The following is a 1,153,433-nucleotide window of genomic DNA, read 5'->3' as shown; positions in this document are numbered from 1 at the left end:
CTGAAGAAAACAAAAACAATAATTTGAAAATATATATTTACCCCATGTTCATTGCAGAATTGTTTATAATAACCAGGATATGAAAACAACCTAGGTGTCCATCAATAGGTACATGAATAAAAAGATGAAGTACATATAATATAGGATATTACTTAGCCATAAAAAAGAATGAAATCTTGTGTTGCAACAGCATGTCTGAACCTACAGAGTATTAAGTTAAGTGAAATATGTGGGACAGAGAAAGAGAAATACTGTATCATTTTAACTGTGAATGGAATCTAAAAAAATAATAAGCAAACAGGCAAAACAGAAAGAAACTCATAGATACAGAGAACAAATTGATGACTGCCAGAGGGGAGGGAAAAGGAGGGTAAAGGCAGAAAGAGAACAGGGGATTAAGAAGCACAAACTCCAGTTATAAAATGCCATGAGGATGCAATGTATAGCATAGGGAATAGAGTCAATAACATTATAGTAACTATATAAGGTGACAGATGATTTACCAGACTTACTTTGCTGATCACTTTGTAAGGTATATAAATGTTGAATTCTTATGTTATACACCTGAAACTAATATAATACTCTATGTCAATTATAGTTTAAATAAATTAACAAGAAATAAAGAAAATTTCATGTACACACCAGCTATCAGAAACATATGACCAAAAATTAATGAGGGGAGGGGTGGCTGGTACAGCATAGAAATAAACTTCAAGTAACCTAAATGTTAGAGTTTCAAACTTGTGCTTTAAAACAGTTATGATTAATATGCTTAATGAGATAAATTATAATATGGGAAATTTTACCAGAGGACTCATATCAATAAGAATATAAAATATACATTTTAGAACTTAAATTACTGTAACTGAAGATTAAAATGTAGTAGAATAAAAACCGATGAAATGTAACAGAGGAAGGGTTTATTAACTTATGATAATTCAATAAAATATATCCAACTAAAGCTGAAAGATAGAAGGGTATGAACATTCTTAAAAAGTAAGTAAGATAATTGTGGGCCTTAATCCGGGCCTAAAATACCTGTAAAAGGAGTTCCAAAGAATAGAATAAATTCTTGAAAGAAAAGAATGAATGAGGTTAAAATAATAGTCAAAAAGATACTGAAGAAGAATTTCCCAAAACTGAAAAACAGACACTTAGAACTTTAAGTAGCTCAATGAATCATAAGAAAGAAAAACAAAAGGAAAAGCATACCTAGGCAAAGCAGTGTCAAATTACTGAAAACTAGAGATAGAGAAGAAAATTGTACAAGCAGCCAGAAAGAAAAGAAACAGACACATTGCCCTGAAAGACTAACAATAAACTCGCAGCTTATTTTCCAACAAAAATGATGGAAGCCAGGAAAATAAGCAAGTTTCTTTAAAGTGCTGAAAGAATACAACCGCCAAACTAAAATTTTATATGCAGTGAGAATGTTCTTCAATAATAAAGCCTCATGAAGATGCTACTCAGAATAAAGAAAAATTGAAAGAATTCATCACCTGCTAAATCTTACTAAAAGACTTACTAACATCACAATGTGAACTCTTCTGGAAGGAGATAAATGACGCCCAATGAAAGTACAAAAAAAAAAAAATGCAGAGCAAAGAAAATGGTATACATGTGGGGAGTATAAGTAAATATTGACTATATTTAAAATATTATTAATTTTGTAGAATTAAAAATTTATGTAGAAATTGAATATATGTCCCCAAAGCATAAAAGTTAGTAGGCAGATGAAAGGACAGTCTGAGTGTCTTGCTTAGTCAGTAAAGTTGTAAATGTCCCAATTCATTTTATGTTTAGTAAGTCACAGTACAGGTTGTAATTGATTGGGTAACTACTTAAATAATTATACAAGAATGTATAACTACAAAGCCAATAGAGAGGAAATAGGTAATTTTTAAAATAATTCATTAAAACCAAGAATGGGAAAATAATAAAGAGCAACAAAATGAAGGTGTAGCAAATAGAACAAACAGTAAATATTTAAATCCAAATATTTCTGTAATCTATGTAAGTAAAAAATGCTGAAATTAGACTTAATACAACTTTATGATGCACGTAAGAGAGAGAAAATAGAAACCTTGTAGACACAGATAATAGTATTGTAATTACCAGAGGAAAAGAAGAGGGGGGAGGTAGAAGAGGGTAAAGGGGGGAGAAAAGGTGATGGAAAGAGATTTGACTTTGGGTGATGAACACACAATTATAATATACAGAGTATGTATTATAGAACTGTAACACAAAAATTGAAAACACAGAAAATTTATTGCATGAGAACAGTAACCAACTGAAAGGTAGTCCAATTGCACTAATATTAGACACAGGAGATGTTGAGACAAAAAATTGTTATATATAAAATTATTTTCAAAATAATAAAGGATCAACAATCTTTCAGAAAGATATTCTAAATTTGTATGCAATTAATAACCTAAAGTCAGAAGTAAAGAAATAGGGAGATCCATAATCATAGGGAAAGATTTTCATACTTAGTTCTTAGTAACTTACAAAATAGGAAAAAAAATCTGTAGAAGATTAAAAAATATAAACAACACAATTTAAAAATTCAATTCAATTTACGTATATAGAATATTGCACCAACAAAGGATAGACATATTTTGCATGCACACAGACCATTTACCAAATATAACTATCTACTTCAACATGCAGGAATTCTCAGGGCACTCTTTGATAAAAGTAGAATTAAACTAGAAACCTTTAACAAAAAGAGAGGTCTAGGAAATGCTCAGCTATTTGGAAATTAAGCCCATTACTTCTAAATAACTCAGTGACTAAAGTAGATAACATGAAATGATAATTAAAATGTTAATTGAAAAAATGTCCTTGAGATATACACCTAAATCTGTGCTTAACCATTTTTAGGGACTAAAATTCATATAAAGGAAGTAAGGCCTGGAAATTAATAGAAATTAACATAAGTATCCATTTCAAAAAGTTAGTGAATACCAGAAAATCAAATTTTTAAAAAAAACACCTGATAAATAAAAATAATAAAGTACCAGCAGTTATTAATGAGAATGGGGAAAATATACAATATAGAAAATTGATAGTGATAAATGTTGATATTTTGAGTAGACGAATATGTTAGAAAAGCCTCCAGCTAGAGTAATGAGGAAAAAGAGAAACAACATATTACAAATATCAAGAAGAAAATGGGACATTAATGCAGATCCTACAAACATTAAAAAAATAGTAAAAGTAAACTCTTAAAAAAATAGCCAATAAGTTTGACAAAAATCACCCTATACCAAACTGACACAAGAGGAAATGAAAACCTGAATAGTCTATTTCATTAAAGAAATCAAAATAACATTTAAAATGTTTCCACAAATAGAGCATAAGGCCCAAATGGCTTCCTTTTTTTCCCAAATGAAATGCTATCCATCTTCTAAAAAAACAGAGGTAACACTCCTCACTTCATTTTATGTGGACACAATAAACTTGACATCAAAATCTAAAAATAATCCATCAAGAAATAAAACCCAAGACTAATGTTTCTCATTAACATAAGCACAAACTCTACTTCAAGCAATAGTAAATTGAATTTTATAATGAATATAGAATATGAGCAATTTAAATGATCCCATTAGTGCTAGTTTGGTTCAACATCCTATATAATAAAAGCCTAATATGCAAATCGACAGAACAGCAGAATGACCATTGGAACAACTGGTTGCTATGACTCGCACTGACCACCAGGGGGCAGATGCTCAATGCAGGAATGCCCCCAGCTCACAGGCCCCAGGCCAGCCAAGGCAGGTGCGAGCGGGGGCCCCTCTATCACCCTGCAGAGGGAGAAAACTGGTGGCAATGGCAGGGGGCGGGGCCAGCAAGCACGTGGTGCCACGCCAGACAAGGCAGGTGCCACCAGGGATCCCTGATCACATCACCAGTCACCCCACAGATCAACACTGATCTCCAGCCAGGCCTAGGGACCCTACCTGTGCATGAATTTTGTGCACCAGGCCTCTAGTTTTAAAATAACAACTAATGCAACTCATTATGTTAACAGAAAAATATATGGAGTCATTGAGTATGACTTGAAGCTTTTCATCAATTTAAACATCTAAGTATAATAGAATCCTAATCAAACTCTATAAAAATTCATTGAACTGTATACTTTGATTTGTGCACTTCTTTTGTATACAAGTTAAACTTCACTAAAAGCTTTATATTCTAAATAAACAGGTGAATACCTGAATGTCCATGTTTTCCTGGCTTATTTTCTTGCTTCATTAAGCATATTAGGTTATTTTACCCAATTATTCACCTCCTTTCCATATTTTTATTATAACTAACATGAATATTTGAAGTACTTACAAATATTGTGGGTGCAGTTTATTCTCCTACCCCATGACATTTGGTTTGGCCAGGGGGCTGCTTTGAACATTGCATGTTAAGAAGTTCAGTTCAAACAGAGGCTTTACATATGCTTGTGCAGTTTAGTTTAGCTACTTATGCTTTGGCCACAAATCATAAGAAGAACATGTTTTAGGTATCATTGGCCCAAAGAGAATAAGGAGACACATGGAGCAGTGTTCAACCCAAATGTCAGCTAAGATTTGCTAATCCCAACCAAGCCTAGCAGAACTATAGCCTGCTTGCACACTCATGAGAAGGAAATAAATACTTGTTGGACTGTTTTCATGTAGTGTGATCTCAGCTGAAATGAAAGCTGACCAATACAGCTCTCAAAGATTTAATGGACCCATTAAACTTTTAATTTGCATCTCTAAATTCCTGAGGGTCTTTGAGAAATTAAACTAGATGTCATAAAAGGACTGAAAGGCAAATAATATTGATGTGTTAAAGTAAATAATCATATTTTAAAATAATTAGTATTTATTTTTATTGCATAGTTCTATAGTTTTTTACAATATTTTGGTGCATTAATCAATAGAAATATATGTGTGATTATAAGGAGTGGTTCCTTTAACAGAATAATGCAACATTGGCTTTTTCCCTTCAGTGAAGGCTAAAGCATCGGGAGGGCTCTTATTGCTTTTGGTGACATTCCTGATTCTATTCCTCTCTTGTATTAAGCATAGATGGAGACTGTAATGAAGTGCATGGAGAGCCTGAGAACAGATGTAAGAAATTGCTTCCGTGCTTTTCTTTGGAAGCATTTGGAACATCACGATATACATTCTTGGCTTACAACACATATGTGCACATGTATTTCTGACTCTGTCACAGTCCTCAGTCTAATTGCATAATTTTTCCCATTATGTTTCTTTCACATGTAGCACAAAATGCCATGTGCCAATTTCTTCCAGCTGGGAGATCCCCAGAATCATATCCACCAGAGCTGCTGTACGGATATATTTTTACTACCACCTCCTCCTCTCGGTGCTGCCAGTAGAAAATGACGTAGTAAATTCATTCTAAGCTTTCACACCAAAGTCCCTTAGCATTTCGCAAGGCTGAAACACAGATGGGCACTATTTTTAATCTAAAAGCATAATCAGATGTTGAAAAGAAAAAGAGCTATCCCTGTAAAAGGATGAAATATTAAATACATTCTTTAAAAATCTATTCATTTTTTTCTTTGCCCCAACTTATAATAATCAGGCCTGTTTTTAAATTGCTTAATTGTAATAGTCTATAATATTGTCGTATGCACATTACAGTGTAAAATACTTATTTTGTTATATGGATATATATGGATATATCTATACATATCTGCTATATAAATTCCTAATAAGATGTCAATTGAAAAAAGAAAAATGTAGACATTTATTGTTAATATCTATGCCAGATACCTATAGAAATGAAAAACCCTTTTATACTATTTAATATATGTAACTATATAAATGTTTTTCACATCCTTAATTAACCACTGGAAATCTTTCAAATCAAAATTTATTTTTCATAGTTGTGAATAATTTTGGCAGCCACTCATTCAATCATACTACTTAATCATCGTGTATCTTTTGTATTCTTTTGGCTGTATATTTGTCTCTACTCAGAAGATAAAATTAGACATAATTTGAGGGTTATTTTTAATTATCCAATCAGACTTAACTAAGACATACTTTTATCAAATTGAACTTTTTATTATAAGACATTATAGATGTACATGCGATTGTCAAAAAATAATACAGAGATCCCATGTATGCTTTATAATCCAGGGGTCCTCAAACTTTTTAAACAGGGGGCCAGTTCACTGTTCCTCAGACCGTTGGAGGGCTGGACTATAGTTTAAAAAATAAAACTATGAACAAATTCCTATGCGCACTCCGGGCCCGGGACGAGTCGGCTGCTAAGCAGGACATGCGGTGGCAGGGCCGGATAAATGTCCTTGGCGGGCTGCATGTGGCCCGCGGGCCATAGTTTGAGGACGCCTGGTGGCAGTTCTCACCCCCTCTCAAAAAAGCATCTTGAAAAACCATAGTACATTATTACAGCCAGAATACTGACACTGATAGAGTCAAGACAGAATATTTACATCACTGTATGAATTCCATCTTTTGACTTATAGTCATACCCTCCTTCCTCCCACACCCATCTCCTCCTCTGGAAAACATTTCTACCATTCTGTCCTTTAAAGAATGCTGTATAAATGTAATATTGTGGTATGGAACTTCTTAGGGTTAGATTTCTTTCACTCAACATAATCCTTGAGAGATTTGATGGGTTGCTGCATGTATCAATAGTGTCCTTTTGAGTAGTATTTCACAGTGTGGACACACCATCGTTTGTTTAAGCATTCATCCTTTATAAGACATCTGGGCTTTATAGTCTTGGTTTTATGAATAAAGCTGTTAAAAACATTTGTTTACAGGTTTTTGTGTAAACAATAGACTTTATTTCTCTGGGATAAATGCCTGAAAATGTAAGTGCTGGGTCATATGGTAACTGCATGTTTGGTTTCTTAAAAACCTGACAAACTATTTTCCTCAGTGAAACCAGCCTTTCATCTCTGGAATAAAGCCAACATAGCCATGAAATACAATATTATTGTTGAAATCTATTTGCTAATACTTTGTTAAGGAATTTTTGCATGTATGTTTATGAGAAATATTAGTTGGTAGTTTTTATTTTTTGCACTTTGTCTGGTTTTGATACCAAGATAATACTAGCTACTAAAAATAAGTTGGGAAGTCTTCTCGCCTATTCTATTTGTGGAAGACATTATGTTGAATTTAGATCATGGACAATTCTTCACACATCCTTAAAGCACTGACACCAATAACACAAATATTATACATTTAGCTTGCGTGTTATTGTTAAACCTACTTAAACATCACCTGAGAGAGTAAAAAAACTGTATTAGGTATTGTTATATTGTAAATCAGAAGACGCCTTAATCAATAAGCCACATTTATTTGGAGTCCTGTTCGCTAGCGCTAGCGGGCTCAGAGGAAAATCTTGATTCTCAAATTCTGGGGCCCAATATGGTGGAAGTCTCCCAAATTTATATGTTTTTTAGCTCTTTGTTTTCCAAATTTGGAACGAGACTTCTGGACCTTCTGGGAAAAAGTCCTGTGTGCTGGGACAGGCCGTGAGACCATATCTCAAGGCCTGGCACCAGCATTAACAACTCTGACTGGGGCATAGTTTATGGCCTCTCTGTAATGGGGAGTAGTCTCATTTTTCCCTATTACTTAAGCAAGCAAATGTTTACAGAAGCCAGAAGAGCAGGGTTAAATTTTAAACTGCAGTTTTTACCCAAGATGGAGGTTACGATGCCTCAGTATGAATGCCACTGGTATTAATCTTGCAAACAATTATGTTGGATGTTCTGAATATGAATCTGACATAATTTGGGGGTAACATATTTTTGTCATTTGGGTATATCTTTTTGATACATCTTATGAATATATAGATATTTTAGAAATTTAAATGGAGAATATGTACATTATCAGCATAACTACCTGTTCAGTCTTAACCTAATAAAAACTGTAGTCCATAAATATACACAGAAACCTCTGAAAGTGATTTTAAAATAAAATGCATGTTGCAGTACAAAAAATACCATTCTTTCCATATTTATTCCCTCTATAATAAATAAACATTTTCTTTCCTAAGGCTTTTATTAAGATTATGAATTCATTGAAAATAATAATCTTTTAATTACATTCAAAATTAGAAGAAAATATTTTTTTTCAAAGTGAAACCTTGGTATTTTTCATTTGAATGGTTTAGAATGTATATTTGGGGAAAGTAAATAGGCATATTATTAACTTATTAAATGTTTTATAAAATGTTCATTGATAACAAAGAAAAATGCACTAATAGTAAGATAAGGGGATTAGTTCCTTATGTGTTCATTTTTATCATTTGAACTGTAGTTTTCCAGATTTTAAGATGCTTCAGCAGAGGGTATAGTTGCATGACTGACAGGTTGTTCTTAGTTCTTTCATTCAGAGCAAAACAACTCAATGAGTAAACAGCAATGGCTCTGATACTAAGCCAAAGGTAGTGTGAAGGAGATTGGTACATTCATTGGACAAACAGATTACATCTAGGCTAGCCAGTTTGCCTGAGAGCAGGGGGAGCTGAATGAAACAGAAGGGAAAAGTCAACTGAGGGTCAGGGCAAATGGCAAAATTTCCAAAGCTGACCTCAGAGAACTATCCCTTTAAAGGAGCTAAATTTGATTAGTTTAGTGCCTTGAGCAATTTATGCACCAGAGTATTGTTGAAAACAATAGACTAATAGGCTATCATTATGGAACTTAACAGCTTGTAGAGGTAAGGTAGAGGGGTAATCAAAGAGACCCCTGCCAGAACTACTGTCATCCCAGAGTGACTATGGGTACATCACAGGCTGCATTCCCTTAGGAACAATGCCAGAGGATTCACACTTTAGGAAGGAATAGAATCTACTAAAATCACCCAGCCAGTCATAAATATACCAGCAATTAACAATTATAAGTCCAATAATGGGGCAGAGAAGGTGGCAGCCCCCAGAGTCGCTATATTACCTAAAATACACAGTTTCCAACCAAAAAATTGAGAAATACAAAGAAATGGTAAACTATGACTCATATATCAGGAAAGAAAGCAGAAACTGCCTATGAGAAGAGTCAGATATCAGATTTAAAAGACAAAGCTTCTAAGTCATCCATTATAAATATGTTAAAAAGAACACGATTAAAAAGTAAAGTAAGATTTGATGTAAATATCACATCAAATAGTGAGCATCAATAAAGAGATAGAAACTATAAAAAAAACTACATAAATATTTTGTAATAAAACTATAGGCAACTAATTTTTTTTTTTTTTTTAAATATACTTTATTGATATTTTACAGAGAGGAAGGGAGAGGGATAGAGAGCTAGAAACATCGATGAGAGAGAAACATCGATCAGCTGCCTCCTGCACACCTCCCACTGGGGATGTGCCCGCAACCAAGGTACATGCCCTTGACCGGAATCGAACCCGGGACCCTTCAGTCCGCAGGCCGACGCTCTATCCACTGAGCCAAACCGGTTTCGGCGGCAACTAATTTTTAATGTAGCTGATGTATCATAGTAGGACTGTACACTTGAAATCTATACAACATTATTAACCGATGTCAGCCCAATAAATTTAATTTTTTAAAAAACCTGAAAAATGTGGTATAGGCAAATGTGGTATAGGCAATTACATGTTCATTTGCATGCTTGTCACAGAACATTGTATAAAGTTTAATCATCATATATATAACAGATTTGTAGGTATTTTTGCTTTTATAATGAACTGATTTTTGACAAATTTGCCAACACCATTCAATGGGAACAGAAGAGTCTTTTCAACAAATTATGCTGGGTCAACTGGAAAGTCATATGCACAGGACTGAAGTTGAACCCCTACATCTCACCATATACAAAACGTTACACAAAATGAATGAAAGATCAAAATGTAAGAGATGAAATTCTAAAACTTAAAAGAAAGCTATTGAATAGGTCTTAATGAATTTGAATTTGGCAATAGGTTCTTAGATCTGTTACCAGAAGCACAGGCAACCATAGAAGACATAAATTAATTGGACTTCATACAAATTATAAATTTGGCTCTGTACCACTTTAGGAAATAGTCTGGCAGTTCCTCAGATTATTAAGCATTACAATATTAGTCACAATATGACTCATTAATTCTAATCCTAGGTATACATCCAAGAGAAATGAAAACATACTTTCAACAAAAACTTATATACAGATGTTTATTGCAACATTTTGCATAATAGCCAAAATATGGACACAGTCCAAATGCTCATCAACTAATGAATGGATAAACAAAACATGGTATCTATATATATAAAAGCCTAAGCAACTGAAAGACCAAATGACTGGAATGACCAGTCGCTATGACGTGCACTGACCACCAGGTGGCAGACAGTCAAAGCAGGAGCTGCCTCCTGGTGGTCAGTGTGCTCCCACAGCGGGAGCGCCACTCAGCTGACCAACCCATCCCTGCTGCCCACCAGCCCAGTGGCAGCCACTCACTCCCTCAGTAGTCCTGCAGGTCCAATCTCTGGAGAATGGGCCAGGCACCTAAGGACCAGTGCCACGAGCACAATCCTGACAGTGCTGCTGGCCTCCTGGAAGTTGGTGTGTGGCACCAAGGCCGCTTCCCCTTCCTAGACCTCCGCAAGGAAGAAACAATATAAAAGTAGCCACCAGGTTGCTCCTGACAACCAGCGTGAAGGTCAGTGGGATGGATCCCAATCCTGGGCCAGCAAGGGCATCCCACCATCAGCCCAGAGGGTGATCGTGTCTCGGCCCCCTCCCACCGACCCCCCCTTGGGACCCCACCCGTGCACGAATTTGTGGACCGGGCCTCTAGTGTACATATAATAGAATATACAAAAAATAGATGAAATATAGATACATGCTACAACATATATGTATCTTAAAAATATGCCAAGTGAAAAACCCTTCACAAAAGACCACATATTGGATGATTCCACTACCAGAAGTATCCAGAACAGACAAATTCACAGAGTCATAAAGCATATTAGTGTTTGCTTGGGTCTGGGAATGGATAGGAATTAGAAGATTGATAGCCTAAAGTAGATAGAGTTGTGTTTTCCTCTGAAGTGACAAAAATGTCCTGAAATTGACTATGATAATGGTTGCATATATCTGTGAATGTACTGAAAACCACTAAATTATACACTCTAAATGGTGAAATAGTATGATGTGTAAAATATTCCTCAATAAACCTTTTGAAAAACAAGTTAAATCAATATTAGTGTGAACTTTCTGGAAAAAAAAATATTTTGAAAACAGCATGCATGACTCATTATTAGTACACAATGTAGAGCTTCTAGCTCAGGTAACTCCCAGCAAAAAGGCAGGGAACCCTTGGGGGACAGGAGAGGAATATTTAAAAGGAATTGAAATTTTCTTCGTCTGTGCTTACTTATGAGGATGGAATTAAATTTATTTATAACATGTATATTACATAATAATTAGAATTCTATTGTTAATAAGATGTTCCTCATTCAGGCCAAAATGAAATAAAAATATATCTACTTTAGAACCAAAATATACAAATTAAAGCTATTGGTAAATTACACATGAAAATGTGGATGATATTTGGGCTGGTATTTTGTGGCAAAGACTGATATCAATACTGAATCTATAATAGCAATCAAGTAAAGAAACTATGAAAATATTGTTAAATGTAGTATGTCGCTTAAAGAAAGAAGAAAAATAAGTAAAACTATGTTTTTAAAAGCTTTATATTTTATTTAAAGCAGTTATATAGTCATTTATATGAAATTATTACTTTATCAAATAATAAAAGTAATGTATACTGATTATTACTAAGAGAAACTTAGTAGAAATCATTTCCTCTTTCCCCATCACAATCACCAAACTTTAGTGCATATATTTCTATTTGTTTTTATTTTGCCATAAATATAAATAAACAGAAACATATATATATATACATATATTTCTATAAATTGCATCACTCTGCCCATATTCAGATATACATTGCTTAAAATCTGTCAATCGTACTAGGTGTACCAGTTAATAATGCGGATTTTTTTCAATAGATATAGTTACACATATGTTGATATACTAGTATATACAATTTGATATGTATGCTATTTTGTTGTATTGACAGCAAGCTTCAAAACTTCATATGTCAAATTTGCTGAAGGTGTTAACATCATAGATATTTTTACGCTTAAATATGTCAAATTTCGTGCCAAAAAATAAAAAGAGCATTTGCGGAAAGCTTTAATACATTACTTTATTTTGAAGAAAAAGTTATCATATACTTTGGGAAACTTATGGTAACCATGCTCTACTCAAGATACTTGTGAATGCTGGTTTAAACACTTTAAAAGTGATGATTTCGATGTGAAAGACAAAGACATCCAGGTGAACTGAAAAAAAGGTGGAAGACCAACAATTACAAGCATTATTGTATGAAGATGTGTGTCAAACTCAAAAACAACTTGCAGAAAGTTTAAACATTGCTCAGCAAACAATTTCCAATCATTTACAAGCAATGGGAAAGATTTTAAAGGAAGGAAAATGGGTGCCACAGCAACTAAACAAAAGACAAATGGAAAACCAAAAAGTCATCAGTAAAATGTTGCTTCAAGGGCACGAAAGAAAGTCTTTTTTTGCATCAAATTGTGACTGGAGATGAAAAGTGGATTTATTTTGAGAATCCCAAATGCACAAAATCATGGGTTGATCCAGGTCAACCATCAACATCGACTGCAAGGCCAAATCACTTCAGAAAGAAGACAATGCTCTGTGTTTGGTGGGATCAGGAAGGTGTGGTGTATTATGAGCTTCTAAAACCAGGTGAAACCATTAATACTGATTGCTACCAACAACAAATACTCAATTTGAACCATGCTTTGATCATGAAATGACCAGAATGTGCCAGAAGACACGGCAAAGTAATTTTGCTTCATGATGACACACCATCACACACTTCAAAACCAGCTAAAGGCATGTTAAAAGATCTTGCCTGGGAAGCATTAACCCACCTGCTGTATTCACCAGACCTTGCTCCTTCAGATTACCACTTGTTCCAATCGATGGCACACACACTTTCTGAGCAGCACTTCAAAATGTATGAAAAAGTGGAAAATTGGGTCTCTGGTTTGCCTCAAAACAAGAAAAGTTCTATTGGAATGGTATCCACAAGTTACCTGAAAGATGGGGGAAATGTGTAGCTAGCAATGGACATAATTTTGAATAAAGCATTTTTGATGTTTCTCTTGAAATTATTGTGTTTCCTTTGATTACAAAATCCACCATTATTAACCAGTACACCTAGTACATGTGTAATATTATCAGAGCAGCCTTTCTTGATCATTCTTCTATCATTCTGTACCCTCCTCCTGGTTTAATTTTTATATAATCTATCACTATTTGAAGTAAAAGGGCAGAAATTTTGTTTATTTTGCTCACCACTGTAATCCTAATCTTTAGAACAGTGTCTAATACATATTATATGTCCAGTAAAGATTTGCAGAATCTATATATATAAAGAGCCATGGTCCATAATATCCAAAATGACCAAAGGTGAACTGAACACCGGAAGTCAGTCCTGCAGTTCTTGGAGACCCAGCACTGACTGCTGTGCTGCAGGCGCCTCAGCGATGCAGCACTTACTGCTGACAGGGCTGCAATCAGGCCTGGACAGAGGCTGGTAGAGAAAAGCAGGGTCTGATAGCAGCCCCCATGGCAGTCAGTGCTGGGTCAGCATGGCGGAAGTCAGTCCTGCAGTCAGTGAACATAGGGTCAATTAATATCTCTTTGAGAGGAGTTGAGAATATAAAGTACAGTGTAGAGCACTTACTTATATTATTTCACATAAAACTCTTTTCAACTAAGATATTTTCCTTTATTTAAAATGTATCTTTATTGTTGAAAATACTACAGATGTCCCTTTGTTTTACTTTTTATCCCCCCCATTGATCTCCTCCACCCTGCACCTGCCCCTTCCAGGCCTTCACCAGACTATTGTCTGTGTCCATGGGCTATTCTTATCTAATACATAAAAATCTAGAAAGATTTAGAAAAAATAAAATAAAAGATATGTGAGGTAAATATTGAACAGAAGAGCTGAAGTTGCTGCATGAATACCGGATACAGGCTTGAAGCCAAAACACACTCATGAGATAAAGTTAGTCATTGTAACATAACAAAAGGTTCCTTTCACTAAAGAGATAAGATAGTTCCCAATACTTATACACATAATAGAACAGTGTGGGGGTTCAGAATGAGTCTCACCAAGATGTGTCTCAGTGGTCTCCAGATTTTTGAGCTAAGGGCAATTTTAGCTTCAGGCTCAAGTGAAAATTCTGCCCCTCCCTTTAACTATCTAAAAAAAAATTGAATTAGAGGCCTTGACCACAATAAGACATTATCCTATATAATAAAAGGCTAATATGCAAATTGACCAAACAGCAGAATGACCGGTCACTATGACATGCACTGACCATCAGGGGCAGATACTCAATGCAGGAGCTGTACCCTGGTGGTCAGTGTACAGGAGGAGCATCATTCAGCCAGAAGCCGGGCTCATGGCTGGCCAGTGCAGCAGTGATGGTGGGAGCCTCTCCTGCCTTCGCAGCAGCACTAAGGATGTCCAATTGATGGCTTAGGCCTACTCCCTCTGGGGAGTGAGCCTGGGAGTGGGCCTAAGCCATCAGTTGGACATCCTCTGAGGGCTTCCAGACTGTGAGAGGGTGCAGTCTGGTCTGAGGGACCCTCTCCCCACCGAGTGCATGAATTTTATGCACCAGGCCTTTAGTGAATAATGAAAAGGCAAATCCTTTTATGGATACATTTTACGTTAGTACATGAAGGTCTAACTAGCTCTTTCTTTTTTTTTTTTTTTTAAATATATTTTATTGATTTTTTACAGAGAGGAAAAGAGAGGGATAGAGAGTTAGAAACATCGATGAGAGAGAAACATTGATCAGCTGCCTCCTGCACACCTCCCACTGGGGATGTGCCCGCAACCAAGGTACGTGCCCTTGACCGGAATCGAACCTGGGACCTTTCAGTCCGCAGGCTGACGCTCTATCCACTGAGACAAACCGGTTTCGGCTAACTAGCTCTTTCTAATGGTTCCATACTGTTCTTCTGTGTTAATGTCTAGTACTACACAGTTAATCTATTCTCTATTGATGAGATCCTATCCTTTTGCATATACTGTATTTTCTCAATGTGTGTGTGTGTGACACCCCTGAATTTCATTTTAAATTTTAGATAGACCTCATGTTTAACCATAAAACAAATTTTAACATGCTAAGAAACATAATAATCAGATATTAGAAGTTAACAGAATTACTGAGCTGCAATTTAAATAAAAATTTAAAGAGACTTCTCAAGGATCAGGAAATAGGACTAAAAGAAACTAAACAAAATATTGTTTTAAATGGAGAAGATCATAGTAAGAGGTCCATTCTCTGACTAATAAAAATTCCAGAAAGCAAGAATAAAATACCAAATAACATTTTTAAAAATTGAATGGATATATCAAATACCCAGAAAAATGAATTAGAACAGACATGCGTTATATAGTTAGAAAATTTTTAAACTAGAGTTGAGATGCTTCAAAATTCCCAAAAGAAAGCAAGAGATGAGGAAAAGATAAAAAGGGTATGAGACTACTCAGCAGCACTATTGGCTACTTTAACAAGAATGAACATTTCTTTTGTAATTCTGAGGAAAACATATCTTCAACCTAGAATTCTATATATACTTTCCCTATTCTGAGATGATCATGTGTCTGCTCTTTAATCACAGTCTTGATTATTGTAGATTTATTATAAACCTTGATATTGAATAATGTGGTCCTCTAATTTTTCCATTTTTTAAATATTATTTTGATTTTTCTAGTTCTTTTCTCTTTCCATATTAATTTTGGAAACAGCTTGGCAATATTTATTTTTTAAGGTGGATGAGGATTTTAATTCATATGGTATTGAATCTATAGTGAAAATAGTGAGAACTGACAACTTAATACTGCATCGTACCTTCTGGAGACATTCTTTGGCATGTCCTCAATATTGCTAAACATTTTTTATTGTATATTGGAGATTTAGGGACAGCCAAAGTCATTCAAATGTAATTCTGCTATATAATGTGGGTGCTATATAATTGATAAGAGCTCTAAATAAAAGGTAAATAGGGAGTGACATCAGCAGGATGTCGAGGAGAAGCCCTCAACCCTCCTCCCCCTCCCCCCCGCAAAAAAAAACAAAAAAACAAACAAACACCGAATCAGCAACAATTCACAAATTCCATTTTTGAAAATCCAGAAAATCCAGAGACTAATTGGAAACTAATTTTATTTAAAATCAGACTAACTGAAGCAGGTAGGAAGGTTAGGACACCTTTTCACTGCAGTGCCTGCCCCTTGCCCAGCACAATCAGGAGAAGGCCCTTAGCTGCCAGTTTTTCCCGGGGCTAAGGGTTAGTTCATGTATACAGTGTCCCAAATTTTCTGAGTGGGCAAATTCCTCAAAAAATAAAAATAGAACTACCATATGATCCAGCAATCCGACTTCTTGGAATTTATCCAAAAGAATTGAAATTGGGATATCAAAGATAATTAGCACTCCCATGTTCATTGCAGCCTTATTCACATAAGCCAAGATGTGGAAACTATCTAAATATCCATCCATCACAGATGAGTGGATAAAGAAAATGTGGTCTATACAGACAATGAAATAGCATGCAGCTTTAAAAAAAGAAGGAATATATCAACATATGGATCAATCTTGAGGGCATCATGATAAGTGAAATAAAGCAGCCACAAAAAGACAAATACTACATGATTCCAGTTACATGAAGTATCTAAAATAGTCAAATTCATAATATCGAAGTATGGAATGGTGGTTGCCAGTGACTGAGAGAAGGGGGATATGGGAAGTTATTAATCAATGGCAATAAAGTTTTAGTTAAGTAAGATGAATAAGCTCTAAAGCTCTGCAATCCAACCTTGTATCTATAGCCACCAGCTCCATGGCTCCACTGGCTCCATGGCTCCAGCCCACACTGCCATCTTTGTGGCTATAGGTGCTGCCATATTTGTCGCAGAGTGACAGTTAATTTGTATATTACCCTTTTATTAGATAGGATGCCCTCACATAGCTTATGAGGTTTCCAAATTATTTTTGAAATGCAAGCATAAGTATAAAAGCTTTCCAAAGTTATTATACTATGTTTTAAAAATCACATTATCTGCTCAGAGATTGCAATTAATTTGTTAAAAGGGTAGATCTCATGTTGTGTTAATACAACATAATAAAATTTTAATATTATTAAACAGACTAGAGGCCTGGTGCATGAAATTCATGCACGGGGGGGGGGGTGTCCCTCAGCCCAACCTGAACCCTCTCCAATCTGGGACCCCTTGGGGGATGTCTGACTGCCGATTTAGGCCCGATCCCACAGGAATCGGGCCTAAACCGGCAGTCGGACATCCTTCTCACAATCCGGGACTGCTGGCTCCCAACCGCTTGCCTGCCTGCCAGCCTGATCACCCCCTAACCACTCCCTTGCCAGCCTGATCGGTGCCTAGCTGCTCCCCTGCCAACCTAGTCGCCCCTAAGTGCCCCCCCTGCCAGCCTGGTCACCCCTAAATGCCCTCGCCTGCTGGCCTGATTGCCCCTAACAGCCTCTGCTTCGGCCCCCACCACCGTGGCTTTGTCCGAAAGTACGTCCAGATGGATGTCCAAAAGATGTCTGGTCTAATTAGCATATTACCCTTTTATTAGTATAGATAACATATATGCCCCTAAAAAGTTATATTATGCCCTAACCAGTTTGGCTCATTGGATAGAGCATTGGCCTGCAGACTGAAGGGTCCCAGGTTAGATTCCAGTCAAGGGCATGTACCTTGGTTGCAGGCACATCCCCAGTAGGGGGTCTGCAGGAGGCAGCTGATCGGTGTTTCTCTCTCACCAATGTTTCTAACTCTCTATCTCTCTTCCTCTCTGTAAAAAAATCAATAATCAATAAAATACATATTTTTAAAGTTATATTATTTTACATGCTTTAAATTATACAGTACATATTTAACCTCTTTTACCCTGTGTGTTTTTTTTTCCTAAATATATCTTATTGATTTTTTTCATGGAGAGGAAGGAGAGGAATAGAGAGTTAGAAACATCAATGAGAGAGAAACATCAATCAGCTGCCTCCTGCACACCCCCAACTGGGGATGTGCCTGCAATCAAGGTACATGCTCTTGACCAGAATCGAACCTGGGACGCTTCAGTCCACAGGCCGATGCTCTATCCACTGAGCCAAACTGGTTAGGGCTCCCCCACTTCTTTATTTTTCTTTTTAGATTATCCACATTTGTAGATATGGCATTAATTCATTTTTTCCATTGATTTTTAGAGAGAGTGGAAGAGAGTGGGATAGAGAGAAACATCAATGTAAGAAACATCCTTTCAATTGCCTTCCTTGGGAGCCCTAACCAGGGATCCAACTTGAAACCCAGGTATGTGCCAGGTATGTTCCCTGACCTGGAATTGAACCTGCAACCTTTCCGTGCACAGGACCATGCTCACGCTCAACCAACCTATCCACTTCAGCCTGGCTGTTATACAATTTCTGGAATTTTATTTCAATTAATTCTCGCAAAGTGTGTGGTTTAGGTAATATTCACATTTTGCTGATGAGAAAAAAAAAAACACCAGCCTCTTCGTTTTGAGACATTATTCTTCCCTCATTGCTGTGTTTTCCTGCCAGCCCTAGAAAGGCTCTTGATAGCAGTTTCACTGAGTATTCAGAGTCAGAAGCATTCTCCTCACCACTACACTCTCCAAAACCTCCTCTGCACTGGTACTGAGGCTGTCCTGGAGGGTGCAGAGGCTAGGTAACAGAGGCAACGACAGGATTTGGACCACTGGAGCAACTGTATCCGCCTCTCCTCTCTCAGCCTTTCTCCACCTTGCTGGAGAAGGTAGGGCCAGCAACTTCCAGCAGCACTGAGCTTCCGGACAGGCCAAGGTTTGTGGCTCTAGCTCTTTGGACACTGGAGGTGCTGCAGGCAATAGAACTGCTATTTTTAGATACTTTTAAACACCCCAGCATTGAGGTAAGACTTCGCTTCTTGATTCTGACTCTGCTTCTCGACTGTGGGACATGTACAAAAAATCCTTAGGCATGCTTCGACTTTCCCTCCTGCTGGTGGCCTTAAATTCTGCATGTACATACCCCCTCACCCCAGCTGGGTGTGGGCACCACGTCTGCCGGAGAGCATTGGTGGCCAGGATATTTCTCTGCATTATCTTAGGCTCCTACATCTTTGGTTGAGTTGGCTGTTCTGCTTCCTTTGCTCCCCTACCCCTTCCTCCCATCAACTTTGGGCCTTGAAAATATCTTGGTTCTCAGGTTTAGCTCAGGTGGTATTTGGGGGGGTCTCAGACTGCCTGTGTTTGACAGCAGTTCTGGAGACTGAGCAGGTCACGATGGCTTCGTGATTCCTAAATCCCTCTTCCCAGGTCCTTTTTCTAACAGGAGTTAGGTTGCCCAGATGTGACACTCATTCGGTTTAGGATTCACCCATAAGGACATGACATAGTTGCATGGAACAGCTTTTGCATCGAGGATACCTGCAAGGAGGGGAATCAGCGGTGAAAGGAACCAATGGCAGATTTGGAACCCCCAGACAGGGAACCTCGCTCACGCCCCGCATGTTCCCCACTGCACTCCCTGCATGTCTCCCTCAGCGGCAGCCTGGGCGTGCAGGACACTTGGCTTCCTTCATCGCCTGGCGATGACGGAAGCCAAGCCTCCCGCCCGCTCTACCGGCTCCATGGCTCAGGCCCACACTGCCATCTTTGTGGCTATGGGCGCCGCCATATTTGTCACGGAGTGACAGTTAATTTGTATATTACCCTTTTATTAGATAGGATGCCCTCACATAGCTTATGAGGTTTCCAAATTATTTTGCAATGCAAGCATAAGTATAAAAGCTTTCCAAAGTTACTATACTATGTTTTAAAAATCACATTATCTGCTCAGAGATTGTACTTTTTGTCTTTTCTATTAGCATGCACATTAATCATTTTCCACTTTTCTATTAAACTGAAAATATATCAAAAGTGAAGACCTTATATGTTGCCAACTATCACTTGCCCATCACAACAATGTGCATTCAGTAGATAAGTCAATGTTATTGCTGAGAAAGTGAACTGATAACAGAACTTGTACAGGATTAAATGATTCCAAGTCAAAATACTAAAATTTCCCTCTTATTTATTAATCCTTCTAGATTATTCAGTAATCCTTTATGTACTTATTGACCACAGTGATAGGGCATAATACAGAATCTTTTGTTCTTGGGTTTCATAAATACAATAACAGTATATATCTGTCTAATTGAAAACTCCTCAAATCCATTTTGAAAGCCTACTTTAATAAACAAGTATCCTAGAGGAGAACCAAGATGGCAGTGTAAGCAAACACCTGTACTCACTGCCTCCCACAACCACATCAGAATTACAACTAAAATACAGAACAACCATCATCCAGAACTGCTGGAAAGCTGGCTGAATGGAAGTCCTACAACTAGAGAAGTAAAGAAGAAAGCACAATGAGACTGGTACGAGGTGCAGAGGAGCAAATGGGCTGGTCTGACACCCATGTGGGCCACTTTTTTAATCGAGAGGGGGACCGCCTCTGCTGAGGCCACCCAGAGGATCAAGGGGTCCCGCCCCACTCCAGACACTTAGCCCCATGTCCCAGAGCTAGGAAAAGAAGTTCTTATGGGCAGTAAGAACTATGGGCTATAAAAACCAGTGTGGATTGGGGCTCAGTGACACAGCGGCTGCTGGAGACCCAGCTGCTACTTTTAAAAGGCCAGAACACAAACTGAACTTACAAGCTGCCAGTTCCTCTGAGCTCCAGCACCAGGGTGAGGCTCTAGGGGACCTAGACACATACAAGGAGAAACAGGACTGTCTGGCATCGGGGCAGGAACTCAGGTGTGACTTTCTTCCAGACAGAGGTGCTTGCAGCAGTCATTGTTCCTGTGCTGGAATCTCCCTGGTTGCAGGGCTGACTGGAAGCCATTTCTGTTTGTTCCACCCTGGAGACCCTATCCCATCCAATTTACAGCCCCACCCAAGCTGTGCACAGGGGCTTCTGTATCTGAATGTCCTGTCCTTGCTCAGGCTAAAACCTGTCAAATAAGCTGCAGCTGGGTCAGGGAGCCCCAAACCTATCAATAAAAGGCCCAAGACCCAGCACTAGAACCAGCCTGCCTTGCTTCACAGCTGGGCCTTCTCTGGGCACTTCCAAACCTGATACAAAGAAGAGAAATCTGCAGATCTCTCTGTAGCTCCTGCTGGATGGCCTCTGACAGTGGCTGACTTTGCACCTCCCTGGAGACCCAATAGCCAGTGTTTCCAGTGGTCAGTGTGAGACCATACCAGATTACAACTCTACACATCCATAAGTGACACACTCAAGAGGCAAACTCAGTGAGCACCAAAGCCCCACTGAAGCAAATCCTGCTCCATAAGGATGTCTCCTACACAGCAGCTCTCCCATTGTAGTCACAGCTGGTCCCCACAGCCAATTAACCTGGAGGTTAATTCCTCCCAGTGACACAAACAGCAAACAAGGCTCAACTACAACAAGACTATGCACACAGCCCACAAAGGGGTGCACTTTGAGTGTCCACCTCAGGTGATTGGGGAGGCTGAGCCACTGGGCCCTATAGAACACCTACTACACAAGGGCACTCTATCAACTAAAGGAGACTTAGCAACTCTACCCAATACATAGAAACAAACACAGGGAAGTAACCAAAATGTGGAGACAAAGAAAAATGTCACAAGTGGAAGAAAGTAAACTACTGGATATAGAGTTCAAAACTAGTTATAAGGTTACTCAAGAATCTTCTAGAAACCTCCATGGGACTTACTGAGACTTTCAAGGATCTTAGTGAGAATGCAAATAAATAAATAAATAAATAAATAAATAAATAAATAAATAAAAGACCAGTCAGAAATTAAGGATACACTAACTGAAATAAAGAATAATTTTCAGGGATTCAACAGTAGAATAGAGGATTCTGAGAATCAAAATCAATGGTTTGAAATATGAGGAAGCAAAAAACACCCAGAAGAACAAAAAGAAAAAAGAATCCAAAAATATGAAGATAGTGTAAGGAGCCTCTGGCACAACTTCAAGTGTACCAACATCCAAATTATGGGGGTGACAGAAGAAGAGAGAGAGCAAGATATTGAAAACCTATTTGAAGAAATATTGACTTCCCCTACCTGGTGAAAGAAATAGACTTACAAGTTCAGGAAGCACAGAGAACCCCAAACAAGAGGAACCCAAAGAGGACCACACCGAGACACATCATAATTAAAATGACAAGAGCAAAAGACAAAGAGAGAATCTTAAAAGCAGCAAGAGAAAAGCAATTAGTTACCTACAAGGGAGTGCCCATATGACTGTCAGCGGATTTCTCAACAGAAACTATGCAGGCCAGAAATATTCAAAGTGATGGATAGCAAGAACCTACAACCAACATTACTCTACCTAGCAAAGCAATCATTTAGAAATAAAGGTCAGATAAAGAGCTTCACAGACAAGAAAAAGCTAAAGGAGTTCATCACCACCAAACCAGTATTATTTGAAATGCTGAAGGGTATTCTTTAAGAAGAGGAGGAAGAAGAAAATGATAAAGATAAAAAATATGAACGACAAAGTGGCAACAAATACATATCTTTCAACAACTGAATCTAAAAATTAAACGAATAAAAAACCTGATGAACAGAATAAACTGGCAAATGAAATAGAATTAGGGGCATGGTAATGGAAGAGACTGACGATTTGCAGAGGGAAGGGGGAGTAGGGGGGGTGGGAAGAGATTAGACAAAGATCTTATATGCATGTATGCATTACCTATGGACACGAACAATAGGGTGGCAAGGGCCTGGGGTGGGGTGGGAACTGGGTGGAGGGGAGCTATGGGAGGAAAAAAGAGGGACATCTGTAATAATCTAAACAATAAATATTTTTTAAAAAATAAACAAGTATCCTAAAAGGAGGAAGAGGGGTATTTTATCAGCCATCCCACAACACTTAATAGGATGGATTATGAAAATGAGAAACTACAAAAGAAAATTGTTAGCATTTACTTTGCTTTCATGAAATAATCCTATATAATAAAAGGCTAATATGCAAATTGACCGAATGGCGGAATGACTGGTCGCTATGACACACACTGACCACCAGGGGGCAGATGCTCAATGCAGGACCTTCCTCCTGGTGGTCAGTGTGCTCCCACAGGGGGAGCGCCGCTCAGCCAGAAGCCCTGAGCCAGGCTCATGGCTGGCAAACGCAGCGGCTGTGGTGGGAGCCTCTCCTGCCTCTGCGGCAGCACTAAGGATGTCCGACTGATGGACATCCTCTGAGGGCTCCCAGACTGCAAGAGGGCTCAGGCCTGGTTGAGGGACCCCCCGCTCCCCGAGTGCACAAATTTCATGTACCGAGCCTCCAGTTAATAATATAAAAATAAATATAAGAATGTCTTAGTATCATATTGCAGGAATTAATCATGAAAACTTGCCCTATTTGAAGGAATTCCATTTCTTTATATGATACCTATCTGTGTGCATGTGTGTGTGCGCACGCATGCTCTATTTCTCTTCTACATTCTTTATGGGAAGATTGGGAATAGTAGCTGCAAATAGAAAAGAGAAGAGCTTCCTTTTCTTTTTTTAGAGGAGTCATTGGAAGAATTCCTTTTAGTTTGATCAGTATATGATGAGTGTGTACAAAGTATTCAGAAACCTCATTAATTAGGAAGTTTTGACACGTTATTAGAGATGAGTAAATAATTTTTTAAGTTTTTTTTTCTATTTTGTTGTAATAATCTTAGCTGATAAGAGAAAAGAAAGGAATGGCATCCATGATTTCTTCTTGCCAAGATATCTGCCAAAAAATAATCATCTGTTTGACTAGCTAACAAAATGTGATTTTGTTTGCTTCCGTGTATTAAGGGAGATAAATGTTAATTATTGGAAAGTATGTGGAGGTTGGATAGGACAAATGGAGAGAACTTGTGTTTATTGAATGTCTCCTGACTGATAGGCACTGTTACACACCTTAAACTGTTGAACCCTCTTTCACCATTTTCTTGTCTTCATTGTAGAGGTGAGTAAATAGAAGATGGAGGAAATGAACCAGCTGTCCCAATACTACCTAGCTATTGAATGAACCTCATCTGCCAAACCCATGGTAAGTTTTAGTTCATTTATAAACCATTTTTCAGCTTTGTGCTTGACCAGAGATACTTCCAAATATCACTAATGTGCTAGCAACCTTAAATAATATCTTAAATCAAAATCATATCAAAATTTGAATTCAAATTTGTTAATTTGTAAAGATAAACTTATCTATAAAATGATACCTTGTTGTTTTTTATTTATTGTTAATACTATTACAAATGTCCTTCATTCCCCTCCCCTCCCCCCATTTACCCACCTCCAACCAGTCTCCCTCCCCCTGGCCATCACCACACTGTTGTCTCTGTTCATGGGCTATGCATATATGTTCTTTGATTAATCTCTTCACATTCTTTCATCCAGTCTTCCTCCCAACCTTCCCCATTCTGATCTCTGTCAGTCTGTTCCATGTATGCTTGCCACTGTTTCTATTTTGTGTTTATATGTGAAAAAAACTGGAATATGAGAGATTATTGGGGGGAACTTTTGAAGATGCTGCTGCTACTCTGATTCCTGTGTATGTTAGCCAAGCTTTGAAGCTTCATGTGTTTAGTCAAATTTGCAAGAATACAAAGCTCCCATCCACCATTTTTGAAGCCTCCACCTGCCAGACACCAAGCGTTTTTCTAATGTTTATACATTGCTGTATTCTTCCTGTGATTAAGATTGAGAATGAATGCTATGAAAATGGGCAAAAGTATCTCAAAGCGTTCTTGAGGAACATTTTGACAGACCAAACATAAAGTAATTCAGCTTTAGCTTAACATAAATTTTGATATAAAACATGATTGGATTTAATGGTAGACACATATATCAAACTATACAATTAATTCAGAGTTTCCTACTGATAATTCAGAACCCATTGAAAATACCTAATTTTTAAAATAAGCTTTCTCTTATATTTGATATTGAAAAAAAAAATCTGTAAGAAATTTGAAAGCATCTTATAGAAAAGTTATAAGGTGAATGTAGGCCACTTAATCACCGAATATCTTGACAATTACCTGTTTTAATGGCTCCTGTTTGAACTCTCAGGCTTTGGGGAAGTAACTGTTGTTGAAGCAGACAGCCCTGAAATGCCATGTTGCACTTCTGTGTGAGCTCTGCCAATGGCACTTTGGAATTTAGTTAAGTCATTTTAGACATCACATATATGATCACTGTGGATCCAGTTGTCAGGTATTGAGTTATCAGCTCTTTGAAGGAATAAATTTTGAGGAGGTGTGGAAGGAAGGAATACATTTTATAAAATTTTACAATGAAGCTCACCACTAACCTTTGAATAGCAGGAGTTTTAAGTATGCTATTGAAGGCAGGGTGGGGTGAGGTAGGGTGAGTGGGAAGAGATTAACCAAAGAATTTATATGCATATATGCATAGCTCGTGAACACAGACAATAGTATAGTGAAGGCCTGGGGTGGGGTGTGGCAGTGGTAGGGTGAAGAGGGGTCAATTTGGAAAAAAGGGGGACATCTGTAGTACTTTCAACAATAATTTTTTTAAATATCTGTAATGGACAGTTAAGGAAATTACCAGGCAGTGAAATAAACATGAGAACTTGCCCAATAAGGATTTCAGTGTAGAATTTGTATTTATTCAATGATCTTAAAGGAACAAGTTATGATTAAAGATTGAATGAAAGAACCTGCCATTGATGCTCCACATCTGGGTATTGTTTACATTCTTTTGTTGAGCCTATCTATAATAATAAAAGCATAATATGCTAATTAGACCAGAAACCTTCTGGATGAAGCTGGGACTGCTAGGGAAGCCCAGGTCCCAGGTGCCTGCCAGTGGCCAGAGAGAATCCTGGGTCCTGGGTGCTAGAGGGAAGCCAGTGTGGCAGCTGGGGGGAAGAAGGCCTACTCTTGCACGAATTTCATGCATTGGGCCTCTAGTATCTTCATAAGCTTTGTAGCAGGTATATGTGGAACACCTCCATTTCATGGTTAAGACAGGGTCAAAGGCCATGGATACTGACAACTGATTTGTCTGTCCTATCCTAACTATTTCCATGACTATATCTACTGCCTTGTCTTGATGTATAAGCAAAACCTGGAAAACCTACAAAAATGTGTTTTGTAGCTGACTAGGAATAATAAAGAAAACATTGCTGTTATTTTTGGTGAAGAAAGTCAATTTTATATATTTTATTTCAACATAAATAAAATGCAAATTTTGTTTAAAAATTTTGCAACAATACAGAGTTGTCAAAAATGCTGCTTTGAAATAACATTATGAAAAAAATGTATAATACAAATGTTATCCAAGGGAAATGTCTTGGGAAGGGAAGAATAAAAATGAATACTTGTTTATATTTCTTATATTATATGATCCTGAAAACAATATTCAATGAATACTTTCACTTTATTTCAAAGATGTGATGAGGTTAAAAAGTAAGATAGTATCCAAAGTGCATAGCTAATAGCTTAACAAGGATTCAAACCAAGCTTTATTATTTTAAAAAAACAACAACTAAACAATGCACAAGTAGAACTTTTTCACTGCAGAAAAATAGAATGTAAAAATAAGTAACAAGAAGAAAATGAATCACTAATAAGTATGCAATGTAAAGATAATCATGTTACCAGTAAACATCTTAATGTATAGTCACGGATATCTTAATGCACACATACCTTTTTTAAAGAAAATATAATTATACTCTAAGCAGGATTTTGAAACATATTTCTTCACTTGTCAATATTTTAAGACAATATAACATATCAACAAATGCTCTTTTAAAGCATCACTTTAAATATCTATGTAATAATCTCTTGTTTTTTATTTATCAGTTCTCCACTTTTCTTTTACAATAAATATTTTCATGAGCATCCTTGTAGCCAAACAATTTCAGTTCTGTCACAGAAATTTATATTGAGGAAATATGTAAATATTAGGCAAAGGAATAGACAAATTTATAATGCTTTTAACTCTTGGTATAAAGTTGTTTTTCCCATTATATCAATTTTATATCAAAATCTCATCATGTTATATCAATGTTTAGCAGATTTTTTTTTCATTTTGCCAGAAAGATGATTACATAGTCTGCAAATTATATTAATATATTTATGTCTAACAACCAGTATAGTAGTTAAGTACTTAGAAAATATTGTTGATAAATGTGTTATATGGATATATTGGCTAAATATTTGTTGAATGAATTAACAAATGATAAATGCATATTAAAATATATTCAAAAGAATTGCTTAGTAAGAGTAAAAGAGTTAGTGACAAACTAAAATAAGTGCTCTTGCAGATTGTTATTTAGTATTTGTTTAATTCCTTTGTTCTGTGGAGCTATATGTACAAACCCAAGTTAAAACTAGAAAAAAAAGTAACTTAATGGAAGTTCTGCTTCCACATAGGATGCAAAAAGCTTAAAGAGATCATCACATTCATCTAATTGTGAAAAAGCTCCAGGTAATGTGTAAAACCATAATTTGAGTTCTTCAGAGAGTTGAACTTACAAGCCAACAAGATGATGTGGATTTCAAAGTGTGAGAATCTCTTCAAGTGAGAGATGGAAACCAAATTCCTATTTTCAACAGAACTTAGATAGAAGTAGCTGAAAGAAGAACACAGCTAAATATTTTAACATGTCCTTACCTTCTATTATGCTCTAGAATGAGTTTAAAATCCTAGAAGCTTCTGATAGTCTACACCAACTCAGCAGGTGTTTTCCAAGGCCCTCCCTGCTAGGGGCTCCAAAAAGATTGGTGTCAGACAAGAAACCTGAAAGAATTCCCCTTGAAAGGCAAACATAGTCAGCCTAGGTTTTCAAAGTAGAACATGAGGATCTGCAGAAGTCTTCCTACGCTCTGGGCCCTGCATGAGAACCAGGTGAGGATCAGCCATCATTGAGGAAAAGTCTGCACACAACCTCCACATCTATGTTCTTCTACCCTTGGACATCAGCACTCCTGGTTCCAGGGCCTTTGGACTCTAACAAGGATTTATACCTTATTCTCAGGCCTTTGCATTCAGACTAAATTACACTACCAGCTTTCCTCATTCTCCAGTTGTAGATGGCAGATTTGGGGATTTCTCAGCCTCTATAACAATATGAGTCAATTCTTCTAACAACTATATGATTTTCTATTGATTCTGTTTCTCTGGAGAATAATAACACAATAAGTAAATTTTAGTACATCCACACTATAGAATACTAGTGACCCAGTGCATGAAATTCGTGCACATTAAAAGGGGATTAATTAGAGGAAATAATTTAATATTGCTATTTGCCCTTTCTCTATAATAGAAGTGTCAGAGATGAAAGAAAATTAGTAAAATGTATATGAAAACCTTCCTCCTGTCAGAGTCTGGGTCTCACCATGGGACCCAGAGTCAAGTCCCCGCCCACCCACATGCACCTCAAAATCATGTGAGACCCAGACCCGGCCAGCTCCCTCCCATTGGGCTAGATCCAGACCCGGCCAGGCCCACCCTTGTCAAGCCCTGCCAGGCAGGGGGTGTAGCCTCAGGTCCCCTGGCCCGGCCCCAGGACGGGGGGCGTAGCCTGAGGTCCCCCAACCTAGACCGGGGCGGGGGGTGTGCCTTGAGTTGGGGGCGGGGCCTGAAGTCCCCTGTCAAGCCCCCCCTGGTGGGGGACTAGGCCTGAGGTCCCTGTCAAGCCCCACAGGGGTGGGGGAGGGTGTAGCCTCAGGTCCCTGATGATTGCTCATTAAGGCTCCTTATGGGAACTTGGCCTCAGCTGTGGGTGCAGCCATCTTTTGTGATGGAGTGATGGTCAATTAGCATATTCCCTCTTTATTAGATAGGATTACTCATAAATGCCAAATATTTAACCTCAAAAAAATAGGCTAATAAAAAAAAAGACATACAAAAAAGGAATACACAGTATATGATTCCATTTGTATCAGGCTAAAAAAGACAAAACTATAAAGATCAGTTTTTGCCTTGGAGGCAAGAATGGATGAGATGATTGTCTGAAAATTGGCAGGAGGGAATACTATGGGTGAAGAAAATGTTCTATGCCTTGGTAATGGTGGTGGCTTTATACCTGTAAACCAGGGGTGGGAACCTTTTTTTATAACATCATTTGTGGACCATACCAAATTATCAACTTAAAAATTAGCTTACTATATTTAATCAAACATTTAATTAACTCACCCCTAAATGCCTTGGCAAGGGCAAACCAAATGATTTCAAGGGGCTTATATGGCCAGGGGCCAGACATTCCCCATCCCTGGTATAAACATTTGTCAAAAGTCAGAGCAGTACATTAAAAAGGGAAAATTTTATTGTCTATATGTTTTACTTTAATTAAAATTGAAAAAAATACATTTTAAAAAAGCTACAGCAGAGAGACACAAAGACCTCTCGTGAAAGGGACACACTACATTGCACTGGAGACATATTTCTTTCCCCTTAGTTCCCTAGGTGGACAATTCTTGCCCATAGGAATGGATAACTACATGCTCTCTGAGTAACTGTAATCAGACTCAATGCTTTGAATCGCACCTGAAATCCCTGAGTTCCATGCACTGATACTAAAAATGATACCGGCTAAGATTTATTACATGATTTATATGTGTCAGGCCCAGTTTAAATTCCTTATAAGTATTACTTCATTTAATCTTAAATACAACTATAGGAGGCGGATACTATTATTCCTGCATATAGGCGACGTGCTGCATCACGAAGACATTAAGCTGGAAGTGGAGAACTGGGATGCCCCAGCACTGACACTTTGTCTTGTCCCAGTGCCTTGTCTCCCTCGCCACATATCACTTCCCAGTCTTCCCCACCCTGCTGAGACCCTTAAAAGCTGAGTTGGAGTATGGACTTCACGGCAGGTTTCTCTCATCCTCTTGCTTCTGGTTAAGTTCAGACAAAGAACAGAATGGCAAAGAAGGACGTCTGTGTATTCATTTCTCTGGTTTCCTCCCTGTAAGATGGTTGCTAGCAAGAGGCCTTCTTCCATCAAAGGTTACAACTGCTAGGTGCTACATCCTCTCTGAGTTTTGGTAACTACTCCCCTGACCTCATTCCTCTGGAAATCCTGGGAACTGCACTAGACCTTTTATTCATAATAAAGAGTCCTTACTGAGTGGTAAAATGTAAGGAATACACTAAGCAGCGGTCGGTAAACTGCGGCTCACGAGCCACATGCAGCTCGCGAGCTGCGGTTTGCCACTCTGTTGACTAATGAGTTTGCCGACCACTGGCATAGTGGCTTAATCACAAGGAACAACAACAGCCTGTAATTATTGGGATCGAGAGCCTAGGTCAGTGGTCGGCATAGTTACATGTTGTAACTATGACTATTGCCTCCCCAACTGCTCAGAAATAGTAAATGAAATGGTCCTGCAACATGATGACCACAGCTTAAGGCTCAAGGACTCAACTAGAAGCAATATTGTTGTTTTAAATAAACTCAATGGGGGAGGGAAGCATTTGACAAGTTGTTTTCTCATGAAAAAATTACTAGTCTATTCTTGAATGGTTTGAAAACTATTGCTATATTGGTCCCTGATATATTTTAGAAACAAAGGTAACTGAATTTAATGCTTTCAGGTAGAATAGGAGTCATTGTCAACAAGTATTTATATGACTAGCATAAGTTCCATGTCCACTGGAATAATAGAGTTTGTAACATGATGGTCATAAGCAAACTGCATACAGATTCCACCTCAGTAGCTCTGAAATGGGATCCTGAAATCAACATTTTAACAGGCAATCCAGGTGATTCTGATGAACATAATCCATGAGAGAAGCAACTACTAGGCTGTTATGGTTGTGAAGGTTATTAAATAGGCTTATTCTTTCCTGATTCCATGGTATTTTTGTACTTTTTCCATTATCCAAACCATAACCAGGTGCAACTAGGTTCAACCAATAGAAGCCATGGGGATGACAACTGTGGTGATAAGAAGATATAAATATTCTGAAATCTAGTGGAAAACCTCACCAATGCATATCTCTAAATGACATGTAAAACAAAATGAAGTTAAACAACAAAAATAAACCACACTCTAGTACAGTATTAGTGAATCATTAGAGACTCATGGGCAAAGATTCACAATAAAAAGTCTTTACTAAGGGGTTAAAAGTTAAGGTGCTCATTGTGAAGGCAGGCTGTCTTCACACTGTCCTTCAAATCATTTTTCAAGGGTCTCTACTAGTACATATTTGTCAAGTTGACTCTGAGTATGGCATGGTACTAGCACTAACCAAAGTTAGAAGTACCAAATTACTATTCTCAAGCCACTGAAGTCTAAGAAGATAATAGAGATGAAAATAAATGCAGTGAAATACATGACATAAATTACTAGTCTTCCTTTACTTGTTATTTTCCAATCATATTCCTGATAATGAAATTTATCATCCACTTAATTTAAAATATTTCCTATACTTCAATAAAAAACAAAAATAGCTGAAACCGGTTTGGCTCAGTGGATGGAGCGTCGGCCTGCGGACTGAAAGGTCCCAGGTTCGATTCCAGTCAAGGGCACGTACCTTGGTTGCGGGCACATCCCCAGTGGGAGGTGTGCAGGAGGCAGCTGATCGATGTTTCTCTCTCATCGATGTTTCTAACTCTCTATCCGTCTCCCTTCCTCTCTGTAAAATATCCATAAAATATATTTTAAAAAATTAAAAAAAAAAATAAACAATATTTCCTATCTTTCCAATGACATAACTTTTAGCCTGCTAAACAGCATAATGAGGCAGTAACTACACAAGAGAACTCTCAGTATAAATTTTTTTGTTTTGAATGACAGTTTGCTTTTTTGGTAACATATGCTTAAATAATACAGCATTATTTGTCCTAGGAGAATCTTTCTTGTAGTTGTTTTCTATATTGTGAGAAGATTTGCAAGCTGAATACCACATTAACATATTCATTTCAAAGATTATGAGATGACATGTGAAGTGCTGGCTGCCCTTCCCTTGCAAATAGAAAAAAAAAAAATCTATTCAAATTGGAATTGTCAGGTTTTCAGGCAAATAACGTAATGCAGCAAATTAAGGGTAGACTTGGTGAAGCAACAATACTGCATTGTAATCTCACCTTTCAGCATAAGCAAGCCAAGTTCTGCAGCTGAAAGTATTAAATGACTCTGGTTCCATTTTTTTTCCCAGTAGGGTTATGATGATTTGGAGCTACAAAGCAAATAATGTCAATCTTGTAGAGTCATGTTCTGAACCACTTGACTTTCAGAAACAACCATTTCACAAAAGCCCTATTTACTTTTGCTTTAATTTACAATTATTGAAATTTTAATAAGGATTTTGCAGCAATACCAGGCATCACATACTGCCAGGGAGAAATTATAACTTTATTGCAGCCTACACTGACAGCCAACTCATAAAAATGAATGACATTCTATATCATAACATCTCATAGGCTACTCAGAATGTTAATAGCTTACTTCATCTTTCTTTAGCATAATGAGGCAGACAGTGTAACCATATTCAATGTGAAAATGAAGATTAAGAAAATTTGAATTGAGGCAGGAAAGTAACATTTAACAGGATTCAGACAACATTCAGATTAAAAGTTTCAATTAAAACACTATTAGCAAGCTTTTTATCACAGAAGCAAAGCTTTGTCACCCAAGACCAATCACTATTTTGAAAAATGTTTATCTCTAGAAACACTTAGCTCTTCAGACTCTATTTGTAAAATGTTATAAAGCTTCTTACCCAGTTCAGCACTGCAAGATTCATTGGATCAGATGGAACTATAACAGGTCAATGAGTTAAATAATTGTAAAAGATGTCTTTTATTTATTTTTTATTGTTGACACTATTACAGATGTGCCCCATTCTCCCCCTTCCCCCGCTTTATGTCCACTTCCCCCCAACACATGCCCCCCTCCTCCCCTGGCCATCAACACATTGTTGTCTGTGACCATGGTCTATGCATATATGTTCTTTGGCTAATCTCTTCACCTTCTTTTATCCAGTCCATCCCATTCCTCTCCCCTCTGATATCCCTAGTCTGTTCCAATGCTCCATAACTCTGGCTCTATCTTGTTCATCAGTTTATTTTGGTCATTAGATTCCACATATAAGTGACATCATGTGGTATTTGTCTTTCTCAACTAACTTATTTTACATAGCATAATAATCTCCAAATCCATACATACTGTCGCAAAGAGTAAGAGTTTGTTCTTTTTCACAGCCACGGAATATTCCATTGTATAAATGTTGCTCTTTTTACCCACCCGAACACTGATAGGCACTTGGGCTACTTCCAGATCATGATTATTGTAAATAGCACAGCTATGAACATAGGGGTGAAAATATTCTTTCTGATTGGTGTTTAGAGTTTCTTACGATATATTCTCAGAGGTAGGATCACTGGGTCTAAAGGCAATTCCATTTTTAATTTTTTGAGGAAAATGTTTTCTAAAGTGGCTGTACCAGTCTGCATTCCCACCAACAGTGCAAGAGGGTCCCCTTTTCTCCATATCCATACCAGCACTTGTTGATTGTTGATTTATTGATGGTAGCCATTCTGACAGGTGTGAGGTAATACCTCATTGTAGATTTACTTTGCATCTCTCTGATGATTAGTGATGTTGAACATTTTTTCATATGTCTATTGGCCATCTGTATGTCCTCTTTGTAGAAATGTCTATTCAGGTCATAAGGATGTCTTTTTAGACATGTCATTAAGATAATGCTCATGGCTATGAAAAATGTCCTTTAATTCCATAGCCTTGAACTTCCACATTTTTTTTAATTCTGTAGTTTATCTTTGGATTGAGATTAATGAAAAGATAGTTGAAGGCACATGATTTTTTAAAAATGTATATATGAAATATAAATATAAATTGTATCTAAATATAAAATATATATCATATAACATATGTATTTTCCATTTCCATATGTGTGGAATGGAAAATGCAATGAGCATGAAGGATGAATGAAGCAAAGTTAGAGACTCATACTAGCATATAAAACTTGAAACTGGTTATGCACCTTTGTGAAGTTGTATTGCAATACCAAATTTTTGGTTCTCTGTATCTTTGTATAGAATTGAGAAATTCATTTTTGTCATCTTTCTATGCAGTTGAAGTATCAGTACAGGAACTTTTTAGTTAGTTGAGGAGCCCAACTGCCCAAATGATGCAGACAGACAAAATGGTCAAGGCCAGCCACAGATGGAGATAAATGTAGTTTTTGCTTTCTGAAGATGAATACAAAGTGGTTAGGGATGAATTAGCTGTGCCTACCAGACTTCTACTACCAATAATATCATGTGAAAGAATGATAATGTGTAATATTTGAGTGTTGGCATATCTCCTGTGTAGCTTATTTATGTCAGAAGAAACCAAAATACTAGAAAATATAAATGTTGTTTTACACTTTAAAATAACTAAGACTTATTGTACTCTAATTACATCTGTTCCTCACTTTTGAAGATGTTACAATACTGTCAATACCCTTTAATCCTTTAATTAATGCTGTACCATAATTAGTAATTTGACATTCCAAAAATTTGCTTATTTTAAATTTCTCCTCATTCTTTTTTATTTGCATGGCATTTTTTCCCCCAATTCAAATGAGTGCAGATTTTATTGACCATACCACCTAAACCCGTGGTCAGCAAACTGCGGCTCGTGAGCCACATGCAGCTCTTTGGCCCCTTGAGTGTGGCTCTTCCACAAAATACCATGGCCTGGGCGAGTCTATTTTGAAGAAGTGGCATTAGAAGAAGTTTAAGTTTAAAAAATTTGGCTCTCAAAAGAAATTTCAATCATTGTACTGTTGATATTTGGCTCTGTTGACTAATGAGTTTGCCGACCACTGACCTAAAGTATTTTTTTTTCTGATTTGTGCTAATTGCACATTTGTTTCCATGTACTTCCTAATTGTCAGAGACCTCTGCATTACAGCTTGCATTTCATCAGTGCTTCAATTACCATGGACTCTTATTGGTAGTTAATATTTTTCTGATGGTACTACTATAGAGCTACTTTGAAATAGATTTAATGATTCATTGAATTATTTGGATTTATCACATTCTGCTAATTATTTTGTGAAAAAAAATCTCTCTATTCCCACACATTATAATTAATATCTGTTCCACTAATGCATTATTACTTCTTCTATATGCAACTTCTGATTATGAATAAAAGGAATAATTACTTTCATTTTCTTGCTTTTTCATGATTATCCTAGTTTTACATAGGATATGGTATTTTTGGTCCAAATCTTGGGAAATCAAAGTTTATTCTTTCTTTTTAGAGATGGTGACCTCTAAACATTATCCTTTTCTACAGTAAGTTTTAAGTGAGATCTGCTGTTGTTACTAATAATGTTTTTGAGATCATGGGATTTAATGTTCACTCTCACAAGGACAAAGAAAGCACATTTTCCAAAGGATTAAGATGCAAAAAAAGAGAGACATTGGCTTATTTTCTGTCCCTAACTGTCCTTGCTGATACAGGTGTAAGTAACTTAATATTTCTGCACATTAACCTGTCAGATATAAAATGGATATGTCCTCTTTGTTTCACTTTTTAAGTTCGATTGCCCTATTTTTTCCTCTTTTCTTTCATATGAAATTGGACCAGTTTTAATTTGCTAAATTGTAAAAGAGTAAAATAACCTTCAGGAGAGGTGTGAATCAAAACAAGGAACGGAGATGCAAAGAAGGGGCAGTACAACCATTTCAGTAAAGCAGTCCAGACATGGTAGGGAGTTGGATTTCAATTATGGCCCAGAAAAAGCATACAACATGGTGACTCAGCATGGGTCTTAAGTCATACTAATATGAATCAGAATCACAGTTACAGTATGGTTTTTGACACATTATTTATTTATTCTTTGTGTTGGGGTTTTTTTCTGTTTTGCTTTGATAAATAAAAGAATAATGAAAACTGCCTCTGCATGTGGGAATAAGAATTAAATAAAATCATGGAGGCAAAAGGATCATCACAGAACCTAACAAATAACAAGACTTTAAAATAATCAATTATTTGTATTTGTATGTGCTAGTCTTCATTTGAAATTTAATGGCAAGATGATATGAAACAAAGGAAACCTACCCTGGCAGTCTAGGCAAAAAGTTACCTTTTTGCTTCCAAATAGTTCAGTGAAATTTTCCTCCATATTGAGAGACTGCGTTTATGTAAAATTCAAACAGCTCACCTTAAAAATAGCTCAAAGTAGCTCTTCTAAAAAATGCTCCTATCTGGGAGAAAGTGCTTTGAAGATGATTAATGTAAAACTATCTAGTTGTACAAATCTAGATGTGCAGTTTTCTGATGCAAACGTAGAATTATTCTGATAAAATAACATTATAAATCATTGAAAATGTACACTGTGTAGCTTCTAAAAATTAAATTGACATTCTTGTCTGAGTAGTGAAAATTATTTATTATGGTTTAAGTTGTGTCATGTAGTAAATGCTTCTGGTGGAGTAGGGAAAGGAAAGACATAAATCAAATCTTTATGACTAATGTTTTAAATAAAGGTATAATTTGGTTTAATTTTAATCTCATTGATCCTAGCTTTAGTCAATTTCTGATTAGCTGCAAGTGGAGATGCATACAGCAAACAATTCTTAGTTGAGGAACTGATGTTGCAAGTGATAGTATATCAGTCAAGGAGCCTCTAGCCTTGCTCCTGAAAAAGAAGAGAGAGACTGGCTACTCAGTGCAAAACATGAACAAATTTGGGTGGTCCGGTTCTCTAGGGAAATATCCATAGATAATGACATTTCAGATATCATTTGGATGAGAGTGTCATAAATAGTACTATAAAAAGAAGATGGCATGCCTTTATTTTATTTTATGTTATTATGGTTAGCTTATAAAATAAAGATGGAAAGAAAAAATAGAACCAAATAACTCACAGATATAAAATCTAGACAAAACTGTGTCTGCCAATCCCCCAACTTACTGTACTTGTTGGCACTGGAACCAGTCCACACTTTGTTTGACTCTCAACACAGTACATTATGAGCTGTGTTGTTATCTTTAGCAAGTCCCTTAATATCTCTGAGCCTCAGCTGGGACATCAGTAAATAATGCAATAAATAAGGAATTCAATTAGGTATTGGGGACATAAAAATGGATGTGATTTAATAAATATATTTTATTTCTTCTTTTAAAAATGTGAAGAAATAAAAGCCAATAAAATGTATATGAATAAGCTAGTTACAAGTGTTGACAACTAAGGTTCAGTTATATATGAGGCTCTCTGAAAGATGGAAAACACATCTTACCATCTTCAACTTATAATTGTCTAACTTGAAAATGAGGAAACTGTAATTTACAGACTGATTTCCAAATTTTATTTAATGGCTAGAGGCCCAGTGCACGAAATCGTGCATGAGTAGCTCGCTGCTGCTTGCCTCTGCTTGTCGCCCCATGCCCCATCACTCTTCACTCACCACCCCTTGCTGCTCACCACCATGCCCGCCACCGCTTGCCACTCTGCCCACCACCACTCTCTGCTTGCTGCCCTGCCCACCACTGCTCACCACTCGCCACCCCGCCCACTGCCACTTGCCACTTGCCACTCTGCCGCCACTGCTCATGGGCTGGCGGGGAGGGACCAAGAGGTAGTCAATGCACCTCATGGCGACTGGTTGAGCAGTCATTCTGGTCATTATACTTATGGTCTCTGGCCTCTTATTATATAGGATTGAGAGATAGACCTTGAGGCATTAACTTTCTGGCATTTCTTGCCTGCCAGGAGGAATGCCTACAGCAGCAATTTTCAACTTGTGTGCCACAAGAATTTTTAAATGCGTTTTTATTGATTTCAGAGAGGAAGAAAGAGGGAGAGAGAAATAGAAACATCAATGGTCAGAGAAAATCATCAATCAGCTGCCTCCTGCATGTCACCTAGAGGGAATCAAGCCTGTAACCAGGTATGTGCCCTAACCAGGAATGGAACTGTGACCTCCTGGTTCAACCACGGAGCAACACTGGCTGGGCTGCCACAATAATTTTTAAAACATGCAATACATGACTATTTAGTCAGGGGCACTGACCTATTTTCTTTTAGATTGTCAAATGAAAAAAATTACAACAGCCAACATAACAATAGTCATCTGGTTTGAATGCCCTGTAGTGAACCATAAATATATAGGTCATACATATAATATAGGTTTACATCTTATTGATCACATTGCATAGTAAGGTTGCATCTGATTGGTTAATTATTGGTACCAAAATTCTTTATATACAAATATAGGCACCTTTCTTTTCAAAAAGAGTAGTTATTATTATTTTTTGCAAATCAATCAAAAGTATGCCTTTTTTGTCACACCAGCAAAAAATATATTTTGGTATGCCACAGAATTTTAGTAAATTAGTTTATGTGTGCCATGAGATGAAAAGATTGAAAATCACTGGCCTATAGAATATCCTAATGCAGAAAGGTATTAAGGTAGAAAGCTCTTTGGAATATATGAGAAATGTCAAGTGAAGAGCAGATGATTCCCAGGGTGGCCTTAAAAAACATGAGTAGAGAATGATAGCATCTGTTATAGGGAGTGAACAAGATATACAAGATCTCTGCTATTATGGATCTTCTGGAAGTCATACAATAAACAAATAAGTAAATAAATGGAGGAGATAGTTTCTGGGAACAAAATAAATATGCTATAAAAATAAAACAAAATCATACGATAAAGAATGACTGGAATATAGGACAAGGGAAAGAAAGAAGAATGAGGAGAGGCCAGTTAGGTTCAGTTATTAAGTTTCTCTAAGATGGAAGAGTGTGAAATAAGTTCTGCATAAATCTGGGAGTAGAACATTTGAAAAAGAGCAAACTATAAGAACAAAGACCTGAAGGTAGGATCAATTTCGGCATGCTCAACAATCAGAAAAAGGGAGCAGAGTGTGGAAGGAGTAGAGAGTGAACAGATATTAAATTGGAGAGAGGGTAAGATTACATGTATCTCAAAGGACAAAGTTAACTCATTTAGATTTTATTCCACTACACTGAAATTTATGGATCCTTTTAAGCATAAAAATGGTATGATCTTATTTATGTATTTTTAAGAAATAATTTTATATTTTTCTATCACCATTTATCCCCCCATGTCCTCTTCCACCTCCATACACCCCCCACTCTCCCACAATCACCACATTTTTGTCCTTGTCCAGGAGTTCTTTCTCTCTTTTTTTCCTTTTTGTTTAATCCCTCCACTGCCCCCAACACACTTCCCCAACCAGAGCTGTCTGCCTGCTCTCTATCTATGAATCTCTCTCTATTTTGCTTTTTAGTTCAGTGTATTCACTAAATTCCACATATGAGTGAAATCATATGGTACTTGTATTTCTCTGACTGAATTATTTCATTTAGCATAATGTTCTGCATGTTCATCCATGCTGTCACAAAGGGTAAAATGTTTTTCTTTTTTATGGCCGAGTAGTATTCTATTGTGTAAGTGTACCATAGCTGTTTTATCCATTCATCTACTGATGGATACTTGGGCCACTTCCAAATCTTGGCTATTGTAAATGATGCTGCAATGAGCATAGGGGTGCATATATTCTTTTGAATTGGTGTTTTGGGTTTCTTTGAATAAATTCCCAGAAGTGGAATTGCTGGGTGATAAGGCAGTGCCAATTTAAAAAAAAAAAAAAATAGGTAAAGGACCTGAATAGACACTTCTCTAAAGAAGACATACAGATGGCCAATAAATATATGAAAAGATGCTCATTGTCACTAATCATCAAAGAAATGCAAATTAAAACCACATTGAGATAGCACCACACCTATCAGAATGGCTATCATTAATAAATCAACAAACAAGTGTTGGCAAGGATGTTGTAAAAAGGGAACCCTTGTGCACTATTGGTGGCTATGCAGATTGCTGCAGCCATTGTGGAAAGCAGTAGGGGGTTACCTCAAAATGTTTTTAAATAGTTTTAAAATTTTTTATATTTTTAAAAATCAGTTTGTTTACTGTATAAAGTATAAATTTTTATGGAGGCAAGAAGGTAGATAATTATCACAGGAAGTAGTGCTGATAAAAGATGATGTTGCATAGACTATGTTGGTAGTAGTAGAGATGGAAAGAAGCAAATGGGTGGAGATATATTTAGAATCTTTAGTTCACTGAACCTGTTGATAGACTAGAAGGTATGTTTTGATCACTGAGAAAGAGATTAAAAAAAGGGAAAATAAAGTATTGGGAATCCATGAAACTTTGTTTTTATACTTGACTTTAAATCTATCTAGGTGCATGACCTTAGGTCAGCCAAACATCTGTTTTAGGTTAAAGCTTCTTCATTGCTGAAATGGTATCAATAATAGCATCACTATGGCAGAGTTGTTAAAGTTAAAACTTCTAGAGCTAAAAAAATCTTATCAATTTCAACATGGTATATAAAATTAAGGTTATTAGGAACACTCTAAGTTGCTTTTTAAAAATTCTATGTGATTACTTGCTGATCTTTTATAACCTTTATTTATGACTAGAGGCCCGGTGCACGAAATTCATGCTGGGGGTGTGTGTCCCTCAGCCCAACCTGCATCCTCTCCAATCTGGGACCCTTTGAGGGATGTCCGGCTGTTCGTTTAGGCCTGATACTGGTAGGACATCCCTCTCACAATGCAGGACTGCTGGCTCCCAACCACTCGCCTGCCTGCCTTCCTGATTGCCCCTAACTGCTTCTGCCTGCCAGCCTGATCACCCCCTAACCACTTCCCTGCCAGCCTGATTGATGCCTAACTACTCCCCTACAAGCCTGTTTGCCCCTAACTGCCCTCCCCTGCAGGCCTGGGTCCCCCCCAACTGCCCTTCCCTGCAGGGCCGGTCGCCCCCAACTTCCCTCCTCTGCCAGCCTGGTCACCCCTAACTGCCTTCCCCTGCAGGCTTGATCGCCCCCAACAGCCCTCCCTTGCAGGCCTGGTCCCACCCAACTGCCCTCCCCTGCTGGCCATCTTGTGGTGGCCATCTTGTGTCCACAAGGGTGCAGCCATCTTGTGTGTTGGAGTGATGGTCAATTTGCATATTACTCTTTTATTAGATAGGATAGAGGCCTGGTGCATGGGTGGGAGCCAGCTGGTTTGCCTTGAAGGGTGTCCCGGATCAGGGTGGGGATTCCCTTGGGGTGTGGGGCAGCCTGGGCGAGGGGTCTGTGGTGGTTTGCAGGCTGGCCAGGCCCCCTGGCAACCCAAGCGAAGGCCCTGGTATCTGGGATTTATTTATCTTCTATAATTGAAACTTTGTAGCATTGAGCAGAAGCCTGGGCTTTTCAGGATGTGCAGGAAGCTTGGCTTCCTCCATTGCTAGGGAAACCAAGCCTCCTGCTTACTCCATGGCTGGCCACCATCTTGGTTGGGTTAATTTGCATACTTGCTCCTGATTGGCTGGTGGGCGTGGCTAGTGGGTGTAGCAGAGTGATGGTTAATTTGCATGTTTCTCTTTTATTAGTGTAGATAACTAATGTGATAAGTGGAGCCCTAAAGCAATTGTGCAACAGTTGTAATCTTAAAAATTGGGAAAATAAGTAAATGTCAACTTATAATAAAATACAAATGGGTCTTTGATGAATGTTGATGGTGACTGGTAATTTACCTGACAAAATATTATAACTGCCCAGTTACCTTGGAATAGCTGGTTTCTCAAAGTAATTACCCTGTTCTGCATATTGAAGTGTCATCAGAGGAAATTTTAAAACAGAGTGTGATTTTAATCGCTAATTTAAACATCATATTTATTAATGAAATTGTAGCATTTTAATTCAGATCGCTATGTTCATAAAGAGAGAAGCATATTACATACTACACAGTGGACTGTTGTGCAATGCCGAGGCAGTCCCTTGGTCCTTTCTTGGTGATTAGCACTGCTATGACCTATGATGGAGTTGTAAGTAATTGTTGCAGTACAAGGGGCATGTTTGTTTTTTACTAGAGGCCAGGTGCATGAAATTCGTGCACAAGGGTGTGTGTCCCTCAGCCCAGCCTGCACCCTCTCCAATCTTGGACCCCTTGAGGGATGTCTGACTACCCGTTTAGGGCCGATCCCTGTCGGATCACGTATTCAGAAATCCCTCTCACAATCTAGGACTGCTGGCTCCCAACCACTTGCCTGCCTGCCTGCCTGATTGCCCCTAATCGCTCTGCCTGCCAGCCTAATCACCCCCTAACCACTCCCCTGCCAGCCTGATCGATGCCTAACTGCTCCCCAGCTTGCCCAATTGCCCCTAACTGCCCTCCCCTACTGGCCTAGTTACCTCCAACTATCCTCCCCTGCTGGCCAGCTCACCCCTAACTGCCCTCCCCTGCAGGCCTGGTCCCACCCAACTGCCTTTCCCTGCTGGCCATCTTGTGGCAGCCATCTTGTGTCCACATGGGGATGGCCATCTTTGACCACATGGGGGTGGCCATCTTGTGTGTTGGAGTGACAGTCAATTTGCATTATTCTTTTATTAGATAGGATTGTTTGTTTGCTACCATTTTAAATAAAACATTCCTCCTGATAAAGATAAAATCTTATTGTGAAGGAGCTAAAAAGCAATTGAATTATACAGCCTCCTGCCTGATACCTGACCAAATCTTAAATCTAAGATATATTTAAGAAGTCAGTCTCTAAGTTCTGTGGCTTTGGAGCTGGGACCATTCATCCCACTTTCCCACAAACCTGACTCTTGCCTTTCTCTCACTGGAGACCTGCTAGTCCCATTTCAGGGCTCCCGGCCATCCCACCCTTCAGACTACTGGTGGCTCCACTCTGCCAAGGTATAGGCAGAATCCAGAATAGAGTTTTGTGGCTCTGACATGAAGGCAATTTCCCCCAACCTTTCCCAAAACCTGACTGGCACCTCCCCCTCCACAGGAGATCCACTAACTTCCAGGGACCCCACCTTGCTGAGATCAGGCTTCTGGCAGAATCCGGGACAGACTGAGTTGTGTGGCTCTAGAACAGAGGCCATTTTTCTCTCACATGCCTGAGTGGTGCAGAGCCCTCCCTTCACATGGCCAAATCCTGTTCTATTTGGACCTATTAAATGCTTCTGGCTTCACCGCGGTAACTCCCTGTGATCCCGTCCTACCACCAAGTTTTACAAACAACCAGCAGGTAGCAGCTAGACTCGGTGTACCATAAGATATCTGCTGAGTGGCATCAGACCCAATACTGGCACCAAGTGTGAATGTGTATTAGTCTAGTGAATACCACTTGCCCCCATCTGGCTACTTACTGAGAACCAACCTTATGCAAGTCAAGTACCCCTAGCGGCTCTTTCAGTGACTGAGCCTAATAGGCAACCATCAGGCAAAGGCAGGAAGGGGCAGAACGCAGGGTGCCTTTGGACTTTAGCTAACTTGTCCACAGACCTGGGCTGGTAAAAGCCAGCCGTAATGTGCAACTTGGTTCTTCCCTCACATACCCAGGCACAACAGAGGCAGACACAAATTGTGGATCATGTTTTAGCTCCAAACAGGTTGCCCAGGGTCAGTCAAAGATGGTATTTGACATTGGCTTGCTCCAGAATCCCTCCCAAGAAGCCCCCACCAACACAACTAGTGGTCAATTACAAACAACATCAGAGCAGGATCCAATTAGAAAATCTAAAGGGAGATCTCGGCAGATACCAGACACAGATGAGGTGAATTCCACTTCATGTGGTAAGCACCTTTATAGGAGTTTGTATACTATAGTAAGGGTTGATCCTCACAGATAGCCATCTTGAGAATCAACTCCACACAGGAATGGTCAATAGCAATCAAGACTCAATTACAATAGGAGGAACCACATAATTCACACAAGGGACATTCCTGGAGCACCCAGCGCAGATGATCAAGGAACTTGCACCATGAAGTCCCACAAGACACCTACTACACAAAGCCACCTTACCAAGACTGGGAGTCATAGCTGATTTACCTAATACATAGAAACAAACACAAAGAGGCAGCCAAAATGGGAAGACAAAGAAACATGCCCCAAATGAAAGAACAGGGAAAAATCTCCAGAGAAATAGCTAAATGGAATGGAGACAGGCAATTTATGAGACACAGATTTCCAAAAAAAAATAGTTATAAGGATGCCTAATGAACTTGGTGAGAACTTCAGCAAAAATATAGTAAACATGAGGAAAACCAAGATGGCGGCATAGGTAAACACCTAAACTGCTGCCTCGCACAACAATTTCAAAACTACAACTAAAAGACAGAACGGACACCATCCAGAACCACAGGAAAGCTGGCTGAGTGAAAATTCTACAACTAGAAGGAAAGAGAAAAGCTCACAGAGAATTGGAGGTACGGCAAAGGGTCTTTGTGCGCGCAGAGAGGAAGGGCGGCTGAGAGCCTGGCTGACTTTCTCTGGCGGAAGCGGGGAGGAAGCCCCCGAGCGCACTGAACCCCAGTTCTGACTGCACTGAACCCCAGTTCCGGGCGAGCCCCTGGGGACCCACGCTCTTACGGGGGGGAGTCTGGACTCTCGGGCGGAGACTCGGGAGCCGGGGAAGGCGGAGGACTGAAAGCGCGCAAGCGCCAGTGCGCACAAAGGCTGCAGAGGTTGCCACAGGCTTTCCCTAGTGGAAGGGAGTCAGAGGCTCCTGAATGCACTGAGCCCCAGTTCTGACTGCAGTGAACCCCAGTTCCAGGTGAGCCCCTGGGGACCCACGCTCTTGTCGGGGGAGTCTGGACTCTCGGGCGGAGACTCGGGAGCCGGGAAGGCAGAGGTCTGAAGGCACGCACGTGCGTGCAAGGGCAAGGCTGACGGGAAGCCAAGACTGAGACTCCACCCGATCCAAGCTGAGCACAGAGGCTATTGCAATTTGGCAAGTCTAATCCTATAAGGCTGTCTCCAGCACCGAACTTCTCCCAGCATAGACACAGCTGATCCTTACAGCCAACTGGCCTGGAGGTCAATTCTTCCCAGTGATACCAACAACAATCAAGACTTAATTACAACAAGGCTGTACACACAGTCCACAAAGGGGTGCACCAAGAGTGTCCACCTCAGGTTAACTGGGCAGGCAGACCCACTGGGCCATATTGGAAACCTAGCACACAAATCTACCTTACCAACTCAGGGAAGCAGTGAAAATGCGGCGTCAAAGAATCAGATCACAAACGAAAGAAATGGAGGAAAACAAACGACTGGATATAGAATTCAAAACCACGGTTATAAGGCTTTTTAAGAATATCCTAGAAAAGGCCGATAAATATAATGAGACCCTTGAAGATATGAAAAAGGACCAACTAGAAATTAAACATACACTGACTGAAATAAAAAATATTATACAGAGACCCAAAAACAGACAAGAGGAACACAAAAATCAATTCAAAGAATTTAATTACAAAGAAGCAAAAAACACTCAACCGAAAAAGCAAAAAGCAAAAAAAAAAATCCAAAAAGTTGAAGATAATGTAAGAAGACTCTGGGACAACTTCAAGCGTACCAACATCAGAATTATGGGGGTGCCAGAAGAAGAGAGAGAGCAAGATACTGAAAACCTATTTGAAGAAATAATGACCGAAAACTTCCCCCACCTGGTGAAAGAAATAAACTTACAAGTCCAGGAAGCCCACAGAACCCCAAACAAAAGGAATCCAAAGAGGACCACACCAAGACACATCATAATTAAAATGCCAAGAGCAAAAGACAAAGAGAGAATATTAAAAGCAGCAAGAGAAAAACAGTTAGTTACCTACAAGGGAGCACCCATACGACTGTCAGCTGATTTCTCAACAGAAACTATGCAGGCCAGATGGGAGTGGCAAGAAATTTTCAATGTGATGAATAGCAAGAACCTACAACCAAGATTACTCTACCCAGCAAAGCTATCATTCAGAATTGAAGGGCAGATAAAGAGTTTCACAGACAAGAAAAAGCTAAAGGAGTTCATCACCACCAAACCAGTATTATATGAAATGCTGAAAGGTATTCTTAAAGAAGAGGAAGAAGAAAAAAGTAAAGAGAAAAATTATGAACAACAAATACATATCTATCAACAAGTGAACCTAAAAATCAAGTGAATTAAAAACCTGAGGGACAGAATAATCTGGTGAATATAATAGAATCAGGGGCATAGAAAGGGAGTGGACTGACAATTCTCAGGGGGAAAGGGGTATGGGGGGTTCATGAAGAGACTGGACAAAAATCATACACCTATGGATGAGGACAGTGGAGGGGAGGTAAGGGCAGAAGGTGGGGTGGGAAATAGGTGGAGGGGAGCTATGGGGGGAAAAAGGAGAAATAATTGTAATAATCTGAATAAAGATTTATTTTAAAAAAATATAGTAAACATAATAAAGGACATCTCTCTCTCTCTCTCTCTCTCTCTCTCTCTCTCTATATATATATATATATATATATATATATATATATATATATATATATATATATATGGCTAATATGCTAAGTGTCCAACCATCTGACTGGTCGCTAAGGCCTGCACTGACCACCAGGGAGCAGATGCTCAACATACAGATGCTGTGACACACACTAGCCATTTACAGAGAACTGACACTGTGGATGTGATGCCCACAAAGCAACACTCGGCTTCCCCAAGTGGGACACAGTCCATGCCACCAACCCAGAGCAACAGCCCACCAAATCGCAGACAATGATGCCTAGACCACATGGCGCAAAATGCAGTCCACAGCCCAGCCCAGCCCTGAAATGGTCGCTGTGGGTGCTGGGTAATGATGTCACATAGCAACTGCCTGGCTTCCTCTCCCTAGTGACTAGCTTTCCTTGGAGTTTCTTCTGCCCAGGAGCGCGACTTGCTTTATAGCCAGGTGGAAACATTTCATACTTTAACCAAATGTTCGTGAAGCGTTTTCCCATGCCTCATCTCATTTGATCCTCACAGAAGTCCTGGAGTAGGTAGATAGGAGACACGGTGGAATGCTATTTTCTTTTCATTAGCTGGAAAATGGAAATTTAGAAAGCTTAGAAACTTGATCTGATTGAAAAGAAGTAAGAAATGGTGGACCTTGAAATGACTTCAGGGTTTCTCACTGTGCAGAATTTGGTCAAACAGTGCTGCAGTTAAATATTTTACCCTTGTCCTCCCTGTGTGATCTACAATAATAATCTGCTTCTTGTTGATATTTACTGCTATGTTGCTGACAATTACCTGAAAGAGAAGTTGCTTCACTGGGCTGGAAAAAGTTTAGCTACATCAGAAAGCAGGTCTAATTAAGCAAGTTTATTCTATATCTATAAAAGGCTAAGTTGTCTCGCACATTCATGATACATATAAAGCTCTTGCTGGTGCCAATTGCACATGTGTGTTTCGATCTGTCATTATCAATCGTGAATTTGGTTGACACTTATAGAGAAAGGGGGACTAGCTATATTAAATAAGTTCTTCTAACTAATTTCCTTCTAATGTGCATGAATTTGTGCATGAGGCTACTAGTAGGAAACATAAAACAGAACCAGTCAGAAATGAAGACTACAGACAGGGACCACACCATCTCAAAGAACAGAACTGTTTGCAACTAGGATCCTAGCCTCACCACCCAATCTGGTCTCAGATGCAAGCCAGGACCCTACAGCCACTCGGGACAAAGACCTGCAACCACAGCTGCAGAGCCACGGACACCAAGACTCAGACATCCTGGCTGCAGATTTCTGTGAGTTACAGAGCCCACCCCCTTCCCCGCCAGCCCTGCAGCAGCATAGGACATGCTAGACACGCTCCACGTGAGCAGGCTTCTTGCAGACACAGGGCAGCTGTGCAACTTAACTTTGACTCTGGGTGTGTAGACACGAGGAGTCTTTCCCGTAGCATGTGCACGCTACCAGCCTCCCATCCACAAAGGGCAGTTGTGCCACCTGACTTTGACTCTGGGTGCGCACACACAGCAATCCATTTCCTGCAGTACAGGATTGGGCACCCTGCCGACATAAGATCATCCAATGCAAGATCACCCAAATACATTTAAAAAAAAAAAAAAACTTCTGAAAGATATCAGGGAAGAGATTGACAGCAATATAATCATAGTAGGAGACTTTAATACCCCATTAACATCACTAGATAAATCCTCTAGACAAAAAGTTATCAAAGAAACAGCAATCCTAAATGTTTCCACTAGATCAGATGGACTTAATTGACATCTTTAGAACATCCCACCTGAAAACTACAGAATATACATTCTTCTCAAGCACACATGGGACATTTTCAAAGATAGACCACATATTGGTACACAGGAAATATCTCTCCAAACTTAAGAAGATTGAAATCATATCAAGCATCTCCTCAGATCACAATAGCATAAAATTAGAAATAAACTACAATAAAAACAATCACAAAAATTCAAAAACTTGGAGGCTGAATACCATACTATTAAACAATGAGTGGGTTACCAAAGAGATCAAAGAAGAAATAAAAACATCCTGGAAAAAAATGACAATGAAAACACAAGAATCCAAAATCTTTGAGACATAGTGAAAGAAGTCCTGAGAGGGAAGTTCATAACATTACAGGTGTAATTCAAAAACAAGAAAAACTGGTAATAAAATATCTAAATCTGCAACATGAAGAATTAGAGAGTAACAAGAAAAGCCCAGAGTGAGAAGAAGGAAGGACATAATAAAGATCAGAGCAGAAATAAATGACATAGAGACCAAAAAAAAAAAAAAAAAAAAAAAAAAAAAGAAAGAAAACAACAATACAAAAGATCAATGAAACCAAGAGCTGGTTCTTTAAAAGGATAAACAAGATTGATGAACCTCTAGCCAGGTTCACCAAGAACCAAAGAAAGAGGACCAAAAATAAACAAAATCACAAACGAAAGTGGCAAAATAACAGACAACACAGAAATATGAAGGATCATAAAAAAAATACTATGAGTAACTCTATTCCAACAAACTGGTCATCCTAGAAGAAATGGACATATTCCTAAAAAAATACAACCTTCCAAAACTCAACGAGGAGGAATCAAAAAATCTGAATAGGCCGATAACTATGAAGGAAATTGAAGCAGTAATCAAAAAAACTTCCAACAAACAATAGCCCTGGACCAGATGGCCTCACAGGAAATTTTTATCAAACATTAAAAGAAAAAATAAAACCTATCTTCCTCAGAATATTCCAAAAAATTCCAGAGGAAGGAACACTTCCAAGCTCTTCCTATGAAGCCAGCATTACCCTAATACCAAAACCAGATAAAGACAACACAAAGAAAGAGAATTACAGGCCAGTATCCCTCATGAACATAGATGCCAAAATTCTAGCAAATTCAATTCAGCATTACATTAGAAAGATCATACACCATGACCAAGAGGGATTTATTCCAGGGATGCAAGGATGGTTCAATATCCGCAAATCAGTAAACGTGATACACCATATAAACAAACTAAGAGATAAAAACCATATAATTATATCCATTGATGCAGAAAAAGCATTTGACAAGACCCAACACCCTTTCTTGATAAAAACTCTCAGCAAGGTGGGACTAGAAGGATCATACCTTAACATAATAAAAGCCATATATGACAAACCCACAGCCATAATCATACACAATGGGCAAAAACTAAAACCATTTTTCCTAAGAACGCAAAAAAGACAGGGATGTCCACTCTCACCACTCCTGTTCGACATAGTATTGGAAGTACTAGCCATTGCAACCAGACAAGAAGAAGAAATAAAAGGCATCAAAATTGGAAAAGAAGACGTAAAACTGTCCTTATTCACAGATGACATGATATTGTAAGTAGAAAACCCCAAAGACTCCATCACAAAAATACTACACTTAATAAATGAATTTGGCAATGTAGCAGGATACAAAATTAACACCCAGAAATCTATGGCTTTTCTATATACCAATAATGAACTCACAGAAAGATAACCTTAAAAAGCAATCCCATTTACCAATGTAACAACAGCAACAAAAAAAATAATAAGATACCTGGGAATAAATTTAATCAAGGCGATAAAGGACACGTACTCAGAATATTTCAGGATGCTGAAAAAAGACATAGAGGAAGACATAAACAAATGGAAGAATATACCATGTTCATGGATTGGTAGAATAAACATCATTAAAATGACCATACTACCCAAGACAATCTATAGATTCAATGCATTCCCTATTAAAATACCAATGGCATACTTCAAAGACCTAGAACAAAATCTCCAAAAATTCATCTGGAATCAAAAAAAGACCCTGAATAGCTGCAGCCATCTTGAGAAAGAAGAACAATGTTGGAGGGATCACAATACCAGATATTAATCTATACTACAAAGCCACTGTTCACAAAACTGCCTGGTACTGGGCATAAGAACAGACATATAGACCAGTGGAATAGAACTGAGGACCCAGAAATTGACCCAAGCCATTATGCTCAATTAATATTTGACAAACGAGGCAAGAGCATACAATGGAGTCAAGACAGTGTCCTCAATAAATGGTGTTGAGAAAATTGGACAGATACATGGAAAAAAATGAAACAAGACCAACTTACACCATACACAAAAATAATCTCAAAATGGATAAAGGACTTAAATGTAAGATGGTAAATCATGAAAAATCTTAGAAGAAGCCATAGGCACCAAAATAGCAGACATTTGTTGTAGCAATATCTTTACTGATACAGCTCCTAGGGCAATGGAAACTGAGAAGAAAATAAACAAATGGGACTACATCAAAATAAAAAGCTTCTGCACAGCAAAAGAAACCATAAACAAAACAACAAGAAAGCCCACTACATGGTAGAACATATTTGTCAATATTATCTCTGATAAGGGTTTAATCTCCAAAATTACAGGGAACTCATACAACTTAACAAAAGGAAGATAAACAATCCAATCAAAAAAATGGACAACGGACCTAAATAGATACTTTTCGAAAGAGGACATTCAGAAAGCCAAGAGACATATGAAAACATGCTCAAAGTCATTAATCATCCAAGAGATGCAAATCAAAACAACAATGAGGGGCCATCTCACACCTGCCAGAATATCTATTGTCAACAAATCAACAAATGACAAGTGCTGGAGAGGATGAGCAGAAAAAGAAACCCTCCTTCACTGCTGGTGGGAATGCAGACTGGTGCAGCCACTGTGGAAAACAGTATGGCATTTCCTCAAAAAAATTAAAATTGGAACTGCCATTTGACCCAGTAAGACCACTTCTAGGAATATATCCCAAGGAAACAGAAACACCAATGAAAGGATATATGCACCCCTATGTTCATAGCAGCACAATTTACAATACCTATGATTTAGAAACAGCCTAAGTGCCCATCAGCCGATGAGTGGATTAGAAAACTGTGGTACATCTACACAATGGAATACTATGCTGCTGTAAAAAAGAAGGAATTCTTACCATTTGAAACACCATGGTTGGAATTGGAGGGCATTATGCTAAGTGAAATAAGCCAGCTGGAGAAAGATAAATACTACATGGTCTCACTCATTTGTGGAATATAAAGAACATTATAAACTGATGAACAAAAATAGATACAGAGGCAAAGAAGCATCGAACATACTGTCAAACTACAGTGGGAAGGCAGGGGAGGGTTGGAGGGTGGGGGGTAAGAGATAAACCAAAGGACTTGTATATATACATATAAGCATAATCAATGGATGCAAGACACTGGGGGGAGAGGGGTTAGGGTATGTGCCAGGAGGCAGGGGAGGTCAGGAGGAGGTCAATGGGGGAAAAAAGGAGATATGTGTACTACTATTTGTAATAATTTAAACATTGAAATAGAAATTTAAAAAAAACAATTGTATTACAAAACTGTTGTCAAATGAGGAAGTGAACAAAATTATTCAACCAAAGACAGCCAATAGGTATGCAATTCCAATGCAACAGCCCACTATAACAATGACAACTAATTTCTATTCATTGTTTCCAAGGATGTTGCATGTGTTTACTTCTTTAAATGTATTTACAACTCAATGGAATTACCATATCAGCAGTATGCGCTATGTTATACAGCAGTTGCTTAATAAAATAAATGTTTATTTCTGGCTTACTCTTCAAAAAAAAAAAAAAGAAATGAAGACTACAATAGAATGAATAAATAGTAGTTTAAAATCAGCAATTTAAAAGACTAGGTAGCAGAAAGCACCTAAAAAGAGTTGAAAAACAAAACAAAACACATGGGTTAAAAAGAATGAGGATAGTTTAAGGTACTATTGAAACAATAAGAAGTGTAATGACATCCTCATCATAGAGGTTCCGGAAGAGAAAAGAGAGAGCAAGGGATTGAGAATATATTTGAAAAAACAATACCTGAAAACGCCCCTAACCTGGTGAAAGAAAACAACAACAACAACAACAACAACAAATAAACAAGTCCAGAAAGTGTAGAGTGCCCCAAACAAGATGAACCCAGAGAGGCCCACACCAGGACACATCATCATTAAAATGGCAATGGTTAAAGACAAAGACAGAATCTTAAATGCAGCAAGAAAAAGACAGTTACTAATAAGGGAGTTCTCATAAGACTTCAGTTGATTACTTAACAGTAATATTTCAGGTCAGAAGGGACTGGCATGAAATATTCAAAAAGATTAAAAGCAAGATCCTATAACCAAGACTACTTTACCTATCAAGGCTATCATTAAAATTAAGGAGAAATAAAAAGCTTTCCAGACAATAAAAAGCTAGAGGAGTTTGTTACCACTAAACAAATATTACAAAAAATGTTAAAGGGCCTTCTTGAAGAATAAAAGAAAAAGGAAGAGAAATAGGTAAGGAGGAGGAGGAAGAGGGGAAACAACAGAATAACATAGTTAAAAGCATAAAATGGCAATAAATATGTACCTATCAATGATAACTTTAAATGTAAATGGTTTAAATGCTCCAATCAAAAGATATAGGTAGCTAAACAAGATAAGAAAACACAGACAATAGTGTGGTGAAGGCCTGGGGGGGCGGGGATAGCTGGGGATGGGTGGAGGGGGCCAATGGGGAAAAAGGGGGAATGGACATCTGTAATACTTTCAACAATAAAGATAAATTAAATAAACAAAAAAAATGTTGGTACATTCACACAATGAAATACTACTGGGCAATAAAAAAGAAGGAAATGTTACCTTTACCAACAACATGGATGCACCTGGAGAGTATTATGCTAAGTAAAATAAACCAGTCAGGGAAAAATAAGTACCATATGATTTCACTTATATGTGGGATCTAATGAATAAAATAAACGAATAAATAAAATAGAAACAGACTTGTAGATAGGAAGTACTGACTGAGAGCTGGGATAAGGTGGTGAGGTGAAAAAGGTAAAGGAATTAAGAAAAAAACAAAACACACCTTATAGATACAGACAACAGTATGGTGATTACCAGAGGGAAAGGGGGGTGGGGAAGGTAGAAGAGGATAATGGGGTGATAAATGGTGGTGGAAGGAGACTTGACTTGAGTGGTGAACACACAATACAGTATACAGAAGATGTATTATATAACTGTACAACTGAAACCTATATAAATTTATTAACCAATGTCACCCCAATAAACTCAATTAAAAATAAATTAATCTTGATATTCCCCCAGAAAGACAAAGAAATCAGGTTTTATCTATTTTCTGAGTGATATGTTTGATTTCATTAGATCTTCAAGTAAACTATAGAAGTATACTGACAATATGGTGTTTAATATTATTCACTGCTCATCAAACTTTTGATTTTTTGTTAGCTTTGTGTCTTGCTCTTCAAAGTATAATTTTCCCAGACACCATCAGTTCAAGAAATCCAGTGAAAAAGGAGTTTAAAATCCTGACTTGAAAATGAATTAGAGAAATGAAAAGTAATTGCTTGAAATGAGTGTGTGGGAAGTTGTGACAAGTTTAAAGGGACAGAAGTAGACTGGAATTAAAAATATTTTTCAGGATGTTTGAAATTACCACCTGGCAATGCTGTATTTTGAGCATGACAAAAAAACATCTAGCTAAGGATCAATTTTGGTTAGTAAATCTATTCCAAGAAAACAACAAATTCTCTAAAAGATCAAAAGCGCTTGTTCCTTGTACTTCCTCAGACCTTTAATCTGTAATCACCAGTTATTGGCAAAATATAGGTTATAACACACTACAGATTCTGCTGGCATTTTTTAATTAACCCTCTCAGTTTTATACAAACTAGATGTAAATCATTAGTAAAATATAAAATAAATTTTCAATTTAATAATTAAAAAATGAACATATAGTTGAACAAACACTTCACCAAAGAACATATAAAAATGGCAATAAACACATGAAAACATCATCAGTCATTAGAAGAATGCAAAGTAAGACCACAATAAAATGCCACTGCACATACAGGGTGGGGCAAAAGTAGGTCTACAGTTATGAGTATGGGATACACAAAGTTTATTCTTGGCTTATTATTAACTAGTAGCCCGGTGTACGAATTTGTGCACATTGAAAGAAAATTAATTAGAAGAAATATTTTAATATCACTATTCGCCCTTTATCTTTAATAGAAGTGTCAACAAATTCACGACTGACAATGACAGATCGAAACACACACGTGCAATTGGTGCCAGCGAGAGCTTTATATGTATAACGCATGTGCGAGTCAACTTAGCCTTTTATAGTATAGAATAAACTTGCTTAATTAGACCTGCTTTCTGATGTAGCTAAACTTTTTCCAGCCCAGTGAAGCAACTTCTCTTTCAGGTAATTGTCAGCAACACAGCAGTAAATATCAACAAGAAGCAGATTATTATTGTAGATCACACAGGGAGGACAAGGGTAAAATATTTAACTGCAGCACTGTTTGACCAAATTCTGCACAGTGAGAAACCCTGAAGTCATTTTCAAGGTCCACCATTTCTTACTTCTTTTCAATCAGATCAAGTTTCTAAGCTTTCTAAATCTCCATTTTCCAGCTAATGAAAAGAAAATAGCATTCCATCAAGTCTCCTATCTACCTACTCCAGGACTTCTGTGAGGATCAAATGAGATGAGGCAAAGGAAAACACTTCACAGACATTTGGTTAAAGTATGAAATGTTTACACCTGGCTATAAAGCAAGTCATGTTCCTGCACTGAAGAAACTCCAAGGAGGTTAGTCACTAGGGAGAGGAAGCCGGGCGTTGCTACGTGATGTCATTACCTGGTGCCAATACCCTGTTTCCGAGCTGGGCTGTGCTGTGGGCTGCATTTTGTGCCATGGGGTCTCAGCAGCATTGTCTGCGATTTGGTGGGCTGTCACTCCAGGGTGGTGGTGGAGTCTGTGTCCCACTAGGGGGAAGCCAATTGTTGCTTTGTGCACATGACATCCACAGTGCCATTTCTCTGTAAATGGCCAGTGTGTCATGGCAGCTCCTGCACTGAACGTCTGCCCCCCTGGTGGTCAGTGAACATCATAGCAACTAGTAGGACAGTCAGACACTTAGCATATTATCCATTTATATATATTGATTACTGTATTATTTCCTATATAAACAACTATAAACCTACTATTGCCCTACCCTGTACACTAACTAAAATTTAAACAATAAATAAAACAAAATACTAAGTGCTAATGAGACTGTGGAGCAAAAGAACTCTCCTATTTTGCTGGTAGGGATGCAAAATGATATAATCACATTCAAAAACAGTTTGGTAGTTTCTTATAACTTTAAACATACATTTACAACAACCTAGAAATTCCTCTCCTAAGAATTTATCTCAAAAAGAAATGTGAGGAGTCTATATAAATACCAACATGCAAATGTTTATTGCATTGTTATTCACAATGCCCTATCAATCAGCTAGTGATAAACAAATTCTGATAGATACATACAATAGATTAATATTAGTAATTTTAAAAATGAGCTTCAAATCCATGCAACACATGGATTAATCTCACAAAGAGGCAAAAGACTATATGAACTATTCTATTCCATTTACATAATACTTTGGTAATAGCAAAACAATGAGGACAGAAAACAGATGAGAGGCTGCCAGGGCCTGTAGGAAGGGTTAGAGATTTAGCACAATGGAGCATGAAGGAACTTACTGGGATTATGGAAATATTCTATGTCCTGATTGTGGTGGTGTTTACATGACTGTATACATTTGCCAATGAACTGAGTATACCTATAAAGGGTAAATTTTAATGAATACAGATTATGCATCAATAAGTGTGATTTCAAAATCATTTATTAAAATGGTCTTATAAACAACTTCACAGCAGTAATTTAAAATCTACACTAATAAAAGAAAGAGATGCAAATTGACCATACCTCTGCAACGCCCACCAGCCAATCAGGAGTGAGTATGCAAATTAGCCCAACAAAGATGGTGAGTTAATTTGCATACACAGGCGCAGAGCGACAACTGAAGACTCCTGCCTGAGCGAAGACTGAAGATGACTGAAGACTAAAGACTGAAGAGGCTTGGCTTCCCCACTGAGGCCGGAGTGGAGAAGCCAAACCTCACTGTGGCTGGAGCAAAGAAGCCTAGCCTCGAGGCTTGGCTTCTCTGCTGCAACCGAAGCGAAGGCCTGGGTCCCGGGTGCCAGAGGAAAACCGGTGCCGGCAGCCAGGAGAAGGAAGACCTATTGCACAAATCTTCATGCAATGGGCCTCTAGTTTTAAAATAAATTGGTAAAATTGAAGAGGATGTTACTTACTAAAACAAACAAAGGAAAAATTTTAAAAAAAACAACATGAGAAATCTGACATATATATAAACAAAATTAAATATTCATTATATTCAATTTTGTAATACTTAATTCCAGAAATCACCTGTAACTTTTTTAAAGTTTAAGAAAATAATAATTATTCTAGCTAACACTTACAGAGAATAGAAACTGTGGAAATACTTTCAACACATTTTATGAAGCCAACATTATCTTGCTAGGAAGTCTGACAAGGCGCTACATGAAAGAAAAGCACAATCTAGTCTCATTATAAAAACTGATTCAAAAATCCTACACAAATATTGCAAAACAAATTCAATAACATATAAAAAAGCTTAAAATATCCTGAAAGATTTTTTTTCTATTCTAGAAATGCAAGAATGTTTTAATATTCAAATATCAATGTCATCTTTGATTTTGATAATTGTACTGTAGTTACTGAGGTCTTTCTTTTCAGGAAATTAAACTGCTTAGTTTAGGAGTAAAGGAGGACATTTGGCAAATTTCTTTCTTAAGTGATAAAGAAAAAAAATGGGCGGGGGGGCAGAATCATAAACAAATGAGTTAAATGCAAACACTTGGCAAATCTGAATAGATGGCAGTTGTTTGTATATTTCTTGCAATGTTCGTGTTTGAAATGTTATCCCCCTCCCTCCAAATTTGCCAAAAATATATTTAAAAAGCAATCATACAATTCACTACAGAATAAAAAGACAAACCAGGTGATTTTCTAAAATCTATGGAAAATGGCATAAACTGGTAATAAAAACAAATGTATATAAAACCTTAGCAAATTATATATGGTAGCTTTTTAAATTTAATAATCATCTTCAAATTATGAAATAAAAACTACAGCAAAAATTCTTCTTAAGGTTAAAATGTTTCCTTCCAAGAAAAAAGTGAACAAGATTACTCATTGCTGTCACTCCATTTCAACCTATTTTATTCATAGATAGTACAGTAAGGCATGGAGTAAAAGGGTAATGATTACAAAGGGTAAAATGTTTTTCTCATATAAAGACTATATGTTTGTGTCCATATAATGTTCAAGAGAATTTTTTACTAAATTACCAGAAATAGCAGTTAAATGTGGTTTCTGATATAGGGCCAATATAAAAAAAAATGTATTTCTTTATACAACAAATAGAAGATTAAAATACAAAATAACCCCATTTAGAATAGCATAAAAAACATCAGTATCTTGGAATAAATCTTATCCAATACTAGAGGCCCAGCGCACGAAATTCATGCACGGGTACTGTCCCCAAGGCCTGGCCTGCGATCAGGGCCATCTTCCCCGGTTGCTGACAGCTGGACCTGACCCCACTGCCACTTACCCCCGATTTCCCGTTTGCCATCAGGTGATCAGAGCTTTACAGCCATGGGGAGGGACCGAGAGGTCGGCTATTCCAGCCCGCTCTCTGGCCCTGCCCCTGCCCCTGCCGTAGGACTCCCTTTGTGTGTGGGGCGACCTGTGGATTGGGGGCCTTGACCTGGCACTGGCCACATCCCCCACCACCCACCTCCGGTTTCCCGTTCACCATTGAGCGATAGGAGCCTGCCAGCAGGGGGAAGGGACCAAGAGGTGGTCAGTGTGCCTCATAGTGACTGGTTGAGCATTCACTCTGGTCATTCCACCGTTAGGGTCAATTTGCATATATTATATAGGATATCTAAAATCTCTACAGAACTATATAGCATTGTCAAGCAAAATTGAACTCAACCTTAATAATGGAGGGATAAAATATGTTCATAAATGTAAAACTCAAATTTATAAATGTCATGATTAGTTTCAGCAGGCTTATTTATTTTTAAAAACTGACATATTGATTCAAAAATTTAGATCACACTGCAAAAGTCTAAGAGTAGCTAACATCTTCAAAAAGAATAAAGTAATCATAGCACTAGATATCAAGCAAGGCATTGGTAATGCACAAAGTGAAGAATTATTGCAAGGATAAATAGACCACTATAACCAAACAGAGTCCTGGAAAATAACAACCTGATTTATGATAAAGAGGGAGTTGTATAATAGGAGGGATGATCTTTTCAATACATGGTGCTTAGTAATTGGGTATCATAAGAAAAAACAAATCTAGACTTTTACCTCCATCAGTCCCCCAAATCATTTTCATTTATTGTACATCTAAATGAAAAAGGTAAAGCAACAACAATTTTAGAAGATAACATAGAAGAATATTTTCAGGGCCTTGGGAGGCAAATATTTTTTAAATAGAACATAAAAAACATTAATAATATAAACTAAATGAAAATTTAGTATTGTAGTCCTGAAAAAGGCACCAGTAAAAGTTCAAAAGTAAGCCAAAGGTCTAGAAGATTATTCACAATTCATATAATGGGCAAATGGCTTATATGCAGAATACACAAAAATCTCAACAATAAAAAAGAGGCAACCCAATAAAAGAAGTTTTCAGTTTACAAAAGAGGCTATAGAAATAGCCAATAAATATTTGAAAGGTTGTTCAACTTCACTAGTTTCCAAGTAAATGATAATAAAATCCACCTTGAGAAACCACTTCACCTCCACCAGAACAGCGAAAATTAAATAAAGTTTTGATTAGATTTAGGAGCAACTAGAAATCTCATACAATACTGTTGGGATGCCACTGAAACAACCACTTGGGAAAAGGCTTTCACATTATCTACTGTATTTGAACACACACTTATTGCATAACTTAGGGATTTCACTTCTACGTATGCATTCAACAGAAACATGGGTACATATGCGTTAATAGAAACCTCTACAAATGTTACCAAAGGACTCATTTGTAATTGCCCAACACTGAAAAATAATGTCTGGTAAGACAAGAAAAAATAGTGATATTTGCATAGATTGGAGTTCTGTCAAAATAAATCTGATGAAGATACACACAATAATGTATGTGAATGTCAATCATAACTTTGAGCAAGAAGAGCAAATACAAACCACATCCTGTATGAATCCATCTAAAAATGTGAGGTTTAAATTATTCTATGCCACTGGAAGTCAGAATACTGGCAACATTTTAGGAGAAGAGAGAAAATAGCAATTGGGATGAGGTATGAGGTCCAGTTAATCTTCTATTTTGTACACACACACACACACACACACACACACACACACAGAGAGAGAGAGAGAGAGAGAGAATTGAACTCAGAGAGGAAGGGCGAGGGAGAGATAGAAACATCAATGATAAAATAGAATCCTTGATTTGCTTCCTCTTGCACGCCCCCTACTGGGGATCAAGCATACAACCTGGGCATGCGCACTTGACTGGAATCCAACCTGGGACCCGTCAGTCTGCAGGCAGATGCTCTATCCATTGCGCAAACCGGCTAGGGCTAATCTTCTATTTCTTAACCTAATATGATAGTTTATGGATGTGTACACTCTGTACTAATTAATTGAGCTGGACACGTATGATTTGTACAATTTAATGTACGTATGTTAATTCCACTTAAAAGTTTAGAATAAAGAAACATTAAAATAAAATTGTACTATCTTATTTAGTGGAGAAATAAAATTATGTCAAAAGGATCAACACACAGCTTGAAGGATTTCCCACTGGTGAATTTTAACATCTAAAAGAAAAAATAGCTGTAGTGGGTTGGAACAAGTTGGATCAATAAAAATTCAAGACAGTGTGGTGATTGTGGGTGGAGGTAGAAGAGGGTACAAGGAGGATAAATGGTGATGGGAAAAATAAAAAAATAATGCAAAAAAATTTAAACACACACACAAAAAAATACAATCAAAGAGTCCAAAATGATTTTTATAAAAAGTTAGAAAAAAAATCATTTGTCATCCTTTGAGGAAGCTATTAAAACAACTCCTTAAGATTTGAGTATTTATATTGTTCTTACCACAAATAATTATATTTCAGGACAATTCAATAGCTCCAGTTTGTGAGGAAAAGCTCTATGTTATAGATAATCCCATCATCAGCTAATAGGGAGAAGGAGTAACTTGAGTTAGAAAAAAATTTGCAAACATTAAATGAAATCACCAATCCAAGCAACTGTTAAATCCATTAAATGAATATTTTATGGAGAACTAGGATTTAGTTCCATACTTGCAAGGAGAACAATCTAACTAAACACTAGAAGAATCAGATATCATATAAACCAGTGATCAATCTTACCATCACTAATGGTAATATAACCTGATAATGTGTGCTTTCTGATGTGACACACCAGAAGGTACAAAAATATCACCTAAAATTTATTCTAGTCAAGCATGTATAACTTGAAACTATTGAGGCTGAAGATATAGCTGAAGATTCAGAGATACAAACTAAGTGATTCTACAAGAAAATAATCAGAAAAAGTCCAGAAGGTAGGGCGTTTATAGATCAATTGATCTCATTTTTTCCACAATTCAGTGTCATAAATGGGGGTGTAGAAGGAGAGGTATTTCAACACCTGGCCAGCATGGCTCAGTAGTTGAGCATCTACCTATGAACCAGGAGGTCAGAGTTCAATTCCTGATCAGGACACATGCCTAAGTAGTGGAGCATGCAGTCGATCAATGATGTTTCTCTCTCATCAATGTTTTTATCTTTCTATTTCTCTCCCTTCCTCTCACTCTAAAAATCCATAAAAACATATTAAAAAAAGGGGTGGGGTTAGATTGAAATAAATTTAAGGGCATAACAATCAGATAAAATGTGTGGTACTTTATATTGATACTGCTTTGAAGAAATCAGCTCTAAATAAAATTTTTAATTAACTGGGGGAATCTAAATGCAACCTGGATATTATATGTAATAAAAATGTACACAAATATAAATGTGAAGATTGCTGTCTGAAAAAGTAGGTGACACTGCAGTAATATAGGAAGTTTGCATTTAATAAAAAAATAATATATACTGCTATTATAATAATAAAAATTAATTTTTAAATGGGCCAAAATTTCTGAATAACAAATTACTGTATATGTGCTTATTAATTTAGGTAATGTAAAAGGCTCTATTGCAACTAATGACTGTGCATTATCCAGTCAATATAGATGCACATCTTACCTACCTCTTAAAGATCCTATCTAATAAAAGAGTAATATGCAAATTGACCATCACTCCAACACACAAGATGGCTGCCCCCATATGGACACAAGATGGCCACCACAAGATGGCCAGCAGTGAAGGGCAGTTGGGAGGGACCAGGCCTGCAAGGGAGGGCCGTTGTGGGCAATCAGGCCAGCAGGGGAGGGCGGCCGGACTGGTCATCCCCAACTGCCCTCCCCTACTGGTCTGGTTGTCCCTAACTGCCCTCCCCTGCCAGTCTGGTCACCCCTAACTGCCCTCCCCTGGAGGGACCAGGCCTGCAAGAAAGGGCAGTTGGGGGCAATCAAGCCTGCAGGGGAGGGCAGTTAGGGGTGACCAGGCTGGCAGAGGAGGGAAGTTGGGGACAACTGGGCCTGCAGGGAAGGGCAGTTGGGGGGTACCTAGGCCTGCAGTGGAGAGCAGTTGGGGGGGGACCAGGCCTGCAAGGGAGAGCAGTTAAGGGTGACCAGGCCTGCAGGGGAGGGCAGTTAGGGGTGACCAGGCCTGCAGGGGAGGGCAGTTAGGGGTGACCAGGCCTGCAGGGGAGGGCAGTTATGGGCAAACAGGCTGGCAGGGGAGCAGTTAGGCATCAATCAGGCTGGCAGGGGAGTGGTTAGGGGGTGATCAGGCTGGCAGGCAGAAGCAGTTAGGGGCAATCAGGAAGGCAGGCAGGCAAGCAATTGGGAGCCAGCAGTCCTGGATTGTGAGAGGGATGTCTGACTGTCCGTTTAGGCCCAATCCCACTAAAAGGCCAGTTGGACATCCCTCGAGGGGTCCCAGATTGGAGAGGGTGCAGGCTGGGCTGAGGGACAACCCCCCCAGTGCAAGAATTTCATGCACCAGGCCTCTAGTTTAATTATAAAATCCTGACATCATTAGTGGTTATTAGTATAGTAGATATGAATTACTGAAGTTCGAAAAGTTATATCGCATCACTGTATACTTATTTTCTAAGTTTGATATTGTAAGGTATTTTAATATTATGCATTGTTAACTTTTTATGAATATTTGGATATTTGATTATTTTAATTACAAAGTGCATAATGTTTATTCAACACAATATAGAGTATCTGTAAACAAAATGTAGAAATTAAGAAATTACAGGCAAAATCACCACCCAGAATTAATTTCTATCTATTTACTAAAGGCCTGATGCATGAAATTCAAGAGTAGACCTTCCTTCCCCTGGCTGCTGGCACCAGCTTCCCTCTCGCAACCAGGACCTGGGCTTCCCTCGCAGCCCCAGCTTTGTCCGGAAGGACTAAAGGACTTCTGGAAGGAAGTCTGGTCTAATTAGCATATTATGATTTTATTATTATAAATGGGGTTTGTCCTTTAAATAATCAATGTCTGTCTATCTATCTATTTATCTATCTTCCTTTGTTCAAAACAGTATCAGTTTAGTACTGTTTAGGTAAGTAGATAGAAAGAAGGAGAATGATAGAGATAGGTAGAGTTAGAGCTAGAGCTAGAGCTAGAACTAGAGCTAGAGATAAATATGCACATATTAATTATCCCCCATTAGTTATTTATGTCTTCCTTAACCTCACTTATGTTTTGCCCACTTGATCTTTGATCTGCTGAGAAAAATTATACTTTTTTTAAAAAAATGTTCCTATTTACTGAAGTTTTTACTTTATGAATTTTATAGACATGGTATTTTATAAATATTTATGACAGTTATGTATATTATCCTCTTTATTAATATACTATCTATCATTTCCCATATAATATTTTTACCAATCATGAATGACAGCTGTTTAATATTAACATAGTGATCCTTGCTTTTTACTTAGTTTCCATTTGTCTCCCATACCTTTGTGAAAAGTTTCACTTTCAAGTTGTTTTAGTTTTTATTACATACTAGAGGCCCGTTGCACGAAGATTTGTGCAATAGGCCTTCCTTCCCCTGGCTGCTGGCACCAGTTTTCCTTCGGCACCCAGGTCCCAGGCCGCAGCAGAGCCCAGCGTTCAGCCTTCAGGCTTGGCTCCAGCCACAGTGGAGCCATGCCTTCAGCCCTCAGTGGAGCCAAGCCTTCAGCCTTCAGGCTTGGCTCCGGCTGAAGCGTTGTCAGGCCTTCAGCCTTCAGGTTTGGCTCCGGCCACAGTGGAGCCTTCAGCCTTCAGGCATGGCTCTGGATTCAGTGGAGTCAAACCTTCAGCCTTCAGGCATGGCTCTGGCCGCAGTGGAGCCAAGTCTTCAACCTTCAGGCTTGGCTCTGGCCTCAGTAGAGCCTTCAGCCTTCAGCCTTCAGTCTTTACTCTGTGCCTGTGTATGCAAATTAACAGTCCATTTTGTTGGGTTAATTTGCATACTCACTCCTGATTGGCTGGTGGGCGTCGCGGAGGTATGGTCACTTTTGCATCTTTCTCTTTTATTTGTGTAGATGTAAGTTTCTTCTATACAATAAATCATTGACATTGTTACTAGATATAATCCTGGAAGGAATCACAATGCCTCTCAGAAGTTCAACTACAGACAACTTAAAAAGTTTGTTTAAGAAATACAGCTAGGGTTAAATAAACACACAATAATAAGTGAAGGATAAAGATGCTCAGGAACAAAGAGACACACTAAGTACAGGAAGCTATAAAGAGCCAAGTGAATGTTGGAGTTGTGTCCTCATATAAGGCCACACAGCAGGAGCCATATGTGGAGAAATGCAGCCAGAGGCTCAGCCCCAAAGCAGGGAGGAGAGAAATATCCCTTGTCTCTCCTCCTAACTTAAACCATATAGCAGCCTCCAACTGAGTGCATTCTGCTTGAATTCAGTCCACAAAGGAACCTGGACGATGTAGACTGTACAGTTTTGCATCCATGACCAGAGCAGGTTAGAGAATAAAATAAAATACATGGATCCAGGAAGCCAGCAGAATAGTATCAGAACTGAACACCCACTCACATACATCTTGGCCTTTGGTAAGATTAAGAAAATCACATCCCTAGCACAGGGAGGAACCACAGTTCTATTATGACTGAAACTAGAGGCCCGGTGCATGAAATTCGTGCACCGGGGGTCGGTGTCCCTCAGCCCAAACTGCACCCTCTCCAACCTGGGACCCCTCTAGAGATGTCTAACTGCCCGTTTAGGCCCAATCCCAGTGGGCCTCTCACAATCCAGGATGGCTGGCTCCTAACTGCTCACCTGCCTGCCTGCCTGATTGCCCCAACCGCTTCTGCCTACCAGTCTGATCACCCCCTAGCCATTCCCCTGCCAGCCTGATCAATGCCTAACTGCTCCCCTGCTGACCCAAGTGCCCCCAACTGCCCTCCCCTGCTGGCCCAGTCACCCCTAACTGTCCACACTTGCCAGGCTGGTTGCCCCCAACTGCCCTCCTCTGCCAGCCCAGTCACCCCTAACTGCCTTCCCCTGGAGGCCTGATCACCCCCAACTGCCCTCCCCTGCTGGCCTGATTGCCCACAACTGCCCTCCCCTGCTGGCCATCTTGTGGAAGCCATCTTGTGTCCACATGGGGGCAGCCATCTTTAACCACATGGGGCAGCCATCACTCTAACACACAGCCATGTGAGTTGGAGTGATGGTCAATTTGCATATTAAGCTTTTATTATATAGGATAAGATTGTTGCAGGGTGTGCAATTCAATCATACTCCCATCTGGAAGTATGATTAAATTTTAATGTTACCCATCATCAATACTCTTCATACAAGAGAGTAAGGAGAGTGGGAGAAAAAAATACCAAATTAACATAAAGTATGTTAATTAGCTGTAACTGTTCTTATCTTTGGTCATGAGGGCAAGTTTAATCTTCATAACTTCCTTCTTCTGTTATCTATTACATATTCAAACTAGATTTTGTGAGAGGAAAAAATGACAGCAGAATAGACCGACGTGTCCCGAGCCCTGTCCTGGAGCAGATAGAAAGAACAGCTGAGGGTCGCACGGGGAGTGTTTGTTGGTGAGTTGAGGGAAAGCTATACTCCAGGATATGGTGGGGGACTGCTGGATGGGGCTCTCCTGACTGGGAAGCCCCCACTGCTGCCGGGTTCCCTCCCGTAATGACCGGCTCGGACGCGGAGACAGCGCCATCTTGAAGGAGAAAGTGGATGTTATTGGAAGCCTGAAAATCTACAACTATGGCACCCACCGAACACCTGCGAACCCCAGAACACCGGTCCCCAATTGGCACAAAGACGTGGATTCAGAGGAGCACTACACTCCACCACGGAAAGGTCAGATTTCGACTGGGATAAGGTGAGGTCTCAAGTCCTGGCAGGAGAGAGAAACATGCATACTGTGGGAGCTGGAGGACCGGGGGAAGCCTGCCCCTAGAAAAATCCATGGCTGATGGGGCTGGCGTGATCCGTGAATGTGGAAGGGGGTCCTCAGAGCTGCTAACAAAAGGGAACTCTAAAAAGCAACCCATTTTGATCTGATGCAAAAGGACAGCCTAAAAATTTTAAAAGTTTGCTGGCTGCTTAGACCCAAGGGGGAAAAAAAAGACTGCACAGACTTCCGGGAAGCCCTGGAGTTTGCACACTTATGCTGGCTCTTTTTCCTCTTTAAATCCTTGCTTCTGATTACTAAGCCCAATACATAGGATCACCAAATTGGGGACACCCTAAGAGACTGCAGGGGAAAGTTGTTTTTCTGGAACCTGGGGATCAGAGTGGGGAATAACCATCAGAGAACCAGCTCCCACAAACCGGAATTGAGTGCCACAGCAAAAGCAGGACCTAAGCACTGGCTAGAGAGGACCTAGAGACCCAGAGGTCAATCCAGAAACACTGCCACCCAGGGACTGAATCACAAATTGACTCTTGTGTAAACACAAATAAAGGAATACAAGAAATTAAGACACACTGCCTGCTTAAAAATCAGGACTGGCTTACAAAACTGAGGAGCAGTGTAACACAGAGAACTGCAATACTGTCCTGACTAGGAAACAGGCATGCCAAACAGAACAGTAGAGGAAGTGAATGACCTTCACTACTGCACATTTTTTTAATTTATTTTTTCATCTTTTACTTAAGAAACTATTTTTTCTCTTTTCCTCACTTGATTTTACCTTTTTAATTATTACATTTTTATTTTCAATCAGTATTATTACTACTACTATTTTACCTTTTTTTTTAAGTGTCATTTTATTTTCTCTTTATTTTACTTTGGGATTAGTGTTCTACATTCTATTTTCATCTACCCTTTAGCATCATTTTACTGTATCTCAACTTTACCTTTATGCCATCTCTCTCTTCCTAACTTTTGCCCTTTTGTTGTTCTGTTTCTCTTACCCTTTTCCTGCTTTAGATTTTCCCTATTCTTTCTTTTTACCTCCTGTTAAAATTTCACCCTACTTATATATCTAATTTCCAATCCCCTGCTCCAAGTCCATACACACCTCTGTCTTCTCTGTCTTCACTATCCAAAAAATTGTTTTTCTCTCTGTCCTTTTGTTGTTGTTTGTTTGATTGTTTATTATATAGATTTTTTATGCTTGTTTGTGAGATGGTTTTGCTTATTCTTTTTGTTTGTTTTGTTTTTGTTTGTTTTTTGCTTCTATTTTCCCTCACTTGACTTGATATTAATTGTTGTTAGTAGTTTCTACTCATCTCCAGGTAATTTTTGTGGGAATTTGTTGAAATTAGTGGCTGTTCTACTAGAGTTTTCTCCCCATATATATAGTTTGTTCCCCTCTTCTTTCTTATTCTCTTTCTTTTCTCTCTTACTTTTTTTTCCTTTTCCCAATTTCATTTTTGCACTCCTTTCGTTTTTTTCCTTCTTCTTTCTTTCCTATCCTCTAATTTGCCTTTCTCTGGTGGTCACATTTATTTGGGATTATTAATATCATGAATACATTTCTGTTCAGTGCCTTGTGCATTGTACCTGGTTGTGTTGTATTTTGAGCCATTAAATCAATGCAGGAGAGAGAGAACTACATAACCAGACACCTGGAGAAGAGACCAAGGGGAGACAAAGAAACAGCCCACATATGAAAGAAAAGCAGGCATCACCAGAAAAGGAAGTAAATGAAATGGGGGCAAGCAACCTGCCAGCGAAAGAATTCAGAGAAATGGTCATAAGCTGGCTGTAAAGAATGGAAGACAATTTCAACAATATGTGTAAGAACCAAGAGGAAATGAAGAAGAACCAAGAAAAAGTGAAAAATGACATCACTGCTGTAAAGAACTCAATAGAAAGCATCAAGAGTAGACTAGAAGAAGCAGAGGACTGCATCAGTGATCTAGGAGACAAGGTAGGAAAAAATACCCAAGAAGAGCAGCTTCTAGAAAAATAAATTAAAAAGCAGGAGGAGAGCCTAAGGGAACTTTGGGACAACACGAAACAAAACAATATCTGCATACTATCCAGAGGGAGAGGAAACTGAACAAGGATTACAAAACCTGTTTGAAAAAATAATGACAGGAAACTTCCCTGATATAGGGAAGAAAAAACCCACACAAATCCAAGAAGCTCACAGAGTCCCAAGCAAAATGAACCCCAAAAGACCGACGCCAAGGCATATTATAATTAAATTGGCAAACACCAACGACAAAGTAAGAATCTTTTTTTTTTAAATATATTTTATTGATATTTTACAGAGAGGAAGGGAGAGGGATAGAGAGCTAGAAACATCAATGAGAGAGAAACATCGATCAGCTGCCTCCTGCACACCTCCCACTGGGGATGTCCCGCAACCAAGGTACATGCCCTTGACCGGAATCGAACCCGGGACCCTTCAGTCCGCAGGCCGACGCTCTATCCACTGAGCCAAACCGGTTTCGGCAACAAAGTAAGAATTTTAAAAGTGGCCAGAGAGAGACAGAAAGTTACCTACAAAGGAATCCACATCAGACTAGCGACTGATTTCTCAACAGAAACTCATCAGGCCAGAAGGGAATGGAATGAAATATACAAAGTGATGCAAAGGAAGTGTCTGAATCCAAGAATACTGTACCCAGCAAGGCTATCAATCAAAATTGAAGGTGAAATCAGGAGCTTCACAGACAAAAAGGGACTAAGGGAGTTTATCACCACAAAACCAGCAATGTAAGAAATGATAAAGGGTCTGCTGTAAAAAAAAAAAAAAAATAGGAAGCGAAGAAGGAACACAGGGGTAAAGAATAAAAATGGCGACAAATAAGTACCTATCAATAATAACTTTAAATGTAAATAAATTAAATGTCTCAATCAAAAGACATAGGGTAATGGATTGGATAAGAAAACATGACCCATATATCTGCTGTCTACAGAAACCCACCTCAAAAAAAAAAATAAATAAAGACTGAGGGTGAAGGGATGGAAAAAGGTTTTTCAGGCAAATGGAAATAAAAAAAAAGCTGGGATAGCAATACTTATATCTGACAAATTAGATCTCAAAGTGAAGAACATAACAAGAGATAAGGAAGGCCACTTCATAATACTAAAGGGAGCAATCCAACAAGAAGAAATAACTCTGGTAAACATACGCACCCAATACAGGAGCACCCAAAAGCATAAAAAAACTCCTGGAGGATATCAAGGGAGAGATTGACAGCAATATAATCATAGTAGGAGACTTTAATACCCCACTATCACCATTGGACAAATCCTCTAAACAAAAAATCAGCAAAGAAACATCAATCCTAAATGACTCACTAGACCAGATGGAATTAATTGACATCTTCAGAACATTTCACCCCAAAGCCACAGAATATACATTCTTCTCAAGTGCACATGGGTCATTTTCAAAGATAGACCATATGTTGGGTCATAGGCAAAGTCTCTTCAAATTCAAGAAGATAGAAATCGTATCAAGCATCTTCTCAGATCACAGTGGCATAAAACTGGAAATCAACTACAATAAAAACAATCCAAAAAAATCAAACACATGGAGACTAAACAGCATGCTATTAAACAATGACTGGGTTACCAGAGAGATGAAAGAAGAAATAAAACACATCATGGCAACAAATGACAATAAAAACACAACAATCCAAAATATATGGGACACGGTGAAAGCAGTCTTGAGAGGGAAGTTCATAGCTCTACAAGCCTACTACAAAAAAAAAAAAAAAAAAAAAAAAAAAAAAAAAAAAAACAAGAAACAATGGTAATAAATTACCTAACCCTACAACTCAATGAGTTAGAAAGAGAGCAACATGAAAAGCCCAGTGTAAGCCGAAGGAAGGAAATAATAAAGATCAGAGCAGAGATAAACGACCTTGAGACCAAAAAAACAATACAAAAGATCAACAAAACCAAGAAATGGTTCTTTGAAAGGATAAACAAGATTGATAAACCTCTAGCCAGGGTCACCAAGAAGCAAAGAGAGAGGACCCAAATAAACAAAATCAGAAATGAAAGAGATGAAATAACAACAGACCCCACAGAAACACAAAGGATTGTTAAAAAATACTATGAACAACTCTATTCCAACAAACTGGACAACGTGGAGGAAATGGACATATTCCTAGAATTTATAACCTTCCAAAACTCAATCAGGAAGAATCTAAACATCTCAATAGGCCAATAACTATGGAAGACATTGAAGCAGTCATCAAAAAGCTTCCAGCAAACAAAAGCCCGGGGCCAGATGGCTTCACAGGGGAGTTTTACCAAACATTCAAGGAAGAACTAAAACCTATCCTCCTAAGACTATTCCAAAAATTCAAGAGGATGGAACACTTCCAAGCTCATTTTATGAAGCCAGCATTACCGTAATACCAAAACCAGATAAAGACAACACAATGAAAGAGAATTACAGGCCAATATCCATCATGAACAAAAATGCAAAAATCCTCAACAAAATTCTAGAAAATCGGATCCAGCAGTACATCAGAAAGGTCATACACCATGACCAATAGGATTTATCCCAAGAATGCAAGGATGGCACAATATCCCCAAATCAATAAACATGATACATCACACAAACAAATTGAGAGATAAAAATCACATAGTCATATCAATTGACGTAGAAAAAGCATTTGACAAAATCCAACACCCTTTCTTGATAAAATCTCTCAACAAGGTGGGAATAGAAGGATCATACCTCAACATAATAAAATCCATATATGATAAACCCACAGCTAACATCATACTCAATGGGCAAAAGCTAAAACCATTTCCCCTAAAAACAGGAACAAGACAGGGATGCCCACTCTCACCACTCCTGTTCTACATAGTACTGGAAGTATTAGCCATTGCAATTAGTCAAGAAGAAGAAATAAAAGGCATCAAAATTGGAAATGTAGAAGTAAAGCTGTCCTTATTTGCAGATGACATGATATTGTACATAAAAAACCCAAAAGACTCCATCCAAAAACTAATAGACTTAATAAATGAATCTGGCAATGTAGCAGGATACAAAATTAACGCCAAGAAATCTATGGCATTTCAATATACCAATAGTGAACTTACAGAAAGAGAGACTAAAAAAGCAATCCTATTTACCATCGCACCAAAAAAAATCAGATACCTAGGAATAAACTTAACTAAGGAGGTAAAAGACCTATACCCAGAAAACTGAAAAAAGAGATAGAGGAAGACATAAACAGATTGAAGAACATACTATGTTCATGGTTTGGTAGAATCAACATCATTAAAATGTCCATACTACACAAAGCAATGTATAGATTCAATGCACTCCCCATTAAAATAACAATGGCATATTTCACAGACCTAGAACGAACTTTCCAAAAATTCATCTGGAATAAAAAAAGACCCCGAATAGCCACAGCAATCCTGAGAAAAAAGAATAAAGTAGGTGGGATCTCAATACCATATTTCAAGCTGTATTACATCGCTACTGTTCTCAAAACAGCCTGGTACTGGCACAAGAACAGACATATAGACCAATGGAATAGAATACAGAATCCAGTTATCGACCCAAACCACTATACTCAATTAATATTTGATAAAGGAGGCATGGACATACAATGGAGTCAAGACAGTGTCTTCAATAAATGGTGTTGGGAAAATTGGACAGATACATGCAAAAAAATGAAACTAGACCACCAACTTACACCATACACAAAAATAAACTCAGAATGGATACAGGACTTAAACATAAGATGGGAAACCATAAAAATACTAGAGGAATCCACAGGCAGAGAAATCTCAGACATATGCTGAAGCAATTTCTTCACCGATACCACTCCTAGGGCAATGGAAGCTAAAGAGAAAATAAACAAATGGGACTACATCAAAATATAAAGTTTTTTCACAGCAAAAGAAACCATCAACAAAATAACAAGAATGCCCACTGTATGGGAGAACATATTTGCAAATGTTATCACTGATAAAGGTTTAATCTCCAACATCTACAGGGAACTTATACAACTTAATAAAAGGAAGATAAATGATCCAATAAAAAAATGAGCAACAGACCTAAATAGAATCTTTTCGAAAGAAGACAGAAGGAAGGCCAAGAGACATATGAAAACGTGCTCAAAGTCACTAATTATCGGAGAGATGCAAATCAAAACGACAAGGTGGTACCATCTCACACCTATTGGAATGGCAATCATCAATAAATCAACAAAGGACAAGTGCTAGCGAGGATGTGGAGAAAAAGAAATTCTCATGCACTGCTGGTGCGAATGCATACTGGTACAGCCACTGGGGAGATCAGTATGGAGTTTCCTCAAAAACTAAAAATGGAGCTCCCATTTGACCCAGTGACCCCACTTCTAGGAATATATCCCAAGAAACTAGAAACACCAATCAGAAAGGATATATGCACCCCTATGTTCTTAGCAGCACAATTCACCATAGCTATGATTGGGAAACAGCCTAAATGCCCATCAGCTGATGAGTGGATTAGAAAACTATGGTACATCTATGGAATACCATGCTGCTATAAAAAAGAAGGAATTCTTACCATTTGCAGCAGCATGGATGGACCTGGAGACCATTATGTTAAGTGAAATAAGCCAGGCAATGAAAGAAAAATACCACATGATCTCACTCATTTATGGAAAATAAAGAACATTATAACCTGATGAACAAAAAGATAGATACAGAGGCAGTAAAGCATTGAACAGACTGTCAAATTACAGCGGGAAGGCTGGGGAGTGTTGGAGAGGGAGGAAAATAGATCAACCAAAGGACTTCTATGCATGCATATAAGCACACCAATGGACACAAGACACTGGGGGGTGGGGGGTGGGATGAGGGCATGTGACAGGGGATAGGGGAGGCTGGCGGAAGGTCAATGGAGAAAAAAAAAGGAGATATATGTACTAATATATGTAATACTTTAAACAATAAAAAAATAAAATAAAACAAAAAAATCTATGATTGTTGATACAACAAAAGGAGAAAATGTATCTTTTTTAAAAGTAGTTATTTACTTAAAACATTCTAGCCCTAGCTCATTTGGCTCAGTGTATAGAGCATCAGCCTGTGGACTGAAGGGTCCCCGATTTGATTCTGATCAACGCACATGCCCGGGTTGCGGGCTCGATCCCCAGTAGGGCAGCCAATCAATGATTCTCTCATAATTGATGTTTCTATCTCTCTCTACCTCCCCCTTGCTCTCTGAAATCAATAAAAATATATTTTTAAAAAAAAACAACAAAAAGAAAAAAACAAACTAGATTTTGCCAAATTTCTGCAGAACAGGAATTTTTGTCTCATGAGATGAGCCAAATCTTAATTTCATAGGATCAGCTCTTAGTGATCCTGTCTTTATGTGGTGTCCATAGTTTTTCATTGATGGACTGTTTTTAGGAGTCATGTAAGTGTTACCATGAATTATATTTCCTTCCTTAAAAAGCAAGACCTCCAAAGGTACCAAGTACAAGGTTCAAAGTAGGCAAGCAATTTTTTGTAAATAGGCTATTTAGGTAAAATAATAAAATAGATTCCTCTCAATTTTACCTCTTAGTTCCTGGACCTGCATATATTGGCTTTTGGAAATATAGCACCATATATTGGCTGATGGGCTAAATCTGTTTGGTCAGCACCACCATTTCAATCAATACTGTCTCCCAGCTGGCACTGTAACTTAGCCTTCAGGAGGCCAATCCATCATTCTATCAGGCGAGCTGCTTATTGGTGATGGGACACGTGTGGAAACATGAATTTCATGGCCATGGATCTACTTGACAATTATTTTGCTGTAAAATGAGTTTTTTTATCAAATGCAAGGTAGTTTTGGGCATTATGGAAATAAATAAGGCAGGCTATGTGTCCATGTTTGATAATACTGGTAGAACCATCAAAGGCAGGAAAACAGGAACTCATTTCCTGAATGTCTATCTGTTTCTATGTGGACAGATCATTGCTTATTTCATAATGTAAAGAGTTCACCAGGTGACTTTCTGGTGTCCCTATGGAATGGTGCCTTATCAGGAGCTCAATGCTCCCTTTGGGAATTGGTTGGTTGGACACTCAGTAACAGTAGCCAGATCAGGCTTACAAACGGGTAGTCCATTTTGTTGAATTCACACATACTGACCATCCAGGATATCATGATTACTTTTTACATTGTATCATTAAGTAAGTACCAGAGTCACTGGGAAAAGAGATTTATAGACATCCATCCATGGCAGAGGCCATACACCTGACCCACCTGATTATTAAGTGCCTTCTCTTTAGAGCACCCATTCTCACAATGAATACAAATGTAGATTAGGAGATAGGACAAATAAGAAGGAGTAAATTATAGCAGACTCAGTAATCTGCTCATTCAATACACTCATGACTTCTATACCTGTTTAGACTCAGTCTCATACATATAATTTCCATTTAACAACTTGTAATGCTAATGTGCATGCACAACTTTAAGATTTAATAGCTCAAATAATAGCCAGTTGGTAGGAACACTTCAAATCACACCTGGTGTCCCATTTTCAAGTGTTTTATTTTTCTGGGGCCCAGTAGCAAGTCAGAAATTGCTTCTAAAATAGAGAAAAATATGTGACAGAAGGAGGCATGGCTCTGCTCTAAAGTCTTGGGCCCGTAGCAGTGATCCGCTTCTAGGTGCTAGGTAGAAACTTGAAACAGCATCACTCTCAGCCACATGTGATAATGCCCACATGGCAGTGGGTTACAGGCAGGGGAGCTTACAGATAGAAGTGCTCTTTCTGCAAGGTGTAGTTTCTTCTGGGAATCCTATCTAATAAAAGAGTAATATGCAAGTTGACCATCACTCCAACACACAAGATGGCTGCCCCCATGTGGACACAAGATGACCAGCAGGGGAGGGCAGTTGTGAGGGACCAGGCCTGCGAGGGCAGTTGGGAGGGACCAGGCCTGCAAGGAGGGCAGTTGGGGGCAATCAAGCCTGCAGGGGAAGGCAGTTAGGAGTGACCAGGCTGGCAGAGGAGGGAAGTTGGGGGCGACTGGGCCTGCAGGGAAGGGCAGTTGGTGGATCCTAGGCCTGCAGGGGAGAGCAGTTGGGGGGGACCAGGCCTGCAGGGGAGGGCAGTTAGGGGCAAACAGGCAGAGGAGCAGTTAGGCATCCATCAGGCTGGCAGGGGAGTGGTTAGGGGGTGATCAGGCTGGCAGGCAGAAGCAGTTAGGGGCAATCAGGAAGGCAGGCAGGAAAGCAGTTGGGAGCCAGCAGTCCTGGATTGTGAGAGGGATGTCCGACTGACTGTTTAGGCCCAATCCTACCGGGATCGGGCCTAAACGGGCAGTCAGACATCCCTCGAGGGTTCCCATATTGGAGAGGGTGCAGGCTGGACTGAGGGACACCCGCCCCCCGTGCACGAATTTTATGCACTGGGCCTCTAGTTCTCTATAAAAGGGGATTTCTTATATGCCTCTCTTTGTAATAACTACTATATCAGTCAGATCCTTGCAAGAAATAGAAATCTGCATCTATGGTCCAGCATAGAGACTTTACTGAAGGCACTATTTACCTCAACATGAGCAGGATTTAGGATCTCAACAAAGGATGAAGAAATACCTAAAGATCAAAAGTAGTAAAAAGCTGCTACCATCCCTAGATCTGAAGGGACCAGGGGTAAAAATAGCATTACTTAATCCCATGAAGTGCTGGTGCTATAGAGAAACCTTATCTAGTAGACACTGCACTCAGGCAGAATCAGGGAAGGAACGGAAGAAATATCATGATTTTTCTCTTTTCTCGTGGCCACTTACCTCCTTCCAGTGCCTTGAATTAATGCAATTTAACTAGGAGCCGGCTGGCAGAGGAACCAAGTGATAGTTTTCAGAGTTTGCCTCTTGGAGCACAGAACAGAGTAGCAAAAATTGGAGAAGAAATCTGAATGAAAGGAACATGATAACTAACACATTTTTCTTGTCCAATATGTCTTTTTTATTTTGTTGTTTATTTTATTTCATTTACATATAATAACAGTGAAGATATGTTTAGTTTGAGTTTCGTCATCTTATGTAATGATTTCCCCTTTCAATGGTTCAATTTTCTTACATTTCCTGCACATGCACATTTGGATTTGTTTTTCACCAGAGTATGTATTTATGTGTGGTATGTATCAGTTATAAAGGTAACTACTAGAAGAAATAAAATGGCTGATTAATTTGCAAATATACATAAAGTATAGATGCACCACATGAATGTTTAGCCAAAATCTGAAGGGCTGAGTGCTAAAGCCATTGTCCACCTTAAGTTAAATATTACAATCATAGAATAAATCTGAACCTTTATCAAATTCAATCATGGTTGAAATTGTTATTAAAATTTTAGTAACCTGAATGATAAAGCTTGATATTATAGTTCATGATAATAACTTCTCAGCACTGTCAGCTGTTAGATTGCTCCTGTGGTCACCATCACGCAGATAGATGCTAGCTTGGCTACCTTTCCCATTACCATACTTATAATGATGTTCCCACCATAACATGTATTTTTCTATAATATTAAAGGACTAAGGCACAGATTTGAAGGTTCTGGATCCTGAAAATGTGGTTGACGGTGATGATGCAGCTTCATTGGGGCAATCCCACCTACTAGAACTTTGCAAACTGATGATATTTTCAGAAGCAGAATTAAGACTGTTATCTTGACTTAATTTTTTTTTCCTGTATTTGCCTGCAGTGGTAGTTGATCCATAAAAATCACTTGGGAATATTTGTCTATAAGTCTTAGCTTTTAAAATACAGCAATGAAAGAAATAAACTGGCTTTCAAGATAAAACAATTGTCTCTGGACTTTAAGCAGCATCTAAACTTTCAGCATGTCCACTAATTTCAGCAACTTTTTAGTTTAAGATGACAGAAAGATCTTCAGGAGGTCTCCTATAAGAAATATGTGTATTCTAAAGGCATATTGTATTGGTTATTTCCTCAGTGAATTCCAACAAACAAACTAATTTCTCTGCACACAACCACTGGGTGTCAGTAAGTCCATCTATGCAAAGTATTGCTGTTAAGGTTTGTTCCAGCAGATATTTTAATATGTAATTGTTGCTGATTTACCTTGTACAGATTCATAACAAACCAGCTCCAAAATTATATGCATGTAACATATTGTGTTTAGCTGTAATTTTAATATTTCACCTTCACAAATCAGCCTTAAAAGTAAATATTCATAGTATTCCATGGTGTAAATGTACCACAGCTTTTTTTTTTATCTGTCCATCTACTGATGTCACTTGGGCTGGTAGCAGATTGTAGCTATTGTAAATAATGCAGCTATGAACATAGGGGTGCATATATTCTTTCTGATGTTTTGGGATTCTTAGGATATATTCCCAGAAGTGGGATCACTAGATCAAATGGCAGTTACATTTTTAATTTTTTGAGGAAACTCTATACCTTTTTCCATAATGGTTGTAGCTGTAGAAAAGAAGGATCTCTTATCCTTTGAGACAGCATGGATGGACCTGGAAACAATGATGCTAAGTGAAATAAGTCAATCAGAGAAAGACAAATATCACATGATATCACTTATTCATTGCATCTAATATATGAATAAAATGAAGTGACCAACAATATAAGTCCCGAGGCATGGAGGCACAGAACAGATTGACATATCTCGAGGGGTGGGAGTTAGGGAAAAGAAGCAATAAATAAAAGAATGTATAGACTTATATGCATAGCACATCGACACAGACAATAGTGTGGTGAAGGCCAGGGAGGGTAGGAAATTGGCAGAGAGGTTAAAGGGGGTGGGGAGGGATAGAGGAAATACCGTCAACAATTAAAATATAAATATTAAAAAAATAAATATTCATATGCTTATACTAAATCTGAAAGTTTCCTGGGATCAATGGTCACATCCAAGTTCAAGAATGCCAGAAATTATGGTAGAGTAGATTTGTCTAATTTGACTTCCCTAAGTCTGACACTAAATGTAAAGGTGAATGGAGATTTGGGCCAATACAGGGGTAAAGTTGAATGTTGGTGCATTCTGTGTGTGTGTGTGTGTGTGTGTGTGTGTGTGTGTGTGTGTGTACTAACTGGTATGAGAAAATAACTTTCCAGGGATCTGGAAAGGTTGTGATAGCCTGCTCAGGAAGACATGGGCACTTACCCTGTCTTTTACACTTGAATTTATTTGTTCATGGGCTAATGCTAATTCTCTTTCCTGAAAAAGATTATGGGTGTCTAATAAACACCAAAGAATTAAATGAGATATTATTAAAATTTCACTGCCTATTATAATATGAGTAAAATCTCAAAATAATGGCCTTATGATTATCTGATGGTCATGCTAATTTCCACTGGATATAAAAGGGGGTGCTTTTTTCTTTTTTATGATTTTGGGTCTTTGTTCTAAATCGACATATTTCTGGAACTTAAGAAAAAACCAAGGCAAACCAAAATCTAACCTTTCAATCTAGTCAAGAGTTTACTTTATTCGCCCAATTAAAATGTGGATCCTCTACAATACCGATTCACAATTTCTTTCAGTCCATATTTTCTCCATTATGTCCAACTCCCACCCATCAGCTGTTGTTTTACAATAAAACTATTTTTATGATTGTAAAATTATTAGAATATGTATTCCCTACTCTACAGACTCAAAAAATTCATTTCACCTCTGCATGTCATTGATTAGTCATCTAGACCAGTGATCAGAAAACAGATGGAGCATGTTTCACATGTAATCATTCACTGCCTCTCTTGCTTCCTTTGCTTCCTTTGTTTACTAGTCAAAGAAGCATAAGAGAACAGGAGGAAGAGTTCAGAGAATTGCAAAATATTATATATGATCCAACTCTTGAAAAGGTAGTATAATGTCTTACAGGAAGACTCTGTCCTCAGGTTTTCTTCTGTAAATCATAACTACTCTAACTCTTTCAGTTATAAGAGGGAAAACTTCCTTTACTTATGTTGTTATGTTGTTTATCTTGGAAAGGTACAGTGCGAGGTAAAATCTACTTTTGGATTTCTTAAAAGACTGGACTACAACTGCATAATATTTAATGTAAAGTATAGGGACTATGTGATATGAATTAGAGATGTTTAGCTTGGAAGAAAAAAAGGTTTAGGGTAATATCAGAGCTGTCTTCAAATATTTGAAGGCTTGCCAGTAAATGAGCATGGTCTGAGACAAATTTTATATTTCCATAATGGGTAGAGAAAGGAATGGTAGATAGACATTTTATGGTTGTAGATGTGAACTACTATAAGGAATTAATAACAATTAGATATAAATTGCTTTAAGGAGTTAGAGATGCAAACAGAGTTTTATTGTTAGAGATGCTGTAGAAGAAATTTGGGCATTGAATGGAAAGTTAGACTAATTAAGTTTTATTGAGCCTTTCAATTCTGATGTTCTGTAATTGTATGAAAATTGTACTGATAATTAATGATCACGGTATTCTCTTATTGGTTGGGCTAATTGGAATGAAGACAATGCATGATAAATGTAATAAAATGATGATTACTAGATCTTGAAAACATGGGGCTTGATTTCCAGTTCTTATATGGGTCTCAGTTCTTTTATAAAAAACAAAAACTTTATGCTATAAAAAACCCTAAAAATTAGAAATAAATTATAACTATACAATCAACCTCACAAGGTTTTATGTGAGTCAAATTAAATATTCAATGCATCAAATCCTTAAAGTTGATCTAAAGTGCACAGGACAGTATTGCAAGTGGAGATTTATAGATGAGACCTAGAGGCCTGGTGCATGAAATTCGTGCACCGGAGGAGGCGGGGTGTCTCCTCAGCCCAGCCTGTACCCTCTCCAATCTGGGACCTCTTCAGGGGAGGTCTGACTGCCAGTTTAAACTGGTTTAAACCAGCAGTCGGACATCCCTCTCACAATCTGGGACCGCTGGCTCCTAACTGCTCACCTGCCTGCCTGCCTGATCACCCCTAACTGCTGCCCCCGCTGACCTGGTCACCCCCAACTTCCCCCCACCACTGGCCTGGTCGCCACTTACTGCCCCCCCTGCTGGCCTGGTCACCCCACACAACCTGCTATTCAGTCGTTACTGTGACGGCATCCTGGACAATTTGCATATTCCTCTATTATTAGTATAGATGAGCCAGTTGCTAGCCTAAAATTTGCTAGGGTTTATAAATATAAAGAAATAACTATAATTCACCATGGGAATGTTATAATATGTGTAAATTAAAAAGTACTTTATGAACAAATAATGTTGGGAAAGTCAGGCTGGTTTGGGAGATGCATTAGGATAAAATATAGAAACTAGGTACCACATCCCATAAGATAAACAGAATGCAGTCATTATGCAAAGAACATACCAGAAATATTCAGCCTGAGTAAATGCATTAAGGTAAATAAAATTTTTTCCTAAGATTCCCCACCACCACCACCCTCCCTCCACTGCAAAAGAATAAACTGTAAGCCCTACTTGGTAAATAGCAAAGAGTAGAGGATGATTTGATTACTCATTTGAAAACTTTTAGTATGGTTTGTGGCAGATAGCAGGTACATAAATACACACTTTTATAAAACCAGAGTTTTTGAATTCTGCTTATGTTCATAACAAAATAATGGACTTCAGACTTATTCCCTTGTAATAACCAACTATAAAACTAGACAAATATATGTAATACTTTTCAAGCATTGTACAACAAGAAGTATGGTATTATGTTCTACAAGAGAATTCCACATTTAAATCAATGCTTCCATATATGGCTACTTTCAAAACTGCCAGAAAGGAAGGAAAAATCCAAACAGATAGGGGGGACTACTCTGTAAAGTATATGTTTTTTCTAACCACTTTGCTGTACATATGAAACTAATACAGAATAATATCAATTGTAAACTGTAATTGAAAAATAAATAAAAAGAAAATTAATTTTAAAATAGATAAGAGTAATTTTTCAGAATAGGGAAACAGATTGTAGGATGAAGCTGAGGTGGCTAGAATTTATGAGGAAGGTTCTAGAGATGAAAGAACTGCAATGAGGAGATCCAAAAACCTACATATGGATCTTATTTACGTACTAGAGGCCCGGTGTACGAAATCTGTGCACTCGGGGAGTCCCTCAGCCTGGCCTGTGTGCTCTCACAGTCCAGGAGCCCTCAGAGGATGTCTGACTGATGGCTGAGGCCCGCTCCCCACCTTAGCCGTCAGTCGGACATCCTTAGCATTGCCATGGAGGCGGGAGAGGCTCCCGCCACTGCCACTGCACTCACCAGCCATGAGCCCGGCTTCTAGCTGAGCAACACTCCTCCTGTGGGAGTGCACTGACCACCAGGGGCAGCTCCTGCATTGAGCATCTACCCCTGGTGGTCAGTGCACATCATAGTGACCAGTCATTCCACTGTTGGGTCGATTTGCATATTAGCCTCTTATTATATAGGACTGAGTGAACACTAACTTGTGCATGCACAGAGTAAGCTTTCTTAAGGCCAACAGAGAACAGTCCTGAGCACCACTAAGCTGAATGGAGACTCCACTGTATGACGTTGAGAGGCATCAGAGTTTTTTCTACCCAAAGTGAAGACACCTCACTGAGCATCCCCAGGTATTTAAGTGAGAAACAGAAGAGTAATGCTTTTGAACTAGGGCTAATCTAGCCTTATCATTGGTCACCTACCTAAGAGAGATGAAAACTTATGTATCAAAGGAACAAGAATTCAAAATATTTTCCAGATGAATAAATAGCATGAAATCCCATTTATTTGACATTATGTATAATGCATCAACAATAAAAGACACACTGATTGAATGCATAATAAAATGTGAGAAAATCCTAGAAAAGTGTTTTATCAATTTCAAAAACATATCTCTGTAAATATTTCACCATAAAGATTTCTTGTACAGAAATGTCACCAAGGTTTTAAAATGGAGGACCTAGTAATTATTTTAGAAAATGACAGTAGTTCCTTAAGTTAACCACATTTCTTATGTTTTCAATCTTTCTGGATAACTTCAAGTTTATATGTGCATATAATTACCAAAATAAAAGCATGGTCTCAATTGGTAGTTGATGTTTCTGGGCAGGTAATCTAAAAATAGATAAATTGCACATTATTCTAAGAGAAATTATTATGTAATATTATCAAGCCCAGCAAAAATGAAGATAATGGTATCTTTGTTCTCTATAACCAAAAATTGAAAAGAACTCAATTGTCCAAAAGTAAGAGAATAAATTATCTTTAAATGTGATCCAATCAAAAAATTGAAAAGTACTCATAATGCTACAAGAAAACTAATAAGCTACTGATACATGCAAGGACATGGAGGAATCTCCACAATACTCTGAGCCAAACAACTTCAAATTCAAAAAGTATATATCATATGGTAAATTCCATAAAGTTTTACAATGGGCAACATCGATCTATAGTGATAGAAATTAGATCAATGGTTTAGGGGTGATGGGAATTGTTTAGAATATGGTTTGAGAGTTGATACATGATAAAAATGACCTATGAAATGTTGACAGGGTGTTTACTCAGGTGTATGCTCTTGTCAAAAATCTTTGAACAATGACTTAAGATTTGTGTGTTTCACTGTATCTAAAGTATACTACAATAAAAAAGAAGGGAGAAGTCATATTTAAAAACCTGGGAAAAGAGAACTCTACATATTAATCTAAAAAGCCAATGATTTCTGATATTCCTCTTACTCTATTAATACGGTTTTCATTTTTTTAATGGTCTAGATTTCCCTATATTAGTGTGCTTTAGCCCAGAGGGTGAATTTTTAAAAAAATGCAAAGATGAAAAATTTCAGTGAGGTAATGACCAAAAAGTAGACAACAAAAAATTAAGCACCAGATTATCATTTGTAGTATACACAATAGCTCTCAAACATATGGGAGTTCTAATTCCTAGAACCTGTGAACCTGGCAGAAGGGACCTTATAGTTATAATGTTACAAACCTTAAAATATGAAGATTAGCCGTGATCATCTAAGTGGGCCCAATATAAGCCTATGAATTCTAGTGAAAGCAGGGAGCTTTCTCCAACTGGAGCAAGAGAGATGTGGCAGTAGGAGAAATTGTAAGACTCCAAGTGAGAAGGATCTGATGTGCCATTGCTATTTTTGAGACTTACTGGCTCGCCTGGGCAGGAGTCAGGCCTCTCTGTGCCAGAGGCAGCCTCCAGAGGATAACTGCAAGGAAAGACCTTCAACTGCAGAAAGTGGAAATGGCAACCTACAACTGCAAACTCTGCCAACAGCCTGAATGAACTTAGAGGCCAATTCTTACCCAATGCTTCTCAGTAAGTGCTCCTGGCACCTTGGTTTGGAATTGGTGAGACCTCTGACCTACAGAACTGGGAGGTAGCAATTTATGTTGCTTAAGCCACTAAGGTTGTTGCAATTTATTATGATGGCCATAGAAAACTAATAATGTATTTCAGAATGAGACTGAAATGTGAAGGGATCTTGATTTTCAGGAAGTTTAAAAAGCATTATCTCATAAATCTCGCAAAAACATGGAAGATTTTGGGAGGATAAAATTAATAACACCTTTTACAATTATATTTAATTTAAATCAAATTCTGCTACTTTGCCTCTGTTAGCCCATCCCTCTCCTTTACTTTTCCTAAAGCTTCTCATAGCTTATATTAAAATCCTCTTCACGTGTACAATTTATGCTCAGTAAAACTTTGAGTATAAATAAACTTGGCATTTTAACTTCATCTATATGGTATGTAGGACTTTTTAAAGTCCAAATTCTTCTTTTGATTGCTTTAGCGATACAGGGGTAAATGGTGGAAAATGTAAATCAGGTATGCCCCAAGGACTGTTTATCAACCTCGAGTGTTTTGGGAGAATTTGTTTCACAAACTGACATCAGTGACTGATATGTTCAGGTTCCTTCCTTGTTCCCTCACACAGACTCTCCCCCACCTTCCTGAAAAGTAATTACATGTAGTTAAAATAAAGCCTTCCTATGTTCATCCCTGTCACAATATTTAGGTACTGCTCTTCTCCAAAAGCTACTTCCTACGTTCAATGTGTCTTCTTGTCCATGAAGGGTACTTGTTCGTGCTGGGCAGAAGTGAAAAGTTAAAAAACAAACGATATGCAAAACGCTCCCTGTAGTCACCACTGGGGTAAGTTTCCATCATTATTTGAGACTACAATGTTTTGGGGGGTTTTTTGTTGTTGTTTTTAATCCAACCCTATCTAAAAAACCTCTCAATAGATGACAAATACAAGTCTAACTGCAAAAGGAATGTTTCCTTAGTAATTATTCAAGACACTAACTTAAATGAGAAATCTTTAATGGAGAAACATTTTCTTGTTGGAACATTAAGTAATGGTTTATTTGCTCTATGATTACAGCAGTTCCCAATGGACAAGTCTGGTATTTATCATTAAAAAAATAGGATAACAATTCAGAAGAACACCTGAATTTATTGGCTTTAATTAAATACGTTTTTTCAATACCGATGTAATTTAAACACAATCCAGAGAAAATATATATTGCATAGTTAGTCCCAATAAGAATATGTATGTCCCAATAATAATATTCATATCCCTCTGGAAATAAACCTGATAAATATATAGGAAAACAATAAAATAGCTCATAATGTATTTTTTTTAGAGCAAAGATTTTAACATACTTGTCCTTCAAATCTTCTTTGTTCTTAATTCAGATATCATTAATTGCTTTCTGTTAGTAATTCCTTTTCAGATACTATTCTTTTGTTTAAATTGAATTTGAACAATAATAAGCAGTAAATTTCTAGTTATGAGATTGGGTTCCTATATCAGATATCTGAAAGTCAGTATAATTTTTTTTTCAAAATTCTTTTATTTATTTTTTTAATCCTCACCCAAGGATATGGCTAGAGAGAGGAGGGGAGAGAGAAAGAGAGAAACATCGATCTGTTGCCTCCCATATGTGCTTCCATGGGGGACTGAACCTGCAACCTAGGTGTGTACCCTCACTTGTAATCAAACCCACAACCTTTTGGTGTATGGTGATACTCCAACTAACGGAACCACACCAGCCAGAGAATTAATTATTTTTATTTAATTATATTAATTACAGTCATTTAAAAATCAGTTTGTTCATCAAAATTTTTAACAAATGCTTATGTGATTTGAAAACAATTTAAGAACTGAAGCTTATATTTTGTTCCACAAATATGAGAAAGTAGTTTGCTAGAGTTCATTTAAAATAGAGTTACAGATATTTCTTATTTTATATAAATGCCTTTTTATAGCCTATGGAGTGATAACAGATTTAGAGAATAAAATAAATGTTTTATTTCCCCCCCTTGTCTCTCTTTACAACACCTAAAATTACTTGAAATTTTAGAAACATCAATATGAATTTCTGAAATTGTATGCACCATCATAACAATGTAACTGAAAATCAGGGTTTAGATTAGGATCAGAGAGGATTTAATGATCCTATTGGTTACTTCCCTCCTCCTATTATAGGTAACCAATGAACTCCTTTCTTTTGCTATGTTTGAAGTACTAAACTGTTTTTAAATTTAACTGGGCCAAGTCCAAATGAAGATGCTGTATCACTGAGGTCTATGTAACACATTTGTGACTATAGCAATTAAAGACAGGTGTACAAGCACTTCCAAATTCTTTTTAGTTCTACAAATAGAACTGAATGATATATTATAGGTACCATATTGTATATCAGCTCTTTAGTATCAAGTTGAGAAATGGGGAGCAAAAATAGAAGAAAAATGGTATTTACTGAGGGCATGCCGTGGACTACGCATGTGATGGATTTTTTGAACATGGTATGTATTCACACAGGACCTTATAAATTATAAATTAAAAACTACCCTCATTTGCAGAGAAGAAAACTGAAAATCAGACAAGTAAAGTAATTCATCCCAGGTCATATAAGTGGAATTTCTATCCTTATATGTCTAATTCCAATGCCCATTATCTGATTTCCTAGAAGGGGAACAAACAGTAGAGAAGAAAGTATTAAAATGGAAAAAAAAAGCTGGGAATCTCTGAACTCAGGAGCAAAATTAGGGTGTCCAAAAAATGTATACACTTTAACATCTGATAACTCAATTTTCACTCCATTTCAGGTTTGATTAAATACCAAAGGAAATAATTCATAATATTTGCAATTCCATTGCTTCATGTTGTCAGCAGTGCCTGGACCAGAACAGCACTGATAACAGGCATTGACAAAAAAATTTATTCATTTCTGCAGATTTTTTTAAATTTTGCAAATGAACTGTATGTTAATAAACACTGACTTTATAATCATTCAAAGTGTGTATAAATGTAGAGACATCTTTCTGGAACTAACACACTGAGACTGTAGCCTTGTTGCAATATCCCTTACCATTTTGTTGTTGTTAAGCTATAGAGAAGCATAGAAGTGTAAGGTCTCACCTGCCCATTAAATGCTCCTAGGTGGATATTCCTAGTTCTTGTGCAGTCTCTGATCTAGGATGAGGCAAGTGATGTCCTTGTCTCAGGTGCAAAATTAATAGGGAGCAAAAGAATCAGTAAGCAAGGTAAATACTATTTTAATGTAATATTTTATTAAAGCAAATGCAAAAAATTCATGATGAGCAATATATCAATATTTTTAAAGAGACAAAATTAATATTACTAATTATTTCCTTTTGCTTCAGACTTCACTGTGGCTTGGCATGGTACTCTTATCAACCAACCCTGTTAGACAACTAAGAGTATTTGCTAGAGATGATAGGTAAAAATGATGAATCAAAGGATATATACATTATAAATTCATATAATTACCATATTTAGTGACTCTAACTTTATCTTTTTACATTTTAACAAATTTGAGATCATAATGTGTCTCCCAGGGGATCCTATATTACAATTGCTAATGGTGAAGCAGCAGTCCCTGTACAGCTGCTGTTGCTTATGAAGATAAATTTGCTTTAATTCTTGGTGGCATAATTTGACAAATGTGACCTGCTTCTTCTGACAACAAAATATTTGTTATTTTCTCTTTGTCATCTGAAAACCTTCCAGTAAGATCAAGAAAGCACTAGAATCAAAACTTGCAGATGCCTTGGAAGAAAGTCAGTGACGCTGCTGAAGCACTGGTTATGAGAAAGGACGTGTCACCAATGCTCAGGGAGAGGAACAGTGAGTGCACAAGGAGAAACCCTGATGACTCTGAATCAAAATGTAGTTAGAATCTTTAGATTGTTAAGGGAAATTTAGAAATATACCTTCTTTCTAACATGTGAACACTAGTGACATATAATTTGAAAAACTATGTAAGCAAGTCTAAAGAATATAAAAGTACAATGTTATAAGAAAGTAGTGTATCATAGCTTAATTGTCAGTATTTTATTCTTTGTTATTGGTATGTAAAATAATAGTTTGTCTTATAACTAAGACAACTTAAATTCAGTAACATATGGTATTGCCAAAATGTGCTATAAACAAGATTTTCCTGTTAGTACCATGCAAGTATTTTCTCCTAATCTAAATCTTGTCATTAACTTTGTTTATGATAGTTCTCATGAGTTCAAAGTAATTATTTAAATATATTCAAATCTATTTTTATTTTAAGTACTTATTACCTAAGCAGGTTTTCCACATCCTCTATTATTAAAATATTCTGTATTTTCTTTATATACATTAATACCTTTTATTTTAGACTTTAATATACATCTAAATTTTATTTTGGCTTATATTTATTTTGGCATATATTTTTAATGTGGACTTCTAAATCACCCATTTTATTAGTATAATTAATATGGTCTTACAGTTTTAAAATTCCTTCAGTATCTATGGATTTAGTATAATTTTCTACCTTAAAAGTTATTTCTTTCTCTAATTTTTTTGACTTGCAAAAATATGCAAACTCATAGGATGCATGAAATATGAAATACATATAACTTTTGTAGCATTTACAATAATAGTACATGCTTATTATTTTTAAATTTCAACACGACCAAAAAGTAAAAAAAAAAAATCACCCAAAATGTTCTCTTACAACTCTTAACACTGGTTATTTCTGGCAATTTTAGATAACTTGTTTGTTTCTTCTTTGCATTTTTTAGTTATTTTTCATATTTTTAAAATATTAAACATGTATTCAGAAGTGAAATTATTACTATAAAAATCACTTAAATGAAATTTATACATAAATTATAATAATGAAAACAGAGGAACAGCTATTTACATTTAGTACCTACCCTATATTATTCATTATTCTGTATGCACTACACTTGTGTTCTAACTACAACAATAATTTTATAAGAAAGGCATATAAAACAGAATAGCTCATCCTCTTATAGATGAGAAAACAAAAGTGTTTTGTGAGTAAAAGTGGCATGGACAACAAACACATTTTTGGGGATATGGTACACAAGTCATCTGGCTTCAGAGTTAAAAGAAAATATCCTGCTGTTCCACATCCGTCTTCAATGATTTGAAGTCAGTTATGACTGAATCAGATGGGTGTGTTAGCATTTCATAGATGTATGAGTATTCAATGAATACATCATAAATTATGTACATACTAGAGGCCCGGTGCACGAAATTCATGCACGGGAAGGGGGTCCCCTCAACTCAGCCTGCACTCTCTCCAATCTGGGACCCCTCAGGACCCCTGGCTCCTAACCGCTCACCTGCCTGCCAGCCTGTTTGCCCTAACTGCTCTCCCCTGCCTGCCTGATCGCCTCTAACCCCCTCTGCCTTGGCCCTGCCAACATGGCTTTGTCGGGAAGGGCATCCGGAAGAACATCTGGAAGGTCATATTAGCATATTACCCTTTTATTAGTATAGATGCCACCTTGTCCTAAAAATGCAGGTTGTTCCCAGGTTTTCCTATCGTGGAAGGGGAGCCCACAGTAGCATCCTGGGTTCTGACCAGGGCTTATGTGCTTGTGCTTTATCTCAGCAGATGCGATTCCTAGTAGAAGACTCTTGGATGTACCTTGAACATTTCTATCGAATTTGCCAAATCATCCTCCAAAAATGTTGAACCACTTTAAACTCCCACCAGCAACCATGCGTGTGCCCTCCATCCCACTTTGATGCCAATGTCATTGATTTCTCCCTAGAAGCTTCCCTCCCGTCAGCCAGGATTGCTTGGTACTTGAGCCAACCTCATTGTTCAGCTGGGGCCTTGATTTCCTGAGATAGAATTATGGAGGAGGAAAAATAGTTTTCCTCTACCTTTCTGAGTTCTTAGTGGAGGCCCTTGTAATGAAAGACAAATCACCAAGAGAAAAACAAAAGTTCATTAACATGTGTGCCTTGTGTATATGTGGGAGATCCCAGGGAAAAATGAATAGGTGGCTTAGAATGCAGATTTAAATACCTTCAAGGTGGCTTAGAATGCAGATTTAAATACCTTCTTCCTAGGGAAAGGGGACGGGAGATATAGGCCTCTTAGAGGAGAGTAAATGATATTTAGGAAAGATGAATGGGGGTAGAGGGAAATAGTTTGTAACAAAGTTTGGGTGTGATGTCAACTTCTACTCTCCTGTCCTGTGATAGGAGTCTGTCTTCTCTGCCTGATGACACTTCTCCCGAGAAGGGGACCTATGACATTTGAGCTCCTTTTGGGGGGTCCGATTTTAGGCAGATCAGGAGACTTCAGAGAAAGCCTCTGCATGCATTTGCTGTTTTTCAAGCATCTGCAGGTCAAGATCATCAATATAACAACACAGCATATGTTGGGATGGCATGTTCTCTGACCTTCAGAATAAACCCAACAAAAGCTTGTTTCCTCTCTTAGATGATTTGACACAGTGGCGTTATTCCCTGGAGGAGGTATTCTGACCAGACCTTCCTGGGAGTGGTCATAACATACCCTGTGCTTGTAGAAAGGTGTGGGCCACATCACTAAATAAACCAGGGGCAGTTTTCTCATCTTGTGGAAAGGGAGATAAAGTTATGATAGTTTATCTCCCTTTCCACAGGTTTCTTGTGGGTTTGTGTCTCCGCTGCCCTCCCCAACGCCCCCCCAGCAGCCCCAGCACCATGGTGGCGGGCCTTAGGGCTGTTGGGTGCTGGCCTCCCTACAGGTTTGTGTTCCCGATCTGGCCCCCCGCAGCCCCAGCACCGCCATGGCTGGGCTCAGGGCTGCAGGGTGCTGGCCTCCCTCCGGGTCTGTGTACCAATCCGGCCCCCCAGCCCCCAGCCCCAGTGCCGCCATGGCAGGGCTTGGGGCTGCAGGGTGCTGGACTCCCTGCGGCTTTGTGTCCCCAATCCGAGTTTGTGTCCCTGATCTGGCCCCCTGCAGTCCCAGCGCCACCATGGTGGGGCTTGGGGCTGTGGGGTGCTGGACTCCCTGCGTGTTTGTGTCCCCATCCGGTCCCCCACAGCCTCAGTGGTGCCATGGCAGGTCTTGGAGCTACTGGGTGCTGCTGTCTGGCTGCTATGGGTGTGGCTATCTTTGTTGGGTAATTTGCATACTCACTCCTATTGGCTGGTAGCATAATGGAGTGATGGTTAATTTGCATCTTACTCTTTTATTAGATTAGATAGGATTTGTGCTCTCCCCAAATCTTGCTCTTCTTCTACATCCTCCATTGCCATCCCCTTCCATAATGCATACATAATACACACAAACACAATTAGTTCCTTGATATTTTAGGAAATACCAGAGTCTAGCATAATATCTCATACTATACAATCACTCCCAAAATGTTTATTATGAATGAATTAGTGATTTGATTATAGCATAAACCCATAGCCATCGACTCACCTGCCATACTTCCAAACAAGAGTAGGACCCCCGTTGAAACTATGCCATGGTCACTTATGCAGAAGCATTACAACCAGAACCAGGGCTTGGGCAGTGGTAATCTCTGCCCTTTTTCCCACGCAGAAAGAGGAACGTAATACAGTCTCTCCAGAGGTCACAAGATCACTGTTTTAAGAGTGCTCACTATTATAGTCTTCCATAATAGATGCTAACTGAAACTGAGGAGAGGTGAAACAATTATCAAATAAAATAAAATAAGAATCCAAAGGAAAAAAAACAACAACAAAAGCTCATAGACACAGACAATAGTATGGTGATAACCAGAAGGAAAAGGGGTGAGAGGAAGTAGAAGAGGCTATGGGTGGATACATGGTGATGGAAAGAGACTTGGTTTGGGGTGATGATCACACAATACAATATACAGCCCTAACCGGTTTGGCTCAGTGGATAGAGCGTCAGCCTGTGGACTGAAGGGTCCCAGGTTCGATTCCAGTCAAGGGCATGTACCTTGGTTGCGGGCACATCCCCAGTAGGGGGTGTGCAGGAGGCAGCTAATCGATGTTTCTCTCTCATTGATGTTTCTAACTCTCTATCCCTCTCCCTTCCTCTCTGTAAAAATCAATAAAATGTATTTTTAAAAATATAATATACAGATGATGTATTATATAATTGTACACCTTAAACCAATGTAAGTTTATATCACTTCAATAAATTAAATGTTAAAAATTTTTCCACCTGAGATTATCATAAAGGAAAGCAATTCAGAGGTAATTACATGCCTAATGTGCAAATCAATAACACACTGGTCTAATGTGTGACTTCATAAGATTAGTGTTATATAAATGTGGGCAAAAGAAAATAATCAGAAGCCAAAATTGTGTCTTATCAGACAAAGTGCATAATAAGTTTGTATTTCCACAAAATTCCAAATAATACTGATTAAGTTGATATGCACTTAAAGCAGCAACAGCGACATTGTCCAACCTGTATGAGGAAGACCATAAATTCACTTCACTCAAATTGAATATCCCTAATTGTCCCAATATAAGTGTTAATGAAAGAGCATGCAGTCCTTCCCCTAGAAAATCCTTAAGTCTTTTACTGAATAGGTGATCAGTATGTTGAAAAAAAAAAGTTCCAAAACAAGAACACAGAAAAGCAAGGATTTCTAAAATGCAATTCAAAGATTATTAAAATTATAGCACCAACCTATTTCTTTTCACAATCATAATGTTCTCTCAAGTTCGGATCATTTTCTTGCTGTATATTTTTAATTTCTCAATTTCTAGACATTTATGCAATTTTCATTTGGGAATAATAATCTCTGTAACAATGTTCCTCAAAAATTATGTCTATAGAACCAGAAATGTTAAAACAATTCTAAGATGTAAATATTCCTCAGGAGTCATAACTAAATCTTTTTATTTCTTATTGAATTAAAGATTGTAGCTTTTATGTTCATTCTAATGAAAATAAAATAAAGTAAATGAATATTTTAAGAAATGCCCATTTTCAGCATTTATTTCTCTTTTGTACCTAATAAATACTAAATAACCAGTTCACCTTTGCATAAGTAACTGCTCAACACTTTCCAAGAACAACTGTTTCATTCTGACAAATAGGCAAATGATACAGATATGCCTTCCTTGCCTCCAGTATATAGCAAAGAGAAAGAGACCAAATGGACCAACTGGAAAGAAATCTGATTTGTTCTTAAAGACAGAAAAATTATATAGATATGTAAGGTCAAGGTATGAATTTTCTTTTATTTATTTTTAAATTTATCTTTATTGTTGAAAGTATTACAGATGTCTCCTTTCCTCTTTCCCCAGTGACCCCTACAACCCCACACCCACTCCTCCCAGGCCTTCACCACACTATTGTCCCTAGGCTATGCATATATGCATGTAAATTTCCCAGTTAATTTCTCTCCACACCTACCCACCCCCACCTTCCCTCTGAAATGTGTCAGTCCGTTCCATGCTTCCATTTCTCTGGATCTATTTTGGTCATCAGTTTATTTTGTTCATTAGATTCCACACATGAGTAAGATCATGTGATATTTATCTTTCTCTCACTGGCTTATTTCACCTAGCATAATACTCTTCAAGGTAGGAATTTTAGATAGACAGGGAACAGCTTCACATGTGAAAAGAGGAACAACTTGGTGATATGCAATGCACTTGCAGTCAGAAAAAAATAAAGTATTATGTTTCAATTTCAAGGTTATCAACTATGGTACTATAATTAACCTAAGGGATGTGGGTTTTAGGGAAAACGAAGGGATCAAGAAGTGAGAGGCCTGCACTTCCAGGAGTTTCCTCTGAGTCCTAATCCAACTAAGGCTCCATTATATTTGGGGAATCATTGCTAGAACTTTAATCAGCTTCTCTGTTGCCTTCCATCTGCTTCTTTGTAGCCTCGGAACTGAATTGATTTATTGGTTTTGATTTTGATTTGTAACAATTTCAAGAAAGATCTTTTAATGCCAGACAAGGTACCCAATTTATAAGGTGCTGGAAATATTTTGTGAAGATGTAGCCTTTCCACTGAGTTGTTATAGCATTTAATTGGCCTCTAAAATAATAGGTGTGATTTAGAGGCCTGATTCCAGGTTACAACAAGGCTGGCTGGCTCAGATCTGTCCCTTTCAAGCTTAATGAACAGTCTTCGTTCAGCTTCCAAACACTCCCACGGCTAATAGAGCACAATATTTTCAACCAGAAAGGAAAGTTCAATCCACTTATTCATAACTCCTAATTGAATAGCCAATCTAGAGTCAAAATTCAGTCTACATGTCTCTAGTAATTTATACATGGTGGGGGCGGGGGGGGTTACTTTTAAGTTCACTAGATTCTGGACTCTGGGGTACTTGTAAAAAAATGTGCTGCCAGAACATGCATGATTGATTTTGTTTCATTGCGGATACTCACAAAGTCTTGATTTCCCCTGACTTCCAACTCAGAAAGCTAGTAGAGAAATGTAATAGTGACGATATCATAGCACTTTTCTCTGAGGAGCTCAAAGTATTTTCCAAACATCTCTTCATTAATCCTCACAACATCCTTATGAAGTTAACCAGCAAAGAGATTATTTCTATTTTATGGTAGGGATCAAAGTCTTCCATGGGTAATTGACATATCGAGAACTTTATAGATTATTAATGGAAAATCAGAATCTGAATTCGATTTCCTAAATCTTGGATAACCATAAAATTTAATGTCCAAACTAGGGCACTGTGAAGTGAAAGGGGAGATATTAATAATTAGGCCAAGAGTAATAAATTGAGATATCCAGACATATTACCTAAGGTCTACTGAATGAAATAGTGACAACACTACAATGCCCAGTGGAAAGTCAATGGTTTAAGACAGAAATGTTGAATTTACTAGTATGGAGAATATGTATAAAAACATAAGTAGTAAGTAAAAAACTTGCTTTATTTTTTTATTACTATATAATAAACTTCTACTACTAGGAATTTGTTGCATTTATTTTTCATCTTATTCTGTATATATTTTAGGAAATAGATGAAATTGTGCTTTATAAGTTAACTTAGTATTCATAATTTTTAATGTGACATATCAAATTTTTTTCCAAGTTACTAAAAATTCTTCATAACATTTTTAAAATTACCACTTTATATTCTAGGATCTGAATATCATAATCAGCATAGCCATAATCCAATTTTTATTTATAATTCTTTAGATTTGTAAATAGTGCTATGATGAGAACTTTAGCATGTCCTATATAATAAAGAGCTAATTTGCAAATGGCCATCACGCCCTCGCATCCTCACGCCCTCCCATCCTCATGATACTGCTCAGACACTCAACACTGGGGAGAGAGGAATGGGGACCAGCCAGGCAGAAATGAGCTTCCAAGAGAGGAATGGGGACCAGCCAGGCACAAATGAGCTAGCGAGAGAGGAATGGGGACCAGCCAGGCTGCAGCCCGGGAGAGGGACAAGCCTCCTGCCAAATGGTCCCGGGTGCCAGCAGCTGCGCCTGTGCCTGGGGCCAGGAGAGGGACAAGCCACCCGCCCCGCGGTCTCAGGTGCCTGCGGCTGTGACCTGGGCAAAGCCGCCCACCCACAGTCCCCTGTGGCTGCAGCCAGCCAAGGCAAAGCCGGCCCAGGGCCTGGGTGCCTGTGGCCAGCCAGAAGAAGAGAAGCCCGGGTCCTGGATGCCTGCGAATGGCCAGAGGAGGGAATCCTGGGTCCCAGGTGCAGGGCGAGGCAGAGGGGGATAGGGGTGATCAGGCCAGCAGGGGAGCATTTAGGGGAGATTAGGCCAGTAGGGAGCAGTTAGGGGCAATCAGGCAGAGGTGATTAGGACGATCAGGCAGGCAGGCAGAGGGGTTAGGAACAATCAGGCAGGCAGGCAGGCAGGCAGGCGAGCACTTAGGAGCCAGCAGTCCCAGATTGCAAGAGGCAGTCAGACATCCCCCGAGGGGTCACAGATTGGAGAGGGTGCCGGCTGGGCTGAGGGACTCCCCCTGCCGTGCATGAATTTCATGCACTGGGCCCCTAGTCTATAATAATATTAGGTGTACCGGTTAATAATGCAGATTTTTCAATAGATGTAGTTACACATATGTTGACATATATGTGATTTGATATGTATGCTATTTTGTTGTATAAGACAGCAAGCTTCAAAACTTCATATGTCAAATTTTCTGAAGGTGTTAACTTCATAGATATTTTTACATTAAAACTGTCGAACTTCATGCCAAAATAAGAGCACTTGCAGGAAGTTTTAATTCATTACTTTATTTTGAACAAAAGTGCTCCTGAATACTTCGGGAAGGTTATGGTGAACATGCTCCATCTTAAGAGACTTGTGAACACTGGTTTAAACACTTTAAAAGTGGTGATTTTGATGTGAAAGACAAAGAACGTCCAGGTAAATCTAAAAAGTTTGAAGACCAACAATTACAGGTATTATTGGATGAAGATGCGTGTCAAACTCAAAAACAACTTGCAGAAAGATTAAACGTTGCTCAGCAAACAATTTCCGATCATTTACAAGCAATGGGAAAGATTTTAAAGGAAGGAAATTGGGTGCCATATCAACTGAACGAAAAACAAATGGAAAACCAAAAAGTCATCAGTAAAATGTTGCTTCAGTGGCATGAAAGAAAGTCCTTTTTGGATCAATTGTGACTGGAAATGAAAAACTGATTTATTTTGAGAATCCCAAATGCACAAAATCATCGGTTGATCCAGGTCAACCATCAACATTGACTGCAAGGCCAAATCGCTTCAGAAAGAAGACAATGCTCTGTGTTTGGTGGGATCAGGAAGGTGTGGTGTATTATGAGCTTCTAAAACCAGGTGAAACCATTAATACTGATTGCTACCAACAACAAATACTCAATTTGAACCATGCTTCGATCATGAAATGTCCAGAATGTGCCAGAAGACACGGCAAAGTAATTTTGCTTCATGATGACACACCATCACACACTTCAAAACCAGCTAAAGACACATTAAAAGATCTTGCCTGGGAAGTATTAACCCACCTGCTGTATTCACCAGACCTTGCTCCTTCAGATTACCACTTGTTCCAATCAATGGCACACACACTTTCTGAGCAGCTCTTCAAAACGTATGAAAAAGTGGAAAATTGGGTCTCTGAATGGTTTGCCTCAAAACAAGAAAAGTTCTATTGGGACGGTATCCACAAATTACCTGAAAGATGAGGGAAATGTGTAGCTAGCAATGGACATTACTTTGAATAAAGCACTTTTGATGTTTCTCTTGAATTGATAGTGTTTTCTTTGATCACAAAATCTGCATTATTAACAGATACACCCAGTAAAAGTGTAATATGCTATTAAACAGGATGACCTTCCAGATGATTTTCAGGAGAAACTGCGGTGGCAGAGGCCAAGACAGAGGCAGCCTCCTCAGCTGCAGGGGCCAAACCCCTTGCACAAATTTCATGTATCGGGCCTCTAGTACTTTAATATGTCTAATAATTTCCTTAGGATATCTTTCTTCAATTGCTTCCAATTATATTTTGAATTTTCACTTATAATTCTTTATTCTTTAAGTTTATCTTTTTGGTTGATTTATTCTTTAATTCCATTTAGATTTGTTTGGGGGTTTGGTTGAAGGTAAAGGTCAGGTTTTGTGTCATTGTTATTTAAAAAAAAAACACATGATTACACTTACCAATTCATTTTTTTCACAGTTTACTTTTTTAATATATGTTTATTGTTGATAGTATTACAGATGTTTCCCATTTTCTCCTTTTCCCCCCTTCCTCCCAGTCTTTATCCACCCCTCCGATCTTCACCACCCTATTGCCCATGTCCCTGGATTATGCATATCTACATATATTAAAGCTTAATATGCTAAGTGTCTGACTGATCGATCAACCATTTGGTCGACCACTTGACCAGTGGCTATGATGCACACTGACCACCGGGGGCAGACACTCCAACTGATAGGTTAGCTTGCTGCTAGGGTCCGGCAGTTAGGGACTGGGCGAGATGGCCACGACACACCCTGGAGCCCTCCCGTGGTCCCTCCCTGGCTGGCCGGCTCCCATTGGCCCTTCTATAATGAAATTATAATAAAGGAAATTAAATAAATACATTTAAAGTTAATATTGCTTCCTTAACTCTCTCTCTCTCTCTTTTTTTTTTTTTTAGAGAGAGAGAGGAAAGGAGAAAGAGAAACACTAATTTTTGTTCCACTTATTTATCCATTAATTGGCTGATTCTTGTATGTGCCCTGACCAGCGATTGAACTTGCAACCTTGGCATATCAGGACGACACTCTAACAAACTGAGCCACCAGCCAGAGCCAATTCCTTAACTCTTAATTTTTTTTTTCTTTTTATTAAATTAATTGAGGTGACATTGGTTAGTAAGATTATTTAGGTTTCAAGTGTACATGATCTTTACATTGCATGTATGCAAATCATCTTCTGTCACCATATACCAGTATTTGACTCTCTTTTAGCCTTTACTACCCCCGCCCCCAACACCTTCACTCTTATAAACACCATACTGTTGTCTGTGTCTATGAGTTTTTGTTTGTTTTTCTTGTTTGTTCATTTGTTGTTTTCAGTCATTTATCTTACATATGAGTGAAATGATATGGTTCTTAATGTTTTCTTCTTACATTTCACTATCATGATATTCTCAAGGTCCATCCATGTCATTGGAAAATTTTATATTAATTTTTATTTCATGTAGCACATAGTTCTAAATGTTCAGTTTGTATAAAATGTTTTTACTGGTATATATTCAATGAACAAAGTTGTAGACCTTTGACATTTGACCTTCTTCAGAGCCAGGAATACATTTATTTTACTCATCCTTATTATTATTAATTATGCAATTTAAGAGCATATGCTTATTGCCATAAACTAATCCCTAAAGAGTCTTCTCTTTTCTAAACTCTAAATTTAAAATGCCATTTGCAACAACATGACTTTAATACTATCTTACTAAGCAAAGTAAGTCAGACACAAAAGGATAAGAACCATATAATTTCACTCATATGTGAGATATAAAATAGAACAAACAAAACAAAACAAACAAAAAAACACAGACACAGACAACAATATGTTGGTTACCAGATGGATAAGGGAGTGGGGGGAGGGGAGGTTGTAAAGGGTAAAGGAGGTCAAATATATGGTGATGGAAGGAGACTTAACTTTGGGTGGTGAGCACACAATGCAATATATAAATAATTATAGAATCATACACTTGAAATTTACATAATCTTATTAACCAATGTCCTCCCAATAAATTTAATAAAATAAAATAAAAATTTAATACTATAAATTATTCAGCAATGATTCCATGATTAAAAGGGATATAATAATTGCCTGGTATTGTTTCTGTACTATAGTGAGCGATGCTTAGTAATAGACAGTTGTTACTACTACCTCATGGCTTTTCTAGATATTTAAATAACATACAAATAGATTCTTCATCTCATATCTATATCCAGCTCAATAGTCACGGTTTCTAAGTTTAGATTAATGATATAGCCTGACATACTTACTACTGCCCATGAAAAGAGTTATTCCCACAGATTACTGAGTTGCTGAGATAATGTTCAGAGAAAATAAACCTAAATTGATCCTGCCTATTGACATAATTTACTCTACTGATTTCCTCCACAATTTTAACAAATAGCTCAGACAAAAACTGACCCCATTCAAAGACAGTAATAGAGAAGATACCACTCTTGTGCCTGTACAAAATACAGGGCAGGGCAAAAGTAGACTTACCTGTGGGAAATAATAAAATAATCCTATATAAAAATAAAAGGCTAATATGCAAATTGTCCCCTCAACTGGGAGTTCGACCAGGAGTTAGACCTGGGAACGGGGCCAGCTGGCCAACCACTTGCGGCCCCACCCCCCTGGCCGGCCCCGCCCCCAATAGCCCCCCCTATTGGGGTGGAGCTGGCCTGCCAATTGCCCAAAGCCCCTCCCCCTGGTCGGCCCCACCCCCGATCTGCCCTTATTGCTGCAGGCCTGATGGACTCCACTCTTGCAAGAATTTGTGCATCGGGCCTATAGTAAATAATAATACAAGAATAACTTCTGTGCTTCACGTACTCACAACTGTAAACCTACTTTTGCCCCACTCTGTATATTTCAAGTTGAATAGAGAAAAGCAATAGAGACCATATAACAACAAAAGGTAAATAACAATATATACCACATTAATTATAATTGGGGCATAAGGTTTATGAAAATTTGGAAAACATTTTCCCATAAAATAAAAACAAACAGAAAACATCCCAAACAATAGATCTCCTCTTATATAAGTGATCAAAAATAATGATAGCAAGGTTTAAAGCTGGTTTCAATTTTTTAAAAATATTTTTATTGATTTCAGAGAGGAAGGTAGAGGGAGAGAGAGATAGAAACATCAATGATGAGAGAGAAACATTGATCTACTGCCTCCCTCACACCTCCCCCTAAGGATCTAGTCTGAAATTCAGGCAAGTGCCCCCACCTGAACCTCAACCTCCAGGTTCATAGGTCGATGCTCAACCACAAAACCACACTGGCCAGGCAAGCAAGTTTTAATGTTTTACCCTAGGAAAACTTCTTTTAAAAATATAAAGATAAAGTAGGTCAAAATGATAATATGAATATTTTAAAGACATATATATCTATATATATAGGTATATATATAGATATATATGTAAATATATATATATATATTAGAAATTGATGTTGGTATTTAAATATTTACAGACTAGTACATTAAATTCCAATTTTAAATGTGTAACTAATTATTTTACACTTTGCTTTCTTTGAGTTGAAAATGATAAGAAGGTTTACTAAGTTTACAGTAGTTGACTAACATTTAAGAAAACTGAGGTTTGCCATTTTGTTAATTTGATTTATTAGCTTTATAAAGATTAACTATTCTGGAAACTTTTGTTAGTCAGATAATTAAAATGGTCACAAAGATAATTGAACATATTAAATTTATAACTGCAGTTTAAAATCTTTAAGGGAGTTTAATTAACTAAGTTATAAACAGAACCAAGCAGTAATCAAAGTCCTTCTTAAAAGTTATTTTTAAATACTAGATTTATAAATAGAATAAGATTTTTAATTTCAACTCTAAAATTTTAAGTGTTTTTAAATTTTTATTTTAATATGCTGCACACATTTATTTAAAATACTGAATTTATTGTCAATACTTCTTTTTATATAAAATGACACCCTGACGCAAGCAGCCCACCCCAGGCCTAAGAGCAGCAGCCTCACGTGGCCTGCCCCTGTCCAAGGAACAGCAGCTGTATAAGTGACCTACTCCCCCGTCCAAGGAGCAGCAACGATGTGAGCAGCCCGCCCCATCTGAGGAGCAGCAGCCCCGCGCAGCCCACCCCCATCTGAGGAGCAGCAGCTGCACAAGGAGCCTGCCCCCATCTGAGGAACAGCAGCGGTGTGAGCAGCCCGCCCCTGTACAAGGAACAGCAGCGCAGCAAGCAGCCTGCACCCATTCTGGGAGCAGCAGCCACCTGAGCAGCCCACCCCAGACTGAGGAGCAGCAGCCACATGAGCAGCCCACCCCAGACTGAGGAGCAGCAGCCACATGAGCAGACCGCCCACGTCCAAGGAGCAGCAGCCACACGCAGCCTGCACCAGTCCGATGAGGAGCAGCTGGGTGAGCGGCCCACCCCCAGCCAAGGAGCAGGAGCCACATGTGCAGCTCACTCCCGCCTGAGGAGGAGCAGCTATGCAAGCAGCCCATCCCCTGTCCAAGGAGCAGCAGCTGTGTGAGAAGCCTGCCCCTTACGAGGAACAGCAGCATCACGAGCTGACTGTCTCCATTTGAGGAGCAGCAGCCGCCCGAGCAGCCCACCCCAAACCGAGGAGCAGCAGCAACACGAGCAGACCGCCCACGTCCAAGGAACAGCAGTCCTGCGCAGCCTGCACTGGTCTAAGGAGCAACAGCTACACGCAGCCTGCACCTAACCAATGAGCAGCAGCTGGGTGAGCGGCCTGCCCTCTATCCAAGGAGCAGCAGCCACACATGCAGCTCACTCCTGCCTGAGGAGCAACAGCCATGCAAGCAGCCCGTACACTGTCTGAGGAACAGCAGCTGTGCAAGGAGCCTGCACCAATATGAGGAGCACCAGCCCGGCAGGCAACCTGCTCCTGTCCAAGAAACGGCAGCCTCACGAGCAGCCCACCCATCTGAGGAACAGCATCAGGGTGCAGCCAGTCCTGATCCACGGAGCAGCAGCCACGCAAGCAGCCCACCCCCATCCAAGGGACAGCAGCTGTGTGAGCAGCTGCCTCCACCAGCCAGAGAAGACACCACTGCTGTGAACAGCACCCACCAGAAGAGCAGCTGCCAACTGAGGAGCAGCCACTTCAACGACCACCTGAGGAGCAACCGCAGCCCAAGGAGCCACTGCCACCCAAGGAGCAGCCCCTCCATGACTCGACTTCTAGATCAGTCAGTGAGAGCAAAAATGGGTAGACAAAGAAAGCCCCGAGGAAAGAAAAGGAGGAATCGCCAGAAAAGCAGCTAAGCGAAACACGAGGCAAGCAATATGTCAGAAAAAGAATTCAGAATAAAGATCATACAGTTCATAAAGCAGATGAAGGAAAAAATCAACAACTTATGTAAGAATCAAGAAGAAATGGATGAAAAAATCAATAACTTATGTAAGTATCATGAAGAAATGAAGAGTGATATAGCTGCAGTAAAAAAAAAAACGCCATGGAAAGTTTCAACAGTAGACTAGGAGAAGCAGGGGACCGAATTAGCGAATTAGAAGACAGGGAAGCAAAACACACTCAACCTGATCTGCAGTTTGAGAAAAAAGGCAGGAAGAGAGCCTAAGGGAGCTCTGGGACAACTTGAAAATAAGCAACATACGAATAATAGGGGTGCCAGAACAACAGGAAGAGGAACAAGAGTTAGAAAACCTATTTGAAGAAATAATGTCAGAAAACTTCCCTGATGTGGGGAAGAAAAAAGTCACACAAGCACAGAGAGTCCCAAACAAGATGAAACTGAAAAGATACATCATAATTACGATGGCAAATGTTCAGGACAAAGAGAGAATCTTAAAGGCTGCAAGAGAGAGACAGAAAGTTACATAGAAGGGAGCTCCCATTAGATTATCAAATGATTTCTCAACAGAAACACACCAGGCCAGAAAAAAATGGAAGGAAATTTACAAAGTGATGCAAAGCAAGGGACTGAATCTATGAATACTCTATCCAGCAAGGCTATCATTCAAAATTGAAGGAGAAATAAGGAGCTTCACTGACAAAAAAAAGGCTAAGCCAGCAATGCAAGAAATGCTAAAGGGACTGGTGTAAAAAGAAGAAATAAAAAGGTAAGAAAGAACACAGGCACAAAAAATAAAAATGGCTACAAACAATTACCTTTCAATAATAACTTTAAGTGTAAACAGAATGAATGCTCCAATCAAAAGACATCTAGTGAGTGAATGGATAAAAAAACATGACCCATATATATGCTGTCTACAAGAGACCCACCTCAGAACAAGGGACTCACACAGACTGAAAGTAAGGGATGGAAAAATATCTTTCAGGAAAATGGAAATGAAGAAAAAAGCTGGGATAGCAATATTTATATGTGAAAAAATAGACCTCAAAGTGAAGGCCATAACAAGATAGATGGAAGGCCATTTCATAATACTAAAGGGACTGATACAACAAGAGGATATAACCCTGATAAACATATATGCACCCAATGCAGGAGTTCCCAAATACATAAAAAAAACTCCTAGAAGATATCAAGGGAGATATCAACAACAATACAATCATAGTAGGGGACTTTAATACACCACTGACATCACTGTATAAATCCTCTAGACCACTGGTCAGCAAACCGTGGCTCGCGAGCCACATGCGGCTCTTTGGCCCCTTGAGTGTGGCTCTTCCGTAAAATACCACAGCCTGGGTGAGTCTATTTTGAAGAAATGGCGTTAGAAGAAGTTTAAGTTTAAAATATTTGGATCTCAAAAGAAATTTCAATCGTTGTACTGTTGATATTTGGCTCTGTTGACTAATGAGTTTGCCGACCACTGCTCTTGACAAAAAATCAGCAAAGAAACAGCAATCCTAAATGACTCACTAGATCAGATGGACTTAATTGACATCTTCAGAACATTTCACCTCAAAGCCACGGATATACATTCTTCTCAAGTGCACATGGGACATTTTCAAAAATAGACCACATATTGGGTCACAAGCAAAGTCTCCCCAAATTCAAAAGGATTGAAATCATATCAAGCATTTTCTCAGACCACAATGGCATGATATTAGAAATAAACTATAAAAAAAAAAACAGCCCAAAAAATTCAAATACTTGGAGGCTGAATAGCATGCTATTAAACAGTGATTGGGTTACCAAAGAGATCAAAGAAGAAATTAAAAACACCCTGGAAACTAATGACAAAAACACAACAATCCAAAATCTATGGAACACTATGAAAGCAGTCCTGAGAGGGAAGTTTATAGTGCTAAAGGCCTACCTCAAAAAAAAGAAAAAATGGTAATAAATCATCTAACACTACAACTCAAAGAATTAGCAAGAGAGCAGCGGGAGATAATAAAGATCAGAGCAGAAATAAATGACATAGAGACAAAAAAAAACAATACAAAAGATCAACAAAACCAAGAGCTGGTTCTTTGAAAGTATAAATAAGATTGATGAACCTCCAGCCAGGCTCACCTAGAAGCAATGAGAGAGGACCCAAATAAACAAAATCTGAAATGAAAGAGGTGGAATAACAACAGACCCCACAGAAACACAAAGGATTATTAAAAAAAAATACTATGAACAACTCTATTCTAACAAACTACACAACCTAGAGGAAATGGACATATTCCTAGAAGAATACAACCTTCCAAAACTCAATCAGGAAGATTCTAAAAATCTCAATAGGCCATTAACTATGGAAGAAATTGAAGCAGTCATCAAAAAGCTTCCAGCAAACAAAAGCCCAGAGCCAGACAGCTTCACAAGGGAGTTTACCAAAGATTCAAGGAAGAACTAAAACCTATCCTCCTCAGACTATTACAAAAAATTCAAGAGGAAGGAACACTTCCAAGCTCATTCTATGAAGCCAGCATCACCTTAATATCAAAACCAGATAAAGACAACACAATGAAAGAGAATTACAGGCCAATATCCATCATGAACAAAAATGCAAAAATCCTCAACAAAATTCTAGAAAATCTGATCCAGCAGTACATCAGAAAGATCATACACCATGACCAAGTAGGATTTATCGCAGGGATGCAAGGATGGTACAATATCTGCAAATCAATAAACGTGATACATCACACAAACAAATTGAGAGATAAAAATCACATAGTCATATCAATTGATGCAGAAAAAACATTTGACAAAATCCAACACCCTTTCTTGATAAAAACTCTCAACACGGTGGGAATAGAAGGATCATACCTCAACATAATAAAAGCCATATATGACAAACCGACAGCCAACATCATACTCAATGGGCAAAAACTAAAACCATTTCCCCTAAGAACAGGAACAAGACAGGGATGCCCACTCTCACCACTCCTGTTCAACATAGTACTGGAAGTACTAGCCATTGCGATCAGACAAGAAGAAGAGATAAAAGCCATCCAAATTGGAAAAGAAGAAGTAAAACTGACCTTATTTGCAGATGACATGATACTGTACATAGAAAACCCTAAAGACTCCATCAAAAAATTATTAGACTTAGTAAATGAATTTGGCAATGTAGCAGGATACAAAATTAATGCCAAGAAATCTATGGCATTTCTATACACCAATTTTGAACTTACAGAAAGAGACACTAAAAAAGCAATCCATTTACCTCTGCACCAAAAAAAAAAAAAAAATAAGATACCTAGGAATAAACTTAAATAAGGAGGTAAAAGACCTATACCCAGAAAACTACAGGACACTGAAAAAAGAGATAGAGGAAGACATAAACAGATGGAAGAACATACCATATTCATGGATTGGTAGAATCAACATCATTAAAATCTACATACTACCCAAAGCAATCTATAGATTCAATGCACTCCCCATTAAAATACCAATGGCATATTTCACAGACCTAGAACGAACTTTCTAAAAATTCATCTGGAATAAAGAAAGACCCCAAATAGCTGCAGCAATCCTGAGAAAGAAGAACAAAGTAGGTGGGATCTCAATACCAGATATTAAGCTGTATTACAAAGCCACTGTTCTCAAACAGCCTGGTACCAGCACAAGAACAGACATACAGATCAATGGAATAGAATAGAGAACCCAGAAATCGACCCAAGCCACTATGCTCAATTAATATTTGACAAAGGAGGCATGAACATGCAATGGAGTCAAGACAGTCTCTTCAATAAATGGTGTTGGGAAAATTGGACAGATACATGCAAAAAAATGAAACTACACCACCAACTTGCACCATACACAAAAGTAAAATCAAAATGGATACAGGACTTAAACATAATATGGGAAACCATAAAAATACTAGAGGAATCCACAGGCAGCAAAATCTCTGACATATGCCGAACCAGTTTCTTCACTGATACTGCTCCTAGGTCAATGGAAACTAAATAGAAAATAAACAAATGGGACTACATCAAAATAAAAAGCTTTTTCACAGCAAAAGAAACCATCAATAAAACAACAAGAAAGCCCACTGCTTGGGAGAACATATTTGCCAATGTTATCACCAATAAGGGCTTAATCTCCAACTTTTACCGGGAACTCATACAACTTAACAAAAGAAAGATAAACAACGCAATCAAAAAATAGGCAATGGACCTAAATAGATACTTTTAGAACGAAGACAGAAGGAAGGCCAAGAGGCATATGAAAATGTGCTCAAAGTCACTAATCATTCGAGAGATGCAAATCAAAACGACAATGAGGTACCATCTCACACCTGTCAGAATGGCTATCATCAACAAATCAACTAACGACAAGTGCTAGCGAGGATGCGGAGAAAAAGGAACCCTTGTGCACTGCTGGTGGGAATGCAGACTGGTGCAGCCTGTGGAGAACAGTATGGAGTTTCCTCAAAAACTAAAAATGGAACTCCCATTTGACCCAGTGACCCCACTTCTAGGAATATATCCCAAGAAACTAGAAACACCAGTTAGAAAGGACATATGCACCCCTATGTTCATAGCAGCACAATTTACCATAGCTAAGATTTGGAAACAGCCTAAGTGCCCATCAGCAGATGAGTGGATTAAAAAACTGTGGTACATCTACACAACGGAATACTACGCTGCAATAAAAAAGAAGTTCTTACCATTTGCAACAGCATGGATGGAACTGGAGAGCATTATGTTAAGTGAAATAAGCCAGGCAGAGAAAGATAAATATCACATGATCTTACTCACTTATGGAATTTAATGAACAACATCAACTGATGAACAAAAATAGATCCAGAGACAGAAAAACATTGATCAGACCATTAAACCTCAGAGGGAATGTAGGGGAGGGTGGGGGTAAGGGGGAGAGATCAACCAAAGGACTTGTATGCATTATATAAGCCTAACCAATGGACAAAGACAACAGGGGGTGAGGACATGGGGGGAGGGGGGTTGGGGCGGGTCATGTGGGAATAAGGACACATATATAACACCATAATCAATAAAGAAATAAAAAAAAGACACTCTGAAAACAGCCCAAAATGCTCACTGAGAGCTACTATAAAACGCTGTAAGCCAAAGTTCTGAGTGGGTTTTACTTTTTATGATCTGAAGATCAGGCATCAATTCTCTCTTCATGTTACTTTTTTCTTAATTTTAAAGTGCTATAAATGCACATAGGTTAAGGAGTCAAACAGTTCTTGAAAGTTTGTCGTTACAGTGGTAATATCCCATCTCTTCCATCCCATTTCTCCCCACTCTGAATATACTACTTTTAATTGATTTAGCATGGCTTTTGGATTTTACTTCTATATCTATAATAATAAAAGCATAATATGCTAATTATATGGGACATCCTTCCGGACGTCCTTCTTGAGGAATCTGGGGCTGCGAGGGAAGCCTGGATCCCGGGTGACAGAGGGAAGCCGGTGCCAACAGCTGGGGGAAAGAAGGCCTACTCTTGCACTAATTTCGTGCATCGGGCCTCTAGTCTCTAAATAATAGTCTAATAATGAAAACTAATGATTATTCATCATTAAGTATTTTCTATTGATTTACCATTATAACAGCTAAAGATTTAATCCTCCTTCCTATCTATTCTATATAATTATATCTTAACTTTGGATCAATAGTTAGTGTTCATATTATTATGACTAGGTTAATATTACTCACAACTGACTTGGTTGGCATAAATAATTGTATTTTTCTCCGCCACAATAATTTCTTTTTTTAAGCTGATAATTTTATTTAGTTTGCCATAGATGCATCAAAAATGAACTCTGTGTTCTACTCCAATTATCTGAGTCTATCAATAAATTCAGAAGTATTAGGTATTTTATCAGTGTTTACCTCTTGAAAAAGGAATTTTGCTGACTTCTGATTTTCAAAGATTATGATTTAAACATGCTCTACTTCTTTAACAACATGGAGATTCCTTATGTCGTATGCCCTGCTCTTTCCTCATTTACTATTCAATTTAGTGGAACATTCTCCGGTAACTTTTTGAGATACTGGGCATTAGAAGTATCATTTTGGAACTGTGCATGTAGAAAATATTTTTTTTATTATTTTCTCATATCTGATTGCTAGTTTGGCTCAGCATATCATTCTACATGGGAAATAATTTTACAAATTATAAGATGTTGCTTGTCTTCTATTGCTCTATTTTAATTTTTCTTTTAGAAAGTTCAAACTGTCTTGTGCTTTTTCTCAGTGTGCTTATTTTCTTCACTATTTTTCTTGGTCTTGGTATAGTTCTACTTTCACCCACTGGTTGAACTCTGGTGGATACATTCAATTTGAAAACCCATGAACTTTAACTCTTAGCCATTTTCAAAATTTATTTAATTGAAGTATACCACACTCCATTGTATTATTCTTGCTTTCATTATAGATTTTTTTCACTCTATATTTTAACTATTGGCCCAACAGAACTGATCCTTTAGTTCACTAAACTTTTCTACCCTAATTTCCAACTCTTGTATTTTTATTCATTTTCCAGAAAATGCAGTTGGCTTTATCTTTCAAATCTACTATTAAGTATACATTTTTCAATAATACTTTAAATTTTCAAGAATTCTATTATGTATTTTGCTAATTCATTTCATGTCACATCTTGATCTTGTTGTATGGGCATATGATTTTATAAGAACATTAATGATCATTTTCTTTCCTCGCTGTATGGACTCTGTTTACTTCTAGCTACTTTATATTTTTTCTGTGTCTTATCTCACAGGTTATCCCAAGATTCTCATAGCTGCTGAGAATGTTTATGTTCAAGAGCAGTGCAATAAAATGTTCATAGTAATCTCTAAAATCATGAGTAGTAATTTTCAACTGTGGCTTCCCTACAGGGTAATCTAGGTAGACTATTTCTTTGGAAAAAAATAACAAAATATAACCTTAAGTCTATTCTTTGGACTTTTCCTTAAAGTAGATTCTCCCAGTGTTCTTCCCTGAGAGTATAGGACTAATAGATCTTCATATTTTGAGGCCAAGAAAGAGATAAATATTCCAGAGAGCTCTACTTTCAGTAGTTCATGTTTGTTTCCTTTGTTTTAGCCCCCTATTTTACATAAGACCAAAAAAGTTGATATCTCCCATCCTGAGATCCCCTGTTTTATCTTTCTAGAGAATGCATCTCTACTTTTCTGACCATGGAGCCAAGATGCATTTACTAGACTTGGTGAATATGGCATTAAAAACACACTTCCAGGCAATCTTCCTGATTTTTAAATATACTTTTACCTCAACTTTCACAGGTATCTTGTGCTACTTCAGAAGCTTTTGAAAGATCAGATCTCCCCAATGTGAGCATGGAATTTTGTTCTCTTTGGTGTGCTAAGTCAGTTCCAATCCTTGGTGGACTCTCCATTTTCAAAAAGATAGTATTGTCTTCTCTTTGCTCCTTTAGGTTTATGTCATTTTAATAAACCATTTACCATCATTTTATAGAGAAAAAAATCTATGTTTTTAATATGCCGTAATTGCTAAAATGTCTACACCTACACTCTTGCCCTCTCCCCTTTTTAAGGGTAGAATAAATTGTCATGGTCTTGGGCAACTATTCTTCAGAGTTTGGCTTAGTATTTTCATGGTGTTTATTTTTGAAAAAACTAATAGTAATTGTTTTTAATTGTTTTAATTTTTTTATTTTAACTTCCTTACTGTTTTCTGTTATTTTAGGAAATAAATATATTTCCTGTGTTCTGGTTAATCAGAAGAACAGTCTGATCAACATAGGAATTTACCTTTCCATTAAGTTAAATAGACCTGCTTGAGAAATCATGTGGGACACAAGCTTTTAGGTATGGTATGACTTAATGATTTTTTTTTTCTATTTTGTCTGTGTTATGGTATATTCTAAATGTTTTCATTCCTCTAGATTCAGTTTTTATAGTTATTTTATCTGAAAAATTAACCTCTTCATGTACATTTTCAAGTATGTTGTATTCTTTTGAGAATTTTAAATCATCCATTTTCTCATTCTTCTTAATATATATTTATATAATCTCTCTTGTTAGTTGGTATCTTATGTATATGTTATTTCAAAAGACTCCTCCCTTGATTAACATTAAATATCTATTGGTTGGTGTGAGGAAAGGTCAAATGCTTTAAATGGAAATATATTATTCTGCAAATTATGAGTAATCCCTGTGTCTGGTAAAATACACAAATAGTGCAAAATCTCTTAAATAGTGGAATACTTCATATTTCTATGTTTTTCCAAGGGGTAAATTGGGCCTTTAGACTAAATAATTGTTTCTTGTGTCAGATTTCTGGTCCAATACAGGATGCATAGCACCTCTAACCTCCACTTGCTAAATGCTGGCCATGTACCTGTCATTGATATAACCAAAAATGGCCTACATTTCCAAAACACTCTAAAGGAGAGGTCCTGAGCTGGAAACTCTCAACTCCTCTTCTCAGATTGGACTATTAAATAAACAAGTATGCAAACCGTTATGTGAAAGACTGTTTATTGTATAATTGTTTATAAAATGGGGAAAAAAAGAAAATGCCCTAAATTTTCACCAATTATGATTGTTTTAAATGCAGGTAAAAATTAACACTTTACAGCCCGGCTGGCATGGCTCAGTGCTTGAGCGTCAATCTATGAACCAGAGGTCAGGGTTAGATTCCTGGTCAGGGCACATACCCGGGTTGAGGGCTCGATCCCCAGTGTAGGACATGCTATGATGTTCAATGGATTTTTGAATAATATATTGCAAACTGCAAACAATTAATATAATATTATTCATCTTTCCAAAGATACATATATATTACATATATATAGGATGTCCCAAAAAGATGTATACAGACACTTTGATAATTATAAAGGCAGTGTTTATTAAAAAAACATTGCATTTTCAAAATTGAGCTATCAGCTGTTAAAGTGTGTATACATTTTGGGGGGATACCCTGTACTGACATGTTTTGGATAAAATGGGAGATATCTGTAATACTATCAACAATAAAAAATATATTTAAAAATGTAAATAAATAAATAAATAAAATCAAAATTTTTATCAGTGGTTTCTAAAGGAAAGAGGGCAAAGTGTGGCATGTGGGATTATGGAAAAAGGAAGTTTTCAATTTACATTTAATTCACTTCTAGACAGTTTGAGTTTTTATAATGACCATTTGTAGAAGAAATGGAGAATAACAAGTAACTACAGCCATTGTAGTTTTTATAAATGATGATTTCCTACATTCATGTTGTGACAATAGGTGCCTACTAAGGAAAGAGGAAGATTCCACACTGGGGGGCTAGGTGCAGGGGAGAAGTAAAACCAGGGAACCCAACTAGGCAGAGTTACTAAGACACCCAACTGGGTGGAGAAGGAAGGGAGTACGCTAGAGGCATGAGCTTTAAAATGTATGAAAGTTACTATACTAAGTTAGCTTGCAAATAACCAATCACAAGGTAGTAAAGCATATAAACCAATCCCAAGGATGTTGCTAAGGCAAAATTCTTTAAAAGAACCAATCAGGAATTAACAAGCATATACACGTGTGTGTGTGTGTGTGTGTGTGTGTGTGTGTGTGTGTGTGTGTGTACAAAAAAGTGTATGCACTTCCTCTTCTCTCTTTCTGGGTGCTAGATTCTGAGGTTGATGGCATGAGACATGCTCCCTTGTGCCCACGTGGCTTATGGACATGTGGGAGTCTCAACATGGACTAATAGACTTTATTACCCGGCTGTGACATGGAAAGGAAGTTCTGGACACTGCCCTGCTCCTGGAACCCTAGCTGCAGCTTTTCCAGGACTGTTTTCTCTCAATAAACTGTGGTTCCACTAACTGGTTTTTGTCCTTGACTTCATTCTTTGATTTTGCAAGGCAATGAACTTGGATTCAAAGATCCCACATTTCGGTTGGTTTCAAGATTACCCATATGGATGCCCTGGCTTCCTTCCTTCCTGAGCAAGCTGGGAAGCCATGGGATCCAAGCTCATTATATATATATATATATATATATATATATATATATATATATATATATATATATATATATGAGAAATAAAAATATTTTTGCCAAAGGATTTTTTTTATTGTGAAAATAGGTAAGAAAAAAGATACATTTAATATGCTAAGGAAAACTGTGATTCAGTGATATTTTCAGTTCATTTTGAGATCACATAGAACAATAACACAAGGTAAGTTTGACTCTTAATAATTTCTGGCAAAATAAAAGATGCTCTTGATCGCCTGTTTGTCCCATATTGACTGCTTTTCTAAAACTAAAATAAAATAATTTTAAAATAGCATCACAAGAGTATATAATCCCTTTTATGGGGTGGATTTAAGTACAAAGGAATTCAGAAAGAAGAGTGATCAAAACTACAATAGATGAGAGAAGAAAAAAAATCAAGTCAATCATTAAAAGATTGCTAATAGTTATATGGCAGAATGGAGCAGAAAAAGCATTCTTGTCCAGGAGAACTCAAAGTGGAAGTCATAGGGTTTGAAAAGGAGAACACATAGGAAGGACAGAAAAGAATATTTCATGCTCTTGGGAGCTGAGCTTAAATACTTAAAAAATAAATAAAACTTAGTTAAGTATTATAGGACCAGGAAATAGATAAAGATTCAAGCAAATTGCCCTAACTTTATTTTTAGAATTTATATACTAGAGATCTAAAACAAAGTGTAACTTACATTCATCCAAGAAGTTTTTGTTTCTGGATAAACTAGCTCCTTAAGTTAACTCATTGGCTGTTGACAATCAATCAATTTTAAATTTTAAAAAAAAGATCCTGCCCTAACTGGTTTGGCTCAGTGGATAGAGCGTCGGCCTGCGGACTCAAGGGTCCCAGGTTCGATTCCGGTCAAGGGCATGTACCTTGGTTGCGGGCGCATACCCAGTAGGGAGTGTGCAGGAGGCAGCTGATCGATGTTTCTCTCTCATCGATGTTTCTAACTTTCTATCCCTCTCCCTTCCTCTCTGTAAAAAATCAATAAAATATGTTTAAAAAAAAAAAAGATCCTGATAAAACAAAAAGTGAAGAAAGATGTTCAAAGTCAAAATTGAGAGATGGAAGCAGAGCTTATCTAAAATAAGATTTCCTCAAAGAAGAATTTCCCAACTAGCTAATAGTTGATTTTTACACGAATCTTTTTTTTTACATAAAGGTAAAAGAGAAAAAAAATTAAACTAAAATATCTTTTAAATTCAAAAGGCAGTAAAGTTTCAAAGATCTAATTCAGGTAAGAAATTAATGTCAACTGTATCCCACCAAAATAAAGTTCTCCATCAACCCTGCACCTTATACTTTTAGCTTTACATTGTAAAGCTTACTTTAAACCATTATTTTACTTTATATTTTAAAATGGTAGTAAATTTTCTCATTTATTCTTTATTTATTAGCTGAAATAATTCTTAAAATAATATTTTCTCTCCAATGTTTGTTGGTTTCCTCCAAACACAGTTTGAATAGGAAAACCAAGATAAGTGTTTGATTTCCTCCCTTTTCAAAGTAATGGTTTGATTCTTTAACAACCTTTAATCATAATAAAAAATTATTTCCCATAATGAAAATTTAAATGTTTGAAAATGATAAATGATAATTTACTCAACAAAACTTTCATGAGTGTCTATTATCTAACAGAGTCTATTCTCCAAACATAAGTAGAGGAAGGCCAGGTTAAAAATTCCTGCCCAGACATCAGCAAGATGGAGAAATAGGAAACCCCAGAACTTCTTTCACCTACAGACACTGACTCAACAAGGATACATAGACCGACTTCCTTTGTGAAAAATCCATCAACCAATTAAGAAATTTTGCATAACATGCAAGTGCCAAAGGAGCTGCATAAGAACTGGTAGGACAATTTACAGCACCCACTCACAATAATGCCTCCCCTGGCACAGCACAATACAATGTAGAGAAAAAACACCTAATTCCTGGGTCTACTTGGGTAAGAAAAAAAAAAAGAAAAGGAAAACTCTGGATCATACATCCAACATTCTGAATTTTAGGAGGGACCATCCAAGGGACCAGCTCATGTCTTGCCTGAACCTAAATGCTGACATAAAAGGGTATCAGGTTGGAGGCTATTGAGAACAAAGGCAATGGTCTGTAGCATTCACTCACTGTAGTGTTTCCCCTTGGCTCAGAGTATAATGAGTAGGTGAAAACTCCCACCTCCTATTCTCCCTGGTGAGGGAAAAAGGTACATCTCCAGAGAAAAAATAGGACAAAAATGCTACAAGATAAACAGAAAACAATTAACAAAATGGCATTAGTAAATCCTCTATCAGCTCAGCAAGTTCTTTAAAAGTGAATGAAATGAATCCCCCAATCAAAATATATAGAATGATGAATGTGAAAAAAAAGTTCCAACTATATGATTTTGTACGTAGAAATCCTAAAGCTTCTACCAAAAAAAAGTTAGAACTAATAAACAAATTCAGCAAAGTCACAGAATACAAAATCAACAAACAAAAAAATCAGTTATATTTCTATAGACTATTAATGAACAATCTGAAAAGCAAATTAAGAAAACAATCTCATTTTGGGCTGGCTTTAGCTCAGGGGTTCCTTTGATTTGAGACCCCTGGTACCCCCCAGTTCTTTAAAAAAAAGAATAAAATTCTTAGAAATAAACTTAAGGGGGTGAATGACTTGAACAATGAAAACTATAAAACACTGATGAAAGAAATTAAGAAGACATAAATGGGCCCTAACCGGTTTGGCTCAGTGGATAGAGTGTCAGCTTGCAGACTGAAGGGTCCCAGGTTCGATTCCGGTCAAGGGCATGTACCTTGGTTGCGGGCACATCCCCAGTAGGGGCTGTGCAGGAGGCAGCTGATCGATGTCTCTCTCTCATCGATGTTCCTAACTCTCTATCCCTCTCCCTTCCTCTCTGTAAAAAATCAATAAACTATATTAAAAAAAAGAAGACATAAATGGAATAACATCCCATTGGCTGAAAGAGTTAATATTGTTTAAATGGCTACTAGCCAAAGCAATCTATAGGTTTAATACAATCCCTATCAAAATTGCAATGATTTTCATTGCAGAAATAGAAAAACCCATCCTAAAATTCACATAAACCCTGGAATAGCCAAAACATTCTTGAAAAAGAACAAAGCAGAAAGCTTCATATCTCATAACTATGAACATATTACAAATCTATAGTAATCAAAGAAGTATGGTAGCTGCATAAAGACAGACATACAGACCAAAGGAAACAATAGACAGCCAGAAATAAACCAACTCATATAGGGTCAAATGATCTTTGGCAAGGGTGCCATGACTACACAATGGGGAAATAATAAATTTTTCAACAAAATGATATTGGTAAAACTGTTTATTCACATGCAAAAGAATAAAATTGGACTCTTATTTTACACCATTCACAAAAAATCAACTCCAAATGAATTAAAAACTTTAAACGTAAGACCTAAAATTACAAAACTTCTAGAAGAAAAAAATGTAAAATATTAATAACACTGGTCTTAGTAAAGATTTATTGCATATAAATCAAAAGAACAGATAATAAATAAAATATAAAACCATTAAGTGATAAAAGAAATAATCAATAGAATGAAAAGATCAACTGCAAGATTTGAAAAAAACATTTTGCAAGATTTGAAAAAAATATTTGCCTCCAGCTACTATTTCTTCCAGACATCAGAACTCAAAGATATTCAGACTCCCCAGGGCTTCCTCACAGTTTTTACATTCATTTCTCAAGTGCAAACATAATCCCTTCACTTCCTCGACATCTTAGATCTGGTTTAATATTCAAAATACATAAAAAATTCCTATAACTCAATATAAAAAAGTAATAATAACCTGATTAATCATGGGCAAGGGACTTGAATAGACATTTGTCTAAAGAAGACATACAAATGGCCACAGATCTATGAAGAGACGCTCAACATCACTTATTACCAGATAAATGCAAACAAAAACCACAATGAGATTTTGTATTACACCTGTTAGGGTGGCCATTATTAGGGAAAAAAAAAGAATAATGAATAGTGAGAATGTGGAGAAACTGGAACAGTTGTGCAGTATTTGTGGGAATGTAAAATGGTACAACTGCTATAGAAAACAGTATGGTAGTTCTTAAAATAATTCAAAATAGAACTAATATGATCCAACAATCCCACTTCTGGGTATTTATCCAAACATAATTGAAAACAGGATCTGGAAGAGATATTTGCACTTCATTATGCATTGCATAATGCATTGCTGTATATTTTACAATAGCCAAGAAGTGGAAACAACCTAAATGTCCATTGACAAATGAATGGGTAAAGAAAATGTGGTCCACTGGAATATTACTCAGACTTAAATAAGGAAATCCTTTTAAATTTACATTATGTAACTTATATGAGGTATCTTAAATTAGTCAAACTCCTAGAAGCCGAAAGTAAAAATTATGTTTCCCAGGTGCTGGCAGGAAAGATAAATGGGAGTTGCTATTCAATGGGTATAGTTTCAATTAAGAACAAAATAAACTGATGAAAAAAATAGGACCAGAGGCATGGATACATGGAACACACTGACAGATGTCAGAGGGGAGGGGGGTGGGCAGGACTGGATGAGATTAGCCAAAGAACATATATGCATACATAATATATGCATAGCCCATGGACACAGACAAAAATGTGGGGTGAAGGTGGGGGTGGGCTGGATACATATGTAATAGTATCAATGATAAAAAGAAAAAAAATGAATATATTCTAGAGATCTGCTTTACAACAATGTGCATATAATTAACAATACTGTTCTGTACTCCTAAAATTTTGTTAAGAGGGTAGATTTCATGCTATTTGTTTTTAACACTATAAAAATAATCTGTCAGTATTGAGCTTACATTTTAGTGGAAAAGACAAGGATAAAGACCCAGAAGTGAAATCATACTTGGTTTATTTCAAAACAGCAAGGAAACTGGTGTGACAGTCAGGAGTGGGGCTTTTTATCTTGCAAAGAATTTTGAATTTTATTTTGGATGTACTGGGAAGCCATTGAATGCAGAAGAGTGTTTTCAAGCAGAAGAGAATTTGCTTTATATTTTAAAAGGATCACTCTAACTGCTACCGAGCTAGAAACAAAGAGACCAGTAGGGACTTTTTGCAATAATCTTATGTGAGAAATAATGGAGGAGACGAGAGGTCATTAGCCTCCAGCTACTATTTCTTCCAGACATCAGAACTCAAAGATTTTCAGACTCCCCAGGGCTTCCTCACAGTTTTTACATTCATTTCTCAAGTGCAAACATAATCCCTTCACTTCCTTGACATCTTAGATCTGGATCCTAACTAGAGAGTGAGCAGTCCAATCCAATTGAATGCCATGTCAGTATCCAGACTTCAGATGTTTTGATATTGATACAGCAATATAGAGGTTAGAGGTAAAGTGAAGAGGGAAATTTCCTCTCCTATGTCCACACAAGCACCAGAACACACACACACACACACACACACACACACACACACACACACACACACAGTTTTTCTTTTAGCATAGGATCTTGTAATCTATTAGGGAACAATTATAAGGGATATATAGAGTTTTTCTAGTTATTTTCAGGATATCTATTCTTTGTCACAAAAATAAGCCAAGGCATTTTTGCTTCAAATGGTTACTTTTCACAAATTCTCCACTATCTCTCACTAAATTCTTGAAGCTTTTCCTGAAATTGTGGCATAATATTGTCCTACATTCTAAATTTTCAATGGCCTAATTTCTTACCCTTTCAGTGACCTCATGTGTATCTTAGTAAACAATTGAGATAGGCTGCAATGAAGTCCTCTGATTAGATTTTGTTTTCATCCACCATAATTTTTGAATAGGAAATAAACATCAACACTTTTTCTCCTGACTTTGCAAAGAATTTCCATGGAGAGCAAAAACAAAACAAAACAAAACAAAAAAACATCAAAACACCTGCAAAATGTTACAAACCAAGGTTCCATATGAGGTAAGAGTTAAAATGAGAAAAATGTCCACATTACTTTGGGCAATGCAACTCCAGGGGGAAAGTAGCTCAGCACCTGAGAGCTAAATAATTCTAGAGGAATAAATATATATTTTGGTATTCATGGAGGAAATGACATTGTAGAGATATTAGGTCTATTAAAACATATGTTTGTAGACATGTCGGTGTAAAAATTGCTTTTAGAGATGGGAAGAAGAGAAAAGCTCATCTTATTTTTCTAACAATTCTATTGGGTGCTTTTCACCAAAAAAGAACTCTCCACATGTTTATAACAGTGAGCGTGTGAATTGCAATATATTTCAAATTACATGAGAAGCTAAATAGAATTTCTCAGTTTCAGGTCATTGTTTATTGTCCCTAAATTCTGTGATTTTATGAATAATTCAAAGCAATGATTTTACTTCTTTTTTCTACTACAGCACTTGGCAAGTTTCCATTTCATTTCTGTTGCAAAGACACACTGAGGTTCTTAGACTGGGAATAATGTTTAGAATGTACTTTTTTTCAAAATGAAAAATATAATGAAAGGGGCAAGAAAGATATAGCTTATAGGGTTTTCAATTGTGATAACTATAACAGACGTAGCCTTCAGGAAAACTATCATCTTGGTAACTGTTGGTTAAGAGAAAGAAGGCGAAGGCAGCATTGGGCTAGACTGGGGATGGTGAATTCACCTTATAGATCTGTCACCCAAAGTAAAACAAATTCAAGCTTGAATGAAGGTGATATTGATATGGAAGTATTTATTCCATAGGTGGAGAGAGTAGCAGACAAGAATGGCCATGTGAATGATCAATTTATTTTAGAGCAGACTTCAGCTACTGAAATGTGAAACCAAAATACAATAGGTAACTTATTAGTATATCAATCAAAAATATTTGGGACAGTAATGTAGATTCAACAGGAGAATTATATTAATATGTAATCAAGGAAAAAATACAATCATAACGAATGAACAAATCCACTAGACTTGGTTCATGAGAAATCTGATTTCTTGTGTACCTTGATTTAGGACTTAAAGCAGCAATCCTAATTCTGGACTCAAGTCTGTTTCAGTTGTCTCAATCACTTCCAGCCTTTGGTAGGGACTGGCTTAATAGTGAAGGTAGTTGAGCAAAGCTTGCAAGTGTCTGCCTGGACCTGAAAGAGACCAGGAGAAGCAGGATTCTACCCTTGGAGAACCTGAGCTGAAGTTAATATCCTTCCCACTTCAAATGGGAAGACCAAAGTTTTCATCAGCAGCCTTACCTACCACGACCACCCTCCCAGATGATATCAAGGATTCAAGCAAATTAAAAGTAGCTTTAGATTTTAAAACTATTTGGTTCCCTGATATGTGCAAGAAGAAAATTACTCTATGCCTTGTTTTAGATATCTCTTCCTAGAATAACCTGTCTCTCCCTATGTACCAATCGAAATTAGTGCAAATTTTCCAAGAAATCTTCCTAGATGACTTCTCCCATTGCAGTCTTTTTAATTTATCCATTCAAAGGGTTATACAAATAGCACTTGATTTGCATATAGTATAGCATTTATAGCCATGTACCTTGCATTTCAGTGACATCTATATATTATCAGCCCTTTTAGAGTTAGCAGTATGGCTTTCCAAACTTAAACCTATAAGTATCTCTATCCTCCACCTTATCTTCACTCCTCCCCAAGATTATCATATTGTCAATATCTGTTCATTAAATTGAACTGAATATATAAATGACCCAAATTCCCTAATTTGCATAAACACCACATATGCATGTTCACCTAGGACAGCAGAAGATAATTTTTTTTCTGCCAGTATGTATATATTGGTAACAATTGCTGTAAGATCAGCTGGCAAGCCTTGTATTAGACATGTAAATCTTGCCAAAATATGCATATTAAAAACAGTGCATGGCACGTGCAAACAGAACCCAATAAATGCTTTAATTTATTGCAATACTTCCAAAATATTAAACCTTCTCCTGGCATCACATTAAAATAAAAGAGATTTTTCCTCATTGGAAAAAAAATGTGTCACCATGTTTATTGAACTATTATTGTGCATATGAGTAGAACCCATGTTCAGAGTTTTTCTTCAATGCTACAGTTAAATGTTCCTATATGTGACTCTCTATGTTTGCATTCTTTTCCATTTTGTTGTTAAAAGTTGCCTCTACTAATGTAATCTATTTATCATTCTAAGCTTTCTGCTGTTTCAAATGTGTATTTTTGTTAGTACCTCAAATTTTCAACGTTTGTACTGTAAAAAGTTTTGAAAAAAAATTAGTATTTAAATTGAGTCACATATTTTGGCAAAAAAAATTGTTTGTAAAAATATAGCCTTAATATAAACCAAAGAATTAATAGCTGACATTTAGAATGACCAAGATTTGCTCTCTATTCCCAATATTTTGTGAGAATATGTGTTAGATGTAAAAATTTTCATTAACAAAAACCAGACAAGTTTAATTGTATTTTCACTCTGCTATCCCTAGTGTCTTTTTTTTTGTAAACTATATTCCAGCCTAGTTGGTGTTGCTCAGTGGTTGAGCATAGACCTATGGGCCAGGGATCATGGCACAATTTCCTGTCAGGACACATGCCTGGTTGCTAGCTTGATCCCCAATGGGGGACGTGCAGGAGGCTGCCAATTGATGATTCTCTCTCATCACTGATGTTGCTATCTCTTTCTCCCTCTGCCTCCCTCTCTGAGGATAGTAAAAATATATATTTTTAAAAATACACCAATGTTCCAGCATTTACCATCATACTGCCACTTGTATAATAAACATAGTGTCATCAACAGTGTACTTCCAAGCTTGAATTGAGCTAACTGCTAATAACATTATTCAATTAATATTGCAACCATTATTCACCTACCTTATTTTCTTTTCATCTTTCTGAATTTTCTGGGCCATTGTCTACTTTCACAACAATTCTTATATAACTCACAATAATTTTATATCTAATTTTTCCTAATCTTAAAATACTAACTGAATTTATACATTTACATTTTCCCTTTGCTTTTGGAAAAATCTTACGTTCATTGGGACCCACTTCCTTATTCTTTTTCAAGAGTTCAGATTCTTGATCAAAGCTCTGAAATTAGTAAAGATATTCACTAAATTACTGCATTTAATGAGTCATGCTTTCTACCTGGTTTCAATAGGAATTACTAATAGTATTCCTTAGCTAATCAATAAGTGTAGGGAGTACATGCAATTAGTGGCATGTTTCTTAACTTATTTCTCTGATCCAGAATAGCAAATACAATGAAAGGTGGAGTGGAGAAAAGAAATTAAGTGTGGTTACATCTGCTAGTAACAATTGCAGCCAGGTTGTCAAGGGTAAAACAATCATCAATGAGCTATACAGATTGTTTGTCACCAGAATAACTGAATCAAGGGATCCAATTCATTGATTTTTTTTTCATTCCCATATGCCTGAACATCTGGGATGCAAAGAAACGATATGCATGTGTTAATAGGTAATGCAGTGGTAATGACTTCTGCCTACTAGAAGCAGTTATCCATTTTCTCTTTCCTATCTAATTTAACAAGGAAATACTTTAGCTGAATTCTGATGAATACTCAGAAAGAACTATGTATGGCACATATGAATATAAAAGTACTATGGTAATGACAGAAAATTAGAGCTTAAAAAACTTTTAAGGACAGCATTGTTGGACAAATTTTTATAAGTTTGATTTGAAATTACAATATACAGATAAAAAATAAGATTCAACTTTTTGTATATACGTAACTAGTGTGTAGTGGCAATAAAAATTGTAGGGAAAGTTGAATTGTATTTCATGTTTGTTCCTCTTGTCAGTCATTACTGCATTTCCAATGGTTCAGCAGGTGTTCAATAAGTTAAAGTTCATTCTGGGAAAAGTATCACATGGCCCAGCTGGTGTGGTTCAGTGGTTGAGCATTGAGCTATGAACCAGGAGGTCACGTTCATTCCCAGTCAGGGCACATGCCTAGGTTTCAGGTTCTATCCCCAGTAGGGAGCATGCAGGAGGCAACTGATGAATGTTTCTCATCATTGATGTTTTTATCTCTCTCTTCCTCTCCCTTCCTTTCTGAAATCAATAAAGACATTTTTAAAATAAGTATCACATGAATTATTATAGAAATATAGTAGGAAATACATTGTGGTATTGCCAATCTTATAATTCAGTGTGAAGACTATACCACATCCATGTGGAAATACTATAATTACGCTCATAAATTGATTTTTTAAACGTGCAACTCAATATGGCACAAATCAGATACATAAGGATGGGGCCCAGTTTAAAGCAGTGACCAATACCAGTGGGATTAGTCAAGGAAGATTTCTTGGGGGAAGTGAATTCTAAACTGAATTTGATATATTTGTTTATTTAGTACTTGTTTTATGTATTCTAATTATAAAACTAATGTATTCTCATGGTAATAAATTTGAAAATTTCAAATTAGTAAGAAGAATAAAATAAATTAAGAATGTCTTATCCAAAGATAATCATTATTCAGCTTCCATTCTTTTCTATTAGTTATCTGATACTTTCTACATAACTACCATAATATTACATATTCAGTATTAATACCTTCTTTATGGTCCAGCAGTCTCTATATACACAGAGTTTGAGTGACGCTGATGCCTCAAAAATTAAAATTAATACCAATCTAAATAAATGTAACACATTCACAAGCCATTTCCTTATAACAAAACATTTAAGTTTTTCCAAATTTTTGTTAAAATAAATAACTTCAAAAAATAATTTTTTGATAACTTTTTCCTGGTTATTATTTTCTTAAGGTAGACTTCAAAAATTTATTATAATTAATCATAGGTCATGATCATTTTGAGGTTCTTTACATCTGCAATATTTATAATAAAAGCTACCTGTTCTTTATAATTTCTTAATTCTGTTTTATATCTTACTAGAGGCCCGATGCATGAAAATTCATGCAAGAATAGGCCTTCCTTCCCCTGACTGCCAGTATCGGCTTCCCTCGGGCACCCGGGACCCAGGCTTCCCTCCTCCTGCTGCCGGCAGGCACCCAGGACCCAAGCTGCTTCGCTCCAGCCACCAGCAGGCACCTGGGACCCAGGCTGGCTTCCCTCAGACCACCCGCAGGCACCCGGGATCTGGGCTGGCTTCCCTCCAGCCCTCACTTCTTCAGGAAGGACATCCAGAATAACGTCCAGAAGATGTCCGGTCTAATTAGCATATTACCCTTTTATTATTATAGATTATATTGTTCAGGATTCTCAGAAACATGTCAAATGCTAATTATTCATTTTCAGATTCCTGAACATTTAATAGTAATGAATTTAGTAAGTATGATGTGGTTTATAAACTTTATTGGCATGCTTGACATGTTAGTTAAGGGTACTGGTATTTTTACTTTTAGTAATTGTTTTTTGTTTTGTTTTGCTTTGTTTTGTTTAACCAGAAACTAATCTTGAATTTTTTTCTATAACTGTATGATATTTATTCCAATTTTGTATTGCTTTCCTTTAATATAATATACATATTAAAATGTAATCTTTACCTAACAGAATAAGAGTTATCCTACTGTAAGATATATTAGTATTCAACCCTGCTATTTGGACACTTTTAGGTGAGCAATGAAAGGCCATTGGTGGCTTTTGAGCAGGGAACTGATATTGTCACAAATCTGATGACCAGAGTGCAAGAGAAATGGAAAATATCCATTCAGATATTCTTAGCTGCAAATGTGTCATACTTTGAAAACTCTAATTTTTCCAGATGACACATAACAGAAGTCTGTATTGAGAGACAACAATGGAAATGATAATGAAAGGTAGATACTAAATATATTGCAAAGGAATAAAAACTGGCTAGACTTGACAAACAGTTAGTTACACAAGGCATGGAAGAATGAGCAGCCACAGATGACTCTGAGGGTTATGAACCTCAGTGAACAAAAATAATATGGAATGATTTTTAGCAGAAAGTCTCAACCTTCAGAGTTGAGGCACACTGATAAAAACTGTGACAAGTAATGTACTACTAATAATAGATTCATTATTATGAATAATTTATTCATTCATGAATTAAAGAAGATTCAAGCTCTTCCCCAGAATAACACCACTCACTTTCATTCCTATAAGCTTTCTTCAGAGAGAAAGAGAAGTTGGTGGAGGTGTTGCTAAAGTTAGGATTTCTGTCTCTCCTACCCTGGCTATAGACTTAGCCAATGATCTTAACTTTAATGGTGGCGCCAATTAAAGATTTCTTCTCCTGGACTTTACTACTCCATAAAAAGGAAACTTTGGAGGAAAAGCTGATTTATGGGACACAAATGGAAAAATTATAATATTATGTCATATGATACATCTAGAAGACAGTCATTTTTTTATGTAAACTAGCTCATATAAATATATCCACACATGAAAAGATTCTCTTCCACAAAGTTGCTTATGCTATCCTATCCCATCCATGTAGAATTAGTGCCCCCTTTGCACTTGACTATGTGAAGTTCCTCCTTCTGAAGTATGAATCTCTCTCTTCATGATGCTAGCCCTAATCATATCTAACAAAAGAGTAATATGCAAATTGACCATACCTCTGCTACACCCACAAGCCACGCCCAACAGCCAATCAGAAGCGAGTATGCAAATTAACCCAACCAAGATGGCTGCGGCCACAGAGAGAGAAGTAGGCTTGAGTTGTCCCCGGCAATGGAGGAAGCCAAGTTTCTGCAGCCCTGGCCTACCTTGGCCTCTGCTTAAGGCTACACAGTTTTAATTATAGAAGATAAATAAATCCCAACAAAAATGGCTGTGGCCACAGAGCAAGCAGGAGGCTTGGCTCCACTCCAGGCTACAAAGTTTCAATTATAGAAGATAAATAAATCCCAGATACCAGAGCCTCCACTTGGGTCGCCGGGGGGTGTGGCCAGCCTGCAAACCACCAAAGGCCCCTCGCCCAGGCCGCCCCACACCCCAAGGGAACCCCCACTCTGATCCGGGACACCCTTCAAGGGCAAACCAGCTGGCCCCCACCCATGCACCAGGCCTCTATCCTATCTAATCCTATCTAATAAAAGAATAATTTGCAAATTGACCATCACTCCAACACACAAGATGGCAGCCCCCATGTGGTCAAAGATGACTGACCCCAGGTGGACACAAGATGGCCACCACAAGATGGCCAGCAGGAGAGGGCAGTTGGGAGGGACCAGGACTGCAAGGGAGGGCAGTTGTGGGTGATCAGGCCAGCAGGGGAGGGCAACTGGGAGGGACCAGGCCTGCAAGGGAGGGCAGTTGGGGGTGATCAAGCCTGCAAGGGAGGACAGTTAGGGGTGACCAGGCTGGCAGAGGAGGGAAGTTGGGAGCAACCGGGCCTGCAGGGAAGGGCAGTTGGGGGGGGTCCCAGACCTGCAGGGGAGAGCAGTTGGGGGGGACCAGGCCTGCAGGGGAGGGCATTTAGGGGCAAACAGGCTGGCAGGGGAGCAGTTAGGCATCAATCAGGGTGGCAGGGGAGTGGATAGGGGGTGATCAGGCTGGCAGGCAGAAGCAGTTAGGGGCAATCAGGAAGGCAGTCAAGCAAGCAGTTGGGAGCCAGCAGTCCTGGATTGTGAGAGGATCAGGCCTAAACGGGCAGTTGGACATCCCTCGAGGGGTCCCAGATTGGAGAGGGTGCAGGCTGGGCTGAGGGGCACACCCCCCCGTGCATGAATTTCACGCACTGGGCCGCTAGTCTATATTATAAAAACCCAGTGGTCCTAACACCGTAACGACTAAAGACCGGTCACCAGGAGGCTGCGTGCATGGCAAGGCATGCGCTGGTGAGCAGGGCTGCATACATGGTGAGGCACACACCGGTGGGCGGGGCTGCATGCAAGGCGAGGTGCACACGGGTGGGCAGGGACTTGACTCTGGGTCCCACAGTGTGGCGGGACTTAACTCTGGGTTCCGCGGTGTGGTGGGTCTTGACTCTGGGTCTCATGATGGGGCAGGACTCGTGGGAGTCCCACAGTGTGGTGGGGTCTGGGGTCCCAGGTCTCGTGCTATTTCCTGAGGGTCTGGGTCTTGCGCGATTTTGCGTGCTGGGTCACTAGTCTATAATAAAAGCGTAATATGCTAATTAGACCGGACGTACTTCCGGACGACCTTCCAGACGAAGCCAGTATTGCAAGGGAAGCCTGGGTCCCCGGTGCCTGCTGGAGGCTGGAGGGGAGCCCAGGTCCAGGGTGCCAGAGGGAAGCTGGTGCCAGCAGCCAGGGAAAAGAAGGCCTACTCTTGCATGAATTTCATGTATTGGGCCTCTAGTACTCATATAAGCACAAAAAATGGTCCATTTGCAAAACAGTCTTTTAGGCCAAAAGACAGACAGTCTGTATAATTTCACTGAAGAATTTGTATTAATTTATATTTCTTTGAGAATGTACTATTAACTCATTACTGTTACTATTTGTATTTTGTAAAAACATGGCTGGCAGAAAAGAAAAATATTTTATGTCATAAACTGACATAAAAGAAAAATATTTTATATAAGACTATATAATTTTTAAATAAGACTATATTTTTCCAGAAATATAGTTATTCAGCAAACATATGCTCTCATGGGAATTTGTTTCTCATGGAACCACTACAATTACTTTGCTGAGTGCTGACTATACTGATGAAGTTAGAGATTCTATGAAGCTGTACAAGACTTGTAAATACCGAAATTGTACATAGAGAGTGATACTGCCATGTGTCATATCAGCTTTTAAAAATTTCTGAGTTCACTGTAATTTTTAAACTTAATTATCCTATTGCTTCTCAGCCATTTGGGCTAAGATCAAGTGTAAACTTAATCATCCTAAATATGATGACTGATGGTTCTTATTAGCCATAAGTCAAAGACTCTTTTCTTATTTCTTTTTAGCATTAGTCACTTTACTTATGAAAAATTAAATTTTCACTGTTCAGATAATCAGAATTCCAATGTTGTTCATTTCATTATCCAGTCTTTTTTTGTTGGAAATAATGTCATATTCAACTTATTGCAATTATATATTTTACAGCAGTTTATTTGACCTTACTTAAATCTCAAGGAGTATTTCATTTATTTTTCTATCTTCTAATTATAAAATTGAGTATTTTGTCCTTATATGAAAAATGAATATGTTTCCTAAGTAATTTTCTTAGATACCAAGCAAAGGAACTTTTAAGCAAAATATTTTAAAAGCTAATATATTCTAGAGGGTGGGCATTGGGGCATAAAAGATGGTTAATGGGGGATAAATGGTGGTGAAAGAAAACTTTGTTTAGGGTGATGAACACACAATGTTACCTAATGAAAGAGAAACATGCAAATTAACCATCACTCTGCTACGCCCACAGCCAATCAGAGTGAGTATGCAAATTAACCCAAGAAAGATGGAGGTTAATTTGCATATGCAGGCACAGAGCGGTGTGAAGCCTGCTATGAGGGGAAGCGGGGCGGTGGAGGGAGCTACTGGAGTGGTGCTCCAGACAGAAGTGAGGACTTGCCGGCTCCGGGCGGCTGGGGAGCAGGGACTTGCCGACTCCTGGGCAGTCGTGGAGCAGGGACGTGCCTGCTCCCGGGCAGCTGGGGAGTGAGGACGTGCCGGCTTCCTGGCGGGAGCGGGGACTTGCTGGCTCCCTGGCGGCTGGGAATGAAGCCAGGGGCCTATTCTTGCACGAATATTGTGCAACGGGCCTCTAGTATAATATATAGATGATGTAGCCCTAACCAGTTTGGCTCAGTGGATAGAGTGTCGGCCGGCAGACTGAAGGGTCCCAGGTTCGATTCCGGTCAAGGGCATGTACCTTGGTTGTGGGCACAGCCCCAGTGGGAGGTGTGCAGGAGGCAGCTGATCAGTGTTTCTCTCTCATTGATGTTTCTAACTCTCTATCCCTCTCCCTTCCTCTTTGTAAAACAATCAATAAAATATATTTTAAATATATATATACTAGTATACATGATGTATTACAGAATTATACACCTAGAACCTATATAATTTTATTAACCAATGTCCCCTCAATAAATTTATTTTCAAATAAGTATTTATTGTGATGAGATTTTTGTGAAGATAGCATGGCAGGTTTTTTAAGTGAATATCATAGGAAAAAATAAAATAATTAAACCACAGCTGTGTTTTTTCTAGTTTTGGTACATGTGATCACAATAAAAAGAAAACTTTTATATAGCAGGGACTTGGAAATAGTGAGACAACTACATTTAAATGGGTCCTCACAAAACCCTGGTTCTGGGCTAGTATGGTCTGCCTTTTCAGTAAGAAAAACACAGGATTACAGCTGTAAAAGTATTTTAAGGCTGGCACATTATAAATCCATCCTTATTTTTACAAATGCAAATCAATAGAAAATACATAGTTTTATATATGTGGGATTTTAGTTTTAGGACATTTTAGAATGTAGTCTTTTGCTTAACAAAATATATCTGTATATTTTGTAAATCCTTTGTTGTGTGGCAAATATTAAAATTTATCAGGTCTCAAAATTGTAAGTTAACGTGTTGTTGCTTTTTTGAGGCATTATAGGTTATTATTGTGATTTGGGTTTTGCACCAGTGTAACTTAATGTACATACTGCCTTATAAAGGTGGTTCAGTTCTCAAAATGTAACCTGAAACAATTGGGCATCCCCAAATGCAAAATTATTTTTATAATAATGCTAGGACATCCTTTTTCTTTTGCACTTTCATTCTATTACAAGTGTGCACTGGGATTTCACAGAAGCTATATACATGTGATATCCAAACAGATTGAATGTAGACACAAGTGAGATTCCCACAGTCTCCAATTAAACCCATTTCTTTATAGATGAAGAAACTAGGATATGAAAATATTACACATACTAAGTAATTTTTAGTATACAAGGTGCATAGATTATCTCATTTGATCAACACACACACACACACACACACACACACACACACACAAATAACAAAACCTCTCCACCGGGTAAACCAAATATTATTGACCCCAGTTCACAAATGAAAAAAGTAAATAAAAGGTTAGGATTATGTGATTTGCAGCCATGGTTCTGACCATATCTTTTTATTCTTAGTACAAATATTCTGTTCTTATAGATCACTTTGTAGAATTTGCCCATTTTAAGATTCTTAAAATCAAATATTTCTCCCTCTTTTTTTGATACCTAATCTTTCAGCACAAAACTTCAAAGTTATAAAATGTCCATTTCTCCAATAGAGATGTACAAAATGGAACACAGGGTGGAAATGTGCATTTTATCTCTATCTCGAACTGAATTCATGTTAAATCAATGGGAAAGCATCAAAGGTCAAAGAGATGGAAAGACCTCAGCTCAGGATTAGTAACATTGTCAATGATGTATTCCTCTTTGAAGCAAAGGGTAATGGGACTACTAGGTCATTTGTGTGACCCAGAGTTATAGTGGCTTTCATTCCTTTACACTTATAATAAATAAGAGTAGAAATCATAGCATTCAACAGAACTGTGACTATAATTTTTGAGCTTCTAACTGACCATTTTAAAAGTCCCACAATTATAAGCTGATTCATCTCTTAGTGAAATTTAATGTGTTTGTACATGATAGAGTTAAAGATCCAATGCGAATATTTACTTCAGGAAAGAAAATTTTACAAATACTAGTATATGAACTGAACCATAGTTCATATTTTTTTCTGAGCCCTGATAGTTAATTCAAGAAAGAAATTAAGACTTCCAGTACTATGTTGAGTGAGAGCGGTAAAAACAGATATCCCTGTCTTATTCCTGTTCTTAAGGGAAACACTTTTAGTTTCTGCACATTGGGTATGATGTTGGCTGTAGGTTTGTAATAAATGACCTTTATTATGTTTATGTATGATTCTTGTATTCCCACTTGGCTGAGAGTTTTTATTAAAAAACGGGTGCTAAATTTTGTCAAATGCTTTTCCTGCATTTATTGATATGATCATATGATTTTTATTTTTCAGTTTGTTTATGTGATGTATCACATTTATTGATTTTCAAATATTGCACCAGCCTTGCATCCCTGAGATAAGTCCCACTTGGTCATGGTGGATAATCTTTTTACTATATTGCTGAATCTGATTTGCTAATATTTTGTTGAGGATTTTGGCTTCTATGTTCATCAGGGATATTGGCCTATAATTTTCTTTTTTTAGTGTCTTTATCTGGAATTAGGTAGTGCTAGTTTCATAAAAGGAGCTTGGAACAGCCCAAGTGCCCATTCAGTAGGTGAGTGGATAAAAAAGATATAATACATTTACACAATGGAATACTATGCAGCTGTAAAAAAAAAAAAAAAAAAAAAAAAAGAGGCTCTCTTATCATTTGTGACAGCATGGAGGGACCTGAAGAGTATTATGTTAAGAAAAATAAGCCAATCAAAGAAAGACAAGTACCACATGATCTCACTTAATATGTGGAATCTAATGAACAAAATAAACTGATGAACAAAATAGATCCAGAGACATGGAAGCATGGAACAGACTGACAAATTTCAGAGGGAAGGATGGTGGGGTTGTGAGAAGAGATTAACCAAAGAATTTATATGCATATATGCATAACCCATGAATAGACAATAATGCTGTGAAGGCCTGGGGAGGAGGCAGGAGCAGGGTGGAGGGGGTCAGTGGAGGGAAAAGGGAGAATATCTGTAATAATTTCAACAATAAAGATAAATAAAAAGAAATGAATTAAACAAACTATATTAATGGTAAGTTTATAAAAATAAAAAAGTTCTTTGTGTTAATGATGCAAGTGAAAAAGGGAATATTTGAGGTTCCAAATTTCCCTAGCATATCCTCCTGATGGGGTCAATTTTAGCTAGTATTGTCTTCAGTAGCCTTCTCTCACTAGTCCTATATTGAGTGCTCCCAAGCTGTCCAACAGCCATGCAGAGTTCCCGACTGTCTTGATTATTCCTCTTCTAAGTTAATCTCATATGCTTTTCCCCAGCACCTCAAAAAGGCCTTTTGGTATAATACCAGAGAGAAAGTGAGGCAGCTCTCACTTCTAACTTTAATCGTCAAGTCTTCTGACAGCAGATGCTAAAAGACAACTATTTCATGAAAAGTGAGATGATATCATTTGAGTCTGTAGACCAGGGGTGGGCAAACTTTTTGACTCAAGGGCCACAATGGGTTCTTAAACTGGACCTGAGGGCCGGAACAAAAGCATGGATGGAGTGTTTGTGTGAACTAATATAAATTCAAAGTAAAGGAGCGGAGGGGAGAGCAAGAGAACCCTCTGCTCTTTTGGCTCCGTGGGCCGGATAGAACAGCCGGATGGGCCGGATCCGGCCCACGGGCCATAGTTTGCCCACGGCTGCTGTAGAGGGACACATAAGAGAAGGTGTGAAATAACAGAAAAAAATCTATTGGTCTCTGTTCCCTGTTTCTGGCACATTGCTCCTAAATGCCTTGTAATATCCTAAGAACTTAGAGCCATCTTTTATTCTAATATGTGGTCTCTTTGATCCTGGTTCCTCACAAAGAGCTCCTAAATTTGAAATGCCTTATGCAATAGTGGTGGTTTTTGTTTTAATGAGGTAATTCTCGGTGGGCTCATAAATAGCTTCAGGATGGAAACTGGTCCAAGCTCTGGACCAAGCCATGGAGACCAAGCCAAGATTAGAATCTTGGAAGTAGCAGATCCATCCTTCATCCTCTGAGAAGGAGAGAGGGGCTAGAGACTCCATTAATGATCAAGTGTGCCTATATGATGACACCTCCATAAAAATCCCAAAAGTACAATTAGGATGAGTACATCCACATGCTGGAAGGGAGACACACCTCAACTCAATGGGAACAGAATTTCCTATATTCAGGACCCTTCCAGACCTCACTCTGTGAATCTCTTCATATAGCTGTTTTCTGTATCATTATTATCCTATATAATAAATATGTAATATGCAAATGGCCATTATGCCATGAAGTGTAACGACCCACCGTGTAATGACCGGATCACAGATCAGCTATGAGGGTGGGGCAGTGAGCTACAAGCAGGCAGCAGAGAGCTACAGGAGGGGGCATGGCAGCAAGCTATGAGGAGAGGGAGCCAGGGAGAGGGGGCAGAGGGAGCTACGGAAGGGCGGGGCAGCGGGCGGAGAGCGAAAGGAGAGTGGTAGCGAGCTATTGGCGAGTTACTAGAGCACGGATTCGTGCACAGGGCTACTAGTATCCTTTATAATAAACTGGTAAACATAAGTGTTTTCACTAGTTCTATGAGCCACTCTAAAAAATTATCAAACCTAAGAAAGGGGTCATAGGAACCTCAACTTATAGTCTGTCCGTCAGTCAGAAGAATAGTATTAACCTGGACTTATGATTGGTATCTGAAGTAGGGTTAGTCTTGTGGGATTGATCCCTTAACTTTTGGGATCTGACACTATTTTTAGGTAGATCATGTCAGAACTGAATTAAAGTATAGGATACTAATCTGTTGTCAGAGAAGTGCTTGACAAAAACACATATTTGGGCCCTAACTGGTTTGGCTCAATGGATAGAGGGTCGGCCTGTGGACTGAAGGGTCCCAGGTTCAATTCCGGTAAAGGGCATATATATATCTTGGTTGCGGGCACATCCCCAGTAGGGGGTGTTCAGGAGGCAGCTGATCGATGTTTCTCTCTCATCGATGTTTCTAACTATCCCTCTCCCTTCCTCTCTGTAAAAAAATCAATAAAATATATTAAAAAACACACACATATTTAGTGTCAGAAGTGAAGTGTGGTAGTAAGGTGAGAATACAGTAAAAACACAGAAATGTGTCTTTCAAACTTAAAAGGAAAAATAAGTTTATATCTCCAGTAAAACTTTGATTCTGCAGCAATTACTTGATTGCAAAAGACTCATTCAAAAGAGTAACAGAAGCCTAATTGCACTGAACTGAGCAAAACATGGGCAACCTACCATAGTGACCAACATCTACCTGGCAGGGCTGAAGTCTAGGTAATCTAATAGGCATTTTTCATCATAAGTTTCATGCTTCTCTGATAAGTATAATTTTGGTTTTTTGCTGTGTTATTCTCCTCATTCTAAGAAACTACTTAGAATTCTTGAGTGAAAGTCTATGGAAATCAAGCTGAAAGGACTCTGAGAAGAAATGGTGAATTCTTCATTATTCAGCCATTACTGATTATTTTATGTAAAGTCAGATATTACTGAAATTTTGACTGGCTGTCACTGCAGTATTATTAAAATTCTCCTCAAAGAATCTCAAAATGAAGACAAGTATAACTTCAGAAATGAGAAAATATAATGACAAAAATCAGAGGTTGATTTCTTAAGGTGTTTTGGCCTTCAGGAATGAAATCATTAATGCAGAAGAGATCAAGTTAACAGACTATTTGGCAACCATGTAATAGCTCTGTCTCAAATGTAAGATGGCCTTAAAATGGGACTATAGTTTGAAAAGATTCCATCACCTCAGTTTTAGCATCTAGCTCCTTTCCACAATTTCTGCTTTAGAAAGCTTTGGTTCTCAAATTCTAGTGTGCCTAAAAATTACCTGCTTCAAAAATAGAATGCTAAGGGAAGGAAAATAGAGACAAAAGATTACCTACTGTGGGTTCCATTTTTATGAGGCTCAAGAATAAATATAACCAATGTACATTGAGAAAAGTAAGAATTATACTTAAAACTGTTGGAGTATTGAGCAGAATTGACTAGAAAGGGGCAAGAGAAACTTTCTGGGAGGGTGAAAATGTTCTATATCTTAGTCTATGTGGTGATAACACATAATTTACTACTTATGTATCCATAAAGTATTATTTGAAAGAAACAATTTACTGACTATTGGGTCAGAAATGCAAATTCTTGAAAACCTCAGAAGATCTGATTCAGAGAATCTGTTCATTTAGTGTTGATTATCTTCATTGTTCAGATCATCTGTATACAAATCATGATCAATTATCTTTCTTTTTTAAGTATGGTTGGTATACAATACTATATTATTTAAAATAGTTTCAGGTATACAATATAGTGATTTGATTTTTTTACCTTACATATGATCACCCTAGTAATTCTAGTAATCATCTGTCCCCAGACAAACTTATCACAATATTATTGACTACATTCCCCTTAACCTTTTTTACCTATCTCCCCATCCCCTTCCTTCTGGTAACCATCCCTTTGGTCTCTGTTTCTATTAGTCTGTTTTTGTTTTGTTTTGTATTTTTGCTTTGTTCCTTTAGATTCCTCATATAAGTAAGACCATAAGGTATTTATCTTTCTATGCCTGACTTATTTCACTTAGTATAATACCCTCTAGATCCATCCATGTTGTAGCAAAAGCAAGATTTCATTCTTTTTGTTACTGTGTAATATTCTATTGTATATATGTACCACATCTTTTTTATCCATTCATCTATTGTTGTACACCTAGATGCTTCCATTTTTTGGCTATTGTAAGTAATGCTGCAATAAACATAGGGTGCATATATTTTTTTGATTTAGCCCTTTCTTTTTATTTGAATAATAATCAGAAGTGAAATTACTGGGTTGTATGGTATATATATTTTTAATTATTTGAGGAATCTCTATATTGTTTTCCATAGTGGCTGCATCAATTTGCAGTCCACAAACAGCACACAAAGTTTCCATTTCCCCACATATTCACCAATGCATTTTTGTTGACTTTTTGATAATAGTCATTCTGACTGATGTGAGGTGATATCTCATTGTGACTTTGCAAATAGTAACAATTTTAATTCTTCCTTTTCAATTTAGATTTTTTTTCTTCTCTGATTTCTGTGAATAGGACTTCTAATACTATATTGAGGAATAGCAATGAGAGTGGACATCTTTGTCTTGTTCCTGATCTTAGAGGTAAAGCTTTCAGCTGTTCACCACTGAGCATCATGTTAGCTGGGATTTGTAATACATAGCCTTTATCAGGTATATAATTTTGTATATAATTTAACACCAAAGATCTATTTCAATTCAGAAGTCATCTAACTTAACCAAATTATGAAAGCATGGCATTAAAAATTATCAACTTTTTACCCAAATTTTTAGTATATCTTCATAGCTGTGAAATTTGGGAGGCAGAGAGGAAGTTTTACCAGAATCTTGGGCTAGTTTAAGTGGCTTAAAGAAATAGTTTCGCTCTCCCTGATATATAAACCTTATACTAAATGGGAGTCATGGTTTGAAATATGTTTCTGAAAGAAAAGTATAGTTCCAGCATTTAGATAAAGAAAAAAAATATTTCTCCTATGTGTTCACATTTACAATAAACAGTATATGTTTGTTTGCTTATTGCTCAGGTTTCTCAGTGCTGAATAACACCCCAAAATAAATCATACCATTTCCTACAACTGTAAGTGTTCGTTCTTCCCTTTTGATCATGGCTAACTGCCTATGCCATTTCCATGGTGAAGCTGATCTAAGAGTGGTTATCATGATCATAGGTAGTGTAGCTATTAAAATGGATTGTAGAGGATTTTGGAAAGAAGTCAGAGTAAGAAGCATCAGAAATCTGTCTCCTGACCCAGCCAACAATTGCACTGGCAGAATCTGTTTGATGTAACTATTTTTAACTCTGGGGTCTGCTAAAGGCTTGAAACTTCAAGAGGAAGTCTTATATGGAAAAACACAAGTTCAGTCAATTTCAGCTCTTGGCACAGTAGTGGCTGCTTACACCTCGCCTCAGCCTCATGTCAGGTAGCTCTGCATATGTTCTCAGAACACCTTACACACAGCTTGCTGGAGTCAGGGTGGACAAAAGATCCTGTCCTCCAAAATCAAGGACCTACACTTTGATCACTGATTGGTGCTTCTGATCACAGTGATGTTCACAAAGGGTAAAGGACATTGTTGTTGCACCACAACCCATTGTTGCAAGCCCCTACATCTAAGTGACTTAAAGAGATAGAGTCTTCTCCACCCCCTTCATTTTCTCTTTTTCTCTTTTTTCCCCTTTTGGAAACCAGACATTGAAAATTAGAATATTCAAAGGCAACTACATATATGAAAGAAATTTAAAATCACCACACACACACACAGAGAGAGAGAGAGAGGGTGAGAGAGAGAGAGAGAGAGAGAGAGAGAGAAAGAGAGAGAAAGGTTACAAGCTTAAAAATATATGTGAGGTGACCTTAAGTTTATACCTCAGTTTATACCTCAGTACAAAGATAGCCTACAACCAAAGGGAAAAAATGAGCAGAAAACAAAGAACCCTGGGGAAGGAGAAATATCTGATTTCCAGAGTAACTACATTATTAGATTGAAATACTCAGTTTTCAATAACAACAAAAATCATAAGGCATACCAAGAAACAGAAAAGTATAGCATATTCAAATGAAGAAAAAGGTAAAAAACAATAACAAGATAAACTATCTCTGAAGACCTGACGGTGACTCTACCACACAAAGACTTTAAATCAACTATCTCAAAAATGTTCAAAGAGCAAGAGGAATACACGGAGAAAATTAAAACAACAACAACAATGTATTCACAAAATGAAAATATCAATAAAGAAATAGAAAACCACCCTGGCTGGGTGGCTCAGTTGGTTGGAGCATTGTCTCATAGACCAAATGTTTGTGAGTTCAATTCCTGGTCGGGGCACACATCTGGGTTGCAGGTTCAATCCCTGGGTGGGATGTGTATAGGAGGCAGCAGATCCATGTTTCTCTCTGATATCTATGTTTCTCTCTCTCTAAAATTCAATAAAAATGATCCCCAGGAAAAGGTTAAAGAGAAAGAGAAAACCTAAACATAAACCAAAAAGAATCATAGAGTTAAAGAGTACAAATTAAAATGAAAAAATTCACTAGATGGTGGTCAAAGACATATTTGAACAGGCAGAAGAAAGAATTACTGAACTTGATGTGACACAACAATGGAAATTTTTGAGTCTGAAGAACAGAAAGAAAAAAGATTGCAGAGGAGTGAACCTGTGGAACATCATCAAGTGGATGAAATTATGCATTATAGCAGAGATTTTCAACCTTTTTAATTTAATGGCATACACAAGTTAATTATTAAAATTCTATAGCACCAAAATATATATTACATTTTTTGCCAGTCTGACAAAAAAATAGGCATAGTTTTGATTCATTCACACCAGACAGCTATTGTTGTGTTAGCTGTTGTTGTTTTTTATTTATTTGACAACCTAAAGGAAAATAGGTCAGTGCCCTTGACTAAGTAGTCAGGTATTGCATGTTTTAAAAATTCTTGTGGCAGTGTGCCACAGCACTCCTGTTGAATATCACTGCATGATAGGAATTCCAGAGGAACAGAATGAGACAAAAGAGTTCTGAAAGAATAATGGCTAAAACATTCCCAAATTTGATTAAAGTCATGAATATAAACATCCAAGAAAATTCAATGATCTGTAAGAAAGATGAATTCAAATATACTCAAACTAAGACATAATATAGTCAAACTGTCCAAAAACAAAGACAGAGTTTTGAAAGTAGCCAAAGAGAAATAACACATCACATACAAGTGCTCCTTAATAACAGTAACAGATTCTCAGTGGATACACTTTGGTGTCCAGAAGTAAGTGGGCTGATATACTCAAAGTTCTAAAATAAAACAACAACAACAACCAATAATCTTATATCTGGCAAACTGTCCTACAAAGTGAGAGATAAATCAAGACATTATCAAATAAACAAAAGCTGAGTTTGTTACCACTAGATTGGTCCTGAAAAAAAATGCAAAAGGGATAATGCACATTATGAAAGGACAATAACTTGAAGTAACCTGAAAACATATGAAGAAATAAAGATTTCATACAGAGCATCTTCCCCAACCACAATGGGAGAAATTCCGATATCAATAACAGAAAGGAAAAAACACTTCAAAGTTCACAAATTAGTGGAAATTAAATGAAATATTCTTTAAGCAATCAATAGATCAAATAACTCAAAAGGGACATTAGTAAATACCTAGGGACCACTGAAAATAAAAATACAACAAACTAATATTTGTGGAGCATGGTAAATGGAATGCTAAGGGGAAACTTATCACTATAAATGTTTAGATTAAGAAATAAGAAAGATGTCAACTCAACAACTTAACTTTACAACTGAAGGAACTATAAAAAAAATAAGCTAAACCTTAAGCTACCATTAGGAAGGAAATGATAAAGATTATATAAACAAAATGGAGAATAGAAAAATGATAGAGAAAGTCAGCAAACCAAAAGTTGGTTCTCAGAAAAGATTAGCAAAATTGACAAACCTTTAGCTATAATTCAGGGGTGGGGAACCCTTTTTCTGCCAACAGCAATTTGGATATTTATAACATCATTCACAGGCCATACAAAATTATCAATTTAAATATTAGCCTGCTACATTTGGCCAAACATTTAATCACCCCTAATCCCTTAGTAGGGCCAGACCAAATGATTTCTCAGGCCTTATAAGGCCCGAGGGCCAGACGTTTCCAGCTGAGCGAGATGAAACAAGAAAAAATAGAGAAGATGCAAATTATTAAAATTAGAAATGAAAGTGGGGACATTACTGTGATGTTGTGATTTATAATAAGAAATATATATTTGTTCTTTGTCCATATTTCTGGCACAGAGCTCCTAAAACACTTGAAATTTCCTAAGTGATGAGAACCATAATGGTGTCTTTTGTTGTTAATGAGGTGACTTTAGAAAATGATGGGGGCTGGTGCTCAATAGAGTCTATCAAATGATTGAGGCTTGGAACTTTCAGTGTGACTATGCAGAGGAGAGAGGGACAGCAGGCTGAATCAATCACCAATGTCCAGTGGTTTAATCATTCATTCCTATGTAATGAAGCCTCTATAAAAACTCAAAAGAACAGGTTTGGGGAACTTCTACCCTGTTTCCCCGAAAATAAGACAGTGTCTTATATTAATTTTTGCTCCCAAAGACGCACTAGGTCTTATTTTCAGGGGATGTCTTATTTTTCCATGAAGAAGAATACGGTACACATTTATTGTTAAATGAAAATAAAGGAAATTTATTACCTGTATACAGTACGGTAGTACGGTAGTTGTCAACACAAACCAGACAAACTGTGAATCCTACAGTATCAAGAATTTACTCATTTATTCAATGACAATCATGTCATCATCTTCTGGAACATCATCATAACAATGCAATTCCTGAATTTCCTGGTGAATTTCTTGTGACTCCATTTCTTTCAGAATCAGTGGACCAAATCTCTCATGTTTAGCAATAGCACTGTCTTTAAATGAGTACTTCTTGTCAAGGTAGCCTGCTCGCAGTGCATTTGCAATGCAACTGTCAGTGATTTTCTCCCATGAATTCTTCACCCAAGTCACAACTTCTTGCAGTTTAGGTTTCACAAAGTTTCCATGCTGATTTCTCTCCATTCTATATTCAATGTAGTCATTAATTTCCATGCACAAATTGTCTTTGAATGGCTTGTTTATTGCAATATCAAGAGTCTGGAGATAGGCCGTCATTCCTGCGGGAATCATTATCTGATCTATTTTTCTTTCGTGAAGAAATGTCTTCATGTCTTTAGCGTGGTGAGTGCTGGCTGCATCCCAGACTAGCAGACCTCTTTGGCTCCCTCGCATAACAAGCGGCAGCATTAAATTGACCCACTTCCTTATAACTGCTTGTGTGGCCCAGGCTTTTTCAGTTTCAAGAATAAAAACGCCCAAAACACGTTCAATCTTTTCCTTCTTGCCCTTAGAAATAATTAAAGGTGGGATTTTAGTGCCATCCAGACGAATTGCCAAAATACAGGAAACACGTGCACTTTTGTAAGCAGTGGAGGGAATGTACGCCAAGGAGGCACCCCGCTGTTCAATTGTTGTTTGAGATGATTGGCCCATAAACACTGCAGTTTCATCCATAGCAATCATGTTGGAAAGACTGTATTTAGAGAAGTCAGCATCATCAATAAAGGACTTGAATGCAAGTGCTCGCTTAATAACTTGAGTATCTTCCAACCTAAACAATGTTGTAGATCTTAAAGACAGTTCACTTCGCTGAAGGAAATTATCCAGCCAGTGTTGTGATGCTTTGAAGTCTTCGGGGGCTATGTCAAACTGTGGTGCCATTGCAAGGACAAATTCTTGAATCTGAGCCCTATTCACAACCAAAGCCTTTGCTCTCCTGTCAACAACCTATTCACAGATCAGGTCTTCCAGCTAGGAAAATAATGGTTGCCGACCTGATCCACACTTGCGCTTTTTAGCATTTCCCTTGTCCACTTGTTCAATGAGGTTACCATACTCTGCTCGCCATTTTTGGACCAGTCGGATACTCAACATCTTCTCTTTGCAGAAAGCAGTAAGATTTTGGCCCCAAGAGTCTTCCACGATTCCTTTCTTGTACTCCACGGGGTAGCTTTTTCTTTTTGTGTTCATTTCTAGGGGTACAAAAAAAGGAATTGGGGTATCAAGGTGGGGGGAGGGGGATCACTCAAAATGACACAGGGGGGATCAGAGGGGGGAATCAAAATGGCACAGGAGAATCAGAGGGGGGATTACCATTTTAGTAACCCCTTTTGATCCTCCTGTGTCATTTTGATTGCCCCCTCTGGTCCTCCTGTGTCATTTTAAGTGATCCCCCTCCCCCCACCCCTGTGCCACTGAACACCTTCACCAGACATCCCCCCTACCCCTTTATCAGACATTTACCCACTGGGGCCTGCCTGGAGACTGTCACTGGGCTTGCTGGGGCCTGGATCTGGGCTGGAGCAGGGTCTGCCACTGACTGAGAACCTTCAGTCATCATGAAGGCGGCTGCGAGCATCAGGTAGTGTCACCAGAGACAGACCAGCGCTCACCACCTTCGCCGCATCCCATCCCCTCTAATCCTCCTGTTCTTCTACATACATCTGCGAAAGTCTCCTCCTCTCTCCCGCCCCGCGCTCACCGCTCACTGCGACCTCCGCTCCGCCTCCACACAGCAGTGACATCAGGACTCCGCGTAACATCACTGGTTGCTAGACGCCAGTCGGGGCAGCCCTAGCAACCAGTTTACGGTAAATTATTTATTTATTTATTTATTTTTTTAAATATATTTTATTGATATTTTACAGAGAGGAAGGGAGAGGGATAGAGAGCTAGAAACATCGATCAGCTGCCTCCTGCACACCCCCCACTGGGGATGTGCCCGCAACCAAGGTACATGCCCTTAACCAGAATCGAACCCGGGACCCTTCAGTCCGCAGGCCGACGCTCTATCCACTGAGCCAAACCGGTTTCGGCAAGTTTACGGTAAATTAATTTTCATTCTGAGACAGAGCCTAGGGGCCTTATTTTTGGGGGATGCCTTATATTTCACTCAGAAGGAAACCTGTAAGTAGGTTTTATTTTCGGAGGATGTTTTATTTTCGTGGAAACACGGGTAGTTGGTGAATATGTAGAGATCTAAGAAAAGAGGTACATCTAGAAAGGGTGTGCACTTCCCCCATACCTTCCCCTATGCACCTCTTCCATCTGGCTGTTTGAGTTACATATTTTTATAATAAACTGGTGATTTAGCAAGTAAAATGTTTCCCTGAGTTTTATGAGTCACTCCAGCAAATTAAACCCGAGGAGAAGGTCCTGACAACTTCTAAATTATAGCCAATTGGTCAAAAGTCCAGGTTGTTACCTGGCACCTGAAGTCCAAGGAGGGTGTCAGTTGACCCTCCAATCTACACCAAGTAAGTAGGAAGCACAGGTGATTACTGTGCTTGTGACTGATCTAAAGGGGGGTTTAATAGCTTCGTGAGACTGAGGCCTCAACATGTGGAATTTGATGCTGTCTCTGGATAGAATTCTACCCAGAGTTGAATTCTTGGACACTCTGTTGGTGTCTAAGAATTGCTTGGTGTTGTGTAGGAAGCTCAACACACAAATGTTGGAATGGGTTCAGGAACCCAAAAGAATTACCAACACTTGTACGGAAATAAAAAGACTTATGAGAGTACTATGAACAATCCTATCTAATAAAGAGAGAATATGCAAATTGACCTAACAAAGTGGCTGTACCCACAGTGGAGTCAGGGATTCTGTAACACAAGATGGCTGCACCCACAGTGGAGGCCAAGTTCCCATAAGGAGCCTTAACAAGCAATCAGCAGGGACCTGAGCCTGCGTGGCACTGGGCCAAGGTGGGGGACCTGAGGCTGTGCATCCCCAGCCTGGCAGAGCTTTATGGGGGACCTCAAGCCATGCCTCCTGCCTGGTAGGGCTTGACAGGGGATCTCAGGCCGCACCGCCCCCCTCCCCGGAACCAGGCTGGAGACCTCAGGCTGCACTCGCACCCCTGCACTGGGCCAGGTGACCTGAGGCCATGCCCCCCACCTGGCGGGGCTTGACAGGGGTGGGGCTGGACAGGTCTGGATCTAGCCCAAGGAGGGGGGCAGCTGTGTCTGGGTCTCGCGTGATTTCGAGGTGCATGTGGGTGGGTGGGGACTTCACTCTGGTTCCCGTGGTGTGCCCCAGAGTCTGACAGGAGGAAGATTTTCATATACATTTTACTAATTTTCTTTCATCTCTGACACTTCTATTATAGAGAAAGGGCAAATAGCAATATTAAAATATTTCCTCTAATTAATTCTCTTTTAATGTGTACTAATTTCATGCATCAGGTTACTAGTTATATAATAACAATGTATATAACCTCAAAGAAATGGACAAATTCCTAGAAATACAAAACCTATCAAGACAAAAAAAGAATTACTAATTTTAATAATTGAATTTGGCAATGTAGCAGGATACAAAATTAACACCCAGAAATTTAAGACATTTTTATACACCAATAATGAACTCTCAGAAAGAGAAACTAAACAAACAACCACATTTAAACTGCAATAAGAAAATTAAGATACTTAGGAATAAACTTAACTAAGGAGATAAAAGACTTATATTCAGATAACTATAGGTCATTGAAAAAAGAGATAAAGATATAAACAAGTGGAAGAATATACCATGTTCATGGACTGCTAGTATTAATATCATTAAAATGTTCATACTATCCAGAGCAATCTACAGATCCAATGCAATCACTATTAAAATACCAATGGCATACTTCACAGATCTAGAACAAATACTCCAAAAATTTATATGGAACCATAAAAGATTCTGAATAGCCATAGCAATCGAGAAAAAAGAACAAAGTTGGAGGAATCACAATAGCAGAGATCAAGTTACCCTACAAAGCCACTGTACTCAAAACAGCCTGGTACTGACACAAGAACAAACATATAGATCAACAGAACAGAACAGAGAACCCAGAAATCAATCCAACCCATTATTCTCAATATTTGAGAAAGGAGACAAGACCTTACAATGGAGTCAAGACAGTCTCATCAATAAATGGTGGTCAGCTCCCTCAGAGCCCCATCACCACCACTGGTCACCCACCATGTTCCGCATGGCCCCCTGGTGGTCAGCACACATCATAGAGAGTGATCGAATTTCCAGTCTCCCGGGCGAACTCCTGAGGGGACACTTTGCATATTAGCCTTTTATATATAGAGAGAGATACTCAAAGTCACTGATCATTGGAGACATGCAAATTAAAATGACAATGAGGTGTCACTTCACATCTATCAGAATGGCTACCATCAACAAATCAACAAATGACAAGTGCTGACAAGGATGTGGAGAAGAGGGAATCCTAGTACCTTGCTAGTGGGGATGCAGACTGGTGCAGGCACTATGGAAAACAGTCTAGAGCAGCCGTGGGCAAACTACGGCCCGTGGGCCGGATCCGGCCCGTCCGGCTGTTCTATCCGGCCTGCGGAGCCGAAAGAGCAGAGGGTTCTCTTGCTCTCCCCTCCGCTCCTTTACTTTGAATTTATATTAGTTCACACAAACACTCCATCCATGCTTTTGTTCCGGCCCTCCGGTCCAGTTTAAGAACCCATTGTGGCCCTCGAGTCAAAAAGTTTGCCCACCCCTGGTCTAGAGTTTCCTCAAAAATTTAAATATGGCCCTAGCTGGTTTGGCTCAGTGGATAGAGTGTCGGCCTGTGGACCAAAGGGTCCCAGGTTTGATTCCGGTCAAGGGAATGTACCTTGGTTGCAGCCTCCTCCCTGGCCCAGTCAGGGCTCCTACAGGAGGGAGGCAACCAATTGATGTGTTTCTCTCACATCCATGTTTCTCTCTGTCTTCCACTCTCCAGAAAAATCAATGGAAAAATGTCCTCAGGTGAGGATTAACAACAACAACAAAATTAATTAATTAATTAATTAAGGAACTGCCATTTGACTCAGTGATCCCACTTCTAGGAATATATCCTAAGAAACTAGAAACACTAATCAGAAAAAATGTATGCACCCCTATGTTCATAGCAGTGCCATTTATAATAGCTAAGCTCTGGAAATATCCCAAGTGCCCATCAGTAGATGAGTGGATAAAAAGTTGTGGTACGTTTATACCATGGAATACTGTGCTGCAGTGACAATGAAAGATCTCTTACCCTTTGAGACAGCATGAAGGGACCTGGGGAATATTATGCTAAGTGAAATAGGCTAGTCAGAGAAAGACTGCCTTAAGGTCTCACATATGAATGAGATCTGTATCACCCACATGTGGAATCTAATGAACAAAATAGTTTCAGAGACATAGTAGCATGGAACAGACTGTGGAATATCAGAGGGAAGGTCGGGGAGGGTGGGTGGGTAGGAAGAGACCAACCAAAGAACTTGCATGTATATATGTATAACCCATTGACACAGATGATAGGGTTGTGAAGGCCTGGGGTGGAGGGCCATGTGGGCTAGAAGAGGTCAATATGGGGAAAAGAGGGACATACATAATACTTTCAACAATAAAGATTTTTAAGAAGACTAAACCAGAAAGATATGGAATACCTGAGTAAATCTCTAACTAATAAGGAAATTGAATCAGTAATAAAAAAATTCTGGACATAAACACTGGACCTGATGCCTTTACTGGTGAATCCTGCCAAAAATTTAAAGTTGAACTAAAATCAATCCTTCTCAAACTTATCCAAAAACTAAAAAGGAAGGAACACTTCCTAACTTGTTCTGTAAGACCATTACCCCATATTACCTTGATAACAAAGCAAGACAAAACACTAATAAAAAACTATAGACCAATGCACAGATGGTTTAACATACAAAAATTAGTCAATGTAATAGACAACATTAATTGAATAAAGGGGGAAACACATTAATTGAATAACGGGGGAAACACATAATCAATGATGCAGAAAAAGCATTTAAGAAAACTCAACACACTTTCATGATAAAAACACTCAACAAACTAGGACTAGAAGAAAATTACCTCAAATAATAAAACCAATTTATGAAAAACCCACAATATTATCATACACAGTGGTTAAAGACTAAAAGTTTTTTCCAATAGATTATGAACAAAGCAGGCACACCTACTTTTGCTGCTTCTATTCTACATAGTCTGAAAGTCATTGCCAGAGCATTTAAGCAAGGAAATAAAATTAAAAGCATTCATATTGAATAAGAAGTAAATTGATCTATTTTCACAGATGGTATAATCTTATATGTAGAAAACATCAAAGAAACCACACACACAAAAAAATGCACCTACTAGAACTCATAAACAAATTCAGCATATCAACATGATATGAAGTCAACACAAAAATCAGTTTCATTTCTATACTCTAACAATGAACAATCCTAAAAGGAAATAAAGAAAACAATTCCATTTACAATAGCATCAAAACATTAAAATACAAAAAATTAATTTAATCAAAGAGTTGAAAGATTGTACAATGAAAACTACAAAACATTGCTGAAAGAAATGAAAGAGGATATTTAAGATAGAAAGACAATCCATGTTCATGGATCAGAAGACTTAATATTATTAAAATGCCAATCTACCCAAAATGACTTATAGATTTAATATAAGCCCTATCAAAATTCCAATGAGTATTTTGCAGAAACAGAAAACCCACCCTAAAATTCATATGGAATTTCATGGAACCCTGAATAGCCAAAATAAAAGATAAAAATAAAAAATCCTGAAATAGAATAACAAAGCTGGAGGATTCCCTTTTTTTCTTTTTAAAATGTGCTACAAAGCTACAGTTCAAAACAGTATGGTCCTGGTATAAAGACAGACTTAGAGACAAATAGATCAGAATAGTGAGTCCAGAAATAAACCCTTGCATATATTTTCAAATGATTTTCAACAAAAATGCCAGAATGATTAAAAGAATGACAGTATTTTCAACAGAATGGTGGGAAAACTGGATATGCATATGCAAAAAAAAAAGGAAGTTGAATCTGTATTTAACTTCATGTACAAAGCCTAATTCAAACTAGATCCATGGCCTAACACTTCATGACACTGGATTGGCAATGATTTATTGGATATGACACCAAAAAATAAAACAGGTAACAAGACGAAAAATAAATTTATGAAAAAAATTAAATGGCATATCAAAAGACACTATCAACAGTGTAAAAAGCAACCTAGAGAATGGTTGAAAATATTTACAAATTATATCTGGGGGATATATATCTAGGGCAGTGGTCAGCAAACTTCGGCTCACAAGCTGTGGTTTGCCGCTCTGTTGACTAATGAGTTTGCCGACCACTGATCTAGAGTATTAATTATGGGTATAATTAATTAATTAAAAGGCCATATAGACAGCTCATCAAAAACAAAATATAATCCAATTCAAACACTGGCATAGGACTTGAACAGCAATTTTTCAAGAAAAAACAAATTGCCAATAAGTACATGAAAAGATACTCAATATCACTAATCATTAGGGAAATGAAAAGCAAAACTACACTGTGATACCACTAAGATGGCTATTATTTAAAAAATACAGAAAATAACAAATGTTGCCAAGGATGTGGAGAAATTGGAACCCTTGTGTACTGTTAGTGGGAATCTAAAAAGGTATGTCCACTACGGAAACAGCATGGTGGTTCCTAAAAAAATTAAAAGTAGAATTAAAATATCCACCAATTTCACTTCTAGATGTATATCAAAATAATTCAAAGCAGGGTCTCAAAAAGATATTCGTACAATAATATTCATAGCAGCATCATTCACAATAGCTAAAAGTGGAAACAATTCTAAAGTCTCCGTAAGTTAATGAATGGGTAAGTCAATGTGGTATAAGAAAGACAGACAGGAAGGAAATTCTGACATGCTATAATTTGGATGAACCCTGATGGCATTATGCAAAGTGAAATAATCCAGTCATAGAAAGACAAATAATGTATATATCCACTTATCTGAGGTAATTAGAATAGTCACAATCACACAGTCAGAAAATGGAATGGTAGTTGCTAGGGGCTACTGGTTCAAGTCTTATGCCTAGGGGCTATTGGTAGAAGGGACTAAGGAGTTATTGTTTAGTGGGTGAGTTTCAGTTTGGGAAGATGAAAAGAGTTCTGGAAATGGATGGCAGTGATGCTTCCACAATAATATGAATGTACCCAATACCACTGAACTGTACACTTAAAATAGTTAAGATAAATTTTGTTATGTGTATGCTGCCGCGGTAAAACAAAACAAAAAAAATTGAAAAAATGGACTGTAAGACCCCTGAGAATTGTGCTCTAAGAATATCTGGAAGACTAAGATATGTGGAAACTTCCAATAAAACATGAAAATAAATTGATATGTAAATTTAAAATTAGTTATTTAATCTTTTTCATTTTACAGCATAGAATACTTTATCATATAAAAATTACATAGAAATTCTTGTGTGTACTATTCATATTTAAACCATGCTTAAAGTTTACTGTCTTTGTTTCAAATTACTCTATTTTTAAAAGGAATAAAAATGTACTACAGGTACAGTTAAACCTACCCCCAGATCCATTTCCCTTCTTTCTGTAAGACCCCCAAAGGGACCCTTACTCTATCTCACGGATCGGCGGCAACCCCAATCATCCGCAGGAGGCGTCACTTGATGCAAACAGCAAGAGGCTTTATTCCAGCGCGCTGGGGCTCAACTCCTGACTCACGCGAGCGAGGAGTAGCGCCCCGAGCAGACAGTCTTACAAGTATATATAGGCAAAAACTATACATCGGGGGGTTACACATGTGAGGGGGAAGAGAGGACAAAGCCGCCAGGACATTCCAACAGGGCTCGTTAATAACATGTTTAATGACAGGGCCTAAGTTTTCAGTCAACAGTCCCATCCTGTAATCTCCTGTCCTGCTTTTCTTATCTGTCAGAGCACTATTTGCTTTATCTGCTCTTAACTCAGTGCTATTTTCCTGAGACAGGTCCAAGGGTCTTGTTCCCACCACCGGCGAAGGGGGAAGACCTTGGAGTTTTAAGATAAAATGGACAGCTGTAAGAAAACTTTACTCTTTCAGTTAGGGTTTGCTTTTTTCCTGAAGCTCCATTTTCCATTGTTGCTTTTTAATCTCTGGAGTTAAGAAGTTCAGGATTTGCCCAGATAAGATAAAGTAAACAAAATTCTTTACCTTTCATTCCCCCATTTGCTTTTTGGTAAGTTCTAATCATGGAACTTCTGTCTTTACATACTCTTCCCCAAGGCTGTCTCCCTGTCGGAGTGACTGGTAGTGCTGCCTGAGCATTAGTACCTGTACAGCACTTATTCTCTCCCTGATGAAGGTGACTAGGCGATTTAAGATGCAGGGTCCAAAAGTGAGAATTAAAAGCAGTATAATAAGGGGACCCATTAGGGAGGATATGAGGGTGGTGAACCAAGGGGACCGGCTGTACCAACTTTCAAACCACCCTTGATGTGCCTCCCGATCTCGTTGTCTCGTTTCTAATCTTTCTCTAAGTTTGGACATGGAATCCTTTATTACACCGGAGTGATCTATGTAAAAACAACATTCTTCTTTTAGTGCAGCACATAATCCACCATCCTTGAGGAATAGGAGATCTAAGCCCCGCCTATTTTGTAGTACCACCTCGGATAAAGAGGTCAGCGACTCTTCTAATTTTGTGATTGATTGCTCTACTGCTCTTAGATCTTCATTTACAGCTGCCCGTAACCCCTCGATATACTGAGGAGTCTGAACGAGCGCAGCCGTCCCTGTTCCTACTCCGGCCGCTACCCCCAGACCTAGCAGGACGGCTAAAGTGAGCGAGACCGGTTCCCTCTTCTGTCTACGGGGTCGTAGGTCGAACTCAGCCTCGAAAGAGCCTGCCTCATGGTAGATAACTCTGGGCACCAGCTGTACGAGGACACAGTAGTCTTTGGCGGTGTTGAACACCGATGAGGAAACACATGGGGTCAGCCCTGTACTGCAGGCCCACCATCTGCCTACGGGGGGGACCAGATAGTAGTTGGTAGTTGTTTGGGGGCTTCCTATGGTCCGGTTACACAGATGCTTACGGTTTATAGGAACTGTACCTAAGCAAGTGCCATGCCCAGAGACTTCTGTAAGGGTGAGTTTACTGTTCGACCCCCAGTTACAGGAGTCATGGGAGGTGGTATTGTTAAAGGTCCCTGAGAAGGCAATCCCCTCGTAATAGGGAGGGCTTGACACTAGACATAACCAGCAAGACTCTGTCAGGTTAGGGTTGGAAGCATTGAGAGCGCTGAAAGCTCCCTGTATCAGATTAAGGAGTCTCTGCCCTGTGCTCGGTATCTCGGGTGTATTTACTAGGCCGGGGACCGAGGCAGCAGGAGGCCCCGGTGGGTGGCGGCTGCAGCCCGCAGTCCGGGGACTGGGGAGGCCAGTAACTGGGTTGAGCTGAGCTGTATTATCAGGCCTATTTGTTGTGACTCGGGGAACGGGCGGTCTGATATGGGCGGTTGGTGACCGTCGTTCAGATAGTACTAGGTTAGGCCCTACCTGGACGGCGGCCGGGGTTTCAACCTTAAGCTTGATAGAGAAGGTAAATCCATTGTCATAGCTTGACATATAGAAACGTACTCCCCAAGTTCTCCCTCTAATCCATTCCTGTGATTTCCTTCCTTTCTCCGTGAAGGAGATGTTTAGGGGATTGCACCACCCTTGATTGTTACAGTTGGTGGCCGTAAGATTTTTCTGTACCTTTATCAGATCCCACGAGGAGGTGGGATGCCAATAAGTATTTCCAGTAGTTTCACAGCCCCATTCTGCACAATAATAATGGTCTTTTTCTCCACACCTCCTTGCCTCGTTCCTTGACCTCCCATCCCGGGGGCAGACATAGAAAGGAGTCTGGCTTAAAGTGTCACGGGAGCGTGGGTAGCTACAGCCTGGGTCATACCCCTCGACAAGGCGGTATTCTGCTCCCCCAAAAGGCCTGTCTGAGGGTACCCAAGGGTTGCGAGCCTCCTCGGAGGTCACGGTGGGGATATCCCAATTGTCTAATCCAGCTACTAAGGCGCAAATGTCTGGGGTTAAGGACGGCCACCAGGTCCAAAGGGGGCTCTCCTTGGTGGTGCTCCATATTACATCTCCAGTCTGGGAGAGGACCTGCCATGTTAGTCGTTGGGGGGCATGAGGGTTAGGACTACTTATCGGCGGGAGGTGCGCCAACAGGAGCAGGAACACGGTGAATGCGGAGCTTGAGGGGGTTGTCCATTTTCTCCACTTTCCACGCTGGGTCTGGTGGTGGCGCGGGCTTGACATGTGAAGCGTGGATCCAGGCGGCGATGCCATCGACCTTCACTGCAGTCGGTGTTGTGAGCAGCACTATGTATGGTCCTTTCCACCTCGGTTCCAAGTTGGCCGCACGGTGGCGCCGAATGTACACCGAGTCTCCGACCTGGAACTGATGAGGTACTTGCAGTTCTCCTGGCTTGTAGGCCTCGGCCAAGCGACTCCACACTTCCCTTTGCACAGTCTCAAGGGCTTTTAATCTGGTGTACAGAGATTGAGAGGAGTAAGATTCTGGGGAAGGGAGGTGCTGGATGGTAATGAGTGGGGGGTGAGTCCCATAAAGAATTTCAAAAGGAGTTAGCTTGAGGGAGCCAGGGGTATTGCGTACCCGAAACAAAGCAAAGGGAAGGAGGACTGTCCAGTCTGTTATGCCAGTCTCTAAGGATAATTTAGTCATGACCTCTTTTAAAGTTCTATTCATTCTCTCTACCTGTCCTGAGCTTTGGGGCCTATAAGCACAATGTAATTTCCAATCAAGCCCCAGGATTTTGGCCAGTCCCTGACTTACCTGGGCAACAAACGCAGGGCCGTTGTCTGACCCGATTACCTTGGGCACCCCGAATCTCGGGAAGATGTCTTCTAGTATTTTCTTGGCCACCACCTGAGCAGTCTCCCTCTTGGTAGGGAAGGCTTCAACCCATCCTGAAAATGTATCTATGAATACTAATAAGTATCTGTATCCATACCTGGCTGGCTTTACCTCAGTGAAGTCTACCTCCCAGTAACTCCCAGGGCGGTCTCCTCGGAGCCGCTTGCCCCGAGATAGCTTGCTGGGCTGGGCGTTCACCATCTGGCAAGGCTTGCATTCTTTTACAGTTGTATCTGCAAGCTCCCCTAGTTTCATGATATAATACGGTGAAGACTGGACTATAGTTTTTAAATGTTTTGGGCCCAGATGAGTTAGCTTATGAAGGTGTCTGAGAAAAATGATAGCCTGTTTTTCAGGGAGGATTCTTTTTCCTTCTGTAGTTTCCCGGATCCCCTCTGGAGTCTCCAGGCGAAATCCTAATCTGTTCATTCCCTCAAGGTCTGATTCTGAATATTCAAAGTTCCTGATAGAGGGATATACCGCATCCTCAGGGTGAGACCTCGGTTTTTCCCCAGACAAAGATAGGACGTTGAGTCCCTGAGCTGCCCGCTTGGCTTCTCTGTCAGCCCTTTGGTTCCCTTCTGCAACCCTGGACCCACCTTTCTGATGTCCGGGGCAGTGAATAATTGCCACTCTCTTAGGAAGGTGAATGGCCTCTAACAGGCGTAGAATTTCTTCTTTATTTTTGATTTCCTTCCCTGCCGAGGTCAGTAGCCCCCGCTGCCGGTAGATGGCCCCGTGGACATGGGCAGTAGCGAAGGCATACCTGCTATCAGTGTAGATGTTAATCTTCTTCCCTTCTGCCAATCGCAGAGCCTGAGTCAGAGCTAGTAACTCGGCCTTCTGAGCCGACGTCCCTTCGGGTAGGCTGCTTGCCCAGATAATTTGCTCATTATCCACTACCGCCGCCCCGGCCACCCTTTTACCTTCTATTATGTAGCTGCTTCCATCAGTGAACCAGGTCAGCTGAGCGTCTGGCAAGGGCTTGTCTCGGAGGTCCCTTCGGGTCCCCGTTTCTTCTGCCAGTATTTCTTGACAGTTATGCAGCACACTCTCCTGGGTGGACGTGTCAGGTAGTAGGGTAGCTGGGTTGAGGATGGCAGGCGGCCCGAACTGGATCCTGTCTTCATTCAGTAGGAGACTCTGGTAGTGTGTCATGCGGGCGTTGGACAGCCACCGATCAGGGGGCTGTCTGATGATGCTCTCCAAGGAGTGGGGGGCAACGACCGTTAGCTTCTGTCCCATAGTTAATTTGTCAGCATCTTTCACTAATACTGCCACTGCCGCCACGGACCTCAGACAGGCAGGCCAACCACTAGCAACGGGATCTAGCTTCTTGGAGAGGTAGGCTACTGGCCTCTTCCATGGCCCTAGAGGCTGGGTCAGCACCCCTCGGGCTACTCCCCTTCTCTCGTCCACAAATAGGACAAAGGGCTTTGCTACGTCCGGCAATGCCAGGGCCGGGGCTGACAGTAAAGCCTTCTTGATGTCATCAAAGGCTTGCTGTTGGCCGTCACCCCACTCAAACGGGGCACCCTCTCTAGTCAGAGGATAGAGGGGAGCTGCCAGGGTAGCGAACCCGGGGATCCACAAGCGGCAAAACCCCGCAGTCCCTAAAAATTCTCGCACCTGGCGGGGTGAGCGAGGAACGGGTATCTGAGTCACAGTTTGTTTTCTGGCCTCCGTTAGCCATCTCTGCCCCCCTTTGAGGGCATACCCCAGGTACGTTACCTCCTTTTGGCAGATCTGGGCCTTCTTGGCGGAGGCCCGATATCCTAAGCGGGCGAGTTCTTCTAGCAGTAGTCCCGTGCCTCGTTGGCACTCTTCCTCAGTGGCCCCGGCCAGTAGTAAGTCATCTACATACTGCAGAAGTGTTACCTGGGGATGGCTGGCACGGAAGTGGGCTAAATCTTGGTGAAGAGCTTCATCGAAGAGGGTCGGAGAATTCTTGAACCCCTGGGGTAGCCGGGTCCAAGTCAGTTGTCCTGTGGTCCCAGAGTCAGGGTCCCTCCACTCGAATGCAAAGATGTTCTGGCTGGAAGGGTGTAGTCGTAGGCAGAAGAAAGCATCCTTTAAATCCAAGACAGTATACCAAATGTGATCCGGGGGGAGAGAGCTCAACAAGCTGTAAGGGTTAGGTACAGTGGGGTGGATGTCCTGTACCCGCTTGTTCACTTCCCTTAAGTCCTGTACTGGGCGATAGTCTCCTGTGCCAGGCTTCTTAACAGGTAACAGGGGAGTGTTCCATGGCGACTGACACTTCACTAGGATGCCCTGCTGAAGGAGGCGCTGGATATGGGGCCTAATTCCTTCCCGGGCCTCCTTAGTCATGGGGTATTGGCGTACAGCCACAGGAGTCGAAGTGGCCTTAAGCTCTATGACTACAGGCGGCCTTTCTGCAGCTAGTCCTGTTCCAGCTGTCTCGGCCCACGCTCCCGGATACCTGTTCAGCCAGTCATTTATGTGACTTTTCTCTGCTCCCTGTTCCTCAAAAAGTCTGTGTTCATCATCTAGGCGTATGGTCAGGGTGGTAGTCATTCTCTTGCTTTGGGTCACCTCCGGGCCATCAGGGGTGAAGGTAATCTGGGCTCCCATTTTGGTTAGGAGATCTCTCCCAAGTAGGGGCGCAGGGCACTCGGGGATGACTAGAAACGAGTGGGTTACCCGTCCCGTTCCTAAGTCTACCGTTCTTCGGGTAGTCCATGAGTACTGTTGGTGCCCTGTGGCTCCTATGACCCACGATTTCTTGTGGGAGACGGGTCCAGATGGTTTGAGTAGGACCGAGTGTTGAGCCCCAGTGTCTACTAGGAACTCAACTGGCTTCCCCTCCACCTTTAGTGTTACCCTAGGCTCGGGGAGGGGTTCCGAGCCCCGTCCCCGCTAGTCTTCTTCTTCCTCCAGAGCTAACACTTTCTTGGAGGACCCGTTCTTCTTCTTCTTAGGGCACTCTCTAGCCCAGTGACCTTTTTCTTTGCAGTAGGCACACTGGTCTTTGTCTAATGGGGTGCGGTTGCCCAGGTTACCTGACTTTTTAGCCCTGCCCTGGGTCTGTTCCTGGCCTCTCTCACCTACTACTGCGGCCAAAATCCGTGTCAGGTTCTTCTCCTGTCTGCGATCCCTTTTGCTTTCTCTTTCCTCTCTTTCCTTTTCTTTTCTTTGTTCTTTTTCCTCCTCAGTTTCCCTCTTATGATATACTTTCTCTGCCTCCTTAACTAAATCCTGCAGGGTATAGTCTTGTAACCCTTCTATTCTCTGCAACTTTCTTTTAATATCTATTGCTGACTGCCCTATGAAAGCCATGGCCACGGAAGCCCTTTGCCCCTCAGAGGTAGGGTCAAACGGGGTGTAGCGCCTGAAAGCTTCCATTAAGCGTTCAAGAAATACTGACGGGGGTTCCGTGGCCCCCTGGATAACCTCTCTTACCTTAGCCAAATTAGTGGGGCGTCTCGCTGCCCCACGGAGGCCGGCCACTAGAGTCTGGCGATAGACTGTCAGTCGCTCCCTACCTTCTGCCGTGTTGAAATCCCAGTCAGGTCTGGAGAGGGGGAAGGCAATCTCGATGATGTTAGGGAGCTGGGTGGGTCGTCCATCTGCTCCTGGTACATTCTTCCTTGCCTCCAATAAAATCCTCTCCCTCTCCTCAGTAGTGAAAAGGGTCTGCAATAGCTGCTGGCAATCATCCCAGGTGGGCTGATGAGAGAACATCAAAGACTCCACCAGCCCGGTTAAGCGCTGGGGGTCCTCTGAAAAGGGAGGATGATTAGTCTTCCAATTATACAGATCTGCGGAGGAAAAAGGCCAGTACTGGAGGGGCTGAAGAGGAGCCGGTCCACCATCCGTTGCCGCCGGCGGGGGCCCGTAAGCCCTCAGGGGGAGGGCGACGGTGGTGTCGGGAGTCATTCCGCGGCGGCTCCTGGTGCCCTGTGCAGGCCCCGGCAGAGACTCGTTAGGGGGAGCAGAGGGGGCAGCTGCAGGAGCCAGCGGTGCTTCTGGCTCTTCCCGACCCCCTACTGGAACCGGGGCAGGAGGATACGGGGGAGGTGAGTCAAGGAGAAGGAGGTCAGACTGGATTTCTGGATAAATCTTCTTGGGGGGGTCCGAGTGACTGGATTTCTCCCCAGAACTGGGAGATTGGATGGCTAGAACTTGAGTGGCCGGCCGGGGCTTGGGTTTTACAACCCAAGGTCGAACCCAGGGGGGTGGATTTTGCACCAGGTCCTGCCAGACCACGATGTAGGGCTGCTGATCCGGATGGGCTCCAGGTTCTTTCTGAAAAACAATTTCCTTAACAGCAAAAATAACAGATAGGTCAAAGGTTCCTTCTGTTGGCCATCCTATATTAAAAGCAGGCCATTCTGAGGAGCAGAAGGTCCGCCATGGACCTTTCTTGATCTCAACTGATAGGTCGCGACCTCTTCCCTTAACTTCAGTCCAATGGTCTAAGGTCAGACTAAGAGGGGTTGTCATAGTCTGTCCCATCGTCAGTTCGTACGTCGTCAGAAACACAAATAACAAAAATATTACAGACACAAGGACCCACTTACTCCACCTTGTCCGCCACAAACACGCAACAGAATCAGACGGGCGTGATTTTGACAATCTCTGATCCAACAGTAGAACCCGATCAGCGCCCTTACAGTAGGAGACTACCAGGCGTCCCTGGCTCTCCTCCACCCTTGGGGCGTCCCCCAGGGCTGCAACCTGTGGCCCTCCAGGCACGTCTACCAACCACTGTTCGGCCACTCTCACGAGTCGCCGAACGGCTGCAAAACCAAAAGCGCGCACACAGGACCAGACTCACTAGCAAAACACAAGACAAAGACAGACAACCTCGGGGTACCCCTTCTTACCTCCAAGGTCGACTCCGCGGATGAGGGGGGTCGTCAGATCCCGGACGAGCCCCCAAAAATGTAAGACCCCCAAAGGGACCCTTACTCTATCTCACGGATCGGCGGCAACCCCAATCATCCGCAGGAGGCGTCACTTGATGCAAACAGCAAGAGGCTTTATTCCAGCGCGCTGGGGCTCAACTCCTGACTCACGCGAGCGAGGAGTAGCGCCCCGAGCAGACAGTCTTACAAGTATATATAGGCAAAAACTATACATCGGGGGGTTACACATGTGAGGGGGAAGAGAGGACAAAGCCGCCAGGACATTCCAACAGGGCTCGTTAATAACATGTTTAATGACAGGGCCTAAGTTTTCAGTCAACAGTCCCATCCTGTAATCTCCTGTCCTGCTTTTCTTATCTGTCAGAGCACTATTTGCTTTATCTGCTCTTAACTCAGTGCTATTTTCCTGAGACAGGTCCAAGGGTCTTGTTCCCACCACCGGCGAAGGGGGAAGACCTTGGAGTTTTAAGATAAAACGGACAGCTGTAAGAAAACTTTACTCTTTCAGTTAGGGTTTGCTTTTTTCCTGAAGCTCCATTTTCCATTGTTGCTTTTTAATCTCTGGAGTTAAGAAGTTCAGGATTTGCCCAGATAAGATAAAGTAAACAAAATTCTTTACCTTTCATTTCCTTCCCCTAAAGATGGGAAACACGATTTTAATTCATGTTTCTGTAGTTTTCTGTTAAATATGTAGGTATCTTGAAACAATATATTTGTGGTGGGGTTTTTATTTACATAAGTGTTATTTCTTTTTTTTTTTGAAACTTTTTTCACTCAACATTGTTTTTGCCTTTTAACTAGATTAATAAAATAAGGGGCTCATCTGAGGAGCCAGCCTGAGGAGGATCTGCCTGAGAAGACGTCTGAGTGCTGAGAACCCACATGTCCAGACTGGAAGCGGTGGGGAGAGGCACTACCAGGGCAAAGCGCAAGATAAATCCGGACACCACCTCCCTCCCGCCCCCCCCCCCCCCACACACACACACACACACCAACCCTTCGCGGTCCTTGCCCCTATACGCCCACCTCACCTGGCCCAGAGCTAAGACACTGAAGACACGCATGGTGCAAACTGAGGCCCACACGTAAGGAGACGAGAAGACGACGCCGACGCGCTCCGTGTCCACAGAGAGAAGGCCACAGGTGCAGGTCATCGCTGAGAGAAGAAGGCAGGTGCACCTGGGCTGGCATGCTGCCCGGAGCCCCGCCCACAACACTCCCTCCAACCAGGCGCCGCCTCAGGCAAGCTCCAAGGCCAAGCCCCACCCCAAGAAAAAATAGCTAAGAATTAGTTGTCATTCAATTTCAATGTAATGTTTAGTTGATTACATATAACTCATCTTATTGAAAAGTCAAGTTGTTTTCATTTTTTCTTTGAAAATTGCTGAAATAAATATTTTTTTCTATAAAAGAAACCAAGAAGAAAAGTTAATAGATCATAGAACATGCTCATCTTCAACTTTAGGAGGTTGCTTCTGCAAAGAGATTATTTAAAAACCATTATTTGTTTGCAAAATTCTAGTGTAGTGCATAATGAAGGAAAGCAACAATTTTCTTGAAGAAGAAAACGTTGAAAGTCTCATATGTCAGACCTCCTTATTTTGAAATATCTCACCTTCTATTTCTTCTAAGATAATTCTTATATCCAAAAACAGGTAAGATAGCTCAACACCTCCATTTAAACACCTCTTGGTGCACTGCTAGAAAGCCTTTCTAATGACATGAGGACAGGAACACCAACTTTAGAGTATACCTTCCCTGAGGAAATGAAGTAGATTCTTGAGCAAATAATATACATAATTAATGAAAGGTACACAATATTCTGGCAAATAAAACAAGTCTCAATAAATTTGAAAAGATTCAAGTCATACAAAGTATATTCTTGGACCATAAAGATATTAAACTAACATTGTGAACAAAACAATATGAAAAAAATCGCTACATATTTGGCAATTGGAAAACAGATTTCTAAATTATCCATGGGTCAAAGAAGAAGTGTCAAGGAAATTTTAAAATATTTTAAACTATTAAAATATAAAAAATATCAAAAATTTTGAAATGTAGCTAAAGTAGTGTTTAAAGGGAAATAAATAACATTAAATGCTTATACTGTACTCAAAGAGAAGATAGAAAATCAGTAACATAACAGTCCACCTTAAGACACTTGAGAACAAAGACAAATAAAATCAAAAATTAAAAAAATATATATTAAAAAACAAGGAGAAAATGAAACAAAAACAAGAATTCAATGAAACCAAAGTCTAGATTTTTAAAAATATGTATTTTATTGATTTTTACAGAGAGAAAAGGAGATGGATAGAAAGTTAGAAACACTGATGAGAGAGAAATATACATCAGCTGCCTCCTGCACACCCACAACTGAGGATCGAGCCCACAACCAAGGTACATGCCTTTGACCAAAATCAAACCCAGGATGATTCAGTCCACCGGCCAAGGGTCTATCCACTGATCCAAACTGGTTAGGGCCCAAAGTCTGGATTTTTAAGAAAATGAATAAAATAATAAACTCTTCCCAGCTAATGAGAGAGAGAGAGAACACAAATGACTAATATCAGGAATAGAAGTGGTACATCCTGAAATCGAATGGAAAATAAAGATATATTATGAATAACAGTATGCCAATAAATTTGACAACTTATATAAAATTGAACAATCCCTTGAAAAACACAAACTACAAAGACTCACTTTAGCAGCAATAAATAACTTTAGTTCTGTATCTAAAGAAATTGAATTTATAGTTAAAATCCACCAAAATAGAAAACTGAATATCCAGATAATTTCACTAACAAATTGTACCAGACATTTCAAGTATAATATCAATTCTTTATAGTCTCCTCTAGAAAATAGATGAAAAATAAATACTTCAAAATTCATCTTATGAGGCCAATAATTCTGCTATACTAAACCAGACAAAGACATTATAAGAAAATAAAATATAGCAATATATTAAAAGAATAATACATCATGGGTAAGGATAGCATATCATCAAGTGGGATTCATTCCAAGAATACAAGTTTTGGTCAACATTTAAAAATCAATACATGTAATGTGCCATAAGAAAAAACAAATGATCATATCAATAAATGCAAGAATACTGACAAAGTATTACAAAATTCAATATCCATTCATAATAAAAACTCCCAGTAAACTACAAATAGAAGAGAACTTCCTTTAAGTAATAAAGGGCATCTGCAAAAATATCCTATATAATAAAAGGCTAACATGCAAATTGTTCCCTCCACCGGGAGTTCGACCAGGAGTTTGACCCACAGCCCCTCCCCTCGGAAGACCCCACCCCCCAATCGGCCCCCCACACCTTAATCAGGGATGGGGCTGGCTGGCCAACCTTCCACATTCCCTCCTCCTGGCTGGCCCAGCCTGATAGGCCTGATCAGGGCAGGCCAGCTGGACCCCACCCATGCACAAATTCATGCACCAGGCCTCTAGTATATATCATAGATCTATGATTCATCTGGCCTGTTTAATCTGTTCCATTATCTATGCATTATATAGTCTTATCAATCCCACACTGTCTTAGTTTACAAAGCTTATGATTAATCTTGAAATTGGGCAGCTGGAGTCCTCCAACTTCATACTTTTTTTTTTCAGAATTTTTTGTTTATTCTCACTCCTTTCCCATTCCATATACATTTCAGATTCATCTTTTCAATATCTATAAAAATACTTGCTGGTATTTTTATTGAGATTTAATTAAATATATAGATCAAATTGTAAAGAATTAACATCTTCATTTTTATATTTCAATCCATGAACACAGTATTCTCACATGTCATGGCATATGTAGCAGAAATTTGATTTCTCTTATCAGTGTTTTGTTGTATTAGAAAGCTTCATTTGTACTAATCAAACATGCAAACAACCCAAATACCTACCAATAGGTGAATAAACAAAGTTTAGTATCTATACCATGGAACACTATCTATCTACATTCTATGTAATAGAGGAATATGCAAATTAGCTGGGACACCATAATGTCACAACTGAACAGCAGGAACCTGAAGCGGCATGGCACCTGGCCAGGGCGAGGGACCTCAGGCCACGCCCCCCCCCCCCCCCCCCCCCCCGCCCAGTGGGGCTTGATGAGGGACCTCAGGCCACAACCCCCGCCCCAGCACCAGGCCGGGAGACCTTAGGCCATTCCCCTCAACCCAGTGCCAGGTGGGGGACCTCAGGTCACGCCCCTCTCCTAGTGGGGCCTGACTGGAGACCTTAGGCCATTCCCCTCAACCCAGTGCCATGTGGGGAACCTCAGGCTGCGCTCCTCGCCCAGTGGGGCTTGATGGGGGACCTCAGGCTGCACCCTTGGCCTAGAGGGGCTTGATGGGAGTGGGACCAGCCAGGTCTGGGTCTCACCCAATGGGGATGGGGCCAGCCGGGTCTGGATCTCCTGCATTTTTGAAGTGTGTGCAAGTGGTGGGCAGGGACTTGACTCTGGGTCCCATGGTGCACCCCAGACTCTGACAGGAGGAAGGTTTTCATATACATTTTACTAATTTTCTTTCATCTCTGACACTTCTATTATAGAGAAAGGGCAAATAGCAATATTAAAATATTTCCTCTAATTAATTCCCTTTTAATGTGCATGAATTTTGTGTACTAGGCCACTAGTTCATCAATAAAAAGAATGAACTATTGATACATATGACAACATATCTGAATTTTTAAAATAATTATGTTAAATGAAAGAAACCAGTAAAAGAAATTAGTATGTTCCATATGGTTTTATTTCTATAGAATTCTAGAAAGTCCAAGCTAATATATAGTGACATATCAAAGGTTGTCAGTATATGGGGCATGGCTAGACAGAGAGGAATAGAATGGAGGATTTACAAGTGGGCACAGATATACTTTTCAGGGAAGATGAATATGTTCACTCTCTTGATTGTGGTGATGATTTCATTAAATTTAAATGCTTGCAGTTTATTCTATGGCATCACAGCATATAAGAGACATGACATTCAGTTTAGGTCATTGTTTCATTATTCATTCTTTAATGCAAATCAGGGCCATTTTAATTCTCATTCCTTGGGAAGAAGAAGCAAATCTTTATCACGGTTGGTAACATTGTTGCAGAGTATCTGTTTTGCTTCTGTGGTCAGTCTTGGGGACAGCCACAGGAGCCAGCTGGTATTAGTCCAAGAGAGTGCACCATAATGAGAGGGGGCAGGCTGGGCTGAGGGACCCCTCCCCAGTGCACGAATTTTGTGCACTGGGCCCCTAGTAATAATAATAATAATAATAGACAATTTATAAGAAGGCAACTGAAAGGAGAAAAAAGTGTTGCCCAATGGGTTATGATAATAGAATTTTATGAATAAAATCTCACCTGCCCCACATTGCCCCCCCCCCCCAAAAAAAAGGAATGTGGTAACTTCATGTAGGTATCAATATATGGAACTCTGATAACTCTATCAGGACCAATTCTTACTTCAAGGTCTATCTTTTCTAAATATATTATAATAGCAAAGTAACCACATAATCACACATTTATAACTAAACACTCACCGAGGTTAAAGGAATATTTTCCCCTTGGAAGTCATAAATTGTAATAATATATTGCACTAGGCAATTATAATTTTGAAGAACGGACAGTGTCCCATTCAGAGTGGTTACTGTGGACTTTATAATGGCAGTGTCACATTCATCACAGCGTATAAGAGACATGACATTTAAATAAAATGGAAAGGTCATTAATGTAGAAAGGTTTTAAAACTGTCATCAGATCCATTAGAGTTGGTACCAGTATTTTACATAAAAATTGCCTGCTGTGAGGAAAAGGTATCTGAAATCAGATCTTTGAAGAAAATCAAATCAGATCCGTGATTGCTAGATGACATAGCTGTTAAAAGGACAGACACAAATGTATATGAATAGAAGCTTGATGCATTGAAGGCAGAAATGTCAAGAGAAAAATTGTCTGATGAAATAGGCTGATTCTTTGGTTAGGAGATAAAATAAAATGAAGATCTGTTTTCCAAAATAGACCTGAGGATTATTTTTTGTGTGTGTCTGTCATGGAAAAATATTCAACATGTTCATATACTGTGGGCTCAGTCAAGTAATTCAATCAAGTAAGTTATCAAAGTGACCTTTGTTCTCCTGTTTCTTAAATCTTGTCATGAAAAAATGTTACTAGAAAGTTGTTTAAACCCTTAGTCTCAGTAGTAGGCTTCAAAACCAATGTTAAGTTTTTCTATCAGTCTTCTGATATTGACTAAGGCATCTACTCTAATAAAAACCCAATATCAACAGATTAGTACAATGCACTTCAATTTTTAATAATAAAGATGCCATCAGGAAAACTATGTTTAATACTAAACTGCATTCATCTGCTGTCTGTCTGGAAAGAGTGACTCTTTGGAATTCTTGAATGACCTTACCTTAGTGGTTATGTTCAGTATTAGCAAAATTATTAGGGGTTCATTCCTCTGAGGCTAGTACATTTCTTATGCTTAAAAAATAATAGACTTTGCCCTTGCAAATTTGGCTCAGTGGATAGAGCATCGGCCTGTGGACCAAAGGATCCTGTGTTTGATTCTAGTCCAGAGCACTTACTTTGGTTGCAGGCCCCTCCCTGGCCTAGTCCCTGGTCATAGCTCCTGCTGGAGGCAACCAATCAATGTGTTTCTCTCACATCGATGTTTCTTTCTCTCCATCTCTCTTCCACTCTCCCTAAAAATCAATGGAAAAATATCCTCAGGTGAGAATTAACAAATAATAATAATAATAATCTTACCTAATAATAGAGAAACATGTAAATTGACCGTACCTCCGTTATGCCCACAGCCAATCAGAGTGAGTATGCAAATTAACTCAACAAAGATGGAGGTTAATTTGCATACATACCTGGGTCCCTGGAACTTTCCAGGTCACTCCCAGCTGGCCATCAGGTGCAGGCTTTAAGTTTGGGAAGGGGCCGAGCCTGCGATGGGACGTGTGGGTGGGGGAACCCCTTCCCAAGCCTAAAGCCTGGGGCGGAGGCTTTAGGCTTGGGCAGGGGCTGAGCCTGGGAACGGAGGGAAGGGGAAAAATCAATGGAAACATATCCTCAGGTGAGATAAAAAGAAAAATAAAGAAAGAAATGTCATATCCTATGAAAGACACATCTTGAAAATGCTTAAAGAAAGTTGTCATTTTTTCATGGTGAAGGGACTGGAGTCCGTGTTGATGAAAATACCTTGGTGGCTGTGGTAACTGGCAGTAGCTGCAGCAATGGGGTGATGGGGCTGGTGCCTTCCCCTGATCAGCCCGGTCGCCTCACGCAAAGGGAGGCCAGACTGCGGCTTAGGTCAGCTCCCAACGGGGAGCAGGCCTAACCCACCAGTAGGACATCCCCTGAGGGCTCCCAGTATGTGAGAGGGGGCAGGCTGGGCTGAGGGACCCCTGCCCAGTGCATGAATATCGTGCACCGGGCCCCTAGTAATAATAATAATAATAATAATAATAATAATAATAATAATAAATAGACAATTTATAAGAAGGCAACTGAAAGGAAAAAAAAAGTGTTTCCCAATGGGTTATGATAATAGAATTTTAATGAATGTATGACAGGGCTGTGACACAATCTGGTAATTCTTGGGTCTTCCTATCACCTATTTGAAACTTCATTCAGACCTCTTTTATAATTAGCATTACTTACCAGAATGAAGATACAATCCTATGAAGAGCCCAAGGATCCTCACTTAACTAGAATCTGAATGGCAAACATGTGAAGAAGGAATTATAATAAAACTAGAGGCCTGGTGCACGAAATTCATGCATGAGGGGGGGAGGTGTCCCTCAGCCCAGCCTGCACCCTTTCCAATCTGGGATCCTCTCACAATCCAGGACTGCTGGCTCCCAACTGCTCCCCTGCCTGCCTTCCTGATTGCCCCTAACCGCTTTTGCCTGCCAGCCTGATCACCCCCTAACCACTCCCCTGCCAGCCTGATTGATGCCTAACTGCTCCCCTGCCAGCCTGTTTGCCCCTAACTGCCCTCCCCTACAGGCCTGGTCACCCCCAACTGCCCTCCCCTGCTGGCCTGAGTCCCCCTCAACTGCCCTCCCCTGCAGGCCTGGTCCCCCCCAACTGCTCTCCCCTGCAGGCCTGGGTCCCCCCCAACTGCCCTTCCCTGCAGGCCCGGTCGCTCCCAACTTCCCTCCTCTGCCGATCTGGTCACCCCTAACTGCTCTCCCCTGCAGGCTTGATCACCCTCAACTGCCCTCCCTTGCAGGCCTGGTCCCTCCCAACTGCCCTCCCCTGCTGGCCATCTTGTGGTGGCCATCTTGTGGCCACATGGGGGCAGGATCTTTGACCACATGGGGGCAGCCATCTTGTGTGTTGGTGTGATGGTCAATTTGCATATTTCTCTTTTATTAGATAGGATTGCAAAGTACAGTGCTAAGAGCATTCTTGCCTAGAAAAGCAATGTGGCTGGGTTCAAGAAGGCCCCAAAATAGTCCAATGATATTGCGTCTTGCCCCATTAGTTTTCTCTTAATTAAGGATGCCAGGGAGTAGATGGGGTGACTCGCAGAGTGGTGCCCTCTATTTCCTATACCTTTTTCTGATCCTGTGATCATTTATGCCGTATATGTGGACATATACTCAATCACATGAAAGTCTGTTGTTATGCAACATAGTTATTCAAGCTACATGGAGCATCAAACTGTTTATCACTGAGGAAAAAGACCCTTTATGGATTTCTTTTCCTTTTTCTACTTTACTCCATATTCAGAATATTTCAAATAAGCCTGTATTCATTTTTCAAAGAGGAAAACTTAAACTTGAAAATAGGGTAAACTTTAGCCCTGACTGGTTTGGCTCAGTGGATAGAGCGTCAGCCTGCGGACTGAGGGGTCCCGGGTTCGATTCCAGTCGAGGGCATGTACCTTGGTTGCAGGCACATCCCCAGTGGGGGGTGTTCAGGAGGCAGCTGATCGATGTCTCTCTCTCATCGATGTTTCTAACTCTCTATCCCTCTCCCTTCCTCTCTGTAAAAAAATAAGTAAAAATATATTTTTTAAAAAAAGAAAATAGGGTAAATTTTAACTGATAGTAAATTTCCAGACATAAACCTTACAAAGCAAGTAATTAAAGGGGAAATTTTTAACAGACATTATACATCTTCCATATGACAATTTGTATACATAATTGAGCAAAATAAGAGGAATGACCTACCCTCTGACAAAACTGCAATCTCCCAGTAAACATCTTCAGTTTAGGTCATTGTTTCATTATTCATTCTTTAATGCAAATCAGGGCCATTTTAATTCTCATTCCTTGGGAAGAAGAAGCAAATCTTTATCTCGGTTGGTAACATTGTTGCGGAGTATCTGTTTTGCTTCTGTGGTCAGTCTTGGGGACAGCCACAGGAGCCAGCTGGTATTAGTCCAAGAGAGTGCACCATAATGAGACAGCAGAATCCTCTTGATAGTTCTAGTGTGCAACAACCTTCCTCTTAATTCTGATTTGTGGTCTGTAAACCATTTTAAGCATATGCTGCTTTGGAAATGTAATTGGAAATACTCCATCCAAACCATTTTTAAATTGATATTGTAGGTTGGGAAATTGCTGTGGGCTCTGTATTAATAACTTCTGATCTTATTAGGATTACACAATCCTTAGACTCATATGATTATTAATGATCCCAAATAAATTATGAACCATAATTATTTTAATTCTGATAGTGAAATAAGATGTAACTTTTGTACTAAATTAATGTTTAGTTCATAATATGAATAGTTTGTTTTTTCCACGTGTGTGTGTGTGTGTGTGTGTGTGTGTGCGTCTGAATATGGGTTATACATAACTGTATCAGTTTACTTCCTTTTAATTCTCTTAGTGCTATTCCTTAATGCCCATTTACACTATTACCTCTAACTGGTTAACTTACCAAAACTTAACAGGAATGCAGATTCCTTTGATTTGTTCAAGAAAAATACTTTCTAAAAGTATAACAAGAATACAAATTTCCTGTCTTTTACATTCAGCTGAATTTTGTATTAGCTCAGAGCCATGTGCAAATGTATTCTGCAAAAGCTGAAAATACTTCCAATTTTTTTTAAAGAAAAAACACCTGTTTGGGGCTCAATTATGAATTGCAGAGAATTACCATTTCTAATTACTAAATAGCTACAGAATTCCTATTTAAGTCAAATCAACTGCACTTGAAAAATAAACCTAGAATTTAAATGTTATAACCATTTATAATTCTTCTGCCTCTGCAGACAAAAACAAGGCTCAATTCAAAAGCAAGTCTAGAATAGGACATGAGCTTTGCAAATCTCACTAGGTGGTTTTAACATAGATGACATCAACTTTTGAAAAATGAGTAAAAGGTAATCTTTTCCCTTAAAGCACGTTTTGTAAATTAATCTTAACTTCATCTTGATAGCTTCCTCTCCCACTACCCCAAGAAATGATAACCTATAATAATTCTAAACATTTTAATGGTACCATTTAAATATTCTAGAAAACCCCAATATGAAACCATACTTAAGAAAGTTCCAGACATAAAATAGATACTTTTAATGTGTTAAGAATGAGCACAATTAGCTATGGTGATTGAAGCAGAGAGCATCTACTACTCATACATTCGTAGAATCAATGACCCAAAGAAATCCAATGATAATTTCTCAGGCAAAATTACTGAGGGTATGACTTTCAGATTTCAAATGCAGTTAATATTCTCCTGGGAAAGACTAAAGTATCCCAATATCAATCTTTAATCAGTAGACATATTTTACTTCCCTCTGGATACTACCGATCAGTTCCCACAATGTAGGCAGCTTTCATGTTAATTTGGAGAGAAAGCATTTCACTCATTTCATCATACCATATATCATTAAAATACACATATTGTAATTATATATTTCTTCAAAAAGGCAAAACAATATGGGCTGCTATGAGAATTTTAATGGAAAAAACACACACCAAAAAACAATGGCCACTTCTTTTTGTAACTTGGTTTTGTTTACCAAAACTGTTTCTTTAGGTTATTTTAGGCACGTTTCTTTACTGCTACTAAAAATAAGATCACAAATAACCTTGCAGAAAATACTAAATTCCCTTCTTCTAAAAAACACCTGCTACAGCACATTTTCTGACAGAAGTACACAGTGCAGGATTGATTTACAGGGGAACATGACAGCATGCACATTAGGTAGATGGCAAAGTTTAGCATTCCCTTATGATTCTATGTGTACATGATAATTTACAATCAGTCAAGTGCATCTTAAATTAAAACATGGATGTGTATCAATGACAAAAACATAAATCCCAGTGTAATTTTTTTTTAGTTTGCATGTCCCCTTTTTCTGCATTTGTGTGTGTGTGTGTGTGTAAGTAGTGGTGCTTTTGGGCCCAAAAAGAAAGATATGGAATATCCACGCCTGTAGTGGGAATCAAGATGTTCTTAGAAACCCTCAATAATCCTTGATAGAATGGGGAAAAACTTTTCACCTTTCTTATCAGTATTCCTGATGTCTAAATCTGGGAAGGAGTAGCTTAGTATATATAATTTATTATCCAGATTTTCTTCTGATAGTGAAGAAATAGTCAAACTGACTTTGGAATTGGCAAAAATATGTTTGTGTATGACTTTGTACAAGTCACTAACATCATTAGATCTCAGCATTATCCCCCACAAGACTGGGGATAGAAATCGTACCAAATTCTGTTTACTCATATGACACATTGATAACATGATACATGTAAAGAAATTAGTAGCTGACACACAACACTCAGTAAGTTGTACTATTACTATTACTTCTAAAATTTATAAATTTAAGTCAGCTTTATGACAAGAAAAAATCCAGTGAGTTTTTAAAATATACACAGTAGCATAATATGAACAATTAGAACATTTCATCATCCTAAAAAGTCCCCACGTGGAGTCACAGACATGTAAGACTTGAAGAAAAGTTTGTGGCATCTAGTTTGATTTCCTTATTTTAGAGATGAGGAAACCCCGGTCCTGTGAGGTGCAGAAAATGATCCATGCTCTACTTTAGCTGAGTCAAAGTCTGTTAAACATCTCCCATCTCCTTCCTCTGGACTCAGTTCTTGCCTGCTTTACCACACTGGCCCCCGGGGAGCCATGAGGCTCTTAGGGAAGGCTCCTTATTCTACAAAGCTGCCTAAACAAATGCAGCAACACAGAGGTCCAGGACCAGTGAGCAACACCTAGTGCCCTCATTTGGAATGTAAACACTAGAAAGATTATCTGCTCTCTTAGTCTGGAAGCACCCACAAAATTTTATTACTGGAGTTCAGAATTTCAATAGTGTATGCCCAGGATAACATATTTAATAGAAAATGCATACATTAGACAAATAAACTATGAGATTTAGGGGTGTGGAGAGACACACACACAAAAATCTTAAGTTTTTAATCAAATTCTTTGTTGTTCTTAGCAGGATCTGATGTTTCCCTGTTGAGAGAAATGTTAGCTTATCTCATGCCAAGATATGCTCACCTTGTATCTTTGCCCCATTTGGGGTTTTTAAGCATTATAGAGTATGTCAGTTAGGATCACAGAATTCCAACCCTGCTGGTTATTTTGAGATAAAAGGGCCTTATACTTCCTACCATATTTCCTTCATCAAAGAAATGATATCTACACATGGTAGACACAAAATAGTGGCTTTTTAACATTTTATTTTTACCCCCTTAAATAATTTTGGAAAACTATGAATCATCTTGTATATTTTAAGTTGTCTTCCAAATTTTCCCATCATTTAATGTTAAGACGTTTCAAAACTGCATAAGAAATGGTGTTTTTAAATATATTACCATTTTAAAACAAAATATTAGATCACTATTTCAAATGTTTCTAATGAAATCTGATTGTCATTGTGATTTCATGCCCACCATCATCTGTTAAAGAAATAATATGAACAAGGTATTCTTCAAAAATCTACCATCATTACTTTTTTATCTTGTTCTTATACTTCCATTCCACCTACCCAATTACAGAAAACACATATATTTTGTTTATAATTTTCTATGGTCAAGTCATCTAAATTGACCAAAGCAAAATAAATTTGTTAAAAATCTTAATGAATAATGATTAAGGACAGTAAGTAAAATGTTATTAGGAATGCATTAATTAATGAAATTGATTATGGATTATCTTGTTTTGTTTCAATTAGTTTGTGTACACTCTTTTAAAATGAAAGAGGCTTCAGGATCAATTCTATTCCTATTTTTATAGATATATTTATTGAGATAACTTATTCTCATATAGAGTGGAATGAAAAGATTTTTCTTATGGCAATGAAACTCAATTCATTAAACTTCTTCCAAGTCATAAGATGAAAATCATATATTGATCTCTCATTAAAAACATCTGTAATTACATAATTACTAAATTAGTTCTTTTTCAATTATATTGAAAGCAACAAATTAGAAACCATCTAATTGGCAAAAGAAATTATTTCCCAGTCATTGATATCATTTAAATTATCCCTTTGACTGGGCCCTCAACCCACAGGTAATGCACCATATAAAGATCCTCTTTGTGTGAAATCTTTGAGTTTCTTTTGGGAAATGAGAGAAAAGCAATTATGATAGAGAAATTAGGAAAGGAGAATAATAGGAATCTTCTAGCATGATGCATTCGCCACAGGCACATTGTCAGGCACATTAAATCTAGGAAAACATACATATAGCAGTTGAAGATTTGAAAATGGATTTCCTTAAAAGTATTCCTGCCTGACTGCCTGGGGGAAAGTCTGAATGGACCCCCAAGGAAAGCATATTCCAGCATCAAGACCACTGGAATAACAAAGGTAAGACTAATTTTATTAATGAAAGGATTTTTCTATGTTGCTCTTTAGACCTCTGTTAATTTACATCATCAAAAAGCTGCATGATTGCCCTAACCGGTTTGGCTCAGTGGATAGAGCGTCAGCCTGCGGACTGAGGGGTCCCGGGTTCGATTCCAGTCAAGGGCATGTACCTGGGTTGCGGGCACATCCCCAGTGGGGGGCGTGCAGGAGGCAGCTGATCGATGTCTCTCTCTCATCGATGTTTCTAACTTTCTATCCCTCTTCCTCTCTGTAAAAAATCAATAAAAAAAAAAAAAAGCTGCATGATTCCCTAGAACCATCCTCATTGAGATATAACATATTCCTGATATTTTTGAAGGTTAAGAAGATGCAGGAGTTAAAATATAAACAATTAAGATAGCCACAATCTCACTATATAGTTGGGGAGGCTAAAATTTGTTCTCATGACAATTACTATCTTTTAGGAAACTGGTAGCTTATGATGTTTAATGTCAAATCATATAGATAGATAGATAGATAGATGATAGATAGATAGATAGATAGATAGATAGATAGATAGATGATAGATAGATAGATATAGATATATATGTAAAGAGCCAGGGTCCATAACGTCCAAAACGACCAAAGACTGAATGCCAGGCGGCGGGGGCGGGGGTGGGGGGGGGGTGGGGGGCGTGGCGAGGTTGTTAGCCTTTGGCCCGGGTGGCCCACTGCCTCAGCAGTGGACTCCAGCAGAACCTGGGCCCTCCCCTCTGTGGACCAGAGGCCCTTTTCCTGATACCATGTTCCCAGGATCTCTCAGACCCATTTGTGGAAGTCAGGAAACACTGCATGTGGTCATCCCACCCTGAGAACTCCCAGGGCTGACAGCAAGGGTAGGCTTCTGTGGGGTCCCCTCTGTTATGCGATCCAGGGTTGCTACATCCTAATGTTGACTCTGGCAGGACTTGGGCCGGTCCTCTGTGATCTGAGGTCCTGCTCCCTATACCAGTGGTCGGCAAACTCATTAGTCAACAGAGCCAAATATCAAGAGTACAATTGAAATTTCTTTTGAGAGCCAAATTTTTTAAACTTAAACTTCTTCTAAAGCCACTTCTTCAAAATAGACTAACCCAGGCCATGGTATGTTGTGGAAAAGCCACACTCAAGGGGCCAAAGAGCCGCATGTGGCTCACGAGCCGCGGTTTGCGGACCAATGCCCTATACCAAAGCCATCGAGTCTCTGAGACCCGGATACAGAAATCACCTCTTGTCTTCGTCCCACCCTGGGTGGGATGATTCTGTTCTAGGATCCAGGGTCCCCCCCTCCTCCCTCAGGTTCCTCACCTTGAGCCCTGGCAGGTCCTGGGATCCTCCCTCTGTTGACCCAAGGCCGGACTCCTCAGATCAAGGCCTCACTGCCCTGAGTCCTCTGCAGGAAGTCAGTGTACCTCACATCCGGTACCAAGCCCAGCAATTCTAAAGCCTGATGGCAGGGGCTGAGATGGATTCCGTAGGGTCCGTTAGCCCTCCCTCTGATCCATACTTTGACAGGGCCTGGGCCTCCTGTCCTCTATGAACCTGAGTCTGCAATTCTCAGACCAAGGGTCTGACTACCCGAGTTCCCTGAGGAGGTGGGGCGGGGGGAGGTGCAGTTTTCAACATACAAACAGGAAGCCTAACTTCAGGAATTTAAATTCCTGCCTCATTCACCTTATACTGTTAAACCCCAAATCTCTATACCTACTATGATCACTCCCAAGATTTTAAACAAAGTTAAGATAACCAGTTGAGCAACTCTATTCATTAAAGACACCCTAAAGGCAATGATTTCAACCTTGAAAACAGAAAGCTGGGGAGAGGCACATGGACAGTGGGTAAAAGGGGAGGTGAGATGGAAAATTTCTCTGGTAGTAGCCAAGAAGTGAATGGTTTTCAAGGTGCATAAGAGCAACCTGTACTATGGAAGCAGGATGATTCACATCTCCACAGAGACAGTCACATTACCTTGAAATGATTTTAGGTAAATCTTATGAAAACTAGCTAATGGTGAAGGATGAGAAAGAACAATGAACCACTGAAATGGGTGGCCTAGGGAAACATTTGAAGGAAGCATCATCTCCCTACCATGTGACCCATCAGAATTGAACATGGGGTCAATACGTTTGAGAAGGCTTAGGAGTGCTAAAGAAATGCCCCCTTCCTCTTACCAAAGCATCTTGACCTCCTCACCCCTCCCCATGGAAGTGTCAGGATGGTGCTTTATGATGTCTAAGTTTCTCTCCCATTAGCTGGAGGAGAGGCTTCCTGATTAATTAAAGCATAAGGGGGTGTGGCCCCTCATTGTCCTAGAGAAAAGAATATGTTCAAGAGGCCTGGGATAGGGCCCTGGGAAATTTTGACATGGTGAAGATGACCAGGAAACCACAAACTCCTAGCACAGTTATGTAACAACCAACCCCATTCACCAAAAGAAGGTAAAAGAGGAAGAAGCCCTGTTAACCAGGTCCAGTGTTCAGGATGAAAGGACCACACTCAAACTTCTCCTCCACTTCTTTAGTGGCATATCCCCAAGACTCCCTGGTCTTGCCTGCCAGATTCCATCCTCAACCCATACTTTTTCTCATGAAGACTTTTTTCCCTTTCATCCCAGCCATTTCCCCACAAACCAATGTCCTTCTGCGCTCACTCTGTTGTCCTTCCAGGTACTAAAGACATCCATAGGGGTGAAAAGATGTCTTTAAGGGAGTTCAAGGAAAGGAGTCTTTCTAAAAATTCCTACCCTTTCAAGAAAACATACAAAAGCTATAAAGCAAACAATATGTGGCCATTATCATGGCCCAAATGAGGAACTGAATTAAAATGATCCGGAATAAGACCAAGAGAATATAGAAAAATTCACCACCTGAGTGATAACTTGGGCAGCCAGTAACTTCAGAGCAAAGCCAAAGACCTCAGAACTATCTATGAAGTCTCTGAAGTTTGGCCCCCAAGAAATCCTGACAGTGTGGAAGCCAAATTTTACACCTACAGGGTACACCAATAGTGCTGATTAAAATAAAATTGATAAGTGGTTCACTTCCAGTGTAAGCATAATTTGAAGATAATTTTTATTAAATTTATTGAGATAACATGTATACTAATAAAAGGGTAACATGCTAATTAGACTGGGAGACCTTCCGGAAGTCGGTCTGGACAAAGCCATGGTGGTGGGGCTGAGGCAGAGGTGGTTAGGGGCGATCAGGCCAGGAGGGGAGGGAAGTTGGGGGCAATGAGGCCAACTGGGAGGGGGCTAATGGGGGTGAGCAGGCCAGTGGGGGGGGGGCAGTTGGGGGCGAGCAGACTGGCAGGGAGGGCAGTTGGGGGTGATCAGGCCAACAGGGGGGAAAGTTGGGGGCAATCAGGCCGACGGGGGGGCAGTTTGGGGCAAGCAGGCCTGCAAGGGGGGCAGTTGGGGGTGAGAAGGCCAGCAGGCCAGCAGGCAGAGTGGTTAGGGGCTATCAGGCAGGCAGGCAGGTGAGCAGTTAGGAACCAGCAGTCCCATATTGCAAGAGGAATGTCCAACTGTCAGTTTAGGCCCGATCCCACAGAGACAGGCAGATTGGAGAGGGTGCAGGCTGGGCTGAGGGACACCCCCCCATGAATGAATTTTGTGCACTGGGCCACTAGTATATATATAAAAGCCTACATGACCGAATGACCGAATGACTGAACGACCGAATGACTGAACGACCGAATGCCTGGTTGACTGGTTGCTATGAACATGCACTGACCACCATGGGGCAGATGCTCAATGCAAGAGCTGCCCCCTGGTGGTCAGTGCGCTCTCACAGCCAACCTCCTTGTGGTCCCTCCCCCTGGCCAGCCAGCCCCGATGGCCCTGATTGGGGCTGGCCAACCTCCCACGACCCCTCCCCCAATCAGGCCAACTTCCTGCGACCCCTCCACCCAGCCAGACAACCTCTCATGGTCCCTCCCCTCAGCCCCTCTCCCTGGTCAGCGGCCCCTATGGCCCCAATCGGGGCTGGCCCACTTCCTGCAGCCCCTCCCCCTGGCCAACTTCCCATGACCCTGATTGGCCCCGAGCACCAGCCAGGCCAAGGGGCCCTACCTATGCAGAATTCATGCACCATATATAACTTTCAAATGATTGTCAGATAAGAGATTACTATAACAGATATTTCATCAATAGAATTTGTTTTTCTAGAACCCAATACCATGTCTACATGGTAGCAAACAGCTATTGGTCTCTGATTGGAGCAGCTACTAGAACTTCCAACATGACTCAGGACAGCAGGAGTAACAATGACTGGAACTGCAATGATAAAGAGACCTCATTGCTGTGCTTCTACTTTCCACCAATCTTGAAAGAAAAAGAGTAAACAACCTTTGTCTAATTCACATGTCTGTCAACAAGTGAAGAAATAGTTTTGGACATTATCTTTCATTAAGGACATATAATGTATTGTTTAAAAATTATGTGAATTTGAAGACTCAGAAGCCTGGGGTAGAACCTGTAGAATCTTGAGCCCATTATGAAAACCTGCCTAATTAATGAGTTCTTAAATTCCAAGATCTAGGTTGTGACCCATTAAACAAATGGCCAGGTATATCAGATTAAAAGTCCATTCACAGAGCTAGTTGTGTAGGTAACAGGCTTTGGGGGAATGCTACATGAAGTCACTCATTATACAGTTTTTAGTGCCTTAACAGGTTTCTGAATGAGTAGTAATAGTCTTAATTGGAAAATAACAAGCATCACATTTATTATGGTTCTAGTTGTGTCTCCAATATGAAAAACATTCTCTGAATTTCATGGGGGAAAATACTTTGAATTTAGATTACTTTAAGAAAATTAAAGATATTGTATTTAAACATGTGAAACTTATGAATATTTTCATTTATTGCTAGATACCACTGAACAATAAACTATTTGAGACATAAGTTCAAACAAACAGAGGATTGCAATGAACAATCTGGGTATAAATGTGATGTTAATTAATTAATTAGTTAATTAATTAATGGCTTACAGCCTATTTACACTCTAATGTCCTACTTATTTCTTAAGTTCTGATAGACATATTATGTAAGAGAATGCCTTAAAAATTATAGTAAGCTCTGCCATAGCCATGTGACTCAGTTGGTTGGAGCATTGTCCCATACACCAAAAGGTTTCACAGTCAGGGCACATACCGAGGTTATGGTTTTCATCCCAGGTCAGGTCGTGTATGGGAGGCTGCTGATCGATGTTTCTTTCTCATTGATGTTTTTCTCTCTCTCTCCCTTTGTCTCTCTCTAAAAGTCAATAAAAACATATCCTTGGGTGAAGGGTAAGAAAAAGAAATTATAGAAAGCTCTATAAAATATGTGATTTCAACTCTAAAAAAAAAAAAAGTGTGTGTGCACATATGCATATGCAAAAATATTGGGGAAAAACATGCCTATAAAACGTTACTCACTATCAGAAAATACAGAGGACTTTTATTTTCACCTCTGTGATTTTCCATATTTTATAAATGTACTGTGAATGTATAACATTTTTAATATCATAGAGTAAAAATGAATATAAAAATGTGACAAGGTTCTGACTGGCAATTTGTTTGTAGAAGACAAAGACTTGGAATTCAATATAGTCTAAGTTCCAACTCTACCATGTGTAGCTACATGTCCTTACTGGATAATGCCTTATCTTAGTACTGTCATATTGCAGTACTGAGAAGGTACTTTGTAAGGGAGGTGGCTGTGTGTCCCCCCTCAGGATCTTTAGTGTGGACTTTCACTTCTGCAGTAAGTGCATGGTTACTGAACATGTATAAGATCAAGCATATCATCCCATGCTTAACTTGTCACCATGTCTCTAGTCTTCCCACTATTGATTTGGGTGTCCTTTCTCTAGGGCAGGCAAATTATTCAATTATCCCAATAAGCAAGAAAGTAATTAACTGGGTGGGAAATATACCCAGAGTCCATTCAATTAGTTAAGAGTAACTTGGCAGAAGATAAGCATGCCTTCTAAATAGTCTAATAAGTAAAAAACAAAACAAACAACAACAAAAACAAACAAACAGGTGGGACAACTCTCTTGTAAAAAAATAGGAATAAATCCTATATAATAAAGAGGTAATATGCAAATTGACAGTCACTCCAACAACAAGATGGCCGCCCCCATGTGGTCAAAGATGGCCTCCCCATGTGGACACAAGATGGCTGGCAGGGGAGGGCAGTTGTGGGAGATCAGGCCAGCAGGGGAGGGCAGTTAGGGGAAATCAGGTCTGCAGGGGAGGGCAGTTGGGGGCAACCAGACCTGCAGGGGAGGGCAGTTGGAGGCAACCAGACCTGCAGGGAGGGCAGTTGGGGGCTACCAGGCCTGCAGGGGAGGGCAGTTGGGGGCAACCAGACCTGCAGGGGAGGGCAGTTTTGAGGGACCAGGCCTGCAGGGGAGGGCAGTTGGGGGCAACCAGGCCTGCAGGGGAGGGCAGTTGGGGGTGACCAGGCTGGCAGGCAGAAGCAGTTAGAGGCAATCAGGCAGGCAGGCAGGCAAGTGGTTGGGAGCTAGCAGTCCTGGATTTTGAGAGGGATGTCCGACTGTCCGTTTAGGCCCCATCCTAGTGCGATGGGGCCTAAAGGGGCAGTCGGACATCCCTCGAGGGTTCCCAGATTGGAGAGGGTGCATGCTGGGCTGAGGGACACACCCCCTCTCCGTGCACAAATTTCGTGCACCAGGCCTCTAGCACAATTAAATAAAGACATGCCAGGACACCCCAGCTTAGATAATATAAAGGATAACCCTAGAAAGACAAACTTTGGGACCACCTTCCAATTTCACTAAGCCTGAGAATGAAGAGGGTCCTGTTCCTAATTCCTGCCTCAGATAACAGATATTATACTGTTAAATAAATGCATTTATTTCCAGAGAGAAAACATGGCACATATAAAGAAAATGGTCAGGTGATCATGACTTGTAAAACAATGTGAATAATCAAGTGGTCCACAGCGTGTTTAAGAAAGTAAATTTTTAGTTTATTCCCTCAAATCTGCTTTCCATTTATTCCTTTGTTCATTCATCTGTTTATCAAACATGCACCCAGGTTTGGGGGGCCTGAAGCTTATATAACTTATGGGTCCTCTATAGGAAAAAAAGATATAAGATTAGGACTGCTGTCTCATGCAAGTGAGAAGCCTTGAAGCTTTAGCTTCCTCAACTTCCTAGTAATCTTCATTTGTATCTGGGAGTCATGACCTTGTGCTGCAGTTTCCTCAATCCAAGATCCTAATCACCCCTCCCAGGTAGTGGTGTTCTGTGTAAGTGATTGCATAGGCGCATGGAAGATAGGCGACCCTGTCAATCTGCTGTTTGCCTGTGCTTTGTCAATTTGCTCACTCAGAGATATCCCTGGAATCATTTGCTGAAGCAGTCAACTGGGTGACATATGTTAGAGAGGTTAGAATGGCTCAAAATAAGGTTACCAGATAAAATACAGGACACCTAAGTGAATTTGAATTTAATATGAACAATGAGTAATTTTTTAGTGTAAGCGTGTTCTCTGAAATATTTATGCATCCTGAATTTTTGTTTGTTTTTGCTCAATCTTGCAACTAATTCAAAAAGCTTTGTGTTCTTTTTTTTTTTTTTTTTTTTGCTCAGGTGCTTAACTGTTTGTGTTATGTGTCCTTAAGCAAGTCATTTAACCTGAGACTGTTTTCTCTTCTGTAAAATGGGTGTAAACAATGTTCTTTACATTACCCTCTGACAGTTAAATGAGGCCATACATATATGCAGAGTGCTTTGCACAGTGCCTGGCACTGGGTGGGCTCATGTTAAATGCGAGCTAGTGGTGCTGTCAGAGAGCAGGACTCTGAGTTAGGCTTCTATACAATTTACACAGACCACAGCAAGCCAGAGTGGCTCCCTATATTTTTATTTTTTCTCCCAGAAAAGTACCTGACATCTCAGAAACCCATCCACACGCTGGAGTGCCCAAGTGAACTTAAACAACATAGCAACCCTCTGGGAAGGAATAAAGGAATGCACCTGGCCTTAGGTAGTCTTTTCTGCTCAGTTAATTGGATTCACTGAACTCTCTTTCACAATGACAAAGAGCAAATGTTTGGAATAAAAACCTTTCCTCAGTCTAGTAGAGCACCACCATTACAAATAAACATTTTAATCAAACATTTCATCTCATAGCTCGTGTTTGCCCACGAAGAAGCTTCTTCACCTATGTGCTCTGGTTTTCTCATTCCAGAAATATTTGCTTGACATTTTCTGGACATGAGTTGAGAGCACCAAAAATAAAATATTTTTTTTTATGTTTCTTTTTTTATGTTATTTTATTTGTTTATTTTTATTTTTTAAATTTATCTTTATTGCTGAAAGTATTATAGATGTCCCTTTTTCCAACCCCCCATTGATCCCATTGTTTCTTTTTTAACCGTCAATTGTCTAGACTTATTATCATTATTTAATGATCTTTTTTTTTCTCATTGTTTTATTCAAGTAAGGCCCATGATACATGATAAGGAATATTTCACACTGAGTGAATGAAGCCTCTAGTTAACTTCCTTTCTTCCTAGCTTGAAAATCATGATGTCTCTTTCTCCCCATGTTCAGCCCCAATTCTGTCACCATACGTGCCCCCTTTCTTGGTTTCATCTTGATTCTCTTATTCAGCAAAACTATTTTTCAGATAATGTTTTATGTCCAGGAATACAAATAGAAATAAACTTTAGTCTCCTCTTTCAAGGTGCACAAATTGCTAGAGGAAGAGACAAAGGAGTAAAAATTCCACTTTTATTAAAAACCTGCTACAGAAATACGTTCTGCATATCAAGGAAGCACAGAAGAAACAGCACCTAAATGGTTGAGGGGATGGGATAAGGTCCGAAGAGATGAGGATAAAGAAGGTAACAATGAAGCCAAGTCAGAGACTAGATACAGGTTCATCAGGGGTACACAAAGGGCCCGGCCGATGTGGCTCAGTGGTTGAGCATGGACCTATGAACCAGGAGGTCAGGGTTTGATTCCCAGTTAGGACACATGCCCAGGTTGTGGGTTCAATCCCCAAGGTGGGGTGTACAGAAGGTAGCCAATCAATGATTCTTTCTCATCATTGATGTTTCTATCTCTCCCTCTCCCTTCCTCTCTGAAATTAAAAACAAAACAAACAAACAAAAAAAACCAAAACGAGTGCACAAATGGCAATGCATTACCAAGAGGAAAGTACATAAGCAAAGAATTCCTTGCGTGGAAGTGCATGACACACCAAGGGAAATGGAAATAGCCTGGTAAAGCTGAAGCATTTGGTATGTATAAAGCTAGAAAAATGAGTTGTACCTGGATTTTTAAGGGACTTGCTTGTCATGCTGAGGAGTTTAGGTTTTATTTCATAGGAAATTAGGGATTTAGGGTAGGATTTGTGTTTTAGAAATACCAGTCTGGGCTACAAGTTCTGTGAAAGTTGAATTGACAGAGAAAAAGGTGGTACATAGAAAACACTATAAAGCTATTAAAATTGTAAAAACAAGAGAAGATGAGGGTCTCAGCCAAGGTAGAGGCCATAAGAATGTAAAAGAGAGGATTAATTTAAATGTTATCTAGGGAGAAAAGTGGGGGGTAAATGGATATAAAGAAGTCATGCTTGATGCCTGAATTTCGATATCTATCTATGTAGGTCTTATAGAGAAATTACTAGTAGATATACACACACATGCAAACACATACACAACACACCGAATATAATAATCCTCTCAAAATATGTTGTGTGTGTACATTGCACTAGAAATTCCTAAGCAAATTGAACCATTAAATGTGTTTAACCATTTATGAATGTCATTAATATTTAATTATTATGTTATTAATAGAACATGAGGCAAGAAAGCCACATGGCAATTTTCAGAAAATCTGTGATAGCTATAGATTTTATTCTCCACAAGAAAGTGGCCAAAGTCTATTTACTTATTGAGAATAAGCTCATATGAAATTTTAGTCTAGCCCAGTGGTCGGCAAACTCATTAGTCAACAGAGCCAAATATCAACAGTACAACAATTGAAATTTCTTTTGAGAGCCAAATTTTTTAAACTTAAACTTCTTCTAACGCCACTTCTTCAAAATAGACTAGCCCAGGCCATGGTATTTTGTGGAAGAGCCACACTCAAGGGGCCAAAGAGCCGCATGTGGCTCACGAGCTGCAGTTTGCCGACCACTGGTCTAGCCATTATGCTAAGTAAGAGTACAATTTAATATTTTCCCACTTCTTTTAATTATGGTATTGTTACTGTTTTGATTTTTAATTTTTTTTATTTTTATTGTTGACTAGAGGCTCAGTGCACAGATCTATGCACTGGTGGGGTCCCTTGGCCTGGCCTGTGGGGAACGGACTGAAACCGGCTCTCCGACAGCCACTGAGGGACCCCACTGGTGCACCATCAGGGCTGGGGAGGGATCGCAGGAGGGCTCTAGGGAGTGTTTGGCCCATCTCGTCCAGTCCCAATCAGTTGGCTCCCAGCATCAAGCTAACCTACCAGTTGGAGCATCTGCCCCCTGGTGGTCAGTGCATCTGCCCCCTGGTGGTCAGTGCACATCATAGTGACTGGTTGAATGATTGATCGAAGGGTTGGACACTTAGCATGTTAGGCTTTTATTATATACTAAAGGCCCGGTGCACGAAATTCGGTCCCCTCAGCCCAGCCTGCAGCCTCTCCAATCCGGGACCCCTTGGGGGATGTCCAACTGCCAGTTTAGGCCCCATCCCAGGCCTAAACCAGCAGTCCGACATTCCTCTCACAATCCTGGACTCCTGGCTCCTAATCACTCACCTGCCTGCCTGCCTGGTCACCCCAACTGCCCCCCCCTCCGGCTGCTGGCCTGATCACCCTGCACTACCTCTATGGGCTGACCTGATCACTCCTAACTGCCCCCACTGCTGGCCTGGTCACTCTTAACTGCCCCCCCCCTTGCTGGCCTGGTCACCCCTAAACTGCCTCCCCTGATGGCCTGGTCGCCCCCAACTGCCCTCTCTGCTGGCCTGGTTGCCCTTAATGGCCCCATCCCCACCAGCCTGGTCACCCCATGCAGCCTGCTGTTCAGTCGTTTGGTCATCCCTCACTGACCCCGCTGCCAGCCTGGTCATAGGCAACCATCTTGTGAGGGCGTGAGGGTTAATTTGCATATTACCTCTTTATTATATAAGAGGATACTATTACAGATGTACCCATTGTTGCCTCTTTTCCCCTTCCACCCTTCCATCATCACACTGTTGTCTGTGTCTGTGGATTATACATATACAGGGTGTCCCAAAAATGTACACACACTTTGAATAATTATTAATTCCAGTGGGTTAAATCTGAAAAGAAAGAAACATCAATTGAGCTACCAGCAATTAAGTGTGTATACATTTGTTGGGGACACTCTGTATGTTCTTTGGCTTATCCCTTCACCTTCTTTCACCCAGTCCCCCCCTACTACCTGTAGTAGTTTTATCAACTAGTAAATATATATAAAAGTATATTTATAATATATTAAAGTCTAAAGAATAATAGTAAAATGAAGATCCAAGATCCATATATTCTCCTATCCATCTCTAAAAACAAAATATGGCCAATACTATGAAGACCCTGTGAGTCTTTCACTGATCTTGTCGCCTTCTCTCCACACAGCCCACTCTTAGACAACTACATATTTGATTTTTTGGAGTCAATTATTTCCTTACTTTTTTTTCCCCAGTTTAATCAATATTTTCATATCCTTAACCAATAGTGAGCATTTTACATGTAAATGAAATCCTACTTATATACTCTTGGTGATTTTTATCTTTTGCCAAACAAAATACCTCAAGGATTTGTCCATGTTGATATATATAGCTGTGCTATACACATTTGATTCTGACATGTAATATTCATTATGAATGTATTTATTCATAGATTGGTTTATTATGAACATTTGTATTTTGCACATTCTTTTTTTTAAAAATATATTTTTATTGATTTTAGAGAGAAGGGAGAGGAAGAGAGAGATAGAAACATCAATGATGAGAGAGAATCATTGATCAGCTGCCTCCTGCCCCCTACTGGGGATTGAGCCCACAACCCAGGCATGTACCTTTGGCCGGAATCGAACCTGGTATTCTTCAGTCCACAGGCTGACACTCTATCCACAGAGCCAAACCGGCTAGGGCTGTATTTTGAACATTCTTGAGCATGTCTCTTTATGCATATCCTATCTATTGAAAGAGTAATATGCAAATTGACCATCACACCAACACACAAGATGGCCGCCCCCATGTGGTCAAAGATTGCTGCCCCCATGTGGGCACAAGGTTGCCACCACAAGATGGCTGGCAGGGGAGGGCAGTTGTGGGCAATCAGGCCAGCAGGGGAGAGCAGTTGGGAGGGACCAGGCCTGCAGGGGAGGGCAGTTAGGGGTGACCAGGCTAGCAAAGGAGAGCAGTTGGGGGCAACCAGGCCTGCAGGGGAGGGCAGTTGGGGGGACCAGGTCTTCAGGGGAGGGCAGTTGGGGGGGGACCAGGCTGGCAGGGGAGGGCAGTTGGGGGGGACCAGGCCTGCAGGGGAGGGCTGTTAGGGGCAACTAGGCCAGCAGGGGAGGGCAGTTAGGGGTGACCAGGCTGGCAGGGGAGGGCAGTTAGGGGTGACCAGGTCTGCAGGGGAGGGCAGTTAGGGCAATAGGGTCAGCAGGGGAGCAGTTAGGCATCGATTAGGCTGGCAGGGGAGTGGTTAGGTGGTGATCAGGCTGGCAGGCACAAGCAGTTAGGGGCAATCAGGCAGGCAGGAAGGTGAGTGGTTGAGAGCCAGCAGTCCTGGATTGTGAGAAGGATCCTAGATTGGAGAGGGTGCAGGCTGGGCTGAGGGGACCCCCCCCACCCCGTGCACGAATTTTGTGCACCGGGCCTCTAGTAGTACATGAAAACAGTTAATCAGCTGTCTTTTTGCTTAGAATTTCCTGTTGCTTCTTATATTCTTATACTTTCAAAGATTTTGGAATCTTTATATTTTAAGTATATCTCCTGTTAACTATAATGATATAGTGATTATGAGTCCATATAACCACAAACATATGTATATGAAGTCTATTAATAAGTTTAGTAAACTCCTGGAAGAAAAAAAGCATAAAAAGCTGCTGTCAACTAGAATTGGAGAGCTGCTGCTATGAGAAGGAATGAAATAAGATGTTACATTTAAGGGGAAACACAGAACTTGATTAACATAATATTTATACTCAGAAAGAAAGGCCACTAGGGAGGACCTGGCATAGACAGAGGTAACTCATGAGGAAATTGAAGCATGTGATTTAGAGAGTAGTGGTGTCTGGGTAGAATTAGAACCCTGTCTGAAGGAAGAAAGAAAGGAGGTGATATAAAAAAAAAGCTTGAACTAGTTTTGGAAGATTGCCTGGGGAATTCTGTATCCAGAGGAACAGAATGTGACAATGGACATACAGTTGTACACCAGGCTAACATATCAAATCCCAAGGCCGAGTGACAATTACCATAACCATGAATCAACAGCACCTCAGAAGAGTCCAGGAGGTCCTGAACTTGGGCTGGCCTGAACTCATTTTTGAGGTAGAAGTGTCTTTCTTTGACAATACTACCATCCTTCTTTTTGGTGTCTGCCCATTCCCAGGGCCTTCATGCTGCCTGCCAGCTACATAGAACCCTTATATTCCTGCCAACCAGCCACACATCCTTCCACTGAGCAGACATTTCCTTTCCCCTTTCCCACGGTAAAACTGTATGTTGTCCAAGACCAGATATTAGCAGTCAGTACTCCCCGAAATTTTTATAAAAGAGTATAATTTATTTTTATAATTAAACTTCTCTCCCACTGACTCAGAAAGAGAACCATTTGTTGAGCAGTTTGTGAAAGGCATATAAAGCCAGGGTGCAGGAGATAACACTGTACTATGAAGTCAAGCTGACATCAGGGAAAGGCAGAATTTTACTGGGTCCTGTGAGAACTTGGTCTCTTTATAATAAAATGGAGTTTAAGATGGTTACGCTCTATTAAGAAAGTAAACAGTTTTCAGCAAACAGAGGCATGGTGCTAAAGGGGTGACAAATGAAGTATGTAATAATTGTGGATACTCTTAAAGCTGAAGTCTTATGCTGTGCTAGTGTTTGTATTATGAACATTTCAAAGGTTTTTTTTATCTACCAAAAATTCTAGCATTTGTAAGTATGATTCAAACATCCAATGACTGAGGATCTCAGCAGTTGGTGTGAGCTCTATCAGGGTAATGACCATGCCCATCTTGGTGAACAAAGGCACACGGGCAGTTGGAGGAATGGATGCTTTCCCCTTGCCTTGTTCTCTAGTAGGGCCAATCTGATAAACTTATTTGGGTTAACTGGTTAAGGCTGATAAAAGGTGATAATGTTTAGCTAATAGTTAAATATTTAACAGCCAACTCAATGCCTTATCACAAAGAATCCTATTTAGATAGTGAAGAATTTCAGACAAAGGTGCCAGGCCTGCAGGGAAAGTAGGAATATGGGTAATACTGAATTCAGCCTAAATCACAAAAATCAAGGACATGAGATTAGAAGAAAAAATGTGTGGAAAAAATATTTATTTATTTTATCCTTTCCTTAAATAAGTACTGTGTTAATGCATACTAAAGACAGACACCCTCTTTTAATGGGAGGGCATTAATAATATAATAAATTTAAAAATTATGTAACATGATAGAATGCATTAAGTGCTGTGGAAAAAATATTTAGAACAAAGAAAAGAAGGTCAAGGAAGCAGGACAAAGGAAAGTTAAAAATTCATTTATTTCATTTATTCATTCATTCACTCACTTAGCCACTCAGCCAGCAGTTCCCAAGCATTTGTTTTGTCCTCAACATTCAGAACATAAAGATCATGGCCCTGCTTTGTCTAGTTGACATACATGAGCAACAGAAAGACCCAAGCCCTGGTAAAAATAGTTACAGAGTACAGTGGGGACTCCCAACAATGGCTAGCAATTCAGGGAAGGCTTCAGAGAGGAGAAGTATTTATATTAGATCTTATGAACTGGGTAAGATTTAATCATGGGAGAGGAGAGAAAGAATATTCTAGGCAGCAGAAACAACCATTACAATATTATGGAAATATGAAAGAGGATAGAAATTCAAGGAAAGGTGAAAAGTTTCTTGTGAAAGCATAATTAGAGCAGAAAGCAAACCAAAAGGAGTGTGTGGTGAAGTCCGGTGGGGTGAGGAGTAGCTTTGCAGCAGATGAGCCAGGAAAGAAATCCATCTTCCCAACACATGTTCAGAGATTCTACATACACTGAATGCATTTGTATGCTGCCCTGTATTTTGATCCTATGAAACAGCAGGCTTAAAAGTACTTCAGAACAAAGCAGTATACTTTGTTTTTATCATAGGTATGCTTGGTTTTAACTAGATCCAGGATACAAAAATCTAAACCTACAAAACAGATAAAGTGGGATGTGATTATTTTGTGAACAAAGGGATCCCTAACTTTATAAAAGAATTTACATTCTTTATTCTCAGATACAACACTGATGCCTGAGTTTGCCAAGTCTCTGGATGTTAGGGGTCCACCAAAATGAAGCTATTTCTGAGACAATTCTGACACATCAGTGGAACTAATTTTTTCATGCTTTGTTTTTAAAGTTAAAGTTCTCTATAAACAGCACTTAAAACAATTTTATATAAGACACTAGAGGCCCGGTACACGAAATTCGTGCATGGGGCGGGGCGGGGGTGGGGTGTCCCTCAGCCCAGCCTGCACCCTCTCCAATCTGGGACCCCTCGAGGGATGTCCGACTGCCCATTTAGGCCCCATCCCACTGGGATCGGGCCTAAACGGGCAGTTGGACATCCCTCTCACAATCCAGGACTGCTGGCTCCCAATGCTCGCCTGTCTGCCTTCCTGATTGCCCCTAACCGCTTCTGCCTGCCAACCTGATCACCCCCTAACCATTCCCCTGCCAGCCTGATTGATGCCTAACTGCTCCCCTGCCAGCCTGTTTGCCCCTAACTGCCCTCCCCTGCAGGCCTGGTCACCCCTAACTGCCCTCCCCTGCAGGCCTGGTTCCCCCCCAACTGCCCTTCCCTGCAGGCTCGGTCACCCCCAACTTCCCTCCTCTGCTGGCCTCGTCACCCCTAACTGCCCTCCCCTGCAGGTTTGATGGCCCACAACTGCCCTCCCTTGCAGGCCTGGTCCCTCCCAACTGCCCTCCCCTGCTGGCCATCTTGTGGTGGCCATCTTGTGTCCACATGGGGGCAGGATCTTTGACCACATAGGGGCAGCCATCTTGTGTGTTGGAGTAATTTGCATATTACTCTTTTATTAGATAGGATAGAGGTCTGGTGCAGGGGTGGGGGCCAGCTGGTTTGCCCTGAAGGGTGTCCTGGATCAGGGTGGGGGTTCCCTTGGGTCATGGGGCGGCCTGGGCAAGGAGCCTGTGGTGGTTTGCAGGCTGGCCATGCCCCCCGGCGACCCAAACGGAGGCCCTGGTATCTGGGATTTATTTATCTTCTACAATTGAAACTTTGTAGCCTGGAGCAGAGCCAAGCCTTCTGCTCGCTCTGTGGTGGCAGCCATTTCTGTTGGGATTTATTTATCTTCTATAATTGAAACTTTGTAGCTTTAAGCGGAGGCCAAGGCAGGCCAGGGCTGCAGAAGCTTGGCTTCCTCCCTCACCGGGGGCAATCCTAGCCTTCTGCTCTCTCCAGCTCCGTGGCTGCTGCCATTTTTGTTGGGATTTATTTATTTTCTATCATTGAAACTTTGTAGTCTTGAGTGGAGGCCTAGGCCAGCAAGGGAAGGAGGAAAGCTTGGCTTCCTCCATTGCTTGGAAAACCCAAGCCTCCCTCCTGCTCTCTGTGGCCGCAGCCATCTTGGTTGGGTTTATTTGCATATCCGCTCCTGATTGGCTGGTGGGCATGGCTTGTGGGTGTAGTGGAGGTATGGTCAATTTGCATATCACTCTTTTATTAGATAGGATGAATTTGTATTTCTAATAGCTTTTAGTTTAGCTTCCACTGCCCCCCTCACCTCCCTTATAAATAGACAAATTGAAGGGCATAAAACAAAAGGAAACACTCAAGTATGTCTCATGGGTTTAAATCAGAACTTCCCCAAGCTGGGGCTGCATCATTGACAAACAATGCTACAGTGGAGATAAGGGCCCTCAAATATCTGTGGGGGGACACTAATAGGGCCACTGTGTAATAATTAGCACCAAAGATTCCTGGTAATAAAGTGTGGATTCCAGGTACAGAAAAGTCATATGAGTGCCTTGATTTTCTTGATTGGAGCAAATGAGATAATCAAAACCTCATAGGGTATTTAGAGCTGGAAGATAAACTATCCAAGTTCCTTAAAATAGTGATGTTTCATAGGAATATGTTGTTATCAGTCGACATCTTTATTACTTGTTATTCTTTCTTATTTAAACTTTTAGAAAACTACTGTGTGTGTGTGTGTGTGTGTGTTTAATTTAAAAATAATACTAGTACTCACAAAGGTTTGGGAATAACCTCCTTCTGGTACCCTTATTGCTTTACCTCCTCAAAATAGTAGTCCAAATGCCTTAATGTGTTAAAGCCTCAAAGTTTAATGTTTAAGTTGATAAATGTTAATACTTTAAAAGTAATATTTAAATACATTACTAAGAATTAAAATACATATACCATTTATTTATAGACACATAACATTAAAATGTGTGTTTCTGTGTTTGTCTGTGTATCTTCAATATCTAAAGCTAACATACTCAATGGTAAAAGATGGAATATTTGTCTCTTATGACCAGGAATAAAGGCAAAGGTGTCCATTCTCAAAACTTAATTTTTAAAATATGTTTTTATTGATTTCAGAGAAAGGAAGGGAGATATAGAAACATCAATGAGTCCATACTTGGGGATTTCGCCCACAACCCTGGCATGTACCCTGGCCTGGAATTGAACCTGCAACCTTCTAGTGAACAGGGGAATGCTCAACAAACTGAGCCACACTGACCAGATCAAAGCTTCTAATAACACTGTACCACAGTTCTTAGCCAGTACAGTGAGGCAAGAAATACGTAATTTTTTAAAAATATATTTTATTGATATTTTACAGAGAGGAAGGGAGAGGGATAGAGAGCTAGAAACATCGATGAGAGAGAAACATCGATCAGCTGCCTCCTGCACACCCTCCACTGGGGATGTGCCCGCAACCAAGGTACATGCCCTTGACCGGAATCGAACCCGGGACCCTTCAGTCCGCAGGCCGACGCTCTATCCACTGAGCCAAACCGGTTTCAGCAAGAAATACGTAATTTTTTCTTAAAGACAAAAGATGGAAGAATAGAAGTAATATTTTTTAATCTATAAATTATAAGATTGTCTGCACAGAAAATACTATGGAGTAATTTTAAAAAAACAATTAAGTTTTGAGAATATGGCTTTGTTGCATAAATTCCCATGTCTTTGTTTCTAATGAGGTTATACATATTTTTGTGTGTTCTTTGGTATTTTTCCAATGGAGTATTACTATTATCTTAATAATTCGTAACACTTCTTAGAAAGTAAAAATGATAACCTTTGCCTGTTATATCAGATGCAGAGTATTTTCCCACTTTCTATTTTAATATGCTTAGTCTTTTGCCATTTAGATGTTTTTAAATCATTGTTTGGACAATCCAATAGATCTCCTATTGTGTAATTTCATATATTGTTTTTAAGCTTAGAAAGCCTCTACATACCCAGCCCTTTGTTGATATTCACTTACATTTTGTGGTAATTTGTTATATAATTAAACATTTAACAGTTACCAAATCTCTTTTACATCACTTTGTGATATTCCCTATCATATGTTTAGATTTGACATTTATGAGCATCAGTTTTAATGCTGTCTATTCTGTTCCAATATACTGATACTCAATTCTGATACATAGAAAATAATACTTTACTGTGGCTCTGTAAGAACCTAAAATATGTATATCACCAGAGTCAGTTCTTTATGACCAATGTTCTTAGTTATGCTAATTTGGTTACTTTTATTAAAAATCTGTAGAGTCAGGATCTTCTATTGGGAAAAAAGAAGACCTTTGGGTTGGTTGGAATTATGTTAAAGTAAAATGAAATGTTTGAGACATTTTTACAATACTGCAGAAAACGGTTTGGATTGTATTGTGTGCAACCACATAATCTTTTAAAATTATTATAGTGAACACCATTAACATCTTTCCAAATATTAAACCACCTTGGATTCCTGGGAATGAAGCCTATAAAATTAGAGTGGAAATTTTATTAAATGTGTTGCTAAATATGATTTCCTTGTATACTGTTATTGAATTGTGCGTCTCTTTAATCAGTGAGTCCTTCCTATGCATGTGTTTTGAGCTCTTTTTCTTTCAGTCTGAAGATAACTTACTAAACATATTTGGTTTATTCTTATGTATTTTTTAAGGATCTGGAATATTTAATGTAATACTGTAATTACCTATTTCTTGCAAACTCAGAAAAACTTTCCTAATAAAAGTATTATTTTTATTTTATTTTATTTATTTTTAAACTTGAGGCCCGATGCACGAAATTCATGCAAGGGTAGGCCTTCCTTCCCCCAGCTGCTAGCACTGGCTTCCCTCACAGCCCCAGCTTCGTCTGGAAGGTCATCCAGAAGGACATCTGGTCTAATCAGCGTATTATGCTTTTATTATTATAGTTGTTTTTATTATTTTAGAAAGGAAGAAAGAGGGAGAGAGAAACATCAATTGGCTGCCTCCTGCATGCACCCTACTGGGGATCCAATCTGCAACCTAGGCATGTGCCCTGACTGAGAATCTAACCGGCAACCTCTCAGTACATGGGACAAGGACAATCAACCAACTGAGACATACCAGCCAGAACTAAAGGTCTTTTTTTAAAATGATTACCTATATATATAATAAACACTTTAAATTTTCACACACACACACACACACACACACACACACATATATATATATATATATAATAAAATTGAATTATGTAAAGTTAAAATCTCTCCCATACATTTTAATAATTACTTTATTTTCTAATAATTTTCTCTTTCTAATAATTATATTTTCTAGAGATGTTAAAAAATACATTTAAAAAACATACATATTTTTATCTATTCACTTTATATTTTTTCTATTTATTAATTCATTACTTTCCATTTCACTGATTTCTATAAGGCTGCCTTCTTTAAAACTTTGTAACTTCTTAAATAGAATGCTTATTTCATTCATTTTATTTATCTTAAATGATAGCACCCATGATATAAATTTAGATTTGAGTATGTAATTTAGACTATCCCAGAAATTTTGACAGCTATTATTCTCAATTCAATTATGTTCTAAAGACATTTTAATTGTATTTTATCCCCTCTTTAACTAAATTGCTACTTAATGTAGTTTTAATTAATTTTTAGTTTTGTTTATTCTTGGACAAAAGATGTAAACTGGCCCATCTGATTTCCATTTTTTTTAACACCTTAGGTTTTTGCATGGCTTTGAATATGATTGAATTTTATAAACATTCCTCCAGCATTTGACAAAGTATATATTTTTATTTGTGAGTATACATTTATATTGTTCATAAGCATTTGTGTTTATTCATGTCTTATTTACTTCATAGTCTGACAGTGCTAAGCTAGCTAAAGCACCTCACTATACTTGTCTTTATGTCAAATTACCTGTAATATTTTTGTTGCTATATTTTGTTGCTATATTTTGTATGCATGAAGATGTATTTTGCCCTTCATATTGGATTTTAACAATAGAATTACCTACTGTGCAACTTAATGCTTCTTTTCTCCTTCCACTTTGATATAATTATTCTAACTTTTCCCCAACTCTTTCTTTTTGCTTTTGCTGTTCATAGAGGAGTTTAAGCCGCAGTATAAATGCCATAATATACTTAATTCATAATATTATTTTATACCTTATCTATTTTTTTTTCTTACTGGGGATTTTGTATTTTTCATTTTTAAAATTTTTGCTTTGTAGGCTCTGTTTTACTTACGTTTTTCCTATGTTTGCCAAGTAAAGTTCTATTTTTAGTTTTACTGGGAGTTGTCCATGACTTTGTCAAATATTTAAATATATTTCTTACTTTTAAGGTAATTGCTTATTAATGTCATTTAAAATAAATGTATTTAAACTGCAACCCAAATGATGCTGTACCTGGTTGGGGTAGGGCACAATGTATGACTGGTACACTTCTGTAAAACACTGAAAACTGCATTGACCGGTTTGGCTCAGTGGATGGAGCGTCGGCCTGCGGACTGAGGGGTCCCTGGTTCGGTTCCGGTCAGGGGCATGTACCTTGGTTGTGGGCACATCCCCGGTGGGGGGCGTGCAGGAGGCGACTGATCGATGTTTCTCTCTCATGGATGTTTCTAACTCTCTGTGCTTCTCCCTTCCTGTTTGTAAAAAAAAAAAAATCAATAAAAATGTATTTAAAAAAATAATAAAAATAAAAAACTGAAAACTGACTATTAGGATAATAGGCCTATCGTTTGTTAATAAATAATTTTTTTATAGTTGCAACTATGTCAGAATTCTTAAGAGGAACAACAACAACAAAAGAATCAAAATGATGATTTTCTTGCCACTATTTTTCCAACAAGATGTTATGACATCTTCTTTGGCTTATGCTGCAGAAGTGCCAGCCTTAATTCAACTCATGCATTTCAAATATATTTAATGATTTCCTATTATGTTCTAGGGACTATAAACAGGTCAGATATGGTTCCTGTCATTATAAACATACAGCCTGCTTGGGGAAATAGATAATAAACAAGTAAAAAGGGAACACACACACACACACACACACACTCACACATCCTTTTGTGTTTTGGTCATTTTTCAGATGGACTATAATGAGGTGGGAAGAGACCTCATATATAAGTTACATATATGAGTAAGCCCATATATTAACATGAAAATTTCAACTTAGATTTTATCTTCAATGACTCTTTATTTCCCCTGTTTGTCTTTCATCCAGTTACAATCCTTAATATAGGCTATTCTAAAAAAACAAACAAACAAACAAAAAACCATTCACACTTTAACAGTTGATAACTCACTTAATTTTCATTCTTTTTCAAGTTTAACTGATTTGAAATAATGGGTGAAGCCAAACTAAGCTTTGAACAAAGAAACTAAGCTTTTTATCCTAAAGTGGCACTGGAATCTCTTTATGGGCATACATAAAAGATAAATTTTACCATATAAAACTGGCAACAGTTGATGAATTGAAGGTGCACAAATACCAAACGAAATGATTCTTGGTGTTTGTGATTCCATTGCTTCACCTTATCAGCAGTGCCTGGACCAGAACAGTAATAAGTTTCAAAATAGGCATTAACAAAAAAACTTATTCATTTCTGTAGATTCTTTTAAATTTTGAAATTGAACTGTATGTTAATAAACACTGACTTCATAATAATTCAAAGTGTGTATACATTTTTGGGGGGACACCTGTATATTCACCTGAAATTTCCCTGTCCCAGAATTTCTGGTAACAATACTTCATCTTTCACAGGGAACGATACAACTGAAAGGGACCTCAGAGATCTTTTAGGCCGAGGATATTAAATGTAGGCACCGATATCACACTCCCACCTCCCATGGCCATGGCAGACATTGCCAATCAATTTCAATGACCATTTACTTCAAGGCTATATATAACCAAAGAATCTCTCTCATCATAGCATTCTAGTTTGCACTAACACCTGGAGTTCTTGAACATGAGATGAGGCCTATTTGACAAAAATCTTGTTTTAGAACCCAGTGGCTCAGTGGTTGAGCATTGATTATGAACCAGGAGGTGAAGGTTCCATTCCTGGTCATGGTACATGCCAAGGTTGCCATCCCCAGTAGGGAGCATGCAGGAGGCAGCTGATCAATGATAATCAATGATTTTCTCTCGTCACTGATGTTTCTCTCTCGTCATCTCTAACATCAATAAAAATATATTTTAAAAATATATTGTTTTTGAGTGAGCAAACTTATTCCTAATGAAAACTTAAAAACCTAAAATTATTACCAGGTTTATATTTAAAATAATCTTCTTGAATAACAATTTTATAAGTTGGAATTTTCAAACAGGGCTTGATTTGAAGAAGCAAATAAAAATGTATTCTGTCACACTGTTCATTCTTAGCCCTATGCATACAATTCAGACAATTTTTAGGACTGTCATTTAAAGGTCTTGAACAATAACTGTGGCATTAGAGCATTTGTACCCCAAATATATTATCTTAGAACTAAAGGCCTGATGCATGAAATTCGTGCACTGGGGGGGAGGGTGTCCCTCAGCCCAGCCTGCACCCTCTCCAACCTGGAACTCCTTGAGGGATGTCTGACTGCTGCTTTAAGGGATTGGGCCTAAACCAGCAGTCGGACATCCCTCTTACAATCCGGGACTGCTGGCTCCCAACCGCTTGCCTGCCTGCCTGCCTGATTGCCCCTAACTGTTTCTGCCTGCCAGCCTGATCACCCCCTAATCACCCCCCTGCCAGCCTGATCGATGCCTAACTACTCCCCTGCTGGCCCAATCACCCCCAACTGCCCTCCCCTGCTGGCCCGGTCGCCCCCAACTGCCCTCCCATTCTGGCCCGGTCACCCCCAACTGCCCTTCCCTGCCAGCCGGGTTGCCCCTAACAGCCTTCCCCTGCTAGCCTGGTCTCCCCCAACTGCCCTCCCCTGCAGGCCTGGTCACCCCCAACTGCCCTCCCTCTCTCCCCTGCAGGCCCAGTTGCCCCCAACTGCCCTCCCTTGCAGGCCTGGTCCCCCCAAATGCCCTCCCCTGCCGGCCATCTTGTGGAGGCCATCTTGTGACCACATGGGGGTGGCCATCTTGTGTGAGGGCATTGATGGTCAATTTTTTTTTTTTAATATATTTTATTGATTTTCACAGAGAGGAAGGGAGAGGGATAGAGAGCCAGAAACATCGATGAGAGAGAAACATCGATCAGCTGCCTCCTGCACACCTCCTACTGGGGATGTGCCCGCAACCAAGGTACATGCCCTTGACCGGAATCGAACCTGGGACCTTTCAGTCCGCAGGCCGACGCTCTATCCACTGAGCCAAACCGGTTTCGGCTGATGGTCAATTTTTATATTACCTCTTTATTATATAGGATAACAGTCTGATCCTTTTGATGCAGATCCTTTCTCCAATTATTTTTCACTCACCTTTCCCTTCATTTAGCATTCTGTTAGGCATTGTGCTCTGTTATAACCAATGTCAAAGCAAAAGCTGAACATCAATGTAGTCTTGGAAGGATTATTTAAGAATAGACATTGCACAATTGAGAGCTTTATTATTTATTCAAAAATATAGAGTGTCTCATATATGCTAGGCACTGTGCTGGGCTCTTGAGATACGTCACTTAAACTGAAAAGGTTGCGGGCCATTGTAGAGTTTTCTAGTTGTGCCTAGCAGAGATGGAAACAAACAATAAAGAGGACAGTAAACAGTATTGTATATTGGAAGTTGATTTTTGCTCTAAAAAACAGCAGAACAGATGAAGGGCATTGAGAATAGTGAGAATGGTGATGGGATGCAATTTTAACTAAGGCTTTATCGAAAAGATGAAATTTAAGCAAAGATTTGAAAGGGGTAAGAGAGTTCGGTGTGCATACAACTAAGGGAAAGGTGCTCCAGGCACAGGAAACAGGAGTAGGCCTAATGTGTTTGAGAACAGCAAGGGTTTAGAGGGAACCAGAAGGAGAGCCATAGTTCTAGGTGGCAGAGGAGGGGAGGGGCAGATAACTTAGGGAATGGTACTTTGCACAACAACCAAAATGGTACACAAGAAAAAAAATCAATAGAAATAAAATATGTTAGTTTAATTAGAACACTAAATTTATTTAAGTATATGTAGTAGGTATATATATATATATATATATATATATATATATATATATACACATACATATATATATATGTATGTATATATATGTATATGTATATTTATGAGGTCCTAAGCATACTTTTATTTATTTTTGTTGCTTACGACAGCATTTTTTTTCTTTATTGATTAAGGTATTACATATGTGTTGTAGTAGGTTTTAGATCAAAAGACAATAGGAACCTGATTTCCTATAAGAAGTCCCTCTGACTTTCAGTTCCTTTAAGAAATGTCCCCATCTTTCCTTTAATTAAACAAGACTCCTGTTTGTGATATTTCTATTTCTCTAGTCTTTGCAAGCTGCCTTAACCTTGCCCACCACTTTTCTAATGGCATCCTACATAACACATTTTCAGCTTCAGAGTTCGGGTTTTTCTACATCTAACATAACTACCTGTGAAGTGTTTTGTGATATTTCGCAAATTAATTATATTACAGTGCATTTTGGGTTCCATTTAAAACAAGTGATTTGAGTCCATTGCATCCTTGGCATAATGATGTGAACTGAGATTGTTGTCATAAAAAATGCTAAAGGTGCCTCATGAGTACCCTTCAGACTTGTCTGCTGGCATTGAAATGAGGTGATGATTTCATACAAGCTCCACCAGCAACCTGTGTCTCTATACATCTCCTACTTTTGTTGTAAGAAGAATGATTCTTAACTCTCAGAGAGGCAGAGTTAAGCCTAGAAATTCAACTGACAGGAGGAAGACACAGCCCTCCTCCCTCTCCTCCATCCCTGAGTAACAGCTGTGCTCCAACCCAGTTCCAGGGGACGTAGCAGTCACATTGTGTGTAGCTATTGTGTGACACAGGGACTCTCTGCCCAGCACTGTGGAGGATACACTAAGATAAGGCACATTTTTAGCACTTGTATAATGTTTTATAGATTTCAAAACATATTCATGGGTTTACCCCAAAAAGCTGCACAATATGCTGCTTTTAGTTTTTCTAATTGGAAATGATTGGAGAGCCAAAGCATATATATGCAAAATAGACAATAACCAAGTTCTAAGCTCTGTAGCCCCAGCCATAATTGCATTTTCACAGTGTGGAGTCAGCCTAACTAGTTTTAAATCCTGACTCTACTACATACTAAATCCATGACTTTGGGTAAATTGCTAGAACTCCCTGTGCTCAGTTTCCTCATCTGTAAGTTTGGGTTAATTGGACGTTATCAAATGTTATGCAAGGAGAGGCTTACCAGGGGTTCTCAAACTACGGCCCGCGGGCCACATGCGGCCCGCCGAGGACATTTATCCGGCCCGCCGGGTGCCACTGCCTGTCCTGCTTAGCAGCCGACTCGTCCCGGGCCCGCAGTGCGCATAGGAATTTGTTCATAGTTTTTTGTTTTTGTTTTTTTTTAACTATAGTCCGGCCCTTCAATGGTCTGAGGGACAGTGAACTAGCCCCCTGTTTAAAAAGTTTGAGGACCCCTGGTACACCTTAGGGCTTGTCGCCTTGGAATGCTCCTTCTGGGAAGACAGCCATCATGCTGTAAAGACACTCATCTAGACAACAGAATAATGAAGGGCCAGAAAAGGGGGGGGTGGTGCATCCAGAAGGTGAGAGGCTGTGGTGGACATTCCAGCCACAACGGCTCTTCCAGCTGAATGTACCCACCTGAGTGACCTCAGCTACACTGTGTGGAACAGAGGGACCATCCAACTGATCCCAGTAAACCCACAGAATTATAATAATAAAACATTGCTCTTTTTCACTACTAAGATTGGGAGTGATTTGTTAGCAACAATAGATAACTGAAACAGTCAATATAGCCTTCTTTTAGTGTAAACCATCTAGATTTGACCTTTGCAATAGATCTGTATGTATTATGCTGGGTCAGACAATAGCCAGTCAAGGAAAGAAGAAGGGTCTATCACTGTACCTGAGAATGGATACAGGAACTAGGTGTAATGAGGTAAAGGAAAAAAAAATATTAATATCTGGCAGAAGAATTTCTCTTAGGCTCAGAATTGCACTTGTTTGGAAAAAAATTATTTGCTAAGTCTAGCAAGTAGGATTAGGTTTGGCAACATGTAATAGAAAAAAAATACACATAACGCACTAACAATGGCTTAAAAAAGATAAATCTTTATTTCTCTAGCAATCGTAAACAAAAGCAAAGGAATGCACTCCAGAGTTAATATGGTAGCTTCTGGTTTTAGGGAACCCAGGCACCTTCTATATAATGGCATTGCTTCATTGTCTATGATGGCTGGTCAGACTCTGCAATTCAGGTCTGTATTTCAATAAGCAGGGGGTGGGGAAGGGAGTGCAGTGTGGGTGGGGAAAGAATGTGCAAACCTCTGTTTACATCTCAAGGAGAACTAAGTTAAAATGCCACACACCTCTCAGAAATGAAGAAAAATGTATAATTTTATATTCCTTGCAATGTGTGATGTGAGAACTGTACATGGCTAATAACTCTCCATCAAGACTATCTTTTTCAAATTACTTAGTGTGAAAGGAATGTGTATGTGTGTATTTTTGTATAATTTGGTGAAAAGACAGAATTATATATGGGAAGATGTGAATGACAAGGTGACACTAATGTGAGAGGCGATCCCAGCAGAGGTGTCCAACACAATGTAAACCTCCTAGAGTTTTCTGAAGAAATTGTAGGGAGAAATTTATGCAAAATAAAAATTCAAGCAAGCATTTCTTTCTTCTTATTATATAAACTTTAAAACATACACAAGATTAGAAGTAATTATATAAAAAGCCCCCTTCTCATATCCAATATGCACTGCCCAGTTTCAGTGATTTTTAAAATATGGTGAATCTTCATTTGTACAGCACTACCTTTCCCTCCCCCTACATTGGATTATTTTGAAGCAAATACCAGACATCATTATTGCAGCTTAAGGTTTTCTAGATCACAAAGGATCAAAGACGCTGAGAACATCTGGATTAAATATGGAAAGTGTACAAATTAATGATTGTAGAGTCAAAGAACAGAGTTGGGCAGTATTGAGAGAAAATAGTGGCTAGTGTGAGCAGTTTAGAATTTAATAAAAATGAAATAAAAAGAATTTTAGGATAGTTAAGTAACCAAGATAAAGCCAGGAAAAAAGACTGCATAGATGACACAAAAGAGGCAGCAAATTTGTGAACTCATAAAAAGGACCTACAGAAAGAAAAGATAAATTACATATTCAGGTTATAGGAACATTCAAAGAGTTGCCATTAAGATCACAAATGAACACTTAGAAGATGAAGACAAAAGGGAAAACTGAAGAGGTCAATAGCAAACACTATTAGTTACTTGCCTACTACCCATCCTCCTTTTTCTCCTGAGTAACAGAACCCTAATTGTATTGAGGAAGCAATGTGTCTGGACAAAAGCAACATTTCCAGCTTCTCCTTTCACACAGAGTACGTGAAATTCATTGTAGAGAGCACTGGAAAGGCTCTTTAATGAAGGTTGATTCACCTGGAGGGGCTGTTTACCCTTTTACCCTTTTCCTTCACCTTCTAGTACATTAAGAAGTGGTCATTGGAGTCTCATCAGCCATGATCAGCTAAGAGACGGTGCAGGGATATTGCAGCTTGACTGTGGGGCCACCACGTGGGCTGTGGCCCCCTGAACTCTGCGTTCTGATGCAGAAGAGACAAATAAAAGCCAATTTTGTCTGGAAAGGGGTGGTCTCTTTTAAATGTGCCAAGATTAATTGAAAGAAATACAGTAAAAAGTCTTTGAAGAAAGAATGGGAATTTTTATTGTGCAAAGCAAAATGAATGAAACGTTTTCCATTGATCAGTAAGTAGATGTTGCTGTTCTGTAGACAGTGTCATTTCTGAATGAACTTTTAGATGAAAAAGGTTAGGCATCAAACGTTTCTTGGAGAGCAGTTCTCCAAAGCTGACCCAGAAACAAAGACTCAGAAGTGTCACCTGTTCTTATGTATTAACTATTACTATTACTACTAACCTCTTAGAATTCTACAACACTGTCAATTTCACAACACTTTCATATATTTTGAGAACTTAGTATGTGCAAATCATTCTAGGAAATATGTCTGGGGTGGGGGGATAACATGTCAGGTAAGGCCAAAAAATACCTACTATTTATTGATTAATTACATTGTATGATGCACTCAGTGAAACATTATACATATATTTTCTCATAGAATTTCATAACAACTTTATGAGGGGATTATTGTTATCCCTGTGTGTTAGGTAGAGAACCCTGAATTTCTGAGAGATTAAAAATTCACTAAATTCATCAACTAGAGGACAGAGACTTTGGGATTCAAAGTCAGAACTGTCTGACTTTCATGTCTCCAAATAATTCAGAATGGAGAACATGAGATGTTATAAAAAATGTAATAATGGTACAGTAGTTTAGAGATATAAAGTGTATAGAATCAGGGTTTTATTTCTTTTTTTAATACATTTTTACTGATTTCAGAGAGGAAGGGAGAGGGAGAGATAGAAGCATCAATGATGAGAGAGAATCATTGAACGGCTGCCTCCTGCATGCCCCACACTGGGGATCCAGCCTGCAACCCAGGCATGTGCCCTGACCGGGAATCAAACTGTGACCTCCCAGTTCACAGGTCGATACTCAACCACTGAGCAACACCAGCTGGGCAGGGGTTTTATTTCTACAGAAGAAGAAATTAAGTCTCAGAAAAATTAGTGATTTACTTGACATTCCTTATTTGTCCCTCTCATGTTTCCAATACAGAATACACAGATTATCATCCTTCTGCCTCAGCCCTTGGTACCACCCAATATACTATATCTAGCTGACAGAAATCATAGGGTAAATCATGTAAAAGAAACCAATGATATTTACCTACTGTTGGCCAGAATTATTTCATTAAACCCAGGTTGTGAATGATGGAGAAACAGTTCTAAAGAAAACAAAACAAAACACGAGACTTCATCTTACTCCAATTTACTACTTACATAATGAATAATAGCAAGCTAAACATTTTATGTGACCCAATGAGAAATTCCCCACTGCTGGAGTAGATTTATGCTCTGTGGCCAAGTCTTAAGAGAGTCACATCATCTCTCTTTTCTTTTGTGTGGAGCAAAACATCAGCCCTGGGCCAGCAGTAAGGCGTTAAATCTTTTTTCAGCCCTGCTTTAAAGTGAAAATAAATTCATTGGTCCCAATGAAAGCTGATGGGGAGGGACAGAGGTCCCAGTGAAGGGAGAATGGGAAAATGCATAAGCAAATGAAGATTTAAAAACAGGATTGCCAGATTGAGCAAATAAAAATACAGTGTATCCAGTTAAATTTGCATTTCAGAAAAACAATGAATACATTTTAGTATAACTATTTCCCCAAACCCCAAATATTGCATGGTTCACAACAGGTTGCAAAATAGAGACAATTTGTTGTCCCAAATATTGCATGACACATGGACTCATGCTAAAAAATATTATTTGTTGCTTAGTTGTCATTCAAGTTTAATTGAGTGTCCTGTCTTTTATTTGGTAGCTATAATCAAAAACAAGAGGGAGGGAGGGAGGGAGGGAGGAAGGGAGGGAGGGAGGAAGGGAGGGAGGGAGAGAGAGAGAGAGAGAGAGAGAGAGAGAGAGAGAGAGAAAAGAAGGAAAGAAGAAAGAAAATAAAAATTTAGTATATATATCAATCATCTTAATTTCAGCTACTAGGAACTTTCAGAGGTTAAGAGAACCTGGGCCACATTTTTTGTTCAAAATTGCAAAATGTAAGATAATTTCAAGAAAGGGTTACAAAGTTTATGAAGACTTTATATATTTTTTCATTTTACAAATTAACATATAACTCAATGAAAATATATTTTTGCTATTCACTAAATAATTACAGACTATCTATTTTAAAATTAAACTATAACACACTTTAAAAATATAAGATAGTGGAAAACAAATTTAAAATATCAAATTCATTTTAAGTCGTATAAGTTTATCTGTTATTGTATGTATTTATTATTTGGAGATAATGACAAACTCTAAATTGGAGGGCTTTTATATAATACTAGAGGCCCGGTGCACGAAATTCATGCACGGGGGTGGAGGGGTGTCCTCAGTCCAGCCTGCACCCTCTCCAATCTGGGACATCCCTCTCACAATCCAGGACTGCTGGCTCCCAACTGCTTGCCTGCCTGCCTTCCTGATTGCCCCTAACCGCTTCTGCCTGCCAGCCTGATCACCCCCTAACCACTCCCCTGCCAGCCTGATTGATGCCTAACTGCTCCCCTGCCAGCCTGTTTGCCCCTAACTGCCCTCCCCTGCAGGCCTGGTCACCCCTAACTGCCCTCCCCTGCAGGCCTGGTCACCCCTAACTGCCTTCCCCTGCAGGCCTGGTCGCCCCCAACTTCCCTCCTCTGCCAGCCTGGTCACCCCTAATTGCCCTCCCCTGCAGGCTTGATGGCCCCAAAATGCCCTCCCTTGGAGGCCTGGTCCCTCCCAACTGCCCTCCCCTGCTGGCCATCTTGTGGTGGCCATCTTGTGTCCACATGGGGGCAGGATCTTTGACCACATAGGGGCAGCCATCTTGTGTGTTGAAGTGACAGTCAATTTGCATATTACTCTTTTATTGGATAGGTAGAGGTCTGGTGCACAGGTGGGGGCCAGCTGGTTTGCCCTGAAGGGTGTCCCAGATTAGGGTGGGGGTTCCCTTGGGGCATGGGGTGGCCTGGGTGAGGCGCCTGTGGTGGTTTGTAGGCTGGCCACGCCCCCCGGCGACCCAAGTGGAGGCCCTGGTATCTGGGATTTATTTATCTTCTATAATTGAAACTTTGTAGCCTGGAGTGGAGCCAAGCCTCCTGCTCGCTCCATGGCCACAGCCATTTTTGTTGGGATTTATTTATCTTCTATAATTGAAACTTTGTAGCGGAGGCCAAGGCAGGCCAGGGCTGCTGAAGCTTGGCTTCCTCCATTGCCGGGGGCAACTCAAGCCTTCTGTTCTCTCCAGCTCTGTGGCTGCCGCCATTTTTCTTGGGATTTATTTATCTTCTATAATTGAAACTTTGTAGCCTTGAGTGGAGGCCTGGGCCTGCCAGGGTGTATGGAAAGCTTGGCTTCTTCCATTGCTGGGAAACCCAAGCCTCCTGCTCGCTCCATGGCCGTAGCCATCTTTGTTGAGGTTAATTTGCATACTCGCTCCTGATTGGCTGGTGGGCGTGGCTTGTGGTTGTAGCGGAGTGGTGGTTAATTTACATATTACTCTTTTATTAGATAGGACTAGAGGCCCGGTGCATGAAATTCATGCATGGGTAGGGTCTCTAGGCCTGGCTGGCGATCAGGGCTGATCTGTGGGGCGACCTGTGGGGCTATCAGGGAGAGGGCCCCTCCGCCCCCCACCCTCCACCCCTCGCTGGCACCCGCTTTGGTTGGCCTGGGGCCTGTGGGCTGGGGCAGTTCCTGTGTTGAGCGTCTGCCCCCTGGTTGTCAGTGTGCATCTTAGCGACCTGTCATTCCTCCAGTTGTTCCTCCTTTTGGTCAATTTGCATATTAGGCTTTTATTATATAGGACTATGCTGGGGGTCAATTTCCCACTCTTTCTCCCCAACTGATTGGCTCTGCCAGCCACAGAAGAAGGGGCTGATCAATTCCCTGGAACACCTTCTTCTATTTCATATCCAGGTATAGAAAATCATCTTTCAGATTTGGGGACTGTATTCATGCTCATTCGTTTTTATAATAAATCACCACAAACTTGGTGGCTTAAAACAACACACACTTATTTTTCATACAATTCTTGAAGCGAGAAGTGAAAATCACTTTCCCTGGACTGAAATCAACATGTAGGCAGTACTGTGCTCCTTCACCAGGCTCCTAGGGAAAACCCCTCTTTGCCTCTTCCAGCCTCTGGTGGCTGCCAACATTCCTAGGCTTGTGGCTGTATCAGTCCAACCTTTGCCTCCATGGTCATGTTGCCTAACCTCTTCTGTGTGTCAAACCTCCCTCTGCTTTCCTTTTATAAGGACATGTGATTGCATTTAGGACCCACCTTGATATTCCAGGGTAATATCCCCATCTCAAGATTCTTAATTAATTAATTTATTTTTTAAATATTTTTATTGTTTTGTTTTTTTTACAGAGAGGAAGGGAGAGGGATAGAGAGTTAGAAACATCAATGAGAGAGAAACATCGATCGGCTGCCTCCTGCACACTCCCTACTGGGGATGTGCCCACAACCAAGGTACATGCCCTTGACAGGAATCGAACCTGGGACCCTCCAGTCCACAGGCCGACGCTCTATCCACTGAGCCAAACCGGTTAGGGCTCAAGATTCTTAATTTAATCACATCGTCAAGTCAAGTACATTTTTGCCATACAAGGTAACACTTAGAAGTTCCAGAGGTTAGAACATGGATGTTTTGGGGGACCATTGTTCAGCCTGCCACAGGGACTGAGGGAACACCTTGCACAAAGTAGTGTCCCTGAGGAATACAAATGGGCTTGTTTGTGAGCTTCGCCAGGAGTCAACTTAGCTGGGAATGTTTTTCACCGACTGTGAAGGAAGACCTGGAGTACAAACTTGAAGCCTTAGTTTTCTCACATACACAATTGAAGTCATGAGCTTGGATTGTATCCCCCTCAGATTTCAAATACAGATCACAGGTGGTGGTTCATGATCCCACAAAGAGAGCAGTTCTGGTAATGTTGGCCACTCATACGTTCTCAATAACCTAAAGTTCTGCCCATTTCATTACTTACTCTTTTTCCTGCTATGAAGCTAAATTTAGATGAGTAGATATTCATTATTAAACATATTTGTTAACATCCCTTTGGTGCAAGAGATTATAGCAGGTCATGTAGCAAGATGATTAGAAAGCAGCCTATGAGGCAGATTGTCAGGAAGCCAATCCCTGCTCCACTAATTAGTGACTACATGACCACAACTCTGTGCCTAGTCTTCCATCTATAAAACAGTTCATAAGGTTCATGAGGGTTAGAGGAGCTAACAGAAGTTTAAAGCGCTTGGAGCAATGGCTGGCTGTTAGATGATGTCTCTAACTTAATAAATGTTAGCTGCTGTTTATTTCGTTGGAGAGAACAAGAAATAAAAAGACCTGTATAAGATGCAAGAATAGCTGAGGCAAAATATATGCGAGATATTTTTAAGTGTAAGAGTTAAGACAGTAAGTGCTACAAGAGGTCTGAGCTTAAAGAGGTTTTGTTCGCTTGTTTGTTTTTTAACTCTGACTTGAGAAAGGTCAAAGAGTTACAGAATTGGACAAGAGAAAGGAAAAATTCGATCTTTGGAGGACAGGGGGCTGGGCAGGCTCTCTGTGGAGTTGGTAGGTAGCTTTAGCGTGTGGCATTGCACAGTCAGGGCAGAGTCATAGTGGCATAAGAACACGGGCCAGTGCTAGTCTGAAGCATGGAGCCCCAGCACCAACACTTAGGAGGCTTAAACTGGTGACCTTCACCAAGGTAGAAAAAGTGGGTGATACCTATGAAGACTTGTTTTAAGAATTACGTTAAGGAATGTGTGAGAAATCAACCAGCCAAATGCAAAAAGTTTCCTTTTCCTATACGACCTCTTAGTTGGGATACAGTCAAGCATGAGATTGAAGGCTTCATTCCTTAAAATATGATATAAACCCACCAATGCTTGCATTATATTTGATGGGCATTCATTCCTCGAACAGGTTTTTGAGCATATAGTTTGTACTAGGAACTGCTGATAAAGTTATTAGTATGACAGAGTTGTGTCTGAGAAACTTATGGGCTAAAATAAAGGGAGTCATGTGAAGAAAGAATACCATATAAATGGTAAAAATTACCATGAAAATATCCTCAGAGTGCTGAAGGGACCTCTAACTTTGCAGGAACAGGGAAGACTGAATATCAAAATACTTGTATGACAACAACAATAAAAACACCCGGCGGGGGCTCTGTATAAAATGGCATTTTTGTTTGAATTGGGCAAAAGATGAATTTTGCTGGACTCTTGCATATGGAGAAAGCTGGGCTGACAGTCCAGCCCCAGAGGCCAGTGAGTAGCTGCTGGATGATTACTTACTGACACTCTGGAATACAGTCTATAATATTAAAAGTGATATATGGCACAGTAAAAAATGCATCCTCATATACAGTATACAATACCTAAACCATCGCATTAACAAAATTCGAATAATGAGTTCGGTGCACTCAAGGGGCTGGGGGTACGTGGGTGAGGACCTAAAGGTCAGTCCCCGCCCAGCTTCCCCGGACCCTGGGGTTTCCAAGCGGAGGTGGGGGCTCCGCAGGGGAAGTTCGGAGCGGAGGGAGCGGCAGAAGCACGTGGGCTGAGGGGGTGGGAGGACGCTGACGCGGAGTACCCGGTGGAAGTGTCAAAGAGGAAGGCGTGGAGGGCTGCCGAGGTGACAGGGTGTGGTCTGTGGGGGAGCTGGGAACCGCGAGAGGAGGGCACAGGACCCACCAGGACGGAGGCGCAGGAAGGAGCGTGCCTCCGGCGCTCGGTGCGGTGACAACGAGGAGCGCGGCGCGGGGCCGGTGGCCGGGAGTTACCCACCCCTGCTAAGTGCATCCCGGCTCGCAGCTGCGCCGGCCGCCAGCGCCTTCCGCCAGGGCCGGCGGCGCAGACACCTGCCGCGCCCGGCTCCACCTTCGTCCCCAAGTAAGTCTTGCCTTTTCTGCCCATTTCTCCGCGCCTCCGCCTCTGCGTGCACCAAGTAGGAGTTCCCATTGCGGAGCCGCACGAAAGGCGCCCCGGGAGCCTCGGCGCGTCCCGGCGGCGCGGGGACCGGCCCGAGGCCCCACCGCCCGCTCGCCTGCGCAGCGCGGACGGGGTCGGCGGCAGAGTTGTTGGCACCGATGCTCCCCGTCTTTTGTGCTTTGCCCGAACCCAGAGCCGTGCCACGCCGGGGTGGGGTGAGGAGGGGAGGGAGCGGAAGCCACTTTATGGCTCCTGGCCCCACCTCTTGCCTCCACCCCAAATCCTAGGGGGATTCTATACGCCGCGGACTCGGGCGCAAGTGAGTGCCAACCGCCCCCTCCCCCAGTTGGGCTAGTGGGATGGGGTGGGCAGCCGGCCGGACCACCACGCCGCCCCCTCTTCGGATTTTCTTTTTAGATACAGCATCTTTAACTGGTGGGTGAGGAAGGCGGGCTGGGTAATCATGGGGGTCTGGGCATAGAGAATGACCCACCTTCCTGCTCTCCTTGGTTCTGGAGGGGAAAGGACCGGGAGCCCAGGAGCCCGAGCGTCCCGCGCAGCAGGCTTGCGCGCGGCCGGCGGCAGGCTTTCGATGGGTGGGTCCCTTGTCTGGCTCATTGTTCGCGGTGACTGTTCTTGGGGCCCGGCAGAGCCTCACAGACACCGCTCAGGAGCCATAGATCAAGTGACGACTTGGAGGAGTGATGGCCCAGAGCGTCAGGAGGAAGGGGCTCACCCAGTTTGGAAACGGACTTCTCAGGGCTTGAAGGGCAGTAGTAGTCGACAGCGAAAACCGCTCCTGAGTGTGAAACTTAATTCTGACTCTGATGCACGGAGACAGCCCCGTGAATGAAGCCCTCAGAAACAGGGCGCGGTATTTCCCCCCATTGAAATTGCCTTCAGGGTAACGAAGATCGAGTTTTAAGTGTTATTGTCAACTGGTTGCTTTCTCTTGTTAGCACCTGTTTCTCTTAAAGGTTCCTGGATGTGGGTTTTAGTTGTTTGGGGTGTTTTTTTTAGCCCCACCCCCCACTTTTTTGGAATGCGTGTTTATTCCATTTGTGCCTCCAGCCAGTCGACTTGCATGGTTGCTGGAGAAGAATCCCTTTTTGAAAACAAAGTGCAATTTCTACTCTACAAACTGCCAAGCGCTAGCATAGACATCCATTGCTCCCCGCCCTAGCCACATTGCTACCTAACATTCATGGAGGCAGACATGTGCACAGGAGTCAAAGGGAGCCTGTTGTCCCTAGTTGGAGACGTCAAAACACAACTAGTGCATGCTCATTTCGTTGGAGGATTAGGACACTCTTATTTGAGTACCACCCCCCCCCCATTTCCATAAATGACAATGATATCATGTTCATGGTTCCTTAGCCCACTATAAAGGAGGGTGCGTTTCCCTGAGGAGGACATTCCTTCTTTTTCTAAGGTGCATGGGTAATAATCAGAATAAGCATTTGACATGAGGGATTTTAAAATTGTGAAATATATATATATATATATATATATATATATATATATGGTATATATATATATATACACACACACATACATATGTGTATACATATATTTGTATTTCCATTTTATATATATGGTTGTAAATCCCAGTAGTTACTAATACACTCTACTGCCCTGGTTAAAGATTACTTTGACTTCCCTGGTGGACTTGCTAAGTGCATCAGTCTGCTGAAGCCCGGAGTTCCAGCCCCCAGGAGAAATAATATGAAAACCTCTCTCTGACCACAGTCTGATTCCACGGGGAAAAGCCATGCAGTAGGAGTATTGTTTAGAGAATGGAAAGCTGTGAGATTTATTCTAAGGTGGAGAGAGGGAGTTAGGTAGAAGAGAAATAAAAATGGAAACCTGAGTAGGCAACCAAACCATACTCACAATTCCACAAATACACAAATGTAAAGTACATAGTGCTTTCTCTCTCTCTCCTTTGTCACTTTAATGTTGATATCTTTAATGCTTTTCATCACAGTATTTGTGCCTCTTGTTATTCGGCTTTGAACAAAAACCTTTTATATTGTCAGCCTATTATATTTTATATTTTCAATATCAATAGTGCTCATTGAATGCGTAGGATTATCTTTTAAAACTGTTCTTTGTGTGTCTACTTGCATACCATGTTCAACTTAGTATGGGGCCACATGAGCAATGAATCAACCAGGTTCCAATGAAGATTAAGACATGGAAAGTACCCACAGCTATGTATAAACTGTATACTCATTTAACCACCTTCCCACATGACCAATTTTAGCTAGTTGCTTCTTCGTCTTCTGCAGTCTCCAGACTCCAAATTCTTGTCCAGATTGATCGCTGCACTAAATCTTGATTGTACAAAGAATAGAACTTAATTATTTTGGTCTCCTTTATCAGTCAGTAATGTTTTAGTGTTGCCAATTTAATTATATCATTGAAATATGTATGACTTTAAACTGTGTTGAAAAAGGTCCTTTTAAACTTGTTTCTTCACACAGAAAAAAAAGTCCTTCTAAAGTCATAATTTCACTGCTGTGAGGCCCCCTAGCCATTTGTGTTTATTGAGTTTACTGTTCCACATGAAGAAAGAACCATTGTTTTGTTGTCTAGGAGCTGAAGGAAGATGGAAAGTAAGAAAAGAATATCAAGCACTTTAAAATGCTATTATTTTCTCTAGTGGGAAAACTATTTTTTTTAGAAGTAAATAGTGATTGTTTTCTTAAAGATACAATAAAACCTTACTGAATGATTCAGAGGAAAAGAAAATTTCAGGATAGAAATGCTAGCTATTACTCAATAACCATAAAAGGTTGGTGTATACAAAGACGTGTATTTAGAACCAACCTCATAACACATTTTCTTCTTTCTATGGAATTATAAAATTTTATTAAATTATTGTTATTAAACATTGAAATCTCATCAAAATCAATATTTAAATACAGTGTCTTTTTGCAAGTGCTTTAATTGTACTAGCCTATTTGTTGAGATGAAAAAGAACATCATTGATGTCATGGTGTGCTTTGCATTTTAAAATAGTAGCTAATGAATTACAAACATTCATTACTCCAGAACCACTTGCTGAAATTTCTCAGGACCCCCAAATAGAGAATTATTTGTACTTTATACTATCATTCAGGCTCTTGCTCAGTTTATATTCATCCCCTTTTCTTCTTCAAAATTAATTGCCTTTTAAATTAATACTCTTATTGGCTCTGAATCTTTTTTTCTTCGTGTCATACATTTATGTGTAAATATTTTCAGCATGTCCTGTTAGGGGATTTGCTGTTGAAAACATGTAGGAATTAGTGTGTGTGTGTGTGTGGGGGGGGGGTGGGATGGGGAGAGAGAGAGAGAGAGAGAGAGAGAGAGAGAGAGAGAGAGAGAGAATAATTTTTATTAAACCTGGAAAGAGTCAGGGCTTCACACAGGAAAAGAAAGGTAGGTTTCACTGAATAAAATTCATCCAGGAATACTTCTTTGACCTTTAAAAGTCCTAGCTATGTAGCGCATAATATACATTTGAGTAATTCAGGCACTAACTTCACATAGCATAAGGCAAAGTAAGAGTGTATCATAGTGCCTTTGCTTTGTTATATTTGAATGGTGACCTTAATTCCATTCACTTTTCTTCATACTAAGTAATGCAAACTACCCACTGTTTTCTTAATTTTCTTCCTTTTTTGCCAGTGGTGGGAGTAGATGCCTGACTGGGAAGGGAGGGAATGCTGTTCTATTTATGTAAAAGTTAAAACTTCCATGTTCATTTTAGAAACATTTTATTTAATAAATTCAGTTTCTTCCATAAGTTTAGTGATTATTAAATTTACTGAGGAAGATAAAGGTTGACACTAAACTTTCATAACCAAATGCAACCAGAAACAAATTGGTTAAGTGCATTTAAATTAATGCATGTAAATGGTAAATTTACTTTTTCTTCCCATAACCTAATATGAAGAAGTAATATTTAATTAGGTCTTATTTTTAGTAACCAATAGTCATTTGGGTTTTCTTGAAAAAGAAAACTAACATGACTAAATAAAAATGTAAGCAAATGTGAAATAAATATATGAGACTAAGCAAATTAATCATTGTGTATACTTTTGATATACATGTTATAAATTAGCATTTTTAATCTCAGGGTTAATGTGAATTTTTTAACTGATTACATTTTGTTTTGCTTGGCCATTAGAAAGCTTGGAGTCAATCCAAGATCTAATTTATTGATCATATAATTCTCCATGAAATGCATATGCCTGTTATTGTTCTCAATGACCTTATCTTATTCTACTTACTTTCTCTGTCAAAATGTATTTTTTTTTATTGTGGAAGGAGACAAACCATCAAAGTTCATATGAATGAGTGATTAGAAATACAATCAAGTCTGCAAATATTATTGAGTAATACTATAAATGCTGAGGGGATGTTAGGCAAACTAAGGCATGATTTCTGATCTAAAGATACTTATATTCTAGCTGGATAGAGAAGTAATAAAGCACATACGAATTTAGCTAATAAGTGAGTCCACATATTTACACACATCTGTTGCATTAAATTGAAAACTCAGACCTTATTGCTAATGACGATCAACTTACACTTTCTAGAAAAACACTATTAATAGTACCAACTGGTACAACAAAGTAACCATATAATTTCATTAGATATATACCCTCTGGGTGTAGTAAACTCCAAATAGTCTGAGGATGAAAACAAATGTTGGAAACATCATTGTGATTCTGTGGTACTGGAGACTTCCAGATATCTCTCCCCTCTTTTTCTCTTTCTCTTCCCTTCTCTTTTTCTCTTTCCTTCTATGTCTTTCATTGACTTTGTTGCTTGCTCTTCCATCAGCCCTGGGGTGGACCTGATTGACAGTAGCAGCAATTCTGATGGCAAACTAAGCCCTACAGGGATGGCAGCTCATGAAATTTCGGGCTATGTAAATACACTATTTGTTCTAAGTGCTGTACTTAAATACAATGGTTAAGTTTAAGTGCCCGGTGGTTGTTTCCCTTTGTACTTGAATCAACAACGCTTTTAAGCTTTAAGAAGGGACCACCCATAAAACTGTTCATTTTGACTGTAATAAAAAAAAAAAAGAGGGGGAAAAGAGTGAAAACCTGAGAAAAAATTGAACTAAATTATTGACCCAGGGTGACGTGTTTATGGCTAAGGCCACAAACTATGAATTAGACTTAAAATCTGGGTAGAAAGCTGATTCTCATCTTCTCTGTCTCCCACATATTTTTCCCCAGGTATCTCCATTGCAGTTAATGTTAAACGTACTGTTGTCCTAAACTGAAACAAACTTTCAGACAATGATAAATACTGACCATTTAAACTTGGCCTTTTAAAAAGCACATTGGATATAATGAAAATGTGTGTATTTTATTATACTTACTTTGCCTCCAATGATGGTATAAATTGTGCATAAAGCTTTAAAATTTTCATCAAGTTAATGTTTCACTGACATGCAAATTAACTGCTGACATCTAAGGTGCATGCCATGTGATGACTCCTAATTGGCAAGTGAACCTCAGGGGGTTATTTATAGATTACATAGCAACAACGTGCTGGAGTAACTTCTCATTGTGCAGCTCAATTCAAACTGATGTTTTAGCTTTGATTCTCTTCACTTTTTTTCACAGCCCTTTTGATCTCTAAAACCTCTTAGAAATAAGATACCTAAGGTGCTAAATATATATATAATTAATAATATTTGGGCAGATAATTTGTCTTCAAATTATTCCTAAGAGATTGGAGACCAGTTAAGTATCCCTTACCAGCTTGTTCAGGTATGTCTAACTCTTTGGGGCTGTGAACTTAAACTCGAAGATTTGGTAACATCCATTTCTGTCCAGAGCATATAGGAGAAATGTTCACACAGAAAAAGCGAGGAAGAAACTTGAACAGTTATCAAGTGAATTAATTTTTTAAAAATAGCTGCCTCTAAAGATCTAAGTGGAAATCCTATTTGATTTTCTAATGGCAATTGAGTTTCTTTTATCTCTATTTTCCATCACCTTTTGTGTATGAAGATTGCAGTGAGAGAATTATAATATATCTGCAGTTCCCAGGCTAGGTTATTAGGTTAAAGCTTGTGCCTTCCTTTCTTTATTCCATGTCTGTGTCTGCCTAAAGGTAGAACGATCATGAAAAAGTAAGCCCTTCCTTTATTCTTCGCATTTTTATGTTCAGTATGGATTTTGTACATGATCTCATGAGGCAAAGATACATAAGCTATAAATTTCACCCACAAAGATACAACTTATTAGAGAACTTTACAATTTATTTGCCTTTAGACATTTCCCTTATGCTGCACATAGCCTGTAATGTTCTACTTTCCCGACCATATTGGTGAAATGTCTGTCCTTTCTTAAAAATTTAATTAAAAGTCACTGTCTCTTTGAAGGAATCCGCATAGTTGGATTTAAACTTGACATTTTTTGGAAGAGTGTGTGTGTGGGGGGGGAGGGGTTTGTGTATATGTGTGTGTTTTACAGTCATATTGTAAACATGGAAATGTTTATAAAAATCTAAAGAATTCTATACAAATATAGTGTTCGTTATAATTACTACTGTCATTATAAAGCTAAAGAGATAAACTAAATGTGGATCCAAATCACCTGAGACAATGAATACTTCTTATTTCTACACTTTTGATTAGTAGTTGAAAATTTTGTTCTTAGGTCTATCACTTTTTATTGATAAATGTCTTCATTAGTAGTGCATGGTAGGATATGGGTACAATCAAGGCAACTTGATTTCTTGCTGGTGAAGGTTTATTAGGAAATTTATCTGTTAATTAGAAAAAACTCACTTTTAAATCAATACTGAATGCACTAGATACTGAGATAAAAAAGAAAGCAAACAACAAAAATGATCCCTGCCTTGAAGGAATTTAGAATCAGATGGGGACAGAAATACTGAATAAATGTGGTGAATGAAATGATACAGATCATTATGGGATATTTGGGGAGCTATGACAATGGGGAGGTAGTGGACTGGGAAAGTTTCATGGGAGATTTGAAGGAAAAAGGACAAGTAGAAGTCTAGAGGTGAAGAAGCAATAGATAGGGGTCTCTGCCATAGAGCTGCTGGAAAAAATGAGAGAAGTGAGGCACACATGGAAGATCCAGAGGGTCCAGGGAAGAAGAACCATACATTAGACCTAAGTCCAGCAGAGCAGTGTAGAGATCAAGATTTGGAAATTTAATCTTGATTAAACCCAACTGCCGAGAACCAATTCCAGCATGTAATAATTAACAAGAGTTTTACCAAAAGGTTGGTGAAGCTTGGGAGGCTCAATAAGGGTGAGCCACATATGTAGTTTACCTGTTGGAAACGGCTACAAAGCATTCCCCCAAACCTGAATAGGATGATTGTTAGCTGCCAGACAGCTCAGGGCATTTTATTGCCTCCTGTTGGCCAAACACCTGAACAGTTGTAGGCTATTCCTAAAACTGACAATGTTTCTGTATATCCTTTGATACTGTACCCTTTGAAGTGTATATTTCCACCTTGCCTTAGGACAGGTTGTGTTGAATAAAAGCAAGGGTCCTTGGTCAAGGTAGAGCGTTCTAGCTCCTTCAGCTGGAAGCTCCTCTGACCCCCAATGCCTTTCAAAAATATATTTCGTCCACGGACTCCTTCTTAATCATCTACGCGCAGCCCCTTTCTCCAGAATGCTGAACCCTTTGTAAGGCTGGGAAAAAGAACCCCAGCAATTGACGCTCGAATGAGGGGCTCCAACACCCAACTAACTGTCTTATACTCCACGCCTGCACCCACACAGCTGAACATTAGCTGAACACACCTACGGAAAAATATACAACTATAGCTTCTTTTCATATTCATTAATCTTAAATAGGTTCTTGAGGTTATCAAGTAATCTTACTCGACTGCCTACTCTACTCACTCTCCTGAAGACTGTATCATACTTCCTCCTCTCCTTAAACACTCAACATCTCTATTTACACCCTCAAATGACAGCCTCACTTCCTATTCACTGATATAAGTGAAGCAATCAGAAAAAAAATTTTCATAGACACCTACTGCCTTTTTTATTCACTTCCTGATATTTCAACCTATTACATTTTAGTGGAATATGATGTAGAAATATGTACATGTAATTTATCAGTGCATAAAACTATTTCTTTAGACCTTGAACTTCCATGTTTAGTTGTTTAGCATGGGGAAATAATGAGTGTTGAAGTCAAAGATTTATGTAAAGTATGTTACTTAGAATAGTGAAAAATTAGAAAGGATATACCTGCCCAGAGATAGAAAGAACAAACAATAAAATACAGCAAGCATCATTTAAAAGTATTTTTTAAAATTATTGACAAGGTAAAAATAGATGATGTAATATAAAAAGAAAAAACTCAAAACTGTACATAGCATATGATACAACATTGTGTATGTACATAGAAAAGACCAGAAAAAAAAGTGAACCATGCGAGAAAGTTGTCTTGTTGGACAGTGAGATGAAAATTGTTATATATGGTAAATCCTTTGAAAATACACTCAGCTTAGTAGAGAGAACCTTTTTATGAGAGGGGCCTAAAGACATAGAAAATGTCTCCTGAATAAACACAATAGTGAAAGTCATCTCTGTAGTGTGCTGCCACTGTCATTGAAATGTTTGCCCCCCACCAGGCATTCTCCTGGCCTGCCACAGCCAAGCCATCAAAACCCATAGAATTAATGGCTAAAATATATCACAAATCTATTGAATTTCCACCATCTCCACTGCTGCTTGTCTGCAGTAGGACACTGTAATTTCTAGTCTGGATCAGCACCTTAGCACCCAGCAGGTTTTCCCCACTCTTGCTCTTGCAGAACTGAGGATCTGAAAGTCAGTATTGCATAGTGTTTGAAGCATGGACTCCATGCATGGGCTGCCTAGGTATGAATCCCAGCATGGCCACTTGCTACCTGTGAGACTGGTGGCAAGTTACTTGACTTCTCTTTACTTCCCTTTCCCCATCAGTAAAATTGAGGATATTCATACCTATCTTATATAAGGTTAGTAGGATGATTAAACACATGATTGGCACAAAGTAAGCACTATTATGTATTAGTTATTTGTCAAGACCTAAGTTAGATTGTACCTTTACTTATTTCAAATCATCCAAGGACTTCTCATTGCACCTTGAATTAAATCCTTATGATCTGCTGCATCAACTTCAGCTCTAGTCACTTTCTGCTTCCTTACTATTTCCTGGAATACACCCAGTTCATTCTGTCACAGGGCTTTTGCACCTGCTATTCCCTCTGCATGGAAAACTTGTCTTTCACGTCTCAGCTGCTGCCACCGCCTCTAAGAGCCCTTCCCTGACTTTTACTCATCTAGAGGACAATTCCTACTATTCATTGTTCACTCTCCACACCTTATTTTTCTCTTAACTGACCTTATTACTATTTGAATGTTTTGTTTGTTGACTGTTTTCCCTGTATTTGACCACTAGAATTTAAATTCTGTGAAGTAAGCATAATGCCTGTCATGGTTACATTTATTTCCCCCAATAACTAGCAAGGTCTGGCATGTAGTACTAGGCAAATGAATAAATAAATATTGTCTGGCTGGCTAGCTGGCTGGTTGAGAGTCTAACCATTATAATCAGGGAGTTGCATTTCTTAGTAGAGAACTTGATGGGTACTACATTTCAAGGTCCAGAGGACTTTAAAAATGCTTGGCAGAACACACGTGCATTTTGAAGAGGTAGAGAGTTTGAGAGGGTGCAGGGGAGTGACGAGTGCATTGGTGGACTATACACCTGCACATGCTTCAGGTCAGGGATGGCCTAAGTGGAAACTTCAGTTTGGGGGATGATGGGTTGGTTTGGGGTGAGGTATTGGAGTGTTGAAGTTCAGCCTTCAAGATGAAATATCATACCAGTGTTTCACAAAGAACCAGGTTAAAAATACTTTATAAAGTAACTTCAATTGCATTTTACTTCTGGCTTCAGAGAATGTTGAATAAGACTCTGTCACAATGTCAAAATATGTGGATTAAAGACTTTTTAAAAAGTCAAATTGATTATTTGATGCCTTGGGGGGAAAAAAAAGCAACCACAACTGTTTTCTTTCTTTGATTCAGCTGGTTTTTAAAATGGAAGTTAGTCAAACCAGAGTATGTGTTGTACATGTGAGTGTGGATATCTTTAGGTTGTTTTTAGATAGTAACACAGTTCGGGAAAAGATGTTTTCATGTATTGCTTTTGATCATAAAATTGTAGAGGCCTGGAAAGTTTTATATGAAATGATGTTCCCTTTCTTTTGCCAGGAGGTGTCACTACAGCTCACTCAAACTCACCAATGCATTCTGTAGGGACAGACTAGAATTTTATTAGAACATATTACCCACCAAGTTCTCTACTAAGTTGTCCAAAGAAAATTTGATGAAAACAGAATTCTTTCTAAGTCCCTATTTTTCCACCAAATAAATATTTTCATTGTGAACTAGCTGAAAACTAAAGTGGAATTTTTACTTTTTCCTTTGTTGAGTGGGGGCAGTGGAGAGAAAAAAAAAACACAGGGTAAGATAATGGAGGAAAGACAGACCTACAGAAACATGAAAATATGAGTAAAACAGATATGTTTCCAACGATAACAGGCTCCTTGAAAATCCCTCAATACAGTGTTTTCGCACCCATCCTCCTTGGTGTGTGTTGTCTCTTCCATGCCCTTCTTTTCTGCCCAGGTAAGTCTAGCTTGCTCTGCCAGAACAGTTATAATTAAAACAAAATTACTCTCTGGTGTTGAGTTAATACATTGTTCCAGGTCCTTAATACATATAATTTGTATCCTCTATGATAACATTATAAAATAGGTGTCATTCCTAAAAAAAATTTTCAGGTGAGGAAAATGAAAATTAGGGAAGTTATATGATTTGTATTTGTAGCTATGATTTGACCATACACTCATCAGATTTCAAAAGCACACCGTTGGTCTTCCTTTATGTCTCCAAAGAGTCCCTCCCACTGGAGACTTCCTAATGCCCTTCACCTGACAAATTCAAGTACTTCTCCTGTGTCCCACAATATCTGGTGTTCACCCAGTATGAACATGCCATGACCCTCTGTTTTCTTCTGTCCCTCGTCACCTGGGGTTGAAGCACTTTGAGGGTGGATACAGTGTCCTATCTCTAGAACAGAACATGAGACCTCTAATGTTGAATAACTGGATGGGTGAACTAGAGAAAAGGTGTACCCAAAGATAGGGCTACACAGTATGTGAAGATATGGATGAGGAAAACATGGAAGGCAAGGGACCTTTGGACGGTCCGCCTTCACCTACTGCTATTGGCCTCACTTGCTCCACTACCAACTGAACAATGAGCGATGAACAGAGGAAGAACAGGGTTAAGTGTCCAAGAAGGAGGGGATATTTAACACAGCCCAACCTTGTAGCTCCTCTAGAAGTGGAGGGAAAGACTGGCATCCCAGGAGCTGTGTCTTCTGCTGACCTCCAGGTGGCAGCATGGCCCAGCTGTCAGAGACCAGCTCAGTTCTTTGACAGTCCTTAAGCTGCAGACTCAGAACTGTTTTCAGGGCATTTAATGCCCTGGGAATGATTAATGGTGCTGCCGCTCACTGTACCCCGAGGGTAATTGAGCCTGCAGTATTTTGGAGGCTGCAGAGAGTCTTCCTGAGCCTCTGTCTGATAAAAGTGGCTGTAACATTTTGAACATATCCTTTCAAAGACATCCTGGACCCCTTTTTGTTGTGCTCAGAATGCAATCTTTGGCAAAATATTTTAAGGTGGGGGGTGTCGGGTGTGGGGAGGGGACTACCACCAGCACTCTCAAGATACGAGGAAATTGTTTTAATGTTTTTTAGATGTTTGGTTTGCTATGCATTCCATATTCTTTTTTCCTTCTTTGATTCTGAGATAATATTCCTTTCCACCTGACTTAAAGCAAATCCTCTGGAAGGTAGCTTGTGCTGATTGAGTATTTTGAGAGTGCAGGCAGAGCTATGTATAATGTCTTTATTTAAATAAGCGGTAAGCCCTTTTACATAGTAAGCTGAGGTATTTAAAAGTAAGATGATTGGAAATTTCTAAAGTTGCACACAGTTCAAGAGAATGGGAAACATGTTAGAATGAGCAACATCAGGGTACAGTGTCTTTTATTCTAAATATACATGTAATAGCAATTATAGAAGACAACCAACAAAAGATTTTAAGCCTGTCGGATTGGGTTTGTATGACTACTTTTCATGAAGTTTTTAGTAACTGGGAATAATGCCAGATTCTAAACAGTGGGAAACAGTGTGATGAATAGGATATACTAGTGGATCTTAGCACTGTTGTGGGGGAAATGACTTACAGATTCAGAAAACTTTTGTCTATGCAACTAAATGGGAAATCTGAACCTCTGCCTTTTTGTAGTTTGAATTTACATGCCTCTGGTGGTTGCTTGTAGGCAGTGGTTTGTAAGTTCTTCAGCGAATTCTTTTTATATCACTTTGGTACTTTTGAGAATAATTGTTGTTCCTCTAAAACTGAGATTTGACTCTCATCCCAGAAGATTCTCCCGTGGTAGCCCACAATGACTTAAAGTTGTATTCTGTGTAGGGGGTATCTTCTAGTTGTTTAGTGAGCCAAACTTAACTGGTCTCCATGTGTGGACATTTTTAAGTTTAGCAGGCAGTAAAATTGGACTCTTTAAAATCTTAGAATAGAGTAGAAAATCAGAAGAACAATTAGAATGGGCTCTCAAATTGTTTTAAAAAAATCAGATTTCAGGTGTTATACAGAGTGCTAGTCTATCTTCCTTTACTTTGTTAAAAATTTATCCCAGAGTTTGAAGTTGCAATAGTATATTTGTGATGAAGACCTAGGCTAGGGATTAAAAGTAAGGGATGAGGATGGGAAATTAATTGAGATAGGTCCACAATAGTTTATTTATAGCCTCTGATTTAACTCCAACAACAATAAGACTAGTAGAGAAAGAATCCCAGCATAGCCTAAAATCCTGCTTAATGATCCGTGACTCACTAAAGGGTTTTTTCCCAGCCTACCAATTTCTATTTATTTGCCTGCTCTAGTCAATTTATCAAAAATGTCTTGATTTTATCACTTGATGTAGAGATCTTTATTTCCATGCTGCCTTTAATTATCATGCTGCTTTATATATAAACACAATATAGTGCGCTATTATCATTTATAACTTCTATATTTTTTCTAATTTTTCAAAAACAGATTACAATTTTTTGTCAATAAAGGAACAATTTTTGGATATGTCTAAATAATTTCCTTGCAGAGCCAAGAGACTTTTGCCCTAGAAAAGGACAGAGTTGGTACTACTTTAAACAGAGGGCTCACTGATCAACTTTGCATTTCAGTTTAACTTCTTGACTTCTTTTAAGAAAAGGAGCACAATAATGCTCTTGAAAGTCAGGTATTGTTGAAGAAAAGGGATTTTCTAAATCCATTAGCTCTCAGCAAATCAAGACTGGTGGAATAGATGAGAGGGTTTAGTGCATTCCAGGGGGTAGAGCCAACTAAAGTTGAGAGGAGGGAATGAAAGCCAATTCCTTTGGCCTTAAGGAATTGTGGCAGGAAAAAAATGGTTATGGAATTAGGGAACCAGGTGGTGGGTTAAGATCCTGACCTTACTTTTATGCGTTCAAGAACAGAAAGAGTAGGATTCAGTAGGAATGCCAGTGATGTGCTTCCCAGAATTTAGGATTTTTAAGGGAAACCATAAGATTCTAGGAGGAGCCCTCATATAACATGGGCAAGAGTAGAGCAGTGGTGATGGCAGTCAGCTTGACAGATGAACTTCCAAAGAGGGATTCAAAAGACATATCCCAGTGAGGGAAGTGAGAGATGACGGTGTAGCCAGCAGACTAGTGGAAACCTGAGGTTTGAATGAGATCTGCTTTCCACAGATGGAGTCTTAGGGACTAGGAGAAATGGCCGTACCTGTAGACACCAATGAGGGTCATCAGCAGGTTCTTTTAAAGACTAACTGATACAGTCAAATCTCAGTAGTTATCCACAGGGCTTATATTTAGCAGGGCTGCAACGGCATGCTTACATCATTTGTTTACATTAGTGTCTATTCTGGTGGTTCTTCTTGAATTGGCATGCATTCTGATTGGTTCATGCCATGCCATACACATTAGTTGAATATTCTGAATATTACTTCCGGTTATCCACATAGGCAGTAGAGTAGTCCTACTGCCAAAATTTTAATTCCAGTTCTGTTGGCATCAATATTATTATAAACTGTTCATAGCTAAGGATAACAAATGCGTGTGGTGACAGGAGGGAGGGCAGCTATGTGGCCATATATTTTTGTGTCTCTCTGAAGCTCCTAAATGATAAGTGTTGTAAGACTATAAAGGACCAAGAAACAAAGTACAACCAACTGACCAAGCAAATGTAAGTGGTACTTATTTGTGGGGGAGTTGGCAGTCCTTCCCTGGCTGTGATATTACATTTTATAAAATTTAGGTATTTATTGGGAACAAAATGTTTAGCAAAAAACATAAAATAGGTCTGGAGTAAATTCAGAATGCTCTTTTTAATTTATAATCCTTAGCATCACAGTCATTATTAACTGTTGTTAACTATTTTATTCTAGTAGTGGTTAAAATAACAAAAATTAATTATGTACTATTCTAACCATTGAAAATTTCTGGATTAAAATCATTAAAACTTTCAACCCAGTAATTATGTCATTTCACTTGTGCTGGCATTTTGAGGCTGAGTTACAAATGCAAGGCAGTTGTTTTTTTTTTTAAACTTCCCTATGAACATCATGTTAACACATTTATAAGTATAAAAATATATATCTCCTAAAGTTTATTTAAAATGATGCCCTAAGTTTCCTGGTTTCTATGCCTAACAAAATATATTTTTTAATTTTTTTGAAGAAAATTACCAGAGCCATGTGATGACGTAATGATCCCTTCTTTCACAGTGTGCGTGGTGTCTCTGAGCATGTTTAAAGGGAGAGGAAGAAGGGAGGAAGGATATGAAGAGTCAATGTGTGCGCTGCACTCAAGGTGGTTTCTGACTCTGTAGAACTAAGATAAATCTTTTGTCTTCCTCATCTAGTGGAAAGCTTGTGTGATTTGCATTTTGGAATGTTCCAGCCTTTTAATTTACTTCTAAATAATTTGTTTCTACATTAGGCTTCTTTGTTTGCAGAGAACAATACTACACAGTGATTCATGAAATAAAATGAACTAACACTGCACTCTACAAAGAGAATTTGAAAATAAAAACCATTAAGGATGAATGGCATGTATTACAGAAATTTCCACCATATGTCTGAAAGGGTCTGTTGTAACCAAGCTTATTTACGAAATTCATAGGCACTAATTTATCAAAGAAATAGAGTGATAATACTTTCAAGCCAAAGGAAAAATTTAAAATGTAGTAAACATTAAAGACAAATTAATAATCTTTCCTGTGACCCTGATTTTTCTATTTTCTTTTGATTATCTATTAAGATTCACACAAGAAAGACTGTTTTCTTTTAAAATATATTTTATTGATTTTTTACAGAGAGGAAGGGAGAGGGATAGAGAGTTAGAAATATCGATGGGAGAGAAACATCGATCAGCTGCCTCCTGCACACTCCCTACTGGGTATGTGCCCGCAATCAAGGTATGTGCCCTTGACCGGAATCGAACCTGGGACCCTTGAGTCCGCAGGCCGACGCTCTATCCACTGAGCCAAACCGGTTAGGGCAAGAAAGACTGTTTTAATGATATAAAAATTATTCAAGCTCACCAGTACTGTGACAGGATCGATTCCTAAAGTAGGTGGTTTGGAGGATGGCAGAACTTCTAATAGCATTACACCAATAAGAGAAATAAATTTTACCAAACTGCAGGAAATTCTGTAACCAAAGAAGTTCTAAGAGGTATGTTCTATCTGCTGCATATAAAATACATCACAGACACAATTTCCTCCAACAAAATTGGCCCTCTCGTTTCAACGAAAGCATAGTGAGAAATGTTTATGTAATTAGATGCCTGAATATATAGTTTTTTTTTACAAAAAGAATCTGGACCCTAGTATCTTCAACATATTCTGGATCTACCTATTTGAACACACTTACTTGATGACACCTTTCACTACCAAAAGTAAAATACGTTGTACATTTTAAGACTTATTAAATGAATCTCATTGTGTTGTGGATATTATAAGAATTAACATATTTCCACTTGCTTATTTAATTTTATTGTTAAAATATAAGTTAGTGTCATACTGTATGTATCAATATTTTTGCACAAAATGTAATTTTTTTAAAAATAAAGTATTTGTGGAGTAAATAATACAAAATAATTTGGTAATAGAGTCCAGTACTAGCGACAGACATTAATAGTAATTAATGTCCCTTTTGACTTAAGAGAGTAGCATGATACTCGCCAAAGTATCATGGTAACTTGATGAGACGTAAGAGAGGTAAGGGACAAATTGTTATAAAACTTCAATTTCTATAAATGTTCTTTCAAGGTGATTTGTAAGGAACTTTCAATTTAGTTGTCAGCATTTTTTAATTTTGCCTGTGGTTCAGGAATGATCATCTTAAGATATTCATGAGCAGTAAGGCCAAATTCAGTGCAAAATTTAACCCACTGTGGTGCTACATCTTCCAAATGCACTATGCATGGAGACTTGGCACTTCACTGTGAACCATAGAATTATATTCTCTCTCAGAAGACAGTTCATATGTTTGAGGGATCATTAATGAGCCAAGAGGGGCCAGAGGTTATTGCTTATAATAAGATTGAGGTCATATCTTCGTAATGAAATCCAATTTAGCTAATCATTCTGGAATTGGTGACTATTTAATAATGACCACTCTAAGACACTTAGTTAAGGTGTGGATTTGTGAATTGTCATATTTGAGCACTTATTTTATCACAGGGATGTCTGCCTAACATGTTTATCTGTGTTTTTTTCTTTCCCTTTTTTTCCCCTGAATACAATCCAGTAGACACAGTTTACTATTATGAAGACACTAAAATAGTCATTATGTAGAAACATCAAATTATGTTTATGATACCATATAAGTGAAAATAATGAAATATAAAGTACCATATATATAAAATTATTTTAATAAAGTAAATATGTATGTATAGGTAATATCCTATCTAATAAAGAGGGAATATGCTAATTGACCACCACACGCTCACAAAGATGGCGGCACCCACAGCCAATAAGGAGGGAATATGCTAATTGACTGCCATGCCCTCAAAGATGGCAACGCCCACAGCCACAAGATGGTGGCACCCAGTCCCCTCAGGCCCACCGGGGCAGCAGGCGCGTGGCACGGCTGAGCCCTCCCCCAGGCAGGTTCGGCCGCTCCGCATGCCTGCCTCCAGAGTTCCCCAGTCCCCTCAGCCCCCCAGCCACCCAGGGCCAGCCCAAGGGACGACCAAAGGACTGAACAGCAGGCTGTGTGGGGCGACCAGGCCGGCAGGGGGGGCAGTTGGGGGTAACGGGTGAGGGGGCAGTTAGGAGTGACCAGGCCAGCAGGGAGGGAGTAGTTGGGGGCGACCTGGCCAGCAATGGGGGGTAGTTAGGGGCAACCAGGCGGGCATGCAGAGGCAGTGAGGGGCAATTAGGCCAGCAGGGGGGGCAGTTAGGGGTGACCAGGAGGGCAAGCAGGTGAGCGATTAGGAGCCAGCGGTCCAGAATTGTGAGAGGGATATCTGACTGCCAGTCTAGACCAGCAGTCCAACATCCCCCAAGGGGTCCTGGATTGGAAAGGGTGCAGGTTGGACTGAGAGGACTCCCCACCCCATGCACGAATTTCGTGCACCGGGCCTCTAGTGTATAAATAAAATGAATAGTTGTGTCGGGATAATAAGTGATTTTGTATTTTAAAGACTTTATTCATCTTATATTATCTTTCAATACACTTCTAAAAATATCTCATTTTCTTTTTGTCAAAATAGATATTGTAAGCATAACTGTGCCTTTTCTTCTAATAGTTGTGTCTTTACAGGGCCTGAGACTTACCAGTTGCTCTCATCCCAATAACTGAAATTTTGGAATACGTAGATGACTGGGTTATATTGATCTCTGACTATATATTTTGAAGGTTTTAAAAAATAAATAAATCCTCAGTGTACATTCATTTTTGTTGTTTGTTTTCCCTGAAAGTCAACGTAAAGTAAAAATCAAAAGGCCTACATGTATATGTATCTTTGTTAATCTGGAGGAAGCACATTATAATGGAAAAGAAAGGAACTCTTAGCCAACAGGTTGGGCCTGTTGCTTTTACAGATGTGGGAACTCTGGAAGGCCGGGAGGTGAGTGAGTTGGGCAGGGTTATCATGCCAATTAATGGTAGAGTTGAGTTGAGTGAGTTGAGAAGATTTCAACCCACCCCTTTCAGAATGCTTTCCCATCACCCTAAAATGAGCAGTCAGCTTCCTTCCAGTTTCAGAGCCCATGAAGATTTTCCCTACTTACAGCGTCACATCTGCACTGTATAGTATTCCCAGGTATAAGGAAAATAAGGGTTTCCTGCTCAGCCAGAAATTGCTATTCTGCATGCAGTTGCACAGAGGTAAATGCATGGCTCTTCAGTAGTCTTGTGTACATGTTCTCATTGGTTGCATCTCCTCAAAATCAGGAGTTCTACTTGTCATCTCTACAGTTAATTTGTCCACCTAGCCATAGCATTCCTATAGGTCTCAGTAGCCTTCAGCACCCACCCTCCTCACCATCTCCAGGCAGAATTCCTGGTCACAGCAAGTTGCTCCCACTAAGATAGCTTCCAAAAATCCACAAAGAACAAATTCATGTTTCTGATTTGCTCCAGAAACAAACAGCAAAGAAGCCTTTCCATAATTCTTGAAAACAACAACAAAAACAGTTTCAAGGGAAAACATACCACTATTTTTAAAGGGGGCTCTAGCAGAAGAGTTCAAAAAAGACAAATGTTTGCTGAGGACTGTTTGCCCATTAGCCTGCGGTGGGCGTATTAAAATACAGTAAAAGCAAGGATGAGTGGTTAAATATATTTGAAGGTCCTAGGGAGTCAGCCTTGAAAGAATTTTAAAAATAAACTCACTTGAGTGAATATGCTAAAAATGAACATTGATTATTATATTTAATCTCTACTTAGATGCATAGTTTGTCAAACCAGGCATCATTTAAACATGGCTTCCTCCTTTGCTTCCATTTGATGTTGCCCTTCTTATTTCTTCCTCTTGTTAATATGGTTAATAAGCCCATTTACAATGTTGTGGGAAATTTTATGATTCTTTTATAATCAGCGAAATAGGCAATTATTAGTCAGAAAGCCCTTCTTATTCTCTTTAGAAAACCACTATTATATTGCCATTTTTTCAATAATATTCACCCAGAAACCTAGACAGTAGATGTTAATTGATTACCTACTATGAATCAGGCACCAGACTAGCCAACATGGAAAGTCCACATCTGGGTAATGCTTTGTCCTTGTCCTCAACGATTTCATACTGTGAGAATGGGTTATGAAGACTTCTTGGGGTAAGGAACTGATTAGCCAATCTATCGGGCTCTCCAATTTGTTCTTCCTCTTCTCAGGGCTTCTTTGAATTCAGACAGTGTCTTTGATTAATAAGGCAACCATTCAAGGGAGAAGGGCTCTAAAACAATGGCTCCAAACAGAAGTCCTTGGATCTGTAACAGGTCCTTGGATCTGTAACACTAGATTAATAGGTTGTGCTTTTTAAAACTGCTTATTCTAGTATAGATCTGAGTATCTTGGGGAGAGAACTGGGAAGTCTATTTTAAAGATGCTCTCTCAATGACTCACATACTTCATCAGGCAGGGTTGGAAATCAAGAATGGAGGAATCCATAATGGGAAAGAGGGAGTGATTGTGGAAATGGCCAAGGTAAATAACCACCAGAAGACTCATATGGAGGCAATATACATAATGGTTAACGACTAGCACACTGTCACGGGTTGAATCAGACTGCCTGGGTTTATATTCTGTCTCTGCCACTTAGATTTGGGGCAAGTTTTAAAATCTGGTTGGACTTTAGTTTCCACATTTTGTAAAATGAGAAAAATAAAATTACCTACCTCAGAGGTTATTATAGGGATTAAATGGGTTAATATATATAGGGCGTCCTAAAAAATGTGTACACGTTTTAACAGCTTATAACAGTTAAATGAAAATGGAATGCATTTTAATAAACACTGCTTTTATAATTAATCAAAGCGTGTATATACATTTTTGGAATCACTCTGTATTTTAGCATTTAGAATATTGCCAGAGATATAGAAAATACCCAATAAATATTACTACTACTACACTACTAGTGCCTCCTCTTCCTCCTATTTTTATTATTAGTATTTATTGTTAAGGGCATTTATGCTTTGAGTCTTACAAAAATACAGATGAGGGATAGGAGTTCTCCTCTATTAAACCCATAGAGTATATAAAGCAAAAAACTACTGGTAAGTACATGGGACCCTTTAAATTCATCATATAATAGAATAAATTATTTTTAACTTCTGGTTCTTTAGAAGATTATAGGCTGTTTGGTATTTTCTGTGCTCAATAGATGGATGATAACTAGCCCCTACAGTCATCACTACATTGCACTGCTATACTTTTTATTGTTTTCCATTTCTTCAGTTCAAACACCTTGAGAAAAATGTCAATTACAAAGCACAGAAAAAAACTATTTTTAAATTTCTTCAATTGCCCATATATCATCATGGCCTTTGGCCAAAAGTAATATTAATGTTCAGTTACATTTATGTCAATCAATAATTTTTCTGCTCATCACTGGGCAGACATTGGTGTGGGCTGCTAAGAAGTTCTGTGGCATCAGATTCAGGAAACTGGGTTCTCATCCCAGAGCTGCTCCTGACCACCAGAGTGGTCTTGGGCATGTCATGTAATATCCCTGGGCTTGTTATTTTCATGTGTTAATGAGATTGAGTTGATCTCTAGAGACAACAAAAGAGGATCCCTCTATCTCTCAGGGGTTTATCTCACTCTTGTGTAAATTTGAGTCACAATAAGGCAAGGATATCCACTAATAAGGTATCTAATTGGTCCAATTTTAGGATGCTTACTGGACCATAGATTTAGCTTGTAGATTTCTAGGTCCCCCTTTTTTCTTTTTAAACACTCTTTCTCTGCTGGCTGGGCCCAAAGCCATTTCATTATTACTAACAGGGAGGATTATATAATGTTTCCCAAACTATCCTCTATATAGAATATTCACTCAATAAAATATTAACAAGTACATGAGGAGAATATTTTCATGATTAAAAAAAGATTGAGAAATAATGTGTTGAATTTAAACTGGTTAATTTTTGACAACTCAAATCTGTAATACATAAATGTATATTGTGAATTTTCAATAAGAGAATATAATACAGAATATTTTAAAACTATTTTGATCATGGAATCCTAACTTTCAAGAAATATCTCAGTATTCCATGGAGTATACTTTTGCAAATGTTTGAAGAATATTTACCCGTTTTGGCTTTCTAAACAGGTGTTAACTATATAAAAAACAAGTTTTCTATCTGAGGTCCAAAGACACATTCATTGAAAATGGCAAATTTGAAAACTTTATATATATTTATCCAGAAGTACACAATAACACACTCTATTATTTGATTTCAAAGGTCTCAGGAACATTGTAAATTTTCTGAGTATTTTATTTAGAGTGTATAAAAATGTGGGATCTGAAGAAGAAAGTTTAAGGTCAATTCCTTTCTTGGTGCCTATCACCTGTCCAGGTCTGTTGTGCTGGTCCTCACTACTGTTCATATGCCAAACAAAATTGGATCTTATCTTCTTAACACCCAGTTTCTAAATGGCTGCCAAACCCGACTTAGTTTTTTTTGTATAAAGAGGAAAAGTTGAAATTATTACTCGTGCTTGATTCATTGGGCCAAAGGAACAATTGCCAAGAGCCCATCAACCCCTGCAGTGGATTGGCTGGTGGTCCTTGTTCCAGTGTGGATGTTAGCTTTAGTCCTGAATTAAGAAAACTTATTATAATCCCTTTCTTTAAAAAGAGGGATGGGATAAAGAAAATTAAATGAGTATTTACTTGTGATAGGTGTCCTATTTCTGGAAGTATTCTGGATCATTTTCCCATGACCTATCTTTTATGTTTCAAACTTTAATATTTTTTGAATATAGTTAGCTTCTTAAATTCTATAATATTTTCTTAAAATAAAGGGTGATTTTACGTGTGTGTGTGTGTATCTCTAGACTTTAGTAGAACCCTGAATATATTTTCTTATTGAGATATACATATAATCTTTAGCTGCATGGTTCTAAATTGGCAATATTCTGAAATACATGTAGCCTAAGTATCCATTAGCATAAGTATTAAGTATAAGAGATTTGAAAGTCAGAATCAATAGTTTTTCTCCTAAAGCCATATTTATAGAAGATTTCAAATAGAAAATTTTCCCTTGGTAACCTTGAATCAAAGAGGAAGACGTTTAGCCAAATTTACGTGTAATCACAGTTTTTATTGCAATCTGACAATCAAGGAGCTAAGAGTAGGAAAAAGCAAAAAAGAAAATATTGTTGAGTTAGTTTTATGTGCCAAGGACTGAGTTAGGTGTTAACAGGTACATTATCTTTAATTAAGGGATTATTGTTATTGATTACTTAATAAAGTTAAACTTACTGAAGTTATTTCCAGACACTGTGAGATGAATATTGCAGTCAAGTCTTGATTATTTCCTTAAATGTGCTCTCATTTATAACAGTTCTGCCTCTATGACTGATGATAAAAACAACTAAAAAAGGGATAATATTAAGAAGGTGAAGATGGACTGAGATTTTTCTTAGCATCAACAATAACCTGTCAGGAACATAAAAGGTACATGAAAATTAAGTTATTCACCCAAACCTACCAACATAGCAAATTTTAATGTCAGCCTTGCAAATGAATGTGAATATCAGATACAAAGTTTAGGGGAAAAAATGAGGACATACCCAGGGATAATTATAAAACAGGCAAATTAGAATTTAAATGAGGACTTTCAACAATGGCAATGCATTTCTTCACTGACTGATACTGGACATTATCTATTCTCTCATCACTCTGATTTGTGTACCTGTGAGAAGGCTTTGGGAAATTTTGCATAAGAAGATAAGAAAGAGGTTAATCAGTCAGACCTTTCTCCTTTCCAGACTGCTGTTTTATCTCTGACAGTGACATCCTCACCAGCACTTCTGAAAGTGGGTGATTATGAGCATGAAATATTGAGCACAGCAAGGATTCAATAAATGACAGCTATTGTTATGATCATCACTGTTACACAATTTTAGTTTTGGCAATTCACTCTTTCTAGTTTTTCTTAATAATGAAATCATCCGTCACTCATTTGCCATAATTCTATTTCCTTTTATGTCTATTCCATCTCTCAAAATAACACATTTGATACGTTTGCTGCCCGATATATAAAGTAACATTTCCTTTCTTTTAACATGCCTTAATGGCATGACACTTCATTCTTTAATCTTCCTTTTCTCTAATAAATCTATATTGACCATATGAATATTGTTCTGATTATATTGATGCCAAGGAGTAGTGAAAAGAATATGAGATGTCAGGTACACGTGAATTCAGATCCTTTCTAAGTCTACTGTTAGGTCAATAGCAGTTTTGGGGCTGTGAGGGTCAAATGACGTAACATATGGAAAGCACATAACAAAGTGCTTGTCACATAGTAGGAGGTGAGAAAATATTTTTCTGCCACAGCACCACCTCTATTCCTTTCATTCTTTCCTTCCCTGAGCATTAGGGATGCTGTGGTTCTAGAGCAGCTCTGTCCAATAGAACTTCTGCAGTGATGAAAATGTTCTATATCTATGTATGGTAGCCACTAGCTAAATCTGGCTATCTAAGTTTAACTAAAGTAAAATTCAGTTCCTCTTTTGCACTGATCATATTTGAAATGCCCAATAGCCATGATGCTAATGGCTATGCATATTGGACAGCACAAATACAGAATATTTTCCTTTCCTTAAAGTTCAATTGGGCAGCATTGCTTTCCAAAAATAGGCAATAAGTGTGACTAGTGTGACTGCAGAATGGAAATTTTAATTTTAGTACATTATTATCTTAATTTAAATAGCCACAAGTGGCTACTGGCTGCCACCTCAATGTCATTATAGAGTACCACAAGCGCTGGTCAGAAGCTTTGCAGATTTTAATAGTCATTTTTAGATGTCATTTGAGGCCAGTGATTCTGAGAAATGGGTAGATTAATCTATCATCTCTAAGTGTGTGTAATGTGTTTTTGATTCCCTTTTCTCCACTATGACTAGGCGAAACTCAGCCCACATTTTGATGCTCTCATGTAAGAGCAACTTTTCAGTTAAAAAAAAAACAACAACAACTCTTGTATCTCATTGGACTTTACTGGTCTCACTTATTTTTGAATCTAGCTATAAAATCAATAAAGGACATTTTTATATGTCTAACATTGTTTAGTAAATAACAAGGTTCAGAGAAAGTATATGAAAAAATGACAGCCTGTAGCAGGAGGGCTTGCCCACAGAGGCACAAACACACTGATGAGCTGTGATCATTTAGAAGGTGTGGGGCAAGCAATTTGTTGCTGTTAATAAAGTGTCAGTATTTGCAAATTATTCCCCTTTTTATTTTAAGAAATTAAATAGTCTTGATCACTGGTATGATGATGCTAATCTTATTTACATTCTGGCATGCTTTCTTGAGTGGGAAAGAAAAGTAGTGTGGGGTTATATCTGGCTACTGCCTGGGTTCACCTATGGGATTGGGTCGCTGATCAGCATGTCATCCATGTGTGTTACCATGGAGAAAACTGTTAAAAGCACCCTAAGCAATATGATGCCAAGCAATACACTGTACTGATGCCTGGTCATGGGGACTGATCATTTTTCTCTCACTGCTTGAATCTTGTTTTTTAAAAATTAGATGGCAGATATTTAGTCATTAGACTGTTTTAGTGTGAAGTGTCTGACTTAAAGGAACACATTTTTAAGGTGAAATAGGGTCAAGGATTCATCTTGTTGACAGAATGGAAAGGTGATGCAGTGCAAGAAATATTAGGGGGGATTAGAACAAAGTTGAAAAGCACCGAGTCTGGAAGTCTTCACAAGCAAAGAGCGGTTGAAACATTTAATGGAAAAGGAGGAAAAGGTCACACGAAGACATGGCTGAAGGTCAGGAAGTAATACAGTATTGCTAGCAGCATGCAAAATGATTATTTAACTGAGTTCCCTGAATGTTGTTTTTTTTTGTTTGTTTGTATATTCTGAAGACATGTGTTTATAATAAACATAATGAGGGAATTTGGCATCTGTTCGTGCCCGGTTCCATTATTTTACTTATGGGCAGAACAAAATTGTTATAGAAAAGGTAACATGTTAGGAATTCTCATTGGACTGTAATCTTTCAGCCTAGATACAAATAAATGACTATCTACAAAAAAAGCTTCATCCTGAGCAAAACTGATCACATCTAATGTATATGGTTATTAAGGTAAACTGCATCAGGAGAGTTATATTTTCCAGTTTTCTTAGAATAAGTTCATTCTAGAAAGTGGCAGAAGGACACAAAGACCAAAGCAGACCTTCTGACTACTGGGGGAAGAGAAAGTTTGGCTAGTGTGCTGTCATCTGCCCCTTTAGTCTTTCTTTCTTTCCTGACAGTTACATGGATTTAAAAGCCCATTAGGGAAGAGTGTGTTTGGTCTGTAAGCAGTGGAAGCACGTGATCTGATGACTGTTCTATAAACAAAACTGAGCTTCATTTTAGACAGGAATAGGTTTTCGTTTATTTAGAGGCTAATTATAAATTGGGACGATATTCTTTTTGATGGACAATTCAATTGCATTTAAATTCAAATTAACATCTGCTATTTATACTTTATATCATGCAATCTACCTGAATCTAGACAGAAACTATTAAAGATCTGTGTCTAGAGAATCTTTGTAATCTGAAGAGTTTGAAGGAAAAAAGAGCATTTTTTCTAAACCCTTGTTACTGGAACCAGACTGTAGTTGCCCTTGAACATCAAGGATGCTTCCCTTTATCCACAAATATACTAAAGGGGTTTGCAAATAAGCACAACTACATTTTGCTACAAAGGGAACTGTTAAAAATGTTTGGCATTTTTCAAATAATATATGTGTTTTGAATGAATAACACTCATGTTATGCAATTCATGTATTTTTGTTCAGATTTTGCCTTATTTAAGAATTCAGCTTATATAAATTCATAATTACATTTCAATACATAAATATATCAATTCTATCTATAGCCATGCATAAATTCATTTAGAGCTATAGTTCATATATATGAACCATAATTTATCTATAGGCAGATGAGTATATAGATAGTGGACATGTATGTCATAATAAGTCAATATTTCAAAATTTCATGACTGGAAATAATTAGCTACAGCCCATAGTTTTAGGTGTTTTGCTTTTCTTCAAATAACTCATTCACTTGCAGACCACATGATAATATAGATTACATACGAGCTGTGTGTTCACGCATTGCCAAATGCTTGAAGAATGTCTGTGCTTTTTACCTGAGAAGCATGTAAAGTAAAATGATACAGGAATAGAGAGAATCAATGTTCAAGGGTCGCTGCAGGGTTATGGGCAAAGACATATACAATTCACTTACAAGTATTATTTTTAAAACTAGAGGCCTGGTGCATGAAAATTCATGCACTGGACGGGTGGGGGGGGGGTCCCTCAGCCGGACCTGCCCCCTCTCATAGTCCGAAAGGCAACCCAGCAATGAGGGGACGGTGATGCCCCCATCACACCTCTGCTGCTGCCACCACCAGCAGCACAAGCCTCAGCCAGCCATGGTTACCTGAGCCTTGGGCCAGCCCTGGGCAGCTGGGCGGCTGAGGGGACTGGGGGACTCCGGAGGCAGGCACATGGCAAGGCCGGGCGGGGCTGAGGGAACTGGGTGCCGCCATCTTGTGGCTGTGGGTGCTGCCATATTTGAGGGCGTGGCAGTCAATTAGCATATTCCCTCTTTATTAGATAGGATTATAGAATTATATAATTAGCATTTCTCCTAAAATTAATTAGGCAATTTATAAAATGACAGAAAATTCTCATGGCATGATACCTCTGTCTAAAATCAGTCCTGTTATCTAATTTACAGTCCTGAAGAGGTAACTAACCTGTTGAATAATCATTTTTATTTTTAATATTAGTGCTAGATGATTTACTTTATTATTTGAGAAGATTTTAATGAAAAATCAGCTTAAATTATTTAAAAAACATAATGCATGAGCCTGAATAACACATCAAGGTCTTTGAATTGAGTATTTATTTCCTAACTAGAGGGACGGTGCGCTAAATTCATGCACAGGGAAGGGGTTGTGTCCCTCAGCCCAGCCTGCACCCTCTCCAATCTGGGACCCCTCCAGGGAGGATCGGACCTAAACTTGCAGTCGGGCATCCTTCTCACAATCCAGGACTGCTGGCTCCCAACTGCTCGCCTGCCTGCCTTCCTGATTGCCCCTAACCTCTTCTGACTGCCAGCCTGATCACCCCCTAACCACTCCCCTGCCAGCCTGATTGCCCCTAACTGCCCTCCCCTGGAGGCCTGGTCCTCCCTAACTGCTCTCCCCTGCAGGCCTGGGTCCCCCCCAATGCCCGTCCCTGCAGGCCCGGTCACCCCCAACTTCCCTCCTCTGCCAGCCTGGTCACCCCTAACTGCCTTCCCTTGCAGGCCTGGTCCTGCCCAACTGCCCTCCCCTGCTGGTCATCTTGTGGTGGTCATCTTGTGTCCACATGGGGCAGCCATCTTTGACCACATGGGGGCAGGCATCTTATGTGTTGGAGTGATAGTCAATTTGCATATTACTCTTTTATTAGATAGGATAGAGGGCTGGTGCACAGGTGGGGGCCAGCTGGTTTGCCCTGAAGGGTGTCTTGGATCAGGGTGGGGGTTCCCTTGGGGCATGGGGCGGCCTGGGCGAGGGTCCTGTGGTGGTTTGCAGGCTGGCCACGCCCTGCGTCAACCCAAGCAGAGGCCCTGGTATCTGGGATTTATTTATCTTCTATAATTGAAACTTTGTAGCCTTGAGTGGAGCCAAGCCTCCTGCTTGCTCTGTGGCCTCAGCCATTTTTGTTGGAATTTATTTATCTTCTGTAATTGAAACTTTGTAGCCTTGAGTGGAGGCCTGGGCCTGTCAGGGTGTGCAGAAAGCTTGGCTTCCTCCATTGCCGGGGAAACCCAAGCCTCCTGCTCGCTCCATGGCCACAGCCATCTTGGTTGGGTTAATTTGCATACTCGCTCCTGATTGGATGGTGGGCGTGGCTTGTGGCTGTAGTGGAGTGATGGTTAATTTGCATATTACTCTTCTATTAGATAGGATTATTTGTTTGACAGACTATGGTTTTGAAGCTGCAAAATATGTAAACAATGTTAATCATTCACAATCTTGAACTGAGATGAGTAAATGGGAACCTTTACAAGGATCTCAGGAGGGCCACAGAGTCAGAGGTTTAGTATTCTAAATCCGTGGAATCCTCCCTGTGCAGCATCTAATCTTCTCTTCAATGTTAATAGCTGCCTCATGTTCCTAATGATCTATCTCCCTAGAATGCTTCCTGGTTAACAAAGATCAGCACTGACCTAAGCCATGCCTTTACATTTTTCCCCATTGATGCCAAGAATGTTCCATAAAAGTCAGAATGAAGGGGTGAAATAAGGGTTGGGGCATTGCCAGAAGAAGATGACTGGCTTGACATATGAGACACACCAAGGCATCTTGCAGAGTAGCATGAACGTGGCATAACAGTGACCCATGTAGTAGTAGTCTTAATGTGGCAGGATCAAAAAATGATTTATTAACTCACTAAAATTGAATCTCTCAAGCCTCAAATGAACAAAGATTCAAAAACAAACATAAACACACGCAGTCCTGTGTAATATATTTAAAAGCAGATTGCCAATTTATTACTCAGAAAAGGAAATATAACTGCTACACATGCCAGAATATTTATAATAGCGTAACCAGAACATATTCTCTTGCAAGCCAATGTAAGAGAAAGACAAGTTGTAATCAGAAATTTGTTTACAAAGATGAATTTGAAGTCAAAAAAGTGGATTTTATTGGTAAAAAGTGTTCCCAATGAAAAATATGCTGCCTACATGTAAAACAAAGATCCAGTTCTTTGATTTTTTCAAAGAAACATTATAAATCAATAAAAGCTCAGCTGGTGTTGCTCAGTGGTTGAGCATGGACCTATGAACCAGGAGGTCACAGTTCCATTCCAGGTCAGGGTACATACCCAGCTTGGGGGCTTCATTGCCAGCGTGGGGTGTGCAGGAGGCAGCCAATCAGTGCTTCTCTCTAATCATTGATGTTTCTATATCTCTCTCCCTCTCCCTTCCTCTCTGAAATCAATACAAATATTTTTAAATATTTAAAAAATATTTTTAAAAATTCAATAAGAAAAAACAATGTCAATTTTAAAAATGGGCAGAAAGATAAATACCCAATAGGTGAAAACAGTTCACAAAAATAAGTACAAATGACCAGTGACCATTAAAAAATGATAAATTTCACACATAATTAAGAAAATGAAAATCAAAATAAGATTTTTATCCTATGAGTTTGGCAAAAATTTAAATATCCAATAATATTTATTGGTGAGGATGCAAAGAAAGAAGCCATCTCAGAGAATATGGGTGGAGTTAGAAACTGATGCAACATTTCTGAAAGAAAATTTGACATTATTAATCAAAAATTTTAATATGTAATTTTAATGACCCTAATAATATGCTTTTGCAACACAGTATGCTGAAGTATTTTACTAGAAGAATATAGTAAAACTATAGGTGGTGGGAAATGTTTAGCTTTATTTTACATTTCCTGTGTTATATGAAAAGTTTTACATCATTTGCCTAGATTTCATTTAATTACAGCCAAATATATATTTAAATAGACACATTATACACACACACACACACACACACACACACAACACATGCAAGCACACAAACTTTGGTAAAATATTTCTCAGCCAAATAAATTGAAACGATCTCCCCCCATACGATGGCACCATTTGAAATCTATAGCTGAAATTTTGTTTCTGATCACTTTGTGATTAGTTACTGACTTCACTGCATTCAAAAGGTCTTCTTTCATTATTTGATTGTTATGTAACTTCAGACAAGTTAATCTTTCTGAGGTTCTAAGTTGCTATTGTTGTGGTTTATTTATGTTTATTGATAGCATGAGGGGAATGCCTGTCAAGGAGATGCTATAAAGATTAAATAATAAAACTTATATCCTCATAGTTCAAAACCTGGAACTAAAGGACCAATCACAAACATTAGTTATTTTTCACTCATCTATTGTTTTTATGTTTGTTTTCCCCCCTTCATAATGCCCCTTCTCTCCTTCTTTACTATGTCTTCCTTTTCTACCACATGAGGCTCTGCTCCTGGGACCAAGTTAAAAGTACTTTAGTCAACCATATTATGGGTCAAATATATTCTTCTGAGGTGGCTTGAGAATCTAACCACCATGTATGAAATTGTTTCCAGAAAGTGACTCACAAATTAAGTTTTGGAACACTATCTTTGGAAATTGGATAGTACCTGGACTGTGACTAACAGCATCAAACAAAAATGCATTCTTCTCCATTTTGCTTATTATCTGCAACTCAGTCATGCTTTTCACTGCCTCAAAGAGTATGATTGAGCTCTTGATAGAACTCTTTCAATTTAAACACTATGATAGCCACAACAAATTATTCATGGAGATTATGCTTTGCCTTCAACACAGGGAACTGGCTATGTAAATTTATTGAGCACTTGCTATGTGCCAGAAACTGTGTCCGTTGTTTGATATGTTATTTCATTTAATCCTAACAGTAACCCTCTGAGAAATATAATTACTTTAATTATCTTGTAAAAGAGGAAATAGGCTCAGAGAAGTTAAGCAACATGGACAAGGTCATTTAGCTTGTAATGGGCAAACCAAAGTTCAATTCTAGATCTATCTGTGCCAAAGCCCAGGCTTTTTCAAAAAATGTTAACTGATTGAAGTTCGCCACTCAAAAGATTTTTACATCTTATATCCAAAGGTGTTCTTCATTTATTTTTGTTACTATTGGCATTACAGCATTTAACCCATATACAGTCCTGTACATCTTTAAACTTTCTGTTTGAAGAAGTGAAGCTTTTTTAACCTTGGTAGAGAAATTTCTGAATGTTTTTGGTTGGCAGGAGCGATTAGTTTGTATGGTTACCCATGCACTTACTAAAGGAGCTGACGTGGATTTCCTGTAAGTATCCTGTGTCATGATGCTCACCACCCTTTTCCACAGATGCCAGCATGGACCTAAGACTCCTGGCCATACACACAAGCTCATTCACTAAGATTCCATGAGGAGGCTAGAGGCTGCCAGGTCATAAACACTGTTGCTCTAGCATGCTGAAATCCAAGGTTTTAGGAAACGTGATACAGAATCCCTAATGAATGTGTTTTTTATTGCCCCTTCTCTTTATGGACCGTGGTTACCACCCTCCTGTGTACTCTACCTGAATCTATAACTGAAGTGTTGGGAGCTGAATTTTTGTGCTACCTCCATTCTGTATTTCCTGTCAGAATCTTCCATTCATTATCAAGCACAATAAACCTGATGTTTTTACGCTACCCACATTCCTTTCATTATTGTGCAGCACTCGGGGCCAGATAGAGTTATAATCTGTTCTTGACTATATCAGTTAGCTATTGGTGCATAACAAACAATCCCAAAATGTCATGGCTGAAAACACATTCAATTACTTTGCTCATGATTGTGCACGTCAGAAATATAAGATGGGAGTCTGCTGGGTACTTTTCCTAGTCTTGGCTGGACTTCTGTATGAATTTGTGGTCAGCTCGTGTCAGCTGTAGCCCAGCTTTACTGATCTTGGCTCGGCTCTCACAAGTCTGAGGCCTTTGCTCGAACAAATGGTCTGACTTGATTCTGATCCATATGGTCTCTCATCCTCTAGCAGGCTAGCTCAGGCTTATTCACATAGCAGCTGGGCGGTGTCCCAGAGAACAAGCAGATGCAGGAATGGTCTTATAATGCCTAGGCTCCGAGCCAGCATACTGTCTTCTCTGCAATATTTTAATGGTCAGAGTAAGTTGAAAGGGAATCCTAATACTGGGAGTGGGAAACAGACTCCACTCCTTAAAGGGAGGAGCTGCAAAGCTACATTGCAAGTGGTATGGATGCAGGAAGAAGTAAAGAATTGGGGCCCCCAATTTTTGCAAGCAGTTAACCAAAACTTCTTTTATTTATTTATTTTTTTAAATTTCTTTATTGATTAAGGTATTACATATGTGTCCTTATCCCCCATTGCCCCCTCACCTTCCCACTCATGCCCTCACCCCCCTGTTGTCTATGTCCATTGGTTAGGCTTATATGCATGCATACAAGTCCTTTGGTTGATCTCTCCCCCTACCCCCACCTCCACTACCTTCCCTCTGAAGTTTGACGGTCTGAAATGATTTCTCAACAGAAACACATCAGGCCAGAAAAGAATGGAAGGAAATTTACAAAGTGATGCAAAGCAAGGGACTGAATCCAAGAATACTCTATCCAGCAAGGCTATCATTCAAAATTGAAGGAAATAAGGAGCTTAACTAAAATTCTTTTATTGCTCTTCTCTACCTCTCAACAAAGCAATTTTTAGCTCTTTGCTAATCTGTGCCAAGGTGGTATCCTGGTGAGCTAGGTAACTTCTGTAACAGATATTGTACAATGGTTTTTTGTGATGTAGATGTAGTTTGATTATCATGGTCACCACAAGCTGATGTCCTCATAGGAAAAGCTGTAGAACACTCTCATTTGCCCAGGAACCAAGCTGACCACGTGGGATATGCGAACTACTCACTGGAGGAGTTTGGAGGTACTGAGCTAGGTATGAGGACATGGGCACCCAAACAGCTAAAATGGTATGGCCACTTCCTCAGCTATCTCTAATTAAAAATCAGGACAGGGTATCAAAGCTGTATAGATGTTTTCTTTCCACAATGCTCAATTCTCAACTCTCACTGCTGCCAAATAATAATAGCTGTTCCAGAAATCAGGTCTTTCTCACAAGTGATTGCTAACTAATATGCTACCCTGGCTAGACAATTAAATAACTGGGTGCAGGTAAAATACACATTCCCCAGGAAATCCTACAGCAGCATGTGCAAACATTTGTTCTATAGAATGTTAATCCTCTATGATGTTCCTTAAAAAATGGATTCTAAGATAAAAGTTTTGATAAACAATAAAAAAATAATCTATTGAATGACCTCAATGCATGTTAGTATATTGAAGTATCTGGAAAAATCTGCCCTAAAGAAACATAGCTACCTAGTGCGAAAGCTTTTCTCATGTTCCCTCTCACACCCACCCCATTTTCCACCCTTTTCTCTCTTCCTCTATATCCCCTTGAGCCTAACCCCTGTAAAAAGACTCACCCATGCCCCACAGGTGTGCCTCAGTGGTTGAGCATCCATCCATGCACCAGGAGGTCAGAGTTCGCTCTCTGGTCAGGGCACATACCTGGATTGTGGGCTTGATCCCCAGCAGGGGTCTTGAAGGAGGTAGCCAATTGATGATTCTCTCTTATTATTGATGTTTGTCTCTCCCTCTTTCTTCTTCTCTGAAATCGGTAAAAACATTTTAAAACTTAGAAAAAAAGACTCACCAGGCATTGCAGCAGAGCTTTTGTTGGGTTTGGCCAATAGAATACATCTGCAGAAGATAAAAAGGGCATGGAGGAGAATAGATTTTTCTTACCAGCTTCTTTTGGGGGCTTTGGTGCCAATTCTTTGGCAATGGCTGGCTTCCTCTATGACTACAGCTCTTGTAGGGAAGTCCTCCCCATGGCGCCAGCCCTCACTGGGGTCTAGAAACAGTGTTTTTCCTCTCCTGACTTCAGCTTCAGGCTTTCCTGTTGTTGCTACTCCCTTGCTTCTGCATCCTGTGATTAACTCTGCCTACACTTCCTTAAGCAGTCCCTTCATTAAAGTCTATTCCTAGGGATTCTTAGCTTGGGGTCCAAGGACCCCAGTGACATTTATAGATCGAAAATAGGATTGGTGAATTTGGATGGGAAAAACACTTTCAACTTGCTTAGTAAAATATTCACCCCTTTATTTTCACTAACCCCTAAAAGATATTTAGCATTTTCTTCAGTTATGAATATAATCAAAATTCATTAGCAGTACCTCTAACTTTCTCATTAACAGATATCACAGATATTTTCATATCACATTGCAGGTTTCGTTGATATCTTGAAATAGTATTTTTTTTAATATATTTTATTATTTTTTTACAGAGAGATAAAGAGAGGGATAGATTTAGAAACATCGATGAAAGAGAAACATCGATCAGCTGCCTCCTGCACACCTCCTACTGGGGATGTGCCTGCAACCAAGGTACATGCCCTTGAGCAGAATCGAACCTGGAACCCTTGAGTCCGCAGGCCAATGCTCTATCCACTGAGCCAAACCAGTTAGTGCAGAAATAGTATTTCTTATTACTAGTTTGACAGGGTATTAATTATGAGATCAGATGCTAGATCATATTATGTAAATGGATTAGTAAAGAAACATACTTATTCCTATACTAAATAGTTTTTTCTTAAAATATTTTAACTGAATTTTAATTTAATTGATACCTTTGTAATTTTGCATTTTATGTGTTTTCTGAAATAGTTTTGTATTCTTCCCAAGACTCCCCAAAAGTTTCATTGAGCACTCGCCCTGCCCCAACACACATGAGACTAAGAACTAAATCATCTGAGGAGCCATGGCTGACATAACATGCACTTCCCAATTTATTTGATCAGGGAACCCATGGTTCCTGTTCATGCATTAGTATTTCATGCAACCAGTCTATCACAAAACATACTTAGGAAAAGATATACCATAGGAATGACCCATCATATGAGATGCCAGTTATGGAAATCTGGTCAGAAAGGGACTGTTGCCCCTTAAGACCCTCTGGGTACAGGGCTCTGCTTCTCAGACTTTGTCACTTGTACTTTTTCCCAATTTGTTTCCCTTCAGATGCCTCATATTTTCCTCTTGGGTTCCATGCTCTTGCCAACTACCCCCTTTTCTTCTGTCATCTCTGTTTGATCCCTCTTTCTGCTCCTTATCCTATATCACAAACCCTCTATTTTCATTCCCATGCTGAGAACACACTCATGAATTACAATATAGGCTACAGCCCAACACACCAAAAACAAAACAGTGACCCAATAGCAACCGAGAGGACATGATTTAATCCTGTCAGGACAGTCAAACAGTCTCACACATTTTTTTCTTCTTTATCTCTGGTTCCCTACTAATTAACCATAAAGAGATAGAGATGACCACTATGGTGATATTACAAGTGCATGGTCTCCATTAACTGTGCTCTTTGGAAGCAACACTTCCCTTTTATTTATTTTAGTATTCTCGGGTCCTAATATCAGGAGTTCAATTATGTTTACTGAATGAATAAATGAGATGCGAATTTAAGCCAGGGCAAAAAGGTTCTGCTTTGTCAACAGATTTAGTGACTAAAAAGGAACTTTAAGGATAGCATTAATATTTTATTCATCAGTAGGACCATGTGCATAGCTTTGGATGCTTACTGAGTAGGCCATGGTTCCAGGTTCCATTCATGTCTCAGAGGCAGAGCCAGAGTTAACACATTTACCCTGTAGAACAAGCATGTCAAACTCAAAGGCTAACACGGGCCAAATAAAAAAGGTTTAAGTTTATGTGGGCCGCAAAAAAAACAGAAGCTTCAATTTTCATAGAAACGTAGGTTTATTTCGATAGAGACATGCTGAATACAAAGGGTTGAATAAATGAGTAATCATTAACATAAAATAATAGAACATTTTAATAAAAATTAACATTTTTTCTTGAACATTAACTTACCAGACACTGAATAGCTGCACAAATTAATAAGCGTAAAACAAATAAACCTATTTTTCTTGTTCTCCAAAGCAAAATATTTCCAGTTGCGCACACCAAACAAGTCAGTCCAAGACTAATGACGTGGCAATTGGCTGCTAAAATATTCGCTGCTAGTGTTAGTGGAGAGAAATGGTGCACCTGCACATAAGGCGCTTAAGGGAAATGAATGCAACACGATTATAGTAATCAGTCATTGATTAATGTTGTAGTTCGTTATTAATAATTATGAATTACAAAATATTGTAAAAATTGTTACAAAATTCTTAAAACATTTTTTACATACCGTTATATTGGCTGGGCCACAAAAATATTCACTGTGGGCTGCGAGTTTGACATGCTTGCTCTAGAAAGATAAACTACTGCACTGACCATTCTCCCTGAATGTTGTTGTTTTTTCTGATATTGACAAAAATCTTCACAAGAGTTATGATTCTCTGCTTTGTTTTTTTCTTTTGTTTTTGGTCCCATATAGATTAATGCTGAAACATATTTATGCTAAGGCTGAGCTTCCAAAAAAATAATTATTTCCTATCTTCTTTAAAAAAAATAGTCACATCCTTTTAATACATATATGGAAGATAGTATAATATAAATACAATATTATATTATATGTAAATATTCCAAAAATTTCTCTCTTGGTTAATTATCCTGTCTCATTTTCCACAACTCTCTTTGTAACCAAATTATTTGTTTGAAATATGAAAAATTCTTTTTAAATTTTCCTTATTAAAGTACTTTGACTCATACATAATGTTTCAATTTGTAAATTATTTGTATCTTTTCCAATTAATTTTTCTACCATACTTACTTTTTCTCTATTCGCTCTATTTTCTGTCTACAACTTTGCCTCCCAAAGATATTTATAGAATCTTTTTTAAAGGTCTTATTGAAGTTTGAGCTCTCCTCAAGTTTTCTTCCTTTGATTTTCTTTTCTTCTTTCTTTCTTTCTTTCTTTCTTTTTTTTTTTTGTCACTTGTAGCAGCACTCTTTAAGGATTTTTATACTGGAGCCTGTATTTTGAACTGTGCTTCACATGGTCAGTTTTCTGACATCAAACTCCTGTGTTATCGTCGCCTGTCAGATGGCTCCAAGCTACCCTTCAGCTTTGAAGGAGGAGGTTTAAAGATTGCCTTCTTGTGCGTGCCCTCTATTGATAAATAGTAATCATGTGGCTCTGTCTTGCTTTTTTTTTTTTTTTTGTGAAGCTCAAATTCTGTCTGATAAGTAAAACAATAGATGAGAGAGGGTATTGTCCTGCAATATATAACACGTGGATTTACAAATGGGCCCTGACCAGTTTGGCTCAGTGGATAGAGCATCAGCCTGCGGACTGAAAGGTCCCAGGTTCGATTCCAGTCAAGGGCATGTACTTTGGTTGTGGGCACATACCCAGTAGGAGGTGTGCAGGAGGCAGCTGATCAATGTTTCTCTCTCATCGGTGTTTCTAACTCTCTATCCCTCTCCCTTCCTCTCTGTAAAAAATCAATAAAATATATTTTTAAAAAATGGTACATGCATTTATTTGAAACATTATTTTTACATCTCCAGTTATATTCCCCTACTCTCTTTACCTTTTCAAGTAATATCTATAATTTACAGTTCTCAGCAATAACCATAAAAATCTTTTTTTAAAAAAATGTGTTATAAGGTTGTGATTAAAGTGCTAAAGCATTGCAATTCTGGACAACTTCAGTGTCTACAGTAGAAAAGATAGAATACTATTAAGTGTTATTAAATTTCCATTGCTTTCATGCATTGTACAGTAGCCTAAAAAGAGATTTTTCTTTTTTTGTTTTTTTTTTCCTTCATGGAATACACACAAACACAAACACTCACAAAAAGTAATATTATTATTATAGGTTAAATTATGTCCCCCACCACACACAACACCTCTTATCCTAACTCTGACTTTAAGGACCAGGTTGAATATCAACTCCTTGGTGAATCAATTCTTACACTTTTCTCATCAAAATTAATTCTTCCCTCCTCTGTGCTATAGATAGAGTCATAATAATATTAATTTATTATTATTATGACAGTTGTGTTTATGGAACTTAATGTTTTCCAGGCACTGTGTTAACTAATTTCCATATAGCTAACTTAATTTTTACAATAACACTGTGAGTTAATATCATCATTGTCTCTATTTTACACATAAGGAAACTGAAGTGCAGACAGATTATGCAAATGAGACTTGATCTCAGGTTTCTTCAACCTGAAAACCTTAGCAGCCACTCATGACTGTTACCTCAAAGGAAAGATTGTAGTTTACTCACCATTTTATTCCCAGTCACCAAAATTCTTGTCACATGATTGGTGCTCAGTGACTTTGTTGATGGAGTATGAAAAGAAATGCTTCACATTAATGAAAAGTATTCCATTGAATTTAAAAGTATAAATCAGAGACCTACTAACAACCACAACTTAACAAAAAATTACTCTTTTATCTTTATTTAGTCTCATCTGGATCTCCTACTTCTTGTCACCCCAAACCAGTAATTTTATCTTTTCTAACTTCACTTTAGGTGCTTTCTGTCTCTCTACCTGCTCAGTGAAGATATGGGGATGGCAGAGAAGACCTTGCTTCGTTGTGTAATTGCTGATCTTTGTTCTGATTTTTGAAGTCCTGAGTGCCGTCTTCCCCTTCCCAATCACACCCTGGTTGGGGAGTCCCTAGTGTCCTCCCTTGAATAGAGTAGAGCATCATGCCCCTGAGTGGTGTGGTCTACTCAATGGATGTCTTCTACTCAGAATTGATGGGTCTGTCTTTCATCACTGGGAATTCCATTATCTCTGGAGACTTTAGCAAAAAAAGTCTCACCACACAGAGGTTATATTTGTACAGGAGCCTAAAAAGAGATTTTTTTTTTCTTTACGGAATACACACACACACACACACACACACACACAGAGTAATATTATTATTATAGGTTAAATTGTGTCCCCCACCACACACACCAAAAGATGTTGAAATCTTAACCCCTAGGGCCTATAAAATGAACTTATTTTGAAATAGGATCTTTGCATAATCAAGTTAAGATGAGATCATTAGGTAGACCCTAATCCAATATGACTGTCTGCTTATTAAGAAGGGGCATTTGAACACAGAGACAAACATGGAGAATGCCATGTGAGAATGAAGGCAAAGATATAAGCTGAGGAACACCAAAGATTGCCAGCAAACCACTAGATGCTATGGGAGAGGCATGGAACAGATTTCCCTCTCTGCCCAAGACGTATTCAACCCTGCCAATACTCTGATCTCAGACTTTTGGTCTCCACAACTGTGAGACAATACTTTTCTATTGTATAATCCATCTAGTTTTTGATACTCTGTATGGAAGTCTGAAGAAACACATGCAATTATCTATCGACACCTGGACATCTTCCTGTCTAGAGCCTAGATGAAATCCAGTAATAAACCAAGAAGTTATCCAGGTAGCCACAATAGATGTCATAGGCAGACCCAAACACAAGTACTCTGTTAACAGTAGACCCTCACTCAGAGCTTGTTTATTCCTTCATAACAATTTTTAAAATTAATTTTTAGAGAGAGGAAGGGAATGAGAGAGAAAAAAAAAACATCCATGTGAGAGAGAAACATCATATGTCTCAACCAGGGATTGAACCTATAACTTGGGTATGTGCCCTGACCAAGAATTGAACCTTCCACCTTTTGGATTACAGTACAATGCTCCAACCAACTGAGCCACAGCAGCCAGGGCTCCTTTTTAAAAATGTTATCAATTATCTTCATACTTTTCAAATCTATAGCTACAACTGATGATGAAAAGGGCCAAGAAGAGTTTCCACTTAGACAATCCTATATAATAAAGAGCTAATATGCTAATTAGACCGAACAGCAGAATGACCATCCGGACAACCTTCCGGATGAAGCTGGGGCTGCGAGGGCAGAGCCCCTTGCACAAATTTCATGCATCTGGCCTCTAGCGATAGTGATAAGATAGCAAGGTAGGAGTCAGAGAACCTATGAATAGCAAATAGTGTCAGAGACAACTAAGGAACATCACTGCTTATAGGAAGCAACACTGGGCCTGGCTCTTTGTCCCTAGACTTTGCCTTGAAATATTCCTCTCTAACTTCCCAGAACCCATTCCTTCATCCATATATTTGCTTTGGTTTGCTGGTTTATTTTGTGGTTTTATTTATTTTTTTTTAAATTGTCCTTCCTGTCTCAACCATGCTGTCCATAATGAATTTTTAATCTGGTGCGTGTCTCATACCCATACAGGGTTTTCTGAGAAGCTCCTTTCTGCCAGCCAAGGGAAATAAGACTCATTAGTTAAAATGCCCAAAACCACAAAAAGCAAAGTGACTAGGAGCTCATTAGGCTACAGCTACACATACTTGAACACATTATTATCCTCAAGGGCAACTCTGTATTTTGTGAAATACTATATGATTATCACAATGACCCTGGGTCATAAAGATATTAAAAAGACAGCTACATATATAATAATACAAATTAGAAAAGCTTCTAATTTTGTTTTACAAATCATTAAAAGCTCAGCTGTCTTAAATTCACGGTGGTCCAAATGAACTCCTTATGGGTATTAAAGAGCTTTTCTGCCTCTCTCCATTTTGTGTTCTCTACCTCTCCTTACCCCACTCCCACTTCCTCTCCCCACCTCTCTCTCTCTCTCTCTCTCTCTCTCTCTCTCTCTCTCTCTCTCTCTCTCGCGCGCGCACACACAGACACACACGCGCACACTCACACACACACACACACACACACACACACACACACACACACATCCGTTTTAAAGATGTGGGACCAGCAGTACATATGCACAGGACTGGAACACTTACCCAAAAGAATCCCTTGCCAGTCACCTGATCACCATGTAGTACTTTCCAACTCTTTTTCTCAGCTACAATACAAATAGTATATAGCATTAAGTGAGCAAATACTCTGTTGGCAGGATTTATGCGTAATCCCTTAACTTGGTCTATAAATCTCCTACTCTGAACAACAACAACAACAACAAAACATGCTGGAGTGAAGTCACTGAAACTGACATTATTATAAATAAATTGAAGGTATTAAAAAAAAACAATGCCACTTCTTTGTTACTTCAACTATTATTAGTTGATATACCACACAACTAGTTGAAACACACTGGCAGCCTGGAACAATGCCTATGGATTAGCTGGTTTACTGGGAAGAGCTTTGGTTTAGTATTAAGACAAATCTGGATTATTCCTGGCCCTGGAGCTTTTGACCTGGGGCAAGCTTGCTGCCTACTTCTTGCCTCAGGTTTATCTGTGAGGATAATAAGCTGTTCCCAAAGATGGTTATGCAGATGAAATAAGATGATATGTGATAGCACCAATGAGCCTGATAACTATTCCTTTCTTCTTTTTCTTTGTTTAATCTGAATCAGTTTTTGAATAAAGTTACTCATATGTGGAAAGGAAAAAAAGATCCAAGTCCACCTTTACCTTCAGGTTACTTAGATGTAGCCCTCCTTTCTTTGTTTGAGTCTTCGACACTTTTGAGTTTGTTAGATGAATTAATTCTCACTCTGGAAGGCTGAGACTAGGACTCCTTAGGGAATGAAATGCAGACAGGTGGAATTTCCTTGAGGAAATATAGGGGAGGGAATAAAATAAAGATAAAGGAAAGGCAGCAGCAGCAGTTCTGGCAGCCTGAGTTCAGTGGGCAGGGGCCAGCCTCTAGGGAGTGCCCAAGTGGGTTTCTCAGTGTAGGGATGGGAAAAGGGGCAAACTACTTGCTTCATAGTTTTGCCTAGTGATGAATAAATAACTATGAATAAATAACTCTCTTTTTATCTATCACAGCTCCTAGCAAATTGCCTTGCATTTGGTAGATTCTTTGTAAATGTTTAATGAGTGAATGATTTAGTCAGTTAATCACTGAATGCTAAACTGGAAGAGCCCTGAGAGATCATATAATCCCAAATTGTAACATTACAGCTCGGGGGCTGAAGCCCAGAGACTGTCTCACTTGCAAGGATGCTCCAGAGACTAAGACCCAGATCTACTGACTCTAAGACTGAGACCAGACACTGGAGCACAGCCCTTAATTTCAAACTAGCATCAGAAAATGTATTGGAACCAGAGATCTAATTATTCTAATTATTTTCTGACTGAAAACACCCCAAGCATCAGATTCTACTTCTCTCTTAAGGGCTCAAAATGCCTGGATACTCCGTGGTGTGCTTTATATTCAAATCTCTCCATGTGGTTTTCATAAAGCAGAAAAAAAAATGGGTTGATGTGATGGTCATGATGTACATTGAAATATTGATGGGGGACAGTCATTGTGCTCTAAGAGACCTTGTGCTATGCAGCTGGTGAGGGAACTGGCTGAGTCTGCCACAAGTGATCTTGTTCCGCTCTTATTTTCCTGCTCTCCTTAGTCCGACTTTACACTTCATAGTCATGATGTTCACTTCATCTGCATAGTCTTGGAACGAGCTTTTGGCTAACCAAATTCTACCCACATTCAGCTTAAGTCATATTTGCTGATGAAGCTCCCTGTCCTTGACTATACCAGTAAGATTGGTCTTCCTCTTCTTTGCAAACCTCTGATGTTGGGCCATCCTTTTATTCTTTGTTGTCTCATGTGTGGCACAGAAGATGTTCTATACTCCTATCTTCTTTATAAGACTGACGACTTATTAAACATTCATTGAATGAATGTTTTGTCAAAGTCTACTTGGATTACCAGATAAAATACAGGACACTCAGTTAAATTTTAATTTTAGATAAACAACAAAAAACTTTTTATATAAATGTATCCCAAATAGTAAACAAAACTTATACTTTTTAAAATTTGTTGTTTATTTGAAATGCAAATTTAACTGGTTGCCTCATATTTTTATTTGCTAATTCTGGAAATTCTAACTTGAATGTATTTTGATTTCAGGCTTCTCCTATAGAAATTCACCCTTGGGGTTTCTTCTTATACAGAATCTGACATATGGAAATTGTATATCTTGGACTGAAAATCATAATATATTTTATTACTCTTGAGTTTCTATGGTTACATATAAGAATAATTAATATGTAAAAATCAGACCAAAAAACCCACTGCTAGCAATTGAAATTGAAGTGCATACACGTCAGTATTCTGTGAGCTCTATGAGGATAAAGGTTTGCCTGTGCTGCTATCCTCTGTCTCTGTTCACTAGGACCTAGCACAAGTGGCAGGTGCTCTATTAAAAAACTGCCTCACAGTCTGTCTTCTATACTTTCTCCATCCTTCTATAGAAGTCAGAGTCACAGGCCATCAGGATTTCTTGCGTTGTACTCTGCTTTTCTAAGTCTGTGGTTCTCAAAGTGTGGTCCCTGGACCAGCAACTTTCAGCCACACCTGGGAATTTGTTAGGGATGCACATTCTTGGGCCCTTTCCTCATCCTACTGCCTGAGAGACTCTAAGGGCAAGCCCAACAATCTGGGATTTAACAAGCCCTCCAGGTGATTCTGATGCTCTATTTAAAGAAGCACTTGGACAACCAATGGTTTCCTCTGTTTCTGAGTATAAAATACAGGTAACTGATACATGGGTAATTATCTCACTGCTTAATACAAATAAATGTACTTGATACAAATAAATCTAGGTCACTTTTCAGATTTTAATAGACCGTTCCTCTGTTTTTCTTTCTCTCCTTTCCTGTTATCTTCTTCCTCGCAAAGTAAAGTTGGTATGTTGCAAAGAAAAGGTCATCAGGTCATCTTTCCTATTTTACCCTCCTCCTTCTCTTCATTATTTCTTTCCTCCTCTTTCCTCTTTCCTCTTTCCTCCCTTCTGCTCTTCTTTTTATCTTATTTGGTTGAAATTCCCAGTTTAGTCATTGAAATCCTTCAAGCAGGCAAATTTTCCATCCTTGTCTTTCACTCACATACATAACCCTGGACCAACATTTCTTTGCTAATGCTAAAACCTCCTTCTCAATTCACCTGAACTGACTGCTCTTAACCAGCCTTTTTTTGTCCTCCTTTCTAGTTCTCTATCTTCCAAACACTCCTATCTTTATCATATTGCTCTGTCTTAATCTTTTATACTTCTGCTGGTACTGGCTATTCTAGCAAATCACCACCCACCAAACAATCCCCACATGATATATGCATTACCAACCCTAAAATCCACTTTTCATCACCATACTCCCACTTTTTCTAGGCAGAGATGCCATTACAGCCACACACATATTTCAGGTAATGAAATTTGTCGCTTATACTTTACAGATTTGGCCATTCACTAAGCCTCTATATATCTAATTTGTAATTACTTTTGTTCCTTACATAGAACAATTCTTCCATTTCTTATTACATGAAACTGTGCACCAGCAGTTTATCCCTTCAGGAGATGTCAATTAGAAGAAGAAATATTTCCTAATTCTTATCCTCTGTTCTCTGTTTCCAAAAAACTATCTGAAGGTAAGCCATAGGATAGACAAAAATTAGAACCTTTTCTTGGCAATTGATTCTTTCTTATTTTTAAGCACAGAGTTCACATAGCATAAAATTCACCATTTTAACCATTTTTTATAGCATCTGAGAATTGATTCTTGAAAGAAGATGAGATGTCCCTTTCTTGGATATCTTGAGAGAGAAATTTAGTCCTAACACAAGAGGGAGGATTCTCATGGGGTTACCTCTAGCTCCATGTCTCCATATTTATTCAGTATCAAATATAATAGAATTCTAAGTACTGAATATTATGATTGATAATATTTTATATTACCAGTATCAGTAATTATGCAAGTAATAACTAAATCATAAATGTATGCAGCCTTTTAAAAATTCTAACCACAGTATTACATATCAGTTTATTTTTACCTCTCTACCATACTGTAGAAAGTAGTTATGTTTTTTTAACCTTCCAACATAAAGGATAAAATATATATTATGAGAAAATAACTGGCTACCTTAAGATAAAGTCTGCTATTGCTGAAGGTTACCAGGAAGATTAATTGCTCAAGAGTATTTTATATGGAGAAAATATACTACAGGTGTGATTAGGCTAAGAATCTATTTCTCCCTGTAGAAGGGAATAAGAAAAATGCTTTGAAAGTCTGTGCTTATCTTGAATATTATCTAACATCTTCTATAGGAAGGAGAAGAACATTGATTATGAAGAAACTTGGGCAAATGGCACTGGACAGAGAATCAGAATATAGTTCCAAGTCATGACTGTATCAGTAGTTTACTGTATAGCCTCTCACACTGAAAAGTTCAGTTTATCATATAGCTACTGCAGGGATTTATTTAGACCCAAGCTGCAGACAGGTGACAGTGACATTGGGTCCATTCTTCTGGATAATGCTTGTCTTTTATTTGCTCAAATGAATATATTTGCAACATAATGCCACCAGCATTTAGAATTATGTGTGTTCTTTAACATAGTTTTATTAGAGTGTTTCAACTGGCCAGGTTATATAATTCAACACCACTCTTAGGAGTAAGATGGAACTGAAGACAAGCCGAGCCACACTAAGTAAAATCCTGGTCAGGTTCTCAGTATGGCCATACTTTTGGCTGCCAGAGCTCAGGGTTAATGGGATTCATATGTTCTATTCCAAGTCTAAGAACACAGGGTGGATATCTTGAGACTGTCTGCTTTACTTATTGGTCCAACATGCAGTAGTTATCCCAGGAGCATCTGACAAACCTCAGAGGAATTCTAAAATGCCAACATTGGAAAACAAACTGTCATGATAATTTTTCTAATAACTGTCTCACTTGTCCTTCTTTCAAATTGAACGAAACTCTGTAGGGAAGCAGGAGTAGTGTAAAAAGATCACTGTATGAGGACAAAGGGTATAGGAATGTTAGTCCCCGGTTTGCTAACTAATTCTGTGGCCTTCGCCGCTTTAACTGGCTTGGTAACTTGGTTCTTCGGTCCTGTATCTATAAATGCCCTGAATCAGTGGCTGTTCAAGTGCGATGTACAGAACTCAAAGGGCTCTGTGAAGTCGCTACAAGCTGCTCTAGATGTGAGGAGAGGTCTGAGCTATCGTCTAGGTGGGACTCCGTTTCTATTCTTTCTTCAACCAGAACAGTTCAACTTTTGTTTGTTTTATATATTTGAGCTTTTGGATCTGAAGCTCTTTGGTGGAAGATGCTGAGGCTCTGAAAGTCTGTAGACTGTTCTTATTACATCTCTTTGGCTGATTGTTACTGAACTCCGTGTTTTTAGTTTTAGCATGACAAAACTGTACAACTTTAAAATGAATGGGAGTTCTACATGTAGCAACCAAAGAACCAGCAGCACCCTTTAAGAAAGGTCAGTGTTAGAAGGAATTGTGGGATAATGCAGTTCATGGAGTATGCTTGTCAAGTGTGCACTTATTGATAATGATGATGACACAAGTGTTCTGACAGAAGCGAGATATTTTGGGGGTATGCGTGTTCTTTTTTGCTGTAGTGCATTTTTATTTTTGTCATATTTTCCCAAACAATAAATGAAGACAACATTAATATTCATGAGAGGTTGCAGGAAGAAAATGTTGAGTTTCTTTTGCTCTCAGGAACACAAGCCACTAAAGAGAGGATGTTGAAAACTCATAGTTGGAGAATAAAATAGCAACAACAATAATAACCATCTACCTAATTCTCCAGGGTATGTTAAAAACACACAAGGCAGTCTGAATACATTTATGAGAGTAAAGCACATTGCAGGGCCCCATATCTCACCTTTATGTGTCTTATTTTGACCTCTGCAGTATACCAGAAGCCATTCAAATTTTCTTACACATAGCAAAAACTTAAACTTGGGCACTAGAATATTAATTAAAATTAGTTGCCAATATTTATATTTCTCCCACTAGATTGAGCTTTTCTTAAGGAGAAGAAATATGAGTTTTCCAAAGTGCCTACCATAGTATTTCATAGCATTTTGCCCATACTTGGAACTGAGTGCATGTTTGTCAAAGTGAAAAGGTAAGGGAAGTGTAGAACAAAACTTCAGCTTAAGGCTTAACAGCATTTCTGCAGAACCCGCGTAGACTTTCTGGCTCAGGTTACAGGCAGCTGTGCTTAGGCTGGGTGGGGCCAGTGAAAATGGCCTTGCCTCAGTGCATACCCACAGTTCAGCTAATGAGTTAGTTGAGAATTGATGAAAACTTTCATTCCATGCAACAGGAAAGGTGATCCTCCACTCTTTGCAGATTCACTAACAAGTAAGAAAAACAGGCATCTCAACTGAAAATCCTTCAGTTTGCATGCATAATAAAATTATTATATCTCTTTAATGGAACTACCCTCAAATGCTCCCCAGATTATTTTAATGAGCGGCCAGGATTGAGAAACATAAAGACTTAGAAAGAATGCTGTCCAAGCATCCAAGTCCAAAGCTCAGGTCTTTCTATGGCCAATTACTCTTTATTACAGCGATTTTCAACCAGTGTGCACAAGAATTTTTAAAGCATTCAACACCTGACTAGTAAGTCAGGTGCACTGGCCTCTTTTCCCTTAGATTGTCAAATAAAAAGTGTCAACAGGCAACAGAACAATAGCCATTCAGTGTGAAAGAACCAAAAGTACACCTATTTTTATTTTATTTTGTTTTGTTTTATTTCATTTCATTTTATTTTATTTTATTTATTTTATTTTATTGATTAAGGTATTACATACATGTCCTTATCTCCCCATTGCCCCCAACCCCTCAATCATGCCCTCACCCCACTGTTGTCTCTGTCCTTTGGTTAGGTTTATATGCATGCATACAAGTCCTTTGGTTGATCTCTCCCCCTTACCGCCACCCTCCCCTACCTTCCCTCTGAGTTTTGACAGTCTAAAAGATGCTTCTCTGTCTCTGGATCTGTTTTTGTTCATCAGGTTCTGTTGTTCGTTATTTTCCATAAATAAGTCAGATCATGTGATATTTATCTTTCTCTGACTGGCTTATTTCGCTTAGCATAATGCTTTCCAGTTCCATCCATGCTGTTGCAAACTTTAAGAATTCCTTCTTTTTTACCGCAGCCTAGTATTCCAGTTCAGGGGTCCTCAAACTTTTTAAACAGTGGGCCAGTTCACTGTCCCTCAGACAGTTGGTGGGCTGGACTATAGTTTAAAAAAAAAAACTATGAACAAATTCCTATGCGCACTGTGGGCCCAGGACAAGTCGGCTGCTAAGCAGGACAGGCAGCGGCACCTGGCGGGCCAGATAAATGTCCTCGGTGGGCCGCATGTGGCCGGCAGGCCGTAGTTTGAGGACGCCTGTATGTACCAGTTTTCTAATCCACTCATCTGCTGATGGGCACTTAGGCTGTTTCCAAATCTTAGCTATGGTGAATTGTGCCTCTATGAACATAGGGGTGCCTATGTTCTTTCTGATTGGTGTTTCTGATTTCTTGGGATATATTACTACAAGTGGATTACTGGGTCAAATGGGAGTTCCATTTTTAGTTTTTTGAGGAAACTCCATACTGTTCTCCACAGTGGCTGCACCAGTCTGCATTCCCACCAGCAGTGCACAAGGGTTCCTTTTTCTCCGCATCCTCGCCAGCACTTGTCGTTTGTTGATTTGTTGATGACAGGTGTGAGATGGTACTGCATTGTCATTTTGATTTGCAACTCTCGGATGGTTAGTGACTTTGAGCATGTTTTCATATTTTTTGTCAGATTGTGTGCCATAGAATTTTAGTAATTAGTTTATGTGTTCCATGAGATAAAAACGGTTGAAAACCACTGCTTTATGGTATTAAGTTTGGAGCAATGCTTAAGAGCCTGGCTGTAGGATCCAGACTGTCTGGGTTTGAGAAGTTATTTAGCTTCTCTGTATATAGTTTTCCATATGGTAAATGGGTATGATACTATTACTTGACTCAGAGTTATTATGAACATTAAATATTATATATGTAAGGCATAAATCCTATCTAATAAAAGAGTAATATGCAAATTAACCATCACCAACCCAAACCCACCAGCCAATCAGGAGTGAATATGCAAATAAACCCAACCAAGATGGCTACAGCCACAGAGAGCAGGAGGGAGGCTTGGGTTTCCCCGGCAATGGAGGAAGCCAAGCTTTCCGCCTGCCCTTGACGGCATAGGCCTCCACTCAAGGCTACAAAGTTTCAATGATAGAAGATACATAAACCCAAACAGAAATGGTGGCAGCCACTGAGCTGGAAAGAGCAGGAGGCTAGGGTTGCCCCCAGTGATGGAGGAAGCCAAGCTTTCTGCACACCCTGGCTAGCCCAGGCCTCTGCTTAAGGCTACAAAGTTTCAATTATAGAAGATACATAAATTCCAATAGAAATGGCTGCCACCACAGAGCAAGCAGAAGGCTTGTCTCCGCTCCAGGCTACAAAGTTTCAATTGTAGAAGATAAATAAACCCCAGATACCAGGGCCTCCGCTTGGGTCACCAGGGGGCGTGGCCAGCCTGCAAACCACCACAGGCCCCTTGCCCAAGCCACCTCACGCCCCAAGGGAACCCCTACCCTGATCCAGGACACCCTTCAGGGCAAACCAGCTGGCCCCCACCCATGCACCAGGCCTCTATCCTATCTAATAAAAGAGTAATATGCAGATTGACCATCACTCCAACACACAAGATGGTTGCCCCCATGTGGTCAAATATCTTGCCCCCATGTGGACACAAGATGGCCACCACAAGATGGCCAGCAGGGGAGGGCAGTTGGGAGGGACCAGGCCTGCAAGGGAGGGCAGTTGTGGGCAATCAAGCCTGCAGGGGAGGGCAGTTAGGGGTGACCCAGCCAGCAGAGGAGGGAAGTTGCGGGTGACTGGGTCTGCAGGGAAAGGCAGTTGGGGGAGACCCAGGCCTGCAGGGGAGGGCAGTTAGGGGTGACCAGGCCTGCAGGGGAGGGTAGTTAGGGGTGACCAGGCCTATAGGGGAGGGCAGTTAGGGGTGACCAGACCTGCAGGGGAAGGCAGTTAGGGGTAAACAGGCTTGCAGGGGAGCAGTTAGGCATCAATCAGGCTGTCAGGGGAGTGGCTAGGGGGTGATCAGCCTGCAGGCAGAAGCAGTTTAGGGGCAATCAGGAAGGCAGGCAGGCGAGCAGTTGGGAGCCAGCAATCCTGGATTGTGAGAGGGATGTCCGACTGCCCGTTTAGATGGGCAGTCGGACATCCCTTGAGGGGTCCCAGATTGGAGAGGGTGCAGGCTGGGCTGAGGGACACACACACCTGTGCATGAATTTCGTGCTCCGGGACTCTAGTACTATATAAGAAAGGACTTAGTACCTGGCCCATTGTAAATCTTATAAGAATATTTGCTATTATTGTTGTTATTATTCACCTGTTTATGCTTCAGTTACTTCATCTTTAAAATGAGGTTATTATTTTTATTTTAAAGGTTACATGAGATTTTCAAATAATATTTTTGAAATCCATGACATGTCATAAATCTTTCTTTAGTGAAAGCTCTTATTTTTATTGCATTATTATAAGTTCTGATCTCAGTTATATGATGTGTAGTTGGAATAAGCCTGATGTCCTCCTACATAAAGAGTGATTTTTCATCCCCCAAAAGGGGCACAGAAAATCTAGGGTTTTATTACAGCCACGCTGCTGAATTTGGGTAAGTTCTTTATCATTCCTGGGTTTCAGATTAGTCTTAGGTAAAGTGAGGGCCATAGTGGAGTTACGATGAGGAGTTAATGCGCTAGTACAGAAAAGCACTTAGTACAACACCTCTGTTTGCTCAGGAAATTTTATTTCCTTACTCTCCTTATCTGTAACATTAAGCCTTTCAGTACTTTTTTTTCTTTTAATCCTCACCAGAGGATTTTTGGGGAGAGTGGGAGAGAGGGGGAAAGACAGAGAGAAACATCGATGTGAGAGAAACACATCAATTGGTTGCCTCCTGACCAGGGCCTGGGCCGGAGAGGAGCCTGCAACTGAGGTACATGCCCTTGACCGGAATGGAACCTGGGACTCTTCAGTCCATGCTCTATCAACTGAGCCAAACTGGCTAGGGCTAGTTTTTTTCTTTTCTTTTTCTTTTAAAGATCATTTCCAACTTCAGTATTTGATCTTCATATAATATTGTAGATTTGGTATACTTCATGCTTTGGCATCAACATGGAATTTTGCATCTTTTTTTCTTATGTCATCAGGGGAATTTTAGTTAAACAAAACAGTATTTTAATGTTATTGAATATTAACATTTATGTTCTCAAAATTAGTTAAACCAGATTGCTCTGACTATGGAGAAAAAGGCAGATATTTAAAACATGTACATAATCATCGTCGTTCGCCAAAAACTCAAATTCATTGATTAGTCACGGCCAAACATGTTGAGATCATCCAAGGATTTAGGGAAATTAATCCAATTATATGGCTATATTTCCTTTGTGAATCCTATTGGGGAAAATAGAATATGAAAACATAAATGTGGCTCAGAGAGAAATCTTTTAAGCCAAAAACATTATGAAAGGTTTTGCTATAATCCATTCAGAAATTCTGAAAGGTAGGTTAGATGTATCGTCCTTGCTTAACCACTGAGGAAATTAAAACACCAAAAGAATGAGAGATTCATCTATCTCCTAGCACTGCAGGGACAGAGCCGGGATTAGAATGCAGATGGCACTGTTATCCAGATTTATGTAAAGCATTGTGCAATCCAAAATGTATGTTAAAAAAATATTCTGACTGTTAAATGGTCCTGTTGGAGTGTATTTTTTCCTCTTACTCTTCAATAATCCATTCCTATTCAGCTATTTAACTCTGGTAGGCATTCTAAGAACCACGGAATGTCAAACATGTAAAAGGCCTTGGGAATTAGAATCCACCCCCCGGATTTCACAAAGGCAATGATTATAAGGAAGAAAGGGAAAGGGACAAATAGTTTGCATGGCTAGACAATGCATAAGTGGTCACCACCTGTAGGGTAAAAAGTCCCTATGTGTTTTTTGTTTGTTTAAATTCTACTTGCAAATATATTCTAAGGCCAAATATATTGAGAGGAAATATTGCAGACATGACTCAGAGTTGGGTTTAATTTAGATTATAGATCCATTAGGCTGGGGAGCGGGGAGAGGAGTGGAAGGAAGGGTGTCAGGGATACAGGGGTGTGACTGCCAGTTTGGCTACCTACTACCTATGTGATCTTGGGCAAGTCACTTAATCAGTCTGGAATCTTACACCTACCCTTACAATGGGCATAAAACTCGTACCTAGCACAGGTTAATAATAATTACAAGGTAACCTATATAATAAAAGAGCAATATGCAAATTAACCATCACTCCACTACACCCACAAGCCAAGCCCACCAGCCAATCAGGAGCGAATATGCAAATAAACCCAACCAATATGGCTATGGCCACAGAGAGCAGGAGGGGGGCTTGGGTTTCCCCAGCGATGGAGGGAGCCAAGCTTTCCACCTCCCCTTGCCTGCCTAGGCCTCCACTCAAGGCTACAAAGTTTCAATGATAGAAGATACATAAACCCAAACAGAAATGACGGCAGCCAGGGAGCTGGAAAGAGCAGGAGGCTAGGGTTGCCCCCGGTGATGGAGGAAGCCAAGCTTTCTGCACACCCTGGCCAGCCCAAGCCTCTGCTTAAGGCTACAAAGTTTCAATTATAGAAGATACATAAATCCAAAAAAAAAAATGGCTGCTGCAGTGGAGCAAGCAGAAGGCTTGTCTCCACTCCAGGCTACAAAGTTTCAATTGTAGAAGATAAATAAACTCCAGATACCAGGGCCTCTGCTTGGGTCACCAGGGGGCGTGGCTGGCCTGCAAACCACCACAGACCCTTCGCCCAGGCCACCTCATGCCCCAAGGGAACCCCCACCCTGATCTGGACACCCTTCAGGGCAAACCAGCTGGCCCCCACCAGTGCACCAGGCCTCTGTCCTAATAAAAGGGTAATATGCAGATTGACCATCACTCCAACACACAAGATGGTTGCCCCCATGTGGTCAAAGATCCTGCCCCCATGTGGACACAAGATGGCCTCCACAGGATGGTCAGCAAGGGAGGGCAGTTGGGAGGGACCAGGCCTGCAAGGGAGGGCAGTTGGGGGTGATCAAGCCTGCAGGGGAGGGCAGTTAGGGGTGACCAAGCTGGCAGAGGAGGGAAGCTGGGGGCGACCAGGCCTGCAGGGAAAGGCAGTTGGGAGGGACCCAGGCCTGCAGGGGAGGGCAGTTGGGGGGGACCCAGGCCTGCAGGGGAGGGCAGTTGGGGGGGACCCAGGCCTGCAGGGGAGGGCAGTTAGGGGTGACTAGGCTGGCAGAGGAGGGAAGTTGGGGGCAAACAGGCTGGCAGGGGAGCAGTTAGGCATCAATCAGGCTGGCAGGGGAGTGGTTAGGGGGTGATCAGCCTGGCAGGCAGAAGCGGTTAGGGGCAATCAGGAAGGCAGGCAGGCGAGCAGTTGGGAGCCAGCAGTCCTGGATTCTGAGAGGTATGTCCAACTGCCCATTTAGGCCCTGATCCCACTGGGATCAGGTCTAAATGGGCAATTGGACATCCCTTGAGGGGTCCCAGATTGGAGAGGGTGCAGACTGGGCTGAGGGACCCCTCCCCCCCGCACGAATTTTGTGCACTGGGCCTCTAGTTATTATTATAAGTAACATAGATTTAGATATGTTGAGGTATCAACTCATTCTTATCTGATGATCTAGGTTTACTTTCTGTGGTTGCTTGTCAAAGTTTTAAGGTTCTCAAAGCTGAGCTGCTTAATCAGAATTTTCTTCCCAGTTGTTCCTCTGAGTTTTGCATAATGCTTCATAAACTTAGGTCAGGCTCAATCAAGTAAGTCTTCATTCTAATTATTGACTTATGGTTGGTATGTGATGAAGAAGGAGCCATAGGGCATATGCATATATATGCAAACTTTGAGGGTCAGGAATGAAGTTTTGTTAAATCTGCAAGAAACAGTATTTGAGTGAAGTTGCAAACTAATGGTAATTTGCTGAGGGGTCTGAATGGGAAAAACAGTTACAGAGAAAAGGTTACTGATATCCTTATAGTGAACCATATACTGGATTAGAAATACATTTCTTTTTTTAAATATATTTTTATTGATTTCAGAGAGGAAGAGAGAAGGGGAGAGATGTAAACATCAGTGTGGAGAGAGAATCACTGATTGGCTGTCTCCTGCAGGCTCCCTACTGGGGATCGAGTCCAAAATCCAGGCATGTGCCCTGACTGAGAATTGAACCATGACCTCCTGGGTGCATAGGTCGATGCTCAACCACTGAGAAATACTGTTCGGCTGAAATACATTTCTTTTTAATAATATTACTTTTGATTAAAAAAGCAATCCATTATAGACAATTTAGAGAAGTGTAGGTAATCATGTTACCAAGAATGTATATTACCATTTACCATAGTACATTATTCATGCAAATATATTATGCATAGTATATCTATATAACTGAAGCATCCATCTTATATAAAAACTGCTGTTTGAAATTTTAACCCTGATATTTTGGCTTCTGTAAACGCTTGCTTGCTTAAATAATAAGGAAAATAAGACTACTCCCATTCCAGAGAGGCCGTGGACTATGCCCCAGACAGAGTTGTCAGTTCTGACAGCAGGCCAGGCCTTGAGATATGGTCTCATGGCCCCTTCCCAGCATGTAGCCTTCTTTCCCAGAAGGCCCGGAAGTTTCATTCCAAATTTGGGAGACAAAAGAGCTAGGAAAAGTATAAATAGAAAAGGTTTCCTACATGTCGGGCAGGGGAACCCAGAATTTAAAAGGCACATTTTTCTCTGGCCCTGCCCTTAATAAAATGTAACTCCCTTTCTCTAAGCATGGCTTGGGTTTTTTCCGGTCTTCTGTAACATACCAACTATATAAAGATTTTTTTTTGAAAACTTAAGTTAAACTCTTTTTTTTTTTTTTTTTTTTTTTTTTTGTATAGCAGTTATGGTCTAGAGCTAAACCTCTTTATCATAGATTGTTTGAGGATGGAGTAGCCATTCCTACCTTCTTAAACCTTCCCAATGTAAACTTCCAGCACCTTGGAATCACATTCGAGCAAGCACTTATCATACTTGCAAAGTTATTGAGCACCTTTGTTTTGTTTTGTTGTTGTTTGTTTATTATTTATTTTGAGCTGCTGGAAAAAAATGAGAATCGCCAAGCCTGAGTGGGGTTTGGAATTTGGAAAGCCAACTGGGGAGAAAGTCCATGTTAATACAAAAAAGTGGGAGAGGAGTCAAAGTAGAACCAACAGCAAACAGTAAAAACCAGAGTAGGACATGGCACATGTGCATACCTCAGCTGGTAAACAGGTTGCTTTGACTCCACTCTCAAAGTCCACTTACCTCTCATGGAATCAAGTCATGAACTGGTTATTTGTGTGTGGTTTGTGTTCCAATACAACTAACTTATTACACCTCACTATTTGTGTTAAATGTTTAAGAACATGGAAGGAAAGAACTGGGACAATTTAATTTTTTTTAAATAGAAATTTAAAAAAATGATTTGAAATGATCTTATAGGGACCCAACTCTTTGGGAAGAATTGACTTGAACTTGAATAGCTGTATGGTAGGAAGAAATGGAAATTTTCATTAGGCTAATTCAAATCAGTATAATTATGTACAAAACAGGCAATAATAGTTAGAATTTGAAACATGCCAGAAAATAAGAAGAGCCCTAGCCAGCTTGGCTCAGTGGATAGAGTGTCAGACTGCAGACTGAAGGGTTGCAGGTTTGGTTCTGGTCAAGGGCATATGCCTGGGTTGTGGGCTCGATCCCCAGTGGGGGGCGTGCAGGAGGCAGCTGATCAATGATTCTCTCTCATCATTGATGTTTCTATGTCTTTCTCCCTCTCTCTTCCTCTCTAAAATCAATAAAAATATATTTTTAAAAAAAGGAACTAAGAAGAGTTAGTTTTAAAACAAAATAGGGAAGCCAATGAAGAGACAGTAATGCAATGATTAGTAGATTGGATTTGAAGTGTGTTGCAAATATCAAACTCAGTAAGTTTTTAAGTAGAAATGGAGCATAATAAAATGGCAGAAAGTTTTTACTGCTCTGTATACAATGCCTTGATATGGAAAATGACTTTAAATGACAGAGCCCAATAAAGGGATATCTCCGTTGTGTGCGTTTTATGCCCTGGTAAATGGTTGTTATTATGAGCCTGGAAAGAAAACCAATGAATATGTAGATTGTTTTTGTTTAGTTTACTTAATGTACAGTATTGATTGAGATACAGAATTTCATTCATCCATTTAGTCATTTATTCATTCATTCGTATTTCATAAAAAATGTTATTGAACACCTTTTATGTTCTAGGCTGCATTTATATGCTATAGATACACAGACACAGCAATGGACAAAACTGACAAAAGTATTTACTTGCATGAAGTTTATCATCTCAGTGGGTAAGTTGGAAAATAAGCAAATGAATATATAATATGATATCATGTATGAAGTGGTTTGAAGGAAAACAAGGCAAAGGAAGGGTTAGAAAGTATGTGGTTTGGTAGTTTAAAAAGAATATTTGAACTAGAGAGGAGAGAAAAGCCGACCGTAACCTCAGGAAAATGAACCTCATGGATATTGACTAAACATTGGGAAGGGCCATGGGAGAAGCTGACAAACTTAACTGTTCAGAATAAAGAGGTCAGAGCATGGGAAAGTGTGAGTGAGCAGCACCAGTTTTAGGTTCAGGGAGATCTGAGTTTGAATCATTTTCATTGAACAAGAACTTTGCAACTTCGGTCAAGTTACTTCCAACTCTATGAGCCTCAGTTTCATCAACTGTAAAGGAGAATTTTTTTTCCTGAATGATAGTTAAGGATTAATTATGCATGATTCAATCTTCCTTTAAAGATCCTTAAGCCATTTGTTGATTTTAGCTATATGTTGTAAAATGCTTTATAAATATTAACTCATTTAATGCTTATGACAACCATGTGGTAGATATTGTTATTGTCCTCATTATACAGAAGTGAAAGCTGATTCAGTGACCCAAGCCCTTAAGCACTGTACCTACCTACCCACCACAGCATTTTGGGGCATTACTTTCTTTACTTTCCTCATATATGAAATGAAGGAGCTGGAGTAGATAGTTTCTCAGGACAGTCCATTCACTTGGTATGATCTATAAGTACAGTGAAAAGGTAGGTTTTATCTGGGAAGTAAGGCCAGGACATCTGGACAAGGCAAGATGTTCAGGAATGTCAGCTTCTTGCCACAGCTCAGAATGATCTAAAATACCTGGCTATCTATACTGATAAGGAAGGTGCTCTGCTATTATAGACCCATCTTATTACTCACAGCCTTTCTTTCATGAATGTGCCAATTTTGCCCATGCCTAGTATGGAATGTAGCTTGGCACAGACAAATGGATGATCTTTGTGATGCTTATTCTGAGAACTTGATCCTCTTGTTTTCAGAGATGTGTTTGTGTTCTAAACATTAAATACTAAAAGGTGAAAGAGAATTCTAAGCATAAGAAATTGCAAACACAGAGAGTAAATATCAATCAAGAAAAAATATTTGTATGTGTATAGCGGAGGAGTGTGTGGGGGGGTTGCAAGGATACAGGGATATCACAGAATCATAGACATGCCTCATGGGAAAGGAAAAGTCATAAGAAATTGAAGCTGCTTTCAGGGGTCAGATGGTTTCTCATGATCCTTCTCCCATCTCTCTGCTATATGTTCCGCTCCCACATTCACATGAACTTTCAGCAACCTTTCATAAAGCTTTAAGGAAACAAGGCTGCTCCAGTTGGTGTCCTAACAGGAAACAAATTCACCCCAGACTATTCAGATAAATAATGAATGATTGGGGACCACTAGCAGAGGTGTGGGCAGAGTTAAATGCACAAACAAAGGTTAGAAACACTCCCAGAAACTACCAACCAGGAGGAAACCCCTGTTATCATGGATCATAACCACTGATATCAGAAGCATTGATGGAGAAAATGTAGTAAAAGCATCACTGTAAACACACTTCCTTGCCTGTTTATGTCTCTATCCATCTAATACTTTCTTACTCCTTTGACATTGCTTAATTTCTTCTGGTGTCCAAACCTACAGTTAGTGTGTATATGTGCAGCTGGAATAATAGTTAAAATTTTGTTCTAAATATATGAGAAGAAATTATCTAAGTTTTAAAATTCTATCTGCCATTTCATCATTTGTGAGATTATCAGAGCCTGTCGGGTCAATTAGCTTTTGATAGACCATTTGCAGTGTGAAGTGTGCTGTGAACTGTGTCAGACTTTGAGGTCAAGAGGGAAGGGATGAAGTTTTAATCCCCTTCACTGACTATGGTTATGTGGACTTTCTAAACCTCAAGTTCTCATCTATAGAATATATAAAATAGTATTCACAGGGCTGGTATGAGAAGCAAATGGTCTCCACATAGCTGTGAACCCAAAGGGACCCAAATTCAACAACCTTTTTAGCAAAAATAGGTGACAAATTATAAGCCCAATGAAAATCAGAGACTATTTATTCTTACATATTCCTAAATCAAAAAAGAAGCTTGATTTCCCATATTCTAATTTTCAGCAAAGTAATTAACAATTATAAAGGAAACATGACAGCTATCATCCAACAAAGCATCATATCCCATTATTATGCAGGGAGTGAGACAAACGCTTACAGAAAAACACTCAAAAGCAATGAAACACAGATTTTGTGGGTTTAGGAACATGCAGCAGTCAGGGTCATTTCCTGCCAAGCAAAGAGCACATTTTACTCCAAAGTACCCAGAAGGCACTGCTGTTTATATGGGCTGGAATAATGAATGTTTGTAATGATTACATTAAATTATCAGGGAAAGGTCAGATTATGTTTACTCAAGACAGCAGCGATATACATTATGTATTCTAGAAAGATACTCATTTAAAATGGTTAAAATTTTAATGATATTGGGAGACTTAGAGAATTATTTGGAAAACAGCTCTTAATAGCTGGAGTTTTATTAGACTACTTCACTGATTTACAATGTAGAATGTTGGACATGACAATCAGTCATTTGCTGGCTTCCTAAGATGTGTATATTTACAGAATTGAGTATGAAGGAATAGTAGCCTCCAAGTGCTGGGTGTCCTGTCACCTCACTTGAAGAAGTTTGGCTCACCGTGGCTTAAAACTTGGGACTTTCAGTGTCATAGCCAAGGAGTTGAGCAGGTTTATGACATGTGTGCTTAATAACAATTGAACAGTGGGCTAGCTGTGTTCTAGGATATTATAGCAGTCATACCTAATAATAGTTCAACTGTGTTGCCTGTGGTTCATTTGCATATTTATTAAATATTCACGAGTGCCTTACTCTATGCCAGGCATAGAATGTTAGTCCTGTGTTAGCACTGGGGACACGAAAGTGAAGGTTAACCTGAAAAAATAGTGGTTTTACTTTTCTGTGGGTTCATGATAAACTCTCTGTCCCATACCCACCCCACCACACACACTTCATGAAGGTGAGAAGGTGGCATCCTGGATTCTAGGCCTTCTTATGTTCTATGTTCTAGCAAAGAGCTCAGGCTTGTGATCTAGAAGACCTATATTCAGGGAGATAAGGGGCTAGGCTGTGGACCTAGGAACCAAGAGGTGGCTGAATCTATGTCCCAAGAGGGGGAAGGACCAGAGTAAGGGCATGGGGAAAGGTGGCATAGAAGAGCTACTAATCTTGAGAAACATGATGATTCAAACCCTTTGGCCAAATGAGGATGGGGAAGGGGTTCTGTGACCAGAGAAGTTTTGCCTTTAATCAGACCACTTGAATTGGTTAATAAGCTCAGCCATAAAAAAGATGAAATATTGCTGTTTGTGACATTGTGACTGGATCTTGAGATTGTCATGCTCAGTGAAATAAGTTAGACAGGAAATGACAAGAACCATATGACTTCACTCATTTGTGGTATATAAAACAGCAACAAACAAAGCAAACAAACTCAAAGATACAGACAACAGAAAGGTGGTTAGCAGAGGGGAAGGAGGGTGGGGGAGAATGAAGAGGGTAAAAGAGGCAACAACATGATGTCAGAAGGAAACTAGTCTCTGGGTGGAGAGCACACATTGGAGTATACACACATTGTATTCTAAAGGTGTACACCTTGAACCTATATAATGTTGTTAACCAATGTCACGCCAATAAATTTAATTAAAAGAAAAAAAGTCCAAACTGGTGCCAAACTGGATTAGAGGTAAAGCTCAGAGGACATGGTCTTGAATCCTGATATTAACAAACAGAAAAAATAAAATGTTAAAAAATAAGCTTCTCAACAACCATCTCAAAGAACTAAGAACAGAGATACTCCCAATACTTCTGTAAGTCTAAACATCCTGGGACTGTCAAACAGAATGCGCATTGTTGAGCAGGGCAGAATCCTGGTGAGGATTTGGACAACATTTAATTTAAATTTAAAACATAAAATAAAGATATATTCATACACCTGAGAGTTGTAAAGCACATTTATATCCATTAGAAATGAGTAGGTGACACATCCTGCCTTAGAGGAGCTTGTAGTCTAGAAAGATAATTCCCATAAAACTAATCTCTCTGCCAGACTTCTTACCTGCAGGGTCTCTAATCTACCCTGTTATCCTGCAAGGTGGGGAATTGTCTGTATTTTATACCTAAAGGAACATACATGTTGATTTATATATTAATGAAAGTGTACGTAAGTCATGACATACTGTGGATAAAATGTGGCAGTTCTTTTAAACAGAAATTGCTGTCACTAGCCCTCAGTTTGAACTTGATCTTTAAGGAATCAGAGGAGTAAATAGTCTCTACTGTGCCCTGAAGGTCTGCCCCAGAGTGAGTGAGAACTAGAAGGGATGAATGCCACCACGTGTGGCTTTCTTCTGTCTCAGGCCAAGTGTTATTGGACACAGTTGTGGGAACTTTCCCAGGAACAGATGCATGCTTTGCCTTAGAAATTTTCCAGTTACATTTTCAGAAAGGTGGAGGGATGACTTGAAGAGAAACCTCTCTCTAGTTTATAATGTAGAAAGATATGATGTGAAACACTGATGCATTAAAACGTATAGGTTCCTTGATTCATATTTACATAATGTTTTTCATTTTGAAGCATAAGATCAAAGCTACCAGAGCATTTCCCAGAGGGAGCAGAAACAAAGGGATAAGCCTGAAAGTGCCAGAAACCCTATATACAAGATAAATGGCAATTAAAAGTAGCCAGCGGCCTTTCCTTTTTCAAAAGCAGACTTCTAGTTAAATAGACCTTAGTGCTCCACTATTCTAGCCTTCCTCAGAACTGCAGGTGTTGTTTGTCCAACATTCCTGGTATCAATTTATACTGCCTCTGCTTGAACTCATCCTGTGCTTTGTGAGACAAATTGATTATCAGGAAACAAGTTGCTTTGGAAGTTCTACTCATAACTCTTGTTTCTAGAACATAATGCATAATATCTACTTCCCCTATTATATGACAGCCCTCAAATACTAGTTTAAAGATGACTATGACCAACTCTTCCCCCAAAATACTTTAGTTCAGGTTTCTTCAAACATGTCATCCTACTTGTTCTTTTCGAATTGTGCTGCTATTTTCGGTTTCCTTCCTAAATTGTATGTAAGCGAATCAAGATATAATCTGAGTAGAAGTATCGCTTATTTCATACTTTATTTTATTTCCAAATTATATATTGTTTTAAACAATATATCATAAAAATTCAAGTGATACAAATAAATGCAAAAAAAAATAGTCTTAACCAAGTGTTCTCCACCCAGAAGTAACTCATTTTAATATTTGATGATCATTTTAGACATCTCTCCATGCACATAGGCAGTTGACAGTATTTATAAATTACTAGGGGCCCAGTGCACAAATTTGTGCACCTTGAAAGGAACTGTGGGCCGCAAGGCTGTGGTGGGCACAGGGGACGATCTCGGCTCATCCTCCACACCTCCACTAACCCCTCCTGCTGCAGCCCCTGGTTCCCCGTGTGCCAGCTGCCCCTGCCATTGCCACTCCCACACGCTAATGGCACTGGCCCCACTCGCACCCACTGATTGCGCAGAACGATTGGGGCTGGCGCCAGCAGTGAGTGTGAGCAGGGCCAGTGTCGTCAGCAGGTGCAAGCAGCTGCTGCTGCCCTGATTGCCCCTCAGGAGCAAGGGGAGGTAGAAAAGCCCTCAGGGGTGATCAGGGCCGGCAGCCACTACTTGCACCTGCTGATGGCACCAACCCTGCTCACACTTGCCGAGCGATCGGGACTGGCACCAGGCAGAAGCAGTGGGTGCAAGTGGTGGCCCCGGAGCCGGCTGTGGGTGTGAGCGAGGCCATCGCTGGAGGCAGGTATGAACGGCAGTTGCCAGCTCCAATCACCCCTCAGGAGCAGGGGGAAGTGGAGAAGTCCTGAGGGATGATCAGGGCTGGCAGCCACCGCTTGCACCCACTGACAGCACCAAGCAGTTGGGGCCGGCGCTAGGCACTGGGAGTGGGTGCGAGTGGGGCCGGCGCCAGCAGCAGGTACAAGCACCTGGTGGGATTGCTGCACATGGGAGCAAAGAATTTTCAGTAACCACCAGAGGCTCACACCAATGACAGCAACTGGCGCCCCGCCTTGGTCTGGTGCCCCTGCTCACCTTCTCCACCATCCTGCCTCGGCCAATGCTCACAATGTTCCGTGCTCTGCTGCCCATTGCCGACACCTGCCATGTTCTGTGCGCACCACCTGGTGGTCAGCACACATCATAGCAACCAGTTGTTTTGGTCTATTTGCATATTAGGGTTTATATATATATATATATAGATATCTTAAACATTTCCACTTTTTTTCTTCTCTATTTTCTACTGCATACATTCTGATAAATGTGTAGTTATACTTCATTTGGGTTAAATTTGCATTTCCCCAATGGCTAAGGATGATGAACCTCTTTTCATGTGTTTATTTGCCATCTGTATATCCTCTTCAGTGAATACCCACTTCAGAAATCTCTGTTAATGTATTTTGTCCCTATTTTAATTAGATTTCTAAAAATTTACTGTTGAGTTTTAGGATATCTTTGTATTTTAGATATTAGTCCTTTTTTGTTTATGTGCTTTGTAAATATTTTCTGCTTTCCTTCTGTATCTTATATTTTCATCCTCTTCACATGGTATTTCACAATTGTAACAATTTTGAAATTTATTAAGTTTTTAATTTTACTTATTTTTCTTTTTATGGATCATTCCTTAGGTGTCAAGTCTAAGTACTCTTTGCTTAGTCCTAAATTAAGATGTTTTCCTATGGTTATTTTAAAAAAATTATAGTTTTCTGTTATATCTTCAAGTCTGTGATCCATTTTGAATTAATTTTTATGTAAGGTATGAGATTTAGATTGAGGTTATATTTATTGCTTGTGTATACCCAGTTAATTTAGCATCTACTTATTGAAAAGGCTGTCTTTCTTCCGTGGAATTGTTATTTCACCATTTTCATCAGTTAAACATTTTTATGTATGTTTGTTTCTGAATTCTATAGTATGTCCCATTGATCTTTGTGTCTATTCTTCCACTAATACAACAGGGCTTGATTAATGTAACTAAAGAGTAAGTCTTAATATTGGTTAGAATAATTCTACCCACTTTATTCTTCTTTGTCAAGATTGTTTTAGCTATTTTAGGGTCTATGTCTTACCATATGAATTTTAAAATAAACTTATCTTATTCTTAAAAAAAAAAGAAAAACAAAACTTGCTGGGATTTTGTTAGAAGTTGCATTAAACCAAGAAATCAACTTGGCAAAAATGAATATCCTTGACATGGTTAGTCTTATACTCCATGAGTATGGTATATCTTTGCATTTATTTAGGTTTTTAATATTTCAATCAAAAGACATAGGGTAGCTGAATGGATAAAAAAACATGACCCATATATTTGCTGTCTACAAGAGACCCACCTCAGAGCAAAGGATTCACACAGACTGAGAGTGAAGGGATAGAAAAACATTTTTCAGGCAAATGGAAATGAGAAAAAAGCTGGGGTTGCGATACTTATATCTGATAAAATAGACCTCAAAGTAAAGGCCATAACAAGAGATAAGGAAGGCCACTACATAATACTAAAGGGAGCAATTCAACAAGAAGATATAACTCTGGTAAACATATATGCACCCAATGCAGGAGCACCCAAATACATAAAAAAAACTCCTGGAAGATATCAAGGGAGAGATCAACAACAACACAATCATAGTAGGAGACTTTAATACACCACTGACATCACTGGATAAATCCTCTAGACAAAAAATCAGCAAAGAAACAGCAATTCTAAATGACGTACTAGATCAAATGGACCTAATTGACATCTTCAGAGCATTTCACCCCAAAGCCATGGAATATATGTTTTTCTCAAGTGCACATGGGACATTTTAAAAAATAGACCACATATTGGGTCACAAGCAAAGTCTCCCCAAATTCAAAAAGATTGAAATCATATCAAGCATTTTCTCAGACCACAATGGCATAATATTAGAAATAAAGTATAATAAAAACATTCCAAAAAATTCAAACACTTGGAAACTGAATAGCATGCTATTAATGATTGGGTGATCAACGAGATCAAAGAAGAAATTAAAAACATCCTAGAGACTAATGACAATAAAAACACAACAATGCAAATGCTATGGGACACAATGAAAGCAGTCCTGAGAGGGAAGTTTATAGCTCTACAGGCCTACCTCAAAAAACAAGAAAAAATGCTAATAAATGATCTAACTCAACAACTCAAAGAATTAGAAAGAGAACAACAAGAAAAGCCCACAGTGAGCAGAAGGAAGGACATAATAAAGATCAGAGCATAAATAAATGACATAGAGACCAAAAAAACAATACAAAAGATCAACAAAACCAAGAGCTGGTTCTTAGAAAGGATAAACAAGACTGATGAACCTCTAGCCAAGCTCACCAAGAAGCAATGAGAGAGGACCCAAATAAACAAAATCAGAAATGAAAGAGGCAAAATAACAACAGACCCCACAGAAATACAAAGGATTGTTAAAAATTCTATGAACAACTCTATTCTAACAAACTACACAACCTGGAGGAAATGGACATATTCCTAGAAAAATACAACCTTCCAAAACTCACTCAGGAAGATTCTAAAAATCTCAATAGGCTGATTACTATGGAAGAAATTGAAGCAGTCATCAAAAAGATTCCAGCAAACAGCCCGGGGCCAGATGGCTTCACAGGGGAGTTTACCAAACATTCAAGGAAGAACTAAAACCTATCCTCCTCAGACTATTCCAGAAAATTCAAGAGGAAGGAACACTTCCAAGCTCCTTCTATGAAGCCAGCATCACCCTAATACCAAAACCAGATAAAGATAACACAATGAAAGAGAATTACAGGCCAATATCCCTCATGAATATAGATGCCAAAATCCTCAACAAAATTCTAGCAAATTGAATCCAGCAGTACATCAGAAAGATCATACACCATCACCAAGTAGGATTTATCCCGAGGATGCAGGATGGTACAATATTTGCAAATCAATAAACGTGATTCATCACATAAACAAATTGAGAGATAAAAACCACATAGTCATATCAATTGACACAGAAAAAGCATTTGACAAAATCCAACACCCTTTCTTGATAAAAACTCTCAGCAAGGTGGGAATAGAAGGATCATACCTGAACATAATAAAAGTCATATGTGACAAACCCACAGCCAACATCATACTCAATGGGCAAAAACTAAAACCATTTCCCCTAAGAACAGGAACAAGACAGGGATGCCCTCTCTCACCACTCCTGTTCAATATAGTGCTGGAAGTACTAGCCATTGCGATCAAACAAGAAGAAGAAATAAAAGGCATCCAAATTGGAAAAGAAGAAGTAAAACTGTCCTTATTCGCAGATGACATGATACTGTACATAGAAAACCCTAAAGACACAATTTTTTAATTTAAAGCATGCACATTCTACAACAATTTTGTAAGTATACTACAGGCCCGATGCGTGAAAGTCATGCAAGAGTAGGCCTTCCTTCCTCAGTACTGGCTTCCCCCCAGTACCTGGGACCCGGGCTTCCTTCATAGAGGAAGCCACACCCACCCACTGCAGCCCGCTGGTCGGTGGCCTGGGCCTCCCTCTGAGGGGCGATCATGGGGCAATGGAGGAATCCCCGACCAATCGCATCACACCCACCTTGACTGGCCTGGCAACAGTGGGTATCATAGCGTGGTCCTGGATGGTCATCCGATGGTCGTCCGGATGGTTGTTCCACTGTTTGGCCGTTTGGTCGATTTGCATATTATGCTTTTATTATATAGAATACCTAAGAATTGCATTTTATTCTGTTTGTACATGGATAGTTAATATATAGAAATATGATTGATATTTGTATGTTGGTCTTGTACTCTGTGACCATTGCTGGAAGCACTTAATAAATCTAGATTCTTTTGTAGATTCCTTTGGGTTTCTTATGTATAAAATAATGTCATTTACAAATCAGAACAGTTTTAGTTCTTTCTTTCTTATCTGTATGATGTTTGTTTTGGTTTTTATTTCCTCTTATTATGCTAGCTAGAACTTCCAGTACTATTTTAAAAAGTAATGATTAAAAACAGAAATTTTTTCATCATAGGGAAAAGCAATTTTTTTTTTATATTAAGTATAATGTTAGTTGAGGGTTATTTTCACATGCTGTTTATCAAGTGGAAGTAATTCCCTCTATTCCTAACTTTTATCATGAATGGGTGTTGGATATTGTCAAGTGTTTTTTCAATGTTAATTGATATAATTTAATTTTTGTTCTTTAGCTTGTTGATATAGTGGATTACATGAATTAATTTGTTAATTAAAATTGCCTTGAATATCTAGAATAAATTTTACTTGATAAAAGTATATATTTTTATACATTGTTGAATTTGTTTTGCCAATATTTTATTGAGAATTTGTGTGGCTAAATTTATGAGTTGTATTGTTCTGTATTTTTTGTTTGTTTTGTCTTTGTTTAATTTTAATATTAGGGTAATATTGACTTCATAAAGTGAGTTGGGAAGTATTCCCTCTTCTATTTTCTGAAAGAGATTTGTAGAATTGGTGTTAATTCTCCATTAACTGATTTGTAAAAGTGTCCAGTGAAACCATCTGAGTTTGGAAATTTCTTGTTGTAGAGGTTTTAATTATGAGTTCTATTTTTTTTTAATGGTTATAGTACATTTCAGGTCATCTATTTCTTCTTGGTTGAGTTTTGGTAGTTGTGGTTTTTTTTTTAGGAAAGTTTCCATTTCTACTAAGTTGTCAAATTTATGAGTGGTCAATCCTGATATTGATGATCTGTTTGTCTTTTTAAAAAAGTTTTTCAGCTTGCTAGAGGTCTTTTAATATTTTCAAAAAACAAACACCAAAACACATACACACACACATACACAAAAACAAATTTAAAAAACCCTGCTTTTGGTTTCATTGCTTTTCTCTGTTGCTTTCATATTTTTAATGTCCTTAACTTCTGCTCTTATCTTTATTACTTCCCTTTTCTGCATGTGTTGACTTTATTTTGCCTTTTTTCTAATTTATATAGGAACTTAGATTATTAATTTGAGACCCTTCCACATTTGTAATGTAAGCATTTAGTGTTATATATTTCCCTCTCAGCACTGCCTAAGCTTCATCTCACCTCTTTTAATATGTTGTATTTTCATTTTTACTCATGTGTTTTTGGTAGACTTCTTCTTTGACCCAGGGGCTATTGAGAAGTGTATTGTTTAAAGATTTTCCTGTTGTCCCTCCTGCCTCACGAAAGATAATCTCTTCTCAGGAGCTAAGATGAGAGGGAGCCTTGTGTTCTTGGCTACATGTCTGTATTAGGGTTTTGTCTTGCTGAGCTGCAAGGGGAAAGGGAAGGAGCAGGCAGTGGTTACAATATCACAGACTGTGGCTGTCCTTACCATGTTTTTGTAGATTTTCTTTAATAAATGTTTCCTCATATTCTGCATATAATTAGTACAATTTCTAGATAATGTAAATAATATTTTTAAATAATTTACACCAGTTTGGGAAGCAGGTCCACAGAACTCCTCTGTATATCATTCCATAGGCAGAAACAGTTTCAGTAATTTTAACATGTCTTTCTTCATTCCTCACTTCCTTATTTTGCTTTATGTCTTGGTTGCTACATGTGGTCACTGAATTGTTTGTTTTTCCAAAAAGAGGTGATATTTTTTCTCTGAGAGTTTTCACAATCAAGAATATCTGCCTTTTGTATTTGTACTTGAATAAGAATAGCCACTTAAAAGAGTCTTGATGTTTACGTTATTTTTCCTGAGAACTTTATAGAACTTCTTCTGTTGTCTTTTGACATTAAAGGATGTTATGGAAAAGTCTGGAACTTTTTTTTTTCACTTTGCACTTTGAAGTATCTACTTTTTAAAAAAATTTATCTTTATTGTTGAAAGTATTACAGATGTTCCCTCCCCACCCCCACATTGACTCTCTCCACCCCTCTTCTTCCCCCTCCCAGGCCTTTACCACAATCTATATATAGAAAAGCCTAAGCGACCAAACAACCGAGTAACCGAATGACCAGTCGACTGGTCTCTATCATGTGCACTGACCACCAGGGGACAGATGCTCGACACAGGAGCTGCCCCCGGTGGTCAGTGCACTCCCACAGCCAACCTCCCTTAGCCCCTCCCCCTGGCCAGCCAACCTCCCATGCCCTGATTGGTCCCTATCGCCTGCCAGGCCGAGGGACACCACCCGTGCACGAATTCGTTCACTGGGCCTGTAGTACAAATATAATATAGTTAATCTCATCCTCCCTTACCTCTGAAATTCATCAGTCTATTGCATGCTTCAGTGCCTCTGGATCTATTTTGTTCTGCCATTTTTTTTAAAATTCTGGAAATTAAGGAACTTATTGAGAATATATTTTAACTTTAACTATTTTCCAGTACATCCTGATGTATGTTGTATCCTTTCAATCTATGGATTCTTTTTTTTTTTTTTCCCTTATTTCAGAGAACATTTCTGATATATTTTGGAATATTTTTTTCTAATTTAAATATTGGATTATTTAATTAGGACATACCAGTTATCCATATTGAATTACCTATATTCTTTATATCTATAATTTTTTCAATATTTGTGTGAATCTTCTTAACTTTTGTTTTTGTATTTCACCCTGGTTATTTCAAAACTCTAATGTATTCTTTTTATTTTTATTTTATTGTTTAAAGTATTACAAATAATAGTACATATGTCTCCTTTTTTTCCCCATTGACCTTCCCCTGTCTAATCTATTCTTTATTTTTTTCTCAAATTTTAGATATCTGATAGTGTTTTTTTTTGTTTTTTGTTTTTTTTTTGTGTTGGAGATGCTCTTGTTTCTTTTTTTTTTTTTAAAATAAATCTTTATTCAGATTATTACAATTATTTCTCCTTTTTCCCCCCATAGCTCCCCTCCACCCCTTTCCCGCCCCACCTTCTGCCCTTACCTCCCCCTCACTGTCCTCATCCATAGGTGTATGATTTTTGTCCATTCTCTTCATGAACCCCCCATACCCCTTTCCCCCTGAGAATTATCAGTCCACTCCCTTTCTATGCCCCTGATTCTATTATATTCACCAGATTATTCTGCTCCTCAGGTTTTTAATTCACTTGATTTTTAGGTTCGCTTATTGATAGATATGTATTTGTTGTTCATAATTTTTCTCTTTACTTTTTTCTTCTTCCTCTTCTTTAAGAATACCTTTCAGCATTTCATATAATACTGGTTTGGTGGTGATGAACTCCTTCAGCTTTTTCTTATCTGTGAAGCTCTTTATCAGCCCTTCAATTCTGAATGATAGCTTTGCTGGGTAGAGTAATCTTGGTTGTAGGTTCTTGCTATTCATCACATTGAAAATTTCTTGCCACTCCCGTCTGGCCTGCATAGTTTCTGTTGAGAAGTCAGCTGACAGTCGTATGGGTGCTCCCTTGTAGGTAATTAACTGTTTTTCTCTTGCTGCTTTTAATATTCTCTCTTTGTCTTTTGCTCTTGGCATTTTAATTATGATGTGTCTTGGTGTGGTCCTCTTTGGATTCCTTTTGTTTGGGGTTCTGTGGGCTTCCTGGACTTGTAAGTCTATTTCTTTCACCAGGTGGGGGAAGTTTTCGGTCATTATTTCTTCAAATAGGTTTTCAGTATCTTGCTCTCTCTCTTCTTCTGGCACCCCCATAATTCTGATGTTGGTACCCTTGAAGTTGTCCCAGAGTCTTCTTACACTATCTTCAACTTTTTGGATTTTTTTTTTTTGCTTTTTGCTTTTTCGGTTGAGTGTTTTTTGCTTCTTTGTATTTCAATTCTTTGACTTGATTCTTGTGTTCCTCTATTCTGTTTCTGGGTCTCTGTATAATATTTTTTATTTCAGTCAGTGTATATTTAATTTCTAGTTGGTCCTTTTTCATATCTTCGAGGGTCTTGTTATATTTATCGGCCTTTTCTAGGATATTCTTAAAAAGTCTTATAACGGTGGTTTTGAATTCTATATCCAGTCGTTTGTTTTCCTCCATTTCTTTCGTTTGCGATCTGATTCTTTGACCCCGCATTTTCACTGATTCCCTGAGTTGGTAAGGTAGATATTTGTGCTAGGTTTCCAATATGGCCCAGTGGGTCTGCTTCCCCAGTTAACCTGAGGTGGACACTCTTGGTGCACCCCTTTGTGGACTGTGTGTACAGCCTTGTTGTAATTAAGTCTTTATTGTTGTTGGTATCACTGGGAAGAATTGACCTCCGGGTCAGTTGGCTGTAAGGATCAGCTGTGTCTATGCTGGGAGAAGCCTGGTGCTGGAGACAGCCCTATAGGATTAGACTTGCCAAATTGCAATAGTCTCTGTGCTCAGCTTGGATGGGGTGGAGCCTCAGTCTTGGCTTCCTGTCAGCCCCGCCCCTCCGCGCATGTGCGCTTTCAGTCCTCCGCCTTCCCCAGCTCGAGTCTCCGCCTGAGAGTCCAGACTCCCCCCACAAGAGCGTGGGTCCCCAGGGGCTCGCCTGGAACTGGGGTTCACTGCAGTCAGAACTGGGGCTCAGTGCAGTCAGAATCCTCTGACTCCCCTCCACTAGGGAAAGCCTGTGGCAACCCCCGCAGCCTTTGTGCGCACCGGCGCGGGCGCGCTTTCAGTCCTCAGCCTTCCCCGGCTCCCGAGTCTCCGCCCGAGAGTCCAGACTCCCCCCACAAGAGCGTGGGTCCCCAGGGGTTCGCCCGGAACTGGGGTTCAGTGCAGTCAGAACTGGGGTTCAGTGCGGTCGGAGGCTTCTTTCCCCCTTCCGCCAGAGGAAGTCAGCCAGGCTCTCAGCTGCCCTTCCTCTCTGCGCGCACAAAGCCCCTTTGCCGTACCTCCAATTCTCTGTGAGCTTTTCTCCTTCCTTCTAGTTGTAGAATTTTCACTCAGCCTGCTTTCCTGTGGTTCTGGATGGTGTCCGTTCTGTCTTTTAGTTGTAGTTTTGAAATTGTTGTGCGAGGCAGCAGTTTAGGTGTTTACCTATGCCGCCATCTTGGTTTCTCCCTGATAGTGTTTTGATTCTCCATCTTTTTCCTTAACTTGGCAGTCCCTATATCTATTTTTAGATATCTAAAATTTGTTTTCTTATCTTTTTGAGCTGATGCTTTACTCATTTAAAATTTTTATTGAGTTCTGGAGCACAAAGTAACATTCCAATATTTTGCTACTCTTTCTTTGTATTTGTTTTCCAACTAGATTCTTTGACTGCCTTAGATTTTATGTTTTTTTTATCTTTACTTCTTTTTTTCAATTGCATAATTTTCATGCTTTCCTGCTTTCATTTTTCTCAGCTTCATATCATCAGTTTTATTTAGACTCTTACTATTCACACTGTAGTCTTCAAAGAAATATTGGTTGGTATCACCTGGAGGTTTATTAGAAATGAAGAATCAAAAACTCCACCCAGTACCTACTGAAACAGAATCTGCATTTTAACAAAGATTCCCAGGTGATCCTTATACACATTCATACTGGAGAGGCACTGCTCAAACTTTACTGCATATTGAAGTAGCCTGGGAGACTTAAAAATACTAATGCCTGACCTGAGATTCTGCTTTAATCAATATGGAATATGGCCAAGACATGAGTTGTTTTATTTTATTTTATTTTATTTTTAAATTAAATTTATTGGGGTGACATTGGCCAACATGATCATATAGCAGGAAATTGTGATAACCATGGACTGAGACCTTCCATTTATTTCTGATATTGTGTAGGTTACTTCTTTTGTCATTTGTCTCAATCTGTTTAGTGTGTCATCTGTTCCTTTCATTCTTCCTTCTTCTGTACACACCCACAAACTGGGTACTGCTATCTATTTATTCTGTAATCTGAGAGTGAATATTAAGAGGATGGAGATAGAAGGGAAGGAGGAATAGTTCAGCTATGAATGGTGGACCTGGATTCAGCTCTTTCTCCTGGTATCCCATTAAATGTGTAACTTCACCAGTCAGGAATGGATCTCAATTCTTATGTATGTCATCTTTGAAAATGGCAAATATTTTGGATTATTCCATTGGAATTCTGGAGTTTTTACTCTTAAGGATTAAGAGTCCTGTACTCATTTCACAATGACCTATGCATCGTCTAGACCTACTTCTCCCTGTATTGTATGAAGTTAGTGAATAATTCTTAGGATTTGTTGACTTCTTAGTACTACTTCTGTGGATTGATGGTGGGATTAGGAGCTATATTAATCCATGTTATAACAGAATTTTTAGTTTTATTTTTTAATATTAAGACTCAAGGTTTACCACTACTTAATTCTTTACTGCTAGTGAATTTTTGCTCTTTTTTCTTTCATCTTATTCGGGAATTGACTAGAGATGCCCTGCTTAATTTTGCCATTAATCTAGATGCTATATGGCTATTCATGCAGTATAAATTTGCATTTATGTTTTGAGCAAATATACTTGGCATTTATTGGTACACATTAGGCTGTAAACTGTAGTGGAGAGTCAGAATTTCTTTTTTCTTAATTTATAATTTATTTTTTATTATTACCCAAGGATATATTTATTGATTTTAGAAAGAAAGAGAGAGAAGCATTAATGTAAGAAACATTGATTTGAAAGAGAAGCATCGATCAGTTGCCTCCCTTATGTACCACAACAGGGGATTGAACCCACAGCTTTTTGGTGTATGGTATGATACTCCAATCCATTGAGCAACCTGGCCAGGACTCCAGTCAGAATTTCTTTAAATTCAACCATTTTATATTTGATTTTAGAAGGTTTTTATATAATGCTTTTATTATCAATGATTTAATTTAAAAACTTATTGTTAGTTTATTCAAGCAATGTAGACCTATTTCTCAATCTTATAATTATAAATATTGTGAAACTGTGTATGCATTATAGCACATATATAAAAATAATTTGTCTTTCAAATAGGAGTACCTACATATTCAGGAGTGTTCATGTTAATGCTATTGTGAATACAATAGATGAGATCTAACCAAGCATAAAAATAGCTGATTTAGAATTTAAATAACAATGTAGCTCATTACTTGGGAAAGAAAAACATTAACAGTTAAAAATAGAGCTGAATTTAAAATAAAAGAGCTAAATACCCTCACTTTTAAAAACCAAAGTGAACCTCATTAGAGATTATATTCATATATTACTACACAATAAGTTAGATCATTTTAACATCCTGTACATTAATTCAAGTGCTTTTGAAATTTTATTTATAAGTCCTCTTTCCCCCATTTCTTTAATTATATAAATTTCATTAATTGTGTTGTCAGCTTTCTGTAAAGTTTTTCTGGGTTAACAAAGGTCTACCAACTAAATATCTAATGAGTAAAGGTTCAGTAATATGTCTAAAGATACTGACAAGATTTATGGGCACAAATGACACTGAAATCTGAGTTACTTTACTAATTTCATGCTCTTTCAAATAAGGCACCTGGTCTTAATGGTATTTTGCAAGAGCAGCAAATTAAAGGAATCTTTGTTAAGAACTAGTACTATTATCTTTAAAAGGCTCCAAAGATTATAAATATTTGAATAACTCACTTACACATTTTAATTTATTATTTTATTTTTACTATCGTAAGTCTGAGGTCACTTGAAATTTGCCTGAATCTATGAATTAATTTCAGGAGAATTAACATAAAATATTGAAGTCTTCTAATTCAAGAACATTGTATAACTTTATTTATTTAGATCTTTATTTCCTCAGAAATGTTTCATAATTTACAAAATAGAGATTCTGAATATCTTTCATTACATTTATTCTTAGGCATTTGACTTTTTTGATACTATTGTAAATGCTATTTTAAAATTTTTATTTTCTAGTTATTTGTGCTATGATATAAATTATAATTAATATTTGATTATTGTCATTCTATCCTGTGACCTAAGTTCACTTACTAATGCTAGTAATTTTTTATTGATTTTTTAGGATTTTCTGTGTAAACAGTTATATTATTTAAAATTGAAAGAGTTTTTATTTTTTATTCCAATCTTTACACCTTTTTTTTTCTTTCCTTATTGCACTGTCTTCTACTACAAATTGGAATAAAAATGGCAAGAGAGGGTATTTTTGCCTTCTTCACAATCATAGAGAAAAATAATTCAGTATTTCACCATTAAGTTTGATGTGAGCACTAAATAACTCACCTACTTAGTAATTACTCTTGTACTATATTTGCTTAATCACAAGCTAGTGAGCAACCCATCTCTCTATGGATGAATCAAGCTATCTCCTTTTTAAAATACATATTTGAAAGTGAGTTGCAGACATCCATTCACCTCACCTACAAACAACTAAATGTGCATGTCATTAACTATGGTTCATTGCTTATTCATATTCTGCTTTTTATTTCTTTTGAGATAAAATTTATATTTAACAAATACACAAATCTGAGTTATATTATTTCATTATTTTTTGACAAGTGCAAGCATCTGTGCAACCCAACTATTGTGGAAGACAAAATGCACTGGATGATTAGGAGATGATTTTTATTCAGGCTATTGCAATAGAGAAAACATTTATTAATGAGGATTACCTCAAAGAAAATAATGTGGATTTAGGATTTTAAAGAGGTAGGTAAACAAGGAAATTGGTCATACATAAGTGTTATGGGAGTCATGAGGAATGATAGAGATGGATCTTATCTAGAAACTAGAGGCCCGGTGCATGAAATTCGTGCATGGGGGGTGTGTCCCTCAGCCCATGCTGCACCCTCTCCAATCTGGGACCCCTAGAGGGATGTCCGACTGCCCGTTTAGGCCCGGTCCCGGGCCTAAACGGGCAGTCGGACATCCCTCTCACAATCCAGGACTGCTGGCTCCCAACTGCTCGCCTGCCTGCCAGCCTGATTGCCCCTAACCGCTTCTGCCTGCCAGCCTGATCACCCCCTAACCACTTCTGCCTGCCAGCCTGATTGATGCCTAACTGCTCCCCTGCCAGCCTGATTGCCCCTAACTGCCCACCCCTGCAGGCCTGGTTACCCCCAACTGCCCTCCCCTGCAGGCCTGGTCCCCCCCAACTGCTCTCCCCTGCAGGCCTGGGTACCCCCCAACTGCCCTTCCCTGCAGGCCCAGTCACCCCCAACTTCCCTCCTCTGCTGGCCTGGTCACCCCTAACTGCCCTCCCCTGCAGGCCTGGATGCCCCCCAACTGCCCTTCCCTGCAGGCCCAGTCACCCCCAACTTCCCTTCTCTGCTGGCCTGGTCACCCCTAACTGCCCTCCCCTGCAGGCCTGGGTGCCCCCCAACTGCCCTTCCCTGCAGGCCCAGTCACCCCCAACTTCCCTCCTCTGCTGGCCTAGTCACCCCTAACTGCCCTCCCCTGCAGGCTTAATCACCCCCAACTATCCTCCCTTGCAGGCCTGGTCCCTCCCAACTGCCCTCCCCTGCTGGCCTGATCACTCACAACTGCCCTCCCTTGCTGGCCATCTTGTGGTGGCCATCTTGTGTCCACATGGGGGCAGCCATCTTTGACCACATGGGGGCAGCCATCTTGTGTGTTGGAGTGATGGCCAATATTCATATTACTCTTTTATTAGATAAGATATGGGAGGGCAGTGTGGTCACTGGAGGATAGCTGTTGCCAGGTAAACAAAGGGGAGATTCTTAACCATCTTTGTTTTGGGGGAACACAGGTCTCAAGTAAAATTCAACATAGTCAGTTTTCATTTTTGTTTTAGAAGAATGATAGTTATTATTGTATACTCAGAAAAGATAAAGAAGCATCCTGAGTGGGGAAAAGACATGTTTAAGAAATAGTCCCTCAAGGACTCTTGTTGTTGTCATTTCTTTTCTAATTGCTTAGGTCATGTTTTGAGAGTTGGTGGCAAAGGTCAGTTGTTTCAGATTCCTAGAGATCAGGTATTCTAAAAGAGAAATACCTGAAATAAAAATGAGAAAATATTAATTTAAAAGTTGTATTAAAGAGCCAGGCCCTGGTCATTGTGGCTCAGTTGGTTGAGCATCATATTGAGCACTGAAAGTTTGCCAATTCCATTCTCATTAGGGCACATTCCCAGGTTGCTGGACCAATCCCTTGTAGGGGGCGTACAGGAGGCAGCTGATGGATGTTTCACTCTCACATTGATGTTTCTCTCTCCCTCTCCTTTCTCTCTTTCTAAAAATCAATTTTAAAAATATTAAAAAAAAGGAGTCAGGAATGGATCTTTCAATGTAACATTCAAATCTGTGAAGAATTTTTGTGAGTTTACTTGAGCCAAACTGTCAAAAAATGCCAGAAAGTAGAATCTCAATGGATTGAGATAATGCTCTTGGGAATGGCAGTTTTGCACCATTTTTTATACATTTATACATTACAATCAAAAGAGGAGACATAAGTGTGTTACATGAAATCCATTGGTGGTAGATTAGGGAGGCAGGAGAAAGCAAAGTGGGGCAGGAAGAAAGGAACCTCTGGGATTAGATAAAAAGTGAAATGATAGACACATACTTCTTTTACTTAGGTGGGTGAAGGATAGTTAACAGTCAACAATTAAGTCAATAACAACAAGAGGATTTGTGGTCTCTGCAGAATGGTGCCTGTGCTTTGTGGGGTCCTGAAAAAGGAAAATTCCAATGATATGTTACCGTAGATGCAAAAAGACAATAGACCAACTCAGTTAAGGTGAAGACTGACCCTCGTCAGGGAAGATGCTGGCCCACGACATGACTACCCACCATAAACTGCTTTTTAGTTAAAAACATTTTAATTTCAGATCATCCTTTGTGGTTATTTTAGGTCTCTGACTTTGCAAGGATGCCATGCAGGCCTTCCCTGAGTTCGTCAGGTTAGCATGTGGCTCCTTTTCATCCAGAGATCTGTGAGGGTAATCAGTCCAGTGGGTTCTAAGAGGTGAGTGGAGGAAAACCTTTGGCTGGGCAGCCCACTCCTTGAGTTTCTTGAAGTCTCAAACTGTATGTTAATGCTTTTGGTGGTTATACACATGCTTATTTAGAGGCATGTATGACCCAAGTATTTTGCCACACCTTTTTTTCCAAGGAGAATTTTGTCCCATAAATGAATTTCAGTGATTGTGAGTTCTTGGGGCTTATGCCAGGATACCTGGCTTCAAATTGCCAGGCTTCATCAAATCTTGAGTAAATTTGTAAGGCCCTGTAGAACCGAGTAAGGGATCTGGGTAGTTAGATTTTAGATCTCAGTGATGCCAAGTCAAGCAAAAGGGAGAAAAACTGGAAAGTTAATTTGAAGAATTATAGCCGGATATGGAAGAAACTGGAAGCATTAAAAATGTGGTAAGAAATGTTAACTTGCACATGACAATCCAGCCCAATTTACATCTAGATACCAAAACTGTTTTTCATACAATTGGAGAGGAAGTTAGTTAGATTTCTACCAGACAGGATAGAGTTTGCATATCTATCAGATACCTGCAATTGACAAAGTTGCAAAATAGCTCAAAGACACTATAGTCACCCTTTTTTTAAATCAAAAATAATCTCAAAGAAAAATTACTCTTAATAACAAGACTAGATGGTCACATTAGATTTTTGCCTGATTATTTACATACATGCTGAAAGAATGCTAATTTACCACAGAGACCTAAATTTGCTTTGCTGAAAAATTTTATAAGGAATCTAATATTGGACTTTTAAAAGCCTCTAAAGGATAGCCAACCAAGCAAAGAACAAACTACCTGACTTCACCCTTAATACCTGGAATTTTAGGTGAATTCCTCTTCTCTCAAGGTCCCCAGAATATTCTAAGATTCTTGACATGACCTGCCTTACTCCCCTGGTGAAGTTGAGAACCTTTATTTGTTCTGATTTATACCATTGTTTGTTCACTAGTTTGGGATGCACCATTTACTGAGAGTTTCACAGTGAATTCTAAGGGAATATTTGCCCTTAGTTTCATACTTCATTTCCTATTTTAATGTCTCAAGAGTGAGCTAAGCCAGTGGTTGGCAAACTCATGAGTCAACAGAGCCAAATATCAACAGTACAACGATTGAAATTTCTTTTGAGAGCCAAATTTTTTAAACTTAAACTTCTTCTAACGCCACTTCTTCAAAATAGACTCGCCCAGGCCATGGTATTTTGTGGAAGAGCCACACTCAAGGGGCCAAAGAGCTGCATGTGGCTTGCGAGCCACAGTTTGCCGATCACGGAGCTAAGCCTTTAGGACTCCTCTTTTGTCCTGCCTTTAAAAAACAGGCCCACAGAAGTTTTTCTCTGTACCTACAGTGCCCAAGCCTGTTACCCAGACAACAGTATCTGTACTTTTCCCTCATAACATAAATTTTAATAGAGGTTTCTTGGGTTTGGGTACTTTTAACATAGTAAGAGAACCTGAGAAAGAATAGATATCACTAGTCCATATTGCCCATCTATATAAATCTATTTATATAAAAGGCTAAGTGACTGACCAACCATCTGTCTGTCTGTCTGGCTGTCTGATCGACCAACCAGCCGGTATGTATGATGTGCACTGGCAATTTAAAAATAAACATTGACTTGCACATGCGTGATACATATAAAGCTCTCACTGGTGCCAATTGCATGTGTGTTTTTTGATCTGTCATTGTTGATCATGAATTTGGTTGTTTTTGTTGACATTCTGAAGCTAAAAGAAAGCCGCGTCCTTGACAGAATATGTCTGAAGACCAACTATTGGCACAACTGTCCCTGTCTGACACTGGCCACCCATTTAAATGAATTCAAAGATAGTTTCCCATGATGCCAGCATTTGCAATGACTATTAACAAATCACAAGGACAAACTCTAGACAGAGTAGGAATATTCCTGCCTGAACCTGTTATTGGACATGATCAGTTATATGTTGCTTTCTTTCGAGATTGAAGAGTGTGTGATGTTAAAGTTAAAGTTGTACACACTTCATCACAAGGGAAATTAGTGAAGCACTCTGAAAATGTTTTTACTCTTAATGTGGTATACAGGGAGATATTAGAATAAGTTTAATCAATTTATCATTGTTTTTATCAACGTTGTTTTTATATCATGTTTTTGTTGTTTTTATGCAATGTCTTTGTTGTCATATCATGTTGTTATTATTTATTAATCAATTTATATATTATTTTCATATACATTTTACTAATTTTCTTTCATCTCTGACACTTCCATTATATAGAACTAGAGGCCCGGTGCACGAAATTCGTGCATGGAGGAGGGGGGTGTTCCTCAGCCCAGCCTGCACCCTCTCCAATCTGGGACCCCTTGAGGGATGTCCGACTGCCCGTTTAGGCCTGATACCACCGGTGGGATTGGGCCTAAATGGGCAGTCGGACATCCCTCTCACAATCCAGGACTGCTGACTCCCAACAGCTCGCCTGCCTGCCTTCCTGATTGCCCCTAACCGCTTCTGCCTGCCACCCCGATCACCCCCTAACCACTCCCCTGCCAGCCTGATTGATGCCTAAGTGCTCCCTTGCCAGCCTGTTTGCCCCTAACTGCCCTCCCCTGCAGGCCTGGGTCCCCCCCCAACTGCTCTCCCCTGCAGACCTGGTCCCCCCCAACTGCTCTTCCCTGCATGCCTGGGTCCCTCCCAACTGCCTTTCCCTGAAGGTCTGGTCACCCCTAACTTCCCTCCTCTGCCAGCTTGGTCACCCCTAACTTCCCCCCCCCCCCGCAGGCTTGATCGCCCCCAACTGCCCTCCCTTGCAGGCCTGGTTCCTCCCAACTGCCATCCCTTGCTGGCCATATTGTGGTGGCCATCTTGTGTCCACATGGGGGCAGCTATCTTTGACCACATGGGGGCAACCATCTTGTGTGTTGGAGTGATGGTCAATCTGCATATTACTCTTTTATTAGATAGGATAGAGGCCTGGTGCATGGGTGGGGGCCAGCTGGTTTGCCCTGAAGGGTGTCCTGGATCAGGGTTGGGGTTCCCTTGGGGCGTGAGGTGGCTTGGGCGAGGGGCCTGTGGTGGTTTGCAGGCCGGCCACGCCCCCTGGTGACCCAAGTGGAGGCCCTGCTATCTAGGGTTTATTTATCTTCTACAATTGAAACTTTGTAGCCTGGAGCGGATGTCTGGGCCAGCCAGGGTGTGCAGAAAGCTTGGCTTCCTCCATCGCCGGGGCCAACCCTAGCCTCCTGCTCTTTCCAGCTCCGTGGCTGCCACCATTTCTGTTTGGGTTTATGTGTCTTCTATCATTGAAACTTTGTAGCCTTTAGTGGAGGCCTAGGCAGGCAAGGGCAGGCGGAAAACTTGGCTTCCTCCATTGCCGGGGAAACCCAAGCCTCCCTCCTGCTCTCTGTGGCTGTAGCCATCTTGGTTGGGTTTATTTGCATATTCACTCCTGATTGCCTGGTGGGCTTGGCTGGTGGGCGTGGCTTGTGGGCATAGCGGAGTGATGGTTAATTTGCATATTACTCTTTTATTATATAGGATGGGCCAATAGCGATATTAAAATATTTCTTCTAATTAATTTCCTTTCAGTGTGCACGAATCCATGCACTGTGTCACTAGTGTTAAATAGAAGTCTTCCAAAGTGCTAATAGTCATATAGATGGTAAAATCCTAACTTAAATGATAGCATTGAGAATAACACTGAATCAAGATAGATAATTTATATTTGGTTATTTGTAGACTTTAGCCAGAATTCTATCCTTAACCAGAAAATATATTACTCCTCAGATTGAAAAATAATCCTCTTATACTTGCAAAGCACTTAGCAATTTTTTATATGTCATTCAGGTGTAAATTAGTGAATGTTTTTTTTTTTTTTCTAATCACAGTTGCTATCATGATGTATTAACAGGAAAAGCTAATTGAATAGCAAAAAAATCCTTGAGTGAAATAGCTGTTCAGTCAGCTCTGGTTTACCATACCCTGGCAGCATTTCATTAAATTCTCAGAGAGTGCAACTGATTATTTGAAATGTAATAATTGACTGTTAGTGGAAAAGAAGTGATATGCATAGCAGAGTGGGGACTTCTGTCATTGGTTATTCTACCTGCTGTTTTTCTCACAGTCAGAGCATCTCTTTGGTATGGAGGGAGGGAAGCTGAAATGGACTGACCCCTTTGTAGAGCTGGGGATGTGGACCCAAAGGCTGGGGAGAAACATAGCTCCTGCTGCGCAGCCCACAAAGCCCCCATTATTGCTGTGTGGGCAACTCCGTTTGCATCTCATTGAAATTGTTGTCTAGCACATCAACATAAGCAATTAAAAAATAAAAGAGGGAAAACATCCGCCTGCTTGTTTAAGATGCTCAGCAAAAGAAGGGAAGCTTGAGATTTGAGAGAAAAGAGAAGGTTTGTAGTATCAAACTTCCATCCTCACCCTCCCCCCCGCCCCAACTGGAACTTGCCTATAAAGCTACTTTTTAAAAAGACTTTAAAAGAAGAGAAAGGAAAAGTTCTGAAAGAAGCTTTCATGTCTGCCAAAATGTGGGTTCATTAAACTGTAGATACAGTAATGCAATTTTGGTTCACTTGATGTCATAATTATTTTAAAATAAATTGACTTTCAATGTGTTTAATTTCTCAGGATGTTCCTCTGGGGCATGCATTCTATTTATGAGCTCGATACCAAATCTGAATTGATAGAAAAATAGAAACATAAAGCTAAGAAATTTTTAAAAGGAATCAGAGATTTCGGAAGGGAGTACAGGATGTGTGAAAAAAAAGTGGGATGAGAAATCAGGGAATGGACTGCTATGAAGGGTTCAGAAATGGTACCTAAAGCATGTGAGGAAGGGGAAGTATCAGAGAAGTGACCTTCACTCCCTGCCTTCCCCTTTTCTGCCTCTGCTTCCCAGCTCTGCACAACACCTCAGAGGTTTTCTCTTCTCTGTCTCCTCCTGGGACCATATATGTCAACATGTTCCACTGTTTCCACAGGTGGAAGATGGAGAATCACTCATTACCTGAACTGTACCTACCTTCTAATAGAAAGGCAGGATCTCCAAACAGGCCTGTGGATACTGTGTGCACCAAAGTTGCAATTTAGATCTATTGAGAAGGGTGTGTGTGTGTGTGTGTGTGTGTGTGTGTGTGTGTGTGTGCGTGTGTGTGTGATTCACAGAGTATGAGTGAGAATGAAGCAGGCTACTTATGCCAAAAGCAATTAACTAACCACAAACTAAATAGGCTGAAAAACATTAACAGATCCATTGACATCCAACTTCAGAAACTATGGTGGTGGTTGTCCAGAAAGAAGAAATGACATTGACAAATTGTGTGTTGCAGAGACAGGGTGCCACATTTGATGTAAAGGCTGCCTGCATTTTCTGTTACCAAGAGATACAGTAGTCTTGAAAAGCACACTTGTAATCTTGTCACAAAGGTAGACTGTCTATATGCTGACTGAGAAGATGAGAATGAAATTAACATTATTAACAGTCACACTTAGTATATATCATTTATCATCTTTTTAAAATTTTACAACACCCCTATGATGTAGATATTTTTATCCCCATTTTACAAAGAAGAAAATCAAAGCACATAGAAGTTGCCCAAATTGTAGAACTAGTGAGCCTCAGAATCATGGTTTAATTCAGCTTTGTTTAACATTGATACCCATTCCTTCACTAACGTAATACTATGCTGCCTACAGGGAAGGGTTACATCTATCTGTATTACTATAAATTTCATTATAATAATGTGCTTAGTAAAAGAATGCATGTGCCTATGCATGTACATTGTCTCTCTAAAAATAGGACATCTGTAATAATATAATAGGGTAATATGCAAATTAGTCGGGACACCATCACAATAACGACCAACCAGCAGGTTGCATGTGCAGCAGGCGCAGGTGGGCGGGGACTTGCAGCATCAGGAACAGGGGCAGGGGCTGTGGCAGAGAAGCCTCTCTGCTGCGACCCCGGCCAGGGGTCCTCAGGCCTGCAGAGAGGCCCCTCCGCTGTGGGCCTGGCTGGGGGTCCGCAGGTACGAGGAGGTCGCAGGACTCTGCTACGACCTGGCCAAGGGGGTCTTGCAGGCCTCCCCTGGCTCCAGCCTACCTCTTTGGGGCAATTCATCGAGGAGCCCTGCATGGGTGGATGGGCCTACCTCTTTGGGGTGATGGATCGCGGGGCTCCCGCACTGGGATAGGGCACAGGCCAGGCTGGGGGACCCCTCGCCCTGCCCCGAGTGCATGAATTTTGTGCACTGGGCCACTAGTTGGCTAATAATTGACATACCTATTATTGTTCGGAACATTACCGACTCCACAGAAACCCTCCTTGTCACCACCATCCCCAATCAAGAATAATAACTATACTGACTTCCAGGAGCATAGAGGCTTTTTATCTGTCCTTGAACTTTATATAAATGGAATTATAGAGTATATACTCTTGTGTCTGGCTGGTTTTGCTTAACATTATGTTTGTGAGATTTATCATTATTTCTGCAATAGAATACTACATAGCAATGAGAATAAATAATCATGGTGTCCTATTATGTTTCATTACAATTTATTTCTCCATGCTACTATTGAGCATTTTGGTGGTATTCAGGTTCTGGCTATTATGAGTCCTGCTGCTATACCCACTCTAATAAATGTATTTTGGCAAATGTATGGACGCATTTCTGTTGGATATATCACTAAGAGTGACATAGACATAAAAGGTACATATATTCAGTTTTGTGGTATTTTAAATGTTCTGTGAACTGTGGAGAGGAGACTATCATATTTCAATGTCACTCAAGGAAATTTTATGGAAAAGAAAGGTGATAACGTGTTTTAGGAGTCTGTTATGTGCCAGACACTCTGCTGGATGTTTTCCTGGCAGCTTTAAAGTAGGGAATGCTGTGGACTCTTGCCTCTGTCTTTCTTTCCTACGCCACCATTCCAAAAAAGCAGTCTCCAGGTTCAAGCCATGTTTGTTTTTTATTGTTTCCAGGTGGCTTCTTACTAACATTGTTGGGCAGGGAACTATGCCTTTCCCTTGATTGCTCTCCTAAACCCTGTCTCCAAGCTGTTTCTCTGGCCACTGCCCCCTCTTCCCTATTGTCTTCAGCTCCTTTCAAATACTTACTGTTTACCCCTCTGTTTATCCACTATGGTTCCCTGATATTCAGAATAACAAGATCTATTTTTTTTTACTCCAGAGTGACTTTTAGTCCTGGTGTCTCAGTGGCCTAACTGCTGGAAAAATCCTCCACAGTGGTTCCCTTTTTCTCATTCAAGGAACAGAAGTGTCCCATATTCTATCTCATCCCCATCTTCCTTTTTCCTAAATTCCTAAACTCTCTGAACCCCCAAATGGTAGGACCTGGAGTGTGGTTGTTTGACAGACACACTGAACAAAATCAGTAGGAGGAAATGTGTGTGTGTGTGTGTGTGTGTGTGTGTGTGCGCGCGCGCGCGCGCGCGCGCGCAAGCGCGCGCACGTGTGTTTTCACTCAAGCACATGACCTCTCCTGATTTACTAAATTTAAACACCTACAGAGGCTGTGACACCACAAGAGTCATTGTGGACTATAGGTAGAGACCTGGTTGGTTGGTTGAATCATCATTTGACTTTTAAGTCGGAGGCTTTGATGTTTGCTGATAGCTAACATCTGTCTTCTCTCAGTCAGTTGCTGCTGGTCTTCTTCTCATTGTCTCCACTTCTCCTACAAATCCCTTACTTCGATGACTTTCACATTCTACTGGGAATGGCCAGAGGCACACTTGGGTCTAGTTGACCCCAAGAGGAGAACCAAGCCTCATCAGCAGTGGGTGGGCAGGGGCTCTGGTTGTTGCTTATGCTCTCCCACTATGCTAGGAGACGTGTCCAGCTGGAGAAAATTTGGGACTAGACCAGAAATATAGCAAGCAAACACTTCCCATATGTGTGAGTCTGTCTCTACCCTGCATTTAATCATAGCCAGCCCACCCACCACCCTGCCACAGCTGACACATGCAAACCATTCACAGATAGCATCTGCCCCAGGCCGTTGTCCCAGCCGGAGTCCTCTTATATCTGCTGCTGCTCTTGCATTTGCCCCCCTGGGACAGGAAGTCCTGAGTCCATAGGCACAGTTTCTGTTTGACCTCCTATTTTTAACCCCCTTCCTTGACTGAGTGGGCTTTGGCTTCTTTTGATTTTATCATCTCTCCCTACTGCTCTAATTTTGGCTCTCCTATAGCATCTTGACCCTGGGAATCCCACAAATTTGCCACCAAAACTACTACCCATCTCTACAATATCTAACCCAGGTGTTTTAGACAGTAGTCCTTCTTTAATACCAGAACAAGAGGCATTCATTAAACAGAGCATATACCATCATAGATGTCAAGGGGTATGAGCATGTGTCAGAAGATGTACTTGAAGCTATTTTACATAGTGCAATTTTAGTACTTATCATTAATACCATATGAGTTTTAAAAGATAATTTTAAAAAGTGACAGGGCATAGAGAAAGAATACTGGAGTATGTTGAGTCTATAGTTCTTTTTGTATGCCTATCACTGGATCTCAGTTTCTTAACCACTCACACACATTTATTATAATGGGTATTACTTAGGTCCTTTCTAAGTGTTTAAGTCAGAAATTCTTTGACTCTGTCTGCAGACAAAAGTAGTTATGCTAAAAAATCTAGGTTATCCTGTGAATTCTAGATTCTACTATAAATTTTATGAATTCTCTTCTCAGTTTCCCTAGAATTCAAAAAGAATAAGACCAGTTTTCCAAGGTAATTACAAAGACTGTCCTAGTGATTGTGCCCCAAAGTTAAAAAGTTCTTACTCTGAGGTACTAGCTGCCCTGACATTCTTTTGTCAGGTTTTGTATTATTTTCTATATCTCCTCTTTAACCCAATTTTCTGTATTTTCTAGTGGAAATAGGACACAGTTCCTTAAAATGTAACAACGATGATTTCCTTTATCATTCTATACTTTGGAACTTTTGCTTCAGGTACTTTTAAATGAGCAGGCCCGAAATCTTGAAATTAAACTGCCAGTTATTAGAGATGATATTTCATGCCTCACATGGGGTGCACCTCCTTTTCATATTGCATTTGTGATAGACAGTTCTTTGCATGAATAATAGAATGGCCCTGAATGAATTCACGTCAGCTCTGCCTCAGGGAGAAACGCAAGGTGAGCTCCATGACTCCTGCTAGTGTGATCCTTTGCCTGTTGACATTACTTTTAAACTTTTCTTCCGTAGGCTTCAGCCATGTGTATTAAATAAATGATAAACACCATTTCTCTCACAAGGCCAGCTTACCATTTGAGCTACAAAGAATGCTTTGCAGGTAGTTGAGAGATTAATATAACTGAATTATTTATTTATTCTGGATAGTTTAAACATCCCTACTTTCTGCCTTTTTTTCTAACCTTTCTAGTGACTGATTATGAGTGGGGGAATATGTAATCTCCAACAAAGACAGATTACAAAGATTGTCTCTTATCTTTGGTGGAATTTAAAAAAATGAGTTCGTTCTTTAGTGGAGAGAATTTCACACTTTTTCTTTCTCCAAGAAAACAGTTGGGAGAATATAGAGGAAAAACAAAAAAAAAAAAAAAAGAAAAGAAAAGAAAGGAGAATTTAGCAAGATATTCTACCACAATGGCAACCCTAAAGCTGGGCAGATATCCTGACACCTATGTTATATATTATGACCATCCCCTCCCCATAGAACTATTATTCAGATAAAGGGTGAATAAATTGAGCAAGGGCATTCTTAAAGAGTAAATAAAAAGGAGAAGCAATGCAAAAGGGCATCCCTCATCTTGAGGAATGAAACTGCCAGGCAGCCGCTCCTACACAGCCTTATCACTCTTTTAAAGTCCTTCAAGAATCCTCAAATTTACAACTGCGAAATCATTGCACAGGTTCCTGCCTTTCCTTCAGGTCTCATTTCTATCATATCATTATACTTTGTTATCTTTTCCTGTTAACCACCTCTTTACCTTTTACTGTAATGAATGATATTGAACAAAGAACAACCAAGCCAGGCTTGTTCACAGCTAAATCTTTTCATCCCACCTGTCATGTCAGGTTGGTGCCTCACTCAAAATGCACATCCCTGAAAGGGCTTGTCTGAAGTTGAGAACTGCAGATGGGACCAGTTTAGAGCTCATGGTTCCTTCTCTCTTTCATCTCTGAGTCCACTTATCTGACTTGAAGAAAATATGAGAAACTAGGTTCTGAGTAGGCCCTTCAAGTCTACAGCATTCTGGATCCCACCCCTGAATGAACTTTTCTGACACACTGAAGTTCTGAGGGGGCTATATGTACATGAACAACCTAAATTTCTCTAGAAAGTAGCTGTCAAATTTTTTGCTCGGGCGGAAAATAAATCTTGAAAATAGTCTAAAAGGCTGATGCTACATCTTTAGATGTCAGAGTTCTAACTCAAACAAGCAGCTGAGGTCCTTTCGACTGCAGTTGACCATACCTATTTCCTCACCTGCCCACAGTGTATCCTTTGTTCTAGCTAGCTTCCCTCTGAGAGCAGAGTGGAAACAAGGCAAGTAGAAGTCAAGGGATTGGCCTTCATTTTTATACCTCACAGTCAGCTCTGTTCCAAGGAAGTTGGCCTAAATTATTCGACAAACTAACATATCTTCCTTGGTTCCCTTCCTCAATGACAACCCTGAGGTTATCCAGTGCCAAAGCATCAAAGGTACCTTTGATAATTGTCACTAATTCATCATTCACCGCATTTAATTCATTAAAAAGAGTCTCACATCTGTCTATTTGTCTCAATTACAACTGCTGAAATTCCATTCTTGTCTTGACTTTTTGCTTAATAGAGTCAGGTCTCTACAGCCCTGAGTCAAACTAGCCAGCACACCTCCAGTTTTCCTCCCACATTGCAGTGCTATGTGCTCGAAGGGGGAGTGACTTAATGGAAGGTTTAATCTGGGCTGTCACTGTGGTGGTGGTTTTGCGTAGTCCGTTTTACTTAATTCTTACATTATCTCTTTAAGGTAGGTATTAATAATTTGATTTTTACCAATGTTGAAATAAGGCCTACAAAGCTTAAGACAATTACTTCAGTATCACAGAGCTAGAAACTAGGAGAGCAAGGATCGAAACCAATATCTGCTTCACCTCAGATTTTATAGAATTTGTATAATAGCCTGCTATCTCTCAATAATATGTAACTGAATGGATAAATAAGATACTGAGTGAATGAATGTATGAATTTATGCATGAATATATGAAAGAGAGAACTTATGTCCTTTTGCAAGTAAGGGACTGTGGTCTGTTAAATGCTATTTTATAGTAATTGCTGTGGATATTTAATCTTTGAGTCTGAAACAGTTCTTCCATCTGTACACTCCACAGTCCACATTCTTACTTAGGACAGCAAAGCACAACTTAATAAGCTAGTATTGAAAGAATTCTGATTGGGAGCGTATTAATGCTTCCTTCAATTAGTTTCCCCCAGAGTTAATCCCATTTACTTTTCCTGTTTGGGCAACCAGCTGTTTGAGGTTGCTGGGCAACCAAGAGCTGAAGGGAGGGGGGCTGGGGAGAGAATAGAGACCTAGAAGCTTCAACCAAGGTGAATATTAAATGAGAATCAAATGTCAGAGAGACTTTATTTTAGGGAACAAACAGATCATTCCAAGTGAACGTTAGAAAGGTGAACTAAATTCAGTACGGAACATTTGTTTTCACTATTTATATTCTTAGCATAATCTAATTTTTCTTCTGATGCTGTGTGGCAACAAAGAACCCAGGGGATTAGATTTTGAGTGAAAGGAAAAAAGTGTGGCTTCGGGGAAAGCAAAAGTGGTCGTGAAATGGCAGCTTTCCTCTGGGGTGACTATTGTTTCTATAGAAGAGGATTAAACAGTGGAGTGTGTTTAATCCTGCAGAAACTTCAGAAACACAAAGCAGGCAGCCAGAGCTTATAGGAAATACTAATATTGTAGAGATGTAAGTAACTAAATAAATACTTTCTTAGGTCAGGGGTTGGGGGAAATCAGGGCATTATATGCAGATACTAAAGGTAAGAGAGGAAATGGAATGCAGGCATTCATGCCCCAGTCCCATAATTCTAGATACCAATCCCTCTCCTTGTCAATGCTCGGAGTGTTGATGGTGGCAGGCTGATCCTTAGAAGGTGGGCCAGACCTGAATAGCTTTATCCTGGAATAAAATAAGTGCCTCGGAGAGACAGTCTCCTCTCAGACACATTGGTTGAGTGTAGAAGGGAAGGGTAGTGCAGTAAACTAAAAGTAAAGAAAAATCTTCTGGTGATCTTGGATAAGAAATGTCTTCTTTTTAGAGCCCCTGCAATATGTCTGCAGCATGCTGCCTGTTTGACAGAGGTATTTTTCACCTAAGAAATTCAAGGGTACATTCACATCTCTGGTTAAGGCCGATACTGAAGTTGCAGGAATTGCTGCAAAGGTTTTAACTAAAGCTAAAATTCCAAAGCCCCCCAGGTCGTTATGTCACCTTTGGCATGTCAAGCACTAATCCAGATATGAAAACAATGCAACATTATTTTTCCTGAAAATAAAATGAGAATATTTCACTTAACTTCCAGTAACATATTTTCAAAAGGCAATTACTTCTACCACTTCCATGGGAATATAACTGAAATGAAAGAGGGAGAGAGAGATTGAGAAACTGAAAGATTAAGAATTGTCCAGTTCTAGCCATAACCGTTTTGGCTCAGTGGATAGAGCGTCGGCCTGTGGACTGAAGGGTCCCAGGTTTGATTCCAGTCAAGGGCACATGCCAGAGTTGAGGGCTGATCCCCAGTATGGGGCCTGCAGGAGGCAGCCGATCAATGGTTCTCTCTCATCATTGATGTTTCTATCTTTCTCTCCCTCTCCCTTCTGCTCTGAAATCAATAAAGATATTTTTTTTAAAAAATAATTGTCCAGTTCTATGTAAATAGAATAATGTATTGGTTGAAATATAAACTATATGTCTTTTAATTAATGATAAGCATTTTAAAATGTTCATAGCTTTATGAATTATTACTTTCCATTAGTTCTCTTTTTTTTCTAATAGATATAGCCAATATGTGGGACACACACACACACTTGAATATAGAGTAAGAAAACCACTTATTGCATGAGGTGATTTGTAAGGAATTTTTAGCCAAAAGGACAGAGTTTTGTTATTCAGGACCCTCTGTACTGATGTGAAAACAGCCCTCTTTTATTGTAATTAATTTCTCTGTTTCAATGTATACCCCAGCTAGTCTAGATGTTCTGCTGGGTTTCTCACAGCCTTGGGAGAAAGGTTCACAGCATAATACTTTTCTTCATATAAAACACAATCATTTAGCATCAGAAATATTTTCTTGGTGCCACATTAATAAAGGTGCTCCCTCAAAATAGTAAATTGAAAAGACAATCTATATGTTCATTGAAGCATTATTTACAACTAGTGGCCCAGTGCATGGAATTTGTGCATTGGGGGGGATCCTCAGCCCGGCCTGCACCCTCTCCAATCGGGGACCCCTCGAAGGAAGTCCTACTGCTGGTTTACAGGGATCGGGCCTAAACCGGCAGTCAGACATCCCTCTCCCAATCCAGTAAGCTGGCTCCTAACAGCTCACCTGCCTGCCTGCCTGCCTGATTGCCCCTAACCACTCTGCCTGCCAGCCTGCTCTCCCCCAAATGCTGCCCTGCCAGCCTGATCACCCCCAACTGTCCCCCGTGCCAGTGTGCTCACTCCCAACTGCCTCCCCTGCTGGCCTGCTTGCCCCCACCCTCCCTCCCCACTGGCCTGCTCACCCCCAACTGCCCCCTGCTGGCCTGCTCACTCCAAACTGCCTCCCCCCGCTGTCCTGATCACCTCCCACTGACCCCCACTGGCAGCCTGCTCGCATCCAACTGGCCCAACTGCTGGTCTGCTTACCCCCAACGGCCCCACCCCCCACCAGCCTGATCACCTACAACTGCTGTCCCATCCTGGCCTGATCACCCACAACTGCCCTCCCCTCTTGGCCTCTAACCACCTCTACCTCAGCCCCACCACCATGGCTTTGTCCAGAAGAACGTCCGGACGGTCTTCTGGAAGGTCCCCCAGTCTAATTAACATATTAACCTTTTATTAGTATAGACTAGAGGCACAGTGCACGAAATTCGTGCATGGGGGTGTGTGTCCTTCAGCTCAGCCTGCACCCTCTTCATTCCAGTAGGATTGGGCCTAAACAGGCAATGGGACATCCCTCTCACAATCCAGGACTGCTGGGTCCCAACTGCTCACCTGCCTGCCTTCCTGATTGCCCTAACCACTTCTGCCTGCCAGCCTGATCACCCCCTAACCACTCCCCTGCCAGCCTGATTGATGCCTAACTGCTCCCCTGCCAGCCTGTTTGCCCCTAACTGTCCTCCCCTGCAGGCCTGGTCCCTCCCAACTGCTCTCCCCTGCTGGCCTGATTACCCACAACTGCCCTCCCTTGCAAACCTGGTCCCTCCCAACTGCCCTCCCCTGCTGGCCTGATTACCCACAACTGCCCTCCCTTGCAGGCCTGGTCCCTCTCAACTGCCCTCCCCTACTGGCCATCTTGTGGTGGCCATCTTATGTCCACATGGGGGCAGTCATCTTGTGTGTTGGAGTGATGGTCAATTTGCATATTATTCTTTTATTAGATAGGATTAGATAGGATAGAGGCCTGGGGCATAGGTGGGGGCCAGCTGGTTTGCCCTGAAGGGTGTCCTGGATCAGGGTGGAGGTTCCCTTGGGGCGTGGGGTGGCCTGGGCGAGGGGCCTGTGGTGGTTTGCAGGCCAGCCATGCCCCCTGGCGACTCAAGCGGAGGCCCTGGTATCTGGGATTTATTTATCTTCTATAATTGAAACTTTGTAGCCTGGAACGGAGCCAAGCCTCCTGCCTGCTCCATGGCCACAGCCATTTTTGTTGGGATTTATTTATCTTCTATAATTGAAACTTTGTAGCCTTGAGCAGAGGAGGCCAAGGCAGGCCAGGGCTGCGAAAGCTTTGCTTCCTCCATCGCCAGGGGCAACTCAAGCCTCCTGCTCTCTCCAGCTCCGTGGCTGCTGCCATTTTTGTTGGGATTTATTTATCTTCTATAATTGAAACTTTGTAGCCTTGAGTGGAGGCATGGGCCTGCCAGGGTGTGTGGAAAGCTTGGCTTCTCCCATTGCTGGGGAAACCCAAGCCTCCTGCACACTCTGTGGCCACAGCCATCTTGGTTGGGGTTAATTTGCATACTCGCTCCTGATTGGCTGGTGGGTGTGGCTTGTGGGTGTAGCGGTGCAATGGTTAATTTGCATATTACTCTTTTATTAGATAGGATAGAGGCCTGGTGCACGGGTGGGGGCCGGCTGGTTTGCCCTGAAGGGTGTCCCAGATCAGTGTGGGGGTCCCACTGGGGTGCCTTGCCAGCCTGGGTGAGGGGCTGATTGGTGTTTGCAGGCTGGCCATGGTCCCCAGTGACCCAAGTTCTCAGCCCCTTCTTTTTTGCTTATTTTTTTTTTTTTTCAGCTCCTCCTTGAGTGGAGGCCAGGGCTGGCTGGAAGCAGGTATCTGGGATTTATTTATCTTCTATAATTGAAACTTTGTAGCCTTGAGTGGAGGCCAGGGCAGGCCAGGGCGGGCGGGAAGCTTGGCTTCCTCTATCACCGGGGCAACCCAAGCCTCCTTCTCGCCCCAGCTCCGTGGCTGCTACCATCTTGGTTGTGTTAATTTGAATACTCGCTCCTGAAACAATTTGCATGTTTCTCTTTTATTAGATAGGATAGCCAAGATTTGGAAGCAACCTAACTGTCCATCAATAGATTACTGGATAAAGAAGAAGTGGTGTATATATACAATGAAATATGTCTCAGCCATAAAAAAAGAATAAAACCTTGCCATGTGTAACAACAAGGATGGATCTACAGGGTATTTTGCTGAGTAAAATAAGTCAGACAGAGTAAGACAAATGCCATATGATTTTACTTATACGTGGAATTTAAATAAACAAAATAAGCATGCAGAACAGAAATAGACTCAAAGATATAGAGGACATTTTTACATACAAATTAAGAGTACAAATTGATAGTTACAGAATAGTCATGGGTTCTAAACTATATCATAAGGAATATAGTCAATAATATTGTGGTAACTATACATGGTGTCCAATGGATACTAGATTTATTGGGATAATCACTTTATAAGTTATATAAATGTCTAATCATTGGGTTGTACATTGGAAACTAATATATATCAACTATAATTAAAAAATTAAAAATTATCTTAAAAAACACACACTGATCCCATCTCAATTCAAGTTGAAAAAAACATGTTTTTAAAAAGCTAAATAAAATTTTAAACCCAATTAAAAATGAAAAAATTGGCAAAGGACTTAAATAGACATTTCTCCAAACAAAATTTACAAATGACCAACAAGTACATATAAAGATACTAAACATTGTTAATCATTAGGGAGATGCAAAACCACCCATTTCATGCCAATTAGGATGGCTATAATAAAAAAAAGAAAATAACAAGTGTTGACAAGAATATGGAGGAATTGGAAACTGATGCACTGCTGGTGGAAATATGAAATGGTATGGCTGTTGGGTAAAACGGTATGGAGTTCCTCAAAAAGTTAATACAGAATTATGTGATCTAGCAATTCCACTTCTAGCTATAGACCCAAAAGAATTGAAAGCAAAGATTTGAACAGATTCTTGCACAGCAATGTTTATAGTGCCATTATTCATAGTAACCAAAAGGTGGAAACAACCTCAGGGTCCATCAACAGACGATACATGTGGTATATGTATTTAATGGGATATTATTCAGCTTTAAAAACTAATGACATGTTCATGCTACAACATGGATGAACCTTAAATACATTATGCTAAATGAAATAAGTCAGATACAAAATGACAAATATTGTATTGTTCCACCTATATGAAGTACTTAGAATAGGAAAATTGATGCAGACAGAAAGTAGAATTGCGGTTACCAGGGGCTGTGAGGGAATGTCTACAAGTTTCTGTTGGAGAACATAAAACATTTCTGGAAACAGATGGTGGTGATGGTTGTAAAATACCGAGCATGTAGTTAATGCTAGTGAATTGTACACTAACACTGATTAAAATGACAAAACTTTGTTATGCATATTTTATTACATTAAAAACTTAAAAAATACAATTAAAATAAAAGAGGTGCTCTGTAAAACTTTAGAAGAAAACATACCACAAGTTGTAGAATCATTGAATGTTAGAGTGATGATTCATTATTTCCCTATGTCCTTGTTTAAAAGTCATGACATTATGAGTGATTTTTTTAATATATGCATAGGACCTATAAGCACAAAATTGGTCAATTGCCTTTTGTTAGTTATAAGCTTAAGCAGTTTCCCCATTTAGGTTGTATTTATACTCAATGTTGGAAGGAGAAATTTGGAAGGAACTGACTCCTAGAAATAGGACACTTACTGTACCCCGTGCTTTCCCCATTTTCACAGTTCAGAACAAAATCCCTATAGGAATCAATCAATACTTGCAAAGCTAAACAAAAGAAAGTTTACCAGGTTATGCAGTCTGAGTGGTGATCTGCAGGGTTTTCTGAAGCCAGAGATCCTTGAATTTACTTAATTATCATTATTTGTTGACCCATAAGAAATAGGAGGCCAGTATGGTCCCCTGAAACTAGCATTGGTTTTCCATTGGTCTCTTTGGCATTCAAATCCAAACTTTATGGATCCAGATGCCTATGGTAGTAGATTCACCAGTCTTGGCCATGGTCCCATTTGGGACCCAGGAGACTAGAGAAACCTCACAGCCTTTTGGAAGTATCTAGTAATAGATATGTTACTGTTTTCAATGATTCACTCTCTGGTTTCCTGTAAGAGGATTACACATTCCTACCTTTATTGACTTGAGGGTTGGAGAAATTACATGCTTTAGTCAGTGGAATGTGAATATGTGTAACCCACACCACTTTTGTACAGAAGCTTTTAGAAGCATCATACGTTTCTGCCACCACTTTTGCTCTTTCTTTTGCATGTTTCAGATTTGGGCGGTTTCTTCCATTCTAGAATGAGAATGAAGGTAGAATAGAGCCATAGCCAACCTGTGTCCAACTTGTAACATGAATGAGATGTAGACCTGTATTTTGGTAAGCCACTGAGATGTGGAGATTGTTTGTTATTAAAGCAAAGCTGACTAATACAGATGTTTACCTTAAATTATCCTCCCTTTGCTCTTTTCTAAAATAGCCAGGGAGTTATTTTGGCTTTATCTCCAAAGTTATGTCAACCTCCTTAAAATATTTCTTGTGATCTCAGAGGCTTCTGGTCACAATAATGTAAATAAATTAATGAGTTGAAATAAATTACTTAAATGATTGAACATTCCTTTAAGTCAAGTACTGTAGATGCAAAACAAATAAGACATGGTGCCTGTCCTCATGGAGAGGAGAGGCAGTGAAGATAATAATAATAATAATAATAATAATAATAATACTGCAACATGATACTTCTTAAAGTGGAAACATGTTCAGGAAATTATGACAGTCCATTTATTCACTTAACAATGTGTCCCAGTACTTTATTAATAGTTCCTTATTCTTCACCTATAGTTTCAAGCTCTGCAAATAAAAGGATACAGTTATGCCTAAGGTGGCCTACAGACTTCTCTAGTTCTTGACTATCCTCTCCCCTCTTTTCTCTCACATACCACATCTAATCCTTTAAAAAATCTTCACACTATCGTCAATAGATATTCAGAATCTGGTCACCTGTCAGTCGCCACCTCCACTACTACCACCTGGTTCAAGCTAACAACATCTCTTACTTCAACTATTATAAAAGCCTCCTAAATGATCTCTTAGCCTTCAGTCTTATCTCCCCCCCCCCCACACACACACTCCCCCAGCTAATTCCCACAAAGTGACTAGTGGGGGATTTATCAAGCATGAGTTACCATTATTACTCCTATATTCAGAACCTTCTATCAGCTCCTGTACCAATCAAAAGAAAGCCAAAGTCCTCTCAATTGCTTACCAGGACCTCTATGTTTTCCCACCTGCACCTCTGCCTCTATTCTTAAACCTTCTACTGCTTCCCTCACCCCACCTGCCTCACCCCTGCTCTTTGCTGCTCTGGCATATCCCAGGCAGTCTCCTATCCCAAGGATTTCTCAGGTCTGTTCCTTCTTATTTGCTTGTTCTTCCCTACATATGTCTCTCTCTTTCTTCAGCTCTGTGCTCAAATATCACCTCTTCATTGACCAACAAAATCTACACTGTGGAGTCTAGACTTTTAAATACATACAAAAAGGACTTTCTACCAGGATATTTTTCTTGTTTTTGTCTAAAAGACTATTAGTGAAGAGCAACCATTGTCTAAAATAAAATAAAATAAAAACCAGTATTATTGTCCCTGAGAATGTCTGGCTTAGATTTAGTTTCCACTCTTTCTAAACAAAAGGTGTGCATGAAGATTGGGATGAAATAAGCATTTACCGGATAAAATAACCAATGTGGAAATTCAAAGGCATGGGAAAAAGCCCCAGATCTAAGATGGAAACTGCTTGAAGGGCCATGGAAATTTAAACGATCCTGTTTGGAGGTCCTGAGTGCTGGGAGGGCAGAGGGAGCTCTTTTTTTATGTCAGATTACAGGCCCTACATTGCCTTTGTGTTCTTATATTTCAGCCAGAGGAGACACCTGAGCAGATGCTCAGGTTCTCAAGTCCATTATCTGAAGCCCCACTACCTTTTCCATCTACCTCACACACATGGTTCCAAACCCATCCCTGTAAAGTGGGACCTGGGGATGGAGGCTGAGCACTCCAGCAAAGGACTTACTCAGCTGGCACCGGGGCAGAGCTAACAACCTGACGGGAGATTTTACTAAGCCCATATTGTCTCCCTTTCCCTTTCCTCTATCCCAGACAAATCCTTTGTTGGAAGCTTTGGTTGTAGTTCTCTTCCTATGAGAGTTTTCAGGAATAGAGATCACTTCCTTGTAATAACACTTTTACTACCAAATTCTTCTTTACTTTGCCCTCTATCCCACACTGTTGACCCACCAGTATCTGTAAGTCTTGAAATAGTTTTCTCTCTACACTTCCCACCACTCACACAACTGACATTATTTTAGGAAGTTATTTTTACCATTATCATTTTTTAAATAATATCTTAACACTGTGCTAGGCTTCTTGCTGTGTGTGATTATGTCTGTCTAAGCTAGGTCTGTTTTTAAATATAATATCTTAGGTCAAAACAAGGTATGCAGCGAAAACAAATGTTGGCCTCTGATCTCCTGAGAGACCAAGTTAACATTCTCCAACTGTGTGATAGATTTCAGAGAGGAAGGGAGAGGGAGAGAGAGATAGAAATATCAGTGTTGAGATTCATTGATCGGCTGCCTCCTGCATGATTGGGGATCGAGCCCACAACACAGGCATGTGCCCTGACTGGGAATCGAACCATGACCTGGTTCATAGGTCGATGCTCAACTACTGAGCCACTGCGACTGGGTTGTTGATATCTTTTATGTAAAAGAAATCTTGTGTGTTTGCACACATCATACAGAATTTATATTCTTTATCAGGAAATCTTCTTTGATGTAGGAAGAACACATTAAAATGGATAAATAATTCATGTTAGTTTTAGGGAATAGAAAAACAAATGTGTGATTGGAAAATGCACTGCTTCTCTCCTTGAAACACTGATTGAACATTGGGCATTGATGGTAAGGCCACTGTGAACACTGATTGGAAGGCCACTGTGTTCAGGGAACTGTAACCGCAGAAAATAAAGGAGTGTCCGAAAGATGTACCTTCATTTTGAGAGGTTTACAGTGGGAAGCAGGGAAAAACCTGTAAAAGTGAGTGGCAGTATATTTGGTTGTTACCTACTGGCTATATAAAATTGCTTTTGGACATGTTTCATGATTCCTCATAAAACAAAGACTTAATAACTTTTCTTGGCAGCTGATGGGCAAAGTTAAAAAAATTTAAATGACCTTTCTGTTTGCCTTTCAGCAGTTTCTGGCAATGCTTTCTTTTTTATTTTAAGCAGATGAGTTTTTAAAACAATGATTGCATTTAGAATCTTGAAGAGAACTTATAAACCATGGATTTGGTGAGTTAGGTCCTGAGATCTGAACTGTGAGCTAGGCACACATAGCAGGGCCTAGAAGTTCTGGTATTTGCAAGTACATAGATAGACAAGCAGACATGATAAGGGCAAACATTAGCCTTGCACCATTTGAGTTACAAACCGCGGGACTTATTTTTTAGCTCCACTGAAGACTGGCATGTCAAGCCGGGGTGTGGGTCCTGTGCACAGGGTGAGCAATGAGGGTGACTGGACTCAGGTGGAGAAAACATTTATTATTAGTTTTGATAGCTATTTCATTGAAACCCCATTTCCTGAGTGGATGGGTATACCAATTTAAATATTTGCTATTCATTTCATGTTGCTCTGCAGTCTTTTCTTCCTGTCCGTCTCCCAAGAGTGCTCTTGATGAGAAATTTTTTCTTATCAGGAAATTGATTTTCTTGCATCTCTTCCTGAGATTACTGAATCCAATCTTGGAGTAGAATAACTCAATTCTTGGGAGAAAAAAAAAAAGTCTAATTTGTGAGACTAGTGGTGGTTGTTTTTTTTGTTTTTGTTTTTTCCCAGTCACAGCATTAAGTTGACTAGGAGAATGCCAGTAACAGAGGCAGAGTCCGCATCTCCTGGCCTGCTGGGTCCTTCCCCTCATGAACCATCCAGCCTCTGCCAGCAATGCTCTTTCTCCCACTGGGCTCTGAGCCCCCTCTTCCTACCCTAGGAAGCACCCTACTCGGATGTAGCTTTTCACTCTCTTACTATGGGTCTAAAATTACCTGAACTTTCTTGGTCTTATTTCCTATGCACCCTGACAAATCCTTGCTGGGCTATCTGCCCTTACAATTGTGCATTCTTGCCTTTTTGGTCAGAATTCCTCCTGAGTTCCCCACTCTTCCCTACTGATGATAGGTGACTTAATGCCCTAAATGTTGGATTAATGAAAACTGGATTTCTAGGTCCAAGATGGATACAGCTGGTTGCACTTTGTATTTTTCCAGGAGAAATGCACTAAGAAGTTTCATTATGCATAAGGGCCTTAGCCATGATACCTTTGAAAGGGTGACATATATATTTATATCTTACCTTGATGTTTTATTAATGAGCAATAGTTGTTTAGTCTACAGTGGCAACAGGGAGTTGGAAATAAGTCTGTGTGTTTGGCTCTCATTTACTTAAGTCATAAAATCAGAACTGGTTTGATTTTGATGCACATGGATGTGGTTATTATAAACAATTATGGTAAGAATACCCAATTTTCTATAATTAATATGCCTGGTGTATTCAATTGATTGGCGTTTACCCTGTGAACATTGTGCTGTTTCTATGTAGAAAGTATATTCAATTAAGTCTTGTATAACATGCATTTTGTCCAAAAAAAATTTTTTTTCAAGTTGCATGTGGTGTTGCTGGTATTTGTTCTGCAACATCAGCAGAACTTGGGGGCCAAAAGCAGAGTGAAGGCTGCAGTTGAAGCAACTTTTTTTGTTGTTGTTGTTGTTCACTTTCAAACATTCTTAAAACTGCCTGGCCCTAGCTGTTTTGGCTCAGTGAATAGAGTGTTGGCCTGCGGACTGAAGAGTCCCGGGTTCGATCCTGGTCAAGGGCACATGCCCAGGTTGCGGGCTTGATCCCCAGTTGAGGGGGGGGGTGCGTGCAGGAGGCAGCCAATCAATGATTCTCTCACATCATTGATGTTTCTATCTCTCTCCCTCTCCTTTCCTTTCTGAAATCAATGAAAATATATTTTTTTAAAAACTACCTAAAAAGAAATGTTGGAACTGTGTTCTGAAAGTACTTTTGAGAGCCCTATATTACAGGAGAAGCTAAGAACCTTATAGTTCTGAGGAGGAAGGAAAAGTCTGTGGGAACCTCTCTCCCTTCCCAGACTTAAGTGACAATACTAGCTCATTTTAAATCTCTTTTAAAAACTATAACATGAAATTTAAAATGTTACAAAAAGAACTTCTGTGTGGTTTCTCAGTTTCTTGCTTCTTCTTGGAGGAGGAAGAGGACAACTCTCCTTATAAATAACTAGAGGCCCAGTGCATGAAAATTCATGCACTGGAGTGGGGGTACCTCAGCCCGGCTTGCCCCCTCTCACAATCTGGGAGCCCTCAGGGAGGTGACCCGTCGATCAGGGGAAGGCTCCGCCCTCATCACACCTCTGCTGCTGCCACTGCCAGCAGTGCAAGCCTCGGCCGGCCCTGGTTACCTGAGTCTCGGGTGGCCCTGGGTGGCTGGGGGGCAGAGGGGACTGGAGGACTCCTGAGGCAGGCATGGCAAGGCTAGGCTCCTGGCTGTGCCGCATGCCTGCCACCACAGCAGGGCTGAGGGGACTGGGCACCGCCATCTTGTGGCTGTGGGTGCTGCCATCTTTGAGGGTGTGGTAGTCAATCCTTATTGGCTGTGGGCTCCACCATCTTTGAGGGTGGGGCAGTCAATTAGAATATCCCCTCCTTATTGGCTGTGGGCGCCGCCATCTTTGTGACAGCATGAGTGTCAATTAGCATATTCCCTCTTTATTAGCTAGAATAAGGCAAATCTGTCTTATGCAGAAAAAGAAACAACCCTTAAAACAGCCCAATATACTCTTTTGGCAAAATGCCTCTGGGTCTCTTCCTGTAATATTTTATCTCTATACTTTGCAGAGACCTTTCCTTTTCCTACTTCTAGTTGAAGGCTAGGTGTGAGGTGGGATGGGTATACTGCCTAAATTTTTATTCTTTTTCTTCTCAGCTATTGCCAACAATTGACAAAGACAAAGATGGGAAACACGATCTCAATACTTGAGAATTTTTATGCCTCTTATTCTCTTTCCAGAATGGAACAAAACCTGAAACATTTAATTCTCTTGTGCAATATTTCCTGTCTCTGCTGACTTGGTTTTGAAAGGAATCATTAAGACACTTGCAGCCTTAGCCTAGCCCTCGGCTGTTAACAGAGCAGGGAGAGCCAAGAGAAGCAAAAAATCCACGGGGCTGCAAAGAGGGACCTTGGAGGCAGGTATCAGCAGGAAGGCCTATATTCTGTGCAGCAGTTTTGCCAACTGTACAACAAAGGCAAATAAATGCAATTATTTATCTTATAATGTTTTCGAAAATCCTTTGTTATATTTTTGCATGTGTGAGCATATCAAGAGAGATCATGTATGAGAAATTATTTTTAAAAATCATAGTAGAGCCCTGACTGGTGTTCTTGGTGATTAGACCATGGGCCCCACACACCAAAGAGTTGTGGGTTTAATTCCTGGTCAAGAGCACATACATGTGGTGCAGTACCTGGGTTCCAGGTTCGATCTCTAGCCCAAATCAGGGTGTGTGTGGGAGGTAACCCCTCAATGTGTCTCTCTCACATTGATGTCTGTCTGTCTCTCTCTCTCTCTCTCTCTCTCTCCACTCCTCCTATCTCATATTCTCTCTAAAAAATAAATGGGAAAAAATCTCCTTGGGTGAGGATTGACCCAAAAAAATCATTGGCTAGAGAAAGAGAAATTAAAATATACATTATTGACCTTATTTTTCCAACTTTAGTGGCAGCCAGAATTGCACCGGTTGAAGAATGAAGATGCTCTTTTCCCTCTACCCTGCTACTCCTCTCTCTAAATTGGCACATGACTTGGCACAAACAGTTTGGTCCTTTTAAAGGCCCAGTATCACTATGAATTACAGATCCAAACTCCGGAGTTATTGGTAGGCAACTGGGAGAGTATGCAAGACCCATCCATTGAAATAACCACTGTTGCAGGAATGAGGAGAGCTCCTATGGCAGAGAGATGGAGGTCTTTAGACAATGATTTAGGAATGATGTATTCAATAACAGTTACAAAATGTTTGTTAAGGGCCATGCAATTATAATGCAAAAAGTCAAATGTTAGAATTAAGCACAAAGTTAGAAATGTGGTGCAGATCTAATCAGATTTCAATTAAAAATTTGGTTTGTTATATTATTGGTCCTACAGTTAAAAGTTATTAAGTTGGCAGCCAAAACAAATGCCAGAAGATATTATTTCTTCTGATATTAGCTAAGAGACTTTTCTTAGCCTTTCGGACACCTGTCACAAGTCTGTTCTATTTTTAGCTTCACCCCTGAAAGATTCTCCAATTACATATACCTCCATGACTAGCCTGCTGCCCACCTGCCAGCCTGCAGACTGGAATTGGTGGTGTTTTCTCTTGGGCTGGTATCTCTGAACTACTCTTGACCCCAAACATCCGAGGTGTCACTTTGCTGATTTAATAAAGTATTTATGGTAATGAGAGTTGGAAGTCTATGTGTCAAGTTTCTAGTGTAATTAAGGACTTGCATTTCAAATTCAACTCCATTCCTATACCACTCCACCGTGTTTTCCTTACCTAATTGTTTATGTGTAGAAGACTTGTTATCTGATGTAGGAGGTCAGAAAGCTATAGAACAGAACAATGTAATGACAGTTTTTGGAAACTTGGAGAAGTGTTGTTTGAATGTATACAGATGTATTTGTTTGTATACAGCAATTAGCCTAACTCCACCAAAGTATGGCTGCCTTTAGAAATTAACAGTTGCCACCATATTGCTCCTTTTTCAATAGATAGTTGCTTTATGACATTATGAAAAATAAATACAACTTTAGTCTAGCACAGTGGTTTTCAACCTTTTTCATCTCATGACACACATAAACTAGTTAGTAAAATTCTGCAGCACACCAAAAAAATATAGTTTTTGCTGATCTGACAAAACAAATCGGTATAATTTGGATTCATTCACACCAGACGGCTATTGTTGTGTTGGCCGCTATCACTTTTTTATTTGACAATCTAAGGGAACAGAAGTTGGTGCCGCTGACTCAACTGTCAGCCAAGTAATGCATGTTTTGAAAATTCTTGCAGCACGTCAGTGTGCCACGGCACACCAGTTGAAAATCGCTGGACTAATAGGCCGAAAATTAAGTAGTTGCAAAAACCCTTGCCCTGGCCGGTTTGGCTTAGTGGATAGAGCGTCGGCCTGTGGACTGAAGGGTCCCAGGTTCGATTCTGGTCAAGGGCATGTACCTTGGTTGCGGGCACATCCCCAGTGCGGGGTGTGCAGGAGGCAGCTGATCGATGTTTCTCTCTCATCGATGTTTCTAGCTCTCTATCCGTCTCCCTTCCTCTCTGTAAAAAAATCAATAAAATATATTTAAAAAATAAAAATAAATAAATAAATAGTTGCAAAAACCCATGGTCTGTCCTGGTAACGTTTATACATTCATTGAAGTCTCTGCAGGTGAAACAGAAAATAAGGCAAGAGGCACTACTAACTGGAAGACAGTTTATGTGCCTGAACCTATTTTATAACAATGCAAAAGTAAAGAACTAGACATACTGTTTTAACATAGGATTCCTTTAGAAAGACAGAATATAAAATGATGAGTGTTTTATCAAGATATGAGAATTATAATGGAAAAATACTCTCCTTTAATGGATGAACAAACTCTGCCATAAATATCCACACGATTGGTCAGCAGGTATAATTTAGGACGGTGTTTGAGGAACATTTTCCATGTGAATATGCTTTAACACTTGCATCCCTTTAAAGCTCACTGTTCAGTAAGGGCAGTTGGTAGGCACATGGTTGGATAGGAAAGGAAGAATTCTAAAAATCATCTTTACAATTTTTTTTTCTGTAAAAAAGAAAATAAAAGAACTGTAATTATAACACACCTCCCCCACCTCCTGCCAAAACAGTTTTCAAGCTCTTTTTGAGAATTTCTTCGCACTTTTCAAAATGAGTCATCAGGGAGGAGGTATCTTTCCTTGTTCAAGGGCACACAAAACCTCACCATAATCCTTGTTGCAAGCCAGTTGTGGATTGGTTATCATTAGTGATGCACTGTGAAATGCAGAATCAGATTCTTTTAAAAGGAATAAGTAACATTAAAAAAATGTTTGAGAAATATTAAGGCCCTGAGGGTACAGACATTTTTATGATTTCTCAATGTCTTTATAAAGCAGACATTTCACTCACATATATGTATTAGTTCTCAGTTTTGTTTCTTGCACAAGGTTCTGGAAACTCTCTTTTTAGCAACTATCATCAGGTGATTTAGCTCTATCAGTGATTCTCTGGCCTTTTTATATAATCCTAACCTGTTTTGTGTGATCCCATTTCTATCCCCCCAAATTTTTATAAAGAAATAGTGAGGATAATTATAAAACATCATGCTATATGGCATAAAATGAGACAGTCTTGAAGGAAGCATTCTTTTATTCATTCATGACATTATGTGTCAGCTCTGTTCCAGGCAGTGGCCTGGTGCTGTGGAGACAGCAGTGGTTTAGAGGCTCTTCCTCAGAAGAAACTGTAGTTATTACTAAACAAGTAAAGAAGCAAACGCACAAAATTACTGCCCATTGTGAAAAAGGCTCTAAAGGTAATAAAAATGCTGGTCAGGGAGGCCACCTGAGAAGATGACATTTGAGATGAGTACAGGTAGCCAGGAGGGAGAATGGGGAAGATTTCCACATGCAGAGCAAAGCTGACACAAATGAGGTAGGAAATGGGTTGGTGTGTTGGAAGGTAGACCGGTGGAGACATGGAATGAGAGAGAGGAGTTCCAGATGAGTTGGAAGGTGTGAAGAAGAGCCAGAGCTCCTTACAGCCTGTGGTAGGAACTTTGGATTTCATTCTAAAATATAATGGTTTTACGTAGGCAGAGTGACATCATCTGATTTATACTCTAACAAGGTCACATTCAAAGGGTGCATTTTATAAGCAAGGCAGTAACAGTAATGGGAATAGGTGATGAGAAAGGCTCCCTGGAGACTGGTCCAGGACCCAGGAGGGGGAGGGGCGGAGTTTTCCCTGGGGAAAGGACTGTACATTCACTGACATCACATAGCTTTGTGGAGCACTTAGGTGTGGTTGTTGGTGACCAGCCTGGAAATTTCAAAGCTTAGCTTAATGTAGACAAAACATTTTTTTTTCTCTAACTGGACACACATACCTTTATTCTAAATCAATAAAGGGGAAGTAAAAAGTACCAAAGGCATTTAGGACAGCTTGCAGCATAAATTACCTAAGGAAACAGCTGTTTAATATGGAATAAGTTGGCGTATAGAGCTTTTAGCAGCGTGATTTAAGGACTCAATTGTATCCACTGAATGTAACATTCACCCCAAGCCGTTGCCATAGCTGTGTTCATATTTGCCCAGTGGTGAAATGGCCCATTACATCAGTACTCTATCAACTCTCTTTCACATCTGCCCTCCAGTAGGCTGAAGGGTTGCTGAGAGTTCGGGTATGGTAATGTTTCAGGCCTCAATCCCAGATCCATTTTCCCGTGCAAGGATCCACCCGACACAGCTCTGTGCCCCTACTTCTCCATCACACTGTTATTATCATGCCATGCCCCTTACTTTGGGCCAGTTGGTGAAGAGGATGATGATGATGATGTGATGATGATGATTATAATAATAAATAGTTGCATTAATTAAATATTTACTGTGGTTCAGACACTATGCTGCTTTGCCTGCATTATCTCATTTATTCCTAAAGGCATTCTGCAATTTAAAAGGTACAAATTATCTCCTTTTTAACATTAAAATTGAGTAGCAGGAAGACTGTAACTTGTTCAAGGCCGGGGGCACAGTGGGATAGGTAAGGAAGCAAAGACATCTGGTGCAGAAGGAAGGTTGGGGTGGGAGATGCTGAGGTCACTGCTCTCTGGGTGGATGCAGGCGAACATGTGGCCAGCCTAGCCATATTGACACTTAGCATGTAAATGAATCATGTGGTCCTTAGAGACCAAACCAGGCACACCATTGTTTCCAAATTGTTTTATCGCTGGTGTAGGTAAACACAAAATAACCAGTGTGGGATTCCAGTCCACTTCGGATAGCTTCAATTATTTAGGAACCTCAAGCCTACCTAATAAGCCAAATCTCCCTCACAGCACATAACCTTTGAAGACTGTTTTTACTCAAATTAAAGCACAAATGATGCTCATCCAAATTTTCATTCAGTGTAATTTTGGATTCCTTTAGGGTATTTACCTTTGGCAGAGAAAGTAAAGCTGATCCGCATGGCCAATAAACAACAGTTGTTCTAGTCCGAACGGCAGGAGGGCTCTGAGTTAAATGAAGATGAAAATAACAAGTGAATTTAGTATATGGAGCTACTCCAAAATATGGACTATGATGAATATAATTAATGAGTCTGACATAAATCATAATATTTATATTGTTATTCTTGATGACAAATTGCCCTCAGTGGAAGTCTATTAAATGCACTTGAGTAACCTACATGCTTCACAGAGCTGTTTCTTCTTAGAAGCTACTGTCTACTAGAAGCCATCTTGCAAAATTATTAAAAAGAAATGGCAGGTGCATGTGTGTGAGCACTAAAAACAACACAGAGTTAGCGTGGAGCATCATTAAAGACATTTCCATTAGTTCTCTATTTAAGAAACCCTTAACAGTTGTGTAGAGGAGCCAGTCTCCTCAGCTAATGATGATAGGGTGTGCACATTAACCGATTAGCATATATTTACCCTTGATGTAGCTGTTAGCTGGGTGTTAGGGAGCCTCAGAAGGCTTAGAGATTCTGATTAATCTGAGCAAACATGGAGAATAATGGAATCATGAGCTCTTCAGGAACAGATGTATTCTGCCTGGTCTGTGCCCTCCATGGCTTGGCTGGAGTGCTTGCCTGCTCCTCATGCTGAGGACTTTTTCCAGCGAGTATTTTTAATGTCTGCTTTTCTAGGGCATTTCATTCTTGGCTGATTGCTCTTGAATTGCCTGTTGTGCCAAGTGAACTTGGGCCACTTGAAAAATCATGAAAAGGGGAAATTGAGAGTTTTGCCTATTTTGGGTGAATGTAAAAAAAATGCCATCAAGTTAACATATTTGTGAGTGCCTGTTACTTGTGCTGCAAAGTGTTGAGTCCTGGGGGAAGAAGGGGAGGCATGATGTTTTTTTTTTATTTTTTATTTTCCAGAAGGAAAACAAACATACTGACTTTAACATGGCCTCCATCATTAAATCACACACAAGCTTATGTCCTAAAACTCTTATTTTTCTACGTTTATAGCTAGGTGGGTTGCTTTTCAAAAATAGATTAGATTGATTTGACATTTAAGATTATTTCCTTTGAGGATCACATTCTGGTACCTGTAGATTTCACTTTATTACTCAGTGATAGGTGGGTGTTTGGGACCATGGAAATTGTGAGTCCATTTTTTAGAGAAATTTGAGGGACATGTTTACTTGCCTTTCCTCTGATCACTCACCAACTTTTCCTTCTGTCACCTATCTGCCTTCTATTCAGTTTCCAAAGGCTGGTTAGGCCAACACAGCTGTTGTGTGTAAGGTAGCCACCAAGCCCAGTCTAGGGTACTGCATCATAAATGCATTATTGTCCCTGACCATCCTTGCCATCTCTCTAAACCACCCACAGAGCGCTACTGCATTCTATTGCCAGCAATCCATTCATCTGCAAGAAATGAATATTTAATTTTAAACTAAACTATTAAATTAACTTGGATAGTCACTTGCTTTCTCCATGCAGCAAGCATATCTCAAGATCATAAAAGCAAGCAGTATAGATTCAAAGAATGGGTGAGGGACATGCCATAGAAAGAAAAGTGAATTGGGGCCAGATCAAACACGATTCTAGTCTTGTTTTTGGGCAAACCACTCCCATTCTAGGCTTCCATTTCCTTGTCCCTCATGTAGGTGGTTGGCCTCAGTGATCTCACAGCACATATTAAACATCTAATGGCTCTGTCATCCATGTCAACAAAGATGAAAGGTCAGAGAAAGGTAAATAGGTGTAAACAGTGACAGCTAGAGTTCCATCAACCCCAGTGCTGACATGGGTCTAGACATGGGTCTCCTTCGAAGGGAGCTGCAGGGTCCATGTCATCCAAACTACCTAATATGTCAGATACTAGACATACTAGATATCTAATGTTGAGGCATTGGGGGCTTTACTCCAACATAAGAGATGAACTCGAGACTCATCAGCAATAGAGAAGAAGCAACAGTAGGTAGCTGCTGCTCTTTCCTCCACCTGGGCCTTCTCTGAAGAGGCAGGTGGCGCAGAAGGTCACCAGGCAGATGTCCAGCTGCCCCAAGGGCAGTCTGGTCTTGAGCATCACTGCTCACCTGATCTGAACTTGCTAGCTGCCTTCAGCAGGAGGCGGGAGCATGGCTGCTGGGCCTCAGCCTTTCTCTGGACAGACAGCTGCTGCCATTCTCTGCCAGGTGACTGTTTCTCTCAGCAACAGCTGTGAGAGGGAAGAAAAGAGGGGCAGTGACCACAGAGCAGTTCTCTTAAAAATAGCTTCAGGGTTCGTGCCACAGCATACTGATTTGGCCTTTGGGTGGATTTAATTTGCATAGTGAGCTCAAGAGTCCCCTAAACGCTAAAGGAGAGAAAAGCAGCAATATTTATTTAGGTCAAATGCAATATCTAGGACTAGTTTACATAGAACATAGTTTAAAATCTAAGTTTTCATTCAGAAACTAGATTAGGAGAACTAGGAAGCAAGTGAATGAAAAAAAAGTTGATGCTGATGATATGAACAAAAGCAATAATGACAAAATAAGTGGCCAGTGTAGGTCAGTGCTATATTAGTCCATGTGGTATATAGTTTACCCTCTTTAATTCTCATAATCCTGAAAGGTCACATTAAGGAAACTGAAGTTCACAATAGTCACTTAATATGCTCCAATTTACACATTAGTATAATATCCAAGGAGGCAATGATTCCCTTGATTGCTTCATTCTTATTTTTTTCTCCCCTTTAGTAAATATTATTCTAGAAAATAGTTTTTGTTTAAATAACTGCCCATCTGTAAAAGGCCTTTGTGTCCCTTGCTAGTTTTGCAGTGACTATTGCAAACCTTTTTATAACATTTTGATCAGATCCTGAAATGTGGAAAAAAAATAGAGACAAGTATAATTAATATGGTAGGCAGAATAATGGCCCCCAATATGTCAAAGTCTTAATCCTTGGGATCTATAAATACACTGTTTTGCATGGCAAGAAGGATTTTGCAGATATTATTAAGTTAGGATTTAGAGGATATCCTGGGTTTCTGGGTGAGTCCAATCTAATCACAGGAATCTTTAGAAGTAGAAGACAGAGAGAGGTCTGAGAGTCAGAGAAGATGTGATTGCAGAAACAATGAGAGGGATATGAGAATAACTCAGCCCATCTTTGCCAGCTTTGAAGATGGAGCAAGAGAGCCTTTGAACCTATGTCATCAGCATCTAGAAAAGGGAAAAGACAAGGAAATGGATCATATTCTACAGGAAGGATTGCAGTCTTACCAGTACCTTGAGTTAAGCCTGGAGAGTCCCATGTCAGACTGCTGACCTACCGAACTGTCAGATAATAAATGTATGTTGTTTTAAGCCTCGTAGTTAGTGGTAATTTGTTACAGCAACCATGAAAAGCAAATGTGCTAACCAATAGTAAGCAGTGTAAATTTACCAGAAGTATTCACTTCAAGGATTCATGGCTCCCACTCTGGAAATCGAGCTGGTCCTAGGTTTATGCTATTCTTTTCAGGATAAATTAAAGTTTCTGATTTAATTCATCCTACTTCTTCAGATTTACGTGAGAAAATTGTCCTTTCTTGGGAAAGCAACAAAAGTACACCTGACAAATTCCCCAAGATACACACAAACCAAACTTCACCACCCTTTTGCTTTCCATAAGTCTAAGGCAACTGATGAACTTGTATAATTACTGAGAACACACTTCCCAACCATCTGATATTATGCATAGATTTGAACTTCAGGATAGGTGTTGCCTATATTGTGAAGCCACACCACTAAATCAGATACTGAAATCTCTTGTGATTGCCATGTTTCTTTAACTTGCTATTCCGATCTCTTGGAATGTTATCCCAAAAGACTTCCACATGGTGTACTTCCTCACTTCAGTTTGTTTTTTTTTTGTTTTGTTGTGTTGTTTTTTTTGTTGTTTTTTTTTTTGCCTAAATGTCACCTTAGTGAGATTCTCTTCTAACTGTTCTATTTAAAATTATGTCTCCATCATCCACCTTTGGACTCTCTACCCCTTTCTCACTCTTTTTCCATGGCCCTTATCACCACTTGATATACTATGTCTGACATTTATTTTCTTGACTTTTTCTCTCCACCCCTTAAAATATATGCTACATAAGGGCAGAATTTTTATTTGTTTGGTTCATCTATGCTTTCCCAGCATTGCCTGGCACTTAGTAGATAATGAATATTTATTGAGTGAATAAAGAATTGTTAGGCTTTTGTGTGTATGTGGTGGAGGGGAGTGGGGTGTTGATGAAGAAGCATAAGCCTTCCCCTCTGAATGATGCCACTCGCTATACAAGTTCAAGCCCAGTGTTGTGATGGCACTGTTTTCTTAGTTCCAGGAACAATCAATCAGGTGGTGGGATCCTGAACTGCTTTGGTCTGAGAGCTCAGGCTAGTTTCTGCCACCTCCTTTGATGTCAAAATAAGCTTTCCCACCCACATCCATCTATCCCTTACCCCCACATCACTCTCTGACGGGTCAGATCACACTGAGAATTAATAGGATGCAGGTTTGGTTGAATGTGGAGGATATCACATTTAAACACACTGCCTGAGGGACTCAGGTTAGTTACAATGTTTTAACAACATTATGTGTAAATCACATTCTTTATCCAGAATGAAGTTGTCATATTATCTTAGTTATACTATAAGTAGCACCTCTGGAAATTTGTGCATATAAGCTTATGTTAGAGTCTATAGGGTTGCCTAGCATTTATTCTCATCTTGATTTGAATTGATTATGCCACATCTGGACTGTTCTGCTCACAGTAAAGGCACAAATTCTTTTCCCGTGAAAAGGGACCCAAAACCAGAGACAAACTAATGAAAACATGGATAATAATACATTGATTTTTACATAATTACTCCAGATCTTGTCCATATTAGGCATTTTCCCAAAAGAGTCCAAAATGCTCAAATTTTACCTTAAATTTCTGCACAGTTTAATATTTCTTAGTTACTTATTATGTGCAAGTTTCAAATTGCTATATATTCTCTTGTTGTGAGGATGGATGCATACTTTCCTTTGTTGCATTTGAGTTGAAAGTCTGGACAAAATTTTTATCTGAACTACAACCTCACACCTTATCGCTCTCCAGTGAATGTACAGTCTGCTATAGTGCCAATGACTAAGGCTGTTCTGAAGATGTGAAATATGGGAGGAAATTTGCCTACAGGATCTACCAAGTTTGCAATGAATCAAATATATTCAACAACAGTATTCATTTTTGCTGAATTATTAATTAAACAAATGTGAAAGATTTGCCCTCACTATCTCTATTCATACTTAGATGAAAATCTATAAGGTAAACAAAAATAGATTCTGTGTTGTTATATTAGCACCTGTTTTTCATTTATAGGCCTCTCCCCATGCCAAATTAATCAAATTCTACAAGAGTAGGGGCTTAGATAATCTGTATTTTATTTTATTTTTTAATTGATTTCAGAGAGGTAGGGAGAGGGAGAGACAGAAACATCAATGATAAGAGAGAATCATTGATCGGCTGCCTCCTACATGCCCCACACTGGGGATCGAACCTGAAACCCGGACATGTGCCCTGATCAGGAATCAAACCATGACCTCCTGGTTCATAGGTTGATGCTCAACCACTGAGCCACACTGGTTGGGCAGATAGTCTGTATTTTAAACAAGCTCCACAGATGATTTTATTACAAGTTTTAAAGTTTGGTTCACTGGGTTAGAATATAGTGCAACCTTTCCAGTGACTGGGTGGATTGATGTGGTACTGCCATGTAGATTCCTATGGGTGGCCCATGGGATGACCTGATGATAGCAAAGCTATTGGAAATGTCTCTAGGGAAGCATACCAATGATTTCTTAGCTATACTTCTTTGGGCTGCACCGAAACTTCATTGTGAAAAAAGTCATGATATATCTCTAGTCACCTGCATCATCTGATAAAAAAGGGAAAAAAGATTACCCCTTTTCTCAGTGACTAGATTATTTTAATAATGGGAAAGCTGTTATGTGGCAGCATGCTGTAATTCAATGCTGATTATTTTTCTCTTATAAAGAACATTTTATTAAAGAATGTCCCTAACTTGTCAATTTTGTTGCCACCATCATAACAATTCTCCTTTGAAGAAGCATTGCATACTCTGACCTTCCCTGACTACACAGAATCTCTAGGTTTGGGACCAGAGGCCAGGATGCTTGTATGAGAGTTAAGTTACCACCAAGGCAGCCATGATTCTTTCTATATAGATCCCAGCCCGCTCCTGTTCATGCCACCACATATTATACCATGTTCTTTGTACTAGCACTTGCTCTGGACCTTCTTCTGATCTTTGTGTCAGAAAGAAGGCTAAATGGAACTAAAATTTCTAATGGATAATTCTTAGATAACATTTGCAAACTTTCTATAAATTCTGAAGTGTTATGTAAAATGAAAAGTAGGTTGGACTTCCAATGGGAAACAAGGCAAGGTTTAGTGGTAATTCATCTTCCAGCTGCCTTTGGTATTAGAGGGCTCCCCTAGAAATTCTGCTTTTCCTTTCTAAATTTGTTTTAATTGTGCAAGAATAATATATTCATTGTGAAAAAAAATAGTACAATAACAAATAAACGTATGCATATGCAAATGAAAGTAGAGCTCAATCCCCAGTAGGGGGTGTGCAGGAGGCAGCCGATCCATGATTCTCTCTCATCATAGATGTTTTCTCTCCCGCTCCTTTCCTCTCTCTGAAATCAATAAAAATATATATTTTTAAAAGTAGAGCTTAGTCTCAAGTAGAGGCACTTGGTAGCATTTTTCTTTTAACAAATTATATACATACCCTTCTATAGTATAATTTATAGAAGATATGTGGCTCTTCAAGTCAGTGTAGCTAGATGTATCTGCAATTTCAATAACATATGGATATTTCTGACACAAAAAAACTTGTGTATGAGCATATTTGCTGGTAGCAATACATTATAATATTTAAGAATACAAGAACTTGAGCCAATTTTTTTGCATTCAAATTGGATTTTACCTGTAAATAGATGTGTGACCTAAAGTGGCAATTTAGAGTCCCTGTGCTTTTATTTTCTTATCTGTATAATGGGATAATTAATAATAGCATCTATTTCATTGGACTGTTGTGAGGATTAATGAGAAAATTATATGTTAATCACTTAGAAAAATGTTCTACACATAGGGAATAGTCAATAGATGTTAGCTGTTATTATTAATTCTCTGTTATTTCACATTTAGACTAAAAGAGTTTGTTAATTGAAAATGTATGATATAATTTGGGCAAATTGAACCTCTTGAATTAGTCCCTTATGTTGTCACTTTTTTACTAGCACTGAAGACCAAGTGTCAAGAGAACCTAGAAGAAAAATAAAAGATGAGATACACATTTGAGAGATTGGTGTTGATGAAATCTGTGGGAACTATCAGAATTTTTCTTCACAGTATTCCCTGCCAACTTCTGTTTTATCCCAGACTGAGGGAAAAGTATTATGAACTTTCTCAGCTCAATTATTATAAGGTTTTCCTCCTAAGGTCTCTAGGAAACTCACAGAGTTTAAACTAAAATTCTAAATGCCCAAACTTCAGAACATAAAGCAGGAAAGATTGTGGCTATCACTATGAACAGAATGTTCATTCAAGCCTAGCAGTTTGATATATATCCCTATAATTTATGTAAAGTTGGGTGTAAAAAGGAAAATAAAGCAATTCTAATGGTTTTTGTCAATAACTCCCCTTTATCTCTAAAGTGTTTTTCATTTTCTTATAAATGAAACACAGATATGAATATAACAACACAGGATATATTCATGTTTGCCTTATAGATTCTTATCTAAGTATGAATAGAGATGGTCAGGGGAAATCTTTTGCATTTACTTAATAATTCAGCAAAAATGAATATTGTTGAATATATTTGAGTGATTGCAAATGACCGAGTAAAAGACAGTAACTGACTCTTTATTGCAATATGGCAATTATACTAATTACTAGTGGCCCGGTGCACAAAATTCGTGTACATTAAAAGGGGATTAGTTAGAGGAAATAATTTAGTATTGCTATTTGCCCTTTCTCTATAATAGAAGTGTCAGAGATGAAAGAAAATTAGTAAAATGTATATGAAAACCTTTCTCTTGTCAGAGTCTGGGGCACACCACAGGACCCAGAGTCAAGTTCCTGCCCACCCACATGCACCTCAAAATCACATGAGACCCAGACCTGGCCGCCCCCCCTCCATTGGGCTAGATCCAGACCTGGCCAGTCCCACCCTTGTCAAGCCCTACTGGGCAGGGGACATAGCCTCAGGTCCCTTGGCCGAGCGCCAGAACGGGGGGCATGGCCTGAGGTCCCCCAGCCCAGACCAGGGCAGGGGGCATGCCTTGAGGTCCCCCATCAAGCCCCACTGGACCAAGGGATGTGGCCTGAGTTCCCCCAACCCAGCACTAGGGGTGCACCTTGAGGTCCCCTGTCAAGTCCCGCCAGGCAGGAGGGCACAGCCTCAGGTCCCCTGTCCTGGTGCCGGGGTGGGGGGCGCAGCCTGAAGTCCCTTGTCAAGCCCCACCTAGTGGGGGGCACAGCCTGAGGTCCCCCGGCCTGGCGTTGAGGCTGGGGGAGCAGCTTGAGGTCCCCTAGCCGAGCACCAGGACAGGAAGTTCACCTTGAGGTCGCCATCAAGCCCCGCCAGGTGGGGGGCATGGCCTGAGGTCCCCTGTCAAGCCCCGCGGGGGCGGGGAGGGTGTACCCTCAGGTCCCTGCTGATTGCTCGTTAAGACTCTTTATGGGAACTTGGCCTCCGCTGTGGGTGCAGCCATCTTTGTGATGGAGTGATGGTCAATTAGCATATTCCCTCTTTATTAGATAGGATGCTTCACTACTTAAAGCCATCTTCTCAAAGATGATTTACAGGAATTAAAAGAGGTCTATATGTGATGACATTCTGATAAAAGGGTATATTGTTTACTTCTTTTTAAATATATATTTTTATTGATTTCAGTGAGGAAGGGAGAGGGAGAGAGAGATAGGAACATCATTGACAAGAGAGAATCATTGATCAGCTGCCTCCTGCATGCCCCCTACTGGGGATCAAACCTGCAACCCAGGCATGTGCCCTGATGGGGAATCAAACTGGGAACTTCAGGTTCATAGGTCAATGCTCAGCCACTGAGCCATGCAGGCTGGGCTATTGTTTATTTACCTCTTTAACCAGAAATATTTTGATGAGAAGAGAAGTTCTGATGAGTTTTTGCATATTTGTTGTCTGTAAAAATATGTCAGACTTGACCTGGCTAATTTTTTTCAAGATAGTTTAGGAGTAAGCAATTTGACATTTAGTTTACTAGTATACATTTTAGGGCATAGTTTATAAAAATGTAAGAAACAAAAAGAATAATCTTCCAATATTTAAGTACTGGTCTAACTGTAGTCTTTTCACCCTTGCATATGCTTTCTATATAGTTGAGAAAACCCTTTGTTCAAATCCCAGCCCTACCACATAGTTGTCATATACTGTTGGATAAATACCATTCTTTTCAGGCTTCAGTTTCCTTCTGTGTCAAATGGGAATGTGCTATCTTGGAGTTAAATGAGAATGATATTTATTACATCTGGCATGTAGTATACACTTACTAAATATTAAGACTTTACTCTTTCTTACCTGTTGAATTTTAAGTCATTGTTCTTTACATGTAATCTCTAAAATAAATGAAGATTTGAGAAGCCCATCTTCTTAATTGAGCAAGCCAAGAAAATTGCCTTGGAATATTTAGAGCCAGCCCCCTGACAGGCACAGAGGCTCATTGACAGATCAGTTTTATAATCATCTCTCAGAGTGTGACCTTTGGGCAAATGACCCAGATCCTCTGACATAACAGTGTTGGCAGTGACATCAAAATATTGGGGCAGGCTCTTCATGCATCGCTTTAAAAAGACCACAGTGATCATTGACAGAAAATCAAAGTCAAATTTTTCCCTTTTTCTCCTATAACTGTAGAAAGAGTGTTCATGGGGAGAAATGATGTAAGTGCTAATTCTTCTCCATTAGATTGAAACTAGTTTGGACAGACACTGAAATCATGCAACTGAGTCTGCTCTCATTGTTTATAAAGTCTATAACTAACCCATTTGAAAATTGTTATTCTCTTTTCTGTCATTTATTGGTGTGGCATGATATGGATGTGGTCAAAGTTAAAAGACACATCTGTTTGCCAAATCCCCTAATGTCTTTCAAGCATAGCATTCATGTTGGCCCTCTAGCTTGACTACATGGTTGACATTTACTTTAAGATGCGCACATATAAAATCATAAATTACAATATAAGGTCATGCTTCTCAGAAGAACTCCTGATGGACTATACTGTAAATACTGGATTATGGTTTATCTTCATAACTTATTTTCCGTTTCCTTCCTGCAGTCTTCTAAATTTCTGGTATGTGTGTGGTGTCGGAGAGAGCTGTGTGAACACATCCTTTCAGGTCTGTGTCAAGTAAAAAGATAGATTAAGTGCATCCTTTTCATGTGACAAGTGTTTGTTCAGTACTGACAAAACCATATGCCCAACACTGACTTAGAGAAGGAAGGACTACAAGCTCAGCTTACATTTAGAAACTATATACGTCATCATAATTATGAATTGGAAAATGAGGTAAAAGCTGCCAGTCACAAAGGGGTGTAGGGTAAGGCAGAGGCTGTGGAGGCTGATGATGAAAAGAATGCTAAAATCTTGGTCTAGGTTTTATTTAAGTTGTTGTCTACATTCAGTTGAGTAGGTATCTCTCTCTCTCTCTCTCTCTCTCTCTCTCTCTCTCTCTTTTTTACATTACTTATTCAAAATGGGCCAACTGCTTCTTTCACATTTGTTACCATGGTCTACTCAATGTGTAGACTACTTTGAAGGAGTTTTTAAAGTTCTGAAGGTAATGTCTGGGGGTGGGAGCAGTATTAATGCTCTAAATATATACAAATATCGTTCTTGATTTTTTAAACCAAAACTTATGTGCCCTTTGAGTAATAATAATAATTATTATTATTGTGGATTGTTATGAAGAATCAGCTATCTATTGGACACTTTCATCTCACTTAATCTTTATAACAACCACATGAGAGGAAATGGTATTTTCCATATATTATCTATGAGGAAACTAAGGCTTAAGATCACAAAGCTACTTTCCAAATGTTACACTGCATCACAGTCTACTGCAGGACTGGGGTAAAATCAGAAGGAAAGAAGTATCTGAGTGTAATCTGCAGAAGTAGAAAACAGGCATATAAATTCTAGTTCTTTCATTGCTTTTCTTAAAAAATTCATATAAGTGTTCTTACTATGAGTTTATGGCCATAGTTGAGCACAACATTTCTTGATTAATTAGAATTAATTATATCACATATCACCTAATTTCTTGGCTGAAACTCTGATCAAAGGTACAATACAATGCATACTTGGTAGGTAAAATTCCAAAGTGTGATAGCACTTTGACTTGGAATTTCAACTGAGGACAAATCATTAAAGACAACAATGTCTTACTGCTGCCTGTTCTGGATTTCCTATCAGCACTGCATGGGAAGACTTGACCCAAAGAACTTGACCTTTATTACATCAACTATGCACTTTTCCCTTTATACTGAGATTTGATCTGCTGGTTTCGTCAACAAGAGGATACATAGCATTAAGAAGTTTATAAAGGTAAAATAGGATTCAGTTGCCTGTGCACTCAATTTGACACCCTTTGTGAGAACTAACTTGATTTTTTTGACGATTCAGGAGACGTCAGTAATGCAATTGCTGTCTCAGCAGTCATTTTAATACCCTTGTTTGTCAAGCGTTTTCACCTCTTGATTCTTGAATATAATCAACTTTGGAGCCAACAGGGGACCATGTGTGGACATTAAATGTAACCTTGCAGGAGTGGTTACATGGATTTTTTTAAACATATATTTTTATATATTCAGTTCCAGAATCAGTCTGTCTTGCAGATCAGCACAGTGTTATTTACCATGAATTAAAATATGTGTTTCCATCTTTTTTACAAATTAAAAATTATCTTTTCTATTTGAAAATGTGAATCTTTTTACTTTAACTTTTGGTCTCATTAAAATTTCAGAAACAGGAATGAAAAAAAAAACACACACCTATATATAGCTTTTTCTTTCACACAGCAGTTAGCAACAAAAGTCAAGAAGTACTCTAAGCTGTTCGCATTTCTTGGTTGCCTGTGAGAAATCGCACTTGGTGAATTTTATCCTGTGTCTACATGAGGCAAACCAAATGTCTGCAGCAGCTAAAAGCCTCAGGAGACAGACCCGGCAGTGGGTCTTTAATTATGGTGCTATCTTCTGTGACCTTGGCATTTCCTGCAGCTTCCATGAGGAAACATTCCAATTGGCCATCTTCAGCAGTTTTGATCCAATAAAGCACCTCGCAGGTGTTTGCTAAGCAGAAGAACTGGTGTGGCCTCACATCTCTGGTGTCTCAGCTCTAAGTGTGATGTTGACTTGACTATTCCAATGATGGGCTGAGGCTTAAATTACAATTGCAATTAACAGCCTTCATTCTTGCTTAGGCATCTTTCTTGGGGTTTTATTTTTCTCTTCCCTTTCCCTTCACCTTCATCTTAAAATGCATCATTTTATGCTAGACAACAGCCTTAGCTCCCTCTCGTTTATGGCTTCAGTGTCTCCCTCTCTCTGCTTCATCATGTGTACCAACGATTCATGTTCTTCCTAAAATAATATTCTCATCAATACACTACCCTTTCCAGTTGCTTTCTATTTTACACTACATATATGTTTGGCCATAATCATTCTCCAAAAACAAGTTCCCTTCTTTTTACATGTTCACCTTCTGTGTACATCTGCTGCAGTCAGGCTGCTTTCCTTACAATGACCTGTCAGGATTATAACTGATCATGTCTTGAGTGCTTCCCTATTTTCTGTTTCCTATCTAAGTCCCTGAATAGCTTCTATCTCAAAACATATGCCTTGACTGCCCTTGCATCCTTAAACTCTACCTCAATGTTATGGCTGGAGCCTTTAGACCAACACTGTCCAATAGAAATATAATGCTAGCTTCATGTGTAACTTAACATTTTATATATTTACTTATTTTTTTTATATATTTTTATTGATTTAGAGTAGTAGGGATAGGGAGAGAGAGATAGAAACATCAATGATGAGAGAGAATCATTGATCAGCCCCCTCCTGCAGGCCCCCCACTGGGGATCGAGCCAGCAACCCGGGCATGTGCCCTTGATTAAACCTGGGACCCTTCAGTCTGCAGGCCGATGCTCTATCCACTGAACTAAATCTAAAAATGGTAAATATAAACAGGTACAAAATTTAATAATATTTTAATTTACTCCTGTATATCTATATAAATAAAAATGTAAATGTTCGTTTGTTCAAAATCTTAAATCTCTGAAAGTTCTTCACTGATTGCTTTGACATTTTGACATAACGTTGCATTCGAATACGTGCGTGTTTTTATGTACCTCATACCTACTATTGTATAGATGTCACACCTCTGACAGGTAAAAACATCCTTTTTTGAAAAACAGCGCCATCTGTTGGACGTAAAAGCATCACACACTATACTAAATATTTTACGATTCCATTTCAATGTTTCCGATTGCATTGTTAAATTGAATTTTCATAGATTTCGATTTATTTTCATTTAGATTTAATTATTTCGTGTCACATTGCGTTGGAATTGAGCTGTGTCATTTACCATAGCGTTCATTTCGTGAGTATAGTTCGATCTGCTTTAGTTCATCCAAATAATGCCTCGCAGAAGATCAAACCTAGGTTGTCGTACTTGCGGAGCGGAAGCAGTGCGACGAGTAATTGCAAATCAAACTGAGGAAGTACGGACATCAGCGAACTAGCGAAACAGACAAAGAATGGCTCAAATACGTGCGAGGAAGCAGCAGAGCGACGTGCAGCCAGACTTGAGGATGCACAGTTGTGAGCACGGGGATCGCGTTCTGCAGCTTCAGATCTGCTTCGTTCTCAACAGAATGAACGCGACAGGCTGAGGGTGGCTGAAAGACGTCAACAAGAAACAGCAGATCAGCGTCCAACACCACTCCGTGCTTAGCATCACGTGATTACAATCGCTTTGCATTCCGGTACAACCCAGCTGATGATTATAGTTTGAGCTGGCATGTTATCAGCACTATGACTGAAGTGTGTCCTTATTGCAAGACTCTGAAATTTAATGGAGAAATGAAAGGAATGTGTTGCGCCGCTGGAAAAATTAAAATGCCTCAACTTCGAGAACTGCCAGAGCCATTAAAAACTTTGCTTGCTGGATATACCGCCGAATCAAAGCATTTCCTATCTAACATCAGGAAATATACATCAATTGCTGGAAATTGGGAACAGAAAGGTGCCGGTTGATCTGACCTCAGGACAAATTTCATTGCCTCATAACTTCTGCAATTTAGTGACGTCAAAAGAAGAATTAGTTGAAAAAGTATTTCCCAATATTCAGACCAATTGTAATAATCACCATTGGCTGAGTGAACGAGCTATTCTTGCAGCCAAGAACAAAGACGTCTACGAACTTAACAATATTATTCAGTCTAACATTCAAAGCGAGGCAGTCACATACAAGTCCGTCGACACTGTTGTGGAAGCAGATGAAACGGTTAATTATCCAACAGAATTTTTGAATTCACTCGATCTGCCAGGGATGCCACCGCATGTACTGCAATTGAAAATCGGAGTGCCAATTATCATGTTGCAAAATATCAACCAGCCAAAGCTTTGCAACGGCACGTGACATGCAGTAAAAAAATTAATGAGCAACGTCGTAGAAGCAACAATCTTGACAGGACCTTTCAAAGGTGAAGATGTCCTCATTCCTCACATTCCTACGATTCCAACGGATATGCCATTTCAATTTAAGAGATTGTAATTCCCAATTCGATTGGTGTTTGGAATCACCATCAACAAAACTCAGGGCCAATCTTTAGAACTGTGCGGTTTAGATCTAGACACGGATTGCTTCTCACATGGACAATTATATGTTGCCTGTTCTAGAGTCGGCAAACCAGACAATCTCTATATCTGCACAGACAATGGAACAACAAGAAATATTCTATACCCACAAGCATTGTGAAATTAAACATAATAGAAATGTGCGCTTTATCTTTTCTTTCTTTTCCATTTAACCAGACTGAGCCACAGCAACGCGTGGCCAGGTACAGCTAATTTAAAATATTATTTTTACTTGAATTTATAATCAACATACAAATTATTGAGATATTTTACCTTTTTAAGTGAAATCTTTGGAATCAGCACATATTATTTAGCCCAGGCTCATCCCTTGGGATTAGTGGCTTCCATATTGGGCAGCATAACTTTAGAACTCTCAGGCCATATTTTTTCCTTTTGCTCCACCTTTTTGTTGCCACTGCTTTAATAACTACTGACTGATTATGTCTGTAGGGATGCTTCTCAAGCTCCTCCAGCTCAACCCATCCAAGGAGATCTCATGAACTTCTTTTCTACATTCTTCATCCCAGCACCATTTACACAAAAGTCCTGGCCAGAAACCTTCCAGTCATTGTTGATATCTTCTTTCTTCACCCCAAGGGCTCTGTTGTTAATAATATGTAATAATGTTATGACTTGTCTTCTTTCCTATACTGCCCTGTTTCATATTTTACCTTTGCAATAGTGAAAGTTATATCACGTAATTTCACTTGATATTCAGTGATTCCTCATTATCCACCTTATCAAGCCTGGGCTCCCCAATGTGTCATAAAGGTCCTTTCTGCCTGTCTCTGTCTGCCCCTCCAGCTGTAACTCTCACTCCCTTCTCCCCTTGCTATAGGTATCCACAGGTTTCATAACTCCTCACACTTACCTCCTTGTATGCTTTTCTGACTTAACAGCTGCCATTCTTTATGCCTAGCAGGCCCTTTCTCTCAACCTGTGTTCTTTCCTCAAACATTCCCATTCATCCATTAAGTGTGAGCTCAAACATCACTTCCGCTTCAGAGTCTTCCTTCTTCCTAAAGAGTTTAAAATGCCTTCTCTTTGGTTTTATATTTCACCACCTGTATTACTTCATAAAATTATTTATCTTACTTTTCCCTTAGGCTTGTGAATTCCTTGAGGGTAGAGTAAGTGTGTGTTTATTTTTATATCCCTAACACCAAGCAGTGCCTGTGACATAGAGCACAGTGATTCAATATATGGATGTTTGCTGTGATGTTGAGTGGTATATTTACCTCACTACATGGTTTGATACTTATATACTCTATGATTACTTTAGAAATGTTATTTTTGGCCTTCATACTGAAACATAAGTTAATAAGTTACTTATGTGTGTGTATATATCTACTGATATATACATGTGTATGTGTGTGTGTGTGTGTGTATATATATATACATATATATATATACACACACATATAATACATATATAGGTATATATGTGTGTATGTATATATGTATGTGTATATATATATATCTGTACATATATAGATACACACACACACACACACACACACATATATATATATATACTCATATACACATGTATATGTATATATATCTGTATATACACTTGTGTGTGTGTGTATTCAAGGTCTCATTAACTTAGTGCAACCAGGAAAAGCTCTTCTTCCTGGTAAGAAGAGTCTGCTATAGTCTCAAGGATTCACTCCTTGGCTCTGTTTCTCACTAAGTCAAATAAGACAGAACTGGCATCATCCAAATTGCAGACTTTGGAGCTGCCTGAAAAGGGGATGCAAAGAATAACAGCCAAGGGTTTTGCCTGGACACTTTAGGGGTAGATAATAGAATACATTTACTAGTATTTCATTAGTCATCATTCAACAGTACTTATTGAGTGAAAAAAATGTGGTCATTAACCACAATCTCAGAGTCAGAAGTACGATGTCTATGTCTATTTCCATTTTTCACTCTCCATGAAGAACATCTTTTATAAACTATGTTACTAACATCATATGTATGTTCCTCATAAAAAATGATCAAATAGTATAATGAACATACATGTGAAGAAGTATTAGTTCTTTATCAGGAAAAATCATTTTTACTTTTTCAGTATAAAGATATACAAGTACAGTCATGTGCAGCTTAATGATGGAGATATGTTTGAGAAATTTATTGTTAGGTGATTTTGTTGTGTCTGAACATTTCAGAGTGTACTTACACAAACCTAGATGGTTTAGCCTACTCCATACCTAAGCTGTATGGTATCCAGGGGTGGGCAAACTTTTTGACTCGAGGGCCACAATGGGTTCTTAAACTGGACCGGAGGGCCAGAACAAAAGCATGGATGGAGTGTTTGTGTGAACTAATATAAATTCAAAGTAAAGGAGCGGAGGGGAGAGCAAGAGAACCGGATAGAACAGCTGGATCCGGCCCGTGGGCAGTAGTTTGCCCACGGCTGGTATAGACTGTTACCTCCTAGGCTACAAGATTGTCTAGCATTTTACTGTACAAATCAACATGAGATTAAATCAAGGGCAACAGAAAATGATACAATCAAAATACATGGCAGACAGGCACTCCTGGAACGGGCAAGGCTCTGGCATGGAAACCATGCCATTTTAGGAGATTAAAAATGGCGGCAGAGTAGGTGGATGCTGCATGGACATGCTCCCCAGGAACAAGCTGGAATTACAACTAAAATATGGAGAAGCTTCCTGAATAATTAACAGAAAACTCACAGGAGAGAACCCTGATACCTGAGGACCAAAGATGGAGACTACATAGATTGGTAGGAGGGGTGGAGGTGTGAAAGGGCTGGCTGGGCACCCACAGACAGCAACTGAAGTCCCTGAGAGATTACTCAGCTGTGGGGGAGGGGTGCTACTGAGAACTCTAGGATCTAATCCCCAAGCTGGGCTCCCCAATAAAGAGCACCAAATCTGAGGAGGGTACCCACGTAACATCTAGCTGTGAAAAGCAGCAGGGTGCTATCTGCCAGAGCGTGGCAGCTGAAAGTTTGGGCACCCTCTTGAAGAACTAACACAAAAAAATTCCCTGTGGAGCCACCCACCTTGTGCTCTGGCAGAGGGAGGGTGAAGTGGACTGGAGCTGTGAGAGCAGAAGCCAGCACTGGGGACTAAGGGGGATAAAGCTCAGAAGGCAGACACCCCAAGTTTCCTGGGCTGAGTCATTCCCTCATGTAGTGGAGGACATCTTTCTCACATAGACATTTGCCTTACCTGGGGAGAAGATAGTCCACATACCCATTGGTTGACACACTTTGCCCTGGGGCCACTTAAGAGATTAAAAGTAACAATTAGCCTCCAGGCAGAAGCAACCGCCTCACCCTGTTGAAAAAACTCTCACTACACCTGAGGACAATTGCCTGGGGGCAATTCAAGTCATAATCCTATTAGTCTGTAGACGGAGGTGGTCTCCAGAGGCTTTGAGTCTTTGCCTGATCCAATTTGTCAGAAACAGCCTTTAACACTGCCCTGCACTAGAGATTGAGAGATGTAGAGGATCTACCTAGAACATACACTGAGTGGCCAGATTATTATGATCTCTGAACACATAATAATCTGGCCACTCAGTGTATATCCTATATAATAAAAGGCTAATATGCAAATTGTCCCCTCGACCAGGAGTTTGACCAGCAGGATGGCTGGCCAACTGCCCATGTCCCCTCCCCTTGGCCAGGCTGGCCGGACCCCACCCATGCACGAATTCATGCACCGGGCCTCTAAAAAAAATTATATATATATATCTACACACACACAACACACACACACACACACACACACACACACACACACGCATGCACACTGAGTGGCCAGATTATTATGTGTTCAGAGATCATAATAATCTGGCCACTCAGTGTATATAGTACTATATAATACTTTTATAGTTACTCTTTATACTTATTTTTTTAAAAATATATTTTATTGATCTTTACAGAGGGGAAGGGAGAGGGATAGAGAGTTAGAAACATCGATGAGAGAGAAACATCGATCAGCTGCCTCCTGCACACCCCCTACTGGGGATGTGCCCGCAACCAAGGTACATGCCCTTGACCGGAATCGAACCCGGGACCCTTCATTCCGCAGGCCGATGCTCTATCCACTGAGCCAAACCGGTTTCGGCTATACTTATTTTTAAAGAATATGATGTAAAACAGTGCCTCATATCTCTCCTGTTTACCATTTACCATGTATTTTGGTGGTGCCAGATTTACTGTGGGGGTGTGGTGGGGGTCCCTTGCGAGTTATGGCTGGTGAGCAGTTCCCTATGCATGTTTGGGGTGGTGTCCAAGGTCAGTCTGGGTGTTGGTGTAGCTGTGCCTCTAGCCTCCACTGCTTCCCCCTTCAAGATGGCATGGTTTATTTATTATTTCCTTCCTTTTACTTACTCTGGGATTTTCTTGTTTTCTTTCTATTTTTTTAAGTTGTAGGGTTAAATAGTTTACATACACTGAGTGGCCAGATTATTATGCGTTCAGAGATCATAATAATCTGGCCACTCAGTGTAGTCACAAACCCAAACAGACAACCAAAATGAGGAGACAAAGAAACAATCCCCCAAATGAAAGAACTAGAGAATTCTCCGGAAGAAGAGATAAATGAAGCAGAGATAAGAAATTTATCTGAAACAGAGTTCAGAGTAATGATGTGAAAAATGCTCAACAGCATGACAAAAGATATAGTAACTATGAAAAAAGAACAGTCTGAGATAAAGAATGACATAACACAAATAAAGAATACGTTGGAAGGAATACACAGCAGATTAGGGGAAGCTGAGGATCAAATCAGTGAATTAGAAGACAGAGTTGAAAATATCACTCAATCAGAGAACCAAAGAGAAAAAAATAATTAAAAAACAGGAAGACAGCTTAAGCGAGCTGTGGGACAGCATTAAAAGTAACAATATTAGAATAGCAGGTGTACCAGAAGAGACAGAAAGGGAGAAAGGAATAGAGAAGGTGTTTGAAGAAATAATGGCAGAAAACTTCCCTAATCTGGTAAAGGAAAAAGACACACAAGTTCAGGAGGCACAGAGAACCCTAAACAAGAAGAACCCAAACAGACCCACGCCCAGACACATCATAATTAAAATGCCAAAAATTAAAGACAAAAAGACAATATTAAAGCCAGCAAGAGAAAAATAAAAACAAAAACAAAAAACTGTTACCTACAAAGGAGTTCCCATAACACTGACACCTGATTTCTTATCAGAAACTCTACAGGCCAGAAAGGAATGGCATGAAGTACTCAAAGTAATGGAAAGCAAGGATCAGAGACCAAGATTACTATATCCAGCAAGGCTATCATTCAAAATAGATGGTCAAATAAAAAACTTCCCAAAGAAAAAAAGGCTAAAGGAGTTCATCACCCTCAAGCCAGCATTACAAGAAATGTTAAAGGGATTGCTATAAGGGATTGCTGAGAAGAAGAATCAGAGAGAGAAACCTAGCCATACAGAATTAAAATGGCTATAAATAAGTACCTCTCAATAATAACCCTAAATGTGAATGGATTAAATGCTCTAATCAAAAGGCGTAGGGTAGCTGAATGGATACAAAAATATGACCCAACTATATGTTGTCTACAAGAGACCTACCTCAAAACAAAATACACACACTGGATGAAAGTGAAGGGATGGAAAAACATTGTCCATGCAAATTGAAAAGAAAAAAAGCTCGAGTAGCAATACTCATATCGAACAAAATAGACTTTAAATTAAGGCCATCACAAGAGACAACCAAGGTCACTACATAATACTAAAGGGATGGACCCCACAAGAGGATATAACCCTGGTAAACATATATGCACCCAGTATAGGTGCACCTATATATATATATATATATATATATATATATATATATATATATATATATATACTTCTAGAGGACTTTAACAGAGAGTTTGACAACCATACAGTCATAGTAGGGGACTTTAACACCCCTCTGACTTCACTGGACAGATCTTCCAGACAAAAACTTAACAAGGAAACAGTCTCTAAAGGACACACTGGATCAGATGTATTTAATTGACATTTATAGAACATTTCACCCCAACGCAGCAGAATATACATTCTTCTCAAGTGCACATGGATCATTCACAAAGATAGACCACATGTTAGGACACAAAACAAGTCTCTACAAGTTCAAGAAGACTGAAATCATATCAAGCATCTTCTCAGCTTACAGTGGAATGCAATTAGAAATCAACTACAGTAAAAACACCAAAAAATATTCAAACATATGAAGGCTAAATAGCATGTTATTAAACAGTGAATGGGTTACCAACAAGATCAAGAAAGAAATAAAAAACTTCCTGGAAACAAATGAAAATGAACACATAATAACCCAAAATCTCTGGGACACAGCAAAAGCAGTCCTGAGAGGGAAATTCATAGCACTACAGGCATACCTCAAAAAACAAAAAAGTCAGCAATAAACTATTTAACCCTACAACTTAAAGAACTCAAAAGAAAACAACAAGAAAATCCCAGAGTAAGTAAAAGGAAGGAAATAATAAATAAACCATGCTATCTTGAAGGGGGAAGCAACAGAGGCTAGAGGCACAGCTACACCAACACCCAGACTGGCTTTGGACACCACCCCAAACATGCATAGGGAACTGCTCACCAGCCATAACTCGCAAGGGACCCCCACCACACCCCCACAGTAAATCTGGCACCACCAAAATACATGGTAAATGGTAAACAGGAGAGATATGAGGCATACAGCATACTGTTTTACATCATATTCTTTAAAAATAAGTATAAAGAGTAACTATAAAAGTGTTGTATAGTACTATATACACTGAGTGGCCAGATTATTATGCTCTCCGAACGCATAATAATCTGGGCACTCAAAAAAAAAAAAAAAATATATATATATATATATACACACACACACATATTTTAGAGGCCCAGTGCATGAATTCGTGCATGGGTGGGGTCTGGCCAGCCTGGCTAGGGGGAGGGGACATGGGCAGTTGACTGGCCTGCCTGCTGGTCAAACTCCTGGTCGAGGGGACAATTTGCATATTAGCCTTTTATTATACAGGATATACACTGAGTGGCCAGATTATTATGTGTTCAGAGATCATAATAATCTGGCCACTCAGTGTATATTATTACTGGTAATATTTGCCTTGATACTTGGTTAAGGTAATATCTGCTGGATTTCTCCACTGTAGGGTGACTAATTTTCTCTTTCTAATTGATAAATATCTTGAAGGAGATATTTTTAGTAAGTGCTAATGTTCTGTTTCTCCTCAAACATTTGTACTTAGTTTTAATATCCATTGGTGGATATTGCCTGAAACTGTGGTATTTACCTAATGGTGATTTTGTTTTACCCTCAGGTGGTAATTATTTTTTCTATCTTTCTTCCCTAAGAGAATATATTGCTATATCTACTGAGGCTCCAAGAGAAGAGTTTAATTCAAAAGTTGATATATTTGCAGAATTGGTTAGAGCACTGAAGTTTTTAGACTTACTCATATTAGTCTGTCTTATTCTTTGTCTGTCTACCCACTATCCATTTATTCATCCAACTATCTATCCATTTTTCTATTTATACATTCATATAAGAAACACATTATTATAGAATGTTAAATTAATCAAACCATGTCTAATTTACTTAGCTAGTAAGTATATTTCTCTCATCTTTCCATACTTTCTGGAAAAGATGTGGTATAGAGTTGTACCTTAAAGGCCAATCAGAGTCTTGAAAGTCAATACAGAGAGAAAAAGAAAAGAAGTGAACTAACCCATTCCTCTTTTTTGTCCCTTAAAATCATCACCCTTTCATTTTGTTATATGAAGAACCAAACTTCTTTTTGTGTGTTTTTTTACTCAGTTTTATTGAGAAATAGTTGATATATGTCACTGTACAAGTTTAAGGTGTATAGCATGATGGTTTGATATATATGTATAATGAAATAATTACCACAATAGGTTCAGCTAATGTCCATTATCTCATATAGATACAATAAAAAGAGAAGAAAAAAATGGAAAAAAATTATCCACATGGTGAGAACTCTTAGGATTTACTGTCTTAATAACATCCCTATATATGATATAGCAGTGTTAACTATAGCCATCATGTTGAATATTACATAACTAATATTTATTTTATAACTGGAAGTTTGTACCTTCAAAATACTTTCTGAGTTAAGAAATGCTATTGATGATCTTGTTTTAGGCACAAAGAACATCTACAAGTGGCCAAAAGAAAAGAGATTTTCCATAGAAGTACAGGAGTCCTCCAACTTTATTTTGGTACACCAGAACGAGTAGAAAGCACACATCTAAAGTTACAGAAATTTTGATTGGGTTATTCTGATTTTTCTTTCTTCTTTTGTTAAAGTACGCAGACTAGAAGACCAAAAGAAACAATTTTAAAGATCATAGTAAGCAAAAGACAATCAATACATAAATATATAACACTAGAGGCCCGATGCACGAAGATTTGTGCAAGAATGGGCCTTCCTTCCCCTGGCTGCCGGCACCGCCTTCGCTCCGGCCGGGAGCCGCCTTTCTGCCTTTGCTCTGGCGCAGAGCCGCCTTTCCTCCTTCCCATGCTGCCCAGAGGCCTGGAGCTGCTGGGGAAGTGTGGAACACCTGGGTCCCGCCCCGCCCCTGGCCGCTCGACACCTGTGTATGCAAATTAACCCACCATCTTTGTTGGGTTAATTTGCATACTCAGTCCTGATTGGCTGGTGGGCATCATGGAGGTACAGTCAATTTGCATCTTTCTCTTTTATTAGTGTAGATAAGTTCACACAAATTTTCAGAATTCTGAGATAAACATTAACATTTTTTGTGTCTAGGCATTTACTTAAATCTTTTTGTTTCATAAATATAAATTTATAAATCTATAAAAAATAAAATTGGTGTTGTCTTTTACACCTCAAAAAAAAAAATGACTTGACCTGTGTTGATCTAACTTAGAGGTATATGTGCATTAAGAAGCCAAGGTGTATATTGGTTTGTCAAATATAACCAGCCAATAAAAATACTTAAAATCAGGTCTTAAAACTGCAGATTTCAAAACTTCATAATCAGCTGCTATCTATATAGAAAATGTTATTGCATTTCTAAGATGGATAGCAGCAGGGATTTATTTATTTAACAGTGGTTAATTATTTTCTTCTGCAAACATGGGGAAACCAACTAGTATATGATATATATAGTATTATGTTATATAAATACATGCTATTTAAATTATGTACTATATATCATATACTCACTATAAATATGCATAAGTATGTGTGTATATATAATATATTACAAATAAATGAATGTAGTAAATGTAGGCTGTAGTGTTTTTTAATCTGCTTTTTTTCACTTAGAAATACATTATGTGCATCTTTCCATGCCAGTGAATATAATTCAACCTTATTTTTAAAGGTTGTTATTATTCCATTGTAATGAGGTTCATTAATTTACTTAAAACATTCCATGCATTAGCATTTGATTTTTGCCTCTAGTGTTTGCTACTAGACAATCATTTGATGAATGTACCTTTGTAGAGTTGTTGAGTCAAAATACATGCCCATTTTCATGCAAATTTCTAAAATCACACTAGAAAGTTGGCACTAATTTACTCTCCAGCCAGCAGTATGTACACACCTGCTGTCAGACACACCACACCTTCTCCAGGTACTGGTATCATCACTCTTTTAATCTTTTTGCTAGAAAAAAGAATAGTAGCTCATTAAAAAAACTTCTTTGTTTTCTAGTTTGTTGGAATATTCTTTTTCTGTTTCTTGACCATTTTTATATACTCTCTGAATTCCTTTGCTCAATTTTTCATTATAATTATGCAGGGGGGAAAAGTATTTGTTCTCTAAATTGATCTGTCAGAAATTTTCCTCATAGCAGAAACTTTGAACCCAACCTTGTATCACTTCCCCAACGTACTCAATTCATGGTTTTTATCTAGAATAAGCAACACTCAATTATTCACAGTCCTTAACTTTTACACACTCTTTCACAATAAGAGGTCATGGTCGAGGTTTTCAGATCCAAGATCTGTTAGTATTATTTCCTTTTACAAATTCTAATGAACTGTGAGGAATGCCTACCCTTTAAAATGGATTACCTACAAGGCCTCTTCCCCAAAGGGGAAAAAAAAACACCCTTAAGACCTCTTTCCCATTTAAACAACCTTTATGATGCTCCCAGAGCCAGCAGTCCATTTCTTAGTATACCTGCTTCATTCCATGGTGCTTGGGTCTGAATGTCCTCTGTTCACATTCACCTTGCTCTTTTTTTCCCTGCACTTCCTCTGTGCCAGGAGTTGCCAAGTCATTAATGAAAGGACTGAATTACATCTTGATATTTCACTTGCGATTGTTATTTTATCTTTAGGGCTTCTTGTAGAGCCAAAAATAAAATCTGATAGTTGCGTATAAGAGACATGAATCGGCGGCCTCAAGCAGTTGCCCAGGTCCCAGAAAAACAAACAACAAAAAATCAGACAAAAACCACACACACACACACACACACACATACACACACACACACACACACACTGACAAAGAAAAACACCCTCATGTCACTAGTTATTAGAGCCAGCACAGGTAATTGGATTTGGATTTATAGAAAATTCAGAAGATTTTCCAGAAAAAATTACTTTTAACTTTAGGGGTCCAGACCAAGCTGATGTCTGCTGGTCCTTGTGCAAACTTCTCTAAGTGGTGCTGAGTCAGAGGACAGCACCCGCATGAGAAACCATTAAATTCTCTAATGCAATTTTCATTCGTTTCTTTGCTGCAGGGCATGAAAACAACAGGAGCTAAATTTTCTCACAATCATGCTTAAAATCTCAAGTCAGAGTAATTGACAAGGGAGTTACAGAAATGTTATAATAAACGCTATTTCATTTTATTTAGGCCAGTAATCTCACTGCTGTTTACCAGTGCTGCAGTCCTATTCCTCCTCCCAATCAGAAAGAAAAAGGACCATTCCTTCCCATCTGTCCTGGCCTCTTAAAAGCATTTGTTATACCATGCTTGTCCAAGGGGTGGGGCTTTTCTAATGCATTCACTTACTTTGTGAAGATCAGAATTGCAAACAGGTCAAGTGAGAAGTACATCTTTCTCTTCCCCATTCTTATAAAATGGGCTTACTGTCTGCAACCTGGTTTACATTTACATTTTTGTTAGTAGCAGTTGAGTCCTTTACAAGCAGTGTTGCCATGTGAACCTTGAAAGTAGATCTGACAGGGAATTTTGAAAGTGCCAATCTGAAGCTCAGAGTGTGGGATTCAGGTTTGTAACATGTTGCTTGTTAGGCACTGGTTGTTGAAGGAGTATCAGTGACTTCCTTAGCATGTGTTTCTGTTTTAGTGATTGAGGTTTGTCATTTGTCAGGGGAGAAAGATTCTCCCCATGACAGATTAATTCTCTTTGCTCCACTCCACCCACCCTTCCAAAGCCACACAAGGCTGGTTATTCACATAGTTGCAGTAGGTAGGCCACAGATACCTTTCTGGAAACGTCTAAACACATATCCCAGATTCTGAGCCTGCACCCTGAACATTTGGAAGTGCCATTTCTTTTCTTATAATTTTTAAAAAATATGGTTTTATTGATTTTTTAGAGAGGAAGGGAAAGGAATAGAGATGGAGACATTGATTAGAGAGAAACAAAGATCAACTGCCTCCTGCATGCCCCCTACTGGGGGATAGATTCCCACAACCTGGGCATGTACCCTGATTGGTAATCCAACTGGTTACCTCCTGGTTCATGGGTTGACAATCAACCACTGACCCACACTGGCCAGAAGAGAAAGCGCCATTTCTATGAGACAGGCTTCAACAGCAAGAGTCTTGCTTTGTTTTTAATACATTTTATTGATTTTTTTTACACAGAGGAAGGGAGAGGGATAGAGAGTCGTCAGAAACATCGATGGGAGAGAAACATCAATCAGCTGCCTCCTGCACACCTCCCAATGGGGATATGCCCGAAACCAAGGTACATGCCCTTGACCGGAATCGAACCTGGGACCTTTCAGTCTGCAGGCCAACGCTCTATCCACTGAGCCAAACCAATCAGGGCAACAGCAAGAGTTTTATGTCAGTTCATCCCATGACTGTAAGAGCCATCCCAGAGTCAGGTTCTTGCTGTCCAGTGGTGAGACCATGTCCCATCAGTGACCAGGTGTTCCTTATATCAGTGATGCTTACACCTTTGAGAGGCAGATTCTGCTTAGATACTGTGTATGTGCCTTGGTGTCCATTGGTACTGAGTTTGCATCCTGACTCCACACTTACTAGCTAGGTAACTTTGAGTAAGTTATTTAGCCATTTTTTTCTGAATTTTTCTCACCTGTAAAATACTGATAACCACATCTAACTCATAGAATTATTATAAGAGTCAAATCAGATAATATATGTAAACTACTTAGCCAAGGCCAGGCACATGATAAGCACAATATAAGTAGTAGTTATTCTCATTACACTAATAACCCAATCCTTATATTTCTAACTTTTTGTTAAAATCCATGAGTGAGGGATCACTCTACTATGTTAACCATATTTAGTTAAGACTAGACACATTTTGCTTGAGTTGAAGGCTGTGGTAAAATTTATGTTTCTGTTTAAATATTTCAGAGTTTCTTATAAAACTATGTTAGTAGAAAGCACATCTTTGTACTTACATACTTGCCTATTCATATAATACCTTTTGTCCCTTAACTTATGACTTATAAGTAGAAAATATGAATACAAGGTAAATAGTAGTAGTACACAGTAGAGGCAAGCTATGACAAAAGAAATTATTCACTTAGCTGAGAAATTCTTTCCTCATGAAGGAAAGGGAATGTATAATATGTTGGGCTGGGAAATGCTAGGAGAGTGCTTCTGTCAGTGAGGGAAAGGATGAAGAAGTCTCAATGTTGAGATGCTCAGCAGGTCTTTGCAGGCAAACTAAGACCTTTTCTGAGAGACAGGGAAGGGAGGGAAGTAATATTTATTGAACACTTACTAAATGCCAGAATCAAGGAACTTTTAACCCTTTTCTCATTTAATTTTCACAGAATTATTCCTGTGATGTGTGTTACCATTATCTGTATTTTTCAAATGTGGAAAATGAGGCTGTTCATGGATCTATACTGCAGGTAAATAGCAGAACCAGGGTTTGAATGCAGGTGTGCTAGCTTTCAAGTGTATACTCCTCTAGACTCTCTAGAGGATAGGTCTTAGCTTGTAGATCTGAGGGAAGCTGCAGAACAAATTGTTAAAATCTGATAATTCTGGCACAAAGACAAAAACCAATCTTGATTCTTGATTCTATATGCCTTAGATGGAACAAGGAAGAGAGGAAACATGGTTTTTCTCAGGATAACTCCATAACTAGCAAGAGTATGAAGGCTCTTCTTTATGCCAAACTGACATGAATTCTAAACTCCTAACCAAGAGAGTGTATCACAGTACTTGAGGAAGTTTTTTCAGAACACTAAAGACTGAACTGTCTTTGAAACTCCTGATTATCCCACCCAGAAACAAATGTGTTGCTGGGCAATAAACCAGAGATTCCTGAGAGGAGGAAGTCTCCTTCAAGGCAGATCAAGGTCCTGATCAGGCCTTGAGGGCATGCAAAGGTTCATCTGAAGGCAGAAACAATGGAGAACACCCCATCTCCCCATCTGCTGTTGGCTAAAGGGCAGCATTTGCTTTTTAGACCATCATCAGAGCATCTGCCAGTATTCCTCCAGGTAGGAGACCAGAGTTTGACGGGCAGCTCCTCTGGTCAGGCCTTCAGCTTAGATCTTACCTGTGTATAGGATCCACCTTGATTGTGCTGGCCAGCCTCTGTCTTCCTCCATTGAGGAGGTGTGATGCGCCCCTCACTTGTTGGAGTCCTTACCCTCTTACCAACTTGGTGCTGAATAGGAAGAAGTGACCCATGAAAGACGTGACAATGGATTCTATATCAAGGGAAATATTTCTATGCCAGTTTTATCATTTCAGTCCCTGGTATCTTGTCGTTTAATTATTCTCAGTTCGGTCAAGTCATCCGAGTAGATTTTTACTAATCAAGAAAAAGTTCATTTATTCTTTTAGAAAATCTAAACTTTTTATTTCGTGATTTTCCTTTCCAGATTACCTTGAAATAGATTCTTATCACTCAAGATAAAATTTATTCATTCTTTCTGAAAAAAAAAAAAAAATTGAGAACCTAAAATATGCCAGGCACTGTTCTTGGTGCTGGACATACTTTGTTGAACAAGACAGATGAGATTCTGTCTTCATGGAGCTTTCCAAATGGGGAGCAAACAGAGGGGTCAGGGGAAGTTGGTGGAAGGGGTGTTTAAAGTGAATTGAAAAATATCATCTTGCTATTTTCTTAACCTCCTCAGTAATAAGCATGTAACTAACAGCATGAAGTTGTAACAAAGGCATCACATTTTTCGTGGTGACTACTATCTACTATATATATGCTTGACATAAGGCATTCAGGGAAAGATTGGGATATACGAAAGTGGGCATTGTTTGGTGACTTTAGGTAATTGACCTCTCTGCCTCTTCCTTCTTCTATATCTCTTTTCATTCCCTTTATAGCAGTGTTTCCTTTAAGAATGGTCCTTAGACCTACCTCAGAATTCACCCAAGTGACTGCTAAAAATGCAGTTTCTTGGCCTTTACCACAGACATAGAGAACCCAACTTATTTAGGGTAGGGACTATGTTATCTGCATTTTTAACAAGATCCCAAGACATATCTTCTGCACGTTAACGTTTGAGAAACAATGCTATAGAGTCATGTCTTTCTATGGTTGTCTCATTACTGTAGTCACTGTTGCCTCACTAGCTGATAAAGATGCTATTTAAGAACTGCACACTGCCTTTGTGGCTGTCCCAATGCCTCCAGGTTACCTACTTCAGAAGGTGGTAAAAGAAAATACAGCTAAGCTGCTCATCCTATGCTGTCTCTGTTTACAATAGCAACTAGTGGCCCCATGGCTGATCAAACATTCCCCCTTCTCTCACCCGCCCAGGGACCCATCTCTCTCACATAAAACATTCATGGTTTCTTGTTATATTTTTCACTAGAGGCCTGGTGTACGAAATTCGTGCATGGGAAGGGGGTTCCCTCAACTCAGTCTGCACTCTCTCCAATCTGGGACCCCTCAGGACCCCTGGCTCCTAACCGCTCACCTGCCTGCCAGCCTGATCCTCCTAACTGCTCTCCCCTGCTGGCCTGATCCCCCTAAGTGCTCTCCCCTGACAGCCTGTTCACCCTAACTGCTCTCCCCAGCTGGCCTGATCCCCCTAACTGCTCTCCCCTGCCTGCCTGATTGCCTCTAACCTCCTCTGCCTTGGCCCTGCCAACATGGCTTTGTCGGGAAGGATGTCTGGAAGGACAACTGGAAGGTCATCCAGAAGATGTTCAGTCTAATTAGCATATTACCCTTTTATTAGTATAGATGCCACCTTGTCCTAAAAATGCAGGTTGTTCCCAGGTTTTCCTATTGTGGAAGGGGAGCCCGCAGTAGCATCCTGGGTTCTGACCAGGGCTTATGTGCTTGTGCTTTATCTCAGCAGATGTGATTCCTAGTAGAAGACTCTTGGATGTACCTTGAACATTTCTATCGAATTTGCCAAATCATCCTCCAAAAATGTTGAACCACTTTAAACTCCCACCAGCAATCATGCGTGTGCCCTCCATCCCACTTTGATGCCAATGTCATTGATTTCTCCCTAGAAGCTTCCCTCCCGTCATCTGGGATCGCTTGGCACTTGAGCCAACCTCATTGTTCAGCTGGGGCCTTGATTTCCTGAGATAGAATTATGGAGGAGGAAAAATAGTTTTCCTCTACCTTTCTGAGTTCTTAGTGGAGGCCCTTGTAATGAAAGACAAATCACCAAGAGAAAAACAAAAGTTCATTAACATGTGTGCCTTGTGTATATGTGGGAGATCCCAGGGAAAAATGAGTAACTCCTCAAGGTGGCTTAGAATGCAGATTTAAATACCTTCTTCCTAGGGAAAGGGGACGGGAGATATAGGCCTCTTAGAGGAGAGTAAATGATATTTAGGAAAGATGAATGGGGGTAGAGGGAAATAGTTTGTAACAAAGTTTGGGTGTGATGTCAACTTCTACTCTCCTGTCCTGTGATAGGAGTCTGTCTTCTCTGCCTGATGACACTTCTCCCGAGAAGGGGACCTATGACATTTGAGCTCCTTTTGGGGGGTCCGATTTTAGGCAGCTCAGGAGACTTCAGTGAAAGCCTCTGCATGCATTTGCTGTTTTTCAAGCATCTGCAGGTCAAGATCATCAATATAACAACACAGCATATGTTGGGGTGGCATGTTCTCTGACCTTCAGAATAAACCCAACAAAAGCTTGTTTCCTCTCTTAGATGACTTGCCACAGTAGCATTATTCCCTGGAGACAGTATTCTTCCTAGGAGTGGTCATAACATACCCTGTGCTTGTAGAAAGGTGTGGGCCATATCACTAAATAAACCAGGGGCAGTTTTCTCATCTTGTGGAAAGGGAGATAAAGTTATGATAGTTTATCTCACTTTCCACAGGTTTTTTGCAGGGTGCCGTACTCCCTGCGGGTTTGTGACCCCGATCCGGGTTTGTGTCCCCAATACGGCCCCCGCAACCCCAGCGCCACCATGGTGGGGCTTGGGGTTGCAGGGTGCCAGCCTCCCTGCGGGTCTGTGTCCCCAATCCGGTCCCCCCTAGACCCAGTGCCACCATGGCAGGGCTTGGAGCTGCAGGGTGCTGGACTCCCTGCGTGTTTCTGTCCCCATCTGCCCCCTGCAGCCCCAGTGCTGCCATGGCTGGGGCTGCTGGGTGCTGCTGCCTGGAAGCGATGGGCGTGTGGTCATCTTTGTTGGGTAATTTGCATACTCACTCCTATTGGCTGGTATCATAACGGAGTGATGGTTGGTTTGCAACTTACTCTTTTATTAGATAGGATTTTACATTCTGCTTTACCCATTTTATTCTTTTTCTTCCTTTTGACCTTGCCTGGGAATGGGCATATGTATTTTGCATACAAATATAGAAATGAGTGATGTCTCTGTGTATCTGTGCGTTTCCACGTGCATGCACGTGTGTGTGTTTGTGTGTGCATGATGCAGGTGACTGACAGTCCATTGGTTACCAAGCACTCCATTGTTTTTCTGCCTGACATAAGGCATTCAGAGAAAGGTACTCTGTCATGAAAAGGATCATTAAGTAGGTCAGAGACCTAAGGTGTTGAATAGCAATGGTGATAGTGACCAGAGTCGCTGATGGATGGGTGAGACTAACATAACTGAGAAGCCAGGCACTAAAACGGCAATCTCTGTTTTCATATTTTCCATGTCCTAAACCTGGCTGAGGAGCCTGTCGGGTTTATACATAGATGAGTGAGCCATAGTTCATGGTATTAATATCAGTCCCCATTACTATTCCTTATTTCAGCCAACATTTATGAAATCCCTACTATATACCAGAATCTGTGGACCTACAAAGATAAATAAGACATGGTCTCTGTCTTCATGGAGTACACAAAATATTATGGAACAGAGTTAGCCACAGTTTTCCAGAAAGATCAGGGAAATGACTTCTCAGAGGAAATGACTTTAAAGGTGGGTTTTGATGGGCATATTATAAAATTTGATGTGGACACATGCAAGGGCACGTGTATCAAGATACACATGTGTCTCAAGCACACATGCTTAATTATGGACATGAAAGAATATTTATAGTATTTAAACCTGTGACCCTTCTTTCATGTTGCACAGCTTTATTCTTGTTTACGTTGCCCAATTTTAGTCCTTAGCTATGGAAGAGCACTGGGATGAGAATAATCCAAGTCATAAGTTTAATTTCTGATCCAATCCCAAATGTCACTGACCAATTCTACTTGCCCTTAATTTCATAGTGCACTCTACCATGTTCTAGGCCACAGTGAGAGAAGGCCACCATAGGAACATGTGGATGTGTCTTGAAATAGTCCAACCCTTGGTCACATCATTTTTGTATTTTAATTTCCTTGAGTGAACACTAATGAACATTGACCTTAACAATGGTCATATATTTTTCTCTGCTTTAAAAGCACAGACTAGAAGAAAATAATTTCACATGCTTCCCAAGATATATACAAAAAGGATATTTGATGCAGGATTACTTATAATAGTGAAAAATTGGAAACTAGTTTAATTTCAAACAAGTTATTTAGGCAAATATTGTACATTTATATGATAGACTGTGATGCAGACTATAAATCATATTGTCATCTTAATTATATGGGTTTATTGTATACCTTGGAAAGAAACACACAAAATTAAATATATTTTATTATACCTAATTTTTGTTAAAAAAAACAACATATACATATGTTTATACATGTTGTTTATATATGTTTATATATGTTGTTTTTTTACACTCATATGGAGGCAGGAGTATATAAGTAAATGCAACAAAGCAAAATAACGATAGTAGCTTTCGATGGTGTAATCATAGGTGACTTTTAATTATCCTCTCTATATTTTTCTACATTATCCAATTTTCTATAATTAAAATACTATTTAAAAATAAAAACACTGAAGTGTAAATAAAAACAGAAGCCAAAAACAGATCTGTAGTAAATGTTTCTGTGCCTGGCCATTCTGAGAAGAGACAGCATAAGAAAACACATTAATAGCAATAACCTCTGGTTTTAGTCACTTAACAAGCTTCCAGCTCTCATGTTGCAGCAGTAGCAGCCTGACGTGGGGAGGACTGAATCAGTGAAAGTCTTGGCGCTAGGAGCTCAGTGAAACAGACCTGCCTTTGCCCTGAAACTACAGCACCTCTTTGGCAAGAAACTCACTTCTCCTCTTTATTATCACTCTCCCAATGTGTTAGGGTTTTGAATGAGAAGTACTGAAACGAAAGTCTGTTTCTAATTAGCTTACTTCTCTGAAGAATGAGTGTAAATGGCATTAATGCACCTCACAAGACACTTTTTGGTAATTCTACTTTTCCTTAACTAATAGCACCACAACCTGCTGCAGTGCCAACAAACACTGCCCCTGTGTTTACATGTTAATGGAGCTTTAATTGGTTTGTGCATATTTATGTGACCTTGAGTGGAGATAAAGAAATGCTCACAAGATAGAAGGAGCTCTTGGGTTCCCTCCCAGTTCGGGCCTTGTCAGCCTGGGAAGGGCACTATAGGAAGGCAGGCTGCTGACACACTGAATCTGAGCAGTGATTCCATGAAGGAAATGGGTCCCAGCCCTGACAGCTTATTTTTAAGCTCAAGGCTTTTACGTAATTGTCTGTTGTTGACATTGAAGCTGTAGTTAAACATACCCAGGAAGAACTTGGGGACATGCTCCTGAGTGGCACCAAAACGGGGAGATGGCAATTTTTCTCTTACCAATCAAGCTGTGTTTCTATCCCTCTCCCCCAGCCTTGGGATTCAACTCCAGATGATTTCCTGAGTCCACTTAAGCTTTAAATCAAGAGCAGAGCTAGCCATCTGGAATCTAGCTGTGGCTGTGGGGTCATTCATTCTTAAGGAGTGATGTGGGTGAGAAAGACATGAGTGTACACAGCTTTAAAAGCCTTAGTCTGCCTGATTAGGTCCCAGGGATGCCCACAAGAAAGCCATGCTTCTTGGGTGAAAGATTGTGACAGCAGAATAAGGTCCTAAGTAGGATGGGTCCTGAATCACAGAACAGATCTGCATGTGCAATATCATACCCTGAAACATAGGCACTACTCAGCCGTGTACACAAGTTACCAATCATTTACACGGTGCTGCCACTCCAATGACCATTGCCTATCTATTTAGCTGTGTTACTGGAAGGAGCCAGTGACAGTCACAAAGTTAAACAAACATTTATTGTAACCCAAGATAATTAGACAACAGTAAGATAAGGACTCTATACATGGAAGCTGTCACTTTTGTGGTTATTGTTTATTATTTTTATTGGAAGAAATTCCTAAGTGGGGTGGGAGAGTGGGTTGGATGAGTCTGATTGTTCCTTATGCATCTAAAAGTCCATGAGTTCAAAATAAGCTCTCTTCAGATCTAGGGGGCTAACTCCAGTTACATTAAGCTATGGTTGCATGATTTAATAAGTAAATACTTTTGTTTATAGTAGTCCACATTATTGTTATGTGTCTATCATAATGCAAAATAAAATGGTGAAAAACTTTAAGAAATAATTTATAAACTGTAAGTGAGAGCTAAGGCTGATTAATGTATTTCCCTTTTAGTGACACAGAGTTCAGGTGCAGTCGTTCAGATCAAAAAGCTGTAGACAAGACTTCATTATCCACTTTGTAACAGCTTATTCAAGAATCCAGATGGCAAAAGTCTCACTAGTATTGGACCCAGAAGTACTACCTAAAATTAGATGGCAAGTGTCATAACATGTAATGGAAAATTAGGAAGTTAATTTGATGGCACACATCATTCATTCACTCAGTCAGCAAAGATTTATTGAATACCTCGTTTTTTCCAGATATTACTCTAGTTGCTGTAGATCATCGAGAAACAAGACAGACAAAATCCCTCCTGTCATGGAATTTACTTTCTAATTGGGGAAAGGCAGAGGACAAACAAATAGATAAGTAAATGCATAATATTCCAGACATTGTGAAGTATTCTAAGGAAAAATGAAGCAGGATAAGTGGGATCAAATCAGGATGAGGGAGGTCACTATTCCTTCACAGGGTGGACTTTAATAGGGAGCAAAGGCCTAAATGAAGTGAAGAAGCAAGCCATGTGGCTATCTGAGGGAAAGATAGTGTTTGTATTTCAGGGTACAAAGACCCCGAGTTGCCAAAGGCTTGGCAGTTTTGAAAGAAGATCAGGATGTATGGATGAAACAGAGTGGCAGAGGAAATAATAGTAAGAAGTGGGGTCACAGAGCTGGGTGGGAGCCAGCTGAAGAGTGGCAAGCCACTGTTGGAGAAGGAATTTCCTGGAAATTAAAGAGAGGAGAGTGTTGGAGAAGAGGGCAAGGGAGCCAAGTAAATTGCTCCACAGAACCAGCCTGGTCTGTGGATCAGGCAAAGCAGCCTCTTCTTACAAAGCAGAGACATATCATATTCTTGTCTCCCCACAGTGCCTCACTATTAAAAGAACTGAATTCAATTTTCTCTACATGAGAAGAGACAAGGCTCTCTGTTAGCCCGGCCTTGTGTCCAGCCAGCACTATCCTCATATGGTGTGGCTGTCTTACTTCTACTAATTTAAAAAAAAAAAGTCTAAGAGAAATTTACTTGGGAGAATGCACAGCTGGAGGCATCATTCTACTGCAAACCTCTCCAGGGAGAATAGAGGACCCTGGACCCTTTCCAGTTAGTCACATATTGCTATCTACTTGCTGTTTCCCATTTAGAAAAATGATAAACTCTTTCTGTCAGGAGAAAATAATATATATCAATGGTGTTCCATTTCTAGTCAAAATCATTCTTTTTAGAAAATATTTACTTTTTTTTCAGGGTTCAGATCTGGAAGCTATCAGCTGAATCCCCAGAGTTGGTTCAGTTGGCTGATAGAAACAGTGTGAGGAGTTAAATCATATTGTTAGGGCCATAGCCTCTAGCATAAAATAACCGTCCTTCGCTAAAGAGAAGTGGGCAGTAAGAAAACTGACTCAAGTAGAAGTTGAAACACCACTCTGCCTCCCTTAGATTCCTGGTGTTTACTGAGGTAATAGCCAACATCTCATCCTAATATTAAAATGGGAGGAACTATTAGGAGTGTCAAAAGCTAAGAGATTTATAATTCCAGCTTAAATGATCATTTCAAAACTATCTAGAGCAAGTAGAACTTTGTAACTCATTTTTAGGTCTTAAAGTCTTGGACCTTTCACTTATTAAAAAAAAGTTCTTATATATGAGATCATTTTAGGAGATTCAGAGGCCTTTCAAGCCTGGCAATGGATTCGGGTTAAGTTTTTAACCCTACTAGAGAAAAAAAATGGAATTAGAAATGAGACCCAAACTTATTTCTACATGTTGGAAACAGCAGTAGCCTGGGAGAGAAAGGTCTGGGTTCATCTCCAAATTTGCCACTTTAACTGCATGATTGTACATGGGTCACATTCTCTCAGAAACTTCTTGTCAATAATATAGGGATAATTATAACTGTATATTCTTCTGAGTATTAAAGTTGATATAAAATGTGATAAAGGCCCAGCTGGCGTGGCTCAGTGGTTGAGTGTCTACCTATGGGCCAAGGTTATGGTTTGATTCCTGGTCAGGGCAATGCCTGGGTTGTGGACTCGATCCCCAGTGGAGGACATGCAGGAGACTGCCAATTAATGATTCCCTCTCATCATTGATATTTCCATCTCTCTCTCCCTCTCCCTTCCTCTCTGAAATCAATTTAAAAAAAAAGGTGTGATAAAGTACTTTTAAAATGTAAAATTATTAAAAAAAATTACTTCTGTATTAAACAACTTTACAGAATTTAAAGAATCACTCTGCAGTGATTCTCATGCACTACCGTGCATGAGGCACCTGTTATTCCAGAAGTAGTTACACAAAATCAAATCTATTATGGGATTTCAGAGGGCACTGCTTTTAGGCTCATACGATGCGTTGTGACATCTGGGAAGCTAAGTGTCCCTAATGGTAAGCTCATGTTTTTCTCCTTTCCTTCCTCCTTCCATCTGCAGATCAGAAAGATCGTAGCAGTGCCTGAACACTTTTGGAGTGCTCCAATGCAGAGCTTTCAATAACATTGCTCCTTGTTTACCTGGAACACCAAATTACTTTGCCCTTAATCATCTGAAAAGTAATGAACAGGATCATCGTGTTCTGTAGTTTTCAGGAAACACTGTTAAGATGTTCACATAAGTTCTACAAATCTCTAAGTCTTATCTCGTTAAGCAAGAAGTTTTAACAAAGGTTTATTGAATTGTCCCTGAAATGTATTGTGATTACTTATGTTAGCATAGTATTCTGGAGGCAGTTTAACCTTTTATTGATCTAAAATTACCATTAGGAGCTAAAGTTATAGTGTACTTGAGTACAGTGATTACTAAAATAACTTTTGCTGGGTACAGCCTTCTTATCCCTACACTGAATAGGACCAAATTACTCCTAAGGTATCTGGGTTTTTTATTTCCTTGCTTAGAGTCACCTGGATCTTCCTGGTTGATCTCCTGTCAGTGTAAGCCCTCACCCACTTCAGCTTTTAATTTACTCCCTATTGTAGTACTCCATACTAGTAAATGCAGCACTTTTAGTATTACCTTCAGGTTTTTTGCCATATCAGTTTTACCTGCAGTATTATACATGTAATTCTTTTCAAAATAAATACCCTAGTATTTTACTTAAAATATTTTAAAAGGGAAATATATCAATACTCTATTACCAGTATAATCATCAATTATATTTTAGTGTACTAGATAGACACACACACACACACACACACACACACATACATATATATATATCTATACTAATAAATGGGTAATATGCTAATTAGACTGGGAGACCTTCTGGACATCCTTCCAGACAAAGCCATGGTGGCGGGGCCGAGGCAGAGGCAGTTAGGGGCGAGCATGCCAGCAGGGCAGGGCAGTTGAGGGTGAGCAGGCCAGTGGTGGGTGGCAGTGTGGGGTGATCAGACTGGAAGGGGGGGCAGTTGCAGGCAATCAGGCCACAGACAGAGTTGTTAGGGGCTATCAGGCAGGCAGGCAGGTGAGCGGTTAGGAGTCAGCAGTCCTGGATTGCGAGGGGGATGTCCTACTGCCGGTTTAGACCCGATCCCTGTGGCCTAAACTGGCAGTTGGACATCCCTCGAGGTGTCCCAGATTGGAGAGGGTGTAGGCTGGGCTGAGGGACACCCCCCATGCATGAATTTCGTGCACCGGGCCACTAGTATATATATAAAAGCCTAATATGCAAAGTGTCCCCTCGGGAGTTCGACCAACCAGGAGTTCGATCACTCACTATAATGTGTGCTGACCACCAGAGGGTGGCGCAGAACGAAGCAAGGCCCCAGCCAGCAGCCGGCAGAAGCCAGGGACCCTACCCCGTGCACAAATTTTGTGCACTGGGCCTCTTGTATATACATCCATACATCCACTTCTAACCAAGTTGAAATAATAAAGAATGGATTTACACTCTTGCCTAAACAACAACAAAAAATGGACAAAACATATGTAATAACAGTTTTCAAACACTGTATGCCAGGCAATGAAAAGCAGTGATTCTTGAGAGATGGGAAAAAAACAAGCAGAGCCGATCATTGCCCCAACTTTCTCTGTTTGGAGAGTTTCCAGGTCACAGTATAAGGAGGGGAAACAAGGAGGAGCATGATACACTCACTGAGTTGAGGATCCAAAGCTGAAAGAATGCAGAGGTCAAGGCTATAGTTCTCAGGATGGAGATCCTGAGAAGAGAAGATTGCACAGAGAACTCTGGAGATCTGCAAGTATCCCCCTTGAGGATTCAGTGAAGTACTGATCAGTGCAGTATTGTACTAGAAATGTAGGCAGCAAAGTGTGACAAGAAAAATGTCATCTAGGTAAGAAAATGAAGTAAAACTTATTTGCAGATCACTTGAATTCCTATGAACAAAATTTAGTGAAATCTATTTTAAAAAACTGCTTATGCTAAGAAGTGAGTATAGCAAGATTATAGGATATTAGATCAGTATACAAAAATCAATCATATCTTTATATATTAGCAGTGAATATTTGTTAATAGAAATAAAACATCATAGCTATTCAGAATAGCATAAAAAAGATGAAGTACTTAGGGATAAATCTCCCCCCACCCCCAAAAAAAGATACGCATGTACTATACACTGAAAACTATAAAACATCACTAAAGGAAATTAAAGAAGACCTAAATAAGTGGATTGATATTCTGTGTTTATTGGCTGGAAGACATGGTATTGTTAGGATGTCAGTTCTGTCCACATTGTTTTACAGATACAACATAATTCCAAATCAACTTGCAGCAGGCATTTCTTGTAAAAATTAAAAACTGATTCTAAAATTCATATGGAAATGCAAATGTTCTAAAATTCTAGCATGACTTTAAAAAAAGGTAAACTTGGAAGACTAACACTACAAGCCTGTGAGAGTCATAAAGCTGCAGTACGGTATTGGAGTAAAGTGAGACAAATAGGTCAATGGGACAGAATAGAACGGGTAGAGCTAGACCCTCTCATACATGGACACTTGATTTTCAACACGGGATCAAATGTAACTCCACAGAGAAAGTAGAGTGTTTTCAACAGATGATGGTAGAAAAATATGGATGCAAAAAGGAAAAGAAAAAAAAGGAAAATAAGACCTTTTATCTATACTTCATACTATAGACAAAAAAATTAATACTAAACTATATACAAAAAATTAACTTGATTTTGGATCACAGACTTAAATGTGATAACTAAAAATACAAAACTTCAAGAAGAAAGCATAAGAGAAAACCTTTGAAACCTTTGTTTTCCTGAGTTTGGCAAAGATTTCTTAGATATTAAACCAAACACATAATCTATAAAAGGAAAAAATTGATAAAGTGCATTTTATCAAAATTATGAACTTCAGCTCTTCAGTAGACACTGCTAATGAAATGAAAAGACAATACACAGATAAGACATTTATCTGATAAAGATCATATATCCAGAACTTAAAAGAACTCTCAAACTCAATTATAAGGAAACAAAAATTCAATCAAAAATTGAGGTAAAGATTGAACAGATACTTCATCAAAGAAGATACACAAGTCTGGAAATAAGCATATAAAAGATGCTTAAAACCATTAGTCATTAAATAAATGCAAATTAAAGTCACAGTGAGTTACCACTACACACTTTTTAGGATAACTAAAACGAAAGGACTGATCATGCCAAGTGTTGACAAGGATTTGGAAAACTGGAACTTCCTTGTTTTTTAATCTGCTTTTTTACATTGTTTATTTTTTAATTGTAAAGAATAACTAACTTTTATTAATTACACTTTACATTTAATATTATTTTGAATTAGTTTTAGGTGTATAGCATAATGGTTAGACAATCATACCCTTTACAAAGTGGTCCCTCTAATATTCCCAGTACTCACCTGGCACCATACATAGTTATCACAATATTATTGACTATATTTTCTATGCTGTACTTTATATCCCCACTAGAGAGAATTTCGTGCACTAGGTGGGGGGAGGTGTGGGTGAATGTCCCTCAACCCAGCCTGCATCCTCTCCAATCTGGGACCCCTCGGGGGATGTCCATATGGATTGGGCCTAAACTGGCAGTCGGACATCCCTCTCACAATCCGGGACTGCTGGTTCCCAACTGCTCACTTGCCTGCCAGCCTGAACACCCCCTAACCACTCCCCTGCCAGACTGATTGATGCCTAACCACTCCCCTGCTGGCCTGATTGCCCCCAACTGCCCTCCCCTGCTGACCTGGTCCCCCCAACTGCCCTCCCCTGCCAGCCTGGTCACCCCTAACTGCCCTCCCCTGAAGGCCTGGTCCCCCCCCAACTGTCCTCTCCTGCTGGCCTGATTGCCCACAACTACCCTCCCTTGCTGGCCATCTTGTGGCGGCCATCGTTGACCACATGGAGGTGGCCATCTTGTGCGGCGGCATGAGGGTCAATTTGCATATTACCTCTTTATTATATAGGATTAGTATTTTGGATTTCTTCAAATATATACCAAGAAGTGGAATTGCTGGGTTATAAGGCTGTTTCATTTCTAATTTTTTGAGAAACCTCAATTCTGTTGGAAAACTGAAACATTTATACTTTCCTCATGGGGATGTAAAATGGTACCACACTTGAAAATACAATTTGCTATTTTCTTAAAAGATAAATACAAAGCCATTCTATACCTAGATATTCACCAAAGAGAAATGGTAGGGTGTGTTCATACAAAGAATTATTCATGAATGTTCATATCAGCATTATTTGTAATTAGAGGCCCAGTGCACAAAATTCATGCACTGGGGAGGGAGTCCCTCAGCCTGGCCTGTGCCCTCTCACAGTCCGGGACCCCTTGGGAGATGTAGCAGTGTGCCAAGTGGCAGGCAACCAGGGAGCAACCCGAATTGAGTGTGGGCGCTGCTAGCACTCATCCTGGCCCACTGTGCCTGCTGCTACGGAGTTGGGAGAGGCAACCGCCATGACAGCTGCACTCGCCAGCCATGAGACCAGCTTCTGGCTGAGTGGCGCTCCCCTGTGGAAGTGCACTGACCACCAGGGGCAGCTCCTACGTTGAACATTTGTCCCCTGGTGGTCAGTGTGCATTATAGCAACCAGTCATTCTGCCGTAATGGTCACTTAAGGCTTTTATTATATAGGCTAGAGCCCAGTGCACGAATTCACACACCACTGAGGTCCCTCAGCCTGGCCTGCGGGATTGGGCCAAAACCAGCTCTCCAACATCCCCCGAAAAGTCTGGGATTGCGAGAGAGCACAGGTCAGGCCGAGGGACCCCTCCAGTGCATGATCGGGGCCAGGGAGGGATGCAGGAGGTTGGCCAGCTGGGAAGGGACCACGGGAGGGATCCAGGGTATGTCCACCCCATCTCACTCAGTCCCAATTGGCCAGATCCCTGCAGCAAGCTAACCTACCAGTCGAGGCATCTGCCCCCTGGTGGTCAGTGCATGTCAAAGTGAGCAGTTGAGCGGTCTTAGCATATCATCAGCATATTATGCTTTGATTAGTTGAATGGACGACCGGACACTTAGCATATTAGGCTTTTATTATATAGGGCTAGTGGCCCGGTGCATGAAATTCGTGCACGGGGGGGGTGGGGGGGTGTTCCTCAGCCTGGCCTGGTACCTCTCCAATCTGGGACCCCTCGAAGGATGTCCTACTGCTGGTTTACAGGGATTGGGCCTAAACCAGCAGTTGGACATCCCTCTCACAATCTGGGACTGCTGGCTCCTAACCACTCACCTGCCTGCCTGCCTGCCTGCCTGATTGCCCCTAACCACTATGCTTGGCAGCCTGCTCACCCCCAACTGCCCCCTGTGCCAGTGTACTCATCCCCAACTGCCCCCCCTGCTGGCCTGCTTGCCCCCACCTTCCCTCTCCACTGGCCTGCTTGCCCCCAACTGACCCCCTGCTGGCCTGCTCACTCGAAACTCCCCCCTCTGCTGTCCTGATCACCTCCAACTGACCCCCACTGACGGCCTGCTCGCCCCCAACTATCCCCGCTGCTGGTCTGCTTACCCCCAATGGCCCTGCTCCCCACCAGACTGATCACCTACAACTGCTGTCCCATCCTGGACTGATCACCCACAACTGCCCTCCCCTCTTGGCCTCTAACCACCTCTACCTCGGCCCAACCACTATGGCTTTGTTCAGAGGAACATTTGGAAGGTCTCCTGGAAGGACTCCCAGTCTAATTAGCATATTACCCTTTTATTAGTATAGATAGAGGCCTGGTACACGGGTGGGGCTGGCTGGTTTGCCCTGAAGAGGGTCCCAGATCAGGGTGGGGGTCCCCCTGGGGTGCCTGGCCAGCCTGGGTGAGGGGCTGATGGCTGTTTGCAGACTGGCCATGGCCCCTGGTGACCCAAGCTCCCAGCCCCTCCTTTTTTTCTTTTTTTTTTTTCCCCCCAGCACCTCCCTGAGCAGAGGCCAGGGCTGGCTGGAAGCAGGTATCTGAAATTTATTTATCTTCTATAATTGAAACTTTGTAGCTTTGAGTGGAGGCCAGGGCTGGCCAGGGTGGGCGGGAAGCTTGGCTTCCTCCATCACCAAGGGCAACCCAAGTCTCCTGCTCACTCCATCTCTGTGGCCGCCACCATCTTGGTTGGATTAATTTGCATACTCACTCCTGATTGGCTGGTGGGCGTGGCTTGTGGGCATAGTGGAGGTACAGTCAATTTGCATGTTTCTCTTTTATTAGATTGGATGGCCCCAAACTAGACGTGACTCAAATATCCATCAAGTTAAGGGATAAACCAACATGGTATACCGTACTTTGCAATTGTAAAAAATGTACTATTGATACTTTCAGCAAAATGGATGAATCACATAATAGTAAAAGCTGAGTTAAAAAAGCCATACTCCCTAAAAATCCATATTTTATTATCACATTTAACAAAAATTCTACATAATTTTAAATTACCCTATTAGAACAGAAAATGAATCAATCATTACCTAGGGGTAGGAAGGTTGAAGAAAGTAGGAATGAGATTCAGCAACTTTTGGAAGTGATGGACAGATATGTTCTTATACTGATTATGGTGACAATTTCATAGGCATGTGTATCCTATCTAATAAAAGAGTAATACACAAATTGACCATACCTCTGCTATACCCACAAGCCACACCCACCAGCCAATCAGGAGTGAGTATGAAAATTAACCCAACCAAGATGGCTGCAGCCATAGAGCAAGAAGATTTGGGTTTCCCAGGCAATGGAGGAAGCCAAACTTCCTGGCTGGCCCAGACCTTCACTCAAGGCTACAAAGTTTCAATTATAGAAGATAAATAAATCCCAGATACCAGGGCCTCCACTTGGGTCAAGGGGGGGCGTGGCCGGCCTGCAAACCACCACAGGCCCCTCACCCAGGCCGCCCCATGCCCCAAAGGAACCCCCACCCTGATCCGGGACACCCTTCAGGGCAAACCAGCCGGCCCCCACCCATGCACCAGCCCTCTATCCTATCTAATAAAAGAGTAATATGCAAGTTGACCATCATACAATACACAAGATAGCTGCCCCCATGTGGTCAAACATGGCTGCCCCCATGTGCACACAAGATGGCCAGCAGGGGAGGGCAGTTGGGAGGGACCAGTCCTGCAAGGGAGGGCAGTTGTGGGTGATCAGGCCAGCAGGGGAGGGAAGTTGGGAGGGACCAGGCCTGCAAGGGAGAGCAGTTGGGGGTGATCAAGCCTGTAGAGGAGGGCAGTTAGGGGTGACCAGGCCGGCAGAAGAGGGAAGTTGGGGGTGACCGGGCCTGCAGGGAAGGGCAGTTGGGGGGGACCCAGGCCTGCAGGGGAGCAGTTGGGGGGACCAGGCCTGCAGGGGAGAGCAGTTGGGGGGACTAGGCCTGCAGGGGAGGGCATTTAGGGGCAAACAGGCTGGCAGGGTAGCAGTTAGGCATCAATCAGGCTGGCAGGGGAGTGGTTAGGGGGTGATCAGGCTGGCAGGCAGAAGTGGTTAGGGGCAATCAGGAAGGCAGGCAGGTGAGCACTTGGGAGCCAGCAGTCCTGGATTGTGAGAGGGATGTCCCAGATTGGAGAAGGTGCAGGCTGAGCTGAGGGACATCCTCCCCCATGCACAAATTTTGTGCACCGGGCCTCCAGCCAGTATGTATGTATGTATGTATGTATGTATATATATATATATATATATATATATATATATATATATATATATATATATATATATTTAAACTTACCAGTTTGTACAGTTTCAATATGGGCATTTCATTATGTGGAATATATCTCATACAGCTATTAACAATATTAAATATATAACCAGTACAAAATGTTGGTTCACTTATCACCCAAGGACATACATTCCCAAAGTGTATATACTACCTTCAGGAAACCCTGTTGTCGGAACTTAAGGTTCCCAAAGTGGGGATAGAACAACACTTACTTTAATCATTTCAATTTGCTAACCATATTGCATAAGTGAGTTCTGGTTGGCAGCTGTCTATCTCTCCTAATAAGTACAGTAGAAGGATTATGGGATAATAGATTTTCATGTTGCTTAGGGTTTTCCTTTCAAAGGCAGAGTGGAATTTTGGAAGGAAGTGCAATAACATCCGAAGACCAATGTTTTTGGCTTAGTCCCACCTGGATCCTTGCCTCTGTTTGTTTCCTGTGTCAAAGACAGTCACTTAATGTCTCTGGGCCACATGTGGAAAACAAGGAGCTTAAGTTTAATCCCTAAAAGTTCTTCCATGATTGTGGTTTTGCCCCAGGTTGTAGCTGCATTCAACAGGGCTGAGGTGACTGCAAGTTCAATCACCAGATGAAAACTAAAGGTATGGAGAAAAGAGTTATATGACTTTAAATGAAAATCAAATAGAGGCACTTTAAATTTAGAAACAAAGTAATTATAGTGATATTCTATGGTGACATAGTAAGATTTGCTCATTTCTTTCTCCATTTTTATAAAAATAGTTTTTAAAAGTACAATCTTCTCATCTAGGAAAGATGCCAGATTTCTGTCTTCAGTGAATTTTTTTGGTATTTTTTTTCTTACAACATTAAAAAATAAGTTAATGCTGCCAGAGTCCTATGTCACTCTAGCAGAACTGGTATTTGTATCATTGATGACAACCTGCAGTCCCACCATAGCTTTTATGATTCCACTGAAACATATTCCTCAACATAAAGCCAATTTACCTTGGAATGGTAAAAGGTAACACCTAAATTAAAGCCCAACCCAACATAGTTGGTATTTCTTCCAACAAATGGAGGCCTATTTATAGCCAGTATTGAAATTTAAGTGGAGCCCTTTCTTCTGACAGAAAGTAGCCTTTCCCCTCCAAATAACAATTGAGAATATTGATCAAAATCTCTGGTTGCTTCAGACTGCAACACTTGTTTCCGTGACCTGCTGGGCATCCATAATCACAGTGCAAGCCCTAGGGAGCTGCAATGAACTAGAGATACTTAAAAATTTATAGGTAACAATAAGAGTGCCCAAAGTAACAGTGCTTTTCTCTATGTGTTTTCTTCTATAAAGCCAGTGAGAAATCTGCTCCTTCTTCCAGAAGGTTGAGCACTTGCCTAATCTTAAGAGCTAGATAGGAGTTATAGAGTCTCTTCTATGTAGTTTCAATTCCTCCATAATCTCTTTTCCCCTTCACCAAATTTGTCCATGGAAAACCAGTGGTCACGCATTCCATGTGTTTCTCCAAAGAAATTGGATCTACTACTAGTACACCTACTAAATCACTAATATTTGGTGTCAATGAATTTGGTGTGTTATTTCCAGAAATTCAGCCCAGCCTCTATGGCAGAAACCAAAAGTCCGTGGCTATGTGGAGAAAAAGCTTTGGGCAGGAGGGTTTCTGCAGTTCTTCTGCTTGCTGCATACATACCTAGATGCTCCGTTTCCTGACAGTCTCTGTTCTGTGCTCCTTTCCCTCCATCAAAATCTAGTTCTTTTGCTGTAGGTCAGTAATCTTTCTAATTAAGATAATTCTAAATTTTCTATTGTAAAGAACACACCTAGTGCACATATTTAGTTTAAAGCTGTTATGTGCTCTTTACTTCATTTGACAAACACATTACATGCCCTGAGCTGGAGAGCCAGACTGCTTGGGTTTAAGCAGAGCCTGTATTATTGGTTACTGGCAGTGAGACTTTGGAAATTATCTGACATCTGTGTTTCTTCATCTGTAAAATGGAGACATTGGTGCTTCATAGAGCTGGTATGAGAATCTAATGACAAGATATAAAAACTCTTAGAACAGCACCACACATATAAGAATTGTAGCCATGAGCAATAACTAGTCCTGCTATCTCTTTCTATAAGGGCACTAATTCCATTCATGAGGGCGCCACCCTCATGACCTCACCACCTCTCAAAGGCTTTACTTCCAAGTATCATTGCATCAGGGATTAGAATTTAAACATATGAAATTTGGGGAGTGGAGGGGGGCATAAACAGTGAGTCCATAACACTATGTAATCTCATTATATTTCAAAGCAATCTATGGAAAAAGTATAATTTTATAGATAAGAGAACAGAATTTCTTAGTTTTTAAATAATGTCCCAAGATCATTCAGCTGGAAATTGCCTATGCCAGTATTCAAAACCAGGTCTCTGTGACTCGAGAGCATGTGCGCGCGCACACACACACATTATTTTTTTCCTGCTGTGCCATACCACCAATAAATAATTCTATGGAAGGACTCAGGAAAACCCTTTTAGAGGAGGTGATGTTTAGGCAGTGTCTTGAAGGAAGAATGAGAGTTATCCAGGAGAGAATGGAAGAAGAGGCATTTGTGATGAAGGAAACAATAGGATTACAAAAATTAGAAACTTTGAATGGCTGGCTTTGTCCTTAGCCAAGCAGGTAGTATACCTCTCCTCTTCAAGGATATGGATGGGACAGCTGGGGAAAAGGACCAGGCCACTAATGGCAGAATCTACCAAGCTCCATTCTCCCCAGCCCAGCAATCTCAGAGCAGACCCTGGGGGAAGCACTTTGCATTTTCCTCTCCATGGTAGGAATGCAGAGGGGTTCAGCCTGTCGTCATTTATCTAAGCCAGCTTTCATCACACAGAAGGAGATCATATCCCTTAGGAGCAGCACTGCTAGGCATATTGGTAATGACTTTCTTCTGAAAAGTGAAGGCTCTTTTTTGTGGCTTTGATTGGATTCCCTCATCAGGCGATGCCATTGGAGATTTTGCAGGTGCAGCCTAACATCTCTATGAAGCAGAGACTTTTTTTTTATTTGTTCACCCTTAATGTCTCTACAAGGCATGTTGGTGCATCTGGTTAACCCCACACAAGAGACATTGGCAGGAGTAAGCCTCACCACTCTATCAGCATGCCAAGATGCTTTGATAATAAAGACAGGGAAACACTCATTATCCGGTGGTTCTGCTCACAAAGCCTTTGCCTGATTGTTTTCAAATGTGAAGACTATTTTCATAAAAACTACTGTGTGGGACTGTAGTATAAATAAGGTGTTAGAATGAATTTTAACTGCATTTAAACAGGGATTACAAACTACTAGAAATGCGGGAAAGGAAGTGGAATTGAGATCATTATTGTAAAAAAAAATTGATCTAGAGATAAGACCTAATATAAAAACATATTTTGGTAACTGCCTGGAGTAAATTGAAATTTGGTCTCAATGCTAATGTTATTGAATACATTCAAGAATAAAATACCGGCATGATTATGGTTATCACTCCTTGGAGATAAATTTCTCATCCATGGAAGATGAAGTAACCCTTAAAGGTTTCATGCCTTTACTGTGTAATGCACAACAACACAACCACAACAAATTAACTAAGTAGGGTCTGTTGTTGGGGAATGGTTTTATGTCAGCTTCAGAGCAGTTTACTCATTTTAGAAGTCCGTGTAATAAAGTAGCATTTTATTTTTCAACATCCCTAAGGAAATTTGTGTGTGTGTATTCTCACAAAAATATGTTTCAGGATAACCCAGTCATATCGCTTTATCACAAATCAAGTTTCTAATTTAATTTATCTTTATAAAAATTATATAATCACATAGGATAGATATCAAAAACAATGACTGGAGATTAGTAAAAGTAGGCTTTTAATAAAGTGGTCCTTTATTGTTATAATACCTGCCCTGGACCCCTAAACCAGAGCAGTTACTAGGGGAGAAACTAAACCAGTATCAGGGGCTTAAATACACCATTATTTAAGTTTGGTAGATTCTTAAGTATACATACTTTATACATAAAGCATCTACTAAATAAATGTTGGAACATTGAATTTCAAACAGTAAACTTGAAGATCGTGTCAAAATTTTGGATACCTTAGGGATCGAAGTATTCTGTTAGCAAGGGCTCATTTTCACATGGTCTCATTATTTCAAGTGTCAGAAGCAAACCCCAGCCCTTCCTGAGTCATTTCTCTCTCCTTTTCACCAGCTGTCTCCAGAGATCTGGCCCTTCCACTTAAATACAATTTTTGGTGTTTGCTTTTCCATTTCACTTTCATAAAAAGTGGCAGGGGGAAGGGAAAAAAGACAAAAATCCATATATTTCCAATGAAAAATCTTGTGCTCATCTTTATTATTAATAACTAGAGACCTGGTGCATGAATTTGTGCTCCAGTGGGGTCCCTCAGCCTGGTCTGAGGGATCAGGCTGAAACTGGCTCTCTGACATCCCCCAAGGGGTCCCAGATTGTGAGAGGGCGCAGGCCAGGCCCAGGGACCCCATCAGTGTATGATTGGGACTGGGGAGGGATGTGGGAGGCTGGCTAGCTGGGGAGGGACCACAGGAGGGCTCCAGGGCATGTCTGGCCCATCTCACTCAGTCCTGCTCGGCTGGACCCCAGCAGCAAGCTTACCTACCAGTCGACATGTCTGCCCCCTGGTGGTCAGTGCACGTCATAGTGAACAGTTCAGTGGCCTTAGCATATCATTAATATATTACACTTTGATTGGTTGAACAGCGGACCAGTCAACTGGACACTTAGCATATTAGGCTTTTATTATATAGGACTAGTGACCCAGTGCATGAAATTCATGCACATTAAAAGGGGATTAATTAGAGGAAATAATTTAATATTGCTATTTGCCCTTTCTCTATAATAGAAGTGTCAGAGATGAAAGAAAATGAGTAAAATGTATATGAAAATCTTCCTCCTGTCAGAGTCTGGGGCACGCCACGGGAACCAGAGTCAAGTCAAGTTCCCACCCACCCACGTGCACCTCAAAATCGTGAGAGACCCAGACCTGGCCGGCCCCACCCCCATTGGGCTAGATCCAGACCCTGCCGGCCCCACCCTCGTCAAGCCCTGCTGGGTGGGGGGCATGGCCTGAAGTCCCCTGTCAAGCCCCACCAGGCGGGGGCACAGCCTCAGGTCCCCTGCCCCGGCCCAGCACCACGTAGCCTCAGGTGCCTGCTGATTGCTTATTAAGGCTCGTTACGGGAACTCGGCCTCCGCTGTGGTCACAGCCATCTTGTGTTACAGGATCCCTGCCTCTGCTGTGGGTGCAGCCAGCTTGTTATGGTGTGACGGTCAATTTGCATATTCCCTTTTTATTGGATAGGATAGTAAAGCTTTATCTGCATTTTTATTAAAATACCTGAAAGGATGTGGACAACTAATATTTCAAAATAAGAACTGTAGATGTGTTGGTTATTGCTCTTGAGCTTAGGACAGAAGTTGTGGATCCAAATTGTACTTTAGTGTAAATATAAATTTTAATGAAAATGTGTTGTCTTATTTATATTGTGTCTTATATAAACAGGCATTCTGTTAATAAGGTTTTCTGTCCCAAGTAGGAGGTGGAATCATATCACATCTATGACATACACTTTTTTGGTTCTATGATAATATTCATCATCTAAACTTCTGAAATGTTCTACATTTTCTACAGAGTCAAGGTCAGATTCCTATGTTGGATGAATAGTAGCAGCCCACCTTGACTTTTCTTTTCACACACCTGCCCAACTGTCAGGCTGAACAGCCTGTGATTCCCATGGATACGTGATGCTTTCTTAGTTCTGTCTCTTAGTGCATCCTCTTCCTTCTAAATAAAATGTTCTTCCCACCTATTTCCATGTATTTATATCTTATCTCTCCTGAAATATTCAACTCTGTCAAAATTCTTTGAAGAATTTCCTGATTTTTAAGTTAGACATGACTTTTTTCTTCCTCCTTCTCTCTCATTTATAAACTCTCTCATACTAAATGCTGTTGTATAATATAAAGAAATTATTTATGTTTATTGTACCATATGATCCACAAAACAACCCTATCAGGTAGATGCTATGATTATTCCTAATTCACCTAAGAAGAAATTGTTAAAGAAGGCACAACAGTTATCCAAGGTCAAGTGTGTGGCTTTAGATCTGGATTTCTAATTTATAGACCTTGTCCTTAACCAACACTCAAGACTGCACCTCACAGCTTGCACCTCTTTTTGCTTGTCCTGTATCACTTTCTCCTTTGTTGTATAATTAGTTACCTGTGACTGGATTACTATAGTTGTTGTTCCTTGAAGGCTAAATTTATATTTGATTCTTCCTGCTATTTTAAACATGACTCAGCTCAGTGTCTCACACAAAAGTAAGGGTGGTCTAAAACTATTTGGTCAACAACTGAAAAATTTAGAACCTTTTATGTGTTCTTTTATAGCTCTGACATGGAAGATTTCTTAAGAGAGGAAAGTACTATGTTTAACTGTCATCAAAATAAAATGGAAAATATAGCTTTGACCAAAAGAAATGACATGTTCCAAAAGAATACAATTAAAGCAGGATTTTAAAATCCATTATTGAGTCAATCTGAAAATAAGGACAGTCCCCTGATTGAAGCAGTAAAATGTCTTTAAACTCATAGTCAATGTATAATATATATAAATGTGGAAGCTAGAAATTTATTTCCCACTGAAACAAAAGAGGTCATGCTTGACCAAAACAAAAAGCAGTATCAATAAAATAATGGCTAATATTAATGCTATTTTAATATAAATAGGTGTGAATAATAACATTTTTCTATTTATTTATATTTATATCAGGCAAACGAATAATAATTGGCTAATTTTTATCAAGTTGCTTGTCACTGAATTGACAGAGCCTCAATATTTAAGTAGGAGGAACTGTTGAAGATAAGGTAACTTATCTGTGGATTAATAACTTTTTTGTCTTTTATAAGCTATCTTATCTTTACTACTCTGCCTAAGAAGGTCAAGAGAGGGCAGGTTTGGGTAAACACTCTGCTGTTTCCATCATCATAACCTGAGCCTGATTCAGAGAGGAAATGTCCTATCAGAAATGTAGTTCAGGCTTATGAGGTGGCAGGTAGAACTGCGAGGAGCTCCCTTCTAAGGCTGATGAACCTGCAAGTTTGGATCCTTTATCTCAATCATCTAACTCCATCCCCAATTGTACACTGAATGCTGAGAGTTGGTTAGGCCTTCTCCAGCCATCTCTTGTTCGTGAGGTAAAAATAGAGATAGAGATAAAGGCTTAGTTGATTGACAGGGTTTTTTTATTTTTATTATATTCTCAAGGGTCTAATTGAATCGTGTGTCCTGCAAAGCTTCCTGAACATTAAGTATATTTCCAGTATTGGATATATTGTGCTATAAAGACCCAGTCACCTAGAAGAATTTATTCTGATTACTTTCTGCCTATACATAGTGTTATGTACACACAACCAGGCTGATAAAATTTTTATAAAATAGTTGTTGGATGTACATCAATGGGCAAAAGTAGGTTTCCATTTGTTAGTATGGAAAATAATACAATAATTAATAAATAATAATAATACAAGAGTAAACTCTGTGTTTTGCATACTCAGGACTGTCAACCTGCTTTTGCCCCACCCTGTGTGCTGTTGGGTTAGTGGATGTCACTATCTCTAACTAGTAATCTTCCATACAAAGGTTTATTTAGCTCTCTACAGAGGTTGAAGGGCAACTGTTGGGGTCTTGATTTGCTGCTTTTATTTTCTATTGAAAGTTTATTCTATACGTCCTACTTTCAGTCAAATTCTGTTCAGTCTTTATGATTTAACCTTTTCAAGCTACCCCAAGAGCCTCATAAAAGAGGCTTAGTTTTATGATGGCAGATTACACTGGTACTTCCTAAAGTTCTGTGTTCTGTTTTTATAATGGAGTCCTTAGATTGTTTTAGAGATGCATTCCACTTAGGAGTCCCTTAACCACAATGAACAAGTTCAAGGGTTTGCTAAAACCAACCAAATAAAAATGAAATTCCCTTTCCGGGCATAAATGATAGATCATGATTTTCTGTCCACTTGTCCCTGTACCTTATGCTTCTAAAAGGGAGGCACACTCCAGGGCTTTCCTCCCTTGGCCTTGGTGCCTTTCCACATGCTGTTCTCATTGGAATGTGTCACACTCAGGTCATACATTACCTTCTCCAAGAAGAGTTCTATGTTTTTATCCAGCAGAATTGATCTGTCCAACCTCTAAACTTATACTTCCTTCATATTATTTTAAATTTTATACAAATTTGATTTTCCCAGCTTGAGAATAAATTACTTGAGGTTGGGGAACATGCTAACCTCATCTTTGAGTCCACCACAGCTCCTAGGACAATGCCTAAAAAAGGCAGAGAGTAAAAATTTGTCAGGAAAGAACAAGTAAATTTTTCTTTACGTAAGGACAAATAATGTAGCCCATTTTGGACCATTTGTATAAAATATTGGGTAAGGTTGTCAAGATTGTTGCATGAGGAATTTTTCTTTTTCTTTTTTTAAATTGAAACCATTAAGACAGAGAAAAGGTATTTGCTGAGAATTATGAAGGATATATCTTAAGATAAGTGGTTGGAAATCTTTTCAAGATTTTGAAAACTATGTTTTACAAGGAACCAGAGTTTAAAATATTATTTATCTTTTTTTGTGTGTGTGGGATCCTTAAATCATCTCCATTGACAAATGCGTCCCCACCTCCCCTTCTGTTTCTAAGGTAACTTTTGATTTCTTGCATCATTCCATGGCCTTTAGTGTGCTGATATTTTTCTCAATAAGCCCTTTTTGAGGCTACACCTTTTGGTGATTTAAGAACAGAAGGAGATAAAAACAAGTGCACAATCTCCATTGAAAGTCATAGTGGCTTTTGATAGAAAGGTGGATTGCTTGCTCGTGATTCTAGTGATTCCAATTCTTACTTTTCCAGGGTAGAAATAAGATAGAGCCATATAACTGTTCCTTCAAATTTAATAATAAATCGCATTATAATGCATTTTAATGAAATGTTTTTTGAATTTTTTGATCCAGGTGTGTAAGTTGGGTGGGGTGGCGAAGAAATGCAAATAATGAGATGAATATGAGAGTTCAGGGATAGGCATAAAGCAATAACTGAGTTGTTTATTGTGGTAGCAGAGTATTTGCCAATATGCAACCTTGGGGTTTCTCCATCTTAGGAAAAGAAAGAATACTTCTGTGCTTCACTGAACCCTTGTCTTGCTTCTTGCAAGAATTGAGTATAGCCTGAATCTTTTCCATGGTTCTCTATTTTTCTTTGAACAACACACAGCAGAATGCATCACCAATGAAACCCGAAAGCTCTAATGCTAATTGGGTATAACACATTGTTTCTCCTCTCTTTTTCTTATAACTTCTCCTTGAAAAAAAATTTAGCCATATGTTTGCAAGAAAGAGGTTGGTCAAAGTCCTCAACCACCTCTGGTTACAAGGATTTTCCTAGAATGCATAAGGGTAAGGCTTTTAGGAATTCTGTATGGTGAGAGCAATATTTGGGAAATGTACATCCACATAGTATGCCCAACTTGTGTCTACATGATTCTTATGTCATCAAATTTGTGAATAACTACTAGAAAAAAAAGTAAAGACAACATAATAGGATGTTATTGGAGCTGGAAGGATTGTAGAGAAAAGCACATCTAATTCTCTCATTTTGAAGATGAGAAGACTTGAATTGAATTACCTGGTGTTCATTCAGCCTTTTCCTGAACAAACTGAGAGGCTTGAAACTCTACCTTGTCGTCCACCAAGATGCCCCTTTCCATCATTGGGTAGGTCTGACTATTATGAACTTTTACTGAATGTTCTTAACATTCTCAAAATCTAGTTTCTTGTATCCTCCCCTCATCAGACCTGGTTCTCCTCCTTGGGGCCACATGCCTTGAACCTGCCCCTTCTTTCCAGCTGCAGTCCTTTAGCTCTTCAGAGACAACTGAGGTTTCCTTGTCCCCACACCCCAAGCATTCCTATAATTTTCTTTTCCAAGGTAAGCATTCTCAGTTCCTTTAGTCCTTCACATGAAAAAATAGGGGGGGAAAGGGTTTTTTGTTTGTTTGCTTTTGTTTTGCCATCAGTTAATTGGTCGACATTTCCCCCCTTTGTTTTCAATTTTATAATTTTTGTTTAATTTTTACAAACCATAATTAATTATTCTTGTGGCTAGCTGATCACATCAACCCCCAGTGGGCTGCCCCCTCCTCCCCCCACCCCACCCTCCGATTTTTCGAGGTTGAAATTAAAGATCAGGAGTCTACTGTTATTTGGCAGAGGAAAAGCAATATGGGATTTACCATTGAACCAGGATAAGTTGCTTCCCTGCAACTTTTCAGTTAGGTGTCACCCTTCCAATGAAGAGGGGTCAGATGAATCAGCAGGATGGTGCCAGCAATGATACAGGCACAAAATAGTTATGGTTAGAATGGCTGCTTGCCATTCTGCATAGAGGAGACTTGTGTGGTTAGCGAAAGGCCTTGCAGTCCATATTGTGTCTCAATTGCTGGCAGTGTAAGTACAGGAAGGAAAAAAAGTGACAAAGTGCGTTTATTTAACAGCTTTAAGCTGCCTAAAATGTAAGTGTCCAACCCTAAGGGACAAACTCACTCAGTAATTTCTAAAATTGTTCCAGTGAATTAATCTTTCTTTTTTCATATTATTTGAAACCAACATAAGAGAAGGTTTAAGAGGCCAGGAATTCAGGTGATTAAAGATGGCATAGGTTTAGGATTTTACATCTGGGGTATCGAATTGTGACCCTGTGTACCAAAGTTCCATGTTTTCAAACTTTTTCCTCTCACAGGTGTCACTTGGTTTTCTTTTTTAATATATTTTTATTGATTTCAGAGAGGAAAGGAGAGGGAGAGAGAGAATCATTGATTGATTGGATGCATTCTGCACACCTCACACTGGGGATTGAGCACCTAACTCAGGCATGTGCCCTGACCAGGAATCAAACTGTGACCTCCTGGTTCATAGGTTGACACTCACCACTGAGCCATGCTGGCCGGTTGGGTGACTTGGTTTTCAAGTTAGGGGAGGAAGAGTAAGAGTTGAGGGGGCTGGAGAGGAAAGGGGGCAGGTAGAAGGGAAGGAGAATGTAGTTGTAGAATGCAAATTGTAGATTGTAAGAATGATTGCAAAAATCTAATACAGATAAGATAATTATGATACTTAAATGTTAAAGCAAAAATTTAAAAGAAAATAGCAGATGCTGATAACTTTACCCCCTCAAAAACTTCCCATAGTAGCTGTTGGTTTTCCTTTTGTCTTTAGATAAAAAATGAAAAGCTTTATGCTTTGTTTGCAACTGATGTTGCCTAAGAAAAATATTCAGGAATCAAAGATCAGAGGTGGGAAATTATTCAGATTAAATAACTGTTAGAATAAAGGCTGCAGGTGCCTATATGTGTGTGAAAGAGAAAGTGTCAGAAATGCATTTACCATGATCGTATTCTTTTCAGAGACAGATATATGCCCTAGCTCCTCAGTTTTGCTATGTCCTATAACCCTCCTTTCCATTTGCTTTTCCTCTCAAGACTATTCTTATGGGCTTAAATGGCTTTAAACCAGCTCTGAAAAGGAAAAGTAAACAAACTAAATACACTTGACTATGGAGTTAGAGAACTGCTCATAAATCTAGCAGCCGCAGTGTCCTCCTGATTTACATTGCAGATCATCATGGATTGGACCTTCACTCTAGGAGGGCATGTAAATTCGAAGGCCATGTTTTCCCAATGCAGAGATTATAATTACAAAAACAATTTCAGGGGCAACATTTTGCTGCTTTAAATTACTCTTTCAAGTTTCTGTTTACAGTGTTTCTAGTTTAACAAGACATTCTACTTGGATGGGACCTTGGAGGAATGAAAGCCTTAGAATTTCAGAATTTCAGATCTCCAAATGGGGACAGTCTAACCCGGAGAGCAATTCTGAAAAACTGTGAGAGCTGGCAGCATCTTTGATCCTTGGTTATTTATTTATTCCCATTGTACTAAGTATCTATCTATCTATCTATCTATCTATCTATCTATCTATCTATCTATCTATCTTTTCTCCTCTCTCCACCATTTTAATGTTCATTTGAGAGAGGCAAGGAGAGAAGGGTAAAAATTGTGAAAAAAACAAATAAAACTTAAATCCTTAAAATACAAGGAAAATATATTCCAACAAATGTCATTAAGTACCTACTAGGCTTCTACCCAGATAACATTAGACAAACCCTCAGCCCCCAAAGAAGAACAGAAGAACGCCACAGTCTAGAAGACTATATGATTATCTATTGAACACTTTGAAGTATGGTAAGTGCCTCAGAAGTCACACAGGAACACATTTGAGAACATAAATACTTGTGGGAAAATCAGGAAATTTTGAGCCTAGATTTGAGGGATCAGTTCACCAGGGTACATGCTGTGGAGAGGTAAGGAGGAGAGAGTAGAGAGGGGACAAAATATCTTTACAAAGGTGTGGTCATAGGATTTGAGAGCTGGACCACGCCTACATGCCTGTCATTTCACAGAAGGGTAAAGAAACACTGAGCAAGTGCAGTTGTATAGCTATGCCATCCATTGTTCAGGAAACCCACCTGTCTGTCAGGTCTGTACACACATCCATTTATTCCCCCATCTTCCTGTCCATTTGCCCATTCCTCCTTCAACTCCAAAAAGCCCCAGAGTTTGTCAGGAGAGCCCTCTCAGTCCCTGCTCATTTGTTATAGGACAAATCATTTTATTTCATTGTATTCATGAATGAGAATAGGGTTAAACCTCAGTTGTTTATAGTTATACTAGAGGCCTGGTGCACAAATTCGTGCACAGGTGGGGTCCCTCTGGGTGGCCTGCAGGGATTAAGCTGAAACCTGCAGTCTGACGCTGCCTGCAGCTCCTACTTGCCACTCCCGCTCATCCTGGCCCCACTGTGCCTGCCATGGGCTCCTGCCCAATCAGTCCCGATCGGGAGAGGCTCGCACTGCTGCAGCAGTGCTCACTAGCCATGAGCCCTGAGTCTGGTGCCCTCCCAAGGATCAGGCTGAAACAGGCTCTCCAACATCCCCTGAGGGGTCCTGGATTGTGAGAGGGTGGAGGCCAGGCAGAGGGACCCCACCAGTGCACGATCAAGCCAGGGAGGGACCGCAGGGGGGCTCCAGGGTGTGGCTGGCCCATCTCGTTCAGTCCTGATCACCAGACCCCAGCAGCAAGTTAACCTAGCAGTCGGAGCATCTTCCCCCTGGTGGTCAGTGCACGTCATAGCGACTGGTTTACTGGTCAACTGTCTGCCTCCTGGTGGTCAGTGCATGTCATAGCAAGCAGTTGAGCAACCTTAGCATATCATTAGCATATTACACTTTGATTGTTCTGCCATTCAGTCTATTTGCATATTACCCTTTTATTATATAGGATAGGGGACTAGAGATGCTGACTATGTCAAATGGGCATATAATCTTCAAATCCTTTCTATTTGGATGTGAACAGATTTTCATGCTTATATTAAACTGGAGGCCCGGTGCATGAAATTCACCTAAGCCAGTAATCGGACATCCTTAGCGCTGCCACAGAAGAGGGAGAGGCTCCCGCCACTGTTGCTGTGCTTCCCCTGTGGGAGCACACTGACCACCAGGGGGCAGGTCCTGTGTTGAATGTCTACCCCCTGGTGGTCAGTGTGAGTCATAGTGACCGGTCATTCCACCATTTGGTTGATTTGCATATTAGCCTTTTATTATATAGGATGGGAGCTGTGCTTGCATTTTGGTAAACCCTTCCCCATCAAAAAGCCCAAAACACCAAGAGTGCTACCAAATGAGAAGACCAGAGGAACCTGACAAATGCTAAAATATGTATATAGCTATCTGTTGTGTCTAAATCAGGGGTGGGCAAACTTTTTGACTCGAGGGCCACAATGGGTTCTTAAACTGGACCAGAGTGCTGGAACAAAAGCATGGATGGAGTGTTTGTGTGAACTAATATAAATTCAAAGTAAAGGAGCGGAGGGGAGAGCAAGAGAACCCTTCGCTCTTTCGGATCCGCGGGCCGGATAGAACAGCCGAACGGGCCGGATCCGGCCTGCGGGCCGTAGTTTGCCCACGGCTGGTCTAAATAGTTATATCAGACACTGACACCTTTCCATCCTCTGGAGCTATTAGCAAGGCCATCAGCTGATCCAATACAGAAGGTGATTTTGGTGGGAAATCCTCTCCACAGACTTATCTTTCTTAATAAGGAGGCATACCACAAGGTTTCCTAATATATCGCAAACTGACTAAAATAATTGAACTCAGTTTAGAAAAAGGTCCATATCTCTGTAGACTTTGGGGATTTTTAGAGAACCCTTTTTCAAGAGTCCCATAATTTATTCTAGGCTGAGCCTCTGAGTTTTCCCTGTGGGCAAATGATGCTGTTCTCCAAACTCCTTCTTTGCCTGTCCAAAGGTGTGTGAGCCCTGCATATAAAAGGGGGCCTCCCCTGTCTCAGAATAAAGTGGTTGCAGTGGCTTTGGGTGACTAATAGTTACTTCCCTGTGAAGAATGATCACCACGCCCCATGGAAGGCCAGCTGTAAATGCCAGCATAATCACCATTTATCTTTTGACTTTTTTGTTTCATAATCTGTCCTTTTCTGCACAGTAACTTTTGTCTCCCTCCCCCCTTCAGTTTATTTATAAAGAAATATACTTAAAGTAATAATAAAATGACAGAGTATAGGTTTACCCTTTCGCTGTAATTGCTTCCTAGTGATGAGCCCCATCTAAACATGGGAGCTTATCATGGTCCCTTGGGAAGAAGGGGAAAGAATGGACTGGGGTAATAAGAAATAAGGGTTCCTATTCCCTTACCTCGGAAAGGCTTTCTGAGTCGTCTTTATGTGTTCCACTTTCCTGGTTCCTGAAGTGGGTAGGAGCCCACCCGGCTGTGATTTATTTCCCGGGGCAGAAGTGGTAATTTGCGAATGAGGTTCTTTCAACACCCACATGGGTGGAGATCTGGAATTCATCAGTCTCAGAGGAAAGCACTGTGTGTTCTGAGTGAGGCAGGGCCCTGACTGGGCATCATGGCTACAGCTGTTTAGGCATAAGAACAGTAAAGTATTTTATGAGAATATTTTCATGTTTTAAACATAAATATAAGGTGTCCATCTCTGGGGAGAAGGCCTTAACTCTGACCTTTGGGCTCTCAAAAGACAGAGAGACTTTTCACTCTCAGATTGAAGATAATCTTAATTCTGCCCATACTTGGTCTGCTATGATATATGGAATTTATTATGTCATCTCTTCTTTTTTCTATTTTTAAAATAATTTTTATTTTTTAATTACAGTTGACATACATTATTATATTAGTTTCAGGTGTGCACCCCAGTGATTAGACATTACATAACTTACTATGTGATCATCCTGATAAATCTCGCAAACATCTGACACCATACATGGTAATTAGAATATTATTTTACATCCTCATGACTGTTCTGTAACAACAAATTTATACTTCTTAATTCCTTCATACTTTTGCCCATCCCCCCAAGCCCCCCTCCCAGCTGGCAGCCTTCAACATGTTCTCTGTATCTGTGAGTCTCTTTGAATCTTAGCCAGATGCATATCTTCTCCCCTTTCTGAACTGAAATTTTCTTGAGGGTCAGGACCATGTACTCTGTGACACCTAGTACAGTGTTAAGTATGTGTATATCTGGCACCTGATATATATTTATTGAATAATCAAGCTCTTTGGCATCTCATTTCATAAGGGTTGTGGTAAAGATTAAGTGAGTTAATACATGTACAACTCTTAAAGCAGTGCCTGGTACATCGTAGGAAATTGGTATTCCCCTGGAATATGGAAAGTGTGGGAGAGAGAAGTGGGGGAGGGATTCCTCTTTCTTTGCTCTCCAGGAATGAAGCAGACTGAGCATGAAGAGAGAAGCTGAGAGAAGATATGCAATTACAACATATTGACTATACATTACAATTACTGAAAGTTATAAGAATTAAAACAGTTAGTTTATACCAACTAAAAATTATCCTAGGGATTAGTACCTACTTGCTAGAATGAAAATAAAAAAGAGAATATGAAAAAAATGATAAGCACATGTTTAGTTAGGTTCTAATAGCTTTTCATTTAGAGATTCTTTCACAAAATTTGCTCCAGTCTTATAACAAGTTTGCTAGGAAAACTGTGAAACTTAGCAGGGGATCAAGGAGCCTGGGAGGAAAAATAAATCTCCAAAGCAGATTCTAATGTGGTTGGGCTAAAAGACATGATGCAAAGCTCGATTGCTTGGTGGGATTTGGGTCCAAAGGAGATTTCAGAAGTGCTCTATGTTTGGCATGGTCTTTCGGGCTAAGGGTTATTTTTTTTTCATCCTAGTCTTCTAAACAAGGACATAAATTTTCCAGAATGTTCATTCTTCCCGTAAAATACTGTGACAAAGCTAGCGTTATCAGACAAGTGCATCCTGCTCATCAGTGAAGGGATGCTGAAACCTAATGAATCCTAAGTCCAGTAATGATGTCTGGATGTTACTGAGGCTATTACCCTAGATTGCTTCTGACATTTGTGTCTTCATATCACAGTGCCAGCATTCTTCAGTTTCTCCCAGTACATGCTGAGCTTGCTTAACAGATAAGTGTAGGTCTGTGTGAGGAATTTACATTTACAGAACCTTCTAAACCTGTGCTGTTCAATATGTTAGCCATTAACCATGAAGTGGCCATTTAAAATAAAGCAAAATTTAAAAATTGGTTCCTCCATCATACTAGCCACATTTCAAGTGCTTCATACTCATGTATGTCCAATGACTACATATTGGACAGCACAGGTTTTAAACATATCCATTATTGCACAAGGCTCTTGGATGGTGCTGCGTTAGACTATAGGTGTAAGGCAAGAAAATGTACCGATTGCTAATAGAAAGCAAGTGTGTCTATTCTTAAACCCAATCTGGGCAGGCTTACAAAAAGAATAATTTAGGAACAGTTCATTCTCTCTGTATGGCAATCCAGAATAGGTTCTATTCAACTACCACTGATTTTTAAATGGTTATGGATCTTTAATTATATTTTGAGAGCTGCCAAAAAATACAATAAATTGATAGTTTTTAATCCCTTTTCCTTTTTCACCCAGCCACCCAAACTGCCTCCCATCTGGCAGCCATCAGCTTGTTCTCTCTCTCTATGAGTTTGTTTCTGTTTTGTTTATTCACTAATTTTGTTTTTTACATTCCACATATAGTAAAATAATATAGTATCTGTTTTTCTCTTTCTGACTTATTTCACCCTCCAGGTGCATCCATGTTGTCACAAATGTAAGATTTCATTCTTATTTTATGGCCAAGTGATATTCCATTGTATATATGCACCACATCTTCTTTATCCAATCGTCTATCAGTGGACACATATATTGGCCATTGTGAATAATGCTTCAGTAAACATAGGGATGCATATATCTTTTCAAATTATTGTGTTGGATATTTTTTTAATAAATACCTAGAAATGGCATTGCTGGGTCATATGGTAGTTCTATATTTAACATTTTGAGGAACAAAATACTGTTTTCTATAGTTACTGCACCAGTGTGCAATACCACCAAAAGCACATATTGCCAGTTACAAAAAAATAGTCACAGGGATGTAAAGCACAGTATAGGGAATATAGCCAATAATCTATCTATATAAAACTGTAATATGCAAATAGACCGAATGGTGGAACAACTGAACAACCAAACAGCCGGTCGCTATGATGTGCGCTGACCACCAGGGGGCATGTGTGGAACATTGTGGGCATCAGCAACAGGCAGCAGAGTGCAGAACGTGGTGGGCGTCAGCTGTGGCAGGATGGTGGAGCAGGTGAGCGGGGCACCAGAACAAGGAGGGGTGCCGGTCACTGTCATCGGGGCCAGCCTCTGGTGGTTACTGAAAATTCTTTGCTCCTGCATGCCGAGGTCCTGCCTGGCGCTTGCACCTGCTGCTGGCGCTGGCCCCACTTGCGCCCGCTTCCCATGCTGGAGCTGACTGGAACTGCCGCTCGCACCCACTGCTAGCGCCCAGTGCCAGCCCCAATTGCTTGGTGTCATCAGCAGGTGCGAGTGGGGCTGGCGCTGTCAGTGTGTGGGAGCAGTGGTGGCAGGAGCAGGGCTGCCAGCAGACAGAGGACCGGGGGCCACAGTTGGAGGGACCAGGAAGGGGCATGGTGGATGGGCCGAGACCTGCCCCTGTGCACACCATAGCCTCGCAGCCCATAGTTCCTTTCAAGGTGCACAAATTTGTGCACTGGGCCCCTAGTATTATAATAAATATGTGTGGTACCAGGTGAGTACTAGACTTGTCGGGGGAATCACTTTAAATTATTTAAATGTCTACTATGTTATACACCTGAATCTAATATAATATTGAATGTCAACTGTAATTGAATTTTTTAATTTAAAGTAAATAAAATAAATATAAAATAAAGTAAAATAAAATGTAAGGCTATAATGAAGTCCTAAGTTATAGGAAACCATGCAGCTGGAAAATTTTATCAGGGTGGTAGATTATATGTTTGAAATACATATTTGTGTATATATTTATCTTTGAAACCAGTCCGCGTGGCTTGGGGTACCAGTGTTGCCTCTGGGCAATTAGTGGCTCCAGGCAAAACTTATCCCACAGGACTGTCCTGAGGATTCTTTGTAGAAGCATGAGTGCAATATAGGTGCCTGGTAACTATGAGGCCCTTTCCCAGTTCCTCTCTTCTTCCTCACCTTCTCCTCAGGGTCTTCTTTTCCATTTTTCTCCCTTGCATCCTGGAGCCTAGAATCTGGCATTTCTAGGCTGGCCACTCTGTGTTTCAGGATCTAGCTGTGCTGGAGAGATAAACTCTTCTCTCTTTCTGTGGCATCCCCCTGACCAGTCACTTCTGCACATCCCCCCAGGAAGGAACACCAATAGGGGGAACCTCATGATGCATGGCAGGCCACTGACGGAGAGATTTTTGGCAACATTTCAGTATTCCTTGAGTCATATCGAAAGGGGTAAAAGCATGGATGGACCTGGAGATTATCATGCTAAGTGAAATAAGTCAGTTAGAGAAAGACAAATACCATATGATCTCACTTATATGTGGAATCTAATGAACAAAATAAAAAGACAAACAAAATAGAAACAGAGTCATGGATACATGGAACAGACTGACAGATGTCAGAGGGGAAGTGGGTGGGGTGCATGGGATGAAAGAAGGTGAAGAGAATAGCCAAAGAACATGTATCCATAGCCCATGGTTACAGACAACAATGTGGTTAGGGCCAGAGGGAGGGAAGAGCAGGGTCTGGGTGGAGGGAGGCAAAGGGAAGGGGAAATGGGTGACACCTATAATAATTTCAACAAGGAAAATTTTACCAAGGGGTAGAACAGCATTAAAGTAGAAATCAGGAGATGGGGATATCTCGATGCTCACAATGATTTCTGCAAATCCTATACCTCATGGTATTCCTCATTTATAAAATGTAAGGATTGGACTAGAAAGTCTTTTCTTGTCCCTTTTCATTCAAACTTCAGTAAGCATCACTAACTTCCTGTCAGCTATACTAGCCATTCTGTGAGGGCAGGGACTCGGGCTGTCTGCTCTCTACCATATCCCCCACAGTCCAGCACAGCGCCAGCCACTTAGTAGGTGCCCAGTGCATATCTGTGGGATAAATGAATGGAGGCAACCTGCATCCCCTGTATGCATTTTCCTCTTACCCACAACCCTCACCCCACCCAGCCTCTTGCACCCACTATTTCCAGTACCGCCACTGCTGTACCTTTTCTTTTTAGGAAGTCCCAGAAGCTCTGTGGCATTACGGCATTAGTTCTGATTTTCCGTAGAGCTGGTGCTGGAAAACAAACTGTACTGTGTAATTATCCTTGTAACACTCTCCAGAAGACTTCCAACTTAATCAAATTACTGAGATTTAAAAACATTAGAACAGAAATGAGCTTGTTAGAGTAAATTAGGCTTCATAAACGTGTTCCCCCTTTACTAGAAAACATTGATTTCTGTGGTCACCTTCTCTAAATTATTGAAATCAGAGTGGCCTGCTTTAATTGGCAAGGAGAAATGTCGTTAAGCAACTACTATGAAAGCCAGTGAGTGGGTGTGTGGGGATGGAGAAAGGAATAAAGAGGAATGGGGGACAGAGCTGGCTATAGGGTCACCTGGAAATCATAATGGGGAAAGAGACACACTCCTGCCCTGGTGAAGCTCTGTAAGAATAATAAGACTATAATAATAGTCTGAGAGAGGACTGGACAAATAGAATGCTGAGGGGTGCAGTATAAAGAAGGAACCTCATTATTCCATAGCATGAATGGGAATTTCGCAGGGAAGACCATCTTTGTTTTTATGATGCTACAAGTTGGCCTAATAGAACCATCCCAAATCTTACCAGGACGCCTTTGACCCCTGGGCTCTCAATGTCCTGGTCTCACAGTCCCTATTCCTCACAGGGCTCTCATGTGGGTTTGCCAGCCCCCAAACAATCTGCTTTAGACTCGGAGCTTCTTGGAGGTCACAGTAATCACTGGGGAAATGCAGAGTGGCCCTCACTGGAGCCTCCTAACCACCACTTTGGAGAGGAGAGCAGTGGCTGTGGCCAACCATAATGAAGCCCCAAAGGGGCTGGTCAGAGAAAGGGCGGGAGCAGAGGCAGCAGCAAGCCTCTGAGTTGCTGGTGTCAATACACAATCATGTTCTCTCCTCGGGGAGGAGCCCTTGTTACTGGGGGACTGGTCAAGAAACAGAACTGAGTTTCTTGAATTAGGGCCAGTGGGAACTTCCAGGGGTGATGACCTCATGCTGTTCGCTTGTCTTGGGGAAAAAATGAAGGTTCTCCCAACCAATGCCCAGATCCTTCAAAGCCTGAAATAGACTGGCTTCTTTAGGAACCTTCTGAACACTGCTTCCCTTCCACACCTGCACCAAATTCAACGAGAAAGAAAAGATCTCCAAATAATAACAGCGACACTAATAATAGTGGCTAATATACAACATTTATTTACTACATGCCAGAAAATGTGTGCACTTAATATGTGTTAACTCCGTTTATCCTTACAAAACCTTATGATACTGGTATTATTATTGTTCTGTTTTAAAAATGTAGAATCTAAGGTACAAAAGAGTAACCTGTTCAAGGTCACAGAGCTAGTAAGTGGTGGAGTCTGAGATTTGAACCTAAGCTTTTGGTTTCAGAGTCTGGACTCTTAGCCACTATATTAAGAACACTCCCCCCAAATTGAAAATTCATAAAACATCTATTATGGGCCTAGCACAGAGTAGGCCTTATGGTGGTCTATGCATCTGAGTTCACCTTCTGAGGTGGGTTAGGGATTGGGGAATACATGTCTCCATTCAGGACTGGATAAGAAAGTAACTTGTGGGTTCCTTTTTCAAACATTAAGAAGAATTTTTAGATGGTGATATTAAACCACACCGCCTTAAACCGAGCACAGAATCCTTCTGAAGGACAGCACAGGAAGCTGGCCCTGCCCCATCAATCAGAAAAATAAAACAAGACCTAGAATGTAGAGTAAGTAGCAGAATATTTGTAAAAAGAAAGTGTAATGAAAGCATTGAAAAGGAGGTGATTTAGTCATTGTGAAGGCGTCAAGGGAAAGGTGAAATCTTTGAGAAGTCAGCATGCAGCCAAAAAGTGGAGGTCATGCTAACGGACTAGGAAGGAGGTTACAAAATGAAGACATTACGTCCCAGGCAGGAGACAGGGTCAGCAGAGCGAGCACATGCACATGGTGTTGACCTGTCACTCAGCTACACTTGTTCTGAAACAAAAATTTCTTAAGGAGGCCTGGTAGGGTAAGTGGGGAATGAAAATAGTTCCAAAAATAGGAAAATAATACTTCTGGAGCTACAGGTCCAAACCAGCTGTGGCTGAGACCGTGGGCAGCAGGAGGCCAGCTCCAAATGACCCTGGTCTGCACAACTGTTTGTCTCATAATAGGTCACTCCAAGATTCAAGAGACCAGAGAAGAAAAGTTCTAAAGGAGATTTTTAGTTCAAATAAACTAGATCCAGGGGCCTTCTCAGGGTCAGCAGGGAGGATGCAGGGGAAGGAGCAGCTTAATTACCATTATTTATAGCCCTGTACTGCAAAGGTGGACCTTTATACAGTAACTGTAATTTATTCTGTATGTAACCAACAGAGAATGTATTTCATACCCATGACATATGTTTCTTAACACAGAGTGTAGAACAGTCAGTGGGGCCATCTCTCCACTCCAGGGCCTCCCTCCATTGCCCCTCCCCCAATGTTTCCACCCCCTTAAGCCTCACACCTATTTCCTGCTCCCCTCCATCCCTTACTCCCCCCTCTTGTCCTCCACACAGGATACAAATGATTCTGGCCATCTCAGAGCAGTCTTGCTTGGTCCTCGTGTTCTGGGCTGCATCTCAATAGGATCAGGGCACATCTGGCTACACAGCAGGAGGGCCACACTACAAAGTGCAAAAATAAAACCACAAAAGATCAAAAGAAAAGCATCCTAGGCAAGAAATTACCCTTATCTTTATCTCCATGGAATCCATCAAGTACAAGCATCTGAGAGATGGCAAGCAGTAAGATAACAAAAGGGAAGCAGGGAGGAAATTAAAAGCAGCCTCCAATCATTAGCCCTTGAGCTGGCCTGGTAGGGCCTTAAAAGGCTTTGGGAAGGTATCCCACAGATAGATCCTTCATTAAGAATGGACTCGAGCAAAATAGACAACCTGCTGATCATCAGGCCTTAAGATGACAGCCTGGCTGAGCAAAGTTAAATCAGGAAAGCGGATTTCATTTATACATTGCACACTGTTTGTATTTTTTCTTTCCTGCTTAGAGTGTGCATTCTGTCTCACCTTGGAGTTTGATGTTTTGCTTGGTGAAGTGTGGATAATCTTCACCTTTCTGCACCCATACCTGTGCCTAGGATAACTCCTGTAGGTGGATGTCCCCACGGAAGGCCAGAGAACTCCACCGTGGCAATATAGCAGCTGTGAATACCTGTTCCTCTGATAGTAATTTGTTTCTAACATCAGCATCTAATCTCTTAACTGGGTCACATTTCTATATATTTAGGATGAAGCTAGCCTGCCCATGCTTAAGTGAATTTAGACATCGTTTTAGAAACAAAATCTACCAAGATTTTTCTGGGGGTGTATTTTGTTTAGGTGTTTAGATTATGATCTGAGTCAGTTATGGGCTGATTACACTCTTTGCAGTCAGTGTTTTATTCAAACTGGGATATAACTGATCATAAATGACAAAGAAGGTTTGGACTGAAGGTCAAAATCCTGTCACTCTGATCTGTTATTTATATAGATGCCATGTGCTACAGCATAGCCATTTGTACCATGTGCATTCACATTTTTAAACATCTTATTGTTGATGCCAGGCTGTTGTGTTCAATTGTGCAGGGAGTGCACAGCATGACTCCAGAAGAGCCATTCACATTTATAAATGTTGTGGATGGCACCCTCAGAAGCTGTGCAGTTTAAAATCTGCATGGTCATATGCTCTGGGTATGTCTGTTCTCCTACAGGGACAAAAACATTAATCTATTCAATAACACAGAGTAAGGATACAGAGGTGCTGGTGCCGTCCCTGCCTATCAAAAAGAACTGTGACAAAGGCAAATACATGAAGAGAGCAAAATTATATTGAATGCCCTAACACTATATTCGTGGTATGTGAGAGGGCTGTTGGGAAACAAAGAAGGGAGTTATTAACTCTGCTGAAGGAATCAAGGGAGACTTTGCAGAGGAGATGACATGACTTTGGTCTTAAGGGATGAGTAGATATTATATAAAGTGAATAAATAATTTCAGGCAGAGGAATTCCTGTATAAAAAGACATAATAAAGAGGACAGCTTTTAAAGGCAGGTGCTAGAAAACAAAGGAGATGTGGGTGGTTACAGGCATGACGTGAAAGATACAGTAGAAGAAGGTGGGGTAGGCCCAGATCACAAAGGACCCTGTTCAACTGTTCGGGCATCTAGGATAACATTTTGTTAAGAAATGGATTCAGAAAGGGCAATGGGGTTGAGGGGGGAGGGACATATGTAACACTTTCAACAATAAAGATTTATTTTAAAAAAATGGATTCAATGCTGACTGCTTGATCAGTAAAGCTCCAAATGGAAAAGTGAAGGCCAACGAGGCAGTATCTTGCCTGAGGAGGCAGTAAAGTAATAAGAGCATGGACTCTGGACTGGAGATGCGTGTGTAGTCCCTCATAATTATGTAACTTTTGTACACTTCAGTTTCATTAGCTCTTCAAAGGGATTCATAATAGTACCTGCTTCATAGACTTGGTGTGAGTTTTACATGAGATAGTCTAATGTAATTCATTTGCCACAGTGTCTGGTATTTTGTAATTGCACCATAACTATTGGTTGATCATCTTATACTGTTGCTGCTTCTCTTCCTGCCCTTGCCTTCCCCTCTTCTTCTTCTAATCATCATCATCATCATCATCACAAATTTCATAGAGCTCACAGTTCAAATTTTCTCCTTAATCCTGCGCTGACTAGTTTATAAAGAACTAGTCTATTTTGAGTGGACATTAAACCTCAGCTCATCTGAATATCTACTTGGCATTAGCAGTACTGAAAGCAGATGAAAACCTCAAGTATTTTGCCTTCTCACATCACATAACACTTTTTTTTTTTTACACAGCTCCACTGCCTTCTGCCTTCTGGCATACTCATGTGTGGGGCATGTGCGCTGTAAGAGTGGGGCATGTGCACTGTAAGGGTGGGGCATGTGCACTGTAAGTGTGTGGCACATGCACTGTTTACTATTCATTGCTTTACCACAATTTTCTTTTATTACAAACTATAGCAAAGGTCAGTTTAAGCTATTTTAAAAGGAATTTCTGGGAAGGAGAACTGTTAATCAGTGACTTTGCCATTACTCTTCCCTTCGCCTTAGAGAGGAGAGGGATATATATATATATATATATATATATATATATATATATATATACACACACACACACACACACACACACACACACACACACATACATACACAATTGGCTGCTTTCCTAAGTAATACTATAACCCCTATATTTAAACTGACAACACAGGCATCTCTCTTTAACATTTTAATGAAATAAAGTTGGACGAAGCCTTTCTGCTTTTCTGATAACATGCCTTGGCTCATACTCAAAACTCCCAGTTTAGCTTTGACAAGATGAAGACACTTCTGAGAGACCAAGGACCCCCTGCAGCTTAATGCTCCCTTTTCTTTCCATGAGAACATTTGGTGTGTGACTGGAACATAATGTTTGGGCCCAACATGAAATGGTACAAGGACAAGGCTTTCACCAGGCTTTCAGATCTCTTTCCAAAGGTGCACTCAGCACTTCATCTTTCTATTTATATGCCAGTGTCCACATCCTAAAGTCATTGCAAGAGTTACCTCTAAGATCTGACAAGCCAACAGCTTGTGCCAGGTTCCCCCGCTTTGGCAAGCCCCGGACAGCTGGCTGTCCAGTGATTCAGGGAGGCATCTCCTTCTCCAGGGGAAGGAGATGGAGAGATCAGCTCCTGCTCAGAAATCCTCGGTTTCATAGCTATGAAATCATTCCAGAAGTCTCATTCTCCAATAGTGTTCATTAAGGGCAAAGGAATATTGAAAGGCTACAGAAAAAATAGGTTTGCATGACTTTTTTTTTCTACTTCCCTCATATACCCACTGCACATACCTGGACTACCTTTTTGGTATCTTTTCCCTTTTAACAGCCTTTAATTACATTATATGCCAGGCACCTAATAAGGAGTTCCATAAATACTGCCCTGATCTTTGCATTAAATACCAGGCCCTTTCATTTTCATTTTTACAGAGATATAACTGGAAGCTGGAAGTTCATACCAGAGTAACTGAGAAATAATTGGAGTTGAGATTTATCCAATCAAAACTCTCTTACCTTCTGCTACATTTCAGCATTTAATATTTCTTCCAATTGCCCCTGGAGAGAGAGGTGCAATCTCCCTCAGAGATGCTTCTTAGTCCCTTTCGACATTCGGGGATCACACTGAACAAACCAAATGATCTGTGGGGTTTTGACTGGAGAACTATGTCCTCGCTTTAATCTGTAAGTAACATGGGGGCTGTGTGATACGAGTTAGTGTTACAAACCATGTGCAGCAAGAGAGGCTAGATGACTACTGTTTGGTCCCATTTATGAAAGTCCAAAAGGAGGCGAAACGAATTGATGGTGTCAGAAATCAAGGAAGTGGTTATTTTCCTTGTAGGAGATGAAAGGGGCCACAGAGATTCCGGGGTGCTGGCAGCGCATGTTCAGCTTTATGATGTGGAACTGATGATATAGGATTGTTCCATTGGTGAAAACGAATCAAATTGTGTACTTATGATAAGTGCACTTTCCTGTATGTATGTTCTAATCCAATAAAAATATTTTTAAAAGTTGCATCTGGCTTAGAGCTCAAAGCGTTTTGAAGCAACTTCTTTGAATTATCTGACACCTTTACAATGTATTGAAATTTTCAGAGGAAAAAAAGATAATAGTTCATGAAAGAAAAAAAATATCTTAGGAAATTGCCCTCTGTATCTTTCCATTATTGCTAATGTTTCATCTACTATGTTGGGTTTAGTGTGAACATTTGAATCCCAGTCTGTTGCCATGGTTTTAAGTGCTAAAATTGAAATCCAAAAGTAACAATTCTCCTTCTTTCCCCTCTACTGTGTTATACCGATTATGATGAAAGTGGTTAGTTCTTTTTTGTTTATTTTTAAATGTATCTTTATTGTTTAAAATATTACAGATGCCCGCCCCCCTTTTTTTCTCATTGACCCCTCTCTACTCCACACCCACCCCTCCCAAGCCTTCACCACACTATTGTCTGTGTCCATGGGTTTTAACCTTACTGATCATTAAAGTAGTTAGTGATGTATTTCAACATATATATAAAAGGCTAGTACATTCGGATTGTGTTGGATTACCAGCCCCTGCTAAAGAATATGTTATTGCCATAAGAATAAAAGAAGTTCATACCCCAAAGGGAAATTTTCAAATAATGAGACACTATGATTCTGACTAGAAAACCTACAAACAAGGATGTAAGTCTTTACATCCTTACTGTGGCACTATTATAATGCGTATGAAAATAGCCTTCATTAATCGAATGCTTATTATATACCAGACATTGTTTTAAGCATATTGCATTGGGTTGGCTCATTTATCAACCCTATGAAAGAGGTCTCTTGTTAACTTCATTTTACAGATGAGGAAACTAAGGCACACACATATTATGTAACTTACCTAAGATTATACAGCTGGCAAGAGATGGAGCTAGGACATACACCTGCTTAGTTTGGCTCCTGTCTTCAGGTAAAGGGCAAGTGGGTCATTCCCAAGGCTTCACTCCCTCGCTCCCCAATACCTTAAAAAGTCTGTTGGTATTGCAGGAATATTTTAAGTGGAGTAATAGTGAGGGCTTGACAGCCATGAGGTAAGAAAATGGAGTGACAATTCCATAAATTAAAGGGCAGTGACAATTACATGAAGAGATTTCCTTTGATGGAGAGGAGAGAATGGGGGATAATGCAGGAGGCAGGAAAGAGAATGGTGTAACTTAGGATAGTTTTGTAAAGGGCTTTGACACAGAAGTGCTATTGTTTTCAGGTGAAATAATCACCGTGTAACTGGTGAACCATTAAAAAACCTGTACAGATCTGGCTGGAGTGTCTTGGTTGGAGCATTGTCCCATGCACTGAAGGGTCACAGGTTTGATTCCCTGTCAGGGCACATACCTAGGTTGTAGGTTCCATCCTGGTCAGGATGTGTACAGGAGGCAACTGGTCAATGTTCTCCCCCCCCCCCTCTCTCTCTCCTTTTCTCTCTCTCTCAAATAAATAAAAACATATCCCCAGGTGAAATAAAAAGCACAAAAAAAACATGTACGGATATTTTAAGCATTTGGAAGATAATGCACTACCTGATCAAATGCAGGCCTGGCACCCTAGGTCATTTGGTTGAACCACTTCCAGGCCTCCTGGTCTTTAGACAAAAGGGAAATTAGATACACCTGGCCTATGATATGCCTTCAAACAAGAAATTTTAAGATTTCACATGCTTGAACTGATGGATGGAATAACATGGAAACTGCTTCTTTCTCTTTATTTTCAAAGGTAGAGCTGGACTTGAAGAAATAGATGGAAAGGAAAAACAGACTTCATATTTAGTTAGCCTCAGAATACACATGACCTGAGAGCTCCCTATTTAGCTCACCTCCCTGCTTTTGCTGCAAATGTTTGCTGATGCTACAGCTTACAAAGTACAAATCTGCAGGGGCCTTGGAGCCCCTTTGGTACACTCTTTTCCATGATTAGGTAAATGTCAGTGGAAAATCACCATGTATTTAGTGTTTTAATAAAACTGCAATATTGTTTATTTTGTGGCCTCAGGTTCCAAAAGGGAAAGAAGCAGCCACATTAAACTTTGCCCCTAAAACTCCTGCAGCTTCCTCCAGGATACTTCTAAATGTTATTCTCCTGCCACCCGAGCTATGTTTTCACTAGAACATCCTCCACAGCTAATTCGAGGCGATAATCATAGGACCAGCCAGGGTCATTTTCAGGCTCGAGGAAAGAAATAGAATCCAGATTGTGTGTCACCAGAAACATAACTTTAATTCCTAACTTCCAGCTCCTTGATGACAAGGTCACCAAATGCCAAACTTAGATCTCAGAACAGTAATTCTACCAGGAACACACAGGCATGAAATCTATATTGGCTTCTATTTTCCTGCCTAACCCTCAAAGGACTTCATCTCCACCTCCAACCCCAGTGTCAAGCACTAGCTTTGTGCATTGCACTGTCTGGGACATTGGCAAGAGTCGAGGGGTGAATAACCCAGCTGTACCTGACTTCACAGTGCTCTGCAGATCCAAGTGGCTCTGAGATGTCATCCCAGGTTCTCTTGACACAGCTGTCCACTTGTGCTTGTAGCAAGTTGTCACATGGACAGTGGGATTTTCACGGGCTAGGAAGTCTCCTCGCTCAACTCTTACCTGTTCTAATGCTTATGTTTTTAAAAGAAATATGGACAAACTTATAGATAACTTAAAATGTAAATATACCCTATATTCAAAACAGCACAATGACACATATTAATTCTCACATATGACTATGATTAACATCTTTTCAGAGAGTTCCTTTTTTAAGAAGGAAGAGAGAGCCCAATGCCTTTAAATAATGGAGACCTGGTGTGAGAAGAAAGATTCCTCACAGAAGATGAGAAAGGGAGGAGGGGACAAAACAGTATTTTCCTACCTCACTTCTCTGACAAACTTGTTCACATACAAATTGAAATACACTTGGTATAGATGTTAAGAACATTTTAAGGTTTCTATATATATGATAAATTAGTTATTTCCCAACCATTTGACTAAATATTACTATTTAATTTATCACTTAGTTATTGAACTATTATCATTCATGATGCTTCCTGTTAAGTTCCAGGCTCTGCTTCATATAGCTGTGTGTGCGTATTTTAAATTTTTACCAAAACCTCTCTTTTCTTTACTATAAAAATTTCCCTGACTTTTGAACAAAAGATTTAAGTGGAAGATCTAACCTTTTAGTTGCATAATTGATTTCTCCCATTTTGTTGGAATTCTTAGGCATGACCATGAGCAGGGACATGGCACAAATTCACTCAATGTAATGGCTAAAGACTGGACCACAACAGATACAAAGATTAGCGGCAAAAACCAACCTTATTTTGGACACGTGTTAGGACAAAGAATGCTGAATACTAGCAAATAAAAAGAAAAACATTCATTGTAGCTACAAACATTCCCTATCTTCCAGTGTTAAGGACATATGACTACCTCCCTATATTATCCAGAATAAGTGCAAGGAATCGGAACATTCACATGGAAGGAAAGAAATGGGATTGGAATTAGGAAATTGGCTCATGGAAGAAATCCCATTGGAGGATCGGGGACAGAGGTGGTAAGAAGTCCTCTCATTTCTGCTTACCCTTCCTCATAGCTTTGAGAGAGAAATGAACCGAGTAGAAAGTGGTGGCAAAACTCTTTCTTGGGTTGAGGGTTGGATCTTCTCCCTTCTTTTGGTGGAGCTTTTTAGTGAGTAAGAATGGCATTGAGTCTGTCTTGTGTGCAAACCAAATACAAGCTGAGGAGATCCCTGCCTCTTTAACCCTGCTATACTCACGCTCTCTTCCCTCCTAATGGGCTTCCCAAGGCAAAGTCCTTTTCCGCCTCTGTCTAGGAGGCCCCTCCAAAGGCTAATTGTCAGTAAATGTTAAAGCTTGATTTGGCTGCTTCCACCACATATAATGTGCACTCTATCAAACACAAGGGATTCTTATGTATTGGTGACAACTTTTTAGCGCCTGTCGTAGGTTCAGGGTTATTGTGCAGAAATGAGGGGGCCGAGCAGCAGAGGCACAATACGAAAGACTTCATCTTTGTGCCCCATGCCTTACTTATCCTGCCATCCAATGCTCCAGGAACTGGATATGGGAACATTGACCAGATCTGGGCACCAGAAGCTGAGTGGAAGAGGGGGTAAAGACTGCAGCAATGTCCTTTCTCCTCCCGATCAGATTCAAGGCAGGTTCCTCCAGTGCTGTTGTACACCTGCCACAGATGCCCGAGTGGGTAGTTAACAGCAGCTACCTACTGTCCTCTCCTGTTCCCCATAGGGCACCTCACAACTTTTCACCTCTGAGCTTATATGTTATTTGTAGTCTGTGTCATTCTGCTTATTTCTTAACTATATCTTGTCTGTGTTGCTCCTTGTGAGATGTCTGAGAAAGCTAACTAATCATACTAGGAGAACATTTGGGAGATTAGACATCTCCAGGGGGTGCAGGTGCTGTAAAAAGCAAAAATTACCTGGCCCCAGAAATATGGGTCAGGAGGAGACTGGGAGCATGAGTATAAAGCAGAGGGCCTACAGGGGTGGGGAATGTCCAGCCCACGGGCTGAATAAGGCCCGAAAAATCATTTGGTCTGGCACAGTCAAGTCAACTGCAGGCAGGACTCAAAATTCAATGAATCTAGGAGCTTTTTTCATAGCGACATAAATTCGTATTAATTGAATTATTTTAAGCAAATGATGCTATTAATATACAAATAGCCCTTGGCACGAAAAAGGTTCCCTACCCTGGTCTAGGACAGGAAGGAATGACTGGTGCAGAACAGCTCTAAAGCCTCAAAGACAAGTTCCTAGCTGCCTCTTTGTCAACTATGGAACCTCACTCTGACTTTCCCCTTTTCCTTTTCCTCCCACTCCCCTTTGTTCCTCTTCTTCTCTCACTCTCCTTCTGCCTCTCCATCTTTTTTATTTTCTCGAAGTCTCTATCTTCTCTTCTTGAATATATTCTGACTATTCGTATTTTATTCAAAGAAAATTACTTGTTTCCATTTCTTTTCTTCCACATGCCTGCTGAATTATAATGGTGCATATTTTAGTTAGTTTCACTGGCTGGTGAGCAGAGAGCATGACTTCATACCAGGTCAGAGAAGATAAAAAAAAAAAGTCAGATTCCATTTCTCAGCCTTTCAGCAAAGAATTGGTCTATTGACCCAGTTATTGTTCCAATTCATATAAGACAAGCAGAAGGATGTGGAAGAACAGACTTCCAGAAGTCTGTTAAAAATCAAATGACCAGGGTTATATAGCAAATATAGTTTTATTCCACTTATAAATTGGGTGGAATAGGATTTAGAGTTCAATAAAAAATACTTTAAAGGAGAATAGACATTATATATACATTTATGCACTGTTGTATTAATAGAAAAAATGAGTAAGAGTCAAATGCTAGTGTTTTATATGCACACAAAAAAACCCCCTCGAAAAACTGAGTGTGTTTCTGAGTGAGTTTGAATCCCTTCTCATTGCCTGTTCCCAGGCAGAAATTCTATTAATGTTTGTGTTGATAATTGCAGAAGGCAACCTATGTATAGAAGGCAGTTTGTTTAAATGAAGCTAACACTGTGTCCTCAAGGAATGCACATACTTAAAGTGAACTTAAAAGTGTTGTGAATCGTTTTTTAGAAGCAGACATTTCTCAAGCACCTGATGAGTTCTTCTCAGGGGCAGACTTTTCAGAGACCGTGGAGAGACTGGCTGGTTTGCAGTCCCTCTTCCTTTCAGATCTCCACCTGCCCTTCCTTTGACCAATCTGTCTTTTTGGGGGCATTCCTTTTAACCTCTCTTCTTCATCACAACCTGCATTGGAATATAACGAATTCAGCCTGCTGCTTGATGCTGAGCACAGCAAGAAATCCACATCAGCACCCCCTGCACAAACGGCCTTCTACTTTTACAAAACCAAATGCCAAACTGGTTTCACAATGGAGATGTTGAACACAAAAGTTGGCTCCATCCTACTGTCCACCCGGTGGTTATGTGAATGGTTGTTTATAACTTGTGTTCAGCTTTCTAGCCAAGCACTAGTGTCGCCTAAAATTGCTACTGTGAGAAAACCAAAATGCTATTTTGTAAGGCCAGACTGTTCATCTGAGTTTGGGAAAACTGCTCTTCTTTCTGCAGAGTTTGCTACAGAAAGATAAACAACTCTACCCAGACAATGGGTAGCTGTCGAACAGTGGCTCTTGACTCAGTTACATATTACTGTGAGGATGGCAGATAGGCGTGTTTTAAACGCGGTTGCCTTCTTGTGGGGTAAAATATGTTAAATATCAGCAGTCTCCACAGATCCCTTAGTTGAGCTTTCGTAGATTTGTTACTCAGAAATTGATCAGCCCTTTATTTTTCCCATGATCACATCAGAAGCATAACTTGGATATTATAATCTATTCTTAAGTTTTTTAAGGCTTTTATTTATTTTCTCTGTACTTCAGAGTGGCCAAATTCTTGCCAATCTTTTTATTTTATTTTATTAATTCTCACCCAAGGATTTTTTCCATTGGGTTTTAGAGAGAGTGGAAGGTAGGGAGGAGGAGGAAGTGGAGGGGAGAGAGAGAGAGAGAGAGAGAGAGAGAGAGAGAGAGAGAGAGAGAGAGAGAGAGAGCGCAGTGTGACAGAGACACACATCTGTTGATTGTCTCCACCACGCACCTTGACCCGGCCTGGGCATCGAGCCTGCAACCCAGGTACATGCCCTTGACAGGGCATCAAACCATTAACCCTTAGGTTGGAGGGCCAACGCTCTAACCACTGAGAAAACTGGCCAGGGCTGTTCTTATGTGTTAATGCTAATAGCTGATGATCAGTGTCCCTATTTCCCCCATAATTATTTGCCAGATAACATCTTGACTCCTGGAGAAACTGTACAAAATGAGTAATTGAATGCCTGGAGGTATGTTAGATTTGTGTCTGAGGGCAGAATACAATTTTAAATAATTTATTTGACCTGCCTAGAATTATTAAATTTCAAATGAACAAATTAATAATAAACTCTGTGCAGGATAATAGTAATAATATAATTTTTCCACTTAGCCTGAATTTTGAATCAAATATGTAATTTATTCAATGATAATAAATTTGTGTCTTAGTAACATGTACTGATGTCAGGGTTTGGCTGTCATCTTTAAAACCATTGGAAAATAGGTACCGTGGCCTTGTGGGGAATTCAGTAATTCCTAGTAATGCATTCAGATAGAAATAGTCACTTATGTCTGTCGTTGCAGCTGAGTTCCTCCTGGGCTGCAGGGATGAGACCCAGAGGGCAGTGCTTAGGGAGAAAAAAGGAAAGGCTGTGTTGTGGAGACCTTAGGTCAGAGCCTATGAGTCCATGCAGGGAAGTAACAAAGGGTATGTGGGAAATATGGCCTCACAGTGTGAAAAGCACTCCTTAATAAGTGAGAGGATCAGAAGTTGTCAGAAGATGTTCTACCATCCTAACTAGTGTAGAGTGGATCCCAAACTCAGGCAGGGAAGGAGTGGCTGAGTCCTAAGCAGGTAAGTGCCTGGGAATAAAACTATAAAAGTTACCCGGACTCTAGGAAGTGTGTACAATCATACAGGTAACCTCTAACCCCTTCCTTAAGAGTCTGAGGGAATAAAGGTAAGTCACAAAGCTACTGCTTCTTAATTTTTTAAAAATGTATTTTTATTGATTTCAGAGAGGAAAAGAGAGGGAGAGAGAGATAGAAACATCAAGGATGAGAGAGAATCATTGATCAGCTGCCTCCTGCACCCCCCTACTGGGGATTGAGCCCGCAACCTGGGCATGTGCCCTTGATTGGAATCGAACCAGGGACCCTTCAGTCCGCAGGCTGATGCTCTATCCACTGAGCAAACCAGCTAGGGCTTAATTTCTTTCTTTTTTTGTTTTGTTAGGATGGTACTGTCCTTACAGACTGATGTGTGAAAATCCTACCTGCTTGCTGAGGCTCCTACATGTTTATAATAAAGTGTTTAGATGAAAGTTGATATCTCCCAGGCACTTTCAATTGAATGTATTACTGGAAACGTCCTTAATGGGATAAATTCTTAAAAACACGCACTTGGGCCTTGAAAGCAGTTTTAAAGCATCTTCATAGGGTGATAATAGGAGCACTGCTCTCTCCATTCTAGAAGCAGCTCATCCCCAGCGAAGGTGGCAACCAGAAGAACCTTGTTTAAAATAAATGCTGTTGCCAAAACCGGTTTGGCTCAGCGGATAGAGCGTCGACCTGCGGACTGAAGGGTCCCGGGTTCGATTCCGGTCAAGGGCATGTACCTAGGTTGTGGGCACATCCCCAGTGGGAGGTGTGCAGGAGGCAGCTGATCGATGTTTCTCTCTCATCTATGTTTCTAGCTCTCTATCCCTCTCCCTTCCTCTCTGTAAAATATCAATAAAATATATTTTAAAAAAAAATATGATCTCTAGTCAGAGAAAAAAAAATAATAAAATAAAATAAATGCTGTTTATCCTCTGCCTCCCTTTTAAAAAAATCAGACCCATGTTCTCAATGTTAAAGATCAAGGGATCTTCCTGAGCCAACGTTTGTTTGGCCAACTGTTTGGTGTGTTATCATTGGAACATGAGATTTGCATATCTTTTAAATTCATGTGAACCCAATCTTTCCTCCCAATCTGGGAATTTTTATGATAATCTAAAAATTCCTTGGATAGTCTATATACCTAAAACTCAGTGCCCATTTCTGAGACAGACTTGTTGCTGCCTTGCTTACTTCAGTTAGGGCAAGGTATGGCATGAAACTGGCCTAAGAACATTCTTTCTCACTAGGTGCTGCCATCTACTCCATAGAGCACGATGGCTTAGGAGGATAAGATTCTGCTAAATGAATACAGCCTTGACTTCATCAGTTCCATAATCTGTGAAGTGGGATTACTAGAAATGGCAGAAAGGTCTATGAGTATCACACTCTGTTCTGACATTACAAAATTTAATGAGCCACCCACTGGGCCAATTCCAGAATGTATATATTCTGGACATAAATGGAACATTGTGGAAGCCACACTAACTCTGACAAGGGATCTATTGGAAGACACACACTGCTTTTTCTAGTGGAATTCTTTCCCTCCTCCTACAACTGGAGACTTTGTTTTTAAAAAAAAACAGGGAGGGTGAACTATAACTGCTGTAGTCTGGAATATAATTTGCAATTCAGCAATGAACCTTTAAATTTATAAAGCCTTCACTGACACAGTTAACTGTGATTAAGACCTCTTTTATATTATATCACTAATAAATTATCTAAATCTTTTACATTTTTTCTGACTGAATTTCCACAGCTTTTAGGATACAAAGAATGTGCTTGGAGGAACTGCTTAGGCCTCTCTCAAAAGTGGGATTTGCACCCAGCCAGTGCGGTTCAGTGGTTGAGCGTCAACCTATGAACCAGGAGGTCATGGTTCTATTCCTGGTCAGGGCATATGCCCAGGTTGCTGGCTCAATTCCCAGTATGGGGTGTGCAGGAGGCCGCCAATCAATGATTCCCTTTCATCATTGATGTTTCTATTGTTCTCCCCCCCCCCTTCTTCTCTGAAATCAATAAAAATTTTTTTTAAAAAATTGGGATTTGCAAGGAAGAAAATATATCCTTATATGAAATAATTTTTAATCTATTCAATTATATGTCTAAAAGGATAGATAGGTCAGTTAAGATACATTGAGTAACCTCACTCTATAGAAAGTACTGTCAAAGGCACTGAAGGAAATTTTGAAACAGAGAAGAAGCAATCTTTGCCTTGGGAAAATTTATAATGTATTTAGGGAAACCAGCCTACCAGATAAGAAAAGCATTTGATACTTGGCAGTATAAAAGGAAGAAGCAATTGAAATGGGGTAGAGTGAGACCATCCTATCTAATAAAAAGGGAATATGCAAATTGACCATCACACTATCATAAAGATGGCGGCGCCCACAGGGGAGGTGGGGTTCCATAATACAAGATGGCTGCACCCACAGTGGAATTGGGGTTTCCATAACACAAGATGGCTGCACCCACAGCAGAGGCCGAGTTCCTCTAATGAGCCGTAACAAGCAATCAGCAGAGACCTGAGGATGCGCCCCCTGCCCAGTGTGGCTTGACAGGGGACCTCAGGCCATGCCCCCTTCCCTGGGCTGGGGGACCTGAGGCTGCACCCCCCACCCCGGCACCGGGGGACCTGAGGCTGCACACCCCGCTTGGCGCTGGACCAGGAGACCTGAGGCTGCTACCCCTGCCCAGCAGGGCTTGACGGGGGATCTGAGGCTGCACCCCCCACCTGGCACTGGGCTGGGAGACCTGAGGCTGTGCCCCCCCACCCAGCGGGGCTTGATGGGGGATCTCAGACTGTGCCCTCTGCCTCACGGGGCTTGATGGGGGACCTTAGACCATGCCCCCTGCCTGGTGGGGCTTGACAGGGGACCTCAAGGTGTGCCCCTGCCCTAGTGCTGGGCCAGGGGACCTGAGGGTGCACTGGGGGACCTGAGGCTGGGCCCCCTATCTGGCACCAGGTCAGGGGGTCTGAGGCTGCCCCCCCCCAGCCGGCGCTGGGTCAGGGGACTGGTGGGGCTTGACAAGGATGGGGCTGCTGGGTCTGGATCTAGCCCAATTGCGGGGGGGCAGCTGGGTCTGGGTCTCACACGATTTTGAGGTGCCATGGGTGGGTGGGCACTTGACTCTGGGTCCCGTGGCGTGCCCCAGACTCTGACAAAAGGGAGATTTTCATATACATTTTACTACTTTTCTTTCATCTCTGACACTTCTATTATAAAGGGCAAATAGCAATATTAAAATATTTCCTCTAATTAATCCCCTTTTAATGTGCACAAATTTCATGCACCAGGCCACTAGTATGTAATAAAGAGAGATAAAGGTAATTAAAACGCAGGTGAAATTAATCAGAGAAGCCTTCATGGAAGAGGTGAATTTTGACTAGGATTTTGAGAGACTATTACTGGAGAGGAATCTTAAATTAAGATAAAAAATTTTCACAGTAGAGACACAAAATGAAAAGTTTTGATCAGAGAAAAAGGAGATTTTCTCAGCATGAATAAATACCACACTTAGAAACATAGTAAAGCCCTTTTGCCTAGCATATGGTTGGTTAATTTAAAAAGAACATTAAAGAAGGGAATCATAAAATATAGAACTTTACACCTTAAACATTTTAACATAAGGCCTCTAACAGTACACTCAGTCAGTTTTTGGTGTTTTTTTTTTTTTTTTTTCAACATAAGGACAGTGTGTTTTCTTGGAGATAAATTCTGTCGATTCTTTTTACTTTCTGATGACTCTCTTGCATTAACCACACTCATATGTAGTATTCTGTTTCCAGATTTAGTTTCTTAGATGCTAGATCAGAATTCTTGAGACATTTGCTAACTAATAAGAGTACAGTCTCCTGTTGTGGTTCTCATTCCCCCTGAAAATGTTTGTAATTATCCCATTTACACAAAAATTGAAAACTGTGTTTTTTTTAGCACACCTTGAAAAATATCTTTCCAAAACATCAATGTAATTTCTCTAAAAACAACAATTCTCTTTATTTTTACTGTTTTTAAATTTTTCTTTTCTTTTTTTCATCACTAGTTATCCCCTCTATGCCCTCTTCTACCCTTCCCAGCCCCCTGAAATCACCAGACTGAGTTCTCTCTTTTTTTTTTCTTTTTTGCTCGATCCCTCCACCCCACCCCACCCTTCTACCCCCACCAGAACTGTCTGCCACTCTCTGTGTATTAGTCTGTCTCTATTTTGCTTGGTAATTCAGTTAACAATTCTCTTTATTTTCATCTTCATATTTAATTGGATAATTTATTTAATTCAATCATATAAATGTAATAACAGCAACTATATTAGTGGGTTTGGGAATGTATATAAGTGACTATTGGAAAGTGGTCACTTATTTTATGGGAGTGGAAGTATATGGGCTGAGTAATGATAGCCTGCTGAATGAGAGAATTCAGTGTGTAGAGGGTCTCATTATGTATAGTTTAGAGATGAATGATATGTTAAGTCAGTTAAGTAAAGATCAGTTAAGGAGAGACATTCTATTGAAATAGCTATTGTGATAAAAATTATGAAGGCAGGCTTAAAGATGAGCCTAGATTTAGAAATCAATTGAAAGTGACTCTAGAACTTGCAGTCGAATAGCTGAAGGTCATCATGCATCACCCATGACTCTAATCCCTAGCGATGATAAATAAAATGCTAAACAGAGAAAGGTAAAACAGCTACGGTAAAAAATCAAGTTAAACATCTCTGTGGCCCAGACACATAGCAGAAATGCAAAATTGTGAATTAAGCCAAGTTAAAGCTACCAGCCTGCTGGGCTCAGGGCCAAACATCCTTTCAGTAGATTTTACACATTGAACATCTGGTTGAACATTACTGCAACAGAGAACTTAGACTATATCTACATGGTAAAAATCACAGTGAATTATGGTGGCTTTACAATCTTCAAAATATATCATTTCAGAGCAAATCCACAGGTTTACCAAAATCTTGGGCAAAGAAGTGGTATCATATTCACGGCTTTAATTCATTACTGAAAACAAGTCTAAAAGTTCAATTTCTGTGTTGAACAAGAGCTGGTTCACAGAACACCCTGACCAAAGGCCTCATTCTATAGGGTCATTCTTACCCACATCAGTCTCTGGAGGGACACCTATAGGATAGTTCCTAAAGCCAATAAAATATATGCCCTAGACTTGGGGTACACTAACCACACTTGCGACCTTGAGGATGCTCCAATAAAAGTCACTGGGAAGGTGATACTTCTCAAATAGGGGTGACTGGGGGGGCTTTCTGGGATATTTCAAAGTGGTCTATCAAAGAGGGTATCATAGCATTTATTGTAAATGAAAATGTTTTATACAGAGGAAAGACAAAATAATGGTGGTGACTACACTTAAAAAGATAAAGCATATAATTGTATTCAAAGTAATGTGATATTTTTATACAATTAGAGGGAATATGAGTTGTAAACCTCAACATTTTATAATAAACTTGTAGTCACCATGAGCCAGCCTTCTCAAGGGTGACTAATGAATCAGTGGGGAACATATGGACTAACTCCTCTTATGCATGGTTATAAATGGTCTTAGTCCTACCTGGCCCTCTTTTATTCTTTCATTCGTTGAAAAGGTGTTGCATGTTTCCTCTGAGCCCGAGACTGTACTTCGGTTTAGAGGAGAAAAAGGAGAATTTAGACCCCGTAAATGTCCTGAGAATGTTTTGCATTGCTTTTCTCTTTGGTAAGGAAATAGTTGATGAAATAAAGATAGAAAAGTTATCAAATTACTGCTGCTTACTTTAATAGAACATTTTTACATTAACAGAGCAAAAGAGACACAGGAATAGTATTATTATATAAACTCTCTTACAAATAAACAGTTACATGATGAATCAGGCCTTTTACAAGAGGATCCCTGAGGTGTTTTTGTGCGAATGGAGATTTCTTTAAAAGAACATACCAAGTCAAGAAATATTAGTAGAGTAGTTATGAGACCCCCTTCAGGAGCTGCTCAAATGCACAGGTATAATACAGACACGACTGAGACATGATTTCTGTCCTCACAGAGCCCTGTTTGCTAGGTGGGGCAAGAGGAAGGCATAAGATCAGGACAGCTCTCTGGTTGTACTTAACTCTTTTTAAAAATATATATTTTTATTAATTTCAGAGAAGAAGGGAGAAACATCAATGATGAGAAAGAATCATTGATCAGCTGCCTCCTGCACACACACCTCTTGACCTGGAATCAGACCATGACCTCCTGGTTCATAGGTCGACTCTCAACCACTGAGCCATGCTGGGCGGGCCGATTGTGCTTAACCCATGCTTGTTAATCTCATAGTACTATTTGGTGCAGACATAACCTTCGCATGGTTCTACATTTTATCTTCCAAACTGATCCTGGGGACTGCCCTCTGTGCCTGTTCTGAGGAGGACAGATAATTTTTCTCAGCCCCCCTGGAATTTCTCAGCCTTAAGTGGTCTTGGCTGACCCCCGATTTCCAATGACATGGAATATCATGATTCCCTGAAGTCAAAGAGGCAAAGTCCTAGTCTCTTCCTTTATACCTCAGGGAAGGGTTGTGGGCAAAGGCTTCCAGCAGAGTTTCTGATTCATCTTGGTTATTCATTAGCTCAGATGGCACATGTGGAAAATAGGGGAGGGCATCAGATAATGGTGCCTCCCATGCAGAGCTGAAAGGGCTCCATGGCTGTAATCAGTCTCTGACTCCTCCTACCCCCTGGCTACCAGTTGATTTTTAAAACTGCCAGCACTGACATTTCTCAAGGGGGCATAATCTTCATCCTTGAGATCAAGCTTTCATTATTTTCACATCTGGCACTGGCAGAGGCTTGGAACTTTCAATACTATAGTAAGTTATTGAGTGCTTCCCTTTAATCAGACAATGAGCTAAATGCTGTATTTGCTTTGCCTCACAAGAACCCTAGGAGTTAAATATTGTAGTTATATCCATCTTATAAGACAACTAGTGACCCATCATGCAAAATCGTGCGAGACCCGGGACCCCCTTTCCCCTGCCCACACTATGGGACCACCCCGAGTCCCAGAGTCCTGGCCTGCGCACCACGGGATGCCCCGAGTCCTGGAGTGCTGCCCCAATGCCCCGCCTCTGGGCCTCGCACAGCGGCCACCGGGCCCCACCCCCGAGGCTGGCATGCAGGGCTGCAGGAACCCTGGCGGAAGCTGCGTGGAGCAGCTGCTGGCTCCGCCCCCGCTGCCCCGCCCCCACTATGTGCGCCGCCATCTTGTGACAGCATTACAGTGTGAGGGTTAATTTGCATATTATCTCTTTATTATATAGGAGGAACATTGAGGCACAGAGAGATTAACCAATTACCAGGTTTACAGATATGGGAGTAAATCTCATACCGGAACTCTGCTCTGTCTGACTCTGGAGGCAGAACTCTTAACCATCAAACCATTCTGAATGATCTCTAGCATACTGAGACATTTTAGCAGACATTCAGTTTTTCATAACATTTTACCTTTGTTCTCAGAAGCATCTGTCTCATAATCCAAGTTCAATCATCTACTCCCATAATGCACACACAAAGACATACACACACACACACACACACATACACGATGAAGCATATTCCCATGGTCTCCTTAATAATAAGCTTAGTTATTTCTTATACTCAGTTTCATTTTTGGCTGGGCCTTTAAATGCTTTTTAAATGTTAAGAATTCAAGTAGCAGGATTTGTTTCCCCACAAATCAGAATGGGCAACTTCCAGCTTCCACATGGGGTCTATACCCTGCCTTCCCACCCCCACCAGTGACAGTGACAGCAATTGTATATAAAAAACATAGAAAAGCCAAAACAAGGTATGCATGTTTAGCAGTGCATAAAAGATGCTTTTAAACAGATTTTAAGCAAATTCAAAGTATTTGCTGTTTTTCCACTGCCTATTCATTGTGCTCTCTGGTTCTGAGCTGGGAAGCTAGGTTCTTTTCCCACTCCACCTTTCCCAGGAAACATCTCGATCAGCTTCCCACTCTCTCATTTGTCAGAAGTTCTTGTTTCCCTTTGAAATGATTTCTCAGCAAGCTGACCTCTGCAGATTTCATCAGCCCCACCGGCTTGCACATGCTGAAACTCATTTTCACTAATTTGTGCAATGAGCAGTGAGCAGAGGCCGGCAGAGAAGCTGTGGACTGCAAAGGACTAATCAGCTACCAGCTGTGGCACATGAGGGTGCCTGAGTGGAGAACTCCACATGCCTCCCGCCCCATGCTTGGGAGCTCCTCCCTCTGAGTCTCCTACCCCTGGGTTTTGATCTTGAATAAGGGGTGTAACAGCAAATGTCTCTAGCCCTGAGACACAGGAGCTCACAGTTATTTTCCCATTTATCTATTTCAAAATTAACATTTGATTACTGAAGTTTTTTTCCAAGTAAAGAAAAAGAAATATGTTTCCTCTAGTCCTGGCAGATCATTTGTTGTTTTTCTCACCCCTCCTGCTTCTCCCGCGTGTATTTGCGAAATGAGCGAAAGCTTATTTCTGGCAGAGATATTTCATGGCTTAGTTTCTCATCAAGATGATAAATCAGACTGGGTGCCTGAATAATTACATTCATGGAGCTGGACTGTAATTTTTTACTGCAGAATTCATGAGGCAGTGTTCCGACTCATTATATACAACAGTTTTCATAACTCATGCAAATATTGCATCCAACTTTTGGATAGATAAAGGGGTATTTTTAGGATTTTTCATCAATACTTAATAATGCAATTTGCACTACAAACAGAACATTGCAATAAAGAATTCAAGAGTGAATGAGCGCCATTAAGTCAAGTAAGGGGCTCCATAGACCTGGTTTCCATTTACAATACCTTGTCTCCAAGGCACATGAATATATATTTTGACACAGTAGACATTATACTGTTCTTTTCTGCTGTAAAGGCAACAAATGTGGTCTTTGCTCTGGGAACTGGAAGTACTGAATTCCATTTTAATTTTCATACCCAAATTGCTCTGTGAATTTGTAAAAATTAATTTCTTTTTAACAGAGAAAAGCACCACCCGGCCTCTACTTTCTCTGAGACCCTTTTTTATAGCCTGCTTCAGCTTTGTCAGAAATGCACCTGTGCTCCTATGCCTCTGAGCTCAAAGCATCAGATCCAGAGATTCTTGCTGTCTCTCTATATCTACCACTCCCCTAAAGGAAATGATTCGTGTACATTAGAACTACAGCAATAACTTTTTAGAAAAATATTTTTTTATTGATTTCAGAGAGGGAGAGAGATAGAAACATCAATGGTAAGAGAGAATCATTGATCAGCTGCTTCCTGCACACCCCACACTGGGGATTGAGCCCGCAACATGGGGATGTGCCCTGGCCAGGAATCGAACCGTGACCTCCTGATTCATAGATTGACACTCAACCACTGAGCAACACCAGTTGGGTAGCAATAACTTTTTAAAAGGAGAAAGAACTGTACAATTAAGGTGGAGGCTGGGGAGCATCCTGAATCTCAAAGTGAAGGACATGTGCTACAACAGGGCATAAATTTAGCCCTCTGCTTCCTAGGAGATGAGAGAAGAAATAGGATGAGCTGTGTAGCACTTATTATCTCAGCAATGGCTTTGGGCAAGGATTGAATAATAATTGGAGAAGAGGATTTAGTCTACAAGCCCAAATTCAAAGTAAGGTCTACTGCTAACTAGTTGTGCAGCATTGGGAAGTCATTAAATTTCTCTGGGCATCAGTTTTCTTCTCTGGAAAGCGGAATGGATAATGTATACCTCACAAGGGTTGGTAAGAATTAAACAGACATGTAACATAGGTAAAGCCTACAGTACAATGCCTGGCATAGGGTGATACAATGCATCAATGAGTGTTGACGCCATTATGTTCAAGGGGCTCAACATCTGGTGGAGCAGATAAAATATCTGCATAGATAACCATCATTTGTGGTAAAATGACTTATGTATCCTAAAAGAGGTAAAAGTAAGAGGCAGCAGGAAAAGCTTCCAGCTGGGAATAAGGGTTTGGGGGAATCAATTATTGCTCCATGGGAAAGATCTGAAGGGTAGACTTAAGTGAAAGCTAAGCAGCAAGAAACATTATAAATTGGTCCTTCAAGAAGCATTGGCCAATATGAGATTAAACATATGAAGATTTTATTAAAGGAAATGCCTGTGAGTGAAAATGCAGAGAGAAAGGGGGAGGCTGAATAAAATGCCAGACCTTAATCCAAGACCGGCCCCAGGGAAGGCTAGTGGGAGGAAGGACCTAGACTGTTGTGCAGGCTAATAAAAGCCCAGCAGGACCTTCAGGGAGTACCGCAGCCAAAGGTGGCAGCTAGAGGAGTCTGTGTCTCCTGGGTTGAGGAGCCCTGCCTACTCAGTCATTGATGGGCAGTAGCCAGTGGGCATACCTGGGGCTGGGTTTCAGGGGCAGCAGTTGAGGGCCATGGTCAGTTCCACTACCAGTAATTGGAGGTCTGTTAGGTATGTTCTCATGGCTACCTCATCAGTAATGGCACAGAGGCTAGAAATCCTGGGTTGTTTGATCTAGAATTAAACTTTCCTACAGGGCAGCTGGGTTTGGGTATGGAGGCAGGAAGAGACCTCGGTGAATCTGCAGATCTGCCATTTGGTAGCTCTGCGGCATTGGGCAAGAAATTCAATCTCCTGAAACCTCTCTCACCTGTAGTATGGACAGAATGAGAGTGCGATCCTCATGGGGTTATTGTAAGGAGTAAAATAATTTGTTATAAAGTACTTAGAACAGTGCCTGCCTAAGTTCTGCTACTTAGAACAGTAGTAAGCAGTCCATACATGTCATTATTATTATTTAAATGTTTGCGTTATTAATTTAAGGACTTATTTTGTGTGGTTGCATAAGGGCTCTCTGGAAACAAAGCAGAATAGAGGGTTAGAAGGGGGAGACTTTCAAGTACCATTTTCCAATCAAGTTTATTGAATATAGTACTTTAAAAAAATGGAAGCTAGAGAATGTTAAAAGCAAAGAGAATTAATATGTATCAGTGAAATTTATCCTGTGGATTTTATAGACATACTTTGTTTTTATGTTGATATTTCTTAAGGTTTGCCTGAATTTGTTTACTTACTATTTATATCTATCTTTGTTTCAAAAATAATTTAAGGAAGTTTACAAGATACATTAAATCCACCATGGTAAAAATTAGAAGTAAATGAGAAAAGTGGAAAAGGTGGAAGCATAACAGGGACCCAGGAATGAGGATAAACAGGCATAGAGGAAAGATTTAGACACTTGCCACAAGTGGGCTAAACATTTGGTTCCAGAATTTCTAGTTAGTACTTTATGAGTTCCAAAATCTGTCCAATGGAGATCTGCCATTTGCTTAGGAGAAACACAATTATTTGGTACAAAACCCATCAGGTGAAAATCCATTTCCTTAGAATAGGCACAGAGATTTTTCATACAAAAGTGAGAAGCAATTTCATCTACAAGTTCAAATAAGGTACGTGTGGTGAAACTAACAAGTGTTTCAGCATCATCCTTACCACAGACACAGAGAATTCTACAGTTACATTTTTTTTTTATGTTCTTAGAGGCAAGTTTTTCGCATCTCTGCCTCAGATTCCTTATCTATAAAATGGGAATAATATTAGCACATCCGTTGTGGAATTGTGAGGATTAGGTCACTTAATGTATACATGAAGTGCCTAGAACAGTATCTGGCACATATAGAACATTCTATAAAGGGTTGCTATTGCTGTTGCTATTATTAGAAAGCTTGAGGAGGCTGTGACATTTCACCAAAGCAAAATGCATTGCTCTCTGTGAATTTGCACTTCTTCCAGACTCTACACTTCACTTCCTGCTTATGTGAAGGAATGGACTCCCTGGAGAAAAACAAGAGAAGACATCACTGAAATTCTTTGACCCAGTTATCCCATTTCTAAGAATCTAGCTCCTTCTCCAATCTAAAATATAAGAAAATGAAATGTACTTAGAGATTAATTATTGAGTTTTGGGTAAAACAATAAAGTGGAAACAAACCAGTGTCCAACATAATAAGTAATGATTAAATAACGTGCTATGCTAACTGGCTGTACAGCCATTTAAACTGTTAATGTGTAAAAATAGCAACATTACACATCAAAAGTGTTTTACTCTACCCAGTTGTCAAGGCTGGGAACCTGAGAGTCACTCTTTAGTTCTTCACTTTCCTTTCTCTCTGTCTGTGACTCAGTAGCAAATATTATTGGTTCTGCCTCCAAGATTTATTCCAAATATATCCACTTTCCTTTTACTCCATTGCTACCATTATCTCCAAAAGGACTATTCCAACTGCTTCCTCCTTGCTGGCCTCTAAAGGCAGCCAGAATGATCTTCAATAAACATAATTCCTATCATATCACTCCCTACTTAAGAATCTATTGTTTTCCCACCAGCTCTGTAAGATGATCCTTATATACCCTCCTCTGTCAGTTATTTCCATAACAATGGTACCATATAACTCAGTGGCTTAAAACACTTTATTGATTTAATCTTATTCAAGCATCTGCAGATCAGCTGGAGGTTGGCTGACCCTGGTGGGCTCAGGTGGCCTTGACTGCAAGCTGCACGTCCGATCCACGTCTGCTACACGTGTCTCTCATCCTTCTGTTACCAGTGGGATACTCAAGACATGTTCTTTTGACACAATGACAGCAGTATAATAGAGCAAGCTTAACTATGCAAGCAGATTTTAAGCCTCTTTTTGAATGTCCATTGACTAGAGAAATGACACCCTAAGTCTAAGCAAAATACACTCAGCCACCATGAAGGCAAAACAAGTCACTTGTCAAAGTTCAACAACAGTGAAATGGGCAAACACATTTATCCTGGGAAGTGAGTAGCAGGGAGGAAGTGAATAATTGCCAAAAAGTAGTCCACCACATATGCCTTTCTAACCCCACTTCAGTTATTCACCTGAAACTAGCCTCATTGTTTTTTTTATTTATTTTTCATTAAATTTCTTTATTGATTAAGGTATTACATATGTGTCCTTATTCCCCCATTACTCCCCACCTCCCATTCATGCCCCCACCCCCCTGTTGTCTGTATCCATTGATTAGGCTTACCTGCATGCATATAAGACCATTGGTTGATCTCTCACCCTTACCCCCACCCTCCCCTACCTTCCCTGAGGTTTGACCTTCTGATTGATGTTTCTCTGTCTCTGGATCTATTTTTGTTCATCAGTTTATGTTGTTCATTATATTCCACAAATGAGTGAGCTCATGTGACATTTATCTTTCTCTGCCTGGCTTATTTCACTTAGCATAATGCTCTCCATCTCCATCCATGTTGTTGCATATGGTAAGAACTCCTTCTTTTTTACTGCAGCATAGTATTCCATTGTGTAGATATACCACAGTTTTTTAATCCACTCATCTGCTGCTGGGCACTTAGGCTGTTTCCAAATCTTAGCTATGGTGAATTGTGCTGCTATGAACATAGGGGTGCATATATCCTTTCTGATTGGTGTTTCTAGTTTCTTGGGATATATTCCTAGAAGTGGGATTACTGGGTCAAATGGGAGTTCCATTTTTAGTTTTTGAGGAAACTCCATACTGTTCTCCTTAGTGGCTGCACCAGTCTGCAATCCCACCAGCAGTGCATGAGAGTTCCTTTTTCTCCGCATCCTTGCCAGCACTTGTCATTTGTTGATTTATTGATAATAGCCATTCTGACAGGTGTGAGATGGTACCGCATTGTTGTTTTGATTTGCATCTCTCTGATGATTAGTGACTTTGAGCAGGTTTTCATATGTCTCTTGGCCTTCCTTCTGTCTTCTTTCATGAAGTGTCTATTTAGATCAGTTGCCCTGGGTTGTTTATCTTCTTTTTGTTAAGCTGCATGAGTTTCCTGTAAATGTTGGAGATTAAACCCTTATCGTTGATATCATTGGTAAATATGTTCTCCCATACAGTGGGCTTTCTTGTTGTTTTATTGATGGTCTCCTTTGCTGTGCAAAAGCTTTTTATTTTGATGTAGTCCCATTTGTTTATTTTCTCTTTAGTTTCCATTGCCCTAGGAGCAGTATATGAAGAAATTGCTTCAGCATATGTCAGAGATTTTTCTGCCTGTGGATTCCTCTAGTATTTTTATGGTTTCTCTTCGTATGTTTAAGTCCTTGATCCATTTTGAGTTTATTTTTGTATATGGTGTAAGTTGGTGGTCTAGTTTCATTTTTTTGCATGTATATGTCCAATTTTCCCAACACCATTTATTGAAGAGACTGTCGACTTCATTGTATGTTCATGCCTCCTTTGTCAAATATTAATTGAGCGTAGTGATTTGGGTCGATTTCCGGGTTCTCTATTTTATTCCATTGATCTATATGTCTGTTCTTGTGCCAGTACCAGGCAGTTTTGAGAACAGTGGCTTTGTAATACAGCTTGAAATCTGGTATTGAGATCCCAGCTACTTTGTTCTTCTTTCTCAGGATTGCTGTGGCTATTCAGGGTCTTTTTTAATGCCAGATGAATTTTTGGAGAGTTCTTTCTAGGTCTGTGAAATATGCCATTGGTATTTTAATGGGGAGTGCATTGAATCTATAGATTGCTTTGGGTAGTATGTACATTTTAATGATGTTGATTCTCCCAATCCATGAACATGGTATGTCCTTCCATCTGTTTATGTCTTCCTCTATCTCTTTTTTCAGTGTCCTGTAGTTTTACACGTATAGGTCTTTTACCTCATTAGTTGAGTTTATTCCTAAGTATCTTAATTTTTTTGGTGTGATGGTAAATGGCATTGCTTTCTTAGTGTCTCTTTCTGTAAGTTCACTATTGGTGTATAGAAATGCCATAGATTTCTTGGCGTTAATTTTGTATCCTACTACATTGCCGAGTTCATTTATTAAGTCTATTAGTTTTTTGATGGAGTCTTTTGGTTTTTTTATGTACAATATCATGTCATCTACAAATAAGGACAGCTTTACTTTTTCTTTTCCAATTTGGATGCCTTTTATTTCTTCTTGTCTAATTGCAATGGCTAATATTTCCAGTACTGTGTCGAACAGGAGTGGTGAGAGTGGGCATCCCTGTCTTGTTCCTGTTCTTAGGGGAAATGGTTTAAGTTTTTGCCCATTGAGTATGATGTTAGCTGTGGGTTTATAATATATCGCTTTTATTATGTTGAGGTATGATCCTTCTATTCCCACCTTGTTGAGAGTTTTTATCAAGAAAGGGTGTTGGATTTTGTCAAATGCTTTATCTGCATCAGTTGATATGACTATGTGGTTTTTATCTCTCAATTTGTTTATGTGGTGTATCACGTTTATTGATTTGCAGATATTGTACCATCCTTGCAACCCTGGGATAAATCCTACTTAGTCATGGTGTATGATTTTTCTGATGTAGTGCTGGATCTCATTTGCTAGAATTTTGTTGAGGATTTTGACATCTATGTTCATGATGGATATTGGCCTGTAATTCTCTTTCATTGTGTTGTCTTTATCTGGGTTTGGTATTAGGGTGATGCTGGCTTCATAGAAGGAGCTTGGAAGTATTACTTCCTCTTGAATTTCTTGGAATAGTCTGAGGAAGATACATTTCAGTTCTTCCTTGAATGTTTGGTGAAACTCCCCTGTGAAGCCATCTGGCCCCGGGCTTTTGTTTGCTGGAAGCTTTTTGATGACTGCTTCAAATTCTTCCATAGTTATTGGCCTATTGAGATGTTTATATTCTTCCTGATTGAGTTTTGGAAGGTTATATTTTTCTAGGAAAATGTCCATTTCCTCCAGGTTGTCCAGTTTGTTGGAATAGAGTTGTTCATAGTATTTTTTAACAATCCTTTGTATTTTGGCGGGATCTGTTGTTATTTCACCTCTTTCATTTCTGATTTTGTTTATTTGGGTCCTCTCCTCTTGCTTCTTGGTGAGCCTGGCTAGAGGTTCATCAATCTTGTTTATCCTTTCAAAGAACCAGCTCTTAGTTTCATTGATCTTTTGTATTGTTTTTTTGGTCTCAATGTTGTTTATCTCTGCCCTGATCTTTATTATTTCCTTCCTTCTGCTTACACTGGGATTTTCTTGTTGCTCTCTTTCTAGCTCTTTGAGTTGTAGGGTTAGGTAATTTATATCTATTGTTTCTTGTTTTTTTGCAGTAGGCTTGTAGAGCTATGAACTTCCCTCTCAAGACTGCTTTCCCTGTGCCCCATAGATTTTGGATTGTTGTGTTTCATTGTCATTTGTTGCCATGATGTTTTTTATTTCTTCCTTGATCTCTCTGGTAACCCAGTCATGGTTTAATAGCATGCTGTTTAGTCTCCATGTATTTGATTTTTTTTTACTGTTTTCATTGTAGTTGATTTCCAGTTTTATGCCACTGTGATCTGAGAATATGCTTGATATGATTTCTATCTTCCTGAATTTGAAGAGACTTTGCCTATGACCCAACATATGGTCTATCTTTGAAAATGACCCATGTGCACTTGAGAAGAATGTATATTCTGTGGCTTTGGGGTGAAATGTTCTGAAGATGTCAATTAATTCCATCTGGTCTAGTGAGTCATTTAGGATTGATGTTTCTTTGCTGATTTTTTGTTTAGAGGATTTGTCCAATGGTGATAGTGGGGTATTAAAGTCTCCTACTATGATTGTATTGCTTTCAATCTCTCCTTTGATATCCTTCAGGAGTTTTTTTATGTATTTGGGTGCTCCTGTATTGGGTGCATATATGTTTACCAGAGTTATTTCTTCTTGTTGGATTGCTCCCTTTAGTATTATGAAGTGGCCTTCCTTATCTCTTTTTATGTCCTTCACTTTGAGATCTAATTTGTCAGATATAAGTATTGCTACCCCAGCTTTTTTTTTCTTTCCCATTCGGCTGAAAAAGCTTTTTCCATCCCTTCAGCCTCAGTCTTTGTGTGTCTTTTTTTCTGAGGTGGGTTTCTTGTAGACAGCACATATATGGGTCATGTTTTCTTATCCAATCCGTTACCCTATGTCTTTTGATAGGGACATTTAATCCATTTACATTTAAAGTTATTATTGATAGGTACTTATTTGTCGCCATTTTTATTCTTTACCCCTGTGTTCCTTCTTTGCTTCCTATTTCTTTTTTTTTATGGCAGACCTTTTAGTATTTCTTGCATTGCTGGTTTGATGGTAATATATTCCCTTAGTCCTTTTTTGTCTGTGAAGCTCCTGATTTCACCTTCAATTTTGATTGATAGCCTTGCTGGGTACAGTATTCTTGGATTCAGACCCTTCCTTTGCATGACTTTGTATACTTCATTCCATTCCCTTCTGGCCTGATGAGTTTCTGTTGAGAAATCAGTTGCTAGTCTGATGGGGTTTCCTTTGTAGGTAACTTTCTGTCTCTCTCTGGCCGCTTTTAAGATTCTTACTTTGTCATTGGTGTTTGCCAATTTAATTATAATGTGCCTTGGCATTGGTCTTTTGGGGTTTATTTTGCTTGGGATTCTGTGAGCTTCTTGTATTTGTGTGGGTTTTTTCTTCCCTATATCAGGGAAATTTTCTGTCATTATTTCTTCAAACAAGTTTTCTATTTTTTGCTCAGTTTCCTTTCCTTCTGGAACCCCTATTATGCAGATGTTGTTTTGTTTATTGTTGTCCCAAAGTTACCTTAGGCTCTCCTCCTGCTTTTTAATTTTTTTTTTTTCTAGACGCTGCTCTACTTGGGTATTTTTTCCTACCTTGTTTTCTAGCCCACTGATGCAGTCCTCTGCTTCTTCTAGTCTACTCTTGATGCTTTCTATTGAGTTCTTTACAGCAGCGATGTCATTTTTCATTTCTTCTTGGTTCTTCATTTCCTCTTGGTTCTTACTCCTATTGTCGAATTTGTCTTCCATTCTTTTCAGCCACCTTATGACCATTTCTCTGAATTTTTTCTCTCGCCGGTTGCTTGTCTCCATTTTGTTTACTTCCTTTTCTGGTGATGCCTGCTTTTCTTTCATATGTGGGCTGTTTCTTTGTCTCCCCATGGTCTCTCTTCTCCGGGTGTCTGGTTATGTAGTTCTCTCTCTCCTGCGTTGATTTAAAGGCACAAAATACAACACAACCAGGTTCCACACACAAGGCACTGAACATAAATGTATTCACGATATTAACAACCCCAAATAAAGGTGACCACCAGAGAATGGCAAATTAGGGGATAGGAGAGAAAGAAGAAGAGAAAAAAAAAGAAATTAAGGAGTGCCAAAATGAAATTGGGAAAAGGAAAAAAAAAGTAAGAGAATCAGAAAGAAAAGGGGAAAAAACTATATATGTGGGGAAAACTCCAATAGAACAGCCACTAATCCCAGCAAATGCCAGCAACAAGTTCCTGGAGATGAATACAAACTATAAACAACAATTAATATCAAGTGAGGCCAGGAAAAACAGATGCAAAAACAAAGCAAACAAAAAAAACAAAACAAAACAAAAGAATAAGCATAACAATCCCACAAACAAGCATTAAAAATCGATATAATCAACATTCAAGCAAACAACAACAAAAGGACAGAGAGAAAAACAATTTTTTGGATAGTGAAGACAGAGAAGAGAGAGGTGTGTATGAACTCAGAGCAGGGGATTGGAAATTAGATATATAAGTAGGGTGAAATTTTAACAGGGGGTAAAAAGAAAGAATAGGGAAAGTCTAAAGCAGGAAAAGGGTAAGAGAAATAGGACAACAAAAGGGCAAAAGTTAGGAAGAGATTTATGGCATAAAGGTAGATTTGAGATAGAGTAGAATGATGCTAAAGGAAAGATGAAACTAGAATGTAGAACACTAATCTCAAAGTCAAATAAAGAAAATAAAATGACTTTTTTTTTTAAAAAAAAGGTAAAATAGTAGTAGTAATAATACTGATTGAAAATAAAAATGTAATAATTAAAAAGGTAAAATCAAGTGAGGAAAAAAGAAAAAAATTAGTTTTTTAAGTAAAAGATGAAAAAGAAAAAAAATAATAATTAAAAATATAAAAATAAAATGTGCAGTAGTGAAGGTCATTCACTTCCTCTATTGTTTTGTTTGGCACACCTGTTTCCCAGTCAGGACAGTATTGCAGTTCCCTGTGTTCCACTGCTCCTCAGTGTTGTAAGCCAGTCCTGATTTTTAAGCAGGCGGTGTGTCTTACTTTCTTGTATTCCTTAATTTGTGATTACACAAGAGTCAATTTGTGATTCAGCCCCTGGGTGGCAGTGTTTCTGTGTTGACTTCAGGGTCTATAGGTCCTCTCTAGCCTGTTCTTAGACCCTGCTTTCCCTGTGGCACTCAATACCAGTTTGTGGGAGTGGGCTGCCCCAGAGCTGGTTCTCTGACCATCACTCCCCGCTCTGATCCCCAGGTTCCAGAAAAACAACTTTCCCCTGAAGTCTCCTAGGGTGTCCCCAACTGGGTGATCCTATGTATTGGGCTCAGTAATCAGAAGCAAGGGTTCAAAAAGGAGAAAACTTGAGTGTGCGAACTCCGGGTCTGCATGTAAGCCTGCGCAATCCCCTTTCCCCCCTTGTGTCCAAGCAGCCGGCACACTCCCAAAATTTTTAGGCTGTCCTTCTGCGTCATATCAAAATGGGTTGCTTTTTAGAGATCCCCTCTGTTGGAAGCTCTGAGGACCCCCTTCCACATTCATGGATCACGCCAGCCCCAACAGCCACAGATTTTTCTAGGTGCAGACTTCCCCCAATCCTCCAGCTCCCACATTGCATGTGTTTCTCTGTCCTGCCAGGACCAGAGACCTCACCTTATCCCAGGCAAAATCTGACCTTTCCACGATGGAGTGTAGAGCTCCTCTGAATCCACATGTTTGCACCAATTGGGGACTTGTGTTCTGGGGTTCGCAGCTGTTCGGTGAGTGCCGCAGTTGTGGATTTTCAGGTTTCCAATAATATCCACTTACCCCTTCAAGATGGTGCGGTCTCCGCGTCCGAGCCAGTGGCTCCAGGAGAGAACCTGGCAGCAGTGGGGGCTGCCCGGTCAGGGGACCCCTGTCCAGCATTCCCTCACTTTCTCCTGGAGTATAGCTGTCCCTTAACTCTCCAACAGACACTCCCTGTGCGACCCTCAGCTGTTCTTTCTATCTGCTCCGGGACAAGGCTCGGGACACGTCTGTCTATTCCACCGCCATTTTTCAATTCCCCCTCATTGGTTTTTTTAACCAGATCTTCACACAAGACAGGCTTTTTCCTGCTTCAAGACATTTTCAGATGTCATTCCTTCAAGTTTTAAGTCTTCACAGGGTTGTTATTTTAATTTTAGCTTAAATATCAATTCTCAGGAAGGTCTTTCCTGAAGACATATGTAGGAGGTCATCTGTGATCCTTTCAAGTATCCTTCTCCCGTCATAGCATTTATATCAGTGTATCTTTTTTTTTTATTTTTTATCAGCTTTGAGATCTTTCTTCCCTACCAGAGTTTTTCCTCCCATTTATGCATTGTCTGAAATGTTAACTTTCCTTTATAATTAACTAGTGACCCAGTGCACGAAATTAAAAGGGAATTAATTAGAGGAAATAATTTAATATTGCTATTTGCCCTTTCTCTATAATAGAAGTGTCAGAAATGAAAGAAAATTAGTAAAATGTATATGAAAACCTTCCTCCTGTCAGAGTCTGGGGCTCACCACGGGACCCAGAGTCAAGTCCCCGCCCACACACATGCACCTCAAAATTGCATGAGATCCAGACCTGGCCGTCCCCCCCGCCACCACCATTGGGCTAGATCCAGACCTGGCCAGTCCCAGCCTTGTCAAGCCCTGCCGGGCAGGGGGCATAGCCTCAGGTCCCCTGGCCCAGCACCAGGATGGGAGGGGGTGGCCTGAGGTCCCCGATACCGGGATGGGGGGCGTGCCTTGAGATCCCCTGTCAAGCCCCACTCGGTGGAGGGCATGGCCTGAGGTCCCCTGTCAAGCCCCACCAGGCATGGGGGGCACAGCCTCAGGTCCCCCGGCAGAGCACTGGGAGGGGGGCTCAGCCTCAGGTCCCTCGTCAAGCCCCACAGGCAGGGGAGCGCAGCCTCAGGTCCCCTGTCATGCCCCGCTTGGCGGGGGTGCGGCCTGAGTTCCCTTGACCCAGCACTGGGGGTGCTCCTTGAGGTCCCCCGTCAAGCCCAGCCAGGCAGGGAGGCAAAGCCTCAGGTCCCCTGGCCCAATTGCTGGGGTGGGGGGCGCAGCCTGAGGTCCCTTGTCAAGCCCCACCGGGTGGGGGGCATGGCCTGAAGTCCCCTGGCCTGGTGCTGGGGCGGAGGGAGCAGCCTAAGGTCCCCTAGCCCATCACCAGGACAGGAAGCGCACCTTGAGGTCCCCCATCAAGCCCCGCCGGGTGGGGGGCATGGCCTCAGGTCCCCTAGCCTGGCACTGGGGTGGGGGGTGCAGCCTGAGGTCCCCCAGCCTTATGCCAGGTTGGGGGGCACAGCCTGAGGTCCCCTGTCAAGCTCTGCCAGGTGGGGGGTGAGGCCTGAGGTCCCTTGTCAAGCCCCACGGGGGCGGGGGAGGGTGTAGCCTCAGGTCCCTGCTGATTGCTTGTTAAGGCTCCTTATGGGAACTTGGCCTCCGCTGTGGGTGTAGCCATCTTTGTGATGGAATAATGGTCAATTAGCATATTCCCTCTTTATTAGATAGGATAACCAAGAGGTGGGGAGTGGGAAGGTGATTCAGAAGCAGAATATAGGACTTCCAAAGGTGCACATGCGGCTCACATTCTACTGTAGCCCAATTCTGTTCTTATTCACCCTTTCTCAGGAGGGCTCTGGGCTGTGGTATGAGCTTTCCATCCTGAATGAGGCCCTTGCCTCTTCAGTTTACCACAGCCTGACAAATTAACCCCTTTTGCTCTGCTTTCGCTTTCTCTTGTGAATGTGTTTCTTCTTAAGTTGTGAGATACTCCAAGTCCTCAACTAGACAGCAGCTAAACCCACTCAGCCAACTGACTGTCCTCTGCTCTGACCTGCTCTCCATAGCATACACACTGGGTACCAGCAGAGCCACAACCACAGAGCCAGGTCTGCTGTCGACCATGACAAAACTCTTTCTTATGATGGAAAACATGTTAGATGCTAGATTAGGAAGACTGAAGTGTACACCAGAGACTTCACTCAGCTCTAAATAAGTGCAGCACCGATAATAATGAGTCTTCCAGTGTTCTCACTGGATCTTATGTGATGGTTGTAAGAATCAATCCATCAGACAATGGCTCTATTACTTGCTAAAAGACAAAGTCAAGCAGACTGGGGCGAGGTGACTGTCTAACTGGAGTGCTTGGGTTTCCAGTTGGCTGAATTACATACAGACTCACACTGACGGGAATGACCTATCAACACTAAATTGAACTGCACATTTCACAAAGAGGCCCAAGATAAAATTGGGAACAGAAACAACTATGGATTTTTTTTCCCTTTGTCAGAGGAGTGAAACTAGCTATTGTATGGTTTCTACACGCATGCATTTTTGCTAAATATTTCTTGTGGGAATATCCACTGAAGTATGCAAGGGTCATTAGAATAAAGGCTAGATTTATTTTTAAAGAAAGAAAGACAACTTTGATAGCTGGCACATTTTTAGGAAATATGGAATTTGGGGGCACCAACTATGTATATTTATCCTCTCTCCCACTCCTTGTTGCCCCCATAGCCCTCTCTCCGTAGATGTATTTACCCCCAACCATGCATCTTAAAATCACTACCATATGCTTTCTGGGCTCACACTAAATTTTTAATGCTTACCTGCTAGCCCTACTTCATTCAATTTTTTAAAAAAATATATTTTATTGGTATTTTACAGAGAGGAAGGGAGAGGGATAGAGAGCTAGAAACATCGATGAGAGAGAAACATCTATCAGCTGCCTCCTGCACACCTCCCACTGGGGATGTGCCCGCAACCGGAATCGAACCTGGGACCCTTCAGTCCGCAGGCCGACGCTCTATTCACTGAGCCAAACCAGTTTCGGCCATTCAATTTTTAAAAGAATTTGTAAAACTACTATCACTAAAAATGTCTTATCCCTGTTCATTTAAGGCACTGTTCCCACCAAGCACTCTTTTATAACTGAAGTTCCTCATCTAAATTACAGGGCACAGAAAATGTTTTGAGTGACAGTTTTCTTACTTCTTCTAAGAATGTTACTTAAAGGAGTGCCATTCTAGTTGCACAAGAGAGAAATGAATGTTTTACAAACAAGGATGCCAGAGCAATGGCCTCCACCCAAAGATATCCACTTCCTGATCTCTGAAACCTGTTACTGTACATGGTAAAAGGGACACTGCAGGTGTGATTAAGTTAAGGATCTTGAGATGGGGGATGGAGGGGGGGTTATCCTAGATCAGTGGTCGGCAAACTGCTGCTCCTGAGCCACATGCGACTCTTTTGGCCCCTTGAGTGCGGATCTTCCACAAAATACCATGGCCTGGGCGAGTCTATTTTGAAGAAGTGGCATTAGAAGAAGTTTAAGTTTAAAAAATTTGGCTCTCAGAAGAAATTTCAATTGTTGTACTGTTGATATTTGGCTCTGTTGACTAGTGAGTTTGCCAACCATGTCCTAGATGAGCTGGGTGAGCCAGTAATCACAAGCGTCCCTATTAATCAAAGAAGGCAACAGGAGAGTCAGAGTAAGAACAGATGTGAAGATGCTATGCTGTTGGCTTTGAAGATGGAGGAAGGGACCATGAGCCAAGGAATGCAGGCAACCTGTAGATGATGGAAAAGATGGAAAAGATAGAGATGGATTTCACCCTGGAGCCTCCAAAAGGAATACAGCCCTGCTGACACTTTGATTTTAGCCCGGTGACCCATTTCAAACTTCTGACTTCCAGGATTATAAGATAATACATTTATGTTGTGGTAAGCCACTAATTCTGTGGTAATTTGTTATAGCAACAACAAGAAACTAATATAGATGCATTAGGATATTATAGCTTAATTATCTCCAGAAAACCCAGTTAAGAAAGGTGGCCATCAGGGTAAGCTAAGGCTTATGATGAAAAGAAGGGACATCTCTTGTTGACATTGACTGTCACTGAATGTATCTTTGGAGAGAAACTTCTTTCTGGCAGGTCTGTGTTTTAATTTTACTTGACCATTCCATGTGGCACATTGAGAATACTACTTTCATTAATTGACTAGAGGCCTGGTGCACAAAATTTGTGCATGGGGGGGGGGGGTTGTCCCTCAGCCCAGCCTGCACCTTTTCCAATCTGGGACCTCTCGAGGGATGTCCGACTGCCTGTTTAGGCCCGATTAGATTGGGCCTAAACAGGCAGTCGGAAATCCCTCTCACAATCCAGGACTCCTGGCTCCCAACTGCTTGCCTGCATGCCTTCCTGATTGCCCCTAACCACTTCTGCCTGCCAGCCTGATCACCCTCTAACCATTCCCCTGCCAGCCTGATTGATGCCTAACTGCTCCCCTGCCAGCCTGTTTGCCCCTAACTGCCCTCCCCTGCAGGCCTGGTCACCCCTAACTGCCCTCCCCTGCAGGCCTGGTCACTCCCAACTGCCCTCCCCTGAAGGCCTGAGTCACCCCCCATCTGTCTTTCCCTGCAGACCTGGTCACCCCCAACTTCCCTCCTCTGCCAGCATGGTCACCCCTAACTGCCCTCCCCTGCAGGCTTGATCCCCCCAACTGCCCTCCCTTGCAGGCCTGGTCATCCCCAACTGCCCTCTCCTGCTGACCTGATCGCTCACAACTGCCCTCCCTTGCAGGCCTGGTCCCTCCCAACTGCCCTCCCCTGCTGGCCATCTTGTGGCGGCCATCTTGTGTCCACATGGGGGCAGCTATCTTTGTCCACAAGGGGGCAGCCATCTTGTGTGTTGGAGTGACAGTCAATTTGCATATCATTCTTTTATTAGATAAGATTGTAATGAAGAAATCTTTGACTGATCTCCACAGATGGCTTCACAAGTCCCTATACTTGTCAATAGGAGAAATGTAAATGTTTCCTTCAAGGAAATGGGAAAACTTATATAGGCAGGGAAGAATTCTGGTATTTTATACATATTCATAGTTGATTCAAAACTTATATTATTATAATATAATCATACTCCTAGACTTCAAGCACATGCTTTGACGTCCAAAACTAAATTGAAATATTTTGCAATATCTACAGAGTGTTTGCTTGGACTCAGCTAACCAGTCAGACCCACAAGATTACCTTAGATGATGTGCAACATCATGTTTACTTAGAAGGACCTGGATGGGAAACCTACCATCCCCGCAGGACAGCCCCAGGTGTTTCTTTCTTCGCAGAATTATGTGCAGCACAGGCCAGCTGCAAGGAGACAAGGTCTGTGTTGGCCAGGTTGCTTATACCACCAAGAGCCAATATCTCTTGTAAAAACAACAATATAGGCACAATTTCTAAGGTCCCCACATGGGACATGTCAGTGACAAATTCAGTACATTCAGGGAAGCCCGAAGTTTTACCTCATAGCATGTGTTTTATTCATGCATGCAGCTCCCAATCCAGATGCAATTTATTAATTATAGGCCTCATCTTACCATAAACAACATTAGTGAGCAACATAGCTGACATATTAACCTTAACTGATTAGCCAAGTTTGAAAGTTTAAGGAAGGTAAAATTTTTATGTAGAATGGAAAAGGTTGTGTTAACTCTTTACCCATAGATATGTTGGAAGTGGTCCATTTTCCATGTATAAAACTGCATCATCATCATCATCATCATCATCATTATTCATAGCTGCAGTTTTTGAAGATGAACAGTTCTATAAAGCTTTGTGCTTTATAAGCATCAGCTTGTTCAGCCATCATATGAGCCTTTTAAGGAAGGTATAATCAATGCTATCTTTTCATAAGAACCCTGACATTCAGAAGGTTGAGAAAATTTCTTTTTTAAAATATATATTTTTATTGATTTCAGAGAGGAAGGATGAGGGAGAGAGAGATAGAAATATCAATGATGAGAGAGAATCATGGATTGGCTGCTTCCTGCATGATCCCCAGTGATCGAGCCCACAACCCAGGCATGTTCCCTGATAGGGAATCGAACCCTGACCTCCTGGTTCATAGGTCAGTGCTCAACCTATGAGCCACACTGGCCAGGCGAGAAAATTTCTTAATCAGCTTGCTATACTTGCATCCTTCTTGTTGCCAGGTTCAAGTTGTGGCCATTGTCACAGACACCTGTGTCGGCATTCAGGAGGACTGTGTACCTTCCTTAGGCTACCAGAGACCCACATGTGCACTTCATTAGCTAAGGAGGGCATTCGCTGTGTAACAAATGTGCCTGTAAAACAAAGGATGAGTTTGAACATGCTTAGTTTCTCAAACTCAAATGGAGTATGTTTAATAGCTTAGAAAAATGAAAGAAAAGAAAAGAAAGAAAGGAGCTGGAGACACATGAACACTTCAGAACACTTCAGCAGTTTACAATGGCCTTTTCTCAGTTACATTCAGCACTGGGTACAAGTATGCAGCTAGAATGAGGGCAGATTCTGAAGAGAGCTGGATTTGTATCAAAAGAGAGCGGTGAATTAGTTGGGGATAACATCCTTTAATTTCATGTGTAAAGGAAGGCTTCAATGTGGAGGTAGTGCGGGTCAATGGTATTCACTAATCACTCCCCTCACAAAAGAGGCTGCCTTGGGGTCTTGCTGACATCAATAGGAATACTAAATCCTTCCATAGCATTTCAGCTGATTCCTTTCACAGCGGGATCACTACCGTTTCCCCTCACTTTGGAAATCGTGCCTTCTTTGCTAGAGGTTTGATGATTGTCTGTCTAAGTCAACAAGTGGTAAATCTCCCTTAGTTATAATTTGATTTAAATTAGCTTACCTTGGGAAGCAGCTCTCTGCACGTGCAAATTACCATAAACAGCAGCCTTCTTTGATGATTTACATAATTAAATGGAAGAATATTAAGACATTACTGTGAAGTGGCAACCTATGATGCCAATTTTTTTTTAAGTGAAGAAAAGTGCAATCCTTGACTCCTGCCCTGTTGCCGTTTTATACCAGAACAAACCACCTGAAGACCGCTGTGATCTTACAGGTACATTTTCCTGAGATGCCATACCCTCAAATGTACAGCTTTCCTGGACATTTTGTAAAAACTAAAAAAATGATGAAATTTCCAAATACATAAAGGCAAGGTATTACAGTATACCTGATTTATAAAATCACAGACATAATAGCTATTTTGAAATGTTGGAAACTAAGAAAGACAAAGTGCTTCAATTAGTTGTACTTTGAAAAATATATTATATGACATTGTTCCACTAAGCACTGTGAGGGGGAAGAGTTTTTCTTCAAAAAGTACTCTTGGGATTTCAAAAGCATTTCTGCTTTGGAGGAGTGAGAGTTTTAAAATGTCATTGGAAAGGTGTGAAATTTAAGATGCAAAATCTTCACTGTCTTTGACAATGGAGAAATCAAATGGAGTAGTCAGATCCTATGAAGCAAGCCCTGTTTTCAAACTAGGATGCTGTGAAAAGAGGTGCACTATGCATCTTTTTATGTTTTAGTCGTTCCATGGATTATTAGAAAGATGATTCGTGGATTGTCACATGGTATAAAAAGAAAGCATTCTTTTGAAAGAATGAGAAATTATTTAGGTGTCAGCACCTGCTTCCCTGGAGAAGGCACAGGGGCTAGAAAAGGTGTGTCCAGGAGGCACTTGCTGTCCCGGTGGAAATGCTTTGATAAGATGGTATCTCCAAGTCCACTGCCAGGCAGGTTACCCCAGGAATCACGGAACAGAAAGACCAGATGCCAATGCTCAGGTCAACTTAAAACACACAGCAAGCAGCCAGGAGAGATAAATGGGGTAGGTTAGCACATAGAGTGCAAACGTGGGGGAAGGACCACACTCCCTGAATCAAATTTGTGTGATGTTCATGCATAGGACTGGCTACTGAATGTACAGGTCCAAATATAAAAGGAACATCTGGGTCTCTTGTTCAAAAAGCAGGAGAAAATTGCCACTAAAGGTACTAAAATACCAAGATTTTCTTTTCTTTTGTATATCTCCTTTTCTCATATACATGCATCATTGCTTCACTGGACCTCTCATACAAAACACAAATTTAAAGATAAAATTATTAAGAATTTCAAGATAGTAATGAGAGTGTGGGGCCCTTTGGGGTCTGTTCCTATGTCCCCTCTATTTCTCTGCCACATCAGCTTTTTTTTTTTTTTCTGGTGGCCTTAAACAACTGAGGTTGGTATAGGGCTGAGGAAGGAATGGGAGAAATGGCTGGCTCTGATTGGGACACATTTATTTGGACAGAACTCTTAGAGCTCTGTGTAGACAACCAGTGGGCCTACTTAGGCTTAGTTAGGTCCATGGGTCTCATACTCTTAGTAGGCACAAGGCTAAATGTGTCATTTAGAGATTAGTCTGCATGTACAGCTTATTCAAAGCTATAAAACAAATGTAATCACATAGAGAGAGAAGAAAGAGTATACATGAGCAACAAATATTTGCAAGCTTCACAAGGATGGATCATATGTTTTAATTTGTGTGTTGTTGTTTTTTTTTGCAATTTGAGCAATGAGCAAAGAGCCTCACACATTATAGGTGCTAGATAAATGTTCAGAGAATGAATAAAGAGTTAAGCAAGAAGTTATTCAAAGGTAGTATTGTTCTTCTCACAGACTTTTCCTTAACTTCCTGTAATTTGGAGAGGGTTTACTTTTCCAGTAGAAAGTATATATTGATATATTTTATGCATGCTTATTAGAGGTGATATTGTTTTATTTCTGTAAGTAATCAGCCTGTTTCCCATGTCTCCTGTGATACTAATTAAGAATATTTAGTATGGAATAACTCAGATGTAACTTCAGCATTTTCTTATTCTTTACCACTGTCATTGAAGACGTTGTAACATAACTATGATATCATACCCATCATCTCTGGGAGAATCATAAGCAATTTCCAGTGGCTCTTTGCTTTGTTGTTGAGATTTTATTCCTCTGGAAAACATTGCCAGCACTGTTTCCCAATTCCTTTGGAAAGTGAAATAAAGTAAAAACAGAACAACAGTGTTTCTCAAAATGTGCTTTATGAACAAGTATGCTTATAAAACCTGGTATCTCAAATTGTTACCCAAAGTGAAAGGGCTTTAGCATTCACTCGAACCCCCACCCCTAGCAAAAATCCATAGCCATTTCTGTCTTATGATAAAAGTCTTTTAATTCCAGCCATGACATTTGTAACTTGGCTAATTATGAAGTACAATTAAAAGATGATTAAGAACTTTTTCCTTCATAGCCGGAACTCAGGAAGTGTTCTCTTTGTTCGCACCTATTTAATCATCTTTGCAGTCATTTTCAATCTAGCTTTGCTCCCTTTGACATATCCCAAAATAGCCTTTTTAATTCTGGCCAGAGATGTTCTCTCTTCTTATCTGATCTGGCATTCTCTTCTGCTTTATTGGATGCTATCAAATAAGATACCCTTTTAAACCATCTAAAGTCATGAGTGCCTCACTTTTGATGCTATAAATCCCTGAACTCCTTCTTGTCTTGGGGGAGTCTTCAGAGTAGGACCCAGCATCCCAGAGTCTGAGTCTCTGCCAATAAAATGACTGGAGAGTTTCGTTGTTGTTGTTGTTTGTGTTTTTTTAATTATCTGAAATGCTAAGGAAAAACATCCCAGATCCTACTTCCCATGCCCCTGAGGCTTCAGCTGGGAGTTTTAAAGGAATGAAGCTATTCGGCTTGGCCCGGAAAAGGGAAGACACAGGGAAGGGCATGTGTGAAGACTCAGAAGTGAAAGCAGAGCGTGGTATTGAAAGGTGCCCTGGCCATTGCAAAGAGGTCCTGGAGCGAGGCAACAACTCTGTGGAGCTGCCATCAACCTCTTGGGAACCAAACAGGCCCTTGTCTTTGACACTCAATAAGCCACAGGGACGGTAAGGCCCTCTGCTAGGCCCTCACTGTAAGGATTAGGAGCACTGGCTTAGGAGCCACTCGCCTAACAGCAGAAACTTGACTAAGAGTCTGTGTCTTAAAATGGCCATTAGAATTCATCACTGAAAGATCAGAGTGAATATGTTTTAGTCAACATTTTTGAGCCACTAATCTTGCCAACCCCTGTCACATAAATTCTCTACATAAGAATAGTTTGCAAGTTCAAAGACACTTTAAAAATATAAATTATTACATATTTCCTCAATTAAACAACAACAACAAAAAACCTCTTTGTAGTTTTAATTACTTTAAATTATTATCTGCATTTTAGTGATGAAAATACCTCAGAGCATAACAGAGGTTAAGTGATTTGCTCAAGGTCACATAGCTGGTAATTCTAGGCCACTAACCCACAGGGAGATTTCTGGTCCAGTGAGATCCCTATGACAACCCCGCTCCCAACAATCTGCTTTTAATCAAGTGCCAAAGCGGTGTTCAACTTCCTGATTCTGCCACCAGACACCATCCTGCCGAATCCTAGAGTATTTCACTAGATTCGGTTTGGAAACTATACACCGGCCATCTGACCACCTTCTCTTCCCGAATCCTGGCCTTCTAGACTTCAGCTTCTCTGGCAACCTAGCTGATGCCCTATATCTGCTTTCTGGTTTTACTAATTCATAGGACCAACAAAAAAGGATTTGTTTTTGTTCACCTGTGGTGACATTTTCCAGCCATTCTCACGTCCTCCATGGATTGTGGCTCCCTTTTAGAGTGGGTGCAGCTCCTGGTGTGGTTAGGAGTAAACTTGGAGCAGATCTGTGCATGTTTTTCCTCTGCAACACTTGGCTATTTCTCTTTTTGTTTTATTTTTGACATGGTCCTATATCCTAGGTATACAAAATAAATTTTAAAAAAAGAGGATAAAGAAGGTTTGTTTTGGTGGTTTGAGAATATGTGCTTCCAATATGTGCTTGCCATTATTATCAGGGACGCACATGTCCCCTTGACCAGCACTGCCACCGGGCCAGTGTGTCCTGCTGGGGAGAGCACTGTGCTGCCAGCTACCAAGGCCCCATGGGGAGAGGCTTTGCTATGAAGGAGTGGAACAAATTTGAAGGATAATTATATTACCTCGCTCATTAAAGTGGAATTATGTGAGGATGAACATCAGACCACAGGACAGAATATCAGAAGTAAAGCCATTTGGAAGAACTTTCCTGAGAGATGAGGCTTTTAGTGAGGTCGATCAATGCAAACACCAACGCGTTAGGCTCACCTGGGCTCAGAGATGGGTAAACACAGGGACATATTAGAAAGTGTTGTTGAAACTGAGTCAGAGAAGGTTTTAAATAAGAAGAATTGGAGTTTAGATCATAGACTGGAATGTGTTTGTTTCAAAGAATTTCATTTTTGATCCCCAACTCTCCATCCTTAGGTGTTTAAGAGAGTTCATGTGAGTCCCAGAAAAGGTGTTCCAGGACTTGGAAGACTCAGGATTAGAAGATGATGCTTTAATGAAAAGAACAAAATGATGTAGCAGCAAAAGCTCTTTGTCAATAAACACCTTCAGTGTGCCAAACACAGTACAAAATCCTTTCTGTACTTTCTCTTATTTAATATTTCTTGCTAACCTCTGAGGCACTCATTAGCCCGTTTTCATAAGAAGCTGATTTTTATGAGAGGTTGTTACAGGCTCACTGTTGTTGATGATACTCTGGAGTGATAGTCATGTCATGATTATCCAAGGAGATTTTGAACTTCTCTTTGTAAAGATACATAATATATCAAGCATTTGCCCTTCTCTATCCAGATGACCTTCTATGGAATATTTCTAGAACACACATACTGGATAACTGGCTTTTATGGTGTGAGAATGTTGTTTTGAAGATCTGCACTTAAATAAAATTATTTTGAAGTCATGCTGTGGTGGGAAATAATTCAGTATAAAATTGGGTGGACTTTTAACAAAAAATTTCTAACAGAGGCAGAACAGCTTGACGGTTAAGGGTATAGATTCAAGATCCAGATATCCGGGTTTGAATCCCATTTTGTTACTTATTAGCAGTTTGACAAATTATTTAACTTCTCTATGCCTTTGTTTTCTCATCTGTAAAAGGGAGATAGTAAACATAGCCTACCTTATAAAGTTGAAAGGATTAAATGAATTAGTTTATTTTAACACTTGGAATCATTCCTGGTATGTAGTAAATAAATCAGTGGTTCTCAACCTTTCTAATGCCGTGACCCTTTAATACAGTTCCTCATGTTGTGGTGACCCCCAACCATAAAATTATTTTCGTTGCTACTTCATAATTTTGTTACTGTTAATGAATCGTAATGTAGATATCTGTGTTTTCCGATGGTCTTAGGCTCTACAGCAATGGTTCTCAACCTGTGGGTCGAGACCCACAGGTTGAGAACCGCTAGCAGGGTCGCCTAAGACCATCGGAAAACACAGATATTTACATTATGATTCATTAACAGTAACAAAATTACAGTTATGAAGTAGCAACAAAAATAATTTTATGGTTGGGGGTCACCACAACATGAGGAACTGTATTAAAGGGTCGCGGCATTAGAAAGGTTGAGAACCACTGCTCTAAATATTAGCCATTGTTTTTATTGTTGACATAGATAATTGCCATGTGTCTTATTCCTCTATACAATATAATCATTTTATTTTCTGCTCAAATCCTTTCATAATTCCACATTCCATGTAGAATAAAATACTATAGTTTTCAATTTGATTTTTTAACTTATAGCACGCACTGCACATGGTCTCATTTACTCCAGACAATCATACGAGGTTGGCAGTGTTATTAGCATCGTTTATAAATGAGAAAAATGGAATTCAAAGAGATTTCAAAAAACACCAAAGGTAAGAAAGCTAGCAGAGGCAAATATTGAGTATAACCCCAGTTTTTTTGCATCACTTTAATGCTCTTAATCACTGGGTTGTAATTTGTAACCTCCCTTCCTCCCACCACATGTTCACCCATGTCCTTCAGTCATTATGGCATCGACTTTCCCAGGCTGTTCTCACCCAACTCCCCAGGAGTTTACACTGGCCTCCAGGAATACAAAATGCCTGCAGCATTCTGAGCTCTGCCCCGCCACTGCATATACTGTCCTCACCCACTCCAGTGCCCTCTCTGCTTTGTCAATTAGGAGAGCAGCTTCTCATTCCTCAAGAATAGCCTCAGGTCACCTCTTGTTTGAGGTCTTCTTTCTTTAATACAAGATTAAGCTATTGTGTCTGCCTACACTCACATCACCCATTGCACAATGCCTGGTTTTCTTTTCCTTTTTACAAACATCTGTTTTCCCCACTAGACTATGAGCCTTTCGAAAACAGAAAACTTTTCCCTTTTGTAAATCTTTATTGTTGAAGGTATTACATATGTTCCCCTTTCCTTCCATTGACCCCTTCTAGCCCACCCCGCTGCCCGCTCCAGGCCTTTACTACCCTATATTCTATGTCAGGGGTCCTCAAACTTTTTAAACAGGGGGCCAGTTCACTGTCCCTCAGACCGTTGGAGGGCCAGACTATAGTTTAAAAAAAAAACTATGAACAAATTCCTATGCGCACTGCGGGCCCGGGACGAGTCGGCTGCTAAGCAGGACAGGCAGCAGCACCCGGCGGGCCGGATAAATGTCCTCGGCGGGCCGCATGTGGCCCGCGGGCCATAGTTTGAGGGCGCCTGTTCTATGTCCATGGGTTATGCATATATGCATACAAATTCTTTGGTTGATCACTTCCCACCCACCCCTGCCTACTTTTACTTTTGATCTCCATTTCCCCACACAACCTAAAATTGAGTCTTTTACAAAGTAAGCAAGTCATAAAATGGTAAACTAAATGGATTGATGAATTAAAATTCAGATCATTTTCTAGAGCAGCACTATCCAGTAGTACTTTCTATAAAGATGAAAATGTCTGTTCAGTATGGCAGCCATGGGTCATCTGGGCCTGGTGAAATCATGAAGTGTGGCTGATGCAACTGCAGAACTGCCATTTAAATTCTGTTTAGTTTTAAGTAATCTAAATTCAAAGAACTGCATGCGGCTAGTGGCTAGTGGACAGCACAGTTGTATGGTTAGAGCAGGGCAGGATTTTATTGAGATTCCTCATGAATACACCCTACCCATACTCTTCAGTTATATACTGTACGTTATACTCGGTGGAAGTCAGGAAGTTACTAGTACATATGCTGGAGAACAGAGATTTTAAGATGCTGCAATGAGACAGCAACCCTTTTCTTTTAGAACATATAACTCCCTCTGCTGATGGGATAATGGCTCTTCAGAGGGGACATTTGGGCTTTTAGAGCCACCCACGTAGCTACAATAGTAATCACTGTAACAGGGTTAGCAGTCTTCATAGTCTTTGGGTTCAAGGGAGATATTCAGGGCCTGAGCAAGATGTCAGTGTTAAATGCTTTCAGGTTCTCTACAGAGCTAACAAGTGGGAAAAGACATCAGCCTCTTTTTATCTGCTTTCCCTGGGCCCCTCTGGCATTATGCACACATATCTGTTTTCCATTTGTCTTAGCATACTGTCATTATTTGTTCATGTTCTGTTTTCTCCCCATCCTAGGTGGCTTTCCTGACAGCCCGACTCTTTTTCTTATGCATCCTTATTTCCCTAGGACTTGCCATAACTCTTGACATCAGGAAGAGGGTCAATAATTGTTTGATGAATGGATGAATGAACATTGAATCGAGGAATAAGTCAACCACTCCTGGGACTCCATGAGAGCTAACCATCCATCACAAGAGAATGAATAATCTAGAAGGATAGAGCCTGCAGCAGTGTCGCCCACTAGAGCGGGAGACCTGTGGGAACAGAGCCGTGTCCTGTTTGCAGGACAATTACAAAGGAGAGCAATTGTGCATTCTAGGCCAGTCCAGGCAGTTCGACTGAGTGGAGTTTCAGTAGAGTTGGCAGCACCATCTTGCAGTCCACCTGAGGGAATTCGGATTTAGTGAATAGGAAGCAACAAGATGTTTTAACAAAAGACTTTTTTCATAATCTCTCTGTTGGCTGGAGAGCTTGCCCAACCTCCCTGGGTTCTAAAATGAACTTGACCAGTAGATGTGCAACTCTCTTTTTGCACAGTCTTTGTCTGAAAAGGCCCTGGGAGAACATGTGAAAGTGATGAGAAGAAAACTGAGCATGCACACAAACACACACATCCTAGGAGGAGGCAGCAGCAAGTTAAATGCTTAAATGGAGCATGAACAAGGGTTCATTTCTATTCAGTTTAATTCAGTTCAATAAAAATTTAGTGAGTATCTACTTTATGGGGAGATACATGGATAATTAAGACACAGTTTCTTCCTTGAAAAAGTCACTATCTAGGACAGCAGTAAGAATTGTAAATTAATAACTTGTAACACAGCGTGATGAATGCAATAATAGAGGTGCGCAAGGTCCAGTGGTGGCACAAAGGAGGGCGCAGTGCGCTCTACTTTTCTCTGTCATGAACGGCGTGGAAATTCTTCAGCTACATGGGTTTGGGAAGGAATGGAATGGGCCCTCTAATTAGAAGCAGGAGCACAGACAAAGATAAAAATGTATGGCAGAGCCTGTAGCGGGTGTTGGGAAAAATGTGGCTGACTCTCCCAGTGGGGGTCTACTGAGGTGTTGATTTCATCACAAGGTTTCTCTGCCTTTCTGAAGTTTGTGAGATTATTCTTGGTATCATTTATAAGATGGATTGACAAGAGGAAGACCTCTAAATAAGAAGGTCAGCTAGGAAGCTAGTATAACAATTTTAGGGTGAGAAGTTTAGGGTCCCAGTTAGAATTATGGCTGTGAAAATAAAGAGCAAGGCTTTCCAAGTATATTCTACAGAAGTCATTCTCAATCTCTTTTCTCTCTGGTACCTCCTGAGAAATAAAGCATACTTTCATCAGCAATAGGGATAGTACATTATGGAAGTGTTTCTAGAAAAGAATATGGTAATATAATTTGGAAAATCACCCAAGATGATTCTGGTCTACAAACCACATTCCAATCCTCCAACAAGGATTGGAATTATTTTAAAGAAGAGCAAAACCTTGTGAGGTCAAGGAAGTGGGAGAGATTAAGGCTGAAGATGTAAGAAATAAATGTTAGCATTCATTGAGAACTGCAATGCGCCATGGCTGTTGGGAGCAATGATTTAATTTGATCTTCTCACAACAGTCTTGTAGGGTAGGTATTAGCATGCTCATTTTACCTAGGCAGGGCCCGAAGTCCAGCTAGATTCTGAACTGTGCTCTAGCTCTCATTACTACTGGATGCCATGCATGGATTTGAGCCCAAGACCATTTGATTGAAAAACCCGAGTTCTTTGTAGCCCACAATACCACCTCTCCCTGGGCCCTGGGAGTTTTAGTGCTGTGACCTGAGAAAAACCCTGCCATCATAACAGAAGGATGTCACTTATAATAAAGAAGAAATTGCCAAAAGAAATAAGTCTCAGGACAATGATGTCTAGCCGGTATTCTTATCTGCTGCCTTCCAGAGCTAACTTTTTTTCTCCAATATCACTACAAGAATGTATCAAAGATTGATGAAGGATCATATGCTAATTTGTAAAAGTATATGGGAGGAAAATGAAGCAGCCGTTCAGTCATTCCCCCCGCCCCCGCCCAACCAATACATATGCATTGGCTAATATGTGTCAGGTACTTTGCTAAGTATAAAGGATTAAAGGTATATTTATAGGCATTGCTCCTGTCTTCCAGAAATCCATAGTTTTGTGCAGGTTAAGACATATAATTCTAGTGGAGTGTACTAAGTGGTCAAGTAGAGATGTGTGTAAGTGTATGGTTGTTTTTTTCCCAATAACCACACAATTTTTTGTTTGAAAAATAGAATTTATTTTTTTGCCCTTGCCAGTGTGGCTCAGTTGGTTAGAACTCATTCAGTGCACTGAAAGGTCATGGGTGTGGTGATTGGTCAGGGCTTGTGCCTGGGTTGCAGGTTCCATCCCCAGTCAGAGTGTTCTGTCCTCTCTCCTTCTCTCCTTCTCTCTCTCTTTCTCTCTCTCTCTCTCTCCCTCCCTCCCTCCCTCTCTCCCTCCCTTTCTTCCTCCCTCCTTCAGCTCCACCCTCCCTCCCTCTCTCTCCCCCTTTCCCTTCCTCAGTCTGTAAAATCAATAAAAAATAGAATGTATTTTGTAACCAAAGTATACTCTGCATACAGTGAAATGCACAGATCTTGAGTGTACCATTTGATGAGTTTTCACACCTGTGTGATGCACATCCTAGTCAAAACATGAAACATTTCATCACCCAGGAATTCTCCAGCTATCCCTTCCTATCTATTTTCATGACCTGCCTTCCCCATTCCAGCCAAACACTTTTCCGATTTCTATGATGAAGGCAGAATTCAAAAAACAAAACTTAATCACTATCACTCACTGACAATCACTGCTTAACCTTTCAGCAGCTTTTGACACCACTGATAATTCTCTTTGTTATACCTCACACCTTGGCTTAACTTCAAAACTTTTTCATTTAAGTGCAGTTGACATTAATATTATATTAGTTTCAGATGTACAGCATAGTGGCTAGACATTTATATAACTTTTAAAGTGATCCCCTCAATAAGTCTAATACCCACCTGGCACCATACATAGTTATTGCAATATTATTGACTATGATGTTTTGAGGCATGGCACTCTTTTATTATTTCTCTCATCTGACTGGCTGCTGTGTCTCTGTCCCCTTTGTTCAGTTCTCATCTTCCTAATCTCTAATTGAACGGGGTCAATGCTTGGTTCCCACCTATTCCTATCTGCACACTGTTCCTGGAGGTCCATACTTTTTAATTTGGACTGCTAATTAACTGTGAAGAGTAACCTTTAAAAAACCTAGGTCATTCTGTTAAAACTTCCCACTGGGAGAAAATGGGCACTGTCACACAAAAGGAGCTGCATAAGAATCTTTCTTATTCTAAGTCACACATTTAGCTGATGCTCCTAACAGACTGTTACAGAAATAGAAAGAGGTAGAAGCAGATGGAGTGTCTCCCTTATTGTAATGAAGGCAGAGTACAGCAAAGGGAATGACCAGCTCTTTTCTAGAGTTTGAGAAGGTCTTCTCCTAGTAAGTTATGTGGCAGCTGGTTTTTAAAATATTAAAAGGATATTTGTCCAGTGGAAAGTGAGCAAGGCATTCCAGGAGAAGGGGAGAGCAAGGCAAAGGCACAGGGAACTGAAAATGTTTTAGGAGATGCAAGAAGTTTCATGTAGAAAAGGATGAGAGGACTATAAAGGGCTTTGTTTTCTCTTCTGTGGAGTGGGAATCTCATCCCTGGGGTGTTGGTGGTGGTGTTGGGGAGAAGGGTGTGTAAGGGAGTAGAGGAAGGTGGCATGAGCTTTGTGTTTCAAGAAAAAAAAAAATGAACACCAATGGGGAGACATATGATTGGAGGAGGATAAGGAGAGCAGGATCAGACCTTAAGTCCCATGAGACAGAGCCTGAGACCATCCTAACCATCCCCTTCCCACTCCACACACACACACACACGCACACACACACACACACACACACACACACACACACCCTTAGAGGGTTAAGTAAATTCTGAGGTCAAGTGGGGATGGAGGAGCAGTTTTGTCCAGCACTTGTTAGCCTGGAGAGTTCAAGATGGAGGGCTGCACACCTGTCTATAAAATGAATAAAAAACTCAGGGCCTTTCCCAAAAGCCACAAAATTAGTTCTTGATACCTACAAGGTTCTTGCTTCCTTTATTTTGCTTCTTATGTTGCCTGAAGGCTCTTCTTTTGACCTGCATAATTCCCCCATCGAGTGGGGCCTCATATAAACTGCCATTGTCATCTTCAGCTCCACTATATCTTTCTCTCAATCATTCTTCAGAGCAGATGCCATCTGGATGGGTTCTGCATTTTGCATAAGTGAGTTATGAACCCTCATGATTTCAAGTGGCTTAGCAAGCCCCTTCCAAGCAGAGCCAGGCATCTGGTAACTCCAAAGTGTGAAAAGGACATTATGCATATGCGCACAGAGACACGTGTTGACCCTGTCTCTTAAGTGCTTGCCACATTTTCACTCACAGGGCCCATATGCAAGGGGACTGAGAACTGCTCTTTGAAAGGAAAAGTGCTTTAACCTTTTCTCTTCATGATTCTTCTATGTTCTTTTTGTGAACCCACAGAAGGAGTAAGGAAAGGTGTTTGTCTCTGTGTTTACAGTATGTGTGATATACAGCTTTGCACATATGTAGGCAGGTATCCAGCAGTTCTTACAGGAAAAAGTGAGAAAAGCAACAAAGCCCAGCTTACATGAACTCTAAGAGGGAAACGAAATCCATCCAGTACTATATTACTCTGACATAGATCATTTTGTCTGAATAGTCGTGATTATGGAGAGTAATAGTAAAGAATTTTGACTGGAAATTTCTAATAACTTGAATTTTTCTGTATTTCAAAGTGTGATAGAGAGGCCACAGAATGTCAAAGAGAAGCAAGCGTGGCTGGTGAGGGAGTCTGAAAGCTCAGGCAAAGAAGACACCTCTGGAAATTCTATCACCTTATTTAGATTCAAGGTCAAATTTTGATTGAGAATCTGGGCTCTGACTTTTAGTAAACCTGAATGGGAATCCTAGCTTTGGTATTAATTTGTGTGATTTTATGTTAGTCATTTTACCCTTGATAGTAAATTATATTCCACACTAGGGGCCTGGTGCATGAAATTTGTGCCCGGGGGCGGGGGGGGGGGGGTTGTCCCTCAGCCTGGCCTGCACCCTCTTGCAATCTGGGACCCCGCAGGGGATGTATGGCTGCCGGGATCTGTGCGGAATCGGGCTAAACGGGCAGTCGGACAACCCTCTCACAAGCTGGGACTGCTGGCTCCTAATTGTTCACCTGCCTGCCTGCCTGATTGCCCTTAACCATTCTGCCTATCTGCCTGATCGCCCCTAACCGCCTCTGCCTCAGCCCCCACCACGGTGGCTTTGTCCGGAAGGACATCCAGAATGACATCTGGAAGGTCGTTCAGCTTTCCAGTCTAATTAGCATATTACAGTTTTTGTTTGTTTGTTTTTTAAAATATATTTTATTGATGTTTTACAGAGAGGAAGGGAGAGGGATAGAGAGTTAGAAATATCAATGAGAGAGAAACATTGATCAGCTGCCTCCTGCACACCTCCCACTGGGAATGTGCCCGCAACCAAGGTACATGCCCTTGACTGGAATGGAACCCAGGACCCTTCAGTCCGCAGGCCAACGCTCTATCCACTGAGCCAAACCAGTTAGGGCAGCATATTACAGTTTTATTATTATAGATTTGTATGAAGATGATAGTATCTACTTCATGGAGTGGTTATAAGGATTAAGTGAGCAAACATATAACCTTTGCAATGTTGTGGGACCAACAGCAAGCCCTCATTAAATACAACTTATATTGTTTTTATATTGTTACACATCATCTTGAATACTTCGTTTAGCTTCATTTTCTATATTTTTTTCTTTTAAAAATCTTTATTGTTGAAAGTATTACTAGGTCCCCTTTTCCCCCATTGACCTCTTCTAGCCTACTCTGGCCCCCACCCCAGGCCTTCACCACCCTATTGTCTCTGTCCATGGGTTATGCATAAATGCATACAAGTTCTTCTGTTGATCTCTTCCCATCCACCCACCACTCCCACCTTCCCTCTGAGATTTGACAGTCTATTCCAAATCGGACTAATAATAGCTGTTTTGTTCACTTTATATTGTTTTTGTGGACATTAAATAGTGCATGCAAATATACTTTGTAAAGTGAAAAATTGCAAATAGTCAGAAAGTGTGGTTATTGCCATTATTTTGGAGGCACTTGGGCTGTCATGGTTACAGGAATATTTGGGAGAAATCCACCTGCAGAGGAACAACAGATGCCTTCACCCACCAAGCCCAACCCCCGTGCACCTTTTGGTGTGAAAAGCTTGGAAGTGTCTCATATGTGCATGAGGTGAATAGTATTTGGAAATAAAGAATAGAAGGTCCTATCTTCTCCTCAGTAGTGCTGTACGCAAGGTGGGAACCTACAGTTTTTTTACATTTTACAACTACTGCTTTGTTCTTATGCCTGGAGCTTAAAGATGTAACATGATTGCCAAAACCCCTCTGATTGAAAACCAGCCAGAAGCTTAGATTCTTGCAGGTTCTGTCAGTCTTCATCATTCTCATTCCCTCAAAGCAGGCACTCTCAGACCTGTCACCATCCTTTCTGCCCCTTAGGAGGGGCGGGATTATGGGTCTCAGAAGTAGGCAGTTGATAAGCCCTTGACCAAGTTACCTGGGACCTACTGTTTATCATTGGGGCTGCCCAAGTCTCCTTTCACAATAAATTTCAATACTTTTCCATGTGGAAGTAGAGGGGGCTAGGGGATAAGAGCTGCCTTTGACATAGTCTGGCATCCTCAGAGTTGGGTTAGAACTCTTCCTACCCTGTGTAGCTATTTGACCTGGTTTAAATTATTTATCCCTTCTGAGACTTGCTTACTGCATCTGTAAATGGGAATGACAATATATCCATGGAGCAAAATTTTTCTGCGAATTACATTAAATAATGTATTTAAAATATCATATGAAGAACATAGCATAGAGCAAAATTTAAACACAAATGCACTTTCCTGTTCTTTTTCTTTGATTTGTAATAATTCATTAACAATTACTGTGCAACTTTCTAGCCCACTCTTTCCTTATCTAAAAGGTAAAGTTCAACTCAATGATTTATAAGGCCCGTAGGTCTAGAATCCCTGCACTTCAAGTGCTATAAGAGAGAAATAAATAGGTTGCTCTGCACACTCTTAGGTTGGTGGGATAAAGTCTTAAAGGGAGATTGGGAAGAGAGGATTTGATCTAGCTGTTATTGGATAAGTAGGATTTTGATAAGTAAGTATTGCTAGGATGAGGAAAGTCATACAGAGTCTAATGCTTTATTAGGTTTAATGAAAGTTGTTTGGATAAACTGATTCGCACTAAGATAATAGACATTTGTGAGCTGTGTTTGCAAATTGGAAAGAGAGCAAAGCAAAGGAAGCATGAACTCCTCTCTTGGGGAAGTGGTAGACCCAGTGCCCAGCCCCCTCGGTGCACACAGGCAGGGATGCAGCAGGCTTTCCAGGAGGCCCTTGTTCCCCCTAGGCAGCAACCTACATGAGAGCAAGGACCAGCCCATTGTTGCCAGGCGTACTTGCTGAATGTTGAACTTCGGATGAGTAAGTGAGTATCACTGCTGCACCTAAAATATTCATGTCTGAGTGTGGAGTGGGATCCAGGAGAAGAGAACCTAGTGATCGTTTTATAATAGCAATTCTCTTGGAACACTTCCCCAAGATACCCCAGAGTGCTTTTGCAAAAGCTGATTATTTTTTTTAAGCTTTAGACAGCTTTTTCTTGCCTGTCGTACAGCTGTGAGTGTGGGAGCGCAGTTCTCTGGGGACCTGAGCATATGTTTTTCTCCCTGAGAAAATCTGGGAGAGAACCCCAAAGGACACATTGTACCCCTCTCCCAGCCAAAAAAGGAAAATTTTGTGTGAAAAACTCCCTCGGTCAATGAGTAAAACTGTAGGCTGAAAATAGAGCTTTACAAACTTTTTGTGTGTTGGAATGGAGAGTGGGTTAATGTATGAGTCAGAAATCTTCTGTTCGGTTTTTGCTCTCTCATCATAAGTATCGTATCATAAGCTCTCTCGGCTTCATCTTCTCCCCCATAAAAAAGGAGACTAGGCCAATGGACATGGCAAGATACCTTCTAACTTGATGCTTCCGGTTTATTGGTATTTCCTAGGATTTTAGAACTGGAAGAATATTAAGATCTTAAAAAGAAACAATTTTATGTGATGGAATATGTGCTGCCAAATTCCAGTTATGTTGGTTTAATAGCTTCATTTGTGTAGAAAGCATCTCAATACAACTGGAACAAGTTTGAGTTTACTAGTATATATATCTCTCCAAATAAGTCTTACTCACCTGCTTTGTTGATGGCAGTTTTTGATTTTTTAAAAACAAGTTACCCCTTTAAATATCACAGCGGTTGTTCCTCTAACATGTATTCTGCTAAATTCAGTGCTTGACTTATGTCACCTGTAAGCCAGATAACACAAGCAGGGGCTGGCTAAACAGAAAATGATTTCTCATTAACTGAGTCTGAAGGTGACATTTACTAATTTAGTTCTTGACTTGACTCTTTGGACTAGGTACAATAGAATGAATGCTCTGCTCTCCCTCAATATATATAGCCGGAAACCCTATCCCAGTTCTACTCATTTAGAATCTTTAGGAAGTAGAAAGAATCTGTAAAAAGAATCTGTTTTATTTTTACTAACTCTCCAAATACTTTTGGACACTCACATTTGAGAATTGTTTTCCTCAGTAAGTGCCGAAATATTTTCAGCCTTTAATAATACTAATCTAATAAGAACTCTATCCTAAATGGCTCTTTTCCCTTTTAATGTTAAGGTAATGCATAATTCAGAAACATGTTTAAAAACATAACTGTGCTATGCTAACGGTAGGCACTGTATATGGTACATAGACTCCTCTGTGGCTTTTGTTTTAAGGAGTGTCTTTAGTAAATATTTTCTTATTTTTATATTTACAATTGCATGTATTCTTGCCACTGAAGAACTATTCTCATCCGTCAGTTTTGTTTTTTTTAATATAAAAATATCAAGTGTATTATTTGAATAAGCATTTTAGCATATGATGAATATAAAACATATCTCCCCTTTAGCATCAAAGAAGCCAACGCACACATTCATATACATGTAGAACAAAAACCCATATAAGAATTACTAAGTCTGACATTTCCTAACTTTAAAACACCTTAGATCTGAAATGAATAGATAAGTGAACAGGTGAATGGACATCTGTTACCTGGACCAAGCTACTGAGTTACTCAGATGCTTTTGGAAATGGAGTGTTGCAGGTCTGGTAGGCCGTATGGACTGTCTATTCCTGATCTTAGGCTTCTCTGGCTGTTTTCCAGACACCTTCAGGGAGCTCCTGGGATAACCATTGAGCTACATTTTACCTTCCTATCTTCAGGTTTTGAAGTCTTGAGTTTCTCATTTGGCTCACATCCCTTGTGTGTCTCTTCAGCTGCTTATGGGTTCAGACCCCTGTCTTCTAGTAGCAAGATCAGTCCATTCCAGCCTCAAAGCTTCATCCCATGAGTAATAGAGAGAACTAGGAAGCTTCCCTTGAGAAGGAGTATTGGGTATCCTTGGGGTCCTGTACTAACTCAGATGTGACATTCAGTCAGAGCCCAGGTGCCCTGGACTGTCCGATGCTTGGCCCATAGAACGCCCACAGACTTTTCAGTCATGTAAGCAATGCTTCATTAGGATTGGATTTGTTCCTTTTTATCCACAGAGACTATGTCCCTATTGCAGTTTATTAAAAGTGCCCATGCAGTGCACCATTATTCATCCAGCTTCTATTCATGAATGGTTTGTTCTCAATAGGAACATTCAGGTGGAGATCAATAATCAGTCTCTTAGTTAGGGCAGGGGAAAAATCCATTGATGCATTCAGCTGTGTTTAAGAGGTCTTATCATTAAAGCAGCAGCAGGTATTCATAAACCACGCTTGCCCGCAGGGCTGGACATGCAGGATTAAAACAATCGTCCATCAGGCTCTGTCTCATGAATGTTTTCCTTTGACTTTTGCCAGGATCTCCAACCTGAACATATGCCAGTTGACATGGGAACACTGAGGCCAGCAATTTAAGGATTTTCACATTCGCTTGCAGTGGTAAGATTTAAAGATATAACAATAAAGGACATTAAATATTACTGGGTTCTAGCTTTTTGCAGTAGATATGAAACTGAAGCTGTTTAGGCATAATATTTTTTGACCCATACAAGTCTCTATTCAATTATTTTGCAAAGCTACAGTAAACACAAGAGAAATCTATAATTCATAAAAATTGAATTTAGTATTGTTGGGATCGGTGAAAATAGGAAAACTAAGTAATATCAAGATTTCTATATTTCTGCACTATTGGACCAAGTGGGGAAAATGGTTTCCATTTTGAACAATGAAAGTGCTTCTCTTCAGAAGAGAGGTAAATATTAGAACATGAAGAGGCACAAAATTTAAGATCAGTGGGGAGAAAAGAAGGGAAGCAATTCTGTTTTCAATATGTTAAGGGACAGTCATGCTCTTAATGTGGACCCAGAGATTGGGTCCCTAAATGAAGCAAATCTGAGATCAATTAAGAGATTGAAAGAAAATGAAGAATACCAGATCCTTAAGGTATGGTGATACACTGGACCCTTGCAGCTATCAGAGGCACAACCATATAATGTTTCTTAAAAAAGAGTCATAATGGTGAAGATGGATAGCAAATTGTGCTCCTGGAAGACTGTTTTGAAAAGAAAAGTTTTCCCCTCTATATGTGTGTGTTTATTTACAGACATAGGGTGGGACCAAAGTAGGTTTACCATTGCTAGTACACAAAACACAGAGTTTATTCTTGCATTATTATTTATTAACTATTGTATTATTTTCCATAGGAACAACTGTAAACCTACTTTGGCCCCACCCTGTATGCATGCACACACACACATCTCTTAGATCTGAGACCAAGATCTATTACTGAAAATGTAATAATTATCATTCTGTTTCTTCTGGAAGAGAACAGAGTCACTGGACACGTTCCCAATATGAAACAGAAAATGAGCCATGATGTGGTTAACTGGAGCACCTAGGCTTTGGGTAGATTTTTTTGGCCCCTGAATTTTTGAACTTAATATATTAAATTCAATAATAATATCTATCCCATTCCCAACTTCAAGTTGGACCAGATCTTCATAGGGTGAGACTATGTTCAGCACATTCAATTCTCTAAGGGCTACCATTTCAGGACATTTTTTTATATATGCTTTGGTCCCCATTTTCAGGGGCCTTGTAGCAGATTCATGCTTCACAAAATGTGACTTTTAGCCAACATATTTGTCCATTTTTGTATACCAGAAATGGCTTCATATCTGTGAATTTTCCAAGGATATCTTTTTGGCAACTCAGCATTCATATTTAGTCTTCTAAATATATTCCTTTCAAATCACCCAGCTGCTTTATCCTGTTATATTATTGTGGTAACTTTTAGTTTAACAGCTTGTAGTCACATAATCTATTTATGGAACAATGGAAGAATGATTGTGAAATAGCCTGGAAGATGCATTACTTAAACCAATGCCTGCAGCTGACAGTACAACTTCACACTTTGGTACATATAAAAGTAAATGAATGAACCATTATGTTTTCTTTTATCTCAATAGTACATTCCTCTTAAAAATTAAATTGCTTTGCACTTGAGTTTTATTTCATGCTTTAGATGTGCTTTCTAGGAACTACCACTAAACTCTAGTTCCCATACATAAGTCATGGTTTTTCATATGTGCATGGAATTCAAGATAACATCCTAATTAGAGAGTCATTAAATCTCAGATATCAGAAGGGCCACCATTAAACTGAATAGGGCTTTTTAAAAACCTCAAGGCTGAGCAATTTGAGGAGGAAAAAAAAAGTAAGAGGAACATGTATGCAATTGGCCTTAATGAAACCACAAACCTCTGTGGAAGTGGGCGCTCTAATAACTCACTTCTGGACCACAGAAGTCATAGTTTCATCTGAACTCTCTATATTAAATTATGCTTTTTGTTATGAAGAGTGAAACCCTCCCAAAGAAGCTCAGTAGATCATGCTAAACTGATTTGTATCATTTGAGATGTGAAGAGATTTTCCTGAAACTAGCCTTGGAGCTCCTAATCTCTAGAGAATCAGACAACACTGATTTTTTTGCCACTTCTGCAATATGAAACACGCTCTTGACCAGATAGGCTTGTTTGAGAAATAATACATTGATGCTAGTGGCATAAGAGAAAGAGCGATGATTTAGGAGTCAGGGTACCTAAATCTTAATCCTAGGAACATAGCTGTCTTAGCTAGAGAAGCTTTTTCTTTCCCTTTTTTACCTCTGAGATCTTAGTTAACAGCCGGGCCTTAATTTTCTCTTTTTATTTTATTTCTTTTTAACTTTTTAAAATATTTATTGTTAAAAGTATTACATATGTCCCCTTTTTTCCCATTGACCCCTTCTAGCCTGCCTCTGCCCCCGCCACCGCCCCAGGCCTTTACCACCCTATTGTCTGTGTCCATGGGTTATGCATATATATATGCATACAAGTTTTTTGGTTGCTCACTTCCCACCCACCCTCCCCCACCTTCCCTCTGATATTCTACATAAGTTTACAATCTGTGAAAGGAGGTTAATAGTCACTGTACTCCTCTGTAGACTTCTCCAAAGATAAGTAATAAAGAAGACATACTTTGAGGAACTTAAAATTACTACACAGAATTTAGTACTGCTATAAAGTTGATTTCTTATTAATAGTACTTGTCTGATTTGAAAGTTATGTCAAAAAAGCATCTTCATAGTTTCATAGGTGTCTTGACATTGAAAAAAAAAGCTTACAGTGCTCTGAGCTTTAATGTACTTGGTTTTTCTCATTAAATTATGATGACACCAAAAGTCAATTGTTATAATGGTCTCTGACCTATATCTGAACTTCCCTCTGGTGTTTATACTTCCAAATTTCAGTGTCCTAAAATTTCTCCAAAAGGAGAGTGCGGGAGAGAGTGGAAGAAATGTTTACAATATAATCCCTGTCAGCAAGACTGGAAAGAAAGTGTCTCTGGGATTGATCCTTGGAGTGAATCATCTTTTCTCAGACTTCCCTCCTCCCCTCTAATTCTTATCTTCCTCTCCACCTCCTCTAGTCTCCTTTCTCCTCTCCTTCACACCTCAGACAGTCCTTTACTTGTTTACAATCCATTTTTTTCTAGCTATTGACCCACAGCCCTCTGCTTCCATAAATCCTGCTTTAAGTGTTTGATCTCTAAGACAAATTCCCTCCCCCGCCCCCCCATAGCCCTGAGTTTACTGTCTAACTCTGTTTCATTACAAGTGTTGTAGGCAATCAATATGAATTTGAAGGAGGGTGGGATGTCTTGGGTCAAAAAACACAATTTTCATGAACATACCGTAGTCCTTGTCTTTGCAAAGAACTGTGGATCACATATCCTTTAAGAATAAAACCATAATTGTTGGAAAACATTACTTAGATAATAAACAGGAAATTCCAGTACATGTTGTAGAAAATCTTCCAGAGTTCCTAGTTCATATACTAATGTTAAAAGCAATCAAGGACTATGAATAATGGATGAAGTTAAACATAGCAGTCCAAATTTTTATTCAGAATGCTAGAGAAGAACGTTAACATAATGAGTATGGGTCAGAGAAATTGGCTGATAAATGAAATAGCAACCAAAAGTATCATCATTTGGGGTTTTTTTAGGGATAAAATCTGAACACCATCCAAAGTTCACCATTATAGAGATGCTTACCTATGTGCACTATATCCTCTTCCCTGATCGCAAGATCCCCAGCTCCGTGAAAACATCATTTGTACTTTTTATGACTAATAAAACCACCCTCATTTCTATCAATTTATTCTCCCAAGAGAACAAAAGTAACTAATGGTCTCTTCAAACCGAAGTCTGGTTCATTTTGTCCTCAAGTTAGAACCTAGCTGAAATCTTCAGGTCACAATATCCTGAAATGTCTCTGGGAGAGTAACCAAATAAAATTAAGATATAGGAATTAAATTAAATATAGAAAATATTATCCTATAATATTCCATCCAGATTCACACGTGTTTATAACTGACCCAATTAGCCTGAAAATTGTAGCTTTAAATCATCTGTCTGATCTGGATATTTCTATTATTTCCAGTGTTCCCAACTCAAAAGGTATTTTCTCTTTTTAATAATTGGTCTCTACTTCTTTCAAAGTTAAAATTGAGGTGAGACATAATTAGCAAAGAGGGCTCCTTAGAATCCTTCCCAGTGGCGAGACCATGAAATAATGGAAATTGATGGAAACTCAAGTAGGGTCTCTAAACTCGCAGCTACTTTCAATAGCATTTCACTGAAGCTCCAGAAAACTGAAAGTATTTTGTATTCCAGTCACCCACTATCACTCTGTAGCTGATCAAAATAACCCATGACTAATAACAGGAACCAAGGAACCACCATATCAGCAATGGTCCCATCTATCACTCAGACATTTTTGGTGTAATAAAATCAAAAGTGAATTTTCATCTGTTATTTTCAAGTTTTGCATCTAACAAAATGTCATTAGAGCACAGTGACTTATAGAAAATTGGGATAGATCGAAAGCCTCTGATAAAAGACAATGTTTACTACATCACTGAAGGATTTTACTGAATTGAGTGGGGAGGAGAGAAATAGTTTTTAATAATGTGTTCTCTGGTGTCTTATCAACCATCTGCAAAAAATTATAATTAACTATGTAAAGATATATGTTATAAAAATACATTATAAACATACAAATCCTGGAAAAAAATAAATATTGTTTTTGGGGGAGTGTAGAGGTCAAGGAGAGATTAGAAACATAAGTTGTGTGAGTATACTGTGATTTCATCCTAATATAAGGCAAAAAGACATGTTCTGACAGCCCATCCCTTGATCATGCATGTCAGCTTTTAGACTTTAGGTGCTTATATGGTACTAGAGGCCCGGAGCACAAAATTTGTGCATGGGGGGGAGGGGTGTGTCCCTCAGCCCAGCCTGTACCTTCTCCAATCTGGGACCCCTCGAGGGATGTCCGAGGCAGTCCACGACTGCTGGCTCCCAACTGCTCGCCTGCCTGCCTTTCTGATTGCCCCTAACCACTCCCCTGCCAGCCTGATTGCCCCAAACTGCCCTCCCCTGCAGGCCTGGTCACTCCTAACTGCCCTCCCCTGCAGGCCTGGTCCTCCCCAACTGCTCTCCCCTGCAGGCCTGGGTCCCTCCCAACTGCCTTTCCCTGCAGTCCTGGTCGCCCCCAACTTCCCTCCTCTGCCGGCCTAGTCACCCCCAACTGCCCTCCCTTGCAGGCCTGGTCCCTCCCAACTGCCCTCCCCTGCTGGCCATCTTGTGGTGGCCATCTTGTGTCCACATGGGGGCAGCCATCTTTGACCACATGGGGGCAGCCATCTTTTGTGTTGGAGTGATGGTCAATTTGCATATTACTCTTTTATTAGATAGGATGTGTGTTTGGGGGGAGGGGGGATGAATGTCTGAGAAAGCAGGAAGTAAATATCATCAGAAATGAAATTTTTACAGGTTACCTGAAAAAGCATGGTCAACCAAATATCTCTTCAAGGAGTGACAATTATTGATAAGATTAAATATATTTATTTTAGAATTGTTCAAGGGTTTGCTTTAATTCTTGGTGTTTTTGTGTTGCTCAGTGAGCTATATTGTTCTGTTGTCATAGCACCAACATGACTATGATTGTATATTAGGATCCCTCTGAAATCCTGATTTCATAAACAGGAGATCTCATAGTAAAAATAGACATGTCTAAATATTATTTTTCCATCTGAAAAATAAAACTTTCTGTCTTCTCCTTCTGGTCATTCATATACCCATTTATTTGTTGACTCATTCATTGAACAAATATTTATTGATTGCCTACTAAGCATTGCCAGTCATTATTTTGTGTACTTGTGGATACAGAAGTAAACCCGACAGATAAAAATTCTTGCCTTCATGGATTACCTTCTAGTGGAGGAGATGAGTAATGAGCAAGACAAAAATCTAAAGGATTTAGTGTTTGTATACTTTATATACCCATGTGTATTTTATATATAGATGAGTGCTAAAGAGAAAAAAATAGAGAAAGAGATATGAAATGTCACAAGGTCGGGGGGTTGGATTTTAGATAGTAGCCTAGTAAAGCTTTTTTATGTCGAAAACGTTTGAAAAAAGGCTTGAAGGAACTGAGGCAGCAAGCCATGCAGATATACCTGGGGAAGAGTTTTCTAGGCTGTGAGAACAGTAGGAGAGGTAATAGGACATGAGGTCAGAGAGGCAATGTGGAGCCAGATCATGTAGAGCCCTGATGCCATAGGAAGCTTGGCTCTTACTCAGGGATTATTCTGGCTGTCATGTTCAGAGTGAACTCTAGAGGTCGTACACGGGGAGGGAAGGGAAGGCATAAGTGGAAAGACCACTTAGGAGCATGCTGCAATAATTCTGGTAAGAGAGGAGAGGATAAAGTCTTATGCCTAAATGGAGGGGCTGACCTAGACTATGAGCATAGAGAACTTATTCATGGTAACAGGAGAGATAGGTACAGGTGGGCAGATATGATAGTGAAACCATGTGGAAGTTCTCTTTTGATTAACTATGAATGTCAGTTATATCAGGCAACATGAGTATTAGTATTGAGTGGTTGTTTGTTTGATTTTAGTGAGGACCGTGGTTTCACAAGGAAAGTACATCAAAGCAAAACAGGAGTTAGGATAGTATTGTAATGATTATCTATGTGACTTATTAGGTGGAAATGAGGCAAGAGAGGATATCAAGGGGGAGATATCTGAGGGACGTTGAAAGAGTAGATTTTAGGTCCTGGTGGGATTGTAGAATTGTATGATTTGGGGTTAGAAGGAACAGATAGGAAAGATAAGAAGTCATGACCAAAGAAAAGAAGATGGAATTGAGATTTTGCAGGGACTGAGGTCATTGGTAACAAGATGATCTAAAGAGCAACTATGGATGTGAGTGGCTCAGGAATGATGGCTGATGAAATATATGAAAGAGAGGAAGTCCAGGAACTGAGAGGCTTAGACATTGGGAGGATCATCCTATTTGGTATGGAAATGACTAAACATTAAATAGGAGTAGTATTAGAGAGAGTGGTTATGGCAGCCGTGGGCAAACTATGGCCCGCGGGCCGAATTCGGCCCTTTCGGCTGTTCTATCTGGCCCGCGGAGCCGAAAGAGCGGAGGGTTCTCTTGCTCTCCCCTCCGCTCCTTTACTTTGAATTTATATTAGTTCACACAAACACTCCATCCATGCTTTTGTTCTGGCCCTCTGGTCCAGTTTAAGAACCCATTGTGGCCCTCGAGTCAAAAAGTTTGCCCACCCCTGAGCTAGACATTAGAATCTCCAATTAACGGAGGGGCACTGAACTGGAGAATGGTGGAAGAAGCAACTACAGGAATAGAGAGTGGTATAGCCTGATGACATAGGGGTAAAAGCTGTGATTTTGTAAAGGAAGAAGGAAGAAAGGACTGGACACAGTAATGAGGAGCAAGAAGTATATCTACTGTACTTTCAGGCTCCTTGGTAATAGGGATCTATGAGAGGAAAGCTACCTGTTGGAAAGGCTTCTGTAGAATCGGTGTTATCATGCAGAGCCAGGTTTCAAGTAATGCAAAAAGTAAAAGGTAAGCTTCCAAAGGAAGTTAAGTGAACTTTCTGGTGATTGATCTAAAGTGCCAGAGGGTTCAGAGAAATGGTTTCAGCGGGCATGGTGCCAGTGTCAGAATAAACCATTAACAAAGTCCTGTGGATATTAGAGAAGAATAGACAAGAGATGACAGTTTCACACAGAGGCCTATCCTGATAGTCCTGCAGATGGTGGTGGTGAGGCTGTGAGTGTGTGGACAAGAAGAGTACTGAGTGCAAGATTCAAGGGTAGTGAGGGAGACCTTTCTAAGAACATGAAGAGTTCTGAGTCTCCTACTTGACTATTGCTGAGGAGACAGTTGTCCTTTGGAAGAGTGGTATGATTCAGGACACACGGACACTCTCTTGATATGATCCAAACAGTGGCCTTTAGCAAGGTGGTCTTATACTGAGTGGGCTGGCTCCCTATGAGCTCATCATTTTAGAACCCAATGGTTCATCTTTAACTGGAAGACAACCCCCCCCCCAAAAAAAAAAAAATTGTGTGTCAGCAGAGCATTGTTCTATTTGGCCTAACTGATACAGAGATATAGACTAACTGTGGAACTCATGCACTTTAACAGCCTTCTGTGTTCTTTCCTCTAACTCTCACCAACCTATGAACCCTTCTTCCTTTCCCTGTTCTTCTCCCCTGACCTGTTCCATTCTTGATACATTAGGTAAATGAATATCTGTCCACAACACTGTGTCCTCCACTTTTTTTTAAGTACTGATTTCTCTTATTCTGTGCATTCTCTGAAATACTAGTTCCCTCACAGTTTTGCTTCTCTTGGGTGTCATGCATTCTGAACTAAGGGAAGGTTGTGCTTTGCATGTCTAGTGCCCCTCTCCTTTGTCCTGACCTTCTGTCTTTGCAGAACTGATTGGGAACTACAGCTGATTCATAAATGACTCAACTTTTCATCTTTCCATTGAAAACACTTCTATAACCAACATTGTTCTGGGAAGTATGGTAGTATCATACAGGTTTTAGAGGCACTGTGGGTGGTCAGTCACTTTATGGGACTAAAATGCAAGTTTTAGTTAAATATAAATCCTCAGGCCCAATATCTGTGAAAAGTTAAGCTGTTTTCTGTTTGTGAGTTTAGGAGCAGCTACTCAATTCTCTGAAATAATAAAACATATACATCTACAATTTGAGACACAGACCCTCAGTACTATTGGGGTTATTATGAATTACAAAATTGCTCATTTCTCTTTTTTTCCTACAATGTGGAGATATTGCAAGGATTTTAAAGTGTAATATTTTTGTACTTTTCATGGGAAGCCAATACTATGCGACAGTGAAGAACACATGATTTAGATGAATTAACTTTTCTTAACAGCTACAATTATTTGTTATTCATTCTCACCTGTACTGCTGGTTATTTCTGTATTCCCCACTCCAATATAAGACTCAATCTCCATGTTATATTCCTCAGTCTCGCTTAATGCTTCCCACCACCTGCACTTTGTGAGGCAGCGTGATAGAGGGAAGAGCATGGGATGTGGCATAAAAGGGCTGGTATTTAAATTCTGGCATTCCTACTTACCAGCTGTACAATGATGAGGAAGTTGTATGAGTGCTGTTATTCTCTGTTTTGTTATCACAGGGTTGTGTGCTAACTGCTCTAAGGAATTTGAAAGTGCTCAGCACACTACAACTTAAAAATAATAGGTGCTTAATAAATATGCATTGACCATGCTTTGTTTATCATCTCAGTCTTGGTTTCAGCCTCAGGTTCTTGGTTAGTTTTCTCTGGCCTTCTCTATTGTTTACTCCTCTTTATGCTTAAGCATTTTTGCCTTTGCACTCCACTTGACCTGTGAGTGTGTGCCCTGTAGATTATTTTTGTGGCTGGGAAGGGGAGGTGTTTGGAATCTCTCTTTTAGATAAGGAGGATCTGAAGGAAAGGTGCTAATGACACGTATGACAAAATCAAATATTTATGGGGAAGAAGGGAAAGATAGCATCATGGGAATCTGAGTGTCAGCTGATGGTATAAAATTTTCATAAGTCAAACTTCTAGCAATGCCCACAGTATATAGAACTACCATGAGGTGAAAACCTGCCAAAGAACATTAACTATCTTTTCTAGAATCTGTTAATCCATCAATTTAATAATATAAAATTACATTATTTTATATAATTACTAGAGGGCCAGTGCACAAAATTCGGGAGGGGGTCCCTCAGCCTGGCCTGCGCCCTCTCACAGTCTGGGACCCTTCGGGAGATGTCCAGTTGCTGGGGGCCTAAGCTGGCAGTCGGATATCCCTCTCACTGTCCGGGAGCCCTTGGGAGATGTTCAGTTGCTGGGGGCCTAAGCTGGCAGTCGGATATCCCTCTCGCAGTCCGGGAGCCCTCGGGAGATGTCCAGTTGCTGGGGGCCTAAGCTGGCAGTCGGATATCCCTCTCACTGTCCGGGACCCCTTGGGAGATGTCCAGTTGCTGGGGGCCTAAGCTGGGAGTCAGATATCCCTCTCGCAGTCCGGGAGCCCTCGCTCCTTATTGCCTGCCTGCTTGCTGCTCCTTACTGCTCGGCTTGCTGCTCCTTAGCTCTGCTGCAAAGGCAGGAGAGGCTCCGCCATCGCCGCTGCACTCGCCAGCCATGAGCCCAGCTTCTGGCTGAGCGGTGCTCCCCCTGTGGGAGCATCTGACCACCAGGGGGCAGCTTCTGCATTGAGATCTGCCCCCTGGCGGTCAGTGTGCATTATAGCAACCAGTCGTTCAGCTGGTTGGTTGATTTGGATATTAGGCTTTTATTATATAGGGTAGATGTGTAATTTTATGGTATTTATTTTATTTTCTAACATTTCTTTAGCATGTAGGCCTAGCATAGAATTAAGAAGACTATTTAAGAACATTAAAGGACTAGGAAGATATAAACAGATCAATGAGCAGATAGAACTCAGCACCACAATATTGAAGGGGGTCAGTATTTTGATCATTTCTTTAGAGAATGAAAAACAAAAGGCAGGTGATTTGAAATGAATAGTTTCCTGTTTTGACCTTTTTTTCCTGCATATTGGTAGAGTCTTCAATGATGCATCACTGAATTAAAAACCAACCCTAGTAATCACCATCCATAATGTCCGATGACACAGAAGAGACTGTTGAACAGATATGTTTCCAAGCTCAGTTTCTTGACTGATAGTGTATTTTTTAAACAATTGGGTATCCTGTGTCATTAAAATAGCAGGGAGAAAAAGAGAACATATTCTACCTGACTGTGTGTCGTTGGTCATCTTTTCACTCTCCATTAGAGGCTTTATCCAACTTTTGTGTTCAGACTTTATTATATTTTTTTCTGGTGTTAGGAGAAACTTCAACGAGGACATGATGAATGTCCATATCAAATTAGATTCCCCTTCCCTTTTTAGCTAAGTTCATTTAAATTTAATTTTGTAATTTTACTTCAGTAAACCATCTGACTCCAGATGTTGGATGCACTTGTTCTTGTTTCTTTTCCCACATAATTGTACCTGTAAAAGATTTATAACTGCATGAGACATTGTGGAACCCTTTAGAGCATTTTAGGCATATGTTTCATGGATGACTGGTAACTTGAGCAATTAGCATCCTACAATGTTGTTCTGTTCCCCCAGAATATTTTTAATGGGATAAGCTACTTTTGTTAACTTGAACTTTAAACAAATAATCATCTTAAAAGAAATATTATCATCAAAATAACAGTTGAAATGGAAGGCCAGCCCCCAAAGGAAATTGGTAAGAGTGAAAAGAAAAGACTATTGAACCAAAAAAAGCCTTTAACAAAGACATGTGAATGAAAGGTGAGGATTGGCTTTTTTACTAAAATAAGAGCTGTAAGTCGAGTTCCTGTTCCTTCTGATTGACTCTGCATCACTGCAATGTGTGTGTGTTGTACTGCATATATTAGAGAATGATGGGCCATACCTGTTGTGCTTGGGGAACATTGAAATCTGGCTTTCAGTGATAGAACACATAAAAGAGAACCACCCAAGCAGCTCCTACTTTGTAGGAGAGCAAAGATGGAGGTTCTCATAAGAGTGTTTGTGTATTTAAGAAACATATAGCTACCTTGGGGCCTAGAACTCACTCTTACTCCATTGATAAACTATCTTACCATCACCTCCTGTCAGGCATTCTTAAAACAAGAAAAAAGATTACTTCTAATTAGCCTTTCTTGTTACAAGAATTATTTGAATGCTTATCATCTTTCTGAATCTGACTTCTTGTTTTCTTAGGCAAAGCACATCTAATAACATACTTGATAGCTCACCTGGGGCCTTGTCTAATGAAATTCCTAGTCTTCATCAAAATAACATATAGTACTACAACTAAACCCTTAGATGACATGCTAAAGAAAAATAGCAACTATAAATCCACAGGATAAAGGAATCCATTTTTTTCCTCAAGTGAGAAATTATATTTCATGTGTTTGATATACTATAGTGTGTCTTGATGTATATGAAATAGTCACCACTGCAGTAAACCAATTATACTATGATTTCCCCCCCAGACTTAAGGGATTCATCAAGTAAGCTCTGACTCTATTCTTTCACAGTCTTGCTTTGCCAGGACAAGTATTTGTGTGTACTTTAAAGATGGGAGTTGTGTAAAAATGACCAGAGTATGACATTACTGTTTCTAGGCATTTTTGTTGTTTTGAGTGCTAAATAAGACTAAAATCTTTTATAAATAACACCAATTGGGCAAAACTGATGTATACATAATTGAAAGGCAAGGAACTCACAATCTCTCCTGGCTTCTATTATAACAAAACAAGCTCATAGAATGATTCTATGATTCACAGAATTTTTCAACTTTACTAAAATTTAAATAGAAAATTATGAAGGCCTAGACAGGAAAAAATATCTGAAGCAGCAAATGGCACTGAGTATTGGTAGAATATTATTAAATTGTGATGTTACTCAATGTATGTGTTTAGATAGTAACTGTACTAATTAGGAAAGTACACTAAAAACATCCCATGAAGAGTGCTTAGTGACCACTTGCCAGTACCTTTAATTCTTGCTGGGAATTAAAAATATATATCTACCATGGAAATATAAATAGAAGAATTTAGAATATACATGCAGCTTGAAATAGGTAAGCATTGTCCTGGCCAGGGAGCTTAGTTGGTTAGAACATCATCCAGATACACTAAGGTTGTGAGTTCAATCACAGTCAGGACACAAACAAGAATCAACCAATGAATGCACAAATAAGTGGAACAACAAAATTCGATGATCTCTCTCTCTCTCTCTCTCTCTCTCTCTCTCTCTCTCTCTCCACACCCTCCACCAATCAATAATAATTTAAATAATAAAATAAATTAAATCATGCATTTTAAGTAATAGAGAAAAAGGAGCCCAGTTGGTGTTGCTCAATGGTTGAGCATCGATTTATGAACCAGGAGGTCACAGATCAAGCCTGGGATGGGGGCTTGATCCCCAGTAGGGAGCTTGCAGGAAGCAGCCAATCAATGATTCTCTCTCATCATTGATGTTTCTATCTATCTTTCCCTCTCCCTTCTTCTCTGAAATAAAAACATACTTTGAAAAAAAGAAAATTAGTTTTGAAAAATGAAGTGTGCTTTCAGTTGCTGCTATAGATCAACATTCATGATGAAATAAAGCAAATGTTAATGAAATAAAGCTTTATCTACCATAAATCTTGCTTAAATTAGAACCTATCAGTTGACAATTACTTGGAAAATATGTTCAGTGCATATGTCTATGACACTATCTCTTTACTCTATTTTTTAAAAAAATATTCATCTATTCACTCACTGATCATGTACTGAATACTACTAGGGCAAGGCAAGTGGTGGAGCTTGAGAAACCTGAAATGAAAATCAGAGCTGGATCTACTAGCAATGAGTTTTCATTTGAATAAGAGAGAGAGGAGCCCATAAACAGTTATACAAGAAGTGACAAATCTTATAGAAGAGGTCAAGATGAAATGTTAGTCCCTCTTTATTCTTACTAAGGCCAATTTTCTAAGTAAAAAGATTACTGTAAGCTAACTCTTTCAATACAGGCACCAGTTTTTTAAAAATATCATTTGCATAGGAGAGATGTCCTGCAATGATAATGGTCAATGTTAAGCCTTCTCATACTTCGGAAAATTGGTACCAATGCTATATTATGTTGGTAGAATCAATCAGAATATGATGTATGAATTCTACCTTTAACATCCAAACTGGCTTATGAAACTAATAGGCTATTTATTAGAAGACTCCCTTAAAATGAATGTTAATTATTTGTACTGTGCTTTAGTCCTTTTACTTCTTGGAATACTGCTATTGTGGTGTGATATTCCTTGTCTTCTCCTTGAATGCAACAGGAATTCATTTCACTGGACTTATGTAGTAAAGCGACCTTTTGCTTCCACTTCCAAGTTTTCACAGAATCCAAGGACAATTTGGGGGCTTCTCTTCAGTGTATAACCTAAGTCTCCCTTCTGATTTCCCAGCCCAATAAACACCTGTTCTAATTCCTGTTAATCAGTCTCTGCTGGAGATTTTTGTGTGCTACTGGCTATGGGCAGGTGTTCCCTAATAATTGGGGGAAATAACCTATTAGAGACTCCTTATTTGTGCTATTATGTACTAATAAATGCTACTTTATCTACTTTCCTCATCCCTTGAAGGCCTTTCTGCAGTTTTTTGCTAGGGCCCCAAATTCCAGAAAAATAAACACACCAATTTTGTATTACCTAGGACCTAAGCTAGCTTAGTGAAAAGGCTCCTAATTGTTATTTTTTCTGTTTTATTTGATATTTCTGTTTAATGGTGCCCCATTTTACACACAAACCTGCAGCGCTTCTAATGCAGAGGAAAACACAATGGATTCAGTCTTGATCATCAGTACCCAGCATGGAAGTATTTGGAGTAATTGAATCAATTCTATTCTGATCCTGTTATGTGGGACACATGAGGATGTGGTCTTTATGTCCAGAAAGATAGAGCCTTAGGACCACTGCTGGCAAAATCTTTTTTCCCAAGGGTTTCTAGTTAAAAGGCATGGAAATACAGAAGGAAATATTTGAAGATAGATTTTGGTTCTTTCTCAGCATTTTCTTTAACATATAAAAGCACATCCCTGGTGTGTAATTCCTACAGGGTATAGAGACTCAAATTATTTCTTTCACACACATATGTAATACCAAATATTTTTTGCTAAGTGGAGCCCAGTGCTTGCAAGGACTAGTTTCAAATTTGTTTTGTAATATCGTAGGGGCTGCTGTGATTCCTATTCTTGTTACCATTGTGGTAATGAAATGTATAAATTACATAGTTTTTTTTCTGCCAAATGCAAGTCATAAATCTGAAGTAAATATTTTCTGTTAAAAAGACATAATGATCATTTTACTGATAGGGTTTAAATGGTAGAAATCACATACTTCTTTATATGGGGTAAGCTATTGTAAAAAGAAATTAGTAAATCAGGTACCAAATGTGATCTCAAATGCCAAAAAATATAATAAGACAAGTTGCATTTTCTTTTGTGATATCATTGAACTAAGATCCATTTTCAGTGGTAGCATCATTTCCTTCAATTTAAAGGCATGCCACTGCCAGTATCTATAATATGAAATACTTCAATAGGGAGACGAGGCATGGATGGAGATCAGTATTGCCCCCAGTGAATGTTCTGGGACACAACTCTCAGGAGATGCTGGTCAACATAATGATCCCTTGGTCATATAAGTTTGAGAAAACATGGCATACACACCTGTTGTGTTCTGCATGCTCCCACAGTCTAGTGGTCTGGGAAGTGCTGCATGCTCATGTAGAATCACAGTGCACAGCTATGCACAGTGGAGGGCTCTACCCTCTACGAAATATTGCCACTTAACATTTTTTAACCTAGCAGTTCCCAAAATTATTGGATTCCTTTTCTTTCTGTTACATTTTATGACATGCCCTGGAATTATGATTCAGTGGAAAACATTGGTCTCAGTGGTATTATCCTTTACGTATCATGAATGAATTTATTTTAAAAACAGGAAAACTATACAACTGAGTAAAGATGCTGGATGTGACATTAGAAAACCTATATTGGATTCCTGCCTGCTCTTCACTAAATAATATGACCTTGGGGTATCATTTAACCTTGCTGTGAAATGGGAATAATGTTATATCTAACTTACAGGGGACTATTGGATCCAAATGATCTCATTTATAGCATTATTAGTTAATAAAACACTCATTTATGTCATTATTATTACCATCAGCAGCAGTGTCATCATTATTATTATTAACTTTGAGAGCTGGGCCTCAGAAGTAATAAAGAAAATTTTCCTATCCTACTGGAGCCCTTTGTGATTTCCTAAACTTGCTTCCCAACCCTCTCTGAGGAGCATATTTCTTGGTAAGGCTACAGAACACTACCAATTGTGTATTGACCATAAGCACTTGGCTCTACAGGACACAACTGCCTGGGAAGGAATACAATGGAGCAGATGGTGCACTTCTGAATCAACTTTTGTCCTATTGTGTGGTCAAGGCCACTGTGCTCGGTCCTGTCAAAGTCCATCAGTAACTAAAATGGTTCAAAAGTGCTTTTAAGGGAATTATTTTTAAAAACATTTCTATTCTTGTTTATTGGAGTTTTAAAGTTCTCAGATTTTTGTCACCAAACCAGTTGACCTTCCTAATGGTTAGATAATACAAAAAGTCTTGGGGTATTAGTGGTAACTGAACAGACATCCACAGAAAGTTTCTCTTACTTTTTGCACCTTCAAATGATATAATACAGCCAAAGCATCTTGTATGTTGGCTTGGAGCCCATAGCTATAAGGGACCCATACAGCTATATGTGAAAGTGAGAGACTCCTATGGTGAGCTAATGTGCTTCCTACCTGATTTAGCAACCATTCCCGTGAGTACCCTCAGGTGCCAGATGTTTATCAGCGTGAGGAAAAGTAATAAAAATGCAGTGTGCCAGCTACTCTTTGATTTTTGCATTGAATCCTCATTCTACCTCCTGTCCCACTTTACTCCATTCTCCAAGGCACCTCCTTCTTGGTAGGCCAAACCATTTCCCCTGCTGTAGAGAGAATTCCTCTCTGCTAGCATAGGAACCTACAGCAAAAGAGGAGGGGCCACTCACAGTGTGCTTTGGGGGGCCCGTGTTTACTTGCACTATTACCACAAACTATCACTTCCTTGGGATGTATTTATTTGCTTGTTGTATGTGGTCATCCAAGAAGTATTTTTCTTTCTTTGGCATCTCATCAGGCTAGGGACTCATCTGGGAAAAGCAAGTTAATTATGCCTCCCTTGATGTAAAATATGTATGTTTTTTTAATAAGGCAGATGGAAGGGCAGAAAGATTGAAACAGAGACCCAGTGAGCTGTGTCTCCCACGTGGCAGGTCAATGTGTTCAGTGTGTTTGTGCCTGGAAATGCTAAGGCAGAACAGAGATACAGGAAGAAAATGTGTAAAATGCTGGGAATGAAAGAACATACATTTCCTCTCAAGGTTATAATTTGCTCCCCCAATCTCTGTTCCTACCCCAACCCCCACAGACCCGAGTTAATGTCTTAAAAAACAGATGAACATTGATAAGATGTGAAGACAGATACATACTTTCTGAAACATATGTATATGTTCTCCTTGTTTGCTATCTGTAAAAATGCAGACATTTGAAGACAGAAAGAAAAGCTTAGAAAAGTGAATCATCCCTTGGAGGACTACTGAGCATTGTCAAATCTACCACTCCTCCCACTCTTCACCATCCCCCTGATATTTCAGCAATGGATGGGGTGTGGGTAGGGATACCGAATTGCAGGAGCCAGCAGTCTTGCAGTGGAAGCCCCAGCCACTGAATCCTCTTTTGAGGCCAGTCACAGCCGCCAATCTCCTGGATCACTGACAGTGGTCGCTTCTACAGCTATTACAGAACCAATGACCTCTCAATGGATTAGACTCGAAATGGGGCTCAAATTATGATTTTTTTCCCAATCTTGGTTGAACCAAATTTTAACTTATTTTTCTTGAAGAGCACAGATGAAACTTGTAGGAAAGTTCTTCTTACTTTTTTGCACCTTTAAATACTATAACACAGTCAAAACGTCTTGTATGTTGGCTTGGAGCCCATATAACGGTATCTGAAAGTGAGAGGCTCTGTGATGTGAATACCTGGCAATAGTAACTTGTTCGTCTGAAGAGATACCCATGCCACTATTTCATTCTAGTTCTCTCTTTTGAGGATGGATAGCTATTTATGTATGAGGCATTTTGTAATGTGAGTCTTAAATTTCCTCTTAAAAACCTTTGATTTCTGAGGCTTTTATCATATAGCTAGATATTACTTTATTTTATTAAATTTAATTTAATAAAATAAAAAATAAACTAAAATTTTATTTTAAAAGATACCCTTCAAATTAACATTTCCAAGCACAATTTGAGCATAATACCAGTTGAAACACAATCTAACATTGCTTAGTGCCTAGATGGTTCCAAATCCAAATCTCTGCCCCTTCCTGTATCCTCACTGTGAACAAAATTCTCCCTCTGCCCCTCTTCCCGCTGTTCAGCAGACATATATCCTGACACAGTGGTCCCAGATTGCTCACTAACCACATCTTTCTGGTTGGATGGCTGGAAGTGTGGGCTAGATACAAGGCTGGCTGGCACCATTGCCATTGGGATAGTTTTGTCATTGCCCCTTAAGTCCAGCATGTGAATGTGAGTGAATCATGCTGGCCCTCATTCCAAGGCCACCCACAAAAATGCTTCCTGTGTGATCTGTTTTCAGTGCCCTCTGTTGATTCACATGCACAAAAGAGATGAACAGTTTAGACTTCAGATTCAGTACAGTTGAAAATGCCTCTAGCATCAAGATATGTCTTATGTGACTAAAATGTATCTCAGTGTTTCTGTTGAAGCAAGGATAAGAATTATAATTAAGCTTATAATTTATTTCATAAATCTTCTCTGCAAGCACAAGACATTGCATTCATTGAGACAATCTTGAAAGGTGTGAAAAGTATCAATGGCTTCTTTTTATTCTTTTAAATATCCACTCCCACCACCAGCAATGATACATGGCTCAGCTAGGGGGATGCTCCAGTGAATTGAGCAATGCATGAGATGACTGAGCCCTAAAGGATGTTTTCTCCTTGAAGAGGAGAGCTGTGTATTCACAAAATGATTAATGAATCCGAAAGATTCAATAGCAATTTCAGACCCGTTAGTGCTCTCAATGACCACAACTGGCAGAATAGCCAATGTCTACTCCATAAACTATATAGATTTGATTCTTACATCCTCTATCTTTACAACATAGAGATGAGCAGAAAGGGTAGGGACAAAAAGTATTTCTCTGAGAAAATATGACTTATAAATAAAGATCAATAAAAACAAAAAAGCAATTTATGTTTAGGCTGGTGAATTTTAGAAGGGGGGATAAGTTTCATTAAGAGCTGACAGTTTTCTGATTCAGTCTCTCCTCCCCCCCCCTTTTTTTATACTAGAGGCCCAGTGCACAAAATTTGTGCATGGGGGGGGGGGGGGCGTTCCCTCAGCCCAGCCTGCACGCTCTCCAATCTAAGACTCCTCAGGGAATGTCCAACTGCTGGTTTAGGCCTGACCCCTGTGGACATCCCTCTCGCAATCTGGGATTGCTGGCTCCTAACCACTCACTTGCCTGCCTTCCTGATCACCCCTAACCACTCTGCCTGTCTGCCTGATTGCCCCTAACTGCCTCTGCCTGCCAGCCTGATGCCCCTAACTGCTCCCTTGCCGGCCTGATCGCCCCTAACAGCCTCTTCCTCAGCCCCTGCCACCATGGCTTTGTCTGGAAGGAAGTCGGACATCTGGAAGATGTCCGGTCGACCCGGTCTAATTAGCATATTGCCCTTTTATTAGTGTAGGTATAAAACACATATATCAAACATCTATCTATCTATCTATCTATCTATCTATCTATCTATCTATCTATATAAAGAGCCAAGGTCCATAATGTCCAAAATGACCAGATGGATGACTGAACACTGGAAGTCAGTCCTGCAGTCCTGTGACCCAGCACTGACTGCTGAGGAGGCTGCAGATCAGGCCCAGAAAGAGGCCCGGAGAGAGAAGCAGGGTCTTATTCGCAGCCTCCTTGGCAGCTGTTGATCAGCCCTTGCTTCTCTTTCTCTCCAGGCCTCGCCAGCAGCTGCAGGGGCTGCTGATCAGCCTCGCCTCTCTGATCAGGCCCAGAGATAGGCCCAGAGATGCTGACTGCAATAGCAATTGACCAGTCAAAACCAAATCTGGGTGAACTATGAAGGCAGAACCTAAGGTGGGGGCTGAGGAGGGGTTTTAAGGGCAACAGCTATTTGGTGTAAGGTGTAAGAAAGCGGTTCAATTTTTTAATGACTGGTTTAGCAGTATAGTGCATATGGCTGGCTATCAGTCCAGATACAGGGATTATGTATTTTTGACTGCCAAGAGCATCTCCTGCTGAAAAAGGCTTCCCCGCCCCCCATTTAAGCAATCCTATGCTAATATAATCTATCTATACTAATAAAAGGGTAATATGCTAATTAGACCAGGTTGACTGGCCATCTTCCAGATGCCCGACTTCCTTCTAGACAAAGCCATGGTGGTGGGGGCTGAGGCAGAGGCAGTTAGGGGTGATCAGGCTGGCAGGGGAGGGCAGTTGGGGGTGAGATCAGGCTGGCAGAGGCACTTAGGGGCGATCAGGCAGGCAGAGGCAGTTAGGGGTGATCGGGCCAGCAGGGGAGAGCACTTTGGGGTGAGATCAGGCCAGCAGAGGAGGGCAGTTAGGGGCGATCAGGCATGCAGGCAGAGGGGTTAGGGGTAATCAGGAAGGCAGGCAGGCAGAGGCAGTTAGGGGTGATCAGGCAGGTAGACAGGTGAGCGGTTAGGATCCAGCGGTCCCAGATTGCAAGAGGGATGTCCGACTGCCGGTTTAGGCCTGATCCCACAGGGCCTAAACCGGCAGTTGGACATCCCCCAAGGAGTCCCTGATTGTAGAGGGTGCAGGCTGGGCTGAGGGAACTCCCCCCCACCCGTGCATGAATTTCGTGCACCGGGTCACTAGTATGTATATACTGTATATGTATATACATACACACACAGAGTTAGTGAGCAGCTCTCCCCACCCCCAAAGAAAAGGTTAAGTGACTTGACTTTGTCTGAGAGGAAGCATAATAGGCAACTGTGCTGAAAAGATCATGTGACCTAACTTGAGATGAAAAAGCATCTCTAAAACTAACCACTTTAAATTATGAGTTGGTGTGAGCTTCTCTTGGGAGAACTGTGCTTTCCAAATTAAAACAATCCAGTTTAGAAAAACCAAAAATCTAAATGATCAAATGAAAGTCCTTTTTGCTTTGGTGAGAAGTGTGAATATTTAAGATGTAAAAAATTATTTTTAAAACTAGGTCATAAGTGATTTATCTAAAACTTAATTAGCTATTTATAAAAAGAGGGTAACATGATTCACTTGTTCTTTGTGAACGGATCCTTCCAATGGACTCATTTCACAAAAATGTTCTGAGCCTTTGTACCAGACACTGGGTTGAGTGCTAAGATGCAGTGCTAAATAGCTCTTTATAAGCTATAAATAAACTACAATCTATAATGTACTAATTGTGATCATGCTATTGTTTCTTAAGTATTTTAGATAGTATCACTTCTTTCTTAGTTATACTCTTAATGTCTTTTGCTATGCTTTTTTCACAGACAGTGCAAATATGTTTGAATCAGGCCCTTGAGCTATCTGTAATATTGGAATATTAATAAAGTATTTTACATTTCATGATTCTTAGACATATAACCAAGTATTTTATTATAAAATGTGTCTCTAAACAACAGCTTGTCATGCAGACGAATATGAGTAAATGCAACAGTGGAGATGACCATGGCTATTCATTATTCAGTAAACTTTTCCAGCAAAAATAAATAATGATTTTGCCACAAAATACCAGGGTTTACATTTTAATAAAATGAGCCTCATTGTATAGATATTTGTGTGATTACTGCATGTCATGTATCTTTTGCTTTATTTTACTGTAATCTTTTTTGTAAAACATTGCAATTCAGTGTTTCATGAATCACATTCTGGTTTTGAGGTTAATGATCAATTAGAGCAAGAATTCACTGAAGTTGTGGTGTATGGGAGGTGCCTGATTTACATAGATAGAAGCACACCATCACAAGCTTAGGATCCCTAGATAACTCTTAGTCTCCAAAGAATAATGGGGTAAACATAAAATATGGCTTAGATGTGAAAATCAATTCGACTATAAGATGTGGAAAAGACTAAGAGAAAAAAATCATTAGTACTGTGAGAATCACATTCTGTCCAGAGATCCCTCATGCTTTTGAAAATGCAAACTGTAAAATGGGCATTCAGCAATTTCATCAAAATTCTGAATGTTGAGTTTTAACAAATAAACTAAATTTTCCTCATCCCATTAAACTCTACATTCCAACAAAGTCGGCTAAAAGCATAAAAGATGATGTGAAGGTGGCAGAATAAAAGTGATATAGCCAAGTATGAAACAATGACAGCCCTCTAGATATCAAATGATGAGGCCTCAATTAAGATGGTGGCATTGTTAGTAGAAAGTGAGAAATGATGTGTGAAAAAGTTGGACAGAGTAATTAGATTTGGGGGCTAAAAGAGAAGGAGAAAACAAGATAACTGTGGTCTCAGGTCTGGGGATAAATTATTGAAAAGATTGACAGAAGAGGCAAGTTTGTAGGAAGCAGTTTGGAGGAATAGGGGTTGAATCCTTTTGAAATGAGTGCTTTCTGGACCATCCAGACTGAAATGTTCAGAAGGCTGATGGCGATGTGGAACTGAATCAGAGGCAGGAGGGTGCTGGCTCTAAAGGAATAAATGGATTCAAAACAGATATGTTTTCTTTCTTCCACTTCCATCCCTCCGTCTCTCTTCTTGACCATTTTCTTCAGTTTTCTCATTTTGGGTGCCCCAGGACCGGTGATAAATAAATATGACTTTCTCACCCCCTCAGTCTTCATAATGACTGATTAAAGGCAGATGATAGACTGTTGGACTGAAGGTACTTCGTGACTCAAATCTGTGTTTGATCCAACTTTGCATCCTACACAGCCCATAAAGAGTGTCTGGTATATAGAATTTATTCTATAAATGGATAATGTGTGGTCCCCATGGCATAGTTCCCTCTGAATCATATGTGAGGTCCCATTGACCTACCCAGAATCCATCCAAGTGTAAGACCGAGTGCACAAGAGGAATATGTATGTTTGTATCAATGTGTTTTTTGTAAGAAATACACCAGATGGGAAGAAAAAGGGGCCTTCCTCTGACCTTTACAAGGGACTAAACACAGCTGGTCATCAGAATCAACACACAAACACACATACACACACACACACACACACACACACACACACACACACACGCATGCACGCACAAACAGACCACAATTCTTCAACAGCTTTATTTTGATCCCAAAGGAAGATAATAAGTGTTAAAAATAAATCACTGGATTGCAAGGTAGAAGAGGAAGGCCAGATTTTTAAACTTAGCCTTGTTGGAAATATCATGTTCACGTTTCAGTCCCTTTTTATACTTTGCCTTATTCTTTTCGGGTTTTGTGGTTAGCTAGCAGTCGGTGGTGGGGAAGCTGGGCTTTTCTTGGAAAGTCAAACTTGAAAAGACCATTTTCCTGAATGAAGAAGGAAATATTCTAAACAACAGTCTGAAACTTCTATGAGGTCACTGGAGTAGACGCAGCCTGGTTTGTCAGCGATCAGTCCCTGCTTTTGATTCCATAATCCTTCAAACTATTAGCAATATAGAATATGTTCTCTCTTTGCTCTGTCTCTATCTTCCATGAAAAATTGGCTTCCTGGAGTGGTGGAAACTCTGTTTTTCCAGATATACCTCGTGTCCTGAAATATGCACTCTAGAGACCCCGATGACAAGCAATGAACTGCATGTGGCAAGTCTGAGCCTGTGTGGCTCCCTACCCAGTTGGGCTAGCTAGATTCATCTCCTTCTGGGCACTGTAGCTAAGGAAGGTGCTGAAGCTGCCGGGTCCTCTGAATGCTCCACTCAGTTTGGCCTATTGAGATCTGGCTTCTGAGAGAGGCAAGATTCATTCTGTGCTCTCTCTGGGTAAAAGCATGATTGACTGGAATGATTTGACCCTTTTGTCTGACTTTTATTAAGGATTTAGAAAGGTGTTTTTTTAAAAATAGTTTTCCACTGACTTCTGTACACATTTTAAAGAAGAGTCATACTTTGGGTCACTAAGATCCTACTCCTCAGTCATATTATTGTGGTTTTATTTTCTTACAATTAAACAAAAAGATAATATGGAAAAGGATTGACCAAATATTTCTTATATTTTCCAGTGTCCTTGCTATTTAGTAGGGCTGATATGATCAGCTCTGGCCTATGGGCCATAAATGGAAGTGGCATGTGTCTCCTTCAGGCTGAGGCAGTAGGAAACCCACACTCAATGAGCCACCCTCTCATCCCCTGAAGAGGCTGAGTGTCCCAGCACTTTCGTCTCTGAGCATTCTAGAGAGGAGAGCCCCCTACATATACATACATAGTGTAAATAGGAATTGGACTTTTTTAAAAAATATATTTTATTGATTTTTTACAGAGAGGAAAGGAGAGGGATAGAGAGTTAGAAACATCGATGAGAAAGAAACATCTATCACCTGCCTCCTGCACACCCCCTACTGGGGATGTGCCTGCAACCAAGGCACATGCCCTTGACCAGAATCGAACTTGGGACCTTTCAGTCCACAGGCCAACGCTCTATCCACTGAGCCAAACCGGCCAGGGGAATTGGACTTCTTGTGATAAGGGGTTGAGATTTGGGTGTTGTTTGTTGCCACATCATTGTTAGCCTGGTCTGACTAATACAGATACTCTTTATGATGCGTTAATGTACTCAAAATTATTAACATATTTTACAGATATTTATCTAAAGTGGAAATTTAATCTTTTGAACCCTGTGATATAAAAAAAAAAAATGCTATGAAAAAAATGATTGCTTGGACCCAACATTAAAACTGGATCTTTGGGATGTTAGTTTGTCACTGACAGTAAAGAGGATTCCTTTCCTCATCCTAAAAAAGTTGCCAGTGGTTCCTTCAGTCAAACATCTAGTCAGCCCATTGCTGTCTTGTGGCCATTCCACATTGTTATGTGCTCATTCAGGTTATTGTAAGGAACAGCTAACCTTCTTAGAGGCGTGGAAAGCCCACAACGATCTTGGGGACAAGGGTCATGTCTTACTATGTATTTTACTCCCAGCACTAATACAATCCATAATCCATAGTAAGCAATAGTAAATGTTTACTGTTGAATGAATCAATGCATCAAAATTATTGTCAGAAAAGTTCTATATACTCAGTTCCAGGCTAATGGAAAATAAATTGTGTAAATTTCCCTCAGCACATTTGTGTACACAATAGTAATCTTATTTTTTCATCCCTCACCCTCAATAGTCTGAAATTAGCAAAGGAACTAAGCAGAATCTAGTTAGTTGGAGAGTTTTAAGAAGTAATCTCTCACCTTGGGTACCAGCCTCTATTCCTGGCTCTTAATCAGATTCATTTCCCTAGACTCAAAGAAAACCTCCTGCAGGAGACCTGCGGAGCACTGATTGTCTGAGTCATAGGCCATACAAACAATTCGGCTAATTTGCTATAATTACGAATTTTCTTTTTCCTAGAGGTGAGACAAAATAAAAATCTTGGGACTGGCTTTTCTTCTAAATAGACTAAATTTTCATTCTGTTTGCTTTGAAAGCACCAAAAATAACCTCCCAAACTATCTCTTTAATCCATGACTCTCCTGTAGAATTCTTCCTCATTATGTGCCCTTGCTGTGACTTAAACTTCTAGCGAAACCTGGGATGAGTGAAGGGGAGGCTTATAAAAGAAGTCTCATTCCTGGGACTTCTAATTCGTAACTGCTAACAAATTTGGATAGTGTAAATGAATTATTTGACTTTACATGTTCTAAAGTGAATTTTCTATCTTTATCCCAAAATTTATTCAACTTTCAGGCTTCCCCATCTCAGTTGCTCAGACCAAAACATCTTGGAATTATCCTGGACCTCGCTCTTTTCCCACACCTTACATACAACCTTTCAGAAAAAATCCAATTGATTCTATATTCAAAATATATTGATAATCTCACTATTTCTTACCACCTCCGTTGTTACCCTTCTAGTACAAGCTGCCATCATATCTTGACTGCAGTGGCCTCCTAAATTTTCTCTCTGCTTCCTCTCTTATCCCCTAGAACCTATATGAACAAAGCAGCCAGAATGGTCTTTTAAAATGTAGGTAAGATCCTGCTACTCCTCTAGGCAAAAGCCCCACAGTAGACTTTCATCTCATACACAGTAAAAGCCAGAATTCTGATAATAGCCTAGTATGTCTTATGAAATTTGACTCTTTATTACTTCTCTCGTCTCATAAAATTTCTCACACCTGTTTATTGTGCGCCAGTCACACTAGTCTGGTCACCTTGCCATTCCTGAAACCTTCCTGACATGCTTCTGCCCCAGGACCTTTGCACTTGCTGTTCTTCTGCAAGCTATATATTTTTCCCCACAGATAACTTACCTTCTCACCTCCTTCACATCTGCTCAAATCTCTTCTTAATGTGGCTTATTTTCATTTTTCCCCCTTGCCCTCACCCTTGTATCTCAAATTACGCTTGTCGCTTAATTTTCTTTTTCATTTCACTTACTACTTATTTTTCTGTTCTAGAATGTAAACTTCATGCAGGAGAGGGTTTTTGTTGATTTGGCTCACTAGTGTACCCTATGTTTAGAACAGTAATGGTAACACAGATGTGCATGGATATTTACTGAATGAGTGCATTTGAGATGGTGATCTCTTGCAGCACTCAGTAGCAGTTGGAATAGTGGAGTGGTATTTTAGGAATAAGTGGAAGGTGAAAGAATGACATCATTTGAATCTACCAATTTAAAGAGAGAAGCTGAAAAGTCATCTGAAAACTGGAGCTTTTGTGAATTTTTAATTTCTGATTTCTATACCATGAAAGAAAGGAATCACCTTGTATTCTTCGCGTGCTCTAATTGAAGCTTTGTGCCAATTAATTTGAGCACATACTTTGGAAATTATTTCATTAGCAATGTTTTATTTTTGTAATCAAATAATAGCTATGTACCAAGAACCAAGTAGTTTGTGTATGTATTTAATAATGTTTGTGAGTCAATTCACAGCTATTTTAAAAACCTATATAAAATGAATACTTACAGTCCTTGTATTTATACAGATCAGTTCTCTAGAAGTCTTTAATTATAAGCCACTCAAGATTCTGTGCTTCTGTTTCTATAGTTACTAGAAACAACTGATGCAATTCGGCCTGATCTGGGTCAACACTATAATTTTGAATGTACTTTCTTCTCTGAATGTGTGCACTCTCCTTCACAGAGAGAATTTACCATGTGACCTAAGTGATGATATGATCTACACAAGATCTTCTTGGCCATGGTGTATCTTTTCATCACAGTTTTCCTTGCGGGATTTCTCATTCACTTTGCAAAGACAGAGCTAAAAGTACTGCTGATGCAGTGCTCATGACTAAATTTTTTATCCCTAATTTCTGCCCTGTGGGTTTAGAGGCCAAGTTAAGAAGACAATAAAAACCAGATAAAAAGTAACTGTAAGGTCTAAAAAAAAACAGACTCACTTAAATCTTTAAAAATCCTTCACCAAGATACTGTTAAAATTTTTCCAGAGCTCAATTGCCAAGAGGAATTTGAATACAAAGATGGTAATTTTATTTGAAACAGCATTCCAGGCAGTAAGAAAAAAGAGGGGGGGTGGAAATACAGTGCATCCAAGAGAGTCTCAAGTGATGGGCAATGTCACCCTCCAACTTTTATTGAGCACACTCTTTATGATGAGTCTGGAGAGTTACATAAAAGCTAGTTGCTCACATATAGGTTGAACTTGGGAGAAGAAAAGGAGGGATGGAAATCAGGGTTTGGCAAATGTGCTAGGACAGTTGTGAATATGTTCAGAGATTGGATGAAGACAGTGGTTTTTGAAAAGAGGAACATCTGTAAGTCATACAAGGGAGAAATAAATATAGCGACTTGGCAGAATGAAGAAATGAAAGAGAACTTAAAGAGCCTCCCATGAGTAAGGACACAAGGCGGAAAGAGACTATCTTTATCATCAATAAAGCCAAACAAAATGACAGGAAAGTGGGTGTTTGCCGTAAACTGTGAATAGAAATTTTATAATGAACTTGGCTGTGGTTATATTTCACTTGTTATTGGCAAGAAATCTGTGTGACACCAAACTATAGTCAGTAAGAAAGATTGGACTGAGGATTGCCTTGGGAAAGTCAGATGCAAACCTGTGTTGGGTGGGATTGTAGGAATTGCTGGTTGGAAAGGAAAGGAGCTCCTAGGTGAAAGCACAAGACCCCCAGCAAAGCTTTGGAATAAAACTACCATGCACATGTGAGGGAGATGGGAGGACTACGTGTTAAAAACTGGCAGGCATCAAATTAGAAAGGAAAGCTAGCGTGCAAGGTTTCTGAAGATAGAGCCAAGGAGATGCTATTGAATGATGTCTAAGTGGGAGTGGCTGAGCTCAAGAACAGAAGATAGACAAACTGGTCAGGTCATTGGTGACCACAGAGGACATTATTTTTATCAAAAAGAATTTCAGCCAGGTTATTTCAGATGAAAGACATAAGCGGTGAGGACATGGAGGTAATTTAGAATATGTTTATTCAGGTAGATCAGCTCATAAAAAGGATAGTAGAAAAAGAAAGTGAGAATTGTGACTTCTGTGAAATCTTCAGAAGAATCTATTTCTAAGACTCAAATTTATAATTATTTTCTTGATCTTTAGAAGACCAAACACTACAACCACACTCATGTATTTATCATCAACTAGTTGCTTTTTCCTTTTGCATTTGTAATGCCACTATCCCACCCACACTCTGCTTGACACCGTTTCATGGCAGCCCTGTGAGCTTAATCATAAGTAGTGTCCTCTTAGCCTTAAGAGCCTCACTCCCATAGTACTATTTTGTATCTATTTTATGAGTCTCATTTGGTCTTTGTTAAGTATGTATGACTTGTAGGTCACATAACCTTCAAGACAAATATCTCTATTTCCTGAGCAATCATTCCTAACTCCCAAAATACCATTATTATTACTATTCTTTTAAACATTGTCACCTTGCAATTGACATTTAATGGAGAAATAATCATATGGAAAGTGAAAAACAAGTTAAACGCAGGAGGCAAATACAGAACACATAATTTGTAAATGGACAAAAGTCAGAAGAAGTAAAAAGAAATGTATAGTGCAAATGGAGAAGATGGGAACAAGGTGTAGTGAGAAATGTCCAATGCAAGGATAAAATGGAGCATTCTTGTTACAACAGGCAGGATAAGTGATATGTTTATTACTGTAAAGGAATGTAGACACAATGTTATTTACCAGTATATAATAGTTCGATACACCATTTGTCTTTTAAATGTTTATGGGCAGGAATTTCAAAATGCAGAGCTGTCTTTTCAACCATAGATGCTGCATAATTTTTGGCAACAGCAGATATCAGTTGACTGAAAAAAAAACTAGCTTTACAAGATTCCTAGCCTTAGAAATGTTTTATGGAATCATAGCTAATACATTTTATTTTTTAATAAGGTTTATTTGAATATGTTCCAAATCATGATGTATTATGAATATCTGTTAATAAACTTTTAATCCAAGGAGCAAAGCAACAATAGCATTTGTAGCCTAAGGCTGATTTCCATATGGTTGCTTTGTTTAGGAGGGATGGAGTATGGGAGGGGAGAATCCCACATCTCTACATTGAGAGGTCACCTGCAAACCCAAATTCCTTAGTCTACTATTGATAGCTGGATGAGATAATTAGATACCATCATAAGCCCTTAGAGAAAACTTTCAAAGAGGGTTTTCCATCAAGATACAATCACCAAAATTTAGCAAATGCGGAGTGCCTTCGTTTTTTTTTTTCTTTTCTTTTTAAGGTAAAGGGGTGCACTCATACTTCAGGTAATTTTATGTAATTAATTAAGTACGGCAACCTACTGTGGGAAGTTGTCTTCTCAGAACATCTAAAAACATTACCTTTGACTAATAGCCCTCTATTTCTAGACCAGAGTAAGTGCAAAGAGAGTAAATAAGGACAAGAAACAAGGGGAAGATCAGTGTCTTTGGGATGTGGTCAGAATGCCAACCAGAGGCTCACTGACTTTTCAGTCAGCCACACTCTCATCTGGATGTGACCGGCATCTGCCTGACATGTGACTCAGTACACCCTTCTCTCTCTCATCAATGACTTATCTCGGACCTGTTTCCCTATGCCTGCTTACTACACACAGGATGCTGTGAGGAGCAATTCAGAGAAGTATAACGAAGTCTCATGGAAGTTTGTAGGCAGCACACACACACAGAGAATTACTAACAATACAAAATAGATTGTGACCCCCAGATAACTAATATACTGGTAGACAGGCTGCAGATATTCAAAAAGGAGAACATCCCATGTGCTAGAATGAGTAAGGATGGCTTGTCAAAGGAGATGGGATATATAAGCCTTCAACAAAGTGCCAGTGAGTGAGGAACCGCTGAAAGTGCTGGATCAGCCGATTTCCTTGAACTCAGCTAACTCCCAAGTTGCCAGGATAAGCCGTCAGTGATGGAGGGCTCCTTCTTTGTCCTCAGTCCTTTGAGTCAGTATAAGAAGTACATGTCATCACACAGAGAATGGGGCAAAGGGTCGGCTGCATCCAGAATGATATGGGTTACTTTGTTGGAAAAAGTACAAAATTACTGCACATCAGACAAAATTCCTGTCTGTATCTCAGCTTGTCACAATAGTTACATTTTTATGTTATTGCCATGTTATTATCATTATGCTATGATACTGTCAGTAAAGAAAATTGGTGGAAGATTGGAAAGAAAAAATAACTAAAACTTTCTCATCATTCTACCAAAGAAATATACCCACTCTTCACTTTAACACGCCCCTCCCTGCTCGGGGCTTAACCACACCAGCTTCTTCCTGATTCATGGTATACACCAATTGATATACACTTGTTGACTTAACACAGTACTTAGTTACTTAGTATTAATTTCCTTAGTACTAACTTAGCACCTGGCTAATATTCCCTCTTTCTATGTGTTACTATTACTGAACCATTTTCCTTTTGTAGAATGTTCAGATTGTTTCCAGTTTAGTAAAAGAGTTATATTTTCACTTTTTATCTTTTACTATTCTGGTTTAAATTTTTGACTTAAAAAAGCCATGGCATTTTAGAAATTGAGGCATATCCTCTTCTCCTTCAGCGTATGTTCATGTACCTCATTCAAGCTCCATATACGTGACATGTATCACCATTTTCAAAAGGTCACGTTCAATAGGTGAGATGGCTCACCTGTGACACAAGTTACATAAAATACATTCTGGCAACATGACACAGAGTTGGGGGATGGGAAGTAAACATAAAAGTACTTTGGATTCACAAAGAATGCATCTTGATCACCCCCCCTTCCCTCCCCTTAAAGGAACATGTAATCCTGTGTAAGAGAAAACGAATAGCTGTGCACAACTGCTTTCTTTCCTATGCGTACGTTTCCTGCACTCCTAGCCCACCCTCTGCTCTTCATATTCCCCACCTGCCCCTGCGTGATCGGCCTAGCTGGTCTACTTCTCACTCACAGCCTGTTCCCAACACCTGCCAGGTAGAACAGGGAGGTGCCCATCACTTCCAGGAGAGAGGGTGAGGACTCCTGGACCACTGTAAGGGTGACCTCGGAGAAAGAGCCACTAGCCCTAGGGGAGGCCAGCCTGCCCCACTGGGCTGTTTATGGGGTATTCAGTCCTTTGCAGTCCCAGGGGTGAACGTAAGTATATTTGTGTTAGTGTACATAGTCTTATGTTCTGTAATTTTACTGGGAAGTTGTATGTACATACTATATAGATAAATTATGCATAAACTTCAGTTCTTCCTTAGCATATTGGGTGTTTAGACTTTTTCAGATAGGAGCTCCCAGTGCATATACATGTTTGAAACAGTAATGGTCACTCATGATCATAACCCACTGGCAGGTCACAATCTGGTGTAGAGCTGGTGTTTAATGACAGTAATTCAGTAGTGAACTTCACAAGTGGTTTATTATTTGTTGAAATATGATCTTTATAATAAACCCACCCTCCTTTGCTTGAAATCGGACAGGCTTCTTTCAGATAAAGAGAGAAAGCAATGGAGTTACAGCTAGTGCAGGAAATTAAACAGAACATCATCAACACAATTATGTTATTGCACTAGTATAACAGTGCTTCATGCGGGAATATCATATGTCATGTGCTGTAGTGAATTTGAGAACTCCTGTTTTGAAATACTCAGCAAAGTGATAATGACTTCAGCAGGCTCAACCCATTCTAAAATTCATTTCCCTTCTTAGAAATCTTCAATAATTCCGACTTGTGTACTGATCAAGTCCAGAAATGTCAGCATGGCCCACGGCCTTCCATGAGTTTTTCCTTGCCTACATGCCCAGCCTCTTTCTCCAGCCATTTTCCCACAGACAGCCACACTACAAATGAACTGAGCATTTATGCCACGCTACTTAGCATGTTGTTTCCTCCAGGCGAATATCTCACACCCTTCAGTGTGCTGGCACTGCCACTCATCCTGCAAGACCCTCTCAGCTCTGTCCGTATTTCCTTTTTCTGAAATTTAATTATTTAATTTTTATGTATTAAAAATATTTATTGTTGAAAGTATTGCACATGCCCCTCTTTTTCCCTATTGACCCCTTCTAGCCTGCTCCCCACCCCCACCCCAGGCCTTTACCACACTATTGTCTGTGTCCATGGGTTATGCATATACTGGTATGCATACAAGGTCTTTGACGCCTTCCCATCAAGCATAATTGATCTCTTTTTCCCATTTGCCTCTATTGAACATGACATACATCCACTTTCACACTTTTCTCTCTCTTATGAATTTAAACATCTATTGCTCCTAAATTACTGCAAGCTTTTTGTAAGCTGAACCTATGCCTTTATTTGCTTTGGGCCTCTGGCACTGTTCACAGTTAAGAGAAGCCTTTAGCCCTGGCTGGTTGGTGCGACTGTTGGTTAAGTCCTTATCCCATACACTGAAATGTTACTGTTTCAATTACCTGTCAGTGCACATGCCCGGGTTGGAGGCATCATTTTGCTCTCACATCATTTCTCTCTCCCCCTTTCTAAGAGAGAGAGGGGGGGGGGGGGTGGAGATGTGGAGATGCCTTTAATGAATGGTTGATGAATTAATGACCTGGTAACTTGGCTGGATCTGAATGACCCCCACACCCACCCTTTCCAACCTACAAAGGAATATGCTCAATGTTGTTTTCTCGGGGTGGGGGTAAAGTTGTAAGGCACTCTAAGAGAAACCAAGACATTCACCCAATTGCCATGTGCTTCTCAGGACCACAGAAGTTACACTTGCCGACAGACACACTAACTTAGCTTCATGCAGGCTGCCTTGCTGATGCTGTCCCGCTGTGCATCTCTGCATTGCCACATCCTCTCATTCTGTACCCCTTCCGACATATCCCCAACCCAGGCACTATTCCCAGAGTATATGAATCCTGGGCCATGATTTTTGTTCATGTCTGTGTATCAACTAAATGGAAAAGAGCTGGCTCATTTCCAGAAAAATAATCTCCGTGTGATCTGGACTCAGCTGACTGGCCAGGCCGCTGGGAGGCTTTGGTGGTCTGTGGCAAGGCCTCTGCCATGCCTGGGAGATCTGGTTACAGACACCTGAACCTTTAGCAACAGGGGACACACATTAAGCAGATAGCCGTTAGGGGAGGAATTCCTGATCAATCACTTGTTTCTCAACCTGGCCCATTATTGGAACTCAATAACATTTATCAAATAAAAGGAAGGGTGACTCTGTTTATCACAATGTTTTCCTGGTAACATAGTCTTGTTGTTGTGATGAGAAAGAAATGAGGACCAGAGATGGGAAAAGGTTTGTAGAGAGAAGCAGATGGGGCAGAAGGGAGAGCCCTGCTTCGGAGTTTTGCCCTGTTCACAAGAGGATGCTCGCTGTAAAGGCACCTGTTTTGCTTACAGAAGCCACTGAGTGAGGACTGGAGTGGTCACGTTTGTTCTGGGGCAGTGCCTCGAGCAGTGGGTGTGGCCAGTCCTCTTCATCTTTCCACTCTGACCAACTTTTCTGGGCGTCCTGGTGCTTGCCTACCTAGAATCATTCTAACAAGTAAACCGATGAAAACTCTCCCTCTGCCCCATTCATAGCTTCTCCTGTGGTCAAAGACAACTGCTGCTGTGGCCACAGGCTTGGACTCCCTTCTGTGCATGTGGTGAAGAGACTGTAATGAAGCCACACCTGTCTTAGACATGCTTCCCTATCTGGGCTGACTTCTCCCAAACCAGGAACCTGGTGATTCATTGAAGTGTGGGGGGGAAATATCAGCACTTATACTCATGTTTTATTGAAAAATAAACATAAATTAAGCTTTAATATTCAATATAAATAGCTTACAAGTTGATGAATAGACATATACTGGAGGAACATTTACAAAAATATTTTACCGATGGAGCACTTAATCAAAGGTGCTGGTGCCCATTGCTCTAGACAATATGTGCCAGGAGCCAAAAGGATCTGTGTGGGGAAGGGGCTGCGGGATCCTATGTAGGAATGTGCTGCATCCAGCCATTTGCCTCTAATAGCAGTTCCATCCCACCTAGAATCGTGTGAAGGCTCCTCTCACAGATCGCCTTGAACCTGATGACCCAGTTCCTGTGGATTGTGTTTGTCCAGTTATGGGCTGACATGTGAGCAATTGTATTATTGCATTATTTATAAGAAAAAAAAATCCTTAGCTCCTCACTACATACCTTGTCTTTATGAAGAATGGGGCTTTGCATCAAGTGTGGAATCTGAGATTCTCTAGGCCTCACTGACAGTGTCTCGTTACCATCTCTTATCAGACATCCTGGTCTATCAGGAAAATAACATGAATTTTTTAAGAGCGTGAACACATATAATGCAATAGAATGCAATCCTTCCAAAGGAGTTATTATAAAGCTCTTTAGTCCTTGTAAGAAAATCCCTAAATACATATTTATAATATGTATTAGATGTCTCTAAATGCATATTTAGATGACAAGTTATATGTTTAGCTGTCCCAGAGTACTTATTTTAAAATGTTACAAAGAATTAGGGAAACTCCCAGAGACACATCACAGTCTCCGCAACTATAAAGCCAGAGAAAGTTATTTTAAGAAGTGGCTGACCTCTTGTGCACAGGGGGCTGTTTGGCACCAGTTTAATAGTGTTCTTTTTAAATAGGATTAGAAGTAAAGCAAATAGAACAAATTCAGTGCCCATTGCACAGGCAAAGAACCTTCTAAGTCAGGCTTATCTTAAATGCAATTTAATAAATCAAATAGTCCCAGTTAATATAAGCTAAAATATCTAACACACTTGTTCCTCATGTCCCCTTCTGTGCCCAGATCATGTAAGAATTTCACTCTTTTCATGCATTCATTCAAGACATATTTATTGGGGGTTTGTTGCTCCTTGGCATAGCTCTCACCCACCCACCCAGTATGCTGGTCACAGAATTCACAGGGTTTGTCAATGTCACCTTGTTAGTGTGTTTAGTCAGTTAGTCCCTAAAACAAAGCACTGCTTTGCTGTGCACTCCTGTGAAATGGGGTGTCTGTGAGAGAATGGCTGAAAAGAGGTGGGCTTACCTCAGAAACTGGCTCCTGCTGGCCATTGACATTCCAGATCACTTCTTAGTTTTAGGGGCTTTTCAAATATCTTTACGTTTTGCATGTGTATGCTGGATATTTTATAACATGACCTGAAGTGTCCAGAAGCAGGGGTCCTCAAACTACGGCCCGCGGGCCACATGCGGCCCACCGAGGACATTTATCCGGCCCGCCGGGTGCCGCTGCCTGTCCTGCTTAGCAGCCGACTTGTCCCGGGCCCGCAGTGCGCATAAGAATTTGTTCATAGTTTGTTTTTTTTTAAACTATAGTCCGGCCCTCCAACGGTCGGAGGGACAGTGAACTGGCCCCCTGTTTAAAAAGTTTGAGGGCCCCTGATTTAGAGCAATTACAAAAAAGAAAGGGTAGTTTGACTTAAGAGAAGGGGGTATGGGATCCTAGAATTCTGAGCTAAAAGACATTAGCCTACCTAATCCCTCCTCCTTTGAAAGATAAGCATATCGGGGATACCCAGAGAAGTCTGTTCCTTTTAAACCTTATACCCACCGCTACTGGGAGAAAACAGGACTAAGAGGCACCCTGGCCTGTGTTCTCTCCACACTTTGCGGCATTGCTTTTGGAAAACCCACACATCACTCCTTAACCACCCGTCTTTCTTCAGATGATTATTTTCTGTGTTAAGTGGTGAGAGGTCTCCACCTCAAACACAACCAAAGATCTGGTGTTATAAAAGCAAAGAAAAAAAATGCTTTACAGAGAAAGTGCTAATACATTAGCAGAGGCCTTCCTGAACTCCTTTGCGCAGAATGCGATGTTTCTCCCTGGTATGCCCAGAGTGGGGAGCTGAAAACCACAAGGTGTGGGAAGTTTGACGCTGATGCCGAGGACACACCTTGGATACCAGGAGTGGGTTTGGGGTTTCCCTGTGGACACCTGAAACTGAACGCGATATGTGCACTGGTTGCATGTTACTAGGAGAGCATCAAAAGCTTTCTCTAAGAGGTCTGTCTGTAGCCTTCCTCCCCCAGAATTGTAAGAACGACTTGAGTCAAATCGTGACTATGACTCATGGACATCTAGGATGGTGGTGGAAGCTACCAGTGTGGTCTCAATATGACAGGGCTCTGAAAGTGACATTGTCATTCTGTAATATAAGCCATGGATAGGACTGAAGTTGTGATGAGATAGGGAGTGAGAAACCAGGAAATGACTATGGGGAAGGAACAGGGAGAGAGAGCAGGTGGCTGTCCCTCCCCCATAAACCCAATTCACTGTCCTGCCTTGCCTGGAAATTTTGTTTAGACTTATAGCCTGGGATTCTAACAATTGGGAAATGCATTTGATTTAAGTCCTCCTTTTGTTCTATTTCCTTCCATCTTCACTCTTCAAGTTTTTAAAAACCTGCTAGGCCAGTAGTTGTTTGAGGACAAGGGTGGAAGGAGGGATGGACTGCAGAACAGCTGGAGAGAACTTTGGGGGATGATGGAAATGTTCTTGGACTTGACTGTAGTGATCATTGAACAGCACACTGAAAATATACACATTTTATTGTATATAAATTATACCCCAATATAGTTGACTTAAGAAAAAAACGAAGATTGATTGTTCTTAGAATTGGTACCCTTGCTTAGTAAATATACACACCTTCTGTCACTCCATCTTCCCGGCTTCTCCCCTACTGGCCTCTCAGTTGAAAGCCTGGCCCAAGACTTGCTCTTCTCACTCCTCTCTGAGTTCTCCGAAGCGGCAAGTTCTATAGTAAGGAAATACCCAGCGGTGATGATAATGATGAGGCAGGTGAATACAGGGAGCACTTCAATTTGCTAAATCACATAGAAAACTGTCTCCATTGCTTTGGCAGGAATTGAAGAAGGTAAGTTTCTTGATTAACCAAAAAGTAGATTTGAAGTCAGGTGACTTGTGTTCAGGTCCTGGGTTTGACACTTAATCTATGTGATTTGGGTAAATCTTTTTACTTCTCTGAGCTCTACTTTATATCTTTAAATGGAGATAAAGAAATACTTGTCTTACCTATGTCTTTAGGAGAGACCTCCACAAATTATAAACCTCTATGAAATTATTATTTTTATAGGGTATAATTATCTTACAATAAAAATATTCCTTTTTTAATTTATCTTTACTATTGAAAGAATTACAGATGTCCCCTGTTTTTTTCCCCACTGACCCCCTCCATCCAGATCCTACCCCCTCCGCAGGCCTTCACTGTAATATTTTCAATGTCCATGGGTCATATATATATGCATATAAGTTCTTTGATTAATCTCTTCCTGCCATGCTCAATTCATCAGTCCGTTTCATGCTTCCATGTCTCTGGATTTGTTTTGTTCATCAGTTTATTTTGTTCATTAGGTTCCACATATAAGTGAGATCATGTGTTACACATCTTTCTCTGACTGACTTATTTCACTTAGCATAATATTCTTTAGGTCCTTTCATGCTGTCTCAAAGGTTAAAATACTTGTTCTATTTAAAAAGTTGACATTTTAACAAAAAGTAACCTATATTATTTAACTTTAACAGTTTCTTAAAAATCCTGAAATAATTTTATTACATGATCATGGGATCAAGCGTGGGAAAGTATTTTATGTTATAAATAGCAAATTCTCTTTGATCAGTTTCTTTATTTTGGCATATTTTGGAGATCTTTATTGTCATTACCGTGAGTATTTTTAATTCAGACTGCTCAGGAATAAATACTTTAATTTCTGTTCAGTAATTTATTATGTTTATCAACACCAAATAATATTTATTAAATGGCAATATGAACACTTTTGCATTTTTAAATTAGTATATTTACAGTTGAAATCACCCTCCTGGATGTTTGTTTGTTTTAGTTAGTAATTTTATGGTCTCATTATTTTCTACATTCATCTTTACCTTCTCCTTTGTAATTTTTTTTTTAAAGAGAAAAACTAAAGCTCATCCCAGAGCAGATAAATATTAAGAATCATTATCATTATCATTTCTTGTTTCAAAGTTGAAGTGCTTTTTTAAAAGAAATCTGTGCTTTTTCAACTTCGTTCAGAATCTAAAACAATGTCAAATGTTTGCCAAGTTGGAAAGTAAAATATTAGGAGAAAATTTAATTTCCAAGTTCCCAAAAGGTCATGTTGAGGCAAATGAGAAAGATAAATTTAATTAGTTTCTTTTAAATAAAAATGACTTAAGTGCCCTTTAGATAAAAACACCATTTCAACAAATGTGTTCTAAACGGAAGTGACAAATTCTATTGCTTCAGGAACAGATATAAAAAAAAGTAAATCAACAATACTAAGCTCCACATAATAATCCACAGTAAGTCAGTAGAGGTTATGGCAACAGAGGCCTTGAAGGGTACAAATCAGCTATTAAAATGTCTGAGTTCATTATGTGCACAAAAGCTTTGTATCCTACAGAGAGAACAGAGCTGGGAATGGTACTTAGGGTCTGTCTATATTTCGTGCTCAGAGAAGAGGCCAATTTTAAGTAGTAACAGCATGTCTACAAGTTTTCAGTTTTATTTCCTGAACTAAAACAAATAGCCCCACTCCACAAAGAGGCAGACTCAGATGTCACTGGTGTGATCTATTTCAAAACATCTTGCTTTATCACAGGAACTACTTCTGACAACTCTTTTTCAAAAAGATTGCATAGGAGGGGATCAAGAGTGCGTGCAAGTCTCATCCTGTGGCCACAATTTCTGCATGCCGTACACAGCATGGGTGCCATTGCAGCTGAAGCAGCAAGGTAGAGAGATCCCATACAAACACCTATAGGAGATAGGAGCCCTTATTACAGAAGGCCCAGAAGGCAATGTTCTTTACAAAGCTCAGTCCCTATTGGTGATCTCTTTGGCTGTGAGTATCTGACATCCCAGTAATTGTGGTGACCACTGCTTCATTAGACCAAAGAACAAGTGAGCAAAAGCTGCTACTGAACTAGTGTTCTATGTAAGGCATGACCTGTGGACAGTCAGTGCAGAATATATAGTTTAAAACATTATCGGTTTGTTCATGCACTCAGTGAGCATCTAGAGAGAGCCTGATGGCTATGTACTAGGATCTGTGCTGGTAAGATTCAAATAGGAACCAAAGCCTACGAATCCCTGCCTTCTTAGATTTTTAGGGTACACTTTAATATACTTTAAGTACTTATGGTATAGTAACTGAGTTCTTGCCCATTAGGGATCCTTAGGGTGAAGCAGTTGTTTTCCTGAATGTAGCCTAATTTCTAAGGTAATTTCACAACTTGCCATTTCAATGTTTCCTGTTTTTATTCCTGGTACAAGGAATTTCTTTATTCCGCAAATGTGTATTGAACACCTTTTGCTAAGCAAATTTCTGGGGCAATAGATAGATCACTGTGCATGAAGACCACCTAGCAATAAAGTAATAAGCTATTTTGAGATGGGGCTTTGAGAATGCCTTCACAAAGAGTGATCAACTGAAAGACTTGTATGCGTGCATATAAGCATAACCAATGGACGCAAGAAACTGGGGGTGAGAGCATCTATGGGAGTGGGGTGGGGGGGCAATGGCAGGATATGGACACGTATGTAATAACTTAATCAATAAAAAAAGAGTGCATCATTCCTGCACGCACGGGTGCGCACACACACACACACACACGCGTTTTCATTCTATTATTTACACACAGGACACACTGAGGATTATATATATGATTGTTATTCACCTTAGCTATCTAATATGCCACCCTTTTATTTATATTTTTGATTGCTGAAGATTTTTCATTATAGAGCGACCCCATTTATTTATGTACTTATTTATTTTAATATGGAGAGAGAGAGAGAGAGAGAGAGAGAGAGAGAGAGAGAGAGAAGGAGATATCTGTTGTTCACTTACCTATGCATTCATTGGTTCATTCCTGCATATGCCTCTACCAGGGATCAAACCCAAAACCTTTTCTTTCATTATTCTTTTTTATTTTTAAAGATTATTAGAAAACAAAACTACATTCATTAATTATTTGACACAGTTGCAGGAAGCATCCACTATGTACTCTTACTTTGCTAGGTGGCAGCAGTAGAGTAGTAAGTAACATAGGCAGGGTTCTCTCTTCTCTGTGTTGCCTGTCATTGGTCCACTCTAATGCACCTGCTGTCAGAAACATGGAAAACAAATCCCTCCAGGAGTCAAATATTCAACACCAGGCTCCAAAGATCCAGTTCAGACCTGATAGTGGTTCTGTCCTATTTTCACACCCCTCCACGTTGCCCTACACCATGACCTTCACCCTAACAAGGACAAAGAGTTTGCTCTGAAGTTAATGAAGCTTAAGTTTCAAGAATCAATACTTGCCCAGGTAGCTTCAAGGCCCAGGTGACTTTACTTGCCCTACAAGAGACCCTAGTAATGGGTTCATATAATCATAAGTTCTCATAAAATTGGTGAAAGGAAAATATTTTATTGATTTTTTAAAAGGGGCACTTCATATTATGTAAGCTTCAGCTCACTCAACATCCCCCAAAAAGTAGTCCCTCTTGCACTCCATGATGATGATGATGAGGAGGAGGAGGAGGATTAATAGCTAATGTTATTGTGAGCTTCTTGAGTGCCATGCACAATGATAAGTGCTTTACCTCTGATCCCATATGACCCTATTGTTCTTTTGGACCTCACTAACAATGATATAAAACTAGCAGCAAGCCTTAGAAACAGAGGTTTGTGAGTAGCAAATACCCTGAATCGTGATTTAATCCCCAAAATAAAAATTTAAAAAATGAAGAGGTTTGTCCTAACTGGTTTGGCTCGGTGGTTAGAGCATCGGCCTGCGGACTGAAAGGTACCAGGTTCGATTCCGGTCAAGGGCATGTACCTTGGTTGTGGGCACATCCCCAGTAGGAGGTGTGCAGGAGGCAGCTGATCAATGTTTCTCTCTCAGCGATGTTTCTAGCTCTCTATCCTTCTCCCTTCCTCTCTGTAAAGAATCAATAAAATATATTTAAAAAATCAGGAGGTTTCCTTATAACAGTATTTCTGACCACAGGGTCTGTAGATCTCTATGATCTTAATGGAAAATGCAGGGTTGTATGAGCTTGGACAAGGAAAAAATATATCTTCATTTTCACTAACCTCTAACTGCAAATTTAACATTTCTTCAGTTATGAATGTAGGATCCAAATCACAGTAGGATTAGCAGTTCTTATGATTTTGTCATCAATAGAAATTACAAATGTTTTCATAACACATCATGTGGCAGAAATCTGGAAATATTATTTATGCTAAAATATTGCTTTAGATTTTAGTAATTACTAGTCCTGCTGCTAAATTTTTTTAATGTTTTAATAAAGAAGCACATTTATTATAGCAACGCAATTTTTTAAAAATATCTTGATAAACACGTTTCAGGATAATCGGTTTACTTTGTTGTCCTCTGCTTTGGTTATATGAACTTAATGAGAATATTCTAAGACGCATGCATAGATTTCACCAGACTGCTAATAGATGCAATGACACAAAATGAAAAGATTAAGGATTCTTGTGCACATCTACTTCTAGCAATGATGAGGGACGAGAGACTACATTTATGTACCCACCTTAAACAACTAAAAAAAATGGATAAAATATATAGAACAATAGTTTAAAGATATTGGACAATAGGTAACGTAAGATAATGATACCCATGAAAAGTAAAAAAAAAAAAAAATTAAATGAGGCAAGCCTTATGATTGTCTCAGCTTCCTGTCTCGAGTTTCCAGGAAGGGACACCTCAAACAGATCCCAGTAATTTCCCCAAATTGTGGAGATGGAATTGAAAATTCAGGGAGACCAACTATGCTAGAATTTACAAGGCAGACTACTGGAGAGGAGAGAGCTTCTCAGAGAGAGAGCTTTTGAAATCTCCAAGTGCTCTCCTTAAGTCTACTGTGTCCTGCTCAGGACAAGGATGTGATGAAATCACTATATCTGGAGAAAGAACCTATAAAGGATCAGGTGAAATAGTCCCAAGAGATCACACAAGGCTTGCAGTAATTTTTGTTACTATCAGTTATAGTGGAACAACCTGGTAATGCACAGGGCATTAGGTTAGAGCAGTGGTCGGCAAACTCATTAGTCAACAGAGCCAAATATCAACAGTACAACGATTGAAATTTCTTTTGAGAGCCGAAAACCAACTTCTGCGCATGGGCCATGAAGTTTCAATCACACTGTATGTGCACTCCTGCATGTGGTATTTTGTGGAAGAGCCACACTCAAGGGGCCAAAGAGCCGCATGTGGCTCGCGACCCGCAGTTTGCCGACCACTGGGTTAGAGCATTCAGGATTATATTGTCTTAGTAATGGTGAAAATTTAGCTCTAGCTGCATTGGTCTGCCATAGCAAAGCTTATTTGTAAGCTTTGAAAAGCTTACCAAATAATTTATTTGAGTATCAGGAAAAAAAACCTCAAACATATTTAAAAGAATATAAAAATATCCCGCATCCAAAAATGTAAAATTCATACGTTAATCATGTTGACATTTAACATGTTAAGCATTTAATAAAAATTTACTTATGCATGCAAAAAATCAAGGAAATACCATTATTAGGAGAAAAGATCAATCAATACTCAGAAATAAAGCAGATGAAAGAATTAGCACACAAGTATATTAAAGCAATATTATACATATATTCCACATGCTCAAAAAAGCAAAAGGAATATGATCATGTTGAGGAGACACATGGGAGATATTTAGAAAGATCCAAATAAAACAGAGATGAGAAATAACTGTATAACATTAAAAACACATAGGATGTGCCCCACCCCTTCTCCAGTGAACTTTTGTCGCTCCAAGTTTGGTGGCCGGAGTTGTAAGGCCAGGAGTAGCAGTGCACCTGAAGCTCTCCCCATGGTTTCAGTAACAAGATCTGAGTTTGGAGAGCTGTCCATGAGGGCAGGGACAGTGGATAAGTTCTGGCTGCAGTCAGACCTGCTGAGAGTGGACATCATCTCCTGGGGTTGCACCATCACAGCCCTAGAGGCCAAAGGCAGGCAGAGCAGAGCCTCAGATTTGGTGCTTGGCTTTGTCAAGTTGAATGGGATCCTCCAAAAGCAGCCCTACTTTGGAGCAGTCGTTGGCAAGATGGCCAACAGAATTGCCAAAGGAACATTTACATTAGATGGGAAGGAGTGTAAGCTGGCCATTAAGAATAGGCCCAACAGTTTTCATGGAGGCATCAGAAGGTTTGATAATGTCCTCTAGACTCCTCAGGTGCTGTCAAATGGCATCCACTTCTCACAGGTCAGTGCAGACAGTGAGGAAGGTTACCCTGGGGAGTTAAAAGTATGGGTAACATACACGCTGGTTGGTGAGGAACTCGTGGTCAGCTATCAAGCACAGGCCAATCAGACCACACCAGTCAATCTGATAAACCATTCTTTTTTCAACCTGGAAAGCCAGGGTTCCCTGAATATACTAGTATATGACCATGAAGTCACTATAGAATATGACGCCTTTTGCCTGTGGATGAAACCCTGATTCCTTCAGGAGAAGTTGGTCCAGTGCAAGGAACTGCATTTGATCTGGGGAAGCCAGTGGAGCTTGAGAAACACCTGGAGGAGTTCTGCATCAATGGCTTTGACCACACTGTGTGCATATGGAGAGAGGGAAGGAGATTTCTCTCTCTTCTTATTCTTAAGGGACTCCATCATGAGGACCCCATCTTCATGACTTAAAGTAACTCTATTTATCTCCCAAAGGCCCCATTTCAAAATGCCATTACATGGTAGGTCAAGGCTTCAATATATGAATTTGAGGGGGAACAAAGGGAGAAAGAGAAATAAAAAAGGGATGGGATAAATACAAAACAAAGAAGAGCATGCAAACTAAAACCACAATAAGCTATCACCTCACACCTGCCAGAGTGGCTATCACCAATAAATCAATAAACAACAAGTGCTGGTGAGGATGTAGAGAAAAGGGAACCCTTTTGCGTTGTTGGTGAGAATGTAGACTGGTGCAGCTACTATGGAAAACTATATAGAGTTTCCTCAAAAAATTGAAAATGGTACTATCTTTTGTCCTAGCTATATTCCTACTCTGGGAATATAGCCTAAAAACCCCAAAACCTTAATTCAACAGAATATATGCATCCCTATGTTCAATGTAGCATTATTTACAATAGCCAAGATCTGGAAACAGCCCAGGTGCCCATCAGTAGATGAGTGGATTAAAAAGCTGCGGTACATTTACACAATGGAATACTACTTAAGTGTAAAAAATGAAGGATATCTTACCTTTTTTGATGGACCTGTAGATTATTATGCTAAGAGAAATAAGCCAGTTAAAGAAAAATAAATACCATATGATCTTGCTTATATGTGGAATCTATGAACAAAATAGGCCTAATGCACGATATTCATGCAAGGGGCTTGGCCCCTGCCCACTGCCACGCTGCCTCTGCTTTGGCCCCCATCCACTGCTGTGGCTTCATCTGGAAGGTTGTCAGGAAGGATGTCCGGTTTAATTAGCATATTATGCTATATATATATATATATATATATATATATATATATATATATATATATTCTACCCAGTAACAGAAGGATACACATTATTTTCAAGAGCTCATGGAATCTTTACCAAGGTAGATGATATTTTGATCATAAAATATGCCTCTTTAATTTAAAAATAATTCTAAGCATATAAAGTATATTCCCTGAACACAGTGGAATAAAGTTAGAACTCAATAACAGAAAGATATCTGGCAAATCCCCAAATATTTGGAGACTAAACAAACATGCTACTAATTTACTTATGTGTCAAAGGAGAAATCAAAAGGGAATTCTGAATGAAAATAAAAACATGACAAATAAAAATGTGTGGGATGCCACCATCACAATGATTAGGAAAGAAGAATGGTCTCAAATCAATGGCCTAAGCTTCCACCTAAAGAAACTAAGGGGGATAAAAACAATTTAAAACAAAGTAAGCAAAAGAAAGGAAATAATAAGAATGTGAACCAAAACAATTTAAAAATTAAGAAAAAGACACCAGGGGAGTGAGGGCATGAGTGGGGGGGTGGGGGGCCAATGGGGGATAAGGACATATATGTAATACCTTAATCAATAAATAACAAAAAAAGAATGAAGTTAGACTCATACATTATACCATATATTAAAACAAAATAAAAAGGGATCAAAGAACTAAATATAAATATATGACTATCAATTAAATATGACAGGCAGTCCCTAAATTAATCCCCAGTGATTCCCACGTTCTTGTGTTCAAGCCTTTGTGTAACCCCTTCCCCTTAAGTGTGGATGGTACCTATGACTTGTTTCTATTGAATTAAATATGGTAAAGGTGATGGGATGTTCACTCCTGTAATTAGGTTATGTTATATGGCAAAGATGATGGGATGAAACTCCCATCATAATTTTACATTATGTAAAACTGTCATAGCAGACTTGAGTCAGACACTGTTATCATAGGCTCCATGGAGTAAGTGGCTATGTTGGAGAAATCCACATGGCAAGGGCATATAAACAATCTCTAGGAATTTCTGATAGCCACTATGACCTGAGAGCAGCCTTCAGCCAACAGCCAGCAAAAAACTATGCCCCTTAGTCAAACATCTTCAATGAAATGAATTTTGCCAGCAACCTAAATAAGCTTGAAATCAGATTCTTTCCGGTTGAGCCTCCAGAGGAAAACACAGCCCAGCACCTCCTTGATTGAAACCTTATAATATATTTTGCAGATTGAGTCAGTAAGACTCGCAGATGGATTGGATGTGGATTCAGTTGAAGGAGGGTCTGAGAGAGGGAAAGATCAGATCAAGAAGGATCTAGCTTGATTTGACACTAAGTGCATGGTGATTTACTTAACTAGGACAGACCATGGATTAACAGTGGGATGATGAGCAGGGATTCAAGAATTCTCTATTGACTGTACTAAGTTTGAGATACCTGTGATATCTGCAAGGAGAAATTTTAAATTGTAAAACTTGTAAAAAAAGACCTGCTATAAACAAATGATAGATTTTATTTCCTTCCTTTTTCTCCTACAGCCTTCCACTTAAACCATAGTAACAATTTCTGGTGAAAACTCTATTAAATTCTATTAAAAAAGATTTCATCTCCGTGGCAATACCAAAGATAACTAGCTGAGGGAAAATGTGGAGTAGTGAAGAATATACAGTATTTGGTCCTTCTACTTCAATTTCCTAAATAACACATGAATTTATGAAACAAAATCCATACCTAAAATCAATTCCACTAACTCCTCTATTGACCTTTTCAGCTCTCTAGATCCCTATTCAAATCCACAAGTCAGAGAGTTTTAAAGTCTCACATAGAGACTAAGAAAAATATCTATTTTCTAGGTTTTGTTAAGACATGTTTAGTTGGGTGAGGTTAAAGTTGTCTAATTAGCCATCCCAAAGCTGTGTCTTTCTCATTTGCAACCAAAGGACACTCAATTAAGAGGAGGAATTCTCCTCCTGCGAATTCTCAGGACTTATTTAGAAATTACTTAGAATCTAATTTTTATACCAGGGAGTCTAGTAGGAAGGAGCCAGGCTCATTACTGCTTATCAGAAATTACTTTTCATCTCAATTCCTTTTTTTACTTTGAAAAGCCAATTTTGATAAGAAGCGAAGATTTGAGACAACGAGAGAAAAATAGTTCCAAGCAGTGATCAATGAAGCCCAGTTAGCCAGGCTTATTTACAGTTGCTGAGAAATGTTCTTGCCAATGACCAAAACTTACAAAACAGTAAGTACCCTACTCTAAATGTGCTTTGGAAGCACTGAAGGAAATGATATATCTGCTATGATTAAAAGTACATCATGGGTTTCTATGCTTCAGGACGAAGGAGCAAAGACCCTGAAAATAGGTGATTTGTTAGTGTTACCTGATTGTGGGCTTTTTTCCTTCATTTTCCAATCTTTTTTCTAGAGAATGTTGTGAGCGGGGAGTGGGGGGCTTTGAAATGTATTGCAAAAATCCCATAATTTTTATTTAAACTGAAATAGAATCACCAAACTGTGCAAACAACAAATCTCAATTTGGGTAATTATTGTATTTATAGTAGATGTTGCAAATAACTATCTTAAATGTTTGGTACCGATAATTGTCTTAACATAGTGGAGAAGATATAATGATCTAGACTGATTCAATCAAATTTGCTTTGATCTTATGCAATCACTATTAATATTTTCCCTCAGTGGCCATATCAAGTCCTTTCCTTGGCCCACAAGTGTCCAGTGTGGTCTAAGTTTTGCCTACTTCCTCTTCCTGCTTCTTGCAAACCACTCCTCTCTCACTCTCTCCAGCCTTACTGGCCTTCTTGCTTCTTCTTGAACCAACTTATTTCCATCCTCGGATCTTTATACTTGCTCTTCTCTCTGCCTGAACCATTTTCCCCTTGGTCTCCATTGAATTTATTGCTACCTCCATGCAATTCTTAGTTTAAATGTGACCATCTCAGAGAGGCCTTTGGTGACCGACACATCATCTAATATTACTGCACTCCCATTTCCACCACTCAAAACAGTCATTCTCCATCTCATCATACCATCAATATTTCAAAGTAGCAGATACCTCACAATCTTTGAATTACCTTTATTCATTGGATTACTTGTTTATTGTCTGTGTCCCCTCAACATACATGCATGTGCACACACACACATAGATATAAACTCCATGAACACACAGACCTTGTACCTTCCCCATGCCCTTCGCCTTTATATTAGCAGTGCCTAAAACATCACTAGTGTAAAGCAGGCATTCTCTAATAGTTAAGTTGAATATGGTAGAACAAGAATCTGAGTTTTGTTGTCAAATTTGATAATCAAATGACAGTATTATGGCTGGCATTAGTAATTATAATTATTATTATTATAACTTCTCTAATTACTTCTTATTGATAGAGTGAGGTACATGGAATATCAGAAAGAGCTTCTTCTTGGAAAGTTAATCACTTTTTGTCATTGGATGAGTCATTCTATTTTGAAATGGAAAATCTGGTCCTCACATGTTAATTTAAGGATTAGCTAAGTCATCCTTAGTCACACACACACACACACACACACACACACACACATAAATATATTTCTTGACTCTCTGACATCAGAGATTAAATCCTTGTCTCTAATGAACTAAAATTAAGACAGCCAAGTTCTTTGGGGTTTCAGATAAAACAAAAACCACATTAGTTGTGATGTTTTATTGTTACTGTTTTTTCCTGTTTCTGTGAGCCATAACAAATTGTGATTACTCTGTTCACAGTGAATAGATAAAAGGCCTTCTTCTTTTCATTATTAAGGTTAGACAAGAATGCAGGTATGCTATCTCTTATAAAGATTACTTCACCTTTAGTGGAGAGGGGGGAGAATAAAGTAAAGCTAAAACCTGTTCTTCAAGAACTCGGCCCTGTATGTTGCTGGTCTGGCTTATAGTTCATTAAACCCCTTAGCAAAACAGATGGCATTGAAAGAAGCACGTGGGCAGAAAGGAACTGCCTGACCACGAAGAGATGTCGTACAAGACCAATTCAATAATACATATGTATGTGGGAAAGATATCTTTTTCAGAAAAGGCTTTTCAGTAAGTAAATAAGAATACCTCAGATTCCAGAAGGGGTAGTAACAATCTACCATAGCAATCACAGAAACAACCAAGTTCTAAATGTAATTAGTTTTTCATTTTTGTATGAGATTTTCAATTGCAAACTGGGTTACACAAGTGTACTCTGCATGGGGCTTCTAATTTTCCCCTTGAAATATTGCTCAAGCTGTTCTTCAGAGGCCCCACAATGTCCTACCTGGTGCTTCACAATTACCTAATTACATGCATCCTTTCCCTTGCAATGCAAAGTCTTCTCCTCCATAAACTCTTTCCTTTTCATCTCTGCTCATAACAAGTTCTCTTGATTCAGCTCCTATAGCCCTTACTGCATGTACATCTCATTTAAATCTTAACCTATCTAGTAGTTCTTAGTTTATTTTCAAATGGAAGGTGGTGCTGACCAGAGCAAATGGTAAGTATCTTTCAAAGCTCAAGAGCTGTATGGCCACAGCATATATCGAGGGCACACGAGAACCATGCCAGTGGGGCCCAAAGAGACAGATTTTAAAAAAATTAAAAAATTATATATATACTAGAGGCCTGGTGCATGAAATTTGTGCATGGGTGGGTCTTCAACCCAGCCTACACCCTCTCCAATCTGGGACCCCTTGAGGGATGATCCTGGTGGGATTGGGCCTAAACGGGCAGTCGGACATCCTTCTCACAATCCAGGACTGCTGGCTCTCAACTGCTCGCCTGCCTGCCAGCCTGATCACCCCCTAACCACTCCCCTGCCAGCCTGATTGATGCCTAACTGCTCCCCTGCTGGCGTGATTGCCCCTAACTGCCCTCCCCCTGCCAGCCTGGTCACCCCTAACTGCCCTCCCTTGCTGGCCTGGTCACCCCTAGCTGCCCTCCCCTGCTGGCCTGGTCCCCCTAACTGTCCTCCCCTTCTGGCCTGGTTGCCCCCAACTGCCCTCCCCTGCTGGCCTGGTTCCCCCCAACTACCTTCCTCTGCAGGCCTGGTTTCCCCCAACTGCCCTCCCCTGCAGGCCTGGTTCGCCCCAACTGCCCTCCCTCCCCTGCCTGCTTGATCGACCACAACTGCCCTCCCCTGCTGGCCATCCTGTGGTGGCCATCTTGTGTCCACATGGGGACGACCATCTTGTGTGTTGGAGTGATGGCCAATTTGCATATTACCTCTTTATTATATAGCACATTTACAGGTTCCAGAGATTAGAACATGGGTGTGTATTTTAGGGGTCACCATTCAATCTATATAGTGACCCTAACAAGAGATTTCAGTTTTTTGGAGCTACAGTTCCTCATCAGTAAGATGAGAACAATGACCCTTCATTGTCATGGCTGTTTAAATATATTTTCCATGTAAAACATGTTTTTCAGGGTCACATAAATGGTAAAAAGTATTTCTCTTGATGGACCACTCACTACTTTTATAATAAATGCAGCTCCTGCAGCACCTGGCCCCTAAAGGTATCTCAGATATACCTATTAAGAGATTTATTCAAATATCATATGACATTAGCCACCCACCCAACCCACTTTATATACCTGCTGTGATACCTGTCCTCTTTGCTGCCTGCCAAATCCCTGCACCAGTGCCCAGGTCCATGCAAAGGGCCAAGCTTCCTGATACCGGAAGGTCTGCCAGCAGTGTGTTCCACAGCAAGGTCTGACTTTCACTAGTCTGAGTGCTAAAATGATGCCATGAGAGGTGATGTGCTACCACTACTGTGACCTGGCTGGTTTACTCAAACTCTTAAGGTGCCAACGTTGCATTGTTTTCTTTGTAGTTTTCCATGTGCACAAACCACCCTGCCCCCTTGTCAAAATAGAAAGACTCTCATCTCTCTCTTCCTATTATGTAATTTAAATACCTCTTTAACTGACAAGTACCATATATGAGTCCATGCACAATTTGGTCAGAACATAAATCAAGGTAACAGTTTCATAGAGCGCCCTACCCATTGACAAATGAGAGACTGTCATGGACCATGTGGGTTTGTCTGAAGTAGTACTCTATTAAGAGGTTCTTAAATTTCTTGGGCAAAGAGATAAGTCCACAATTTTGCCAAATATGTATGAATTCCAGTAATACCTAGAGCTGAGATTCAAACTGGAATACTCCATTCCCATCTCTCCAACATTTTCTCTCCTTCCCTGTCACCCCACCCCCACAACTCACAAACACACAGTAAATACACTTTGTGCAGCACCTAGAATGTGGTAGGTGCCCAACAAATGCAAGACCTTCTTCTGTATGTACTCACAGGACTTTACACACATTAAGTAGTCAGTAAATATGCTTTGACCAGTGAATACCAGTAGGTGGATCTTTATTATACAAGAAAAATGGGAATATCTCTCATAAAATTATAGTCACTTAAGCTTGGCTTCTAACATCAACCTTGACCATTGCTAAACATCTGGTTATTAGAAATAAGCCCCTTAACATATACATTTATATATTGACGTGTGTAAATAATTGTCCATATGCCATTTAAGATTCTCATTTCCTAAAGAGTTGCTTTGCAATATTGCCAGTTGTAACCTACAAAGTGGAAAGGTCACTTTTGTTGAGTTGTATGAGTTCCCTGTAAATGTTGGAGATTAAACCCTTATCAGTGATAACATTGGCAAATATGTTCTCCCATACAGTGGGCTTTCTTGTTGTTTTGCTGATGGTATCTTTTGCTGTGCAAAAGCTTTTTATTTTGATGTAGTCCCATTTGTTTATTTTCTCTTTAGCTTCCATTGCCCTAGGAACAGTATCGGTGAAGAAGTTCCTTTGGCATATGTCTGAGATTTTGCTGCCTGTGGATTCCTATAGTATTTTTATGGTTTCCCGTCTTATGTTTAAGTCCTTTATCCATTTTGAGTTAATTTTTGTGTATGGTGTAAGTTGGTGGTCTAGTTTCATTTTTTTGCATGTATCTGTCCAATTTTCCCAACACCATTTATTGAAGAGACTGTCTTGACTCCATTGTATGTTCATGCCTCCTTTGTCAAATATTAATTGAGCATAGTAGTTTGGGTCGATATCTGGAGTCTCTATTCTATTTCATTGGTCTATATGTCTGTTCTTATGCCAGTACCAGGCAGTTTTGAGAACAGTGGCTTTGTAGTACAGCTTGATATCTGGTATTGAGATCCCAGCTACTTTGTTTTTCTTTCTCAGGATTGCTGTAGCTATTCGGGGTCTTTTTTTATTCCAGATGAATTTTTGGAGAGTTCTTTCTAGGTCTGTGAAATATGCCATTGGTATTTTAATGGGGAGTGCATTGAATCTATAGATTGCTTTGGGTAGTATGTACATTTTAATGATGTTGATTCTCCCAATCCATGAACACGGTATGTTCTTCCATCTGTTTACGTCTGCCTCTATCTCTTTTTTCAGTGTCCTGTAGTTTTTTGCATATATGTCTTTTACCTCTTTAGTTAAGTTTATTCCTAGGTATCTTAATTTTTTTGGTACGCTGGTAAATGGGATTGCTTTTTTAGTGTCTCTTTCTGTAAGTTCACTATTGGTGTATAGAAATGCCATAGATTTCTTGGCGTTAATTTTGTATCTTGTTACCTTGCCGAATTCATTTATTAAGTCTAAAAATTTTTTGATGGAGTCTTTAGGGTTTTCTATGTACAGTATCATGTCTTCTGCGAATAAGGACAGCTTTACTTCTTCTTTTGTAATTTGAATGCCTTTTATTCCTTCTTCTTGTCTAATTGCAATGGCTAATACTTCCAGTACTGTGTCGAACAGGAGTGGTGAGAGAGGGCATCCCTGTCTTGTTCCTGTTCTTAGGGGAAATGGTTTTAGTTTTTGTCCATTGAGTGTGATGCTGGCTGTGGGTTTATCATATATGGCTTTTATTATGTTGAGGTATGATCCTTCTATTCCCACCTTGCTGAGAGTTTTTATCAAGAAAGGGTGTTGGATTTTGTCAAATGCTTTTTCTGCATCAATTGATATGACTATGTGATTTTTATCTCTCAATTTGTTTATGTGATGTATCACATTTATTGATTTGAGGATATTGTACCATCCTTGCATCCCTGGGATAAATCCTGCTTGGTCATAGTGTTTTTGATGTACTGCTGGATCCAATTTGCTAGGATTTTGTTGAGGATTTTGGCATCTATGTTCATGAGGAATATTGGCCTGTAATTCTCTTTCATTGTGTTGTCTTTATCTGGTTCTGGTATTAGGGTGATGCTGGCTTCATAGAAGGAGCTTGGAAGTGTTCCTTCCTCTTGAATTTTTTGGAATAGTCTGAGGGGGATAGGTTTTAGTTCTTCCTTGAATGTTTGGTATAACTCTCCTGTGAAGCCGTCTGGGCCTGGGCTTTTGTTTGCTGGAAGCTTTTTGATGACTGCTTCAATTTCTTCCATAGTTATTGGCCTATTGAGATTTTTGATTCTTCCTGATTGAGTTTGGAAGGTTGTATTTTTCTAGGAATATGTCCATTTCCTCCAAGTTGTCTAGTTCGTTGGAATAGAGTTGTTCATAATATTTTTTAACAATCCTTTGTATTTCTGTGGGTTTTGTTGTTATTTCACCTCTATCATTTCTGATTTTGTTTATTTGAGTCCTCTCTCTTTGCTTCTTGGTGAGCCTGGCTAGAGGTTCATCAATCTTGTTTATCCTTTCAAAGAACCAGCCCTTGGTTTCATTGATCTTTTGTATTTGTTTGTTTGTTTGTTTGTTTGTTTGTTTTTGGTCTCTATGTCATTTATTTCTGCTCTGATCTTTATTATCTCCTTCCTTCTGCTCACTCTGGGCTTTCCTTGTTGCTCTCTTTCTAATTTTTTGAGTTGTAGCATTAGATGATTTACTACCATTTTTTCTTGCTTTTTGAGTTAGGCCGGTAGAGCTATAAACTTCCCTCTCAGGACTGCTTTCATTGTGTCCCATAGGTTTTGGATTGTTGTGTTTTTATTGTCATTAGTTTCCAGAATATTTTTAATTTCTTCTTTGATCTCATTGGTGACCCAATAAATATTTAATAACATGCTATTCAGCTTCCAAGTGTTTGAGTTGAAATGCTTTTTAGATGCCAAAATGTTCAAATTTCACAGAGAAAAAATAAATATAAGAATTTTGATTCTTGTTTTAGAAATGGAAACCTAAAGACCTAGAAAATCATAACTTTCTCACATCAACATAAAGGCCTTGTGCCTTCCCTGATTCAAAGTTGGATCATTTCAGAAGCAGTGTGCCAAGTTTCAAGCATTTATTGTGATTTATGTTTCACGGATCAATAATCATCTCTTACCCCTAAAATCATTCTGGATTGACACACTTCAGATCTGCTTGAGGCCAAGCGAATTAAAGTAATTATAAAGTAAACATATTGGTATTTATGCTAATGCTTGCTAGAAAATGCAACCTGGAGAATGTGAATTGCCATAAAGCCCTAAACCCAGTGTGTTCTCATCAAACATTTGAAGACTGAAAACACAAGAAGGGTTGAAAATTTGTGGGGGAAAAACAAGTCAAAAATGTTAGCTAAATGGTAGCTTTAGAAGTTGAGTAAGGGATGGAAGAATGTAAAAGGCTGTTTAATTAGGGGAAAGCTTGTAAGAGTTGATCTAGATATATAAGAAATGGGAGTAGGATGGTTTCTCTACCTCCGTCACATCCCTTTTATACATTATAGCATTTCACTTGGGGCATTGTCTCTTTTCTTTTTCTGACAGAATATTAAGGGAAAAAAACCTGATGTAATTCTTTAGCATTTTGGGTTTCTGTAGGGCCTAAACAGACTGCGTTGGTGCTATTTAGTAGACTTGATGTGTCTGGTAGAGCAGCAAATAGAAAAAAGACAAGTCTGAATCTCTTCCCTACTAGCAATGTGATCTGGAAAAAGTTTGTTTGCTTCTGTGGACAGTAATAATATTGACATGTTTGTTATGAGGTTCAGATGACACAGTTATGGAACAGTGCTTGGCTGGTGCACATGTTATATAAATAGTGAACTGTGCTACTGTTTATCACTTACTGTGCAAGACCTGATACTTTCTTGTTGGAAATATACTATTCCAATCAAGTAAATCAGTAGCTTCAACCTCCTTTCTAATTTGAAATTATATGCCCAGCCAGAGTGCCTCAATTGTTGAGCATTGACCTATGAACCAGAAGGTCATGGTTTGATGTCCAGTCAGGGCACATGCCCAGGTTTTAGGCTCAATCCACAGTGGGGGGTGTGCAGGAGGCAGCAGATCAATGGTTCTCTCTCATCATTGATGTTCCTATTTCTCTATCCTTTACCCTTCATCTCTGAAATCAATAAAAAATATATTTAAAGGATAAAATTATATGCTGTATCCTATATAATAAAAAGCTAATATGCAAATAGACCAAATGTTGGAACAACCAACCAACCAACCAGTCGCTATGACGTGCACTGACCACCAAGGGGCACACACGGAACATGGCGGGCTTCCCCTGCTGCAGGATGGTGGAGGAGGTGAGCAGGGGTGCCAGACCAAGGCGGGGTGCTGGTCACTGTCATCGGGGTGAGCCTCTGATGGTTACTGAAAATTCTTTCCTTCTGCCTGGTACTTGCACCTGCTGCATCAGCGGGCAAGAGCAGTGGCTGCTGGCCCTGATTGCCCCTCAGTGCTTCTCCATCTCCCACTGCACCAGAGGGTCAATTGGAGCCGGCAGCCGCCTCTCACACCTACTGCTGGCGATGGTCCCACTCGCACCCACTGCCAGCGCCAGAGCTGCTGCTCGCACCCACTGTTGGTGCCCAGCACTGGTCCCGATCGCTCAGCGCCACCAGAGGGTGTAAGTGGAGGCTGCCAGCCCCGATCGCCCCTGAATGCTTCTCTACCAACCCCTACTCCTGAGGGGCGATCGGGGCAGCAGCCACCACTTGTGTCTTCTGATGGTGCTGGCCCTGCTCATAACCACTGCTGGCGTCAGCCCCAGACGCTCCGCGCAGTCAGCAGGTGTGAGCGGGGCCTGTGGCTTCAGTGCGTGAGAGCAGTGGTGGCTGGAGCAGGGCTGCCGGCAGATGGGACCAGGGGCCGCGGTGGGAGGGGCCAAGCAAGGGCAAGGAGTATAGGCCAAGACTCTCCCCTGTGCCCACCGCAGCCTCGTGGTCCACAGTTCCTTTCAAGGTGAACGAATTTGTGCACTGGGCCCCTAGTTATATATGTTTATGTATATACCTATACCAAAAATATGTGTACATGAATGTATATATACATATTTTTCATATCTATTATTCTTCATTGTTGAAAAAATCAAGGTGCTGACAGTGATTTCCATTAACAGAGTTTTCTCACAATAGCAGATTTGGCTGGAGTTGTCAGCTTTAGTAGAAATGCAGACTATTTCAATCATTGTGATTGAACAGGGCATAAAATGGTCTGGAGACATTCCTTTAAACTTTGAGTACTGGGAAGTCGGAGGGAAAAATGGCAGTGGAATAGACAGACATGTCCCGAGCCTTGTCCCAGAGCAGATAGAAAGAACAGCTGAGGGTCACACAGGGAGTGTTTGTTGGAGAGAGTGAGTTAATTAACCAGGCACCCGGAGAAGAGAGATCATGGGGAGACAAAGAAACAGCCCACATAGGAAAGAAAAGCAGGCATCACCAGAAAAGGAACTAAACCAAATGGAGGCAAGCAACCTGCCAGAGAAAGAATTCAGAGAAATGGTCATAAGGTGGCTGAAAAGAATGGAAGACAAATTCAATAATATGTATAAGAACCAAGAGGAAATGAAGAAGAACCAAGAAGAAATTAAAAATGACATCGCTGCTGTAAAGAACTCAATAGAAAGCATCAAGAGTAGACTAGAAGAAGCAGAGGACTGCATCAGTGGGCTAGAAAACAAGGTAGGAAAAAATACCCAAGTAGAGCAGCTTCTACAAAAAAAAAAATAATAATAAAAAAAAAATTAAAAAGCAGGAGGAGAGCCTAAGGGAACTTTGGGACAACACAAAACAAAACAACATCCACATAACAAGGGTTCCAGGAGGAGAGGAAACTGAGCAAGGAATAGAAAACCTGTTTGAAGAAATAATGACAGAAAACTCCCCTGATATAGGGAAGAAAAAACCCACACAAATACAAGAAGCTCACAGAGTCCCAAGCAGAATGAACCCCAAAAGAACAATGCCAAGGCACATTATAATTAAATTGGCAAACACCAATGACAAAGTAAGAATCTTAAAAGTGGCCAGAGAGAGACAGAATGTTACCTACAAAGGAAACCCCATCAGACTAGCAACTGATTTCTCAACAGAAACTCATCAGGCCAGAAGGGAATGGAATGAAATATTCAAAGTCATGCAAGGGAAGGGTCTGAATCCAAGAATACTGTACCCAGCAAGGCTATCAATCAAAATTGAAGGTGAAATCAGGAGCTTCACAGACAAAAAAGGACTAAGGGAATTTATTACCACCAAACCAGCAATGCAAGAAATGCTAAAAAGTCTACTGTAAAAAAAAGAAATAGGAAGTGAAGAAAGAACACAGGGGTAAAGAATAAAAATGGCGACAAATAAGTACCTATCAATAATAACTTGAAATGTAAATGGATTAAATGCCCCAATCAAAAAACATAGCATAATGGATTGGATAAGAAAACATGACCCATATATCTGCTGTCTACAAGAAACCCACCTCAGAAAAAAAGATGCACACAGACTGAGGGTGAAAGGATGGAAAAAGGTTTTTCAGGCAAATGGGAATGAAAAAAAAAGCTGGGGTAGCAATACTTATATCTGACAAATTAGATCTCAAAGTGAATGACATAAGAAGAGATAAGGAAGGCCACTTCAAAATACTAAAGGGAGCAATCCAACAAGAAGAAATAACTCTGGTAAACATATATGCACCCAATACAGGAGCACCCCAAAACATAAAAAAACTCCTGGAAAGTATCAAGGGAGAGATTGACAGTAATACAATCATAGTAGGAGACTTTAATACCCCACTATCACCATTGGACAGATCCTCTAAACAAAAAAATCAGCAAAGAAACATCAATCCTAAATGACTCACTAGACCAGATGGAATTGACATCTTCAGAACATTTCACCCCAAAGCCACGGAATATACATTCTTTTCAAGTGCACATGGGTCATTTTCAAAGATAGACTATATGTTGGGTCATAGGCAAAGTCTCTTCAAATTCAGGAAGATAGAAATCATGTCAAGCATCTTCTCAGATCACAGTGGCATAAAACTGGAAATCAATTACAATAAAAACAATCCAAAAAAATCAAACACATGGAGGCTAAACAGCATGCTATTAAACAATGACTGGGTTACCAGAGAGATCAAAGAAGAAATAAAAAACATCATGGCAACAAATGACAATGAAAACACAACAATCCAAAATCTATGGGACACAGCGAAAGCAGTCTTGAGAGGGAAGTTCATAGCTCTATAAGCCTATTGCAAAAAACAAGAAACAATGGAAATAAATTACCTAACCCTACAACTCAAACAGTTTGAAAAAGAGCAACAAGAAAAGTCCAGTGTAGGCAGAAGGAAGGAAATAATAAAGATCAGAGCGGAGATAAACGACATTGAGACCAAAAATATATATATATATATATATATATATATATATATATATATATATACACATACATATATATATATATATATATATATATATATATATATATATACAAAAGATCAACAAAATTAAGAGTTGGTTCTTTGAAAGGATAAACAAGATTGATGAACCTCTAGCCAGGCTCACCAAGAAGCAAAGAGAGAGGATCCAAATAAACAAAATCAGTAATTAAAGAGGAGAAAAAACAACAGACCCCACAGAAATATAAAGGATGGTTAAAAAATATTATGAACAATTCTATGCCAACAAACTGGACAACCTGGAGGAAATGGACATATTCCTAGAAAAACACAACCTTCCAAAACTCAATCAGGAAGAATCTAAACATCTCAGTAGGCCAATAACCATGGAAGAAATTGAAGCAGTCATCAAAAAGCTTCCAGCAAACAAAAGCCCAGGCCCAGACGGCTTCACAGGAGAGTTATACCAAACATTCAAGGAAGAACTAAAACCTATCCCCCTCAGACTATTCCAAAAAATTCAAGAGGAAGGAACACTTCCAAGCTCCTTCTATGAAGCCAGCATCACCCTAATACCAGAACCAGATAAAGACAACACAATGAAAGAGAATTACAGGCCAATATTCCTCATGAACATAGATGCCAAAATCCTCAACATAATTCTAGCAAATTGGATCCAGCAGTACATCAGAAAGATCATACACCATGTCCAAGCAGGATTTATCCCAGGGATGCAAGGATGGTACAATATCCTCAAATCAATAAATGTGATACATCACATAAACAAATTGAGAGATAAAAATCACATAGTCATATCAATTGATGCAGAAAAAGCATTTGACAAAATCCAACACCCTTTCTTGATAAAAACTCTCAGCAAGGTGGGAATAGAAGGATCATACCTCAACATAATAAAAGCCATATATGATAAACCCACAGCCAACATTGTACTTAATGGGCAAAAACTAAAACCATTTCCCCTAAGAACAGGAACAAGACAGTGATGCCCACTCTCACCACTCCTGTTCGACATAATACTGGAAGTATTAGCCATTGCAATTAGACAAGAAGAAGGAATAAAAGGCATTCAAATTACAAAAGAAGTAGTAAAGCTGTCCTTATTTGCAGATAACATGATATTGTAAATAAAAAACCCAAAAGACTCCATCACAAAACTAATGGACTTAATAAATGAATTCAGCAATGTAGCAGGATACAAAATTAACGCCAAGAAATCTATGGCATTTCTATACACCAATAGTGAACTTACAGAAAGAGACACTAAAAAAGCAATCCCATTTACCAGCGTACCAAAAAAATTAAGATACCTAGGAATAAACTTAACTAAGGAGGTAAAAGACATATATGCAAAAAACTACATGACACTGAAAAAAGAGATAGAGGCAGATGTAAACAGATGGAAGAACATACCATGTTCATGGATTGGGAGAATCAACATCACTAACATGTCCATACGACCCAAAGCACTCTATAGATTCAATGCACTCCCCATTAAAATACCAATGGCATATTTCACAGACCTAGAAAGAACTCTCCAAAAATTCATCTGGAATAAAAAAAGACCCCGAATAGCTACAGCAATCCTGAGAAAGAAAAACAAAGTAGCTGGGATCTCAATACCAGATATCAAGCTGTACTACAAAGCCACTGTTCTCAAAACTGCCTGGTACTGGCATAAGAACAGACATATAGACCAATGAAATAGAATAGAGACTCCAGATATCGACCCAAACTACTATGCTCAATTAATATTTGACAAAGGAGGCATGAACATACAATGGAGTCAAGACAGTCTCTTCAATAAATGGTGTTGGGAAAATTGGACAGATACATGCAAAAAAATGAAACTAGACCATCACCTTATACCATACACAAAAATTAACTCAAAATGGATATAGGACTTAAACATAAGATGGGAAACCATAAAAATACTAGAGGAATCCACAGGCAGGGAAATATCAGACAGACGCCAAGCAATTTCTTCACCGATACTGTTCCTAGGGCAATGGAAGCTAAAGAGAAAATAAACATATGGGACTACATCAAAATAATAAGCTTTTGCACAACAAAAGAAACCATCAGCAAAACCACAAGAAATCCCACTGTATGGGAGGACATATTTGCAAATGTTATCACTGATAAAGGTTTAATCTCCAACATCTACAGGGAACTTATAGAACTTAATAAAAGGAAGATAGATGATCCAATAAAAAAAATGGGCAACGGACCTAAATAGAATCTTTTTGAAAGAAGATGGAAGGCCAAGAGACATATGAAAACATGCTCAAAGTCACTAATTATCAGAGAGATGCAAATCAAAACAACAATGCGGTACCATCTCACATCTGTCAGAATGGCAACCATCAACAAATCAACAAAGGACAAGTGCTGGCGAGGATGTGGAGAAAAAGGAACTCTTTTGCACTGCTGGTGGGAATGCAGACTGGTGCAGCCACTGGGGAGATGAGTATGGAGCTTCCTCAAAAAACTAAAAATGGAGCTCCCATTTGACCCAGTAATCCCACTTCTGGGAATATATCCCAAGAAACTAGAAACACCAATCAGAAAGGATATATGCACCCCTATGTTCATAGCTGCATAATTCACCATAGCTAAGATTTGGAAACAGCCTAAATGCCCATCAGCAGATGAGTGGATTAGAAAACTATGGTACATCTACACAATGGAATACCACACTGCTATAAAAAAGAAGGAATTCTTACCACTTGCGGCAGCATGGATGGACCTGGAGAGCATTATGTTAAGTGAAATAAGCCAGGCAATGAAAGAAAAATACCACATGATCTTAGATACAGAGGCAGTAAAGCACCGAGCAGACTGTCAAATTACAGCGGGAAGGCTGGGGAGTGTTGGGGAGAGAGGGAAATAGATCAGCCAAAGGACTTATATGCATGCATATAAGCACACCAATGGACACAAGACACTGGGGAGGTGGGATGAGGGCATGCGACAAGGGGTAGGGGAGGCTGGGAGAAGGTCAATGGGGGGAACAAAAAGGAGATATATGTGCTAATATATGTAATATTTTAAACAATAAAAAAAACAACTTTGAGTACTATTTCAGCCAGGAAACTGGCAATGAGAAGCAAAAATCATCAGATTCGTAACCTTAGTTTAAGGGAATGATCTCTGGCATCTGAGGAGGGAGAAAGTCAAAGACCTGCTATCAGCCAAGAAGAAAACCCTGGAAGAGATTATATTAGGTGTGAAGTGAGCTGTGCTATGGGCAAAAAGTGCAGAGCAAAGAGGGAACTTTTCCTAAGACTACTTGCTTATCTCAACCCCTTATGTTATACTATTCACAGCTGATAGATTGCAGGCACTAAAGCAACACTTTTCCTTGGTTATCTTTAAAGCAATGATATCAAGAAAGTACAGATGGCCCAACTGGTGTGCTGTTGGTTGGGCATCGCCCTGTACACTACAAGGTTGCTGGTTCAATTCCCAGTCAGGGCACATACCTGGGGTGTAGTTTTGATCCCGGGTTGGGGAATGTATGGAAGGCAACCGATCAATCATCAGTTTCTCACCTCTCTCTCTCTCTCTCTCTCTCTCTTTCCCCAACCCCGCCTTTGTCTAAGCAAAGCATTTCCTTGGGTGATGATTACCTTGGGTGATGATTAAAAAACAACCTTATAAAAAAAAGAAAGCACAGAAACATTATCAATATACAATAACCAATATTTGAATGGTACAGATGAAATTACCCCACAACTGGTAGACACTCGGGCCGGAGGAAAGAGCCATGCCTCTGGGCTGCACCCATTTTCCATTTACCTTCCCTAGCCCGCTGGAATCCATTCAGGATGGTTCCCAGGACAAAGCCCTTCTACCACACCCCTCCAGGACCCCTCAGAGTTTTCTCAGTAGAAAGGTTTCCCTTGATTTCCTTTTCCATTAACCCTTGAAGTCTTGAGATCTGTGGGTACAGCTAGTCTGTCATTATCAGCATAATTTATTACTTAGTTTAGGTAAGCAACCCATCTTTTCTGAACCCAGTGGTGTACCAAGTGGGAGGTGGTCAGAGCTATCTGCTGGTGCAGAGTATTTTATCATTGACATAGTTAAGAATTGTCAGTGAGTGGTGATGATAAAAGGCAAATCAACTTTTAGTCAGATATATTGTTTTTAAATTCTCTACAGAAGGCCATCCCCTTATTGTCTAAACTTCAGGCAGATCTCCAGCCTTGGACTGCCATTGTCTAAACCCTGAGAATTCTGGAACTATTGCTCTAAGTTTGATTTTTAGGGGGCGGGGCAGGAGTAGGAACATCACAATGGCCTTTAGTGTTTTGTTTTTATTCTCAGAGGAATTTTTTTTAAGTCAAGACATTTAAACCTGTTCAGTTATGCATTCACAAGTATTTGTGGAGTACTGTTAGACATATCCCTGTGCTAGATAATAGAACTAAAATTAACATAAAAATAAGTGACTGTTTGGAAGTAGTTTCAAAATTCCTATGTATGCTTACCTGTCCTATTTATATAAATAGATTGCCCAAATATGGTCACCTACATGATTTTTCCTAAATTGGTATATCAAAAGTACTGTTATTTGCTTAAGATTTTCTTTAAATTGATACATTCTTAAATTTAAAACCATTTTAAAGGGATATACTTTGTCTCTAAGTAGGTAAATGGAAATTCCTATGGTTTGTGATAAATAGAAGATATGTAAATATAAATACAATGGAAACAAGCCTGATTAATAAGCTATAGCTGAATCTTATTGTCTGTCAAGACCTCCGTTTTTTAAAAGAGAGGTTAGCAAAGATAAGGACACGCTTTAACTTTTTCCCTTAAAGTCATCAAAATTATTGAGAAGGAAATAGCATTATGATGTGCCTTGTTTCATCTAACATGGTCTTATTACCTACAATAACCACATTGTATGCTTTCAAAGCCTCTGTATGAGGCTATTGCCTCACTTACTGGTTTTGTGTAGAGAAATATTTTTTATTGAAGGCCAGGAATGCTTAGTTAATAGAGATTGTGAATCTAACTTTATTTATTTTTCTCTTTCTTTAGTCATTTGTAGGCAGTGCTTTGTCACTGCAGCTGTAGCTGTCCTAATGTCTTCTTGTTCATTTTCTTTTCTGTTTTCTGTAGAATGTGGAGTCCTGGATTTCTTGACCACAGATTGACAACCTGAAATCCTAAAGACGAGGACTCCTAACAGTAAGGCATGGGTCTCTTCCACATGGAATGAAAATATTGTTTGACTGAAATTTGAACTTGGGAGATTCATTCTTCTTTGGGGAATTTATATCATATAATTTGGCTTTTTGCCTTATACTGGCACTAGACATGCTTAACTAAGTGGTCAGGTTAGATTAGCTTTCCAGATTGTATTCTTGATTTAGTATAGATCAAAATTCAGGTTTTATTATAATTTTTAAACCCTCTTTGCCCGTTTAGAAAAACACAATAGGATGAGAATAAAGATAAATAATAGAAGCACTGCTTGGAACTTATCATTTGAATAAAAATTTAGGTCAGTTTGCTGCTTTCCATACTCTAAAAAAGCTTTATGGAGGTGCTTCCAAATTTTAATTAATGTAAAATGTATTGTTTCAGTAACTAAATATATGCACTGTAATGACCATGCCTGGCAGGCAATCTATGGAGCAGGGCAAGTTGTGTAGAGTGAATAGAGGAAAATACTCCTGATTTTCAACAAGTATTAAGAGTAGAATCAACTGAGTACCAAGAAAGACTGCTAATTGACTGGGACATGTGACTAGTTAGTCTTATCAATAGCTGAAGAAGCAGGGTCAGGGTGGAAAGCAGTTCTGTTCAAACAATGACAGTGGTGTGGAGTGAATGAGTGAAGATCACGGTGACAATAAACATCTGTAAGACTCTGTGAGCAACAAGAGAAATCATGGCCACTGTGTTGAGATGATTGCTGACTCTTAATGAAGTTTTAAATCTGATAGTCTCTATAAATGTTTCTGTAAGAGTCTAGTATTTTTAAAATTTCTGCTTCCCTGAAAAAGAGGTGAGATTTCTGACTCAGGATTCCTCTTTCTCCTAAGTCACTTTTTTATTTCTTGAATCAAGTGCTGATATACTCCCGACTTAAACTATAACTCATTCAGTAATTCTCTAGTTATTTTCAACCTTCATGTCATAAGCAATCTGTTATAAAGACAGCTAGCTGTTCTGGTGAACAGGGCCCTTCATATTTATGTCTACTTCATCTGTGAGTGTCTGTACCAAAGGTTAGTTCTCAGAAAAGCCTGGTTCACAGTGAGAGAGCAGAAGTAGAGAGGCAGTGGAGCCTGGTAGATGGCCTGTATTATTCATGGTTTTTGAGCCAAACTAGGGGCTAGACTTAATGGGAGGAGCTAAATGACCAAGGTAAGCTGCTTTTGATTTTGTTGTTTATCTGGGAGTGCCTTTCTGAGAGGGAGCTAGGCATAGCAGTTAAGGAAAGTTCCTAATAATAATATCTGAGGATTATAAATCAAGAGAAAGGGGATAATTTCTGAAATATACCAACCTCAGGTGCTCAGAGTTCTGCCTAGTGATCACATACACACTAACCCATGCAGACACACACACACACACACACACACACACACACACGCACGCGCGCACAGTGAGAGAGAGATTAATCGATCAAGAGGGAAGAAAGAAAGGAAAAGGAAGAGAGAAGAGAAGAGATGAGAACACATGAGACCACATGTTTTTTCATTGAAAACCAAGGCTAAGAGAGTTCAGCAAGAAACCAGAAGTCAATTGTGAGTGATGGGGAGACACTTAGGAATGCTAGGTTTGAGACCACATATCTTGGCATTGCATCATCTATTCTTAAAGGGGCCAAAGTACCAGTGGAATAGACAGTAGGGTAGGTTCTAATATCTTCATATTTTAAATATCCCCTATTTTACAGAGAAATCATAAAATTTTAAATATGGATAGCATTTTAAAAAACTGCCATGTCTCATCCCTGAAGGTAACATGTTTGCCCAAGGTAACTTAGTTAACTAGTGACAGTGTTAGGATTAGAAGTTCACTAGTCCTGATTATCAATAGTCATTATTTTCTAAAACATAAGAGCAGGGAAATTTGTTATTTTCTTCCAATCAGTAAAGATATTAAGAGAGTCTGAAGCTTAGGCATTCTAATTTTTCTTAAATAATATTTTTGTCTATGAGACAAAATTTGGGCCATAAGGGAGTTTGTGGTATTATATCTGATTGTCTAGTAAGTTACCTTAGTAATCAATTAATGTGTCAAAGGATCCCTCAGAAATTTTATCCTTAGAGGATACGTCAGCAGTCAGAAAGAGGAGGACAAACTGTGTAGTGTTTTGTGTTTCAACTTTTCTTATCTTCAAGGGAAATTGTTTATGAAAAATTGGAAGAGATAATAAGGATATAAGGATACTAGAATATTACCTGCTTACCAGCCATGCTATCCCTGTCCATCCAAATGGCCTAGGACTATATTGGAAGAATGTGAGTGCCTTAATATAGTAGAAGAAAAGGAGCTTTGTAGTCAACGACAGCTGGAGTCAAATCTTGCCTCCATCTTTTATAGATTGTATGATATTGATCTTGATACTTAATATCCTCTGAGCTTTAGTTTCCTCACCTAAAAAATATGAATGGTATTGATGTAATAAAATTGTGTTGATGATTAAATGAAACACATATATGCAAAGGAGTGTTGGGTGAAGACTGGATCTTAAAATTGTTATTGCTGGGAAACATGGGCTTGATTATTGGAACTGGATTCTGCAGTCTAAGTTGGAAGGTTGATTCACTTTTAGAGTTAAATGTGCTTTTGTTCTGTCAAGAACTATTTGCCTGATTGCTGGTAGTTATGTAGACATGGAATACATAGAGATCCATTTTTCTGGAGAAAGAACTTAAGAGTACATTTTGCCTTGTCTAGGAGCTGGCATGAGAAACTGTAAGTAAACGAAGTTAGACAGTGCTATGCCCACAGTGTCATGGGAGCTTCCTAGAAAAAAGAAAGAAAAAAAAGGATTCATAGAGTACCTGAAAGGAATTAAGCTTGAGAAATAAATACTTTACAGGCCTGGCTGGTATGTGCTCAGTGGTTAGAGTGTTGGCCCTTGCACTGAAGGGTCATAGATTTGATTCCTAGTCAAGGGCACTCTCTGGGTTGGAGGTTGGATCCCCTCCCCAGTTGGGGTCAGTTCGGGAGGAAACTCCCCTTCCCTTCCTCCCTTCCACTCTCTCTAAAAATCAATGGAAAATGTCCTCAGGTGAGAATTAACAACAACAAATACTTTATAATACTGTTGGTGGCCTTGGGAATGGGGACAAGGATGTGATGAGGAGCCAGACAGTCCTCCATGGAAAGGTATGTGGCTCCATACTGGCCACACAGCACTTGCTATGCACTGGGCTTTCCCCCTCAGCTGCTGCAGAAGCAGCTTTGTTGCCAGCTGCAAACTATCCAGGAGAAGATATGTTATTTGTGGAGCCCAGTGGACCTTGATGAGATCCGGACAAGTCAGAGAGTCAGCACCATTTGAGAGGTCTGTGGCTGGGTCTGGAAGGCTCCTGGGCCAAGAGAAAGCAAGGCCAGTCTTGGAAAAGCTCTCCATCGCAGGTTGAATTCAGTGATCATGTTTGAGTCTCCTGGCGCACGCTAATTCAGTCTGAAAGAATGAGTGTCTCTAGCTGCTTTCTTGCAAGTCCCCAAGAAGTCTGTATGAGAAGCAGAGACCTGGTACCAGTGTTTACACCTCTTCATAAAGCATGAAGTTAAATTTTTCATGCATTAGAGAATTGGGGTTAATACTCAAAATGAAAGTTTCTCATAAAATAAAACTAAGGAAATGTGGCTCTGAACAGATTTCAGAAACATGGCTTCCAGCCTGCCTGGGGTCTCTTGGAAGGAAAAGGTTTTCTCTGATTATTAGCAAACTTTGGAAAACTATGACTTCACTGCTAGAAACTCACCACTTTCTTTTCTTTGACCCATAAACTCTTTCTTCCCCCTTAGTCTCTTAAGACCTCTATTAGTGACCATTTTGTGATGGTAGCTTTGTAATCTCCCAATTCTGGCTCTGGAGTGGGGAAAAAAAAGGGCTTATTGGCGAGCTCACAGGGGTCTGGAAAGGCCCTGCCTGTCCCAGCTGGCCAGGACAGCCGGAAGCCTGAGGGGGCTGTCCACAGGCTGTCTGGCCAGGGAAAAGGAAGAGGAGGAGGTGGGGGAGGCTTAATTCCTAGCTGGCTGGCCTCAGAAGGTGGCCTTCTTTCCCTTTGGCTCAGGAACCAGAATAAAAGGCCAAAAATCCTGGCTTAGTTCCTGTCAGCTTGTCGCCTTGTTTGTAGGTTTGTGGAGTGAACTGAGTCCGGAAGAAGCCCAAGGACTGCCTGAGAAAGGCTTATAACTGAGCCTGAAGGAAGACAGACCCTCCCTGTCGCCAGTGGGGTCAGAATCTCTTAGCCAACAGCCTCTCTCCTTTGTGTTTAGAGAAATGGATTGAGGGGTAAATGGCCTAATAGTTGTAGAATGTTTGCTCAATACATTGGGGATCTTTTCTACTTTCCCATGTAATTATCATAAACATAAACTGAAACAGCTTTTATTTCTTAGCATCCCAAAGCTTACTGCACTCATCAAGGAGTACATGGCATTAAGTCTTAAACTTACAACTATATTTTTTGCAGCAAATGTTTCATGACTCCAAAGAGTCATCCTAAAATATGATTCTTCTCAAAGAGACTTGTTTGACCTCAATGAAATGCTTATTTATGCAGCATCATTCTAATAGGAATGGCTTTATTAAAACCATTCAATATCTATGTAACAAGATACATACCAGAAGACAGCAAGTCTTATTCATTGTTGTTTCCCCAGTGCTTACTGGAGTTTCTTTACAGTTTTATTGAAATATACTTGATAGATAGAAACTGAACATTTCATGAGTTTGGACATATGCCTACATTCGTGATATCATCACCAACATCAAGGCAATCAACATATCCATCACCTCCCAGAGTTCCTTGTGTTCCTTTGTTTTGTTTTTGCTTTTGTTTGCAATAATAACACTTAACATGAGATTTACCCTCTTAAATTTTTAAGTGCACAATATTGTATTGGTAACAATAGGCATGATGTTGAATAGCAGATCTCTAGAACTTACTCATCTTGCATAACTGTAACCTTATATCCATGAAGAACTTTCTATTTTCCCCTCCTCCAATCCCCTGGCAACCAACATTCTGTTTTTTTTTTTCTTTGACTTATTTAGATCCCTCATATAAGTGGAATTATACAGTATTTATCCTTCTCTAACTGGCTATTTCACTTAGAATAATGTTTTCCAGAGTAATTCCTGATGTTGCAAATAGGATTTCCTCCTTTTATAGGGCTGAATGGTATTACCTAAATGTATATATCACATTTGCGTTTTACATTCATCAATCAATGGACATTTAGGCTTTTAACATATCTTGACTATTGTTAATAATGCTGAATGTAGGTGTGAAGATACCTCTTTGAGATCCTTATTTCATTTCTTTTGGATATATACCCAGTCGTGGGATGGTTGGATTATACAGTAGTTCTATTTTTTTTTAAGAGAGAACTCCATACTGTTTTCCAGAGCAATTATACCATCCCCATCAACAATATACAGGGTTTCAATTTCTCTAAAACCTCACCAACACTTATTGCTGTTGTTTATTTTATGAGAATCATTCTAACAGGTGTAAGGTAATATATCATCATGGTTTTGATTTGCAATTCCCTGATCATTAGTGATATTGAGTATTTTTCATGTACCTGTTGGCTATTTCTGTGTCTTTGAAGAAATGCCCATTTTTTTTTAATTGGGATATTTGGGTTATTTTGCTATTGAGTTCTGGAGTTCCTTATCAATTCTGAAAGTCAATCCTTTGTTAGATATATGACTTGCAATTATTTTCTCCTATTCCATAGGTTGCCTTTTTACTCTGTCGGGTATTTCATTTGCTGTGTAGAAGCTCTTTAGTTTGATGTAGCACCACTTATTTAGTTTTGCTTTTGTTGGCTATATTTTCAGTTTCATATCCAAAATTTATTGCCAAGACCAAGTCATGAAGTTTTTCTTCTATGTTTTCTTAGGAATTTTGTAGTTTTGGGTCATACATTTAAGTCTTTAGTCAATTTTGATTTGACATGTATGTATGGTGTAAAATAGGGGTCAGATTTTATCCTTTTGTACCTGGATATACACAACACAATTTGTTGAAAAGACCATCCGTTCCCCATTGTGTTTTCTTGGCACCCTTATTAACAATCAGTTAACTCTGTATTTGTGGGTTTATTTCTGGGCTCTCCACTTTGTTCCATTGGTGTTTACATCTATATTTTTGCCAGTACCATGTTGTTTTAATTACTGTAGCTTTGTAATATATTTTAAAGTCAGGATATATGATACCTGCAGCTTTGTTTTGTTGTTCTTTTTCAAGATTGCTTTGGCTATTCTGGATCTTTAGTGAAACTGTTTTAGGATTGCTTTTTCTATTTCTGTAAAAAATAGCATTTGTAGTTTAATGAGAAAAACTTTAATCTGTATATTGCTTTGGGGAGTATGGACCATTTAACAATATCTTAGTAGTGTATTAAGGCAAAGATGGTAATGTTTAATAAATATTTCCTTTGTTCTATATTTTTTGGCCTTTTTGCAATTAGGCAGGGTACTGTGGCCAATTCTGAACAATGACATGTGAGTGGGAGTGATGAGTGTGCCACTTTAAGACTGAGGGAGTCAAAGCCCATATGCAGTTTTTCATGATTTTATGGTATGACTTCATGGCATGATTTTGTGGCAATCAACCAGGCATGTATTCTAGATGGCATAGCTACACATTGATGGAATCTTCACCAACTTACATTACTGAGTGAAGCAGAGTTCTCACATTGGACATAAAGTATGAGCAAGAAATAGCTTTGTCATATTAAATCACTGAGTTTTGGGGGTAAATTTATGACTTGCATAGTGGAGCTTATCCTAATACAAGTGCCAAGCAAGTAGAGAGCACTTCCATCAAGTGGCTTATAATGATGCTGCTAAATGGAGGGGAGAGGGCTATAGTGGGAGATGGTACAGAGTGTGGTTAGAACAAAGATAGTTGTGGGCAAGGCTTGTACCACAGGGGAGGCAATACTTTTTCTAGAACATGAAGTAAAGACATGGACATGTTCCAAGCAGAGGAGATAGAGCATTCTAAGAAGAAGCATGATGCTTCATTCATTCATTCATTTATTCAGCTCTACTCTTGACACTGTTGATTAGTTGAACATAGATTTCATGGGAGTATTGGTAGAGAAATGAACTGCAAAATTACTTAGGATTGAGTGTTGAGAAGTGCTTTGTTTATATTATTTTATTTAAGAAGAGCTTTAAATGACCTTCATAATCTTAAAATATATGCTTTAATGTGATGAAAGGAGATAAACTTTATTATACTCATTTTTTGTATGTGCAGAATCTGAGAATTTAATGTATATTATTCTCAGGTTCAATTAAACACAAATCAGTGGTGAAACTTAGAAACAGCTTAGAATTATGTGCTATTTTTTCTACCTACCTATTGCTCAATCTACAACCTCTCACATGTTCCTGTCTCTTAAAAACAAAACAAAACATCCCTAAAGTCATTTCAGAAACAAACACTGAGAATGGGGAGTGGGTAAGCATGGATAGAGACTAGAGCTAATATACCACAAGCATGCTCTCTGATTTAATTCAGTCAGTTGTTTTATATCTTGACCATGGACTCAACCCATTCACCCATCCTGAGATGATTCTTTTTCCTTCTCAAATGTTTTTCCTGACTCTGATTCATTCACTTTATTATTACACCCTTACCTCCCTTCTTTACCAAGAGGCCTTGGGCAAATGATATCTTTAAGTACAAATTTATCTTCCATCCAAAAATATGTTGGCATTTGAAGAAGGAGGAGACAGTAATACTTAGTAGTTATATAAAAAAAGATCAAAAACGAATCCAGAGACAGAGAAGCATTGATCAGACCATAGGACCTCGGAGGAAAGGTAGGGGAGGATGGGGGTAAAGAGGGAGATCAACCAAAGGACTTGTATGCATGCATATAAGCCTAACCACACAGACACCAGGGGGATGAGGGTATGAGTGGGGCAGTGTGGGTGGCAATGGGGGGATAAGGACACATATGTAATACCTTAATCAATAAAGAAAAAAATTTTTAAAAAGATCATATTGTATGATTAAAGTTTCATGATGTGGGAACAATGTGGATGAGTTAGAAAACTGACATTTTATAATGTGGAATATATTTTATTTTCCCTAGAATATTATTTCTTTTAACCAAAATTTATTAACTGGATTCACAAACTAGATATTTTAAACATTTTAGGAAAATATTCTTTCCTTAGAATTAATTACAGTATTTGGGTTTTTATTCCTCCAAAAAAGATTAGTTTTTTCAAACACCACATAAACTTCTATAAGAAATGCATGTAGATTGTTATCCGTCCTGACCTAATAACCTGGGTAGAGTAGAGTATGCAATGAGGAACACCTGGGTGCTACTGATGCCGCCTTCTTGGGCTGATAGAGTAACACATTTAAATTGCCTTCCCAAAGCTGCTAAGTCTACAGCCTCAATCTTGGCTAACGTTTGCTCAAGTTTTGTCATTAGTCTATAGTAGGGAAGAATCATGAATGACCTGGCAAAATCTATTAAACCATAAGAAATAACTCAATTCATAAATTCTAGTAATTAGGGATTAACATCATCACTTGGTATTTGGAGAAGAGTATATTGCTATCATTACAAATACATTTAGTTCATTTAATGTTTTAATAAGCAAGAAAATTATTCTGGAACTGTCTAAACAGCCACAGAATTCACCATTTTTACCATTTTTTGTGTGTGTGTGTGTACAGTGATACAGTGAGGAGAATCTAACTAACCATTCTTTACACAATTTGTTTTCTCAAACTTGCTGTTGACTTCCTTGGTAAAGCTGACCAAAAGGCATGACTAGATAACCTGTTTTTGAACCAGATATTGTGATGTAATGTAGTAAACTGTGGCAGAGAGAATATTGGCTTAGTCTCCTCATAGTTCAAGCTCTTTCTATGTAAATGCTCAATCGGGTGCTCTTAAAAACTTAAATGATGACCTTCATTTTCTGTGGCTTGAAGTTAGAGCAAAAGTGTTCCATCAATAAAATCTTCAATGGTTTTTCGATCTTTATAATATCATACAGCAATTCTCTCCTTGAGTTGAGATAATAGCAGTAATTAGGCAGCTTTTATTTCTCAACCCCTTTTAACTTTGCTGTCTTTTAAATGAACACGCAGCATATGTATGTAACCACTATAGAGAGAATGCTGGCCAGTGTCAGAAGCAGGGAAAAACAATTGGTCCATTCATGAATTATCTTTCACTTTTCACTCTAGCCCCAAAGGTTAAATGTGAATGTACTTACTTGCCTCCCTTTCTATTTTGACCACATGTGAAAGCTTTGATGGAGTTCTGCAGAGAGTAAGAAAAGTAAGATTTGTGAAAATCAAACACCCTTGCATTTATTAATGGTCACTAATGGCATGTAATTAAAGTAATTACAGGAAGGCAAACAGACAATTAACTTGTTGGAAGTGTCAAGGAAGGGCAGTAACAGAGTTTAAAGTTCCTGTCTCTCTGGTTCATCTTTAAGTTCCCCAAATTCATAAGGAAAGAGTGATGCTAACCAGAAGGGTCAGGCTAATAAACATTTATGAAGCAACCATGAAGTCTGGAAGGGAAAAGCAAAGGGCCAAAGAATGGTGTGGGATAGAAGTAAGGGAGCTAGAAATGTTCACAGGCTTCATGAAAGATGGTGGCTTAATCAGAACTTTGACAAGGGCTAGTTAGCTACAGCAGATGCAAACAAAGTGATGAACGTGTAAGTCCTTTCCATTATTCTATGTTCTTCAAGTATGAATCACACTCTTCAACACTAATTGGTCTTGGTCAAAAAGTCACTTTATGTATATATTAATTTTATATGACAAAGTGGGTTAGAAGTTCTTAGGGGACACAACATTCATTTCAGGAATCTTCCATGCATTCTACCATGTTCAGTACAGAGTTGAGCATCATTTAATGAGTAGGAGTCTCCTGAATTGCCCCATCCAGCATCCCATCCCCAACCTGTTTCTGTGTGCCAAGTTCAGTGAAGGGCACACATGATGCTGAATCCTATCGCAGCTATTGAGATTGACCTTTTCTGAATCCTATACACAGTTATTGACACATAAGGACTCTCCCAATAATACTAATAAACGTACATGTGTCAATTATCTTTTATGCACTACACACTTTATTCTTATCTCATTGGAACAACTCTAGGAGGTTATCTTATAAGGGGTGGGGAATCTGATTTATAGTATGCCTATGTAAAATAAGTTAAAGTTCTAGAGTATAAACTTGGAAACCAACCTCTGGGATGAATAAATTGGATGTTCTTTTATTATTAATGGAATGACTACAATGTACCAGGTCTAGGGGTCATTTGCAGTTAAAGGAGTGCAGAGATAAGAAGAGAGCCTCCTCCCCACAAATGAAAATCACACCTAAAGACAAATGCAAGTGGTTTCCAATTCTTTTAAATCTTACACTGCAACATTCCTTAAATTCATTATTTTCTTATCATTGTTATCTCACTGCCTGTGTCTCACCTAGACAAAAACAATACTTTTAAAGCAGCTTCCTCAATTCCATCTCTCCCTATCTCCACTGTATTTTATGTACTTCTCCTACCTAATGGGTAACTCATCATATTATTGTCCCACTCAAAAACCTTCAGTGGTTCTCCATGGTCTACTGGGAACAAAGTCCAATCGCTTTACCCTGACAGTCACAATTACCCACAAGCTGGGCCCAATTTGCCTTTTGAAACCATCCTCCATTACTCTTCTTCAGACATTCTATATTTACATTTAAATAGCACTCCTCCTGTTACATACATTTCTTGAGCTTTCTTGCCTCCATTTCCTGCCTTATGCTATCCCAACTATTTTCCACACTGAAATCCTGCCTTTATTTCAAGACCTACCTCACAGCCCTAGCTGGTTTGGCTCAATGAACAGAACATTGGCCTATGAACTGGAGGCTTATGGATTCGATTTCAGTCAAGGGCACCTGCCCAGTTTGCAGGCTCGATCCCCAGTAGGGGATGTACAGGAGGCTTCCGATCAATGTTTCTCTCTCATCATTGATGCTTCTATCTCTCTCTCCCTCTCTCTTTCTCTCCAAAATCAATAAAAATATATATATTTTAAAAAGACCTACCTCACTTGTCATATTAATGATACACTCTTACTTAATTTCTCTGCTGCCCTCGACTTCTGCCTTTGAACTTCAAAAGTTCTTATTGGTACCATTTTAACTTGCATTTATTTATTCATAGATCTCCCTTATTTCCACAATTAACACTGTAACATTTTTGTGGAGATGACCTTTGTCCTACTTCTTTTTGTATTTTCATAATGAAAGCATAATACTTTAAATAAACACAACATGCTTCCCTCAACTCTCTATCTTCCTTTACTTGGTGAACTCTTACTTAAATATGAAGAGCCATTTTGAATATCACCTTTTGCAGAAAGTCCTTCTTAACCTTCCAGGTCTAGATTAACTGCATCCTTGTGATTTCTCATTGTTTTTTGTTCAGACTATCACCTTGAATCCAAGTCATTGTAATGAAATTATCTAATTATAGTTTGTCTTCACTATTAGACTCAACATCTATCTCCCCGATGAATAATTTCCTATTAAATTCCTGAGCTTTGATTCATAGCTGCCATATTGTAGGTGCTCAGTGTATTCTGAAGGACTCTTTAAGAGCTGAAATCCATGAAGATTTTCTGATAAGGCTGGAGACAGTAGACCAAGGCAGTTTAGAGAATATTAGAGAGCCCTTTTTGAGGTGAGCACTTCCATTTTTCAGGTTCTAAAATTATGTTCAGCCTGGGCTTTGTCATCTTGAACTCCACAACCAACCTCATTTACAGCTGCAAAGTAGCTTTGTGCTTAAGTGGGTGAAGAGGACAAATACCTTTGGAAGATTTTAAAAGAGTTTGGATGGATTCTATAAAATAGCAAATGTTTTAAACTCTTAAGCTGTTTTAGACACCTGAGCTCCAATTATTTGCAATGAGATATTTCCCTTGGTTCTTCTCGAACTCACTTTGACTGTTTCCTAGAATTGAGATTGATGGATACAAGCCTGTTTTAACTCATGACCACTGCAGTTTTCAGACACATAGCCCTGAAGTTGGGCCACTCCCAACCCCCATCACCTGCTTTGCTTTGAATAAGAGGGGAAAGTGGTATGCCTATCGTTGAGATCTGTTTCCCTCTACTAAATCCAGAGCATTGTGCTAGGGAGTCCTGAGGAGGGCCAGAGTGGCAGTGTGACCCATGTCAGGTTTAGTTAATTGTAGAAAACTTCCTAGAAGAAATAATTTCTCTGAAGTATAAGGGAAGGATTCGGAAAGGAGAGGGAGGGCAACCATTTTAGGTGCAAGATGCAGCACAGTGTAAGGAGACTTGGATAGTGTCAAGAAAGACATACAAGGAAAACAGGCAGATCCTTTGGCTACAGCAAGGATTCTGGGTAAGGATATAATAAATGATTAAATGTATGAGAATGATGTGTTTAGTATTGACCAGTCTAGAATTCAGATTAAAGATATGATGACAATAGGGAGCCATTATGAATTATTGAGTGAGGGGACAGAGCATGATAACATAGTTTTGAGGACAAATGTTTTAAAACTTTTATATTAAACATATTAAAGAGCAAAGAACTAAAACTTGGACACTATGAAGGAGTTTTCTACTTTAAATGTGTGAGTTGATGAGGGCTTAGACCAAGGATGTCATGCCATCATTACCTGTTCCATGACAGGTATCCCTATTCAAATACAGAATGCTTTCAGGATGGCATCAGAATCCTTCTGAATACAACCCTGTGGGAGCACAACCCTCTAGGAAACAACTTGAGTTGGCAAGCTAGATAATGCCTAGATGCTATTCCTGTTTTAGGTCTAACATGTGGAAATAACATAGCAGGGCAGTTTATGTAGAAGTCTTACGTAGGGCATAATAATAGGATGACATGGACACAGAAGATAAGGAAAAATGAGGAATAGGAAATGACTGAAAATGTAGAAACCCAAAGAGTTGTTCCAAGAATGTAAAAGAAAAATAAGGGGGGAAATCTTGTTTTGATAAGAAAATGAGTTATTTATTAATCCATTAGGCTTAGGTCCAGATGAATAGGATTAACTAGAATGAAATGGCTTAGCGCCCTAGCAGGTTTGGATCAGTGTATAGAACATTGGCCTGTGGACTCAAGGGTCCCGGATTCAATTCTGGTCAAGGGTACATGCCCAGGTTGCAGGCTAGGTCTCCAGTAGGGGGCGTGCAGGAGGCAGCCAATCAGTGATTCCCTCTCTTCATTGATGTTTCCATCTCTCTCTTCCTCTCTGAAATCAATAAAAATTTATTTTAAAAATGTTTAAAAGAAATGGCTTAGAGAGATGATGAGATATAATATTGGGACTCATAAATTTATTCATTCAACATTTTTAATAAATATATTTGGGGCAGTTCCTCTGTACTTAATACTTGTTTTTGGGTGCCTGGGATACACCAGTGAACAAGCCTGGAGCATGAATGTCAGCAATAAGAGGATACAGACACCCAACAACAGATTCAATAAATAATCACATAGTTTGTTAGAAGATAAGTATAGTAAAAGAAAGAAAAATGTAGAGCAGCTCAAGAATCGTCAAGAATTCAGGTATTGTGGAGGATATTAAGAGTCATTCATTTGTAGACCCTCATCACTTGACCTAACATCAGAAAATTTGCTAGGTCAACTCCATACAATGTAAGAAACAATTAATTTTCTTACCTCTGATCCCAGAGATTCACTGGCCATAGACCCTTCGTTATACAGAGGTGTGGGTGTGTGCTTAAGCCTTTTTAGGAGACCAGAGAGTAATTATCTTGACTCTTACACTGATCTTGTTGCCTTCCAGGAAAGGAAAGAAATTTTCAGGTAAACTCAAGTGGTTAAATCGAATGGAACATCTGACCTATTGGATTTTCCATGTTGCTTTTATAAATCAATCTGTGCTCCAAAGAATGGGGAGAACAGATTGCTTAATTTTGCCCAATCAGAATACCAAAGTCTTTACTGCAATAGTCAAATACAGTCTATTTGAATTTCTATCAATTACAATACCTGGAGAAGATTATAAATCAAGACTTCATGAAGACTATGGAAGGATTTGTTGAGTTATTACACCTAGTCTCTGGAATGGGAATTAAATGGATTTTACTATTCAGTGGGACTACCTTTACTATTGAATAACCACAAATATCACTCAGTGTTCTTTCTTTCATCTTCATGCCCTTCTTAGTATTTGTTTAAAACGAACAAACAAACAAACAAAACCACAAAAAAACCTCTCAACTCTGCCTAGTCAGTGGGGCTCTGTGGTTGAGCATCAACCCATGAACAGGGTTCAATTCCTGGTCAGGGCACATGCCCAGGTTGCGGGCTTGATCCAGTAGTGGACCTGCAGGAGGCAGCCAATCAATGATTCTCTCTCATCATTGATGTTTCTATCCCTCTCCTTTCCTCTCTCTGAAATCAATTAAAAAACATATTAAAAAATAGTTTCTCAACTCTCAGGGCAGAGGAATGGTATCTATACTGGCTCATTCTGAACTTTCTCCTTTTTAGTTGGTCCTGTTTCTTGGAGTCTCTGGTTTACTGCAAATGTCCTACTTTGTTTCTTTCATACTGGGATGTGAGTTTTTGATTTCTGGGTCCTTATTAAGAGTCCATGGGCTTCCTATCTGAAAAAGCTTCAAATTCACTTCACATTGAATCTTTATAGAGATTTTGTTTAGCTCACCAAAATGATGGCTGCCTGCTTTATATGCTAGCCTCATAAATGTCTTTGGTCTGTTTGCGAGGCCCTGCAACTCCTCTCGCACAGGAGGGCTTCCTCCTCTCTCCATTCTTTTTGACACAATTGGCACTTTCTCTGAGTTTTGTAGCATTCTAAGCATACTCTGGCAGCAGGAAGGGTATTTTTGGTCTCATTTTGGCAGTAAGAGTCATCTTTTGCCTGGCACCAACTTGAAAACATTCCCCATGGTGAAGTGCTTTGACATTGTCTCAGCAGTAGCAGAGTAGAGGTAGTTTCTGTGCAATACCATTAAATATCACCATTCTGTCAAAAGCCCTTCAGGGACATTTCCTATGTAGCACTATTGAAACTCCTTCCCATCAGTAATGGTACAAGGGCACTTCTGTAGTATTTTGGGACATTCCCTATGTAACCTCATTACAATTCTTGCACCAAGAGGAGTAGTGCAGGGATACTTTTGGTTTTGATTAAATATTTTGTTGCAGTAGCTGCACAGCACCCTGGGATGCTTAATATTGATTTTATTTCCAACACTGTTGGAGTTCTCACAAGCACATAAAATACTAATACTAGTTAATTGATGAAGCTAATATTTTATTCTCTTGTCAGAGTCACTCAAGCCACAAATACCCAGGCATGGCAATTGTGGAATTTAATCAGATTTAAGGCCCCTCTGAATTTATAATGGCATTCAAGAAATAAGAAAATCTTTATATTACATGTATCCTGTTTTTTACTCTGTTCTTCACTCTTTAACCATAAATAATAAAAAAATTACAGTCTAAACCATATTGTTGCCAGGAGTAGTTGATTCAAAAAGTGGTTTCAAATTGTACAGTTATGGGGCTGGGAGAAGAGAATGCCATGTGATTTCCTGTGAATAAATCCTGACTGATTGTTTTGAAAGTTTGTTTATTGAGCCTTTCCTATTTATTCTTCAAAGGCTACACAAGCATGGTTGTAACATGTCACCCTGGACAAATATATCTGAGAATAATGCAGTGATTTGTGAATACTTAAAGATTTTCAACCTATATGCAAATTGAAATTAGTGTGGATGTGTCTTTTAGGCTAGAGAAGACATAGATTATATGCCATAACTGCTACATCTTTGTGACTAAATTGAATATGATGAACTATGTGCTCAAAACCTGAATCCCTCTCTGACCAGCACAACAAGCATGAGAGAGATCAATATTTCTAGGTCCATATTAAGGCAATGGGACACAATGAATGAAACCAACCAACATTACTGAGGGTCACATTTATGTTTCTCAAGGTATGCAGCATGGTTTACTTTTAGAGAAGTGGTTAATACCTTGGAAGAAGGAATAAACACAAAATGACCACAATTAGATAAGAGACATAATGCCCACCCCTCAAATAATATCAAAGTGAAGATCACTAGGAACAAATACATTAAAACACTTTGTAGAGACTGTGAAATACTCCGGTTTAATTGTAATTAAATCTATACCAAAGAGAGTCATACAACAATTAACCTGAAGAGCATTTTGTCAGACTTAATTGTGTTATATATCCAGCTTTCTAGAATGATGTCCTTAAGTTGGATTAGGTTGACTACTGTGCAGAACTAGTGACACATGGAGAGAAACAAAGCAGAAGACTGAAGCAAGCTAGTCTGTAAATCTTTCATGAGATTGGCAGATAGGCATAACACTGAGCCTCTGCAGCATCATAATTCAGTCCATGCCGTATTTCGTGTGGCGCTGTCTCTTCAGTGCACCCAACTTTGTGAGCTCTTTCACCAGCCAGAGCTGGCATGAGAGGAGAAGACAATATTGTTTTCCAAAAGGAGCCAGAAAGATTCAGTCCACCAGACCAACAACACTGTTTGTTTCCAGTCCACATTACTGGACTGTGTTTGTGTTGATAATAAAAGGACAAGATTGCCAAAAAAAGCAAATAAAAAAGCTTTGTAGTGAACTGAAATATGGCAGCAGGGCCAGGTATGAGGGTATGGTTAGGAGAAATAAAAACCAGAGTCTGCTGAAGTCCATAGTTATGACTGCTGAGAAAATGGAATTTTTGATACTTGGTGACCAGGCATAAGAACTCTTTTTAGTTAAAGCATAAAAAAATATACAAGGCAGAGTTGCTAGCAATATCAGACTATGAAAAGGACAGCTGCAGTCAATGTTCCTGCTAATATTTTCCATTCGTGTACTGAGTGAATTTGTTAAGACAAGAAAACAAACAGATGTGCACCACAAGCAGGAACAACAATGAAAGACTTACGTAGATTTTTATGAAGACTGCACTCTAGATGTTGTTTCTGCTAGTGAGAAGGCATGGCAGGAAGAGGTCTCCTATTTGTAAAGTTGTCTTCTCTCAAGGAAGATGAAGATGTGGATGTGGCCCCAAAACCTAAAATGTTTTAAGTTCTTTCTCATGGATCTGCATCAACCATTAAGCACTCTCTTACCCATTTCCATTGTGAGCACCCGGGCAAGGTTGCCAGACAGCTGGACGTGCATTGCAATGACGAAAAGAAAACAGGCCTACCAAAGAACCACATCTGTTGTCTTGGCCTCATATGCACCCTGTTGAAACCAGCTTCTCCAGGTGGCCAAAGAAAGAAGAGAGTACAATTACATTTTAATGAATTCTGCATATTAGAACTCTTTAACTGAATTTGTACATTTTTAAAATCCTCACTTGAGGACATTTTTCCATAGCTTTAGATAGAGTGGGAGGGATGGAGGGGGTGAGGAGTGGGAGTGAGAATGAAAGAGAGAGTGAGAATGAGAGAGTGGGAGTGAGCTAGCATGAGAGAAGACAATATTGTTTTCCAAAAGGAGCCAGAAAGATTCAGTCCACCAGACCAACAACACTGTTTGTTTCAAATCCACATTATTGGACTGTGTTTGTATAGATAATAAAAGGACAAGATTATCAAAAAATAATAAAATTAAAATGGCTTTGTAGTGAACTGAAATAGGGCAGCAGGGCTAGGTAGGAGGGCATGGTTAGGAGAGAGAGAAGAGGCGAGGAGAGGAGAGGAGAGGAGAGGAGAGGAGAGGAGAGGAGAGGAGAGGAGAGGAGAGGACACATCATTTGGTTGCCTCCAACATGAGCCTGGGAAATGAACATGCAACACAAGTACATGCCCTTGACCAGGAATCAAACCTGAGACCCTTCGGTGCTTGGTCAACATTCTAATCACTGAACCAGGGTGTACATTTTTATAGGGAGCATTTGAAGTAGAAATTTAATTGATGACACTAATGTTAAATCTATATTATCCTTGATTATGGGTATGTTGCATGGCTTAAAATCCCTTTATAATTTGTCCCCTGTATACTTAGCACTTAATTAACCCTGTCATTCCCTGAATCACCCAGAGCACCACCCAGTCCTTCAAGCTCCATTCATGGTAAGTGCCCTACACAGATGTATCATTTTTTGTATTTTATAACATATTTTTACTGTACCTTTTCTATGGTTAGATATATAAATACTTACCACTGTATTACAGTTGCCTATATTATTCAGTATAGTACCATGCTGTACAGTTTTGCAGCCTGGAAGCAATAGGGCTATACCATATAACCTAGGTATGTAGCAGGCCATGCCATCTATGTTTGTATAAGTGCACTCTATGATGTTTGCACAATGACAAAATCAGTTAACAGTGTATTTGTCAGAACATATTCCTGTTGTTAAGTGGTGCATTACTTTATTACAAAATATTATCTTGCTTATTCTCGCAATATTTATAATAATTATATTTAGCTCTTTCCTTCATCTGAGTGTTAGTGAGGGGTTAGAGGCAGGAGTCTATTATCTGCCTCTCCCAGCCCCTTTCACCGATTGCCAGCCTCTTGCCTCAGTACCATTTATTGAGAGAGCTGATCTGTTCAGGCTGATCTGAAAGACCATCTCTACCAAATACGAAACCTCTGATTTTATTCTGCTCTATTGATCTGTTTGTACATTCCTGAGTTAATATTCTGTTTTTACTTATTTTTGTTTCTGTCATTACTATTATTCTTTACCCAAGCAATACATACTATTTTCCTTGCACATGGTTGGAAGAGTATAGAAATATTGAAAGAAAACATGAAAGAACCTTTCTTTCCCTCATTACTCCCCTGTCCTGCTCCCAACTGTCAACAGGTGGTAGATATTATTTTTGTTTCCTCATGTGTTTCCTTATATACATGAAGCTATGTAGTCATCTCTGGTTTTGTTTTTATTGTTTTTATTAATACAGATAGGATCATGTGATAATATATATGATTTCAAATTGCTTTTGTCATTTAATACTTTTGGAGATCTTTTCATATCAATGTATATAGTCAGAACTTATTTTTATAAACAATTGCATAGAATATATGTGTATATATATATTTTTTTCTAAGCACAATAAAGATATATCTATCTTTTTCCAAACACACTGTTTTAATTAGCACAGCTTTGTAGTATTTAAATGTATAGAGCAAATGGTTTTAGTTTTTGCCTATTGAGTATGATATTGGCTGTAGGTTTGTCATATGTGGCTTTTATTATGCTGATGTATGATCCTCTTTACCATTTTGCTGAGTTTTTATCAAAAAAGAGTGTTGGATTTTTGTCAAATGTTCTTTCTGCTTCAATTGATATGATCATGTGATTTTTGTCTTGCAATCTGTTTATGTGATGTATCACACATATTGATTAGCAAATATTATACCGGCCTTGCATTCCCAGAATAAATCCCATTTGGTCATGGTGTATGATCTTTTTAATGTACTAGTATTGCTGGATCCGATTTGCTAATATTTTCTTGAGGATTTTGGAGTCTATATTCATCAAGGATAGTGGCCTGTAAAGGGTGATGGTGGACAGGTGGTGTGATAGTTATTAGATTTGCACAGAGTGGTGGGTCTTGATCACAAGTGCAGAGTATTAGGCTTCAGAGGTTTAAATTCACTCATGAAATGCAAAATGTGGAAATTCAAAAACATGATAACTTCCCAGTTTTGTTTATGATTACAGTTAAGGCTGGTCATCTTAACGTAAGAAAACACATGCGTAATTTTGGCCACGAAGCATAAGAGGATCCTAATTAAAAATGTCCACTTCAAAGACTGTTACAAATTTGACTGAAAATCAGGTAAATCTAAATTTGACTGAAATTAGGATGGGGAGACATGTTCTACATAAGGTCCCACAGAGCCACAGTATTGAAATATAGAATTATCGCTCTACAATTCCTTGCCAAAAAAAAAAAGAGCAAAAATAAAACTGTGGTAAGTACTTTAAAAGTTCTCTCCCATTTCCAGTCCACGAGGGAGGAACACACACATTACATTTCTGAGGCAACTGTGCAAAGTGCTCGTCCCGCTCTCCGACACCTGCTCTTCAGCCAGGACCTTCAACGGGCGTATCTCTTTACACAGCCCTGTCTGCATTTTCATGCCTTTCCAACCAACATAGAAAGAAGTTTTGAAAATTATTTAACAACTTGAATGTGGCTTTGTTTCTTTTAGGTATTTTTAAATCTCTGGAAATACTTACTTTAAGTGCATTTTTAAAATACCCTAAGATAATGGTATTTGGAATAGTGTGTTGTATCTCCATCTATATTTTTGTAGTAGCTTACAGTGCCTGGGTACTAGCAGTTTTATGGTGCGAACATTGGTATAACTCTAACTAGTATCCCTTGAGTGGAAGAGCACAATGTTATAAAATTTACAATAAACATTTAAGAAGAAAGAAAGAGTCGACATTGTGCCTACATTTTTGATGGTTGTCTTGTTCCCAACTTTGGTTTATATATTTGCCAAGTAAGAATGTTTTGAAGAGCCCTCGAAGTATTAAATTCCACCATATCCCTCACCAAGGTCTCTGAGCAGGGAGAACAAGAAAAGAAACTAAGAATCTACTCCTGCATCCAACCTGAGAGGCTGAGCTTGGAAAGGAACACACTTGGATTTCAAATGAAAAAGGATTGGCTGCAGAACGGGAACTGAGTTAGTATGAAAATCAACCACCACAATCAGACTTTCCAAACATCCACCGAAGCCTAATTCCCCATAAGAGATTTTCATTCCTCACGTTTGGCATCCTGTAACCAGGGAGGTAGACACATCCACAGGTAGCACAGGTGAACAGCGGCCTATCCTCAGAGTCTGATATATGCACGGGGAAATCATGCTTCCTGAAAACATACCTCTGCCAGAGAAATTCACCATGTGATGTTTTGATAGCAGCTCTCACCTCTGTCCGTCTTTTCATCTGTGGTCTTTTTGTTGGCAGGTGAAAGCAGCATCAGGATCAGATGTGGAGGTTTCTCTTTAGAATTGGAAAATTATGCAAGCATAATATCTTAGCTAGAAAATTGCATTATATCTTTAAGCACTGGGCATTGGGCACAGATTAGTCATACCTCACCATTCACAGAAACCCTTACTAAGGAATCAGACTATAAGCTGAATAATAGTTTACAGAAAAGGCCGATGTATATATGTGAGTTCATAATTATACTAGCTAACAGCTCTGCGAGTTTTCTATTCTCCTGAAACCCCATTACAGGTTTCATGTGTATTATTTCATTTACTTCTCGTTATATACCTGGGAGATAGAATGATCCCACTTTAAAGGTGAGGAAACTAAAGCTCAGAAATTGAAGCTCAGAGAAACCGAGTAAGTTATTGAAGACCAATTAAGATTTTATCTCAGGTCAGCTTCATTGAAACTTCAAGCTCATGATCATTCCATTATTCTGCCTATCCTAGACATTCCATTTGAAAGTACATTGGAGTCCTTTGTAAAATTCATGGCCAGGTTGTTGGAATTGGAAGGAGGGTAGTTTGTAAAACTTCCACTTCAATAAAATTTCCTGCAATGGAAAACCCAACTCTCAAATTTATGCAACGTGAAGGCTTCAAAAAGACAGAGAAAGTCAGCCAGAATGGTATTTCATACATTTCTGTAACATAGTCTTCAAAGTCAGTTCCATTCCAGGAAGCAAAGAAGCTGCTCACTGCAGAGCATGGAGTTCCCAGCTGCTTGCTAGTTCAGGCCCATCGACAGTTGACAGCGTGCACTACCAGTTATTACAGTGGCCTGATGATCATCTTGGCACCATCTTCTCTGCAATTCGCAAATGTCTGTCAAACAGTAAATAGTAGGAATTACTATAAACAGCAATGGTGACATCTCAATGGCTATGGCTCTCTATATTCTAGAAATGTAATCTTACACTCTACCTTAAAATTGGATATAGCACATGAACTCCTTGAAGCGTGCAGAAAGTGAAAATGTATATTATAGTGATCGCTGCTGTCTGTAAAGCAGCCGATGAAGAGTCACAAAAGAAGTTTTAAATGCCCTGAGGAAATTTCTAAGCAGCATTAAAATCACTTATTGGGAACATGTCAAAGTCTTTGGGTATGGAAAGTCGGCCTTCAAAAGTTTTTGTGTTAAGTTTTATGCATCTTGGACATAATTTATTGATGTATAATTTCAAGAATTTTCAATATATATGACCAGAGAATAGTCACCATAACTTATTTTACATGATAAAGAGCTGCTGGAGGATTTGCCAATATCTCTTATTATAATTTAAAATACTTGGATTCTTTTTCCTTATTTTTATTTTTATCCCAAGGCACAATAAAAATTCTGGAGAATACACACACACACACACACACACACACACACAAACACACACACGCAGACACTAATGCTGAATCATTCTGCACATGATAGGGGGCCACTGTTTTGATTGCTAGCATTTATATTTGCATTTAATTGTAAACATAGTTGTTGGAAGGGTAATGCAATTCTTTGTTGAAGGAACATTTGGCTTTGGGGTTTTGTAACAATGTTTGACTATTCCCACACTTTGATTACCACACCAGTATCTCAGGGGAAGAAAACAAATGGACAGTCAATAAAAATACTAAATTTTTAGAAGGCCAACAACATAAGGGACTATGTTTCTGATATCTTACCTTTTTATTTTAAAAATCTGCTCTAAGTGGGAAATAAAAAAACTGGAAACCATTTTTATGGCCATGCGTGATTAAAGGAATTTTACAAATAATAGTTATTCTTGCAACAGTCTAATCAGAGAAATAGTAGTGTTCCTCACTATAAATTATTTTGAAAGGAAAGGAAAAAAGCAAAATAAAGAAAATTTCCCTGATTTTCTGTTTACAGATGAGTTCTATTGTCCCTTAAGGCCTATAGTATGCCTTGGTTATAAATTGAGACTTACGGAGTTGGATAGACTTTGCACTGAGGCCTAAAAACTTACTTTCCTAAATGAAGATATAGAGATGAAGGGGTTAGCTATTACATTTCTAAGATTGACTTTAGCCTTTCCCCCCTGCTAGCTCCATTACTATTTATGCTAGAACTCTTGTTAATAAGTCTTGTCCCTGAATCTGGAAATCATAAATGGCATGGCATACAATTTGGAAAAGGTATAAAATGGAGAGAAGGAAGGTTTTAAGACTCTTTTTAACTTTTGTTTTCTATCAGCCTCTATTTTAGCCTATATCATTCTCTCCATGAATATTTAAGAAAACTAAACAGTTATCAAGTTACTTTTAATTCTGAGTATTCTTAAAAAATAAATAAGGTACAGAAAGAATGACACATTTTAAAACTTTCAATGTTAACTTTAGTCTTATAAGTAACCAATTCTCATAAATTTCAGGAAGATTTAAAAGGTGCCCTTCATTGAATATAAAAGTATTATTCAGCTTTGTATAGTTTAAAGATCTACCCAGTGCTCTTAAAAGGTTAATCAAATTTAATGAGATTGTTAAACTAATCAATATTTCTTTTATAGACACATTTTTCACTTGGTCTCCTAAAGGGATTTCCCCAAAGGAGATAGAAAAAATGTTCACTAGAAGATAGAGTATAATGAAAACACTAGGGATTCACCTCCATTTTTCCATTAAACTCTTTTTATTTATTTTTATTTTAGATTTCTGATTACCGATGCTAATGTATCCTAATGGAACACTGGAGCTAAATTATTATACTTTCAGACCCAATATTTTCTCTAGCTGGTCAAAGACTAAGTAGTGCAGTGATTGTCCATGATTTCACCTGAACCATATTTTGTGGCTCTGACATTGCTGTTGCTATCTAGTTAGGCACCGTCCTACCACTGACTCACTCAATGGAGGTAGATACATTTTTTGAAATGTATGTTCTTTGTGTGTTTATAACATCTCCTCCATTATTTCTTTGAAGATTCACCAACACTTTCCCAATGTCCTTGTGACTTCAGAACTTAATTCTTAGTTACCCTCTTTACTGGGAGCTCACCCTCTTCCCTAAATTTAATATCTACACCTCATACAGAAACAGATTTAATATCTATTTTTCAGCTCCAGAAATAGGTTTTTATTCTACCTTCAGACACCAGTGGCTTAGTCAACACTTTGTATCTCACCGTATTTGAAATGGACCTAATTCATTTCTGAAAAGAAGTTCCTACCCTTCACCTAAATCTGATGTTTGGCCTTAGCATCTTTTCTGGCACAGTGGAATCTTGGTTCTGGAACGTAATTCATTCTGGAAGGCTATTTGAGAAGCAATGTGTTAAAAAACTGAATATTTTTCTCCCATTAGAAATAATGTAAGTTGAATTAATTCATTCTAGACCGCAAATGATTCCCTGTTTTAACCTATCTTATATGCAGTACATGTCTAATGCACTATCCCAGTGGTCGGCAAACCACGGCTTGCGAGCAGCGGTTTGCCGCTCTGTTGACTGAGTTTGCCGACCACTGCACTATCCTATCTAATAATCTAATAAAAGAGTGATATGCAAATTGACCATCACTCCAACACACAAGATGGCTGCCCCCATGTGGTCAAAGATAGCTGCCCCCATGTGGACACAAGATGGCCACCACAAGATGGCCAGCAGGGGAGAGCAGTTGGGAGGGACCAGGCCTGCAAGGGAGGGCAGTTGGGGGTGATCAAGCCTGCAGGGGAGGGCAGTTAGGGGTGACCAGGTCTGAAGGGGAGGGCAGTTAGGGGCAATCAGGCTGGCAGGGAAGCAGTTAGGCATCAATCAGGTTGGCAGGGGAGTGGTTAGGGGGTGATCAGGCTGGCAGGCAGAAGCGGTTAGGGGCAATCAGGAAGGCAGGCAGGTGAGCAGTTGGGAGCCAGCAGTCCTGGATTGTGAGAGGGATGTCCCAGATTGGAGAGGGTGCAGGCTGGGCTGAGAGATACCACCCCCCCCACCATGCATGAATTTCATGTACCGGGCCTCTAGTTTAATCTATAAACAAACACTTCTTTTCTTAAATTTATTAAACCACCTCCTTCTAGCCTTAAACCAGTCATATTCAGCACTCCTTCTAGGAGTGTCTTTCAGGAGGTCAGTATGCAGCATCTTTGTTTGCTGTTACTGTCTGACTGCTTTTTGTTTATCCAAATCAACAGCAGTGTTTTTTTTAACCTCTTCAATTTCCTATGATCATTGTTTTTTTCACACCATTAGCAATATTAGCACTCTCGATTGCCTCTTTATGTTTTAAAATTGTGCTAGCCATCCATTTCACCAGCAACAAAAGCAAAAAATAAAAAAATAAAAAATATTCACAGCACACTTACCTGATATGTTAGAGCTAAACTGACTCATATTGACACATTCTCTCCTTTGTTTGTGACATGAGAGATGCTTTTTGTCATGATGATGTATCAGCATGAAAGAGTTGTCAGGTCAAAACCCAAAGCTTTCCCTAGGCCTGCGGATTGAAAGATCCTGGGATCATGGGGGAACCTGAGAAATACCTCAAAGAAAAGAGCTGCCTCATGTACCAAAGGCCCCCATAACTGCAGACAAGAAGAGTCATGATGTAGGCAGAGAAGATAGTGGCCTCAAATATGAGCTGGAAATGAAAAGTTTCAGGGTAGAACCCAGGCCAGGTGGCTCAGTTGGTTGGAGTGTCATCCAAAAGGGTGTGAGTTCAATTCCCTGTCAGGGCACATATCTAGGTTGCAGGTTCAATCCCCAGATGGGACATGTACAGGAGGCACCTGATTCATGTTTCTCTCTCATATCAGTGTTTCTCTTTCTCTCTCCTTTCTCTCTAAAATCAATGAATGACCTTGGGTGAGGATTAAAAAAAAAGTTGCAGGGTAGATATTCTAGGTAGATTTGTAGTCCCATTGCTCCTTACATTACCACTTATTTGTACTATGCACTATAGCTTGTAACAACAAACTTAATTTCTTGAATAACGGTCAATGATTCTCTCGAGTAACTCAGGAGACCAGCTGTGAATAATTATATAAATTATTGTTGTTGCCACTTTTTTGTGTACTTGCTGTGAGTGTTGCTCATCACTTCCTGTGCATTTTAATTTAGCCTGTGACATGATGGCATGAGATTATTGTCTATTACTACCTCCAAATGAGGAGACTGCAGGTCATCATTGCCTTAGTCCATTTAGACTGCTATAACAACAACAACAAAAATACAGACTTGGTGGCTTATAAATAACAGGAATTTATTCTCTCAATTCTGGAAATTTGGAAGTCCAAGATTAAGGTGCAGCATGGACAGGCTCTAGTAGAGAATCTCTTCTTGTTCATAGCCAGTGTCTGCTTGTTGCATCCTCACATAGTGGAAGAGTGAGGGATCTCTCTGGAACCTCTTTTATGAGCACACTCGTCTCATTCATGAGTGCTCCATCCTCATGATTTAAGCACTTCCCAAAGGCCCCACTTACTAACCATCACATTGGCCATTAAGATTTCAACATTTGAATTTGTGGTAGGGAGGGGTTAGGGGGAACACAAACATTCAGAGCATAGTAGTGATAATGATTAATTTGTTCAAGGTTGCACAGCTGGTAAATTGTGGGACTGGGACCAAGACCAAGGTCTAAGACCAAAGAGCTTCTCTCCTCTCTAAGCTCCTCATCTGATCCCAGAAATAGTATTTTTGTCCCAGCTTCTGTGACTTTCTGAGGCTCATTCACTCGAGACTTCCCCTTGCTCCCTCTCCCAGACTCTGCATGTCTTCCACTGCTTACCCGCAAAGCCAGATAAGATCAGTCACAGATAAAATATTTGTCATTTGTCTCAAAAATTAATTAGAGTCATTAAATTTAACTTCATCAAATTATAATTAATAAACATTTGAATAGGATTATTAATTTCATTGTGATATTTTATATTTAAATATCTTGTTTCATAAAATATAATGAATAGATCATGCTTGTGGGACTGATTTAAGATACTTTAATGCTTTCAGTTACATGATCTTAAGTTACCTATTATTTCTTAAGATTATATCCCTTATGAAACTTAGGTTTCAGCTATATCTGTAAGTTGCTTATAGTTTCTTAGATGAAAATAAAAGACTGTTTAAATAAAAGATAGAGCTATGTCGGTAAGACTTGAAATTGCAGTTCTAAAGCTTTTGCAGGTAAATCTTGTGTTTATAGCCTGTTATTTTTCCTCCATACAGCAGCAAACTCCCAGATGGTGAATGAGTGATTGTCCCTGTGGTTCAAGCCTTTTGTTTCTTTAATGAATAAAGACAGCACCCATATCCCTACCCGTAGAAGTTCTTGACATCACCATGACTACCTGAAAGGTAGTTGCTTATGGTTTGGCTTTTAACCCCATCAATGATAAACCCAAATCCTCCTCCCTAGCCAGAATATCTTTTTTTGCTGTTGTTAATCCTCACTTGGGGAAATTTTTTCCCCATTGATTTTTCAGAGAGAGTGAAAGGGAAAGAGAATCAGAGGCAGGGAGAGAGGGGCGAGGGAGGGAGAGAGGAAGGGAAGGAGGGAAACAGATCTACTGGTTGCCTCCTGCACTTGCCCCAACCAGAGCCAGGGATCGAACCTGCAAGCCCAATACATGCCTTGACCAGGAATCAAGCCCACGACCTTTCAGTGCATGGGCCAATGCTCTAACCACTTACACACATTGGGTAGGGCCATAATGTCTTTAATTGCTGTAATACTACCAGCCTCTCTGGTTTCTTGAGAAGTCATTTTAATAACAAGTCAGCTAGGACACTAGTAGAATGAGCCCTCTGATGGAAAGAGCAGGATTTGACTGGCTTGAAGTCACTCTGCCCTTAAGAAAGCTCTTTGTTTAATAAGCACTTGGTGGGTCACAAGCCCTAATCACATTCACACATTGTACTTTCATTCTGTCTGTAACTATTCAATAAATGCCACCAAATGTGATTGGGAAACTAAATTATAAGTGGGAAAAATATAAAGATACTAATATCTGCTAACAGTTCCTAAATTGCATGTTCCTAAATAACATATTTCTATATAATAAAACCCTAATATGCAAATAGACTGAACGGAGGAACAACCTGCGGAACAACCAGTCGCTATGACGGGCACTGACCACCAGGGGGCAGACGCTCAATGCAGGAGCTGCCGTGATGCACACTGGCCATTTACAGAGAAACGGCACCGCAAACCTAGCGCCCACAAAGCAACACTTGGCTTCCCCCAAATAAGACACAGGCCCTGCCACCACCCCTGAGCAACACCCCACCAAACCACAGCTGACACTGCTGAACCCCATGGCGCAAAATGCAGCCCACAGCCCAGCCCAACCCAGAAACGGTGGCTGTGGGTGTCGGGTAATGATGTCATGTAGCAATGCCCGGTTTCCTCTCCCTAGCAACTAGCTCCCTTGGAGTTTCTTCAGCCCAGGAAAACAACTTGCTTTATAGCCAGGTGGAAACATTTCACACTTTAACCAAATGTCTGTGAAGCATTTTCCCATGTCTCATCTCATTTGATCCTCACAGAAGTCCTGGAGTAGGTAGATAGGAGACTCGGTGGAATCCTATTTTCTTTTCATTAGCTAGAAAACAGAGATTTAGAAACTTGACCTGACTGGAAAGAAGTAAGAAATGGTGAACCTTGAAAATGACTTCAGGTTTTCTCACTGCACAGAATATAGTCAAACACTAATGCAGTTAAATATTTTACCCTTTATTCTCCCTGTGTGATCTACAATAAATCTGCTTCGTGTTGATATTTACTGCTGTGTTGCTGGCAATACCTGAAAGAGAAGTTGGGGTGCTTCATTGGTTTGGAGAAAGTTTAGCTAAATCAGAAAGCAGGTCTAATTAAACAAGTTTATCTATATATATAAAACTCTCGTTGGCGCCAATTGCACATGTGTGTTTCGATCTGTCACTGTCGATCATGAATTTGGTTGACGCTTCCATTATAGAGAAAAGGCGAATAGTGATATTAAAATATTTCTTCTAATTAACTTCCTTTCAATGTACATGAATTTGTGCACCGGGCCACTAGTATTTATATAATTTTAAATAATTAAGACCATACATGTAATTAATTTATTATATCAAATAATCAAATAATCGCATGGAAATAGTTTTATATAAATTTAGTAAAAGTGATATCATTTTAATGACTGCTTTTGAATACTCTACTAGCCAGGACTTCTTTAGTTTAGTATTTACTAGAGTTGCTTGGAGGATTTTAGTATATGCTAGTGCCCCAGTTCCACCCACAGAGGTTCTGATGCAATCAGTCTGATGTAGGACCTAGGCATGGGTATATACTAGGTAACTTGTCACATATGGTCTTCCTTAAATCTATTTCAAAGGTTTCCATTTGCCAACCTTCATATCTTCACTTAATAGAGTCAGTTGGTTAAGATTACACTCAGAAAGGTAAATTTGCCTGTATCTACATATAGGTGTTCTATAGAGATGAGACAGTTTTGAACTACTACTAAACTTTAGTTTCAACTTTACTTTTTAAAACTTTACTTAGGACATGCCTCAGTTTCTACAGCTGTGAAATAGGTATGCTCTTTGGTATAAATAATTCTAGTTGACTCATGATGTAGAATTGCTTCCAAGCAGTAGAGGGAAGTATTGGTCTGAGTATTTCTGGAAAAGGCAATGCAGAGAATTAAAGTAACTTCTGACACCTGGGCAAATGGGGAATCCCAACAACAACAAAAAATATGTTCTCCTCATTAGTTCATACAAGTTCTTCAGTTCTTTCATTTGCATTAGAAATCTAGCTTTCAGGTTCCAAGCTTAAAATTAATCAGGGAACCTCTCTAGTGATAGGAAATATTTCACTGACTACAGTTATTTTCAGAGGTGGAATTTTCTCTTCCCGTCAAGTTTCTCACTTCCCTTCTTTGTCTCATGTATTATTTCATTCTCCACTGCTATGACAAAGAAAACGAAATAAATTATACACAGAATAGTACATGAGGATTGACTAGGGCTTTGTCATATAGAAAAAACTTGCAAAGGACTTCGGGGAAAGAATCCTATGTGGGCCCAAAGATAGATTTTCCCCATTATCTTGCAAATGGACATCATTCTGACTTCTTACATTACAAGTTCAGTTCTAAGTTTAAAATGTGCAGTCTCGTTAGAAACTAGGTCTGTATCTGCACTTGATTAATACCTGGGATCAAGCGTCTCCCTTTCTCTTGGAGTTAGGATGGAGAAGTAAGTCAGCAGAGGATGTCTGGAAAGTGTTAGCAGCACTAACAAATGAGCTGCTCATCCAGGTCCAAGGAGCTGGGTATGAGTTCTTTAATAAACCACTATGTGATGCAAGAGAAGAAATTAAATTACATCTCTTAAATTAATTGACAAAGCAATTAGCAAGCTGTCCATAAAGCCCAAAGTAGCCCAACATTATAAATTGTGGCACCATCTGCTGGCCGGAGGAGTTCCTTTTGTTTTTGTTTTTGCTGTTGCTTTTTACTCTAAGCTTCATTGACATCATTATTTCTCCAAAGCACTCAGGCGTCTGGCCTGTAGACATTCCTGTCATTGCACTGCCTTCTTGGTCATCAGTTATTCTGGTTCAGAAATCAGAAGATAATTTTGGCTTCAGCTAGCTGAACTCAGCATGGAATAAAAGAACAACATGTACTCCTGTTTCCTCAGTGTTTGGTATCCACACTAACGACAATTTCAATATTTACCCAGAGACAGATGAAATAATGAGCCTAGCAAATCTGTGCCGTACACATATTTCAGCAATGACCGTAAAAAGACATCCACTTATCATATTCAGCTCTGTTCCCCAAATACATTTTTTGAAGGAGACAAATTAGATCTTCAAACTGCATGCTAATGGGACCTACGAGGGTTTGATTAAATGCCTTTGACCCTTGTTACTGACCACAGAAAGGAGAGAGAGAGAACATAAATAAATTCTGTGATTTAAAATCATACTACAGAAAGGAAGCTTCTCTCGGGATCCAGCTCGTTCAGCTGCATGATCTGTGCCCCTTTGTCTTGCCCTGCCTCCACATAAAAGGGCTTCCTGGGATAAAGCCACATGGAGGGGAAAAAAGTGCTACCCTCCCACCTCTGGCCTGTGGTGGGAATGGAAAAAAAGTTGATATGGGATAAAAACTCTAAAGTCTATGCAGTAATTGGTAAAATCTGTGACCTAAACTATGAGAATATGACACGGGTATGTCACATTATGTTTGAAAGATGATTCCCTTCTACGCAAATGAATGGAATATATCTTTTGTAGCAAAGTTTCAAATTCACTCAGACCATAAAAATGTTCATTGATTCATGAAATGTTTCTTTATAGTACCAACACATATTAATGCCACTCTTGCTTTCCAACCGCTCCTGAGTCTTATGACTCAAAATAATAGGTCCAGCCCAGCCAGTGTGGCTCAGTGGTTGAGCGTCAACCTATGAACCAGGAGGTCATGGTTCTGTTCCTGGTCAGGGCATATGCCTGGGTTACAGGACCGGTCTCTAATGTGGGGTGTGCAGGAGGCAGCTGAGCAATGATTCTCTTTCATTGGTGTTTCTATCCCTCTCCCTCTCCCTTCCTCTCTGAAATCAATAAAAATATATTTTAAAAAATAATAATAATAGGTCCAAGACAATACCTACGTCCACTGGCTTGGAGGAATATTTTTATCAAACCATATTCTAACTATGATTTCCCCATGAAAATTGGGCCAAATAGGAATGAAAAAGATGGGTTGACTGTGATTTCTTCTATCCCTTACCCAATATCATTTTGTATTTTTGTCTTGACACCTGCTACGAAATAGCAGTAAAATTGAAATTATGTTTATGGTTGTGTTGATATACCTTTAAAGCCAATATGAGTTTTTGCCTGGAATGGTGTCTATTTTATTGATTATACACTATGTTATACTTGCTTTGTTCAAGTAATATAATATAAAAATCTTCATCAACCAGATTTTTGGATTTAAAATTATATGTTGCATATTTTTTTTAATATTTTATTGAATTTTTACAGAGAGGAAGGGAGAGGGATAGAGAGTTAGAAACATTGATCAGCTGCCTCCAGAACACCCCTTACTGGGGACGTGCCTGCAACCAAGGTACATGCCCTTGACCGGAATCGAAGCTGGGACCCTTCTGTCCGCAGGCCTATGCTCTATCCACTGAGCCAAACCGGTTAGGGCTATATGTTGGATATCTTAGGGAAACTTGAGATTTGGTAATATCTTGTGATGAATTCTGAGATAACATTCTAATATCTCTCTGCCTATATACCTATTTAGGGGAAAGATGGTTTTGTATGTGGTGATTTTCCTTGAAGTGATATACCTCAGTCACCATTCATCACATTAAATCTTCATTTCAAATGTAAATTCTTCTTTTGCCAGAAAGAAAACCAAAGTGAATGGGACTATACCAGATCCCCGTAAATCTGTTGCTCTAGAAAGTGTGAGGTTGTCAGTGGTGAAGTCAAAAGAGGGTGGATTTGGGAATATACCCACTGATCCGTCACTCACCATCCAGATGGCCTTGGCCAAACTGAAGTTCCCATATCTTTAAAGTGGGGATAATAAATAAGATTTGCAGACTTTCAATGAAGATAAAACAAATCATCCTTGATGCCTTCCACTTGCTGAATGCCTAATGTAGTAAATGTTTAATACATGAATGTTTGTGTGCAAGACTTGATTAATGAAGAGCTAGCTGTCCATGTTTGGGGGTTGGGAGTAGGGTCCTCTGGCCAAGTCAGAATACAAAGAACTATTTTAAGAATATAGATCTTCACAGTACTGTTTCATACTCAGGTTAAGTTCTGATAAAGGAAGTTTGGGCCTTCCCTGGTGCTATATCATTTTAGAAGTGTTCACAGCACAGGATAAGACAAATGGTTCCCCTACAGAGAAGCATTCATGAAAGAGGGGCCTTTGGAACTGGCACCTGACCACTGGTGTTTGATATTATCAATACAGTGCATTTATAATGAGTGTTGTCGTTCCGAGAGCGATGTTACACTAGCATCTCTATTGCTCTTTATGACACCTTGTAAGTTTGGTAGAACAGGCATTTAGAGATGGACAAAGACAGGTATATCAGGTGACTTGTTCACAATCACAGGGCTAGTAAAGGAAGGAGCCAAGCAGAGAACCCAGGTTTCCTGACTCGCAGTATTTTGGTTTTTTCAGCACCTGGCCTTACCATTCTCGTGGACAGGCATCCTTCTGAAAGATATTGTTCAGTTTTCATGTAAGTATTATGGTCACCAAGGAGAAAGAGAATTACACATATTAGCCACTATTCAATGGTAGTTATCCTTCAAAACATGCTTATTTCACCTTAGTAGCAAGCTGGGGACATTCTACAGATGAGGAAAGTAAGTTCTAAGGAGTTTAAGTAACTTGCCCAAGTTCAAGAGGAGGAGCCCAAAATTTCAAGCATATTTTCTATACAATTTTACTTTTTTCATATATTATATCACTCTTTTATGGGTTCATGGGCTCACGTCTGTGTACTTTGAGGGACACTGTAGGATTCCCATGGAAAAGACAGCCATCATAGCCATCATAGTTCTGGTGGCCAATGAGAGGGGGAGAATCCGGCAGTGTGGGGCTGCCAGTAGTACTCTCATTCCTCTGCACGCTGTCCACAGTGACGGCAGTGGTAGCCCTGAGTCTGTTCTTGAATATGTTGTGGTCAGATAACTCTAGCTCTAACCCCTAGAGTCAGATCAGAGGAGTATGGGTGTCACCATGGGACTCTCAGGGTGAGGAAAGTGAATAGCGCTGCCTGTACTCTGCTTTCTTTTACATGCTCACATAGGAATCAGATCCCTCTCATCTTCATTAGAAAGCTTAGGGCACAGGTTCATTTTATTTCCTTGTATCCCCTGATAACAGCCTGTGAAAGAGAGGGACCCTGGGTCTTCAGGGTACCTAAGATAAAAAATGAAATGCGAGCATTCCAGGGGGAAAATGGCAGTAGCACAAAATTTGAGTGTTCAGCATTTAGTTATTTCTGAGCACTTTCATTATGTCCATATATACACTTGTATGCACTAACACACATGAGCATGTGCTCGGTCTACATATGATCTGTGACTCCTGTGTATGGTTTTGCTTCTTCTAAAGAAAAATTGCGATCTCCCTTCTAATGAAATCAAACTTGGGGCAAGTTCCACAACTGAAGAATGCCACTGTCAGCAAAAATGCATGAATTTAGTTACAGACTAGATATTGGCTTGTAGCAATCTCTTAAATCACCACAATAGCCTGTGCTGCTTTTGTAGTTTATCATGTATGCAAGCATGATAGAAATGCAAGATGTGGTTCATTCTAAGTCAGAATATTTGGTGAGTGGGTACTTAAGAGTTCAGTGACATTTGTCAAAGGTTAATGTATCAGATTATTTTTTTCCAACATACTTTGAGTTTTATATATGTCCAAAAAGTCAGTTTTCTAACTCTAGACTTATGCAAACAGTAAGTAAATTTGAGAGTTTTTCTTGAAAAATTTCCCAAGTTATTACAGCTTTAAAAGCCTCCTAAGAAGACTTCTAAAGACAAGCCCTGTCACCAACATCACCACCCCACACACATCTACACACAGAATAATGGTGTATACTTGCTGGTTAACTTGAGAATCGAAATCAACCATGTTAATATCACAGACGAGGAGCAGGGGCCTGGTAGGCTTTTTCCAATGCAGCAATTTATTGATAAAGCACCACCCTCAGCTCCAAACAAAATTGTACTGAGTTCTCAATATTGCCAGGAATTCAGCTACATACTTTACACATATTATGACATCCTCAAAATATCACAAGTCTTTATTGTTATTTTATGAGGAAAATGAGAAGGAAGTCAAGTCATTTACCCAAAGTCACCAAATTAATAAGTGACAAACCTCATGCCATTAGCCTCCACATCCTACTGTTTCACATTTATATCAAAAGACATGTCTACCCTTTTACTAGACACTTACCTTGTGCCATGCACTGTGCTACGTCGCTTGATCACAGGGTCTCTAAAAGTTTAGCGTGAGAAGTCAATTCATATATTCAGACCTGCCCAGCACACAAGGCTGCCAGTGAGTTTAGGCAGCACTAGGAGAACCAACAGGGACTTGGCCATTTGGCTCATACTCTTTTGGAAAGAAGACCAGCATGTGTGTGGTGATGGTGGAGGTGAATGTGATGGTATTTGCTAATTTATTCAAGTATTGGCTGCCATGTAGGAATGGTATAACATTAAGTGCACTCTTTCGTGGGGCAAACGCCAATAACTTTGCTTGTGTCTATGCGTGACAGCACGTGCGTGCGCGCATACACACACTCTCATACATCATATCCCTATGTGTGACAAGGTCTAGAAAGTTTTACCTCGGCTTTGAATAAGAACTCTTTCATTTCTTCCCACACTCAAAGACAAAGTGAGCATCAGTTAGGATAATTTAAAGTCTTAGTGATAGAGGCAAAAGGCTGAAAGACCCCACTCTTTATATTTACTGTAACTTTCATCACACCTCCAACTAACAAAATGTCCTTTTTCTTTATATCTGAGGGGAAAACTTTGTTCTAGAAAGGACAGCTCCAGTCACCTCCCAGTAAAGAAGCAGAAGTGTCTCCAGAGAACCTGGTAGGAACCTGGAGGCTCAGTTTCCATAGAAAATGCATTAGCTCTTGGTACCTGGACACAAATCCTTTGCTCCTCCTGCTGCACCCAGCAGCCTCCTGAGATAGTGCTTTAAAGTCAGCATCAGCCAGGTTTGTCCTGTCACTAAAGACAAAATGGGGACTTTCCCTGTCCATTTTCATCTTATCTGCACCTGCTTAGCAGAATCACTCCTCCCACCTTCTGAATTCTTCTGTGGAGTCTCTGGGCAGGCCAGCTGGCTGGGGCTCAGCTGAGGCTGGCGGCTGCCTTTGTGTCCTCACCCCCCACCACCCCCGCCTGCGGAGTCCTGAGTCGTCCCCATTGTGTCACAGCCTAGGCGACCCCTGTCTCCTTCTAGAGGGAAGAGTTCTGAGCAAGCAGTTTCATTCCATCCCATGGCGAGGGCAGGGAGAAACCTGTGTTGCTTTATTACAGTTGATTCTATGATAAAAAAGTTGAGGATTCAGAGAGCCAATAAATAAGACCTGATTACCCTCTGAGATGGAAAACAACAGGGAATGGCAGACATCAGGCAGATAAACACAAAAATAACAGCTTTATTTTTGTTGAAGCTAATTACAGAATGCATGGTGGCTTTGATGTGCCACCAAATGGGCACCTTACTTTGCCCTCTCAATGGAATATATTCCCCTTAACTGTACCCACCACACATGCAGACAGACAGGGGGAATGCTGTGAGCATGTAAGTTGTCTGCTTGGACAGGCAGCTCAGGATGAAAGAGGAAGGGACTGACTGGGCATGCTCAGATCTGTCCTCCAGTTTCACCAGCCACTTCACAGAGGAGTGGGTCCTCAGGTCTCTCCCATCGTTGTTCTCTTTGTGGAGGAGAGTGCAAATTCCTTTTCCTGTGTGGGAGAAAGAGGATTGGGGAGGAAGGGCTTATCCCTATCAAGACAGTTTGTCTCATTTCTGTCATCTGAGCCTGGGAAGACACAGGCAACCAGGCAGACATGAGGGTGGAGTACGGAATTAGAGCATTCTGAGTGGCTGTTTGCAGGAGAAGTGGATATAGGCCAGGAGTAAGAAAGGAAATGGCCTTGCAGAAGTTAGAGCTATGGTTGTGGGAGGTCTAAGATGAAGGGAAGAGAAGGACCATAAATGTGCTCTTTCTCCTAGGCCCTTTGGTTGGTCCCAGGCTGGGTGTCTGCCCATCATTGTCTTCATTTTTTACTGTTATTCTTATGAGAATAAGAATGTATGACTTAACCATGTCCAGTGATCTGGACCACTGATGAGGTAGCAAAACTGTAGGCACATTCTACAAAACTCCTGGCCAAAATCTCCCACAGACATATAATCTCTCTCATACCTAACAGGCCTATAAGCACACTCTGGGACAGTTGGGGAAATATGAACTTAAGCTGCATATCAGCCTGTCATAGAGGATCAATGCTAAGTTCCCTACATTCGGTAATTGTATCCATGGTTATCTAGGTGATGTCCTTGTCCTTAGGAGATAGATGTGAAAATACTTAGGAGAAAAGAGTTGAGATGTCTAATTCTCAAATGGTTCAGCAACAAAAATAAACATATTACACAAATTCTATGCACACACACACACAGTCCCACACATATAAGGAAAGAGAAAAGAAAAATAAAGTAAATGTGGCACGATGCTAACAACTGGTGACTACAGGTGAAGGTTATGCACCTGCTTATTGTTCATCATCTTATTCCTGCAGCTCTTCTGCAGATTTTAAATTGAAAAAAATAAAGAAGTGTGGTCAAGCAGGAGAAAATATTGATAGATGAGATGTTATTGGCAGCTGAAGTGTCAAAGTGGGGAGAAGTTGGGGGTACCCTGGTCTTTTGGGGATGGTCCTGGGGTCAGGGGAAAAGAGTCAGGATAGGGAAGCAGTAGGATCTTAGTGGGGAGCTGGAAGTCATGAGGAATGAATCTTGCTCTCTTCTCCTTGTTCCCTAGAGCCAGGCCTCTGGGAAAGTGTAGCCATGCTATGTACTCTGAGCCCTGAGGGAGGGACTTTCCCGTATCAAAATTTAAATAGTTTATCCCTGTGCCTCAACATTTCTTAGCATCCCACGCCATTGGATCCCAGAGAGGCACCTTCAGGATTGTTTTGTCTTTTTCTAAATCCATCAAGTAACATGCCTTCATGTTAGATTTTAGAACCGTTTTGTGACTGTGGTAGCACTAGAGAAACCTTTGCTAAATTTAGCCTTGTTGCTAATTAGGAACAGAAAACATGTTAAGCTTTGGGCTTAAATACAGAACTTGGCGGGATGCCAAAATATGGAATCAACTTGTCATTTCAGACTGGGGAAAAAATCTATGGCTGAATTACCGTGGTGGCTAACCTCGTATATTGTCATTTTCATCTTCCAGGCCTCCTTAACTGTGCAGACGCGCGCACACACACACACACACACACAAACACACACACACACACACACAGATCATTGTTGACTATCCTGATCTTCCACCAGAATTCCCCAGGCCTCCTTCTTTAAATGAAGGGCAGTGGAGCCCAGGGACAGAAGCAGGGCTAGTGAAAGAGCGTCTGTGTTGACTTTATAGTGAAAGCTATTATTGTATGCAGTGTTGTATATAATGACATGTCATGCCCACGGAGGAGAGGCATTGACCACATTCCTGGTTACATTACTGAGAGAGTTACATGATTCCTGTTGCCATATTTACATTGCTTTAGATCCAGACAGCGACTGCAGTGACAATAGCTACACTCCTCCTCTAATCCAAGCATAAAGTAGGTCTTTCAAGTCAGGCTTTCGGCATCTTGCACAGCTGTATCTAATGCTACAGTGCTGCTAGTATTTAAGGAAAAAGGGGGGCAGTGCCTGAGAGACTTGTCACTCCAGGGTCTCTATCATTTAACCAAAATAACTTGAAAAGGGCGTTGTTCTCATCTTTTGGAGCCTGGTGCCTTTCCCAGAGAATTAGGGGGCTGTTGGAGCCCTCAGCCTCTACCCTTTCTCCCTTCCTTCCTCCAATCCCACCATATTTGACATGACAACTGGAAACCTAAATAGGGAAATAAATTTGAATGGAGATGAAAAGAGAAGATAGGCATGAAGAGCAGAAAGAATAAGTGCAATTATTGCCATTGCCTTGTATTCTATTCTGCCTCTTCCACCTCGGCAACTCGCTCTTCTGAGCTCTCCAGTGGGACTCTCCTTATATTTGTTGCCTGAGGCCAGATTCTTCCTGGGCTCCTGGCCTCTGGCCTCCCCTACAGAATTGCCATTCCAACCAGGTTTCTAAGTGCCTGAGCCAGAGCAGGAAAAAGGCAGCACGCAGAAAGCAGGCCTGCCCTTCCCTGTTGTTCTCAAGCGTGCCTACGGAGGAGTATTTATCATAAAGGAAGAAAACAGTAATAGCCCAGAACTGTCTGTGTGTTCAACTCCAAGTTGAATAATACCAAAGATTAAATCTTGGTTTCCAATTGTTTCATGCCAAGGCTGTTATATTTAAGGTCCAAATATGTGCACCATATGTCATACTGTATGTAGCTTGACAATTACCTCAACAGGCAGTGTCAGACAGATGGTAAACATTACTACCAGGCATACGTACATTTAGAATTAGACATCTAAATAAATTCAGGCCTGTCTTAAGCTTATTAAAAGGATTCGGGTCTATAAAGCCATTTCGGGCATCTGCATATGCTGAAGTGCCTTTTGCATCCTGAACAGATTCAATTTGATTCAAGCATCTTCTGGCTACAGATGGCGAGTGACACACATTCTCTTTGAGCCCTGTACCTGCAATTAGACCAATAATGGCAATTAGGCAAACTTAAAGAGATTTAAGCTTCAGTTCTTAGTATCACCACCATGCACTCCTGCCCATGAAATGACAAAAACCTCTGTAGGGAAAAATCACCAACCTCTGAAAAGCAAGAGAACTTCAGAGAGAGAGATTAGAAAGCTACAAAGGAACCTGCCTCAGGACCAAGTCAGAATCTCTCTGGTTTAAACCTGGGGCTACAGCAAGCTTTTGACACAAACTCACACAACTGCAAATAAAGGTTAGCATTCCATGGGAGAATTGAAAGAAGGCTTCAGATGAATGTGTTTTAAGATATTTTTCCCTCATAACTATATAAAATCTCCCTTTACACTATGTTCTTTCAGGGGTTTTAAATCCTACTTGGCACTGCAAAAAGGTACTGTATGCTTTTGTGACAGGAAACTAAATGTGGCTGGGGATAAGGTCCTGGAATTTTATTAAGTTGCAAGTGTAGCCAAAGCAACACTCTGAGAGGATGGCCCCATGGAGTGGTCTGATCTTTCTGAAGACCCTGTGTATGGCCCTCATGCGTAATTCACTGCTGGAATAATCTCCCTGCTGAGAACTGCTACTTTGCTCAGCTAATTAAAAGTAGTTTCAGTCCTGGCTGGGTGACTCAGTTGGCTGGAGCATTGTCCTGTGCACCAAAAGGTGGCAGGTGCGATTCCTGGTCAGGGCACATACCCAGGTTGCAGGTTCCATGCCCTGCAGGGGTGTGTGAGGGAGGCAACCAATTGATTCTCTCTTTGTCTCTCTGTGTGTGTGTGTGTGTGTGTGTGTGTGTGTGTGTGTGTGTCTCCCTCTCTGAATTTAAATAAATAAATAAATAAATAGCAGTTTTAATCTATGTGCAGAAATGTTTAATAATTTGGAGAGGAAGGGAGGACAGAAGGAAAGGAGGCAAGAAGGTCTGAGAAGTAAACCAAGACTATTTTTCAATTGCACGTGTAACCTCAGGATCCTAGCCCCATTGAGAGGGCAAGCCTAGTGTGGTAGTTCAGCATGCAAATGCTGGTTCTTGGCCTCTCTGAATGCAAGTCCTGGCTCCACCTCTTATTGTGTGACCTTGTCATATTATTTTACTTCTCTGTGTCTTAGTTTCCTCATCTGTAAAACAGAAATAATAATCACTATCTTTGTGAAGATTAGATGACATATTTATTGTGTTTAGGACCGTGTCTAGCACTATGTATCAGCCATTATTTTTATTCTGGGAGACAGAGCACAAACCCATTTTTTTCCTTTCAAAACAGAGCCTGATTAGAGGGTTCAGCACCTTCTCTTTAGTTCTACTTGGTAGATCAAGTTTTCATTCCAGACAGCTTCTGACTTGAGTCAGAGAACTCTGTCACCCTATGCATTTGCGAAGGGCTTTCTCATCCACTCTTTAGCATGGGACTAAATCCAAACTCCAGAGATACCGCCTGCATGGGTTTGTGAAGAGATGTGTTCTAAATTCTGACATACCTTTGCATATCTATGTGTGTCAGTAATCATAAAAGCAAAATCCCTAAACCCCGGGCAATGGCCAAATGGAGACCTTTGTCCCACTTAGTCAAATGATCTCCAGAAACATATGGAGTGGCTTTGGAAGAACACATGTCTCTGTTCTATTTTGGTTTCCCCTTAATAAAGACAGATTGGTTTAGTGGCTTAATTATCAAGCTCCTTCGCCCAATCTTCCAATGCCTCCTGTTGTCAACCTCCCGGAATCCCTGTATAACACTCCTGGATTCCCCATTGCTCAATAAGTGTTCCAGGTTCCCTGGCCTGACATTGAAGACCTCTAAAGTAATGTCCCTGAGTTCTGGTATTCTCATCTCCTCATACAGCTGTCATCCCTAAACACTGTGGGTACTTCCATATCTCTCCCCTTTACTCATACTATTTACTTGGCAATCTTGTCCTCTACTCCTTTAAATCAGGTAAAAACAGCTACCGAGATACTTTTCATTATTTCCTTCTTGTTTGTCCTTTAGCTCAGTGATTTTTAAAGTATTGTCCCTAAATCAGAGACTAGTCCATCACCTAGGGACTAATGAGAAATGGAAATATCCAGGCCTTTTCCAAGCTGAATAGGAAACTCTGCAAGTGGGGCTCAGAGAGATGTACCCTCCAGGCTTGGCGTTTCCAATGCATTCTGAAGTTTGAGAAGCATGCCTTAGCCCATCATTTGAAATGAATTGCTCTCCAATTTGCAAAAAATTTTTCTCCTACAACCTTTGTGTTTTAGTGATTATTTGCAAATATTTAATCTCTTCTCTTTCCCTTGGTAAATGCTTAAAACAGATATTCTCTAATCCATTGTTGTATCGCCCAACCTGGCCCATAGTAGTCTCTCCAAAGTCTAGGAAAGTAATTCCATTCAAAACATGTTTGTTGGCCATAAATATGTGTCAGCCTCCAGTAACTAGCCCTTGAAGAGATAAAAAGAGCAATGCATCATGGGATACTGGTCTGAAGGCATTTACAATATAATTGGAATGTCAAGACGTGCATATATGAGATGATTAGAAAAAGAACATATAATGGTCAGAATGCAGAGGTGGATCATGAGTGCAGGCAGGCAGTGCCACAGGAAATCAGGAAGAGGAGACACTTGTAAACTGGCTTTATAGAGGCTGTTCCTGGAGAAATGGGCTCGAGTTAAACTTGAAGGGCAGAGGATGTCAGTGGGCCTAGGGATGCATTTCCTTGAATGAGAAGCGGGGAGACTTGTCTACTAACCTCACACCTCCTCAGACACCACTTTCCATATGGCACTTGGTCCTTAGAGGGCTGAATAAGATCCCTAAGTACTTTATTTTATGACTTAGATTAATGTGATATTAATACCTTGCTAGAATTAACCAAGTACTTTATAATCTAATTTATGAAAGAAAAATCAGGATGCATAATAAGTACTCATAATACCACCTTCTGAATCAATGCCAACATGTACTGCTTCCAATTTCCTTAGGTTTTAAATGGTGCTCTTAAAACCACCTCTTCAATTACACATAGCTGTTTTGTGAGTGCCTGCTTTGCAATTAAGCATTCATCTTCCTTAAGAGCTGTCTTGGGTGAATTGCAGAGGTGGTGGAGTCGGTTTGGTGCATTCCTCCACCCTTGTTGGAGAGTTCATTCGTGCCACTTTAGTCTGTGTCTGTGTGCTGTCCAAAGATCACCATTGCAATGCAGGACTCCTTGCTGAACAGATTTGATTTGATTCAAAATCATAGTCTGCAGTTTTAGTGGTGGAAAATACCTTAGCAGTTACCCAGCGCAACTACCCCATGGTTACAGTTGATAGGACAAATGCATAGAGATGCAGCATGACTTGACCAAGGTTGCACAGTTGGCTAGCAATCTAACCTCTACTGGATCCCATACCTTCTCTCTCAGATCAATTTCTACTCGCCACCAAATGTATTAGGTTGCCTCTATACATTGGTAATATTGTCTCTCTTCCTCTCTCCACCCCTGCACCTGGCCTGTAACATATTCCTTCAGAAACTTATATATGAGCCATTAAGTCAGTAATCCTGATTTTAGTTAATATGACTACCTGACTTCCAAGATAAATTTTTTGGAGGGTGTTATAGAGGAAAATGAGGGAGTTAAGTTAGGGCTTCAATTCAATTCATCCTGAAATCTGACTTTAATGTTGAAGAGATATGCCCTGTGACAAGTGGGAAGAGATGTTTGTAAACAAGAATGCTTTTGGCATACCTCAGGCCACACAAATGCTCCTAGGATCATTGCAGTCTGAAACATGTACTCTATCATTTAGAATTAAGTCACTTGTTCTAGGCTAGCAGCCTGCCTCAATCATGAAAATGCTTATTGGTATTGTTTGTTACATTATTTAACTTTATCAAGTGTTTGAGATAAGGCATACTGTCTCACTTTTTTCTTTTGCGTCTGACCCTGTTATGAGACTATAATTAAAGTTTATCTAGCTTTGAGTCAGCATTTCTCAAATTAAATGCTGATGATATGTTAAATACTGATGCATATGCTGATAACCACTTAACTTGCCATAAGCATATTCCTTACTTATATCCCCAGGCTATCAGGCTGTGGTTAGCATCAGGACTGCTTCTCAACTCCAGGGAGTGCCATTTCCATTGTGTTATGCTGTAACTTTCAGACACTGCATATGGTGCCCTCTGCAATTGACCAGTATGTAATCTGCACAGCAGTAAGCAGTGGCTCAGCTTAATATTATTTATTCCTCTTGCATGTTGCACATGGTAGAGCAAGTATCATCCATGCAGCACTCACAGTATCCACACAGTTAAACCATCAACAACAGATGGATCCAGCAGGCAGTGAGTGTGGAGGGTCAGATGGCACACATTATGCAATCCTGTCAGGTGGGCAGAGCACAGAAATGTGGGATCATGAAGCAGGCAGACATTCAAATAGGCAGGCTCAGGGGACACTGTCAATTCCAGGGTTCAGGGGAAGGATTTCCATTGCTCAGGGAGAGGGCCTGGGGAAAAGGGCAGGAAATATTCCTAGAAGGCTGAGAGTACTGGGAAGATTACCAAACTGGGGACCTCGATACAAAAGAGCAAGTCAGAGATGATGTTGCCAGAACTGGTAGAGGTGGGAAGCTGATCTCAGGAACGAGACAAGCTCATTTATAGAACTGGGTCATGCAGTCTAACAGGATTGGCAGCTATGGGGATTTGATTCTGAGTCACCTGAATGTTGAAGAACTCTTTAAATCCTTGTGATTAAAGGTGGGATTGGTCCTAGAGCCCAGGGCAAGGCTTAGTCTATAGGTGGGAGGGATGCATCCCCTGCAGAGGGGAGAGACAGGCTGTGGGAGCAGAAACTAAAGTAGGACTTGACAAATTTCTTGTCCATTGTCATTTTCCAGTGGTGCATAAAATGCTATGTCATTACCCCCAGGAGGTAGTACATTCTAAAATGTCAATAGCTTCAGGAAAGGTATAGATAAATTCATAGATGAGAGACCAGAATGGAATATTACCAAAAACCAGAAAGTTTTAAGGCACACACTTAACCTTTGGGTGAGTATCAGGGAATGACAATCCTCACATCCACAGCACCCCCAAAAATGGTGCCATAATTTGAGATGGAACACAAGGAAGAGTAGACTAAGTTTTATAAGTTACATGATAGTGTCCACGTTACTAATATGTTCACTTCTATGTATACATCAAACTATATAATCACACACACGTACCCTGGCTCATTTATCAAGCAATCTATAATACTAATCTCAATTGCACCTTAATTTTCTTAAGGAGAGTACCTAATTATCTTTACTCCTGAATAAGCAGAGGGCCCACAGCTATGTCCTCCCTTGGGCTTGGGAACTGCAGTTGGCCTTAGGCATGGGTAGAACTGAGCCAAATATGGATTCCAGGAAAATAGATGAGCTTCAAATTCCATTAGCAAGGCTGTAGGTAGAAAAAAGAAGGGAAGGGAAGTAAATAAATCTACACCAGAAGCTTGGCCAGATGGAATGAGCAGGTTTGAGAAGTGGATCCAAGATAGATTCCCAAGGGCAATAGAAGATGTGTGTGTGTGTGTGTGTGTGTGTGTGTGTGTATGTGTATGTGTGTGTAGTTTGTTTGTTCTTGAAGCATCTCAAACCAAGTTCAGCTGTTAAAGGTACTGAAGCATTCAGATAGGTAAGATCCATAGGTTATGTTCTCTGTAGATTCTATATGGTTTAGACCAGTGCTTACACATTATATTGCTCATTCTTTGCTGTTGAATTAATCAATGTTCTTCACCTGTTTCAACAAGCTGTATAGAAACTCCTAGTTGTTGCCCATTCAAATGATAATTCATGTTGATAGATGCAGCTTCATCATGGAAGCCCAGATTTTGGAGAGTGAGGAAGTATACCCTTTCATCCTCTCTGTATTTGTCTGTCATTGGTAAAGACCCAGTGGCCTTATGCATGCCAGAGATGTGATATGAGAGACTTGGGAAGAGACTCCAAGTGCTGCTTCTGGTGAACCCTGAGAGAGAATTCTCTTTCCAGGGTTCCTCTATGTTATCTCCTGGGCACAGAAGGTCCCTGATGGAACTGTAGGAGCAGAGTGCTCTGGGGCTGTTACTGGTCTATTGTTTTCTATCTACACCCACTCTCTGGATGATCTCATCCAGTTTTATAGCTTTATATATCTTCTGTCAACCACTCCCACATTCATCTCCAGTCCAGCACTCTCTTCCAAGTTCCAGATGCTGCCTTTTAAACATCACCAAATGCATTTTGTCCAAACTGAATTGCCAACCTAACTCCAAAAGTGTACTCTGCTTGCATCATTCCCCATTTCAAGCTGACGGTCACTCCATTTCCCAGATGCTCAGGTCAAACATTTCAGCATTATGCTGATTCCTATCTCACACACAATTTCTAATCCATCAGGAAATTACCATAGCTCTCCTTCAAAACATGTCCAGTATCTAATTGCTTCCACTGATACCTCCTTGATCCAGGTCATCAGTATTGCTGGTCTGTACACTACAGTAGCCTCCTAATTAGTTTCCCTTCGTCTCTCCCTTTCCCCCACACAGTTCGTTTTCAGTAGTCTTAAAATCTTTCAGTGGATTTCCCACTTCATTGGAGTAAAGGCATTTACAGTAGTCAACAATACTGCTACTCAAAGCGTGGGCCATTGAGCAGTGGCACCAGGGGCAATGGGGAACGGGTTAGAAGCAGAATCTCAGGCCCTGCCCCACACACAACTGGATATGACTCTTCATTTTCACAAGATCCCAGGTGATTTATATACAGTTGAAAGTTAAAGAAGCACTGATCTACAAAACCCCATGTGTTTGAATTCCTATTATTGTTTGACCTCATCTCTTACACCCACCCACCCCCAACTTTCCTCCAGTCACACAAGAAAGGCCCACACTAGCCTCTTAGACTTTCTCAAACATGCAGGCATGCTTCTTGACTATGGCTTTCTCTCTGGATGCTCCCTTTGCCTGAAATGATCTCCTCCAGATGTCTCCATCACCAACTCGCCCTCACACCCTCTGAGCCTTTGCTGAAACGTCACCTTTTCAGGAACCTATCTGGACTATTCTGAAAATGTTAACTGCCCCTCTCCTGAAAATTTAAATCCTTCTTATCTGGCTCTGCCTTTTTTAAAAAAAAAAAAAACACAAAAAACCAACAACTTAGCTCTCATCACCTACTAATATATTCTATAATTTATTCATTATGTCTGTTTTCATAACGTCTTCCCACTACCCCCTGTCATGAATGTCAACTTTACAGGGACCTTCACTGATATATCTCAAGTGCCTAAAAGTACCCTGACACATAATAGGCTCTCAATAAATGCTTGTGAAATAAATGAATGAATATAGTAGAGATATTCTGCTGCTTGCTAATTTTGGGATGGATATAACTTTCTGCAGCAATCCTTCCATAACAGTAGGGATTTCTTATCCCCAGAGAGAGCACAAAGATCTGAGAGTGCAGAGGGAGCCAGGACCCCTCATGGAGGCAGCCCCAGCAGAGGTGGAGTTTTCCTTTCCTCTTAGAGAATCTCTGAGGAGTTGGAGCAAAGATAGCATCCCTTTAGGACGTGATCAGCAACAGGCTGTTGGGAGCATATGTCTTCAGTTAGTGAAAGGCATGAGCCATGCACACAGCAACTTTTCAGTGAGGCTGTCTGTGTCATTTTGATATATTTTGCCTCTGTGGGGTAGACTTGGAGCAGAACCAAGTAACGGTGCAATTACCTTTCCAAAAAATACCCTTTTCACTATGTAGTCATTCTTCCAACCATTCTTCACAGCTAAAGCTGTAATTTGGGTGGATCTGAAAAGGAAGACAGAGATAGAAAGTTACTTTTGGAAACCAGAAAACCACACCTCAAATTGTGGGCAACAGGTTATCTACAGGATGGAGCAGACTTATAAGCTATTGGTTTTTACTTGCACAGCTATCCCCACTGAGCCATGTGAAATGGGTGGTTCGTATGGGAGCAACACACTTATTTATGGTGACTCTACAGACCTCATTCCAGGACTGCCAGATTCATTTCATAGTGGTGTAAGCTATATTGGCACCCAGTTATCTTGATGTAAACTTAGTTCATTATCATGCTGAACCACCTCATACTGCAGTTCAGTTCCACAATATAAGTAGCCAGGCCTCTCAACTAACTGAAATGAAATTACAAAAGGATCTTCTGTAATGAAAAGGTGTACATTGTCTCTTTGCTCTCAGATGATCACAGCAGCCACAGGCACATCAAAGTGACAGAGTCAACTTGCTTTTCAATGCTATTGATGTTCTAGTTTTGAATTTAACCATTACTGTCAAAATGAGTTGACTTAACAAAGGCTTGATTTACTATCTCATCAATTTGTTGTACCTTCCCGGGGAAAAGAAGGAAGCCTAGAATACTAACTCTTCAGAGCGCCTCCTCACTTCTCCTGTGGACCTTCAGCTAAGGCACAGGAAGGTCCCATCTGCCTGGTGTGAACACTGCATTAGTATGTGTCCTAGACTTGTACCCTCAGCTGCAGCTCTATCAAGTGAGGTGCCTCACTTAAAAGAAATTAGTTAGAAGAGGACATCATTAAAGTGGTAAGTATTGATGAGTCATAAGACTTCCTCATGCAAGATAATTACCAAGCGCCAAAATATTCTCGTAGCAGCTGACCCAGAGCTTGTGCCTTTAATGTGGCAAGGAGTCCACACTCAGAAGTAGTTGTTTTGAATAATGCACTTTGTTTAATATTTTTTTTAAAAAAAAGGAGAATCAATTTAAAAAATAGCCTTTAAGTACCTAAGAAGAATTAAAGCTTGTAGAGGAATGTGCTGGATTGAAGCAATTTCCTGGGGTACAAAGCAGTGCTTCCTAGAAAAACACTGTTTTCAAGAGCCAGGGCTGCTCTCTAATTTTGTAGCTTCCCGCTGCACTTCTAGGAAAAATAATACCTTGGTCAGTAGAGTTATCAGGTCTTTAGCTTTATAATGAATGAGGAGTGAACCTTCATCTGTTACCCTTAAATATTCAAGGGAGAGACACATTCCTAGGAGGCAGTTGTATGGCTGCCCTTGATTCCCTGGCTGCCTGATTTTTCCACTGTGAGCGCATTGCCAGCTATTGCTTACCAGAAGTTTTCAAAGTGGGTGTGTTGAAAATTAGATCATCGACTCTCAGATTGGAAGGCAGATGTCTCCCAGGTCTGACAGTCCCACTCTGCAACCCACCCACTCCAAGGACTCCAGCAGGACAGCTGAGTATGTTTTTTTATACAAGAAACCTATTTGTTCCCTTCCATGTATTACACACCTATATTGTGGGACAGGGAATGCAGTGAGTTCTATTTTGAACTTTCCTTGTTCTTTTTTAGAGGTACCTCAGGAAACTGTGAGTGGGAGCAAAATATAGCCTTAAAAGCATAAGGGAGAGAGTTTAATTTTTTGTTTTTGTTGCTCTTGTTGACACTTGTTTCCTCTTCTTCCCCTCCGGCCCCCACCCCCATCCATTTTGGAAATTTTTATCTGGGAGGAGATGCTTCTCCTGCCCTTGGAATGACCCTTAGCTAAAGTCATTGACCTATACTCAGTGCTTCTGTATCCCCACCTCAAACTCTCCTTAACCCTCTATAACAACTCATAGAACTGCTTTTCCAGCATGAGCAAATGGGGGAGCTGTCTTTTCTCAATCTTCTGGAATTGTCTTGAAGCTATCACCTCCGTAGGCTTCCTGGTTTTTTCTTCCATTTAGCCCCCCTCACTCCCACTCCCCCGCTACTTGTTTTCCAAGCCAGGCTACACAACTTATTTCAAGAAGCAGGTTGCCCTAGGGATAAGCATCTGACTCGCTTCAGCTCTCTGCTCTGAACTTCATAGGAACCCATGTTGATAATGGTCATGAGATGAGGACAATTGCTGATCCCACGGATCTGGCTATTTACTTACTTTTTAAACTGGAATTGCATGTGCACTTGTGTGGGTGTGATTTAGAGCATGGCCTAGGAATTTAATTTTTTAATAATAAACAAGGAAATCAAGGAGAGACAGAAGAGAGTGAGAGAACAAAGTATCAGAGATATTTAAGCTAGAGAAACCCAGAGAAGGCTCTGTCTTATTTATTTTCTAATGGGTAATGACTGAGCATGAGAAGCTTTTTGGCTTATTCTTTTTAGGCAAAAAGAACCCAGGAGCAAGAATTCAATGATAATCAGAGTGGTAAGTAGTTGTTTATACAGATGACAATCAGAGGGTTAAGAGGAAATCCAGTAATCACCAGTGTGTAGAAACCAGGTTTTATGTAGTAAAACGTATCAGGACAACAAAAATGACTCAAAATATAAGACCAGACAGGCCTTAATCGGTGATAAATGGTTGTCCAAATTGTCATTTATAAAAATCAGCTGTACTGACTTGTCTCCAAGGGGATAGAGCTTCCGGCCTGAGACTGCACCAAGCCCTTGCCCTGCCTCTCACTGTAGCTGCTGTTTGGTTACAAGGAGGCAGCGAACAATTTATAAGGCTCCAGTTCAATGTGATGGCTCACTCGGCTGCCGCCGTTTATATCACATTAGTGCCTGCCCTGTTCCTTCCTCATGGGGAAGTGGCAAGGATGATTGATGCAAGGCCTATGAAATTCTCTGAGCTATTTTAGAGAAATACAAGATGTTGTCATTATTATCGTCATCACAAAATGCTTGAAAATGTTTTCACCCTGTGCTTCTTGCTAGGACAGGCTCTATTTTCAGCACTGGGTTCTCAGCCTATGTTAATCCTTCCTCGTGTTGCTGACCTTCCAAGTTCTTCCCTAAAAGAGCTTAAGGAAAAAGGAGAAGAGCTTTCTTGCTGAGCAAGACGTTCAGGACAATAATGAACAGAATCTCTACATCCTTGTGTGCCTGTTCAGGTGCCATTCTCTGTCTCTATGAAATTTGGGCAGTTCTCACAAGGCAAGGCAATAGAAAAACCAGTGGATGCCACAAAATCAAGTTCCCTTTCATTTTAAAATATAGCTTAAAATTTATGTTAGAGAATAATGTTCTGGGAATTTATTTCACCTGGACCAAATCCTCATAGTAAATGAGTGTTGTGGGGAAATGGAGACCCAAAGGAGCTGAGGCCATAGGCCCTGAGCCACGGCAGAGTGAAGAGTGGGAACCAGCTCTCCTGGGACACAAACTAGCGTTCATTTCTTTCTCATCATATCACACTTTCTCAACATGAGAAAACATAAGATGGGTATAAGATGCTTTAACACCTTTTTACTCGCATATTGGACAAGACCTCCATCATGTAATTTGAGCTATCAGAAGGCTGACTCTAAAAGTTTTATCTCCAACTCCACCTGTCAGAATATAGTGCAGAAAATAGCCAGGAGATGAGATACTGCTTTGTGCATTGGTCTGCAGAAAATTCTGGAAACTAATTATTTCTGAGAAGTATCCTGGGAGCACCTGCTATCTCAGCCACAAAGGGCAGGGCCTAGAGGGGATGGTGTGAAACAGAGGAGGTGAAGGAATTGATGTTGAGGTGTAAGTAATGGAAGATTACATGGGAGAATCTAACATCAAGTACCAGGCACATTTTTTTCTTTGCTTTGGGGAATCAGAGCAAAAGGGAATGGCAGGTGCCAGAGGAGGCCACCTCATAGCAAAGGCAGATGTGCCTGCTTGTGATGTCTCTGTACTGGCTGGTTTTGAGGCAAAGTGAGTCTCTGAAAACTGAAGAGAACATTGAACTTTGTGTTTCTGGAGCTTCAGTTACTCTGCTTCAAGCAGGATGAGTGGGGATGGAATTGGGGTTGGGATAGTAGGAAAGTTGCCTTTTTGTTTTACCATACCAGAGTAGAACCGCCTCTTACAGTGGATTTTGGCTCAGGGGATCCTCGCTGGGAAGAGCGACTCTGTGCTGTTCATAAGGCCATCCAAGGGTAGATGGGTCAATATGGGTGCATTCGGTTTTGCATTAATGCACATAACTTGGCTGGACACAAGTTGCAGTCCTCTTTGAGGGCATTTAGAAGGGGAGGGGAAGAGATGTCATAAGTGAGGTACTGGAGGGGCAGTTGTGGAACAAGTACCCTCGGTTCTAAAGAAGCTCAGGCTTCCATAGAACCTTTTAGAAAAGACCTTTTTCATCCCCTGCTATTGGTCAAGGGCCAGGGCAGTTGCCTTTCAGAGGGTTGCTTCTCTGACCCTGAAGGTCTGAGCAGTCTCCTCCACTAAAATGTAAACTCCTCCAGAACCTGCTTGCCTGTGTTCACCTCTGCTTCCCTGTGTCACTTAGTTGAATAAATAGATGCTCCTTCCACAATCCTTGCATGGTACCAGTTTAGAAAAAGGTTTCTTTTCTTTGAATATACCATTACCCCAGATTACAGTCTCCTTGGAACAATGCACAATAATTATTTTGATTTTTTAAAATATTTCCTTAGAACTAGAAAATAAACATACCAAAACACTCATTCTCAGGATTGCCCTTTAGGGGGATCATATTCCTTTACCTACCAGTAATCTGACTACATTTGTCCTGTTCAGCTCCAAACCACTGGCAGATAGCACAATCCTTTGGGTACCTGGTTGACTGGATACACGTCTGTGAAGCTAATGTGAAACCAGAGGAAGTCAAGCGCTTGGAGTTTAGAGGGAGTCTCAGAATATCTCATGCTTTTCAAGAACAATGCAAAAACTTTGTAATTCTATTTTGAACTTGGGTTTATTAGGTCCTTTAAGTACTGAAACCCATACAGGAAATATTTTTGTATATGAACTACAGGGCATTCTCAGAAATCTGGCACCAGGCATTTTTCCCTTGTACCATTGTTTTTACAATTATAAATTATATGTCTTGTTTATTGTCTGACTTCCCATTATAGCCTATAAGTTCCATCCGGTCAGGGACCTTGCCCATCTTGTTCACACTCTATCTCAAGGGGCAAGCTCCAAGCCTCAATACATGATTGTTAAGTGATGTGAATAAATGAAATGTTAAGTAGATCAGTAACCTGTCAAAAGTTCTGAATGATATTTCCTTTAGGAGAGGATGCAAAATGGGATCTTTATAAGGGTGAGTGGTATCTCCAGGCAGTGGTGATGGAGCCCTCCCACATGGGGAGGGGGCAGGATGGTACTGACATTACCTTCAGGTGGCATCTTTTGTTCACCAAGGGCAGAATTAGGGAAGAATGCACACCCATCAGGGTCCCAGCAGGAAATAGATGACAACTTTGAAACCAGGTAGTTCTGGGAGAATTAATGAATAGACATTTACTAAGGTATGCACAAGTTAAGAGACAACTATAAGAGACAATGAGGCTGTATATGCCTAGTAACGAGAGATGTTTTTACTACTCTTAGGATGGACAAGGGAGCAAGAGGTCATGGAGCCCCAGAGCTGTAGGGAAAAGTTGTTGAAAGGACCATGGCCTTCCAATAGTGGGACAGAGCCAACCTACCAAGGAGATAGTGGTGATTTGTTGGGGGAGGGGGTGTTAAGTATCCCTTTCATCTTCCAGGTCCTAATGGTGGCCTTCATTGGCTGAATCCAATTGAAAGCCAGAGGATACAGGTGCTTGGCAGCCCAGAGTGTCTGCCTCCCAGGGCATAGAATAGTGTGCAAAAGAGTAGAGAGTAGATCCTGAAGGGCAAATGGAATACCCAAGATAGAGGGCTATGCCCAAAACTACAGGTTTGCTGGAGAGAGCTTGTAAATGTCTTTCCAACTTAAAGAGAAACACCCAGAATAACAAATTTTAAGAACAAAGTAAAGCCCCATGATTTGGATTCTTTCTTTCAGTAATCTTTCAATAAACACTGATTGAGCATCTCCTCTGTATCAGGCATGTGGGGGTTGTTGGGATAGAAGAGTGAATGAATAAAGCACAGGGCCAACCTTCAGGGGGTGCCCAGTCTACTGAACAGAACTGTGCTTTAAAAGGATACAGGTGAAGAGATTGCTGAGAGGACACCCCCTCCCCTCATTGAAAGCTTCTTTGGTGAGGATTTCCCAATGAAGACTAAGTTCAAGCTGTGACTCAAGGGCTGGGAAGGAATCAGAGTGGAGCGAGGAAAGGAAGGAGGAGTGGTTGGGAAGGAAGGAAGTGTCCTGACCAGAGGAAATGACAGGTGCAAAATCAGGGCCATTTTTGAAACGCTGGAAGTGATGCTCAAACTTAAATGAGATGGCTTGGTGATCCTCAGTGTGGGCTATCTACTCCACCAGCCTGCTTTCATTTTGCTCTTAGAAGGTGGGTAAAGAAGACTTGATGGGCTCAGCATGCATCTAGAAAAACCTGATTTCTGTGACCATTCCCTATTGTGGATCAACCAGAACATTCTCAGACACCCCTTCAGTGATGACTGTTATCTCCTCTACACGTAAAAAGAGCCAGAATTTCTACCTATTATTTTCTGATTGCTTCCTCTGCAGGAAATTGTGTCAATTCATTTGGATATTTGTGGTTTCGCTGTACTCCCTGAGCCATTACATCACTACGTGGTAACTCAGAACTCCAGTGGCACATTAGCAGAGCCGACTATTTCTAGAAGCCAGGAGATAACAAACAAAGCGGCTTCATTTGGCCAAAAAGCATGTTAAACACCCTCAGCAGAGGACAGTGGAATACAAATATGCTTTCCTCCTGACTCTTGTCAAGGAGAGGACAGAGACGTGGGATAGATATAAATTATGTGCCCCACATCAGCGTCGGATCTATCATAAAATCTATTGCCACTGATATAAACTGGCTTCACTGTGTAATTTAGTGACAGTTTTAGGCATTAAGTCTCCTTGCTGACAAGGTTGCTGCATGGTGAAATGTTGTTTCTAAGTATGGATGGACCTGCCTGAAGATGTAAGCCATTTTATTCCATCTTGAATTAACATGCTCAGCCTAATCCTTATCTCCCCCTGAGACTGCGAATGGGGAGGGAGGATGAGCAAAAGGCTTTTCATGCAGGTGGCTGGGGCCTGTGTTTCCACTTGCCTGCATACCATTCCCCCTTGTGAGGCTGCTGACTGAAACTTACTCATAGATTTCCTTGGTAATAATTTGCGCCTTATCAGGGGGGAAAAACACAACAAATTAATGAGGTTTCTGCTGATAAAAGAAATAGAAAGGGCTTACTTTCCTAAAGATAACTGATACCTTGGATAAATCATGGACAAATAGAAATCTTGCTGTAGTTTATGCCTAATTATCAATGACTTAATACCAAGTCAGACCCAAAAGATTCAGGGGTGTGATCATTCTGCAACCTAATTAGTCAGTGGGAGACAGTACTATACTCTCAAGATTTTATTAATGCAAGGAAGTCTCTCCTCCGCTCATGTTTTGCATTATCCTGGTGGTGAATAAGGAAATTATTCTTCCTGGGTAGATGAATTGGGCTCAGGCTACTGAAATATATTGCTTACAAGTTGCATTATTGGACTAGGCCAAGGCAGCCAATGTTAGGGCTTTGGCTGAGACCAGTGATCACAGAAGATGTCTTCATGAGTTGGGGCTGCTATAACAGGATATCATAGACGGGATGGATTGATCAACAAACATTTATTTCTCAGTTGTGGAGGCTGGAAGTCTGAGATCAGGGTGCCAGCACGGTTGGTTTCTTGGTGAAGGCTCGCTTCCTGGTTTGCACATGGCTGTCCTTTTGTTGTATCTTCACGTGGTGCAGAAAGAGCTCTAGTCTCTCTCTTCTTATAAGGTCAGTAATTTCATTATGGAGTCCCCACCATCATGACCTCATCGGAAACGTAATTCCCTCCCTAAAGCCCTACCTTCTAATATTATCCCATTGGGGTAAGCATTGCTATCTATGATTTTTGGGAAACATAAACATGCAGTCCATAACCGAAGGTTTTTCCGTCTATCTGGAACCAGGTAGAGCATGAGCATAATAATGAGATGACAAGGCATTTTCTCATGGCAATGTTAATGTACCAAATTTAGTATGTCATGATGACCTAAGCATCTCTCCAGGCTGTTTTTCATCTGGAGAAGGACTGGCTGGGTAGGAAATGGGTCCCCTTTCTGCTTTGGTGTCTCTCTTTTCAGTCACTGAGTGTTCCTCTGCCCACTTCACTGTTTTCATCTGCCATCCTTCCGTGTGCTTTGTCCTCCGGCCACCAGTTCTCGCTCTGCTCTTCCCCCTTCTACCAGAGATGATCTGGATCAATGAGAATAGATGATTTATTTAAAGAGAGAGAGAGAAGATGAAAAATGATCGTCTCTAGGGTAGCAGAAATAAAGGATTTGTAATTGTCTGAGTTGGCCTCACATCACCATGGGCCTTTTATATAAACACAGCTATCATCCTGATGGTTTTGCAAACAGCTCCTTTATCAGTGAGACACGGTGCTCCATTGCTTTTGAGTCAGGCTCGGGTGGGCTCTCGTCTCCATTGTTGGTTACGTGAAGAAAGTCTTCAGGGCCTCCTCTTGGAGTCTTCAGATTCTTCTGCCACCTGAGTACTCCTCCCTTCTATTTCCTGTCTTTATCAATCTCTTCATACTCTCCTCTTTCTCTTCTACCAAATCTTGCTTTTCAAGGTGGATTTTAAAACCTCATCCACAAAGATGGGTCAGAAAATGCAAATAAGTATTACAGTTTTAACAGGGAGCCTCACTTTCAAAAGAATTGCTCTCTACTACTCATCTGCTAGAGAAGGTTAAGAATGGACCCCTGAATTAGCTGGAGTCTGATTTAAAAGGCTCTCAGATATCTGGGCCCCCTGTAAAGTCTTATAGTCCAGTTTGTACAATTTTAGCTACTAACAAGGGTGGTAGGGGCAAGAGCCTCTCCGTAATCAGAGAGGAAGCTTCCTATGTCATTTACTTGTGTGTCCATTTAAAATAGTCTTTAAAAGACAACAAAACAGAAAAACAGTCCAGAGAGGGGGAAGAGGGGAGGGAGTAGACCACCTACAATAGAAGCTCTCTCTGCGTCAAATGCGGGGTGAGGGGAGTGTCTCTCAGATACAACAGCCACCTCCTTTTCGGTGAGTTGTGGGATTTCTTCAAGCAGTGTAGTAAGAAAGAGAAATTTTGTACTTTCAAACTACAATCGTTTGGGCTCTTCACTAAAGTCAGTCTTTGGCATCTTTTAGCTCCAGTATCTGTACCTTAACTTTTTATTTCCATATTTCCATTCTTGTTGCTTCCTTTCCTGCTAACAGCTGGTACCGCATTCCTACAGGACTTCGTTCTCAACCAGCTGTCACATACATTTCCCTTACTCCAAACTACTAAGGGCCTATGTCCATCCTTCTTAGAATTATTTTGCCCTTTATTAGAGAACTTGAAGGGGACCTCAGAAATTTCCCAGAGAGGGGGAAGGGACTTTTTGAGGGCTGAGTCTAGAGCAGCATCTCTAAAAAGGTTGCATGCAAGCAAATATATACTTATGAAAGGCATGCTTTGAGGTAAACTTGGACTTAAAGAAACACTATTGGGGATCTGAATGTTATTAATAACTCTCCCAAAGACCAGCCTTATTCAGACCAAAGTGTTCAGCCAATCCTTTGGAGACATGGCCAATACTCAGCAAAACCTATTAGAATGTGTTGAACATTTTAATCTTGAATCTGTAATCAGTAGATCATGTCATCCTTTTGGCTGTGGGCAACCTGCTGTCCTGGCCTGCTGGAATTGGTCTTTGTTTGCTTTAGGTTTGTGTTTTGCTTGTGGTGGTGGTGGTGATTGGCACGAAATGGAACTAGCAATTCTTAATTGGACTGTCCCTTATTTATTCAGTGTCTCAGGACTTTGCTCAACAACTGGCTCCTGACAAGAATTACCCCCAAGAGAGGAATGTTTGCCAAATACTTTAAAGTCTTATCAGGTTGAGTGGGTGTAAACTGGGCAGAAACAGACAAAATGAAAAGGCAGAAACAGACAAAATAATCCCCTCCAAAAAATTAATGCAATTATTTTCATACTCACAGTGTCACAGTAAATATTTGCATTTGCTGAAAGGGAATTTTGGGGAAAAAATAAAAAAACAAGAATACATGTTTTGTTTATATTTTTTTAATATATTTTATTGATTTTTTACAGAGAGGAAGGGAGAGGGATAGAGAGTTAGAAACATCGATAAGAGAGAAACATCTATCAGCTGCCTCCTGTGCACTCCCTACTGGGTATGTGCCCGCAACCAAGGTACATGCCCTTGAACGGAATCAAACCTGGGACCTTTCAGTCCGCAGGCTGACGCTCTACCACTGAGCCAAACCGGTTTCGGCTTGTTTATATTTTTAAAGTGTATAAGTAGCTTGGATACATAGTTGGCAAAGGGGTGTTTTGACCAAAATTTTTATGGAAATGTAAAAAAAACAACAACACAAACAAACAGAAAAAAGAGCTTGTGATACCACCTGTAGATTGTTTTGGAGTTAGTTACAAATCTAATTCCAAAAAAGAACAAGAAAACCAACCTCTCAAAGATATTTTATGAAAGTAATTGGTAAAGGTATTCTTGTATACGTTTGTTTTTGTGTTTAGGTGCTGTTTTTTTCCTAGAGAAATAAAGCATTTGATTGAGTTCATAGCACAAAATGAGGAAGGCACTTTTGTATGCCAATCTTATAACACCCATAGCTTTACTTTATTCCCCCACTATGTCTGTTTCCTCTAGGGCATTCTCAACAGTGGGAGAAAAGAAGGGAACTAAATTTATATTCTTCCTTAGATGCTTCCTGAAGAAAGAAAAAAATACTGGGAAATGCATGTGAATATTTTTCATGAAAAGTTCTGTAAAATAACCCACTGTTGAAACTGCTAACAGCTGTTTTTTTCATAGTCCATAACCTCCAGCAGGTAGGAAAATCCCCTGCAGACTTCAAGATATTGCATGTCAGTGTAGAATTCTTTATTATTATTTTTTTAAGACCAGGTTTCCAGGATTACTTGAACAGGAAAGTTCCTGTGCTACGTGTGTAACTGTTTCCTAGCTGACAAGAGGTATCATTTTATTGCCAGCCAGACTCTGGATGGATCCGCACTGCAACTCCCCATGCTTGACTGCACCCAGAACAAAGCTAAGGAAAGTAAGAGGCACCTGGTTGATGTAATCCTGAGTCTCTGCTTTAAACTTTAATGCGACACTACATTCTTTTTCAATGGAATAAGGGCAAAGTTTCTTCAGCTCACCCCACACATTCACTATATAAATGATCAGAGGCATAACAAATTATTATGTATTTTTAGGGTTTTTTTGGTTTGTTTGCTTTTGGTTTTTTTACTTAGGTAATAACCTAAGAGAGATTACCCAAGAGGAAAGCCCCGCCCCATATCTAGGTCTTTCTCATCATTCCATGCCTCCTAGGGTTAGATTGTTTGATCCTTCTTTTAATGCAACTAAGCGTACAGTTCTGAAACTTTAATGAAAGGAGGTCAACTTGGAGTATCAATGAAAAATAGGCAAGGTGGTCTCTGGGATAATTTAACTTGTGTCTTACCTTTATTATTTTATACCCCACCAAACCTCTCAGTTGGCCAAAAGGAAACTTTAGATTTTAAGCCTCATCTGTAATTAGGGGATGAAGGAATATTTTGCTCTCTAGGGCACTGCCCTTATATGCATGATCCAGAAAGTTCTGCCCCATGTAACAGAATGAAGGAAGGGAAAGGCTCCTCATTTAAGGTTGCAATATAGAGGTTTGCGGTATCATTTCTTCTCATATCCCACTGGTCAGAACTAGGCAACATCTAAATGCAAGGGAGACTGGGAAATGTAGTCTTTATCCTTGGTGTCCCTCTGCCCAGCTGATAATTCTATAGCTATGAAGAAGAAGAACAAGATATTGCTAACAAGACCTGAGCTGATAAGAGAGACTGAGAGGTGGGAAGATAGGAGAAGGCAGATTTCAATGTAGGCTGTCATCTACTTTCCTGAAGCTAACCTGTTTGCCCTCAGAAAAAAAAGGTTCCTAGTCTGCATCACTCCCTGTTTTAGCCCTAAGTATTGTGGCACTGAAAAGTCAGGCTTACTTTGAAGTATGTGTTTTACTTTTCTTAATTATTTTCTAAATCTTTAATGATGTCTTTGGTAGCCCTACTTGGAAAGAGTTTTTGTTCTACAAATGAGAACCATTTCTATAAGCATATTGGAGACAGTAGGATTTAGGGAAGAATAACACATTTATTTTTCAAAATCTACCTTTTCCTTAATCTTTAGGTTATTTCATGTGAAGGGGTGATCGCTCCATCAGTTTGCTGCCAGTTTGGAAGTGCAGGTTCCAGAAAGATATTTCAAGTCTCACATTTTTTCTGTTTTCTCTGGGTGAGGGTCTCAGACTGAAATGCAACAGCCTCCACAAGCTGTGATTCCATCCTGAGCTTACCAGGCTCCGTGGGGAGGAGGAGACGGTGTCCACAGCCCTGATCAGTTGTCAGGATGGAAGCAGATCACATCTCTTGGTTTCCTCACATGCTTTTGGACCAAGAAGATGCTTTTTGTGTGTGATCTTCTCAGACTCTGAGTCACAGAGCAGAGCAGGGAAAGCTGTTGGTGGCGACAGACACATAGCACAGTAGTAGAGAAAGGGCAATTCCAGTTCAATGGAATCCCCTTTAGAAAAGGTGGACTTCAATTTTAAAATTTCTCCACGTTTCTTTTTGTCGCAACAAACTCCTTCAGACAGAACATCTAACTTCTGAGTAATCCAAAGGGACTTGAACAAGTTCATTAATATGTTTCATTCTGAAGACCAAGTGCCCTAATATAAAATGACAAAATTAGGCACTTTGTGGTTAGTCAACGATCCCCTAAATTGGAGCATTTGTACAAAAGCCTGTTGTCATATACAATGCACACCTAAACTCAAACCCTCCTTCAGAGGAATCCTCTATAATTATTATTATTCCTTTAACATATTCTTTATGATTTTTATTTGACATAATTAGTTTCTTAGTTTATGTAATTAACATCACAAGACATTTACAGAGACCTCAGACAGATTCTGAATACACTGTGTGTACTAAAGTGCATTTCTAAAGGTGACAAGGCAGAACTGATGTTTTTAAGGGCCAGTTTCCCAGAAAACAAATTATAGCTTAAATCCTCTACCTTTATAGGAGATAGAGAGAGAAAATGGGGTGGCTCCGTAGTGATGGTGGTAAAGTTTGGAGATAGGCAAGCTTGAGTTGAGTCCTGCCATTTGCTACTCATTAACTGGATGATTCTGGAAGAAGTTACAAAACCTCTCAAATCCTCAGTTTCCTTATCTATACTAGTAGAATGGGGTTAATCATGATGCTTATTCCATATGTTGTTGACAGAGTTAAATGAAAAAGTTCAAGTTAGGAACTTAGTGCACTATCTGGCCAAGGTAAACATTCTATAATCATACTTTACCATTGCTGTAATTATTTGAATTTTATGTATTTACATATAACAAGTTTATACAAAACATTAAAAATAGGCAAAAATGAATCATTATAGTTTATCCAATTTGCCTTTATGCAACTAAACAGAATCTAAGTGAAAATAAAAATAGGTCAAAGAGGTATACTTTTTATATGTCTGTGTTTCCTACCAAATTAAACTCTGGTAAAGAAAATTATATATTGTCAATTTGCTATAAATACACATATAACAAATATTCACTTTAAAATTATATGTGTCAAATGGACATAGACACTGGGGCGGTAGGGGCTTGCCCGGGCTGGGAAGGGATGGGGGAGGGGGTCAATTGTGGAAAAAGGAGACATATGTAAAACTTTAGACAATAAAAAAAAATTAATTAAAAAATTATATGTGCCAAATATCAGCCCAGCATTAAGACTGTGATTTGAAGTGCAAAGGAAACTAGGACTCAAACAGGGAATTCTCATTATAAACGTATTTCTGTCCCTCTGCCCCTATACATATAGAGCGATGATATTTGGGCTTTCATTACATGACCACACACACTGGACTCTGTAACATAGTTTTGACCAAAATTATCAGGTATTGGAAAGGAACTGCACATTTGGCAGATGCTATTTTTAACTAGCACTTTAATCATTGCATATATTCTCAGGCAAAAAGGACTATGCACATGCACATGTGCATTTGTGATTTGTGATAATATTTTTTGCCTAATGAATCCAACATTTCAGCCAGTGCTTCCTCTGTGGTTGTTCATTAGAACAGGGACTAGGGAGAGTCAAGGAGGACACTACTAGTTTCTTCCCAGACCCATTCTCCCGCAGGGGTCAGTGTCAGGACAAAATGGAGTGCAGGGGATCAAAGGAAAGGAAAGCTCTGGCTGGTACCTGCCTGCCTTCTGTTCCTCCTGCTGACTCCAGCCCTGCCATCAATATTTATCCACTTTCCAAATGAGCTACTTATTGGAGATCATGTTGCTGTGTTTAGTTTGGGGGAGGGGGGCAGGGTTCTGGTTCCTAAACACCCAGTGCACTAAGAGAATGTTCTTTGTGATAGAATGATACCTGTACTCTTCTCTCCACCCTACACTTCCTAGCTTCCCTCAGGCACTTAACCCTACCACCTCTCTCTTTTTATCCGAAGATCTTGGCCATGGCAAGATCCTGGAGAACTTTCTCAAGCATCAATATAAAATGAAATTGCAGTCCAGGAAGGTTTGGGATAATGTGTATTAATACATTTTAATCCTCTGAAAATTAGCCTATCTTAGTTGACTGTTGTCTTTGTCAAGGGTAGTTCAGTTTTAAAGAAACTTCATTCATACCCAAGCTGGGGGTGGGGGGGAAAGAATGAATAAAAGCATCAATTAAAAGGCTACAGTGAAATCCCATACAATTCCAACTCCATGAACTTTCTTGGAACCTCTGTCCATTTCTCTCCCTCTTTCTCTGGGTTTACACCGTTACTTACCACTGCTGTCCACTGCTCCTTTTCCTCTCACTGCTCATTAACATTTCCGCAAGGCTCTTAGTTCAAGCTTCCATCACATTTGCTTTCATGATCCTGAGTTGTTATGGCACTGATTCTGTCCCCAAACCTTTATCACATGTCAAAACCAAACCCTACCTTGTCATCCTGGGCCTTTTATTTCAAATTCTCAAGAGGGAATAATTAATTGGTGGCTAGTCAGTAAGTGCATTGATTCTTTTGGGGCCTCTTATCCACTCTCGGTCCAATCAGCAGTGACTGACCATTCCAAATCTCAATATGCCGGATAACAGAAAATCCACTATGGATACATTTCAGTGTTCGCATTGCCCATTTTAGTTTAAGGTATAAAGTGAAGTGTAAATTGCTCAGTACAATGGCATCCCGATTTGATCATTTAATAAAAATCCTTTTATAATATTGATTATGGTAATAGTTAATGAGACTCATAAGCCTGAAGAAGAGTCAACCCATCTCATATGTCACATTCACAAGTAAAATAGGAAAAATCATCACTAGATATTATTAATATTTTATGGGCTATCCCTGATAACCCACAGAATGGCTACAATAAATTGAGAAACCCATGGTATCTAAAGATTTTTATCCCTAAGATAATATTGTATTTTATTTTCTACCTGCCTAATATATCTATAGATTATAAAAAACTATAATGATCACTTGGTTAAAATTGGCAAAAGAAAACTTAAATTTAGTTTAGGAGGTACTAGTATAGGTATAAACCAATAAACCTGACAATATAAGTATTGCAGGCAACAGAGAAAGCCTCTACTCTCCCGGAGATTGTTACAATGAATAAAAAATATTTTTAAAAGACCTTGAGCATAAGCTTTGTGATAATAAATTGAATACAGCATTTATCTGTAAACCATATAATGGAGATTATTTAGTGACTGGTTATGGCTATTTTATCTTTGAAATTTCATAGAGATTATAACAGTCAGCAGCAAGTTTTCACTTGATTTGTTTCTTTAAAGTTCAAAATAAAGTCTGGAGGTTGGCTCTCTATAGAGTGTGTGGGACATTAGGAAGTGAAGACAAGGAGAAGCAACAGTCACTGAGCTGAGATGGGCTATCAGGGCAGATGTCTGCCTGAGGGTGAGAGACATTATTGTGGCCAAAACTGCTCCCTTAACCTTGCCCACACTAGATCATTGTATTCTTATTTGTGGGAGCACAGTGGGTCAATTGGACAAAGAATGTGCAGAGAGGAGCTCTTGGTTTCTTAAATGGCTGGGGGATGCTAGAACTTGTTTACTGAATTTAACATAGAAGCCCAAACTGGGATGTCACATAGACCTGTGCTATTCAGACTAAATGTGCTATGATTGCTCCAATGGGATAGAAGCACAACATTCAAACTGGCAATATTGTGTCAGATTTGTAATATAAATCTTTTAAAAGTTTACTGGAAAATGTTATTGAGATCTTAACTTCAAGTGAGGTGCAAACACACACACACACACACACACACACACACACACACCCTATATAATAAAAGCCTAATTGTGAAGACCCACATCCGGCATGTTTCAGGGTTTGGGATCTGGAGAAGGGGCCGCACGCAAATGAAAGAGACGAGATAAGAAATAATAATTTGTTGCCAAAACCGGTTTGGCTCAGTGAATAGAGCGTCAGCCTGCGGACTGAAGGGTCCCGGGTTCGATTCCGGTCAAGGGCATGTACCTAGGTTGCGGGCACATCCCCAGTGGGGGGTGTGCAGGAGGCAGCTGATCGATGTTTCTCTCTCATCGATGTTTCTAGCTCTCTATCCCTCTCCCTTCCTCTCTGTAAAAAATCAATAAAATATATTTTTAAAAAAAAGAAATAATAATTTGGAAATATTGGGGGCCAGGCGGGCAAGCCCAATGAGAGAGAAAGGACTTCCACTGGTGCCCAGGCCTCGCCAACCTTTTATTCAATTTTGGATACACATCTAGCTCTTAGGCAGGTAATTGCGGTAACAGACAGACTATCTTAAAGGTCAGTAAATATTAGAAAGATTTACTCTGAGACTATTTGGTCAGGAAATTGCTTGAGCCCCCATTGTCTGGACCAGTGGTTGGCAAACTGCAGCTCGCGAGCCACATGCGGCTCGCGAGCTGAGGTTTGCCGATCTGTTGACTAATGAGTTTGCTGACCACTGGTCTGGACTAAACAATTGGTGCAAAGCTCTGGCCCTTGCCAGGGGCTCTAGGTTCACCAGTGTTCGGGGATCTTTGTTTACGCTTCTCTGATAGTGAAGACAATGGGTGGCTTCCTGCACCTAATATGCAAATTGACCAAATAGCAGAATGGCCGGTGGAAAGACCAGTCACTATGATGTGCACTGACCACCAGGGGGCAGACGCTCAATGTAGGAGCTGTCCCCAGCCTGCAGGCCACAAACCAGCCAAGTCGGGTACCAGTGGGAGCCCCCTGATTGCCCTGCTGATCACCCCACAGATTGGCCCTGATCACCAGTGAGGCCTAGGGACCCTACCCACTCGTAAATTTCATGCACTGGGCCTCATATATATATATGGTGCTAAATCATCCTATATAATAAAAGCCTAATATGTTAAGTGCCCGGTCATCCGGTCGTCCATTCAACCAATCAAAGCATAATATGCTAATGATATGCTAAGGCCACTTAACTGCTCACTATGATGTTCACTGACCACAAGGGGGCAGATACTCAGACTGGCAGCTTAGCTTGCTGCTGGTGTCTGGCCATCGGGACTGAGCAAGATGGGCTGGACACACCCTGAAGCCCTCCCGCAGCCCCTCCCCAGCTGGCCAACCTCCCGCATACCTCCCCGGCCCCGATTGTGCACCAGTTGGATCCCTCGGCCTGGCCTGTGCCCTCTCACAATCTGGGACCCCTCAGGGGATGTCAGAGAGCCAGTTTTGGCCCAATCCTGCAGGCCAGGCAGAGGGACCCCACTGGTGCATGAATTCTTGCACTGGGCCTCTAGTTACATATGAAACTAATTCAAAGTTATATAATTTTTGTGGCACAGATGGTCAAGGTGCCTATTCCTTGAAGGGGAGAAGGGCAGAGAGGAGAGTGTGGAAACATACTAAGCATGTGTTCACCTGTAGGACATCACTTTCAGTAATGCATCTAAGGCTACAACTACTCATTCCCTAAAGCTAAATGTTAAAACAGACTAATAATTTTCATTAAAAAGAAATAGAACTGTTTGACATTGAAACGGGGACTCAGAACTGTTGGACATTGAAATTGGGACTCAAACATTTTTTGTTATTATATGTTTATTTCTAGTCTGCAGAGGCAAGATTTTTTAAAGGAAAGAAATGGAAAAAAAATAGATACAGAGGCAAAGAAGCATTGAACAGACTGTCAAACTACAGCGGGAAGGCAGGAGAGGTTGTGGGGGGGGTGCTGTAAGAGATCAACAGAAGGACTTGTACGCATGCATATAAGCATAACCAATGGATACAAGACACTGGGGCGGGGGCAGGTAAAGGCATGTACTGGGGGGTAGGGGAGGCCGGAGGGGAGGTCAATGGGGAAAAAAAAGGAGACATATGTACTACTATTTATAATACTTCAAACAATAAAAAAAAGAAAGAAAAGAAATAGAATAGCCCTAGCTGGTTTTGCTCAGTGGATAGAGCATCGGCCTGCAGACCAAAGGGTCCCAGGTTCAATTCCAGTCAAGGGCACATACCCAGGTTGCAGGCTTGATCCCCAGTAGGGGGCATTCAGGAGGCAGTCAATCAATGATTCTCTCTCATCATTGATGTTTCTATTTCTCTCTCTCCCTCTCCCTTCCTCTCTAAAATCAATGAAAATATATTTTTAAAAAAAGAAATAGAATAGTTACCAATGTTAACATACTTATATTACACATATATGAATATGTTGAATGTCATAAATAAATGTTCATGTTGTTTAAGCTGACAGTCACTGTTGAAGCAATGCAATGATTCTTATTCTTAAAGAATGTTCTCATGTAAAAAGGTAGTTCTTCACCCAGCATGACTTTTTGCCCTACCTCATTCCCCCTTGCCTGCACACACAAAGAGATTTCTTTTATAATAATTTTTCTACCACAGTAGTGTGCCTCCCATCTCTCCATGTCATACTGCAAAAGTACGTTCATCATTTGCATGTTACAGATTTACTACTTTGTTCTATGTATGGACATTTGCCTATGCATGTTAAATGGGAATGTAGCTTGTTGTAATATTAAATGTAGGAAAACTAGAAATAAACTTAATAAGGAATAGAACGACTATAGGGGGAAAAAATCATCCAACACCAGATGATTCAGGATCAGGCAGTAGATATGAGTATTACCCCAATAAACAGGTAAGAACATGGAGACAGACAAAGGAAAAATAACTTGCTCAAGATCACTGGCTAGGAAGAAGCAGAGATGGGATATGGACTGAGTCAGTTTGCTTCAATGTCTGTGCTAGTAACCACTACACTATATGGCCCCTAAGCTTTGTCCCTAATTGGATCTATGTATTTCTTGATTCAGGAAAACCATTCTATTAGCCACTCAACAAATACTTTTTAAGCATCTATTATGCATGAGTGCTAGTTGTCTTTTGGAATAAACAATAAATCAGATTGACCACTACACTAAAGGCAGTTAAGACAACTATAAAAACCACTACAATACTAGGTAGGATGCAAGATAAATATTAAAAAGAAGACACTGACTAATGGTATGGAAGATCTCAAAAGAGAGAAATTAACTTAAAATTTGTGAGTAGGGAGGGAGAGGCTATCAAGGAAGGCTCTGCCATGTGTCAGGTTTGAAGCCACATGGGCCTGGCAAGATGTTGTCAGTGAGAATGAGAAGTCAGGGCAAACTTGAGAATCATCTCAAAGTAGAAATCATTGGGCTTGGTGATAGACTGGCTATGGAGGTGCAAAGAAGGAAGTAATGACCACAGCGTGCCTCAAGGGGTGTACCTATGTGTCTGAGGGAGTATATGGCTATTTACAGAAATGAGAATGCTGAGCTGGAGATTCTATGAGTGGGAAATGTACAGTTTAGTTTGGAATGTGTGGAGCTAGAGTTAACAACAGCTTTTTAAGTTTAAAATTGGGGAATGAAACACAGGAGAGCAGTCATGTTGGAGGAGTAGGTTTGAAGATCAGTGATATGGATCACAAAGAGGTTATGTGCTTGCTCTTTGAGGATGTTATTCAGAAAGAAGCCAGGATAGGAGACCAAAACTTGAGAACACATACAGAATTATGGCCCATGTAGGGAGACTAAGGAGATGTAATCAGAGATGTAAAAAGATAAGCATAATGAGATTTTTCTCAAAATTATATTAATTTGATAGAACATATTTTATGATTGCTCAAGACCCAGAACATTCTGAATATAGTCAATAATTCAAATTTCTATTCCCTAATTTCTCTGACCATCCAGACCCCTCCTGATTCTGATTTTGCTACACACCCATCTCTGTTCTGGTCCCTTCCTTTTATGAATCTTAGCCTGTTCCTATCAGTATCTGCTGTCTCTTCACCAGAACAAATCCCATGTGGTCTGAAGATCTAGATGTTGAAGTCTAGTGTGAGAAGTTCTATCAACTCTACTTGGTTTTATGTTTCTTCCCACTCCTTCCCTTTCCTCCTCTCCTTTTCTTTTCACTTCTGTTCTCCTATATCTCTCTGTATATTACCTATTATTTTTCTACTTGTCCTGAGCCTTCAGCCTTATGCCAGTCTTCTTAACCCTCCTTGAGTTTACATAATAGGTCAACTTAAATTTATTATCAGTTACTTCCTATTTAGATCAAATTTGTTATATACTTTCATCAAATTACATTTCTCTCTTTAAAAGCACCTACAACAGATGTTATTTTAACTTTTTAAGTATGATTATCTTAGCACTATGGTTTCTTCCACTTGCTTCTGAGATACCTAGGGACAAAGAATGTGTTTGTATGGGCTCATATTGTATCTCCCACATCTAGCACAGTGATGGATCAATAAATATTTACCAAAAGAGACCAGGATGAAGAACCTGGGAGTTGTCACCTGGGGGTTAGAGACTGTTGCCATATGTCTCACCTTCTATTATAACTCCATGGAACCCAGGAACCTATGAGACAAGTTGAGGGCTAGAAGAGTCCAGGGTATTTTAACCCTTTGGGTTAAAACTTCACACTACGTCATAGTAATAAATTTGGATTATACCAACTTCAAAAAAGAAAACCAGCAGCTTAGAAAAGATATCATGTAAAGTCACACTAATTATTTGTACCAGAATCAGCTGGTTTAATGATTAGCTATTGATACTTATGATAAAACTAGAGGCCTGGTGCATGAATTCATGCATGGGTGGGGTCCAGCCAGCCCCGCCCCTGATGGGGAGAGGGGGACACTGGGGATGGGGCCGGCCACAGGGAGGGGCCATGGGCAGTTGGCAGGCTGGCTCTGCCCCCTGGTTGAACTCCGGTCAAATTCCTGGTCGAGGGGACAATTTGCATATTACCCTATAATCATATAGGATACGAGAGAATAAAACAGCAATGAATAGGCTTCTTAGATCAGGCACACTTTATTGTCCTAATAAAGAACTCCTGTTTTGTTGAGATTACTAACAAATAACCCTTTCAGGATTTTCAAATCGTCGCATAGTCTACTAAAATTATTATTTGGTGTCAGCATACTGATGTGGCAAAATATTAGCAAAACAATTAAGTTTAGAAAATTCACTTGTGTAAAGAGAAAGGGAGTGCAGATACACCTTCAACCTCTACGTGTAGAATGTAAACCCAGAGGAAGAAAAGAAATAATTTCCCTGGTATCTACCTAGAGCTTATGGGATAAAATTAAGAATAGGACATTAAGTAAAGAATCCTGTAAAACCCTCTTCTTTTTGAGAATGTTCAAACTGTGACTTTGAGCTCCAGGGAAATTGATAGCCAAGCCTTTCCTGGACAAGGTGTTAGAGAGCACAATTGCAAGAATTATCCTGATCTGCTGAATTTTATGATCTAGCCAGATAATTTAGAACACGAAAAAAAATTATTTCAGGCCTTCCTGTATTGTGATATGCTTGTCATCACCTGGTAGTGCCATTGAAATTTCTACTAACATCTGCTTACAACTATCTCACAAGCTATCACATGCCCTAGTGACAATTAAAACATTGTAAATTTATTCTCAAAAGAAATAGGCTCACAGAATCAAAAGAGTAATAATATTATTATTATGTAATTTTAAATTCCCCTGAGACAAAAGCCATTCACTAATTAACCCTGGACTCAGTTTTATACTGAGGAAATAAATGTATAAACAGAAACAAGCAAAGGAAATACGTATTTTGATTGCATGTGCTTAGCACTGTTGAAAGCACAGGTACAATTGCACAGAAGTGTAACCAAAAAGATAATGGACAGAAGACTTGGGTCCAGGTCTGACTCAGGAAACAGTGGATCTGGACCCTTCTCTGTTGTGTGTGATTTGCATTTCAATGGGCAAATCATTGATCTTATCAGTACCTGTTCTTCTCATCTGTAAAAGGGGATGATACCAGCGACCCTAGTCTCATAAAATGTATGAAAGCCTACTTTAGAGAGTCTGAATGACTGTACTCATGAAAGAGAGAAATAAGAGCATGATCCAAAGAGCTTTTATATTTAGCTCTGTAATGTACTTTTAAAAAAATTTTTGCGTTCACATTTAAATATGGATGTGTCTGGTGCTCTGGGAATTCATGACACTTCAAACCATGTAATGAAGCCACACTTAATTAATATAAAGTAGGTGCTAATTTTTGTAAGAACTTTAAAACATGGTTTATTCTGAATAAACCATAAATCAGAGAATCTGCCCACATATAACTGAGATTTGCCTGTAGCTTAGAAATATTCACTTTAAATAGGATCTAAATAAAATGTCTGGAAACTTTATTTACAGGTTTCTACAATGAACGACCTCAAAATATGTGATGATATTTCAAAATTAGAGAAGTATCTTTTGCCATCAACAGACAAGTTAGTAAATTATTTCATCAACTTGTATTAAAAAAATCTTTCACTTATTCATCCATTTCTTAATTCATTCTTCCTTTTCCTAAATCTCTGTTTGGTGAATGCGTGTGTGGAAGCTGCAGGGGCTGGCGACACAGGCAGGCCCACGCACTCAGCCCACGCACACTTCAGACAGACAGGAGATGTGTGGCGAGTGTCCTAATTGGAGAGCAGGTCAATGATTATGCAGCTCTTCTGAATACAAGAATAAAAAGACAAGGCTCTGGTCCAGGGAGAGTTCCATCTCATTGGAAAGCAATATAATCAATCCTGTAATGAAGTAATTCACACTATCCTCCGGAGGAGCTGGGAAAGGACCTGTAGTGCTGCCCTGGGAAAGGTAAGGAAGGCCCCCAAAGGAAGGTCACGGTGAGTGAGAAGGACAAATAGAGCACCCCAGGCAGACATAGAGAGTGTATTCCAGACAGAGGGTAAAGCTTTGGGAAAAGCAAAGAAGAGCAAGCAAATGTGGAGTATAGCAAGAACAAGTGATTCATTATTGATGGAGAAGAAAGCTGAGGTGATAGCATGCAGGAGATAAGACGGAACAGGAAGTAAACATCAAGTGTAAATTACAAGATTTATAACAAAGATAAAGGGGAACCAGGGAATAATTTTAATGGCGCAATCAAATTTGTGTTGAGCACTATCCAAGGATGCTGTGTGAGAGCAGAGAGGTAGATCCTTCCCTTAGGTAGCATTCTGAAGTTCAGACATGACAAAACATTCAGCTGCAACAGAGTAAAGAGAAGAAACACTCAAGTGTATGGTTCTTGAAAGTGGTATTCGGTGGGCTGGAGATGGGCTGAAAGTTTTCCAGAGAGATATTTTAGCTCCACTGCACTAAAAAATCAACGAGGCAATTTGCCTCCTGTAACTTCTAAAAGTGTTCCTCTGAAGACCATGTGAACATAAAAAATTATCCAAAGGATTTGAGATGAAAGAATCCCTGTAGTAAAAAATAACTTTCATGCCTAGATTCATCCAGATTCTCTGTTAGTCTGAGCCTCTCAAAAATTGCTTGATCTTCATTTGGTTCTGTGTGGACTCAGCCAAAACTGATGTTTCTAACAGCAATTTCTATGGAGCTCAGTAAACTGATGCCAGAGACACGGAAGAGAAAAGGTAAAGAAGAAAAAAAAAAGAAGAAGTGTGAATGAATCCTCTTTGCAATGCTGGCTTTTCTTTGGAGATGGCTGTGTTGTTGCCCTTTGCAAAATAACATTTAAAAACAGAATCCTGTATCTACAGATGATCGGGGGAGTAGCCCAGCTGTGCTTTTCATATATGCACCTAACTTATTTCAAGGGTGTTTTTGTTTTATTTTTACAGCTGCAAAGTGTTAGCAATCCAAAAAGAGCTGCCAAGACTACAATCAGATGAATTAGCTTAGGGCTGGTTTTCATGGTGTACTCAAAGCTGTTCTAAGTAAGTTCCCTGTGTGATTGCTGAATACCCTGAGTGATCAGAGCTGTTTCCCAAACAGAGTCAGAATGGTTATTTCCCCATTTGCAGCTGCTTATTTGATTTTTAAAATGATCCTTCAAAACATTACCCTACGAAACATTTTCACATTCCCTTAAAACACTGTTATCTATGCACATATACAGAGTGAGGTTGCTATTATAACAAGCAACATGAAGACATTGACAGCCAGTGAAATTCTGATGAAGACCAATCACAGAACTGAACTGCAGGTGCGCCTCAGTTTATGGCTATGTTATAAAATCGGCCAATCGTAAATTCCTATAATATTATGTTCTATTTTCCTCTGGCTTCCAGTATAATGTTTAAGAAATCTTCCTCTCCAAATAACCCAATGATCTGACAAGAATATTTTTTGTCAAGGAACCGAGTAGACTAAAAGCTAATCCTGTGACATCTGGAATGTATAAACCTTGGAGAACTTCTATGGCTTCCTGAACTTGGCAGTATGTTGTCACCCTGAGCATCTCCTTTCTTCTATGGCTTCACTCATATTCAGTAGACCAGTGGTCGGCAAACTCATTTGTCAACAGAGCCAGATATCAACAGTACGATTGAAATTTCTTTTGAGAGCCAAATTTTTTAAACTTAAACTTCTTCTAACGCCACTTCTTCAAAATAGACTCGCCCAGGCCGTGGTATTTTGTGGAAGAGCCACACTCAAGGGACCAAAGAGCCGCATGTGGCTCGCGAGCCGCAGTTTGCCGACCATGGCAGTAGACCATAGAAGTGCCTCTTATTGCCGACTCTACACGTGCAGTTCTTATGAAGCGGCTTGTTTTGCCTGGTGGTTTACAATTGGTCAAATCTGTGTGCCACTCACAGGTAATGACACCACTGAAGATGAGATCTGTGTAGGTTTAACATTTTACTGACCTAGAGGTGTTGGCATCCTCTCTTTCCTTCTTATCCATTCTAAAAATGTAGGATATTATTTTGCTTAAAACAATACTATTTTTTTTCTAAGATTTTTTTTGAGTCAAAATTTTCTGCTAGTTATAGTCAACATCACATGGTGTAGATCCCTAGATGCCACAAAAGCACTGGTGTGACGTTGGGAGAAACATGACCAGTAAGTCGGATGTTCTTCTCAGCAATGATTCCATGTGTCTGTTCAGGTTAGCAACGTGGCTTAGAAGGGAAGCCTTAACTCGGGTATTTTTTGTGACCTCGGGTTGAGCTAGCTGCCCTGCCAGGTGTTCCCACAATGCCCTGTAATTTTGCATTGCTGGTTATATCTGTTTAGACATCTGTTGTGCTCATTAGACTGTGAGCACCCCGAGGGTAGGGACAATGCAGTAGGGCAGTGGTCGGCAAACTGCGGCTCGCAAGCCACATGCGACTCGCGAGCCGCAGTTTGCTGCTCTGTTGACTAATGAGTTTGCCGACCACTGGGATAGGGGCTTAATCACAAGGAGCAACAACAGCCTGTAATTATTGGAATCGAGAGTCTAGGTCAGTGGTTGGCAAACTCATTAGTCAACAGAGCTGCAAACTGCGGCTCGCAAGCCACATGTCCACTGCAGTAGGGTATCTTCATCCAGCACCCCTGCATTACCAAAATTTCGTCAGTGTCTGACACATTATAAATGTTCAATAAAAATGGTTTTAAAATAAATTAGTGACTTCATGACCAAGGATGAACTATCATGCTACATAAGAATCCTGGAATAGGAATTAGAGGGCCTAAATTTTACTCTAAAATTTCTATGTCACTATGGGCAAATTATTAAGCCCAATCTGCCTTTTCCACTAAAGGGTTTAGACCAAGCGTGTCTGGGCCGCATGCCGTGAGTTTGACATGCTTGAGACTATGTAATCTCTAGTGTTTCCTTCCAGCTTTGGAATTCTAGGACTCTTGGAGGGTTATTTCAGTCCTATGATTCTATGAAAAGATGTTAATGTACTAAAATTGATTCTGGCACCTTTACAGTGCCAGATTAAGGGAGGGGAGGGAGCATAACCAAACATATAAGAATAAAGCTAAAATGATGTATCACAGAGATTTAAAAAATGAAGAATTTGCCAAACCAGAATAAGAAGTAAATTATCCAAATGATGACACAACAGGTGGTTGATAGACTTCTCTTGGTGTATTCGGAAGTCTACCATTGATCAAAATTTCCCTATTCATTTCTATTATAATAGATAAAGAAGTTATTTTGATCACTGGAATCAACCAAACTAAAGAATGCATACTCAAAACAAACTCACATATACAAAGAACAAACTCTTGGTGATTTCCAGATGGGAGGGGAGTTGGAGGCTAGATGCAAAAGTGAAGGAATTAAGAAGTACAGATTGGCAATTATAAAATAATTTCCTGGTTGTAAAGTACAGCATAGGGAATACAGTCAATAATGTAATAACTATGTATGGTGTCAGGTGGGTACTACACCTACCACGGGGATCACCTCCTAAATTATATTAATGTCTAATCACTATGTTTTAGTACAGAAGAAACTAATAAAATATTGAATGTCAACTGTCATGAAAATATTTAAAAAGAAAAAAAAAGAATGTAGGCTCATGGTTAGATATTTTAAATTCAATTAGAATGTTTTAATGGCTGCTAACTGGATGTAACCAAGTATTTTTTTAAAAACCTATTTTTTGTGAGAAAATTTTATTAACCTTACCTGTGGTAAATCAACTAATAATATGCAGCACTCAGCATACCCTCTGGAGAACCCCAATCCCAAAAGACCCCTTTGAAGCATGGTTTGAGTTTAGATGACAGCATCATCATAAACACCTTTGAGTTAAAACTATGAAGACCCTTTGTAGAATGCAAATAGGTATTCTTTTTCATTTACCAACAAATATCTATTGAATACTTATTATGGGCTCAAAATTGAATACATACTATTCATCAGACACTGTGCTGGGAACCTAGAACTGAAAAGTGAGTTAAAAATTACTATGATCCATTCTCTTATGAAGCTTATATATTCAAATATTGAAGTTTTAGTACATCAGGCCACTGTAGCCTGTTACCTTAAGGTAAAATAATTCAAATTAGTATTTGTCTCCAAGAAGTCCTAGGAGAATGGAACTCAGAGGGTGGTTGAACTCTGATAGAGAAAGGAACCAGAAAAACTTTTTGAAGATGAAGGACTTTGGAAATACAGAGCAGGGCAGGGTGTGCTCATGTGTCGCTCTGGGAACACAGACAACAGCTCTAGGGGATCCAGAAGGATCAAGCAGGGAGAAACATGGGCAGGGGACTCGTATTTACTTTGGACAGTCTTCAGTACAGCTAAAGCCTGAAGAAAGTACCTGTTGTCTTAAGAACTCAGATCAACAATCTATTAAGTCATCTGAATGTTATTGTTAATCAGTAAGTGGAAAGATGCATTTTAAAGATATCTATGTGGAAAAATATAAACCTGAAGAGTGGCAGGTTGTCATTAAAATTGTAGATTTACCTGAAATTGCCACAATGGTATATTATTGTACATGAATTGGTTTCTTTGCAAGATGGCATGGGCTTGGGGAAGAGAAAATGGACCTTTACTTATACAGTGGGATCAGTAAACAAATCTGTAAGTCAGAGCTTGACTTTTTGTTTCCAAAATAAATAATGCTTTAGGATTCTGAAGTGACCCAAGGTAACACTCAATCTGCTTTGATTGGAGATTGATTAACACTTTGGGGGAAGATGTGTAACGAATTGAATCACAAATTAAGGTAAATTAAAATAGGCTGCTAAGTTATCCATCACTGGTGAATACAGTGGACAATTATCAATTTGCATTCTATCTACCAATACCTACTCTAGATTGGATGGTCAATAGCTAAATTGTTGGTGTTCTGTCCTGAAAGACAATCCTTAGGCTGTAACACCTAATCAGATTAGAGCTTGCCTGATGCTACATGATCATCCCTACCACAGGGCAGTAGCAAGACATCATAATACATTGATATTAATAGATATTAGCTCAGAATATAAGCATATATTCCTAATTTGTCAGTTTCTGAATTGAATTATGTAGTCTCTTTTTTGTTTACATGTTCATGAATTAGTTACTCTAAATCTAGCTTCTAAGATTTAAGTACACATGGTCAATTTTTTATATTATACTAATAGCATCCCTCTTATATTTTATGAAAGAGATAGGTGATGAAAAAATATATCTTCTGCCCTTGGAAAGACAGGATGAATGAAAGGAGCCCTTGGAATGAACATCTGAAAACATCCTGTCTTATTTCAAATCAGATGTCTTTTGTCCTTAGCTTGCAGCACCACCTTATTCTACTACCGCTCCCTCATTTTCTTCTTCCCCTCTCAGTGTGGCAACACTGCTGGGTCCCTTCCATATGGAAGCAGAAAGCAGGAAGCTGCACAAAACTTAAGGTGGAAAAGTATAGGGGCATGAGGATAAGTACTGTCTGAAGTTTTCAGCCCGACATGTATGTACACATGTGCACACATTTACTACATTTGAGTAGATGTTGGGGTGGGAGAGGTTGGAACTGCCCCTATTGGGAGGGATAGGGGAGTTTCCAAAGTTGTTATTAGCTGGCTTGGGGAATTTTCATTTAAGGAAACTTAAAATCCAAAACCATAGAAGTGAAATGAACTGGAAAGTGGTATGACTGATCATAATGAAAACACAATGAGGAGTTCAGATGACCAGCAAAACCAAATGGGAAAAGACAGGTATCAAACATATCCCACTCTTTGGTTTGGGAAACTGAGGCTCAGTAAATCATTTCACTTTCCCAAGGTGGTAGAACTAGACAATAGATGGAATTTGGATTATAATTTAAATTTGTCTGACTCCAAAGTTGAGCTTCTTTTTACTGCACTATCTTACCTCCTTAACAATGAAATCTAGCCAATAAACCTCTATGAGATAGATTTAAGTATTTGTCTATAGATATATTAAACCTCTAAGCTTTTTTGAAATAGGTTCTCTCTTGATACAGAACATGGTTTCAGATTACAATCCAACTTTTGCTTCAAAGTGACCCTGGCCAGTGTTCACAGTGGTTAGAGCACCTGCCTGTACACCAAAGGGTCTCAGGTTCAATTCCCAGTCAAGGACACGTACCTGGGTTGCAAGTTCAATCCCTGACTCTCATCCAGACTCGTGTGAGGGGCAACCTATCAATGTATCTCTCACATCGATGTTTGTCTCTCCTCCCCTCCCCTCCCTTCCCCTCCCTCTCTCTCTCTCTCTCTCCCCCTCCTTCCCTCCCTCCCTCTGCCTCTCCCCCTCCCTCCCTCTCTTCTACTCCCTCTCAAAAACAATGGGGAAAATATCCTCAGGGGAGCATTTTTTTAAAAAGTTCCAATGTGGATGACCCAGAAATGAACGCCATGGAACCCAGAGGAACTCTCCTCCCATCCCCTGCCAGCCCTTTACATTAAGGCACGAGGCCAGCACACTGTGGCCATGAAGGAAACACCCACTGGGGTGAGGCATGTGCATTTGGTATTCATTTCAGTGGACATGACTGGTCATACTGTACCATTTACACTTGGATTTCTCTTGAGTTCAGCCATATTCAGCTCCTGGTCAGATGACCAGGGGGCATCTGTGTCCCTACAACAAAGTTGTATACTCTGTTCAAAGCTAATTGGTGTCCAGCCTGTGACCTTGGCCCCATCACTCCATATTCCAACCCAGTTCTGTCTAATACTTGTGTATCAAGAACCAGACATTCTCTCTGACAGAAATAGGCTGTTCTCAGCTTAGTTGCTCTGGGGAGAGTCAGTGGTGTGATCATTGATCCCATTGCTTATAAAAAAAAACATACACACAAATGCCTCTGACTTTACATGCACTTGTGAAATTACACTGTTTTTACCTGTAAATATAATTATGCACATATAAGTATTTATTGGGAAGATTATCATTATTTCTAGGGGATCCTGATATATATGGCTGGGGAATCAAGACAGCTTTAAAATGCAAGAGGGAAATGAAGAAAATACACTCTACCCACCAAAATCCACCTTTTTAAAAAATATATATTTTTATTGATTTCAGAGAGGAAGGGAGAGGAAGAGAGATAGAAACATCAATGATGAGAAGGAATCATTGATTGGCTGCCTCCTGCATGCCCCCTACTGGGGACTGAACCCACAACCTGGGCATGTGCCCTTGACTGGAATTGAACCCGGGACCCCTGAGTCCACAGGCTGACGCTCTATCCACTGAGCCAAACCAGCAAGGGCAAAATCCACCTGTTTTTAAACCTTCACCACACAAGCCCCTGATATGCTTCCACTAACATTAGCAACACATCATGACCACTAATCACAGGGAAGTTGTTAGGCCTAAATTAATACTCACTGCTTAATTTTATATAACCCAAAGCTTGAGAAAGACCTTACCAAATGTGTTGTTTTCCAACTTTACTACAATTTTTGTCTGAAATACATTGACTGGGATTTTTGCTTTTGTTTTTGTTTTAAACATCAAATATTCTACCACCGCTCCTTATTTGTGCTGTATTGGCTTTTGACTATTTTTTTTTAACTTTCAACATTTTGTAAGTCCCAATAAAATGGAAGAAAATGTGTTCATCCATCTTTGTTCTTCTTTAATAGAGATTTGTTTCAATCATGTTGTTATCTGCACTTGAGAATAGCAAACTCATAGAATCTTAGTTTAAAGCTCAAAAATGTGTAGACCGCAAGCAGAAAGGTAAGCTTAGGCATCCAATCACATTGGCACAAGGCCTCTAAAACTCTTATAAAAATGAATGTCTAAAACATTAATTATTTTTTTAATTTTTCTTTATTGTTAAAGTATTACAGATGTCCCCCTTTTTCCACCCCATTGGCCCCTCCTCCCCTCTCTTGCCCCCTCCCCAGGCCTTCATCACACTATCGTCTGTGTCCATGTGTTATGCATGTAAACATATAAGCTCTTTGGTTAATCTCTCTAAAGCATTATTATCCACATTAACCAGATAAAGAAGCAAAGGACCCCATTTTCTCACCTACATTTGTGCTAATTAGTCCAGAAACACAGAAGACTCTGGAATTTCCCACCTCTGAGGTGAAAACTTGTTTTCCCCAAAAAAATATGTAACTGCTGACATATTCTTCCCTTTGATTCACTTTTACTTTTGTATCCTTTTGTTTTCCACAAGCTTTTGGAGGAAAATGATGTGCTTAAGGTTAACAGTGCGCTCTGCCTACTACAGTTGATGGGAACTGGTATAGAAATCAGAGCTTTTTAAACTTTCCTAATTTAGTAGTTGGGAATCCCCAGCGATGGGTTAGGTGTAAGAAGATCAAATGGTTGGAAACACAGAAGTGGGTCTGCTTGGTTTCTGAAGCCAAGAACACTTCCAAAGCAGGCTTTAGTAGGTAGGGTGGAGAGGCAGCTGCTGCTCAGCTGAGGGCACTACTGGTTGCTACATGTTTTTATTATCTTAAAATCCTCACACCTGCCAGAAACACCTTCTTTTGGATCAAGTTCAGCTCTTTCTTGGCCCTCTCCCTTCTGGAAACAAACACAGAAATGGGGAAGTAGTCAGAGTGTAGGCAAGGGAATCTGCACATGTTCAAAACCAGGGAAAGAGCCATCGCCCTTTCAATACAGCTTTCCCAGAACTCTCGCGGGTCATCCCAGTTGCATTTGGTCATTCTTCAAGGCAGCATGAATGCCTTTGGTCAGCACATTGTGCTCCCAAAAAAGCTTGACAGGATGAGAGAATCCCCTTCAGGATAATGATTAGATAGATAGATAGATAGATAGATAGATAGATAGATAGATAGAGATAGAGATAGATATAGATACACACACACACACACACATATATATATATATATATATATATATATACACCTAGATATGTCACCATATATGTCATCTATATGTCACAGATATCACACATGAATACACATATACATATGTAAAGATTATACACATACATATATATATATATATATATATATATATATATATATTGTTTTACTCTAAAACATCATGAGTTTATTGTAAACATTTTAGAAAAATACAGGAAAGTATGATCCCATAAAATTATAATGAACTTTCCTGGAAGAACTTCCCACCTATTACTATCATTATAGTATCATTATTATCATCAATATCATTAACAGCACCCTGGAGCATGAAGCATGGCATCCACACTTTCCAAGTCACCTCATGAGTCATAGGACATGCTGCTGAAAATCACTACACTTTGATCTGAATCAACTCATCCATTTCTCAGGGCTGAAAATACACATACTGGCTTAGCGATGTGTATCCCAACCATGTACTTTGGAGCCAACCATGTACTTTTTCCCCATAACAATTGGCAAAGAAAACACATGGTAGGAGAGCCTGCACTCAGCTCTTGAATTGGGGCTGGAGAGTCTCCAGGCTTCCCTGCTGGAGGGGACCTAGGAGACTATGCCAAGGGGATGCATGAAGAGAAGTCTCCCAACCTCCTGGCAGCAAGGTCTTGGTATCCTCAAGGGCCCTCTTTCTCCAGCACAGTCTGCTTATTTTCTGTAATGCTCCTGTCGGCAGGAAGCCACTCTGTAGTACATCTGTCTTGATGCCAGCTTCTCTGTGACTACAGTGCTGTTCCATGTCATGGAGCTAGTATGGGGCAGAGGAGCCACTTAACCCCATCTTACCAGAAATAGAAGAAATGTTTATTTTTTTTAATATCTAGAATATCAACAGATTTTTCACTGTTGGTCTTATGCACAAGGAAATAAATTCATGCATGTGCTGCATAACCATAACCAAAGCCAGTTTTAGAGTTATTGACACTAAGATGATAATTATAACTGTTTATGGTACTGATTTGTATAACCCTGCCTCCTCCCCACCCCAGATGATTTAACTTTAAGAAAATGAAAGAGGGTCCAGCTGTATGAAAAGTGGGTCTTTCTTCAGTCCAGACCTGGGCAAGTGTCATTACCTTTGAGAGTCTCACTTTTTTACTAAAGTCACAATACTGGTCTACAGTTGCACAGGAGACAGCAATGAAGGTCACTGACATCTGGATCTCCCACTGAGTGCTCTCTTCTCTCATCCTGAAAGTGCTCCATGAGCATCTAAGTTCTCATTAAGAAATGGGAAGAGAAGTGCTATCCTCACATGCAGGCCTGTTTGAGAGTAGAGAACATGTTATGGTACTTTATAAGCTTTCAAGAGATTTTACTGTATTATATTGTGGGAAGCTAACCCTGAAAGACTGTGAGCAAAAGTGAATTTTGAAGTTTTGTCCCAGCAGAAGAATGACCAGTCATCTTTTCTGAGGCTGTTTGTGAAGATTAGTGGTATAACGTAAAACAAAACTCAAATAGTCCTCTAACACTGCAGGGGATGTGGGAGAGGCAGACTTATTGTGGAAGACGGCAAAAGAGAATCATTACCAGATATTGTGCCCCCTCCCACTTCTTTCCATTAAATGACAAATAGCTCAGTGCTATTGGCTCCTGTTTCCAGTTAATTTTGTATTCAGATCTCTAGAGAAACAGCAGCTTTTTTTATAGGACACAAAATGTGTTCCCTAATATGAGAACCTAACAACAGCAAAAGAGTGCTCTTCTCATGAGAATCTCGGTGGCCGAATTCACCTCCACTGATGGGCTGATCCACTGCTTAGTGGAAGCCTTTTTCCTTCACCTACCCATCCGTGTAGGCTGCAATGGACAGTGAACATCAGGTTCATCAAATGCACATGTAGAGCAGTTGCCTTTTCAAGCTCAAGTGACCCTCAAAGCTCATTTGCAAGAATTATTCCAGAGGCACTTGGTGCCTGTATGATTATTATTATTTGCGTCACTCTTTCATAACTGGGAAACTGATGTCCTCTGTACCCCAAGAAGCTGACACTTGTGATCGCTGTCCCAAGAAGTTTTCCAAAAAGAGGACAGAATTATATGCGGAAGAAAATGTAAAAGTAAATATGGCATTATCATTTTCAAAAGTGCACATTTGCTATAAAAGGGACATACATTATTCATGACATTATAATAAAAACCAGACTAGAGCCATCCATACGAAAGGTTAAAGCTATGATTTTTATGAAAGCTAGAACAACTCAAGATAGCAAGAAGCTTTGCTCCTTACACTTCCTGTTCTATGGAGGTTTTCACCTTTTGATTGCACTGATTCAAATTTATTTCTGTCTTCGGCTCCTGGGTGACTCGTGTGAAATGAGTTGCTGGCTCTGGTCCAGTTTCATTATTACATGACCATGATCCATGTGGGTGGGAGCGCAGCGAGGTTGGCCATCGCGTGGCCAGTGTGGAGTACACTTACTCCCTGAGCTGTTCTGCAGCCCAGGGCCCTGCTCCTCACACTTCTCCACAAGCCGTCCTTTGTGTGTTCGGTTAGAGGTGGTTGGCAGGGTTGTGAGAGCGCTGGACTGAATGTACACATATTTTCACTGTGATTTTCAGAGGCAGTTAGACCATGGGGAAAGGGCAGATGAACCAACAGTAATACCCAAAGGCTGCTGTCCTGCCCTGAATAACTGAGCATACAACCTCCTTAGGACCTGGGGTTTAGTACTGAGGGAATTGAGGGAAAGGAAAAGGGAGAATGAAGTGAGAAAGTATAGAGACTGAACTTCACATGTTACGTTTCATTTTCCTTTACATCTCAGTGTTTCCAATACAGAAGGGCAAATATTTGGCTGATTTCCCCACATTCTACCCCACTCCAGTCTAACATCTGGGGCTGTGTCTGTGTGGGCAATTGCATTTGAATGCTGTTATATTAACACCCATTAAAACTGCAGGAACAAAAGGGCTTCAACCAAGACCAAAGATTCAGAGATATTGTTAATGCTTTAGAATTATATATAATATCATTGAAACCACATAAATAAACATGTTGCTATGAATTTGAACTATACAGAGAATGTAGATGAACTTATATGTTGCAAGAAGTCATGTAAATAACCACTTTGAAAAGTGATTTGACCTTAGCTATCAAAGTAAAAAGTGCGTATGGTTTAACCTGGTAATCTCACTTGTGGGACTCTGGCCTAAGAATATGGGATAAAAGAAAGAAAAAGCCATAAGCACAGAAACGTTCATGTGTAATAGTGAAACACTGGAAACCATCTAAGTGCCAACTATAGAAGAAGAATATAAGGGATTATGGTGCCGCCTTAAAAAATAATCGTGTGCAGCCTGTTAAAATGATGGTTGTGAAGACTATGTAACACCACTAAAAATGCATAATGTAAAATACTGAGGAAAACCACAAAATGGTATAGTTGCAATTGTATAAAAATGTAAATGTACATAAGCAGAGACAAAAATGGGAATGAGTGACAATAAAGTAGTTATATAGAAGAGATGATGGTAGGTGGTTTTTTATGGCTTATGGCTTCCAGTATACTTTTTAACAATAATAAGGAGGAAAATGCGAGTTTATGCTTATTGTCAGGAAAATGGCAAAATAAAATTCCAGGGCAAGGCATGAGGAAGCACGAAGCACGTGTGTGTGTTTATCTGAGCACAGGCACATATTTCACGTTTCTCAAGAGGCAATGGCATTTTTTTAAATTCCAACATTATGGTTGTTTGAAAAATTAAGATTTTGAGTATGAGAACTGACAGTGAAACATTTCATGAGCACTAAATTCAAGCAAAATTACAGGGAGATAAGTTTGATTTTATTTCACAGTGGCAACCTATTTCCATTTTATGCCCTTAGTCATAGAACTAATCTTTCAAAAGTTGCAGGTGAAATTACTTAAAAATTTGTCACACTTCAAATGACAGTTTTGGAGCTTTAAAGAACATAAATATTTTTACTTTTTCACATAATTGCCTCTAACTACTAGTTAATTTAACTATATGGCTGTAAAACTGTTTTCTAAGGTGGCAATATCCCAGTGTGGTTGCATGAAACACCTTTTGCCCACACCCACGCCTGTCACCCTTCTCCTTCTAGCTGGCATATTATATAGCCTTGCTAGTAGTTCACATTTCCTCCTGGAAAGAGATGTTTTAAAGCTGCTGATATATTAAACCATCAAATATTAAATTTAAAAGAGAGAACACCAGCGGGTAAAATGACTAAATCATGATAAGAAATGAAGCTAAAGTAGTGGGGTGTAAACCCAGGCTTCATTCAGGTGTGTGTGAGGATAATGCATATTTTTCTATGTTATTCCCATCTTAAGAAGGGCATTTCAGTGGTGTTTGATAAGAAGGAAAAAAACGGTAAAAAGTTTATAAACAACGAAATTGTATCTGAGGGGCTTTCCCAAACTCTGTTCTAAAAAGTGTGTTTAATATAAAGATGTATATATTATTAAAGAACTAGAGGCCTGGTGCACAGGATCGTACACTGGTGGGGGGAGGGGCCTGCAGGGATTGACCAGCTGTGGCTGCGCAGCTGCTCCCTGGTCGGGCATCTTCCGTGGAGCTGGAGCATTCACCTCTCCAGGGGACTCAGTCAGGGCCAGGACCAGGGACAATAGCACTGAGAGATGGCTGAGTAGGCCTCAGTCCCGCGATTGCCATGAACCCACCTCCCAGCCTCTGGGGTCAGCTCGGCAAGCCTGGCAGCGGTGCTGCGAGGCCTGTGGGTGTCTAGAGGAGGTGGCAGGGAGCAAGGAGGAGCCTGGGGCAAGAAGGCAACGATTGCAGCTGGGGTTCCTGCCCATGGGCCCAGGGTTTGCAGCGGGAGCAGCCACTCACCCTGGTCAGCCAACAGCACTCCCACTGTCATAGCCCATTGACCACCAGGGGGCAGCTCCCATGTTGAGCGTCTACCCCCTGGTGGTCAGTGAGCGTCATAGCAAATGGTCTACTGGTCATTCTAGTGGTTCCATTGTTCTGGTCATTCTGTCTTAGGTCACTGGGCTTTTATTATATAGGACTAGTGGCCCGGTGCACAAAATTCCTGCACATTAAAAGGGGGACCCAGAGTCAAGTCCCTGCCCACCCACATGCACCTCAAAATCACGTGAGACCCAGACAGGGTCACCCCCCATCCCCACATTGGGCTAGATCCAGACCCAGCCAATCCCACCCTTGTCAAGCCCTGCCGGGCACGGGGCGTAGCCTCAGGTCCCCTGGCCCAGTGCCAGGACGGGGGTGTGGCCTGAGGTCCCCCAGATGGGGCAGGGGGTGCACCTTGAGGTCCCCCATCAAGCCCCACTGGGTGGGGACATGGCCTGAGGTCCCCTGTCAAGCACTGCCAGGCAGGGGGGCGCAGCCTCAGGTCCTCTGGCCCAGTGCTGGGGCAGGGGGTGCAGCCTGAGGTCCCCCGGCCTGGTGCCGGGGTGCGGGGCGTGGCCTGAAGTCCCCTGTAAAGCCCCACCTGGTGGGGGGTGTGGCCTGAGGTACCCCAGCCTGGCACTGGGGTCGGGGGAGCAGCCTGAGGTCCCCTAGCCCAGCACCAGGACGGGAAGCGCACCTTGAGGTCCCCTGTCAAGCCCTGCCAGGTGGGGGTGTGGCCTGAGGTCCCCTGTCAAGCCCTGCTGGGTGGGGGGCACAGCCTGAGGTCCCCTGTCAAGCCCCACAGGGGTGGGGGAGGGCATAGCTTCATGTCCCTGCTGATTGCTCGTTAAGGCTCCTTAAGGGAACTTGGCCTCAGCTGTGGGTACAGCCATCTTTTTGAAGGAGTGATGGTCAATTAGCATATTCCCTCTTTATTAGATAGGATTACTTGCCTGTTCAAGTCACACAGCTGCTGGTAGTGGAGGTAGAATTTGAACTCAGATATTCCAACTCAGGATTCCATATTTATAATCATTATTCTCTCCAGCTTCCCTTCTTAGCCATGAGAAAAGAGGCAGAAAACTACAGATATTTAGTCTGGCAAAATCAGGAACGAGAGGTGAATGCAAATTATGTGAGGGAATGAGGATGGTCAATGTGTGTAGTGCTATTGAACAAAGGGTTAGCTCTTTGGAAAAGAGATGTTCTTTTGGAAGAAATGGGATGTAACCTGGAAGAAAACAAACTTTGTTGAGGGATAGTTATGCCTAGGGTTGTTCATGATCCTGCTTCAGAAATATGTTGATGATTTCATCATTCAGTGTTCTCTTAATGCCCAAGAAAGCAGCTTTATGCTTTCACTCTTTTGTCATCCTGCTGCTCATTTTTAGCAAGACATGTGGCTGCCAAGGCAAACCCAAAGTGACCCGTAGATAATGAGTGGTGGCACTCCAGGAAGGGTATACAGACCTGAGGTAACTGCTGTAGGTAACATCTTTGATAGTCTCAGATGAAGATTTTGTTTTGGTTGTGTAGCTTCTGTGTATTTTCTCTAAGAAGCCCTCAGTGGGGAAGTGCTGAAGCAAGGAGGTCTGTATTCTCAGGGGGATTATGGTGATTTTAGGATGAAACCATGCTCAGCAGGTCTCAATCCAGGATAAATGATTCATAATTATACGTGAAGACAAGATGTGAGCTGCACATTATTTTTGCTCTGATTGAAAATAGCTTTACATCTTCATAAGAAGACAGTGTTTTCTGGACCAGAGTTGAGGCTTCGAAGGGATTTAAGGACAAAATCCCTAACGTAGGTTCAGAGAATGGGCACATCAACCTTTTACTTCCAACAAGGGAGCCTGACTCAGGCCACTTCCCAAGGAGGACATTGGGCTGCTTTGAATGCATAGGGTGCTGGTTTCAGTAGTCTAAGAGGTAGGTAACTGTTGTTTGCAGGACACAGATTTACCCCTTTCAAGGTGTCCTAATGCTGCTCACCCCCAACCACCTCTTTGATGGCCTCTTCTACCTCACAATCGCATTTCTTCTCATAACTACCCTCTGTCCTTCACCTCTCAACTCCCAAACCCTAAAGAACCTGTTCTTTCAAGGCAAACTGATAAATTAGTTCAATCAACATATTAACGGCACATAACATATATTAAAACATCACTCCTTACATGCAATACATTTGAGTTTAAATAACTTTCATTGTTTTAACCTGAAGGAGTGAAGTGTGTAATATTAAGTAAGTAATTAATCAGTCCTGAAAAGGGGGTAAAATGTAAAATATGAGACCCTTTGGCTAATGGAAGATGGGGACAAGATGGGGATATGTTTTAGTCTGGGGTCTCCTAAAAATTTATTGATCATCAGGGAGGCTTGTTAACTGGTTTCTGGACTCACCCCCAGAGTTTCTGATTCAGAAAGTCTGAGGGGTTGGAGTACTTGCATTTCTAACAAGTCTCCAAAAGTGTTACTCAGGGATCACACTTTGAAAGCCACTAGTTTAGACCTTGCAGTACTTTTGATCATGAAAAAATCACATGATGTACTAGGGGATGATGCAATTTTGGTCAAATTCTGTTAAGGAAGACAACACATAGATGCTTCTGTGGTTGTCAGTGTAACTTAGAATGATCTCCAGGACCATGCCTGTCAGGCTGTCAAGCCCACAGGCAACAGAAAGCTTCCAGTGGAGGAGCTGGTAGGAAGCCCTGGGCCCCTGGCATCCATGTGTTGAGATGACCCTCATCAGCTCTTCCCTCCATTAACACGGTTGGTTGGGGATTGATTGTACTTTGTGACAGCAAAAATAAATACCTTGCTAGAAGCCAGAATTCTGGCAGAAATAGAAATGCCACATTTATGCTTCCTGATGTTGGCACACACCTTACATGTTTTATTTTTAATTGGCATTCACTGTTATACTTTTAAAAAATTATGTATTGCACAAACAGCACCAAACCATCTTAAATGGGAATCAAATGAAAGGGAAAAAATCATCCTACAGTGTCACCACACCAACAGATTATAGCTTCCATCTTTGCACTTTCTTCCAATAATTTTTTCATATGCATCAATTTTCCCTCATTGTACTCATAGCATGTGTATGATTTTATTCTCTGCTTTTTCCACTTAACACTAAAACTGTGTGTAATAAATGGACAAAGATTATCATATAAAATAGACCAAGAAATGAATTTTTGTGAGAATGCTTCCTTATCAAAAATAGCAAATTTGTATGCATTGCTTATTTGTGAGGTGTGAGGCATTGTGCCTGGCATTGGACATATATCAATAGAAAAAGGTTTCTTGGCTACCTTCATGTTTTTGTCTATAGGCCACATTTTAGAAGTGTACTCCCTGGATGGGTCCTCAAAGGTATTTTGGGCCTACAGAAGTAAATGAGAAAAATTATGCCACATTCCTTTTCTCTGATTGCTTTTCCCGCTCTGGAGCCCCTTCCCCAAAAGGAGAGCCCTTGCTGGCTGTGTATATTCCTCTCCCTGCTGAGATTAGGAGGACAGTAACTAGGAGTGATATCTTTGGGGTAGCCAAAGTCAAAATCAGGGATGAAAATATGAAACCAATATGTCAGAACAAAGGCAGTTAGGTTTTCAAAACCTGTCTTTACCCCTCCTCACTGGCTATGTGACCATGAGCATGTCAGTTAATCTCTCTGAGTCTTATGTATATGATCTCTAAACAACCCCTAACTTAAAAGACCTGTCATGATTAAATGAGACAATGTAAGGTATCTAGCAGGGAGCTTGACATGTAGTACATTCTCAATAAGTAAAAACTGTTATCTATAGTTATACTCCTATAATATACAATAAAAGGAGTCAGGATGGGTACCAGAGGAGGGGGAGGGCTAGAAAAAATTCTACAGTAGCTTATTGGAAGATGTAAATGTGGATTGTTTTAAAAGGACAGGAGAGAAGTCTCTATCTGAAAGGGGAGTGCCTGTCATTCTCTGTTAGCACCCTTTCCCAAAGTACCCTCTCCCCATTAAAATGAAAGCATAGAGCTGACAGTTGTCTACCTACATTAATTTGAAGAGCCTACAATTATGATTTTACTATTTCTTTAATTTGGGGTTGGCATGATCTTAAACATCAGCAGCTTTCCAAACACAATGTTCTGCTGTTAAGTCTGAATCAGACATGTAGATAAGCTTTTTGCTTGAAGACAATGACTGGGTGCTGCCTTCATTAAGTACAGCCAGACTATGGGCCTGCATTAGCTCACGAATGCTCAGCCACCTGCCAAGTACAGTGAAATCAGCCTGAATTCCATCCCTATAATAAATGAACCAAAAACTTACTCTTGCCCTCATCAAGCAGAACTGATATTGTCATTAAAGTTTAGTAGCTGTATACTTTCACAGAGATTAGGGTCTATTTGCTCTCGGTTTTGATTAGGGAAGTCACATCAGGTTTACATTTTCTTGTTAGTTTTGAATTTACTTCCTTGTTAAGGGCCAGTCAATACATTGGGGTCTATTAACATCTTTCCATCAAAGGAAAAGCCTTGGCTGTTAGACCTGCTAACTCTGCTATTAGAGTGGGCCCATTAATTTGTTACCCTACAGTGAGTGCAAGGTCAGCTGTGCTGTTGGTGGTGAAAGGATTTGAATATAAATTCATTGACATAAAGAGAAGCACTAAATGAAATTTGGAATTCTGAGAAAGCCAATAGTTAATTGAAACATGTGTGAAACCACAGTTTCACTCTGCATCTCTGAGGGGAAAATGGGCAAAAGGATTGGAGGCAATCTCATCAGCCACCCAGAACCCTCTGCTACTAATTCATGGGATCAAGTTACTTCACCTCACTAGACCTCAGTGGTCCCATCTGAAAAGGAACAACTATTCTAGATTATCTTCAAGTTTTTTTCAAGCATTGACCTCCTCTGACTTTACAGAACACACTCTCTATATTCAACCAATGTATTCTAAAAACTGATTATAATTCATAAATCCAAGATGGATCCTCATTCATTCATTCATTCATTCACTAATTTAGTATTCAAGTATCAAGTCAATGTATAGCAACATATTCTACCAAAGAGGTTACAGAAATAAATCCTTGCCTGAAGCTGATGTTCATATCTAATAGAAAAAGACATGCACATAAAACTAGGATGCAAGACAGAAAGTGATACACACCACAAGCAGAGTATGGAACACAACACAGGTTCAGGAAAGAGGGAATCAGGAAGGGCTTCGTGAAGGAAGTATTTTCTCTAGACTTTGAAAAGTAGGGTGATTAAGCCCACTGAGACTTGCACAGTGTGAAAAGGAGTGTAAAACATCTTTTCATGATTCCAACTTTTCTAAAAGTATAGGAAAAGATCACCAATCAGGCAACCATTCACCTGATTATATTCAATTCAACCTACTAAATCTAAATGGTGCACTAGTAATACCTAGGATTCAGTAAAATCTATGAGACATGCAAAATAATAATAGCTTTGCTTCTGCCTTCAATAAATGTGATCTCCCTGGGGAGATAAGAAAGAATGGTGCATAAAAAGAGTAGTTAGGAAAAGAACATATAATAGAATTTGTGTAATTTCCAAAAATAATGGCAAAAATAAAAGTCAAAGCATTCGAAGAAGGGGGAAATTGGAGTGAGTTGAAGTAATTAGCAACGATTTTATAAAGGAGAAAGATATTGAGAGGAGACTTAGAGCAGCAACTGGTTTGAAAAGAGGGAGGTAATACATTCCAGAGAGTGCTAACAGATGAGAGAACTCTTGGGTGTTTGAATAAGCTTGTTATTTTCTGGAGATAGAGCAAGAGATTGCAAATGAAGGTCCTATCCATTTTGTTTGGCTCAGTCATCTCCAGAATTGAAGTCCAAGCTGCTAGGGCCAAAGGCATCTGGGAAAACATCACTATAAGGGTACAACAAAGAGTCGATGCACAATCCTGAGGAAATCAAAGATAAAATTGTCAAACAAACAAGCAAACAGACTCCTGAAATAAGAGATTCTCTTCAAGCATGACAGAATGGGAAGGTAAACAAACCTCTCCTGAAAACCAATTATAAGACTGGGCAGAAACAACCACTTTGTGCCATTGAAATCAACTAAAGGCATAGAACAAATGAAAAAGAATTTGTTCTTGAAAAATACTGAACTTCAGCTAAGAACAGTGTAAGTCTGTAGTGTTCTTGCCAATGGCTTCTCCCACCTTCCTCTCAAATCTATTAGCTTATGAAAACCAGTAGCCTTGCTACCTATGCAGGAGAATGTTCACCTGTATTGGATCATTGACAATTAAAGGAGTCAGCTTAATAGCAAACTAATGGGGAGAACCAATGGCTTGAGGTCACTGTCCTTTTGGGAAAAAGGACTGGACTATCAAAATAACCTAGAGATTTAACCAAAAGTTTTTGGATGTTAAACAGGCATGGGGGACTGATGAGCATTTCTCATATCCTGAATTGACTGGACTCTGTGCAGATGTACAGGAAAGACTGGGACAGGCTAGAGCCATCCAGACATTCCTGGTTGGTGGAGCATGCGCACATTCATGAAGGAAATAAAAGAGACCCTGGGAGGAAGCTTAGGACAAATTTGAGAATGGTCTAAAATTTGAATGCACTCCTTAGTCTACAACTCAGATCCATTATCAGCGAGTGGAAAATCTTACGGGCTCTAGGTGTATGAGCCTAACTTCTGATCAGTCTTTGCCTAAACACTAATTTATACAGACACCTAAGAAGGTGGCTTAAACATAAAAACAAAACTAATGAAAACAAAGTAGGGGTATCAGTAGGTGTAATTTGCAAGGAAATGGAGTCACAGATTTAATTCATGTAAATTACTAAATAAACAAATAAGTAAAATAACAATAGAAATATGCCTGAGTGAAGAAAAATCAGAATCCAGATTTACAACAACCTATTATTTAAAATGTACTCAAAACATGTAAAGAAGCAAGGAAGTCTGATCAATAGCTAGTAGGGGAAAACAGCAGTCAATATACACTGTCCCTGATTATCCCCAGATGTTGGATTTAACAAAGACTTCAAAACAGATTTTATTAATAAGTTCAATTAGCTAAAGAAATCTGTGTTTAAACAACAATAGAAAAAGCATGTTGACAGTGACTTAACTAGGGAATCTCAATAAAAAGGTAGAAATTATAAAAAGGGACTAAAGGGATCTCTATAGTTGAAAATCATAATAACTGAAATAAAAACATTTCACTAGAGACCTCAAGAGCATATTTGAGATGGAAGGAGAAAAATAAAAGTGTGAACTTGGAGATAAATCAATAGAGATTACCCAGTTTGAAGAATAGAGGGAAAGGATTGAAGAAAAATGAACAAGGCCTCAGAGAGCAGTGCAACAACGTAAAACAGACATCAGACATGTAATGGGTGTTCTAGAGGAGAAAAGAGCGTAAAAGGATTAAATCCTATCTTCCAAAAAGATGATGGAGTTCTAACTCCAGGACCTGTGAATGTGACTTTTATTGGAACAAGGGAATTTGAACATGATCAAGTTTAAGATGAGGTCATTAGGATGTACCCTAGTACAATATGACTGGTACCTTTATAAAAAGGGGAAATTTGGACATAGACAATGTCAGGCATAGAAGGGAGACAATGTGATGACACAAGAAAGGCAGTACCAGAAGCTACCAAAAGCTAGGAGAAAGGCTTAGAACCACTTCTCCTTCACATCCCTAAGGAGGAACCAACCCTGCCAACACCTTGACTTCTGACTTCTACTCTCCATAACTGACACAATAAATTCCGTTGTTCAAGCCACCCAGTTTGTAGCATGTTACAGCAGCCCAGGAAATGAATAAATGGCAGAAAATATATATATACTAGTGGCCCAGTGCACGAATTTGTGCATATTGAAAGAAAATTAATTAGAAGAAATATTTTAATATCACTATTCATCCTTTCTCTCTAATAGAAGTGTCAACCAAATTCACGATTGACAATGACAGATCAAAACAAACGTGTGCGATTGGCTCCAGGGAGAGCTTTATATGTATTGCACATGCGTGAGTCTATATATATATATATATATATATATATATATATATATATATATATATAATTAACTTGTTTAATTAGACCTGCTTTCTGATTTAGCTAAACTTTTTCCAGCCCAGTGAAGCACTCCAACTTCTCTTTCAGGTAATTGTCAGGAACACAACAGTAAATATCAACATGAAGCAGTTTATTATTGTAGATCATGCAGGGAGAACAAGGGTAAAATATTTAACTGCAGCAGTGATTGACTATATTCTGCAAAGTGAGAAATCCTGAAGTCATTTTCAAGGTCCACCATTTCTTATTTCTTTTCAGTTGGGTCAAGTTTCTAAGTTTTCTAAATCTCCATTTTCCAGCTAATGAAAAGAAAATAGGATTCCACCGCGTCTCCTATCTACCTACTCCAGGACTTCTGTGAGGATCAAATGAGATGAGGCAGGGGAAAACATCTCCAGGGCTTCTGTCAGGATCAAATGACATGAGGCACAGGAAAACGCTTCACAGACATTTGGTTAAAATGTGAAATGTTTGCACCTGACTATAAATCAAGTTGTGTTCCTGGGCTAAAGAAACTCCAAGGAAGCTAGTCAATGCTAGAGAGAGGAAGCCAGGTATTGCTATGTGCCATCATTACCCGGTACCACAGCAGACCGTTTCGGGCTGGGCTAGGCTGTGAGCCGCATTTTGCACCTTGGGGTCTCAGCAGTGTCAGCTGTGATTTGGTGGGCTGTCACTCCAGTGCTGTGGCAGGGTCTGTGTCCCACTAGGGGGAAGCCAAGTGTTGCTTTGTGGGCTCCAGGTCCGCAGTGCCTTTCTCTGTAAATGGCCAGTGCACATCATGGCAGCTTCTGCATTGAGCATCTGCCCCCTGGTGGTCAGTGAGCATCATAGCAACTGGTCAGATAGTTGGACACTTAGCATATTAGCCATATATATATATGTAAAATCTAATAATAGAGGAATATGCAAATTTGTCCATTACAGCGTCACATCATGACCAGATCAGCCAGCTGCATCCCCGTCCTCTGCTCAGGCAGCTGCAAGGCCCGGGGTAGGATAGGATATGATAGGAGGGGATAAGAAAGGAGATGGAGAGGAAGGCAGGCCTGCATGCAGATAGGCCGAGAGGAGAAACAGAAATACAGAAAGGGAACAAGAAAAAGACGCAGGAATGGAAAAGGGAAGGAAACTGCATGTGGAAGAGGGTGGCGACCGTGGCGGGGTGGAGCAGGTGTGCCTGGTGAGGGGCAGGGCACAAGTGGCAGAGTGGGGAGCCCCGCCCAGACGCAGGAAGAGGGGGCGGTGGTGGCTGTTGGCGGGGAGGCGCCCACTGGTCCAGGACAGAGTGGAGGACGGTCCGAGGCCTTCTGGGTGGAGGTGCTCCTGCTTCGTGGCAGCAGCAATACCCGGGCTGCGCTGCCTAGGCCACCCTCGCTGGGCCTGGTGTCCCGGGCAGGGAATGGGAGCAGGACAGCGGCAGGGAGGCCAGGGAAGGGGGGGCGGCGAACACCTGGCTGGAGCTGAGCCCCGGGCTGGGGGTTAATGCCCCCCCCACCCCCCAATGTAAGCTTTAAGAAGGGAAGGAGAGAGGGAAGAACTTTATAAAGGAGTCAGTAGAGAGCAGAGTTAAAGAAGGAAAGAGGATGTGTGAGTGAACTGAAGGAGCTATAATGAAAATCAAGTATAGTTGTGTACTGGGGGCAGATTTAAAAGTAGGAGTCAGAAAAGAAAAAAGATAAATGATAGTGAATAATTAGGCAGGTAGATAGATATTAAAACAGTGGGAGTAAGTAGAGAAGAATGTGGATGAGAGAGAAAGAGAGAGGGAAGAAAAGTTTTAAAGGGGAGCCAGTAGAGCTTAAAAGGAGAATGGGAAGAAGGAAGAAATGGGGGAGGGAGCAAAGCAGGTCTGAGGGAGGAAGTGAAGAAAAAAGTTAAGGTGGGAAGGAAGGAAAAGGGGAGGGAGAGAAGGGGTAAAGATAAAGGAAAGAAGGAATGTGGGGAGGGAGGAAGGGTAGGAGAAAGATGGGAAGAAGGATGATGGGACAGAAGTAGGAAATAAGGAGGGAAGAAAAGTTTATAAATGATGAGTCAGTAGAAAAAAGTGTTACATAAAGGAGAGAGAAAAATTGTGTGACAGGGAGACGCTAATAAGGAAGTCAAATACAATTGTGAGTGAAGGGGATAAGATTAAAAAATAAAAAGTTAATAGGGGCGACCAGGCTGGCAGAGGAGGGCAATTAGGGGTGACCAGACCAGCAGGGGAGGGCAGTTAGGAGGATCAGGCTGGCAGGGCAGGGCAGTTAGGGGAATCATGCAGGCAGGCAGAGTGGTTAGGGCAGGCAGGCAGGTGAGCGGTTAGGAGCCAGAGGTCCCAGATTTCGAGAGGGATGTCCAACTCGATCTGGGAGCCCACAGGAATCGAGCCTAAACTGGCAGTTGGACATCCCCTGAGGGCTCCCAGATTGGAGTGCAGGTCAGATTGGGTGCAAGTTGGGCTGAGGTAACCCATCCCCCCTGGGCATGAATTTCGTGCACCAGGCCTCTAATATATATATATATATATATATATATATATATATATATATATATATATTTGAAGAAATGGTTAAAATGCCCCAAATTTAATTTTTAAAAATATTAATCTACAGGCCCAAGAAGCTCAATTAATCTCATTTAGAAAAAAAAAAAGGAGATTTACCTCTGGACATTATAAGCTAACTATTTATACTCTAAGGAAAAGAAAATTTTGAAAGCAGCAAGAGAAAAATGACTCATCAGAAACAAGAGAATGATTAATGATGATTTATTATCAGAAACAATTGAGTCCAGAAAATCATTGGAATGGCACCTTCAACTGAAAGGAAAAAAAAAAGAAAAAGACATCTGGCCAATTATATATTATATCTCCAGAAAAAAAAATCCTTCAAAAATAAAGATGGAGCCCTAGCAGGATTGCTCAGTGGTTAGAGCATTGGCCCTCTGACTGAAGGGTTGCAGGTTCATTTCCCAGTCAAGGGCATGTACCTAGATTGTCGGATCAATGCCTGGCCCTGGTTGGGACATGGGTGGGAGGCAACCAATTGATGTGTCTCTCTCACATTAATGTTTCTGTCTTGTCATCCTCCCTTCCACTCTCTCTTAAAAAACAAACAAACATCAATGGGAAAAATATCCTGGGGGGATCATTAACAATAACAATAAAAATTTTAAAAATAAAGATGAAGTAAAGAAATTTCTAAATAAACAAAGACTAAAAGGATTTTTTGCTAAGAGACATGGCTTATAATAAACACTAAAGGAAGTCATATAGACTGAAAGGAAATGACACCAGAGACCAATAAATATTTGAAGAACTGAAGGCTACAGGAAATGTTAAATGTGGGAAAATATAAAGTATTCTATAGCTATATTTTTTATTTTTCCTTAATTTCTTTAAAATAGTTAAGATTGTTAGAGCAATAATTAAAACATTATTGCTGAGTTTATAACACATGTAGATATGCTATATATGACACAATAGCACAAAACAGGGGAGGATATATTGGAACAAAGCTTCTATATTTTATCAGAACTAAGTTAGTATTTTTCTGAGTATATTGTGATAAGTTAAGATCCCTATTATAATCTTAGTGGAACAACCACCAAGAAAATAATTGTAAATTATTTTCAGAGCAATTAAATAGTACAACAAAACATATGTAATTAACATAAAGGAAGAGAGCAAAGGAATAATAGAGGAACAAAGAAAAACATGGGACAAACAGAAAGCAAATAGCAAAATGACAAATGTAAATACAATCATGTTATTAATTACAATACTGAATAGACTAAACATCTCACTCAAGAGGCAGAGATAATCAGACCTGATTTTTTAAAAAGGAAGTATATGCTGTCCACAGGGACATGCTTTAGATTCAAAGACAAATAGGTTGAAAATAAAAAAGAAAAAAAGATACACCATGCGAACAGTAACCATAATAAAGATGTGGCTATTTTAAGAGAGATAAAATACCAGTAAACCTTAAGACAAGAAATATTACTAGAGAGAAAGAGGGACATACATAGATGCCAAATTCCTTAACAAAAATTGACTTATGCAAAATATAAAAAAGATTTAAAATCATGACCAAATTAAATTTATCCCAGGAAGTACATTTATAACATATAAAAATTAATATACCATATCGTATTAATAGACTAAAGGATAAAAAGCACATTATAATTTCAATAGACACAGAAAAGGCATTGATAAAATCCAGCATTCGTTGATGATAAAAATTCTAAATAAACTAGGAAGAAAAGAAAGCTTATTCAATATGATAGAGGACAAAAACCCATGGCTAACATTATCCTTAATGCTGATGGACTGAATGCTTTGCCCCTAAAATCAGGAACAAGGCAAGGATGTTCATTCATGCTACTTCCATTCAACTTTTACCAATGCTCTAATTAAATAACAAAAGGAATAAAAGCCTCCAGATGAATAAAGGAGTTTGACAAGATCACAGGCTATAAAATCAATTTGTAAAAGTCAATTTCACCTATATACCAGCAAAGATAAAACTAAAAGTAAAAATTAATTTAAAACTTTTATTTGCAGTAACATAAAAATAATAAAGTAAATTAAGAGTAACTTTAATAAGAACTATGGGTTTATACAGTAAAAAGTACATGAAATTGCTGAGAAATTTAAAGAAGATATAAACAAATGGAGAAATGTTTTATTTCTTTGGATTTGATGACTCAATATCTTTTTTATTCCAATTATCCCCAAATTTACCTATAGATACAATACAATTTTTATTAAAATCCCAGAAGGATTTTGTCACCTGGGCTTCTGACTAACTGGCAATGGATTGGAGGATTCAACAAACCCCTCCTCAGGTTGGAATAATATGCTAGAGTGGCTCACAGAACTGAGAAATATTTTACTTACCTTTACTGATTTTATTATGTAAAGTTATGATAAAGGAAACTGAAGAGTAGGGCCAGGTATGTGGGGAGAAACATGGAGGTTCCATACACTCTCCAGGCACACCACTCTCCCAACATCTCCCCATGTTCACCCACTGGGAAGCTTTCCCAACCCCATACTTTTGGGATTTTATGGAAGTTTCATCATGTAGGCATGATTGATCATTAGCTCCATTTTCAGCTTTTCTCCCTTCTCAAGAGAATAGAGGGTGGGGCTGAAAATGCCAAGCTTATAATTATGGCTTGATCTTTCCTGTGACATTCCTCATCCAGAAGCCCACCCAGAGTCTCCTCATCAGAACAAAATACATTCCTATTACCCAGAGAATGACAACGATTGCAGAAGCGCTGTGTCAGCAACTAGGATCAGAGACCTATACTATATATAGTATATATTTCCCAACGTCTACTTTGTGTTAACATTAAGTCTTTGTGTGCCTTATCACTTCTATCTCTTCTTGAGGATGGGAAATAAGCCTGCCTCAGTTTTGTATTCTTAGTACTAAACTGGCACGTGGAAGATGCTTAACCAGTGCCCATGGAATTTATAAAAGTGTCACATTTACAATGGTATTTACCATCACAAAGATCCATTCCCACCACGAGCACCTTTCCCAATGATGACTCTGGCAGTAGGTAAGGAACTGCCCTCATGCTGTCCACCCTCCCTGACAATGACAAGAGTCGGCAGGTAGAAACCTCTCCTGTTTTGTGAGTATAACTTCGTGATCAGCTCTCTTCTGTCATACCTCCTTTGAGGGGTTCTGACTACTATCTTAACTATGACCTCAAAGAAGCCTGACACGACCTCTTACTAGTATGGCATCTCCAGACCCTCTCCTCTGTTGCTCATTTATAAACCCTGGCATTCATTCATGGGAGTCTAGTCTGTGTGCCACATACATAATGCTATGAAAGTCTCCTGGAATAAATTAAAAATACAAAACACAAGTGTCAACCTGCCCATGTAAGCTTGTCCTCTATCTCCTTGAGAGAAGAGACCCCCTCCCCGGAATGAGAAGAGAGGGTGGTTTTGCTTTCCAATCCCACTTCTGGCATGGAACTGTGGGAACCTAGGCAATTACTTAAACCCTAAGCCTCTATTTCTGTATTTGTGATACGATAATACAGGATATTAATGTAGATCCTCAGTCCCTTATCAGCAATTTCAAATTCCCAGAAATCTCTCCAAGCAGAGCCATTTTTATATATATAACTCATTTGATGTCAAAACCTGACCTGATCTGAACTTGGTTGGCTGCGAAACCTTCCTTGAACTGAGAGGCTATTTATAGTCTTCATTTAATTCCACTTAATGAGAATATTCATGCTTTTGGCTGAAGAAATACAAATGTGTTTGATTACAGGATGCTATCCCAGATGCTGTTGGGAATGTTTTATAATTTATGATCCATGTACTGTGCTGCCTTTCTAAAATTTGAACAATTGTGAATCTGGGAGACATCTAACCACAAGTGTTTTAGATAAAGTTTTGGAGTCCTGCCCCTACTTCTTAGTTTTTTGTTTGTTTGGGTTTTTTTTGTTTTGTTTTTTTTGGAGGGAGAAATTAAGTGAGATAACAAATGTGGAATGTATTATATATTGCTCCGTTTCATTCCCTTTTTCCTATCTCCATCATTGTTAATGAAGTTCCAGAAAGTACAATTAGAAATGCAAAATATATTTAACTCAGTGCAGAGCAGGAAGTCAGGAAATTTTTCTTCCTCATCTCTTCACTTCCCTTTAGACCCTCTCTCCCTCTACTTTTGGTATTTCTCTCTTGGCTGTCAATCCTATCACTTCATATATACCTGTATTTTTTTTCTTAATTTTCAACTGAGCTATAAAACTTTAAATCTGTTTTAAGTATTTCAAAACCCCAAAGAAATATTCTCAGAGTGTAAAAAAAGAAGCAGCGTATCATAACAGGGCTTTAGGCCTTTGAGTTACTTCCTTAGTCCAGGACCTTGGGTTAGTTACATAACCTCGGAGTCTCCATGACCTCATCATCAAAATTGAGATAATGTCTGACACCTGACAAAGGTGATGGCTGGATGAGGTGATGTCTTCAGGTCACTTTTAGCAATAAAATATAGTGAGTTTTGGGATCCACAAGAAACAGAGGGCATTCCTAAATTCTTTAGATTACAGTGTTTGGGCCTCCACCTGCTCTGCTAACTTCATGATGAGTCCAACTCAGGCCACTCTGAGTAAGAAGAGAGAGATCCTTTCTTGCTAGCAGTAATGCATGGAAAGGGTATGAGGCAGATAACAGGGCAGAGGAAGAAACAATGAAGAGGGAAGGCTGGGGTGTGCTTTGGACCAACTCTAGGTTATTAAATGGCAAAATGTACGTGAATCAAGGATACAGAGCCCAAGACAAGTTTCCACATCTGCAGGGCCAAGAAGGCATCTAAAGAACTTAGGCAGGCCGTTCTGATCTAATTCTAAGTGGGGGGCTGTTTGAGATCAGAAGTACCTGGCTCAAATCTGGACTGTACTACTTAAAACTGTATTACTGTGAGCAAGTCATTTAACCTCCCTGAACCTGAGTTCGCACATCTGGAAAGTGATGGTCACAAATACCTCTCCCAGGGTTGTTATGAGAATTCAATGAGCTAATGCATGCAAAGTAGTTCATACACTGCCTGTCACCTGATAGTGTCCAGTAAAGGCTAGCAGTTTAGTCCTGACAAAAATCTGAGTTTTGGAGGAAAATAGACAGTATTATTTATTTGAGGAGAAAGCATTATGGTGATGCAGAGAAAGGAAAAGGAAGAGCCCTCACCTTTTGCTCTTTTAAACAAAGTGTGAAAAATGTTAGCTTCCCTTTACTCTCTAGAATGAGGTCATCGTTGGAAGCTGAAACTTGCTGTTGGGAATTATCTGGCCACCAGATTTATAGTAGCTGTGGAGGGGCATGGAAGAAATTACTAAGAAAAAGACAGTCAAACTGAGAAATCTACACACATTTAAACAGGTGATAGCTGGAAAAGAAAACACATGGCCAATAATCATACACACACATTCATACTTAAATGAATTGTCATTTGGTGGATGTTTTTGCAACGATTTGAAATTACCAACATAGAGCAATGTTTCCTTGTGTTTTCATTATTTTTTTTTTAAGTGCATGGCCTTTTTTCATTTTAACAAAAAACCTGAGAGTCCTTTGCTGGCCTACTCATCTCCCATCTATTGCCCCAGCAGTCACTTGTTGTGCCTTTTGGTTGAGGAAATGCAGAGACCTGTATATTCATAAAGCCCTTGGGCTGGCTGGATGCTTCAAGCCCTGCCCCCATGCAGATGGCCCATGAAGCCATTACTCACCTGGAGCAGGCTTTTGATGTCATCTTTAAGTGAAGTGATGCATGCAGTTGGGGGAGGGATATACTGACTGAATTGAAAGTAATAATTCAGGCTTCGAATTAATTTGTGACCCATTACCAGATCACACCGCACATAGTCTATAATGATATATATGTTGTAAATCCTATAATTACTGTGTAGATGGTACAATTGTGTGTGTTTTGTGTGTGTGTGTGTTTGCTTTGTTTAAATGTAAATATTTAAATATGCCACAAGTTTTGAAATCTCCTTTTGGCTTTTCTCTATTGTTAATATATCTCAGGCCGAAAGAAAGAAAGGTAAGTTACCACTTGACTCCTGAGACTTCCTGGGGGCTCTCTGTATCATAAAGGATTGGGCCTCTAATTTGATCATTCCCCCCTCTCAGCCAAGGCTGGTGAGTCTCAGCACCTCACCCCTCCATGACCCTAGTCCTGGCCTCAGCTGGTCAGTGAAATCCTCCCCCACCCCCAACCCTACCCCCACCCTCATCCCAATACCAAAGTTGTACTCCATTCAGTTCTGAGTCCAAGAGGCTGTCCCTTGATGCAAGACAAAGTGGGGTACTTTGCAGCTCTTCCCAGACTGTGCTGTCCCAAATGATTAAGTTGTGGCCAAAAGACACAGCAAAATCCAGCCTAAGCGTTAACGGGTGGGAAGAGGCCAGGGGAGTCGCAGTGATGGAGTGGCCTGAAGCTGTGAGAGAGGCTCAGCATGTTTCAGCTACTCTGAAGAGTCGCCGAGGTGCAGATGCTTTTGTGCTCAGCCAAATAGACATCTGGGGCTGGGGAGTTTGGACCCTATGAACAGATCCAAACGCTGACATAAATGTGGACCGCATATAATCTTAAATGGAAGAAAACAGCAGACTTCATCTGAATCCCCTCCCACCCACCCCTCCTGCCTGTCTGCAAGCTGTGTCAATCTTTATCTTGCACATGCACCATGACTTTATATTTAATTGACAGGGTCATAAGTTCCTTTCCCACTCCTCAGCTCACTTATTTGAAATATATTTGAGGCCAGTTTTAAGAGTGGAGCTATACTCTGTAACTGGAATAGGAAAAAAAAAACACAAACAGAGCCTAATTTGAAAAAAGCATTTGAAAATAAAACAAAGGATATCTCAGAGGCTAATGTTCCTGGAATTTATACAAGTGGTCACCGCTATCACTGGGCTTGAGAGTGCCAATTGCAGATGCCTTTGCTGTCTAATTAGAGAATTCTTGAGTTCAGAGCACTGCATTAGGTCAAAGGGAAGGTCTTTGAATTCTGGTTAATGAATTTGAATTAACCATTTACCATTGCAGAGTGATTTAAAAACACCCCAGAACTATCACTGATCTTTAATCTGGGTTTAAGAAAGCTAAATATCTGATGCTGAGAACTTTTTTGTGGCTGGGACGGTTTCCTGAAAAAGCATTGCAGCAAATATTCTGTTAAATAGTTTCACTTAACAGCTGTGGTTTAAGCATATTTAGAGTTCCATGGACACTGGATAATGTTCATAAGAAACACAAACATTAAAACTTTGTAAGATCATTTTTGGGGTAAGGAATAGGAAATTGCTAAATGTTGGTTAAATTACTAAAATATGGGGTCTTAAAATTAGACATTCGAGATTACATGTGTTTGCACATGTGCATGTGCCGGCACATTCTTTAGTTCATACTTACCTGGAACTAACAAAAAGATGATTTGTTATTCTAGCAAAAAGTCCTTGAAAAACAAAGCTTGTTATTTTCGGTTTGGAGCTGAGTTTCCTATCCAATATTTAGTTCAAACTATTATAGATATAGAAGCCAAATTACATATTGTCATAGGTTTAGCACAGCATCACTCCTAACTCTAGGTAAGATTGAAAATTTCTGCTTGAGAAATGCCTCCGTGACCGAAGACAGCATGTGCTCCTGGAAACAAAGGCCATCCAGTTAGCACGGTCGTCTCAGGATTATATGTCATCTCCAGGGACCAAATAGATCCAACAGTTTCTTACAATGAATTTATAATGGTGACTAGTTTCCTCTGACCAAATATATATCAAATGAGGGGTTTAGGTCATTTTTAATTTTTAAAAGACTTTTAAGCCTCAACTACTTTTAGAAATAAATTATTTGTGTGCTCATATCTTTGCCATTTTTAAACTTATTGTGGTATAACATACATGCAGAAAAGTAGACAGATACTTTATAATTGTATTGTTATTTTATTACTTAGACTGCTGGTGTTTTGCAACAGAAGATTTTATTCAAGATGATAATTTCTGGGTTGAGCACAGAGGCTGTGGTAGATCCTAGCCCTTCTTTATGGGCACACCTCTAACACCATCTTTCCAAAGGATGCTTACCACCCTCTCTGCTGCTTTCCTGGACAGCCAGGATCAATTTCCACAAACAGGCCCCTCTCTAGTGACACATTAAGAATCAAATCACATGCATTAATGTACATAGACGTACAGACACACAAGCACACTTGTTGTTCCTTCCAGTACAAGAAAAAACAAAACAAAACAGCTTTAGCCTGTGTGGTTCAGTTGGTTGAATGTCTTCCTGTGCACTGAGAGGTTGGTGGTTCCATCCTAGTCAGGCCATACGCCTAGGCTTGTGGGCTCTATCCTCAGTGGGGAGCATGCAGCAGTCAGCTGATCAATGTTTCTCTCCCTCTCCATTCCTCTCTCTCTAAAATCAATAAAAACATATTTTAAAAAAAGAAAAACACAAACATTGAATATGTACTATTGCTTTTCCAGGAATTCAAGATATTTGGAGCCCTGTATTCATTATTTTTAATAAGAAAATATTTTTCAAGCAAATAAATCATTCATTTGTTCAATGAATGCTTCTTCAACCTTGGTCAGACACTGTACTGATATTAAGAGAGACATAAAGCCACATATGGCAGACACTGTCCTCCTGGAATTGCATTCTAAAGGTAAGTCAGACCAGAGCACTTGAAAAACAATATTAAATATTTATATTTAAAAATTGTTGACATTGGAAAGAAATAAAGTCTTGTTTGTAAAATCAAATTAATCACTGAATTATTAAATGTTCTATATGCCCAACAGCTGGATAAGCATTGTGTGGGATAAAAAGAAATCTAAAAGTATATTATAATATGCAAGATACCTTAAACTCAGGAAGAAATAACCAGCACAAAATAGTGGGGACAAAAGCGAATTTATAAGTGAATTGTGAATTTGTAAATCAAAGAAACAAAGAACCATTAAAATGTTTTAATGTAACAGAAATCAACAGCTGAACTGTACAATACGCTTAATTAAAAACAAAATATTACCAATTAATAAGAAGGTTTTTAAAACAACTGGCAACTCATAAAGTTTTTATTCTACAAAACAAAGTTTGGAAAATAAAGTAAGACATTAAAAATATACTGTGTAAAACAGGCAAGTTTTAGTTATAAAATGCATGTTAAAGAATGTGTTAGGAACCCCCAATACATAGAAATTATTTTAACATGACAGACTTGTTGAATTAAATACTGTTCTTGTAATTACTAAAGCAACTCTTATGTTCATCAGGCAAGTCCTGTCATTTCTCCTTGTGAGATATCTCATGAAAATTGCCATCTTGTCCAGTCCTCTGCCATGCCCTAGGCAGGCCCTCATACATCTCACTGAGATGACTGTGATGTATCATTGAGATCTTCCTTTCCTCCCTCTCAGAACTAACATGGCCCTGAACTTTCCTAAAATGCCACTATTAAAACATCTTCCTGGCTTCCCATCACCAAGACTCCTTACAACTAACAAACCATGTCTGAACGCAGCCTGGTTTTAAATTTCCTCAGAAATGAGGCCTACCTACCCAACCATAAACCCTCAGTCTTTCAACGTTGACATCTAAGTGGCATCCGAATCACCTTATCCATTTCCTACTCCATCCTTTGGATTTAACTGCATCCCTCACCACTGATGCTGTCTGTACTCCACTATGTCTACCCAGAACAAAGCCATCAAGTCTGTGACAAAGCCAGTCTGCTCCTGGCTCTCCTCTTCATGGATTTCCATTTCCCACATAGTATACCATTCTTATGAGCCTATCGTCATTTCAAGGGATTTAGATTTCCAGAGCCAGCACTCAAAGACTTGGGCTCTAGTGTCAGACAAGCTGCATTTAAATTTTGTTTGACTCTAGAGAAGTCACTTGACCTTTGTTTTGATAAGGTTGGGAAGAATAACAGTACCTAGCCAGTCGGGCATTTGTGAATTGGTGAGATGGTGCTCGTGAAATCTGTAGCATGGTGCCTGGCATGCATTAGAACTGTGTGGTTGATAATTATCTTAATCATTAAGCAAAATACCTGATGGATGTTGCAAACTATAATAGGATCAGATAATTATCGAGCAAGATCTAAGTTCTTTTGGATAGAGACTGCTCTCATCCTCAGGGCTCTGGCGTCTCCTTGTTTCCCCCACAATATTAAGAATGATCAATATTCAAAGAGTTGTATTTGTTTGGTCTTATTTGGAACTGAATACACTGATCTACCCTGTAAGTGACTAATCGATTTTAGTTTTGGCTAAAATCCTAGTTCAGATGATAAAATCCAAAGAATTTTTATCTTCTTGACAAGTAAGCGTAACATTAAAAATTTGATGCCAGAATATTTATTGACTGAGAAGACTTTCAAATGGTGTTTGCTCAGCAATATATATGAACTGAAACCAGATCTGGTGATCAGATCCCTGAGCTGATGGAAAGGCCACTGTGGGCACCATAGTCATTCCATTCATTGAAAAGAATTAATTGTATCAATTATGTAGTAATCTATTCCAATCTATCTTGATTCTTTTGAGAGTGCTGAAAGAAGATCAGAGTATGCATAGCTTTCTTCCACCACTTAGTCTTTCTTAAACAGACAATATTATAAGGCTGCTGGGCAGGGAGGGGGTGGAAATAGGTCATTAGGAGAGTCAAGATAGTCTTAGCTGAAGTATCCGAAAAACCCAGGTGTGAAGCAGGCTTGCAGAATCTGGGCTACTAGTAAAAAGCCCCAGAACTGCAGGTGGATGGAAGCTGGCAAGTACAAGATGCCCTAGCAGCAAAGGCTTTGAGGTAGCCTCCAGAAGATCTCATAAAGAAATCAATAGCATTTGTGTTATCTCACCTTTGCAGATATACAGCTGACAAAAGGACATGCAGATTTGAAAATTAACTGTAGAGAACATATTGTAGGGACTCAATACATATTATTTAAATAAAAACATACCATCTCTTCTGCTCCCAGGTTTTCCAGTCTGACTAGATTAGGAGCCATGATAGAGAAAATTCTGGATTGACCCAAATGAAACATTTTCATCACAAATCTTTTATATGACAAAATGGTTTGGAATGATATCCTTCCTTTAAACTGCAATTTTTTTAACAGCATTACTAATTGACCATGATTTTTAAAAAACGTTTAGGAACTAATTTATTGTTTATACTTATATTTTATTTAACTGAAACCCACTTTTTGTAATGTTTAGAATCTAGTTGGGAATTTACTCTTTTAAGTACAGAGTAAAGAGATTTAGAACTGAAATAAAGAGAAACTAAAATGACTTGTTAAGTCTATGGTCCAAGTGCAGCTGAACTCAGCACATTTTCCCATCACAGGTAAATGAGGCCAAGGGACAAATACCCACAAATAGGGGCTAATCTGGGCCCAGCACCAAGGCAAGCCCCCAGGTGTAGCTTCAGACTCAAAAGGAAGATGATGGTGATGAGTGTGGTGAGACATAGATGAGGTGATCTGATCAGCTCCCCACTTTAATGAATTTATCTCAGAACTTGGCCCCATATAAAGACTGCCCTTGTCTGAGCCTTGCTCATCACTAGACTCAGAAGCAACTAGACTAGCCATTACTGGGATGTTCATTCCCCTGATGCATCAAGGATTGGTTTAGAGGACTATGAAGGCCTCTTTCTGTGCTGTGATTCTAAGGCTTCTTTTATGCAAATGCCTACTCCTTGGGCCAGGGCTAGGTAGGCACCAGCAGAATACTCTCAGGCAGAGCTGTCTCTGGCTTGTGAAAAGGAATAATCCTCTTTCATTCTTCCTGTGTCCAGACTGTGCCATCCAAGTCTCTTCTGTGTTGCTTATTAATCCAGAACAAAATGAGCTCATGTGGTTTTCAGATCTGAGCAGTCAAATGTTCCCTTTTGTTTTTGAGCTCTCATGGCCTGTGATCATATTTTATGTGCATGCATGTTTGTGTACTTACAAAAATAACTCTTGGTGTTTATTCACACGTGGAATGCTTGCTTTTACCTGCAGAAGAAACCTGCTGTCAGCAAAAGCATTAATTGTGTTTCTGTTTATGCTTCTATTCCCCAAGCTAGGATTTTTTTGTTTGAGTAAGAATTTTTGTCTTAATTATAAGCATTAGTAAGTGAAAAATGTGGGCGATTTCACAAGTATATATTGTTTCACAATCTTTCCAGAAGAAGTCAGGTTCATGAAATATAATATTTATTTGCATAATATTCTTTCCTTTTCCCCTGATATTTTCACTTCAACAGCAAGAGTGAAAAAAGTTATGCAAGCTCATGGGTTCAGCCTAGCAATCATCATTAATCTCTGCTAGCCTCATCCCTGTTTACTTTAAGGCCAAGTTAAAGTGTATCTGGACTTTCTCAACTTCTACAGCAATGCTTCACATTTCTAAAAAAAAAAATAATTTTCAACAAACGATGGCAGGGAAGGCACATGGTTGCGTGAGTGTTTCTGAGAAAAAGACGAAGATGATTTGCAAATGATAGACAGCTGGTGTTTATGGTGTTCAGCATGTTGTTTAAGCTGGGCCATAAGCATCGCTAAGAGGTAGTGGGTCGCCATGGACTTATTTCCTGCCCTCCTGGAATGGAGGGTGCCCTGGGGAAATAATCATCCACCTCCCTGTCCAGAGAGGATGGAGGCAGGCAGGGGGGCAGGTGAGAGGGAGCTGGACAGTGATTGAGGGATGATAGCTAAAATTAGTTCTTGCTGCCCCTCCCTTACCATTAGCAGACAGTCTGCTTCTCCAGCTGGCTTCCCTTGAAGTCAAAAAGTTAACCTTTTCTCTGCCTTGTCAAGGACAAAGCATGTTCTACTCTTGCCTGTCAGTTCAGTGCGGTTGGAGTTTTTAAAATGTGAGAGGAAAGATAAGTATAAAAATTGTTTTATTGATTTTCTTTTCAAAATGGGAATAAGAAGAAAATGCAAGTGCCAAATATATAACTGTAGTATTTTTATGTTTAATACATCGATACTAGCTAATTTTTGAGGCATTTCTAGATGGTAGCAGCATTTTACATACTTTGCCTGCATTATTGTATTTTTTTCCTTGAAGTCACCTTCTGAGCTAGGCATCATTATTCCTATTTTACAATGAAGAAAGTGAGCCGCAGAGGTAACTTACCCATTGTCTTAATTTGTTCATGCTGCTATCACAAAGTACCACAGACTGGGTGGCGTATAAACAATAGAAGTTTATTTCATACAGTTCTGCAGGCTGGATCTTTGAGGTCAGGGTGCTAGCATGGTTGGGTGAGGGCCCTCTGCTGGGTGGCAGACTTCTTATGGAATCCTCACCTGGCAGAGGAGCAAGGGATCTCTCCGGGGTCTCTTTTATAAAGAGCACTAATCCCATACATGAAGGCTGCACCCTCATGACCTCGTCACCTCCCAAAGGCCCCACCTACTTAAGTCTTCACCTTTGGGGGTTAAGATTTCAACTTATGACTTGGTGGTGGAAGGGACATATTCAGGCCATAGAACCCATGGTTTCCTAAGTAGTAAATGGTGAGATTGGGGTCCCCTGACTCCAGATACTTTGCCCTTAACCATTCTGATGGTCTTTCTTAATTAAGGAAATAAGGCCTATTGAATTAAGTAGGTATAGAAAGTAAAATTACAGATACTCCTCAACTTACAATGAGATTATTGCCAATAAACCTAGTGTAAATTGAAGGTATTATTAAGTCGAAAATGCATTTACTAGACCTAGCTTACTGAATAGCATAACTTAGCATAGCTTACCTTCAACGTGCTCAGAACAGTTAGCTACATTTGGGCAGTTATCTTGAGTTTTATCTTAAGAAGTAATTGCCTTCCTCTTCTTCTCACCAGAAGCAGGAGACACAACACATGCTGGGCATTTTGTAGATACGATGGATGTGAAAACACAAAGCACAAAATCCAAAACAACGCGGGCCACACAGTACACTGTAGGGTATCGGTTGCTTAGCCTCCTGCTCCCATGGCTGACTGGGAGCTGTGATTACTGATGCCCAGCATCACAAGAAAATATCATCCCGCATGGTTTCTACTGAATGCATATCATTTTTGTATCATTCTAAAGTCAAAAAATTACAACTCAAATAATTGTAAGTCAGGGACCATCTGTACATTTCATAGAGTAAGTGCTCAGGACGTGTCTGTTGAATAAAGTCTGTCCTTGTCCTGACCATGAGGCAAATTACTCTGGCCTTCTTCCTGCTGTCCCTCAGATTGTGTGTGTGTGTGTGTGTGTGTGTGTGTGTGTGTCTGAAAGTAAACTGAATTGAACCTAGATGATCTACATATAATGGAAACTCAAAGGGAATACTCAGCATGTCTGTATCTTTGTAAGTGGGATTAAGGATACTTCTCAAAGTACAATCTAAGAAGAACACAAACTAGTCAGTCAAAAACAGAAAATTTTATGCCACAAAGGACCCTGGTTTTTCCTGTCTGTTGTATTTAGAGGTTAACCTGCTGGTCAGATATTTTGTGAACCTCGGGCAGGCAATCTCCCACTGTGGTGAGCACCTGAAGCCCCTCGGGCACTTGCTGAAGACACGGAAGCTGTGACCTCACCTTGCAGAGTAGGGCTCTCTTAACTTAAGAGGGACTGCTTCTGCTTCCTCTCCCAAGACACTTTGCTTCAGAAAACCATATGCCTCGTTTTGCTTGTATTAAATAAAATCTTCAGTGCATTCATTTTACTTGGTAAGTGGCATGTGACTACAGTATATAGTAATTACATGTTCCTGAAGACTACTTGGTAATTTGCACTTAATAAGACCAAAAATAATTACCCTGTACTCCAATCTAGAAAACATAAATAATCGTAAATATATGGTACTCACCATGTAATTACTTTGCCACTCCACTCAACTCTCCATAAGATTGAGCAGTTACTGAGGAAGTAAAGAATCATAACAAAATATTCCCTATTTTGCCTGATAAACCAAAGCAACTCAAACACAACATTTGGATTTTCTGGCACATTTTCTTAGGTTCCAAATTTAAATCAGAAAAACTTAGAAGATAGAGCATTCCTTAGCTCTTTTGGGGCTTTTTGATTTGACCTTTTACTTAGTAGTGCTAGACAATTTCCCTGAAATTTAAACAATTTCAAACCCCTTAAGAATATGACATAACCCACCTGTCTGGGATGACCTTTCAAAGCCACTTCTAATTTTGTTCTCTGACATAGTAGAAAAGTGATTAAATTCTAGGTTTGAGACACACTTATATGGAGAGTAGGGACAGAAGCTAGAGTTTCCCAGCAAATTTGCCTGCTTACAGCTAGACTTGAGGCTTCCTTCATTCATTGTGGAATGAAGTACAGGTGCCTTTCCACACAACATAGAGTTCTGTGTAAGGTTTTGGAATCCTGCCTTCATCCATAGTTCTGCATTGAGTCTTTGAAACAATCCATAATTAGAATCAGATATTTGTAATACATAGAAGGAGCCTTAGATATCTTCATGACTACAAAAGTAGAAGGACTTAGGTGAATATCACAGTAAATCGCAGTAGTGTTGTTTTTATTTTAATTTCTGTATTTTTTTAATAAAATATATTTTATTGATTTTTTACAGAGAGGAAGGGAGAGGGATAGAGAGTTAGAAACATTGATGAGAGAGAGATATTGATCAGCTGCCTCCTGCACACCCCCTACTGGGGATGTGCCTGCAACCAAGGTACATGCCCTTGACCGGAATCGAACCTGGGACCCTTCAGTCCGCAGGCCGATGCTCTATCCACTGAGCCAAACCGGTTAGGGCTCTGTACTTATCTTCAGAGAACATATGTCCCCTGGCATAGCCATTTTGAAACCCCTTCTCATCCAACTAATTACTCTGTTCACCAAAAGCAACCACCACACCAATGAGGATCACTGTAACCTTTGACAAGGTATAACTAGTATGTGGGGAGAGAAGTTGAAGAAAGATCTATTCATTCATTTATTCAATAAATATTGATTGAAAACCTACTGTTGTCAGACTCTTTAGATATTGGTAATGTAGCAAGGAACAAAACAGAAAATGTCCCTGATCTCATTGAGCTTAAATTCCAGTACGTGGAGCCAACAAATGCTATGAGACCTCCAATAATGTGTGTTTTGAAAACAAATTTATTGCAAAGCAACTGATATCTTAGGGAATAGTTTGCGCACAATGAGAATTTCATATTTGCTTATGCATGATTTCATTTATGAGAAACAATAGAATGCAGAAAACTTCACCCAGCTGAACTGTGTCATGTGGCAATATACAAACTGGACATGTACACACACCTCAAACGTCCACCAGCTACCTCAAGTCGCTGAGTGTGTTTTGAGCCACATCTGGAGCTACAGCTGTCCATCTGATTTCACATAACCTTTCTTCTACCACTTCACAAAAACTCACAGGCTGAAACCTCCCCATGCCCTCTTCCACAAGCAAAACTTCAGGTGTTTATTTTTTTTAAGATAAACTGACATATACACTAAGTAGCCAGATTATTATGATCTCTGAACGCATAATAATCTGGCCACTCAGTATATCTATATATTAGAGGCCCGGTGCATGAATTTGTGCATGGGTGAGGTCCGGCCAGCCTGGCCATGGGATGGGGACATGGGCAGTTGGCCAGCCTGCCTGCTGGTCGACTTCCTGGTCGAGGGGACAATTTGCATATTAGCCTTTTATTATATAGGATATACACTGAGTGGCCAGATTATTATGCGTTCAGAGATCATAATAATCTGGCCACTCAGTGTATATTGTAGTACTAATGTATGCCTTGGCCAATAAATATATATAAAATTGCGCTGCCATTTTCATTGTTCCATCTTGTTTTATAAACATTTAACTGATGCAGTTTTTGAATGTTGGGCTCACAACCCCATATTCCCCATAAGCCTAGTGGTTTATATTGTGCAATTTCACGTAACATGCTGCTTTTTAGGAACTCATGCCATATTATAGCAGAACTATTTGTAAACAAACAAACTAGCAAATAAGCAAGATCATTCCAGGTAATGATAAGTGCTTTGAAAAATTAAGTCAGGGAATGTGATTGAGAGTGGATGGGGTGCAGAGGAATTCCTTTAGACCTCATGGCCATGGAAACCTTCTGAGAAGGTCACATTTGAACCCATTCTATTTACAAATGTATATCTGAGGTCTGGAAAACTTACCATTTGCATACAAGGTCAGATAGAACCGAGGTCTCGCATCTTTTTGCATGGGCACAGGCATACATATGCAGCAATCCCTACGTGAAACCTTCATTTGAACTCTGGGGAAGAAGAAATTGTTTGGGGCCCTAACTGGTTTGGCTCAATGGAGAGAGCATTGGCCTGAGGACTCAAGGGTCCCAGGTTTGATTCTGGTCAAGGGCATGTACCTTGGTTGCAGGCACATACCCAGTAGAGAGTGTGCAGGAGGCAGCTGATCAATGTTTCTCTCTCATCGATGTTTCTAACTCTCTATCCCTCTCCCTTTCTCTCTGTTAAAAATTAATAAAACATATTAAAAAAAAAGAAAGAAAGAAATTGATTGGGGAGTTTTCCCAGGTTGTCCAAAACAGATTCTGGATCTATTTATTATTTTCTCAAGCATGATGAATGAAAAGAGTCCATTTTAACCAGGCGATGTCCAATGTCCTGTTTCATTCCACTGGTGAAAGGAAAATAGACCAGACAAAATGTCAACTGAGCCGTCATAGATGTTAGCAAGATTTGTAAGGCAGCCAGTCTTGCTTAGAGCAGGTCCACCCACCCGACCAGTGCCTTTAAGGAATCTAATGATGCAGTCAGTGGATGTGGGGATTGCTAGCTCTGTTCTCCTGCTAACCTGACATCAGACACAAGGTATAAGAATTTTCTGACAGTGGATTAAAAGGCCCAGCAATGAGTCATTGAAAGAAGTTGTAGGATTTTCTTTCCTTAGATGGATTGACATTTGTCTTTTATCAAAGCCATTCAGAAGACAAAAGAATAAATTTAACCTGACAACAGGCTAAATGCCACAGGGTAAATGCCTTGGCCAAAAGCAGCCTTCTTGGGGTTTTGCTCTACACTAAGCAGAAAAGGCAGCTGCCTCTAGCTTGTGGTACTAGGAGCTTGCTCAGTGTCCCCTGTAGGTGGGAGCACACAGCCTCTGCTGCTTGCTCCTCCTCAGTCCTGAAGTCCTGCCTTGTCTCCACTTCTCTTTGTGGACCTCTTGCCTCCACAAGGCTTGGGAGCAGGGCAAGTGGTGAGATGCTAAGCAGATCCTGATTCTCAGGATAAGCTCCAGTGTTTCTTGCCAATCTGGACCCACACCCTCAGTCTATCAACTTCATGAGGGAAGGGCAAGACCCATATGGGATTTCTACTCTCACATTCTAGACTGGTTCTCTACCACCTCATTCCACATCTGCATAATCAGGAGTCCTTTGTGTAGACATTTGTACTTTCTCAAAGCTACCATGCACCAAAAATTATTGCCAAGTCCTCAACTCCCACAGGGTGTGGGGAGGCAGGGCAAGTCCCCAGTCATTAATACATGTATTTAGTGAATGTCTAATCTGAGCTAAGCACTGTTCTAGGTGCTAGGAATTCATCTATGAATAAGATAGACACAAGTCCTGCTCTTCTGGACCTCCTCTTAGAATATGCATCCCTTTGGCAATATATCTCGAGCGTGGCCCTAATTTCCCCTCCTCAGAGGCTGCTGTGATACTTGTTAAAAATTCCAATTCCAGGACTCACTTCACACCTCCTGAAAAAACAGTTTTTAAGGATGGAGCCTTGGAATCAGCACTTTTTAAAGCTTCCTGTGGGATACTTATATAAGCTAATGTTTAACAACTACTGCCCCATGGAATGAAGGTCTGTAGCTGAAGAGATTCTTTCTCCCCCTTACTAGGAGCTAGGGCAGACCTTCTGCTAATGAGACCCTCCAAGGATGTTTCTCCAGACACTTCTTGCCTTCTAGGTACACAGGGCTGGGAGTTGTTTGGGTCCTGGATTTGAGGAAATCTCTCATTCCAACAATAGGCTTCCAGGAACCCATATTTTGCACGGTTATTTCCTTTGTGCTCAGGCATGATCTTCAATTTAAATCACATGCTCCCTAGGCATGGCTTGTAACAAACTGGCATTGGTGTAGATAAGGGTTCTGATCACTGTTCTTTGTGATAGCTAGAAGATAGCAGAGTCCCATAGAAATGGACATTTTTATCTCAGGACTTGTCACCACGATGGCATTCCCGTCTTCTGGGAAGGTGAAGCCAGGCAGCTGTGACAGCATCTATAATAATAAAAGGGTAATATGCTAATTAGACCAGACGTCTTCCAGACATCCTTCCTGACGAAGATGGGGTTGGCAGCCAGGGGAAGGAAGGCCTACTCTTGCATGAATTTCCATGCATCAGGCCTCTAGTTAGGACTTAAGGTGTCCAGGTAGGAAGGAAAGCGGGGGAGGGTAGAGGAGTCAGAGAGTGCCAGGAGGTCAGAGAGGTGTCTGAGAAAGCTGAGTTCTCCTTCACAGCTTTGCCATCAGCTTTGTCTGCTTTAACTTGTTTTTCTTTAGGACACGCCATGAGCAGATGTAATGTCCCTGACCTTCTTCCACTGCACCTGCCTGCAGCTCCCTCCCAGCTCTGATCTCTCCTGTCTGGCACAGGGGGATGGGGGTGCGGGGGGGGAGGTTTGTGTCTTGTCCACACACATCACTATCACATTTCCTTGTCCTAGGCTCCTTCCTCTAATGTGTAAACTTCTTGAGGGCAAGGCAGGGTTCACTTGTAATTCATATTTGCCACCCCCAATCTGCCTGACAGCACTTCCATGTGGAATGTTCTGAATAAATATTGGTCAAAGAACAAATGAGCAGAGTCTGCCTCTGCCTGGTATATTTAGCCCTGGCATAACATCTTATGCAAATAGCCATTTAGTACCATTTTTCCTCCCCTAATAATCATGAGAGTGAAAATACAATCCTACCAGGGATGGCTGGGGATAAGGCTCTTTATTGTTGGGGGTCTTTCATTGTCAGCTGCTGCAAATCCCTGTTAGAAGTGGGCAGCATATAAATAAACAATAAATAAGTGAGTGGATCAGGCTGGCTTTAAACCCCTGGGGCTGACCCTTGTATACCCCCAGGGCAAAGCAGCCCTCTGGGGATAGAAGGTAAAGATGATTTTTTTCTTCATTTATTCATTCAATAAATAAGCCAAACCATGCTTCTTTTAATCAATAACCTTGTTTCAGGGTTTCTAGATGAAGTGACTTCTTGAGGTCTCTTTCAAGGCCATGATTCTTGATTCTGCTAAGAAATGTTGGGGATATTGATGAAGTCCCACCAGCAGCAGAGATTTAGTGGACATATGCAGGCAGCGAGTCTCCGTCGTCTGTCTAGCTTAATACACTGGCACCTGGTGAAATTGCCCTAGCACTTTGTTTGGCATCTGTTTATGTCAAGTCAGATCTTCTCCTAACACCCAAATGAAACCTGATGTGACCTCACATAATGTGGCAGACGTGTCACCTTGTAGCCAACTTCGCACAAAGGTCTTCCTTGATTTTAAATGCACCAGAATGGGAAGTATTTATGATTAGATTTACCTTTCCTAAACATTTTGCTGCTGGTGGTAGCTAAATTATACCACCTGATTAAAATAGGCAATCAATGTCTGCCTGTTGGAGGTGTTTTAACTTGCTATATATACTTTTGGTAAATATCACAACATTATTTTAATCTGTAAATCGGATTTGTCAGGTCTGATTCATTTAAATGGCTCACACACCCTAAATTCTCTCTGACAGCCCCAATGTGGGAGCCTGTCCTCATATTGAAAAGTTAATATTGCCTAGGGCTTGTTGCTAGCTTAATAGAGGCAAAAACACTGTGTAGCAAGAAATAAGAGACAGACCACCTTCTCTCTAATAGGTTTCTGCAAGTGTCCAACACCTCAGCCATGCAGCATCTTTCCACAGAAATTGAGAGAGAATTGACTAAGTTAGGGGACAAATAAAAAATATATTATTTATACCAATAACACGATTGATAACAATAATAAAAATGTATCCATAATTTCTCTGTGCTATGCACTGTGCTAAGTAATTTATAAAAATGAAGTATCCTATTCACTGACTACAGCAACCTTGTAAAGTAAGTACTATTTTATATGCATTGAAGCTCAAGTTGAGAAAAATATCAAAAATGAGCTCAGGATCTATCTGGCTCCAGCCTGCAGCCCTAACCACCAGGCATGCAACCTCTCTACATGGAGTTATAATGATTAACTGACTTTATGAAGGAATAATGAAGCCAAGGGGGCCATTTGTTCAGGATTACATCCCCACCAAAGCTCCTATAGTTCTCCCAAACCTACAATACCACTTCAGTCAACTTATTTGTTTCTCAACCTTTTTTTAATTTTTATTTTTCAATTACAATTGACACACATTATTATATTAGTTTCAGGTATATACCCCAGTGATTAGACGTTATATAACTGACTAAGTGATCATCCCAATAAATCTCACACCCACCTGACACCATACATAGTTATTAGAATATTATTGACCATATTCTTGACTATATTCTCTATGCCATACTTTACATCCCCATGACGATTGTGTAACAACCAATTTGTATCTCTTAATCTCTTCACATTTTTCACCTAGTCCCTTGAACCCCTCCTTAATGACAACCATTAAAATATTCCCTGTATCTATGAGTCTGTTTCTGCTCTGCTTATTCATTTTGTTTATTTAGACTCAATTATTGATAGATATGTATTTAATGCCATTTTGTTGTTAATATTTTTTATCTTTTTAAAATTTTTCTTTTTCATCTTAAAGAAGACCCTTTAACATTTCATATAATACTGGTTTGATGGTAATGAACTCCGTTAGCTTTTTCTTGTCTGGGAAGCTCTTTATCTGTCCTTCATTTCTAAATGATAGTAATCTTGGTTATAGGTCCTTGCTTTTCATCCCTTTGAATATTTCTTGCCAATCCCTTCTGGTCTGCAAAATTTATCTTGAGAAATCAGCTGAAAGTCTGAGGGGAGGTAACTAACTGCTTTCCTCTTGTTCCTGTTAAGATTCCCTTTGGCAGGTTTTTTTTTGTTGTTGTTGTTTCTATGTCTTCTTTCTTCCTGGCCCTCACTGCAGGCCTTCACCACCCTATTGTCTGTGTCCATGGCTTATGCATATATGTATACAAGTTCTTTGGTTGGTCTCTTCCCACCCATCTACCAATCTCCTCCTTCCATCTGAGATTCAACAGTCTGTTTCATGCTTCTATGTCTCTGGATCTGTTTTATTCAAAGTTCATTTTATTCTTTAGATTCCATGTGATACTTGTCTTTCTCTTACTGGCTTATTTTGCTTAGCATAATACTCTCCAGGTCCCTCCATGCAGTCTCAAACTTTGGTGTTTTAATTATGATGTTTCTTGGTATGAGCCTCTTTGGGTTTATCTTGTTTGAGACTCTCTGCCCTTCCTTGACTTTTATGTCTATTTTCAAGTTAGGGAAGGTTTCTGTTATTACCTTTTCAAATAGATTTTCCATTGCTTGCTCTCTCTCTTCTCCTTCTGGTACCCCCATTATATGGATGTTGGTATGCTTGAAGTTGTCCCAGAGGTTCCTTACACTATCCTCATTTTTTTTTTATTCTCTCTCTCTCTCTCTCTCTCTCTCTCTCTCTCTCTCTCTCTCTCTCATTCTGTGTTTTCTACTTCCTTATCTTCCCAATCTCTTACTTGATCCTCCACTTCATCTACTCCACTGATTCCCTCTAATTATTCTTCATTTAAGTTAATGTATTCTTTATTTCTGACTGGTTCCTTTTCATGTTTTCTAGTTCTGCTTTTATGTTTTCTATCTCTTTGTTGAAGGTCTCATTAAGTTCATCTACTCTTTCTCTAAGTTCATTGAGCATTCTTATAACCAGTGTTTTGAATTCTGAATCTAGTAGAACAAAATTATATCCATCTTGTTTAGTTCTTTTTCTGGAGTTTTGTCCTGTTCTTTCAGTTGGGACATGTTTGTCTCTTCATTTTGGCAGTCTCCCTGTGTTTGTTTCTATGTATTGGTAGAGCTCCTATGTCCCTCAGGCTTGGTAGAGTGACTTTATTTAGTACATGTTCTGTAGCTTCCAATGGCACAACCTCCATGATCACCCAAGCTTGGCACTAGAGGTATGCCCCCTGTGTGGGCTGTTTATACTCTCCTCTTGTAATTGAGCCTTGATTGCTGTTGGCACATCAGTGGGAGGGGTTTTTACCTTCAGGCTGATCAGTTGCAAGGACTGACTGTGACCAATCACCACTGACTTCTGGTCACAGTGGAGGATCAGCCTACCCCACAGAGTAGGACTTACTTCAGTGGAGTTCTGGTGCCCACTGAGTCTGTGCCTTCAGTGTGTTGCTTGTGGAGGTGTTTGGGTGGTGGTGTTTCAATGTGGTCTGAAGCTGTCCACTGGGTGTACTGACTCTGGAGCCTCAGGAGAGGTATAGGTCAAGGTTATTTGCCATTTGTGTTCTGCCTGGGGCAACACAGCATGAGCTACAAAGTGTTCTGCAGGTGGCTGCTGCTTATGTTGGGCTTGGAGGTGCCCAGGCGAGGCCACGATGTGAACCAAGGCCAGCTGCTGCTATTGTCAGCCTGGGACCACTTAGTAAGAGATACGGTGTTTCTCTCAACCTTTTTCAGTGAGCAGCCCTTCTACAGTTTAAAAAAAAATGGGCACTTTTAATATCTGCTCATTTTAAGGTGCCTTTGAAATGAGTTAATTGCTATTTATCATGGCTTCTTGAGATGTGTTTGTGATATATCCTTTATTTAGTGTACATATCCTGCTTAGTAGACATAAGAATTCAAGGACTTCTTTCAAAAAATGATAGGGGCCCATTATGAGATGAAAACCAGTACTCTAATGCTAGGAAAAATTCCAAAAACTTAGAAATCAAAGTTTTGGTGTATATTTTCCTACTTCAGTGCAGCCTTGGTTAACTGGGCCTTAACTAACTTGTTTTTCCAAATGAATAGCATTTTATCTACCTCCCAGATTGGCCACGAAGACTAAACAAGCTCACTTCTATGAAAGTGCTTTTGTTCCCTGTAAAATTAGACAAGTGAAAATAAATGCAAGGTGGTCATATTATCCAAATGATTTGATGTCCAATCATTGTTTACAAAGCTTTTACTTTGGGAAGGTAAAATCACTTTTAAACAAACACCACTTCAAATTGGAGTTCTATGAGCACAGCTTACCTCATGCCCAGCAGCTGGCTCATCGTAACAGCGCTTTGCTGAATTAAATGAATTTTCTTCAACAAAACATCCTATGGAACAGATGTATTCACAAGCCCCCGAACCCTGTAGCCATCAATTTATAAAGAAAACTCTGTTTCGCTACTTGTTTTGTGCCAGAACTGCATTTAAATTCAGGGTGAGTGTTTCAAAATAAAATTTGACAGGGTTTTTTTTTGGTTTTGTTTTTCTTTTATAAGACCTGCCTGTGTTTGTGTTCCCTCTCTTCTCCCCAGGGTGCTTCATCCAGTGGGCCAGAAAAGCTGTCAAAGGGGTAGGCTGGAGGTGGAAGTCTCTAGGGTCTGGGTGTGAGGGCCAGGAAGGGAAAAGCAGAGGGTGATCACAACATAGGTGCAACAGATCAGAAGAATGTGTTTTGGCTTTCCTGGGTGGGCAGCCATGGAAGAAGCTTCTTCCTACATCTGGAGGAATCTAGGGGCACAGGAAAGGAGTAGAGATAGAAGGAGCAGAGATGCCTGGGAGGTCAGAAGGTCCCTGGAAGACAATACTTCCTCTGTCCTGCCTCATCCCACCAATTACCTAGCTCTGTCCTGCGTTTTCAAAGCAGACTCATTGCCACGTCATCACTCCTTCCATCCACATATTCCTCTTTCCACTTTACATCCCTGCAGACTTGAGGGACCACACAGACCCTTATGGCTGCATCCTAGACCTCTCAGCAAAGCACCATTTATTGGAACAACAAAGAAATCTAAATGTATCTTGTACAAAAACTGTCAGTCTCATACTGACAATCTCACACTCTGTTTAAGTATATCTATAGCACAGTGAAGAACAAGCAGGCAACTGGATGGTATATAAACAAAAGCAATTCTGCCTTCAGTGCTCTGGAGCTGGGTTAGCAAACTTTTTATGGAAAGGGCAAGATGGTAAATATTTTAAATATGGGTTCATATGCTCTCTGGAAACTAATCTATTCTGTCATTGTAAGCAGCTGTAGATGATGAGTGTGGCTGAGTTTTAATAAAACTTTATTTGCAAAAATAGATAATATCTCAGAGTTTGCCGGCCACTGTTCTGGAGCAATAAGTTTCTTTTTTAAATGAGGTACCACTGGTATCTTGGGAAACAATAAATGCCTGGATTTCCCCTGCCTTCTCCATTTGCATTGGCAGTGAGCTTGCTCTTGGAATGAAATGAGTTGATCCATCATCGTTGGTTTACTCAGACAGATGTTTTCTTTCTGAAAAGAGTGGTGGGAGGTTACATGTATGCATCTACATCCACAGGAAAGCACTGGAGAAAGATCACTAGATGCCTAACTAATGAAGAAATTCCCTGCCCACCCCACCATGGAAAGACTTAGCTGAAAGGGCCTCTTCTCCTCGCTCCTGCTCTTCCCACACACACTCCCAGACCATGTAGTGAGAGTCAGTCTCTCCAAGGATTTCCCCAAAGGACTCAGTCCTTACCCTCTCTCCTCTCACTCTTCAAGAGTTTCTTCTGTCCTACCCTTCTCTCTGGGGCACTTGGTGTCCAAGGTCTCCTCCCAGATAAATGCTTACTTTTCCTGGGAACATTTCCTTTTCAGAGAGGATCAGTGAACTCAAATGAAACTCCAGCAAAGCCAACCACCTCGAGGGAAGAATTTTAGCCCATTCACTTTTCTATCCTGCTCCTTCAAAGAGCAGTTTACTCCTTCCACTAACTTCAGGGGAGTTAAATCCTTGGTGCTGGCCTTTCACCCCCACTTCTGCCTTTCCTCTTTCGTAAGCCAGGCTCCTCAGGCTTGGCACACACAGAGTCATTACTCTGGGATAAGTTTCCAGTTAGCACAAGAACTGCACGTATCTGAAAACACAAATTACGCATTTGAGACTGCAGAAAGCCTCCCTTGCAGGCATTTGCAAGTGCGGTGTGAAGACCAACATCTGGATGTTGTCTGAAAGTCTGCGCCTCTGTCGGGGTTCTGTCTGCGAAGGAGAGGCAAGTCCCTGGAAGGATTTGGAGAGTGGGAGTAGAGGCCGAGAAGGCAGTTACAGTTAGATATAGAGTAGTATTTCCTAGAGAATTGAGTTTTATAGTCTCCTGGTAATAAGCAGAGAGCCAAAGAGGGGGTTTGTTAGGCATGAATTAAATGGAATGGTTCTCAATACAGAGTGATTTGGAAATGTCTGGGGGCATTTTTGGTTGTCACACCCGCAGGCAGGGGGAATACTTATGGCATCTTTGGAGTAGAGGACAAGAATGTTGTTTTTCCATTTCCTACAATGTACAGGACAGAGCCACGCAACAAGGAATTTTCTGGCCCCAAATGTGAATGGTGCCAACATAGAGAAATTCTGAGTGAAAGTTGTCTCTTATCTGAACTGCTCTGCACTCACTATCAGTGGTTAAATGATATCACGAGTGGATAGGCTGGGTTAGTCACTTGAGGGCCCACTTCTGTCAGGGTGTGAGGGTGGCTGGACAGTAGAGGGCACCAGGTCCACCTGGATTGTGGCAGTGGGCATGGATAAATGTGTGGGAAGCCCATGTATGACTCCTGCTGAGATGTGCATCCCTCTCTAATTTGTTCCCTCCCCATCTGTAGAGACCTCTTTATCAAGTACACCGTCCCTTTCCCCTCTGACTCCAATACCCAAGGTAGGAGACCCCCAAGGAAAGGACCCACTTTATTTTTGTAACAACTCTAGATGAGGGAGTATACTTATCTCCTACCAGCTGCTCTGGCGGGAGGGGAAGATGAGGAGGGGAGAGGAGACTGACTTCGACCCCTGCAGAGCCTCCTGATCCTGTCGACTCTGAGCCTGGGGTCTTCCTCAGCTCTGGGTTCCTTGGCTGTATTTGCGCTTCCTCTTTCTTTGTTTAAATTTTTTTTTCTTTATTGATTAAGGTATTATGTATGTGTCCTCTTGCAATCCAATTCTACCTGCTTTCCATCTTTAAGAAATGCTTTGACTTTCTGGTCTGCTAATGTCACCCTTCTTTATTTTTCAGGGATTTGATGAATTTATTCTTACATAAAATTTCTTTGTTAGTTTTATGGACTTCAGGCAGGAAAGGTGGTAGATAGATAAGCTTTGTCATGCTCCTAGAACAGCACCTCTGCCATTGGATTTAACACCAAGGAGGTCACTGGTGACCTCAGCAAAAGAGTGTGTTGGCAGAAACCAAACTACAATAAGGAGATGTGAATAAAGAAAGGCATTTTGCTTATCTTTTGCTATGGGAAAAATGAGCCTAGCATTCAGTGACTTAAAAACACCATGTATTATTATCTCTCACAGTTTTGTGGGCTGTCTGAGCTCAGCTGGATGGTTCTAGACTGGGGTTTGTTGTGAGCTGAATTATGTGCCTCAAAAACAATACCTCAGAATGTAACCTTACTTAAAAATAGGGTCTTTATAGATATAACTAGAGGCCCGGTGCATGAAATTTGTGCATGGGGGTGAGGGGGTTCCCTCAACCTCTTGAAATCCAGGACCCCTGTGTATTGGGCCTAAACTGGCAGTTGGACATCTCTCTTGCAATCTGGGACTGCTGGCCCCTAACTGCTTGCCTGCCTGCCTGATCACCCCTAACCACTCTACCTGCCTGCCTGATCACCCCTAACTGCTTCTGCCTGTCTGCCTGATTGCCCCTAACCACTTGCCTGCCTGCCTGATCACCCCTAACCACTCTACCTGCTTGCCTGGTTGCCCCTAACCACTCGCCTGCCTGCCTGATTACCCCTAACCACCTCTGCCTGCCTGATCACCCCTAAGCACTCTGCCTGCCTGATCACCCCTAACCACTCTACCTGCCTGCCTGGTTGCCCCTAACCACTCGCCTGCCTGCCTGATTACCCCTAACTGCCTCTGCCTGCCTGCATGATCTCCCCTAACTGCCTCTGCCTGCCTGATCACCCCTAAGCACTCTGCCTGCCTGATCACCCCTAACCACCTCTGCCTGCCTGCCTGATCACCCCTAACTTCTTGCCTACCGGCCTGATTGCCCCTAACTGCTCCCTGGGGGCGGCTGGCATGGTAGTTCTGGCTCTGGTCATTCTGGTCGTTCCACCATTTTGGTTGCTGGGCTTTTATTATATAGGATTACTTAAGAGGAAATCATCCTGTCCATGCAATATGACTGGTGTCTCTACAGAAGATGATAGAAGCACATGATGAGAACACCATGTAAAGTCAAAGACAGAGACTGGAGTGATGCAGCTGCAATGGAGGAATGCCAAGGATTGAGGGCCACCACCAGAAGCTAGGAAGAGGCAGAAAGGATTGTCCACCTATAGGTTTCAAAGGTGCACGGCCCTGCTGACACCTTGATTTCTGAGCTCTAGCCTCCAGTTTTAAGCTATCCAGTTTGTGGTACTTTGTTACAGCATCCCTCAGAAACTAGTGCAGGATCTCTCATACAGCTGCAGTCAGACATTGGTGGGGGCTGGAATCATCTGCAGATCCTATTGGGTTGAATGTCCACAAGGGCTTCTTCAGTCACACAGCAGCTGCCTCACCTTGGAGATAGGAAGTGCTCGGGGTTGGATGGGGCTCATTCCCTCTCTACACATTACCCTTTTCAGTGGTTCTCAACCTTTCTAATGCCGCGACCCTTTAATACAGTTCCTCATGTTGTGGTGACCCCCAACCATAAAATTATTTTCATTGCCACTTCATAACTGTAATTTTGCTACTGTTATGAATCGTAATGTAAATATCTGTGTTTTCTGATGGTCTTAGGTGACCCTGCTAGAGGTTCTCAACCTGTGGGTCGTGACCCACAGGTTGAGAACCGCTGCTGTAGAGCCTAAGATCATCAGAAAACACAGATATTTACATTACGATTGGTGGCCCTGCTAGCGGTGACCCTGTAGAGCCTAAGACCATCGGAAAACACAGATATTTACATTATGATTCATTAACAGTAGCAAAATTACAGTTATGAAGTGGCAATGAAAATAATTTTTTGGTTGGGGCTCACCACAACATGAGGAACTGTATTAAAGGGTTGCGGCATTAGAAAGGTTGAGAACCACTGCTTTATATAGTCAGTTTGGGTTTGCTAACAATAATTTCTGAGGAACTGGAGTTTTTAAATGGTGACTGGCTCCCCCAAGAGCAAGTGTTCCAGGAAACCCAGGTAGAAAGTGGGAGAACTTTTTTAACCTAACTTCAAAAGTTAGACAATGTCATTTGGCTGCATTTTTTTTCCTAGCCAAAAAGTGTGTCACTAGTCCAGCCTAACTTCAAAGACAGGGAACTGAAAAAGGACATGAATGCCAAGAGTGGCTGGTATAGGGTCATTTTTGTGGACTGGCTAATACAGATGACAATTTTTTAAACAAGTTTGATTTCCAGGAAATAGAAAGGTTGATGGAAAGTTGTTATTTGTTTTTTTGATTTTAGATATTGGTGGGAAAGATGCACTAAAAGTTGAAAGTATAGTACAGAAGAGCTGAGAGGATATGACCCAAAATTTATAGGGTTCAGCTTTGCTATGAGAAATACTCCTTTCATTGTATCAGGAGAGAAGCAGGTGAAATCAAGTAAAGACAGCAGATGTGTGGAGGGAGAATCGGACATGGAGGTAGATCCAGAAGTTTCAGGATGTGAAAGATTGCCAGTGTATTGGCTTCTAGTATCTCTGGGATCAAAGAAAGGGGGCTATCTACTGACACGGGTAAGAGATGTGGTAGATGTGGAAAGAGTAACATTTTGAAAGAGCCATAGTAGAGAATAGGACAGAAAGCTGACTACTGTAAATATCTGCCTAAAGACCGCAATACCTACCAGTCTGAAATGATAAACTTCGGGGATAGGAGTGAAATCCAGAAGGGGGCAGTTGTTTTCTGCTGTCAGTGGTATTCTTGGTGACATTTCCTAAGTTTTTCAGCCCTAACATAAGTTTCTAGCAGTCGCTGAACTAGATGTTCTTTCTGAAATCAAGGTAAGGGGAGTTGGGAAGATATGATCCCTGGTTTATAAGTACATTTCATTAAAAATCAATATCTAAGTATTTGGAGGCCATAAAAGAAGAGTAGGTGGGGAAGTAAATGTTGTAAAAAAGAGATCTAACATCTCATGCAAACATACTTAGCAGATGTCTTACCCTGTCGTTGTGAAGAAATTCTTCCCATTCTTCTTCACATCCAAGGATACAAAGAGTGGTAAAGCAGGAACTATGATAGGATTTTTTTCCTGACTCAGACAACAGATTAATTGTGTCTCATCACAAAATTGGAGTCATGATTGGGCCATTTTACTGTGATTGTCTTCCTAGATATGGGTGCCAAGCAGATCCATTTCCTCAGTGTTCATTTCAGCTCTAAGTGTGGCCATTTTTATCAATGGTCGTGGAGTGAGTTTTTTTAATTCGTCATTTAAACTGTATGGTAATTGCCAGCTAGTGTATTTACAACAAACCTCTTCCTTAGGAGACAAAGACTATGTCAAATTATATCTTATGAAAATTACATAATAAAAATTTTTATCTTGAAGTGCCCTTCATGAAAATTATTAAAAGATTGTTGAATTTTTCATTTGCATTATATAGTAGCTATCATTGACAAACATATTGTAATGATAGTCCATAATGCTTTACATCCAACAATTATTCATCATGACTACATAGATGTATATGGCTTGGTTCATTATGAAAAGTAACAAGTTGGCAATCACATTGTTTTTCTTATCAGATTAGTACAAAGCACAACAATGAACATAACCTTGCAGAATGGATTCACTGATGGAATCAACAAAGCTATGTCTTGGCACAGGACAGATTATAAAAAGATTGGCTTGCCCTATGCCTCTTCCGAGGAGCCACGACTGTCCCACTCATCTCTGCTCAGTGCCCTTGAGTCTAACTTGGCCTGAAATTTCAGAAGTATTCATTACTCTTTGTCCCATGATTAGTCAATAAAAGATCTCTAGCCTCAATCCAGATAGGGAATTACATGAGAAATGCTGAAAAAGAGCATTTTAATTTAAGTGCTTAGGTTTGGACAATTGCCTGGAAAGACTTTCATTTTTTTAAAATAATCAGAAGAAAAGCTACAAGCATCAGGACATTCTTCTTTCAGAAAATTGAAAGAAAAGATTTTAGGATGAAGTGGTACCACAGTCGACTATGCCTGAGGGAATTTAAACTCATCAGTGCATAGACAACATAATTCACTATCTCATGCTTGGCAAGAGGGACAGGTGCCATTACACTTAGAAGGATAATATTTGTTTCTCTGCAGAGCTGAAATCGCTGTATCAGGACTCATTTTGCCCAATTTCCCTAGGTACAAACACATTCCTTGCTTTGAGCACAGAAATTTCACTTTTTTTGCCCTGACCCCAGTGTGTTGTTTTGTTTTTTTCTTCCTCTTTTCCCTCTTCTGCTTTCTGCTTTTGCTCTTCAAAGGCCAATGTTTATTTTGAAAATACTTTCCCATTTTCAAACTTAGCAAATCCACCACCATACTAACATCTGAAATAGTTCCATGCATGTCTCTCATGGGTACCTACAGTTACATTGGAAGTAGGTGTTAATTGCAACTATTACTTGCTTGAGAGAACTTACAGGAAATATTCATTTATTCTTGTTTTAAACCAGGCATTCTTGGGTAACCTTTGGACACTGATACTATTTGAGGCCCTATGCTTCAGGGTATATACTTGCTGGCTCAAAGTAAACATTTAATATTTGTTGAACAGGTATCAGTGCCTGCTTCCAAGAAGCTCCCATCTAATGAGGGAGGCACAAGTGTACAGAGAAAAGCATGATACAATTTGACGAGTGTTCCAGAATAGGTAGGAATACCTATAAAGGGACCACAGGAAGCAAGTAACCAAGCGTGAGTTAATTGAGAAAGGCCCCAGAGAAGTGGTGTGTGGATTCAATTTTGAGGGATGAGTAGATGTTTATTAAATGAAAAAAAAGAAGATTGGAAGAAGTGGGGCCAGAGGGTTGGTAAGAGGAATCTGAACATAGGCATTCTAAGCAAGAGGAACAGCCTGTGCAAAGGCATGGAGGCCAAAGCACTGTGGTAGGTTCTGGAAACATATAGTGTTAACTATAGCTGGGATCCAAAAGGGGTCCAGGGAAAGGATTGAGGAAAAGATATTGAAAAGCTCTGTGACCTTCATTGCTTTTTGGCCTTTGCCAACAGGGGATCCGATGATGATCTGGTAAGAAAGAGATAAAAATTACTTTAAAAAAAAGAGATAACTTTGATAGCTTTGTGGGGATGGACTATGTTGGAATCAGTGGACAGGACAGAGGCAGTTTGGAGCAGAACAGGTAGAGTTGATGTGGCTGAGGAACTCAAGAGAAGCCAGCTTTCAAAAATGTTGGTAGCAAGTCAGTTGGGGTCATGTGTACAAGGGAAACACCCTAGGCCTGGGGCATAGTGAGTGAAGCATCCAGAGAGAAGGAGCCTGGATTCCTGGATGACTTCCTGGGGCAGAGTCCCCATTCCAGCCCTGGACCACTACCTCTGGACCAGTGTTTCTGAAAGGTTAGCATCAGCCTCACCCTGAGGGCTTGATGAACCTTGGTCCAATTCAGCAGGTGTGGGAAAATCTCAAAAACGTGCATTTCTAACCAGCTTCCAGGAGATGCTGATTCTGCTCCCCCGGGCTTTGAGAATCACTGCTTGGGACTATGTAAGTAATTGTATAGACAAGAGAAAAATAAAGGTTATCTTATTTAAACCACTGTTATTTCATTCTCCTTACCCACAGCTGAAGCTACCAAATGATCAGGAGGAAAGACCTGTAAGTCACGGCTTGCATGGCTTGATCTGATGGGAGGGGAGACACATCTCCCTCATGAAGACCCAGCCTTCTCCCAGGGCTTTATCCTGGCCTTGCAGCTGCCATCTGCCACGTAGGCTCCCTTCCAGTCACTTAACTAATATTTCTTGAGCGTAGATCGGAGAGTTCTCCGAAGTTACATTGGGGAGTGGGAGAAAGGTGGACCTATTAGTGGAAGGTTAGAACGTGAAGTTGGTTTAAGGGAAGTCATATAGCAATTCTGAGAGTGTGCTATGCAGAACACTAGTTTTTCAGAATCTTCTTGGGTGCTATGTGCAAAACTTGCTTCCTGGGGTAAATAACTATTTTAAATGAGAGATGAAATAAAGTTAACATTTTGCCTAATTTTAAGAAATCTATAATATTATTCACCGAGAACCTCTGAAAGGGAATTATACTGTCAAGCACCCACCACACACTCCTTTATTCTAAAACCAGGAAGTTCCTTATTTAGAAGCATCTCAGGAAAGGAGTGTTGAGTCAGATACACCAGGAAAACACTGCCTTAAAGTTCTCTGTAGATCTTCACAAGAGTGGCTGGGACTGGTCCAGGGCAAAGTCACTGTGACTTGACAGCAGCGATTTCCAACCTTCTTCATCTTGTGGCACACATAAACTAATTACTGGACTTCTGTGGCACACCAAACAATATATTATATTTGGTGTGGATGCAATTTTGACTCATTCACACTGGACGGCTATGGTAGCATTGGCTCCTGTCATTGTTTTATTTGACAATCTAAGGGAACAGAGGTCTGTGCCCCTGACTAGTCAGGTATTGCATGTTTTAAAAATTCTTGCAACACACCAGTTGAAAATTGCCAATCTACAGCAATACGGGAAACATAAGAATAATGTTTTATTTTACTCTTTTTTTTTCAACTTAAGGATTGTCTTTATTTTGAAATTATGTGCTTCCTATGCTTTTAGTGCTGAAATTTTTCTTTTCAATGAAATGATGGTGATGGGAGAGATGATCATTTCTCAAATATGTTCATATATGTTTTAAATTAAAACTCAGCATCTTTATGCCAGCCTTTTTATTTTAGTTTAATTGTATCATGTTTTAAGATACTTAGATATCACCCATTTCAATCCCAACATTGATAGATGAAGGAAATGAAGTTCTGAGGATGATAAAAGAAAATGATAATAAGTTGATTATCACTCATGCAAACTCTATGCATTAGGAACTGCCATTCCACACTCAAGGACTTCATGGCATGGACTCAGGCATTTTGATGCCTTTCATGATATTCACTATAATAGGAAATTGAAAGGTTTGTGCAATCATAAGAAAAGCATGAAGTGTTTCATGAATTGGTGGAAAATTAGCAACAGCAGGATGTCATGTGTCCATTTCAGTAGTATTTGGTTCTAGGCAAATCCAAGACAGTGCATAATTAATTATGATTAATTGTATTTACTTACATTGTTTGCTTTGTGGATATTTCCATCTCAACCGAGAAGGTGTGAAAATTAAGCAGAAACTTGGGAATCATTCAAGATCGCAGTGAAAATGTTCTATTAATGATCTAATTCCAATCATTCCCATTTATAAAATAATCCTAAAGTTAGTTAATTTCTCTGCATGAAAGTTTCTTCACCTAAAAAATATTAAAAAATGAAAGGATTAAACTAAATCTTTTCTGAAGTCCTTCTAGCTATAAATTTCAAGGATTCTATAACTTATGTGGAGTTAAACAGTAAATAAGGCCACATTAATTAGCATCTATATTACCTACATTTTCTCCCTTTTTCAGTGATTTATGGATTATCAAAGTGAACAAATTCATAATGGAGAAGGAAAGACATTTGGAAATAATGAACAAGTTGCACTTATATATTACTGTTATCTGTGGGCGTGGAGTTCTTGGGGTGCTCCGAAGAAAAGAATTTCCTAAGGCCCCCCTGGGAGGATGGAGTTTCATGGAAAACTTTATTGATGATGTAAAATTAAGGGGTTTCCGTCCAATGTCCCCTTCCCATCTGTCCTGCCATGGAAGAAGTCCCATCTTGGCTTCAGCAGGGCCAGAATAAAGGCCACTACCCAGAATTTCCGTTCCGTGTTAACGTGCAGTCCAGTCCGGATCAGGCTAGCTTGGCTTGTGTCCCCAGCAGCAGTCCATTGCCTGTGGGGTTTGAACAGCCATTGGCCAAGCTTAAGGCCACATGGCTATGGAGAGAAAACAGGCGAGGGCTCAGGCAAGTGCAGGTCAGGGAGTGTGGGATTTTAACCAGTGGTTCCCTGGGGAGCATGAAGCTGTAGCTTCCTGGCGAAGCTGCTCAGATGTCCGTGCTTATAAGGTCTGGCCTCCCTGTGCTTTCTTTCCTGCCCTACACTCTCTCTAAAAATTAATGGAAAAAATATCCTTGGGTGAGGGTTAAAAAAAGAAAAAGAAAATGGACATTCCTGGGTGCTAACTCTTTAGAGATTCTGATTTAATAGAGCTGGGCTGGAGCTCAGGAATCTGCATTTTGAATACACTCCCCAAGGGATCCTCATGCACACTTAAATTTAGAAAATATTTCCCCGAAGATGCAAATCACTGTGCTGGGGGCATGGTACTTGCAAATGCCCAAGCAATAAATAGTAGAAGGGTCAGAGATGAGATCAGAGTAAAAGAGGATTAATATTACTCGGGTTCAGATAGTCCTTCTCACTTCATTCTAGCCAGTGGCAAGTAATTAGCTGCTTCTCTTTTTCACCCCCTGTCTTTTCCCGAAAGGTCAACAAACTTTCCACTTAGAGAACCCTTTTTCTGAAAGTAGTTTCACTGTCACTGTGGGGAGGGAGATGGAGGGAAGCAATAGAGGTTGTGGATTTATTGGAGAAGCACTTGCCTTAATTTGTTTTCTCAAAAAGTACATGGAGTTTCAGGAGACTAAGGTGATAGTATAAACTATCCAGGTGAATTTAAATGTCATAATGTAAGTTCACTTCCAACTAAGATAAAGAGCCAGTACCCACATGATAATTCAGTGCACCTGAAACACATCCATTAGCTTTTAAATAAGTACAAGAATTTTAATATGCTTTCAGACCTTGTTTTTTCTGTTTTCTTCCATTTTTTAATGTTGATTTTCTTTTTCTCTTTTAAATCTAGTCCACTGTTTTGCACAGAACGCTGTTTCTGCCCTAAGGCTAAGAATGTTCTAGGTAATCAATCAATCAATTTTTGCCCATTAAGGAAGAGGGCTAAAATACTAGTAAAAAGAATCTTAACCTTTTGATGAATTTGGTAGCTCTTTGCTAAATACTTTTTTTTTATCCCCAGTGTCAAAACACCCAGAAGAGAAGCAGTAGTACACGTTAAAAAGAGGACAAGCTCCCCAGTCCCAGGGACTTATGTGACATTTGGGGACATTTTTTTCAATTCCTTGAGTATTGATGGACTCATCACTTGGAGGTAGTGGTGGTATTTTTAATTAAGACTTTCTAGCAAAGTTGGAGGATGCACATATTTAAAATATAAAATAGCTGCTTTTGCAAAGCAAACTGGGAAGAAGACATGGTACTCAGCTTAACTGAGCATCTAACTCAGCAACAGCTTGTGCATGGTGCTGTTCAAATACCTTCTTCCAATTTTCAGACTCTCAGGCTTGTAGAACTGATGGAGTGACTGATTTATTTTGTAAGATGCGAAGTCTCCAACTTGTTATTTCCAGATTGTGGATGTTATATGACTGAACCTGGTGGTAATGCGTGCTGTTCCAGCCCAACTGTTAAATTAGAGCAGTTCATGAAGAAAAATGAGATACGATGTTGCATGAAATGGTGTCTCAGCACAAAGAAAATTTTTTCTCATCTGTGGAGGGAGATTAAAAAAAGACATAGCTGAGATCTTTAAGTTGTTGAAAGTTCAAAAAAAAAATGTTTCACAACTACAGTGTCTAACCTGAGACAGTTTTTCACTCAAGTCTGTTCCTCTCAGCTAAACCTATTCCTAGCTTAATAGTGGAATTAAATACAGAAATTGGCTTCAGGTTAGAATCCAACTTGGCTTAAACCATTTTATTACTTCAAGCAATAGATACAGCAAATTGGAAAATGACAATTGTGGTGACAAAGGTCAGAAGGAATAGAATATTAATCCATTCCTCTATTTTTTTTTTCCTTTAGGTTTTTGACCACACAAACCAGCCTTCTCCAGGGTAAGCTACATTATATGCTTCTGTAATTCGTTGGGGAAAACCAGCATAATTTTATTGACTTTGAATACATTATTGTTGTGCGGTATCCCAACGTCAGGAGTGCGACTTTCAAATGGTGCCCAGAATTAGGTTTTCATCGGCAGTTGGGATGATGAGGGCACCCTCAGGACATGGCTTGATGGCCTGACCAAGCATGGGCTGTACCAATGAGAGAAACAGGGAGATCGACTCTGTTTCTTGCTTGATTAGCCCTTTTATGAGACAACAGACTCCTGTCTCTGATGGTCAAAGGCAGGGGGTTTCTTTGTGAGCCGCTGCGGCATGCTCGTGCCTCTCCTAAAGTCCACAGTGGGAGAATTAAAATGCAGAGTGCCCCTCAGCATGGCCCCAGCCCTCAGCTCGGGGAAGCCTTCCTGTAGGGTCCGGCAGAACCACGTTAGCCAAGTTGTTTAACTTTCCAGGAGTATCTGTCAAAACTAGCCATGGAGGATGCGTTAATCTCATTAAAGGACACACCAGGAACCCTTTTTTATTTCATTAGAAAATCAGGATGCATTTGATGTGCACCATCTGGTTTGTGAATACAGGAATAAGTTTTTCAAAAGGGCACATGTCCAAGTTCCATGCCTCATATGCTTGAGAAGGAAAACCCACAAGCAGCTCTATTTTTAATGAGAGCAATGCTAAAGCTAATAGGATTGGAGTGGATTTCAGTATGTGCCATGTCTCCCAAACTGCATGTGTTTGCAGTACCCTTGGCAGCCTCGTCCTGATTAGAGGCTGGGCTTCCCGTGGAAAAATGTAAAGTTCTCCATGTGTTAATTGGAAAATAGAAAGAGGCATCATTGTAGCAAAGCAGCTGGCTCCTTAGGTATTAATTATGGCTCCATCTATTATAAAAACTAGTATTTTAAAGGTATCTCTTATTATTTATTATGTTACTTTTAGAAACTGTAACTTTTCAAACCGTAGAAAAACAATCAAGTTAAACTTTACTATGAATTGTATGCTTTGTAAAAAATGCCTTTTGGATGTAATCACATATAATAATCACTTATTATAAATAATAAGCAGTAACTAAATAGTGAGGAAATACAGATTTACTATCAGTAGTTCATGTTAGGTCCTTAAAATACTTTTTAATTTAAATAAAAATATAGCTCTGGAATGTAGCCATCTCTCTATACAGGGATAATTTCTTCAGCTTCCTGTATAATATTAAAAATATTATACAGTAACAAACATGATTTGTGAGGCAATATGATGCTCTCCTTCACCTCTCAGTAATTGGTGGCATCTTCTGTATGTATTCCACAAGTCCAGCTCAGGCTGACGAAGGAAGCATAATTATATTACAGGCAATATCATGTAAGGTAATTACCATTGTCGGCGTCAATCCAATTAAAGAAGATAACTGGCTCTACTGAGTCAGAGTCCACAGAGCTTTCGAACTAAGTCCAGGCTTTGGGATAATGCTGTGATTGAGGATTTCAAGAATTTTCATTTTCCAAAATAATGTTGCTTATAAAATAGATAAGAATGTTGGGGATGGGTAGTAGGGAGAGATTGAATATTAGTAGAATATTTTTGTTTTATTCATTTAGTGATACATTTCTAATTTTTAAGCACAGAAATCAATGTACATTATCAACATGAAAGCTTCAGGCCACACAAGATCTTTATGGAAAGGTTAACATAGCATCATAACATCCTATGGTCCACTGTACTCATCTGGCATCTCATGCCAATCAGCCCCCATCCCATTATCCCTTCAGAAACCTTCCATCTGGTTCCTCTAAGACAGTGGTTCTCAACCTTTCTAATGCCGCGACCCTTTAATACAGTTCCTCATGTTGTGGTGACCCCCAACCATAAAATTATTTTCGTTGCTACCTCATAACTGTAATTTTGCTACTGTTAATGAATCATAATGTAAGTATCTGTGTTTTCCGATGGTCTTAGGCGACCCTGCTAGCGGTTCTCAACCTGTGGATCGCGACCCACAGGTTGAGAACCGCTGCTGTAGTCGAAGAGATGCAAGGCACTGTCTCCTGTCTTTGCACTCTGTGGAGGAAGTTGACTTGAGCGGCATCTTCCTTGCACTGGCTTATGTAGGGTCAGTGCAGGTGACAATATGAATTATCAGTAAGAATTAAAGAGGATCAACTTTGGTCCAGACCGGAATATAAGCCTTGGATACAAGACCCAGAGAACAAGAATTGAGAATTATGCCACTCACTGTGACTAAGATTTAGAAAAGGCCCAAGAGAGACTGTATATACCTGCATTGGGTGATGTACTCTGTGAAGATACCGCTAATTTCTTTGTGATGATTCACATATGAAGCCATATAGCAGAAAAACTTAGTCAGGGCGTCAGAGGGGAGCATTTGCTATCTAATATCCATGGCTCCCTTAGTCACTGCTCAACATGCTACCAACACTTCACACCTTGGAGTTTCTATTCTACATCTGGACTCTATCGCCTGCCTTGATCCTCTCCTTCCCACACATTTTCTTGCTCTCCCACAGCCATCCCACACTCTTGCCACTCTTTGTCCATATAGACAATGCTAGTCCTGCTTTAGAACTTACCTCTTCTCATGAAACAGTTCAAAGAAGTAGAGGAGGCGGCAGAGAAAGGATGAGGTAGGAGAGCTGGGCTGTTTTATATTCCACTACTGACAAGCCCCGTGATACTGAACAAGTCAACAAAGCTTAGTGAGTCCCAGCTTGCTCATCGGTAAAATGAAGTTGTTAGCATCTGTCCTGCCAACCTCATTATAATAAGTATCTGAAACGAAATTATAAATGGGGGAAAAGTCCTTAATAAATATAAAATTCCTTGCCCTGACCAGTTTGGCTCAGTGGATGGAGTGTCGACCTGTGGACTGAGGGGTCCCAGGTTCGATTCTGGTCGGGGGCATGTGCCTTGGTTGCGGGCACATCCCCAGTGGGGGGTGTGCGGGAGGCAGCTGATGTTTCTCTCTCATTGATGTTTCTGGCTCTCTGTCCCTCTCCCTTCCTCTCTGTGAAGAATCAATAAAATATATTAAAAAAATAAATATAAAATTCCATACCATCTGAGGGATTATATAGACATATATTTATTATAGTAAGCCCATCTACTCTGGTCATCTCCTTCTGTCAATCCCACCAGTCCTTGCAATGTAAATGGTCCCTCTGAAAACGCCTTACATTTGCCTGGCTAATGTGCCTCAGTTGGTTGAACATCATCTGGTGCACCGAGAGGTTGCTGGTTGGATTCCCTGTCAGGACACATGTCTGGGGTTTCAGGTCAATCCCCAGTAGGGGGAGTGCAGGATGCTGCGAATAGATGTTTCTCTCTCATTGGTGTTTCTCTTTCTCCTTCTACCTTCCTCTCTCTAAAATCAATTTTAAAACATTTTAAAAATAAAAAAATGCCCTACTTTTATTCCTTGGGTTAATGTTTCTGTGCTTTCTGTTTCTTGTTGAGTGTTTAAGAAACTTGAAGACAGGCACCATGTTGCTGACTTCTTTTCTGTTTTCACTGATATTACATTCATTTCATGACTTCCTGGGATAGGATTGTGTAGTGTTTGCTCTCTCTTTAGTTTTTCTCCAACCATTGTAAGCCTCTGGCCCAGCTTGGGCCTGAAGAAAACATGCTGTACTATGGGACAATAAGCATGTGAAGGAGTAGGTATGGAATTACAGGCCAGAGGGGTGGCAGGACTTGAAAATTCCATGTTCTCTCCATGTGCACCACCCTCCAAGCACATGGATGCACTCAACAAGGTGGAACCAGCTCAAAACCCTTTAGTGGGTTTTATGGAGGTTTCATTTAATAGGCATAATTGATCACATCTTTGGAAATCAGTGTTTGACTTAATCACCAGCCTTTCTCCCCTTTTTGGAGGATTCAGGGGTGGAGCTTTAAGTTCTAAACTTCTGATAAGTCTTGTTCCTTCTGATGACCAGCCCCCATCCTGAAGCTATCCAGGGGCTTTCACAAGTCACCTCATTATAACAAAATGCACTTCTATCACCCTTATCAGGAAATTGCAAGGGTTTTAGGAGCTCTGCATCAGAAACCAGGGACAAAAACCAAATATGATCTAGCCTCACAGACTATCTCTGGCAGGGAACCACACAAGGGCATGAATACCAAGAAGCAGGGATCATTGGAGCTGGCTACATATCTGCTGTGATTTTTCTGCTTTTATCTAGAGTTGTTTCAAGGAAATCTGCTGTCCCCTTGAATCTTGCTTACATATGGTCAAGAATATGATTTATAGGTTAGATGATGACACTGTATCCATTTATATTATTAACCTCTTGGTGGCCCGCGAACATATGAGCTGTTGAAACAAAAGCCTGCTCGTGATCTCACTGGAATTCTCAAGGCCTAATGGGCATGTGTCCAACTCAAAACTTCTACAGGTGGCCTCTAGCAATGGAAAGATCACTGGACACAAACTATGGATCTGGGCTCTACTATTATTCTTGCTGCTGAGTTGTACTGTGAGCTCAGTTTTCTCATCTCTAAAATCTGAGAGTCAAGAAAGATGATCTACATTGCCCCTTCTGATGCTAAAATGTACACAGTTCTAGGAAGGCTCAAAGAAAATTGCCTAAATCAAATGATAAGGGTCACATCAGATGTGTTTAGTGCAGATGCTGCCAAGGGCCTTAAAATATGTTTAACTGATTTGGAGAGAGTAAGAGTTTATATTTCTTTTCTTAAGTATATTAAAATGATATATGACTCTTCAGTCAGTCACCACATACTCTAATTAATGTTCTAAATAGTATCTCTGACATGACATTTTTTAATTCACTGATGTGGATATATCACAGATCATGAAAAAGCATATTATCAACTTTTTACTCTCTCAACTTATATGTAGAGAAACTGAGGCCCAGATAGGCTAAGAGACTATCTAAGGTTACAAAGCAAATTAGGGGCAGCAGGAGATGTCAGTCCAGAACTCCTCAATCCTTGTTTCTTTCCGCGTCTACTATACCAACCAGTTGGTATAGTTTTCCTCTACTGCCAGATTAAATAACTGCTTATCTTTTCTTTAAAACAAATAAACACACACATCAAGGAGTAGAGTATTACTGATTTCAAGGGGCAAGTGCCAGTGTGTTTAAGAACATATTTTTATCGAATAGTTCTGGCTGAATTAAGATACTGTATTCTATTTTATTAACCTTGCGAATGAGAAGTCCTGTTTTAATGAGAAGATGCTGCTCTGTGTGGCCTTACCTTGACATGTTGGTTATTGATAAAGCATGGGAAGGGGTTCACTGGCATTGCTTAGAGGGGAGAGAAGTGGGTGGTTGATGTGTGTTGCTTCTTCAGACAGGTAGAAGGATTAGGGAAGAGATGCCAATGTTAGGCTGGGCTCTGCTAGACATTTCTCTAGCCACTTTGCTTCTCTGTCTCTTCTCTCTGTCCATTTCTTATCCTTTTTGGGGCTCTTTGTATTGTCTTTGACATAAGTGAGGTCATAATTTGGCTTCTGAGATTGTAGTATGTTTCCTGCTCTTAAGATAATTATTCAAAAAATTTTCAGCTTGTATGTAAACAAAGACTCTGTTCTTATTCCAGTCAAGATAATATTTTTGTAGAATGGTTCATTTGTATGCCAAATGGGAGTAAACTTGGATTCTCTGCCATTTCCTTAAAGGGACTTCATGGTAATTTATTTACTTACTAGAGGCCCAGTGCATGAAATTCATGCATGGGGGGGGGGAGGGGTGTGTCCCTCAGCCCAGCCTGCACCCTCTCCAATCTGGGACATCCCTCTCACAATCCAGGACTGCTGGTTCCCAACCACTGCTCGCCTGTCTGCCTGCCTGCCTGATTGCCCCTAACCACTTCTGCCTGCCAGCCTGATCACCCCCTAACCACTCCCCTGCCATCCTGATCGACACCTAACTGCTCCCTGGCTGGCCCGATCGCCCCTAACTGCCCTCCCCTACAGGTCTGGTCGCCCCCAACTGCCCTCCCCTGCTGGCCTGGTCACCCCTAATTGCCCTCCCTTGCCAGCCTGATCACCCACAATTGCCCTACCCTGCTGGCCATCTTGTGGCAGCCATATTGTGTCCACATGGGTGTGGCCATCTTTGACCACATGCGGGCGGCCTTGTGTGTTAGAGTGATGGTGAATTTGCATATTACCTCTTTATTATATAGGATTTTATTTTATTTTATTTTATTTTTTAATTTTTTTAAAAATATATTTTATTGATATTTTACAGAGAGGAAGGGAGAGGGACAGAGAGTTAGAAACATTGATGAGAGAGAGAAACATCAATCAGCTGCCTCCTGCACAACCCCCACTGGGGATTTCCCTGCAACCAAGGTACATGCCCTTGACCGGAATCGAACCTGGGACCTTTCAGTCCACAGGCTGACGCTCTATCCACTGAGCCAAACCGGTTTCGGCAGTTTATTATATAGGATTTTAAAAAGTGTAAAAGTCTTTAATCCATGGATTATTGATTCATAAACTTCTCTCCCTTATGCTCTATCTCTAGAAATTATCTTTCCTAGCTTAATCTCAATGACCTGTTAATGATTAAGAACTAGACTAATTAGCATATAATAGGGTTGGTTTTACTCTTAGAGGAATTTTTACCTATAGAGTTCAACAATAGAATAAGAATGCTCTCCTTACCTCTTTGGACAAAGAGAAATAACTAATTTGCTAAATTTCCATTACAATTGCAAAATTACTAGATTATCTGGAAGGGAAGAGGCTATTTTTGTTTTGTTTTCTCCATCATTTAATCAGAATTTATTTTCCCATAGTTAAATAATGGTGTGTCAAGAACTTACAAGCATCAAATAACCTCCTATATCTGGGTATGAACATATTATATAGAATTTTTACCTATACATCTGTATTATTTACAAATTATGGATGTATAACTTTTATATAAGATTTTCTCTGGACCCACATTCAACAAAATATCTCAATCTCCTCTTCTCAAAAAATCAATATTTCACTTACCTGATGTGTGTGTGTGTGTGTATCTATATCTACGTGTGTGTGTGTGTGTGTGTGTGTGTGTGTGTTACTTTCAGCACCTTGTGTGTTTCTGGCACAACTAAATGAACATCTGTATGTTGAATACTTTTCTTTTTGAATTGTTTTGTAATCCTTAATAATTTCCTAAAGGATGATCTATACATTGTATGAAAATAATCATTAAACTCCTATGATTATTACAGTGCACTCTGCTGTCATTTAGTCTGTATTCATGTATTTTATTCTAGTTAAGGAATTGATGCAAATACTGAATGCAGTAGTTTAAAATTACATTGTGAATTTTCACTGATGGCAGATTAGAGATGTTTAACTGGCCACACTGCTGATTCTGATTGTATTATAAAGAGAAGAATGGAGTAGCCATAAGACTGCTGACTGTGCCTTATGCATTTCTACTATCCACACAGTCTAAAACCTGAGAGTCAAGAGAGATTATCTACTTGCACCGTGTAGTGCTACAATATATACAGTTCTAAGAAGCCTCAAAGAAAATTGCCTAAATCAAATGATAATAAGGGTCACATCAGATGTTTTTAGTGAAGATGCTGCCAAAGCATTGGTATATGTTTAATTGACTTGAAGAGAGTAAGAGCTTATATAAATAAGAACAACTAAATGATCATCTGTATATTGGACCCTTTTCCCTTTGAATTGTATTGTAATCCTTAATAAAATCTTATATCACATAGAGTTTAATAAATAAAACTTCAAATAAACAAAATAAGAAGGCATAGAGGGAGGGAAAGTGAGTATACACCATACTCCCATAGGAAAAACCATGTCAAGATCTATATTTTGAGCAAAATTGAGTAATCATTACCATCCTGTTTCTATGCATACAGATCTTGACATAAAATACAAATGTGGATTCACCGGTTTAAAAACAGAAAACAGAAGCCCTTGTCAGAGGCCATTTTGTCAATATCTTCCTGTTTAGGTATGCATGCGCTTAACTGCCCCTCTTTTGAGGAACAACTACCTTAAACACTTGAAGGCACAGGGGCATGTCTTAATTGACCCCAAAGGGGGTCTTTGAAGTTCACTGCTTGTAAAACGCATTTAAAATTGAAGTCTTTCTGCATCAAAATGGATTAGGTAAATCATGGGACTTATGAACACCTGTTACCCAGTGAACCTAGCTGCATCCTCTACCTGCTCTGGCAGGAACTCCAGTACTCTGTCAGTTTCCCCAAGTCCTGGGAGTTTCCAGGCGATATCTCCATGTGCTCAGGAACAATTTTCCCAGCACATGAATCTACCTGAGCTCCACCAGGGATGACACACCTCCAACTGCCCAGTATTGCCTCTACTGTTTTGGTGGCCCCACTGCTATTCGTCATACCTATAAGGCATGGTACATGTGCTCCATTCTGCCTAACGGCCTTGTCTTTCTCGCTGCCTTATCTGGCCTGCTTATTATCTCCCGGTGGTTGGTTTGAAAATATACAGACTGTCCCATAGCCTTCAATCGAGCAAGGAGGATAGATTTCTTCTATGCTTAAAGAGGAGTCCTAAAAAAAAGTGTTGCTTGAATCACATTGAGTTAGATAGTTTGGGTTCTTTCAAATTTTACTGCTAGCCCTCTTTTCCCCCAGGACCTGGACATGTTTCCAAGATACTGGATCAGAGACTGATTCAAGTCATAGACACGATGAGATAAGCAGACTCCCTGCTCCTCACCAATGCTTAAGAATTTTACATGAGCAAGAGCATCTCAACTGAGTCTGTCCTCCCCTGGGATGGATTCTTCCCAGGAGAATACTTAGTGCCACTGCCTGCCCCCACCGTACCCCTGCTAGACTTCTATTGTACTGCCATGTAAGTTCAACACCCATCCCAACAGTGGAGTCACTTTAACTAGAGCCCCTAACTCTCAGAAATAGGTTGGGTTCTATTTGAATAAACTTTTCTTATATATTTTACTACATGTGTGATAAAAATTTGCAGACGTGTCTGAACCTTAGCAGTGAAGAGTTTTGAGCCAAGGCTCAAGCTACAATCCTACCACAACATACATTTATAGTTTCTTACTCTTCGGAAGAAATACTTTTCCATAATCTGCTTCCTTTCTAGATATCTTACTCACTCATACTATAATAATTTATTCTTAGTACCATTTTTCTTCCAAAGTTTTAATAGCAATATTCTGTGCTGAAATGTTAAAGAAGACATTTTCTCAGTACTTCCTTATTTTGTCTACTGCTGAAAAATATAGTTAATAAACTACAGAAATGACCAATATGATCGTTTCCAATGTAGAGCGCAGAATGAAAGAAAGCAGGACAGGCAAAGAAAACAGATACTTGTGTAGCTCACTTCAAAGTGGATTAAGTTATTTAAGGAAAGACTTTATGTTATAGGGCAGTTAAAACTATTTTAAAACAGCTAGATGTGTTCAGAACATATGTCTTCATATGGCAAATGGCACACAGATGACTGAAGTTCTATCGTCATTCCTGATGTCTGCAGCACCCGAGTGAAAGCATGTGAAACACCACCATAATGGAAGCAACAGCAAAGGCACCTCTGTCAGAGTAGCATATGATTGATTAGTTTACCCTCCAACCTCCCCCTCCCACACACACACACACACACACACACACACACACACACACACACACGAGTCTAGGACTTTGCCTCAGAATGTCAAAGATACCATAGTCTTTGTGCTTTTCTACACCTCACCTGCAAGATATCTTTTCTTTCTTACATCCTAAATATCTAAGAATAAAGAAATGATTGAACTACAATGCTATCTATTCTATCACCAAAAATATCATATGTGTTAAAATGTCTTTGAAATAAAATTTTAATGATGTGGAAAAATACTCAAGCTAAATCATTAAGTGAATAAACAATTACAAAACTTTACAAACAATACATATAATGAAAATGTATGTGTGTGTTTATATGTATGAAATACACACATGCTTATAATTAGATTGACGTAATTACAAGAAATTTTTACTTTTTCTGTAGGGTCTATAATGAGCAACTATCTATATATGTATAAAAGGCTAATATGCAAAGTGTCTCCTTGGGAGTTTGACTGGGAAACCAGGAGTTCGATTGCTCACTATAATGTGCACTGACTACCAGGGGGCGGCTCAGAACATGGTGGGTGACCAGCAGCAGCCGTGGGGCACTGAGGGAGTGAGGGAAAGAGGAGATGGGGAGGCGGGGAACCTGATCAGCCCTGATCTCTGGCCAGGCCTAGAGACCCTACCCATGCACGAATTTCATGCACCAGGCCTCTAGTTAATTAGATAAAAGAAAATGGGACATTACATAGGAAAGTAAATCTTAGAACAGTGTTCACAGCTAGCTAAGATACATAGGATTATTGAAAATGTCATAGCTTTGGAGCATAAGCAAAAACCTTCAATAGTTTCTGAGGAAAGAATGCTCACCCTATAAGATCCACTAAGGTGGAAGTTGAGAAATCAAGTCAGACACTATTTTCAGAAGAAGCTACATTAAACTGAGGGAAAGTAGCCACATTTCAGGGGAGCCAGCGCAAGAAAGGGAATGCATGGATGAGCTGCTTAACAGTGGCATTAAGAAGAGGGCACAAGAATAAATATGTGAGATAAAAATAGAGTGTGAGGGAACCCAGGAAATTGGTGGGAACAAGTAGGAAGGCTGGGAGTTTCTGCCCTGGGCATGGCCCTACTTCAGGTCATCGTGTCTGTGGATGTGGAATTAGCTGGTGAGAGTCGGAGCTGCTTGTTAGGCATTGGAGTGGAATGTTCTTGAGAGAATGGCATACTCAGTACAAATGTTATATTAAACACCACCCTTATGCTGTCCCTGTGGTTGTACCATTGTCCCTTTGCATGTTTTGATTTATAATAGAAGTGAAAGTGAATTGAAGTATGGTGACCAAATCTCAGGGCTCATGGTGACTAAGACAGAACTTTCCGCTGAGAAAATAAGCATTTTTGGAAAGAAAATACATATACAATGCAATCATCCCTTGCCTACCTGAACAGAATAAATTAAATGTATTTCTTCCTTCAAGGCAAAGTTAACACAATACATTTTTGCATTGAAAAAATCAGTGTGGTATAAAAAACTCTTATTAAAAATAATTCCAGGAGGACTACGTTTGTGGACACTTTGCGTTCCTTTGCCTGGATATTACCCTTCTCTCTAATTTCCTGGCCCTTTGCTACCGTTTCTCACTGTCTCCAGCAGCTCCCAAGCCCTTTTCACTTGTCCTTAGTGTTTTCCCTGGTTTGGAAACTCCTGGTTGCCATGTGCCAGAGAGCAGGGGCCCAGGGAGCTTCCGTGTGGACCAAGCGCATGGGCTTTAGCACTCAGCTCTCATGAAGGCTGTTTGCCAATGCAGTGACCTTTTTGTCTTTTTTAAATTTAATTTATTAGTGCCGAAACCGGTTTGGCTCAGTGGATAGAGCGTCGGCCTGCAGACTGAAGGGTCCCAGGTTTGATTCCGGTCAGGGGCACGTACCTTGGTTGCGGGCACATCCCCAGTGGGAGGTGTGCAGGAGGCAGCTGATCGATGTTTCTCTCTCATCGATGTTTCTAACTTTCTATCCCTCTCCCTTCCTCTCTGTAAAAAATCAATAAAATATTTTAAAAAATTTAATTTATTAGGGTGACACTAGTTAACAAAATTATACAGGTTTCAGGTGCACAATTCCACAACACATCATTTGTAAACTGTACTGTGTGTTCACCACCCCAAGTCAAGTCTCATTTATCCCCTCATAGTCTCCTCCAGCTCCCTCTACTCCCCTTTTCTCCCCTCCCAGCAATAACCACACTGCTGTCCATGTCCATGAGTGTTCTCTCTCTCTCTCTCTCTCTCTCTCTCTCTCTCTCTCTCTCTCTATCAAATGCCTTTGTTGTTGTTGTTTTTTACTTTAAAATTTTTTATTCTGGATAATTGAGCCTGACAAATAAGTGGGTTCTTATAAGTGAAGTGATATCAAACATGTGTTCCCTTGTCAACTTGGTACATATCTGAAGTTCCCTAGCCTCTTTTCTAGATCTTAAAGTTATTAAAAACCTCAACAATACTAACAGGGTGTACAATGTAAACATGTTTTAGGACCTATGTAAATGTGTTTATGAGAAACAGCGATGATGTTGTTTCATGGCAGTGAGTTTTAAACTATATGGAGCCTAAAACTACAGATTATCTCTTTTTTATTATATTTGGGAGAAAGAATGCCACTGGCTATTCTAAAATCTGGAACTTTAAAAATGTGCATCTACATAACACAGAGCCAAATAACTGGCTACAAACACAGCACAGAGAAATACCTCCCCCCAGCTCTCCGCCCTACAGACAGACATTTGCATAATAAACAGATTTCATCTCAACTGTCTGTTTTACCCCTTCAGTTATTGGGGGAGAAGGGTAGTTTTTAAACTTCATTTATTCATTTATTAGGAAACATTTTCAGTTTTCCCTATATTTCTAGCCTATAATTGATCCATCCTTCATTCATCATCAGATATTTATTGAGTTCCGCTACGTGTCAGGTACCCTTCCAGATGTTGGGGATAAATAGTTAGCAAGACAGAGAAGGTCTCTCTCAAATGTTCAAAATTCTATTGAAGGAAGATGGTTAAAAAACACACAAAACATTTATAATACAAACATACTAGTTAGCACTCAGTTTGGGGTAAGATACTAAGATGAGTAACACTTGGCCTTTGTCATCATGGTGCTCACAGGATAAACTGTATATAAAGAAGATGTTTATAAACGCAATATATCTGGACCATTAAGATTCTCCCCCAAAGTTTATTTTAAAATGAATGTTATTTTTGGGGGAATATTTGAACTTAGTACAACTCTGTACAATTAGTATGAAGTGGCAGTTAAGCTTTTTCATATCCAGTTTTAATCCTTGGAAATGTCAGCTAGTTTATGGGTGGAGGCCTGAAAGGCCCTTTTACAGGAACCTAAACAAAACATGACAAAGCAAAAAAACAAACAAAGATCGAATGGAGGAAAAACATATACCAAGAACTCTGCCTTGTAACATGCTTACAAAGTGTGTCCCCAGACAGCTTCCCTGGCACCTTTCTGATGGGTCAAGAAGCAAATCCCATGGCAGAGTTACAAGTTTTCTCCTCTCTCCAGTCACGAGAGGCCAGTCCTAACCATGGTTCAAATGGGTTAGCATTGCCACAGTGTGTCGGTTTGTCATACCAAGTGCCAAACCCTGTTCTGAGTCAACAAGCTTGATTTAATCTTCTATAGCTCAAATCCCTCTTTCTCTTGAGCCTCCAGATCTTTCCTGAGAGAGCAGGGTTCCCTGTCTAAACTTACTTGGATCCTGAAGACCTAGGCCAATAAGCCCCTCCTCCCTGCTCCCCTGCCTCCCACATGCCTTCATAGCCCTCCCGATCTTTCTAAGTGTCCACTACCCCAATACCATGCAAGCTCCTTGCGAGTTCCCACCTAGGATGTGTGTGGACCTGGCACAGGACATACAGGTATGGCAACACAAAGCTCAGGAGTCAGAAAGCCCTGTGTTTGAACTCAGACTCTGCCATTTGGGATGTGCAACCTTAAAAATTTGCTTAATCTTTGGAGCCTCTATCTTCTCATATGTAAAATAGGATTAATAGCAGTATGTATTTTATAATTGATCTAATGATAAAACGAGATAATGATGACATTTTTAAGAAAAACGTGTCATGTAGGTTGCCTAACGATAAAGTCCATTTAAACTCATTTGAGGGAATGCCTCTTCATCTAATAGATATTTAGATCCATGCTGCATAGTGTTTCTGAAGAGCCGAGGCTCTAGGCTGTAGATACTACTACAAAGCATTAGACTTCCTTTTCCTGCCATTGTTTGCCAGTATTGGCCATTGCTTTTAATATTTGCTCAATACATTCAACAGATACTTTTTTCAAGGCCCTGGTATATGTCAACCACAGCCTATTAAGAATAAATCTGAAATTATTGGAATTCAGGGTGAATCCCAGGGCCACTCTAGAGCAGTTTCCTTCAACCTATTATATGCCAATCGTTGTGACTCCACCATATGAAGGCTTTGTAATAGTTTTCTCTGTTCGTACCTATAAAAGTAAGACTTGGTTTATGTACACTCAAAGTTACATTTTCTTAAAAGTGTCTGCTCTTGTTTTTATTTTATAAAAATGAGTAAGCTTTAAGGTTTCTTTTTCACTTATTCCAAAAAAATATCCTTATCCAAGAGAACAAATAAGGATGACCCAAGGGGCATGGATTCTATTATATTTGAATAGTTGGTTTCAGGACTTTTTATTACCTCATCAATCCAAATGATGAGAATAAAGGGAAAAGGAAGTGTGCCCACATAAGTGGGAAATTCTATTTTATTTAACACTCATGCAGGACTGCACAGAAATGCTCCTTGTGAAAGCATTTGTATTAATAAAGTCAAAATATGAAAACCACTTCAGACTGATTGTTAAAAATTGGAAATGGATACGAGCTTTGCATTTTCAATCAAAATATATACAATATCATGCAATAGCCAATTGATGAAAAGTGCAGTTTTCTTCTGAACGTCTGGTAAACTTCTAACCCATGTCAAGGCCCAGTTCAGATATTCACATATCATCTCCTCCCTGAAGCCTTCCTATAGATCACCTGTATCCATTTGGGGCACCTTTGGGCCGTGTCATATTTGAATTAGTCATTTACTGATCTCTTACTCTCTTTCAACTGTGGCCTTCTCAAGTATCTGGACCTTACCTTAAATAAAAATTTAAAAATCTCTATTTCCAGTGACCTCCTTGGCCGTGGCACAATGTAGGTGCTTAAAAAAAGAGTGTGTGGATTCTTGGCTGCATGTCATTGCTCTCTAGAGAGCTGAGCCTGAAAACAAAACTACAGGTGAGCCTGGAGAGGGCGTTGCTTAGTCATGCAGATATTCATGTAGGTGAATGATGCATGCACAAGAGTTTTGGGTTCCACGGGGTTTAGATGTATTCTTTTGTGTTGATGGAACTCTTGGTGTCCAAGATGGAAAAGGAGATGTTGAAAATAAAAGGCTGTACACCTGGTGACAACTGTATACCTTTCTTTTTTTAACTCCCTGCTCCCTTCCCCCTTCATGGAATTCAGACTTCAGCCTTCCCATCTTCTCTCAACAGTGCTATGACTTTCAGACAGCATTGCCCATATGCTGAGAGACATTTTAGATTCTCCCAGCTGCTTCAACTCAACGGCTAAGAAACAGCTGGTTTTGGCATACATGCTTTTTAACACCTGAATTTCTAGTCACATATTAGCCCAGGGCCAAGACTTGTAACAGCAAACTTAGCTCCCAGGCGTGAACATTAGCAGGTGTGAGCGTTCTGTGAGCTCCACAGTGAGTCACCTGCCAAAGTCCACCTTGATCTCATTGTTAGTTGAGTTCAGGATTTCTCTCAGAAGCTGGAGCTTGTTACTGCTTCTTCAAGGTCTCCTTCAAGGTTACTTAGAGTCTGCAGGAGAGAATAAATTCGTCTTTCAGACTCTAGGCTGTTGCTTGAAGTTTTGTAGGAAACTGGCTGAGAAAAATCACAGTTAGTATTTGATTATGGGATAATGAAAACTGAAGGGTCTATGAGAACATGAGAAGTAGTTGCTGCCCTGGCTGGTGTGACTCAGAGCATCATCCTCTACACCAAAAGGTCATGGGTTTGATTCTTATTCAGGGCACATACCCAGGTTGCGGGTTCAATCACCTGGTCGGGGTGTTACAGGAGGCAACCAATCCTATCTCTCTCTCTCTCTCTCTCTCTCTCTCTCTCTCTCTCTCTCTCTCTCTCTGTCTCTCTCTCTGTCTCTCTCTTCACCCTTCCCTTCATGTCTCTCTAAAAAGTCAATAAAACCATATCCTTCAGTGAGAATTAAAAACAAAAAGGATAAGAACAGTAGTTGCTAATGGGACAAAGTTTAGCCATGTATTGGGTGATGAAATTATCCCTCTTCGTTGTCTCTTTAGAAGGGGGACAGTAAAAACTTATGTTCTTTTGAATGTGACACTGTTACAGAAATAGGCTGTCAGGAGAGAAGAAAATGATCAAGTTTATATGTGTGGTTTGGTTTGGTCTGGTTTGGTCTCTTTGTATTCTTTTCCACTTTAAAACATAAAGAAATAGTATTGTAGGACATTTCTTTTTCTTTGAAATGCATATAGGAAAGTGTCTAAACATCTTGCAGAGTTAAATTACTTGGTTTAGGTTGACCTAGTCCTAGGGTAAATTACCTTGGGCAAGACTCAGTTTTTCACCTGTAAAATGAGATGGTACATAACTCTTAGGGCTAAACTGGGGATTAACTGAGTTAATCTATGTGGGCACTTAGAACAGTACCTGGCACAAATTATGAGCTAGATACTGTATAACCGTAGGTACTTTTAACTTTTCCCTCTCATTTATTTCCTCCTATTGAGATTTCACTAGGCCTCCATTTGTTATGGTCCTGATAAGACGTCTCTTCTAATTCCTGTCTGTTATTCCTTAATTGAGTTGAATCTCAAGGTTAATGCATCTTTATTGATTTATCCCAGAAAGTAGAAGACAGTTCAGAGAATATCCAAACTGGGGAAAAACCATCTTGGCCCCCGTCTAGCTTGCTGGGTGACCTGACCTCTCTGGGCGTCATTGCCTTATCTGCCTGTAAGATGGGGATAACACTATTGGCCCTCTTTCAGTGCTTAGATTGCGCACACACAAAAAGGAGCAGTTTGTAGGTGCAAAGAGTCAGTAGGTACTTAGTAATTGAAATAAGACTGCCCTCAAAGGCAAGCCCATTTGCTTTGAAACGCAATCCAATCCAAGAAGAGCTGCTCAGACCCTGACCTAGGCAATCAGACCTCTGAGCCAGTTGCTGAAAGGACGGCCAGGTGAAACACAGGAGGCTGGGCAAGCAAGCCAATTGCTGGTGCTGTGGTAACACTTTCAGAAGAGACTTGCCTGTGGCTATGTCTACACAAGCCTCTGAAAAATAAAACATTCAATCAATGACTTGTATTGTCCACTTGACTCTTCCACCGATCAATGTGGCTGATCTTGTCACTGAATTAATTGGGTCTCTTCTCTGTGATGTAGCTGTAGGGATTTGGGGCGTTTTTCCTATTATAGAAATAGTAGAGTTAATCTCCACTCTGTATTTAGCTTCACGTTTGACCTTTGCCATCTCTTTGTGTTTGAAGGGGTAGAAAGAGTAAGGTAACTGAATGGGAATAATTTCAAAAAAAAGTGCATATCAGCCCTAGCTGGTTTGGCTCAGTGGATAGAGCATTGGCCTGCGGACTGAAGGGTCCCGGCTTCGATTCTGGTCAAGGGCACATGCCCGGGTTGCAGGTTCAATCCCCAGTTGTGTGTGTGTGTGTGTGGGGAGGGGGGGGTTGTGAAGGAGGCAACTGATTAATGATTCTCTCTCATCACTGATGTTTCTATTTCTCTGTCTCTCTCCCTTCCTCTCTGAAATCAATAATAATGTATTTTCTAAAAAAAAAAAAGTGTATAGTGTTGCCAGAGTGGAATGACTGCTAGGAAAAAGAATAACGTCTTGGTAGCATTGAACAAATGTGCTGAGTGTAAACATCAGTTTCTTAATCTAAAACAATGGAGCAATAATATGTTTTAGGGTTGGTTTGAAGATCGAAAGAGACGGTGTGTGAAAGCATGCCTTATAAATAATAGTCTGACATAATAGAAATAACTCTTTATTGATATATCCCAGAAAGTAGAAGATAGTTCATCTGGGTCACTCCCTGAATGCAGGTAAAGGTGACATTTCTGGAGTTGGACCTAGGGGCCAGAAGAGCTGTGAGCTGGTGCCCTTTCGAGTTAAGGTGGATCCAGGGGCAAGTCAGTGGATGACACGCTGCAGGATTCAGCCCCAGGCACTTCTGCCAATCAGGTGGTTTCCAAGGCACTAAATCTCTAGCAAAAGCAGCCAAACCACTAAAGGAATATTTATATTAGTCACCATTTAGGCTAGACACACACTACTTCCCTGTTTTTAGTGCCTTCTCTCCTGTTTATCCCCACTTCTCCCCTTAGGAGGGAATTAAACTATGAGCTCAGTGAGTGTGTTGTATGGGTGGTAGACGAGAACATTGTATCTATCTTCAAATCTTTAATTAAAACCATACACCAGAGGGTGGGATTGCTCAAACCCACGAATAACATATGCTTATATGCAGTGGAATGGATGTGACATCAGGTGAAAAGTTGTACTTGGTCAGTGGGGCCTGCAGGACCATAGCCCATCCATGAGGAACTGTTTGTTGGACTTGGACAAAATAAATATAAGTACAAGGTAGTGGGTTCTAACCGAGCTAACTCTGTTTTCTTTATAGAGGTATTTCTTGACAAGTGGCCCACAGACCAGCAGCATCTGCATGATCTGTGGACTTGTTAGGAATGTAGAATTCAGGCCCCAGACCTTTTGAATCAGCATTTCTGGGGGTGAGGCCCAGGACACTGTCCTACTGATTTGAATGCTCACTAATGTCTGAGAAACTCTGGCTTAAAAAACTACTCTTTAGTCTGAATTTAGAGCATTAAAAATGCCTTCTTTAGATGAAATGTTGAAAGTAAATGGAGTTTTTGTCTTTGTTTATTATAACATCTTCATTAGGAAAAATATAAGTTTAGCATCAATACGTCATTTTTGTTGACCTGGGCAATATAAAAGTCAAGGACACAGATTACTTTTGAGGACCTTCCGAACTCAGATTTCATTATTTTCATTCATTGTGTCTCCCCATTCATATTACATCTGCTGATCAATAGAGGATGTGAGTGAGGGAAGAATGTGTTTTAGAAAAGGGGTGACAGTAAAGCTAGAGGACTAAAGTATGGCACCCACATCTGAAGCTAACACTTAGGACTTGTTTCTAGCAGGTCACAGCCCAGTGACACTTTCATCTCCATCCCCTTTGCCTGAACACTAAGCATCTGTGCATGCAGTCTAAGGCTGCACTAACTTCCTAGTAGCAACCTCACAAGGTTTATGCCTAATGTGTGCCCACCCCGCACAGGTGCAGGTGGTATTTTTGAACTCTTTAAGTGGGTATTCCCTTTTGCAAAGGTTCTAACCACATTGTGTGGGTGTGCTGGGGAGGGCGGGTCCCTGATGGGAGGAGGCAGGAATGCCTGGGGGGTGAAATATCTGCTTCAGCGCAGTAGCACTCTGCCCACTTTGTTCTCCATCAAGGCAATGGAGACTCTTAATTCTAGGACACAGCAGAAAGAATCACTAAATTTGAAAGTTTAAAAATTAAGATGAACATGCAGCCTCTGGTTACTTATTGAACCAGTCCCAGGTTGTTTTTAAGACCAAATCAGCCAGCTGTGCTTGCACTCAGTGTATTCATCTTTCCTACTTCATCTTGCTGTCAGTGCGCCAGGAACTAGTAAGTACTAAAGGTAATAAATCAGGGGGTGGTTGTTGCAGTCGAGTTGTTGTGCTTGCCTTTATTTTTTTTAATTATCTTCTATATTGCAAATATTATTTCATTGTGGTCATGTTTTTACCTTGGGATTGGAGGGGTTTTGAGGAATATATGTTGGCTACCCACCTCTCTGATGTGGCACAGGGAAGCTGGGACAGACCAAATTCTAACCTGACCCCAGGCTGGATGACTGGTGATGATTCCTGGAAAGAAACCCCCAGCCAGAGTGTCCTGCTGCAGGCCACCCTGTGTCCTAGCTATTGAGAGCATGGGATCCTGAACGTGTGTAATAGGAGGGACCTAATGGCAGGGAAGAAGGACTCTGGGCAACAACCAGGGTCTTAGAAGATACACCCAACGAGCATACAACTCAGAGATATGGGAATCTCATGCCCTGGTTAGTTAAGTCCCTGTCAATGGTGAGAAAATATCCTGAAAGGTACCCTGCCTATTCCAGTGGAGATGATGGCATTTTCTCCAGCCTGCCCTGCTGAGCTCGTGTGCATGCACAGTCGTGTACTCACTGCAACCTGCGAGAATGCCACCAGCTCCAACCTGCAGTTCTCCCCTGCATCATAGATACTCATCTCTAACTTTTTGCTAAACAGAACAAAAGCATCACCTAATGTCATAAACCACAATCAGGATGAAAATGTAAATGTGGGAATTACAAGCTCTACATGCCCAAACTCTTTTCTCAGGGCAGAACCTTTATTTTAGCTGAATTAGCTAAATACATAAGCCCAGTCAGTCAACAGTAATGACTCACCCTACATCTTCCTTGGCAAGGAAGACCAAATCTGTGCAGAGAGACCAGCTGTTTTGGATAGAGCCAGCTTGGGGCTGTGGGTGATATCCGGGAGCCCAAGAGTTTCTGAGTTCTCAGCCACAATTTATCTCACTTTATATGCTGCTCTTAGATGCTCTGGGGTCTCATCCCACTCCCCCACCTCCTCTACCCAAAGCGTAAAATCAGAAAATCCTAATTCGATTTGGCTCTTGGCTCCATATTTTCCCTTTCCGTGGCTCCAAAGACCTCATTTGACCTTTCTTTGCCTCGTGTTTTTTTCCCCTGTCTATTGGACACAATTTAATCTATTTCACCTTCACAATCTTATATCATAAAAGGCTAATATGAAAATTGTCCCCTCGACTGGGAGTTCACCTGGGAGTTAGACCAGGGCACGGGGCCAGCTGGCTAACTGCCGTGGCCCCTCTCCCTGGCTGGCCTCGCCCCCGATGGCCCCCCCACCCCAATCGGGGGCAGGGCCAGCCAACCTCCCGCATTCCTCCCCCTGCCAGCTGGACCTCACCCATGCACGAATTTGTGCACCGGGCCTCTAGTATTGTTACAAAGAGCTACGAGGGTAGCATACTGGAAAGCACTTCGCATTGTGAAAAGTTTATGAAAACTAAGAAGTTATTAGTCTTCAAGCATGACACTTTAACCCCACCCCTAATTTCCAGAGACTGAAAGCTGGGAGCCTCTGCTCCCTCCATAGGAGGGGCAGTAACTCTGAGGGTTCTGTTAACGAGCTGGAAGTTCTCAGTGGCACCACAGAGAGGGCTGATTCAACAGGACTAAAAAGTCACCCCAGAATCATCAGGGTAAATTGCTGGTGGTTAAGGTTATAAATGACTTCCTGACCAAACCTTTCATGGTGGCTTTAAACCAGTGAGCTTCTCAAATCTATGCAGGGCAAACCAGCCACTGAAAATATGGGAGAAATTGTTGACTCAGCTACCCTCATTCACAGGAAGTAAGGGTAACCAAAGTTCAGCTTCCTCATGTCCCACCGAGGCTGAAATTCTGCCCGCTTTCCCAGAGGTTTCCTCTAACATTGCTGCTGTCCTGACTGTGAAAGAGGAGGGCACTGGAGCCAGGAAATTCAGCCTGTACCAACTCAGCACAGAAACCGCCAGAGAATCAGCCCGCCTGGAGAGCTGAGCTTATCTTTAGCGCTCTTGGCCTTTTACTGCCTCTCTTCACATTTCCATCTTCTTGCTCCCAGGAGGTCCTGCAGAAGCAAACCCTGAAGGGAGCATGTGAGTGTGAGTGGTTACCAAGGAAGGGGTCCAGAGAAACTAGCAAGGAGGGGGAGGAGGATGAACATGGACAGAGAAGTCCAGGAAGTGTGTGAGTTCAGGCAAAGTCCTGCCTGAGGCCACGGGGAGCATTAGAGCATAACAGACTCCTTAGGGTTTATTCCCTTGAAGGCTGGGGAGCCAGGCCTTCCCAGGCCTGCACTGGTGGATCAAAGGTAAGGCCTCCTGCGGAGTTGTGAATTCTCATTTATGTCACTCTGCATGACCAGGCCCAGGGACTCCAGTAGCCCTGGGACAGCTCTCAGGGGAGAGTTGCAGGTGTGGCTCTAAGAAGGTCAAGAACCCAGAGGCTGGGGAAAGGGTGCATGGGAACAGCAGAGAAGATCCAAGAGGATCTGGGAAGATCTCAAAGTCCACTATCCACTATAGTGCCAAACTTTTGATCCGAAGCTACCCCTCTCTTCCCTCCAGTCCTCTTGATAGCGTTCAAGTTAAAAAAGAGAGTATGTCAAGTCTCCTTTCTATTTGTTTGAATGACTTTTAGCTTTACTTGTAGAGTTCTCTTCAAGCTCCTATCATAGCATATGAGCCCCTCCCTGACCTGGCTGAGCTGACCTCTCAAGGCTCATCTGTGGCCTTGCCCAGGGTCAACCCTCTGTGATCTTTGGGTCTTCTGTTACCGGTAGCTAAAATAATTATAGTAATCACAACACAACACTTAACATCTACTGAGTGATTATTTCTGCTAGGCACTCGTTTATGCATTTACATTAATTTAATCCTCACCATAACCCCATTATAAAGGTAAAATTATCATCCTCATTTTAAAGATGAGATAATCAAAGTAGAACGTTTTCTGAAGGCTAATACATCCTATCTGATATGCCAGCCAATAGGACTATCATTTTCAGGTGTCTTCTAGGATGCTTCATCAAGCAAATAATCAGCAACTGCTTAGAAATCGAAGGTTTCTCTGATATAAAATGTATACAAAATGCAAACAGTATTTTTTTTGAAGAGCATGTAGTCGGCTCAGTTTAATTTTCTCCTATAATAGAGTGGTAGCCATGATCGACAAGGGAAAAGGTACTGATGTGATGTATCTTCTTTCATGTACGCAATAAAATCTTTTCAGGGGCTCATGCCAGGTGATGAAAGGGAAACAAGAAACATACCTATGTCCCATTTCAGAGTGCTTATAGGCATTTCAGAGTACTTATAGTCCAGAAGGGAAGGGAAGACACACATATAGAGAGCTGTAATAGCCTTCTTCTTCAAATCTGGCCCTCTCTCTAATCCATCCAACAATGAAGGGAGAATAATTTTTAATTTTCTACAAAACAATCAGAGAGTGTCAGAATTCTACTGATTCTACTGTGAGAGTCCTTTAGTGACTTTCCAGTGACCTCAAAGTTCATTCTTCTTCTGGCTGACTGAGCCCCTCATGAACTAGACCTGCCAATCTCTCCCATCCCATCTCTCACCAGTGCCCCTAGTCTGCTACGTCATACAGAAGTGCTTTCAGTACCCAGAAGAGATATGATCTGGCACCCTCACCTTCAGACCTTTGAACCTATTATCTTGCATATTCTTCTGGCCATTTTTTACCTGTCTCAGCATAGTTGTCACATGTTCTTGGAAGACTTCCTTGATCTCCCAAGACTGTTAAGAACCATACCTGCATGCTCCCATGGCTCTGGGCATTTATCCGCATCACTGCACCTTTCCCACTGCCTTGTACATTTCTTTTAACCTAAGGTAGAAGATCAAAAGTGTTATTAATGGCCTTGACCTGGGAAGCCTCTCAAATACCTTCTGGCAGGGAATATGTCTTTTTTTAATCACCTCTATGAAAAACTTACAAATACATTTATCAAATTTGTACATAATATTAAATTAGATGGGGTTGCCAGAATTCTAGATATGGGGGAAAATTAGAATGTGTTCTTGAAAGATTGCAAAATGATTTCATCAACAAAGCTGAAATGCAATAGGTAAACGCCAGGTCATCCTCCAAAGAACACAAATCCAGTAACAAATATATAGGATGGCTAAGCAAAAAATACAGTGGAAAAGCACTCAGGACGCATAACTAACCATGAGATAAATGTGAGTCGGCAATGAAGTGCCATTACAGAAAGAAAATGCAGGGCAGATTCATATTTCCCAGGTGCTTTAAATGAGGTTTGATGTATTCGGCTGGGAAGGGATTTTTGCCTCCACCGTGGCTTCTGCAGAGTGAAGCAAACACTTTCAGTCAACAAGTCATAAACTAATGCAATATATTTTGAGGGGATATTGGAGAAAATTAGGTTATTTAGTGTAGACTGGAAGAGGGAACTACTGTTTCTGGAAATCAGAAATGCTGCTACGTTACATTTTTAATCTGTTCCAATCAACAACAAGCTACATTAATGAACATTGTGTCATTCAATGTTTACAACAGCCTTTCAGTTTAAATATTATCGTCACCATTTCACAGATTATATATATATATTTGTGAGAAGGTTGAAATACTCCTGTGTTCAAGAAAGACCAATGGGCTTAAAATTCTAGTTGACAAATCATTTTTCACCCAAAGACTATTTTGGGGAAATATCTTGCTCATGGGGAGGAGAAATAATTCTGAGCCAAAGCCATTTACCTAGCTTATGGCCTAATTTTTATTGCTATAATAACTTTTAAATGATTGAAGTGAATGAATACATAAACATACATAACAATAAAATATTTAGATGAGTCAATAATGAAGGCTGTGCCCTGGCCGGTTTGGCTCAGTGGATAGAACGTCGGCCTGCGAATTGAAAGGTCCCAGGTTCAATTCCGGTCAAGGGCACATGCCCGGGTTGTGAGCTTGATCCCCAGTGGGGGACTTGCAGGAGGCAGCAGATCCATAATTCTCTCTCATCATGGATGTTTCTCTCTCTCCCACTTCCTTCCTCTCTGAAATCAATAAAAATATTTTTTTAAAAAAATACTGAAGGCTGTAAAATCTATCTCCTTTAGAAACAGATAGACTATCATTTGCCAAGCAGGGTTTAGATTGGCTGGGCTCTATAATTTTGGAGTTTACATCTTGATTAGTACAATATCTATTGAGAATACATGCAAAATATGAATATTAATTTATAAATTACATGCATGATTATGTACTACTACAAAACTTTACACATTTACCAAAAAAATAAATAAATAAAATAAAAGAGGAATTTAAAAGGATGCAAGGAACTATAGACAAATATTATTTCAAGTCTTTTCCCCCTATCCCTCAATGTAATAATCTCCACTCCTTTTGGAGACACTCATTAAGACATCCACTAACAGAAGATTTCTCAGTGCTTAAATCAGCAAGAGAATATGAAAAACCAGGAGAGAGGTGGGCAGGGGAAAGAGAGAAAGAAAAGGAGAGAAGAGAGAGAAGAGGTAGAGAGATTGAGCATTAGTACACTTTTAAATATAAACTAATGCCTAGATTGTCAACTTTTCCCAGGCAAATAGAGTTCCTAGGCCAGAAGACTTGTCCAGCCAGGCTGTCTGACAAGACCTGCTCTGGAAATGCATAGGCATTGCTTGAAAGTTATGAGGGGATGGCAGGAAGTGTTGCCACAGCCTTGCTAGCTATACATGAAGTCAGGCTACTTCCCACAAGCCAGGGACAGAGAGCGGGCATGGAGTTCCCTGGTGGGCTGATGCTTCAACCTGTGACATGAAAGGCTGTGAGTACTCTGAGTGCATGGCTCAGACCTCCAGTGGGCCCGTCACTCATGCTCCAACCCCGAAGTGCTCATCTCAACAAATGGGCCCGGGAAACTGTGCACTTTTTGAATAACTATTGTCATCAGCTTCCTAAAGACTTGGAGAAACTGAAGCTATTCAACAAAACTCTACATTTTTTCATTCTAAGAAAATGTAAGAGTTTTCAGTGTTTTCATTTAACCAAGGAACCAAGGAAGATGAATTCAAGGGCTCTGAAACAATAGGGTTGTTACTGCTGCAGCTGCTGTTGCCATTGTTGTTATGCTTTTCTGAAGTGCCCTTCTACATACACCTTGTCTGTGCCTTTTCTTGTTCCTTTTGTGCTCTTTTAATTTTGGAAATGCATAACAAGTCCCCTGGTTCAAGAGGGTGGGTTGTAAAACGAGTAAATGGAAGTCAGTCTCAAGTTACCTACCAAAAAATGTAATGCTTTGGCTGATGGAGATGTTCCAAAATGCATGCAAATTTTGTGTTTAAGGGATGTTCAGAATTTAATTTCCTGATATTTAAAATCATCTGACAGAACAAGAGGTATAAACGAACACTAACAGTAGGGACATTATATGAAACAAGAAAGACAGAGTTTCTTACCAGAAAAGTATAATTCTGCAAAAGCAAGCTGGTGGCGGGGAGAGAGAGCTCAATTTCTCACCGCAGCCAAGCTTTCTTTGTTTAGCTTGATGAGGGTGATTAGTGGCCAGCTCTCTCAGGCAGTGGCACTGACTTGCTTCACAATTACTACCAACCTCTTTCCACCTTGGTAATGTGGTGCTGGGTGGGAGGGAGTGGGAGAAGGTGTAAAGAAAACAAAACCAAAAAAAATTCCTCTTTGTCTTTGACAATATTATTCTCAGATCCATTGTATATTATTCTCAGATCCATCTATATATAGCAAATGCTCCTTTGAGATCAGTCTAGATCTTAAAGGAACCCCACTGAGAGTATTTAAATGTATCCAAGCAAAAGTTATGGTGATAGGGAATTAAGTAAATGAAATAATTTGTTGATTATATTTATCTGTGTTCCAACTTTTTTTTTTTTTTCAGTTTGACCAGGGTTAAAATTCTAGCTGTGCCTCTATCAATTATTTTCCTAAATCAATTTAATTCTCATCTCTAAGCCATTACTGTTTCCCATCTGTAAAATGGAATAATAATACACACCTCACAGAGATCGTGTGAGGATATATGCTACAATATTTGAAAAACATCCATCCAAGTGTCTGCCACATAGTAAGTGATAAATAATGCTAGCCCTATTCCCACTTCCATTGGATTAGTTTTCATTAAGTGTTTCAATCTGAAATAATTGCAGATTCACATACAGTTGTAAGAAATAATACAGAGGGATCCTCTCTACACTTTACCCAATTTCCTCCACAGGTAATGTCTTATAAAACTATGGTACAATATCACAGTCAGGATATTGACCTTGATACAGTCCAGATAGAGTTCCCTTACCACAGGGATCTCTCCTCTTGCCCTTTCAGAGCCAAACCAAATCCTCCCTCTCCCAGTCCCCTGACCCCAGCAGCACTCACTTGTTCTCCATTCTGTAATTTTATATTTCAAAAATGTTAAACAAATGGAATTACACAATATGTAATCTGCTGAGATTGGCTTTCTACACCCAGAATAGTTACCTGAGGATTCATCCACACTGCTGCATGTGTCAGTAATAGGTATTGTTGCCTTTTATGTGCTAATTAGAGGCCCGGTGCACAAAATTCGTGCATGGGGGAGGGGGGTGTACCTTAGCCCAGCCTGCACCCTCTCCAATCTGGGACCCCTCGAGGGATGTCCGACTGCCCGTTTAGGCCCGATCCCACTAGGATTGGGCCTAAACGGGCAGTCACACATCCCTCTCACAATCCAGGACTGCTGGTTCCCAACCACTCGCCTGCCTGCCTTCCTGATTGCCTCTAACCGCTTCTGCCTGCCATCCTGATCACCCCCTAACCACTCCCCTGCCAGCCTGATTGATGCCTAACTGCTCCCCTGCCAGCCTGTTTGCCCCTAACTGCCCTCCCCTGCAGGCCTGGTCACCCCTAACTGCCTTCCTCTGCAGGCCTGGTACCTCCCAACTGTTCTCCCCTGCAGGCCTGGGTCCCCCCCAACTTCCCTTCCCTGCAGACCCAGTCACCCCCAACTTCCCTACTCTGCCAGCCAGGTCACTCCTAACTGCCCTCCCCAGCAGGTTTGATCACCCCCAACTGCCCTCCCTTGCAGGCCTGGTCCCTCCCAACTGCCCTCCCCTGCTGGACATCTTGTGGTGGCCATCTTGTGTTCACATGGGGGCAGCCATCTTTGACCACTTAGGGGCAGCAATCTTGTGTGTTGGAGTGATGGTCAATCTGCATATTACTCTCTTATTAGATAGGATAGAGGCCTGGGGCATGGGTGGGAGCCAGCTGGTTTGCCCTGAAGGGTGTCCTGGATCAGGGTGGGGGTTCTCTTGGGGTGTGGGGCAGCCTGGGCGAGGGGCCTGTGGTGGTTTGCAGGCCAGCCACGCCCCCTGGCGACCCAAGCAGAGGCCCTGGTATCTGGGATTTATTTATCTTCTACAATTAAAACTTTGTAGCCTGGAGTGGAGCCAAGCCTTCTGCTTGCTCTGTGGTGGCAGCCATTTCTATTGGGATTTATTTATCTTTTATAATTGAAACTTTGTAGCCTTAAGCAGAGGCCAAAGCAGGCCAGGGCTGCAGAAGCTTGGCTTCCTCCATCACCGTGTGCAACCCTAGCCTCCTGCTCTCTGCAGCTCCATGGCTGCCACAATATCTGTTGGGCTTTATGTATCTTCTATCATTGAAACTTTGTAGCATTGATGGAGGCCTGGCCCAGCAAGGGCAGGCAGAAAGCTTGGCTTCCTCCATTGCCAGGGAAATCCAAGCCTCCCTCCTGCTCTCTGTGGCTGTAGCCATCTTGGTTGGGTTTATTTGCATATTCCCTCCTGATTGGCTGGTGGGCATGGCTTGTGGGTGAAGTGGAGGTATGGTCAATTTGCATATTACCCTTTTATTAGATAGGATTATGACATGCTATCCTAACCTATTAGTCTCCATCCACTAACACTACACACTCCTGATTACATGCTATGGATGCACCACAGTTTGTTGAACCATTTGCCCATGGAAAGACAACTAAGTTGTTTCCAGTTTTATCTATGTCAAATAAAAATATTGTAAAATTGTTCTTATAAAATAAAAAATTATGAACATTTGTGCACATGCTTTGGTGTGCATGTACTAGTAAGTCTTCACTTCTTGGGGATAAATACTTAAGACTGCAATTGCCAGGTTGTATGGTAGTTGCATGTTTACTTTTTTTTAAAGAAACTACCAAGCTGCTTTCCAGAATGGCTATCCCATTTTACATTCTCACCAACAGTGTTGGTGCTCCAGTTTCTTTACATCAGCATTTGATGTTGTCACTATTTATTATTTTACCCACTGTAGTGGTATCTCATTGTGGTTTTAATTTGCATTTCCCTAATGGTTAATGATGTTGAATATTTCTTCATGTGCTTCTTTGCCATCTATGTATCCTCTTTGGTGAATTCTCCTCATTTTCCGATTAAATTATTTGATTTTTATTATTTATTTTTGACAGTTTTAAAAACTATATTCCAGGTCCTAGTTCTGTGTAAAATATGTGGTTTGCAAATATTTTCTCCCAGCCTGTAATTTGTCTTTTCATTCTCTAAATATGGTCTAGTGTAGCACAAAAGTTTTTAATTTTGAAAAGCTCTGATTTATTTTTTTCTTTTATTGATTTTACTTTTAATGTCAAGTCTATGAATACTTTTCCAAGTCTTAGATCCTGAAGACTTTCTCCTTTTTTACTAAAAGTTTATAGTTTTCCATTACAGATTTAAGTCTGTGATTCATTTTGAGCCAAATTCTTGATAAGCTGTGAGATTTAGATCAAGATTTAATTAATTATTTACTTACTTACTTATTTTTGCCTGTGGCTATCCAATTACTTCAGCCTCATTTGTTGAAAAGGCTATCCTTTCTATATTGAGTTGCTTTTGTACCTTTGTCAAAAAATAAGTTGGACATATTCATTTGGGTCTATTTCTAGGTTCTTTATTCTGTGTCATTAATCTATAGATACATCCACATCCACTTCTCTGATCCTAGCCCTAGATTATAAACCCTTGAGGTACTGGAATCAGTTTCATTTTTCTTTGTAATTGCCATAAAGTCCAGTATAGCCCCACTAAACATATAAGAGGTGATCAACAAATAGTTTACAGTGATTATTGACTTCAGCTACATTTTAGACTTACCTAGAGCGCTTTTAAAATTATTTATACCCGGACCCTACCAAGCTCAACTAGCTCAGAATCTGGAGATGGGGCTCAGGAACTGGAGCCTTAGATGGTCCCCAGGTGTGGTATCAAAGAAAGATATCTGACCTTTGAGCCAGATGTTACCACAGAGCCCCTAAAGCTCTTGGAATTCCCTGAGCGATAGGTTGATGGGAGCATCTTTTGCTAATGAGATGATGTTTGGCAGCTGCTATATAGTTGCAGAATGGAGACTTGTCAGCAGAAAGATCAATCCTTGATTAGAAGCTTGGAACTCTCAGCCTCACCCCCAACCTCCCGAAAGAGGAGAGGGGCTGGAGAGTGAGTTAATTACCAGTGGCAAATGATTTAATCAATCTTGTCTGTAACATGACTCCTCCTTAAAAACCCCTAAATGAGCTTCCAAGTTGGTGAATGCATCCATGTGCTAGGAGGTTGGCGCATCCAGCTCCACGGGACAGAAGAAACTCTTGCACTTTGGACCCTTTTGGACCTCATCCTATATACCTCTTCATGTGGTTGTTAAATGGTACCCTTTATAATACCCTTTATAATGAACTAGTGAGAATAAGTAAAGTGTGTTTCTGAATTCTATGAACTATTCCAGCAAATTATCAAACCTGAGGAAGGGGTTGTGGGAAACCTTGATTTATAGCCAGTCAGTTAAAAAGTACAGGAGTCCCTGGACTAGTAACTGGTGTCTGAAGTGGGGGCCAGTCGTGTGGGACTGAGCTCTTAAGCTCTGGGATCTCCTTAAGCTTTGGGTAGTTGGTGTCAGAATTGAATTGAATTGTTGAACACACAGTTGGCATCCACGGAATTAGAGAATTGGTTATTGGTGTCAGAAAACACCCCAGAGCAGGGCATTAGAATGTGCACCCAAAGTTTAGGATCTGATTTTCGACAGTCAGGTAGCCACAACAGCAGGTACGCATGACATATGTTATGCATGTTTTAACTAAAAATACAGGGTAAGAATCAGAAATTCTCTCTTGGTTGTTAGTATCAAGAAACACTGTCCTTGACAAAAAGAAATGAAAATTTATAAAACTTAAATGTTAAAAATATCTTATTATTGAGGAGGATCAATAGGTTTCTATTTAGGAACCTCAAACACACAGTTGTTTTCACAGAGGCTATCTTGACTATGCAACATGTATATATTGCTTTTGCTTTCCAAACTGACCCAGATGGGGAACAGAATGGATTGCAAACAGGTAGAAAAAATCCTGAGAGATGATGGAAAAAACAACTCATAGATACAGAGAACAATATGGTGATTACCAGAGGGAAAGGGGATGGGGACGGTAGAAGAGTGTATAGGGGGATAAATGGCGATGGAAGGAGACTTGTGGTGGTGAACACAATACAATATGCAGATGATGTATTATAGGATTGTACACCTGAAACCTATATCGTTTTATTATCCAATATCACCCCCATAAACTCAATTAAAAAGTAATAAATAAACAAAACAAAAAGAAGGGAATCCTGCCATTTACAACCACATGGATGAGCCTAGAAGATATTATATTAAGTGAAATAAGCCAGACACAGAGGAAAATAGTGTGCTCTCACTATATGTGGAATCTTAAAAAACAACAACAATGAAATGTTCTAAAACTGGATTTTATAATGGTTGCACAACTTTATAAATTTACTAAAAAATAATTGAATTATAAAAAATTAAATAGTAATAAAATAAAATTTAAAAGCACCACATAGAATTTTCTCTTTTTTAAATTAAGAGTGTTTTTTCAAACTTGAATTATATTCCTGAAAGTTAATGCTGGTCATGGATGAATCAGCATAACACCCAGTGGGGACAAGAATGCACCTTTGTCCCTGGGAAAGCTCTGTCAGGAAGGAAATACAGGGTTTTTGTAAGTCAGGGTGAGTGTGTGTGTCTCTCTCTCTCCTTCTCTCTCTCTCTCTCTCTCTCTCTCTCTCTCTCTCTCTCTGTGTGTGTGTGTGCATGTGTGCACATGCATGCTCTCTTGCTCTCTCTTTATTCTGTTTTCAACATAAATTATAGCTATCTCCTGAATTTTCCTGCCCCATATTTCTCATCAACTTGAACCTGCCCTCTTTGGCTAGGGTGTGCCCTCAGGACTCCCCACCTCTGCAATTATAAAACCCCAGGTGGTGCCCTCTCTGGCCAGTCCTCGTTTTTTCAATTCCTTTTATGATTTCATGCCTCCTAACAGAAATAACATGTAGTGGCCAGGCAAGATATTCTCCTTGACCCCAACGCAGCTTTACTGGTCCCGGCAGGCAGCACTGTACCAGGGTCAAAGGGAAGAAGCCGGTGTACTGGTTTCCGTCCTGCAGTAGCACTACGGCAGCACTGGGACTGCAGTACAGAAGGGCCCAGGCCACTCCCTGCGGCAAATGCAGGCCTCAAGTCAGTGTTTCCAGCTGATCTCTCCTGGGGGAAGGTCTCTAAATCTTTTTCTCCAGCCCCATACCTGCTCCTGGCTACTGTGGGCTGGGTTGAGGTATATGGATGCAGTTAGCAGGTTAGTGATTTGATACCCAATTAAATCAGTATTCTTGAAATAGTGGTTAAGTATTAAGTAAAGTGTGATGCTGTTGAAAGAAGAGCAGAGAAGAGGCCCAGGAGTGACAGGCACAGACTCCATTTATGGTCTCAGCAACTCAACTCTGGACATAATGTCTGTACATCTTCTCAGGAAAATAGGTCAACTTTGATCTGAATACATCCTCTACAAAGCCTGTGTGTCTACCACCTACTGTTACTGGAGCAGGCACTAGAAGACACCAACTTATACTCCTTTCTACCTCAAAAGAGGTTCTGAATACTACACGGTATTTTGACTCTTGTTACATTTCTACTCACGCACAATCACTCCTTATGGGCTGGGAATCACGGCAGCTGCTTACCTGGCCATCCACTCACCTGATTATGGCCTTCGAGCCAGACCAGTGTCCCCAGGGAACTATCCTTTGGCTGACACAGGAGACACTTTTCCTAGTGTATCAAGGGCAGAGAGCCCAGGGCCTTCCTCTATGCTCAGGATATAACACAATTCACACTCACCTTCTGTTGCCAGCATCTTCCCAGTTTTCCAAGGCGGGTGACTTTCATGTGGGGAATCACAGGCCACGTAGTAAACCGTTGTGATGCTGTGATAAGCTTTTGGGAGTCGATAGTTTCAAAAGGGCTTTTAGAACCTTTCAATTATGCAGAGAAAGTAGTTGCCCACTGACCTAATACACGCTGCCCTTTCTGCTAAGCATCTCCAACTCCATTACCAGTTCTTCGTGGAGGGGACATCTGATGCTTCCACATCACCCTGCGTGGTCTTCGTCGATGACCCACACTCCAACACAGTTAAGGAGCCACTGGCCCCGTGTAAGTCCCAGACAGCACATCAATCACAAGGCTTTCTGTGGTGCCTACAACGGTCTGAAGCATTCCCCAAACCATAACTAGAATAATATCTGAGGAGAAAAGTTACTCAGCTGGCACAAACAGATTATCTGTAGCATAGATATCATATTAGCAGATTTGATCAAGAGCTTGAGAGGCAAAAACTTATTTTAAATTTTATTGGTCTAGTGACTGGCTATCTAGTTTCTTAATTTCATTTTGCTTATATAAGACAAAAACCCAATTTCTTAGTTCCCCAGACACTAGAACAGCAATTTCATAAGTTTCTCTGTGAAATCTTTTTAAGAAATGACAATATGCTGTGTGATGATTCCATTATATTTGCTCAGTAATATTCCCCGAGAACCCGAACTTCCTCTCTGTAGGCCTTGCACCAAGGGGGATTGAAGGGGAGAAAGCCATGTCAGGATGTGAAATTCTTTGAGATTCTCTAATGATAAGCAAAATGAAATAAGGATAATTGTTACACATTGTGTATGGACCAACAATCTTCATTAATTTGAGATTTTTAGAATGATATCAGGCTACTCAAGTCGCTACAGTAATAAAACAGACCCTTGTCCCCCCTCAACAACATAACAATGTGTATGAATCATTTATACAATTTTTTCTGTCAAATAATGTTTGACAATAATCAGATGATAATGAAATGTATAATTAATAAAAAATGCCAACATCTGTTAGCTTGTTATTACAGACTTCTTTTTCAGTGTATTATTTCAAATGTGTCATCATTAACCTAATTTACATTAAGATCTGCTAAATACAAGCTGCTGTCGTTAGTCGTTAATTTGGGTCGGCAGATGACCTCAAGGGGAGGCTTCCCTCTCTGCTCTCCCTCCTCACTCCTCCCTCCTGTCTAACCCAAAGATTCCCCCAAATGTTTTTTCAAACTGGCTGCCTCTGCTCAGATGTTCTGTCAGCAGATGGATCAGCTGGGCAGGCTGGTTGCTCTCTGCTGCAGAGGGCCATCCCCTTGGCCTGAGGAAGGAGGGCTAGGTCTCAGGAAGAGGGCTGTCCCTCAGCTGCAGCCCCGTCTGATAGTCCTCCATCCAGCCACCTGCCTGTCGCCGGCTTCCTCCCTCACAGCCCGCACACAGTGGCTCCTGGAACCTGGGCCACGTCCTTAGTTGAGAGGACAGGACTCTGCCCTCACAAGTACCAATTAGTGTGAGGTTTTAAACGACTTCTACTCTTGGGCTCATCCAAAGGTTTGGGGCAATTCTCTTTAACGGGACCAGATAGTTTCCACCAATGCAAAGCACATGTATAGGATGAGCCTGGAGCATCTTGTAGTGCCAGAAAGTAAGAACCTGCTTAAACCAATTTAAAAAAAATTTAAGCCAGCATAGTAAGTGATATGTGAAAGGGGCACCATGCCAACTGAAAGAGCTCCCAGTGGCCAAAGCTGGGACAACTTGAGGGAAAAAAATAAAGTAGTATTGAATTATAACCCAAAGTATAAAATGAATGTCCATGAAGATATACTGTTATAAATAAATGATTAAATAGGTTAATAAATGGGAAATAAGAATCAGATCTCTCATGCAGAAGAATTCCAAGTAATTTACGGAGGTCCAGCAGGGGGACATGACGCCCCACTCCCTAAGTGTGGGCTGCGCACAGCGACTTCCTTCCAAAGAGGACAGTATGGAAGGGGCGCGAGTAACATCACAACGGAGAAACATCACACACACTACCTCAGCCAGGTGCTCAACACCAACATCATTGTTCATAAATCATGTTGGCAGTTTGTACCTTTGATATGATGTCATGAAAATGGCACTTCATCTGTGTGTCTTCCTTCCAGAAACCAGTAGTTCAATCCTCTCCTGAGAAAAACAGCATATAAATCCCAATAGTGGGCATTCTTTAAAATACCTGATGAGCACTCCTCAAAAGTGTTAAGGTCATTGAAAACAGCCTGAGAAACTGTCACAGCCAGGCGGAGCCCGAGAAGACAGGACAATGAATGTAATGAGGTGTCCTGGGGGGGAGGGGTCTCGAAACAGAAAAAGGACACTGTCAATACTGGTTTATTAATATCACAAATATACCAATGGAAGCTGTTAGTGATAGGGAAAACTAGGTGTGGGGATAGATGGGAAGTCTCTGTAACTATGTTCAAAATTTTTTTGCATACCTAAAACTTCTAAAAATAAAGGTCTATTTTTTAAGGAACTCCCCACTGTAATTTTTAAAAAGAAATATTAGACACCAATGATAATTCACAATGTGAGAAACAAGCAGGCCAGAACAGAAGCAAGATTCCCATGTATGAGTCATCTCACACTCGGCAGGGAGTCTCAGGAAGACATTAAATGGGCCTGTCTTTTAAGATACAAAAGCATGTGTTTTATCTTCAAAAACTAGTGGTGGCCTCAGGGCCACCCTTCAAGTCCTGCCTAACTCCACCTTAGAGTGAACTGGTGACATTGTCTGAGCCTGGAGGGAGCTCAAAGAAATGTCTCCCACTCTGGCAAAACTGGGAATTGCCTCACAGATAGATGGGTGCCCATGAACAAGCGCCCAATGCGTTTTAAGGGGTCACCATCAAGGAAGTTGCTTATTAAAGAATTAAAGTGAATTTTATACATCCAGGAGGTCTTTTGAGGTATTCTGTCTTAACAGCCTTAATTAGTGGATTGGACATGTTTTCTTCTCTTTTTTATGAACTGAAGGTCGTCAGGATTGGCTACCTGGCTCCTCACTATTAGTGACAGAGCAAAGATGATGTTACATAACACACTTCTCAAGTCAGGAGTTAACTAGTTCCACACACATACTAAAATCCTAATTATGTGCATCCAAAGCAATCTGATACATTCATGCCAAATATGGCCATACACAGGCCAGTCTGGGAGGAAAGCTGAAAATTGCATACCTTTTTCTTTTTAAGATCACTTCTTGAACAGAAAGTGGTAATAATAATATCACACACCTACACAGTCCTTTATATTCAAGGAACTTCACAGTACTTCGCCAATTATTTTTCATATCCACAGGGCTCACATTTCTTGGAAAAGGAAGTCAGTAGTGATATTAAAATTTTTTTAAATAATAAAAAACAACAGTCCCCAATGGTCTGCCTTTTCAAAGCCAAGTTCAATGAGACAGAGTGGGAGGGAGGAGGAGTTGCCCCCGGTCCCACAGCCTCTTCTGGCCCTGCAGCATCCAGCTCTCTTTATCCACTCCCCACATGTTTATGCCGTTTAGAGATCAGGGCAGAAAATAATGAGTGGCCGTGGTGAGCAGGAAACAAGAGCCACTTATAGAAATATCATGGCTTTAAGCAGATTTTTAAAATTCATGGAAAATGAGGGAGTGAGACTTGGGTTTGTTGGCAGAGGATCTAGCTGTGGATCCTGGGTCTGTTATTTGCTGTTTCCATAGCCCTTGGAAAATCTGTTTCTCTCTCTCTCTCTCTCCCCCCTCCCCTCCCTTTCCCTTCCCTCCCCTCCCCTCTCCTTTCCCCTTCCCTTCTCTCCTTTCCTCTCCTCGCCCCTCCCCTCCCCCTTCCCCTTCCCCTTCCCCTTCCCCTTCCCCTTCCCCTTCCCTCCTCTCCTCTCCTCTCCTCTCCTCTCCTCTCCTCTCCTCTCCTCTCCTCTCCTCTCCTCTCCTCTCCTCTCCTCTCCTCTCCTCTCCTCTCTTCTCCTCTCCTCTCCTCTCCTCTCCCCTTCTCTTCTCTCTCTGTCTCCCTCTGTCTCTTTCCCTCTCCCTCTTTTTCTCTGTGCCAGTTTCAAAATTCCTATTTCCTGCCTCATGGCGTGGTGCATGGAGCTCAGTGAAGAAGAAGAATCTGCATCTTGGCGAGGCCTGGATCCAGACTGACTGGACTCTTCCGAAGAGCTCTTGGCCAGGAGTTTGTGGAAAATGAGGCTTCTTTTGTGAGGAAGAGGGAATTCCCCTGGCTCATCCCACCTAAGTCCCCATTTCTCAGGCAAGCATCCAGGTTGGCAGGACCACTGGTCCCTGCTCCTCTCTGGCTATATCTGCCTTCACACCTTCTTGCCCTTATGCTCCCCACCCCTGCTCACTGCTATTGCTCACTCTAGAAAACTCCCCTGCACTGTCCCCTCTGTGATGATCCCAGCACTCCCACTATGAGAGGGTGCTCTGGGTGCACCTCGCAGGTGGAACAGAGCATCCTGTGCGGTAGCTGTTGGCTCCTTTGCCTGCCTTTCCCTCTAGCCTCGAGGGCTGCATTGCCAGGGCTCAGCGCAGTGTCTGACACATCATTGCTACTCAGTGTTTCCTGAATGAGTTATGATCTATTTCCCCAGCCTCCTTAATGGAGGCAGCCTACCTAACTTGGTGATGATGACAGAATCAGATCTTTCTGTATTTTGGAGAGAAATTGATGGACATTATTATTCTGTGTGCAGATAAGTCAGATGCCTATTAAAGTGTATTCTAAAGCAGCCAGTAGAGGTGTTATCTGTGGGCACTAGCAGAAATAGAGCATGTCTGAGCTGGAAAGAAACATAGAGGTGACTAGTTCAGCCTCCTCTTTTCACAGATGAGTAAACCAAGGTGCTGGGTTTAAATATCCGGGCACTCAGAAACACTTTAACTCTTTGACTCAGAACTCTTCTCTTTTTACACTTCTACACCCTGTGATAGAAACAAATAACCACGCGCGTGCGCGCGCACACACACACACACACACACACACACACACACACACAATCAATAGCTCCTGAGTTCCCACTGTGAGTACAGCAGGGGCATGGATTTTGGGGCACCCAAGGTCACAGGCCTCACCCTCAAAAGCTTTTATGTCTCATAGGAACGGCAAGACATGCACCCATCTAGATAAATGCAAGGCATAATCCAAGAGGAGGTACAGACATCAGAAGACCTGGGGAGGTGCAGCCAGGAGTCTGTGAGAGAGGGAGCAGCAGAGACAGGGTAGTGGAGCAGAGAGTGGATCATGACCTCCAGGGGTTGGAGCTGAATATGCGATAAATGGTGTGGAAGTCCATTCCAGGAGCACAACATGAGGGCAGCAAGGCAGCGGGGGTGGAGTGATGCCTGATTGAATCCTGTTCTTTCCTTGTGAACCAGCTCAGGTAGTGTTTGGACAATGGTAGACTGGCTCGATATATTGAGAGATGGAGAAGGAGATGGAAACAGAGATAAGAATAGAGGTGGACAGTGAGCAATAGATGGAGATAGCAATAGAAAAAGAAAGAGGCAAAATAGGGGTAGGCTGGGAATTATTCCACAGCCCAACTCTCAGGAAGGATTCCCTGAGTGCATAAGGAAAAGGAGTTAGAATGGTGCAAGTCTCTACTGAATCACGCATGGGAGATGTCTTTTTCAGCTGTTGTGCGTGACATGGGCGAGCAGGACTTCTCAAACTTTTACATAATTTCTAATTACCTGGGGACCTTATTAAAATGCAGATTCTGATTGAGTTGATCTATCAATGGGCTTGAGGTTCTGTGTTCATAACATATATCCTTGTCATTAGCAAGGTTGCAAAGCATGTCTTGGAGGACAGTCAATTAATCCCCCCAATCTAGACTAGTGACCCTCTTTTTGGGGTCTTTTAAAAACTATGCCAGGTCTCCCTTCAGCCTTTCTGTTTTGTTTACTGTAATGAAAAGCATTCAAAGATCAAAATATTTGCACCATTTTTTATTCTCCGACTTAATATTTACTCCTTCAAACACCATATACTTTTAACAGTTCAGCAGTTTCTGGCATATGTGGGTCCTCAATGCATGGCTGATAAAGGAGTGAACACGACACGCAGGTGTTGAGTGCATGCACAGTTACATCGTCAGCATTAAAAACCACTCTGTCATGGAAAGAGTCATGTCATTTACGTAAAACTGTTTAATTGTGATAAAATTGGATTGTGTCACCTACACATTTTGATGGAATTAATCCTAGCTTTTTGCTCACGTACAAAAGGAGGGCTTTTCCACACCAAATCGCTTATGCTGGTGAGTCATGGAAATAAGCGAGGTGGCCCTTGGGCCTGTCCTGTTCCCACCACTGTAGGTGTCTTCCTTTGGAACCTGATTTAGTTTCAAAGGGTGAAATGAAGCTTACTCATATTAAGAGAGGGGCTAAAATTAGCATATTGGAGATTTTTCTGGACACACCGTGCTGATCTGCATGTCTCTAAAAGGGCAAACACATCTATTTCCAAGACAACAAAAGAACATACATTCTGGTGACGAGGTTGAGACTAGGCTGTCGTCAGGGAAGAAAGCATGCGGGTGCCGGAGACCTGGTTGGGTTCCAAATTTGTTTCACTGCTGGCAGCTTTGATAGTCCAGAGGAGAAGGGAAAAGGAAGCCTGGGAAAAATCTGCGGTGCTTTCGCTCCTTATAGGAAACATCTTAAAAAAACAGTCAAGTGGTGGATAATGAGCAACTTCCTTTCATCTTCTTCCTCTTCTCATTTATGGTGTTGCTGTTGTTGTCATCACTGTAACCATTTCTAACGTAAGGGGTCATTTCTCCCTCTCCGTAGACACAGGGCAAACACGTGCTGTCTTGTGTAATTTACAAAACATCTAGGAAACAATAAACCTTCCACAGTTGCTCCTCATCTAGCCCACTCCCTGGCAGCCTCTCCCAGTCTTCCTTTTACAGAGACTGTTTGATTTGCAGATTGGCTTGGCTTCAAGGTGGTCACAGAATGGGTATGAGATGTATACCAGGTGATTTGAAGAAGGACATTTGAGATTATAATGCCTACCCAGAAATGAGAATTGACTGAAGACTTTTGGAAGTATCTCCATTATTTAAAAACAAAAAAACAAAAAACATTTTATTGATTTCAGAGAGCAAGGGAGAGGGAGAAAGAGACAGAAACATCAATGATGAGAGAGAATCACTGATTGGCTCCCTCCCACACACCCCACATTGGGGCTCGAGTCCAAAACCAGGGCATGTGCCCTGACCTGGAATCGAACCATGATGCTCAACCACTGAGCCACGTTGGCCAGGCAGTATCTCCATTTTTGATAAGAAAAATACACTTCTGAAGAAGAAAATACTAGTGGAATCATTTGGGGGAAAGAGAAAAACCCCTCAATGGTATTTTTAAGATTTTTACAGTGTAAAGAAGAAAATCAAAGAGCCATAGCTAAGCTGGAAATGTTCTGTGGACAATATGACCCTGGGTCACTGCATTATCCCTAAGCCCAGAGGACTGAGTATATACTGATCCATATTCATACTTAGGAGCACGCATTCACTCTCTCAGATCTGAGGACAAAAGCAGCCGGGGAGTCCAACTTCAGGATAAGAGTGAAGGGGTAGAGGGCTGTGTGAGTAGAACTGGATTTACGTATTCACTAGGCAAACATGTCCCCTTTGGCAAAATATGTCACGAGCTGAAAAATATATCACTCTGCACCTCTTCTCTGAGAGAAGCTGTGGTAAACAAATTTCATGAAAGAACCGGATTTTCAGAGACTGAAAAAGGCCAGCATGTAGGTTTCCTCAGACAGCAGCTGTGACCAAAAAGAATCAGGCAGAACTGTGGTAACTGTGCGGCACCCTCCACCCTCCACAGCCCACTAAATCCCCGGCTGATCATTGTGTTCTTGTCACTGCCGATTCAACGGCAGGTACAGTATTAGCTTAGTGTTGGTTTTCCAAAGACAAGACAAAGCAACATTGTTGGGCTATGCAGTCTAAATGTTGTAATTACAGTTTTCCTCTGAGAGCGATATTTTGGATATAAAGTGTACTTTACAATGTAGTGGGTTTTAAGGACCAAGATATACACCTTTCTGAGGAAGCCCTATTAAAACAATTTAATAGTATGTCAGCAAGTACCAGTGTGTACATGAAAACAGAATTGTGTGGCTTGTTTCCCTGCAGGGAGCAAGTTCTGCCAGGGTCTATGAAGGGCTGTTGAGGCTCACTTTGAACTAACAGGATTACATGGTTGGAATTATATCCATTGAAGGTCTTTATTTTCCAGGCTGACAGATGGGGGGCACCCTGAAGAAGTACTGAGTATTTTTTGCATGTACAAATGCACATGTTCACATAGATTTCCAAATTAACACAACATATTGATGCTTTAGTGACCAAGCACATATGTTTTAAAAAAGAAGAAAATAGGAACACATTCATTCTTAAAACAGTATGGTCAATTGCAGATGAAACTAAATTCATACATTTTAAATCTTGGAAATTCCACTGAATGAAGTTTTCCCGGGTAAGAATTCACACTGAACATGCCCAAGTGTGGACAGGCCTTGGCACTGACAGCCTTTACAGAGGCAACTTATGCAGAGGATCCGAATAGCCTGGCTTAGCCTACAGACTGTATAGTGGGGAGCATTTGTTGCATAGCACAGCTCAGAAGCAGTGGAACACTTCCTAAAAGTGGAACCAGACTTAACATTCCATCCTAAGGCAGGGACAGAGGGACAGGAGCTGAAATATTCTCTTCTACACATGTGCATGCTTATATTCTGGACAGGTTGGGGATATAAAACCCAACAGAAAACAAACCTACTTGATGATATAAAACCTAAACTATATATTACTAATATACACCCACCTGTATGTATAAACTAGAGGCCCGGTGTATGGTGGGGTCCCTCGGTCTGGCCTGTGCCCTCTCACAATCTGGGACCCCTTGGGGGATGCCAGACTGCCAGTTTTGACCCAATCGCCCCAGGCCAGACTGAGGGAACACACAGGTGCACAGTGCACCAGGCCTCTACTGTGCATATAAGATCTTTGGTTAATCTCTTCCTGCCCTCCCCCTTCCCCTTTCCCTCTGAGTTTCATCAGTCTGTTCCATGTTCCCATGCCTGTGCATTAAGTGTCTGCCCCTGGTGGTCAGTGCATGTCATAGCTACCAGTTGAACGGTCAAATGGTCAAATGGTCGAACGGTCGCTTAGGCTTTTATATATATAGACTAGAGGCCCGATGCATGAAATTTGTGCAAGAGTAGGCCTTCGTAGCCCCAGCTGCCTCAGCCTTCGCAGCCCTGGCTTCATCCCAAAGGTCATCCGGAAGTTCGTCCAGAAGATCATTCCTCTGTTCAGCCATTTGGTCACTTTGCATATTACACTTTTCTTATTATAGATTATTTATATACAAATAAATAAACACGTATTTTATGTGCCTATTTGAACATGTCAATATGTTGATGTCAATTGATGACACAAAAAATATCTACATTATAAAAGGCCAGGGGCCGTCATGACCTAAATGATCAGATGGACGACCAGTCACTAGGAAGTGCATGGAGCACCTCTCAGTGGCCCACAGGCTCCTATCACAGCAAGGCTGGTGGCTGGCAGGCAGGCAGGGTGGTGGGGAGATTGGCAGGGTGAGGCAGGCACGGTGAGGTCGTTAGCCTCCGGCCCAGGGCAGGGCCAGAGGCCTAATGACTTTGCTGCTGCCACAGCAGCTGCAAATCAGGCCCGGAGAGAGGCCCAGAGAGGCCTGATCAGCAGCTGCCGCAGTGGCTATGGATCAGGCCCAGAGAGAGGCCTGGAGACTCTGACTGGCATAGAAACCGACCAATCAGAACCAAATCTGGGTGAACTCTGAGGAGCCAATGGCTGCCTAAGAGGCAGAGCTTTTGACGCTGACTGGCACAGAAACCAACCAATCAGAAACCAAATCTGAGTGAACTGCGAGGAGCCAATGGTTGCCTAGGAGGCAGAGCTTTTGACGCTGGCTGGCATAGAAACTAACCAATCAGAACCTAATCTGGGTGAACTGCGAAGGCAGAACCTAGGGTGGTGGCTGAGGAGGGGTTTTAAGAGCAACAGCTGTTTGGTGTAAGGTATAAGAAAGTGGTTCAATATTTTAATGACCGGTTTGGCAGTATATTGCATATGGCTGGCTATCAGTCCAGGTAAGGGATTATGTATTTTTTGTCTGCCAAGGGTATCTCCTCCTGCTGAAAAAGCCCTCCCCCAATTTAAGCAATCCTATCCTATATAATCTATCTATACTAATAAAAGGGTAATATGCTAATTAGATGGGGATGACCAGCCATCTTCTGGATGTCCAGCTTCCTTCCAGACAAAGCCATGGCAGTGGGGGCTGAGGCAGAGGCAGTTAGGGGTGATCAGTCCAGCAGGGGAGGGCAGTTGGGGGCGACCAGGCCTGCAGGGGAGGGCAGTTGGGGGCAAGATCAGGCTGGCAGGGGAGGGCCATTGGGGGTGAGATCTGGCTGGCAGGGGAGGGCCGTTGGGGGCAAGATCAGGCCGGCAGGGGAGGGCAGCTGGGGGCGACCAGGATGGCAGGGGAGGGCTGTTAGGGGAAAATTAGGCTGGCAGGGGAGCAGTTAGGGGTGATCAGGCAGGCAGGCAGAGGTGATTAGGGGCAATCAGGCAGGCAGGCAGAGGGGTTAGGGTCAATCAGGCAGGCAGGCAGGTGAGCAATTAGGAGCCAGTGGTCCCAGATTGCGAGAGGGATGTCCGACTGCTGGTTTAGGCCCGATTTCTGTGGGATCAGGACTAAACGGGCAGTCGGACATCTCCCAAGGGGTCCCCTATTGGAGAGGGTGCAGGCTGGGCTGAGGGAACCCCCCGGTACATGAAATTTGTGCACTGGGCCTATAGTATGTATATAAAATACAGCCTCATGTGTATGTATGCATTAATATATGTTTATTTGTATGTAAATGTGTGTGTGTGTGTGTGTGTGTGCATACACGCATGCACTTTGAACCGGCCTATTATAGTATATACACTAATAAAAGAGTAAGATGCAAATTGTCTGTACCTTCGTGACGCCCACCAGCCAATCAGGAGTGAGTATGCAAATTAACCCAACAAAGATGGCAGGTTAATTTGCATACACAGGCACCGAGCGGCCAGGGGGAGGCAGGACGCAGGCATTCCGCACCGCCCCAGCCACTCCGTGCCTCTGGGCAGCTTGGGAAGGCGGAAAGGTGGCTCTGGCCGGAGCGAAGGCAGTGCTGGCAGCCAGGGGAAGGAAGGCCCATTCTTGCATGAATCTTTGTGCTTCGGGCCTCTAGTGTATTTATAATATTGAATTTATCATCATAAGGAACCCATTTAATAATGTGAATAAACGGTCATTCCTGTGGTTCTGTGTGAACGTGTCAATGGTGGAAGGAGGCAAAAGGCTATGGAAGGGCTCAGGTATAAAGAATTGGATACAAGGCTTTATGTGTCAGTTAAGCAGAAGCACTGAGTCAGACAGACAGATGGAAGAGGCACATCTCTGAGATGTATCTGTGGGGCAAAATGTACTAAAAATAAATGCTGCCACAGATGACACTGAGTCATTCAAAGCTGAACTGCATGAGCCATCAGGACATTATCCGCTGACAGAGAACAACTGCCCAACACCAGTCAAAGTGGCCTGCGCAGGAAGGGGCTTCACTCAGAGACCTCCCCCTCAGTACCGGGGAAGAAGGGCACCAGCCACTAGTCAGGAGACAGGGCTACAGCTCTTTCTTGCGTAAATGCCTGGAAGACCCACAGACAGAGGTTCACTTTCATAGAAGCCAGATCTTTACAGCTATTCAGAGATATTGCTACAAAACAGCTCCTGTAGGCAGCTTCCATAATGACAGAGTGAGGGTTAACAGTGTACTCTTAACATTTCTTTCTCCAACAGCTCCAGAGTCTCGGCTGAAGAAACATTAAGTGAAAAAGCATAAATAGACTTTACAAGGTATACACTGAAAGTAATTCTTGTGAACATAGCTGCTTACCATCCCCAGGTAACAAAATAGGGGTTGGAAGCCAGATTATTGGCCTCTTGTGTCCTTTCTCAATCACCACCACCAACACAGATAATATTTACCGCACATCTGTGCTGGGTCAGTGACGTGCTAAGCATTTTAGGTGTGGCTACATTTTATCCTCCCAGTAGTCTTGGGAAGAAGACTCCAGCGCTGGGTGCACTGACTGTGCAAGGCTACTGTGCTAGAGGAATTCAGGGGTCAGGAGTAGATCTGGGTTTGTCTTACTCTGGAGACTGCTGTACAACATGGTCCCATTCATGGTATCCATATACCACCCCATAGACAAAGATGTTAGCGTTACCTGGGGAGGGGTTTGTGATGCAAAAGCAACACAACATCAAGTCCAGGAAACCACTCTGGCTCCTGGAGAACTCACAGCTGAGTGATTTTTTTACTTAATTCGCATTTGAAGATGTGCTGCTGTGAGAGAGACTCAACATAAATGCTAACATATATAGCTGACCTCCAAATCAGGAATTAACTACTGATTTCCCTCTCAAGATACCATGCATTTATAGAGTGATTTGTATCACAGGTGGCTTCATTTCAAAACTAATATTTATTGTCATTTTATCTTTACAATAACATTAGGCAAAATAATCATTTTTGTCTCCACTTAGGAAAATGAGACTCAGAGTGGTTAAGTAATTCACCAAACCCAAGGCTAGTACCACACTGACCTGAGGCATAAGTCCAGGGTGGTGTTTTCCTTATTCTGCTGCATCTCAATCAGCAGACTTTCTGTATCTTAATGTAGCCAATTTTCCCAAATGTATTGAGTGCAAATAAACAGTTACTGGGGGGTAGGAGGCGGGGGACATATACACACACAGAAAAAGACACAATTTCTGATGTACTATTAACAGTAACATTGTCAATAGTTTCAGTTTAGGATTGCTGGCCTTGGTATCTAGTCCCAAGGACACTATGAAAGACCAGAATTTCAGAGGGCGGGTTCATTTTTACAGGACAGAACCTATAGCATAGGAAGCATCCGTTAATGTTTGTTGAATGAGTAAATAACTATAATCTCAGCACAAGCCTTCTCTAACAAAAAAAGCCAATCTTCACCATTAGTACCTCTGGAAAAAGAAACTGTGAGATAATGACAGATGAATGAGTCGTGTTCAAACATTAGTTCCTTTCAGATCTGGAAACATCATAATTTGTCAACATTTTACTAATCTATGTAGCTGTATTGTTACTCTGTACTCTTCTCCTTTCCAAGATGTATGTATTTTGCCAAACTGTTGCCTAAAGAAGTTATATTTCAAGTACATGATAGAGCATTATCTCATAAATCTATTTGTATTTTCCCAGCAATTGTCTAATTCAGATGAGAAATACAATAGAAATAAACAAAGTAGTGTCCCATGTTTAGGCACTTAATAGACTTGGAGATAAAAGACTAACACTCAAGAAACAAAGGGTATATGGGTGAGGAATAAACAGCCTGACTGTGTGCTCTGGACTGACTGTGTGCTCTGGACTGTGTTCTAGGAATTCTGCAAAGTGGAAGACCATTATTAACTAAAGCTTCAAGGAGGTCAGGTGTTGAATTGAGTCTAGATTTTCTCTTGCCCCCAGTGCCACGTCCCACAGATTAGTCACCAAAACCTGGGGTCATTTCTTTACAATCTCTTTTATATCCATTTCCTCCCCCCAACCCATTACTACCCTCTCAGTTCATAGATTTGAGTCTTTGATGGACTTGGGACTGTGGTGAATCAGGAGACATCTCTGGAGCCCACTTTGGAGTCACAGAGTAGTATTTGAGTTCTAGCTTTGCCAAGAAAGGTGTGAAATTCCCTGAGTCCCAGTTTCCCCCACTTGAATTAAATGAGATAAATGTGGAATCACTTCATAAAATGGTAAATTCTATAAAAATGTATGGGATTATTATCCTTATCCCCTAAACTGTGCTTGTGTGCCCATCTTCTGTGTCCAAATAATACCGCACACCAGCAGGGCAATTGTTTTCCTAAAGCATCCTCTCAGTTATGTGCTTATTAATGAGAAAGGCTTCATCATTCTACACAATTAGGCCCCAGATTCCCTGTTCAGCTTTCTGAGCCACTGCTGTCCTCTGCACCTCCCTCAGCCCAGCTGTACCAGCCACTCCCTTGCGCTTTGCAACCATAGCATCTGGCCTGCCTGAACACACTTCGGATGATGAGAAGTCTAGGGTCCTTCAGGAGTGGCCTGCTGAAATACTGGACTCTTCCCTAATTTCCCAAGTTGGTGATGATCTCATCCTACTTTCATTATTCATAACCTGAGTTTCTGAGTCATTTCTTTCGTGTCATATGTTATATATTGCTCTACTTCACTAGGAAGTAATTTCTGGTGATCAAGAAATAATTTTTATATTTAGAATTCCCCACTCCCTTTAAACAGTGATTTGCGTATAGTAGCCTCACTCAGTTCATATCAAGTGAGTGCATGCTTCTAAGATATAAAATGATAAAAGAGAAAAGCACAAAACAAACACACTGTTTTTATGAGAAATGCTACCTGGCCTTTGTGTGGTTTGCTGGGTTTGCAGGGGACTAGTGCGTGAAGGGTTAAGAAACATTTTACGAACAACTGCAGCTGTTTGTGGGGGAGCTCAAGGACATTATGAGATTAGCGAGAATAGGACTTTGAAGTCTGTCTTAGTGTCTGGAATTCCCCAGTCCCCCACCTCCAACCCCTCCTACCCACTTCTCTTCTTCAAAACCCACACCCCTCTCCACTTTCCAGGGAGTGTTAAAAATGCATCTATGGAATTATGTAGCTAAATAATGCAGAGTGCTTTTGACTCATATACACACGGAGGTCCTTTCTGGGAATTCTTTGGTCCATTCTAAGCTAAGTGTAGACTATGCTCCTATGGCATACATTATTAAATAATAATTAATAATAATAATAATAATAATAAATACTTAAATATTCTACATGTAACTGTTTCTCACACATCACAAAAGAAAGCAAGATCCAAACAAAGATTCAAAGTCTGGGTTGGTACTATACTTGGCTCCTTGGTACTCCTGGTGCATGGAGATTGCTGTGCCAAGAACTGGGAACATTGAGAGACGTACTCTCCATGAACGCGTATTCCTCCAGATTCTCTTGGCTATGTAAGGGTATGATAAAAAAACACTTCTGTCTCCTTAGCAGATAAACATGCTCATACACCTGGCAAGGTATAATTAAGGGAAGATCAGTTTCCCAGGAAAATGCACTAGAATGAGAAATATTCTTAAATCAAGGCTGAATCACTCTTTGCATAGAAAAACTTCAAATGGAACTGTAACCTGAAGCTGTTCGCATGTAAGTATGCTTAATGTGCAATGGAATCTGCACATAAAAAGAAACTTGACTCCTCAGGAAATAATAGAGACTCTTCAAATAGGCGATGAAAATAAAAATCACAGAAAGCAGAGAAAATCGACTGCTGGTGCTAATTCCTAGTCCTCACACACTTTCCAAACCCAAACTCCTTCAGAGCCAGGCCTGTAGAGAATAGGGTTGATGCCACTTTGTGTGTTGAATGTTCCTTTGACTGACTTGCCCTTTTCTATGCAGAGCCTGAAGGTTCTGCAGGAGCCACTGGAGACCCAGTGCCTCTGCAAAGCTCTACCTAAATACTCTCCCAACAGCAATACTTATTATCTTTGCAATTCAATGAGGTGCTCCTAAAATAATTATTTAATGTGTGTTATAAATGTCATATGCCTTGTCCATGCAACAATATTACAAGTTTCTTGGTAATAAGAATAAAACAAACACGTTTTTTATAGGCTGCATGGTATACAGCCACACAGAAGGCATGCTTGTCCATGAATAAATGGATAAGGAATTCATCAAGGATTAAAAGTTCCCTCCTCATCCATTCCCAAATAAGTGTAGTGCATCATTAATATATTTACCACATATTTAATGAGACTTAGATTGTTCCAGACTGTATTAGGCTCTAGAAATTTAGTGGTGAGCAAAATAGGAATAGTCCCTGCCTTTGGACATTTATAGTAATACTAGAGGCCCAGTGCACAAAATTCATGCACAGGTAGGGTCCCTAGCAGCTGCGAGCTGCTGGCCCAGGGCCTCCCTTCATTCCGTGCTGCCCCCTGGTGGTCAGCGCACATCATAACAAGCAATTGAACTCCCAGTGGGTCGAACTCCCGAGGGAACACTTTGCATATTAGGCTTTTACATATATATATATATATATATATATATATATATATATATATATATATATAGACTCTTATCTTCCATGTTGATGGGATTGTATGTCTTCTACCAAGGTCTAAGGAGGTTCCTGTTTTTTCTTAACCTAAGATAAGGAAGAAAAAGGGGTGATGACCTTTCCGCTCCAAAATGGGAGACTCTTCCTCTTTTAGTTTAAGGTGTTAGATCTCCATTTACAACTGTTTATCTAGTTTTTAAATTATGTGATGGATCTTTATCCTTCTCTCTGTACCTTTCAGGACTCCTTACTGAGGAAGTTGAAGTGAATGCAGTTGGACGGCTTCTACATCCCCAATTCAATAGATCTCAATCTGGCTACACATTCGAATAACCTGGAGTGCTTTTAAATACATTATAAATACCAAGTTCTCACACACAGAGATTCTGATTAATTGCCCCAGGTTGGGAATTGGACATTCATGTTTTCTTATTTAACTTCCCAGGTGATTCTGGTATGAAGCTATGGTTGAGAACTACTCTCATAAGTTCTGCCTCTCCATAATTATATTCTTAAATCTTTCTGAATAGAAAGTCAGGAACCTAAGAGGGAATAATATGTGCACATGTATTGTTGCTATAAATACTTACATATGTCTTTTTAAAGGTTACAGGCAGTTCAGGAAAATTACATAGATTAGTATTTGACTTTTTAAGTGAGCATACACTTTATTTTAAATATTGCAAATATAATCAGGTTTCTTCGAAGAAGATGAATCAAAAGGTCATTATTCATATTTGCAAACCTATTGTGGGAAGAATGGAGGTCTTAGAATAAAACGAAGTTCTGCGAATTATTGTTTTGAAGCATCTCTGTACCTCCATGCTCTCATCTGTAAGTTAACCATACCAAGGTTTACCTTTGAGGGTTACTTTAAATGTTAAATGAAAGTTCAAATACAGTTGACCTTCATTATTCTTGGATTCTGTAATTGTAAATTAACCTACTTGCCAAAGTTTATTTGTAACTCCAAAACCAATATTTTTGGCACTTTCCTAAGCATTTGTGGACATTCATGGAGTGGCAGAAATTTTGATTTGTTTGACACACTTTCCCAGTTGAAGCAGAACAAAACTCCATTCTGCCTTCTTATTTCAGCCCTCATACTGTGTTTTTACCATTTTCATCTCATGGCACACATAAACTAATTACTAAAATTCTGCTGCACACCAAAAAATATATTTTTGCCAATCTGACAGAAAAAATAGGTATAATTTTTAATCATTCACACTGGATGGCTATTGTTGTGTTGGCCATTGCCATTTCTTTTTAAACTATGTTTTATTGATCTTTTGAAAGAGAAGAAGAGGGATAGAGAGATAGGAACATTGATAAGATCGATTGGCTACCTACTGCACAGCCCCTACTGGTGAATGAGCCTGCAACTAGGGTATGTGCCCCAATCAGGAATCAAACCGTACCTCCGGGTTCATAGGACAGTGCTCAACCACTGAGCCACACCAGCCAGGCTATCCTATATAATAAAAGCCTAATATGCAAATTGACCCAAATGGCGGAACAACCAGTGAATGACCGGTCGCTATTACATGCACTGACCACCAGGGGGAAGATGCTCAATGCAGGGGCTGCTCTAGCCCACAGGCCCCAGGCCGGCCAGTGGGGGGCTCCCCCCCATTGCCCCGCCAGTCTCCCCACAGATTGGCCCTGATCGCCCGCCAGGCCTAGTGACCCTACCCGTGCAAGAATTTCGTGCACCAGGCCTCTAGTAGATTCTTAAAACTGTATATAGTGGCATACTTAGGATTTCTATATAAACAAGCAGTATGATTCCCCATGTGTTTAAGTTGTTTTTGTGTCTTTGAGCAGAGTTTTTATGGTTTTCTTCAATTTGTTCCAACTCATTCTTAGTTTTTTCCCCCTAAGATTTTAACATGATTACTATTGTCACAGACAGTATTTTTTCTACTTTAATTTTTAATTGGGGAGTTACAAGTATATAATGAAGTTACTGATTTTTGCATTTCCTATTTTTTATTAAATTTACTTTAAAATTTAACTCAGAAAGAGAAAGAATGTATCTAAACAATTCATGTTCTCCTCCTTTGCAACATTTATGCCTTTCATATTGATCCATCAAAACTTAGAATTCATAAAGAAATAAATGTATTGCATGCAATGACAAAGGATTCATTTCTTTTTTCTGGCCTTAATGTGACAGTTGTAGTGTCTTCTTATAAGGAAGATGGTGGTAGTTGATTTGAGATATTTTTATAATGCTAAAGACGTGTTAATTTTTACCTGAAATGTTATTGACTTTTTGAAAAATTCGTTGTGAAATCTTATTGAAATCTTTCAACATCTCTCAAAAAGTTTATATAGTTTATCCTTTACACATCAGGTGTAATTAATCATAATACTAAATATACTAAACCATCTTTGCTTTCCTGGAATGACTGGGGGAACCTATATGGTTATAATGTGTTATTGTATTTTCTCAATTCTTAGATGCCATCAGTTATTATGGTAAAGAACTTTTCAATGAGAAAAATAAACATTACTATGTAAGAAATACATGTGAATTGTGAGGTGCTTCTCTATTGCAAAAACATCAAAGTGTGAAAAATATATAGCTTAGAATTTAAAAAATAAAGAAACAAGATAAATAAGAAATAAGATAGAAGACTCCTGGATTTATATTTCAAAGATTTATTTTTAACTTTAGCAGTGCCATTTCTAAATGACACTGGACAAAGTTTTGTCCAATTTTGGATTCTGCAATCTTTACCCCCATACTTCTAAATACTTGACCCATCATTTTCTAGCATCTATTATGATATCATACATAGCTCTATGTAATGGTTTTCACATTAATCACAATAATCTGTGTAATAGTAGCAAGTTATGCTAAAAATGTTAAATTATATTAGGCACATTCTGTTTAAGAAGGCATAGAGACTATCATTCAACTTCCCTAAGTTGATAACACAATAATTTAGAATCCTATATAATAAAGAGGTAATATGCAAATTGACCCTCATGCCCTCACAGGATGGCTGCCCCCACGTCATCACAAGATGGCCAACCCCACATCGATACAAGATGGCCGGCAGGGGAGGGCAGTTGGGGGTGACCAGGCCTGCAGGGGAGGGCAGTGGGGGTGACCGAGCCGGCAGGAGAGGGCAGTTGGGGGCAACCAGGCTGGCAGGGGAGGGCAGTTGGGGGCAACCAGGCCGGCAGGGGAGGGCAGTTGGGGGTGACCGGGCTGGCAGCGGAGCAGTTAGGTGTCAATCAGGCAGGCAGGCAGGTGAGTGATTAGGAGCCAGCAGTCCTGGATTATGGGAGGGATGTCCCAGATTGGAGAGGGTGCAGGCTGGGCTGAGGGACACCCTCCTCCCCCCAGTGCACAAATTTCATGCACCGGGCCTCTAGTATATAATAAAAGAAAATATACCATTTTAAATAACAACAACAACAAAAATCTAGGATTAAGCTGAACAAGAAGTTGGGATGACTTTTATGAAGAAACTATTGAGGAACAGAAAGGTTGTACCTTATCCTTGAACATTCGGTCTCAACATTGTTAAGATGTCAGTTTTTAAATTAATGAATTTGATGGAATCCAAATTAAAATACCAATAGTTTTATTTAAAATAGAAAAACAGAATCTAAAGTCCTTATGCAAAAATGAATACAAGGGAATAGTCAGATATTTTCGGAAAAATAGAAATAAGTGAGATGTAACTTAATTGCTATGTAAATGCATTTTACAGTAAGAAATTTGGTACTAGCACATTATATATAAATAGAGCAATAAGATAAAGAGTCCAGTTCAAAATATATACAGAAAATTTAGCATTTAATATATGTCATGTTAAAATCAATGGAAAAACAGGAATTGTTCAATAAGATGGTATTGGGAAAGTGGCCAGCCTTCTGCAAAAGGATAAAGCTATGTCTGTTACCAAATACAAAAGGACCCATCAATCAAATGTTTTGTTGGGTTTTTTTTTAGATGAAAGTATAAAAGAATCTATGGGACCATAATTGTTGTGATGTTTGCAAACTTGAAGTGGAAAAGGTTTTTGTAAGCAAGAAAATGATGATATAAATTTTATTGCAAAATTAAGGTTTTGCATGACAGAAGTTTTTGTGTTTTTTTAATCTTCATCTGAGGACATGCTTTCATTGATTTTAGAGAAAGAAGAAGGGAGAAAGAGAGAGAGAGACAAGAAGGGAGAAGGGGGAGGGGAACATCAATGTTGCCTCCTGCACACACCCCAACAGGGGGTTGAACCCAAAACCTCTGTCTGTGTCCTGACAGGAATCAAACCCACAACCTTTCAGTGTACAGGACAACACTCCAACCAACTGAGCCATTCTGGCTAGGGCAACAAAAGTATATTTTAAGGAACAAATTTATATTTGTATCCTATGATAAAAGGATGGTTTACTTTATAAAGTTCTTAAAATTCACTAAAGGAAAGGGTAAAAATTATGAATACACAGGTCACAGAAAAAGAAATAAAAATGGCTTATAAATACACGAAAAATGCTTAACCTCACCAACAATTAAAACTACATAAATTAAAATTTTAACCTATAAATTAGATATTAGATTTTAATTTTATGTGGTTCTCTAAAGCATAACTTGATGATACATATTAATGTCTGAAATGTACATACTCTGTGATCCAGAAGATGCTTTTTTAGCAATTTATGTAAAATACAGGGGTGCGCAGAAGTAGGTTTACAGTTGTGAGTATGTGAAACAGTTTATTCTTGTATTACTATGTATTAACTAGAGGCCCGTTGCAGGAAGATTCCTGCAATAGGGCTTTCTGCAGCAGTCTGCTTCCCTCCCTTCTCCCCCGCCCCGCCACCTGCTTCCCTCCCTTCTCCGCAGCCCTGCCTGCTTCCCACCCTTCTCCACAGCCCTGCTTGCTTGCTTCTCCACAGCTTTGCTCCCTTCTGCAATGCTTGGCTTCCTTCTACGCTGTCTTCAGTCTTCACTCTGCTCCTGGATATGCAAATTAACCGCCATCTTGGTTGGGTTAATTTGCATACTTGCTCCTGATTGGCTGGTTGGCATGGCTCATGGGTGTGGCTTGTGGGTGTAGCAGAGTGATGGTTAATTTGCATATTACTCTTTTATTAGATAGGATTATTGTATTATTTCCACATGAACAACAATAACCCTACTTTTGCCCACTCCTGTATGTAATTACATATGTACTCAAATACCATAAAAAGTGATAATGATAATCATCACTTATTGAACATTCTTTATAGACCAAGCATTATTCTAAGTACTTTACATATAATATCAATGTATTTAATCCACACAAACACCTTATAAACTATCAATTAGGAGTGCTGTTAGCTGCAAGTAATCAAATACCCACTAACGTGGGCTAAACAATTTGGAAGTATGTTATCTAACTAAACAAGAAGTTTGGAGGTAAGAGATCTGTGGTATATGTTAGTGGTGCAGCAGTCGGGGCTGGTTGATGCCTGGGCAGTTCTCTTAGCTTCCTGGTGGTGGCAAGGTGGCTGCAGCAGCTCTGATGATCACAGACTCAAACAATTCACATGGGAGCCTCAAATCAGGAAGTGAGCCAATGCCTCCTTAGTCCATATATTGATTGGGATCAAAAATCTTACTAGAAGCCTCACCCAGCACAAACTTCCTCTTAGGTTCCATTGGATAGATAGTATTAATAGTAAATTGATTCTGCATTTAATAATTACCAGACATTGCTCTAAGTTCTTTATATCCATTCACTCATTTAGTCTTCAAAACGTCCTTCATACAGTAGGTACTATTATGATCTCTGAGAAGTAGAGTTTAAGTAACCTGCCCAAATGTATACAGTGAATAAATGCTGGACCCAGGATTCTTACCCAGGCGGCTGACTCCACAGTCACACTTTTAAACAATTTACTATATTGCCAGATCTTGGGCCTATGCTTAAACTGCTCACTAACATAGGGGAATGTCAATGCCAGTCTTGGGAAGACAAATCATTTTTTATCCTCTAGGACTGGATAGGAAGGGTGGGGAGGGGAACTCAACTTGCCTGAGCAAGTTATATGGACACAAAGACAAAGTCACCATTCTAAACTTAGAAAAGAAGCAAATAGTTGCTGGGTAGGCAATCAAAACTGTCTGACATAGGTCAGTTACTATTATTGTCTCCAATTGATAAATAAGGAAACCAAGATGTAGATTAAAAACTTCCCTGAGGTCATGCTTCTTGTAAGAGGCATAAACTATTTCTTGAAATGTTGAAGTAAACATCCTATATAATAAAGAGATAATATGCAAATTAACCCTCATGCCCTCACAACATGGCTGCCTATGACCAGGCTGGCAGGGGGGTTAGTGATGGATGACCAAACAACTGAACAACAGGCTGCATGGGGTGACCAGGCCGGTGGGGGGGGGTTGTGAGGGGCGACCAGGCTGGCAGGGGGGGGCAGTTGGAGGCAACCAGGCTGGCTGGGGGTGGGGGGCAGTTAGGGGCGACCAGGCTGACAGAGGGAGGTAGTTAGGAACAACCAGGCTGGCAGGGAGGGGGCACTTGGGGGTGACCAGGCCAGCAGGGGGGGCAGTAAGGGGTGACTAAGCTGACGGGGGGGGGGGAGCAGTTGGAGCAACCAGGCTAGCAGGGAGTGAGCAGTTGGGGATGACCAGGCTGTCAGGGGGGGCAGTAAGGGGTGACCAGGCCAGCAAGGGGGGGCAGTTAGGGGCTACCAAACTGGCAGGGGGTAGTTATGGGTTATCAGGCTGGCACACAGAGGCAGTGAGGGGCGATCAGGCTGGCCGGCGGGGGGTGGGGGGCAGTTAGGGGCAACCAGGCAGGCAGGTGAGCAATTAGGAACCAGCGGTCCAGGATTGTGAAAGGGATGTCCAACTGCTGGTTTAGGCCTGATCCCCGGGATCAGGTCTAAACTGGCAGTCAGACATCCCCCAAGGGGTCCCGGATTGGAGAGGACGCAGGCTGGGCTGAGGGGGACCCCCCACCCCATGTACGAATTTCGTGCACTGGGCCTCTAGTCTGGAAATAATCTACATGTGTATGAATAACAGGCCAAAATAAAGAAATTATGGACATGGACACAATATGATAATATGTTATTTTAATGGGGTGTATCTATACATAAACATATAGAGAGGCCTCTTGTATGTCCTAAGCTTAAAATATAACGAGCAAGGTACAGAAAAAATGTATGTTTTATGTGGGCAAAAGTAATGTAGACACACATGCTTACATAGGCTCTATTTGCCTATTTCTGGATAAATAGGTAACTAACTAATAATAGGAGTAGCTCTGAGGGAGTTGATCCAGTAACCAGGGTAAGAGGAAACTGTACCTTTTGGTGAACAATTTTTTGAAATATTTGAATTTTTCCAGAGATGTGTATTGCTTTCTTATTTTTTTATTTTATTAAAAAAATTGCAGTATTGCTTTTTAAATGGAAATTGCTTGCTTACTTAAAAAAAATAGTTTTGACTTTCCAAGTGATATTTTTCTGTATCCAGAATGACTCACAAACTTCCTGATGATCTTAAAGAGTTGATTCTCCAATGTATTTCTTTACACTTGTTTGGATAGTTTATGAGAATCATGTTTTCAAATGCAGATTTAAATCATTTGAAAAGCAAGCATAGCCTGCTGCTTTCATCTGTTAATAAAGTTAGGTTGGGATAAAGAAAGAGTGTCATTTGCCAAATATCTTTTTAGAGAGAATAAGAGCCTGCCCGTTTTGGACTCTCTGTCCCAGAGAGCAGCTCTTTTTCATAATCACTTATTTTTCTTAGTAAGCCAAGTAAAAGCAGAGTAGGTTTTCTTTCTTGATCACCTTTAGGCACCACCTTCATCCTTGAGCATTTCTTTAGGAGCATTTCCCTGGCAGCCCCTTCTCCCCTTCCCTCCGCCAGGAAATTTCCAATATGCACTTCCCCTAGGAAACTGTCTCATGAGAGATATGTATGAAGACTAAACTGAGTTTTTGAGATGGCCTATTTAATCCCTTCTTACTTCTTTTTTTTTTTTTTTCTTACTTGAACAACAACAAAAAAAAAAAAGAAAAGAAAGAAAAAATGGTGATGGAAATACTGATGAAAAAAAATTAAATCTATTTGGCACAGACACCTTGGCACTGCCCAGCTAAATCTACAGCCCTTAAGATTTTCTGGGTGAGAGGTGAAGCTATGGAAACTGCATGGAGAGCTGGCTTCTCGCATTCTCTCCTGAAGGGAGAAACTCAGAGAAAAACAGTGTTCACGCAAAGCTCATTCCAGGAAGTGGACAGAGGAGCTGCTCTGTGGGAAAATGGAGACTCTGAAGGTAATAGCGTTAGTGCTTCCAAGGAGAATAATGAACAGCGTGTCCCAAGGAGGTGATGCTGGAGTGCTTTTGTCCAAAGCGAAACCACGTTGCCTGGTTACAGAGAGATTTTGCTCTAAATGTCCAAAGTGCAGGCAGGAGAATTAGAACCCATGTCTCTAAAATAAAGCAACATTTTTAAAAGGGATGCTAATACCGAATGTGGGTATTCAAGCACACATTTTGTCCCAATCGGACAGTCAGCCCAGATCTCTGGCGTAAATCACAGTGAAAATGGCTCAGCGGCCTCCTTTCATTCCTGGTATTCCTAACGTGCATACCTCCGAAGTCTGCAGTGCCCGGCGGGGATGGCACCTGGGCCCTCCCCGCCGGGCACTGCAGACTTCGGAGGTATGCACGGGATGCGCCTCACCTTGGGAACGCGAGTAGAGTGTGGGGATGCAAAAGTATTAACCTTCATCCCACCTTCTGTTCTAGCTGGGCTAATGGCCAAATTAACAGAAACAGACTAACGGGAGAACATGTCCCAAGTGAATTATGTGAATGTGCATTCGGGAGTGCCATAAGGATACAGACCTGAAACACACTGGGCAGTGGAGGTGTACCTGCCCTGGAGACAAAGGAGAAGGGGACTGAGTTCGGGGAGTCCCAACGGAACGTAGACAGTCATGGGCCAGGCAACCATGCGGCGAGCAAACCCTTGCTGGGCATCCAGGAGCAGCGCGGCTAGGGGGCAGCAGGCTGGGCGGGATGGCTCCTGGCCGGGTCACACCTATGCCGATGCATACGTGCCTTCGAAGGGGAAATGCTAAGGCTCCCTTTCGGAAGCACCGAAATCTCCTTAGGCAGTAAAGGGGCGAGTCTTTTGTTTCTTAATCCGGGGGTTCAGAATGACTCACCCCCAGATACACCTCAGCGGTGTGTGGATTATTTTGAGCTAAAGGCAACCAAGACCCTGCGGGCTGAAGAGAAACCTGTGCTCTTCTTCATAACTACCTAGAAAAATTTAAATTAGGAGCCTGGTCCAGGAGAAGAGTTCAAAACAGAAATGACTTTTTCGCTATCCAGGTGGCAGGGCAAACTAATAATTACTGAACATGTGCTCTCCCGCAATTACCTTCTGAAGCCCGAGGTGCGTTACCTCATCCCCAGCTCAGAATGTCCCCATATTCCTCAATTTCCTTCCCAGTCTCTGAACCCCTCCTGCATGTGGGGTCTGACTCTCCCATATACTTGAGGTTCTAATTTATCTCATGTCAATTTTTTCTTATTATACCAAAGAAAGAATCTTGAGGGTAGAGGAATGTTTCTTTTTCCCTCCACGTTAATAAATAGCTTAAAAATCAATATCCCAAAACATACATTTTGGGGTGACTTCCCCTCAAGAGCTAGTGGGGTTGTGTGTTAGGGTGCCTCAGTGTGAGTCTGCACAGAGTGTTTGGGAAGGTGACAGCTTGCAATGCTCCCAACATGCTATGCATACTAAAGAGATGCAGTGTTGATCAGGAGCATTGCCCCGCCCACCTCCCCTCCCCCCCCCCCCCCCCCCCACACACACACACACACACACGAGTCAGGGTGAATGTGGCTGGGTGTGGCCTCACAGGCTTTGAGAACCATCTGCAGGAGCAGCAGCAGGACATCATCCATTTCTGTGATTCTGTAGCTCCCACGGAGCGCACCACTGAAACCTAAATTAGCCACATCTCTATGAAATCGCATTCATCTCAGTTTCATCTGCTAATGACAATGTTGTAAAATCAGAAAGGCCAGGCAATTCACTTATTAGCTCATCACTCTCTGTGCATCCTTCTTAGAATTTATCTTTCTCTGTCTCTATTTGAGCCCCAAATATGTCTAAATATATTTCAGCAATAACCTGCCTCATTAGGCATGCTCCCTATACACATATCTACATCACTTCTTGCACTTAATTTCTTTAGGACTTGTATTTTAATCAAAGAATAAATGAATTCAATACAATACATATATTTCAAGTATCACTCGGTGCCAACTTTGAGTTGAGTAGGGCACAAAAGACTTTTTTTAAGCAGACAGCATTTTACCTAGAGCTCAAAATAGGTAGTTATTGTTCACACAAAAAAGTATTGGCTCATTTGGAATAACGAAAGTTACAGCTATGGCAGATCAAGCCTGGGTTTTGGGAATAGCCAATAGTTTAGTGGGGATGAAATGGCACTATGCTACATGTTGGGAGAAGTAGGTTAGAAGGTCAGTTCAGACCACACTCCAGAAGCCACTGAAGATCAGGGTAAAGTACCCGTAATACATTTTAAAGCAATTTTGATAATCACATGAAATAACATACATAAGGCATTTAATGTGTCTGGTACAATATAGGTTCTCAGAAAACATCAAGTCTTTTCATTCTGTGAGCAGAGGGTGCCCTTAAAAATTACACAGACACCTGATAACTTCCAGAAAGAATTATCCAAGAACATTGCTCACTGTGAAAAAGGTCAGTCATGTTCAGCAATGAAAAATTATTTGTTCCAACTAGTAAGATAGTTGAAATATTTCACTCGTCTTGGCTATTAAATTGCTTATTCTGTCACTAGAACTGAATTACCTTACTTCCTGCTCCTGAATTAATCCCTGATTGATCTGAAGTTACAGATTCAGGATTTGGCTTTGTTTTGTTTTCACAGCAGGAATGGGGTTGGGAGCTTTGAAAAGAGACATTGTTGTGTAAACTGGCACTAGAACTTCTGGTGTCCAGAAATAAAAACCTGTGAAACTTAGTGGCCTAGGAAGGGAACACCTGGAATATAGTGATCATAACTCTTTACCAAAATTCTGGAAACAAAATTGACCAAAGATTTCAGTGCTTTCTCAAGTTCAAGGCAGCCTGTATAATGTAACTTGAAAACTGAACTGCTGGAATTTCCAAGATAGTCTAGTGGTTTGGATGGGAGAAGAGAAGAAACGTTTGAAAATGCAACTGCCCTTTAGAAAATCCAGGCAGTTGGGTCTGATACTCAAACTTCTCTAGCCCAGCTCTCTTGTTTGGGGACGCAGAACTACAGCCCCAGAAATGCCAAGTGGTTTCCCATGATGCCCAAACTACAAGGAGTACCCGTTTAATCAGAACTTGAGTCTTTTGACTTCTCAAGCTGTTTGTACCTTACTGTGTCAGACTTCTGCATCTTGACAGAGTAAATATGTTTCTTATGGATAAAAAAATATCTAGAAATAAGTTTTAGAACAAATCTGGAACAAATAACACTGGATAAATTAATAGAGCCCCAGAGCAAAACAATTTACAACCTGTGGTACGTTATCTACTACAGATATTACTTATTTATTGTTATTGCTAACATAATTTATACCCACATATGCACATATATAAAATGATGACACTTCTTTTACATTTATAGATGTCTACCTTATGCTTTACAAATGTAGGCACTATAGGTGAATTTGCTCTGATGGGTTATTTTTTAAGATTCCTCACCTCTATAAGAACCAAGCCCTGTTCATACAATATTTTGTGAACTCTTACCACATGTGCCAGGCAAAATTCTAAGTATTGGCAATTCGACTTAAGAAGTCTTCTTAATGTAAAAAGGCAATAAAATAATTATTTGACACAAGTCTGTACTGTGATGGAAAATGAGCCATTTATCATGTATGACAGCTATAAAATGTTCAAAAACAAGTAGCATTCAACTGTAGGCATAACTACAATGTATAGCACAGAACTGTCAGTCCCTCATCACCAGCATGTGACCCTGGGCAGATCTCTTGGCATCTCTGAAGACACTTCCTCTGCAAGGATGTTATTAGTATGTTTTTTGTGTCACTTTTCCTCTGAGCTCAGTGTGCACCTCTTTTGTCCTCGAATCACACCAGTCTGTGCTGATTAGCCACTCCCTAGTATCAGATTTAAACATCTAATCACAAAGTTTGCAAGCATTCTCTTTACAGTTGTTCAAAGCGCACGTTTAGAGTTGAATTCTACCAATCAACTCTATGCTGTTGGCACTAATCATTTGCACTAATTAGACAGACAGATGCATGTGGTGGGCATGACCTGACCCATAGACAACTTCAGTGACCACGGCTGCTACAGAACTCCTGCTGCTACAGTACTTCCTGGTGGAAGGGTTGTATTCACCTCGCTGGGTCTAATGGGTTTGGGGGAAGTACGTGAAAACTCCCAGACAGAGTATCACCTAGAAGATCCTTTCTCATCAGAGAAGCCCGTTATGCGTTATGCTTCATAATTTAATGTCTTTCTCTGTCAAATAGTCCCCACCTCAGCCATAGTAAACATGCAATGACTTGGTCGGATTTGTTATTTAACTTTTTTATTTAAAACGTGATTATGAATGATTCTTGTAGTCTCAGTCCTTGAGTAGGAAGAAGAGAGGGACAAAGGAAAACTATTCTTCATTCTTTCTGCAGCTTTAGATCATCTCCTCTCCTCTTAAGTGCTATAAACCATTGAAGGAAGATTTTCATCTACTCCTTTCATTCTTCCTGCTTTTTCTTCCCTTGTCTGTCTTTATTCCAGTTTTTGTCTTTATTTTCTGCATTTTCCTTCTAGTCTTTTCCCACCCTCAGAAAGCCAGAACAGTCAGTGGACAAAGGGTGTGGACAGGTGCTGTCTATGGTAATTACATCTAGCCCCTTTTTAAGAAACTGCTACCCTTAATGACGTTTAAGAAGCAGCTACTCGAAGCACTGACATTTTTACAGATGAAGAAACAACCTCAGGGAATTATGTTTGGCTACAATAGAACGAAGAGTTTCCAGAATAAACTCAGAGTTCCAGGGTCCTTCCTATTGTTGGACCATGTGTCCCAACTCTTAAAATATAAACTATTGCTCTCCTAAAATGAGGAACTTGTCAACACTGTATGGATGGTCCCAGCAGCATGATAGTCCAGATCTCTGAGACACTCATGGTTAAATTTTGTGTGACACCTTTCTCTGAACTTACAAGAATGCTTTTGTTTACAAATTCCTACTCCAATGTCCTTCTCACACAGTGTTTGCATCTTCACTGTGTTGGGAGAATGCTGTGAGAGAAAACAACAGCTAAAACTGCCTTCCTGCTTCAGAAAGTTGGGCTCAGACATGTCTGCGTAAGTCATGGCAAGGCCAGTGCCCTAAGAACAATCCCTACTTTACCCCTGTTGAGTAACTGTACTAGCAATTGCATTTAACACCAGTCTGGCTGGGGCAAAATTGTGACATTTAAGGGATAATCCCATGCTTAGCCATCAACTCCTTTATTTTCATTTATAAGGAGAAGGGGGAGGCCACACCTAAGAGAATGCTTTTGAGCAAAGCAAGTGGCATCCTTCCCAAACCAAAACTGTGTGGGCGGAGCAAAACAGAGACAAAAGCCGTAAGTATACATACACACCCTAGTGTGCAGAGTACAATGCTGACTTTTTCCTGCCCTTATAGCATTCTTTTTTCATATAATTATTGAAATACAGCTAAATTACTCCCAGCATGATCCACCTGTGAGGATTCCCTGACCTTTGGCTCTTGTTCCTATTCTCCACATTTAGGGAATGTGTGTTCATCACATCATGAGCAGCAAATGAAGCTTCTCAATGTGATGCATTGTAAGTGTTTGGCGGGGGGTGGGGGGGGTGTTTGCTAAATCATTATCATTGTCATCATGGCTCTTACATGGCCCTAAACAAGGTACAATATAGGATGTCCAGCCACCCTGAGGCTGTTATGCTGGGAAAGAGCCCAGGCCACATGGAGGGGCCACTAATCGACATCCAATTAACAGTCCTGGCTGAGCTCAGCCTTGGAGTCTTGCAGCCCAGCCATCCAACACAGGAGTGAAGAAGCTTCCAGATGATTCCAGCACTCAACTATCTAGTCACCCTCAGCCTTCAGGTTTTTCCAGCTGAAGACCCCAAAATCGTGGTGAACAGCCAAGCCATCCTCACTGTGCCCTGTCCAAATTCCTGACCCACAGACTCTGTGAGCTTAATCAGCCCCTTTATACCACTATATTTAGGGGTGGGTTGTTACAAAGCTAGAATAAGTGAACAATCACATCATCATCATTCATGAACTAGTCATTCTGAAGTTTTGATTTTCTGAAGCCTTAAATGGTTGTGCAGAACGTTAAGGGTATTTAAAAACACAATTCAAGCACAATGTAGTCTAATTTTCTGTGGAGTAAAGCATTCTCGAGCACATCAACTCTCACGTTTCCTAGAAAGCATCGTGAAGAGGGCTAATTCCTCAGACTGGGGATCCCCACGGAGTCTAGGCAGCTCCAAAGATGTGATGCTGAGGGGAGTGTCCAGGGCCCAGGGCAGGTGCCAAGATGAGGAGGATGTTTTCTTCTGCATTTATTCCCTTAGTCGCTTATTCTCTATTTCTATTGTTGTATAAGAGGGTTTAAATTTTTAGTTTTAAAATCTTAAGCAAATATGACTAAGTTCACAAATTTTTTTAGAAGAAGTTAATACCTTAGCAGTACAATTGTGGTGTATTTCTTTATCTCCAAGATTACTCAAGAGTATCGCTGATACTGAACTCCACTGACTTTATCTCCTCTCTGATATACCTTGTAGCCTCGAACATACTCCATTATAACAATAATCTACAACAATGCTCAGTATTAATGGCTCTGAAAGAACTTAAGTCAGTTTGTCCTGTGTCATACTCTAAGCATCTTGTTGATCTAACACTGGCAAGCATTAAGACTGAAATGAAATCTGACCTATTCCAGCCTGGTCTTAGCCAACTAATTTCCACACGGCTGTGTATAACATTTACACTGTTTCAACATCTTCTGTATAAAGAGCTGGGTAATATATGGGCTCTATTCTGCTCCTCGCTGCTTGCTCTGGTTTCATACATCTCAGAAATTACAAAATCAATGAGATAAATGGCACCCTGCCTTCCACCCACCTCTCTATGCGGGCTCCACTTCTAGAAACTGAAAGCTTGTTTGAACCCATAGAGTGAGACCCTCTGCAGATTGGGACGGAACAGTCTCTTTCAACCCCTTAATATCATTGTTTCTGGACCTAAGGAATCACTTCCTTTTCCTGACCATGATTGGCCTCTCTGCCACTGTCCCTCCCCAGCCCCCTTTGCAGTGAGGCTCTAACCTTTCTGAACATCCTTGCTTGCCGATCCCATTCGCCTGTCCTGCCTCCATGCTATGGTAGCCTCCTCGGCAGGAACACCTTCCCATCTTCCAGCCCTCCCTCCACCACAGCCCTGGTCCGCTAGCAGGAAATAAATTACGGTTCAGTTCTCATTGCAGGGAATTTTCTTTTGTTCTCCATCACCTTTTATTTTTTTTAAATTCAAGGTTACAGAAAAGTTGGGAAATATTACAATGAATACCTGTATAGATTCACCAATTATCACTTTGCTGCCTTTGGCTTTATCCATACCTTTTCATCTCTCTTTTCTTTGCTTTTGCTGAATGTTTTGAAAGTAAGTTAGGCACAGCCAGCAGGTTGCTTCACCCTGTCTAGTTGGGCACAGAGCTCCTCAGAACAGGGACGTTTTTATTTTTTATTATTTTTATTTTTTTAATATATTTTATTGATTTTTTTTCTTTTTTTTCTTTTTTTTTTTTTTTTTTTTTTACAGAGAGGAAGGGAGAGGGATAGAGAGTTAGAAACATCGATCAGCTGCCTCCTGCACATACTGGAGATGTGCCCGCAACCAAGGTACATGCCCTTGACTGGAATCGAACCTGGGACCCTTCAGCCCGTAGGCAGAAGCTCTATTCACTGAGCCAAACTGGTTAGGGCAGTGGTCGGCAAACCGCGGCTCTGGAGCCACGGTTTGCTGCTCTGTTGACTAATGAGTTTGCCAACCACTGCCTTAGGGAAAAAACACTTAAAAAACATTTTAATAATGTACTAATGTCTTCAACCTGAAGTCAAAACTTCTGGGTAAGGGTAATGCCTTATAGCAGTGGTCGGCAAACTCATTAGTCAACAGAGCGGCAAACTGCATGTGGCTCGCGAGCCGCAGTTTGCCGACCACTGGGGCAACAGGGACTCTTTTTTTTTTTTTTTTTTTTCAACAGGGACGTTTTTAAAGCACCACCTTTGAAGTCCTTCCTGGCAACCTTCCCCCACACACAGATGAAATCCTCTTCTTTGAGCCTGCCCCTCCTCCTCCCCTTTCCCATTCCCCCTCCCCGCCGCCGCTGTTTCTCACATAGACACATCCTTAACTGATATGTGAATGAAGATGTTTATAAGGCTCTATCTTCTTGATCAGCTGTAAGCATCGAAGGGTAGGGCTCCTTTGCTTATTTTTCTTTGCATCACAAGTGCCTGGCCTAGTGCCTGGCAAATGATGCATGTTAATCAAATAAATGAATCATTGAACAAGATTAGTCCTCTCCTGGTTTCCTGTCCCAGAACACGAAAACCCCTCATCCCCTTGGTCATCTGCCACACCTGCCTTGACAATCCAAAGACTTCCTTTCTCATTCTTCAGGGCTACTATTCAGAACTTTTATCCCTCTCTTACCCCAGCCTTGATGCTTTACTATCTAAAGATAACCCACCTGTCTCTTCAACCATATCTATTACTTTCTCCATCAACTGCCTTCTCCTCAGCATATTCTCTGTCATCTCCTTCTCAGTTATTTCTTCCTTTGCCTTAGTGATTAATCACATCCTGTTCTATCGGGTGTAGAACAAACTGACCTGGACTTGAATCCTTGCTCTAAAATTGTGCCACTGTTACCAGCCTCTCTTCTTCCAGAATATGGGAAATGTATTGTTCTCATAGGCAATTGTAAGTTTCAACAACCTTTGTGAAATAACTACCTGGCATATGATAGTTAGTTTGCATTTGTTCCCATCTTTGTTCAGTTCCCCAAAGCAAATCAAGTTCTTCCACGCATTCTATACCTCTGGGCATGTTGCCCCTGCCTGAAGTGTCCCTAGCACCTCTCCAGTTAGAGAAATTTTGCACATCTTTTAAGATCTTGTTCAAATGACATACTCACTGTGAAACATTCCTGCAGTCTCACCCTCTCCACTTGAACACCCACGAACAAAAAACAGAATCAGTCAATCCTTTGTCTATGCTCCCTTAGCCTTCAATAAACACCATGACAAAATATTCATTACGGTGCATGGTGAACACCTGAGGGTCTGTCATACTCACGGCACCTGAGCTGTCGTGTCTTCATTCGTCTCACACACGTGTCAAGCCCGCCACTGAGGACATAGTACATTACCTGAGAATCAGTTCTCCTCACAAGTGTCTTGAGTGAGAAGGGCATGGTTATGTGTGTCTGTCCTTGCTTGCTTAGCAGTGTGCTTTATTGAAGAAACAGGGCCAAGACTCTGGAGAGTCTTGGTCATTTCATAGCAGAAAGCCAGCGAGACCTGGGGACTAATGCCCATGGGAAAGCGTTGCCTTAATGATACCTTCTAGCAGTTGAGATGCCCTTGAAATAAAGCTTAGTAAGTTTTCTCTTTTCATATATGCAAGAAAAAAATCTTCTGAGGGATTAAAATAGTTAAGAAATTGAAGTTTAAAGAACAAAAGGAATCCCCAGTGTCTCTTTCCTGTACGCACACACACTTCAATACTTATGAACCCCTCACCTCCCCCTTTCCTCACTCATTTGTAAAGGGCTGCAGTTAAATTCCCAAGACCAGTGATGTTCTTGTTGGCATCTGCATTTCCCTCCTGCTCTGTGGGTAACGAGGTGCTAGCCAATCCCATTTTTGGTAGCAAGAAATATTACGCAGTAGTAGTGTTTCATAAGGATTTTGGTTTCCATTTAATTACTTTCAATAAGAACATTTTGTAAACCAAGTTTGTGTTCCAGAGAAAACAGTGGCATTGTTGAGATGATAGCGTTGGATTTAAATTATATCTTGATAATAGAATATAGAAAAAATATCTCTGTGCTTTTATTCTGTTTTCAAAGAAATTGGTGGTAGGTTTTTTCCTTTTAATTTAAACATTTCCCTGCAGTGTTGATAACTCAAAGCAAATCTCATTATACACAGTGCATGCGAACCAGAAAATGATGCTGAATTGAGTTGAAAAATGAAACTGAGTCGTTTTGGCTAACTAGAGCAGTTGTTCTGAGAATTTTTGAAATACCTGTTCTTTGCTTGTCCCTGTACAAGGCAACGTAGGGTATGCAAGAAGACTGTTAGACATAGCCTGTGCCCACAAAGGTATATAGAAAGTGTGGGCACCGTTCAAATGATACAATAATGCAATAGAATATTTGTTCTTGTGGCAAGTGTGTAAGAAGTATAGATGGGACCTACAGGAACTGACCTGATGAGAAATGTCTGGGAGCTAGGAAGAGAAACTTCAGCAGGAAAGCAGGTAGGGTTTGAATAGGTAGGAGGACTTCAGCCAAAAGAAAAGTGATCGTGACCATAGCTTTTTGGAAGCACTGGGAATAAATCAGCGTGCCTGGAGGACTGGGTAATGGGAGCAATAACATATTTGGGCCCAGAGATGGAAAGCTTAGGTTGATAAAGGAGGGAGTCTGGAGAGTGGGGATCCAAGTTAGTGGCTAAGCAGGAAAAGCATGTCTTTTAATACCACAGAGATTGATTGGATGAGAGAAGATTGGAGGCAGGAATAGCAGTGCAGAGGCTGTCACAGTATTTTCCATTTGAAAACGTGGTGGTGGTAGCAATAAAATGGAATCTGAAAGAAGAAGCTGTAGGGCTTAGTAGATGGGTCGATATAAGGGCAAGCAAGAGAGAAAAAACTTAATTGACAGAGGCATACGGTACCAACGCGCACAATAGGATAGGAAGTTGGGCTATTCTGCTATGAGGACAAGGATGCGTAGGTATGTTTGTGAAAATGACAGCCACTACTGTTATTGATCATGAACTGCATGCCAGCTAGTCCGCTATAATAAGAGCAAACATTTGCATTGTGAGTGCTATGGGCCAAACACTGTTCTAAAAACACTACCTATATGAACCATAGAAGACTTCTAATATCCCTGTGTGATATTATTACCACCTATAATCCTTATTATAATCCTTATGATGTGATATCCTCATTTCCATTTTACACAGGAAGGAGCTGCAGCACAGAGAGGCTAAGTGCCTTGCCAAAGGTCCCATACAGAGCCAGGGTTCCAAACCAGGCAGCCTGGCTCCAGAGTCTAACCGCTCACCGCTGCGCTACGCCACTGAGCGTGTTCCATGCCTTCACTAACCGTAGCGCAGCAGAGCCACCAATCGTGAGAGTGACTCTCCTGCTTATCCTCACTTTATATATTGAAAACTGACTCTTAGAAACTGAAATATTGGGGGAAATGCCCCAATATTGGGGGAAATGATCTCTTGACAATAGATAATAAAAGCTTATGAAAAAAGGCAAGCCAAAGTTATATGTACTAGTAAGACTCATGGAAACAAACTCTGAAACTGGTTTAAACATAGGTTTAAATCCCGAGTTTTAAGAAAAATATATGCCAATAATATTTTAATTAACTTGAAATAATTATATCACTGATGTGATTCATCCTATCGCCAAGTTATATTAAAATGTTTATTGGCAAGCCTGAGTACATGTATTAATGATATCAATAAAAACGTTGGTACTAGGTTTTATTTTCCTAATTGCATCAGCTTCTCTTTCTGGTTAAATATGATAATTACATAACACCAATATGAAAATTTCACTCAACTTGAGTTGCTTCTTTTTATTTTCCCACTCTAGGCAATGTGTTAATAATTATCAGAATAATTCAGTGCAACCTAATAAATATGACCTCATAATATTTAATCACATTAATAATGTATATTGCAAAAAATTAAGTGACATTCAGGAATGTTCCTCCGATTTTAACAAATTAGTTGGATTATCAGAACAACAAGGAACTTTTTGAAATGAGATTTTTATTGCAAGCTGTCTTCCTTAGCTTCTGAGGCCAGAGGCAGAAAGATCTGTCATCTCCTGGGTTGCTGTCGAAAACGCGGGAGGACCACTTCTGCACGTTTCACTGGGTCCTGAATGACATATGCCCCTAGCCAGGCAATCTCCCCTCACCCCTAGAAAATCCCCCAGTGGCCAACTATCCACTTGAGCCACATCCCTACAATTACTCTTTGCAAAGAGAAAAAGAACTAAATTATTTGCAAGCGTAAAATCTGTACCCAATCCTAAGAAGCCTGAGGCTAAAAATCTGTTGTATACTTTTCTTTCTGAAATAATATTAAGCTCAAGCATATATAATTATACAGGAACCACCAGGCTGTGAAGGATGAGAAAATATAACACAATTATCTCTTCACAAACCGCAACTGAAATCTGACAGAAATCAACATGAGCCCAGAACACTCTTCCCCTCCCCTTTTCCTCTCCAACTTAACCCCTGCTTTCAAATGGCTGTCTCCCAGAATCCGCGTCTGGGAGCGCTGCCTACACGCCTGTCACATAGCGACTGGGCTGGTCCAGAAGGTATTCATGGGAAATGTCATGTTCAATCCAGGCATAAGGTTTGCAGGGAAAGCTTGTTATTTTAATGCAGTGGCAGGGCTGTAAGCTTCCTAATCAGCCCATGGGGCAAAGCCAGCTCTGCCCTGGAACTCGTGGTGAGGAAGAAGGAGGAATCTGTTAGGTGGGAATGGGAAGGCCAGATGTGCACCAAGATCATTGAAAGAAAAAAGATAATAAAAAGAAACCAAGGAGTTAACTTTCAAACTGGCCTGATGCCTGCAGCAGTGCCCTTCTGCCCACTAATAAAGGTCTCCGTGGGGGCAATAATGTTAAGCTCCCATTCCTTAGGATTTGTCTTCAGGCTATGCCCTCTGTCCAGTACTTTCTCAAGCTAGTTTTTCTGTGTCTTGACACCTCTGCTTCTTATCTCATTGCCTCCCATCTGCTTGCATCCTCTCCTATCAGCAGTTATCTCTTTGTCCACAAACGCTCTCAGTGGATCCCCCTTCACACTGTGCAAATTATGGGGCAGCCCCACCTCAATGCAAAACCAACCCCAGCTCCTGGGACCCTATGGGGTAAAGTGCCCTGGAGGCCTATTGGTTTGAACCTGTATAAAGTGAAATATGGAAAATATGCTGTTGGTAGCAGAATCATTTCCAAATAAGAACTCAGTCTCTATTTGAAAAATTATTTTTCAGATAATTTTCAAATCTCTGAAATCCTCACGTCTGGCCTTTTCTCCTAGTAGAATAGGGAGTGGGAAGGAAAAGTTAGAAGGAAAGAAGCAGATTGTGGAAAGAGCGTCTGATTCTTCAGCTACCATCACCATTGTCATCAGAAGTCACTGGGGCCACGTCAAACCCTTGTAATTCAACTTGAATAAAGCACAGTTTTGAGAAAGCTGGATTCATGTTGAAAACATCAATCAGCTATTCTTTGATTAAGAGGGTAACTTGAAATTCCCACCCACTGGCTCACTTTTGACACCTTCGCTGCTACCTCTGCTTTCTTTTACCCTGTTTGTAGCCATTGTGGTGAGAAGGGTGAGAAGTCTGTTGATCACCACCCAAGATCGTTTATTAGACTTGGCTTTTTAAATACTAAATTACACCTTTAGAAGCAGCCCCGTCCAGCCAAAAGCAAGCTCAGGGGAGAGGGATGGCAGCTGGACAAGGCTGGAGCTTTGTAGTCTCAGAAGGCATTGTGTACATGAGGATTAAGGTGGAGTTAATTAGAGGGGCAAACTATGGAAGTAACACCATTTTTCCGCAGCTGCCCCCTGATTGAGGATTCTTGGAGCATCTGCCTCTCTTCCCCAGCAGAAGTGGGAATTCCTATTAGTTGAGGAGTTAGCGAATAATTAGCACCTGCCAAATTCGAGGTCTCTTGGAAGACTCTTGGCTCCATGATCTAAGTGAAAACTAATGGTGGGGCCTCCACATGAGCAAATAAAACAGACTGGGTTACACAACAGCATAGCAACAATCCCAAATACAGAGCAGGATTAAGAGGTGTCTAATCAAGGAGTGACCATGGTATTATAAAGCCATGTCTCTTAGAGCATTTGATTTGCTTTTTGGTATTACTAACACTAGTACTTCCTAGTTAGCATATACAATTTAGACTGACTTAATTCTCCAATTTTCTGATTTTTCTTTTTATACTGTGTTATAGGCTGAATTGTCTCCCCAAAATGCATATTTAAGCCCTAACCCACCATACCTTAGAATGTGACCATTTTTGGAGCTAGGGCCTTGCAGGGATAATTAAGTTAAAATGAGGCCATTGGATTGGCTCTCGTCTGATCTGACTGGTGTCCTTAGTGGAGGAGGAAATTTGGACACACAGAACACTAGGGCATGCACACATATAGGAAAGACTTTGTGAGGACATGGCAGAAAGGTGGCCACCTGCAAGCCAAGGAGAGAGGCAGAGAAGAAACCAAACCTGATTCTACCTCATCTTGGATTTCCAGCCTCCAAAAATGTGGAAAATTCAATTTCTGTTGTTTAAGCTCCTCCTCCCCTCTCCTCCCGCCCCCTGCCCCCCGACTCCAGTCTGTGGTGTTTTGTTATGGTAACCTTAGCAAACTACTACACTCTCCTTCATAAGAGGCATTAGTATCAATTAGCATTGTGCTTTGCTGTATATAAGGGAAAATGCAAAATAACAATAACTTACAGATGATCGGCATTTATCTTGTGAGGCAACTCCATGATCATCAGGCCTCAGCCTCCTCCTCTTTCTGGTTCACCATCCCAGCACTGGCTTGTGTGGTGGTCCTTGGCTTGTTAGCTCCTCAGAATCATTCTGTTAACCTTTTCCCCAATCTGCCTTGTATGCAGGGAAACCGGCCACTGCAGTTTATATTTACCTGGTTCCTGAAATCATTGGCTTTCACCTGAGTTTAGCTAGTAGGAGGCATTGGCTATAGTTCAGGGGACAGGAAGAAGGAAGAAGCTTGTCCACCTTGGTCCTCACTCTGGAGCACCTGTGCCTCTCTGGGCTCCAGGTCCAGCAGGACAGTCCACTGTGTACAGTTTGTATTGGGTGACTTTGCACTCTGGGTCCAGCAACACGGCCCCCTTCCTTTGCCTTCCAGCATGACACTGGTACTGACTAACTACTGGTGCTAATCTGTAGGTTTCACCATTCTGTTTGGCTTCTCATCTATTCCAATATCTCTGCATCTCATTCCCTGCTTTGAATTCAACCAGCGCTAAATACAAAGTGTGGTTTTGTTTTCCTAGTTAGACCCTGCCTGGTGAAATTTCTATTCTCAGTGTCACCTCATTGTCCAAGTTAGCTGCTGGGTCTTGCCCCATCGTGTCTGGTTCTAGAAAAGAAGATGAAGGAAACTAAAGAAGAATGAAAAAGTCTTGCCTCTTGGCTAAATCAGCTCTTTTAAGTAACCTTTCTGAAAATGTCATCCAACATTTCTGCTTATACATCATTGACCAAAATTTAGTCACATGACTACTCCTAGCAACAAAGGAAGCTGCGAAAGGTGGTCTATTAATTGGGTCCATGGACATAAATAAATTAGGATTCAAAGAAGATGGGGAAAGAGGACACTGGAGGACAAATAGCTATTTCTGCCTCTGTGTCTTTAAAACGTACTTTCATATCTCTACGCTTGACTCTTTTCCCATTAAACTCTATGAGGTCTGATACTTTTAGAGACAGCTAGTCCAGTGTGGGCAATCTGAGGACGAAGGCAAGTTTTCTACCCAGGCATACGATGGCAAGTTACTATTTGTGCAACGTCAGGAATTCTAACATTAAATTATTTTTTTTGTCAAACTCAGGTTAATGGCTCTCATTTTCAATACTGCGCAACAATTGAGAACAGAGTACTAATTACATTATTCTGCTAATACCAAATAGTTTGAGATGTAGTGTGATATCAAAAAGAAGTACTCTAGAATCTGACAGCCAACGAAGCATCATGTACTCTTCAGGTTACTTATTGCAAAGCATCCCAAAATTTATGTCTCAGAACTTATTTATTAGCTCTCATGGTTCTGAAGGTAAACTGGTCTCAGATGGGGAGTTCTGTCTTAGCGTGTCCCATGATGTAATGGACAGTGGCTGAGCATCAGTCTTCTGAAGGTTTTGCTGACCTGGATGTCCAAGAAAACACACTCCTGGGTAGGAGTAGGTGCTGGTTATGGGCTGGCAGCTCAGCTGGGACTGTTGACTATATTGCCTATGCACAGCTTCTCCATGCAGTTTGGGCCCCTCCCAGTAGTTGGGCTGGGTTCTAAAAGAGAGCATCCCAAGAGGTCCAGGCCAAAGCTGCTAAGGTCCCTCATGACCTAGCCTTACAATTTTCCGATGTCACTTTGTCACATTCTATTGGTCAAGCAGATTCAAAGGGAGAGGAATTGGCCTCCATATCTTAATGAGAGAGTGGCAAAAATCACATTACAGACAAACATGGAAATAGTAAATAATATTATAACCATCTTTAGAAAATGCAATTTGTCATAGTTACAAACAACCAGGAAAGTGGGGTCCATTCCTGTGTGCTCTTGGTGAAGAGGCCTTCCCTCTCTTAGCCATCAGAACTTCATTTCTTATATGAGAGAATTGAACAAGATACCTTTTTACAGTTCATTCACACTGAAAACATCCAGTGTTTGGCCCTTTGTGAACAATGACATCAGTATTTATCTAGCCACAGGTTTTGAAAACCAAGAAGTAGTAGAAAAGGAAAAGCTTGAATTTCCAGCAATTATAATGATGTAGCTTTTAGACAGAGAAAGTAAGAAATTAGATGATTAAAGTCTCTCAGCAAAAGCACACTATGTTTGAAAGCTGTAGAGCAGCAAGGAAGCATTGTAATTCCACTAAATTAAAAAGCCTCAATTGAAAAAGGGAGTGTGAAAATAGGAAGTATCCTTTTTCAATGAAAACCACCCTGTGAGCATTAATTTTCTCCTGCAAATCTCAAAGCATTTGACACATTCGCTAGCCTACAGTTTTACTGGTTTCTCTTTATTGGAGAAGTACAACTGGCACAGAGAACATAATTTTATCATAGAAAATTAGAGCTGAGGGGACCTCAAGGTCATCTTATCCAATGCAGTGATACAGGGCAGAAGAGTACAAATTATATACACCCACTGAGATCGTAATCTAGAGATTAAATGATTTTCCCAGCATCAAACAATGAGTTAGTGCTGAGCTGTGGCAAGGAGGTAAAGGTCTCCACCTTTCAGCCACAGACTAGCAGAGCTCCCTTTTTAGTTCCTGAGAGTCAAAAAATGCTTTATGATTTTCAAATGTTTTCATATCTTTCCTTCCTTTCTTCCTTCCTTCCTTCCTTCCTTCCTTCCTTCCTTCCTTCCTTCCTTCCATCCTTCCTTCCTTCCTTCATTCCTTCCTTCATTCCTTTCATCCTTCCTTTCTTCTTCCCAATTTTCCTGTTTTTCTCAATCTTACATATGGATAGGTTATATATCAGAAAGTGCTATATAAGTTATTTCATTTGAGCCTTACATCAACTCTATAATACTGCTAAATACTATTGCCCACATTTTATAACTGAGGGAAATGAAGCCCTCATAAGAATCCTGTTGATTCTCAACCTTGCCAGAGAGGCAACACCCTGTCTTTTTTGTTTTAGTTTCACAACCTCCCCTCAAAGTGTTTCATGTTATATTTTCTAAATCTTCATTGTTGAGAGTATTACAGACGGTTCTTTTAATTTATAAAAATTAAAATCAGTTTCCTCTTGGCAAATTTTGCAAATGTTAAAATACCTGAAGAAGAAAAGAATTGTAATAATTATAAATAATAAATCTGTAGCATTCTGCAGATATTAAATCATTTTCCCAATTCTTGGCTCATGTGGGCCTCAAACAAATCCTGGTTTTCCCAGAGGAGAAACCTGGGAAACCAGAAGGTTTAAGTGGTTTACCTGAATTGTCTCATATCTCCAAGCTATTGAATGGCAGAAATGGGCCTTGAAGCATCACTGAATCTAGCTTCAGTTCATGGGAAGGATCCAGGGTCCAAGAATCACCAGCTATTCCCCAACATGGAATTGCCCCACTTACCTGCACGAGAGCCTGAAGAGAATGCACCAGAGTGTAAATAGGCCCCTCCCTGTGTTGCCCCCTCCATGACAGAACAGCAAAAATTTGCTTCTGATGTCCTTTTCATCACATGCCCGTGGCAGCAACTAACACTTATCCAGAATCTTCACACTGTTTGTTCTTCATACTGATTCTCATGATTCAGAGGTGCCCCTTGAAATGCATCCGACGTTTCCAAAATCTGTTCTCCTAGGTACATCTTATCTCTTCAACTGGATTGATACTCTTCACTCATTGCAGTTCTTTTATTTGTTGTCATATGATTTATAAATTCTGCTCTGAACCAAAGAACAGGGTGGAAATGTAATAAATAAATTCATTTTCATATAAAAGCATGGGTACTAATTAATGTGTTGCTTCTTCCAGATAACATGCGTGCATTTAAGGACTTTCTGTCCTTATACTTAAAGAAATGAGGTCACTGACATAAATGTAGTTACCTGGACACATCAAAAAGCCAGATATCTATCAGCAAAGTGGAGCCTTGCCCACTGCTCAAATGACTCAATATAGACAGTTACTAGTCGGTCTAATATAAAGTGAAGATCAATGCCAACCATACATCTAATAAGGGGTTAATACCTAAAATATATAAAGAACTCCTATGGCACAGTAGCCAAGAAACAAATAACCTAATGATTAAAAATTAGACAATGAATTTGATAGACATTTCTCCAAAGAGGGCATGCAAATGGCCAACAGATGTATGAAAAGATGCTTAACACCACTAATTATCAGGGAAATGCAAATCAAAACTACAAAGAAATATCACCATGCATCTGTTAGAATGACCATTATTTAAAAACACACACACACCAAAACTCACACACACAGAAAAATAACAAGTGTTGGCAAGGATGTAGAGAAATTGGAACCATTGACAAATATTGGTGAGAATGTAAAATGGTGCAGTATCTATGAAAAATAGTAAGAAAGCTCCTAAGAAAAGAAAAAAATACAACAAACATACAAGCCAGCAATCCAAATTCTGGATATTTATCCCAAATAATTGAAATCAGCTTCTCAGAAAGATATCTTTGCATTTCCATATTTATTGTAGCATTACTCACAATAGCCAAGAAGTAAAAAACAAACAAAAAAACCCTAAGTCCCCAATGACAAACAAATGAATTTTTAAAATGTGGTATATACATGCAGTAGAATATTATTCAGCTTTAAAAACAAATGAAATTATGCCCAGCCAGCGTGTCTCGGTGGTTGAGTGTTGACCCATGAGCCAGGAGGTCGCAGTTTGATTCCTGGTCAGGGCACATGGTCGTGTTGTGGGCTCAGTGCGGGACATGCAGGAGGTGGCCAATCAATGATTCTCTCTCATAATTATTTTCTAAGTCTCTCTCCATCCCCTTCCTCTCTGAAATATATATATATATATATATATATATATATATATATATATATATATATTTGTATGTGTGTGTGTGTGTTAAGGAATGCAATTTGGATGAGCCTTAAGGACATTATGCTAAGTGAAGTAAGCCAGTCACAGATGGATAAATACTGAATTATTCCACTTATATACCGGTAAAGTATCTAAAGCAACAAAACTCATAGAAGCAAAAAGTAGAATGGTGGTTATCAGTGGTTGGGGAGGGAGGAATGGGATATTACTGATCAATGGTTTTAGAGTTTTAGTCATGTGAAATGAAAAGGTTCTAAAGATCTGTTATACATTATGCTTATAGATAACAACATTATACTTAAAATTTGTTAAGGGGGCAGATCTCCTGTTATGTTTTATTTATCACAATAAAAAAGAAAAAGATTTGAATGAATGAACAAACAGATGAATAAATGCCTGCTTCAGACCAATCTTTGTCATTCAATCACTGTATGACATTGGACATGATATTTACCTCTCCAGTCTTTAGGGAGTAATGGCTTCTATATAGTGGCAATGTGAGATTACAATGAATGATTATTAATTGCAAAGCATTTTAAAGCATATACAATGATTATTAATTGAAAAGCATGTGAAATGAAAGGTGGGTTTATAATTGTTATCATAATTGTGTTAGTATTTCTCCACTTGGAGAAGAGGTTATCATGGGGATATGTGCTTGATGTTGGCAGCATTTCTCAAGTGGAATAAGTAATGAAAGTATTTGTCATAAAATTACTCTCTAAAAAAAAGCTTCTGGGTCTAATGGCATAGTTGTTTCAAATAATATTCAATTTTTATGACAGACAACATTAATCTTACTGTCACTGAGGAAGGTATGCTTTAGGGAACATAGATAGACCCTAAAGGGTAAAGTTAGCTCTTAGTTCTCTTCGGACCAATTAAGATGTCAGGAGACACAGTGCCACAGCCTGACCCTAACATGCCACTTTTTGTGTCAGTTATATCTGTAATGTTTATATCATTCTAAATCATGTCTTCAAATCACAAAAGAAAACATGTCAAAAACTGGTGCCTTAATTCCCCCACCTCCGGGGTGGGTTTACCCATCCTGCAGACCAAGTCTTGGGTGGTTGTCTACCAGGATGGCTTGACCATGTCATCTTACACAACTAAAAGATGAGTTAAACTATATTGTAAATCAATCAGTATTTTAGTCTAAGACTAACACAACTCTGCCAAGTGATAATGTAACATTCTAGTTAAGCTGAAAATTAGATCCTTTGTAAGTGAGTTCATTTGGCCTGAACAGTACTTAAAACTATCCTCACAAATGTCCATTGAGAAAAATAAAGATGGGAACCCTGGACACCACACAAACATGGTTTGAGAGAAGGGGGACAGATTTCCCCAGCAAAAGAGCATGTAAATGCTGTGGATCAATTTCCTGCACACAGGGAATGCACTACGTTTAGTTACCGTGGCTATGTTGAGACTCCAAACAGCCACCAGGAAGAGAAATTCATCTGTGCGTGTATTTTTATGTCAGAATCATTACCTAAAAGCAGTGATATCCAAGTTCTGAAAATAGAAAGGTTAGTAGCTTATAAAAATCTCAGAATCCTTAAATGTGAATTCTATTATAAACTCTGCACTTAGAAAGCACAGCACTTTTTGTGTTTATACCTACACTTTGCTTATCAAAATGTGATATATTTAGTTGTATATCTTGTCTGCATTCTTTTCAGAAAAATACCAACCTTGAATATTTTCTTTATTTTTTATTTTGTTTTGTTTTTATTTTTGTTTTGTAATTTATTTGCTCTGTTTTTATAAACTGACATCATACGTCTGAGCATGCCCTAAATGTTTACTTAAGTATTGCTAGCCTTAGTATCACATACCTAAGTATTAAAGTATTAGTACTACTGTACTAATAGTAGCACATGAATGATTCATTCTTCTCTGGGAGTCTAGTCGTTGAAGCTGTGGCTGAATGAAACATTGGCTGCACAAAGGAAATGCATTGCATCTTCATTGAGTTCAGTCCTGGTAAAGTATAATGAAGCTTACTTCTCTCTCTAGCAACATGCATTTAGTCACCCTCCTCTAGTTGAATACCTAGTGATAGCAAAATCCAAGAGGTGCTGAAAACAGACAGTAAAGAAGCAGGATTCTTTAAAGGAATGGATATGCTCTGTATCACTGTGGAGTCATCTTCAGAACGGCATAGGCATTGGTCTTCATTTCCAAGCAGTTTTAGCAGAAAGAAAAGTATTATAGGCCCCATGACCTTATCCCTAAATGATGCTGATGTGTTCCTAAGGCCACACTGAACATTGCCTACACTAAAAGGGGGTCATGCTTGCATCATCTTTATGTGGCTTTTGCAGATTTATGAAATATTCTCAAGTCTAATAATAAAAATAATAATAATAACAAATTAGCATTTATTGACAGTTGACTACATGTTTAGTACTGCCTTAAAAACATATATATTTAGAACCATATCATATATCATCATTTTCTCTTTTAAAAATGTTGAGATAAGAACTATGCACTCTTTACAATTAATATTAAAGCACAGAGACATGGCATAGAATGTAAGCCCCATAGATGCAGGAGTTGTTGACTACTTAGAACACTGCCATGTTTTCCTGAGTCTATAATAATGCTGAGCACATACCAGGGGCTCTAAAATTATCTGGTGAATGTATGAATGACTAACTTGTCTAAGGTTACTATGCCAGCAGTTATTCAATTATAATTGAAAGTTAAATATTTAGCAAAATGTGAGACTTTTTAATATGGGAATTTTGTTTTTAAAAATTTGTATTGGCATATTTATTCCATCTACAATCAGTTTCAATTATTCAATCTAATAATTATGATAGAAAAATGAATGTTATTCCATTCATTCATTTATTCATACATTCATCACTTAAATATTGAGCTTTAAAATATTCATTAGATGGATTCTATGCCAGACTCAATGTCAAAATCACAGATATAAGGAAACTTAATATAAAACCAGTGATTAAAAAAAGTGAAATAATGATGCATAAAGAAAGAAGGAAAAAGAGGAAGATAGAGAGGATTAAAATGTAAGATTAAATGATATGTTGAAAAACTCACACCTTATTCGAGTCCTTCTCAAATGCTCCCACTGAAGAACCCCTTTGAGCAGATGAGAACAAGCCTGTCTTTCCAAAGGAGCCGGTTGTATATCACGAAGGGCCCACTGCAAGCATTAACTAACTTTGGAGAGTCATGTTTTATCATAACATTCATGAAATTCTTGTGCAATACCACCCAATAAGTTTTCCTAGATTCCCTAGAAAACACAGCCTGAGTCTCTGCTTTCATGTCAACACTCATTGGTTAGTGCAATCCCAGGAAGGCAGGAGGGAAGAAGAAAGGGGATGAGGCAGAGAGGACAGTGACTGTGAGGCATGTCGCCAAGTTAGCAAACACAGCTAATTGTCTGGTCTGGCTGAATATCTTTTTAAAGGCCATATGGGGAGTACTGTGTTGCTGAACAGTTCATTGGAGAGGATGGGGGAAGAGATGCAGCAAAATGATCTGCTGATTCTCTTCCATATTTATCAAAATTTCCCCCTAGGGAGTTATCTCCCTTACACTCCAGCTTTGACCACATGCCCCTTCCAAGAGCAAGTCACACCTCCCACAGGTGAGGTACTACTTTTTCAGAGACCAGAACTGGGGAGTAGGGGGAGTCCTGAGACCCTTAGCAAGAGCCCTAAACCAATACAACTATGGTAGGACTTCTGGCCAAGGACACTGGAGACAGGTGAGGCCCAGAGGGTCTGGGGTTGACCACATGAGGAGTCTAATACCACCTACAAATAAAACTGACCACAGGAAGACATGCCACATTCCTGTTGTGGCTTTACACCTCCTTTAGACTCCACTCAACACCTGCAGGAGACCTTGTAACACAGGAAGACACAGCCTGATTTTATAAAGCATATCTGAGTGGTTGTGACAAAAAGTAGCCATGATATCACACTTCCTCAGAAGCCAGTGAATCAGCTCTTGACCACCCCTTCTGTTATTTTGGAGCTGCCCATTCCAACTCCTCTTTGGGGGACCAGGAATATGAGAACACAGCAATAGCAAAGCCACTCTCATTTTCAGAAAGTTGTTCTGAGGCAAATGCTCCCCCAGGCTGCTGAGCAACCTGCTGGGCCCTTGACCTTGCCCACCTCCTGCAGATGTTCCAGCAGCAGCTGAGCCGGAGTCTTTACCAGCGAGTCCTCCTCCCGAAGGACCCAGTTCCCTCCATAGCCATGGAAGCCCAGCATGATCAGGCATTTGGGAAAAGACAAGTTTTAGGTCTCAGCCCAGGCTCCAATTCTCTATGGGTAATGTTATATTGTTGACTACTTGAATATATGGTTTACAGAATTAAAATTCCTTTGTTCCTGCAAAAAAAAACAACACACCAACATATCTGAGAAATGGACCAGGGGAGGAATGTATGATTATGAACACAGAGAGTTCACTTGGGAGCGGGTGGGTCTGGACTTGCAGAGAGAAATAGAAATGAAAATGGAAATATTGGGTATAATTTATTTAAATGAGTATGTGTATATTTATTCCCAGTTACTGTCCAGATAGAAGAAGTGAATGATGCCTTCTTGCACAGGGGCAAGATGTATTGTTAGGAAGATTTCAGTTTTTTATAAACTACCTTGTTTCCAGGAGGATAAGCCATATTATAAAATCATTTGAAATGGTTCAAATGTCAAATTAAAATTAAGTCATGAATTGGGGGCAAAAAGGAAAATTTCTCAGCACTTAGACATCTTGGAAGGGTTATTGAACTAAGTTCCAGCCTTCTGAAACTTCCTTAAAGTACTTCCATGACAGTTTTATCCCTGGACATGAAGGGTTGGGCATATCACCATGGTTAGAAGGAATAAAAAAATGCGAAAGATACATATGCTTCATGGAATGAGATTCTGCAAGATGAGCTATCTCAAAGAGATTAGGACATTCTCAATAATAATACATTTACCTAGGTTGCTGATATTTTGGACGAACAAACTTGTGAAAAGGCACCATACAAATTCACTGTTGCCAAACGTGGTGAGGCCAGAGGGTAGCTTCACTGTCCTTTTTTCCCCATCCTTCTGGTCAGCCACCCTCGGAGCCTCTAACCTCAGCCATCTCTCAGCATACAAGCTCATCACCACTTCAACATGTGTGTCAAATTCCTTGAATAAACACACAAAAACTGGTCTTACCAAGATTCTAGGTGACTTAAAATTAAAGTGGTGTTAATTATGATAGACAGAATACCCTAAACAAATTTGAACAATGGAACAGAGCTAGGAATATGAAGCTTTTACAGAGATAAAGTAGACGTTCCTGCACTTTCATCCTTCTACAAATAATTTTGAGCATCTGCTGTATACCTGCTGCTGTGCCAGGCACTGGGATCACAGTCATGGGCAAGCTTGACATGCTGGCCTGCCCTCCAAGCACTTAGAATTCAGCAGGGAGTCTAAGCAGAGAAGGAAGGTCATTAGCTCGCAGCATGAAAATGTGTGGCCATGTATGTGTTATATTAGAAATAGTGTTAGGGCACCTAACTTCTCTGGAGGATGTCTTCCAAGCCCCAAGAAGTGACCTTTAGGCTGAAATCCAAAGAAAGAATAGAAGTTAGCTAGGTGAGGCACAGTTGTAGACTGTTTGAGAAGGGAACAGTATGTGGCATGGTGTATTCAAAGAATTGGAAAATGTAGCAAAAGCCAGATCATGAAAGCCACATTAAGTGATTAGGTTTTATCATTAAAGCAACAGGAGTCCACTGAACAGTGTTAAGCAGGAAAATAACATGATTAAATATGAGTCTTAGAACTACTAACCTGGAAGCATTTGTAATATAGGCATGTGTAGGAGAAATCCAGGCTGGTGGCCAGTAACAGCGAGAATGGAGGGTAGTAGAAAGAGATTTATGAGGTTAAAGCAACTGGTTGTGGTGGGTTATTGGAAATGAGAGGTGAGGGGATGGGGAAACACATTGATGATTCCAACATTTCCAGTTGAGTAACGAATTGTGCCATTCATTGAGATGAAAATATTAAGGGACAGCAGTTTAAGGAGAGAGGGAAAGGACTGAAATTTGAGGCCTATGGAATTTGACCTGTCTATAGGCCAAGCATGTCAAACTCAAAGGCTAACATGGGCCTAATAAATAAGGTTTAAGTTTATGTGGGCCACAAAAAAACAAAAGGTTCAATTTTTACAGAAACATAGGTTTATTTTGATAGAGACATGTTGAATACAAAGGGCTGAAATAAATGAGTAATCATTAACATAAAATAATAGAACATTTTAATAAAAATTAATATTTTTTCTTGAACATTAACTTATCAGACACCAAATAACCACAAATTAATAAGCATAACACAAATAAGCCTATTTTTCTTGTTCTCCGAAAGTGAAATATTTCCTGTTGTGCACACCAAACAAGTCAGTCCAAGACTAATGACGTGGCAATTGGCTGCTAAAATATTCGCTGCTAGTGTTAGTGAAGAGAAATGGTGCACCTGCGTGTAAGGCGCGTAAGGGAAATGAATGCAACACGATTATAGTAATCAGTCATTAGTGAACGTTGTAGTTAGTTATTAATAATTATGTATCACAGGATATTGTAAAAATTAAGTGACAAACTTTTTATTAAAATGTTTCTTACATACCGTTATATTAACTGGGCCGCAAAAATATTTGTTGTGGGCCACTAGTTTGACTTGCTTGCTATAGGCTATCCAAGTACCGATGATCAGGTTAAAGTTAGACATAAGAATCTGGAACTCATGAATGAGGTCTAAGTTTTTTGAGGTACATATATGAGAGTCCACATAAATGTGATAACTAAAGCCATTGGAATAAATAAAACCAGAGAACTAGAAATAGAACATAAAGGAAATAGGGTTTGAATATGCACTAAGTTTGTAAAATCAGCAACATGATGTGGCTCCCCAAAAGGCAAAATGATGGTAGTGTGCATTGATATAGTATTTGGCTCTAAATAAGGTAGCAGAGAGTCCTGTGCTCCTTGGAGCTGACCAGATCATGCTAAGCATCATATTGGGCACAACACTAGAAGCAGATTCAGAAGAGAGGGTCCAGGTGATGAAGAGACTGAAAACCAAGATGAAAGCTGAGAATTGCTAAAGCAAGCATGCATGCTCAGTCTAAATAAAAGATGATTCTTCTTCGAAAAGTAAGAGGCAACCAGATAGAAGTTGTATTAAAATTAGTATGCATTCACTTATTCCACAATTATTTATTAAAGTTGTGAAGGTAGTACATCCCTTGTCACAGGGTTATTTAAGCATAAGCTGGTAAAATTTTTGTGGAGAGAATGACAAGATCAGACAGATGGGTAGATTAACAAACCTTTAGTGTACTTTCCAACCATGAGATTCTGTGATTCACACTGACTGGGAATGAGAAAGGAACATGTACTAGTATGAGGCAACATAATTTTAGTGGACTACCTACAAGAGAACTTTTTTGCAGTTTTGAGCTGACCATTGAATAGCAGAACCTGGCAATCTCACCTGCTTCAGTTTCCTCCCTGAAAGATGAGGATTGACAGAATGTTTGGTAAATTCTGATTAAATTCATACACTTCAGCTATTTTTTTCTGGCTAGATTTTCTTCCCACATTTCCCACATATAACAAATACACTTTAATTATGCAAATTTATCACATGCCTACTTTGGTTAGATGGAAGGACTTTAAAATAAAGAGGACTGGGGAGGCAAAGGAAATAAGTCTTGGCTCATTGTGCATGTTGGCAGAGATAGTGTGAACCAATTTTGAGTCATGGATAAGCCATTTTGAATCATAATGGATTTACTGGAGTTAGTATTGCTCAAAGACCCATCCAGAAAAAGGAGGGTCCAGAGGCCAGTGGCAGATATTAGCTTCGAGCTTACATTGCAGTGATACTCATCATGCTCAACAATTACACTTAGATGGTTAAAATGTATTCTTCTAATTTTAGTAACTCCTGTGAATTTCACTTTTATATGGATAGCTGGAACATCTCTAAGTGATGATGACCTGTTCAGAAAGGGCTAAAGTCCTAAAAGTTGCTCTAGGAAGGCAGTCTCAACATGTAACTGAATTCCTCAGTAAAAGTTGGTCTGGTGAAATTACACCAATCAGATGGCAATTGCCAGAGACTTTTGTCATGCTTAGCCAATTGGTTATATCTTAGAGCAGGGATCCTAGCCTTGAAAAGTCTGCTTCTAGTTTAACCAGGAAAGAACATGAGAAAATAGGTAGCCTCTTGCATTGCTTTGCACAATGCCATTCCCAGAACGTCATCAAGTCAGGGCCAGCCCTGGGCTTTGGATAAAATGAAAAAGCCCTCCCCTCCCTTCAGAGCCTTCAATGAAGAGTCCCTAAAAGCTCTGGCAAAAGGGGAGATTTGGCTTCTAAGAAGCCTAATTTTCTCTGGCGCTACCACCTCCTGTGGCTGTACTGCCAACTTATTTAGGAAATGAACTGGCCTGTATGTTTTAGAGCAAGGTCCTGACTCCATTCCTGTCCCTCTCCTTGGCATGCCTATCCTCAAAGCATCAGCTTTCACAATAGTCTGATGCAATGAGCTTGCCTGGCACACAGCTTTTCTGTATGCATGAATTTACTCATCATCACCGCTCCTATTCACAGCTCCTCGGGGGTTTCCTGGGCAGAGGCAGATTTGCTATGGGGCGGGGAAAGCAGGGATTTAGAGTGAAGTGTTTCCCTGAAACACACTGCCTGGGCAGGCTGGTTCTGCTGTGAAAAAGCTCCTCCATGGCTGTATGTCTCCATCCCTTTATTAAGTGGAGTGTTGCTGTCATAAAGACGGAGGCTCTGGCTCCCTCCATCAATTATACCCTGTGCCGTCCATCTGCAGGCATGGCGTTTTGCCCATTTCTGAAGTTAAAAGTCAGCTACAATAGAAAACAACTTACAGCAACTGCAAAGCTCAGAAGCCTCAAAACCTAGGTGACTCTCCCTTGTGGCTTTGAGAAGTCTCAGCTCCCACAGGCTGGATCATAATTAAATTAGTGTACACATTTTCCTGGTCTGTTTTAGGTGTGGTATGTATGGCAAAGTCAGGGAAGGGGTAACATTTGAATTAATCTTTCATGATAGATGGAGAAAAGAACCACAAATCTTAAGAGATGTTATAGTTATTACATAGACAATTAGTATCCACTTTCTTCCTTTCTTTTTTAAATATATTTTTGTTGATTTCAGAGAGGAAGGGAAAGGAAGAGAGAAATAGAAACATTAATGATGAGAGAGAATCATTGATTAGCTGCATCCTCCACGCCCCCTACTGGGGATCAAGCCCGCAACTCGGGCATATGCCCTTGACCGGAAACAAACCCTGGACCCTTTGGTCCACAGGCTGACGCTCTATCCACTGAGCCAAACTGTCTAGGGCTCTATTTCCTTTATTGATTTCAGATTTTATATAAATATTCTCCATAATAAATTCCTCATTTTCCCAAGAAATAGGGAGTTGGAAGGTGTAGCCTATAGACACCACAAGATTTTTTCTTTTTTTAAATTTTATTTTATTATTTAAAGTATTACAAATAGTGCACATGTCTCCCTTTTTCCCCCATTGACCTTCCCCCGGTCTCCCCTACCCCCAGCACATGCCCTCACCCCCGTGTCACCCCCCACCCCGTCTTGCATCCATTGGTTATGCTTATATGCATACATACAAGTCATTTGATTGATCTCTTACTTCCCCCTCCCCCAACTCTCCCCATCCTTCCCGCTGTAGTTTGACAGTCTGTTCCATGCTTCTTTGCCTCTGTATCTATTTTTGTTCATCAATTTATAATGTTCTTTATACTCCACAAATGAGTGAGATCATGTGGTATTTTTCTTTCACTGATTGGCTTATTTCACTTAGCATAATGCTCTCCAGTTCCATCCATGCTGCTGCAAATGGTAAGAATTCCTTCTTTTTTTATAGCAGCGTAGTATTCCATTGTGTAGATGTACCACAGTTTTCTAATGCACTCATCTGCTGATGGGCATTTAGGCTGTTCCCAAATCTTAGCTATAGTAAATTGTGCTGCTATGAACATAAGGGTGCATATATCCTTTCTGATTGGTGTTTCTATATTCTTGGGATATATTCCTAGAAGTGGGATTACTGGGTCAAATAGCAGTTCCATTTTTAGTTTTTTGAGGAAACGCCATACTGTTTTCCACAGTGGCTGCACCAGTCTGCATTCCCATGAGCAGTGAAGGAGGGTTCTTTTTTCTCCGCATCCTCTCCAACACTTGTCCTTTGTTGATTTGTTGATGATAGCCATTCTGACAGGTATGAGGTGGTACCTCATTGTTGTTTTGATTTGCATCTCTCGGATGATTAGTGACTTTGAGCATGTTTTCATATGTCTCTTGGCTTTCTGAATGTCCTCTTTTGAAAAGTGTCTATTTAGGTCCTTTGCCCACTTTTTGATTGGATTTTTTATCTTCCTTTTGTTAAGTTGTATGATTCTCTGTAAATTTTGGAGATTAAACCCTTATCAGAGATAACATTGGCAAATATGTTATCCCATGCAGTGGGCTTTCTTGTTGTTTTGTTGATGGTTTCTTTTGCTGTGCAGAAGCTTTTATTTTGATGTAGCCCCATTTGTTTATTTTCTCCTTAGTTTCCATTGCCTTAGGAGCTGTATCTATAAAGATATTGCTACGACATAGGTCTGCTATTTTGGTACCTATGGCTCCTTCTAAGATTTTAATGGTTTCCCAACTTACATTTAAGTCTTTTATACATTTTGAGTTTATTTTTATGTATGGTGTAAGTTGGTGGTCTAGTTTCATTTTTTTGCAAGTATCTGTCCAATTTTCTCAACACCATTTATTGAAGAGACTGTCTTGACTCCATTGTATGCTGTTGCCTCGTTTGTGAAATATTAATTAATCATAATGGCTTGGGTTGATTTCTCAGTTCTCTGTTCTGTTCCACTGGTCTATATGTCTGTTCTTGTGCCAGTACCAGGCAGTTTTGAGAACAGTGGCTTTGTGGTATAGCTTGATACCTGGTGTTGTGATCCCTCCAACATTGTTCTTCTTTCTCAAGATTGCTGCAACTATTCGGGGTCTTTTTTAATTCCAGATGAATTTTTGAGAGTTTGTTCTAGGTCTTTGAAGTATGCCATTGGTATTTTAATGGGGATTGCATTGAATTTATAGATTGCTTTGGGTAGTATGGATATTTTAATGATGTTGATTCTAACAATCCATGAACATGGTATATTCTTCCATTTATTCGTCTTCTATCTCTTTTTTCAGCATCCTGAAATTTTCTGAACACAGATCCTTTATCTCCTTGGTTAAGTTTATTCCTACTTATCTTATTTTTTTTGTTGCAATGGTAAATGGGATTGCTTTTTTAGTTTCTCTTTCTGTGAGTTCATTATTGGTGTATAGAAAAGCCATAGACTTCTGGGTGTTAATTTTGTATCCTGCTACATTGCCAAATTCACTTATTAAGTCTAGTACTTTTTTTGATAGAGTCTTTAGGGTTTTCTATGTACAAAATTATGTCATCTGCAAATAAGGACAGTTTTACTTCTTCTTTTCCAATTTGAATGCCTTTTATTTCTTCTTCTTGTCTGATTGCAATGGCTAATACTTCCAGTACTATGTCGAACAGGGGTGGTGAGAGTGGGCATCCCTGTCTTGTTCCTGTTCTTAGGGGAAATGGTTTTAGTTTTTGCCCATTGAGTATGATGTTGGCTGTGTATTTGTCATATATGGCTTTTATTATGTTGAAGTATGATCCTTCTAGTCCCACCTTGCTGAGAGTTTTTGTCAAGAAAGGGTGTTGGATTTTGTCAAATGCTTTTTATGCATCAGTGGATATGATTATATGGTTTTTATCTATCAGTTTGTTTATGTGGTGTATCACATTTATTGATTTGCAGATATTGTGCCATCCTTGCATCCCCGGAATAAATCCCACTTGGTCATGGTGTATGATCTTTCTAATGTAATGCTAGATTCGATTTGCTAGAAATTTGTTGAGAATTTTGGTGTCTATGTTCATGAGGGATATTGGCCTGTAATTATCTTTCTTTGTATTGTTTTTATCTTGTTTGGGGATTAGGGTAATGCTGGTTTCATTGAAAGAGCTTGGAAGTGTTCCTCCCTCTTGAATTTTTTGAAATAGTCTGAGGAAGATAGGTTTTATTTCTTCTTTGAATGTTTGAGAAAACTTCACTGTGAAGCCATCTGGTCCAGGGCTTTTGTTTGTTGGAAGGTTTTTTTTAATTACTGCTTCAATTTCTTCCATAGATATCAGCTATTCAGATTTTTTTATTCCTCCTGATTGAGTTTTGGAAGGTCATATATTTCTAGGAATATGTCCATTTCTTCTAGGTTGACCAGTTTGTTGGAATAGAGTTGCTGATAGTATTTTTTTACTATTCTTTGTATTTCTGTGGGGTCTGTTATTTTGCCTCTTTCATTTCTGATTTTATTTGGACCCTCTCTCTTTGCTTCTTAGTGAGCCTGGCTAGAGGTTCATCAATCTTATTTATCCTTTCAAAGAACCTGCTCTTGGTTTCATTGATCTTTTGTATTATTATTATTATTATTATTATTATTATTATTATTATTTCTCTATGTCATTTATTTCCACTCTGATCTTTATTATTTCCTTCCTTCTGCTCACTCTGGGCTTTTCTTGTTGCTCTCTTTCTAATTCTTCAAGTTACAGATTTAGATGGTTTATTACCAGTTTTTCTTGTTTTTTGAGGTAGCCCTGTAATGCTATGAACTTCCCTCTCAGGACTGCTTTCACTGTGTCCCAAAGATTTTGGATTGTTGTGTTTTCATTGTCATTTGTTTCCAGGATATTTTTTATTTCTTCTTTGATATCTTTGGTAACCCACTCATTGTTTAATATTATGCTATTCACCCTCCAAGTGTTTGAATTTTTGTGATTGTTTTTATTGTAGTTGATTTCTAATTTTATGCCATTGTGATCTGAGAAGATACTTGATATGATTTCAATCTTCTTGAATTTGGAGAGACTTTGCCTGTGACCCAATATGTCCCATGTGCACTTGAGAAGAATGTATATTCTGTAGTTTTGGGGTAGAATGTTCTAAAGATATCAATTAAGTCCATCTGATCTAGTGAGTCGTTTAGGATTGCTGTTTCTTTGCTAATATTTTGTCGAGAGGATTTATCCAGTGATGTTAATGGGTTATTAAAGTCTCCTACTATGATTGCATTTCTGTCAATATCTCCCCTGATATCTTCCAGAAGTTTGTTTTTTTTTTGGGGGGGGTGCTCCTGCATTGGGTGCATATATGTTTACCAGAGTTAAATCCTCTTGTTGTACAGATCCCTTTAGAATTATGAAGTGTCCTTTCTTATCTCTTGTTATGGTCTTCACTTTGAGGTCTATTTTGTCAGATATAAGTATTGCTACCCCAGCTTTTTTTTTCCATTTCCATTTGCCTGAAAGATATTTTTCCATCCCTTCACTTTCAGTCTGTGTGAGTCCCTTGTTCTGAGATGGGTCTCCTGTAGACAGCATATATATGGGTCATGTTTTCTTATCCATTCAGTCACTCAATGTCTTTTGATTGGAGCATTTAATCAATTTATGTTTAATGTTATTACTGATAGATATTTGTTTGTAGCCATTTCTGTGCTTTATGCCTGTGTTCCTTCCTCCCTTTCTATTTCTTTTTTTTTCACCATTCCATTTAGCATTTCTTGCATTGCTGGCTTGGTAGTGATAAACTCCCTTAGCATTTTTTTTTCTGCGAAGCTCCTGTTGTCCCCTTCAATTTTGATTGATAGTCTTGCTGGATAGAGTATTCTTGGATTCAGTCCTTTGTTTTGCATCAATATGTATACTTCACTCCATTCCTTTCTAGCTTGGTGTGTTTCTGTTGAGAAATCACTTGATAATCTGATGGGGGGTTCCTTTGTAGGTAACTCTCTGTCTCTCTCTTGCAGCTTTTAAGATTCTCTCTTTGTCATTAACATTTGCCATTGTAATTATGACTTGCCTTGGTGTGGGTCTTTTGGGATTCATCTTACTTGGGACTCTCTGTACTTGTGCGACTTTTTTCTTCCCTATATCAGGGAAGTTTTCTATCATTATTACTTCAAATAGATTCTCTAATTCTTGCTGCTCTTCTTGTCCTTCTGGCACCCCTATTATACATATGTTACTTCATTTCATGTTGTCCCAAAGCTCCCTTAGGCTCTCCTCCTGCTTTTTAATTTTTTTTCTCCAGTTGGTGTTCAGATTGGGCTTGTTTCTCTGCCTTATCTTCTAACTCACTAATTCGGTCCTCTGCTTCTTCTAGTCTACTGTTGAGACCTTCCATAGTGTTTTTGATTGTAACTATATCACTTTTGATTTCTTCCTGATTTTTTCATAGGTTGTTAATTTTCTCGTCCATCAGGTTTATGAAATGTATGACCATTACTCTGATTTTTTCTGTCATATTGCATGCCTCCATTTCACTTATTTCCTTTCTTAGCAATTCCTCTTTTTCTCTTCTCTAGGGATTGTTTCATTGTCTCTCCATTCTATCACCAGAAGGTCCAAACGCTGAGTTGTGGGGGCCTGAGCTGTGTGCAGTGGGAGCGTCACACCACCCAAGTGTCACTGAAGAGCTCCATGTGGCTGCTGTGGGTCAGTAGGAGCCACGCACGCCAAGAATCAGAGTCACCAGCACTCAGTGAGGCCTCATCTGTGCACCTAAATCAGGGACACCACATGCACCATGCTGAAAAAAAGTCCCATGGGCATAAGCCAAAAATCAGAGTCTTCTAGTGAGTGCCAGGAGTCAAAGACTCCATGTGCACATGCCGAGAATCGAGTATCAGAGTCTCTGTCACTTGTTGCGGCCTCACGCTATGAATCAGAGGCCCTGTGTGTGTGTGCACTGAGAATTGGAGTCACAGGAGCTCAGTATGTGTGCACTGAGAATCAGGGATCCCATGCGTGCACGATGAGAAACAGAGTCCCCACATGTGTGTGCTGAGAGTCAAGTCACTGGTGTTCAGTGCTGCATCTCTTGCAGAGAATCAGGGTCCCTGATCTGCTTGGGGGGCTGGGTTGCACAGCTGTCCTGTGTTGTCAGGAGGCCCACTCCTGCGCCACGGGAAACACACCCATGTGTGACCCCAGAGTCGAGGTTAAGTTGCACAGCCACCCTCCACAAGTTTTTCTTGATTCCTCTTCTAGGAGACACAATAATAGCAAGCATTGCCATATTGTACCTTTAGAATCCACTAAACAATTTTGGCTCTGCACAGTGGTTCCCAGTGGCACCATGCTTAGATTCCTCAACTTATAAGCAAACTTTTTTCTAAATACACTTTGGTAGGTTTTAATTTTAGTTTTAACCATTTGTATAACATAAGCATCTATAGATGCAAGCAGCAGACCTTTTTAATTAAATGCAAAATATTGTGGCAGTTAACTGGTTAATTTTTAGAAAGTGGAACATCATTTTTTGTAGAAACTATGCTTTTTAAAAAATATTTCATTTTGTAATAATGTTTTAAAATAGTTACAAAAATATATTGAATTCTCTTATACCCGTGGTTGGCAAACTGTGGCTCGCGAGCCACATGCGGCTCTTTGACCCCTTGAGTGTGGCTCTTTCACAAAATACCACAGCCTGGATGAGTCTATTTTGAAGAAGTGGCATTAGAAGAAATTTAAGTTTAAAAAATTTGGCTCCCAAAAGAAATTTCAATCGTTGTACTGTTGATATTTGGTTCTGTTGACTAATGAGTTTGCTGACCACTGTCTTATTATACCTTTTGCCCAACTTTTCCCCCTCGTGTCAATATTTTGCATAACCATAGAATAATAATAGACATTAATACAATAACATCAATTAATCTATAGGCTTCATTTGAATGTTACCACTTGTCTCACCAACGTCCTGCTTCTGGCTCAGAAGTCAATCCAAGATCCACCTTTCATTTAGTTGTCATGTCTTTGTAGTGCTCCCTAAGTGGGGGCTGTTTCTCATAACCATGGGACACTTTTGAAGAGTACTGGGTAGTTATTTGTTAGAGTTTTCCTCAATTTGGAGTTATCTATGTTGTCTTGTGATTAAAATTAGGCTTTCTAGGCATTTTTTCAAAAGTAACCAAGAAGCAATATTGAGCCCATCTCAGAGCATCATATCAGAAGGTTGATGTAAATGTCTTATTACTGACGATGGTGTCTCCCAGGTTTTTCCATGGTAAAAGCTACTGTTTTCCCTTTGAAACTATTATTTTTAAAAGATAGGGCTTCAGGATGATACCCAAATGCCAACATAACCTATTATAGTTATCGCTGAGTGCCTCGGGGTACTTGAAATGAAGGGAAATCAGGGAAGCTGAAACATGCTCGGTCTCATCTGTATCTATTTTTACTGAGGTGGTAGGCAGTGTAAACACTTCTCCCATCTTTGCCACTGTCATCAGGTACTTTAATGTACAGCTACAGGGGACTATAGTGACTTAAGGGACAATTGTTCTCATGATAAAATGAGAATGACATGTATAGTCAGATCATCCTCAGTTTGAATCAGAGGTCTGTGGTTCTGGACAAGTTACTAACCTGCTCTTCTACAAAAGAATATTATAGTATCTATCTTACAGGATTGATTTGAATATTTGAGATGATAAATATAAGGTTCCCATGTAGGGCTCATAGTTGGTACTTCATAAAAAGTGTTAACTATGTGTGATGGGTAGGTGTTTCTTTTCCACTGTAACATTGGTCAACTGTCCATATTTGTGAAACCTTTATTAGCCTAGTTTGTTTGTTCGTTCATTCATTCATTCATTCATTCATTCAAAAATTCTATCTTGAGTGCCTGCCAGAGGCCAGTTACTGGTTATATAGTCCCTGCCTTTATGGATTTATGCTCCAGTAAAATAAAAGCCAACAAATAAATGTGGCAGACAATATGGAACTCTTATGAAAGAAAAGTGGGAGAAGGAACATATTTAGATGGAATGGTAAAAAAAAATTTTTACTGAAGAGGTAACATTCACAATAAAAGTCAAAGGATGGCAAGGATTGCTCAATATAAAGAGCTAAAGGAAAAATGTTTCTAGAAGGAACAGCAAGACAAAGACTCTAAGATGGGAAAGAGCTGCAGATGTTTGAGGCAATGGAAGATGGCAGGAGTGGCTGGAACACAGAGAAAAATTGAAGAGCTAGCTGTAGCGAATAGTCAAAACTCTTCAGAGAGCTTATTCACATATTTTTTCTTCTCTTGGTTAATGATCATCTAGAGTTCTCAGTTTTAGGCATTTTTCTAAGCCATTGATGTTGTTAGAAACGTATTGCTCTGCTGACCCTGTGAGCCCTTATCTTAATTCTGCTCATAGTTGAAAGTGTTATTTATTCCTCAACATTTTCCTTTCTCCACTGTAAAAATATCAGGATGATATTGAATGTGCACCCACTTACTGTCTTTGCTTTCCCACTCTTCCATGCCAACTACTGTTCTGCCACTCTGGTAATGATCTTGCTGACTACACAATTTGCTTTGTTTTTAAGAATCCCTAAGCATGCTGGAAACATAGCACCCCTTCAGCACAGAGTTAAACTGTGAAAACAAGGTTGTCTAGCACCTTAAATATTGTCACGTTACATTAAAAACACATTATTCCTGATTCTCCAATGCTCAGAGCAAAGCAGTCATGTAAACCTGTTGGAAAATTCTTGGCTGGCTGAACTGGAAAGGGTAGTCTAATTTTCTTGAGGTCTGTTGCGATGCAACCCATGGTGTCACCTGGATGAGCTTATCACAATGCATACCCATGACCATTTATTTTCTAGTTGTGTAGCAATGACCCTGGGGATTCATTCTGGTGTCTTGCTGCTCTGCCTCAAAGCATTGTATGCAATCACAGGCTGAGAAGACAATATTTTCAAAAGATTGATTCACTGCAATTATAAAAGGCTTTGGTTTAAATAAGAAATCTGCAAAAAGGAGTAGAGACTATCCCTCCCCTAGCCCTAGATGTTTTCAGTGTTAGAAAGGTTAGCACTAATGTTATAGGTTGCATTCTGCACCCCTTCCCCCAATTCATATGTTAAAGTCTTAGCTTCCAGTACTTCATGTGACTTATATGGAGACAGGATCTCTGTAGAGGTAACCACATTTAAATGAGGTCATTACAGTGGGCCTTAATCCAACATGTCTGCTATCCTTCTAAAAAAGGGAAATTTGGACATGGACATGTGCACAGGGGGGAATTCCCACAGAGAGAAGACAATGTGAATAGACACAGGAAGAAGACTGCCACTTACAAGCCAAGGAGAAAGACCTAGAACAAATCTGGTAAATTTTTTAAAAGTTCAATTGATTCCATTGCGATAGTAGGTTTGGAAACCTTGCATTAGTTCAGTTCCCTGATCCTCACAGCTGGTCCCAGACTAGCTGCATCTGAGTTACTTGGGAGGGTATTGGAAATGCACATGCTCAGGCCCCACACCAGCCCTACTGAATCAGACACTCTGGGCTGGATCTAACAATCAGGGTCTGAACAACCCTCCAGAGGCACTGATGCATGCTTATGTTTGAAAAAGACTGGTCTAATACATTGATGTTTTACATGATGGCAGCTCATAGAACCTGAAAAAAATGTATATGTGCACAAAATATTATACTTACTACCAGAGAGTTCAAGGTCTACTGGTGTCCATGGACATAAGGGTCTAAAGACCCCAGTTTAACCAAGAACCTTGTATGCATATATGCATGGCCCATGGCCACAGACAATGGGGCACTGAGGACCTAAGGCAGGGGGTAGGAATGGGCTAAAGGGGATCAATGAGGGAAAAGGAGGGACAAATGTAATACTTTCAACAATAAAGAATTATTAAAAATAAATAAATAAATAAAATAAAGATCCCAGTTTAAGAACCTGATACTCTTCTCTATCTCCAAGAAACCATACGTTTAGAAGAGAGCCTTTTGCTCTTTCTTAGCTACAAAATAAGCAGACTTCAAGGAAAGCCTCTCGCTTCTCCTGCTCACATGCCCTCTTCAGCGAAGCCAGGGGCTGCTTGGGGAAAGCCTAAGCCTCCTGCCGTCGCCATCAATTTCCCTGTTGAGGTTTACAGGCCTGAGGTGGAGCGGTGCATTCACTCACCTGATACAAATGGCAATATTTTTCCTAAGCCCACATGAATACAAACAACCCAGCTGTGAAACGATCAATGCATGTGTCTGCTGTGGCCAGTCAGCTGCAAGTTATGTTTTGCAGCAGGGCCTGGGAAGAGTAGGGCAGCTTTTCTCAAGTCGGAATTATTTTCATATGCAAGTGACAAAGACAAAAAAAAGTCATGGCAGAGAAGGTTGGCAATTAAAATACATCCGTATCCAATTACCCAGATAGTAGTAACGTGTGTCAGTAACAGGGAGAGGATCCAGAGCTCCAAACATGATAGACTTTTGAGCAGGGCATAGCCCTAGGCAAAAAAATAAAGTTAATATTGATGAAGATTATTTATTCATTAAATGACAACACTGTGCCTGGCATATGCACTCAGGGCTTAAAACCTAAGTCATCCAGACAAGCAGATTGCCTAGCCACTGGGTGGTCAATGCTTGTTTGGTGGGCACACTTAATGCAGTTCCTCATCTGTATCCAAATGTCAATCAAACTTCTGTGGACTCAAGCTGATTGGTAATACCAATGCCAAATTCTACTTTTTCAAATGCAGAAATGATTTTTTAAATGGTAATGTGTTCCTGTTTGCCTTTAAGAATTTTGCTAGCATAGCCATGTAAATTATGTTCCCTTCAATGAAGCTGTATTTCAGCTTCTCATAGTTAGTTTATGGGGTAAACAATCTAGGGACAATTTGGATATCTTCATTCCCTTGACAGATGCCAAGAATGGTCTCAGCTAAGATCAGCTGGAAAAGATTTGCTAATTTGAATTATGGAAGCCCTGATAACTTCTAACTAGGAAAGAGAGGAGTTGTGTGCACCGGCAATTGCCAACACACACACAAATTTATAGGTCTTGTTAAATGAAGTCTTAATTCTTATCTTCATCCAAAGCCTTCCTTTCACCTGTCAACATTTCCAAATGAAATCTAAACTTTAGCTTGTATTATTTTTCTGTCAAACAAAATATAAAATGTATTTTAATCCCCAAAGCTAGCATGGGAAGGAAAAATGAAAGTCACATGACTGAAGGTCCATATTGGTGTGGGATTTGAATGCCTGGATGTGACAGCAAGTTGGCTCGTATTGGATTTTGTATATTCTGGAGCACGTAATGAGTTATTGATCTGTGATAAACTAAGCTGACATTTTGTAACCAGTAAGCCCTCAGTATATCCAGTAAGCATAGGTTGCAGTAATGTTACAATCAGGTCATTGGTAATTTAGGGCACATAAAGAACATGCATATCTGCAACAGTGCATGCATATCTATGTGTTTAATTCTCTCCTCTACGCACTAAGACATACATTTTTCCTTAATACAGTCTTGTCTTCACATACCTCCAGCGTGCTTTCCTGACATCAGCTGACGGGTTAAGAAGATGACCCAGAATCCAATTTTATTAGGAACTTAAAAATTTGTCTACAGTCGGAAATCTCTTTAGATGACTCAGCTGTCAAATCCAACAGGTCATATTATCTACTCTAAGTGTTGATTGGAAGTTAGGCAATCTCCACCCATCCCAGAAGCCTAAGTTGTCTTTTGCTAAAATTCTAAAAGCCCCTGAGCAAGGAGGTCTTCTGCTAAGTTCAAGGGGAGGAGGGACTTTTAGGGCTTTCTCTCAGCCTGAACAACACACTTTAGATATTTCTCTCAGGGATTGCAATGCTCAGCAGTTATTTTTAGAAGTTGGGATGGGAGGGGGAAGCAAGAGGGGCTCTGTGTGGTGAGAAAACTTGGCAAAAGCTCCTAGTGACTCCCTTGCTGCCAAAATGAAGAGAAAGGACAGAGGCAGTGTTAAGGATCTGACATCTGCTCTGCAGCTTCTTGGAGACGAAGTTCTGTGAAAGACATTTTATCAATAGCCCAACGAGGTGGGATTACTAGTAATACTCCCATTTTGCATATGAGAAACTGAGATGCAGTTCAGTTAATTTCTCTAAGACACATAGGTAGTGATAGACCTGGTGTTTGAACCAGTGGTATAGGGACTGCCTACACATACAATCCTATCTAATAAAAGAGAAACATGCAAATTGACCATACCTCCACTACGCCCACAAGCCATGCCCACCAGCCAATCAGGAGCAAGTATGCAAATTAACCCAACCAAGATGGAGGTTAATTTGCATATCCAGGTGCAGAGCAAAGAATGAAGACAGTGTAGAAGGAAGCCAAGCGCTGCAGAAGGGAGCAAAGCTGCGGAGAAGCAAGTGGGGCGGCAGAGAAGGGAGGGAAGCAGGCGGGGCAGCAAAGAAGGGAGGGAAGTAGGTGGGGAGGCAGAGAAGGGAGGGAAGCAGGCAGGGTGGCAGAGAAGGGAGGAAGGGAGGGAAGCAGGCGGGGCGGCAGGGATGGCCGCAGGAAGCCCTATTCTTGCAGGAATCTTCTGCAACAGGCCTCTAGTATACATATAAAACTGGTGATAATAATGCCTGTCTCACAGATTTGTTATAAAGATAAACATTTGTAAAGTAATTAAATACTTGACACAATAGGGACTCAATAGATGAAAACTGCTATTATTATTATCATTATTATTATTACTGTCATGGTAATCATCATCATCACCTTATAAGTCCTACCCAAGCCCCTATTATTGTGTCACAGTACACTTTGCTTGCAATTCTTAGGTGTCTGATACATTTTTGCAAAATTATCAACCTGAGAAAAGGACATATTTACTGCTCATCTCATTCTAGAGAGCCAGGTTTGGAGGAGCAGAGTAGGATATGTCAGCTGCTGTTCCCATTCACAGGAAAGGCAAGGACCATGTATATCTGTGAGCCTCCTGGAAACATGGGAATGGGATGGAGGGACCTAAATCTCTCCTCACCACTGGAGCAGAGAAGCACAGGAAGGGCAGTCTGTTCACAGGGGAATCCTGGTATGCATTCTGAGGGCTAGCAGTTACCCTGCTCTCCTAAAAAAGAGCAAGGCCTGCCATGCTTTGCTCTCTGAACTTCCCAAAAGAACTTCCCAGGACACTCCGTGTGCCCACAGTGATGGCTTGTTGTCATCTCTTGTGTTTTTTCCTTTCCCACTAGCAAAGGTTCTGGCAATCTTTTCTCATTGGTTGATTACCCTATCTAATAAAAAAGTAATATTCAAATTGAATATACATCCACTACACCCACAAGCCACGCCCATCAGCCAATCAGGAGCTAGTATACAAATTAACCCAACCAAGATGGCTGCAGCCATGGAGAGAGCAAGAGGTTTGGTTTTCCCCGGTAATGGAAGAAACCAAGCTTTCCACCTGCCCTGGCCTGCCTTGGCCTCTGCTTAAGGCTACAAAGTTTCAATTATAGAAGATAAATAAAACCCAACAATAATGGTGGCAACCACGAAGCTGGAGAGAGCAGGAGGCTTGAGTTGCCCCCCAGCAATGGAGGAAGCCAAGTTTCCACAGCCCTGGCCTGCCTTGGCTTCCACTTAAGGCTACAAAGTTTCAATTATAGAAGATAAATAAATCCCAACAAAAATGGCTACAGCCACGGAGCAAGCAGGAGGCTTGGCTCCGCTCAAGGCTACAAAGTTTCAATTATAGAAGATAAATAAATCCCAGGTCCCAGGGCCTCCACTTGGGTCGCCGGGGGGCATGGCCAGCCTGCAAACCACCACAGGCCCCTGACCCAGGCTGCCCCACGTCCCAAGGGTACCCCCACCCTGATCCAGGACACCCTTCAGGGCAAACCAGCTGGCCCCCACCCGTGCACCAGGCCTCTATCCTATCTAATAAAAGAGTAATATGCAAATTGACCATCACTCCAACACACAAGATGGCTGCCCCCATGTGGACACAAGATGGCCACCACAAGATGGCCAGCAGGGGAGGGCAGTTGGGAGGGACTAGGCCTGCAAGGGAGGGCAGTTGGGGGCGATCAAGCCTGCAGGGGACCAGGCCAGCAGAGGAGGGAAGTTCGGGGCAACCGGGCCTGCAGGGAAGGGCAGTTAGGGGTGACCAGGCCTGCAGGGGAGGGCAGTTAGGGGAAAACAGGCTGGCAGGGGAGCAGTTAGGCATCAATCAGGCTGGCAGGGGAGTGGTTAGGAGGTGATCAGGGTAGCAGGCAGAAGCAGATAGAGGCAATCAGGAAGGCAGGCAGGCAAGCAGTTGGGAGCCAGCAGTCCTGGATTGTGAGAGGGATGTCCGACTGCCCGTTTAGGCCCGATCCTTGGTATCTGGGATTTATTTATCTTCTATAATTGATCCCTTAAAGCAGTAGTTCTCAACCTTTCTAATGCCGTGACCCTTTAATACAGTTCCTCATGTTGTGGTGACCCCCAACCATAAAATTATTTTCGTTGCTACTTCATAACTGTAATTTTGCCACTGTTATGAATTGTAATGTAAATATCTGTGTTTTCCAATGGTCTGTGGGACCAGGTTGAGAATGGCTAGCAGGGTTGCCTAAGACCATTGGAAAACACAGATATTTACATTACAATTCATAACAGTAGCAAAATTACAGTTATGAAGTAGCAATGAAAATATTTTTATGGTTGGGGGTCACCACAACATGAGAAACTGTATTAAAGGGTCGCGGCATTAGAATGGTTGAGAACCACTGACCTAAAGGGATCAGGCCTAAACAGGCAATTGGACATTCCTCAAGGCGACCCAAGCGGAGGCCCTGGTGTCTGGGATTTATTTATCTTCTATAATTGATCCCTTAAAGGGATCGGGCCTAAATGGGCAGTCGGACATCCCTCAAGGGGTCCCAGATTGGAGAGGGTGCAGGCTGGGCTGAGGGACACACACCCCCATGCACGAATTTTGTGCACTGGGCCTCTAGTTGAATAATATTCATTGGATTTCAAGGTTGATCCTATTTTACCTCTAACTTCTATTTATTTTCAGAGAATAATCAGATAAACTATATTTGTAAGAATTCAGACTCCAAAACTCCTTTAGGCTATTGTTTATTTTTCAAATGTCACTGAATCTCTTTCAAAATATCTCTTCCTTGTTTTGAGAAGCTCTGCTGATTTGAGATTAATTCTAATTAATTTAATTTTATGTCTATTCCTAACTAAACCTTCTATATTTTTCCACTTCAACCTGCTCACCCTTTCCTTTAGACAGCCTCCTAGCATCCTTAATACATACACTTATCATCTCATTTCTGACAGCTCTTTTCAGAGGCAACATTTAGTAGAAATGCTATGACTGAGCCTCACGAGACTTGAATTCCATTCCAACATGGTGTCTACCTAACTCACTAAGGCAAAAGAATCATTCAATTCCCTGGGCCTCAGTTTTCCTACCAATAAAATAGAGGACTTAGTGATATATGGTCTCTAGAATCTGCTCAATATTGAGCCTATTTCATCAAATATCACTTGATCTTTAATATGTTGGTAGGAACTATGTGAACTTTTTAATTTTCCCTCAAAATAGCTATTTCCCATTATTAAAATACTAGAGGCCCAGTGCATGAAATTCATGCATGGGGGTGTGTGTCCCGCAGCCCAGACTTCACCCTCTCCAATCTGGGACCCCTCGGGGGATGTCCAACTGCCCATAAACAGGCAGTCGGACATCCCTCTTACAATCCAGGACTGCTGGCTCCCAACTGCTCACCTTCCTGCCTTACTGATTGCTCCTAATGCTTCTGCCTGCCAGCCTGATCACCCCCTAACCACTCCCCTGCCAGCCTGATTGCCCCTAACTGCCCTCCCCTGCAGGCCTGGTCCCTGCCAACTGCTCTTCCGTGCAGGCCTGGGTCCCCCCCAACTGCCCTTCCCAGCAGGCCCGGTCACCCCCAACTTCCCTCCTCTGCCAGCCTGGTCACCCGTAACTGCCCTCCCTTGCAGGCCTAGTCCCTCCCCTGCTGGCCATCTTGTGGCAGCCATCTTGTGTCCACATGGGGCAGCCATCTTGTGTGTAGGAGTGACGGTCAATCTGCATATTATTCTTTTATTAGATAGGATAGAGGCCTGGTGCATGGGTGGGGGCCAGCTGGTTTGCCCTGAAGGGTGTCCTGGATCAGGGTGGGGGTTCCCTTGAGGCATGGGGTGGCCTGGGTGAAGGGCCTGTGGTGGTTTGCAGGCCTGCCCCGCCCCCCCAGCGACCCAAGCGGAGGCCCTGATATCTGGGATTTATTTATCTTCTATAATTGAAACTATGTAGCCTTGAGTGGAGGCTAGGGCAGGCCAGGGTGGGTGGAAAGCTTGGCTTCCTCCATCACCAGGGAAACCCAAGCCTTCTCCTCGCTCAGTGGCCAAAGCCATTTTTGTTGGGATTTATTTATCTTCTATAATTGAAACTTTGTAGCCTTGAGTGGAGTCCACAGCCAGCCAGGATATGCGGGAAGCTTGGCTTCCTCCATTGCTGGGGAAACCCAAGCCTCCCGCTCACTCCGTGGCCGCAACCATCTTGGTTGGGTTAATTTATATACTTGCTCCTGATTGGCTGGTGGGCATGGCTTGTGGGTGTAGCAGAGGTATGGTCAATTTGCATATTACTCTTTTATTAGATAGGATGGAATTAGTGAGATCCCTTTGGGATTGCATATATTTTTGTATAATCCATAAAATTTTGCATTTGAATGGTGCTCATGGTGGAGTGGGGAATGGTCAATAAACATTTAAATGCAAGCTATTATAGATGTTCTCCCTCTCTCTTTATGTAACCAATGCAAGAGATGAGAAATGAGAAAAAGAAGGCCAGTGTAATCTTAGGTATTATTTAACACACAAAATGACCAAACTCTCTAATGGCAAGAACAAAATTTTATGAATGCTTTTTGCTTCTACTGCAAAACCTCTAGCAGTAAAAATAAAACTCTTAAGACTTCTTTATAGCAAGCATGGCTACTAAAATCTTCCTACCAGGGAAAACTTCTCAAGAGGGAAATGAAAAATTTTTTTTGATATAGATGAAATCTAAAAATATAAATCTACTAAATGAGGAACATTTATAAACTTGATTATTTCCTTCCTGTCTGGAAATCACCTGTTACTTTTTTCCTTGCTCCCATTTCTTCTCTGGTATAGCTGATTCACATATATGAAATAGAAATACATGGTGCACAGGCATATAGTCTTGCTTGCTGTACTCATGGCAGGCATGACTAATCAATCACAGTCTTTCTTACTCCAGGCATCCTCCTGCAGCCACAGCATCTTTGTCAATGCAACATCCCATGCGATCACTATCAAAGTTGGCATAATATATCACGCTTACCGGCCTCCCATAAAGTAGAAACAAACTAGGTTCCTAATAATATGGCTTTCCAGGCCCAGTTATAACCCAAAAGCAATAGCTATAACATTCCCCATTGTATCATTCAATAAACTTAAATTTAAAAAACGGCTGTGAGAGCAAAGGCAGACTTAATGGAAGTGACTATGATTATAAAAGACAGAGAACATTAACAAATAATAATTCCTAAATTGCTTTTTATCCTAATTATATATACAATTTATGGAACATCTATTCTATACACATCCCAGTGAAGATGAGAAGGATGCACCTATGCCAGGCTTTCAAAGGCCTGTATTTCACTACTCCTTTTATTTAACTTGGTTCAATTAGCATCTATATTTCATCTCTGAAATTAACCTCTATATAATTATGGGATTTAGGTAAAAGAGCATGAGACCTAATATTTATTGCAAGCCTACTAAGTGCCAAGCACTATGCTAAGTGCTTTGTCAATGCTATCTCATGTAAGCCTTTAACAATCCTATGAGGATTGATATTATTCCTATTTTATACATGAGGACTTTAAAACTCATCAAATTAAAGTAACTTTTCCAAGGTCAAATAGCTATTAAGAGGTGGAATTGGGATATAAACCTCGCTTTATTCATCTCTATGCAGTGTTCTTTCTACTACACCAAATTACCTTTTTAAAAAAACAAAAACAAAAAAACCCTTAGGCCCTGGCCACGTGTTTCAGTTGGTTGGAGTGTCATCCAATACACCAAAGGGCTTTGGGTTCAATTCCCAGTCAGGGCATATACCTAGTTTGTGGGTTCGCTTATGGGTGGTAACCGATCAATGTTTCTTTCTCTAAAATCAATAACAAACATATCCTTGGGTGAGGAAAAAAAAAAAATCTTAGACATTTGGTGCTCTTTTTTGTTTTTTAATTCCCACCTGAGTATATTCTTTTTTTGAGGATATTTTCTCATTGACTTTTTTTTTTTTTTTTGACAGAGAGAGAGAGGAGGGTCAGGAGGAGTGGGGGAGAGAGAGAGAGAAAAAAAGAAAGATCAATGTGGGAAAGACACATGAGAGACACATGGATTGGTTGCCTCCCTCAGGCTCTTGATCAGAATCAAACTCGAGACTCTTCAGTCCGAGGGCTGACACTCTAACCACTGAGGCAAAAGGTCTAGGGCATTTTGGCACTCTTTTTGTTAACAGATAACAGATAAGCAAACTGAATCCTGGAAATCTAAGCTACCAGCAACAGAGAATAGTGGCTTTCCCTTCCAGCTATGCCTAAAAATGTAGCTTAAATTGCTCTCACATTTAGCGTCAGTTCAGTAGGAAAGGAAGGGAAATGTTTGGGAAAGACAGAAAACAGAGGAAAAGCCTGAAAATTAAAGTTAGTCCCACTTTCCAATCACACCCTTAAAGAATAATGTTTGTCAACACTTCCAAAATGTAATTATGATGCAATGTGTGTGCGTATGTTTTTAAAAAAGGATAGATGGAAGGATTTTGAATACAACTCCATGAATATATTATTAAGAGTAAAATTATTCTTATTTCAAATTTCCATGTACAACTATTACCAAAAAAAACATGTCTATTAACATAATCCTCCAAAAGGATTCCTAAATTCTAAAGCAGATGTTGTTAATCAAGTGTTTAATATTTACTATAGCTAGCCCATTAGCTTTAGCTAACTGTAATTTATGGCATGGTGGAATTGTATTTTTATAGGCTATACATTCATTTTATAGTACTTTGGGGCCTTTTATCTAATCAATAAAAGTATTTTTACGCTTTTTTAAATAGCACATGAAATACAATTTTGCTGTTTAAAGTAAATATCAAGGTCCACATTTGCATAGTCACATTTATGACATTGGCTATAGCTGTTATTTGTGCCATAAATATCAATAACATAACACATTTTTAGTCAGCTATGTACACTTTTAGGTATATCACTATTCCTATGGAAAAAGAGAAAAGAACCCATTATGAATCAATGCACTTTGTGACAATTTCCAGAAACTTCTTGCAGAGAAAAATGATGCCTGTGAAATATGGCTCCTATTCTTTGAACTTACATTTGTATAAAGCAAAGTAGAAAATTAATATAATTAGTTAAATAATTATGGCAAAACAAAAAAACCCACAACTTTTCCTGAAATATCCAAACCAATAATAGAGATAAAAACAATGTTTGGGTTTAATACTAAATAATTTTCTTTTGAGAGGAGAGAAGATGGGGTAGGTTTGTGTGTGCATGTGTATCATATGTATGAACATATTGAAAAGTTTTACAAGGTTTTAGATTTTCTTAATAAAGATTAAGTTTTTTTCTGCTAATAAAATTAATTTTTGCTTGATGACAGTGGAAGTTTCTGCTACTACATGAAGGGTGTAAAAGAAAGAGAATTATCTGTTTCAAAAACTTTGGTATGTTTTAACATCTTGATTTATATATTGATACACACCCTCATTTTGGTTTTGGTTTTCAAAAATAGAAGCATATGAAATAAGCTTTTTATATAGCATACCCTTATCTCTTAGTATATGTGGCACATGTATTTCTATGCACACAATATTAATATGCTCCATCACTTTAGGTAGTTGTCTAGTATTCCACTGACTGAATACACCATAATTTAAATATTTCCCTATTGATAGATATTTAGGTTGTTTAAAACTTATTATTATTATATATAGCCCTAAGTATGCATATATTATGTTCATTTGCTTAATTCTTGTTTAAAGAATTAATTCACAGAGATGGACCTTCTAGTTAAAAGCATAAGGACATCTTACATTCAGACACATAGTCCCAAATTGCTCCCACCGATGTTCAAGGATGCTCATGTCCTCATACATCCTCAACATTGGATTTTACTAATCTTTTAAACTAATGCCAACCTTACTGAATGTAAATAATAACTGTTTTAACTTTCATTTTTATTGCTATTTGAAGTTGATATATTTTTATAATTGGCTGAAATTATCTACTCAGTATCATTTGCCCAATTTTATTATTGATATATCTGTACTTTTTCTTATTGAAGTACACTTAATATATTAAGAATATTAGTCCTTATATATGTAAAAGGGTGAATTAGGAGCTCTACCTCATACCATATAAAATTAACTCAAAATGGATCCTAGCCCTATTTGCAAAAGCAAAAATTATTATATTCTTAGAATAAAACACGGGAGTAAAGCCTTGTGACCTTGGATTAGGCAATAGTTTCTTAGATATGACACTAAAAGTGCAAGCAACAAAATAAAAAATAAATTAGATTTCATTTAATTTTAAAACTTTTGTGCTTCAGAGGACACCATCAAGAAAGTGAAAAGACAACCCATGGAATGAGAGGAAACATTTGCAAATCATAGATCTGGTAAGGGACTTTTTAATTTTATTTTTAAAATTTTTATTTATTCTTTTAAACTTGAATTCATAAAAGATGACTTTTTTAAAATACATTTTATTTATTTTTTTCAAAGAAAGAAAGGGAAATGTAGAGAAAGATAGGAACATCAGTGAGGAGAGAGAATCTTCGATCAGCTGCCTCGTGCACACCCCTCTTGGGGATGGAGTCCCCACCCCAGGCATATGCCCTGACCAGGAATTGAACTGTGACCTCATCAAACTGAGTTGATGCTCAACCACTGAGCTACACAGGCTGGGTTTTTAAGGGACTTTTATCCATAGTATATAAAGTCTCCTTATGATGCAATAATAAAAAGGCAAAAACCCAATTTTAAAATAGGCAAAGAATTTGAATGGACATTTCTCCAAAGAAAATATACAAATGCTAGTCAGCACATTAAAAGACGTTCAATATCTTTACTCACTAGAAAAATGTAAAGTGATACCATAATGAGATATTACTGCACATCCACTAAGATGGACATATTCAAAAAGCAGGTCATAGCAAGTTTTGGTGAGAATGTAAAGAAATTAGAACCCTCATACATTGCTGGTGGAAATATAAAATGGTGCAGCCATGTGGAAAATAGTTTGGCACGCCCTCAACAAAATAAACATAGAGTTATCATAGCAATTCTATTCCTAGGTATATACCCAAGAGAAAAGAAAACATATGTCCATACAAAATTTTGTATATAAATGTTCATAGCAGTATTATTCAAAGTAGCCAAAAGTTAAAGCAACCCAAATATCTGTAAGCTGACGCATGAATAAACAAGATGTATATTCATACAAAGGAATATTTTTCAGCCATAAAAAGAATAAAGTACTGATACATGACACAGTATTGATGAACCTTGAGAACTTTCCACTTGTATGAAATGTCCAGAATAGACAAATCTATGGAGACAAACAGGAAACAGGAGATTAGTGGTTGCCAGGAGCAAGGGAAGGATGCTGATGGGCACAGGGTTTCTTTTGGGGGTCATGAGAACATAATGGAATTAGATTCTGATGGAAGCACAATTCTATCAACATACGAAAAGCCCCTGAATTGCATACTGTTATTTTTAAAAGAATAAGCTTTTTGTTCTTATATTGCAAATGGTTTTAAATTGGTGTTTTCAATTTTTATTGTTTTTCACTGTATATAAATTTTACATTTTTAGAGTAAATATATCAGTCTTTTTCTCTGTTATTTTTGGTTTTGTGTCATATTTAGAAATTCTTTCCCTACTTTAGGTTTGTGGAAATAATCACTTGTACTTACAATCTCTTTTGAAAATGTAGGTGTTTGATTCATTAGAAATTTACTTTTCGGTGGACAATGAAGTATGAAATAGGATTCTAGCTTTTTTTCTAAAATGGATAACCAGTTGTTTCAACTTGGTTATTTAATTATTTGTCTTTTCCAAGCTGCTTGAAGTGCTACAATATTTATATTATAATTTGCATATGAAGATGACTTTAACTTTTATATTAAAATCTGTGTCTATCCCTGTACTCTGTTCCATTGACTTGGATGCTTCTTTCTACATCACTTATTTGTTGTAGCTTTAAAATACGTTACCTTCTCTGTCCAGAACTATTCAAACTAGTCATATATTACAATTACAGTTCTAAATGGTTTTGTAAAGCAGTCATAAATACTCTCACAAGGAAAAAAGCATTGAGAACTTAATTACAGTTACACTATTTAAAGAATAATTTAGAGATTATGGACATATTTATCACATTGAGACTTCTCATATACGAATGAAATCTGGTTCTTCATTTATTTGTCTTCTTTTATGTTCCTCTAAAGAGCATTAGAGTTTTCTTCATAAATGTCTAGCACATTTTTGATAGGTATTCTTTTTTATTAATATTTCTTGTTGAAAGTATTACATGTGTCCCCCTCTACCCTCATTGACCTCTTCAAGCCTATCTAGCATGTTTCTAAGTTTATCCTCAAGTGATCTATGTTTAATTTGCCTTTGTGGTATTTTCCCCATTATATGTTGCAATCATATTAGTGTGGTATCTGGCATATAGAAAAGCAAGTATTTTTTGCATTGTTTTATAAACTATTAACCTTGGTAAACTTTCATTCTTTCTAAAAAATTTATAATTGCGCCTCTTTCTTTCTATTATTTCTGACTATATTTTACTTTCTTGAATTATTGTTTTGACCAGCACATTCAAAATCATGGTATATAATAGTAGAAATTGGTGACTGTTATCCATGGCTTTTTTTTTTTAAAGAAGAATTCTCTATTTCAACACTAAGAATTATATTGGATTTTGATACGAGCAGTTTACATTTTGATCATGTTAAAGAATTATCTTATTTTAATTTTGTGTTAAAAGATGTATTATAATAATAGAAATACATTGGTAATCTCTGTGTTATCTATCACTCAACCTGTCTACTCAATAAATATGTATTTAGCCGGACACTGTCCTAAGCACCAGGGATACAAACATGGCCCCAGCTTTCCAGCACTCACTGCCAGAGGCAGTTACTTTACCCATTTGTATTACTCTGGAGAACGTATGGGACACACAGGATAGCGATGGATTACTAAAGCAGTGGTACTCAGTAAGAGAGGAGGAGAGGCACACGAGCAGCGAAGGGAGAGAGGCAGGTGTGGCCCTTCCCAGTTAACAAAGCACTCCGAGTGGTTCTGATACGGCCGGCAGGTTGGTCACTGGGCTGTGGTAATACCTAAACTCAGTAGAGGGTTTTACACGTAACATTTATGTAATGTTTTCATAAATATGAATTGCTTTACTCCTAGCAATAATCTCAATGAAATATTAAGTCACCATTACAGAAGACAAAACTGAAACTTAGAATTGTTAGAATACCAAAGCTAAGCAAAAAGAAAATCTGTGCTCTTTGCACTTACCCTAATAAAACAATTGAATAACATATGACTTAATAACTTCATTATCTTTAGCATAGTGTTCTAAAATGCATTCTTCCATAATTTTTTACCCCAGAGTTCCCCCTTTCCCAATCCAATCAGGAAATCACCTGATAAGCACACCAGGCCATCCCAACCAGTACTTTTCCAGTCCCTCTGAATTGCAGGAACACCTAAGACCAGTCCTCCGTGAAAGCCCTGTATTCTTGTCCCATGTTGACTTGTGCTGACCAAGAGGCAAGGGAGGAGGTGCTCAAATCAAGGCCAAATTCGATGCTGTGGCTTGAAAAATGTTGGCTTTCTGTCAAGTCCTCAAGGCTTAGGGCCGTCACCAGGGAGTCAGAAACCTTTGCTGGACAGCCAAACTCCTGTGGCCTCACACCCAGGGGAACCTGCTCCTTCGCCTCCTCCAGTGTGGGGACTGCCTCGATCCCAGAGTCCTTTTCCTCATCTACTTCATTCACCGAGCACACATAGAAGACTGTTTGAGCAACAGGATGCTGTGTTTTTCCACTTCTCTGCAGCCTGAGGAATATCAGAGGAAGAAAAGTGGTAGAGAGAGCTCTGGAGGCCAGATCAGCAATTCAGTCTCTGCTGAAAACTGCTCCAGATCTCACTGCTAAAGTGGAGCCTTGAGAGCTCTCTAGCTTATTAAATATTCATCAAAAGCTAAACACCACTTTTTCAACATTTGACTGAATAATACAAGTGTAGAGTTGCCTCATCGCTACTCTTGAATTGCTCAGATATATGTAGCACGGAATTATGGTTCTAATGAAGTCAGTTTAAAAGATGAGGAAAGAATCCTTTGTAGTTTATCCCTGCCTTTCATTTCCTCTTAATTTAACCATAAACTAAACGGATCCATAAAATGTTTATAGAGGGTAATAAAATGATGTTTTTAATACAAAGGTTGCTTATGTAATTAAGCATAAATTCTATGGCATTCTGTGTAATTTGAAATGGTTTGCAAGGAATTAACAAATACTTATATTTATTTTATTTCTCTTTCCATTAATGGCAAATAATAAAACAAAAAGGGGAGGAGTAAGTTCCTACCAATCTAAGTACCTACAGTTTGAAAATTGAAACTGCAGATGTTGTTAAAGACTTTATATTCTTCTTGGAAATGTGCCATTAAGTTTAATTAGGTTTCTCATTTGTCCTCCTTCCCTTTCACTCTGTCATTCTTTTTTTCTGCCTCTTTATCCCGCCTCTCTTTCTCCCTTAAATACCAGGAGAACACTATATGTTTCTAAATGACCTACACAATATAAATGAAGAAACGAACCACCATAAGAAATAACAAAGTGGCCATTTTTCTGGCCCTATACCTATTCCATTATAAATTATCGCTACTTCAAAGCTTACCTGACCATTAAATAACATCATCATGCACATGGTCCCGACACTCTTTTCTTATACTTTCTTTTTCTAAATAAAAAGGAAAACTATGCTTGAAGAATTAAAATCAGACTCTGTTTTTCCCCAGAATTTTTTATAAAGAGAATTGGAAGTGATCTAATCTTTATTGTTATAACATTTTATCATCTGGCTGTCAAGATGTGATTTCTTACTCTGAAATGATCCACTCTCTATTATATTTCATGTTAACATTTCAAATCAAGAAAAATGGTGCCGTTCATGTTGCTTAAGATAATTGGGAGGAGAAGCACTGAACTGTATTTCTCGAAGTTCATCTAGACTTTAGCAGCAAAGATTGATAATCAGAGTGGAAGGATGCTTAATTTTACATGGAGTGATAATGGCTTAAGTAAATTATTTTTCCAGCATTTTTCTCATCAACACCACACTAAGACGAAGGTTTTCTTAACACTTCTAAAACAATGATTTTACATAGTTTCACAAAACATTTTAAAAGCAATTATTAGCATTTTCTGAAAAGTATCAGTCTGAAAAGGTATCACTGAACCCCCCTGCTTAAAAAGGAATCAGATAGCCTGGCCGGTGTGGCTCAGTGGTTGAGCTTCAAACTATGAATTAGGAGGTCACATGCCGGGGTTGTGAGCTCCATCCCCAGTGTGGGGCCTGCAGTAGGCAGCTGATCAATGATTCTCTCTCATCATTGATGTTTCTCTCTCTTTCCCTCTCCCTTCCTCTCTGAAATAAATAAAAATATTTTTTAAAAACAGTAACTAAATAAATTGTGATGATTTGCCAGATTTACATTTCCTGTGTTTGTGAGATATGAGCGAGGAATGGGAATAACTCCATATCTCTCTACTGTATGGTTTCTGTGTTGGATGAAACCATCCAGGAGTGGGAAGGATTAAAGCTTCTCATGTCACTGTTTCCAAGCATATGAGGCTTCCGAGTCACGCAGGCTCACCTTGGCCATTTGATAAACGCTAGTTTCCCCTTACTTTCTTGTGTGTATTTGGCTCATTTAGATTTGGATGTTTCTCTGGAAGATAGAAAGTTTCTCCTGTCCATTGGCTGTAATTATAATAATGATTCCCTATTTTGCTGTGGGGCATCCCCCCATGGACACCATACCAGCACTTTCAGCTCCACTTATCCAAAACCAAACTCAATTATGCCCCCTGCAAACCTGCCCTGCCTCCTGTGCCTCCATCTCTTATAATGATTCAACTTTTCTCAAACTCTGCCAGACTAAGAAACATGGGAAAATCTCCTCTGCCCCCGCTGGCATTCAAACACCAGCCCACTCTGCTCGTCTCTGCTGTATATTCCTATGTTTCTATCAATTCCACCACCACGGGAGCAGTCTTCTAGCCTGACTCCTGCATCCTTACTTCTGAAACTTCCTGCTTCTCCAACCAATTCCTCCCTCCAGCATGAATATTGCTTCTCAAAAGCACAGCCTAGTTTATGATCATCTTTCCCTCAAAAGTCTATGGCTTCTAAACACCCCAAGAAAAACTTTCTAACTCCAGAAAATGTGAATTCAGAAATTCCATACAGTGATTATATCTTGTTCTTCCTGTCACATTTCTTACTACTTGCCCCCAGGAATGTCAATCATGCCCCGGCTACACCAGACCCTCCCACCCTCTCCTGCCTTTGCTGTCCCCTCTACCTTGTATTCCTCTACCTTGGACACTCGTATTGCAGTGTGCTTGGCTCAGCTCATGTGACCCCTTCGTCACAAAGTCTTTTACAGCCCACACTATTATTCCTTCCCCCCTTTCTGTCTCTAGCCCTTTCTCTCCATCTCTGGATTTAGCATCTGCAGCATTTTGCCACTTATGAAGTTAGCCTCTGGCAGATCCGTCAGAGGTTGCACACTCTCTCACTCATTATTCCACCAATCAGGTATCTCTAGCGTTCCTGTCCCAGCTGCTATTCTAGACACTAATGCTACAAAGACCTAGTTCTCTGTCTCATGAAGCTCAGTGTGGTAGATGATAACATGTTAATAATGCAATATGGTGAGATAAGTGTCATAAGGCAGTCCAAAGGAGAGGGCATAGGGAGACAGTGTGATAAGCACAGGGCCTAAATTCAAAAGTTTCAGGTGTTCAAGGTCTGGTTCTGCTATGTAGCTAAGTTATAATAAACAAATCTCTTAGTTGCAGTTTTCTCATTTGCAAAATTAGGATCCCTACTACCTAGTCTTACCTAATAATAAACAAACATGTAAATTGACTGTACCTCCACTATGCCCACAGCCAATCAGAGTGAGTATGCAAATTAACCCAACAAAGATGGTGGGTTAATTTGTATATGCAGGCGTGGAGCAGCCGGGAGGGGTGGGACGCCTGCTATGAGGGAGAGGGGTGCGGCGGAGGGAGTTACAGGAGCAGTGCTCCAGACAGAAGCAAGGACTTGCCGGCTCCCGGGCGGGCCAGGAAGGGGATGTGCGGGCTCCTGGCAGCCGGCGGCTGGGAGTAAAGCCAGGGGAAGGAAGGCCTATTCTTGCACAAATATCATGCAACGGGCCTCTAGTCCTATCTAATAAAAGAGTAATATGCAAATTGACCATACCTCCGCTACACCCACAAAGCCACGCCCACCAGCCACGCCCACCAGCCAATCAGGAGAGAATATGCAAATAAACCCAACCAAGATGGCTGCGGCCACAGAGAGCAGGAGGGAGGCTTGGGTTTCCCTGGCAATGGAGGAAGCCAAGCTTTCCACCTGCCCTTGCCAGCCCAGGCCTCCACTCAAGGCTACAGAGTTTCAATGATAGAAGATAAATAAATCCCAACAGAAATGGCTGCCGCCACGGAGCAAGCAGAAGGCTTGGCTCTGCACAAGGCTACAAAGTTGCAATTATAGAAGATAGATGAATCCCAGATACCAGGGCCTCCACTTGGGTCGCCGGGGAGCGTGGCCAGCCTGCAAACCACCACAGGCCCCTCACCCAGGCTGCCCCATGCCCTAAAGGAACCCCCATCCTGATCCAGAACACCCTTCAGGGCAAACCAGCTGGCCCCCACCCGTGCACCAGGCCTCTATCCTATCTAATAAAAGAGAAATATGCAGATTGACCGTCATCTAACACACAATATGGCTGCCCCCATGTGGTCAAAGATCCTGCCCCCATGTGGACACAAGATGGCCATCACAAGATGGCCAGCAGGGGAGGGCAGTTGGGAGGGACCAGGCCTGCAAGGGAGGGCAGTTGGGGGTGATCAAGCCTGCAGGGGAGGGCAGTTAGGGGTGACCAGGCCGGCAGAGGAGGGAAGTTGGGGGTGACCAGGCCTGCAGGGGAGGGCAGTTAGGGGCAAACAGGCTGGCAGGGGAGCAGTTAGGCATCAATCAGGCTGGCAGGGGAGTGGTTAGGGGGTGATCAGGCTGGCAGGCAGAAGCAGTTAAGGGCAATCAGTAAGGCAGGAAGGTGAGCAGTTGGGAGCCAGCAGTCCTGGATTGTGAGAGGGATGTCCGACTGCCCGTTTAAGGATCGGGCCTAAACGGGCAGTCGGACATCCCTCAAGGGGTCCCAGATTGGAGAGGGTGCAGGCTGGGCTGAGGGACAACACCCCCCCATGCATGAATTTCGTGCACCGGGCCTCTAGTGTTCTATAAGGATCAAACTAAAATTACATAGTGAGTTTTCACTTACTTCACCAGATCCACTCTCTGTCCTTTTCCTCTACTCATTGCCTCTAGAAGTTGACCTCTAAGCAAGGGGGTCCTCTCCACATCACCTCTACGTCTCCAGGTTCTGCTAATTGCTTTCTCCTCTGGCTCTTTCAGTCCCAGGGGTAGTCAAGCCCCAGGGTAACTCTCCCTTGTGGTTTCCCTGCACTCTGTCCACACCTCAGCAAACAGTCCCTTTATTAAGGGCTCTGAAAATTACCCAAGTCAAATGTGCCATCTGTTCCCTGCCAGGACTCTGATTGATAAAACTGCCGTTCAAACTTTCAGTTGCTGTCTAAACGCAAGGTATTTCTCATTTATCTTTGCACAGTGCTTTACACAAAGCAGATTACTGCTATTAATAACAAACAGTGAAGTGAATGTATGCAAGGATGAATGAATGAATGATCCTGTCCACTTCCACTTTAGCTGCATTCCTATCGGGGAATACCTCCTCATCACCTTGTATTGGCTTTTGTAATGCCTGGTTTGATCTGGAAGGTCCATTCCCTTGGAACGCACTGTCTCTGGGAGAAAACATTTCTGCAGATAGTCTCTCTCAGCCCTTATATGTTTCTAGTGGTTAAGCTTGAAAAGGTTAACTTTGTTTGCAATTTCTAGAAAAACCCTCCTTCTATAGGAGGCACAATTACCTGATAGCAGAAATGGATTACATATGTGTTCATGTATATCTTTTGTTCATCAACATAAAAGATGGCAAATAAATCAGAAGCAGGCAAATGGATTATTCCCTTATTACATGGTGACCATGAATATATTTAAGGAACCAGTAGCTTAGACTGGAGTAGTTTTTCAAAAGCACAGGAAAACCACAAATCATTGCCTCCACTGCCCCCTTTTTTTCAGGGGAAGCCTAGCCAATGAATGAACAACCGGGTAGCCTCACCAAATGACCTCAGCACAGTTAGATCACTGAATTCAGGAGCTTGATATTTATGTGGAGCTGAAATCATGACTAATTAGACTTTAATATGAAATTTATTTCCAGAAATTATAGACTATCCTTATCTCCTGAATCCTCACACATATCAATAAAATGGGAGATATGCAGTTTCCTCTTATCTATACTAATAAAAGGGTAATATGCTAATTAGACTAGGAGACCTTCCAGATGTCCTTCCGGACAAAGCCATGGTGGCGGGGCCAAGGCAGAGGCAGTTAGTGGCAATCAGGCAAGGAGGGGAGGGAAGTTGGGGGTGAGCAGGCTGGCAGGGGGGTGCAGTTGGGGTTGATTAAGCCGGCAAGGGGGGGCAATTGGGGGTGAGAAGGCTGGCAGGCAGAGTGGTTAGGGGCGATCAGGCAGGCAGGCAAGTGAACTGTTAGAAGCCAGCAGTCTCGGATTGTGAGGGGGATGTCCAACCAGCAGTTGGACAACCCCCGAGGGGTCCCAGATTGGAGAGGGTGCAGGCTGGGCTGAGGGACACCCCCCAAACCTGTGCATGAATTTTGTGCACCAGGCCACTAGTTTTAATATAAGGTTGATAACTTAAAAATGAGAAACTGACCCATAGAAACTATCTTTATAAAACATACTTTTGAGTAAACACCTTTAATAGTATGCTTTGGTACTGAGTAGATATTACTCATTAGCAAATAATTGCATAACTGGAATTCTTAATTAAAACTTTTGATGAGAAATGAGTTTGTTTATTCTGTAATTATGACCCAGGAATTCAGAACATATTGGGGTACTTTATGAGCACAATTTCAAAGATTTTAATATAGCAAAGAACCCACAACACTTTTAAATAAGAACTCTCAGAGGAAAATATGCATGCATACACACACACACACACACACACACACACACACACACACACACCCTGTGTATGTGTACAGATCAGGTGCAATACGATTTTAAAAGTATAATACAACTATTACATGGAAATGTTCCAAATTTAATGGACATGTGATGCTGTTAAAAACCTCTAAAGAGGCATTCTGGACCTTTCTGGATTTTGCAGGAAGGCTCTTCCTTTAGCTTTGTAATTGAAATACAAATTACAGACAATGGCAAACTCTGCAAGGCTCCTTTTTAAAGCTTTCCTTAAGAAGATGAGTTTGAAGAGATTGTTCAACACACATCACAATTCACGCTTCAGGAGACAGCCATGGAGGAGGAGTTGTTTCTGGAAGACAGTTGGCTCAGATAATGTTTAAATCTAACTTGGTCACGAGGGCCAACCTGGTAAGAAAGTCTGTTATAAAAATGTACAGGCCTTAAGTGTTTCTATTTGTTGATTGTCAACTGATGGTAGGTTCTTGGTTCAAAGGCCAAAGAGATCTGGGGACAAGGAGAACTTGAGCAGACCCCTTTGTGGAACCAACCAAAGGTTAGATAAACTGTAGATTCCTCCTGAGCCTAGGGCGTAAATGAAACCCCTGTAACTGGGGCTGGAAGAGAGAGCATTACTGTCTGTCACCTCATTTGTGGTGTTGCTGACTCAGTGCTGGACCTTGCCACTTCATCACAGCTCCATAGGGCACTTAGGATGTTAGACAAGTCCTATAATTAAAGCGTTTGCTACTGATTTTTATCCCAGAATGTCAACTTCTTCCTGTCCCCCATACCACTCTCCAATTCCTTGCATATTAGCAGTGTATTTTTTTAAATGAATCTAATATATTCAATACTAATAAGAGGTCCATAATAGTAAACATCCTACCTGAAAAGGACACAGGGAAGGAAAAAAAAAGTATCCTTTGTGTTCCTTTATTAGGAAAGACATAAATTACCCAGAATCTTATTTTCTCTCTCTTTTTCTAATCAATTGGTGGCACTAGTGGTCTCTGGCAATGAATTGGCTCTATAACCATAGTTCAGTTGTTCTTATATGTACAGCATTCAGTGATTAGGGTGTTTTTGTTTTATTTTTTGTGAAAGGTGCAGTTGTATGGCCCTAAACATTAATTGCAACATTTATGGCTTACCTGATAAAGTTTATTTTAATAAAAATGTGCATGCTGTTAATTGGATCCTTTCTCTCATTATTTATAAGTGATTCAGAGATGCATAATAGAATGCATATAATGTACAGGGATTTAAACTATGCTATAAATCCCATTGCAGAATTCCTGACACTACTTTGTATGCGACAAGCAAAAATTATCAAAGATTTGAAATCAAAGCACATTTTTAACCTAGTTTCAAGCATCTACTTTGGGGTTTTTTTAATGTTTTTATTTTCTGTGTTATTCAAAACATTTTTTCAAACATGTACTCTTCATTTTTCATAACATGGTGTTCTAGAAAGAAAATTAGGCTTGAGAGCTAAACAGGCCTGTATTAGACCCTCGACTCCATCATCTTCTAGGGCTGAAACCCCTGCTAAGATGGTTAACGTACCCTTGGTTTCTTTGTCTCTGAACAATGCCTGTCTCCAAGAGCTGTGTTAAGAATTAAGTGACACTATTGTGGCTAGTCAGTATCTGGATGCAATAGGTACCCAGTTAGTTTCTTCTCCCTTTGTTGATTTGAATTTTAACATTGGCTTAAGAAAGAAAAAAACAAAATGATTAGGCAGGGAGGTTTGCTTTTAAAAACAAATTTCAAAGCATTAAAAAAAAGATAAAAAGTTGTAATTCTCTACCACTTTGGTTATTTTATTTCTCTTTCTTCTTTGTTAAGACTTTCTAACATTTAATAGATACTATTCAGCCCCAGTTCTTCAAGGTCAGAGGCTTGGTTACTGTAAATTTGTGGAGAGAAGCCTGTAAGGAATTTACATCTGTTGGGATGTAAGCTGGCATCCCTGAATCATAAGTATTTCTCCCCAAAGTACATTGAAGTACAATTAAGCAATCCAGCTGAGTTACCATCTTATTTGATCCTCCCTCCAAAAATTTTATTTTGCTTCTGTTTGTTCAAAAGATCTTTGATAAAATGGTGATAGCATTCCTATCTCTTGTCTGTTTTCAAAAGAGCTAGTGTTATTGAAGGAGGGGTGGGGGGAGCTTACCTCTTTTTATTGGGCTTGAGCATTCAGTGTCCTTCCACAGAGTGGCACCTGCAGAATCATTAGCAAAATTAGACAAGTAACTGATTTATTATTTCTGTAAATGCATGGTGCATTCCCTTTACTCAGAGAGTACAGCAAAAATTATTCATGCTAAAGGAGAGTAATCAAAATGACTAAAAAAGCACATTTTTATCATTCCAAACATAAACCTAGCTGTGGTGGTATACTATCACAGTACATAATAATAGAAATGAATTATGTCAGTAAACTCTTGAGGTTGAAGATTTACCATGATAAATATTTTTCATTAAAGTGAAATATCTTGGCAGAGTCACTTTCATATGCAGACTATTGACACAAGGAGGCCAGCTGTGCCCATGCAGATGCCGAGATTTGGGTCTATATTATTAATGATTTATCATGTCACGGAGAGCTTAGATTAGTTTTTAAAGCAATCCCTTGCCACAAAAGCACTTGCTATAATGTGCAAATGCAAGGAATGCTATATGTGCTCTTCAAATTAAAGTTACCACAGAAGCTGTAGCTACCTTTATAATTTCAATACCTCTATCTTCTTATTTTAAAACATGAAATTCTGCATCCTAAGCTGTATTATTCATTAAAATTCAGACAAATGTTATTTTATATCAACAACTGGGTAGTGAATAGCATATCTGAATTAATAAACACATGCACATAGATGAGGACATGAAGGAGATGGAATGGAACAAAAATTTATTGCAAACCCATTGCATACTGTTATTTTAAATCTCACATTTAATTCGAGGTTGGATTAAGTTTCTAATCCAATTCTGCAGAATTTCCAGATTGCACTGCCTTCAGGACATATGTAAGAATGTTGGCTAGTATGGATTCAGTGCTTTCTGTGTTCTTGGTAAGATGCTAAACACTTTACATGCATTATCACATTCAGTCTTGATGAAAGACATCTGAAGTATTGGTATCGCCCCTGTTTCACAGATGAGAAGACTGAAGTGCAGTGTAGTTGAATAAATTAGCCTGAGAGGAGGTGTCTGAATTTGAATCCAGGCTGTCTAATGTTCCAAAGCCTTCTGCCAATAACTGTGACCTCACTATTAAAACTATTATTACAACTAAGTAAGAGGTAGGGTTCAGATCCTGCTTAGTTACTACCTCTGTGGCCTTAGGCAAGTCATTTAAACTCTCTAAGCTTCAGTTTCCTCTTCTGTAAAATGAAGATGATAATAGTACTTACCTCACAGACTTATTGTGAGTTAATATGTGTACTAGGTGAAATGCTTAGGATAGAGTATAGCACATATTTAGCATTAGGTGCTTTGTTTGATAACTAATAGTTAAAGAGTGGTACTCTCTGATGATTGATAAGCTTTCATTGACTATTACACACAGATTTTCTATAACTTTCAGATAGCTTTTATTCTTAAAACTAGGTTAGAGCCCTTGCCAGTGTAGCTCAGATGGTTGTAGCATCGTACCATGCACCAAAAGGTGGTGGGTTCAATTTGCTGGTCAGGACAAATACCTAGGTTTAGGATTCAATCCCTGGCCAGGGTGATGTGCCAATCTCTCTCTTTCTCTCTCTCTCTCTCTCTCTCTCTCTCTCTCTCTCTCTCTCTCTCCTTTCCTCTCTCTAAAATCAATTTTAAAAACAGAAAACAAAAACTAGATTGGAACTAAAACATAAAAATAAACTTCTGAACTTTGCTTCTAAAGTAAATTTAAAAAAATAGATTGTAAATTAGGTTACTACTTATCAGTGATGAGAGATGTATGCAGATAACACTATAAAGCATAGTTATTAATCATTTACATCATTGAACCCTTTATGTATTCTTTCTGAGTACAGAAAGAGCCAAATATCTTCCTCCCTTCCCTTCATTATTCACTCACTCAGCAAACATCCTTACACAGGTACTATGATTGCTCTGGGGCTGCAGGTGAATAAACCCCTACTCTGAAGGAGCATGCAATATAGAGACTATACTCTCTGGTTTGGCACATAAGAGAATGTGAAGTAGTTGGTTCCATGACCAGATCTCTTTAACAAGTATTTATTGAGTGCCCATTAAATACCAGGCACTGGGCTAGGCACTGGTGCTGTCCAGGTAAATAGGGCGTGATCCCTACAGGTAAGAAGCAGCCAGTAGGGAAGACATCCTAAACAGATATTTTCCCTTTAATTTGGTAAGTTTAATAAGGGTACAGAAGAGAGGTGCTTAAACCCATCCCAAAGGTAGTGGGATGGGGGAAATTTTGACACTTCAGCAACATTTTTGTTAAAAGTCAAGAAAAGCAGAATTTAAAGGGCATCAGAAGGAGAATCCCAGAAATCATACCACAGGTGAAGACATGGAGACATGGAATATGCAACTTTGCAGGAAATTACCTGGAGCATAAGATGATGGCTGCGGAGGGGCAGTGGACTAAAGAAGTAAACAGGGCTAACAGGTTAAAAAAGTGTCTAAAATCAACCAAAAGGGACAGATGCTAATAAACAGCATAGAGTGTTTCCTTAGCATTCTTTCCACTAAAATCGGAATAAAAAGAGTGTCATTTTCCTGATGAATCCTTAATAAATTAAAATTATTTCGATCCTGACCAAAGGTGAAGGGTCATCCTTTGACGCCAGTGACTTGTCCTCTTCCTGAACTCTGTTCCCCCAGCACACCCAACACAGGGATTGGCTCTAAGGTCCAGACTGATATTGAAACTGAAAATATGTCTAATTTTTGGCTCGAAGTGACGTATCACCATACTCTTCTGCAACCTGAAATGTTTTCATTCCTGGGTTTAGGAACTCAGTCTAGGGCTCTGGGGTGGCACTCTGGAGAGTTGTCCGTCACTGAATTTCAGCAAAGAATTCAGGAGGATTGAACTTTTTCTATTTGCTGCTGCAGCAGACAACTCATGAGCTTTCTGGAGAGGTGGGTGGCAATTTGATTCCTCATCAAACCACTGGTCACCTTCTTGCATCTTCATTCAGTGCACAGAGCCCTCTGCCTGCAGCAGGGTTTGCTCCCTTGATGGAGAAAATACAGAATGACTGGATGCCAGTAAAACAGGCACAGCTTTCTGGGTCAGAAGTTGGCTGGGGAAGGGCCCTGACTGCCAAGTAACTTGCAATGATGTCAGAACCCAGCACAACCAAAAAAACACCAGCCAGCCAGCCAGCCAACAAAAGCCTTAACTACAATAGAAAAATCAAAGGGCTCTGTTGCCAAAGCTGTTCTTTCCGCCCCCTACCCCTTTCTTCCAGTAGGAAGAACAGCAGGAAGAGTTTATATTTTAAAAGACAACCTCTCCTCCTTCCTCCTTCTTCATTTTGGTAACAAAGTGTTAACTACCCAGGAAACTGTCCTGAAGCAGTTCCTTGGGGTATCTTTTTTTTTTTAGTTCCTTGTCAAGGCTGTCAGCTGGTCAGAAACAATTCAGAATAGGGTATTTTCCTAAATGTAAACATGTAACTTTGTGCTGAGGAGAAAGCAGGAACCTTCAAGGAAAGGAAAATCCTTTCTCTGCTTCCTTCTCGGTAATTAACCATACTCAAATGAAAATTAAAAGTTTGGCAAAAAAGATCTTTCTTTTTCTTTAAATAGGGCTTCATGGTTCATTCCAGCCATTTAGAGCCCCCAGTGATTCATAATTCAACTGCAAATTAATAAAACACAGCCCGTTCTTGGAAATGAAGTTTGGGTTCAGATCCTCTTGTTTTGGAATATATGACTTTTTTCTTTCATTTGTGACAGTCAATTTTAAATGATGTCACTTCAAGGACATTTTCATTTCTCCCACAACATATTACACGAAACACTTGCCTGTAATACCGGCTCATTAGCTTGCAAAATTATACTGTACTGAATGGCTTTCATTCAAAGTAAAAATGGGATTTTTAGTAAGCAATTTCTGTATTTTTATAAAGATAAAGCAATGTTTGATTGCTTCTTCCCAGCTGTTTTAGTTAGTGGTTATAAAGAGAAATTGGAAGGGGGAGAGCGAGAAAGGTAATATGGGGGCGGTTTGTAAAGATGTGCTTAGAAAAATAAAGCTTAGATTAGGAAACTAAGGCAGAACTTTATAGAGGAACTGCGCCTGCAGCTCCCCTGGCTGCAATAATTTGTCCTGTGGATAGCCGGAGGAAAGAGGGAGCGAGAAAAAGAGGGAAAGAGGGAGGAAAGCAAAAAGGCTGCTTCCCGGGCTGCGGCGGCCACCGCCAGCTGGATGACTGAGGCGCTGGGAGTTGCTGGAAGGAGCCCTCGCTCGCTCTTCAGAGGTGGGGAGAGGGCGGGGGCGCAGCCGAGCGCCAGGGAGGAGGGACGCGGAGGCCACCGAGGGGTCAGCGGGGCCGCGGCGCCGGGCTGGGGGCCTCCAGGCGGCGCTGGCCGCGGGCTCGGGCTGGGACGAGCGTGCCCGGTCACCCGCGCCTCCTACCGTCCGCGCCTGGGGGTGGGCCCGCGCCGCTTGAAGGATTGACTTGGAGATGGATCGAATTACACCATTTGCCGAGCCTCGGTTTGTTTTGCTCCTGCTTCGTCCCGCTGCTGCTGCGGCTGCTGCTGCTGCTGCTGCTGCTGCTGCTGCAAGGACTGGTGGTGGCGAGTTTCAGGATTATATCGAGGGAGCCAAGACCTAAAGACACAGAGGGATATATATGTATATTTTCTATTTTTTCCTTTATTTTCTTTTTTCCTTGCACGTGACAAGCTTTATTTTTACCAGCCTCCCCTCATGAGGTAAGACCCTCTTGTGCAAATGTTGTAATGCTCTGGGCGCCTGGTGGAAATCGGACCTAGATCCTCCGAGCCTGCATCGCAGCCAGTGTGCGCGCGTGTGTGCGTGGTCACTGGAGAGTTGATTTCTTTTTAACCAATTCTCTCCTCTTGTCATGCAAGGGACGCGCAGAGGGCTGGAGAGGTTTGGCGGACCCGTCAACACTGGCAGAACTGGGAGCTTGGGGGGAGGGGCATGTGGCTCTGGAGGCCCCCCAGCACTGAGCACCCCCTCGGGGGGAATTAGCGGAAGAAGGGGGCAAGGAAAAGTTTCTTGCCAGGCAGCGCCAGCTCCGCGCTGCCCCGTGCATTATCAGGGGCAACCCAGGCTGTTACGGTGCCGGGCACGGCGTCTCCAGCCAGCCGAAGAGCCGAGCCAAAGCCAAAGGAGTCGGCTGCGGGCCCGGCCGCCCCCTTCTGCCCGTGGGCCCCGAAGCCAGCGCTGGGACCGCTGGAATCGGGCAGCGCCCGGCCGGCTGGGAGCGGACGGGCGAGCACTGGCCGCGCCTGGAGAAGGGGCGTAGCGCCGCAGCAGAGACCGAGCCGCTCCCAGGGTACTCCGGCTACCTGTCAGTGCGCCCCGATTGTGCGCAGGGAGGCGAGGGGCGGGGGCTCGGGGGACTCGGCCACCCCCACCCTCCAGGCTCCTGCTGGGGTTCCTGCTCAGGCTCCTGCGGGGAGGGGGCCGCTGCCCACCCTCTCTCTCCCCCTGCTGGCTGACAGCGCGGCGGAGGGGCCTGGGGCCGAGAGCTGCCCACCGCCCACCCCAATCCCACCCGGCGCCCGGGTTCCTCCTCCCGGCCACTCTCCCCCGCAACTTTCCGTGCTTTGTTCTCTGGCTGGAAATGATTTACGGAAGCGTCTTGGACAGGGTCTCCGCCAGGCGGCAAGAGCCCGGCGCTGAGATGTGTTACGTTCTCATCTGCCCATCAATTATGGATGGAAACAAATAAGGAAGAGTCAATTTTGCATGAGCCCCTTCTCCCGCGGCGAGAGGCGTCCTGCAGCCGGGAGAGAGCCGCCGCTCCGGTCGGCAGCCTCTGCAGGGGGATGGTGAGGAGGAAGGTAGGGAAACTTTTATTTCCCGTCTTACAGCGATGTTTGTTCCTGGCCTGCCGTCTTGGGAGAATTCGGAGGGGCTAAATGCTTCCTCTGTCGTGTCTAACTCTTGGATTGAAAAAAAAAAAAGTCATAAAGGACTTAAAGGTGGATGAAAACTGGTTTTAAAAATTGTCTGCTGCATAGACTCTCGGGACCAGCGCTTGTCAGGTGATGGTTTAAATCCTGAACTTGTGGAAAGCTAAGTGTCAAGGAGCTAACGCGTAATGAAGTAGCGGCGTTAATTACAGCCTTAGAGGAAGTCAGGGGAGAGCTCCTGTTCTGAGGTGACCAGTCAGTAACCCAAGTTCCAGCATCCCAACCCCTCACCGCTCTGGGCTGCGCGATTTTCGCTCAGAAGGGACAGTGAATCATCACTGTAGATATATAGACTTTGTAAACAGTAATTGGACCTAGGTCCACCTCTACAGGCGGCTACTTTCCTATAAAAATAAGGTAGCTGTTTCCAGTTTCTAGGGAAAATTTCCCCAAGAACTTCTGGCTACTAAGAATTTTAAGTCTGCAGGATCTACCTGATATTTGGGGCAAAGGAGTGGATTGTTTTGTTTATTTCAAGGATGAAATCCTAGGGAAAGGTTTAACATTTTTTTCTAAATTGGATTGTCTCTGTTTCTCAGAATAGGAGGTATAACTTGTTAAGAGAATTTCTTTCAGGGTTTCTTCCTGGTAGAACTGAGAAATCTAATCTTAGACAGCTCAAGGTGATGATTTTACTATCCTTGTTGTTAGGGTTAATAGGTTTTGAGGTCGGGTTTATTCATGTTGTTAACGCCCCCCCCCCCCTCCAGCTCTCTTAGCTGTCTAACTCAGGAAATTAAGTTGTGTGTAGTCATGTTTAATGTAGTGAGTGACAGGCATATTCTGTCAGCCTGGCAAATAGTACACAAACGTTTGCCCTGGCTTAGCTAAATAGAAACGGCCACATAAGCTCTGTGACTTGGGCCTATATTATCATGAACTTAAACATCTGAAGGTAAATGAACTATAATAGCTCAGCCCTTACCCGGTCTTGTTTTTTATAGTTAGTGTCTGTGCTTTGATTTAGGTCTCTAGAATGTGCTCTCAGAAAGACAGTTCAAGAAGTAAGCCTCAGATTTCCAAAATATGTTGTTCAGCAGACCATTTTCCTCCATTGGCACATTTAGTCAGATCAACAACTAGCTACTGTTTCTTATTGGTTCCCGAAGAATAACGCTACCTGTCCTCCTTTCTTCTAGGGGCGCTGCATAGGTAAGCTTTCGTGAGGAACATGTCTGTGATGCAGGACAGTGTGCTGGGAATATGGTTACTTCCCCATCACCAGAAAGCTGGTTAACTTGAGTTTGATTTAGATTTGTGGGCGTTCTGCCCTCTTCCCTGTTGTGGGGTGTGTGTTCATTTGTTGTTGTTGTGTGTTGTTGTTGTTTTGTCCTGTCTCCTCCCCTGGTTTGATGGATTTGAAAGATGGCTGTGACGTAAACCTATTAGTCCTTAGAGGGAGGACAGCTTAGAAATTCAGTGGACTTCAGTTCACTGGCTGCTGGCTGCAAGGGAGGGATCTGTCCAGTAACTGCTCTGGGTAAGTGGGCGGCTGACCCCTGTGCCGTGGTGGTTTCTGCCGCTTGAAAGGCACACAGGCAAGTAGGCAGGAATAGAGCTGCGATTCACAAAAGATGCCCATAGTTTTAAGGACTTACTGAAACTGGATTTCTTCACTTCTTGCTGCTCCATCCTAATGAACCTTGGTAATTAGCTTAGTCATTGTTCTCGCATGTGAATTTCACTAAGATACAAGGAGTGAAAAATGCATCTGAAATAGGGTCATTTTTCACCATCCTGATGCATTTTATGCAGAGTTAAGAACCTGGCTGAATGCCTAACCGTTATTGGTGTAACCATAGGAGGTGTACTCCTTCCTTAGCATATTGCAGACTAAAATATTACATTTTATTTCAATTAATAGATTTTAACCTGCACATTCTAGTTTCATTTCTAGAGGAAGCAAGAGGCACCTGGGACATGCCAACCACTCAGTATTTATTGAGTGTTATCATTTGCAAGGAGCTGTGCTAGCTAGTGTTCTAGCAGCAGGCTAGGCAGGCAGGTTTCTGTATGTTCAATATAAGTAAGAATGAAAAACATAGAGAATGGCAAAACATACCATTAGGCAAGAAATGTAAATATGCACCCCTTTTCGGGAAGTATAGTATGTTATCCTAGAAATTTTAAAGCGAGATTGATTATACCAAATATGGACAGAGGTCCAGTCTTCCAGCTTTTAACACTGATGACCCAATGTACTATTAGTGTAATTCACATATTGAAAGTGTCATTAGAGTAGGAGGTCTCACTTTCCGTGGCTCATGTGAATGGAGACATAGCACATTACCATCTACCAAAGCTCATGTCTTAGGTTGCCGCTTATTTTGTGAACTGCTGCCAACTTCCAGTTGGGGAAAAGAGTGTGTTTTGATTTATTCCCATGACATGCGGAGGGAATGAGAAGCATACAACTGTACTGAGCATATCATAATCCTTTTTAGTTGAGGTGGCGTCATCTGGGTGACTTTTCCTCTTCAGCCCCTGATGGCAGAGGCAGCGCAGCTGATAACGGAAGCTGCAATCATTCATCCCAACAGGAAAAGGAGGAAACTTGCTACTTCACTAAGCAACTGTTTATGTAACCAGGGGCAACCAAATGAGTGGTCCACATAGGTATCACATGAGGTGTACTGAGTTCTCAAACTTCTCTTTTCTATTAAGCTTCTGTTAACTCACCCAGATTAGCATTTTAACAACCCTGAAGTGAACTTCTGCCATTCTCTCTACTTGGACACAGTGTGTAGATCATCCATCATCCTGTCCTTGGCTACAACAGGCTGCTGGCTCCATCACCATTTGGAGCTACACAGAAGCCATCCGACTGTGAACAGCACAGCTGGCTACAGCAATTTTTTCTTCCACACCACTGGCAGCATTGTCTGGTTGTGGTAACTAAAGTTAACACCCAGAATGGGAAGTTTCCATTGTTTGGCAACCTGTGCCGGCCCCTCATCCAGTTCTGGGGGCCCACCTGCAGAAAGGCTGGCTGGAAATGGTGTGTTCCACTTAAGAGGGGACTTGTCCCAACCTTCCACGACCCACAGGAAAGCTTCCTTAGCCTTGATATGATTAAACCTCCGGGATTGCAGCATGAGAAGGAGCCATTCAGACACCACTCAATCCTCGACCTTCCGAATTCACTCTATTTGAAAAGAGGAAGAAAAAAATGAAGTATCCTTTAGCTTGTGATCCCAAAAAACTGAAAACAGAAAAGACCTTGTCTAATTCTTTGGAGAATTGAACAGGTTACTGCTTCATCCCTTTTCACAAAGAACATGGGCTGTGCCTCCATTGGGACCCATGGCTAATAGTATCCAATGATTTCTATCACTTTTTTCTTCTTCTTTTTACTCAATAAGAGATCAGCTACAGTAGTCTTTATTTATTAAAGCAAGAATGACATGAATTAGGTGGATATATTTGTTAGGTTATGTTGCCAACCATAAAAAGAACTTTTATAGTTAGAAGTGCTGCTCTTGGAATTTGATGCGCCTCATGTTCTGGCAGGCGATCTTATCCTTGCTCCTTTTCCTAATATTTACTAATGAAATCAGCCACAAAACAGTTGGGATGATATTTTGGGGACTGGAAGAAAAATATGAATGCTTTTCCTCCTGCCTTCTAAGTTCTCCTTTGGGCTAATAATCAAATTAACAGACAGATTAATAGGAGAAAATTAAATGTTAATACATGTGCATGGGTAATTCATATATGCATGAAAATCTCCAAGACAGTGAGGCAACATTGGGTATATAAGACATATTTAGACAAAGGATAAACTGGTGGAATGGGGTATTAGATTTCAGAAGTGAGAATGGGCAATGTAGTTGAGGAGGAGCGCACACACCTGGCAGGAGAATCCTTGCTAGGTGACTCAGAAACAATGGGACACAGGGGGATCTAGCTAAGAGGCCCCTGCCTGAAAGCTGCTTATTTACCATACTTAATTCAAATTAGGCTAAGGTGAATAGCTAAAATCTGCTTCCTAAAGCCGGTTTATCTGTCTGAGTCTCTAGGGCAGGAAAGGGGGGAGGGTCAAAGGTTCTTTCTGAGTCTTTTAAACAGCTTAAAATCAGTATCCAAAAGGCTGATTCAGGGTGGCAAAACTTTGGTCCCCTTCCATGATGATTGATGATGACGATGACGATGATGGTGATGATGATGATGATGAAGAGGAAGAGAAGAAAAGGGCAGCCATTTATTGTTGGTCTGCTTACTAAATTCTAGGCACCATCTAAGATCTTTATCTTCGTTATATCATGTTACCTCCAAACACCTGCGTGCCATAGGTTCTGTTAGCATCAGCGATTATCAAAATGAAGCTCAGACACCAGAGAAGTCAAGCTATTTTCCTAAGGTCACAGGGCAGGAAGGTGTGTGAATCAGAATTCAAACCAGGTCTGCCATACCTCTCAGCCCATATCTTCGCCACTACACTGAATTGCTTTCAGAAATGGGGGCTGTTCTGCAGTTTTCTGAGTCCCTGGTATTTCTGACATTTGTTTTTCAATAAAAGAGTCAGATTTTGAGGGAAATTTTTCTAGTGAAGATAATTATATGTTACACAATGGGTATGCTCTTAAATTGTACCTTTCTCTGAACTGAATTGCATCGCTTTACTCTTTCCTTTTTATTCCTGTTGGCCAAATAATTTTGACACGCTCTCTTCTCAAGTGTCCTAGAACAGTTCTCTTCTCCCACCATTTTTCTCCTTGTTAGGCTCTCCTGTCCAAAATTACGGTGGCAGAGGACAAATGACAATATTCATCACTCTCCACCAAAGAGTGCTTCTGTGTCAGGGTGTGCCCGACATTCATTCCCCTGATCTTGGCAGGTGAAGATCCATTATGTATCCTTGTTCCGTTTCCCGGGAGTATTTATGGGCCCCATCAGCTAAGACAGTGAGCTGCAGCTGTTCAAGCATCAATGGCGCCAGGAGGAAAAGTGTATTGCTGAAGTTTGACTGTGCCTTGTATTATAATATACATTTTTCTTAGTTATGTTTGTGAGAGAATCCTTTTGTCTCTGTGAGTCATCAGACACATTGTTGAGAAGTGTCACCCATGCATCAGCATTTTTCCTTGTTGATCTGTTTTATTCAGGATTCTTATGGGAGGGAAGAAAAACAAATACACATTACCGCTACAATAATGCTGAAATTTGAGGTTTTCAACATATATTTATGGGAAGGAAATATGGGTTTTGAAAAGTCCAATATGTTGGTACGAGCATAATAAGGCCTCAGGATGATCTGCAATTACTTAGCCTATTGTTGGAGTCTGTATTTAAAAATAAAGACTGGCGTTTCTACTCAGCTGAGGAACTGGCGTATATGAAGCAGAGCAGATGAAGCTAGTTGAGAAAATAACACTTCCATTCCCCAGGTGCCTGCTGTCAGCAGACCAGGGACTCGGACTCCCCCAGCGTCTGTGTTGGCTTAGGCCTTCCTTGTCATTCTAACGGTCTCAGGGAGCTCTTTTGGTCTACACAGTTGTCTACATTTACCAGTAGTTCCCTAAACTTCTCCTGAGTAATTGATGGATGGAGTAAATATATTTTCAAAGCTACAGAAGAAGGAGGAGAGGCAGAAGGAGGAATAAAGAATGCTACTGTTTTAGCAGTATAAATAAAGAATGTTTCTGGTTTTGCCATTGCTGGGGTAACCGTATGTTCATCTATCTAACTTTTACCAAGTGTCTGTGCTGTACAAGTGGGTGCCAGGGTAGGGAGAGAGTTCAAAGAGGAACGTGACACAGTTCCAGAGCTCAAGGGTCTTGCTGAGTGGTATACGGAAAAGACAAGGTCAACACATCGCCAAAATAAAATGGCAAGTGTTTTACGTGTCAGAAAACATACACACAGACCTGTGGAAACTGAGAGGAGTGAGAGGTTATTTCTGGCGAGGGTGGTCAGAGGAGGCTTTGTGGAGCCACTGATATTTGAGCTGGTCCTTGAACTAGGTAGGATTTGGACAGGTGGAGAGTGAGGGGCAGTGGGGGAGGTGGTGAGGAGGGCATTCCAGGCATAGAGAACAGCTTAGGCAAAGGCCCTAGGGTAGGGCTGGGGGTCTAGATCAGTTGTCCACGTTGGAGTCCCAACCTAGGACAGACATGCATTTCAGGTGTGAAGAGGCAGTTTGCCATGCAATCCACAAATATTTATTCAGTGTCTCTGGTCTACTGTGCTTAGCCATTCAGCTGATGGCCCTGCTGCTTAAGCCATCAGAATGAATGGGATCAATCTTGTGATGATGTAGTAATTGCTCCATGGTCAGAAAACCCCCTACCATGTCAACTGCCAAATGGTTCAATGTTACACGTGGACGTTGCGGGGCCTGGTGTAATTGCCTCAAATTTCCCGGCAAGATGGTTTCTCCCACACACAGTGTTGTTTAGCAAAACCAAAATACATCGCTTTTTTTTTTTTTTTAACTTAAAAAGATTCTAGACATAGACTCTAAAGAGTAAATTGCTTACGTATATGGGAATTTTTGGTGGTGGGAGAAGGGAATGTGGAGATAAGAAGTGGAAGAGACAGAAGAAACTTGGTGAAACTGTGAGAATGATAAGAGTTGGACTCCAGCTCGGCAGGCGTGGCTCAGTGGTTGAGCGTCAACATATGAACCAGGAGGTCACGGTTCAATTCTCGGTCAGGGTACGTGGGTGGGACATGGCTATATCTCCAGTGTGGGGCGTGCAGGAGGCAGCCAATCAATTATTCTCTCTCATCATTGATATTTCTATCCCTCTCTCCCTCTCCCTTCCTCTCTGAAATCAATAAATATATATATATATTTTTAAAAAGTTGGAATCTAGATGCTCATTTAGACTGCAGCCCCAAGAGGCTAGATTGCCTGTTTACCCCTGTAACTTAACAGTGAGTGACACGGAGTGGATGTGCAGCAAATATTTCAGTGAATGTTTTCATTGAGTTCTACTTTGCAGTCGTAGCTTATGGTGGCTGGTAAACTGTGCAAGAAATGGGGTTGGAGCTATTGCCTATCTTTCCGTAATAGGGAGGGGGGAAAGCAGTAAATAGCTTGGAAAGTTACTAATACTTTGAGAACCCCATTCATGAGAGTTCCTGGGGATTCAGCACTCCTTTCTGGGTCTGAGCTTTCAGGAAAAACTCATCTCCCATTAGTGGCTCCCCAAGACCCTACCTGCCCAACTTCCTTACCTTCTCCTTTCTCCCCTCCATGGAATAGGGAGTGCCCATCCCTACTCCAAGCTATGCTGCTTGGGTATGAGGGTTATTTCCAAGCCATGATTAACCCCTGGAGTTAGCATACATTGTAATTGACCTGTGGTTAAGGTTAATAGTGGAATTGATAAGCTTTGTGGGAGGAAAGACTGGAGGTTCTTTGTAGTATAAGTATGCTTATTAGAACACATAATAAAATAAAAACAGAATGAAAATATTTATGTTACAGAATGATTAAGGCAATTGCTTTGCCAAGAATTGCAACAGTAGTTCAATTTTTCTTGGTATATTTAAGTCTTTTAGAAGTTAATAGTTACATGACAGACAGTCTGGGAGAAGACTCTTAAGTGTGAAGAATCGCTGCCAATGAAAGATCAATCAGAAATTATAAAATAGATCAATGGGGGAAACGGATTAAGCCTACACAAATTCAATATCGGGAACTTTTCAGGAATATTCCAGTGATATAAAGCAGAGAACCTGTTGAGTTTAGTAATTGTCTGGCTCCCACCTGTTACTTCTTGAAGTGAAGGGCATGTTACCTCCCCCTACCTAGAGCACAATTGCCTTCCAGACAGGACCTAAAATAACCTGGCCTGGCTCAACTCGACTAATAATAACAGCTAGCACTTACTGTGTGCTCACCGTGTGCCATGGCACGGTGCCTAGCACTTTAAATACGTTACTTAATTTAAGCCTTATGCTATCCCTGAGAGTGTGGACTAATAGCTAAGAGCTAACATTTATTAAGTGCTTACTATGTGCCTGATACTCATTTAAGTGCATATATTAAATTATTTGATCAGCATTCTATGAGGTGGATACTGTTATTAATAATATCTTCATTTTACACAGAGGGAGACTGAAGGCTATGAGATTCAAGTAATTTCCCCAGGGCTGAGGGGCTAATGAGTAGTGGAACCAGGGGACTTGGATCCAATAGAAGCAGCCCTAGTAGGGGGCTTCAGAACATGAACTCTGAAGCCAGCTTTTCTCAGTGTGAGTACTGGCTGCATGACTGATAGCTGTGTGACCTTGAGCAAATTACCTAACATCTCTGAGCCTCAGTTTCACCACATAAAAGGTGGATGATGATGTTTGCATCCACCTGGTAGGGTTGGTATGAGACATAAATAGATTAATATTTGAACAGCACTTAGAGCAGCGCTTGGCATGCAGCAAGTGCTGTATATATCTCAGTGTCTATTAAATAAACGGAAATGCAGACTGGCTCCAGAGCCCATGTGCTTACCCCTTACACTGTGCCATTTTTCCACCTGGGATTTGATCGCATCCCTTTAACTGATGCATGTACCTTGAATCCAGTTTCACAACCAGCTACCTTCCACCCCCACCCACTACACATGTCACAGATTTAGCCAGATTGGTAAGGGGGACTTGGTAGGAGACGTCCAGTGGCCTGCAGATTTACCCCAGACCTTGATGCTTAGTTGCATATCCTTGACCCAGATTTTAGCTGTTTTGGATTCATGATGTCCGAATATGGCTGCCACTTGGGGGTGGTGTTGAAAGACAAATGTAGATGGTCGGCATGTGTTCTATGTTGGTAGTCCCCGGGCGGACAAAAACCTGAATAACACCATGGAAACTCAGGCACACCCCTAGACCATCCCTGCCATCACACACATCTTTGATCACTACCAGTGGTCCTCAAACTTTAAAATTTATCAGAATCACATAGGGTTAAAATGCAAATTTCAGGGCCCAGCACCAGTTGGTCTGGAATAGGACCCAGGAGTCTGCATTTTAAACAAACACGTCAAGTGACTTGGGTCCTGTTTTGTCCCTTGGCCACACTGAGAAACAATGCTCTAGGGTAGGCAGGGCGCAGATCCCCATCCAAGCAAGGCTCTGCACTTCAAAGCTAGTGTTGGCGGGTCACTAGGTAGTAAGTCTGAAACCTTTTGCCTACAGCACGGGGAGAACGGCTATGAGCTGAAGGCTTCCCGGCTAGCTCAGGGAAGAGCAAAAAAAGTAATAAAATCTGCTCAAAGCTAAAGAGGCTCCCCTCCAGTTTGCAGAATCTTTACAGTGAGCAGAAATTAAGAAAGAAAAAGGGCATCACTGATTTCTGCTGACTGGCCTATATCATTTCATAAATGGAGTCCTGGGCCAGTATTTATAGGAACATTTTTTGATTTAATGATAAACTGAGATAAAGGTAATCAAACTTCATACTTCAGGGCATAAGGTGATTGCCTGCCACGGTCAGGATGGAATTTTTTCCCTTGTGTTTTGCATAATTGACTAGATGCATTACCGAGAGGGCTCGGGCTGCGTGCAGGGGGAACGGGCCTGGAGGCCCTGGCAGAAAGCCTCCCGGGTAAGATCATACAGGAAATGGTCAGATGTGTGATGAGCAAGCCCATCCTCATTTGGCTTATCATTTGTGTTTCTGAGGAAGATTCTGCTTACGGTGAGTATTTCTGTAAGCCACATGATGACACTGGAAGCTTCCTGTATTTACAATCAGGTGACCTAGATCCCAACTTTGGCCAAAGCACTCTCTGAGTGATTTCAGGAAGGCACTGCCCCCTCCTCTGTGGACTGGCAATGATCATGAGCATTAGCTAAGACAGTGAAGGTGAAATTGCTTTGTAAAAACCAGATAAGTGCTGCTCCAATGTAAGGTGTTATTATGATACAATGAATGACGCTTTATGGAACCACCCTTTATTATAGCCAGCAATGTATAAATCCCTACGCTATGATGATATCATATGCATAATGATAGTGAACATTTATTGAGTCCTTAACCTCTGCCAAGCACCGACGTGTTTTATTTACATTTCTCTTATATAATTCTCGTATCAGTCCTTTGGGGCACATCCATTTTTTTACCACTTTATAGATGAAGACACAGATGTTGAAGGAGCATCAGTTTGCTATTGCTGTTGTAACAAATCACCACAAACACAAAGGCCTAAAGCAGCACAGATATTGTACCTTACAGTTCTGGTCAGAAGGCCCAAGTGGGTTTCACGGGAGTAAAGTCAATGGCTATTCCTTCCTGGGGCTCAAGGGGAGGATCCATTCTCGTGTTTTGCAGTTTCTAGAAGTTGCCTTTATTTCTCCACTTGTGGTCCTTTCTTCTGTCTTCAAAGACAACCATCTCAGGGCTGTGACTTCTGCTTCCATAATCTCATCTCCTTGGACTCCTACCTTCCCTCGTCCATTTTTTTTAAGGAGCCTGTGATTACATTGGGCCCACACAGATAATCCAAGAAGCGGTTCCTATTTGAAGAGCCTTTATTTAATCACTTATGCAAAGTCCCTCTTGCCATTTAAAGCAGCATATTGACAGGTCAGGGATCAGGGCACAGACTCTTGGGGAGGGAGGGAAACATTATTCTGTCTACCACAGTTAAGTGCCTTAGGAACACACAGTGCAGAGTCAGAATTCATGCTTAAGCCTGTCTGACTTCAAAGCTCATAATCTCAACCACTTACTATAAAAACCCCTTCGATTCAATCAGTGGGGAAACAATAAAATTATAGAACATAAGGGGTAGTGAGGACCCTGTTACTTTTAGAATAATCAGTTGGGGGCTTTTAAATGTAATCATTATAGTGGTAACAACTACTATTGCAAGTGAGGTGCAGACGGGCAGCAAAAATTAACCTTACTGAGCTTCATGTTTTACTTTGTACTAAGCATACTATATATGTAATCATTTCCTTTTTTGTGAGGGTGAATATTATTTACCTAATTCATTGAATTTACAGGGTCCCGGAATCCAGTTGTGTGTCTTTCATAAGGTGACTGAATAAAGGAGCATTTTGGGGATCTGGGGACCACTTTGGAAGACCTTAAGAACGTGTTCTAAATGAGCTACCACTTCAGCAAAGATTGTTGACAAAAGGTGATGGCAATAAGCTGGTCATCCTTTGTTGGCTCTGTCATTGGCTCTGGCTTTGCTGGTGTCTTGGCTAATTGGATGGGGTTTCTCAGGTAAAATCACCCGACCCCATTCACTGAAAGCCAAGACCATCTCCAGCTCATGGGGCTTGATGTCCTCAGAGGTCAATGAAAAAGTCAGGAGCCTGTGTTCTGCCAAGCCTCTAAATAACTGTAAAATACTATCTGAAATCTCTCCCTCACTCTCTTCCCCCCCCCCCCATCTCTCTCACTCTCTCCCCATCCTCCTTCTCTTTGCCATACACTTAGCTAATAGCTAAGGCTTAATGTAATTGTAGAGTTCAAATTGTGCACCCATCACAGACAGGGCTGTCAGAGCAGTTCGAACAAGAAGCAAGAGAACAGAGCTGGGAATTGAAACTGAGCCTGGCTCAACTCTTAGCCAACCAGATACCTATGGACAAGGCACTGGCCTTGCTGTCCTCAGTTTTCTGATTAGAACGAAGTGAGGTGGGGAAGGGCAACAGAAAGTATCTAGATGATCTCCATGGTTCTTTTCAGTATAGTAGGATTCCTTAACGCTATATTTATTTTCATATTTTAATTAACCTAGGTCAGTGGTCGGCAAACTCATTAGTCAACAGAGCTAAATATCAACAGTTCAAAGATTGAAATTTCTTTTGAGAGCCAAATTTTTAAAACTTAAACTTCTTCTAACGCCACTTCTTCAAAATAGACTTTCCCAGGCCGTGGTATTTTGTGGAAGAGCCACACTCAAGGGGCCAAAGAGCCACATGTGGCTCGCAAGCCACAGTTTGCCGACCACAGACCTAGTTAGTAGGATCAAATCTAATGGTGATTTAAAAATTGTGAATCCACTTCATGAATGAGCATATAGCTACTTGTAAAAAGAGACAGACAAAAAATAGTTCGACTTCTAAAATTTATTATTGCCATTTACATTTTACAACACTTTGCCCTTTTCTTATGGGATCACTTAAACTTCATTGATGCTAATACAGTTTTTAGACTCAGTTTTCAGACATACATAGATAATGTTTTCAGTTAGTAGTAATTGCACCTCTTTCAGCTCTCAGGGGTTGATACGGTACCATTGCACAATTTCCCTGTAATTTTCAATTACATCCCTGAAGAGCCATCCCCCACTGAATATGGATGTAGGACAGACGGGCACATGAGTTTCAAAGTAGAAATCCAGACCTAACTGCTCGGTAGTGACTGCTGGAGCTTGTGTTGTAGAAATTTGTGGGGCCACATCCAAGGTCAGGGAGAAAAAGAATGCCTTGACTGATTAGCAGATTCTACTGTGAAAAGGGGAGAGTGCATGGTAAGCTCTGCACAGAAAATGTGCCGCCTTTGATTCAGTATTTTCTTTAGAGACACATATCTCCCTTAAAACACTCATAAATGGTCTTAATGGTAAGTACTTAATGCGCATGTTATCTGGCACAATTTCTTAGCTAGCCCTGAGAACAGAGTTTTGAATTATCTGACCCATGAGAAGGAAAATAAGTACCTCCTAATGGATAAGACAATTTGGCAATGATTACTTTTCCCATTTCTTACCATTTGCTTTGTTTTGTTGCATAGTCCCTCAATTATACCCTGCTATTTTTAACATTTTATCAAAGAGACAAGAATGAGATAAATGACCATGCTTCTACAAATAACACCATCACCATAGGTGTATAAATGCGGACATATATAAAAAAAATACAACACCACAAACATATACACAAACTCACACAGAGATTTTAAATGGTAACTTTCGAAGGCAGATAGGCTAAGTTGGAATCCTGCCCTGTCAGCTAACAAGATGTGAGAAATTGGGCATATCACTAGTTTCTCCAACAGCCTTAGTTCCCTGTCTGTTAAGTAGAGAAAACTGCCCTTAAAGAGATAACTTTATTAGAGAGAATGTGTGCAAATTGGCCAGCATAGTTCTTAGAACACAATAGGTGCTCGGTCAAGTAGGTTTTGTCTACAAGTAACAGAAAACACAACTCAAAATTGCTTAAACAATGAAGACATGTTAAGTCACATAATAAGAAGTTGTGAGATGAGGTGGCTCAACAATGTCATCGCACGCTTTCTGTATTCTTTTCTGCCTTTCTCAGCCTGTCAGCCTCTCCTTGGCTAGTTCTTTCCACAGCCCCTTTAAGGCTGGCACATTCCAGGTGAGAATAAAACAGATCAAGAGACCAAGTCTTCCTGAGAAACCATTCCTAGCAATAGATTCCCCTCAGTCTCTGTGGATAGAATCCACGCACGCAGCCTACCTTAGTCCTGGGCAGGAGAGTGGGACCACCACCAGCACAATCAACTTGATGGAGGAGACTCACCAATAGATACAGGAACCAAATCAGCATTTTGTTATGAAGTGTTTGTATTTGACATCGTTACATATGCATATTGTGTACACACAGTGTATATTACATAAACATATTCATGTGTTTGGCCAGAAATATCTTTGTGCCATTATTCAAAAATTTTGCATACCTAGAACAGAATTTTCATGCAATGAAGCAATTAAAAACTATAAAAGACATGACACTGGAGGCCAGTACTACAAAGAAGTGAACAGAATATATAAAATGAATATGCTTTGATTATGCTTCCATATTTTTTCTTTAATTTTTTTCCCGTGGCTTGTTTTAAATGAGAAATAAGATGCCCCTGCCACGTTAACACTTTGAAACATCATAATAAATATGAGCCATCATAATGAAGGCATTTTTATCTCCTCAGTAGAGACAGAAACACTAACTCTATTCTCTTCAACTCCTGAGACATTTCATGCTTATAGATTCATATTTTCTGACGGTGCCTACTTCAAAACAACTATTAACCCATGAAGCTCTAAAGTTAAAGTTCCATGTGTTTTGGTTACCTATTGTACATCCTGTATGTACACAGAAAATGCACCCACTTTTTTTCTTTCTTGCCCTTTAGTGAAATATATTACAGGTTCTCTGACTAGAAATCTTGGTCTGGTTCTCCCTTCACTCCAGACTGTTTAACCTTTTTTTCTCAGTACAGTAATGCAATAAACCATCCCTGAAGCCCCATAAAAGATGGGCGAGGGGCCCTAACTTCGTTCAACTTTGTACCTGTCTTTGTACACCAGCCTTTGCAGCATGCTGTAAAATGAACCATAGATTTTCAATATCGGAAATGTTTACTTTCAGCGCTTTATGGTTGTGTTTTTTTTTTTTTTTTTTTTAATATATTTTATTGATTTTTTACAGAGAGGAAGGGAGAGGGATAGAGAGTTAGAAACATCGATGAGAGAGAGACATCGATCAGCTGCCTCCTGCACACCCCCTACTGGGGATGTGCCCGCAACCAAGGTACATGCCCTTGACCGGAATCGAACCCGGGACCCTTCAGTCCGCAGGCCGACGCTCTATCCACTGAGCCAAACCGGTTTCGGCTTTATGGTTGTGTTTTTGTTCACCAAAGTGAACCTTCACCCAGGCTGGATCACATGTAAGTCACATTCCTTAAGACAAGCCACAGCCTTTGCGGTGTGTTCTCCGTACATCCTACCTGCACTATTCTCCTTCCAAAAACTCTTAGTCTCTCCAGGAGTCCAAATGACCCTACGCCCAAATCTGACTCTGCCATGCGACTCGCGGAGCCTTGTTTTCCTGTGGAAAATCAGGATACTCTGTCTACCCACAGATATGTTATGATGTCTTCCTTCAGGAGAAAATGTATGCAAAGTACTTAGCATGGTACCTGACATAATGAAAACTCAATATACTCGTTTTGTTATTAATACTATTGTTTTCAAATCAGAGATTCCTAGCAATGTATGAAATACTCATATCTGAAGGGCTTGTAGATTTTGCATAAAGACAGGCTCCATAAAACATCTGATGGCTACTTCTAAATGCAGAAAGAGACAGAAAACATATAAAACAGTTTGGGTAAGAAGTTGGCATTTCTTGAGTATAAAAAAGCACAGTAATGCTACCACATGTATACATTGCCACTCAACGTTTTGGACATAATTCTGGCAACTTATTTGTGTTGGGGCTTGCAAAGTGTATTATATTGTGAAGTATTTTCAGATTATGAATTGTGACACTTAAATAATGGACCAGGTATTTTGGATGACTTACTGTATTAACTCAACCTGACCCTGGGTCTTAGTGATTTTCTAGGTGCCTTCCCACACTTATTCATTCATTTACCTATGCAACAGATAATGTTTGGGCATTTCGTGATCAAAGAGCTTTTCTTCCCCTTTGCCTTCATAGAATCAAAGCCTAGTCACTAACGAAACTGTACTGATGGTCGGTTTCATGGGCCTGTTAACCCATGCAACCACACTTGGCCCTGTGCCAAGGGCACTCTGCTGTGGCCGTCTTGAAATTTCTAATGCTTTTTGAATAAGGAGCCCCACATTTCATTTTGCATTGGCCCCTGCTAATGATGGAGCCTGTTCTGACTGATCCTCTTCCCCAGTGGCGGTTATGCTGTGTTGATCTGAGGGGACAGACATGAGTTTTTGGAGTCACAGTCTGGCTCTAATAGGTTCCCACTGTATCACGTACTCAGGCAAGCCACCTCATTTCCCTGGGCCTTCTCTCAGCTGTAATCTAAGGCAGAGCAGACTGACCTGGAGGGTACCTGCTGTAAACCTTCACACCTCAGGACAGTAAGACACGAGTATAACATGATGCCAGGCCTGAATCTGGATGATAACTGTGGTGTCTTTGAACTCAGAATTAGGATGTGGGGATTATGGGGTCAAAAGAACAAAAGTGGAACTCAGAAGTTGAGCTGTGTAGTTGAAACCTTTGGCCTCTGGACTAGGCCTACATAAACATGCTGTGTGGTGATTTTACAGCATGAAGCCAAAGTGATTGAGCATCGGCATTATTCTCATTTCATTTGGATCTGAAACTCTCTATAGATTATATGCTAATATCCCAGAGGAGACTTAACTCACTTCAATACTTTTGCCACAGTTAAAACAAAAAAATCTATATCCAAGACCTTAAAACTCTAATACATAAATATTGACAACCTTGAGAATTTTCTAATTTCCAGTCCAAGAAGTTTTGTATATTGTAAGATGATAATCATAATATTTAGCCAGCTCTCTGGCGTGGGCGCTGATCAATGAAAACATACCCCACAGTGTAGTACCAGTGAATGCCAGTGCTGGGTGTATTCCAGGTAGTTTACACTTCAATGTTAACTTTTACAATAAGTGCCACTGTACTCACGGTGGCCCAAATATCTACCTCTACAGAGACCCAGTCTCTCCAAGGTGTAACTGTTTACTCAGCGTGAGAACCAAGGTCTTATCTGGTTTAGTTATTCTGATCCCTCTGGGAGCACTGTTACAATTTCCGAATTAAAACTTACAGCTGTTTAATGGCAAGCATAGACTTCCCCTACAAACATGTTTGCAGGTTTTACTTCTTTTTTTTTTATCAAGTTGAGGTCACCAGCAAATTGTAATGAATAAAGACATTTCAAAGAAAAATAACTCTAAATTAACAGATTCAGCAATCATCATTTGCAGATACACCTTCAGTTCTACCTGAAGCCACTTTCTACTTGAGCAAATTTTAGATCACAAGAGAATTTGCAGCTCAAAGTGTCTCTAATCATTACCTAAACATTTGCATCATTAAGCGGGTCTTTCCACTTTACAAGCATGCTGTGGGCCTGACTGAGCAAAGAAGAGATAGGGACCTTCCGTGGTGTTAAAAGCCCACAAACAACTCCAGTGTAGGTCACAGTACTAGGAACCAATTAAAATCAAAGCCATGATGTTTAGTGTTACCAATTTTATCACTTAAATACTAAGCAATTTTTACTTTGACATTGATCAAGAGGTATTAATGTAGATTCTTTTATTTTTCTTTTATTATTTTTCTGAAGTATCTTTTTTCTTTCTTTTAATCTTCATTGTTGAAAGTATTACATAGGTCCCCCTTCCCTCCCATTAACCTCTTCCAGCTCATTCCCATCCTCCCCCCTAATGTAGATTCTTTTAAACAACTCAAATAATTTAGAGAGAAAGAGTGAGCATGGTAATGTTTTCTTCTCTCAAGAGCTGGAAGTATCATGTCTTTGGGTCTCCCAAAAGTTATTCAGTTGAGGGTTTATTTCCTTAATTTAATTTAACCTATTTAATATTATTTAATTTTATCATGGTAGAGAACATCTTGACTTCTGCCTGTTTTATTACTTGCAATAGGATGCTTAACTTAGAAGCCTTGAAAACAAATAGGAGTTTACATTTTAGCTCCCAAGATATTCCTTCAGCTCTAATGGTTGATTGACTGACGTGTTTATATTTATATGAGCATTGAGTGGGCTGATTTGAAATGGGCTACAGGGAGAGCTGGAGTCTGGTTTCGTGTTGCTCGAGAGGCAGAATTACAGAAGTATTCTAATCTGCTATGGTATTTATTTTATGACTAAGAAAAATGGCTCAGTGTAACTGAAATTCTGAAATAGATTCAGTGTTCCAGCAGCCATTTATCTATAAGGTAACATGTAAACAGTTCCACTTGGAAATTTTTTTAGGAAAACATGCACTTAATGTTTTGCTACACATTCAAACAAGAAGTTTGCTTAGGTTGGCAGGTGTTCGGTATGTGGATCCTAGTGAGTCTGGGTGACACTCCAGCAAAAAGCAAGGAGCTGGAGGAGAGAGCGCCCCAGTCCTGCCACTGCACTCACAGGGCTTTCAGAGGAAACTTGGGATTTGCAGGAACCAGTTTTCCTTCTCCATTTTTCTGGGCGTGTTTTTAGAGACCCTAATGCCAGTATTTGAACAACGGGGGTGAAAATGGTTTGTTTGGGCTTTAAATATCCAAGTACACAATTGCAGTCGGTTTTCCGTTGGCTTTTGCTGGTGCCGGTTTGACCATGGAGAAGTCTCAGGCAGGATTTCTTTCTCCTATGTGATTGTCATTCTTAATTTTTAATTTAAAAGACAGTCACTGTATTATTGCCACCTAGAGAAGAGCAGTGATTTTGAATTGGCGGGAATCTTTGTGAAAATCGGATTAAAGTTCAATCTAAAAATGGGAATAGTTGTTGCTGGTTTTATTTTAACACTTTATATTTTAGAAGCCCAGGAAGAAAAAAGTAGGAGGTTGGAAGGGGAGAGAAACAAAGCCAAAATTATAATATGCTAATTTAACAATCTCTGAATTACCTCCATTTTCTCTTACTGAACACACAGAGTACATATAAAATGATAGAGGACTTTCTCTCTAGGAAGTTACTAAAATAACTTAGTATGAAGTTATCTATGCCAAGAAATATTCCATGAGATCCAAGTATTAGTTTTTTATTTTGTTCAACAGAAGGGCAATAACTGTTTTCACCAAGAAAATGCTCAGCCAATTGGATTGGAGGGTGATTTTATGGTTTTTAATAGGTTATCTCTCTGTCCCTTCTTTTTAAAATGCTTTTTAAAATTACAAAGTTTTGTACTTAAAAGGGAAAACTATCTAATATGAACTATTATAAAAAATAACTTGTTTTGTCTTTATATGTTCCCTTTTGTTAATTATACTTTTATTGATTTCAGAGAGGAAGGGAGAAGGAGAGAGATAGAAACATCATTGATGAGAGAGAATCATTGAATCATTGATTGGCTGCCTCCTGCATGCCCCCTAATGGGGATCAAGCAGCAACCTGAGCATGTACCCTGATGGGAATCCAACCATAACTTCCTGGTTCATAGGTCAATGCGCAACCACTGAGGCACACTGGCTGGGCATATCTGTCCCCTTTTAATACTTGTTTATGTGTACCTCTGTTTGTATAAAATTGTAATCAGTGGACATATAGTTTTATATGTATTCTGATTTTTCCCCACACTTAGTATTACATCATGAGCTGAGGATTACTGGTCTTCATTATTATCATCTTATGAGTGCATAACATTCCATGAGGCTGGTATAATATACTTTTATTTAAACTATTTCTCCACATCTAGAAATTTAATCTGTTTCCAATTTTTTAACCATCCTATTAATAAAAGCCTATGCGGTTGTGACGCCCTCATGCCGTAACGAGCGATCACCAGGAGACTGCGTGCACAGTGGGCATGCACAGGTGGGTGGGGGCTTGATGCTGCATGCGCAGTGTGGAGGTGGGTCCCGTAGCTCCGGCCTACCTCTTTGGGGCAATTCATCTAGGAGCCCTGGGTGAGTGGGTGGGGCTTACCTCTTTGGGGCAATCGATCGCGGGGCTCCTGCACTGTGAGAGGGCACAGGCCAGGCTGGGGACCCACCCTCCCAGTGCACGAATTTCTTGCACCTGGCCTCTAGTGATAAATAAAGCTGCAATAAGCATCTTCCTTTAATAAGGTTCTTTTTTCCCTTTCTTACTTTAGATTATTCGCTTAGGATAAATTATGAGAACTAAAATTACTGAGGCGAAAGTTAGTATTATTCATGTGCCTGGATGGGAGCATGTGTGTTACACATTGCCAAATTATTTTCTAAATGGTTGTACTAATTTATCTGCCATGGGCAATGTATGATTTCATCCCAACTTCACTGCAGTTAAATATTATCCTTAAAAAAATAGCCAGCAGCCCTAGCCAGTTTGGCTCAGTGGATAGAGCATGGGTCTGCAGACTTAAGGTTCAAGGGCATATGCCTGGGTTGGTAGCTCAATCTCTAGTAGGGGGCATGCAAGAGGCAGCCCATCAATGATTTTCTCTCATCATTGATGTTTCTATCTCCCTCTCTCTTCCTCTCTGAAGTCAATACAAATATATTTAACTAGAGGCCCGGTGCACGAATTCATGCACAGGTGGGGTCCCTTGGGGTGGCCTGTGGGGATCAGGCTGAAACACACAGTCCAAAGCTGCCTGTAGCTCCTACCTGCTGCTCCCACTCATTCCGGTCCCACTGCACCTGCTGCGGGCTCACGCCCAATCAGTCCTGATCTGGAGAGGCTCGCACCACTGCAGCAGCACTTGCCAGCCATGAGCCCTGTGTCAGGCGCTCTCCCGAGGTGAGTGGCCTGCGGGATCTGGCCGAAACCAGCTCTGCAACATCCCCCAAGGGGTCCTGGAGTGTGAGAGGGCGCAGGCCAGGCCGAGGGACCCCACCAGTGCACAATCGGGGCTGGGGAGGGGCCACGGGAGGGCTCCAGGGAATGTCCGGCCCATCTCGCTCAGTCCCAATCGGCCGGACCCCAACAGCAAGCTAACCTAACAGTCGGAGCATCTGCCCCCTGGTAGTCAGTGCACATCATAGTGACTGGTCTACCGGTCAACTGTCTGCCCCCTTGTGGTCAGTGCACATCATAGCGAGTGGTTGAGCGGCCTTAGCATATCATTAGCATATTATGCTTTGATTGGTTGAATAGTCGACTGGTCACCAGACGACCAAACACTTAGCATATTAGGCTTTTATTATATATGATAATAAAAAAAATAGCCAGCTAATTTGACCAGTGTGAAATTGTACCTCATTTATATAATTTGTATTTCTATAGTTAATAAGAAGATGCCTGATTTCAAGAGACTGGGATAAGTCCTTTTAGGGACAAGTTTTGTACTATTTGATACACAGAAAGCCCATCTGAAGATTATCACTGGGGAATTGTCATAGCATCTGCATTCTGACCAAAGATTCCCTGTGTTTCTGCAGTATATCCAGCTTTGATAGCTAATTTCAGCCCTCAGCTGGTCTAGGAGGAAAGAGCAAAGAAAGCGATATTTCAGAATAGAGAGAATGTCTGAAAGAACCCAGGAAAGGATTCTTCCCAACGCATGAAATATATCAATTATCTGGTTGCATTAGAAACCATCGTAAAATGAAGTGTGTAAAAATAAAATCATTTATTCCACTCACGAAATGAGTCTACACCTTGGACAGAGCTCAGCAGAGAGACTCATCTCTGCTCCACATCCTGTCAACTGGGGTGGCTCAGCTGGGGCTGGAGGACCTACTTCTCAGAAGGCCCACTCGCATGGGGGGCCAGGGGGTGTTGCCTGTCCCCTGGGGCTCAGCTAGGGCTCAGAGCCAAAGCCGTGTTCCTTCCCACACGGGCTCTGCGTGAAGGCGTCTCCCCAAGTAGCTCAGGCTTCCTCGTGCAATGGCGGCTGGGTTCTGAAAGTTGCTCATTTATTAAATTCAGATTCAAAGGGAGGATATATCTATCCACTTCTTAATAGGAACAAGATAAAAAGATTTGGGGATGATGTTTTTAAACTGCCATAGAGTATATTTAGCTCATTGAGAGACAGAAAGTCTAGATATCTAGAACACCGTGCCTGGGGGGTATTGTAGCACTGACCTTCACCCTGCTTTCCAGAATACCCCAGCAGAGAGTTCTCCATGTACCTGCTTCACCTTTCCCACAGGAATTCAGCTTGGTGTCTCTGGGCTGGGTTTTTCCACTCCTGGGAATCTAGCAGTGCTCCTTGCACCCCCGGCCTTCTCCAGGAAGCCAGGGCTCGGGGCTTTCAACCATCCTTGTCAGGACTCTTTTCTAGTGAGACAGATATCAGAGGGGTCCTGTGGGTGATGCAGCTCAAGAAGAATGATGACATTAAAGTATTTGGTCTTTTCATGCGGGCAAAATGCTTAGCTTCTCATTTGCAGACAGCCATAGAGTTGAGAATCTCCTCTGATTGCTAAGTGTTGATTCAGGCGTTCCTATTACTAGTGCCAGGAAAAGGAAATTATTTGAAGGCAGCTTCTTTGTCCAGCCTTTCAAAAAATATTCCAAGAGAGAATTTGGGACATAGAAGAGGACCCTGAAATCACCAGAGGTGGTCCTCAGGAAAGATTCGATTATCACGGGGAGGGAAGGGACGTGGCAGAGAGAAAGCACAGTGATGCTAATCATATAGTAGTACTAACAGCAATAACCATAATAATACTTTTTGCACTTATTTGCCAGGCAGTTTTAAAGGATTTCTGTGCAGTAAATCTATAAGCCCAAAACAACCCTTTAAAATAAGTTGTTATTTTCTATTTAAATAAATCCAGTTGCTTTCCATTTTTTACACATGCAAGGTGAAGTAGTTTTCCCAAGGTCACATAGCTAATAGAAGGTGGGGCCATAATATTCTTAAACCATGTTTCCTCATTGGATTGTATGAGGCGTGGTGAGAAGATGACCCATCCTCCTACGGCTCCTTCCATGGGTTTCACACATTGACACCCTTTTTTCAGAACCTCCCTCACCCTTCACTGTTCTCTTTTTGGTCATTGGAGATAGAAAGTAAGGAAAGTAGACAAGCCTTCCAGAGGAGGAGACTTCCTCTTCATGTGCATCCCCTCATGTCCACTCTAAGGAAGGGGTTTGGGAGGGAGCCTCTCTTTAACTGGGAAGGACCCAGGAGCCAGGAGAGCCTGTCCTTCCAACTTAATCAAGGAGGTTCCCTAATCTTAGGGGAGGTTGCTGCTGCACCCCGTCCTGTCGTTTTTGGGAACAAGTTCAGGGGTGGGGAACGTCCAGTCCATGAACTGTATAAGGCCCAAGAAATCATTTGGTCTGTCCCTGCCAAGGCATTAGGGGTGAGTTAATTAAATGTCTGATTAAATATAGCAGGTTAATTTTTAAGTTGATAATTGTGTAGGGCCCAGGAATGATGTTATAAACATCCAAATGGCACTTGGCAAAAAAACGTTTCCCTACCTCTAAGTTAAAGGCTTTGATGTTGGGTCAAAGATGGTAGGAAAGAGGCCTCTAACCACTTCACAGGTGGAGTAGGAGAAGAGGTAGAAACCAACTCTCAAGACCTAGGGAGGCAGGATCTTAGCTCATTTCCCACATGAAACTCCTCTCATTTGTTTTATTGTTCCATAGAAACATTATTTATTTGTCTGATACACTTAGATTAGAAGAAGGGATGTGGGGGAAATAGTACTGTCTGCATCTTAAAATAACACTAAGAAGTCCTGGCTGGTGTTGCTAAGTGGTTAGAGCTTTGGCCAGCCCACCAAAGAGTCGATTCCCGGTCAAGGGCATGTACCTCGGTTGCAGGTTCAATCCCTGGGCAGGCACCTGGCTTGCAAGTTTGATTCCCAGCCCTGGTCTCTCTCTCTCCCTCTCTGCCTCTCTCCGTCCCTTCTACTATCTCAACAACAACAAAAAATTCAATGGAAAATTTATCCTTGGGTGAGGATTAATAAAAAATAAGGACTAAGAAAAGAAGCTATAAATATGATAGTATTCCTACCTTAATAAACTACAGACTCCTCCTTCTCTTCACCGTTTCTTCTGCATTACCTTTTGTGATGCAGCGATTAAGACCCCAGACACTGGAGCCGAGATCCTGTTTTGTGACTGAAGGCAGTTTACCTCTTTATTTCCTCATCTGCAGATTTGGAAAGATAGCACCAACCTCCGAAGGGGTGCTTATTGCAATGCCTAGTGCTTGCTTAGCAGTCAACCGTGGCTTGTTATGATCGTTATTGTCTCTTCTTTCCCATCTCTAGCATGCGCATATTACATGTAGCTCCAGGTGTGTCGCCTGAAAACAAAAATGAGGATGTTGTTAGGCAAACTGCTCTCTTAGTGGAGCGAGCACAGGGACTATTCTGTGTATTGGTGCATGAACCTATATCCACGAATATGTCATAGGTCCTGCCTTCCAGGAACTCACATTCTAATCAGAAAGATAAGCAAATAGATGGCCGGTGCTACCCACCATAGTAAACCTGGAGTCCAAATGGATGGAGTTTTGCTAAAAGAGACCAGAGAGGGAGAGACGGACAGGGCCTCAAATCGGTGATGGTCCCTAAGGGACAGTTAGGATCTTGCCAGTCAGAGAAGCCTCAGAGGGCAGTTCAGGTCCAGAGAACAGCAGGGCAGGAGGCTCGGTGGGGCCGGAGACTTGCAGAGTAGCTGCTTCCATGGGAATAGGAATGTCACTATTTATCTGGGCCAAAGCATAAGTGATACCAGTATCCATGCTGATGCAAACTGCGACTAAATAAAACCGTGTTAATAATACTACTTCTTCACACTTGTATAGCACCTTTACAGTTTACAAAGTATTTTTATTCACATTTTCTCACTTGTCCCTTTAAAAAGCCATGTTGAGGTAGTCAGCAGCGATGCTCTCTTATCTCACCTGGAAAGAGGTGACAGTGTGTGGGAGGCCACAGAAGCCAGCCCTGGCAGAGGGATCCCTTCCATGCTTGTCAGCGGCCTCTACTTTTTCCTCCCCTCGGGCAGGTGGGACGCTGCAGAAAGACACAGTAAGCAGAGAAGGTGTGACTGGCTGGCCTGGAATAGAGCTTAGGGCCTGGGAACCTCTGATTAGAGCACCCTGGAAGCAGTGCCTCCCCGGCTCATTGGGTTGAGGATGGTTCCTGTGATAAAACAGCTGCCGGGTAGCTGGCATCTACTTGGAGAATGTCTGCTGGGTTGGTCAATGAGTCTCCATTGTACCAAAGAAGAATTAAAGAACTGTTCGAGGGTCCTAGCCGATTTGGCTCAGTGGATAGAGCATCGGCCTGCGGACTGAAGGGTCCTAGGCTCAATTCCAGTCAAGGGCACATGCCTGGGTTTTGGGCTTGGTCCCCAGAGGGAGGTATGCAGGAGGCAGTCAATCAAACTCTCTCTCTCTCTCATCATTGATGTTTCTATCTCCCTCTTCCTCTCTGAAATTAATAAAAGTATACTAAAAAAATAATAACTGGTCAAGGTTAGGCTATTGATAAGAGGCTTCTGGAACATCTGTCTCCAGGTCCACTGCTCTATCACCTCAGAGAGACTCAAAGTAGCTTTGAGTAGATCAAAAAACAACTTGGCTCCTCAGTAACATTCAGAAGCGATCTTACAAACCTGAGGCCCAAGCGGGAGCAGAGGACAGCACTTGGGTGATGCTTCCATTAGCGCCTGTGTTCTGGGTGCATGGATTCACCTCATTCCCCAACAACCAGCTTCCCCCGCCTCTCTCCTCTACTGCGCCTCCTGCCCTGGCTCCTGCTGTTCTCTGGACCTGGACCGCCTTCCAAGGCTTCTGTGATTGGCAAATTCCTAATTGTCCCTTAGGACCCATCACTGATTTGAGCCCCTTTCCATCTCTCTCTTTCTGGTCTCTTTTAGTAAAACTTCATCCATTTGGACTCTAGGTTTACCAAGGTGGGTAGCACCTCCCCTTCAGTTTCCAGGCCCTTGAAGGCGCTCTGGAACCTTCAGCATGTACAACTCGAAAGAAGCAGCTCCCCTCTCTTCCCAGCTTGGCATAGACACAGCCACTTGGTAAGAAACCCAGAGGTGCCTCTGTGTTTTCTTTCCACATCCTTATAAAAGTCTTTGCTTACTCTCGTCATATCCTTTATACAAAAAAACCCAAACACTCTGCCTTCTTGGGTTTATGATCCTTTTTTTTTTTTTTTTTTTTTTTTTTTTTTTATCAAGGAGCCACAAGTCTGTAAAGAGGGTAGGCAGTGAAAGGAAAGCCAGCGACACTTTTTTCCCCAAAGGTCATTAAGCTAATTTTGCTCAATCTTTTCATTCGTGTTCAGCCTATTTGTATGCTCAAAGCAACACTCTTTTCTATACCTCCCCAGGACGCTTGCGGGGACTGGGATAGAATTTGTGACCCCCATGCCTTTACCTGCCCCCCCAAGGGTAAGGGGAGGCTGGGGGAAGGTCAATGGGGGAAAAAAGGAGACATATGTACTACTATTTGTAATACTTCAAACAATTTTAAATAAATAAATAAATAAATAATAAAATAAAATAAATAAAAAATAATAATAATTGTGTAGCAAAAAATAAATAAAAGGCCAAAGAAGCTCTCTGAGCAGCCCACTTGAATCTTCTCTTCCAGTGTACTTTCACTTTGCATGCTAAGTAAACTTCCTATTGTGCTAAAAAAAAAAAAAAAAAAAAAAAGAATTTGTGACCCCCAGGTCCAAAGCATTGGTTGTTATAGGGAATGGGCCAGAGAATAACAATGGGCATTGTCAGTCCTTTATGTCTATCCTAGCAATTGCAAAATCAGTGGAAGCCCAAGTCTGACTGTGGTCAGAGCAGCTGCTATAAGAGGGGACACCTTCTGCACACACTGTAGCATAATTTCCTGTTGGTGTGTGTGTCTGTGATCACTACTGCAGACCATGAGTAGTCACCATTAATGGGAAAAGTGCTCTTTGGAGATTTTTCATTTTTTTTTTTTCTTGATAAGGTACAGGTTTGCATGTAACAATTCATTCAACAAACAACGATTAAAAACCTCTGTACCAACCACTTGTAAAGGAATTTATGACAATAAAAAATACCATCTCCACCCTCAGGGAACTCCTAGTGTGGGGTAGGAAAAGGGGAGAGGAAGTTGACAAAGTAAGGAAATGTAATATTGTTTGGTATGTGCTCTGATTAAAAAAAAAAAAAAATGAGCCTAGATTTTGGTGGCAAAGGAGGAAAAAGGGAAAGGCCTGGTGGGAAGTGGTTTCTGATTAGAAATTGGCCATGAAAAGGACCAGAAGGGCATTCCAGGTGGTGAGCACAGCACATGCAAAGGCAGAGGGAGAAGCTGGTCTGTTGGGGAATGAGGTGAATCCATGCACCCAGAACACGGGTGCTAAGAGAAGTGTCATCCGAGTGCTGTCCTCTGCTTTCGCTTGGGCCTCAGGTTTGTAAGATTGCTTCTGAATGTCACTGTGGAGCCTAGTTTTTATTTTTATCTACCCAAGTCCACTTTGAGCCTCTATGAGATTAGCCTCTGAAGTGATAGAGCAGTGGACCTGGAGACAGATGTTCCAGAAGCCTCTTATTAATAGCCTAACTTGACCAATTCTTTAATTCTTCTTTTGTACAATGGAGATTCATTGACCAACTCAGCAGACATTCTCCAAGTAGATGCCAGCTACCCACCACCATGGAGGGTGATAAACATAAAGAAGAAAATAGAGAATAGAGCAGACATCTCGTGAAGCTAACATGAAGGTCGATAGAGATAATAATTTCTGCCCTAAACCTTTAAGGACCAAAATAGATAAGGCATATGTGCTTTGGAAAGCATAAGATGCTGTAAAAGTGAAAGCCCATTGCCTAATCCCTGATCTACGATGGATATCACTGAGACCTGGACATCCCTGGTCGCCACCCTCACACACTGAAGCTAATGAAATGCCTCTATCAGCTACAAAGTGCATTTGGGGAGGCCATGAACCCTAGAGGTCCTGGGTGTGTCTGACCTGAGCTTCCCAGAAGCATATTGATGCGCAATTTAAAGAAGAAATTGGAAGTGATCTATTGACCTGCGGGAGGGCCTGCACCACTTAACCCCGGGTCTGGGGAAGCTAGAGGTCTCACATAGAGGCAGTATTTCCCAAGGCCACATGATTGTGAAGGGGAAATGCATCCTGTCTCACCCCATCTGGAACCCCGTGAGAATGCCAAATCCACATTCGTAGGTGCCAGCAGAGACGCATTTGGCGTTCAGTGCATCAGCTAGTTTGTACTACAAAGCCCACGAGAGAGTACAGATCGGAGGCAGGATCCTAGCACAGTCCTGTCTCCTGTCTTGGGGTTTAGAGGGAGCACCCATGCTCTGTATCCTCCGCAACACCAATGCAATGGGAAAAATTTAGAGGTGTGAAATGGGAATCATTTTACTCTTGGTACAGAATTTTTTGTAGCCCAGACATCAAACTCAGAATCACAGAGTCTCCTGGCTTGGAGGGTGGCTTGGTGCTTGAGATTCTAGCCCAGCCTCTCTTGGTTGCGTAGATGAGGAAACTGAAGTCAGAGGCGGTGGCTCATCCTTCTCAGGGCCTTTCGGCTTCTCAGAAGCTGAGTCAATAATAGAATCCAGATTTCCTAACTCTCTATTATCTCCAGGTGTGTTTGCTAGTCTGAGGAAAGATTAACACCCCCTGAGGTGGTTCATAAAGGGAGGCAAGAATAAATGTAGATAAGGGCAATAGGATGTTTGAAGCATAATTATCTCCAACAATAACATTGGAACCACACAACGCTTCCTCAATGCCTTTAGCCTTGAACAGGCTTCCTGGCACTCACCTGATCACAGAACAGGTGCTGGGAACCCTGGTACCCTCCTGAGATAACTCACCTAATCCTCACAGCAGCTCTGTGAGATAGCTGCTTGTATTATCCCCAATTTGCAGGTAACTGAGGTACAGGGCAGTTAAACGCTTGCTCAGGGGCAGGTGAAGAAAGGAAAGGACCAGAAGGGCTTTCCAGGTGGTGGGCACAGCACATGCAAGGGCAGAGAGGCTGGAAAAGTTGATCTGTTGGGGAATTAGGTGAGTCCATACACCCAGAACATGGGCGCTAAGAGAAGCGTCACCCGAATGCTGCCCTCTGGTCCTGCCAAGGCTCAGATTTGTAAGATCGCTTCTGAATGTCACTGTGGAGCCTAGCCTTTATTTTTATCTACACAAATCCATTTTGTGGTTACAGATCCAGAGATAGGATCACAACTAGTTAAGTGGAAAAGCCGGAATTACTCCTACCTAGGCACGCAGGCTCCAGAGTTCGAGTTTGTGACCACGTAGGTACTCCACTGCTTGGCCTTCAGGCAGACTCCTCCCCTCCTGGGAGGAAGGGCCCAGTGTTTCTCAGACCCTCTAGGTGTTTAGTCAATTTAGAGAAAATCAGCAATTGACTCCAAGGCACCTAAACTCCCATTTTGCCTCTATGGACCCAGAGGTTTGGTGCCGTAGATATCAGATATGGAGTCTATACAAAGATCTACAGGTGAATCACCGTGAACTGGCGTAGGCCCACTCTGGGTCCTCTGAGAGCTTTTATTGTTCATAAAATTCACAATTCACGTGGGCCACTTATTGTTCTTACTCTGGTTACAGCTTCATGTTCAGTCCAGGGCTGTGGACTGAACCTAAATCCCTGGGATCTCATTTCCATCAGTAGGGCAAAACACCTTAAAAAAAGTGTTGTTGTTGTTGTTTTGTGTGTGTGTGTGTGTGTGTGTGTACATATATACATATACATATATAAACTCATATGTAACAATAGTAGAGTCCCATGTCCTCTTTACCCAGGAAGTACATTTTTAAAAACAAGTCAACTGAATTGTCTAAGGGAACATGGATCATGGTAGTGCTCTAGATCCTTCACAACAATCAGTGATCATTCTGCACATTTTCAAATGCAGGGGGCAAATACAAAGGCCATATTTTTGGCAACCGAAAACCACAGGACTTGGACCAGGAATTCTGGGCTTTAAAAAACTGTTCAAAGACCATTTTCCTTTCTCAGAATTGTTTACCCCTTCTGTGAACCTTTCAATCACTGTTTTAAATTATGACATCACCTGGGAACCTCCGGAGAGGTCGTTTGCAGAATATAAACCATGACGACATGAGCTCCTTGGTATAGAGCAAATTCCTGTTGTTGTTGGCAGTGATGATAAACATAGATCACTGGACTCCCATGACATCGGATTCTGTGCTGGCTTAACCACTCTGGAATTATAAGTCCCAGCAGCCCACCCTCAGCCTGGATATTAGTCATGTTCTTTGAAAACCTGCCTGAAAAGGCACCGTGGAGGCTACCAAGAGCTCTGGCTCCATAGTGGTGGCATCAGACAAGTCAGTAGAATCAGAACAAACAGGCTCTACTTCTGTCATCCCTGCCCTGAGGGCAGAGCCAGGCATGGACCCAGGCCCTATTATCCTGAACAGAATGTCACGCGCAGGCCATATGGCAGCCCCAGCAGGTCATCTGGTAGAATAAGCCAACGTTCCAAAGACAGGCTGAGTCCTTTGGCATCTCACTCATCCCCTGGAACCCCGAGCTCTTCCTTTGTCTGGGATGGTTCCTTTCCTGGAGGCCGGAGGGGAGCAGCCCTGCCTACTGGGACCACTGTGTGGAGGAAATAACAAAGGAAAAGACTTGTTACTAGTTAGCCTTGAGAGCCCTGTAGTCCTCCCTGAAAAAACGACACATGGTTGTCTCATTGCTGACATAGCCATAGCCATCTTCTGCTATCTATTGTTTTCCTTCTGTGATTGTACAAGGTTCCTATGTTTTATATTTTCACAAAGCTAGTCTTCATCTTTATCTCTTATGAAGTTGATGTGTTTGTCATCTGCCCGGATAGCCGATTCTCTCTGCTTAGATACGGGCTCATCCTCTCATTGGTCTCCTGTTATTTTCACTTCCAATGAAGACTGTTTCTAGTAGGACGATTTAGCTTTAAAATGTTACCTGATTTGAGTAAGAGGGAATAGACAAAAAGTTGTAGGCGAGGAGTCACTGGGAATTTGCTTCCAGAGCCATGGCTCTGATCAGAGGGCAGATTCTGGGATCTCTGTTCAGATTTGCATAGAATTTAGCAAAGACAGGTTAGATCCTGTTTTGTGTCCCTTCCTGCCCAGTTCCTTTTAAGTTAATTCCTCTTTGAATTTTTGATACTTGTCAGAAGCTTTGAAAATTCAGACTTAAAGTGAAAATGTTCAATAAGAGCTGCTTTAATTTTCAGGAAACTCCATTAAATAGCCAGCTTTCCTCATGCGTGTAAAATATAATTAAAATAAACACAATTGACCCAACTTTTTGGAAAACATTGGTTATAAAAGCAAGGCATTAATAAAGAACACAACAGGCTCTGGACCCCACAGTGTGCCCTTTTCTCTCTTCCATGGTACTTACTGCCACCTTTCTTTCTTATCTCTTCTATCAGAATCTAGCTGGGGAAAAAAATCATATAAATGTATTCATACTGACTTTTGGCTTATATTACACTCTAACACTACTTACTCTATAACTGGAAAAAGAAGGCTATCAGCCAAAGAAATGAATTTCCCATTGCAGAATCTCAGCATCAGCCAGCCATTAGGCAAGCTGACTTTTATTTTATTTTTGTTTGTTGGTAGTGGGAGTCGAGTAGGCTTCCTACTCTGCCAGTCCCTCGCGTCCTGCTCTTTAATCTCAGCAATGGCTCTACTTTCCTTTGTTCTGGGAAAGCTGCAAAATGGGCAGGAATATCAGTGGGAGGTGACAGAAATCACTCCTTTGGCCTGTGTTGCCCATCTGTCCTGCATCAAAGAGCACTTTGCTAATGGTGGGTCGGTATGAAAAGAGGCATCTGTTGTTGATTGTAAGAACCTCTTGGTTTTACAGCACCTGGAAACGCATGGACTGGGAGCTAATGAGGATTGTGTGCCAATACTGTAGGAAAACAATGGTAGACTCCAGGTGTTTGGAGCGATGGTGAAGAGGTGCTCACGGTGTGGCACCTGTGCCATGGTTGAGTCTGGTCCCGTGTACTACTTCCTTCATTTATTTATCCTCTGTTCATTAAATACTAACTAAGGACCTGACCTCCTAGGTGCTAGGCCCTGTGCCTGATGCTGGAGATAAAGAGAGTGAAATGCACTCTCTTCCTGGAGCAGCCCAGTTTGATAGAACAATTGTGAAAACAAGTAACATCACTAGGAAGTGATTAGTTCTATAATAGAAGTCTTTACATGGCATCATAGTGTGATCAGACATCCTGAGGGGACCAGAACAGTGTGGTTGAGGAAGAGGGATTTGAGGTTGGAGGAAGAATGAGAAAGGGGAAAAGTTCAGGCATGTTTGAGCTGGTGAGTAGACAATTTCCAGGAAGGGCATTTTAGAGAGAACAGTTTATACAGAAGACACTGCTTTGAGATGGGGAAGTATTTGTAGCTGAAACAGAAGCTGGCAAGAATCAGATTGTGGAAGAGCTTGTAAGTCTTGGCAATGAATTTGGATTTTATCATAGAGTCTTCAGGAGCCATGAAACTGTTTTTAGACAGGGAAGTAACATGATACTGTTTGTGCTTGGAAAGATCATTCTGTGGCTTCTTGGAGAATGAGGTCCAAGTTTAGGAAAGCAGAAATCAGTTAAGAGTGGACTCTAGCCCAGCTGGAGTGGCTTGGTGGTTGAGCGTCGACCTATAAACCAGGAGGTCAGGGTTTGATTCCCCGTCAGGGCACATGCCTGGGTTGCAGGCTCAGTCCCCAGTGTGGGGCATGCAGGAGGCAGCAGATCAATGACTCACTCTCATCATTGATACTTCTATCTCTCTCCCCCTCTCCATTCCTCTCTGAAATCAATAAAAATATATATTTTTTAAAAAGAGTGGACTCTAATACAATCACAAGAAAGAATCAGGGGTATACTGACAGGTTGGAAAAATGATAATGAAAAGAGAGAAATCTAAGATGACTCCTAGATTGAAGGCCTAAGTGACTAAGTATATAAAAAATGTCAACACAGTATTAATAATGGCTGTAATTATTGGACCCATACCAGGCCTAAAGGGTTTGGCTACAGGCTTTACATAGACTATTTCACTGAAAAATCATAATACTATTAGTGCTATAATCATCTTCACTTTAGGCAGGAAAACTTGAGCCTTTGAGAAGTGAAGTGGCAGGCATGTCCAAGGCCTCATGGCTGGTAAGTGATATTGTATGAATTTGAACTCAGGTTCTCTGAGCTCAGAACCTATGCTCTGTGGGGAATTTAGCAGGAGGACAAGTCAAGGCCAAGTATTTTAAGTTCCATTTTGCTCATACCAAATTCAAATTGCCTCTTTTACTGAGGTCAACATATCTAGCAGAGAGTTGGACAGCTGGGTCTGGAACTGAAGCATGTGGTCTGTGCTGGACATGTGGAATTTGGATTCCTCAATTAATTGGTGGTAGTAAAGAAGTTGGATATAATGTTGGCTGAATTTCAAAAGAGCCAGGATGGACCATGAAGAACCACATGTAAGGACACGTGTGTCCAGACGAGTTTGGGAAGGTTGTTGAGAAGGAGTAGCTAGAGAGATGTGAAAACTATGAAAGTCAAAGGTAGAGTTTCAAGATCTGTTGTTGTTTTGTTTGTTTAATGGTATTAAATAAATCTAAATTAGACAAGAGTCCAAAATACTAATCTTGCCCTGAGAGGTTCTTCAGGGCTTTGGCAATTTAGGGCACATGACTAGTTCTTTTGTTTTCTCCTGCCTCCAGAGTTTATTCACAGTTGTCTCAAGTATTAAGAACTGTGAGATATTCTTGCCCCAAGGGACTGAGAAGAAGCTTCCCTAGGCTTTGAAAAATTAGGAACTTAACCAGGCTAAGGATGGGAGAGAAGAACCACCCACTCCCTGCCTTTCCCTCAGGGGAGTGAGGGGATAAGAGATCAACCAAAGGACTTGTATGCATGCATATGAGCATAACCAATGGACACAGACAGGGCTGGGAGGGGGGGCGGTATGTACTGGGGGGTAAGGGCAGCCGGGGAGAGGTCAATGGGGGGGGGGGGGGAAGGAGACTTATGTAATAAGAATTTAAATTTAAAAAAGAGAGAGAGAGAGAACCACCCAGAAGTACAGTAGGAGAAAAGGCTTGGTGGGAATGGGTGGCATGACACATTCCAGGGCCAGAAAGATAGCCAGGGTGCTAGAAGCACAACTAAAGAGACAGAGATGCTCATGATAAAACTGGAGAGGGAGGCAGGGCTCAGAACACATAAGGCCACATTACAGAGATCAGGGCTTTCTCCTAAGAGTACTAGGAAGTTACTGGAGGATTATGAGGTTACATGATGACACTCATATTCTAAGAAAGATAATGTTTGCTTCACTTAAAAAGTGAATGGGAGACAAACAAGGGAAAGACAGAAAGGTAGGCAAAAGGGCAGAAGAATGTGATATACCGGAAGGCCAGGAATGGAAATGTTTTAAAAAAAAGCTGTAGACACTCACCTTGTGTCTAGAGCCATTGAGCAATTACATGAGACAGGACTGTTGCATTTAGTTACCTGGAGGCCATCAGTGACTTTACTGAAAAGGCAATATTGAGAGAGGAACTAAACTCAAGAAGTAAAAGAATGAGCAAGAGGTAAGGAAATGACAACAGTTGGCAATAATAAAACAGCTTTTCAGTGCCTGTGAATGGAAGGGAAAAGAGAGGTGGTGACTGGAGGAGAATCTGGGGTTTCTGGAGCTTTTTTTACACCCCCCCCCTTTTTTTTTAGATGAGAAAGGCTTGGCAAATTTAAATGCAGATGTATAGTATTTAATCAATACAAAATTATAGAATATTTAGAGGTAAAAATATTGATGTTTTCTTTTTCAGAAAAGACAGAAGGGGTTAGGTTTAAACACTTGGAGAGGAGTTGGGGAGTAAAATATCCTCTTAAACACAAGAGGAGGAGGAAAAACTAGATGATGATGCAGATAAATTGATGGATTTGGTAATGAGAAGGGGGAATGGAGGAAGTTCTTTTCGCTTTTATTTTCTATGTGGAGTAGCTGGCTGGGGCAGGACAGGGGTGGGGCTGGGGTGGAGACTGGAGGGAATATTGCTGTAGTGTAAGGGGAGAGAGCTTATTAGGGCCTTGAGGAAAATGGAAAAAAGTTAGGCTTAACTGATTAGGGGAGTGAGCACATCTAGTGGAGAAACATAGGATCCTCACAGAGTTTCAGGAGTGCTTGCTGTAGTTGGTGATCAAGAATTCCGTGATATTAACTACCAAATTGTTCCAGAGTATGGATGTCTTCACCAGTGTTTAGCTGCTGTCGGACAGGTGCAAAAAGTGAATGGCCGAGTTCATCCAAGGTAAGAACTTTGCCAAAAAGTCTGACACAGAGACAAAAGATGAGGGAATCCAGAGTATAGGCAAGCGTATTATTGAAATGATTGACTATGGGCTATTACCTATAAGATAGATAAAGTTGTATGTCAAGATTAGGGAAGGCTATTGAATTGGAAGAAGGGAGAGCAGTTAGTGGAACAGAAGGCTCTAAGGAGAAAGACAGGCAGTCATGGTAAAAGGGGTCATACAAGCAGGCTGAAAAAACAAGAGATGGGAATCAAAGCATATATTGCTTGATTTTATGATTATAGCTGTTAACAAGTCCCAGAGTGAAACCATGCACTAAAGTCTTTGAAATGTCTTTCTTAAAGAAAGTGACTGGGAGGTTATCAGCTAAAAGATAGGAGGAGAGGCAGAAGGTCAAGCAATTTTTTTATTTTATTTAATTAATTTATTTATTGGTAAGATCATGGGAGCCCGAGGTCTGGAAGAATCATTGGGAAACTGGGAGGGCTGACTCCACTTTCAGGTCCTGAGGTAAATGGCAGATGAGAGTCTAAACAGCCCCTTTTTGAGAAGTGACCTCTCCAGAAGAGAACTAGGCAAGAGCTATTCAAACAGCAAGGTATCTTCCTGGATTCTTTTTGGCCTGTGGATAAAATAGGTCTACTCCATTTCTGAATTTTCATTTCCTTTGGACAAATATAGCTTTCAGGGAGGCAAAGACTATACACCAATCTCTCTATTAGGGATTCATTAATTTCAGATGTAGCCACTGTGCTATAACGATGAAAAGAAATTACATTAACCTATCCTATAAATGCTCGTGCTTAAAGAATCCTGTTAAGTATTTTTTTTAGTTTGGTTCTGCTAACAACAAGTTTCTCAGTTTTTGTTTGTCTAAGACATCTTTATTTTGCCTTCATTTTTGAAGAATATATTCACTGGTAGAATTCTAGGCTGGAAATTTATTTTCTTTCAGCACTTTAAAAATGTCACTGTATGGTTTACTAGATTCCATTGTGTGTCTTGATAAGTCAGCTATCAGTATTGTTCTTCTCTGAAGGTAATATATGTTTCAGCTTTCAAAATTGTTTTTGTCATTGTGTTTAGCATCTTGACTATGGTGTGTTTAAATGTATTTTTCTTTGTATTTAGAAGTTATTAGAGTTTCTTGAATATTTGACTTGTGGTGTATTGTCAGTTTTGAAAAAGAATGCAGCCATTATCTTGTCAAATATTGCCTCTCTCTCTCTCTCTAATCTCAGGGATTCTAGTATGTTGTGTCTTTTCACATGATCCTGTGTGTCTCTTACTCTCTTATCTGTTTTTGGGGTTGTTTTTTTTTCTTTGTTCTCCATGTTTCTGTCTGATATTTTCTACTAACCCAGCTTCTAGTTGACAATTTCTCTCTTTAGCTACAAGAAATATGTTGCTAAAATAAATTTATTAAGAAGCTTCAATTATTGAGTTTTTTAGTTGTATGATTTTTACTTAATTATTTTTAAATAGATTCCATTTCTCTGGTAAATTCCTTGTCTTATCATCTTTTTTTCTTAGACAAAATAAACAGTTATTTTTTTAATCTATGTCAAATAATTCTAATAGCTGAGTTACCTATGGGCCTATTTCTATTATCTTTTTTCTTCCTTCCTTTCTTCCTTTCTTTCTTTCTTTTCTTCCTTCCTTCCTTCCTTCCTTCCTTCCTTCCTTCCTTCCTTCCTTCCTTTCTTTCTTTCTTTCTTTCTTTCTTTCTTTCTTTCTTTTTCTTTCTTTCCTTCTTTCTTTCTTTCCTTCTTTCTCTCTCTCTTTCTTTCTCTCTTTCTTTCTCTCTCTCTCTCTTTCTTTCTTTCTTTCTTTCTTTCTTTCTTTCTTTCTTTCTTTCTTTCTTTCTTTCTTTCTTTGTCTTGGTTCTTGAAATGTCTAGTAACTGCTGCTTGAATGTTGAGCATCTTATAAAAAATTGTAGTCTCTGGATGATGTTATTTTCCTCTACAGACGATTCACGTTATCTTTTCTGCAAGTAGCTAGAGTAGGAGGAGATAACATCTATCAAATCTAGCACTTAGCTTATCAGAGATCAAGTTGGAGTTTTTGTAAGGTTTGGTCTTGCACATGTTTGCCTCCTCTCCTGAGGGAATAGATCTTCAGAGGCCCAAATGAGAGCTTTAGACATTTACTACTAGAACACCTCCTTCTTGGTGGGTCCTAAACTTGAGACTGCAAAGATTTTGGCTTTTCTTTATAACTATCTTTCATCTTTATGCAGTTTAAGAATTAGCAATTTCCTTAATGTGAAATCAAGTACTAGGTGTGGGGCTCATTTTCTTCCACCACCCTTTACTCAAGGATCATGTCACTCAAACCCTGGCTGTCTTGGTAGCTCTGAACTCCTTTTAAGAGCTTTTCACATTATAATGTGGCTTTAACATCAGGATTGTATGGGAAAAGCTCATATAATACCCCAAATTACAAAATATACTGAGGTTTCGCTGTTCTCTGACTGAAAGGAATAACATATATGGTGTTATGTTATTCACTCCTTCTCCTTGGAGGCATCTACATCTATGAAGCTGTACCTTAATCCTCCTGGAACACCCCTAGCATTGTTATGATGGCATATGTAAACAGTTTTGCAAATAGTTGTACAAGATGAAAGAGTAAACATTTCTCCCCCCCCTTTCTTTGCATTTTTCCCCAGTAAAATATAACAATAATAGTCATGATAATATTCACAAAAATTTACTAGAGATTTACTGTGGACCAGGTTCTATGTTAGATATTTTATATATATTATATCATTTAATCCTTGGAAGAGCCTATGAGGTAGAAAACATAATTATTTCTATTTCACACTTGAGGAAACTAAAGCTTAAAGAGGTTAAGTGTACTTAAACAAAGTCCCAGAGCTGGGAAGTAAATGGCACAAGTAAGTTTAAACTTGGATTATTCTAATCCAGCCGTGGGCAAACTATGGCCCTCGGGCCGGATCCGGCCCGTTCGGCTGTTCTATCCGGCCCGTGGAGCCAAAAGACCGTACCCTTTTATGTAATGATGTTTACTTTGAATTTATATTAGTTCACACAAACACTCCATCCATGCTTTTGTTCCGGCCCTCCGGTCCAGTTTAAGAACCCATTGTGGCCCTCGAGTCAAAAAGTTTGCCCACCCCTGTTCTAATCTCAAGGTCTATGATCTTTTCCAACATTTTGTCCTGCCTCAACTGACCCTCTTTCAACATAGCATAGTTTCATGATTTTACTGAGTCCTAGAATTCTGAGATACTTCCTTAAATTAAGAACTCTGTCGTCTGAGGAGGTTTGCATGCAATAAATTTCCTTCATGGTACCTTTTTTTCAGGTATTTCCAGATCCTTTCCTCCCCGAAATCAACCTTACTTTGATATCATTTTACATTAAATACTTCCACTTATAATTTCTATGGCAAGTCTTAAAGTAATTCTTTTTTAAAAGTGAAATTTTTTTTTTTTTTTTTTTTTAGGATAAAGGAAGCAATTAGTGATGGGGCTTTATTTTTGGAGGATGAGATTGGTGGGGGGCAGAGTCTGAGGAGAAATTGCTTTCTGTGTGTCACATGAATGAGTTATAGGAAATGGGACTCAGCCTGCAGTTTGGCACTTGTCAATGAGTCAGCAGTGAGTCCACCCTCAATCTCAATGCTGGAATCAAGCTGTGACAGACACTGCTCCAGGTGAGGTCCCTCGCTGCCTGGCTGTCTGGGGCCTCGAGGCTCTGCCCACTTGAAGTTATCTGTCCTGGTGAAGAAAGATTCACTGAACTGTCTTCTTGTCTTCACGCAGTTATTTCTAAGTTTCTTCAGGAGTGATTGTTGTTTCTTAATTTTCCCCAATACCCTACAAAAAACACCCAGTGACTTGACTTCAGAGAATGACGCTTGGGATTAATGTCATAACTGAATTTGGTTCTTAGGGCAACACTTTTGTATTTTTACACTGCTTCAACTCTCTGGGGTCTTTATAAATGGCAAGACACCGTGGGAAAGCCAGATGGGAAGACGCTGCTTCAGGAGAAGTGGTAGGTTGACAGAGGTCATCTTGCCGTGATTGAAAATAGGTGCATGTGGCAAGAAGACTAGAACCAAGTCAGCATGTTGTTGGGTTAGGATGGTAGGATTGTGGGTTTTTATTTTTTACTTGCCTTTCCAGGTTTGATAAGGGCTCAAATTGTAAAATTTATTCTAAAAATAACCCTGTAGTATTTTAAAATAACTATTCATTGAGGGGGGGGGGGGCGGGAGGGAGCGCACAGAAATGGCCAAACAGCTTTAATATCTTTTTCCCAGACCCTTCTTGGACTTTTAGGATCATCTTGGTCATATGCATGGTGTCCAGTAAAATATGGGTAAGAACACCCAGCTGGTGTGGCTCAGTGGTTGAACGTTGACCTATGAACCAGGAGGTCATGGTTCCATCCAGGTTAGGGAACATGCCCAGGTTGTGGGCTCGATCCCCAGTGTGGGGCATGCAGGAGGCTGCAGATCAATGATTCTTTCTCATCATTGATGTTTCTATCTCTCTCTCCCTCTCCCTTCCTCTCTGAAATCAATAAAAATATATATATTTAAAAATGGGTAAGAAGGACTAACTGCTCAGAATCTGTTTATGCCCGGCAGTTAGTTCTTTTTTATTCTGTAGAGAAGGTGGTATTATCCACACATTAGAGATCAGGAAACTAATGCTCAAAGAGATTAAAGAACCTTTCCTGTGTCAATCAGCTAGTAAGTGATGGAGTTCCAACAAGTCAGAATGCCAGCAAAGTCCACACTCTTTTCACTGAGTACAAAATGATGCTGCCCAGATCCTGCTAACTTACTGCTGGATTCATTATTCATTAAGAAAAATTGTATTGCAATATTTTTCTCTTTTTGTGTAAAAGTGGGATTCTAAAATTCACATAGACTTGGCTTTTGACTTTAGGGAAAGAGAAATATTGAAAGCATTGCATAGCATATATGTGCATCAGTGTGTTAGACATTAAGAAGATAAAAGAGGCATAGTAAGTACCTGGTTGAGTGTTTGGGCTCCCCCGGAATTTGAAGTGATTCGCATCCTCTCCCCTAAAGTTCTTGTATATATGAAACTAAAGATAAGTCTTAATGTTTTACTGTTTCGTACAATAGTTGTGACAGTTTTGGTCAAGGAAGGAGTATTATTATTGCAAAGTGGAGCATTTACAGCTTCACAAAAATACCCATCCTGTTGGCCCAGCAGGGCCCTAATTTATATTTTTAATAAATGGATACCATTTAAAGATTTTTTAAAAATTGACAACTAATATTATACTATGCCGTAATTTTAGTTGAGATATTGACATACAAGATATTACACATTGTAAATGTACATTTTGATAACACTTAACATATGCATACACCTGTGAACACCACTTCAATAAAAATAATGAATGTATTTATTATCCCCAAAAGATGTTTTGTAATGCTATAATGAAGAAAAAAAACCATCATCGAATTTGATGAAAAGACCCTAGAGGGGACTCAGTTGATGTGAGTCTGGACTGGACTCTACTCATTTCCTAAATAGCTCCATGAAATTCCGTGAGTCCCTTAATTTTTCCAGCCCTTAGTTTTCTCATCTGAAAAATGAGGAGGTTGGACTAGATGGTCCCTAAGGCCCCCTATGGTTCTCAAGTTCAATAAAGCTAAGAGGACAGATGTACTTAGGGTATTAGTTTGTGTCCAAATGGTTTTATGTAAATATGTAGACATCCCCAGTGGTCTGGCGGCAGCTGTGCTGTTTCATCCCTGCCCTGCTTTGCTTGATTGATTGATCACGAAATCATTTAATTTCTTTTCATTCTCTTTCACACTGATTCAAGGTCATTCATGCCATTGCTTCTTGTTGGTGTTACTAAGCTTGAAGAACTGTTCTACTTAAGAATTTTGGGCTAAGGCTTAAACAATGCTGGGAATTTGGCAATGCCTTAAGCAGCGATCAGATGAGGGGACAGGACCATCAGCTCTCCAGATCTTTGTGAAGCAGCCTGTGCATCTTACGAGGGGCAGAGGCAAGCTGTACTGGATGTATTTCAGGGCTGGGGGCAGGGAAGCAGATTGGAGTTTAATTAAAATTCTAATCCCAACATTGCCCATCTTCTTGCCAAGTCAGCAGCCAGCGTTTCTGTTGGTGGTTCCGGGGATTTTGCTGTGATGCCATACATAGTTACCTCAAAAACTCTTGCAAATGTACCTAAAACTTCCATATGCTCACCAGATGCTTTAATCAGGCCTGGCACGCTGCCATCTTTTGCCTGTGTTTTCAGAGATATCTCCTTCACCACGGCCAGGGCTCCTGGTGGGAGGAGGGCATCGAGAGAGCTGGTGGTGAAAACTGAGCTGATTACAAATAAGAAAACAGGTTCATCACAGCACAGAGGTCTTTCCAAACTCTTCCTGTTTTCTAGGTAGTTAAGTGGGATTTCTGAGGAGGGGCTGCTCTGACTTGACCTTGGCCCACCATGAGGTTCTTCCTGCTTTGTGCCTACATGCTGCTCCTGATGATTTCCCAGCTGAGGGCAGTCAGCTTTCCTGAGGATGATGAACCCCTTAATATTGTTGACTATCACTGTAAGTAATCTACAGAACATTCTCCTTTTCTAAAAAGGAAGCTTTTTTGGTTTTGATTTTTCTAAGTGTTATTCGCTTTTAGAAAGAGAGTTTTATATGCCTTAAACATGTTTTGTCTATTAATTTATCCTCAGTTGTGTTCAGAAAAATGGGACAGTTTTGTTGGGTGCTTTTCTTTAACAGCCCATATACAGGTTATATATTTTCTGTTAAAAGAAAAAGACCATTTGCTGACATTTACCATCTTTGATTCATTTATATTCAAGACCCGAAGAGAGGAATTTAGTTAAAACCCTTCTACAACTAGTATATACAGCTAATCAATGCTGTCTATTGATTCTTTAGCTCCGTAATCCTGACTGATGGTTTAGCCCATTTTTACTTGCAGATTCAAGGCAATATCCGGTTTTTAGAGGACGCCCTTCAGGCAATGAATCGCAGCACCGGCTGGACTTTCAGCTGATGTTGAAAATTCGAGACACACTTTATATTGCTGGCAGGTAATTTTCCTCTCGTTGGTTTATTAGATTAAAATTCTTTTCTCTCGTGGTGCTTGCATTAATGTGTCTAGTTCATGAAAAACTAATATGTGATTGTGATCAAAAATTGCAAGTAGCCAAAAATATTCATAGAGAAGAGCCAGTGCTGTGTGCCAGGAACAAAATACAGAGCAGCAACCTTCAGTGGTGCTGTTTTATTACTGCCATCAAGAAATCATACATAGTTCTTTATTCCTAAAGCAGCAGGGGGAAAAAAATCTTTCTTTATTCTTTTTTAACTTGGAATTATTTGAGCAAATATTAGAAGTATGTCTATGCTAATGCTAGTAGCAGCTGACCCATGCCTGAGGAGAAGAGCTTTCTTTGCTCCCTAACCACAGTGATATATAAAAGCTTCCCACTAATGAAAAAGTACCCTTGGTTGACTTTGCTGGAGACAGAGAAAATCCAAATGATCTCCAAAACACAATAAAGGCAGATCTGTAAAAATAAAATAAGAAGCGGCTTAACATTTTTATGCATTCACAGGCTATGACTTACTGCCTTGTTTCCAACAGGGATCAAGTTTATACAGTAAACTTAAATGAAATCCCCAAAACAGAAGTAATACCAAGCAAGGTAAGCTAGTGTAGTTGGCAAATTTATTTGCATTCCCTCAGAACTTGGCTAATGCCCCCCTCCCCTCCCAGAATGTTCGCACTCCAAAACTGAGCTTTGGTTTTGCTTGGTTAATGCAGAAACTGACATGGCGGTCAAAGCAACAGGATCGAGAAAACTGTGCTATGAAAGGCAAACATAAAGTAAGTAAAGCAGACAAGTGCCTGCTCCATTGTGTCTTTCTGTGGTCTTGATCCCATAATGTCAGAGTATGGAATGTCTAATATTAATGTAATTGCTACTTTCTTTAGGATGAATGCCACAACTTTATCAAAGTATTTGTTCCAAGAAACGATGAGATGGTTTTTGTATGTGGTACCAACGCATTTAATCCCATTTGTAGATTCTATAGGGTAAGTATATTTTATATGTTGTGCTTTTTTTCCATCAATTTTCCTTTCTTCACTAGTATGCTGTCAAAGTTGAATCCTTTCTGCTATAACCTAGTAATTTGTTTTATCACCAATGCTATGGAAGAATAAAGACAGAATTCTTCAAATAGAATTTCAGTACAAATAAAGCAGTATTGCCTTCCAGCAGGTACATTGAACAGATTTGACACCAATTATTTATTTTTCTTTTGTAGTTGAATACCTTAGAGTATGATGGGGAAGACATTAGTGGCCTGGCAAGATGCCCATTTGATGCCAAACAAACCAATGTTGCCCTTTTTGCTGGTAAGGTTCTTTAGCATAATGAATATAAATGATTAATGACATTGAAGGTGCAGAAGGAATTTAATGGAAGAAAAAGAGCTCATAACTAGGCTAGCTACCTTGGTATAGGTGTTTCAAAGTCTAAACCAGCCTTGGGCAAACTACGGCCCGCGGGCCGGATCCGGCTGTTCTATCCGGTTCTCTTGCTCTCCCCTCCGCTCCTTTACTTTGAATTTATATTAGTTCACACAAACACTCCATCCATGCTTTTGTTCCGGCCCTCGGGTCCAGTTTAAGAACCCACTGTAGCCCTCGAGTCAAAAAGTTTGCCCACCCCTGGTCTAAATGCTATGTAATTTTTTTCCAAAAAAATAATTAAAAGTAGGCATATTATAATATAGTATTCTGACACTTGGTTCTGTTGCTGTCTAGGCCAGTGACCCTGAATACGTTGCTTGACTTTTTGATGCTTAGATTCCTCATCTGTAAAATTAGGTAACACTATGGGCCAACCTGTCACAGGTTGCTTATGAGCATCACGTTTAGCTTTATTTCTGTATATGGGAATAACAGATGAAAGCGCTCCAAAGAGTATAGCATACTATACAGGGCAACACACTACAGAGTAATTGTGGTTATTTTACTCAAATTATAACTTTGGTTTCAGATGGGAAGCTATATTCTGCCACGGTGGCTGACTTCTTGGCCAGTGATGCTGTTATTTACCGAAGCATGGGCGATGGATCTGCCCTTCGCACAATCAAATATGATTCCAAATGGATAAAAGGTAACTTTGAAGAGCAGTGTTGTGGGATCACCAAGGATAGTGGGATGGCTGAGTGAGAACAGGAGCTCTGGTCATCAGGAGATTCTATGCATGGCTTTATATTGTTTATTTAGAGCAAGGATGAGCTCCTTTCGTTGTGAATAGGGGCATTGACAAGGAATGAAAAGATCCATAGCCAAGGCAAGAAAGTAGACTCATCCAGGATTTTATCTTAGGTGACTTAAAAAAAAAAATCCCATTTCAGTGTGCCAATTCGCCGAACTCTCAATGCGCATGATACTCCTTGCCCACTCTCATCTATTTATCCTGCAAAGGTAACAACAATGAGAGTCGATTAGGTCATATCTGCAGAGTCATTTTGTTCTTTGGAGTCTAGAAATCAAGATTTTTTAATTCTTAACATGAGAGGCTTTCTTCCCTACTTAAATAGGTTAATGAATAAATCTGTTGAAACAAAGACCTTTGCTATGGTTCAGTTCCCGGTAGGCTTTTTACAGTCCATTAGCTGACATTAAAGACTTCGTGTCCCCTGGAGCTTCAGCTCACCCATGTCGGGGCTCCTCAAATTCATCAGCGTGTCCGAGTTCCCATTGGCTTGAATGTAGCTACGTGACATCTGTCAGTCATGCCTAGCAGTCAGGGTCAGACACTAATTGAATTACCTTTTAAGAACCAGTTTGTTTCTCATTTTCTTACAGAACCACACTTTCTTCATGCCATAGAGTATGGAAACTATGTCTATTTCTTCTTTCGAGAGATTGCTGTGGAACATAATAACTTAGGCAAGGCAAGTATATGTGCTTGACTTGTATTGTGGACTTGTTGTGCATGGAATTGAGCCCACGTTGGTAGAGATATGGCCTTTGCATGTTTTTCTCACTATGTTTAGGGCCAAATGAAGAGAGGTGGGCAGCTTATCATGAGAATAATTGCTGAGCCATGGCTTGGATGGGAACAGCAGCCTCAGGCCTTGAGAAGACTTCATGTTTTCTGGCTCTGCAGGCACCCTTGAACTGTGGATGCTTCTTTAACTCTTTAGCAATCCATTGATAGTTTAGTGTTTCCCTGTGTCAGAGGCAGGATGGAAAGTAGAGGCCCTTGTTTAATTTTGGGTGCTTTGGTAAAAGCCCATATGAGTTTAAAGTCTTGCCACCTCTTCTGGGCCAGGCTTAAGGAGGGCACACTTCATTAGCAATGTGAGAAGCAAAGTGGGAGACAAAGTGCGGGAATGGTTTCCATTCAGCCAGTTCAGTAGCTCATGTCTAAGGGAGCTTTTTTGGCAGAACAGGTAAATGGCCCCTTTTCTCACAGGTAAATCTAGTTTACACCCCTAGTCTACTGCTCCCTAGAGAGAAGACTGCTAGATTCTTCTGAACCTGATACATCTTTAGCTTTTCTTGTCCCTCCCATGCATAGTAGCTTTTGTTTTCATTCCCCTCCATGTTCACAACCCCTTCCTCTGCTTTGTCCCTCGGGCAGGCTGTCTATTCCCGTGTGGCCCGCATATGTAAGAACGACATGGGTGGCTCCCAGCGGGTCCTGGAGAAACACTGGACTTCGTTTCTGAAGGCTCGGCTTAACTGCTCTGTCCCCGGGGATTCGTTTTTCTACTTTGATGTCCTGCAGTCTATTACAAACATAATGCAAATCAATGGCGTCCCCACGGTGGTTGGGGTGTTCACCACACAGCTCAACAGGTGAGAACAGATCCCGGGCAACTCAAAAGACCTTCTGTCCTTGCTGGTGGGACCCACGAGTGGGCCCGTTGTAGCCTGACGGTTTTCTGATGGTTTTCCCCTTTTTCAGCATTCCTGGGTCTGCAGTCTGTGCATTTAGCATGGATGACATTGAGAAGGTATTCAAAGGACGATTTAAAGAACAGAAAACTCCAGATTCTGTTTGGACAGCAGTCCCCGAAGACAAAGTACCAACGCCAAGGTAAAGAAAAAGGATGGGAAGGGATTTTTGTCTTTAACAAAACCATCTGGCCACTGGAAGCATCCATCCTCAGCGAGCAGCTGGGCCAGCTTCCCATGCTGGGAGGGGTCTCTGTGCAGGACTACACAGGAGTCAGCCCCACAGTCCTGCGAGCAGGTGGAGAACCCACCGAGTCAGGGAAATAGCATTGCTCTCTGGGTGCTGCTCTCTCTTCTTTTTCTCTTGACCTCTTCTTTCAGAATGGACACTTACTCCTTAGATACCATTGATGATGCCGGGGAACACACACACTGTTTTCCTTTCAGGCCTGGCTGTTGTGCAAAGCATGGCCTTGCTGAAGATTATGAAACCTCTATCGGTTTCCCAGATGAAACCCTGTTGTTCATCAAATCCCACCCCTTGATGGACTCTGCTGTCCCACCCATTGCAGAGGAGCCCTGGTTCACAAAGACTCGGATCAGGTAAGGCTATGCAGACATGGCAGCCCCTTCCACTCACACCTGCTCTCCCTGTTGGCCTCCTCCTCTGACCTGGCTCACTTCCTCCCGCAGGTACAGGCTGACAGCCATCGCCGTGGACCATTCCGCCGGACCCCACCAGAACTACACTGTCATCTTCGTTGGCTCAGAAGCTGGCGTGGTACTTAAAATTTTGGCAAAGACCAGTTCTTTCTCTCTGAATGACAGCGTATTACTGGAAGAGATTGAAGCATACAACCATGCAAAGTAGGTATATTTTACGAGAACACTCTTCAGCACTGCTCAAAAATTTCCGGACTTTATTTCATCTAGTCATTTCCTTCCAGCCCTCTAAATTAGCAGTGGTTTGTCATATTAGTGTTTTGGGTTTTGTTGTGTTTTTTTCTCTCACTGAAATAAATCCTGGCTTTGTTTTCTTCCTGAGTCCACTAGAGCTTGGAGGTGGGCAGTTGATGAGTTTAAAAATAATCCAGCCCTTGTATTTCACCTGTGGAAGATGAGAGCATTTCAGCACCACCCCTCCTACCTTGTAGATCAATTTCAGGATGCTACACACAGCAGACAGAGGCAAGCACACACACATACACAGGCACAAACAGAATATAATTCTTCCAACCACTGATAGACAAGATTATTTAGACCAGTGGTCGGCAAACTGCGGCTCGCGAGCCACATGCGACTCGCGAGCCGCGGTTTGCTGCTCTGTTGACTAATGAGTTTGCCGACCACTGGGATAGGGGCTTAATCACAAGGAACAAAAACAGCCTGTAATTATTGGAATCGAGAGTCTAGGTCATTAAAACAGTCAAGAAAAGGATGAGAGAAATGGAGCAAAAGAGACTAAGGAGAAACATCTAGCACAGGAAGATTTAACGGCATTAAAACATTATCTTTTTTTCCTCTACAGTCCAACATGGTCTTCACAAATACAATTCCCTTTGATCATCAGAACGGGAAAGCAATCTTAAAAAATGCTTTATCCTCCTGAAATGTAACCAAACATGCATAGCAGTAGAAGATGAATCACAGGATTAATATTTCCCAAACTATGTACTTGCTTGGTTTGCTACCTAGAATATTCCTTACAACCTCCCCAGCTCTCAGTAATTGCAAAAATCAAACCTCACTTGCCCTGTATAGGTCATGTAGCTTTTGACTTACTAAACGTATGGCTTCAAAACGCATCCCACACTACAGGTGTAATCCTGAGAACGAGGAGGACAGAAAGGTCATCTCATTACAGTTGGATAAAGATCACCACACTTTGTATGTGGCATTCTCGAGCTGCGTAATCCGCATGCCCCTCAGTCGCTGTGAGCGTTATGGATCATGTAAAAAGTAAGCTGATGTTTCTGTTCTTACCCTGGGGTCGTGCAACATTAAGACCTTTGATGACAAGAAAATCCAAGTTTCATTCTGTTTGGTTTTGTGCAGGTCTTGTATTGCATCTCGAGACCCCTACTGTGGCTGGTTAAGCCAGGGGACCTGTGGGAGAGTCACCCCAGGGATGCTGTAAGTATACTTTGCCACGTTAGCCAAGAGCTCCACACCTGCTCCGATCTTCCCCAGGGTCTGCAAAGCTAGAAATTTTAGAAAATTTCCAATAACACTACACCCCCCCACCCCAGTTTTTGTTTTTAGGGGAGAGTATTTTTTTACAAAAGGAAAATCTGGAACTGTGAGAAGGAAGCGAGATTATAGACAGCAGAATACCTGAGGGAAATAGGCAGTTCTCTTCTGCTCTCCTAAACATGCCAGTTACCAAATGTTTAACAGAAATACTCCAGTTAGCAAGCTCTGCTGAAATGTCCATTTTTCCCCCTTTTTGCCCATTCCTACTACTAATCGATATATGTTCTTGGTTCTGCTCTGATTGTCACTTGTGTTCCTGTGAAGGCTGTTAACCAAAGACTCCTTTGTTTTCCATAACCACAGCGCTGGAGGATACGAACAGGACACGGAATACGGCAACATGGCCCACCTCGGGGACTGCGATGGTAAGACTGAATCGCCCTTGCCCTCCTGACCCTTCGTTTTGACCACATTTGCACGTGAACATTATTTTACAACCAGCCTTTTAATGACTCAGGACACGTACCACCTAGCATTTAACTTAAACTTCGCAAAAGCTGAGCTGTTTGGTCATGGGGATACATTAGAGAAGAATCTTACTTTTTTTTTTTTTTTCCTTAGAGAATCTTACTTTTTTTTTTTTTCTTTACCATTTACAATTTTGTAGGAAATCTAGAGAAAGGTAGTCTAACCAGCAGGTTAATCTTTTCATTTGTAGCCTTTTCTTTTGACTTTTTTAGTTAATTGGAATTCATAAATTTTTGCTTTCTTTTGGTTACTTTTTTACTGATTACTTGTTCCTTTAATTCTTTTAGAAATTTTGCCTACTTCAACTACACCAGATTACAAAATATTTGGCGGTCCAACATCTGGTTAGTTTTTTTAATTTTTTTGAATTAACAACCTTTTCTTTCCTTCAGTTCAGCATTTTCAGCCCCTTCTCCCCTCCTTTTGCGCAGTTTGGCAGCCCTTCATTTTTGTGCTTTGACTCATAACCCCACTGATGGTACCAAAAGACTTTTTCTGACTCAGTACTTCACCCTGTGGAGCATGTGAACAGTCCATCATTGGCCAAGGCACATCCTCTAAGGAAAATCAAATGAGTTCACATAGATTGCATTCCAGCTGCACGTGACCACCAAGCTTTCTTCTCACCTGTGCATTGTGAATGTTGCCTCTGGCCATCTAGATGGAATGGATGGCAGAATATCATTATTTTCCCCCTTCTCTCCTCACCTTTCCTCAGACCTAGTAAACAAATACACATTTCCCCAAAATGTGTATTTATACATTTTAGAGATCTTTTTTGAATGGTTTGCGGTAATTCTGGGAAACATTGAATGTTGTGGTCTCAGTGGTATGAAAAGGGCTCCTGGTTGAATGAAGCTGGTTTCCGATGGATTAAGGTGCTCAGTGGGCTCCGCACGCTCCTGTCTCTGTGTCTGTTTTTGGAGTCTTCATCTGTGATCATCACACCAGTCTGAATTGGGATCTTTGGACTTTGAACCTAAAATCATATGCTTACATTTGTGAGGGAAAACCTATTTGGTGCGAATCTGTAATAGACAGGCTAAGAGATTAAGTCACTCCCAATACTATTGCTGCTTCTAAAACTTGCCAGCAGTTTCATTCCTTGGGAAAGGGGTGAGGGGAATGGATGGCAGATCTTATGCATCAGAACATCCTAATTCAGCTTGTAAATGCTGTTTCTTTTGCATGAGTTGCTCTAACTCTTTGGAAGAAACTCCCTGGGCATTTTGGAATTCACGGGCAAAGTTCATCCCTGCTCCAGTGCTTCCTGGTGGACAGTGAGCCCCCTCAGTGCAATGAATAATCTGCAGAAGGATGGGGGTTCTTGGCAAAGCAGGACAGCGTAGGCAGAAGCTGGTTCATCAGGTCCCAAATCCAGTGTTTACAGGGACCTGCCCAGCTGCTTTCTGATGAAGCTATACTTAGGCTCGCCAGTGAAGGACAGACAGACAGCCTCCAACCATCTATGCAAGTGCTTGGAAAATATACACAAAAAGAAATGAAATGATGTTATCTCACCAAAGGATGAGAAAAGTAGCAATTAATCTTCATAATTTGCCTTTTCCTTGAGTGTCATTCATCACCACAGGGGCTTCCATAGGAGCGTTTGAGGATGTTTAATTTTGAAATCTGCTTAATATAGCTTTATTGTCCATTTTTAGTTTTCCCTTGCAAGAACAGGATTTGGTGTAGTCTTGGTGGATGTGTTTTGATAAAATCCTAGAACTGGTTTTCTCCTAAAATTGACCTCAACTGTACTTAAAAATGCCACAGGTCAGTCAGAAAAATCTGCTGACACTTCCCACGTTAATAAAAAAATCTGTTTGCCACCACAGACATGGAGGTATCTTCATCTTCTGTTACCACAGTAGCAAGTACCCCACAAATCACACGCAAAGTGGTTGATACCTGGAGACCTAAACTGACGAGCTCCCGGAAATTTGTAGTTCAAGATGACCCAAACACTTCTGATTTTACTGATCCTTTATCAGGTATCCCAAAGGGTAAGGCCTCACCAGGAGACTCATCGCTCACTGAGTGGAAACCTGATTCCTAATAGCTCTGGAGTCTAGGACCTAGGGCTCTCCAGAGGAGAGCCAGAAGGGCTGCTGCCCATGTCACCACCGCCTCCGCTGGCCGCAGTCACCGTGGTTTTCTGTGGATTCGTTGGAGTGCATTCCTTAAAAGATGAAAGAGGTAGAAAGCTGTTAAAGAAAAAGTGGTGAAACGGCCACTCAGACAACCTAATCTGTTGATTTCTGTCTGAAGATGCTGGAGACTTCTAGATATCAGAGAATTTCGAGGGTCATTCAGCCACATCAGAAACCAAAACTCGTTAATTGCAAATACCCAGGTATCAGATATTTTTGCCTGAGAACCAGTCCCAGTCTTTTGTTTAGCTACCGTTCAAAATGCATTTTGAAAAGGACATGTGAGGTGCTAAGTTGCTTGAATGCTACAAGCAATAAAACACAACAGCCCATCATAGAAGCAGTTATCACATAGCTGCCTATGGAGTAGGCTGATGAGATATATTACTCCGGAAAAAAGAAGAACCAATTCTTTAGCGCTTACTCATCTTTGGAATCAGGTTTCTAATCAGTTTCTATGACCGTACATTGTCATTTATGATTTATACCTGTTTATTTTGGTTTTATATATTTTCACTGTACACAATTTTATCATCATTCTTTCTGCTTTGTTTTCTTTAGTAGTGCCATTTCTACCTTTATTCTTTGTCTCTCAAAATGCCACTCAATCTCATAACCCTGGACATGATTAAAAATGACTAACGTTCCAAGGCCTTGGTACTAACCTAAAGCCACCAAGCCTTCAGAATCCCTCTGACTTCCCTTATTCTGGGATAGCTGTGTTTATAGCATGTAACAGACTTGGATACCTCTTAAACTAACATTTCTTTGGTTGACTGTTAGATGTCTGTGGTTGCATTAAAAATCCCAATAATTAAAACTAATTTACTCTTCTTCTAGTCTAACTTAAATATTTCTAAATATTTCAAGATATTTGAATCATATTACTTAACAAATGCAAAGTATATTTCCTGAGACTGTTCAGATTTCTTTCATAGCAGGCAGTCCAAGAGGGCTTCACCCCAAAATGGAATGGAAAAAAAAAATATCAAAGCAAACACGAACATCTGTCTTTGTAGCTAACAATGACCAAGCAGATGCGTTTAGTTTCTGAACAAGTTATGGGTTTTTATTCCAGTTAAGGTAGCATAATTATGTTAGCATAATATATATTTATGCCGATTCATACATGTCCCTCATCCTAGCAGCTGCCTTTTAATCCAGATTTATGGATTAGGAGAAAACCATGAGATAAAACATTTTGTGAGTTTAAAACAGGTCATTTAGAAAATGTACACTTTATAATTCTAATTTTTAGGTAGGAACGCTTAAAATTTCTGTTATATAACAACTGTTTAAGAGGAGGTGGGGGAAAGAAGGCAGAGCATACAGATCAATGGGAGATTAGAGTTATCCTGGCATTTGCAGCAATCAGATGTCTCTGGGGATCCCATTGTAATTTAAGAAAAGTAAATAAATGGAATTTTAGAGTCTGCCTCACCCTCCAAGCTAAGCATAAGGACCATGTGCAGGTAGCGTTGGCTCAATGGAAGCTGTTGCTGGCAGGTATTGTTTCAAGAGCACCTCACTCAGACTCTTTCTCTGTGTCTGTTGCAGGTGTACGATGGGAAGTTCAGTCTGGAGAGTCCAACCAGATGGTCCACATGAATGTCCTCATCACCTGTGTCTTTGCTGCTTTTGTTTTGGGTGCGTTCATTGCAGGGGTGGCTGTGTACTGCTATCGTGATATGTTCGTTCGGAAAAACCGGAAGATCCACAAAGATGCAGAGTCTGCCCAGTCGTGCACAGACTCCAGTGGAAGTTTTGCCAAACTGAATGGTCTCTTTGACAGCCCGGTCAAGGAATATCAGCAGAATATTGATTCTCCCAAATTGTATAGTAACCTGCTGACCAGTCGGAAAGAGCTGCCGCCCGCTGGAGATACTAAATCCATGGTCATGGACCATCGAGGCCAACCCCCTGAGCTGGCTGCACTCCCCACACCTGAGTCCACACCTGTGCTGCACCAGAAGACCCTGCAGGCCATGAAGAGCCACTCGGACAAGGCCCATGGCCATGGAGCTTCAAGGAAAGAAACCCCCCAGTTTTTTCCTTCTAGTCCTCCACCCCACTCCCCACTAAGTCACGGGCATATCCCCAGTGCCATTGTTCTTCCTAATGCTACCCATGACTACAACACGTCCTTCTCAAACTCCAATGCTCACAAAGCTGAAAAGAAGCTTCAACACATTGACCACCCTCTTACGAAGTCATCCAGTAAAAGAGATCACCGGCGTTCTGTGGATTCCAGGAATACCCTCAATGATCTCCTGAAGCATCTAAATGATCCAAATAGTAACCCCAAAGCCATCATGGGAGACATCCAGATGGCCCACCAGACCCTAATGCTGGATCCCGTGGGACCTATGTCTGAGGTCCCGCCCAAGGTCCCTAACCGAGAGGCATCGCTCTACTCTCCTCCTTCAACTCTCCCTAGAAATAGCCCAACCAAGCGAGTAGACGTCCCCACCACTCCTGGGGTCCCCATGACTTCTCTGGAAAGACAAAGAGGTTACCACAAAAACTCCTCCCAGAGGCACTCTATATCTGCCATGCCTAAAAACTTAAACTCACCCAATGGTGTTTTGTTATCGAGACAGTCTAGCATGAACCGTGGCGGGTACATGCCCACACCCACAGGGGCGAAGGTGGACTACATTCAGGGCACACCAGTGAGTGTTCACCTGCAGCCTTCCCTCTCCAGACAGAGCAGCTACACCAGTAATGGCACCCTTCCTAGGACGGGGGTAAAGAGGACACCGTCCTTAAAACCTGACGTGCCACCAAAGCCTTCATTTGCTCCTCAAACCACCTCTGTCAGACCACTGAACAAATACACTTACTAGGCCTCCAGTGCGCTGTTCCCCGTGCGGCTTTTTGCTGTCCACATTGTTGCAAGGATGATGTTGTAAGGGTACCTTAAGATAAGAGACTCACTTGTCTTTTAAGAGAACCAAGTGGCCAAAGAACCTCTCTCACTTTGGCAACATCGGAACTTGCCACATGTAGCTACTGCAGCGAGGCTTCTGTGTACTTGCCTGGAAACAAAGGAAGGTGCTGGCCATTCCATTTCTTTTGTTTGAAGCTGAATTGAAGTAGAGCTCCAGCTCCGAGGGGCTACCTTCCCGGGGTAAAGAGCTAATACAGTGCACAGAAGAATCTGTGAGCAAATACTTGAAAATGGGTTCAACTTAGACTGCCATTATTATGGGTGGTCTTCCCATTCAATGTGAACATTTTAATATGTATGCATTCACCTTGCCTCTTGCACAAATGTCAAAAACAATGGTAATGTCTCAAAGAAACAAACTTGTAGATTACCAAACAATTTGCTAAAAATTCAGTCTTTGACCCAAACTGTAGCATTTTTTTTTTCATGTGGGGCAATTTTTTTCATGCCACCAATGAACTGTGTGTGCATGCGTGCGTGCGTGGGTGTGTGGGTGTGTGCGTGTGGGTGCATCCTGTACCCACTAGGATGTGGTTAGGTGCCCATTGCATCTTTTTGTGCTATGGAGTTGTTTACATTGAGCATGACTGAACAAGAGACAATAACTACTTCCCACAGCAGTCCATTGTGTTCGGCTTTGAGAAATAAATAAAATGAAGGCTGATTTGACCATCACTATGATTGACTTACGTGGTACCCAATGCCAGAATGTAAGAGTTCTAAGTAATTTTGTGCTGCTATTCATTAAAACTTCTATTACAGTCTTGCCAGCTTAAGGACATAGAGATGTTAAGAGGTATCCTTGATTTATCCAACAGTATTCAGTAGTAAAACTTACCTGTCCACTGTGAATCCGAGCCTGAGTCACTCTATTTAACCTTTGACACACTAATAAGGTTTTAGTTTGATTGTGTTTAGTTTTTCCCATGTACTAAAATTTCTCTTCCTTTAACTCCTCCTACCCCCAAGATTTAAAATTGAAAAGAAAAAAAAAAAAAGACAATAGAGGGAAAAGTGAAAAGAATTGTAATTGGCTTAACAGACAGTCTATGAAAACCTAACAGTGGTGCAATCACGTTGTCTATGTCGTGTTGTGTGAGAATTTCCTCCTAAGTCATGCAGGTAATGACAATATACTGTAAATATTACATGTGGTTTACCTGAATCTGTGCATTTTGTGCCTTATTCATGAGAATGATAGAAGTACTAAAATATGTCAAGTGTTTTCAGTATAGCACATCATTTACTGAGTGCCAGTTGTAAATGTTTTTCAACCAGCACCTGAAGAGACTTTTTAAAAAATCAAATAAACAACCTAGAACCATTAAGCAGTCCACCCAAATCGCAGCATTATGTCCTTTGCCGTGATAAACATTCCACTCCTGCTTTCCTAAGGACGAAACAGTGATACTGTGAAGTCAAATGAGGTTTCCTGGGTCATGGGACACCTGCGGAGACCATAGAGTCATTGATTCGTAGCTTTGCAGAAGCCACGTACAGTTGTTGATGGGCAATCCAATGGCTGTTTCAGTTACGATGCTGCAAGTCACACGGTGGTTTATTGACCCCAACCTAGATAGTAACAAGGCAGAGGAATGCTCCTGACCAAGACAGACAAATAAGTTCAGCTGATTTCTTGTGATAATGCTGATGATATACATTTCCTGGGGGAGGATGGGTCAGAAGACCAGAGCATTTTTATATAAGATGTAGAATACTGATACAGTTATGCTTTTCCTTTGAGAATATTGTTTTATAAAGAACACAATTCCCTAAGCTCTCTGGAAGCTCAAAAGCTAAAACGTCTGTTCTTGAAACACTTCATCTTTGCAACTAAAATATTACAGATTAATAATAAATTAAACCAACCAACGATAAACACTACTCAGTCCACCGCCGACAAACGTGTTTGACTTCACCTTACCAATATTAATCCTGGCGTGCGGAAAACGGAGCGGTAACTCTGTGTGATTCCCGGTAACATGTTGTAACATTGTGCTGCCTTGTCGTTTGTAATGTGAGTTCTTTCAGTATTTATGTTGAGATTTCTAACATTAAATCTAGTCTCTATCCTGTTAATTTAATTTTTAAATGCTTTATCCATTTGTGCAAAGGTAAACACAGATTGTATCTTTTTTAATGTTACGGCATAAAAAGTAACCCTAAAGTGAAGTGGCTCTATACTGTTTTATAGAGTACTTTAACATGTATAGATATCTTGTAAACTTGTATTGTGGATGTGTAAATAATATGTACTTTGGGTTTTTAACACCGCATGTAAAGTCAAAATAAACTATATAAATCATTATTTCCTGCCTTTTGATATTGAAGGGGTTTAACAACATATTTTCAAAATAGTTTTGAGTCAACACCAGTGAGAATTTCTTTTTAAAAAATCTACCAAAATATTCTTATCTGGAATGTTTGCTACCCAATCAGGGTTACACCAGCATTCTCTTTTTAGAAGGCTGATACAGATGGGTAGACTCCTGAAACACTGAGAAACGATTTTAAAAACCAGATGAACTGTGTTGCATCAATAGTCAGGAGCTTCAGGGCAAACATACTAGTTGCTCACTTGTCCTCATATCTGGTTCAACAGACATTTTTAAAATTCATGATTTCTATTCCCACATTTTTCAATGTCATTTTAAGTCCAAAATTATAGCTGGTATCCCGGATTCCCGTGAACATTTCCTACGACTTGATATATGGCATTTCTCAATTTTATTGTTTTAACTGAATAGAACATATTCATAGATATCGTCCCCAAATATTGAAATGGAAGGTATAGTTATGATTCCATTTAGTTCTTGCCTTAGCATGGAATAAGGTGGTGACTGTTGTTACTGGCTCTGGTGGATGTTGAGGGTGTCACTTCCCTCCTGGGAAAAACAATAAGAGTGTTTGCAGCGACATTCTCATGGGTCCAGCTGCTGCTCCTGGCTACAGCCCACCTGTGCCTCTCCATGGCCACATTTTCCCCCAGAGCCCAGCCGCATCTCTGCAGAAGCAGAAGTTGCCACATTCCTGTCTTGGTCCTGGTTCTAACATGATGTCATCTAATGAGGGTGCTGCATTTCCATGCTAGTTGATGGTATCAGGGCTCCTTTTTCATTCTTCTCATGGCACATTCTAGTTTAGATATGAGGAAGAGTGCAGGAATCCTGTACAAGGGCAAGTACCTTGGTTACTGGAAGGCCGATTTGCCCCCTTTTAACAGCTACCACCACTACAGCTGTGTAGGCAGCAAGACAGTGCCACTAGTCATGGAGCCGACTGGCGCCCTGCCCCATTGCAGCAAGTCAGCCTGTACCCCGCTGCAGTGCCGGGGAAGGGGGAGTGTCCTACCTTCTCACCAACCTGCAGATGCCTATTTGTAACTCTTAGAATTTAAACAAATGAATAAAGAAAGAGACAGGGGAAATTTATCTTCATCCTGCTTCTTTGTGGGCTTCCTGAGCATTATAATCTCTTTCATTTACATTCTCTATTTCTATTGAATTGGTATTTATTGCACCTTATGGCCATTATACCAGATTTCCTGGGTTCTTTGATTTTTCTTTCTCTTCTCCCCTGATAGACAGACTTAACCTTTTTCCATTGTGGGCATTTTTGATAATTTAATGAATGTTACAGACTGAGCTGAATTTCACTTCTCAGGAGATTTACAGACCCCCTAAAACTATGATTCTTCAAGGTGAACACTTCGGCGTCATTTGAAAGAAGGAGTTTTCATAAGGAAGACATTGTAAAGGCACACATTAATTAACCAGGACAGACCACCTGTCCTCTAGGTTCAGAAGTCCCATTGATTAGGCATTTAGGTTATGCTAGGGGTGGCAATTTTGAAACCAGATGGATCACTTGAGATGCTGGTGCAGGTTAAGAAGAAAGGGAGTCTCCCATGTAAGGCAGTGTCCCAATGGCCAAGATGCTGGCCAGGTACCAGAAGGATCGACCCTTTTTCCCTCCCTTCCCAGCTCATCTTCATCCTCCTTGTCAGAGGAGGGCAAAGAACAAGGTGTCAAAATAAGCCCTGGGTCCAGGTCTGGGAGCTGGGTTCTAATCCTGACTCCATCACTCATCAAGCAACTTTGTGGCACTATACCTCTCTCGACTTCAGTTTTCTCATTTTTGAAAAGAGATGGTTTGACATCCATATCTCTGACAGTTTTATGTAACCTGCCAACTCTATAATTCTATTACCTATTTTATGAAGACTATGCTTAAATATTACTCTTTCAATAGCTTGGTTTGTGGGCTTTTTATGGGTGTGTGAGGTTTGCTCCTGTTAGATATGAGATATATGTGAAATTTGCAATAAAATAAGGCATGACAAACAATGCACTTTAAATCATTTAGCTTGGGTCTATATGTGATGTTTACCCTTTCCTGCATATATAACATGCAAAACAAATCTCTGTCAAAGTTGCATTCTTTTATCTACTAGATATGATACTATAAACAAGGAAGAATTGGATCTATAATAAAACTAACCTTTAATTCACAGGGAATAGGGGTGAGGGGATGGGGGAGAGTGGTCAAATCCTGAATATGCAGACCATGAATCAACTGAAATTCACACATAAAGGAAAATAGAATATTTTGGGCACTGTCCCATGATATGATTCTCTTGTTTTTAAAATTTTTTTATTGATTTTTAAAGAAAGAGGGAGAGGGAGAGAGAGAAACATTAACATGAGAGAGAAACATGAATCAGCTGCTTCCTGCACGCCCCCTATCAGGAAATTGAGCCCACAACCCAGGAATGTGCTCTGATCTTGAATCCAACCGGCAACCTTTCAATGCATGGGATGATACCCAACCAACTGAGCCACACCAGTCAGGAAATGATTTGATTCTTTTCAAAATTAGGTATTGATTACTGGTTGATCAATGTCTCTGTAACATGCAGTTTGGTTCCTCTTAGCCTCTCATGATGGGTTTGAGTGAAAGAAAGTATGAAAACATCACACCTGTTCCTATGCACTATTCCTTGTAACTGTTCTTTACTTGTGTGAGATGGACCCCCTGATGCTACGGTAAAGATAGTTAGAGTGGGCAGAAGAGGGATGCTTTTCAGGGTCGAGCAGCCCAGACCAGTGGAACCGTCTGTGCTGGTGGAAATGTGCTCTTCCTGGACTGTTCAGCATGGTAGCCACTAGCATGGATGGCTCTGAGCACCTGGAATGTAGCGAGAGCCACTGAGCTACTGTATATTGGACAGCGCTGGTCTAGAAAGCCACTACTGCTCCTGCCCCCACTGTCAGGTCAGACCACTGCTCAGAATGCAGCAATTCCATGGGGCATGTAACTGATTAACAGATGAGATGTGATTTGGACAGTTTGCTTATGCACTCTGTGCCTCACCAACAGCTGGGCTCACAGTTGATCACCAATCAATCACAGATCTAGTTTGAGGTTTTGTGTGCATTTTCCTATTTAGAAACTCTGATGAGCACAGTTGGTATCGAAGAGAGGGTCAGCATTTGGGTTGTGTGGACAAGTTTTTGCTTCTCTGAGGTTTTTTTGGAGCTTTTGAGGCCTACTCAGTTAATCCTCAACATGCTTCCTGTTGGAAAGGGACAAGCTTTGTCATCCCCATTTTCAAGGTACAGAAACTGAGGTTCGTGGGGCTATGACAACTATAGAAATGCAGATGGCAGCCGAGTCAAAACTCAGGGCTAATTCACCTATTCTCACATTCATGTTCTATGCACACACCAACGCATTCCATGAAAGGGGGAAAGAGAATATCAGTGTTCAATCAGAAAGGATGGCCTCTGTCCAGCACTTCATGTATAATGAGAGAAACAAAAAAGGTGGAATAGTTACAGTATCCAGGGATATGTGCCAAACATCCAGTGAAAAAATAAAACATTCAGTGAGTCAGTCATGTGCTGGGCCATCGTAATAAACATGCCAAATCAATTATTTGGGGGGAAACAAAAATCTATGGATTGAGTTGATTTGTAGTTGAAAGCAACCAAAGAGGATGGACTCCGTGATGTTAGAAGAAGCTAACCTGACGTGTCCAACCTGAACCCATCTATAGTAAGTTTCTGGGCATCCTGCCAGACTTACATCTGTGGGCTGTCAGAATCTCGGGGAAGAGCTCCCTTCATTTCTTATGTTGGAATTTCTTCATATTGAGCCGGGGTTACAGACTGGGAGTTAAGCGCAGTTGTAATTTTCCCACTGCTCCCTACAGTTGGGGGGGCTATCTTAGAGGAGAATGTTTTCTGATGGTTTGAGCTGCCTAGTCTTCATGAGGCCCAGTGGAAGCACAGAGAAAATGTCTGTGGAAGGAGTAAATTTGATGACAGCCTCTCCTAGTTTTATCCTAGTTCTGATGGTAGGGCCTGGCCAGATATTTGCAGCTGTTGGTGCTGATAAGCATACTAGAAGCATACCCCTCTTCTTAGCATTTGCAAATCAGGTTCTCAAATAAGAGGATTATAGAATTCTTTAGACATTGTGAAAGGGGCATGCCATGGGTTGGGGACAGCTTTAGAAGTGTCAGGAGGAAATGGAACCCTTGGGTGCTTCTGCAAATTTGAAAACTCAGGTGTTAGTGAGCACTTAGAAATTGAATTAGGCTCCAAAAAGCAATACCATCTCAGGTTGAGAGGACCATTCACTGGTCCAGGCAATCTGGGCCTTTGTTGGTCAGTATGTACCTGCAGCAACTAATTGAAATCAAAACTTAAGAGTAAACCTGATGTGATGGCCTCTTCAGACGGCCTAAGTGAATGCTGCCCTGTGAATAAGTCCATCTGGATTTCAGAACTTAGTAAGCTGTTATTTCCAATGACCTATGCAACTCACCTCCAGAGAGGAAGAATCAGCTGAACTTTTGATATATGCTTAATTTGCATAACTATTTATCATAAATTTATTTAATGAAAATAGCAAAATACTAAACTGAAGAAAATAATAGAATTCAAATTATTTTAAATCTCAATATACACATAGAAGAGAGTCTAGGAATACAAAAACATTAAAACTGGTTATAATCACTAAAACTAACATTTTGAAATGTGCTGCATTCAAACATGTATTTTGGGAATGTCTGTAAGATTGATTCTGAGTTTGTTTAAAAAAAAAAAAGAAGAAAAAAATCCTAGAAACAACCCCTGACTTGATTTTAGTTAATTGGTCTCAAGAAAAGTTGAACTCTGCTCATTGCTGAAAATGAACTGCCTAGAGATTTAATTTAGCTAAAAGGGAGAGGTCACTGATTAGGATCATCCTTGAAGTCCTTATGTTTCTAAAGTGTGTAAACAATGTGTTTTGTTATGTTTTTGCTGGAGATACTAGGACTCAACTGATGAGATACGGCAATTTTCGAAATAGCGAAGGCAGAAAAGAGGTTTCTGAACAGAACTACAATCCAGGCAGAGTAGCCGGGACAGCAACTGGCAGCTGAGCAGGGTGTGGAGGAGACGGCTGAGGGTCCAGAGCTGAACCCATCTATAGTAAGTTTCTGGGCATCCTGAAAGGACCTGTGTCAGCTCTGTCTTCTTCCTGTCTCAAAGGGCAGGGACAGGGCAGGAACTCAGAAACCTACAAAGCCAGATTTTCTCCTTTGTCTTCTCGTCCCTGGATTCCAAAATAACAGAAAGCAAGGAAGCCGATGAATGGAGAGCGGGCAGGTCTGAGGACAATGAGATTGTGACAGTAATGACAACTTGTGAGAGTGGGAAATAACTAGTGGAGCAGAATTCTCTCCTCTCTGACAGCATGCCAGTTCAGGCTGTCAGGAAAGCCACTCCTCTTTGCAGTGTTCCCTCGGGGTCCTCTCCTCTCCCCACTTTTTAAAAAGTGAATTTTCTCAACAAGTTTTCCCTTTGAAAAGGTGACTTTGCCCTCCTCTCTGTTATAGCTGCATACCACCTTGAAGAGATTTAAAAAAAATTTTTTTAAGGAAATCGTAACCACTAGGCAGCCCAAATGGAATTCAAGTTCTAAATTGGCATTTAGGGGCCTAGCTTTTCGCCATATTGTTTTCCTTGGTGTTTCCACTGCTCTAACTTACATAAAGAGTGTCAAGCCCTAGCCCATTTGGCTCAGTAGATAGAGCTTCAGCCTTGGACTGAAAGGTCAAGAGTTCAATTCTGGTCAAGGCCATGCATACCTCAGTTGCAGGCTTGACCCCTCCCAGGTTAGGGAGGCAACCAATCGATGTGTCTCTCACATCAATGTTTCTCTATCTGTGTCTCTCCCCCTCCCTTCCACTCTCTCTAAAATTCAATGGAAAAAATATCCTTGGGTGAGGGTAACAACAGCAATGATAAAAAGACTATCAATAGGCAAGACAATTCAATAGGAACATTTTATTCTCTGAAAATAAGCTTAGGATGCAAATGGGAGAAAATTACCCCCTTGTTGAAAATTTTAAATTACTAGTAATCACAGAACTGGATTTGTGTCTCTTGGTTTTAGATTAGTGACCTACTACCAGGGAAAGAAGAGAGATCTCTAGAGGAACGGTACCATGTGATATCACCACAAGTAAATATCTTTATAGAGCCTAAAAATGCCAAGTGCAGTCAGTCCTCACTTAATTCAAGAAGTTTTATTGGTATTTTTGCTTTGCAACTATTTTGTTGTTTTTAAACAGTGCAGCATGGTTTAGGTGAAAGTGCACAGGGCTAGGGCTCAGAATCTAGTCCCTTCTTAGTTGTGTGAACTTGTAACCTCAATTCCTGAGGAACCAGAGGTTGCATCAACTAAACTTCATGTCAAGTCTTGTTTTTGCAGTGGGAGCCAGTTGGCCTTGGGTTGCACCCATCTCTATCATTTGTTAGCCTATAAACTGTATGAGTTTGCCCTTCTCCAAAAAATAAACTATCCTCAGTTTAGTCATCTGTTAAGTGGGTACAATAACACTATATATCCCTCTTAGGGAGTTTGTAGAGATTGAATGAGTTTCTACATGTAAAGTGTTTAGGCAGCATTGGCACTAGGAAGTATACTATACATACTATACATATTTTTATTTTTATTATTGTTCTGTCTTCGTTGAGCAAAGCTAAACCAATGTTTCTTATTATAAGGGATAATTCAAGCCAAATGATAGTGTGACTGTTCATGTAAACATGGGCTGGAGTGAGCTGGTGGGTGTGGCTCAGTTGGCTGGGTATCCTCCCATGCACCCAGAGGTCAAGAAGTTCCGGGTTCAATTCCAGGTGAGAGCGCATGCTTGGGTTTCTAGTTCAATCCATGGTAGGGAGCATGCAGATTGATGTATCTCTCTCTTCCTCCATCTCCCTTCCTTTCTCTCTAAAAAAATAAAATCAATAAAAACATATTTAAACACTAGAGACCTGGTGCATGAAATTCATGCAGGAGGGGGGGGGGGGATCCCCTCAGCCCAGCCTGCACCCTCTCACAATCCAGGACCACTGGCCCCTAACTGCTAACCTGCCTGCCTGCCTGCCTGATCGCCCCTAACTGGCCCCCCTACCGGCCTGGTCACCCCCAACTGCCCCCCCCCCGATGGCCTGGCCATCCCTAACTGCCCCCCGCCAGCATGGTCACCCCCAACAGTCCCCCTCTGCCAGCCTGATCACCCTTAACTGCCCCCCCCCACCGCTGGCCTGGCCGCCCCTAACTAACCCCCCCCCCCGCCAGCATGGTTGCTCCCAACAGTTCCCCTCTGCCAGCCTGGTGGCCCCTAACTGCCCTCCCCCTGCCAGTATGGTTGCCCCCAACTGCCCCCCCCTGCCGGCCTGGTCGCCCCTCACTGCCCCCCCTGCCAGCCTAATCACCCCTAACTGCCCCCCCCCCAGCCTGGTCTCTTCCAACTGCCCCCCCCCCCACTGGCCTGGTCTCTCCCAACTGCCCCCCCCCACACACCCCTGATGGCCTGGTCACGCCTCGCAGCCTGCTGCTCAGTCGTTTGGTCTTCCCTCACTAACCCCCCTGCCGGCCTTGTGGCCCCACTCAGCCTGTTCAGTTGTTTCAGATGTGATGGTCCCTGGCTCTTTATATATAAAGATGGGCTGGAGTAGCAAGGCTTTGTGAAGGAGCTTAAGTTTTAGATATGTGAACAATGGAGAAAGGAATGCCCTGAAACTCTGCAAAAGCTTTCGCAATGTGAACCCCTTCCTAGGGAAGCCACTTCTTTCTGGGTAAACAAGTCAGGCCCATCCAGTGGCAGCATGCCAAGAGAAGCCTCCCTTTTGCGTGTGATAGCGGTCTGAAATAAGCATTTCAATTAGATTCATTAAGACAGTTATTACTTGGTAATTGAATAGCAACAGATTGCAAAGGAACACTTACTGAGGTCTAATAAGTATGGAGGAGAGAAATCTTCTCTTTCTGTAATTCCATCAGCTATAAACCAGTGTAATTAGATTCTTACTAACACATTCAAATTGAAGGGAATGTTGAGGCATATAATTGGCACTTGGGAAGATACCTGTATTATTACGTTAGGGTACTTTCATTTACATACTTATTAAGTGTCAGTTTCAGTTGTTAAACAACTCAGACTAGTGGACAATAGTAGGTCAAGTGGTTAAGCAAGAATTAAGTTCTTAAACATATTAACAAATTAGGGCCAGATATATTTTAAAATATGAAATGTAACTTTATTGTATCCCTAAATTTGCATCAATCCACGTACTATTTCAATGCTTCTCATGAACTAATTCAGGACTCTGAATTATTTTTTCAAGTATAATAGATTCATGTATTCATTCGTTTGCAGTTACCTTTTAAGCAACTGTTATTTAGGGAGGGGAAGCATGTTATCTGCCATCAGTTTGATAATGGAGATAGTTACATAAGAAAATTCCATAATTTGTGACACAAGCAAAATATGCTGGGAGAGCAAGAACAGACATAAAAAAGCAAAGTCTTTTGATATTTTTCCTGTGGGACACCATCCTCTTTGGATTTCAGTTTTCTATCTGTGATGCAACTAGATAGTTCCACTTCCCAAATCAAGCACAAACTTCTGAGGAAGACCCTTAATCTTCATTATTGTTTATGCAAAATGATTACCAGGTGCTCTGTGGAGAGCAAATTAAACCTCAGATAACCTTTGTAATGCATTTAAAATTTTGGAGAATTACATTCAATGCAGTTATATTAATAAACAACCACAATTTAGATAATCTAGTTTGTCTTTTCTTGAAACTAATAATAAAAAATGTATAATTTATCTTTAACTACAAGAGACTAGGCTTCCAAAAAATCTATAGGAAACACAGAAAATAAAAAACTAAAATGACTACACATGCCCTGGCCAGTGTGGCTCAGTTGGTTGAGCATCGTCTTGTGCACCAAAAGGTCTTGGTTTGATTCCAAGTCAGGGCACATGCCCAGGTTGCAGGTCTGATTCCCAGTTAGGGCAGCAAGGGAGGCAGTTGATCCATGTTTCTCTCCTACACTGTTTCTCTCTCTCTCTCCCTCTCTCTCTCTTTCTCTCTCTCCCCCCCTTCTTCTCTCTTTAAAAATCAATAAAAATGTATTTAAAAAATAATAAAACGGCTATGCACATGTGGTTATGGATGGTTCAGATTGTATTTAAAAGGTAGAAGGATCACTTGATTGACCACTCCTGCAATGAAGTACCTCTTTGTTACCAAAGTCCCTGGGAGGCAAAAACAAGCCAACCCCTGACCCCACCCCCACTCCCACATTCACCAAAAACTAGGGCTTGATAATCTCCACTTCCATGGTTTTCTAATGAGTAAATTTGCCAGAAAGTGTACAGATTGCTAAAAGTTCCCCTCTCCTCTCTTTTTAACTGCCTACTTATCTACTAGGGGACAGAGAGAAAGAGGAAATACCTTCCTTACTATTCTGGCACCATTTTGATTTTATTATCAAAGCCCTGGTAATACCTTATATTTATAAATCCAACTTCTTATCTAGCAGGCCAACCCCTCCCCATTGATCCCCTGCCCCATCTTTAATGCTCACTATCACAGGCCAGCATCTGCCACTGCCCTTTTTCTCTGTGGCTAGAAAATGGATGTCACTGAGGCTTGTCATTTACCCTCTGCAACATCTCTGACTCCACTTTAGCCCTCCACGTCTGTTAGATCTTTACCCATGTTTCATCCTGTGTGAAGACATAAAACGGGCTTATGTGACAACCAGAGGGGTTTATGTTAAATATAAGAGAGAACTACCTCATCATGAAACACTGGAAAAAGCTCTGAAGAGTCTGTTGTGATGTTTAAGAACGGCAGACTTGCTCTGGCCTGTTTGCTAAGTGGTTAGAGCCGTGGTCTGCGGACCTAAGGGTTGTGCCCTTGATTCCCCGTCAAGGGCACATACCTCCATTAAGGGTTTACTCCCCCTCCAGGTTAGGGCTCATGGGGGAGGCAACCAATCTATGTGTCTCTCTCACATCCATGTTTCTCTCTCCCCTCCTCCTCCCTTCCTTCCTTTCTCTCTGAATACTTTAGCATTTCTTTACAAATTCCCATCAATATCCCCCTTGAGAATCACTTAAATAACTATTACAATAGAGTCTAACATGTATTTATTAAGCACTTACTACATGCCAGACAATGTTATAAGCACTTTGCATATATTATCTAATTTAATCTCATAATAACCATATAAGGAAGTTACTATTATCTTATTTTCCCAAGTTGGGAAAATGAGATTTAAGTTAAATAACTTGTACAAAGTCACATGGCTACTAAGTGGTAAAACCTGGATTTACACCTAGGAATTCCCTCCTTAGCTACCACAGCAAAAAGGAAGTCACTTACTGAATTTCCGGCTTATTTCCGTTAGAGCAGATGTTTGTTGTTTACCTACGCAGCATTCACCTTCTTTCTTAAAGTGGATGAAAAGGGGCCACACAGGAAAACTGACAAGGTGAGGGGAGGCCCACATGGCTGACCTTACCCAGAGATGTAACCACACAGGGTGATCTGAATGTAAAAATTCCCAGCTCAAAGTGGGTCGTGGTGAGTAGTCACGTCCTGGTGTCTAGCTATCTGCAAGAAGGCGAATCTTTACCTTAGAGATTGTCTATTGCTTTTGTGCATCTAAGATAACATACCTTTAAAATGATAGCATCATTTTTTTTCCAGAACCCTTGAAGGAACAACCTCAGGCACCAGAGCATATGATTATCTTGTTACCCGCATACCATCTCCATGTGCTGTAAATGTGAACTATCCGGTTCCCATCAATGTTAAAGAACTACTTGTGTCTCCTTTTTATTGCTTATGCAATCCAGAGATTCCCTAATCTACCACCAAATGAATTTCACATAAACATTCTATGTCTCCTCCTTTGATTCGAATGCATAAATTAAGCTGCAAAACTGCCATTATTTGGAGCATTTCCGCAATCCATTAAGATTTTGTTTCCCAGCAATTGTGGTCAGTTTGGCTCAAATAAACTGATACAAGATTTTTTCTTACGTTGGACATTATTATTACCCAGGTTTTAATTTTGAAAAAAGCCACTCTCCCACAAACTGCCCCAGTTCTTGTGAGAAACTGATCCCACCCACAGCTGGGATCTTGTTGGTTGAAGCCAATCAAGGCATTCCATTTCCTTGGTCATGTCATTTATGCAGTGGTGAGCGTGAGCACGGGACAGTGTCTGAACCTTGAAATTCTTGCTTGGAATGCTGGGGCAGGAGGCGCTCCCTGCTGCAGAATGGGCAAGAAGCCGCCTGGAGCTCCAGCTGCTACTGGCATCACCCCGTGACCCCAGGAAGACCCAGTCTCAGGACGAAGCTGCCATCCCGGAGGCAGAGCGGAGACTAGAAGAAACTGGTTGAGCTGTTTATGTGGGCCCTTTATTTCTTAAACCAACTTCACTGGGGTATTTTAAGGGTGGATTATGTCCCATTTGCCTAGGACAGTCCAAGTTTATACCTGTTGTCCTGGAATAGTTATTAGCAATGCCTCCTTTCATTCTCAAAGTCTGAATAATAAATCCTACGGCCACCCTAGTTTTTCTATAACTTGAAACAAGTCCTAACGAACCCATTCAATTCCAACTCAGTCAGATTTAAATATTTTTTATGCTTTTCCCAACACCCTGCAACTTGATGTGAGATGATCAGAAAATAAAGATCCCCTGATAAATGGAACAGGGCACAGCAAATTATATATATATTTCAGAGGAAGGGAGAGGGAAAGAGAGATATAGAAGCATAAGTGATGAGAGTCATTGATTAGCTGCCTCCTGCATGCCCCCAATTGGGGATAGAGCCCACAACCTGGGCTTGTGCCCTGACCAGGAATCAAATCGTGACCTTCTGGTTCATAGGTCAACACTCAACCACTGAGCAACGTTGCAGGGCAACACAGCAAATTCTTAAGCTTTCGTGCTTTAGCCAGATAAGAAAAGGTCTCTTCATGCCCACAGCTAATGAAAAGACATCCAGTAAATGCCAGCCTGCTCTCAGCTGCGCCTGAACTCAGCTGATCACTGTGTCCATGCCATGAATCTAGAAGCATCTCCCCCACCTTCATTCTGTCAGCCAGGGAAGACGAGGCTGTTCCTTGCTGCTCTCTAAACAGTCAAATGCAGCCCTTAGAGTAGAAAGGACTCTGCATCACTGAGCATGTACTGATGCCCTCGTCCCGCACATCAGTGGCAACACCCCGGGAACCAGATTGAAAAGGTGTTCTTGGTGTCTGACTCAGAGCTGGAGCAACTACAGTTCCAAGCTGGGAACACTAATTTTAGCGGGTCTGAGAGAGAGAAAATGAGGAAAAAATAGCTCTAAGGGAGAATAATAATGGGCAACTTTTGGATTCATATCCTGAAATGCAACACAGACTTTAGGAGTTGAAATTTGGGAAAGAGAAAGAACGATTACAAAGAAAAAATAAAAATTAAAGTACAATAATTATTTATGCACTTTCTTCCCACAGAAATTCTAAAAAGAAAAAGAAAATTTGAAACTATTTACTTTTTTCTCCAACTTAATCTTCACATCCTAACCTCAGTTTTGAACTTTAAAATAACAATCCTTGCAACTAGTAAAGGAAGTGTAACTGATGTCCTGGCTGGGCAGCAATGTGACTGATATTTTGAGTGTATCACTTTCCTATAGTCACTGTACCTACAAATGCTAATAAGAAAGAAATTGAAACTCGCCAAATGAACCTGGTTGGTCCCATGATGGTGATACTTCTGAGAGCCGCAGAAGCACGCACCCAGCGGGAAGAAGTCTAAAGGAGGGATGGACAGAAAAGGGGCCTGGGTATTGAGAGAGAATGAGAGCTCTGAACACGGTGTGGAGGTTCCTACAGAATGTGTTCCCAACTCCGGGGATCCATGGCTGCATAGCAGAGCATTCTCCAACTCACTAAATGAAAACAACCGCCACTGTACACTGGTCAGGAATTGGCCGGTGTCTCTGCACCGTGTGGAGTTAGCTGAGGTCGCTCAGCTGGTGATGGGTTCATCACTGAGGGCCTGGGCCAGGGCTGGGATGGGGGGAAGGCTGGGCTCAGCTGAGCCCCGCCCTCTCTGTGCAGCCTCCCCACAGTTTCTCAAGCAGGTAGTTGACTTGCTCTGCGTGATGCAGTACTCCCGGAGGTCAGGCAGATGCTGCCAGTCCTCTAAACACCGGGGGCAGGTCCAGGGAACACTCACCTCCTCTACTGTCCTCTCAGTCACCCACAGGCCAGCCCAGTTCATGAGGAGGGCAGAGGGCCCCCTCTCCATGGGGGGCGTGTCAAAGAATTTGCTTCATCCTCTAATCTGCCACCTAACTACCCTAGCAGTGTGTGTATGTGTGTGTGTTTGTGTGTGTGTGTGTTTTGAAAGAACATGTCTCAAAATACATGAGGGCTGCTGATATAATCTAGGACTGGGCTCTCTTTCCAAGATAAAAGTAAAGTTTTTTCTACCCTCATTTCAAAAGTGTTGCCCTGAGCACGTCCTGCACGACCCCCAACAGCAGTAGGTGACAGCAGGGCTCACTGCTGTGGTGATACAAGCAGGTTTCCACCTGGGAGCTGGGTCTCTGAGGAACTGCGTGCCTGGAGGCTGCTGATCTAGGCTCAGAGCCCCCGCCCAGGAAGGAGGAAGAGCTAGCTCACTGATTGCTGTGGCATTTTGAGGCCTGGAACTGAATTTCTGTGGGAAGACCTGTCTCGCACCCTCAGCAGCCCTGCCCTCCCCTCTGACTCTGCAGGAAGGGTGATAAGGATCTCGGGCAGCCGGGCTGGAGACAGCGGTCCAGTTTCCTAACATGGACAACTGATGATCTTCAATTCCTGCAGGATTCAGGCTGTGGCAACAGAGACAGGTTCAGCATGCTAGAATCAGAATGGTCTCTCCCAGACGCCTCAGGGCAGGGCTGCAGAGTCTCCAGGCGCTTAGAAAGCAGTAGAGATGAGCCACAAGACCCCTTACCCTGGGGATGGGTGGGGCAGGGTATGCCCTTAAATGTGTAAGGGACTGGTGGCCATTGAGCTTTGGATATCCAAACTCAATCTGTGCTTTCTGGCTGGTGAAGCACGAGGGGGCACATGGCATAGATAGGACTTTTTCTTTTCTTTTCCAGTGAACGGAGTTAAATCAGCTAGCTGCTGTCACCTGACTTAGCAAAAGAAAAGGTGAAAACAACGGAAGAATGACGAAAAGTCCATCTCCTTTATTCCACCCCACCTACCTTACTGCTCCACTCCTATTTCATCCCAGGAGGGAGAGGTGCTTACTGTTCGGAGCTCCAGTTACAGGCTTTTGTAGCGGTCCCTGGGGCCCCCACAGAATGGTCCTGCTTCAGGCTGGAAACTGGGGCTGGGCACCCCTAGGATCCTTTTACCCTTGGGTTGTAAGTGTTCAAATTGTGAACCTGAAACTTGAAAGGAATGGAAATTATTATCAGAAGCATCACTTACAGTCATCTTTTGCTAGTTCCCTCTTCTCAGAAATCAAGAAATGGTATTTTTATGAAGGGAGAAATTAATAAAGAGAGCTATTTGATCTGCTACTTTCTCCTCCTCTTTCTCCCCCTCCTCCTTTTTTTCTTCAACATTTTCTGTTGGAAGTTTTAACCATACAACAAACTTGGAAGAATTTAACTGTGAGCCACTATATATCCAACAAGATTATACCATTATTGAGATGTAACTCCATGTCCCTTAATGAGGTAAAAACTTTTAATCATAGTTGTTGTAAATTCCAATGTACTTGAGGCAAACGCTGATTAATGTTTTCTTTTCTTACTCCATTTTAAGATGATTTTTTATAGAAGTAAAAAAAAAAACAAACCTATAATATTTAGATGTACTATTTAAGTACATCTATTAATTCTTTAATAAAGCCAATTAGATCTTTAACTTCAAACAGCTACATTGCTGAGAAGAGAATAAATTGTTTAAATTAAAAATGATCTTATTAATTAAATGTTCCAATGTAAGAGAGAACATGTGCGTATATTAAAGAAACTGCAACCATGTGTATATATTAAAGAAAAATCTTAACAACCAATTTAACTACCCTTTTTATAAAACTAAATCTCTTAGATAACATGATTAAAAGTTAATTCATCTCTTAAAAAGAAAATAAAAACTGAGGAAAATAAGAAACTGTGAGTCATTGTGTAGATAGAAGTTGAATATGTAGAATATCTCCAAATAATTTATCAGCTTTATTGATATATAATTATTATGTAACTAGAGGCCTGGTGCACAAAATTTGTGCATGGGGGGGGGTGTCCCTCAACCCAGCCTGCACCCTCTCCAATCTGCACCCTCTCAAATCTGGGACTAAATGGGCAGTCGGACATTCCTCTCACAATCCAGGACTGCTGGCTTCCAACTGCTCGCCTGCCTGACTTCCTGATTGCCCCTAACCGCTTCTGCCTGCCAGCCTGATCACCCCCTAACCACTCCCCTGTCAGCCTGATTTATGCCTAACTGCTCCCCTGCTAGCCAGTTTGCCCCTAACTGCCCTCCCCTGCAGGCCTGGTCACCCCTAACTGCCCTCTCCTGCAGGCCTGGGTCCCCCCCAACTGCCCTCCCCTGCAGGCCTGGTCCCTCCCAACTGCCCTCCCCTGCTGGCCATCTTGTGGCGGCCATCTTATGTCCACATGGGGGCAGCCATCTTGTGTGTTGGAGTGATGGTCAATTTTCATATTACACTTTTATTAGATAGGATATTGTGTATGTTTAAGGTGTACAATGTAATGACTTAATACACATCCAATCTAATAAAAGAGTAATATGCAAATTAATCATCACTCCGCTATACCCACAAGCCATGCCCACCAGCCAATCAGGAGCAAGTATGCAAATTAACCCAACCAAGATGGCAGCAGCCACGGAGCTGGAAAGAGCAGAAGGCTTGGGTTTCCCTGGCAATGGAGGAAGCCAAGCTTTCCGCACACCCTGGCCAGCCCAGGCCTCCACTCAAGGCTACAAAGTTTCAATTATAGAAGATAAATAAATCCCAACAAAAATGGCTGTGGCCACAGAGCAAGCAGGAGGCTTGGCTCTGCTCAAGGCTACAAAGTTTCAGTTACAGAAGATAAATAAATTCCAGATACCAGGGCCTCCGCTTGGGCCACTGGGGGGCATGGCCGGCCTGCAAACCACCACAGGCCCCTCACCCAGGCCACCCCACACCCCAAGGGAACCCCCACCCTGATCTGGGACACTCTTCAGGGCAAACCAGTTGGCCCCCACCTGTGCACCAGGCCTCTATCCTATCTACTAAAAGAGTAATATGCAAATTGATCATCACTCCAACACACAAGATGGCTGCCCCCATGTGGACACAAGATGGCCACCACAAGATGGCCATCAGGGGAGAGCAGTTGGGAGGGACCAGGCCTGCAAGGGAGGGCCGTTGGGGGTGATCAAGCCTGCAGGGGAGGACAGATAGGGGTGACCAGGCCAGCAGAGGAGGGAAGTTGGGGGTGACTGGCCTGCAGGGAAGGGCAGTTGGGGGGGACCCTGGCCTGCAGAGGAGAGCAGTGGGGGTGACCAGGCCTGCAGGGGAGGGCAGTTAGGGGTGACCAGGCCTGCAGGGGAAAGCAGTTAGGGGCAAACAGGCTGACAGGGGAGCAGTTAGGCATCAATCAGGCTGGCAGGGGAGTGGTTAGGGGGTGATCAGGCTGGCAGGCAGAAGTGGTTAGGGGCAATCAGGAAGTCAGGCAGGTGAGCAGTTGGGAGCCAGCAGTCCTGGATTGTGAGAGGGATGTCCGACTGCCCATTTAGGCCCGATCCCACCTAAACGGGCAGTTGGACATCCCTCGAGGGGTCCCAGATTGGAGAGGGTGCAGGCTAGGCTGAGGGACACACACCCCCATGCACGAATTTCATGCACTGGGCCTCTAGATCTTATATAATAAAAGGCTAATATGCAAATCAACCAAATGGCAGAACAACCAGTTGCTATGATGCACACTGACTACTAGGGGGCAGACGCTCAATGCAGGACCTGCCTTCAGGTGGTCAGAAGCTGGGCTCATGGCTGGCTAGCGCAGTGGCGGTGGTGGGAGTCTTTCTCACCACAGCAGCAGCGCTAAGGATGTCCGGCTGCCAGCTTAGGCCCACTCCCTATCAATTAGACATGCCCTGAGGGCTCCCCAGACTGCAAGAGGGCTCAGACTGGACTGAGGGACCCCCCTCTCCTGAGTGCATGAATTTTGTACACAAGGCCTCTAGTATGTTATGAAATGATTAGCAAAATAAGATTGGTAACACATCCATTACCTCACAGAATAACTATCTTTGTGTATGGTGAGAACATTTAAGGCCTATTTACACCCTTAGCAACTTTCAAGTATATAATACAGTATTGTTAAATACAGTCACCATGATATACATCCCATCCCCAGAACTTACTCATCTTATAAATGGAAGTTTGTACTCTTTGAACAACATCTCCTCATTTCTCCAACTCCTCTCCCCACTTCTCCACCTCTGCCAACCACCATTCTACTCTATTTCTATGAGTTTGACTTTTTTAGATTCCATATATAAGTATTTGTCTTTCTTTGTCTCACTTATTTTATTTATCATAATGCCCTCTTGGTCCATCCATCTTGTCACAAATGGTGGGAGCTCCTTATTTTTTATGCCTGAGTAATGTGTGTGTGTGTGTGTGTGTGTGTGTGTGTGTGTACCACATCTTCTTTACCCATTCATCTATCAATAGAAACAGGTTGTCCCCATGTCTTGACAGTAATGAGCATAGGAGTCTAAATATCTCTTCAAGGTAGCAATTTCATTTTATTCAGATATATACCCAGAAGTGGGATTGATGATTCATATTATAGTTCTAATTTTAGTATTTTGAGAAACCTTCATACCGTTTCTCATAGTGGCTGCACCAACAACGTACAAGGGTCTTCTTTTCACCACTTGTTGTCGCTTATCTTTTTTATAATAGCCATTCTGACAGGTATGAGGTGGTATCTCACTGTGGTTTTGATTTGCATTTCCCTGATGATTAGTGTTGCTGAGTATCATTTCATGTACCTGTTAGCTACTTGTATGTCTTTGGGAAAATGTCTATTCAAGTCCTCTGCCTATTTTTAAACAGATTTTTTTTTTTTTTTTGCTATTGAATTGTATGAGTGTGTCAGTTTATGAAGATAAAATGATAGATGTATATTAGAAGCACCTACCAGGTATGTCTTTTATAGCATATATGGATGTCATACTGTGAAGGGAATGGCAAAGTCAATGGGAGGTGATAGTTTCTTTGAGTGGTCTCCAGGTAAGAAATGTCCAAACCTGGGGAGCACCTTTCTATTTATTAGATGGGATGTTGCCCGATTCATTAATTGTTTAATAAAGCCAATCAGATCTTTAACTTAAAAAACAGAGAAAAAAATGTCCAAACCTGTAGAAAATATTTATTAGAGTTTACTTGAGCTTAAACAAAATTTCTGGAAAACAAATGCTCCAGAGAAGGCAGTTTGCAGTTTCTTTTATGCATTTGGAATTAAGGAAGGAATGTAAGGAAAATTAAATGAAGATGCAGGAAGCAAGGTGGGGATTGGATTACAGGATAGTTACCAAGATTCCATGCTCTGTTGAGGGGTCTAAAAAGAGCCATTTCTAAGATTTTAAACTGAAAAACAATGGACAGGATTTGCTTAATACAAAGACAAACTTGGGGGGAGGGTAACCAAAGAATTTATATGCATATATGCATAACCCATGGACACAGACAAGTGTGGTGAAGGCCTGGTGGGTGAAGTGGGGCAGGGGGGTGAAAGGGGTACATGGGGAAAGAAAAAGGGACATCTGTAATACTTTCAACAATAAAGATAAATTAGAAAAAAAAAAGTTATACTACCCAGCAAAGCTATCCTTTAGAATCAAAGGACAAATAAAGAACTTTCTAGATAAGAAAGAGCTAAAGGAGTTCATCACCACTACACCAGTATCATAAAAAATATTAAAGGGACTTCTGGAAGAAGGAGGAGGAAAAGGAGAAGATAAAAAATATGAATAATAAAATGCCAATAAATACATATCTATCAACAATTACTTTAAACACAAATGAATTAAATGCTCCAATTGGAAGACATAAGGAGGTTGAATGGATAACAAAACAAAACCCTTACATATTCTGTCTACAAAAACTCAGATCCAAAGACACAAACTGAAAGTAAAGCGATGGAGAAAGACATTTTATGAAAATGGAAACAAATAAACAAACAAAAGTTGGAGTAGCAATACTTACACCCGATAAAATATACCTCAGAATAAATGAACAAGCAGAACAGAAACAGATTCATAAATACAGAGACTATCTTGACGGCTGCCAAATGGGAGAGGAGTTGGTGGGGATGGATGAAAATGGTAAAGGGATTAAGAAGTACAAATTGGTAGTTATAGAATAGTCAGGGGGATGTAAAGTACAACATGGGGAATATAGTCAATAATCCTATGTAATAAGAGAGAAACATGCAAATTGGCCCTACCTCCGCCACGCCCACCAGCCACGCCCACCAGCCAATCAGGAGCCACTATGCAAATTAACCCAACCAAGATGGCTGTTAATTTGCATATCCAGGTGCAGAGCAAAGACTGAAGACAGCGTAGACAGAAGCCAAGTGCTGCAGAAGGGAGTGAAGCTGTGGAGAAGCAAACGGGGTGGCAGAGAAGGAAGGGAAGCAGGCAGGGTGGCAGAGACGGCCACAGGAAGCCCTATTCTTGCAGGAATAGGCCCAAGGAAGCCCTATTCTTACAGGAATCTTCCTGCAATGGGCCTCTAGTATTGTAATAACTATGTATGGTGTCAGATGTGTACTAGATTTATCAGGTGATCACTTAGTAAGTTGTATAATGTCTAAGCACTGGGTTGTATGGGTTGTATACCTAAAACTAATATAATATTGTATGTCAACTGTAATTTAAAAATAAAAAAATTATTTAAATAAAAAAAAAGTTATATACCTGAGGCAGACTACTGACCATGACCTTCCCAGTTAGAATTGATGATCACCCTTTCAGTTTATTACAGAACCCCTTTTTCAGTCCACAGTGCCAAGAAATGTGGGAAGACATCAAAGACCTGAATAGGGTTTTGAAGGGCAGCATACAGAGCAGGTACAGAAGAGAGCAGATAGAGGAGACTGCAATGATTCAGGTGTGCTATAATGATGACGTCCTAAACTAAGAAAGTATGCATATTAGAATGGCTAAAAGTAAGAAGACTGTCCTTACCAAGCCTTGGCAAGGATGTGGAGCAACTGGAACTCATGCACTGCAGGTGGAAATGTAAGTTAGGGCACCATTTTGGAAAGCTTTTAGTTTCTTGAAAAGTTAACCAAACTAGGCATTTATTCAAGATAAATTAAACCATATAAAAATCTTCACAGCAGCTTTTTTGGTGATAGCCATAAACTAGAAACAAGCCAAATGTCCATCAACAGATGAATAGATAACTGTGGTAAATCCATACAATGGAATACTTCTGAGAAATAAAAAGGAATGAACCACTGATACAAGCAACAACATGGATGAATATCAAAATAATTAAGCAGATTGAAAGAATTCAGACAACAAAGAGTTTGTATGAATACTGTTCTACATAAATTCTAGACTATGCAACATAATCTATAGTGAAAGCAGATCAGTGTTTGCCAGGAATGGAAAAGAGGAGTAGAAGCAATTACAAAGGGGCACAAGGAAACTTTTGGAGGTGATGTCTATGTTCATTATCTTGATGATGGTGATCATTTCATGGCTGTATACATATGTCAAGTGTATCAAATATATGCAGTTTACTGTATGCCAATTTTGCCTCAATAAGACTGTTCATTTTTTTTTGTTTAATATTCACTTGGCATATGGAAATAGAGGCCAGGAAAGATAAAATCCCGGAAAAGAAATCTTAGTTGGAGACAGAGGAATCCATATATTACTCATCCTTAGCCTATGGGTGTGGATAAATGTAGAGGAGATAAAAAGGATTTTGTTTTCCAACGTTGGGAAATATGCAAAGAGGGGTGGCTCATAAAGAAGTTAGAGAATACACTGTTATTAAAGCATCCGCATTTCTTAGGTGTCATACTTTAGTAATTAGACAACCCATGGCATAATTTTTAGACATGTTCTGCAAATGGATTTTTGCTCAAGTTAGAAATTTAGACATCCCTTATAGGTCAGTTTGTTTATATTTGGATATATAGGGCACTCTGTCTCCATGGGATGTGAGACATATCCAAATGAAAGGTGAAACCAGTAAGAAAATGTTTCCTTTTCTTGGACAAATCGGTGATTTTAATGACTCAACCTCATTTCCTCCTCTTTATATGACTCTGCTAACCCAGTCTTTATCAGTAGGGATGCTTTTTGAGTTCTGTACATAGAACTATGTGCCAAGAGTGGAAACAGATGGTCATGATTCATGCTATTGCATCTCCTGGTGCCCCCACTTGCTGGGTTATGATGGATGGTTCAAACTAGTGTCCATTTATATGGCATTTTCCAACCCACACAGCTAGTTTTCTTAACTTTATTTGTTTTATAAGAAATATAATAAGCCATAGCCAGTTTGGCTCAGTGGATATAGCATCAGCCAACCTTCTAAAGAATCCCAAGTTCTATTCTGGTGAAGGGCATGTACTTTAGTTGCAGGCTCGATCCCCTGGCCCTGGTTGGGACAAGTGCAGGAGGCAATCAATCAATGTGTCTCTCATTTTGACGTTTCTCTCTGTCTCTCCCCTCCTTTCCACTCTCTGTAAAAAATCAGTGGAAAAATATCCTTGTGTGAGGATTAACAATAATGACATACAAAAAAAAAAGAAATCTAATAAAACTAAATGAATTAACATGGAAATGGAGTTAGAATTGATCATATCTCCTGCAACTATTCTAGTCAACCTAGGGAGGGCCTGTTTTATGGTTGCTCTCCAGAATTTATAGTCTAGTGGTGGTACATACAGGAACAAAGAAAAAGAACATTAACAAGGTAGTTCAGATAGTGATAGGTCCACACATTGCAGTGTTATTAGGCTGAGAAGAGAAGTTGCTGCAGATGGAGTGGTCAGGGGAAGGCCCCTCTGAGGACAAGATCCTGAGTTTAGGTTTTAGTTGAGAAAAGCAGCCATGCAAGTCTCTGGAGGATGAGAGTTTGAGATGGAGAGAAGCAGGGAGGAGGCTGCAGATGCGATGAGCCCATGTGGCTGGAGGAGAGGAAGTGAGGTGAACAAATAGGAAGAAGTGAAGTCAGAGATGGAGAGAAAGGCCAATATTTACAATGCCCTGTTGGATATTTTTTTAAAAGCCATTTGAATGTTTTGAAATGGGGGGAGGGCTATAGTGATAATCTGAGAAATGTTTCCAAGGAGATCATTCTGCTGTGTAGAGAGCAAGGCTGGTGGCAGGGAGACCAGTCAGGGAGCATTGAAGCCTAGAGATCATGGATTAGGATGTTGGTGGATGGACAAGCTCTCAGGGATCCTGATGCTGTTGGCCTGAGGACCACACTTTGAGGAACACTGACTGACAGCTGTGGTTCCCAAACTTGGCTGCACATCAGAATCTCATAGGGGGTTTAAGAATCCCGATGCCCAACCTGCACCCTATATCAATTTCATCAGATTTTTATAAGTGGGAGCAAGGCATCCATGTTTTCTAAAACTTTCCAAGTGATTCAAATGCATGGTCAGACTTGAGAACCTGTGGCTAAAGGTACTGACATGATGAGCCAATCAGTGATTTAGCTCTGGAATGGGCAAGGAAGAGCACCTGTGGAATGCCAAGGGGTGGTTGTTCTTAAATTATGGTAGAGGGATGGGAGAGGAACTGGTGGGTATTTTCTCATTGTTGGTTTGTTTTTTAGGGGAGAAGGACTTCTTAGGTGAAGAAAATCACTCAAAATCTACTGTTGTTATAAGATGTCTAAACCTGTAGAGAATTTTTATGCAAGTTTTTTTTTTTTTTTTGAGCCAAACGGATGGCATATGCTAAGGAGTAAGACCTCAAATGCTCTAGAGAATAACAAGTTTGCAGCTTCTTTTATGTATTTGAAATTAAGGAGACAACTAAGAGAGATTCCATGGAGGTGGGAGAAGCAAGGCAGACATTGGATCACTGGATAGTTAACAAGACTCTGTGCTCCATTCAAGTTGTTAGGGCTAATTTCAAAGGTGTGTTAACCTGGATGCACAGAAACAGTGGGCAGGGCTGGCTTAAAACCTTTCACTGAAGGAGTTAAAGGTCTGGGGCAGGACTACCCACCATGACCTGCCCCATTAGGAATTTCTGATCGGGTCACCCTGTGAGGTTACTTTTCATAAAAGACTCCCTCCTCCCCATCTACACTACAAATGGGAAGTTCAATAAGAAAGTCTCCGCTCCGTCATGTTTTCTGTTTCCTATTGCAATCCAGAGAAAACCAGCAGTCTCTGTAAATCCCTTTTCTTACTTACTCTCTCCAGCCTCTGTGAATCCCTTCTCTAATTCTTCTCCTGCTTTCAGGGCCAGAGCCTGTGATTTAGAAAAACCAGAATACAATTCAAGCCTAACTGCAGCTACAGCTCATAAACTAAAAGTAAGCAAACTGGATTATGCTAATGCCAGGCAGCGCAGCATGACAACACCCCAATCTTGTGGTACATTTAAAGTCATAAATGTATGTTATCCTTCCCCTAGTCCCCAAAACCTTAATTGCTACACCACTTCCTCACTTTTCGTTAGTATATTAGAAGCTTATGGGTTCTTAATTTTTTATAAATGAGATATTGATTTGTTTTGCACATGCTCCAGCAGGTAAACCTTAATTGACTGCTCCTAAAGACCTAGGTTATAAAAAAGCCATCAGACCCCACAATTACACTTTGAGGGTTTTTCCCCCTCCTAACTTCAGGAGACACGAAAGAGCCTGCCCGCCTCTGTGGCACCTGCAGAAATGCTTAGCCCCCACTCCCACCTCAGCCCCAAAGAACAACAGCTTTGCTCACTCCCAGAGGAGCCGCCCAGTGCAATTCTGACTTCTGGCATCTCCTTGGTCTCCAGAGTGAATTTTCATCGCAGACACTTCAGCTTGGCTTGGGGGTCTGCTCTGTTCTGGAGCAACATTGGGGAGGGGGGGGAAGCAGCAGTTTTCTAGGGGATCTAGGAGTCCCTGATGCTGATGGGGGGAAAGGGTGGGGTTTCTGACTAAAGGGATTACTGGGGCCTGGGGCAGCCCACGTGAGGAGACTGGGAGATAACTGTGAAATCCCTGCTCTGCAGCATCTTGCCCTGCTCGTCTCAGCAGAGAGGGAGGTGGAGGGAAGGTGGCTGGGTTGAAGGATCAGCTGAGTGTTAAATTCCAGAGTATGTGCTTGTATCTTTTGTCAGATAATTAAGCATTAATCTAGGACACAACTATTTGAACATGTGGTAATTAAACTAATACAGGAGGCCATCAGGCTAAACAGAAAAGCCAATTTGTAGTTGCATTCTTAGTCCTTGGATTATACCTTTGCATTTTGAGGCCAGAACAAAAATATTTATTTTTTAAAATATGGCAAAAATCAGGATTTACCGCCACCCGTAAGGCCTAAATGGCTTATGAATAAGAGCCTACAGGAGGTCCCACGTTCACTCTGCAGTTACGTTCTAAGTGGCCCTCAAGCTCTTCCCAAGCAAATGCTCTCTAGATATCCTGAGCGATTAGTGCCAGCATTTGGTGGTGGGTAAACCTAATTGTCTACTTACAGCTTCCTTAATTTGATTACAGATTTCTCCCAGTTTGGCTCACCTGCTGCCATAGTGGTTATCCTGTCAAAAGGAATTATTTCATACTGTGCAAAGATTCAGTCGGGGCAGCATATGGTATTGTGCAAATCAGCAAGGAGAAGGCAAATCATCTCATATGGAATCTGAATGAGACACCTAGGCTGATATCCTCAAACCAGGGAACCCCCCTTCAACAAATCTCCAAACAATGACTGCTCCCTCGTCAGGGAAGCTAGTAGGATTATTTTTGTTTTCTCTAAGCACCCATATACTCATGCATTTTTAATTTTTTTGGAAAAACAATAACTGCTGGGAGAAAAAAATCAAGCAATAAAGAATACAAAGAGCAAAGGAAGAAAATCTTATAAAGGATCCCCAGTAGAAATAGCCTCTAAGAGGGGCATCGGGTGACTTTAGGGAACATCATTATAGTGATCTATGTCCAGATAGAATAAGCGAGATTTGAAAGCATATTTCACAGAAATGGAGTGACTGACTATGCAAGCAATTTTTATTAAAAGGTTTTAAGTTTACTTTTAAAAATGTTAACAGATAATAAGCAAATAAAACAAATCACAGTGATCTTTAGATAAACATTTTTAAAGTTTCTAAAAGATGCCTAGTATTTGAAAGTGAAGAGTATGGATAGCATTAAGAGATTGATAATCATTTAAAAGGAAAAAAAAGAAAACCTCCTTATTTTGACTTTAAACAGTATTTATTGATTTCTTAGGATAATTATAAGGAAATTAGCATCCAACTTTTCCTCTCCATCTCATGATTATTATTTACGCTATAGAGTCTGGTCCTAACATTTGTGAGGTCGCTGGCAACAGTAAAAAGAAAACTCACTTACCCTGTGCCTTGATATTTAAGTGCTATAAATGCAAACTGTTAAATGCAACTAATAGTCTTCTACCTTGACAAATATACCATCATAATAACAAAATTAAAAAATGTGCTAAATCGTAATGTGTTTTTTTAATCTGGCTAAACATTGAGAAATATCATAGACAAGAGGATATAATTACTTTTGCTCCTACTGATGTGCTTTAATGTTTAAGTAAGTAATAAAATAAACACATGCATAATTTATAAAATACTATGTATTTATTTTTTGTACTTTAACCAAATCACATATTATCTATATATCCTATCTAATAAAAGAGAAACATGCAAATTGACTGTACCTCAGCTTCACCCACAAGCCACGCCCAACAGCCAATCAGGAGCTAGTATGCAAATTAACCCAGCCAAGATGGCAGTTAATTTGCATATCCAGGCTCAGAGTGAATACCGAAGACAGCATAGAAGGAAGCCAAGCACTGCAGAAGGGAGTGAAGCTGTGGAGAAGCAAGTGGGGCAGCGGGGAAGCAGGCGGGGCTGCGGAGAAGGGAGGGAAGCAGGCAGGGTGGCGGAGAAGGCCACAGGAAGCCCTATTCTTGCAGGAATCTTTCTGCAATGGGCCTCTAGTACTAGTATAAAAAGCCAGCCACCAAAACGCCATAACAACCATAATGACCGGTCACTATGATGTCCACTGCGGCCAGTGAACCTGCCAATCAGGGGGTGGGGCCTGCCGGCCAACCTCATGCAGCCCCTCCCCCTAGCCAGCTCTGATTGCTTCCCCTCACCCCAATAGGGGGCAGGTCGGCCGGCCAAGCCAACCTCCTGCAGCTCCTACCCCTGCCCGGCCCCACCCCAGATCAGGGGCAGGGCCGGCTGGCCAACTGCCTGTGGCCCCTCCCCCCAGCCAGCTCCGCCCCCAATTGTCCACACCCCCTGCACATCTATCAGGGATGGGGCTGGCCGGTCAACCTCCCATGACCCCTCCCCTGGCTGCTGACCCCCAATCAGCCCCCCATCCCAATCAGGGGTAGGGCCCACTGGCCAATCGCCCATGGCCCCTCCCCCCAGCTGGCCCAACCTTGATCAGCCCAATCGGGGTGGGCTGGCCAGCCAACCTCCCGCCATCTCCTCCTCCCGACAGGCCCAGCCCTGATCCGCCCCAATCATGAATTTGTGCAAGAATTCGTGCACTGGGCCTCTAGTATTTTTATAATTGAGATTTTCACATCCATGTAATTAGTATTCTACTGTTAGTAGTGAACCAAAGGATTTAACATACAGTGTTATTTTCATATAACATAGGAATATTTTGTGTCTCAAATGTGTAAATTAAGGTAACAAAAAATTTTAAATCAAAATTATTTCTCATGGATTTTTAATGGGAGTGATCAATTTTAGTTTATCATTAAATGTTGTCATAAAGAAGTTTGAGGTCACAGATATATTTTCTTATACTTTTAATTTGCTTGACTACCCCAAGATTATTTTTTATCCTTTATCATGAGTTACTTTGCTGTAGATTGTTTTGTATTAGTTTTTCTGCTGACACAGTGTACTATTTTGTATAGTCTGATTTACTGTAAATGCCATATTTTACTATTACTGCTAACATTACAATACAAAATGTTTTATTATATCTTTAAATATAAGAGGCTATATAGCATATGAATATGAGAGGTTCTATAGCATAGTGGTTTAGAACATGGACCCTGGAGCCAGACTCTAGGTTTCAAATCTCAGCTCTGCCACTCATCTGAGGTCAACTATATCAGAAGAAAAATGGATAGGAAACAAAAAGCAAGCTCTCTGGAGTCTCTTCTTATAATGATACTAATCCTATTGGATCAAGGTTCCACCCTTATGACCTCATTTAACCTTAATTAGACCCTTAGAGACCCCATCTCCAGATACAGCCACACTAGGGGTTGGTGCTTTAATCTATGAATTTGGGGAGAACACAAACATTAGTGCGTAACACCCATAAAATGGAGACTGACTTTCATAAGGCTTTTATAAAGAATAAATGAGTTAATAGGGCCCTAGGAAATACCTAATATATAAGAAGCATTATATAAATATTAGCTATTATTATTATTATTAATGAATACTGCTATATATGTGTGATATGCATATAACATATACAAGATAACATATATCTTATATGAGATATATCTACTTTCTGTATTTATCATTTTATTGCTATCACTTTGTCTGCTTACCCTTATCACTCAGAATATCTAGAGAGCTTGAGGGCCACTTAGAACATTATTGCAGTGGGACCTCCTGAAGGCTTTTATTCATAAGCCCTTTAGGCCTTATTGGTGGCATTAAATCCTAATTTTTGCCATATTTTACAAAATAAACATTTAGTTCAGGGGTTACTATAAAAATTATATTTGTGATTCTAAAATGATAATTCCTTTAGTCTTGTTATCCATGTCTCTGACAATATTTACATCCAATTTATTTCTCTTTTTTTGAATTTTTTATGTGACTTTCTTCTTTGCAATAGTTTTATTTTTCTCTTCCACTTCTTTTCTGTGCTCTTCCAGCTTACTTTTCAACTTTTCAGCTGTCTCACCATCTTTTATTTTGATCTTCCTTATCTCTTTTTGAGGCTTCTTTTCTTCCAGAAAGTCTTTGCCATCTTTCATTTCTCTAAAACTCTAAGTGACTAATCTTGTGAACTTTCCTGCTTTTTGTGATAATGAATTCATTTGTACTTACTTGGCTGCAAGTGATAGACACTCAACTCAAATTAGCTTAGTGTAAAGGTATATTTATTCATATCACTAAAAACTTCAACAGCAATGTAATTTTTAAGAAAATCTAGGATCTCAACTAATGTCTTCAAGTCTCCATCTACTTGTTAAGTTCTCTGTAAAAGGCTGCCATGATGACTGCTGCCAACTCAAGACTCATATTCCACTGCTTCACAACATAGTTAAGAAAAGAGCATCTTTTCTCAGAGTACAGCAGAGAAGTTCCAGGGAAAACTCTGATTGGCCCTGACTCAGTCACATGCCCATCCTTGATGCTATCAGTCTGGCTTCATAAATGATTATTCTGATTGACCAGTTATGGTTCACATACCTCTGGCAGGAGAAGGGAGAGGATGATTGTTAATCACACCAGAGCCACAAGAAAAGAGAGTTAGTTTCCCAAAAGAAAAGTGAGTGCTATTAATCAATTTAGGAAAAGGAATGTTGACCATCCACCTTTGCTTGTATTCCTTCCTCCCATTCTTACCATGAGAATTAAGGTATAACATCTAGACTAGTTCTCTTCTGTTTAATGTAATCTTTTAATTGAGCTGCCTCTATTAAGACCAGTTGGAATATTACCTACAGAGGCAGGAGGAGTAAATTGGCCAAGTTCATGTTTTAGTTAGGGTGTGCTATCTTAATAATGCTCTCACTAAATCAGCTACATGTCCCCAGGGTAAGTCAACCACACCCCACAGTTTTTATTTAATTTTCCGTTTTTCTGGGAAAGCAAGAAATCAGTAATGCTATCTAAGCCTCTGACTCTCCATGTGATTATTGCTTCACTTCCCCTTTCATCTGGGCTTACCTCTAACAGTCATTCCAGTATATCAGGCCTACAGGGCATGTCTGTTTTCCTTTATATCCTTCTATCATTTTAAAGATAAATAAATCTGTATAGACACATTCCCCTACTATGTTGGTGGTCCATCTGGGCCTCTAGATCATTGGAAAGTCTTCTTAGGATTGTGACATGTTTAGAGAAATCCATATCCTTCCTGTAGTCTAAAGTAATATATATTGGTTCTCAGTGTTCTACATTTTATCCCGAGTTTTATTGTATTAGTCAGTATACTAGATGTCTTCTGTGTAACAAATGTTTGCACAACATTTCCCCTCTAAACTCATACTTAGAGACTCAAAACAATAAACATGTATTATCCATAGAATTTTGGAATTGGGAATTTGGATGTGACTAAAGGTCTCTCATGAGATTGTAGTCAAGATATCTGCTGGGTGTGCAGTCATGTGAAGGCTCTATGGAGCCAGAGGATCCACTTCCAAGATGACTCAATTACATGGCTTTTGGCAGTAAGACTTAGGTCTTCACTACATCTGTCTATCCATAGACTGCTTAAGTCCTCATGACATGCCACCTCACTTCCCACAATGCCCATGATGCAAGAACACAAGCTGGAAACCACACTGTCTTTTATGATCCAGCCTCAGAAATCACACTCCATCCTTTCTGCAAGATCCAGTTGGTTACACAAGTCAGCCCTATTCCTTAGGACAGTAACAAGGGCATGAATACTGGGGTCACCTCAGGGACTGGCAACTATAGGCAGATATTACTCATGGTTTTATAACAGAAATAGCTTTATTGCTCTGCCACTTACTGGTGATGTGGCATTTTTGTTACAGAATAGGCAGAAAATATCATCCAAATTTGGAATGCAATGTGTGTCCTGGAGATGATTGAAGCAAGTTTAATGTAAAGCCTGTACCAGTTTACAGTTTCAAACAGAGTCTAAAAACATCCAGATTTGGAGTTGCATTCATCATGTTTCCTCATAAGCAGAAGAGAAACTAGAGTCTTATATGAGCCAGCACTTCTCCACTTTCCTCTTCAATCCAATAAAGTAAAAATATTCAGAAAGGACACTCACATTGCCTGAGGCCATTGGCTGAAGGACACTTGCCTGTCTACAGGTGTTGCATTCTCCTTCAGAACTGGGGATGTGGGTGCCACCCATCAGTCTCTAGGTTAGATAAAGTTCCCTTTGACCCCATATCTGGCCTGTGCATACCATTCTCAGGCAGGGGCAGCCACAGGCATAATTTTGAAACTTCCCCTTCTCAGCACCTTTCTTTTCTCTTGGCATTCAGTTCCCTCCCCACAAGTGCCTTCTCTGTTTTCTTCCCTCCAGATCTTGTTTTCAGCTAGCTGTCATTTACATCAACAAATTTATGGAGGTGTTATCTGATGGATTGTACTTATCTCACTCAGAGCCGTTGCATTTTAATAGGGCTTACTTAAGAAAAAGATATCTTCAATACCCAAAGGAATAAATCCTTAACAGTGAATTTTAAGCATTGTGGCTGAAAAGGTAGTAGATAGAGTTAGAGAGAGATTTTGTAGTTAAAAGCCTCTAATATCTGCTCTTTAAATCATTGCTCACAGGTCCAATCGGCTTTGGGAGTTCAGTCTTCTTCATTTCTCTCTCTCCTATTTCCCCTTCCAGGTGTAGTTCCCAAACCCGTGGCTTATACACCATTTCCCCTCTCAAGTCCATTCCAGCTTTCCTGTGCAGCCACTCAGTACACGTGCCTTCCTCTGAAAAGTACCACTCCTTCTCTTTGCCCTCATTCAGACTGGGCATCTTGTGGGGGTGCCTTCTTTACCCTTCTCATCCCCTACTTTCCTGAATTTCAAAATCTGATTCATCCTCTAAATGCTAACATAAAAGTCCCGCCTCTGCAAAGATGTCCCCCTGATTTCCCCAGGCCCATCTCATAACCTCTCTCTCAGTACCCCGGACTCTCTGATGACTTCACATGGAGCACAGGTAAAGTGCTTAGTAAGCTACTCATGGTCTGTTGTGCCACTTGAATGATTAGTTACTGGGGCCTAATCAACTTAGCACGTCTGGCTCACAGGGTAAGATTTGGCACTTGGGCTTTTAATAGAAGCCTCAGAGGTTTTGTGTTTGTTTTTAAAGAAGGATACTTATATGAAATAGCCCTGTGCTTTTGGCTGAATCATTTCCATTTCTCGGGGCCTCCGTTTCCTGGATTTTAAGGTGAGAAAGTTGGACAAGAATTGTCCTAAAGCCTTTCCCAACAATAAGTTACTATGTCACAGCATCATGGCCCAGTCTCTCCAAAGTGAAGAATTAATATTTTCCTCACAGTGTGATAAGAATGTGTGTGTGGTGTTTTTTTTTAAAGAACTGTGGACACATGTTTATGCAAATAGAATAACATTGACATCTCCACTGACTCATTCTGCCTGGAACTCCAAGTCCTATATACCCGAGAACTGAGAAGGAGCATGACAGGAATACTACCCAATTTATCAAAGCAGGGAGCATCATGTCCTATCTTATTCCAAGAGTGCTAGACAGTCACCCTCTTTCTCTGCAGAATGGGAAAATTCTGGATAGCTTATCTGGGCAGCATGAGGGCCAGGATGGCTGCCAAAGCACCAAGGGATGTCATCACACCTGCGCTTATCTTCGTTGTCCTTGCTTAGAGTATTGCCATTGGAATGTAGGAGAAACCCTAAAGGAACTGTGATGCTGAGCAGGACATAGTTCTTTGACAATGACCTCAGAAAAAAATAGACACATTCTTCTGATAGGTGGACATGGTTGCATGTTCTGTCCAGCTTTGATGGGTCCGAGCAGATGTCCATTTCTAAGAGAATGATGATAGGCCTGACTTTTTCTCTCTGCCCACCGCTAAACCTTTTCCTTCTCCTGCACCCACACCTTTTCCCTCTCCTGCATGCTCACTCTGCTACTGTGGTAGGTGCTATGGCAGCTGGGCCCAGATCCTCTTTACCAGCTGGCACCCCGAGGACCCCTTCTGCTGTGAGAGCTGGCTGCTAATGACTCACAGCTGCAACCTTCTCTAAGAACCACCCCTCAGAGGACAGGAGCGGCCTTGCCTGGGAAGATAAGCTCCCTTCCCAGAGGCCCACAGCCAGCGCCTGACGTACGTGGGCATATAGAAAAACCGACCTTCTTGTCTAAAGAGGGAGAGCTGTTCTGTGTGGTATGTTCTCCAGCGCCTTTCTTGCATGGATTGAACCACAGTCAGTCTTCTCCCCTGCCTACCCTGGGTCAGGCTCTGCTTCTGAGGAACTCAGCTTGATTGAGCTTGTCTCTCGGTCTCTCCTGCTACATGATCCCTACTGGAAAAGCCATTTTAACTGGTAGGCAGACTGCTTTGCATATGGCTGCCCTTTGGAGGTTTTAGGTAATCCCTAACACATTTCCTCTGTGTTTTATTTATATTTAAGAGGCTAGTGGGCCTCTTATAGTAATGTTTGCAGATCCCTGGGGAGGAGGAAATGAGGCTTCATGGTGGTGGAGGAGTACTGGCTTGGAATGAAGACTGAACTGCCTCCAGCTCCCTCCCAACAGTCATTTTGACCAGGGATACGTTGGTATAGCTTTTGGATCTCAGTTTATTCCTCTGTCAAGTGGAGAGAAGAAAAAGATGAGCCCAAAATTTCCTGCCTGCTCTGCTATTCTAGTGGTTTATGATTCACACTCTTTTTTTTTTTTTTTTTTTTTTTTTTTTTGTCTTCATATTTACCCAGAAGAAACTTGCAGGAAGAGGCACACATGTGCAGGAAGAGATATGTAGATGGGGTGGATCTTAAACTCAATCGTTCATTTCCTGTCTCTGAAGCACAGAAGCCACACACATGTTTTAGTGATATTTATTCAGCACTTGATGCCCTCGAAGAACTTGAATAAAATGATCTAAGGACCTACCTGTTTGGTGGGAAGCTGGCAGCCGGGCTTCCTTGCATTCTGGCAACCACTCAACGTCTGCTCTTCTTGGCTCTGTATTTACAAAACTCTAGGAGAGCCTGTCGGAAGAGGCAAAACCCGCTCAGATCAGCACAGGACTCATTTATAAAAAGGAGAGTGCTTATTGAACCAATCACAGACCACAGCATTCATTTGAAGGGTAAAGTTCACTTGTTTTTCCTTCCCTTTTAATTTTCCAGAATGCCTTCATAGCCATTCCTTCACCTGGTCTTCCTGGTGACCTTGTAACACACTATCACCTCTATTTGGAAACCAAAGACACAGAGGCTGGATATAGTTGTGTGGCTTGATTTTAAAGTCACAGGTTAATGTTGAAAGAAGAATTTCTACCAAATCGCACTGCCTTCTCAATAGTCTAGAGTTTGCTTAAATATTTTCAAAGGGAAACACCCAGCCCATTTCTTGGAAAGTGGATAATAGTTATCAAAAAAGGAGTGGTCTATGATGAAATAAGTTTGGGAGAAGCTAGGTTACACAGGCTTCTTAAGAAATGCTGAAGTTTTCATGCTACTTAAGTGTTCCAAGACAAGGCAATGCACATAGCAGAAGCAATTCCAAAGGTAATTGACCATACAGACCTTTACTCCAGATTTTCTTGCATCTTAGAAAATGCTCTCATAAGTCATACTCACTGGCGTATATGATAACCACAGTTTGGATATTTGGATGACTTCTGGTACCAAGTAGGCATAACCTACTATCTGAACTATTTCAGTGACCAGCAATCTAAGGCCTTGGCTTTGCTTGTTTATTTGAGTGTTTGGCACATGTAAGCTGTCAAGCCCTACTTGGTTGCAATGGGTATCATTTCTAGGCTTTGTTTTTGAGAAGTTTCCCACAAAGGACTGACTGACCATTCTGGCAAAACTGATGCAGAGATCACCTTCTCAAATTTTCCAGTAGGCTAACTGGGCCTCCTGGTGTCCAACAATATGGGCATTTGAGGTCTACAGTTCTGACCCAGCTTCTAATATCTTAATTATAAACCTTACTCAAGCTGTTTTCCTCTGAGAAGCTTCACAGTCCTCCAAAGCAGGTTGGAAATCATTCCTAATTACAAGTATTTAATTGTCCATATATAATACAATTTCAAGGACTGTAATCCTTGTCTCCATATAGACATATCATACTTCCTACAATTAAGTATCAAGCAGTGTTGCACTCAGTTTGTGCACCTCCCCAGATAGCTCTGCCCCACATGTCCCTAGGTCTTGGATTTTGCTCATTGGAGATCCCTGGCTGCTCCCACCCAGTTTCCTATCATTGCTGGCAGCAGCTCAGGTGCCCTATTCAGACCTTATTGGATCTATAAAGGCTCAGATCCTCCTCATTTGGGGGCATAGATGAAACACCAGGACATAAGGTTAGGGATTGGCCCTTTCCCTGAGGGCTAAAAAACACACCCTGGGGCAGTTAGGGGATGGGGGAAGAATTAACACCCAATGAGATAACATCTGACCAATAAGAGGCCAGAGGCAGAAAGAAGCCAGTCAGGAAAACACAGCTCCTGTCCTCCCCTCAACAGATTGTTCTGAGGTGCAGTGGTTCTCCCTGACACTTCCAGAGCCCCGGAGAAGCTAGCTGTGTTTTCTTGTGAAGCTGTGGCCTGCTCCGGGGAACCACCCCCTTAGACTTGCTTGGCCTGCTTCCCAGCCTTACTCTCCATGCCCCGGAATTATATCCCTCAGTGCATCACTAGCATTTAAACTCTGCCTTAAGCTCTGTTCTGCGGAACCCAGGCTGACAACTCCATACATAGCCAAGGTGTGTTCCTATTTTTATTTTTTTAATATATTCTATTGTGTTTTTACAGAGAGGAAGGGAGAGGGATAGAGAGTTAGAAACATCAATGAGAGAGAAACATCAATCAGCTGCCTCCTGCGCACCCCCTACTGGGGACGTGCCCACAACCAAGGTACATGCCCTTGACCGGAATCGAACCTGAGATCCTTTAGTCCGCAGGCAGACACTCTACCCACAGAGCCAAACCAGCCAGGGCCTATTTTTATTTTTTAATACGTTTTTATTGATTTCAGAGAGAGGGGAGGGAGAGGAAAAGAGATATAGAAACATCAATGATGAGAGTGAATCACTGATCGGCTGCCTCCTGCAAGCCCCACACTGGGAATCGAGCCCAGAACTTGGGCATGTGCCCCAATCAGGGATGGAACCATGACCTCCTGGTTCATAGGTCAATGCTCAACCACTGAACAACATCGGCTGGGCTGTTCCTATTTTTAAAATAATCATAATCATAGCCCTTGTATACTGGACCTTACTATCAAGACTCTTCATGCACAATACTTCCTACTGCCCCTTGAGAATAAAATTGCAATAAGCCATTGTATATAACCTTTTGTTTGCACTATAGGTTCTAACGTCGATCTTTTCCAAAGTCTTTCCTGCAGAGGACAGATGTAAGTAAGCGTTCATTAGGAAAATAATTATGCTCTAGACAAGAATGCTGCCAGGTTTCATCACTGTTGAAGCATGATTATTAGCTCATAATCTTCCATCCCAATCCTGTTCAAGGAATAAAATGCTTGCAGATAAAGAGTGGGAATAGCATATGTTTTGGAGGCTGTGGGTTATGCACAGGCCCAGGAAGAAAGATTAGTTTAATCATAAACTTTAACAAAGCGATTACAAAATTGGTTAATTCTCTGTCCTTCCACAGCAAAACCAACAACATAAGCCTAGTTCTCACTCTCCCTACAGGTCTATCCAGGCTTGGTGAGGGGCAGCTCTGCTGCAAGCCATCCTTGCTTTGGAAGCAGTCATCACTGAACAATTGCCAACCAAGTTGGCAGGTACAAAAAGAGGTGGTGAGTTATACTTAGCTCATTAAGCTTCAACAGAAAGTGGCAAAGTTATTTCCACTCACATTTCAGTAAGCCTTGCTTTCAAGCTCATTTCAAAGGCGGTGGGGGAAAATGGTTCTACCAAATGTCCTAAAGAAGAAGTATCAGAATAGTTGATTTTAGCCCTAATGACTATAGCTCTATATACCATCAACAAAGGAAGAAATTGCATCCTGGGGAAGGAAGGTCAGGGAGCGTTTTGTTCCTAATGCAGCTTGCCCTGGCTGAGGTCATAGCGGATATCCAGGTGTTCTCAGATAACAGAAGGTGTTCCCCCCACCCCACCCCCGCCACCCGCCAACCCTGGCACAACCTACTACCACACACACACACACACACACACACACACACACACACACACACTCAGACTGCTTGGTATAAATATTTACTTACTCTTCACCCCTAATAGAAGAGGGGGGAGAATTGGACTCCTCCTCTCTGTTTTGAACAGCTTGGGAGAAGGTGAAGTAGAAGCTTGCTAGCCCCATTCTGGGGAAAATGGCATTGAGACATCACACCTTAATTGTCCTCCTTTGCCAAGGGCCTCCTCCTCTGTCTGCAGACTTAGCCTGGCAGTACAATTAAGTGATACATGAAATTCATTGCATCCAGATGCATCAGTCTGCTCTGGAAACCTTTGCAAATGCCATTCCCAAGTTCTCTGCATATAGTAGCCTTTCAGCCTAGAGGTTGACTTGTTTTCAGTGGTGCTTTCTCAGCAAGAAAACATTTTCCAGAGGGTTCCTGTGAATGGTTCCTATAAACCTACACTGAAGTTGAAAGACATCGTGGCCAGAGGCATTTTAAAGAAATATCTGTTGTTTCTTCTCTGGCTTTTGAAAGATCACGTTGTCAGAAGCCATTTTCTTTAACTATCGAGGAGAATCCTATAGGATAAAGACAGAGAGAGGACTTTCTTTATACAAAAAAAAAAAAAAAAAGACATAAAAATCATAAGGAGTTTTTAAGTACAGGAACCTAGATGCTTTGATACTGGGCATACTTTTATCACTCCATAAAAATGTCTTTGTTTCTACTTCAATCCCATTAAATGAGACAAAGGAGAAGAGCACATTTCTCCTTTTTCCCTCTGAGGTTATTCCCCCTTTATGCTGCTCATGTGCCCAGAGGTTAGTGCATTAGCATCACCACGGCCCCCAAAGGTCTTGCCTGTCTGCTCACCACCTCTCAGATCTTCACCGGCTGCTTGCGGAGCAGGCCACAGTTTAATGAGACAAGTCCCCTTGGAGACTCCTCTTCCCTCTAGGAATTCAGTAAGTGCTTTATATAAAACAGTAATAGGATGGTTCAGCCAGACTCTCTGGCTCACATACACTAACTGGTGTTCCCTTTGGGAAGGAAGAGCAGGTAGCCGAGTGATAAGGCCATTAGGACTGACTGCACCGTGCAAACTGGTAGTCCCTGAAGCCACTTTTCTTGCTTGTTGTAAGCATGAAAGGAAGTCGGTGAATGGCTGATCAAAACAGACTTCCTGGTGGGGTATAAAGATGTCCATGGGCAGACTCTCGGTAATAATGGGCAGAGAGTGATTTAGTACAGTGATTATTGCTCAACAGAGGCTGGAAGCATTGGGCCCGAGAAGCTCAGAGGAGTGATGGATGAGAAATCATATATGCTGGCCCCACATAAGTGATATTGCCTACTGCTGTCCTTAGAAGGAACCAAAGGTATCCTCAGGGAGCCTTAGCAACGCTTCCCAGAACTCTAGGAGACATCAGGTAAAAGAGGGCCACATATGTGAAAAAATGTTCTCTTTACATATAACTTCACTTTCATCTTCTAATTCATAGATTTTTGTCTTTCTTATTACTCTAGGCTTCAAGGGTACCTGGGCATCTGCCTGTGTTGGGTTCTTTTTCCCATGAAGTTGAGGGTGTTGTAAGATCTCAACCATTGTAAGATCAACAATTGGAGTTAGGGAGAAGTTAGTTAAAGCCATGAGCAGTGTCAGAATAAGGGATGAGAGATAAGGGATAAGAAAGGGGTTTGGGATGTAAGTGAGAAGAACAGTATATAGAGCGACATGAATAACTTTTGCCTTTCTTCTCCTTCTCTTTCTCCTTCTCCTTCTTTTTCTACTTCTCCTCCTCCTCCTCTTCATTATGTATGGTATTTACTGATATCTCCCTATCAACTGCACACATTAGAAAATCTACTTAATTTTTAATTTTATTTATTTTTAAATCTTTATTGTTGAAAGTATTACATATGCCCCCTTTTTCCTCCCATTGTCCCCCTTATAGCCTGCTCCCAGCCCCTACCCAGGCCTCCACCACCCTATCATCTGTGACCATGGATGATGCATATATGCATATAATTTCTTTGGTTGATCTCTTCCCACCCACCCACCCACTCTCACCTTCCCTCTGAGATTCATCAGTCTGTTCCACATTTCTATGTCTCTGGATCTATTTTGTTCATCAGTTTATTTTGTTACTCAGATTCCACATATGATTGAGATCATGTGATACTTGTCTTTCTCTGACTGGCTTATTTCGCTTAGTATAATACTCTCCAGGTCCCTCCATGTTGTCTCAAAAGGGTAAGAGATCCTTCTTTTTTACTGCTGTGAGATGATTTTTAGATAAGTCTAAAAATTTGTGATACCCTCCCTTTTAGAAATGGGGACTAATTCCCCTCCCCTTGATTGTAGGCTAGACTTAGTGACTTATTTCTAACAACTAGAATAAAGCACACAGTGTATGACTTTGGAGACTAGATCATAGGAGGCCCTGTGGCTTAATGCTTGTTTCTTTTGCTCTCTCACTTGGAGCATTCATTCTGGGGGAATCCAGCTGCTATGTCATGAGGACTCTCAGGCAGCCTATGGAGAGATCCACACAGTAAGAAATGGAGGTTCCTGCCAATAGCCACATGAGTGCACCATCTAGAAAGCAGATCTTCCAGCCCCACTCAAGCATTCATGCCTGCAGCCCCAGCCAACATGCTGACTACAGCCTCCTGAGAGCTCCTGAGCCAGACCACTTAACTGAGCCACTCCCAAATTTCTGAGCAGCAGAAAATGTGTGAGATATGTTTGTTGTTTTAAACCACTAAGTTTTGGGGTAACTGTTTATGCAGTAACTGACAACTGTGATTGTGGTCACTATGATACAGACAGTGGTCCAAAGTAACAGATGACCCATATAAAGTCTAAACCAATGTTCCTCTAGTCAACGTCACAGTTCACTAGCATCTCAGAAATCTGAAGAGAAAGAAAAGGAACATGAACCCAGAGCTTTCCATTCAGTACTTGTCTCTGGCAAAATGAATTTGTTATTTTGAAGCATCTCAGGATTTGTTCCTGGGTACCTTTCCTTGGGCTAAGTGAAAAAGTTCTCGAGTTGATGGTATTTTCAAAGCTACAGTTATGTATTGAGTGATCAGCCTTGTTAAGTAATTTAGAAGATACATTTTCTATTCTGGGATTAGAAATTCTTCTAGGAAGGGGAGAAGGAAAAGAGGAGGTGAGAGAGAGAACTGAGTAAAAGTGAGATCTATGGTTCATATCAGCTTACCTCAGAAGCACAAAAACTTAAGAAAATTTCATATTCTGGCAGCTACAGAAAAGGTGTCCTCTGCAGTTCAAGGCTTTATAAATTTTGTCCCTAAGCTTTTCATACCTACCTTGATTTATTAGCCTTTCTCAGCATTATATCTTGAAGACCTGCCAGAAGAACACAGTGAAATGAAACATCTGGCAAATTTTCCCAGATCCTATTATGAAATATCTTCAATTTTCAATTCAGTGAAAAGTAAACAAGTCATTGTCTTCCCCAGAAGTGATTCACTTTGCTGTCAGAACCACGGGCCATGGAGGCTTCTGAGTCCCTCCTCAGGCTGATGAGCATGTGGGGTCTTGTCTTTTGTAGTCTGGGTTAGCTGAATGGGTCAGGTGGCTCCTGGATGCTTCACCTAAACAAATGAATCTGCTCATCAGTGAGATGGTTATTTTTTTAATTTCCAAGTGATGTGCTTTGATGCTGTGCAGAAGTCACTTATGAATTGACATTATATACAGAAAATAATAATTGCCTAATTTCTGAAAAAACTGTCTAACTTTATTTCCATTCCCATTTTCCAACACACACACAACACACACACACACACACACACACACACACACACACACACTCACACCCCTCCTGCTAGGCTTAAAAAAGAAAAGGCAATGGAGACAACACAGCCACCTACAGCTGCTTGTAGTATTACATAGCCAGATTCTTTTTCAAAGGGAAGAATTCCAGCAGATCTTTCCGACGTCAGTCTGTCCTGAACTTAAATTAAAATGCGCAATATTTCTGAAATCTCTATATTCCTTAAAGAGAACACAATGCCAAGTAACTGGAAAAGGGACTCTTATGCTGGTAAGTAGTTCCAGGGACTTCTTTCTTCAATAAGGCATCTCTATAGATATAACATATAAAGATACTAAGCAGATACACTTGACTGACAGACCGAGAGGACTGAACCATAAGGACTTGAAACAAGCACGTACTAGCTTGTAAACGCACTGAACTTCTGCCAGGAGGCTGTGAGTGACTTAGGGCCAGATGATTCCATAACAACTCATATGGAGAAATTGAGGTCAAATGTGGGAAAGAAAGTTGGTTAGTGTTTCACATAAATGATGCCAGTGTGGTGCAAACAAGTCAGAAGTAGGAGGTCAGGTCAAAGGGCAAAGAGAAACAGCTCCAAAATTAAAATGGGCGAGCTTGATCCTAAAATCACTGCAGCAAGCCCACTGAAGAGACACGGAAAGGACCCTCAACAGGACATCTCCACCACTGCCAGCATCCAATCCAGGCGAATCATCCAAGGCTGTCTCAGCATCCACACGATGAAAGGCCTTCTTCCACAGAGATGAGCTCGGGATCACCTTTGGAGAGATTAAATTATACAGATGTTAAGAGAGGAATCTATGATTAAGCTTTTTAAATATTTCCCATCTCAGGCACAGTGCTGGGCACATAAGCATCCAATATTTGTTGGAGTGAAAAGATGGATTGTTTCCATCACTTTGGATCACAGCGTCAACAATAGCTGTGTAAGTCTTATCTTCCTTTTGAAGCTGAATCAAGGCAGAAAGGAGCTCCGACGCTCCTTAAATCTCCTTCCCTGAAACAAATGAGCCAGCTGGAAACCCTCAAACTCAAGGCCTCTAGTGGTATCATTCGTGCAATTTCTCTATCTTTCATTTCGATTTCACCTTAATAAGCACTAAGCCTATTAATGCTTTCACCCAGGGAAGCAAGCAAGGAAGAGAAGAAGGAACACAACCTGCATTTTGCCTTTCCTTTTCTCAGGGAGCCAAATGATGTGATCTGTGTAAAAGCAGCTCTCCTCTCCTCCTGCGGTCACCCCATCATCTCCCGTATCTGACGGTGCAGTACCTCTGCGTGGGGGCTGCTTATCTTGGTGGGGATCTGGTGGTGGCCTTTTAAAGTTGTCCCAAGCTGAGCTGTATGTCTGAATTCTCAGTGCTACTTATGAGAAGAAGAAGAAGGAGGAGGAGGAGGAGGAGGAGGAGGAGGAGGAGGAGGAGGAGGAGGAGGAGGAGGAGGAGGAGAAGGAGAAGAAGAGGGAGAGGGAGAGGGAGAGGGAGAGGGAGAGGGGGAGGGGAGGGGAGGGAGAGAAGGAGGGGGGGAGGGGGAGGGAGAGGAGGAGGGGGAGGGGGAGGAGGAGGAGGAGAAGAAGGAAGAGACTTCACTGCTATTCCAGTGCACTGTTGTAGAAAGTGCTAGTGAACATTTTCATTTTCAGCCTCAGTTTCTTAATTCCTTGCAGTGCAAGAGGGACAGCAGGCTAGTAAACTCAGAGCATCAGAGGCTCCAGGCTCACATTCAGCTTTTTTGGTAAATACTGTAACCTGGTACCAGGAATGGAGGACAAAGGCATGGGAGATTGGGTAAAGGCAGTCTGAGGATGCTCTAATCTGCAGTATTTTTTCCTATCATAGGTAGTTATCCTTTTCATTAAGCCTGCTTGGAAACGCTAATGCAGGTTTGTGTACAGTTGGCCTCAGTCTGCAAGCTTGCAGGCCGGTCAGGTCAGGCAGCTGTGAGTGACCCATTCCCTGTTCCAGCCTCATCAGTGGGTCACAAGTCTGTGGAGGAAGAGTTTGCCACAATGTAAAAAGCCAAGGGCAGTTGACCCAGGGAGCTAAGAGCAAATGGCCTTGGTGGTTTTTTATTTGACACCAAATAAATAGATAAATAAAATAAATAAATAAATAAATAAATAAATAAATAAATAAATATGGCAAAGCTTATTCCAAAATGGCTTTGCGAGACCAGGGTTCAGAAAACAGTGGTTAGGAAGCATTAGAGGGGGCTAACTTTAGAGAAGGGAGAACCATGATTCCTCTACCAGGCCCCCGCACATAGGATCAGAGAGGAGAGCTGGTGTGAAAGTGACTGACCAGCTGCAAAGCATGGAATACAAATATGTGATTCTTTCTATCCTTCTAATTCATTATTATTAAGTTGCTGAGTGGTGACAACAGTTCCTCTCCATGGGACCCTATTCATAGGCCTCCCTGGCCTGGAGGAAGGGCTCTAGGTGACAGAGGCAGATGCTACCTCATCTAATCTGAGTGCCTGTGAAATAGAGAAAATTAAAGTAAGACCTGAAAAATAAGAAGCAAAAATTGGCTTTATAGCCAGGCAAGAGGACAGGTAGGCAGCACTCGGATTAGTTGTGTCTTCTGCTCCCTGTTCATCTGACCCTGTCCATCTAACTGTGATCCATAGAATGATGAGCTTCTGCAAACATCTAGCCTAAATGGCACCGACATTAAGAAAACAAATGTAAAGTTTATAATAAATGAATGAACGGGAAGGAAAACTAGTACTTTATGAAACTGAAGCTTTTCAGCCTAATGGGTAGGATGTCTCTGGGTGCAGAAAACGTGAGCAACAGCAGGCAGATACCACTCTTTCACTTAAAGGGGTTTTGGTTAGGGGGCAAGGACACATCCCAGAATGGGGTTGTCACGACAAAAGTACCTGACTGTGCATAATGAGGCAATCACGAGGCTGAGAGCTTGCTCTCCTGAGAAATGAGGTTTTCATTTCCTCTGTGCTAGTCTCAGTCAGAGAGCGAGGAGAGCAGTGGAAGAAAGGGATTCAATAAGGTCAGCATGGGTCCCAGTGACGAGATGAGGGAGGCCAGCCTGAGGTGAGCACTCCCTTGATGGGAGGCCAATGCTGAGAGTTCAGCAGCTCTGATGTTCTACGGCCAGGTCACTCTGTTTGCAGTGGGTGCTACAATCCCTCTCAATGCTTCCCCAGGCCTTCAAGTTGAAACGCCAAGGTCAGGGTCCACCTGGTGACAGTGCCACATTGGGTGGGCTGTGCTCACGTTGGAGGTACAAGCACCCCAGAGGCCAAAGGGGACTGAGAAAGTGAGCCTGGGTAGGAGAGAGTGCTCATGGTGACCACAGGACCCATGAGGACCATTCAGGAATTCTCAGAAATGTCTGGGAGGGCACTAAATGAGGGATGCTAGAGCTGTCTTACTTTAATAATAAAACCAAAGCTAACCCAAAAGCCGAGGACTGGAGGACATCGTGCCCCATGACCAGGAAGTGCCACTCCTAGTGATGGGAGACACAGAAACCATTTTGATGTGTGAGCACAATGGTACCCAACATGCAAGGAGGGGCAGACCAACCACATCTGTTTCATAAATGCTGATTTAGTTGCCTATACTGTCCCCCCAAATTCCCAGGTAGACATCCACAACTTCATAACTCCTCTCCTCTAATCTCTTCCCCAAATCTCCACGGCTGCACAGCGATTAGCAGCCTGTGTCAGTCAGCAGCTTCACGCCAGCCAAGGTGTGTGGGAGGCTGCAATGATTTATTGGATTTATTACTCTACCAATATGAGTAAATAGGCCAATCTGCTTTTTTTTTAAGGTCATAAATGAAACTATGACTCCTGAGATACCATTAAGCTGAAATAAAATAATTGGTGGAGAGCTTTTGTGTAATATTATGCTAAATGTATAATGGTATAAGGTGAAATTGCTTTCTGTTCTCTGCTCCTTTTGTCTTATGGTCTGATTCTCTGCATGATATCATCTGATGACATATATTTCCCATCATTAACCAGTTCAAATGTTACTTCTTCATTGTCCTGAGACTTGATGAAATGACTTCATTTTGGCTGTGATCTTTAAGTTGCTATTTTGGGAGCAAATATTTTCTCTTCTTCTAATTTATTATTATTAAGCTGAATTTACATTCAGATCATGAGTTTTGATAAATGTATACACCCGTGTAACCACTTCCCCAATCAAGACATGGAATATTTCCATCACCCCAGAAAGTTGCCCTGTGTCCTTTTCCAGTTATTCCCACCCACCTCTACCCCTGCCAGGTAACACTGTTCTGATTTCAAAGTTTAGTTGTGTCTGTTCTTGAATTTCATGTAAATAAAAGCATACCGTGTGCAGTCTTTGGTGTCTGATTCTTTTGCTCAACGAGTTTTTAATATCTATCCATGACGTTATGTGTCAATGATTTGTTTATTTTCATTGTCAAGTCATATTCCACTGTATAAATGTACCAGGATTTGTATATTCCTTCTCCTGTTGATGGACATTTGGATAGTTTCCAATTTGGGGCCATTATGAGTAAAGCTACTATAAAGATTCTTGTGCAAGCCTTTTTGTGGGTATGTTTTCATTTCTCTTGGGTTGGAGTAGCATGGCAAGATCAAAGAGTAGATGTATGTTTAACATTAGAAGGAACTGCCAAACACTATTCCAAAGTAGTTACAACATTTTCATTTCCACTGACAGAATATGAGCGCTCTGGTGGTTCCACTTCCTGGACACAGTCTTTGATTGCAGCCATTCTAGTAGATGTGAAATGACATTTCCTTGTGGTTTTCATGTTCATTTCCCTGATGATAATGATGTTCATCCCTTTTATCATGTAATTATTGGCCATTTTCATGTCTTTGTTTGAGAAGTGTCTATTCAAATATTTTTCCCATTGCATTGAGTCATCTTTTTATCATTTACTTGTAGAAGTTTTTATATATTCTAGTTACAAGCTCTCTGCCATATTGTAAATATGTTCTCTAGTCCATGGCTTTCCTTTTCATTTTCTTAGCAGTATCCTATCTAATAAAGAGGGAATATGCTAATTGACCATCACTCCGTCACAAATATGGATGCACCTACAGCTGAGGCCAAGTTCCCATAAGGAGCCTTAATGAACAATCAGCAGGGACCTAAGGCTACGCCCTCCCCCACGCCCATGGGGCTTGACAGGGGACCTCAGGCCGCACCCCCTGCCCCGGTGTCAGTCCAGGGGACCTGAGGCCATGCCCCCCGCCTGGCGGGGCTTGACAGGGGACCTCAAGGTGTGCTTCCGGTCCTGATGCTGGGCTGGGGGACCTCAGGCTGCTACCCCGCCCCAGTGCCAGGCTGGGGGACCTCAGGCCATGCCTCCCATCAGGTGGGGCTTGACAGGGGACTTCAGGCCACACCCCCACCCCGGCACCAGGCCAGGGGACCTCGGACTGCACCCCCTGCCAGGCAGGACTTGATGGGGGACCTCAGGCCACACCCCCTGCCCCAGCACCAGGCCAGGGGACCTGAGGCTACGCCCTCCTGCCTGGCTAGGCTTGACAGGGGACTTCAGGGCATGCCCCTCACCCAGTGGGGCTTGACAGGGGACCTCAAGGTGCACCCCCATTGCTGGGTCAGAGGAACTCAGGCTGCCCCCCCCACACCCAGGGGGGCTTGACAGGGGACCTGAGGCTGCGTCCCCCCTCCTGGTGCTGGGCCGGGGGACCTGAGGCTGCGCCCTCCCTCCCCCCAACCTGGCAGGGCTTGATGGAGGACCTCAGGCCATGCTGCCCACCCAGCAGGGCTTGACGGGGGACCTCAAGGCACACCCCCTTCCCTGGTCTGGTCTGGGGGACCTCAGGCCATGCCCCCCTTCCTGGCGCCAGGCCAGAGGACCTGAGGCTATGCCCCTGCCCGGCGGGACTTGACAAGGGTGGGACTGGCCGGGTCTGGATCTAGCCCAATGTCGGGAGGGCGGCCGGGTCTGGGTCTCACGCGATTTTGAGGCGCATATGGGTGGGTGGGGACTTGACTCTGGGTCCCATGGTGTGCCCCAGACTCTGACAGAAGGAAGGTTTTCATATACATTTTACTGATTTTCTTTCATCTCTGACACTTCTATTATAGAGAAAGGGCAAATAGTAATATTAAATTATTTCCTCTAATTAATCCCCTTTTAATGTGCATGAATTTCGTGCACCGGGCCACTAGTTTTTTAATAAGAAGTTTTAAATTTGACAAAGTCCAGTTTATCAATTCATTTCTTTTATGTTTAGCATTTTTTGTTTCCTCTGGAAAATCTTTGTTTACCTGTTTGGGTGACCTTTTTGATGGAAACTTTTTAAAGACTATTTTCTAAGTGTCCTCAATAATAAAAATCTCTTGATTCTCCATCTTCACCAAAATAGATTTTTTTTAAATCATTTGCATTTTAATTACCCAAATGCAGTGGGGTGCTGGAAAACTGGCTTTCTGGGTGGCAAGGGAAGCCCTGATTTATAGTATTTGCTAATTTCCATAGCAGGAATACTCCCATCATGACTAATATCAAGCTATCAGTGGCTTAGCAACTGGCTTACAAAATTCCTGAATATTTAACAATCAGCTCTTCAGAATCCCTCCAGCATACCACTGCAAATGCCACATGAAAACAAGTGGCAAGAGTAAACCCTTGGGGGAAGGCTGCTCCCAGGGAAATTGGAAAGATGCCATGTTTTGAGGGACACTTGGCCACCCAAATTGGAGAGTCAATGACCATGACTGACAATAGAGCCTGACCTGACTTTCAAGTGTGGCTAATGTAAACAGAAGTGCAGCTATGAGTAATGCAAGAGCTGAAAAAATAAAAAAGAAAGAGGTTGAGAACTTAAAATGAGGAACCTACTCTCCTGGCAAATTAGTGTAAAAGCAGAGGCTCTGCTAATATTGCAATTATTGGGAAAATCAAGAGGCAGCTTCCTTCTTAATGGGAGACTGGAGGATTTCGTAGGATCGGAGGACAGACATTTAGACTATAGACAAAGGAAGCAGAATAGAAACTGACAGGGAGTGACTCAAAGAAAGACCTAGGACCTATGGACATATCTTCCCTAGTGAGTTCACTTGGAGTAGGAATTACTCATGAAGGCCCAGTGAGATGGGAAATGAACACTTTTCATCCACAGCTGCGGCAGCCAGGTGCTTTCCTTGATGTGGTGACACAGGAAATGACCATGGAATCAAGACCTTTAAGTCCTAAAAAAAAGTCTCTCAGATGACTTTCTTTTCATCAAACAGATAAGAACAATTTTAGTAACTCCCACCACAGTAGTAAGCAAAGGGAGGTATTTCACAGTGATCATTCTACAACGAATGTTCCTATTAGAGTAAGAACGGCATGGAGATTTGCAGCTATGAATGATTTTCTGTAGCAGCAAAAATAGAGCAAGGGAAACACATTCTAAAATCTTTATTCTTTCAAAATTAAGCTTTGGCCAATTATGGACTGAGATTTAGAAGTTTTTCTAGGTTATATAGGTTAAGTTAATGTTATTTCACTGAATATATCACATATGCAAGCATACATATTTAACTTAGTCTTAATAATAACAAAATGAATCCACTTATACTCACCACCAAGCTTATATAATAAAGCATCACCAATGCCAATACTTGTTATCCATCCCTTGATCGATTTCCCTCACTCCTCCCATTCATAAGGGAAACTTTTCTTCATTTCAGGCCCCAGTGGTTTTCCTAACTTTACTATCTGCTCAGCCATGAACTTAAAGGATGTTGTTGTTGTTCTTCTTCTTCTTTTATAATTCATCCTGCAGTTTTATGCGTTCTGTTTCAGGAGTGTTCTGTAGCAGTGAAATGCCATATTTCCAGAAATGGAAAGTCCATATAGCTGCAAGTATCATGTGACCCTGTTCACACTCCACTCCTGTTAACAGCCGATTGCTTGAGTTTTAGATCAGAGACAAGTGCGGCTTGGTAAGAAATGGAGAAACAGAGATATCCGTAGTTCATTTTGGCCACTGGGTTTGAACAGTGATGTAGAAATGGGACTGTGGGTACATACAACTTTCTCTCATGTTTACTCTGCTCTGCAGAGAAAAATGGGGAAGGGGAGCAGTTTCACATTTCACTCCCTGGTGATTCCCAGCTGTACTTCCTGCCTGTGGGTAATGTACACTGCTTGTTTATCCTTCCCAAGGCTGCCTCCTTTTTGTTTGTCTGTTTGAACTGCTAGTTTTAATGGGTTTCTCTTTCTTAGACGAGGTATCCCTGATAAAAACAAGCCAGGGTTGGGGAGAAAGAAAATGTGATAGAAACTATAGTAGCCCGATGTGTGAATAAATGGGAGTCTAGCCAGGAAAACATAAACCTTTGCAAGTACAAGGCGAGACATAAGTAGGTTTACAGAGAGTAGGTGAGTACAGAAAACACAGTTTATTCTTATATTATTATTTATTAGTCATTGTGTTATTTTCCATACAAACAACTGTAAATCTACTTTTGCTCCACCTTTTATTTCCAAAAGAGAGAATTTAATGCAGGGAAATGGTAAAGCAAGTGATGGAGCAGCTGAGTACCAGGAGATAATGAGGTAAAGTAGAGATCAGCAACAGCAGGAAGTCACTCTCTTAACCTAGGCCAGAGAGACAAAGGAGGGAGTGTTACTTGAGCCAAGGAGTTGGGTCATGTGGGGGATCTTCTGATGAGAGCTGGAGCGAAGGAGGAGGCATGGTTGCTTCCAGAGAAACCATCCAGTGTGGATGGAAGGGAGAAATAGCTGAGCATCTTCCTTGCCCCTGCCTATAATTCTTCCGTAGTGCCTTCCATTCGGTGAATTCAGCCAGCAGCCAAAGGACGCTGGGACCTGTAGCATGGAGCAGAGCAGAGGAGGATAAGGAATGAGCCTGAGGCCCAAGACTGGTATAGTGTGGCTTGGGAATTCTCTCATCTTCAGCAGAATTAAATAACCATGACTGTCATGTGTGTGAAAACAACCTAAATGCCCAACAATGGATACATGTTTAATTAATTATGAAAGATAATGTGGCTTGGAAAAAACAATATTTAAAAACTTGCAATTATATGAGAAAATAAAGTTTAAGATAGAAAAATATTGCAAATAAGTGCAATACACACACACACACATGCAACATATACGTGTGTGTGTTGCATATATATATGACTGACCCCCCAGGGCTAGGTCAGGCAAAGAATAAGGTGAGTTTGGAATATCGTTTTTGTGACAGAAAGTAAGAAAATGATCAAAAAATGATGGAGACATGTGAAAGTTCCACTGACCAAACATGAACAATTTGAGCACTAAAATAAGTAATATGAGAATGTATTACATGTTGAATAGAATAGGAAGCCATGAGTCTACACTGATATAAATAAATGAATAAATTAATTAATAAATTTAAGCTCACTCTTAGGTTCAGAAATAAACTAATTCATGTAAAGAAATGATGGCATTGGAAAACCACCATTTCCATCAAAGTAATAATTAATTCAGGCAAGAAACATACCAAAGGTTGCTAAAAATTGGGGGCAAAAATTGGATGAGGAATACAATTTTATATAGTTTCAAAATTTTACCGACAATATATTTATTAATTACAAAGGAAAAATGGTTACTTTACAGTGGTGAAGCCTGGCAGACACCATCTCAATCAAGTGAGCCAAATTGACAGCACCATTTATAGGAAAAACAGACATCGTGTGCCACTGGATAGAATGCACTGGAATGAACTACAGCATCTGTGATAGTCCCTCCATGAAATGTATAATGGGGGCCTCATCACGAGGAAGCCCTGGAAACCCCAAATTGAGGAACATGCCACATGAGGACTGGTCTGCAGTCTTTGAAAATGTCAAGGTCATGGAGGTCAGGGAAGACTAAAGACCATTCCTGGTTGAAAGAATGGAGAGACTGACATTAGGCCTAATGGGTGAGCCTAGTGTAGACCTTCTGCTATAAGGGATTGTGGAGAGCAGCTACAGTGTTTGGACAGGTTCAAGCCTTGGACTAATGAGAGGGCACAGTCTTCTCAAGGCAAAGCCACGAGCAAGTCCTAGCACAATTATAGCCAAAGGCTATAGTTGTAAGCTTGAACCTATGGTCCGAACACATGGTCCCAAGTGTCTGAGTGATGTGGGCTTGATAGAGTTCAGGTGCATGTAACTGAGTAGATTTGAAACCTATGAGAATGTTGTAAACATCTTGACCACGCCCTTACTTTGCCTCATGGAATCTGGCTATAAAATAAAGACATGGCTTTCAGGCTGTGGCACTGTCGCTAGCTCTCCATCAGAGAGGAGAGTGTCCCACCCAGACCCAGCTTTTTTCTCTTCTCTGTCTTTTCTCAATCCTTCACCGCCCCCTCTCAGGCTCACCAAACCTGGCTGAGCTGGCTCAGGACATATGGCACCCAACATGAGGCTGAGTATGCCATGGCCATGCGGGCTCGCCACAAGGGATGTCGCTGAGACATTTAGCAAAACTCAAATGGGGCTCTGGGTCAAGAGTATATGGAGGTTTTTCTACTATCCTTGTGACTTTTCCCTAAGTTTGGAACTGTCAAAAAAAAATCTTTTTTCAAGGCACAATAGGTTCCCAGTAGACAATAAAGAGAAGGCAGGGAGCAGGGGACCCTGTGCCTGGGGAGGCCATAGTCATTGCCAATGTTTCTCACAGTATTGCCCAGCAAAATCAACTTGCGGTGAACGCCCACTGTTCCTTCAGTCTCAGTGGATGAGTGGAATGCAATGAGTGGGCAATGGGGACTAGTGATGGGATGGGTGAGCAAAGAGGTTTTCCAATCTCTGGATATTCTGTCTGCACAGTCGGGTTAAAAAAAACACAGCAATTCAGTGAGTGCAGGCAACACAAGGAGGTAAGGACAGAAAAGTAAGGGGATTGAGAAGCTGGAATCCAGGCAGGGAAGTAGAGAGCAGACCCCTGGTGACAAAGGCAGAAGAGCCTGGGGGTGGAGGAACATTTGCAAGGAAAAGAAGAGGAAGGTGAGGGTCTGGGAAGTCAAAATTATTAGTCAGGGTGCAAAACTGGAGAAAAAAGAACTGAAGCAAAAATTCGTAAAAACTAAAGACTCTGTCAAGCCGATAAGAAGCAAAAGGTCAGCGATCCTCATAAAGATAGGTGGGTTATGTATTGGTGATAGAAAGTGAGATTACAGAAAATTAAAATGACTTCTGTGCCCAAGAGTTCATGGGAAAGGCTGGTGGATGAGAGACAGAAATATAAATTTGAGGAGGGACAAAGCACAGTCAGAAAAAAGTAAGGGAGCACACATAGTTGATGGTATACGAGTAAACACTACACAACCCAGAATGTGATAAAACATCAAGTTTAGAACAATCACAGCCTAATATTCAAAAGTGGCAGAGGAGGGAAAGATAGAGATATTCCCTTTAAATCTGCATCTTAACAAGAAAGAAACTGATTCTATATCTTACACAGTCACTAGATGAACACCCTGTGCTCATCTAGTTACTAGAATCAGAGGGAGCGAGATGAAAGAGGGAAGGCACACCCAACACTCCCAGCTGGGACCTCCTACTTCTGATCTGAGTGATGGGAAGACAAGGTGTTCTCTGCTCAGCCTGAGGGCATTCATCTTCCATCCTCAGTACCTAATACAAGTGCCAGTCGCCTAGCAGTTGCTCAATAAATGATGTTTCAATTATCTGAAGAATAAAAGGTTCTCTCAAAGGATAAAGGCAAATACAGAAAAATGAAAAGGTCTGTATTAGGAGATGAAATCTCTGGGAGAGTGTCAGGAGTAAATAATTATAGAGTAAAAAGTTACTTTAAGGCTACCTTTTAGATTTCATTTTGAAACCCTTTTGAACAAACCTGTTGCAAAGATTTTAGCCAGTCCTTTATCACTCCAGATTGCAGGGTTGGTAACTCTTCCTAGCCCGTCTTAAGAGAGTTCTGTATACTAGTAAAATTTCAAATAGACTCTGACTATGGAAGGGAAAATAAATTATTTTAAGGAGGGGGTACTTTTTCCTTTTTTAAAAGAAAGAGTGGAGAACTGTCCTTTTCTGATAGGGAAGACTAAGTTCCAAGGAAGATTTGAATTTAGGAAAGTTAGAATCTTGACAACCCTAGGAAATAATAGACCACCCTGAAAGATAAGAAGGCCATCAGGACTAGCAATTTAAATACTTGTGTTGACTTCTTTATTTTATTTTATTTGTTTTGTTAATCCTTACCCGAGAGTATTGTTCCATTGCTTTTTGGAGAGAGTGGAGGGGAGAGGAAGAGACACACAGAGAGAAGCATTGATGTGGGAGACATGCAACCAGACCAAGGCCGGGGACCAAGGTACATGCCCTTGATTAGAATCAACCCAGGAACCTTCAGTCCAAGGGCCAATGTTCTATCCACTGAGCCAAACTGGCTAGGGTTTGTGTTGACTTCTTTTGATAGATAAATGCTGGCAGTAGGAGAAATGGCCAGAAGGGTCCAGACAGCCAGTTATCCTAAAATCACAAGCCATAGTGGGATCACCATAAAGGCCTGCATTAGTCAGGTTTCTGCAGAGAAACAGAACCAATTGGATGCATATAAAGAGATTTATTATAGAAAATTGGCTCACACAACTATGGAGGCTGGAAGTGCCACACTGTGCTATCAGCAAGCTGGAGACCCAGGAGAGCAGAGGTGTAGGTTCTAATATTAGCCAAGGCCTGAACCAGGAGCACTAATGTGGAAGTCCCCATCTGAAGGCAGAAGACCAATGTGTCATCTCAACAGTCAGGCAGAGAGAGAGTGGATTTTCCCTTCCTCCACTGTTTTGTTCTCTTCAGGCCCTCAACAAATTGGATGATGCCCACTGGCAGTGAACAGGACAGTCTGCTTTACTCAGTCTGCTGATTCAAATGCCAGTTCCCTCTGGAAACATAGACGCCCAGAATTAATCTTTATCATGGTGCCCAAATACCTGGGCACCCTACAATCCAGGTAAGTTGACACATAAAATGACCCATCGCAGGGACTGATTCAAAGAAAATGATTCAGGGAGAATCTGAAAGATACATTGTGTTGTAAACTGAGGTTAAAGGCATACTAACCTATAACTAACAATAAAGGGCACAGAATTACAGATTAAATAAGGCTTAAAAAACACACCTATTGACCTGTTCCCTTGGTGAAATATTTTTTTAAAGGCTCCTCTTGCCCTAGCTGGTTTGGCTCAGTGGATAGAGTATCAGCCTGTGGACTGAAAGGTCCTGGGTTTGATTCCAGTCAAGGGCACATGCCGGGGTTTCAGGCTCAATCCCCATATGGGGCAAGCAGGAGGTAGGCGATCAATGATTCTCTCTCATCATTGATTTTTCTCTTTCTCTCCCTTCCTCTCTAAAATATATATATTAAAGGCTCTTCTTTCTCAGTGATTTGGCTAGAGAATTAAACCAAACCAGGAAATCTCTGAGGGCAAACACTGATTATTAAAGGCCTTCTTTAGTACTGAGTTCTACAAACTTAGAACACAAATAAATGGTGACAGAAAACATCATGATGAGAACAAGTATCATTAAAAACCTGAAATATGAATTGAATTCCATTCTGCAGAGTGAAGAGCTCTCAAGATGAATGAGTCAATATAGAGCTCAAGCTTCTCTTTCTCTTACAGGAGAGTTCATCTCCCGCATCTGGACAGGCTTTGCCTTCCTGAAATGGATGGATGATAAAGAGCAGATGGGTTCTCCGCATGCTCTGAGGGCTGAGGTGGACTGACTCCCTTGGAGCCATGTTTCAGGAAGGGAGACAAAAAGATATCACAGAAGCCAGAATTCCCTACAGGATCCTGTATTAGTTCTTATGGAAAACCCTTGATTAGAAGGGATCATGAGACCCCACGGCAGAAGAAATCTCCTGTATCTATGTGTTCAACAAGCAGTTATTAAGCACCTACTACGTGCAAAGCACTTGGTGTTAGCACCAGTCAGGCTTCGTTCCTAGCTTGGAATACTAAGCAGATGTCATTGTCATCAATGAAGTGTGTGGTTGAATCATAGTGATAAGAGGAAGGCAGCCAGTGAAGGCTAAGATGAAAGTGAGAAAATGGCCCTTCTCTGTGTGCTAAGAAATTAGAAAATGAAAGCTAGAGTGCTCAGGTGCATGGTTTGCAACAGGAATTCACTGAGAAGGGGGATCTGTATTTTGAGACAAATTTTAAAATTAACTTTCTATTTAGAGCAGCTTATATACCATTACAAGACAGGATGATGGACTAGAGAACTTTTAAGGTCGCCTCATTAAAAATTCTATCTTGACTTATTTGTAGACTGTTTCTATTCTTAAATACACCCAATGCTTAAAAGGGTTAAGTCACTAAATTAAGCAGCTTCAGGCCCAAAGAGTGAATAAAACAGGACCTCTGCCTTTAACGGACTCATAAAAAAAGACAAAAGCAAGTGCCCACATAATACTGCATTTTAAAATTGCTGTCAAAAGAGTAAAAATAAAACCACAATCAAACGCTACTTCAAAACAGGCAATGAGAAAACTGTGGTAGATTGACTACAAAAAGTCCCTCAGGACTTCATTCTTCCCATCCACACCCATTGCAAGGTGATTTTGTAGTTTCTTCCATACAGAGTAGAGTCTGGATTCCCACCCCTTGAAAATGAGTTGGCCTATAGCTTGCTTTGGCAAATAGAAAGCAGCAGAAGTGATGGTGGGCCAGTTCTGAGCCTAAGACTCAAGGGGCCTTGCACAACGCTTCTTTTTTTCACAACCCTATCACCACCATAAGACCAAGCCCAAGCTAACCTGCTGGAGGATGAGAGACCATGCAAAAGGAAGCAGAGTTGTCTCAGCTAAGGCTATCTTAGGCCACCTCACAGCCAGCCAACACCCTCACATGTAGGAGAGCCCAGCCAAGATTAGCAAATCTTTCTGCCATCACATAGTTGTCTGCAGATAATGGGTGAACACAATTGAGACCGTAAGAACCATGCAGCTAACTTGTGAGGACAAATCAATGTCTACTGCAATTTGCTATTACGTTGGTTATTTATTACTCAGCTTTATTGTGACAATTGGTGACTGATACCAAAGGCTTAGGAGGTAGTAATCTTTCAACAAAGCCATGAAGAATGAGGAGGATTGAGGATTATGACAGGCAGTATTAATGGGGAGTATTTCAGGCAAAAGGCATAGTATAAATAAAACGATGGAGAAAGCCCAAGATATGGCCACAGAATGGCCACAACCCAGTCTAATGAAGCAGGTTCAGAATTTCAAAATGACCATTCTCGTGATATCAACTATAAGAAATGACTGGGAGGGGTGGCCAGCAGCCCTATTGAAAGAGGGTGCATTCTGGCACAAGGTCCCTTAAATGCTGGGGCTGTCGGATACAGTTTACCCTCCTCCCTGGCTGGACAAGGAAGGTGCAAGATATCGAGAGAGTCAAATCTTGTAGTTGCACCTGTTTTAACACATGCACCTAAGCAGGGCAAGGAAGCAAATACTTTCTTGGAAAAAAAATAACATGACTGGATTGTAGAACAGAGAATTGGGACAACTGAAGACAGATGTTTTTACTGAGACAATTTTTGTTTAATTTCACTGGAACTTACAAGTACTCAAATCAGATTTTTGTACTGGCTTGTTATTTTGTCAAGAAAGAAAATTTAGGAGCCTGCAGGTGTTACTGAGATGCTATTACATTGGTCTGCTTCAAAAATCTTTGAGGAAGTGGGTGGCATATGAATAATCAATAAATAACTAATCCCTTCTAAAGAAACTGGAAGAAAAACAAAAACAGTGTCGACATCCTCATATCGATTGTTTGCTTTTGTTTTATGTTCCCCACTCCCACTTCCCGTAATTGCCAGGATGCTAGGTGACCTTTCTGTGTTCAATTACCCAAAAGAAACATGCCAAAAAAAAAAAAAAATGAATGCCAGAGGAAAAGGGAGGTCCCTGTGCCTAGTGTCTTGTCAAAATAACCACCCCCAAGCTCTTTCCTCTTTCTGTGGGATGTGTGATGCTTGTTTGAAATGAAGAGAGAATGAAATGGAGAAAGCATATGGCTAGGCTATGAGGCCAGAGAAGGTAGACAAGGACTGGGGATAGCTAAGCAAAAACATATCTCTGCAAGTAAGAGTCTCAGTGTCATTCTTTGAAATACAGTGGTTCCCAAATGGTGCATTCCTGGGAATTCTTCAAACAGAATTCTCAACTCAGATACTTCTATCAGGGAGCTCTCAGTAATTAGATCCAGTTATCTGGCCCAACCCCATGACCATTTCCAATCTGGTTTGCATAGACAGAGCCTCTTGCATAAGCAAAGCTGAAGAGACTAAGAAAGATGTTTCAAAGATATTGCTACTCAGTCAAGTGTCACACACCACTTTCTCCAGCAAGCACAGAGAAAATAATATTAATTTATTCTCTTATTACTTTATTTGCATCTGATGCCTTAGGTGCCTAATACAAGCTACTTTATTGCCCTGGATTATTTCCTGATTTTAGTGACTATTTTATTTCACTATTATGGAGCTTCATAAGAGGTGCAGGGAGTCACATAGGAGAACTTCAATTTGAATTTTAAAATTTCTCATTTGCAGTTTGGGCACCAAGACAAAACAGTGCAGTGTCATTTCATAGCCCTCCAGCCAGAGTTCACACTGGTGGGGAGACTTTTCACAGTCCTTGAGCCTGTGCATGTCAGAGCCATCATCTAAATCTATAGTGAAACAACTCAAAACTTAAGAACCTCTAGTGGGAGTTAAGAGAACACAGTGGTGTGGGGAGCAGGTGAAGGGGGCAAAGAAGAAAATTGTGTCTATGCTCAGGACTTTAGAACCTGTTTGTGCAGGCTGGAGATTATGGCTTTGCTTAGTGCCCACTCAAAGAGTGCCAGAGTGAGATGTGTCCTGGGTATTATAACCTTCAAAACTCCTCATTACACCACGGGGAAACTGAGGCTAATAAAGGAAAAGATGTTTGCCACACATAGGTCTTCCACCTCCTACTAAGGGACACCATTATACCAGGAACTTTATTTAGAGTCATTCATGTTTCAGCCTAAGGACTCCCTTCACCACCCGCAGACACACACACAAGGTCTCACTAGCCTCAGATTTCTGAGCACTGAGATATTCATCTCTATCATGCCACCCCCAAAGCCAACAATGCAGAAGGGCACACATCAGTATGTGTGCTTGATTTTCTACCTCAGCGACTAATCCAGGAAGTACATGGCACAGGAATGATCAATAAATAATTAGCCTTCTAGAGAAACTGGAAGAAAAACAAAAACACAGTGTTGACTTCATAGTGATTGTTTGCTGGATGAGCTCTACTAATGCCAGGGTGATATCCAGCATCTGAAAGGGTTCAGGAATCTGGAGAAGGTTCTGCAGCATAAATTAATAAAGAGATTAGAAATATAATACAAATTTGTAATCCATGGGGGAGTCAGAGGAGGGCTTAGCTTCAGTAACCAAGTTCTCCGAGTCTCTGGACCCCTTGCTGTTTATTAACACAAATTGCCCTAAGGCAAAGTGGATATACATATCAAAGATTAAGGTTTAGTATACAGTAGGCATTGTTAGATTGGGGGAACTGCCTTTTGCAGTTCAGTTGTTTGGCCAGCAGGAGGCAATAACATGTAGATTAAAATGCCCTCAGCTGTCTGGTAACAGGCAATAATATATGCAGATCTTTAGGTTTGGGGAAATGCCTTCAGCCATTCCAACAGGCAATAACATGTATTTGGGGAAATGCTTTTTGGCCATTCCAGTAGGCAATAATATGTATTCTTTCAGCTCTTGCTGAAGGCTCAAGGTCCACAAATCTTTTGACCAACTTCTTTCATTTATGACCTGCTGGAATTAGCCTCCGGCATATCACCCTTTTTGATTTTATAAATTTGAAAAGAATGTATGCCATTTTCAGAACTCATGTCCTTATAAGATTTTTAAATTCAATGGAAAGGATAGAGTTCTATCATGTCCCTTTAAATTGTTGCCAGGCATCAAAGGAATCAGTCTGCAGTAAGTTTCTTTCTGAGTCAACAGTTCTTTGAGTCCTTTTTTTCAATGTCCAACAATTTTTTATGTGTACATGCCAGCAATGATATTCTAGTTCTGGGTGGTGGACAAACAGTGGCAATGCAGGTCCGACCTTCTCTGGCTTGGTCCTGGGCAACCTGCAGCGATGCACAGTGGCTGACTGCTAGCATGGCAAGACATCTACACCATCCTCCATCTCTGGACTGCTTCTCCTCTTCTCTCCTCTTGTCACCATCCTCCATCTCTGGACTGCTTCTCCTCTTGTCTCATCTTGTCTGCTAGCATGGCAAGACATCTTCACCATCCTCCATCTCTGGACTGCTTCTCCTCTTAAGTGTTGCTTGGGGCCACTGCTATTCTGTGGCTGGAGTAATCTGATCAGTTCCTCTCTCGGATCCATTGTTGCAGGAATCCACATGGGTTTGGAGGCGTTTTCTGGAAATATACAAGCATATTCTCGACCAAAGGTTAATAAAGAAATCTTTTCTGTAAACTGACTCGGGATCTTTTCACTTTTGCCCAAACTATTTTTCTTTGGCTTATTTTGACACCATGTGTGTCTCCATGGGTGTCTTCCCATCAGCATTACAAGTGAAAAAATAATTTTTTTCAAAGTAAAAAATTTAAAGCAATTAAGGCTTGATGTAATTTTCTTACAGGGGATTATTCCACTGTCCTCCCTTTTTTTGATTTAAATAGTATAAAGAGGCTTTTGGAAATGCAGTCTTGATAGCTTTTAATTTTAATTTTCTGCACAGAAATATGACTACTCTGGAATCATTGCATGATAAGCAGCTTTTCCCATGAGATGAACTATCAGTAAAAAATTAATGTTTTAGGAATAGATTCCTGTCCAGTACAACAAAGTTTTTATGAATTGCTTATAAAAATATTAGCTGCTTATATAATTGAAATTATATGAGACCTTGATTATATTTTAAAAAGCTAATTTATTAAGTAATTAAAGTATGTATCTTTATTTAAAAAAGCAAAGCGAGTAAATTTATATACTATTTGATTCATGAGGCACAAACATTGCCCCACCCCCAGCCTATTTAAAATGCAGGCTGCTAGAGGCTTTTTGTCTTTTAAAATTTTGTTTTAAAATTCTGCTGTTGAAAAATTTGGCTTTACTTAAGAAATATTGTAGTAACTTGTTTTGCCCTTCCTTAAAGGCCCAAACCTTCATAACATTTAAAATATATGTATATAAATAAAATCTATTTATTAATTTTTATTTGATAAAGCTTTCCACTCCACCAAATTCATGCCCATTATAGCCTGGCTCCTTAGACCACACTCTGTTAAACTCAGACCCAAAGACCTAGTAGAACTACTTCAAATTACCTTCCCTTTATCACAGCAGGTTGTCTGTTAATCAAAAGAAAATGAAGGTCCTCATCTTTTTGACATGAGACACCTTCTTTAGGCCACCAGTCATTGAAGGGATGAAGGCCATAGACTTTCTCAATGAGACTCATAACCCCCGCTGTCTGATCACAAAGCCTGGAATTTCAGTCTTCAGGTGTTATCCTGAAAAAGGAATGAGTGCCAAGATTGCTCATGAAATGCAATTTCTTCTCTTGCCCACTAAAAGGGCATGGTAACACTGGCTAACAATGTGGATTTCAAGGACCGAGATAGGGATTCTTCACCCATGCCAAGGGAGCAACTACTTTTTCCCCAATCTATTTTTTGTGAATAATCATTTTACTTTGCCTATGGACAACAGAATCATCAGCATGTTAGTAACTTTCTGTGTACATGTTAGAAGTGGTGCTGGGCATAGACTTCATGGTATCTGCCTTTTCATCATTGCCTTTGACAAATGCCTCCTCGTCTCCAATTTCCTTGTGTAAGAATATCGGTTATCATGTCTTAGCTTGAGATGCTTGATTTAAATCTCTGATTTATTTTTACTCCCATCACCAATGCCTGTGTGGAAGAGTTCAGACATGTTTGCCTCTGCTCTGAGATGTCAGAGAAATTGAAGAAGAGGCAGATTTTTCCTATCAGTCAGTTAAAGACTAATTACAACTGTGCTTTCCAGCAAACCAGTGATTGTAGGCTAATTTTCAGTTATGAAACAGAAACGGAGGTTAATGAGGCTAATTGTGTTTACCAGCATTTTTGGACAAAAGAAAAAAAAGCCCACTCAATTTTGAAGAGAGTTCTTTGTCAGGAACAAATTGAGGAAAATTACTACAGTTGTATGAGCGTTTCCTAAAACTGCTAGTGCCATGCCCAGGAAATGAACATCCTTGAACACCAGCTAGCAGTCCAGAAAATCAAGTTCTTAGAAGTGAGGCTTTCCTGATCCAAAGGGCATTGCTGCATTACAGCAATAGCTCAAATCTTGGAAGCAATACTAGTGAGGAGACATTCAAGTGGCCAGCTGTCAACTCTGTGCCATTGTGCAAGGGGGAGAGGCAGAAGGAATTGGCATAGGCTGATGTCTGATAAACCAAGATATGGCTTTGCCTACTTCTAAATAATGAGGGAGGTGACACAGACAAGGAGCCACCTGTGAATACTGAATCCAGTTGAGACTAATGTGGCCTTGTCACCCTCATTGTGAGGTTACTGTAGTAATGACTGCCTCCTATTTGGAATTGTCCATGAAAGATTCATCCATTCTTTCCAACAATTCCATCAAGCAAGAAGATTGGTTATAATAACTCCTAGGAAAAAATAGCAGTCAAGAAGCCAGTTTCCTGAGGCCATGCACAGCTTACCATGTAACAGAACAAGCATCTGAGCTAACGTGTTGCTTCAGCCCTGAATGGGAGGCAGCAGGCACTGCCCAGATTTCCCACGTGACCTTTGCCCACTTGCTTTGAAGGCTTCTCCCCTCTGATCACACTAGGGCAGTGTTAGCTGTGCTCTGGACCAGATTGACATGCAGTCATCAATATCAGGTTACTTTGGTTCTAAATTTAGTTTTCAAGATCTCAATGTCTCTAAAGAGGCCTCTACAGAGAGTCCTTTAGGGACATCAGGCAGACACTAGCAGGCAGAAACTTTAAAGAGGACAGTGGTATTTTGAGATATATCACAGCGCCTATTATCATTCTAAACAACATGCCCTTTTTTAAAGGAGGTCTCAGGTTCTTGAGATTGTTTGAAGTAACCAAATCTGTCGATACTCATCATGATGGTAATGACTTGTTCATGACCCAGCCAGTGTCAGTTGAGCACATGCTGTGTGCCTGAGGAACACAAGAGGAAAATATGATTGGGCTTGCACTGAAGGAGTTCACTCTTTGCCAGGTAGACCATACTTATTCACAGTTGACAAAATTGGACATGAAGCAAAGCGTATATTTTAAAAGACTGTCATATTGTGTTTAATTAAATGCTGTGGTGCAAGATACAACAAGTGCTGGAAACAATAAGAAAACAGATCATTCATTCACATTCACCAAGGCTCAGTTCAAAAGCAGCTTCTTTGACTTCACACATCTTTCTAGCCCAGAGATTTTCCATTGGTGTGCCATGGCACACTGGTGTGCCATAAGAATTTTTAAAACATGCATACCTGTTTGGTCAGGGGCACTGACTTTTTTCCCCTTAGACTGTCAAATAAAAAAAAAATGACAACACAACAATAGCCATCTGTGTGAATGAATCAAAATTATACCTTTTTATTTGTCAGATCGGCAAAAAATATGTATTTTTTGGTGTGCTGCAGAATTTTAGTAATTATTTTATGTGTGCCATGAGATGAAAAAATTTTGAAAATTGCTGCTGTAGTCAGTCAGTCCCATTTTCTGTAGGGTTCATCCTTGGTTTAGCACTTAACTCACCATGCTGTTTTTGTATACTTGTCTACTTCACTAATCTCACCTTTAAATTGTCATCTCTTTCGGACAGGAACCCTAACCTACCTTTATATTCTTTATAACACATAATAGTGAGATTCAGCTGGCACTCAATAAACATTCACTAAAATGAAAATGAAAGAGTGTGAGTTATTTGTGTTTTCTAGAGATTATTAGGGAAAGAATTCTAGATAATATGAAAAATAAGCCAAAGTCAGAAGAGTCAGAGGGATTATATTTAAGAGAGAGAGAGAGAGAGAGAGAGAGAAAAGGGGGGGCGTTGACTTTTTAAGAAAGGGAAAATAAATTGAGCAAAAAGAGAAAAAGTAACAAACTTTGTGGATGAGTGGTGGGATTGGGTAGGGATCAATAATGGGATAATAGGTTATAAAGGTGAGAAGTTGAGACAGATTTGGGAGATATGGGAGAAACTAGTTTAAGTATAAGAAGCTTAAGTTTGCCAAAATTCAATTCATTGATCACTTGCCAGTACATCCCTCTCTGAAATGCATGAGGGAGTTTCTGGGATGGACTTAGGTGAGCTCAGAAAGATGTTTATGGCTGGGAGCTTGCAAGTCTGGATGCTGTCCTTCAAAGACTTGAGCCAGCAACAAAGGTCTAGGATTAACCCTACATACAAGAACGTGCTTTTTCAAAAGTCAGGCCAAGAAACTATTTATTGTGGGGATCCTGGCTGTGTTTGTATGCACACTAGCTTGGCCACTCTGATTAGTCTAGTTTGACTGGCATGCTAAGTACCAGCTGAGTACCAGCTCACCGGAGTCAACAGTGTACATTAATCATTTTCCATTGTGGTGGATTTTCAGATATCACATGCCATGCAGGATACAGATTTCACACTTAATTTTCCTGCTTTCCCCATGGGATCCACAGTGTCAGCTTAGGAGAACAAGCCTACTACCATGCTGAATTGTAAATATTGCAGAATTGTCTAGTCTAGGGATGGTGGATCGGCTTCTTTTTGTGTGGTCACAGGCCTGAGTATGAGCATCCCCATTCATGCAGAGGGATGTTTGGTCACAATAGCGCTTTGAGGTCACTTGAATTCTGACATTCTACTCAGCACTCTCCAGAGCTCTCCATGGCAGAGCTGGCCCATGGGTGGTTCCCAGTGGGCAGGGGCTCAGCTCATTAACATTTCATGTCTATGAGATAACAGCATCTTGTTTTTGAATAGAAAACTAGCACAGCGTGGCACCCAAATTTCCCTCTGCCTGGGCAGTCTATGCACCACTGTTTACAAAATTATTACAAAAAGATACATTCTTGCTATTTTATAGAGGGAGGAGGAGGATGAGGAGGGGGTAGAAGCAGCCACCACCACCCAAATGTAGCCTGATTGTTTCTCATGTTTCCCAATCCAGTGTTCTGGAAGACTCTCTAGTCTCCATCCTTAGACCTAGAATTTCAAAATATTCTAAAAGTGGAGAGAGAAGTATGAAAGTTCCCAGGGCCGACTCAGCCCATATGCTCTTCACAACCTGCCCACTCTTGGCTTTGCAGCCTTTACTCCACTACCCAGTCACTTCACACCATCTGTCACTCCCCACACATGCTCTGTGCTTTCCTGCCTTGTTCGCCCTGCCTGGGCCGCAGCGCTCCACCCTCAGCAAAGTGCCAGAAGTGCACAGCATTCTTGAAGGCCTCGATCAAATACTGTCTTTTCTGGGAGGCGGGCAGTAATTGCCATTCCCTCCCCAGCATGCCCACTGCATGACACTTTGCACATTTGTCCGTTACCTGAAGTGTAAGGTTGTGGTAAAGTCATTGTTTTGGTGACTGTGTCCCATGCTTACTCATGAACTAAGTAAGGCATGAAATCCTCATATGTTGGCTGGCATGAAGTGGGTGTTCAAAAATAATGTTTACCAAATGAACAAATAAATAGTTAAGTAAATTAAACAAGAAGGCTAAAAAAGGAAAGAGTTCTCCATTTTCACCTGAGTGAAATTCTTTCTAAGTAAGACAAGGATACCATTTAGCACTCTGTAGATTCTTCTAGGGCCTAACCTCCTCTTTGAAGATAGAACTAAAGGCTTTGAACTTAGCCTTAGAGGAATCGGGTAACTGATAGGACAGAAGGAGCCTAGGAAGAGAGAAAGAGAACCAAAGGCACTCTGTTACCTCACTGGGGAACACAGAAAGCAAAGTTGCTGCCTTAATAGACCAAACTCTCTTGCTGTGTATTTGTGTGTGTGTATGTGTGTGTGTGTGCACTCACATGAGTACACACACCCATGTGTGAGGTCAATGTGGGTATACGGGGTCAGAGGCAGGGCATGAATGAAGGGTGTGGAGCACACAGAGAATGAATTTGAGTAGACAGAGTTAATAACAGACTATCCAAAAATATAGAAAGCATTGCACATTGAAAATAATAACAAATACAAAAATTAAAGAACATTTGCAGATATTCAGAGACAACCTTAACCTCAGTCATCATATCTAATAAAAGAGTAATATGCAAATTAACCATCACTCTGCCACACCCACAAGCCATGCCCACCAGCCACTCCCACCAGCCAATCAGGAGCGAATATGCAAATAAACCCAACCAAGATGGCTATGGCCATAGAGAGCAGGAGGGAGGCTTGGGTTTCCCTGGCAATGGAGGAGTCAAGCTTTCCACCTGCCCTTGCCGGCCTAGGCCTCCACTCAAGGCTACAAAGTTTCAATGATAGAAGATACATAAACCCAAACAGAAATGGTGGCAGCCACAGAGCTGGAAAGAGCAGGAGGCTAGGGTTGCCCCCGGTGATGGAGGAAGCCAAGCTTTCCGCACACCCTGGCTGGCCCAGGCCTCACTTAAGGCTACAAAGTTTCAATGATAGAAGATACATAAATCCCAATAGAAATGGCTGCTGCCACGGAGCAAGCAGAAGGCTTGGCTCCACTCCAGGCTACAAAGTTTCAATTGTAGAAGATAAATAAACCCCAGATCCCAGGGCCTCCGCTTGGGTCACCAGGGGACGTGGCCGGCCTACAAACCACCACAGGCCCCTTGCCCAGGCCGCCCCACACCCCAAGGGAACCCCCACCCTGATCCGGGACACCCTTCAGGGCAAACCTGTTGGCCCCCAACCGTGCACCAGGCCTCTATCCTATCTAATAAAAGAGTAATATGCAGATTGACCATCACTCCAACACACAAGATGGCTGCCCCCATGTGGTCAAAGATCCTGCCTCCATGTGGACACAAGATGGCCACCACAAGATGGTGATCAGGCCAGCAGGGGAGGGCAGTTGGGGGTGACCAAGCCAGCAGAGGAGGGAAGTTGGGGGCGACCAGGCCTGCAGGGAAAGGCAGTTGGGAGGGACCCAGGCCTGCAGGGGAGGGCAGTTAGGGGAAAACAGTCTGGCAGGGGAGCAGTTAGGCATCAATCAGGCTGGCAGGGGAGTGGTTAGGGGGTGATCAGGCTGGCAGGCAGAAGCGGTTAGGGGCAATCAGGAAGGCAGGCAGGCGAGCATTGGGAGCCAGCAGTCCTGGATTGTGAGAGGGCAGTCAGACATCCCTCGAGGGGTCCCAGATTGGAGAGGGTGCAGGCTGGGTTGAGGGACACACACCCCCTTGCATGAATTTCGTGCACTGGGCCTCTAAGTTTAAAAATAAATACAAATATGTAGTCTACTATTGCAAAATACATTATCCCACTCTTCTCCACAGTCTCTAATTTTTTAAAATTCTTCCATTAAAAAATAGTTATTTTTTTGTCTCCCAAGTTAAAAGCAGGGAGAATTTCTGTCTTACCGGCATTAGGCAGGTAAATGCTCAGCATCAACTGGGCCCAGTCATCAATAAGGCCATTCCTAGGAATAAATAGGAAGCGTGATATTTTATTCTAACATTTTGGGAGAAGTGACTATAATAACTTGGCATTGCCCAGTCTTGATGAGTTCCAGAAAATAGAAAATTTGTCTCTTTGCAAATGTTATCTAATTTTATATTCAAATATATAGTTAGAATTTCATTTTTAAAAATGAGCTGCTGCCCTGACCAGTGTGGCTCAGTTGGTTGGGCATCATCACGTGCACCAGGAGGGCACATACCTTGTGGGCTTGATTCTTAACAGGGGCCATGCAGGAGGCAGCCAATAGATGTTTCTCTCTCTCTCTCCCTCTCCTTCCTCTCTCTCTAAAAATCAATTAAAAAGTTTTAAAAAATGAGCTGCCATCCCTGACATACATCATTCAGTCAAATAAGATTGTAGATGAGTCCAGTGTTCCTTGTAGGGTAGAAATTCATTTAGGCCTAGTTGACACTAACAAAACAAGTCAAGGCACAATAGTTAAAGAAATTATTTCTTTTTATGCCCCCCATATTTCTATCATTTTTCCTCTATAATTATTTGAATAGTTGGTTAAATTTTCCAGTTTGCTTTGTATGTGTAGCTATAGATGAAAACTTGTTTTCTCTAAAAATAAAATGCTTTTAAAAGCATTTTCTGATGCCTTATAAGTGAAAGACAAAAAAACACAAACTATGTTTTGTTGGAAGAATGTTTCAAGTTTAATTCAATTACAGAATCTCATGATTCAAAGGAACTTGAGAGAGCATCTGATAGAAGCCTTTACTGGATTATTGAATCCTAGCCCAAGTGGGCGTCAGCCTCTACTTGGCTCTTCTAACGACAAGAAGTGCACGGCAGGGCATCTCATTTGTTTCCTGAAAGTTCTCATTGTCTGAAGTTCTGAGCACAGTCTGCCTCCTTGAAATTCAGTTCTAGTTCTGTATACTGGAGCCACACAAAACATGTCAGTTCTGTTTCACATGTCCACTCCTCCCACCACCTTCAGCCCTGAGTGGAATTAAAGTTGTCAGGAGTACGCCACTCAAGGAGGCCTGTCCGACCTGAGGGATAAAATTCTGTTGTGAGAAAATTAGGAAAAGTTCATGATCAGCACCAATAAGCCTTTGAGAACCTATGACACTCCTCTGTCCAATAGGGCAGACATTAGTCATATATGATTATTGAGCCATTAGCCATATATGGACAGTCTAACTTGAGATGTATTATGTGTGTAGAGTACACTGTGGATTTTGAAGACTTGCATGAAAAAAGAATGTAAAATAGCTCATTAATTTTCCATGTTGATTACATGTTGAAAAGTAATATGTTTGATATATTGGTAAATAAAAATATTTTTATTAAAATTAATTTTATCTTTTTATTCATTTTAAATATAGTTACTAGAGAATCTAAACTTATAGATCCTCTAGTCAATACTACTTCCAGCATAGAATTTATCACAACTTGTACCAATGTGTACAAGTTGTATGTGCATATGTGTGTGTGTGTGCTTGTCTAGCATATGTCTCTCTAGTCAACGATGAGCTTCATGTAGGAGGGGATTTTGTGTCACTCATTTTTCTATTCCCAATACTTAGCATAGTATCCAGCATGTAGTAGCTACAAAAAATGTGTTGACTGTTTAAATGAACGGAGCTTAGCATAACTAGGGCCAATTTTTGCATCATGAGAGAACCCTCAAACATGTGGTTCTGAGATCTGAGTATTTAACTGAGGAGCAACATAAAAAATTGAGATTTGGTTGAACATTAGTGAGGACAAGGCCAAGACATGCTACAAAATGCAAAGAGCAAAGGACCTGAGTGGGTAGGGTTAGGGAAAAGCTGAAGTAGGCAAGGTGAAACCAGGGGCTCAGTAACCTTGTACTTGTCACATCTGTAAGTAACTGCTTGCTCTTTGATCAGTGCTGTCCTATAAAAATACAATGTTAGCCACATATGTGAATTTATAGATAGACTCATAGAGATTATCTTTAAGGAAGTAGCATTAGAGGGAGCTCTAAAGGTAGGAAGGGGGTGATTCAGGTGAAGCTGGAAGAAAGAACTGTTCAGCTGTGTGAGGCCTCAAAGAGAGAAAGAACTTGGTCACATTCAAAAAAATGCAATGTAATAAAAATGTGGAAATTGGGAAGAGAGTGGGCCAAGATGAAGCTGGAGGAGTCATGGGCCTCATGAGAGTCCTGTATATTAGGTTAAGAAATTTGGACACTAAGTATGTATACTGACTGCCAATTGAAGGATTTTAAGCTCAACATTGAAATCAATGATGAAATCAATGCTTTTGGGATTTTGTTTTGTTTTTAAAGATTGTTCTAACAGCCCACCTGCAGAATAGGCTGCCAGGGCACAAAAATAAAAAGGAACCTGGAACAATAGTGAGTCTATTGTTGTCAGGAAAGACATGTGGTTATTTAAACTTGAGGGAATGCAGATGTAGACAGTAGATGAACTCAAAGTAAAACCTATAGAACTTGCAATAGATTGGATAGAGTATGTGATAAAAAATAGAGATCAAGGACTGGTCAATTGGAAAGATGAAGATATATATTCACTGCATGAAAGAAAGCAGATGAAGGAGCAGCGGAAAGAAAGATCAAGAGAAATATTAAGAAAGTCCAAGGACTCTGTTCTTAGCAAGTTGTGCACACCATGATGAAAAAGCATCAGGGGTAGGGTGGAGGTCAAAGGTATGTGAGAAGTACCTAGTAATAGTCATAACTCTCCTCACAGGGGAGAATAGGCAATCCTCTATACCTCTCCTGCATTAACAGCAGGAACTAAGGGGGCTGTCTAGTCCAGGGTAATAGATAGGATCTTAAAAAACATCAAGAGACTCCTTTGATGGCCAAGGTTATGTCCAGGAGTGTTAACTTAACCTGGTTGATTCTAAAGAGGACTGCCTAACTCATGATCAAGAGAACATGTGCTCACCTAAATGTAACAGAATTAAACCTGGAGACACTGACACCAGCTAGCAAGCTTCATATTTGCCTTCTGAGCTTCATTTCAAATGTTATAAAAATGGTTCAGAATTCTGAACCTACACTGAAGAGGAAGCATTAGGTAAAAGTGAGAATACTAGAAAGCATCTTACTGGTAAGCATGAGCCTCCTGGGAAACTTATAAAAACTAGATTCATTTGTACTTTCTAGTTGGTAAGAAGAACATACTCCTGCCAGCCATATCTAATCCCTTCTTAAACCTCCCATGCTGTAGTCCATAAAAGAGAGTCAATATAAATAGAAGAAGTCTATTAACTTCCCAGGAAATCAAATAAGTCTAAAACTGTTGTCTTTCTTAGAGCCACAAAGGTTGATCCATGGGAAGAAGGAAGCAGCACCAGAACCCAATCAGATGACTGTCCACAAAAGACGTTGCATGATTAAAAAGGCAAGTGCCAGCCTTGGCCAGGTAGTTCAGTTGGTTAGAGCATTGTCCCCAAGGTTGTGGGGTTTGATCCCCAGTCAGGGCACATACAAGAATCAACCAATGAATGCATCAATATGTGGAATTACAAAACGATCTCTCTCTCTCTCTCTCTCTCTCTCTCTCTCTCTCTCTCTCTCTCTCTCTCTCTCTCCTCTCTCTCCCTCTATAATCCATAAATAAAATTTGAAAAAAAAGGTATCACACTGTATACATAAGGAGGTCCCTAGTGGGCCCATTTCATTGCTTGTCAAATCTGAAGTTGCTATTGTAGGGGTGTCCCAAGATGCCTAGTGTTTCTCTGTGTTTGTCCTTCCTCGTGTTCTTTACTGAGATACTAATTCCAAATCCAGATAATCAGTATTCTGGACACAGAATACTGTTCTATCCCATACTTTTAGTATACCTGTTCCCCTCCCCACACTCCCTTGACACTTACCTCATATTCTAGCCATAGGTATTATTCCAAAATCTCAGAATACATATGCGGTTTTGTTTACTGTACTGTGTTAAAACCTCAACTTAACTGTGCTATCCATGTTCTGCACATTCAATCTCCTAAGTAAATATTCTTTTTTATAAATGAAGATTCAAATTGCCTATGAACAATTACAAAACATGTCAAGACACAATAAGGGCTAGTCAGGTATGAAATAGTATAGAGGAAAAGTGTTTCACAGCAAACACACTGACCTAAATTCACAGTCAATTGTTCTGTATTGTTAGGATGTCACTAATGACTGTATTTGTTCCACCTTGTCAAGGTTGATCTGCCATTTATGCAATGCATTGATCTACAGACAAGAATTAATTGCAGAACTCCACAACTTCTGTCAAAGTAAGGTGCTTACTTGGAAAATATAGTTTTCTGTTGCAGATCTTTGCTGATGTCTTCTAAAATTGAAATTCAAGAGGCAACAATACACACACACACACACACACACACACACACAAAGAAGAAAATAACTCCATGGAAATCTAGACTTGACAAAAGAAATTTGAAAACATGTTTTGTCTTATATCTCACATTGAGCTCAATATATCACACAAAATTCTTCTTAAATATCTTCTTTGAAATAATTCTCAATAAAATTAAAATAAATAATTTATATTTTAATTCTATGCATGACAAAAAATAAAGGCAAAATGCTATAAACTATCTTTGAGGTAATCTGGTTTCTAATCAGTTTTTAATAGCACATGTCCATAAATAAATGCCATTTGGGTTATGTTTTCAAAGATGTTGATTTATCTACTTTTATCTTAATGTTAATTTAATTTAATTTAATTTAAGTTATATATACCTGTAATAACTCAAGAGGTAATGGCTGAAAGCAGGACTTCTTACATTTCATCTCTTTACTCTAGTCCCTTTCCCCAAAAGCAGTCTCAACTGTAGTCAGGTTTCAGTTGTTCTGGGGTTATCACTGTACCTCCAGAGTATCTTATAACACCATGTCTTGATTTGTTAAATTTAGAAACTTTTCTATTGACTTCCAAATTTAAAAGATGAAGATCTGGGTCACTTAGGCTGCCTCCTTCTCCTCTTCTGCTCCCAGCATTTGATAGTTCAGTTGCTTTAAAAAAATGCCTAGTGTTTCTCTTTGTAGTTTTAAATGCTATTCTATGTCTTGTCCCATTGACTTTCATATTTTTTATACCTATGTGTAAGATGAAGATATTTGTGTCCCACCTTTTCTCCTACTCTCTATATCCCCCTTAGTCACCTACATGTTGACATTGTCAAGGTTGTTTACATTACAGTCTGTCCTGCAACCACAAGCAAATGTACTTTGTTCACAAATTGATAGTAAATGTTGAAAACAACAAAAAGAAAAGCCTGTTTACATTATTATGATTATGTAAATTTTGTTCATTGCTATATTACCTTTCTTTCTTTGCAAGTCTTACCTCATGATCCCAGTGTCATTGGTAGAAAAATGTCTGACATCCACGTTAAAAGCATTTTATCCCATTATATTCAATAAATTGCACAAAATCAATAGTCTACTTTGCCTCATAGTTAGACCATTATACTCCTCTTTTGCTTATTTTTTGGAGTTTCTAATTTTTAAAAACATTTTAGTTTGCATTTTGGCTTTTAAGATATCACCAAGTATGTCCAAGTTACCTTGTGGAAACATTTGTCAATTTTTCTACTCAGAATCTAAATTTCGTTATATGAATGAATAATTTTCTACTGAATGAGACTTTGAGGTCAAAGCTCAGGTTTCTATATCAGCAGCTCCAAATGCCTACAACTCACTTTTCTAATCTCCTGTGCATCTGGACCATGAAAAAGCACCTAAGTTTTGCCTACCAGATTTCCTTACTTTGAATTGAGAACTAGTAACTCAAAGAAATGGAGATCACTGAGTATTTTGCTCTGGTGGTTTGGTGGCAGTGGCAGCAGCAGCCAGAATATTGAGTTATGTGGACTCCAAAGCAGCACTGTGAGGCCTGCTGTCCAGGACAGTCATAGCAGTGACACCAGCTGCTTGGTGAGTCTTCCATGGCAGTGGGAGTGGCATCCCAGCAGAATGAGTTGTGACCTCATTTTGACAACTCTCTGGCTGCTGCTTAGCCACCCCTCTCCTCTACTCTTCTCAACCTGAAGTACATTTTCTGAGTCCTTGATATCTAAAAAGATTTCTATTCTAACATCCCACATGAGAGGGCATAACATCACTTTCCTCAAAACCTTGAAGTTGCTTGCTCATGTTTTCTCGCATCCAAAATTGCTTGTGAGAAGATTGGTGTTGTTTGTATTCTTTTTCCTTTGTAGGTTTAACAAAACAGTAATTTCTGAAAGGGTTGTGTGTCTTCTCATTATCCCTGGTGTTCTGAATTCACGAGGCTACATCTAGACAAGAGTTTCCATTATTTGAAGTCAATACTTGGTGTTTCCTTTCAATTGGAAGATCCCAGTATTTTGGCTCTGGGAAAATCTTTCTCCTTACTGATTATTTGCTTACCTTTCTTTTCTCAATTCTTTCTTTTTAGGAAATATATTAATCCATTATGAACTCCCTGGATGTTTCTTTCCCCTATATCTCTTATCTTTTCTTGAATTTTTTTTCATTCTTCCTGTTTTCCTCTATTTTCTAAGAAATTTCTTTTTTTTTAAATTTTTTTATTGATTAAGGTGTTACATATGTGTCCTTATTCCCCCATTACCTCCCATCCCCCCCACTTATGCCCTTACCCCCCTGTTGTCTGTGTCCATTGGTTAGATTTAATCCTTTTATTGATTTTTTACTGTAGCAATTGTGTTTAATTAGCAAGAGACTTATTTTTTCTTGTTCTCTGAGTATTTCTTTTTCATTGCATTCAAATCTTTTTTTATAAGTATATTTTCTCATCACTGAGTTTATTACTTAGGAAGATTTTAGGCAATTCTCTTTCATTTTGTGAATCATTTCTTTTCTCCATATCCTTCTGTTGGATTATTTGGGTTCTGGTTGTTCTCATTTGCTTCGTGTTTTTTATCTGTCCATTACTGGTTACACAGAAGATTGGTTAACAGAAATAACATTCCTTTGACATAGTGAAAGTAAAACTCTGACTTACCAGCACACAACACAATTCAAATTTGCAAAGCTTTTCTATTTGCTGGTGATGCGAAGTCTGTGAAATTAAATGTATGTGTGATTGAAGTGAGATGCTTCTCTGGACAAATCTTTTTTGTAAGAAAGTCAACACAGAATGGTGGGATGAGGTCTTATGTTGTAGCTAGAACACAGATACAGAAAGCAAAATATATATCATCTGAGCTACACCCCAGGCCCCTGATTAAAATGCCATTACTTTCAGAGACCAAGAATCACCTTCTCTTGCTGCTGACAGATCTCCCCCTACTGCTTCTCTCTCTAGTTACAATCTCCATCAGTCAGCTATCAGCTACCAGAGTTAAAGAAACTGTCTATATTGGTGTTTTTGATATGTTCTAGGTCGCTGACTGCTTTGAGAATCTTTCCTCCAGAAAAACATACATATTCAAAATTTCTTGCATATAATTATAGGGACTTCAACCCATCCATAGACCTGTGATTCAGAAGTTAAATACACTACTTGAAGTTCTAGAAAGCCCAAGTTTTATAAGTTGGAAGACTACCAATGGGCAACACAAATATTTAGGTATATCTGAAAGATTCCTGGTACCAGCATTACCCTGAGGAAATTTAGCAAAGAAATCTGAAATATTACTATATCAAGAAATCTTTAGCTGATAACAGGGATTTAAAAAGAACTAAAGGTCTAAGGCACAAGAGTTAGAAATCCCAACCTCCTCCCTGACATGTGCTTCAAAATTAAGTCCCAGCCTGATTTTGTGCCTCTAGACTCATAATAAACCAGTTTTCCTATGTGGTGACACAAAGGACATCTCTCTGTAGTTGGTGTGGATACAGGGCTGGGTTTGTGTCACAGAAGAAGCGTTGCAGGTGGGAAGGCAATTTCACAGAATCGCAGTGGGTCTGACCCAGCTGACTGTTCTCTCTGAACTCTTGTCCCTCGTCTTGTCCCTCTGAAGAGAACAATCAACCTGGTCTGTCTTCTACTCTTTAGATGCTGAGAGATGGGGTCTTGCAGTTTACAAAGATGGAGCTTCACATCCAGGAATCACATCTTGGTCAAGGGTCACTATTATCCTCACAGGTAATGTCAGGGGATGTAATTTTTCTTCTTGGAGTGTGTGTCAAGGAAGTAAGATGAAAAACAGAAACTTGAGACTGAATGTCCTTGCCCATTTTCTCTTCTACCTGGAGAAATGAGTTCTCTAAATGCCACCTAATATGGCCCTAACTAATACCCCATAACTTTTGTATGGAGAAATGCATGACCTTTGGAATTAATTCCTTTAGGAGTAACCACTAACTCTGTGAAAACACATTTTGAATTGCTAATAAAAAAGCCTATACAATGTACTTATATTAAAATGTAAGTGCTAATTTTCCAGCACACATCTTCCTGTAAGAGCTACTTAACCACTATGTTCCAAATGTGTCTGATAGCCTTGGGTCACTGCTGAATGGCAAAGGTGAAAGCCCTCGTGGGTGATTTGGCTGTATTTCGCCACCTTCTCAGGACCTGTTTGTGCCGGAACCAGGAGATGTTGACCTTTTATAATTGAGGCAATCTCCTCAAAGGTCAGCCCTGACACCGAAGGCTGTAATTGGTGTGGTCAGAGTTGCTGAATCCCAGGACTGCGTCAACGTGGAGGAGTGTTTGCTGTTTCCTTTTATGGCTCTGTGGACAGCAGCTCTACTCAGGACACCAGGGTTCTAATATCACCAACTAAGGGAAAACATCTTCCAAATACAATAGCCACACTCTTCGAGGGCAGGGGTCGTGTCCTTTTCCATCATGGTGTCCGTAGTATTTAGCCCAGTGGCCAAAGTTTCTTAAGTATTCTGTTTTCATGTTCTTATAATAAACAGTCATGAAATGCCAGTATTTTCCTGAAGGCATGAATCAAATTTTACCACTTCCTGAACACCCCAGTGGCTGCTGTTACCTGTGCCCGAGAGCCACACAGGGAGATAAAGGATCCTGTGGTCTCATCCTGAGCCCCTTCCCTGAGGGAGAGCCTGTTTTGTGTCTTTATAACCACCCCTCTCAATAAATGCCATAATCATCATCTCACAGATGGGGAAACTGAGCCTCAAAAAGATTAGAGAACTTTCCAAGAACATATGGATAAGTACAGGTGGACCTGGGATTTGAGATCCCAGGCTGCCAAACACTGACATCTAAAGATTTCTCCATCACATGGTACTGAGGTAGCCTTCTGAGTGGTTCTACTTGTCCCCAAATGCCTCTAATTTCACCCAGAGTCCCCACCACCTACAAAGATGGGGTTGATGCCTCCACTAGGCTCCAGTTCTGATGCAGCATAACGCTTATCTAAGTGGGTCTGTCGTCATTTATGGCTAGCTCTTTTTTGAATCAAATTTCAATGAGGATGAACTTAAGTGGGATGTGAGCTAAGGCTGAGGGTGTAGAGCATGAAACAAATGTCTGAACTCACAGACGGCTTCTTAGGTGTACAACACTGCAGATTCCCCCATTGCTAGGGCAACGGGAGAGCGCAGTTCAGGGCATCTTCCTCAGCCTAATCCTACTAGTAAATGTATCCAATACCCTGGGAGGGCCCAGGTAATGGGGAACACTCCCGACTCTACCAGCAGAATTCCACGGATGCCTTTGGAGAAGATCAGAAGCAAAGACCAACAAAATGCCAACCACAGGCTCTCGACTCAGCACTTAACCAGGAGGCTGCACAGCTCCAAGGAGAAGTGGGGGCCTCGATCAGCTGTCAGTACCGGGCACTGCTGAGTGGTCCAGGGGCTTAACCAGCCATCTTGTCCCCAAGGTATGGGTGCAGGTGTCTCACTCACAGGGAGCCCATACCTCCCAGGCATTCAGTGATGTCTGCCGAGAAGTCAGGTGTTGTGGGAATATGATGTATTAGCTCTCTTCCATCCAGACTGGGATGATTTGGTCTGGTTCCAGTTCAACCCAAATGCACTTCATAAACAGTGTTTTTCCCCAAAGATTGCCCATTGCTGTCTTTTACCTCCCTTGCATGTGGCAAGGAGAAATAAGATAATATATGTGCGATGCTTTGAGCTCCTTGGGAAAGCAGCACTCTCTAAGTGCATGATATTAATAATAGCAATATTTCTGTTACCACGAAGACAGGCGGGGTTCATCTTTCATGTGTCCTCCAAAGTCATTTTCCCTGCAGCTGCCTCTTCTGGTAAAATGTTTCTGAACGAGCCATACAAATCTCTAGTTTTAAAATACTCGTTGGGGAAAAGACTACTTGGTCTGTTTATTACCTGGGAGGGGAATATTCTGATGTTTGCTTCTTGAAATAATGGGGCTCTGGTAGGTCAGGAGTGGGAGAGCAGTCCACTCCCAGGAAACAGAGCTGTGGAAGAGGCAGTAGGTGTGGACAACAGAAATCCATGGGAGTGCTGCCCAACATCCCAACACCTGCTGAGCCCTGTGACCAAGTGACCAGAACCCCTTTCTTGGGAGTCATGAAACAATGAGTGCTCTTGCCTTAAGCAAACAGACTTCTGCAGCCAGGCAGCCAGGAGCCTCCTATTAGACACATACCTGAAATACGATTCCCAACATTGGCAAAATACTATTATGATGATGATAACCACCATTTATCAAGAGCCTGCCCCATCCAGGGACCAGCTAAACAATTTATATTCCTTGTCTCATTTTATTTACTCCGCTAAACAAAACTACACAGCTGATATTATCATCTTTTAAAACTCAGAGATGTTTAGTACCTTGCTCAATGCCACACAGCAACATTTAAAAACTTGAGGTTCAAGCTAAAAATAACAAGCTGCGGCTCTTTAAAAAAAAAAAAAAAAAAGAAAAGAAAAGAAAAGAAAAGAAAAGAAAGAAAACGTGGAACCTGCTTCTTTGCTGTGCCCCTCGCCACTCCTCTCCATCCATTCAAATGCAGTTGGTGCTTTGGGGCATGTGTTAGACAACAGTAGGTTCTGGGAAAGCAGTAACGAGTGAATAAAGGTCTCCTTCCTGGAGGAGCATGAACCCACCCTAAATGATACCTGAGGGCTCAGGGCACAGAAGTGAGGGCTGCGTTTCCTGGTTTGCCGCCAGGACAACCACCTGAAGGGCAGTCTGAGATGGTGTGTCCAAGCCTTTGGCGTCTGCCCCTGGGCTCTGCGTTCTCTCCAATGCCTTCCTTCCCTGGGGGGCTGCCACCTGGCCCCAAAACAAGGTGGAGCCTTCAGCAGTAGAGAGCACAACCCCCAGGTAACAGAGCTCGAGTGTAAGTTAAAGCTACGTTTTAACTCTAGGTCTACCGCTGCGGGCAAATCACAACCTCTCTCTCTCTGCACCTCAGTTGCTCATATTTTAAATGAAAATAATAGTACACATTGCAAAGGGTGATTGAGAGCACTATAAATGATCTATAGCATTTAAAGAGCCCTATACAGGGCTTGGCAGCTACAAGACCCTCAGTTATAGTAAATGCTTTTTCTGCTGTAAACTCTAAGAAGAATGTTTGAAACACGCAGGCTTTAAGAGAAAAACCTACGGGTGACTGGTCAAGTGCCAGGCTGGCCATTCTGAAGCCTGTGAAACCTGTTATATAACCTCTTTCCAGTACCCACACTTGTCCCGAGCTCCTCTCTGCACAGGGCAGTTGCTAATAAAATGGGAACAAAAGAAATCCCGAGGAAACCATTCATTCAGCCACCAAATAAAGCCAGTGCAAAACACCCACTGCCCCTGCCACAACAGACTCGAGGGCCACAGGCAGGGGGCTGAGGGCGGCTGAGAGTCCCTTATTAACCGGAGCCCTGAAGAGAGGGGAGCCATTCACTGGCTGCTGCCCCCTGGGGGCCGGGATTGTCTCCCTTTCCTAACAAACTCTGTCATCCATAGAGGATTAGCGCAGCGTTGGGCAGAATGAACTGCCTTCCCGTTCACCCCACTGCTAGTCCTTCTTCTTAGGAAACTGAGAATGACTTTGCTATTTTGCCATAATGAAGAAAAACAAGTCTAAGTGTGAAAACGCCTCCGTCTTTCATGTGCGACTGGCAAGTGTATCTGGTTTTACTCTTTCACACCAACTGCAGACTCTATTTTTCCTGCCTTGCAGAGAATGTCATTGTGAAGTGGACCAAATATGACAATTTAAATGTGTGCCCCAGGGCTTCACTAGGACAATGCCAGCAATTCCTCCGGTGATCCTGGTTGATACAGACAGTTTGACCGGTAGCTGCAGGCCTTGGAAAAGAAGTTGTGCTGCCCAAACACAACACAAATAAGCCTTTCTCTTTATAAAGGATTATGTCAAGTGTCTTACTTATTTTATTTTATTTTTGCCTTTTGTCACACACATCTGAAGTCTTATCATGGAATATTTTCCTGTTGTTTTTTAATATATATTTTTATTGATTTCAGAGAGGAAGGAAGAAAGAAATAGAAACATCAATGATGAGAAAGAATCATTGATCGGCTGCCTCCTACACAACCCCTACTGGGGATCGAGCCCACAATTTGGACATGTGCCCTAACCTGGAATCGAACTGAACCTCCTGGTTCATAGGTCAATGCTCAACCACTGAGCCACATTGGCGTTTTAAAGCCATTTTCCTTTCTAATTGAAAAGTGTCCTTGCTTTATTTAAAAAACACAAGATCTATACCCAAATAAAGTTATTTTAAGGTAGAGCTTTAAAATAACAACTGAATAATAACATACTAACATAAGAACTGGCATCAATAGTAGCAATCTTAAGAAGTTCCACAAATACACCAACAATGCTCTAGCTAGTCCCTGGGTATCAGTGGCCTCTCTTCCTTGCTGACGGATGGGGACCTGATTTGGTTTTGGCGTTCACTCCTTCTCGTGAGTCAGAGATACATCCTGAGTTGCCATGCCAGCGATGGAGAGATGTGCTCAGAGGTGGGCATGCACGCCAGACACTGCCAATGAGATGTGAGCAGAGAAGCATTGAATCTTCAAGGAAAGGTTTAAAAAAGAATGAACAAACCCAATAGCTACCCTAAGTTGTAACATTTTGATATGTTAGATAATTCTCTCCCCTTATTCTCTGAGCCTGTTGAGTTGGAGATTTCTTATTTGTCATTGAAAACATTCAAGCTGATTAATGATAACTGCTCAACTCATTTTGTAATCTTCTCAGTGGAAAATGCAGTCAGAATCAATTTAATGCTATCACAAGGAAATTTGTGTAGCAGTCACCTGTTGCTACGGCTCAGCATCCATTCCCCTTTTTTAGTAGAGTAATCAGAGCTTCTCAGACTTGGATGCGTAGCCAAGTCATCTGGGGGTCTTGTGAAAACAGCGACTCTGATTCAGTAGGTCTGGGGGGACCTGAGCCTGCACTTTTCCCTGCTGCTGCAGCTGCTGCTGTGCTCACTGGATCACTCTTCACAGACCAGGGTCCATACTCCCTTGGGAAAAGCAGTCCTTTCTCATACTCTATAACATTTAGGTGATATTGGTTTAAGATGCATAATAAGAAAATCCACTCCTGGGCTGCAGTTATTGGTTCATAGATGAACATGTCACTCAACATGAGAGCTGGGAGCTACTAGCATTGAGAAAGGAGCTTTTTCACTTTCCAGGAGAGTTACTGGGAGAGATCTCCATGGTGTGGGCAGAGCTGTGGAGGTCAGGACTGTGTATTTCTGCTGCAATGAGTGAAGCTGCATGGGGACGAAGCCTACCACCGACTGGGGCAGCACGAAGAGAAGCAGACGTGGAGCCTGGGGATAAAGTTGTAAACCTCAGGTCGAGTCCTACCCACCAGCAGAGATTCTCCTGGATTTTTCAGCGACATGATCCAGTAAAATCTCTTCTCCCTTTGCTTATGCCATTCTAGTCTAGGTTTTCTATTAGTTGAAATTAGAATACTCTTAGTGATGTAATTAGAATCAATGCTTTAGATTAGAACAGGAGTTGGCAAACTTTTGTATGGCTCTGGAGCTCACCTTTTTAAATAATTGTAAATGAAAGAAGGAAAAAAGAAGGGAGAAAGGAAGGGAGAGAGAGAGAGAGGGAGAGGTTTCTAGTGAAAATGGCAATAATTAAGGGCATGACCTTGAGAGTCAAAGTGCCTGGGTTCACATTACAACTAGCTGTATTGCCTTTGAAATTACTTAACTTTTGTGCCTCAGTTTCTTCATTTGTTAAATGGAGAATGCCTACCTAATGAGAAAATGCATGTCAATCACATAGGCCTGAGTTTGCCACTTAGAGCGGAGCTGTAGACCCTGAGACAGCCGGTTCCCAGGACCTCTGATGAGCACATAATGGTCTGAGCCTGCCCCTGGCCTCCCATACGTGGGAAGTGAGGAAAGACATAAATAACAAACATGTCCATGAGCCTGATGCACAACTGAGGTCTGATATTACCAAGAACAAATATCCTCAGAGAGGAGCTTTTCAGAGACACTTAGCAGGGGAATAGGAGGGGAAAACAAGAAAGCAGGATTGTTCGTTGGGCATTCCCTGGAGTGATTTCTGAGGGTTCATTTCTAAAGGCAAATACAGTAAATGGTTCCCCTAAGGAGTGACCCAATGTACCAGAGGCTCTGAAAATATGCAGATGGAATTTCTGGGATTCGTGATGTTGCAATCGGTTGTTTTCCCTTTTTTCAAGAGGCAGTCCCAAGGGGCCGCAGCAAGCTCTTCTCAATACCATAGATAAGCAAAGAGCAGCTGCAGGAGACTCTCTCGCCAGTCCCCAAGGTATAGGCAGGCGAGTGCCGCAGCAGAGCACACAAAGGGACACGATTGGCATTTATAGTAATGATGTCACACAGCTCTAATCCTGTGCCCTTTGACCCTGCACTATATTCCGATAGGTCAGAGCATCCTTGCTTGGCTTCCCTAATGCATATTATCCTCTCTGGTCAATAAAATTCCCCTCTGTCTCTACACTGACAATGGATGTGAAGGTCAGCTCGCCTCCTCCAGCTGCAGCAGCGTCTGAGCTGTCAGTGAGAATTTAAATTAAGGACATAGGTAATCATTTCATTGCTTTTAGGCAAAAGTGGAAGTCTGTTGCCTTGGCCGCAATCAGATTCTCGGAAGAGAAGTGGAAAGATCTCTCGGCTCCTGGGGGGAAATATTTTAAAGTGCCTGGGGGCGGGGGTGCCTAAGGCACACAGTGGCCTTAAGTGATACATTTCCTAAGGGACAGGCTCTATCCATTACATTTTTCCTGGTGCAACCCCCATCTTTCTCAGCTTTCACTGTCAAACAGTGTCACATCCCCTGGATGAGAGCAATTATGATTAGAGTGAAATGAATTTCACACTGAAAGAAGTGACAAGAAGAGAAAGGCAGGAGGAAATGAGGAGATGGCTGGAGAAGGAAAGCAGCCTATCTGGGGCCTGAGCCCCAGGCCCGCTCTGCAGACCAGTTGTGGACCTCAGGGAGATGCATTAATCTCCTAGGGACTCAGTGTCCTTATCAACAAAAATGATCCAATAGAGGTTAAAAGTCCTTGACCCTTTCAGGCTCCAGTATCCCCGGAGCTTAAAAGTCATTTCAGCTTAGAGTTGTTAGTGTGCACTAGTCTCATTTCAGGAAGACGAGGTGAGAGAGGCAGTTTGCCCTCAGATTCCTCAGATCCTGTGACGTGGCCCTGAGAGAGAGCCACACAGATGGTCTTGTCCAACCTGCTCATTTAGAAGATGGAGAAACTCAAGTGACTTTTCTACCTGACTTTTGAAAGCAAATATTTGCTCTTGAAATCCTGTTTTCTTTCTTCACTCTCTTCCTAGCTCTCTTTTCTTGACCTCTATTGATGGAAGCTCTTCAAATTCAGTTGGAATTTTCTGGGAAGTCAGTGAACAATAGAGGAAAGGGTCAGATGGAAGGAAGTTGGTTCACACTTTTTATAAAAGATTCAGAGGAGTCCCAGTGCACACTTTAAGCGCAAATAGCTTCCAGGATGGTTAAAGATTACATTGAAAAACTCAAAAAACAGGACAGCAGATAGAAATACAGAAAAATATATATTTAACCTTGCTATTGGTGAGGATTTCGGAACATGATGCTAAAGCAGAAACCAAAAATGAATAGATCAAATATATTGTAGTAACATAAAAATTAAAAAGATTTGCACACCAAAAAATACCAAAATATCATTAACTGTTAAAAGAAAGTTGTGGGAAAAATGTGTCATTCATGTGGTAGAGTCAGTTTCAATATAAAGTTTTCTCTTAACTTAAGGAAATATGAGTACATAATTTGTAAAAAAGGAACAAAAGATGTGACTTGCTAGTCACAGAAGAAAAAGGAATGACCACCCTAACCGGTTTGGCTCAGTGGATAGAGCATCGGCCTGTGGACTGAAGGGTCCCAGGTTCGATTTCAGTCAAGGGCATGTACCTTGGTTGCGGGCACATCCCCAGTAGGAAGTGTGCAGGAGGCAGCTGATCGATGTTTCTCTCTCATCAATGTTTCTGACTCTCTATTCCTCTCCCTTCCTCTCTGTAAAAAATCAATAAAATATATTTTAAAAATAAATAAATAAATTAAAAAATGAAAAAGGAATGACTATAAAAACATAAAAATATTTTACTTTAATAATTTCCAAATAAATACAAATTTTAGAAGCTGTCAGATGTGCTTTGCTTAAACTTAGTAAGTTTTTTTGCTATAAAATTAATACCTTTTTTCACTTTTGTTTTTATAGTAACAATAGCCAGCACTGGTAAAATGAATACTTTTAAAAACTCCTGGAAGTGTCAATGGGTATAGTTGGTAATTGTAACAATCTTTAAAACTGAATATACCATTTAGCTCAGAAATTCCATCTTTAGGAATCCTGCATCTAGAAATTAATTCCAAGGCAATAATAAGGGATGTATTTTTAGAGCCCCTCTTGGCAGCTTCTACAGGGAGAAGTCACATCTGAGCCTAGGGGTAAATGAGCTCTGACTTATGCAAACCCACAGGAGGACCCAGAACATACAAAACTGCCTCTCCATCTGTTTACTTAACCTCCCGAGAATACCATAGGAGACACCTGTATTGGTTTGCTCAGGTTACCATGACAAAATGCCAGGCTGGATGGCTTAAATAACAAACATGTATTTTCCTATAGTTCTAGAAGAGGCTGAAAGTCCAAGATCAACGTGCCAAGGTTGGCTTCTGGTAAGACCCCTTTTCCTGCATGGCAGAGGCAACGTTCTCACTATATCCTCACCTGACCTTTCTCTCTGTGTGGTGTCTTTTCCTCTTCTTATGATGACACTTGTCCTATCACATTAGGGACCCACTTTTATGACCTCATTTAACTTTTACTATATCCTTAAAGACCACATCTCTAAATATAATCACATTGGGGGTTAAGTCTTCAACATATAAATTTAGGAGGACAAAATTCAGTCCATAATACCCAAAGTGAACCTATTTATTGGACCATTCAGTTGTTCATTTAACCAATATGTATCCAACAATTGTAACTGCCCAGCAGTGTGCTGCATCTGGGATGTCTTTCTTCCTTGATCTCTGAGGTATATGAATGCAAGCTCAAATTGTATCTATCTCAAACTCTCAAAGTCCCACACCCAAAAATGGCAAGACAGAAAATTCGTGCCAATACAAAAACCAGCACATGAATGTTTGTAACATTTTTTCAAAATTGCCCAAACTTGGAAGCAGCCGAGATGTCATTTACTAGATGAATGGATAGACTAACCGTGGTAAATCCATAGAAGGAATATTATTTGGCAATAGAAAGAAATGAGTTATCAAGCTACAAAAAGACATGAAGAAAACTTAAATGCATATGATTAAGTGAAAAAAGACAATCTGAAAAAGGTACATATTATATGATTTAAATTAGACCACATTCTGAAAAAGGAAAAACTATAGAGACAGCAAGAAGATCAGTGGTTGCTCAGGGTTGGGAAGAGGGGAGAGGGAGCAATGAATAGAGCAGAGGATTTTTAGGGCAGTGGAACTACTCTGTATGATACTGTAGTGGTGGATACACGCAATTATACATTTGTCAAAGTGTATATTGAATGTACCCATAGAACATACATCACTGAGAGTGAACCCTAATGTCAAGTATGGACTTTAATTCATAATTGTGTATCAGTATTGGCCTATTGATTATAACAAATATACCACTAGTACCACATGTTAAAAATAGGGAAAATGGGGTGGGGGTATATGGGAACTCTCTGTTCTTTCCATTTAATTTTCTCTAACCCTAAAACTGCTCTAAGAAAATAAGGTCTATTCATTTAATTTAAAATCCAGGGGTGGTGGTGATAAGCATTCCTCTCCACCCCCTCTCTCCTTCCACTGGCACATACATTCTCAATCAGTATTCACTGAAAGGGCTACTGACAAGCTTAAACATAAATTTATTTTGACACTGGGACTCTGCCCCAGGCCACCTCTCTGGGGTTAGTCTTCTTTCCATTTAAGTGAGCACTGTGTAGAGTCAGTGTGCTTGTCCTGACAACACTAGTCAAACGCGCTGGAGAGAAATGGCCATGGCCACCTGGGTACTACCCCCCAAGTTCAGTGCAGGGCTGATACAAGACTTCATGAGCCCCCTGGGGTGGCAAATCAGCCCAGGAAATACCTTTGAAAGAGATGAGCCACCTCCCTATAGTTGTAGTTGCTCCCAAATCCCATACAGGTAGGAGAGTTCTGTCAAATCCTGGTGGACTTAAGCTTGGCCGGTGAGAGAAAAGGAAATTGCCGAGGATTTCAAATTAGCTCATCTTGGGATTTTCCTTTTCAACTCATGTAAAGAGAGGCCTGTTGTCTTTTAGAATAGTGAAATCTGAGTCTGAACTTTGGTGCTTTATGAATGGGATCAGGAATCTGTTACATAATGTGAAAATTAAAATTTCAAAGACATTTCTATTCAACTCCAATGTCCATGACGCTGCCTGGTCATCAGACCTTCATGTGGATATTGCCAAGCTTGGTTCATTTCCTCATGTCCAGTTGGCAGCTGTGGGCACTGGCCTGACCTGGCAGGCTACCCATTCATCCCCCACTTTCCACAGCTGGCCCTCTGGACAACGTGAGAGGAAACATTTAGTCTGATCTGAAAGGACACAGGACAAGGGGCATCGTGCCACTTCTACATCTCTTGTCCTCAGACAGATAAGGGCATTGATTACCAATACAATTCTGGTCTTAAAGGGAAAGCAATAAAACCAATGACAAGACCAACGACAAGCAAAAGAGCAAGTGATGCTTTCAGATACTGCCCAAACTGTTTTTTTGGTTATTAGAAATTTACTCTCAGCTTTTGGGCTTTAAAAAAAATTACTGTAATTATAAGAGTACTAATTTATGTCTTAGGTAAGAGCAAGCCCCCTCCCAGTCCCACAGTTGACAATAGGGCCACACCCCTCTGAAATGGCATGACTAGAGACGGTTAGGTGGATGTCAGAGGCCAAGCCAATGTGGTATTTCTCCATCTCCCACACAAATGGCCATTCTGCTCCCTTGTAAGGGTAAGAGTGCATTACTGTAACAGTAATACATTAAATAATATTCTAAGTGGCCTTCAATAGTTAATAGACTTCTTTAAGCACCTAACTTGCTCCTGGGTAGGGATTCAGACACAGGGGATAACGGGGCTTATAGCTTATTATTTATACTACACAGACTCAAGATAACCAACAAGAGCTCACTTTCTCACCCCATAATACTATCACTGCAAATTGAAATTCATTGAGCATCTCCATCTGTAAATTAGTCAAAATTGAAGCTGTGTCTAATCAACTGGAACGAAAACACCATGGAGCAGTAGAACCGTCACTTTGGATCACCATGGCCTGTCTATTCAGTCTGGATGGATGTGCCTCACGTGCCCCGACCACGCAGAGAGTGATGCCCTGTTAAGATGATGCAGGGGCTGCCTCTCCGATGCTTTTGGCTGGTCATTTCATTGCACAGGGGCATGACCTTGAATCAAGCCATTCATTCTTAGTGTCTGGCAAACAGTGTTCAAAGATTTAAGTATTTGAATTTTTAAACTGATGGCTCTTTTCCCCTCCAAATTATATGCCAGGAAAAAAAGAATTATGTCTGAAAAATAACATTCATCTGTCCTAAGAGCCACTAAGTTAATCCCTCTATGTGAAGTTTTGCTTAGGGGAAAAAAAGGAAGTTCTTTTTGTCTATTCCACAAACTCATTCAGCCCTGCTGGATAAATTGGCCCTAAATGACCCCCACCAGAGCTATGACCTTTTTTTTTTTTAAGTCTTCATTATCTATTGTCCATTTGTCCAGTTGTGGGTGATAGACTGGAAGGAGTGTGATATTCTGCAGCGACTAGAAATCTTACATTTTGCCAAATGTCCTGGTTTTATGGGTCTGGCTTTTTGTGCCAGTCGATTTTATTGACATGATTGTTTGTCCCAGCTTCAGTATATAATTGCCTAATTTTTTATCTGTGACTATGAGTCACTTATTTCTCTTTGATGTTAATTGTATGGAAAGCAGTTGAAAGGAGAGCTCTGTGTGTCTCCTCTATCTTAATAGGAAGCATGGTTGAAAGTCACAAGAGAGGAAAAGGAGAGAATCTGATTAGTCAAATGTGCCTTTCGAAGATAAATGATGGCCATTGATTGTGTTCAAAGATTGGATTTCCAAATGATCTGCAATGCTCAGAAGAGCAGTACAGCACTGACTCCATCTGACGTCACATTGCAGGTCTGTGATCGATCGGCTTTCAAACACAAACAGACTCCAGAATCTAACCAAATATCTGCTTTAATCTAAGACCTATCTCTTTTTTTGTGCTCACGGAAGTCTATTCTTATTTGGGAACAATCCAGATGAGCAGTGCCAAGTGCACAGAACTTATGATATTTTCCACTTTGTATACAGACTAGAGGCCCGGTGCATGAAATTTGTGCACTGGGGGGGAGGGCTGTCCCTCAGCCCAGACTGCACACTCTCCAATCTGGGACCCCTCGGGGGATGTCCAAATGCCAGCTCCCAACAGCTCACCTGCCTGCCAGTCTGATAATCCCCTAACCACTCCCCTGCCAGCCTGATCGATGCCTAACTGCTCCCCTGCCAGCCCAGTTGCCCCCAACTGCCATCCCCTTCTTGCCTGGTAGCCCACAACTGCCCTCCCCTGCAGGCCTGGTCACCCTCAACTGCCCTCCCCTGCAGGCCTGGTCACCCCTAACTACCCTCCCCTACAGGGCTGCCCCCCCCCAAGCTGCCTTCCCCTGCAGGCCTGGTCACCCCTAACTGCCCTCTCCTGCAGGCCTGATTGCCCACAACTGCCCTCCCCTGTGGCCATCTTGTGGCAGCCATCTTTGATCACATGGGGGCAGCCATCTTGTGCAACAGTGTGAGGGTCATTTGCATATTACCTCTTTATTATATAGGATAAATTGGTGTCACTAAAACCCACTATTTCAGAGATCAAACAGAAAAATCTGGGGAAACTTGTAGCTAAACTGCTCAAAAGACACTTGTCTTTGATAGTGTTTTAAGAAAATATTTCAGCATCTAGAGCAGCCGTGGGCAAACTACGGCCCGCGGGCCGGATCTGGCCTGTTCGGCTGTTCTATCCGGCCCGTGGAGCCGAAAGAGCGGAGGGTTCTCTTGCTCTCCCCTCTGCTCCTTTACTTTGAATTTATAATAGTTCACACAAACACTCCATCCATGCTTTTGTTCTGGCCCTCCGGTCCAGTTTAAGAACCCATTGTGGCCCTCGAGTCAAAAAGTTTGCCCACCCCGGGACTAGAGAATACAATTCTTTGACTTAAACATATTTGCTCTGATTTCTTGCTTCTCAGTTTATGCATGTATTTTCCTGAGCTCTGCCTACCAAGACCCAGAGAAGAATTCTACATAGTTTCTACCATTCCCTGGCAACCGTATCAGGACATTTTCAATCAGAAAAACAGTGATTGGAAATTGAAACCAGTAAGACAATCGATTTTTTTTTTTTTTTAAATCTAAACCCAAGTCATAATTTTCTTTGGCTCAGATATAGAAACTTAATGTAAGTTCAAGTATGTTTTAATGCATTAGAAGGAACTTTAAGGTAATGGAATAATTATTACTGTAGTATATAAGGACAAAGATAGCCACATATAACCACAAAATTGATACAAGTCTCATGTTCATTTTCATGTAATAATCTCACTTTCACCTAATTATCATATCTAGCCTATTTTTGTTGCACTCACATGGTATAATGAGTGTTTGATTAACTAATAATTTACACTATACAATTACAAAAGATCATGATGGTAGCAATTTAGAAGCATATCAGTGTGATTTGTTTGTTGTGCTGAATCAATCAAAATATTGTTCCCAATTTCCATTTAATGGCTTACTGAAGCAACTTAAATATTCTGCTGTTAGCCATCCATCTTTGACTCTTTCCTTTTTGAAACTACAAAAGAATTTTAAATTTAGGGTATGGATACAGTTGTGTAAAGCCACATACATAGAAATCTGTTCTTATTTTTCAATTAAAGCATTTCTATTAACTTCGTACAATAGACAATTTATATAGGTATTGCTTTAAAATGGGAAGAGATTTGATGAAGTATAATAAGGTGTTTGGCTAGGTTGGATTTAGGGCTCAGATATTTCTGATCAATAATTTGGTAAGCAATACCCTTTGCCCCTTAAAATATGTATATTTATTCCCTGCATTACATAGGGATCAGGGAGGCTCACAGGGGGACAATGAGCGAAAATGCAATGTGGTAAAGACACATTAATCACAGTCACCAAAATGAATTTATAATTATAAACTATAATTAGTGCCATTGTAGAGAAAACACTAAAGCAGCTTAAGAAAGGCTTTTTGGGGTACTGGTGTTTGTGTTGACATCTAATGAAGAAACACAAATAACTAGTTGAAGAGGGGCATTCTGGAAATAGAGGTACATGGACAGAAGAAACTTGGTGAGCAAAAGTGCTGTCATGGGAAGAAACATGCTGGATTTAGAAATGTGAAGAAGTCCTGGTGGTTGGGTCACAGAGAGTACTGGGAGGGTATTGATGAGAGAGGCTCAAGAAGTAGGTGGGGGCTGGATTGTGTACAGCCTTTTCAAAGATTCTGGTCTTTAAAAGCAATGGGAAGCTACTAAAAGAATCCCTTAATCCTAGTTACATTAGCATTAGTATTATTCTAATTCTATGTAGGAATGAACTGGAGGAAGCCAGTTCAACAAATCATTAAGTTGCCAGGTAATAGATAATGGTAGCACAGACCAGTGTGGGATGACATAGATGGAAACAGTGGACAGATTCAAGGCATTTGGAGTTGCAGAGTACTCAGGCTTGGTAATGGTCATCATTTGGTGGAGAGGTAGGTGAAGCAGATGATTTTCAGTTTTCTCACTTGCTTATCTAGCTATGATAGTTACTAGTTAGATAACCCTGGGAGGGGACCAATTTGAGAGGAGGTGTGAATTTGTTTTTGGATAAATTAAATTTGAGATATTCTTGAAACATCCAAGTGAAGAAGCCATGTAGATAATGGCCTATATGATCTAGAGACTAAAGAAAAGAAATGATATAAATATATATATTTTTATATCAGTAGCATATAAATAGAATTAAAGTAGAGGACATGAATATGTTTCGTAGGAAGAATGTGTAGAATGATAAGAAACAATGAGCAGAACCCAGCTGTGAAGGACTCAAATATTAATCATCAGGTGGAGGAAAATATTCAAGGGAAGACATTGGACAAGGAGAAGCCAGAGAGCTACCAGGAAGAGTGGTATCACAGTGACTAAAGGATGAGAGAGCTTTAAGAAAATGGAGCATGATCAATAGTCCCAGAATTTCCCAGAGATTAGATACAAAGAGCACTGAAAAAATATTCATTCCATTTGGTGACCTGGAGGCCATCATCAGAACCATTCTTTACCACAATGGGAAGAGAGTCCTGGCTGGAGTAGGTCAAGGAAACAGTGGAAAGTAGGGAGATAGAGACCTGAGGTAGAGAAACCTAGTCAATTTGTAAACGCCTGTGAGGGTTCCTAGGAATAAATAAGGAGGGACTGCTGTAAAAGTGTCACACTAGTGGGAACTCAGACCAATGAGAACTAGGTGTTAAATGTTTTTATTAATCTTATCTGTACTGACTTCAGGTTGAAGCTTGATTAGTATTCCACAAAGCTGTTAAGCCTTAAACAATTAACCAAAATATGATCAGATTAGATTTTGCCACCTTAAAAATTAGATTAGGTCATAGAGCACAGCAAGCCAGTTGACTTATAAATGATCCATCCAGGCAAACAAGACAGTATTTAGGCTCTGGTTCTGAACCACCTACACCATAGAGTAGTCACGCATCCATTCATGGAGGCATTTGGTGTTAACTGACATCGAAGCAACTAAGGGAATGGTGTCTCTGTAGAAACCCAGTGGTTGAGTGTCGACCTATGAACCAGCATTTCATGGTCCAATTCCCAGTCAGGGTATATGCCCAGGGTTGTGGGCTCAATCCCCAGTATGGGGCATGCAGAAGGCAGCCAGTCAGTGGTTCTCTCTCATAATTGATGTTTCTATCTCTCTCTCCCTCTCCCTCTCCCTTCCTCTCTGAAATCAATAGAAATATATTTTTTTTTTTAAAAAAAGAAAGGGTATCCACAGAGGACAGGCAGATAATACACATGAATGAAAAGTAACTGTGAACAACTAGAGGGAGTATGCCCCCTTCCAGAGAGCAGGTGCCACTCTATTCAAGCCACCGATGGCCATGGGAAATGTCAGGCATTGAAGATTTTATGTGAAATCTGCCAATAGGCCATTACATCAAAATTTTCAGGATATATCTGGCCTATGGTCTTCCAGTTTATTACTTTTGTTGGAGGTTGACAAATTTTAATTTAGAGGAGGTTTCATGAGCACTTGCTAACTGCAACTCATGGCATCTGCTTATGGGGGAGTGGAGATGGCATGGGCCCCCCTCTTTCATTATCTAGTGAGGAGACAGCATGAGCCAACTACCATACAAGGGCTGTCAGCATACTTTACAAAGGTAACATTTGTACTGGGCTTTGAAGGATTTCAGAGGGGAGGAAGGAAATGGAGGAATAAATAATTTCTCAGCAATACCCTGAATCTTCCTTTATAACATGAAATGTAACATTCAAAATCAAAACAAATGTTGGCACAATGTGGAACATTTTTAGGTTCAGAAAGCTTTGTTTTGAAATGGTAACAGGACCAACCCAGGTAGAATCCTTCCATCAAAAGAGATGATTAATTAGCAAATGACATCACCTAATAATTTGCTGGTTGCTATTAAAGAAAAGAATAACAGTTAACACAGGTATTGCTTTATAGTTTACCTGTAGCTTTCACTCCCCTTTCCTTGTCCAGGGATGTGATTTAGCCAAGACTCTCCCAGTCAGGATGGCTACCGCTGCCCAACTTATTAGAGTTATCTGAGGCCAGAACAGCCTGCCCTCTGGTTATGTTAGGGAACAGCTGCCACACAGTGCTTACCTCCTTGCAAACAGTTTCCAGGGCTAATTCCTACTAGGCATGGTGGAGTGCAGGCATTTTTCATGGTTCTCTGGAGTCTTTTCTCTAGGAAAAAGGCTTATTCCCTTCATGGTGGAGGCTGCAAGACCCCATCAGTAGGAAAGTTCCCTGGGCCCAGAATGCCTGCTCTGTGTTTCATCATGAGAGCAGAACCAGGCTGGTTTTTTTTAAAAAAAAAAAAAAGGATTTTAAGACAGGTTGACTCAAAATGTCCTTGGTGGTTCCCAATCCACCACAGTGATTCAGGTGACCCCAATGATGAGGTACACAATAAAAATATGACCACTGGCCCGGTGGGTGTGGCTCAATGGTTGAGCATCAACCTATGAACCAAGAAGTCACTGGTTCAATTCCCAGTCCGGACACATGCCCGGGTGATGGGCTCTAAGGCTGGTGGGGGGCATGCAGGAGGCACCAATCAATGTTTCTCATTGATGTTTCTATCTCTCTACCCCACTCCCTTCCTCTCTATCTAAAATATTAATAAGAACATGTTTTAAAATGCAACCACTGTAAAGTAACATTTTTGCACAGAATGAGCAGAAGCAGTGTCTCTAGGTGGCCTCTTTTAGTCACATCTGACATCAGGTCTCATTACCTCCAATCCCAACCCCATAGCTCAGTGGTTCTTAAACATTTATATGCCCCCAAATTACCCAAGCATTGTAATAAATGCAAATTTCTGAGACCTACCCCAAATATATTGACCCAGAAGGTAAAGTGGAGCCCAAGAATATAATTTTTTAAAGGCAATTTCAAATAATTCTAGGTGACAATTCATGGACTTGCCTTTGAGAACCATTGATAAGGATCACCTATTTCCTCACCCTACCCCCTGCTATCAGACCTTACTCAACATTATTGATAGATCCTCCCTTCCCCCAACTGGTGGGCGGAGTATGACGTAACCTGCGTCTGTGATGGGACATCCCCGAGACATTCAACCACCAATCAGCACGTGCCAAGTGCCCTGGGCCCAACCCCTTCCTGTTCTTCCCCTCAAAACGCATGTGTTGCTGTCTCCCCAGTCTGTGAGGCAGTCCGGGTGGGTCCTTCTTCTCCTCCTCCCCCTCTTCTAATCCTGGTTTTTTCTACCCTCCTCCATAATGAATCTTGCTCGTTAGTGCAGAATAAACTTCCTCTTTAACATGCGTTGGTCTCCGACTTTGCCTCGAACCTTACATTTGGTGCCGAAACCCGGGAGGGTGCGATCATCCCATTTGACCGTACACGGTCCGGGGTGCCCCCCTCTTCTCTCCTCGTGGCTCAGGACTCTCAGGCTTCTAACTCCTGGCTTGGCAGTGTCAGTGGTAAGTCCCAGCCCGTGCTAATTCTTGGCAGTTGTTCTCTGGCGTCTCTGTCCATAAACCGCGGCCCACATCAGAGATTGCCCTCTGGGCCCCTCCAAGAGGGGTTCCGAACCTGGGGAGGCAGTGAAGACATTCCTGTCGCCCCTTGGTTCTCCAGCCTTTTGGCCTCCGTCCGGATCCCAGGAGGTAGGGGAGATGTCCCCTACTGTCCCTTGGGTTCCCCGTTCATAGCCTTGGCTGGGATGCTGGTCCTTAGCCTCCGCTACCGACCCCAGGTTTTGGAATGAGCAATCAAAAATCTAAACCAGATCCTAAGACACCTCTAGGGTGTCTCCTCACCAATCTGGCTACTTCTATAAAGTGGCATGGCCTCAGTATGAATTGGAATGGGTACAGATGACCCGAAAGTGGGACTTAACATCCTCACTGACCTTAGTAATTTCTGCCAACCAGCTGGGAAGTGGCCTGAGGTTCCATATGTCCAGGATTTTTTTTATCAGTGCTCTCGTCCCTCCCTCTGCTCCTTCTGTTCCACAGCCCAGGTTCTCCTAGCTCGCAAGAAAACCCCCTCTCTCTGTCTTCTGACTCTTTTGACCCAGCCGATCTTTCATTTCCACCCCTCTCTCTCCCACCTTCTGCTCCCTCTCTTCCTCCTCTTCCTTCTTCGCTGTGGCTGCCCCTTTCTCAGCTGGTGGCCGCCAATGTGGGAGCCACCGTCACTGCCTTGGGCCGCGAGCCAACCAGAGACCGCCGTGCAGCGCGAGAGAAGCCCGCCCGCCGTCCTGCCAGCTGCTCCAAACAGCTAAGTGAGATTTCTGTTTTGGTTTGCTCTTCCCTTGTGTGTTGTGAGCATCCGCCATGTTGGCCACATGGCCTGCCATTCCCATGGGGGCTGCCATCTTGAAACGGCAAGTCCCACCCCTCTCTAGCCACATGGCCTGCCGTTCCCATGGGGGCCGCCATCTTGAAATAGCAAGTCCAACCCCTCTTTTTAAATTGTTACTGAGACCTCCCACAGCCTGCCCCCACCGGCCCGGACTGGTGTGGCTGCCCACTGCCATGCTCCTCCTCCTCCTCCGGCCCATGGCCTGCCGCCTGCTCCACCACCCCCTCCCCTAACGCCTTCTCAGACCCCTGTCCGAGATCCAGTGAATAGGGCATTTAAGGTTTTAATGCCTGTGAGGAGCAGGCAGAATAAGCCCACCTTCGACAAAAGGTGAATCTGCAAACCCAAGTCTTAGTAGCAGCTCTGAGGCCAACGGCAGCCATGCATGATCCAAAGAGGACTGTGCATGGTGGGGGTGCAACAAGAGGGCGAATGCCACCTGGAGGATGCTTCAAGTGCGGAAATGAAGGCCACTGGGCAAAGCAGTTCCCTGGCCCCTGGCTCCAACCAAGCCCTGCCCGGCGTGCAGTAAAAGTGACTGCCCCTGGAAAAGTGATGGGCCCTCTGCGTCTCAGCATAGAGGGGCTGCCCTTTCAGGTCATGACCCGCCGCTGCCCATGACTGAAGACTGGCCAAAGACTGAAGATGCCCGAACTCGACGACCCCCATCACCCTTGCCGAGCCCAGGGTAACGCTCAAGGTAGTGGGTAAGCAGGTCTCCTTTCTGGTCAATACAGGGGCTACCTTCTCTGTCCTGCCCTCCTTTTTCCAGGCCACTCTTCCCTTCCACAATCTCGGTCATGGGTATTGACGGCAAATCACCCTTTAATGCTCTGAAAACTGCTCTGGCCTCAGCGCCTTCTCACCCCGCCCCCTCCCCCACTTCACCCTCCCTAGAGAACAACTTTCTTGCTGGCACAGGCTTATCAGAAACTTAGATCTTTATCTCTAGGGAAAAGTGGCAGTTTTAAAAACGCAAGCAATACGAGACCTACAGCCTCCCACGTCTGCGGAACAGATCTTGTCCTTTCTATGGCTGTTAGAATTCTTCTGCCATTGGGTCCCAAATTTTGCTCTCCAAGCTAAGCTCCTATACCAGGCCACTAAAGAAATACCAGTAAGCCCCCCTCTCCTCACCCTCCCTCATTCTCCAGGCTTTTTCTAAGCTCTGGACTGCCCTTCTGGCATCTCCCCCCATATCTCTCCTGGACATCTCTAAGCCTTTCCAACTATTTACTGATGAGAAACAGGGAATAGCTATGGGGGTCCTCACCCAGCCCCTAGGGCCAGCCTTCACCCGCATAGCCTACCTGTCCAGACAGCTTGATCCCATGGTTCGGGGATGGCAGCCCTGCCTCCGGGCTCTGGCTGCAGCTGCTGCTCTCACCAAGGAGGCCCAGAAGATCTGCCTCCAGCAGCCCTTACAGGTCTTCTCCAACCAAAGGCTACAGGATCTTCTGTCCCACCAATCCTTATTTCTCCTTGCCCCCTCTCGCATGCAGGAACTCCATCTCCTGTTCCTGGAGAATCCTGACATCTCCCTGATCCAGTCCCCAGCCCTGAACCTGGCCACTCTCCTTCCCACTGCCTCCACCCATCCTGCGGCAACACACTCCTGCCCCGAGGTCATCGAGGCCCTCATTCAACCTCGGGCGGGACTCTCAGATTTTCATCTCTCTAATCCTGATTTAACTAAACTGCATATACCTTACTGCCCACAATCATCCGGTATGATCGAGAGGATCAACGGCCTCCTTAAAGACCATCTAACTAAACTCTCTCTAGAAATTTGCAGCTCCTGGTCGGACCTCCTGCCCATGGCCCTGACCAGAATCCGGGCTACACCAAGGAGCCCCACCTTCTTAAGCCCTTTTGAACTCCTATATGGGAGACCCTTCTTGCTCAACCATCGTCTCCCTACTGACCCTCCTCTCCTGGCTACTTATCTTCCATACCTGCCCTTACTCAGGCAACTGCTCTGGGAACACACTGACAGGTTTCTGCCCAGGCCAGAACCAGCCGACCAAGACTCCCGAGGACCAGCCCTCCAGCCGGGGGACTCAGTCCTCCTCAAGAACATTACCCCCAATTTGTATTTCAGCTCCAGGCCCAGAAAAGCAGCAAAACCAGACAAGTGACGCTGTGGCAGCCTCAGGACCAGCTTTTACCTCCCAAGTGACTCAACAGGATTGCTCTCGAGACTTCACCAACCAGTCCCTTGGGGAAATCGTGCTGCTGCACCCCTCATCCAGCATGGAAAATACTCCCTGTTTTTCACTCACTTACCCCATGGCTCCTCCCATCATTAGGCCCACTGGTATCTATTCTTTTAATTTTGCTCTTTGGCCCCTGTCTCATGCGCTGATTCACTAGTTTTTGCAGAACAGAATCCAGGCATTCACCAACCAGAAGGTGGGAGAGATCTATCTGGCCTTGAATTCAGAACCTAAAGACACCTATGTCACCAGAATCCTTGAGACTTCAGGTAGATGCCCCTGACCTTGCCAGGAAGTAGCTAAAGAAAATAGACCTTTACCCACTGACCTTGCCTGGACTCTCAATTTTTTTAATATCACCAATAGCCTGGAATGATAGATCCTCCCTTCCCCCAACTGGTGGGCAGAGTATGACATAACCTGCGTCTGTGATGGGACATCCCCAAGACATTCAACCACCAATCAGTGCGTGCAGAGTGCCCTGGGCCCCACCCCTTCCCATTCCACCCTGGGCCCAACCCCTTCCTGTTCCTCCCCTCAAAAGGCGTGTTCACCGCTGCACGTGTTGCTGTCTCCCCAGTCTGTGAGGCAGTCCGGGTGGGTCCTTCTTCTCCTCCTCCCCCTCCTCTAATCCTGGTTTTTCTACCCTCCTCCATAATGAATCTCACTCACTAGTGTGGAATAAACTTCCCCTTTAACATGCCTTGGTCTCCGACTCCCGTTACCTGTGCCTCGAACCTTACAATTATGAACAAGTAGAATGAAGTGAGGTGATGATGGCCTATCAGGAGAGTGAAAGGGGCATGGGTTCTTGTGGCCAGGGCCTTCTATTCAATGACTGACTGAAATTTAAATTTCCAATATTATTTGCAAATAAAGTTATTTGTATATGTAATTACAGAAATGAACTAACAGGATTGGAAAAGATGACCTTCATCAAATAATTTTAAACTTTTGTCTTATTACTAGATTATAATACATACAGGTGACAATTTCAATTTTCAAATAAATCCTCTATTATGTTTGAAATAGCACAGTTTTATTAAATTGTATTTTTTTTGTGTTGACTATGCTAATACCATAAATGCAAATTTTTAATCTGTATCAACTTTATAATATTTATTTAGGCATTTATTTTTATTTTAAAATACACCAAGAGCCCCCAAAACATAGAAGTGACCTGGACCTCTCATTGATGAGAATTCATCTCAAGAGATTGGAAAATAAATAATAAACTTTCAAAAATGTTGCTCAGTAGGATTGTAAATATGCATCACTAAGCTAGAGTCATTTATTTTGACTCAGAGTCTCAGGTTTAGCATGACTGAGTTCCTTCCCAATTGTCCCAGAGTACAATAAGAGGACGAAAATAACTTTTCACTTTCAAAAAGTTGAACCCGAAGAAGCTGAGCTGTTCTTCCTAAACAGATCGAAATAAAACATTCATTCATTGTTAGAAGGTCTGGAACATTGATTTACCGACTTCCCATTGACTTACTCTTACTGAATATTTGACTTACTCTTACTGACTATTTACCATCGATTTAACCTCTCTCTCTCTCTCTCTCTCTCTCTCTCTCTCTCACACACACACACACACACACACACACACACACACACACCCCACAACCAAGTCTTCAATTGATATAACTGGCATATCAGTTTCAGAAGCCATTTCCAGCTTCTTATTTCATGACTTCCAGAATGCTGCTGGGGAACTCAGTGCAGTTTTTTGAGCAAATTCCACAGAGATATTTAGCAGAGCAATACAGTTAATGGCTGCTAGGCAATTTTGTCAAATTAGTTGTTTTCTGGTGACTTATCTGTAATACGGAGGGAGCTACACAATGTTATCTGTTTGTAAATAATTGGAATTCCTTCCTGAGCGTGCAGGGGGAAATGCTTTATGACTAAATGGAGTTGATTCCCCTGGTAGTTCAGTTTTCTTACATAAATCTCCTTTGCTGACCTCAAACCAATGCCTACCTTTCCCATCCTTTTTTTCTTCCTGGAGGAGAAAGAACAAATAAACAAAACCCGACTTGTTAGAATACAATAGTTTGTTAAGAGAGAGCTTGATTAGTTGGTGATTAGTGTTGTTTTAATGAAATAGGATACAAAGATGGAGCCCATGGGAAGTTATTTACCTGGGAAGGAAATAAAATTAAAGGGAGAGATTAGCACTGGGATGTTACAAGGGGAGAGAGATCTTTGTTTTGTAGTTGTGGGCACTATTTTTCAGTATTATACTCAATCTAGAGACCAAGGACATTATTAGGACAATTTTTAAACATTTAATTCCTCAGGGTCAATGAAAATAACAATACATTTGCGCTGTGCTTTGCAATTTACAGAATGCCATGATATAATTTGGTTTTCCTTTCACAATACCCTGTCTTAAAGCACCAATCTGTGTGGCCTTTAACACATCCATGGAAGTTACATCAAATAATAGTCCCAAGTTGAAATCTTAAAGTTCTTTTAAACGTTTCAATAGAGAATAATAATCTTGAAAAAAAAATATTTAACATTTTTAATTAAAATGCTCTCTCTATTAGTGTACATTCTCCACTGTATGATTTAAAAAGAAAATCTGCACCCGGAAACTGCATCTGGCTATGTTCTGGGCACAAGCAGTGGAGGCAGAAACAAAGCCAGCCTTTTCGGAAGCCCTTGGCTCTCCGTGACTCTGGAGAGCTGGCAGCTGGGAATTGTGGAGACGCAGGTCATTTTCAATCAGGAAGAAGCGGGTCTATATGAAACATGCATCCCATTAACCATCAAATGGACTTGACTCACAGCCTTAAATGACAGCTAGAAGAGGAGCCTCCTGTGAAGGTCCCAGCCTGCAAAGGGACTGACGTGTGTGTGTGTGTGTGTGTGTGTGTGTGTGTGTGTGTGTGTGTGTGACACTCCTGCTTACTGGTAGATGGAGGACTCAGCATTCCATGCTGCTGGGGAGGGGAGTGAAACAGAACGCAGCCCCCTGGTTTCTCCTGCCTTGAAGAAAGCCTGGGACCCCAATCATTTATCACGAAGGAGAATATTTGAAAGAAAAATGATAGTTAATAAAAGGTCTTTTAAAACTTTTAATAAGAACAAAGAAGTAAATAAGCTCAAAATTGGGGTCAGGAAAAGAGAAACCAGACCTAGAAGTAAGTGTATTTTGCTGAGATCACCGAAGAAGTCAATGCTCCTCTTTCAGAGAAGATTAGCTTTAAAACCACCGTGTCGAGAACTCATCGAATCATTTCTCAGAGCCCTCCTCCCATGTTTCTCTGCCTCTTTCTGGTGCCAGAGGCTGGCAGTCAACCCTAGGCCAGCAGTCATGGCTGCAGACACATTCCAGATGGAAAGAGCATTTTGCTTCTAGACACTAACAAAGGACGTGGCAGTTGGCGAGTGACCCTCCTGCTGGGAGCAGGTGTCTGCCCTTTGACGAGACTGCATTTTACACCGAAGAGCTTGAAGTGGGCTGTTGCTGGTAGCAGGTCAAACAAGTTGCGGTTTTTGAGAAGCCTTGGCTAACCAGCTCGGGGTGAGGAGCAATGACATGGGAAATGAATTACCTGTTTACTAATGTCCCAATAATTCAGCCATTTATTTTGATGGGGGCATGCGGTGTTACGGCCCCCTACTGCCAGGCTGAGGTGAATCTAGCTAAGGGAAGGCTCAGTGGAAACTGTCGGTTGGGAGGACAGTAAATTCAAAGGTGCGCACACACACACACACACACACACACACACACACGGAAAAACATAAACTAGATTTTGGAAAATAATTTCATATGTGAGCTAATAATTCTTTCAGTGAAATAAACCATACTTCTAAAAGGTGACTTTTTTACATTTGAGTTATTCACTTCTGCAAGCAATTTAACACAATCAAAATCTTTAGGATAACCACCCAAACACCCAACAGGAGTAGCATGATTAAATTAATTGTGATTTGGTCATACCGTAAGTGAACAATTACAAATGTATACAACATATGGTTTATTCTCACAAGCCAAAGATTGAGCAAGAGATGTAAGACTCTAAAAACATACATATGCATCATCCCATTTATAAGTTCAAAGCAGGAGTGTATGTGTAGTGTATGTGATTAGAAGGCAGGAGAGGGGTTATTTGAAATTGCAGAGATGTGAGGGTTTGTTAGTGGTTGAAAGGGGGTCCAAGGGGATGCTAGTAATGTGCTATTTTTTGATCTAGGTGTTGTTGCTTACATGAATGCATTCAGTTTGTTTTGATTCACCAAACCAATTACTGTATGCCCTTTCCCATATATATATTTTACCTTAATTCAAAGCTAAAATGTTAAATCTCCTTATTATATAATAGGTTCTGATAAGATCTGATTTATACATTAAAAATATAGGATACCAGTCTACTAATCTGCTATAGAAACATAAATTCAGCTTCAATTTTATTCTTAGTATGTGATAGCTGTGTCTATGGCTTAGAGAGTCCTGGATCATGAACAGACTTGAGACATGAGGCATCTGAAGGAAGCAATGAGTGTCTTATGGGTAATTTCAAGCACATGTTTTCAATTCCCTTTCCAATAAAATTCTACCCATGACCCATCTTTGATTAACCTTAAATTGGAAACGCACTCTACTTCTGTCTCATGTTGAATGTAAAATTGTGCCTGGTATATAAAAATAAATTATTTTAAAGAAGTAGGCATGTAAGCTTTGGGCACAAAGTTAAGTTGAACCCCTCCGCCCCCCATATTCTTCTAGTTCCTCTGTTATGGTTATTCACCTACCAGCTCTTTTCCCCACTCAGTGCTACTGAGTTGCTACCATAACTTGATTTTTATTAAGTGGTGAATTGTATGACAGGACATGGGTGATAAAGAACTCAAATAAATATTGGGAATTTTGACATCTAATTTTAGCTTTTCCACTTTCTCATGCTGGAATCATGGGTAAATCACTTTTCCCCTCAGAGGCCTCAGTTTCTTCATCTGCAGAATGAGAGAGTTGATATGGACAACCTCTTAAAGATTCATGAACCAACACATATAAATGACAAAGGTTGACAAAGCTAGATATAATGCAGTACAAATACTCCACCAGAATTCTTTTACTGGACGATTATAGGGCTGAGGGGAAGAAAGCCCCTAAGATTGATTGAATTATGGCACATAGTTTTTTTCACCTATTCTTTACTAGAAATTATTCAAAATTGCCTTAGGATGGCAGTGGAGGGTTCAGAAGTTATGATGATATTTTTCTTGAACCTCAATCTGTAGCCATTATCATTGTTGTCCTCTTAAAACACTGCAGTTCTAATAAAGAGAGAAGAAAATGCCACCCCCTACCGCAGAATGGAATATGTCAAACCAGGGTGACATTTGTCCTTCCAAGTCAAGGAAGTAAGTCTTAACTTAAAGCTTGGGAACCCTGTAATTATAGTAAATCCACCCCATCAGTCTGTTAACTGGGATTATAATATTGGGTTGGACCACATTTCCATTCCCTAGAGGAGAAATGGTTTATGAAGAACTGGCATGTTTGAAATTAAGGGAATGCTCTCATCCTGAGTAGATATTGAACTGAGCAATACTATTGTCACAAAGGGGCTATTTTCAACACTGTAAGTTTTCCTTATTTCTTCTAATATTAGAGTTGGTATAAGGTACAGGTCTATCAAAGGAGAACTTAAGTCCTTCTGGGCAAATAATTCAGGCACAACACGAAAAATCTCAAGATTTGGGATGTGAGAAGAGCTGCCATGTCAAATTGGTTCAATCCTATTTCCACCTGTCAGCTCTGACAACTGACTGCTGCTCGTCACCTACTCACAGAAAACTGAAAACAAACAAACAACAGACCTCCAGGAGTAACTGCCTCAAGCTGGGGATATAATAATGAGAAAAGTTACCTTTGAACACACTGGAATTTAATTCTTGGCGGCAATTGCATAGTATCCCATTCAGCCTGTTTATTACAGTTTTTAAAAAGTGAGGGTGACTGGCTCTGATGCTTCTCAAGGAGGTAGCGAGTCCATGAGTTGTCTTACTTCCTTGAAGTTGTATTCTCAGAATTAGAACTATCTCCACAAGAGTTGCCTGTGAGACCCTTGGAATCCTGTCTACTGTAGGACCTCAGAGAATCTCCTTAATGCATCTTTTCAGACAGAGGGAAAGGAGCTGAAAATATAGCTTTGACGGTGCTGGGTAGTTGTAGAGGTTGTGGTTATTATTTTGTAACTTTTGTCTGGTTATATGTTCAAGGCATGAAAAGAAAAAGGTGTTTTACCCTGCCAAGTTATAATAACTCATCAGAGTTTGGAGGGGAGTAGAAAGGCTGTTATTGGCTTATATCTGGGTGAAATAAGTCAATTCTCTCATTTATATACTATGAAACTTGTATACAAAAGATGATTAAACATTGAACTTGAGATTAGAATTTTTTTCAATGGGTATTATTCCCAAATCTGTTAGTGTCAGTACAAATATTTAAAATGTTGGTAGTAATTTCAGCTATACATCTTTATATGCCTTATTCATTCAAGGAGTTTCAATCTAATTAATTGAGCTCTCTTTGTAAATAATTTATATATTTGATTCTTACATAATTTCACATGGGTTCTAAGAGTATACTTAGACTCTATTGCACTGTTAACAGACTTGCAATTTTTAAATGCAAAAGTAGATGCTGTCTGGCCCTTAGGACATATTTTCTTTATAATAATAATCTTCAAAAATGAATTATAAACATGAACATGGTAATCATCTGATTTCATATGAACTAATTTTAATAGAATCTCCAAAGATACTCCATATATTATAGAATCCATCTTATTCCAAAATAAATGCTGTAAATTGTATACTACTGAAATGCAGCATATGTGTATATCTGTTAAAAAGGAGGTAGTATAACTGATATCTTACTTTTGGTTAGAAAAAAAAAAACATTCAATTAAGGAAAAGTAAGCAGCATTTGAGTGTTGTAAGTATGCATACATATTCAGAGAACTATAGGTGCCACTGGGAACTACCCATCATTAAAATAATGAAATACTTTGTACCAATGGAAAAAACAGCCTCTCTCCCCAGCCTTAAAGTATGTGCCTCTGCTCTTTTTTTAAGGATCCTAGATTCTGCAATTAAATGGATTTAACTGACACAGCAAGGGGCCTCCAGGACTTAGTGGAGCATTATCTGTAATAAGCCCACATGACTAAATCAGGGATAAGCCCTGGACAGATGAATGCATGAATGTGCTATCAATAAATAGTATGGGCCTTGAACTAACATTCTACCTCCTCCAACTTCCAGCTGTGTGACCTTGGGCAAGTAACTTAAACTTTCTGTGCCTCAGTTTCCTCATCTGTAAAATGAGGAAAATAATAGTATCTACCTCATGGAATTGTTGATACAATTAAACTGAGTTTCTGTGTGTAAAATGCTTACAACAGAATCTATATAAATGTCAGAGATGATGATGATGATGATGATGATGATGATGATGATGATAAAGTTGATGAAAACAATGACTGAGCTGACCATGAGCTAGACCACCTGCCTAAGAGGGGAATCTCTGATTAAGTGAGGTTTTTGACACTGAATGATGAGAACTAACCTGATCATGTCCTCTCTCTTGGAAATGATGATTTACTAATTTGCACGGAAATAATGTGTTCTCTGCATTTGAATAATAGTTCAAACAGTGTCAAGCTACCATTCATATTCCCCATGAGGCCAAGTCACTATCCCACAGGGATGGTAATGAACCCCCCATTATCAAAGTTATTCTGTGTTTCTGGGTTCTTCATGATGCATACAAGAACATAAATGATACAGCTAGATGAAGCAGAGTTCGGATCAGTGAAACATGTATCTATGTAAAATGCTTATTACAGACAGAACATTAATTCCTAGAGCAGTGGGTCTCAGCTTTTAGAAAAGCATCTGCTGGTCTCCTAGAGTCCCCTAGACTATCTGCAGACCAGTATAGTATGTCATTTCTGGTCTGGACAAGGTCCATGGACAGTCTAAGATTAAACGAAGAGGAAGAAAGAAGAGGGGAAGAATGAAAACAAAAAGAAGATATACTAGTACACCTTGTGTGACTCTAGAGCAACTTCTTGCCATTCTGGTTCTAAGGACTTATTGGCATGTGTGGTAATTTGCAGATCTTGGCAGACAGAGCTCAGGGAGTAGTGGGGAGGGAAGGAGGCAGTGAGAGGGAGTAGGCAGTGGGAAGGGTATGAGTGCTCTGGATGGGTTTAAAGTGGTGTTGCCAATATTATTACTGGTTTAAATGGAAAGTAGATCATATGGCCCTTTGAGATTAAAGCAAGGAATACTGCCTGTAAGGTTAGGAGCAGGGCGAATGCTAAAGGGATCAAAGTTTTGCTACCTTGAAGCTGCCTTGTTGGGATATTGGTCTTAAGTTGTTTATTAAGAAACAAGACTCAGAATAAATTTTTACCTCTCCTCCCTTCCTGCCCAAGAGATTCAGACAGAGAAACCTGCTCCAGGAAGGAGATCTTAGGTACCACCTTAGCCTAGTTTGAATTAAGTGTGGTAAACGAGAAGAGTTGAGACAGGGGCCTGTTAGCTAGATACCCCATGTCCTGTTGTTTCTGAGTTTCCCAGCAAGGATTTTCCTGCCATGTGTGTTCTGCTCTTCTTCAACTCACTTCTGAAGTCTAATACTATATTCCACCTGGCCCCTGCCCTATCCCCATCCCACCCCCCTTCTCCTTTGTCCAAAATCTTATATACCCAATGTTGCCTCACAGTCTTTGTGAATTCCCATGTGCATGTATTAAACTTTGATTTTTCTCCTGCTCATCTGTCTCTGTTAATGTGATTATTAGCCCAGCCAGAAGAACTTAGAAGGTGGGAAGACAAGTATTAATATTTTGTTTAACCCTCACAATGCAATAGTGTGGATGAAAGAAAGTACATCTGATGGGGTGACCAAGGCCTACCCTCTATTTCCCTCCCATACTCTACCGCTCCTCCCCCACACCTCATTTTCCTTCTCGATGTACCACCAGGAATCAAAAGCCACAAATGAAGTAACAGGGCATAACCTTGTTAGGATGGGAAGTGGATCTCCCCAGAATGTGCCAACCTGGTCTGCAGATTATTTCAAGCTAAAAACCATTAAAGCCCAACAAACTCAGGAGGAGTTTCTTAACCTCCCCCTCACCTGCCTAAAAAGATTCAGATAGAAAAATCTGCTTCAGGAAGAGAACCTTAGCATAGTCACCTTAGCACATATGAATTAAGTGTGGCAGCCAGGGAAGATCCAAGTAAAAATCTGTTCCCTATGTTAGCGTAGGTAGCTAGTTATTATTCATAAAGGAAGGGAGCAAATGGAATCAACATGAAGCCTAATAAACTAGGGAGCTGAATCAGACATTAAGCCTCATTCACTAGGAACCTATAACATTCAGAAGCTCCCCAGGGAACCGCTGCATCTTCCACACTCAGGACCTAATCCCAGAGCAATGCCCAAGCAGGCAGGAAGAATCTCCCCAAGGAACAACCGCAGGATATGGGGATTATTAGTGGGGGTAGTGAGCAGGAGGGGGAAATTCCTTTGTTAGGTGCATGTGCAATAGGAGCCAGGATAGCACAGGGGAGGTAAGCACACACAGTAGAAACCAGATGATGCGGCAGAACTTGGGGTGTATGCAGTAGGATCCAAAATGCCAACATAAAGGGGCAGAGTCTAACCTGGGAAAATAATCAGATTGGATAGGGGTTCAGAACCCCAGAAGTTCCAGAATAAAGATTGGTTATGGGGAGTGCCCAGCACAAGCCCGAGAAAGCCCAGCAAGTAGGTTGGCTAGTTTGAAAGAAAGCCTGTTCCTTCTGGGAAACCAAGAAAATGTATGGAGGATTATCAAGGATCTCAAAGAAGTTCCTACTAGAGCCTGCCCACCTTCTACATCCCTCAGGGCATATTATTTCCCTTCACCCCAATAAACCATGCCACTACAATTCAACTTCTCCCACGTGTGTGCTCTTTGAATCTTCTTTCTCGTGACACTCCAATAACCCATTTACACCAGCAACACATACATCCCCCTTTGTGTCCCATTGTTTCTGGGTGGCCCTGTGAGAATTTGTTTACCAAATGTTACCAAATATTTGCTCTTTCTTATCTACCTCTGAATTTCCTACCTTGCCCCTTAGTCCAGAATGACATATATACCTCATTTTACCTGACTGTCTTTGGAATTTTCATGCTTATGTGAATGCCCTGTGCGCACATGTTACATTTTTATTTTATTCTGTTAATCTGCTGTATGTCATTTGAATTATTTGACCAGCCAGAACTAAAGGGGTAAGGGGGAATTTTCCCTGGCTGCAGCAACCACAATAACCATGACTGGAGGGCATCAAAGGGCACTATTGGAGAAACCACTTGCCTCATGACTGTTTTTACATCCACAATCCATGCCCTCTACTGCAACCAGTAGGTTCACAAAAGAATGCAGGAACTTTTTCCCAAGTTCCATGTAGTCCAAAATCTGGACAAGGACTATTCTAGAAAAAAAATCACAAAGAGTCAGATAGGGAAAACCCTATAAGAAATAAATATAAGAACAGCATATGTCATTGGCATTCTATTTAACTGCACTCCTTTCTCTAATCACAGTCCTCGTATGCAGTATGATTATGTCTGAAAGATGGAAAACAGGGGTCTCAAGGCACTCGGAATCTTAATAGCATTTTTTCTTGACTCTGCACTTTGAGCTGCACAAGAGTTCTTTGCCAAATAGGGGGGCAGACTTGATCTGCCATTTATCTTTATTATTATTATTATTATTAGATTTATTAACCCACAGCACTACAAAGAGAAAATGTTTGCTTTTGGTGTGAATAAGAATTATATTTACTAAATAGTCAAAAAGTACAAGCTCAAATGGAAGAAAGAAAATGCAGGTGCACTGGAGGAATTCTGATCAAGAGAATCACACACATTTCTCATTTTTTAGAGCAGAATAAGAGCAGAATAATTTTCTTATTTTCCTAAATTCCCAAATATGTCAAGGTCAGGGAACCCACCTTACCTCTGATTTGTGCAGAAAATGCTGACGGAACAGAGCACTGTGAGTGAGGAAGGGAATACAGTGTGCAAACTTCCTTCCATTCAGTATGCAGCCTTGAAAAGCCTGAACAGATTTTTGAATGTTAGTCACCGAGCTCAGAGCTCTGAATTGCTGCAGATCCTTACCCTTCACTGTTTTATTCACTGGTGCCTTTGCTCATCAAGGGGCTGAGGAATGAGGCAAAGCTGTCAAGAGGACATAAAGATTACCCCCAATTGCTGACAGCAGATGGTGGCTAATGGCAAGTGTTTCTAACGGAGCTTTATTGTTCCAGGTTGAGGCATTAACGTGTCGCTGTGGGGGTTCTCATGGTTTATTTATTTATTTTCAATTTTAAAAAGTCACTTTGTAAAATGACAGTGTGACACGCATTGTAATTTCTTGTCTGCACTGAGTTCCCATGTCATGTTTTTCTCCTGTTTTCCTGATGTGGGGGTGACATTTGGGATCCACCGAAAGCGAGGTTGTATTATTTTAAGTTGTGACAACTAATAAGGAAAACATTGATCCTTCCAAATCAGAGAGAGGAATTGTTCTCCATTTTCTGAGCAATTGCAAGAGCTTTGAAATCAAAGTGAACGCAGCCTGTTTCCACATGTGAGGTGGGTTTTACATGGTTCAAACAGCCCCAAACCTATTTGTTCCCACTACAACTGTTTAGTAACCATAAAAGAAAAAGCTTCTTACCACTATTATTTCTTTAACAAAGCAACTTTAGTCACTGCAGATTTATCTGATTTCTGGATGATTATCTTTTTGTTTGATTTCTAAATCCCAAGTATTTTGTTGGACTCCAACAAGTTGTGACTAAAGCACAGGGCAGTTGTTTAACGCAGACAGAAAAGAAAGCTGGAAACAGAGAAAGTCTGAGACCTTTTTTTTTACACATTTCTCCCCATCATAGTCCATCCCAGTTAATAATAAAGGAAGATCATAACAGGTGAGAAACTAACCTCCCTCCCATCCTCCACCCCCACCCTTTGCTCTAGTCAAAGGACCTAGGGAGTCTTAGACTCAGTGTCCCACCTGTGAGCAGGGGTTGCAGGGGAGGGAGTTGGGGACAGCAGAGGTAGTCAGGAAGTGCTGCATTTTTTTAATCTCCATAAAAAACTGAAACATGTTGCTGGGTTCTAGAATATTCCTTCTCCATTCCCTCTCCCCACAACCTTTTCCCACCCACTAATTAGACATATCTTCATGTTTTAGTAAAACCAGATGCAGTAGAGTTGTGATGATGGGACACTTTGGGATCCTACTTGCAACCAGTCTTCATGGTTGTTCTTAGACTGGTTGGAGGACGGAGTAGGAAGGAAGGGTATCTGTTGCTTTTGGGGTATTTTCAGAGCAGGGTCTTCCTAGGTAGGAAATTCTGGAGCAAGTCCTTGGTTCTCATGTGGATACGTCCCCTGCTGCACTGGATTCAGGCCAGTCCCTCCCCACACCTGCCTAGGTGCGCCCAGGACAGCTTCACAGTTGGAAGCCTGAGATCCTGGGCCACCAGCTGTTTCCAATTTTAAATGAAAAGAACGCACAAGCAAACAAAACAAAACAAAAGATCAGGTTCTTTATCTGGCAGTCAGCTGCTGCTTAGAACTGTTCTATTCACTCAGGAAAAGTTGGAGAGATTCTCCTTCCTATTTTCTATTGCAAAACAAGCAGCTCAGCCTCTGAGACGCCACTATTGCCACCAAGCAAAGGTGCCAAATAAACAGATTTTCTGCACCCCTCCTTCCTCCCTGCAGAGTCAAGCATCTTAGGCAGTGTTGTACCTCAGCAGAAAAGGGAAAAATGTAGAATTTTGTAATTTTGATACAGGCAAGAGCCTCACTACTAATTAAACCACAGCAGCCTGAACACCAAATCATCAGTTAGTGGCTACCTCTGGCAGCGTTAGAAGGTTCTATTGAGATGGGTTAATGGAGTTTTTGTACCTCAGAATTCTAGAAATAGCCTGATGTCAAGCCTACGGCCTCCTCATTTCACATCCATCATCTCTTCCCCACCGAGAAATTAGATCTCTCAAGTCTTTTCTGCCCTTGGCCTTCACATCATACAAAGACCAGTTAAGTAAGCCAAAGGTCCTTAAAGATTGCTATTGTATCTATTAGTATGACTTGAAATATTATAAAACATCATGAAATATAACAGAAAATCTTACCGCACCTGGCTTAAACAGTAAGGACAATTACGACACATAGAACAAGAAATTCTAGCACCAGTTGGCTAGGGGGTGGCTCCATAAAACAACTCAAGGGCACCAGGGTCTTGTTCATTCTTCTTTCCATTACGCCAGCCTCAACATATCGGCCTCGTCCTTGGCAAGCTCCCCGCAAACGTGCAAGAAGACTTCCAAAACTATAAATATCATTGGTAAACGACAATGTACAGACAAATGAGAGGGTTGTTGGTTCTCATTTGTCTTTTTCATAAAGGATTCTTTTGCAAGAAAACTCCCCCCAGATCTCCTTTTAATTCTCATTGGCTGGATCTCATGCCACTTCCAGTCCCACTGACTAGTTGGGAAAATAGGACTATGGTGACTGTCTAGGATGAATCAGGATTTTCACCAGCGCCACATGGGGGAAAGGTAGAAACCTGAATGAAATCAGAGATTTGTGAGCACATGGCTGTTGGGTATGTAACTAACATAACTGGTCCAGCTTCCAAAGCCAAATAACCTCTTGAATGCCACCGACCTGGTATTGCATGGACTCTCTTAGCAGTAAAGTCCTGTCTGTCAAGGATAGGGGTGAAAGTAAGAAATTATTACTTATTCACATTATCTGAGTCCAGTGCTCAAAAGCTCAAGATATGAGACTATGCAGGGATGATCAAGACTAGAACAAAAATACATACATATACTTTATTCTCTGGGCTTATTTTTTTTCCACACTAAGACCTTGGGGATGTCAGAGACATTATTTTGGTGAGAGTATCTTATTTTCAAGATATTTTTCTTCGAATTTTTTAGGAAAGCAATATGCTCCCCTTCTCCCACTGCCAATAGCTCTGGTTATTGGATGGATGGCAGCCTCCAAGTTATTCTAAATTAGGATGTGTGAATCTTGCCCAGCAGAGGGACTCTCTATCCCATTAAGGTTTGCAGAGTGTGCATCTACCTTTCCTCTAGGGCCGTGGTTGGTGAGCCACATGCGGCTCTTTGGCCCCTTGAGTGTGGCTCTTCCACAAAATACCACGGCCTGGGCGAGTCTATTTTGAAGAAGTGGCGTTAGAAGAAGTTTAAGTTTAAAAACTTTGGCTCTCAAAAGAAATTTCAATTGTTGTACTGTTGATATTTGGCTCTGTTGACTAATGAGTTTGCCGACCACTGGGCTAGGGGGTCTCCTTTCTTGACCGAACAATTCAGGATGGGCACAGTGTTGACTCAGCCAGAGCCTTTTCTCATAGTGATGGGAGATAAATCTCAATAGATAGAGAATATAGTCTCTATAATTACATTTAAGAATGTTATATTCTCAAAATAAATATCAAAATGCATAGTGATAGGAGACACCTCTCACAATGATGAGAGCAGGAGAGCTGATCAATGCCAGCATTTTCAATAAACAAATGCCATTACTTACATGTCCAATACCACACTGTTTGGATAATTTTTCTTGACTACCAAGGCCATAAAGAGGAATTTCTTGCATCTGTTTCACCAAACAATAATTATATTTTCTACTGCACAGTATGGTTTTAGAAATAATTTATAGAAGTAGTGAATCATGCTGTGATAGCAAATTTTATGTATCAACTTGAGATTCTAAGGAATGTCCAATAACAGGTAAAGCATTATTTCTAAGTGTGTCCGTGAGGGTGTTTCCAGAAGAGATTAGGATTTCAATTGGTACACAGAGTTAAAAAAGTAAATAAATAAAGCCCTCCCCATGTGTGTAGGCAGCACCTAATCTGATGAGGGCCTGAACAGGACAAAAGGGCAGAGGAAGGTGACTTTGACATTCATTTTCTCCTGTCCTCAGAAAGGTTTTGGAGCCTTCAGACTAAATTACACCACGAGCTCTCCTGTTCTCCAGCTCACACACAGCAGATCATCGGACTTCGTGGCTTCCATAAGTGTGTGAGCCGATTTCTATGATCAATCCCCTCTTATACATCTATCTGTAGCCTATTGGTTCTGTTTCTCTGTAGAACTCTCACTAATACACACAAATTATCCAGTGTCTATTGCTTGGAAAACCTGTGTGTTCTATCAACTTGAATCATCTAGAACTTTCTGGGTTCTATGGACTTTATAGGCTATGTTGCTGCAGGGCTGGGAGGAGTTCTGGTCTTGGAAAAACAGCAGATGAAGATAATATGACAGTTCTCTAGCTATAAAGCCTTAGAGAATGCTGCAGAAAAATGATGAAATGAACTATTTAAATCTGCAATAAACTCACAAGTCAGAAGAACCCTAAGTTGCCTGAAATGAAGGTGAAACAGGATATGGAAGAACAGGTGGGCCAGGACTGCAGGAGTGGGGCTGGGGTGGGGCCTCCTAATGCTCCCTGTGGGATCACAGACAGGGCCGCAGAATAAGTGAGTGGAGGGTAGGAACCCAGACTCTGAAGTAAATCTGGGAGCTTCCAGTCTTAGGGCCTCTAACTTGTAACTGGTGAATTTTGTTCATTTAGAAAAATTATGATTACTGATATAAATAACTGTTTCTTTCATAATATTTGTTCTTCTAATTTACCATAGTTTTTCTTTGCCTCTTTTTCCTTTTTAATTGCATTCTAATGATAATTTGCAGGGTCTGTAAAATAAAGCTTATAGTAAAACAGTAAGCACAATAACATGTACAAGACAGATAATTGCTAAGATGCAATTTACTAGACTGTGATTCTTTCATTTTCTTTTTTCTTTGTACTAGTTTGGAAGTTATATACTCGATCTCTATTTTTTTTAATGGTTACTCTTTGAACTTTAGATTGTATACCTATCTCAACAAAGTCTAAAGTTAATCAGTTTTCCCCAAAATGAATCTAAATTCAATATAATTACAATAAAAACACCAGCAGGCTTTTTCTGGAACTAAGTAAGTGAGCATTAACAACTGTGATTTGATTCTAAATATATATAGAAAATAGCAAATGACCACCATGAAGAGCCTACATAATTTTGAAGATGAAGAAGGAAGGGGGGAGAGGATGGATTCACTTTCCTAGATAATAAGACTCACTATAAAGCAAAGTAAATAATGTGATATTAGCACAGTGACAGATAAACAGAGCAGAACAGAGAGCCCAGAAATAATCTTGCCCTCCCCCCATTTCCTCTCCTTCTTTTCCCCCCTCTCTCCCTCATTAGCACATGCACACACAATAGTGGAGTATGACAAATGTGCCATTTTAAGTCAATGAGGAAAGAACAATCTATTAATATAGGATGCTAGGACAATTAGCTATCTAAGGAGATAATTTTATAGAATAAGGTGAAATTAAATTTTTAACTCATTCCATGATAACACAGGTGTGTGCACGCACACACACACACACACACACACACACAATATTAATTGAGTTAAAGACTAAATATGAAAAAAGCAAAACCTAGCATTAATAAAATATTCAGAAGAATTAAAAAGTTGTAATAGGGGAGAATTTTTAAAACTAAGATATAAAATATATGTTATAAAGAAAAACACTGAGAATTTGATATTAAAAATTAAAATCAATGTATGATAAAAAGCCTTTTAAAAGTTGTCTCCCAGAGAACCCATCTGAGACAACATGTACTGACCTTGAGGGCATTATGCTAAGTGAAGTAGCACAACAGAGAAAGACAAATATTGTATGATCTCACTTATATGTGAAACCTGAAAAAGCTTAACTCATAGAAACAGAGTAGAATAGTGGTTTGGGAAATAAGGGGCAGGGGGTGGGGCAGGGGTTGGGAGATCTCAGTCCAAGGGTACAAACAGTCTGGGAGCCCTTGGGGGATGTCCAACTGACGGCTTAGGGGAGTGGGCCTAAGCCATCAGTCAGACATCCTTAGTGCCTCCCACCACCACTGCTGGCTCACCAGCTGTCAGCCCAGCTTCTGGCTGAGCAGTGCTTCCTCTGTGGGAGTGCACTGACTCCTGGTGGTCAGTGCACGTCATAGCGACTGGTCGTTCCACCATTGGGCTGAAACTGGCTCTCCAACATCCCCCAAGGGGTCCTGGATTGCAAGAGGGTGCAGACCAGGCTGAGGGACCCCACCGGTGCATGATTGGGCCCGGGGATGTACATGGGAGGTTGGCCAAACAGGGAGAGACCGCAGGAGGGCTCCAGGGCATGTCAGGCCCATCTCACTCAGTCCTGATCAGCTGGACCCCAGCAGCAAGCTAACCTACCAGTCAGAGCGTCTGCCCCCTGGTGGTCAGTGCACGTCATAGCGAGCGGTTGAGCGGCCTTAGCATATCATTAGCATATTATGTTTTGATTGGTTGAATGGCTGACCGAACAACCAGACACTAAGCATATTAGGCTCTTATTATATAGGATAAAGCTGAAAAAATAATTATTTTTCAAAAGTAGGGGAAAATGCTTTTGATCAGGAGAAGACATTGAAGTCTCTTTATAACAAACACAAAATTAATATCTAAAAGGGAAGGGGGGGGGAGGAGAGCAACCAAAGAACTTGTATGTATATATGCATAACCCATAGACACAGACAATAGGTGCGGGTGGAAAATTAATACCTTAAAGGGAAGTGGGGAAGGAAGAGAGCAATCAAAGAACTTGTATGTATATATGCATAACCCGTAGACACAGACAATAGGTGGGGGTGGGCTATAAAGGGTCAATGAGAGAAAAAAGGGGACATATGTAATACTTTCAACAATTAAGATTTAAATACATATACATATATACATGTGTATATATATGTTCAAATATACATGTATACATATACATGGGAATCTGACAAATTAATGAGAAAAACTGTAACCCAATAAAACACATAAAAAGTATGAAAAGGCAATTTACTGCAGAGGTAAAGGGAATGACCAATAAATATGACAATGTGCTCAACTTCACTAATAAACAGAGAAATGCATATTGAAGCAAATTAATTAAACACCAGTTCACACCCATCACACTAGGAATAGTTGTCAGATAACACTGAATTTTGGGGAAATGTGGAGAAATAAAAATGTTTATATCTTGCTGGTAAATGTGAAAATGTTCCCAGCAATGTTGGAGAATGGTTTGTCAATAACTAGAAAGGTTCCAGGTTTGCCCCCCTTCCACTGTGGAGACCTTCCCTTGGAAAGTCCCTGTGTATGCATAAGGAAGTGCATAGAAGGGCATAACTGCAGCACTGTGAGCAGAAGAAGCAAAGAACAAACACCATCAAATTGTCCATTAGCAGGAGAAGGGAGAGATAAAACAAAGTTTATTAATACAAAGCAGCACCATTACGGTGGTTGCAATGAACTAGAGCTACATGTATCAGAAAACTGTGCTGTGTCCTAGGAATACACCCAAGAGAAATGAAAACCTCTTTCCACATAACATGTACATAGATGTTTATAACAACACTAGAGGCCCAGTGCAAGAAATTCGTGCAAGGGTGGGGTCCCTAGGCCTGGCCAGTGATCAGGGCCAATAGGTGCCAGGCCGATCAGGGCCTGGCGGAGAGGAGGTGAGAGTTTCCAGGCCGGGCACAGAAGGAACGGATGCCGGATGCTGATGCTGCCATTGTCGGCGCCCCACCACCATGCAGTTCCCCACCACCCCTGCTCCTCCTTCTCTCACCGCTGCGCCACCACCATGGCAGGCGGGGGGTGGACCGAGGAGAGAGCCAGCTGGGGGGAAGGGCAGGGCACAGGAGGTTGTTCCCCAGCCTGAGGAGAAAGCCAGTACTCATGCCCCACCCCCCAGAAAAGGGGCCACATCCGCAGCCACCCATCCCTAATTCCCCATCCCAGCCCAGGGGCTGGCCCTAATCAGGTGGAGAGACTGCAGAGGTTGGCTGGCCAGGGGAGGTTGGCTGTGGGAATGCACTGACCACCAGGGGGCAGCTACTGTGTTGAATGTCTGCCCCCTGGTGGTCAGTGCCCATCATAGCGACCAGTCATTCTGGTAACTTAGGCTTTTATATATATAGATTGTTCATAATAGCCAAAAGGTGAAAACAACCCATATATCCATCAACTGATGACTGGATAAACAAATTTGGTATATCCACATAGAGAACTATTGTAACATGGATAAACCTTAGAAACATTATGCTAAGTGAAAGTAGCCAGTCTCAAAAGACTATCTATTATATGATTCCATTGATATGAAATGTTCAAAATAGAAATCTATAGAGATAGAAACTAGATTAGTGGTTGCTTATGAGTGGGGGCAGTGGAGAATTGATGGAAGTATAGGGAGTAATAGCTAAAGGGTACAGTGTTTCTTTCTGAAGTGATTAAATGTTATAAAATTGACTGGTTATGGTTGCAAATATCTGTGACTATACTAAAAACCATTAAATTGTACACATCAAATAAATGAATTGTATCTTATAGGAATGTTTATCTCAAAGTTTTTTATAAAAGGTAGAGCCCTGGCCAACATGGCTCAGTAGGTTGAGCATTGTCCCATGTGCCAAAAGGTCACCTAATCGATTCCTGGTCAGGGCACATGCCCAGGTTGTGGGCATGCAAGAGGCAGCTAATTGATGTTTCTTTCTCACATTGAGGTTTCTCTCTCTTTCCCTTCCTCTCTATCTAAATTTAAATTTTTAAAAAATAAAAAATAAGAAATAAAAAAGATGTAGATTGGTATAAGATTTAGATAAGTAAGAAAACAAAAGTAAGTATTGTTTGAGGACATACACATACATTGCAAATTTTCAAAATACGCATTGCTATGATACAAATGAACTTCAAGATAGAAGTTACCATTGTAGAGGGAAGGAGGAGAACAATGGGAGGACACTCAAGTATATCTACAACATAGTATTTCTTTGAAAAAGGCATATCTGAAGAAATATAGAAAAATCATTAATATAAGTTTATTCTTTATAATTCATACATAGATACTATTGTATTATTTTCTGAGTCTGAAATCTTTCATAATTAATTTGTTAAAAGTTTAAAACCAAAAAAAAATCTTATCACCTGTTAAATTCATTGAAACCAAAGTTTAACCTTTAAGAATGACAAAGTATTTTAATCACTTGCTCTGATCATGTAGATAATAAATCCATTCTCTATATCTCCCTTGGACAATGTTTTATAATTGTAGAGAGTGGTCTTAAGTAATAGGTCTTTGAATCTGCAAAGTGAGTTTTGCAGAAATCACACATATTTCAAATGAGTGTGGTATTAATTTCAGCAACAGAGAACTCCAAAACAGTGCTTTTTGTAGGTTTAAGACAGATTTTTGTTATCCCTTAAGGAATCATGTGAATTGAATCATTCTTCTCCATGATAACATGATAGCACATTGTAGCCTCAGCTTGTAAATGGATCATGTTGGAATGCTTTCCCAAAATGTAGATTAGTAGATGGCAGTGGTGGTGGTGGTGGTAAGAGAAAAGTAGGCATTGGGACATTTTTTGAAAATCGAAAAAGAGTTGGGAGTCTCTTGACATTCAATCTGTCAAAACATGAACTTGTTGGTTGTGAAAAATGTAAATGTTTTGTAGTCTAACTAAATCCCAGTTTGAAATGTGAAAGGCACATAAAAATCAGTGTCATGCTTTCATCTCAGAAAGGACCTCTTTTATTGCAAACTGTAAAATAGACTCTGCTGCTCTGGTCCTTCTGAAATGGCATATTAAACTGCTATCTGCAATGTTCTGAGGGTATCGCGAATATAGCAAAGTAAATGATATAAAACTGTGCTGTACAATAAAAAAAAAACCAACTAATTGCAAAATGCACACCATTCTGGGATTATTTTTGTCAGGAAATAGAAGTCACTCTGTAGATCTTGTTTGGGGAAGTATTTATGGCCAATCCCTGGAGTATCTGAAATCACTGATATAAGTTGCTGGCAAAATCCACTCTGCTTACTGGCTTAGCTGACCATCACACCCAAGAGGAAAGATTTTTTTGGAGAAAAGTCTTTTAAATATGTGACTGACTGCTAATAGATGGAACCAATTACCCAAGAAATTAAAATGAATAGATGGTTAGTCATCACTGCTTGGATTACTGTAATAGCCTGTTTGTGACTAGGACTTCTTCCTGCATAGACAATGAGATACCCTCTGAGGACAAATACCAAGTTCTTTCATAATTTATTTCACTAGAAATTACCCTTGGTGGACCTTCTACACCTCTGTAATCCACCAAACTGGTGTTTTATAAGGAATGTCAGCAGACTCTGTACATGTCCCTTGAACCGGCCAGTATTAAGTCTATCCTTTTTGTCCTGAACCATTTTTAAAAGAAGTTTTTGAGCAATCGACTTGGCATAAAATCAATCTGATGTGTTCTTAAAATAGCTTAAAACATTGGATCAAGTATATTTGGAACTAATGTTTAAGTCACATAAACATTTTCCTGATGAACGAATTAATAGAGCAGTCCCGAGAGCCAGAATAATTCATTTCAGATGCAGTACATAAAGGTATTGAATCATTCATGCTTTTATGATCGACATCAAATTCACATTATGTCAGTGAAAAAGCTGAGAGGAATGGAATTTTTTAATGTTTGTGGAAAGTTTCTGGAAAGGGTCTCCAGGTTGGCAACTTGAGAAGTACAATCCAATATCCTTGCAAGATAATGATAATTAAAATTTAGACATTATGTAGACTACCATATCCTAAAATGTGTTCGTTTCCATGTAAGTCCCAAGAGATGTTACTAAAATGAGAGGAGGATCAGAGGAGAGGAGTCCTATGGTTTAATATTTTTCAGGAAACTGCATATTCTAAGCTCTTTTCAGAGATTCCAAATGTGTGTATATTCCCCTAGTAAGGACTCTGAGAACAAAGAAGACTAGCCCTAACTCAGAATCATCCATATACATTTGATCAATGAATCCTATTTTTGCCTAACACTTATTCCACACAATACACATTTGTGAACACCAATAGAGACTAATCTCTCTCTTATGGATAAAGGTCTAGAAAGTTTGAACTAAGTACCCAAGAGCACATGAGCACTAAATTGAACAGTCAGGAGTCCTGGTTCCCAATCTGGGCTACTTCCTAGGATGATCCAATTTAAGTGATAGCCCAAAGTATGTGAATTTTCAAAAACAATAAAAAGTAGCCCAGCCGGCTTGGCTCAGTGGTTGAGTGTCTACCTATGAAATAAGAGGTCATGGTTCGATTCCTGGTCGGGGCACATGCCTGGGTTGCAGGCTTGATCCCCAGTGTGGGGTGTGCAGGAGGCAGCCAATCAATGATTCTCTCTCATCACTGATGTTTTTATCTCTCTCTCCCCTCCTTCCTCTCTGAAATAGCTTCATAGTGAATAGGACTAATCAGGTAGAGATTCAACACGATACAGCAGGTTGTATCGTCTCACTCTGATTTAATGCAAAGATCCCTCTCTACTCTTCTCTTCTTCCTCATCATCTATGTTAATACTGAAGCTCTGTGCCCAGCTTACCACTGGAAAACATTTTTTTTAGATCTGAGAAGCAGTGATGGGACTGAGATGTTGATAACCCAGAAAGTTTTCTTCTTTACATCATGCTTCCAAATATACATCAGTCCTTGTGGGAGACCCTCAGGAAAATCCCCGTCTGTGCCGGAGACCCTCTGACTTCACCATGTAACCATTTTCCTTCCCATCAGAACAGATGGAATAAATAGAATGTGACAATTGTCTATTGTTCTAAGCAAGTTACGCCATGATCTGTGTGCCTCTTTCCCAGAAGATGGACAGCAGAGTGCAATGAGGAATGAGAATGTGTAATGTCTGCAACTTTCTTGTTAAAAGTCCCTCTTTGTTTGGAAATTATGCTAGCTTGACTTTTTGTGCTCTATTAGATAATATAAGAATCTTGATCCCCAGTGTCCCTGATAAAATTAGACTCAGGATTGGGTGTCACTAAGACCTCACAATTTTCTGCCTTGAGGAAGCATAAAGCAGGGGACAGAAAGTCTCCTTCACTGGAAATTAAGTTCTTCAGGCCTGTAGACACCCTGCTACTGAGTCAGTCTCCCGTTTGTCATCTGTCTTCACACCACAAAGAAAGACAAGTCCATTGGGAATCAGAAACATTTAGATAATTAAAGAACCCAACTTCATGCAGAGGGCTAGAAGCTGTATGGGTAATATCTGACTTTCATTCTTTAGTCTTTGATCCTATCAAATATTAAGGTTGGTAAGGCTCTTTACATTTCTCTGAAAGTTTTACCTGTCACCCCCAATCCATGCAGTTTCTAAGTTGATACTATTACACTTTTTCACAGAGATTACGTATATAGTTCATACTTCTGTTGTAACAAACAATGTGGGTCAACCATTAATGCTTATTTACCCTTGCACTTATAAAAACTGCCTTCCTAGAACTCCAGAAGGAATCTGGGAAGGTGGAATAAAATAAACTATTATGTTTTTAGCATCTACAGTGTCTCTTCCATATATTATTACCAACCTTAGAAAAGTAGCCTTCATTGCCATTACAATTACTGATGATAAAACTAAGAATCAGGAAGGATCATTTTGTCTCAACCATGAGCATTTATTGCCTCCCAATTTGAAGAAGAAGGAGAAATGGGAAGAAATTAAAGAGGCAGAGAGGCCAAGGTAATCTAAACCCTTGCTCCCCAGAGTGTGGCATGCATCTGTCTCACCCAGATGCTTGTGAGAAATGCAGAGTCTTGGGCCACTCTGATCTCCTGGGTCAGAATCTGCTTTAACAAGACCCCAGGTGATCCATGTGTACTTTAAAGTCTGAGAAGCACTGTCTACCCTACTGGTACCTGACCCAGAGGGAAGGGAAGGGAAGGGAAAGGAAGGGAAGGGAAGGGAAAAGAAGGGAAGGGAAGGGAAGGGAAGGGAAGGGAAGGGAAGGGAAGGGAAGGGAAGGGAAGGGAAGGGAAGGGAAGGGAAGGGAAGGGAAGGGAAGGGAAGGGAAGGGAAGGGAAGGGGAGAGGGGGAAAATAGTTCCCATAGGCAAGACGGAGAGCAAGGGGAGTTGTAAGAAATTAGAGAATAAAGGCCATTGTGTTATGTCTGGGAGACTGAGAGGGTGGTTGGAGAAGTAGCATTTTAATTTTCTTTTCCTGTAGCTTTTAAATTAGATAGCCTTTTTATGTTCTTCAGGAGAATACACTACACTTTTGAACTTCTTTTCAATTATTCTTGATTTCTGGTCTGACCATGGCCTTCCACTGTACCATGAATCTACCCAGCTTTCAACTAGGTGGTCACTTAATCAAGTTGTGGAGTTTAATTGAATGGAAAGACCAAATGAGATTTGCTGATTCTACAAGAAGAAATCTTGGCTTATGGTGCTCATGTCTTCCCTTCTGTTCCCTCAGTTTATTAGATGTGGGATATTTGACCCTAAAAAGCTTGATTTCACCTAGAAAACCACACAGGAGTCAAATTTGCGACAGAAAATTGGGGTTCATGAACTGCTCAGGGTCTAGGAAGCCATGCCACCTAGCCTACCCTCCTGCTGCCATGGGGTCCCGTGGAGCCTTGTTACTTAACGTGCAAGTCCATGGACACACAGCATTGACACCGCTTGGGAATGTGCTAGAAATGCAGCGTCCAAGCCTCTTCCGTAGGCCTACTGAATCAGAGTCCACATTTTACCAAGACACTCGGGTAATGCATGTGCATGCCAAAGTCTGCCAACTCTCCCTCAGCAGTTCTCATGTTATTTTTTATAACTTCTTTCTTTAAATTGACCTCCCTTTCTTCTTAGCCTGTTCAGGCTGCTATACAAAATACCACATGCTTATGAACAACAGAATTTTATTTCTCACAGCTCTGGAGGCTAGAGTCTGAGATGAGGCTGCAGCATGTTTGGGTGAGGCCCTCTTCTGGGTGGCAGACTTCTCCTTGTACCCTCACATAAGGAAAAGGGAAAGGGAGCTCTAATCCCATTCCTGAGGGTCCTGCCTTCAAGACCTAACCACCTCCCAAAGGCCCCACCCCCTAATACATCACCTTGGGGGTTAGGTTTCAACATATGAATTGGTGGGGGCACATTTAGACCATAGCACCTCCCAAAGCTCCCCCCTCCCCAAACCTGACCTAGGCACACCCACACAAGGGCATGGTTAATTTTTTGCCTATTTTTCTACAAATATCTCCTAGGCCACACCTCCCAAAGTGCCTCAGGAGAGAGTAATTTTGAACAGATGCCAAATAAAATTTTTTGCAGAGGTAAAGCAAAAATCCTGACTTATCTATTCTAATTGTGCTGGAGGGCAGAGGGATGGTGCCTTTTCCGGGCTTTGTTTATTTAATTATAAAGCCATTTATGCCATGGCCCTTCCTGCACATCTGACTCCGAGTTTTTAATCTAAATATAAAATATTTCACTACTATCTAACGTGGACCCTTGTGGCTTTTCATATTCAATGTCTAGTTTGGTTTAAATGATTCTGATAGTAGGGTCTTTTTTTTTTTTTTTTTGAAGACACAGAGAAAAATGATTGGCTTTACCTTATGACTCAGAAATTCCACTCCTAGGCTTACAACCCAAGAAAAATGAAAACATCGATCCACACAAAAACCTTGTGCATGTATGTTCATAGTGGCATTATTCATAACAGCACCCAAATGGAAACCATTCAAATGTCCATCAATTGATGAAAGGATAAATTAAATGTGGTGTATCCATACAATGGAATGTTATTTAACCTTAAAAATGAATAGAAATTACTGACATAAGCTATGGCATGGATGAACCTCAAAAACATTATGCTAAGTAAAGTAAGCCAGAGACTAAAGGACACATATTGTATAATTCTATTTATGTAAAATATCTAGAATAGGCAAATCCATAGAGATACAAAGTAGATTAGCGGCTGTCAGGGGCTGGCGGGGAGGGAGGAGTATTGGACAGTGACTGCCAATGGGTACGAGATTTCTTTCAGGGTGTTCAAAAATTGACAATGGTAATGATTACACAATTCAATGAATTACTACAAAACACTGAACTGTATACTTTATTTTATTTATTTTTAAATATATATTTTTATTGATTTCATAGAGGAAGGGAGAGGAAGAGAGAGATAGAAACATCAATAATGAGAGAGAACCATTGATTGGCTGCCTCTTGCATGCCCCTCACCGGGGACCAAGCCTGCAACCCGGGCATGTGCCCTTGACCATAATCGAACCCAGGACCTTTCAGGCTGCAGGCTGATGCTCTGTCCACTGAGCCAAACTGGCTATAGCTGAACTGGACACTTTAAAAGGATGAATTTTATACTATGTAAATGGTGTCGCAATAAAACAGTTTTAAAAAGTGACTGGCAATGACAGAGAGCAGCTCCACATGAGGTGGAAGTCTGCTGGAGGATTGTAAGCAGCCCCTGCCAGGACAAGGGACGTGGAGGATGCAGCCCTCCTGGCCATCAGCTCTCATTTCACAGGCTCCAGCATGGGCAGCTGAACAGGAGGATGCTTAGCACCCCACATCCCAGAAATGGAGGTGTTTTTGTGTAACTCTCTTCTCCCTGACTGAGGCAGGTGTTTCTGATACTGATCACATCCCCCTCTCCCAAATGAACCTCACTTAGTTTTTCACTACGTCACATGCCAGAATACAGGTGTTTAATGCTGTAATAATAAAGAAGCTAATTATTATTGGAAGTTTGCCATTAAGTCTCCTCTGTTCTGAGTTTAGCTTAAGCTCCTGTGGGAGTTAGTAGACCCCAGGGCCAAGCCACTTCTCCCCACATGAACCAACTCTACAGAGTGAGGAAGATAGGGGGCTATATAGTATGTGGTATTAGTACAAACTAAAATGCAGGGTCCCTTGTTCATAAGTAATTAAAAATTTCATAACAGTGCCAGCAGTGCACACACAGACCTCCTGAGTGTGAGACCCTGTGTGGGAGGTGAGAGGGTGAGGGGTCTCATTCTTCTGAGCTGAAAATAAATGTACGACCTTTATTGGACACGCTGCATCTTGTTAATCAAAGCTACTTCAATATGGCATATTACTAGGGAGAACCTGGAGGTAATAGTATGAAATATAATCTGATTTTTAAGTAACGCTCCCAGTATTTTATTAAAATAGCATTCCAAGGGCTTTAATTGGTAAATTATTTTATTTTACCTCCCAACACTATTGTGATGTTAAGAAAAACAAAATTTTAGCATCCATGTTACATATAGGGAACTTGTCACATAAATCCCTTCAGGGAAGTATCCGAAGGTAAGGGAGCACCACAAGAGGCAGCGTTTTACATTTCTGCCACCTCTTTCAATGGCATCCATGATGGTCTGATCAGGAGACCATATTAATTCATAATACTGACATATGATGTAGTAGTAATAGTGACAATAATAAATATGTGATCATACAAATACCAGGCACTTTGATAATCCCTTTTTATATTTTATAGTATTTGATTTTTACTCCAAAATTCTTTGCGCACTGAGAGATAAGTACTTGTCTGTGAATTGTGTGTGTGTGTGTGTGTGTGTGTTGGCAGAGTGCAAGCCTAAATTACCTTCAGTTAGCAGTAATTTTAACCAATATATTTCATGTAAACAGTTCCCAAAAATGCCCAAAGTTGACCATCGATTATATTGTGAACCTAAAGTGACCTCCTGCTTCAGAGAGGCAGCACAGCCTGATGGTGATGAATGTGAACTCAGGGTCAGAATGCCTGCGAGTTCACAAGGCTTGGGTTTCACTGGCTGGGTGACCTTGAACAAGTCAATTACCCTCTCTGTGACCTGGTTTTTGTCCTTATAAAATGGAAATTACAATAGTTCTCAACATACAGTTATTGTGAGGACCAAATGAGTATATATCCAAAGTAGTGTATTAAACCATTTTTAACTGTTGTTACATAAAAAATCAGATCACATCACAGGTTATCAGTTGAGATTGTCCACCAGTATTGTTCCTAGGCACACAGCATGTCTTGATATTTGGCTAAATTATACTTAAATACAATGCATGATGGTTATATAAGAAGCAAGATAACAACCACTGGGGCAGAAAGAATGGGGCTGCAAAGGCTGACTCCCGGACCAGGAAGAACAGGTAAGGAGCAGTGCCAAGCTCTTCTGAACTGTGTAAAGCAGCGTCTAGCTCAGTCACGATTCCAATGACAGTTAGCTTCGAACTGAGGCTCCCGATCAGGCCAGTCAGGAACATAGGCCCAAACTAAATCCAGAAAGCAGAGTACTAGGGAGACAGATAACCATCCTGCAAAACTTCCTTAGGGGAGTAGGATCCAGCCACGGAGTTTGGGCCAGGGGTAAATCATCTCATCCCACAGGAGAGGAAAGGTCATCGAGAGCAAGGCAGAACCATAAAGCTCTGAGGGACTGGAAATAGCAGGACTCCAGACTCCGGGGGTCAAGCCGCCGGGCAGGAGGTAGGCTGGAACTTGGAGAAATCTGATTGCAGGCCTCGCTGCAGAGGCTCCGGTTGGTCTGGATCTGATTAGTGGATGAAGAACAATGTCAGGAATCCTGCCAGTGTGGCTGGGCCTGGTCTGCAGGGGTGATGTAAATCTAGGTGTGCAACTCCTGGAGCAGAATGAGGGAATGCCTGTGGACATACCTTCAGTCTCCATCTGGATTGTCAAAAAACAGGACCAAGAGGGAGACCACAAAAGGGGACTCGGTGGTTCAGCGGTGAGAAAATGGGGACCCAGAAGAAAAAGATGGAGGCAGCATGGTCAGTCCAGGCTCTCCTGTCGCCTGTGCCCAACCGACCTCTAGCTCCCAGGCAGACCCTTGTGACCCTCTGAGCCCTGTGTGCTGCGGTGGCTCCTGAGCAAGAATGACATGTCCATTTTTCTCCACTAAGAGCTGAACTTGCTTTCAAGGGCAACCTGAGATTCCACACACATTAAGTGCTCACCTTCCTTGCTTCGCAACCCTTCTTCGAGGGAGCTCTGCTGAGTGCCTGGCAGTGATGTAGAAAGGCTGCAGGTTAAGAGAGGAGGTGGTGGCTCCACAGTTGATGACAAATACTCTTGAGTTTTATCTTGGAACCTTCATTGTCTGTCCTCCCATAAAACCCAAAGCAAAAGCACACGTTGGGGAATGTGACTCAATCCTCCCCCATCTTCACATTTGCTTTGCAGTCTGTAGGCTGTCTTCATGCTACTCTTTCTACACTTCAAGCTAGAAGTTAATTTTATCCTAATACTGCTTATATAAAAATATTGGGAAGAATTGGAAGGGTACAATGGGAAACAAATGTAATTTGCTTTGGATCTGAATCTTCAAAAGGGCCTTACATCAGGCACATAGTAGGAACTCTAAAATCCTTGTTAATGGGTGGCTAGAGAAAATAATTCTTGTTAATATTCTGAGTTTACAGTGGGCTGTCTAATGTCTAAGGGCTCTGTTGAACAAGAGAAGAATCAGTGTATTAGGGTAATACATTTACATAATAAGGTTTAAAAAATGCTTAGTACATCTTTAAGCAGAAATTACCTTTTCCTTAGATGCTGTGTCATCGTACCCACACTTCAACATAAATCTAAACAAAGGAAGAGGCAGAGGGGCAAAGATTCAAGGCCCTGACTGACCTAGGATGGAATCAGGAGAATGGGAACCCTTGGTAAGGCACATCTGAGGCATATATATATACATATATATAATATTTTTATTGATTTCAGAGAGGAAGGGAGAGGGAGAGAGAAATAGAAACATCAATGATGAGAGGGAATCATTGATCGACGGCCTCCTGCACACCTCCTACTGGGGATTGAACCTGAAACCCGGGCATGTGCCCTTGACTGGAATTGAACCCAGGACACTTCAGATGCTCTCTCCACTGAGCCAAGCCAGCTAGAGCTGTAAATGTATATTTTTAATTCCCCCAGTTGCCCACATGGATCATGCCAATCTAGGTAAAGCTCACACCCCACACCACAAAGGCAGGCGATGCTGAGCGCATCCACTAACATCTCAGTGACAAAATGAAAAGAAACTGCAGCTTCCTGACAGTGCTCTGAACTGAAACCCTCCTATTGGTGCTCTGGCCTGTGTGGTTCAGTTGGATGGTTGTGTCCTGTGCACCAAAAGGTTGATTGTTTGATTCTGGGTCAGGGCACATGCTCAGTTGCAGGCTCATCCCAGGTAGAGGGTGTGAAGAAGGCAACTAATTGATATTTCACGCTCACATTGATGTTTCTCTCTCTCTCTGCCACCCTCTATAAAAATCAATGAAAAATCTAAAAACAAAATAAAACCTTCCTATTGGCAACAACTGAAGTTGGGGGATGGCTGGGAGCAATCTGAGTGTGATGCTTTGTGAGCAAGTTTTAGCAGCCTGCTTCTCAAAAGTAGAATGTGCTAAAAATGCCCATGCCTGAGGTTTCCCTCAAAGAGTCAAACTGAAGCTCATGAAGAATGACTTTCAGAAAAGTTAAATAACTTCTGCAATATCAGTAATTTAACCTTCTAGCCTCAGAGCTAGCCATGAACATTTGGGGTTCAATAAAGTGATGACATAAAGAAAAACACACATATTGTTTTTAATGAACAATAGTCAGCCTGGGGTGGATATCTGTCATTCAATAGGTTGAAAATGATACTGGCTCCCAAGCTCCAAGTGAAAGATTTGAGAATTTTATGAGATGTGGAGATTCTGCTTGAAGTATAATTAAACCAGGGTATGAGTTGAAATCTGTTGTTTAAATTCAGCTGCACTTTCTTTTGCTGATGCTCATCATTATGGTCCTAATGGTTTCTGGGTGTGTTTTTTTCACCCCCTAATGTGCAGTATATTGGCATGTTCCATTACTGTCAGAAGTGAGGGCTTTGAGTTAGCCCATATCATTGCCCTCGACACATGCTGCTGAGATTTTAGGAGTTACAGAGAAATAAACTATTCATGATTTTCCTCTAATTCTTTTTATGTATATGCTCTAATGTAGCCTGTTTTCTTAGGGATAATAGTTTAGAATCATTTTTGTGTTCCAGAAGGGTAATGATGTACCATAATAAATGACTCCAATGTCTCCCATGAAATTACTAAATCATTGACAATGGAGATATTTGTGCCTGAAAATATATAATGTGTTAATTAATCTAGTCAATAAATACCTAGTAATTAAGAGAGGCATAATGAAATCCCCATGTTTTAAATCCCTAGATACTTCTGTGCAAAACCAGGATATATAAACATCATCTTAAATACTCATCAGCAACCCCAAACACCCACATATGTGAAGCCAAGGTGAAGAGAGTTACATCAGTGAACAAAAATAGCCACAACAAAAAGTCTATAAAAGCTGCTTGTAGAAGTAGGGTAGCTATGCCAAAGAATAGCCCAAATTCCCTGAGCTAGGTGATTCCAGGTGGAATCATCTGGACTTCTGCTGGGAAAATCCCAGCTGATACCAGCAGTCACATTTTCATCAACTTTTTTTTTCTTTTTTTTCCAGCAACAGCAGCCATTGGTCATGCTTATTAGTCAATGACATCAGGCTTGGCCAGAGTTACTGGCATGGAAATTCCTCTCCTATACAATACACAGCAAGCACACATATGCCTTAGAACATGGTTTGAAGAAGACCATTGACCTTCTACTCTCTTGTTACCCTTCAAACTTACAGTTTCTTGTTTCTCTCTCCAAAACATTCAGAATGAATCAGTACATTCCCATATTCAAGTGAACCCTGAGGCTTAGGCAGCACAATCACCTAGTAGTGTTATAAAAAAGAAACAGACCCAAGTACATTTCCAGCTGTACTTTTGAGAAGTACATTTGACCCTTGTCTTCTGGAGACAGTCCACATCTGGATCACTTGTAGCTGGACTTGGGCAACCAGCTGTGGATGGAAGTGGCTTATAAACTTACTCTAAATCTCATTTCTTGAGGAACGGTATTAATTTCATCTATATCTTAAGCAGGAATCCTTTTGTTGCATAAAATAGAATTCCACAAGGTAGGTTATGTCAACCATGCAATTTCATTGACAGCAGCCTCTCTCAGAAGTTAGAAGGTAAAGGTCAAGAATGGAGAGGCTGCTTTTCTGTCTTTAAATGGACCCCATGGACTTTGACTTCTTCTCTGCTCTTCTCTTTTCAGATTGAGAAGCTTCTCTGCTTCCCCAACCCTTCAGCTTGCATGAGACATTGCTTGGCCCCCAAATTCACATAACTTCACTCCATATTTCCTCCATTATATAACTCTGGTCTCCTCAAACTGTGTCCGCAGACCAATTTGTGAAAAGATTGTTACCAATCTATAAAAGAAAAAGTGCAGAAATTGAGAATAAATGTTTAGAAATTTTCATAGCAATTTGATCTCACCCCACCATCCAAGTGCATGATGGGAGGACTTAGCCTTTTGCATAGGATAGAGACCAATGTGGGTGTTACTAAATCCTGGTGGTGAGTTGCACGAGACCCACATTATATGCAGTGATACTATATTACAACTGTTTAAAGTTATTTTGTCAACTGTAACCCAAACATGTATAAAATTCAGAATTCATTTCACTAACCAAATATTTTTAAAATTTTAATTGTAATTTTATAGGTTAAGTTTTTAGATCTGGCCACTGAATGAAATTGAAGATTAATTTTGAAAATAGATTATCACCTATTCTATTTTGGATAGAAGTTAATATCCTGAGTTTGTGGACATTCCTTTAAAATATCTTCTTTCATTCCCATCAACCTACTTCTGTAAGGTTGGCTTCTCTGGGTGCTGTTAAAAGAATCTCAAAGGCAGTTTAAATACAAATTATCTTCTGTAAGTAGTATCATAATCAATACAACCTAGATTAGATTAGTTAACAAGCAAGAAGTAAACTCATTAAAAACTTTAAATATTGATATACATAGTGTGCATTCAAAACAGGTATGCACTATAGAGAATCACTATTAAAACCATAAATTTTGTTTAGCTATGTTTATGGAATAACTAAAAGTTACAAGTGTAATAGTGACTCTCAATATTGTCTTTATGTATACTTCAGTGAACAATGTGCATAATTTTGTAATTCTTTTCTTTATTTCCATAGCCTATGTTTGTTCTGTTTATATTTATTGAAAAGTAATTTTATGTCAGCTAGATCTAATATAAAAATTTGGGTCTTATAGTTTGTATATCATTTTTTCAATTTAATATTTTGGTAATTCATTTTTATTGTATTTTACAACAATATTGGTGCATGGCACTTTGAAAAATAATGAAAACAATGTGATCCTTCTCAATAAGTGACCTGAAAGGCACTGCTCTCAGTCCCCTTAGGCATTAATTCAAGATCCATAGGGTGGACCTATTAACTTAAATTAGGTCATGTGTTGTGGTGAGGTGGGGGAAACAGAGGCTATCACGTTGACACAGGGCTGCCCTTTCCAGAGGCTGGTATTAACTTGGAGGTCAAGTTCATAGCATATTCTTGCTCTGCTTCATTAACATCACCCTATCACTATTCGTAATTTAACATGATAAAACAAAATTATCAATAGCCTCACAACAAATTTCAACCCTAAGTTCCCTGTAGGCCTTCTCTTGGCTTGATTACTGGGAAGAATATCTATACTCTACAAAGAGAAAAGGCAAGCACATGTGAATTGGTGGAAGAAATGGTGTAAGGATTCTCTGGAGATAGTCAGAGAGTGCAGCACAGGAGCACTTAATATGTATATATGCATTTCTCCTCTGCCATATATAGTGTGAGGATAGGTCTTAATAAGAAGGGACAGTGCTCAAAAAGCAAGTAAATCATTTAGGAAACATGCATTGAATGCCTATTATGTACCAGGCTCTGTGCTACATTCTGTATTTTTTTAAAATGGTCTTGCTTCCTTCAAGGAGCTCAAACTTACATAGAGAGAAAACAACACAAAATAATGAGTGTGTAAGGTAGACGCAGATATGTACCACCTAGATTCCTCATCAAGAAAAGGCATTGCCCAGCTATCGACTACAAAGGGCTGTCTTGTCCAAAATCATGCCCTTCTGGGCACCCACATCCATTGATTGGGTCAGGCAGAGTTATAAAATTCTGTGGCCCAATGCTGGACACTGATGGATAATACCTTCTCCAGAGCTTTCCACTGGGTTGTCTTAAGCTTTCTCAGATCCCCATCACAGCTAGATGTCTTCCTCTATTTAATCTTTCTTCCTCCACCTTCCACTCACAAATGCTGGCCCTAAATAAATACCTTGTACCCAAAACTCTGCATCAGTGTTTGCTTCCAGACACTCACGCCTACACGGAGCCATTTTAGCATCTCATATAGGAGACACGTGAGTCTAGAGCAGTGGTTGGCAAACTCATTAGTCAACAGAGCCAAATATCAACAGTACAACGATTGAAATTTCTTTTGAGAGCCAAATTTTTTAAACTTAAACTTCTTCTAACACCACTTCTTCAAAATAGACTTGCCCAGGACATGATATTTTGTGGTAGAGCCACACTCAAGGGGCCAAAGAGCCGCATGTGGCTCGCGAGCCGCAGTTTGCCGACCACTGGTCTAGAGCAAGAGAACTAACTGAGATGTGAGCCAGGGCTGCTCAGAAAAGACTTTCCAGGGCAATAAATACAAAACTGAGGCAGGGAGCAGAGCAAGGTGGTCATGTTCTCATCCAGGTGCAGGAAGTGGATTATGCAAAAACAAGAAGGCATGCTATTAGTATAGTGGGCTCTTGTCACTCGAGTCTCAGCTCAACCATCACCTTCTCCAGAAGACTTCTCTGATCTTCCAATTTATAGTAGCCACCCCATTCCTGCCTAAGCCATTCCCACATTTCATGGAAATGTTAAGAAGTGCATCTAGAATTGTAGTCAGGGAGCGCACCAGAAAGGGGTAAGTCAGGACTTAATTTGGAAAGCCACAGAAAGACTTCGGGAGATGGGAAGTGCACTTCCTGTACCACCTGAGTTGTGCCTTCAAAATGCACTTGGCAGCTGCATGAAGACATTAATGAAGTGGGATACGATGGTGACAGGAAGATCGGTTCAAAGGCTTTTGCAGTGATACCGATTTAAAAGATAGAGCCCAAAGGAAGGTGTGACAGACCATGTGAAGCAATGGTTCTCAAACATTAAAGTGTATTTGAATCACCCAAGAATCTAGTTAAAATGCACATTCTGATGAAGGAGGCTTGGGTGGGAGTCAAGACTCTGCATTTCCAACAACCTCCCAATGGTGACAATGCTGCTTGTCTACAGGGACATTAAGAATCTTTTTTGGAAGTCATTAATCAGCAGGGGATGTATACCTACCTAATAAGGAGAGGGCTACAGATGTTCATAATTCTGTAAAGCATAGCCACAGTCTCTGACTCCAAATGACCAGGATACATATGAATAGGTCTTCGATGCATAAAGAGTTGGAGACACAGTAGTTAAAGAGATGGCCCTCTCATCCCAAATGATCATAAACCTCTCCAAGTATGATATTCGGGTATATGTTTCATTTAACTATGGCCTCATGTTGCCTGCTATTGACCAGGAATTAGATCATTTAACTACAAATGAATTGAGTCAGCTTTTGGCTTCTGCTAGAGCCCTAGATTCATCATACTTTCAGCTGTTGTTAGCTCCTGGGAAATGTGGTTTTCACAGGAAAAAACCCACCGTTAGCCAAATTCTTCTCTTGGTTAATATTATGCAACATTATTGTTAAAGGCAATTATCAAATACACCTTCAATGGCCATTTTAGATGGGTGCATCTGAGCACTTAATTATCCATTGAAGTCAGCTACAAAACACACTTTTATTATGGCTACACATGAATACATGCATACCAGCCTCAAGCAGCATTGCTCATTTTTAGACTAGATGGTTGGTGTCTTTTTCTCTTTCTCCCCTCCCCTCCCTCTGCCCCCATATCCATGAGATATTTGTCACCCAGCTGAATATGAAATTCTTGGCACCGGACATTGAACCTCAGTTATTTTGAAACTAGTGGCCCGATGCATGAAATTCGTGCACGGGTAGGCCCTTGCAGCCCTGGCTGCCTCAGCCCTCGAAGCCCCAGCTTTGTCAGGAAAGTCGTCTGGACAACTGTCGTTCTGCTGTTCAGTCTAATTAGCATATTAGCTCTTTATTATATAGGATTGAGTTTTCTTCTTCTGTGTCTTTAAATCTGATTGGAGAAAACTTGGAAAGGCTTCAAATTCTTACCAAATTTGAATCTGGTATTATCTTCTTATGCATATTGATATATTGTTGTCAAATAAAATGAACATTACCTTTCCATATTGATCACCAATAAAATGAAATGGTGCTTTAAAAACACTTCATCTACACATATGATCGTGTGTTCACATGCACATACATTGCTATAGTAGAATTTAGATTTACACACACACAAAAAAAAAGATTTTTTTTTTTAAACTTAAGGGGCGCTGCCGGTTTGGCTCAGTGGATAGAGCGTCAGCCTACGGACTGAAGGGTCCCAGGTTGGATTCTGGCCAAAGGCACATGTCCCGGTTGCTCGATCCCCAGTAGGGGGCGTGCAGGAGGCAGCCAATCAATGATTCTCTCTCATCATTGATGTTTCTATCTCTCTCTCCCTCTCCCTTCCTCTCTGAAATCAATAAAGAAATATATTTAAATAATAATAATAATAAAAACTTAAGGGGCTTGGGGAGTGGGTCAATATATTTACATGCAATTACTCAGTTATCACTTGGTTCTTATTCTTTAGTTGTCTCTTCAGGAAAAATAAAAAGTACTGTGTTGCTATTCTCAGTTCACATGGCAACATACAATCTGAAAGAAGAAATATTGTGAAGTGCCACAGGGACTGACAATTTCACACAGGGAGGAGGGACAGGAAGTATTAATTATAAGGTTGTGATTCAATTTGGAAGACTTTAGGGGCATTTTCTAAATTTAGAATGGATTTGTCATAGAGTGTTAGTAAATGTGCCTCTCACTGCTAGTCATTTCCGCTTGTATCCTGAACTTGGTTTAATTAAGACTGAACCTTGTGAACTGAACAACGTATAATATTGTTCCAAGAGCAAACTGGGGGGAAAAATCACAGAATTTTAGAATGAAGTGGGAAATTCTATAGAGAGCCAATAGCCATTTCTGAGGCAAAAATAATAGTACAAGCAGATTAATGTATTTGAAACTGCATTGAAAAGTATACAGTATGATACACCTAGGGGATTATTACTATTATTATTTAAAAGAATGCTGCAAGAGGGGGAGAGGCCCCTCAGTGGGAAAATTGGAAATCTGCAGGTTGGGGAAGTAAGTAAGTGTACACCTCTGGCAGAGCAAACAATGCAAACGTGGAGAGCAAACAGCAGCCAAGTAAACCCGTGAACATACCCGCTGCGGGGTGTCTTCACGCGCACCATTGGGTGTAATAAGCCACTGGAGCTCAGCGATGCCCTGGTTATCGCCAGGGGACTTTTCATTCCCACAACATATTTCCAGCAGACCCAGGAGCAGAGCCCCGAGTGCTATAACGACATTATTGCACAGTCACCTGGGATTTGCACACTAATCAGTGATGGGTCCAGTAAGGAGTTAATAAAATCGAAGCTCCAAGGCCCCTCTCTCTCATGCGCCCTGTGGTGCTGGAGTTGCGGGAGATGCTGAGGGTTCTGAATTACCAGAGCTTCAGGCATTTGTTGTGAATCTTTTCCTCCCTCTACGTAAGTGTGCACACCCACACCAATGTTTATATTTGAAACAAAAATGAGGCATCAGACTTGGTTTCTTTCCTTTTGGTTACATATTTTAGTATAACAGGAAGTTTAGTACAAGCTGACCTGTCTCAGTTTTTCAATAGAAACTCTAAAATGCCCACAAGTCCAAGTTATTCATCAGCCACTAAATCCTTATTGAAGCAGAAATGTCAGTCAATAGACCATCTAGAATGATTTAGATCTTGCTCGCAGCACCCAGTGCCTCATCCCTCTGACATCATTGAGAGGCGTGCTCAACCAAGGCTTGCTAGTTTTCCCTCCTTTTCTCTTCACACATTCAACATTTACTTATTTGCTAAGTCCTGCTTTGGGGGTTTTGTAGATATTTATGAGTTGTTTCATGAAAACTCTTAAAGATAGGGATTAGCCCTGGCTGGAGAGACTCAGTTAGTTGCAGCATCATCGTATACACCTAAAAGTTGCAGTCAGGGTGCATACAGGAGGCAACTGATGGATGTTCTCTCATATCAATGTTTCTCTCTTTCTCCCCCCATGTTCCCTCTCTCTAAAGTCTATGAAAATCTATTCTCAAGTGAGAATTTTTTTTAAAAAAAGATAGGAGCTAATACCACCCTCACTTTAGAGAAGCCAAGAGAAGCTACACAGCTGGTGAGGGGTTTGGTCTTGATTCAAGACAGGCAGTCTTCCTCCAGAGCCGGACCTGAACCCCGGGTTGCGCTGCCTTTGTGAATTAAAGCCCTAGCAACCTCCTGCCAGTGTCCTTTCTCCAGGGCATGCATGTTCCGATCCATCCATCAAGTCAGCGGTTCTCAACTAGAGGCAGCTTTTTACACATCAGACATTTGGCATGTTGGAGACATTGATGATAGTCATGGTTGGGGAGGTGCTACTGGCATCTACTGGGTAGAGGCCAGGGATGCTGGTAAGCATTCTACAGGGCACAGAACAGCCTCCACAACCCAGAATTCTCCCGCCCCAAATATCAATAGCATCACTGCTGAGAAACCCTGTGTTAAATCAATAGCAAATAATCCACCTCCAGCGCATCATCCCTCTTTAGTGTTTCCCTATTCCTTTCCAGATCAAATTGACAAGCTTTGGACTTGAAATCTCTGCCTTCCATAAGATGTCCTTTTCTATGTTTCCACTTTTATTGTTTCAATTCTGCCACCACTATCTTTGTCCCGACATAGCCTATGGTACTTACACTGAACAAGAGATAGAAAACCTGGGCTTTGCTCCTGGCTCTATCACAAATTGCCTCTGTAACCACCGTCACATCACAACCTGCGAGGCCTCCATCTCCTCACCTGTGAAACAGTGGGATTGGGCCTCTCCCAGCAGGGTCACTTGCTCCACAGGAGGAGGCATTCCAAGAAGGAAGGCCCATCTCTCTGCCTGGCACCTTACTGATAACCAGGTTTGCTACCAGAGTAACGAGGGACAGAAGTGCAACAAGAGCAGAGACTAGGCTGCGGGCAGGAAGGAAGACAAGAGAGCAAGATCCACAGGGAGGAGGAGGAGAGGAAACAGCAAGACAAAGAATTTCACAGTGTAGGTCACCAGCAAAGAAAGAACGAGGAGAATGGGAATGATGGTGGTTCATTCTCACCAGGTGTCAGACACCTACCTACATCAGCTCATGTACTTCAAAATTGTCAGTGGAATCTGAATAGAGCCTCCACATTGCTTCTGACCACTCCCCAAGCAATGAAGAAATTCTCTTTACTTCTGTGCCCCTCTGCCTTCTTGGCACCTTTCCTTCTTGAGAGCCTAGATCAGGGGTCCTCAAACTTTTTAAACAGGGGGCCAGTTCACTGTCCCTCAGACCGTTGGAGGGCCGGACTACAGTTTAAAAAAAAAACTATGAACAAATTCCTATGCGCACTGGACATATCTTATTTTGGAGTAAAAAACCAAAACAGGAACAAATACAATATTTAAAATGAAGAACAAGTAAAGTTAAATCAACAAAGTTACCAGTATTTCAATGGGAACTATGGGCCTGCTTTTGGCTAATGAGATGGTCAATGTCCGGTTCCATATTTGTCACTGCTAGTCGTAACAAGTGATGCAAGTGTGCACCAGTTAGTCTAGATCTGGTTGGAGATTTCAGATGTTTCATTCTGGAAGAAGTCTGTTCACAGACATAAGTGCTGCCAAAGATGGTTGCCATTTTGAGTGCATGGTTCCTGAGATTAGGATATGTCTTAGAGGGGAGAGATGCATAGAAATTAGGAAGGCTGCTTGACTTGAATGCGTCTTTCAGAGAGTCACAATTCTGCAGTTCAGCCAGTTCCATTAGGTAAATTGTATCCACATTTTCAATGTCAATAGAAAATGGGTTACAGAAAAGCTGTATGTCCTGTTCATGGAGATGAAGCTCTTTAAATCTAAATTGGAACTCCTTTTGCAACCTTTCCAGTGAATCCACAGATGTTTTGTTTGGGAATGCAACCAATGGTTTTTCCGCTAACAGATTTTGAGTTGTGGGGAGATGGCAGAAATTTTCCTCCTTCATTTGTTTGATGAGGAGGCCTAATTTTACTTCAAATGCTTTCACATGTGATTGCATATCACAGATGAGCTTCCCCTTTCCTTGAAGTTGCACATTGAAACTGTTGAGTAGCTCTGTTACATCTGTCAGAAAGGCAAGGTGCCATTTCCATTCTGCATCATTGAGCTCTGGTACCTCTTTGTTTTTTGAAAGCAGAAAAGCTGTAATCTGTGGAAGTAAGTCATAGAAATGTTTCAAAACTCTCCTTCGACTCAGCCAATGAACTTCTGTGTGGCACAGAACATCTTCATAGGCAACATTTAGCTCAGACAGAAATTCCTTAATTGTCTGTGGTTTTGTGCATTAGCTCTAATGAAGTTAACACAAGATACCACAATTTTCATAACAGAGTCCCACTTGAGTGATTTACTACACAGTGCTTGTTGGTGGATGAGGCAGTTTGTGGCTATTGGATGAGAATGGTTATGTTTGTCCATATCTTGGTTAATGCGAGCAATTACTCCTTTCTTAGACCCCACCATGCTAGGAGCACCATCAGTTGTCACACTGGCTAGTTTAGCCCAGTCCAGCTCCAAACCATTCACAGTTTGGCAAACCTTTTCATAGATATCCTCTCCTGTAGTTGTTCCTTTGATGCTTTGCAGTGCAGCAAGCTCTTCTGTGACTTCGAAATAGTCATCTGTCCCACGAATAAAAATTAGAAGTTGTGCAGAATCATGAACATCATTACTTTCGTCGAGTGCCAAAGAAAAATAGGAAAGTTTTTTTTGCGGAGTTTTGCAAATGCTGATGCAAATTGTCTCCCATTTCTTCAATCCTTCGTGTAATTGTAGGTCCTGAAAGACTCACCGTACTAAATAAATCGGCCTTCTCTGGACACATCTCTTTGGCAAAAGAAAGAAGGCATTCTTTAACAAATTCTCCCTCCATGAATGGTCTGCCAGTGCACGCTATTAGCTTGGCAACTTGAAAACTTGCTCGAAGTGATGAAATATTTAGCTGCTTCTGCTTCACAAAAGCATTTTGCTGAGTTGTCAATGTATTTTTCAGTTTTAATATTTTATCTTTTCCCACTTCTCCGACCAAACAATCATATTTATCTTTATGTTGAGTTTGATAGTGTCGACGCAAATTGCATTCTTTGAACACAGACACTATATTCTGGCATATCAAACACACAGCTCTTTCCTTGTACTGCATGAAAAAGTAATCATAAGTCCACTGTTCTTTGAATATCCTACACTCCGAGTCAATTTTTCTCTTTCTTTATATCATTGTTTCCTAGGGATTCCAAATTGCTATTAGTAAAATACCAACATATATATATACAGCACTACAAAAACAATATACCAGCAATAACTTTGCCCACACAGAGACATATAGACTGCACTACCCATCAATGCAGTCTGATCAGTGTCCATCCATCAATGCAGCCTTGCCAGTCCACATCATTTCAGCCTCACCAGTGCCCATATTGGTGGAACTCCGCTTTTACCTCAGGCTCACACTGGTGCAGTGCGGGAACGGCATGATTACAGAGCCGGTTCCTCCACCACCTTTCCAGTTCACACTACCCTGTGCGAACCACACTGCGATAAGTGAACTCACACAGGAATCTGATCGCATGGGTGAGAAGACCCATGCGATCAGATTCCACTGCAGGAAAAAAGAAGGCACGTATGCCTTTTTTCTTCCGAATCTAATGCGAGTTAAGCCATACAAGCATATGGCTGAACTCGCACTGCTCAGAGATCACAACAGTGTGAACCGGGGCTTACACAGCACACAACATACAACATCATACACAACTGAATAGAAATCAAAATATAAATGCACTTACTGTCAATTAAATTGGGTTTCCTACTCCTAGGCTGTCTGCAGAGCCGGATTAAGTTCCCATGGGGCCCTAGGCAGATTACCAGTTTGGGGCCCCCATGCGATAACACTGAGCACTGACCATTTGCATTAACACTAACGGCTGACCATTTGCCATAACACTGACTGCTGACAATTTGCATTAATACTGAGCGCTGACCATTTGCATTAACACTGAGCACTTGCAATTATCATTACCACTGAGCACTGACCATTTGCATTACCTCTGAGCGCTGACTATTTGCGTTATCACTGTGATGTAACCCCCCTAGGAACCACCCCCAACCAACTAACCAACTTTAAAAAAAAAAAAAAGTCTCTCCTAACTTAAAAAAAGGCTCTCCTAACTTCAAAAAAAGGCTCCCCCTATCTGCAAAAAAAGAAATACCTCCTAACTTCAGAAAAAAAAGGCCCTACTAACTGCAAAATAAAAAAAAAAATAGACCTCCCAACTTCAAAAAAAAAAATAAATCCTAACTTGTTCTTACCTCGGCCCTCAGGCAGCAGCAGGCTCTGCACAGGCAAGCTCGTGACTCGTCCGATCACACCCGAAACTGAGAGGAGGAGTCGAGAGACAGAGAGAAGGAGGGGAGTCGGAGAATGTGGCGCACATTCCACACATGCGCACCGTGGGCCCAGGACGAGTCGGCTGCTAAGCAGGACAGGCAGTGGCAGTAAAAACACCCGGCAGGCCAGATAAATGTCCTCGGAGGGCCACATGTGGCCCGCGGGCCGTAGTTTGAGGACCCCTGGCCTAGATCATAATACTCTACATACTGGGCTTTGTTTGTTTGTTGTGAGTATGAGAAACAATCCCAAATGCTCAGAAATATTGCAAGAACAGTACAAGAATGTTTTTTTTTCTGAACCATTGAAGAGGGAGTTGTTAACATGTTGCCCTATCACTCCTGAATGCTTTGGTGTATAATTCCTAAAACAAGAACCTTCTGTCACGTAACTCGATGCAATCATCAAAACTGAAAGTAATAGAGAGGTACGAGTGCATCTAATCCTCAGATCCATTCAAGTCTCACCTGCTGTCACAATAATGTCCTTGATAGCAAAATTAACAGTCTGAAATCACATGTTTCCTTTACTCATCATGTCTCTTTAATGTCCTTTAATTTGAAAGGTTTTCTCAGTCTTTCATAACCTGGACATTTTTTAATTACAGACAAGTTATTTTGTAGACCATCCCTCAATTTGGGGTTGTCAGATGATTCATCATGATTAAATTCCAATTACGCATCTTTGGCAGGAATGCCACTTAAGTGATGCTGTGTTCTTTTCACTGCAACCTCTTAGGTGGCACATGACTTCAATCTGTCCCATCACTGGTGATGTAACTTTGATCAGTTGATTAAGGTGGTGTCTCCATCTTCTTCACTGTAAAATTACCCTTTTTGTCTTTGTATTTAACGAGTATTTTAAAGGGAGGTACTTTGAGATTTGATAAATGTTCCATTCCTCATCAACCTTTCTGTCTATTTATTTACTAATTGATATCATCATGGACACATAGATGCCTGTTCTATTCAGTGACTTATAATCCATTACAATTGTTATTTATTTTGTTGCTCAAACTCCCTGATTTGTTCAATAAGCCCCTTCAGGCTAGTTTTTGCATCCATTTGACATGTGCCCATCATTCATCGGGTGTGTCCTTGCTTTCCAGCACAGTGCAGTGGTCCAGGATTACTAGTATTTTCTCTGCCCCATATCTGGGGCATCTTCATGGATCCTTCTGAGTGGAGAATGGCAGTTAGTTACCAAGATCTGTCATTTAATGTGTTTATTGCTAGTCCCTGCTCCCAGACTCCATGGATAGAGCTAGAGAATATATGCATGCTGCATATACATTTAGATCTGTATTTGTTTATCTGTCGTCTATCTATCCATCTATCTATGTAACTATCTATAATCTATCAAAAACTATGATTTCACATCAATATCTCCAATTCCCATCTAATACCATAGGGTTTATTCTAGTTTTCATATTTGTAACTCTTTTTTTCTGACAGTAAAAAACTTGCTCCCACTATCTTTAAAATATTTACTTATTGCGGAAACTGGTTTGGCTCAGTGGATAGAGCGTCGGCCTGCGGACTGAAGTGTCCTGGGTTTGATTCCGGTCAAGGGCATGTACCTTGGTTGCGGGCACATCCCCAGTGGGGGGTGTGCAGGAGGCAGCTGATCAATGTTTCTCTCTCATCGATGTTTCTGGCTCTCTATCCCTCTCCCTTTCTCTCTGTAAAAAATCAATAAAATATATTTTTTAAAAAATAAAAAAATAAAAAATAAAATATTTACTTATTTTCTCAATCCCTCTGCATATATGCACTCAACATCCTGTTGCTGCTGGATTTATTATCCCATTGCTGCTATTTTTAAAAAAAATAATAAAATTTTCAATTACAGTCTACATTCCAATATTATATTGTATTAGTTTTAGGTATACAGCATAGTAGTTAGACAATCATATATGTACACAGTGCTTCCCCTAATATTTCCACTGCCCAGCTGATAGATGCCCTCTTTATCCCATTCAGGCTAATAGCCCTTCACACACCCCTGCACTCACACAGATGACATCCTCCTTTTCTCATGCACCAGCCACCCCACATCAGGCCACTGCCAAAGCTGCTCCCCAACTCTGTACTGGCTCCTCCCATCCCAGCCACACATGCAGAGGGACATTGTCCTCACCCTGCTCAGGCTCCAGTCTCCTCTACCACCATCTCCCTAGGTATGCCTTCCTCACCCTGGGCAGGCATCTCCCTACAAGAACGCACTCCGTGCCCTACTGTGGCTTCTGACTACCACTGCCACCACCCTCCCATTGGATGCCTTGCCCGTCCCAGCTGGGCTTTAATGCCCCACAGCAGGTCGTCCTTCTACCCCATGAATGTCTATCTTGCTCCATCCACATACTGCTTTTGGATTGAATTGTTCAGGAAAGGAAGAGAGAAAACACAGAAAAGGGAAAGAGGAAAGAAATCACTGCTTTTTAATTTTATTTCTTTTAGAAGGTTTTTGTACGCATTCCTAGGTCAGTCTATGTTTGTGTAAAAAACAGCACAGCACTCCAGGTACTTTAAGCAGGACGGCATTTACTTCAGGTAATCGGATGCTTATTTGTTCATTAGAGGGACAAGCAGCAGGTTCTCTGCTGAGCTTTGGAATGACTTCTGGAAAAATGCAGGACAGAGGCTGCTGTGAAGCCACACTGGTTGGAGCCCGAAGCTGCAGCCCTTCCACAGCAGCTTCTGGACACCTGGAAACCAATAAAGGACCTAAAAATTTAGCCACGTGTCAGGCAGTCAACCCAAGACAGGGGCTGCTTCCATCACTGTGTCTTGACAGCCAGAAAGCTGGAGAATAAATTCTAGAAATTGCTGCAGAAAATCTACAATCTTTCTAACCACTGGCAACAACCAGAAGCCGATCCGTGTTTCTCACTTTTGTTTTCTAAAAGTGCATCTCATTGGAGGAAGTGAATTCATCAGGGCTCAAGATTGAGAAGGTTCTGGCAGATGTTTATGGTTCTCAGAAATGTGTTTTGTTTTTTCTTTCTTAGAGTTTGTCTCTTAGATTTCCGATCTATTCAAACAGAAGGAGGGTGAAGTGGAGATTGAGTGGCCAATTCCAGCAGTTCCCCTCTCCCTTGCCTTCTCTTTCCATTATGCTTTCCAGCTATTTATCATGTCAGGGATCTATGTTTTACAGTAAACCTACTGGAATATTAGCATTTTAATATGTAAGATATTCAAATATTTTCATGAATGGTCCAAATATATACATTATAAATTCCTAAGTCAATATTATATTTTATTTTAAAGTCAAGCAAAACATTTACCTATGAGAAACTTCAAATACTGACATGGCTAGTGGGATAGTCTGTGGCCATTCCCCTTTTTACTCTCAAACCTGTAAATCTTCAAGCCACCTGGCCTCCTAATACATCTCTCAATCAGTCTTTTGATCCCAGTTCTTTTTTTACCATCACTTCTCTGTTTCTCTCATTTCCCCTCCACTCTCTTAGATTTTTTTATTGGTCTCCCACACACATATGAACAAGATTTTACTTTATTGCTTCTTCTCCTCCTTTTATGACTCATTATTGGCACAAAAACAGGTCCATTTACCTTTACCATGTAGTGATTGTCTAAGGCAATTGTCAAGTGAGTTGTTACCCACAACAACAATTAGTCAAGGGCTAGTTGGGGTGGAAGATGCTGCCAGTGTCCAGGCCAACACCCTTAGGTTCTGCAGGCCTTGGAGTGTGTGTCCACTCCTAGGAGCCAGCATCTGCATCTCTTTGCTGCAGGCATGGAGGGTAGAGCGTCAGAAGTGCCAGTGAAAGCCTTGATCTCTCCCTGAGTTTCTTACAATGACCACAGATGGGGAGGAACTCAGCTTCCTGATTAGGTGACTCTGAAGTATGATTTCCAGAGCAATCCTGCAAGACTGAGCCATAGTTTCCTTCCATTCAACTTTATGTAATTCCTCACGCTTGCTTTGCCTCTTTCCTGTCCCAGGCCCACTTTCCCACTGCCCTGTGTCTTTTCTTGAAAACACTAATTCTCAGGGGCTGATTTGGGAGAACTCAATCTGAGACACATGGAGATATTAAATCCATTCTTTTAGTTCCTTTCCAAAGAGGGCATTTTGTAAGCTTTATGCTTACATCTGCTAATGCCTCTTCTATCAGTATAAGCCCATTTAATTGTTACTATTTATATTTGGAGGATGTTTTTTATCCATTGAAACTATTATCAACACTTGCAAAACAACAAGAGAGGCTAACAAGATTCTCAATTTACACATGATTTTCTAAAAAAAAAAAAAAATCTTGTTTTCTAACTAGCTGTAAAGATGAAAAACTTTCAACTTCTCTAGAAAAAAATAGTGATACAAAGTGAAACCAAGAAGGAATGCCATTTCTTAATTATCCAATTAGCAAAGATTTTGAAAATTATCTTATTCAATCTTGGCAAAGGTGAGGTGAGATATATTCACACACTGCTTATGGGAGTATAAATTGATACCACCCTCCGGAAAAATAATTTGTCAAAATATGTCAAGAGTCTTAGAAGCGTTCCAGCCCTTTGGTGCAGTTTACACACCTTCCAGCATCTATCTCAAGGAAAATAACTTGAAATTTTGGATAAATATTTATGCACAAAGATACTTATCATCCCACATTGGAAATAAGTTCAAGAGAGTACAGTGATTAAATAAATAAAGGAATAGTTATTTGACAGAAGACTTTTATACAGTTGTTAAAAGATAAAAGGAATGTTTAATAACATATGCTTTTAAAATTACGTCAATAAGTTGTATATGCCATCTAGAAATAATGTTTCAACTATGCAAAAATTTATCTTAAGGAAAAAAACTAGGAAGGAAATATAGCAAAATCCAAAATGAAAATAGCACATTGTTTCTGTCTGTTTGGGGGGAAGTGCAGATTCTGGGTAGGTTTCTCCTTTTTTTTTTTTTTTTTTTTTTTTTTTGTTTCCTTATTTCATCTCAACATTTTCTGCTCTAGGCATATATTCGTTTTCTAAATAAAAAACACATTATTTAAATCATTTCAAGCTTTACCCTCTGAGTCCTCCAGGACACAAACCCTTGAACCATGCTTGATTACATAATTTTTTTCTTTATGCACATCATGCTAGTTTTAAGGTCTAATTTAAGAGGAGGCTTTCTTGTAGCAATTAATCAGAAGGCAGGTGATACTCTATATTAAGCTCAAAGGAAACATGCTAGACACCACTCTGGGTACACAGCTCTCTTTGTATACGAGTCTCTCTTTGGCTCTTGCTTCATTATACAATAATCTGGAACAAAAGTTCATGGAATTTTAAAAGTATTCCTACACTCTTAGTGCCTATCCTGTCACAAAAACCATAGGAAGTGTTATGAAAGTCATGTAACCCACTGACAATGGCCTATGGACCTTCAAATCTGCCAAAAAGGAAATGAGGGAGGCAAGCCAAAAAGCAGGAAAAAGAAAGCACCAGTAATAAAACAATACATATGGAAAAAGATATATATGTAAAATAATCTGACCCCTATTTCCATTATGGGGCTTATCAAATTTTCTTATGATGAATGAACATTGTAGGAACATTTACGGTTTGTTCCTATTTAACACTTACTAATCATCAATTAAACTGTCTCTGCATATAATGGAAAACAGACTTTTCTGTATTATAATTTCCAGGCTTCTAATCAAAATAAGTCCCCTGATCCCAAACCTTCCTAAGCCACCTAGAAAAGCATTAAATAGTACAATACAAACCTTAAAATTTACACTAACGATTTCTATCTTTTTTCAATTTTACATTCGTTGGGAATATACTCTGATTCTCTTAGTAGATAAAAAACAGTTGACTTGAAAGGCTTTAGACATGATAATAGATACAGTGTGTCATCAATGATTGAGAGGCAAGAGGACAATAAGCGAGGAAATAGCAATCGGATACACTTGGGTCATGAGTCCCTCAAGGGGGAGAGATGCCTAAAAGAGAGAGGATTAGGGAAAAGGATGAGATAAACCCAAGAAAATGAGCTGCGGTGGGTGGCCAGGAAGTCTGCAGCTGGCGTTTAAGAGTGGCCAAGAGAGAGAAGAGGAGAAAAAGTACTGAAGAGGGACTTGAGCGATTGAGGGGGCCTTGGGAGGGAAGTGTGTTCAAAAGGTCCTGGGAAGTAATCCAAGGAACCACGCACTGGTTTAACAAGGCCCCAGTGGTTGCTAAGAGCGTGGATTTGGCATGAAGTCCAGGGTTGGGCTTGGAACCCTATAGAAAAGAACAAGTCATTCCAGTGAAGGCCAGTGTTAAGAATCAGTTGTCTGACCCAGAGGAGAGGACAGCGGAGAGAGAGAGGGGCGGGGGTGGGGGGGTTTCCTCATGTGCTCATTTCTTAAAATGGATATAATCTGAACCAGCCTGAGTGAGCAGGCTGGGTCCATGTGGCTTGCTTTTCTCCAGGAGCCTTTGGTGGCCAATATTTCCATGGCTCCTTTGCTTTGGGGGCATCGCTGAACAATAGGTGATACAGGATAAAAAGTAGAAGTGATAGTGATGTTTCTGGGAACTCTGAAGCTCAACATCACAGAGAGTGATGAGCTTTCTGATGCAACATCCTGGGAAGGTGCCCAGAAGTTGTATAAATTACCGCTTTCAGCCGCGCTGTGTGAGCGGGCAGGAAGGGGCCCTGAGTGAACTGGGGGGTGATGATGCTCAGTGCTACATGGGCTCCCTTTCCCAGGCCACTCAGGCAGTGTTGTCTATAAGCTGGAAAAATGTTTCCTGAAGGGAATACAAACCAAGACTTTATTCTTCTGATTACAATAAGAACAGAAAAAAACGATCTGTACCCTTGAGTGATTCCTGTTTGAGAGTGCCTACCTCTCTTTTCATAGAGACCTGCACCCCAGAGAGGGAAGCGGAACCTAGAGCTGTGAGCAGCACAGTATCCACCTCCAGCTCCATCCTGGTTTTCTCAATGTTGGCATATTTAGATGAGAATTTACGGCTGGTCCTCTTTGTCCTTGGTTGGGTCCCTTAGTAATTGCCCTGCTTTCTCCATCAATCAAAGGGAATTAAGAATATTTGCCCCAGGGACAAGGCACAGGCAGAAATTCATTCAAGCCTTTGCAACTGAGGTGTAACTCCTTGGAGCTCAATGCATAGTGTGGTGTGTCAAATTAGGGGGGAAGGGGGTGTCAAGCTGTGCCAAGATTGAAAGATACGGGCCCTAGGAGATCTGTGAACAGAGGGAGAAAACACAGAAGTTGAGATTCTTCTATTTTTACCTGGCAGTCCGGTGATTCATCCTGGGACAAACGCCCAGCCTGGGAGAGGCTAGGACTCTCTCCAGGAATCCCATGTATATAGCTTCCTATTATCATTATCTATTAGAGAGGCAAACGGGTTGAGGGTGCCTTGCTGAGAAGACTGGCTGTGGGATTAACTTTGCCTGGGGAATCTGGAAAAGGAGAGGGCTGTATTGACATCTCTGAATCCAGCCTTGGCTTCTTCCATGAATTTCAAGGCAAAATTGTGAAGTAAGCCATGTCTGCCCTGGGTATTTTCCTATTTCTTCTTCCTGCCTCCCTATCCCATACCATGCACATCACCCAAGAATCTCATACTGGCTGGCCTGCCCAGGAACTCTTTATGCATTGTACCTTCTTTTGTCATTCAAACATGAATTGAGCATCTAATATAATCCGTGCATTTTGTCTAATAGCTAGAGATATGGAGCTGAAGAAGTCTGGGAACTCACAGTCATATAGAGATAAACATAGAGATAAACAAGTGTGCTAGTCTGCAAGTCCTGGAATGAATGTATAAATAGGCTATGGGACCACAAGGAAGGGAAATCAGAGTTTTCATGTCTGAGAGTGAGAGCCTAGGGCTGGGGAGTGAAGAGTCCAGGTGGATCTTTTCAAAGAGGTGACATTTCAGTCAGAGAAGGAGTGGATCCGAAGAACAGCCTAAGGTTAGGAGAGTGTGCAAGGCACTCTGGGAAAAGAGAAGACAGCCAGGGAGGTTAAAGTATGGGATAAATGAGGCTGGGAGGAGGGGCATAGAGTGGCCAGGAGGAAGTCTAACTGGGAGGTTTGAATGTTTTGAAAAGAAGTTTGGGCTTTCTAGACAGCAATGAGTTCCTCAGTGCTTTTAAGTAGGAGAATGGTATCCTATATAATAAAAGCCTAATATGCAAATTGTCCCCTCAGGCAGTCGTTTAACCAGGAGTTCCACCAGGAGTTCGACCACTCGCTATGACGTGCGCTGACCACTAGAGAGCAGTGCTGAACATGGTGGGAGTCAGCAACTAGTCAACCGTGGGCAAACTACGGCCCGCGGGCCGGATCCGGCTGTTCTATCCGGTTCTCTTGCTCTCCCCTCCGCTCCTTTACTTTGAATTTATATTAGTTCACACAAATACTCCATCCATGTTTTTGTTCTGGCCCTCCGGTCCAGTTTAAGAACCCATTGTGGCCCTCGAGTCAAAAAGTTTGCCCACCCCTGACTAGGTGCTGGCAGTGGGTGGCAGTGGAGGCATTGATGGCCCCAATGGGCCCCAACGAGAGCAGGACTGTGGCAGGATGGCTGAGCAGGTGAGCAGGCGGTGCCAGGCCAAGGCAGGTGCGAGCGGGGGCCTCTGCGGGGCAATTGGCGACCAGTGGCAGCAGCGAGGGGTGAGGCCACTGCTCAGCTCCCAGGTTCTGAGGGAGCCAGGTGTCGGGGGGACCCAGTCCCAATCGATCGCCCCACAGATGGGATGGTGGAACAGGTGAGGGGGCGGCATCAGGCCACGGCAGGGTGCCAAGGCAAGGCTGCAGGGCTCTGAGGCTGAGGGTACGAGCTGGGGCTGCGAGCCTGGGAGCATGAGCTGGGGCCCGATCCCCACAGGCCACCCCGAGGGACCCCACCTGTGCACAAATTTGTGCACCAGGCCTCTAGTTTTTTAGAAAGAGCATTATGATAGAATGATGGGAAATGAATAGGAGGAGGAGAAATCTGGTTAGGTGTGTGATTCAATAGACTGTACATAGGATAATAAAAATCTAAAACAGGAGAGTGGCAATGAAGAGAAAAGAGGGGTTGTTTGGAAACACAGTTTAGAAAGAACAGGATTGATTGATCATAAAATGTAAGTGTTGAGAGAGATTGAAATGCAAGAGAACTCTGAGGTTTCTAGCTTAGCAATGGCTAAAGTACTATGTCCATGGGCTGGGACTGGAGTTTTGGGGAAATGCACAGAGGAACTGATGAGCTCAGGTGGGGATCTGTTGAGCTGAAAATGTCTTCAAGATGACCAGATGAGTTGAGGTCCAAAGCTCAGGGGAGGGCTAGGCTGTGGACATCAGTTAGAGAATCATAAATACATTGTTGAGTGATATCTGAAGGGAATAGAGGAAATAGACCAGGGAGGGTCTTTAGGTCTTAATTTGGGCAAGGCCTTTTATTTCAAAATTAGTTCTCTCTCACATCTGAATTAAAACTCTCAATCCTTCCATGCCATGATCTCAACACACTCTTAAGAAGAAAGCAGATGTCTGTGTTATTTTTAACTAAACAATAAATGACTGATCACTAGCTTGTTGAGAAGAATGTGCCTTTGAGGTCTAATCTAAAATCCCATAGATAAGGTTGAAGAAAGGTATAGAAAAAATATGTACAATGTGCATATTACTTAAACTGACATCACCACCATGTAATTTTATAAAACCCATGGGAGGCATCTGTAACTGATATTATTAGTTTTATTACATAGATGAGTAATCTAAGGTTTAATTATTTAATGAATTAATCTAAGATTTAGAATAATTGAATGACTTGTCTGACTTTACATATGACAGAGTTGGGGTTTGGACTCTATTTTCCTAAATCTTATGTTAGTAGGTTTTTTTGCCCTTACACTGGTCTGTCTTTCAAAAACAATAGGTAGGAAGGCCAGTATTATTATTATTATTATTATTATTATTTTTAATTTGTTAATCCTCACCCGAGTATATATTTTTTCCATTGATTCTTACAGAGAGTGGAGGAGGGGGGTGGGGGAAAGGGAAAAGAGTGGGGAGAGAGGGAGAAACATTGATGTGAGAAGAACATCAATTGGTTGCCTCCCATTTGCACCCTGGCCTGGGCTGGGGATCAAACCTGCAACCTAGGTATGTGCCTTTGACCGGTAATTGAACCTGTGATCTTTTGGTGCATGGGCTGACGCTCTAACTGCTGAGCCGCACCAGCCAGAGAAGAAAGGCCAGTATTCTTTTATGTTTTGTTTTGTTAATCCTCACTAGAGGATATTTTTCCATTGATTTTTAGAGAGTGGAAGCGAGGGGAGAGACAGAGAAAGAGAAACGTTGATGTGAGAGAGACACATGAATTGGTTGCCTCCTGCACATGCCCCAACCAGGGCCAGGGATCCAGCCTACAACCGAGATATGTGCCCTTGACCAGAATCAGACCTGGGACCCTTCAGTCCACAGGCTGATGCTCTAACCATTGAGAAACACCCGCCAGGGCAGAAAGATCCGTATTCTTGAATGCTGTTGGTAATTAAGAAGCACTTTTCTTCCTTATTGTGAACAGGGAAGAGGGAGGTCAGTGAAAGTTTATGATGGCAAAAATGCCCAGGAAATCACATGTGGGGAGTATTTCTCCAGATTTGCTTTCTCACAGGCTTTCAAAGGTGAATGCTTTGCCCAAAGGCCTGCACTTCTACTGTGAGGTTGTGACTACAGTGGGGCTTCTCAGGTCACAGCACCCAGGTGCCCACTCTGTAGTTTGCCCTCTAAAATCTGCCCCCATCTTTCAATTCTCGGTCGAATGGCAGTAAATCTATGCATATTTTCAAGCAAAATCACTCAATTATCAACGTTAAAACAAAAGACTAGCACTTTTAGTGTTATGCGTGTTATAAATATCCCATAGTTTTCAGTCCCAGAGTAAATAGCATAAGCTTAATAGCTTTTCATTGTAATGCACTTTTATTTACCCAACCTGCTTGGAGAAAGAGAAAGAGAAAAACTTTGACCTTTTGCAGTTTTTTAAAAGTGTATTTTATAGTCTGCTTAATCAGCGGTGGTTGTTTCAGCTATATTTTGTCCTGTAATCGATGTTTTAGATGGCTTCACCAGAGACCCGCAATGGGATTTTTATTCGATTTACATTTTTTACATTTACAATGCAATTTTCTCTGGCATGTTATTTTTCTTGTAAGTTTCACTAAAACATGGTGTAATAAGTAGATTACATTGCTAAATAAAAAAACAGAACAAATCATAAATTAAACTAGAATCAAATGATTAATATTTTTAAAGACTGAGTCAATATACACATTTGATTATGTTTAGAATCTAGAATATTTAAAAAGATATAAAACAAATAATTTTGAAATGACTTTATAAACTGGCAAGAGTAGAAAATGTACTTTGAAAATGAAGATCAGTTTCACCACAACTTCATTGGCATTTGTGCATTCAACAGACATTTATTAAATGCTAAGTTACAATCAGGGAGCTAGCTGGGTGCTCAGGATAAAGCCATCAATCACTCAGAAATAGTTTTATCCCTCGTGGAACTTTTATAACCTAGCAGTGTAGAGAGTGTGTGTGTGTGTTTCTACATGTACAGATGTATATACATGTTTATATTTACACACATATGCATATGTATTATGTAGATAATTACACATACATTCTACCAATTTACAAATTTGATGAGGGGATCACATCATTGCAATTTTAGCTGACGTTTGATTTCTAGTGAGCTTAAGTACTCCTTCATGATTGTTGCCAGTTATCTTTTTTCTAAAAAAATGGCTATTCATATAGTAACTTACTTTTGGCTTAATAATATTTTTATTCATTTATATAATAATGTCATATTTACTAAAAATGTTTCCCAGCTTTATATACATATATATGAAACTTCTATCTCTTTGAACTTAGATAAGTTATTATATAATCAATCCCACCAATCTTTTTTTTCTGACCTTTGTTCATATTTCCCAGCTTAGAAAGTCTCACCCACCACCCTACTCCCTCTTCTCCCACCAACCTGAGTCCAACAGAGGAGAAAAAAGGAAGCATGTTGTGTGACACTAACTCTATATAAACTGACTTATACGTGTGTGGTACTTACCGTGTATTATTTCATAGACAGTAAAAATGGAATCATAATATACCTACTATCTTGTAACTTTGGATTTTTGCCTTTCTTAAAATAATAAACATTTCCCCATGTCAGTAACTACATATGTAATCACGTTTATTGGCTAGGTATGTACAATTTATATACCCCTCAAATAATGAATGCTTAGATTTGTTTCAAATTAAAATTAAGGTTGAAGTGGACATCTTTATATATTATTTTTCCTCAGGTTTGTCCCTTAAGATATATTTTTATAAATATAATTTTAGGTTCAAATTTTTTTGGGTCAAAATGTATCTAAATACGTAGATACATTTTTTTTTTTTTTTTTTAGATTTCTCTCTATATGTTGCCAAAATGCTCTCCCAAATGATTATGTATTCTGGTAAGAAGATGCAGGTCTAAAGACAGAGAACTGGGAGAATATGAGGTCATAGACTCTAAGATGAAACACGATGGCAAGTGGTGGGTGATTCAGGAGACAAAGGAAGACCGGAGTTCCTGAGCAGGTTATAGGAGATAAGATCCAGTGCACAAGCATTTGATAGCAACTAGGAAAGCTTATTTATCAGGAGAGAAGGCAAAAGATAGAGGTACAGATACAATAAAGTTGACAAATTTGGTGTTAGAAGATATATTTTTCTCTTCTGATCTTATTTCTCAGAGAAATAGCAAGTGAGATCATCAGTTATGAGTGAGAAAGGGAGAACAGGTTTGAAGAGACAGAAGGTGTGAAATAATCTTCTCATAGAGTAGGAAAGGAAATTGACTAGGGAGAGGAAGAAAATTGGCTGAGCAGTGCTGAGGATCCACCTGAGCTTTGTGGTTGTAAAGTTAGAGCAATTTCATGTGGCGTGGTAATAGATTTTTCTCCACTGGCCATACTCTGCTCAGATGCAGGAAAAGAGGGCAGAGAGTTTCATTTAACCAGGGTTGTGGTTTTGCCAGGTGACTCTTACAGATGAAAAAGGGGGAAGGATGTTTAGGTTGTAGACAAGGGAGGGATGGAGCATGGGACTTTGTCTAGTTAAAGAAGACAGAAATGAGAAGAGGGGTACAACATAAAGGAAAAAGAAGCATGGGCAATGAACTGAATGAAGTTCCCGATGGAGCAAAGAAAAGTTGTGATTAGAGTACTGGGGTAAACATGTTAAAAAGCCAAGAGTGATTGTCCATAGCATTCTCGAAACCAAAATTTGGAGATATTAAAGGTAGTGTTGAGATCTAGAGTTGAACTATGAGAGTAAGTGGCCAAAGTGGATTCATTGAAGACATCATTTCAAGTAAAGAGGTCAAGTTTCTGGGAGGACAGGTTGTTGAATGGACCATCTGCATGGTTGCTGATGTCACCAAGAATGTTGACAGGAATAGTGGCAGAAACAGTTGACAGGAAAAGTGACCATGAGCCAAGAGCTTAAAAGCTTTAATGAGTTGTATGACTGAGAGATCAGAGAATGGTTGAAGAAGAAAGAGTAGAAAGTAGTTTTGTCTAATGGCATATGCTGCCAAATATGTTGAGGTATTGAGAGAAGATTGAAAAGACCTAGAAAAACAATGGCAAAGTAGGAGGGCACCAATCATTACCTCTTGGGTCCATAATATGAGCATTGTGTGAGGAAAAAGCTGGTACCACTTAAGAGGGCTTCAAGGAAAGTAGCTGGAACCCACCTTCCTTAACCTATTTAGATAGATCTTAAGATAAAGGGGAGAGACTGGGGATGTGAAAGTTTATGCCAAAGAGAGAACATAAGTGACAGAGCAGAGTAGAAGGATTTAGATGATATGGGATGCAGATCATTATATGTGAAGATATTTTTGTTTTCTTTAATGATCTGTGCTTTGAACTTCTGGGAGATACTGAGGTATATGAGGCACAATAGCATTAGTCCTGATGGTTTCTTAGGGGAAGGCAGGTCATCAATTCCATTTGCAGTCTTTTTCTTAGCTATAATAGGGAGAGTCTGATAGTAGTGGTCTTACCATGGGCCTATGAAATACGGAAAAGTTCCTAAAATCCAGCTGAGAGTAGTAGTATAGTGTACTGAGCTACCCACATTGCACACCCCTCCCAGAATGTACTTTGGTATTCTGATCTGTTTATTTATTGTATGTAATGTAATATTATATTGCAAATCATAATATTTGATGTTAATTAATTCTTAAGATTAGAGCTTAGTAGAAAAATATCAGAATCCTTCTCTTCCTTCCACTCAAAAAAAATATTTTCCCCCTCTGAATTTTCCATGACCTTTTACTTGAACTTCTCATAAATTTTTATTATAATTTTTTGTGAATGCCTTGTATCTATGAGTTAAACAATTTTCTATTACACTACAGTGCTCAACAATGTATCTTACATATAGAAGATCCTAATACATATATGTAAGTGTATAAATTTTTTTTAAAAAAGCAATGAGCAAGCTGGGAACTAGAAAACATACATTAGAGAATCATTGGGTCTCTCACAATGTACATAAACTTGAGTGAGTTATGTAACTTCTCATATTTGCATCTGTAAGGTAGGGATAGTAATGGTCCTGTCTACCTATAGGCTGCTGAAGTTGTAAGAAGTGTGAGAATTATATGCAGCATTGGAAAATGCTTTGAAAATTGATTCTCAACAGGCTATTTCAAAATAGACACTCAAAAAATATTATCATTCATTACAAGACAATTTGATAATTTGCAGCAGGCACTTAATATATGTTCAGCAATCATTTTTTTGGCTCAGATATATCTAGAAATAAAAAGCCTGGATAGGCTCAGACAATAACTAGGTTCTGTCTCTCTGCCATCTTTCCCATACTTCAGAAAACAGCAGTCATAAGCTGACTGTAGATTTCACCTCCAAATTCAACAAAAATATTCCATGGATTCATACCATACCTGAAATCCCAACATTACCACTTTATTCCCTGGAGTTAAATAATGTCTTTATTCTCCAAATTATATTTCAAAGAAAATAGAGAAATAGTACCATATATGTGACTTGGATTTGAATTCCAATTTTGTGATTTAGTGGCTCAATGACTTTCACAGAGTTTCCTAACTTATAAAATGCATATAGTGATAATATCATCCTCCTGCAGTTATCATGAAGATAAAATAAGCTAAAGTATAAGATATTTATTTGCATTCTGGTATGGTACCTGGCCAATCTTCAATAAATATAGGTATTTTTAAAGCCATCATGAAATCTCTAAAAACATAGTGAGAATGATAGATGAAATGGAAAACAAAAATATAATACAGAGAATCAGCAAATCCAAGAGACTGTTCTTGGAAAAGGTTAGTAATATAACTAAGCTTATGGGGAAATCAATCAAGGAAAAAGCAAGAAGAACATACAAGAAATGCTAGAAAAGAAAGAGGGATATATCTGCAGATACAGCATAGATTAAAATTAAATAAGAGAACATTGTTAATACTTAATGCCAATAAATTTAAAAACTTAGATGAAATAGATACATTTCTAGAAAAATATTATAAATTACCAAGCTTAGGAAGAAACAGAACATTAGAATATTCTTATACCATTAAAAAAGAATCAGTAGTTTCTACTCACAACAGGTTTAGATAATTTTATAAATGAGTTATAACAGAGTTTCAGAGAATAGATGATACCCTTGTTCAACCTAGAGAATAGCAAAAGAGGTAATTCTACCCCAACTCATTTTGCAAAATGAGTATAACTTTGATATCAGAATCAGCAGTAAGAATATGAGAAAATAAAATTGTGGCTTAATCTCACTAATAAACATAGATTCAATAATCCTACTAAAACCAAAAAATTAAAAAACCAAGTTTATTAAAACAAATGAATACAATATACAAGAATATGTATAAAATATATATTCAAGAAATCAAAGATTGGAACATTATAAATCTATCATTATAATTTAACAAATTAATATATTTAAAGAAGAAAAATCATATGGTCATCTTAATAGATGCAGATAAGGCAGTTGATAAAATTCAACAATCTTAGCAAAGGAGGAGTTGAAGGAATCTTTCTTAACTTGATAATGTGTGTTTACCAAAAATCTTGGTAGTGGTAAAAAATTAGAAGCATTCCATTTAAATTCAGGAATAAAGTGAGGATACCTCTTGTTACTACTTTTATTCAACAGTGTCCTAGAGATCTTAGAAGGAACAGTGAGGCAAAATATGAAAAGGAAGTGTATTAGTTTGCTTGGACTGCTATAACAAAATATAATAAACTGGCTTAAACAACAGACATTCATTTCTCTTATTTCTGGAGGCTAGGAAGTCCAAGATCAAGGCACTGGCTAATGTGGTTCCTTCTGAGGGTTCACTTCCTGGCTTGCGAACAGCTGTCTTCTCTTGCTGTGTGCTCCCATGGTGAGAGACAGAACAAGCTCTCTGGTCTCTTCTTAAAAGAGTACTAATCCCATCATGAGGATCCAAGCCTCGTGACCTTTTATAAATCAAATTGCCTCCCAAAGAACCCATCTCCAAATTATATCACATTGGGAGTTAGGATTTCAACATATGCATTTGGGGGAAAGCAGGGGTTGGAGTTGCAAGGGACACACAATTCAATCCATTGCAAGAAGATATCAAAACACAGAAAACCAAAATGGATCTACATATAAACTATAATGAATCTACTGACAAATACTGTTAATAACTTTGATTGTCAAAAGGGCTGGAATGAGATTAACAGTCAAAAACCAGTCACATTTTATTCCACCAGAAACAAACCAACAATAAATATTTTTGAAATATAGAATTTAAAATAGAATTAACACCAAGACTACATCTTAGAGAGAAAATATAAGAAAACTTTATTAAATAACATTAAAGAAGAGCTAAATAAATTCTAGAGATGAGACATTATGCTAAGTAAAATAAGCCAGACAGAGAAAGACTAATACAGCTGACCCTTGAACAACAAGGGAGTTAAGGGTGCCAACCCCCTTCTTCCCAGCAGTTGAAAATCTACATATGACTTTTGACTCCCCCAAAACTTAACAGTAGGCCCTTGGAATCCACTGTGGAGTGATTTCAGGATCCCCTGCAGATATAAAAATCCGGGGATTCTTAAGTCTGATATAAAATGTCATAGAGCAATGCATACACTGGCCCACCCCATTACAGATTCCCAACCTCAAATTGAAAATACTGTTTTTGATCAGCAGTGGGTTGAATCCACAGATCTGAAACCTGTGGATATGGAGGGCTGACTGCATTTATTGAAAAAAATCTGCATATAAGTAGACCCACATTGTTTAAACCTGTGTCGTTCAAGAGTCAACTCTACTGTACACTCTCAATTACATGTTGTATCTAAGAAAACTTAACTCATAGAAACAGAGAACAGATTGGCAATTGCCAGAGGCAGGGGTTGGGTAACGGGTAAAGGTGGTCAAGTTATAAGATAAATAACATCTGGGGATGAAATGTACAACATGGTGACTATAGCTAACAATACTATATTGCATATTTTAAAGTTGCTAAGAGAGTAGCTCTTAAAAGTTCTTATCATAGGAAAAAAATTGTAATTATGTGAGGTGCTGGGTGTTAACTAAACTTGTGATTATTTTGTAATATATCCATATATCAAATTATTATATTTCATACCTTAAACTAATTCAATGTTATTTGTCAATTATATCTAAATAATACTGGAAAATAAATAAATATTTAAAATAAAAAACTTATGTTTAGCAAAGGAAACTATGAACAAACTTAATAGACTTATGTTATGAAAGAAGATACTTGGAATGACTAAAACAGTCAAGGGATTAATATTGAAAATATGTAAGAATGTTCTTGTAAATCAATAAGAAAGAAGTAGAGGGGAGGATCCAAGATGACGGCGTAGGCAAACACCTAAACTGCTGCCTCACACAACAATTTCAAAACTACAACTAAAAGACAAAATGTCTATCACCCAGAACCACGGGAAAGCTGGCTGAGTGGAAGTTCTACAACTAGAAGGAAAGAGAAAAGAGCATTGAGACGTGCACAAGCGCTGAAAAGCTGAGGTATGGAGGCGCGTGAATCGGGATGGCAGCGTGCCACTGGGAGTGCTGCTTTTTTCAACCCGAAGGGAGACAAGCTCCCAATTACTCCGAACTCCAGTTTCTGGGGAGACGCAGTGTACCCAAACTCCTACGGGGAGAAGCTGGACTGTCTGCCATTGGGTTGGAAAGTGAGGGAGGCTTGCTTGCAGGTCTGCATGCAGGAATAATTGTTTACTGCACTGGGGCGTGGGATGCGGTCGGAGACGCAGAGCCAGCTAACTGGCAGCCATCGCTGTTTGCCACTCCCTAGCCTAGTGATGCCCTGAGACCTTGCCCTGCACAACCTACAAACCCACCCAAGCTCCAAGCAGCGGCTTTAGCATATGAATGGCCTGCCCTATCGCAGCTTAACCTAGCAAACTTGCAGCCCAGGTCAGACAGCTCCAAAACCTCCAAACCCCAAGCAAAGAGGAGAAAACTGTAGTTCTCACTGTAGCTCCTGCTGGGTGGCCTCAGACAGTAGCTGACCTGCACCCCATTGGAGATCCAGAAGCCAGTGTACCTAGTGGTCAGTGTGAGACACCAGATTTCAACTCCTCACATCTATAAGTGACACTTCAAGAGGCAGACTCAGTGAGCACCAAAGCCCCACTGAAACAAGTCCTGCACCATAAGCGTGTCTCCAGCACAGCAATTCTTCCATTATAGACACAGCAGGTCCTCACAGCCAATTGGCCTGGAGGTCAATTCCTCCCAGTGTACCAACAGCAATCAAGGCTTAACTACACCAAGACTTTGCACTCAGCCCACAAAGGGGTGTACCAAGAGCGTCCACCTCAGGTGATTGGGGAGGCTGAGCTACTGGCCCCTATAGGTCACCTACCACACAAAGCCACTCCATCAACACAGGGAAGCAGCAAAATGTGGAGACAAAGAAACACGTCACGAATGAAAGAAATGGAGGAAAGCAAACTACTGGACGACATAGAGTTCAGAACCACATTTATAAGGTTACTCAAGAATCTTCTAAAAACTGCTGAGAAACTTAGTGAGACCTTTAAGGATCTTAATGAGAATGCTCAAAAAAATGGAAAAGGACCAGTCAGAAATTAAGCATACACTGTCTAAAATAAAGAATATACAGACACTCAACTGTAGATCAACGTACCCCAAGAATCAAACCAAAGATCTGAAATATGAGGAAACAAAAAACACCCAACCAGAAAAACAAAAAGAAAAAAGAATCCAAAAATATGAAGATAATGTAAGGAGCCTCTGGGACAATTTTAAGTGTACCAACATCCGAATTTTTGGGGGGTCAGAAGAAGAGAGAGAGCAAAATATTGAAAACCTATTAGAAGAAATAATGACAGAAAACTTTCCCTAGCTGGTGAAAGAAATAGACTTACAAGTTCAGGAAGTGCACAGAACCCCATACAAGAGGAATCCAAAGAGGACCACACCAAGACACATCATAATTAAAATGCCAAGAGCAAAAGACAAAGAGCGAATCTTTAAAGCAGCAAGAGAAAAACGGTTAGTTACCTACAAGGGAGTACCCATACGACTGTCAGCTGATTTCTCAACAGAAACTATGCAGGTCAGAAGGGAGTGGCAAGAAATATTCAAAGTGATGAACAGCAAGAACCTACAACCAAGATTACTCTACCCAGCAAAGCTATCATTCATAATTGAAGGTCAGATAAAGAGCTTCGCAGACAAGAAAAAGCTAAAGGAGTTCATCACCACCAAACCAGTATTACATGAAATGCTGAAGGGTATTCTTTAAGAAGAGGAAGAAGAAGAAAAAGGTAAAGATAAAAATTATAAACAACAAAATGACATCAAATACATACCTACCAACAAGTGAATCTAAAAATCAAGTGAATAAAAAATCTGAAGAACAGAATGGACTGGTCAATATAATAGAATCAGGGACATAGAAAGGGAGTGAACTGACAATTCTCAGGGGGAAGGGGGTGTGAGGGGTGCGGGAAGAGATTGGACAAAAATCTTATACCTAAGGATGAAGACAGTGGCGGGGGGTAAGGGCATGGGGTGGGGTGGGGAATCAGGTGGAGGGGAGCTATGGGGGGGAGGGGGAAGAGGAACACCTGTAATAATCTGAACAATAAAGATTTATTTTTAAAAAAATAAGAAAGAAGTAACCTTAATAGGAAAATTGTCATTCAGTACAAACAACTAAATGACAGAAAAGGAAACCTAAAATGCAAATATGCATGTCAAGAGTCTCAAAGTAATTGGTTACAAGGAAAAAGCAGGTTAATACACTAAAAACACTTTGTAAGTATAAGATTGGAAAGTTAGAGAATGCAACAGGAAGGTAAAGATTAGGAACTATGTACTATACCAACGGGAGAGGAATCTGTCGGAACAGGGTCATGTTAATCATAGGCATGCTCTGTGACACAGCATTTCTGCCTCTGAGTGTAGTGCCCCCCAAAGAAATTCACCTACACACCCCCCTGTATGAGGACATTCCTGAAACCATTATTTATGTGTATATAAAGGGTTGGAGTGAGTTGAAGGTAATCTGGGTACCCCTAACTGTGGGAGTGAATAGGTAAAATAAGGTAGCTTCAGAAGATGGAGTTCTATGCAGCAGGTAGCAAGAACTGTCTAGATATGCATATAAGCACTTTAAATGTATCTGTAAAACAGAACTGAGACTCAGAAAAAAGTAAGAAAAGATAGCATACAGAAATTAAAATACATGCAAAAGCATATATTACAAAAACACATACATGCTTGCCTATGGGGAGGGGGGTGTGAGAGGAAAAGTAGAGAGGGAAAGAGAGACAAGGGAATGAAGGAAATGTGTTCAAGGATCCAAATACTCAATATTGTAAATATGCCCATTCTCTCCAAACTGATTTATAGATTAGATAAAATTCTAATAAAAATTTCTGTAGGGTTCTTAGTGACAAGTTGATTCTAAAATTTATGTAGAAGCACAAAAGGTTAAGAATGGTGACTATACTCCTAGGGAAAAATAACAAGGCAAGGAGACTACAAAAAGCATGACTTATTGCTCAGCTTTAATAGTTAAGAACATGATCTTTGCATGTGTAGCAAATATACTGATGGAATATAATATAGAACCTAGAGTAGAATATAATATAGAACCCCACATATATGGAAACCTGGTATATGACAGGGGACATAGACTATGCATTCCTTCCCATGCCATGTATAAAATCCAGTTGCAGATGTTTTAAAGACGTAAGTGTAAAAAGAAAACTTTAAATTTTTAGGCAACAAATAGAGTATTTTTAATTTTGATGTTAGACATAATTCCTTAAACAAGATAAAAACTTTAACCAAAAATGTTGGTAATTTTGATTGCACTAAAATTTAAAAGTTCTGTTATCAAAGGGCTTCAAAAAGAAGGTAAAAAGGATGTTTATCACATGTAACAACAACAATGTATTAGTATCTGGAATATAGTGGTTTTTTTAAGTATTATAGATCAACAAGTAAAAGACAAGAAACCCAGAGGAAAAACAGCTAAAAGGTATAAATTCAAAAAAAAGGAAGTAAACAAACAAACAAACAAAAAAAGTGGGAAATAAACATGAAAAGGTGTTCAGGCTTGTTAGTATTCAGAGCAGCACAAATTAAAATCCTAACAATGTTCTATTTCCTACACCTCAGATTGACAAACATTCTAGTCTGGCAACACCAAATGTTGGTGAGGCTATGGGTCGGCCCAGTCTTTCATATATCGTATGTACACATGTACAACCACTTTGGAAAGCACTTTGGTGTTAGGTAGTAAAACTGGTGGTAGACGTAAGCCATGACCTTTCTCTTTCACATATATTTTGTGCCCTAGAGAAACTTGTGCATGTGGACACCAGGAGGCAGGTAGGAGAATGTTCACAGAAGCACTGCTCATGTTAGAAGCACAATTAGAAAGATCTCAATGTCTATAAAACAGTAGAATGGGTAATAAGTTGCGGTGCAGTCTAGCATCAAATGCCCTACAGTGGTGAAAGTGAACTACATTCATTCATACTACATTCAGCTACATTCATAATATATACAACACTAGAGGCCCAGTGCATGAAATTCGTGCACAGGTTGGGTCCCAAGGCCTGGCCAGCAATCAGGGCCGATTGGGGCTTTCCTTCCCCTGGCTGCCTTCGTTCCATGCCACCCCCTGGTGGTCAGAGCATGTCATAGCAAGCAGTCAAACTCCTGGTTGGTCAAACTCCCGAGGGGACAATTTGCATATTAGCCTTTTATTATATAGGATAGAGTAGCACGGATGAATATAAAAATTATATAGAGTGGAAACAGTAAGTTGCAGACAACCCAATTAAGCATTCTATTTGTGCAGTTTCTAAAAACATATAAATATAACAATGCTTGTTCAGGGATACTTACATGTATAGTGAAGTACAACAAAATGAAAGTTATACGCATTAGAAAGAAGGGGAAAGAATTAAACTGGAGGTGTGTCAAAAGTATGAAGAAATTTATCTTTTTTTCTAGCTTTTATTTCTTTTGCTGCGTGCTATGAATATGGGTGTTCCCTTATTTTTCTTTTTGCTATATAGTTACATATACATATAGACACACAAAATTAAATATGTAAATATGTTCATTCACATATTTATATTCATTTTATTATACTCATTTTTTTTACTTTTTAAACACATATTTTTATTTTTTAGTTATAGTTGACATACAAAATCACTCTTTTGTATGTTATGTAACATTTCATAATAAAATTACAAAAAAAAAGTGAAGCTTCCAGTTAGCATATACAGTTAAACCTCATTTCTCAAACATCTCCCATCTCAAACAATTCTGTTCTCAACCAAATTGTTCAGAGAAAAAAAAGTCTCAGTTGTCAACCAAACTTTAGTTTTTGACCTGACAACCCTTTCATGCTGATACCTCAGCATGACATAAAGATGGCTCTCAGGAAACAAAGAAGAGAAGGCTTTTGTTGCTGGAAAAATCAAGATTAACACAATTTTAAGACATAAAGAGGCCATCGAGAATGCTAATGTTGCTAAGGGTGTGAAAGAAACAATGATCACAGGCAATTGAAGAGGTAGAAAAACGATTGTTGATTTGGATAAACAAAGAGCAGTTAGCCTCTGGCATTTTTGAGGCAGTCATGTGAACAAGTAAAGATGCTGTATGCTGACCTGAAAGACACCCCTGGAATGCGTGTTGAAAGTGATTCATTTAAGGCTAAGAGGGGATGGTTCGATAAATTTAAGAAAAGAAGTATTTATTTATAGATGAAATAGTACATTAGACATGTACTGTATATAAGAAAGGTTAAAATAGGGAATATTTGGGGAGTCTGGAACGGATTCATTCAACTTACATTATTTCTAATGGAAAAAAGTGATTTGGTTTTTGAACAAATCACTTCTTGAACAGCCTTCCAGAATGAAATAAGTTTGAGAAGCAAGGTTCCACTGTAAAAGGTTTCAAGTTTAAGCTAGGACAATTGATGCTCAGACACTATTTCTTCCCTAAACTGGAATTTGCCTTACCTTGTGACTTTATGCAGAAATAATTCCAAACAGCCTGTGGCTGGGAACACACACACACACACACACACACACACACACACACTGCTGCCACAGTTGTCACTCTGCTTTTTCCTTCTCTAGCTTCATTGCTGAAACTAACAAATTAGCAGGCCTCCATCACAGATGAAAGGGGGACCGTGGGGGAACAAAGCCAGCCAAAATGCTGAACCATCTAGATTTCCTTCTAGACCTGCAGGAGGAGGGGCTGGGGCAACTCGGCAGACCCTGGAGGGTTTTCAAGCAGGAGGGAGCTGTTTGAAGAGCTCTCAGGAATGCTGGCCTGTGGGGAAGGCTTGTGTGGAGTTGACCTTCTGAGAGCAGAGTATTAGGCATATCAAATACACTCACTGTTCCGAGATTCCTTCTTCCTTTTGACGTTGCTAAAAATGGAATCAGCTGCAAACAGTATGTGAATGTGTATGGTAATTTGCATAAAGCTTGTTAAGTGAAACGTTTAGCCAGAAACATGGTATGGTCTGGGATCAAAATATTATTTTTAAGATGAAATGGAGTAGCATTCTGGCAAGCCAGTGCAACCTCGGAAGATTGCCTACCCTTTTAAAATGGCTTTCTTCCAAAATACCTCCACAAACTCTTGCAAATGTCTAAGCATGCCTTTGCAGTAGCTTTCCGTACTGGAGGTAAAAACACATCACTCAGCTATTGGCAATCCCGGGGTCCACCTCGTACTAACAGGACCCTGTCAATCCAGAAGCAGGGGGCCGTGAAACCCAGGAGAACTGGCTAGATTTTTAGAGTGAGTCCAGTTTGTGAAGTCACCGTGTTCTTTCTATAGCATTTTTTTTCTTGTGAATTGGGACCACATGGCAATAGAACAAGTTGCATTTAAGCCTTTTACTAAAACATAGTATTGACATGATTTGTCTGCCTTTGGCACATTGTCAAACCTACCTCTGCTAACAAATACGCTTAACTTTAGATGTTTTGAATTAGAGGCACTGGAAAACCTAGAAGTCCAACCCATCAGCTGCAATAAATTTGTATTAATTCCAAGAACTGGAAAGCTTTTAAAGAAAAAAGAATGTTTGGGGTTTTTCCTAGTCATTCATGTGTGTCACCGGATATAATAAAATCATACCTCATTGTGCTTTATTTTGTCACAATGAATGTTGACCTTGAGGGACATGCCATGGCGTGTCTCACTAATGGAATTAGCTTGAGTAAGGGCTGTATTTAATATAAACTTGGTAAACGGTTAGCATGACCTGGATTTCAAGTTGATTTTTGGTGTCTTAGTCTATTTGGGCTGCTGTAACAAACTTTCATAGACTGAGTAGCTTATTTTATTTTTAAAAATGTTTTTATTGATTTCAGAGAGGAAGGAAGAGGAAGAGAGAGATAGAAACATCAATGATGAGAGAGAATCATTGATCAGCTGCCTCCTGCACACCCCACACTGGGGATCCAGTCCGCAACCAGGGCATATGGCCTGACTGGGAATCAAACCATGACCTCCTGGTTCATAGGTTGATGTTCAACCACTGAGTCACGCCAGCTGGTCAACTGGGTAGCTTATTAACAACATAAATTTATTTCTCACCATTATGAAGGCTAGAGTCGAAGATGAAGGTGCAGTATGGGTGAGTGGGGATTCTCTTCTGAGTCACAGACTTCTCTTTGTTGTATCCTCAGAAGGTAAAGGGAGGGGCAAGCTAGCTCTCTGGAGCCTCTTCTAGAAGAATATTAATCATATTCATGAGCGCTCCACTCTCCTAACCTCCCAAAAGCCCCCATCTCTAATATAATCACTTTAGGCTACTTGATTAGGGGGACACAGACATTCAGACCACAGCACGTGGGTTTCTCCCCCAATCTCTTAATTGCTTTCCCTAGATGGGTAATACAAATTAGAGTAAACTTCAAAAGTAAGGAAAGGGAGAGATTAAAAATGGAATATAAAAAGGAAGGAAGGAGACCCTGGCCAGTGTGGCTCAGTTGGTGGGAGTCATCCTGTACACCAAAAGGTGGCGGGTTCAATTCTTGGTCTGGGCACATATCCAGGTTGCAGATTCAACCCCTAGACTGGATGCATATGGGAGGCAACTGATTGATTTGTCTCTCTCACATTGATGCTCTCTATCTATCTTCCTCTCTCTTAAAAAAGGAAGGGAGAAGAAAGAAAGACAGGGAGAGAGAGGTAGAAGATGAAGATGAAATGAAGAAAGAAAAGTATAAAAGAAGAAAAAATGGAGAAGAGAGAAGCAGGAGAGGAAAAAGCAGAGGTGAAACATCCATTTAATACCTTGAACTGAGCAAGTTCCCATGAGCCTCAAACTGCATACTGGTGACTCTGCCTCCTTCCTTTGGTAGAAGCATCAAGTCAGGGTTTCACTGTAAATTGTTTTTACTCTTTTATTTCCTAAAACAGTGGTCGGCAAACTCATTAGTCAACAGAGCCAAATATCAATAGTACAACAATTGAAATTTCTTTTGAGAACCGAATTTTTTAAACTTAAACTTCTTCTAACGCCACTTCTTCAAAATAGACTCACCCAGGCCGTGGTATTTTGTGGAAGAGCCACAATCAAGGGGCCAAAGAGCCTCATGTGGCTCGCGAGCCGCAGTTTGTGGACCACTGCCCTAAAAGAAAGCAGTCTATTAGATTAACAAGTAATTCGAGCTTGGGGCCTGTGGAGTCTAATTAAGATCCAGTTTCCAGCAAGAAAGGGGAAAGGTGCTCTGTATCCTGAGCCCATGTGCTCATGCTTGACCTTTTGACCTTTCAGCAATGCTCCTGATGGCATGGACAACTCTCATGTGAGGTTTGCAGAAACAGAATTTAATCTGAAAGGTATATGATGTTTTTTTCCCGACTGCATTTTGTTTATTTAACTTACACACACACACACGTACACAGTGTTTGAATTTAAAGCTTTTCAAGTAATTGAGCAGAGGCCTGTTACATATCATTGTATCTTTCCATAACACAACAACATACCTGCAGTTTCAGGCCAGTGGGGACATCCCGTAGTGATTTCTGTAAAAGGGCCATTCTTCCACATAATCACTGGCTAGGCAGCTTTAGTGCCCCAACTTTTCTTTGTGTTAGCAGCCCTGAATGACAATGTCACTCTTTCTTTCTTACATTTCTGAGGACAGGCAGATAGGGAGTTTATTATTTATTTGCTTAACACAAAGAGGAGCTCATTTCAAAAGCAGACAGTGCAGGGGAGCTGGGCCATACTTTTATATTTGATGAGCTTTATTGAGGATTTGCATACTCAGGAAGGAAAATTGACATTCTATCTGCTCCATGTTATTAGCTCACATGCTATAAACTACCCTCCTTTGTCCAGTTTGAACCCCTGGAATGTTCCTCTTAATTTTTTGTAGTTTTGTCATTCCCATAGAGGTACAACCTTAGCAATGTTACCAAAATGAAATAGTGAGAGATGGATGATATCTTTTGCAAACGACATTGGAAAGGAGAAAAATATTCATGGTTCCATAGCTAATAATCTAACATTTACATAATATTAGGTTATTTGAACATTATGAGAGTATTAATTATTTTATTTTTTGTTAAATACATTGGAATGACATAGGTCAACATGAACATATAGGTTTCAGGTGTGGGTTTCTATGTTACAAGATCTGGGTATTGCACCATGTGCTCATCACCCAAAGTCAAATCTTCTCCTGTCACCATATATTAGGACTTCCCCCCCGCCGCCCCTTCTCTCTGGTAACCACCACGCCGCCATGCCTCTGTTTGTGTTCATGAGTTTCAGTTTTATATCCCACATATGAGTGAAACCATATGGTTCTTAGCTTTTTCTGATTGACTTATTTCACTTAGCATAATGTTCTCAAGGTCCATCCAGGTTGTTGCAAATGGCGCTATTTCATCCCTTCTTATGACTGAGTAGTATTGCATTGTGTTTATGTACCACATCTTCTTTATTCAGTCCTCTGTTGCAGGACACTTTGGTTGTTTCCATGTCTTCCACCATGAGTAATGCTGCAATGAGCATAAGAGTGCATATATTTTTGTGAATACAAATATTTTTTGGGGTATATACACCCAGGAGAGGGATTTCTGGGTAGAATGGTTGCTCTATTTGTAATTTTTTGAGGAATCACCAGACTGCTTTCCATAGTGATTGTACTAGTCTACATTCCCACCAGCAGTGAATTAGGGTTCCCTTTTTCCCACAACCTCTCCAACACTTGTGATTGCTTGTCTTGTTGATAATGCCCACTCCAACAGGTGTGAGGTGGTATCTCATTGTAGTTTTGATTTGCATTTCCCTAATTCCCAGAGAGGTTGAATATCTTTTCATATATCTATTGGCTGTTCGTATGTCTTCTTGAGAGAGGTGTGTTTTCAGGTCCTCTGCGAGTATTATTTAAAAGGAGATAATAAAAGGTTACATGTAGAGTACAGCATTATGTCTCATTTACTTTGTTCCACTCACTGTACCACACATCTTTACACATGATGTCTTCACCTCAAACCCAAGAGGTAAGTATCATTATCCCCATTTTACAGATGAATAACCCGACACACTTAAAGAAGTTAAGCAACTTGTCAAGGTCATTAGCTACTAAGAGGAAGAGAAGGGATTCAAATCCTGGCTGATGAACTCTAAAACAACATTTCTTCTCTGACTAACTCTTGTCCTGAATTGGACTGGGTTCAAATCCTGGTTCAGCCATGCTATATATATCTGTTACTGATATATGACCATGAGCTGGTCACTCAACCTCTGTACTCAGTTTCGTTATCATGAAATGCAAATAATAATAGGAACTTCATCATAGAGCTCTTGTGAGAATTAAGTGAATTTATAAGAAGTTAAGTGCCTAGAACAATGCACTTAACCACACCATGGTAAGCTCCCATCAGTGTAGCTATTAATAAAAATGTTTGTAATTAATAGATATAGTCACCCTTTATTGTATGGTATTTATTATTTTATCTTGGTTCTAACAAATCTATTGTAGATGTGCCTTTTATTAAAAGCCTACTCAAATCTGTTTTGGAAGCAAAATGGGTATAAGTAACAAATGCTTGATTAATTCCATATTTTGCTGTACTTAAGGGCCTGTTGCTCAACTGTTTGCCCTGTCCCCTTTCAGGGGACCTGAACAGGAACTGTTCATGAGGACACCATCTGGTGACCCTGAAATGGTGCCCTCACAGCATTCCATCACCAGGAAGACGGGCAACAGATGATTAGTGAAAATAAAATTTTAGTTGGAAACTATTTGGAAATGATTCTGCTTTCACATATGGGCAAAGCCTGACCGGAACTGGGAAGATCATCCCTTACTGGTTTCTTTTCAAGGTCTTGCAAAAAGCTCTGAAAACCATCCCATGCCATCTGGACTAATTTTTTTTTTTATAATTGTGACTTCTAAAAGTAAACATGGTCAGAGAAAGTATTTGGAATAAAGAAATTAATAAAATTCTTCTAGTTTCATGGAGTTGCCCTAAGTCTCAGTCACTTATTTATTCAGTTTTTTTTTTACTCTCCCAGTCATTGATTCTAAAGCATCCATTATGTACAAAGTGTGCTGGTGTGGGAAATTCAAAGATGAATATCTTATTAATGACTATTTATTGAACCTTTGTTTATTTAGCACACTATGAGGAGCAGAAAACCCTACTCCAAAGGGCTCAAGCAAAATGAGAAAATTATTGTATGTAAATAAAACATCCACTGGTAGATACCAGCCTTCGGCAGAGATTGATCCAAAGCCTCAAGTGATGTCATCAGGGTCTCTTTCTCTCTCTTTCCTTCTCAGTTCTGCTTCTCCCTGCAATGGCTTTAGACTCTGAAGACCTCCAAAATACCCTCTCATAGCTTCAAGACTGTGGCAGGAAGGGCATTTCTCTTTGCCAGTTCCTTCAACAAAGTCTCAGAATTCACTCTTATTTGGTGTGTTTAGCCTGAATCACACCCCCATCTCTGACTGGCTATACCTGGAGCATTTGTCCTTCACTGGAGTATAGAATAAGATTCACCTAAAGGCCATGGATTGTGAGATGGAAAGGATGGTGCCAGAGGAAGAAGAAGGTATTATAACCAGAAAAAGGGAAATGTAGGGAAAAGGAATGAAATGCCCATTATGGTTAGATGGCATAAAAAGCTCTCCCAATCTATTCTCCTCTGATTTTTAGTTGGGCTCACAGGCACACAGATAAAGAAATAAGCTCCAACTTCCCTTGAAGCTAGGCTGGTTATTGGACTAGGTTATAGGATGTAGCTGAAGGCTAGGATGCAGTTTCCAAGTATCTTCCTTAAAAGATAGCAGGTGCTTGCCCCTTGCACTTCTCTTCTTCAGCTCTTCTTTCTATCACACTGCCGTGTTCTGAACCAGAGGCAGATGGCAGTACCCTAGGGCCAGCTAGAAGAAGCCAAGAAATGCCATGGCTAGAATTCAAGTAGAGATTGGTTTGACTTTAAGTCTATTTTTTTTTTTCCATTGAACCATTTTATCAAGGACTTGGACAAAAAGAGTTTTCTCAAATAACAGATGTAATACAAGTGTATAATGTATAGAAAGACATCGGAATGGAGTCTGAGCAAGTTCCCAGCTAAGTATTGACTCTGTGGACTTTATAATTATGGGCCAACAAAGAAAATGTTCTAAGTCTCAGTTTCCTGTATGTAAATAATGATATTGCAAAGATGTAATGACATAACCAATGTAAAGTGATTAGAACAGTTCCTGATACAAAAATTACAGTCATTCTTTACCCTACTTTCCTCCTCTCTCTCCTCCTCCAAGTTAGAATGTGGTAAGTACTAGAAGGAAAGCACTAAATATTTTTTTCTTTTTTTTTATTAAGGTATTATATGTGTACATATCTCACCATTGCCCCCCCCCCATTCCCATACATGCCCTCACCCCCCAATGTTTTGCATCCATTGGTTACTCTTATATGCATGCATATAAGTCCTTCAGTTGATCTCTTATTTCCCCCACCTCTCCCTAACCTTCCCACTGTAATTTGACAGTCTGTTTGATGCTTTACTGCATCTGTATCTATCTTTTTGTTCATCAGTTTATAATGTTTTTCATTATCCCCAAATGAGTGAGATCATGTGGTATTTTTCTTTCATTGACTGGCTTATTTCACATAGCATAATGTTCTCTAATTCCATCCAGGTGCCTACAAATGGTAATAATTCCTTCTTTTAATGGTAGCATAGTATTCCATTGTGTAGATGTACCATAGTTTTCTGATCCAGTCATCTGCTGATGGGCACCTAGGCTGTTTCCAAATAGCACTAAATATTTTAAAAAGTGAAGTTAGTTTGAGCTGAGTCTTAAGAGTAAATGCTATTTTAGTTTTTTGGGATATCCAGGTCCTATCCTTAGAAATTCTGGGGCTGGTCTAGAAATTTGCATGTTAAAAAGTATCTTTGTTGATTCTTCAGATGAACCATGGACCACATTTTGCGAGATAATTGGTTAAGAGCTAGCGTTGAAGAAATAGGTGAAAAGAAGGAAGAAATGAAGGAAACAGAAAGAGGAAAAATACAGGATAAAGGTAAATATTGGAAAAAATCTAATTGCTGACTACAAAATAAGAACTTGATTGACAATGGAGACATTTTATGTTTTTAAATAAAGTTTTTTATCCAACCTTTGATTTAGAAAAGATAATCTGATAATTGTATGTTGAAAGACTTGAAGGAAAAGAACCAAATTAGGCAGTTCATGTGTGTGCTGTTACAAGCCTAGGTAACAGAAAGAACTAATAGAAATTAGAAAATTTAAAAAATGCTGTTTGGGAGATGAATGATGAGGAACTGGGGCCTGGATATGTTGTATTTAAGAGGACATCAGGACACATAGTAGCCAATGAAAAAGCAGATCTACAGTTATTTAAGGAGAAGTCAATAAAATTTTATGTCGCTGAGCCAGCTTTGAGTATTCTTTGCTCCTGGTCTCTTCCCCTTCTGCTGGCTCAGCTTTAGCAGCCATGAAGACCCTGAACCCCAAAGCCAAGGTGGCCTGAGCCCAAACAGGTTGGCAGTCAACATTAGCGTGGCCCGGGGGGCTGTAGGATGTGTTGAGGAGCAAATTGGGGCCCAAGGGCATCATGAATATGCTTTTTTTAGTGCTGGAGACATCAAGCATATTAAAGACTAGAGGCCCGATGCACGAAAATTCATGCAAGAGTAGGTCTTCCTTCCCCTGGCTGCCAGCACCAACTTCCCTCCGGCACCCGGGACCTAGGCAGCTTCCCTCCGGCAGCCCACAAGCACCCGGGACCCAGGCTGGCTTCCCTCTGGCCCGGCTTCATCAGGAAGGACATTCAGTCTAATTAGCATATTACCCTTTTATTATTATAGATAGCCAAGTGCTTCTTCATTAAGTACAAATTTAACACCCAACAGCCTCCTTACTAGCAAACATAGCAACAGTCCAGGATGACATCACTGGGAATGGCAACACCTCCAATTGGAGAACTGCTGAAGCAGATGGATTTTTACATTTATGAAGGTCTTTATCTAAAAATAATAACAAAAGGATTTGAAGCTGCAAAGGAAAAGGCACGTTAGTTTTGTGAACAAATCAAAGAGATGGACAGGGAAATATTCATAGATGTGGCCAGAACATCTCTGCCGAACTTGCTGATGTCTTAACAGAGGCTATATATTGGCCAGTAAAAACAAGATGTCTTAACAGAGGCTGTATATTGGCCACTAAAAACAGAGACTCCATATTGGCCAGTAAAAAATAAGATGAACCTATTAATCTCTTCGTGGTTGAGATCATGGAGATGAAATATAAATCTAAAATTGATACAAGCTCAATAAAAGTCTTGTTTTGGACCATCGGGCATGGCATCCTGATATGAAAAAAAAGAGAAAATACATCTTTACATGCAATGTGTCATTAGAATATGAAAAAAACAGAAGTGAATTCTGGCTTTTTTTGTACAAGAGCACTGAAGAGAGAGTAACTAGTAAAAGCTGAAAGAAAATTCATTGAAGATAGAGTTAAAAAAACAACAACAATAGAACTGAAAAGGAAAGCCTGTGGTGACTCAGATAAAGAATTTGCTGTTATTAATCAAAAGAGAATTGACCCATTTTCCTTAAGTGCTCTTGCAAAAGAAGGCAGAGTAGCTCTGCACAGAGCTAACAGGAGAAATATGGAAATGTTGACTCTTGCTCATGGTGGTGTAGCTTCAAATTTTTTTGATGACCTAAGTCCTGATTGTTTTGGACAAGCAAGACTTGTGTGTGAGTATACATTGGGAGAAGAGAAGTTCACTTTTATTGAGAAATGTAACAATCCTTGCTCCAAGGACCAAATAAGCATGCATTCACTCAAATCAAAGATGCAATAAGAGATGGCTTGAGGACTGGTAAAATGCTATTGATGATGGCTATGTACTTCCAGGTGCAGTGGAAGTGGCAATGGCAGAAGCCTGATTAAATATAAGCCCAGTTTAAAGGGCAGGGCCCAACTTGGAGTTCAAGGATTTGTTGAAGTTCATTTGCTAATTATTCCCAAGGTTCTTGCTCAGAATTCTGGTTTTGATCTTCAGGAAACACTAGTTAAAGTTCAAGCAGAGTATTCAGAAGCACGTCAATGTGCGGTTGTGGACCTGAACACATGTGAGCCAATGGTAGCAGCAGACATAGGCATATGGGATAACAATTGTGTAAAGAAACAGCTTCACTCCTGGTCAATGAGATTATGTGAGGTAGAATGTCTTCCCTAAAAGGTTATCTTGAAGCTTCCCTTGTATTATCAGAATCATGAAGATGCTACAGAGTGATCCTAAGAATACAGCTATGGGATTTTTGTCCAAGCTTCAAATGATTTTCAAAGGAATTTTTCTTTCCCATATGAAGAAAGGAGAGAACATTGGCACATATTCAAATTCCAAAGGCTGAAATTATAATTACAGTATTTTTTAATTGCACTCAGTGTATACACATAAAGCAGGCCATATTCACCCAGTGCATACGATATTATGCTTTAGCTTCTGTGATAAAAAAAAATACATGTTAGAAAAGTATGTTATCTACCTTATTAAATATCCCTTGAAAAATAAAATTTCATGTAATTCTCCAAATTTTGGAACTTAAAAAAAAATCATAACAATAACACCAGCAACAATGACAATAATAATTTGGGCAAAAGTGATTGTGGTTATTTCTATTTAACTCATTCAACCACCTTGGGGTCATATGGTGGTTCAAACTGTCATCACTATTAGTTAGCAAGTAACTGAGCTGCCTTTAAGAACTTGAAGAGCAAAGCAAAGTGGAATGTGTGTAACCCAATCCCATCAGTGGAGCCAACCCACAGAGTACATATAGTTACCTATAGCTGAGGCCACATGCCCAAGCCTGTAACTTAATAATCTTGTCAAAGTAATTGGCCACAGGTGGTCCACACAGCTGGGTGAACAGCTGAGCCTGCTCACTACTTTTGAGGCTGTCTTAACAAGTTGCTTGAAGTTGGGTGTGTATGATCTCTCTGCTAATCTAGGGGTTCTCACCTAGAAGCAATTTTGTCCCTGGGGGAACACTGGGCAGTATCTGGAGATATCTTTTCATTGCCACAATGTACTGCTACTGGCATCTAGAGGGTAGAGACTGGGGATGCTGCTTAAACATCCTACAGAGCTCAGGACAGCTCGAATAACAAGTAATTACTCAGCCCAAATTGTCAATAGAGCCAATATAAGGAAACCATGCTCTGTTAAAACACAGACATGGGCTCTGTGTCTTCCTCTAATAATTTATTTTGTTTAACAGAACACAACGGCTGGGCTATGATCAGGAACCAAAATAAAGTAGACTTATGCCAGCCCTAAATTTGAACTTGGCAATGGAAAAGTGTGTGTGTGTGTGTGTGTGTGTGTGTGTGTGTGTGTGTGTGTGTGTGGCGCGCGTGCGTGAAAGAGAGGGGGGGGGAAGAGAGAGAGAGAGAGAAAGAGAGAGAGAGAGAGAGAGAGAAAGAGAGAGAGAGGAGTCATTGTAAAAAATAATTTTCAAGCAGAGACAGTGATCAAAATCAGAACCAAGAAAATTGTTTAATACTAAGCCCTGACAGCACATGCATAGCAATGTCAGAATCATGAATGAGTGGGACGAATCTAACCCAATGGACTCCAATAGAGGCACACAAATTATGTGTAACAAGCACAGTCCCCCTTCCTCCCCAACAATGAACAACAAAAAGCAAGTTAGGCAAATTCAGTGCTTCACAAAAAATCATCCTGTAATTTTCTACAGATTGGCAGTAATCGCAGGAGTAACATAACAAGAATATTGAAAAGACAAGGGAAAATGGCATTCCCAGAAACAATCAGCTTGGCAGCACTTCCCTCCTAGATGTTGTATAGTATCTGCCCAGTGAGTGGTCTAGGAGTAGCCAGTAAGGAGGGCTCAGCAGGACACAAAATGATAATAGGAATAGTCAACTCTTGTTCTAGTTTAATGCCTAGAAATCTGTAAGTATGAAAGCTCTGGAACTATGGTTTAGAAAGAGCAGAATAAACAAATTTAGAAGCAATATAATAGATTATACAGGGGAAAAATAGATTACAGAGAGGGAAAAGTCTTTTCCCAGGTTACTGTGTACCCACCACCTTACCCTTTAATGTAGTGTCAAGAAAATGACCTCAGCCACCTTCAAAGTTGGCTAGCATATTCCTGAGAAAAGAATATATAAGCCATCAGCTCTAGAATCTGTAACCTTAGGATTGGTGACTACAAGTGAGGAAATGTTTCTTAAGAAATTCAAATGACAGTTGCCAATGAACTGTCCTTTTCAAGAGAAACATTGGCTTCTCCAGTGACATTTTCTGCTCCCCTCATTGTTGTTATTTTAGTGGCCTCCCTGCCCATTGTGCATAAATGTTTACAAGGCTTATATTCTTTTGTTGTATTGATCCCATTAGCATTATGTAACATCCTTCTTTGTCTCTTGTTCCTAGGGTTGCCGGAGCATATTACTACAAACAGAGGCTCAAAATAACACAAATTTATTATCTTGTGTTCTGGAGGTCAGAAGTCCAGCATGGGCTAAAATCAAGGTATCAGCAGGGCTGCCTTCTTTCTAGAGGCTCTATGGGAAAGTCTGCTCCCTGTTTTTCCAGGCTCCAGAGGTCACTTGTGCTGTACATCTCATGCCTCCTTCCAGCTTCAAAGCTAGCAGTGGCCAGCTGACGCTCACACAGCATCACTCTGACATTGACTCTTCTGCCTCCCTCTTCCATCTTTTAAGAACTCTTGGGTTACATTGAGCCCGCCTAGATAATCCAAGAAAATATTCTTATTTTAAGGTCACCTAATTTCCATCTACAGACCTTAATCTTCACTCCCCTTACCACATCACATTAATATATAGGTTCTGGGGATTAAGATGTAGCCATCTTTAGAGGAACCATTATTCTATCTACCACAGCTTCTTCTTTGGTCACCCCTTAGGGTTGACAGCTCACTGAGGGCACAGATAGTGCCAAAATAAGTGTCTATAAACAAATATTTGTTAAATGAATGAATTAATGAATGAGTGAGGAAGTAAAGTGTTAGTATTCAGCTTCCTGACTTCACTTTACAAATCCTGAAAAAAAAGTAATTACTAGAACCCACACAACTGATAAATCCCTCAGAGACCATGAGACCCATCCTGTGAACAACTTATCCATGTTTTGAACTTCACTTTTGTCTGGTGACTCTTTCTCTTGGCCTTTTCAGGGTTTAGTAGTTTGAAACCAGAATGAGCAAGATCTCCTTCCCATCTTTTCCACATAAGCAAGACATTCAATTGTGCAAAACTTGTCCTCTCACAGCTCTAACCTTTATCTGTTTATATTGTTTTAATCACCTCAATTTAGGGTGTTTCTTTTTTAAAAAATCCCATGAACTTATTCCAATGAATTAACCTCTGGAGTTTTTTTTTGTTTTGTTTTGTTTTTTTTCAATTAAATTTACTGGGGTGACATTGGTTAATACATTTATGTAGGTTTCAGTTGTACAATTCTATACTAAATCATCTGCATATTGTATTGTGTGTTCACCACCTCAAGTCAAGTCTCCTTCTATCACCATTTATTCCCTCTTCTACCTCCCCTCACCCTCCTTTCCCTCTGGTAATCACCAAGCTGTTGTGTATCTATGAGGTTTTTGTTTTGCTTAATCCTTTCATATACTTCACCGAACTTCCCCCCGCCCCCACAATTGCCCCTCCCATCTGACAGTTGTCAGTCTGTTCTCTGTATCTGTGAATTTGTTTCTATTTTGTCAGTTTATTTTGTTTATTAGAGTTCACATATAAGTGAAATCATACAGTACTTGTCTTTCTCTGACTGACTTATTTCACTTAGCAGAATACTCTCCAGGTTCATCCATGTTGTTGCAAAAAGTAAGATTTTCTTCATTTTTACTGCCACGTAGTAGTCCATTGTGTAAATATACCAAAGCCGTTTGATCCACTCATCTACTGATAGGTACTGGAGTTGCTTCCAAATCTTGGCTATTGTAAATAGTGCTGCAATGGATACAAGGGGTGCATACCTTCTTTCGAAGCAGTGTTTCAGGTTTCTTTGGACATATCCCCAAAAGTATCCATCAAAATTTGCTTCATATATTTATGTACTTCTATGTTGAGTGCATAAATGTTTACAAGGCTTATATTCTTTTGTTGTATTGATCCCTTTAGCATTATGTAATGTCCTTCTTTGTCTTTTGTTATGGACTTTCTTTGAAGTCTATTTTGTCAGGTATACATATTGTTACCCCAACTTTTTTTTCATTTATTCTTGCTTAAAATATATTTTTCCATCCCTTTACTTTTAGTCTGTGTATCTTCTGTTCTGAAGGGGTCTCTTGTAGACAACATATATAGGTGTGGGTTTTTTTTTTTTTATCCATTCTGCTACCCTCTGACTTTTGATAGGAGCATTTAAGACATTTACATTTACAGTGATTATTGATAGGTATGTATTTATTACATTTTATTCTTTTAACTATGTACCTCTGTTTTTTTTTTTTTCTTCTTCCTCTTCTTTTTAAAGAAGACCCTTTAACATTTCTTGTAATACTGGTTTGGTGGTAACAAACTTTTTAGCTTCTCCTTGTTTTGGAAATTCTTTATTTCTCCTTCAATTTTCTTTTTTTTTTAAATAAATCTTTATTGTTTCAAATAAACCTTTATTGTTCAGATTATTACAATTGTTCCTCTTTTTTCCCCCAAAAGCTCCCCTCCACCCGGTTCCCACTCCACCCTCTGCCCTTACCCCCCTCCCACTGTCCTCATCCATAGGTGTACGATTTTTGTCCAGTCTCTTCCTGCACCTCCCACACCCCTTTCCCCCAAGAGTTGTCAATCCACTCCCTTTCTATGCCCCTAATTCTATTATATTCACCATTTTATTCTGTTCATCAGACTTTTTATTCACTTGATTTTTAGATTCACTTGTTGATAGATATATATTTGTTGTTCATAATTTTTAGCTTTACCTTTTTCTTCTTCCTCTTAAAGAATACCTTTCAGCATTTCATATAATACTGGTTTGGTGGTGATTAACTCCTTTAGCTTTTTCTTATCTGTGAAGCTCTTTATCTGCCCTTCAATTCTGAATGATAGCTTTGCTGGGTAGAGTAATCTTGGTTGTAGGTTCTTGCTAGTCATCACTTTGAATATTTCTTGCCACTCCCTTCTGGCCTGCATAGTTTCTGTTGAGAAATCAGCTGACAATCGTATGGGTACTCCCTTGTAGGTAACTAACTGTTTTTCTCTTGCTGCTTTCAAGATTCGCTCTTTGTCTTTTGCTCTTGGCATTTTAATTATGATGTGTCTTGGTGTGGTCCTCTTTGGATTCCTTTTGTTTGGGGTTCTCTGTGTTTCCTGGACTTGTAAGTCTATTTCTTTCACCAGGTGGGGGAAGTTTTCGGTCATTATTTCTTCAAATAGGTTTTCAGTATCTTGCCCTCTCTCTTCTTCTGGCACCCCCATAATTTGGATGTTGGTACGCTTGCAGTTGTCCCAGAGGCTCCTTACATTGTCTTCATATTTTTGAATTCTTTTTTCTTTTTGCTTTTCTGGTTAGGTGTTTTTTGCTTCTTTGTATTTCAAATCTCTGACTTGATTCTTGCGATCCTCAGTCTGCTGTTAGATCTCTGTATATTATTCTTTATTTCAGTCAGTGTATGCTTAATTTCTAGTTAGTCCTTTCTCATATCCTTGAGGGTCTTACTAAATTTATCAGCCTTTTCTAGAAAATTCTTAAAAAACCTTATAACCGTGGTTTTGAACTCTATATCCAGTAGTTTGCTTTCCTCCATTTCTTTCATTTGTGACCTGTTTCTTTGTCTCCATATTTTGGTTGTTTCCCTGTGTTGATAGAGTGGCTTTGTGTGCTAGGTGTCCTCTAGGGCCCAGTGGCTCAGCCTCCCCAGTTACCTGAGGTGCACACTCGTGGTGCACCCCTTTGTGGGCTGTGTGCACGGTCTTGTTGTAGTTAAGCCTTGATTGTTGTTGGTATCACTGGGAGGAATTGACCTCCAGGCCAGTTGGCTATGAGGATCAGCTGTGCCTACGCTGGGAGAACTTCTGTGCTGGAGACACCCTTATGAGACAAGAGTGTGTCCCTTATGGATCTGAGGAGTTGTAATCTGGATGGTCCCACTCTGACCCCTGGGTACACTGGCTCTTGACTCTCCAAGGAGATGCTAATTTAGCCTCTGTCTGAGGCCACCCAGCAGGAGCTACAGAGAGATCTGCAGATTCCTCTTCTTTGTTTGGGTTTTGGAGGTGCCCAGATGAGGCCCCACTGTGAAGCAATGCAAGCTGCTGCTTGGTCTTGGGCCTTCTTTTGGGTGTTCTGGGTCTCACTGACTCAGCTGCAGTTTGTTAGGTATGATTAGAATTCAAAGGACCAGGCTATTCATACACAAAAGCCTCTGTACTCAGCGTGGATGGGGCAGAGTCTCAGGGAAGAGCAAACAACAATGGCTTTGTGGGGCGGGATCTCAGTGCGGAGCACACAGTAATGGCTTCTCGTCAGCCCTGCCCTAAGAGGCCCCTGGTTTTCAGTGTCCTGCGGTAATCACTGCAAGCACCTCTGAGAGAAAGCCGCCCTCCAGTTCCACCCGCTGCCAGACAGTCCAGTTTTCCCCCATATGTGTCTGGGTCCCCAGATTCTCGCCCGGAACTGCAGTTCAGAGTAGTCGGGAGCTTTTGTCTCCCTCCCAATTGAGAAAGCCAGCTGTGTACTCAGTTGCCAGCCCTCTCTGCACACGCGCCTCCCTCTCCATGTGCGAGCCTCCATACCTCTGCTTTCCGCAGCTCCTGTGAGTCTCAGTGTGCTTTTCTCTTTTCTTCTAGTTGTGGAATTTCCACTCAGCCAGCCTTCCTGTGGTTCTGGATGATGTCCGTTTTGTCTTTTAGTTGTAGTTTTGAAATTGTTGTGAGAGGCAGCAGTTTAGGTGTTTACCTATGCCACCATCTTGGTTTTTCCTCTCCTTCAATTTTTAACGATAGCCTTGCTGGGTAAAGTAGTCTTAGTAATAGGTCCTTGCTGTTCATCACTTTAAATATTTCATGTCAATCCCTTCTGTTAACATGAGATTGGCCCTTTCCTGCTTCCACCTGCTAGCTGCCTGTGATTGTCACTGAGAGATCCTGTGGTTGTATTTGAATTGCATGAGGTAGGTTCTCAGTGAGTTACCATGTAGGGGCAATGGTGTACACTAGATTGATATGGGTTCAAACTTGGTGCCTATGCTGGTTCTGAGGCTACTCACCCAATGTCCCAGGGTATACCAGTCCAGCTGCCACCCTCTGGGTACTCACACCCCTTTGTGGTAAGGTGGGACCTCAGGGAATGATCAGGATGAGGCCAGCAGAGTTTATCAGGCAAAAATAGACCAAAGATTTGGCCAGGTGAAGGGAGGGCTCTGCACTGGTCGGACTTGTGAGGGAAAAATGGCCCCCATTCTACAGCCACACAACTCAGTCTGTCTCAGATTCTGCAAGGAGCCCAATCTCAACAGGGCAGGCCACTTGGAGGTGAGAGGATGGGGTCACCTGGAGCCAATTAAGTGGGGCTAGCAGATTTCCAGTGAGGGGAAGACACCAGTCAGGTTCACAGGAAAGTGGGAGGAGTGGCCCCTGCCCTAAAGCCACACACCCCTTGAGTCTGCTCAGACTTTTACACCCTGACACAGGCAGCTGACTCCTCAGCAGGGTGAAAGCTCAGCAGGTTGAGGTGACCAGGAGTCCAAAGGTGGGGTTTGCCCTAGTAAGTTTGGCTCAGTGGATAGAGCATCGGCCTGTGGACCAGAGGGTCCCAGGTTTGATTCTGGTCAAGGGTACATGCCCAGGGTTACGGGCTCAATCCCCAGTAGGGGGCATGCAGGAGGCAGCCAATCAATGATTCTCTCTCTCTCTTCTCTCTCTCTCTTGTGCGTGCTCTCGCTCTTTCTTCCTCTCTGAAATCAATAAAAATATTTTTTTAAAAAGGGGTGGGGCTATTGCATTCACCCAGGATGATGCCATAAGGAGAGAAGTGCTCCTCTCAAGAAAGAAGGGGTCCGCAGTGTGGGAGAAGGATTCAGCACAGGGATCCTGGTAGCCGTCCCTTCAGCTCTCTTCCCAGATCCACAATCCCCAGTGTCTCCTCATGTGACTCTAGTCTGCTTCTCCCTCCCTCCTCCAGGGCCCAGGATGAGTGGCTGCGAACAAGATTTTGTGCTTTGGCCCTTTCAGAGGGCGCCGGTGTCTCTAGCAGACTCTTGTCTCTCCCTGGCAGACAGAATCCCTGCTGCATTTCACAGTCAAATGTTATATGGGTGTCTCTTCTTGGCTCTGGTGCTCTGGGAGTTAAGACCCAACTCTTCTTCAGGGGGAACCTCTCTATCTGAGATATCTCTCTGAAATCTTCCCACTCAGGGGAGCTGGGACCACCTTTTTTATGTCTGTGTCCTTCCTACCAGTCTCACTGTGGGTTCTTCTGCAAGTCCTTGGCTATAAGACTCCTCTTTGGCTAGTCTTCAGTTGGTTATTCATGTTAATTGCTCTATATTTTAGTTGTAATTCAGTTTGGTTTTGGAAGAGGTGAGTGTAGCTTCCATTTACTCAGCTGCCATCTTGGATCGACCCAGCGTTTTTATTTACTAGACTCTTCTGGAAAGTATTGGGCTATTCTGAACTAAGATTTATTTTCCTATTAGGTTGTGTGAAATTCTGACAGCTGCAAAAATAATTATGATGCTAAAATAGAACATAAATACATGTGGAAAGCAAAAACATTTTATCCTTCCTCAGCTAAAAGAAATGATTTGCCCTTTCATACAAGAGGCCATTTAAAGACACATTTAACTCTTTGTCTTCTGCAGGGGACAGTTTCATCATTGGTGATTTTGCTGGAAACATGCTTTCCCATGGCAGGCTCCCTCCACCAGTCACTTGTGTAAAAAACTACCTCATTTAGATAATTGATGTTAATTTTTAATATTAGCCTAATCAGAATACATTTTCAAAATACTGTACTTATTTGCCTAATTTTATTATCCGACCTCTTTCTACTGATATATTTGCTCTAAAACAGAAGGAATTATGTAAACATCTGGCTATCAGCTGTAACAGTCATTAATCTTAATAAGTGCTGTACCCCCATTCATTAAAGAATAGCATTTGGCCCAAAGTTACCCAATAATCAGAGACAAAGTTAATTGGAAACTACATCTTCTCACAGCCCTGCTTCCTCAGTCTTCAACAAACACATTTATCAGTGTCAGCCTACTCCACCAATATTACTGACAGTGGGTAGTAAAGCTACCACTGATTCAACTTGAGCCATTTCTGGAGATCAAGCCTCTGTGATACGTTGAGTACATTTTTTTACTTAATTTCCTACCATCCTGGGAGGTAGGAAATGCATTATTGTACCCATTTTATAGGTAAGGAAACCGGAGATCAGCAATATATATTAAGTAATTTGCCCAAAGTCATACCACTACAAAGGCACAGAGCTAGAAACTTAATTGTCTAGAGCTAAATGACTCCAAAACCCAAATTTTCAGTCTCTTATGAAAAAAAGGTAGTGAATAAAGACTATAATAGGGATTTTTAAATGAGAGAATACATTTATGGGATACAGTTTTTAAACATTATTTTAAAAGTTCCTTTGGGCCAAAACCGGTTTGGCTCGGTGGATAGAGCGTCAGCCTGCGGACTAAAAGGTCCCAGGTTCGATTCCGGTCAAGGGCATGTAACTTGGTTGCGGGCACATCCCCAGTGGGAGGTGTGCAGGAGGCAGCTGGTCGATGTTTCTCTCTCATCGATGTTTCTGACTATCACTCTTCCTTCCTCTCTGTAAAAAATCAATAAAATATATTTAAAAAAAAAAAAGTTCCTTTGGATAGTGTCTTGCTTAGTATTACGCATAGTCTTCTTGCTGTTTAGCATGGCTAGCTAGGACATGTGTCATGTCATTTCCCCTCATCTTGAACTTCCCAACTCAGTGACAGTGTTGCTCTGTGCTGATTATATCTACACTGTACACTTTCAGGTGGTCCCCATCTGTCACTGGTGGCAGTAGTCAGTTCTGGCCCTTTTCTCTGTGCTGCCCCACATACCCTTCCTGGGTATTCTCTGCATCTTGCTAAACTATGCCCCATTTCCAGCCGCCTTAGCCACTATATGTCCATTTCATTTGTCTTCTTGCATCCCATCCTTTTTTGATGAAGTTCCAGACAGCTGTTGCCCTCAATTCTCTCTAGTCAGCAAGCATCCGTTAAGGACCTGTTGTATTTGCAATTCTCTGTTCCACATTTTTCAATCTTTCTTCTTGTTCTCTTTCTCTCACTTTTCTGTCAATACACTATTCTTTTTCTATCATGCGGCAATAAGAAGTAAGTTGGGGTGAGGGGCCAGGTCAATGAGTGTGTGGGGGAAAAGGAATTTTGGTCCATGACTGCTTAGGCACCCACATGTCTTGCAGGTCACTCAAGGGCCCTCTCCATCCATCTGTTCTTCCTCCCTCAAATCCACAGTATATCTTTCAGAATAGGGGCCAGAATTATTGCCAACAACACTTAGCTCCACCTGGGACACAAACCCTCAGTATTACTCTCACTGACAACATCATCACTTAGAATCAAACATGTTCATACCTGCAGGAAATCTAAAGACAATGTGGAGAATTACTTTTTTCCCTCTCAAACAAGAAAATCCACAGTATCTCATAAGGTAGAACAAATTTTATATAACTCTACCCAGACTTTTTTCCCCACAAACTTCAGTAGTACCTGTCCAACTTGTTCAGAAATTGTGTTACCTCATTTGAAAAATTGTTCTTTCATAAAAATAGAATAGTTCTAAAATGAAGCCTATCCATTTATTCATATACTCAACAGATATTTATTATGCTCCTTTTATGTACAAGACAAGGTATTAGGCACTATATATAATGCAGGAAATATAGAATACAGCAGGGGAGAGATTAAAATAAATGTAAAAAGCAAAAACATGTCACAACTTGGGCATTCTGATGCAAACAAGATATTGGGAGGGTCCCCCACAATGTAGTATTTTTTTACACTGAGTTCTCTGAACATGCAAGTGGCCAGAGTCATTTTCAGCATTCATCAGAGATAATGGTCAAGCTGAGGAAGGTAAGGTGGATTTTCCTGTCACTTCAGGTCTCATGTCAATGTGACATTGGACTAGTCTTGCCCCTGTGGCTAGGAACCGCAATGAACGGGACTTGGGCAGAAAGACATTCTTGTCGTTGCTCATTGTTCTGAGCGAGGTGTTTTCTGGTTTCATCATACTCAGGTTCCTTCTGTTACCCAAGTGCTGCAAGCAGCGGCATCCTCTTCTAAGAGCCTAGATACTGAGGAAGGCACTGAAAAGGAGAAGTAAGTGCTCTCTGGCAGGGCTTCCCAAGTAAGCATTACCAAGTCCACATACTGACATGAGAAACACTCGCCCTTCTCTCTGGCTTGTGCTGGTATGGTGTTTAGTTAGGACTTCTTTCCCAGGTGTCCCTAGGCCTCCTCTTGCTCAGACTGGTGGCCAGACTGACATTACTGAAGATAGGAGCTGCATCCTTCCTTTTCTTCTGTAAAATTTTGACTTCTATTAAAATGCAAGTATCCCATGAAGCAGGCTTTTGAACTTGTGATAATAACTTACCAGTATATATGAATTCTCTATGAAAAAATTATCAGTGGCAGAGACACAAAGGCAAGTTGTGGGTAGAAGAAAGCCACTTAAGGGCAGGGGGAAAGCCTGGGAATGAGACCCCAGACACATATGCTGCCTACATCACAATTTTGCTTGGAAGCAGGTCTACTTGCAAAACCCAGTGACAGATAGATCATCTATGTGTTTGCCCTGTATCACTGTGGATATTCCATTTTATACTGGCTGGTCCTTTCTTACCCTTTGGTTCAGAGTAATCAGAGTGGACAGCGATTACTTGAGAGTGACTCCACTCCCATGAACTGATGTCCTCTCTATAGTAGATTATAGTTTAGGAGAGAAAGGACAGTAATACTTGTTGGCTCTGTAATTTCTTCTACAGATAATGACTAATACAAAGCTTTTCTGGCACCTTGCAAAACTTGCCCATAAAAGAAATGAAGGATGACTGAGCTTTTGAGGGTATTCTCCAAGATAAGAGCAAGAATTATTTCAGAAAAGTCAAAAAAGTGCTAACAATGCAGGAAGAAGAGGCTTTAGTGAGACTAAATGGAGGTGGAATAGGTTGGAATATAACTCCTCCACAAATCATTTGAAAAGCCTTCTTTTGTGGTGAATGGCCCACTCAGGGAACACTTGAGCTTGTACAAGCCGTGGGAAGAAATCTACTGACTCCACATCAAAGACCCAGCACCCCCCTGCTTTTTGGGCCAAGACTTCTGGGAAAAGATAAGAAGCCCTTCCCCATCACACCTCCAGCTTCTTCAGTGGCAGCTACCATTGCTACAGCAATTCTGAAAGCAAAAAGCAGCTCCATTTGTACCTCTGCTCAAGCACTAGTGTGTCTCCCCCTGGCCCCTGCCCCCGCCTAGGTTCTTACCTCTCCAGTCAGCACTGACCTATCTTTTCCCTGAACCCCTTCAGCACTCATAATCCACCACTTACTAATAAGCAATTTAAAATGACCTTATTCATCATCACAAATCCTTTTGGGAAATAAGCATGGTATTATTTAATGTTTCACATTGTCCACTGTTTCACATATGATAATCTTGTTTCTCCAGATTAGTAACTCTTCCAAGTCAGGACAAATATTTATGTCTCAAAAATGGAAGGGGATCTTATTGCTCAAGTAAATTCAGCTCAGATGGGTCTACAAGTGCAGTGCATATATGAGGATAATGAGACAGAATATTCTAAAGTTGAGATGTCACCGAACATCCATATGGTCACTATCCTCATGTTTCCTGAGGTTATATTCTCTCTCTGGAGCCAGAATACTGCTGAGGCCTACAGCAGCCTTCTTGGGGAACGCAAAGCATCTAAAAAGTATCTTCCAGGGAACTTCTAGCTTTTAGTTTCACATGTAAAGAACTTAGAAGTCACCACTTTATCCTAACAACAAATTACAAGGTAAACAGACTAAATAATCAACAACTCCTCTTGGATATATAAGAGAGGGAGGTCACAGGGCAAACCACTGCCTCCAAAATTGGAGAGACAGGCAAATACAGGGAGTCATAGCTTGTTGGGGCAGAGACTCAGAAATTACTGGGGGAACCTGTGCCCGGGTAGGAATTCCTGAAATGTAAATGATGAATTGCCCAGATGGCTCCGTTGGTTAGAGGGTCGATCCTGGCCAGGGTACATACAAGAATGAACCAATGAATGCACAAATAAGTGGAACAACAAATCAATGTTTCTCTATTTCCTTTCCCCCCCCCTCTCTCTCTCTCTCAATCTCTCTCTCTAAAAAGTAAGTGATGAATTGGAAGAGGCTCAGTGTAGACAAGTCTGAGAGTTAAAAACTGCAGGAGGACCCTCTTATTTGTGAGTTTTTCCTCCAGGAGCCCAACCAAGCCAAATTGATTCTAAAGTTTATGTGGAGAGGCAAAGTACCCAGAATAGCCAACACAATATTAAAGGAGAAGAACAAAATTGGAGGATTGACACTACTGGCCTTCAAGACTTACTATAAAGTTATAGTAATCAAAATACTGTGGTTTTGGCAAAGACTTGACACAAAGATCAATGGAACCATAAAGAGCCCAGAAATAGACCTACATAAATATACTAGTAGTCAATCGGCCTTTGACAAAAGAGCAAAGGCAACATAATAAAGCAAAGATGATCTTTTGAACAAATGATGCTTTAACAACTGCCCACCCACATGCAAAAAAAGAAAGAAAGAATCTAGAAATAAATGAAATTAACTTTACAAAAAATAATTCAAAATGAATTATAGACCTAAATATAAAATACAAAACTCCTACTAGATAATAACATAGGAGAAAACCTAGATGAACTAGGATATGGTGATGGCTTTTTAGTTATGACAACAAAAGCACAATTTCTGAGGGAAAATTGATAAGCCAGACTTCATTAAAATTAAAAACTTCTCCTCTGCAAAAGACACTGTCAGGAAAATAAGAAGATAAATCACAGAGTGGGAAAAATATTTGCAAAAAATGTATCTGATAAAGACTGTTATCCAAAACCTACAAAGAACTCTTAAAACTCAACAATAACAAAACAATCTGATTAAAAAATGAGCCAAAGACCTTACAGATACCTACCTCACCAAAGAAGAGACACTGATGATAAACAAACATAAAAAAGTTGCTCCACATCATATGTTATTGAAAAAAAATGCAAATTAAAATGAGATACAGTACATACCTATTAAAATGGCCAAAATCTAGAACACTGATAACACTAAATGCTGGTGAAGATATTGAGCAATAAGAATTCTCGTTCATTGCTGGTGGGAATGCAAAATGATACAGCCACTTTGGAAGACAATTGGCAGTTTCTTGCAAAATTAGACATATGGTTAGCATACCACCCAAAAACTGCACTTCTGTTATTTACCCAAAGGAGTAAAAAACTTACATCTACACAAAAACCTGCAAATGAATGTTTATAGCAACTATATTCATAATTGCCAAAACTTGGAAATGAGACAACCTTCAGTAGGTGAACGGATAAATAAACTATGGTACATCAGACACTGGAATATTATTCAGTGCTAAGAAAAAATGAGCTATCAAGTCATGAGAAGACATGGAGAAAACTTAAATGCAAATTACTAAGTGCAAGAAGTCAATCTGAAGAGACCACATACTATATGATTCCAACTATATGACAGTCTAAAAAAGGCTAAACTATGGAAACAGCAGAAAGATCAGTGGTTGCTGATGGGGTATATGAATTGGCAGAGTGCAGAGGATATTTAGGACAGTGAAACTACTCTGTATGATGATAACTACCTATCATTAGACATTTTCCAAACCCACAGATTGTTCAAGAGTAAACCCTAATGTATATGGATGTTGGGTGATTATGATGTGTCAATGTAGGTTCGTCAATTGCAACAAATGCACCACCTTGGTGGGGGATATTGATAATGAGGCGGGCTATGCATGTGTAGGGGTAAGGAGTATATGGAAAATCTCCTTTCCTTCCTCTTAATTTTGCTGTGAACCTGAACTGCTTTAAAAAAAAAGTCTTAAATAAACAGAAAAAATCTTCCAGGAGCATTGGCTTTATTCCATGGTAAATAATCCAAACGTTATACATGAACGCAAACAGATATTTTAAAGAGTAGGGTATAAAATTCACACTATTTTCTAAGGTAAAACTTGATTTGAGTAAAATTTTATCTTTGCACAGACCTCATAGGTGATGCCGAGGCCCCTCCCCCAAGCCTGTGCCCAGTTCTTCCTGGGGTCTGAATCCACACTCCTCTGATGTTAGAGATACTTGTGTTCATGTTTGAGAAGCTCTACTCGAAGCAGAGTAAATGCTTGATAAATAATACTTATTGACAAACTGATTCACTGTTTCTTCAAAGTTCAGAGCATTGACAGGAAGTTGAAATAAAATATTTCAAGTGGAGGTGTATAGGGCAATAACAGCCTTCCTGGCACTGAAGAACTGTTCTACTCTGCTAACACATGACGGTTCCCCATCAATGAATTGGTTTTAAGAATGAGAACGTGGCCTGTCTGCTGTTGCTCAGTGGGTTAAGTGTGAACCTATGAACCAGGAGGTCAGGGTTCGATTCCCCATCAGGGCACATGCCTGGGTTGCGAGCTTGATCCCCAGTGTGGTGCATGCAAGAGGCAGACCATCGATGACTCTTTCTCATAATTGATGTTTCTATCTCTCTCTCCCTCTTTCTTTCTCTCTGAAATAATAAAAATATATTTTAAAAAAGAATGAGAGCATGGTTCAAAGGAAAAGGAAATCTTGGAGGGTAGAAGAGGACGAATGACAAGAGGTGCGGGACAAAAGTGGGCAAGGGCAAAGCAGAGCTCAGAGACGAGGCTCAGAAGAAGCAAATCTTCAAGAAACAAACAGTTGGTTTGGTTTTCTTTGGGTTTTGCTTTTGTTTTGCTTCTGTGCCTCAAAAGAGATTTAAAAAATGTAGCAGCTCAGGTGAAACCTCTATGTCAGCAGGAAAGACAAAACCCAGATCCACCACCTTGGCATTGCTCCCCTCGGCAGCTCCCAACCACATAGCAAGCACCCTCTCTTGTTTCGAGAAATCCCAGCCAGAAAAAAACCTGCCTAGCCAACTTTGCCAAGTGGAACTTGTGCTAACACAGTATATTTTTAACCTCATAATTTGATCATTTGCAAGTTACCTCGACATCCCCCATAACGTTGAGCCCCAGGACTAAAAGGCTTCATGCTTCTGTTGTGGTATGAAGGGGGTTTTGTTGCTGGCACCTAGTTGTGCAACGTTAAGCCCTGGGCTCCCTACATCGTCTCAGTAGGATTATAATGTCTCGGGGAAAGGGGTGTGGCCCACTCAGGTTCGCTATATTAGCAGCCTGGTCTGCAGATCTGGCATCCTGAATGTGTTAGTACTGCTCACTGCTACGGAATTCACCCAGGTTGTCAACTTGCCTGGCAGAACTTGATCCTTTAAGAAGTAGTACCAGAACTCCTCTAGGCTGCCAGGCCTTGGTGTCTGAGACAGGGGGCAGGAAGCTATAAAGGGGGAGTGCAGTGGCTTGAGAAGCACAGTGGTGGAAGGGGGTGGGTGGAGAGCCATCAGCCACTCCTGTCTGCACTCTGCTTGCACACGGTGGGGCATTTAACAGCTATGCCCCTAGGAAGGATCTTGGGGATCATCTAGTCCCTGATTCTCATTAAACAGAGTGAAAGCTGAGTTTCAGAGAGGTGAAGGACATACTGAAGGTTTGACAAGTTACTTATGTGGAATAGAAATTAATTTTGCTTTCGCTTTTGGAGGGGAATACTCTCAATAATGCTAGGCACTTTTCTAGATGCTCTGCATCATCTATCTTTTTAAACTTCACAAACATATTTGGTAGGTAATCTCATCATTTTTAATGGTCCTATTTTATAAAGAAGGAAACATGTTCTGAGAGGAACATTAAATCTGAATCCACATCTGACTACAAAGCCCATGCTTTTTCCTCTATGCACCTGATGCCCATCCTCAACTCAGCAAAATCCATGACACCTTCCCAGAAACAAGTTGCACCTGAGAATATGTCCAAGCATAGAAAACATAATATAAATTTATGCCTAAGTTTGCACTGTAATGACTCAAATCATCATGGGTTAAATAAACTTTCAAACCTATTGTTTGAGTGTAAAAACATACCTAATAACTGATTTCCTTTCATGTGCCTACTGGAGATGCTATTAGAGGGCACATTCAGATTCAGAGGATCTGTACTGAGTTCAGAGATTCTATAAGCTCTCAGGTGATGCTGATGCTGCCAGCCCATCGACCACACTTTGAGGAGCAAGGCTGGGCCAAATCTAATTCACAAATAAGGGACGCACTCTAAACCAAAAGCTGCTCATTAGGCTGGAGGTATTTTTTGTTTTGTTTTGAATGGGGCTGATCCATAAGCAAGTTCTAGTCACCTGTCTGGAAATTTTCCTGCGTCCAGTGCAATATAAGCGCCTACTTACATCTAATATTCCACCTTCTTCAGGACACATTTAGGTCCTGCAAAAAAAATTATCTTCTAAAGCTCATCAGGAAAATGTCATTTCTGTGCCTCGCTGGCAGCAATCCAGCTCTTGCTAACCAGCAAACCGAGTGCAATTCGTTCCACTATGAAAATCTCTGGGTGAGCAGGTGTCTTCTTCTGGAAGTTCCCCCCTTCTCCTCCCACAGGATAAGGCCCTTTCAGCCCCACCTTCTGAATGAATCCTTCAGTGAACATTCCACAGCAGTTATCCGTTCTACCAGCTGTCTGCCTCATACACTGTAAGATCCTTTTGCTGGGTCATCTTTTCTGGTTTGCATGTCTTGTCTTCTCGACCAAATCCTAAGCTGCTTGAGGGTAGAGGCTCTGTCTAATGTCTCTTTGCATCTTCCCACAATGCCTAGCCTAGTGTTTTACTCAAATAATGGGCTAAAAATTATCTCAAGTCCCTGAATGTATTTTGTGTGTTTTTTCTATTCTGTAAGAATGTAAGTTCCCACTGGGCCTGTAGAGAGTGTCTGTGAAGATCACAGAGTGGAATCTTCAATTATTCCTGAGTCAATAAGTTAAGTTCTTACTCATGGTAGTGATGGGATTATGTAAATTCATGCCAGAATTCACTTCAATGCTATGCAAGGTTCATATGAGATTATGCACATGAAAGAATTTGATAAAGTGTTGTTACTTAGGGCACATGTTTCTACCAGAAATCAACAACCAGAATCACCAAGATGTGATAGATGGGCTCCATCTGAAAATGGTTTTATTCCCATTCATCCATCCTGAAATTATAAGTCAATAAACTAGGACTCTGTCCTGGGCCAAGAAATGGAGGAAAGAGGAAAATATTGGGATGGATCTGCAAACCTAATGCTAGTATCACATGGTAACTCCCATTTCCTGAATGTCAGAAGAGTCAGGTTCAATTTAATATGACCAGGGGAGCTATTTCATGGGCTGAGCGGCAGTGAGAATGAATGTCACTCACAGCAAGACAGCATGATAGCATCCATGTGTTTGTCTGAATATACACAGGTGCTCCATATGCCTGATACGCTCACCTTATTGAATGAATCAGGTGACCTCTTGCTTTCTTCCTGGCCAGACATGCTTCAACCGGTGCCCTGGCTTTCCTTCTCACTAAACACTCTTCATTATCAATTCTTTGGATAATAAAGTGATCCTAGGCCCTCTATCCTATGCAAGCCCTCCTCCTGGGACCTCAGCAGCTTCACCCAGCTCCTCTCCCTTTAGACCCCTATCCCAGATAGACTTCCTTTTTGGTTTTATCTGGCTGTTATGACCAACACTCCACCCCAGTTTTCCTGTTTTTCCCTTAAACTGGGCATGCCTTAGACCAGTGGTCGGCAAACTGCAACCACTGGGACAGGGGCTTAATCACAAGAACAACAACAGCCTGTAATTATTGGAATCGAGAGTCTAGGTCAGTGGTCGGCAAACTCATTAGTCAACAGAGCGGCAAACCACGGCTCGAAAGCCGCATGTGGCTCGCGAGCCGCAGTTTGCCAACCACTGCCTTAGACAGATACCATCTTTCTTGCCAGGCCTCTCCACTCCCAGCATCCCCTATCTCACAGAATGGCATCACCAGCCACTCAGAGAACTATGAGTGACCAAGACAAGTCAACATACAGGGCCTTCAATGCAGCATTTGTTCAATGGTCAGCTGACAGTTTTAGAGGAGCCCTTAAGAGCTGCCTATGGGAAGAGTGAAGAAGGAGGGCCACTGGAGGCTGTGCTCACCACCCCCTGCAGCTCTAGCCTCACACCTACTGGATGCTGTTAAGGAGACCAACTCTCTTAGAGGGATCATCTCAGCCCAGTTTACCCAGGACTTCCTTGATTTTAATATCAAAAACCCTGTGTCTCGAGAAACCCCCAGTCCCCAGCAAATCTGAACGGCTTGTCACTACCTCTTCTTAGAAGACAATGTAGAGACTGACTGTGGTTACATGGTGTATTCATTTCCTAGGACTGTTGTAACAAAGGACGAGCAACTGGCTTAAGCAGTAAGTTATTGTCCTAGCGTTCTAAAGGCCAGAAGTCCAAAATCAAGATGTTGAAAGAGTTTGTTTCATCTGAGGGCTGCAAGAAAAAATCTGTTCCATATGCCTCTCTTAGCTGCTGGTGGTTTGCTGGCAATCTTTGTTGTTCCTTGGCTGGTAGACTCAACATCCTGACTCTGTCTTCATGTTCACGTGGTGCTGTCCCTGTGCATGTGTCTGTGTCCAGATTTACCCTTTATAAAAGAAAACTGGTAGTATTGGATTAGGGGCCCACCCTACTCCAGTATGGCCATATACTAACTTCACTAGCTACATCTGCAAGGACCTTAATTACAAATAAGGCCACAAATAAGGTACTTGGGTTTAGGACTTCAACACATGGATTTTGGCGGGACACAATTCAACCATAATACTTAGTGTTGTTTGCTTGGAAATCTCAACCTTCCAGCCCCATTTCGACCATCATGTAGTATATGAAGATCATGTACTATCAACTATAGTCGGGAATTTCCCCCAATGAAACTGGTCAATACAATTTTTACCATTTCATTTTATTTTCCATGTTGCTTTAGCAACCTTTCTAGATTGGTTCTCAGGCAGCTACAAACCAGGCCCAGACTTAGACTCCCAATTACTCCCACCATTCTGTGATTTTTCTCTCTTAAATATCTCTCATATTAATCTCTACCACCAGTGTCAAAACTCAGGCTCTCATCACATCTGGCCTCCATCACAATAGCCTAACTCACTTTTCTCTTTAGTTGTGTTCCGGAGGGACCCTTTCTAGTCTTCCCTGCTATCTGCTTCCAGAAGCATCTTTCTACAATGCGCATTCAAACAAACCACTCCCACACTTAGAGCCCTTAGTGGCTCCCCCAAGAGCAGGGAAAGTTCAAATGCCTTTGCTTAACATCTGGCCCCTGTGTGACCTGACTCCTTTCTGTCTTCTCAGTCTCACTCATCTCTAGCCCTACCTTCAAGCACAGTAACACTCAGCTCTGGTTCCACAGGTCATGCTGTTGTCTCCTGTTCCTGCCATTGCACGTGCTCTTCTCTCCCTGCTTTCAATCTGTGTTCCTACTTATCCTTTAACTTCCCCTCAAGTCTGACCTCTGGGAAGCTTTCCCTGATCCTACAGAATGGTTTATGCTATTCTCATAGAATTTCTCACTGCACTTACCACAAATCAATATATTTCTTACCTGTCTTTTCCTCTTGGTCAGAAGACAAGAAGTTCATGAACCATCTAAAACTATACCAAAAATGCACTTTGTACTCCCTCATGCCTCATTATTAGATGTGTTATTTAATCTACTTAAGCCAAGGGGTTTTCCACTGAAATATGTAGCTACTACAAGTACACACTCATGAAGTCATTGGCATTAAATGAGATAATTAATGCAGAGAGCTTAGCACAGTGCCTGGCACATGGCATTGATACTCAAAACCTGTTGTTCTTGTTACCATGTTGTTCTTGCTGTTGTTGAATTCTGAAACATTATAGTCCATGATGAAAAATGTGAGCTCTAGATTTGCACTGCCTAGGAGTGATTCTGTTTCCCACTACTTATTAGCCATGCATCTTCATGCTTAAATTTACATTTCTTCATCTGTATTTGCAGTTGATAAATGCTACTTCACAGATATTTGAGAATAAAATAAGCTACTTTTGAAGCCTTTGGAACCAAACCTGGCATGTAGGAAGTTCTCAAGAAAAGTGGCCTCTAGTGTAATGTTTTCATCAGATCCCTAAAGGAGTCCATGACTGGGGAAAAGGTTGAAAGTCAATGTTCTAGTCTGTGAACTCCTTAAGGGAGGGACTGTGTGCTAAACTTTGTAGTTCAACCATACAGTAGAGCATGGGGCATACAGTAGATGCTCAATGATGTTTTTAATGAATGGATGAGTTGTGAATTGAGCAAGGAACCCCAAGTTAAATAATGTCACTTTTCAAGAATTCACAAAGTGAGCAAACTCATCCCTTGAGAACACTGCTGGGAGTCAGGAAATGGGGAAGAAGAAGTTCCAAAAATGGAGCATAAAAGCTCACCTACTTTATTCAGAGGAACCATAAATTGTTAGAGCTGGACTGGACCTTAGCGATGATCTATTACAGTTTCTTCATTTTGTAGACGAGGAAAACGAGCTAACTCTCAGAACCGATTTCCTCTCCCTTTATATACAATTCTAAGGAGCTTCGTTATCTGGCTTCCTGGCCAAAACACATTAAGGCGAGCAAATTTGGAGAGGAAAAGGGAGAGTGAGAGCTATGTATGCTCATGATAAGTATCAAGAAGCAAAGCTGGGCTGAGAATAGGAAACTATAAAAAACAGACCAAAAAAACCTTGAAAAATCACCAGAACCTGAGACATTGGCATGGAAGTAAAGGTACTCCTTCCTCAGCAGACCCTGGGGACCTGACTGTGAGCCATTCTCAACCACAGAACAGATTGCATAGTGCATCCCAAAAGCAAGGTTTGCAAGAAATTTAACTTTCTTTGGTTCATGATCATTTCTATTGAGGGCCTTTTCCCCACTGAGCAAATTAAGAATTCAAACCTCAAGCTTTCATAGTACATCTCCACCCCACTCTGAGGTTATGTCCAATGTTCCAAGAGATGTCAATAATGCCAGAACATTGGTTACATGGCTAGCTGGTCATGGGGTCCCTGAGTCACATGCACACACAGGCGACTTCTCCATTGCTGTCAGCACATCTATTCCCACCCTAGCGTGGCTCACAGCTGCTTCTATCCAGTCTTGGAGAAAAAAGGTCTTCCTGCAGAGCTATGCCTGGCCCTTCTCCCTGGATGCACCACTCAACCATTCTTTTCTAGGCTCCTGCGTCTGTGTCTCCCGTCTCCTCTCCTGCCTTCCTCCAGTCCTCTCCTTTCCCCTACCCCCATTTCTCTGCATTTAATTTAGTCTGGAGGTTTATCCTTCTCATTTCATGTTTCTATACCCCAAATCCTCTTTCTTTTATCTCCTCTGCATAGCCTCTAAGTTGTTCTAAGGGCCTGGGTCTTTGAAACCCAAAAGCCAGATAGATATACAGGCTCCTTCTGTACCCATCATATTTCTTCTCTGTCATATCCCCCCCCCCCCCACCTCCGTCCTATTCCTTCTCTGAGACAGTGAACTACAAAAAACTTACCCTGCTTGGATGGAGGAGAAAAAAGAGAAACGGAGAGAGGAAAAAGCATAGTGAATATCTCAAAATGCTATCTCTCCCCCTGTGCAATATGTTCGCAAACATTATTGCCCAGTTGATACTCGGAAGTTAGTTAATTTTCAGTTATCCAGAAAACCCATAGTAGTGTTCATTCTCGTGCATGCTAAGCAAATTAATACCATGTTACTGTGTGCCAATAAAGCATTCAGCAGCATCTCCCAAAACCATGTGCATGAAACAGTAATCTAATTTTGGCCCAGGAGAAACGATCTTCTGTCAGCAAAGGAGTTTTTAAAATGTCATTCTTCTTGGAGACTGAGGGAACATCTTAGCATCTTAAAGACTCTGAGAAGTTTGAACCTAATCCTGTTATCTGACATGGAAACTTGACTTGATGGATCTCCTGGGGAACCAGGGCTATGAGGAATACACTTTGAAAAGCGTTGGGTCATATTTATGCCGATGACCAATTCAAGGTGAAGAAGGGTGAAGTTTTTCATGGTGTGTGTGCTGAGGACAGAGATGGGATTGCTTCCATGGAGGGATGAGCAATGATTTCTGGATCAGGGAGCCTTTATACTTGTCCTCAGCCTGGAGGGTTATGTAGCCTGAGCTATACCTGCCAAAGCTGTGAGATCCACTGTTCAGTGGTGGATAAAGCTGGGTGGGTGCTGAAACACTGGTCCCTGCTTCATCCCACCCAGCATGATAGCTATTTGGATAAACAAGATATCAAGAGTAAAACAATTATTTATTTCAGAAAGTAGTGTTCCTGGCATTTTTTCCAAATAGAACAAGCAATTACTTGGATTACCTCATCTTCTTTCTATGCAAGAAGGAAAAGGCTCAAACTAGCCAAGAAATGGCAAAACTGTTCTCTGAACAGATGAAGGCACAGAATCGAGGTAATAATAGGTTGGGAAGGGTGCTAAAACACTCTGACTGTTAAAACAGTGAGCTCATGAGAGCCTTATAGGCACTGGTTCAAGAACCTCCTGACTCACATTCCATATGCTCATGAAGTAATTTTGGTTCAAGAAAGATTATTGAGACAACCTGTTGCAGTGGTTCTCAATCTTTCTAATGCCGTGACCCTTTAATAACAGTTCCTCATGTTGTGGTGACCCCCAACATAAAATTATTTTCGTTGCTACTTCATAACTGTAATTTTGTTACTGTTATGAATCGTAATGTAAATATCTGTGTTTTCCGATGGTCTTAGGCTCTACAGCAGCGGTTCTCAACCTGTGGGTCGTGACCCACAGGTTGAGAACTGCTAGCAGGGTTGCCTAAGACCATCAGAAAACACAGATATTTACATTACGATTCATAACAGTAACAAAATTACAGTTATGAAGTAGCAATGAAAATAATTTTATGTTGGGGGTCACCACAACATGAGGAACTGTATTAAAGGGTCACGGCATTAGAAAGGTTGAGAACCACTGCGTTGGTGGTATCACTTTGCTAGGCACTGTAGGGATCATAAAATGCACAATTCAAACTTTCTCACTAATCATACCAGGCTATCACATAGCCACTGTCTAAGAATTTCAAGCCATATCGCCAGCCTTCTCTCCCCTTGGCCTACATTTCAGGCTTAGAAGTGCTTTTGCAGTTCCTTAATCTCATCATGTATTTTTTTCACCATCCTATGTCCTGGCATTTCTGCCAAGGATACCTTTCTTCCTCTGCTCACCCTTCAGTCCACTGGGAGAATGTATATCCTCCACCAAAACACAGATCAAGTCTCAGCTCCATTGAGAAGCTTTTGCAGAGGGGCCCCACCTCTCAGAGATTTGGTTTGTCTGGCCTCTGGGTTCCTGTGTCATCTTCTAGATGTGCCTGCGGTAGGAAGCATAACAAAATTAAAAGGAGAAATGGGCTGGGAGCTCCTGTTCTCACATGTAGCTGTATAATCTTGGGTGAGTTCCCCAATCTCTCTTTATGCTTCAGTTGTCTCATCTTTAAATTGTGGATAATGCCTCCTTCACATGAAGTTTAAATAATATAAAAATGGGTTTTTGCACACTGCCTATTACATATGAGCATATCTCAAAAAATAGGTTATTGTATTGTAGTTAGTGGTTTCCTACTTTTTATCTGTGGGAGTCTCGGTTTCACAGGCTACCATATTTGTTTTGCATTCTTAATTCTTAGCACCTTGCCTGACACACAGTAGGCACTCAATAAAGAACTTTAATGAACCATTAATTAGTTAATCAACCAGTGGAGAAATGAATGAGCTGTTTCTGCAGAGGCATAATCTTCTCTAGAAGATGAGGCAGGAATCAGCCATCTGCATGCTGGGACAGTACTTCCTGAATGCCAACAGGAAGGGATTTGGCCCAGGCACTCCAGGAGCTTGGAGTCACAAGGTGCAAGGCAAGCCATGGAACTCAGAGAGGGCACCTAGAGGGGGTCCCAGTGAGCACCCAACAAAAAGACACAACTTAGAGAAATTGAAAGAAGCAGGTAAAGCACTCTGGGCTTGCTATACCTGAAGGTTCAGGGCTCTTTCAGGATGAGGGAGATCAGTGCATATTTGAAGGCTTTGGGAGGAAATATCCACAGGGAAGGGAGATCCTGGCAATGAGCACGAAATGGATGAGTCCTTAGGAAGAGCTGAGGGCAAGGACACGGGAAGGCCTGCCTAATGTGATAGGTAACCATCATTTTCTGAGACTGAAATAAGGGGGAGGGGTGGGGGGGAGAATAGTTTTAAGGACCAAAAAAATATGGTTTGAAGGAAGAAAGTGTGTAAGAAAACTCATGCATTATATACACTTGGTTTTCTCAGTGATGTAAGAACTAAAATTTTCTACCAAGAGAGTAGGGATGGGAACATAAAGATGTGATCCAGCAGAGTGATCAAGAAAGACTCGAGATCACCCAATGTCAAATTCTGGTGCCACCACTGACCTCCTGGATGGTCCTGGGAAAGTTCCATAAGCTCCTTGTGCCTCAGTTTTCTCATCTGTAAAATGGAAAAGATAATCACACCTACTTATCTTACAGTTACTAAAAGTATTCAATGACTTAGTAATTGTTAAGCACTTTTAGAATAGCTTGACATATTTGCTATTATTATTATTAGAGTTTTATACTAACCATTATGGAAAGTGCTCAAGAAAATCAATAGAAAATGGACATATTTTTTAATCCTCCCCCGAGGATTTTTTCATTGATTTTTAGTGAGAGTCTAAGGGAGGGGGAGAGACAGAGAGAGAGAGAAACATCAATGTGAGAGAGACAAATCCTTCTACACATGCCCCAACCAGGGCCGGGGATCGAGCCTGCAATCAACTGAGGTACATGCCCTTGATCAGAGTCAAACCCTGGACCCTTCAGTCCACAGGCCAATGATCTATCTACTGAGCCAAATCAGCCATTGTGGAAATGGATATTTTACAGCACGTAAATTGTAGTGGGCATAACCAGTGTGGTCTTCTCGTGTTATTTTTCAGTAAGCAAAGAATATAGGCAAGGAGCAGAGAAAGTGGGAATTCACTCCTTGGTGATGGGAAGCAAAGCAAAGTGACAGAGTACAAAGCTCAGCTGACAAAATTCTAGAGTCATGATGAGGACAACATTCATGTTGCCAAATGCAGAAGCCCAGCCAGGCAAAGAGTCAAGTAAAGTTAGACATGGGCTAATGGGCTAATTATGGGCCCAAGGAGTAATCTTTATCCATTTATTAAGGCTAGAGTTAATGGCTTTTCAGTACAGGCATTCTCTACTGGAAGTGTCTATTAAATTTGGCAGTGGGAGCCAGAAGGTTATTTGGCCTGCAGTAGGTGTGATATTCTTCTGAGTGAAGGAACAGCTCTAAAAATATGACATAGCTATTCCAGACTTCCTTCCCATCCATGCCCTGTTCCCTCCTCAGCACTACCCTGGACACACAGATAAACACCAAAAGCAAGACCATCCAAGGGAATGGAAGGCCCAGAAATGCTAAAGGACAAGTTCAGTCCCTGATGGGGTGGAGAAAGGACCAGTCAGGAGGCTCTGTTGGGAGGAAAGGGACATCAAGTCAAAGACCTCACTACCACTTGAATTCCATTTGGCTAGGGTTTTTTTGTTTTTCTATAATTTATTTAAAAAATTTTTTTAATTTCTTTATTGATTAAGGTATTACATATGTGTCTTTATTCCCTCATTACCCCCCACCTCCCATTCATGTCCCCACCCCCCTTTTGTCTGTATCCATTGATTAGGCTTACATGCATGTATATAAGTCCTTTGATTGATCTCTTCCCCTTACCCCCACCCTCCCCTACCTTCCCTGAGGTTTGACCTTCTGATTGATGTTTCTCTGTCTCTGGATCTATTTTTGTTCATCAGTTTATGTTGTTCATTATATTCCACAAATGAGTGAGATCATGTGAAATTTATCTTTCTCTGCCTGGCTTATTTCACTTAGTATAATGCTCTCTATCTCCATCCATGTTGTTGCAAATGGTAAGAACTCCTTCTTTTTACCGCAGTGTAGTATTCCATTGTGTAGATGTACCACAGTTTTTTAATCCACTCATCTGATGATGGGGTCTTAGGCTGTTTCCAAATCTTAGCTATGGTGAATTGTGCTGCTATGAACATAGGGGTGCATATATCCTTTCTGATTGGTGTTTCTAGTTTCTTAGGATATATTCCTAGAAGTGGGATTACTGGGTCAAATGGGAGTTCCATTTTTAGTTTTTTGAGGAAACTCCATACTGTTCTCCCCAATGGCTGCACCAGTCTGCATTCCCAACAGCAGTGCACGAGGGTTCCTTTTTCTCCGCATCCTTGCCAGCACTGGTCATTTGTTGATTTGTTGATAATAGCCATTCTGACAGGTGTGAGATGGTACCACATTGTTGTTTGATTTGCATCTCTCTGATGATTAGTGACTTTGAGCAGGTTTTCATATGTCTCTTTGCCTTCCTTCTGTCTTCTTTCAAAAAAGTGTCTATTTAGATCAGTTGCCCATTTTTTGATTGGGTTGTTTATCTTCTTTTCGTTAAGCTGCATGAGTTCCCAGTAAATGTTGGAGATTAAACCCTTATCTTTGATATCATTGGCAAATATGTTCTCCCATACAGTGAGCTTTCTTGTTGTTTTATTGATGGTATCCTTTGCTGTGCAAAAGCTTTTTATTTTGATGTAGTCCCATTTGTTTATTTTTTAATTTAGTTTCCATTGCCCTAGGAGCAGTATCAGTGAAGAAATTGCTTCGGCATATGTCAGAGATTTTTCTGCCTGTGGATTCCGCTAGTATTTTTATGGTTTCTCCTGGTATGTTTAAGTCCTTGATCCATTTTGAGTTTATTTTTGTGTATGGTGTAAGTTGGTGGTCTAGTTTCATTTTTTTGCATGTATCTGTCCAATTTTCCCAACACCATTTATTGAAGACACTGTCTTGACTCCATTGTATGTTCATGCCTCCTTTGTCAAATATTAATTGAGCGTAGTGATTTGGTTCAATTTCTGGATTCTGTATTCTATTCCATTGATCTATATGTCTGTTCTTGTACCAGTACCAGGCAGTTTTGAGAACAGTGGTTTTGTAACACAGCTTGAAATCTGGTATTGAGATCCCACCAATTTTGTTCTTCTTTCTCAGGATTGCTGTGGCTATTTGGGGTCTTTTTAAATTCCAGATGAATTTTTGGAGAGTTCTTTCTAGGTCTGTGAAATATGCCATTGGTATTATAATGGGGAGTGCATTGAATCTATAGATTGCTTTGGGTAGTATGGACATTTTAATGATGTTGATTCTCCCAATCCATGAACATGGTATGTTCTTCCATCTGTTTATGTCTTCCTCTATCTTTTTTTTCAGTGCCCTGTAGTTTTCCACGTATAGGTCTTTTATCTCCTTAGTTGAGTTTATTCCTAGGTATCTTAATTTTTTTGGTGCGATGGTAAATGAGATTGCTTTTTTAGTCTCTCTTTCTGTAAGTTCACTATTGGTGTATAGAAATGCCATAGATTTCTTGGTGTTAATTTTGTATCCTGCTACATTGCCGAATTCATTTATTAAGTCTATTAGTTTTCTGATGGAGTCTTTCGGGGTTTTTATGTACAATATCATGTCATCTGTAAATAAGGACAGCTTTACTTCTTCTTTTCCACTTTGGATGCCTTTTATTTCTTCTTCTTGTCTGATTGCAATGGCTAATACTTCCAGTACTATGTCAAATAGGAGTGGTGAGAGTGGGCATCCCTGTCTTGTTCCTGTTCTTAGGAGAAATGGTTTTAGTTTTTGCCCATTGAGTATGATGTTAGCTGTGGGTTTATCATATATGTCTTTTATGATGTTGAGGTATGATCCTTCTATTCCCACCTTGCTGAGAGTTTTTATCAAGAAAGGGTGTTGGATTTTGTCAAATGCTTTTTCTGCATCAGTTGATATGACTATGTGATTTTTATCTCTCAATTTGTTTATGTGATGTATCACGTTTATTGATTTGTGGATATTGTATCATCCTTGCATTCCTGGGATAAATCCTACTTGGTCATGGTGTATGATCTTTCTGATGTAGTGCTGGATCTGATTTGCTAGAATTTTGTTAAGGATTTTGGCATCTATGTTCATGAGGGATATTGGCCTGTGATTCTCTTTCATTGTGTTGTCTTTATCTGGTTTTGGTATTAGGGTGATGCTGGCTTCAGAGAAGGAGCTTGGAAGTGTTCCTTCCTCTGGAAATTTTTGGAATAGTCTGAGGAAGATAGGTTTTAGTTCTTCCTTGAATGTTTGGTAAAACTCCCCTGTGAAGCTGTCTGGCCCCGGGCTTTGGTTTGCTGGAAGCTTTTTGATGACTGCTTCAATTTCTTCCATAGTTATTGGCCTATTGAAATGTTTAGATTCTTCCTGATGGTGTTTTGGAAGGTTATATTTTTCTAGGAATATGTCCATTTCTTCCAGGTTGTCCACTTTGTTGGAATAGAGTTGTTCATAGTATTTTTTAACATTCCTTTGTATTTCGGTGGGATCTGTTGTTATTTCTCCTCTTTCATTTCTGATTTTGTTTATTTGGGTCCTCTCTCTTTGCTTCTTGGTGATCCTGGCTAGAGGTTCATCAATGTTGTTTATCCTTTCAAAGAACCAGCTCTTGGTTTTGTTGATCTTTTGTATTGTTTTTTTTTTGTTTTGTTTTGTTTTGGTTTTTTTGGTCTCTATGTCATTTATTTCTGCTCTGATCTTTATTATTTCCTTCCTTCTGCTTACACTGGGCTTTTCTTCTTGCTCTCTTTCTAACTCTTTGAGTTGTAGGGTTAGGTAATTTATTACCATTGTTTCTTGTTTATTGCAGTAGACTTGTAGAGCTATGAACTTCCCTCTCAAGACTGCTTTCACTGTGTCCCATAGATTTTGGATCGTTGTGTTTTCATTGTCATTTGTTGCCATGATGTTTTTTATTGCTTCCTTGATCTCTCTGGTAACCCAGTCATTGTTTAATAGCATGCTGTTTAGTCTCCATATGTTTGATTTTTTTGGATTGTTTTTATTGTAGTTGATTTCCAGTTTTATGCCACTGTGATCTGAGAAGATGCTTGATATGATTTCTATCTTCTTGAATTTGAAGAGACTTTGCCTATGACCCACCATATGGTCTATCTTTGAAAATGACCCATGTGCACTTGAGAATAATATATATTCTGTGGCTTTGGGGTGAAATGTTCTGAAGATGTCAATTAATTCCACCTGTCTAGTGAGTCATTTAGGATTGATGTTTCTTTGCTGAATTTTTGTTTAGAGGATTTGTCCAATGGTGATAGTGGGGTATTAAAGTCTCCCACTATGATTGTATTGCTGTCAATCTCTCCTTTGATAGCCTCCAGGAGTTTTTTAATGTATTTGGGTGCTCCTGTATTGGGTGCGTATATGTTTACCAGAGTTATTTCTTCTTGTTGGATTGCTCCCTTTAGTATTATGAAGTGGCCTTCCTTATCTCTTCTTATGTCCTTCACTTTGAGATCTAATTTGTCAGATATAAGTATTCCTACCCCAGCTTTTTTTTCATTTCCATTCGCCTGAAAAACCTTTTTCCATCCCTTCACTCTCAGTCTGTGTGCGTCTTTTTTTCTGAGGTGGGTTTCTTGTAGACAGCAGATATATGGGTCATGTTTTCTTAACCAATCCTTTACCCTATATCTTTTGATTGGGGCATTTAATCCATTTACATTTAAAGTTATTATTGATAGGTACTTATTTGTCACCATTTTTATTCTTTACCCCTGTGTTCCTTCTTCACTTCCTATTTCTTTTTTTTACAGCAGATCCTTTAGCATTTCTTGCATTGCTGGTTTGGTGGTAATAAATTCCCTTAGTCCTTTTTTGTCTGTGAAGCTCCTGATTTCACCTTCAATTTTGATTGATAGCCTTGCTGGGTACAGTATTCTTGGATTCAGACCCTTCCTTTGCATGACTTTGTATATTTCATTCCATTCCCTTCTAGCCTGATGAGTTTCTGTTGAGAAATCAGTTGCTAGTCTGATGAAGGTTCCTTTGTAGGTAACTTTCTGTCTCTGGCCGCTTTTAAGATTCTTACTTTGTCATTGGTGTTTGCCAATTTAATTTTAATGTGCCTTGGTGTCAGTCTTTTGGGATTCACTTTGCTTGGGACTCTGTGAGCTTCTTGGATTTGTGTGGGTTTTTTCTTCCCTATACCAGGGAAGTTTTCTGTCATTATTTCTTCAAACAGGTTTTCTATTCCTTGCTCAGTTTCCTCTCCTTCTGGAACCCCTATTATGTGGATGTTGTTTTGTTGCATGTTGTCCCAAAGTTCCCTTAGGCTCTCCTCCTGCTTTTTAATTTTTTTTTTCTAAAAGCCACTCTACTTGGGTATTTTTTCCTACATTGTCTTCTAGCTCACTGATGTGGTCCTCCACTTCTTCTAGTCTACTCTTGATGCTTTCTATTGAGTTCTTTACAGCAGTGATGTCATTTTTCATTTCTTCTTGGTTCTTCTTCATTTCCTCTTGGTTCTTACTCATATTGTCGAATTTGTCTTCCATTCTTTTCAGCCACCTTATGACCATTTCTCTGAATTGTTTCTCTGGCAGGTTGCTTGCCTCCATTTCATTTACTTCTTTTTCTGGTGATGCCTGCTTTTCTTTCATATGCAGGCTGTTTCTTTGTCTCCCCATGGTCTCTCTTCTCCGGGTGTCTGGTTAATGTAGTTCTCTCTCTCCTTATCCCAGGCAAAATCTGACCTTTCCATGGTAGAGTGTAGAGCTCCTCTGAATCCATCTGTTTGCGCCAATTGAGGATTGGTGCTCTGGGGTTCACAGTAGTTCAGTGGGTGCTGCAGTTGTAGATTTTCAGGCTTCAGATAACATCCACTTTCCCTTTCAAGATGGCGTTGTCTCCACGTCCAAGCCGGTGGCTCCGGAAGGGAAACCAGCAGCAGTGAGGGCTGCCCGGTCAGGGGACCCCCGTGCAGCAGTCCCCCACCTTCTCCGGGAGTATAGCTGTTCCTTAACTCTCCAACAGACACTCCCCGTAAGACCCTCAGCTGTTCTTTCTATCTGCTCCGGGACAAGGCTCGGGACACGTCTGTCTATTCAGCCGCCATTTTTCCACCCATTTGGCTGGTTTTTAATGTCAGTTTCTTACATGGAAATAGAATTGCCTTGCCACTTAATTTTGCATCTCTTTGATTATTAGTGAAATTGAATGTTTATTCATATGTGAATTATCTTCATTTTTAACCAATTTTTCAACAAAAGTCTTAGAGTTATTCATATTGATTTGCAAAAGCTCTTTGTAAAAAGAGATTTGTAAAAGCTCTTTTTTATGATATCAGTCCTTTGCCATATTTTTGCAAGTTCCCCTAGTTTGACATTTACCAGTGTTTATTATCTATTCTGACAAACTTAATTCTTAAATTATTGTGCAGTCAAATCTACTTTTTCCCTTTATATCTTCTTTCATTGCTTGAGAGGCTTTTCTGGCCTGGAATCAGTAAATATTTATCTAAATTCTTCTTGTATTTTTAGTATTTCTTTTTTTTTCTTTTATATTTACGTATTACACTAAACTAGGAATTATTTTGGTTTATGGAATTACTAATGGAGAATTACATTATTTTCAAAATATGCAAATAATTCTGGATAATTTTTTTCTGCCTTGTCTATAAGACACTGCCTTTTACTAGTAACTAAAGGCTAAAGGAGACAAGCTATCTTAACCCTCAAAAGACCCTAACATGCAATTTTTGGTTCTGTGATTAGTGGTGGACTAGATTTCAGTTTTCTGAAAGGTATAGGAGGAGATGGGCAGGGAATATTTCTCAGCATCTCTCAGGGCATCTCAAGCCAGCTCTGAATAAGCATCCTTAGGTTGGATACTCACTTCATCATTATTTCTTGCATTTAGGATCAAACATCATAAATGAGGGGGACATGTGGGTTGTGAGATCCTAAAGTAGAGCCTCCACACAGATGAAGGTTTGGTTCAGGAAAGTGTGTGTGCACCTTCAATAAAGAAATAATCTATCAATCAACCAATGAATTAATTCTGTGTCCATAGGAATATAAACTCCCCAAATCTCTTTTCTATTTCTATCCTATAGCTCCTCTTGCATAGTCCCCTATCCTCCCAAACCCACCCTACTGACCAGGCGAGGGTTTAGGGAACTGGTGACCAAACCTGATTGCTGCTCCTTGCTTCTAGAACCACCTTGCCTCAGTCCCTTGAGTCCAGTCCCTCACACCCTCCCTCCATCTGGAATTAAGAGGTGCATTTGCAAGCATTTATCTTTCTAGGAATAGCCTTTGATGCTCAGATGAGGGCGTGGGCAGAGTAAAGAACAGCTAATCCTGTGGGTTAAGTAGCCAGGGTGTGGCTTTGTATGAAATCCCAGCTCTGACCTCATCAGGGCAAGATGGCTGCTGGTCTGGTGGCTGCCAGCATAGAGAGAAGCAGAGAGGAAGGCTGGCTTCTCCCCACTCGTTTTCCTGGTGGCAGTTACGGTTCTCCAGAGCTGAAAGCATGTAAGACATCAATGATCAGAAGCAGCTACTTAAAGCCCTGCCTTACTTAGTGATAGAAGGGTTTGGGGGTGGATGGAAGGGAGAAAGAGTAGCCTGAGGCTAGCGCTAGAGGCCCAATGCTAATATCTTTACTTGCTGCCTAGAAGGGAGCCCGGGGTAGGGGTGGGGGATGGGGAGGTGCTGCCCTGTCTCACCAAAACAGAGTGACTGTGCTCATTCTCTCAGGGAAATAGAGAACCAGGCCCAGCTGACCAGAGCTGCCACTCAGACCAGGATTCCAATATTCCAGGACAAGAGTGGGTGACAGAGCTAAACATCATGTTTTCTCACAGACCAGAGGGTCCTGAAGATGAAGGAGGGGTGCACATGCTTGCTGGATGCATCACAGACATTGACTTCCCACAAAAGGGGCACCTCCTCCTGCACCCCTCAGGGCTTTTGCCTGTGCCCTCAGCTACACTTCATTTCTTGGCTTTCCCATGCAAGCCTCCTTCAGAGATACCCTACCCAGGAGGAGAACAGAAGTGGAGCAAGCCAGCCAAGAAGCCTTAAGAACTACCCTATTCTCCATCCCTTCTTTTCTGGCAGTTTGAAAGCTGAACTGCAACTGGGGGGCATGGTTCCCATGGCAACAGGGCCAGCTTCAGAGAAGGGGCAGGCTCCAGAGAGGGGTCATCTTTGGGGAAGATTGGGATGGACTCAGAAAGACTTCTATTGATCTGATCCAAGCTTTTTCTCTTCATTTAAGTCAATGGAAGCCCAAGTTACCATTTTAATTGAATGACCTTCTATATTCACCAGGATCATCCTGAAAAATCCTTAGAATGAGTTAATCAAATCAAAGCAGCTTTAAACACACACACACACACACACACACACACACACACACACACACACTTTTATTGATTTTAGAGAAGAAGGGAGAGGGAGAGAAAGACAGAAACATCAATGATGAGAGAGAATCATTGATCGGCTGCCTCCTACGTGCCCCCACACCAGGGAACAAGCCAATAACTGAGAATCGAATTGTGACCTCCAGGTTCATAGGTCTATGCTCAACCACTGAACAACACCGGCTGGTCTCAAAGCAACTTCTTACAAATATTTCCTTATGTGAGATTCCTCTGTATAATATACAATAACATATAAGATCCAAAACCTAACTTCAAAGTGCTTTTAAAGAACTGAATATAAGTCCCAAATGGCAATGAAAGATAGCAAGAGAAAAACAGTTACAAGGCAGTAAATGATTAATTGTCCATTGGTAGTGTAAACAATAGCCTATTGAAGGATTCATACTGGGGGAGTATGAATCTTGGGAAGCTTTACAAAGTCGGCAGAATTTGAGCTGGGCTGAAGATGGGTAGGACCTGCTTAGCTAGGAAGAAAGGAAGAGAAAGGACAGTCCAGTGGAAAGCTAAAGCAGAGAGCAGAAAGCAGGAGGTATGTTCAGGGAACAGTAAGTAAAGCCCTCTGGTTGAGGTTGGGGGTTCCAGGGGGGAGGCTATGAAGGAGATGAGTTCATTGAAATAGCTTTAGTCTGAGGGGGTAGACAAGGAATGGAACTAATCTGATAGCAAGAAGGGGTGTGAGCATGAAAACTAAGTGAGGGTGATGAAGACCATCGGGGAGAAGCATATGAACCCTGGGTCCCCAAGAGATAGGGCACCAACAAAGTCAGTGAGCCCTGAAGATAATTTACCTGATTTTGCTGCAGACCAACCCTGGGGATGAGAAGCCAGGAACATGCTCATTCCGGAGCAAGCTGATCAGCATGTATAAAGGAATTGCTTCTGACTGTCTTGGGATCTTAATTGGTGCTCTGTGAAGCTTAAATGCTTCCGTTAATAATATTACAAACATAAAGCATGTGACTTGTCTACAGAATAGCACAGAAACTATTCTGATTGTTAGAAAGATCCCATGTAAGAGGGCATGTGCACATAAATGTTATATGGATGTATGAGCCACCTTAACTGCCATGTGCATATGTAATATTGAGCTCCAACGGCAACTTCACTCACACCAGTTTCTTGGTTAAGCACACTCATACTTTTTTTCAAAAGCCATTACCAGCATCTTGAAATAGACAAATTCACAGTATCTTACAAAACACACTCCATTTTTTTCCCACAGTGAGACCATGGCATGCCTAAGCTTGCTTTGTCTCCTTCCGAAGTAGAAGAAATTTCAAGTTGAATCCTGTCCCATCTTTCATGGCCACGAAACCTTCTCCCGTCTCTGGCCCACATTGACCTTTCCAACTTGCCTTATGTTTGAGTACGGCATGGTATATGATTTTGCCTGATCTCTGCGGGCAATAGGTGCGACTTGTATCGTAGGGATCTTGTCAACTGCAGTATCAGCATACTTAAGGAGTTGTCAGAAATGCAAAATCTTTCTTGGAAAAGTGTGTGCACTTTTGCCCAAGATTCACATCCTGTTTCTGCTCCAGTGCTCTGACCCACCCACTGCAGTTCCAGCCTTCACTCTCCCAGCTCCTCCACCTGTACCCCAAATTACCCTCATGCTTGTAGCAGTTCTGTTTTCCTGACCAAACCCAGAATGGCCATATGTACGTGATGCCTCTGGTTGGGAGTGGACTTGAATCCTCTTGATTCCAAGTGCTCTGGTGGTGAGGCAAAGTCTGCATTTCCGTGGGTAATCCAATCAAGAGGTCTGAGTGTTTTTCCTCCTCTAAAACCTGGATCCTAATGGATAGCAACTCTAAACAAAAACAAAACAAAACAAAACAAAAAAAAGTTTTAGTAAATAAGAGCTATCCTGCTAAATTAAAAAAAAAAAAGAAAGAAAAGAAATGCAAAATCTCAGGCTCCACCCAAACTGAATCAGAATCTGCCATTTAACAAGACCCTGGGAGATTTGTGCACAATTAATGTTTTAGAGGCATTTCCCTGGGAGACCGGGACCTTATTTTGTATTTCATTTGTGTTCACATCCCTTTCAATTACATGGAACCATGGCAGCCATGAAATAGATTGAACACATTCTTACTGAATTTAGTGGAAAAGAACGTGAATGGCCAACCACTTTTACAAAGGAGAAGGTGGCCTCACCATTTTATCTGGTTCAAAAACCAACACCCAGGGAGACATGCAAAATCACTTTTTCGATCCCATTTTACAAATAAAGAAACGAGGCTGGAAAGGGCTTGTTAATTTCTTAAGGTTAAACAACTGAAATTTAGAAAAGACTCAGGACTTTCAAAGGAAATTGAGTAAAGTGATAATTAAAGCCATATGGTAACCACCAAAGGGGAAGAAAGGAAAATTTGGAAATAAATAGAAAAAAATATTTAATATTTAAGAAAAATTACTCTGGTTTATCTTTTACTTTCTTTCTTTCTTTTTTTTTTTTTTTTTTTTTTTTGTAATCCTTACCCAAGGATATTTTTCCCATTGATCTTTTTAGAGAATCACCGATGTGAAAGAGACACATCAATTGGTTGCTTCTTGCACGTGCCCCGACCAGGACCCAGGGATCCAACCTGCAACCCAGGTACATGCCCTTGACCAGGAATCAAATCCATGACCTTTTGGTTCTCAGGCTGATGTTCCAAACACTGGGGACCACTGGCCAGAGCTCTGGTTTATATATTAATCTTCATTCCAAACTTTTGTTCTCCTTTGCATGCTGCTCACATATGGGATATCCTAATAGTATCTTTGAGTAGACATACTCCTGAGCTCTGTACTACATACAAATACTTATTGAGCCCATGGCATATGCTAAATTATTTTTGGTCAAGTATGGACTAGAATGACTTATAATCTCTGTTGGTGTTTCTAACTGTCTTGCCCTAAAATAACAAACTTTATTCAAGGTAAAAGTAAAACAAATGTTACTCAAGGTATCTTTTAGGGAAAAAAAAGAAGAACCTAAAAATGTTTTCATCTTTGTTTTCTCCAGGATGAATGGAGATTATTTTCCAAACAAGGATGTCCAATTTTTTTAAAAAACAATTTTTAAGAAATATAGCACTAGAAATGCTGGTGGTATCTATTTGAGAGAAATACAATAAATATTCCCAAAAGATTGATAATAAGTTTTAGAACAAATAAACATAACAATCGATTGTATTTTTAGACCCATAACAGAGACACAATAAAAGATTCTATTATAATTGAAACCATTAAATGCATATTTATTTACTTCAAGACATAAATGATTTAATATTCAAATAACATTTTAAACTCCTAATGGGAGAAATAAAGGATGAGAAGAACAATTAGAGAGATAAATATTGCTTCTTATTGGAAAGACCAAGTACAGTATTAATGACAATAATTCCTATGCAAATATTTATAGATTTTATGCAAAACTAAGATCCCAAATGAACACATTATAGACTTTGACAAACTCACAGTGTAATTCACCTAGAAGAATAAATTAGCAAGAATATTGAAGTTATCTTTTAAAGAAGATAATCATAATAGCTTACTATATAAGATTTTAGATCATGATTTATAACAACAAGTATCAATCAGTTTGGGTTAAAAATAAAAGAAGTTGACCAGTGGCTTGGAATAGTGATTCTAAATTAAGTACTTAAGATCCAAATAAACAAAGCAACAACCATACTACACTGTGATATATTGAATTAATTGTCAACTAAGACTTCAAAGCTTTTTCACATATAGTATAATCTACACAAAATTTTCCCATTCTCTATTTTGTTAAAATGTAACTTTTAAAATAAGGTGAGCCAAGCAGGTGTTGCTCAATGGTTGAGCATCACCTATGAGCCAGGAGGTCATGGTTCCATTCCCAGTCAGGGCACATGCCCAGGTTCTGGGCTCAATGCCTGGTAATGGGCATGCAGGAGGCATGTAATCAATGATTTTCTCTCATCATTGATATGTCTATCTCTTTCTTCCTCTCCCTTCATCCCTGAAAGCAATAAAAATATATTTTTAAAAAGATAAAATAAGGTTAAATTATAATTGTCATATAAATATAAAATGGGCACACATTAAAGATTTTTTTAAAACTCATTATTTAATGAGTGAACCAAGCGATGTTACTACCCAGTCAAAGGAAAAATCTAAGAACAGATACATGTATAGATTAGAAATATTGAAGTGAATTTGTAAATATATTTTATGCAAAACTGGCAAATCCACAGTGTCAATTGAACTTTCACCAGACAAAACTTATTTTTGATTATATAGACAAGAATTATTCTGTATTGCTATAGGTTGTCTATAGCTTATCCTATCTAATAAAGATGTAATATGCTAATTGACCCTCATACCGTCGCAAAGATGGCAGCACCCACAGCCAATAAGGGGGAAATATGCTAATTGACTGCCACGTCCTCAAAGATGGCGGCGCCCACAGCCACAAGATGGCGGCTCCCAGTCCCCTCAGCCCCGCTGGGGTGGCAGGCCTATGGCAAGGCCAAGCCTGCCCCCAGGTGGGCCTGGCCACTCTGTGTGCCTGCCTCCAGAGTCCCCCATTCCCCTCAGCTCCCCAGATGCCCAAGGCCAGCCCGAGGCGCAGGCAAGCCTTGGATGGTGGCTGCCCAGCCACCCAGGGCCGCCCAAGGCTCAGGTAACCAGTGGCAGCAGTAGAGGTGTGATGGGGTGTTGCCTTCCCCTGATCACCGGGTTGCCTCCCGCCCCTGAGGGCTCCTGGACTGTGAGAGGGGGCAGGCCGGGCTGAGGGATCCCCTTCTCCAGTGCATGAATTTTCATGCACCGGGCCTCTAGTATAATTATAAAATATCTCAAAGGCAATGAAAGGTACAGAATCTCCATAGATTCAGAATCAAAAAATCCAGAAGGATGTGTCCTAAATAATACACAGTTTGCCAGCCAGCGTGGCTGAGTGGTTGAATTCCTGGTTCAATTCCTGGTCAGGGCACATGCCCAAGTTGCACACTAGATCCCTAGTATGAGGTGTACAGGAGGCAGCCAATTAATAATTCTCTCTCATCATTGATGTTTCTATCTCTCCCTCTCCCTTCCTCTCTGAAATCAATAAAAATACTTCTTTCAAAATTGAAAAAAAAATGCAGTTTGCCATTGAAGCACAATTTTTTCTCTATGATTTGCACGGTTGTTTCTCTTTTATACTGAGTGGAAGAGTTTTACACTTGTGTCTATTGATCCCATATTGATGGATTTAGTCTAGCATAATCCCCATCCCTCCCAGCTTTATGCACACAAGTATTCAATCAGAATGCTATCAATGCCATTGTCTAAACCATTGATTTTTTTGAGAACAGTTGAACAGGACAGAAAAATCAAAGCATATATATCTCATCCACAGAGATGAGAAATCTTTCTTTAAATGGAAAAAGTAGAGATGGTCATCTGCAATAATGGAGATAGAGAAGTATCATCCTCTCAAACAGCAAAATGAGATAACAAACGTGGAAAACAAAAAGAAGGATGAGTAACATAAACATGCTGTTTCATTTATGTAACTAGTGATTTGTTTGTTTGCTGTTAGTTTGAGAACCACTGGGAGCTAGACCCAGTGCTGGGTGCTGAGGGCACTGTGACAAATGTAAGACAAAGCCCTGCACTCCTGGAGATTCATAGTCTGGGTGGAGTGGGGGAACACACATAAAACAGTTTATACAGTGAAATGGTATCATAAGTGATGTACCTAATGTGGTAAATGATATCAGGGAGAATTACAGGCTATTAAGCAAGTGTAGAGAAGGTAGATATGAAAGTATTAATCATTATCATTTGTTTCCACCTTGTACCTATTAGATCTCTATCTTGTATTTCCTCTGTCTTTCGGGGGGGAGAAGAGGGGTATAAGGATGTTTGAAGGAGAGACAAAAGAGATAGTTAAGAATGGAGAGAGAACTGCTATTTACCAGCAAGATGAGAATGGTCAGTGGCCTGCTCGAGTTTTTCCTCTTTCAGAACAACCAACCTCTTTCAGAACAATTAAGTGCTGCCTTTAGGTAGGATGTGTGTGATGCAGAAAAAGCCTTAGTTGTTTCGTTTCTATTGTGCCTACCTGGAGAAAATGCTGTTCCTACAAGCCAGACACTAGGATATAAAATAGCTTTGTTATACTGCAATGGGAATTTACTTTTTTCATGCAAATAGAGCTACTTATGTGTATGCATATGAAAAATAGTGAAAATGTCGATATAGTTTCATAAAGAAACTAAATTGTGACACACGTTATAATTGACTATTAATATACTGAATATTTCAATAATCTGTAAAATTAACATACAATCCCATAAAAATGGAGCATTTCATGGAAGAAGAAATATTGATGGTCATAAAGATAAAGAAATACCTTCAACCTCATCAAAAGGGAAAATGTAAATTAAAACTAAACTTTTTGCTCCCACCAGATTGACAAAAATCTAGAAGTCTGGTAATACCAATTGTTAAAGAAAATGTCAGGCAATCAGAACTCCTAAGTTACTGCTGGCAGAGTGTAAACCACTCAGGTAGGAAAGCAATTTGTCAAACAGAAGAAGTGCACTTCCTGCTACACAACTATTGGGATCTCATGAGACACACACACATGTGGTCCAGGAAACAGGAGTGTCCCTATCAGCGTTTGGGGGATTGTAATAGCTGGAAAAAGCCTGAATGTCATGGACAACAGGATGAGTAAACGAAGGTGGATTCTTATAACGAAATGCCACATGGTAATTCTCAAAGCACAAAAATTAGAGAGGAAAAGCTCCAGGCTCTTCTGCTTGTGTAAAGTTCAAAACTAAAACTGTTTGGGGATATGTGTGATCAAAGCTATTTTAAAAAGCAAGAAAACAATAAACACAAAATTAAAGGTAATAGTTGGCTCTTGAAGGCGGGCCGAGGGGTCAGAGCAGGATGAGCATACAGGGGCATCAGATATATTTCTTAAGCTCATTGGTGGACTCATTGCGTTCGTGTCATTATTATTCTTTAAGTTTACATATAAATTATAGAGATGCCTTTGTATATATGTCATATTTAATTTAAAATGTGGATCTATTTATAAATAGGTATGTAAATATAAAATATTTGTCCGTGCATTTACCAATGCTTAGCGGTCAGCCCTCAGAGAATGTAGGGTTTATTTGTTTGCTTGTTTGTTTGTTTTTAATGTGTTTCTCTTCCTCTAGGTGTTTTGGTTACTATTTACTATTTCATAGATATGCAAAGCTGAAATTCTCCAGGTTTATTTTTATTCTCCGACATAAAAATGTTTCTGCAAAATAATTGCTATAAAATGCCTTCCCTCCAGCCTTGCTATGGTGGGAAGGTGTTATACATTATCTTAACTTTGGGATGAAAAGAAAATAACTCCTAACCTGAGTGCTAGCTGGAAAGCTCTTCCTGCCACTGTGAAGCTCTGTAATGGGCCTTCTCGGACACCATCAGACACACCACTTGCTGCAGCGGCTGAGAATGAAACCTCTGCACTTGAGCTCTTGCAGGGCTTGTTTACTATTTTAATTCCTACTCCAAACAGATCATACTAGAAGAATGTGTGTCCATGGGCTCCGGGTCTCTCCTTGTGTTACTGTTGAGCTCTCCTGTCCGCTCCCCCACTCCCCACCCCACCGTCTCCAGTCTGAATGCTCACCTTTAGCCAGACCAAATCCTGCAGGCTGCCTCACTGCTCCCTTAGAGTCTCCATCTCAAATGTTTATGAGAAATCAGTCTCTTGATTACCAAGGACCAGAGTCTCTACTTGCATGCTAACTATGTGAGCAATGGGCTCCTTCTTTAAAGATTTACTTTACTTTTACATCACTCATTTCCATGCCTCTAGATGCAGTAGCTGCAGTGAGAGGGCATGTCAGGCTCTGTCAGTCATCGCCATCAATTCTCTAAGTTGGACACTAAGACCCACACATAGTATGACACCTTTCCAGCATCCTTGGCTGGGGTCTGGACAGTCCTTTCCTAAAAAAGTGCCTCCTGTTTACCCCAGCTCCTCCCATTTCATTCCTATTATCACAGGAAACACAAGGACACGTCACTGGGGATTATCAAAGATATGTGTTCCTAGGGCTCATAAGAGATTTTCCAGCACATTCTCAGGTAGATATATCTTTGGCCCCATGTTCTGCCCTATCCATATGACATAATGGGAGAATTGACCACTCTTCCAAATTGATGCCAAACATATGCAGAGCCAAATTTCCCTCCTTAGAACGTAGGGCATGTTCAAAAAGTTCATTTATAGGTCAGTGGCCAAAATATAAAACTTACTTCCATCTAAAAAAAAGTGCTTGTAGTGTCAGTGCTGACCACAGATTTGGCCCCAATGCCCTCTCTAACCCACAAAGCATCTGAAATAGCATACTATTAAAATGAAAGTAGAATACAACATTGTTTCAAAGCTAATACTAGAGTATAACATACATCAGTCATAAATAAGAAATCATTTTTATGTGTTTGAATTCTGGTGCTTGAGGGAGGTCCATTCATCTAGGTAGATGACCACTTCGTTGAACATTCTAAAGGGAATTCAGGCAACTTTCAAGGATTTGGAGATACTGATTCAGCTGGCTTTTTAGTAGTGATGGTGGAAGGCTTGTCATCATTATGCAAGCTTTTCACTTCAACATTTTTTGTCTTTTCATTGATACAATCCTGCCACTTGTAGATCCCAAGTATTTGTTGTACACAATGAAATAACAGAGAATAGAGGAAAGATTGAAAGTAAGAAAAGAGAGGGTTTCCTGAGTAAACAAAAGAGAGAAGCTTCATGAATTAGATTCATTGATTAAAAACCCACACATATGTATCAACCATCTGCCCAGCTCTACGCTAGGCCTTAGGAATATAAAGAATAGGACAGTTGCTACCATCATGATGCCAACCTATTGCAGTGGATGGTGGAACAAAATGAGGCAGGGAGCTGGCTGGGAGTATGAACAGGCAAGTAAATGTGTCAATCATGCCATAATGTGCTATTAAAGAAAGAGCAAGGTACTGTTTGGGAAAATCTGGAAATGCTCCCCCAAAGTGACAGTTAATTTTCATAAAAGAATAGGGATTCTTCAGACGAAACAAAAGTACAAGCATAAAATCATTTTGGAAATAATGCAAGGTTCCGTAAATGCAGGGAAGGAAGATAGGAAATGGAGGGGGATGAGGCTGAAGAAATTAGGTGGAAATTAACCCTACCTCCTTGAATGTCCAAGGAGAGTTGAAACAATTCTGTAGGTAAGTTGGAGACAAGTTTCAATTTGCAATATGTTGAAACAACGAAGAAAATAGCTGAGATGGAATTAATTGATCTCTGCATGACTTGAAAGAGAAGACAGCACCAGGAAATGATGGTTCTCTCCATGGAGACAGAGGAAGGAATGGTCAACAGGCATCAGATCAGAGAGTTTCTCTGCTCTGGCAGCAGCTGGGGGACAGTCCAGTGGCTTTCAGGGGAAAGTGAAGTTGGGAAAGGGACCGATCTTGGGGTCTTGGGAGGCAGAGAGCACAGCCTGTAGTGTGGAATATTTGCAAGCGCACACCTCAGTCTCTTACAATATGATTTCATCTTAAGAATGAACATAGAGTGGATTTTATATCTTCATGTCGATGACTGCTGATGAAATGGAAATCATGTACTAACAGGTCATCTGCAAATGCTGGGTCAGATGGAAATGGGGAATTCATGTTTAATCATTGACAGTAGCTAAGGAACAATCACTTTTTTGTTTGAACCTCCTTTTGGCATTTCTGCAATGTGGCTCCTAGAATCATACTTTTCTTTTTCTCCCTTTCCACCCCCGACTTTCACCAATAAAAGAGTGCATTGGCGGCTCTAAAGCTCTCCACTGAAGGATCTCTCTTACAGTAAATTCACAGCATTTCAATAGTTCTATTTCTCTATAGTCTCTGGTTTCTGGCTTTTCACAGATCTTAAATTTTAGAACCTTGTGCAAAGAATAAGAATGTAGCTAATTAAGTAAGAACATGAGAAAACAAAAGCATTTAAAATGTTAAAAACTGCACTTGTCAATCAGGGACAATACAATTCTCAGAATGCTGAATCCGGTTACCTGATCCCACTGTCTGGGAGGCGCTGCCCCGGGCTGGGGTAGATGGCCTAATCTCTAATATTGTCTGCACTGCAGACTTCCCAGCTCCTCAGGAAATGAACCGGGTCAGGCATCTGGCCGTCTATAGAGAAGGAAGGCACTGCCACCTACAGGTTGCAAAATTAGAGACATCATAAATTAATATTTAATTTGTTGGAAAAAATCTTTTATTAATGTAACATTTTCATAGCCTCAAAAGCCTCAAAGTCAGCCAGTTTATCCTCCTGCCTTTGGGGCAGATTTGTTCCTAAATATGTAAGAACTTTCACTGAGATTTGAGAACCTCAACTCTCAGACAATTAAAATCCAACCAAAGTCAGACTTGCCCTTCAGAGGTTGGGAATTCAGCTGGACTTGACCATGGGTGAGTAGTGAAGGGTGATGGGAAACCACCTGCTAACGCACTCTTTGAGATCAGAACTCTCCAGACCTGTTTCCTCATTTGTAAACTGAGGAAATATATTAGGTCACCAGTTCTCAAAGTGGGGTCCCTGGATCAGTGTCATTGGCACCGCTTGGGACTTGCCTCAGGTGTACTGAATTGGAAACCACAACCCAGCAATCTGTGGTTGTGACATACACAAAAGGGGAGAGTCCCTAGATTAGATGATCTAGAAATATGCAATGTGCAATTCCACATCACTAGTGATGGCACCTGCAGTTCAACCACCTGTCTGAAGAGGTGCTGAATCACTGGGAAGATCGACCTGGCGAGGAGCAGGGGATTGGGGAAAAGTTGCCACTGAAGAAGCAAGTTTACCACTCCACTGAATGGACAGGTGGCCACTGATGGACCGTCTCAACATTCAACTGAATGTCTTAAAACTACTGTTTCAGCAAAAAGGTTCTTTCTCCTTAGTTTGTCAACACACACATGTACCAGGCCGTCACTCAGCTTTGCCAGTGATTGGCTGTTTAAATTAATCCCTCTCCCCCACCCAGGGGGTGAGCTCCAACAACTAAATACAATCTTTCAAGACCCAGGTTTTCCCTCCTCCTTCACAAAGACTTTTGTGAACAGTAGTAAGTCCATATTTTTCTCTGACTACAGGGTGGGGCAGAAGTATGTGTACAGCTGTGAGTACTCAAAACAGTTTATTCTTATATTATTATATATTAACGATTGTATTATTTTCCATACAAACAACTATAAACCTACTTTTGCCCCACTCTGTGTGTGAGTCGCTTTGACCCCTAACCTTCATAGCAGAAACTTCGGTACTTAATGACATATCATCTCGGAGTGCTCTCAGATGGTCTCCCTGATGACCTCATCTCGTCACCAGATTGCCCGGAGGACTTTTGCTTACATGGCTCATATACGCACCACTAGGCTTCTGGCGAGGTCCCAGCACAGTGCTGGCACAAACTGGTCTTTACGAATTGTTGGTGATGTGTTTTATATGGATTCTCTGAAAATATAAGTTTGAGTGTTGGAATAGATTTTGCCATCATGATTTCCCCACTTTTTCCCCCATTGTGCTCCTGAATAACTAAACCCTTCAAAAAACAGCCTAAATTAAAGGGCTGGGTGGTGAGGGCTTGAAAGCATGGTATTGGACCCACATGTGTGAATCATTGGAATAATCACAATTCAGACTTCCTCTGTTAAGAGCCATTTATTTGGGCACTTAAAAAAATAAAATCAAAACCACACTGAATAAAAATTTGAATCATCCATTTGAAGATAACATAATAAAAGTTATGTTTGGATGCAGTGATCACTAGAAAAGAAACTCAAATAGCAACAGTCATTTCTGGTATTGTGACTATAAGGTCATGTATCCAATGATTATTGAAAACCTCCTTGAATTTGTTCTGGTTTTCTTTCAATAGTAAGAAGGGACTGAGGACAGGTTGAGATGGCCTTTGGCTGCCAGAACTTCTCTAGTTTGGTGCTCTACTGAGATGAGAAGTCTCATCTGTTGCAAAAAAGAAGAGTCAGGGGTCTTAAATTACCCCAAGCCATTTCCCTTTACATAGGAGGTGTGAAATCTGCGTATGCCAGAAACTGTTCAATTCACATTAGCCTTCCACCTCCAAACCGGGCTCTGACACACAGCAAACCCTCTGTTAAACTCAATTAGGCAAAACACACTAATGTCCATAGTTATTTGGGGACAAGACTAAGTAAAGTTTGTTCTACTACTCTCAAAGGTTATTTATACAATTTCCACTTGTTTATAGTAAAGAAGTGACTGAGTAGAACAAAAATAGGCAGGGTCCAAATTTGGATCTTCATTGGGAAGCAGAGCAACATCCTTTTAATGGATTCAGTCTGGTTTTCTTAAGATTGGTTGGGAGGTTGGTTTTGGTTTGTTGTGTATGTTTTGCAAAAATTTAGACTTTATAGCTCGGTGTGGTCCTCCTGAGCTCTCATCAGCGTATGGCATTCTAAATGACGTAGAATCGAGAGAGGTTTTCTGCACAGCCCAGAACAGCTGTCTGGCAGCTGCCCCGCAGAGGTGGTGACATTTCAGCAGGGCAAGCCAGTGAAAGACACTCTATTGTCTAGTGGCAGAGGACAAGGCTTTAAGTGTATTGTGTGCTTGGGACTCCTTTAAGATAAAAGGTGCAGAAGAAGGAGAATGGACTCTATTCAGCTCCGTGGAGGGTAGAACAGAGGCTGTCTTCATGGGCTTGGATTCTGGGCTTTGGGTGGAAGAGGGCACTGGCACAGCAGAGCCTCGTGGGCGCAGAGACCCTCCTGTGGCTCCTCTGGGTGGCTCTGAGTCCAGACAAACAAGAGCATTGCTGAAGAATCACTGCCCTGTTGCCAGAAGCTTGTGGTCATCCTGAAAGACATTTTCTGTGCTCCCACGGGAGAGGAGGGAAGAGTTCTCCCTAGGGGGCAGAGCTGTGGGACCACACAGCTGGAGGAAGCGTGCACAATGCCCAGACCTTCGCCTTTGCACACCACTTCCCAGGTTACAGGTACTTTCAGAGGCAGGCCTCATGTAGGACTGAAACAGCTCTGGGAAACATGCAGGACAGGTGTTAACACTCCCATGTAATAGATGAAGAAAATAAGGTCTAAGAACTTAAGTGATTTGTCCAAACTTATGTAGCAAATGAGTCAGGAGATCAGGGACCTGAACCCACATCTTCTCATCCTTGGTGAACTGTCTTTCTCCACCAGCTGGAGGCAGCTTCTCAGAACTTGCCTTTCCCCATAACCTAGAGCCAGGAGCCACAGGGCCCCTTACCACTGGCCCCGCCTTCCTGCCCACTCTTGGTCCCGCCTTCTCTCCTCCTCAGGTCAAATAGGCACTGATCAAAGTACACTCTCAGGGGGCGGTGAAGTGGGTCAGGACATGAACTTGGCAGGACATGGAGGCTACCCTGGCAGTAGCAAAAACACATTAATATCATCAAAGGGCCAGTAGTACTGCCACTTAAAGTAGAGTCCCAGTCCCCAACACCAACATCCAGGGCCTTGTGGAGCACCTCAAATTCTAAGCAAAGGCAAACAGGAAATCAGAGCCAGGTTGTTGAGCCCCTTCTTTGAAAGGGGCTGGACAGCATAGCTCCAGTGAGTCTTGAGGGAAAGGAACTTCACAATTAAAGCAGAGTGGTCCAGGATGCTCCACATCTCCAGTCACTCCACCAGGCCCCCAAAAGACCACAGAACTTCAAACACATGAGAGAAAATAGCCTCATCCATGGGGACTGTCCCTTCCTTGGCAAGACCTTACAGGATTTTTGCACCAGATGTTTCCTGAAAATACAAAACCCAAATCACCCTGATTTCTGGGGACCAAACAGCAGCAAACAGCTGTGTGTTTAGGGACAGTTTCCTTGTACATTAAGATGGACACCTGCTCTATATGCTTCACCAAGGGTGTGTGTGTATGTGTGTGTGTGTGTAAGAGAGAGAGAGAGGGAGAGAGAGAGAAAGAGAGAGAGAGAGAGAGAGAGAGAGAGAGAGAGAGAGAGAGAGAGGACAGGGAATACTACTTGCAAAGATGCTCTTTAAAATATAGAGAATTTGACTTTTTTTCCTAATTAGAAATAGCACAAGGACCATATGATTTCTCTCATATATGGAATCTAATGAACAAAATAAACTAACAAATAAAATAGAAACAGACTCATGGATAGAGAACAGACTGACAGCTGTCAGAGGAGAGGGGTTTGGGGGGTTGGATAAGATAGGTGAAGGAATTAAGCAAAAAACAAACAAACAAACAGACAAACTCATAGACACAGGCAACAATATGGTGATACCAGAGGGAAGGGGGGTGTGAGGAGGTAGAAGAAGGTATGGGGTATAAATGATGATGGGAGGAGACTTGACTTGGGGTTGTGAACATATAATACAATATACAAATGATGCATTATAAATTGTACACCTGAAACCTATATAATTTTATTAACCAACTAGAGACCCGGTGCATGAAATTCATGCACAGAGGGCTAAGGGGGGAGATCCCCTCAGCATAGCCTGCACACTCTCCAATCTGGGACCCTTCAGGGGATGTCCGAATGCTGGTTTAGGCCCTATCAGTTGGACATCCCTCTCACAATCTGGGACTGCTGGCTCCTAACCGCTCACCTGCCTGCCTGCCTGATCACCCCTAACACCTCTGCCTGCCTGCCTGATCACCCCTAACCAACTCTGCCTTGGCCCCCACCACCGTGACTTTGTCCGGAAGGAGAACCAGATGACTGGAAGATGTCAAGTATATCCAGTCTAATTAGCATATTATCTTTTTTTAAGTATAGATGTCACCCCAATAAATTCCATTTTTAAAATAGCACAAAAATACAATGGCATCTAAGAAGAAAATCTCCATCATCTAGAAGGCACACCAAAGGAGCTTTGTTTCACTTCCATTCAAGTTTTAAAAGTTATACAGAGCACCGATTTGCAAACTTTAACTGGTATCAGAGAGCACTGGAGGCTTGTTACTGATTGCAGGACCCCACCCCCAGAGTCTCTGACTCAGTAGCTCTGGGGAGCTCTGGGGTTTGAGCCCAGGATTTTATACTCTGACAGGTCCCCAGGTAATGCAGAAGCTACTGGTCTGGGATCATACTTGGAAAACCACTGACACAGGGAATTTAAAAACTAGACACTGAAGGAGCAGCCTTGTATAGAAAGTTGCCCTTGTTGAGGGTCCGGAAGTCCAGTCAGAGTGGCCAGAGGTTGTTAGAGTCCACGCTGACTCTGAGTGACTTTGCAGATGGAGCAAGGCAGTTGCCACCTTCTCAATGACACTGCCTACAGCGCTGCAATCTGTTTGCAATTTAAAGGAAGAGGGTGAGTGCTCTGCACACGCTAAGCTCAATAAACCTGTCGTCAATAGGCAGCTCTGCACCTGGAGCTCAGCTGATGCGATGCTTATGGGTTTCAGAGAACTTTGTGAAGACTGTTACCACTGCCTCTACCTCACCAGGCATTTTGTCATGAGTGTCTATTCTGAGCACCATCCAAAAGCCAGTCCTGGGCAAAATGAGGAGTTAGACCTCCATATTTTTCCATTTTCTCAGTGCCTCATCTCTCTGCCTTCCATAAAAAACTTCTCTCTCTCTCTCTCTCTCTCTCTCTCTCTCTTTCTCTCTCTCTCTCTCTCACACACACACACACACAGACACACACACACACACACACACACACATCTCTATCTCTATCTCTTCATCAATCTCTCCTGCCTTCAGCCAGTGATTCTCAAAATAGAATGATCCTCCAAATTACCTAGGTTTTGTTAAAATGCAGATTCTGATTTCCTAGGTCTGGTTTAATGGGGTCTGAGACTCTGCATTTCTACCCAGCTCCCAAGGATGCTGATGCTCCTGCATCCCTGACCATATTCTTGGTAGCAAGGCATTAAAGAAGTCCAGGCTTCTTATGATCATCTGTAACCCCTGTCTTTCATTCCCTAGTTGCCCTTTGTTAGGTGAGACTGGCTGCTAATGAAAAGTAAGACCTGCTGCTGTTAGCATGTGAGCTCAGCAACCATCACCTTTCCTGGTAACATGCTATGGTGTATAGGATCTTGGAGGTCCCCTCGGGCAGGACATGAGGGATTTCCAGTCCAGGGACTGAGCACTCAGGTGAAATTTTGGAGTTAGGGCCAGTTCTTATCATTCCTCTGAGATGGGTCTGATTTCCATTCATGGAGGAAGAAATCAGTCCCTAAGGTGGATGGGTTGACCTGATTATTTATTTATTTGCATTTTATATCCTATCTCCTAGAATGGATTTGAAGCAAGGAGATCTGATGAAGGGTCTAGCTATCTAACTAGTAAAGTTAGGTGCAAAATTTTCTGCTGTGTTTTCAACTGTTCCCTTTGTATGAAGAAGGGGGAAGGGGAGAGACAGCTTCCCTGCATGTAAGCACTCAGCCATCCTTTTACTTCTCAGAAAATTCATTGTATCAGATCATATTCTCAATTGGTCTCTTCTAGTTATTTTATCTGAAAAATGCCAGCTCAAGTCAAAATAACCCAATGGCAAGAAGCAAATGAGGAAGATGACTTATCAATAATGTATGAAATCTTCTTTGACTCTTTATTCTCCCTTGTCCCCTATACCCGGTCACAAAGTCCTATCTGGTCTGCCTCTCACATCACTCTCAAATTCAGTCTAACCTCCCTCACTTCCATGGCTACCAAACAGTCCAGTCCTCAGGACCTCACATCAGAATATCAATATTAATATCTACCTGGCCTTAATTGGCATTAATTCTTCTATTTCTCACTGTATTCTATAGGTGCTGTCATTACACCCTTTTTACAGGTGAAAAGTTTGAGGCATACCTGGATATATGGACACATATTTCTGCCAAAACAAGGCTCAGTTTCCCAAGCACCCCGACTTCAGGAATGGCATCTTCCTCCCAAAGCATAGGAAGAACCCAGAGGCAGGCCCACTCCCAACATAACCCAGGCACACAGAAGCATAAACATGCAGTGCGAGGCTGAGGGATGCTCCCTTCTAGGAAAGCAATGTAGGTGAGGAAAAAAATAGTTAAAAAACACACTAGTGAGTGAGAGCATGTGATATTTTTCTTTCATTGACTGGCTTATTTCACTTAGCATAATGTTCTCTAATTCCATCCAGGTGCCTACAAATGGTAGTAATTCCTTCTTTTTTATGGCAGCATAGTATTCCATTGTGTAGATGTACCATAGTTTTCTCACTCATTTGGGGATAATGAAAAACATTATAAACTGATGAACCAAAAGATAGTTACAGAGGCAGTAAAGCATCAAACAGACTGTCTAATTACAGCGGTAAGGTTAGGGAGAGGTGGGGGAAATAAGAGATCAACTGAAGGACTTGTATGCATGCATATAAGAGTAACCAACGGATGCAAAACATTGGGGGGTGAGGGCATGTATGGGAGTGGGGTGGGGGGGCAATGGTAAGATATGTACACATATAATACCTTAATAAAAATTTGAAAAAAAAATAAATAAAAAATTCCAGAAAAAAAAAAAAAAAACAAAACACTAGTGCCCTAACTGGTTTGGCTCAGTGGATAGAGCATCAGCCTGTGAACTGAAAGGTCCCAGGTTCGATTCCAGTCAGGGACATGTACCTTGGTTGCAGGCACATCCCTAGTAGGAGGTGTGCAGGAGGCAGCTGATCGATGTTTCTCTCTCATTGATGTTTCTAACTCTCTATCCCTCCACCTTCCTCTCTGTAAAAAATCAATAAAATAAGAAATTAAAAAAAAACACACTAGTATTGCATTCTACTCACATCCATAGTTTCATTTTGTTTTTTAATTATTTCTGTTCTACTTCCTTTCCATTCCTCTGGGCAGTGGGCTGGTGACTTTGCCCTCAACCTTCACGTGTGAAAGGCTGTTGGGACACTGAAGTGCAGCAATGGCAGGTGACTAAAAGGAGGTGAGGTCCATGCCTTTGGAACAGCTGCTTAGTCCTGGGCGTCCTGAGTCAAGTCTACCATAAACCCTTCTGCTGCTTTTCAAAGTCCTTTCTAGCCAGGGTCCACCCTCCCAATCCAACTTTACTTCCCTAGCCAATAATAAGCTGTTAACTCAGGCCCAACCTTCCTTTTTCATAAAAGAACTCATAGATTTGTCAAACGCAGCTAATTTGTCACAACTTCTGATCATATTATATCCCTGGAACAAGGCTACCAAGAACACAATCAGGGAAGCAGGAGCATCAGCATCCTTGGGACCTGGCCCTTCAAGGTATTTCTTTACCTTGCTGTTGTCACAGGTAAATGGAGTGATTCACTAGCCCTTGTGAGAAATGTCTGACTGTCATTCTTAGGAGATATTCCTGTTACTATGCAGTAGTTACTAAGTTACTATTCTTTGGGTCAATATTCAAAGAAAATGAAAATCTCTCCATTCTCTGAACTCTCACAGCCTTTATCACACAGAGCTTTGTACTGTGGCTATTTCTGCAGGCACACAGCTCAGCCCCCTGTCAGACTCCACTCTGTAACAGTTAGGACAGGTGTAGATCCCTGTCCCTTACTGTGCCTGGAATCAGGAAGGTAATCCATAATTGCTTGTTTTTAGTGAAATGCAACCATTCCTGAAACTTAGCTTTTCTTTCTCCTTTAAAACAAAACAAAAAAAAACATTTTTGACCACTTTCCTTGCTCCACATAAGGGGCTAAATTATTTACATACCTCGTTAAATTATCTCCTGGAACCCCCAGAACAAACCTATGAGGTAGACACCTCTCCTGTGTCTGCTATCTTGATTAACATAAGGACTCTTTCACTCCTTTTCTCCCATTCTTTTGGTGGCCAAGAAAGTAATTGAGGCCTTTAAAGTGACAGAAAAACACATCTCAATTTCAACAGCAAGAAATCTAAATTAACCTCTGCAACCTACCTTCAAGTGTTTCTCTGTGTATGGTCCTCAGAAACGGTAGATTCAGAAATATTGGGCCAGAATTTCTGTGAATGACTTAACATACAATTAACATGCACATTTCTGGGCCCCACCTCAGATATACCTGATCAGAAGTTTTGGGATAAGGTTAAAACACTTTAGGTGATACACACATAAGCTGGAGAAACAATCAGGCTGAGTCTGTGTGTCAGTCATGATAGGCTAGTTATGCAGCAATAACAAAGAGTACCTAAATCTCAGTGACTTAATGCAAAAAGAGTTAATGTCTCACTCACACAAGGTCTGCTGTAGATACATGTAACTCTTCAGGGAGTTGTCTTCCGTGTGGTGACTCAGTGGTCCAGACTGTACTAATCTTTTGGCACCTACATTTCAACATGAGGCTTGATGGAGGGTTTGCTGTGTCGAAAGATGGGAACTTGCCTCGGAGGAGTTATGAAACAAAATGCCATGTTCACAATCTTCAGGGGGAAAAAAGAGGAGTATTATAAGTATGAGTGTACCAATAAAATCTTCCTTAGGTAAGGTTGTGTTTAAGTCCCCATAAGCAACGCTTCACCCTTCTAGAAAGCCCTAATTGTTCTCTAGTTGGATGAAATCATAGAATTACAGGTGAGAAGTGTAGGTAAATTAATATTTGTACCTTCTGGGTCATTCTAGGTACATTTTAGACCTCCAAAGAGGAGAACCAGAAGAAAAGTCAATGGTAATTTGTCCTGCTGTCTTCCTTTCTTTGTGTGTCTATGTCAAGAAGATGAACCAAAAGTAGAATTGTCCCCATGTATATACAATTTTCACAATGAGGGAAAGATGCAAATATTGCTAAGGAACTCCAAAGGAAGCATCCTGTTGCTGCAGACTGACCTGGAGCCACTTCCAGGCCCTGGAGATGACTAGAGGATGGTTCTTTCGCAGGACTTAGGGTTAGACTACCAATTCATGCCCATTATTCTTTTCCCTCTCCCTTTCCACTCCCAGAGTTCCCTACTCTTTGGTTTACCATGGAAGAAGAAACTCTACAGTTTCTTCTTCTCCCCACTTCCCTGAAAAAAGCATATAAGCCTTCTTATCTCCTAGGCAGTGTAAGAAAAAAACATGCCTTATGAAAAAGCCCAATAAAATGGAGGTCATATAAAGTCATATGTTGATCTGCCTAATTCTTCTCTTTCCTCCTGGAGGAAGGAACCATGTGTCCTTTGGCTAAACAGAGGCTGGATAGAAGAGAGGATCAGTGAACAGAAGACAGACACTGGCTGTGTTTCCAATTACATCTCAGGAGGAAGCCAGAGACTCTAGAACTGTGACTATAGAACCTTAAAAGGACCTTTGCAAGGTCTATAAGTTTGTTATTTTTCTTCTTCCCATTTAATAAATGGCATCCCATGCTTTGGCCAGATTTGGATGTACCATGTGTGTATGGATGTATATACATATTAGAACATTCTTTAAGAATAGAAGGAGGGTGCTGGGAACCAGTGTGACCAGCAAAGGGGGCCTTGGTTTAACCTTGAGACAGACTTAGTGAAGCTCCAATAAGGAATTATTCAGCTCCTCCTGAAAATCTGAAATCAGACATGATGAGAAAAGGAAGTGGGTAGAAATGAAAGCAGAAGTTAAAGTGAAGATAGAGGAAAGTTTATTATAGATGATGCCATGAGGGCCTTATAAAACAAACTAGAGACCCAGGTGGGGTCTGGCTGGCCTGCCCTGACTAGAACCAATCAGGCTGGGTCAGCTGGGGGGAGGGGACATGGGAGGTTGGCGGGCCAGCCCCGCCCCTGATCGGTTGGGGGGCCAATTGGTGGCGGGGCTGGCCGGGGCAGGGGGGAGGTTCCATGGTCAGCCAGGGGGAGAAGCTGCAGGCGGTTGGCTGGCCAGTCTCCCTATCCTCCCCCCCCACCCCATCAAACTCCTGGTTGAACTCCAGGTGGAGGGGACAATTTGCATATTAGCCTTTTATTATATAGGATTGCAGTTAAAAGGAACTAGAAACATGAGTCAGCAGAAACCAAGGTCCACAAAAGGGATAGAGTGCCAACGGAAAAGATAAGGCACTCAGTGGTGGGATTAGGGTAGATGAGAGCAGACATATGAAGCCATAGTGTGGCTGAGCATCAGGGTGAAGATCCCCAAGTCCTGCTTGTTCTGAAGGTCTCACCTCTTGATACCTGCTCGTCCTGGGGCCAGGCCTTTCCTAGGTTCCTGAGCACATGTATCCTTGCAATAAGCCATCTATTATTTGAAATACCTTGAATGGGTATATTTTTCTTGCAACCAAATTATAAATAAATAAATAAATAAATAAATAAATAAATAAATAAATAAGAGAAAGAATAAAATCTTGGAGAAACCAAGATGGCGGCATAGGTAAACACCTGAAATTGCTGCCTCGCACAACCACTTCAAAACTACAACTAAAAGACAAAACGGACATCATCCAGAACCACAGAAAGGCTGGCTGAGTGGAAATTCTACAACTAGAAGGAAAGAGAAAAGCACACTGAGACTCAGAGGAGGTGCAGAAGTAAAGTGCAAAGGAACAGAGGCATGCGCACGCTAGGAAAGGGGCTGGCAACTGAGGACGTGGTTGTCTTTCTCAGTCGGGAGGGAGACACAAGCTCCCAACTGCTCTGAACTCCAGTTCTCAGCAAGACTCTGGGGACCCAGACTCATACGGGGAGAAACTGGACTGTCTGGCTTCGGGCAGAACTCGAGGGTGGCTTTCTCTCAGAGCTGCTTGCATCGATTACCAAGGGACACTGAGACCCAGGGGCCTCTTAAGGCAGGACTGAGGATCAGCCATAGCTGTTTGCTCCTCCCTGTTAATTCCCTGAGACCTCACCCTACCCAAGCTGTGCCCAGAGGCTTTTGCATATGAATAGCCTGGCCTGTTGCAATCTAAAATTACCTAACAAACTGCAGCTGGGTCAGAGAGACCCAGAACATCCAAAAGAAGGACCAAGGCCCCACAGCAGCTTGCATTGCTTCACAGCTGGGCCTCATCCGGGCACCTCCAAACCCCAAACAAAAAAGAGGAATCTGCAGATCTCTCCGTAGCTCCTGCTGGGTGGCCTCAGGCAGAGGCTAAATTAGTACCTCCTTAGAGATCCAAGGGAGAGTGTACCCAGTGGTCAGAGTGGGATCATCCAGATTACAACTCCTCAGATCCATAAGGGACACACTCAGGGTGCAGACTTAGTGAGCACCAAAGCCCCACTGAAGCAAGTCTTGCCCCATAAGGGTGTCTCCAGCACAGAAGTTCTCCCATCGTAGACACAGCTGATTCTCGCAGCCAATTGGCCTGGAGGCCAATTCCTCCCAGTGATACCAACAACAATCATGGCTTAACTACAACAAGACTGTGCACACAGCCCACAAAGGGGTACACCAAGAATGTCTACCTCAGGTAACTGGGAAGGCTGAGCCACTGGGCCCTATAAGACACCTAGTACACAAAGCCACTCTGTCAACACAGGGAAGCAACCAAAATGCAGAGACAAAGAAACAGGTCACAATTGACAGAAATGGAGAAAAGCAAACTACTGGATATAGAGTTATAAGGTTTTTCAAGAATTTTCTAGAAACTGCTGATAAATCTAGTGAGACCTTTGAGGATGTGAAAAAGGACCAACTAGATATTAAGCATACACTAACTGAAATAAAGAACAATATACAGAGATCCAACAGCAGACTAGAGGATCACAAGAATCAATTCAAAGATTTGAAATACAAAGAAGCAAAAAACACCCAACCTGAAAAGCAAAAAGAAAAAAGAATCCAAAAATATGAAGATAGTGTAAGGAGCCTCTGGGACAACTTCAAACGTACCAACATCCGAATTATTGGGGTGCCAGAAGAAGATAGAGAGCAAGATATTGAAAACCAATTTGAAGAAATAATGACAGAAAACTTCCCCCACCTGGTGAAAGAAATAGACTTACAAGTCCAGGAAGCGCACAGAACCCCAAACAAAAAGAATCCAAAGAGGTCCACACCAAGACACATCATAATTAAAATGCCAAGAGCAAAAGACAAAGAGAGAATATTAAAAGCAGCAAGAGAAAAACAGTTAATTACCTACAAGGGAGTACCCATACGATTGTCAGCTGATTTCTTCAACAGAAACTATGCAGGCCAGAAGGGAGTGGCAAGAAATATTCAAAGTGATGACTAGCAAGAACCTACAACCAAGATTACTCTACCCAGCAAAGCTATCATTCAGAATTGAAGGGCAGATAAAGAGCTTCACAGATAAGAAAAAGCTAAAGGAGTTAATCACCACCAAATCAGTATTATATGAAATGCTGAAAGGTATTCTTTAAGAAGAGGAAGAAGAAGAAAAGTAAAGATAAAAATTATGAACAACAAATACATATCTATCAACAAGTGAATCTAAAAATCAAGTGAATAAAAAATCTGATGAACAGAATCAACTGGTGAATATAATAGAATCAGGGGCATAGAAAGGGAGTGGATTGACAATTCTTGTGGGGAAAGGGATGTGGGGGGTGCAGCAAGGGACTGGACAAAAATCGTACACCTATGGATGAGGACAGTGGGGGGGGGCAGTAAGGGCAGAGGGTGGATTGGGAACCGGGTAGAGGGGAGCTATGGGGGGAAAAAAGAGGAACAACTGTAATAATCTGAACAATAAAGATTTATTTAAAAATAATAATAAAAAATTTTAAAAAATAAATAAATAAGAGTAATCTGACTCTGGCCTACCTATCTAAGCTTATCTCTCAGCCTCTGACTTCTTACCAGGTATAAGGCAATATATCCACACCAGCCACATTCTCATCTCTAAAAACACCATGTTTTAGAGCCTTTGTTCATGCTATAATTTGTGCCTGGAATGCCATTCCCACCAACCTCAAATCATCTTCACAGACCCCAGCTGGAGTGAACACTGCTGGTGCTTCACAGAGATTCCTGTTACTACTTCTGTGCACCTCACCACCCACCCCACCCCCAATTGCTATGTGCTTTTGTTTCTAAAGGCCCACACCTGCAACCACCTCAGAGGCCCACCCTCCTGCTCCTGGAAACAGTTTGCCCCTAAGTTCAAAGGCCAGAATGTCTGGGAGTCAACATAGCTTTTCAACCCTTCCTACCATGACTCTTACATGAACCCTCATGTAAGACTATGAAAGCCCAATCCCTTTGCCTGGAACAGGGACAGACTCTGAGATATAACTTTACCCCTAGAATTTTTCTATAGGATAGGCTAACTACTCTCCACAGGACTTGGTCAGAAATGTCCTCCTTGCTTGGGTCTTCTCCTGATCCTCTTCTCTCTACACTCCCTTTCCAGGTTTTCCCAGAAACACTTTCTTAATAAATCACTTGCCTGCTCACGTCAGAATCACCTCCTAGGGAACCCAAGCTAAGACACAGGGTATATATCACCTCCTTTCCAAGCTTCCCTTGCCTGTTCCCTTCTGCCCCTATAATTCCAAAACAACATTAAATTAGTTCAACTAATAACATACTTACTGGTTTCCATGTCTGCCTAGATTATGAGTTCCTCAAAGGGGAAGTTGTCTTATTGATGTTTATTTCCCCAGTGCTTAGCACAATCCTTGAAAAATATATCTTAAAAACATATTTGTTGTATATCTATCTATAAAAGCCCTAAAAGAGAAAAAATTATATGAAGTCACCAACTTCAAATAGCCTTTGGGCTTCAGTTTTCTCATATTTGAGAAGGTGATTATTTTATATTTGAAAAGGATGATGGCAATTTCACATAATCAACCCTGCCAGTTAGTGTCCCATATGCAAGAAAGGCATGAAAACCTGAACAGTTATCTTTTACCACTAAATCAAAAGATCTGATTATCCCAGAAAAACTTATAAATTCTTGATTTCATATATGTCTATAAATGACTCAGATGGGTGCAAAAATATTTTCAAAATCCAGACTCACAAGTTAATTTATTAATTTCTTATCCAAGAAATATTTATTGAATGAGTTCTCTGCCCAAGACACTGTAATCAACAGGGTGAAAAAACAAATTTGGGCACACAACAATTTAAATATGTCAAACAATTTACAATTATGCTTTCATACACATTAATTCAACACAGCAACCGTGAGGTGATAAATATGATCCTCATTTTATCTGATTCCCATAGCCAGATGAAGTGGCTCACCCAAAACCACACAGTCAATAGATAAATGGAGAGCTTGAACCCACAAGGTCTCTGGTTATAAAACGCATACCATTTCCATCCCACTGTGTTGCTCTCCTTTGCAAAATATCCACAAGTATCAGCTCTTAACCACATTTTCTCATTTGTATTAGCTTTGAAGCTAGATGTCACCTTGAAATGTCTTAGAACATCATCCTTAAACATGGGCCTATCCTATATAATAAAAGCCTAATAAGCTAAGTGTCTGGTCGTCCAGTCGGCCATTCACCAATCAAAGCATAATATGCTAATGATATACTAAGGTTGCTCAACCACTTGCTATGACATGCACTGATCACCAGGGGGCAGACGCTCTGACTGGTAGGTTAGCTTGCTTCTTGGTCCGGTAGATGGGGACTGAGTGAAACAGATAGGACATGCCCTGGAGCCCTCTCTTGTCCCTCCCCAGCTGGCCAACCTCCCTTGTCCCTCCCCGGCCTTGATTGTGCACCAGTGGGGTCCCTCTCACAATCCAGGCTGAGGGACCCCCCCTTCCCCTGAGCAGACGAATTTCATGCACTGGGACTCTAGTTTTAAATAACTGTTGAAATATCTGCTTAATAAGGTAAATACTGTTGGTACTCATTTGAGCTCTACTAAATCATCACTAATAATGTGATTTTATTCCTGAGGAAAAATGACATATTCTTTGTTGGACACATATACCAACTGAATAGAAATGTAAAAGCTTATAATAGATCACACCTGTAAATAAAGTTATGTTTTTATAGATGTATTCAGTTATAATAATAAGTTATACATAGGATACGTTTAGTTATAAAAATCTAAACATGTGTTTATACGAGTTGTCAACATATTTCTATATAATAGTATCTGGCAAGAGTACAAAAAGCTTTAAATCACTTGTTATTTATACTCAGGAAACTAGGTCCAGGTTCAAAGCATTCAAAAAGTAAGGTGGGGAAATGGTTTAAAACACAAGAAACACAAAAGATATTAACACAGTAAAAAAAACAAAAAAACAAGTAGCTGAACAAGAGTTGAGCAATCTACAACGAGAATTAGCTCTTTCAGCATGAAGTGGATCCAAGTTTTAATCTATATCAATATAAAAACAAACAAACAACCTGGACACTGAGGAGACTGGGTGGGGTATAGAGGGACAAGAAGACCAGCTTTGTAAAGGAGAAAGCCAAAAATTGTAAGAGAATAAGAACTAAGATTTTTGTAATTAGAAGGTCAAGAAATTCAAAGATTAAGTTTGCAAAGATGTCTTAATAGCAATCAAACAGTAATATCATAGAATGAGTTGTTTAACCACTGAATGGATGGCCTGTGTGCATGAGTAGAGCTTGTACACCATGGGCCACCCTATAGAATAATGAGAAGCTGATCTTCCATTGTTGTATACCCAACTATCCAAATCTTTAGGCCTTTTCTTTCAGGTCAGTTTCCCTTGAGAATAATTTTTTCTAATCTCCTACCTGGGGTCCTAGATAGAAACCTGGCTTCCAGAAATCCAAAAGCGAATCAGGAAAGGAGTTGGTGGGATCCTACCATTCAGTGTGCAAATTTTAGTTTAAGCTCCTGCTTCCACTTCTGTCTCTCCTAATGCTCTGGCTGTACCTGCCTGTCTAAATCCAGAGCTTTTCTGGTTCACACTCTGCAGGGTATACTTCATTCAGACAGTCTGCTGATGTCAGGTAGGAGGTGTCAGAGCCGAGCTGGGAGGTGGAAAGGATCTACACACCCTCACTGCTCCTTCTGTACTCAGTAGCACTTAGCACTTCTACCTTTATTCTTTAAGATTCTGCAATGGGAATCATCTTGCATCCTGTTGACTTCCAGCTGCCATTCCTGTACCCTGCTCTACTTCCATCCCACCCTAACCCACCCCAAGACATTTAAGTTTTAGATTTCTTTGGTTGCTAGGTCACTTGTTCATCCATCCAGTTTCCATCTTCCAAATGTTGATGGACATCAGTCTCCTCCTCTTTTGTCTTTGTAGGTTTATAGATCTGTATTCCTCTGCTTTTCTTTCTAAAGAGAAACAACCACATGTATGATTCACCAGGTAAATTCAGAAGTACAATGATTTAAGGAAGCTCAGCTACAGATAGGTAAGGAGAGATTCGCAGTGGTGTAATCAAGTCAACTATGGCAAGATCTTGGCAGCAGTACTTTGAGTTCAAGAACAGTTTTCATCGTGACTATGCCAACTCACAGAGATTCTCTGAAGCAGAAACCTGTACTGGAAGGCTGCACATTCAGCTTGTGGCAGGACAACAGGTATGGGTGGATTCTGGCCAGCCCCAGCCTCCATATCATCTGTATGACAGGGGCAAGTTGCTGATCCTTCCATTGCTTATTTGGAAAATAGATTTAATTGCCCTTCTTTTAATAGGTTATAAAAGTTAAATGAGATTGAGCATGTGAGAGTACCCAGAACAGTGCCAGTCAACAACAGTCAAGGCTGAGTCTCCCATAGCCCTTGGAATTGACAGTGGGCTTAGGGAACATCCATTTTTCTCTGCTTACTGCTCTTTGCCCCATTGAAAAAGGGGTTATAGGGAAAGAAAAATAGAGCAATAAATCATATGTGCTGTAACCTTCAAAGTCTGGAGAACATTGCCTCAGGCGACTCCTGCACCATCCAGTGGAGTGTGCTGGGCTCCCTTTCCCACCACAGCGCACACCAGAGGGCTGCCTAGCTCTGCTTGCTGGAGCGAAGAGTGGGACTTAGGGGAAAGGATGTTTTCTAAACCTTTCAAGCATGATCCTACCCCTGAGGATATGGGTCAAATGACCTCTGAGGAGAGGAGAAAGGGAAGGGAAAGGCATTCCATATTCATGTGACTCTTGACCCATGTAAGGGTCACTCCCCAAGCCACATCACCCCTTCCTGGGAACACTTAGCACCTGACTCTTGGCCTCTTCCTTGTGATTTAATTAGCTGCCCACAGGGTGGTTGGATGAGAGCCCACATTCCATACAATCTTATAACTGGAAGGAACCCGCAAGATCATCCATTCAGGGTTTAAATTTTGATGACATCTTCAACAAGTATCCAATTGCCTTGTTTGGACCCCTCCAGTGATAGAGAATTTAATAACTTTGACGGGTAACAGTGCTGTCTGTGGACAACTCTGAGAGCTACAAAGTTTTTATTTAAATCAGTTCATCCCTTCATGAGATATTTTTTTTTTACATTTGGAAAGGTTAGGACCAGGAGAGAACATTGGAATCCATCCTTGCCATCAGGGAGCTGAGTGGGGAGGAGACATTAATTAAACAAGCATCTAGAACTCTAGAAGTGTGAGGAGTGCAGTAAATGCACAGGGTGCTATGGGAGCACTAGCCTTGAGCACTGGTTCTCAACTGGATTGGGGAAAGAAGGATGATTTTAATCCTCAAGGGACAACTGGCAATACCTGAAGACATATTTTTATTGTTGCAGCTGAGGTTATGCTACTAGCAACTAGCAGGTAGGGGCCAGGAATGCTGCTAAACATCCTACAATGCATAGCTTCCCTACAACAAAGAGTTATCCAGCCCAAAACAAAACTGCTTATAGAAACCTTATCTGGAGGACTTAAGGAAGGCCCCCTGCTCTGGGGAAATGAAGTTACAGCTGTTACTCAAAGGCAGGGCCAAGGTTATCCAGGGAAAGTGTTCCAGCAAAGGGAACTGCATGCATATAGAACCAGGGGCCATTCGGCATGGCCAGAGCCTATAAAGGAAGGTGATTTGGGAACTGGATTTATGATTCCGCCTGATTCCACCCAGCAGGATCTCACAGGATGAGTTAAGCCTCCTTTTTCAAGAGGACCCTTCAAATGTCTGAAGACATCTGTGCTGGCCTTGCTGACTTGCTCTTCTCAAAACCCTTTGGCGTTTCTCCAACAGAGAGCTTTGATATTCTCCCAATGCCAGTTACATTGTTTACCTATGCCTCTGATTCAGGACCATGCTGACACTTACCAGGTGTGAGATGACAAACATGAAGACCTGTGAGCCCATCACCACTTCTGGAGGTGCAGACATGATCACAAGGCTGTTTCCCTATGGGTTCTTCTCTAGGTGGAAGGAATCAACCCTGTGGGCAGGTTAAGTTTGTCATGCTTGTATGAATCATGAACCCTGACTATAATTGACCTTGAGTATTCCTGGCCCTGGCCTAAAAAGATTTGGCAAGAAAAGCTGTGCATACTGTGTGTGCCAACAAAATATAGGTCTTCTATATTTTGATTCTAGGGTCAGGAAGGAGTGGGGAGAAACAAAGGAGAGAAAGGAAGAATTTCTCCTAACCTAGGCCTGACCTTCAGCCTTTTCAACTAAGAGTGCACACCCTCTGGAGCAATGACCTCTAGGCTGTACCTTTGCCAAATACTTTGTCAACCCCTTTCCCACCACGGTCAGCTTCTGCAGACTCAAGGTAAGGCAGATTAAGAAAGGGCATAGGAGTTAGGTTGGGTTACATCGCTAGGGAGGGGGGCAGGAAGTAGACCATCAGAAATAGGTTTCTCCTCCTAATGTGGAGGAGGCTAGGTCAAGGTCAGCCTTGGGTACAGGGACAATAGCATGCAGAGCTGCCTGTCAAAAGCACCCAGGGCTTAGCAGTCACAGGGTGGCTGTGTGCAACAACCTATTCCCACAGATAGGTGTAACATTTTAATACATCTGTGATCTACCTTACCAACAACCAGTGTAGACTTGTCATTGAAACCAGCAATTATTCCCTCTTCAATTATTTTGAGCTCAATGTGTTCTTCTTTTTTTAATTTGTTTTTTAAATTGTCAAGGGTTAGAAGTTATTGGTAGAGATATGCATTCTAAATTTAAACTGATATATATTAATTAATTCTGAGTAGGCTCAGAAATAATAACAGTTCAGTAAGTCAATTTAACTCAACAAACCAATACTAGTTGCCTCTAATGTGTCAGGCTCTGTGATAGCTACTGGGAGGGACAAAGATGAACAGGAAATCTATCTGTAAGGCAGAAATACACCCACGTGCACAATGGCTAAGTAAAAGCCACAGAGGTACAAAGTGCTAAAGAGCATAGAGGAAGGATAGAGTCACTCCAAGAAGGGAAACCAAAGATGTCATGAAAAAGTAGTATGTGAGCTGGGCCTTGGAGAGTGAGAAGGATTTTGATGGAAAGGGGGAATTTTAAATGTGTCTGAAGAAGGGAGTAAGCAAAAAGAGGGGAACAGAAGGAGAGAGTTACCCAGTGTGAATAAAGGGGGCAGGCTTTGTTGTTCCAGCCTGTTAGGTTGGCTTGGCTGAAGCCAGAAGAGCTTCATCTAGGAGACGCTGGTATGTTTCCTTGGAGCAGAGATGGTGCCTACCTCTCCTTGGGCTCTGAGGCACAGGTGTCCTCTTCCGTTTCCCCACAAATCTCTGGTCTGATTGAGTTAACATGTCAGGTATCCCGGTTTCACATCACTGCTCCGTGTGCAATCCTGGGTGAGATAAAAACCTAGTTCTGTGGTCTCCCTTGACTGGCCATTTGATTCACCTCAAGAACTTTGAAAATGTATATGCTGGGGCATCTCCCAGACTAATTAGAACTGCAGGCTATGGTGCAGGTCCTGCACTTCTAAATAAGCTTCCCAGATGTTTCTGACACCTATCAGGAATTCAAAGCCACTGGCCTGGTTTGGAAGGCTGATTTCCATTGCAGACACCTGTTCACTCATGGCCAAGCTATTTATCCTCACTGTACCCAGTCACAGTTGGCATTTAAAAATTGTGTTGAATGAACACATTTGGTCCTAACTCAACGTGGGGAGCAGACAAGGAGGCAGGTCATCTATACTCTAGTCCTGTTTCTCACTTTTCTATATGAGCATGAACAAACCCCTAAATTCTCTCTTTCTCATAATGGAGACTACAGCTATTTGCCACACATAGTGTGAATGGAATGGGATAATGTTTGAATTAAGTGCATTGAAAAGCAAAGGCATCTGATACATTTTTTGTGATAAGGCATTGTTATTAACTCATCTGACTCTAGCTCTTTGAGGTTAAGGAGTGCTATCTCATACAGTGGTCGGCAAACTCATTAGTCAACAGAGCCAAATATCAACAGTACAACAATTGAAATTTCTTTTGAGAGCCAAATTTTTTAAACTTAAACTTCTTCTAACGCCACTTCTTCAAAATAGACTCACCCAGGCCATGGTATTTTGTGAAAGAGCCACACTCAAGGGGCCAAAGAGACGTATGTGGCTCGCGAGCTGCAGTTTGCCGACCATGGCTCTAAGAGGAACCGTCTAGTAGAGTTCTGTACACAATAGTCCATGGTGGGCATTTCAACAAATGAAAAGCCACTGAGCTAAGGCTGTCCTCTGCCAACACACTAAAAGGTCCCCTTTGTCTGAGGGTAATAACTGCAGTTGCTATTTAATTAAGAAAGGCTTCCAAGGAAGAACAATCACTTTGCAAATTACATTGTGTATAAAGCAGACAAGGAATTGCTCGGCCATCATGGTAGCCAGTGCATACTAAGTGAGGGGAGAGTTCCATCACATGGGCCTGCCTGCCCTCTATGCCTTTGCAGATTTACAGTCTCCAGAGTTCAGCCAGGTTGTCAGCTTGGGGAATTTTGATGCATCAGTATATTTCTTAGGTCAGGGGCCAAACCCACTGGGTAGAGCATTGTCCCTTTATCAGTGGGAGAAATGATCCATCTGAACAAGAATATATAATTCATGACCAAATAGAGCAAAGCATTAAATCAGGAAGCTGACACCAGCCCAATTTATGGCATTGCTTTCTAAATGTATTCCCTACTGTGTCATCCAACAGCCCATCTTGATCTAAAAACACCTGCTTTGGAGAATGGGTCTGTCTTCAGCACGGGGAGGCGGTGGGGTGGGTGAGAAAGCAAATCGCTTCAATCAGCAGCCATTTGTGTTGATGGAAAACCTTGTGGCCCTGCGCCAGCAACATATAAAAGTAAATAAAAATTGAAGTGCAGGTCTCAAAGAAATGGCAACACGGTATGGCTGCATTAAAATATTTATGCCCTCAGAATTTTAGACATCCATTATCTACAGTATGTTAATGAGAATGCTAAACTGACCTTGGCTGGGACACAAACCTTCCAGTGCCTGCAAAACAACTCTGCCACCCACATGCCTTCACTTATGGAGAAATACGCACCAGAGAAGGTGAATGGAGAAACTCTGACTTGAGTTAAAACTCACAGCCTGGGAACTGGGACAACTCGTGACTGGGGAGCAGAGGGTCGTGTGTCAGTCCTAGTTCTGACAATAATTAGCGGGGTGACATTGGGGAAATGGTTTCACCTCTCTAGGCCTCCATCTCTCCTCGCGTGCACTGTGAAAGGATCCCAGAAGATCAGCAAGTCGAAAACCCTGGCTAATTCCTTCAGATTTGAAATGAAATATTTGAACATACAGCTTGCCAGGCCCTCCCCAGACTTAATTAGAATCAGAAGTGGGTGGCCTGCCCCACTCCCACCCCACATTTCAGATGGTCAGAGAGTGAGGAGAACCCTGGAATGGATGCCTTCTGAACTGCCCTCTCACTCTAACAGTTCTATGGCCGCGTCCTACTCAAATCCACCTAGGAAAAACCTAAAATGCTTCTTACTGCCTACAAAATCAGTGGTTCTGGATTTGGTTCAGAATCTTTGTGTGACATTCAACACCCTTTTCAATATGGCTGCAATCACTCTTCCAGCTCCTTCTTCTGCACAAACTCCATGCTCTTGCAACTTATCATCCCCTAAACAAGTCATTTCATTTCAGACCTCCGCTTTCGTAAGCATTTCTCATCTACTAGAATGCTTCTCCATCTCCCCAAAATATTTAATTCCTCCTTCAAGACCCAGTTTTAATGTCTGCTCCATGGTTTCCTCGCTTCTCCACGGTACTGTTATCATGACCGTCTCTCCCACCAACTTGGAGCTCTCTTCTCGTCTCTCTTGTGATACACGTCTGGGTGCTCAGGTGGGTGCCAAGGGTATCGTGATAAACAGGATAGAGTCAAATAAGGCAACAAATTTCTTTTTAGGTTGGGAGACAATTTTAATACTTAGCAAACATGGTTACATTATAGAACAAAGTGCAAATGTGCATGAAGTTTTAAACTAAAACAAAATCATTCAAACAAATATGGAGAAAAATTGTGGCAAGACTTGCCTCTCCGTCCTCCTTCAGTCTCCTTGGCCATCAGGACATTTTGAGAAACACTGTCAGCCCGGTTATAGTCTCTAATATTTCCTCTGTTCCCCATCTTCAGATCTGTTCCTGGCATGTGGGGAATGGCTCAGTATTTGTGTATTTGTTGATTGATTGTATGGATAGACGAATAGATAGACAAGTTAGGAGTAGCAAAGTTTATGTAAAAATATGGTTTCTTTATATCAAATCCCTTGAAACTATCAAGATATTTTCATCCCCTTAATACAAATCTCTCTTTAATCCAATAAAAGTAATATGACTGTGATTGTAGGCCACTTGGTACTAAATAACAATTTGAAACTTCTATGGGCTGGGATGCGGTGGGTTTCTGTTAGGCCTCAGTGGGATGAAAAAAATATGAGAGCCATCCCCTCCCCACCCTCACCATTCCTGAAGCACCTGCAGGGTCAGGTGAGACCATTCAACCAGGAATAAACCCAACCAAATGCCTGCAGGGACAATGGCCACTGAGCCGAAAACAAAAACTAGAAGGGCTTTGAGCAACCTCAGGCCAACTGAACTCTGCTGGGTCACCCATGAAAGTTAGCGAGGAGAAAGGGGCTGGGGGAAGACCGCAGGAGGTCATGAAAGCCACATTCCAGAAAAGTGGGTGGGAACTCAGAGCCAAGGACCAAATACCAATGTTCCTTTTACGTGCCCCCATTCACAAACACACCCACATACCCATGAACATGAAAAACAAAAAATGAAAACTGAATGACCCCGCCAAGTAAACCTCTAAAGCAAAATCACTCAATGTTGAAAGCAAGTTGGACAATTCAGGCTGAGAGCAGAGTTCATAAGTAGAAAGAATCAAATTAAACAAAAGCCTCCTGCCGCCCTCTCCCTCCTGCCTGCCAAATCTGCCTCCCCCGGCCCTGGCTCGTGCCTTCATTTCTGGCTTTCCTGGCCCCTGGGGACTTCCCTCCTTTTGACTATTGCCCTTCTGGCTCCTCACATAAGCAAACTTCTCCAAGGCCTCTCTTCCTAATGGCTTAGGACTTCCACCGTGCTCCCTCCATGGCCAACACCCAGTCCAAGGTTGTTCCCTGCTCTGTCCTAGACAAAGACAATAACTTTCCTGGAGTCCCCACATCTTGTCATTCCCCCTCCCATCCTTCTCCAATGAGCAGGAAGAGTAAGCTTCAAAATGCAAATCACCACTTGCTTAGAACTCTTTTACCTTTAATCATTTATAGGCTTAAAGTCTAAAACCCTGACCCTGGCTTACAAAGGCCCTTCCTGAACCTCCCTTCCCAACCGCACCCCACCTTTACTTTTCCTCACGCTCAGCATTTCAGACGTGGCCTTCAGATTAGAGTGGGAGGCCTGCTGTGTTGTGTTTCCTTTGCCTGGAAAGCTCTCCAGGCCCATTTGGCTTGTTATCCTCCACACCTCCTTCCAATCCTCCCAGATCTCTCCCTCCATAGTATTTACCTCAGGTGTATGTGCCCATTGGGGCGATAACTTTCATGCACATATTTCTTTCACAATAATTTATAGACTCCATAAAAGCATGTATCTTTGCTTGCCATCTGTCACCAGTATTTTGAACAGTTCTTGGCACATAGAAGACATTCAGTAAACATTTGTTGAGTGAACAAATGAATGAATGAGTGAATGATAGAATGAGCAATGTGGAAGTATTCATGGACCCATGGCAATAACAGTTCTTACTATAGCCTCATCAGGCACTGAGTTTGACCTTTCATTTTAAGGCTGAGAGCAGAGTTCATAAGTAGAAAGAGAAGAGATATAGATGATAGAGATATAGACATGGATATATATATTACAGAGGGGCAGCACCAAAGACGGGATTAACAGAATTATACATTCTTGAGGACAGAGATGGATGAGTACTCTAATTTTTGTATCTTGCACAACACTTAGGCCCCTAATTATCTTAGTACTATCAGTTAAACTGGATTGACACAAAAGACCTATGGAGAGGCAAGAATGATATTCAGTTAACTGAAGCAAACAAGCAACTGTTACTTGTCAAGCCCTGGGCATAGTGTCACCTGTTCTCTCTGTGATGTGAATGAATGAAACAATACCCAAGTTTTATGAGTTCTTCAGACTAATTTTTAGTGCTAGAATATTATCCTAACAGCCTTTTAGGATTAGAGAGTTTTTAGAAAAGCATCATCCCACTGAGTGAAAATTTCCTACTCAAGAAATCCTCCTCTTTCTCCTACTCATCAAACAATGACACCATTGAAAAGGTTGCTGCTAAACCCTAAGACTTAGCTCTATCCTATGAAATTACAAGAGCAAGGACCATGTGAAATCAATTGGCCAAAACCAGTAAAATCAAAATGTGCCTTCCAATTTCCAGAAGCTATAAGATTAAAGAGTGTTGATGATAAGCTTTCACTTATATATCACCCCACAATCATAATTATTAGATCACTTGAAATCCCAGCAATCCTTGTTATTCCCTACTTCACAAGGCAAGAAATTAACACTTACAAAGGTTAAATGTCTTGCTGAAGGTCATTTAGCTAAGTGGTACGATAGCCAGGATTCAAACCCAGATCTCCTGACTTCAGAACCAGAACACTTCCCACAACTCAATTTCCCAGCAGTAGAGAATCATGCTCATCTCATTAATATTATTCCGTTCAGAACATATATATATATGTAACCAAAGCCCTAAAAATTTAGTATTAAGAAAAAGACATCCAGATATCCCCAAGAGAGTTGCTATTCCCCTGAAAAGCAAAAATGTCAGTCATGTCTCACCAGGTGAAAAATGCTTGCCAGTTGGCACTAGCCAAAGAGAGAGAGAGAGAGAAAGAGAGAGAGAGAGAAAGAGAGAGAGAGAGAGAGAGAGAGAGAGAGAGAGAAAGTGTTGACAAATGTATCATAAGCATTGACAGATGTCAGCTTTCCTCAGGTGAATGAAAATTCCTGCCTGTATAAGGACAGATGTTCTCCAAATATCAAGACATCATGTTAAATGTCAACTGCAAGTCACTTCAAATGCTGGGCCGGGAGTTCCTATAAGCTGTCCATTAAATCAAATCTGTGCCTGCCTCGTGTACTTGGACCACATTGGATCCTGAGGAAGAGCAGAGGGAAGGGAAGCTATCCTGGGACTGGCTCACAGAAGCTGCATTTCAAAACAGTCCTAGAAGAAATTTAGGCCACTCCACAGAAAAGCTCACACTTTAAAGAAAAAAAAAATGTTATTTTTCAGGTTCAGGGGACTTTTAAACTGCAGTATTTAGGCTTAAAGATGACCCCGTGCTATTGTGGCGGTGAAGAAAATTGACCACCAGGTGGAATGAAGGACCAGCGTCGCTGAAATCTTTATGAGTAATCTGAAGTGAAACACTTTAAACCAACTCACTTCTCAACCAGAGCTCTGCAGATGCTACACAAGTGACATCTTCCTTGTCATAAAAATGATGGACTACACACCACGGAGGTATTCAAAACCAACGATTGCCAGAGATCACCTTCATTAGAAGTGTAGTATAGCCCTAGCTGATTTGGCTCAGTGGATAGAGCGTCTGCCTGAGGACTAAAGGGTCCCGGGTTCGATTCCAGTCAAGGGCACATGCCCGGGTTGTGGGCTTGGTCCCCAGTGGGGGGTGTGCAGGAGGCAGCCGATCAATGATTCTCATCATTGATGTTTCTACCTGTCTTTCCCTCTCCTTTCCTCTCTGAAATCAATAAAAATATTTTTTTAAAAAATAAGGGTAGTACAGACCTGGGGCTCCATCCTGGAATATTACACATCCTGCCTCCTCATAGACTGCTGATCTAAAAAGTCGTTGTGGATTTTAAAGGCAATGACTATTGAATCAGCAACCAGAACTCAGTGGGGTTCAGACACACACACACACACACACACACACACACACACACACACATATATATATATATATATATATATATATATATATATATATATATATAAAACCTAGGTGCAGACCCTGTGCAGAAAGACCATTCAGGCTTCCCCTGAGCAGCAGAGTGTGAGCAACAGGAAGAGAAATAGATGGGTCGCATGCTTTACAATCAAATAGCACCAGTAGTTTAGTACTTTATAGCTGGCAAAGCCCGTCGTCATGCATCTTGTCCTCCCCACATCCTGTGCAGTGATGAGGTGGGTATTTTCACATTTTCTACCTTTTTCAGATAACCCAGCTAAGGCACTGACAGGTTAACTGATTTGCCCAAGGTCACACACATAGACAGTGACAGAGTCAGGACCTAAACTCTGCTCTTCTTAAGTGAGATTCCTTCTGTTTCTACTACAACAAGCTGCCTCTGTGAACTGCACCTGTAAGGCACCCATGGTATTAACACTTGTCTTCAGCACTTTATAATTCACAAGCCAGCTACATTGAACTATTTCATTTATCTTCTCAAAGCCCACAGAATACAAAAGTACGTTTCTACCCAATAGCTTCTATTCTCTAGTACAGTGGTTCTCAACCTTTCTGTGCCGCGACCCTTTAATACAGTTCCTCATGTTGTGGTGACCCCCAACCACAAAATTATTTTCGTTGCTACTTCATAACTGTAATCTTGCTACTGTTAATGAATCGTAATGTAAATATCTGTGTTTTCCAATGGTTTTAGGTGAACCACTGCTGTAGAGCCTAAGACCATCAGAAAACACAGATATTTACATTACGATTCATTAACAGTAGCAAGATTACAGTTATGAAGTAGCAATGAAAATAATTTTATGATTGGGGGTCACCACAACATGAGGAACTGTATTAAAGGGTCGCGGCATTAGAAAGGTTGAGAACCACTGCTAGTCTAGTAGGATGAGTAAGAATGACAGCATTTTTCCAGATAGAGTCAATAATGGGCAGTAAACAGGGACTCCTTCCTGACCATTACCAGAATATTTTCATCTCTACCCCAGGTTAGGAAGCAACATAAGAACTTAAAGGCATGAACATTTGCTTTTTTTAAAAAAAAAAAAATAAAATAAAACTAAGCCCTCCAATATCTACTATCACAATACTACAGGAGATTCCAAGGGTTTCCGCTAAATTAGCTTTTTTATGAAGACCAAGTTACTATAAAGTTGCAAGTATTAAAGTGCACGTCTTTAAGGGACACCTTGTAATTTCTGACCAGCCCCTGGCCTAGTTCATGTGAATAGTGAGAGTCAGCTCACATGCTTACAGTTTACAAAGTGCTTTCATATGCACAACCTCATTTAATCCCTACAGCAACATGATAGTGGGATATTATTATTAGTGAACTAGAGGCCCAGTGCATGAAATTTGTGCACTGGGGGGGGGGCGGTCCCTCATCCTGGCCTGCACCCTCTCACAGTCCAGGAGCCCTGAGGGGATGTCTGACTGGTGGATTAGGCCCGCTCCCAGCGGTTGGACATCCTTAGCACTGCCGCAGAGGTGGGAGAGAGGCTTCCACCAGTGCTAGCTGTGAGCCGGCAGAGGGGGGCGGGATCTCCTGCATTGAGCATCTACCCCCTGGTGGTTGGTACGTGTCATAGCCACCTGTCGTTCCACCGTTCGGTCGATTTGCATAGTAACCTTTTATTATATAGGATGTTTGTACTTGAGACAATTGAAGTTCAAGGATGCTACATGATTTGCCCATGTTTATGCTACTAGGAAATATCAGAGTGAAATGCAGGTATTAGACCCTGAGCCCAGGTTCTGCAGGCTACCCTGAGCAGTGTCACTGAAGCTGTCCTCCAGCAGTGCTCCTCACCGCAGCCCTCCACCTGTCATCGACCAAGTCTGCAGGAGGCCTTGCTCTCTCGCACTGTGCCTTCTGTTTCTTTTCACTTGCACACATTGCTTTTCTTCAATACTTTTCAATCCTTTTAGTCCCCAATCCAAGTTGCTTGCACCTTGCATACCCTCCATATGTCCTTGCTCACCTCCTTAGGAAACCTTTCCAAACCCTAACTCCTCCTCCCGATGGCCTCTCTGATTCAGAAGCAGCAAGGTGCTTGTCTGAACATGAGCACCCACAAATGTGGGAAACAAGTGAAAACAGAAATAGTGAGCAAAAGCGACAAAGGTTGTCTGTCTTCCTCCAGCTCTTGCTGTGTTTCCAAGATTGTGGGGAAGGTGTTGCCTGTGATCCTGTCAGCTGGAGTCATTTTCCTCCAGCACTTTCTTCCTCATTAGTGCTTTCTTGTCCTTGTCCTTAAGGCCCAAGGACTCTCCCAGTGAGGTGAGCCAGCCTGTAGGAGTGAGGGAGGAGCCCTCGCTGCTGGGGGAGCACCTCTCCCTGCCAACAGCTGCGTGACTTTTCAGAGGACACACTGTGCCCTATGAGAGGAAGCCCCGCGGTGAGCGAAGGGTAGAGATTGGAAGGCCGGATGAAAAATCTCTCCCAGCCTGGCCTGGTGAGTTCATACTCGCTCTGGCATTTGGAAAACCATAGATATAGTTGATATAGATATAGCTACAGCTATAGATTTAGATTATATAGATAGAGATAGAGATAGAGATAGAGATAGAGATAGAGATAGAGATAGAGATAGAGATAGAGACTAGTAGATATAGACTCACATATATAGATATACTAGTATATTCATATTATATATTTTTTCAATGCTCAGGAGGCACAGAAAGATGTTAGTGCATCTAACATTAAGCAAAGGAGTGGTTACCAGCTACTAAAGGGGTTTTAAAAGTCTGAAGACAATTGGTCACATATATTTCTAATTTAGGAGATTCTGGCTGGCCTTTATTCAGCCCTTTTATTACTTTTAATAGTAATTTATTGGGAAGTAGTGACTATAAACTTGCATCTACTCTATCTTTATAATAGAAGAAAGGTAAATTTTTCTTGAAAAAAAAATACAGACTTGGAGACCACAGGAATCTGCTTGTCCCCACTTTCTTTCCGACTAATCCTGTGTGGACAAGGTAACAGCTCTGAGTCTTGGTTTGAGATGGGAAAGGTCACAAAGTCCTGTGGCAAAGGGAGAGTGGGGCCATGCAGGTAAAGTCCCCCCTTCACAGGGTTGGGGGCTGCCTGGCCAATAGAAAAGCAGTGACCGTCCAGGTGTTTCAAACAACAGACTGAAATGTGTCTTTGCTTTTAGTCATTGGCCTGGGACCTGCATGGGTGATGCCTGTCTGGAGACCACAGTGAAGCTGCATCCTCGTGCTTCTTTGAAAATATCCTCAAAGTCAGTGGGTCTCCCTTCGGCTTTCACTTCTTCTGCTGGTGACTTTGCCCCTTTGGGGCAGTTTGTATGGACCTTCACTAATCTGCAAATGCTCGGGTCGTGCCTCTGACTGGAATCAGAACAGGCTCCACAGAGTTATGTGCTGAGCTTGGCAACACGCCACCCCTTTCCTCACTGCCTGCACCCCAGTTCTCACCCCTTAGTCAACAGCCACCCACCATGCCTTAGACCTTGGGCACCAGACACAGGTGATGGCCCCAGCATGGGGATGCAAGTTTCTGCACCTTGTAAAATTAGGTTGTGGCGATGGTTGCACAAGACTGTGAATCTACTGAAAACTGCTGACTTGTACACTTTAAATGAGTGAGTTGTATGGCAGTTGAAATATATTGAGTTTTAGGGATAAAAAATAATATGTTACAACAGATCTTTTTAAAACTCCTTATAGATGCCTCAGTTCTCAATTTGGGACCTGTGGGCATTATTCTCAGGGGGCTCAAGAGTTCAAGAATTTATGTTAAGTTGGTGTCTTCACTGGATAAAGTACTAAACAGAATGTAAAGCCTCCAGTGAACCAGGCAGTTCCTCATCACTAAGGACTGCCCCATAATTGGAGCACCGGCCTCCTTGGGATAATGATGTCTCCTTGAGCTGCAGAAACCAAGCTTTCACAAGAAAGCAAGGTGACAGAATGGGTCATGCTGTGTCCTCCCTCACAAGGCTCGGGATAGCACCAGCATACCCAGAGCAGAGCGCCCGCTCAGAGCTAACTGCACTGTGTGCCCGCTGGACAGGTGCGGAGTCAGGTCCCATCCATGTGAGACTTCAGGAGCCCTTAATGGAGTGAACCATAGCATGTTGGTGATAAGTTCTTTTGGTGAAAGGTGAATTCTCATTACGTTTTATTTTGAGGTGTGCTATTAGATGGCTTGGTCCATCAAATTCACAAACAAAATTTAATCACTGTTAAAATTATCATGATGGTGACTCAAATGAGATTATCCTCATCCTCAAAATCAAGGTCAATAAAAGAAACACTGAATATCAAACACATGTTTCATGTCTCTGTCATGGTAAAACATGATTTTCCACCTTAAAGTAATGATAATTTGAATGTGACGAGTTTTGTACATTTGTTTGTATTCCATTTCCAAATTTACTTTGGTTTCATAGCCATAAAGAAGTCACAAGGCATAAGGATTTATACTTACTTTTATATTGAAATCTAATAATGCAGGTTCATAATACCAGGAACAATGAAAAATGATTTTTCCTTTTGAAAGGGTCAATACTTGACACAAGGTTGAAAAATGTTCCATTAGAATATTTCCTACTTTCTTTTCACTTCCAGAAAAAAAGCAGTAAAGTGTTCCTGTGCTCCCCGAGATTCTCAGGAGCCAAGAATGACACTCTCGGTCCAGCCCTTGGCTTGCCACAGATCTGATTTCAAATCAGCTGAAAAGTAGAATTTTCTCTAATAGCCAAGAACTCTGCTGACTCTGACACTGTCATTCACTGCTTGGAAAGCGGCGTGGAGAACTGGGCATGCACTCCACATGCCACAGCCCAGGCCACGCCTGCTGCTCACACCACCACTGAGGCCAGACAGGGCCCCTGGGCTCTGAACCCCCCAACACTTATTCAGACTCACCCAGGTGTTGCTCACAGCAGAAGAGGAATGCCTTCCCCACCACCTCACCCAACCATAGGGAGCTGAAGGCCTTCCTTTTACACATTTTGGAAAAACATCTGAGCTCCTCAGAACAGAGAGGAGCATGGAAAAATCCCGTCAGGTCTAACAGCTTATTCACTACAGAGAGGTGCTTCTGGCGTTTCAAATAGACAGATGTTGCAGTGACTGCTTTCCCATAGCTATCCTCAACAGGAACCAGTTTCCAAATAAGCATGGTCATTTGCCAGTAAAGTGAAATTGTTACACTGGAATTAGAATAATGCAAATAGAATCTAAAATTCACTTATAAGAAAGAGATAAAGCCCTGGCCAGGTAGCTTAGTTGGTTAGAGCATCGTCCTGATGCATCAAGGTTGTGGGTTCGATCCTCGGTCAGGGCTACATAAGAGAATCAAACCATCAATGCACTTAAAAAAGAGAGATAAAGCTTGTTATGGGCTGAATTGTTGAAATCCTAACTTCTAGTACCTGGGAATGTGACTGTATTTGGAGTCACAGTCTTTATGGAGGTAATTAAGGTTAAATGAGGGTATGAGGTTAGGCCTAATCCTATATGATTAGTGTCCTTATAAGATGAGGAGATGAGGACACAGGCACACAGAGGAAAGACCATGTGAACACACTGGAGGAAGACATGCCAAGGAGAGAATCTCTTAGAAGAAACCAACCATGTTGACACCTAGATGTTGAATTTCCAGCTTCCAGAACTGTGAAGGATTAATTTCTATTGTTTAAGCCTCCCAGTCTGTGGTCTTTTGTTGTGGTAGGTCTAGCAAACTAATACAAGACTATGCCAAATGAACCCTTTACTTTATGAACTGCTTCTTAATTACGAAGAACTTTACCTTGTTTAATCTAACAACTATCCTTATTTTCCCATTTTCCTGATGAGTAAACTGAGACTTCTATTTGCCCAGACTCACTGAATGAATTAGTGTCAATGCTAGAATTCAAAGTCAGCTTTCTTAATTCCTACTTCAGGACCCTTACTACCAGTACTTTAGATCTTTGGGCTATGAATTTGAAGTAAAAAACAAGATTGCAAATAATACCTTAAATAGAAAAGAGATCAAGCTATTTTAAATGCACACACATAAACAATAATTTTCATCACTGCGCTCCTTAGGCTGAATCAAAAGGGGCCTGTGCCCCGTAGCTTACACTTTAGAGGGCTTACACTTTAGATTAGAGAACACCTAAAAATAAATAAACAAATGTGCTAAAGAACATTTGGAGACCTTTGTCACTCAAGATCTGGTGCTGGGCACTGACAAGCCTGGTCCAGAACTTTAAACCTCTGTTCTGGTAACACTGTTCAGGTCCCAGGCAAACACCACTTTGAAGCTCTAGCTCTAAGTCCTTAACACAAAGGAACTGTACTTGAAGCCATTTTGCCACTTGTCCAACACTGGAGGCAGACGCAACTTCTGGGCATGGAGAGAACGTGTGCTTAAGTAAGCAAAAAGACAAATTAATTAACTCGTCAAATCCTTTCTCTAAGATGGCATGAATGCAATGGGATTGTGCACAATGAAGTGACACTGAGTCCATTTATCTGCTTCTCTTCATATTCCAGTTTGTGGTTTATGTGGACTCATGAATTACGGAGGTATTCAGACAGTTGCACACATGCATGAATTACCGAGGTATTCAGACAGTTGCACACATTGCCACATGCAACTGAGGAATATTTTGCAATATTAAATAACTCATATTGCATTTAAATATATAGATACTAGAGGCCTGGTGCACAAATTTGTGCACCAGTGGCGTCCCTTGGCCTAGCCTGTAGGATCAGGCTGAAACCAGCTCTCCAACATCCCCCGAGGGGTCCTGGATTGTGAGAGGATGCAGGCCAGGCTGAGGGACCCCACCAATGCACAATTGGGACCGGGGAGGGACACGGGAGGTTGGCCAGCAGGAGGGCTCCAGGGAGTGTCCGGCCTGTCTTGTTCAGTCCCGATCAGCCGGACTCCAGCAGCAAGCTCACCTACCAGTTGGAGCGTCTCCCCCCTGGTGTTCAGTGCACGTCATAGCGAGCAGTTGAGCAGCCTTAGCATAATATTAGCATACTAGAGGCCCAGTGCATGAATTCGTGCATGGGTGGAGTCTGGCCTGTCCGGCCCCAATTGGGGTAGATTGGAGCCAGGCCTGTCAGGAGGAGGAGATGGTGGGAGGTTGGCCAGCTGGCCCACCCTGATCTGAGCCTAATCAGGGTCAGGCTGGCTTGCGGGGGGGGGGGGGGGGGCCTGTGGGCAATTGGCCAGTGGGCCCCACCCTTGATTAGGGTGGAAAGGCCATCGGGGGTCAGTGGTTGGGGGAGGGGTCGTGGGAGGTTGGCTGGCTGGCCCTGCCCCTGATCAGAGTGGGAGGGCTGAACAAGGGCGGAGCTGGATGGGGGAGGGGTCGCAGGCTGATCGAGGTGGTGGGGGCCCATCGGGGGCGGGGCCAGCTGGGGGAGGGGCTGCAGGCAGTTGGCCGGCTGGCCCTGTCCCTGATTGGGGTGGGGGGCTGATCTGGGGTGGGGCTGGGTGGGGGCAGGGACTGCATGAGGTTGGCCAGCCAGCCCACCCCCTATTGGAGTGGGGGGGGCAACCAGGGGCGGGTCCAGCCAGGGGGAGGGGCTGCAGGCCGATTAGGGTGGGGAGGGCTGATTAGGGGCAGGGCTGGCTGGGGTGAAGGACCATTGCTGGGGGGGGTTGGCTGGCCAGCCCCACCCCCTAATTGGGCCTGTTCACTATCCATCATGACGTCATAGTGACCGGTCATTCTGGTTATTACAGCATCCCAGTTGCTGGCTATATATATATATATATATATATATATATATATATATAATGCTGTGATTAGTTGAATGGCTGACCAGACAACTTGACACTTAGCATATTATGCTTTTATTATATAGGATTATATAGGATATACACATCATGTTTGAAGTGTAATACTGAGGTTTTACGTTGGCACCTAGATGGACATTGGATGCTAGAAATATAGTTTTATTTTATAAAACATCAAATAAAATCTAGTTAACCTTTCAAAAATTAAATTTAAAAATGTTAGCTTTATTTAAGTGATTTAATTTACAGTCTTTGAAAATATGTGTGAAAAATAATGTTATAGTTTTTACTTTGGTTTTGATTTATCTTTTTCATGAAAATATATTTAAATCTTGTGTATCTTGACTATAATAGCATTTTCAATTATTTAGATGATCACTGTGAATAGAACCCAATTTGTGTGAAAATCACATAATTAGTGGTTTTTGCTAGTTAATGGAAAAGAATAAATTTAATGGAATAAATATAAGGTAATTTATGAATTATGTATGTATTCATTTTATTCTCATGCAAATGTCACCAACTCATTAAAAGAATTCTCAGACATGTACACTAATATTTAAATTCAGTCATCTTTGGTATTTTGCCGACTTTCAGTCATTAAAAATACAAAGCTTTACACATATTTGCTATTGCCCTGATGAGGGTATATTTGTCAATGTGGGAAGATCAAATCTATTTTACAGAACAGTTTGTTAGCTTGATTTACAAGTTCTAAGTTCTAAATTCTTAGACATATGGTATTCAGGCTTCCATTTGTACTGTTGCTCCAGGACTCACAAATGTTAGGGCAAGCATGGATTTTATCGTCTCCAGAGGTTTCTCTTTGATGGTATTGTCTGTATTTCTGAGCACCTGTTTTGTATCAAGCACTGTGCTGTTGGGAAGGTTGGGCAGATGCCGAATGCCCAGGCCCTGCTTTTGTGAGGCTAGGAATATGTAGACATGGCAGCAGACACAGACGGGTAATAGAAGTAACTACACAGCAAGAGAGGTGCATCCCATGAAGTCACCTCCAAAAAATGGTGGTGAACTGTATCTGGGACCGTCAGGAAAGGTGACCCAAAGTTGAAATCTGAGGTAGGTTTTGAGGGACAGAAGGGTGTTCACAAGGAGAAGGAAGGAGCCATGAATCGGCATGGCTCTCGGTGAGGCATGGATGCACCAGGGAATAAAGGCAGAGGCAGCAGGGACCGGCCAGGCCAGCCTTGTAGGCCACACCAAAGCACCTCCAATGTATTCCCGATAGGTGTTTGCGAGTCTCTGAAGGTATTTAAGCAAGGGAATAAAATTAATAGACTTGAATTTAGAAAAGAACACACTGAAGGTTCTGTGAAAAATTGATTATGGAGAAGAGAGGTTGGAAGCAGGAAAATCAATTACAAGTCAAAGGAAGAAAGGAGGGGCCCAGAAATAGGATGGCAAAGGGGATAGACCTGAAATGACAGACTGGAGATGCACTTCATCTTTTCAAGTTTTATTTGTGACCCAATATAATTTCTTAAGTGCATACATATTGGTTTACATGTGTAGAAGCACATACATGTGGCTGGCCAATCTGTTGACTCAATTCAGAGATCCTCCCTATACCATCCCAGATAGGCCAGTATCCAGGCGCAGCTTGAAACCTATAGTATAAGAAGATAGAGTTATTCCCAGGGGTCACCCATCCTGCTATCAGACCACTCTGATGTCTAGAAAGCGATCCTCTATGTTGAATAGAAACCTGCCTCTATAAAACGTTACTTACTGGACTAGTGCTATCTTTTGTAGTAACAGAATTCTTGCCACTGGAAATGAGAACTGATAGGCTCTCACATAGTCCAGGGAGCTGTTGTATTTTCCCTGAGTTATCTCTTTCCAGGCTAACTGCTCCCAGGCCCTTACTTCTCTCAAATGATTCTGAGGGGTCTCATAGCCCACACTAAGCTTGCTCTCCCCACCACTAGCAGGAGCGGCACCAGGATCAGCAGCCTAGTCACCTAGCTCCAGACACATTCTAGTTCATCAGTGTCTCCCTTAACATGCAGCACCTCGAAATACTTCATAATTCATAATTTCCCCTGTTCACACTGCCCTTTCTCATAACTAATATAGATGGCTGAGGTTTGAATGCAATTTTTCATCTCCAGGGCACATTTTTATGAGATTTACCACAGAGGTTTCATTTCCCTACTCAGAATATATGAAGATTTTTTATTTACTCCACCAACAGGAGACAGAGAGAGTATCTACTTTGTCAAAGATCTGAGGTGACAATTGAAACAGAGCTCCCCAAAGGACATTACTTGACAACAACGAAGTAGCTGCTGACAAATCTGCAGAGGCCACGCATTTTGCTAATGGTCTTCTCTTCCTTAGCATGTAGGCTGACGGGGCATCTCGCACCCTCCCCCTTTTTTGTAAAGTCTTGCTTGGGCACTGAAAATTCAAGCTTGCTCATCTGGTCGCCTCTGCCTGCTCAAGCCTTAATCAGAAATAGAAACTGTTGCTTCTGTTATCAGATTACAGCACACTTTAAAAAACCAAGGTGCTGGGGACTATCCTCTTGTTTGTCTTGCTTTCCCTCGTCCTTTCTTAGTTTGCTTTTTCATGGAATCCCCAAACAAAGGCTATGAGGAACCTTCAGAAGCACTAAAGTCATACCTTTCTCCTGCCCCACTCAACCCTCACCAGCAATAATTAACAATAATGAAGTCCAAATCATTGCAAACTCAGAAGGATATTCACAGGAACCCCCAAGGATAACAGTGTGACAATCTGACAACTCTTGGCCCCAGACTGTAAATACACCTACATGCAAACAACACATCATGGGCTCTCTGATTATAATCAAGATAGCTTGAGCATGCTAGTGAAACACACACACTTTTATGAAAACAATGAGACTTTCTTTTATTTCCAAGATTCCTTTTTTTTTTTTTAATCTGAGCATCCCATGTGCAGGAGGGGTTCCGCTGCATGAGTGGATATGGAAATCCACAAAATGCCAGCCTTTAGGGGGCCATGCATTCCCATACGGAATTCTCCTTCCGGTACCCGAGAGACCTCCAGCACCCTCCTTGAAGGGGAAAAAGATATTAAAATGCATCATTTCTTTCCCAGGATAAACAAATTAGTACAATTACTCTCTCTGGATAAAAACATGTTTAGGTGGATTCGGGATACTCCATTTAAAATATCCGTTACCCTCAAATCAAATTTTCACTGCTGGTGAGTGGCAAGGAGCGATGCCCTGGGATCAGCGAGCCGCTAAGATGCCTTCTGCTGGAGTGTTTAATTTCATTTTACTCTCCGCAAATAAGCATGCTTGGAGCTGATGCCTTCCCTTCCTCTGGAGTAATCGAAAAATTTAATTCACATTAAGCCAGAGAGGATGGTGTTTTTCCCTAAGGTCACTCAAGTCAAACATTTTAAACCTCTAACAGCCCATCAGTCAGAGATGTGTGTCTCATCTTTTCCTGACGAAGTGCCTCCTGGAGCCAAACAAAGCCTCCCACCCTGCCCACCCCCCTCCACCCTATCCCGCTCAGAGCCCACGTGAAAGGTCCTCCAAGGAGGCCGGTGGGGGCACCTCCAGATGTGATCCCACCGTGATTCCTAGGACGCCTACGGTGCATGGTCCAGGCACCCTCTCCCTTTGGAGATGTCTGAGTTTCCAGGCTTCATTTCTGCTTAAAAGATTAATGTGAGTGGGGACCTTAAGCCTCTTTGCTACTACAATTTGAACTGCAAGCAGCTTACCCGAGAATGAGTATTTCACCAGGGCCAGGTTATGCTTCAAATCTCATCATCCCTTCCTTAAAAACTAATAACATTTTGCACTTAGGTGCTGCCTTTCCTCAACCCCAGGTAACAAGCGACACATTGTTAGAATCAGATGAGTAAATCACTAATTGTTCATAATGCCTTGCGTAAACACTTTCCGATTGTCATGCATAAGGACTCAATCAAGCACAATGACGTCCATGCACATTTCTCTTTTATTTGGGTATAAAATGTGTGCAGTGACTTACAAATGATCAATTTAGCATTAACACAACCCAAAGCACATCATCACCAAGATGATCTGGAACCAGGGATGTTAGAGATACTCTGCTCACGGGTCACAAGAATTGTTATCAGAAAGGCCAGGGAACTTCCAGGGATAGAAGAAACAAATAAGAAGGGTCTAAAGATTCTTATTTTAGAAAAATATCTAAGAGGCTAGATTTCTCAGTCAAGCATAGCATTGCTCAGGCACTTCTTGCAAAGATAATTCATTTCTTTCTTTTCCTTTCTTTTTTAAGGAAGAAAAGGTAATGTAGTCAAGCAGAGTGAGGTCTTGTAAGACTGTCACCTGACTGGGTTCCTGGGTTTTTCTTTACCTCAATTACAGAGTTAGAATCCATGCTTCAAGGCGGAAACATGTGGCCCCAGGGACTGAATCAGAGAGTGCCAGGGGAGCAGGCCTGGAAGGAGGGTGGAGGGACATGTAGAAAGGAGATTTGGTGGGGACCTTGGTCAGCTCCCCTGGTCTCATGCCGCTAGCAGGGAGACAATGCTCCATACTCGTGTTTGAGTAGAGAAAGTTGGCTTTGCTAGTGAGCTTTCATTTGAGCCTAGATTCATTTCTGCCCTTCTCAGCTATGTAGGGTTCATTGCTTCACACCACATCAGCCCTGGGGATCCTGTAGCATCTCAACAACAGTGGTGACATAGCATATCCCCCACAGGCCCTCCCACAGGTCACAGAAGCCCCCAATCCCTACAAACCCCTTTCTGTAGGTTCCCATAGGGTGTGGCATTGACAGTCTCCCTTTCCTTTCTTGGTGCCACCATCTCCTCCATGGGCTCCCTGGGAGCTAAACTACTGTTCCACTGCTAATCTGGGCTCCCTGCCCAGTGCCCCCCCCCTTCTAGTCTGCTCCAGCAGGGGCTGGGAAGGGAGCAGGAGATGAGCTCTCCTCCTCCCACCCACGGGGAATTCCATTACTGGACTATGACTACCACTGCCATTTCTCAGGATTTGATGGAAACTCTGGGATGCAGTCACTTTCCTTGGCTTCTTTCTCACAGCATCCACACCACCTCCCCCGCCCTCACTGCTGCAGCACTGTCCTCTAACCTGGCACTGGGCCTTAAACACTCCAGAATTAAGAACCTTTGTCTGCCAATGACTTCATTGATTTAAACAAGCATGGAAGTTTGCCACACTGCATTTAATTTTTTATATCTGGTCTCATTGAATCCCAGGTCAGGGACACAGTGAGGCCTCAGAGATAGACCAGACTTGTCACTGGGATGCCCTTGCACCTGCTACTCTCTGTATGTGCATTTCAGTGTGTCCTCATCACTCCTCTTGCTGCTGCTCAGCATTCTCAGATTCCCTAGTCACACACGGCTCCCACGGAGGCTGGAATCTCTGAGTCCCAATTCCATATTTCAGGGAAAGAACCAGACTGGCCCACCTTGGCTTGGGGGCCCAGCCCTGGATTAATCAGCTGTGGCCAGTAGGTCCCAATGACATCATAGAACATGGTTGTGGTGGGAGTCATCAGAGTGAAGAGACAGTTTCCTGTGAGAGTGTAAAACAGGTCTTCACGTGCTGGCCTCTGACCAAGTTATGAATTTAAACCCCTCCTCCCTGCAGGCAGAGTTCTTTCCCTACATTATAAATACAATGGCATGGAGGTCATTTCCACTGAAGGATGAAGGACACAGGAGACATAATCCAAAAGAGAAAAACTTCAGTCCCAGAGACCAATCTGTGTTTCTCCTGCCAGGCACCCTCACCCCTTCCCCAGTTCTCACAGCTTACCCTTCCCGCCTGCCATGCATGCACACATCTACACAGCAGTTGCACCATGTTGGGCTCACACCTGCCACACACAGCTCGTGTAGGTGCCGGGGCAGCACAGCACTTTGGGGGCAGGCCAGTCTGGCTCTGACACTGGTTCTGCCACTTAACACCTGACTTTCCACCTTCAGGCAAGTCATCTACCCCTTCTGAGCCTCGGTTTCCTAGGCTACAAATAGACACAATAATACCCATTTCAAAGGTTTGAAATGAGCTAACATGTGCCATGCCCTTAAAACGGTTCCTGTTGAATTGTAGGTGCTCAATAGAAGGTCCTTTTTGCTATTATGATTGTTGTTGTTTTTAATATTAACCTTTACAATAAAACCTGCACATGCCATTTTAAAATAGGCAACCAATCTTCAGGTTGATTTCATAATTGCAGTCTCTACACCATGTTCCAAAGGAATTGGACAGCACATTCCAATAAAACAGATGGCTAAAAATAATGCAGATGGTAAATGTAAGGCCTTTTGGGGTTCTCTGTCTTTATTTGTATTTTCTGACACATGCAGAGAATGTCATCTTCTAGTCAGAACTGTTGTAAGAATGAAATAAGAAAAAATGCATAAAGCACTAAGCACTGTGTCTAGACATGGAATATATTCAACATGTGATCATTGCTGTTTTTATTACTGTAACTAGCATGATTATGACTACTATTATATTACTAGTCCTAAGAGGAAAGGTGCTTAAATATTCATTGGCAAATCCTTTAAGGTGATCATTCTATGGACTACTGTGCAAAGCCAGGAAGCTTCCTTTCCTAGTTAAGTTTGAAATTTATATATGTGTATATGTAAGATTATATATATATACTAGAGGCCTGTTGCACGAAGATTCGTGCAATAGGCCTTCCTTCCCCTGGCTGCCGGCACCAGTTTTCCTGCAGCACCTGGGACCCAGGCCTTCACTCTGGCTGCAGCAGAGAAGCCAAGCATCGAGGCTTCAATCTTCAGTCTTCAGTCTTCAGTCTTCAATCTTCAATCTTTGCTCAGTCCAGAGCCTTCAGTCTTTGCTCTGTGCCTGTGTATGCAAATTAACCTTCCATCTTTGTTGGTTAATTTGCATGCTCACTCCTGATTGGCTGGTGGGTGCCGCAGAGGTACGGTCAATTTTCATATTTCTCTTTTATTAGTGTAGATAATTTACATAGATAGGATAATGTATACATCAATATATAAAACTCAAAGTAATGTAAAATAAAACATTTTAATATCTTTTTAATTTTTATTCATTAATTTTTGAGAGATAGGAAGGGGGAGAGAGAAAGAGAGAACATTGATTTGTTTTGTTCCACTTATTGATGCATTCATTGGTTGATTCTTGGATGTGCTCTGACCTGGGATCGAACCCGCAACCTTGGAGTATTAGGATGACACTCTAACAAACTGAACTACCCAGCCAGGGCAAAACAAAATATTTTAAAAATCCATCACCACAGCCCTGGGAAGTGGCAGCTTTTGGGTGGTTCTCGCTGGCTGCAGCTCCTGTTAAGCGCCAGACTGCTTTCTTGCTGCGGCAGCTTTCTCACTTCTGTTTGAAATAAGTGCCTCAAGCAGCCTATCTCGGTGTCTGTGACCCAGATTCACCATTCATTCAAAAGGGAACGCGACAGGGAGAAAGAAATGTTGGCTTTAAAAACATGGACACGCTCCTCCGTGCTGGGCTTCAACCTGGCCTGCTCATTGCTCGCCGATGTGCAATGAATTCTAAGGCAATCCAGCAGGAGGGGATTCTGGTTCAAGAAAGAGAGGGGTGAGTGGCAATGAGGGGAGGTGGAAGGCAGAGATACCTGCTATGGACCTACTGCAAACATGCTCCCCTGTGCATAGCAAATTCACGGCTGGCTGCGGCCTTGACGTCTCTTGGCCAGGGCCTGCCAGAGATATCTTCTTTAGGTGGGCACAGGGAAGCGCTGCCCCTCTGCTGATGCACGATTTGCTCTCTGTGTTAGGTATTGATTTTTCCTTCAGTGGAATAGCAAAGGCATGAGAGCATGAAGAGAGAGGTGGTTCCCTTCCCCCATCGTGGGCTCAGAGTGATGAGTCAAAGCTACTGTGAGCCATTCCTTATCTTGCACATTTGATGAGAAATTGAGCCCGGGACTCTCTGCTCTAGAGATAGCTGTGAGAACGAGAGCACGCTATGAGCCTCTCTGGGAAATGCGTTTCCCCCTCTCTTATCACTGTCTCCAGTCACGTACAATCTATTTAAGGTGCTGATCACCATATTAAAATCATTCACATACAATTTCAATACAATAAAAGCACAGCTATATATAGATTTGATTCTCCTTCCCAAGCAGGAATTGTTGTCTTCTTTATTTCCCTAAGTTTCTCAAGAATTCTGCCAATTGTTAAGCATATTTATCAAAAGATTCTGTTTAAATCAGGGAGATTGATTCATACAAAGCAAAGGTTTAGGCTGAGCTGACCAAGTGATTCCGCCTCTTCGATGGGGAAAAATTGCTTCTGTGTAAGAGCTAATACCCACCTGGTTTCAAGCCTCAGCCACTGGCAAACGTGTCACAGCAAGAGACCTTTCCTGTTTCTTTGACAGATTGGCCCAGGGCTGAAACTTAATCTAATGTGTCAAAAGTGGTAGGTGGTGGGGAAAAGCAGAGAAACACTAAACCTACTCAGATTTTCACAGTACTTGGAGACAAGTATGGGTTGTTGTTGATAAACAGAAATTGTAAACATTGCAAAATGAAGCAATAAAAGACCATTATAAACCTCTACATTTGTTTTTAATGATAAAATACTCACACCAAAAGTAAGATGTGTACATCCACATGCAAAAATAAATAAATAAATAAATCTTGACACCTTACATCTTCATAAAAATGAATTAAAAATGGATCAGAGGTTTAAAAGTAAAATGCAAAACTGTAAAACTCCCAGCAAATATAGGAGAAAACTTAGATGACCTTGGCTGAGTATGGTGATGACTTTTCAGATATAACACCAAAGGCATGATCCATGAAAGAAATAATTGATAAACTGGACTTTATTAAAATGAAAAACTTCTGCTCTTCAAAAGATACTGTCAAGAGAATAAGAAGACAAGCCACACATTGAGAAAAAATATTTGCAAAAAAAAATACATCTTATAAAGAACTGTTGTCCAGAATTTATAAAGAACTCTTAAAACTCAACAATAAGAAAACAAACAACCTGATTAAAAAATAGGCAAATATCCTGAACAGACACTTCACCAAAGAAGATAAGCAGATGGCAAATAAGCATAACAAAGGATGCTCCACATCATATGGCATCAGGGAAATGAAAATTAAAATAACAATGAGCTTCTTCCCAGCTACCAGTGAGGTGCTTCCTGGGGAAACGAAGGCCAGGTGGAGAGAGGCCTTCACTTCATCAGCCCCTAGCATGGATGGCAGTGCCTGCCCAGCACTCGCCCGCACCATGGTCTCCGTCTCCTCTTGCCTGCATCTATTGGCTCTCAGCCTGAGAATGAGGAGGATAAGATCAATGACCTCATTAAAGCAGCTGGTGTAAATGTTGAACCTTCCTGGCCCAGGCTTTTTTTGCAAAGGCTCTGGCCCATGTCAACATTGGGAGCCTCATCTGCAATGCAAGATTTGGTGGACCTGCCCTGGCAGCTAGTACTGCACCAGCAAGGAGGCCCTGCCCCCTCCACCACTGCTGCCCCAGCTGAGGAGAAGAAAGTAGAGGCAAAGAAAATAGAATCTGAGGAGCCTGGGGATGACGTGGGCTTTGACCTTTCTGACTAAGCCTCTTTTGTAACACTTCCAATAAAACGCTGAGTTCTGGAATAAAAAAAAATACTGATGTGGTACCAAAGTGCACCAAAATCCAGAACACTGACAACACCAATTGCTGACAAGAATGTAGAGTATCAGGAACTCTCATTCATTGCTGGTGGGAATGCAAAATGCTGCAGCCACTTTGAAACACAGTTTGGAAGTTTTTATCATACAATCCAGCAATCGTGCCCATTGGATTGTACCCAAATGAGCTGAAAACTTATGTCCACACAAAAACCTGCACACCGATGCTTACAGCAGCTTTACTCATAATTGTCCAAACTTGGAAACAACAAAGATGTCCTTTGGCAAGTTAATGGACAAATAAACTGTGCTACATCCAGACAATGGAATATTATTCAGTACTAAAAAGAAATGAGCTACCAAGCCATGAAATGACATGGAGAAAACTTAAATGAATGTTCATATGGCATGATCATAAGAACAACCCAATTTGCAGAATCAAAGGACTAAGTGAGAAATGCCAACTTGAAAAGTCTACATTCTATATGATTCCAACTATATGACATTCTGGAAAAAGCAAAGCTATGGAGACTGTAAAAAGATCAGTGGTTTCTAGAGGTTGAGGGAAGGGAGGGATGAATAGATGGAGTGAGAGGGTTTGTAGGGCAGTGAAATACTATTATCCTATATAATAAAAGCCCTAAGGGTATAACGACTATAATGACCACCAGGGGCCAGCCACTCAACCCAGGAGGAGAGGGGAGGGGGTGCACTGATGCCTGGAGGCATATGCTATGGCCCAGGGATCCCAGGAACTGCAAGCCCAGAGCTTGCTTTCCAATAAAAAAAAAAATAAATTGAAACTAACAAACAACAACAACAACAAAAAAAAAACGGCCATCACTGCCACCCTGGAAAGAATGGCTCCAGGAGGGAAAGGTCTCCCCAGGCCCCTCCTGGCTTGGCTGACACACCATGGACTCCCAGGGACTCAGGCAAGCAGTGGATGGCAGCGGCTGCTGCTGCTGCAAGGGCTGGGCTGAGGCTCAGCAAGCCAGGGTGGCTGTGAGGAATGAGGCTCAGGCAGCTGTGGCGGCCGGAGGTGGCAGCAGCAGTGGCGTGATGGGGGCGTTGTCTTTTCCTGATCGGCTGGTCGCCTCCCACAGAGGGAAGCCAGACTGCCATCAGTAAGACATCCCCTGAGGGCTCCCAGATTGTGAAAGGGGGCAGGCCGGGCTGAGGGGACTCCCCCTCCCCCCGCCCAGTGCACGAATTTTTGTGCACCGGGCCTCTAGTGATACTATAATGATGGTTACATGTCATTATACATTTGTCCAAACCCATAGAATGTACTATGCTAAAAGTGATCCCTGAGGCAAGCTATGGTGATAACAATGACTAAGGGTGATAATGATGTGAAATGTATGTTCATCCAGTGTAACAATGCAGCTCTCTGGTGAAGGATCTTGAGATAGGGGAGACTCTGCATGTGTGAGTCAGGGGGTATTTGGGAAATCTCTCTACCTTTTTCTCAATTTTGCTGTGAACTTAAAACTGCTCTAAAAATAAAAGCTACTTAATAGGCACAAAAAGATCAAGTGACATAATGATGAAGTTCCTACCCAGGGGAGGAAGAAAGGAAGATGGGGAAGAAGTAATAGACTTACCAATGAGATTTAAAAGCTGAATTTGCTGCTATCTCAAAGCTGCAATGAAGTGTCCATTGCAATAAACCTTTGTCTATTTTTAGGTTGGCTCTATGTTCCCATTTCACCGCTGCTCCTTTTTCTTTCCTGCTCTTGCTTGCTGCTCCCACCCATCCCCTCTTTGCTTCATTTTTTCCATTTGTACCTATTTCCTGTTTTCTTGCTAACCACCCTTTAGGGTCTGGTTTCTGGATTCTGAATCTTCTTACCATACTGTAATTAGGAACCTTAGTCATTTCTTCACCTCTACAGCAGACACACACCCCTTGACTTGATAGGATGGAGTGATGCTGAAGCCAGCATCCTCACTATCTATATAACCAGAAAACATTTGTGACATACCTACAAATCATCAGAGAGCATTCTGGAAAACACAGCAACTTTCAAAGAGAATATCTTCATGACCCTTGTCCTCAAATATGGTCACCATAAATAGATAGATTTCTCTAATTAATTCTATAAAGCTTATTGAAGCACTGAAGAAGATATGGTTGTTGACCTTGGGGAGAGGAGGACTGTCTAATGTGGAAGATAGACTTACATGCAAACAATTGTAGTCCAATGTGCTTAGTTCAACACTGGAAGAATACTCAGAGAAGGATGATCATGGAGAACATAATCAGAATTGCACAGACATGATAAAGAAAAGAAAGGCTTGCAGAGGAAGGTGGGGGGCATTTAAAAGGAATCGTGAAGGAAACACGGGTATTTCCCAGGCTGTCAGGTCAAGTCAGGGTACAGCAGAGGTGCAGAAGCAGGAAGGTGCATACGGGGCTGGGAGACTTGCCAGTGTTCCCAAAGCAGCAAGACAGACAGGGCATGGCAGGGGTGTGTCCAGGTAGAGAAAGGTCAGATTGGGAAAGGCCCTTCGGGTCACACAGGGATTTGGCCATCATTCTTAAAGAAGCCTTTGAAGAATTTTCTGGATTAGGTTCCACATAAGGAAGCAACTAGGGGAGGGATATCAAAAGGCCAAACAAGGGATAAGGCAGCAACAGTGTCTGAAGAGAGGAGAGCAGTGAGTTGAGAAGTATGAAGAAAGGAAGAATGAGCAAGATGCTTTCTTTGGGAATGGAAAGTAAGGGAAAGCGAGGAGCCAAGGATGCACCAAGGTACCTGGCTCAGGCAGCTAACACATGGCTGCTTTGCTCACTAAGATGTGGAATATAAGGGCAGAGGATGCAGACTTTGTACAGAGATGGAGATTCCAGTCCCTGGCACAAGGAGGTGCTCATTAGTTGAATGAATAAATGATGAATAAATGTCAAAGAGCAGCATCATGGTTAAATACACTTCTCATCTTTAGTGTGTTATGTCCATATGGCATGATCATAAGAACCACCCAATTTGCAGAATCAAAGGACAACTAACCACATTTGTCATGTCTCAATCCCAGGGACTATTGTCTCATAGCACAACCTCTCCCTCCTCCCACTGTCAAAAGCCCCAGCCGGTGTGGCTCAGTTAGTTAGGCTTTGTCCTGTGCACCAAAAAGTTGTCAGTTCAGTTCCCGGTCAGGGCACATGCCCAGGGTTGCCTGCTTGATCCCTGGTTGGGGGTGTTCAGGAGGCAGCTGATGGATGTTTGGCTCTCACATCAGTGTTTCTCTCTCTCTCTCTCTCTCTCTCTCTCCCCTTCTTCCTTCTTTTCTCTCTAAAATATCAATAAAATCTTTTTTTTTAAAGCCCCAGTCCCATCCTCCAGCTGAGTAGGCGGTCCTCATCACTGTAGTATACAGGATTGTACTTCAGGTCTGAGAGCCATGTGTAGGGCGCACCTTCTCTCATGTCCTCATTTCTAATTGAGAAGCGATGGTGCCCACTCCACCCACTGCCCACCCTCCCTTCATAAGCATTTTGAGAAGATAAGTTGTCTAATGTAACTGGTCACATTGTGTATTGTAAAGGTATGTTAATATAAGCCCGCTTGTGAGATACTATTCCAAAAGAACAAAGCCTTATAGTCCAAATCAGATCGCTTTCGGTGAAGCTCATTCTTTAATGTCTTTTTCTTGCTGATGCTGCATAATCTCAGGTTTTATCTCCAGAACTGCTCTCTCATATGTGGCACCAAAGCTAATAGTCTAGGCTGTTGTTGTTGTTGTAATAAATTGGTGGTGATTTTTGAGCACTTGTTGCTTGGCAAGCAGCATGCTACACAGTTATATCGATTATCTCATTAGTCCTTACTGCACCATAGCAACAGTGTTAAATCTCTCCTTTTTTTTTTTTTAGTTGAGGAAACTGAATCTCAGAAACGTTAATGAAAATGCTCAAGGTCCCTTGCTAAGTAGATGGAGCTGCCAGGATTTACACCCGGTTGTCTAAATCTCCTAGTCATTAGGCTGAATGTGAATCAAGTGGCAAATCATTGGCTTTAGAACTACCCACAGATAACTTTACTGGCTGAAACCTAAAAGCATGTGCTAGATTTTCCTTTCCTTGAAGTCTCCTTGCTTAGAAATGCATAGAACATCCAGGCAGAGAAGCAAAACGCTACAAAGAGCCCTCAGATGTGCTATGCATCTTTTAGCCAGTGCAATTTTTACTTTTAAGAAAATAACAAGGACACCTTCCTCTAAAACTTCCTTCAGTTCTCAGATTCCTGTGTGTATGTGTGTGTGTGTGTGTGTGTGTGTGTGTGTGTGTGTGTGTATGCAAATGCATGTGGTGGAATTCTACTCCCAACTTTTTATCTGCAAAGGACTGCCATTCAATGCAAGCTGACAGGAGAAGGAAGGAGGTACAATCACCGCCTATCTATGTATTTTCTCTAACCACACAAATGGGGACCATTATCAGAACTGAGATTAATCATGGCACCCAAAAGCTATGCAGGCAAGTTTCTTTCCCCAGGAGACACCTTAATCAAGACCCTGTGCAATGTCAGAGAGAAATCTCCCTTAGAATATTAGAAAACCGTTGCACTGCGGAGCCTTGATTTGATCAAATGCAGTGCCCCTCCATTCTCAGCCCCCATTTTGAAAACTGGCATTTGTCTTCTGATTTTCTTTCCCTTCCAATTTGTTTTCCTGTCAAAGGGATCACTCCTCCCTCCCCTATCCATAGCACCACCTGATTGAATTCTACGCAGGGCTCCTGGTGGTCCTGTTCTCCAAGCTGACTTGAGGGAGCCCTTTTGCCTGTTTCATACCATCCATCTCTCTGGGAAACTGAAACTGTGCTGCAAAAATCTAGTGCTTCTTGTGACCTCATTAACACCAGCTCCAAAGGTATGGGCTTCCACAGAGCAGGCACTAAGCATCTAAACAGCACACTGAGACAACAAAGGCATCAAGAGCATGTCAGACAAGTGATAGAAATCAAGAAAGTGGTATAAAAAGCCAGGCGGTCCACACAGGGACAAGGGAAGCTTTTCCACTTATATTTTGTGTTAATATCACATTTGTTCCCCTGAAGCAAGGACAGGTCCTGAAAACACAGGGATGGCAGAGAGTTTGTGTGCCTCTAGGGTCCCTAGATTCACCTAAACTGAAGCCAGAAATAATATCAAGAAACTAATTTAGCCATCACACCAACAGAGCTCCTCAGCCATGAGACAGACTGGATAATTATATGTTTCCCACAATTTCTGACACTCAGCTAGTTTGAGCAAATGGCACTTCTAAATATACATCACTTTATTGCAGCTACCTGTCTATCTTCATTTTTCTTCAGGCAAAAGAAACTCTACAGAAAGTTAATAATGAAGATGGAAAATCCAAGTCATAATCTGAGTTCATTAATGGACCCTAAAGTCGTGTCATTGGTGGTCAAGGTCAAAGATGATCAAGCCACCAGATTATTATTTTTTAAATATATTTTATTGATTTTTTACAGAGAGGAAGGGAGAGGGATAGAGAGTTAGAAACATTGATGAGAGAGAAACATCGATCAGCTGCCTCCTGCACACCCCCACTGGGGATGTGACCGCAACCAAGGTACATGCCCTTGATTGGAATCGTACATGGGACCTTCAGTCCTCAGGCCGATGCTCTATCCACCGAGCCAAACCAGTTTCGGCAAGCCACCAGGTTCTTAAAGTCCATGCAGGTGGTAAAGTCTCAGGGCAGTTGTTTTATCCCTGTGACTTCACCTGCAAATGAGGAGATTGGACTAAAGAACCTATGAATTCTGTGTGGCCACTGGTGCTGTGTCAGCCACCACCATGTCCTAGTCTATTGTGTTTCTCTACCGTCTGTGTTAAGGCAGAAAGATTTTCCCATCTCGTATGCTGTCTGTCCATTGGCTCCCCTGAGTCTTTATGGAGAGATACTCGATTTTCTCAAGTGTCTTCCAACATACATTTCAGTTCACACATCTATTCACATACACTACAATGAACAGTGAAACCAAAAACTCTCAATTGGCCTATGAGTTTATGTAGCTAAGACAAGGACAAGGCTGAACCTCACATGCCAAAGTCTCTAGCCAGCCTGGAAGGGAGTCCTTCCCACTGCAAGACATGCCCAGCAGCATTTGCCCTATCGTCCACACAGAACAAAAGTGTGATCTACTCTGGTTCACTAAATGCTTGAATAAAGAAATAAATAGGTGAATGGATTCATGAGAAAAACACACACACACACACATGCACAAAAGTGTGTACACAAAATCACAGAGAAAAACAGACAACAGGAAAAAATAACTTTTTTTTTCCTGTCCTATAGTCTGAGTAGAAAAAGGTGTGTGGTGAAATACAGTTCTTATATTCACTGAAAGCTAATATGCCAAGCACTGATCTAAGGATTTAATTCCTTAGTTCATTAATCCACTGTAGCAACTCTATGAGATAGGGACTGTTGTTTGCCCCATTTTATAGATGAGAAAATTAGGATATAGAGATGTTAAACTGCCTCAAGTCAAACAATTGGTAAATGGAAGAAGTGATATTTGAACCCAGATATTCAGGTTTCAGAAACTGTATACTTACCACTACACAATGCTAACTACATTTATAAAGACTTCTTATTATGCCCTTAGGAAACATTGATGAAAGGCACAATCTAATGTGAAAAGTTTCCTGAGTTTATAAGCCAGAGTTTATAAACTCTATCTGGAGTGTGTATGCTGATGTTTAGGTTTCTATATTAGATGTTAATTAGGGGCTGACTAGCAATAAGCACACCTACACCAAGCAGAGGCAGATGGCTTTGGGTTCCTGGCTGAAAGAGAACTATGGAGAGAAGAGTTCCTTGAGGAGTAAGATTTAGGAGAATAAGGACCTTGGACAAAGAGACCAGGCTGCAGTGATGTAAAGACATACAGATTTAAGCTGGAGTCCTGGATCATCCATAGACCAGCTACATAAGCTTAGTGTGTTGGTTTTATTGCTATGTCACACACCACCCTAAGACTTACAATCTAAGTACAACAATATTTATTTTCTTATGGATCTGCAATTTGGGCAGGACTTAGCAAGGTCAGCTGATCTCTGCGCCACGAGGCATGAGCTGGGGTGGCTTGAGGCTGGGGGCTGGAATCGTTGAAAAGCTTAGCAGTTGCTGCTGGTTGTCAGCTAGGATCTCATCCAGGGCTACTGGCCAAAACATCTGCATGTGGCCTCTCCATGTGGCCTGACATCATGGTGGCTGGGTTACAATGGTGAGTATTCCTAAAGAGAGAGAGAAAGAGCTAGATAGGAAATTGTCACCTTTTATTGACCCAACCTGAGAAGTCCCACAGCATCACTTCCACAGCATTCTACTTGTTGAAGCCATCCCAAAGGCCTACCAAGTTTAAAAGGGAACGAGAATGAACCTTACCTCTGGATGGGAGAGTGTCAAGATTTTAGACAAGCCACGCAACAGGAAACACTGCTGAGACCAGATTTTGAAATGATAATCTCCCATACTTGGTTAAGTTACTTGATTATTTGAGCCTCAATTTCTTTACCTGAAGAATTAAGATGAGAATATTTCATTTATAAAGGTTAAAGATAATGTAGGAGCACATAGTAGATGCCCAATACCAATTGTAAGTCCAGGTTGGAGGTCAGATGCGGGAAGCAGAAATGATCTATATTGCTCATGCAAAGGTTGCTGACACACCTGGACCTGGAGAGGAATGAAGCTTGTTAGAACTAGAATAAGACTACAGGCTAAATCCATCCTTCAGGCTCGTCTTTATTATCCTGGGAACACCTTACCAGAATCTCCTCTTGAGAAAGTATCAGCTCAGTTCCGGAATTCAGACAGTTAATTCCTCCCACATTATTGCAACCACGTTAGGCCTTTTAGATTGAATGTAAACAAGTAACTAAAAATGAGTATTAAATGCTGGGACTTAGAAGGACTCTTGATCTCATTTTCAGTTGTTTACTTGTGTGAGGAGTAAAGCCTTTTGCAAAAGCCCTAACAGAAGAACAAGCTGCTGGAATTATTCTCAAAATCCAATATGCTCTCTAAATAAGCTTTGAGCCTGAGGTATTCCTAGTGGTTTATAGCAAACCAGTTTAAAACATTTAAAACAAAAACTGATGTGATACAACAAATTCAGATTCGCAAATTTCAAACAAGAAAACCCATCTGATTTCTAAAGACAAGTTCATAATCTTTTGGGTGACTCCATGAGTAACCTGTAAGGCCTAAGTAAGACCTGGGCTGATGAGGTCTCCTGAATCACCTCATTTGTAACCCAGGTTTGGGGCGGAGTTTCCTGGGAGGCTCTCTCTGCTCAGCAGGCGTTTTCTCACAGATTCCAACTTTTCATTCCCTTTGTAAGGAATGAGAAAGAAAAGCAAAACAAATGGGTTAAAATGCACTCTGTCTCAAGACAGTGTTTTATGCGGAGACCTCAACAAAGAATTTCTTCAAAAGGCAGAGATGAAAGGGGGTCCAGCTCTGTGCTGGCATTTGAGCTGGCATTTGCAGCATTGCCATATGACTGGTGCAGGGCATGAGAAGAGCTTTGATTGCCAAAGAACAGTTGCACCTCTGTCAGAGCGGCCCTTATGACTCATGTACCGAGCAAGGAAGGAGGGATGGGAGCAGATGTGAGGGGGACAATCACAGCAGAGGGAAAGTAACTTGAATACAAACCAAAGGGGGGAAGGAAGAACACAAAAGAAGAGAAGTGGGAGGAAAGAGGAAGAAAAAGGAGTGTTTGGTGCTCTCTGGCAGAGCACCTGTTGTCTATAGAGACACCAGCACAACCAGGAGGGATTACATTGTTCCTTCTTGATCATGAAACTGAACAACACTGCCCAGAAAATGTCTTAATGGCAGCAAACACCTTCCTTCTCTCCGGATTCATGGAGCAGAAGCTTGATTTCTATTGGAGGGTGTGGAAATATTCACGTATTTTCTTCCGTGTGCCAGGTATTCTGCTAAACTCTCTACAAAAGTTAATTAATTGAATCCTCTTGGCAATCTAAGAGACAGATAGGAAATGGATGTCCTTGTCTCTTTCGGTTAATCATCGTGTTACTGTTATCTCCATCCATCACCACCTCCCCACTATTATTGTCTTTGAGCTCTTGCTATGTACTGGATGCTTCTTATATCATCTTACATACCTCATCATTTCAGTCCTTTCAATACCCCTATCATATGGGCACTACTTTTTATTTCCATTTTTCAATGAAATGTAAATATTAAGATTTTACCATGACTTAGAAATGTTAACATATATAAAGTGACAAAGCTAATGAGTGGCAGATCTGAGGAGAGAGCCCAGTTCAGTCTGTCCTCAAAGGCACTGCTCAAACCACCACAGCTCTCAGTCAGGAACCCACAAGGCAGTGAATGTCCCTCACCACTTTCAGGCACTGGGCTCTGTGAAACACTCTGGTCTCAAGGACCTCAGTCGGAATCATAAAGTTCCCTGCTATTTCCACTCTCTGGTGGGTCAGTTACCAGAAACCTAGCATTGAGCCACAGCATATTAGAGCTTTTCCTCTCCACTCCACCCCCATATATGCACACAGGAATTGAGGTCCACAGTTTTAAATAAAGTCAGAATCAAGATTCAAGTCTCATAACTTCAATCTATCCCCCTGCTTCAAGAAATTCCTGGCCCAGAAAAATGGATCTAAATTGTCAATTTTTGCCAGATGTTTTCATTTCAACCCAATGACAAAGCACAAGAATTTCAGAACTACTTTCATTGCTAACATAACGAGGGACCTTCTTCTGTCCCACTTTCTGAGTAGTCTGGAAAGCAAATCTCATTCTATTCTCTGTGGATAAACCTCACATGTTGAAATGATTTCTGCAAACTCCATAAATTTACTTAATTTCATCAAAATGAATTCCAAATTATTAGAAAAGTTTACTTGAAGATGTTTGCCAATTACTTTATTTCTAGATAACAGACAACCACAAAGCAAATCCAAGATCTATGCTGAAAATTTTTAGTAGCAATCCCAAGAAGTGAAAGTTTATTCATTTGTTTATTAAAAACAAAAGAAAACGTTGACTTTGAATAACTTATACCCAGTGAGACACACACAAGGACAAAATGGTTCCAGCCCCCAAGGCACTCCTTATATCACAGAGGGGACAGGCGTATCTACAAAGGAAATTCAACAGCAAATTAATCAAAGACCTTTATACACAGAAATTCTAAGAACACAGATGTGAACAAAGATTGAGTTCAAAGATCTCTTTCTAATTGCATCAGCTGGATAATAATCAAATAACCATTTACCAAAATGATTTGAAATCGTAGAATCTCCTGACCTGCCTTCAGAATTAATCCTCAGATAATGAATGCCCAGTTCCTTCAGATGTTCAATTACTGAAGGGCCTAACTTTCCAAAAGAAGCTATACAAACCCAGGAAGTGACGTGGAATCTTAATGAGATATTGTCTTGAGAGGTCATATAATTCAGAATCATCTCCAGGCAAGACTTATTTTTTAAAACTGCAGGGAGAGAAACTCGACAACCTTCTTTGTTGATAGTTTTGACAACCCTCAGATGAGTTTGCAGTGGTAGCTCTTAACATAGGTTCCTCCATCATGGTTTCTAGAGTCCCTCGTGGAGACTTGATGAGAGAAAGGCCTGTGTTTATACTGTATCTGGGACTGAGGTCCTTGGTCCCCTTAAGTCTATAGAATGATCTGACACTGTAATTGGAGAGGCTGGAGACTGTGGGGCCAAAGCCAGGGCTGAGGGGCCATCATGCTCTATGGGGGAGGGAGATGGAGCCCGTGACAGGGGCTGAATCTTAACATTCGGTAATAATTAACATCTGGATAAAGCTTACACATTTCCAAAGTTATTTGACATACACCAACATTTGGTTTCCAAAGCAAGGTTGGGATAACTGCCTTGTAATGTAGATGACCATGCATTTTATTGAGTAGAAAATGAGACTCAGAGGGTTTAAGTTACTAAGTGGTAGATCTGGAACTACTACTGTGACTCTACTATGATTCCTGATAACAGCAATAATGATGATAATAATAATAAACATGTATAGGTTCCAGCAACTTTGTATAAAATATTTTATCTAATCTGCATAATGACTTGGCATGGTAATTTCTAAAGTCTTCATTTAACAGAAGATGAAACTATGATTTAAAAAGATTGCCCTAGCTGGTGTAGCTCAGTTGGTTGGACATTGTCCTGTGCATCAGAAAGGTTGCCAGCTAAGTTCCCGGTCAGGGCACATGCCCAGGCTGGGCTGTGGGCTTGATCCCCTGTAGGGGGTGTGCAGGAGGCAGCCGATCAATGTTCTGCTCTAACATAGATGTTTCTCTTTCTTTCTCCCTCTCCCTTCCTCTCTCTTTATAAAAATCAATAAAAAAAATAAAAATAAATAAAAAGATCAAGTAATTTGCCTGTGGCCTCATAGTTAATAAGTGGCCAAATGAAATTCAAACCTAGGGAATTTGATATTTAAGCTCCTGCTCCTACTATACTCATTAGCATTTTAGAGAATAACTACCATTTCTACCAAAAGAGGAATTCAAAACTCTAATAAGCCCTTGCCCAAGTATTCCAGATGTGCATTCTAACTTACTCTGACAGTGATAAAACCCACATCTCCCAGTGTCTGGGATGTTGCCATCTTCACCCACCCTGCACCTCCCCCAAACCCCCTTCCTGAGAATCCCAGCATCACCTTTACTTCCAGCATCAACAATGAGTTGGGCTGACAATGTCCCTCCTCACCAGGGGGACACAAAGAATTGGACTGAGAGAGTGGTTTTCAATTCTCTTGCCTAGAGCCTCAGTTAGGACTCTCCAAGATGACCAAGAATAATATAAGACCATTGGTCATTTTCTTTCCAAAACGTTTTCCCATCTAAGATTCCTTGAAATTTTGAGGTTTATGGGGGAAATGCCTGATGAGACACAGAGAGGCTAAATATTTAGCCAAAGTCACAAAGAAGTCAGAGGCAGAACAGAGGGTTAAACCTGGGTCTCCTGGGGAAGAGAGCAACACATCTATAGAGAAGGAAATTAACATATGTCAGTGAGTGCTAGGAGGGGAGCAAAGCAGGGTAAAGGGGATATGGATGAGTGCTCTGTGTGGGGTGACATACTGAATATAGGCAGAGACGAGAGAGAAGTGAGGGTGTGGTGAGCTGTGCAGATATCTGTGGGAGGAACTTTCGGGGCAGAGGGGAGAGTGAGGGCAAAGGCCTAGAGACAGGTGTGTGTGGCATTTTCAAGGAACAGCAGAAAGGCAGCTCTGGTGGGAATGGCCTGGGAAAGGGGAATGTTTGTAGAAGATGAAGCTGGATAGGGAGGCCAGCCTTGGTGGGGCCTTGGGGGCTCTTGCAGGGACTTTGACTTTACTCTAAGTCTAAGAAACCTCGGTAAGAAGGGGAAACAGAGGAGAGATATGGCTAATTTACATTCTAAGTCCTGACTCTACAGAGTCAACAGGTGGCTGATGGCCTGGCATTCCACTGCCTTTCTTTACTCATCCAAACGCCTCATTTCCCAGTGCAAATTTTGGACACCTTGGAGAAAAAAAAAAAAAAAAGCATTCCTATTCCTGTCCTGAACTCTGAACCTTAATCATAAAGGCCCAAAGTGGATGTGATAGTCTAGTCATGGTTAGAATTTCTAGATATATCCAATATCATGCTTGCTTTCTTGGCAAGAAGGTGAGATTACATTCTCATGCCTTGTTTGTCCATTATTTATCTTTAGCTCTTTTTTATGTAGTTCCAATGGAGTAGGCCCATCTTGTCCCTATTAAATTTTATTGTTCATTTATAGCCACTTATACAACTAGCCAAGGTCTTGGTCTAAGATGACTGATTTCTAGAACCATATCTGAAACCCTTAGTTTGAAGTCATTTGTGAAGTCAATGGTAGTGTAGGCCTTATAAATCAGCATAACAATTCCTGTGGATTTCTTTAAATATATGGTGGATTTGAAGTATGGTAGCAACCATCCTTGGGTAAAAATTGCTGTTTAATATTTTAAACTTGCTGTTTTGGGTTCTGTACTCATTTAAAAGTTATTTTGATTTTCTGAACTTATGTATGCTATCCCAATACTCCATTGATGATGGTTTGAATATCCCATTTATTGTGATCTCACTGGTTACTGAAGCACATTCTTCTGGGAATCAGAACAGCACAATTATCCTAAATTGTTTCAGTAGCTACAGATAACTGAGTTTCGGTTGACTCAGTGGTCCCAGAATCTGGACAGCACAATTATTCTAAATTGCCCAGGTGGTCCCAGATAAGGTGTTTCTGTTGATTCAGTGATTTGTAAATACTTTAGATAACTAACTTGCTTAATTTTTGCTTCTGTAAAGGATGCTTTTCGCGAAACAGTTTCCTCATTCCAGACCCAAAGATGTAATCGGTACTTTTGTGATATTCTGCATATAAGTCAGATGTGGCGAGCTTTTTGGGGCTGCGAGGTCTGGAGCGCTTTTCCTCCCTCGTATGCCACCAGCTTTAATAAATCACTCCATAATTCGGCTTTTTGAGGCGTCCTTTGTAAGATGGGGGTACACTACAACAGATTAAAGATGACCACAAATTATTTTTCCACTCCTCTCAATAAAAGGTGATTCTGTTTCTCCTGTCCTTGTATCTGGCTTGACCTGTGCCTTGTTTTGATGGATAGAATGCATGAAATGCTGCAGAAGTAATATTCTGGGACATCTGAACCCAGACCTTAAAAGAACTATTAGCAAGTCAGCTGCAAAAGTGGCAAAGAGAATTGAGCTAGATTATTGAGTTATAAGAGAACATGTGGAGAGGAACTCATAGTGAGAAGGCTAAAAAGGGCTAATTCCAATGTAACCCTGATATTTGGGGCTAGTGATCTGAATCCAAGCCAGCAAGCTCAGTGTACATTCCTGATAACCTATAATTAAGTCCCTCTCTCCTTCCCAGATACTGGTCTTGCAGAACCTGTTACTGTGAACAGTGCACTGCCCCGGAGGGAGGGTTATTAATGCTGGCGCCAGGCCAGACCATCAGATATGGCCTGGAGAGCCCCAACACCTGGGGCCCTTCTTGCAAGGCCCGGGAAAAGGACGGAAAGCATAATCCATGTTTGTGGGACAAAGACCACAGGGAGGGAAATATAAAGGAAAGCCCCATGCGTGTTCCTTCACTCAGATTTGGAAGGCTGTTCCCTGAGTCTGCCGGTGTATTAAACAGAGTCCCTTCTTTTTCTTAGAAGCATCTTTGTTTTTCTTTGGTCTTCTGCAACAATAGAGGATAGGAGAGCAACTTGGACTCCTAGCTGAATGCAGCTAATTGAGTGACCTCAGCCGTAACATTTGGGACAGAACCAGCTGGTCTCAGCCCGTAGACTTGTGAAAACAAACTCGTTGTTGTTGTAAGGCACTAAGTTTTGGGGCAACTTGTTACACACCGTCCTTGACTCGGATGCTCACAGAAGGAGGAATGGTAGGAAGGGGAGAATAGAGTGATGCCCGAGAAATAAATGGGCCAGAAACCAGTGGGAGTGAGGCTCTTGCAGTATCTTCAGAAAATGAATTTTCTAAGGCTAACATGGGAGAATGGAATGCGGAAGAAGGCTTTATTAGTGTAAAGTTACATTTCTTGTGTTCTAAAGCCCCCTGCCCCTTAAGCCAGTCCTGGAAGAGGGACACCTGGGAGTTCAGCAGAGTCAGAAGCAGGGCCAGTGTCCAGAGTTTCTGTTCCATGTTGCAGCCAGGTGTGGTTTAGTATTCAGGCCACATTACAGTCATCAGTCCATGTGTGGAGTCCAATATGACCACGTGCCATGTGGCCACAGGGGAGAGCAGCCCCCCTGCAGCTCGTGAGTCCCAAGAGGGCCAGCTCTTGAGAGAGAAGGGTGTTTGAACTTCCTTTGTTTGGAAGTTTATATATTTAGTTTATATAGTTAGATTCCCAGCACTTGCAGCGGCCAGCCCCATCCTGGCCAGTTACCTGTTTCCATGTGTGATTGATGGACAATTAACCTCCCAGGTCACTCAGATCTTACTGGGCATGCGTCTAAACTGCCTTTGTCTGGTCCCTTCCCCCATCAATCAGCAGGGAACAGACTTGAAGAGAGTTAAATGCAGCTTTGGGGCAAAGCTGTGTGAATGGCATCCTATGTTTTTTGGTCTCCCCTTTCACTCCTTTCCTGTTAAATAACAACTAGGTTATTACAATGGCATGGAGAGGAAGAGCTGGCTAGCCTGGCAATTACACTATCTCCAAGTTCTTAACTAATTTTTTTCTTTCTTGCATCACAAATTCCTTACTTACAGTTTCCCAGTGCTGACTGCACAAAATTATCTGGGAAATTTGATTAAAATACCAATTTCTGCAACCTTTCTTTGACAATTTGGATTCAGGAGATGTGAGATGGGGCCCAGATATCTGTACCCTTACTGTCTCCACGTGATTCTGATGAACACCCATATTCAGCGAGCATGGCTGTAGACTATGAATTGCTTGAGTGCTGGAAGTAGGTTTATCCATCTATTCCATTGGCCTGGTAAAGTGTCTGACACATATAGGAACTACATTGGTGTTGGAAGAATGGTGAATAAATTGAAGATGAACTAATGAATACATAAATCTGAAAAGAACAGGAATGTCTGTATCTTGACATCCTGTAGCGGCTACAGTGTAGCCTGTTCTGTTCAGACCATCTCTCAACTGCTTTTGCACCTCTTGTCAATGACAAGACTACCCTGTGTATCTCCTCCTTCCCTCCTCTTTGTTACCACTGCCACCCCATTAGGAATTCTGTGGGGGTGAGAAGAGTGTGAAGTTTTAGGGCGGGGGTATGTGAGAAGGGTGAAAGAGATACAGCATTAGGGCAATGCGCGTATGCAGAAATAAACAAACAAAGCAATATACATAAACTTGGCACAGCCATTGAGCAATTTGTTTCACCAAAAAAACAGTCCCTGAAAATAAACTCTCATTTTCTTTCCTTACTTTTCTTCAGAGATTCTCCTTTCTTTGGGAGGATGTCCAAATTCAAGGACACTGGCAGTTCAGGGAGCTTGAAGGAGGAAGAAGTAGAAAAAAGACAGAAGGGTGTTTGACAGTGGAGGAGAGGAGAGAAAGCCCAGGATACATCAAGGCTATTTGCTTGCTTTTTGCACCAAATTCTATTCCTGTCATGCTGAGGAAGCTCAGTCTAAGCCTTCGAGACCTGCATTTTAAAAACTTGAGAACCTGAAAGCCCTCCTCTCCCACTTGGGCTTTCAATCTTCCCTGAATACAAAAGACTGAAAAAAATAAAGATCTTGAAAAACAGTCCCAAACCATTTCCTGCAGCTTAATTCATTCTGATCCACACCTACTCAAATTACATTGGTGGCTTTGTTCTCTGACTGCTTTACTTACCAAATGAAAGGGAAGTTTTCTAGGTACAGGGAGCAGACATCACAGAGGAACCAGGCAAAAAAAAAAAAAAAAAAAGATCTAAGTTGAAATTTAATGAATGAAATTGAATTAAAAAATGAAGCAAGTTGAACCACATTTCACAGAATTTTAAAACGTCCAGCTAGAAATGTGACTGCTGTTGTCTATTTCCAAAAAGGCTTCAGATTTAAGCAAATCTACTCAATCAAGGAAGAAAATTTATATTTTATTACACAAGACATACACATTCATAGAAAAATTAGAATCTAAGGATAAGCCCTGACCAGTGTGGCTCTGTTGGTTGGGCCTTATTCTGTGCACTGAAAAGTGGCTGGTTCAATTCCCAGTCAGGGCACATGCCCAGGTTACGGGCTTGATCCCCAATAGGGGGGTGCAGGAAGCAGAGGATGGATGTTCAGCTCTTACATAGATGTTTCTCTCTCCCTCTCCCTTCTTCTATCTTTAAAAATCAATTTAAAAATCTAAAAAAAAAAAAAAAAAGAATCTAAGGATAAGCAAAAAGAGAGCAAGCTTTCATAATCCCACCATCTAAAGGTAAGTATTGCTAACATTCTAGATACAGCCATCCATGTTATTATATCTAGAGCTATACTTACAAAATGTGACAGACAACTACTTATATTTTTTTCACTCAATAACAAAACCAAACAGCTTCCTAGGTTAATTCAGATATGTATTAATGTCATTAATGATAGTTTAGTATAGTAGAAAAAATATATACGTATGTACATATATACATTAGTTTGTGTGTGTGTGTGTGATATATATATATATATATATATATATATATATATATATATATATCTTATATAAAAGGCCCGTGGCTGTCTTGCCGTAACACCATCACGACCAAACGAGCAGCCGCTCTCAGGGCAAGCTGGGCGGGGCACGAGCTACCAGTGGTGATGGACAGGGCGGCCAGTTGAGGCAAGTGGAAGCGAGCTACTCACGCACAATTTCTTAAAATTATTTTCTTAAAATCATTTTTAACAGTAGCATTACTAGGTCAAACCTTTTGATAAATATTGCCAAACAACTCTTTGGCAAATTTGTATTGCTCCACACTCTCATTTGCTATATGACAATGACCATTTTCCTGTACTCTTGTCATTCCAGGACAGTATTTTTTCCTTACTCTCAGCTTAAGGGTGGGAGGAAAAATGTTTCTTTTTATTTAATTTTTTTGTTTTTTTCTTCCCTGGAGAGATTGTGAAGGCAGAGCTGAGAGCCACGAAGAATTAGTCCTAGGCCTCAATACATAATCAAGCAACATCTGACATTTGTCCAGCTGGTCCAGAATTGCTGTTTCTGAAATACCAGTTGAAAGAATGAGAGAGAGAGGCCGAAAAACCAGGACTACAGGCTTTATTAGAGGAGATAACCCTGCCGGGCTGTCTCACAAGGGGAGAACAGCAACACGTGCAGAGGTGAACACGCCTTTTGAGGGGAGGAATGGGAAGGGATGGGGCTTAGGGGACTCAGCACGCGCTGATTGGTGTTTTCATGTAAGGCACATGATTAGGCACTTAGGTACTTAGGAATCAAGGGCTTAGGGTATTTGGCAGGTGCTGATTGGCGGTTCAATGTATAGTCCATATAAGGTGCCTGGTTAGGTGCTCAGGAATGTCCAGGCCGCAGGTGCAGGTTACGTCATACTCCGTCCACCAGTAGGGGGAAGAGGCATCTATCACCAGTGACATTTTTTGTGCTTTCGATTTCCCCCCTTTTTAAACAGGAATGTCTACAGCGGTCCCCTATATATGTCCCCCCATTGTATGTTGGGTGTGGGAGCAGATGACTTTGTTTCTTTGATTTTGTCAGTGAAGAAGAGCTGTACCTGAGGAGTTGCACTTAAGAAACTAGACCTGAGGAGCTCTTCTCTCGGACCTGGTTTAGACAACAAGATTCTGTATTTCAAGCGGAGGCTTCAGCGGGATACTCTGGGGGGCCTTGTATAAGAATGAATGCAGATTGCATGTGGGAACATGAATCACTAGGGACCAGAGGGCAGAATAGGGTAGTCAGCTTCCAAGCTCCAAAGTGACCCCAATACTAGTGCATTCTCCACCCACATTGCACCAGGGTTGATCTGTGTGTCCGATGCTGTACAGAAATGATAATGTACCACCTCTAATGTCAGGCTATGAAAGCTGTGCCTTCCGTCCTGGGCACTTTTACTCACACGGCTCACTCCCTCTGGAGGAAGCTAATTGCTCTACCCAGTGTGCCGCCCTGCAGAGAGGCCAGCATGGCAAGGGTCTGAATAAAGCCTCTAGCAAACAGCCATGTTCATGACTTTGGAAGTGGATCCTCCCACCCAATCAAATTTCACGTGACTGCAGCTCTGTCTGACAACTCATTTGCAGCATTGGGAGAGATCCTGAGCCAAAATAACCCAACTAAGCCATTCCCAGCTTCCTGGCCCACGGAAACTCTGAGATGATAAATGTTTGTTGTTTCAAGCTGCTACATTTGCTACATAGAAATAGATAAATAAAACACTCGCTCATCCTCTATTACAATCCTAAATCAGCCCTTGGCAATCTCTGAAACTCAGAGATGAGCAAGGAAAGGGAGGAAGCTGAGTCAATAACAAATCAGTTGGGAACAGATAAGGAGCCTAGTAAGGATACACTTCAAACAAGGCTCCCAGGAAATTGTGAATAAGGATCATCTATCTGAAGACTCACCACACATACCTTGTGTAGATCAGGAGCCATATATTCCTAACTCTGTTTTCCAGAGCAAAACAGTCAGGCAGAAGGAATCAGGTAGTTCAATGTAAATGAATGGATGCCTGTCCAGTTCTTGAGCTCTCGGCTAATTTAAAGCGGCAATAGATTTTTGAGAATGGAATCTTCATCACTGTCAAAGCAAGAATAGAATTCAATTCAATCTAACAAGTATGCAACGCTCACTGTTTCTGCTGCAAAGAAAATGACTGATGCTTTAAGACAGAAACTGGATCATCAATGATATTGCTCCAGAGTATTTAATCACTTCACTGCGCTCCCCCTCACTCAGATAATAAAAGTTAGGGCCTGGGCATATATGCTAGATTGCTATAGTCAGGATTTAAAAGACTGAAGTAAGAGAAAAAGATAATGGGCAATGGAAGAGGCCAGAATTCAGGAAAGACTTCGGGAAAAAATATAGAGACAGGAAGAGACAGAGAAAGCTTTCACCTATGAAGATGCAGTGCCAGGAAAAATGTCAAGAGCCTAAAAATAGTGTTTAGGATTGACTCTGAATGGATATCTCCAAGGCAGCAAAGTAATGGTGGTCATCATCATCGTCGTCATGGCAAATGTTAAAGACTCAACCGCGTGCCAAGAGTTGTTCCAAATGGTTATCATGGATTAATTTACTTCATCTTCAATAACCCTATGAGATAGCTGCTATTGTTCCTCACTTAACAAGCACTGAAGCATGGAAGCTAAGTCAATTGCCCAAAGCTGCTAAATGGCAGAAGTAGGATTCGAATCCAGACATGCCAGCCCCATAACCAATGCACCTCTTGGTGAGTCCATGTGGGCTACCAGCCTGTCTTTAGCGACTTGCCCATTAGAGCACAGGCTTACACTTTGACTAGAGAAAGCTGAAAGGGAGAGAGCAAAATGGCAAGCCAAGCCCCAGATCTGTGTGGGTTTGTTTGTTTGTTTATTTGTTTGTTTGTTTTTCTGCTCAGCTCTTTCGGGTCAGATATGGTCCTACTTAAAAGTGCCTCTCAGGTCAGCCAGGCACAGCTGCCTGCCACGGTTGGTACACCCCTGACCCGCAGGCGCCCAAGTTCACCCTCCCCACCTGCAGAAGACCAATCCAATAAAAAGGCACTGCTCACAGGGCACCCCATTCTCACTGGAAGACATGCCATTAGATCCATCTGCAGTGAAGCAGCCTTGCTGGGCTGCTGCAGACCACAGCTTTCAGACCACTCACACATTAAAGCTTTCTTTTTTAAAAAACTCCAACCTATGCAGGATTTCCTGAATAAATATATAAGACAACTGGTAATAATGCAAAATGTATACCTGTGTGTATAAACTAGTAGTAAGAGAAAGCTGAAATATCATAGTGTTAAAACTAATAATAAAATAAGTTAAAAAAACAGAAGAGTTAAGCTGGAAATAAAGCAACCCGCCCCCTGTTTCTTTGGCTCTTTGTTTAGGTGATAGCAAGAAGAAAAAAAATCTAAAATTCTCTTTGGTTAATTATACATTTGTTCTAGTGGCCGTAAGGAAATTAAAAATTGTGCCTTTTTTTACATTAACATCTCCTCAATGCTCCAGGGATAGCCTTGGGTACCTCTTGACCTCCATATTCCCGCTTAAGTCATGCACTGTGTCTCTTAGATCAGGAGTGGGAGAAATTTCAGGCTTTGTGGTTCATACAAGTAGTCAACTCTGCCGCTATCATTGGAAAGCAGCCACATAGAATTCACGAGCGAACGGGCACGGCTATGTTCTAGTAACACTTTGTTTATACTCACTGACATTTAAGTCAATGTAATTTTCCCATGTTGGGAAATATTATTTTTTATTTCTTTCCCCCAACTATTTAAAAAATGGGCAAGCCACTGTTAGCTCACAGGCTGTGCAAGAACAGGGAGTGCATTGGGTTTTTCCCAAAGGCTGTTCTTTTCTGACCTAGTGTTAGACTCTAAGCTGCTTAAAGGCAGGACAAGGACTCATTATCCTCATCTTCCCATTATCTAAGGCAGAGTCTGCATCAGAGTAGGCGCTCATAGCCATATCTTAAATGGCAGAATAAACATAAGTAATAATTCTCCCTAGTGAAAATCTGGGTGCAGATCATTATGCTCTTTGCCAATTTAATTTAATCTTAGATGTCAATTTCCATGTTTCTAATTATTGCACTCTAACTTCAACAACCTCATTTCTGGATATAGGGCTCATACCCAGATGTGTTTCCTGCCTTTGTAATGGACACCTGGCTCATCTTCCTGTCTATTTTCATAGAATACTGGCATTTCTACCTTGTACTTTGTGGCATTTGATTTTGGCCTAGTGGTTATATTCCTAAGGTCACCTGCTCCAGATTTTCTCAGACCACACTATTGTCAAAGATGCATATATGTGTAAAAACATATCTGGCAGGGTTCAGGTCTCAGGGGCCCACAATGAGTAGAATGAGGTGTCTCCACTCTCCTTATACACATTGACATCTTCTGATTTATGTGGGGCTGAGGAAATGGATACAGATAGGTCAGATGGATGCAACATTACAATGGAGTCTCTGCTTGAGAAAGAAAATTGAAAGAATTGCCTGGCCAAACACTATAACATTTAGGGCCCAAGCAACCTGAGCTCAGTGTGCTGGAGAAGGTGATAGATAAAACAGATCACTGGTCCCAGGCACAGACACATGGCTCCGTTCCAGGGGTACCAGGGGCACACCCAGATTTCCATCTCCACCAGCCTTGAGGCTATAGACATGGAGGCAGTCTCAGAAATGGGAAAAAAATTTCAGTTCAGAGCGGCTGCTCTGTACACTGAAGCCCAAGACTACAGATCTCTAGCTTGGGTGGCAGAGTGATCACCCAACTCATGGGAGACACCTGGGTACTCCCCAGAATTCTCAGGGTCAGGGGTTCAGTAACACCATATTTCCCAAATAGATATGATCACAAATGTATAAGATTGTGAATTCACAGAATATCAACCACAGTCCATGCCACTTGATAAGCTTTTGTTAAAACTAGACAATTGAATACCATCTATCACCAATATTATGTCTGTTTAGTCTACATGGTATTTAATACCTAAAACTATGCCCAGCATACAAATGACACTCAATAATAAATGAATAAGAGTTTAGTTTGTGCCTTTTTGGTCCATTCATTGTTTTCTATAAATGTGATTTATTATTGAGAATATCTTCTAAAGATGTAAATAAATTAAAAATCAGGGGAATGTCCTTTGTCCTGTGACCTGATTTATGCTTTAAAACATGTGATCGTTCTTCCTAATGTCATTCCTATGATCCTCTTTCCTTTGAACCTGCAGCTACCATTATTCCCTTGTACAGGAGCTTATAAATTAGACCAGCCCTCTCTGGATAACAATGCTGACAATGTTTGAATATCCATTTAATAGCAACTAGCCCTGGCGTTTTCTTAATGTGCTTTCTCTTGTAATTCTGACAGCTTTATGAATGCTCCAGTAACTTTCAGCTAAATCATGCCCGAGTTTCAATTTCCAACTTGAAGCCCTGCAGATAGATCCATAACCATATTATGCTAACAAATAACTGCATCTCAGGTGGATGGTGGAAAAATGATCTAAACAAACGTACAAGGTAATAATGTTGGTCTTTAAGCTTGCGCTAGCCCTTATTCACTTATTTCCCCTTCAGTGATCAGAGGCATATTAGGCAATTAAAAATAAAATTGGCAAATGGTGCTGACATGATTTCATTCTTGCTGTTTACTTTAGAAAGGAGAGCATTTCCGGCGAGTCAGTGCTTTCCTGGCAATTTTCTACCACCACCGCAGAGCAATGGAGGAAAGGGGCAGAAATATGTGAGTGGCTATATTTCTCAGCCAGAGGAGAAAAGGGATCTTGAAATTATTGTTTAGGGAACTGACTTTGCATTTATGGCTCTGGTTTCCCTATGTCTTAATATCCCCCTATGAAAAATAAGGAACTTTCACTCTTATGGGATGCCATTAAATATTCCTGAAATATTCTTAGATTTCTATTATTTACTGGGCTGCCTTCCATTTATATAGGGAGACTTGCTTTAAAATGCACTTTTTTTTTCCGATAAGACTCAGTCTTTCAGAGCTCTCAGGCTTTCATATGTCCAACTGGAACAATTCAAAGTTTTCTATTTTTAAGACAGAGGGGGAAAAAAGAAACAACAACGTGTGTTATGAATGACAAATGACTTTCTTTGGGGATCTCTAATTCCCAGCCATGGAGTCTATCAGGAAAATTATTGATAAGTTTCAGGAACATACTGTGATTAATAAAATGAATTTATAATCTCTGTCCAGTAAAAAATATAACTTCTTCTGTTCCTAGTGTGGCTGAACTAGAGAGATTCACAGCAACCTCCAGTCTCCCTGTACTGAATCCAGTCCAACCCTGCTCTGCTGTCCTGAGGATGACCTGTCCATCAACAAGGACGTGCTGAACATCCAGGACCACATCCTTGTACCAGCAGAGAATGCATCTTCAGTGTCATAGGTTGAATGGTGCCTCCCCCCGCTACACATACACAAATTCCTGGAACCTGTGATACCCTTATTTGGAAAAGGGGTGTTTGCAGGTGGAATTAAAGTAAGGAACTCAGAAATCATCCTGGATTTAAGGTACCTAAATCCAAAGATATATATACTTATAAGAGAACTGGGAGCCCAGAGGGCGAAATCGCGTGGCCCCGCCCACCCACCTGCAGCCCTGCCTTGACACCCGAACCTTTCCACGCTGAGCTCCAACGCGCCTGGCCCAGCCCCTGACCCCTCTGGCCTTCTCTAGCAGCTTCAAACCCCGCCCTCAGTCCATCGAGTTGCCTTGGACTGGTCCCACCTTCTGCTGGCGCCTCCCTTTTTCCACCCCATCTCCGGAGCAATGCCCCGCTGCACATGTGCAGGCAACCTCCTGCAATCGGTTGTGATGTTACGGTGTAATGGACAACTTGAATATACCTCTATTATTATATAGGATGGCAGAGGGGTATTTTAGACACATAGACATACAGAGAAAAAGGCAGCGATTACAGTTATGCAGCCTAAAGGTAAGGAACACCTGGAGCCACCAGAAGCTGGAAGAGGCAAGGAAGGATTCTCCTTGAGACACTTCAGAGGGAATGTGGTCCCAGGAAACATCATGATATCAAACTTTTGGTCTCTAAAACTGTAAAATAATAAATTTCTATTGCTTTTAAGTCACCTAATTTGTGGTAGTTTGTTATGTCAGCCCTAGGAAGAGAATATTATCAGGTACCAAGTTCAAAACCTCATTCTTGAAAACATGTCTAGGATTTGATTCTCGTGAATTCATTAGAATCCTTTCTGTTTTGATAAGCAACTCCCCAACTGCAACCACCATCCTCCTACCATGCCCTGCCAAAGAGAAAAAAAATCTATTCTTGTATTTACTTTAATCATGCCAGCACATAATATTACCAAAAGAACATAGTTAAGATTTACTGACAATTTACTGCTGGTAATTAAGTTGGTTAATTGTGTCTCTTACCCTGGGGTGGTCCTTCTTGTCCTCTTATTTAGAATAAAAAAGATACTGCTGTCATAATATTTCTATTTGTCCTTTGATGAAGCAAAAACTCTGAGAGAGAAGGAAAATCCACAATGATGACATAAGAGAGTACAAAAGACTAATTTCAGCCTGGTCCTGGCCTTGAGCATTTGAGTTTCCATGAATATGTTTACGAAACTGGGTGATTTCCATATATTTCCTCATTATGTCTAGTCACCCACACATTTTAATGTCCCTAAACAGACTCCCTAAAGAAAGCATGATTTGTACCCCTTGGGTGGTGAATAATGAAAGTCTCCTTCCCAAGAACACATTATTGCTAAAAGTCAAAGCCCAACAGATATACTTCTGGGCAAGAATAGAAAAATCACCTAATCAAAGAACACTTGACAGCTGGCTAACTGACAAGGATGTCTTCTAGGCCCAACAAAAAATCTAAACATTGTATAACTGAAAACAAACCACAATTTCCAAGCCACTTAATTGAATTTCCAATGGTTATTCTTTACTTCATTAACAAAACAAAACAAAACAAAATCCTAGCTATAAACAAGGCTATGTTCATCCTCTATACCTTTTGAACAGGACCGTGTAACATGTTCAAACCTGCCCCTTGCTCTCTATCTCCTCACCTTTGCTCTCACCAGGAATGCCATTCTCACCTCTGCTATGTCTACCTATTGATCTACTCCATCTGGCTAAAATGCCATATCTCCCACAAAGACTCTCCTCAACTCCTTTCCCCAACTATAGCACACACCTGCCTTTCAGTCCCACACCATGGCTTCTGTCTTCTTCCTGACTCCAGCCTGTAGTTATTTTGGGCTCCTCTAATCATTCTCAAAAGCTGTGAGAACCTAGAGAGAGGGGAGAGAGAGAGAGAGAATGCAAGGACTCTCACTCATTTTTGTGACTTCATATATAGTCCATCATAAAGTCAAAAGAAATAGCCACTGAGATCCAAGATGGCAGCAGAGAAAGTGAATGTCACATTCACCTCCTCTTAGGACCAAACTGGAACTACAACTAAAATAGAGAGCAAGTAACCTGAATAATGAACTGAAGACTAGCAAAAGGGAAGTCTTATAACCAAGGACTTACTAAAGAAGCCCCATCAAAACTGGTAGGAAAAGCAGAGACATGAAAAAGACTGGCCCTGTTCTCACAGGTGGTGACTGAGATTCTGGAACACCCACTTATTAAAAATTCTCAGCAAAGTGGGAATACAGGGAACATACTTCATATAATAAAGGCCACATATGACAAACGTACAGCCAACTCACACTCAATGGGCAAAAACTAAAAGTGTCTCCCTTAAAATCAAGAACAAGACAGGGATGTTTGCTTTGACCACTGTTATTCAAAATAGTACTGGAAGTCCTAGCCATAGCAATCAGACAAGAAGAAGAAATAAAAGATATCTAAATTGAAAAGAAGTAAAACTGTCATTATTCGTAGATGACGTGATACTGTATATAAAGAACCCTAAAGATTCCATAAAAAAAACTATTAGAACTGATAAATGAATTCAGTAAAGTAGTAGGATACAAAATAAAGATCCAGAAATTAGTTGTGTTTTTATACACCAATAATAAACTATCAGAAAGGGAAACTAAGAAAACAATCCTATTATAATTGTATCAAAGGAAAATAAAATACCTAGAAATAAATTTAACTAAGGATGTAAAAGACCTGTACTCAGAAAATTATAAGACATTGGAGAAATAAATTGAAGAATATACAAATAAGTGGAAGCATATACCATGTTCATGGATAGGAAGAATTAACATCATTAAAATGTCCATACTACCCAAAGCAATCTATAGATTCAGTGTAATTCCTACCAAGATACTAATGGTATATTTCATAGAACTAGAACAAATATTCCAAAAATTTATATGGAACCACAGAAGACCCCAAATAGCCACAGCAATCTTGAGAAAGAACAAAGTTGGGGGAAGTCACACTAACCGATATCAAACTATACTATAAGGCCGTAGTAATCAAAACAGACATATACATCAATGGAACAGAATAGAGAGCCCAGAAATAAGCGCATGTTTTTATGGCCAATCAATATTTGACAAAAGGTGTCAAGAACATACAGTGCAGTAAAGAGAGTCTCTTTAATAAATGGTGTTGGATAAATTGGACAGATGTGTGCAAAATAATGAAACTAGACCACCTTCTTAGACCATACACAAGAATAATCTAAAAATGAATTAAAGACATAAATGTTAGACTCAAAATCATAAAAATCTTAGAAGAAAACAATAGGCAGTAAAATCCTGATATTTCTAATAGCATTATTTTTTCTGATATATCCCCTTGGGCAAGGGAAACAAAAGAAAAAATAATCAAATGGGACTGTATCAAACTAAAAAGATTTTGTACAGCAAAAGAAACCACCAACAAATTGAAAAAACAACCCACTGAATGGGAGAACATATTCACCAAAGATACATCTGATAAGGGGTTAATATCCAAAAATTATAAGTAACCTATACAACTCAACACCAAAAAATAAATAAATAAACAATCCAATTAAAAATCGGTCAAACCCTTGAGCATTGTATCTTTTTCAATTTCTTTCTTCTACATCTTATAATTTTCTGAGTACAGGTCTTTTACACCCTTGGTTAAATTTATTTCCACACATTTTATTTTCCTTTGCTACAATTATAATAGACACTTCTCCAAAGAGGACAAACAAGTGTTAATGAGGATGTGTAGAAAAGGGAACCTTTGAGCACTGTTGGTGAAAATGCAGATTGATGCAGCCACTCAAAACTGGTAGGAAAAGCAGTATGGAGTTGCCTCAAATAATTAAAAATGGAACTGCCTTATGACCCAGTGATTCCACTTCTGGGAATAGTCTGAAAAAACCTGAAACACTAATTTGAAGGAATATATGCACCCTTATGTCTTTTGCAGCTCTATTTACAATAGCCAAGATTTGGAAGCAGCCCAAGTGCCCATCAGTAGATGAGTGGATAAAAAAAGCTTTGGTACATTTGCACAATGGAATACCACTTGGCCATAAAAATTAAGGAAATCTTACCTTTTGTGACAACATGGATGGACCTGCAGAGTATTATCCTATCCTATATAATAAAAGCCTAATATGCAAATTGACTGAATAGCAGAATGACCAGTCAACGGGGGGCAGGGCTGGTGAGCAAACAGTGCCAGGCCAGCCAAGGCAGGTGCCAGCAGGCAGAGGGAGGGGATGGTGATGTGGGGGGGGGGGGGGTGCAGCAGCGACCAGCGGTGGCAGACAGTGATCGGGGGGCGGGTCTGGACATCCCCCAAGGGCTCCTGGTCTGTGAGAGGGCACAGACTGGGCTGAGGGACCTCTTCTGAGTGCATAAATTTTTTTGCACCAGGCCTCTACTACTAAATAAAATAAGCCACCTAGAGAAAGACAAGTACCATATGATTTCACTTATATGTGGAATCTAATGAACAAACTACGCTAACAACCAAAATAGAAGCAAACTCATAGATACAGAGAAGACTGACAACTGTCAGAGGGGATGGGGCTGGGAGTCTGGGTGGGAAGGTAAAGGGAGTAAGCAAAACAAATAAACAAACAAACAAATAAAAAGATACAGATAACAGTATGGTGATTACCAGAGGGAAGGAGGTGTATATGGTGATAGAAGAAGACTTGACTTGTGGTGGTGAACATACAATACAATATGCAGATGCTATATTATAGAATTGCATACCTGAAAACTATATAATTTTGTTACCAATGTCAACCCAGTAAATTCAATAAATTTTTTTAAAGAGAAAAAATAGTTACTGAATGAAACAAAGCCAAACAAAATTAATGAACAATCCAGGGAATTAGTGAACCTGGATACCTTTTCCCTCATCCAACACATCATGAAAGATTTAAAAGAAAGTATTCAATCATCTCTGATTTTCTTTCCTATGAGAATAGTGTGGGCCAGCCTGGGCTCTCCTCCATGGTTTATGTTCCCCAGGGCCACCAGTGATATCTTATCTTTTCCTTTGTACTCACACTGCCACCACCCTTTTCCTCCCAAACATTTTTATTAATGGTGTTCCTGATCTAGAAGGCAAGATTCCATTTCTTAAAGCAAAATTTGTTGCCATGTTCACTCACCTGTATTACTTATCTGACCAAATCAAGTTGAAATCCCTGTCTTGTATTTAAGGCCTTCCACTGCCTTGCTTTGGCCAGCTTTTCCAGACTTTTAGCTAACTACTAGAGACCCAGTGCACAGAATTCGCGCATGGGTAGGGTCCCTAGGAGTGGCTGGCGATCAGAGCCGATCTGCGGGGTGACTGGCAGAGCAATCAGGGCCCCCCACTGGCACCTACCTTGGCTTGCCTGGGGCCTGCAGACTGGGGGCATCTTCAGCGTTGAGTGTCTGCCCCCTGGTGGTCAGTGCACATCATAGCAACTGGTCATTCCACCGTTCAGTCAATTTGCATATTAGGCTTTTATTATATAGGATTTCCCTTAGGAAACAATAGGCTTTAGTCAAACTAAACATCATTCACTTCCCAAATATGCCAGAACCCTCCCAGTTCCTTATATCTACTCAGGCCAACTCATGTCCACCTCACCTGGCAGTGATATGCACACCTGTCCTTCAAAGTCACCTCAAGTCCTATCTCAACCTTGATACCTCTCCTAAGCACTGCAGCCAAAGTTTCTGACCTTTATGTATTTCCTTATAGCACCTTCATCAGAGTTGCCTGATTCCATTTAAGAGCCATTCTCTGAGGCCTACCCATCCTCAGGTGCTGTGTCAGCCACAGGCTTGTCTCATCCACCCTCCCAGGCTTCTTCTCAGTGCCTCTCCCCCAAGGGCCCAGGCAGAGCACATTCTCAGTGAATATTTGCTAACGAAAGAATAAGTATAAGAGCAAATTATGTATTTGTTCTTACAAAAAGTCAGCTTTGATTACTGAAGAAAGAATAGAATCTATATAAGAAGAAGTTAGTCAACAGCCCTAGTGTATAAACACCATCATTGTGCCTTCTCACTGCCCTCTCCCTGCCCTTGGAGAAATGATAATGCGGGAAGACAGCGGACCCTTCCCAGCCATGGCTCCCATATGTGGGGGCTTCCTTGCCCCATGATGGGGTATGAAATATCACACACCCTACCCCACCCCCTGCCTCTGTACCCTCACCTCCTTTATGGCAGAGGATAGAGGAAAGGAAGGGCTGGGAGAGGAAGACAGGATCTGATAACAAAGCCAGTCAAGCAACAGATCTAAATAAGCATGTGGTGAACCCCAAGAGGTGCAGAGGCAGCAGCAGAAACACCAGGAATGTCTGCCCCTCGGCTGCCCTTTGCTAGTTCCGTGTCTCCAAGGAGGTCTGCCATTTGAGGTTGACCTGTGGCCCCAAGACTCCTCTCTAACCTCCTTATAACCATGGGACTTCACAATCTAGACTCAAAATTCTCTCCCACTGACAGCTCAGCAGGGCCCCCAGGCCAGCCAGACCAAGGTGATGGTTGCATCCAGCTATTTCAGACCTTGAGCAAAGGCAGTGGAGACAGGACCCACATCCTGTGTGGGCAGAGATGGTGGAGAGAGCAAAGTGGCAACAGAGCAATTATGGGGAACTGGGCCAAATACAAGACAAAGGACTTAAACGGGGTGTGGAGGACCCAAGGGTTTGCCATGTGGTGTGGAATCAATACCGCAAGTCTGAGAGGAAGTGCAAGATCTGCCTCCTGGGAGAATAGTATCCTCTCCTCAGCCACACCCACCACCACTGGGTGAGAAGACACCAGCTGGTGACACAGGGGTCACAGCTCCTTAGTTTCTCACCATCAGAGTTCAGTTTCCAACTGAAAGAGCATTGCAGGTGAGCTGGGAGACAGGTCTATGGAGAAGATGGTCTAGCTCTGCTGCTGAGAAAGTCTGCTGGACAAGGGGGAAGAGAGAGAAGGCCTGGAAGAAGAAATGCCTACCATTGGTATGTGGCCAATTGGGGAGGGCTTGGCCGTGGGAGGGGAGGAAGAGCAGAAAGAGCTGACCATGGCCAGGGTGCAGGAAAGTTCACACGTTCCCAGAGGAAACCAGCACTTCCTCACACTGGATGAGAAAACAGAATGCTTCCTGGTCACAAAGGAAGGTTGGGCCAGCGGACAGAGTAGCTGGGGAGAGGTGATGTGGGCCTAAAAGGTGAAAGTCACCCTAAATCGGTTCCAGGGCCCAGATGAGGAACTGGCTCGGCAGACCAGTGTTTTCCAGACTTGCCTGGAACATTTATTAAAATGCAGATTACTACCACAGAGATCCTGAGTCTTTAGATCTGGAGTTCAGTTCAGTTCAGAGCTACTGAAACAGAAGAATATGGATAAATGGAACCTGGTTAGGCCATCACAACAAACATAACCATAGTGGCAATCATGAGGATACTTACTACATGATTTCCAAGCACTCTTGCAAATAGCATGTTACTCACCTGACCTACACATCCATCTTATTATTTCCATTTTAGAGAGGAGGAAACTGAGAATCAGAGCAGCGAAGGCCCTTGTGCAGTGTAGAGTGGCATCATTAGATGTGATCCCACAAAAGCAGTCACGGAGGCCTGTGCTCTGAACCACTCTGACCTTCAGCTCCTTGAGGTTACAGAAAAGTCCTTGGCTTTCAACAAGGTCAGGGTTGTGCCCTCCCTGTGCAGTGGCTCTGGCTTCACAGTGCTCTCTTCACATGAGCTCACTTCCTCCTCATTCCTACCCAGCAGGCGGGGAGAGAGGTGGGGACCAGGTTCGGGACGTCCAGAGCTTTGTCCAGTGGGGTGGAATGCAGTGGAACCATCAGCACGCCTCTTTACTCCGCTTTCTCAGCTTACTTGCTGAGAAAAACCGACACTTCCACTGGAGAGTGTGCTGGGTTTTCTTCCTGACATTAATCTCAACAGGTCTCTTATCTCCTTAGACCAATGGTCGGCAAACTGCGGCTTGCGAGCCACATGCAGCTCGCAAGCCGCGGTTTGCCGCTCTGTTGACTAATGAGTTTGCCAACCACTGCCTTAGGCCAATCGATTGTGCAGACCTCACAGCAAATGGCACAGGAATTAAGCAACCAGAATCTAGAGATTAAACCAAACCCTGCTTATCTAGGTCAGTTACTTCCCCTGGTTTCTCAGCTGCAATTTGTGTGGCTTCCCCCTTGGCCTGCCTCTAGGATTCCTTCCCATTCAAATGCATTTTGCTGAAACCCTTGGTTTTCCCTCGGGTTTCTGCCCTGGGTCTCTCATCTGCATGTTCCCTCTGCAGGCCTAGCCCCCACATGACCTAAAGGAACTTAAATGTAGAGGCAATTCCATCGGGAATTCATGCCTCTTTGGGGCAGCTGTAGAATTAGAGGAGTAACACTGCACGTGGGAACAAGAGCCCTCTCTTGGGAGCCTGTAAAGCCACTCCTCGGTGCCTCCGGGATAGTGGGAATGCCAACACGAAGGCTGAATAACACAGTGCGTATGGTTGTTTTTTGTAAATAGCAAAGCACTGTCATTTCCTATAGCCCAATAAATGCTCTCCAAGGCCAGGCCAGTTTATCCAAAATTCAAACTCTCCAGGTTGTGGATGGGGATGTGCATTGTCTCATCACCTTACACCTCCTCAGAGAAGGTCACTGAGTGAAGGTTTAAAGGCCTCCCCAGTGCTCGGCTGTGAGAGGCCACATCAAAAGGAGAAGTGGACCAGGAGACTCTCAAGCACCTTTCTTCAGGGTGAATCTGCCCTTGAACAGTCAGAGGGGTGGGGGGGAGCTGGGAGGAGTGTCATTTTTACCATAAATATGGTAAACTGGAAGACAGGTCTGTGACTAGGAGGATTCCAGAGACAGGCCTGTCCCCACAAACACAAAGGCAGGACAAATTGGCCAATTTCATTCCAGTGGGATGCAAAGCCAGAACACAAATGATAATGATGCTTGGAGCGCTAGCTCACGACACATCAGCACAGGCAGCAATTGGAGAACACCTGTGCCCAGTGTGGATGGCGCTTTGAATGTTTATTAAGCTGCTCTGGGGCTGCTGTTTATTTCCTAACAACAAAATTGTCTCATGAAGTTTTCCACCATTGCACATATGAGTCCGGAATGTGAATATTAATGAAATAAAATGATACACCTTCCAACAAAACTTTATTTGTAGATTTTATTTTCTGCTTATAGGAACATTGATGTCAGTGCTAAGGTCTTTGCTGCATTTAAAGTGCCTCTTTAAAAATCTCATTTCTAGTGCCTATTCCATTAATGTTTTGTAGTTTTTAGCGTTGTTCCTGTGAGTCTTGGTTGTTTGCTTCCCCATTTTCAGGGAGGGGTGGGAAGAGGGACAAATGGAAGCAGAGTTCTCTCTATGGAGAGGGCAGTGTATACATAACCAGGCAACTGGACAGGACGAAGTGGGCAGAGCCCTACAAGACAAATTCTTGATATGGCAAATATTAATTCCTTATTTTTATTATTTTCTGTATTTATAATCTCCCCTTATTCTAGAATGGATTTTAAGTGGCTTCAAGGAATTGTTTATTTTGGTGGTTGACTAAATAACCTCTTGGAGTTCCCAAATCTTTGGCCAAATGACTTAAGCTTCTTGGAAGTGAGGTAAGGCCTGGAGCCAGGTTCTCAAACTAGTTCAGGTCAAATCCGTCCAAGGATTCCTAAAATATGAAATTGACAATTTGGCTGGAACCATCCCAGATCTGGGGTAAAATACCCCATCACACAGAACTCCTGAGGGAAACCCAATCATTGGGCTTGACAGCTCCTTTCATCAGAGCTCCTTGGGGGTTTGGGTTGTGTCTCACTACACACATTCTTGCAGTTCAAGACGGCAAGGAGTCTTAGTTGGGACCACACCTTCCTTGCAAGCTTTTTGCAGAAAACCAGGACAAAGGGGGTAAGAGCTCACAGCTTCATGAGGCCAAGCATCCTCACAGAGCTCCTGTAGCAGAGTAAAGCCTTGCTTCATCATGACCCTGGAGGAAGGCCTGGAAGCCCCGAGTGCACGGCTGAGATCTGGTACCACATAGCTACTATAGTACAGGGATCCACAGGAGAAGAAACTGTCCAGGCAGCCAGGTTCCTACCCGGGCACCCTTTGAGAATAAGATGGCAGAACATTGTCCCTACATCCCAAGCCAAACACCAGTAGTTTCAGTGGATATCAGAACCAATCCATTTGTGCTGCACAACTTCTACAGAGAAAGAGAGCGAAGGTGCAAGGGTGATGAAGGGACAGGCGGGGAGGCAGTCATGGCTGGGAGCAGTTCTCCAACTCTGTGTGGCCATCTGCACCAGCATCCCAGTCCACTGGCCAATCAGAATGTAAAAGAGCCTTAGAAGGTGGAGGCAGGTCACAGCACAGCCCATCCCACTGGTGCCCGGGCCATTCCCCCAGGCACTAACCTTCAAGTTCCATGAGCAGAGGAGTGACTGGTCTGTGATGTTCATGGTTGGAACTTCAATAATAGAGTTACTGGCATTTCATAAGTAGTCAGTAATATCTGTTGACTGAATGAGTGAAGAGAAACATAAAAGACTATGTCAGTGTACCTTTAATAGACTTACATATGGTCTGGGAAAGGAAACTCCAAGGACTGGATCACAGAAATCAAGTGATATCAGTTTCTAGGGGTGGACATGAATCCTGAGTCAGCCCAGCAGGGCCAGCAGAGGAGGGCAGCAGTGAGCAAGGTGAGGGGAATCACATGGTGTCACTACGAGAACCCCAATGAGTTCACAATGTGTCCGTAAATCTTGGCCCGTAAAAGGATCCTCAATGTCATCTCCTCCATTCTGCTTCTCAATAAAAGGAGTCCTTTTATTTTCTTTTTTTAATAATTTTTTATTGATTTCAGAGAGGAAGGGAGAGGGATAAAGATATAAACATCAATGATGAGAGAGAGTCATTGATGGGCTGCCTCCTACACATCCTCCTAGGGATCGAGCCCACAACCCGAGCATGTGCCCTTGACTGGAATCAAACCTGGGACCCTTCAGTCAGCAGGCCGATGCTCTATCCACTGAGTCAAACCAGCTAGAGCAGGAGTCCTTTTCTATAAGACTCCCCCGAGCAAAATAAGATGCAGTAAAGTCACTTACTGACGGCAGTTTTTAGGTTGCAAATAAAAGGTAAATGAGCATCCCTGCCTCCTCCCAATCTTTGAGTATAATCAGGAGTGTTCTCAGAAAGAAGGGTATTATCTGTAGAATATTTGACTCATCCGTTCAACAAACATTTACTGAGTCCAGGACCTCTGAGCATATAACAGTAGGCGAGATCTAAAGTCTGGCCTCCAGGACTCAGGTGCCACTTGCGTTTGTAACACCTTTCAGAGTTTATAGAGCATTTTCATTTGATCATATGGCCACAGAAGGGGGTGCTAGTAATACTGCTTTGGACTATACCCCAAAAAACCTTGTTGAAAGAAACTTCTTCATGGTGGGGACCCTCTTGGGGTCTTAAAACTTAACCACCCATCGTGCCTCAAAGTTCCCAGACAAAGGGCAGAAATCATTCAGCACCGTCTATTGCCAAGTTTCCTCCTTTGTTTTAATCCTTCAGATCAATAAAATAATTACTGCTATAGTCTGAAGGGTTTAAGTTTTCTGTTTATTCTTGTTGATTTCCAGTCAAGTTTTAAAGTTTACTTTTAACTTAATGATTTTTATGGTCCATAGGATATTTTTGGTTTTATGATAGATTTAAAGAAACATGAGAATATAATTTTATCTGATTTTCTTTCCTGGCCTGCAAATCTTCATTTGACAATGTTTGCCAAGGGTGTGTTTGTGTGAGTGTGTCTGTTCTGGTGACCAGTATATCCATGAAGGTGTGTTTGCTACAAGAAATAGAAATTCCTTTTGTCAAAGAAAAATTTGCGAGTTTGAGGAAATGAGGGCAATTCAAGGCCTGAGGATGGAGATGGACTTCACTGGGGAGATGAGGTGTGGTAGGGGCAGACAGTCTGGTCTGGCTGCTGGCTCTGACTTCAGCAGGCCTCTTACCTTTCCTGCACTCTGAATTTCTCATCTTATCTAATAAAAGAGTAATATGCAAATTAACCATCACTCCGCTACACCCACAAGCCACGCCCACCAGCCAATCAGGAGCGAATATGCAAATAAACCCAACCAAGATGGCTACAGCCACAGAGAGCAGGAGGGAGGCTTGGGTTTCCCTGGCAATGGAGGAAGCCAAGATTTCCGTCTGCCCTTGCCGGCCTAGGCCTCCACTCAAGGCTACAAAGTTTCAATTATAGAAGATACATAAATCCCAATAGAAATGGCTGCGCCATGGAGCAAGCAGAAGGCTTGGCTCCACTCCAGGCTACAAAGTTTCAATTGTAGAAGATAAATAAACCTCAGATACCAGGGCCTCTGCTTGGGTCGCCAGGGGGCGTGGCCAGCCTGCAAACCACCACAGGCCCCTCGCCCAGGCCACTCCACACCCCAAGGGAACTCCCACCCTGATCCGGGACGCCCTTCAGGGCAAACCAGCTGGCCCCCACCCGTGCACCAGGCCTCTATCCTATCTAATAAAAGAGTAATAAGCAGATTGACCATCACTCCAACACACAAGATGGCTGCCCTCATGTGGTCAAAGATCCTGCCCCCATGTGGACACAAGATGGCCACCACAAGATGGCCAGCAAGGGAAGGCAGTTGGGAGGAACCAGGCCTGCAAGGGAGGGCAGTTGGGGTGATCAAGCCAGCAGGGGAGGACAGTTGGGAGGGACAAGGCCTGCAAGGGAGGGCAGTTGGGGCGATCAAGCCTGCAGGGAAGGGCAGTTAGGGCCAGACCTGCAGGGAAAGGCAGTTGGGAGGGACCCAGGCCTGCAGGGGAGAGCAGTTGGGGGGACCAGGCCTGCAGGGGAGGGCAGTTAGGGGTGACCAGGCCTGCAGGGGAGGGCAGTTAGGGGAAAACAGGCTGGCAGGGGAGCAGTTAGGCATCAATCAGGCTGGCAGGGGAGTGGTTAGGGGGTGATCAGGCTGGCAGGCAGAAGCGGTTAAGGGCAATCAGGAAGGCAGGCAGGCGAGCAGTTGGGAGCCAGCAGTCCTGGATTGTAAGAGGGATGTCCGACTGCCCGTTTAGGCCCGATCCCAGGGATCGGGCCTAAACGGGCAGTCGGACATCCCTTGAAGGGGTCCCAGATTGGAGAAGGTGCAGGCTGGGCTGAGGGACACCCCCCGCCCCGTGCACGAATTTCGTGCACCGGGCCTCTAGTCTGCTCCATAAGAAAATGATGTCGGGATTCTGGGCAGTGTGTGCAAGCCCTGGGTGCTCAGTGGGCATCGGTGCTCACAGGCAGGGCTGCAGGGGAGGCAGCAAGCTTTGTTAGGGTGAACAGGCGCCTCTGCTGTGATGGCACCCCTGAACAAGCCTCTGGCATGTCATGAGCGCTGAGCCGAGGGCATTCAGTAAAGGGGAACGAGACTTGTCTCAATCTCAGAGAACAAAAAAGAGCCTTTAAGACCCAGGGGCCCATTTGGTAAGCAAGGTCAGCCCCCGGGAGGGGCGAGCACCCACCATCTCACTCATCTAACCCAGTGACGTGTTCGCTCCATGACAAACTCCCCGTGTGCGTCCCTCGTCTTCCTCAGCCTCCAGGCAGGTGGTGAAAGGGGATGTCTGCCCAGCTCTACACTCTTCTCCGATATTTTACACCTCCCCTTCTCACTCCCCCCACCCCTGCTGCTCAAGTGGGCTCTCAGCTTGTCTAAGTAAGAAAACCTCTTTAGCACATTTTGGGAGAGTCCAGGTGCAAGCTCTGTACTGACCGTCATAATACGGGTATCCATCCGCTCCCTCATCATGCTGGACCAGCCTGGCCTTGAAGGCAGTTTGCAGGGGGTCCTGACTTCCGCTGGCTGCTGCTTTTGTCCCATGGAATAAACCAGGCCTTTCCGCCTGAGCTCCAAGTGCCCACAACGGCCTCATTCCCATGCCAGCTCCAGGTCCAATCCACTCTCTCCACAGTGCTTCCGCCCAAGCTGCTGATTCACTCCCCCTGGATTCCCCACCACTCCCCCACTTTCCCACGTCCCATGGATCTGAATGTATTTTGAGAAGAGGTTTCTTTTCCCTTTTTTTCACTTTGTCCCTAGCCTTCTTTGGGGGCATCCCAGGATTTACCCATCTCTTGGCAGCCATTAAAAAAAATTATTTACATTTCCTGCCCTGGTTTTCCAGGTCATAACCCATCTTACCCTCTAAGACAAACCCGTCCAGGGTAGCCCTAGCAGAGGGTTTTATTTTTAACATCACTTGGGCCTTCCATTTCTCTTCAGCATCTTAGAACCTCAAAACACAACCGGGGGCCAGTCAGTTAGGCAAAGCCACTTTACTATGGGGTGGAAGACTCTATTCAAATCCCAGCTCTGCATTCCCTGAAAGCACAGGCTTGAGTCTGTGTCATTCTCATCTTATCCCCACCCCCATAGCCCAGCCCGCCACTATTTGTCCACCCGCCAAAACACATCCTCTGTGTAGGTTGTCAGGTGTGCACCGGCCTCCCTGACTGGTTTCTCTCTATCTTATCTTTGCAGTGAGGCTGGGCTGCACTCCAAGTCACCCTGACATTCAGAGAAGGGATCCTCCCCCTGCCTTCCACAGACTTCTCCCTGCTCACTCCTGCCCGCCCCCCCTCCCCCAGGCCTCTCAGCCTCCTCTTCACTCTCCTAAACTCCAGATCATCTCTCCTGCAGACTCCCCTTGTCTTCTGGTCACTCTTGACCATCCTGCAAGCACAGCCACCTAGTTGGGCTTTCAGGACCCAGTCTCTTAAAAATGCTTGCCTTTCCTTCGTCTCTACTCCAACTTTACCAGGCCCATTACCAGGTCCCAGCCAGTCCCCCCTCTCCGGGCAGGCAGAGCCATGGAAAGGGAGCAGAGGCCGGACTTCAACCCTGACTTGTGCCAGAATGGGCTGCTAAGGTTCACAACCCTAAACAGCAGCTCTGCCCAAGGCACAGACTTTGAATATTAGACGAGGAAGAGACAGTAGAGAGTGGAGTTCCCAAGAAGTGGAGGAGTGTTCCCAAAGTCATTCAACAATTAGGGGCCAACTCAGAGCTAAAACCCATGTGTCCTGAATCGCAGCCTTGGGGTCCTTGCGCTATTCCACAAATGCCAGTGATAATGGGTCTCCGCTGACGTCATTAGCATGCAAAATACACATTTATTTATTTATTTATTTATTTATTTATTTATTTATTTTAATTTTAATAAATCTTTATTCAGATTATTACAATTGTTTCTCCTTTTTTCCCCATAGCTCCCCTCCACCCAGTTCCCACCCCACCTTCTGCCCTTACCTCCCCCCCACTGTCCTCATCCATAGGTGTATGATTTTTGTCCATTCTCTTCATGAACCCCCCATACCCCTTTCCCCTGAGAATTATCAGTCCACTCCCTTTCTATGCCCCTGATTCTATTATATTCACCAGATTATTCTGTTCCTCAGGTTTTTAATTCACTTGATTTTTAGGTTCACTTGTTGATAGATATGTATTTGTTGTTCATAATTTTTATCTTTACTTTTTTCTTCTTCCTCTTCTTTAAGAATACCTTTCAACATTTCATATAATACTGGTTTGGTGGTGATGAACTCCTTTAGCTTTTTATTATCTGTGAAACTCTTTATCTGCCCTTCAACTCTTAATGATAGCTTTGCTGGGTAGAGTAGTCTTGGTTGTAGGTTCTTGCTATTCATCACATTGAAAATTTCTTGCCACTCCCGTCTGGCCTGCATAGTTTCTGTTGAGAAATCAGCTGACAGTCGTATGGGTGCTCCCTTGTAGGTAACTAACTGTTTTTCTCTTGCTGCTTTTAATATTCTCTCTTTGTCTTTTGCTCTTGGCATTTTAATTATGATGTGTCTTGGTGTGGTCCTCTTTGGATTCCTTTTGTTTGGGGTTCTGTGTGCTTCCTGGACTTGTAAGTCTATTTCTTTCACCAGGTGGGGGAAGTTTTCGGTCATTATTTCTTCAAATAGGTTTTCAGTATCTTGCTCTCTCTCTTCTTCTGGCACCCCCATAATTCTGATGTTGGTACGCTTGAAGTTGTCCCAGAGTCTTCTTACACTATCTTCAACTTTTTGGATTTTTTTTTTTGCTTTTTGCTTTTTCTGTTGAGTGTTTTTTGCTTCTTTGTATTTCAATTCTTTGACTTGATTCTTGTGTTCCTCTAGTCTGTTTTTGGGTCTCTGTATAATATTTTTTATTTCAGTCAGTGTATGTTTAATTTCTAGTTGGTCCTTTTTCATATCTTTGAGGGTCTCGTTATATTTATCGGCCTTTTCTAGGATATTCTTGAAAAGCCTTATAACCGTGGTTTTGAATTCTATATCCAGTCCTTTGTTTCCCTCCATTTCTTTTGTTTGTGATCTGTTTCTTTGATGCCGCATTTTCACTGCTTTCCTGAGTTGGTAGGGTAAATTTGTGTGCTAGGTTTCCTATATGGCCCAGTGGGTCAGCCTCCCCAGTTAACCTGAGGTGGACACTCTTGGTGCACCCCTTTGTGGACTGTGTGTACAGCCTTGTTGTAGTTAAGTCTTGATTGTTGTTGGTATCACTGGGAGGAATTGACCTCCAGGCCAGTTGGCTGTAAGGATCAGCTGCGTCTATGCTGGGAGAAGTTCGGTGCTGGAGACAGCCTTATAGGATTAGACTTGCCAAATTGCAATAGCCTCTGTGCTCGGCTTCGATGGGGTGGAGTCTCAGGGCGGAGCAGACAGTCTTGGCTTCCTGGCAGCCTTGCCCTTGCGTGCACGCGCAGACCTCTGCCTTCCCCGGCTCCCGAGTCTCCACCCGAGAGTCCAGACTCCCCCCACAAGAGCGTGGGTCCCCAGGGGCTCGCCTGGAACTGGGGTCCAGTGCAGTCAGAACTGGGGCTCAGTGCAGTCAGGAGCCTCCAACTCCCTTCCACTAGGGAAAGCCTGTGGCAACCTCCGCAGCCTTTGTGCACACTGGCACGCCACGCCTTCAGACTTCTGCCTTCCCCAGCTCCCGAGTCTCCGCCCGAGAGTCCAGACTCCCCCCGTAAGAGCGTGGGTCCCCAGGGGCTCGCCCGGAACTGGGGTTCAGTGCAGTGAGAACTGGGGTTCAGTGCGGTCGGGGGCTTCCTTCCCCCTTCCGCCAGAGAAAGTCAGCCAGGCTCTCAGCCGCCCTTCCTCTCTGCGCACACAAAGACCCTTTGCCGTACCTCTAATTCTCTGTGAGCTTTTCTCTTTCCTTCTAGTTGTAGAATTTTCACTCAGCCAGCTTTCCTGTGGTTCTGGATGGTGTCCGTTCTGTCTTTTAGTTGTAGTTTTGAAATTGTTGTGCGAGGCAGCAGTTTAGGTGTTTACCTATGCCACCATCTTGGTTTCTCTCGCAAAATACACATTTAAATGAACAGACTCAGCAGGCCTCCGTCAGATTCAAGTACACTTAGCAGCGTAAACTGGGAGGTGGGATTTCCAAGCTTCCCATTTACGGATTACATCATCCACAGCACCGGTTCCAGCCCCCAGAGCCCCATGGGATAATTAAGGGGGGATGCATTTATTGTATTGGAGGAGGGGAGAAGAAATGAGGACAGAAATGGAGTAGAGAGGACCAGATTTTCATTTATGTTTTTGTCTTAATTTTGATGTAAATGTAAAATGCCTTTCAATTTATTTTATATTAAACCAATTAAGTGTCATCTATTAGCTCTTAGAAAAACAAATTTCTAAACTGCCATCTCCTGTGCTCTTTTCCTAAATCAAAACATCTGTCTTTGTTTTGGGGCTTGGGATTTTTTCCCCTTGTTTTTCTTTCTTTCTTTCCTTTTTTTATAATCCTCAAGACAGCCACCCCAACGCCACAGTGTCATTAACTCAGTGGCAGCCTTGACTGCTGGCTTTTTACCATGGCTCCCGCAGCTGTCACCAGCCCATTGTCCTGCCCCGCAGAGAGGTCAGCAGAAGCTGTAACTCATGGGCTGTGGCATTTGAGGAGATACCAGGGAGCCATCATCCAGCCTTTCAAAATAGGCAAGAAATCTAAATACTGAGAACTTTGATGTGGCAAGGAACCAGGGAATAGCGAGGCTCCTGATGTTCCTGCTGCTCCAGGCACCTCCCATCCAAAGGCCTGAGACAACTCAGGCATCTTGTAATCTGGAAGCAGCCTTAGCTCCTTCTAAGGTGAACCTTAGTAGCACCTACTAGGTGCCTGGTGCTGTGCTGGTTGCTCTACCCACAGTGTCTCTCATGATCTTCCTTACATTTTTTCAGATGAGGAACCTGAGGCTAAGAGAAAGTGATTTCTTTAGAGGTCACATCACCCACAAGAATACGTTCACCTAAGGTAAGCTTGTTACAGATAAATTAAAACTGAGAAGACCTACAGAGCAGAGTGAGGCTATTAGGAAATGAAAGAGGGAAGGAAAAAAGAAGAAATTACTTCATTATTTGGGCCAAATTCAGGCTCCAGTCCTCTAATAACTTGAATTTGACCCCATCTTGTGTCCAGGTGCTTAACCTAGCCCTAAATGAGACATCAAGTGACCTGAAGCTAAGCAGCTACCCTCCCAACCCCTCTAATCTGGTTTGCTCACCTGTGGGCACATGGCTTCCTCTTTAGGACCAAGATTTTCTCTGTCCAGTGTTGCACTAGCGCGTCTCAACTCCTCTCTTCCCACACCTCCGGGAAGAGAGAAAACTTCCCATTTGAGGGCTATTGACTACTAGCCCAAAGGCTTTATCCCAGATGGATCTGCATCTTGCAGGCCACCCAGGACAGACCAGTGATATCCACATTTTCAACTCACCCAGACCATCTGCTCACTTGGCAGTAACACTGTCCTCTGTGTCTGTGCTGAGGGACCACTTAAAAAAATGCTTCTTCAGTAACTAAGCCCTTTCGTAAGAATTTAAAATAGATCTTTATTATCATTAACTGGGCCTTGTAACCCATAAAACTAGGGGTGGTTTCCAATAGAATCCTGACTCCATAAAAACAAGGAAGAATTCGAAAAAAACAAAAACAGTTTTTTTACTTCCTAGATACCAACTAAGTCACTGCGTTAAGTCCAGTATCAAAATAGCATGATCACCTCGTTCATTGATTCCCATAAGCACTTATTGCCTCTGTGTCAGACCCAAAATTTTGTGATAAACTCATCAAGGGATACAGCTATGATAAGAGGAACTGGAAACCCTTAAGGCAGGTTCAAGGAAAAATAAACGCTCTTCGTTAGCCTAACTTGGAGGATTTTATTTGCTGAGTAGACATTACTCTCATTGGAGAGGTTGTGGAGAAGAGGAAAAAAGAAGTAAACAAAAATACTGTCCGATGTAGAAATTTGATTGTTGTGCTGTATGATTTATGATGCATCCTCACTTCTAATAAATACCTCAGAAAACTTTTGAGAAAATCAGTTTTTTGTGTGTTTTTTCATGGGGATAGATACATTGAAATGCTATGTTGGCAGAGACTGTTAAGGAGACCCAGCTACAGGTACATACACAAAATGAGATCAAAATGGTTCCTGACCTCAAGATGCTCATGATCTGGTAGGACTGGTAATACAATAAAAGAATAGCATTGATACAGAGAAGGCTTTGGTCAGCACCCAAGTTAAATACAAAGTCAAAGCAGTTCAGAACAGAGCAAGACACTATGACACTGTCATTTTGACATTGCTGGTTTTATATCTCATGCACCACCTCACTACTGATTCTTCTTGCCCCATCTGGTGAAGTTGAAGGCAGGGAGAACAAGGAATAGTGTGAGGATGTCTCTTTTGCATCTTACTTGATATGCCCTGAAAATGTCTGGTTTTAAAAGTAGTAGCAGATAACGCATTTTAATAATTCTATCCATTGGGATGGAGTGACTTTTCAGCATTATACCAAAACCAGAAATAATAAAGAAAAAGATTAATTGACTATGGTATCACACATAAACACACATATACACAAACGCAAGATTTTAAAAATCTGGAAAAACATTTGCAACATATATCACAAATGGTCATTTGCTTTTTTAAAAAATTGGTTTTAAATTTACCTTGATTTTGCAGTTGGAGTCTTACCAGGCTCTTCCCTGCTTCAGTATAACAATGGCTTATTCAAATCATTAATAAAAACAGATACACCTGAGAAACTGTCATTGATAAGAGGAGACAATGAAGAAATGTAATGCGGGATCCTGGACAGCATCCTGGAACAGAAGGACATACACCTCAATAAGAAAATGGACAATAGATATGTACATATAATTCAAAAGAATAAATAAATGTGACCAAATAAATAAGAAAAGATCTCCAACCTCACTAATAATAAAAAATTTTATATGTAATACATATTATATAATATATATTTACACACACATTGGATTAGCAAAGACAAAAGCAATCAATGATATCACTTGTGATACTGATATTAATGGTAAAATTATAAAATCATCCACTTTTCTGTATTTATGCCTTGACTATTCTGCTGGTATTGTCTAATTGAGACTAGTTTAAGCTACTATCACCTGTCACTTGGACTAGTACAATAGCCTCCTAACTTGTCAATCTGAATTCATTCTTTCTTGTTTATTGGTTCCCTCTGCTCAGCCAATGTTATCTTTTCAAAACACAAATATGATCCCTAAGTCTTGCTTATACCTCTGCTCGAGGTTGGAATAACAATAAAGCTTTCATAAGACCTACAGCTTCTACGGCTCTCTACCCATATCTCCAGCTTCACCTCACACTGTGCTCCCCCTCACTTTCCACTCCAGCCACACAAGCCTTCTTCAACTCCATGTCCTGCCATATTTGCCTAGTTTGTGGCTGAAGAGCTCTTATACCCCCTTTTAGGCTATTTAACTCATACTTACCCTTCAGGCCTTATCTGAAATGTCACTTCTTCCAAGAAGTCATCCTTGAATTCCCCAACTAGGCCAAATCCTATCTGTTGTACTAACAGTTCTATGTATCTCTCATTAGTAACATACCAGACACCACAAGGGCAGGGACCACATCTGGTGTTGTTCACCACTGTGTCCGAAGTACCTAGCACACAGTGTTTAACACATACTAGGATCTCAATAAATGTTGTTGAATGAATTATGAGTCTTCCCACAGAACAGTTTGGCAACATGTGTCAAAATTTTAAATATGTATATTCTTTGGGAATAATAAACTACTTTGAGAAATTTATATATCCCTTATTCTGTTACATACACACACACACACACACACACACACACATATGAGTCCTGAGCTTTTCTACTTTTTTGAGTATGTGCCTATTACTTAGAAACAAACAATGAAAATAGTTTCATTCTTGGGAAAACGTAAGTTAATGGTGTCTTACGTAAGTCCCAGCAAAGTGTCCCAAGATTAAGCAGTTGCATCAAAGGGAGAACATAAAAATATCACTGGCCTTCAAGAGACTGCCAGGGGGTCATGTCAAAGTTAGAACAGGCAGAGATTTTCAACTAGGGACAAGATATTACAGAGGGAGACCTTCAGAAAGAGGTAGCATGTTACAAAGGAGAGTTAGTGTTTACACAGATGAGGAAGAGGCAAGGCTGGGAAGACTGTGTCAGGCAATGGGATCAGCACAAAGAGAGGAGATGGGCAGGTGCAGGGCAAATAATGTGCTCATGCGGCCCAATATGCGGGTAACAGAGAAAAGCAAGGTACGAGACAGAAAGGGCAGGCTGGGGCCAGATGACAGAAATTTCAATGGCTGGTGGGAAACAATCAGGAAAATTTAAGTAGAGGCTAAGTGTGGCAGGTTTCATGCTTTTTTATTTTTTCGTTTCTTTTTTGAGATGGTCAAAGATGCTAGTACACTTAGTGCAGCAGTGAACATCCTTATATGTTTCTTCAGGCACAAGCTTAGATATAATTGTAAGGGAAATTCCTAAATATGAAATCGATGTATGAAAGGATAGGCACATTTTAAATGTTGAAAGATTTTCTGAAATTGCCCTCTTAGAGGTTGTATCAATTTACATACCTTAAAAATGTATACATGTCTGTTTCCCAAACACCCTGTTCAAACATAGGTTGTCAAAAATACATTTTGCCCTAGCCGGTTTGGCTCAATGGATAGAGCATTGACCTGTGGACTGAAGGGTCCCAGGTTCGATTCTGGTCAAGGGCATATGCCCGGGTTGCGGGCTCAGTCCCCAGTAGGGGGTGTGCAGGTGGCAGCTGATCAATGATTCTCTCTCATCATTGATGTTTCTATCTCTCTCTTCCTCTCCCTTCCTCTCTGCAACCAATAAAAATATATTTTTAAAAAATACATTTTAAGAAACTCTAGATATTGGATGGAGAAATGCAGTTTTAATTTACATTTGCTTATTGTATGGGAACCTAGCATCTTTCCAACTGTCTTAGCCCCTTTTGCGTTTCCTTTGGTGAGTTCCAGGCATCCCCCATCTCTGCGGTTTCACTTTACACAGTTTTCATTATCCAGGATCACTGCAATCTGAAAATATTATAAGGAAAATTCCAGAAAGAAACAATTTATAAGTTTTAATGCATCCATTTTGAGTAGTGTGATGAAACCTTAAGCTGTCCCTCTCCTTCCCACTCTGGATGGGAATCATCCCTGTGTCCAACGGATCCACACTGTACACGCCACCTGCCCATTCATCACTTAGTAGCTCCTCAGTTAGCAGATTGACTGTAATGGTATTGCAGTGCCTGTGTTCAAGTGACCCATATTTTACTTAATAATGGCCTGAAAGTGCAACAGTGGTGATGCTGGAATCTCAAATACGCCAAAGAAAGGTTGTAAAGTGATTCCTTTAAGTGAAAGGGTGAAAGTTCCGTGGTTTCAGGCACCGCTGGGGGTCTTGCAATGTATCCTCTGGGGATAAGGGGGATTACTCTCTGTATTTGCTCCTGTCCTTTGCCAATTTTTCTGTCAGACTGTTGATCTTTTTCTTATTGATTTGTAGGGGGTTTTTTTATTTTAACAAATTTAGCCCTTTGTTTGACATATTTGTTAACAATATTTTCCCTGTCTATAATTTGTCTTTTGATTTTATTTATGCTTCCTACCATGCAGAAATGCTTGGTTTTTAGAGCCAAACTTATCCATCTTTTATGTCTCTTAAACTTTATCATGTTTAGGACATTCTTCACCCCAAGATCATTAAAATTTCTCCCTCATTTTCCCCTAAAAACATGCTACTTTAATTTTCATGTTGATAGTCCATCTGGCACTAATTTGGTTGTAAAGAGTTAGGAGAAATACAACTGTACTATTTTCCAGATGGCTACCCAATTGTTCCAACACCGTTTATTGAATTGTAAATGTTTCCCCACTGATTAAGATATGCAACCTTTATCAATACTGAATTCTCATTAAAGTATTGGGACCAATTTCTGAATCTATTCTTGTCTATTGTTCCACTTGTTTATTCATGTACAGATGTTAACCTATATTAATTACTACCCTATATAATAAAAGGCTAATATGCAAATCAACCAAACAGCAGAAAGACTGGTCGCTATAATGTTCAACACAGGAACTGGCCCCTGGTGGTCAGTGGGCTCCCACAAGGGGAGGGCCGCTCAACCAGAAGCCGGGGTTTCTGCGGCAGCGCTAAGGATGTCCGACTGCTGGCTTAGGCCCGCTCCCCACAGGAAGCGGGCCAAGCCATCAGTTGGACATCCCCCGAGGGCTCCTGGACTGCAAGAGGGTGCAGGCTGGGCTGAGGGACCTCCTCCCGCAAGTGCACGATTTTTGTGCACCTGGCCTCTAGTCACTTTATAATAATATTAATATCTTTTAGAACTAGTTCTCCCTTTTCATTCCTTCTTTTCAGGATTTTCCTGGAATATTCTGGCATATTTATTTTTTCATAAGAACTCTCAAGTCAGCTTGCTTGGTTACCAAAAAATATGAAAAAGCCCTGTTGGTATTTTTATTGAGGCCCTATTATATTCATAGATTAATTTCGGGAGAATTGGCAGCTTTGTAATAATTTGTGCTCCTGGCCTTTCCATTTACGAAGTCTTTTTGAGTGTGTCCTTCATTAGCATTTGAAAGTCTAACTCACATAGGTCTTAGTGTGCATGCCACACTGTATGAAGATTATTGGTCAGACAGTTAGGAGAGGAACAAAGCTGGATGTGGAATGTCAGTTAAGAGAGCACTGGGGGAAGAAGTGATGAGCGACTGAGCTATATGAAGGCAGTTGAAGTCAAAACAGCAGAATATTGTACTTACTGGAAACTGGAAGCAAGGGAGAAAAAGGAATCAAAGCCTTCTCTAGATTTTGAGAGTAAGAAATGGGGAGTTTGGGGGTGTGTATTATTAGAAAAGGGAAAGAAAAAGAAGAACGAAATTATGAGCAGAAAGATAATATATTTAGCTTGGGAAGTATTGGCCTTCAGGTACCAGCAAGATGTCCAGCTGGAAATGTCCCTCAAGTAAGTGGAAATAATTGTCTGGAGATACAGACACAAGCTTGGAAAGTAAACCCGTATAGTGTGAGTGAAAACTCTTCCAGGGAGGGAAGTTAGCTAGGAGGAGGGCAAGGGCAAAACCTTGGGCACAATCTTGTTTGAGGAGAAGAAAAAGCAGCAAAGGGAGCCAGGAAATAAGCAGCCAGAGTAGTGAAAGAAACAGTCCAGTGGAGACTCGGGGAGGGGGCGGGGGAAGAAAAGACAAAGAGCTGAATGGCAACACTGCTGTATGTCCCACTCCCAAGAGCCCTCATAAGTTTGCATGAGTGACTAGTCATCTGAGGTTCAAGTCTCTACCTTATTATGTAGGCTTGAGGCAAATCAGTTAAGTTCTCTGAATTCCTGTCTTTTCATCTGTAAAATGGAGGTAATAATGGCACCCATGTCATAGGCCATTGTAATGATTAAAAGAGATCCTCTGCAAAGATAGCAGGAACTCAGACACACTCCTTCCTCTTTCCTTTCTGTATCTGCTGAGGTTCATGAACTGTAAGTGGCATTCCCAGGCACTCAGAATTAGGGGGCGACAGAACTTCAGGTTGTACTACACTGGAGTGACCTTGTTCCACAGGAGTGTATGCTCAACCATGGAGAGTGACACTATGGAGGGTGAGAGTTTGGCATTTAGGACATAGTATGTGAGCCAGGAGGGAAAATTCCTTCAAAACAATGGCTACAAAAGCCAGATTCAAAGAGGTTAAGAAGCCATGGGTTCTTCTCTCCTGGGGTCTCTGTTTGTGTTGTCCTATCAGCCTACTGTCTCATGCACCCTCCCAAAGTCTCTTTATGTGTGTACACATACTACATGGATCAAAATAGAATACACTGTGCACTACTTTCTGTGTCTGACTTACTAACAAAGGTCCTGGAGCTCTTTCCATGTCTGTTTACTGAGAGCATTTTGGTTCTTTTATACAGCTGCCTTCAGTGTATGAATATATTATAAATCAGTCTACTCTCACTGATGAATGTTTTGGTTGTTTCCAATCTCCTGCTTTCATAAAATAATGTTGGAATGGTTAGCCGTGTACACATGTTATTTCACAGAGCAGTTCTATCTGTAGGATAAATTCCCCAAAGTGTAGTTACCATAGGACAAAATGTTAATCAGGCCTATAAAGAGAATCAACTCCTGTAAATACAGAAACCGAGGTTATAATTCTTCTGTGAGGTGTCCAGTTCAGCACAGGGACAGATAACTAAAAATCCCTGTAGGAAAGGTATTTCTAACTTCCTCTCTTTGTAATAACAGAAAACAAACCCAAACACCCATGACAAATGTGCTTTTTAGTCCCCGTGCAATGTGCTTCACTCCAGATGTTATAGAAATCATTGGGTTTGATGTACTCTGTTATAATTTTTATCCACAATGCTGTCCAAAGTCTTTTGAATAATAATAGGGAGGTAGCTGAGTTTTGCAGGAATTAATATGCAGAAACCTGAGTTGGAGTTTGTTAGAGTGACAACTATAGAGCCTTTTTATGACCTGCACAACTTTAACAACCATATATTCCTACAGTGAGTTATTGGGTTAGTGGTTGGCAGGCATGCAAGTTTAAATTCATATAGTTTTCCTCCTCTTTCCTGGCAGTTTCCAGCACACTGACCCCAGAAACGACCATGTAACTCTCACTTGATAACAAGGAGCCTCTTTGCACGAGGCCTCAAGCGCTAAGCCAGCCAGCATGTCTACAGCAGCTGGGATGGAGACTTGGCACTTCAACTACGTGGGATTGAAGAGCCAGGGGAGACCAAGGAGCCAAGAGGTGGCCTGTTCTCCCTATTCCTCATATTCATCATTTCCTTCTAGAATATTCTGACAGTAAGAGAGCTGAATTTTTCCAAAGGAACGCCATCCCAGGTCATGTCCTCATAAATCAGAATGAGCCGCCCTCCCACAGTCTCCTCCAAGGACACATCCTTCAGACTGAGCAGAAGACCAGCCCAATCACCCCAACAGAGAATGCAAGGGGCCCTGCATCCAAGAAGAGAAAGAGCCATGCCCTATCTAGTTTAGCTCAGTGGATAGAGCGTCGGCCTGCGGACTCAAGGGTCCCAGGTTCAATTCCAGTCAAGGGCATGTACCTTGGTTGCAGGCACATACCCAGTAGGGAGTGTGCAGGAGGCAACTGATCGATGCTTCTCTCTCATCGATGTTTCTAACTCTCTCTCCCTCTCCCTTCCTCTCTGTAAAAAATCAACAAAATATATTTAAAAAAGAGAGAGAGAGAAAGAGCCAAGCAGGCAGAAGTATAAAAACATTTGTGTCTCATGCTTTGCAGCAGTTTCTTATCAATTAAATAATGATAATCACAAAGAAGTACAAACCTTGGGCCTCGAAGAGGAAAAGGCAGAGAGATCAACCAACTAAGCTGGATGCAGCTCCAAAGTTGGTGGCACCTGGTGAAGATTCAGAGGCTGCGCAGGGTTAAAGAAAGCGGCTCAAGAAACTCCAGCAACCTGGAGGAAGGGCATCAGAAACCCAAGTACAGCTGCTCTTTTTGCTGTTTAAATCATTATATATTAGCTGCAAATTTGGTGTGTTGGCCAACACTCAAAAGTGACATATGGCCAATAAAAGGTTCAATGGAGTTTTCCATCTGCTGCTCAACTTTACTAAGGCTTCCACGTCGACGGCTCAGTGTCAGAGACAGCCGTACTTCAGAATCCTTTCATGGGCTGCGTGCAGACCATTAAATGGGCACAATGCTATGCCAGCGTATGCCACCAACCCAACAGAACATTTGATAGGTTGATGTGCATGTTTTCTGGACTCTGTCCCACACTCAGACCCAACCACCTTCCAGGATCAATAGAATGAGAAGTGCCCCTATGGGCAAGCCCTCTGGAATGTTGCAGGCGGGGTTGGCATAGGCTCTACCAGTGGGCTTCTGAGGCATCATCTGATCCTGTGCAGAAAGCCTGTGAGAGACAGCTATAGTCTGGGTGCTCACTAAAACTCACGCCAAAGGCAAAGGAGTTGGCCGGTGCCAGTGGCTCAGTTTTGGAAACCGTATCCATTGGTATTGAAATGCAAAGAGAAGAAGTTTATTATCCTGGCTCTGGATTGTTCATTTCACCCACCTTGGAACTGGAATTGCCTACAAATGAGCAAATCCAGGCAAGCTGGTCCAGTCTGTGCTCAGTCTTCACACCGGCCAGCCTGTGTGCGCCTTATAAATGCCGTGCAGCTGCCCGCTGCCAGCAGGATTCAAGGACACCTCGGTGGTCCTCCTGCTCTTGCACTTTCATAGCCACCCTACAACAGGGGACACATTTTTAGCTCAAATCTTGGAATGGGAAGTATCTAGATACTCCAAATTATCTCATCCTTTTCTAATCGTTTGTTCTTTTTGTTGTTGTTGTTGTTTAAAGTATTACAAATAGTAGTACATATGTCTCCTTTTTTCCCCCAATTGACCTTCCCCCAGCCTCCCCTACCCTCCGGCACCTGCCCTCACCCCCCTCCCAGTGCCTTGCGTCCATTGGTTATGCTTATATGCATACATACAAGTCCTTCGGTTGATCTCTTACTTCCCCCCGACAACCCTCCCCAGCCTTCCCACTGTCATTTGACAGTCTGTTCGATGCTTCTCTGCCTCTATATCTATTTTTGTTCATCAGTTTATAATGTTCTTTATTATCCATAAATGAGTGAGATCATGTGGTATTTTTCTTTCACTGACTGACTTATTTCACTTAGCATAATGCTCTCCAGTTCCATCCATGCTGTTGCAAATGGTAATAATTCCTTCTTTTTTATAGCAGCGTAGTATTCCATTGTGTAGATGTACCACAGTCTTCTAACCCACTCATCTGCTGATGGGCATTTAGGCTGTTTCTAAATCTTAGCTATGGTGAATTTTGCTGCTATGAACATAGGGGTGCATATATCCTTTCTGATTGGTGTTTCTGTTTCCTTGGGATATATTCCTAGAAGTGGTATTACTGGGTCAAATGGGAGTTCCGTTTTTAGTTTTTTGAGGAAACACCATACTGTTCTCCACAGTGGCTGCACCAGTCTGCATTCCCACCAGCAGTGAAGGAGGGTTCCTTTTTCTTCACATCCTCTCCTTGTCCTTTGTTGACTTGTTGATGATAGCCATTCTGACAGGTGTGAGGTGGTACTGCATTGTCGTTTTGATTCTAATCGTTTGTTCTTAACAGTGGAATTGGAGGATGCTATGTACAGTGATGTCTCTGTTTAAGTAAAATAATAATAATTGTCCCCAAAGATGATTTCACAGGAACCCAGAGGGACACTAGCAGGAGAAATGTGATGCAGCCTATATGTCTGCTTGCATTTTGCATGGTGCTGTTGTTTCTCCTGCCTGCTCTGCACCTGTCAGGAATGCACTGCCAGAGGCACGGTGAGACCAGGGCTAGCCTCCAAGAAAGCCCTGTCACTAACTCCTGTGGTTTTTATTTGTTTGTGTGTTTGTTTGTTGTTAATCCTCACCTGAGGATATTTTTTGTTGATTTTTAGAGAGAGTGGAAGGGAGGGGGAGAGACAGAGAGAGAGAGATATCGATGTGAGAGAGACTCATCAATTGGTTACCTCCCGAACTCGCCCCAACCTGGGGCTGGGGATCGTGCCTGCAACCAAGGTGCATGCCCTTGACCGGGAATCAAACCTGTGACCCTTTGGTTTGTGGGCCGGTGCTCTAACCACTCAGGAACTGGCTAGGGCACACACTCCTGTTTTGACTCTAGGTGCAGAGAGACGGTGGTAGGGCAGGAAAGAGACAGAGGAGGAAGAGAGATGTGTTGAAATACTACATAGGGACTGGTGTAAAAAAGAAGGAAAAATCCCTGAGACTGTGAGGAGGTGACAAAACAAATTATAACAAGGAATCATTTGCACAGAAATGGGCTCCCGGGTCTGACGGACAGCAAGGATTTAGAAAGATGGATTCCTCCTGGATTCAGCAAGAAGCTGAGGCGCGGATGCCAGTGGCACTTGGGATTTGGCAGTCAGAAACTTCCTCAACGTGCTGACTCGGCAGAAACTCGGGCCTCAGGAGCCGGCGCCTCTGGAGACTATAATTTCTTTTAACCCATGTGTATTTGAGGGAAAACTTAATCTCTCTGCCTCTGACTCATTTACACTTAACTCATCAAAAAGTTGTTTTGTTTTGTGCTATTTGATGGCCAGTAAGTTAGAGTCTAATTTAGAAATAGCCTGTGGTCCTGGAAAAGGCCCTAACGCCAGACATGAGACTGCGACCGACCAGCTCCTGCTTTGATTGTAAATTGTGGGAGGTTATTGCTTTGAGTCACCCTGCAGGGAAAGGGGTCTCTACATGTTAACCCCCCAGATCCCGTGCTCCCACCACCCAATGCAGACACACTCACACACACACACACTCACTCTCACATTCACACACTCACATACTCAAATAAGAAACTGAGTGTGATAAAAGATCCGTGGAACAGGCTGCCTGGAAGGCCCTGCACCCTAACATTAAACTGTGTCACGATATACCTGCAAATAGCAATGGTTAAAATGCACCCCCTTAACGGTTAACATACAGCACAGGCTCCGGATACAGATTGGCTTGGGCTCAAGTTCTGCCTCTGCCCTTTCTTATTATATTGCCTTAGGCAGGTTATTTCATTGTTCTGAGCTTCAGGTTTTTCATTTGTAAAATGTGGGCGATGATCACAGTGCCTGGTTCACAATGGTGAGGCGTAGGTGCAGTGATCCACAGACGGTGCTCGGCACAGTCTCTGCACAACGTAAATGTACTCGGAGCTTGCTTACAATCAGTGAACTGAATCCTCTTGCCAGGTGTAGAACCCATCAGACATCTGTCCGCCCACCTCAGGTCCTCTCAGCTCCCGCTGACTTCTGCCCCAGCTGTCACTGCAGCTGGAGCAGCTACTCAGGTAGAGCACATGGTGGCACCTCCTCCAGGGCCTCTCTGTTGTCTTCATTTGGGTTCTCCCAGAAACAGATGCTGAGATAAGAATTTAAAGATGATCCTAGAAGCACTGATAAGGGAGTGGGGGAGTGAGGTGGGGAGGAGAGGGAAGCCATGGCAGGGTGTGTTAAAGAGAGGGTGTTGCAGTGGAGAGCAGGGTTCCACGCCACCAGAAGCCTCTGGGAGAATGCACAGCACAGGCTTCATAGTTGGCTCACACAATGGAGTGACGCTGCAGTGTTTAGCCACCAACTCTCCAATCCTGGCACATGGGACAGGCATGTGCCTGCCTCTAGAGAAAGCCTCACCAGAGAGCTGCAGGTGGTGTTCACCTGGAAAGCCACTGTGTGTGAGGAAATACTAGTAAGGGTGCCAAGGGGCACCCGCACAGTGCTGACCAAGTGGCCACCCCTGTGCCTAGGAGCCCTGGGACTTCTTGGGGCCCCACTCAGGGCCCGTGCCTGTAGTCAGGAAGCACAGGGCATAGGAGCCCATGAATGAAACTTTCAGGGGCTGGTAGGGAAATTGGGAGCTGGTAGATAAATTCTCCCCAACTTCTCTCCTCAGGGTCAGCTCTGCCAGACCCAGTTCATACAACTTCTTAGCAAATGCTCTCCTGAGATGAAGTGATCCTTCTCACTTAGAGGAGGCCCGCTCTACAGCTGGTTCTCACCCGCCTCCCCGCTGCCTCACTGTCCTTCTCCCTCACTCTTGCTCCCAGGAATGAAGTTGTTCCAGGAAGCCTGCCTTCCAGGGAAGCTACTGTAGGCTAGGACAACAGGATTCATTTTTAATAGATGTGAGAGAAACATCGATTGGTTACCTCCAATACATGCAACCTAGGTATGTACCCTGACCGGGAATGGAACTCACAACCCTTTTGGTGTACAGGATAACATTCCAACTAACTGGGCCACCTGGCTAGGGCAGAATTAATTTCTTACTAGTTCCCATCTCCAGCACTGTACCAGCCACACAGAGTCGGTGTTATTCAGAGTGCTGAGAGGCACAATGTGAAAGAGCAAGTCCCATCTGATGTATTTAAGAAGTAAGTTACCTTGGAGAAAAGACTAGATCCCAGTACTTGGGTGTCCCTTGGAAGGGAAATAGCATTTCCTTGGGGGGGGGTGGGGGGGTGGGGAATGGTCCATAGTGCAAATTAGAGAAAGTAGAATTCATGGAGGAATGGGGGTTGCATTTAGTGGGTTCCTGGAATGGAGCCAGTAGCAAGTACCTCTGCAGCCTAGCCTTTTGATTGTGTCTATGTCCACCATCCCCACACCACCCCGGCCACTAACCCTTAAAAAACAAGGATTGCATGATGGACAATGGTCCTTCACAAAAGTATAATAAAGAAGCAGATACTACAGTTAATTTCAAGTGCTTGAAGACTAATTTCAGTTTTTGATATTTTAAACATAATTAGAAAGAGAAACCCAGTCCCTTCTTCTATCTGGTGAAAGAAACAGCTGCCAGGACACTTAACTGCCCTGTATGTGTGGCACTGGGGCGTGGCTCTTGCCGCCCAGCCCACCACTGCTGGCTGCTCCCTCCAGGCTGGGCTTCCCTGCTGCTTGCATACCAGGAAATGCTCTCTGCAAAATGAATAATGCATTGCTCTGTTTCTCTGAGGACCCTTGTCATCCTTTTAATTGCCAAAGTGCAAATGGTTAATCCGTGAGGACTGCAGCCTCTATGCCCACCACGGATGACCGGATGACCGGAGGTGATTTCGGAACCTGCCCACAATTCACTGCAGGGAGACACCTGAAACCTGCAGAAAAGGAAACTGGCTTTCCTTGAGCACCTATGCACCCAGTTCTGACTAGGGCATCTCCATAGAGTTACTCGGGAGTGGGCAAAGTTTCTCTGTAAGGCTCAGATAGCAAGTAGGCTTTGTGGTCCATACAACCTCTGTAGCAACTACTCTACTCTGCCCTGTGGCACCAAAGTAATCATAAATAACAAATACACAAAAGGGCACAGCTTTTTATCCCATACAACTTTTCTTTATTTTTTTTAACCAAAACAGGGCCTGGCCTGCAGGCGTAGTTTGCTGAGCCCTGGGCTAGTTCACATCACCTTCGCAAGCACTATCCTCCTTGCAGAGTTCCTCTTCAAATGCAATTGATCTTGAGAGAAATTACTCAGCAAATCCCAACATCTTAGTATGACTTAATTTATCATCTACTCATCTAGAGATAAGAAGTGGGAGAGGGGAAACAGAATAAATGTTCAAGTATCAGGAGATGGAAAAAGAAAGCCAGAGGGAGAAGAAGAAAAGATGAGGTTACAAATCGTAAGATGTAGGGCGGGGTGGGATAAATCTGGATAGGGACGGAGAGGAGATAAACACTTGAAGGGCAAGTTGTTACAGGGTCACATCATCCCAACTTGATGGGACAGCCACAGGCAGTATCTCACCATGGTTAAAAGTGCAGTCTGGAACAACTACTCTGACATAACAGGCTCTGCTTCTAATAGTTATTGGTATCTTGGCTGAGTTATTCATCCTGTACAACAGTGTTTTCATCTGTCAAGTGGGGTGCAAGAGATTAAAGTGAGGATTAAATTAGATAATTCATGGAAAGGGCTTGACAGAGTGCCTGGTGTGATGTCAACATTCAATGAAGTCCAGTTGTTATCATCATTGCTACCAAGGAAGTAAAGGCTATGAGAATGAAAATGCCAACAAGTTCACAGATGCTCTTAGTGTAAATTCCTTAGCTCCCCTGCCCCGCATGACACTCATCAGTGAATCAACTGGATTATCTGAACTAAAAATAATCATAAACAGTGACACACTCTCAGACGTAAGATCTGCTGTGAGCTGGGGATCTATCCATCCTTGTCCCTGAGAAGTCTTAAACATGTTCTGCCTTAGCAGCTGGTCACTAATAGTATAGGGACTGCTTCTATGGTGCAACCTAAATGCTGAGGCTTGTTTTCCTGGTCATTATTTCAAGCAAGCTTTCTAGAGGGCCTACTAAAGCTTGAGTAGAAATAAAATAAAAAAGAGTAAAAATTAGATAAAATAATGTTTTAATTCTATTTGCATGAAGCCTGGTGAGACCCTTGAATCTAAGGGGTCAACAAGAGCGTTTAAGATGAGGGATCAAGTTTCTAAGTGCAAATGTAGCCACCACCAGAAAAACAAAACAACCAAAAAAAAAAAAATGAGAATTTGAAAGTGAATATTTCCTCGAGTGGAAATGCTCATTTATGGTGGACTCCCGCTGGCCTCATCATTCCCTTACAGCCTTAGGGGATCCAGGCATGGTCTGCCTTCTCTGGGAGGCTGGAACTCATAGCTCCAGGCTCTCCTGGTTTCTGGTTCCTCTCACTGCCCACAGGACAAAGAGCAGGACTCTCAATCTGGGGTGCACATTAGAATAACCTAGGAAGCTTTTTAAAAACACCACTGCCTGGCCCTAGCTGGTTTGGCTCAGTGGACAGAGCATCGGCCTGTGGATTAAAGGGTCCTGGGTTTGATTCCAGTCAAGGGCACGTACATTTGTTGCAGGCTCCTCCCCGACCCAGGCCCTGGTCAGGGCTCATGCAGGAGGCAACCAATCAATGTGTTTCTCTTACATTGATGTTTCTCTCTGTCTTTCCCTCTCTCTTCCACTCTCCCTTAAAAAATCAACGGAAAAATATCCTTGGGTGAGGATTAACAAAAATTAAAATGAAAATAAATTAAAAAACAAAACACTACTGCCCTGTATACTGGTACATGGCTCAGTGGTTGAGCATCCACCTAAGAACCAGGCAGTCACAGTTCCATTCCCAGTCAAGGCACATGCCCAGGTTGGGGACTCTATCCCCAGTTGGGGGCATGCTGGAGGCAGCCAATCAATGATTCTCTATCATCATTGATGTTTCTATCTTCCTCTCCCTTCCTCTCTGAAATCAATAAAAATACATTTTAAACAAAAAACAAAACACTACTGACCAAGCCCTCCTCCAAGAAATCTGATTTAGTTAGTTAGGTAGAACGGACATCAGACTAGCTTTAAACTTTTTAGTGAAATAAAATGTTACATATAGAAAGTGCAAATAAGTGTTTACCTCGATAAATTGTCACAGTGGAACATGTCTTTGTAAGCAGCATACAGATAAAGGCACAGAACATTACCAACTCCCCAGGGTCCCCTTATGTACCCTTCCAGACACCATTCCTCCCAGTGCGAACACGTCTCTGACTTCTAATAGCAGAGGGCAAATTTTGTCTGTTTTTGTATTTGACACAAATGGAATCATATAGTATGACTCTTCTATCTTTAAATAAGCTTTTAAATTTTAGAACAGATTAGATTTATAGAAAAAAGTGTGTCTAGTACAAAGAACCTGCATACCCTGCACCAAGTTGCTTCTATTGTTAATGTCTTACATTACGCTGGGACATTTAAGGATGACACCTTTTTATCTGGTTTCTTTCCCTCAGCATTATACTAAAGAGATTTATCAACATTGTTGCATGTAGCTGTCAATCTCTTATGCTCATTGCTAAATGCTACCACTCCATTATGAGTCATCCAAAGTTATTTACCCACACTACTGCTCCTGTGCATTTGGGTAATTTCCAGTGTGGAGCTTCTGTAAGTAGTGCTGCGATGAAACATTCTAGTAGCATCTGTATTTTCTTAAAAGCTCTCTAAGGATTCTAATGTATAGCCAGAACTGATGTGATCTGGACTGATCAATTCATCCTCCTGGGTTGTGGTCCTGTTCTTTCTTAAACCCCAGTCTTTTCTTCTTCATGGCATGGGTGGGTGGGGGTAGTTGCACTCCTCAGAGTGCACAGTGCAGAGTGGGAGACAAAAGAGGTCTTCAATAAATGCCTCTTTATTGATTAATCAATCGATTATGCTTTCATATTTCACAACACCCTTTGTTCTGGGTTTGGAACTATTCCTGAGCAGCAGCAGTAGCACTCCTGCTGATGGAGTTAGCTGTGAGCACCCCCATTACTTCATCTGGCCTGATACAGGTCTGCTCACAAGCTGGACTCTGAACATGACTCTTTGGGACACACTTAAAGGAGTAAATCTTGAGCACAAATTTAATATAAGTCAGGATGCGCAATGAGCCAGGTCATCTGGGTGGTGATATAGTAGTCATTTGTCATTCTTTCTTTAGATATTGTTTCTCAACTTTCCTCATGTTTCTAAAAGGCACTTATGTTTTTCTTATTACTTTATTTTTGCAGCAGTTTTTCCTATATAAGAAAAGTAACCCCTATTTCCCTATCATATATGTTGCACTTGTTTCAGTGTGTAGCTTGCCATTGACTTTTGGTCCTGGTGTACCCTGGAAACCCCACCTCTAAGCCTTTCTTTCCCTTCCCTGGTCCTCCCCAGCACCCACACAGAGTTCTGCAATGTGCCTGGCATAGTGAACATTGCATCCCCTTCTCAGTGGGACATCAGACCCTGATTTCCACTGGAAAATAAGGCCATGTTACTACAGAGTTTAGCTATGTATTGGCTTCCTAGGGCTACTGAAACAAATTACCATAAACTAAGTGGCTTAAAATGACAGAAATTTACTGTCTCGCGGTTCAGGGGGCCCAAAATCCAAAATCAAGGTGTTGACAGGATTGATTCCTCCTGGAGGTCCCGTGCGAGATACCATTCCATGCCTCTCTCTGGCCTTTGGACGTTGCCAGCGATCCGTAGCATTTCCTGTCTTGTAGGCAACATCACTTTGATCTCTGCCTGCATCTTCACATCATCCTTCATATCATCTTCATCCCTGTGTGTCCAGGTCTCTGTGATGTTATGTGTCATTTTGTCTGGGCCATGTTGCCCAGATATTGGGACACACTTATTCTGAATGGTTCTATTAGGGTGTTTTGGAGTAAGAGCAACATTTAAATCAGTGGGTTTTGAATAAAGCAGATTACCCTCCCAAGTGAGGTTTGGCCTCATTCAATCAGTTGGAGGTTTAAATACAACAAAAAATTGACCTCTCCCCCCAAATGATTGACCTTCCCCAGCAAGAAAGAATTCTGACAGTAGGTGGTCTTGAACTGTAAGTTGGCTCTTCCCTGCCTGGTCTGCAACCTGATGGCCCACTCTGCAGATTTTATACTTGCCTATCTCCCTAATCCAAGTTCTTAAAATGAGAGAGAGAGAGAGAGAGAGAGAGAGAGAGAGAGAGAGAGAGAGAGAGAGAGAGAGATATTGTGGTGCAAATACATTGAAATTAAATTAAGAAATTTAACCTTATATGATCCTGGAGTTGGCATGCACTGTTCTCTAGGACCCCAGGGCAATAGGTCTATTAAGAGCATACACAGTCTTAAAGGAAACTCATTTCTGTTTTAGTGAAAAGGTAAAACATGCACATACTACGAAGTGCAAAAAGAATTAATCATATATACTGAAAAGTATAGGTCCCTCCAGCCCCATCCCCTCACCATAGCAACTACTGCTTTCTTTTTCTTCTGTCACATGACATCTTGATGCAGATAATTTCATATGAGAATATTTTGACCTGACTGAAAAACAAGGAATTAAACTTTCCCTTTTTAAGAAGTTATCAAATCATACTCATGCACAGCACAACATTGCACTCCTCACCTTCTCCCTTATAACCAGGTTCTCTTAGATCTAAATGTTCCCTCTCTCTGGTATTGGAAATAGCATCTAGAATTGGCTGTGAACCTGTAAATGACAAGTGAACATAGGATATAGGTTCAATATCAGTCCTACTACAGGAAGCTGAAGAATTATACAAATACATGTCTGAGAAGCAAAGGTACATTTAGGGATGCAAACTCATGTTTCCTGATTGTAGAATCAATATTACAGTCCTGTAACTCAAGAGACACAGCCAGCAATCTTCAATAGGAGAGTTTATTGGCTTATTTATTTTTCAGAATCTAAACCAACAAAATACAACATGCTGCAAATGTGTTTCATTTGCTGTTGTCAGTCAACTCTAGGCAAGTTATTAAACGTGTTACTCTTTTATAGGCTATCAATACTTTTTCCATCACAAAGCTATTTTAATTCATTATTGATGCTTTTTAAAAATGCCAGTTTAGCCACTGCCCTATTGATGGCAGAAGACAGAGAAAACATCTGAGGAAATGAGAGACATGAATTCTGTGAGTACAACCATTGTTTTTGTGTTAATGCGGTTCATTAAATGATCTCTGCTAATGTAAGTAAACTCAGCACTATCTCCATTACCTACTAGAATACTGGGAGCACTAGCAGAAATTCCCTATACACTCCCTGCTCTGCTCTCTGAAAGCAGTTAGTGCGGCTTAAGGCCCAGCCAGTGTGGCTCAGTTGGTTGAAATATAATCCTGTACATCAAAAGGTCATGGGTTCAATTCGCGGGCAGGGCACATACCTAGATTGTGGGTTCGATCCCTGTTTGGGATGCATATGAGAGGCAACCATTCAATCTTTCTCTCTCTCTCTCTCTCTCTCTCTCTCTCTCTCCCTGTGTGTGTGTGTGTGTGTGTGTGTGTGTGTGAGTGTGTGTCTCCCTCTTCCTCTCTGTCTCTAAAATCCATGAAAACATATCCTCAGTTGAGGATTAAAAAATTTAAAAAAGGAAATTATGCTTTGGGACTCTACAACCAGACTTTAATGCTTATTAGCTGGTAACCTTGACAATTGTCTTACCATTTCTGCCTACGTTTCCTCATCTGTAAAATAAGAATAACAGTTGTACCTCCTTCATAGGGTAGTGATTCAGAGTAAATAGGATAATGCATGCCAAGAGTGTTTTGGCAAGCAAGTGCTCAATGATTATCAGATACTATAATTATATTGCAATACAACAGCCAGGCCTGGTGCCATTATATGTGGAACCTTTTCTATCCAGGTGCTTCTCCTCTTCACCATTGCCTTAATGAAGACCTCCGCCGTGTGTGTGGAGAGCACCTTGTAGTGATAATCACGTTCTCCACACTTCACTCCCTTGGGCCTAAGAGTAGACATATAAATTACCTTTTCCTTCACCTTCCCACATCCTATGCCTCATCCATGACTATTCTACAAGTATTCCATCCAGAAATAAACTCTCCCTTCTTTAAATGCCTTGTAACTTGAGTCTCACCCTTATTAATTCCTGCCTTATTCTAAGGTTATTTGTGTGTTAAAGGTGTTGGTAACTATGTTCTAACTCTTCCACTGAGCTCTCAGAAACCTGAGGTCAAGGCTCCTGACTTTATTTCTCATCCACAGGGAGTAAGTAACCCATGTTCATTTCCATGCTGTGTCGTCCTCCTTGCTCCAGCCTGTGCTAACAGTCCTATCCAATGCATAAGCAACATCTATTAGAGATCCAAACTTACAGTGACTTAAATCATAGCCTCAGGAACCATGACATAAACCAAGGAATAATCAATGGCATAGTTTTTAATAGCGCAACTAAAAATGGATTACCTGCTCCAAGGCACAGAGAAACAATTATAGCTGGAGCTGATATAGAGGGGAGGGATGATGTTTAATAATGTGATATAGGAGATATCATGAAGCTACAAAAATGGGTTATCTATTCTTAGCGCCAAACTGGAAGTGACTTTTCTCGCACAAAAGAGTCACAAACTCCATAAATAATCATAGCCCCTAAAACTTCAGCTTCTGGATCACAAATTACTAATTCTTACAAAGGGAATGCAACAGTTCAACCAACCTTTTTTTATGGCCACAACAATCAGAAGTCTATACAAACCACAGGCAGCACGTTAGGGAATACTGAAGGGAAACAAGGTCTTCTAAGAAGTGTATCTGAAGGACTCGGAGCTGGTGACATTGGAGCCAGAAACCATTTTCTTTGTATCAACCACATAAGCCCCAAGTTTGCATCATTCAAGGCTGGAGATATATGGCCCCTCAGACTTTATTCCAGCCTCCAGTATTTGAAAACAGGGGCAGGTCCTCATTTTTCTAACGGCTTCTCTGACAACTTCAAAGTTTATGTCCACGTGGTCCCTTGAAGTCTGACAGCTCCGAAGCAGAGAACCTATGCCCATCCTGCCCAGGTACTCTCCTGTCCTTCGCCCTCAAAGCCTTGCCCCTTGCAGAGCACTGGGGAACAGGGTGTGTCCCAACTGCTCTCCGGACTGGCTGGTCTCCAGACCCCTCTTAATATCCGGGAGTCCCCTGTTCTGACCTTGTCGTGAAGGTGCTCGCTCTGCACCACTCTTGTCCTGCACCCAACTCAATCTCTCTGATGAGCTCAAGATTGTGTAACACACGGGAGCAGCCTTTGTTCTCAAGCAGTTCCTCTTCTCTTACCTGCAAGTTTCCAGGCTAAAGAAATACAAACAACTGGGTTTCCCATCTGAAATACAGAGGAAAAATGGAAAATCGACACAATATCTCAGTCCTTTATTCTGCCATAAGCAAAGACTCTGCAATAAAGGCATAAGCAGGATGCAGATCTTTTCACGTAAGACCTTTTCACATAAGAACAACATGAGACCTGCAGAAAAGAAACCAGTTTGGACCAGAATTCATGTAATCAAAGGTTATCTCTAAGATCCTTGGTGAGGAAGGACAAGAGGAAAGGGTAGAATCTGCGGCATACCTTTCATTCGCATCTTGAAGTCTATGCATAGGAACAGCGAATGGACCCCTGGTCAGCGTGGCTCAGTGGTTGAGCGCCGATCTATGAACCAGAAGGTCACAGTTTGATTCCCAGTCAGGGCACATTCCTGGGTTGCGAGCTTGACCCCCAGTAAGGGGTATGCAGGAGACAGTCGATCAATGATTCTCTCTCATCATGGATGTTTCTATCTCTCTCCCTCTCCCTTCCTCTCTGAAATCAAAATATTTTTTTTTAAAGAAGAACAGCAAATGGTGTTTCAATTCATTCTTTTTCCTTCACCATCTTCATAAAACCCAAAGTACAGAATTCTTTCTGAAAGTGCTTGAAATAGACACTAGATTTGGATGATGCACATTTGAATACCAGAGTCAAAATAAGTGGGCAAAAGAACAAATGAGCAACTCCCCCTAAGAGGACTGACTTAACCGCACATTATTTCCATCTCTATATGCTGAATATGAAAATCATGATTTCTGAAAGGGAATCCAGGTGTCTGGGTAAGACTTTTGCTCAGCATAGATGATTTTAAAAATAGCAGATGCTTTTATCCAAATATTACACCGCTCAGTTACTGAGGAAATGAAAATTCTGGAACTTGGCCAGCCATGCTTAATCTAAAGATTTGTGTTTTCCATAAAGAAGTGGAGATAAGCCTAGCTTATCTTTCCTATTACAGACATGGCCTACATAGGCAGAGTTTTTTCAACCATAATATATGGTCCCAAACTTTTTCATTTCCTTTTCCCCCAGTTGTTGGCCAGTCTTAAATGGAAGAACAGAAGAGTCTTAAATGGGTGTGGTGAACAAGCAACCAGCCAGTCTGCACACATGGGGGGAAATAATGTATAACTTTGTATTGCACAAGTAATCAGGTAATACATGTTAATTGTAAAACAAAACAAAAAATCTAAAAATTATATAGATAAACCAATAGTATAAATTAAGAATTGGCTCTTATTCTACCACTCAGTCATAACCACTATTAACATCTTGGTATATATTTTTCTAAACTTTTTCATACACATACGTAGACTATATATCTAAATATTACAAGACTAGTGGCCCAGTGCATGGATTCGTGCACATTGAAAGGAAATTAATTAGAAGAAATATTTAATATCGTTATTTGCCCTTTATCTATAATAGAAGTATCAACCAAATTCATTATGAACAATGACAGATCAAAACACACACATGCAATTGGTTCCCAGCAAGAGCTTCATATGTGTCGCGCATGCGTGAGTCAACGTTTATTTTTAAATTGCCAGTGCGCGTCATATGTACCGGTCGGTTGGTTGGTCGGATGATCAGATGGACAGACTGTCAGTCACTTAGTCTTTTTATATATTACAAGGTGAGGGTTATTATTTTGTAACCTTTTTTTTTTTTCATTTAGAACTATATTTCCATATAAACAAGTAATTTTATTTAATCATCTTAACATCTACAAAGCACTCATTGTACCATAATTATTTTATTAGAAAATATAAGTTACCTACTTTTTTGACATTATAAACAACACTACAATGAATAAATATACTGTAGATGCATTCCTGGCCATTCCCTTAGGACAGATTCTTTAAAAATGAATTTAGAGGTCAACGCTGTTCAGGTTTCATAGGTTGTTTGATGTACATTGCCAAATTGCCCTTCAGGAGTACTGTTCCAATTTATCCTCCCACCTGTGTGGTGTGGGTGCATGGCCACAGCATTAATCTTAATGCTGTGTGGTAAACTTGCTGACAGACTCAACTTGGCTGTAAGAATCTGATATCTTTACAACTCAGTGTCTGCCACTGAAACACAAGCACATTTAAGAAACAAAATGTTTACATTGATAAATAATATAGATGAATTCAATCAAAACAGAAATCCTCAAGAGGTTTTTTTTTCCTTTGACAGTAACTCTTAAATCATATTCTTTTTTTAAATTTCTGTTTAATTCAGTTGCATCTGAGTCTCAGTTCTTTATCGACTAGATTTCTATAAGGCCCTTTTTGTTCCAAAAATCTATGGTTCCGTTCCACAGAGGGAAAGAAAAAGGCCCGGCCCCCTGGCTGGGAGCAGAGGCCCTTGGTCAAGCCAGCCTTCTGCCAGTCATCCCTCCCCCAGTTCCCTGCAGGGGCATCTCAGGTCCCCTTGCTGTTTTCTGAGTAAGCCAGGCCAAGCATGAGTATGTGTCTTTGGACAAGCCATCCTCTCTATACTACCCCCTTCATTCCTCCCTCCCCTGGCAAATTCCACTCATCCATCAAGGTCCACCTCCAACAGCACCTTCTCTGTAAAGCCTTTTTGGATTCCCCAACAGTGTCACTCTTTGTTTTTCCCACATCACCCTGCTCATGCCTCCTTTAAACCACTTATAACACTAAATGCAATGACCTTGTTCATGTCTCTCTCTCCCATGAGACCATATGCTCTCTGTATCTCCTGCGTTAAGAAGTGTGATGTGCCAATTAAAGGTAGTTAATAAGCCCTAACCAGTTTGGTTCAGTGGATAAAGCATCGGCCTGTGGACTGAAAGGTCCCAGGTTCGATTCCGGTCAAGGGCATGTACCTTGGCTCCGGGCACATCCCCAGTGGGAGGTGTGCAGGAGGCAGCTGATCGATGTTTCTCTCTCATTGATGTTTCTGACTCTCTATCCCTCTCTCTTCCTCTCTGTAAAAAATCATTAAAAATATATAAAAAAATAAAGGTACTTATTAAGTACTTGATAAATGAGCAAATGAATTCTTCTGAAACCATCTGTGACATCAACAACTTCAAATGTTTTCAAATCTACATCCACTTGAAGACTGTTATTTTGCACGTCTTAGGGTCCAGGGTTTCTTCTGGAACTTATCCCAGATCCAGGCTACTCTCAATAGAATGGTTTTCCCTCCTGCTTATAAACAAGCACCTACTACTAATGCTCATCCCTGGACTGAGAGAGAAGGTGATTGGACCCAGTCTCTACACACAGTGCCATCGGACCACCAGAGACTTACATACCCACTGGGAATACCAAGGGGGAGATGGGAATGTTACAGGAGTTCTACCTGGACAAATGTAGGCTGGTGAATATAAATGGTACAGAGTCGCATTGCCTTCCAGCAGCGACTACAGCATAACTGAAAATAAATGAGAGGAGCTCAGAGGGGGAAAATGTGTTTCCGCAGCTACCAGTTTTATCATGTAGGACTCAGGCTAAGAACAAAGCGTGGATTACCCTCAAGCAGTTTGAACATTCTGCAGGTTCCTGGTCAAGCAGCACATTAGAAATGCTAACATTGTGCATCACAGTTCCCCAAACACTCCCCTCCCACTACTTTCACACAGCAAAATGGATTCCCAGCCATGAAATTGTAGCCTAGCCACACTGCAGTGGCCATAGCAAGATGGCCACACTGAGCCTCGGCAAGCAGCAAGCCCTGACTTGGGAAGTTGGAATTCCAGGAGTTGAGATCCTACCTTCAAAACTGCCCTCTGGGCCTGCAGTGGAATTAGCCTGGAACCTGGAGGCAGTGTAGTTAATGGTGAAAAGTGAAGGTTCCAGAGTTTGAGATGCCTGGACTTGAATTCCAGCTCTATCACGTCCCATCTGTGTGACCTTGGCAAGTTACTTAGCCTTTTTGAGCTCTTGTTTCCTCTTTTGTAAAATGACACACTCTCTGTATACCAGTCTCCTCCAGTGGCATGTCCTCAGAGAGGTCCTTCCGGATCACCCTGCCTGAAATGACATTTCCTGTCACTCTCCATCCCCTTGTCTAACTGTACACGCCTCCTAGCATTCGTTACTATGTTCATTGTCCTCCATTAGAAGGGAAGCACCAAGAAAGCAAGGTCTTTGTCTCCCTCACTTTAGAGAAGTTGCCAGCACATTTTAAGAACTCACTAAATATTTTCAGATTGCATCCATGGGAATAGTGATTGTACTTATCATCAAATTGCTATGAGGACTTAAATAAGGCATAAAAAATGTTTAGCATATTGCTTAACAAAATAGAAGCACACAATGTATGATAGCTAATATTCTAATAATACTAACAATAAGCATTCCATCCCCAGAGTCATTTTTTAAAAATCCAGTAGTGATAATATGACTTTAGTAGTCTTGTTTTATACTCTTTAAGGAGTAACCCAGCTACTCCCAAGAAAGGACTGGAGGTAGCTTACAAAAATATGTAAAACTAACTGTGCCAATATAACTTATACCATCCTGGAAGATCTTTACAGTTGTTGATAAAACTCTAATGCTGTTTATTTACTTATTCCTATATTTCACTGCAAACACCATTAACAATCTCATTCTTTTTTATACAACACTTACTGAGACTAGTGATCAAACTGTAGAGAAAGAAGCATCCAGTTGTTCCTAACAAACCTACATGCAGTGGTTGGATCTCACTCCACTGGGGCACGTGCCTTGGCTGAGGGGTGCCCATGTATTGTTCTTTGTCCCACAGGCTTGCATTTCTATCTGCAGAAAAGAACACTTGTAAAACATAGTAGGTGTCTCAGCTGGTGTTATGAATTCAACTTCCCCATAGTGATTGTATTTAATGTACTTACTATATTTAATGACTCTCCAATATGGTGTATTGCAAAACTCACATTGTAACACTTCCTTTTTTCCCCCTTTCATTTTCTTTACAGTCTGTAGATTTTTGTGTCCAGTATGCCTAGTTCTTAGTCCTGTAGCGTTTCACTTATCTTTCTGTTTCATTTATTCTTCCCATGTAGCAGTTCTTCTGTCCATATTTGTCATCGGACCTCCGCTTAGTATTGCATGTGCACTTCTTATAAGGCTCCCAGACTCCTTGGTCATGATTCAGTTCTCATTACACTTCTTATATCATTTGATTAAGCAAATATATGATCAAAAATTAATAAGTTTTCTTAAATTAACAGTCTCAGATAGGAGCTTTTTATTTCATTGAGAAGTGCTCAGAAATGCATTCACTTTTTGTAAGCAATTTTGTGCCTGCTATTAAATCCAAAATAGGTGACATTTTTAAAACTATATGCTGTAGACATTCTAAGCATAACTCAAAAAGATTAGCTCCATAAATCCTCAGAAACATGTATTATTTATGAATAGTCATAATCTGATGAATCTTTACTATCATCCTTTATAAAATAATGGGTTTGCTTTCCCCATGATCACCAGAAGCTTGCGCCAATTGAAGTGGTTAAAAGAAAATTTCATGTAGCTAAAACTTGGGAAACACACTTTAGCATTCAATACTCAAGAAAGAGTCTAGAATGGAAGGGGAAAAAAAAACAAACCATGAGAAGAAATCACCATGATGAGGAAATCAGAAAATGATAATCAGATAAAGCAAAGGATAAAATCATTCCTAAGAAATACATACCACATTTTTATGCATAATTGCTAAAGCTGAGCCTGAGCCATAAATCTGGTTGAAATGGGCAAAGCAAAGAGGAAAACATGCTTGCTTATGAGACTCACAAAGCGTCGTTCACTTAGGAGAGGCACAGGTTATCCTAGCAATGAAATCCTAGAAAAATTGCCCTTGTGGGGCCTAATGAAGGGAATGCTGTGTGAGGGAGTGAATGACTTCTTCAGCATACTCCTGTATTAAAATCCTGTGGAGAATTAAACAGGAGTGCTTCTTACAGCATCCACGGCAGCAGTAAATTTCATTACCCTCGAAGCAGCTCACAAAAAGTGGTCCATGAGGAGTCAAGACAATGATGTCCCAGGGTGCAGCTCTCGATTCAAAAGAAACTTTAAAAATTTTTTAAAAGAATGAACTTATTTGTTCATTCAGTAAATATATATTGAGTATTTTATAGATCAGGTACTATACTGGGAATTAGGAAAGAAGCCGTGACAGGACAAACATATTCAAAAGATAGACCAACAACTATAAAATATTGAGATGTATGCAAAATGAGATGACATCTAAACTCCGGATTTTCAGCTCCTTGACTCTCTCCTCTCCAGTTGCTTTTCTCTCCATTTTATTACAGCTGATCTACCAGTAGTCTTATTACACACTACCTTGGCATTATTACAATCAGCATCAACTCCAAATCTGTTTCTCTGACCCTCCTCTATATTCAGCTCACTGACATAATTCTTTAACCTATTGATACCTCCAAACCATCAACCTTATTCTCATTATCCACCAGTGAGTTCCCTCTTCTTTTTCCTTCTTACTCATTTATATCACATGTCTATAATTACAACCATCTCTTTGAAAATTTCCTCTCCTCCTTTATACCTCTTTCTTCTGTCACTCTTGCCTGGAATCAAACCAAGCCCAGCTGAGTCCAATTTATCCACACTGCATTTAAAACGTAGTTACTGGGTCATATATGAAATCTAATTAACAAAATAAACCGATGGACAGAGTGGATCCAGAGACATGGAAGCATGGAACAGAGTGCAGAATCTCTGAGGGAAGGCGGGGGAGGGTGGGTGGGTGGGAGGTAATCAACCAAAGACCTTGTATGCATATATGCATAATCCACGGGACGCAGACAGTGGGGTGGTGAGGGCCTGGGGCAGGAGTGGGTTGGAGGGGGTTAATAGAGGGGAAAGGGGGACACATGTAATACTTTCAACAATAAAGATTCTCAAAAAATAGGTACTGGAGAAAAAACATACACCCAAAATATGGCTGACCAGTTTCACTTTAAATTCATGATCAAAAGCTCAAACTGGACAAAACACTTGACTCTCCTCTTACTAGTATGTTTCCCTAGTAAGCTTTTCCAGTCTCAGTGATTATTCTATACCTTTTTACAGTCTTGTTCCTCAAACCTTATTCAAATGTGAATTAAACATGGTATTTTAAATGATATTTCTCTTAAAAAAATATATAAACCATCATTGCCAGAGGGGAGGGGGACTGGAGGACTAGGTGAAAAAGGTTAAGGGATTGAGAAGTACAGAATGGTAGTTACAGAATAGTCATGGGGATGTAAAGTATAGCATAGGGAATATAGTCAATAATATTGTAATAACTATGTATGGTGCCAGGTGGTTACTGGAAATATCTAGGGGAACATTTTGTAACAAACATAAATGATTGTCTAAGCACTATGCTATACACCTGAAACTAATACAAAATAATATTGAATGTAAACTGTAATTGAAAAATAAAATTAAAAAGAAAAATGCTGTTTAAGAGAAAAACACGTAGAAACCACCAGATAAGAATGCATATATCTTCCTCCCCACAAAATCTATTAATCTCCTTTTTTCTATATCTATCTTCTACATTTCTCTAGTTTCAGTGGAGGAAACAGAGCTCCGCCAACAAAGGCCCACCTGTCCTCTGGGGCTCTGGGACTGGTCCTCATCCTCAGCAGCTCCTCAAAGATTCCCTCTCTTTGCTACATTTTCAGTCTCTTGCTTATTGGATCATTCCCATGAATGCACAAACATGCTATAGAATTTCCCATGGTATAAACAAACCAACCCCGCCCCACACACACACACAAATCCCACATCTAATATTCTCCTTCAACAGCTAATTCAATTTCTCTTTCACATACAGGAAAAATAAAAAAAAAAAAATAAAAACTCACCTCTGCTCTTTCCTTCTCACAGGTAACTAATATTGCACTTCTGTCCTAGAGACTCCAATAAAACACCTCTGTTAAGGTCACCCATGATGCCTGTGCTGGCAGATACAATGGGCTGTTTTGTGTTTTATATTAACCTCTTATCACTTCCTCCTTGGAAATCACCCATCTTCTACCCTGGCAATACCACATTCCTCCGGTTTTCCTCCTACCTCAGTGACCCTCTTTGTGAAATTCATTTGCTGACACCTCTTCTTCCACCAGGCTGCACCTCTGAGCTGTGAACTTGTATATCCAACTGGCCACTTCACACATAGGTGTTGAAAGGACTGTGGGCTGTAGAGTGGCAAAGAGATGACACCCTTGTCAGGAGGCTCCCATCACCTGGTTGTCTGGGCAACAGGTGATGGTAGCACTGGATATGGAGAAGGATGGTTTGACCCAAGAGATGTTTAGGAGAAAGAGCTACCTGGACTCAGTGATTGGTAAATGTGGTAGGAGATGGGAGAAGTAGGTGTCAGGGATGACAACCAGGGTGGTGTCATTCGCTAAGACTGAGAACTTGGAAGGAAAATGGGTGGCATACAAAACATTCTTTAGAAATTTTCCAGAAATCTGGTGTCTCCCAACTAAGCCTTTAAGAAGAATTAGGCAGCAAACAGAGGCTTTGAGGTTTATTCCTCAGCAAAAAAATCTGATATGCAAGTATTGATCCTCAAGAACCACACACTCCAACCATCTTTGACTTCCAACAGTGCAGGGACCATGATTGTATTTTATTCAGCACTCCGCCCCCAGGACTGGCATTGCACCTGGCATACAATAGGTGCTCAGCAAATAGTTATTGAGTAACTCAAAAAGAAATGTGCTGGAGGCTAAGACCAGCAGGTCATACTAAATTTGAAAAGTCCTCAAAAGGCTGATGGACTTCTGATATTCAGCAGGGCTGAAAATCTGCATATTATTACCTGCTGGCTGAACAGCTGTAGGCAATTCCCCTAACCTGATAATCCTTTACTGTTTACCAAACCTTACCTTTGATATGTGTGTTTGCTTTGCTAAAGGGCAAAATGTGTGAATAAAAAGCCATGGGTCCAGACATTCATGGAGCCCACTCCATTAGAGAGCTGGTTTCCACCTGGCTCCCCCAAATGCCTTCCAAATTTATATTTCTTGTCTAGTATATTCATTTATGCCACAGTCCCTTCTCCAGATTCCTGAACTCTTGCTGCGAAAAGACTGTGGCAGAAAGGTAGTTAGCAACTCCTTATGAACAGTGAGAGGCTAAACCAGAATGGATGCCAGTTTCCTGTATAAAATGCAAATATGAGTAGAAACTTTCTCTTAGAGTTGTTGCTAAGAATTAAATACAATAATATGTGTAAAAGCTTAGAAAATGAGATGGCTCATAGTAGATGCTCAAAAAAGCTTTTTAAAAAATTCATATTCTTTTTTTTTTTTTTTTTTTTTTTTTAGGGAACATGTATCTACCATATAAAAGGGCCAAACAAATTTTGTAATTTGTTTTTTAAAGAAACCCATGGGTCTTTACAAATTTTGAGATTGGCTATAACCTCTGAGCCTGGTTCAGTGTCCCAGGCACATAAAAACCTTTACTCCACAAAGTACAGTCAGCTGAGAGACTCTATCCACATGGCAGCTCAGTACCTGTTCCTCATCGTGACCCCTCCTAAAAGGAAGCCAGGATGCTAAGGGGCTGCTGAATGAGTGCTAACTGCTGCAGCTAAATTCCTTTAAAAGAGAATTCAAGACCACTGGTCCCTTGGGTTCTCCATGGCCACACCGTTCAGTGACAGGAGTCCCCACATAGGACAAACTGATGGCTGTTCCGTCATAGTCAAAAGGTAAGCACAGAAGGCACAGAAAAAGAGGCTACCCTTTCAAAGAGAACCTGTCGTTCCCTATGTATCTAGGAGGAAGTCCGAAAATCTCTGGATTAGAAGGGCACTCCAGCGCCAGGAAATAAGCACCTGAGAAAAGAAGGGCAGAAAAGACAGGGGCTGAAATTAAAATATTCTAACTAGATTAAAGCCATTCCTGCCATCATGGCTGCTGCTTCATCCTATCTACACAGCCTCCCAACTCACCTGGAGCAGAGTTTGCTGAGGAAGAGACTAAGTCGTGGCCAGCCCAGTTGTTCAATGGACAACAACCTGGTGGAAAGAACAGCACTCTTCCATTCTTCCATCAAAAGAGCAACAACTACAGAGATTGTCTAGTGCTCTAGAGTTTACAAAGCTCTGTATCATAGCTATAATGTGGACAATGTTTTATAAATACTTTCCAACTCTTTCTTTTTTTTATTTCCTCTTGCCCTGTGGCTATCTACCCATGGAATCAATGGCACTCATTGCTTCAAAAAAAAGGATAAACACAGCCTAGAACAAAGGAGCCATTTCTCAAGTTTGAGTTTTAAATTCAATTTGTGTTTGTTTTTTTTCTATCCATGACAACAAAAGTTTCAAAGCCAAGATTTGTTTTAAAGGAAAAATGTGTTCTCTAAAATCTAAAACTCAGTTTACATATCAAGAGTAGGCTGGAGTTCTGAGTATAGTATTCTACCAGCGACCAGGTAAGCTAGAGCCTCTCACAGGTGGGGCACTTTGAAGCTGTTACTAACATGGAATTTGGGGCATATAATGTTTATTGGAGCTCAGCACTTGTGAGAGGGAAGAAAAGAAGCAGAATTGGGAAGTGGAAGAACTTGAACTTCAAGGCAGGTTCAATGAAGCCTAGGCCAGCGGGGAGCTCCAAAATGAGCATTGCCCATCAGGGTTGTCTGTGTCAGGCTGAAATGGCTGGATTTCTACATCCCCGTCCCCGTCTTGCTTAGACAGCTGGGGATGGTGTGATAGCAGGTGAGGCATCTCTCTACAGCTCAGGCAGTCTCTGGAGGCCACCTGCTGACAACACCCCACCCCCACCGCCATGTTGGGACAACAAGTCCTCCCTCTAGGAGAACCTGGAGGTACACCTGCGTGTCTAGCATAGTGACCTATCAATTGGGGCAGGGGGCAAGGGGGGAAGGGGAGGACTGAAAAAAGAGGGAGAGAAGGGCAAAAGGTGAGATATGTGTGTCCTTGGGTTCTAGAAAATAGTAATACACTTCTAGTTCTTTGGAAATATCTAGCTAAAGACAGATCAGATTGAGTACCACAGTCTCAGTCCCAACAACAGTCAGGGACTGCATGGATTGGAACATGATCTACTCACATTGCAATAGTCGATCTTTCTGGTCAACTTCCCTACTCCCACAGCCCCCCCACCACACACACACACACACACACAACTGAGTTATGACAACCTCTCTCTGCTTAGCAAGGAAGGACTTCAAAACACATAAAGTAATGTGAATAGCCTGTCCCAGCACAGAGAGCATTACAAAGTACTTACTGGCTTTCTCTCTTCAGAACCACATTCTCTTATATTCCCTCCTAAATGCTCTAGGGCACTTGAGTTCCAAACCTTGGGGAGAAATTCTAGGGCCAGCAAATTCTGAAGAATCCCTGATGAATGTCTTTGTCCCTATTATTCAGAGTAAAGGAGGCATCAATCTCTCCACGTAGATTTGGCAGCCTTCACAGAGCAGACTAAGGAAAAATGATGATGCTAACTCAGACCCTGAGGGGGTTTATTATATTAAAGTAAAGACAATAAATCTCCACACTCCAGCATGTTTGAGTCAGGGCCCCTCCACTTCTTGTCTCACTCACCAGTCCCTCAGAGCACCTCCATGAAATAGAGCCGGAGGAGAAAATGACAAAGCCAGACAAGCAGGCCTTTTTCCAGGTCACTCAGTAAACCACCAAGTACTGGAACACTCACACAAGGCTACAAGGCTTTTATTTAAATTCTTACAACAAAGACAGAGCAAAGCTAGCATAAATGAAGTGGGAGCAATAATATTAAAAAGCATTCTAAAAGTAAAATTCCATTTTTTTAAATATAGCTAATAAAAATCCCTTATTTTCTCTCCCTCTAGCTGATAGCCTGTCCAATGCATTCAATTTCATTGACAGCTAAGCCTCTGCCAAGTTCTAGTAATATAAACTGTGATCCCATGGAGTTACAAATACAGAGGGGAAAGGGATGAATGTCTATGTTCTAGGTCTGTAATCACACAGCCTAAATAGCGTGTGCTGTGTCCCCCATGTATTGAATTCCAGACAATAGCATGGTGATTACCAGAGAGAAGGGGAGGTGGAGGAAGGTAGAAGAGGGTAAAGGGGGGATAAATGGTGATGGAAGGAGACTTGTCTTGGGGTGGTAAACACACAATACAATATACAGAATAATATATTGTAGAATTGTATACCTGAAACCAACATAATTTTATTAACCAATGTCACCACAATAGATTCAATCAATTAATCAATCTATATATATAAAAAGCCAGTGACCAGAACGCTGTAATGACCAGAACGACCGGTCACTATGATGCCCACTGAGGCCAGAGAACCGGCCGGATCAGGGGGTGTGGCTGGCCAGTCAACCTCCTGCAGCCCCTACCCCTGGCCGGCTCTGCCCCCAACTGGCCCCCAGCACCCCGATTGGCCCTCAGCCCCTCCCCCTGGCTGGCCCCACTCCTGATTCCCCCCCCACCCCAATCAGGGGGCGGGGCCCACAAGCCAATCGCCCTCGGCCCCTTCCCCCAGCTGGCCTGGCCCTGATCGGGCCCCAATTGGGGCAGGCTGGCTGGACCCCACCTGTGCACGAATTCATGCACTGGGCCTCTAGTCAATAAACAAATAAATAAATAAAATGAAGGAGTGGAGATTTAACTCAGGTTTAGCTAATTCTAAAATTATTTACACTCTAAAATATTTTTATTTTAAATAACATTTGATCTGCAAACCTTGAACTCTCCTTTAGTATTCAGAGAATTGGGATATGCCCTCTCATGAAAGGGGGGGTTGGGGGATGAGAAGACCATGAAGGTCTTCCTGGAGTTGAAAATATTTTAAATAATTTTCACTGAGTTGGGTCCACACAGCAGTGAATGATACCAGTATGAACTGGGTTAAAAATGGAAAGTTTTCAGTCATACTCTAAGCCATTGCTTGACCCCGATTTTTTCTGGTGAACTCACTAAGGATGAGACAAGGGAAAGCTGGCAGATACCTTCTAAATACATGAACCATTGAGTGGAATGCTGACCAGCTGGCAGACATGGCTGAGGATCAAGCTAGCAACTCCTGTGATGGTTGGACAAAATATGAAGGAGCTGTGTAGACTGAGCTGAAACCTCTGAGTCATACAGATTGCTAAGTTACTCTTCTGTGCAAGCAGCTGAGGGAGGGGACAGCGGCAATTGAGACACTGAAGGCTCCCTACAGCAATGCATTCACATGCAACACATCCTCTACCCCAGCTTTCCCAGGTTGTTCTTAACGAGGTGACAATCAATCCCTCACCTTATTAAGTGTTACTGGAACTCAACTCTGCATATTTAATTTGCAAAGGGCAGTGACAAAATATGTGCACTTTTCTGAATGTATATTATATAGTTTTTATATATTATATATGGAGTCAGAGCATGGAACACCTTAGCTATGCTTCCTTTTCCTTTCTCTGTCTTCACAGTAACAGGGACAGCCTATGAAAACTTCCATTTCAGTGCTGGAGTGCAGAAAATACAAGGCTGAGAGTGACCAGCATTCCTAGCCCTCATTGCATGAAGGAGAGTCAGAGATCTTTTCAAATGACAGATTTCATAGGACTCCTAATAGATTCTCCCATATTCGTTGCAACAGGAAATTGGAAATCCCAACTGTGTTTGAAGCATCAGCAGGTGGAGCTGCAGAGCTAATTGAGCCACTCAGAAAGAAGACACTAATGTTTAGCCAGGGGTCCTCAAACTACGGCCCACGGGCCACATGCGGCCCGCTGAGGACATTTATCCGGCCCACCAGGTGCCGCTGCCTGTCCTGCTTAGCAGCCGACTCGTCCCGGGCCCGCAGTGCGCATAGGAATTTGTTCATAGTTGTTTTTTTAAACTATAGACCGGCCATCCAATGGTCTGAGGGACAGTGAACTGGCCCCCTGTTTAAAAAGTTTGAGGACCCCTGGCAGTGCAGCAGATGGCTTTTGATGGGTGCAAAGGGCCAAGTAACAAACACCCTGTGGGTTCTTATGCGGTCCTGTGGATGTAGTCAAGGAAAAGTCATTGTGGAACTTCTTATTTACTCATTCAACAATACTTATTAAATTCCCTTCGTGTGCCCAGCCGGCCCTGGGTTGAACACTGGAAGTGCAGTAGGAAGTTGGAAATGGTTTTGCCCTCACAGAACTTCCATCCTGACATAGTGGCACTCCTTAGCAAATAAGGATGTTCATGAGCTTTGGCATCACACAGACCTTTGTCTACATCCTGGCTCTGCTACTTAGTTGAGAACTATGTAACTTTAGATTTTAGGCAATTGGCTCAATCTATCATCTGTAAAGCATGGATAGCAATATTCATCCAGTAGTTCTCAACCTTCCTAGAATCAACTGGAAACTTTTTAAATATCCATGCCAGAGCCTCCCCCATAGATTTTAATTCAACTGGTCTTGGTAAGTGCCACACCATCAGTAAGTTTAAAAGTCATCAGGTCCTTCTATTGAGCAGCCAGTGAAACCTACTCCTCTCTCCTCTAGTGATGATGGGATACTTGTACTGAATGATGCACATGAAGACCCTCCATTCAGTAACCACATAACTGCTAGCTTTGCTTCCCAGGCATCACAGGTGCTGTCTAACTCAGAGAGGTCCAGGTATCTTGGAGAAGACTGTTTACCTGAAGTTGGTCAGTGAGCAACGGAGAGCTGAAGATAATTCTGATAGTGTTGTTCTTTAAAAACAAATATGACTACCAATCTATAACTTGATCACAGCTCAACAACCACCTCACCGCTCATTTTAATGGGTTAATTTAGTTGGCCATTTCAAGAGGTGGCTTGTTCTGGAACTCCTCTGTTTAATTTCCACTTTCAGTACAAACCACCACTCAGAGTTTAATAATGTCTAATATGGTGCTAGTAAGGAGAAGAGTTAAAACCATATCTTAAAATAATATCTAGCTCAGCCCTTGCATTTTACAAATGAGAACAAGGAAGCCCTAAGAAGTGAGGTTATTTTCCCAAGGTCAAACTCCCAATAGGTTCAACTTTGTTTTGTTTGCTCAGCACGAACCTATCTAACAATTTAGCTATACGCAGCTTTACATAACAGATAACTTTCCCACTGGTTGTATGTAAATAGAATCTTTGTAAAGCAAAGCATTTGTTCAGTGGACTAAAAAAACGTCATGGCTATTCTTAAATCTATTAATTCCTTTGGTTGAAAACAAAAAGTTTTTTTCAAGATGGAGATAGAAGTGGCATGGTTTTTCACTCTTGCTGAATCTCCACATAGAAACAGACAAAGCAACTAGATAGCAAATCCAAAGACACATGAACAGCATTTTAAGTAAAATTGTGTCAAGCTATCTCCAAAAACCCCAAATACAAATAAGTGGGGACAAACCACTCTTGGACACCAGACATGCATGGCAGCAGCTTCTATGGGAGAAAGCACAGGAAAGGCACAGAAAATCTGAGAATAGCAGTTAAAACCAAAAAAGGTTTGGCTCAGTCACACAGTGGGTGAGTACCAAGAGTCATAGTAGGTCTGACATATTTGATCTCTAAAAACTAATCAACCAGGGCTCCCTTCCAGGTCAAGGCTGATGCATAGAAATTTGAAATTTCTAGACATGGAATAAAAGCTGAGCAGGATAGAGACATCAGAGAAAAAAGGGGAAGAGAAGTTCCCAATAAAAATAGGAGTGGAGGACAAAGCCAGGAAATCTCACTACAGGTAAACAATGGCAGAGGGATCTCTGTTTATTGAGAAAAGCTATACTGTACACCTTCTTCTAAAAATTCAGGAAAAAATAATTTCTCATGAAAGTGAGGAAATGAAAGGTGTGGAGGTCAAATCCTACACAAAGTTATAAGATTAAAAGAAACAAAGGGGCAAAATAGCATCCCTTCAGATAATGGAAGCAACCCAATAACAATGAGCATCTCAAGGAACCTAGATTTCTGATCATGGTCTTAATACACTTTTCAATTAAAAAATAAAGAGGTGTTTTTGATACATGGCTGGTTTTATGTGTAAGATCCACCTGGAACATCTTTTTATATCAGGTAGTGAGAAAGCTATCAAAACCTATTAAGATCATGTCAAAGGCCCTTAGAAGACAACCTGAAGAAGCTCCAACCAGCTAAAGATGAGAAAATTAGAGCTTCAGAAAAGATAATTGCTGCCCTGGCCCAGTGGCTCAGTTGGTTGGAGTGTAGTCTCATACACCTGAAATGTCTTGGGTTCGATTCCCAGACAGGGCACATACATAGGTTTCAAGTTTGATCCCTAGTTGGAAGGCATATGGGAGGCAACCAACTGTTGTTTCTCTCTCTCTCTCTCTCTCTCTCTCTCTCTCTCTCTCTCTCTCTCTCTCTCTCCCCCCACTCTCTTTCTCTAAAATCAATAAACATATCCTCAGATGAAGATAAAAAATATATAATTGCAATTAGAACCCATCAAATATATTTTAATACATTAATTTATAATAATTTTAAAAATCTAATGATTATATTTGGAAGAAAATGAAGAACCAATAATCTTGACAATTGATAAATAAAGGAAAAGAATCAAGCATGTATTTTTGTCATTTCTATATAAACTGGGTATCCCTGGTACCCAAAGGGTAAATGATAGAAATCATATCATTGTAAAATATCCCAAGTAACAAATGAAAAAGAAATTATAGAATTAGAATGCCAACCTTAGGCAACCTCTAAAAAATGAATGGATTAAGGTAATAAGCGTGAAAGGCTGCTAACGTCACCAAAAGAGAAACAAGCAGACATTGTGTGCTTCTGAGGAAAGATCACACCACAGTCTATCTTGCCAGAGGGACAGAACTGAGTCTGATCAAGCCTATGCATCCAGTTGCCCAACACAAAAACATAGAACACAGAGGAACATATTGAGCTGTCCTATAGGACACGATCAGCAACATCTGGGAAACTCTACAGATTAAATGCCCTGGATTTTCCAACAGATAAATTATAAGGAAAAGAAAAGGACGGATGAGAAATCTTTATACTAAAAGAAACTCAAAAGAATTTTTTAAAAGGCTAAGCTGTATTATCCGAAGAAGACACCCAATCAGGGGTGGGTGATAAACTATTAAAAATACACATTGCAAGTGATAACTATACAAGTCAGGAGTCTGGTTATTTTCAGAGGAAAGGGGGAGTTGAGATTGGGGCACATGAATAGATTTCTAGGGTGGCTGGCTAAGTTCTGTTTCTTAACCTGGGGTATTTATCATATAAAAATGACAATAACAACAACAATAATATAACAATAAACTATAGTTATTTTGTGTGGCTTTCTTTGTCTGTGTTTTATTTTACAATAAAAAGCTTTTTAAGAGTATGAAGAATAAATATATAGAGCAAATATAAGTAGCATCCTAAATTTTTTTTTCCTGGTAAATCCTTATTATACAGCTTTTCAGAGCAAGTACACGTGTGCTCCTGGAGTGTATTTTTAAGAATCACTACAATGTAATCAATCAGCAAATGTTTATTAAGGACTTAATGCGTGCAAGACATTGCTCTCCCGTTGTAACAGGCTTTTATCTTCAGATACTTCCTGTTTCCCAGATTAACACCACGCATTGGAAGTATTCACGATGGGTTTGTGTGCTATTTTGCTTGTTTATAATGTTTAGTTTTATTCATTGGTTGAACTATG

The 1,153,433-nt window shown here is 40.7% G+C and overlaps 1 protein-coding gene and 2 pseudogenes across 12 annotated transcripts; all 3 read left to right on the top strand.

The window, feature by feature from the left end:
- The first annotated feature begins 204,716 nt into the window (after positions 1–204,716).
- Positions 204,717–811,223, top strand: SEMA6D (semaphorin 6D). Of its 10 annotated transcripts, XM_080642310.1 has the most exons (22): positions 204,717–205,006; positions 435,001–435,081; positions 498,637–498,705; positions 631,009–631,040; positions 796,534–796,696; positions 797,085–797,196; positions 797,754–797,814; positions 797,934–797,996; positions 798,105–798,206; positions 798,440–798,530; positions 799,177–799,296; positions 799,995–800,083; positions 800,776–800,993; positions 801,103–801,234; positions 801,540–801,695; positions 801,786–801,959; positions 802,911–803,051; positions 803,148–803,225; positions 803,649–803,710; positions 804,101–804,157; positions 805,652–805,819; positions 807,524–811,223. In XM_080642310.1, the coding sequence occupies exons 5-22, from the start codon at positions 796,588–796,590 to the stop codon at positions 808,810–808,812; spliced, it is 3,222 nt and encodes a 1,073-aa protein (XP_080498436.1). In that variant the 5' UTR covers positions 204,717–205,006; positions 435,001–435,081; positions 498,637–498,705; positions 631,009–631,040; positions 796,534–796,587; the 3' UTR covers positions 808,813–811,223. The 10 variants fall into 10 exon arrangements, with proteins under 10 accessions (XP_080498436.1, XP_080498437.1, XP_080498439.1 ...); XM_080642311.1 differs by lacking the exon at positions 631,009–631,040; XM_080642313.1 differs by lacking the exons at positions 204,717–205,006; positions 435,001–435,081; positions 498,637–498,705; positions 631,009–631,040 and adding an exon at positions 737,441–737,499.
- LOC308234923 (galactose mutarotase-like) lies at positions 478,240–479,066 on the top strand (annotated as a pseudogene). Its single transcript has one exon. The product of its transcript is annotated as a galactose mutarotase-like (transcript).
- Positions 811,224–975,076: 163,853 nt separating the features above from the next.
- LOC308234848 (T-complex protein 1 subunit zeta-like) lies at positions 975,077–983,207 on the top strand (annotated as a pseudogene). Its single transcript has 3 exons — positions 975,077–975,093; positions 976,240–976,270; positions 982,286–983,207. The product of its transcript is annotated as a T-complex protein 1 subunit zeta-like (transcript).
- The last annotated feature ends 170,226 nt before the right edge of the window (positions 983,208–1,153,433 follow it).

This window comes from Plecotus auritus (assembly GCF_963455305.1).
Source record: "Plecotus auritus genome assembly, chromosome: 1".
In the NCBI taxonomy this organism is placed as follows: domain Eukaryota; kingdom Metazoa; phylum Chordata; class Mammalia; order Chiroptera; family Vespertilionidae; genus Plecotus; species Plecotus auritus.
Note: the sequence above shows the minus strand (reverse complement) of the source record. Positions and strands in the feature narration are given on the sequence as shown.

Coding starts and splice junctions, on each gene's coding strand:
- SEMA6D (XM_080642311.1), top strand. CDS start 796,588: ATGAGGTTCTTCCTGCTTTGTGCCTACATGCTGCTCCTGATGATTTCC. Junction 798,531..799,176: donor CAATGTTGCCCTTTTTGCTG/GTAAGGTTCTTT, acceptor CTTTGGTTTCAG/ATGGGAAGCTATATTCTGCC. Junction 804,158..805,651: donor ATTTGGCGGTCCAACATCTG/GTTAGTTTTTTT, acceptor TTGCCACCACAG/ACATGGAGGTATCTTCATCT.